The sequence below is a fragment of the Cydia amplana genome, chromosome 22 (genome assembly GCF_948474715.1).
Source record: "Cydia amplana chromosome 22, ilCydAmpl1.1, whole genome shotgun sequence".
NCBI lineage: Eukaryota > Metazoa > Arthropoda > Insecta > Lepidoptera > Tortricidae > Cydia > Cydia amplana.
Window position 1 is genome coordinate 11,003,638 of NC_086090.1, and position 1,127,087 is coordinate 12,130,724.

The 1,127,087-nt window shown below is 38.9% G+C and overlaps 31 protein-coding genes, 1 long non-coding RNA gene, 3 other non-coding genes and 1 pseudogene across 41 annotated transcripts; 20 read left to right on the plus strand and 16 right to left on the minus strand.

Annotated features, from left to right (window-relative positions):
- Window positions 1–223: 223 nt before the first annotated feature.
- Window positions 224–34,651, minus strand: LOC134658532 (F-actin-monooxygenase MICAL3; the record flags this gene model as incomplete). The annotated part of the gene is made up of 16 exons (XM_063514219.1): window positions 224–374; window positions 3,017–3,098; window positions 4,429–4,565; window positions 8,128–8,294; window positions 9,924–10,083; window positions 11,220–11,375; window positions 14,199–14,305; window positions 15,195–15,350; window positions 15,747–15,804; window positions 16,458–16,633; window positions 17,058–17,152; window positions 23,214–23,373; window positions 24,601–24,675; window positions 27,190–27,290; window positions 27,855–28,018; window positions 34,502–34,651. Coding segments are annotated over 16 exons (1,947 nt in total), but the record flags the coding sequence as incomplete, so codon positions are not given.
- A 25-nt stretch (window positions 34,652–34,676) lies between these two features.
- LOC134658356 (uncharacterized) lies at window positions 34,677–35,568 on the minus strand. Its single transcript, XR_010097698.1, has 3 exons — window positions 35,489–35,568; window positions 34,943–35,052; window positions 34,677–34,753 (listed from the first exon to the last, which is right to left on the minus strand). It is a non-coding gene; the product is annotated as an uncharacterized LOC134658356 (long non-coding RNA).
- A 25,127-nt stretch (window positions 35,569–60,695) lies between these two features.
- On the minus strand, window positions 60,696–86,097 carry LOC134658337 (calcium-dependent secretion activator). Its single transcript, XM_063513959.1, has 30 exons — window positions 86,010–86,097; window positions 85,454–85,621; window positions 84,776–84,951; window positions 83,995–84,080; window positions 81,203–81,360; window positions 80,713–80,793; window positions 80,128–80,297; window positions 77,942–78,098; window positions 77,452–77,573; window positions 76,912–77,056; window positions 76,584–76,690; window positions 76,102–76,277; window positions 75,903–75,923; window positions 75,407–75,583; window positions 74,049–74,185; window positions 73,584–73,774; window positions 71,100–71,241; window positions 70,744–70,891; window positions 70,524–70,636; window positions 69,733–69,771; window positions 68,452–68,608; window positions 67,930–68,071; window positions 67,164–67,338; window positions 65,886–66,020; window positions 64,969–65,099; window positions 64,155–64,263; window positions 63,687–63,821; window positions 62,885–63,018; window positions 62,064–62,169; window positions 60,696–60,951 (listed from the first exon to the last, which is right to left on the minus strand). Exons 2-30 carry the CDS (start codon window positions 85,514–85,516, stop codon window positions 60,880–60,882), a joined length of 3,705 nt encoding a protein of 1,234 aa, XP_063370029.1. The 5' UTR covers window positions 85,517–85,621; window positions 86,010–86,097; the 3' UTR covers window positions 60,696–60,879.
- Window positions 86,098–95,409: 9,312 nt separating this feature from the next.
- LOC134658348 (uncharacterized) lies at window positions 95,410–98,075 on the plus strand. Its single transcript, XM_063513977.1, has 4 exons — window positions 95,410–95,559; window positions 95,762–95,834; window positions 97,365–97,448; window positions 97,797–98,075. The coding sequence occupies exons 1-4, from the start codon at window positions 95,451–95,453 to the stop codon at window positions 98,059–98,061; spliced, it is 531 nt and encodes a 176-aa protein (XP_063370047.1). The 5' UTR covers window positions 95,410–95,450; the 3' UTR covers window positions 98,062–98,075.
- Window positions 98,076–127,841: 29,766 nt separating this feature from the next.
- LOC134658344 (MAM and LDL-receptor class A domain-containing protein 1-like) lies at window positions 127,842–138,665 on the minus strand. 2 transcript variants are annotated; one of them, XM_063513971.1, is made up of 10 exons: window positions 138,522–138,665; window positions 135,069–135,257; window positions 134,402–134,560; window positions 133,562–133,729; window positions 132,758–132,884; window positions 131,637–131,805; window positions 130,956–131,082; window positions 129,863–129,994; window positions 129,111–129,506; window positions 127,842–128,020 (listed from the first exon to the last, which is right to left on the minus strand). In XM_063513971.1, the coding sequence occupies exons 1-10, from the start codon at window positions 138,571–138,573 to the stop codon at window positions 127,854–127,856; spliced, it is 1,686 nt and encodes a 561-aa protein (XP_063370041.1). In that variant the 5' UTR covers window positions 138,574–138,665; the 3' UTR covers window positions 127,842–127,853. The 2 variants fall into 2 exon arrangements, with proteins under 2 accessions (XP_063370041.1, XP_063370042.1); XM_063513972.1 differs by having other exon boundaries at window positions 135,069–135,250; window positions 138,518–138,665.
- A 1,797-nt stretch (window positions 138,666–140,462) lies between these two features.
- LOC134658345 (zinc finger protein OZF-like) lies at window positions 140,463–156,840 on the plus strand. The gene is made up of 8 exons (XM_063513974.1): window positions 140,463–140,630; window positions 140,824–141,463; window positions 142,281–142,429; window positions 143,006–143,130; window positions 144,247–144,364; window positions 144,793–144,908; window positions 145,734–145,871; window positions 156,713–156,840. Exons 1-8 carry the CDS (start codon window positions 140,526–140,528, stop codon window positions 156,801–156,803), a joined length of 1,482 nt encoding a protein of 493 aa, XP_063370044.1. The 5' UTR covers window positions 140,463–140,525; the 3' UTR covers window positions 156,804–156,840.
- On the plus strand, window positions 149,896–151,137 carry LOC134658479 (uncharacterized). Its single transcript, XM_063514163.1, has one exon. The coding sequence runs from the start codon at window positions 149,896–149,898 to the stop codon at window positions 151,135–151,137; it is 1,242 nt and encodes a 413-aa protein (XP_063370233.1).
- A 772-nt stretch (window positions 156,841–157,612) lies between the features above and the next one.
- LOC134658533 (zinc finger protein 250-like) lies at window positions 157,613–182,645 on the plus strand. The gene is made up of 13 exons (XM_063514220.1): window positions 157,613–157,823; window positions 158,152–158,259; window positions 167,450–167,651; window positions 168,215–168,358; window positions 169,982–170,148; window positions 170,680–170,765; window positions 172,242–172,367; window positions 172,936–173,052; window positions 175,530–175,679; window positions 177,344–177,418; window positions 179,309–179,420; window positions 180,783–180,887; window positions 182,385–182,645. Exons 1-13 carry the CDS (start codon window positions 157,707–157,709, stop codon window positions 182,643–182,645), a joined length of 1,770 nt encoding a protein of 589 aa, XP_063370290.1. The 5' UTR covers window positions 157,613–157,706.
- LOC134658560 (U6 spliceosomal RNA) lies at window positions 160,905–161,008 on the plus strand. Its single transcript, XR_010097710.1, has one exon. It is a non-coding gene; the product is annotated as a U6 spliceosomal RNA (small nuclear RNA).
- Window positions 172,647–172,718, minus strand: Trnaa-agc (transfer RNA alanine (anticodon AGC)). Its single transcript has one exon. It is a non-coding gene; the product is annotated as a tRNA-Ala (tRNA).
- A 2,437-nt stretch (window positions 182,646–185,082) lies between the features above and the next one.
- LOC134658536 (zinc finger protein ZFP2-like) lies at window positions 185,083–202,451 on the plus strand. The gene is made up of 13 exons (XM_063514221.1): window positions 185,083–185,294; window positions 185,429–185,536; window positions 185,916–186,123; window positions 186,740–186,913; window positions 188,198–188,370; window positions 189,247–189,332; window positions 190,450–190,572; window positions 192,409–192,525; window positions 194,749–194,898; window positions 196,975–197,049; window positions 198,142–198,253; window positions 199,776–199,880; window positions 202,281–202,451. Exons 1-13 carry the CDS (start codon window positions 185,178–185,180, stop codon window positions 202,449–202,451), a joined length of 1,719 nt encoding a protein of 572 aa, XP_063370291.1. The 5' UTR covers window positions 185,083–185,177.
- A 20,834-nt stretch (window positions 202,452–223,285) lies between these two features.
- Window positions 223,286–257,721, minus strand: LOC134658351 (lysine-specific demethylase RSBN1L). Its single transcript, XM_063513980.1, has 13 exons — window positions 257,307–257,721; window positions 251,534–252,200; window positions 250,237–250,398; window positions 247,492–247,609; window positions 245,630–245,818; window positions 243,935–244,075; window positions 239,610–239,746; window positions 237,661–237,800; window positions 232,614–232,764; window positions 228,774–228,913; window positions 227,434–227,511; window positions 226,383–226,572; window positions 223,286–223,617 (listed from the first exon to the last, which is right to left on the minus strand). The coding sequence occupies exons 1-13, from the start codon at window positions 257,515–257,517 to the stop codon at window positions 223,356–223,358; spliced, it is 2,586 nt and encodes an 861-aa protein (XP_063370050.1). The 5' UTR covers window positions 257,518–257,721; the 3' UTR covers window positions 223,286–223,355.
- On the plus strand, window positions 227,252–227,324 carry Trnad-auc (transfer RNA aspartic acid (anticodon AUC)). The gene has a single exon. It is a non-coding gene; the product is annotated as a tRNA-Asp (tRNA).
- Window positions 257,722–265,185: 7,464 nt separating the features above from the next.
- LOC134658340 (forkhead box protein P1) lies at window positions 265,186–331,850 on the plus strand. Of its 3 annotated transcripts, XM_063513965.1 has the most exons (19): window positions 265,186–266,050; window positions 289,419–289,592; window positions 293,090–293,119; window positions 314,954–315,039; window positions 315,549–315,657; window positions 316,122–316,325; window positions 316,536–316,647; window positions 317,206–317,322; window positions 317,633–317,741; window positions 318,213–318,391; window positions 319,573–319,650; window positions 320,469–320,513; window positions 320,881–320,957; window positions 321,213–321,314; window positions 321,958–322,103; window positions 327,304–327,379; window positions 328,537–328,631; window positions 329,060–329,202; window positions 330,982–331,850. In XM_063513965.1, the coding sequence occupies exons 2-19, from the start codon at window positions 289,545–289,547 to the stop codon at window positions 331,140–331,142; spliced, it is 1,917 nt and encodes a 638-aa protein (XP_063370035.1). In that variant the 5' UTR covers window positions 265,186–266,050; window positions 289,419–289,544; the 3' UTR covers window positions 331,143–331,850. The 3 variants fall into 3 exon arrangements, with proteins under 3 accessions (XP_063370035.1, XP_063370037.1, XP_063370036.1); XM_063513967.1 differs by lacking the exon at window positions 320,469–320,513 and having other exon boundaries at window positions 265,187–266,050; XM_063513966.1 differs by lacking the exons at window positions 265,186–266,050; window positions 289,419–289,592; window positions 293,090–293,119 and adding an exon at window positions 298,691–299,687.
- Window positions 331,851–354,071: 22,221 nt separating this feature from the next.
- LOC134658428 (uncharacterized) lies at window positions 354,072–358,234 on the plus strand. Its single transcript, XM_063514111.1, has 5 exons — window positions 354,072–355,269; window positions 355,581–355,679; window positions 356,405–356,523; window positions 356,974–357,135; window positions 357,968–358,234. The coding sequence occupies exons 1-5, from the start codon at window positions 354,336–354,338 to the stop codon at window positions 358,196–358,198; spliced, it is 1,545 nt and encodes a 514-aa protein (XP_063370181.1). The 5' UTR covers window positions 354,072–354,335; the 3' UTR covers window positions 358,199–358,234.
- A 3,277-nt stretch (window positions 358,235–361,511) lies between these two features.
- LOC134658336 (vitellogenin-like) lies at window positions 361,512–372,328 on the plus strand. The gene is made up of 7 exons (XM_063513958.1): window positions 361,512–361,652; window positions 363,160–365,398; window positions 365,668–365,878; window positions 368,780–369,770; window positions 369,887–370,768; window positions 370,889–371,084; window positions 371,506–372,328. The coding sequence occupies exons 1-7, from the start codon at window positions 361,622–361,624 to the stop codon at window positions 372,317–372,319; spliced, it is 5,364 nt and encodes a 1,787-aa protein (XP_063370028.1). The 5' UTR covers window positions 361,512–361,621; the 3' UTR covers window positions 372,320–372,328.
- Window positions 372,329–373,566: 1,238 nt separating this feature from the next.
- On the plus strand, window positions 373,567–595,497 carry LOC134658339 (trehalase-like). 3 transcript variants are annotated; one of them, XM_063513962.1, is made up of 16 exons: window positions 373,567–373,800; window positions 478,826–479,096; window positions 483,932–484,069; window positions 484,570–484,682; window positions 486,638–486,793; window positions 492,707–492,872; window positions 495,848–496,000; window positions 497,321–497,398; window positions 499,597–499,709; window positions 501,970–502,136; window positions 503,531–503,701; window positions 506,291–506,506; window positions 507,590–507,698; window positions 510,402–510,537; window positions 528,503–528,683; window positions 595,386–595,497. In XM_063513962.1, the coding sequence occupies exons 2-15, from the start codon at window positions 479,020–479,022 to the stop codon at window positions 528,627–528,629; spliced, it is 1,920 nt and encodes a 639-aa protein (XP_063370032.1). In that variant the 5' UTR covers window positions 373,567–373,800; window positions 478,826–479,019; the 3' UTR covers window positions 528,630–528,683; window positions 595,386–595,497. The 3 variants fall into 3 exon arrangements, with proteins under 3 accessions (XP_063370032.1, XP_063370034.1, XP_063370033.1); XM_063513963.1 differs by lacking the exon at window positions 373,567–373,800 and adding an exon at window positions 460,275–460,359; XM_063513964.1 differs by lacking the exons at window positions 528,503–528,683; window positions 595,386–595,497 and adding an exon at window positions 512,024–512,125 and having other exon boundaries at window positions 510,402–510,542.
- On the plus strand, window positions 399,125–401,929 carry LOC134658537 (uncharacterized; annotated as a pseudogene).
- Window positions 407,268–408,124, minus strand: LOC134658538 (uncharacterized). The gene is made up of 2 exons (XM_063514222.1): window positions 407,941–408,124; window positions 407,268–407,676 (listed from the first exon to the last, which is right to left on the minus strand). The coding sequence occupies exons 1-2, from the start codon at window positions 408,122–408,124 to the stop codon at window positions 407,270–407,272; spliced, it is 591 nt and encodes a 196-aa protein (XP_063370292.1). The 3' UTR covers window positions 407,268–407,269.
- On the plus strand, window positions 540,187–543,403 carry LOC134658480 (uncharacterized). Its single transcript, XM_063514165.1, has 3 exons — window positions 540,187–540,228; window positions 541,121–541,256; window positions 542,062–543,403. The coding sequence occupies exons 1-3, from the start codon at window positions 540,187–540,189 to the stop codon at window positions 543,393–543,395; spliced, it is 1,512 nt and encodes a 503-aa protein (XP_063370235.1). The 3' UTR covers window positions 543,396–543,403.
- On the minus strand, window positions 545,636–550,096 carry LOC134658455 (facilitated trehalose transporter Tret1-like). The gene is made up of 4 exons (XM_063514135.1): window positions 550,000–550,096; window positions 549,488–549,623; window positions 547,780–547,952; window positions 545,636–546,831 (listed from the first exon to the last, which is right to left on the minus strand). The coding sequence occupies exons 1-4, from the start codon at window positions 550,045–550,047 to the stop codon at window positions 545,722–545,724; spliced, it is 1,467 nt and encodes a 488-aa protein (XP_063370205.1). The 5' UTR covers window positions 550,048–550,096; the 3' UTR covers window positions 545,636–545,721.
- LOC134658539 (uncharacterized) lies at window positions 564,635–576,357 on the minus strand. Its single transcript, XM_063514224.1, has 5 exons — window positions 576,336–576,357; window positions 575,351–575,466; window positions 573,886–574,146; window positions 572,988–573,167; window positions 564,635–568,544 (listed from the first exon to the last, which is right to left on the minus strand). Exons 1-5 carry the CDS (start codon window positions 576,355–576,357, stop codon window positions 564,672–564,674), a joined length of 4,452 nt encoding a protein of 1,483 aa, XP_063370294.1. The 3' UTR covers window positions 564,635–564,671.
- LOC134658540 (uncharacterized) lies at window positions 584,508–587,761 on the minus strand. Its single transcript, XM_063514225.1, has 5 exons — window positions 587,304–587,761; window positions 586,945–587,107; window positions 586,334–586,465; window positions 585,279–585,349; window positions 584,508–584,651 (listed from the first exon to the last, which is right to left on the minus strand). Exons 1-5 carry the CDS (start codon window positions 587,742–587,744, stop codon window positions 584,508–584,510), a joined length of 951 nt encoding a protein of 316 aa, XP_063370295.1. The 5' UTR covers window positions 587,745–587,761.
- On the minus strand, window positions 594,271–640,435 carry LOC134658350 (solute carrier family 12 member 9). The gene is made up of 20 exons (XM_063513979.1): window positions 640,241–640,435; window positions 638,851–638,979; window positions 634,255–634,377; window positions 631,455–631,589; window positions 630,522–630,656; window positions 629,201–629,406; window positions 628,072–628,276; window positions 626,240–626,419; window positions 625,776–625,865; window positions 624,331–624,532; window positions 622,886–623,087; window positions 621,677–621,808; window positions 609,503–609,610; window positions 608,607–608,755; window positions 608,111–608,296; window positions 603,614–603,795; window positions 601,679–601,815; window positions 599,970–600,070; window positions 596,064–596,190; window positions 594,271–594,363 (listed from the first exon to the last, which is right to left on the minus strand). Exons 2-20 carry the CDS (start codon window positions 638,963–638,965, stop codon window positions 594,283–594,285), a joined length of 2,796 nt encoding a protein of 931 aa, XP_063370049.1. The 5' UTR covers window positions 638,966–638,979; window positions 640,241–640,435; the 3' UTR covers window positions 594,271–594,282.
- A 9,496-nt stretch (window positions 640,436–649,931) lies between these two features.
- LOC134658281 (small nuclear ribonucleoprotein G) lies at window positions 649,932–650,924 on the minus strand. Its single transcript, XM_063513880.1, has 3 exons — window positions 650,772–650,924; window positions 650,350–650,497; window positions 649,932–650,059 (listed from the first exon to the last, which is right to left on the minus strand). The coding sequence occupies exons 1-3, from the start codon at window positions 650,801–650,803 to the stop codon at window positions 650,009–650,011; spliced, it is 231 nt and encodes a 76-aa protein (XP_063369950.1). The 5' UTR covers window positions 650,804–650,924; the 3' UTR covers window positions 649,932–650,008.
- A 2,090-nt stretch (window positions 650,925–653,014) lies between these two features.
- LOC134658342 (transcription factor EB) lies at window positions 653,015–810,170 on the plus strand. 2 transcript variants are annotated; one of them, XM_063513970.1, is made up of 14 exons: window positions 709,134–709,207; window positions 779,089–779,343; window positions 799,522–799,624; window positions 800,225–800,335; window positions 801,247–801,348; window positions 801,839–801,976; window positions 802,502–802,673; window positions 803,753–803,994; window positions 804,579–804,680; window positions 806,233–806,365; window positions 807,665–807,789; window positions 808,785–808,896; window positions 809,401–809,529; window positions 810,004–810,170. In XM_063513970.1, the coding sequence occupies exons 2-14, from the start codon at window positions 779,288–779,290 to the stop codon at window positions 810,168–810,170; spliced, it is 1,692 nt and encodes a 563-aa protein (XP_063370040.1). In that variant the 5' UTR covers window positions 709,134–709,207; window positions 779,089–779,287. The 2 variants fall into 2 exon arrangements, with proteins under 2 accessions (XP_063370039.1, XP_063370040.1); XM_063513969.1 differs by lacking the exons at window positions 709,134–709,207; window positions 779,089–779,343 and adding an exon at window positions 653,015–653,526.
- LOC134658460 (uncharacterized) lies at window positions 675,076–677,408 on the plus strand. Its single transcript, XM_063514140.1, has 2 exons — window positions 675,076–676,261; window positions 676,726–677,408. Exons 1-2 carry the CDS (start codon window positions 675,184–675,186, stop codon window positions 676,734–676,736), a joined length of 1,089 nt encoding a protein of 362 aa, XP_063370210.1. The 5' UTR covers window positions 675,076–675,183; the 3' UTR covers window positions 676,737–677,408.
- A 73,392-nt stretch (window positions 810,171–883,562) lies between the features above and the next one.
- LOC134658353 (zinc finger protein 219-like) lies at window positions 883,563–886,362 on the plus strand. The gene is made up of 2 exons (XM_063513981.1): window positions 883,563–883,662; window positions 884,186–886,362. Exons 1-2 carry the CDS (start codon window positions 883,582–883,584, stop codon window positions 885,941–885,943), a joined length of 1,839 nt encoding a protein of 612 aa, XP_063370051.1. The 5' UTR covers window positions 883,563–883,581; the 3' UTR covers window positions 885,944–886,362.
- Window positions 886,363–901,225: 14,863 nt separating this feature from the next.
- LOC134658541 (phospholipid scramblase family member 5-like) lies at window positions 901,226–905,941 on the plus strand. Its single transcript, XM_063514226.1, is given in 6 exon segments — window positions 901,226–901,399; window positions 901,971–902,162; window positions 902,905–903,075; window positions 903,819–903,930; window positions 904,585–904,747; window positions 905,845–905,941. Coding segments are annotated over 6 exon segments (909 nt in total).
- Window positions 905,942–911,032: 5,091 nt separating this feature from the next.
- On the minus strand, window positions 911,033–911,772 carry LOC134658346 (protein lethal(2)essential for life-like). The gene has a single exon (XM_063513975.1). It carries the CDS (start codon window positions 911,693–911,695, stop codon window positions 911,117–911,119), a length of 579 nt encoding a protein of 192 aa, XP_063370045.1. The 5' UTR covers window positions 911,696–911,772; the 3' UTR covers window positions 911,033–911,116.
- A 3,119-nt stretch (window positions 911,773–914,891) lies between these two features.
- Window positions 914,892–917,368, plus strand: LOC134658338 (heat shock protein 83). The gene has a single exon (XM_063513961.1). It carries the CDS (start codon window positions 915,055–915,057, stop codon window positions 917,200–917,202), a length of 2,148 nt encoding a protein of 715 aa, XP_063370031.1. The 5' UTR covers window positions 914,892–915,054; the 3' UTR covers window positions 917,203–917,368.
- Window positions 917,369–931,069: 13,701 nt separating this feature from the next.
- LOC134658349 (Na(+)/H(+) exchange regulatory cofactor NHE-RF2) lies at window positions 931,070–931,871 on the minus strand. Its single transcript, XM_063513978.1, has one exon. It carries the CDS (start codon window positions 931,816–931,818, stop codon window positions 931,321–931,323), a length of 498 nt encoding a protein of 165 aa, XP_063370048.1. The 5' UTR covers window positions 931,819–931,871; the 3' UTR covers window positions 931,070–931,320.
- LOC134658542 (epidermal growth factor receptor kinase substrate 8-like protein 2) lies at window positions 931,866–975,353 on the plus strand. Its single transcript, XM_063514227.1, has 17 exons — window positions 931,866–932,014; window positions 945,598–945,754; window positions 946,510–946,656; window positions 950,817–950,887; window positions 951,698–951,918; window positions 953,489–953,585; window positions 954,973–955,514; window positions 956,508–956,600; window positions 957,068–957,175; window positions 957,882–957,964; window positions 966,144–966,268; window positions 967,176–967,313; window positions 969,126–969,292; window positions 972,522–972,643; window positions 973,608–973,741; window positions 974,623–974,811; window positions 975,205–975,353. The coding sequence occupies exons 2-17, from the start codon at window positions 945,679–945,681 to the stop codon at window positions 975,274–975,276; spliced, it is 2,385 nt and encodes a 794-aa protein (XP_063370297.1). The 5' UTR covers window positions 931,866–932,014; window positions 945,598–945,678; the 3' UTR covers window positions 975,277–975,353.
- Window positions 975,354–981,867: 6,514 nt separating this feature from the next.
- LOC134658354 (hexokinase-1-like) lies at window positions 981,868–1,018,819 on the minus strand. The gene is made up of 12 exons (XM_063513982.1): window positions 1,018,701–1,018,819; window positions 1,000,699–1,000,772; window positions 1,000,540–1,000,626; window positions 992,593–992,746; window positions 992,113–992,224; window positions 989,085–989,191; window positions 987,761–987,981; window positions 984,991–985,202; window positions 983,975–984,112; window positions 983,543–983,694; window positions 982,640–982,770; window positions 981,868–982,046 (listed from the first exon to the last, which is right to left on the minus strand). The coding sequence occupies exons 2-12, from the start codon at window positions 1,000,762–1,000,764 to the stop codon at window positions 981,957–981,959; spliced, it is 1,470 nt and encodes a 489-aa protein (XP_063370052.1). The 5' UTR covers window positions 1,000,765–1,000,772; window positions 1,018,701–1,018,819; the 3' UTR covers window positions 981,868–981,956.
- Window positions 1,018,820–1,027,750: 8,931 nt separating this feature from the next.
- On the minus strand, window positions 1,027,751–1,047,470 carry LOC134658543 (zinc finger protein 135-like). The gene is made up of 11 exons (XM_063514228.1): window positions 1,047,214–1,047,470; window positions 1,047,034–1,047,137; window positions 1,042,784–1,042,931; window positions 1,041,026–1,041,202; window positions 1,038,506–1,038,690; window positions 1,036,207–1,036,306; window positions 1,034,966–1,035,086; window positions 1,034,024–1,034,111; window positions 1,032,319–1,032,568; window positions 1,030,817–1,030,947; window positions 1,027,751–1,027,841 (listed from the first exon to the last, which is right to left on the minus strand). The coding sequence occupies exons 1-11, from the start codon at window positions 1,047,319–1,047,321 to the stop codon at window positions 1,027,751–1,027,753; spliced, it is 1,503 nt and encodes a 500-aa protein (XP_063370298.1). The 5' UTR covers window positions 1,047,322–1,047,470.
- A 7,690-nt stretch (window positions 1,047,471–1,055,160) lies between these two features.
- LOC134658544 (collagen alpha-1(I) chain-like) lies at window positions 1,055,161–1,120,600 on the plus strand. The gene is made up of 20 exons (XM_063514229.1): window positions 1,055,161–1,055,474; window positions 1,080,370–1,081,059; window positions 1,093,042–1,093,183; window positions 1,098,858–1,098,989; window positions 1,099,530–1,099,661; window positions 1,101,649–1,101,747; window positions 1,102,509–1,102,702; window positions 1,105,104–1,105,325; window positions 1,106,999–1,107,124; window positions 1,107,712–1,107,742; window positions 1,108,199–1,108,343; window positions 1,110,782–1,110,981; window positions 1,111,786–1,112,025; window positions 1,112,698–1,113,099; window positions 1,113,709–1,113,919; window positions 1,114,823–1,114,898; window positions 1,115,083–1,115,174; window positions 1,116,313–1,116,571; window positions 1,118,420–1,118,648; window positions 1,120,452–1,120,600. The coding sequence occupies exons 1-20, from the start codon at window positions 1,055,434–1,055,436 to the stop codon at window positions 1,120,563–1,120,565; spliced, it is 3,777 nt and encodes a 1,258-aa protein (XP_063370299.1). The 5' UTR covers window positions 1,055,161–1,055,433; the 3' UTR covers window positions 1,120,566–1,120,600.
- Window positions 1,120,601–1,127,087: the final 6,487 nt, after the last annotated feature.

The following is a 1,127,087-nucleotide window of genomic DNA, read 5'->3' on the forward strand; positions in this document are numbered from 1 at the left end:
TTTAGAACTAAATTGTCACTAAACGCTATATTTTTCATTGCAATTTACAAAAGGAGCATTCCATTAAAGGAAGGAAAGTAAGATTTACAGGAGTTTCTTTTTCAGTGAGAAATTGTCAAAAATGTGTCCAGAAAAATAATCAATCGCTTTAAACGCCGAAAAAAGTTCTAATACACAATATAAAATGTGTTTGTACGGGACAGCTCCAAAACCAACAAAAAGTACGTCTTTCTTATGAATGTGTAAAGAAAACGAGTCATCAGTTACATTATATTTTCTGCGATATTGGCAATACGAGACTTTACAACTTTAAAACAGGGTTAAAACGTAAGGCTTTGGCAATCGACGGCTCTCGCGATATCACTCCATGGTTACTGTTAACAAAAAAAAAATGAAATAAAACTATAGAAACTGTTTATATCGCGTTGACAACGAACGCTGTAAAGGGTGCTGTGGGCCTAGCACATGATTGACGAGACAGTATCTCGCGGCGAGATACACTACCCGTCCTTTTCTAACTATATTAATAAAAGAGGGACGGGTAATCTATCACGCCGCGAGATACTGTCGCGCCAATCGTGTGCTAGCACGGCTGGGTCTTGTTTTTAATGATGATTATGATGCATAAGTTATTATTCACTACAGTCGAGGTACTGCTCTGACAAGTTTATCCTCCTAAGGCCCAAGGCCCTAGGAGTATAGTACTTACCTATTCAGTTCGATGAAATTTAAATCATATTCAATTGGAACAGAGTTGCAATTGTTTTGTTTCGTCCAGTTTTCAAACAAAGCAAAATCAACTCTATCTATATTATATAAAGCCGCAACCCGACTGACTGATTGACATGATTGTTCTCCCAGAAGGAGCTCCGTGGGGTGTTTGACTTTGGTACTGTCGTATAGAGCTCGGTCTGATGACTTCCAGAAAAATCCGACTTTTGGTCTACCGCTCTCGGTCAGAAAAATGTTTGACGGCCCGGCCAAACGGTGAGACCTAGGTGGGGGGTGCTCGACCAAATGTCATAGAGGGATCCTGGCAGTTTTCGAAGCCGCCATTTTTTTTTTAAACGGGCCGACTTTTTTTTTTAATTTTTTCAAGTTTGTCCTAGCGCGCTGAAATTTTGCTTCCGGAAACTCGGGGTCCCCTAGATTCCTAAGAACAAAAAAAATTTTGAAAAATGTTTCAATTGTGGAAAATCTGGCCACTTTTATTTTGTATGGCAACTTTTAAACGGTGCCAGATAGGTGGGGGGTGCTCGACCAAATGTCATAGAGGGCCTCGCGGGAAATAAAACTCCATTTAAAAAAATTCAAAATGGCCGACTTTTTTTTTTTAATTTTTTCAAGTTGGTCCGAGCGTGCCGAGATTTGGCATGCCGAAAGACAGAGGTCTCTAGATTCCTACGAAAAAAAAATTTTTTGGAAAAAGCCCAAGATGGCGGGAAAAACGGCAATTTTTATTTTGTATGGCAGCTCTTAAACGGTGCGAGATGGGTGAGGGGTGCTCGACCAAATGTCATAGAGGGCCCCGAGACAAAACAAACTGCATTTAAAAAAATTCAAAATGGCCGACTTTTTTTTTTTAATTTTTTTCAAGTTGGTCCGAGCGCGCTGAGATTTGGCATGCGGTGAGCCTGGGGGCCTAAGATTACTATGTAAAAAAAACTTTTTTGAAAAAGTCCAAAACGGCGCGGACAGGGGCAAAAGTCAAATTTCTAAGTAGGTTAAGCGAGCCCGAAGGGCGAGCTTCAGGCTGGGAGGCCGAAGGCCGACCCCGCGGAGGGCCGTCAGGCCCGGAGCTTCACCCCGAATGTCCAAGCGTCACCCACCCCCAGTAATTTTGGGCGAGGCCGAAGGCCGAGCTGCGGGAATGACGCACAAAGCAAAATCCTATACAAAAAGTGTGTTAGCGAGCCCGAAGGGCGAGCTTCAGGCCGGGAGGCCGAAGGCCGACCCCGGCGGAGGGCCGAAGGCCCGGAGCCTTCACCCCGACTCCCAAGCGTGCAACCCCAAGTAATTTAAAGCGAGGCCGAAGGCCGAGCTGCGTGAATGCAGTGTTCCCAAGCGTTCTAACAAGTCAACTGTCTTGATAAGCGAGCCGGCGGGCCGAAGGCCCGGCGGCGAAGCGTCGAGCCTCGCGAAGGCCGAAGGCCGAGCTCCGCGTAGGGCCGAAGGCCCGAAGCGTCACACGAGAGGGGGAAGTTGGAGCTTAAACACGACACAATAGTAAAAGTGGCTTAGACAAGCGAAACGGCGGGCCGAAGGCCGAAGGCCGTAGGCCCGACGTGAGCTTGTCAAGACACTTTTACTATTGGGTCGTGTTTAAGCTCCAACTTCCCGCTTACGCTCCAAAGCAAAACCAACCCTCCCAAGTGATTTAAATAAGCGAAGCGGCGGGCCGAAGGCCCGACGCTGAGCTTCGAAACCCAGCGAAGGCCGAAGGCCGAGCTCCGCGTAGGGCCGAAGGCCCGGAGCATCCCTTACGAATCTCCAAGCACGCGAGGCCGAAGGCCGAGCTGCGGGAATGAAGTGCTCGCATGCGGACCTTTTCTTTCTAGCAAAAGTACGACTTTATTTCTTTTTCCCTTTGGAAAACGAAACTACAGCACAAACAACAATACCAACAACAACACAACAACAACAATACAACAAACAACACGCACACCGCGGGGCCCTCGGGCCCCGCGCACAGGGCAAAATCTAGTTTTCTGCACTATAGGTTCAGATTGCTGTGGCAAATTTTTGATTTTCTATTTGTTAGGAGGTTATAGCACAGACAAGACATCCTCTAGACTGAGCATAGTAACGCTACCCCCTCTGCCACTATATACGGTAGTTTTACTCCATCTTCGAGTCAAAGTGTCTTTGTGTGACGTCCGTGTTTGAACGGACCAATCACGGCACGGGACTCGCTCACCTCATCCCCCGCACCCCAGTATTTTTGGCAGCATCGGTTTCATGAAATAATTGCTCTAAACTCCGTCTAGAGGATTCCTAGTCTATGGGTTATACTTACCACAAATCTATTGACTCTAGGCGCGAACGTCTTCGTCACGCTAGACTGTTGCACCTGCAACGCTTCGAACTTCTCACGCAAGCTGAAACAAGGTAAATACATTCATTTTTAGGGTTCCGTACCCAAAGGGTAAAAACGGGACCCTATTACTAAGACTCCGCTGTATTTCTGTTGCCGCTATAACAACAAATACTAAAAACAGAATAAAATAAAGATTTAAGTGGGGCTCCCATACAACAAACGTGATTTTTAACCGAAGTTAAGCAACGTCGGGCGGGGTCAGTGACCGTTTTTTTGCTTGTTTTTTTTTTTGCTTGTTTTGCTCTATTTTTTGTTCATGGTGCGGAACCCTCCGTGCGCGAGTCCTACTCGCACTTGGCCGGTTTTTACGTTCATCGAAGGATGATAGAACTTTAATTCTTGTTTTACGGATAGCCTATGGGCTTTTATTTCCTAGCAAGTATTAAAATATTAGGCATAACCAGTCAACACCGCCCCGCTCTATGATGCCAAGGCCCGACTTACCACTCGGGTTCACTCTGGCCCCTCGGGTTTCCTTACCTCTTGGCGGTCTCGAGCCGCGACGCGCCATCTTCCCGCTCTATAACGAGCCCGACTTGCCACTCGGGTTCACTCGGGCCCCTCGGGTTTCCTTACCTCTTGGCGGTCTCGAGCCGCGACGCGCCATCTTCCCGCTCTATAACGAGCCCGACTTGCCACTCGTGTTCACTCGGGCCCCTCGGGTTTCCTTACCTCTTGGCGGTCTCGAGCCGCGACGCGCCATCTTCCCGCTCTATAACGAGCCTGACTTGCCACTCGAGTTCACTCGGGCTTCTCGGGTGTCCTTTCCTCTTGGCGGTCTCACGTAGTCGCCTTCCCGTTTTGCAAATGACTTGCCACTCAGGTTCACACTCGATCGTGCTTATGCTTACCTCTTAGCTGTCTCGAGCTGCGACTCACCGTCTTCCCGCTCTATAACGAGCCCGACTTGCCACTCGGGTTCACTCGGGCCCCTCGGGTTTCCTTACCTCTTGGCGGTCTCGAGCCGCGACGCGCCATCTTCCCGCTCTATAACGAGCCCGACTTGCCACTCGTGTTCACTCGGGCCCCTCGGGTTTCCTTACCTCTTGGCGGTCTCGAGCCGCGACGCGCCATCTTCCCGCTCTATAACGAGCCCGACTTGCCACTCGGGTTCACTCGGGCCCCTCGGGTTTCCTTACCTCTTGGCGGTCTCGAGCCGCGACGCGCCATCTTCCCGCTCTATAACGAGCCCGACTTGCCACTCGGGTTCACTCGGGCCCCTCGGGTTTCCTTACCTCTTGGCGGTCTCGAGCCGCGACGCGCCATCTTCCCGCTCTATAACGAGCCCGACTTGCCACTCGGGTTCACTCGGGCCCCTCGGGTTTCCTTACCTTTTAGCTGTCTCGAGTTGCGACTCCCCGTCGTCGTCGCGCTCTATGACGACTTGCCCGACTTGTCTCCCGGGTTCGGACTCGGACCAGTTCTCGAAGCGGTCGCGGAAGCTCTTGGTGCGGGCCAGTTGCTGGGCCTGGGGAAAATAACTTACTTATACTTGGTCAAGTCAATCAACAGACTATTACTTCTACACCACTCAACTCATCACTCAACTAAAACTAGGTACAGTCAGCAGCAGAAGTTGCTGAGCGGACGAGATGTTAAAAATTACCTTGACACGCTTTTATTATCTGAACACATTCAGTGCCGAAAACCCGACTATCGGGTATTTTATGATTTCGTTCCCAGGCCGGACGGCCCGATAGTCGGGATCGTGCTACTACAGCTTTATATAACGAAATTCTTGTGGCCTTGCGCGGATGTCTTGTTTGGCTGGGTGGCAATGAATGTGTTAACAATAAAGTCGCGCAAGATCATTTTGAACACCTCGCCCGCTTAGCAACCTCCGCTGCTGACTATATAATGTTTTCAACGTCACTGTGGCTATAGTTATAGTCTTCTATAATTAACGGTTTTGTTTTTACGTTTACGTCAGCAACGTTGTCATCAATATCATTTGGCAAACACCATTGCCAAATTTTTTAACGAGATGTCGGCATTGGTCCCATATTTTCTGAAAGTTGTTCAGTACGGACATATAAGGTCACTGTGTATGGCCAGTGATTACAATTTCACCCTGCCACAGAATAAATAATAGTACTATACTTCGTTTTTTTAGCATTAGAAAAAAGGTAAACAATCTTGATGTGTCTTTTAATTGAAAAACATGTTTTAAAACGAACTATAGGTGCGAAGATTCACTCTCTAACAAAACGCATCTATTGCGACAGATATGTCCGCTAGGTGGCGCAAGCGCGAGCAGGCGTCCGTTCCGTAGCGGTGCGCGGCAACTACTATGGCTAGACACCAAAATTGGTGTGGGCCGCATGTACTTGTAGGTACTTGTAGCGACGCGACGAAATCGCGGAGTGAGCCACGCCTGACCCTGTATTACACCATCGCCCACACTGTTAACTGTACATCGGTGAACCTTATGCCTTTTGTAATAAGGTCAGTTACGGCTCGGCCATGACGTTGAGCAACTTGCCACCAGCGATAACCATAGGTTGGAGCGAGACACAGCCCTTTCGTTTCCACCTATGGTTGTCGCTGCCGTCGTCGCAAGTCGCTCAATGTCGTGGCCGAGCCGTAAAGCTTTGGATTCCTCCGAAAGCGGTGCCGTCATATAGCGGCCGTCATATAGCGGCCGCAAAAAGACGGCCGTCTTTACGGTGACGACATGTGGAAAGTACCACGGCGTCATAACACACCGTCAGCCACCAAGGTCAAACGAAACATATCCAGGAGAGAAAATGAACGACCTTGATTTAGCTTTAATAATTTACTTTGAGGATGAAATATCATCAGAAGAGGAAAATAATCGTAGTGCGGAAGATCATTTATTCAAATCTCGTGCTACAGAAGGTTCATTTGAGATTTTAGTACAAAATGGCTTCACCGCTATCTAATAAACCGTTCACGAAACTATCGACACCGTCATGACGGCCGTCATGCAAATGGCGGCACCGCTTTTTGACGTTACGGTGTCAATCACCGCCCTCTAGGAAACCGCGCCATTTGGTTTACATAGACACCGTTCTAGTGACGTCATTCACCGCTATATTACGGCCGCTATATGACGGCACCGCTTTCGGAGGAAACCAAGGCTTAACTGTACATCGGTCGACCTTATTACAAAAGCAAAGATGTTGCGGATGCCGATTTTTTGACATCCGCGGACGCGGATGCGGATTTTTAAAGGCTCACATTCGCGGATGCGGATGCGGATGTCAAGATAGATACATAAAAAACGTCAAATATTACATTTTAATCATTTTTATTTCAAAAAACCGGCCAAGTGCGAGTCGGACTCGCGTTCCAAAGTTCCAAGGGTATCGTACATTAAGTCCCACTCACGCTTGACTGCTCATTTCTAATAGGTTTTTTTGGCTAATGACTAAATTACCTAGCAGTCCTCACTTACGCCGATGCTAAGACGTTCCTGTACCGACCGGTTCCACATCCGCATCCGCTTTAAACTCCGCATCGATTTTATGCGGACGCGGATGCAGACGCGGATGTTGAAAATAATGCGGAAGTTCCGCGGTTGCGGATATTCGTAACATCCCTGTACAAAAGGCATAAGGTCGACCGAGCCCTTAGGAGTTGTTTGTTGTAACCTGTTTGAGAGCCTCGTCTCTCTCTCGGGCCTCGGTGTAGAACCTCTGGCGCTCCTCCTCACTATCCTCATCTGAATACTCCTCATCTGAGCACTCCTCATCTGAGCACTCCTCATCTGAGCACTCCTCATCTGAGCACTCCTCATCTGAGCACTCCTCATCTGAGTACGCCTCATCTGAGTACTCCTCATCTGAGTATTCCTCGTCTGAGTACTCCTCGTCTGAGTACTCCTCATTATCCTCCTCATCTGCGTACTCCTCATTTGAGTACTCCTCACTATACTCCTCGTGTGTGTACTCCTCATCTGAGTACTCCTCACAATCCTCCTCATCTGAATACTCCTCATCCGTGTACTCCTCGGAGCTGTGGCCCTGGTGGGTCTCCTCGCCGGGCGGAGGGGGGGTGAAGCACTTGAGGGGTTTGGGGCCTGAGGAGTAATTGCTGCCTGTACGAACCTGTTTGAGAGCCTCGTCTCTCTCTCAGGCCTCGGTGTAGAACCTCTGGCGCTCCTCCTCATCTGAATACTCCTCATCCGTGTACTCCTCGGAGCTGTGTCCCTGGTGGGTCTCCTCGCCGGGGGGAGGGGGGGTGAAGCACTTGAGGGGTTTGGGGCCTGAGGAGTAATTGCTGCCTGTACGAACCTGTTTGAGAGCCTCGTCTCTCTCTCGGGCCTCGGTGTAGAACCTCTGGCGCTCCTCCTCACTATCCTCATCTGAATACTCCTCATCCGTGTACTCCTCGGAGCTGTGGCCCTGGTGGGTCTCCTCGCCGGGGGGAGGGGGGGTGAAGCACTTGAGGGGTTTGGGGCCTGAGGAGTAATTTCTGCCTGTACGAACCTGTTTGAGAGCCTCGTCTCTCTCTCGGGCCTCGGTGTAGAACCTCTGGCGCTCCTCACTATCCTCATCTGAATACTCCTCATCCGTGTACTCCTCGGAGCTGTGGCCCTGGTGGGTCTCCTCGCCGGGGGGAGGGGGGGTGAAGCACTTGAGGGGTTTGGGGCCTGAGGAGTAATTGCTGCCTGTACGAACCTGTTTGAGAGCCTCGTCTCTCTCGGGCCTCGGTGTAGAACCTCTGGCGCTCCTCCTCACTATCCTCATCTGAATACTCCTCATCCGTGTACTCCTCGGAGCTGTGGCCCTGGTGGGTCTCCTCGCCGGGGGGAGGGGGTTGAAGCACTTGAGGGGTTTGGGGCCTGAGGAGTAATTGCTGCCTGTACGAACCTGTTTGAGAGCCTCGTCTCTCTCTCGGGCCTCGGTGTAGAACCTCTGGCGCTCCTCCTCACTATCCTCATCTGAATACTCCTCATCCGTGTACTCCTCGGAGCTGTGGCCCTGGTGGGTCTCCTCGCCGGGGGGAGGGGGGGTGAATCACTTGAGGGGTTTGGGGCCTGAGGAGTAATTGCTGCCTGTACGAACCTGTTTGAGAGCCTCGTCTCTCTCTCGGGCCTCGGTGTAGAACCTCTGGCGCTCCTCCTCACTATCCTCATCTGAATACTCCTCATCCGTGTACTCCTCGGAGCTGTGGCCCTGGTGGGTCTCCTCGCCGGGCGGAGGGGGGGTGAAGCACTTGAGGGGTTTGGGGCCTGAGGGAAATAATGAAAGTTATTATATGGTCGGGCATATGTATACAAGGGTAAATTTATTTAATGATTGGTCATTTAACATATACACAAATTAGCCCCTGTTCTTGTAGGAAAATTCCTAATATCTATGGAATAAAAAACATTAAATTCCCCTACGCTCTCTGCCAATAAAATTTTATGCTCAGCTCTTTTCCAAAATGATCCCTTACATTATTTTGGAAAAGAGCTGAGCTGATACTCTTCAAACTGCTGGATAAATTTCAATCAAACACAGCTAAGAACAACCACCTTGATGCTCGGGCTGGCGCTGCTCCTCCAGCTGGCGGAACACGTTGATCATGCGCGAGGCGGTGTGTCTGGTGGCGGCCAGCCCCGTGTCGGGCGGGGCGTGCTACCACCCCTCGGTGCTCTCGGTGGTGACCCTGGCCTGGCCTCACCTTGATGCTCGGGCTGGCGCTGCTCCTCCAGCTGGCGGAACACGTTGATCATGCGCGAGGCGGTGTGTCTGGTGGCGGCCAGCCCCGTGTCGGGCGGGGCGTGCTACCACCCCTCGGTGCTCTCGGTGGTGACCCTGGCCTGGCCTCACCTTGATGCTCGGGCTGGCGCTGCTCCTCCAGCTGGCGGAACACGTTGATCATGCGCGAGGCGGTGTGTCTGGTGGCGGCCAGCCCCGTGTCGGGCGGGGCGTGCTACCACCCCTCGGTGCTCTCGGTGGTGACCCTGGCCTGGCCTCACCTTGATGCTCGGGCTGGCGCTGCTCCTCCAGCTGGCGGAACACGTTGATCATGCGCGAGGCGGTGTGTCTGGTGGCGGCCAGCCCCGTGTCGGGCGGGGCGTGCTACCACCCCTCGGTGCTCTCGGTGGTGACCCTGGCCTGGCCTCACCTTGATGCTCGGGCTGGCGCTGCTCCTCCAGCTGGCGGAACACGTTGATCATGCGCGAGGCGGTGTGTCTGGTGGCGGCCAGCCCCGTGTCGGGCGGGGCGTGCTACCACCCCTCGGTGCTCTCGGTGGTGACCCTGGCCTGGCCTCACCTTGATGCTCGGGCTGGCGCTGCTCCTCCAGCTGGCGGAACACGTTGATCATGCGCGAGGCGGTGTGTCTGGTGGCGGCCAGCCCCGTGTCGGGCGGGGCGTGCTACCACCCCTCGGTGCTCTCGGTGGTGACCCTGGCCTGGCCTCACCTTGATGCTCGGGCTGGCGCTGCTCCTCCAGCTGGCGGAACACGTTGATCATGCGCGAGGCGGTGTGTCTGGTGGCGGCCAGCCCCGTGTCGGGCGGGGCGTGCTACCACCCCTCGGTGCTCTCGGTGGTGACCCTGGCCTGGCCTCACCTTGATGCTCGGGCTGGCGCTGCTCCTCCAGCTGGCGGAACACGTTGATCATGCGCGAGGCGGTGTGTCTGGTGGCGGCCAGCCCCGTGTCGGGCGGGGCGTGCTACCACCCCTCGGTGCTCTCGGTGGTGACCCTGGCCTGGCCTCACCTTGATGCTCGGGCTGGCGCTGCTCCTCCAGCTGGCGGAACACGTTGATCATGCGCGAGGCGGTGTGTCTGGTGGCGGCCAGCCCCGTGTCGGGCGGGGCGTGCTACCACCCCTCGGTGCTCTCGGTGGTGACCCTGGCCTGGCCTCACCTTGATGCTCGGGCTGGCGCTGCTCCTCCAGCTGGCGGAACACGTTGATCATGCGCGAGGCGGTGTGTCTGGTGGCGGCCAGCCCCGTGTCGGGCGCCGCTTGCTCGCTGCGCACCACGCTGGGCTCGTGGTACACCTCGGGTGACGGGGACTTGGCGCGCTGGGGACAAATGGGGATATATCAGCTGCAGCGATATCATGGTCGCGTTTTTATCACCTGTCATGTCATCACTAACACTTACATACTTGTTAGAACGTGACAGTGCGGTGACAAATGATAAGGAGCCGGCCGTCTTAGCCCTTCTGAAATAGGTAGTTGTGACAAAAGAGTGTCAAAGCCCAGTGGCCGCGGTTAGAATTGAGATACGAACCGGCGTTTTCAGGTTTCAGGATCAACACCATTTACTTTGCTTTTTAGGGTTCCGTACCTCAAAAGGAAAAACGGAATCCTTATAGGATCACTCGTGCGTCTGTCTGTCCGACCACCCCCCCCTCCCCCTTTATCTCCAAAACTACTTGGTCTAAAATATTGAACAAAATACACAAAAGATAGAAAACCTATTAGAAATGAGCAGTCAAGCGTGAGTCGGACTTAATTACTTAGTTTTTGATCCGACCGATCCGACTGATTGGCTAATGTACGGAACCCTTGGAACGCGATTCCGACTCGCACTTGATCAGTTTTTTTTTTTAACTTTCTTTTTATTTTTACCTGCGTCTGCCTGGGTGGGGGGAACGCGATTCCGACTCGCAATTGACCAGTTTTTTTTTCTTTTATTTTTACCTGCGTCTGCCTGGGTGGGGGGAACGCGATTCCGACTCGCAATTTACCAGTTTTTTTTTTCTTTTTTTTTTACCTGCGTCTGCCTGGGTGGGGGGAACGCGATTCCGACTCGCAATTGACCAGTTTTTTTTCTTTTATTTTTACCTGCGTCTGCCTGGGTGGGGGGAACGCGATTCCGACTCGCAATTGACCAGTTTTTTTTTTCTTTTTTTTTTACCTGCGTCTGCCTGGGTGGGGGGAACGCGATTCCGACTCGCAATTGACCAGTTTTTTTTTCTTTTATTTTTACCTGCGTCTGCCTGGGTGGGGGGAACGCGATTCCGACTCGCAATTGACCAGTTTTTTTTTCTTTTATTTTTACCTGCGTCTGCCTGGGTGGGGGGAACGCGATTCCGACTCGCAATTGACCAGTTTTTTTTTAACTTTCTTTTTATTTTTACCTGCGTCTGCCTGGGTGGGGGGAACGCGATTCCGACTCGCAATTTACCAGTTTTTTTTTCTTTTTTTTTTACCTGCGTCTGCCTGGGTGGGGTCATGCGAAACTCCTTTCGGGTCTGCTCCGGCTTGTAGGTCTCGAAGAACTTGAACCGGTCTGTGATGTCGGCGGTCTGGATGTGGACCTCTTCCACCTTGTCTGCGGCGCGGACTACGTCCTTGGGTATGAAGGGCTGGGGAAATATGTTACAGTTAAAATAACAATTTTTTTCTACTCCAGCACTTAAATGTGTCAATTAAATGACTGACAGTGATATCTAAAGCAATGTCATTTGAATGATTTGTCTGCTTACAACATGATACAACTGCTTTATTTTTTTTAAAGATACAAGTTCCGATCATCTTGATTAAAAGAGGTATGTTTTCATTTACAATAATAACTCTTTTTTTTTTAAATAATAACTCAATTTTTTTTAAATAATAACTCTTTTTTTTAATAATAACTTTTTTTTTTTTTTTTGCTGCAGCTGTCATAGAAAAAGTAATGTATGCAACAGCTCATAATTGGTTCTTAAAATTCTCGGGTCTTTTTTTACAAAACTCGACTACGTCTCGTTTTGGAACTTCGACCCTTGAATTTTAAGAACCCTTATTATATCACTGTTGCATAAACTACTATAAAATATGTATTTAATAATTATCTCACAGATAAATACCATACTTCAAATACCTACATAATTCAAATATATTCAATTGTTTTGACATGTTTTTCTTTGTACATGACGATCCTTATTGGGAGGCATAATTAATCTTAATCTTATTATTTTTATTTTTAAATTTATAATGTAATTTTTGACGATCATGATGAGAAGATAAACATAATTTTGACGAATGTAGCAAATTTATAGTGTAATTTTCATCTTGAAATAAATAAATCTAAATCTAAATCTAATAAATACTAGCATAAATCAATAAATTTGCTTATAATCTATGTATTTAACGTATCCTCGTTTTCAGACCGTCATCGGCATGTTCCCACCATTTGAAATAAAACTTTATGTTTTTAAATTTAACCACAAAAAATATATATTTCTTACGTTAGCGATCGTGTATTTCAAGACATTATGACGTTATTGTATTAATCTTACACCATATATGAATTAAAATTGTAAAGTTGCTTCGCTACTGTCACATGGACGTAAGGTGAATAATGTATTCACTATTCATTATTTTTTATAATACAATAGTTCTTGGAGTAACGAAACGGCCAAGCCACATATTTTGACTAAGGTGTAGAGTTTGTGAAGTTAGGGCTTGTAGAGTTAGAAGCTTGGCTCTACAAGAGATCTGATAACTTTTTGTCAGTGCGAGCCTTATGGTTTCGTCTTGGCAATATTTTACATGAAAATGTTTTTGGTGGGATTTCACTTCTTTTTGTAAGTTGCTTCCATCCCCTAATTTAAAGGGTTGCGCGTGTGATTTAAGGTACTATTAAAAATCCTGAAATACGTACCTCGGGGCATCTTTTATACAATCTGCTTTTTACTGATTCCCCATACTAACATCAACCCTCTTTTTCCTCTAACGCCCTTTTCCACCCGCTTTTCACCCTTACGGGGTGATTTTGGGGTTGAAAACTATTCTATGCCATTCTCCATTACAAAAACTATCTACATACCAAATTTCAACTAAATCGGTTCAGCAGTTATTGATTTCCCATACAAAATTCCACCCCCTTTCCCCCCCCCCCCCCCTTAGGGGCAAAACATTTCAAATTTTTGAATTATTTTGTTGTTTGTGTACTAATACCATCTTACATACCAAATTTCAGCTTCCTAGGACTTCAGGAAGTACCCTAGAGGTTTTGATGATCAACAGTGAGTAAGTCAGTGACGAAATTGGGGTTTTTTAGATATGAATAAAATCTTAAGTATAAGAGCTATGCAATTGAATTTTTTTATGTTTAATAAGTCCACTATTGACATCATATCCCGAGAATTTTGTTTATCTGGTATAATTCAAACCCAAGTTATGAGGGTTCAAAAAAACGACGAAGCGCTTCGAGAAAAGGTAGGTAGTGCCCTTGCGCTTCGCTTTGCTCGTCTTGGCGGGGGCACTACCGTGCCCCCAGATAAACAAAGTGCGGCCCGCGTCAACTTCGTTAACTACTATGTGGCCCTTGGCTGCTAAAAGGTTGCCGACCGCTGATCTATAGGGTGGTACCATAGACTAGGAATCCTCTAGACTGAGTTTAGAGCAATTATTTCATGAAACCGATGCTGCCAAAAATACGGGGGTGCGGGGGGACGAAGTGACCGAATCCCGTGCCGTGATTGGTCCGTTCAAAGACACGGACCAATCACGGCACGGGATTGACTCGAAGATGGAGTAAAACTACCGTATAAGTGGCAGAGGGGGTTGCGTTACTATTATAGAGAAAAAAATACATAGAGTGCTCACTCCATACATCAGTTTTAGTACCAAAAAGACTATTAGCATCGAGTAGCGGAACTATCAGTACTGCTACTTGACAATAGATGTCGCCACCGACCGAAAAGTCTTATGCTGTTGAGATAAGACTTTCCGTTCGGTGCTACATTTATTGTCAAGTAGCAGTACTGATAGTTCCGCTACTCGATGCTAGATGTAGACACTGAAATTAATAGTCCGAACTGATGTATGGAGTGAGCACTCTATGCATTTTTTTCTCTATGGTTACTATGCTCAGTAAGTAAGTAAGTAAGTGTTTTATTTGTAAATATAGGTAGAATTACAGTGGTGGTCAGTTTATAATATGTACAGTTTCACTATATTTTGCCAAACGGCGTACAAAAACATTGGACTTAATACTAGCAACTAAACTATCATGCTCACCGAGTACGAGTAATAATCTAATCCTACTTACAGCTATGATAATTAATGAATATCAGGTACATAGATCATGAGAATTGTAGATGTCAAAATATAGATTTCCATCACTATTTATGTGTGTAGGACGTCATCACTAGTCTAGAGGATGTCTTGTCTGTGGGTGGTACCATGTATGAGACACTTACAATCTCCTTCCTCCTGGGCACTTCTTGCGGCGGCGGCGATGTCGGCGTCAAGTTCTTGGCATTCGCGTCCAGCTCCAGGAATATGGAACGGGACTTCTTGCCGATGCCTGTTCACAAACACACATACATTGTGTAAAGAAAAAAAAAAAAAAAAAAAACATACAACCGAATTGATAACCTCCTTTGAGATTTGGAAGTCGGTTAATAAAGATAAGATACCACGAACGCTGTAAAGGGTTCGAAACGTCGGGATGTAGTATAAACTCAATATATATAAGCGCGTTTTCCCAGGAATAGGACCTAGCTAGATCGATTTTTCGCCCCCTATAGCAAATTTCATCGGAATAGTTAGAGCCGTTTCCGAGATCCCCGAAATATATGTATAAATAAATGAATAAATATACAAGAATTGCTCGTTTAAAGTTATTAAATTAGATAGATACGCGTTATAATGCGTTTTGATAGTTTTATTTCACGAGGAACTATCGCGGTAACCGAACACAATATTAAAATAAAGATAGCTTATTTTTCAAATAGGTAGAGCCTATTAAAAATATTCAAGTCGAAAATGCTCGAGTCTCGACATGTTTCACTCCGTACCGAGTAGTATCATCAGGAGCTTGCGTTGCCGGCGATGACACTCCTCGGTATGGAGTGAAACATGAGCGTTTTGCGACTTAAATTACTTGAGTGACCCGTTTTTAATATATTTCATATGTCTGTGTCTCACGGAAGTTTTGTTATTAAAATAGGTAGTCTGTGCGGAACCACCAACCATTAAAGTCTACGAGTAGAAAAATGTAGTTATTTACGATACAAGTGCGAAAAATGGGAAATTCGCAACGAGTGACGAATTACCTATTCGCACGCGTATCGTACAACGTTTTACAGAACATAATATAGCCCTTTAAATTTTCAACGTAGTAGTTACGTAATGTGCTCATTATAGCACCGGTGTCGTAATATAGCACCAGATGTACTGTAAGAAATGTTTACCTTCGTTAAAGAGCGCCTGGTCATCAATCTCCCGGTTCCTCGGGGGCTGGTTCTCGTCATTGAACACCTCGCCGTTCTCGAAGCGCTGTTTGATCGCTCGGGACTTCTCCGAGTCCAACTCTAGCTCGCGAGCGATCTTATCCGCCGATGTTACACCTTGGAATAGTAAATACGTTATTGAGAAACGTCTTCACAATATAATTTTAGAAAAAAATGTATTAAGATATGACTGGGGCCCGTTTGTCAAAAGCTTGTAACTTGTAATACAAGTGGAAGTTCGTTTCTAACACAAATTGTCATAAAGTGACATCCGCTTGTATTAAAAGTTACAAGCTTTTGAGAAACGGGCCCCTGGGCGTGCTTTTGTTACTAGACCAAAGAAAAAAAACTTGAAATGTTTGTCAAATTTAAAATATGTACCTTCATAATTAATCAGTCAGTTGTATTGCTTAGAAAGGGATAAATATGGTAGAAGCTTATTCAGTTTTATAAAAAATGCTACAATGATGGATTTCATAAAAAAAAATACAGTAAATAAACTGGGAAAGTTACCTTGTTCGCTCTGCATGACGGATTGTTCGTACATCTCTTTGATTTTAGCCTGCTTGCCCTGGAAAAGATAAATCGTCGTAAATACACTTAATTAAGTAAACCTTTCTGTTAAGTTGTAATTAAAAATCTTCTTAGAGTCAGGTGAGTACATAATATGACACATACACATCAGGAAAAAAGGACCTAGGTTACAGCCCTGAGGCACACCTTCGTTAACTACAGCTTCTATATATTTATTCCAACACTATAGATATATGTCCTGTTGCTGAGATACAATGATATAAGACTTATTGCTTAATTTCTTACACAGTACTAAATATTCGCATTCAGTGTAATGTTGATATCTCTACATAGTGTTATATGTATCAAACACAGTCAAAAGCTTTAGATAAGTAAAGGGTTCGAAACGATAATTATCAGTGATAGTTATCTTGATAATGATCGTGGTTTTTATGCCTGATAATTATCGATTTGATAATAACCTAAAAAAAACCTAAAATAGTATAAAAAACGCCCTAATAATTATTTTTTACTATCAAAGACTTCAAAGAAAATAAATATAGCACCACGATACCTACGATAATCATCCGATATTTATCGGATGATTAAAGCGATAATTATCAAAGATAATTATCTGGATAATTTCGAACCCCGGGTAAGTCATAAGGAACAATTTAAAAAATATGTTTTAGAAAGTTGTCAATTTCTCACCATAAAAAGCCTGCTGCGGATATTCTGTATCTCCTGTTTCCTCTCGCGCGTGCGCTCTGAGCTGTTGTGCTGTCCCGTTTCAAACTTGCCGACTATCTCGCTCATGTTGCAGAAGGAGACGGGCTGCTCGCGGCCGTTAGCGGCCTTGTACGAGTTCTTGAGGATTGAGTCTTCGTCTGTAAGAAAATTAAAAAATTATAATAAGACAAATAAACTAGTGGCGAGACCTATCCCTCTTTTATTTACATATTTTTGATAAACACACAAATATTAAATTGTACAACGGGACTTAATCGCGTATCTAAGTTTTAAGATTTACCTCCGACGTTTCGAGGACGGCGTTGTCCCCGTGGTCTCGGAGAAGACAACCTAGGGAGGTAAATCTTAAAACTTAGATACGCGATTAAGTCCCGTTGTACAATTTAATAATTTGTAAAAACCGTGAGAGTTTAAATCAGTTTAACACACAAATACTCTTACCGGGATTCGAACCCAGAACTTCCAGCTTTGCAGGCAACGTCACTACCAAGTAGGTTAGGAGCATGGAGCGTACATTTGGCGGCCGAGGCGCGAGAGGCCGTTAAACAGGTCGACACCTACCATCCTCATCTTCGGGTTCGCTGGAGCTGGCCTCCACCGGAATACCGTTCAGGTACTCGTCGGACACGCCCACATCCATGCCCTTAGCTTTGAACCTAAAAAAAGAAAAAAAAACATTACCAATTTGTATACAGTAACATTACTTTTAATTTGTGATTAGTAGAGGATTTTAATCGCTACATTGTATAAATCAAAGTCGCTTCCCGCTGTCTGTCTTTCTGTCTGTATGTATGCTTAGATCTTTAAAACTACGCAGCGGACTTTTTTTTAATAGATAGAGTGATTCAAGAGGAAGGTTTATGTATAATTTGTTAACCCGTGCGAAGCCGGGGCGGGTCGGTAGTCCATAATAATATGATTTTATACCGATAATAGAAATTTCAAGTGTTAAAATATAAACTTAATGATTGTTAAGATAAGGTAAAATCGTATTGTATAAAATCATTTGTCAATCGTAATGTAAATATATACATTTTAACCCTTTATAGGGCACACTTATGGCGTTATTCATAAACGGCTGCTAACTTAATCAGTTGATGATCGTCGTTTGTCGTGAGAGGGACAAACGACGATCATCAGCTGATTAACTTAGCAGACGTTTAATGATCGAATAACGCCGTAATTTAAATTACTACTGACGCTGATATCTAGTACACACACACACTAATTTTGATAGCAGAAAAAAGAAATACACAAAATTTGTAAGTAGTCAAACAAACTGACGCCTTTAAAATATATCACAAATCACTTTAAAAAAAAAACCAAAAATAACCTTTTTTCCCACACGTCTAACACCATGGCTAGATATAATTAAAAAAAAACTTCTCGCAACGTCCAACCGTTGTAACACGAAACGATATATGACAAGAGATCTAACTACTATCCTACACAACGTATAATAGCGACCAAAAAATGATAATTTAATGCTTGGAAATAAGGTTGAAAATTGAATAATTTATTTTCAAACACCGCAAGTGTAATATTGTGGTGAATCTTCTGAAAAAAGTCTCCAGTACCACAAGAGAATTTTTCTAATGAGTTATTTTATAAAAGCTTCTTCCATGAACCAATATTTTTGTGCCAAGTGAATAGAAAATTTTAATATTGAATATGATCATCATAAACAACCAAATTTCATACTGTTTCTGAATCCCTCACTAGGCTCATGATCCTATTTTTCCCTTATATCAATTAAATGACACACGTCATCGCTACATAGTACATATAAAACAAAGCAGCTTCCCGCTGTCTGCCTGTATGTATGCTTAGATCTTTAAAACTACACAACGGATTTTGATGCGGTTTTTTTACAGCTAGAGTGATTCAAGAGGAAGGTTTATGTATAATTTGTTAACCCGTGCGAAGCCAGGGCGGGACGCTAGTTATTTATAAGCGTTTGTCATCACTCTTTCATTTTGTTTGCACTGAAAAGAAACTATAGGATTTTCACTTCTTATAAAAATATATATTTATGAAAAAGAGAAATAGCATATAACTGCATAGCTCAAGGTCAGCGCGCAATGTACAGCGTACACCGCGTAACGGTCGCTATGCGTTCGCGCAGCGTTCCACGTTCAAAAATAGAACGTTCGAAATGTACGCGCTGACGCAAGTGCGGGTGCAAGGTGCGAACGGATTTGATGCTTGGTTTTAGGGTTGGTTCATTTACATAGGTACAAAATGAAAAATATAAAAATCTCATCATAAGAAAGCGTTACTTAATATGCTTAAAATAAGTGTTTTTTGTGACAAAAAGGTTGACTAAATCTGAAATATGGTTAAATTTTCAAAAAAATCAGCTTATTTTAGGACTACTCAGTAACTAATTAAATTAATAATAGCATCATCATGTCATCCTCTTATAAAAAGGGAAACAGAATTCAGTATATTTATTTGCTTCCAAATTCAGATTATTTTACAGAAATTAACATTACTCTTTATCTCATAAATCTTGATTTTGTCTTAGTTGCTTTTCAGATTGCTTAAATATAGCGTAAATTTTAGCTAGTTAGTTTGTCACGATTACAGAAAAAGCTGGTGATAAAAAATAATGGTGTAGGTATCTACTTAAATTCAAATTTTCGTCGCCATTTTAAAGATCATGAAATGACAAAACAATATACCATTTTCATAATCCAACTAGTCCCGATTTCACTGTCAAGATCATTCAAGCGAACTACGCACACGTGTAAGCCCCAATACTAGACCCCCACAATCGATTTTCAACTTTACCCATCTAAACATAAGGTCGATTATGTGAAGTTCGTGAAGATGTATAAAAAAGGGTACTTAAGCGATGTAGTAATAGGAGAGCGATGAAAGTTGTGGGTGTTTTCTTTGAAGATTACTGACAAGAATATTATTGTTTCGCGGTCAAGTGATCCTGGGGCGTCACTGGTATTTAAGACGAAACAGGAGCTGAGATTTAAATATTTTAGGTAAAAATACCCGTCTCGCTAACGGAAGCGGCTCCTAAAACTAGTGCGATAAGGGCAAGGCAAAATCCTGCGTAAAAATCTGAAAAATCGAGGTTTCGTACTCGACTGTTTCCTCCTCCAAAACTTAACCAATCGTTACCAAATCTGGAAACCTAAATGATTATGTAATTATCTGTGTCGGATCGTTTTGCTTTTTTGGCTAATTGATATCAATTTTGAATACCACGCCTCTCATTGCGGCATAGTCAATTAGGCCAAATTGGCCATTTTTGAAGGGCTCTAGCGCCTTAAAAAACAAAGATATCAAAAAAACCGGCCAAGTGCAAGTCGGACTCGCGCACGGAGGGTTCCGCACCATCAACAAAAAATAGAGCAAAACAAGCAAAAAAACGGTCACCCATCCAAGTACTGACCCCGCCCGACGTTGCTTAACTTCGGTCAAAAATCACGTTTGTTGTATGGGAGTCCCACTTAAATCTTTATTTAATTCTGTTTTTAGTATTTGTTGTTATAGCGGCAACAGAAATACATCATCTGTGAAAATTTCAACTGTCTAGCTATCACGGTTCGTGAGATACAGCCTGGTGACAGACGGACGGATGGACGGACGGACAGATGGACGAACGGACGGACGGACGGACAGATGGACGGACGGACGGACGGACGGACGGACGGACGGACAGCGACAGCGGAGTCTTAGTAATAGGGTCCCGTTTTTACCCTTTGGGTACGGAACCCTAAAAATCATTGCTGTAGCTTCAAAACCCACGGAGGAAACAGTCGAGTACGTTTGTATGGAGAAATGACCACTCCTGCCTTGCCTCTTCTTACCTCTCCTCTCTTCTTATAGTTTGTAGCTTTCTAATAGACCCCGAGGGCTAATCCTATGTCTATTGTTAAGAAAAACCGCTCGTGCCACGTGCCACAACCACCTGCATAAAAAATCGGTACTTCGGTTACCGAGTGCCGGCGAGTCGAACGCTACAGAACCAGTCTAAAATGTGTCATCGAGATGCGTAACAAAGGCGCGTTATCGGAGAGCGCACCTACACTGGTTTTTTGAGCGTTGGACTAGCCCGCGCTCAGGTGCCAAATATAATAATTAGGACCCTTTTTTGCAGGTAAGTAGCACGTGCGGTTTTACTGAACAATAGACAATAGGATAAGCCTTCGGGGTCTACTAGAAAGCTACAAACTATACCTCTTCTCCTTGCCTCTTAATACCACATTACGGCTAAAAGAAGCGCGATGGTTTTACCAGTCAATGAGTGCATGTGGCTGGGCGGTATGTTTATGTCGTAACGTCGACGGTACTGACTGAAGATTGCTGGTCACTTCAAAATGAGATTAACTCAGGACCGGGACAAATAGCGTACTACAGTTCGTTTTTTTTAGCATTAGAAAGAACTTGCAAGAAGGTAAGCGATCTTGACATGTCTTTTAATTGAAAAACACTTTTTAAAAATCAAAAACTATTACTTATGAAAGCAGAAGAATATAAATGATCGTATTAGATTCATAATTGTTACATATTTGCCGTAACTTATTTTTAATAGTACATTATTGTCGAGGTTCGGAAGTAGCTACTTGCAGGCTGAGGATTCGTTTTAAACGGACGACCTTGGGAGTCCGTTTAATTGAATCCGAAGCCAGCAAGTAGCCTTCCAGCCGAGTCATATATAGTGCTTTTCTCAAAAATGGTGCAAGAAATAGAAATATTTTACAGAACTTACAGAAGCAACGTTCTAATTTTCACAGAAAAAAATACAACCATTAAAAAAATTTGCTTGCCGCCTTTAAAAAAAAAGAAGTGTATTTTTCTGCTTAAAATACGCCAACCTATTTGAGACACCTAAATAGTCGCGGTACCAACATTAAGCCTGTAACAGACTATCGCACCGCACCGCGACCTTGGAGCGTCGCACCCATAAGTGAGAGCGAGAAAGAGATATCTGTTTCACCCATAAGTGAGAGGGAGAAAGAGATATCTGTTTCTCGCTCTCACTTATGGGTGCGACGCTCCAAGGTCGCGGTGCGGTGCGATAGTCTGTTATAGGCTTTATAATAATAAGTGTTGATCATCTGTTTGGCTGTTTAAGGGACCTATGCCTTCATTTGATATGGCCATTTAAAGTTTTAAAAAGTTTGGAACTCGTTAAATAATGGAATTTGTATGCGACATTGCAGTCCCGAAATCGAGACTGCAATGTTTTTAACTTTTTAATTTTTTGAATGACCATAAACTACGCACTTCGCGACCTATTTTTTAACCGGCAACGTCGACTTTGCCGTCCATTTTTGAGAAAAATGTGTTTTTCAATTAAAAGAAACATCAAGATTGTTTACCTTATTTCTAATGCTAAAAAAACGAACTATAGAAGAGAGTCCGATAAAGGGTTGATGATGATGATGATGAAACTTACTTGGCAAGCTTGGACACTAGTGCGGTGATCTTTTCACGCGGTACCGTACGTTCTAAAGGCGCGGTCTACTGCGGTCTACTCCGGTCTACTCACTTGACCAGCTTGGACAGCAGTGCGGTGCTCTTCTCTCTGGGATCCATCGGTTCTCTGGGCGCGGTCTACTGCGGTCTACTCCGGTATATTCACTCGGTAAGCTTGGACAGCAGTGCGGTGCTCTTCTCTCTCGGAGCCCTCGGGTCTCTGGGCGCGGTCTACTCCGGTCTACTCACTTGGCCAGCTTGGACAGCAGTGCGGTGCTCTTCTCTCTCGGAGCCCTCGGGTCTCTGGGCGCGGTCTACTCCGGTCTACTCACTTGGCCAGCTTGGACAGCAGTGCGGTGCTCTTCTCTCTCGGAGCCCTCGGGTCTCTGGGCGCGGTCTACTCCGGTCTACTCACTTGGCCAGCTTGGACAGCAGTGCGGTGCTCTTCTCTCTCGGAGCCCTCGGGTCTCTGGGCGCGGTCTACTCCGGTCTACTCACTTGGCCAGCTTGGACAGCAGTGCGGTGCTCTTCTCTCTCGGAGCCCTCGGGTCTCTGGGCGCGGTCTACTCCGGTCTACTCACTTGGCCAGCTTGGACAGCAGTGCGGTGCTCTTCTCTCTCGGAGCCCTCGGGTCTCTGGGCGCGGTCTACTCCGGTCTACTCACTTGGCCAGCTTGGACAGCAGTGCGGTGCTCTTCTCTCTCGGAGCCCTCGGGTCTCTGGGCGCGGTCTACTCCGGTCTACTCACTTGGCCAGCTTGGACAGCAGTGCGGTGCTCTTCTCTCTCGGAGCCCTCGGGTCTCTGGGCGCGGTCTACTCCGGTCTACTCACTTGGCCAGCTTGGACAGCAGTGCGGTGCTCTTCTCTCTCGGAGCCCTCGGGTCTCTGGGCGCGGTCTACTCCGGTCTACTCACTTGGCCAGCTTGGACAGCAGTGCGGTGCTCTTCTCTCTCGGAGCCCTCGGGTCTCTGGGCGCGGTCTACTCCGGTCTACTCACTTGGCCAGCTTGGACAGCAGTGCGGTGCTCTTCTCTCTCGGAGCCCTCGGTTCTCTGGGCGCGGTCTACTCCGGTCTACTCACTTGGCCAGCTTGGACAGCAGGGCGGTGCTCTTCTCCCACTTCTCCCTGAGTTCTCTGGGCGCGGTCTACTACGGTCTACTCCGGTCTACTCACTTGGCCAGCTTGGACAGCAGGGCGGTGCTCTTCTCCCACTTCTCCCTGAGTTCTCTGGGCGCGGTCTACTGTGGTCTACTGCGGTCTACTCCGGTCTACTCACTTGGCCAGCTTGGACAGCAGTGCGGTGCTCTTTTCTCTCGGAGCCCTCGGTTCTCTGGGCGCTGGGTCCTCAGCCACGTTCTTTTTTTCGAAGACCTCGAAGCGAGACTTCACGTCGAGCTGCGAGAGCTCCTCCAGACCGAGGTCTGGCTTGTCTGATGCTGGGGATAAAAAAAATAGGGTTAGGTCATGGTGATGATGATGATGATGATCCTTCCGGCCGATTTCGGCCATGGCGACCACTTGAGGAGTGTCTTTTCAAAAGGGTTTATTTTTTTCTTAGCGGTACTTCTAGAGAGAACCTTGCTCAAGAAAACTTAAGGTCCAATTTAGAAATAGATTCACAGAAAAAATAAACCCTTTTGAAAAGACACTCCTCACTTCGACTCCTCTCTCCTAGGGTTAGGTATTCACGGCGTTACCCATAAACGTCTGATAAGTTAATCAGCTGATGATCATCGTTTGTCCCTCTCTATGGCAGTCGACAGATAGGGATAAACGACGATCATCAACTGATTAAGTTAGCAGCCGTTTATGGATAACGCCATAATTATTTTAAAAAATAAAGGCGTTGCAGGGTCATAGACGAAGTTTAATAACTTTAATTGTATTATGTGACCACATATGTAGATAAGATAAGTTATTGGAAAAAAAATATTTTTGGTACAAACTCTTATCATCAGATCAGCTCAATGTCATCATAATATTGCATAGTCATCCGATTTATTATACATATGAATGCAATATTTCAGCTCAATCTGAAATCGGGAAGTCGGTCAAATTTAGCTTCCAAGATTTGATCCAAACTAACTAACATACATACATACTAAGAGGGCAAGTTAAATAAAAGCTTGTAAAATAGAAGAATGACGTCACGATCAAATCCGTACATGAAAAATAGTTATTTACGATACAAGTGCGGAAAAGAGGAAATTCGGAACGAGTGGCGATATATTAAAACGACACGAGTTGCGAATTACCTATTCGCACGTGTATCGTACAACGTTTTAAAGTATCATTCAATAGAACTTGCTAACTATGTAAACAAACCGCCATACTAAAATTGACACAGAATGTCAATTTACTAGTAACTTTTGTTTACATAGTTAGCAAGTTCTATTGAATGACACTTTACAGTACATATGGCACTTTAAACTTTTGACATACGCACGGAAAGTGCTCTTTCCCGCACTAGTGCGGGAAACTAGCACCATATGTACTGTAAAACAAAATTTACTTACGATTATTAAAGACACTGAATTATTTTCAACCAATAATTGAATCAGTTATGAAAATATTCTTCATTTGTTCCTGCTTGCAAATGCATTACATGTGAGGATATAAAAAGGAAAAAATATATAATCGTAAAATAATATGAAAGAAATTACCTCTAGCGACATCAGGGGGTAGCTCGATGGGGTTGCTTTCGCAAATAATCATTTGGTGTTTCTTAGGAGGCGCCGCTGAAAAAAATATACAAATTTTAAACAAGATAGTTATGGATATCAGACTGTATACGCGGTTTCGCCCGCGGCACAGAATAAATAATAGTACTAGGTACAGAAGATTCACTCTAAAACCATGGTATAATAATATACTCCGCCTGGTACTCTCTTCCGAGATTCGCGAATGACCTAACTGTCACTTGCCTACGTCATCATGCTGTTTACAGGTTCTCAAACTTTAAAATGTGGGAGAATTTTAACCAACGGTGAAAATTATTTTAACGGCATTAATTTTAAGTTATTCATGTAGAAACATAGTAAAATAAAACAAATCTATACTGCACTTTTCACTCCTACTCTTACAGTTCCGAATAGAGTAGCCAACCATTTTCGTAACAAAACATTAATTACCAAGCTTACGACGTGAAAAGTTTGGAAAACACTGCGACTGCTGACACTGAGCGAGAAGGAAATAACAATTAACACGCGTTCGACAAGGATGACGGTCAAGGACAAAATGGCGGATTGTCAAATGTGACAGCGCTATCCTGTGTTGCCAGTAGTAGTAAACAGAATTACCCGAACGTCTGAAATTTCTTTCGTGAATCGGAAGATATTGCTAACGAATAATTAAAAATGACGTGTTATTGTAAAATTGAAGATAAAATACATATAAATGAAAATTATAAAATTATAAAGAAATATTTTAACTTATTAACCATAGATATAATGTACCCATGTAACATGTTATGTTGAAATAAAGTGGCAATGTTATTGTGACGTAGGCAAGTGACACTCTGGGAATAGAAGACCATGTTTTATTAGACCATGTCTAAAACGTATCTTTTATGACAGATATGTCCGCTAGGTGGCGCAAGCGCGAGCAGGCGTCCGTTCCGTTCCGTAGCGGTGCGCGGTAACTACTATGGCTAGTACGCCGAGATTACGTATAGGCTAAACTTCGTTGCTGAATTTGGTCCAATTTCTCGTAAAAACGTTATGACACTGCTGAATTTTTATTTGTATACTTAGTTCACAACACTGTTTATGTTTTTAGCACAGTTTTTGATAATATTAGGCCGTATTACTAATTTTAATGAATAATTTTCGCGGAGCCATATCTGCGCGCGCGGGAGTACCCCCGAGGAAAAAAACTAGGTACTTGTAGCGACGCGATGAAATCGCGGAGTGAGCCATGCCTGACCGCGACGATACGGTAATTTCTCTAAATAAAGTAACCGTAAGCATCGCTAAGTTCAGTAACAATAACAATATTTTTGTTATTGTTATTGTTATTTTGGTAACCCTAAGCATCCCTAAGTTCAGTACTTATGTAGTTTAGGATAAGAATTTTCCCCTTTTCAGAGCAATTGAGTTTTTCGACGAACCGTCTAATTTAATTTCCGACCCATTTCGTACCTTGTCACAGTGACAATCAATATGAAAGTCGCTAGAGACCTCATACTGTTGTCATTGTGACAAGGTTGGAAATGGGTTGGTAATTAAATTCCTTCACCGTACTTACACATTTACATAGGAATATTATGAACTCCACAATCACTGTTAGCAAGCTAATTACTACCTTCAAATATTACACTATCACTACATAGTATATAAAACAAAGTCGCTTCCCGCTGTCTGTCTGTATATATGCTTAGATCTCTAAAACGACGCAACGGATTTTGATACGTTTTTTAAATAGATAGAGTGATTCAAGAGGAAGGTTTATGTATAATTTGTTAACCCGTGCGAAGCCGGGGCGGGTCGCTAGTTAATTTTATTAAAACTTACAATCACAATCCATGATGAATATAGGAATATAAATAGTTTAAATACGTCCACCCAAAGGAAACATAAAGGATAAACTAAAACTATTGTCCCAGTAATGACTAACAAATATAATTACAAATTATTTTTAAACCAAATTATTCATAACCCCTCATTTCCCAGGACCTCTCAAATCCATACAATTCCGACTCCTATTGGAGCCACTGGGATCTGAGAGGTTAACACAATAATTGTCTGAGGAATTAATTATTTTTATCATGTTTGTCTACCTACTTACAGCAAAAACATAACAATAATGACCTATGAGGAAGTTTCAAATTAAAAGAGATAGGTATAATTTTATGTATGTATGTATGTATGTATGTATGTATGTATGTATGTATGTCATCATCTTCCTCGCGTTATCCCGGCATTTTGCCACGGCTCATGGGAGCCTGGGGTCCGCTTGACAACTAATCCCAGTAATTGACGTGGGCACTAGTTTTTACGAAAGCGACTGGCATTTGACCTTCCTACCCAGAAGGTAAACTAGGCCCGTATTGGGATTAGTCCGGTTTGCTCACGATGTTTTCCTTCACCGAAAAGCGACTGGTAAATATCAAATGATATTTCGTACATAAGTTCCGAAAAACTCATTGGTACGAGCCGGGGTTCGAACCCGCAACCTCCGGATTGCAAGTCGCACGCTGTTACCGCTAGGCCACCAGCGCTATGTATGTATGTATGTATATATGATAATCTTACCGTCTGTCTGGTCGTCTCCGTCGACGGGCTTGGGTTCGAACAGCTGTTTGAAGTGCGGCTTGCAGTAGAGAGTGGTGTGGTCGCTCTGGTATGTCTCCACACTGTTAACAAAATTATATCAATAGGCTTGTTGACAGTGTTGACACATCTTGAATTTTATAATTAAATCTAGTTAAATCTTGGAGGATATAATCAAACGGAGACGCCATGTCTGTAATTTTCTGTACAAAACAGTCTGCCGATTTTTGCGGGGGAGGGGAACGTCAAATGTATGCGTAACGTAAAAATAGCCATGTCAGATAAACGTCAGTCCATACATTGTGTATGACCGTTGGCCGCCTATTTTCGACAGAGGGGAAAGCCTGTTAATGGCTACTCCGTTTAGTTGTATCCTCCAAGAGTTAAATAGAAAGAAAATGAGCAATTTATCACAATACATTGGAAACTTAAAAAATATATGGGAATAATAAAGAAATACAAGACCTTAAAGTTTCAAAAAAATTGTCCCTAGGATGCGAACAAAAAACAGCAATGTACATCGAACAACGATGAAATTTAAATAAAACAGTTCCACAGATAATTCAAACGTAGTGTTGCTAACCCGAGATTTTTCAAATTTGCCGCTTTTTTCTACTGAATAAATTTGCTTGACCAAGTATACTTACGTGAGCTGCTTGTTGCACTGCGTACAGCGGAAGCACTCCTTATGCCACGTACGTTTTTCCGCTTTGATGCGTTCCATGGCGTAGACGGGGCGCGAGCAGGCAGCGCACTGGGGGTTCTCGTCGGCGGCCTGCATCTTCTTGTGGAGCTTGGATGAGCTCTTGGACTGGAAGGAGATTTGAGAGTTATTATCTTTTAATAAAGTCTATTTTCCCTTAAATAAATAAATATTATAGGACATTTTTACACAAATTGACTAAGCCCCACAGCAAGCTCAAGGAAGCTTCTGTTGCGGGTACTCAGACAACGATATAATATAATATACACATACATAAATACATAGAAAACACCCAAGACTCAGGAACAAATATCTGTGCTCATCACACAAATAAATGCCCTAACTAGGATTCGAACCCAGGACCGCGGCTTCACGGGCAGGGTGACTACCCAGTACCCACTAGGCCAGACCAGTCGTCAAAACTGTCAAAAGTAAGACCTTAACCTTTTCAACGCCAAGAGCCACTAAAGTGGTCGAGTGCTGTCGTGCCCATGACGCCAACAGCCACTAAAAAGGCTATGACGGACGCTGTCAAAGCAATTTTCCTGCTGACAGATAAGGTTTATTTTCGCTCTTCATATTGCAACCATTTGGCGTATAAGCCACATTTTAGCATGGGACGAAAAGCGTTGAAAAGGTTAAGTAAGACATCATGCAGCCTGTCAGTTAGAACAAAAAGTTGACAGTTCCGAACTGACAGGCTGATATCGTCTGGGGGACTGATAATCAGTGGGCCCCTTAAGTCAGAAGTAAGGGCGCTAAAGTACGAAGAATTTCATACATTGATGATGCCGGCGCGGCGGTCAATGCCACTGTGCAAGCGGGACAACAATAAATTTATGCGCGTGCGATAGGGATAAGAACACGCGGGTCAATGTACGTAATCCTTCGTGCTTAGCGTCCTTTTTAGCAAATGTATGATTGTTAGCGCTTTTTGGCTCATCTCCCTAAGTACCAAAACGGCAAAAGTGGAGTTAAATATTTGGACGTGTTCCAAGTGAACATGTTCACAATTAGCACGCACTAAAAAGTTTAACACCTCTGATGCACTTTAACTCGTGAAGATGAAGATACTGTACGGATATGATGGTCGTTCTTGTCTACGTGACAGCGTGATAAAACGGTGTCCGTCACTTTCTTTCCCACGGTGTTAAACAGTGACAGTTATTTTATCACGTGGATAAAGATGGATAAAGCTATCCATAATAGGCTGGCTGGTTATTATAACACTGGAAACGATTCGCACGTTGCTCCGATGTGCGAGCCAGGGATGTTGCGAATATCCGCATACGCATCCGCGGAACTTCCGCATTATTTTCAACATCCGTATCTGCATCCGCATCCGCATAAAATCGATGCGGAGTTTAATGCGGATGCGGATGTGGAACAGGTCGGTACAGAACGTCTTAGCATCGGCGTAAGTGCTAGACTGCTAGGTAATTTAGTCATTAGCCAAAAAAAACAATTACAAATGAGCAGTCAAGCGTGAGTGGGACTTAATGTACGGAACCATTGGAACGCGAGTCCGACTCGCACTTGGCCGGTTTTTTGAAATAAAAGTTACTAAAATGTAATATTTGACGTTTTTTATGTACCTACCTTGACATCCGCATCCGCGGATATGAGCCTTTAAAAATCCGCATCCGCATCCACGGATGTCAAAATATCGGCATCCGCAACATCCCTGGTCCGAGCGGGATGTCGCTATAATGGGTCTCTATTGTTTCCCAAAAATATTAAAGTCATAAGTCATAATGTATCGTTGGCCCGCATTTTCGTTAGTCGTAATTTATTTGGTACAGAAACGCGTCACTTTTCAGGATTGCCATAAAACAAACCTAACCTATATGTATAGGATAACCTTAAATACGAAAATGCTGAAAAGTTAACGGTTTCAGTGTTATGACCAGGGGTCGGACAAAAAGTGCGGATGACGTCAAACCACTTATAGGATGATTTCAAATAGTATTTTTGATTTTCATAAACAATTATCAGTTATCATTTATCAATCTCTTCATTAAACGATATCGCCACTTGAAATGAGTAAGTACGTTTTTGACTGACACATTGTCAATCAGATGAACAATAAATTGACTTCGTTATTGTTTAGCTATTGTATCTTCACGATTATATTTAGCTAAAATTTAGCTATAAAAGTATAATAACATCAAATTATCTTTTTTTATTTTTACTAATCTTACCTACTGTTCCCACTTTTGACTATTAAACCTATTTATCTGAGGATCCCACAGACTTGTTCTAAGTGTTCTAACTAATTTCAAATAATTATACCTTATGGTAACAAGTTTCGTGAAATTTATTTTATTCACTACATCACCCTACCACCTGTATTATTAATTCCATGGATATATTTACGATTATTTTGTTACTTCATTAATACTACTTTGTTACTACATGTCACACGGAAGTTTAAATACAAACTCAAACATCACCCTGTGTGCAAGATTACGTCATTTTTACGTCATCCGCACTTTTTGTCCGACCCCTGGTTATGACTGAAGATAATATGACAAACAATACATTATGACTTAAAACTTTATGGGAAACAAAGGGTACGCTGTAATACGCGCATAGCGTTGTCGCGCTACAACATCGAAGCGACGTGCGAATCGCATCAATTGTGATAACCGTCAGTTTTTTCGTCATGATTTTTTTTAAGTCTTTTGATCCTCAAAACAAACCTGGTCTACTGATAATTAAAAAAAATGTCGTCAAGCATATTGTCTGTTAGAAGTTGGGATGGTATTCCGTACAACCATAAATATGAATCAAATCGTCACAATAGACTAATCAGTGTTGTTGATACTCGCGTGTGTGAGAGGAATGCTACGGTCTGCTGCGTATCTTCAATCTGTAATTGGACATGTGAAATTGCTGATATGGAGATAAGTAATGTTCCATCACCCAGTGATCGCACAGGCAGTAATATGTTTCAAGATTGAGTTGCATTATTTATTTATGACTAAGGGCTCATTTAGACGGGGTGAGAACTCGTATGCGAGTTTTATTACATTGCGTCGTTTGACCGGTCGGCTGAATTGATGTCACCTCAATGGTCCGCAATGTAACCAAAATCGTATACGAGTTCGTGCGCCGTCTAAATGAGCCCTAACTCTAAAGCAGCTTTTTAGGTGGCCCACCAGGTGATCCTGGTATACATAGGTATATAACCATGCCATCCGAATGTTACCTCTAGCGGCCCGGGGGTAAAGTGTGCTACTCTGCAGCGGCGCCACCATAATGAATACCAATGAATTATATGGTGAAATGATGTACCTAAAAAGTACATCATGTACCTATAATGTTTATGACTGTACCTGTGATAGGAAACGAAATAATCGGCATTGAAAGTGGCGCCGCTGGGGAGCATACTCCCCAGCGGCGCCACACAGTACTCATAGATAGAAATGATATTAGCTATTTTTGTCTTATGTAAATTGATGTACTAATGCTGTTTATTACGTACCTATTGAAAAAAAGAATTATTTTGCATTGATTAGTGATTTTATTTACATTTTTATTCCGCATTCCGCCTAATAGATCAGTCAAATCTTACAAAAAAATCTCCTAAAAAAATTGCGTGATGTAGTTCTATATTTTTCTGTATGTTGTTTGGAGTCCTTGGAGGAATGTGACACTATGTTTTGCAAGCAAAAAAAAGTTGTGCTCCCTTCGTAATTTGCAAAAAACTGCAAAAATTTCGAACTTTTTTCAGTTTTTACACTTTTATTATAAAACTATGGGTTTTCGGTCAAAGCTTGCTATGTAATGTAGAAAGAACATTAAATTTGGAACAATTTAAGCCCATTTACAGCGCCGTATGTCAAATAGTTCATGAGATATGGAACTTTAAAAAAAGGGTACTTTTTCCTTAGAATGAAATTTTTAGTTTTTCCTATATTTCAGGACAAATATCGGCACAACCGCTCATGCTATGAGATATATTGCGTGAATAAAGTTGTAGCAAATTTAATTACCTTTCATTTAAGTGCAAGAAAGGGTCAGTAAGTTCTACAGTTAGTTCCTTTAGTTCTTCTTCTATTCCCGATTTGGTTTGTCAATCTATACACCTATGTAAAGACTCGTACCTAATAGGATATTGCTAGTTAAAACCCGTGGATAACACAAACGTATACCTAGAGTGGGTAATGGTAGCTGATTCTGATGTATCAATTTGTTATGGTTTGGATATTATCGTGATCTTGTATTTAACACGACTCACAGTAGACTCAAGAGCACCAAGAAGCGACAGACATCTAATGACACGACTTTCAGTGATCCCAGTGCGTTTCACCAACACCACGCCAATCACTGTGAACTATCGTCAAGATCGTATCAAAACAAGATCAAAACCAAAACTAATTCTTAAATAAGAATCGGTATCGTGGACTACAATCAATGGCTACGGCCAAAAAGTGGAGCCGAAAAACAAGCCAAACTACAGTTTGTATCTTGCTTTCATTACTGAATGAATGAAGTGCTTACTCGTAAGAGGGGAGTGCATTTTAAAAATGCTTGATCTCTAACATCGCTCTGCTGCTATCGGAGAAGGCCGGTAAAAGCGTAGATGAGTGGTACTGCCTTTTGTAGGGATTTTGACAATGCCTTAAACAATACATTAGTTGCCTTCCTCATTATAGCAATTTCATTTTTTTACGATAACTAGAAAACTGTAGAACTTACTGACCCTTTCTTGCACTTAAATGAAAGGTAATTAAATTTGCTACAACTTTATTCACGCAATATATCTCATAGCATGAGCGGTTGTGCCGATATTTGTCCTGAAATATAGAAAAATCTAAAAATTTCATTCTAAGGAAAAAAATAACCTTTTTTTAAAGTTCCATATCTCATGAACTATTTGACATACGGCGCTGTAAATGGGCTTAAATTGTTCCAAATTTAATGTTCTTTCAACATTACATAGCAAGCTTTGACCAAAAACCCATAGTTTTAAAATAAAAGTGCAAAAACTGAAAAAAGTTCGAAATTTTTGCAGTTTTTTGCAAATTACGAAGGGAGCACAACTTTTTTTTGCTTGCAAAACATAGTGTCACATTCCTTTAAGGACTCCAAACAACATACACAAAAATATAGAACTACATCACGCAATGTTTTTTTAGGAGATTTTTTTGTAAGATTTGACTGATCTATTAGGCGGAATGCGGAATAAAAATGTAAATAAAATCACTAATCAATGCAAAATAATTCTTTTTTTCAATAGGTACGTAATAAACAGCATTAGTACATCAATTTACATAAGAAAAAAATAGCTAATATCATTTCTATCTATGAGTACTGTGTGGCGCCGCTGGGGAGTATGCTCCCCAGCGGCGCCACTTTCAATGCCGATTATTTCGTTTCTTATCACAGGTACAGTCATAAACATTATAGGTACATGATGTACTTTTTAGGTACATCATTTCACCATATAATTCATTGGTATTCATTATGGTGGCGCCGCTGCAGAGTAGCACACGGGGTAAAAGGCAAAACCGTATTTGAGGCTCTCCTCTTTAAATAAGTTTTTGGCAAAAATTTAATTTTTGGTACAAGCTTTTATCGCTGACTGTACTTTTCTTACGACAGACAACTAATACTCATCGAGACAATTCTAAAAACCCCTAACACAATTAGGTTGCGTTGTTTCATCACAGAGTTCCTGTCTCCATCATCAGATCAGTTCGACAGTGCCATATTATTGTATTGTCATCAGAACTACATACAGCTGCCAATTTTCATGACGCTACGATCCTTGGAAGATGGTTAAATTAGTTATCTTAGATTCCATTACATGTTAGTTACATACAGATCGAGAATTCCTATGGCCACCTCCTGTCTCCATCATCAGATCAGTTCGACAGTAGCATATTATTGTATTGTCATCAGAACTACATACAGCTGCCAATTTTCATGATGCTACGATCCTTGGAAGATGGTTAAATTAGTTACCTTAGATTCCTTTACATAGTTAGTTACCTACAGGTCGACCTAATAAAAGCTTGTTAAAAAGTAAAGTCGATTGTCAATAAAAACATTCCTCAATTTTCAATTGAAAGAAAGTATTCGACAATAATCAGCAGCCAACGTTTGAACAAATCAAAGCATTTTATTTATTTACAACCCAATTTTTTCGCCTCCTCTGACGCAGAAATCGGAACGTATCTAGGTAAGTACTTATAAATAACATAGGCATTTTTGGATCACATTTTTATATCAAGATCTGTAGTAGGTATACCTAAGGGCAGACACCATCAATGAAATAAAATCACCACTATAAATGTTCCTGTTTATCCGCCGCTCCGAGTCCTCTAAATTCTGGTATCTCTGTTCCCACCCACCTTGACATATTTTTCTTACTATTAGACTTTCTTCTTTAAACTCACCACAGAAATAGTCCCCTCATCATTATGCCTCCTCATTGACTTCTTATTCTTGACCTGCCACTGCTCCTGGTGCGCTGCCGACACCTGGACCTCCTGGTAGCCTCTGGACCCTCGACTCCATCTGTATGGGATTCTGAGGGGACTCCATGGTGGATCGAAGACTTACAAGACAAAAGGTACTCACTACAGAAATAGTCCCCTCGTCCTTATGCCTCCTCATTGACTTCTTCTTCTTGACCTGCCGCTGTTCCGACACCTGGACCTCCTGGTAGCTCCTCTGGACCCTCGACTCTGTCTGTATGAGGGTCTGAGAGGACTCCATCGTGGACCGAAGACTTACAAGACAAAAGGTACTCACTACAGAAATAGTCCCCTCGTCCTTATGCCTCCTCATTGACTTCTTCTTCTTGACCTGCCGCTGTTCCGACACCTGGACCTCCTGGTAGCTCCTCTGGACCCTCGACTCCATCTGTATGGGGATCTGAGGGGACTCCATGGTGGATCGAAGACTTACAAGACAAAAGGTACTCACTACAGAAATAGTCCCCTCGTCCTTATGCCTCCTCATTGACTTCTTCTTCTTGACCTGCCGCTGCTCCTGGTGCGCTGCCGACACCTGCTGGACCTCCTGGTAGCTCCTCTGGACCCTCGACTCCGACTGGATGAGGGTCTGAGAGGACTCCATCGTCGAAGCGACGGAGTTGTGCGTTGCTGTAGCCATTGCCATCTTGTGCTCTGGAAAATAATTACATTCCATAAGCACCTTGTAAATTATCTGTAAAAAATATACTGTTAGAGTCTGTGAGGAAAGGCTTCCCTTTGTACATACAGTCGTACATACAGTTGTACTCTTCAGTCGTGGAATGTATTGGGCCACAATTTTTTGAGAAACGGGCCCCTGTTCTATAAATTTGATACGAAGGCCAAAAACAAATGGAAGTGTAACTAAATAGCAAGTTGGACGACGAAATATTATATAAAATCTGACAGTATAAAGCTAAATATTATTGAGTTTGATAGATGACGGACTATGTGGCTTCATCCAAAATTAATAACATGTGCATTCCTCATTATTAATTTTAATAAGGCAACATTTTAACAGGCAGCAACCACCTGATTTTGTTAACAAACTAATTTCATAACAATAAATAAATAAGTTCGCAATAATTACCGTACGAAATCGGTGACACCAACAACATTTTAATTCTTTAACACTTCACGTCCACAAACTATGCTCTCTCAGAGTCAAAACTGAAATGTTTAGGAGGGACAAATAATCCCGTCTTTTATACACAAAAATGAGTAAACGTTATTTATTTTCATTGATTCATTTCGGTTTGCGAAGTGAGTGTTCGCTTTGCGTAGGTATGATGTGTCAGCATGTGATTTTGAGTTTTACATCAACATAATAGAATAAATAGTAGAGAATTATGTCACATTTTTGACGTAAAATGCTTAAACATGGCAACAATTTAGTATGGAAATTTATGGGATTAGTCTATATGACTAAAAATGTATAATCCCTCCAGAGCCACTAATTAATTAAACTGTGATAATTTAACTATCTCCGCGATTGAGTCAGTCTTGTTTCTAATTTATGCGTTCCACATAGCCTGCCCACCTAGCGTTATGTTATAGCTCGTAAAGTTATATATAACTCACGTATACACCCTAGGCGAATATATCTCACTGTTTTCCCGTTTGTCTCGAGATTCATCATTTCCTTAGCTTAGGGTTTAGTACTTGGTTTTTATGGATGGTCCGTTTTTAGGTTTCCGTACCTAAAGGGTAAAAACGGGACCCTATTACTAAGATTCTGCTGTCCGCCCGTCTGTCTGTCATCAGGCTGTATCTCATGAACCATATATAATAGCTAGACAGTCGAAATTCACAGATGATGCATTTCTGTTGCCGCTAACCCAACAAATATTAGTATTTGGTTGGGTCAGCGGCCATATACCAAATCAATATTTAAGTAGGGCTCCCATACAACAAACGTGATTTTTTGCCGCTATTATACAATACGATCATATCCTATCCTAAACCCTGGAAGCTTTAGCAACCTCGGAAATCGGAATCAAACTCTGAAACCCAACTTCGAATGTACAATTCGTTCTTCTGTCGGAGATAAAAATTGTGACGTTATCTATGAAAAGGGACCATATTGTCTATGGCGCTTACGTCATTATTAACGATGCTCCGATATAAATCCAATGCCGCGCGACCCTTTTCATAGATAATGCCCCAATTAAAGGCCTCGCTTTAAAATTTTGTTGTATAAATTCAATTTTAGTTTCTTAGTTAAACTGAAAATGGTCCGTCAAGCTTCGATTTTTATAGTAAATAAATTAAAATACAGATCGTAAAAGTCTAAACGCTATCAAAATCCTCCATTTAAAAGTAACGAAACATAAAAGAAGATAGTAATTGCTTGGTATTCGAAGGAAATACTAAAAACTTATCTCCAATTAAAACTAAACTGCAATATCTTTAATTAGGCATGTAATAATTATCATTTATCACTGGATAAAATGTTTCTCCATATACTTGTGTAACTTTGTGTCAGAGTACATAACTGCATCGCGTATTTAAGCGATAGAGAGATAAAAATCAATTTGGATTTTCGTTATTCGCGGTGGAGCATCTGAAACTCACAGCATTGTTATTTTATTCCTTATTAGGGTTCCTTACCTCAAAAGAAAAACACGGAACCCTTATAGGATCACTCATGCGTCTGTCTATCTGTCGGACACAAAATAGTTCTTTACCTATAGATGACAGGAAAAACCTATTCGAAATGTGCAGTCAAGCGTGAGTCGGACTTAATTACTTAGTTTTTCATCCGACCCCTCGCACTTGATCGGTAATTTTTTTTTATGTTTATTTGTATATCATTCATTCGATCCACGTCAAATTTAAACCTAGAGAACAATTAAAAATCATAAGACAACGAAAGGCTCACTGATGATACTGAGAACTGTAAAAAATACTTTTATTTCATCCCCTAATTTGTACAAATTTGCATCAAAATGTTATTATTCTAATTAAGGTGGTTCTCCTTGCGTGAATTTCATACAACTTTATTGGCATATTTTCTCGTAATACGTAGATTTTCTGCACTTTAAACCTTGATGTTTAGGTAGAACATATTCATTTGTCTGCGCCAAATTATAAATAATGCACAGTTATTCAATAATATTATTGAAAATTCCATTTGAAAAGTGAGAAGATTTTGCTCTAACTCTTGTTTGTGTGAGCGATCTTTACACTATCCATGTACTATAGTTTCCAAAAAATCACTTGTTATTTTTCACCTCGACTTGTTACTTGTTATTCACGCCCTAACAAGACCACACCGAAAAAGTATTTCTATATATACTCGTCCCTATTAAAGAAGTAACACGACACTGTGTTTTCCTTCCATTAAACCGTTGGCCAACTTTCGTTACATCGTTTCCAGGTTCCGGGGAAAGGGTTCGAAACGTTCCAGTGATAATTGGGAATTAAAGTTTAGTTTGTAAGTAGGTATAAGTACTTGTTTTATCAGTATAATCATTTATTTACAAACAAGACATATAGTACTTGTTTTAAATATTTAAAAAGAAACGTTTAGAGTAAGACCAAGATAATTCTCAATTCTGCAACGATTTTGATTGCATATACAGTGCACGTGTCATTTATCTATATATATAAATGCAAGTGTCCTGACTGACTGACTGACTGACTGACTGACTGATTCATCAACGCAGAGCCGAAACTACAAAAGCTAGAAAGTTGAAATTTGCACACTAGGTTGAATTTATAAAGTGTACAAGAGATAAGAAGCGATTTTGAAAAATTCAACCCCTAAGGGGGTTAAAAAGGGGATGAAAGGTTGTATGGGGTGCAAGTTTTATTTTAAGCCAGGAATTTGAAACTTTGTAAAAATGTACTATATTAAAAAACAAGAAAACTAATTTCTGCGTTTTCGAAAATTCATCCCCCAAGGTGGTGAAAAAGGGGTTGAAAGTTTGTATGGAGATCAAATATTTTTGTGAGTGTGGGACTTGAAACTTTGTATATGGGGATATTATTATAAGACAGGAAAAGTAATTTCAGCGTATTTGAAAATTCATCCCCTAACAGGGTTAAAAAGGGGTGGAGTTTGAATCCATTACAAATGCTTTGAAACTTCTTAGAAAGGCACAGTAGCCGATTACAAAATAAAGTAATTGCGATGTTTTTGGAAATTCAACCCCTAAGGGGGTTAAAAAGAGGATGAAAGTTCGTCTTGGGGTGCAAATTTCATTTTAAGCTAGGAGCTTGAAACTTTGCAAATAGATATTAAATTTAAATACAAGAAAACTAATTTCAGCGTTTTTGATATTTCATCCCCTAAGGTGGTGAAAAAAGGGTTGAAAGTTTGTATGGATATCAAACATTTTTTCGAGCGCGGGACTTGAATCTTTGTATTTGGGGATATTATTAAAAGACAGGAAAAGTAATTTCAGCGTTTTGTAAAATTCATCCCATAACAGGGTTAAAAAGGGGTTGAAAGGTTCAAAATTTATTTTAAGCTAGGTACTTGAAAATTTGCAAAAAGATATTAAATTTAAACACAAGAAAACTAATTTCAGCGTTTTTGAAAATTCATCCCCTAAGGTGATGATAAAGGGGTTGAAAGTTTGTATGGATATCAAACATTTTTTCGAGTGCGGGACTTGAATATTTGTATTTGGGGATATTATTAAAATACAGGAAAAGTAATTTCAGCGTTTTGTAAAATTCATCCCCTAACAGGGTTAAAAAGGGGTTGAAAGTTTAAATCCATTACAAATGCTTTGAAACTTCTTAGAAAGGCATAATAGCCGATCACAAAATAAAGTAATTGCGACGTTTTTTGGAAATTCAACCCCTAAGGGGGTTAAAAAAGGGATGAATGTTCGTCTTGGGGTGCAAATTTCATTTTAAGCTAGGAACTTGAAACTTTGCAAATAGATATTAAATTTAAATACAAGAAAACTAATTTCAGCGTTTTTGAAAATTCATCCCCTACGGTGGTGAAAAAAGGGTTGAAAGTTTGTATGGATATCAAACATTTTTTCGAGCGCGGAACTTGAATCTTTGTATTTGTGGATATTATTAGAAGACAATACAAGTAATTTCAGCGTTTTGTAAAATTCATCCCCTAACAGGTTTAAAAAGGGGTTGAAAGTTTGTACGGGGTTCAAATTTTATTTTAAGCTAGGAAATTGAAACTTCATAAAAAGGTATTATTTTAAAACGGAAAAAAAATAATTTCAGCGTTTTTGAAAATTTATATCTCAAGGTGGTGGTTTGTATGGAGTTCAAACATTTTTGTGAGAACGGGGCTTGAATCTTTGTACAAAGGCATATTATTAGAATACAAGAAAAGTAACTTCAGCGTTTTTAAAAATTCATCCCCTAAAATGGTTAAAAAGGGGTTGAAAGTTTTATAGGGTTCACATTTTATTTACTTCAAACTTCGTAAATAGGTAGTTAGGTAGTAGGTTTTATTAAATAGAGGACATGAAAATCTTCAAAGGGGGTTGAGAGGGATTATGTCGAGAACAATTTTATTTAGTTAGGGGCTAGAAACTTCGTAGGTTGTGAAAGACAAGTCTCATGCGTTGATAATATTAATAATTAACAAATGATTAACCGTCCTACTGCAATATTTTGCTGCATAATGTTCTAAGCTAATGTAGAATATATAACCACCAATATACAAATCCACGCGTACGAAGTCGCGGGCAACAGCTAGTACGTCATAATTTCATAGAAGTGTGACGTTTAAAACAACACTTTCATTTTTAGGGTTCCGTAGCCAAATGGCAAAAAACGGAACCCTTATAGATTCGTCATGTCTGTCTGTCTGTCCGTCTGTCCGTCTGTCCGTCCGTATGTCACAGCCACTTTTCTCCGAAACTATAAGAACTATACTGTTGAAACTTGGTAAGTAGATGTATTCTGTGAACCGCATTAAGATTTTCACACAAAAATAGAAAAAAAACAATAAATTTTTGGGGTTCCCCATACTTCGAACTGAAACTCAAAAATTTTTTTTTCATCAAACCCATACGTGTGGGGTTATCTATGGATAGGTCTTCAAAAATGATATTGAGGTTTCTAATATCATTTTTTTCTAAACTGAATAGTTTGCGCGAGAGACACTTCCAAAGTGGTAAAATGTGTGTCCCCCCCCCCCCTGTAACTTCTAAAATAAGAGAATGATAAAACTAAAAAAAATATATGATGTACATTACCATGTAAACTTCCACCGAAAATTGGTTTGAACGAGATCTAGCAAGTAGTTTTTTTTTAATACGTCATAAATCGCCTAAATACGGAACCCTTCATGGGCGAGTCCGACTCGCACTTGGCCGCTTTTTTATATTAGACGCCTAATTCTACTGACGAAAATGACTTGCCAATGCCAAACCATACCCTTCAGTAGTTGGTTAGTAGTTGGCAAAAGGAACAACAAGTCGAATTAAGGAAATTAAAAACATGACGAATCTATAAGGGTTCCGTTTTTTGCCATTTGGCTACGGAACCCTAAAAACAAGGGGTTGCACTCAGGGAGTGCCGGCAGAAGTGAAAACTCAATGGCTAGTGCAAAATGCACTATGTATAATTGAGGTTAACGCCATCTAGCGTTAGCGTTAATTATTTGAAACCCCTAAGCACATCACTGTTAGTTAGTATTAGTTAGAGTTATATTAATACCAGTTAGAGCGAAACTCACTAGATGGCATTTAAATCAATAAAGAAAAACTCAATGACATTACGTGTAACAGTTTTTCATGTAATGTCATTGAGTTTTTCTTTATTGATTTATATGCCATCTAAATGAGTGGCCATCTAAATCTTACGGTCACGTGATCGTCTTACGCTGTCTCGAGTTTAACATTTTTTCCCCACCTCAAGAAGTGCACAGTGCCCTAAAGAAGTTTTCACTTCAAAAATATAAATTTTAATTGACATAAATCTAATGACACTTCATAACATATCTTCAGCAGCGGAGTTGAAACAGTCGCCGTGGTCGAAATCGGTCGGGAGAGTATTTTATTTTTAATAAACATACAACACGGTGTATGGTATGCCAATGATTTAATTGATATCGAAAATCTACAAACATAACCCTCCTTTCGACAGTCGGCTAAAACAGAACAAGAAATAAAATAGGTAAGTACATACCTATTAAAAACAATCGCAATAATTGTTATTTTGATGAGTCACTCGATCGGTTGGACACGAGTCAGTCAATGACCTACATTCAAAGATCACGGCTTTATGTTTTACGTGGAACGCAGACTGCCCTGATTTAAGATTTATACACATTAATTATATCCAGTTTATTATTTGGAGTATCTTTTTTTTGACCCGTCAGCCAGGCGAAAAACGTTGTCTGTTATAACTTACTAGTGACCCGCCCCGGCTTCACACAGCTATAGTTCAACCAATTTACACAAAACCTTTACAAAGTATACACCTAAACGTTCCTCAAGAACCACTCTATTCATAGGTGAAAACCACATGAAAATCCGTTCAGAAGTTTTTGAGTTTATCGCGAACATACAGACAGACAGACGCGCCAGGGGACTTTGTTTTATAATATGTATTGATTGATAAGTGATGTTATACTGCTACCACCGTACCGTACTTATACCGTATACTTATTCTATTGTACTTTCTATAATATGCTAAGTAGACTAATTATAGAAAGGGCTTATAATTTTCATAAAATGCACGTTTTGTTATTTTACTTACCATAAAACCAGGATGTTAAAAGACCCGTAACCACCATGGCAATGAATGGCCAAAAAATTGAATCATCTTTTACCAGAGTAAATACTCTGGTAGAGAGACGTAATCCTATTAGGGAGGCAAAATGGGGACTATACGTTTGTCTGGAAAAGCAGTCGTCCTCTATCCTTTTAAGAGAGTTACTTATGGTCAGAGGAGCTACCGCGAAAACCGAAATTCGCAAATTTAAAAACAGAAATTTTAAAATGCCCTCGATTTGCGATTTTCGGTTTTTGCGGTAGCCCCTCAGTCGAGGTGAGTCGCCCGACATGAAATTTATTTGCAACGTATTTCTGTACGTTGTGCATTTGCCAATTGTTCCGCGTTTTTCCAAAAATAAGACAATTTCATCCTCGTTTCTCGAATGCACATAAAATGTTTATAAATACGTCGCTTTTAGGCCAAAAGCGACTTTATTACCTACGACGCAAGCGCCGCTTATACTGCGACTGCATGTGGAACTAACTTCCTGCTCATTTTCAAATAAGTAGTCATTATCAAGTTTTCCGTCTCTTGGACACGCACATGTGTTAGCCCAGGATTTGGAAGCGTCCATAGGCTACAGTAACTGTTAATTATCAGGTAGGCTGTATGCTACTTTGCCATTGAAGTGGTATATAAAATACACATTAGAACACTTCGATGACTGATTGAACAAGAGTCGTTCTTCATTATTATGAGAACTCGCGTTGTTTATCAGTCCGAACCCGTACATGGGAAGTATTTACATTAGCGCATTCGCAGTCCGTGTACATTTCGAAATACATTTGCAATGTTTACTCACGGTGCGGTGTACAGAATACCAACTCTACGTTGGATCGGCATCTTGAATCTGTTGGTCCCTTAATACTAAGGGGCCAACAGATTACCAGTTCGCCGGACGATCTCAGCCTGTCAGCTGTTCGGAACTGTCACCTTTTGCGTTTAACTGGCAGGCTGATATCGTCGCGCGAACTGGTAATCTGTGGGCCCCTTTAGAAAAAGATGCTGGAGGAAACTACCAGCGCCATTTTAAATTAAAATTCTTATTTCCGTACTTTTGTTACGTGTGTGTAATAACAAAGTCATTATTAATCATTAGTTTTATTCGCCTCTCTGTTAGAGTCAGACCAAGCTAACTCTGCATTGCGTTCGCAATGACGTCCATAAATGTCATCATTCATGTTAAATTTCTATGAAAATGTGACGCTTCTTCAATTAATTCCATCAAGTTAGAAACCAGAGCTAATTTTGCTTTCTTCATGAGTGTTCCCTAAAGTGAAATTAAATTACATACTTTTTGCTTAAAATAAATGAACCATATTTTTTCCTGGATTCCTGAAGTGTAAATGAAATTCCAGCAACCTTGAGAACACCTCTAATTTTCCAAATGTTCCCGAATTACGCGGCGAAAACAAGACGACGTCTGTACGAATCCAGCGTGGATTCTTGGCACGACACATCGCATCACAAACCTATATTCTCTTCAAAACAATAAGAGCTCAAAGACTGATTTGCGTAACAATACACCAAGTAGAAAATCCTTTATACAAACAAGCGCATTGATGGTACTTAAGTATTAACTATGTATCAGGGAACAGGAACTAGATTCCCTCCCATATGCTTGATGCTTGGAAACAGCCAGTTAAGTATTAAATATACAGATAGATATTTGTAGAAATTATAAAAACCCCCATTTCAGCCAACACACAAGTCAGCAAATTGGTTGTGAAATATGCTTAAACAAGTTGCTACGTTACCAATAATTTATTTTGATATATGACCGTTTCTTATATAAGCTCTATGAAAGACTAGCGTCATCTTCTTGTCAGCACCGCTGCTTTCTGGGCATCCACTGTTTAGAGTTTTAGAGGAACCTCGACACGAGAGAAGAAGAAGAAGCGTCATGTAGTTTGCCTCGGAAACGGCGATATCTTTGAGGTAATTTAGACAACAAACTACACATACTACATATCGGCTCGAACATAATCTAATTAAGAATGGATGTATCATCGCAAAACGCGTCATTGGTGTTTTTATTTGTATCACTTTTATTTTTACAACAGACAAATCTTTCCTGATTTTGCTTTCAAAACGACTTAAATTGTACAATCTTGACAAAGATTAAACTCACTATTTCTTTATAGATCTTTAATAAAGATCATATTTTGAAAGACACTTTAAAGATAAGGATTCCCGCATATGAAGACTAATTAGGACATGTGTAAATTGATAGATTTACGAGTTCGGCTTCTAAAAGGGGCTAGTCGTTTTTGTCTGGTGATAAGTGAAGTGATATAGAAGACAAGCTTATGTCTCTTTTCTGACATGAGTGCTACAGACGGATTATTTGAAATTTCTTCTTGTCTAATAATTGACAATTATAAACCTTGAATCTTTTGGTGTTTCCTAATCGCTCTAACTATTGTTTATTAGATGAGAATCGTATTAGTGGAATAGTAAACATCCTAAAAGTTTGGACAAGCAATAGATTTTGAGAAACCGACTGCCATCAAGGAAAAATAGTGATAATGATAAGTATCAAACTATGTATGTTCTGTACTCATCCGAACAACTTATTGGTACGAGTCAGAATTTGAAGCCACGTGCTTCAATTTGAAAGTGTCCTACCTCAGCCGCTCGGCCACCACGATTATAATTTAACTAGCTTTTGCCCGCAGCTTCGCACGCGCAGGAGAGTTTTTTTAATTTTCTTTTTTTTATGAATTTTCAAAAATCCTTTCTTAGTGGAAGGAACCTACTTGCCAAATTTGGACTTTCTAGTCCCAGCGGTTTGGGCTATGCGTTGATTTAAGTCAGTCAGTCAGGTCTTTCACGTTTATATATATAGATTATCTTATCTTGGCAGAAGCCTCAAGTTAAATCATTCTGGAATGGGGCCATTTTTCTCTGAATCCAATTATTCTGACGGGTAGCGGCGGATCTAGGTCCAATTAGAGCTTAATTACTAAATCCGCTATGTCAATTTTTAATTATTTTATCGCACAAGTATTCATTCCAAACGCTTAGAGAGCACGAGCGATTAGCTGATGTGGTTGTAGAGTAGGAACGTTGCGAAAAGTTTCCAAACATTTTTAAAGTCGGTTTCTTGAGAATTCTACAAGAAATAAGACAATTTTGAGATGGAACATTTCGTTTCCCATACAAAAATAACTGAAAATTTCGGTAACTTGTAGTTGGGATGGACGACTAAGGAAAACCTGTACCAGCTCAGTTGATACACAATCATCATCATATCTGCCAAAAACGTTCACAGCTTAGATGGACGTATGTAAGTCCCATTCAGCGATCTCAACATCGATCAATAGTGCGCAGCTATAATCCAACGGTTGCCTACGACTTTGAACTCCACCTTATACTTAGAGGTACTTTTGCCCCAGTGGCTATCACTTCCAACAGACAACCCTGTCGATGGAGTCAAGATCCCACAGAAACGGTGGATAGGGAAGGTACTTGACCGATCTTTAGGGTGGAATACCACTTCTTTCGGCTATGATAATGCGTCGTTACGGATCCCAAGTTCATGTTATCCTGGTTGTTCCAAGAACTCTATACTATGCGCTAATGCCACCATTGGGAATATATTTAATACATGGCAAGGTATGTTCCCAGCAGGTCAGTCCGCTACGGTAGCAATTATACAGGTACATCGGTTATAAAGCTTCTAGGGACTGTGCGTTTATTAAAACCTAGATTGGAAAGGCTGATAACTAAATAATTAAATGATTTATGTAAAATCGATTTAAGAGATCTATCAGGTACTCTCGGAAGCAAGCAGTTAAACCAGGTTATGAAAATGTGGGATAGGTGTAGACTCGAGAAAAGATGTGTTATGTGCTCGATGCCATGTGTTTTGTGGTAACCGACTTGTCAAAACATTTATCAACTAGGTATACTGGAACATCTAATTCACTGTTAAATTCGAGGCACAACTTTAGACTTTACACCTCTTTCACTATTAATAACTTCTGCCAATAATGTATAAGCTTTAGGTACGAGAAAGTCTTAAGTGGAATTTGTTTACAATGCAATGTGTAGACCTTTCCATTCTCAATTTTACTGTAATTCCTAACCGACATCTAAGCGATCTTCCCATTATATTGCAAATACTTGAACATCAAAGAATCGTAGTCAAATAATTTAGTGAAAACACTGCCGGAAAGCCAGTAATTGACGTCCACTTCGCACCTGAGTTTGCTGGCACTAGGCCCGGCCAGAAATACATGCTGCATACCAGTGCATGTCATAATCCAATGGTTCAATACCCGAAAATTGGAGTGCATTTTGCACTGGCTACACCTGGACCATAGACTAAGAAATGCTGAGACGCGTAAAGGTGCTGTCACATTTAGTGTGTGATTTTTTTCGCATCTGGATTTCGAGCCATGGTCCTCGATTTTTAAGGTTGTTTTGTTCTAGGAGCGAACCTAAAATTAATATAATTAGAGATAGACGAAGAAAAGTCATAACACTTCCACTGTATCAATGAATTTTGATACAGTGGAAGTGTTATTTTAAACGTCAAACTTCTATGAAATTATGACGTATAAATAACACTTGCAATGCGTATGCTATCAAAATCGTTGCACTTTTCTTAGTCTAAATTCTAATTCTATGTAACTGCTGGTCTTGAAATGCTGCCATTCTGCTCTCTTAGTATTATTATTAAAGATAGTAATTACTATCTCTAACGAAGTGAGTTCAATATTGAATTTGTTTTTTTTTTACCGTAAAACGTAAGAAAGTTGTTACGATTAAACTTGTGGACAGACAATGGCGAACGGTGTGCGAATAAAAAAAATATCTCACTCCGTCAGCTAGCACGATGATGCTAAAAGTGAGCCCTTTTAGAATCATCATCATAATACCTTCTTCCTTCTTCTTTAGTCTACTGCGCTGCACGGTAACCGTGCACCGATGCGCCGGCGCCCTGATTGGCTAATTTTAGCACCGGTTATGTCATACACAATGCTATACTCGAATGCGTGTGTTTGCCGTTTCCTGGTTAATAAGGGCTTCACCGCCTTCACCTGACTAAACGTTTTACCAACGAGAATTGAGTAGGTATAGAGGCTTATTGTCATAGTAAAATTTGTAGTCACAGTAAATTTACTGCCATCTTTCGACACAGGATTAAAACTTTTAGAAAGCCATTTGACTTTGACCCTTGTTCTTTCACTGATATGCATCACTACATAGTATAAAACCAAGTCGTTCCCGCTGTCTGTCTGTCCATGTGTATGCTTTGATCTTCTACACAACGGATTTTCATGCGGTTTTTTTAATAGATAGAGTGATTCAAGAGGAAGATTTATGTAGGTATTATAATTTGTTAACCCGTGCGAAGCCGGGGCGGTTCGCTATTAAATATATAAATAAAAAATAAATCATTCAGCCTATAATTTATATATGTACGTCCCACTGCCAGCAGTGCCCAGGCACAGGCCTCCTCTCATGCTCGAGAGGGCATAAACATAAGATAAAGATCATGAGCATAAATATAAGATAAAGATAATATTATGCCAAGATAATGTGCTCGTAAAAGTGTCCTTGGCTTCTGGATGCAACTACCAATAAATGCAAATCGGCCCTTTTAAAACTACACATTAAGGGCCACCCCACACTAGCGTCTTTTGAGCGTTGGCGTCTAGTCAGTGCTATGGAAAATGACGTCGCTGTGCAATTGCGCCAACGTTGCGTCGAGCGAGCAGCAGCCATAGAGTTGACTAAACGCCGACGCTTGGGAGACGCTAGTGTGGGGTGGCTCTAAAAGGCATGATGAGAGTAGGTACTAAGTTTCATAAAGGGTCCTTTTCTATTAACTTTGTGATGAAAAGCTGTTACGTATTGTCTACATGAGATATAATTTCGGTTTTAAAGCGTATGTCCAATTTACCAGTTGTGTGTTCTAATCCAATGATGAGGTAGCCAAGCCAAGTACAACCAGAAACACTGACTATGTCTAGACCTTCACCCTTTGCAATAAAGACTATGAATGCTCAGTCAACTATATCCACGAGACCGTACTAACACCAAGACACTTAGCTGATCAAGTGATTATTGGTGGACCTTATGTCTTTGCAATAAGAATTACATTTTGTCAGTGTGAACTAAGGTACAACATAATCCGCAATCTGATACCATACGCGAGTCATGCCCACCCACGATTATGTCAGGGATAGTTTCCGCAAAGTCGTATAATGCTTAGTGCAGTTGCATTCGTTCCAGAGTTTTCAGAGATTTTAAGGTATTTATGCTAACATACCCTTAACATTACCCTAACTTTACATACTTTTATGAGAGAATGTGCACCTCTAGCATACTGCGTTTCGTCTATCCATAAATTCTGCAACTATTATGCTAATTGTGTGATTAGTTGATTTTATGATCTTCTTCTCCTTCTTCTTTTTAGCCCTTTTCAATCTTTAAGATGTAGGCCTCCTTTAATTTTTGCCATTCTGTTGTATTTTGTGCTCTTTGCACCCATTTTGATATCTGTGCAAGTTACTTGTACTCTGTGCAAGATTTCTTTTGTGAAGACGAAGACCCAAGACCCAAGTTTTTATGATATAGGAGGCAAACGAGCAGACGGACTGTACTGACGTTTAGATGATTTTGATTTTTTCTGTTTGAGTGATCCTATAAGGGTTCAGTTTTTTTCCTTTTGAGGTACGGAACCCTAAAAAGGCAAACGGATAAACCGACGGCGAAGGCTTAGGAACAATTCGAGCGAGGTCAATTTAATTTCAGTACCATTTCGTACCTTGTCACAGTGACAACAGTGTTAGGTCCCTAGCGACTTTCATATTGATTGTCACTGTGACAAGGTACGAAATGGTATTGGTATTAAATTATTTGACTGTAGGTACCTAGTCAAAAAACCGTCGTCCGTCATTCACTCATCCAAACAACACAAGACGAAACCAAAATAACAATCTTTGTTAATTTTAAAAAAGATGAATGTCATTGCGAAATACTAGAATTTCACGCTCATTATCCAGTAGGTACTTGTTATGTGACACGACCTTGTGTAAAAAACTGTCACTTTCGAAAACTGGGTCGGAGTGTTAGAAGTTTCGCAACAGGAATGCGTGGCATAGCTCCGGTTGTTTACGTTTTTTATAGAGACAGAAGGCCAGACATTTTTTATGAGTGATGAAGTGATTTGATGTAACTAGTATATGGCCCGCGAAATAATGAAAATGCATTTTAGCTGCAACTTTGACCCTGCTCTGAAATCTCTTAAACTTTCTGGTCCCCGATAAAAAAAAGTTTGCCCACCACTGGATTAGACGGTCCTTAAGGGGCCCACTGATTATCAGTCCGCCGGACGATATCAGCCTGTCAATTGTTCGGAACTGTCAACTTTTTGTTCTAACTGACAGGCTGATAAATACATCAATCATTAACAAAAGTCGACTCGTCGAATTGAGAACCGCCTCTATTTACGCTGTTTTAAAAACGAAATATTAGTCAAATCAAAATGTATGCCGGCCACACAGACCAATTACTTGCTGACGTTATATAACCGGAATGTGCACTTTAAGGATGAAGTCACTTTCCTTTTTATTGCATACACGGGTGGCAGTGGCGTTACGATCGCACGCGCGAGGCGAAGGGTCATACGAACCAGAGTCAGATATGGTTGTTTAAGCCGCTTGCACCATTCTAACCGGGGTTAACCGGTTAAACCTGGAGTTACCATGGTAACCAGTACAATTTGACACTGGGTTAACGTTTTAACCGGCTAACCCCGGGTTAGTGGGATTGTGCAAGTGGCGCTTACACTTTACGAAGTAACAAGTGAGAAGCGATTAGTTAACAAGTTTTTTCGATAAGTGTTAAGAAATCGTTTACACATTGCTCGATTGCAGGTGGACAAAACTAAGGACGGAAAACGATTAGAATTATGAAATTCATCATACATCATTTTTAAGCATTTATCAAGCAGATACAGTTCACAGTGTTTAGTAAGACAAAAATACGAGTGAGGGGAGTGCTGGACGGGAACTATTTACTTTTTTTTTCTCAGCCTATTTGTGTGTCCCACTGCCGGGCAAAGGCCTCTCCCCTGGTTCTCCACGATTCCCGATTCAGCGCTTCTTCCGGCCAGTTGTTAACAGAAGGCGTCAAAATCGTCCCGCCATCTCTGCCTTGGCCTGCCCCGCCCACGCTTCTTCGACGGCATCCACTTGGTGGCTATGTTAGCCCACCTATCCGGATGCATGTGATAGACGTGGCCGGCCCAGTCCCATTTGAGCCTGGCGGGTTTTTTGCCAACGTCACTTAACGTCAGCAATGCGAGTTCTAGAACGCAGCGACCACGCCAGGAACACCAGTTCCTAGGGTTACCAGATACATATTTCTGATTTCCCAATATTTTTCCTGACATTCATATTTTTCACGACGAAGGGGGGGGGGTCTCTAGCCGTTAGCGATGGCCATCCGATTGAGCCGAGCGCGTTATGTATATGTATGCTTAATTAAAGATTTGTTAATTAATAATTATGACGTTATTGATAAGTTGAGTGGATCTCATTTATTATTTTTTTACAATGTTTTTGATTAATTGATTAATTTAAGTAAATAAAAAGGTACTTTATAATAAAGTCTATCAATTCAAAAAAATCCTGACTGATTGATTTCGTGTTCCGTCCCCATTCCTGACAAAAGGCCAAAATTCCTGACATGTCAGGAAAATTCCTGTCATCTGGTAACCCTAGGTGTTCCGGACGCGATCGGTCCTTTTAACACCTAAAATGCTGCGCTCCATGGCACGTTGGCAAACCTTCAGTTTGGACTTCTGATTCTCTGTGAGTGACCAAGTTTGGGCACCGTAGGTTAGGACAGGCAGTATACACATGTCGACGAGTTTTCGCTTAAGTGACTATTTACTTAATAGACAAAAATAGACCGAAGCGTCTAATCACTTTACTTAACTTGACGTCACGTTTACGCACTTGTTACATTGGTTTTACTAATCACTTGACACATGCACTTGTCACCTGCACTTGCTACTTCGTAAAGTACGATGCCTTACGTACAACGATGGAGCAAGGGCTTTATTCACCAAGATAGGATTAGGTCTGGAAATGTAACCGCATTGTACAGTCGCCATCAGATATATCGGAGCGGCCAAGGTGTTTATAATATCTGAGCATGCACTCTAACGCCCTGACAATAGAGGCGTGTTCAGAATTCAGATATTTCTGAGCGCCTTAGCCGTTTTGTTGGCGACAGCGCAGATCTCGAGATCTCGTGACAGTGGTTAGCTCGAGGTCCCGACTCGCATGCGCCAGCGCAATTAGTAATGCTCCCCATGTCGATTGTCGAGCTTTCAACGGCACTTCACGACTTACAACCTCGCCGTGTAAGGAATAAAGTTCATTTTCGAAGCCGACGGGTGTAAGTGGCTGGAGGGCATCACGGCCCTATCGGGGCCGTCAATACATGACGTAAGGGTTTTATTGTACGTTGGTCGTATGGAAAGTTAAAGTAGAGAAAGGTTGTTAATAAATATCAAGTGCGCTAATTGTAATTTTTTGACATATTTCAGTCTATTTTGAACATTTTTTGTGTAACTAAAGGTTCCAAGGGGAACTGGTAGACATCTTCGTTAATGGCGCAAATTACTGGTTCTCTGTGCCGGTTCTATATGTAGTAATGATAGTACAATAGTACTAAACTAAAAGGCATCAATCCTATTTGTGTTGCCCAAAATGCTTTCCCAATGACATCATCTCTCGCTCAACATTCACAAATGTCTCCATTTTTTATCTCGAGTTTGTCAATGGGCCCGTTTTTACACAAACCACCCAAATATAATCCAATCCAAATAGAATTCTTTACCTGCGTTCGCACTCCCGGTTTACCCCGCGACACATTATGCGACGTTTTGGTCGTTCGTCCATATAAATCATGGAACTGAGATTAAGCAACTACGCATAAACAACTGACCATTGACAGACCCTATTTCCTTGCAATAGAGTTCACATTTGGCCAGTTTAGTGTCGTATATAAATAGTACGCCGATTTGACACCTTGCCATGGTGCAGAAAAACAACAGTTTTATAAAAGCGGGACGCACATAAATGCCGGTTTATGATTTTTATAAAACTATGAAAACATGGGTGCGTTGCTCTTGGTGGTAATAAAATGATCTCTAGGCCTATTAAATACATGTCCTTTTGTTCAAGAATGAAATATATTTGTGAAATAAGTTTGTCAGTTGCATACTTGTGGTAGCTGTACAAGTCTCACATCGAGTTTTGTCTATTGGAAAATTCGTGAGGAGAAATTAATAAGGTAAATATAGAAAAGAACGGCATATAAAATGTATTGCAGGAAATACCATAGGGCAAGACCAAGAACTCTCGTATTTGTATATACGTACAAACATTGAAACTACATATATGAAGATAGCGCCTCATTAAAAACCGACAATAATTACCCTTTTGATTGAAAATGGCATAAATTTGTGTTTAACTGTGAATACAAGGAAAGTACAAGGTGACTCAGTTTTAGTCATCCTTTAGGCATAACAACGGGCGTTGAACAATAACAAAAGGAATCAGTATAGATAGGACATAGGTATAGCATATTTACCTAATTGAAGTTTCAACCACAGATTTAGAATGACGCTTGCCTAGGTTAGGTGTTTTATAATGTGTTTATAACTATTTTGTACCTGTCTTGTAACTTATTTTTAAATCCATAATTAATAAAAAGCACCTAACTGAACAAGAAAAATAAATAAAGTAATCAAAGCTTACACACGTTTAAAAACTTTAAAGTTTAAACCAACTCTTTCGGTAAGTATTGAATATAAAAGCCATTTTTTGCGTGTCTACAAGAGTACAAGCGTATATCTATGGAACGCTAAACCAGGGTCACAGACCTGTGGCCTTGCGCATGTTATAAAACCTCATTAAGTTGCAGTTTCTTAGAAAAAAGCTTCCCCTTAAAATAAATATTAAATATGGTATAATCTTACACAAATCGACCTAGCCCCACAGTAAGCTCAAAAAGGCTGTCTGTGTGTCTGTCACCAGGCCGTAACTCACGAACCGTGATTAATAGCTAGACAGTTGAAATTTTCACAGATGATGTATTTGTACTGACTGTTGCCGCTATAACATCAAATACAAAACAAAATAAATATTTAAGTGGGGCTCCCATACAACAAACGTGTTTTTTGCCGTTTTTTTCCGTAATGGTACGGAACCCGTGCGCGAGTCCGACTCACACTTAGCCAGTTTTTTTTCCTAATAATAAGCCATTTTTACACTATTTTCATCACAATCAATATACATATTTTTTGTGGAACCTGTTCCTTGCAAAGGAATGACCCAATGAATTGCAGTGCATGTAACTCGCAACACAATTGGCCTGATTGGCACCACAATTGAATTAATTGTGTAAACATGTATTACATGTTTGATAACGGCTAATGTTTTGTTTGAGGTATATGTGTACTTTGGGCAGGGCACGTGATATGAATGGACGAGGCCAGAGTACCCAAACGCCTTCTAGAAAGCCAAGCGGAGGGCCACAGAGGTATAGGCAAGCCCAAGCTCAGATGGTTGGACGGTGTATACCAGGACATCAGGATCTTAGGAGTGAAAAGTTCGAGAAGGAAGGCCACAAATAGATCGGACTGGAGACTGGTGGCTGTAATGCCCCAGATGATGATGATGTTGATATATGTTCTTTGAATGGTAAAAACCAAGGACTTGTTATGATGTATTGTTGTCATAGAGAGCATAACGCCACTCAAACATGGCTTTACAAAGAACCAGGCCCCGTAGACAACATGCCAAATGCTAACGCTATGTAGCAAACGAAAGTAACGAAACGCAACTGTCACTGTCGCACTATTATGGAAGAGTGATAGAGAGTGATTCAATGGCGAAGCGCAAACAACCCCTTAAACGTAATTAAAAATTCTGAAGAAAATCCAGATTTTTTTTAGTGGAAAATTTCAAATTAAGTTGGCTAGACATAGAAAATGTTACCATCTACGAAATAAGCAACACCCTAGTGGTGATCCATCAAACACTACTCCCACCAGCCTGCCTTTAAAGATACCAATGCCATTAAAACAATTTCAAGTATTCTAACAGATTACTAAGGGCAGCATATGTAATTACTAGTATCTTATCAGCTCGGAACTGTCCGGAGAATGTTTGACACCCTAATGAAGGAAATGGATTCTTATCACTGAGTGCATAGTTACGGTTAAAAACAAATAGATACATAATTTAAAGATATTTATAAGAAACACCAAATTAAGGAAATAATTGCTGTTTTGCATCTTTATTTTAAGCTGTTTAGGGTCTTTATACTTATTAGTTATAGTTATATCCAATAAGAATTGATACTGACCTTTATTAAAATTAGAAGGTATTAAAGTAAGGTAAGTAGAAAAGTTTTAATAACATTTTCTAAAATATTAAATGAACGCAACATTTCAAAAATAGTATAAACTTTCATAATCAGTATTTGATAATGTTTACCTTCTCTTGCCAAAAGTACGTTAATTTCTGAAAATAACAGTATGAGTCATAAGTAATGAACTTGAAAGAATAATTTGAGAAGAATCCTCTCTAATTACTGACTAGGCTAAGGTGAAGTCTAAACCCAGGTAACCCTCACCTACTGACACATATCAATGCATTTTGACTTTGCCAATTATCCCAGAACAACTATTTTAAGATTCTCAAACACCGCACATATTTCGCCTTTCGCAATTCCCGCCAAAAACGACGCGAAAGATCCCTTCACACGGCACGCCTACGTAATAACTTTGGAATGCACATGATACCTTTTATTTTAACTTTTTTCTTTTTAAAAATAAAGCTCTAAGTATGAAGCATTTCCGGGAACGAGTCATGTTAACGCTATAAAACGCCACAAAACGTATTCTCTGTTTGTATTCAAGTGGCTGCCTGTTAAATAGATATTGTTTAATTGAAAAACTCACCTGTTTCCTTTATAACACTACATAAAAAATATTATTTATTAAAAACTACACACACGTTCACTGTCCACACAACTTCACTGCGATATGTCAAACTTTTTTGATTTGGTGTTGCCGTGTTATAAAAATATTCTCCCTGCTGGTGAGCTTTTGAATTAAGGTCCATAAAATAATAATGCTTTCGGGATAATTATTATCTAGATAAAGCAATGTTTAATTTTTTCTCGTAATAGTCATCGCGATACAAGTGAAAGTTCCCGTGTATTATGTATAACATTTTGATTTCTTAGTTCAATACTGCCAGCGCTAAATCACAAAGTCCCCACAACTCAACACTTCACACAAAATTCTTTGCCAGCTGAGAGGTTCACGTTACCTTTTCTAATTATTATTAGCAGTGACTAAAAATAGGTCAAATATTTAAAAATCCTCGTTGGCACGTATTGCGGTCCAGAGCGGTCGTAATCGCATTCGCAGATCGCTGACTGGGAACCAATGCACTGTTTATAGTGTACGTTGAATGTTTTAAAATAAAATTACTCATTGGTTCGATGAAATGTGCGGATTGGTGAGTAGATAACAGATTTGCGGTCTTGTTTTGGCGCGTAGAGTGAAGAGAATCAGCTGTTGAGTTGAGAGCACTTTGGTTGCGCTTTTACATTGCAGGAATGTGGGACGCTCAACAATTAGCACGAAATTCAAATAAAACATGTTATTTATATGTTTGAAATTAAAATTTAAATAACAAGTTTTATTGCAGTTACGTGCTACCTAATTAATAAATATAATTTACTTACATGGATTACTGAACTGAATCACTTATAAAAGTTTTAGTAGTTAGTGGTTACTACTTACTATTAGGTATGTACATATAATAAAGCACTATACAAGGAGCTTCGTAAAACGGCAGTTATTAGTTTTACAATATTTTAAGCGGTAGGTACTTTCACCATACCCAGTCCCAAAAAAATTAACAAACTAAACTACGAGTAGGCTGAGTGTACTTAAGCAGTTCAGTCGGTTCAACCCACCCTTGTAATAGCTTTCTGGTAATAAAAATACAAAACACTCCTTTTACTTGCTTCACAGAAAGTTTATGGGCTCATTATTTTTTGAGAAATAAAACTATTTTTACTGTTTCTGGCTTACAACACTCTGTCTGTTTACAAAGTTTAAATCGAATATATCGAAAAGAAATCGACAGGTGAAGTTGAAAAAACGTGTTGGATGATGGAAGTATATGGCTCGCTCTATGGAAAGCGGTCACCGCAGCCAATGAGCGCCTGAGACCCTAGAGGGGTGACATGCGCGTTGCCACCCATTTAAAAACCTCTACTAAGTACACTCCTAATTGAAGAACTCCATTCTTTTTTTATGTGGGTAATAATTGAAAGTCTTCATCATATAATCATATTATGTTTAAAAACCTAAGAAAGCTTTTAAACTAGGCTTATTTTTTTTATAAAAAGGATACCATACAGCTTAATAAATAAGAGACAAAGTAAACAGTAAACATTTTTATTGTAAATATTTTTTTATTGTATCCCCTTACAATCGAAATACACTCGGTGGCATTCGAAGAAAGCATTTCAGAGACTCAGTATGGCGCAGACAAAATTCACTTTGAATGGATAATCCGTGTTTAACTAATACTACTTCAATCTGGTAACACTTTTTTTTAATTGGATTGAAGATGAACTTATATATGAACGTTAAGTTAGGATTAGATATTTATTTACCTACTAATGCATAAAGCATTTTAACAGCTCTCTCTCTAGCAATATTTACTCCTAGTATTTAGGCCACTATTCTACTAGGTAGATTTCTAGGTATTTCTAACGAATTTTAGTTTCGAACTTATTATAATGAATTAATGATTTCGATTTTAGAATAGTTTACTATACAAAACAAATGTACATATAAGCGACAATAGATGGCGTCGATACTGTTCCATGCATTTTTAGACTTTATTTGTTAATAAGTGTTCCATGAACAAAGTTTTGTACGGAACACAAAAACCAACGATTTTTTTTACATTATGTATATACAGAGGAGCAATGAAACTGTAGTTCAATTTCGTTCATATTCAATCGTATGGGGCTATTCATAAATTACGTCATTTCAAATTAGGGGGGGGGTCTGGATATCGGATGATGGTAGCATGACGTTGGAGGAAACGGGGTCATTCGAAGCATGATTTTTGGATGATTTTAGGGGGGGCGTAATTTATGAACAGCCCCTATGATTCATCAGTAGGTAACCAATAAACATTTTCAACTAAAAGCATCACACTATTTTAAAAGATTTAAGTCATCTAATGTTTCTACTGTTACCAAATTCAGTAGTATTACTATTCAAGCTTTATAGGCACAAGTGTTTACTGTTTTAGATTATAAGCCATACAGAATCTCGACCATATCGTGGCGAAATAATACATTATTATAAGCAAGTCTACGAACATTGTCAGTCGGCTCGTTTTATAATTTTATATGCACTTAGACACTACAGTTCTGTACTTTTTGATTGAGCTCGATTCCAAACTAGAGGAAAAATAGTGAAGCAAATTTAATGTGAGAACGCATAAATGAAATCGGGCATTAAAAACCACTTTTAATGCTTTACCACTTTTTTAATTCTGAATTATATTACAATTATATATTTTGATGTTTAAATGATTTTTCTCTGAAACTTCGTGTCTTAAAACGATATTTTTTTTAAATAGTTAAATTTATTTTAAAAAAGACCCAAAATCATGTCATGCGTTCTGCACATTTGAAATATAGTCATCATTCGTAGAGAAAAACGAAGGCAAAATAAAATAAAAATGTGAATAGATACTTTACATGTTCCTCTTATTTCATAGTTTTGATAAATGAGCACTACATTACCTAATGTCGATTATTTACTGTGCTATTACAGTACTAAATAGTGTCGCAACCTCCAGATGACTTAGCACTTTGTCGCTTTAGCCTGATCGATACATTTTTGTAAAAGGTATTATTGCGACAGAGTGATAAATATAGTATCCGGACATCATTTTTCATTTCTAGTGTAAATGGTCGTTTTAGTGAATATGACTTTGAGGTTATACTAATGCTTTGGTCAAATCAGTTCAGAATGGATTTTGTTTTAATTTTACAGTGATCTTGGCATCTAGCAAAAATGAAAAACGGATTGTAAAAAATGTTTTCATACAATTATAAAGCATATTTTTCGATGTCTATGCATTTTATAATTTTAGTGAAATTTTAAATTATAGATAAATAAATACCAGTACTCTACTAAACTAATTATAGTGTAATCCAAGAAGCGTGAAAACCATCATCTAGATGCTATCATTACCGTACAATCTTACAGGCATGCTGCCTAAATCTAAAATACCTGTCATCACGTACTGATTTCAATCATTTCTTAGACCGTACCGACATTTCTAGCGGCAAATATAAGTTTGTAATCGCCCATCTTAGGCTATTGCGTGTTAAGATGCCAAGATATAAATGTAATGATTTAGTCATGAACGCTGAAAAATGATGCAATTAAAATAATTTTCATTCAAAAGCCTTTCTCAAGCCTTCCTCAACATTACGAGTAGGTAATAAGCAACGGGCGGCTGCCAGATGCTATTTAATGATGGATAGTGATCCGATTTTTTTCATAAAGAAGCTTGACATCTAATGCACTCCAAAACTGATACTTTATTAGTTTTATTACCCACAACCTCTAGTGTTCGCAATATCATAAATATCATTTAGCGGTGAGTACAGTGTAATATAATAACTATTATTGCCACTGTAATATACGTTTTGCTCGAATTTATTAGCTTGTTGTACAAATCACTACTATTTATGCCAGGAAATTGTCAATTTCTACTTCAAGCATGTTTTAATGCCAACTGATGTTATTGGCATGAAAATAACATCCGTCAGTCACCCTTTTGTAATACGGCTCAGCATAACGACTACTCGCTGTCATTTACGTTAAGTTTATCTAAGAACTTTAAATTTTTCATCTAGTTTAAAAATTTGTAAGGTGTTTAGCGTAGAAGAATATTATTTGTCAACAAATAACTATAATGTTATACATATTCATTTATAAATAGTTATCGATGACTAAGTCAAGGTAAAGTGTAGTCACTAGATATTTTATTAGATAAGAGCATTAAACTATAGATAAATAGTACTATAGCAAACAGTGACTAACTTTCAATTTAATCATGCATTTTTATAAAAACATTTTTACCCCGAAATAGGGTAAAAATTGAATAACTGGCAACATTATGTAGGCTTAGCAAAAATACGATTCTCGCGCCTTTATATTTTTATAAGAATGCATTCCAAAAGTTTTGAGGTAAACATTAGATTAGAACTAGATTAAACAAATGATGTAAAAAGTGAATTACGAAGTCTATTAGAAAAATATGTTTTCTTGAAGTAGGTATAGAAAGAGTTGCATTGGAAACTACACTGCCGTGCATTTGGATGTTACTTGGGAGCATAGCGACACAGATATCATAATACAAAAGTAGATACGCCACTTTCCCAGAAAAAAATTGTTGTTATTATTAATAATTACCTAATCCATATTATGGTCGTAACCATATGGTGATAATTAGGTATTTCGAAACTTCTTTTTAAGTGGCGTATTTACTATCTGCAATTAGTAGGGATATAAAATCAATTTACTGTGATATCAACAAAATAAGCATTCTCCGTGCACTCGTAACCCTTATTTTCAAACTCATTACAATTCACTTTTACGTTATATTTTTGTAAATAACGCCACCGTAATCATTGTAATTTACAAATTACAACACATAAAATATATACTCTTGCCAAAGCGATATGTTTTCTTATTGTAGCATGTGTTTACCTATTTATGCATTCGTATTTCATTATTGTTATCATTCGTGTTATCAAATACTACTCTTAATATACACACCTAGTACAATGGTATCGAATAAATGGTGACCCTAACTGTACATAATAAAGCTTTTTTTTTATAAAATAATTACTATACCTACTAAATCACACTAAGCTATATGCGACTGGCCACTTAAGTATTACCTAGCGTGTAAGATGCCATTTATTTATTTTAAAAATGGCGGAAACTCTAATTCAAAAGTTGAGAGCAAAATGAAATTATTTCATCATCACAGAATTGTTTTTAACTTTTTACTACTGCCGGGAGGAAAATGCTTGATGTGAAATATTTTGCATTTTGGCGTTTTAGCAAATTCTGAATGGGCAAATTGTTTTCAGAATTTTTAGATAATTCTAAACGCGCAGATCGCAAAACTATCAGATCAAGCGTTTTTCAAAAAGGTTATTGTGATAAGTTCGAGAGATTCAAATTGACAATACTAAATGGTTGAGACAAAATAATTATTCATTCAATGGTATTTTAGTTGACACTGAATGCAGAATCATAATCAATAACAAATGTAGTGTTGCCAATTGAAAACTCGAACTGATCAACAGTAAAGGCACCAACAGACGGAAAAATCTGTCGTTCCAATCGGTTAGTAGGTTCGCAATCTGTGATATCCATGTTGATCGCAACCAGCAATCTGTCGGTGGTCTAGGTCTACCGCAAAAATTGAAAATCGTTACCTCCCTCTCTATCGTTCGCATACCTATACAAGAGCGATAGAGAGGCAGATAAAGATATTTCCATTTTTGCAATAGGCCCTCGGCAGGACCCTTCGCAGTACTACAAGGCATGGATTCTCATCTCTCTACACCTGTGTAGGCAAATTATAAAACGCATGTGGGGCGCTAAAACCAGGACGAGGCGCCGCCTATCTTCGATGACAGCTCGCCGATGCCTCGCCCGAAGATGTTGCCAACCTGAAAATTAAAAATCTTTTTAAAAAATTCAATAATTAAGTATAATTCTACCTAAACTTTAAATCAATGATCGATTAATTACAACTAAACGAAATGAACCACACATGCTTAATTTTCTTGGAACAGATTAGTATTTAACACAATCTGGTTACATACATTCATTGTCGAAAAATGCAATATCTGCCAACACTATATTTAATCTAGCGTTTAAATGTCCCCAGAATTTGAATTTTACACAAGTCACCATCAGCTGAAATATTTTATTATTTAAATTACCTTTGAAAACTGGCTAAGAAAATTTTAATGGTCTATAAAAATTAAAAAAAGTTGTTTATAGTTCTGTTAAGAGTCAAATAAATGTATAGCTAACCTAACCTAATTTAGAGGGTCTATCTTCATAGGAAGACTATCACAAATAAAAGTGGGTACCTACTTAGAAATTAGAAAAGAGCGTCCCTGTCTGAAATGATATAGTACGCCTAAAATCTTATCAATCATAATAAATAATAGTACTATAGGTACAGAAGGTTCACTCTCTAACAAAACGCTTCTATTACGACAGATATGACCACAAATTGGCGCACGCGCGAAGGCGTCCGTTCCGTAGCGGTGCGAGGCAACTATTACTGCTAGTCACCAGAACTGGTGTAGGCCGCCTGTACTTGGAGCGACGCGACGAAATCGCAATGTGAGCCACGCCCACAGAATAAGTAATAGTATTATCATACAGAACGGCCACGCACCGCCCCGCCCCGACTCGCATTACCTCGCCCCGCGACATGAATCTGGCGGACTTCTGGCGTACTCTCAGTAAAGCGACTTACCCACACATACACAATGACGCGTGTACAGACGTGCCGGGCACACATATAAATGCAAATGATTTTTGATGTATGGCGTGTCCGCCCTGTGCTACGCCTTTCAATAGTCTAATATTAAGCCCTTGCTACACGGTCGCCGACAAGCCTTCTAACCGTCTGTCCTTGGTCTGACCTTGGTCAGTTTTGGTCAAATTTTGTTGGAAACAACTGTCTACACGGTCCGTCCAGACCAAGGCCACGCGGTCTGAGGGGCTTGTCGGCGACCGTGTAGCAAGGGCTTTATTATCTCACCTTCCCAACGACAGCAGTCACGTTGCCAAGCTTGGCGTCCTCCGTGAGCGCCTCCAGCTTCGACTTGCCACTCCTTGACCCTTCTTCTGAACCCTCGTCTCCGCCCCTGTGACAAAACTCTTGATATAAATATTGAGTTAAGGTTGACGAAATATAAAGTGAGCCAATCGCTCGAACAAGTTTGAACAAGATCGGCTTACTTTATATTTCTATACCAAACAATGAAATTCTCGCATTCACAACCTGTACAGTCAGCAGCAGAAGTTGCTAAGCGGGCGAGTTGTTCAAAATTACCTTGACGCGCTCTTATATTCTGTTAACAATAAGGTCGCGTCAAGATCACTTTTAACCACTCGCAAGCTTGGCAACTATTGCTGCTGACTGTACTTGTAGCTGTAAATTTTATCCAAAATCTGAAAATGCCAATCATCGTCAGACAAAAAGTTAGTGACGGTCTTAAGACCAATTTGGGGTAGCAGACCGGGAACTGCCCTCAATACCCCATTTTTCCAACCTATATGGCTTACCTACCCAGTGTCCTGTTGAGCCAGTAACAGCTAGGCTGCAGGTAGGTAGGTAGGTAGGTAGTGAGCATGCCAGACGCTAGTTCCATTTGTCATCTTTCTGTTATGCTGATTGACTATTGGATTATATAGCCATGGTAGTCGATGTAGGTCAGATGTCACTTTCGTAAAAACTAGTACCTATGTCAATGTCAAGAAGAAGATAGTGTATGCAGGCTGTAGACCTCAAAATACCTCCTTAGATGCTGCAACTATCTGCCAAGATGCTGGGACCAAGAGGCCAAGATGATGACTTACCCAGCGTCCTGTTGAGCCAGTAACAAGCTGCAGGTAGCTTCCTCAGTGTGCATACGAGACGCCACGTTCTGGTAAATCTTGGAGTTCAGCTTGTCGTCTATCACACCCTGCAGCTCGAAATCGCTGTACATTTTCTGAAATCAAGCAGCATTGCTTAAGACTTTCAGGTTTTACCGGGAACGACATAGATATGTTCATCATCAGTCCTTAGTATGTACAGTCACCTGCAATAATATGTTACACTACGAAGGCCGCAAAATTATCTGACACGATCTTATTTGTAGATCCATAAGAGCGTGTCACATATTTTTGCAGCCTTCGAAGAGTAACATATTATTGCAGGTGACTGTACAAGACACAAATCTAATCACCCAAATAGGACCTTTTATAAAGATAATAAGGGACAGTGGTACGTGTCCTGAGGCCGATTTTGCCATTTTACGCTTCATAGTGTCCTGGTACAGTCCCCATCGGATATATCGGAGCGGCCAAGGTGCTAACAAATATCTGAGCACGGCTCCATTGTCAAGGCGTTAACGTGCTTGTTCAGATATTGTGAACACCTTGGTCGCTCCGATATATCTGATGGCGACTGTACCATCCACCATGCCCTCTGCGCCTCTTGAGTATACATAGATGTGTAGTACCTACTCATACGCTGCAAGTTTCCAAATATTCGAAAAATTTAGGAAAATTCCGGATCTCATCCAAAAATATGAGATGTTTCCGAAATGTTACCATGTGGAAATTTCGCAATTCGTAAAGTTTACTACAGTAGGTACATCAGTTAAAGTTAACGCACCTTCAGAATGATGGAAAGGCACGCGACTTGCTGTGGGTGTAACGCGGGCCGCTCTGTTAGCCACGTGTTGACCAGCCCCACTTGTATGCCGTACCACTGCTCGAATAGCTGCAGAATCCATAGCTCATCTGTCACCTGCACGAGAAAATATGTGTCTATGTTCAGACATATATTATGTGATATGTCCAATGTACTGTATGAGTATAGATTTTGGTCTTGTTATCGTTTCCACTATATTGCCCACGTTTCCATCCTTCTGCGGCTTAGGTCTACCTTTTTTCCTTCCCTGGGTCTGTTTATCTACTAGAAATTCAATTAATTTCGAGATAGGAACATCAATCATGCCGACCAAATGGTAAATGGTAAAATATAATATTGATAAAAATCCTATAGGTTTATACGATTAGGACAAGATTAAGTTAGAAGGTTTACCTTAGAAGGTTACTTTAGTAAAGCCAATTTAAATACCTTCGATCTGATTTGGTCCATAGAATTCCTCATAAAGTTAACGTAGCCCTGCCCGATGTCCTTGCCCGACCCAGACACGTTGGCTATCGTCAGGATAGAGCCGATCAAACTGAAAAAAAAATGATTATTTCTCAATTACAGACCTGAAACCTAATACCACCTAATACCTACTGATGATCCAATTTGAAGTCCCTCAAGGGTAGCTATTTGGTAGTGAGATTAGGCCGTGGTCGTGATAAGTCAGCTGTCACATCTTACCGAAGAAGTAGCCATCGATTAAATCATTAAAGTTCAGGCGGCGGCACAGAATTGAAGGTAGAAAAGAAATACCACACCATGGCAGAGGAGAAGCGACCAATCACTTACGAATGGTTATCGACCGGAAACCGTAAAAGCGTTTTCACATTGTCCGACTCTGATCCCATATTGGATAGAAGTAAAATCATATATTTTTATATATTTATTTATTCATTTAAGAAGTTTTAATGGCAAAAAAACATTTTCTAAGAGATGTTTTTCTCATGAGGCCTACCCGATATTCGATATCCCCCGTCCCCGGCCGCCGGCCCCCCGTTAGTTACCGGACCGTAAATTTCGGTTTGTGTACGTATACATTGTGTAGGCAAAACGCTGAACTCCGAGCTTCTTGTCTACTCATGACGTTGAGCCAAAAGCACACTTTTTAGAAACAGCTGGATAAAGATGTTTCTAAAGATACGAAGCCAATGTGCGGCTTACCTACTCATGAGAGACACACTACCTTCTTGGGTACCCTTAGGCCAGCAAGAACAATCTGGTAGTAATGGTAACTTACCTCCCCTCATCGAAGCGAGCTATCTTAGCTAGCGTGGCTTCTAGCACGGCTGACAGCCGCGTGGTCATGCCAGTAGCCATCGCTTGGAGGCAGGAGTCGATCTGGGCGTCCATCTTCGCGTGGTATTGGTACTGTGGAATACAATCTTAGTCAGAGAACATGTAACTATGTAAATTAACAACATTCAGGGAGACTAGTGTCCAAAGGATCATTGAAAACGGTGGTCACCAGCTCAATTCAGCTGTGTCCACGTTTACGTCCTTGAAAGCTATTGGCTGATGTTGTCGAATGTATCTAATGCAATTTAAATCGCCCCTACATATGTGGGTGACCCAAGGCTTGATAAATGCCTTATATAGCCAAGTTTATGATAGCTAATCCATGCATGGGAAGAAGAATAGGGGAGGCAACATGTGAGGACACCTAATAGGAAGAGCTAAGCAAAAATCAACCAAAAATACCGAGCAAGAAATAATAATTAGCCGTACGTATATGGCAAGAGGGTATGGTTAACATACCGAACTTCTTCCCTAGATAAATCATAGAAAGCACAGAAAAAAGGCCAGATAAAATTAAAGTATTAAAACAGAGAATATATAAAATCATTCTTTAAATAATCAGCACAAAAAAGACAATAATTTCTAAAATAAAATATACTTAAAAAATCCCTTCAATTTATTATTGAAAGCGTTTAAACGAGCTAAGAATAAATAATAAATAGTAATAATATGGTAGAAAGTGCAACAAAAATCACGCTATATCAGTGAGCCAATAAACCAAGTCCCGCTGTTCGGGTCACGTAGTTTCTGGAGTGTATAACGGACCACCAAATTTAGTATCGTCTGTATGGCTGTAATCATCACTTAGGTGGTTGGTTCATCACTTTCATCAGTATATTCAGATCTAGTCACACTTACAATGTCCACACCCTCGACAGCACACAGCTTGAGCGCCTGGTTCTTGGCGTCTAGCGCCACATTCACCATGGCGCACGTCTCCGCCGGCAGGATGTAGTCCGTCGACATGAACGTTATGCTCTTCTTCAGCCACGACTGAGGAAGAAAACATAACCATGCCAGCAAAAGTAATAACATTCAATAGGGTAACACAGAGATAGCGGGACACTAATTTTTTCACCTCAGCAGCTCGAACAAGGGTACTTTGCTACTTAAAAACAGTGAGCAAAATCGCATTTTGCTCACTGAGTGAGACAAAATGAGCAAAATGCGATTTTGCTCACTGTTTTTAAGTAGCAAAGTACCCTTGTTTGAGCTGCTAAGGTGAAAATTTAATTGTTGGTATATCTTAAGAAAACATGAGTGAATAGAGGTAAGTGATAAAGAAGGAATACATTTTTCGGGTTCTCTAATATGTTCTCACTGCTGAGGTGAAAAATGGTGTGTACTACACGAGATCAAAGTTATTTACATCTCGTGCGCTTTTGAGTCCCTTACTACGCTCAAGATTCTAAATTAGATTCACTCGCTACGCTCGTATAGAATCGTATTCGTAGTATCGCTATTATAGAATCTTTCGCTTGCACGGGACTCAAAATAAGCACTCGAAGAAATATCAAACTTTGATCTCTTGTTGTACAAATAACTATTTCACCACACCAACTGGTAAAGGCTCTCTTGATTGTTCAAACACTGATAGCAAAGTAGCATTTTATTCACACGTGAGGCAAAGTAATCAAATTTAACCCTCGTGCTTTGAAAGATTCAATTTTTCGATCCACTCGCTACGCTCGTGGTTAAATCTTGGAATCTTTCGCTTACTCGGGTATATCAAAATTAGCACGAGCGGTTAAGTTAAACAACAACTTTGCCCTCTAGTAATAACAAATAACTGTTAAAACTATTGGCCACAAGTTGCCCCAAGTCAATGGGGTATAGACATACATATATTGTAAGCTAAACGAACAATTTCGTATCTCCTTCAAAAAGAACATGTATGCAACTCTAGCCGACGGCCTACATTTTTTACATCAACATTTTACATGATGACGAAGAATCAGCAAGAATCAGTCCGTTGGATGCAAGTCTAGACACTGACCACCACCACCAAACCCTAAGTGAGACCAATCCTGACTACGGCTAGTACAGATCCAGGACAAAGCACTGCAGCGCATTCACCTTCCAAAACTTTCGCTTGTTGAACAGCCGTTGATGAAAGATTAGTATTTATTTGTATACCTGGAAAGATGACTCAGTCCGTTGGATGCAGGTCTCCATCATATCGCTGGCCATCAGCTTGAGCCTCTGCTCCAAGTGCGACCGGAATTCCGGCTCCGGCCAGTGCAGGTCCCGGATGAAGCATTGCAGCGCATCAAGCTTCCAGAACAACTCTTCGCTTGTTGAACAGCCGTTGCTGCAAAGATTATTTAATGATTTGAAGAGAAATAAAGCTTGCAGCTAAATAACACGGTTATTAGATATTTTAACTTTTCTAACCGAAGCCATAAACCCAAAGGGGCCCACTGATTACCAGTCCGCCGGACAATATCGGCCTGTCAGTTGTTCAGAACTGTCAACTTTTGCTTTTAACTGACAGGCCGTTATCGTCCGGCGGACTTAGGCCCCTTAACTTTTAAATAATATTCAAATAATTTAATTTTCGACATATTTCGTACATTGTCAGATTATCACAGTGACAATCAATATGAAGATTATGAAGGTCGCTACAATGATGATAGATGGGTTGGACCATTAAATTCTTTGACTGGTAATATAATGTACCTATACCTACCTATTAAATAGGCAATCACTAAAAAAGGGACAAAGAACAAATTAAAGGCGTCTAGACTCCGATACGTTAATGTGTGCTGTAAAATAATCTAGTACAACGACCATGAACATAAAATTTTCGAAAAAGTTTGACGTTCATGCTGGTGTTACTCAATTTATCAAGCCCGTTAACGTAGCCGTAGACCTTTTGTTGACATTTTTAAATACTTCTTACCCCTTAATCTCCCACCGCTCCTTCTCGAAGCCCTTGTGCAGGCTCTGCGCGATGGAGGACTCCATCAGGTCCACGTACCGCACCACGAGTGGGGCGAACGTGTCTCGAAGGTGCTCGTGGAAACGACCGCCTTTCAAGTTTTCTGGTCAAATTAAGAACATATACTTACTTTTTTTTTGCATACTTAGGTGGTGAACACTGAAACATGACTTCAGTAGGCTTGCTTAAAAAGGAAAAACGAGTAAGATTGAGATTTTACTGATTTTTATATAAATTTTAAGTGCACATTTTTATCAATGTACGGTCATGTCTAAAAATATGGGTGAATACAGCTTACTCAAAAATATGTGCCATATTTCTTAATCCGCTGACCTAAGAGCTATGGGACATATTTTTGAATATGATGAATACCTACCCATATTTTTACACTTGACTGTATATAAAGCTTCTTTTCTAGACAGTTCTTAAATCGCGAATCTAATGTCTATATGAAATTTACTAGCAATCAAAATTATAAATTACCGTCAGTTCTCAAATAATCGTTCAAAATCTGGAACAACGGGAAGGAATCCCACGTATCAGGAGGTTGTTCCGCTAAAACCCGATCCATGTCGACACCGAATAGGGCCCAAAATATCTCAGCATGCTCCACCAATAGCTCCGAGAACCACGCAAACGCCTGCACAGATACACGTGAAGATATTGATGATGATGACACTAATAGTGAAGATGGCGATGAAACGTCTGCGGAATTCAAAGACGCCAAATTGTGGAAGACAACACAGTAGGGGACAATGATAGTTCGCAACGTAGCAATGGCAGAGACACGAAACCATGCTTCAGAAATTGTGCATGGACAAAAACATATCGTCATCTGATATTTTAAATTGGCAAATTGAAAAAGAGTTGCGCTGTAGCGCAATTTAGATACGAGATTCAGATTTTATTCAAAATTTAAATACTTACCAAGATAGCAAAATATTTGCGTTTTTATGAGTTTTACTATTACGACATCTAAATAACGCAAATATTTTGAAACTACACTTATTCAATCTAAAAGTAAACCATGCAAAATACATATTATACCAAAATATGAAATAAAATAACGCTTTCTATCTACGTTTTGATTTCGCTGCTAATAAAGCCGTAATTCCAAAGTGTTTTTATACTAATGTTGTTGTTTATGAGCAATGTGCATCATCCAATGCTGCTGACGTTCTATATGTACACCTGGATGATTTGTATACGACAAGTAATGTACTTTGAACAAGTGCAAGCGTCGTTACTATAAATAAGAACAGCGTACTACTGAAGCGAGATATTTTTTGTAAATGTGCTTTTAATGTATTATACGTCCTACTATGTTTTGTATCGAAGCTGTCTAATGTCGTGTTCAATAACGTTTGAAGTATTGGAGTAGACTGTTTTGAATTTTGTGAAACACTTTTCATTTCAGACGTCACATTGGAAAACCCTGCCAATTTGTTTGAAGGTATTGAAATTTCTGCAATAAATTTTGATTTCTCAAGCCCAGAATGAAAAGTTACAGACCCAGCAATTCGTGTTGCTCTACTTATCCCATTCTCATTCGATATCCATGCAACATTTCAGTTTTAACAGTATCAACATCTATATTTGCTCAAGCGCGTTTCAGCTAAGATAAAAAACTTTAATTAAACGTCTACTCCTTTCAAAAATTTGTGATCAAACCAATCAAGTGAAGTATGACCAAGAAAATCGAGTGAACAGACTGACAAGTGATTTGATCAGCATCGAGCATTCAATCAAATTATGAGTAGTTACATTTGGTTGACCGCTAGAGTCCGGTTTTGTGTTATACACCTGCGGAGAAATAAAGGTAAGATAGAAGTGGGATATAAAAAGTTAAAAGAGTACTTAGCTTACATCCAACGTCGCGAAGTGAATCATATGTCATTCACATAACGACTAAGCCACATAAAATAATTGAGGAAAATAAACAACCTCTGTGGGATTCTAACTTAAAATTTAAATACTAAGTACACAACGATGACAGATAATACTTATTTAAAATATTTTAAAAGTACTGTGTTGTCTTTACAAGACTCAAAAGCTATCATTTTGTAAAGACTGCACTCTAAAATTCGTCATGTACTGGCTAAACTGGAAATATTGTTACGGTTCACTAAATTAAAAACAATATTTTCAGTTTAAGAACATAAAAATACAAATATTACTGCCTTATCATTCCCCACACTAATAGCGATAGGAGAGTAGGGTGCTATTTTTCAGTGAACACTGAACTTTTATGGCAAAAATTCTTAAGATTTTATGATTAGTTATTTATATTACAGTAAGTATGAACTTCGTATATATTACCGTCTTAAGAAGTTTTCCCGAAACAGAAATCACGACATTCAGGATAGACATAGACACTGTTAGCAATAGTTTTGGAGAAAAATACATTTAACTTAAAAATCATCTTGTTGATTATTTTCTCTGCAATTTCGCAGTTGTGTTATCATAGCTTTTTGCAAATATAATTTTACTCCATAACTCGCATCCCACAGGTTTCTATAAGGACTGATATTTGAATGCAATATTTTCTACATTACCTCCGCGTAGTGTTCCTCATTTTGCTGAAGGAGATCAACGCACAGCTCTGCTAAGTGTATCAGGTCCTCCAATTTCTTCGCTGGTGTCACCATTGTTTCTCCTCTAAGGTCCTCTGAATGTTTTATTTATATTTTAGTATCATTATTAACTACTACTTTTTTGATCGTTCACTGTATTGCTAAATTATCATAATGTTCAATGTTGTTTAGTTTATATTACCTTCAATGTTGGCCTTTTGACTGAGTTGTGTATAGTTCAGAAGCGCTGCGTTCTCCAAACTGGTTTGGATCATGGCACGGACTTCTTCGGGTGCCACGGGAGTTACGACATCTTTCATCAGAACCCTTTCAAGCAGAGATAGTGTAGCCTGGAAAAATATTGGACAGTTTATACGATCATCAGTTATACGATCCTTTTTTACGTGCTCTTAAATTCCATCTGAGTTTATGGCTATTTCATTCCATTCCATTTCCACGGTTTCCTTGAAATAAGAACGGTTTTCTTGAAGAAGATCGATCTGTATACAAAAAATTTCAACTTCTATTTTTCAAACTCCCCTTTCTCACATATCTTACCTTCAACGCCCCCTCCGGCCTTCCGAACGGGAACGCATATCGGAAGTTGGTGATCTGGTGCTGCAACAGGGCCTTGAGCCGCTCCTTGATCTCCGCAAACTTCTCCTTCTCCTGGACGGTGATGCTGCCCACGCCGTCGGGCCTGCCAGGCAACGTGGCCGTACTGTGAACCACTTGCGTGTGGGGCTTAATCTAGTAGGGCACAAGCAGGACAGGGGACCGTGGAACTGGCAGAATATGATTTTATAAAAAAATATCTTCGATCTTCGAATCTTCGATACATACTTCTAATATATTAAGTAACAAACGTAACAAACAAACTAATGTAACAAACGACAATGTAAAATAAGAAGATGAATATTTCCTCAATGGTTTCCAGAAATAATTCTTGCAATTATTTATTTCAATTTGAAATAGCAAGGACCTAAAACTGATCCTTGCAGAACACTATTTTAAATTTTGTTTAATGTTTGGTTAACAGTTGAAAAAAAAAATCTCTCCTACTTTACTTTTCTTCATTTATTAACACTACATAACTCTATTTTTTTAAATTTCTCATTGGGTTTAATTTTTAAGAGCAAAACCTGTCAGAAGCCTAAGTATCATAGACTTTTTCACTTTTTGATTCCAAAAAACCTTATTGCGACTGCCAAATCCACTGGTCGGAAACAGAAAACATTAGTAAGGGAAAGCAGGTTACAATTAGTAATAAGCACATATATATTCAAGTATGGTACAGTAAATGGTAGATGAGAAATGCCACGGGGCCAACTAATAGTTTAGTACATAGAAAGCAAGTTCGTGTGGAGGCACAGTAACGTGTTCACTATTAGGGGTGTAAAGAGGTATTTATAAGCTGTTTTCGATTATTTCACAAGTTACTTTTGGTTTATTGTTTCAGAGAGTGAGTATTTATCTACACATAATAAAGTCAGTTTAAGTCATTAAAATTCAAACTCTATACTCTCTAGCATCTATAGTATTAATAAGTACGGCTGAAAAACAAAGGTTTTCGAAACTCGGGAAGCATAAAAAATACTTGATTACATTTTATGAGCCTACATTTTTTTTAATAAACTATAATCGACTACAGCTTCTTTCTAACCATAAATCACATTGAAAACAGAATAGGACCAATAATTAACCCTTGGGGAACACCAAACTAAAACATCGATTTCTAATACACAGCAGGCAAATTCGAATTAATTTCAAGATCTTTATAAAGATTACCTATAAATTCTCATCTTTGTACTGGTACAACCTGATTGGAATTGGTATCAAATTTACAATTTACTGTGTCTACCATTCCAAAGGCTATATATAATCATTCTTAAAACTATAGAAAGTATTCAACGCTGTTTTTCATGTTCTAATTTACAACAGTCCAGAATATTTTCTAGACAACGATTGGAATATAATAAATCACAGTCAAAGTCGCGTTTTGCACTTGGAGTTTATTTTAAAAGAGCACTGAAATTTTCTACGATCAGATTTTTTGAGGTATAGACTTCTGTAGTTTAACAAACGAAAGCTAGACTAAACAGATAAAATTACGCGGTGACATTCATTGCCTTGACTTAAGTATCCAGAGGGCCTACTGTGGACATCTTTGATCGTAAGTTCATCTATTTGCCTCCCCTTCACTCTGACATATGAGTTGGAGCAATTAGGGAAATAGGCGAATGAACGATCGAAGATGTTCGCGATCAACCCTAAGGTCGCTTACCTAGCTCGACTCGAGAGCCTCAAAAAAAAAACGCTCATCACTCGAAGTGTTTTTTTTTTCTATCGCGGCATAATCCAGGGATGTTGCGGATGCCGATTTTTTGACATCCGCGGAAGTGGATGCGAATGCGGATTTTTAAAGGCTCACATCCGCGGATGCGGATGTCAAGATAGGTACATAAAAAACGTCAAATATTACATTTTAGTAATTTTTATTTCAAAAAACCGGCCAAGTGCGAGTCGGACTCGCCTTCCAAGGGTTCCATTAAATCCCACTCACGCTTGACTGCTCATTTCATCATCAATAGGGTTTTTTGGCTAATGACTAAATTACCTAGCAGCCTAGCACTTACGCCGATGCTAAGACGTTCCTGACCGCGTAGCCAACGTGCCAATCGCTTACGCTCCGTAGCGATCGAAACGCAACTGTCACTGTCGCACTAATATGGAAGAGCGATAGAGAGACACAAAGCGATTCGATGGCGAAGCGCAAGCGATCGTCACCTTGGCTAGGCCGCCTGTACCGACCGTTCCACATCCGCATCCGCATTAAACTCGCATCGATTTTATGCGGATGCGGATGTTGAAAATAATGCGGAAGTTCCGCGGTTGCGGATTCGGATATTCGCAACATCCCTGGCATAATCCCATCTATTTCACTGATTTAAACGTTCACGATTTTTACATTATTAAAAATCCAATCCATCTATTTCATCCAACTTTCGTCGACCCGTCTATCAAATTAAAACTCTTACTCACCTGTTGCCATGGACGTGACTCGCACAGAACGCGAAGGAGTAATGCATGAGCGTGGGGTCCACGGTCTGGGAGGCGCTCTCGGCGACGTCGAGGAGGTCCGAGAGGTAGCAGAGGTGGCGGAAGCAGCCGCGGACGCCGTAGCGCGCGCAGTATTCATCGAGCACGAACACTTGCCCGGGGGAAAACCAACCCTGGGAAAGATTGAAACGCAACTGTCACTGTCGCACTAATATGGAAGAGTGATAGAGACACAAAGCGTTTCGCTGTCGAAGCGATAGCGATTGTCAGCTTGGTTAGGCCGGCTAAACTATTTTAGTACGAAAGGTGTAGAATTTAGAATTCAACTCAGTTTTGCTGCTCGAATAGCATTTTACAGGTAAAATTGAGGCTATGTGTGGTGACCTTATGCTATTTGTAAACGCTTCATAATACGGTGTCTGTATGTTCTTATCTTATCTTACTCACCAATGAGCAGTAAGGATCCTGTAGCCTGTACTTCAAAGTGAGCGACTGTAGCGTACAGAACAGCTGGTGGTGGTCGTACTGGCACGGGTCTGCCTGGATGTAGTCCTCCATTCCATGCTTACGCGCCTTGTCTGCGTCTGTTACAAACATTGGATTGTTAACACGATAAGCATCATAAAGATTACAAGTATAAAGTACCATCAGATATATCGGAGCGGCTAAGGCGCTCACAAATATCTGAACACGCCTCTATTGTCAGGGCGTTAGAGTGCGTGTTCAGATATTGTGAACACCTTGGCCGCTCCGATATATCTGATGGCACATGTACCTACAATGTAGGAAAGAGACATACATGATAAAAATATAAATGTCTCTTTAGGTACCTAATTAACTCTTGCACACATGCTCCACATCAGAAGGAGTGAAGCTCTTCCTTTCTGACTGTGTCTGATAATGATACAAAAGTTCCTGCCCTATGACGGTCTTCCTTGCAAAAAATGTTAAACGCCGATTTTCTCCACATTGCGCTTACACAACTTGGAAGGCTCACCTCCCATGATCTTAAGCCCTTGCTACACGGTCGCCGACAAGCCTTCTAACCGTCTGACCTTGGTTTGTCCTTGGTCAGTTTTGGTCAAATTTTGTTGGTAACAACTGTCTATACGGTCCGTCCAGACCAAGGCCACGCGGTCTGAGGGGCTTGTCGGCGACCGTGTAGCAAGGGCTTTATGATGCGTATCCGACGTAGTAGGTGGAGTGGGTTTATGACTCTGGCCTGTGGCCCTGTATAAAGCCATGACCCACAAGTGGCACTCGTTCTCGACGCGCCCACTCCCCTCAGCACGGACTCGCTGTCGTAAGGACAGGGGGGTGTCACTCCGCAGTTTAGGTACATTTGGCCGGCGCGCCCATCGGACAGGCGTATGGCAGTGGGCTGCCGCTCGGCGTGCACGATAGTCGTGTCACGCGGCGCTCGCGCAAAATTGAAAATACGCAATGGCTTCGAAACTTACTTCCGTGAGAATCAGACATACTATCTCCGGATAAAAAATGTATGTTTACATAATCAACGTTTGTAATTCCTACATATTTACAATAAATCAGTGGGTATAGGTTTAAAAACTTGTCAAGTGATAACCCCGTGCCGACACTCACAGCTCGGTCATAAAACTGCGGCGCGCAAAGGAGATTCACGGTTCGTGCGCGGTTATAAGTTTCAATTTTGCTTGCAGGCGGCTATGTAGGTGTAATTTTATACCTAAATCTGACTTTTGTGAAGGAGTGAATTTTCTGTACGGTAGTACTATTGGTTATTCTGTGGTAAGGACCCGGAGAAACACATCTTTGAAGACTCTTACCTCCCATGATTTTATGATGCGTATCCGACGTAGTAGGTGGAGTGGGCTTATGACTCTGGCCTGTGGCCCTGTATAAAGCCATGACCCACAAATGACACTCGTTCTCGTCACCCACTCCCATCAGCACGGACTCGCCGTCGCGGACAGCGTTCATGAAGTTCTTGGCGCCTTCCAGTTCTGTGAGTCAGAGCAATTCAATAATTAAACAGAATCAAGAAGAAAAAATCATACGAGGAATTAAATGTATTGATAAAAAGAAACCCTGATAATGGAAAAAAAAAACAAAAAAAACAGGATTTTTTGAGAGGCAGAGGGGGACCTGTGAACCGACTCTTTTTCATCACGTATCCTGATTCACCAGACACGAAGAATAAAGTATAGATTATCAAGGTATGGTAGGTAATTGCCTTGATGCGTTATTTAAAATAGTTGGTCCAAAATATGGCTCTGAAATAAAATAGAAGGTAATTAAATAGCAGGTGATAAGATATCTTACCTTGCCCAACCATTAGTTGCGCTGTAAAAGAAAATAAAAAATATTAATTCTAAATTAAAGTTGGCGGGCAAAAGGTACAGGGTATCAACCACATATGTAACCACATAATATGACAAAGGGACAAAGGGATCCCAATAGCATCATTTAGGTGTAAGAGAGGATGGTACCTACTTTTAAATTTTTGGAAGAAAAATCTTACCGCTAGCCAGCTCTATATAGTCCACCGTGAACCCGTCCAGCTGCATCATCTCCGCCGGCTCCGACTTCTTGTCCTTGTACGAGCACAGCGCGAACGTGTACTGGCTCACTTGGACCAGCACCATGTAGCGCCGCTTCCATTTCCTCCACACATTCTTGCCGATCACGTGGAGGTACCTGATGGGTGAAATAAAAAAGTGATTCTAAAATTATTCATCTTGCATTCAGCCAAAACCCCAGCTTTTCATATTTGGCGTGGTTAGACAGACTTTAGTCCGAGGCACAAATCAAAGAAGCATTATTAAGCTAAACAGAGCTAGTTTACAAAATTCGAATGGGTTCATTAAATACAATAAGATTGACGTTGAAGATGTACCAATAAAATGTGGACATGTTGTAATAGGGCAACAATAAATATAAGATAATAAAGAAAGAGAAGAAAAAATCTGAAGGTGTTCATTAGAATGAGAACGAGAGATTTACCCGCAGTGTTTCATGTTCAGTGGCTTATCCATCCGACAAGCTATTTTGATCCTCAGATCTTGATCAGGAAGGTTCTTTGGTACCGTCATGCGATGCCATTCTGGAGCCTACGTAGAAAAATACAACATTTGTATGGAGTTTGGAGCTAAGTTCTACTTTGAAGTTACAAGTGCCGCTATTAACGTCATATTTTCATAGGAATTTGAACCCAACTCTTTGGTGTTCAATTTCACTAGACTGTTATACCTACTATTTCAGATTCAAAGATCATCTAATATTTTACTACTTCTTGAATTTTGTGACTTACATTTTCTAATGAGTATATTACCTTGCTAGAAAGTGGCGTAGGTCTGAGGACCACTTTACCCAGTTCCTTATCTTCCAGGGCTAGTACCCCAGGGTTCTCAGTGTATAACTTGACTTTTACAGCTGGAAGGGGCTGTGTGGTACTAAAGTCACCTTGAGTGTCCCACCTGGATAAAGTTTATAATTGTTCAAATGATTCTTTTATTAATCTAGCTATACATAATTATGTTGCATGGTTTTATTTACAACTAAAAGTCGTCTTATTTTACATCATTGGATCATCGTCATTCATGCAAATTTAATTTGACGCACCGACCGTGACAATCACGTTAGTAAGAATAAGCAGTTACACAATTCAAGGCATAATTCTGGTGTGTTATCTCAGTTCCGTTGTATAGGAATTTATTTTCGAATATTTTAAGCCACAACACTGGTCATATTAGGTTCATTTAATTTCATGTTTGTTGTTTTTATTAAATCACTATCTAATTCTGTGAGTATTCTCTCGATGGTCATTCATTCAGCCAAGGGTTGTATTGGATTCCTTTGTATTATTACTTACATCGGTTTGGACGCCTCAGCCTGGTCGGTCTGCAGCTTGTCGCCCCCTTCCACTTCCATAGTACAATACACTATCCGGTTCGGCGCTAATGACTTTAGACCCTTTACCTCCATCACTACTACCTAGAATTCATTCAAATACAACACACTCATCATCAGTAGTTTATGGGACATCATTATTTTTTTTATTAATAATAGCTGTTACTCCTTCCAAATGTATTATCGTCAGAGAATTTTATATACTTTTTAAATATGCTTAACAAAGTTTGATAATAACATTATGCATCATCATATGGAACATTAACTATTGCAGTCGCCGTCAGATATATCGGAGCGGCCAAGGTCATTCACGATCGTTCACAAATATCTGAACAAAGTCTATTATTTTTATTCCGCAAAAACAAACTTTGAAGTAAGTACCTAATTAAATATTTCATTGACCACAAATGTAAGCACACACAGTCTTCATTATCAACTTTCCCAATTTTTACCTCTATTTGGAAAGTCAGAACGACATCCATTTTGGTCAGCTGAGTGTCAACATCTCCGCCGTCGCCCTCGCCTGTCAACTTGTTGGCCAGAGACCCTTGCGATCTGAAACACAGCTGCTTACTCAACCTTGGACTCGGGTCAGGCCCGGCGTTTGATCTAATCATCATAAACCAACCAGCATCATCAAAATCAACAACAACGATATAACAACAGACGATATTAATGATATATACATTATTGATGTTACAGATCCCAATCACCATTGATAATAGTTTAGAGATAGGACAAACATTCACATGTTAGGACGAATGCATGGTGGCATACAATGGAACCATCACCGATACCAAGAATGATTAAGCATAACAGAAGGAAACATTAATTTGTAGACATAAAACTAACTATACTAAGCTAGGTGAAATACTGAAGAAAAGTGATTATTTTGTTAGTAATATGCAAAACCTTTGTAATAGTTGAAAAATTGAAAGAAGAGATACTTATGAAGAATGTTTTAAGGGTGTTTTGCATATTAATAACAGTGATAATAGTAAAGATATTGGAAGCGATACCAAACCAAACAAAAATAAAAGCAAAGCCTATTGCAAGAAGCATTTGCCCCGCTGTCCTAGTAAAAGCGGTTCGCTATGTTAACGCGGCCTAACTTTGCTCATTTAAATGATCTGTCAAATTAATTATGTATATATAAAATGTTGTAGAATAAGAAAAAGTGAAGTTTAGTGAGAGAAGAAAAATAGAAGCTGTAAACAATACTATCGTAGAAAGCGAAGTAATAAGATACGTATGGCTTTATTTTGTGATTCATTATTGAAAAAATTACAAATATTACAGTGTGGTATTTGATTTGCTTGTTTCAAATGTTGTAATCGCAATTTTTATAAATAAAGCAAATGGTTTCACTATGGAATTATTTTTCTCTGTGGTGTATTGTTATGTAAAGCTATGTTTATTTGTAAAAAGCGTTCTGATATTGAAAATTTATAAAAAGTCTACTGTCTTCTAACTGTTCTGTGAGCGAATCTATGAATATTACAATTGTATCTATAATTTGAAAATACTATCAAGCTTTAAAATCTTCTGGCTGTGTAGTGGAAGCTTTTGTTTCATCCTCAGTTGTCATTTTATTTAGCACGACCACATTAGCTTCTATGGCTCTAGCTAGGTATTCTATGTTACTTCTACATGACTACAGTGGTCTAACGACAACAGGAGGATTGTCTCGAGGCCGGGCGGGTGTAGGGTCCTGCTACACAAGACACGTGCTCAATTTAACAATTCTGTACTCATTACTTGTACTTCCTTTATTAGTGTCCAGTTTCGTGCCAGGGAAAAGAAAAGTAGAGAGAAAATGAACAAGTAGATAATGTAACACTGGATGAACTAGAAACATTCAACTATATTTTAATGAGTGTAATGCAATGCAGTTGCATCCAGATCAAGTCAGTGCGTTAGAAAGTTGAACACAGTGTTGAAGAACTTATAACCAACAAACATATTTTTTTTCCTTTGCCAAATAAATAAACATTCAATGAAGTCACGAGTAGTCTTGTCCTGTTCAGTTCGTAACTTATTTGAAACACAGACAAATGTAATGAAGAACATAGATTCACAACATTTATTTTAGAATAAAATTTGGGTAGGTACAAAGAGTTACAAATGTTTTCACATCTATATTAATTAAAGCTGTTTTTTTTTATAAACTCTCACTACTTTTGATGTCCAAATTTTATTCTCAACTCTAAAATTATTCTTATCTTACGTCTTAAGCCAATTAACACCTTCCACGATTATTAGAAATTGAAAATCAATTAAATCAATTCACAAGGAATTTGTCATTAACTTTCACGCAAATCCTACTTTTAAATTCAGATTCAAAAAACCTTTTGTTTTTTAACAATTGCGTGAGGCAGCTTCAGCAGACGAATTCCACTTTAAAGCGACAGATATATTTCAGTAAAAATTTAAATTAGTTAATACAGTAGCAGCAGAAGTATCTAAACGGGTGACGTGATCAAAATTATACACGCTCTTACTCTAATAATAAAGTCGTGTAAATTATTTTGAAGAGTTCGTCCGCTTAGCAACTTCTAACCGTACAATCGCGGAAGGTTCCAAGATTTGAATAAATTGACATAAAGATCCTAACCTCCAAAACATTCCTGACACCGACCTGTGATTATACCGCTTGATTTTATGCAGGCCGTATTTGGAGTCGGCCCCGCCCTTGGACACGGGCAGGGACTCCAAGTTGGCCATGAGGAGGTTGATCGAGGACTTGAGCTCTTCGATGTAGAGGGACTCCATCTCTTTGAGGACGAACTTCGGCATTAGCTTGCGGTTCTGGAAGTTGACGTTAATAATAATTAAGATTTTTGGAGAAGCTTCGTAACTTGTGCATTTGTGCATACCAAGATTTTCAGAAATATTCAAACGTAATAATATTAAAAAAAAAATCATAGCATGGTTTGATAGGTACCTATCGATATTTTATTGCACAAAAATTATAGTCAAAATGATGGATTATTTGAACAATAAGTCATCTTTTTTTACCAATTTGTCAGTTACAAGGCAAATTGTGTTGTGATCATAGTCATTAGTTACGAGTAAAGGAATCATTCATGATTATAGGCATGAAGACATAAGATTTTGATTCTCTGACCGATTCTGCAATATTCTAATCTAGACTTCTAATCTAACCTTAATGTTTCAACATTGTGTTTTGTACCAAAATTTGCCATCAAGAGTTAATACTCACCCTTTCCATCTCGTTGACTTTCTGCATTCTTCCATCCAGCTCTCTCCGGATAGCGGCTGCTTGTTCATCTGCCGAATCCAGCTGTAAATTAAAATATCATGGTTATTCGTTTGACAAAAGTCGATTCTTTATATTACCTACCAATATTATGTTACATCATTTACGCTTTTCCTTATTAGATGTATGTAGGATCAGCGGAGCAATTTCTTTCTTCCCAGCCTTTTTGTCGCCCATCTCTTTGCTTTTCATGTTAACCAGTTAAAAACTTTATTCCTTTAACATGTATATACTTGTGCTCGCTTCTTCATACTTAGAAAGTAGGAAAAGTTCTTGGAAATTTCAGGAAATTTTACAGGAAATGTGTAGTAACCTTTTATTATGGAAACGGGAAACTTCGACCTCCATACAAAAATATGAGAATTTTTCAAAAGAATGCCATGTGGAAATTTTGCAATTTTGAATACCTTCGCACATCAGTAGTTATACTTACAAGCAGCGCGTTGAACAGAAGCTGGTGCTCAAACTTCTTGACCCCCAGGATCTGCTGGAACATGTCGTACAGCTGCTCTTTGCTCAGGATGCACTCCGCGTTGAGACTCTGCTGTTGCGCTCGCGACGGCCGCTTCGATTCATCGTCGCCCAGCACACCTGGGATTATATAATCATCAGAAATTGTTAAGATTAAAACGTTCTATTTTTTGACTTAAGCCAACAGAAGAAAGAGAAAGGAACTGTTTAGTGCTGGATAGGTGTTTGGGAATATGTGTTTTTGCAGATTCATTACATTAGTTAATGAATGTGTTGCTCTTAAAATTATTTAGATCTTATTTATCATTATTATAAACATTCTCTAGGTTGTTCTGGAAGCCTTTTATACCTATCGATTCAAGATTATGAACGTGATTATGAACGACGCTTGAACGATGATTTCATTTTCTTGTCCTCGTTCATACTCTAGAACGAGAACAAGAAAATGAAAGCATTAAGGTAACTCTTTGCGTGATCAAATTTCAATATCCGGCTTATAATTAGTTGCTTTAATAATTAATTTGCTTTAATAATTTTTAATTTTGTAAAATCCAATAACAGTTACGTTTGTACCCGTAAACTTACCATTTTTTCCTAAAATAACAAAAAGAAAATCCCTTACATAGGTATCTACAGATAAAATGAATTCTCCATATATATTATGTAGGTATTTAAGAAAAATATAAAAATGCCAAAAGCAATTATTAAAATGTTAGTAGTACCAATAATGTAGGTAAAGGTGAGATACAAAATATTTCATAATATTTATAGTAAGTTGGTGTAGAATTAGTGTTCCGTGGAAAATTATTTAGTGAGAATCTTTGGAAAGGAAGACAATTGCTTGTTAAAGGTTTTTATATTGAGTTAAACAAAAACTAAGATTTTATTTAATATGTACTGACGAGTTAGTCAATACACAATTTGATTAAAGGAGATCTAAAGTGTAAGTGATGACATTTATAACTTGTTACACATTTTTACAACTTTGTGGAATTTATGAGTAGGTAAAACAATTGCCTTCTTTATTAACTGCAAGTGTTGTTGTTGATTAAAATATTGAAAAGCTTGCCACCCAAGCTGAAGCGAATTTTCAAAATTTGATTTTTACTTAAGCTTGAGGCATTAATAAGATCAAAATATTCCCAACATGCCATAGGCGAAAATATTTCAGAGTAGGTACACTAAGATTACGAGAAAACAAAATGGGAAGTCCGTTTTAACTAAAAACATAATTAATATCGTTACAAATATTAAATTTACTCATTCAGATGGTTCAATATTTTTTGATGTTTAATTTAAATTATATTTAAATAGTCAAAACGATATAGTACTTGGTCTCTTTAACATGATCTTCGGTGAGCTGAACGAAATTATTAGAATGGTTAAAGCAACTAAGTAAGTTAGGTACACACTTGTTTCTTTTAAAACGGACTTATAAACTGGAAACTAATGAACTACACGGAAATATAAATAAATCAAGCAATCACACGTGACTGAAGCTAGAAAGGAAACAATGAATAGTCGAGTGATACCTGTTATTCCTGGGATTGTGAGAGAGACATGTCGTGAGAGAAAGGGAGAGAAACACAGAGAGTGAGACAGACGCAGGCGACACACAGTATCAGGTACATTGAGTTCAGGACGATACTTAGCAAACTAGTGCACATGAACATTTAAAAAATAAATTTACTAAAGATTCCTTTTTTAATGTAAAGAAAATTAATCTAAGGGTGTGTTTAGTTTGCTATAGTACTGGATCCGATTTGATTTACATTTATTTATCTACCGTACATACACAATGATAGGACTTGATACGTATGATGATTTTCAAAAATTTTCATTTAGGTATTATTCAAATGAAACTAGTATTCTTTAAAAGTTTGAAATTTAAGTAATAACATATTGTAATCATCACACATTATCGCAGGTAAAAATGAAATTGGGACATAAAATAGTAAAATTGTAACACTAAACGTTGACATGACACATTTCATACTAGTTGATCAAACCCTAAGAAACATTACAATAATAAACAAGAAGTAAATGTCGCAATTCCACTTTGTAATCCATTATAGTCATTTGGTTGCATCATTCACTGATTTGATGACGACGACGACAAAGGCAGTAGGTTCATGACTGTTAGTTTATCAGAAGAGTCAATCTGTTCAGTAACGTCAATGATCATTTCTTGTGTAATGATTAAATGTCTTTGTAAAGGATTTCTTGTAATGTCAGTACTGTTTTTAAGTTTTCAATTGTACTGACTGATGGTTCTAAGGACATACACCTTCTACCGATGAGCATACTGTTTATTACGAACAACCAAAGGCTTTGCAAACATAAGCTCTTTCAACAACTGATGCTTAACACTCATGCTTTTTAATCCGTTCCCCAAAACACGAAAGGCTATAAAAGAGCCAATGTGACAAAAATACTACAACAAATCTATCTTAAATATCATGTAACATATCTCGTTAGCAATATTTATTGATAATGTTAAATACAAATTTCGAGGCTGTAGATAACTTTGTTGTTAATATTGAAAAAAAAACTGGACAGTAAAACATATGTAATGTACAATCGTTTTAGTACTATTTTCTAGTTCAATGGTACTTATTTAGAAACGCAAACAGCTAATTAATAAAGCAAATGGTGTCGTAAAATTATTTAGGATAGATTTTATCAACATTGGTAACATTGACCCTTAGGTAGCCTAGTTACGATTGAAATCAAGTTAGTATTTGTACGACTTACCCGTTCCTTTCATGATACAGTCGAATTTAGCTAGCCACGACGTTAAGACTGTTTCTTTACTTAATCCGTCAATTTCTGGCAAAGACCTGAGAAAGCAGCAGGATAATATACAAAAATTCTAGAAATATATTTTAGATTTTTTTTAAATGTTTAGTATTAAATCGTATAAAGTGAAGACCAAAAACAAAGTGCAAAAGTTACATTCAATTAGATAAGTGTACTTTATCTATAACATTCACATTCTTTAAAATTACGCTCCAGACGACAAAATACCTTTTTTGATGATTTTAGAAAATCTCTCTATTTAAAATATGCGTCATCATAATTATGACTTAAATCCAAATAAATATTGTTTTCCAATTTGGTTGCATTTTAATTTATCACTTTGTTAGCAGCCAAGCTAGTAACTACAACATTAAATTACCTACTTTCACACATGTCAAAGATAATGATGATAGTAGAAAAGTAAAAACACAAATCACTTTGATCAAACCCTGCCAGCCTATTATGGATAGCTTTATCCATCTTTATCCACGTGATAAAATAACTGTCACTGTTTAACACCGTGGGAAAGAAAGTGACGGACACCGTTTTATCACGCTGTCACGTAGACAAGAACGACCATCATATCCGTACTGATTCTCTTCCGATATTGGTCCGAAAGACCTCGCGGAAGTCGTGGCACGTCGTGGTGTCTGCAGGCGCCGGGTCTGACCATCTGCTCGACCCTTTCTGACTTAAAAACGTCGTAGTAAGACTGAAAGATATGAATCATTCTAACCGGACTCTCTTCTCGATATTGTTCCGGAAAACCTCACGGAAGTCGTGGTGGCTGCAGGCGCCGGATCTAACCATCTGCTCGACCCTCTCGGACTTGAGGAACACGTCGTGGTACGACTGTACCGCGTTTTGGAAGGCCTCATCCGCGAGAATTTGGGTTTCGCCTTTCAAAAATGCCTGGATACATTAGAAAAACAATATTAGTTAATATTTAGCTTTAAAATGTCATAATATTATGTACTAAAGATTTATTGTACGACTTATATAGCTTTGAGTTTCTGTTTTTAAGTTTCTTCTCGTCTTGTGTTGGGGCGCTGTATCGATACCATGAATATGGGGCATTGGGTTTTATATTATGTTCAATTAACTAGATGTTTACATAGGCTATGAAATAAATCATATTGCAATTAATTCAAAGGTGATCTGCAAGCAAAGCATATCCCAGAGCCCAGGCCCGCTGGGGTAGAAAGTGACGACCTGAAAGTCGCAACAAGAGAACGTCCTCAACATGACGGACCGGCAATTTGGTCAAGAATCGTTAATCTTATTAATAATCCAAGAAAGGAATAGATCCAAGGAAGGAAGGACGAGGAAGTAGAAGCCTATAGCCAGCGTGAACGTCTTCTCGCTGATATATATATAATAAATAAAATAATATAAAATATACAAAAAGACTAACCTGAAACCGCGCCTGAATGGTCTCCAGCTGGTGCGGCGTGAGCTTGGTGTGCCGCCGCGTCATGTCCGTGGGCTGTTTGGCGTTGAAGGGGTGCGCGATGCATCGCGACACGAACACGTATAGCTGCAGTCGGCGCTTCTTATCCTCCTCTAGCTTTTCGATCTTTTCCTAAAATAACGTTGTGTTTAAAGTTATTTTGTTTCTAGGAAGCTTTCATCATCACTTTGTTTTATAAATACTGTAAACTTCGTTTTTGTATCCTCAGATTGTCAGACCGATTTAAGTAGGTACAAAATTGGTAGTACAAAAGCAAGGTGATCAGGCAGTATAATAGGCCAATCGGACTATACTTATAATTTAGTATCTAGGATATATGAACAAATCTTAGATTTGCTATAGCTTCATCAGCTTTATGATAAAGTGAGAAGCCAAGCCTGATTTTACCCTAATTAAAATGTGATGTTAATACCCTTTTATTAGGCAATAAAATATACAGATGAGTTTCCATCATACCAGGAATGTATAGAACAAAAAATGTCAGGGCTTGATGCTTTACCTGAGGGTCTTGGTCCTTGTCAGAATGGCTGGCTCCAGAAGGACTCGGCGACGGCGCTGGTGCCTCCCCGGAGCTCGCACTCCCGGTCGACGTCCTGCGCAAGAACGATCTACACGATCTATAGTATTAGGTCGTCAATGTATTGTGCCAAGCGTTTGACCAGACTGAACAGAACATATACCGACATATTGATGTCATTTTCTATGAAGATACTGACTAAAAGTAATCAAAAATCATTAAAAAACTTTACCAATTTAAATGTTTCATGTTTTACTCATAGTTTATATCGTTTAACTTAGTTTGCCTATGGTGACCTCAGGGAGCCACTCTAGGTACAGTTGTTTATTTAGTAATAGGATAGTTCAGTGTGCCCAGACGTGTATGGTTTCATGTATGATCTACTTCTAAGCGCTACTTTTACAAGAAAACTATGTCTGCTTTAGCTTATTAAGAGAAATAAGAAGGAGTGTTAAAACTTAATCATAAATTCTATTAGCAAATATTTCTATTATGTTTCGTGAATTGAAATGGAAGTGAATGATAGATTTTTAAAATGACTAATAGAAGAAGTATTTCATGGACTTGACAGTTTTCAACTGATACTAAAAGATAAATATTCGACAATAGGCTGAATAGGCAGTGTCGTGCTCTGTTGACTGTTAAATTTGTTGGACTAATATGGTGGACCGTGTTACCGACACAAAAATATAATATTTCAATATCAGATGAAAAATTTCAAGTTAATATTGGCCTAAAGGAAGGCTACTGTGGTATCCAGAATTAGTTTTTTTTTAGTCCTGCTAGTATCATTGATCATTCTAGATCTCCAAATTACCTATTAACCTAATAATGGCACATTGCAATATATGGTCCTTCAAGCCGGACGTGGGACTCTCAGGGACTGTCGACTCTAATAAGACCTAGGCGCAACAATAAATATATCATTAAATGTCAATTTTATCTAATTCCGAATACCACTGTATTCTGTATAAGAGAGACCCCACTAGCGTCTCCCTAGCATCGGCGTCTAGTGAACTCTATAGCTGCTGCACGTTTTGCTGCTGTGACACCGTTTCCCATAGCTTTAACTAGACGCAGTTGCTCAAAAGACGCTAATGTGAGGTCTTTCTAAAGGCCATCCCAAACTAGCGTCTTTTGAGCGTTCCAAACCAAACCAACGTTGCGTCAAGCAGAAGCCTAGACGCTGACCCTCAAATGACGCTAGTGTGGGTCAGCTATGGTAAGTTCTTAAAAGTCGGATACTTACGCATGAGGTGGTGGTGCAAGCGCGGCTTGTTCCCGCTGCCTGGTGGCGGGGTGGAGGGGGGCGGCGAGCGGGGCTGTCGTGAGGGGACTCGCACCTAAACATATACACTGTTACACACGCACACAAGACAGAATAAGATATCCACGGGTAGTTAAAATTGGCAAATTCCTAACCGTTTGGAGGGACAGTCGAAACCGCTTATAACGTCATTGAAGGGACCGATTGATTGTGATCATTATAATATTTTTCACCTCAGCAGCTCGAACAAGGGTACTTTGCTACTTAAAAACAGTGAGCAAAATCGCATTTTGCTCACTGAGTGAGACAAAATGACATTCAAGTGACCTAAATATTCAAATGTCATTTCAACATGCGGGGTCTAATACAATTTCGAAATACTTGGATTCTATTATTTCTGTCCCTTTCACGTCTTTAGCAAAAATAAAGAGACAAAAAGTTCAAACTATATCCAACGGTATATTAACGGTTTATAATAGACCCCCGAAAAACCTCAGAACGCATCGTTCCAAAATACATACGAGTATGGATTCTTAATAATTAATTAATTAAAATAAAATTTAAGATTTCATAAAAACTAATAAAAACATTATATTTTACGTTATTTATTGTACGATTAAAATAATGAACTAAAAAAATACACAGAATATCACGTAAAATAAATAATTATAGTTTTAAGAATCTCTACTATAGTTTACAAATAGTAAGTATCCGCAATTCGGACCGTATCTTACAATGTTTTTTTTTACAAAAAAAAGTTGTCGATTGAAGTGTCAATCAATTGATGGTAGTTGTTTCCATATATTACCTATTTAACTGAAATTTACTACGTTTTGTTTTTGTGTTTGATTGTGGTAATTCAACTTAATTGTTAGTATATCTTAAGAAAACATGAGTGAATAGAGGTAAGTGATGAAGAAGGAATACATTTTTCGGGTTCTCTAATATGTTCTCACTGCTGAGGTGAAAAGTTTTGTGAACTACACGAGATCAAAGTTATTTACATCTCGTGCGCTTTTGAGTCCCTTACTACGCTCAAGATTCTAAATTAGATTCACTCGCTACGCTCGTGCTCTCTGTAAGCGACTACAATTCAAAGCTCGAAAAGTATCAGAAACAGTCCAGTCAACCGTAAAAGCGTATCTCAATGGAATAATCGTGTAGCTTATGACTTTCTGTACTTAAGAATGAACTTAAAAGTCCAGGAAATTGAGGAAGTTGAAGGATTAAACTGTGGGCTGGTTAAATGTAGGATTTGATTGAAAAGTTACCGGAAACTTTGGGAACCGTTGAGCCGCAATAGATAAGTATTAACGAGGTTTCTGTTTGTGATCGCGACTTTTATGTCTTAGTACAAATAGCACACTCTTAAGGGTCCATCGGTGGACCTTATGCCTTTTGTAATAAGGATTACGAACTCTCAGTTAACAGTGATGGTACTTATAGTCTCCGTATTAGTTTAGGTAACTTCTGTCATATTATATTGTCCCCTAATATCCTGGATTTACGCTTCTCTTAACACATTCATTGCCACCCAGCCAAACAAGACATCCGCGCCAGGCCACAAAAATGTCGTCATATAAAGCTGTAGTACCACGATCCCGACTATCGGGTCATCCGGCCTGGGAAACAAATCATAAAATACCCGATAGTCGGGTTTTCGGCACTAAATGTGTTAAATGGTAGAACTATTCAATAAATATAATGTAATGTTACCCTGTAGACCGGCTGTAGACCCGCGGGGTAGCTCCGGCTTGCCGCGGACCGAGGGCCGCCCGCTTGCCAACGATCCAGGTGGAGCCACTGTGAACAAAACCAAGTTTTAATAAATATCTAACCATGCTATTTTCACAATTTAACGCTCTGATGTCTGATGGCAACTGTGCATGTAAAAATCGGACATTCGCGGAATGGACATAAGTGGAATAAGGCTTATCCGAAACACTGGACGCTAGGAGAAATGGACAAAATGGACATATTTGACATTAGGGTAATTAGACCTTCGAAGAATAGACATTTTGGGAATTAGACCTAACGGACAGACTGGACATTTAGGGAATTAGACCACATGGACCGTTCCGATTCAGTTTAGGTCCTAAGCAGAATCGCAATAAGGATATCATGGTAAGACCCCTGTTCATTACTTTTTAGGGTTCCGTGCCTCAAAAAGAAAAAACGGAACCCTAATAGGATCACTCGTGCGTCTGTCTGTCTGTCTGTCCGTCCGTCTGTCACAGCCTATTTTCTTCGAAACGACTGGACCAATTAAGTTGAAATTTGGCACACATATGTAAGTTTGTGACCCGAAGATGGACGTGAAACGTAAACAAATGAATTTTAAATGGCCATTTTTGGGGGGTAAATGAGAAAATTAAAAAATAAAGTTTTTCAAACTATATCGTGTCGTGTTACATATCAAATGAAAGAGCTCATTGTAAGAATCTCAAATATATTTTTTTTTATAATTTTAGGATAAATAGTGTATTGTTTCAAAATTGTGGGGGGAGAATGGTCATTTTTTGCCTATTTTCTTGAATAACTGCTATATTCAAGAAAATAGGCAAAAAATGACCATTCTCCCCCCACAATTTTGAAACAATACACAAAATGGTTCTTTACCTATACATGACAGGAAAACCTATTAGAAATGTGCAGTCAAGCGTGAGTCAGAGTGAGGAACCCTTGGAACGCGAGTCCGACTCGCACTTGACCGGTTTTTGTAGCACTGGCGGTTCACGAAAAAACGCTGTAAATGGTGTTAAAGGTATGAAAATCGGTACGATTGATCTTTAGGACATCTGAAACAATTTGACCCGAAGCACCAACAACTTAAATAAAAATAAAAAAAACCGGCTAAGTGCGAGTCGGACTCGCGCACGGAGGGTAAAACAAGCAAAAAAACGGTCACCCATCCAAGTACTGACCCCGCCCGACGTTGCTTAACTTCGGTCAAAAATCACGTTTGTTGTATGGGAGCCCCACTTAAATCTTTATTTTATTCTTTTTTTAGTATTTGTTGTTATAGCGGCAACAGAAATACATCATCTGTGAAATTTTCAACTGTCACGGTTCGTGAGATACAGCCTGGTGACAGACGGACGGACGAACAGCGGAGTCTTAGTAAGAGGGTCCCGTTTTTACCCTTTGGGTACGGAACCCTAAAAACGAGGGGAGTTATGACGTCATCTTTTTTTTTGTATGTAATTTTTAAAAAAATGTTTAGAAACCTATCGTGTGTGGTATTAAACGAAAGAGCTTTCTGAGCCGATTCTAAAAATATATCACATCATTACATTTCAGTAATTTTTTTTTAATTATATAAGAATAATTTTCAAAACATACCAAGTTTGGGCTTCTCCAGATACAATACCGTTCAATATTTTTTTGTAAAATATACCTCAAATTATAGCTAAGCCCCCCCCCCCCTCAATCTGAAATGGTAATTTATGAATAGCCCCCTAGTAGTAACGACATACATTAGATACGACACGACACGACAAGTGAAACCTTACCAGGCTGTAATTTGTTGGTGGACTGATGCTTCTTGTGTTCGTCCTCACTGTCCTCTTCCGACGAGCTGGGGTCGATCATTGTGGCTTACAACTAGCTCCTGCAACATAAATAAACTGTTAATTATTTTATGTCAAGTTATGACAGCAATCATACGGAAAATAGAGCTCTAGGCTCTTTCCTGGTGACATCGCAAAAGTATGACAATCAAAAGATATTTTTTACGCTACATTTTGCGTCACACTTTGTTAAACAAAGGCAAATAAGGCTTTTATAGTACATAGTATAAAACAAAGTCGCTTCCCGCTGTCTGCCTGTCTGTATGTATGCTTATATCTTTAGAACTACGCAACGGATTTTGATGCGGTATTTTTAATAGATAGAGTGATTCAAGAGGAAGGTTTATGTATAATTTGTTAATCCGTGCGAAGCCGGGGCGGGTCGCTAGTATTTTATAAAACATGTCATGTGAAGTTTGAGCTACAGCACTCATAAATGATTAAGGTCGTAAAATAATTGGTTTAGAACGCAATTGAGGTGGTACCTAGTGTGCCTACGCGAAAGGGCAGCCCATGGGCAGCCACTAAAGGGCCTAGCTAGGGCAATTATAAAGTACTAACGCAGACTGTCACAGAGTTGTTACGCACAGAGTGAACATGCTTTAACAGTGTATTTTAAACTAACCCAATTATGGAGTTTTTCGTTCAAAACTGCGTCATTATTAAAAAAACACAAATAAACAAACATACTCGTACGATTTCTCAATTGCTCAAAGGTTTACTGGAAGAGATCCCCTATAGGGATAAGTTCTCCTTTGTTTCATTGTATTTTAACCTGTCTTATGTACAATAAAGTGTAGGTACATACAGACATACATACACTATGTAGCGTATACTATGTAGCTGTAATTTTGTTGCAATAATAAAATTAATCTAGGACTAAGGACACACCTTCCGTCCTCACAGGGAACAACCAACATCTGTAAACTAAATTGTAATCTGACAAATAGATACTTAATTAAACTATAAATATGACATATATTATTTTAACAATTTAATTTGTTTGAATTGTATACTAGTATGTGACTTTCCTTGATCTATCTATCTATCTAACTTGTTAACCTAGTAAACACTTTATTGTACGCAACAAACTCAGTGTCATCGTCCACCAGCACGTAGCGTTTACCGAGCGTCGGCGTCTAGTCAACTCAGAGTGTTGTTCGACGCAACGTTGGCGCAACTGCGCAGCGAGCAGCGACGCAATTTTCCATTGCTCTGACTAGACGCCGACGCTCAAAAGACGCTAGTGTGGGGTGGTCCTGACAATCGTAACTACGTGTTAACTAATATAAATATTTGTTTTTCGTAGACAAATTAGACTTACAAAACAAAATGTCAACTGTAAAGGTCACCTTATCAATTTAAGGGATATTTTTCTGACCTTCCAGCGATATAAGCGGTCAACCCTGATTTGAATGGCTGGACTCTTGCCAAATAGCTAATATCTTTTATAGCCTATGCCAAGCTCAAAGCAAAGAGTATTTGGCAACTATAGACAAGTGAAAAGCCAGCTTCTTGCCAGTGAATATCAATGTATTACTTAAATGTCTGTCCTAGTTTCCTCCTTAAAAATAATAAATAAAACAACACAAAAGCTGTTAACTAAGTGTATCTCCAAATCTCCATTATTTTACTCACTTAAGTATGCCCATGCCTAAGATCTTTATAAATTGAATAAGATTTTTATAATGCGATAATATAATTATAATACCTAAGAGACTTTTCTATGCTTCCGAAAATAAGATTACTTTTACTTTGTAAAAAAAGTTGTCATCGAGTTATGCCCCTACAGCTTAAGTGAATATTATAATATAAACTGTTAGTTAATAGGTAAATATGTAGCTACACCCACTGGATAAAATTGTATTGATTCGCACTGTATTGCCTAACATCAACATGTATAGTGTGGCAGTGACAAAGCCCTGGCGGCTATGGGACAAATTAAAATACTATAAAATGTAGTCCAACGAAATTTCACAATACATTTTATGCGCTTTGTCATTATCTTTAGTTCCTCCGCTAAGAAAATCGCACACGGCTATGAAAACCTCTAAAATCTAAATAAACGTTAAATATAATCTTCTAACTACACATATTAACAGAGGGAAAATGACAATCGTTTGCGCAGTACCTACCGAACGAAACGCTAATGTCTCTCTATCTCTCCTACATATTATTAGAGAGGAGTTTCATTCGTTATGGAGCAAAGGATAGTTATCTTGGCTAGGCCCCCAGGCTATGCAATACAGTCTTAAAAATCTGATTTAGGTCCCATAGATCCAAGTCATATTTAGGGCGCTATCAGAATAGCGATTTGCAAGCGAGTTGAAAGCGAGGCAAGCTTGCAAATCGCCAGTGTGATAGCGCCCTTAATCAGAGTGGACTTTCTATTACTTTATGTACTCTATGCTACCTGCAAGTCTGCAAAGGGCTTATGCCGTAACATTTTTGTTAACGGTTTCGGGGTGTCTGTAATAGCGGTATGTACCTAATATTCAGAGGGGTTATCGCGAAAACAGAAATTCGCAAAATCTTTCTCTTTTCCTCCAATGAAGGCGTAATTGCGAACAGCCCTACGTCTATACATGTCTACGCAGGGCTGTCGCACCGGCACACCTGGGAGCATTTGGGCAATGCGCTGATAAAATTATTCTGATGTTATTTTAGCATGTCAGCCGAAAGCATCCACTGCCGGACATAGGCCTCCAAAGGATTTCCGAAACCACCGATCCCTCAATAATATTTAGATATACCTAACTTAATCGTTCCACTTTGTTTCTTGTGTGCACTATTTACCATCATAATTAATTAGGAATTTGTACGTATGACTAGGTACACTGTTAGTCAGCATCGAGAAAGATCGTGATTCAGGGCAAAAATAACAGCAACAGATTTTTAAACGATCAAGACAATTTTGTATTTAAACCCACTAAAATAGAAGCTTTCAAAAGTTGATAACCCTACTTAGGGCTTTCAGGGATCTCAAGGTTTTAGCGCTCATTAAAACTTCAGTTCATTACGTGCTTTTATATTCTACACCTGAGGAGCTACCGCGAAAACCGAATTTCGCAAATTGCTGGCATTTTTCTGTCACTCTACAAAGAATTTAAAGCGAGTAGAAGTTTTACAAACTAAACTAAATTTAGTTTAGTAGTGTGGTAGTACCTACCACTGTATATAATTATGTTTTATGTAAATAGGGTGGATTGGGGTAAATCCGAAGACGGGGTAATTTTGAAAATGGCATTATAACTACTAAACCAGAAAAGCTTTCTACTGTGTAGCAACAGTAGGTACGCAAGATGCCATGTAAGCGTTGCAGTGGCATAAGTGTTGCTAAAGTATGAAGTGTTTCTAGTTTAGTAATACCTATTTGCCATTTTCAAAATTACCCCGTCTTCGGATTTACTCCAATGCACCCTATGTACCTAAATGTTTTAGCTGAAACTATACCTACTTTTAATATTATTAAACGCTTGAATAAGGAAAAAATTATAATATCTCAGAAAGCCGAAAGCCTACAATATAATATCTTATTCGTATAACAAAGGTCGTTATTGTTATAAATCACACAAATTCCCCCCGAACGCCTTGCGAGTTGTGTCCTTGCGTATTGCCCCCTGGGATCAGATATGTGAACGCCACCGCTGGCACCGTTAACAAGTCTTTCTTATAATATTGTGTGATAACGTGAAGCTTTAAATATTAGGTACAAGTTCTAATTACTCTATGGTTCTGATTTCCTGCGTTGAGCGGGTCCACACTAGCGATTTGCGAGCGAGTTGAAAGTTGAAAGCGAGGCGAGCGCGCAACGAATTCGCTGCGTACTGTCATACTGGAATGGGAGCGAAGTTGCGTGCTCGCGGCGAACACGTTGCGCTACGCGTCACGACGTCGAATATGGCTGTAGGTTTAGTGTATATTTTTTTTTATTTTCTAATTTCTACTCTCAACCTGCTTGTTTTTTTTTATGTTTTGCTATGTCTGCGCCGTATAAATGAAGGTCGTAACATTTAAGGACTGGAAATATTACTGTGTGTAGTACAAGGACTTTTAATACCTATTAAAATCTGTGAGTTAAAACATGAACATGATGATTAATGCCAGCTATATACCTATTTTTATTTGATAAGGACCGGATGCTAATTATGATAAGAAGTTTAAAAGCTACATTGATATTATGTTGTGACCGGACTAATGTTGCAGTCCTGTACGCCCGTCTGTTTTGGCTTTCAAAGAGAGTAGAGTGACAGAGAAAGATACAAACTTCGATTTTAGAGCTATAGCTGGTCAACCAAATCTTGTCAGTAAAAAAAGGCGCGAAATTCAAATTTTCTATGGGACGATATCTCTTTGCGCCTACATTTTTCAAATTTGCCGCCTTTTTCTACTGTCAAGATCTGGTTGACCAAGTATAATAAATTTAACTTTAGGGTAAATATTTTTGTTTAACTAGCAACACTCGCTATTGCAACTGTCATCTGTCATCATTGTCAAACATTGTTTGAACTTCAAAACGACAACGAACATAGTTTAGATTTATCAATTATTTTATTCAGTGGTGAAATTAAAATAAACAATTACAATATGAATGCATTGACAGAAAACAATGTGGAGAATTGTAACGCAGAGAATTCCGCGGATTCGCTGCCGCGCCGACGGCGTCGATCCAGTTTCTTCGAGCGTCGAAGCATTGGTATTGACGACGAATTAAACTATAATTTCACGATATTAGTTATACATGTTTTACCATAATAAGCTTCTATTATTGAGTTAACGAATAATACGAGATATATTTGCGCAGTATTTACTAGTGTAACGTACTTTAATAACATATTTTGAGTGTCGAAAGTGATCGTGATTCCAACAAATGATTTTAAGGTTTTACTTGGTTTTAGTGCCTGAACCGATTATGCATATTGATGCTAATGATACCGAAGATGGAGAAGTGGACGAGGAGTACTTAAATCAGTAAGTTTTCAATTTATTTTAGTAATAACTAGCAGAAGCATAATTCATTCTGAAATACTATTAGTGTTCTTACTAAAAATACATACTTGAGTCTTGGATTACAAGTAAAGGACTGAAGGATAAAGCGCTTCCTCACTGGCTCCCTTATGACTGGGTGTCCCCAGTCATTATCATGCTCAATCATAATGAATGAGTTCGTAATGAATTTAGTTTTCTGTGTTACTATTGACGTTGACAACATGAACACAGTACTGCTTGTGGCTCAATACACGTGGGGTCATTTTTGAGTTCTAGTCAAACTTCTAGTTACTTTATAGCAGGGGTCACCAAATGGCGGATCGCGAACCGCATTAGGACCGCCAACCTATTTAATTTTTTTGCTTATTGAATAAACTCAAGAAGAAACGGACCGTGATGGTCATTTTATTTGAAGAACCTGGCCCCTGAAGAGACTAATTGGTGACTCCTGTTCTATAGTTTCTGACAAGCATTAGCTCTATAGGCTGTCTGATTACTACCAACTACATAAGCCCTTCAATTGACGCAAAAAGGGAATGTTCACTATATAGTTCCCATTTTCCTCCTTGGATATTGATATTATGGAAAATATTATTATACAATTTGATGTATATTAACCATAGCTATACATGATCATAATTTAGTCTGGTCTAGAGGACAAAATGTCAGTAGCAGCGAAGCTAGGTGTGGGCGAAGCCATCGCCCACGGCTACGCACTTAAGGGGAGCAGCCGCTTTTTATTACCTTGGGAATACACATTGAAAAATAATTATTAAATTAAAAATTTTAAAAATCTGCGCTATATGCCAAAAAAAAACAATTTTATGCCAACAATGCCTTACATCATTTTGGAAAAGAGCTGATACTTCTGCGCTATATGCCAAAAAAAAAAACAATTTTATGCCAACAATGCCTTACATCATTTTGGAAAAAAGCTGATACTCTTCAAACTGTTGGATCGATTTCTATCAAACATAGATTAGAACCACCGCAGGGAAACTCGCTTTCACGTAAAAAAAAACGCATCAAAATCGGTCCAAGCGTTTGAGAGCTACAATGCCACGGATTGGCGTCAAACATATAAAAAAATATATATATTTTTTTTAATACCACATAGGTGGCAAACAAGCATACGGGCCGCCTGATGGTAAGCAGTCACCGTAGCCTATGGACGCCTGCAACTCCAGAGGTGTTACATGCGCGTTGCCGACCTTTTTTTAAAAACCTGTACACTCCTTTTTTGAAGAACCCCATATCGTAGACCCTCGGGAAAACCTCGGAAGGGAGCTCATTCCACAGCCGGAGCGTCCGCGGGAGGAAATTCCTCTTAAACCGCACAGTACGCGACCATTTTCTAGGGTGTGTGGATGAACACCCTGCCGATATAATAAAAGAGTTTTATTTCGGATTTTTATTCATATAACACCCCTCTTTTTGCATCGGGGATTTAAAAGGGCCTCGCAGATGCGAATTCGCCAACGGATAGATTAGCTACAGCACTTATATTTACAGGTACTACACACAGTTGCAGAATGAGAAGAATCAATGGAAAAAAGAGGTTCAGAACAGACGAGGCATTCTACATGATGCTGAATTGTAAGTCTCATCTTTTGGCTGTAAAGGAGAAGTCCCAAGATACAGGCTCAGCCTAGTTTGATGCTTGCCGGACACCTCTTGTGCATGTAGTGTATTCCTAATTATTATCAACTAGCAACCTGCCCCGGCTTCGCACGGGTAGTTCAACGAATTCACACAAAACCTTTACAAATTATACACCAAAACCTTCCTCAAGAATCACTCTATTAATAGGTGAAAACCGCAGGAAAATCCATACAGTAGTTTTTGAGTTTATTTCGAATATACTGACAGACAGACGCGGCAGGGGACTTTGTTTTATAATATGTATTGATTGATACATTAATTCTTATTCTTGTTACATTTCAGACAACTAAAATTGACAAAGAACTCTGACAAAATCCGAATCAACTACAGCATACTGTCAAACGAGGACATCAAGTTTCTCGAAGCGAAACCCAACTTGACAGACCTGGTTGACAGTGTCAGGAAGCTACAGAGATCTACGAGGGGGACTTATGCCCTGTATAAAAGAGCTATGGAACTGGATGAGGTAGTCTTGAGAGATGTGGAAAGCAAAGTGGAACGGGTTACGAGATATTTGCTGGAACATAGTCGTAATGAAGTTGAATAAATTAGTTGGTAAGAGTTTTGCTTTTTCTTTTCCATACTTTTATTTGTAATAGTCAATCCGGAGGTCGCGGGTTCGAACCCTGGCTCGTACCAATGAGTTTTTCGGAACTTATGTACGAAATATCATTTGATATTTACCAGTCGCTTTTCGGTGAAGTAAAACATCGTGAGGAAACCGGACTAAAGGTCAGATGGCAGTCGCTTTCATAAAATCTAGTGCCCACGCCAATTACTGGGATTAGTTGCCAAGCGGACCCCAGGCTCCCATGAGCCGTGGCAAAATGCCGGGACAACGCGAGGAAGATGATGACTTTTTTTTTTTTTTTTTAGTAATAGTAGGAAGGAAAACCCTGCGAATGCGGTAACTGCTTACCATCGAGCGAGCGGACTTTATCATTGTTTGCCACCAACATAATAGCACAGCCGCACTAAGGCAGGCGAGGCTCACTCCGCGATTTCGTCGCTATAAGTACACGCGGCCCACACCAATTTTGGTGTCTAGCCATAGTAGTTGCCGCGAACCGCTACGGAACGGACGCCTGCTCGCGCTTGCGCCACCTAGCGGTCACATCTGTCGTAAAAGACGCATTTTGTTAGAGAGTAAATCTTCTGTACCTAGTACTATTATTTATTCTGTGACTACGGTTTATTTTCATTAAGAACAAAGGGGGTAGGGGAGAGGGGTATACAGTCGTCAGAATGATAAAAACATTCTAGAAATCTCCCACATCTAAATTGAGCATAGACGTCCCCTAATAGACTTCGCATTATGAAACGATTTCAAACTAACGAAGCTGTTTGACCGGCGGCGATCAGCGGAAAGCGGATAGCGAGTGTTTTCCTCGCGGGCAAGTGTTTAGTCAGCAGGGCAGCATTTGCACATACAATGGCATGAGGTATATCTAGTTCTGTAATTAGTTTATATATCTCTAATTTATAAAACAAACGAAATAGAGCAAAAACTGGTTTTGCATGAAAACCTTAAATTCGCTGTATTTTTTGTAACTTTGGTATCTGAAGCTGCATAAACTAATTACAGAACTAAATATACCTCACGTCATTGTATGTGCAAAGTTTCATTACAATATAACTACCGGCTTTGGAATGATCTCCCACTCAACATCAGACAGGCTCAAACCAAGCTTTCGTTTAAGCGCATGTTACGCAAGCATTTTTTCGACAAACTCACTGGTTAATTGTCCATCGTAGGCATAGTATTCTTTGCACTGGGTACATAAATTAATATATATGTAAGTTTATTTAATTATAGTATGTATATGTAAGTTTATTTTCGTTAGTATGTATTATATATCGCTATATTTTTTTTGTCTTAAGTTACCTATTCTGCGTTTTTTTTTTGTTTAATGCCTGCACCTACTGTTTCTGTTTAGCCTGGTGGTTGACTGGTAGAGAATGCCTTTAGGCATTAAGTCCGCCATTTGTACTTTATTTGTTATATTGTGCAATAAAGTTTAAAATAATAATAAATAAATAACTAGTATTTTTATAAAATGAGAGCGTAACGTTTGTATGGAGAACCGAGCTTCTCAGGGACTCTTAGGGTCTCCCCAAACTTATCGACGCGGAATCGGCAATGCCAATAGAAATGAAACTTTATGTCCACGCAATAAGAGCGAAAAAGACGCCGACGCGTCGGCCGTCGACGGCCGAACGGAGCCGAACCGAACCATACCTGTTTATGCTGTTTACTATCGGCTTTCGCCGAATCCGCGTCGATAAGTATGGGGAGACCCTTAAAGAGGAGCCAATGTATGTATAGTGACAGTATATGGTCCTTCTAGTGGTAAGTTATCTGTGAGACTGGGATTAAACAGGCGTCTGTGCTAAACATTGTAATGACTATATTTGCATAGCCATAACATATTCAGGGTAAACATATAGCTGGCTAGAATAATAAAGGTTTTGTACAAGAAGCATATACAGGGTGAAAGAATTTATTAGCTTAGCCCGGTTTTTTGGGGGCAAAAGTGTACCAGTGCTAGTGATTAATTAACCTTTTCGACGCCGTGTCAAACACATAAGCTGTCACGCTGACCCCACGTCACCGAAGTGTCAAAACTGAAATTGAACTTTATGCATATGCACGTAGTTCTATGTTGCTCTGTGATATGTGACCGATTAATCGGTCTTTGGCGTTGAGCCTACGGTGCGGATATATCGGTCATTGGCGTCCAAAAGGTTAAATATGAACTCCAGTAATATCGTGTTTGTTGTATGAGAGCCCCCCTTAAATGTTTATTTTATTTTATTTTTAGTATTTGTTGTTATAGCGGCAACAGAGATACATCATTTGTGAAAATTTCAACTGTCTAGCTATCGCGGTTCATGAGATACAGCCTGGTGACAGACGGATGGACGGACGGACAGCGGAGTCTTAGTAATAGGGTCCCGTTTTTTACCATTTGGGTACGGAACCCTAAAAATCAAGAATTTAACACAATTCTAGAGATTGTCAGGGCAACCTATGCTGGCGCCAAGGCGCCATCTATACAAACCTTTGACAGTTGCATAGATGACCCCATTTCTGTAAAGAACCTTGTTTACCACAACACATTGTAATACCCTTTAACCCCTAAACATTTTTTTCAAATTAATTGCCTATAAAATGAGCTAAGAAGTTATTCCTAGTCACGCTACCCTAAGAAACGCATGTAGGTCACATTTTACACCTCATATCTTAACCAACAAAATTATACTAAAACCAATCTTATTACGTTTAACTACGGCTCAAATTATATTATTAACTTGATAGAAATACGCCGTTGCTAAAGCAATTCACGCATGCGAATCTAAAATTCAAAAGTCGTCTATTACGTAATTGTGCTGTTGCATAATAGACTTTGTTACGTTTGAATGGGGTTTACATTAGTTTGATTGTAGTTCGGAATGGGGGCATAATTATATCGATTTGCATACATACGGCCATTTTATTAAGGAAGTGAAATAATGCGAAGCGGTTATTAATTATGGGGTGAGATGAGATATTGCACTAAAAATGTACCATTCATGCCTCATTCTTATTGCCCGTAAGGCCAGTCTTGAGATATACGTCAATGTACATACTATGCAAACTTGTATATATATACATACATAATAAGATTAATAAGGTAAGCTAAATAAAAGCATGTAAAACAGAAAGAAGGATCAACGAAAGCCTGAGGGGAGTACATATACAGAACCTGTATTTTCTCGTAATATTAATATTACTTCCACTCTTTCTTGATGGAAATATTGTGACACAAGATTCGTGGGATTTATCGTAATGAAAACAATATATTCCCCGAATTCATAAACTCATAATTTACTTATTACGTATAATAATTTCACAACAGCATTACGCTAAGGAATAATTCTGTTGGAAATAATCCCGGTCCGAGAGCGACGCAGCTAAAGAACGAATGAATTGAACCGGTCAAGTGAATGGGTTGAAGCATTGTTGCTTGGATTGTGTTTGGAGTTGAAGTACCCCCTTAATTCATAAAACTTGGTAAGAGCGTCTATATTATACAGGATGGATAAAAAACTGCATTCGCTTTGCCAAGGAGGTTTTGGGATTATACTGAGCAACTTTTACTATGGGACGAACCCCGAAATCGCGAAAAAAAATGGTACCTTCCCATAGAAAATTGACCAGCCAAAATGTATGAAACAGCCAAACATTTTTTAGCGATTTCAGGGTTGGTCCCATACTAAAAGTTGCTCAGTATAATCCCAAAACCTCCCTGACAACGGGAATGCAGTAATTTTTTAGCCAACAAGATGTGGCTTGTAATAGAAGCAATAAATTAAACTGTAGCCTGTACTCCTCTGTAAGGGTCATCTATTAGTGTGTTAATATTTATTGAATTATATGTAAATTATTATTAATCATGGTATTAAATAATCTAGTTAAGTTAAGTAAATTAGTTGTGAACTTGACTAGTTCCGATGGCGCCACTAGCGCGCGCTAATAGCGCGCGCCACGTTTGCACCCCACTACCGTTAACGACTGATGGCGTGATCGGAACCAGGCAGGAGAGGCATTCAGTGTTCGGCTAGCAAAGTGAACGGTCAATACCTTAAATACGTTGATACTTTAATCAGGTGGCTTTTTAAATGTTAAGCTTGTAGATTTGTATTTCATATTTGGTTTATTTTGAAATATACCGAGTTAAGTAGAAACAGTTGAGTTTTCGTCATAACACCGTAAACCCCAATAGTATCAGAAGAGGGGATCAACAAAAATCTTTTATGATTTTTGCCACGCCTTACACACAAAAAAACGTAAGTATTTTTCCACGTTATTTTTTTTTTTACGTACTGTGCTAATATTGAGTAGGTGGATGGATTTAATCATTAAACTGTAATTGCCGTAACGGAGGAATTCCGGAGGTTAGTACGGTTAGTCTTTCATGTTCATCTTGCCAAAGGCTGCTCCTTTGGAGATGCACATGTTAGATAATGTGATGATTAATGGTTATGAAAGGTAAACTGTAATTGCCGTAACGGAGGAATTCCGGAGGTTAGTACGGTTAGTCTTCCATGTTCATCTTGCCAAAGGCTGCTCCTTTGGAGATGCACATGTTAGATGAGTATGTAAAAAAAAAAAAAAAAAATATATATATATATATATATATATATATAGGTATATATATATACAGGTGTGTTAAGTTAATTTATAATCCATTAAGAGATATATATAATACCTTTAATATATTTCCGGACACTGCGTGAGTTTTATTAAAAGAACACGTTCACATTCACATAGCGTTTAGATTAAATCATGTTATTTTAGACTGAACATGTCGATATGTAGAGTCGATATGTAGAGTCGATATGTAGAGTCGATATGTAGAGTCGATATGTAGAGTCGATATGTAGAGTCGATATGTAAGAGTCGATAGTCGATATGTAGACTCAATATGTAGGAACTATTTAAATGTGTCTTTATTTCCTCTTCTCCTTTGTCTCTTTTCTGAAACAAACTAAGTTTCAGATATGGAGGGCCAACCAGAGCTCAGACCAGAGAGCCAGGACAGAGAGTCCCGATACCCAGGAGCACCCAGGCGAGAGGGACAGGGCAATGAGTACGAGGACCCAGGAGTGTCTGGACGACCAGACCGGGGCCTGGTTCTGACACGGCATTCACACAGGAGTGTAGACCTGACACGGAGCAGCAGCGAAAGGAGCGAAGGTCGTCTTCGTGATAGAGAATCTCGTCCAAGGACTGTACGTCGGCGCAGGCGGCGTTCATCTTCGGATCGTCGGAGGTACCGCACCCCATCTATGGAACGTCGCAGAGAGCACCGAACACCATCGATGGAACGTCGTAAGAGGCATCGCACTCCATCGGCGGAACGTCGCAAGAGGTACCATAGTCCATCTCCGGGACGTCGTAGGAGGTACCGTAGCCCATCGTCGGAACGTCGCAAGAGGTACCGTGGTTCTTCGTCAGAGGACTCTGGTGAGCGCAATCATTTCTACTCTAAGAGGGCACGGAAGCCTAGTAGGGAACGCGACTCTAATGTACTTAATAAAGTTCTATCAATTTTAGATAAAGTCAAGAGCTCTAATAAACCCAAGCCTGCATCAATTGCGAATGTCATCCCTGAATTTGATCCCATGGCTAGAGATCAGACAGTACTTACGTGGTTGACTAAAGTCGAGGAATGCGCCTCAATTTATGAGTGGGACGATAAAGAAACCACTCATTACGCGCTTTTGAAACTCACGGGTGTAGCTAAATTATGGTATCAGGGATTACCTTCGTTGATGTTTACTTGGCCAGAGTGGAAAAGAAAGTTAATAGAGTCTTTTCCATGTCGTGAAGATTTTGCCGAGCTTTTGACGGAAATGCTCGCTAAAAGAGCGCGCTATGGGGAATCGTTGGAGCATTATTACTATGCGAAGGTTAATTTATTAAATAGATGCAAAATTTACGGCAGACAGGCAGTAGATTGTATTCTTCATGGACTAGAGGATAGGGCTGCTAGAGTAGGTGCGCAAGCAGCACAGTTTACCGAGCCAGAACAAATCTTGAAATACTTCCGAACCGTTAAAGCAGGACCATTTAGAGATAGGGAATCTAATACATCCGGTAGACAACGCAACGAAATTAGGCCATCAGCAAATAAGCCAAGTACATCGAAAGACGGTTCAAGTTTTAAAAATATTACGTGTTATAACTGTAGCGAAATAGGACACCGTAGTACGAAATGCAGCAAACCGGCAGCTACCTGCTCTACATGCAATAGGGTCGGACATCAAACAATCTATTGTTTTAAAAGTAAATTCGATAAAGAACGAAAGGAGATAGGGCTAAGTAATGCAGAAAATAGCGCTTCAGGTGCAGTCGTTAAGAATGAGAAAAAGGTAGCGAGATTGACAATTGATGATGAACCGGAGAGTGTGAGTGTGAAGAATGAAGAAATTGCGGATAAAGTGAGCGCGAACAACGAGAAATCGGTTAATAAAACAATTGACAAATATATAATGGATATCAAGATTAATTCGTTGCCAGTAACATGCTACGTTGATTTAGGTAGCGAATGTTGTGTAGTAAGATCGAGCGCCGCGGAAAAACTAGGATTAACCGTCAATTATTCAAAGGAACTACCAGTACTGAGAGGCATAGGCTCTAATGCAATCACACCTTTAGGTTTGACAGTAGGTACTTTGGAAATACAGGGTATCAAAGAGACTGTTATCTTATATGTTGTCGATGACCATTTTATTTACCAACCAGTCTTGATAGGTCACACTTTTACTGAGAAACCAGATATCGTGATTATTAAAACTCCGGAAAGGCTGTTATTTAAAAGAATATCGTGCGACAAAGTCCTTTTGACAGCTGTAAAACAATCGACGATCGCTAGTAATTGTATCGCGTATATTGAGGTAACTTCAGATAATTCGATCACCGGCTGCGTTAGCATAAAAGGCTCTTTGCGAGGTTCCGAAGGCGAGGAGTATTTCTTGCTTCCTGGGAAGTATGACATTAAAATGGGTTCTAGCGCACTGATGGTATATAATGTGTCGCCCAAAACCATTACGATTCCGAAAGGGTTCTTGTTGACTAGGGCACTATTCAAGGAAAACGAGTATACTCATGACGCTGAGGCTCTTACGACCTACAGCATTACCGTTAGTGAAACCGAGATCGACGATTCTGTACAATGCGGTGAGAATATCTCTAGAGAAGATTGCCTTCAGCTGCAGCAGTTGTTACACAAGCATAGTGAATGTTTCTCAACAAGTCTCAAGGACCTTGGTTTCACTAATGGTATAGAAATGACCATAGATTTAGAAGATTCCCAACCGGTAGTTTATCGCCCGTATAGAATGTCGTATGCGGAAAAAGCGTTAGTTAGGGATATGACTCGCGAAATGCTTGAAAATGGTATTATTAGGGAATCATCGTCGCCTTACGCCAGCCCCATAGTCCTTGTGCAGAAGAAGACCGGTGAAAAAAGATTGTGCGTTGATTATAGAGCGCTCAATCGCAAAACTAAAAGGGACCACTATCCTCTTCCACGTGTTGAGGATCAACTAGACCAACTATCGGGAAACAGTCTGTTTACATCACTTGACTTAGCGTCTGGTTATTACCAGATACCCATAGCTGAGGAATCGCGACATAAAACAGCCTTTGTAACCCCTGAAGGACAGTTTGAGTATAATCGCATGCCTTTCGGTTTGGTTAATGCTCCGTCCGTCTTTCAGCGGACTATAAACAAAATTTTACAAGAGGCAAAAATTAAATACGCTATCGTGTACATGGACGACATCCTTATTCCTGCAAGAGATGTCAAAGAGGGGTTGCAAAGGCTTGAGGAAGTACTTTCGTTGCTAAAGGTAGGAGGCCTGACGCTTAAGCTTAGCAAATGTAATTTCTTTAAAGAACAATTGGACTTTCTAGGGTTTGAAGTGAGCTCGCACGGGATACGTCCAGGAACGCGTAAGACCGAAGCAGTTGCAAGATTCCCTAAGCCAAATAATTATCATGAACTTCGACAATTCCTAGGTTTGTCCGGATTCTTCCGCCGGTTTATTAAAGGCTACTCTCTTATCGCAGCACCATTGACAGATCTTTTGAAGAAGGGTAACCCCTGGCAATGGGACGAAATAAAAGACCAGTCTTTCAACAAAATTAAGACTTTGTTGACCGAACGCCCATGCCTAGCCCTCTATGATCCCAACGCCGAAACACAATTGCACACGGACGCTAGCAAGGAAGGTTTGGCTGGTATACTATTTCAAAAAAATGCAAACGGGGTTTTTCAACCAGTTTCCTATTTCAGCCGAAAAACGACCCCAGACGAAAGTAAGTTACATTCGTACGAGTTGGAGACTCTGGCCGTTGTTGCGTCACTGAATAGATTTAGAGTCTATCTGATAGGTAAGTCATTTAAATTAATAACCGACTGCAACGCTATTAGATACACATTAACCAAAAGAGATGTGATCCCACGAGTCTCAAGGTGGTGGATTCAACTGCAGGAGTTCGATTTTACTGTGGAGTACCGACCTGGGACGAAAATGGCGCATGTCGACGCCCTGAGCCGCAATCCGGTAAGTACTGGTAAACCAGAAGTACATATTCTCGACGTGTTGTCCATCCAGTCTACCAGAGAGCAAACGGCGTATGATCACGACTGGATATCTACTGTACAGAGCGCGGATGAAGAGGTAAAAAGAATAAAGGCTGTCTTAACTGATCCCGAATCGGCCCGTGTAAGCGAATATCACCAAAACTATAAAATAAAGAACGAGCGTGTCTATCGAGTAGTCGGTGAGGAACTAAAGTGGTATGTACCAAAAGGCGTGCGTTGGCAGATCGTAAAGAAAAATCATGACGATGTTGGTCACTGCGGGTCCGAAAAGACCCTTCAACGCATTAAACAACATTATTGGTTTGCCAAAATGCGCCGTTTTATAAAAAAGTATGTTACTAGTTGTTTAGAATGCGCTCATCATAAGGCGCCTGGGAGTAAAAGCGAAGGATTGTTACATCCTATCGAAAAGGTTAGTGTCCCCTTTCACACCATTCACGCAGACCATCTGGGCCCTTTTATAAAAAGTAAAGGCGGTAATTGTTACTTACTTGTCATCGTGGACGGCTTCACTAAATATGTCAATATAATACCTGTACGTAACACAAAATCCACGACAACTATAAAGGTAATTAAACTACATATTAAGTATTTTGGTGTACCGGCAAGACTGATCACGGACAAAGGATCTAGTTTTACTAGTAAATTATTTAAGGATTTCGTTGGTTCTTATGGCATTAAGCACATCCAAAACGCTGTCGCTACTCCTAGGGCTAATGGCCAAGTAGAGCGGTTTAACCGCACCATTCTTGATGCATTGTCTACCTCGTCACATGGCGATAATGAAAGAAATTGGGATGAGCATATCTTGGATATCCAGCTTGGTATAAATACCACTACACACAAAACGACTGGCAAAAGCCCATCCGAGCTTTTGTTCGGATTCAATGTCACTACTCTTTCACAGGGTATTTTAAATCCTGTAGTCAACGATACTACAAATGTCGCTAGTTTAGGAGAGTTAGAGTCGATTAGGGCACAGGCAAGTGACAAAATGAAACAACAACAAATAAAAGATGCGGATCGGTTTAATAAGAAAAGAAAACTACCTAAAACCTATTCTGAAGGCGATTTGGTTAGGGTACAACGACAGATGCCGCATGATGGCAAATCCCAAAAACTCGTCGATAAGTACCAGAGTCCCTATCGAATAGTAAAAACGCTCCCAAACGATAGATTTCTAATTCAAGACACCCCTTTAACGCGAAAACAAGGTAGGCGTTACGAGAATGTGGTCTCTATCGATAAAATACAGCCGTGGCTGACATTTGCCAGGAATTTTGTATCTAGCGATGAGGATAGTAATAGCAGTGGTAAAGAGGACTAAATGTATTATTAATTTAATCTAATCTTATGTCGTCATATTAGTGTCATATGTTTTGAATGTAACAATTGGATTAATACTTCATATATACATATCATATATGTCTATAATAAACAAAGATTATACATGCATTCGAAATATAATATCTCGAATAATCAGTGTGTAAACTAAGTAAGTTGCTTTAATATAATTAAACTTAAAGTATGTATTCTCAGATTTCAAGATTATGAATCGATGTTTAATTAAACACACAGATTGATCGTAAATATTCTAATAAATTGTATGTATCCCTTGCTCTACATACTTAACGCCAAGTACAATTCACTTTGTAGTAAATTCATATAAGACTGGATATTAACTGAATATTAATTATAAACTCTACTATGATTAATCATCATGTGCGAATTATTTCAACGAGTTGTGATTGGCGTGAGGTCCCGCCTGGAACAGGATGGCCGAGCTGTAAGGGTCATCTATTAGTGTGTTAATATTTATTGAATTATATGTAAATTATTATTAATCATGGTATTAAATAATCTAGTTAAGTTAAGTAAATTAGTTGTGAACTTGACTAGTTCCGATGGCGCCACTAGCGCGCGCTAATAGCGCGCGCCACGTTTGCACCCCACTACCGTTAACGACTGATGGCGTGATCGGAACCAGGCAGGAGAGGCATTCAGTGTTCGGCTAGCAAAGTGAACGGTCAATACCTTAAATACGTTGATACTTTAATCAGGTGGCTTTTAAATGTTAAGCTTGTAGATTTGTATTTCATATTTGGTTTATTTTGAAATATACCGAGTTAAGTAGAAACAGTTGAGTTTTCGTCATAACACCGTAAACCCCCAATACCTCAAACTGACCATCATTTGTTCAGCAACTTTTAAAATAAAAACAACTTGTGTTTTGATTTTTAATACACTTCAACGCATTCACTGCCAGCAACCCGCCAGGCGGGTGCACTGTCCGTAGTCGCTTTTCGCTACATACGGTTTTCCCCGTGTTATCGGCTACGCTCGTAGCGCGTAGCAACTGTAGCGTCTGGCTGAACGGTTGTCCGAAACTACCATCGACGCTTACGAACTACGAATAAATGAAACTCAACACTCACCGAAATTCCACTCCACCACATTAAAGGCCAATTTGGACCGTAATTCCCTCCAATTAGGGATCATTTTTCAGCGGCAATTGTCCCCACTTACCTACCCCATTAGGGGGTAAGTGGAAAATGGGCGTCGAGCGGCAAGTACCGTAATTATTTTATTTCGTGATTTGAATGATTCTTTTTTCAGACTGCGGCAGAGGTAAAAGGTATGGTTATGATTTTAAAGATAAGATAAAGATAAAAGATAGTTTATTCAAGTAGGCATACCTATTACAATGTGCTTATGAACGTCAAATAAAGCTACACCAGCTCTAACCCTAACAAGATTGAAATCCCCAGTGAACGCAATATGCTTTCACTGGAAATCCCACCTCAATTGGAGGCGGGTATCCCAATATGGGACCGGCAACAAACTCGGTGAGACACATCTTTTTTAACAGTGTTGCTACAGCTGCGGAGTATTCAGGATAGAACTCGACTCCCATCTGCTTCCCTTTGCTCATTTTGAAGGCGTTGGCTGTTCAGCGTGAAATTTTATATTTGGTAAGTGTGTCAGATAAGTGTCAGTCTATGGACCGTATATTCGGAGTCAAAAATGTACTGAGAACTTCGTCTATATTTCGGCGGTCGACCGATCGTAAAATCAGGCAGATCATGAAATTTCTGGGCATATCGCGAATCGTGAAAATCCTTTCTGGACAGTATACGCCCTTAGGGCATCTGAAACAACCTGAAGAACTGTCAAAACATTACACAGGAACTTTACGATCGGCCGCCGACATATATTGTAATATCCGTCGCTGTGGCAACCCCATGGTTCTCCAGGCGCGTCAGTGCAAAGTCGAGGGGTAATTTACTAATTTAGGTAATTGAATTAAGCACAATTAGTCCAAATGGGGTAAGCGGAGTAAATGGTGGCCCTGGGATTTAGTAGTTTCCTCGAAGTACCTACAGTATAACTCAGAAGTGGGATAGGGACTCGCAGCTAACACTAAAAGTAACACTTAGGTGGCCATATATATACGTTATCTCCTTGGAATAAGGTTTACGTTTGGTTAATTAGTTTAACGCCCGTATTTTCACTGCCGATTTTTTTGTCCTAAACTCTGATTCATTTCTAAGAAGCTAGAAGTAAGAACAACTGTCGATATTTGTCACTCAAAAGATATTCTTTCAGATATGTCTTACCCCTGAAACATGAAACACCCTGCTTTAGAGGTGGGCCGAATATTAGGAATTATTCGGTTTTTCGGCAAGTTTTTCAGTGTAGTGTAGGTATACATACTTACGTAATGTAAGCAGTGTAAGCTCCTCCAGAAGTTTTTAAGTAGGTATTCTCTTCTTGCAGCGGTATCATGGTAGAGTTTTTATCACCTGTCATATCATGCAATTACATACTTGTTAGAACGTGACAGGCGTGGTGACAAATGATAAAGAGCCGACCATCTTAACCCTTCTATTCCTTCTATGATACGTTTTTCCGCCGTTGTGATAAAAACTATTTAAAACACATGATGGGACATGTTAAACCATATTAAGATGTTTTGATTATTTGTTGGCAAATCAATTGCCTTTTTGACCTGTTTGTTCTCCCATAGGAGATTACATATGCCGTTTGGGTCTCTATTGTTTCCATAGCTGGGAAGAAGTCCGTTAGTCGTTAATTAACGAAGTTAAGTTTTCGAGTAACGGATTAACTTTTAAGTTAACTTTAATAACCTGTAACGGGCTTGTTAACTTCCGTTAACTTTCCTTAAGTCCGTTAATCGTTAATACCTAAGTACCTACTCACACCAAGCCCGCGCGATGCCGCGCCGCGCCGATCACGTTCCGACTAGTTTGCGTTAGGTTAGTATGCAGTGCAACTTTACATAAGGTCAAGTGAGGTAAATGCAACTATGGGTTTATTGCGTCTCTCCGTTCTTTCTCGAATACGATTGGTCGAAATGCCCTCTACTATGCAACGTTTCATGCCTGAGCTACTTGGAAATGAAACGTTGAATATAGTATAGAGGACGTTTCGACCAATCGTATTCGAGAAAGAACGAAGAGACGCAATAAACCCATAGTTGCATTTACCTCACTTGTCTTGACCTTAGCGCGAATCGTCGCGCGCTTGTACTACTGACTAAGAGTCTAATATTGCTTACCCCGTGCGCCGTATTAATTTTGTTATTACGAGAGTATGACAGAGTCGATCGCGGCAACCTGAGCAGTTGCCATATAAGATACACGGGTGCGAGCGAGACAAATATAACAACTTACTTACTATTCGAGACCGAGCGGTCACACGACACGACGACACAATGATGCGATGAGTCGATGACGCAGTGTTTCGTTTTCGCCGGTAGTAAGTTATAAAAATCAAAATTTATGATTGCTAGTTTTATTTCCTATTACGTATATTTACGATTTCGAGTTAACGATTAACTTTAACTTCCGTTAAAACTTTTAAAAAGTAACGTTTTAACGTTTAACGAAGTTAACTTTTTATTTAACGGATTAACGATTAACGAAGTTAACTTTTTTATTAACGGTGCCCAGCTCTGCCAATCCAAAAAGTTTCAAGTCATAATGTATTGTTTGCCCGCATTTTCGTTAGTAGTAGTAGTAGTAGTAATCACTTTATTGTACACAACACAGGTTTACATAATATTTACAGAAATAAAGGTACAAAGGCGAACTTATCCCTGTAAGGGATTTCTCCCAGCTAACCTTCGAGTAGAACCTTAGTAATAATTCATTTGGTTTAGAAACGCGTCAGTTTTCAGGATTGCCATAAAACAAACCTATCTATAGGATAACCTTCCGAAAATCCTGAAAAGTTAACGGTTTCAGTTTTATGACTAATGATAATATAACAAACAATATCAATAACCTGACAAAATCGCTACTGCATTTAACAATAAGTTTATCGATGAAATTAATAATGATAGCAGACAGGGAACTAAATATACAAATAATGTTTTAAAATCTAGTTTATATCTAAAACCAACAGATCCATCTGAAGTCTATAGAGTTATTAAAAATTTACGGAACACTAATTCAGTAGGCTACGATAGCATTCCTACTTGCCTCATAAAAGAAAATGCTGACCTGCTGGTATACCCGCTAAACCATATCATTAATTTATCAATTAGAGATGGATGTTTTCCTCATAAACTTAAAGTGACAATTGTGAAACCAATTCTTAAAAAAGGTAAACCTTCAGATATGGATAATTATAGACCGATCGCCCTTATTCCTGTATTTTCGAAAATAATTGAAAAAATTGTTTACCATAGATTAGTTGAATTCATTAATAAATATAATATACTTACCAATACACAATTTGGCTTTCGAGCAAACAAAACTACGGCTTTAGCTGTATACGAGCTTGTTAAAATTGTCAGTCAATGTAGAGATGACAGGACTCCTGTATCTGCTATATTTATGGATATGTCCAAAGCCTTTGATCGAGTGTGTCACAAAAGGCTTCTGGATAAATTATATGCCTGTGGGATACGAGGAAATTGCTATTCATGGTTAAAGTCATATCTCCAAAACCGATACCAGTGTACTGAAATTCAAGCACATTGCCAAATAAATAATACATTCAACAGCTACAGGTCTGAATATAAAAAAGTAATGTATGGAGTACCACAAGGCAGCATTCTTGGTCCGTTACTGTTTTTGATTTATATCAATGACCTACCGGTTATAACAAAACATAAAATACTACTTTTTGCTGATGATTGTTCCATAATTATTCGTAGTGATGAGACTGAAAACTATGAGACAGAAATCAATAATGTGTTTCATGATGTTAATGTTTGGATGGAAACTAATAACCTTCAAGTAAATTTACAAAAAACTAAGCTAATGGAGTTTTACTCGCCACAGGGCAAACAAGTCCAACCAAAGATTAGTTATAAGGGTTGTGAGCTAGAAAACGTTAACCAAATTAAATTTCTAGGCATAATAATTGATACTTATAGTAACTGGCACCACCATACAGAGCATATTTTAAACAAATTAGCCAAATTCATATACCCTCTACGTAGACTAAAAAATATATCATCAGAACAAACAGCCTTACTTGCCTTCCACTCATATATAATGTCAAATCTGCGTTACGGACTAATAATGTGGGGAAACAGCAGCAATAAAGATAGAATCTTTACATTACAAAAAAAATGCATTCGTTCCGTTTACGGTATCAATCAAATGGAATCATGTAGATCATATTTCATCAATAACAGGATACTTACTTTCCCATCACTTTATATATATGAAATCTGCATATTTGTAAAAAATAATCCAGATTTGTTTCCTGTAAAAAAATCTAGTACTCAACCAATCCGAACCAAATACATGTACGATATAATACGCGCTAACCCTAAATCGGCACTATTTTCAAAAAGCGTTATATGTATGAGTATAAAGATATTTAATAAACTTCCCACAGACCTTAAAAAATTCGCATCATTACCCTTCAAAAAAAGATTGTTTGATTGGCTAATCAAACATTGCTTTTATAGCATAAATGACTTTTTACAAAGTTAGCTAGTTATTAAGTACCTACAATTTAATGATATGTCTATCTATGTAACTGTTAATGTTAAAAGTAGTTCTAAGACAACTTACTAAATATTGTACGCCTTTGTAAGGCAGGATATGGAGAACATGAAAAATTTGTACCACCTTTGTAAACCCATAACCATACAATAAATATATTTTGATTTGATTTTGATTTAATACATTATGTTATGACTTAAAACTTTAAGGGAAACAAAGGGACCCGGAAGCCGTTTATCTTTGGCTGCTAATGTACGTATTTGAAGCGTTTTCGAATTATAATTTTGTAGATGAACCGATCAATTCGACCAAAAATTCGGTTCGGCATCTCTACCCTGTATAGTCACACAAAATATGATTTAATATGAAGCGACAATTGTCATGTCTATTAGATTAGGTATACCGTATGTACTCTATGTACAGTCAGCAGCAGAAGTTGCTAAGCGGGCGCGAGATGTTAAAAATTACCTTGACGCGCTCTTATTGTCTTAACACAAAAGTCGCGTCAAGATCATTTTGAACACCTCGCCCACTTAGCAACTATTGCTGGTGGCGCGCCCACTGAAAAGGTTTTCGAGAAAATCTCGTCTCATTATTTTTCTAGAAAGATTTCCCACGGGGTAAACTTTGACCTTTGACTATTGTGTGTCGGTGTCTGGTTGATTTAAGGGCCTACTGCAGCCGCGTCTGGCGCTTCGTAAACCACGCCCGCTAGTTCTTCCCTCCCCGCTAACACGCACACATGGAAACGCTTCGCGCCGCACGTGAAGTTTGTGTGACCTTTTAGCACCATCTAACGTTACAAAAGGTAACTACCATTATACGCGGTCGCTGCAGTCGGCCAGAAACTTAAATTCGGAAAAAATTTAACCAGATGGCGTTGTTACTTGTTCATAATAGCAAACAATAAAATAATTAATTAATAAACCTGAATATTTATTGTTGTTTTGGAAGATGTTAACAGCATAGAAGCAGCAGCGTATATAGCATATAAGTTAAGAGTACTGATAATAAGAAAATAGCACAAGAACAGAAAAGAGATTATTTTTGATAAAATATGATGAAAACAGATTTACTTGATTACGCTCACCTGACTTTGCGGTCACTAAATGCAAATTTCAACCTTATTGTTATGGGGTTACAATACCCCTGGGGTTGCAGGCGTCCATAGTCGTTATTATTATAAATGCTTTGGTTGAAATGCTTTTTAACCCTCGAATTTTGCATAGGTACAGTCACCTGCAATAATATGTTACTCTTCGACGGCCGCAAAAATATGTGACACGCTCTTATGGCTCTACAAATAAGATCTAACATGATCTACCGCAAAACGGCCTTCGGTGTGTAACATATTATTGCAGCTGACTGTACTCGTACTCATTGTTGTATAGGTAGGTATTAATATCTTTTATCCGATCGATTTGCATTTATTTGAAATAAATCACAGTGTTTAGTAATTATATGTTTTATTGAATAAGAGATTATTTAGGTATGTAAGGAATACAGGGTGCCTTTTTGAAACACTCATTTTTAGGGTTCCGTAGCCAAATGGCAAAAAAACGGAACCCTTATAGATTCGTCATGTCTGTCTGTCTGTCTGTCCGTCTGCCCGTCCGTATGTCACAGCCACTTTTTTCCGAAACTATAAGAACTATACTGTTGAAACTTGGTAAGTAGATGTATTCTGTGAACCGCATTAAGATTTTCACACAAAAATAGAAAAAAAAAATTTTTTGGGGGTTCCCCATACTTAGAACTCAAAAAAATTTTTTTCATCAAACCCATACGTGTGGGGTATCTATAGATAGGTCTTCAAAAATGATATTGAGGTTTCTAACATCATTTTTTTCTAAACTGAATAGTTTGCGCGAGAGACACTTCCAAAGTGGTAAAATGTGTGTCCCCCCCCCCCCCTGTAACTTCTAAAATAAGAGAATGATAAAACTAAAAAAAATATATGATGTACATTACCATGCAAACTTCCACCGAAAATTAGTTTGAACAAGATCTAGTAAGTAGTTTTTTTTTAATACGTCATAAATCCCCTAAATACGGAACCCTTCATGGACGAGTCCGACTCGCACTTGGCCGCTTTTTCTGGATAATTTTGAATTTCAATTGTCAAGGGTGCCTACATTATTTTTTAATACATTTTACAACGACAACAAACAAAAGTTCAAATTCGCCGTATTAATAGAAATAGTAAAATAGAAAATCATGTTTTTCAAATCTAAGCGTTATTGTAATTTATCTCAAATAACCAAAAAGTCAATCTGACTAGAACTTAAAAACGAACTGAATTATTTTAATGTCGATTTTTCTTGGTGACCCTGGAGATTTTTTTTTGTATCCCATACAAAAAGAGCGTATCCCAATCGCGTATCGGTTTTGGTTTTTACTTATAAGTGTGAAAAATATATTGTACCATATACGAAGGACGTGTGTTTTTTCATGTTTTATGTGTCTTTTTGTACAATAAAGTGTTTTACTGCTACTAATATATCATATTAACGATTAACTAAAAAGGTATTTACGTCTAATTTAACTGGTAAATTATTAAAGTCAGCTAAAATTAATATATATTCAAAAAAATATTTGTTAATATGTCCCAAAATCATGGCTCATTTTTTAAGTTTCCTGACTTACCAAACATATCGCAACGAAGGCAAGGGTACAACGCGGCATCGTGAACCTAATAACGTAACGTTTCAGTTACTTTTTTAGTCGCCGACCATTTTATCCGGGGTACGAAAAGAGGTATTAGATCTATCCTGGGTCTAATATGTTATAAAAATATAGTTTTTTGAAAAATGTTCGTAGGTAGTACACAAAATTTACATTTTCTTTTAAATGTGATTTGGGTCATCGTTCTCCCTGGTGACTTTTCTGGTGACCCAAGAGACATCAATTTTATTATGACTCAGGAGACTTTTTTTCTTTGCACTTTGATTTTTTTGATGCGCTAATTTTGTAATCTAAAATAACTTTAAACTGCTGATATACTTATATCACTTTGCTGATGAGTGGAAGTGGAATTGAAACTTAATTTATTGTTCTCTCCCTTGACAATTTGGCATACATTTGACATGCTGCAGTGCACTCCTAACGTTAATAAAGACATAATTTTTAGAAAAAGCTTTAGGAAAACTCACTCTTGAGGTTAAAACGATTAAGTCCTTATCATATTATGCTAGATTTTTAGAGCCCAGACCCCAAATCAGTGAAAATGTCTCTTAGCCAACTAAATTTGTCTCTGGGAAAAGTACGATATCCCTAAAAATTGTACGTACATTTCGCATTTTTCTGAAGGAACGGAATTCATAAATTGGGTTATTATTATTTTTTCAGATTATTTGATTGCATTGACATATCACCAAGATAGATAGAACATTTAAGTTACCAGAAGAAAAGCATTTGTGTTCTTTTATACAGTGTGGAAAAAGTAGGTTCGATTCCCGGGCGCGACTAAGCGAATTTAAAAAAAAAAACAACGTGTTGCATTCCGGGAGTGCCGACAGAAGTGAAAACTCAATGACTAGTCCAAAATGTCTGCAGCACTATGTATAATTGACCCATCCTCCTTTCTATTGAAAACTTTTGGTTCCGAAATTGCTGGTCAGTGAGCTTGTTTAAAATTAGAAATTCAAATTTATAGCGTTAATTGTTTAAAATTCGAATAGAAATTGTAGTTACCTTGCAGACCTCGCATCTAAATATATTTGGTCATGATATTTTGAGTTTTATTCACCAGTACTAGAGTTCACTTTTATAGGCGATTTCATCAAGATGTAGCTTTATTGAATTATATTTGAGTGATATAAAGTTATAATACTGTGAGATCCTCGTATTTCAGCCCGTACAAGATTATAACTTTTTTCATGTAATGTCATTGAGTTTTCTTTATTGATTTAAATGCCATCTAAATGATTGGCCATCTAAACCTTACGGTCACATGATCGCCTTACGCTGTCTCGAGTTTATCATTTTTTCCCCACCTCAAAAAGTGCCTAGCGCCGCTAAAGAAGTTTTCACTTCAAAAATCTTTGAATGCAGTTGTTTCTTTAAAAAACAATAATGTTTCATTTAAGTAAAATGAGCAAACTTAAGGTTTTAAGGCACTTTCCCTCCAGGGCCCATAATTTTTTTCCACCCGGTAGTAGACAACTATTTTTTTCGACTAAATGAAGTTTTATTAGATAAATCGTTGATCACATGGTTCGTTTCACACATCACATCAAATCGTTTGTCATCACAATCAAAATTTGTCAAAAGTAATGAAATTTATGCCAAAAAACATAAATAAAACATATAAATTCAACACATTTTTTAAATAAAAATCTTTCTCGATTATATAAAAAAGAACATCGACAAATGATGTTCAAAGAATTAATATCAAAACAGATGTCATAATTAGGATTGGCTACTTTAAGAAAGGGACAGAGAGATTTAATCCTCTCGCTCTGCACGTTTTTCTCATTCCTCCTTGTCAAGCCAAAATAAACTATAAAATGATAGTAACACAGTACATTGTAATATTCACTTTTTCTACGGTATCATGTCATTGTAAATTACTTATGTGAAATTGTAGTGGCGTGAGACTTTCAAACCGGAGGTCACGGGTTCGAACCCCGGCCCGTGCAAGTGAGTTTTTGTAAGTAGGACCTTTTTTTAGTGGTACTTAAATATAATAACTTTTCGTATTATTGAAATAAAATATTTTATTCAAACAAACTTAATAATATAATAATTAAAACGAATAATATCAATTAGTTTTTAATATTTATTCAATTATTTTAAATTATTTGAGCATGAAACATACTAGATTTATTTTTATCATTACAATAGAAAAAAAGCAAAAAATATATTCTTATAGATATTTTATTTTCAAACAAAAATAAAGCAAAAAGTTACGCTTAGATTCTGATGGCTAAATACCAAACAGCTACCGATACATTTCAATATCTGTCGAAATTTCCTAACCCGTTGTAACTGACAAAGAGTATAGATTTCGACGTAGCATGACGTAGCTAAGCAAACACGCACACATGCGTAACGTATAGCCCTGTAAGAAGGCACCATCATAGGTTTACTTCCGATTCCGTTACTACTCAATGGAGTTACGACTCAACGTTTATTGGATATTAAAATTTTACGTAATTCGGAGCGCTGCGCGAAGTGACATAGGTCTTACCTCTTTGAGGCACGACGGCCATCTAACATTACTGGCATAAAGGATGCATTTATGACTTTGACGCATGACAGAAAGAGAAACGGAACTGCGTAAAATGGGCGTTTGCTGTTGAATTCATAAAATCAAAAATCGATAATAAATCCATCGGTAAAGGATAATAAGTTAATATTTAGTTCTTTGAAAGTTAAGACGAGATGAAAACCTTTGCTGTAAGGTGGGTTGTGCTGGATATGGATGTGTTTTCTAGTTGCACGAAGCTAAAACCGAAAAATGAGCACGTAAGTTTGGATTTATTTTCTATCGAGAAAATTTTAAGCATTCGTGTTTCGACTACTACGAAATCTCTTATCATATAGTCAAGAAACATATATCCGAAAATCACTACTGTTTGTTTCCGGGGCTAGCCACTGCCACCTTTCTAAGATCCTGTTATTTTTCGATGCACGGCCTTAACTGTTGTCTTGATATTTATATTTATTTTGAACTAGCGACCAGCCCCGGCGACGCACGGATTAACAAAATATACATAAACCTTCCTATTGAATCCTATTCTCTATCTATTTAAAAAAAACCGCATCAAAATCCGTTGCGTAGTTTTGAAGATCTAAGCATACATAGGGACAGACAGACAGCGGGAAGCGACTTTGTTTTCTTCTTCATCTGTATGTTATAGTGAAGCCACGATATAGAAAGAAGTTATTTAAAAAAACCTTCAAAATAGAAATTATAGATACGGTTACGCAAAAAAAAATGTTTTTCTTCATTCTATTGAGACATTAAGTTATTAATATCCGAATATAGATGTAGAAATTATAGAAGCAGGAATACAGATATTCTCGATCATTTTGTATATAAAAGATTGTATAGGTACCTATTGTAAAATTCTGGACTAAAAAGAAAAATCGGTTGGACAAATTGTGGCAATAGAAATGCCATTTCAATGACCGGGATTTAAAAAGTTTTAGTGTAAGGCCTGAGTGGACGCTCGAGTTGGGCGTGCATGTTAAACAAATGCAAGCGTATAGGGGCGGCCTTAATGCACGCTGCTCAAATCACTTGTGAGCCCGACGCCACGCTGCACGCCCCGCCGAACGCTCCGCTTCGAGCGTCCACACAGGCCTTACACTTACACTACTAAGGTGATCGTGGTTTTTTTTAATATATTTATGTATATAAGAAACTGTCAACTAGCCTCCAACTAAAAGTAGGTAATCGGTATAGAACCCTCGCATGTCATACCGTCTCCGGTCTTTGTTCCGTTCCATTTCCACTTTTAGGGTCCGTAGCTATTGTTCATTATACGGAACCTCCAAAAGGCCTTTTGGTATTTTCGCTTTTGTTCGGCTATATACAGGAACAAAAAACTATACTCATACTTTTCTTTTGGGTGCTAGTACCTAATAGTGTCAGACAAAAATAGTATGATTATCTCTGTCTTTGTTTGAAATGAGACAGTCCTTTGACAAACTATAATATTCCCTTTTTTTATACTACGGGGTAATATAGCATTTAATAACCTTATTTTTTATAGTTGTGTGTCTTTTGGTGGCATAGTTTTCGAAACGATGAAAAATGAAAAATGAAAAATGAAAAATGAAAAAAGTTTATTGTATAAATTTAGACATACAGTAAATCACGTCCCTGTGTCCTGATCTAGGAAACCCTGTGTTACAGGACACAGTTTCGTTACTTATACTAGTTTCTTAATCTATATATTGGTAGGTACAAATTGTACAGAGAGTTACACTGTGTGTGTGTGAGTGTGTGTGTGTGTGTGTGTGTGTGTGTGTGTGTGTGTTAGTGTGTAAAAATGCATACTATAATATTTATGATAAGGGAGTATTATTTCAATGTTATTATTATAAAATGTATATCTATGTAAGTATTGTAAATATTTAATTAATTATTTTAACACGTTTAGGAGGAGTTCAGTGTCGTGGTAATCTAGTTGAGTAAGCCAATTAGTTAAATACCGTTTGCTAGGAGGTCCCTTTATGGGATGTAGTTTGCAGAATGATTTCATTACTAGAGCTGAAATGAAGGGGTGAAATCTTTGGGCAAATTTTGTACGCGTTTTTGTGGTTTTCCAGCGCTGACGGCGTCTTGTGTCTGCTTCAAAAATCTTGTCATGCAGTTTTCCATAATTGTACATGATTTTTCTAAGATACAATTGGCGAACCGAGAGAACATTGGCAAGCGTGTATAGTTCTTTAGTACTGTATCGTGATGGTTTCCGGTAAATAACTTTGAGAAGAGACCGTTGAGCTCTTTCTAAAGTAATGAGGTGCGTCTTTGCCGCCCCTCCCCACACTGAATTGCAGTAGCATAGCACGGATTCACAAAGAGCGAAGTAAACTGTCCTCAACAGCTCGGGATATGCAATATTTCTTAAAGTTCGAAAGACATACGTAAGCTTACGAAGACGGCTTTTGAGTGACTCGATGTGCTGCCGCCAAGTGAGGTGAGTATCGAGCAGTACACCAAGGTAACGCATGGTGTTTGAACGCTCTAAGAAGCTAGCACTGGTTAAATTAGAGGACCCGGACAACACGTCATTCTGATGTCTAACCGTAATACAAAATCCGTCATGAGGTTGGCCTCTGGAGTCGATTGAGAAACAGACATATTTGGTCTTCTGGACGTTTAATGTCAGCAGGTTGGAATCGAGCCACTCTACAACTAGTTTTAAGTTAAGCTCCGCGGTGCTCTGGACTTCTGGCCAGGTTTTTCCGCGTACCAGAATAGCTGTATCATCGGCAAACGATATAGTTATAGCATTTGTTAGTTTAAGGTTACAGAGGCCGTTGATGTAAGCCAAAAACAAAGTTGGGCCGAGTACACTTCCCTGGGGGACCCCAAAATCTACGTTAGCAAAGTCGCTGGCATTGTCTCCCACCCGAACACATTGCTTACGATCTCGTAAGTAAGATTCAAACCACTTAAGTGGGAGTCCCCTGATGCCAAGGCTCTCGAGTTTAGCCAAAAGGATCGGAATAGAAACTGTATCGAAGGCCTTGGCAAGATCTAAAAATAATCCTACGCACTTTTCGCCTTTATCTAAGGAATCTACAATTTTACCAACAAGTAGGTCAATCGCTTGTTCGGTGGATCTCTTTTGTCTAAAGCCAAATTGGTTAGGCGACAGGCTGTTATTGCGCTCAAGAAACAACAACAACTGTGCATTGATAATTTTCTCAATGAGTTTACCAATTATACTAAGCAAGGAAATTGGCCTATAGTTAGTGACTTGTTCTCTACTACCCGCCTTGTAAATTGGTGTTACTGAAGCTAGTTTGAGAAGATTTGGGAAAGTAGCGGAAGTTATGCTCAGATTACACAAATAAGTGATGGGCTCGGTAACGCTAGTCACAGTCATTTTTAATAAATCTGGTGTGATACCGTCTAATCCCGGGGAACTACCAGCCTTTAATTGACTAATAAAAGAAGCTACCTCGTGAGTGTCTGTAGGTCGGAGGAAGAATGACGAAACCGGAGAACATTCACCCTGGTGCATTTTGGCCAAGTACGTCTCACTTACTCCCATTCTATTGAGCGTCACCTCCGCTAAATTCTTACCGACGGAACTAAAAAAGGTATTTACTGTATTTAGCGAAATTTTAGGGTTCGTATCAAGTTCAAGAAGCTCAGAAGCTTGGGAGCGGGTAGACGCAATATTGCATGCCGATTTTACCGTCTTCCATGTCTTTTTTGCATCTAGGCGTGCTTCTAAAAGCTCTCGCTGATGATGCTTAGCTTTAACTTCTTTTAAAATATCAGCGCAAGTGTTCCTATATTTTTTATATTGGTTTTGGATGCTCTCATCGTTAGGGTTTTTATTTGCTTGTTGGTGCAACCTGCTTCTCTTTCGTATACATTTTAGGAGCCCGGGAGTAATCCATTGTTTAATTGTACGTTTAGAGTTACTTACTCGGACACATTGTTTGTGCTTTTTAATTATGTTTGTAAGTGAGGTACACAAAAAATCACACGCTACATTTACGTCATCTATCTGGTATAAAGGTGACCAATCTATATTCTTAATTTCAGAATCAATAGCTTTTAAATCAAGTTTAGTGATATATTTACGTTTTTCGTTCGATATCGCATGGTCAAAGAGTGTCATAATAAGAAGATGATCTGTGATATCTTCGTTGCAAGTGATGACTGCCACCTTTAGTTTGGATCTTATCATGACGTGATCTAAGCAATTGTTCCCTCGAGTGGGCAAAAAATTACCCGAGTAGAAGCCGTGCTCCGAACAAACATTTAGGTAGTCGTCAGCACCGCCGCTGCACGCGTTTGGCGTGATGTTTAAGTTAATATCGCCCGTTATGATAACATGTTTACAGTCTGTGCCATGTGATAAAAACGTATCTAACGAATCCAAGAAGGTCGCAGGGTTACAATAACTAGGCGATCTGTATATTCCTATTAAGTCAAATTCATTGTTGATTCTTAGAAATAAAGCATTTGCCTCTTTAAAATTATTTTTTAGGACCTTTACACTAAAATTTTCTTTGACAAAAATAATTACTCCGTCATTTTGCAAGTATTGCTGGTCTGACGCAAAGCAATTATAACCCTGGAGGGTCGGTAGCTGGGGGCATACCTGTAGCCAACACTCCGTCAGTACTATAGCATCAGGCGCGAGATTAGCTCGTTTTAGCACACACTTAAAGTAATCAAAGTTGCGCTGATGGCTACGTATGTTTTGAGTGATCAGCATAAAAGGCTTTTTAAATGTATTTTTAATCGCAATACAATCTTCTAGGCATGAAACATGTCTGTTATCGCACAGCTGGGTCGCGTCAATATCGTCAGCCACAGTATTTAAACCGCCCGTGACAAATGATTAATACAAACTTTTCCACTATATATCGAATAATAACCGACTGTATTAGAACAGACACGCTTCATTAGTGCTTTAGGATAAAAATGAACTGTAAAGTTAATGTTGGTATCAACTAATAGACATAGTATTACGTTAGTTAAATAAAACCCACGCCGAATGTAGTTTAAACAGGCAGATAGATGTAAATAGATGCTTGAAAGATAAAATAAAAATTCGAGAGTTACATAATAATATTTATTGTTTATTGGACATGATTTATTATTTTTGTAAGTATTAATACCATGCAAGTTTTCATTATTTTGTTTATGACGAGTGTGCTGTAAGTTGTATAGTGTATTTGGAAAGGTACGTAAAGAACTAAGTATATTAATACATAGGCAACCATAATAAGTGACCACATTATAACAGAGACATAGAATTTGTTTGTGTGGCCGCCGCAGCCGCGCGTTATCAGTGCATAAGTAAAAAGAATAGATCAGTTGTAGTAAATAGTAAAAAAGTAAGTAAAAAAGTAAGTAAAGTAAGTAAAAATAAAGATGAATTGGTTTTAGTGTTTTTTTTTTATAAAAATAAATAAATATAAATTTTAACTCGCTAGGTGACACAGTATCTATATCTACAGTATCGGGTTTTTTTAATTTTTCAGGCGACAGTGACAACTAATTCCACAGTTTAGCTGTGCGAGGCAGGATTGAAATGTTGTGGCGTCTCTGCGTTGTTTTTTTCTAATGTTTTTTGCAACAGGCTATAAGAATTGTCAATTTGTCAGCGACACAACCGGCTACTGAACCAGAACACCCGGCTACGCATTCAGAGAGACCTCAGCCCCACACTAGTGTCTTTCGAGCGTCGGCGTCTAGTCAGCACTATAGAAAACGTTGCGTCGAGCAGCAGCCATAGAGTTGGCTAGACGCCGACGCTCGGGAGATGCTAGTGTGGGGTAGCCCTCAGAGTTATTACCAAGTCGGTACCTCCCGTAGTAGCCGACTATGTCTACGAACTTACGATACGAAGGCCATTAGATATTCTAGTCAGACTATTATCGCGGTAGATAAAACGCCTGCATTATCAGAGCGTGACGGATGCTTTTTGCATAGCGATAAACGATATATATATACCTACAAACGTTTACTTACTTGTACGATATACAAACGTTTACTTGTATTTAATAACATCAGGGGCCCGTTTCTCAAAAGCTTGTAACTTGTAATACCAGCGGATGTCACTTTTTGGCAGCTTTAGTTAGAAAGGGACTTACACTTGTATTAGTAACTTTTGAGAAACGGGCCCCTGTATGTAGGTTTGATTTCCAGAAGAGTTAAACTTGTAGGTATTGTCATAAGATTACCTACAGTCAGTAGCAGAAGTTGCTAAGCGGGCGAGGTGCTCAAAATTACCTTGACACACTCTTATTCTCTTAACAATAAAGTCGTGTCAAGATCATTTTGAACACCTGGCCCGCTTAGCAATTTCTGCTGCTGACTTGACCCGCCACAACACCAACTTCGTTTACGCTTGACTCTCAAAAACCTCGCGTGATATTACGTAAGAACTGTTTTTACCCTACAGAGCTTTGTAATCCCCCGGCACCCGACTGACCCTTCGAAACCCTTACGTGATTAATGAATAACCCCTCATTGACAACTGGCAGTGGTTAAAAATAATTCGAGTTTTCTCGAGCTCCCTGTATAGGCAACTGTTGACCCTTACTTTTATTTTATTTGTTATTTATTGTGATACTTTACTTGACTAAATAATTTGACCTTAGTTTCGGGCAAATAAATCAACGAATATACGACCCTTATCGTTCTTGTCAAATTATCATATTGACAATATACTCGTAAAACATGATTATTGAATAAGAATAAGTATTATAGTAAACAAGGAGTTTGTTTAGTAGGTGTTAAGGCTTAAATGTTACTACTATACTTAACTAAATATGGACCGCTGCTGGGGCCCGTTTCTCAAAAGCTTGTAATAAAAGTGGTCAAAAAGTGACATCCGCTTGTATTACAAGTTTCAAGCTTTTGAGAAAGTCTGAATTTTTTTTTATTAGTCCTTAAATTGTTACGAATACTTTTCCGGCTGAAAGTATTATTACTGAATCGCGATTAGAAAGGGATTGAGATAGCTGTCAATCCATATTGATTTTGACGTAAGTGTATGGAAATCTGTTATTTCTAATCCCTTTCTGATCGCGATTCAGTAATACTCGTAAACATAACTATCAAAACTTTTTTTAACAGGCTTGCGTTATTGACATGCTACGAGTACAAGTCGTCTACAACTCGTATAAGAACGAGTTAAATTTACTTCGGCTTTTCCACGAATTACTTATATACAATTACTTATATGCTAATATTTGAAACAATATGAAGAATTACCTATTGAAAATACCTATATTATCCATACGAGAGGCGAACTTATGACATAAATGACTTGGCTAAGAAATATCTCTCTAACTTTAAAAATATCGTTAATATAATACCTAATATGATAATAGAACCTTTCATTTCCCCATTCCTATCATATTCAAATCAAGAAACCTATAAATAATTCAAATAAATACTTCACTCAAACATTATCCATTTTCTTTGCCATAAGATTTGAGACGAAACTATTTTTAGATTCTTAGTCAGGCAAAGCTTTTAGTAACTAGGCTTTTACCTAGATTTTAGATTAACATTTCAGTCTGAAAACAACGCAACGTAAGGTATTACTCGGGTCGGGTACGGAAAAACCTAGCTTTTTATTACCGAGAAGGCCTTGGCACCAAATAAATTAAGTTTTTATCGGACACGCGTATCGCAGACTCGTTAACAACACAAATACCAAACTATAAACATATATGCACCACATAAACACACATATAGTATACCCGTTACATAAAACCTCCAAGAAGGCTTAAGTTTACGACTATTTTAAGAATAAAGCCAAAGAAATCCAATTTGGAACGTTACATAAACAGAAAAAAGTTAATCCAATTAAAAAAATATCGCATTTTAAAATAGGAACTCACCCGCCCCGTTCAGAAATCTCCAAACAACGCGTCGATTTTTAAAAACATTCGAATCACAGGCACTATTTAATTTAGGAATATTTACAGTTTTATTTACAGGTCGTGTCCATTTTCGCTGTGGTACTGGCTGGTTGAAACGTCAGTTATTCCGCATATTTTTGCGCATGCGTGTTAATGGCGGATGGTGGGTCGATACGATAAGGTATCGCTAAGGCTGCGCCCTCATGCCGACTTTGGGGCGACGGGGTAGGAAACGAGGTCACGGTTCGTATTCACCCGCGCTTCGGTGTTGCCATGTTTGTAACGTGTTACCAAGGTTATGTTTAAAGTTGGCTGCGTTTCGTTTTACGCAGTATTTACGTGTTTGCTTAAGTTGTTGTTAATGTTATGAATGTCGCTTATAGAGTCTGTGCGGAAAGAGAAGGTAGAATGTATTGGATCCCATACATTTCACAACTTTTCTCTTTTCGCACAGACTCTATTAAAAACCATTTATTTTGATAAAATTTTTCGACGACTTTGATCAAAAGCATCGAAACCCAAATGAGAGACCCAATGTGTAACTTTCATCTGTTTATTTTATTTATATAATGCGATCAAATCTTTTCGCTCTAAAATACTTATCATTTTGAGCATCAAAGTATACTTTAATAAACTAATACACGAGAATGCTGTAGCTGCCACAAACATAAGTAGCTGTCAGTTTAGGATTTTTGAAGTGGAAACTTCTTTAGGGGCGCTGTGCACTTTTTGTGATGGGGAAAAAATGGATGTCATTGAGTTTTCACTTCTGTCGGCTCTCCCGGAGTGCAACACGTTGTTTTTCTCCCTTATTTTGCCCGACCCGACTTATCATTGTGCAGGGATGTAATTAGGAGCGCGCGTCACGCGCTCCTAATGTCGGGGTACGCGCGCTCCGAATGTCGGGTTTCGCCCGACCTGTTTATAGCGTGTAGGGCGCTTCAGGCGTCCTGGAACTAAGAGCTCGCGTTCGCGCTCTCCAAATGTACAGCCCCCTCCACACTGGCGCGAAGCCGCGATTCACGCACAGTCTGGCGGGGGCTTAGGGCTTCGCCCGACTTATTATAGGGCTCTAGGAGGATGAGAAATGAAACAGATAGTGTTGTTAGTATTTAATCATGATCACTGGTGAGGTAGCGCACCTCGGGGTCTCGGGCCGCGCGGCCGCGCAGGCGCGCCAGCACCGCGCGGCCGCGCGCGCTCCGCGCCGCCAGCGCCGCGCCGACTATTAGCACGCAGAATACTAGCAACGTTATCACGCCCGCCGCTGCGCTGGACCCTGAGAGAAAATAGTTATTTTCACCACACCTGAGCGCCTACCGCGAACCACGTTCGACGTCTTGCCTCTCTGTCGCACTTGTAAATTCGTACGCAAGTGTGACAGGGAGGTAACACGTCGAACGTGGTTCGCGGTAGGCCCTCAGCTCGGAAAGGCTTACTTTGCACTTCAAAAACTGATAGCAAAGTTTCATTTTATTCACATGTGAGGCGAAGTAATCAAATGTAAATTTTGAGTTGTTTTCTTATGTTTGCTGGTTGATTTGAATTTTAAATGATGATTTTTAATGATAAATATTTAATAACATTCATTTGGATTTGATTTGTTTTGTTTTTGTTTGATATCTTACAGTTAATATTTTCTTCGGATTAGTGTGGTGAAAAATGTTGTGTTTCACACTCGGGGGCAAATTTTGTTTAACCCTCGTGCTTTGAAACCCTCGCAACGCTCAAAATTCCATTTTTCGAACCACTCGCTACGCTCGTGGTTCAATTTTGGCATCTTTCGCTTGCTATAACTATCGTTTTACAAGGGGGCAAAGTTGTTGTTTAACCGCTAGTGCTAATATTGATACCCGAGCAAGCGAAAGATTCCAAAATTGAACCACGAGCGTAGCGAGTTATTCGAAAAATGGAATCTTGTGCGTTGCGAGGATCTCAAAGCACGAGGGTTAATCAATGTTTTACCCCCGAATGAAACAAAATTTTTCACCACACCAACCCGAAGAAAATATTAACTGTAAGATATCAAGCAAAATCAAACAAAATAAAATCTAAATGAATGTTATTAAATATTTATCATTTAAAATTCAATTCAACCAGCAAACATAAGAAAACAACTCAAAATTTGCATTTGATTACTTTGCCTCACATGTGAATAAAATGCAAATTTGCAATCACTTTTTTAACAATCAAGAGAGCCTTTACCAGTCGATGTGGACGTGGTGAAAAGAAAATTATAGGCCAGGACTGCCTCATTTCAAACATAGAGAGAATCATACTGTCTTTGTCTTACGCTAATGCTAGCACCCAAAAAAAAGGATGACTATAATTGTATTGGCTCAGCAATCACGGATTGTGACTGTACGTACCTTTTGACTTGTCTTGCACAATTTTCTTCGCTGCGCTTGCATGTTTCGCTCTATCCACGTCTCTTCGGACCTCGGCCGTTATTCCTTTTACAGTAGTCGTAACCAGTACCTTAGTAGCCACTTTAACCGTAGTCATCTTTACAGGAGTTACAGGTATATGTGTTCCGTATGGTATAGTAGTCGGAATTGGTCTAGGGCGTTCCGTAGTCGTTGTAGTAAGCGCAGGTTTAGGAGTAGTGGGTTTAGGAGTAGTGGGTTTAGGGGTAGTGGTTGTAGGTCTAGGGGTAATGGTTGTAGAGGTAGTAGTGGTAGGTAGAGTAGTGAATATAAGTTTTTCTGTTCTTGGGGCGTCTGAAGGAGTTTTCGTTGTGGTTGTATCGTCGTCGAACCTATTGGCTGTAATAAAAAAAACAGTGTTAAGTTTCAACAATAGGTATATAGGTTATAAGTACTGGTAGTTTGTCGATGAGTTAGATCAGTTCAAATAACAGACGATGTTGGCGCATAAATAGATTGATAAAGAATTCTTAGTGTAAGGCCTGAGTGGACGCTCGAAGCGGAGCGTTAGGCGGGGCGTGCAGCGTGGCTGTGGGCTCACGCGTGATGTGAGCAGCGTGCACTAAGGCCGCTCCTATACGTGCGCATTTGTTTAACATGCACGCCGCACGCCCCGCCTCGCTGCACGCCCAACTCGAGCGTCCACTCAGGTCTTACACTAATACGTTTTTTATTGGAAGTAATAATCCGCTCACCCAAGTCCGAGTTGAAGACACAGACTTCAAGAAAGTCGGCACAGCAGTCGCTGTCGCTGATGCAGGCCGTGCTGCACCCGCAGCCTCGGTGCGGTGTTGTCTGCTCCGAGCAGCGCCCCGCGCAAGACTCCGCTTTAACATACAAAGATACAAGAATTGTGAGTGCTAGCATAAGTGCGTAATAGGCTAAGAGAATAGTTATTTGTACAACAAGAGATCAAAGTTTGATATTTCTTCAAGTGCTTATTTTGAGTCCCGTGCAAGCGAAAGATTCTATACTATAGTAATTTAGAATCTTGAGCGTAGTAAGGGACTCAAAAGCGCACGAGATGTAAATAACTTTGGTCTCGTGTAGTTCACAAAACTTTTCACCTCAGCAGTGAGAACATATTAGAGAACCCGAAAAATGTATTCCTTCTTCATCACTTACCTCTATTCACTCATGTTTTCTTAAGATACTCGTATACCAACAATTAAGTTTTCACCTCAACAGCTCGAACAAGGGTACTTTGCTACTTAAAAACAGTGAGCAAAATTGCATTTTGCTCATTGAGTGAGACTGTGAGACTGTGACTGTTGCTCACTGTTTTTAAGTAGCAAAGTACCCTTGTTCGAGCTGCTGAGGTGAAAAAATATATACTTACCTAATAGGCAAATCACTGATAGGAACCCTAGTGTAAATTTCATTCGATCGCATGACATGCGTTTGCGTTATGTTTTTCCGGTTTTTCGACAGCGCGCCAAGCGGGACGTTTTGAAAACTCGTAATCCCATACAAACTGACATTTAACGCAAACGCGTACGTCACGTCACGATATTGAATCTAATACCTTTAAACGAGCAATTCTTGTATATTTAATTATTTATATGTACATATATATACGTTACGGGGATCTCGGGAACGGCTCTAACGATTTCGATGAAATTTGCTATATGGGGGTTTTCGAGGGCGAAAAATCGATCTAGCTAGGTTTTATCTCTGGGAAAACGCGCATTTTTGAGTTTTTATATGTTTTCCGAGCAAAGCTCGGTCTCCCAGATATTGAAATTTACACTAGGGGACCTAGGGGTAAGGAATAGAGTTAATACTTACGTATATCTTCAGCCGGAGTGACGGCGCTAGCGAAAGCCTGTTCACACTGAGGTCCCGATAGAATAGCTACGTCGTCTATGGCGATGTCACTGGTGAAGCTGGTGCCTCGGATACCCTCGATTACTATCTGGAAACCAATAAGTAGTTTAAGAGGAATTAAAGGAGACTTTCATTTTGAGAATGGAAAACTTATCTCCACAGGTAAATATGCAATTTTTTGACACTTAGAAGGCACATCAGGCGGCTTAGCCAAGGTGACAATCGCTTGCGCTTCGCCATCGAATCGCTTTGTGTCTCTCTATCACTCTTCCATATTAGTGTGACAGTGACAGTTGCGTTTCGTTCGCTACGGAGCGTTAGCGATTGGCATGTTGTCTACGGGGCCAGGGGGCCTAGCCAAGACCAAGATGCCAATCGTTGATAGAAAACGCCAATCGAAATAGTCACATGACTCTTCGTAGCATCTGTCATTCCCTATACAATTATTTACTCATTTGTCGATGTACGATTGTCATCAGGCCCCAGTTCTTATTAACGAGTGGTAAAACTCTCTGTCTCGGGCGATATCATTTGTACCATCGCCCACACTGTTAACTGACTGTTCGTAAACCTTATTACAAAAGGCATAAGGGCCACCGATAGACAGTTAAGACTGTTAAGAGTGTTGCAGTTTGTACTAACCTGAAAATTATCAGAAACGTCTTTAAGGTACGACACGTTTCTGAACCATTCGTCTCCCTGGTTCCCCCACTTCTCGAACAGGAGGTACTGTTCTCTCGTCTCGCTATCGTCCAGGATCTGGTCTTTCTGGCTTTCAGGTATTTGGTACACTCGGAGACCGCCGATGGACCTGGAAAGGCAAGGATCGGTGTTGTTAACTGGCCATATGTGAAAATTATTGCAGCGAGGGGAGACCGATGGTAGGTAATTTGTGTTAGCAATTGAATGAAATGCCGTAAACCTTAGAGTGGAGGCCCAGGGAAGGGGTCGTCACCCACCAGAAAGATGGGTGAATGCCTTAAGGGTGACACGCGGGCCACGACTGGTTCCAAAAGATGAGGGACAGAAAGTCTTCGGTGGATTTGGAGGAGACATATGTCCAGAAACAGGCAAACTAGATGCTGCAATAGATATATTGAGACTTGGGACAGATTGAGTGAAATCTTCAGAAATGTGAGTTCCACAATCGATTGGCAAGCTAACTGATCATTGGTAAACCTTTGCAATTTGCAATAAATGGTGAGTATGAGCATAGAGAAAAAAATATGAGTTAGCTAACTCGAATCGCAACCTTTCTAAGGAGAGACTTTGCCTCCTTGTGTGTGTTCTTGCGGGTCACTTCTGGATGAGATTAGCTCAGGACCGGGACAAGTGGCGCACTAGAAGAGAGGCCTATGCTCAGCAGTGGGCGATAAAGGGCTGATATGATGATGATGTGTTCTGCCGCTTCTACAATGGGCTATGCTCTGAAGAATTGTAGACATGATGCCGTTCTATCACTGCACCGCTCGCCGTCGGCAGGATGTAGGTATATCCTCACACCCTAGAACCTACAAATGGTGGCGGACTATGCGGTTTAGGAGGGAATTCCACCGCAACCTCCCGTTTGAAATGGATTGTGCTCTGGAGAATTGTATGACATGATGCCGTCCGCTTTCTATCACCGCACCGTTCGCCATCGGCAGGATGTTCATCCTCACAACCTAGGAATGGTGGCGGACTGCGGTTTAAGAGGAATTTCCCCGCAACAGGAGGTCCTGTTTAAAAGTGATATGCCTAAATCTTTATAAGTATTATCTTACCTCCCATACATGTGGTAGAAGAATGAAAAGCAGCCATTCTTCTCCAGACCCCCGGCGTACACCGGCGAGATGAGACGCGCCGTGTCGTTCTCCGACTTAGAGGAGCTTTCGATGTACATGTAGTAACCTGAAGATAAGCAATATTTACCTCGTAATTATTTTTAATTTGTATTATATAGGTGGCAAACGAACAGACGAATCGCCAGATGGTAAACAATTAGCGTCGCCCATGGACACCTGCAGCACCAATAGGCTTAGCACAGAAGCGTCGCGACAGACCGCGACAGCATAGATATTTAAACTACCCGTCCCTATGATACGGGTAGTCTCTATTCTTGTGGGCGAGATATTTTCACGGCGCTTCTGTGCTAAGCCCTCAGAGGTACCTACCCTTTAAAAACCTGAACACACCTTTTTAAAAATACCTCATACTGAAGTTTAAAAGAACCTCATACTGTAGCCCCTGGGGCTGTCCATAAATTACGTCATCTATTATTGACGATTTTTGTATACCCTAAAATCATCCAAAAATCATGCCTCGAATGACCCCGTTTCCTCCTACGTCATGCTACCATCATCCGATGTCCCCCAATTTGAAATGACGTAATTTATGAATAGCCCCCCTCGAGAAAAACTCGGCAGGGAGTTCATTCCACAGCCGGAGCGTCCGCGGGAGGAAATTCTCCTTAAACCGCACAGTCCTCGACCGTTTCGGTTCTAGGAAGTGAGGACGAAAACCCTGCCGATGGCGAGAGTTGCGGTGGTATAAAGCGGCCCCTGGCATCATGTTAAACTCAAAATTACCTGGCTTGCCTTCCCCGAAGGTATGATCGAACGCCGGTCCCGTAAACAGAAAGGAACTAGGCGTCTTCTTATTAATCCTCGTCCAGTCAAAATCGTGGCGCGAGTCCTGCGTCCATCCGCACAGAGTGGGAGTCTCGAAGTCACAAGATAGCTCGACGGGTGCAGGATCTGTTGGATTATAATTATTAGCGTTACTTAGGTACACAGACAATCCAACCTCTAGACATAGCATAGTCGCGCTACCCCCTCTGCCACACATACGGTAGCGTTACTCCATCTTCGAGTCAATCCCGTGCCGTGATTGGTCCGTGTCTTTGAACGGACCAATCACGGCACGGGATTCGCTCACCTCGTCCCCCCGCACCCCCGTATTTTTGGCAGCATCGGTTTCATGAAAGAATTGGCCTAAGCTCAGTCTAGAGGTTGGATTGTCAGTGCTTAGGTATATAAGACCCGGGGGTATGTCCTTAAACTACGTCCAGTAGAGAGGAATGGGCACTGTGAATTTCATCTCATCTTGTGTGGCAGGGCATAGCACAGCGGATGTATAAGCTTGTTTGCCACTGACGTAGTATAAAAAAAAGGTATGGCAAGGGAAAAAGGGGCTTTACTGTCACGGCGTACTTATGTAAAGTCAAACGCTCTATGTAATTGGCAGAAATAAAGAATCTAGTTCTAAATAAAATACCGAAGAACTATCGTTCACGTTGATATGTAAGTTGTTTGCTGTGCAACTTCACAAAAAAGGTTTAGAATCTCTGTTTCTGTGTTCTTCTAGAGTTTGATGATCACGTAATGTATGGAATGAAGTATAGTGAGAGCTATGGGAAGACAAGGTACCTGACACGCAGACAGGAACAGTCCCATTCCACTTCTGACCGTCGCAGAAGAGCGTAGCGGAGCCCGAGTAGCCGGGGAGACAGAATATGTTCAACCAAGCGTTCCTGTGTGTGGGCATAATAATGGCGTGATCTATTCTAGGCATTGTGCAGCCGCTACCTGTAATGGAGAATCATTTTTGAAGGTCACATTCTATTAAGGATTGAATGAAGTATTATGTTTTAAATAGCTAATAGCCCCTCTTCCTATATATAACTATATTCTCTAAATATCTAGAAACGGGAGGGAAATTTTATAGGGATAAAATAATGGGTCGTCAGGAGATACGTCAATATTTGACCAACTAAAGAGACAGAGTCCATAAAAATACATATTTTGGTCATAAAAGCTAATAGTTTCGAGAAACCGTACATGGAAAATATATGGGAATCCATGGTTAGAAACGAAGAAACGTCTATTGTCTTATGAAAACTACATTCGAGAAACAGAGAATCACTACATAGTATAAAACAAAGTCGCTTCCCGCTGTCTGTTCCTATTCTTTAAAACTACGCAACGGATTTTGATGCGGTTTTTTAATAGATAGAGTGATTCAAGAGGAAGGTTTACGTATAATGTGTTAGCCCGTGCGAAGCCGGGGCGGGTCGCTAGTTATGTGATAACTTACGGACGCAGACAGGTTTGGGCATATCCCACCTGCCGCCTAAGCAGGTGGCGTACTTGTCTCCGACCAGCTGGTACCCTGACAGGCACTCGTACCGCGCCATGCGCCCGCGCTGCTTGAGACGCGCGGTGCCGTGCGCGATCTCGGGCCGCGCGCAGGTCCTGGTGGGCTTCAGGCGGGAGAAGCTGTATTCTGGAACAATATTGAGATTATTATACAATTTAAGAACAAAAGCTTCACCCATCTATGTTTTAAGGGAGTTCCCTCTGCCAACAAACTGTCCTGCAGTTTGGCAGAAGAAGAAAAAATGTAAAATTGGATTTTTCTACTGAATAATGTTTTTTTTTATGTAAAATTAAGGACACTAAGCACAAAAAATTTCGTACATTGACCCGCTATTTCCTATCTCTATCGCATGCGCGTAATTATATTTCTGTCTCGCCCATGATGCCAGCGGTATTTTGGCGGCGGAGGCCAAAGACCACAGGGCCCCTATCAATAAATCTAATGGTCTGAGGGTGTCTGGCCAAGTTAAAAAGGTCACCTCAGGCAAACTCGATGAAGCGGTGAGGGCTCGGGAGATCGAGACTGATAGAGAAAAATCACAAGATCTGATTGGTCAAAATGAATGAATGATTAAAGGAATGGAATTCCTTGCCGGCGTCTATATTTCCGAGCTCATATAACCCGGCAACCTTCAAATCAAGGGTGAACAGGCACCTTCTGGGCAGACTCGCTCCATCGTAGGCCACGTCTTCGCCTCGGCTAGTCTGTGGCCATGAGTAAGCCCATTTTTAATTTAAAAAAAAATCTTCTTGCTCCCCCTCGGTCATCTAGTAAGTTCTACATCAAATCCTTCACTTTCCAGTCTGTAAGGATGTGGAATGCTTTGCCCATTGATGTAAGACGTGCTCAATCCATTTTAAAAAACGTCTAAAAGAGCACTATTTATCTCTTTCTTAGTCTTAGTCATTTCATTCTTATAAGTTAATTCCCTTTTATATTTTCGCTACCTGGCCATTACTTCTCTCGCTTAAATGCTTAATATTTATTTATGTAGTGTATTATTGTAATTTAAATAAATTATTATTCAGAAAAAGCCTGGGGCACTAGACTCTAGAGGCTTGGGTCACTTTTTCTGAGTACCTATATGACATTTATTTCAGTTTATAATTTATATAGTAGTGTGACTAGTACTCGAAATAATAACAAATTAAAATATTTTCTGAAAATAATTTAATTTGTTCTAGTAAATTATTATTCGTCTTTTTTTTCTTTGGGTATGGAAAAGATATACAAATCGAATCCCCACCCCAGTATACGCGGTAGGTATCCAACGATTTTCGTATGTTGTCTCTTACATGCATTATAATCCCAGATTTTCTGACAAATTCCCGCCATCACATTGTAAATTGTTTTTATTGATTATAATTATAAATCTTTCCGCTGTTTTCGAGCTGGCATCCGTCGGAAGCACGAGAGGGCATAGCGTCCGGCTGATAAAAATGTTACCTACAGTACAACCGCATTTATTTTGACGGACTTGTGTTTTTGTAGTTTAAATTGCACATGATTGTTATCTTAATCAGTCAATAGACATTCAGTAGTACATATACTGGACATAGGAGTATATTTTTCAGCTTGGGCGTATTTACCCCAGGGCCAAGGGTGTCATGGCCCGGGGCGGCAGACTATAAGGGGCGGCAAATCAGGGTTTTTATCCTTGTATGATATAGGTACATATTATTATCATCACTTAATGGGGCACCAAATCTTTAAAATACGCCTCTGTATTTCTGCCACTCTATTGTCGAGGCGTTAGAGTGCGTCTTGAGATATTTTTGAGCACCTCAGCCGCTCCGATATATCTGATAGTGACTAACTATTTCATTATTTTAACTGTTTTAAGGTACAAGAAGGATATTAAAGTATTTTTCCTGATAGACGTGACCAATTTAATTTCACCCACCATCATTTACGTAAAATACTAAAATATAATGTCCACCAATGGTTGTCGACTTACGGAAAAGCCCAGGAAAACGCCACTTTTTGCCACGGCTCATAGGAGCCTGGGGTCCGCTTGGCAATTAATCCCAGGCGTGGCCACTAGTTTTTACGAAAGCGACTGCCATCTGACTTTAAATCCCATTAGACCTTATTGGGATTAGTCCAGTTTAGGGTTTGCAATCCGGATCCGAAATGTGTGATATTATCCGGAGCTGGATCCGAATCCCCCCGGATTCGGATAATATCCCCATATTTTCATACATTTCGGATCCGTCGTGCAAACCCTAGTCCGGTTTCCTCACGATGTTTTCCTTGACCGAAAAACGACTGATAAATATTACTAAGACTCCGCTGTCCGTCCGTCCGTCCGTCCGTCTGTCACCAGGCTGTATCTCACGAACCGTGATAGCAAGACAGTTGAAATTTTCACAGATAATGTATTTCTGTTGCCGCTATAACAACAAATACTAAAAACAGAATAAAATAAAGATTTAAGTGGGGTTCCCATACAACAAACGTGATTTTTGACCGAAGTTAAGCAACGTTGGGCGGGGTCAGTTCAGTACTTGGATGGGTGACCGTTTTTTTGCTTGTTTTGCTCTATTTTTTGTTGATGGTGCGGAACCCTCCGTGCGCAAGTCCGACTCGCACTTGGCCGGTTTTTTCATACATTTTGTATGTGTCCCGGCAATTAGAACGCAGACATATTATTTTTTAAGGACGACCCCATATAGTATTAACTTCCAAGCTAATGGTGTTCCCCGGTAAAATATGAAGTGGTATCTTATAGCTAAAATTTAAAGAAACACTGATTTCAATATTCATCTCGCGGAATACGCCTAATAGGGTTAAAAATAACCACAACTTGTATATTTAGTTTAGGTACTATTAGGTACACTACTGGGAGCGCTGGTGCCCTAGCGGTAAGAGCATGCGACTTTCAATCCGGAGGTCGTGGGTTCAAACCCCGGCTCGTACCAATGAGTTTTTCGGAACTTATGTACGAAATATCATTTATTTACCAGTTGCTTTTCGGTGAAGGAAAACATCGTGAGGAAACCGGACTAATCCCAATAAGGCCTAGTTTCCCCTCTGGGTTGGAAGGTCAGATGGCAGTCGCTTTCGTAAAAACTAGTGCCTACGTCAAATCCTGGGATTAGTTGTAAAGCGGACCCCAGGCTCCCATGAGCCATGGCAAAAATGCCGGGATAACGCGAGGAAGAAGAAGAGTTACACTACAAATTAAGGTTTAAATTCCAATTTCTTCCCAGGATTAAAACCGAAACGGGAAAATCAAAATTCTCAATACATTTGTAACGTAAATTTAAACATACACATTACACAATAACCTATTTTACCCTTATTTTTTCGTACCTAAGTTAAATAAAAAATGTACCTATTGAAGAAACTATAATTAGTAGCAGCAAATAGTAAAAATAGAATACTCACGCGCTTCCATCGGCACTAAACAAAACAAAAACAGATAAAAAAACTTTGTCATTTTGAAAACACTTAAAATTAATTTTAATAAAATATATTAATTTTTATCCTAACGACGTCACTGTCGGGGCTAGACTGGGTCCTGTGACATTTCTACTACAATTATAAATCATTCCATGTATTTAAACAAAGATTATTATGTGTAGAGTGGTAATTCGCTATTAAGGTATTGATGCGTAGTACCTACTATATAAAGGCCACTTGCACCATTCCACCAAACCGTAGACCCAGTGTCAAATTGTACTGGTAACCATGGTAACTCCAGGTTCAACCAGTTAACCCCGGGTTACTGAAGGGTGCAAGTGGTGCTAAGTGATGTACCTACAGATTGAGGATAACGCAGGGGCCCGATTTGACTCAAGAAAGATAAGAAGGAGGTAAAAACGTGATAAGGTCAATTCATAGCAAAGGCATGAAAGCCTCATAAGAGGTAGTGGCAAAACGTCTCAGGTCGGGCCCCTGGCCGCGTAGCCAACATGCCAATCGCTTACGCTCCGTAGCAATTGAAACGCAACTGCCACTGTCGCACTAATATGGAAGAGTGATAGAGTGACACAAAGCGATTCGATGGCGAAGCGATAGCGATCGTCACCTTGGCTAGGCCGCCTGGTTCGAGAAAGGCCTTAATTTGACCGATAGTCCTAAAAGCCTCAAAGCACACCGCAAGGCATTGCCCATTTGATAAATTTGCCACCGGCAGATAGTTTACGTCACTTGAGCCTCACCGAGTCTCCGTGCTTGTAGGCACAATCCTCGCCCCAAACAGTCACTCCACAACAATTTCTCTTTTGTTTTTTTGCCAGGATGCGCACACGCAGCTATCGCACGGAAACCAACCATTTATTCCAAAAAGGCCTAAGCACTTAAACGATCATAAACATTTACCCGATTTCGCACCTTATCTCGTTGGAATAAAGAATATTTTTGTACACATATTTATGACTCCGACTGTGCATATAAGTCAGCTTGGTCTGGTACGGTAGCGATATTCTAGTGAATGCTATCTGTTGGTATTTACGAGGGAGATTATAAAGAATTTTGATAATTAGTTATCAAAACCGCCCCTAACGATTTGTGAATCACTCGTTATAGTGAAAAAGTGGGATTTTTAGGGAATATTTCATTTTAATGTCATTTATAGTTGCTATACCTACCTATGCGTTTTTTAACCCTTGCATTGCATTACAATATAAACAGGTACCAAGAAATGATGTGGAGGATGGTACAAGTTGAACAAGTTTGTTTAACCATACCATACCTATACCTGGCCTGGTGTATCAATTTGGAATTTTGATAATAGAAAGTTTGAAAAATGTAGGCGCTTAGAATCGAGCTCCGATACAAATTTAGAATTTCGCGCCTTTTTCTGCTCTTCTTTTGTCTCCATGAGGAAGACTCCAGTGTCCGAGGAGGAGCAGGATCATGTCCAAGAGGTTGCATTAGAGGCAGTAATAATCAATTTTCGTTTCTTATTTTTTTAAGTACCTAGAAAAAAAAAACAATGTTTTGAAGTTAAAAATTGAAATACGCTCCTGACTGACACAACGGATTGGCTTAAAGGACTCGCATCCAGGCCATAACTGTTTAAAAAAAAAAAAAGACGCAACGGAGTACGTTCGAAAACTAAAAGGAATCACTTCATTCAGTCAAGCTCGTTTTGTTTAAACCTATATATTTATAAGCATTTAAATGATATATCATACTAAATATATAACTGTTTGTAATAAAAACAATTTTCAATTATTTATATTTTACGCATTGTATAATATTGTAAAGTAATTATTTCGATTTCATTCCGCAATATATTTAACTGGAAAATTCTGAACGTTACTTATTATTTACAGTAATACTCGTTTCTCGTTTGTTTTGGTTTTGTTATTTAATATTTATCGAAAGAAACAAAAGCAAAAGATATGATTAAATTAAATACAGATTATGGATTAAAGCTTTACAATGTCCGACATTTGCAGACTCTGTTTATCGTTTTCTAGTGATAATATGCGGCCATTAACCGATTGTGATGGTATCGTGTATAACAGCATAAGTTTTAAGATCCATGTAAGTTATATTTCAGACTAATTAACGTGTTATTTTTAATATAATTAACATTGGATAAGGCACCTAACTGTTTTCACTTAAATTTAATTCATTACTTAGTAATAAATATGCAAGGAATATTTAATTAATGGTAAAGTATGACGACTATTTAATAACTGTTGAATCACTGTGTATTTATTATTGCATTTTACAGATTCCCTTAAACAATGTATTTCCAAATCATATATGCGGCGTATGTGTTAATAAGATGACCGATTTTAATAATTTCTGCTTGCAAGTACAAAAAAACGAGGAAAATCTGCTCAAAGAACTGAACAAAGGAAAATACGCTTTAGACAAATTTTACGAACAATTAAAAAATAAAATCAAACAAGAAAACACACTGATACATGAAAATCAAGAAGCCATTGACAGTGTAAAAGAAAATGAAGTAAAAATTAAGACTGAAGTTATTAATTCCGACTGTGATACTGATTTTGATCCCGAAGATGATGTACCACTTTTGAAAACAAGAGATAGTAATATTGGACACACAGACACAAATGTTACTAAAACTGAAATAGAGATTAAAGAGACAAATGTTTCTCCAAGAATTTTTAGTTTTAAATGTCTTACATGTTTTGAAATATTTATTAGTCAAAATAAATTGTTAAATCATTACAACAGTGTACATAAAGTCAAAGCGGAAACTAAAGGAAATCAGTATACACAAATTGATAGTGATGAAAAAATATACAAATGTAATAAATGTGACAAAACCTATGATAATGTAAGATCGGTAAATAAACATGCTAAAACACATTGTGACGAAAATTTCCATTGTAAACTTTGCGGTAAGTACATTGCATACATTGCACTATTTTATATTGAATGAATCCTCCAACGCGAGGCTAATAGTGAGTTATTGCTGTCTAAATGAAATATTTACAAATACAAATACAAGATAAGATAAGATAAAGTTTACTAAGTTCAAAAGGTTACATCACATACATAATTTCTTAAGATATGTTACATAGGATTCTCTGTCCAAGATCTTTCGCTGATACTTAAATTAGGTATAAACCTGAGCTATAAGTACCAGCTACCAAATACAAATTATTTATTTGCCAGAATACAGTGGGTATGTTGATGGTGACATAAAATTAGAAGTGCTGTGTACTCTACTCACAATTGAGCAAAATATAAAATATACTTGGTCAAGCAAATCTTGTCTGTAGAAAAAGGCGGCAAATTTGAAAAATCGCGGATTCGCAACACTACGGTTGAATTGTTCGAAAATCGCGTGTCATTTATATCTTATCTGTGGAACTGTTTTGTTTACATTTCATCGTTGTTCGATGTACATTGCTGCTTTTGGTTTGTTTCCTAGGGATACCATACTTTAGTTTGTTTTACATTGCTACTGACATATCCTGCTTGACAGACTATATTGTAACAAATACTTCTTTAACATTGCCTAAACCGCTAATAAGTTTGCATTAAGACCATCTGTTGTTACCTCTATCCAATTATCATTGTTTATGTTTCTCTACATGTAATGTTAACTGTGTGATGCACACCTCAATAAAGAGTATTGTATTGTATATTTTTTTGTGTTGTATATTTTCGAGTAGACTATAAAAAATATTTTTGGTTTTTTGATCACTACAGGAAGGACATATAAAACTGTGTCAGAAATCATAAGACATGGCAGAGCTCACAATGGTATGAAAATGTCTTGCTCATTGGGATGTGGCTTTGCTACAGTGTACTCCGGAGCCCTGAAGAGTCATGAGCGAAGGCACAAGGAGGAATTTAAGGTAATCCTTTGATTTATTCTATACACTATACACTACACTACATGCATACTTTATAGAAACATGATCTGACAATTTTACTAAAGTCTATTTTTTTATTCGGTAGACTGAAATGACAGCTAATTGTATGAACATGAAATGTCATTTCATACTATTAACTGTCATTTCAGTCTACCGAATAAAAAAATAGACTTTAGAGAGACTACACACACACACACACACACACGCACACATACCACATACACACACACACACACACACACACACACACACACACTGGGGAGCTTATTCTATAAAGTGTTATATGTAAATACTGCAAATAAATTGACTGCATGTTGTGCATGATATTAAAATATTGTACACCATAAATATGGTAGACTGCGGAAAAGGATTTATCTTAATTAGTGTTATATAAAACCATTTTGAAAACCTTCGAAAGAGACATAACATAGGGCTGGTCCCTAAAATATATAAAAGTTAAAAAAAAGTCATATAACTTATGAATACATAAAAAAATTAAAAGATCTATACGTACAATAAAAAGAAGCCACCTTAATTATCAATTGCTGTATTTTCTAGTTCAAATGTGAGACCTGTGGAAAGAGCTTCCAAGTGAAGACCTGGTATGAACAGCATCAGAACATACACACTGGGGCTAAACCATACACCTGCGATATATGCGGAACGGCGTTTCATATGGACAGGTGGGTATAATCGCAAAACTAAACTAACTCGGCTCAGCGACCCAAAGAGGATCTTGGCCTCCGAAACGAGAGCACACCATTTTTCCCGATCCTGCGCCGTTTCCTGCCAATTATCGGCTTGAAGCTGAAAGCTGACAGATCCGCTTCCACGCTGTCTCCCCAGCGGTATCGGTAACCAGTCGGTCTTCCCAGGTACGCCCTCTTGGCATGCTCGTGAAGTTGACCACCCCATATCGTTTGCCCGCAAATGGCATATCTATATCGTTAGTTCATCGTTAGTTCACGTTTGTTCAGTAGGTAAAATCGTAAGGACCCGATTCCATCATCGATTTTTTTTAAAAACAAAATGGGGGTGGCTGTCTTCACGCTAGCCACCCCATACCACTTTTTGCAAGTTTTTTTGGTCTAGATAGCAAGATATTCGTTAGTTCATGATTGTTCAGGCATTGGAATCGTTTGGACCCGATTCCTTCATTTTTTTATTTTTTTTAAAGTGGGGTGGCTGTCTTCACGCTAACCTCTATGCAGCTCGGTCCTCTCCCATACCCAACATAATCGCAAAAAACCTACGAATTTTGTAGGAACTTCTGTAACAGGGTAATTTAACCTCCTAAGTCTGTACATTACAATGTACATATTTGTTGCAATTTAATTTGAACTTTTCATAAAATAGAGTGCCTACCATTTCTTTTGTTTCATTGCTTTTGCATTTACTGCCAGGTGTGTGCACTATCCTTAGTCGCTTTTCGCTACATACGGTTTTTTCCCATGTTATCGGTTACGCTACGCTCGTAGCGCGTAGCAACCGCTGGCACTGAATGTGTTAAAGAACAAGGTTCAATTTAAAAACTTTCTATGGCGGGTCTTACGTGGTAAGGAGATTTTTACAAATGACACGAAATTTTCACAATTTTTTTGCGATCTAAGACAGTTTTATTTATTAATATGTGACGTTATCTATGAAAAGGGACCTTATTGTCGATGGCGCTTACGCCTTTGTTAACGAATGCTCCGATATAAATACAATGCCGCGCGACGCTGAGCGGCGTAAGCGCCATCGACAATAAGGTTCCTTCTCATAGATAATGCCCCATATTACTATTTCCTATGTAACAGGTACCTGAAGGCTCATTGCAGTGCCGTGCACCCTGAAGCGTCCTCAAAGAAACGTTACGTGTGCGTACACTGCTCCAAGCCTTGCGGGACTATGAAGGCACTTACGAGGCATTTGAAGGTACAAAAAAAACCCGGCTAGACAAAAAAAAAATACGTTAAAAAACCACAGACGAACAAACTGATATTTTGAAAGTCTTAGGGTTCATTGGTGACTACGAAATCTTATAAAGCGAGAACAAACTTCTTAGTTAAGTCATGTTCCTTTATTAAGGTGTGCAATAAAATTATTGTTATGTTTGTTTTTGTTAACATTTATTGCCTGAATATTCTACACTTACTTTATGAATTACCACGAGTTAAATCACTTTCTTTTCGGGCACCTTGGGCTCACGACTGCTAGTAGTAATTTAGACAGTTCTGAGAGCGAGAAAGAAAATGTTTCATGCGTTAGGGAAAGTTATCACGATTGTGACTGTCAGACTGTTTTGTGAGTGAAAATTTATGTGTAAAAAAAATAGCACTTTTTATTATTTGATTATGTTTCAGGAGCATGGTATAACATACAGTGTACTGTGCGATCTGTGTGGTAAAACATTATCCAGCTCAGAGCAACTCGCGATCCACAAGAGGCTACACACAGGCGTGAAACCATATTCCTGCAGGTCTGCTCACAATTTAGTGTTGCCATTTTAATCTAATACCTTTAAACGAGCAATTCTTGTTTATTTATTTATTTCTATATATATATTTCAGGGATCTCGAAAACAGCTCTAACGATTTCGATGAAATTTGCTATACGGGGGTTTTGGGGGCGAAAAATCGATCTAGCTAGGTCTTATCTCTGGGAAAACGCGCATTTTCGAATATTTATATATTTTCCGAGCGAAGCTCGGTCACCCAGATATTTACTTTTAATCGTTCATACGTTCATATATAGTGTGGAAAACACCACTTCACTCAGTCAGTAAGAATCAAGAAAATTAAATTATACTTTCTTTTGGGTGCTATTACTAGGGTAAGACAAAGACAGTGTAATTCTCTCTGTTTATGTTTGAAATGTCGTGTTGCGCGCGCTTAAGCGAAACACCCCGCCAATAGGGTCCACACAAAACGAGCTGCCTCGCGAGGAAATTTGCCGCGCGAGGCAGTTCGGTCGGTGGAGACGTGCCCCGCCCGAGGCAATGCGGCCGAGGCACATCTACACAACTGCTTCGCGCAGCAATTTCGTTCCGTGTGGACCAGCCTAATCAATATTCGTACATCATTACCGGCATCAAAATGACCTTAATTGTAAATAACAAAACTGGCCAGCTTCTATTTCTGCTCGCAGCGGATATACCGTAACGTTTTAGAAAGAAAAAGATACCATATTGTCTTATTTTAAGGATTATTTATTACCATATTAAATACCAAGAAAGCTTTTGTCTGGAGATGTCGCATAACTGAAAATATTAGCAGTGTTTTGTATTTTATACCCTTAATTTCAGCATATGCCACAAAGCTTTCGCAAGACGCTCAAATCTAAAACTACACCACATCACGCACAGCGGGGAACGCGCGCACGCTTGTACAGCGTGCGGCAAGCGCTACAGCCAGCGTAGCACGCTGCACAGACACGTGCACAGGTATAGCTGTCTCACTCTAACTGTATAGCTGTCTCTACTGACACTTCACCACATCACGCACAGCAGGGGACGCGCGCACGCGCACCCAACGTAGCACGCTGCACAGACATGCATGTGTCTGTGCCACAGACACATGCATGACATGCATAGGTACTACCTACCTGGTGTATTTAACGCCTAATTTCATAACCCAACCAACTCACAGAACTTTTGTTTTAGAAATCATGGCCATCTGTATAGTGACGCCTTTAAGAAGTTTAAAAGTAAATGGCACTGTACTGTGTATACACACATAAACATTTTCATTGTGGTTTTGTACCTGTAACAGCGGTTAAACGAGCCTATTTTGAGTTTTGAAGATAAAAATATACCTACCTACAGCCACAGAATAAATAATAGTACTAAGTACAGAATACTCACTCTCTTAACAAAACGCGTCTGTTACGATCAGCCACAGACATACAATTCGCGCTCGCGCTTGACAGACAGCTTAAGTGTGCGAAAGGGAAGCCATCGCGTATATGAACATCCCATGAGTGCGAAAAAGTCAGACTACCAATGAGAAAACGTAACCACTTTTGAGTTTGACGACGGCCGCGGACGGCCAAGAGCGTATCACGGTAATTTTCAAATTGAAAAATATACACGGATTAGGACGAAAAGTATTAAATAAAGTAATTCAGTGAAGATGGTGTCTTGTAGTGTGCCGGATTTCAGTGTTACAGTGCCAAATAATCCAAGCAAATACTCATTTCAGAGGATTTATGATATTCCGAGCGAAATTTTCATAACGATATTTTGTCAAATTAACAGCGTAAAAAGTGTAAGAAGCCGGTTTATAAAGTTCATTATAAGTTTTTCTTCCTTCGTGTGCTGTTAGCGCTGTTGGCAGCACCGCCACCTTCGAGCCAACCAATGATGTGTTAGAACGCAGCCCTGCATCTCCAGGATGCCAACATGCACGGCGAGGTCAGCGGCCAACCAGAAAGCGCGATGCTGGCGCCAGAGTTTCGCCTATGCAACGCATCTCCAGGCAGCGCGCCGCAAGCATCACTCTCTTGCATTCTAACCACCGTACCCATCGCGCGTGTCCTAGACTTATAAAGAACCTTATATATTGTACTCATTGAATACCATTAAAAATGGTAATTTAATTTAACATTTGTTTTATTTAAATAGCGCCAAAAGGGCGCAAACATAAATTGGTGACCGTGACAGGACACGCGCGGAATATTTTGAGCCTTTTTACAGTGCCTGAGCAAAGGCCGCCATCTTGGGACGCTGTGGGCCTGGAGCCGGCGTCGACGCAAGCTACCAACCAACAACACCGCGTGCCATCGCCGCCAGCTCAAGATAAACCCGAAGACACAAGAGGGAAGGCAGCGGCGACTGGGTCCGGTTCAAAACTACGAGGAGCGTCGGCGCATAGCAACAAGGCGGCAGCGCGTGGCGGCTGGCGAATCGAGGAAAGTGCCGTGAGGGGTGCCCAACATAACCCGTTTTTTACCTTACCCCTTACCACCTAACCACTTACCTTACCTTTGCCATTCTTACCTTAAATACCTTTTGCCTTAACTTTAAACTTAAAATCCTTTTGGTAATTAAAACTCAACTTAAATTTCTTTGCGTAAATTGTAACGTAAATTCAACATTCCCAATAATAATTTAGTACCTACATTGACTTTGACCTTTACTTAACCTCACTTGACAACTTACTTTAAACTCAAATACCATTGAATTCCCTTACAACCTAACCTTAAAAGAGTGCTTATTGTGTAATTATTGCCTTCATTTGTGTTTTACTTTCAGAATAGTTCTTCAAAGTGTGATAATCGTGTGCGGGCTCGCTTTCTGCCACGTTGGCATATACCTACTGTTAACAGTGTTAAGCATCTGTTAAACTTTATTTCTGCTTAAATGCCTATCGGGGCTTTCTTAATTTCATTTAAACTATAGTGAAGTGCTATTATTCATTCCATTTAAAATTTAAAGACGTACTTTTCTAAAAACCAGTGAAATTGCATGAGCCTTTTTTTATTTCGTGACGAAACCTTTTTAATCACGCATTCACGCTTAATTCATTTGCACTTAAAGGCCCAAACGTGTGTTCTCTTAAAATTTGACTTTCTTAATTGTATTCCGAGTACTTTCGCTGACCTAATCAGATTCTTTTTAACTTCACCGCTGCTTGCATCTTGGTTTGTGTTCGCATATGCACATATTCGTTTGCACAATTTCAGTGGGCAACCTGTCGAAGTGCGTGCCGCGTGCCACGAATACATCGTGCCACGCCCACATCTATCACCACGTGGCAAGTTGTCCAGTGTGAAGCCGCAAGCTGCTGCGACACACCAAGGGCACCTCTGCGTAGCTGTTGAAGTCACTAAGGGGCGTAAGCTGTTTTGCCAATTTTTATTTTCTTACGTGGATAACTTTAAACTTGCATTTAAATTAAAATTTTGTTAGACTTGCTAGCTCAGCTAAAAACATAATTCAACATGACTGAAGCAGCAAAAAGGGAAGCTCTTTTGGCAGAACTACGTGTTAAACGTGGCTCCATAAAGGGTCAGGTTTCTAAATTCCGTGGCTACTTAAAAACAATTACAGATGATGAAGTGCTAACCGGTGTTAAATTCAATGAGCTGACCTTAAGATTAAATAAAGTTATAGAGTTATCCACGCGCCTTGACGAGCTGCAAACTTCGATAGAAGTAGCTAACTCTGACAATCTTGACAGTGAACTTTTAGAACGGGACACTAATGAGACTCATATTAACACTGCTATAGCTACAGCTCAGAGTATACTTGAACGCTCTCAGGCTCAAAAAATGTCACCGGAGACTTCTGTTAAAACCTGTTCTTCAGGAGGCTGTCACTCGGAGCATCTCGGCTTCAAGCTCCCTCAAATTAAAATCTCTAAATTTGACGGATCTTATTATAAATGGATGGAATTCAAAGACCTTTATGAATCTTTAATTCATAATAATGAACACATTAAGCCTATCCATAAGTTTCATTATCTGAGTTCCTATCTTGAGGGAGAGGCTTCGAGAGTCATAGCAAATTTAGAAGTTTCCGCTGCCAACTACACTGAAGCCTGGAAACTTTTATGTGACAGGTTCAGTAACAAAAGGCAACTGATTACTAACCACTTAAATGCTTTATTTAATTTAGAGCCCATACAGCGAGAATCTGATAAATCATTAAGATTTTTAAGCGACCATGTTACTAAAAACCTCCGTGCCCTTAAAACATTGGGGCAACCAACGGAGCACTGGGATACAATGTTAGTACATTTGTTAGCGGCTAAATTGGACACTAATACTAATTCAAAATGGGAAGAGCATAGAAACACTCTTAAGGAGTGGCCCACACTTGAAGATTTTAGGGAATTTTTAAAGAATCGTGCAGATATTTTAGAAAACCTATACCGCTCAAAGCGGGACAAACAAGCTAACCACAAGCCAGAGCCTGTGGCTAATAAAACTTCATTTAAACATGATAAAAACATAAAAACCTTCATGATTTCAGAGAAACAAAGTGACAACAAGGGTCGGCCGTGCGTCGTGTGCCATGGCGATCACAGGGTGTACGACTGCCCAGTCTTTAGAAAAATGTCAGTCGACGAGCGCTGGGCGCGGGCGTCCACCCTGAAGCTGTGCCATGTCTGCCTCCGACCGGACCACGAGACCCGCGCTTGCAAGTTAAACGGCTGTCGCGTATGTAAGAGACGACACAATACATACCTACACACCTCACCAACTAACACTTCTAATAGTGGAGCTAACATGGAACAGACAGTTCAGTCTACCGATAGTGCTAGGGTTAATGTAGGGTAACTAGGGCTGTCATCCGAGCTGTCCGACTGCCGTCGTTGGTGGTCGTGTCCACTGCGCACTTATTTATTTATTCATAACAATAAAATTGTAACGGTGTCAAATCAGTGTCAGCACTTTTCTTATAAACTGTGAATATACGCGGAGTTATACAGACTGTGTAATGGATACAATTTCACAACGTTGCGATGACTGGTAGAGACGCATTTAATAGAAGTTCACGAACTCTGCGAAGCCCTCCTCCAGAAAGAAGACCGGCTATGGAAACTGCCCAAGGAACCCCGGTAGCCGTAGCACCAGCCGAAGGACCCGAAATTGTATCAACTGCCGAAATCCAGAATTGGATATCCGAAATTGAAAGGCGCCTTAATGAAATTTGCACCATTTCAAATGAGGGCAAGTTAAATTCAGACCAAAAAATTAGAATAAACACGCTTAGTAAAAGCGTTTTGGGCGGAATCTCTCAAATGGCTGTTCAGTATCAAGCGGTCAAACAGAATTTCTTACTTTGCCAAGCTCAAGTGAATACCCTGTCCCAGCAAAAAAACATTAGCACCCAACTTCATGAAATCAAGCAGCGCCTGGAAGCTAAAACAACAACCGAAGCAAAACAATCCTTCGCCGATATGGTCAGGACCGGGAAAAGTTCAGCTGTGGTGCCCACCAATACTAGCAGCATCGCTATTTACCCTGCAGATAAAGAAAAATCTAGTGAGGATACCAAACACCTGATCCAAAACTTAATCAAGCCAGAGGCCCTAAAACTTCACGTTCGCGGTATGAGGAAGACAAAGAATGGTGGTATCATAATCAGCACTGATAGAAAGGATGACCTCGAAAAGCTTAAAGCATCTCAGCAGCTTCAGCAATCGGGACTTAAAGTGGAAGACACGACCAAAAGGAGACCGAAGATAATCATACTAGGAGTCCCGACAAATATGACCGAAAAAGAGGTATTCGATTGTATTTTCGAACAAAACTTTGTGGACCTTCAACCGAGTCTCTCCAGGGACATATTTATGAGCTCAGTGAAACTTAGTCATAAATCAGGAAAAAATGACTTATCCACCTGCAACTACATTCTAGAATGCACAGCCGAAATACGACGAATGCTTATACAACAACAACGCGTTTTTATTAATTGGACATCTTGCCCAGTACGAGACTTTACTCTCTTGACCAGGTGTTATTTTTGCCATTTATACGGCCATTCGGCTAAATATTGCAGAGATACAGCACCTACGTGTGGACATTGTGGGTCATCAGGACACAGTATAAAAGAGTGCACAAAACAAGGCGATCCTCCCAAATGCGCTACATGTCAACGCTTTAAGAAGCCGTGCAATCATAAAACCGGAGACGAGCAGTGTCCAGCGATGAAATTTGCGCAAATTAGATATTTAAATTCCATAAACTATGAAGGCGACTAGAGCGCCGCGATTAAACGCCATTTGCTGCACATATCAACAAAGGTAGATAACGCAAACAACGTCTTACTTGATGAGCTACATTGAATTTAAAATTAGGATAGACTTATTTGTACAAATTGAATAGTTATGTCACGACTTAACATTTTTTATAGTAGAACATAGTCACTTAGTTTATTGTTATTATAAATAATATTTTTGTTAACTTAAGCATTTCCCCACTTACTCATTGACCTACAAAATCTGCATACCTAAGATACAAGTAAATGTTTACTTAGTTTAGGTATGTTTATTAAATTATATTTAGCAATTGAAAATAAAATTATAGTTGGTATTTTAGTTCTAACTTTATTAAAGTGTATTAGAAAATAATATGTATGAATGTCCTATTACTTAAGTATATATTGCAAAATTACCAGTGTAAAAATCAAACTAGCATAAGTTTTATTGAATAAATATTATCTTATCTTATCTTATCTTAATGTAGCCTGCGCCTCCACTATGCTAACTTCTGACAGTGCAGAGGTGCATCACACCTTCACTGCTAATACTTTGCTTACCAATAGCGAAGCATTGCTCTCAACTGCTCTAATTGAAATAGTTAACCCTTTCAACAATAAAAAAGAAACTGTGAAGTGTCTGTTGGATAGCTGCTCACAGTCTAATTATCTTACTGAAGCATTAAGACAACGCTTGCAACTTGATCTTCAGCCTCTAACTGCCTCAAATGTTACAGGAATAGGAAATACGCCTCTGACCTATAAGCCTGTACGTTGTGCAGCTCATATTAAATCTAAATTAAGCGATTTCAATGCCAATCTTGACTTTCTAGTTTTAGACCAAATAACTGATCGCTTCCCACTAAAATATGTTGACGTTAGTCAACTTAATTTACCTGCTACTATGCAGCTTGCAGACCCAACTTTTAATGTGCCATCCCAAATTGATATGCTGTTGGAAGTGGAAATGTTTTGGTCAATTGTAACAGGTGCTGCAAAAACAATGCCAACGAGCAAGCGCACCTTCCTAATCCCATCTAAACTTGGGTGGCTAGTAGCTGGCCCGGTAGAGGGAGCCACTACACATGTAAATTCGGTAACCACACGTAGCCATCTTTGCTTAGCTGATCTGTCGGCCCAAATGACAAAGTTTTGGGAGACAGAGGAGCTGCCGTCAGAGGCGGACTCCATCAAAAATGGGAGTGAGTTCGACTCTCACCCCATAGAAAAACACTTTGTTGAAAATACCTATCGCCAATCTGACGGCAGGTTTGTAGTGCGTTTACCTTTAAAAGATACACCAGACTGCCTAGGCAACACATTCAACATAGCTAAAAAGCGCTTATTTAACTTAGAAAAGCGTTTTAGTAAACAGCCTGAGCTTAAATCAATGTATGTTGATTTCATAAATGAATATAGGGATTTAGGGCATCTGTCGGAGTCTAAGCAATGTTATACAGCCAACCACCTCCCTCATCACCCTGTGATGAAGGAGAGTGAATCTACTCGCTTAAGAACTGTGTTCAACGCTAGTTGCCCAACCTCCTCTGGTTATTCTATCAATGATATTCAGTTGGTAGGACCAAATATCCAAAACTCACTGTTTGAAATATTGCTTAGATTCCGTCAGTACAGGTATGTGCTCTCGGGTGACATAGAAAAACAATACAGGCAAATTTTAATGAATGAAATGGACAGAAACCTACAAGTGATTCTATGGCGCGAAGACGAGCACCTACCTATACGCTCTCTCACTTTAAATACAGTAACGTATGGCTTTGCGTCGGCGAGCTGGCTAGCGGCTCGCTGTTTGTGGCAGTTAGGGGCTGAGAGCAAGGATCCTTTGGTTAGGACCATTATACAAAATGATTTTTACTGTGATGACTTATTAACAGGCGCAGACTCTGAATCAGAGCTGCTTCATATACAGGCCGGCGTCTCACAGTCTTTAGCCTCTGGTTGTTTCAATTTGCGTAAATACCGTTCGAATTCAAACGCGTTACTAAAGTCAGATTTCATTAATCAAGATGATCATCTAGCTTTGAGTCAAGCTTGTCAAACACTTGGACTGGGGTGGCAACCCAGCCAAGATATATTAAACTTTTCAATTAAAAATGATCACTCTGATGAAACAATTACAAAACGAACAATTTTGTCTAAAACGTTCCAAGTATTTGATCCCTTAGGTCTTTTAAGCTTGTGCACAGTCAAACCTAAGATATTAATACAAACTTTGTGGAAAGAAGGCAAATCTTGGGACGAGCCAGTTTCGCCTGAAATACAGCGAATCTGGTCGCGATTTATAAAAAAATTGCATCACATTAAAGGACTCAGTATACCTAGATATGTATTGTGCGAGGCGCCCTCCACAATAGAACTACATTGCTTTTCTGACGCTGCAGAGACTGCATATGCAGCCTGCATTTATGTAAAAACTATTTCTGACTCGGGTGAACAACAAGTCCACCTGCTGTGTGCGAAAGACAGAATAGCTCCAATCCGGCGCACAACTATACCACGATTAGAATTAGCTGGGTGCTTGTTAGCAGCACAAACATATGCAGCCGTAGTAGGAGCCTGGAGACGTCCTGTCTCTCGCACAATATTCTGGACTGACTCTAGCTGCTGCCTGGCTTGGCTAAAGACAGACAGATCCAAACTAAAAACTTTTGTAGCAAACAGAGTAGCCGCTATAGCCAGTCTCACTCCCGGAGCCACCTGGAGACATGTACCTACAAAAGAAAATCCAAGTGATCTTGCAACGCGTGGTGTTGATCCACAGCATGTCTCTGGAAACGCTCTGTGGTGGAAGGGCCCCGAGTTTCTATTAAAGCCTGAAAATGAATGGCCAGAGCTAAATTCTGTCGAGCCGGAGGTCTTGCCAGAAATCAAACTAATGTCTATGCTTACAAGCACAGACGATGGACCATCTGTCATTGATTTTAATAGATTTTCTAAATATAAAAGGCTACAACATACTATGGCTTATGTGCGCCGTTTCATAAATAACTGTAAGCCCAGCCTGCCTAAATTAACTGGCTCGCTATCGCCACAAGAGCTTACAGACTCTTTGCATACTTTAGTTAAAATTGCACAACAGCAGTCATTTGCTTCTGAACTTGAAACGATGCGCAAAGGTCATAGGTTGAGTCCTAGATCACACATTATAACTCTGAACCCATTTTTGGACTCACAAGGTCTCTTGAGAGTCGGGGGAAGGCTAGATGCTTCAGATTGTAGTTACGAACAGAAGCATCCCATGTTATTACGTGCTAAACACACACTAACCAAACTCATTTTTACACATGAACACATACGTCTCTTACATGCAGGGCCACAGCTATTGCTATGCTCAGTACGGGACTTGATATGGCCAGTCGGGGGCAGAAACGTCGCAAGGAGCACGGCCCACAATTGTGTCACTTGTAAAAGAATCGCTGGCCAAACTTTAAAAAATATAATGGGCAATTTACCAGCGCAGCGCATAAATGCTGATTTTCCATTCACGTCAACAGCTGTTGACTTTGCAGGTCCTTATTTAATAACAGATCGCCGTGGACGTGGATGTAAAATCACTAAATGTTATCTGTGTCTATTTATATGCTTAAGATATAAATGTGTTCATTTAGAAGCTGTTAGCGACCTGTCTAAAGATGCATTTGTGCTGGCACTCCGCAGATTTATCGCCAGGCGCGGCAGACCTGCGGAGCTGTTTTGTGATAATGGTAGAAACTTTGTAGCTGCAGCCAAAGAGATAAATGATTTTTTTAAGTTATATGAAAACGATATATCTGATTTTGCAGCTGGTCAAGGTATAAAATTTAAATTTGCGCCAGCTTATGCTCCTAACTTTAATGGCTACGCGGAGGCCGGCATTAAAAGCGCCAAATTTCACCTCAAACGAGTTTTGGGCAATACACACCTTACCTTTGAGGAACTTTCGTCTCTTTTTAGCCAAGTGGAGGCAATTTTGAACAGTAGGCCTCTCTGCCCACTCTCCTCCTCCCCTAATGACTTTTACCCCCTTACTCCCGGGCACTTTCTCATTTTTAGGCCGCTCACGTCGCTGCCGGCTCCGCCACTGCAAGACCGGAACCCGAACCGCCTGGACCGCTTCCTGAGGCTAGAACAGCTGCGGCAACACTTCTGGAAACGCTGGTCGACCGAGTTCGTGTCCCTACTGCAACAACGCTACAAGTGGCGCGAGAGGCAACGCGATCTACAGCTCGGAGAGCTCGTACTCATTAAGGAGGAAGGCTTGCCGCCTTTGCTATGGCGCATGGGCAGATTCGTCAAACTATATAACGGAAAGGATGGCGTGCCGCGCGTAGCTGACATCAATACCGCTAGAGGGATAGTCAAGCGAGCACTCAACCGAATATGTCCGTTGCCTGAACAACAGAGAGAGTCCTGAAAGACCCTCGGCTTTCAGCGTCCCGGAGTATGTTAGCGCTGTTGGCAGCACCGCCACCTTCGAGCCAACCAATGATGTGTTAGAACGCAGCCCTGCATCTCCAGGATGCCAACATGCACGGCGAGGTCAGCGGCCAACCAGAAAGCGCGATGCTGGCGCCAGAGTTTCGCCTATGCAACGCATCTCCAGGCAGCGCGCCGCAAGCATCACTCTCTTGCATTCTAACCACCGTACCCATCGCGCGTGTCCTAGACTTATAAAGAACCTTATATATTGTACTCATTGAATACCATTAAAAATGGTAATTTAATTTAACATTTGTTTTATTTAAATAGCGCCAAAAGGGCGCAAACATGTGCTAATATTTTATCATATTAGTCTATAATTTAAAATATTTTGTGTAACAACATAACCTGTTACTTTACGCTAGGGCTTGACAAAATGTTCATATGACAGTATCGATAACTTGTCGGTATATTAACAGCTATGTAATTATTTCTTCACAAGACATCATTAAGATATTAGCTTTTATAACCGATTTCAAATAATAACGATTGTTATACCTTTTTGAAGGTGCTCATGTTTAGCGGTAAATTTAAACTTCACTTTCCAACACAGTAAGAGTTACATTAAGATAAGTCTGCAATGATTTTGATAACACACGCAGTGCAAGTGTTATTTGTACGTCATAATGTCGTAGAATTTTAACGTTTAAAATAACACATTTGAAAAAGTAGTCGATAAAGCAATCAAACATCGACAGATTATTAATATGTTGTAACATGACATCACTATTTTTGATCTCACATAGACAATTTACGCACACACTTGCATTTCATTTTTGGTCGCACTTTTGAAGATTGACAGTTGTTCTAGTCATATTAATTCTATGCGATCAGCACAGATATGGCCGCTAGGTGGCGACAGCGCCACGCGCGGCTTATGACTTTCCCCAAAATTGGGGCCGAACGGATGTACTTTTAGCTACCTGTAGCAAAGCGACGAAATCGCGGAGTGAGACACGCCTGCTACAGCGCCATCTAAGACAAATTGTTGTCGTCAACAATGATATGACTCGCGACGATTATCAGTCTTCTATATATTTACTTGCCTCTGGCTGTATGTAACCTTATTTATCATTTATTATTTAAATTATTTGTTACAGGCACCATTCATCCGAGAAGAAATGCCCAAAGTGTGATGCCACATTCACCACCCACACTGAACTTGAAGCTCATCAGAAAATTTGTTCTTGATGTTTTATACAATGTAGTAATAAATACTTTTTCGTAATTAACTTTTTTATTCCTTTTTTTATTTATTATTTATTTATTGAGAAAAAACAGTTTAGGGTGGCCAGTTACTGGCGAATTACCCTACTATAAATAATACCTACCGTGATACCCCATACACGCCGCATTTACATAGGGTAATTCGCCAGTAACTGGCCACCCTAAAACTAAATATGTATTCTATTCACCTAAAAACAAAATTCATTTTAGTATAAGGTGGCTAGTTATTTAAGGCTGGCCAGTTATTGAAACCTTATACTAAAATGGATTCTGTTCATGGGTAAATAGAATTCATTTTTTAGTTTAGGGTGGGCGTGGGCAGTTATTGGCCGGTGGCCAGTTACTGGCGAATACCCTACTGTGGATATAAATAAGTCAACAAAAAGACTAAAAAGTACCTACCTATGTGCAAACTTATCCGCAAAATGCAATATAACATGAGGTACCTTCGCCATAAGTACGTCGCGTATTTAGCACTGTATTAGTGCCAGATCGTCGTTAGTCGGCAAAGAGAATATAACCCACGTTCTGTGATATAACCAGTGAGTCGTCACATTTGTATTTGCCTCCAATTCAATATTATACCTACTACTTTTTGTTCCAATTCTAAGACTGTTAATTTGTGCTATTCGGCACAAGATGGCGTTATAGTTTACTATGACGTTAAGTTTGAAGAAAAACGCCTTAATGATTTGACATAACATGATTAGTTTCTAATCTGTTGACTTGACCCCACTTGCTTGTCATGTCATACTGTATTTTATTATTTATTAGTATTGTATCGGTGTTTTGGTTGAAAATAGTAAAGGATTAATTACTGCGCAATGTCTTGATTTTAAAGAGTATTGTTCTCTGAATCTTACTGCAATGGAGCAATCTGATATTGGGTTAAATCTGTATTGTTTTGGCTGTTTGTCTTCGAAGGAAGACAAGTCATTTTATTGCTTAGATCTGCAGAATTCAGTTTTGAAAACAGTTATACAGGTATTTCTTTCTTTAATTATCTCCAAATTACCTCGGTCAGTATGCCCGTTGAATTGATTTAAGATGTGTGTCATAAAGAATTCTATTTTAAGGCATCAATGGCCCGTAAACGTAAAAGATTTTAAGATGTATGTTTTGAACGATTTGAACACTTGAAACGCAGAGTCATCCACAAAAGGCACCATTGAGCTCGGAAAACATATTGTTTAATATTGTAATCGGTATAATACCCATAGTACCAACTTTACTTAGTTTGGGGCTAGGTTAATCTGTCTATGAATGGTCTTTATATTATTATATTATATTTACTTAAGTAATTTTATTCCAGGCTGAATGTCTCTTCCTCTGCTACCTCTGCAAGCGGGCTGCTCAAAAAGCAGAGCTGTTTATACAAAATGTCCAAAATAATCATGTTCTGCTTCAAAATATACATAGGGTATGTATATGTATTTAACCATTATTTATAAATCGAATTCCTCGATAAGATCGGACGCTTGCTGCGTTTCCCCGCTGGATTGCCAGACTTAGAATTACAATGATTTATTGTAAACTTGCATATCCCGAATTATGGGTCGTGAATGAATATTGAGTGGGCGCTGAATCTGAGTGTTACCGATAATATTTTATGCCCCTTTTTAAGATGGCCAAGAGTCAGGCCAGGAAAAAGGCAGCTTTTGTTAGGTGGGTCGAGGACCAGTTAACTTTGGGAACCACAGTTATTTAAAAAACAGGTCAAGTGCGAGTCGGACTCGCGTTCCAAGGGTTCCATACATTAACCCATTATAGACTGAGTTTTTTCGAGGTGTCCAATTTTTGTGATTTTTTAATATGTTCTTTATTAGAGCATATGTAACGAAGTTTTAGTAATAAAAACTTTTTGAGACCTTTCGTTTTGAAAAAAAACGCTGGTACCATATGGGACCGCTAGGCACGTACTGAGGTAAAAATTTGGAAATACTATGAAATTAATAAGAGTACAAATATGTTTATATTATTTATTTAATAAATCAGCCTCTTCGGTTGCAACTTAATAACATACAGTACGTATGTTTTACTATAATTATTTAATAAATGATCTTCCGAGACGTTACAAAAAATACTTTCTCTCTCTCTTTAGCCCTTTTCTACCCTTCGGGTGTAGGCCTCCTTCATTCTTCTCCATTCGTCACGGTTCTGTGCAACCTGGAGCCATCTCATCCCCGCAGCCCTTTTGATGTCGTCTTCCCAACGCATATTGGGTCTACTTGGAGGACGTTCTTCTCCCCATGGTCGCCACTCGAGTATTCTTTTACTCCACGAGTCGGTCTTTCGTGCCATATGACCAGCCCATTCCCACTTCAAACTGGCTACGCGTTTTACAACATCCGTGACCTTGCTCTGCTGTCTCAGCCACTCATTCGTTTTACGGTCTCTCAATGTGATCCCCACCAGTTTTCTCTCTAGCGCCCGCTGGACAACGCTTAGTTTACGTAATATGCCTTTGGTGAAAACCCAGGTTACAAAAAATACTTTACATTAAATTGGTAGTTGCATGCAGCACATAATCCTACATCACATTTCGATTTCATCCTTGGCCTCGCCCCCGTCCTCGGCTCCGTCCACGACTATGTGATCTAACTGTACCTCTAGAAACGCTGTTGCTGCGGCCTCTTAGTCCCTTGTCTTCTCCATCTTCTTGTATCTAGATACGGTATTCTTATTGCGGCATGACCGACGCGGTCGTGTGGACTGACGCAATACAACTTCACATGGGGCGTTGAGTTGTCTGCCGCTCAAATTATTTATTAAAGCACCAGCATCTTCTTCGCCTGAATCTTCATCGGAAGCAATGGCGGGATCTGGAGGTTCAATATAAATTATTCAGCCTCAATGTCCTCATTATCCTCTAAAATTGCCAATGCCTCGTGTACACTGCATCTAAAATATGACAAAACTTTATAAAAAACGATAAAATATGATTATTAAATAATACTTCATCTTGATCTTTCGATAAAATGTCAAATCACTATCGTGTATTACTAAAAACAATAAAACTACTTAATATATAAAAAACGAAAGGTTGACGAAAATATCGCACGGGAATCGCCTAGCGATCCCGTACGGTACCAGTAACTTTAACACGCGGTAGTTATAATATTTATACCTACCGGCACTAGTTAAATAAATTAAACTAAAGCAATGTTACTAAATTAAACAACTGTACCGATATTCGGAACCTAAAGTAATATATTGAGAGTGGCAACGCTGTAGTTAGTCGTATTGTCCTTTTCTAGCATATACGTCCATCTCTCTCCCACACCCCCACCACTTCAGGCAGTTGCGTTTGACAATTTTGACAGTTAGAAACAAACGCAAATTACCTCATTGGCTTGCTGTTTTTCCATCTGGAAGGTCGTGAAGCTAAACTGCTGGTGAGTTTTTGAATTTGTACCCCAGTTTAGCTGACTATATTGAAAAACAGTTTCTAACGGCTTTTGCCGTTCGAAATAAATATTTAAATTTAGTTGTCCGTTAAACTATCTAGCAAATAAAAATGATCCGGAATAGTGATGTGCAAGTGTTTTCAAAGGCTGCCTGCGCGCACCGTGGCTATGCCAATGAAAATACTAAAACACATGGTAGAAAACACATCGAGCTGGTAAAGCGTGCACGTGTCACCATTATAATTTAATTTTATTAAGTCTCTTCCGAGTCTTGTTAGTTTAAATCTTTGTGTGTGTATAATAATGGTTGAAATTATATAATACTTAAATGGTGATGTGTGGAGGTATACCCTTTCAAGTGATTTGTGTTTTCGAATACGAATGGATCGGATAGTTAATACGTGTTACGTAGAACCTACGTATTAAGGTAGAAGCTTATAGACGTGTAGGTTTTTTATCTGTCCAAGTATCTATCAGCAATTTATCTTTTTATCCCGTTCCGGGTTAATATAATATTGCAAAATTAATTTTTTGGTAATAAACTTGCTGATAAATAACGTGTACCCGAATAGGAGTCGACGATATTTCCGCTCTAAGGGACACAAGGTAACGAACAAACCTACATCGCAAACATTGCATTTATTTTTGTGGAAAGTGAGTACTTCGGCAGTACATAAACTTAAATCTGACTAGACATAGAGAGAGATTTGCATGGCTCTGCGCAAGAATGACATGCGAATTCGTGAAGTATTTCACTCTGTATCTATCAACTTATATCTCTCCAACTAGATCTTTGATTTATGTAGGTAGGTACCTACTTAAATATATAACTTAGCAGGTACTTACAGCTTTAAAGGTTAAGGAAAAGAACTCTTGCATGTAGGTGCTATATGTGCTTGTGTTATTTTGAATTTGAATAACTTGATTATTAATTCTATACGTAACTACATACAAGAGGGTCAATTCTTAAGCCTACTTACCTACCTACATAAATAGTACACTTAAATTAAACGTTTCAAATAAAATCGGAAGCCTGTGACATGGAAGGGCATTAATGATACGGGAATCTTTAGATTGATTCATTGACGAAGACGCATGGTTTGGTTCATATTGTCAAATTATATTAGTTAACTGTAGAGTTAAAGTTTAGTTTTGGCAAATCTGCACGTCACCGTGAATGACACTTTCTAAAAGTGCCTGTTAAAGCCTCCGTAAAGCCTTTCACCTTGTCGAGCAAGGAACCCGCAACTTAGGGAATATTACCCATAAACTCAGGGTATTTGATTTGAATGATACTTATTCTTAAACTTACGTTTGTTATGGTTCCACCTGCTAAGGTGCGCCTAAGAGAATCTTTTATTCGTTCACAAACTAACGTCAAGTTATTTGTGATGAAACCAATATATTATGTACCTATCTAAATCTGCGCAAGGCTGCCATGTTTACACCTGCGTAAGGTGTGCCAAAAGAATCTTTGATTCGTTCACAAACTAACGTCAAGTTACTTGTGATGAAACCAATATATTATGTACCTATCTAAACCTGCGCAAGGCTGCCATGTTTACACCTGCGTAAGGTGTGCCAAAAGAATCTTTGATTCGTTCACAAACTGACGTCAAGTTATTGATGATGATATTATAACCTATGTAAGCCTGCGCAAGGCACGTCAGACATATTCACAGAAATATAAATGATATGGTCATAACACAGGCGTGCGAGTAGACCACAATCACAAAAATATTACAAAGATTAAGTTGTAAATATCTCTTTTTAGAGAAAGTAAAAATGGTTTAAAATAATGTTTTGGGTAAAAATCAGTCGAAATAGGCAAGGCTTCGTTATTAGAGTTTTCATTTTTGTTTACCAATCTATTTCAAGGGTCCCGAACACCCTATTGGCTAAACCCGAAATTGGGCTAATTAACTGTGGTAAAAGTGAAAACTGCTTTCCATTTACATAACATTTCTAAAATTATAATAGGTAAAATAAAAACCTAAGATTCCAGGCCTATCTCGACTCATTTTTATTTTAAAGATGAAAAAATCTTCGCACCCTAATATAAAATTGTGGTCTGGAGACGCTAAGCCTCATAACTTGGGTGGCATAGATAATACTAAGAGATTTAGTCACCTAATTTCGACTATAAGCCCAGGCAGAATATTGATAATTAGAATAAGGAGTGGTCAATCCTCCAAGGTCCATACAATCTGTGGACTCTAATTAAATCAGGCTCGGTAAGCTCACGACACGACAGAGCTTACGATTCCATTCTGAAATAAGCTATGTCTACAATATATATTACCCATGGTGTGAAACAAACAGCCTGCTCAAGGTGTACAAAGGGTCCGTTTAACGGCCCTATAAACATCTACAAACCTTTGAAGTCTAGGCCTGCTACAATATGACAGACTAGAAATAAATACATATGATCCCAATGTAAGAGCAGCTCACAGTTGCATAAATTATATTTGGCTGGAGAGCACTTGTCTTTCAGTTAACATGTTTACGAGTACCTACCTATGTACACGACATGACCAAGGTTACCTACCTTTTTACATAATTATTATATCCCTGACTGCCATGGTATATTAGGAAAATTATCATGTGCTGGCGGTGCTGCACAAGCATGTTTGAAATAAAATATACAAAACTGGCCTAACGGGCGTTTATGAATTATGTATTTTACACCCTTGTGTCTGTATTGTGACCCTGGAAGTTTTAAACCACCTGTATCGTAAGTGCTCCTATATCCTAGATATGAGCGCCGCGCCGGCGCGCCGCCGCCGCCGACAAAATTTTCGCGCCGCCGCCGCCGACGCTGCGCTATCGGCGTGGCATCGGCGTGACCTTGGTAGTTACTACTACTTTCAGAATCAGATAATATATGTATATTCAATCGAGTTTAGATCTTTAACGGCGCCACTTCCAATAGTTTATAGGCAAATAGGCATTCAAAAGGTATTTTAGGCCCATATAATTCAAAAATATCGAAGGTAAAAGCAAACTTCGGGAAACAAAATTATTTAATATAAATTTTAACATCAATATGCTTTTAATAAACATACTGATTTCCATCCATTATTATTGTGGAACGTTCCACATTACAATTTATAGATTGTATATACACTAGACATGTCAATCACAATGAAAAAATTAACTGTGATCAACTTTGGCTAACGTGAGACTCGAACCTACATCTTTGGATTACCGATCCAATGCATAACCCCAATACCCCGAATTTAACCACTGCAAGCATGGTGAAACATCTTTAAAAGGTATAAAAAGGGGTAAATTTTGAGATATTAAGCGTTTCCACGTCCAAATGTCCGGCCGTTGGCTTCGCACGGAAGGGCGTCGGAATCGGGTATCGTCGGAACTTGGCCACTGTTCAAATTTCAAGCTTTGCTCTCTCGCAGCTCATTCTTTGGCCTTGCATCGCTCGCATGGAATGGAAGTAAGCCGCTATCTGAACTTGCAAGTTTTTGGCCCTGTTTTTGGCCTCGCATAGAAGCGCGCCGCAAACGGCGCTCCAGGCGTTCGGCCGTCAGCCAGGCTCACACTTGGCGTTCGATTCTTAGCTGTATGCTTACCTGCAGCTCATCCTCTGGCCTCGCATTGGGAGGCGTCGAAATCAAGTCTTCGGTGTTACATGGAGTTCGGCCTTGGGCCTCACTTTTTGACATGAATCGGCTTTGTTGGGTCGATATTAGTTAATGACGGAGCTCGATTTTCTTCGGACTGTCGACAAGACGTCTCCCTGATACAGTCAATCCGCAATTTTTAACTTAGCACAAAAGATAAGGGCCTCGCTAAGATCTTCCGGCCAGAGTCTCGCCAAGATTAAGACCGCCTCTGATGCCGCGCGATACCCCTTATCCACAGTTCATTTTATACGAAATACAACTTTTCTCGTACCATTATTCAATAAATTATCCTTGAAAATAAAAAATATATTTATTTTATAACTTTCTTATAGCAAAAACATGTTTTCTCGGTAAAATGTTGGTTTGAATTCTTTTTTCATTAATCGAAGGTGTTTCAAGGCCACGCCGCCGACCAATTTTGACCGGCGCGCCGCCGCCGGTTAAATGCCTATCGGCGCTCATATCTAGCACGGATTAAGTTTATAATAAACTACCCATGCCCTAACCTCAAGGGCAAGTGCTTCTATGCACGGACCAGATACTGTTATCACTTATTTCACTTATCATGACTTGTCATAGTTTGATACTACACGTTTAATAAATTTAAGACCGTGGAATGTACCCACTACAAAAGGTTTTTAAAAATAGTGACTGAATGGTTTGCACGAACGGTTCTAGCACAGTTTCTGGGCGGTCACGTCTAGGGCATGACCCTCTAGTTCTCAATTTATACAAAATTATAGCATTGTGATACTGTTCGCTTTGCACAATAAAATAGGGGAACAGGAGCACGCCTTGCGAAAAGGCGAAGCTATTTTGAAACGCAAACCTTTCAAAAATAGATTGAAATATATAAATAATTATGTTTTTGGTGTGGAACATGTAATTGTACACCCAAACAAATGCAATCATTTATTATATGTTAGCAAAACTCTGCCAAAGTGTTAGTCTGTCTCTACAGTGTAACCTTCTTGCTCGAGACCTGAAAAAATAATCTCATGCAGTCAAGTGTCGGAAAACCAGGTCCACACTCTTAGCACTACCGTGAATATATCTAAGAAGTCTGTATACTGCCTTCCAGGAGGCGGGATGTTAATAGACTAGCCTATATAGTAGGCCAGAGATATAGTATACAAAAGCACACTGGCCCAAATCCAGTAATATTATATGCACTTCAGAATACAAAATAATTGACTATTCTGCGTATATTTGATATCAAAAAGTTACAATTACCTACCCTTAGGTCATAAGGAGGATAAATATACATAAATATCAAATATATTCGACAAAGTGTTGACCCTAGCATTGGATAAAATAGGTTCCTCTTAAACGGCATCTGCGCTGTTGGCTTTGGGCCCACGGGTGCCCGGCAAAAGGTCGGGGACCCCATGGTTCCGCACAGTTATTGCAAATAATGTAAAATCACAAAATAAACACAAATTTTCATTTTGGTTAAAAACACATATGCGATGAGCTAAGGTTTCGAATTAAGTACCTTATTCTTAATCTGGAAAGAGAAGACTGAATATTCAGAATTAAGCTATGTCTATGAATGGTTTACATAAATTAAGCCACTTTAGCGTTCAGAAACAATCAAGTTTATGTCTACTAGTAGGCACCAGATAAGGTAAACTACTCATACTGCATATATAGACAACAATGAGTACAATTAAGGTCACTTGATGATAGCTAAACATGAATATAAGCAGAATGAGCTGCACCTATACAAATATCATTGATAAAGCTCTGTGGCAATTCTACATTTACCATTTGAACGCCAAGAGCACCAAAAAGCGTCGTAACTAGTGCCCACATGAGTATTATGATATGGCTTAAGCTCTCAAAGTAACCTTCACAATTTTAAGTAAGGTTTGTTTAAGTCCATTAGCTCGCGTTCGCGTTAGTAAAGCGTACAAACGATTAAATGCATTTTATAGCTATAACCAAATAAATAGCTCACACTGGCTCACAGTCATTAAAAGAATTCAGTAAAATCATTAAAAGTATTCCCTATGACATTTTATTAAGTACCTACCCAATATTAACTTTGTGGGTAGTGATAGTGATATAACGAATATTTAAAATATTCGTCTACTTAATCCTAAGGGATTCTGGAAATAAGAAAGGTCTTGTCCTTGTTATATCCTGCAACTGCTTACCTTACTAGATAATTATTATCAAATTTGTCAATAATTGGGAGTTATAAATAAAAACTACTCGAGTACTTTATGATTTTTATCTTTTCATATTTTAATTACATCACTCCATATCACAGATGTTGTATGCTCCCTGAAGAGTAGACTGACTTATCTTCTTTTACATAGTCTCACATACATATAATTAAGTACTATAGCACCCTTGTGGTGACTCACTTATTTTCGTTGAAAATTTATAAGTACCTACATTAAATACGTATATAAAATGGAAAGTTAGTATCATAATATAATGGTATATAAAATTGTATGCTTTACTAAATACCTCTCTCCTCACATGTATTAAAATAAAGGGTGTACTACATAATTAATTAATTAATTAAACACTCCTAATAAAATAATATTACATATACATAATATGTAAGTACATGTATAATCACATTGGCTTGGCGTCTTCCCACCACCAGGCGATAACAAACACGTCTCAATATATTACTTTAGGTTCCGAATATCGGTACAGTTGTTTAATGACAGCGTTTTACACAAAAATAAAACGCTAATTAAATAACTTACCATATTCGGAACCTAAAGTTTTAATCCTGCCTGGTGTAAATATGTATAATTTTGAGACAATGAGGTAATTTGCGTTTGTTTCTAACTGTCAAAATTGTCAAACGCAACTGCCTGAAGTGGTGGGGGTGTGGGAGAGAGATGGACGTATATGCTAGAAAAGGACAATACGACTAACTACAGCGTTGCCACTCTCAATATATTACTTTAGGTTCCGAATATGGTAAGTTATTTAATTAGCGTTTTATTTTTGTGTAAAACGCTGTCATTAAACGATTTTGCAATAACATTCGTTATTTATCTGTTAGTAAACCAAATATTGTAACTTACTTGAACGGCGTAAACATTTTTCCGCGAAATTTGCGATGCATCTACTTTGACCTTCAATCACACGCAACTGATGTAAATAAGTACTGTTTTAGGTTAACAATCGGCAGCGTTATGTCTCCTAGATCAACTTTCGCCAACAAGAGCCCGTCTTACGCGTCGCAATTTGGCTAATCACGCGAAAATAAAAGTCGTAAATAAATGGTACCATATGGTACCGCTAGTCTATAATGGGTTAAGTCCAACTCACGCTTGACTGCACATTTCTAATAGGGTTTCCTGTCATCTACAGTTAAAGTTGTGTATTTTTTTCAAAATTTTTGACCTAGTAGTTTTGGAGAAAAAGGGGGGAAATGGTCGGACACACAGACAGATGAGTGATCCTATTCTATCCTCCGTTTTTTCCTTATGAGGTACGGAACCCTAAAAAGCATTCCAAAAAATTCGCAAACATTCGTCAGTGACATAATGCATATGGCAGCTACCATAAATTCTGTAATTTTTTCAAGATGGAAACTTCCACTCTACAATCAGCTCGGACACGAACCCGAGCCCCGCACCAGCTGTCTCCGGTGTCCCTAGATATCATAGAGCTAGGAACCGAATCTACCCAGGAGTTGGACAGGAGGAACCTCGGCTATGACAACCGGCTGAACGTCAAACTAGAGACGAAGGAAGAGAGAGTACCAGAGAATTATCCAGATGATAACAGTAAGTATTCTACACATATTAACCCACATTTATAGACGGGTCTATCGGACATCAGTTAGCCGCGACCAAACGTCGGTAAATAAAGGTAATAAAATAAATTTGGCGGTAGCACAGAATAAATAATAGTACTAGATACAGAAGACTCACTCTCTAATAAAACGCGTCTGTTACGATCAGCACAGATATGGCCGCTAGGTGGCGAGAGCGCCACGCGCGGCTTATGGCTAGCCACCAAAATTGGTGTGGAACAGATGAACTTTTAGCTACCTGTAGCAAAGCGCGGAGTGAGCCACGCCTGGCGGTAGACCCGTCTATAAATGTGAGTTAATATGTATTCAAAACGCGAAAGTTTTAAGTATTCTACAGTTAATTTTAATTTAATACCCTTCTACTATGTAATAAGCTACATTTTTGATGCCTAAATAAATCATTTTTCATTTTCAATTACTAAGGTTTCATGTCATGTCATTTTGAAAAATAAATATATTTGTAAGTAAGCAATATTAAATCTATGACTATGATGCATATTTAAATGCATACTGAAGCTTTAAAATTATTTTCAGACAGCCAAGAGTCATTTGTAAAAGAGGGCTTACCTCTAAAAGTATTATTAAAAGAGAAAGAAACGGCACAAGGGGAGGAAAGCCCCAAAAAGAGTCCCAGGAAGTATAAGAAGAGAAAGAAAAAAAATGATGAAGCTGATGATGGTAAGAACCAGGGATGTTGCGAATATCCGCATCCGCATCCGCGGAACTTCCGCATGATTTTCAACATCCGCATCCGCATAAAATCGATGCGGATTTAATGCGGATGCGGCTGTGGAACAGGTCGGTACAGGAACGTCTTAGCATCGGCGTAAGTGCTAGACTGCTAGGTAATTTAGTCATTAGCCAAAAAAAACCTATTAGAAATGAGCAGTCAAGCGTGAGTGGGACTTAATGTACGGAACCCTTGGGACGCGAGTCCGACTCGCACTTGGCCGGTTATTTGAAATAAAAATTACTAAAATGTAATATTTGACGTTTTTTATGGTACTATCTTGACATCCGCGGATGTGAGCCTTTAAAAATCCGCATCCGCATCCGCGGATGTCAAAAAATCGGCATCCGCAACATCCCTGGTAAGAGCTACATATTTAGATTGCAAAGTGCTGCTTTTTAGGGTTCCGCAGCCAAATGGCAAAAAACGGAACCCTTATAGATTCGTCATGTCTGTCTGTCTGTCCGTCTGTCTGTCCGTCCGTATGTCACAGCCAATTTTCTCCGAAACTATAAGAACTATACTGTTGAAACTTGGTAAGTAGATGTATTCTGTGAACCGCATTAAGATTTTCACACAAAAATAGAAAAAAAACAATATTTTTTTGGGGTTCCCCATACTTCGAACTGAAACTCAAAAATTTTTTTTTCATCAAACCCATACGTGTGGGGTATCTATGGATAGGTCTTCAAAAATGATATTGAGGTTTCTAATATCATTTTTTTCTAAACTGAATAGTTTGCGCGAGAGACACTTCCAAAGTGGTAAAATGTGTGTCCCCCCCCCCTGTAACTTCTAAAATAAGAGAATGATAAAACTAAAAAAAATATACGATGTACATTACCATGTAAACTTCCACCGAAAATTGGTTTGAACGAGATCTAGTAAGTAGTTTTTTTTAATACGTCATAAATCGCCTAAATACGGAACCCTTCATGGGCGAGTCCGACTCGCACTTGGCCGCTTTTTTTGGAGTGTTTGCTGCAAGCATTGTAAGGCCCAATGTACAGTCGCCATCAAATATCGGAGCGGCTAAGGCGCTCACAAATATCTGAACACGCCTCTATTGTCAGGGCGTTAGAGTGCATGTTCAGATATTGTGAACACTACGGCCGCTCCGATATATCTGATGGCGACTACACTCTGTTTCAATGTAATGAGGACCTTTTATAAACCAAATAAAGTAGCTTCTTATTTTGTTTCATTGTTTACTAAAACGAACGAATATCATCCCAATTCACTATACAACAAGGTACAAATTAAAAATAGATTTTTTTTATGATAAGCCTTAGGAGGTTATGGTGACCTTTAAGGTACCTTAGATGATTCAAAGTATTTTTTATTATATTTCAAACTAGCGATCCGTCCTGGCTTCGCACGGGTTAACAAATTATACATAAACCTTCCTCTTGAATCACTCTATCTATTCAAAAAACCGCATCAAAATCCGTTGCGTAGTTTTAAAGATCTAAGCATACATAGGTACAGACAGCGGGAAGCGACTTTGTTTTATACTATGTAGTGGGGTCAAAAAATAACTATGGATATTCACTTAATTTTCTTCATTTCAGAATTAGCCATAATACCCTTCGAGATAACTCGAGAGCAATGCTTCGAGGAGCGCGCGCGCATGGCGCTCGACCAGCGTTACCTGGCCTCTATGTACAAATGCACCGACTGTGTTAAAGGGTTCAACTATAAAGACAGCTTTGATAAACATATGGAGAAACATAGCGAGGTGAGACGTTTGCTTTATGGAAATACTCTTGAAACCGGTTTAAAAATAACGGTTTTACGAACGAAACCGAAATTAAAATCACCTATATTTATTATAGGTGGTCAAGCAGATCTTGTCAGTAGAAAAAGGCGGCAAATTTGAATAATGTAGGCGCGAAGGGATATCGTCCCATGGAAAATTTGAATTTCGCGCCTTTTTTTACTGACAAGATTTGCTTGACCAGCTATATTTATATTACTTGTATTTGTTTAGTTGTGTAAATGTACCTATTTTGTTTTGTAATTACAACATGATGTTGCACCGCCTACAAGTTATCTGCTTTGCCCAAAGGTTGACTGGTAGAGAATGCCTTGTAGCATTACGTCCGCCTTTTATACGTTTGTATTTTCTTTTGTGCAATAAAGATTTAATAAATAAATAAAAGATTTTGCGGCAAAGTACATATTATGATAACGGTTTGGAAATTTAACCGGTTTCTGAGCCTTGTACAGAATTGACAGAAACCTAATAAAATGAGTGTATTATTTTCAGAGTAATGGTAATTACGAATGCGACGTGTGCAAGCAGAGGATGAGTACAGAAGACAAGCTAGTCGGCCACAAGAAATACCACGAAAAGTATGTTCATTCATTCTAATTCACTTATAAGTTACCTATTGACGTCTTTATTATAAATTTCTATGAAATTATCACGTTTAAATAACACTTGTACAGACTGGGCTGTCAAAATCGCTGCCAACTTAGCTTGGTCTTACTCTAGCATTATTCTGGTTACATTCTAAACACGCTCGTAGTATTTTATGACCTTTCAATCCTCTTCTTCAATTCCCTCAATTATTCTTCAATTAAATTCAATTATTCTTTTTCAATTCTTTCACTTTATAGGTTCGTTAAAAAAAATGTTTTATAAGTTTCAAGAAACTCATTAAAACTTCCAGAAAGTATTATGCTTTTTATGGTTTTTAACTCTTATAATAATAAAGAAAAGTCAAACAAAGGGGCATGCTATGGTTAATAAACAAAAAAGTGTGAAAAAATATTCTCCTAAGCGCCACGCACCATCCCACTAACCCGGGGTTAACGGGTCAAACCTGGAGTTACCATGGTTACCAGTACAATTTGACACTGTGTTAACGGTTTAACCGGTTAACCCCGGGTTAGTGGGATGGTGCAAGTGGCGCTTAATGTCTGCGTAGAGGAAGATGGGGACTACATTTGTATATGTAGAGAAGCGTGCGCCCATTATTCTCTTTAGACTTTTTAGGGTTCCGTAGCCAAATGGCAAAAAATGGAACCCTTATAGATTCGTCATGTCTGTCTGTCTGTCCGTCTGTCTGTCCGTCCGTATGTCACAGCCACTTTTCTCCGAAACTATAAGAACTATACTGTTGAAACTTGGTAAGTAGATGTATTCTGTGAACCGCATTAAGATTCACACAAAAATAGAAAAAAAACAATAAATTTTTGGGGTTCCCCATACTTCGAACTGAAACTCAAAAATTTTTTTTTCATCAAACCCATACGTGTGGGGTATCTATGGATAGGTCTTCAAAAATGATATTGAGGTTTCTATTATCATTTTTTTCTAAACTGAATAGTTTGCGCGAGAGACACTTCCAAAGTGGTAAAATGTGTGTCCTCCCCCCTGTAACTTCTAAAATAAGAGAATGATAAAACTAAAAAAAATATATGATGTACATTACCATGTAAACTTCCACCGAAAATTGGTTTGAACGAGATCTAGCAAGTAGTTTTTTTTTAATACGTCATAAATCGCCTAAATACGGAACCCTTCATGGGCGAGTCCGACTCGCACTTGGCCGCTTTTTAATACTAGAATTCTTGGAGGATATAATCAAACGGAGACGCCATGTCTGTAATTTTCTGTACAAAACAGTCTGCCGATTTTTGCGGGGGAGGGGAACGTCAAATGTATGCGTAACGTAAAAATAGCCATGTCAGATAAACGTCAGTCCATACATTGTGTATGACCGTTGGCCGCCTATTTTCGACAGAGGGGAAAGCCTGTTAATGGCTACTCCGTTTAGTTGTATCCTCCAAGCTAGAATTAATCAATAATTTCTTCTGTAACTGGCGGTACCGGTGCCCCGTGTGTGGTATGACCCGCGCCAGCCGGGTGCTGGTCAAGGACCACTACTCGGCCCTGCACTCCTCGCGTCAGGTCAGACACAACTGCCCGCACTGCGACAAGACGTTCACGTAAGTGTCTATAGACTAACCCTGTATGTTTTTTCCAAAATCTGTAAAAGCCAATCTTCATTAATTTGAAATCGAAGGAAGGTCTTCTAAGACCGTTTTCTCGTAGCAGCACTGGATCTGGTAGCTGCCCTCACTGACCCAAAAAGAAAATCCACCCTGTAGTGTGTCAAAGGACTGTCTCTGTCTCTAGACAGAGAGAATCATACTATCTTTGTCTTACACTAGTACTAGCATCCAAAAGAAAAGGATGAGTATAGTTTTCTTTGTTGAGACTTGAAGTGTCTTGGGTGAGACTTGAACTCACACCACTGGATCGCTAGCCCATTGCTCTGCCATCTGAGCTACCAAGACCTCACCCAAGGACAGCAAATATTTCCACCATAGAGGCCTTTTAGGGAGACACCCTAGCGACATCTACCACTTCTTACCTAAACGCTGCTGTCCTTGTGTTTCGCGTCCCTCGATCAAACTAAGAAATTCTTGACAAGAAACTTAAAGTCCTCCTTAAAGTACGGTAAATCGGCGCTTGCAGTCGTTATTGGAATTGTACCTTTATTTTCCATTTCAGACGTAAGCTAGCATGGCGGAAGCACGTGTCCAGCGTGCACGGTCGCGCGAGGGAGACGTGTCAATATTGTAATAAGACTTACGCCAACAAAGATGTTCTGAAAGCGCATATAAACCTGTGAGTATAAAATGTGGCTTTCCATACAGAAGGGTCCTTAACAATAACTGCAATAAGGGCGTTTTCATCTGAAATTTCAACAGAAATTTTGATAGAGACGTCCTTATTGCACTTGAAGCATAAGGACGATTATCTGATGGAAAGCCACAAGTATCCTTTTTTTGCAAATATACGTTGACTAATAAATTGAGGAAGTCTTTCCGGGCGTAGACAAGAGCTGTATAAAGTTACTGCAAAATATATCGTACATCGCCATCTAGTTCAGCTGTCAAACATTTTGTATTTTTTTACTTTCCATCTTTACAGTATATAACGCTTTGCTATTATTATGTGGGTATAACCTGTTGTAGGGTATACTCATACTCATACTCGTTTATTCATAAAGCCAATTTACATGTCAAATAAAATTAGAATGATACAGCATATACATATTTGACTGTATTTAATAGTAGCAAGACAAGGCATAAAGTGACCCATTTTTACCCGAGGCAAAATAGTAGACGAGGGTAAAAATGGACATTTATTATTTGTTGTACACTCTGCTTTTCACTTCGATTGCGAGGAAAATATACATACAAAAATATCCAATATTTTAGGTTATTTTCCCGTATTTATTCAAGACTAAAGAATTTTTTTCTCAAAAATGGACTGCAAAGTCGACGTTGCCGGTTAAAAAATAGGTCGCGAAGTACGTAGTTTATGGTCAGTCAAAAAATTAAAAAGTTAAAAACATTGCAGTCTCGATTTCGGGACTGCAATGTTGCATACAAATTCCATTATTTAACTAGTTCCAAAATTTTTTAAGAGTTGAAATGGCCATATCAAATGAAGGCATAGGTCCAATTAAACAGCCAAACAGATGATCAGCACTTATTATTATAATGTTGGTACCGTGACTATTTAGGTGTCTCAAATAGGTTGGCGTATTTTCAGCAGAAAAATACACTTCTTTTTTTTTAAAGGCGGCAAAGCAAATATGCAAATATAATGGTTTTACTTTTTTCTGTGATAATTAGACCGTTGCTCCGGTAAATAATTTCTATTTCTTGCACCATTTTTGAGAAAAGCACTATATATGACTCGGCTGGAAGGCTACTTGCTGGCTTCGGATTCAATTAAACGGACTCCAAAGGTCGTCCGTTTAAAACGAATCCTCAGCCAGCAAGTAGCTACTTCCGAGCCTCGACAATAATGTACTATTATTCGGGCCGGTCGGGGGCGCGAGGCACGCCGGGCGGGAGCGCGCCGGCAAGGCTGGCAGTTTGTATGGCAGATTTTGGACTTTACTGCTAGGTCAATAAGGGTCGCAATAGATGATTTTACTTTATGCTCTAGAACAGCGATCGGCAACCTTTTAGCAGCCAAGGGCCACATAGTAGTTAACGAAGTTGACGCGGGCCGCACTCTGTTAATATTTATGACTTTATCAGACATTGTCGTTTGTCAATATTACATACAAACTAGCCAGGGAGGCTCGCGGGCCGCAAATTACAGGTTCACGGGCCGCATGCGGCCCGCGGGCCGCGGGTTGCCGACCGCTGCTCTAGAACATAGCAACTTTATGTCGTCTACGCACGACATAAAGGTGCACTTTTTGAGCATGATGAGAAGTGAAAAATAAATTATTTTACACCATGCATGAAATAAAGCACCAGAATATTAATAGAGAAACGTAGACAGCAGTATTTCTATTTTAAAACCCGTATAAAACTGTAAAAAGAGTGGGTAATTTGATTGTGACGTCACATGCTAGTGTTTCATATAAATTCTATAGTAGCAAAACCCTTTTGACAGTTCGAAAAAAGAAACTGATTTGACTAGTAGTCAAATACCCTATTGTATTAGGTAGGTACAAGTACTTTATTTGCATCACCCTAACCATAGAGAATAGTAGTTTATGCAACAGTGATATAATAAGGGTTCTTAAAATTCAAGGGTCGAAGTTACAAAACGAGACGTAGTCGAGTTTTGTAAAAAAAGACCCGAGAATTTTAAGAACCAATTATGAGCTGTTGCATACATTACTTTTTCTATGACAGCTGCACGCAAAAAAAAAAAAAAAAAAAAAAAAAAAAAAAAAAAAAAAAAAAAAAAGAGTTATTATAAAAAAAAAAGAGTTATTATTGTAAATGAAAACATACCTCTTTCAATCAAGATGATCGGAACTTGTATCTTTAAAAAAAATAAAGCAGTTGTATTATACTCATAAGATGACTGCTAGCAGTCATCTTATGAGCCTATAGACAAAGCATTCAAATGACATTGCTTTAGATATCACTGTCAGTCATTTAATTGACACATTTAAGTGCTGGAGTAGAAAAATATAGTTAGAATAGAGTAGCGGTACTGATAATTCCGCTACTCGATGCTAGATGTCGACTACGAAAATAGTCTTTCTGGTACCAAAACCGATGTATGGTATGGAGTGAGCACTCTATTTTTTTTTCTATGCCCTAACATAACCCATGTTTTTACAGCCGACACCCAATAGAGGGCACCACAGCCCCAATAGTAAAGTCGCACGTGTGCCAAGACTGCGGGAAAGCGTTTAAGAGCCCTTCGTTACTCAAGATACACAGTGTCAAGCATTCGCCCAACAAGGACTACTATTGTGTCGAGTGTGACAAGTAAGTGTTGATTCGAGTACGTTTGCCAAGACTGCGGGAAAGCGTTCAAGAGTCCTTCGTTACTCAAGATACACAGTGTCAAGCATTCGCCCAACAAGGACTACTATTGTGTCGAGTGTGACAAGTAAGTGTTGAGTCAAGTACGTTTGCCAAGACTGCGGGAAAGCGTTTAAGAGCCCTTCGTTACTCAAGATACACAGTGTCAAGCATTCGCCCAACAAGGACTACTATTGTGTCGAGTGTGACAAGTAAGTGTTGAGTCAAGTACGTTTGCCAAGACTGCGGGAAAGCGTTTAAGAGCCCTTCGTTACTCAAGATACACAGTGTCAAGTATTCGCCCAACAAGGACTACTATTGTGTCGAGTGTGACAAGTAAGTGTTGAGTCAATTACGTTTGCCAAGACTGCGGGAAAGCGTTCAAGAGCCCTTCGTTACTCAAGATACACAGTGTCAAGCATTCTCCCAACAAGGACTACTATTGTGTCGAGTGTGACAAGTAAGTGTCGAGTCAAGTACGTTTGCCAAGACTGCGGGAAGGCGTTCAAGAGTCCTTCGTTACTCAAGATACACAGTGTCAAGCATTCGCCCAACAAGGACTACTATTGTGTCGAGTGTGACAAGTAAGTGTTGAGTCAAGTACGTTTGCCAAGACTGCGGGAAAGCGTTCAAGAGCCCTTCGTTACTCAAGATACACAGTGTCAAGCATTCGCCCAACAAGGACTACTATTGTGTCGAGTGTGACAAGTAAGTCTTGAGTCAAGTACGTTTGCCAAGACTGCGGGAAAGCGTTTAAGAGCCCTTCGTTACTCAAGATACACAGTGTCAAGCATTCGCCCAACAAGGACTACTATTGTGTCGAGTGTGACAAGTAAGTGTTGAGTCAAGTACGTTTGCCAAGACTGCGGGAAAGCGTTTAAGAGCCCTTCGTTACTCAAGATACACAGTGTCAAGCATTCGCCCAACAAGGACTACTATTGTGTCGAGTGTGACAAGTAAGTCTTGAGTCAAGTACGTTTGCCAAGACTGCGGGAAAGCGTTTAAGAGCCCTTCGTTACTCAAGATACACAGTGTCAAGCATTCGCCCAACAAGGACTACTATTGTGTCGAGTGTGACAAGTGTTGAGTCAAGTACGTTTGCCAAGACTGCGGGAAAGCGTTCAAGAGCCCTTCGTTACTCAAGATACACAGTGTCAAGTATTCGCCCAACAAGGACTACTATTGTGTCGAGTGTGACAAGTAAGTGTTGAGTCAAGTACGTTTGCCAAGACTGCGGGAAAGCGTTTAAGAGCCCTTCGTTACTCAAGATACACAGTGTCAAGCATTCGCCCAACATTGTGTCGAGTGTGACAAGTGAGTGTCGAGTAACGTAGGTAGTAGGTACATTTGCCCTACGCTATAGCATAGAGAAACTGAAGTACATATGACCTAATTTACTACACAGAGTATGGCTAGTGTTTAAAACTTCATCCTGTATGATAGCGTATGCATATGTGATATTCTGATATTCTGAATATTCTGATATTAAATATTTTTTATGCACCCGAGCACGGTAATCATAATCATAATCATTTATTGTATAATATTAATATTACATGTCAATTATTTACAAAACGTATTGAATAAAATTAATGCGAAGGATATTTTACCAGTGTTATTGTTTTCAGGAGTTTCAAATCGGCGACAATACTGAAACATCACTTGAAGACTGCTTCAGTTCACGTTAACTACGTCGATTTACCGTAAGGACATCATTTTGGAATTGTTGGAAAGTATATACATACATACATGTTTAATAATGTATGTGGGTATGTATATACCTATCTACCTAGCTTTATTTGACGTTCATAAGCGCATTGTAATTATGCCTACTTGAATAAACTATCTTTTATCTTGTCTTATCTTTATATACTTTATCGCAAATATAAATAAAAACACGAGAAACACAGTTACAGAGTGAATTAAATGGGTCAATGAAATATTTCTTGTTGTTATTCTGTCCCATCAGCGAGGAGACAATAGTAGCATAGATTGTTAGAAGAACTGCTGTACCATGTTCTACTAACATGCTCAGTAGATGTCCCATTACGGAAAGGTCTTATAACTACTATAAAATGCAAGTTTGGTTCATTTAAATACGAAAAACCTAGAATTTTAAGAGTGACTCAGGAGACCGTAACCATAGCAACGTGTGTCAAGAAAAAGTTGATTAACCCAAATACAACAAAGGCGAACTTATCCCTGTATGGGATCTCTTCCAGTGTAATCAGATCAGGGCTCGGAAACCGTTTTATCTTTCAAACCGGTTACGTTCATTCACCCGGGCACGAGAAGGATTTCGTTTCCGTTTGCGGTTACCGGTTAAAGAACTGTTCTATTGAGATACTGAATTATGTCAAATTCGTTCGCCTTCCGTTTTTGTGGAACGAAATTAACCGGTTAAATTGAAAATATCGAAGCGAGATAGAATAAGTATTCCTACCTCTTTCACGTATGTCAACGAGTTTAACCGAGTCTCCTAAAGCCAAGGGTAACCGGTTCCTTGCGAACCATAAAATTCCGTTCCCTCATCTTACCGCTTAGGAGAGAGAACGTGTTTTAGTTCGCGTTTCATCAAATAACCGGGTTTTTTAGAACGAAATAATATAACGGTTTTGGAACGATATTAACAGGTTTTTCAATACCGGTTCATTTTCATTTTCATTTATTTAACATTAAAAGTCATGTGCATTACAGAAGATGTTAGTAGAATGTAGTCAGTACATGACACCCGGGTAGGGCGCATAATGTTAGTACTTATGAGGTACCCAATTTCCTACTTATATATATGTATTTTATTCTAGTGAGTATACCAATTATAATGCATGCATATCTAATTTAACTTAACACTTAAAATAATGTTCGAAAAATTAAATTCTGTATTAAATGTCATTTTCGGTTACCAAGGTTATTAATATTATACAAACACATATACAGTGTGGAAAGATAAGTCGGGCCCTGGAGGGAAACTACCTTAAATCCTTAAGCTGGCTCATTTTACTTAAAGGAGACATTCCTTTATTTTTAAAAAGAAACAAAACTGCATTCAAAGATTTTCTAAAACTCGCTTGCCTCGCCCGGGACTCGAACCGACTAAAAATTCCAAAAAATAAAAACTCGCCATTTTATTCTACTAGTCGATACAGTTAATGTTAATGATAACATTTCTCCAAGAAACATTAGGTCTTAAACTCGTCTGTCGTACAAAATATCCATAAAATGTAATATTTAGTACTCAAGATTTTTTTAGACAAGCCAAGTCGAAGAAAAAAAGAAAAATACTTTGAATGCAGTTTTGTTTCTTTTTGAAAATAAAGGAATGTCTCCATTAAGTAAAATGAGCCAGCTTAAGGATTTAAGGTAGTTTATTGTTTATTGTTTATTGTTTATTTATTTATTGACTAACTTACATTTACAGTTAAACCAGACATGTAAGTTATTAAACATAACAAATTATTTAATTACTTAGTAGTAGTTTCCCTCCAGGGCCCGACTTATCTTTCCACACTGTATATCTAGGTTTATTTTTATTTCGTTCCGAGCCCTGAATCAGATAATCGTGTGGCATTACATCTCCGACTGTCAATTCCCAGTTTGTCTTGCGAGCATTGCGGGAAGCGGTTCGCGATTCGACGGGACTTGGTACAACACATCAACAGAGTACATCTCAATATAAAACCATTCCGGTGCGACCGCTGCGAGAAGGTAACTTATTGAAGTGAAAACTTCTTTAGCGGCGCTGTCTTAATCTTTTTTCTTTTTTTCAATGTTTAGATAAATACTTACCTACTTACTTCATATACCTAAGATGGACTAATTACCTACCTAACCCTTATATTATACCTAAGAACTGATGTAAAAAGTAATGAAATAAATGCATTTGTATTTGTATTTATTTTTTTAGCGGCGCTGTGCACTTTTTGAGGTGGGGGAAAAAATGTTAAACTCGCGACAGGTCACGTGACCGTAAGACGGACCTGATCGGAAAACTGTTACAATGTCATTGAGTTTTCACTTCTGCCGGCACTCCCGGAGTGCAACCCGTTGTTTTTTAACAGTGCCAGCGACTCGCTAGGCGAGTTCACTGTTCGTAGGCACTTTTCGCTACATACGGTTTTTCGCGTGTTATCGGCTACGCTCGTAGCGCGTAGCTCGCGCTGGCACTGAATGTGTTAAATACCAAGTCGGTGGCTAACAAGCGTACGGCCCGCCTGATGGTAAGCAGTTGTCGTAGCCTATGGACGCCCGCCACTCCAGAGGTGTTACATGCGCGTTGCCGACTTTTTAAAAACCTGTACACTCGTGTAGACCCTCGGGAAAACCTCGGAAGGAAACTCATTCCACAGCCGAAGCGTCCGCAGGAGGAAATTTTATGAAACCGCACAGTACGCGACTATTAAGGCACTAGGGCGTGAGGAAACTACTACAAAAATAGTGATAAGTAAATAAAATTTTCCATTAGTGTCACTTACGAAAACAATTAATACTTCTTAATATGTGAGGGGAAGATTTTGTCGTTTAAATTTTTTTTTCCATAACCTGTATATGTCTATCATTAGGTATTAATATCTGGGAGACCGAGCTTTGCTCGGAAAACATATAATTATCAAAAATGCGCATTTTCCCAGAGATAAGACCTAGCTAGATAGATTTTTCGCCCCCCCAAAACCCCCATATAGCAAATTTCATCGAAATCGTTAGAGTCGTTTCCGAGATCCCCGAAATATAAATATAAATAAATAAATATACAAGAATTGCTCCTTTAAAGGCATAAGATACGGAGCCACGCCGTTTTATCGACTAAATAGCTAGTTTTTAGTTTTAAGTTTATAAAATACATATGTATGTTAGTCTGTAACGTATTTGTAATATGGGCCTTGTTGCCTGAGTTAAATTTCCAAATAAAAAAATAAAATAAAAATAAGATAAAAATTTGGGAATGTTCCCCTAAACTGACCTCGGTTCCCCTTTATAGAATCCATCCTGTATACATACGTATTTATGTTGTATTGTTTTCTGTAATGAGTTGTGCAATTTGTATTTGTATTGTATTGTATTTTTGTCCAGGCTTACGTGAACGTGTGGTCACTGAACGAGCACCGGCGATTGGTACACGAGGGGTTCAAGCGACCGCTGAAGTACCCTTGTGCCATGTGTGATAAGGTCTTTGACGTGAGTACATACAATATTCAATTATATCAGTTCACTAAGAATTGAAGCTTTTTAGGGTTCCGTACCCAAATGGCAAAAAAGATTCGTCATGTCTGTCTGTCTGTCCGTCCGTATGTCACAGCCACTTTTCTCCGAAACTATAAGAACTATACTGTTGAAACTTGGTAAGTAGATGTATTCTGTGAACCGCATTAAGATTTTCACACAAAAATAGAAAAAAAACGATAAATTTTTGGGGTTCCCCATACTTCGAACTGAAACTCAAAAAATTTTTTTTCATCAAACCCATACGTGTGGGGTATCTATGGATAGGTCTTCAAAAATGATATTGAGGTTCCTAATATCATTTTTTTCTAAACTGAATAGTTTGCGCGAGAGACACTTCCAAAGTGGTAAAATGTGTCCCCCCCCCTCCCTGTAACTTCTAAAATAAGAGAATGATAAAACTAAAAAAAATATATGATGTACATTACCATGTAAACTTCCACCGAAAATTGGTTTGAACGAGATCTAGTAAGTAGTTTTTTTTTAATACGTCATAAATCGCCTAAATACGGAACCCTTCATGGGCGAGTCCGACTCGCACTTGGCCGCTTTTGTTATTTGAGTCGTCGAGCTCCTGACCTGCACGGCGGCTACATATGGTCCTTCGAGCCGGATGGCCGCATTTAAAGTGTCATTCAATAGAACTTGCTATGTAAACAAAAGTTACTAGTAAATTGACATTCAGTGACAATTTTAGTATGGCGGTTTGTTTACATAGTTAGCAAGTTCTATTGAATGACACTTTAGCTACTGCATTAAGAATATAGGTATTGAGATTTTATACAATTATAAAGGGTGCCTTCGCAAAGGTTGCTTCGTCATCTTCCTCGCGTTGTCCCGGCATTTTGCCACGGCTCATGGGAGCCTGGGGTCCGCTTGGTAACTAATCCCAGGAATTGGCGTGGGCACTAGTTTTTACGAAAGCGACTGCTATCTGACCTTCCAACCCAGAGGGTAAACTAGGCCCGTTTTGGGATTAATCCGGTTTCCTCACGATGTTTTCCTTCACCGCAAAGCGACTGTAAATATCAAATGATATTTCGTACATTAGTTCCGAGAAACTCATTGGTACGAGCCGGGGTTTGAACCCGCGACCTCTGGATTGCAAGTCACACGCTCTTACCGCTAGGCCACCAGCGCTACAAACACACAAACACACGATACAACATTCAAACTACTGGGCTATAACCGCGAAAATCGTAGTTCGCAAACTGCGGGCATTTTTCTCTGTCACTCTAATTACGCCTTTATTGGAGTAAAAGAGAGAATACTTTTCATAATTTGAACTGTTAGGCCCACTTGCACCATCCCACTAACCCGGGGTTAAGCGTTTAAACAGCCAACCCGGTGTCAAATTGTACTGGTAACCATGGTAACGCCAGGTTTAACCGGTTAACCCCGGGTTAGTGGAATGGTGTAAGTGGGCCTTAGTGAACATAAATTTGTCCGCAGAGCAACCAGATCCTCAAAGATCATATCCGCACGCACACGGGCGAGCGGCCTTTCCAGTGTAGCCGCTGCCCCGCGCAGTTCCGCCAGGCCAGCACCCTGGGGACCCACGTCAAACTTGTACACTTGAAACTGACTAGAGACGGGAGGCCTAAAGCTTTGGCTAGCAAATATCCGATGGTACAGGATCAGGATGCGTTTAGCCAGCCTAATACAACTGTAGAGTCAGGCCAGTATGCTGGGGACACATCGCAAACTAACTAGAGACGGGAGGCCTAAAGCTTTGGCTAGCAAATATCCGATGGTACAGGATCAGGATGCGTTTAGCCAGCCTAATACAACTGTAGAGTCAGGCCAGTATGCTGGGGACACATCGCAAACTAACTAGAGACGGGAGGCCTAAAGCTTTGGCTAGCAAATATCCGACGGTACAGGATCAGGATGTGTTTAGCCAGCCTAATACAACTGTAGAGTCAGGCCAGTATGCTGAGGACACATCGCAAACTAACTAGAGACGGGAGGCCTAAAGCTTTGGCTAGTAAATATCCGATGGTACAGGATCAGGATGCGTTTAGCCAGCCTAATACAACTGTAGAGTCAGGCAAGTATGCTGGGGACACATCGCAAACTAACTAGAGACGGGAGGCCTAAAGCTTTATAGCAAATATCCGATGGTACAGGATCAGGATGCGTTTAGCCAGCCTAATACAACTGTAGAGTCAGGCCAGTATGCTGGGGACACATCGCAAACTAACTAGAGACGGGAGGCCTAAAGCTTTGGCTAGTAAATATCCGATGGTACAGGATCAGGATGTGTTTAGCCAGCCTAATACAACTGTAGAGTCAGGCCAGTATGCTGGGGACACATCGCAAACTAACTAGAGACGGGAGGCCTAAAGCTTTATAGCAAATATCAGATGGTATAGGATCAGGATGCGTTTAGCCAGCCTAATACAACGGTAGAGTCAGGCCAGTATGCTGGGGACACATCGCAAACTAACTAGAGACGGGAGGCCTAAAGCTTTGGCTAGCAAATATCCGATGGTACAGGATCAGGATGTGTTTAGCCAGCCTAATACAACTGTAGAGTCAGGCCAGTATGCTGGGGACACATCGCAAACTAACTAGAGACGGGAGGCCTAAAGCTTTATAGCAAATATCCGATGGTACAGGATCAGGATGCGTTTAGCCAGCCTAATACAACTGTAGAGTCAGGCCAGTATGCTGGGGACACATCGCAAACTAACTAGAGACGGGAGGCCTAAAGCTTTGGCTAGCAAATATCCGATGGTACAGGATCAGGATGCGTTTAGCCAGCCTAATACAATTGTAAGGTCAGGCAAGTATGCTGGGGACACATCGCAAACTAACTAGAAACGAGAGACTAATGGTTAAAAAAAAATTGACATAAGTATCACAAATTCGTTTAAATACATCTTATAAACTAGATTAAAGAGAGTTGACTATGAAAAATGTTTTAATAATATTTATTTGTTATTTCTTAATAATGGTTAGTGAACTGATTAAAGTAAATTAGATTTGGAACGGGTTGCATCACGTGAACGAACGGGTCAACGTTAACACGTTCACTGCCAGAGCGAGCTACGCGTGTGGCCGATAATGATGTTGTTCCGCTTTGTAGCGAAAAGCGTGTAGGCGATGATGTTGATGTTATTGCTAACGGTTTGTGTAACGGCAGCCCAATTTTGGTCAGTAAAATAAATACATTGAATGTATGATTAGATTAATTAGTAATATTAGTAAATAATATGAAATAAATAAATACAGTTTTAATTTGAAATGTTTTGTTTATTCTTAACGTACAGCTTGGCAAAAGAGTAGAAATTAAAAAGAGCAACACTGTAGTGTCGTCCCGTTTTCTTATATAAATTGGTTTGAAAGGGACGACACTACAGTGTTGCCACTTTTTAATATCTACTCTTTTTTACCAAGCTGTACCACCGTAGTTTTGTCTGGGTACATACTGCTATGAAATTGAATATGCAGTTATATGTATAGCCGGTCAACCAAATAAAAATAAGCGCGAAATTCAAATTTTCTATGGGACGATATACCTTCGCGCCTACATTTTTCAAATTTGCCGCCTTTTTCTACTGTCAAGATCTGGTTGACCAAGTATATATTCCTACTTAGATGTTCTGCAGCCTGCCTGCATCGCATCGCAGACAAATAAATCTCACATTTAAAATGGTTAAGTGGTATCCAGACATGACAATTTTTCGCCAATCTGATGAAATTCTCCGATCGAATCAGCAGGTGCGGACACATAAATGCCAATTTTCATAGTAATTATCTATGGAATGAAAATTTCCAGATCAAATCGACTGATTTGATCAGTCCCGTCTGGATACCACTTTAATGCAAACAAATCGGTGTCCAGTTGTCCACAGATCGATCGTATGCGATTTTTGGATTTTCATACATTGCAACATTATCGACGACGTCTGTAGAGCCCATTTACTTTTTTCTACTGACAAAGGTGAGTGTGCCAGAGTATACGTCAATTGTGATATTGGACACTAGATGGCGTAAAAATAAACAATTTCTTGCTTTGTAAAGTTAAAGCACAAAAACGCCTTAATAAATTTGACAGCTGTCAGCTGTGGTGTGAGAATTATTTTCTAATCTGTGTTCGCTGGCGTTACTTGTCATGACAAATTGACAATAAATAAATATATATTGTCGATGTTTTGGTGATAATAAAGCATTTATTTTTTAGTTTAGTTGTGAAATGTATTTATTTAAATTAACTATTGTTCTCTGAAACTTATTGCAATGGAGCAATCCGACATGGGGTCAGCTCAGTATTGTTTCGGGTGTTTGTGTGCGAAGGATGAGAAGTCAATTTACTGCCTAAATTTACGAAACTCGGTTTTAAAAACATTTATACAGGTATTTTATTATTTTAGTAATTCAACAATTACTACAGACAAGTTATTTCCATTTATAAACATGTTTTATGTAAATGTATGTCATAGAAATGTCCATACTTAATGAAGTTAATGTTTTTATTTGGGATATTTCAGGCTGAATGTCTATTCCTTTGCTACCTCTGCAAGCGGGCCTCACAACAAGCAGAGCTGTTTATACAAAATGTCCAAAGTAACCAGATTCTACTAGAGAATATACACAGTGTATGTATTTTTTATTTATACACTAGCGACCCGCCCCAGCTTCGCACTGGTTAACAAATTATACAAAAAACTTCCTCTTTAATCACTCTATCGATTAAAAAAACCGCATCAAAATCCGTTGCGTAGTTTTAAAGATCTAAGCATACATACAGACAGATAGACAGCGGGAAGCGACTTTATTTTATACTATGTAGTGAAGCCTAGTGTCCCACTGCTGGGCAAAGGCCTCCCTCCTCCCTTACGTATCCCGGGTTGACCCGTCTCCCACCAGTGCCTATCAAAGGTGTCAAGGTATCTCGCTCCTGCCACACACTAGTTAGTCCGTTGACATGTATTTTTTTAATCAAGACGATTCTACACTTTTTTAATAACATTTCAGGTAGAAGATTCAACTATACACTCAGCCCGCACACAATCCCGAGCACCGCACCAACTATCCTCAATGTCTCTAGGCATTATTGAGTTAGGAACGACTGAATCAACGGAAGAGGAGTCCTATTTTGTCTACGACCAGCGGGGGCCTAAAGTCAAGCAGGAGATGAAGAAGGAGGGAGCAGCGTTTGAGGATTACGATGATGTTGATACTGGTTTGTATTATCTATGCAAATATACAATTGCAACATAAAATTAGTTAAATATATTACCTGTGCAAATATACAATGGAATAATAAATTTTGCTCCAACACCTTGCTTGATTCAAATAATAGATAATATGGGGCATTATCTATGAAAAGGGACCTTATTGTCGATGGCGCTTACGCCGCACAGTATCGTTCGTTATTCGCGTATCGTTCGTTATTCGCGTATCGTTCGTTATTCGCGCATCGTTAATAACTTGCAAGTGCACCGCGGACTGAAAAAAATTGGGAACCCCTGATCCACATTGCAAAAATATGAAAGAAGAAGTATACAAAACAAACTGATAAAGATTTAGATACTGGGTATTTTAACACATTCATTGCTACCCAGCCAAACAAGACATCCGCGCCAGGCCACAAAAATTTCGTCGGGAACGAAACTTACTTAGTGAATGATGCCCTTGGGTAGCAATACCTTGTTAAGCCATTAGGTATGTTTTCAGTTTAGACCCACTAACAGCAATGCTCTCCCAAATAGGTGGTGGAAGTTTGTTCCAGCACTATGTAGCAGCATAACGAAAAGAGCCTTGAAATGCAGCGGTTGAATATTGTTTTCAACTTTCAGATTTCCATGAGCCTTTTGTAAAAGAAGAAGACGATTATCCCCTAAAAGAGTTATTGAAGGAAGAGGTAATGATGATGGAAGTGAATCTGAAGAGCCTTAAGAAAAGCCTTAGAAAGGACAAGTATAAGAAAAGAAAAGAGAAAAAGGATATAGAAATTAAAGAAGAAGTTGAAGGTAGGAATTTAGTAAAATGTTAGCTTTTCTATCAAATATAACAGGGCGCCCATAATTTTCGGCCAGTCGATGACCGCGACCCTAAATAAACATTATAAAATTTATAAATAAATAAATAAATAAAATAAAATTCATTTATTGCAAGCTACAAGGCTCATAATTGGTTGTTAACAGTTGTAGGTATAATAAATTATGGACATTGTGTAGGGCTTTTATTATGTATGGTGTAAAAAAAGCACGTGACTTGATCAGACAATAAATAAATAAATAATAAATAAATAAATAAATATTAGAGGACATTTTACACAAATTGACTAAGCCCCACGGTAAGCTCTAGGCTTGTGTTGTGGGTACTCAGCCAACGATATATATAATATACAAATACTTAAATACATAGAAAACAACCATGACTCAGGAACAAATATCTGTGCTCATCGCACAAATAAATGCCCTTACTGGGATTCGAACCCAACAATCGATTCGAACAATCAATGTTATAAATCCATAAATATATAATTTTGTACCTCTTTGACCGAGTAATGTTTTTTTTTATAAATACAGATACAGATCTTTATTGGTAAAATAAGTACATTTTACAAGTCATTCAATTCATATATTTAAAAATATTATCAATAATAATAAATTAATATACCTATAATCTAACAAATCAATAAAATATGAAATTAACTAAAATCCGAATGAAATCACTGTAGTTTACTCGCGGACAATCGATATAGTATGAGTATTTGGCATTTGCGATCTAATCTAAATCCGGCAGCCCTTTGTTCACATTCACACCCTGACTCGAAAATTACGTATAATATTCATTTTAGGGCTCATTTTGACGGTGCGAGTTTCATTACATTGCGTCATTTGCTCGGTCGACTGAATTGATGTAACCTTAATGGTCCGCAATGTAACTAATATCGTATACGAGTTCGCGCGCCGTCTAAATCAGCCTTTAGTGTAAAGTTTTATTTATCTTAATTTTTAACTAGTAGAAACGTATGCGAACGATGCTATTAAGCTTAGAATTGGTGAATTTCCAATATGAGTTGGAACTCCGGTAGCCGTTTAAAAGGAGTAAAGCTCTTAAGGTAGATGTCGCTCGGGTCCCCTTGACCCATATGGTGGAAAGATTTGCTGGCTATGGATGAGGTCTTGGTGGCTCAGATGGCAGGCGCTGGAGTATCGATCCAGAGGCCGAGAGTTCAAGTCTCACCCAAGACAGTATTTTTTCCACTTTTAAATTTATTCTAAGTTTTATTACCAAAACTATTACAGAAATTTCATCCGAGATAGAAATATTGTATATAACTAGAGAGCAATGCTTTGAAGAACGCGAGCGCATGGCGCTCGACCAGCGCTACCTGGCCTCCGCGTACAAGTGCACCGACTGTGTTAAAGGGTTCAGCTATAAGGAGGGTCTTCACAAACATCTACAGAAACATAGCAAGGTGAGTCTGTCCTAAAGTCTTAACCTCCTAAGACCCTGCGTACAATTTTTTGTACATATTCCAAAAAATATTTTGAACTTTCACCGAGTAAGTAAGGGTTCCAAATTTAATATTAAAACAAATGCTTCTGGGTCTCAGGAGGCTATATATGTATTATACTAGGTACTCTTTGGGTGAGTCTTTGTAAAGCAAGAGTTGGAGGTTGTAATAATAACAAATAATTTGATAAAAGTCACTTTTATAGGGTTCCATACTCAAAGGGTAAAAACGGGACCTTATTACTAAGACTTCTCTGTCCGCCTGTCTGTCTGTCACCAGGCTGTATCTCATGAACCGTGATAGCTAGACATAAAAAAAATCACAAATGATGTATTTCTGTTACCGCTATAACAACAAATACTGAAAAGTACAAAACCCTCGGTGGGCGAGTCGAGAATTTATGTGCCTAAATGAGTTTAAAACTCAAATTCAGTCCAAAAATTTTGCAGAACTTCCAAAAACGATAAAAGTAAGGGTACCATTCGATTCCTTACATTTCATCCAAAAAAATATTGTATAGCAACTATATACATAAACGCAATATTTCACCGACAAAAACGCAATTTTCTTGTTTTGTCCATACTACAAGATGGGCTCCCAGAGACCTTGACGTCACGTTCCCTTGCCGTTTTGTATAGGGCGTTTCGCGAGTGAAGTGAGACTGTCGGCCTTTGACTACAATTTCTGACTTTTGTGTTACTTTAATGCAATGGGTCCCATATAGACATTTGATCCTAAAAACAAACCCGATCGATTGATACCATAAATGAAAATTAGTCATGTAGCCTATTGTCAAAATCTTAATTTCAAAATCTTCATGTTATTTGTATTATTTAGAGCAATGGCGATTACGAATGCGACGTGTGCAAGCAGAGAATGAGTACAGAAGAGAAGCTACTGTGTCACAAGAAATACCACGAAAGGTGGGTGAATTTAAATTAATTTGTATAATTTTATAGAAGTTTTGCAGGCTTGTCTTGGTCTTGGCCTCAATAATAAATAATTTCAACGAGTGTTATAGCTAGTTCCACGAGAGTTGAGGTGAATGATTACACACACAGCTACATGAAGTACTGATTGCAAAAAAGTGAATGAATGAAATGAGTGAGTGAATGTGAATAAAAACGCTTAATTATATTTTTAATAGGTATCAAAAACAGTAAAAAATAAAAAACAAATCCTTTTATAAACCATCGTCACTTGGCATAATCTTATCTGATTCGTTAAGATAGATTACACATATCTGACCTTTATTTATTGATATACTTAACCCATTTATTGAAATAAAATCGGTTAAGATATTTTATTTTCTGTTTTGTTTGAAGTCGATGAATTGACAAAATACTTAACAAAACTTAATTGATACTTAACAAAATAGTTTAAATAAACTTTTTGGTCTTTCTTGCAATTCACTGTTGAACTTGCTATCGGTACAAAATTAGAACAGTAATTTCAAATCCTCGCTGTCATTACATGACAGTGTTGTTGTGTGCGTAGCCTCAACTCTCATGGAACTACCTATACGCAATTGGGATTCCCTCCTCCAATTGAGGGGGGATTTCAATCTTCTCGGAGCAGAGGTGTAGGGTTGGAGCCGGTGTAGCTTTATTTGACGTTCATAAGCGCATTGTGCGCATAAGCGGTGGTAGCCGAGTGGATATGACGTCCGACTTTCAATCCGGAGGTCGCGGGTTCAAATCCTGGCTCGTACCAATGAGTTTTTCGGAACTTATGTATGAAATATCATTTGATATTTACCACTAGCTTTTCGGTGAAGGAAAACATCGTGAGGAAACCTGCATACATCTGCGAAGAAATTCAAAAGTGTATGTGAAGTCCCCAATCCGCATTGGGCTAGCGTGGGGACTATAGCCCGAGCCCTCTCGCGCGTGAGAGGAGGCCTGTGCCCAGCAGTGGGACGTATATAGGCTCAAATTATAAGCGCATTGTAATTATGCCTACTTGAATAAACTATCTTTTATTTTATCTTATCTTTCTATTTTCTCATTTATATTTAAAAAAATGTTGCTTGTATGACAGACGGTACCGCTGCCCCGTATGCGGCCTGACTCGTGTTAGCCGACTAACAGTCAGAGACCACTACTCTGCTTTCCACACGTCTAGCCAGATCAGGCATTGTCCGCACTGTAATAAAACCTTCAAGTAAGTATCACGTTTTAGATTACACCCTGTATATAAATTACTCATTATATACAGGGTGTAATCTAAAACGTGATACAAGATAATCAAACCTGAATCTTTTCATGATTTTGAACAACTTTTACTATGGGGTCAATTTTGTAATATAAAAAAAAAATTGAGCTGTTCCATAGAAATGGTCAAGGAGAGGTAGACAAAAATGTGTGGCAAAGATTTTTTTTATTGTTAATTTACAAAGTTGACCCCATAGTAAAAGTTGTTCAAAATCATGAAAAGATTCAGGTTTGATTATCTTGTATCACGTTTTAGATTACACCCACACCGCCCCGGCTTACAAACAAATTATACATAAACCTTCCTCTTGAATCACTCTATCTATTTAAAAAAACCGCATCAAAATCCATTGCGTATTTCTAAGCATTTAGGGGCAGACAGACAGGGGGAAGCGACTTTGTTTTATACTATGTAGTGATTCCAAGAGATAATGTCTGGATGACAGACTTTTGCTGACTTTTAGGGTCCCGTACGTCAAAAGGAAAAAACCGGCCAAGTGCGAGTCGGACTCGCGTTCCAAGGGTTCCGTACATTAAGTCCGACTCACGCTTGACTGTACATTTCTAATAGGTTTCCCTGTCATTTAATGGTAAATAACTAATTTGTTTATTGTTTTTGCAAAATTTTAGACCCAGTAGTTTCGGAGATAAAGGGGGGGGGGGGGGTAATTTTTTGGCTATTTTCTTAAATAACTTCTAATCCATGTATTTAATGTTAACTAAAATTAAAAACTAAGCATAGAAATAAACTATAGGTATAGTTCGTTTTTTTTTAGCATTAGAACTTGAAAGAAGGTCAAGCGATCTTGACATGTCTTTTAATTGAAAAACACTTTTTAAAAATCAATAACTATTACTTATGAAAACAGAAGACTATAAAAGATCGTATTAGATTCATAATTGTTACATATTTACCGTAACTTATTTTTAAAATGTGTTTTTCAATTAAAAGACACATCAAGATTGTTTACCTTATTTCTAATGCTAAAAAAAACGAAGTATAGATAGAAAATTTGCCCCAAATCGCCGTCTATTGGCAGCGTGCCCAGAAGGCTGGCAGCATTGTCACGCTGTATGGCAATACTGATTACAACGCCATCTGTAAAATACTTCGACCGGGCATCCTCATTGTGATAATTAATTTTAAGTAAGTAATTTATGTACTATGTATAACCTGAGATGTATAATCAAATGTATACCATATAAATAAAATGATGACTGGTTAAGCCATATGCGACCCTAATGACTATACTACTGATTTAGAATTTGTTATGTTTACAATTATGTTTTATTTATAATAAGTTAAGTGACATAAATATCACTCCTGAAATGCTGTACCTACTAGTATTAGTTGAACACGTACGTACCTGACCTGTAAAACATTACACTGATTTAAACTTTCACGATTTTTACACATTATTAAATTATACAACACATGGAATCCAGTCATTAGTAAATGTAAGCGTAAACGAATGTCGACAGTCGATAAATCGAATATCGTTAGTGTTGTGTGTCGACAGAGTGACATCCCTAGTGCGCAAAACGTTCAAGTTGATAAACAAGACCAAGTGCGGGTAGTTCGAAAAACTCGCGCAGTTAGACGATGCTGATGTCAACTTAAGCCAGTCTTCTCCGAGACCACGGGGACAACGCCGTCCTCGAAACGTCGGAGGTAAATCTTAAAACTTAGATACGCGATTAAGTCCCGTTGTATAATTTAATAATCTGTAAAACATTGACTTTTATGAATAAATGTCTTGTATCTTGTATCTTGATATAATTTCAGACGGCAGGTGTCGCTGCGGAAACACGTCGCAAACGTGCACGGCGGTGCGCGAGTCACGTGCGCATACTGTGCGAAGAGTTACGCGAGCAGGGACGGACTTAAGGCGCATATGATTGTGTGAGTCCACTCAGTAGCAAAAAACTCCATAAGTAAAGTAAAACAAAGTTAAAAAAGAGTTATGAGCTTATAAAGTTAAGCCCACTTATCCATACTAATCCATACTAATATAATATTACTAGTGGCTCTGTGAGCTGTAGACCTCGCGAGCATAGCTTATTGGGACCGTGCACGATGACAGCGCCACACAGCGGTTTGATCAATCAACAATACTAAAGATTTAAAAAAAAAAACTACGAAGTTTAAGTGAAAAAAAAAATACAAAAAGTTATTTCTTACTGGGGATCGAACCCAGACTTTCTGTGTGCAAACAAAAAAAAGCGATTGTTTACAAAATGCGCCATGATAGTTCTTATCTAAGCTGACGAAATTCGGCTACTCATTCTCGAGTACAAACTAAATATCTAAATACCGCCTAAACCAGCAATACAATTTTTCTGCATTTTTTGCCATTTACTATGTAAATATGTCTCAAAAAGAAAATACTCTTATGATATCGATACGACTATTTGTTTAAGCGCGAGGTATCACAACTCCTCCATTTTTGAAAATTTCCAAAAACGGGATCGACAAAAAAAAAAAAATATTCATAGAATCTGGTCACAAAATTTCACAAGAATCGGTTGAGAATTGTGACCTGTAGAGGAGAACATCCGGACATACAAAAGCAAAATGCCCGAGTCAAAACGTAGACCTTCGCTACGCTTCGGTCAATTAGTCATCATCTTCCTCGCGTTGTCCCGGCATTTTTCCACGGCTCACGGGAGCCTGGGGTCCGCTTGGCAACTAATCCCAAGAATTGGCATAGGCACTAGCTTTTACGAAAGCGACTGCCATCTGACCTTCCAACCCAGAGGGTAAATTAGGCCTTATTGGGATTAGTCCGGTTTCCTCACGATGTTTTCCTTCACCGAAAAGCGACTGATAAATATCAAATGATATTTCGTACATAAGTTCCGAAAAACTCATTGATGGGGCCAGTACAGCGGTGTGACAACGCTACAACGCGATTGGTCGATGAGTTCGCATCACGCGCGCGATTGGTCGCAACTATAGCTGGTCAACCAAATCTTGTCAGTAAAAACGATATCCCTTCGCGCCTACATTTTTCAAATTTGCCGCCTTTTTCTACTGTCAAGATCTGGTTGACCAAGTATAGTTGCGTTATACTGCACTGCTGAACTAGTTTACTTTTTTAAATCTCTTAATGTTGTGTACTTTCCGTGCTTCACTCGGTTATGGCCTCGACGGAAGACCAGCGTTGGCCGATCTAGGCCAACACCATGCTGAGTCGGGACTATTTCGTGGCTAATTTATGTGTTATGTTATGTAATGTTATGTGTATGTTTGTTTATTGTTTCTCTTTTTATCTGTTTTTTGCCACGAATAAACTATTTCTATTTAGTACCATTTCTAGTGCCCGTAAGGCTTGTCCTGAGATATATGCATAGCTGGGTAGAAGTCCGTTAATCGTTAATTAACTAACTTAGGTTTTCGAGTAACGGATTAACTTTAAAAACCTGTAACGGACTTGTTAACTTCCGTTAACCTTCCTTAAGTCCGTTAATCGTTAATACCTAAGTACCTACTCACACCAAGGCCGCGCGCTGCCGCGCCGCGCCGATCACGTTCCGACTAGTTTGCGTTAGGTTTGTATGCAGTGCAACTTTTCATAGCGCGAATCGTCGCGCGCTTGTACTACTGACTAAGAGTCTAATATTGCTTACCCCGTGCGCCGTATTAATTTTGTTATTACGAGAGTATGACAGAGTCGATCGCGGCAACCTTAGCAGTTGCCATATAAGATACACGGGTGCGAGCGAGACAAATATAACAACTTACTTACTATTCGAGATCGAGCGGTCACACGACACGACGACACAACGATGCGATGAGTCGATGACGCAGTGTTTTGTTTTCGCCGGTAGTGAGAAATAATTAGTAGATTAGTCTTTAATAAAAATCCAAATTTATTATTATTTCTACTAGTTTTATTTCCTATTGCGTATATTTACGATTTCGAGTTAACGATTAACTTAACTTCCGTTAAAACTTTTGAAAAGTAACGTTTTAACGTTTAACGAAGTTAACTTTTTATTTAACGGATTAACGTTTAACGAAGTTAACTTTTTATTTAACGGATTAACGGTTAACGAAGTTAACTTTTTGATTAACGGTGCCCAGCTCTGGATATACGTAACACAATCAGCGATTGTCTTCCAGTCGGCATCCAACAGAAGTGTCGGGGGCTGCGGTGACCAAAGCCCACGTCTGCCAGGAGTGCGGGATGGCCTTCAGGGCTCCGTCGCAGCTGAAGATACACAGCGCCAAGCACTCCCGCTCCAGGAATTATTACTGCGTCGAGTGCGACAAGTAAGAATATATAACACAACGATTGTATTCCAGTCGGCATCCAACAGAAGTGTCGGGGGCACAAAACAGATACAGTACAGAAGTCAATCACATGTATGTACTTCACTTTTCATACCTACGCTCGGCGGTCGCTCTAGGGTTGTCAACTATGACTTATGCACAAAAAACTATCGTGGTAGTGGCACTCGTATCTAGTAGTGGCCGGGGCGGGGTGCTCACCTACCTACTTAACTGTTCTGTTTAACGTTAAAACGAACCATCGAAATACAAGCAGATACGTACTTACCTCTCTGAAACCACTGGTAGTTTAAAAAACGACAATTCACCGTTTAATGTTGAATTTAAACAACCGTTCACTGAACAGTTATAATAAAAATTTTTTTTTCTCCATTATTGCACCCAAAAAGTTCACAGACGCGTGTCTCAAGCGGTTGACACTCGCGCTCGCACCGGTCCCAACCGGTCCGAGATATCGTGTCTGTGAGCAGTGTCTATGTGTGCGTTGCTCGAGCGCACTTTGTATGTAGATTGATTTCTGTACTGTATCTGTTTTGTGGTCGGGGGCTGCGGTGACCAAGGCCCACGAGTGCCAGGAGTGCTGGATGTCAAAGTCAAAGTCAAAATATACTTTATTCATGTAGGCCTAGCAAGCACTTATGAATCGTAACATACTTATAAATTATCTTAAGCTAATTATCAGAGCAATTTATTGATGTTATTATTCCATAAGAATATTGGATTATTATACAAATCAAATTAAACACAAATTAAATTAAATTAAGAATTTCACAAAAGGATCGTCAAACATGAAAAAAAAAATTGTATAAAAAATACTAGTCTAGAATGTTTCTAGAATAAAATCTAAATGTCAAATAAATAAATAAAAACACAAAAGAAGTATGTACATCGGAATATCAATTTCCTCATCATTAATCAAATATACCTAAAAAAATAATCATTTCGAATAACTAATCCCACGTTGTTAAATCATTCGATGGCGTTCAGGGCTCAAAATACACAGCGCGAAGCACTCACGCTCCAGGAATTATTACTGCGTCGAGTGTGACAAGTAAGAATAACAATGTTTATTTTAATTTTTAATAATCTTTAATAGAAAAAGAAAACGACTTCTCTAACTACTATCATCAGAACTCAAGCTTGACAAAAATGTGGCTTAAAAACTTAACATGCTTAACAAACATAACGAAGAGGACAAATCGCCAAACGTGAACTATGCGTCGTTGAAGAGTTCCGTTCTGTTCGTCATCAGTAGTTCCACTTCCTCAAATGTCACTATATTGAATGCATATGCTTGAGTTGTTGATAAAAACACAAAAACCACTATATGTATGCCTTTAAGATTTGAGGAGTTCCCTCGATTCCTCATGGATTCCATCATCAGAACTGGGTTAAAAAAAAACGGAACCAATCTGTATGCATATACGTACAAACAAAAAAAGAATTTTCAAAATCGGTACAGTAATGACGGAGATATCGAGTAACAAACATAAAAAAAGAACATTCAACCGAACCGAACCGAAAAAAAAGCAGAAACGTCTGCGAACGATGCTATTAGCTGCTTCGGTAGCCGTTTAAAGAAGTGTAACGCTCTTACGGTAGATGTCGCTAGGGTCCCCTTGATATGGTTGGGAAAATTGCTTGAAACTCACGGCCTCTGCATCGATACTCCAGCGCTCTGCCATCTAAGCCACCAAGACCTCATCCATAGCCAGCAAATCTTTCCACCATATCAAGGGGAAAAATCAAAAAAAAAAATCAATCAATTTATTCTAAGCTTAAGAATAATATTTATTTAAAAGAAAAAACCTTATTAACAACTAGCTTTTCTCCGCGACATCGTCTGCGTGGAATTAAAAACTAATCTAATAGGTAATGTAAGTTAGAAATTAAGTAATTCAAAGAAAGAAAAAAAAAAGAAAGAAAAAGTTTGTGTGTGTGTGTGTGTATGTGTGTGTAAGGCTACAGAGATTGTTAGCATGAAAGTGATTAATGCATCAACAACAACAATATGTTAGGTATTTTACAACTTAGTTTAAGCAATGATGTGTTTTTCAGGAGTTTCAAAACGGCATCAGTACTGAATCATCACTTTAAAACGGCTTCATCTCACGTCAGCTATACTGAATTACCGTAAGTAATAAAAAAAAATACCTGTAATAGTACCTTACGATACAAGTGTGAAAAGTAGGAAATTCGTAGGGATTGGCGATCAATTGAAACACGACCGAAGGGAGTGTTTTAAATCGACACGAGTTGCGGATTATCTTTTCGCACGTGTATTGTACGTTTTACAGTACATATGGGTATAATTTAAATTTTCGACATATGGCACGTATTGTGGTAACTACCGCACTAGGGCGGTAAAGTAGCACCATATGTAGTGTAAAAAAAATCACCGCCGCCTATTTCCTTTTTGACTAATATAGTTAGCAACAGAAGTATTTTTAAGCGAGTGAGGTGTTCAAAACTGTTTGACCACAACTGTATTGTCAATTTGTCAATATAGTAAAAATGTGGATAATTTTGAACACGTCATACTTGTTTTGTTTAGCTAAATCTGTTCAATTTAGGGTAAGTGAACGGTTACCCGGGTTTTTCCGGTTAAACATGGTGTTACCATGGTTACCAGTACAATTTGACACTAGGTTAACGGTTTAACCGCTTAACCCCGGGTTAATGGGATGGTGCAAGTGGGCCTTGGTGTTTAATTCCTTGCATCGCTAGTCTTACAACCACCTTTTTAGTGTTCCGTTCCCAACGGGACCCTATTACTTTAAGACTCCGCGGTCCGTCTGTCTGTATGTCTGTCTGTCACCAGGCTGTATATCATGAACCGTGATACCTAACAGTTCACATTTTTAAAGATGATGTATTTCTGTTGCCGCTATAACAACAAATACTAAAAACAGAATAAAATAAATATTCAAGTAGGGCTCCCATACAACAAACGTGATTTTTTTTTGCGTAATGGTACGGAGCCCTTCGTGCGCGAATCCTACTCGCACTTGGCCGTTCATTTTTCCATTAAATAGTACCAATTTTTTTTTTCATTAAATAGTACCAATAATTATAGCTGGTCAACCAAATCGTGTCAGTAGAAAAAGGCGCGAAATTCAAATTTTCTATGGGACGATATCCCTTCGCGCCTACATTTTTCAAATTTGCCGCCTTTTTCTACTGTCAAGATCTGGTTGACCAAGTATATTTTAATTTGTTTCTCAGTTTTGCCTGTGAGCACTGCGACAAACGATTCCCGATCCGACGCGACCTAGAGCGACACACGAACCGTATACATCTCAACATTAAACCATTCCAGTGCGATCGCTGTGAAAAGGTAACTGGTTGCTATAATACGGTATTTGACTAGTACTAGCACCATAGAGAAAAAAATACATAGAGTGCTCACTCCATACATCAGTTTAGACTATTAATTTCAGTGTCTACATCTAGCATCGAGTAGCGGAACTATCAGTACTGCTACTTGACAATAGATGTAGCACCGACCGGAAAGTCTTATCTCAACAGCATAAGACTTTCCGGTCGGTGGCGACATCTATTGTCAAGTAGCAGTACTGATAGTTCCGCTACTCGATGCTAATAGTCTTTTTGGTACTAAAACTGATGTATGGAGTGAGCACTCTATGTATTTTTTTCTCTATGCTAGCACAGAATAAAGAATAGTACTAGGTACAGAAGGTTCACTCTCCAACTAAACGCGTCTATTACGACAGATACGACCGCTAGGTGGCGCAAGCGCGAGCAGGCGTCCGTTCCGTAGCGGTGCGCGGCAATTAATATGGCTAGACACCAAAATTGGTGTGGGCCGCATGTACTCGTAGGTGTATGTATGTATGTATGTCACTTTATTGCACATAAACAGGTTTACATAAAACGGACAAAAACAAAACAAAAATAAGAATGTTATGTACAAAGGCGAACTTATCCGTAAAAATTGTGAATGGTTTAAAAAGGGGGTTTATGTCAGATTTCCCCAGAGGTGAGGAAAAATTCCTGGGCTTTATTTACTTTTATTATTCCCCTTTTATAACCTATCACGTCTACGACTTAAAATGTCTTATCACTACATAGTATAAAACAAAGTCGCTTCTCACTGACTGTCGCTATGTATGCTTAGATCTTTAAAACTACGCAACAGATTTTAATGCGTTTTAAGGGTTCCGTAGCCAAATGGCAAAAAACGGAACCCTTATAGATTCGTCATGTCTGTCTGTCCGTCCGTATGTCACAGCCACTTTTCTCCGAAACTATAAGGACTATACTGTTGAAACTTGGTAAGTAGATGTATTCTGTGAACCGCATTAAGATTTTCACACAAAAATAGTAAAAAAAAAAACAAAAAATTTTGGGGGTTCCCCATACTTAGAACTGAAACTCAAAAATTTTTTTTTCATCAAACCCATACGTTTGGGGTATCTATGGATAGGTCTTCAAAAATGATATTGGGGTTCCTAATATCATTTTTTTCTAAACTGAATAGTTTGCGCGAGAGACACTTCCAAAGTGGTAAAATGTGTGTCCCCCCCCCCTGTAACTTCTAAAATAAGAGAATGATAAAACTAAAAAAAATATATGACGTACATTACCATGTAAACTTCCACCGAAAATCGGTTTGAACGAGATCTAGTAAGTAGTTTTTTTTTAATACGTCATAAATCGCCTAAATACGGAACCCTTCATGGGCGAGTCCGACTCGCACTTGGCCGCTTTTTTTAAATAGATAGAGTGATTCAAGGGGAAGGTTTATGTATAATTTGTTAACCCGTGCGAAGCCGCGGTCGCTAGTTTTTAATATAACTCATGATGAAACAATAATAATTAGTTATGTTTGTGTTCAGGCGTACGTGAACGCGTGGTCACTGAACGAGCACCGGCGACTGGTGCATGAGGGGTTCAAGCGACCGCTGAAGTATCCCTGTCTCATATGCAACAAGGTTTTCGACGTAAGTACCACTTGGATACATTGTAAAAAAAAAAACCTCACCAACTGGTAAAGGCTGTCTTGATTGTTCAAAAACTGATAGCAAAGTTGCATTTTATTCACGTGTGAGGCAAAGTAGTCTAATGCAAAGGAGTTGTTTTCTTACGTTTGCTGGTAGAATTGACTTTTGAATGATAAATATTTAATAACATTCATTTGGTTTGATTTTGTTTGATATCTTACTGTTAATACTGTCTTTGGGTTTGCATGGTGAAATCTTTTGTTTCACTCAGAGGCAAATTTTGTTTAACCCTCGTGCTTTGAACCCCTCGCAACGCTCAAAATTCCATTTTTCGCAATTATCGAATCTTTCGCTTGCTCGGGTATCAATATTAGCACGAGCGGTTAAACAACAACTTAGCCCCCTAGTAAAAAAAAAATCAAAATATATTTATTTCAGGAAATACTGAAGTATCGATAAAAGCAGTACAGTGATCCCCACTCTAGGCACAGCCTGTATAGTTGAAATCTTAAGTACACAATGGGCCAGATTGGGCCATTCTGGGGGACGCATTTATGAGTTAGAGGGAGCAAGTGATATTGCTAGTTAGTACTAGATGCTTATTAGAAAATAAACCTTCAGCGCAGGATGTAGGTAGGTAACTCAATGTAGTAATGTTTTCAATCTGACTACACAATACAGGCGTAGCCTAGTGTGGCAGTAATAGGTTAAGTAAAACCTGTAAAATTTTTGGCAAATAAAACTATTTTTTTTTATCTCATTCTACCGCATGGCTGCGTCCCTTGGACTGGCCGGCGATGGCCCATTGTGTACTGGGGCCTTTAGAGAAATACCGAATAATGATTTTGCCGCTATAAATATCAAAGCAAAAATGTAATTCATTTTAGGTAAATAAGAAATGTTTACATTTTCCTAACTAAAGTCTCAGTAAGTTAAAAAGGTGTAAGTAAATGACGTGTTTATGTGAATATACTCAGTGCCGGATTAAGATATTTTGGTGCCCTAAGCATTTCTAGTAGAGATGCACCGGATATCCGGTTACTATCCGGTATCCGGCCTATCCGGCCGTTATTTTAGTATCCGGCCGGATACCGGATAGTGACCTACTACCCGGCCGGATACCGGATAGTAAAATTAAACCATTTTGGGGTAAAAAATGGAATCTAAAAAACAGCTGCATAATGCTAACGACACAGTAGATAGAAATGAATAAGTACGTAACCAATGTCACACAATACACTTATTTGTTTACACAAAAATACGCGCGCGCACTTGTAACTATAAACGAACTTACTACGTAATCACATGATAAAACTCGTTACGTTCCTAGAAATGTGTCCGTGCGAACGTTCACTACGAACCGGATATTCGGCCAGTGTCCAGGCCGGTTATCCGGTATCCGGCCAAATAACTATCCGTTGCATCTCTAATTTCTAGACCATGATGCCCCATCTCCCTAGGGTCATCAAGATTACATTGAATTTTCTTGGTAAATTGAGTGACGGTCATTTTCAATCAGTCACATCATTTTATCACGGAAATTGACAGTGCTACAGCAGTAACTTTGCAACAGGAATGCTGCTGTAGTCGCCAGTGTTGGCCGAAAGTTAATGCAAATTGAAAATGCTGGCCATTAACCATTATAAATTGAATCGTAAACTATAATCGTCCGATACGGTTTAAGGTTCAATTTATAATGGTTAATGGCCAACATTTTCAATTCGCATTAACTTTCGGCCAACACTGGCAGTCGCCATCCGAATGTCACCCCCCTCAAAGTTGGCTGCACTACATAGTATAAGGGAGCGTTCAAGTATTACGTAACGAATTTGGGGGGAGGGGAGGGTCTTGTAAAACGTTACGATGCGTTACAGGGGCGGGAGCGGGGGGTTTGAACTACGCGTTACGTAATAAATAAAAACCGGCCAAGTGCGAGTCGGACTCGCGCACGGAGGGTTCCGCACCATCAACAAAAAAAAGAGCAAAACAAGCAAAAAAACGGTCACCCATCCGAGTACTGATCCCGCCCGACGTTGCTTAACTTCGGTCAAAAATCACGTTTGTTGTATGGGAGCCCCACTTAAATCTTTATTTTATTCTGTTTTTAGTATTTGTTGTTATAGCGGCAACAGAAATACATCATCTGTGAAAATTTCAACTGTCTAGCTATCACGGTTCGTGAGATACAGCCTGGTGACCGACGGACGGACGGACGGACGGACGGACGGACGGACAGCGGAGTCTTAGTAATAGGGTCCCGTTTTTACCCTTTGGGTACGGAACCCTAAAAATAAAATAAAAGCATCCAAAAGACATTCAAAGCATGTCTAAGCATACGAGGGGTTAATTATGTGTGTATGTATGTGAGTAAAATAATAAACAAATAACTATTGTCCGCAGCGTAGCCAGATCCTGAAAGCGCACACGCGCACGCACACGGGCGAGCGGCCCTACCACTGCACCCGCTGCCCCGCGCAGTTCGGCCAGCCCAGCATACTCGGCACACACGTCAAACTCGTACACCTGAAACTGACTAGAGACGGCAGACCTAAAGCTTTAGCTACCAAATAACATGACTGGGCACACACGTCAAACTCGTACACCTGAAACTGACTAGAGACGGCAGACCTAAAGCTTTAGCTACCAAATAACATGACTGGGCACACACGTCAAACTCGTACACCTGAAACTGACTAGAGACGGCAGACCTAAAGCTTTAGCTACCAAATAACATGACTGGGCACACACGTCAAACTCGTACACCTGAAACTGACTAGAGACGGCAGACCTAAAGCTTTAGCTACCAAATAACATGACTGGGCACACACGTCAAACTCGTACACTTGAAACTCACGAGAGACGGTAGGCCTAAAGCTTTAGCTACCAAATAACATGACTGGGCACACACGTCAAACTCGTACACTTGAAACTGACTAGAGACGGCAGACCTAAAGCTTTAGCTACCAAATAACATGACTGGGCACACACGTCAAACTCGTACACTTGAAACTGACTAGAGACGGCAGACCTAAAGCTTTAGCTACCAAATAACATGACTGGGCACACACGTCAAACTCGTACACTTGAAACTGACTAGAGACGGCAGACCTAAAGCTTTAGCTACCAAATAACATGACTGGGCACACACGTCAAACTCGTACACCTGAAACTGACTAGAGACGGCAGACCTAAAGCTTTAGCTACCAAATAACTAATGGACATTTTAACTTAGCTGCCGGCATAGACTACCAGCATACTGGGCACACACGTCAAACTCGTACACCTGAAACTGACTAGAGACGGCAGACCTAAAGCTTTAGCTACCAAATAACATGACTGGGCACACACGTCAAACTCGTACACTTGAAACTGACTAGAGACGGCAGACCTAAAGCTTTAGCTACCAAATAACATGACTGGGCACACACGTCAAACTCGTACACTTGAAACTGACTAGAGACGGCAGACCTAGAGCTTTAGCTACCAAATAACATGACTGGGCACACACGTCAAACTCGTACACCTGAAACTGACTAGAGACGGCAGACCTAAAGCTTTAGCTACCAAATAACATGACTGGGCACACACGTCAAACTCGTACACCTGAAACTGACTAGAGACGGCAGACCTAAAGCTTTAGCTACCAAATAACATGACTGGGCACACACGTCAAACTCGTACACTTGAAACTGACTAGAGACGGCAGACCTAAAGCTTTAGCTACCAAATAACATGACTGGGCACACACGTCAAACTCGTACACTTGAAACTCACGAGAGACGGTAGGCCTAAAGCTTTAGCTACCAAATAACATGACTGGGCACACACGTCAAACTCGTACACTTGAAACTGACTAGAGACGGCAGACCTAAAGCTTTAGCTACCAAATAACATGACTGGGCACACACGTCAAACTCGTACACTTGAAACTGACTAGAGACGGCAGACCTAAAGCTTTAGCTACCAAATAACATGACTGGGCACACACGTCAAACTCGTACACTTGAAACTGACTAGAGACGGCAGACCTAAAGCTTTAGCTACCAAATAACATGACTGGGCACACACGTCAAACTCGTACACCTGAAACTGACTAGAGACGGCAGACCTAAAGCTTTAGCTACCAAATAACTAATGGACATTTTAACTTAGCTGCCGGCATAGACTACCAGCATACTGGGCACACACGTCAAACTCGTACACCTGAAACTGACTAGAGACGGCAGACCTAAAGCTTTAGCTACCAAATAACATGACTGGGCACACACGTCAAACTCGTACACTTGAAACTGACTAGAGACGGCAGACCTAAAGCTTTAGCTACCAAATAACATGACTGGGCACACACGTCAAACTCGTACACTTGAAACTGACTAGAGACGGCAGACCTAGAGCTTTAGCTACCAAATAACATGACTGGGCACACACGTCAAACTCGTACACCTGAAACTGACTAGAGACGGCAGACCTAAAGCTTTAGCTACCAAATAACATGACTGGGCACACACGTCAAACTCGTACACCTGAAACTGACTAGAGACGGCAGACCTAAAGCTTTAGCTACCAAATAACATGACTGGGCACACACGTCAAACTCGTACACTTGAAACTGACTAGAGACGGCAGACCTAAAGCTTTAGCTACCAAATAACATGACTGGGCACACACGTCAAACTCGTACACTTGAAACTCACGAGAGACGGTAGGCCTAAAGCTTTAGCTACCAAATAACATGACTGGGCACACACGTCAAACTCGTACACTTGAAACTGACTAGAGACGGCAGACCTAAAGCTTTAGCTACCAAATAACATGACTGGGCACACACGTCAAACTCGTACACTTGAAACTGACTAGAGACGGCAGACCTAAAGCTTTAGCTACCAAATAACATGACTGGGCACACACGTCAAACTCGTACACTTGAAACTGACTAGAGACGGCAGACCTAAAGCTTTAGCTACCAAATAACATGACTGGGCACACACGTCAAACTCGTACACCTGAAACTGACTAGAGACGGCAGACCTAAAGCTTTAGCTACCAAATAACTAATGGACATTTTAACTTAGCTGCCGGCATAGACTACCAGCATACTGGGCACACACGTCAAACTCGTACACCTGAAACTGACTAGAGACGGCAGACCTAAAGCTTTAGCTACCAAATAACATGACTGGGCACACACGTCAAACTCGTACACTTGAAACTGACTAGAGACGGCAGACCTAAAGCTTTAGCTACCAAATAACATGACTGGGCACACACGTCAAACTCGTACACTTGAAACTGACTAGAGACGGCAGACCTAGAGCTTTAGCTACCAAATAACATGACTGGGCACACACGTCAAACTCGTACACCTGAAACTGACTAGAGACGGCAGACCTAAAGCTTTAGCTACCAAATAACTAATGGACATTTTAACTTAGCTGCCGGCATAGACTACCAGCATACTGGGCACACACGTCAAACTCGTACACCTGAAACTGACTAGAGACGGCAGACCTAAAGCTTTAGCTACCAAATAACATGACTGGGCACACACGTCAAACTCGTACACTTGAAACTGACTAGAGACGGCAGACCTAAAGCTTTAGCTACCAAATAACATGACTGGGCACACACGTCAAACTCGTACACTTGAAACTGACTAGAGACGGCAGACCTAAAGCTTTAGCTACCAAATAACATGACTGGGCACACACGTCAAACTCGTACACTTGAAGCTAACTAGAGACGGTAGGCCTAAAGCTTTAGCTACCAAATAAGTAAATAACACAGTAAGTATAGTTTGTAGCTTTCTAGTAGAGCCCGAAGGCTTATCCTATTGTCTATTGTTCAGTAAAACCGCACGTGCTACTTACCTGCAAAAAAGGGTCCTAATTATTCTATTTGGCACCTGAGCGCGGGCTAGTCCAACGCTCAAAAAACCAGTGTAGGTGCGCTCTCCGATAACGCGCCTTTGTTACGCATCTCGATGACACATTTTAGACTGGTTCTGTAGCGTTCGACTCGCCGGCACTCAGTAACCGAAGTACTGACCGCACACATCGTAACAGAATATTTATCCATTAGTTCATTTTGAATCTTATTACAATTTACATAGGAGTTGTAATTCAATTACCTGGGTAAAGTGAACGAGCGATTTTATATGCAGGTGGTTGTGGCACGTGGCACTAGCGGTTTTACTCAACAATAGACAATAGGATAAGCCTTCGGGCTCTACTAGAAAGCTACAAACTATAGTAAAAAAATTACTCCAAAAATAAAACAACGGGTTGCACTCAGGGAGTGCCGGCAGAAGTGAAAACTCAATCACTATTGCAAAATGTCTGCAGCTGCTGTATGTATAATTGAGGTTAACGCAATCTAGCGTTATTTCGTCGCGTTACTTGAAACCCCTAAGCGCATCACTGTTAGTACTCGAGTTATATTAATACCAGTTAGAGCTAAATTCACTAGATGGTATTTAAATCAATAAAGAAAAACTCAATGACATTGAAGTAACAGTTTGTCGACAGGTCCTTGGAGGATATAATCAAACGGAGACGCCATGTCTATAATTTTCTGTACAAAACAGTCTGCCGATTTTTGCGGGGGAGGGGAACGTCAAATGTATGCGTAACGTAAAAATAGCCATGTCAGATAAACGTCAGTCCATACATTGTGTATGACCGTTGGCCGCCTATTTTCGACAGAGGGGAAAGCCTGTTAATGGCTACTCCGTTTAGTTGTATCCTCCAAGATCAGGTCACGTGTCCGTCTTTACGGTCACGGATTACGGAGTTTAAATTTTTTTCCCCATCAAAGAAAATGCACAGCGCCGCTAAAGAAGTTTTCATTTCAAAAATTTCTCAACATTTTCATATTATTGGGCCTTCCTATGTGACAAATGACAATCAAACTCACTATGGTTCGTTTTATTATCATTAAAAAAGGTAAACAATCTTGACATGTCTTTATTGAAAAATGCTTCTTAAAATCAATAACTATTACTTATAAAATATTATAATTACAAAAGATTGTAAATGATCGTATATTTTTCAATAAAGACACTTCAACATCGCGTAGTCTTTTTCTCATGCTAAAAAACGAACTATAATTAGGTACAATTAAAAGTTCTTAGCCACAGAGAACCATATTAGTACCGAGATAAGGGTGATTTTCGTTTAGTTAATTTAGTAAGACGATATATTCGAGAACATATAGTAATCATACATTAAGCTAACTACAGGAGGCCTAAAATAGCAACAAAATTGAGATATATGTATTCCAACCAAAAAAAAAATCCTTCGCATAGCCATAGTGAAAACCTTATCAAAGGAATGATACATATTATATACGCACATAAATATTGCCTAGTCTTGTAACTAAATTACTGAGAAATTGATCTAAAGACAGTGACAAATTGTTTTATTTACAATACAATGATTTAGTTTTATTCTTAATTACGTAATTCTTAAAATGTATTATTTTGTTATTTATTTTCTTTAAACAATTTTACATTGTTTGTATCATACATATAATAGCCGAACTGATTATAATAAGCTAGATTTAGTCCCAAAATGCCATATTGTTAAATAAATACATTCTGATTTAATTGAAAATAATTGTGTTATTATTTAGTAATATATCCCAAAGAGTTATTGACTGTTGTAGAGACGTAAAAGTATGGAAAAAAAACAACGGGTTGCACTCCGGGAGTGCCGGCAGAAGTGAAAACTCAATGACTAGTGCAAAATGCACTATGTATAATTGAGGTTAACGCCATCTAGCGTTAGCGTTAATTACTTGAAACCCCTAAGCACATCACTGTTAGTACTCGAGTTATATTAATATTAGAGCGGAACTCACTAGATGGCATTTAAATCAATGAAGAAAAACTCAATGACGTTTTCACTTCAAAAACCTAACCCTCTCTAATTAATACAGTTAGAAAAATATGGGTAGTCTATATCGAGGGCGAGATACTGTCGCGGCGCACCTGTGCTAAGTCCCCTGGAGATCGCCATCACGAATTTGTCTTAGACATTTTTTATTAATTGTTCAGAACACATACAGTCATACACAAAAATATAAATATAACGTACAAAAATATAGACTATAAGGCCCGAGCTACAATTGTAAGTTTTACTTACGTAAGTAGGGACAAAGCTATTTGTTAGAATGAGAACGATATATTCTCATGTCATTCTGTAGTATAGCTGTGTCCCTACTAATGTAATTGTGACGTCCCACGGGTAAAGGTACCTTATGGCCATTGGCGCTTACGCTATTATTAACGCCGCTCCGCTGCCGCGCGCTATTATTATTGCGGCACTATGCGACGTAAGCGCCAAGTGCCATAAGGTACCTTTTGCCGTGGAACGTCACAATTAAAACTTACAAGTGTAGGTCGGGCCTTATATTACTATCTTATGAGCAGGGACCGGAACCGCTTACCCTGAAGAGGGTTTTACCCCGGGTTAATGATAGAGTGGTTTTTAAAAACCCTATCAATTCGGAAAGCACATCATTGACTTACCCAAACGAAAAAATTACCAAATTGAATACAGTTAACTCGGGTAAGCGCTTACCAAAACCAAAAACCCTTTATTAAAGTTTCCCTATGAAGTGGGTTTCAAATGCGATCAAGCTATTTTAATCTCTGTGACCAAGGCTTTCGGCTGATTATTGCAGCAACATACAAGCGCATGGTTGACAATAGGTACAAGTATGGCGGCACGAGCGAGCCTACACACACAAATAAACAGACTTTATGCATTAGCCGTAGCGCTTACGCCTTTGATCAAGATGCTATTATTGCTTGTCCGTGCGCGAAAATATCGTTGTGATTTGCCGGGCGGCGGCGGCGAACAAGTCCGAGCTTGCTGTTTGTGTTTATAGAATTGTTCGGACGGAGCTCGTAATAGTGCGTTGCGGTCGGTCGGCGGAATTTTAAATTGCAAAATATTGTGAATACTTACTTCACTTGGTGGTTATATATATATATTCTACGTTAGCTTAGAACATTATGCAGCAAAAGATTGCAGTAGGACGGTTAATCAGTTGTTAATTATTAATATTATATTATACAACGCATGAGACTTGTCTTTCACAAGTTTCACAACCTACGAAGTTTCAAGCCCCTAAGGTAGGGTTGCCATACGTCCCGGTTCGCCGGGACATGTCCCGGTTTGAAGCACGGTGTCCCGGCGTCCCGGCCGATAAGGAAATTTTCCCGGTTTAAAAATCATAGTTATTTAGTAGGGGGCTGGACTTGGTAAATAATAATATACCTACATTTCTACGTTTCATATGGCCAAAATTTAAAAAAAATGTTTTTTCTACTCCCGTACTTTTATTTGTCATTTAAAGGGTCGTGCACACACCTTTAAACCCCTCTCTTATAGTTGTCAAGACAAGTCTTTAGTCTATTCCCCAAAAAAGTATTTGTGCATACACGCAGTATCTTTTTGGCACTTTTACGATACTTCGTGTAATCACCACTTAAAAAATATTGTATGGAATACATTGTTGCCAACCTAATTTTAATTGTCATTTCTGACAGATGAGTGAACCATAGACATGTTTTGGTTAAGCATCATCATCATCATCATCAGTTTTCATCTTTATAGGGCTGTATCTCCTAAACCGTGCGTCGTAGCGCAAAAATAATCAAATTTTCGTTCCCCTTTGGAACCGGTAAGTAATATTTAAAAAACACAAAAAACTAAAAAAAAATTAAAAAAAAAGAAAAATGTTTATGGGTTGTATCTCCTAAACCGTGCGTCGTAGCGCAAAAATAATAAAATGTTCATTTCTCTGTAAGAAACCCCTAATTAATATAAAAAAAAAAACAAAAAAGAAATAATAAAAAACAAAAAAAAACTTTATAATGCTGTATCTCCTAAACCGTGCGTCGTAGCGCAAAAATAATCAAATTTTCGTTCCCCTTTGAATCCCGTAAGTAATATTTAAAAAACACGAAAAACAAAAAAAAAATTAAAAAAAGAAAGAAAAATGTTTATGGGTTGTATCTCCTAAACCGTGCGTCGTAGCGCAAAAATATTAAAATGTTCATTCCTCTGTAAGAAGCCCCTAATTAATATAAAAAAAAACACAAAAGAGATATTAAAAAAAAAAACAAAAAAAAACTTTATAATGCTGTATCTCCTAAACCGTGCGTCGTAGCGCAAAAATAATCAAATTTTCGTTCCGCTTTGAAACCTGTAAGTAATATTTAAAAAACACGAAAAACAAAAAAAAAATTTCAACCCCTTTTTCACCACCTCGGGGGATGAATTATCAAAAACTCTGAAATTAGTTTTATTTTGATAAAGTACCTTTTTACGAAATTTCAACTTTGTAGCTTTAAATAAAATTTGAACCCTATAAAATTTTCAACCCCCCTTCGACCCTTTAAGAGACGAATTTTTAAAAACGCTGACATGACTTTTCTCGTATTTTAATGATATGCCATTTTACAAAGATTCAAGTCGCGCACTTAAAAAAATGTCTGACTTCCATACAAATCTTCAACCCCTTTTTCATCACCTTAACTTAAAGGATGAATTTTAGAAAAACGCTGAGATATGTTTTCTTCTTTTTTAATGAAATAACTTTTTACGAAGTTACAAATTCATAGCTTAAAATAAAATTTGAACCCCAAACAAACTTTCAACCCCGGCCTTTTTAACCCTTTGTAACCGACGAAAAAACGGAGGAGGTTCTCAAGTCGACGCGTATTTTTTTTTATGTATGATCACATATTTTTTTTTACAGAGTAGTTCGATTTTGATAATTATTTTTTTATTGGATTTGGTATACCCCGAAGTTGGTCCCATATAAATTTGGAAAAAAAATCCAACCTTAAGGGTAGGAAAATAGGGGATGACTGATTTTTCACTCACCGATTGTAACGTATGACCACGCATAACTTTTTACAGAGTAGTCCGATTTTTTTCATTCACGTGTCGCGCTATTAACAATGCGTTAAAACTAAAAATGGAAAAATAAAAACTTTACAAAAAAAATAAAACCGACTTCAAAAAGGATGAATTAAAATATTATCCTTTTTGAAGTATGTATATGCGTTACCAACTGATATGTTTGAAGTCGGTGCCAAGCCTAGTAGTAACAATACCATACCAGTCAAAAATAATCAGCTTTACGGCTATAAATCCCATTTTTGACTGGTATTGTTACTACTTGGCTTGGCACCGACTTCAAACATATCAGTTGGTAACGCATAGACTTCAAAAAGGATAATATTTTATTTCATCCTTTTTGAAGTCGGTTTTATTTTTTTTGTAAAAAGTTTTTAAAGGATGACTTTTTAAAAACGCTGAAATTGCTTTTCTTGTTATCTAATAATATGCCTTTATACAAAAATGTTTGATATCCATACAAACTTTCAACCCCTTTTTAACCCTTATAAAGGAATAATTTTTTAAAAACGCTGAAATTACTTTTCTTGTACTCTAATAATATGCCTCTGTACAAAGATTCAAGCCCCGCACTCACAAAAATGTTTGATCTTCATACAAACTTTCAACCCCTTTTTCACCACCTTAGGGGATGAATTTTCAAAAACGCTGAAATTCGTTTTTTGCCGATTTGAAATAATACCCTTTTAGGAAGTTTCAAGTTCCTCGCTTAAAATAAAATTTAAACCCCATACAAACTTTCAAAACCTTTTTAACCCTGTTAGGGGATGAATTTTACAAAACGTTGAAATTACTTTTCCTGTCTTCTAATAATATCCCCAATACAAAGGTTCAAGTCCCGCACTCAAACAAATGTTTGATATCCATACAAATTTTCAACCCCTTTCTCACCACCTTAGGGGATGAATTTTCAAAAACGCTGAAACAAGTTTTCTTGTATTTTAATTTAATACCTTTTTGCGAAGTTTCAAGTTCCTAGCTTAAAATAAAATTCGCACCCCAAGACGAATTTTCATCCCCTTTTTAACCCCCTTAGGGGTTGAATTTCCAAAACCGTTGCAATTACTTTTTTTTTGTAATCGGCAATTATGCCTTTCTAAGAAGTTTCAAAGCATTTGTAATGGATTCAAACTTTCAACCCCTTTTTAACCCTGTTAGGGGATGAATTTTACAAAACGCTGAAATTGCTTTTCCTGTCTTTTATTATATCCCCAAATACAAAGATTCAAGTCCCGCGTTCGAAAAAATGTTTGATATCCATACAAACTCTCAACCCCTTTTTCACCACCTTAGGGGATAAATTTTCAAAACCGCTGAAATTAGTTTTCTTGTATTATAATAATATATCTTTTTACGAAGTTTCAAATTCTTAGCTTAAAATAAAACTTGAACCCCATACAAACTTTCCTCCCCTTTTTAACCCCCTTAGGGGTTGAATTTCTCAAAATCGCTTCTTATCTCTTGTACACTTTATAAATGTAATCTGGTGTGTAAATTTCAACTTTCTATCTTTTGTAGTTTCGGCTCTTCGTTGATGAATCAGTCAGTCCGTCCGGACACTTGCATTTATACAGGGTGGATTTTCTTTTTGGGTCAGTGAGGGCAGCTACCAGATCCCGTCCTGCTACGAGAAAACGGTCTAAGAAGACCTTCCCTCGATTTCAAATTAATGAAGATTGGCTTTTACAGATTTTGGAAAAAACATACAGGGTGTGAGAAAAAGATCATTTTTGACAAACTTTTTTTTTGATGCCAATCGATCCCATTCCTATTGAGGATCAAAAGCTTGTATGGAACCTAAAAAAATATCCCTAGTAAATGTATGGAAAAAGTATTTATTAATTTGTGGCTTTTTTAGTACATTACCGTAAGTTGACCCCTAGGAAACGAATGATACTGGATAGGAATGGAATCGATTGGCATACAAAAATAGCATCTGAAAAATAAAAGTTTTCATTTTCATACAAATTGTATGGGAAAAGTTTTCCTCAATTTGTGGCTTTTCTAGCCGGAAATTTTTTTTGGTTCCATACAAGCTTTTGATCCTTAATCTGTCAGCTCCCACGGCTCATATATGAGCCAGAACGCTTATGGTGACGTCATATCGTGGGATTCGACAGGTTAATGGGAATTGGATCGATCCTCTCACCCTGTATGTTTTTTCCAAAACCTGTAAAAGCCAATCTTCATTAATTTGAAATCGAGGGAAGGTCTTCTTAGACCGTTTTCTCGTAGCAGCACGGGATCTGGTAGCTGCCCTCACTGACCCAAAAAGAAAATCCATCCTGTATATTCCATGACGTCGTGTCACCAAACTCAGGACGCGAGTAACACGAGTAATTAGAGAGGACTCCAGAATGTGATGTGACTGCTCCAATTCACTCCACTTGTTTCGCTTTTGCGGCTGCCGCCCCCCCGCCCCCGCCTACCTATCTCTATCTATCCTGTTCTGTTCAATGAGAAAGGTAGAATCGCCGCCTACGTAGAAAAGAGACGGGAAAAGGGTTACCCTATGAAGGGGTAAGCGGTAAATATTATAGGCTTAACTACCTTATCTACACCCTATTTGATTTGGTAACCACATCTAATATGATTAACCATATTCAAAATGGTTTCCATAACGATAGGGTAAGCCAAACGATAGGGTAACCATGACCTCTGGGTAAGCATTTAATAGGGTTACTTTATCGATACGATTAATCTTTAAAAGGGGTTTTCCGGTCCCTGCTTATGAGTGATCTCTCTTCAGGCACTATGTTAGGGTGAAATAAAACAACCAAATATCTATTTATAATCTAATTATTATTTTCAAAAATATAGGAAACGTGAAACAATAATTTAACCGCCTAAACATAAATAAGATAAACATCTTCATCACAAACAGCGACCGGGCCGGGGCCGCGAACGCACTCGTTCACAATCATTTACATTTTCCATCACTATAATTATTTAACGCTGTCTACTGTTCCAGTTGTCCATTTTAAGATGTAGTGCGATTTTAGGTGTGTTCCCATTTGTCCCCACCCTACGCCAGAGATCAACAGGGACAGATGGGAATGATTCACGTTAATGCACCTATTCTGGGGATGAATGGGAATACATCCTATTTTAGGAAGTCATTCAATATAACATTTTTCAATTATACGCTCCAAACTTAGTTCTATTTGATATCGTCTTGGGTCGTCCCATTAGTTTTTCGTCAAGTTCTTAAATTAGTCCTATTCTGCTTTCGTCACGCATTCTACATTGAATGTCACCGACGATTGTGACTAATGTAGAATGGGTGACGAAAGCAGAATAGGACTAATTTAAGAACTTGACGAAAAACTAATGGGACGACCAAAGACGATACCTTCTATTTCTAATCTAAATAAAATATTTCCACCAATCATTTTAGCGACTTTCACACCATAATTTATACTTGTTAAAAACATACATACCTATACTTAACCAACTAAGGAACAAATCAAATTATTAGTAAGTAGTATAGTTTGTAGCTTTCTAATAGACCCCGAAGGCTAATCCTATTGTCTATTGTTAAGAAAAACCGCTCGTGCCACGTGCCACAACCACCTGCATAAAAAATCGGTACTTCGGTTACTGAGTGCCGGCGAGTCGAACGCTACAGAACCAGTCTAAAATGTGTCATCGAGATGCGTAACAAAGGCGCGTTATCGGAGAGCGCACCTACACTGGTTTTTTGAGCGTTGGACTAGCCCGCGCTCAGGTGCCAAATAGAATAATTAGGACCCTTTTTTGCAGGTAAGTAGCACGTGCGGTTTTACTGAACAATAGACAATAGGATTAGCCTTCGGGGTCTATTAGAAAGCTACAAACTATAACACTACTATATATAAATTATAAACTAAAATAGATGTCATACACTAAAGGGTTGTAGTGGTCAGGACGTTAGCCGCGTAAGCTGAAGAGGCGGGTTCGATTCCCGCCTCAGCTACCGGTGGATTTGGTCACTTTTTTTAGTGTATCATATCTATAGCTGGTCAAGCAAATCTAGTCAGTAAAAAAGGCGCGAAATTCAAATTTTCTATGGGACGATATCCCTTCGTGCCTACGTTTTTCAAATTTGCCGCCTTTTTCTACTGACAATATCTGCTTGACCAAGTATATTTCATTTTATAACATAAGATACTTTTTAAAAACGATCTTAAAATGTATCAACTGGAACATCACACATAGAACAATTCTTGCTCTAAAGCTTTGGTTTCCTCCGATAGCGGTGCCGTCATATAGCGGCCGTCTCCATACAAATACTACGACATCCATATTTAGCCGTATTATTTAGTATGGAGACGGCCGCTATATGACGGCACCGCTATCCTAGGAAAACCGATCTTAACTCCTAGCTTGCCATTGGAAACTGAATCTTATTACATTAAACGATTTAAACGTAAAGTACAGTACGGTATTACAGTTAATACTGAATATTAGTAAAAATATTGATGTTTTCGTTAGAGCAAGAAATGTACTAATCATTCTTATATTACTCATGACATAATTAAATATGATTCCTTGCGATTCATGATTTCTTTCATAAGTAACTCACGTAAGATTCATATAACTTAATCTATACAATAAAAATATACAAAATGTACATATCGGCGCATTGGAACTATAAAATATGGGTTTTACACGCTTTTGCTCTATTTGAACCACTTCCCGTATACGGTAAGACGGATCTGACGGAGGCCTAGCCAAAATGACAATTGTTGATAGAAAACGCCAATGGGAACTTAAATAAACTATGGACATAATCACGTGACTTTTTCATACATCCTGAATCCTGATATTTATTTATTTTCGTTTTTGACTGTATTCTTGCAAAAAAATGATTTTATATTGATTTGATATTTGTTTCTTGCGTGTTTTTCGATGTATGATTGTTATCTTGGCTAGGTCCCCTGATAACGCTGTCCAAAAAATACAAGAGGCAAAAAACAGATCCAATCGAGTTTGGGCTCATTAGAAACGTCGCCTTGTGTGGTCAAAAATGCAATTTATGACCACAACTTGTTTGAAGTATACTCTTGATTTTGTCAGAAATCCTGTCCAATAGGGAAAATTACCCAAAACTGCGTAGGGTGCGCCACTAGCACATGTAAACAAATAGCCTTGATGTATCAATTTCATATTTATTCGTAACAAATAATCTATGTAAACTTTTCAAAAACTGTTGGCATAGAATATGATACTCTATGGTGTACGGTTTGTGCTGGTGCTGCCTCTGGCGGCAAAACATTACAGTATTACTCCCCATTTCTATTCATTATTTTTTGTTATTATAAATAGCAGCTGTATGTAGTTAGTCCTATTCGCCAGAGCTTAGAAAAACAGTTTTTGACTCTCTTCATCAGCTCAGTCATCCTAGTGCAAGAGCTACAATTAAATTGGTGACTGAACGTTATGTCTGGCCGGGGGTCAGAAAAGACTGTCGCACTTGGGCGCGAACTTGTATCGCTTGTCAAAAATCAAAAATTTCTAGACACGTTCATGCACCAGTTCACGAATTTAAGACACCTTCAGCCCGGTTTTCGCATGTGCATTTGGATTTAATAGGTCCGATGCCAAGTTCAGACGGATACAGGTACTGTTTTACCGCAGTTGATAGATTTACTCGCTGGCCAGAGGCGGTACCGATAATAGACATCACTGCGGAAAGCGTGGCTAAAGCGTGGCTAAAGCATTTATCACCACATGGATAGCACGATTCGGTTGCCCAGATAGAGTTACTACGGACAGAGGTAAACAGTTCGAATCTCACTTGTTCCGTCAGATTTCGGTATTAACTGGTTTTAATCATTTAAAAACGACTGCATACCATCCAGCGGCGAATGGATTAGTTGAACGTTTCCATCGTCAGCTTAAGGCAGCGATAATGTGTCATGCAAGCGATACTTGGACAGAATCTCTTCCACTTGTACTGCTAGGCATTCGCAGTGCCTGGAGGGATGATTTATCCGCGTCTACCGCTGAACTCGTTTACGGGGAATCGCTTAAACTCCCTGGGGACTTTTTCAACGAGCATTCAGTTGGCGGATTGGCTGACTATACTGATTTCTTAGCAAGGTTACGTTTACATATTAGAAAACTGCAGCCGTCTGCTGTAGCCCGCCATGGTACTGCAAAAGTATTTGTTTTTAAGGATCTGTCTAAAGTTACGCATGTATTTGTGAGGCAAGATCTGGTGCGCAAATCACTAGAGCCTCCTTATGCCGGTCCTTATCTAGTTTTGGAAAGAAACGATAAATATTTTGTTATCGACATTTCAGGAAAGGCTGTTTCTGTTTCAATTGATAGAGTCAAACCCGCGTACATCTTGTCAGATGAACCAGGTAGTTCTGGTGCCTCTCCAGTTCCCGGCGGTAGCACCGGTTGTAGAACAGCACCCGCAATAGTTCCTCCTGCTCCTCCTGCCGCCGAACCTAGGAAGACCCGTTCCGAAGACAGCTCATCAGCAGCAAATACAATTGTATCAGTGTAATCTCGAATCAAAGAGTTACTTCTAACAACTTTTTATTTTATTGTTCCAATACAAAATTATAAATATCTGTCACTCACGTTTAATCATGTCAATTAATAATCAAAATCAATGAAAATAAATACCGCTTGTATGGAATTTCCTTACAAAATGTACCATTTTTCATTGCTTTAGAGTAGTTACTCTTACATTTTTTGTAAATCAATATTTAAATAATTATTTTTTAGTCTTCCTCTCAAGCTAAATTGTGAGCAACACTAACGCCATCTATACAGACATTAATAAACAGCATTATTCAAAATGGCGTAACAAACATAAGTCTTTCACATATATTTTAACTACATATTGACACCTGGGTGCCTAGCCTTGATGCCAATCGTTTGCGAAACGGTAATCTCTCTATCACTCTTCCATATTAGTGCGAGAGAGACATTAGCGTTTAGTTTGCTACGCCCAACGATTGGCAACTTGGCTATGCCCCCTGAATAGAATAGTTTTACCGGTCTAATCAAAGTTTATTTAGTTTTTGGTCACTTTCCGAATGATTCTGATTTTGTACAGTCGCCATCAGATATATCGGAGCGGTCAAGGCGCTCACAAATATCTGAACACGCCTCTATTGTCAAGGCGTTAGAGTGCGTGTTCAGATATTGTGAACACCTTGGCCGCTCCGATATATGTGTGGCCTATTTTATAAAGCTACAAGTTACAATTTACAAGCGGAAGTCTCTTTCTAACCCTATGTGTTAGAACGAGACTTCCGCTTGTAAATTGCAACTTGTAGCTTTATAAAATAGGCCACTGATGGCGACTGTACAAATTTGGTAATAAATAACAGATTTCTATATATTCTATCGGCCCGATTCGAACTGTAAGATACGTCAAATATTACATCTAGATACGATATGCCATCGGGTATGGATTAGATATGTCAGTGTTAAAATTGACGTTCTTGTTTGAAGAAACGTCACTTACCACTGACATATCTAATCCATTTCGTATCTAGATGTAATATTTGACGTATCTTAAAGTTCGAATCGGGCAGTGTGCCAATTTTGTATGGATACTCGTACTGAAGTGTAAAGGGGCCCACAGATTACCAGTCCGCGGGACTATATTAGCCTGTCAGTTGTTCGGAACTGTCAATTTTTTGGTTTAACTGACAGGCATTGCGCGACTGGCGACGGCGGCGGCGGCAACCATAGGTGGGAACGAAAGGTCCGATCGCTGTTGACCTATGGTTGTTGCCGCCGCCGCCGTCGCCAGTCGCGCAATGTCGTGGCCGAGCCGTTAAGAGGCAAGGGGGTGCGGTCGGTTACTATATTTCACTATTCTTTAATAATACTGTATCTTTAACTAACGTATCGGGTAGCGGGTCTTACGCAAGCTTTTACAATTTTAACACATTCACTGCCGAAAACCCGACTATCGGGTATTTTATGATTTCGTTCCCAGGCCGGACGACCCGATAGTCGGGATCGTGGTACTACAGCTTTATATGACGACATTTTTGTGGCCTGGCGCGGATGTCTTGTTTGGCTGGGTGGCAATGAATGTGTTAACACAATTTAGTTTAGCCTATGACATAGAGAAAAAAATACATAGAGTGCTCACTCCATACATCAGTTTTAGTAGCAAAAAGACTATTAGCATCTAGCATCGAGTAGCGGAACTATCAGTACTGCTACTTGACAATAGATGTAGCACCGACCGGAAAGTCTTATGCTGTTGAGATAAGACTTTCCGGTCGGTGCTACATCTATTGTCAAGTAGCAGTACTGATAGTTCCGCTACTCGATGCTAGATGCTAATAGTCTTTTTGGTACTAAAACTGATGTATGGAGTGAGCACTCTATGTATTTTTTTCTCTATGCCTATGATCACTATTGTGTAATAAAAAAAAGCTAATTCAAACTCAAATATACATATGTATACGTAATTTCAGTAATTAATAAATTTAAACACATAGTGGCCACGACAATACAAAATGGTGGACTTAAACTATTAAAAAAATCACAAAACATCTTTAAGATCTAGTACTTAATTAATGTAAAGGACGCTTTACATATAGATTTGAGTACATTCAACCGCCTGTTGCTATCTCTATTGCACGCGTATAATTATATTGCTGTCAAGCTCGCACAGTGACATGGCTGGGCGTTTTTTTTTTTGTTGTCCCCTACACTTTTTTTTCAAATTTGGGATTTTTTTATGTTATTTCTACTCAGAATCACGAGCTCTTTCTATCCTAATAGGAGAAAAAAAGTGTCCTAAGGTTTTTATTTCCATTACGTCACCATTTCTCATAGACTTTGTATGGCGGTCGCGCAATGGAAAGATCGAAAAATGTATGGAAATTTTGGGACACTTTTTTTCTCCTATTAGGATAGAAAGAGCTCGTGATTCTGAGTAGAAATAACAGAAAAAATCCCAAATTTGAAAAAAAAAGTGTAGGGGACAACAAAAAAAAAACGCCCGGTTGTCAATGTCACATGGGCGGGACAGCAATATAGATAGCAATACGCGTGCAATAGAGATAGCAATAGGCAAGTCAGTGTAAGAAAATCTATGTGGAAAGCGTCCTTGTTTTATATGAATATATATTTACTCTTAGTGCAACTTTTAGAAATATTGTGTGAATATTTTTATCTTGTTTAAAATTCTATAATTATTTTCGTAAAATTCTTTCAAATCACACGACGCAGTGAAAAAACAAAATGGAAGCCACATTTTCGCCAAAAAACTTATTTAATTTTAACTTTTAATTGTAATAATTAATAATTTAAGTATAATCATCGAATAAGAGGATAAATCACTGGGTTTTAAATAAATAACTGCGCTTTCATTCATTCCTCTTAGCCTCTAGGAGACCTCTTAAGTCTAGACTATGTACAGTTATACCTATGACTCAGGACAAGGCCCGGGCACAAGGGAAAATGCACCTTACTGCAAGGACTGTAGGTATATTGTCATTGTTTACTGCTATGGTTACTTTAGGCTAAGATATCAAAAGAGTTTAGACATCGTTTAAAGGCAGTATTTGGACATTTTATTTTAATAACACGAGCCAAAGGCATGTCTGTATTTTTTATGATATATGTGGCAAACGAGCAGACTAACCTCCTGATGGTAAGCAATTACCATGGCCCATGGACACCTGCAACACCAACTCGCAAGTGCGTTGCCGCCCTTAAAGATGGGAGTAAGCTCTTTTCCTAGGCCGTATCCGTCCGAAAACAGCGCGGACAGTTCTTCAGAGTCAAATCATGCCTTTATTATGGTTATAATTCATTGGTAAAAGGTTTTCTCTGTCTTACTAAGGCCTAGCCATACAAACGAAACATCCAAAATTTGCCACTGAAATTTGAACCTAAATTGTAGGAAATAGAGTTGATTTTGCGTTGTTTGAAAATTGAACGAAACAAAGCAAAAGCGACTCTGTTCCAATTGAACATGGTTTAAATTACATCGAACTGAATAGGTACTATAGGTAGGACCTTGGGCCTTAGAGGCTATAATAGCGGTTATTATATAAATAAATTATTGAAAATGTCCAAACATTGACTTTAACACATATTTGTGCCATTTTCAACCAAAAGGGTACTTAATGTCGGTTTTCAATACGGCGCTATTTTCATATAGTTTGAATTTGAAATGAACCTTATCGACAGCCGACAATATGGTACCTTTTTGATGAAAACGTCACATTTCGAGCTACAAGAAAGTAACCAACAGAGTAACAAGTTTCGATACTATTTCGATGTTGAAACAGTTTGTAAGTTTATTTTCGGTACACACTTACCCTTCAGTTAAATACATATCAAAATCAGTCAATAATAGTCTGAGCTAACACACAAGTTATTTAAGGCCCTACGTAATGATCTAAATTAGGTATTTTTAGGAATGCAGTTGTGTCTCAACTGTCTCCTTATAAAGTGCGACCACAAAAGTACAAGAGTTCCGTACGTTGAACCTTTTACTACAATTTCATGTCACGCTTAATTTGGTTGTAACATACCAGGGATGTTGCGGATGCCGATTTTTTGACATCCGCGGATGCGGATTTTTAAAGGCTCACATCCGCGGATGCGGATGCGGATTTTTAGAGGCTCACATCCGCGGATGCGGATGTCAAGATAGGTACATAAAAAACGTCAAATATTACATTTTAGTAATTTTTATTTCAAAAAACCGGCCAGGTGCGAGTCGGACTCGCGTTCCAAGGGTTCCGTACATTAGGTCCCACTCACGCTTGACTGCTCATTTCTAATAGGTTTTTTAGGTTAATGACTAAATTACCTAGCAGTTACTACTTACGCCGATGCTAAGACGTTCCTGTACCGACCTGTTCCACATCCGCATAATAAACTCCGCATCGATTTTATGCGGATGCGGATGTTGAAAATAATGCGGAAGTTCCGCGGTTGCGGATGCGGATATTCGCAACATCCCTGTAACATACATATAACTATGCTACCTTAAGAGGCTCCCCCATGTCAATGACCTTCGATCTGAATCCCTTAGTTTTCTAATGTTTTTTGTAGCTTATCAATTATCATATTAACAGAAACGGCTTTAAGCAATATAGTATCACATATTTACTTCAAAGTTCATAGTCTTCGAGATATTTGGCATCAAATTTGAACAATTTTAGGCCAAAAAACTTGTTTTCTGGCCATAACTTTTGTGTTAATTAGTTTAAAATTAAAATCCTCGACACGTTTTTCAAGACGTCAAAGACAAACCCAGATATTTCGTATATCTAAGATCCTTCACAGCAAACTAGATACGAAAAAAGTGTTTTTTTAGATAATGTTTAAAAAAATCATAATAAATAAGCATTAATTTCTTTCAAAATCCGGTCGATAAAAATGGAGATAAAAGATTGAAGAACTGATAGCCGTTTGTCTTATAATTCTGCCTGTTGTGCAAAAAAAGGAGATACGTTACAAAACTTGTCAAAAACCGATGAAAACTCCAGGTAGCCCCTTAAGCTATTCACTCCATTTAAATTTGCTTTTAACTTCCCTTAAGGGTGCTGTCCAATATGTTTGTCCAATCTCATGGCGTCTCACTCTCTCTCAAGCAAAATGTGAGACAAAACACACATTGGACAAAGAAATTGGACAGGTGTAATACCACCCTAAACAACAATGTTACATTGGCGCCCAACATTTGGCAGTTATGACAAAACATAGACTAGGAATCCTCTAGACTGAGTTTAGAGCAATTATTTCATGAAACCGATGCTGCCAAAAATACGGGGGTGCGGGGGACGAGGTGAGCGAATCCCGTGCCGTGATTGGTCCGTTCAAAGACACGGACCAATCACGGCACGGGATTGACTCGAAGATGGAGTAAAACTACCGTATAAAGCTTTGGATTCCTCCGAAAACGGTGCCGTCATATAGCGGCCGCAAAAGACGGCCGTCTTTACGGTGGCGACATGTGGAAAGTACCACGGCGTCATAACACACCGTCATCCACCAAGGTCGAAGCGGCAAATTTGAAAAATGTAGGCGCGATGGGATAACGTCCCATAGAAAATTTGAATTTCGCGCCTTTTCCTACTGACAAGATTTGCTCGATCATCTATAATTTAGTTGGAGGATGAAATATCATCAGAAGAGGAAAATAATCGTAGTACGGAATCATTTATTCAAATCTCGTGTCATTTATTCAAAATGGCGTCACCGTTATCTAATGAAACGTTCACGAAACTATCGACACCGTCATGACGGCCGTCATCTTACGCTACGTTGACAATCAACGTAACGTAACGCCGTCTAGGAAACCGCGCCATCTTGTTTACATAGACAACGTTCTAGTGACGTCAGTCAACGCTATATGGCGGCCGTAATATGACGGCACCGTTTTCGGAGGAATCCAAAGCTTCAGTGGCAGAGGGGGTAGCGTTACTATGCTCAGTCTAGAGGATGTCTTGTCTGTGTAACAAAAGGTCAACGTACTGAATTCTTCACGACCGGTGGCCGTACTTTACATGTACATACCTTTGTACGAAGGGCTTGTAACTCAGCACTTACACTACTAGTCCGGCGCACGATTCACTATCTCCCCTTTAACCTCCTTTTCCTTATGTTTATCTTTCTTCTCATCTCTCCTATGCTCCTTCTCTTTCCTGCGCTCTTTAGACTTGTCCCGACGCTCGGACTTATGATGGCTCGACTTGTGTCGACTTGATGAGGAGTGTCTCCTATGATGGTCGTGTTTGTGTTCTTTATGCTTGTCGTCTTTTCTGTGTTTGTCATCTGACCGCTCTACTTTAGCGGTTCCATCGGTCCGTTCCATTCTGTAAGGTAAAGATAGTTTTTTTTTCAAGTAGGCATATTATGATTCTGATTTCCGAGGGTATCCCAATATGGGGCCGGCAAGAAACTCGGCGAGACACATCTTATAATAGGGGGTGTTACTGCAATGTTCTGCCGCCAGAGTGCAGCACTTAGGGCATGCTCCCGGGAATTCCCGGTTCTCAAATTCCCGGGAATTTTATAGTGTCGAAAGAACCGGTACTGAAGACCCGGTACCGGTACTTCCCGGTTCTCATCAGTATGCGTATTTATTCCCATTTCAATAGTAGTTGTCTTAGTACTTTAGCCCCGGACATTAAATAACATCTTAATAATGGTGCTATGAAACGGGGGACCCAAAAATAACCCGACAAACTAACCTAGTAAAGTGGTAATTTGTAAAAATTCACCAAGTTTTCTATTTCAACTTTGTTTTTATCAGAAACATCGTTCAGTACTCTTATGCCGGTTACATAAAGGACTAATGATATTAGCTATGTATGTTTGTGTCATATGTCCCAATGGAGCCTTAACGCTACTAAAATTTATCTATTATATTCGTATATTCTTCTTCTAGGTTTGGTTTTATATGAAAATATTCCGTTCTCGGGTTGAATTTTTAACTCCTGTATCCCGTCAATCCCGTGCCGTCATAGTGCTGAGTGCATTGACTACGGCAGTGTTGCTCGTACACCTTTAAGCATAGGCGCAGGCAAAGTGTGCCGGTTAATTTTGTAAAATATGTGGGAACGCTAAAAGTGCTTTTTTATATAAAATAAGTCGTTTATTAATAGTTATGAAATTGTTGATATGAAAATAAGTAATTCATAAAGATTGTACGCCAACACAAACAATTTCTTAAAAAGAATCATAAGATGCCTTGAGAACCGGGAAGAACCGGGAATCCCGGTTCCGGCCATGTTCAGAACCAGGAAATAAAATTCTTGGTACCGGGACCGGTACTGCATGCCCTAGCAGCACTAGCGCCTATCGTAAACCATAGAGTAATATACATACTGTGCCTTAACCTGTTTTTTGGTAAGTTTTCACAGACAATAATATATGGCATTGATGCATCAAGGCGGTTTGTTTACAAAGGGCCTACCGGGAAACGCGAAAATCTAAATTTAGTTATCTGCCTCTTATTTCTTCTTCCTCGCGTTATCCTGCCACGGCTCATGGGAGCCTGAGGTCCGCTTGACAACTAATCCCAAGAATTGACGTAGGCTCTAGTTTTTACGAAAGCGACTGCCATCTGACCTTCCAACCCAGAGGGGAAACTAGGCCTTATTGGGATTAGTCCGGTTTCCTCACGATGTTTTCCTTCACCGCAAAGTAACTAGTAAATATCAAATGATATTTCGTACACGGGTTCCGAAAAACTCATTGGTACGAGCCGGGGTTTGAACCCGCGACCTCCGGATTGCAAGTCGCACGCTCTTACCGCTAGGCCACCAGCGCTTCTGTCCGGTCAGCCAAGAGACAATAGTAACAGTTTGTTAGAAGACATTGTACAGCACCTTCTTCTGACACGCTTGGTCGACCTCAATGGAAAGGGTTTATAAGTATCACAAAAAAGCGTGTTTGGTGAATTTAAATGTCTAAAAATCAGGTTTTAAAGAGTGACCCAGGAGAACGTAACCATGGCAACGAGTGACAAGAAAAAGTTAATACACCCATCTGCCTCTTTATCGCTTGAATATGCAAGAGTGATAGAGGTAAACCCTCAGATTGTGATGGATTAGTTAAAAAAACCGGCCAAGTGCGAGTCGGACTCGCGCACGGAGGGTTCCGCACCATCAACAAAAAATAGAGCAAAACAAGCAAAAAAACGGTCACCCATCCAAGTACTGACCCCGCCCGACGTTGCTTAACTTCGGTCAAAATTCACGTTTGTTGTATGGGAGCCCCACATAAATCTTTATTTTATTCTGTTTTTAGTATTTGTTGTTATAGCGACAACAGAAATACATCATCTGTGAAAATTTCAACTGTCTAGCTATCACGGTTCGTGAGATACAGCCTGGTGACAGACGGACGGACGGACGGACAGCGGAGTCTTAGTAATAGGGTCCCGTTTTTACCCTTTGGGTACGGAACCCTAAAAATCAGGTTTTAAAGAGTGACCCAGGGGAACGTAACCATGGCAACGAGTGACAAGAAAAAGTTAATTCACCCATCTGCCTCTTTATCGCTTGAATATGCAAGAGTGCCAAGAGTGATAAAGGTAAACCCTCAGATTGTGATGGATTGTGGTAGGCGCATTAGTTAAAAAAAAAACATAAAAGGGATGATGACACATGTTGAATTTCATAACAAAATCTAGTAAAATAGATAGCAAACGAGCAATTTATCACCATAATGTGGATATTAAAATAAAATATTGAAAAATTACAAAATTACAGGAGGAGTTTCAAAATTTAAGTTTTTTTTAACTTCCAAAAACGATAAAAGTAAGGGTACCATTCGATTCCTTACATTTCATACAAAAAAATATGGTATAGCAACTATATACATAAACGCAATATTTCACCGACAAAAACGCAATTTTCTTGTTTTGTCCATACTACAAGATGGGCGATGACGTCACGGCCTCTGTCCGTTTTGTATAGGGCGTTTCGCGAGTGAAGTGCGACTGTCGGACTTTGACTACAATTTCTGACTTTTGTGTTACTTTAATGCAGTGGGTCCCATATAGACATTTGATCCTAAAAACAAACCCGATCGATTGATACCATAAAAAAAAATAGTCATGTAGCCTATTTACCTGTCTCTCTCCTTCTCTCTAGATTCTTTTTTCTCCTTCTTCTCTTCTGTTTTTTCGGTCTTGGTTTGAGTTTCTGTGCTTTTTCTGTTCTCCGCTATCTTCAAGGCTGGTTGCTCCTGAAACTTGGCGCTGAGCGCTCGCATCTCGATGACGCCCGCTTTGTGCTTGGTTGTTGACGATTGCTTGGGTTCTGAAAGGAAAAATGTAAATTAGCACTACTAATAATAATACTACTAGTAATATTGTATTACTTTTGGCAGGTTTTGGCAGGCGTGGCTCACTCCACGATTTCGTCGCGTCGCAAAACGTACTTACAAGTACATTCGTCCCACACCAATTTTGGTGGCTAGCCATAGGCACAGGGCGGACACGCCATACATCAAAAAAAAACCGGCCAAGTGCGAGTCGGACTCGCGCACGGAGGGTTCCGCACCATCAACAAAAAATAGAGCAAAACAAGCAAAAAAACCGTCACCCATCCAAGTACTGACCCCGCCCGACGTTGCTTAACTTCGGTCAAAAATCACGTTTGTTGTATGGGAGCCCCACTTAAATCTTTATTTTATTCTGTTTTTAGTATTTGTTGTTATAGCGGCAACAGAGATACATCATCTGTGAAAATTTCAACTGTCTAGCTATCACGGTTCGTGAGATACAGCCTGGTGACAGACGGACGGACGGACAGCGGAGTTTTAGTAATAGGGTCCCGTTTTTACCCTTCGGGTACGGAACCCTAAAAAGATAAAACATTAAAGATATTGGATTGAATTAAGCTTAGAATAAATTTAAAAGTGGAAAAATTACTGTCTTGGGTGAGACGGTCCCCTTGACCCATAATATGGTGGAAAGATTTGCTGGCTATGGATGAGGTCTTGGTGGCTCAGATGGCAGAGCGCTGGAGTATCGATCCAGAGGCCGTGAGTTCAAGTCTCACCCAAGACAGTAATTTTTCCACTTTTAAATTTATTCTAAGCTTAATAGCATCGTTCGCAGACGTTTCTGCTTGTTTAAAATTAAAATTTGAATTGAATTGATAAAGGTGTTGTGTTACCAGTCTGTATGGGCGGCGCCTCGGCCGGGGAGGAAGCCTCGGAGGCCGGGTAGTACTGCTTCAGCCGCAGGTGCCACGCTGCAACACACCACATTATTACATTCAAGTTTTTCGAGACTTTTTCGAGATAGAGTCTGTTCGGAAAGTGAAGAGTCGTGAAATGTATCGGGCCCCATCTAGGGAATGCAAATCGGTTATTTTTTGTATGGAAATAACCGCGGTTTCGGTTAATAACCGATTGTTTCCATACAAAAAATAACCGAAAATAACCGATTTGCATTCCCTAGCCCCATCACAGACAAGACATCCTCTAGATTGAGCATAGTAACGCTACCCCCTCTGCCACTTATACGGTAGTTTTACTCCATCTTCGAGTCAATCCCGTGCCGTGATTGGTCCGTGTCTTGGAACGGACCAATCACGGCACGGGATTCGCTCACCTCGTCCCCCCGCACCCCCGTATTTTTGGCAACATCGGTTTAATGAAATAATTGCTCTAAACTCAGTCTAGAGGATTCCTAGTCTATGGGCCCCATACATTCCACGACTCTTCCCTTTCCGCACAGACTCTAAAATACAAATAAATAAATATTTATCATTCAATATCGCCGCTTTAAAGACCATCCTACATGCTAACATGAAAAAATGTGTATCAAATACACAAAGTACCCTAGAGGATAAAATGCACCTTTGCACACTGATTTTAATAGTAGTTTGTGTTACAAGGGATCAAAATGATATATTTCCGTCAAGGACGTACATTGAATCCTGAATGAAGCGATGGATTCTAAAATAGAATCCTGAGCGTAATGAGGGATTCAAGTGTTAACGCCCGAGACGAAATAATTTTGATACCGTCTGACACATACTGCTTTTCACATCAACTATGAGGAAAATAAAAAAATCTTAGTGTTGACACAATCTGATGCTTACACAGATTATTTAAGCGAAAAAAATAAAGTGCAATAAAATTTAAAAATAGTGTGCTTGAACAGAAAAGTGTTACTTTGATCCCTCCTAGCAGGGAGGAAAAGTGCCACTTTGATCCCTCCTAGCAGGGAAGAAAAAGCTCTTTTCCGAATAGGTGGTGTGAAATAGTTATTTTCGATACAAGTGCGAAAAAGAGGAAATTCGAAACGAGTGGCGATAAATTAAAACACGACCGAAGGGAGTGTTTTAAATCGACACGAGTTGCGAATTACTTATTCGCACGTGTATCGAACAACGTTTTACAGTACATATGGCACTTTAAAGTTTCGACATACGCACGAAAAGTGCTATTTTACGCACTAGTGCGGAAAAGTAGCCCCATATGTACTGTAAAGAGTATTTACACTCACCAACAGAGGTTACGGCTGAGACGGTCCGGAACTGATGGATGATGTTACGCGGCAGAAAGTAAATGTCATCGTCACAGAGCGGCAGGCGAGAGTAGCGGACACCCTCTCGCCGTAGTTGGTTCAGCTTCGCTTCCTCTAGCCTGTCAAATAAGATAAGATAAGATAATATTTATTCATTTAAAACTTATCCTAATTTGATTGATACAATGGTAATTATCCAATTTATGCTTAAATACTAGTACATTCATAGATTCAACTTAAAATAAGTAAAGGTCATGTTAAGAACTATAAATACCGGACAAATGTGTATTAACTGTCGCTAATGGAAATTTGATAACAATACCTAAACTAAGTAAACATTTACTTGTGTCTTAGGTATGCACTTTTTGTAGGTCAATGTGTAAGTGGGGAAGTGCTTACCAACAAAAAGATTATTTACATAATAATAACAATAACTAATATACTATGACTATCTTCTACTCTTTAGAACACTAAGTGGTGGCATAGGTACTTAACAATTTTTTTTTGTACAATGTAAAATAAACAATAACCCCCTTAAGACGAAACAGGAGCTGAGATTGAAATATTTTAGGTAAACATACCCGTCTCGCTAATGGAAGCGGCTCCTAAAACTAGTGCGATAAGGACAAGGCGAAAAATCCTGCGTAAAAATCTCAAAAATCGAGGTTTCGTACTCGACTGTTTCCGCCTTCAAAACTTAACCAATCGTAGCCAAATTTGGAAATCTAAATGATTATGAAATTATCTGTGTCGGACCGTTTTGCTTTTTTGGCTAGTTGATATCAGTTTTTAATAACACGCCTCTCATTGCGGCATAGTCAATTAGGCCATTTTGGCCATTTTTGAAAGGCTCTAGCGCCTTAAAAAAAAACAAAAATATCAAAAAAAGCAAAACGGTCCGACACAGATATTGACAATATTAATCTGTGTTGAAAAAATCATTGCTCTAGCTTCAAAACCCACAGAGGAAACAGTCGAGTACGTTTGTATGGAGAAATGACCACTCCTGTTGCCTCTTAATCATAGAACGTAGGATCCTATAGAAGTGGTCTACGCGTGCCTCCGTGAGGGACAAAACATACGCAATGCGACACTATGATTGGTCGAATTTTTTTGTTGCCCACCACAATCCATACTAATTTACGATGAGGAATAAGAAAAATGTGAGACTGTGACAAGGACAAACAATAATAGCGCTTTCGCTGCTACTCCTACTTCTTTCAGTAGGAAAGTTTGATATTTGATTGATGGTTTGATATTTTACATTTAATATTTGCTTCGGGTTTGTGTGGTGAAAAATTTTGTGATTCACTCGGGCTCGGGGGCAAATTTTGTTTATCCCTCGTGCTTTGAAACCCTCGCAACGCTCAAGATTCCATTTTTAGAACCACTCGCTACGCACGTGGTTCAATTTTGGAATCTTTCGCTTGCTCGGGTATCAATATTAGCACGAGCGGTTAAACAACCACTTTGCCCCCGTGTAAAACAAATAACTATTAAATATAATCAAATACCCCAATGTACACACAGCTGCAAACGTGTATAATGGCATGGACTTTTGCAGATGTGTGTGCATTAAAAATACTTGCTCTTAGGGACCAGGTGTTGACCACAATTTGATGAACCACATGTGGGTAGTTCCGCAAAATGGTTACATTCAACAATCCCTATCTATACTCTATACTATAGATACAATAGACGATATGAACCTGGAAAATAAGAACCCCGTCAAGCGGGCATTGCTCCGCGATCCGGGGCTATATATCATCTTTCTGCAATTGGTATAGTTTGTAGCTTTCTAGTAGACCCCGAAGGCTTATCCTATTGTCTATTGTTCAGTAAAACCGCACGTGCTACTTACCTGCAAAAAAGGGTCCTAATTATTCTATTTGGCACCTGAGCGCGGGCTAGTCCAACGCTCAAAAAACCAGTGTAGGTGCGCTCTCCGATAACGCGCCTTTGTTACGCATCTCGATGACACATTTTAGACTGGTTCTGTAGCGTTCGACTCGCCGGCACTCAGTAACCGAAGTACCGATTTTTTATGCAGGTGGTTGTGGCACGTGGCACGAGCGGTTTTTCTTAACAATAGACAATAGGATTAGCCTTCGGGGTCTATTAGAAAGCTACAAACTATACTTCCTCAAGTGGATTGCTCCATAATTTTGAACGTCCTAACATGCTTTTCTGTAAGAACATATAAGTTTATATTGTTATTAAGCCGCGTCTCCATTACGCGCGGCGGCCGCGCGAGCAATGTTCGACCGCGGCAAACCTGTATTTTGGCTCGCGAGCCAAGTTCGGCGCCATCTTGAACTATAGCGCGGCGGCACAGACAATCCAACCTCTAGCTAGACATAGCATAGTCGCGCTACCCCCTCTGCCATACATACGGTAGCGTTACTCCATCTTCGAGTCAATCCCGTGCCGTGATTGGTCCGTGTCTTTGAACGGACCAATCACGGCACGGGATTCGCTCACCTCGTCCCCCCCGCACCCCCGTATTTTTGGCAGCATCGGTTTCATGAAAGAATTGGCCTAAGCTCAGTCTAGAGGTTGGATTGTCAGTGGTACTCGGGAACCATGGACGTACGTCGTCGTGCAGCTGCCGCTTTTATAATTATTTATCATATTATTCACAAGAAACCTAAACGGAAATTTCAATGGTGGATGAAAAAGATGTTTATGAATAGAATACTACATGGTGGTGTGAGACTTATGGAAGACATGAGATATGAAGTTGATGTTACATTACAAAATTTCCCAAGAATGACATCGGAAAATTACGAACTTTTAAAAGCATTAATTCCATGCATCACTTCTTAATCTGTTGCGATAATCACTACATATACTATTCCGTAGAAACTGTTTAGTTCCGTATAATTTAATTATTGTACGACACTTTTCATTATCCTTGTCTGCTGCCGCGCGAGCCAACTGAAATATGTACACATCCGTCCCAACTGCGCGCGAATATTCCTTTGCCGCGCGCAGAAACAGCGACAATGAATGGTTCGTATCGAGCCGCGTTCGAGCGAGCGAATGATCGAGTTGGCTCGCGAGCCAGCTCGGTATCGATTGCGCGCGGCTGCCGCGCGAGCCAAAAAGTTCAAAAGTTCAAAATCTTATTTGCTAAAATGCACGTACATAATGGATGTTACACAGGGTGCAGGTATCAGCGCATTTAGCCCGAAGGCATGCAAAGCCAATAATTATATTAAGTATAAGACATATTTACATAATCATATTTACACAATCATATTTACAAGACATATTTACAGTTATATAAAAATTACTTAAAATTGAAATTAAAATTAATACATGTCAAACTAAAACTAAAACAAAAATATGGCTATGTCTATGATCATGCATGGTTGAGTTATTTGTGGTCAATTTAAAAACTAGCAAGTATAACGTTAACGGAATATCAATTGTTAAGAAATAATTTATTTAAAGAGGAATGAAATTGTTAACAATAAATAAAAATAAAATAAAATGTCAAAAATAAATGTTGAATGTGTCAAATATTTTTCCTTTTTTTATACAGTCATTGCTTAATACCTATTAAAGAATTCAGTCATTGAGTGTTCGATATTCGATAGCTTGCCGCGCAATATGGAGACGGGGCTTTAGATAGTACAGTACTCACCACGTGACGCACTGCGAGATAGTACAGTACTCACCACGTGACGCACTGCGAGATAGTACAGTACTCACCACGTGACGCACTGCGAGATAGTACAGTACTCACCACGTGACGCACTGCGAGATAGTACAGTACTCACCACGTGACGCACTGCGAGATAGTACAGTACTCACCACGTGACGCACTGCGAGATAGGCGGCTCGTACAGGTCCAGTTGGAGCAGTTGCACGAGCTTGTTGAAGTCGGCCGCGTGAAAGGCGACCACGTCTTTTGTGATGCGGCCGCGGCCCGCGTCCCCCCCGCAGCTGATGGCTTTCAACACCCCTGTCAAATAAACACGTAAAATTATCATTTTGGATTTAAAATGAAGTTAGGTTTGGAAGCAATCTATGCATCTATACATCTTAGAAGTAGTAGTAGTCAGGGATCGGAACCGGTTTTTTGCAAAAACTTAGAAATAACCATATTTTTCGAATTATTTTATACTCGAAATGTAGGACTCAGTTGTGTTTTTAGGTTCCGACTTCGTATTATTCGATTGCCCAATTAGAAATGAAGTAATTAGCAAAGAACGAAAAAATACCGTTTCCGTTCCCATACAAAAAATACCGGTATCCGATCCCTGGTAGTAGTAGTAATCACTTTATTGTACACAACACAGGTTTACATAATGTTTACAGAAATAAAGGTACAAAGGCGAACTTATCCCTGTAAGGGATCTCTTCCAGCTAACCTTCGAGTAGATGAGGGGAGAATTCAAATTAGATAGACAAACTTACGGAATGTACAGTAACACTTTAAAAGTAAACTAACCTAAATGTCCAAAAGTAAATAAAATACATAAATATTATTATAAAATAAAATAAGCAATTAATTAATTTAGCAATAAGTATGTCAATAGATATGCCGAAAATGGAATTTGCTATTAACCCCTCGTATGGTTTAGACACGGATCCGTGCGTGCCGTGCGTGGGAATTTAAATCTATTGTTGTAAATGTCATGGTCACTTTTTTCAATTATCAAATCTGACAGGCCGCATACGACGGGTTAAAGTTGTCACTGCTGAACGGATGGAAAATAATCATTGCAATGAAAAATACATCTTTTAATTCTTCATTATTGTGAAATTTGAAACCCAAGGAGCCATGAAATACATCAAGGTGTTAGGTGTTAAGATGACACGCATAAACAAAGCTTACAAAGCTATGCTATTTAAACCGTCGAGCCAAGAGGTATGTAGGGAACAATATCCTGGTCACGGCACCAAATTGTAACATGTTCTTTGTATAAATAATTAGGAAAAACAAATTAGATGGTTTTAAATAAGAAAACTCGAAAACCAACTTCTCGTTTGTATTATTATTCAGCGATATAAAATCCAAATTCGTTATAACCTATTAAAGATTTTCGGTGAAGAACTGCGAATTAATTAATTATTGCTCAACCACGCTAAAGGCAACGCGTTCGCATCTTTATTTATTTTATTTATATTCGCATAAAAAAAGATTCGCATCCACCTGTAGGTTCAACGGTGCGTCAAGCGTCCAAGGGATTTGAAAAGCGTGCACTGAGGCCGCTCGCAGAAGTTTGGTCCGAGACGCACGCCCCGCAAGAAAATCCACTTAAGTTTGCTACCACTTAACTACTCGAGGGCCACGTAGCACACTCGCGTGCACGCTTGGTGGCCTTGGTGCTGAGGCGTTAGGAATCATACGCATTTGCGGTTGCAAACATGGCGGCGTCCGTAAAGTTGCCGTCATTAGAACTTGCGAACTATGTAAACAAACAATGTAACTTTGTTTTGTGACTGTTTCTCCTTGAATTTTCACACTATCCCATCAAACACAATTCAAACTATACACATATACACTATTGAAACGGTCCGTTACGTAAAATACATAAATATATAACTGTATCTTGGATATTTAATTAAAAGTTTAAAATGGTTTCATAAGTTAGGTTATTAGGACCTGATGGAATGACGTTTTTGTTTCTTTTAAATTCTACAATTGTCTATGATGGATAGTATTGTGACTAAAGTTTGTTATATAAACCCGTTACGGCCGTTACACACTACTCAACTCACGCTCTGTACCTACCGCCGCGGTTGTAAAATACATCAATACATCATTCTTAAGTACCAATTTGTCTTCTGATCGTGATTAAACAAATTAAAAATAAGTAACTACTTGTTTTTTAATTTTGGTATTTTATTACTCGATATGGTTTGACATTAGTAAAGTAGTAAGTAAGAGTCTTGCCCATCACTAGCAAATTCATAATTCAGAGACAATTTCAATATGGCGGTTTGTTTACATAGTTCGCAAGTTCTAATGACGGCGAGTTTAACCCTTAAATGCATAGTGATGCATTTATACACACAACATAAACATCAAATGTTATGCATTATTAAACAAATTTTATTTGTTCTTGTATATTATTTCAATAGTAAAACTAATAAATTTTCCGAATTATTACAAAAATTTACGCAGTATTTTAATTTATAAAAGTTACATTTGTTTATAGACGAAATGTCGGAAAACTTGGAAAAACCTGGAAGTTGATGATTTTTAGTATGTGATTTTGGGCAGATTTTTCGGGGTTTGTAATTATTTTATATTTACAAATTTTATCATAGGAACATCACAAATAGTGTACCTTTCTGTTGGCAGTTAAGATTTTTCCTATACCCCTTACCAATAGCTATATATTTCCAAAAATATGATTTAGACTATGCAACTTTTAACACTGATTTCCCAGTGAAAATCGATGATATAATTTTTTTTACTATTTTTCCTAGAAACGGCAAACAATTATGTGATATATATATTAATTTCGGGCAAAACGAAAAAATCATGTATTTAAGGGTTAAGAGCCCTAAGGTATAACAATAGGTACTGTACTGACCGACGGCGGCGGTGGTGATGCGGTCGAGGCCGTGGCCCACGTGGTCGGCGTGCGCGCGCGTGCGGTCCTCGAACAGGAACTCGCGCGCCTCGCTGTAGCGCGGCAGGTACTGTATAACAATAGGCACTGAACTGACCGACGGCGGCGGTGGTGATGCGGTCGAGGCCGTGGCCCACGTGGTCGGCGTGCGCGCGCGTGCGGTCCTCGAACAGGAACTCGCGCGCCTCGCTGTAGCGCGGCAGGTACTGTATAACAATAGGCACTGAACTGACCGACGGCGGCGGTGGTGATGCGGTCGAGGCCGTGGCCCACGTGGTCGGCGTGCGCGCGCGTGCGGTCCTCGAACAGGAACTCGCGCGCCTCGCTGTAGCGCGGCAGGTACTGTATAACAATAGGCACTGAACTGACCGACGGCGGCGGTGGTGATGCGGTCGAGGCCGTGGCCCACGTGGTCGGCGTGCGCGCGCGTGCGGTCCTCGAACAGGAACTCGCGCGCCTCGCTGTAGCGCGGCAGGTACTGTATAACAATAGGCACTGAACTGACCGACGGCGGCGGTGGTGATGCGGTCGAGGCCGTGGCCCACGTGGTCGGCGTGCGCGCGCGTGCGGTCCTCGAACAGGAACTCGCGCGCCTCGCTGTAGCGCGGCAGGTACTGTATAACAATAGGCACTGAACTGACCGACGGCGGCGGTGGTGATGCGGTCGAGGCCGTGGCCCACGTGGTCGGCGTGCGCGCGCGTGCGGTCCTCGAACAGGAACTCGCGCGCCTCGCTGTAGCGCGGCAGGTACTGTATAACAATAGGCACTGAACTGACCGACGGCGGCGGTGGTGATGCGGTCGAGGCCGTGGCCCACGTGGTCGGCGTGCGCGCGCGTGCGGTCCTCGAACAGGAACTCGCGCGCCTCGCTGTAGCGCGGCAGGTACTGTATAACAATAGGCACTGAACTGACCGACGGCGGCGGTGGTGATGCGGTCGAGGCCGTGGCCCACGTGGTCGGCGTGCGCGCGCGTGCGGTCCTCGAACAGGAACTCGCGCGCCTCGCTGTAGCGCGGCAGGTACTGTATAACAATAGGCACTGAACTGACCGACGGCGGCGGTGGTGATGCGGTCGAGGCCGTGGCCCACGTGGTCGGCGTGCGCGCGCGTGCGGTCCTCGAACAGGAACTCGCGCGCCTCGCTGTAGCGCGGCAGGTACTGTATAACAATAGGCACTGAACTGACCGACGGCGGCGGTGGTGATGCGGTCGAGGCCGTGGCCCACGTGGTCGGCGTGCGCGCGCGTGCGGTCCTCGAACAGGAACTCGCGCGCCTCGCTGTAGCGCGGCAGGTACTGTATAACAATAGGCACTGAACTGACCGACGGCGGCGGTGGTGATGCGGTCGAGGCCGTGGCCCACGTGGTCGGCGTGCGCGCGCGTGCGGTCCTCGAACAGGAACTCGCGCGCCTCGCTGTAGCGCGGCAGGTACTGTATAACAATAGGCACTGAACTGACCGACGGCGGCGGTGGTGATGCGGTCGAGGCCGTGGCCCACGTGGTCGGCGTGCGCGCGCGTGCGGTCCTCGAACAGGAACTCGCGCGCCTCGCTGTAGCGCGGCAGGTACTGTATAACAATAGGCACTGAACTGACCGACGGCGGCGGTGGTGATGCGGTCGAGGCCGTGGCCCACGTGGTCGGCGTGCGCGCGCGTGCGGTCCTCGAACAGGAACTCGCGCGCCTCGCTGTAGCGCGGCAGGTACTGTATAACAATAGGCACTGAACTGACCGACGGCGGCGGTGGTGATGCGGTCGAGGCCGTGGCCCACGTGGTCGGCGTGCGCGCGCGTGCGGTCCTCGAACAGGAACTCGCGCGCCTCGCTGTAGCGCGGCAGGTACTGTATAACAATAGGCACTGAACTGACCGACGGCGGCGGTGGTGATGCGGTCGAGGCCGTGGCCCACGTGGTCGGCGTGCGCGCGCGTGCGGTCCTCGAACAGGAACTCGCGCGCCTCGCTGTAGCGCGGCAGGTACTGTATAACAATAGGCACTGAACTGACCGACGGCGGCGGTGGTGATGCGGTCGAGGCCGTGGCCCACGTGGTCGGCGTGCGCGCGCGTGCGGTCCTCGAACAGGAACTCGCGCGCCTCGCTGTAGCGCGGCAGGTACTGTATAACAATAGGCACTGAACTGACCGACGGCGGCGGTGGTGATGCGGTCGAGGCCGTGGCCCACGTGGTCGGCGTGCGCGCGCGTGCGGTCCTCGAACAGGAACTCGCGCGCCTCGCTGTAGCGCGGCAGGTACTGTATAACAATAGGCACTGAACTGACCGACGGCGGCGGTGGTGATGCGGTCGAGGCCGTGGCCCACGTGGTCGGCGTGCGCGCGCGTGCGGTCCTCGAACAGGAACTCGCGCGCCTCGCTGTAGCGCGGCAGGTACTGCAGGTTGCGCAGCTCGTTGATGCCCGCCCTACTTGCACAATAGTACATTATTGTCACAGTACACTAAGAACAGTAGTGAATCTAAGGCCGCTCGGCAAGTTATTTACCTACTCTTGCGTTGGCGCTTAGGGTTGTCACTTTTATTTTTAGTTAAATATTATTTGCGTATTATGAATAGCACTAGGTTTCTATTTATATAATATAATGAAATGTTTTCTCAATTCATAAATCAGGTATAAATTAAGGCCGGTAAAAGCAGGCAAATGCAGTCGCGGTACGGCCCACACTGCCGCCACCGTATTCCCCCGTATATTATGCGAATGTGTGCGTGGCAGCGCGTGCGTACACGGCGCCCGGCGCGCACGCACACATTCAAGCCGGCAGCAGCACATTTCTATGAAGATTCACTACTGTTCTTGTACTGTGTTATTGTCGAGGTTCGGAAGTAGCTACTTGCTGGCTAAGAATTCGTTTTAAACTGACCACCTTGGGAGTCCGTTTAATTGAATCCGAAGCCAGCAAGTAACCTTCCAGCCGAGTCATATATAGGGCTTTTCTCAAAAATGGTGCAAGAAATAAAAATATTTTACAAAAGCAACGTTCTAATTATCACAGAATAAAGTAAAACCATTGAAAATATTTGCTTTGCCGCCTTTAAAAAAAAAAAAGAAGTGTATTTTTCTGCTGAAAATACGCCAACCTATTTGAGACACCTAAATAGTCGCGGTACCAACATTATAATAATAAGTGCTGATCATCTGTTTGGCTGTTTACCTAATGGGCCTATGCCTGCAAAGTTTTAAAAAGTTTGGAACTCGTTAAATAATGGAATTTGTATGCAACATTGCAGTCCCGAAATCGAGACTGCAATGTTTTTAACTTTTTAATTTTTTGAATGACCATAAACTACGCACTTCGGGACCTATTTTTTAACCGGCAACGTCGACTTTGCCGTCCATTTTTGAGAAAAGTTATTTACATCTCGTGCGCTTTTGAGTCCCTTACTACGCTCAAGATTCTAAATTATAGTAGTATAGAATCATGAGCGTAGTAAGGGACTCAAAATAAGCACTCGAAGAAATATCAAACTTTGATCTCTTGTTGTACAAATAACTATTTTTAAACACTTTACAGAGCGGGACAGGAATATAATTGTGCGCGTGCGATAGAGATAGGAAATGGAATCGAAATCGAAATACTTCGTGCATAACGTCCTTTCGTCGAGCCGATTGTTGGAAAAACAAGCAAAAATCGTCTAAAATAGATGACGTAATTTATGAACAGTCCCTAATAAAGTTTACGAATGTTAACGTTAAGAGCCAACAGGAGCTGAGATTCAAATATTTTAGGTAAATATACCCGTCTCGCTAACGGAAGCAGCTCCTAAAACTACTGCGATAAGGACAAGGCGAAAAATCCTGCGTAAAAATCTCAAATATCGAGGTTTCGTACTCGACTGTTTCCTCCTCCAAAACTTAACCAATCGTAACCAAATTTGGAAATCTAAATGATTATGAAATTATCTGTGTCGGACCGTTTTGATTTTTTGGCTAATTAATATCAGTTTTGAATACCACGCCTCTCATTGCGGCATAGTCAATTAGGCCATTTTGGCCATTTTTGAAGGGCTCTAGCGCCTTAAAAAACAAAAATATCAAAAAAAACAAAACGGTCCGACACAGATATTGACAATATTAATCTGTGTTAAAAAAAACATTGCTCTAGCTTCAAAACCACGGAGGAAACAGTCGAGTACGTTTGTATGGAGAAATGACCACTCCTGTTGGCTCTTAACAGTGTGGGCGATGGGACCAAAGTAATCATAAACTGTAGTTACCGTCGTTTCTTGATAGGGCTCTTGCCGAGCTCGGCCGTGGGCACGAGTTGCTCGCCGGGCCGGATCCACAGTATGGGGCCGTCGTTAGATTCCTGGGGCTCCATTTCTATTGCAGACATCGGACCCCACGGCATTGTCTAAACAAAACGATTATTTCAAATATCAAATATGAAGTACCTAGGGTGTATAATTATTATGGCGATAGGACACTTAAGAAACGGTTACCCTATTTACTGAATACTTTGCCCGCAGACATAGTAAAAGAACCCAAAAAAAGTTGATTAAAAAAGAGTCTTAAAATGTATCTCTTGAATACACTATAGGGGAATGTGTTGCCCTGTGTTGATTCATGACATTACCTAGTATTATAACTCCCAATGTAAGCCTATTACTTATAACATAAATTTATTTAAGTATAGAATAATGCGACTCCACAGTCAAACAAATGTAGTTTTGTGGAGCTTTGTCCTTAACAAAAAAGTTGTAACTTTTGTGTAATAAATAACTAAAATAAAAAATAAATAAATAAATAACAGTGATCGGGGATTTCTATGCCACTTGGGGTGAATGACCTCAATCATTATGCTAGTATGGATATGCCGCGGGATTCCGGGATTCGTGTGCGATATAGGAGAGTGTTTTGGCATGTTACTGTTAATCAATTAATTATGCATTGCATATATTATTAATATTAATAATTGAAAATTTGATTACAGATCAATTGAATATATCAATAAAACCACTAAGCTCGCATTACCTTATCAGTTTTGCATTGCCTTTCAACGACCGAGTCGAGACCCATGTTTTTTTACAGTCCTTTATTTTATAAACGAATTACCAACACCGAAATAGCGTTTACTTTTCGAACAGTTTTGTTCCTATCGCGGGCCAAGTGGCGTATCCATATTACCATTTCGACTTGATATCCCGCGGTGTGGCATAGAAATCCCCGATCACTGAATATCAAATATCAACATTTATTTAGCAAATAGAGCAAAAAAAACACATCAATAATTACATACAGCAAAAAAAAACACATCAATAATTATAAAATACAACTAAGCCGTAAATATCCTTGGAGGATATAATCAAACGGAGACGCCATGTCTGTAATTTTCTGTACAAAACAGTCTGCCGATTTTTGCGGGGGAGGGGAACGTCAAATGTATGCGTAACGTAAAAATAGCCATGTCAGATAAACGTCAGTCCATACATTGTGTATGACCGTTGGCCGCCTATTTTCGACAGAGGGGAAAGCCTGTTAATGGCTACTCCGTTTAGTTGTATCCTCCAAGTAAATATCAAATCAAACTAACATAGAGATGTATAAAGCCTCTAAATGTCGAATTACAAAAAACGCAATAACAATAGTATTGAAAAAAAAAACACAAAGATACAAAAACTGTAATCTAAAATTATTTAGAGATGTATTCATTACTACTTCGTCTGCGTGGAGTTAGTAATTTGGGTAGCTTATTTTTAACCAATCTGCTTTTTAAAGATTCCCCATACAAACTTCCACCCCGCTTTTCACCCCCTTAAGGGAGATTTTTGGGATAAAAACTACCCTATGTCCTTCCCCGGGACTCAAACTATCTCCATACCAAATTTCAACTAAATCGGTTCAGCGGTTATTGATTGCCCATACAAATTTCCACCCCCCTTTTCACCTCCTTAAGGGGGGAGTTCTGAGATAAAAAGTATCCTATGTCCTTCCCCGGGACTCAAACTATTTTCATACCAAATTTCAACTAAATTGGTTCAGCGGTTTAAGCGTGAAGAGGTAACAGACAGACAGACACACTTTCGCATTTAGGCATTTATAATATTAGTATGGATGTCAAATCTTACTAAAACATTTTCATGTAATTAGATAATTACTATTAACAAACACAACAACAGACAAATGCAATTTTGCAAAACTAAAAAAGGTTACGACATCGGGCCCCACGGCATTGTCTGAACAAAACGATTATTTCATTATGTCAAAACTTACTAAAACATTTTCATGTAATGGGAAGTATATTAACAAACAAAAACCTTACAAGACAAATGCAATTTTGCAAAACTTGAAAAAATATTTACATTCATCACATTGTAATACTCCAATTTATAAGTCCACATTGTGATTAAACGACCATTTTAAGGCCTTGCTTGCCATAAGCTGGCTAGACTATCTCAAATTCTAAGAAATGAGTGTTAAAACTAGGGAAGAAGCGCTGGTGGCCTAGCGGTAAGAGCGTGCGACTTGCAATCCGGAGGTCGCGGGTTCAAACCCCGGCTCGTACCAATGAGTTTTTCGGAACTTATGTACAAAATATAATTTGATATTTAGCAGTCGCTTTTCGGTGAAGGAAAACATCGTGGGAAAATCGGACTAATCCCAACAAGGCCTAGTTTACCCTCTGGGTTGGAAGGTCGCTTTCGTAAAAACTAGTGCCTACGCCAATTCCTGGGATTAATTGCCAAGCGGACCCCAGGCTCCCATGAGCCGTGGCCAAAATGCCGGAACAACGCGAAGAAGAGTGTTAAAACTAGGGTACAAAGCAAATCGTCCAAGGGGCCTAGTCTTTCAAAGATAGCATACACCAGAGAATTCGGGGAGGGTTTCACCGGGGCCGGGTGGTCTAGTGGTCAGGACGTTAGTCGCGTAAGCTGAAGACGCCAGTTCGATTCCGGGCTCGGGCACCGGTGCACTTGGTCACTTTATCTTTGAGTTTTGTACAATGTATGTTTCATTCAATTATTTAATGATCCTGGTCACGGCACCAAAATGTAACGCACCAATTTGTCTTGTTCCATGCACTGACTTAATATAAAAGAAATAGACACACAAAGCAGAACAAAAACGTCAAGAAATGTGGATCCCAATGACGTTTCGCACCATTTGCATTGATGATAAAAACGCTTACGTAAATTTTGAGTCAAGATAAATGTTTCGCACAGAAAAGAGCTTAATGTCGTAAGCATTAAGTGTCAAATTTGCAAACATAAGTACCAACACTGTTAAAAAATTTAGTCCGATGGCACTAAACGTAACGTATTTACGTCAAACAACGTCAAACGAGAATAATGAACGAATGGAGTCACTTTGGTACACTTTAATATGTATTACTGTACAGGAAAACCAATTGAAGTAATAAATAAATTCAAACAAATTAAATTTTTAATTCGTAAGTATACGTCTTTAAATACTAATTTCCTTGAAATAAATTCTACTTATTAAATAACTGTGTATTTAAGATCTACATTTACTCATAGCACGGGTGCACGGGGACATTTAGATACTGATTGGATTTTTTTTTATGAAGTCTACCTATACTTTATAAAAAAATCCGGTGGTTGTCACTGTGTTCCAACAGGTTTAGCATTTACAGTTAGTCGATATAAGCCCTTATTGGTAGTGTATATGTCGGAAACAGGGAAATGGGCCGAACACACAAGTGCCGTTTTGCCTTGTTTAAAACTGCATCACCCCTATCTCTTGCTATAATTAAATAGCAGTCCACTTTGCACGTCGCATAGGTTTTCTTGGAAATCTTGAATTTAAACATAATATTATTTCTTATGAATTCCATATAAAAATATAAAAAAAATTTACCTCACATCGACTCATTAGATTTTTGTTCCTTGACATCCCTTCTTTGGTACTAACAAATTAATTTATTCAAAACCATAAAATTACCACCAGATTACATAAATTATGTAATGCTATCCAAAGAACTAACCGAAAGAAATACATTCCATCCTTTTTCCTTGTTTTATCATTGTTATTTTTACATATTTTAACGGCACATTTCGTAATTGTTGACAACTTCACATTTGAGCGTTTCAAACAAGACTAAACGAAAAAGTAATGCATGATCTGTTTTGACATCACTTTTGTGGGGCCATTTTTGGCGGCTGATTGGGTATCCAGTTCTTTATACTATATCAATGGTTCCATGTCTTTTAATATAAAGGTAACGAAAATAATTTAGTTTGCATAGAGGCTAACACATAAATGATCACCACATCAGAAGTATATGGAGCAGTCATGCTGCCGCAAATCTCTAGGTATACTTTGTCAAAGGACTGTCTTATTTCAAACAGAGAGAATCGTTCTATCCTTATCTTACACTAAGAAAAGGATGAGTATAGTTTTCCTGGTTCTTCCTGACTGACCATTGGTTCGAGACATGACATTAGGAGTATATCCTCTTGCCGCCCATACGTCAAACCTTGCCAAGCAAAATGAAACTTTATTTTGTCAACACAAAGTTCAAATTAGAATGGAACAGGAGATCTTTTTATAGGTCTCTGGGCGGTTAGAGGTTAAAACTTACCAGATGAAGAAAAGGGTTGGCGGCCAGCATTCGCAACATGTCCGGAAAGTATCCGCCCACTTCTTCATGCACCGTGCCAACCAGTGAGATCTGGTGCAGCGGGCCGCAGCGAAACGTACCCGCCAAGTACGATTGTTGCACCTGACATACAAAATACGGGTTAATGGAAAATTAAATTGCAAAGCTATAGTTCTAATAACAAAATTTCCGTGAGACACGGACATATTAAATACATTACAAACGGGTCATCACGTATTCGGGTCTGTCACCGACGGAAGCTCCTGGCCCCTATTTCACCACGGTGACAGGTGCGACAATTGTCGACGTCACTGTTACTGACGTCACAGGCCTCCATGGGCTTCGGTAGCCGCTTACCATCGGACGGGCGGTGTGCTTGTTTGCCACCAACATATTAATAAAAAAAAAACTCCATTATATCGCCAATAAATAAGTACATATTGTGCGAAGCTAATGACAATTGTCACAAGAAGCACGACAATTGTCACGAAATTCCGACACAGAACTCATTACCTATCAAGAATTACCGAAAGTTCTATTAAATCGTGTGACAATTGTCATCATCAACATAAACTTCGAAAGAGAAATACCTGTTTTTGCCGATATAATAAAGTTTTTTTTAATAATACAATGACGGTGGCAAACAGGAATACGGCCCGCCCGATGGTAAGCAATAACCGTAGCCCATGGATGCCTGTGACGTCAGCAACAGTGACATTTGTCGAATTGTCGCACCTGTCGCCGTGGTGAAATAGGGGCCTGATACGGAGTGAAACATGTCGAGCGTTTTCGACTTAAAATAAGTGACGCGTTTTTAATATATTTAATAGTTCGCCCACAAATCAGAACTATTTAGCATAGACGTAATTTATGAACTCGTTCAGTCTAATTAGTATTTACTGTGATGAAACTAACTATATATTAAGCAATTACATAACATGTTTTGTAAGGTAATTTGAAGTATTTAGCTATTAAGGTTAACTTGCCATACCCTATTCAGGGTCCATGCTGTTCAATTTTATTTAAATACCATCTGTACATACCATGGAATGCAATAGGCTACATGACTAATTTTTTTTTATGGTATCAATCGATCGGGTTTGTTTTTAGGATCAAATGTCTATATGGGACCCACTGCATTAAAGTAACACAAAAGTCAGAAATTGTAGTCAAAGTCCGACAGTCGCACTTCACTCGCGAAACGCCCTATACAAAACGGACAGAGGCCGTGACGTCATCGCCCACGTTGTAGTATGGACAAAACAAGGAAATTGCGTTTTTGTCGGTGAAATATTGCGTTTATCTATATAGTTGCTATACAATATTTTTTTGGATGAAATGTAAGGAATCGGATGGTACCCTTACTTTTATCGTTTTTGGAAGTTAAAAAAAACTTAAATTTCGAAACTTTCAGGTCCTGTAATTTTGTAATTTTTCAATATTTTATTTTAATATCCACATTATTGTGATAAATTGCTCGTTTGCTATCTATTTTACTAGTTTTTGTTATAAAATTCTACATGTGTCATCATCCCTATTGAAGTAGGTAATATGAAAACCCGGGGTGAAAAGGTATATCCATACTAAGCTTACGCACCGAAGTCCCGTGAAATGGCACTACCAATTCCGATCACTGGTCATCATCCCTATTAAATGAAATGAAATTAAATGTCTCACCTGTTGGTAATACCGGCTGATGGTGGTGGTCTCTATGTCGGAGGCTCTGGCTAGGACGCCAGCCTTGACGGTGAGGTTGGGATGTGTGTCGGCCAAGTACCGCAGCAGGCACGGAAAGGCGCCGGCCGCGCCCCGCACCACGCCGCACACGTGGTGCGCCCAGCCTTCGCTGTCCTCAGAAAATACTAGCTGTGGGACAAATCATAAATAATAATAAATAATAAATATTATAGGACATTTTTACACAAATTGACTAAGCCCCACAGTAAGCTCAAGAAGGCTTGTGTTGTGGGTACTCAGACAACGATAGATATAATATACAAATACTTAAAGAAAACAACCATGACTCAGGAACAAATATCTGTGCTCATCACACAAATAAATGCCCTTACTGGGATTAGAACCCAAGACCGCGGCTTCACAGGCAGGGTCACTACCCACTAGGCCAGACCGGTCGTCAAATCATACAACAGTTTTTAGGGTTCCGTACCCAAAGGGTAAAAACGGGACCCTATTACTAAGACTCCGCTGTCCGTCCGTCCGTCCGTCCGTCTGTCACCAGGCTGTATCTCACGAACCGTGATAGCTAGACAGTTGAAATTTTCACAGATGACGTATTTCTGTTGCCGCTATAACAACAAATACTAAAAACAGAATAAAATAAAGATTTAAGTGGGGCTCCCATACAACAAACGTGATTTTTGACCGAAGTTAAGCAACGTCGGGCGGGGTCAGTACTTGGATGGGTGACCGTTTTTTTGCTTGTTTTGCTCTATTTTTTGTTGATGGTGCGGAACCCTCCGTGCGCGAGTCCGACTCGCACTTGGCCGGTTTTTGAAATATTTACAGTCTTGACCAAAATTTTCTAGACGTATATAATCCTAATAAAACTATATCCCATTGTACATTTTAGTACTCAATAATGTGTATTTAAAAGTTACAAAATTTTAAAATACATGGAAATAAGTGTGTCTGACACATGATGTGTCTACACCAGGGATGTTGCGAATATCCGCATCCGCAACCGCGGAACTTCCGCATTATTTTCAACATCCGCATAAAATCAATGCGGAGTTTAGTGCGGATGTGAAACAGATCGGTACAGGAACGTCTTAGCATCGGCGTAAGTGCTAGACTGCTAGGTAATTTAGTCATTAGCCAAAGAAACCTATTAGAAATGAACAGTCAAGCGTGAGTGGGACTTAATGTATGGAAACCTTGGAACCCGGGTCCGACACGCACTTGACCGGTTTTTTTAAATACTAAAATGTTATATTTGACGTTTTTTGTGTACCTATCTTGACATCCGCATCCGCGGATGAGCCTTTAAAAATCCGCATCCGCGTCCGCGGATGTCAAAAAATCGGCATCCGCAACATCCCTGGTCTACACACTAGACTAGGACCACAAGATTTTGACCACAAAATAGTTTGATTTACTTCTTTCATTCAAAATAGGACATATAATCACATTGGCATTTGATAAGTGGCACCCTTAGAACTTTTAAATCCGATGATAATTAATTAATTATCCCTACATGATTCTTTTCAGGCAACATTAAGAAAGCGTTTCAATAGATTTCCCCTTATTTATGGGTGGATCAACTTTTTCTTGTTGTTATTCTGTCCGGTCAGCCAAGAGACAATAGTAGCTTAATTTGTTAGAAGACATTGTACACCACCTTCTTCTGACACGCTTGGTAGATGAACCTCAATGGAAAGGGTTTATAAGTAGCACAAAAAAGCGTGTTTGGTGAGTTGAAATGCCTAAAAATCAGGTTTTTAAGAGTGACCCAGGAGAACGTAACCATGGCAACAAGTGACAAGAAAAAGTTGATTCACCCTTATACATGAGTAACATACCTTAAGGAATTCTTTGGCGAGCGACTCCTGCTGACTTGCAGACAACATGTCCACGTCCCTCTGGTGTAAATAGACAACACTAGCGCCGCCGTTTGGATGTGTGTCTACCCGCATTAGTCTGAAAACAAACATTTTTATTATTAGAATTCGTGCGCTATCTTTGTTCACTTGTTTGTACCCTCCTTTGTTTAAAACCTTTTGATTGCATCTTACGGTTCACTGTTGCCATTCAAGAACCTTTCGGCCCGGGCACGCATCAGTTCTACCACGTCTACTGCTAAGGATTTAATACAATTTACCTAAGACCAGTTGCACCAACCACGGTTAACAGACTGATCAACGTCACGCAGCAGAGATCAATGAAACCTTCCATACAATAAATATATCTACAGTCAATAATGGCCCACAGAATACAAATTATACATATTAAATGAACACAATTAACATAAGATTAAAATTAGGTTAGATGCTTTAATGGTGATGGTTTGGTGTAATGGAAGTCTTCCCCGTGGCCCTAATCAGTGTGATGACTCCTTTACACTATCGGCGATTATAGCCATACTCGAGAGTCCCCGCCAGTCATCGTCTATTAACAGTCCGCCGGACGATATCGGCCTGTCCGTTGTTCGGAACTGTCAACTTTTTGTTCTAACTGACAGGCCGATATTGTCCGGCGGACTGTAACCAGTGGGCCCCTTTATGGGCTGATTTGCCTGCGACCCGTGAGTTGTCAGTTTCTGGGCACACATCAAAGGGAATCACCGGGTGTTTTCTACTACAGGCGTAGGGCATGCAGTACCGGTCCCGGTACCAAGAATTTCATTTCCCGGTTCTGGGCATGGCCGGAACCGGGATTCCCGGTTCTTCCCAGTTCTCAAGGCATCAGAAATCAGAAATTTTTTTTTTTTAGTATCTTTTGATTACTTTTAAGAAATTATTTGTAGTGTTAGCGTACAATCTTTATGAATATTGTACGACTTATTTTCCTATAACTAATTGCATAAGAATTAATAAATGACTTATTTTATTATAAACAAACACTTAATTGGCGTTCCAACCTATTTTACGAAATTAACCGGCACATTTTGCCTCCGCCTGGGCCGAGCCACACGGCCGTAGCGTAGGTAGTCGATGCACTCAGCACTATGACGGCACCGCCTGCCTGCACGAATGTCTACTTTACTAGTTTAGTTTGTCGGGTTATTTGGGTCCCCCGTTTCATAGCACCATTATTAAATGTTATATAATGTCTCGAGCTAAAGTACTAAAACATTACTACTATTGAAATGGGAATAAATAGTCATATGATGAGAACCGGGAAGTACCGGTACCGGGTCTTCAGTACCGGTTCTTTTGACACTATAAAATTCCCGGGAATATGAGAACCGGGAATTCCCGGGAGCATGCCCTATACAGGCGATAGCGTGGATGCTTGCACGATGATATATTAATTTATTTATTTTATTGATAAAAATGTTTACATGGCTTTGAACCAATGCGTCACGAAACTTATACTAACAATGACTATACTTATAACAACAACAATAATAGCATAATGGCAATAACCCAGCTTCATTGTTCACCCAAACTTCAATCCGTAGACCAGTATACTGTTCACTTTTTCTACAATAGTCCCAATGCCTGCTGAGACCGGTTCATGGGTGTCTATTGTTGCACCTGTGAACGGGTCCCAGCAGGCGTTCTAGATGACATTAAAGCTCTCCAAAGGGCCTCTACGTGTTGGATCTATATCCCCACGCAAGCCTATCAAAAGACTGGGATTTATAGGCCCGTGAAACCCAAAATGGAGTTACAAATAATAGCATAATAGCATGATCTCGCCGATCATGGGCAGGACATATCGCACGGTATAAAGACGATAGATGTACAATATTGGCAACGAAACGGAGAGGCCCATTGGCAGGCGTGTCTCACTCCGCGATTTCGTCGCTTTGCTACAGGTAGCTAAAAGGACATCCGTTCGGCCCCAATTTTGGGGAAAGCCATAAGCCGCGCGTGACGCTGTCGCCACCTAGCGGCCATATCTGTGCTGATCGTAACAGACGCGTTTTGTTAGAGAGTGAGTCTTCTGTACTTAGTACTATTATTTATTCTGTGCCATTGGCAAATAAAGATGATATAAAAGAAACTGCCGGGAAAGACAAAAATGGAGAGAGTTGGAGGAGGCCTACACTCGAAGAGGAGTCCAAATTAAATAAATAAATAGTAAATAAGTGCATACATAAACTTAACACTAACTACTAGCTATAAGAAACTTACTAACCAATACGCAGAAACTTCTAATGTAAAAATGGGAAATTTGGAAATAAAGGCTTTTTTTATTTTTTAGGGTTCCGTACCCAAAGGGTAAAAACGGGACCCTATTACTAAGACTCCGCTGTCCGTCCGTCCGTCTGTCACCAGGCTGTATCTCACGAACCGTGATAGCTAGACAGTTGAAATTTTCACAGATGATGTATTTCTGTTGCCGCTATAACAACAAATACTAAAAACAGAATAAAATAAAGATTTAAGTGGGGCTCCCATACAACAAACGTGATTTTTGACCGAAGTTAAGCAACGTCGGGCGGGGTCAGTACTTGGATGGGTGACCGTTTTTTTTTGCTTGTTTTGCTCTATTTTTTGTTGATGGCGCGGAACCCTCCGTGCGCGAGTCCGACTCGCACTTGGCCGGTTTTTTTTTTTTTATGATCTCGCCGATAGTGTGGATTTAGATTGACCCACCTGTGGTACTTGAGTCCCTTGAGCGTGGGATTCTCGTCCCTGGGGTCGGCGAGGGCGGCGGGCGGCGCGGGGCGGCGGCACTGCACGCCGATGGACGCGCGCTTGATGCGCGCGCGCCGCCGGCAGTGGTGGCACGACGAGTGGCGGGACGAGTGGGATGATCTAGGAGCGGGATTTTGAAAAATAATCGTTTTTTGTGGAGACTGGTCTATTTAAGCTAACACGAGTTATTATATTTAGTAACTTTATTTTTGAGTATAATTACATGGACACACCTCATTCGGTTCTCGTATGCTATTTTATTTTTACTATCATTTTCTTTAATTTAATGAATGTTTTAATTAGGTATACAGGATTTTGACTCTTGGAGACCCTATACATCTCTAAGGATAATTTGATTAACTACTATATATTGTAATCTTTTAGTTATGATGACACTTAGAGACATTTACATCTCTAAATAATTTTAGATTATAGTTTTTGTATCTTTGTGTTTTTTTTTTCAATACTATTGTTATTGCGTTTTTTGTAATTCGACATTTAGAGGCTTTATACATCTCTATGTTAGTTTGATTTGATATTTACGGCTTAGTTGTATTTTATAATTATTGATGTGTTTTTTTTTTGCTGTATGTAAATTCCATATTGACGTGTAAAAGTGCCCTTGTGGCCTATTTGCTGAATAAATGTTGATATTTGATTTGATCACAAAAATTGCATGCATTGCATAAGCATTTATCGCTGATTGTGATTGTACAGGCAACTCATACGACATACGCATACTCGATGAGTATTAATTGCCTGTTGTTCTTTCAACAGGCAACTAATACTCATCGAGACAATTCTAAGAAACCCAAACACAATTAGTTTGCGTTGTATCATTAGAGTTCCTATGGCCACCGACTGTGTCCATCGTCAATCTGATCAGCTTGATGGTACCATAATATTGCATTGCCACCCAACAAACATGTGTATGCAAATTTCAGCATGTGTATGCTATCAGAATCCAGAAAGTGGGTCAAGTTTAACTTGCAAAATTTGATTGCAAACCGACACATGCCGACACGTAGACAACAGACAGAACAGTTGAAACTTAATTAAAGTTGTGGAAAGCATCAATTAAGAAGCATTTTAAATAAAAAACAAATCTAAATTGAATAAATTTACGGTTTAGACTCGCTTGTTTTCATGTTACACTCGCGCGACATGTTAAAACAAGTGAGTCTAAACCGTAAAATTATTCAATATTAGTATGTCTCACAACAGTTTAAATTCAAATCTAAATTCTACAACTCACCTCTCCCTCTCCCTTTCCTTATCTCTCTCCTTCTCCTTTTCCACTTTAACCCTATCCTCCACTTTGACCCTATCCTCCACTTTCACTTTAACATCCACTTTGTCACCAACACTTCTCCCGCTCGTCACAAATATCTGCGGCGCAGGTCCACCCTCCTGTTTCACTTTAAACGGTAACTCCAAATTCCCATAACATGGTAAATCTCTTCTCGGAGTCGGTTGGAAGCGAATAGCTTTCATAGTCAAGCTGTAATGCGCTGGTCTTCTAACAGTGTTTTCAAGTAAGACATTCTGTTGGGTCACTCTTGGGTATTTGTATTTGAACATGGATTGGTGGAAATGCGCGTTGATTATTCTTAGCTGTCTCGAGACTGAGCCGAAGACTCTTCTAGTGACTTCATCGTTTGGGAAGGACTTATTCAGCTGCGTCTGCCTCCAAGAGGAGTTCAAGCCGAAGTCTTGAAGGGCGGAGAGACTGAAGCTATCATTGAAGAGTAGGGGGTTGTGGACAGGCGGGGTTTTCTGTAGGACGTGGAGAGTCAGGATGGCCGCGTCGCCGTAGCCTCCGGAGTCAAAGACTGGCCAGATCTTGGTGAGCTTGGCGGGCTTGACGCTATCGCCAAAGAGGCAGAGCTCGTTTGAGTCTGCGCTGCGCTTACGCTTTTTGCCTGAAAAAGAAAACATTTTTTTATTGCAATAAACAGGGGTCGGACAAAAAGTGCGGATGACGTCAAACCACTTATAGGATGATTTCAAATAGTATTTTTGATTTTCATAAACAATTATCACTTATCATTTATCAACCTCTTTATTAAACGATATCGCCACTTGAAATGAGTAAATACGTATTGACTTCGTTATTGTTTAGCTATTGTATCTTCACGATTATATTTAGCTAAAATTTATATTTACTAATGTATAAGAAAACGCTCTAAAATGTCATCTTTACTCGAATATTGTGGCAAGTTTCGTGAAATTTATTTTATTCACTACATCACCCTACCACCTGTATCATTAATTCCATGGATTTATTTACGATTATTTTGTTACTTCATTAATACTACTTTGCTACTACATGTCACACGGAAGTTTAAATACAAACTCAAACATCATCCTGTGTGCAAGATTACGTCATTTTTACGTCATCCGCACTTTTTGTCCGACCCCTGGCAATAAACATGATGGTAGAAGGAACAGCAGCTTATGGATGTTTGCCACTCTCGTGGTGTGCTATTGCCCGTTTTTGCCCTTTAAAATTATAAGTCTTCACTGTGTTGACACAAAAAAGTTAGTTCAAACCTTTGCTCTCAATAAGTAAAGATTCTGACTAGGGAAAAAATACAAAGGTTACATCCAATATTTTGAATGTTATCGAAAGGCTTATAAGATGAAAAAAAAGACAGGACCCTAATATTCAAAACAGTGTTTTTGGAAACCTCTATGAACATTATTCACATACAGAATAACTGAAAATGTGACACCTTTTAGCTGTAAACAACAACACAATTATTATTTGAAGAATGGGTAATGCGTAACTTCATATGTTTAGAAAGAAAGGATATCAATTTTTTTTTAGACTTGAACATGTCTATAAAAGTTTCGGTTTCGGAATTAATCTGGTTTCAGTCAGACACTATTATTATTATTAGCTGTCAACACAGTATATTTTCCTAATCCCAGACTTACACTAGCAAAGTACTATGACCTACTGGTAAACAGAGAGGGGTGAAAGATTTATGTTACACATAAAAGCGACTGCCAAGTAGTCAGATCAACTGAATCAAAACAACTCTATTAACGAAATAATCCATTCAAATATCAACTTTGCTGTTGAAGCCAAAAGATAAATTTGTAATACGCATCAGGGATGTTGCGGACGCCGATTTTTTGACATCCGCGGACGCGGATGCGGATGCGGATGTCAAGATAGGTACATAAAAAACGTCAAATATTACATTTTAGTAATTTTTATTTCAAAAAACCGGCCAGGTGCGAGTCGGACTCGCGTTCCAAGGGTTCCGTACATTAAGTCCCACTCACGCTTGACTGCTAATTTCTAATAGGTTTTTTTGGCTAATGACTAAATTACCTAGCAGTCTAGCACTTCGCCGATGCTAAGACGTTCCTGTACCGACCTGTTCCACATCCGCATCCGCATTAAATCCGCATCGATTTTATGCGGATGCGGATGCAGATGCGGATGTTGAAAATAATGCGGAAGTTCCGCGGTTGCGGATGCGGATATTCGCAACATCTCTGCCAGGGATGTTGCGAATATCCGCATCCGCAACCGCGGAACTTCCGCATTATTTTCAACATCCGCATCCGCATAAAATCGATGCGGATGCGGATGTGGAACAGTTCGGTACAGGAACGTCTTAGCATCGGCGTAAGTGCTAGACTGCTAGGTAATTTAGTCATTAGCCAAAAAACCTATTAGAAATTAGCAGTCAAGCGTGAGTGGGACTTAATGTACGGAACCCTTGGAACGCGAGTCCGACTCGCACTTGGCCGGTTTTTTTTAATAAAAATTACTAAAATGTAATATTTGACGTTTTTTATGTACCTATCTTGACATCCACATCCGCATCCGCATCCGCGGATGTGAGCCTTTAAAAATCCGCATCCGCATCTGCATCCGCATCCGCGGATGTCAAAAAATTGGCATCCGCAACATCCCTGATATGAACAATGAAACATGGATAATTTGTTCAAGTCATATATAAATACCCATCAAGTTATCTACATCTACATATATTAGATGCTATAGTAGACTTGGGGTATTCCCCACATATCAGTAAAGCTAAGTAATAAAAAAAATTAATACCTACAAAGGATTTTCCAATATCCTTTTCCTCAATGAATGTTAATTCTACCTAATGCCTGCAATATCTTAGGTACAGTCAGCAGCAGAAGTTGCTAAGCGGGCGAGGTGTTCAAAATGATATTAAATAAAATAAATAAAAATAAAAAAGCCTTTATTTCCAAATTTCCCATTTTTACAATGGAAGTTTCTGCGTATTGGTTAGTAAGTTTCTTATAGCTAGTAGTTAGTGTTAAGTTTATGTATGTATTTACTATTTATTTATTTAAATTGGACCCCTCTATGGGTGTGTAGGCCTCCTCCAACTCTCTCAATTTTTGCCTGTCTTCCGCTTCGTTTAGCCAGTCTTTCCCTGTAGCCATCATATCATCCAGCCATCGTTTATATGGCTTTCCCACTTTCCCCAATAGGGCCTCTCGAAATGATATTGACGTGACTTTATTGTTAAAAGAATAAGAGCGTGTCAAGGTAATTTTGAACACTTCGCCCGCTTAGCAACTTCTGCTGCTGACTGTATCATACATCATACACAACCAAATATCTGACATAAAGGGTCGTTTAAGGGTCGGCATCGAGCATGTGACACCCCTGGAGTAACAAGTGTTCACAGGCAATGGTAACCTGTGGCCATGGTAAAATTAAAATGTGCTATTAAATATAAATTTGTAATTATAATGAGCATGCTAATATCGTCAGATGACAAGCGAAAGTCACTAATTACTATAAAATATTTAAACCAAAATCAACTTTCTTTTCGTACTAATATGGTTCACTATGGCTATGAACTTATGGACGTACTTAGTGACTTCTGCTTGTCACCTGACGATAAATTTATTCCTTAACTCCTTTTAATTCATTTCTTATTGTAATTGTGCATGTTAATGATAGAATGTAGATATTGACTAGAGATGCCCAATAGTGGTTTTGGCCGAATACCGAATATTCGGCCCCTCTCTCGGCCGAATACCGAATATTCGGCATGACTAGCGAACATTTGGAGGCACAATTATTATGAAAACTAATCGCCAACAAAGCTCAACGTTAGATGACGTTAGCTAAGATATATTTTTGTTGAACAGAATTATAGAGTCAAGCAAATCAGACTCGTGATAAAAATAAAATGTTTTTTAACCAACAAATGCTCAAAAAATGGTCTTCGTATTTAACAACTTTCCAAGAACACATTCAAAATATACCTACATAGACTACATAGTTTTTGGTTATTTTTATTGTGCAATTTTTCATTTTAAGTAGGTGCTACAGATATTCGGTAATCGGCCGAACAGTAGGCAACATTCGGCCGAATACCGAATAGTTGCCGAATATTCGTGGCATCTCTAATATTGACGATTCAAAAGGGATCCAACAGATCCTACTTGAATAAATTTATTTTTATCTTATCTTTATCTTTATTTATGTTCAGGAGATCCATCCAACAGGAAAACTTGCAATAAGACATCAGAATTTACATAGAAAGTCTAGAGTAGCTAATTCAGGGCTCAAACTTGTTTGTTCCGCATAGCAAAATTTCCAGTCTCCATGTTTTGTCCATTTTTTATTTGAATAAATGAGTTAAGGGAGTAGATAGTTACTCTCTTAAAGGAACTCACAGGTAGTTAAAAACAGTATTTAGTTTCATTTTAGTAAATCATAAAACATTATACCTACTTAATTTTATTTTTATCCTCTCATTTTAAGTTTAAATTATTGCAAGGGCTCGGGTTCTAAAGCCCCGTCTCCATATCGCGCGGCAAACCATCGAACACTGGCTCCGCGCGGCAGCCGCGCGCAATGGATACTGCCGCGCAAGCCCCGCGATGCGCCCGGTATCCATTGCGCGCGGCTGCCGCGCGAGCTAATGTTCGATGGTTTGCCGCGCGATATGAAGACGGGGCTTAATGTTTAGTTAGGCAAAGAATATTTAAAGTAAAAATTGCACCAAATAAATTACAGATTTTTTTGTGTAGTCAAAGACACAAAGACCATCAAATTTATATGGGTAGCTTTCATTTTATGATGGAATCCATAAAATTGAATACAGTTATGTCTAGATTTGCTAGCACACCATCCTACAAATACATAAATGAAGACCTTAACTTGTTAAACTGGAATTACATACTCCATTTCATTTTTAGTTAACTAGAGAAGACAAAGATAAGTCTGCAACGATTTTGATAGCACACGGTGCAAGTGTTACTTTAAACGTAAAACTTATATGAAATGATGACATATAAATAACACTTGCACTGCGTGTTCTATCAAAATTGTTGCAAACTTCTCTTGGTCTAACTCTATCCATGTGAATTGCGGGTGAAAGCAAATACAAAAGCAAATGATTTTCTTAGAAAATTAAAATATCAAGAACTAGCGACCCGCCCCGGCTTCGCACGGGTTAACAAATTATACATAAACCTTCCTCTTGAATCACTCTATATATATATAAAAACCGCATCAAAATCCGTTGCATAGTTTTAAAGATCTAAGCATAAATAGGGACAGACAGACAGACTTTGTTTTATACTATGTAGTGATAAACCAAACCCAGATGTATTGTACATTCATAATGCAGTTTGAAGGACATTAAATATGCTATTCAATGCACTATATAACGTCATCGTAAATTAAAAGTCTGCGTAGAGTAGAAAGTCTTAGCAAGGTCAGTGAATTGATGCAATACTCAGAATACCATTGCAAGCACTCCATTAACCAGCTTGTAAACATCGAAAAACCTCCAAATATATGATAAATAAACAAAAAATACTTAAATACTATGAAATGTTTATAAACAGTAATGACCTCTATACATGATGTAACTTAGTATATTCATAGGTTACCAAATTTCCCACCAAAATTACTAACAAAAACATACATTCATATCCAAGTAAACACGTTAGGAAACATTTTATAGTAGATTAAGAGTGCTATTGGCAAGTGTATAGCGTTAGATTACCTTTAGGTTCCGATGTACAGCCCTGTCTCGAAGTGGTTGACATAGTTGGATCATATCCCAGTTTCGAAAGTTTTCGATAGTCGTGCGTCACCCGACGACGTTTAGTAGCTTCGCCGGCGTCTGCATCGCTATTCCCACTGAAGTAATCGTCAGTATAATCGCAATTTTCACCGACTTTTACATGGGAACCCAGCGGGCCACTGGACGCCATTGTTTAGAAGCCAACGCTGGTATCAACAAAACATACGCTGGTTTTGTCACTTAAATAACCACGCCACTAACAAATGACACACTGGCAACGTGAATATAGTTTACAATTTCACAAAACGGCGAGAAACACATTGATTCGGGATAAAAAACAACTTGCGACGCCATTTACTGCTAAATCACATTTTTTTTTGTGGAGTTTTTCAATACGTACAAAATGTCGTATGCCGATTAAGGCACTGACACTGTTTCATACAGCCAAACAGACGTTATTTTTACTACGTATTTTTATATGTTTTTTTATTAATATGCAAAATTCGATTTCTCATAAATATATTTTTTCTATTTTTAAAATAATAAAATTCCGTTTTTATTTATAAAAAAAAAGGTGTACATTTCAGCGCCCTCTGTGATGCGGCAGTAGAAACTTAGGCGAGTAAAAGGGCATTTATAAAATGTGTAAGATCCTACCCTACCCAACTTGATGGTTCAGTAATGTAAGCACAGATGGAGTTGTGAAGCAAAATACTTATTTTTGTTTTTACAAATAAGTATTTACTTTAAACAAGGTCAAGGCTTGTATCGTAAGCTGACTAGTACTTTATTTCAACAAATAATTAAGTATACCATTTTATATCGTTTGCACTTCTCATGTTAATTTAAACATGAAATAAACGGTCACAAACAACAAACTTTAAAAGTACCTAAGTCAATAATTAACCAGCGCCCTCTGGCACCAACTTAAAATCATAACTCCTCTAGAAAGATCATCGCTAATCGCTAAGGTAAGTTTGTTTGTATGTATTTAGACCTACTTACCTACTTCTTCAAATTCGTTAAGAGGAACCGTTTAACTTCCCTATTATACCTAATGAGATGATGATGATGATGATCTTCTCTGACCATAATCCTTATAGAGTTGTGCTGGGTATCAGAGGGCCTACCGGGAAGAACTTCGCAAATTGCGGGCATCTTTCTCTTTTACTCTAATTAAAGGTTTAATTAGAGTGACAGAGAAGGATGTCCTTGCGAATTTCGATGTTCGCGGTGAACCCTGTACCATCGTCGACACGGGCAACAGCGGTAACTATTAAGCATTCTAATCCTTATTGCAAATACTTAAGGTCCACTAACTGTCAATTTTGCAAGTACGTGCGTAGAATACAAGTCCGAATTGTACCCGGTATGCTAAACACTGGATTTATGAATCAACGATTACATAATGGCGGATGGGTGTAGTGTAGTCACACAGCCATGGAGACGAATTAATTAATTTGCAAATCTTTCAAAACGAAGCCATGTGAGTTCGTAAGGTCTATAGCTACAGTAGAACCTACACATAGAGCCACTAATAGTTTCCTAATACATGGTAAATAACTTAAAATTTCGCAATTTTTAGAACTTTTTCTAGTAGGTACCTAAAGTAGGTACTTACTGAGTTCTTGGCTGGGCCTTATAAGGTGTAGACCTAGTTCCTACCTAAAAGTATGCAACAAAACAATATTTTTTGAATATTGAACCATATTTCAGACTTCAGAGTATTGACCAGTGTGACGACTGGTCTGGCCTAGTGACCCTGCCCGCGGTCCTGGGTTCGAATCCCGGTAAGGGCATTTATTTCTGTGCAGCACAGCACATTTATCAGCACAGATATTTCTTCCTAAGTCTTGGGTGTTTTCTATGTACCTATTTATGTATTTGTATATTATATATATCGTACTGTGAGACTTAATCAATCTGTGTAAGAATGTCCTAATAATATATATTTATTTATATTTTATTTATTGATAGCATCACAATTTAGTATGCAGTGGATGGAGGACTAGCTAAATTTATTTACATGTACCTATACCTACATACACATTAGTATGTCTAATGAACACAACTATAGATAAAGTATACGTGTGAATATGTACATAATGATGTGTTATTTAAATAACTTATTTATCAACATGCCACATTCGTGTGTACTGCATTTTTATTTGGACATTTTAGCACGTTTATGTGTTTGCGGATCGCCATTTTGTATTTATTTTAAGCGAGATGGGTTTTTACTTATTTATTTAAATGTTTCAGGCATCGGCTTTTAAATTATCATTGCTAATTTACCTAGGGATGACTAGAAATACTTATGAAGCCAAAAGCAAATAGGTTACACTTGGCGAGTTATTAAATCCACAGATTTAGATTTTAGAATGACGATTGTTAAAAATAATAATTATTGAAGTGTGCAAAAGGGAAGCCATCAAGCCATCTAGTAGGATTTACATTTAGACACTTGACACACAGAACAAAAGGTAGACTACAAATGAAAATAATCCTCAAGAACCCCTCACGTAATTAATGGACTCTCCCTAAGAAATAAAGTTTTACAACTATACCTAAGTACCTATCTATAGACTTTGACCAATTTTGACTAAAACTAACAATTAAACTTCGTAAACGGGAGATTTTTTAAATGTTTAAAAGTACGAAGTACTTAGGTATATACATATAATTATACACCTACATATTTGGGGCATTATCTATGAAAAGGGACCTTATTGTCGATGGCGCTTACGCCGCACAGCGTCGCCCGGCATTGTATTCATATCGGAGCATCCTTAATAATGGCGTAACTGCCATCGACAATAAGGTCCCTTTTCATAGATAACGTCACATTTAAATAAATTATGTTTTTGTTCAAAAATATATAACACCGTCTTCTAACCTAACATATCAGTATTATCAGTTGCTAGCGCATACAGAAATTAAGAAAATATTTTACTAAGTATATCCGTTTTGAAGTCGGGTTTTCATTTTAAGTTTTTATGTAAGTAAGTTTGTCAATTAAATAATAAGTATAATAACTGATAATAACATGTTATAAAGAATACGAAAATTTTACCTAGCCAATGACCGCAATAATAGTAGTTTATGCAACAGTGATATAATAAGGGTTCTTAAAATTCAAGGGTCGAAGTTACAAAACGAGACGTAGTCGAGTTTTGTAAAAAAAGACCCGAGAATTTTAAGAACCAATTATGAGCTGTTGCATACATTACTTTTTCTATGACAGCTGCAGCAAAAAAAAAAAAAAAAAGAGTTATTATAAAAAAAAAAGAGTTATTATTAAAAAAAAAAAAGAGTTATTATTAAAAAAAAAGAGTTATTATTAAAAAAAAAGAGTTATTATTTAAAAAAAAAGAGTTATTATTTTAAAAAAATTGAGTTATTATTTAAAAAAAAAGAGTTATTATTGTAAATGAAAACATACCTCTTTCAATCAAGATGATCGGAACTTGTATCTTTAAAAAAAATAAAGCAGTTGTATTATACTCATAAGATGACTGCTAGCAGTCATCTTATGAGCCTATAGACAAAGCATTCAAATGACATTGCTTTAGATATCACTGTCAGTCATTTAATTGACACATTTAAGTGCTGGAGTAGAAAAAATACTTAATACTTGACTTTCTAGTCTATAATTGAAGGGATGTTTAAAAAAACAACATAACTGACTACACTGGTTGACACCTGAAACTATTAACAATGTTCTTAAAAAAGTGTCAACCGCTCTAAGCAGTTATGTTGTTTTTGTAAACATCCCTTCAATTGTACTCAGTGCTATATTTGTCTACCGTTCTTCATCAACTCTACCTACTCAAAGATTAAGTAACTGGAAGAAATCCCTTAAAGGGATAAGTTTGCCTTTTTACTGCCTATCCTGTGCCATAAATTTGTGTTTTGTGTTTTGTACAATAAAGAGTTTATACATACATAGGTAAGTACATACATATTAACATGGCGCATGATCATAATCATATAGGTATTATATTCCTGTTCAGTACGGTTACCATCAGTTTTTCACTGACATAAACGCCGTCGAGAACGTAATTTACTTTCTATACATCTCGCTCGCACTCGCATATTCGTGCAAACGGGATGTATAGAAAGTAAATTACGTTCTCGACGGCGTTTATGTCAGTGACAAACTGATGGTAACCGTACAGGCTTTTAATTACTCTCGAAATCTAGAATCACGTACGTGACATTTCCTTATTTTTATTAGAATTATAAATTAGGACAAACTAACAAAATTATACTAAAATAAGGACTAATTCAACTGTTTATTTGCTAAATATGTACACAACAAATTAATTATATTTATCTTAAGGTAAATTTTAGCACTAATTGTAAATTATAATTTTATAATGATGGCCAAAGGTTTTCGTAATATTATTTAACTATGTAATACTTTGCGTATATCCAAAATAATGAATAATCATTTCAAAAATTAATTTAAACCAATTATTTTTATATTCTCGTAAATATTATATAACAAGATCATCACATCATAAGGTAGATTATTGATAGACGTGAATAAAATCTATTTAATTGACCGAAGCGTTAGCGAAGGATTTCGTTTTACTCGGGCAAACTGTTCTCCTCTACAATTCTCAATCTAATTCTAATGAAATTTTGTAGTTATAGTTGGTCAAACCAATTTGTCAGTAAATAATTTGGAGTACCAAATGCTGTGGTAATGAATCAACGAATTAAGTAGGTATACATATTTAATTTCTTAAGCTTATCGCGAGGTCTACGGCTCACAGAGCCACTAGTTTAATTGGCAAACAAAAATTTATTAAACCGTTGCCTCCAGGCGAGATACGCTAGGACTAATATTAAATCGAAATAATATTGAATTGTTGCGCCTATTTCTACTTACTAATTTGCTAGTCAATTTTTTTCTAAAAGGCAAAACATAGTGATACCAAATTTATAATTTTTTACACAACTGTAATAATTTTACCTATGTTTTACAAATAAACACTTTGACTATTGACTATTGGTAAGTTAGGAATAGGTAATTATTAGTTGACTAGCACTCTTCAACAGCTTTACACGCATAACAGCCGTAACGTAAAGTAACAACAATTGGAAAGCTCATTCAATTGTTAACCGTATTCTCGCTCAATAAAGTCCAAATTCAAACTGATTCTCTGATGGCTGTTACGGCTGCTGTGCTTAGCAGGGCAAATCAGTAAGTAAGCTAATAATATGATTATATTGATTATATATCCTAGATACTAAAATGAGAGTTCGATTGACCAATTTACTACTAACTCAATTATTATCCTGCTATTTTAAATATTTAATTATTTACTTTTTTTTCTGTTTGTATTGTATCCTATTTTTTATGTGCCATAGAAAAGTGTCTTATCTTTGAACTTGGCTGGACACGCTACCGCGTGTCTAGATTTACCTACGTATAGTATGTTGCCACGCCGTTGTAGGGTCCATGCTGTACACAATTAAATTTAAGATCTGTAATACCATGGATTGCGAGATTGCGACGAATAAATGATTATTATTATGATTCGTATCAATTTTGTACTAAAATGACATAATCGGTTGGATAAATTAGGGCTATTTAACTGCCATTTTAGTATGAGGGATATTTAAAAACAAAACAAGTTTTTAACCCTTTAAACGCTACTCTTATCGAGCGCGGCGCTTCATCGTGAACTTTGTCGGAATGCACGAAGGTTGATATTGAGATGTAGCCGCGCGCGTCAGTTGATGTCTTTGGCGGTAATAGGGTTAATAGTGCCTTTCTCTGTAGGTTGGGATCTGTATTTATAGAACAGTTCGATTAGTCATATCAGTACTCAACTCAATCATATTCCTTGAGCACTAATTCTGTACTAAAATGAAAAATCACATCAGTACCCATCTGGGATGAAAACACAAGGGTATGATATTGGCTTTCTTTCTCTATCTGTGTCTAGACTGTATAGAGACTCATTCGTTCATTTACTTATTATATGGGTCCCATTAAATTTAAATAGCGGCAACAACTAATAAAACAATGAACCCGATGTACAATAAATTAGCGAATGATTTAAATTAAAACATTAGTTGATTATATTGAATTTATTCAAACAGCAACCTTGGCAAATGGTAAACTTGCAAAACACAGTGAGATGTTTACCAGATTTATTATTTTTATTAATATACTAGTGTAATACCCGCGACTTCGGTTTTTATGTCGCTCGGCGCTCGACCTGCCTTAACATAGGTATTCATACTTAATTATAAGTAATTGCGAAAATCTCTGCCAGTCTTTAACATGTACATACTTAGGTAACGTTTTTATAAATATTTTTTTACCGAATTCAATGTAGTTGAATACACCAAGCTTCAAGGATAGATATAGTTTTCATTTTTGGAAATTCACCCCTTGAACGAGGGTGGCGAAATGACAAAGCGCAGAGTGGAACCGTGGGCATTAGTATTATACGTAGAGTTTATCGATAGTATAATATTGATTCTTTATGTTAAGTGGAGGCTTATTCAGATATACATTTTCATATTTATGATACTAGTCAATTTTATTATATTCTCAGCGTGTATCTCCCAAACTGGGCTTTATTACAGGAGTAATGATTGAAATTAATTTGTTACAAAATTATATTTGAGAATGAAGTATTTGGAGGCATTTCTGAACTTAACTTAGGTTTGAAAAATTACAAAACAGCATTTTTACACAAAATCTATGCTCCGGTAGAGTTCCGATAATCTAAAATTAAGTACTTATAGTATTTAGTTAGACAAAGAGTTAAGGTTTTGATTTATAGCCAGAGGGGCTACCGCGAAAACCGAAATTCGCAAATTGCGGGGATCTTTCTCTTTTACTCTAATGAAGGTGTAATTAGTGTGAAAGAGAAAAGTCCCCGTATTTTGCGAACTTCTATTTTCGCGGTTATAGCCCAGATCAATCAGCTACTGAACGAATTTCGATGTTCCTTTATGCTTTGATCATTGTTGAAGTAACAAAGACGGACAAACGCAGACAGCCCAATTTTATTAACATATCCGCGAACGCTAATTAATTCGCATAGACAATGCCAACCTCTAAATAAAAATACATCGCAAATCTATGGCCGGCCGCGCCGCTTCGTTCCACATTCGAAATAATAATTGTATTAAGGAAACATGAGCGCGGCGCATGTGTTTGTTTGTTTGTTTACGCGCCGGTGACGTCATATGTTTATTCTCGCGGGGAGACGCGGGTGCGGTGTGCTGGGGCAATTGATTTTTTGATAAGTAGATAATAATGTATATGTCACCGTAAAATTGTAAACACTCGTCATATTATAATCTCGCTAGTTACATTATAAACTGACGGTAGGGAGATTATTATCTAACCTAACCTAACCTACGTTAGATTATAAACTAACGGGTTCACAATCTTACGGTGTCATATATACAGAAATGGATAATGGATATGAAAGTAGTAAGAATATATATGTATTAATTTAATGTTTGTTGGAATTATTACAACTATCCTGTGACTTCACGTTCTTGGCAGTTTACAGTACGGTGGATGGTGCTCTTCGAATAAGTGGTAAACAGTTATAGGTCAGGGTCGGCAACTCGCTTGTGACACCTTTGGAGCCTAAAAGCTAGGGTATCTACCCTGGCTTACCTTGGTTGGGTACCTACCATCACGCATGATATTTTATAATTTGAGCATACATTTTGTTCTGAAGTGGTAGAATAAACAGCCACGCTATTTTTCTCCTTTTTCAACCCTGTTTATTACTACTTTCTAGTATTATATTACAAACCTATAGTAAATAATGTCCTATTGAAATAAAGTCGCAAAATAGCTAAGCCCATTTCTCGACATCAACTTCTAAAAGAGTGTTCGCACAAGAGTTACTGCTACTCGTCTGAGCACTAGTGCGAAAAGATGTTGACATGTCATTTGCAAGTTTTTCATAGTGGCAACTACATGGGTGTCAAACCTGCCGCGGTGCCCCTTGTTTACACACTCACACACGCGCACCGCCGCACACACCGCCGCTCCCGTCGAGCCGCTTATTTAGGTATATTGTTGTTTATTTTATTCGGCGCTATGCTCCGACATGCTACGAGCCTTTCGACTCAGTTTTAACGCGCACGTTTTATGAAACGACAACTATGCGTCGATGTGCGCTCGCCACGAATAATTATTAATATCGGCACGACTGAAATAACGACGCGGTAAACAAATTCGCGATTTTTATTGGTTAACACTTTGTTGAATAGAACGTGAGGTTTTATTTATGTTTTTTTTATAACCTATTCGCATTGTCGCTGGCCGGTGCCGGTTGTCTCCGCGAATTTTAATAGCCGCTAATCATAGTTTATTTTTGCGCGCAACGTGTGTTTAATAAATGTGCTCGGACTATTTTTTGGACGTTTTTCGGTTTGTTGCAATACGGAAGTGATTATAAAAATTATAAATTAGTTGTCATAAATTCGCGAAACAAAAAAGTCATTTTTATGAGAACCGGTTCTATTTTGGAACAATAGCTCGAGCGGCGCGAGTTTTCAAACTTTTATATTTCGAATGTCAGTTTTGGCGGGAAGGCAAGTAGGTTGTACAGAAAGTTTGGAAAAGTGTTGAGCACACATCGGATGCTCGCTAGTGTTTTTTCAACGCGTTTTCGAGGCTAAGCGCTAGTTGTTTGAACAAGTGTGTTTTCTAATGGATTTATTTTGAGGTGAGTTTAAACTTGTGTTGGTGTTTGTATTGTTTGTTCTCCGTGTTTTGTGTGAGTGCTCAGTGCCGGTGGCGGGAAACCGAATACCTGGCCGGTTTAGTGTGCGTGTTGTACAAACAACATTTTTGTGTGCGTGTGCGACTTATTGTCACTTTGTTTAAGAGGGGAGGCGAGGGAGTTACTTGTCATGTATTTAGGCGAAGACAAAAGTTTGATGAGTTGACTTTTTAATTTGAATATGGGCTGTCAAATCAAAGGTTTTCGGCGCGGAGGCTCCGTTTGTTTGCCCACGCGCGATAGCCATTATCTATAATTATTGATTTTTGTCATCAGGTCATCACATCACGCCACTGCCAAATTTGCTATGCAAAGTAAATACCTATTGACTGGCAAGTTTTTTTTATTTAAATGCGAATTATTGAATTCTTAAAACAATTTATTAAAAATAATTTAGAGGCCATATCGGTATATAACTTGTTTACTTACCTAAATTAATAAATATTAGTGAACATCTTACACAGATCAACCTAGCCCCAAACTAAGCAATGCTAGGCGACGATATAGGTACATACTTATATAGATAAATTTATACTTACATAGAAAACACCCTGTGTTCATCACACAAATAAATGCCCTTACCGGGATTCTAACCCAGGACCATCGACTTCACAGGCAGGGTTACTATACCCACTAGGCCAAACCGGTCGTCAAGTCTAATTATTTAATTTTATATGATGGTCAATCATCGTACCCACTGGAGGCCTCTGTCACTATCATTCGTATAATTATGATTTCTATATCAGTTTATAGTTAATAACTTACTTAAAATTTAATATGATTAAACAAATAGTAAAACCATGTAGATAAGAACAATTTCTAACTGTACCTTTCGCTGTTTCCTTACTGACAACAGTCACAAAATATAAACCTACTTAACATTTGTAAAGTAGAAACTTTTAGTTTTTTATTACCTATTTAATTTCTTTTCCTTTTTCCTTTTTTGCGCCGTTGGTACAGTACGGATGTCTACCGTCTCCAATTCTCCCTCAATTGCTCAAAGGTTAACTGGAAGAGATCCCTTAAAGGGGTAAGTTCGCCTTTGTACTAATGACGAATGTTATTTTTTCTGTTTTGTTCTGATTTTTGTTCAATAAAGTGTTTTACTACTACTACATTTGCTTGAAAACGGTACAAATTACGATGATATTTAAAAAACTCACATGTCGTCCGTTATTACCGCTAAATAAACAGCGGCAATCATACAATAATTCTTCCGGGTATTAAAAAGTGTGGTACTTATACTTGTCTTTATTTACTTAAACAGATATGACATATACGAGCATGTAACGTAAATCACTACATAGTATAAAACAAAGTCACTTCCCGCTGTCTGTCTGTCTGTCTGTATGCTTAGATCTTTAAAACTACGCAACGGTTTTTCATGCGGTTTTTTTTAATAGATAGAGTGGTTCAAGAGGAAGATTTATGTATAATTTGTTAACAGGTGCGAAGCCGGGGCGGGTCGCTCGCTAGTAAATTATAAATTTAAGTGATATCTTGTTTGACACAGTAAACAATAAACAAATTCTTGTTCTTATTCTTGAAATTCATCAAAAAATTACAACACTACACCGCTAACTGTTACTAATAAAAATAAGTTGCATTCTGTATTTAGTTTTCCAATAACTTATGTTTCTTTATCTTAATATTTGTTGAGATTTATAATTTACATGTCCATGCCGAATTAAACTAAACTTTCATATTCATTCTTATTTAATAGGTAGATATAGAAATCGTGAAAGTTTAATTTAGTGTTTTATAATAAAAACTTCATTTAGATTGCGACATGTGCTTTTTTCCGTATCACTATCAGGATTGAAAGGGAGAACAATAGGTAAGCAAAGGACAAATCAACAGTCTAGTGTTTGTTTTGTAAACTGGCTAGTTTTTTTCTACTTTTGTGAGAACTGTAGACTGTAGGGTCTGTAGGCATATCACGAGATAGTCTACCCGTCTTTATCTAATTAATACAATTAGTTAATAATGTCATGTATTAATATGCCTACCTAGATACCGATACCTATGTACTAAAATTATCGTATTAGGTATAACGTACTTGACTTACCCATTAACATAGGCTAAAAACGGGTATATGTTTTTTCGCATAATTTAATTGGCCTAAAGAAATGTTAACCTGTTTTTTTTTTGTAGGTACATATTCTTTTTAATTAGGAATTAAATTGTTTTTTTTTATTGAATTAATTAGAACAGAAGGTATCGTAAGTAAGATTTGTGTTCTAACTAGGTATGTAAAAAATACATAGTACTATTCTGTAATACAATTCGTAGTAATTTATCATATATGTATGTATGTCACTTTATTGCACATAAACAGGTTTACATAAAACGGATAAAAACAAAACAAAAATAAGAATGTTATGTACAAAGGCGAACTTATCCCTAAAAGGGATCTCTTCCAGCTAACCTTTGAGATATATGATCATATATGATAAATTACTACGTTCACATGAGGAAAAAACAATCTTTGGATTTTTTATGTGCATCAAAATTTGCTAACCACTAAATAAGGATAAGATTAATTAAGTAGCTTTGCATTTATAAAAAATAAACTATTTTTGTTATATTTAATTCGCATAATCTGTTAAACCTACGGGTTAAGTATCATTTAACTAGTCACAAAAAAAACGCTACCGCTATTTAGGAGGAAATCCGCATCTAAAACTTATTTTAACAAGCTAATTAACATTATCAAAATAAAATTGTAGTCTAGCAACAAGTGTTTGTTACAAAAATAAAAAAATAAATATGACAAAATAAGTAGTTAGGTATTACTTGCGTGCGTCCATTGAAGCATGTCATAAGGAGATTTGAAAAAACTTTTAAAATAGTTATTTGTACAACAAGAGATCAAAGTTTGATATTTCTTCGAGTGCTTATTTTGAGTCCCGTGCAAGCGAAAGATTCTATACTAGATTCACGAGCGTAGCGAGTAAATCTAATTTAAAATCTTGAGCGTAGTAAGGGACTCAAAAGCGCACGAGATGTAAATAACTTTGATCTCGTGTAGTTCACAAAACTTTTCACCTCAGCAGTGAGAACATATTAGAGAACCCGAAAAATGTATTCCTTCTTCATCACTTACCTCTATTAACTCATGTTTTCTTAAGATATACCAACAATTAAGTTTTCACCTCAGCAGATCGAACAAGGGTACTTTGCTACTTAAAACCAGTGAGCAAAATCGCATTTTGCTCACTGAGTGAGCAAAATCGCATTTTGCTCATTTTGTCTCAGTGAGAAAAATGCGATTTTGCTTACTGTTTTTAAGTATCAAAGTACCCTTGTTCGAGCTGCTGAGGTGAAAATACATATTTTGTCGTTTTAAAAGAACTTCACCGCTGATAAAATAAATTGCAGGAAAATTTAGGGCTCTTATTGGCCCCTTCATTTGCAGAAATGACAATACAACACATCGAAAATTAAACTGCACTTTATATTTCTGGGTTTATAAATGACAAAGGTGATTGTCTAATAACAATAATATTAGTTATTACTAAATCAAGTACCTATCCAATATGTTGAATCCTACTTTCGAAGTATAAAAAAAACAGGTCAGTGTAAACTAACCTCAATTATTATTATTAAAATTATTCTTATGACCAGTGTAGGTACTGGGTGTTGTGCATCCTGGATATGACCGACCGACCGACCGACGAAAGACCGACCTGTCAAAAAGGGACCCGTCTGAAAATCAGCGCTGGGTATATATCTATAGGTACATATATATAGCAAAAAGCTAAGATTGGTACCCATTGCCTGTACCACAAAATTATTGTGCATGTTTTGTATAATGTCTTTGTGAAATGAAGTGTATACTATATTGTTTTTCTCTCGTGTATTTTTTTTGGAACTTGTGGCAATAAACCATGTTTTTTTGACGGCGTTTTTTGTAGTAGGTAATTGTCGAATATAAACAACTATGTTTTAGGCAATCAAAATAATATCCACCTACTCATTTCTGTTAATAACAACTAATCTAATCGTTTTGATTAGGTAATAATATTTAAAATGTGAAATCAAGTAAACAAGTCTATGCAGCTGAATACGCTGCTAATAAAGTTAGGTATTCATTTCCAATTATCTATTATATCTTTTACATAATTAAGATAAGCATCTAATAATATTTTCACCTACAGTTTTACATAAAGAGTACAAATATGACCCTCGACGAGACTGGGAAAGGCAAATAAAGGGGATGGAGTTACAAAAACAAAGGTATCAGGACCCCAATGTTGAGCTTTTTTCTTATACCACTTAACTAGGAGCTTTGAATATGGACTGGAATTTAAGCTCTTATCTGTAAAACAGTAAAGAAAAGAAATATCATATATTTTCACGATTTATCAGTCAAATTATAGGGTATAAATTTACAGGTTTTCAAATGTTTTTATATAGCTGTAAAAATGGTCTTAAAAATTCTTGGAAAAGAGAAAATGACATACCTATTCTTAGTGACATAATAATTACTATATATAGCTGGTCAAGCAGATCTTGTCAGTAGATAAAGGCGGTAAATTTGAAAAATGTAGGCGGGAAGGGTTATCGTCCCATAGAAAATTTGAATTTCGCGCCTTTTTTTACTGACAAGATTAGCTTGACCAGCTATATGTATAATGGTTAATAAGTATAAAAAGTAATATTAATTAGTACATTTAGTACTATACATAAATATTGAGTTCTTGATCAAGAATGAACAGACATATCAGTTATTCATAAACCTGTACCTACTTATAATCCATTTGTAGTATTTTTTTCAATGATAAATAAGCAATTAGATGAAAGTAATTATTGATACTAAGAAGTTTTCTCAGTTTCGCAATGATGCACTTAATGTTTATACAAACGTGATTGTTAAATTATAAAAACTTTTCCTCGAAAATACTTAACACATACATATAATATTTTCTACATTTAAACTTTTAAATGTAGAAAATATGTCTGCTTCTGATTCGTTTTTTTAAATTATTTACTGCATTTTTTTTGATCTTGTATTATAAAATTAGTTAATATTAACGGGCTTATCTGAAATTTGACTACCTAACATCTTAAATATATTATAAGTATTTTTTTACCTTGTTCTCTATTTCAGTTTACATACAATCTTACTCTATGAACTACATACCTACTTGGGCATAGTACCTGCATAATTAATATAATCAGAAAAATCTACAAATAAAACGAAATGTAAAATTGAAAACAAGGTACCTACCTAAACATAGAAGTAAAAAGAAATTACCTATAAAACCCCAATGATAAAAATAATACCCCAGTAGGGCTTCCAAATACCGGACTTCTCACAATACCGGTATTAATACCGAAACTATCTTCATCAATACCGGGATCCCGGGATCCCGGTATTGGATATGAATCGCTTAAAAATATATAGTTTTATTAAAAAGGGGAATTAGAAAGGCTCACTGGAATACCAGATATGTCCTAAAAGCTATTACAACAATAAACAATCAATGCCGCCATCTGCAATAATTTTATTTCGCACTCCAGGTTGGCAATAATTTTATCCAATTTGTTGACTTCACCTCACCAGTCACATTTGTAGTCCAACTTAACCAACCAGACAACATTTTTTCAAATTTCCGTCAAAATTGGTTTGCCATTATTACAGTTATCCTTGCTCTTTCGTTTTATTTTTTTGATAAAATTATAAGAACTAATTATGTTAATGTTAATGTCACTATTATCATATTCATCACTCACATAACTTCAGGATTCATCCACCACCAACCACCAAATATTTATCTGACGCATAGGCAACGATCTTGTTTCAATAATAAAATGAGGGTTAGAAACCAGTTAGAGTTAGACCAAGTAAAGTCTGCAACGATTTTGATAGCAAACGCAGTACGCAGTGCAAGTGTTATTGTACGTCATAATTTCATAGAATTTTGACCTTTAAAATAACACTTGCACTGCGCGTGCTATAAAAATCGTTGCAGACTTTTCTTGGTCTAACTCTAGATGCGTCTGACGTTTAGTAAGCTTTTTGAATTTTTTGATACAGCTGAATATATTGGATTTAAAGGGTTTATACTGCGCATTTCCCTCATTTTTAAAATACCGGGATCCCGGTATTGCCTTTAAAAATACCGGTATTGAAAAATGCGTCTAAAAAGACGGGATCCCGGGATCCCGGTATTAGAAGCCCTATACCCCAGTGACACATTATCAGAATCAATTACAAATTGTTACATATTAACACCTTAGAAAATGATAAAGGAAAATTGTATAATGTTTCCATTCCAAGTCATAAACAATATTTTATTAGCGTGTGTTACTTAAATTTTATGTTAAACGTTATGGTTTGCTAGTTCAGTTATACGTTATACTTAACTTCTATTCGTGTTATTAAAAACGAGGTATCTGACAAAAATGGATAGGTAATTTTCTGCCACACGGAAATTAGTTAAACTAGTTATAGACGTTATAGTTAATATTAACGATAATCTCGTGTGTGGGTACAGTCGTCATCAGATATTCTGAGCGGCCGAGGTGCTCAAAAATATCTGAACACGCACTCTAACTCTAACGCCTTGATAGTAGAAGTTCAGATATTTGTGAGCACCTTGGCTGTTTCGATATATATGATGGCGACTGTACTGTCACGGACTAATTTAACCTACCTAAAAAAAAATTTAATCGTTAGTATCGTTACGTTATCAGTTAAGTATGTTAAGTAACGTAGTTATATTTACTATGTACATACAATATTGAAAGTATTTGATTGTTTTTTACTCATGAATATTTGAATCCTTAGAAAGGAAAAAAAGTTTTAACTGTGTAAAACGCGAAATGTATGACCTCATTAAAACGGTGTCGTTAAACAAAGGTGTGATTTAAACTCGACACTCTCGACAGTCGTGGAACAGGCGGAAACAAACACAATTGTGTCTGTCTGTTACCTCTTCACCCTTAAACCACAGAACCGATTTAATTTGGTACTAATAATTCAATGGACAACAAAGACTAATAAAATAAAAATCTAATTTATTTATGTGGAGTCTGTGCGGAAAGAGAAGAGTCGTAGAATGTATTGGATCCCAAACATTTCACGACTCTCCTCTTTCCACACAGACTCTAGATCAGGGGTCTCTAAACTTTTTTACCTGAGGGCCATATCTGGTGTATCTGGTTGCTGCTGTTAGGGCATCCTGGAGGGCAACATCTGGAGCCTGTGGCTCCCGCGGGCCGGATTGGAACGCTTCGCGGGCCGGGGTTTGGAGAGCCCTGCCCTAGATAGTTTGAGTTGAGAAGGAAAGCCTTAGGATAGTTTTTATGTCAGAAACCATCCTTTAATATGTGAAAATAGGAGTGGAAGTTTATATGGGGAATTTATAACCGCTGAACTGATTAGGTAAAATTTAGTATGGAGATGGAGATAGTTTGAGACCCGAGGAAGGACATAGGATAGTTTATATCAATAATTATATTCATTATCATTATTCCACGCAGACGCAAGCCGAAGCAAGTATTTAATAATTTGGTGCCACAATTATGTACAATAATGTATATGTATATGTAAGTAAACAACGCCATAAACTGCGTGGACCAAGAACGAGTGCTATTTAAACATACTTTTTAGGCAACTTAGCAACAAACAATACTATATCAACTATGTTTTTTTTTCCACGTATGTGTGGCTATGTTTATGTTTGCGTCAGTGTGTGCGTGTAGGCGTGACGGCGATAGCGTTATCGGTTCGAGCCTTGCAAAAATACACAACAAACATGCACAGTATATGTTGAAATTGTACATAATACTACAGGTGTGGTTTTAAAATAAGGCATTGTTTCTCGATAGTGATTCAATATCCGGTTCGCTTAACTAATCTGTGTTTAAATGAAATACGATTCCTCAGCTTTGTGTCGCGTTCCAGTTCTGGGTACCTAAAAATTATAAATTCTTATTTATAATGTAGTAGCTTTAATATAATAAACTAAGAGCCGCAACACTTCGATATTTCTCTTAGATTCCCACCATTCAGACTGAGCCTATTATGGGGATCATTGTACCTACTGCTTCTCTTGGAATGCTAATTTCTTGAAATAAATACATTTTACTATTTTTTTAAGTCTCGATATTATGTTTTCTTTTGTGGACAACTTTAAATCTACTACATATAGGTATTTCATGAACAACTAAAAGGAAAACAAAAACAGATCACCATTATTTTTGATAAACTACGATAACTAGCATACGCGTCTATTCTTTGTTTTTGGTAAAATAATTTACCTATCATCCGCATATTGTGTCTTAAGATAATAGCTGTAGTATTGTGACGTAAACACAACCAGCAAATACTGCAAATAACATTATGTGACTTGAGTGATTTTCTCGCCTTCTCTTTAAAACTAACAGGTTGTCTTATTTTGCAATGAACACTTGGATAATCAGTTTCAGTGCTATACCTACCATATGAGCTACCAAGTACCAAGACCGTACCCAATACAGCGAATATTTCCACCACATATGTGCCCTAGGGAGGCTCTAGTGACATCACTTACACTTCTTAAATGACTACGGTATCTAGAGAGAGAGAGAGAGAGAGAAAGAGAAATAAATTTTATGTAACACCAAATACATACATTAAAGGTCAATCAGTAAGCAATTACCTAATTAAGTTAACATTGACATAATTGATACAGCGTGGTGCTAAATTTATTTACATTGTATTTACTACTAACGACCCTCCCCGGCTTCGCACGGATTAACAAATTATACATAAACCTTCATCTTGAATCACTCTATCTATTTAAAAAACCGCATCAAAATCCGTTGCGTAGTTTTAAAGATCGAAGCAATAGGGTCAGACAGACAGCGGGAAGCGACTTTGTTTTATACGAGTACTATGTAGTGATTTACATACTGAAGCATCTGAAAACCTGGCTATTACTCTTGAGCGCGAAATTGCCCCTTCCTAGTGATAAAACAAAACAACCTAAATAACGCTGCGGCCTCGAAATCTAAATAGCAGCTATCAGCTATGCTTCCGACCTCCTTTAGCTTCCTAACATTCGGCAGCACGCGTATCTGATTGCCTAAATACAACTAAATTTATAAATATACGATACAAAAGAAAAAATAAAAGACCGATTCAGATTTAAGAACATTGTTACGGTTTTGACCGGGTTTTGATGCGCATTGAAATACGTCTTGGTGATTGATGTGCATCTAATGCACGAATTTAATAAAAACACGAATAAATTGATTGATTGATTCACTTTTTTCTTAAGTACGCAACAATCAGCGTGAGGGTTCTTAAAGTCGTGTCAAAATAAGATCCAAACCGTAACAATTCGTTAAATCTGAATTGGGCTCAAAATCTAGTTCGGTAAAGTCATGTTAAGTTAAATGTAATTGCGTAAACTTAATTTAGTGAAGTTATTTATTAAAACTATCACGCAGGTAATTACAAGTAGGTCGTAATTGGACCTAAAGAGGGAGAGGGGAATCGAAATTTCGTTATTTGCCTCTTTATCACTCTTGCATATTCCAGCGATAGTGAGGTTGACATTTCGATTTTCGCGGTAGACCCCAGTCATCTGCAAAAATATTTGACCCCCAGCATAGAAAATTTTGACTGCACGAGATCTAATCTAGGGTATAGTTTTCATTCGTATATAATCAAATTCGGGATTCCTAAAACACTTAGAATTCTTCGCAGTTTGCCTTCAAAGAAAAATAATTATAAAAGAACTTTAAACAGAAACAAAAACCGATCTTTTGTCTCAAAGTATTGTAATACCGGCCTAAACTTAAGTGGTAGCAAATTAAATAGTTAGGTATATTAATTTAAATTTAAAAGTTTAATTAGGCATTTTTTTAAATAATTATTACAACTAATTTAATTATTATCTATTTACTTATAATTATTATGATAAACTATTATCGATACTATAACATAAACAATATGAAAACTCTCTTAAAATACGGAACAAGGACACGTGAAATATTAACACAATTGCGTAAGTAACGGGATCAATACGTATGAATAACGAAACTTCATAAATTAGGTCAAACAATTATGCGAATAAAAAGTCAGATACCCACTTATAGTTTAATGAATACACAATAATACTAGGCACAATTTTCTCTTAGATTTTACATCTCTTAATATCAGTAGGGGGCTATTCATAAATTACGTCATTTCAAATTCCCCCCCCCTCTGGACATCGGATGATGGCAGCATGACGTAGGAGGAAACGGGGTCATTCGAAGCATGATTTTTGGATGATTTTAGGTCGTTTATCGTCGTATTTATCGTCAAAAATAGATGACGTAATTTATGGACAGCCCCTAGGTACATAATACCTAACTCTTTTGTTTCAGTCGAATAAAAATATGTCGTTCCGTATAAAAAGGGATATTTTGGTAGTCTAAGAAAATTTTATAAATCTGAGTGGGGCATATCGTATATAGGTAATGTATTAGTAGTCTGTATTTAAATTATTATTTTATACCTCCTCATATCTTAACATAATTTTCGCGTACCCATATCTAACTTTAATTTTAAGTTGAAATATGCACCTTATATACATCACCTAAGAGTTCAAATCATAAAAACAGATTTCCATCCCGAATTTTTCTCAGCTTATCGCAATAAACTCACAGCGCATCCTTGAAATTGAAACTTTATTTGTATCGCAGTAAGGTCGACATTTCTAAAGCAAAGCAACTCGTGTTACGACTTTGCGAGAGTAACTATTTTGTTATTATTGTTATTAAGTTGTTTTACTATATTTAGCGAGTTTTATCTGTGCTGACGTGTGTCAACATTGATTTTTTATTGAACATTCAATTTCGCTGACGTACGTCGCTATCTCACATAACGCATGTAATAATGGGGTAGGTAGGTACCCACAATCCCACAGTCGCCATCTCATATATCGGAGCGGCCAAGGTGCTCACAAATATCTGAACACGCCTCTATTGTCAAGGAGCTATAGTGTGTGTTCGGATATTTTTGAACAGCTTGGCCGTTCCGATTTCTCTGATAGCGACTGCACTAAAATGAAAATTCGATTGGGCATATTTTATACTCTGTTATTCAATTATCTTAGTCAACTGTACAGTGGTGTTGTTACTACCGTAAAATGTGCCTTCTTAGCCATTTCTTAGCTCTAAAATTAGCTTCAAAATTTAATTAAAATTTCAAAATATATAATGTTCTGGTAGCTATAGATGGTCAAGCAGATCTTGTCAGTAGAAAAAGGCGGCGAAATTGAAAAATGTAGGCGCGAAGGGCTATCATCCCATAGAAAATTTGAATTTCGCGCCTTTTTCTACTGACAAGATTTGCTTGACCATCTATATTAATGTAAACATGTTTATTTAAAACCAAGCTCAAGACATTTTTGCTAAGAAAGTGTTTGTGGAAGAATTTTGTCAGCCTACTTATTAAATTGACATTCAATATATACACTCTAATTAGAATTATTCATATGACAATATAGATGATATTATAATAGGGATGTTTCCTGTACCTACTTAAAATAAATTATTTCAAACCGTGCACCAAATAAAGCACCAGATAATTATTAGAAAAACATAGACAGTAGCTATTTTTAAACACAATTTGTATTTAATAAATCGGATTGAAATATAAAAAGCAGGTGAGTTTACCGTGACGTCACTACATTCGTTTTCATATAAATTCCATATTGTTTTGACAGTTCTAAAAAAGAAGCTGATTTGACTAGTAGGAATGTAAGTAGCCTATTCCGTAGTTGACATATTTTTAGTTTTTTTTTAAATAAGTTAAGACTAAATTAGTCAATTTTTATTTTTTTGGTTGTAGTTAGGCAAATTAATGTGTATTGCTTGTATGTTATTGTGTATATTCTTTTGTGTTAGCCAATTTGTATGTATAATTTCCAATGCGATGTAAATATTTTATATTGCTTGTGAATAAATAATATGAAATGAAATGAAATTAGAATTAAGTAGATTGAAATATAAGCCCATTTAAAGTAGGTAGAGACTGTCACTCAAATGAGGTTTTGATATCATTTTTTTAGGGTTCCGTACACAAAGGGTAAAATCGTGAACCGTGATAGCTAGACAGTTGAAATTTTCACAGATGATGTATTCCTGTTGCCGCTATAAAAACAAATACTAAAAAGTACGAAACCCTCTGTGGGCGCGGTTTTTATACAACTAACACTGATTTAAACTTTCACGATTTTTACACATTATTAAGTTGTACAACTATATATATTATTGTATTGTGGTCTTCTCCGAGAACACGGGGACAACGCCGTCCTCGAAACGTCGGAGGTAAATCTTAAAACTTAGATACGCGATTAAGGCTCCGTTAACGATTTTAGAGCCAAAATGTAAAATTGATAGATTTAGTCGTTGAAATTGTACTCCTTTTGTTACGTAGTATCTAAATAACAAGTATTGGTTTCTATTAACACGTCTTCTCATCTTGCCTTTTAATAATAAGGTCCCGAGCGTGCGTCACGACATATATGACGAGAAAGGGCAGTTTTTAAAAATTTCACCAAAAAATTATAGTTATAAATTATAATAAATGATATACAAGAACACTTTCAGGAAATGTTGCAGATTAATTAAGTATCAAAATTACGTTGAAATTAAGTCGATTTTCACGAAAAATGTTCACTTGTTTTGAAGTAATTTCTGGTGAAAATTGATTTCGTCTAACTTTCATTTACTCTTGTTCAATATCATATAACAAAAATGTAGTCTATGTAAGTTGGAGTACAGGATATGTGTAATACAAAATTACCATTTTTAGCAGTCCAAACTTTACGAAATTTACAAATAAGATCGACTAAATCAGTGCTTTACGCGCGTTTACCTAAACGTCCATGAGAAAAAAAATCATTACTAATTTAGTGAGTCAGTTTTCAAAAAAATTATCTGTACAAATGCAAGATAAGAAAACGTGCTAATAGATACCAGTACTTGTTATTTCTATTACGTAACAAAAGGTGCACAATTTCGTCGACTAAATCTATCAATTTTACATTTTTGCAACTAAAATCGATACCGGCCTCTTAAGTCCCGTTGTACAACTGTTGGAGCAAAGTTACCTACCCAGTGTGGAGCAAAGAATGCACATTTTACGGTATACGATATTAATTAATAATTATCTATGCATGTAAACTAGGTAGAGTTTGCGCATACTTGTAGGTAGGTACCTACTCATAGCGGTGTAAAACAGTTTTATCTAATAAAAGCAACATAAATTAAGCCATTTTCGCACGACGTTGTTTGTCGGTGTTGTTGCAATCCGCAAACAAATGTGCGCTAGTGATGTGACACGGGCTGTCGACAGAGATTTTATACATTAGAAATTATTAATATTTGGGAGACCGAGCTTTGCTCGGAAAACATATAAAAACTCAAAAAGGCGCGTTTTCCCACAGATAAAACCTAGCTAGATCGATTTTTCACCCCCGAAAACCCCCATATAGCAAATTTAATCGAAATCGTTAGAGCCGTTCCCGAGATCCCCGAAATATATATATGTACCTACATATAAATATATAAATAAATATACAAGAATTCCTCGTTTAAAGGTATTAAAGGTATTAGATAGATAGATTGTCACGATATTGCGTTACGTTACGTTACGGGATTAGGTACGATATAGCGAGAGAGATGGTGCTGCCATCTATACAACTCAACATCATCTTCCCCGCGTTGTTCCGGCATTTTGACACGGCTCATGGGAGCCTGGGGTCGGCTTGGAAACTAATCCCAGGAATTGGCGTTTTTACGAAAGCGACTGCCATCTGACCTTTCAACCCAGAGGGTAAACTAGGCCTTGTTGGGATTAGTCCGGTTTCCTCACGACAACAGTCTGTCCATCAACAGCCATCTAATCTATACCATATAATATACTACTTATACTAGAACTACATCGCGCATATCGGTGCAAAGAGGGAATTAAGTACTTGCTACGAACTACGGCGTAGCGCTACGTGATAAGCAAAGCAATAAAACATAAGATATGCATACATAACAACTTTTACTATGGGACCAACGCAAAATCACAAAAAATAGCTCTCCGCTGTACTAGGGAACACCGACATTAGATGGGTTAATCAACTTTTTCTTGTCAGACGTTGCTATCGGTACCTGAGTATCCTGAGCCACTCTTAAAATTCTAGGTTTTTCGTATTTAAATGAACCAAACTTGCATTTTATGGTAGTTATAAGACCTTTCCATAATGGGACATCTACGGAACTGAGCATGTTAGTAGAACATGGTACAGCAGTTCTTCTAACAATCTATGCTACTATTTTCTCCTCGCTGATGGGACAGAATAACAATAAAAAAATAGTTGATAGACCCAGATAGGTTCTTAATCCAAAAGGAAACAATCGATTTCGAGGTTGATCCCATCAACAATCTTGTTATTTTTTTATCGACACTGTAGTTCCTCGTGTTCCATCCCTACGGTTAAGAAACGCGAGCATTTTCCCATCACCATTGTTCCGCTCCGCAACAAACAACCTTACATAACCCATTCTCATGTATTACATTACATTACTTGTTTTAGCACATTTTATTAACATCTGTATGTGCAAATTGTATTCTTATAATTTTTTAAATTATTAATAATACTCTGGCAAGCTAACTTAAGAAATTCATCGCGTAAATCAATGGTTTTTAGGGTTCCGTACCCAAGGGGTAAAAACTAGATCCTATTACTAAGACTCCACTGTGCGTCCGTCCGTCTGTCTGTCACCAGGCTGTAACTCGTGACCCGTGATAGACAGTTGACATTTTCACAGATGATGTATTTCTGTTGCCGCTATAACAACAAATACGAATAAAACCTCATACAACAAACGTGATTTTTTTGCGTAATGGTACGGAACCCTTCGTGCGTAAGTCCGACTCGCACTTAACCGTTTTTTTTTTAATTTTTAACTTAATAGTTGTGCGATGATCTGTCCGAGCATTTGCGTCAGAGTTTTACAAACAAGAGCCCGTACCATGAGTCACTGACAGTGTCAAAACTGCATGACATTCACGCTATCGAGAACGTAATTTACTTTCTATATGCGAGTACGAGCGAGATGTACAGAAAGTAAATTACGTTCTCGACGGCGTTTATGTCAGTGCCAAACTGATGGTAGCCGTACAGGTGAAAATTATCATTTTTGTATACAAATATATTGTTTTTGATAATTTTGATATGAAGATAGCGTTATCTTACCCGGTTACATCAATCGATATAACCAAATTTCGGTACAAGATTATAGAGGATCCGTTTAAGATAAGCATAGACAAACGGACAGTATATACCTAGCTAAGCGGGTGAGGTGGTCAAAATGATCTCCCTTCACAACTAGTAGCTCTCCTAAAAGTCTATTTTTTATTCGGTAGACTAAAATGACATTTCATAGTATGAGATGACACATGATGTTCATACTATGATATGTCATTTCAGTCTACCGAATAAAAAAATAGACTTTAGAGGGCTATAACCGCGAAAATCGAATTTCTCACTCTAATTACGCCTTCATTGGAGTAAAAGAGAAAGATCCCCGCAATTTACGAATTTCGGTTTTCGCGGTAGCCCCTCAGACCTCGCGATAAGCTTAAGAATCTAGGCGGAAATCCGGCCCTGAGGTATATCTGTTATAGTGTTCAGGATGGCTCAGATCAGATCATATGGGACAACATGCCCGTTTAGCAATTAAGCACCGTTAAACTGTAGGTACTTACGCGTAAAGTAGGTACTTACCGTAAAATGTGCCTACTTTGCTCCAGAATTCGTTTTCTTTCTCATACGTCTACTAAAAAACTTTTGGAGCAAGATTACCCAGAGTTCTGCTGTTGACTGTACATTATAGTGCCTAATGCCTATGTAAGATACCTACTTAATCTTTAATATAATTTATAATTAAATAATTATTATACGATGGCTGAAACGTTCGACAAACCAGACACCACAAAACGTAAGGCGTCATCGGCGTCATCTATTACAGATTAGGTACAGCTGTCGAAACTACGATATTAATGATATTATGGTGCCGACTGTACGCTTGTTTGCCACCAGCGGTTAATGAAAAAAGCTTTGTCTCATCCGTTATCCAATAACTCCATTTTCAGCGACCGAAAGACAGAAAACAGAATTTATTACCGACTTGGGCGCGCAAACAACAACATTTTTGTATACCGTTCACATACAGCTGTGAAAACACGCACACACACAAAACAACCAGGAAACGTCTAGCGAAAAGCAAACAAGGGTCTTTTGTGTTGTGTAAACAAAATGGCGGCACATTCTTAACACTTGACAAGCACCGGCGAATTGACTTTCCAAAAATATCAATTATAATCTGACCCTTATGTCGGTAACAACTTTGTGTAATCATAGAGCGCTCTTACACTAGTTTTTCCATAGCCTTGGACTAACTAGCTTGGTAGGCGTTTGAGGTGACATCATGTATGCAATGCAACAGGCGTGACGCGACGAAAAAATGGTACAGGTTAAGTTCGCTAGAAGGCACCAATAAACTAAGTTGTCTGTTGGTATGAGGCCTGTGGTTATAGTTTGGAAATTAAGTCATAGATGGCGCGCGATTCAACTCTTAATAATTAGAGGATTTTAATGTACAGTCAGCAGCAGAAGTTGCTAAGCGGGCGAGGTGTTCAAAATCACCTTGACGCGCTCTTATTCTCTTAACAATAAAGTCGCGTCAAGATAATTTTGAAAACCTCGCCCGCTTAGCAACTATTGCTGCTGTACCAAAATTTTAATGATATGATACTTATGATACCATGCTTTTCTTTGCGGCCTAATCAATTAGGCCGTTTTGAGATGTTTAAAGTGTTCTAGCGCTTAATAAAACAAATATATCAAAACAGTCTGACACAGATATTAATAATATTAAGAGCCCGTTAACGATTTTAGAGCCAAAATGTAAAATTGATAGATTTAGTCGTTGAAATTGTACACCTTTTGTTACGTAATATCTAAATAATAAGTATTGGTTTCTATTAGCACGTCTTTTCATCTTGCCTTTTAATAATGAGGCAAAATATGACGAGAAGGGGCAGTGTGCATTGGGGTAAATCCGAAGACGGGGTAATTTAGAAAATGGCAAATATATACTAAACTAGAATAGCTTTCTACTGTGTAGCAACAGTACGCAAGATGCCATGTAAGCGTTGCAGTGGCATAAGTGTTGCTAAAGTATGAAGTGTTTCTAGTTTAGTAGATATTTGCTGTTTTCAAAATTACCCCGTCTTCGGATTTACCCCAATGCACCCTAGTGTTAAATTATACAAAATGATGTATAAGAACAGTTTCAGGAAATGTTGTAGATTGTTTAAGTATCCAAATTACGTTGAAATTAAGTCGATTTTTATGAAAAATTGTCACTTGTTTTGAAGTAATTTCTGGTGAAAATTGAATTCGTCTAACTTTCATTTACTCTTGTTCAATATCATATAACAAAGATGTAGTCTATTAAAGGTGGAGTACAGGATATGTGTAATACAAAGTAGATATTTGCTGTTTTCAAAATTACCCCGTCTTCGGATTTACCCGAATGCACCCTAGTGTTAAATTATACAAAATGATGTATAAGAACAGTTTCAGGAAATGTTATAGATTGTTTAAGTATCCAAATTACGTTGAAATTAAGTCGATTTTCACGAAAAATTGTCACTTGTTTTGAAGTAATATCTGGTGAAAATTGATTTCGTCTAACTTTCATTTACTCTTGTTCAATATCATATAACAAAAATGTAGTCTATTAAAGGTGGAGTACAGGATATGTCTAATACAAAATTACCATTTTTAGCAGTCCAAACTTTACGAAATTTACAAATAAGATCGACAAATTCAGTGCTTTTCGCGCGTTTACCTAAACGTCCATCAGAAAAAAAAAACATTACTAATTTAGTGAGTCTGTTTTCAAAAAAGATATCTGTAAAAGTGCAAGATAAGAAGACGTGCTAATAGATAAGATACCAGTACTTGTTATTTGTATTATGTAACAAAAGGTGTACAATTTCATCAACATTTTTGCGACTAAAATCGATGCCGGCCTCTTAATCCGTATTAAAAAAAAAATCATTAGTTTAAGTTTAAGGTCAAAAACCACGGAGGAAACGGTCGAGTACGTTTGTACGGAGAAATGACCACTGATCTTACCTCTAATGTTTAACCTCATTGGTAATAATAAATATCGTTGCAATGAATGAACCCAACTGAATCACATCAGCGAGTTGATAAGCGAAAGAAAGATGTTTATGTGATGAAGTGTAAATAAAGAACAACCGAGATAAGGATTTGTGTTGCGATAAACTTATACTTACCTGTGATTCATCATCATCATACCAACCGAACTACGTTGTATAGAATTAGATATGTACAGTCAAGTGTGAAAATATGGGTGAGAACTGGCGTAGGCACTAGTTTTTACGAAAGCGACTACCATCTGACCTTCCATCCCAGAAACTAGGGTTAGCAGGGGAAGCTAGGCCTTGTTGGGATTAGTCCGGTTTCCTCACGATGTTTTCTTTCACCGAAAAGCAACTAGTAAATATCACACTGATTTAAACTTTCACGATTTTTACACATTATTAAATTGTACAACGGGACTTAATCGCGTATCTAAGTTTTAAGATTTACCTCCGACGTTTCGAGGACGGCGTTGTCCCCGTGGTTTCGGAGAAGACTGAAAACTTAAAACTTAAGATACGCGATTAAGTCCCGTTGTACAATTTAATAATGTAGTAAATATCAAATGGTATATTATGTACGTCTTTAACTTTTCTTTTATTGTCCACAGAGGTGACCTTTTTCTAAAATGTGTGTTGACCCTACTCTCCCTCATTAAAAACTTTGATTAAAATTAAACGTCGGAATGCAGTTGAACGCCATCTAGCGGCAAATCCAGGAACTTTTCAAACGGCCATTTGACAGTTTATTTCGGTAGCTAGTTAGGACTAGCACAATAATGTTATGACTGCTTGTTTATCGAAACCCGAGGCTCGGGCCGGGCGGGTCGTGGCCCAAACAAGGATTGTTATAACACGCCGAATCAACAGCGTTTTATTGTTGCCAACACGGTCGTAAACACATGTTGTGTCGCGAACGACGATGAGGTGATTAATACAACTTATTATATACATATAAAGTGTCATTCAATAGAACTTGCTAACTATGTAAACAAACCGCCATACTAAAATTGACACTGAATGTCAATTTACTAGTAACTTTTGTTTACATAGTTAGCAAGTTCTATTGAATGACACTTTATCAATTTTGTGTCTGTAGAAAAAGGCAAATATGAAAAATGCCGATCTCCCATACAACTTTCAAATTTCGCGTCATTCTATTCTCCATCCCATAGAGGCATAGATTTTCCATGCATCGACGTTGCCCACGAAATTTCATAAAAAAGCTACATTTATATGGTTGGATATTTTATTTACTTTTGCCCAAAATAACCTTGTTACTCGTATTACTTCGTCCCAAAACTCCCAAATTACTCCGAAATGGGAGATCACTTTTTTTACGAAAAATCCTATCCTTACTTGAGAGTCTTGAAACTCTTGAAAGGGACGGTTTCGGCTTAAGAGAAGCCTGTACAGTCGCCATCAGATATACCTATAAGAGCAGCCAAGGTGCTCACAAATATCTGAACACGCCTCTATTGTCAAGGCTTTAGAGTGCGTGTTCAGATATTTGAACGCCTCGGCCGCTCCGATGGCGACTGAGCGCCTACCGCGAACCACGTTCGACGTTTTGCCTCCCTGTCACACTTACGTACGAATTTAAAAGTGCGACAGAGAGGCAACACGTCGAACGTGGTTCGCGGTAGGCCCACACCGGAGTGGGGTTTAGTGGGTATTCTCTTTCCCTCCTTCTCGCTAGGAGAGGGAGTCGAAAGAGGGAGTCCCACATACCCTCCCCCATTATGGCCTTGCCCCACGGCCGGGGAGGGATGCGTAAACGCATTCCCCACTCCGTCAACAAAAAAAAAAAAAAAAGGCCCTCTGTACCTACATACAGCAACACTCTTAACTGTCCATCGGCGGACCTTATTACTAAAAGCATAAGGTCCACCGATAGACAGTTAAGAGTGTGGGCGACGGTATTAATACGGTTTCCGTCACAGACTTACGCCATGCCACAGAATAAATAATAGTACTAAGTAGAGTCTGTGCGGAAAGAGAAGAGTCGTGGGATTTGAGGGCGCGCCAGTGCTATTTTATGGTTTTTGCTATGCTGACAACACTGGTCACGTGATTATAGTACGACAGTAAAGGTCATGATACTTGAATCCCTTTGTTCCGGTTTTTTGTCACGGCTTACTAAACGGAGCCTGGTGGTGGTGTCGGCTCGTCAACTCAATCCTCTGATTTAGCGCAGGCACTAGTTTTCTTCTACTCTCTTCTTAATTTGTTTAAAACAAACTCTTGTTTTTATATCTCAGATACTAAAGTGACAGTGCGATTGAAAAAACTACTAATACTAGTTTTAGAATCTGCCCAATACAACTGTCATTTTAGTACCAAACAAGATAGAATCTCATTTATGTACTGCCTAATCTGTGCAGGCCAACAGTTATTTTAATACAAAACCGGGTAGATCGGGTAGAAATTGCGGAATAGAACTGTAAATTTACTATCTGGGATATAAAAATAGTGCATAAGTAGGCCTTATTGGGATATGTCCGGTTCTCTCATCTCACGATATTTTACTTCGCCGAAAAGTCAGTGCTAAATATGAAATATAATTTCGTAACTTACAGAACCTAGTAAACGAACTTACAAATAAAGAGATATCTGTTTATTCTTTGTAATCGAAGTCTGAATTAAAATATTCAACGTCACTTATGTTTGAGCTAGCTTCAGAAGAACCAGGGAGACTCATAGAACTATCTTCATCTGAATTGGATGTGCTTGAATCTAGCACGTAGATTACAAACAAATTCATGCATATCACCTACATAGCGGTATTTTATTCGAGATACCTACCGTAGGTACTTTTACTCAATCCTGAAAAAAAATTACATATAAATATGCATAAAATGGCAAGTATCAACACTATTCGTCAGTTATTTTAAAGATCATGAATGACCGACCTGCATATTTATGAAAATGAATATAATTTGAACGAATATACTTACCGATTATGTACCGGAGACAAGTTACTTAGGGGGCTTATTAAATAGGTAATTATTTAATATTGAACAGAACATCAATACCCGTCAATAGTGGAACCACGTTCCGCGACTTTTTGTAAGTCGATATAGTCTACTTTTAGCCGTTTTCTTCCCGCTGACAAAACTGAACAATGTTAAATATAATTTTCCTTGTGGTTTTAAGTATGTACGGTTTTATCGTGTTTTGATAATATTTTATACATAAAACTTGCGGTTTTTGTTAATAAAAGTATACAATGACAGAAGTTTGTTTACTTTTTACAAGACAGGTGCCAAAGGTTTTGAAAATTTTATAAAATTGAAAATGTTAGTTCCCGTTTCTGCCACGACTCTTCTCTTTCCGCACAGACTCTACAGAAGACTCACTCTCTAACAAAACGCGTCTGTTACGGCACAGTTATCAGCACAGATATGGCCGCTAGGTGGTGACAGCGCCACGCGCGGCATATGGCTTTCCCCAAAATTGGGGCCGAACGGATATACTTTTAGCTACCTGTAGCAAAGCGATGAAATCGCGGAGTGAGACACGCCTGGCCGTGCTTAAGTCCGTGCTTAAGGCCTAGGCGGAAGTTCGGCCCAGAGGGCCTACCGCGAACCACGTTCGACATGTTGCCTCTCTGTCGCACTTTTAAACTTGTTCATAAGTGTGACAGGGAGACAACACGTCGAACGTGGTTCGCGGTAGGCCCTCAGAGGGGCTACCGCGAAAACAGAAATTCGCAAATTGCGGAGATGTTTCTCTTTTACTCCAAAGAAGGCGTAATTAGAGAGACAGAGACATCGATTTTCGCGATTATAGCCCTGTTTAGAAGGTTCAGGAACTTGCATGCAATATTCAGTACATTACTAACCTACAAAGTACAACGAATTCAGTCGAATACCAAATACCGCAATGTAACGAAAATCGCCTTGTCTAATGTAAGTTACATAGGCAAAGGGTTGGATAATACATATAGGTACCTATTTCAATTTAATTGCTCCAGTAGTTTCGGAGGAAATAGGCTGTGACCGCCGGACAGACAGACGTACACGCAGGAGTGATCCAATGAGGGTCCTGTTTTATCCTTTTGAGGTAGGTATGGAACCTTAAAAATAGTTTTTCCTAGGTCTAATAAATATTAAGGGTCACACGTAGGTAGGTAATGTTTAATGTTCGACCGGATGATGAAGAGTGCAGCCTTTGTGTTGGTCAGGTGTTGCTTTTGCAATTAGTCATAGATAAGATTGCAAGCATGACAATATTTAAAAATAATAGTAATTGTTTACGTAACGCTGATCGTAGGTAAAAGTCAATTTAGACGGCTTAGAAGTGTTGAGGTTCTGTAGTTCGAGTTAAGAGTTTTTTGGTGAATTAATTGCTTATTCTGCTATTTGTACCTACTATACAGGATGGACTAGCATACAACATAATACTTTACTCTGTAAATGTGTCTCTCGTGTTTTTATTTCTATGTACAATTAAAGTATATACATACATACATACAAAATCTTCTATCACCTCTATACGGATCAATTTAACCATTTTTAGTGCTTCGTACAAAACTTTGATCACGAAGCATTTATGGGATCACTTTGGTTTTGGAAATTGGTTAATTATAATTATACGTTTTTGTATGTAGGTCAAATCTACTTATGTAAGGATTTCCGAATATACACCAAAGCTTTAATAAGTAAATCGAAGTATTTAACTCTTGGGAAAACGAAGAATAATTTTAGTTCCCGTTCCTACTTCAAGAATGTTTGTACAAATAACTTGGGTATTTCAAATAATTACTCATTTCTTTGCCAGCCCGGTATGCAAGTTTCTGTGTTTTAGGGCAAACTATCGTAAGTATCTTACTTTGTTGCTCGCAGGAAAATTGCAATGTGCAAATACTATTACTTAAGTACAAATAATGACAAAAGTTGAAGGAAAGGCAATTTGGACTGTGGAAGGGCCGAGTGTTAAGTAGTTTTGGTGCATTTTTCGGACCAGCATATTTTCTTGAACCTGTGAAAAGCCTTTGACTCCACAACCCACTAAGGAACCCTCCTAACCCGCAATCAAACACGCGCACAGGACTATAAAGTTTATTATTGTTATTTCTTTCTGTTACAGATTGTATTCAAAACATTCGCCGGGCTCCGGCGCTGGCGCATTCGGAGCACGAGTGCAGCCCGGTGTGCCACAAGGCGGTGTGCTGGGGCCGGTATTATATGTGAAGTGCTGGACTGATTGTGCTGGATGTGTCTCCAGAAGGATGACAGTGGTGACATAGATGCCGATGTGACGGTGAGTGTTAAAGACTTGCCCCCTTTAGAAAAAAGTACAAATGATTATACGAGTATGACATTTTAAAAGTAAATAATTCAAATTCTGGTTACGATCATTGCCAGTTCAAGATTTTGTGAGGCAAGTAAAAAGGGCGATATCTAGGTAACCTTTCCAAATGTAATGTAAGCATAATGTAAGTAATGTAAACTAGTGAAGTGTAAGTAGTATACGTGTATCTTTTTTACAGTATATATTAGGATGTTTAATTTTTAATCTTTTTGGGGTTGCTTAAATAATGTAAGTTTTCGGTTACCAATATACAATAACAATATAGAAACATGAGATATTACAGAAAACAATGTTGTTTCCATACTTTGGCCTGGGGTCATGGGGTAACCGGTCGTGCGCTGCCCTTACTCAAAGGTTCCTGGCGGCCTAGCCAAGGTGACAATCGCTATCGCTTCGCCATCGAATCGCTTTGTGTCTATGTATCACTCTTCCATATTAGTGTGACAGTGAAAGTTGCGTTTCGTTCGCTACGAAGCGTTAGCGATTGGCAGGTTGTCTACGGAGCCTGACCTGCTACCGTTAGCCTGTTAACGTTATAAAATTATTATTGTACAAAAATATATGTTCAAAATAACATACAATTATGCAGTAAGAAGTACAAAGGCGAACTTATTCCTTTGAGGGATCTTCCAGTTAACCCTTGAGTAGATGAGAGGCTAGGATAACATAGCATTAGATGCCGTATATACATATGTGTATAATAATATGTACTTAAGTGCATATATGTATGTACTCGTACTTATGTACATATACACAAATACATTATTTCTTTACAGTCCGCTAAGCCAACCGTCTAGCTACTTCACAAATCAATTATTCCTCCATTTTCCTTTTCACTGAAAAACGTTTTTATCTAATATAATAGGGTATTGAATAGGATTCAATTCGAGCCGTGACTTGGCTAAATAGCCCGTGACTTGGCACAAATTTGGATCAAAACATATTTTGATCAGCTCTCCCTTCGATTTTGAAAATCTTAGTGAAAGACTTTTCAGAGCTATTTTTTAGGAGTCGAGACGGGTGCGTTGCCGAAATTGGTAAATTATAATAAAGGCCAATGTGGAAAAAGATAGTCTAAGATAAGGGAAGTCTGTACAAGCTCTTTCTTCGCTCTTAACTCTTACGTTTGTAGGTACAGTCACTTGCAAAAATATCTGACACGATCATATTTGGAGAGCCATAAGAGCGTGTCACATATTTTTGCGGCCTTCGAAGAGTAACATGTTAATTGCAGGGACTGTACAGAAATTACATACTCCACTATTTCTACAAACAGAAGAGGAGAAGAACTGAAGCTCTTCCTTGCGACGTAAATTACTTTGTCACTTAGATTAAAATATCTGGGAGACCAAGCTTTGCTCGGAAAACATAAAAATACTCAAAAATGTGCGTTTTCCCAGAGATAAGACCTAGCTAGATCGACTTTTCGCCCCTGAAAACCCCCATATAGCAAATTTCATCGAAATCGTTAGAGCCGTTTCCGAGATCCTCAAAATATATATATGTATAAATAAATAAATAACTAAATAAATATACCAGAATTGCTCGTTTAAAGGTATTTAGATATAAATAAATAATTATACAAAAAATGCTCGTTTAAAGGTACTTATAGGTAAGATAAACGTCACTGAAATCACAAAATCACAGTTTGTACATAATACCAACCCAATAATCAAACAACCAAAATCCAACGGCCGCACCAAAACGTGCCCGAATATTTATAAAATAAACGACTGTTGTCCAAGCAATCGATTGATGTTTTCAATCGATTTTCTTGTTTATAATATCGGTGGACGATCGATACACCGCTTAGTTTATCTTCTCGCTTATTCCGAGTTTACGTTCGGTTTTTGTTTTTTAAAACAGAGAATTGTTTTTGAATTTCGAATTTCATCTGAGATCGGGATAACGGTTCGGTTGAGGTTTTGTTATTGTTATTATAGCTTCTGACCGGTTATGGTGCAGTGAGTTCAAGTCGAGGTTCAAGTCCTTCTCAAAACGCAGCTTGCTGAAGTTGCTGAGCACTGAGCGGACGGCCGTGCGTGCCCGGTACCGTGGATACCTAAGTTATTGAATTGTTATTTTTAACAAAAAAGTAATCGATGAGTTCGATCATAAATACACACACAATACAATACATATACAATACATATTACACATTTATAGTAGCAATTTTCATGTTAATAGTTTAGTTACAAATTTTTAACGGTGCGTCTATAGACCTATGTTCCTGATTTTTTTCTATCGAGCGAAAATTGTTTAATAAGGTTTCGAATGATCAAAATTGCTATTCATAGTTTCTTCTCTCTTTCCATCCTGCGACCCCCTGCTGGAGTGTAGGGCTCAAATCTTTTTCTTCCACTTACTCCGATCCTGGGCAGCTTGGGTAGCCTCCTCCCATCCCATCCCCAATACACCCAGCTCTTGCTCCACAGAACGGCGCCAAGTAGATTTAGTAAAATATATTTTATTTATTGCGAGCCTATTGTGTCCCACTGCTGGGCAAAGGCCTCCCCCCTCTTCTTCCACTCCTCCCGATTTTGAGCTACATCTGGCCAGTCGCTCAAAAAGGAGTCGAAGTTATCCCGCCATCGCCGATGAGGTCTGCCGGACCCCCGGTTCGACTCACGGGGCACCTACTCTGTGGTTAAATATAGTATAAGTTTAAAAAAATAAAAAAATAATTAATCTGAAATATTATAGCTATTTTGTATCAAAACGAATCTTTGTTTACGAGATAGTTGTGTTATCATTGTTTACGCAGAGACCTATCTCCGCCGATAACAAGCGCAAACATAAACAAGTGTATATTATGTATTTATCGTGCTTTATCTATTCAATAACATGGCCACAGAATAAATAATAGTACTAAGTACAGAAGACTCACTCTCTAACAAAACGCGTCTGTTACGATCACCACAGATATAGCCGCTAGGTGGCGACAGCGCCACACGCGGCTTATGGCTTTCCCCAAAATTGTGGCCGAACGGATATACTTTTAGCTACCTGTAGCAAAGCGACGAAATAGCGGAGTGAGACACGCCTGACATGGCTTAGGGCTGTCATACGATGCTGTTTGAGGCCGGCCTTACACGGTCAGTTTTAAATTATATTTTTAGGGTTCCGTACCCAAGGGTAAAAACGGTACCCCATTACTGATTCTCCAATGTCCTTAATATGTCTGTCTGTCACCAGGCTGTGTCTCATGGACCGTGATAGCTAGACAGTTCAAATTTTTAGTTTAGGTTAAGATTTTTGTGATTTTTGTAAGTATAGGTTCTAAGATTTTCTTTATGGAATTAATTTTATACAATTGTCAACTGTGGATTAAATATCTATTAGTCGAATAAACCTTATATTATAATTATTATACTGTTCATAATATTAGGGTATTTTAGGGTAGGGGATTTTACGTGTATGTCTAAGTAAATATTGCATTGTTTCAGAGACCAATGGTGCAGCTACCTCTACTGGTGGTAAGTACCCTTCTTTTGTTACACAGTCGGATGTGCTACGCCGTAGCATCTAAGTAGGAATCCATAAGTCCGATTTATCACATGACAATTTAGATTGGGCCCGATTCCGATTTTGAACTAGATATCTATTAGACATCACCAAGATATGTCAGTGTCAAACAAGTGTCAAAAGTGACGTGTTTGTTTGAAGTAACGTCACTATTGACACTTGTTTGACACTGACATATCCAATCCATATCGTTTCAATATCTAGTATTTGACGTAGGTATCTTAAAGTTCAAATATGGCTGTTAGTCTTTAAAATTATAATCTGCGTTTTAGCGATTTAAGAATAGAGCCCCTATTTAAAGAAGAATTTCAAAGGCCCATATTGCCATATTAAGCAATAAGCATACTGACTACCAAATAATGAGTGATATCAAATATTGACAATAAGTATCGAACCTGCGACCTCACCGCTAAACAATAGCTTCAAGCTATAATACGAGGGTCGGCAACTGTTGACTGAAGGGCTTTGAGGCCAATTTAAACTTACATTGTGTCATCAAAATGATATCTTTTTTTTTTTTTTGTGAAATCTGTTTATTTCAAATAATAATAGAATTACAATTTCTAAAACCTAGTTACAATCTTTAATATTTAAGATTTTATTAACTAGGTAGAGCGGGGACTTATTCCCTAGTCTTAATTTATTATAATTATCTATTTATATATGTTTATATGTATTATATCTATGTGCTTACTTATTTATTAATTATTCTTGTACTATGGAATTCAGTTCTTTTTTTATTATATATTTAATCTTATTAGGTTTAAATCTAAATGCCAGTTGCGCGTACGTTTCGCTCGCGCCATGATGCATGTATGGAAAAGTGCTAGCGAAACAGCCATATTCGAGCTTTAAGATATGTACGTCAAAAAAAAGATATTAAAAACGATATGGATCGGATATGTCAGTGTCAAACAAGTGTCAAAAGTGACGTTTCTTCAAACACAAAACCATCCATATCGTTTCTATATCTTTTATTTGACGTATTTTAAAGTTCGAATATGGCTGAAATGCACGCGCGATTGGTATCAGTTAGATATCATTTTGATGTCGTAATGTAAGTTTGAATTGGCCTCTTTGTAATCTTATAATTTTGTAGTACCCGTAAGGCTCGTCTTTACGAAGTAATAAACAAGTCAGGGTCCCACCCAACTTAAAAAAAAATACCATTGACACCCCATTCTTCAAAATTGGCTCAGTAGTTTTGATGCTATGGTAGAAACCTACCTTTTTATTTTGCCACAGTCATATAAAAAGACAATAAGCAATAATCCACCAGTAAGTAAAATAGCTTATTCGAACCATTGAAAGTTATTTTAAATAATGCATATGTAAGTTAAAAACAACCCTAAAATAAATTATGGTCAGAAATAAAATTAACGTCACCGCAGCGATAAAACTGTTTTCAGCCATTTAAGGGGACAGTCGTAAAAAAGCCCGCGCTCGGACATTTTGAGAAATAACTACTTTATTGGCAGGTTATAAAAGAAGTTTGCATTTTATTGGTCCGGTGAAAGGTTTTATTTGAATTGGTTATTTTTAGTAAAAATAATAGAGTGTATAGAGAGTAATGTCATAGTAAATTATGTTACGCCTTCTACATTCTACCCGACTGTAGGCCAAAGGTTATGACGCCATCGCTCGAAAAGATTGCACCATACCTTTGGCCTACTGTCGGGTAGATGGCGTTAATTTCAATATTTAACAAATTAACACATATCAACAAACTAGTTGCCTGTTGATCGAAAAGTACAGTCAGCGATAAACGCTTTTATCAATAAATCCCAATAATATCAATTTTAGACATAATAAAAATAATTAAAAAACCCCTGCGCATTAAGCCAAATAAATCCATTTTATACAAAAAATACCTTACATCATTTTGGAAAATATCTGATACTCTTCAAACGGCTAAATCGATTTCTATCAAACATGTTGAGAACCACCGCAAAGAAACTCGCTTTCACCTAAGAAAAACCGGCCAAGTGCGAGTCGGACTCGCGTTCCAAGGGTTCCGTACATTAAGTCCGATTCATCCTTGACTGCACATTTCTAATAGGTTTTCCTGTCATCTATAGGTAAAGAACTATTTTGTGTATTTTTTTCAAAATTTATGCCCAGTAGTTTCGGAGATAAGGGGGGAATGGTCATTTTTGCCTATTTTCTTGACTATGAATCCTAAAATTATAAAAAAAAAATATTTGTGATTCTTACATTGAGCTCTTTCATTTGATAAATATAACACGATATAGTTTGAAAAACATTATTTTTTAATTTTCTCATTTACCCCCGACAAATGGCCTCCATATTTAAAATTCATTTATTTTCGTTACACGTCCGTCTTTGGGTCACAAACTTACATATGTGTGCCAAATTTCAACTTAATTGGTCCAGTAGTTTCGGAGAAAATAAGCTGTGACTGACGGACGGACAGACAGACACACGAGTGATCCTATTAGGGTTCCGTTTTTTCCTTTTGAGGTACGGAACCCTAAAAATCGCATCGAAATTGGTCCATCCGTTGGATAGCTACGATGCCACAGATAGATAGACATACATTGGCGTCAAACATATTATAACACCCCTCTTTTTGCGTTGGGGGTGAAAAAAAAAAATTGGACGCAAACTATTTGAATCTATATTTGGATAGAATCTATAAAGAAAATAGCTATGTAGTGTGAAGTAATTTCAAGTCGACTTGAAAGCCATTCGCACTTCGAAGTGTATTACTAGTCTAGAAACTAGGCGGACCTAGGGCATTGTTCAGACTACTACTTACTTGGCAGCCATTAACGGGCATAGGCTAAGAGCTAGCTGTCTTTATTTTAAATATTTTATATTTATTTATTTTGATATTTACACAGCTGTAAATATACATTTTACAAAGGTATTTTTACATATTAGGCCTTCAGCTTACCCATTAAGGCCATTACGACTTAATACTATGATTACCATATGTTGCATTTATATGGAGCATTTATTATTTCAAGTCTATTCTATACACGACCCGCATAAACTCTATCAAATAATTACTACATAGTATAAAACAAAGTCGCTTCCCGCTGTCTGTCTGTATGTGTGGTTAGATCTTTTAAACTACGCAAGGGATTTTAATGCGGTTTTTTTTAATAGATAGAGTGATTCAAGAGGAAGGTTTATGTATAATTTGTTAAGCCGGGGCGGGTCGCTAGTACAATATAAAGTACAAAAATTGTATACCTAACGATTTAAGTTTTATAGACTATACAATTTTTGTATTTTATAAATTATAGTACAAGAGCTGCACAAAAATACTGCAATAAAAATTAAAAATATAAAAAATACAATAATTGCAGCAAAATCCGCCCGCCTAACTCTCGCGAGTAGGCGTCTCTTATGAGCGGGCTGGGCGGCGCTGTACAGGGCAGGCCCCGCCCTCTCATCAGCGGGAGACTTATTTTTACATTTTTATTATATTTTTACTGCCCTATTTAGTCTTTTAACACCGTTAGGTAAAGCTAAAGTATTATTTGAAACCTTTATTCCATTAGGAATTTTTAGGGTTTAAAAGTGGCTTAGTAATTTTATATAATACGTCATTGGAGAGAAAAAACTTATCTTAGTACAATACTCATAGAATTAAATTTTTATATAGGTACAAAATACTGATAAATATCTTTATTTTTATTTAGTTTTTATATTTCTTACTAATTAAAATTAGTGTATTTGCCAAATATATTTTTAAACAAATATTTTCTATTTTGTGTGAGGTATATTTTGAAAGTCAGTTTGGATAATCATTAATCTTTGTAAGCATGATTTATAAACAAATAAATAATCTCTTATTTTTCCTGTATCAGCGAAATCAAAGTAGAGTAGATTACTGTAACAAAATTATTTTTTGTCTATATTTTTTTCTTGTAGCTATTATTATTATTTTTATTTATAAAATGGTGTTTCTACAATTCAAATAGCCTACATATTTTTACCAAAATAATTTGATTACACCAAAATTTATGGCTTATCTCAATTGAGACAGACCCCAGAACAATATTCTACAACAATATTTTTCCTCGCAATCAAATTGTCGGCGACAACGGCCTGGTATAAAGGATGTTCCTGGCCGCTCCTAAATTCTAATCCTGGATGACTGGTGGCCAATCGATGGCGTTAAATCATAGACCGATAAAAATGTCAATGTCCTAGCGGCGCGGAGGCGCGCGCTCACACCGAAGTTTGTTGGCGTACATTTAATGGGGTTGGCCGGTCGAAGTATTTAGCAGATGGCGCCATCATAGCTTACCCTGTCAATCCCTAGAATTGTGTCAATTTTTTGTTTTTTTAATGCCCTGGATTCCAGCCCTTTAAGCCAAATCTCATAAAAAAGGGGGATGCTATGATGGCGCCATCTATGCAAACCTTTGACAGTTGCCAGCTCCATTCCTAGAGTCTGTGCGGAAAGAGAAGAGTCGTGGAATGTATTGGGCCCCATACATTCCACGACTCTTCTCTATCCGCACAGACTCTAGGGGAAAAGTAACGGGGATGGAAATAATTTTGAAAGCAATAAAGGAGACTTTAAAACTGACGGAATTTCTTTATCTGCCTCTCTCGCGCATGCAAGAGTGATAGAGAGGCAGATAAAGGAATTTTGATCTTTGAACGCCGCGTTAGGCTCTTGGAGCTGATTTAGGAACTTGAGGGTTACGTTTCAGTGAACATCGAAACTAGATAATTGTATTTCTGAAACGAAGATATTCTTCAAATTCGACTTTCGCAATTTCTAATAATTTTTCGATTATTGGAATTTTATGTTGGCGGTATTTCTATGTGTGATAAGGTTTCCAACCTTTCTCTCATGTTTAACCACTGTAGAGTAATTTCATAATTATTGTAAACAAATAAAATATGTATTTTGTTCTTTTATGGAAGTTCTGTAACACCTTTTCATTTATGTTTTGTTTCAAAAATGTTACATATATGAAATAAAATTAAGCACTATTTATTAATATAAAAATAAATGTACCTACTCTAAAACGCAATTTCAATAATCCAAAAATTTCTAAAATAAAAAAAAATACAAAAAAGGTTAGCTCAAAAGCATAGAGAAATATAAGTAAAGAAAGAGTGGTAACTCCATACATCAGTTTTATTACAAAAACGCGAGTTATTTCGTAGTATGGGCTGATGGTTGGAGTTACCACTTGGTTACCACTCTTGCTTTAAGTACTTATATTTGTCTATGCTCAAAAGTCAGAGAATGACACTTTGACAGTTGAAGCACCACCCCAGCATCCGTTCCTGTGTAAATCATGCCTCACGCATGCGCAGCACCTTATATTAGATTATAATTGAAATAAATCCAGCCTTAAGCCCCCAAGGACTTGGAGAAAGGCGATTACCTTTATCTTATTTGTGCCAACGCACCAAACTTATGTCCTAACATCATTTTTATTTCCTCAAAGGTCCGCCATCTTTTTCGTCACCAACAATTAATGGCGCGAATTTTAAAAAAGAAATAAAATTTGTTGGAGTAATAAAACTGTTGTTGGCTGTTGTTAAATTAAATTACACATAAAATGTTGTAAATGTTTGTTTTTGGTACGTGAGTAAATGTAAAGTATTGTATTTAGCGCCAAAATAAACATTTTGCATCGTCAATAACATTTCCGCAGCGGCGCATGCGTGAACGCTCGGAACGCGATGCGGTTCCTGTCAAAAATATGCAAATGAATCCATAAAAACACCATTCCACAAACTAATATACTATCTTCACTACTTCATACATCTTAGAAAGACGTATTTTTAGTAATGGATCACTGTTTAAGTTGAGTTTTAAGCGTTTTTTTGAGTAGAGAGGTAGTATTTGCGTCCCTGTCGGGCGCATTTGCGCATGCTCAGTTGTAATGTTTATATTATTAGTATTTGAGCTGTGTATCACGTAAACTATAACTACCACAGGCGTAGCGCCAATACTGAGGGCCAGTGCCCGCCCCACCCCGCCTGGGGTAGTTAAATATTTCTTGCTTATTTCGCCCAAGCATTGTTGTTGCCGCCGCGGCGCTGGCTGTTGTGTATTGTTTAGAGGCGCGTTTTCAAGCAAATATATTAACATTATACCAACACAGCTTTGTAACAACTTTATTTAACGTTTAATATATATTTAACGGTTATAAAGGATATTTAGAGCAGGATGCACCGCGATGCACAAGTGTAAATAATTTGCATCGAGACTGCAGTTTGGTGGAACTTATCAGTGGTAGATTTTGTCGCTGTACAGTGTTGTTCTTTTGTTTTGTTGTTAATATAAATTTGTTGTTGTTGTTTTATTGTTTATTTCAATAAACAAGTAAGGCTGTGAGTGTAATTTTTGGATTTTATGACGCGTTTTCGACTGACGAACGCAACGGACTGTGATCGTGCGAATTTTGTGAGAAAAGGGAATTTTTCGTCGTTTATTGAGTTTTTCGTTGGATTAATTTCGCGTAAATGCAGTGTTTAATTTATCCGAGTGCATTTAAGATGCGAGACCAGTTTTTCGTAAGTAGAATTTACACTTTTATGATTATATTTCGATGTATTTTACGTGTTTTCATACCTAAACTATCATAAAACATAAATAATAATCATGAAAAAAAAATTAAAATTATATTTTAAAATTTATCCACTCTCCTGTATTCAATAGGTACTTTTTAACTGCTTGTATTTTCAATATTCTACACAACAAATTCTTATATAAAATTTTCTTATAATTAGTTATAATATTTCCGAAAAACGAAACACCAAAAAAACATTTCTCGAACGCTGCGTAAAAAGTTTGAATTCCGAACTTCAGAACTTATGAGCACGTGATCTGTCGCTCATGACAGGTCGACCAATCAGGGCGACGCTCATGAGCGGCTGGCCAATGGCGGCGCGCCGCTTTACAGCGCCGTGCTCAACAGCTGATAAGGGATGGAAAAAGGAATGCGTATTCTTGAATCGTATTTTTAGAGGAAAATACTGGGTTTTTTTAGTTGCTGGCTCTTTGTTTTTTTGAAGGGTTAGTTATGTGTTTTTTTTATGTATAGAGTTATTATTGTGTTTAGACAATATTACTGTTATTGATACTACGTACAGACAAAAATATGATTGAAAATTAATACACTAAAGAAAAACTGATTTCTAGGTCAGTTTGTATGGAAATTCCCCGTAAAAAATTACCTATTTTCAATGCTCTAGTGTCTATTTGTAATTTTGGCAGTAAATAATTAAATTTATCGTCTATATCTCGGAATAGATTATTGTTGCTTGAAACGTCCCAAGTTTTTATGTTTTATAAATATGTATGAAGCTTAAATTTTGAACATACATTCCCCACTAGAAGTATTAGAGCACGAGCGTCGAAAACGGAAGTCTGAAAAAAAAATCGAGGCTCCTACGGGGGTGAAATTGGGGATGAAAGTTTGTATGAAAGAGAAACAACGAAATTCCACTAGAAACGTGCAAAGGAAAAATCACTGACGATCTGATCTAGACTAGTTATTAGGAAACTGCTAAAGACCACGATGATGTGGAGATCCGTTGAGCACTACATTTAGGGTTGCCAGATGGTCGGGATTCGGCGGGATTCTCCCGATTTTTAGCATGTGTTCCCGATTCCCGACAAAGTGAAAATTGTCCCGAAAAACAGCTTCACGTTATAAAACAATAATTTCATGTTCCGGACTGTCGTGGAGCGAGCCAGCGACCCGCGTCGAGCCCGTCAGCGCTCGATCGGGGCGCGCGTGCTGAGATTGGGCAGAGCAGCTGACATAGTGCCAATAATGTAAAATATCGTTGTTTTTAATACAATTACTTTAATTTGAATGGTTTTTTTTCCCGACTTAAGTCCCAAAATCCCGAAAATATTATATTTTTTCCCGATAATAGCGCCATTCGATCTGGCAACCCTCTACAACCTACATACAGAATCAGGCAGAAGTTTTATTTATTCCCTTCTTTTCCTCACAAGTGTGATGAAAATCATTGTGTGTGCCAACTGCCACGGGTGGTACAAGAATTATGAACTCGTGTTAATTAAGCCCTCGCTCTCCGCTTCGGGCTTCAATTCACAGTCGTTCGTAGATTATTGTTTACCACCCCACAATTTACTATAATTAAATATGGTTTTTAGACCCACGCGGATGTGCACGCTTTTCATAAGATTTGAGCTAGAAATTCCATACAAAATGATCCGTTTCCAGTGGCCTCGATTGAAGAAGCTGAGGGCTCATGTATCGTTCATATAGGTACTACCTTCAGCCCTAAACTTCATCGGCGTGCTACTTATTTATACCTTTATAAAAAAAAATTAGCCCCCGACGCAAAAAGACGGGAGCTACGCTGCCACAGACAGCCAGACATTATCGTGAAACATACAGTCAGCAGCAGAATTAAGTTGCTAAGCGGGCCAGGTGTTCAAAATGATCTTAACGCGACTTTATTGTTAAGAGAATAGGAGCGTTTAGCAACTTCTGCTGCTGACTGTATGTTTGACGATAATGTCTGGCTGTCTGTGGCATCAAACTCTCCAACGGTTGGACCGATTTCGATGCAGGTTTTTTACGTGAAAGCAAGTTTCCTTGCGGTGGTTCTTAGCTATGTTTAACAATAGAAGTACATAGTTTGAAAAGTATCAGCTATTTTCCAAAAGAATGTAAAGCAGCACCTACGTAATACGAAAGGGCTACGCTGGGACGGTAGGACAGTGCAAAATTATGTACCTACTTTTGATGTACATACATACTTATAAAAAGAGCGAGTTCATCGCCAACAAACTGCCCCGCAGTTTGGCGAATCTTTGTATTGTGGTACACATATTTTATATTTCCATGTTATTTTCAATAAAATATAAAATTGGCATAAAATATTTTTACAGTAGGTACATATGGGGCTACTTTTTCGCACTAGTGCGTAAAATAGCACTTTTCGTGCGTTTTCGAAACTTTAAAGTGCCATATGTACTGTAAAACGTTGTTCGATACACGTGCGATAAGGTAATTCGCAACTCGTGTCGATTTAAAACACTCCCTTCGGTCGTGTTTTAATTTATCGCCACTCGTTTCGAATTTCCTCTTTTTTGCACTTGTATCGAAAATAACTATTTTTGGCATATAAAGGTTTAAAAAAAAAATTTAAGTAACAGTTATTTTTTATAGTTAAACTCAGTAATTACTGTTGCTGTCTGTGACAGCGCTCGGGTCAACGCCTCAGCAGTAACTAGGGTTGCCAGATCGAAAGGCGCTATTATCGGGAAAAAATATAAATTTTTCGGGATTTTGGGCCTTAAGTCGGGAAAAAAAACTATTCAAATTAAATTAATTGTATTAAAAACAACGATATTTTACATTATTGGCACTACGTCAGCTGCTCTGGCCAATCTCGCCACGCGCGCCCCGCGCGCGCGCTGACGGGCTCGACGCGGGTCGCTGGCTCGCTCGACGGCAGTTCGGAACGTGAAATTATTGTTTTATAACGTGAAGCTGTTTTTCGGGACAATTTTCACTTTGTCGGGAATCGGGAACACATGCTAAAAATCGGGAAAATCCCGCCGAATCCCGACCATCTGGCAACCCTAGCAGTAACGTTGCAACATGAATGCTACGGCGCTGCAGTCCTCATCCGAATGCTACATTAACACATTCACCGTGCTCCGAGCGTAGCCAATGACAAGGTATTCCCATTATTGGCGAAGCCTACGAATAGAGAAACGTTCTCAAAATTTCTGGTTATTTTCATGAGAAAATTTTCATGCTAGTTTCCACTTAGAAAGGTCCCGTGCAAATTAGGAATGATTACTCAATGTTCTTAACTGTGGCACAGAATAAATAATATTACAAAGTACAGAAGACTCGCTCTCTAACAAAACGCGTCTGTTACGATCAGCACAGATATGGCCGCTAGGTGGCGACAGCGCCTATTATGGCTTTCCCCAAAATTGGGGCCGAACGGATGTACTTTTAGCTACCTGTAGCAAAGCGACGAAATCGCGGAGTGAGACAACGCCTGACTGTGGACGACTCCCGCGGTATTCGGAAAACAAAATCCGTTCTAGAGAAGAGAACGATACGATATGTACTCGATACAAACTAGGTTAGATTTCAACTAGATATCTTTTGCAGCTCAATTCGGGCAACCAATGTGACTTTTACGTTAAATTATCGTTTTGAGATCTAAAAATACATAACGACGTTTTAGTCATTGTGAAAATCGTTGAAGAGTATCTCCAGAATCGCGGAAATGTCAGATTTGACAGGCTAGATCTTAAAAACATCGTTGTCGTGTCTTGGTGATGTCTAATAGATATCTAGTTCTAAATCCGAATCGGGCCCTCAATCATTTGCTGTTGTTTCATTTAGCACTTACATTACCATTTACGACCCTGAATGATGACTCACGTTAGACCGGGCCGTGTCCGGGCCGGAGCTTGCGGACCTTCGTTTTCTATGGAAAGCATCACGTGATCACCTCTGTCATCTGCCATAGAAAAGTCAGCGCCGGAAACTCCGGCCCGGACACGGCCCGGTATAACCTGAGTCATCCTTTATTGGCATGTATTTCACGTCTCATAGAAATCGAAACTAACTGTAGAAACTACAGTAACTGTGTTTGTGTGTGTGTGTGTGTGTGTGTGTGTGTGTGTGTGTGTGTGTGTGTGCTGTAGTAACTGTGTCATTTTGCCGGGACATCAAAGGGGCTACCGCGAAAACCGTTTTTCGCAAACTGCGGGGATCTTCTCTTTTACTCCAATGAAGACGTAATTAGAGTAACAAAGAAAAATGCTCGCAATTTGCGAACTTAGATTTTCGCGGTTATAGTCCTGTTAGCCGCGACCACGACCAGTGAAACCTGTGTCGAAACGTCGGTAAATCTGTAATTGAATAAGTTTCGCGTAAAGGGGCCCACTGATTAACAGTCCGCCGCTAGGTATCGGCCTGTCAGTTAGAACAAAAATTTGACAGTTCCGAACAACTGACAGGCCGATACCGTCCGGCGGACTGTTAATCAGTGGGCCCCTTTAGACCCGTCTATAAATGTGAGTTAACTGTAGAAAGCTTTGGCAATAAACGTGCAGAAATAAAATACAGAGACAATTTCATGGGAACTTTGCAATTTTTGAAAATTGTTAAGTCGATTCAATTCATCCCTGCATCCACTTTACCGACGCCATGCCTTCCTCGCCCAAGTGCTACGTGTGCTACGCCGCTCGTAGCAGCGTTTTCCTCGTAGTAGCGAAAACTCTATGGGCCCGATTCTGATTTTGCAATAGACATCTACTAGATATCTTTTAGACATCACCAAAATACGATAACGATATTTTTAGGATATAACCGTTCAAATTTGATATTTCCACGATTCTGGAGATACTCTTGAACGATTTTCACAATGTCTAAATCTAAAACGTCTCATGTATTTTTAGATCTCAAAACGATTTTGAAACGATCTTAAAACGATAATTTAACGTAAAAGTGACATTGGTTGCCCGAATTGAGCTGCAAAAGATATCTAGTTGAAATCTAAACTAGTTGGTATCATAGTACATATCGTATCGTTCTCTTCTCTAGATCGGATCTTGTTTTCCGAATACCGCGGTATGTACCTAGACCTACCTAGCGGGGCGTCGATGGAACTGAATACTTGCCCATAGTTGGTCAAGCAGATCCCGTCAGTAGAAAAAGGCGGCAAATTTGAAAAAAGTAGGCTCGAAGGGATATCGTCCCATAGAAAATTTGAATTTCGCGCCTTTTTCTACTGACAAGATTTGCTTGACCAACTATACTTTTCAGACAGTTGAATCATTAAGACGAAAGTGGATGACTACCCCGAACCGCTTTTTCACACAAACGTAGTCCTCTTTTCCTCTCTGGATGTTAAACTTATTTAAAATATTTTGATGCAGTTTGATGTGTATTATTATGAATCACGGCTATGTGCCCTTTCTTTTCCTCAAAAGGAATAAAAACGGAACCCTTATAGGGTCACTCGTGCGTCTGTCTGCCTGTCTGCCCCCCCCCCCCCCCTTTATCTCCGAAACTACTAGGTCAAAAATTTGGAAAAAAATATACAAAATAGTTTTTTACCTAATATAGACAGAAAAACCTATTAGAAAAGTGCAGTTAAGCGTGAATCGGACTTAATTTACGGAACCCTTGGAACGCGAGTCCAACTCGCACTGGGCCGGTTTTTAATTATTATATGAGTTAAGGAGCTTATTAAAAAAATTGTAAGTATGTAGGGTTAGTTGTTGATCAATGAAACACTAAAAGTTTAAGCCTTCCTATCTCTGGTGTTTTTAAAGTTATGAGTGTGATATTTCGTATGAAGATAAACAATTTATTTGGCTATCATATGGCGTTCTTGGTTTCTACTTATTTTTAACAGTTTCTGTATTATAAAGCTTTTTTTGAAAAATGAGTTTTGTTTCATTGTGTACTTGTGCATGTTTTCAATGAAACACTCTAATTTTTACAGTGAAACAGATGTAATATATATAGTCTACCATGAAACATCCTTAATAAACATTGAAACGTTGTAATAAATAAGTTACATTAATACATACATCCTTTCAATCAATTAATGAGAAAGGAAAGGAGAAAATAGTGGTAGGCTGAAATTTGTTATTTAAAAGGTTTCCAAAATATGGAATCATTATAAGATTGCTGAAATATCTAAAAGCGAAAGACTTGTTTCATTGTACGCACACCTAAGTTTCATTGTGAATCGAAAATCTGGTCGGCACTTACGGCATGCTGCGAGAAAGGCGCCTTTTATGTCCACGGAGCATGATTGCCAACTAGGTGGACGCGGGAGGGTTTTAAGCATCTCCATGCTTGATATCATACACTTTCTTGCAACATAGTGATTATAAACGACTGTTTCAATGTTAGACATGTGACCTTAACCTTGCCATCAATAAAACATTCAACATATAAACTATCCTATCTCAGCCATTTCTAAAGTTAAGTATCTTATATTATGTCATATGATAGACAAATTATTATCAATTTTCATGGTATTTTAGTTTCACAAAATTCCCACATAGTCTTTAATTAATTAAAAAAATAATGAGTTTGTTTCATTGTGTACTAATACTGGTGTTCAGTGAACATCATGTTTCATTGTTTACTACATAAATATGTTTCATTGTGAGACTAGGGGGTGTTTTTTTAAGAAATTTAAAAATATTTAGCTCCAAAGTAACTTTAATACACATAGAACACAACAAAAAATGAAATAACGCCAAACTAGACTCTATATCTTGGTAAAAAATTGCGAAACATAAATGAAAAATATTACTTTTGTCACACGAATTCACAATAACGCTCGTAGCAACGTGCTCCTTCTCCGAGGCGCGCTCGCGTATTGGGGAGGTGCTGGGGGTCCTTGAGCCTGCCCTTGCTTGATAGACGGCACTAGCTGATAAAACCTAGTTTCCGAGATATCGCAAAGTTTCACTGTGTACGATTGTTTCAATGTTCGACAACTGACCCTACCTATGAAATTTGTTTGATTCCGCTCCTATGTATGGCAATAGTCACGTGACTTTTCGTACCATCTGTCATTCAGCTATATCTTTTCTTTTCGTTTGACATGTGTCAATATACAATTGTCGTCTTAGTCTCGCAGTTTGAAGACTCGAACTTTAGGCGTCTCACTTCGTTCTAGCGCCAAAATATCTCGTCAGAAATGATTGCCTTTCCTTTCATTCCTTGGTTAACAATCTACTATTCTTAGTAATGCCGGTAGGAATCGAATTGACTGAAGCCGCTAATGTGATTTATTTTTTATATAATTCTTTATGTTTAATTCCTTATAAAATTCTCCATCAGTGACTTTTTGAACGAACTAAAATTTATGAAACAGCGAATTAGTATCGCAATACAGCGAGGAAACGCGGCCAGCCTTCAGTGGGCACGGGCCCTGCCCGTTGACGGCGATTTAGGGCAATTTTTTTACCTGTAGCATAGTGTAGTAGGTTTAGTAAGTGTTATTATGTTGTGTTTTTTTTTTAGTTCTATGTGTTAATAAACGAATTCCCACTAAAATTACCTCCATCAAAATTAGCTTTACGTGAACCCCTTTCCGTTTACGTACGTACAGTCACCTGCAATAATATTATAAGATGTAGTGATCTAAGATAACTTTGCACCGACTTGAACTAAACAAAGTGAGGGAGTGTCATTATAAACGTCATATTTCATAGAAATATGACATTAATGATGATATGCCATATTTTGTCATTACAAATTAATGCTTTGCAGAGTTAGCCTAGTCCGATCTTTAGCATATATGAGACCTCTTTTTATATCTGGAGTTTTTGTTAGGTAATTTTAAAATAATTTTAAGCGCAAATTCATGTGTTATCATGTTTTTTCAGCGTATTTATGTTCGATTAAACTCTTATCGCATAAAGGAGTACGACCATTCAAAAGCATTACGTGCCCCACATGCGGTAGGTACCCGTACCACGACTTTGACACTGACATATTCGCTAGGGCAGTGGTTCCTAACCTTTTCAGTCCGGTCACCCCTATGACTAACTAGGGAACCTGATTTTACCCGTCCTCCCAATGGTAATAAAAAATAAAACGTGTACGTTTGTTGTATTATTATAATAGGTTAGCTTATTACCCCCGTAAAATACCAGTTTTACCCCCACGGGGGTAATTACCCCCAGGTTAGGAACCACTGCGCTAGAGACTACGTACGACTGTACGTCCTACAATAACATGTTACCTACTCTTCGGAGGCCGCAAAAATATGTGACACACTCATATGACTCTACAATGATTTGTAGATCTTATGATCGTGTTCAGATACTTTTGCGGCCTTCGTTGTGTAACATATTATTGCAGGTGACTGTATGCACAGTGGTGTAATTTTCTTGCAGACAAATTTATGAACAAACTCTCATATAGAATATAACATGTCTCCTTAACTTTACACTAATAAAATAGCACGCACAGTGGTCCACCTAATTTCATGCAGACAAAATGAACAGGCTAGTAATATATAATATAATGTCCCCTACACTAATAATATATAGGTAGGTACGTATAACTAGGCGTCTCTCTAAAGCGGCTGGGCGTGGCGCTTTTCAGCGGCGCGCTGTGATTGGTCGACTCCGTCGCTGTTCAGGGGGCGAGACCGCCACTTAAAAGGGGCTGAAATACTGAAATGTACTGGTGTAAAGTGGATTATGAATTTATGTTCCTTTATGTTATGTATTATATATGTTTTACATTATGTTGCTCTTTATTGTGCTTGGTTTGATATTTTTTTGGTTTATCTTTATTACTAAAAACAAAGATTTAAATTAACTGTTTTATTTTTTAATTCTGCAAAGTAGTTTGAAAAGAAAATGATTTATTTATTAGTATCAATATTCCATTGGTAACATAATTATTTAAAAATAAGAACGATTAACCAATTTAAATGAATTAACGTTGTTTTTCAAACCTCCTGTAACAAATACGTTACTCATCTTATTATATTTTTGTCACTAGGTACATATTTTATTTACACGCACGTAGTAGTTTAAAAATATTAGTAAACACAAATGATTATTAGGTCACCAAAACGTATACATATATACAAATATAATACAGGAATACGCATTTAGAATAAAATTAATGCAAATGAAAGTAACACGTAAATTCATAACATTTAGCAGAGATTCAAATTTGTCCCCTAGGAATTCAAAGGTTTCCACTCGCAGCTTTTTGTTTAAGTATTTTCTTATGGTAATGATTTTCATGTATTTTTTTTAAATAAAACGTAACCGGATACAGTAATCATTTGTTAACAATATATGTACATATATTATTATTTAATTTAATGGGACTTAATAGCATATACCTATATCTACTTTCTCGCGTAGTCTTTCTCCGAGACGGGGACAATGCCGTCCTCGAAACGTCCGAGGTAATTTAAAAACTTAAGTATACGCGATTAATTCCCGAGTAAATAATACTGTACAGCGACAAAATCTAAGAAAATAAAAATATTTTAGATCACAATGACACGCATTAACTTATAACAAAGAAAAATCAATACTTTAAGTTAAATAGTAATTAAAATGTAACGACTGATAGTTAATTAGAAAACGTCGATAAAAAGCAATTGGTGTGAGTGAGCGGGACGGAGGATAATTTATTGATTTGCGCGGGAACGAGACGGAAGATACTGAGATGCTGTATGCAGTGAGACAGGTGAGTTTTAATTAAAAATGGAACATTTCAGCAAAAAGTGAAGTAGAAGGAAGAAAGTTACAAGTCCGTGTCGCAATTTTAGGATTCCGTGCCTGATGGTTATGTGAACATACACTACGAGTTACGTAATAGCTATGCTATATGTTTATCCATCTGTTTGTTTTTTATACTAAACTGCTATTATCATACTTTCTTATTGAATACAGAAACACTCATTTTTTTCACTCTCTACGATTGTAAGTTTAGTTATTTACAAAAAATCATATGAACATTATTAACGTACAATTTTCTAAACAACCGATTAAATGTGAGTCCGAGTTTCGTGTATCACACATTTTTTGACGAAATTTTTATTATATTTTTGTAAGATCGATCACGTTTGACCTGTAACTAAAAAAAAACCCTTGATCTATAGGTAACGAACTATTTTCAGCATGTTTTCTTTTTAAAATGCAGGCCCAATATTTAGTGGAGATAGGTAGTTAGAAAAAATCTTAAAAAGTGAAGGTCAATATTTTTTTTTATGATATAGGAGGCAAACGAGCAGACGGAGCACCTGATGGTAAGCGATTACCGCCGCCCATGGACACCCACAACACCAGAAGGGTTGCAAGCGCGTTGCCGGCCTTTAAGATGAGAGTACGCTCAATATTTTTTCGGCAATATTAGTCAATCATACAAAAAGAAACAAATAAGTATACTTCTTATTATTATCTGTTTGTAATAAAAATCTTTTATCAGAAATAAATTCATTCATAATTAATAGACCAAGGTATTTTATTTGTAAATTCAAAACAACTAAGCTCAATTACGAACAAATCTGGATATTGACTAATTTCATGAAACATAATATTAAAATAAGTTAACGTCTTTACTTAAAACTGAGAACGTATCAGGACTTTGAACTTAAAACATAAATAAAAGATAATTCGACAAAACACCACATTGAATCCTTTCTTCAAAATGTTTGCTTATTCGCCCACTGTTTTATTTTTCCCGCCCAAACAAACATAACATAACAGACGTAAACGATTGAATTTAAATGATTTTTATTTATACAGAAACAACAATGGCGGTTTACTTGGGAAAAACAATAATATTGGATATTTTGTCTCGGTTTGTTTAGAAGGCACCACTGTGCGGCGAAATTTGTTTTGATAATAATGGGGTTATAATTTTGTTTCGTTTTTTTTTTCAATGTAATAGCAATATTATGTGTAAATATGACAATAACATAAGAACAGAACAGAACATCTAATATTGAGCATAGTTTAGCAATAGCTTAGCATAGTACCTAGAAGTCCGTCTAAGCTAACTGTGCAGTGTGCACGGACTTGGACAGAACAAAGTGAGGAATTGTCATAATAAACTTATTTTTTATAGAAGTCTGATATTAATGCTGACATGGCCACGCTTGGTTATAATAAAAGCCGTGCAGAACTGCACACTTAGCATGTTCAGACTCTACTTAACATAAATATTTATATTTAAAGTTGAATTTTTTAAATTCGCGATGTTTATTTGTCTCTTAGTTAATTTCGGTCACATCTTTCAAGTATGAAGTTGCAAGGTTTAATATAAATATCAGTATTTCCGAAAGAAAAGTACAGTCGGCGAAAATATTAATACTTATTTATTTCTCATTATGATTCCCAATTCATTTAGAAAAAATATCGCCTAGGGGAAGAATATACACGAAAAGATATTTAAACTAAAGTTTTTAAACAGGTTTATATAATTTTTCAGCCTTCATATAATTTATGACTATGACCTAAAAACGCCAATTCGCGTACCCATCGAGCTTGAAAAATACTAGTATATATAGATACTTCTGGATGAGATTAGTTCAGGACCGGGACAAGTGGCATACTAGAAGGGACGCCTATGCTCAGCAGTGGGCGATAATGGGCTAATATGATGATGATGATGAGTAGGTACCTACATGTTTTGTGAACATGCCATATTATGTTTTATAATAATATCGCAATTACATCACCCGAACGCTTTATTTACTTAAGCCACGTACATACAAACTATCCACATACAAACGTGTCACAAATCGTATTTGGTGTAAGTACCTATGTAAACACTTAGTAAGCAACAATTTGTTTGTATTTAAAAAAGTCACGTGTCAATGACATATGATTTAACATGGATTTTTTCACGACTTATTTGTTTAAATAAAAATGTGTATTAAAAAAACATCAATGACTTCTTTTATGTGTTTGTTGCGTCTCGGAATCTTAGGCGATTTTGTAATTTTATTCTACAATAGGTTCCTACATATTTTCTTTAAAAACTTTACGTGTAGTTACTTACCATAAAAAAATATTTTTCTAGTTTTTATTTTACCACTTTGTCGGAAGCTTTCTAGCACTAACGATCACGGAGCAAAGCCTTGGACGGACAGACAGACAGACGGACATAGATACACTATAAGGGTTCTTAGTTGACTACGGAACCCTAGAATGTAGAATAGCTGAGCCCCACGGACGTAGCAGCAGAGGGATACTTTAGGCTCTTAAATAAAAACCGTCACGGCGGTATTTTCAAATTACAGTTTGTCAAAGGCCTGTCTCATTTCAAACATAGACAGAGAGAATCATACTATCTTTGTCTTACACTAGTACTAGCACCTAAAAGATGAGTATAGTTTTATTTGTTCTTATTTAATGACAAATTGGGACTGATTAACTTTATTTCATCGCAAGCTTATCTCGGCATTTTCCCTATAAAATTTTATTCTGTCGCTTCAGTTTTAATTTTCCCCCATAGTTTGTTCCAATCATAATTCGTTCTGGCTCGGCGGGAAAGTTTGCCGTCGATAAAATGAGAATTGTTCACTCTAATTAAATGGGATGGATCGTGGATTCAATCAGCTCCTTATATTATAATTATCAAGTTCATTCACTGAGGATTTTTTTTAAATTAAAATCTGCAGTTGCACCTTAATGATCGACATTTTTTGTCACAGAACATTATTAAAGAGGTTAGAACGGCTATCGCGCGCAGTTAGTATCGGAACCGGTGTCGCCGCTCGTTCCTCTCCAGATTTCCACATTTCTCGCGCAACGGTAGTAAAAACTTGTGTGTCTGGTGAATGGATACGCCTCCTTTAGACAGATTTGATGTCTGGCTTCTTAATCTGAACGTTATTGTGGCGCAAAAGGCATGTTTACGTTTTTCGGTCAGCGCGGGCGAGTACTAGCATGCGAGCGTCTGCTCATAACCGGCGGCGACACGTACCCTGCTCGCATCGCCATTCTACTTGTTCTGTGTTTTTTGTAATCCAGGAACTTAATAGAAAAGCTAAATGACTCACGCTAGAACGTTCCGGGTCCGGGACGAGGCATCCGATACCTACCTCATTTTCGGTGATTACGTGTTGATATACTTATCACTACATATTATAAAACCTAGTCCCCCGCCGCGTCCGTCTGTTTGTGTGTATGTATGTTCGCGATAAACTCTAAAACTACTGAACAAATTATGCGGTTTTTAATCACATATCAATAGAGTGATTCTTGAGGAAGGTTTAGGTGTATAATTTCTTATGGTTTTGTGTAAACCGTGGGAAGCCATTAAAGCTCTCCAAAGGGCCTCTACGTGTTGGATCTATATCCCCACGCAAGCCTATCAAAAGATTGGGATTTATAGGCCCCTGAATTCCAAAAAAAAAGTAGATACTTATAGATCTCTAACTTTTTATTCTCCAACAAGTGTTCCTCTTATCCAGGTTTAATTATACCCCACATAACTATATGTATAAATCAATACATATCGCATTAAGTTTATGAGCCCGCCCTGTTGTCGACATTTGCAACATCGCGGTGAGCTCACGTGTTGATACAGCAAGTGCCGTAACAATAACATGTGCTAGTTTTTTACCTCCACCTCTAGCTACAGGATGCTCCAATAAAACTTTATCATAGTTTTGCATTAGCTTAGGTTGGTAGCTTAGAAATCACACACTTACGATTATCAAACCGAGCCGGGTTCGAACTTCGAGTTTTTACAACCTTTTATTTAGTTTCCCCTGAACGTTTGTCTGCCTGTAATCAAATCTTGCAAGTTAAATTTGATCCACTGCCCGGTTTCCCATGAAGCTGAAAATTTGCATACATATGAGTCGGGTGACAATGCAATATTATATTATGGTAACATCGAGCTCATCTAATGACGGAGACAGGAGGTGGCCATGGGAATAGGTATTTATGTAAGTCCAGATAGCGAAAAACATCCTTATCGCGATCTATTCTACTTGAACAAACGTACACAAGTTTTTTAGCAAAGCAAACACGACCAACTTTAGTTTTGAGTTACAAGCTGTATAAGCTAATACAAATATATTATAGTTACTAATGTTTATAATACTGCTACATGACGTATTGTGTAAATTAAATAATGTAAACAAAAGCATGACATCATGGTTCGCATAGCAGAGTTCAGAAGTCAGTCCAACGGTGTTTAGAATAGAGGCCTATGTTATTAATTCTTAATAAGCAAGTTGGTTAGGCTGCGTCTTCTATATTGACTTCATAGGTCAGTGGTTCCTAACCTTTTCAGTCCGGTTCTATGACTAACTAGGGAACCTGATTTTACCCCTCCTCCCAATGTGGTAATAAAATAAAAAATAAAACGTGTACTTTGTTGTATTGTTAAATTAGGTTAGCTTATTACCCCCGTAAAATACTAGTTTTACCCCCACGGGGGTAATTACCCCCAGGTTAGGAACCACTGTCATAGGTACTTATACTACTTATAGTTCGCTTAGCTATATGAACCTAAGTACTTACTTACTCGTACAGTTTACAATCGCTACATAGTATAAAACAAAGTCGCTTCCCGCTGTCTCTCTGTCCCTATGTATGCTTAGATCTTTAAAACTACGCAACGGATTTTGATGCGGTTTTTTGTATATATTACCCCATGGATTTATGTATGTCACCGTAAAATTGTAAACACTCGTCAGATTATAATCTCGCTAGTTAAATTATAAACTGACGGTAGGGAGATTATAAACTAACCTAACCTAACCTACGTTAGATTATAAACTAACGGGTTCACAATCTTACGGTGTCATGTATATTACCATCGAGACCCATCCATATTCCATATTTGGAGTATTTTGACTATATTGGAGTATTGTGTGACAATCTAAAGCCCTTGCTACACGGTCGTCTACAAGCCCCTCAGACCGCGTGGCCTTGGTCTGGACGGACCGTGTAGACAGTTGTTTCCAACAAAATTTGACCAAAACTGACCAAGGTCAGACCAAGGTCAGACGGTTAGAAGGCTTGTCGGCGACCGTGTAGCAAGGGCTATATTCATTGTCAGCGACCCGGTAGGCAGGTTCTATGTTAAGGATGACTCACGCTAGACCGGGCCGACCCAGGGCCGAGGCGTCTAACATGTCATTTTCTATGACGGCTGATCGGTGATCACGTGGTGCTTTCCATAGGAAATGAAGCGTGAGTCATCCTTTAGTTAGGGCTTTTAGCGCGTGGCTCGCGCTGGCAAGTGGACTTATTTTCTAGATGCAGTGTTGATGTATGTTTGTTTGTTTGTCCGCAGGGTCCCGAGCCGGCACTGAACTCGACCCCGGGCGCCGCGAAGCCGCCGCTACTAAACGCTTTCGAGCTGGACCGCTGTTTGGACAGGTTTGTACATAAACTGAGGGGCATTTTTCTCTGCCACTCTAATTACGCCTTCATTGGAGTGAAAGAGAAAGATCCCCGCAATTGAAGAAATTCGTTTTTCGCGGTATCCCCTCTGAAATAGATGTCAAAGAAAAACACGCACATACTGCTCGCTGTTACGGCCTGGCCACGACATGGCGCGACTGGCTTCGGCTAAGGCGACAACCATAGGTTGGAGCGAGGCACAGTGACCGTACCTTTCGTTCCCATCTATGGGTTTCGCGTTAGTAGAAGCCAGTCGCGCAATGTCGTGGCCATCAGGCCATTAGAGTTGGTCAAAGACGCCTAAACGCCTAGTCTTTCTAAAATGGCATATAGTCTACAAATTCGTTCACACACTCGTTCTCCGCCTGTCTCCGGGTCTCTCGACAAGTGTGTATAGACGGCATAAAATGGGGCTTTACTGCTATAACGCTCCTTGTTAGTGATAAGGCTGTAGAACCAAGTTTGACACATGTTGATGTTTTCAGAGAGGAGTCTGGCAGGTGGGGCGGCGAAGCGGCGCGGCGGCGTCGGCGCAGCTCGCCCCCGCGCCGCGCCTCGCCCCCCAGAGACCATGAGCCTCTCGCTCTTGCACGGGTGAGTACTAAAGTCCTCTCGCTCTACATCAGGCCGGCAGGTGGGGCGGCGAAGCGGCGTAGGGAAGCTCGCCTCACGGCCGCGCCACGCTCCACCGTAAAAAAAATTGTCAACTTATTTTTGGGTCCCCCAAAAAAAGCCTGGCCCATGATAACCGCCTGTGGCCAGCGACAGAAACAAGAGAAATGATATCCTTTCTTGCACAGGTGTTTGAATGAAATCACTTTTTAACGATAAGACCACCTCTTGTTTAAGTCAAATATTATTTTACTACAACAAGAGGTGGTATTAATATTATAAGATACATAATTTTACACCTTCTTTTTGTATTTACAAGAGCAGTTTTTGCTTTACAAGGCGCAAGCGAGTCTTGAACTCACGATTTTTTTTTCTTTGGCAAGATAAAAGCTTGTAAAAATGGACGGTTCCACAGTTCCAGCACTCATAAAATAACCAATCCGCAGGCATCAGCCCCAGCCTCCCCAACAGCTGGTTCAGCACACTCTTCACCAGCACCTGTATCTCCAGCCGGCAGTACTGCTGGTGCCCGCTCTCCACTCCCGCTGGTCGCACCAGACCTGCTGGCCATGCAATTGCTCGACCAGCACTCGCAGCTACAGGCGCTGATGAAGCAGCGGCTGTTCCATCAGCATCATATGCAGAAACAGGTTAAAATCCTTCTTCATCTTAGGAGTCCCTGGACCTGGGACCCTGTTGCATCATCCTTAAGGAACCCGGAGTTCGGGTTATGCATCCTAATCTCAAGAATTGGAGCAAGCCAGTGGTTAAATACGCATATATTTCTATAGCTTAATCCCAATCATTTTGGTGTTTTGCATCCTGTATTTTCTTAACAGCACTTTCTGTTTTCTTAACAGCACTTATCCTCAGAGGCTGCTAAGCGTCAGCTGGAACAGTCTCGGCTGCAGGACCAGATCAACCTGAACCTGCTGTCGCAGTCGCATCTGCCGCCTCCTGACGCTTCCCCGGGTAAGTACAATACGGGAAACTGACTCTTGGTTAACCCGAAGAAGGTTAACAACTAGTAGGTTAAAGTTTTGGTACAATGTTGTATGTTCAATATACATATAATATAGAAACTCTACCTCGTGCATTAGAACCGTAACATAATAGATCAACTGATTTTGCGGTTCAAAATACGATTGCTTGAAATTAGTGAGGATGATTATAACTATTATCTTGCAGATTTCAGGTTGTACAGTCGCCATGCAGATACATCGGAGCGCCCGAGGCGCTCAAAATATCTGATGGCGTCTCTACCTATTGCAGCATTAAATTAGGATCACTATGGTCACTAAGTCAAAGAAAATACTCGCAAAATACTTTTACAAAATTACCTTCGCTTTAATCGCTCAAGAAAATAAAAGTATCGATACAGGAAAAAGTTGGTGCTAGAAACATAATAATATCTTCTCAATAATTGAATCTGTCAAAAATTCTGAAAGAAAATCCGTATCCCAAGGTGTTATTTCATCTCTTGAACGATCAGGACATTAGAAGATGGTCACAATACTCTTGCATCCCCAGGTTCCCTTCAGCAGCAGCTCGGCGCGCAGCAGCAACAGCTGGTGCAGCAGTTGCAGGCCGTGCAGCGCCAGTACCTCATGCACGGGCCTCTGTCTGTGCCGCCGAATGCTCCGCCAGGTTTGAACTAGTTTTTTGTTGATTTTATTTTACCCCAGGCGTAAAGAGGGCTTTCATGAACTAAAGCCATGGACTAATTTAGATTAGTTCATCCTCAAGCAGAGTCTCCTTAGCAGCTCTGCAACGTCACTCCAGCTTACCTGAATGGCAGTAATGTGCGGCCATTCATTAATGCATTCATTAAACCATAAAATATTTTTTTTTTGTCACTTTATGCAGATGTACATATCTATTTACAACAGATCATGTTTTCTCAGTTCAAGTTCTTTCTGAATCTTGTGAATATATTAAATCTGATCATATATTGCAGGTCTCATGCTGTGGGGGAGCGAGATGGAAGAGCACCCGCTGTTCGGGCGCGGAGTGTGCAAGTGGCCCGGCTGTGACGCGCTCGCTGATGATTACCAGGCGTTCCTCAAGTATGTATTCTCGTTGATACTCTAACCAAGCATTTCTAGACCATGGTGCCTCCTTCTCTTTCTTATACATCTGATTTGATTGATTCCTGAGATTTCGTGTCCCTCTCTAGATGTGATGCCTTAAAAAAACTGCTTAATTCCTAGCGCATAATCCCTACTTAAATCTGCTCTTGCTTCGCTAGATATATAAACCCTTTATTGTACATAAGACAGGTTAAGATAGAATTAAAAAGAAAGTATACAATGTACAAAGGCGAACTTATCCCTAGAGGTGTGCCTTCCAGTCAACCTTTGAGCAATTGAGAGTAAACAAATAAAAATGACAGACAAACGAACACTATGTACAGAAAAGTAAATTATGGTTCAATTATTCACAAGTAAATAATAGATAGAAGATATATGAGTGCATTGATCATAGGTCATAGGCCCGTAAGAACCCAAAATTTTTCATCTATGCCCCTCATAATCCAGACACCTGGAAGCAGCCCACACCCTCGACGACAGATCAGCTGCGCAGGCGCGCGTGCAGATGCAGGTGGTCGCGCAGCTGGAGCTGCAACTGCGTCGCGAACGGGACCGCCTGGCGGCCATGATGCGGCACCTGCATGCCGCTAGGGACTCGAGCCATCACCAGCCGAAACACCCACATGGTTAGTTTACATACCAAACTTCCTTCTTCATTATAATGTAGGCACCTGGAAGCCCACACCCTCGACGACAGATGATGCAGGTGGTCGCCTAGCTGGAACTGCAACTGTCTGCCATGATGCCACCTGCATGCTGCTAGGGACTCGAGTCATCACCAGCCGAAACACCCACATGGTTAGTTTACATACCAAACTTCCTTCTTCATTATAATGTAGGCACCTGGAAGCCCACACCCTCGACGACAGATGATGCAGGTGGTCGCCTAGCTGGAACTGCAACTGTCTGCCATGATGCCACCTGCATGCTGCTAGGGACTCGAGCCATCACCAGCCGAAACACCCACATGGTTAGTTTACATACCAAACTTCCTCCTTCATTATAATGTAGGCACCTGGAAGCCCACACCCTCGACGACAGATGATGCAGGTGGTCGCCCAGCTGGAGCTGCAACTGTCTGACCGCCTGGCGGCCATGATGCCACCTGCATGCTGCTAGGGACTCGAGCCATCACCAGCCGAAACATCCACATGGTTAGTTTACATACCAAACTTCCTCCTTCATTATAATGTAGGCACCTGGAAGCCCACACCCTCGACGACAGATGATGCAGGTGGTCGCCCAGCTGGAGCTGCAACTGTCTGACCGCCTGGCGGCCATGATGCCACCTGCATGCTGCTAGGGACTCGAGCCGTCACCAGTCGAACATCCACATGGTTACGCTGCGCCTTACGTAAGCGAACAACTCGCGAACGCGAAGCGGCGCGGTGCGGCGCGGCGCGGCGGGCCCACGGCTTTCGCGTACGCAACGAGATCGCCCACGTAGGACACTTCTATAGGCTGCAAAGGATTGATTCGCTTCGCGTTCGCGTGTTCGCCTACGTAAAACGCTGCGTTAGTCTAGCTTAGTAATAAGTAATAGAAAACGAACGGACATCCGATAGAACCGATCATGGACGTAACCTACTGCAGTTACATGCTTTTGGTAGCTTTAAGTTTCTAACCGTTGACGCAAGCAATTGACGAGCTAGATAAGTTCCAAGAAACTCCAACACAGGACCCCCAGTTTGAATGTTTCCTTTCCTTACCGCTAGTCCAACAGAGCTCATCTAAAACTTCAATATTTATTCATTCACCAATTCACTGATGTAGATTTGATTTTTAGTTAAGTCTTCTTTAATTTCAGGAGCGCCCAATGAAGGCACATCACCCGGACCGGTCCGTCGCCGAGTCTCCGATAAATCTGGTGTGGCTATTGCTGGTGGTAAGTTTTCAATGAGTTATTTTTCGTTTAAGGTTTGCGTATCTGAGCGTTTCTTTTATTTTTTGCCTTTTTTATATATTGTGACCTTTTTTGCCACTTTTGTGTTATTTCTAGTCAGGATCGCGAGCCATTTTCATCCTTATAAGAGAAAAAAAGTGTCCTAAAATTTCCATACATTTTTCAAACTTTCCTCTTTGTTACCGCCATACAAAGTATATGGGGAAATGGTAACACAATAGGAAAAAAACTCTGGGACATTTTTATCCCATTAGGATCGAAAGAGCTCGTGATTCTGAGTAGAAATAACACAAAAGTGGCATAAAAGGTCACAATATATAAAAAAGGCAAAAAATAAAAGAAACACTCATCTATTGTAAGAGTACTTGCAGTGAGTGTGGTGACTGTGGTCGCACATTCGCTGCGAAAATTGACTATATATGTTAGTCACCTGAGAGTGCACCAGCGATGCTCTCAGCGGTAGAATTCAGACGCTGTGGCCGAAATCGGCTATGAGGAGACGATGATGATTGTACGAGTAAGGAGATTGTAGGTTTTGAATAAACCATAAACCAACAAACGTTGGCTTACTCGAGTTGATTTCGATCATAAAGTTCAAATCTCGGGATCATAAAAGGGACATCTCCTTTTGAAATCCTCCTCCTCCTAAATGTTTTAATACTTACTATTACTAATATCCACGATTCATAAAAATCATAATAATTGTAACACCGATTTTGAATCACAACATAGTAAACTCTTGTAATTTTCTTGTATGTATTTTCCATTTGCGTTGATTGAAACCCGTGTTTTTCTGTAAGGTCTTCCGTATATGCTCGAAAGAGCGGGATTAGATGTGCAACAAGGTAAAACAGTATTACAATTTCAGTCTTTAGGTAATCATTGTTTATTTAGTTTTATGTTTTAAAAACAGCTGTGATGCTTCAAAAGCATGTTTTGCAAACTCAAACTTGGGTTTATCTAGTACCTTAAATAGCAAGATATAAAATACAGTATAGTTCATTTTGGAGAACAGCCTAATTTCGTTTAATAATAAAAGCAGATTAGACTTATAATTAATTTAATAGATTCATGCGGCTTTTTCGTTTTGAGTTTGTTTCTTAATTTGAATATAATAATAAAATTATCACTATACGCACTGTTCCATAACATGTTTAATATAATCATTGTCTTTCTATGTCATTATTTTAAACATGCATTGTTATTTTTCAGAAATTCAGCGCAACCGCGAATTTTATAAAAGTGCAGACGTTCGACCTCCGTTCACATATGCTTCGCTCATCCGACAGGTTAGTCTTTACAATAAGCGTTTGACTTAATAAACTTAACGGATGTACCAACTTCAAGATTTAAATACCCTGGAAACCTTTATTATTCTAGTAATTATTCTTAAACGACGATATCTATGAAATCAAATTATGTATGCCAGATCAAGGATTAACTTTTCTTTGTAATTTTCATAGGTGTACCACAAGGCCGTTATCTAGTGCCTTAAGGGTTGCATTTATTTTACTATTAGTTGATGTAATTATTAATTATTCCAGGCCATCATAGAGTCTCCAGATAAGCAGCTGACCCTCAATGAGATCTACAATTGGTTCCAGTCAACATTCTGCTACTTCCGACGCAATGCTGCCACGTGGAAGGTACGTTGTAGAATCCTGTTTATTTGCTTTTCTAAAAAAAAACAATAATATAATAATAGTAAACAGAAAAGATTTAGTAAAAAAAATTACAAGGAAAATTGTTAAAGTAAATTGTATTATTGAGTAATGAATTATTTAATTTTATTATAATATTGTAATTAAAAGAACTAATATTATTAATAATTCCTGACGATTAGGGACAACAGGTATTTGTAGTATTTTTACGTAAGTATTATGTGTATTTATTTATTTTCACCAAAATTTCAGGTTAATAAACTTGTAAACAGACATTAAAAAAAATTAAATCAGAAATTATGGTGAACATGAATATTATATTTTAATACTATGTTGTGTATTCTCTTATATGACTATAATAATCGTGTTAACTATAAAATTTAAACGGTGCTTTAATGATTTCGACAATAATGTAATGACTTGTAAATAACAGAAAAAAGACGTCATTCGAAAAAGAACTAAAGTGACTCAACAAATCTTCTTCGTTTGCAACATTATGTCATTTAAAATTACAATAGACTTGTTTCATTAGCTACATTGAATTGCATTAGTCTGCCAGACATCAAATCACTAAAGCCCGTCCTTTAGCCTTATCCTCGACCAAATAAAGACTAGTATAGTACAACAGAACGCCGTGCGTCACAACCTGTCGCTGCACAAGTGCTTCATGCGCGTCGAGAACGTGAAGGGCGCGGTGTGGACGGTGGACGAGGTGGAGTTCTACAAGCGCCGGCCGCAGCGCGCTGCGCACGCGCCGCCGCCCATCCACCAGGGGTACGGACCCCGCCGCGATGACCGATTCTTTATACTAGTACACTGCTACAGGATACACATACATTACAAATGTTACACATTACAAATACTATTAGATGGTTACATGACTTTGATTATTACACAATTACATATTCCGCCCATGCATCAGGGGTACGGGACCCCGCCGCGATGACCGATTCTTTATACTAGTACACTGCTACAGGATACACATACATTACAAATATTACACATTAGAAATGATACTATTAGATAGTTACGTGACTTTGATTATTACACAATTACATATTCCGCCCATGCATCAGGGGTACGGACCTCGCCGCGATGACCGATTCTTTATACTCTTACACTGCTACAGGATACACATACATTACAAATGTTACACATTACAAATACTATTAGATGGTTACATGACTTTGATTATTACACAATTACATATTCCGCCCATGCATCAGGGGTATGGACCTCGCCGCGATGACCGATTCTTTATACTCTTACACTGCTACAGGATACACATACTTTACAAATATTACACATCACAAATGATACTATTAGATCGTTACATGACTTTGATTATTACACAATTACATATTCCGCCCATGCATCAGGGGTACGGACCTCGCCGCGATGACCGATTCTTTATACTCTTACACTGCTACAGGATACACATACTTTACACATATTACACATCACAAATGATACTATTAGATCGTTACATGACTTTGATTATTACACAATTACATATTCCGCCCATGCATCAGGGGTACGGACCCCGCCGCGATGACCGATTCTTAATACTCGTACACTGCTACAGGATACACATACATTACAAATATTACACATTACAATGATACTGATGGATAGTTACATAACTTGGACCATTAGGTACACATTATTTAATAAATTTTGACACTGATACTGGATATACACAGACATTACAAGAAACATTACAAATGATACTATTAGATAGATAGATAGTTACATAACTTTGATAATTACAAAATTACATATGCCGCCCATGCATCAGGGATACAGACCCCGCTGTGATGACAAATTCTTTACACTGCTACAAGATACACATACATTACAAGAAATGTTACAGAAACACAATACAAATGAATCAAATGATACTGATGGAAAGTTACCTACACGACTTGGACCATTACACATGTCTTTAATACACTTTTACACTTCTACTGGATTATACTATTGGGTTACATAACTTACACTGTTAGGTAGGTACACTAGGTACACATTTACATTTACATATTTATTTACTAAACTGCCACTGGATATACGCAAAATACAATTATTATACATTACAAAATATACTATTGGGTACATGACTTTGACAGTTACATAATTACATAATTCCCTGATAAACTGCTACAGGAGGATACACAAATTACATGGATACTTATTCACAATACATACTAATTTTTACACATTACAGAAGTCACTACACTTTGCCTATTACACAAGATACCAAAAGACAAAGTTACCTACATGGGCTACATGGCATATACAATTATAAATTACAATGAAGGTTAAGAATTGTCAGATACCTACCTATTTTGTAAGACTGACCATTACATATTATATTCAGACTATTTTTTTATTTTATTTAGAAAACCAAACAGTCATATAAACATATCAAAAATACGATACAAAAGATGTACTGCAACAAAAGGTACAATAAAAAAGACCTGGAGCCACTAATAAACCAATCGTTACAAAACAATACTAATACATACAAATTATATGAACTGTAGGCTATTTCTCCTATTTTTGACCATCACACATTCCTCTAATACACAACACCTTAATTAATAAATTACCTACACTGTTACAAGACTTACAAGATACACAATACAAAGTGACGCAGCATTACAAATCACTTATAATTGTTGGATATGAATATGATTTTGAATATTACACATAACTCATAAACTTTTTAACGCATTCCTATAAAATACACAAATACAAGCTAACTATACAAATAAAATATTAAACTCCCTACTGAAGTTAATAAAATGCGTTTATACGACGAATTATTGAATAGTTATATTACGTTGTCTATTACACATTTCAATGTGTAATAGACAACGTAATAGAACTATTATCCGTAATAGTGAACTATTACATTATCACTAGATACAATAACTTATACATACAGTTATACTGCAACATAAAATACTATACTGACTTTCACTTACACAAGATACACAGACTTACATAGCTAACATTATTTCATGATTTCACTCGCAAATTGATTACGTATAAATTCAATAAATAATTATTGATACAATGCTACATAAATACATTAACTAAATCTTACTCCACTAACAGATATTCCATCAATACGGTTAACCACTAACATCATTTGACACAAAATTAATTACCCTTTACACTAATTCACGATAAAAATTTACATTACATCATGCAACTACATGATCAACATTTTACATAAAATAACTTTTTATTTAGTTCTTCAGACTCAAGAACTACACTTTATTATTTTTTACACTTATACACACATATTTACTAAATACAAATAATTGTACAGTGCAAACTTATACACTTGACACCATCTTACATTTTACACTTACACAGACACAATAAATAGCAGCATTGCACTGTTACCCTAATATATACTTGAACACACCAGTATACAATGTCTGCTGCTCTAAACACAATAAAAAACATACTGCGCAGACCATAGATTGACATTACAATTTTCTACCAGCTAATAACAAGAGATTCAAAAGATACATTACAGAAGTACCTAATCAAGTTATAAAAATACCAAGAAACTAAGGTACTTGTATTGTAAAAAAATTGCAAATGTTAAAAATATACCTCTACACATTATGAGAATAAATTTTCAATAAGAATGATCCAGTATAAACTGAAATAGAAAATCCTGGGGAGGGGGGAACACTTTATCACACACCTCATACATCTGACATCAAACACAATTAACCACATTGGGAACACTCCACAATTTTTGGAATCTAACATTTTAATCTTCTAAATATTTTCTATCTAACCTAGAGATACTTAACTCTTGTTGTGTAAATAAACGTTTGGTCTCGTTTCAGATTTGGATTTGTAATTTTTGTGTAGTTAATTTTGAATCATGATTGTAAGTAGACTTATAACCGATGGATAAAATATTACTACTAGAATCATTAACATCACTTTGTAAGTTTCTAAACGGTTCGCTACGGAACAAATATACTTTTTCATTTTCATGTTTGTGTTCTTTACGTATTTCCAAATTATTAGTTTCATCATCGGTTGTATTGCTACGAAGTGTGAGGTCTTGTACATTTTCTGTATTTAGGATTTGTTATTTGTGCGTGTTCGTGGGTTTCAGCGCAACGGTGGTAACATTTCTCGCTTGCCTATTAACCTCACTCCCGTCATTCCCTCCGGGACCTCCGGGCCATCCTGCATGACAATCGTTTCTCCACGACGATCTGACGCGTTTCCATCGTCAATTCTTTTAACGATGGAAGCGTTACACTCTTAAGTTGTTTTTTTGGTGTCAGCTACTAATCGGGTTGACTTGTAGAACGCGATCCGGACGAACCTCTCGTTGCACAAATGTTTCGTGCGGTACGAGGACGACTTCGGGTCCTTCTGGATGGTGGACGACGCGGAGTTCGTGAAGCGCCGGCACCTGAGCCGCGGGCGCCCGCGCAAGTACGAGCCGGCGCCCGGACCCAACGCCGCGCCCGCACAGTAAGGACGCCCCCGCATCGAGCTGCGACCGTCCAACGAACGGGATAGGGAATAGCTTTTTTCTCTATCGAATGCGGCAATGCTCGCTCAAATTATTTAAATATCAAGTCAGAATTTGAGACGATAATGATGATAATATTCCCGGCCAATAGTTTTGATATTGCTGAATCACGACGATTTGCGTATTGGAGAAAAAAGCTAAAACTCGAAAACATTATTGATTTGAATGTAAATTTAAACATTTTGAGATGTTGTTAAAATACAAATACAAACTTGTAAATCTTTTAAAATTTTGTAAAAATGTGGATATGTGAGAATCGTTGGGCGATCGCGTCCAAAAAAGTATACGTGTGATTACAAACAATCAGAAATTATCAATGTAAAACAGTAGCTGTGATAATTTTTGATCTTAAACTAGTTCGATGTTTCTGACAATTTTGTAAAGTGTTTCACTGTACCTAAAGCTTTAGATTAATCAATATGTCATGTTAGAATATGTAACTAGAGACACGTGATTGTTCCAAATTATTATAGTTAAAAATAATATCATTATGTGCTCACACTTCTAAGTGTTACCACACATTTGAAATTTTTGCATTTTTAGTTAATCGTGGATTAATTATGAATGAAAATATCCTCAAATTCAAAACAAAACTAAATACCACATTTATAGTTCTAGATAGAAACGACGAAATGTAAGCACATAACAAAATTATAGACTTCTAGAGTACCAAGCTATAACCAATTGTTTTGCTATAGATTTTAACATCACGGTATTATGTGACTTGTCTAATATTAGCTTTAATCCATATGTTGCTATTGTAATTTCTGATTTAATTTTATCGACTACCATTACCAAATTAAGTATGATAACGATGTTTGTCTCGATGATATGCATGTTGTAAGATGAATTGTAAGAAGGATCGTCGTTGGATACCCAAGTAAGATTGTAGAGATCTTTATCTTCTCTTGAATCCATTTTGTCATCAGCATGTATATCCCGATTTTGTAGTTGCTTGTCTGTCTTGGCTTCTTACGCTTCGTGCATTTTTGTCGCATGTTATTTAACATTTTTACTCTTTTCTCATAAGCTTGCCTTTTTAACTTTTCTTATCTTTCCATTTTATTCTATTTATCTTTCTCTCACACACACACATCAACACAGATCACTGTTACAGACGAATTGGACTTTGAAATTCAAAATTTGACACTTCACATTGTACACATGTACACCATACACTCGTGTAAATTGTAGTAGCGTGATGATTATATCATCATTTATAAGAGAAGAGGTCTGAAGTGGCCGGGGGTAATGTTTTATTTACATTTTTATTTCTAAGTTGGTCAAATCATTACGAATATTTAAAGTTTTTAAATTGATCATTAGTAAAAAAAAATATTTTTTATTTTTTTGAAGTGTAAAGGTCCAGAACTTCATTTGTAATTAATTTGACAGGTTCATGGGTGCACAGAGTCCTCCGATGATGACCAGCCCTCATGGCTACAGTGAAGCTCTCAAAAGGAACCTTCAGGTATGTTCTTTATGCGTATTCTCTAAACAAAAAGGAAAATACCGGAACCTTACAATAATAACATTTGCAAGATACACTGCAATGCAAGACCAATGTCCTCCATAATAGGCCAACAGCCCCTTTTTATAACTATACTCAAAATTTTATTTAAATTCTCTGCGAATCAGTAAAGCTGCGTGTAAAACCTAAGGAACCTAAGGTTTATATAACCTAAGGAAAGTAGCTAATCAGGCTACTGTGCTTACAGCGTATCACGCATATGTAACGTCCACTTTACGGTATGGAGTTATATTCTGGGGAAACTCCACAGATAGGGAAAGAGCGTTCAGAGCACAAAAGAAATGTCTTAGATCAGCATGTAATGAAAAATTTTTAGAGTCATGTAAACCCCTGTACATAAAACATCAAATATTAACTTTACCTTGCCTTTTCATCTATGAAGTAGCTATACACGTAAAACTTAACATCGGTCAATATACAAAACTTAATAGCATTAGACATCAAGGAGAAATATACGCAAAACCATTCAAAACGGCCTTACTTTCTAAAAGTGTTTTTGGAATTGCACCGAAATTGTACAATAAACTCCCAAAATCCATCTTATCAGACTGTAATAATTTACAACGTTTTAAGAACATTTTGCATGACTTTTTATCAAAAAAAGCCTATTACTCCATTCAAGAGTACCTCTGTGATACATTTTAACATATGAGACCGCTTTTGTTAACTAATAATGTACTTAAAAATATTGTATTCTGCATGACTTATGTATTAAGTAGTAATAAGTAGTTATAGTTATAAGTTTGACTGTTTGTACGCCTAATGGCAAGACCATGGTGATTCTATATTTTAATGTTCCATCATTGTATATACCCATGTTCTACAGACAATAAACGAATTATGAATTATGAATTATTATGAATTATGAAAACAACCACCTATTTTTTGTTTTATATGAAAATAATTTTACTGGGTCATTATCTGAGAATATGTCTGCGGTTGCGTGTAATTGTTTTTCATACATTTTGTATTGGTCGTGGCAATTAGACAGTAGACATATTTTTTTGAGAACCCTACTAACGTTTTTCATTATAAATTGTGTGAACTTAGTGACGTCCTTCACATAGAAGTTGATTAAAATTATATTTTTGTTGTAGGGTATGATGGAAGAATGCAACCTGTCATACATGTCGAGCGAGGATCACATGATGCAAGGGGCTGAAGAATATCCCTCCTCCCATGATGAGTACAGGTATGTTCTTTGCTTGAAGTAGTGCATTTACAAAGGCAACACTCAAGTTTCTTAGAAAGTCACCTAGAAATCAAAAATAGAGGCAACCTATATTTTCTGGGGTAGTCATTCAATTGTCTCTTGTATTTCAGGTTTACTGGCATTTTGAAAATTGTATGAACCGTAACAATATTTTAAGATCCAATCTCTTACCTACCCCTTATTCATAAAACTTTTTACGAGCCTGAATTAGTAAAATTATGTTTTATCACTTTCTTACAAATACATAAGTCAAAAATTATAGATAAAGACAAACGATTCATAGCGTATTCCGGCTTTTAACGCGTTAGTGAATAACGCCATAATTCTTTATCCTGCCCACTGTTATAGTGGTCCTTCGAGCCGGATATCAACCAGCAACCTAAAGGCTCTGATGTTGATATTTGCAGCCGGCCGTCCATGCTGAACGGCTACGGAAGCAGCAGTTCGCACGATGTGAAGGCCGAAGACCTGAGCGGGACCGACCAGGACATCAAACCCAACATATACGCGCTCAAGAATGAGCTGCAGGCTTCCGACTATTCTAACAAAGGTAACACTAGACTATAAAGTATGACTCACGCTACAAACGGTCCGGTCGGTCAACGGTCATCAGATAACAAAATACAAAAATAATACCAGTTCTACTTATACAAGTTAGATATGAGCGCCGCGCCGGCGCGCCGCCGCCGCCGACAAAATTTTCGCGCCGCCGCCGCCGACGCTGCGCTATCGGCGTGGCATCGGCGTGACCTTGGTAGTTACTACTACTTTCGGAATTAGTTAATATATTTTTAATCGAGTTTAGATCATTAACGGCGCCACTTCAAACAGTTTATAGGCATTCACAAGGTATTTTAGGCCCATATAATTCAAAAATATCGAAGGCAATTGCAAACTTATCTGTCTAGTAACCGCGCTACTAGTCTTGGGGAAACGAAATGATTTAATATCAATTTTAACATCAATATGCTTGTAATAAACATACTGATTTCCTTCCATTTTATTGTGGAACGTTCCACATTACAATTTATAGATTGTATATAATATACACTACACATATGTCAATCACAATTAAAAAATTAACTGTGATCAACTCTGGCTAACGTGAGACTCGAACCCACATCTTTGGATTACCGATTAACCGATCCAATGCTTAACTAATTTTGCCAGCTAACCATCCGTCATTTACCGCGAATTTAACCATTACAAGCATGGTTAAAAGTCTTTAAAAGGCATAAAAGGGGGTTAATTTTGAGATATTAAGCGTTTCCACGTCCAAATGTCCGGCCGTTGGCTTCGCACGGAAGGGCGTCGGAATCCGGTCTCAATTAAACTTGGCCACTGTTTAAATTTCAAGCTTTGCTCTCTCGCAGCTCAATCTTTGGCCTTGCATCGCTCGCATGGAATTAAGCCGCTATCTGAACCTGCAAATTTTTGGCCCTGTTTGGAGCTCAACTTTCGGCCTGTTTTAAAACGCTTGAGCATTGGTCCTTATCCGATCTTAGCTCCATTGCAGCTCGGCCTTTGGCGTCGCACGAATGCGCCCGCAGGAAAGCTCCAGATCTTTAACACTATGGCTTCAGTCTTTATCGGCCTGCGCCCTCGCTCTGCTCTCTTGCAGCTCGGCCTTGCACAGAAGCGCGCCGCAATCGGCGCTCCAGGCGTTCGGCCGTCAGCCAAGCTTACACTTGGCGTTCGATTCTTAGCTGTACCTGCAGCTCATCCTCTGGCCTCGCATTGGGAGGCGTCGAAATCAAGTCTTCGGTGTTACATGGAGCTCGGCGTTGGGCCTCACTTTTTGACATAAATCGGTTTTGTTGAATCGATATTGGTTAATGACGGAGCTCGATTTTCTTTGGACTGTCGACAAGACGTTTCCCTGATACAGTCATTTCGCAATTTTTAACTTAGCTCAAAAGATAAGGGCCTCGCTAAGATCTTACGGCCAGAGCCTCACCAAGATTAAGACCGCCTCTGATGCCGCGCGATACCGCCTATCCACAGTTTATACGATATCATTTTTTTTTCGTACCATTATTCAATAAATTATCATTGAAAATAAAAAATGCATTTATTTCATAACTTTCCTACAGCAAAAACATGTTTTTTCGGTAAAATTTTGGTTTGAATTCTTTTTTCATTCATCGAAGGTGTTTCAAGGCCACGCCGCCGATTCGCCGCCGCCGCCGACCAATTTTGACCGGCGCGCCGCCGCCGGCTAACTGCCTATCGGCGCTCATATCTAATACAAGTACGCGTACTTACGAGGATAGACATTCCTTATTTACCATTTTAACACCATTATAAACAAATTGAATTTTATTTGCAGACTACACAAACTCCACAAAGGAATCCTCAAGCAACCGCTCCGGCGAGACCAGCCCCTACGACGACTACCCGCGCCCCGAGGACCGGTACCGGCCCTCGGCCTCCCACATAAAGGACGAGGCCGAAAATCTCTCACTTAACGAACAGAGATCTGACAAGTAAAAGAAAAGGTTGACAAGTAGTAGTGACTGGACAATTTTGGTATCGGCTTTCGGCCTTACACGCAAAAGGTCGAGGCCTAAAACCTCAGAGAAATAAAAGTGAAGGTTGACAAGAACTAGTGATGGACAATTCTGGTTGCCGGCTGTTCTTGAAGCAATAATTAGGATGCCGGCTAGTGTTTAGAATTATTATCACAGTATGTAATACTTTATACTTACGGGTGTAGTTCTATTTCAAGTTAATAGCGGTCGAGTGTATGTGTTCATTGTTGGATTTTTATATTTAAAGATCTCGGGAGGTTTTATAAGTTAGAAAGTAACCAAATATTTTTTTGTTTTATTTTTAAACCGACCCGGTTTTAACGGGCTTTGAAGTATTATAGTTTATATTTTTTTCACCACTATGTTTTTACGTTTTTTAAGTTTCTAGGTAAGTTAATTGAGAAATTTGGTCCTCTATTTATAGGATAAGTGTTAGGAAATTTTAGACGAAACGAATTGCGCTAAATAATCAAAAAGTCAACGATAAAATAACCTTAAAAGGTCCATATCAATATTTAAAAATATTTAATCATTATTTGTAATATACAAATAATACGAACAATAAGTAGGTGTATTGGACTGTTTAGGAAAACGTAATGGTACATAAAGTTTTAATATTAACGCTTAGCGTTTTGGTTCATTATAAAAGCTTCTTTGCAATTTCCTTTTTTTTATTCATACGTCACCCTGTGTTTTACGACTTTACACAGGCCAACTATGAGAAACTAGTAAAACCTCCCCAACTATAGTCCAATACTGCAACTATGGGCTATGGGTGGCCGAATGGCTCAGGCACCTGCCGCGATAGCAGAGGACGCTGGTTCGATTCTAGCCTGGGGCACTGGAGGCCTTGGTCACTTTTTCTTAGTATATGACATTAAAGTTTATGGGCTACATGTTCAAAAGGAAATTAAGTATCAATACCAATGTTCCTTTTGGTTTATTCCGAGTTTTTCCTTCCATTTATAAACATACCTTGCCTTAGTGTAAGGCCTGAGTGGACGCTCGGAGCGGAGCGTTCGGCGGGGCGTGCAGCGTGGCGTCGGGCTCACAAGTAATTTGACCAGCGTGCACTAAGACCGCTCCTATACGCTTGCATTTGTTTAACATGCATGCCGCACGCCCGCCCCGCTGCACGCCCAACTCGAGCGTCCACTCAGGCCTTTTAGAACTACAAAAAATACAGTAAAATACACACCTAAACGAAAAAATTACAGTTCATTTTGACTATAGTTGGGAGGTTTTACGGCGAAAAAAGACGAATAATTTTTTTGGCGCTTGACGTCTGTATTTTACCGCCGATTTTCAGTAGTTAAATAGTTTTATTTCCTTATGCTTTTGCTCATCACTTTACGAAATATTGTTGTACCTAACGGAATTGATTTATAAAACGTTAATTTAAGGAAATGATCTGAAGTTTTATTTTTGTACCACGCGGTACATTTGTGCTTGCTTTATTCCAAGGAATTGTTTATTAGTTCATAGACTAAGAGCTAGGTTGTAAATATTTATCATGATTGTCATGAGTTGTAAATTGTTAAAAATGGTAATTCTAGACGAGTGTACACGTTTACTTATTAAATATATCTTAATATTGGATATTAAATCGTTCATGTTGTAGAAAATTTAGAAAAACCTTAGTAGTAAAAAAACAGTGTAATTCGACATTAATATTAGAATTTTGTTTCCGCTGTTGTGTTCTTGCATTTTATCTCTGATTTATTAAAAAAAATACTATTTATAAGAGTACTGAATTACTTATTTCTTCGTGTCTCTAAGGCTGCATTTATGCACACGCGGGGCGTTGAGCATAAAATTCGGTAATATGGGGTTGTATAGGAGCTTATGGACGCGATGCGTGAGCAATTTTTTTTAAACTTTCCGTGCCGCTTCTCGTGTATATAAATAAGGCCTAATGAGCGTTTGCATTTGAGATAATAACTTAAGTATGTATACTATAATTCAGTTCGAGCAATAACGCAAACTTTCAGTGAAAAATCATACTAAAGATACCTTCTCTAGTTATTTATAAATTCAAGAAGGGTTAAATCATATCACGGTTAAGTATGTATACCTACTTATAATAACTAGAGCTCTAATTCGATGTGTATGTAAAATGTATATTCCATTTTGCAATAACTTGAATAAGTAGTAAAAAAAGCAGGCACATTTAGAAACACATTTTGTTTGTATATTTTTATTCATTTTTTTGAGCAGTGAAGTACAAAAATACACTTTTTTATTTATGTTAAAAAGGGGGTATAGCACGGCTGTTTGACTTTAAGACACATACGTTAGTCGCTTTAGCAGTTGTGCTATGTATTTTTGACGCCAATACTCTATCTATTTATTGATATCATTGGAAATTATGAAAACAAAACTTATTGTTACAATATTTTTCAGCAATTCTGATTCTGTGGACATTTTTTATTTGTACAATTGTTCAGTACAAAAAATTACTAATTAAAATACTAAGTACTTAAATATCCAATATTTTTATTATAACAATTTTTAAGTATGCTCCACACCGGACTGATATAACGATGGCATAAAATGAGACAAAGGAAAAATAATTCTGACAAATTGTACATAAAATGTCCATGACTTAAGTACTGGCGTCAAAATGACACCCCCATTTTCTCGCAGGGATCGATATTTGTTGTTATTTATTAGACACAACATATGTGTCGTATCCAAGCAAATGGTCCCACTTTTTCGCTTGCCATAAGACACACGCGCAGACAGGCAGGAACAGACAGGCTATTAGTTTAAAGATATAAGCAAATCTCGTTCTTTTGATAAGTGACAAAGTGGGGCCTTTGACTAGACTTTGACACATATAATAAATTGAGAATAAACACATCGCTGATTTAAAAAAAATGTAAATTAAAATATTTTTATTTTTTTTTATGAATGTTTATTTGTGTCAAACAAGCGTATATATAGGTGTTACATTTTTGTGTTTGTACGATACTTGTTTTGCCATGACTGGCGTACAAATATTGTTTTTATACTAACTAAATTGACTATGTACAAGAATAAACCGAAACTTATAGACTACGATTCTAATTTTAATTTTATGCAATTATATACAATAATGATTATCCAATTCGATTTTATAAAATTAATGAATAAACTATAGTACAATTGACAAAAATCTAACATTACAATTTACATTTGTTTATAAATTCATCGACAGAATAATAACAATGTTCAATTAAATAATTAAATAATTTCTTCTTAAAAATATTAAAAGACATTTCTTTAAATGTGTCTGAGAGAATATTGAATATCTTAATAGCCATACCGTATGAATTTTGTCGTGATAACGCTAGATTAGTTTTCGGTAAGTTTAACTTAATCCTATGTGTCCCTCTTTTAGAGTTAGTGACTCTTACATCAAACAGTTCCATATTTTTCTTTACAAAGATACACATTTCAAACACATATAAACATGGAAAAACCCGTTTCATAATTTTCTCGGTTGTGATCCGTGTATACAAATAATTACCTTTTTTACATTATTTTTATATTCGTATTACATTTATCTAATTATTGACAGCAGGGTATTTTTTTATTACACTCTCTCCCTATTTTTGAGTTTTGTATGTGTGATTCTCAATTTATCCCAAGTACCTAAACACCGGCCGTGCAGGCCTAGCATACATTAAATTTATTGATCATTGTAAATTATACTTAATTAGTGTTGTATTAAACGAAATCATTACAATTATTTCATTTGTTTTATTTAAGTGTAAAAAACACAAAATAATCCTAAAACAAAATTTTGCTAGTGCTAAAATAGCCAAGTAATTAAAAAAGTCCTAGTTCCAGTTTGAGCCTACTTCGCGCTTTACAAATCAAAAAAACATGAACATAAAATATAATATTATGGCATAATTTCAGACATGGAACTTCAGGCAAAAACGAGTGATTGACAAAACAAAATATCGACATGTTTGTTATCGATTATTTATTTATTATCGATGACATTACGAAATACAGGGCATGTCGTATCTTCTTTGTTATTAGAAGTATTTTTTAAAGATTTTAGCACACTACAGCTTTCGTTTTACATTTACGTACTTAACGTAATATAATAAGGACAATATGTATCGACTTGGAACTGATTTGCATTCTTGAGACATCTAGGAACTTGAAAGTTAGCGCATTATGTGTTAGCGCCACAGACAAGACATCCTCTAGACTGAGCATAGTAACGCTACCCCCTCTGCCACTTATACGGTAGTTTTACTCCATCTTCGAGTCAATCCCGTGCCGTGATTGGTCCGTGTCTTTGAACGGACCAATCACAGCACGGGATTCGCTCACCTCGTCCCCCCGCACCCCCGTATTTTTGGCAGCATCGGTTTCATGAAATAATTGCTCTAAACTCAGTCTAGAGGATTCCTAGTCTATGGTTAGCGCTCTTCTGTTTATTAATCTACTTATTAGACTAAACGATGTTTCGTTTTTTAAAGAACCCGTTTATGCCATAAAAAGTTTTCTGTCTGGATATTGAAGAAAAATTCGCAAAATTATGAAAACAACATACATATTGATGTACATACCAAATAGCAAGTTAAACAAAAAATTGCATGAAATATATATCCTGAAAGCATGAGCGGATATGACGGATGTCGTCTTATGATAAAACGGTTGCAAAGCGCATGCGCAACAAATGTCGCACTGACTCATTTGATTGGCTATAATGCCAAAATAAGAAAGAATGACAACTAACTGACTTAGGGCCACTTGCACCATCCTACTAACCTGGGGTTAAGCGGTTAAACCGTTAACCCAGTGTTAAATTGTACTGGTAACCATGGTAACTCCAGGTTTAACCGGTTAACCCCGGGTTAATGGAATGGTACAAGTGACCCTTACATGGTCAAGATGGGTATTTAAAGTTATACTCTAATATAATGACAGGTTTTAATAATTTGGATGTTTTTATGTTATTAAAAATTCAGAATAGGCTACATGACTAATTTTTTTTTATGGTATCAATCGATCGGGTTTGTTTTTAGGATCAAATGTCTATATGGGACCCATTGCATTAAAGTAACACAAAAGTCAGAAATTGTAGTCAAAGTCCGACAGTCGCACTTCACTCGCGAAACGCCCTATACAAAACGGCCAGAGGCCGTGACGTCATCGCCCACGTTGTAGTATGGACAAAACAAGAAAATTGCGTTTTTGTCGGTGAAATATTGCGTTTATGTATATAGTTGCTATACAATATTTTTTTTTGGTGAAATGTAAGGAATCGAATGGTATCCTTACTTTTATCGTTTTTGGAAGTTAAAAAAAACTTAAATTTTGAAACTTTCAGGTCCTGTATTTTTGTAATTTTTCAATATTCTATTTTAATATCCATTTTATTGTGATAAATTGCTCGTTTGTTATCTATTTTACTAGATTTTGTTATAAAATTCAACATGTGTCAACATCCCTATTATGAGCTCTTTCGATCCTATTAGGAGAAAAAAATCTCCCAAAATGCCCATACATTTTTCGTCCTTTCTATTCCGTTACCGCCATACAAAGTCTATGAAAAACGGTAACAGAATAGAAATAAAAATATACGGACGCTTTTCTCTCATATTAGGATCGAAAGAGCTCTCGTGATTGAAGTCCAAAATATGTTTACCCTTATGTATTCGGTGTATCGTTTAGTATATACGGATTAAACGAAGGCTAAAGCTAGAGAACCATAAAAGCTACTGATTTGACCCCCATGTATTTATAAAAAATATAAAAATAAAAATAAAATAAAATAAAATGCATTTATTTCAGACTTATTAAACTAGTGTCCATAGTTCGTAACTCCCCTTAACATATCAATTCAGTAAATCAGTAGACCATATAAAAGGGATATTTTATATTATCATTTTTTAGGGTTCCGTATCCAAAGGGTAAAAACGGGACCCTATTATTAAGATTCCGCTGTCCGTCCGTCCGTCCGTCTGTCACCAGGCTGTATCTCACGAACCGTGATAGCTACACAGTTGAAATTTTCACAGATGATGTATTTCTGTTGCCGCTATAACAACAAATACTAAAAACAGAATAAAATAAAGATTTAAGTGGGGCTCCCATACAACAAACGTGATTTTTGACCGAAGTTAAGCAACGTCGGGCGGGGTCAGTACTTGGATGGGTGACCGTTTTTTGCTTGTTTATTTTTGCTTGTTTTGCTCTATTTTTTGTTGATGGTGCGGAACCCTCCGTGCGCGAGTGGTTTTTGTTTTTTGTTAACAAAGTTTTTTTGTTAGGTACTTCGGCCTCCTTTAGAAAGTGACTTGAAAAGGGATAGCTGTAAATTGCAATAAGGCATATGCGTAAAAGGAAGATTTCGCTAAACATAAAAAAATGACTTATTTAGCGAACTCAAAACGATTCCGGCCGACTGACACAGACACTGTCACATTTATTTCGAGACGAGCAATACGCTCCAAAAATGCACGTTCTAGGATGTCTAAATCTAAACCAAAAAAACAATTCTCACGTGGTTCATATGGCAACAATCACGATCATTGCCATGTGTTGCCATTACTCATCTCTCAATACAAAAAATCATAAAAACAACTCGAAAAAAACAACATAAAAACGCATTTGAAAATACTAAATTAAACCCCTAACTTACCATTTCGAATCGAACGACACTTTCGGGTAAAAAAAGGAATTTAACCCATTCCTAGACATGTGTTGGTTTTTTGTACGAGTTCAGTAACCAGATCTGGATTAAAAATACGGTTATTTTAGGTTTTTTGTCGGTTCAGCGGTTTTAGTTGAGGGCGAGAAGAGTTATAATTAAGAGCCACATGTCAGTGCGTTCGTAGGGATGGGAAAACGCAATAGCAGGTGTTATTTTTATATGATTTGAAGTTTTGCAGCAATTTAGCAATAAAAAAAAATACAATCAATTCAATTTTAGGTTTTAATTTATACCAATTCAATCAATTCAATTATAGATTTTAATTCAATAGACGACACTGTTATGATTGCGTTGAGTTTGGTAGGCCTATAATCAAAGTAATTAAAAGGTGATAAATAATTTATACCTATATATTAAGATCTGAAACTTAAGTCACTAAAAAAACTGACCAAGCTCTCAAGTGATTCATGAAGAAAATGATTAGGTTATGGCTAGATTATAATGTTTCAATTTAAGTTATGATTTCACAATATAGGTACTAAAACAGTGTCTAAAATTCCTAAACACACATTAAAATCTATCTTTTTCATCGTTGTGTTATCTGTATCAGTGTACAATTGCTAAAATAAGTAGCCTACTTTATAGGCAGAGTCCGAGAGTGGTGAAATGTATGGGGTCCAATACATTCTGCGACTCTTCTCTTTCCGCACTGACTCCAAGACCTACGGTCCTCCATATAAACGAGCGACAATATTCTCGGGATGGGTGTAATCGACATTATTATATTACCATTAAATATTTTATCGATATCGATGCTCGTAGGTACGTTTTGGGCACATCACTATTGCACTTGCTGCCATCATAAATCAAGCTAGCGGTGTCACGTCGATGATATTACCAGAATGCCACGTTATCTGCCTTCACTACTTATGCACTGCTATATTTTTAATTATGAATTAATTCATTAGCTTTTTTAAATCTTTAATTTATTTTAGCCATTTTTATTGACGATAATAGCTCTATTAGACTTCAATGCTTTAATCTAAAACAATTTTTTGAAAGCAGGTAGAACGCCTACCTGTGATCAATTGTACTTAAAATATTTATAGGTTTTAAAAAATAAGTTTTTTTCCAAAAATTTATTTTTTGTTGCAAGCTGACTCTACTTTAGTAAATTCCTTTCAATAGGCAACTAATACTCGTTGAGACTATTCCAACAAACCCAAACAAAGGCTATGATGTTTTATCACAAAGCTAAAGCTCCCATGCCAACCTCCTGTCTCCATCATCAGATAAGCGTTTTTTTGACTGATGTCAACGTAACGCCTAATTTACGGAGGAAAATGGGAAATTCTTGCTACAGCGTTGCAGCATCTACTCGACGCCCGAATTAAGGGTCACCGTAACATATATGGACGCCTGCAACTTCAAGGCAGTACTTCAACTGAAATACTTTTTTGACGAACGCCAAATTAACCTACAGTAGCCCCTCAACTTGGTGAAATGTTACCGCTCAAAATGTAGAAAAGTACTTTTCCTACACATGTTAGTCAAAGAAAGCGTTCAATAATTTGTATACAAAACAAACTTCAATATCTTCATATCGACTTATTATACTTAATTTATACCTATATATTAAGATCTGAAACTTAAGTCACTAAAAAAACTGACCAAGCTCTCAAGTGATTCATGAAGAAAATGATTAGGTTATGGCTAGATTATAATGTTTCAATTTAAGTTATGATTTCACAATATAGGTACTAAAACAGTGTCTAAAATTCCTAAACACACATTAAAATCTATCTTTTTCATCGTTGTGTTATCTGTATCAGTGTACAATTGCTAAAATAAGTAGCCTACTTTATAGGCAGAGTCCGAGAAGAGTGGTGAAATGTATGGGGTCCAATACATTCTGCGACTCTTCTTATTGAAAAAGGCCAGGGTGGACCGACACAGCTTCCGCGTGAGAGTCGATGTGCTGCACTTTTAGGCTGGACTGGAGGAATCTTCAAAATAAACTGCACTTTAGTTTCCACAAATAAGGAGCTTTTATTACAATAATAAACGCACCTTTCGCAGGTCAAGATGGCCTTAATTATAATTAATATAAAAATTGTATCGCGCACAACAGTATTCGGGATGGCGGACATTGGAGAAGAGAGAGATAGCAATCGAAAGAAGGTTACGGATATAGTATCAAGTGACGTTAGCTGTCACTGTCATGCGTTTTGTTACATGCTTAGATTATATATTCAATACTTCCCCTTAAGCATATAACAACAAAATTATCCCTTAAGTATAGATATGTTAGGTACATAAAGACACTTAAAACTATACCTTATGGATACTTATTTCTGACGTGGAGTTCATGCATAAATTCGACATGCTTACATTTACTCAGTGGCTTGGTAAGGACATCTGCAAACATTTTTTCAGTATTTAAATATTTTATAACAATAAAATTTGTCTCTACCAGGTCTTTAATGAAATGATACCTAATATCTATGTGTTTGGTGCGCTTGTGACAATATTCTTTGCTTGCTAACAATTTATGCGCACTTTGGTTGTCATTATACACCAAAATAGAATGTAACTTTAACTCTGTAAAAATTTCAGACAGAAAGTTTCTTACAAAACATAGATCCTTCGTTACATCACATAGAGCTAGGTACTCACTTTCACAGCTCGATAGAGCAATACATTTCTGTTTTCTGGCCTCCCAGTGAACAATGTTTCCGCCAAGTTTGATAGCAAAACCTGTATATGACCTGCGGTCATTATGATCATTGGCAAAATCTGCATCGGCATATGCACTTAAATTCAATTGGCTACTTTTTACAAACAGTAAACTATAATCAATTGTACCTGCTAAATACCTTAAAATTCTTTTGGCAGCTAACCAATGAGTTAAGCCAAAACAGTTATTATATTGGCTCAACTGACTACACGCATAGGCTATGTCAGGTCTTGTGCAGACAGAAAGATACATTAAACATCCTAACAATTGTCTGTAATTGTAAGTTTCATCATTCAATGGTTTATCAGAATTACACAACTTTAAACCTGTCTGCATGGGAGTTGAAACGGGTTTGCATTCTGACATACCAAACCTTTGAAGTACCTTTTTAATATAAACAGACTGATCCAACTTAAGGATGCCTTTCTGTCTGTCTCGAGTTACTCTTATACCTAGATAATTCTGTATAGGACCTAAGTTTTTAATACTGAACTCACTTTCTAACAACTTTAATAAACTTTTAATTTGTGAGCTGTCTTTTCTATACAGAATATAAAAGTCATCTACATACAACGCAATGACTATGAACTCCTTGTCAGACTTAAAATAATAAACACATGGCTCGCATTTACTTTGCTTAAAATTGTTTTTAGTTAATAAATCGTGAACTTTACAATACCACATTCTACTGGCTTGTTTAAGGCCGTAGATGCTCCTTTGTAACAGGCACACTTTGTCTTTATTTGTATCATCATGGAAACCCTCTGGTTGTTCCATGTATATGGTTTCGTTAAGTTCACCATTTAAGAAAGCCGTGTTTACATCTATATGATCTATATTGAGATCATACTCGTTAGCTAGAGAAAACAAAAGACGCATTGTAGAGTGACGTACAACTGGGGAGAAAGTATCAGTGTAGTCGATACCATACTTCTGTGTAAACCCCCTCGCGACTAAACGAGCTTTATATTTTTGAAAATTGCCTGAAGAGTCACATTTGACTCGGTAAACCCACTTACATTTAATTACATTTCTATTCTTGGGCCTATCCACAAGCTTCCAGACATTATTATTTATTAAAGAGTCGTACTCACTTTTCATTGAGTTTAACCACTCGTCGTGATGACGGCTGGCCATTGCCTCATCATAAGACTGTGGTTCGTCTTCAAGTACAGTTTGAGCGAGCATAGATAAATCATAATCCTCATACCGTTTAGGAGGAACTGCCCTAGTACTACGTACGGGCCTGGACTCCGCAGCTAACCCTTCGCCTCTAGATGAAGCCGCGCGAGGTGACGTTACAGGCTCTTCACCCGCTGCACCCGCCGAGCAGTCATCGGAGGACTCCTGGTCGCTGCCGGTTCTCCATTCATCTGTAAAATCAGACCGATTACCCTCATCACTCAAAAACTGACTATTATTATTTTCGCTAACATTTTCATTACTTTTATTTAATTCATTATTTTCCATGACCTCATTTGAAATGTCATCATTAAAATTTGAATTATTTAATTCATTATTCTGTAATCCATGAATAAAATTATCATTATCAACATTCAAATTATTATTGGAATGTATATTCAATTCATTATTATGTAAATTAATCATACCATTAATATCATAGCTATTACTATCAGGTACATTGTTTGAATGTTGTGGAGTAAAAAACTTATCCTCCAAAAATTTCACATCACGAGATAAAATGACTTTCCTAGGATCTGAGGGATCTGCCAGCCTATAACCCTTTGTGGTCTCAGAATAACCCACAAAAATGTATTCTTTACTCCTAGCATCTAGCTTCTTGCGCTTGACACTTGGAATCAGAGCATAAGCCTTGCAACCAAAAACCCTGAGGTGACTAAGGTCCACCTTGGACCCGGTCCACACTTCCTCAGGTATACGGCCATTCAATGCAACAGTGGGAGATCTGTTTTTCACATAAGTCGCTACCATTAGCGCTTCTCCCCAAAAACATTGACCTAGGCCTGCCTCTTGCAACATACACCTTACTTTATTGAACAAAGTTAAATTTAATCTCTCCGCCACGGAGTTCTGTTCGGGGCAGTAAGGAACAGTTAGCTGGTGAGCAATCCCTTCTTTCTTTAAATAACTAGAAAGTCTACTATTTACATACTCCTTCCCATTGTCCGAACGTAAACAAAGAATAGATAAACCTGTCTGCTTTTCTACAAAATTTTTAAAGTGAATAAAATGGTCACATACCTCTGATTTATGTTTCATTAAATAACAGTAGGATTTCCTCGAGTAGTCATCTGTGAAGGTGACAGCAAAGTTGGCACCACCCAAGCTGCTCACTGGCATAGGACCAACCACATCGGAGTGTACTAGCTCCAAGGGTCTAGATGCACGCGTTCCACCACCTTTGGGAAATGGAGTCTTGACCATCTTCCCCTTAAGGCATGGTACACACTGTTCAAGTGTTTCGCCATCCTGAAACATAACACTGCATGCAAGTCTATCCCTAAGGGCGTACATACCTCCAGAGCTGATATGACAAAGCCTAGAGTGCCATCGAGACATATCAGACCGCTGAGCAACAACTGTGGCACTCGGTGATTCCTGCCTATCCTGCAGGAACAAAGAGTGCTCCTGTTTGTGCATTTCTTTGCTAGACTCATTTAATTTATAGATACCATTTACCTCACTTGCAGAGCAAACTAAATTATCATTCTTGTCATATGCAAAACATCCTCCCGAGTTAAACATCACCCTATCACATCCCGATTTTAAGAGTTTACTGACTGATATTAAATTACATGACAGTTGGGGCACATATAAAGTATTATTTAAAGTAAGTACCTTATCGAATGTCCTTAGTTTTACATCGCCGGTGCCTTCACACAGCACTTTGCTATTATTAGCCACAGCCACTGAAGATTGTCCTTTCTTTATAGAATTAAAACAGTTTTTATCATTAAATAAATGGCAGCTCGATCCGGAATCTATGTAAACGTCTTGCTGGGAAACCAGGAACGCGGCTGGCATGGGATCCTCCTTCTGCTTCTTATCTCTTCTCAGTTTGAAGCACTTGGATTTGACGTGGCCCTCCTTATGACAGTAAGCACACGTAAACTTCTTCTTTGCTTTGAACTGTACTTTGGAAACAAAAGCAGTCTCAGATGAACATGTCGCTAGCTTCCTGGACTCTTCCTGCATCAGCCTGGCTCGTACAAACTCACTAGATATAGTCGACGTTAGGCAGGCTGTAGACATATTTGATACAAGGGAATCAAACTCTTGAGGTAACCCGCTTAAAAGCAGTTCTGCCACTTCACTATCTTCTATAGTTTTGCCGATATCAGCAAGTTGCTGTACTAATTTCATAGTATGGTCGATATACGCGTTCATACCGGCGTGATCGGCGTAGCTGGCCTTGTGTACTTCACGTAGCAAAACAATTCGACGATAAAGCCCTCTGTCTTCGAATATATTTCTAAGATTTTCCCAAGCTTGCTTGGCACTGGTGCAACTGGTAATATACTGATATAGCGATGGGTGCAGACTAAGTGCAATGCGCGCCAGCGCACGTTGATCGCGCGCAGCGTCCGTCACGACTACACTGGTCACACAGTCCCATAAACCTTCCAAAATCAATGCCATTTTAATGGCGAACTTCCAAGAGCAGAAATTAACTTGGCCTTGTAGTTTTTCCATGTTTTGGTGCACAAAAGTTGCCGAACTTGTTGTGGAAACAGCCGAAGCAGCGGGCGGCGGCGCCATATTGGCCGCGCCGGGTCCGTTTTCTGCTGGCACATCATTGTCGCCTTCAGCCATTCTTTAAGGTAGATAGAGTAGTGGGCGCGATATTCTAGTCCTCCAATCGCCACCGGTTCTAATCTGGGCGCAGAACCTATTGAAAAAGGCCAGGGTGGACCGACACAGCTTCCGCGTGAGAGTCGATGTGCTGCACTTTTAGGCTGGACTGGAGGAATCTTCAAAATAAACTGCACTTTAGTTTCCACAAATAAGGAGCTTTTATTACAATAATAAACGCACCTTTCGCAGGTCAAGATGGCCTTAATTATAATTAATATAAAAATTGTATCGCGCACAACAGTATTCGGGATGGCGGACATTGGAGAAGAGAGAGATAGCAATCGAAAGAAGGTTACGGATATAGTATCAAGTGACGTTAGCTGTCACTGTCATGCGTTTTGTTACATGCTTAGATTATATATTCAATACTTCTCTTTCCGCACTGACTCCAAGACCTACGGTCCTCCATATAAACGAGCGACAATATTCTCGGGATGGGTGTAATCGACATTATTATATTACCATTAAATATTTTATCGATATCGATGCTCGTAGGTACGTTTTGGGCACATCACTATTGCACTTGCTGCCATCATAAATCAAGCTAGCGGTGTCACGTCGATGATATTACCAGAATGCCACGTTATCTGCCTTCACTACTTATGCACTGCTATATTTTTAATTATGAATTAATTCATTAGCTTTTTTAAATCTTTAATTTATTTTAGCCATTTTTATTGACGATAATAGCTCTATTAGACTTCAATGCTTTAATCTAAAACAATTTTTTGAAAGCAGGTAGAACGCCTACCTGTGATCAATTGTACTTAAAATATTTATAGGTTTTAAAAAATAAGTTTTTTTCCAAAAATTTATTTTTTGTTGCAAGCTGACTCTACTTTAGTAAATTCCTTTCAATAGGCAACTAATACTCGTTGAGACTATTCCAACAAACCCAAACAAAGGCTATGATGTTTTATCACAAAGCTAAAGCTCCCATGCCAACCTCCTGTCTCCATCATCAGATAAGCGTTTTTTTGACTGATGTCAACGTAACGCCTAATTTACGGAGGAAAATGGGAAATTCTTGCTACAGCGTTGCAGCATCTACTCGACGCCCGAATTAAGGGTCACCGTAACATATATGGACGCCTGCAACTTCAAGGCAGTACTTCAACTGAAATACTTTTTTGACGAACGCCAAATTAACCTACAGTAGCCCCTCAACTTGGTGAAATGTTACCGCTCAAAATGTAGAAAAGTACTTTTCCTACACATGTTAGTCAAAGAAAGCGTTCAATAATTTGTATACAAAACAAACTTCAATATCTTCATATCGACTTTATCTAAACAAACCATCTTTAAAGCGCATTCGTAAACAATTAAAAAAGATGTAGTGCTCAAAGGGGTTTATTTTTAAATATTTTTTCTGCCACGAGTTGGGCGTGCGCACAATTACTTGTATTTATTTCTGTAGGGACATGTGCTGTATTGCCTATGAGGCATCAACTGCGGGCCGCTATAAGACAATTACTGGAAATTTAGTATATCGACGTTAAAAAATAATCAAGGAAAAATATCACACACAGATAGAGTTACTTCCGCATTTATCTTTAACTTTTAAACAAGCAATTCTTGTATATTTCTATATATGTATATTTCGGGGATCTCGGAAACGGCTGTAACGATTTCGATGAAATTTGCTATACGGGAGTTTTCGGGGGCGAAAAATCGATCTAGCTAGGTCTTATCTCTGGGAAAACGAGCATTTTCGAGTTTTTATATGTTTTCCGAGCGAAGCTCGGTCACCCAGATATTATATAATAAATATACAATACCTATCATATTTCGGAAATAATATCCCATATTTTGGCAGAGTGCCCTAGATATGACTACGAGCGCCTGGAGTGCGAACACGGTATGGGTAGAAAAATTACTGGAGGTAACCTATGGGAATTGATCGAGAGCGATGACACCCGACACACATTTATGAGGTACGCTAGGAGGATCATGATAAGAGTCGCAAAAGCAAACGGCTCTAAAGCAAAATAGGAATCTTTTAATAAGGTTAAATAACACAAGGGTCAATTAACAAGAGATCGATAAAACAAAACGTAGTAAAATCAATATACCTGTAGAGAAATGTTTAATGGTGGAGTGGTTTTCGACGCCTTAAGGCGTAAAAATATTGTATAGTGGCCAGCATAGTGGTATTTTATGCTTACGGTAATTAATGCATTGTACTAATTGTAGTTTCTAAACAAAATAAATAGTAAATTCAGGTTGGCCAATTAAAGTAATTCTTACTTACCTAGTGGTAGTGTTATTATAGACCATCTGTAAATATTGGGAAGGCGACCGAAGTCGATTAAAAACCTAACACACTAATAAATACAGTAGTACTCAAAGAGATATTAAAGAGTTAACAAAAGATTGTAAAATTGGCTTATTTCAGAACGATGGTGTGCGAGGCATGCAAGGGGGAGTTCGAGGAGCTGAGGAGGCTCGCGGCGGTTGTTATGGAAGACCAACAAGCCGAGATTGACTCTCTGCAGCGATTAAATATATCGCAGCGAGAGTTAATCCGAAATCTGCTTGGGGCGGGAGGTCAGAGGAGCAGCCCACCCCCAATACTCCCCCAACTGATGCCCCCCCCCCCCCCGGCAGAGGAACAGGAGGAACAAGATAGAGATCCCGAGCTGGAGCGAAGAGCACCGAATGGGGTGGAGCGTGCCACGCCGGCTCCGGGATCGAGCGACGGGGAACAACTGCAGGAACAAGAAACCGAATCGGAGGAGGAGGACGAGGCACACCAGGGGGAAAACAACCGAGAAGGAATGCGAGTAGCTATACCGCTGGAACTGATCGGACGCGCAGGGGAACCGCTCGCGGAGCTGGAGTCGGACGACTCCACCTCGTCCTCCTCGTCGTCCTCTTCCTCCTCCTCCTCCTCTGCGTCTTCTGCGCCTCCGCCGCCGCCCTCTGGAGGCGCAGGCGTGGCCGCATCCGGCCAAAGCGTGGCTGGCTCCCCTTCCACCAGAGAAGGAGAGACTCAGCCAGCACCGGAGCTCACGGATGAGCTTTCCGAGAGGAAACGGATCTAAAGATTTCGATGAGATTTGCTATATGGGGGTTTTCGGGGGCGTAAAATCGATCTAGCTAGGTCTTACCTCTGGGAAACGCGCATTTTTGAGTTTTTATATGTTCTACTAGATATTAATATTAGTAGGGATAGGGTATAGGGCATTATAGGTTAGTTATACATACAATTAAAATTTAAAGTACCAATAGTTCAAAAATCGCTCCAGTTTCTAAAACACAGCGGGCCGCAGTTGGTGTCATGCGGTGCGCACGAGTGTTAATTCGGTGTACCACCGCGATGATCACTGGTTCTCAAACTTTAACTTTCTCTGCATAGTTCTATGTAGTTGTATTGAGTAAGGTCATCAGAACTCCAGAGGATGATAATTAGGATAATCTATGCTTTTTATAAATACGAAACTTTAAATTGTGACATGTACGCTTCAGTCGTGAACTATTTTTCTGAAAGCTAGTTGGAACTCATTTTAACTGAAGAAATTTGTACAATAGGGATGTTGACAATTTTTTGGAACTGGTTTCATTTTGTAGATAGACACGTAATTATTACGGAAAAAAATATAAAAAAAAAATTCATTAATTTTGAATAAAAAAACATGTATAATAAGTTTCGTGTTTAAATTTCGCGCCTAAACGCTCCAAACTGTCACGTGACCTTGATGACGTAACGGCGTTTTAAACAAACTGCTGTCAGTCATTTTTTTAAATTCTTTATATGGCAACTGTCAATTTTTTTTTTAAGCCTTAACACACTACCACATCGGACAGCGACCTTCTTTCTCGCTCTAACTTATAGCTGCGTCCTTAACGCACCACCTTACAGACTATCGATTCGTGCGCCGCACCGCACCAAGATCGCGTTTCGCGTACGATAATCTCTAGACACAGGTTTTATAACTTGTCTTTGGTGATTCCACTGTGATTACGTCACGCGCTCCGATTGGCGTTTGCAGTCACGTGATACTGGGCATTATTTTAAATACTTTTGATTATTTTTAATTAATTTATTACGCATATTTACACTTGCAAAATATGATTTTCCGCGTTCTAATATTCCCTGCTATGGTAAAAACATAACATGTTATATATTCGCGATTCATGTCAACATCCCTATTATATTGTTTACTGTGATAGTAACTCATATGTGTCTGATACGATATAAGTTTGTCCCACTAAACTAACAGTAAGGTATTTTGTACATAAATATGGTGTTGTATAAATTAATAGGTACCTCGTGCTGATGCAAAAATATTCTTCAGGATATATGAAAATGTGGATCATGTCTCGAATATCAAATTATTTCACGGTCCTTACACTATCTTACACTATTAATTGTCAATACCTGTCCCACGATAATTACAACTTAAAAAGAATGAGTAAAATGTATACATTACTCGAATCAATAATTATTAGGTATACATACTTTTTTATAAACAGAAGAACATTACAATGTAAACACAATTACACAACTATTTCAAAAACTATAAAATAAATTAAAGAATGTTTGTTAAATTAAATCTTGAAGTTTGAGCACCATTGCGGATAGGACAAGTGTAAGCATTTCATGCTCATCTTGTGGCCTAGATAAACTATTCTGTTAATAAATCATTAGCCATCATCGGTAGGTATACTAGCAACATGTTAGTTTTCGAAGAATACTACTTACTATATAGAGAGATAGATAGATAGATAATAGTTTATTCATCACACATAATGTAGGTACACAATATCTATACTACTAACAAATGCGACTAGTCAAAAATTAATTAATTAATTATGTATTATGTATTATTTATTATTTATTATGTATTAAACTAAGGTGCATTCATGACATTTACAGTTCATTAAATTCTTTTATGCTATACAAAGTCTTTGTTAATAATAGGTCTTTCACTTGAGCACGAAACACTGTCAATCTTGATTCCTTTTTGAGATGTTCAGGTAATTTATTATATAGTTTCCGACCAATAACTCCGGGCATTTTTTTTTTGACATCGCTATATATTGGAGTTTTATTTTAAATAATACTACATTGTAGTAAAATATAGTAAGTTTTTAAAGAGTTAGGATTGGATATGATCAACTAAAGAATGAATGAATCAATATTTTAATAAAATTACAAGGAACAAACTAAATTTTAACTTTTTTATTTAGGAAAAATTGAAAACAATAGAGAAAATAAAAACCGTTTTTCGCGCTCCACGAAGGCCAGAAAAGTATTTTTAGAAACATCTTTTTATTTCTATAAAATTTGTTGATTGGTAATCATGAAGTAAGTAAGGACAAATCAGAAAGTTCCTAGACCTAGGAAGTAGATATGAAAGTGACTTACATTTTTTTATTTTAATTTAAAGTAGACATTAGAACGTGGCTTACGGAGATTTGCGATGGCTAAAACCCGTTTGCATTTCTTCCGTTTTTAGTTCAGTTTTGTTTTTTATTTATTCACTGTGACAAGGAACGAAATGAGGAAAAATTAAATTCCTTGACCTATACAGGTTGTACAGTCAATAAAACATTGACATACGGGGCTGGACCTTTATAACCAAATGGAGACGCCTTGCCTGTAATTTTCTGTACAAAACAGTCTGCCGATTTTTGCGGGGGAGTGGCACGTCAAATGTATACGTAACGTAAAAATAGCCATGTCAGATAAACGTCAGTCCATACATTGTGTATGACATGGCTACTTCGTTTGGTTAATACTCTAAGGGCTAGACCCACGACCCCCTGAAACATGAAACACTCTGCTACCGCAGTAAGGTGATCATCGGTTAAAACACAAATAAATTAACCGCTTCTAAGTAATGTGTGTTATTGTAATAATGCATCAAACAAACACAACATTTCAAACAATAAAGAGCTTTACTTATGAGGAAAAACGAGTCGCTTAAGTCTTTTTGCCATGAAGAACTTCTGGAAAGTTTAAACCGTAAAAGCAAAATTACCCATAACATTATAGACCGTAATGCTATTATAATACGGATGTTTAACTATTATAATACGGGCGTTTAAATTTATACGTTTTTCAACTTTATCTTAATGATATAGAGTGTAAAATAGTACAACCATGAAAATAAAATGCTGCCAATATGATCGCGCGCATTACGAGTTACGATTACTTTAAAGTTCAAAATAAAAAGGACGTAAATGTGGTAACTTTCTTATATAAACTCGTCCTTTTGATCGAGATAAATAGTTATTTCATTTTGTAAGCATTTATATTTGTCTTAGTTTAATCCTTGCGGCACACATTGTTCAAGGATGAAATGAAAGCTATTTTTGCGATGTAAGATGGCTTTTTAAAAATAGTTTCTTCTTATAAAATATGAGTAAATTTTGCACGAACAATCTTGAATTTTGTGTCACACTTGTGAATGTTATTACATTTTATCCGACTACCGAGGCTGGTGAGATGTGTTAGGTATGTCATTTTTTAAGCAGGCAGGCTGACAGGCGACATTACAGAGACAAAGATATAATTTAAAAGCCTAGTTATACGTGATTAGCCCTTTGAACGCTTTACGTGAAAAACAAAAACGTCACTCACACGCCAAGGTTACGGGCGCAAGTGAGTTAATGCTGACTTGAAAGTGTAAAAAGGTTACTTTGGCAGCTTACGCCATAACACTTAAGCAGGAGTTTTTGCCATTCAAAAGGTAAAGGGAGCTTAAGTAATAAATAATGTGTAAATAGTTATTTACGATACAAGTGCGGAAAAGAGGAAATTCGAAACGAGTGGCGATAAATTAAAACACGACCGAAGGGAGTGTTTAAAATCGACACGCGTTGCGAATTACCTATTCGCACGTGTGTCGTACAACGTTTTACAGTACCTACAATATTTGACATAGCAACGAAAAGTGATTATTTACGCACTAGTGCAGGAAAGTAGTGTCATATGTACTGTAAAATTCATTTAAATTAATATTTATTATATCTTGCACTGGTGCGTGGCTCGCTGCATCTCGTCACACGTGTCATCCATAAGTGCATCGGCTGCGCGTGCACTTTCTTCTTATTTCAAACTTTTACTTTTTATCACTCCCGCTATCATACCAGCCATGTATAATATTCATTTTTATTTGTTTTAAAACATTTTGTTTGCCAATCATGCAATATTTAATTTATACTCAAACACACCCAACGTGTCAGTATAGAAAAAGGCACAGATTAAATTCTACTACCTAATTTTATAAAAAAAGTGTCTTTGAATTTTCCGGCAAATATTCCTCCTAAGACCCATGTATTAATTGTCTTTAAGCAATTAAAACATATCGTCGGCAACTTTATTTCAGTAATAAATATAATGCGTAACTGAAGATAATCTATGACGTACGTGCATCGACAAATAGATACAATGTCGCTATCTTTGGGTGAACGACTGATGCATGGACTTAGATTTCCACGTTTTGCTTCCGTTCATAAGAGAAAGTCACCTTGTTAATAGGTACATATGTAATCCTATGTACATGTTTGAAGGACTTAGTTAAGGCAAGGGTATCTAGAGTTAGACATACATCCCTATTCTTTATTCAAACAAACAAGTATTAGTTTACAGCAACCTAAGCTAAGACACTTATACTGTAAGTACATACCTAGTCAGTATCATAAACATATGTATTTTTTTTTCGAACTAGGTACCTCTAGAATCTTAAATTAAACTATCTCTAGGATCTTAAATTAAACATACATAATATTACTTTACATAGGTAGAGATAAAAGAATCCTGATACTAAGTTACATAGGTAGAGTTTTAAAAAAACGATTTCAATTTCAATTAAGCTACAGTCCGTAGGTACTTGACGTAGCACTTAACCTGAATACTTAGTATGGTCCAACTCTATGGTAAGAAAGAATTACCTAGACTCAACGGAACGGCCATGTTCCTGTAATAGCGCCAACACACTTCACCATATTTCGCTGAAGAAAAATAATAGAGAAACTTTTCAATATAAGACGTCCATTCATTTTAAGTACCTGTTAAAATTTTACGCTTCTGTTCACGAAAAAACTGACAAATGAATCAATAAAATCTTCAAATGGATTGTGTATGGCGCCAATAGGGTGTAAAGAACTGAAACCAAATTACCGCTATAGAAATTAATCTCAAGCTAAAATGACTCTTATTTCTATTTAATTAATGGGTTCATCTTAAAAATACAGCTGTAAAGTTAAGACTGCCGCGTGAAAAGCACATGTGTGTAGTTTCAATAGTTTTTTCGCTATCCCAAGTGCTCCTGTTATTCCTGAAAGAGTCACGGGAGAGTGTGGACGTCGGTCGGCCATTTTGTTTGCGCGGCAAAAGTTAGGTTATGTGTCACGTTGACAGTTCCCGCCGTTTTAGTGACGTGCTACAGTGATTGATTAGTTAAGTATCGGTAAGTTTTTTTCGTTTTATGCGTTTGTTTTTAGGAATGACAACATTTCTGCTGAAAGGCGATTATTTATCTGTATTTTTGTTGTTATTTCTAATATAAATTAAGATATTTTTATTTTAGTTATTTATAAAATTATACTAGCACAAAAAATTTGGTACTTATCAGAAAAAAAAAATATTGCTTGTACCTACGTGTAATAAAATTATACACTGCGTAATAGTGTAGGTACCTTACAGTTAGTAACTATTTAATACAGTACTTATCAATGCATACCTCACAAAGTTTAAATACAGTTACTTACACAAATATACTTTGAACAACAACAAATTAAGTAAGGATAATTTAAAGAATAAAAAACATTTTTGAGCAGTTATTGTTGATTTGAAACTAAAAATGGTACCTAGTATTTATATTTATTATTTTTATTGATAATGTAGGTAATTTAATACTAACTTTTGTTTGTTTTCATAATTATTTTTTTATAAAGATACAATAATTAAATTAATAAATATTATAGAACAATTTTACATAAATCGATCTGGTCCAACAGTTAACTTAATAAGGCTTATGTTGTGGGTATTAGGGGACGGTATATATAATATACCTACACATACACTTACATATTAAATACACATATATAAAACACCTATACTTAACTTAGAAAAGTGAGGAACAAATATTTGTGATAAACACAAAAATAAATGCCATTACCATGATTCGAACCCGGTACATCCTTGGTTCTAATTTTCCAGGTTACAACATTTTTTTGTTCGCTCTAATATTATATGCCTAACTAAGAAAATGCTAAGTAATCATCTGTATAAAAAAAAATACTTTTCATGTCTTAATTTAAATTTTTAACAAGCAGAAACGTCTGCGAACGATGCTATTAATATTTTTTCCACTTTAAATTTAAATTTTGATGTCTTGTTCTCAATGGACTGAAACAGCGAGCTCGTCATGTATGGAAATATATTTTTCTAACATATATCTGCCTAAAAGTTGTATTTCATTAGTTTTCTTCCAGCAATTATGACCACATCCCGGTTCAAGTTTTCCACACCTGAACTCACAAAATATTAAAAAAAGTTTTCTAATAGGTACCTACTTACATAACGCAAGCGCAAGCGATATACCTTTAATTAATCGGTACTACGAGTAGGTTGAATTTCTCTACACATTTCTGGTAGGTAGCTTCCGTAAAGATAAATAACCATTTACAATAGCCTAATGATATCCAAAAATACTGTTGACCTAACTTTAGGCATCATTAGCTAACGGTAACTTCCTCTCCATCAAAATAGGTTGCACCACTTAACACGTGTTGCCAGCCTGTAATACAACGCAAAAAAAAAACGATTAAATTTATAATTCGCAGATGGCCGCGAGCGGAGAAAGTTTATTTTTATAATAATAGCAAAGCCACATGCGCAAACGCAAACACCACATGTCAATGGTCTTAAGATTACTGAACTTTTATAGGTAAATGAACCCGATATGGCTGAATTCATCACACCTTACGAAGACGATGGCCTGTTTCAAGAGGCAGATGGCGTTACAGACCTACACGCTTATTACATGTCGCAATTCAATTTAGAAATAGAAAACAATAAGAGAAAGAGCGATAACTTCAAATATGGAAATGAAGAGAGCTTCGATTTTGAAGTCCTCGATTGGAATAATGGAACCACTCCCAACACTGACTTTGAAATAATAGACGAAGTAATTGATAAGAATATCAAAGAACACAATATAAAAGAGGTGCTCTTAGATCTAGATAGCATCGAGTTTGATGACAATAGTTTTAAAAGCGAATCTTATAGCGAAACAAGAACTGAAAATAACTTTTATGAAGGAAATAATGACTACATAGATGACGAATCGTTAATTGATGAGCTTTGTCGTGAAGATGGTGAAAATTCGAACTCCGGTTTCAAAGAAGAATATCTTGCTACTCCAACAGAACCTAACCAATTACCATCTATAGAAACTGCTTTTGCAAAGCGTTATTGCAATTATAACGTAGAAGAAGTACCACAAAAACAGTATTATAGTCAAACAAATGAAACTATTGTAAATAGTAATAATAATACAAATGTGGTTAACAGTTTAGAACAATACAGTTATCCAAACAACATTTTGTATAATTTAGATAGCGATAAAACCTATATTTTACCAGATACACCGACAAGTTGTACAGAATTTAATTTCGAAAGACATGGAAGAAAAGTTTCAGTGTCAGACTCGATCGAAAGCGACGTGCAGAGCTCAACTTACTACGATGAAAACTCTGAATTGTTAGACGAAGATGAACTTTTTGTTAACTTGGATGAGTTTGGTTTGAATTTTGAGAGGGAAAATGATGAAGTTAATGTTGAAAATAAGTACAACTACTCGACTGAAAGAAGAACAGCCAAGGACAAATCACAAGGTAACTGTTTTTTTTTTAATAAACAAATAATAGAGTGCTGAAGACCTACCCCTTACCTTAATAATAAAAACTATGTATAACATCGTAAAACATAGTGGATCTAAGCGTCCTAGGGTTTGACATCCCGTTTGTCACCAATATTGCTTGGAGTTTGGAGTTAAAACTGATGGTAGCGACTATTGGGACTATGTCTAGATTGTCCAGATTGTCCAGTACTGTGACATTTACATTACTTAGCCAGCCAGACTCCAGTTGTGTGAGATGTGGAGTATGTGTTGAACATGCCATAACCTGTTATATTTTACTTTCAGGAGAACGAGTGTGCTTATGGGAGCATTGTTACGAGAGGTATCCGAATCAGAATACTTTGGTGGAACACATTGAAAGAGCGCATGTCAATACATACAAAGGTAAATAAATAATCTCGTTAAATTATTTGTACAGTCCCCTGCAATAATAATATGTTACTCTTCGAAGGCAGCAAAATATGTGACACACTCTTATGGCTCTATAAGTATAAATAATTATTCTATTATTATTCTATTCTATTATAAATTAATATTAATCTAATTATTACAATTTAGCGGGTGAATAATGTACATAGCTGTAAAGATAAAATTTAGATTAAGTATTATTTAAGTAAAATGTTGCTATGCCCTAACGGGTGCATGTTGTAACCTAAGATATATAATATAAGACCTACTGTAAACACATGTATGCAATAAATGATATGAATATGAATATGAATATGAATAAGTTGCAGATATTTTGTTGTGTAACATATTATTGCAGGTGACTGTAGAGTCCAATTTTCAAATGTTACACCTAATCCATTTTTACCGACTATGATAATGGAAAATTTTAGCAGTCTACGTAGGGTGGGTGATACAGTCTACATTCTAGCTAACTCTGAAAGAAGAGGAAGTATTTTTTTACGAAACTCGTGTTAAAGTTTTCTAAACATTTTCTTGTTACGAACAATATTTACATCGCATACCTTAGGCATTAGTTAGATGGTAACAAAAAAATAACAGAATCTTTTTTTACACACTTTGATGGAAGTGTGATTCAACAGCATAACTTTTAAATAATCAGTCATACTTAAACATCTTTCTCAGAATGTCCATATTTGCAGGTGACGAATTCAGCTGCCTGTGGCGCGAGTGCGCGCGCGCTCGGCGCCCGTTCAACGCGCGCTACAAGCTGCTCATACACATGCGGGTTCATTCCGGACATAAGCCTAATCGCTGTCATGTAAGTTCATCATCTTCTTTCGCCGATGAGGTTGAGGACCGCTTTCGATGAGGTTATTTTTACGTGAAATCGAGTTTCCTTGCGGTGGTTCTTTGCTAAGTGTGTCTGATATAAATCGATCGAGCACCTCTTTTCCAAAATGATGTAATAAAATGGATTTTGTTGGCATATAGTTAGCGTAGGTTTTTTTTATATTTAATAGCTATTATACAAGCCTTTATTTAACTTCAAATCTTATAAGCTGAATTCGGCCCACTCTTGATCTAATCGATTACCGTAGGCTCAAAGGGCGTAAGGGACAAAATGGCGAAAATGAATTATGAACGCAGTTACACTTTGTAGTTATGAACGCAGTTACAAAGTGTAACTGCGTTCATAATTCATTTTCGCCATTTTGTCCCTTACGCCCTTTGAGCCTAGGTAGTCGTAATCTATATCTGTACACCCCAGCACCCAGGTTGCGGCAAAGCGTTCTCCCGGCTGGAGAACCTGAAGATCCACGTGAGGTCGCACACGGGGGAGCGCCCGTACGCCTGCCCCGCGCCGCACTGTCGCAAGGCGTTCTCCAACTCCTCGGATCGGGCTAAGCATCAGAGGACGCATTTTAATGCTGTAAGTACATCGGTGTAAGGTAGACGCCCGTCCCAGTGCTTATCATCTTTAAACTTAGAGTCTGTGCGGAAAGAGAAGTCATAGAATATAGTTCCCTTATGCACGATTCTTCTTTTTCCGCTCAGACCTAAGTCATTGTCAATGGATATGACAGCAGAGGGTCACGTACTGGGAATTAGCATATTGACTATATCGAGCCTAGAGAGGGGACTTTTACCTTAAATACAATACAAATACTCTTTATTGTACACCTCAAATCCTCAGTACAGAAAATAATACAATGAATACAACAACTCAAGAAGAGGTAAACAACAGACGGGCTTATCGCTGAAATGCGATCTCTTCCAGACAAGTCAGATAGCGTTTAGGTAGGAGAAATTAATAAATGTAATGTCATGTTAGCAGGTGTTCCAGAAACCTACCTACCTACTTTAAGTACAGTCGCCATCATATATATTGGAGCGGCCCAGGCGCTCACAAATATCTGAATTCGCCTCTATTGTCAAGGCGTTAGAGTTGTGTTCAGATATTTTTCAGCGCCTCGGCCGCTCGGATATATCTGATGGCGACTGTACCTCCTATGCTCCTATGATGAAATAAAATACTCGTATGCAGTAGCCCTTCGGAGCTATATACATACCTACAACCAAGGCCCCTTAAAAGAAATATATTGTTAAGTAGGTACTGTTAGCCAAATGAGCTTCTCCCGCCAATGTCGTATGATTTTCCCGTCCCCATCCGTCACCACTCCGTCGCCATCTTTTTCAACAACATGCGTTTTCTATCGTCCGTTTTCCACAGTTTGTTTCTAATCATGTTGTCTATCTTCCAGAGGCCGTACGCCTGCGGAGCAGCCGGCTGCGGCAAGCGTTACACGGACCCCTCCTCCCTCCGGAAACACGTCAAGTCCCACCCCCACATCACCAGCGTGCCTAGGACCTGTCTACCACCACGACCTCGCCGGATAGAGCAAGAGCAGATGGTGCCGAGCTCGCCAGCCAAGCTCGCGACGCTTCGGTGCATCAGGGATAAGTTGACTGTCCCAAGGCTACAGAGACTATAGATTCAAGGCTGTAGCTTTGGCTGAACATTTTCCAAGGCTATGCCAGCCCCTCTTCCCTTCGCAAACACGTCAAGTCCCACCCCCACATCACCAGCGTGCCTAGGACCTGTCTACCACCACGACCTCGCCGAATAGAGCAGGAGCAGATGGTGCCGAGCTCGCCGGCCAAGCTCGCGACGCTTAGGTGCATCAGGGATAAGCTGACTGTCCCAAGGTTACAGAGACTATAGATTCAAGGCTGTAGCTTTGGCTGAACATTTTCCAACACTATGCCAGCGCCTCTTACCTTTAGTAATACTTCAAATCCCACCCTCACGTCACCAACGTGCCAAAAAATTTAATCCTGCTGTAGCAAGACATTGCCTTACTTCTCTTTACCTAATTAAGTTACCAATTAGAAAAAGAGAAGTACCTACAGGAAAATACCTTGGGTATTAAGCTAAAGAGAAAGTCTATGAAATGTCGTATGAAGACTAGTATTTTGTAAAGAATGAAAATGATGAGAAGATGAAAATGTTTATAACAAGCTGAGGTCGACTTGAAAGAACTTATTTTCTTTTTTACAATTAATAAAATTTATTTTGTTAAAGTACAAAAATTCGATTAGTTAGATATTTTGTGCAAAATAGCTCAAAGTTTTACCTACAATAATGAAAATGCTCATTTGAAAGACTATAGTTGTAAGTGTACCTACCTACTTAATAATTATTCCAGTATATTAGTAATAAAAACTATTCCTTTGTTTTAGAAACAAATGATCTCTAAGAAGCATTTTTAAGACAACATGGATGTAATTTAGTGTTAAACTAATAGACCAATATATATTTTAGGGACCAACTTGGTCCAGTAAATGTACGAGTAAGTAGTTGTCTTCCTAAAAAGTACTTTAAAAATCAATTCGTGTTTCGTACTTTAAATTTTTATAATTATATATTTTTATATGATGGTACAATTACTTAGAAAAATATTTGTGAAGATTATCTTTATGTTATTTTGTACATATTTCATACGATGTTTTCTAATATTGATATTGTTTATCTAAAGTTTAGAATAATGTCTTCCTAAAACACCTATCATTGCTCAATTTTTATACACATAATAACTGCCCAGTTACTAGGTAATTTAGTAAGTACTAGATTTTACTAACTACTAAATGATAATGGCAGATAGAGCGCATTCATAGTGTGACATAGAATTTTAAAATCTAGAAACCTAGTTTCATATTGCTGACGTGTTAAAAAGTGAAGCCAAAATACGAGTTGTTATTTTCACTTCCTTCGCTATTCAAAAAATCTAGTGAAAGGGCAGTAGGTACCTACCTAGTAGGACAACCAAAAAATTTCGCCTCAGTCGTTAGGACTTAGGACATGCCTTCTAAGGTTTTATTATTCTCAGGTTTGCGATGGCTCTGTTTGTTAAATAATTATACATTTTCATGTAAATGCTATTTCGAAATTATTATACTTATTGCATTATATAAGCTTACTGTACAAATATAGAAATTTAGAATGCTTTCCAAAGAATCTCGCGAGTATATAATTTTTAAGTATTTTTCCATTGTAAGATCTCCAAGTATTTGTTATTTTTAAGTAATTTTAAATGATGAAATACTTTAGCGGCAGCTGCTGCCACGCTCAGTAGAGATACTTAATAATTGTTTAAAATAAATATTAAAGTTTAATTCGCATTTTTTTTTCAACCTATTATTATAACCTACTAGCTTTCTACTGTACTATACATTAGAAATAAATAAATAATAACAAATAATAAATAAATATTATGGGACAATCTTACACAAATCGACCTAGTCCCACGGTAAGCTCATAAGGCTTGTGTTGTGGGTACTAGACGACGACATATATAATATATAGATACATATAAGTACTTAAATACATAGAAAACATCCATAACTAAGGAACAAATATTTGTGATGAACACACAAATAAATGCCCTTACCGGGATTCGAACCCGGGACCTCCAGCTTCGTAGGCATGGTCACTACCGACTAGGCTACGGAGGCCGATGAAATGTATATAAATTAAAACTTTTTGGGAAACTATAGAGACCCATTTTACGTACCTAATACTCCTAATAGTCTATAGGAGATACGAGATGGCTTTCCCAAAATCGACATTCTGCTTCGGTTTTCTTATTTTCTAAAATTAGGTAGGTTACTTACTTTTGTTACGCGTGGCGCAAAAGATGCAACATAAATAAATGACGAATCCATTACGCATGAGCCACTTCAGTGAAGTTGAGGGTCGAACGAAGACCCTGAAGGAACGATAGCTGAAGCATGCCGACCTTTGGCAGCACTAGAATGTTGCTATCTATTGCGTCTTAGTTGCTAGGTTTTGTAGTGGGGTGTAAGTAAATATGTTTGTTTATAGGTAAATAAATAATATAAATAAATAATAAATAAATATTGGAGGACACCTTACACAGATCAGCCTAGCCCCAAACTAAGCAAAGCTTGTACTATGGGTACTATCGATATACATACTAATATAGATTAGACGGAATTTAAAGTACATTGAAAATATTATTTAGTTTGTTTGAAAAAGGGACAATCTTAAGACTACATAATTTCAAAAAGTTGTTGAACAAAAGTTTTATTGTTTGAGGAGTAGAATCTACGTTTTAATTATTCGCCCGTGTTACAAGCCACACACTGTATACATACATAGAAGACACCCATGACTCCGAAAAAAATATTAGTGTTCATCGCACAAATAAATGCCCTTACCGGGATTCGAACCCAGGACCATCGGCTTCGCAGGCAGGGTCACTAGGTACCCACTAGGCCAGACCGGTCGTCAGATAATATAATTATAACAACAATAAATAATAAGTAGGCCAAACCTTGGCGTATTGTTGACAATTTACCTTTAGACCCACTTAAAATGTTTACTCGTATATTATTGTTTTGCAAACCTTGGCTTATCGGTGATACTGTGTTATTATTTGCTAATCTGTCACGAAAACTATAGCATGGACGGCACACGAACGTCTTCAGCAGCGGAGTTGAAACAGTCGCCGTGGTCGAAATCGGCCGGGAGAGAGTATTATATTTGCTAATCTGTCAAGTGGACGAAAACTAGAGCATGGACGGAAACTAGCGTAATGACCCTAACACCCCTCTTTTTGCGTCGGGGGTTAAAAATTCGATCCAAATATTCCAAATAGGCATGCATGCGGTAAACCGATGCACTAGGCAAATCAATAGTATTAACAATGTATGTCCGATATCTTAGACATCTGCAACTGAACTTATCTGCGACCTATCCGCAATAATCAGGTCAGTAATCCTGGACTGGCACACGTGTAGGTCCGTATATAAGCCAGGGTGTGTGTCAGGGAGACCAGAAGTCATCTTCTCGACGGCGTTGGCACATCTAAGGATATATCCGAAGTGGTTCCATCATGAAACTTTTGGTTTTGGCGGCCCTAGTCGGTAAGTGACAATCCGAATATTGTATTTTTTGTATTATCTTGATTAACTAGACTTGATATCGCGGTAGATCCGTTTGTGTAATTAAATATCTGCACAAAACGCGAGAGTTTAAAGTGTTGATTAACTAGAACTGTGCCTTTTTAGGATTGCGTAGTTCAAGCAAATACATAGTGCAATTGCCTTTTATCTGAAACCGTCACTAATTTACTTGTTCGTTTTTACTTACTTCTATTGTATCTACAATCTTTAGAATTAGAACTTAAATCCGGTTGGCTAGAAATCTGGGTTTTGTAAGTTTAATTCTTGATATTATGAGAAGTATTTTAAGTATAAAATTTGAGAAAATTGCGAAAGCTGTGTGCGAAAGTTATTGTCAAATGAAGATTATATTTCTGGGATAATTTCTGGGAAAAAGGTAATAAAAATGTATGTACTTTATGTACTTACCATTTCGTCATTTTGTTTGTCTAGCAAGATTAATTATGTAGTAGGTAATAAACTAGGTAAGTACTTAAATTTTATCTCTTCACTAGTGCTTCACTAAGAAGGTTTATAAGTTTTATACATTTTATTATATTTCTCTTATTTCACTATACATTTATTCATATACCTGCATAGATTGTGCCGATTTCGCTTTGCGATTTTTTTGCGTGTAGGTATAGATTATTACTATTTTGTATCTAATTTTACTCATGTCATGCAGCCGTTGCGAAAACTGTTAAAAATGCATATGCGAATTAAGTAATACCATTTTAATTAATCAAACATAGATCCAGTATTCGTGTTCGCAGGTTCAAAACCGAGAATGGTGGTGAAAACTACTAATGAAATACATAGGTACATATTTACAGCATATTTACCTATTCGATTTTAGTTATGTATTTGTTTAACAAGGGGGCAAAGTTGTTATATAAATCAACTTGTTAATATTAATATCCAAGACAGCGCATGATTTCGTAATTAAACCCCGAGCGTAGCGAGTGGCTCAAAAAGTGAAATCATGAGGTAAATTAACAAAGTTTTTGTATCCAACGCAAGGAGAATACTAATAAATACCTAGCTTCCCAATTCAAAAGCATCAAATTACTTTGCCTTTTAGATTTAAAGTCCGCCATTTTCACTTTTATATTAGGTAACAGTTTTGAATGATTCACGGTTAGTTTCACTAGACTTATATCGACCGGGATATGAACCGCGTGATTACCTTTTGTACTCGAAAACAATACAAAAGGTAATCACGGTTCATATCCCGGTCGATATAAGTTTATATTAGGTATAGCTATACCCACTTATGAAATAAAGTTTAAATAAATGCTTGAACATACTTTCACTACTTAATAAACAATTACGAGTATTTCAAATCGAACAATTGCATTACAATCAAAGGTACGACAAAATTATTCAAAATTTTAGTCCGAAAATAAAAGGTCAACAACTAAAGGCACTTGCACAATAATTTTATAAAGTTTTGGCAGCAGAGTTTACATTTTTATTTTTCCATTTCCAGCGGTCGTCGCGTCAGGTCGAGATGGCTTAGCCAATCATAACAACGAAGGCCCCTGGCAGACCGGGAAGCTGTACAGCTACGAGGTCCTCTCCAGCACCCTCGCGCGGCTCGAGGAGGGCGCCAGCACCGGCGGCGCCTTCCGCGCCCGCTTCACCGTCCGCGCGCGCGGCCCCGGCCGCCTGCAGGCACGGCTCGACCAGCCCCAGCACGCCCAGATCCACCAGGACCTGCCCAACACCTGGGCTCTCCCTGCCGACCTCAAATATCAGGACGTTGACAACCTTAACCAAATCTTCGAGATCTATCTCGACGGTGGCCGTGTCAAGTCACTTAAACTCCCAACCTCTGTCTCCCTTCAAAATGAGAATCTGCTCAAAGGTCTCATCAGCGCCCTCCAACTAGACTTGTCTGCTCATAGGAACCGGCATTCCGCGCATGATCATCTTGACCAACAAACTCAGCAGGGTCTGTACAGGAAGATGGAGACGGACGTCACCGGTGACTGCGAAACATTGTACGCCATCCTGCCAGTCGCTGCCGAATGGCGCCGAGAGCTCCCCAACTTTTCCGATCTCAAAGAAGAGCCTTTCGAAGTCACCAAGAGCAGGGACTACAGACGCTGTCACCACAGAGTCGCGTACCACTTTGGAGTACCCCATGAACTCCAGTGGACCGGTACCCCGGAAAACCCTCAAGACGAGCAGTTCATGAAGCAGAAAATGTACTCTCGCATCCTCGTCGGCAACCAGGGTCCTATTTACAAGTCTGAGACCACCAGCACAGTTCACGTTAACCCCCATCTTTACGGTAAACAGAAGGCTGAGGTACGCAGCACTGTGGTGCTGACTTTAGTCAAGTACGACCAGGACAATGAAGCCGAATGGCAGGTACCTGAAGGGCGGGTCATCAAGAACCTTCTGTACGCAATGAACTCCAAGCCAGTCACTATCCAGGACTCATCGTCTTCCGAATCGTCATCGGAATCTCACGAGCACCAGCACCATCACCTCCACAATCATGAAAGCCAACAGAATGAGGATAACGAGGGCGAAGACAACCTGAATAGAGTACGCCGTTCCTTGAGGCTCAAGAAATACGTGACCGTCAACAAGGTGCTCATCAAGCGCAGCGATGAAGACAAGTCCTGGGACTCTGACTCGACGTCAGCGTACGTCAACGATGACTTGCCTAACATCAACGAGCCCGCCTACGCTGCCCTATACATGAGCCCCCAGCCCCGCGTGGACAAGAAGCAGAACCCGATGAACGCCCAGAAGCTCATCCAAGAAATCGCGCAGCTACTTCAGAACCCTAACAACATGCCCAAGAACGACTTCCTCTCCAAATTCAACATCTTGGTGCGCGTCATTGCCGCCATGAGTTCTGAACAACTCAGCCAGACCAGTCGCAGCATTGAAGTTGCCAAGTCTTCCAACAACATCCTGAAGTCTGACATGTGGATGATCTACCGCGATGCTGTGACCCAAGCGGGCACCTTACCGGCTTTCCAGCAGATCAAATCCTGGATCATGAATAAGAAGATCCAAGGAGAGGAGGCTGCTCAGGTCATCGCTTCCCTTCCCGCTACTCTGCGTTACCCAACTAAGGACGTCATGATTCAGTTCTTCAAGCTCGCCATGAGTGATGAGGTTAAGGAGCAGAAGTACTTGAACACCACCGCTCTGATCGCCGCCACCAGACTTATCAACCACGCCCAAGTAAACAACGAGACCGCTCACAAATACTATCCCACTCACATGTACGGTCGTCTCGCCAACAAGTACGACAACTTCGTTCTCGAGGAGATCCTGCCGCGTCTGAGCCAAGAGCTGCAGCAAGCGATCACAAACAACGATAACCACAAAGCTCAGGTCTTCATCAAGGCTATCGGTACTCTAGGGCACCGTAGCATCTTGGATATCTTTGCTCCGTACTTGGAAGGCAAGGTCCCAGTGTCCAACTACCTCCGCGCCCAGATGGTGTTGAACCTGGACGTGCTAGCTCACGAGAGGGATCATTTCGTGCGTGCTGCTCTGTACAGTATCCTGAAAAACACGGCCGAGCCGTACGAGGTGCGAGTGTCAGCGATCCACAACATCTTCATGACTCGCCCGACGGTTGCGATGATGCAGGCGATGGCGGAGATGACCCAGAAGGACCCGAGCATATTCGTCCGCGCTGCGCTTAAGGAAAGCATCCAGTCTGTTGCTGGACTTAAGGACCCGCGTTATCAGACCCTGTAAGTAACGTTTTTGTAGTTAAATTAAATCTTTTCCTGCTCATATTGAAAAAATCTTACTTAAATCAATCTAGTCCCACAGTAAGATTAGTAAAGCTGTTGTGTGTGGATACTAGACGCCGATATACATATAATATTTGCAACACAAATAAATGCCCTTACCAGGACTCGAACCCTGGACCTACTCCTTCTTGGGTAGGGTCACTAGTGTCACTACCGACTACCCTACCTAATCAACCAGAAGATCCATAAAAAAAATGTTGTTTCAGCGCCAGAACCGCCAAAGCCGCCCTACCTTCTCTCACCAAGGACGACTTCGGCAGCCTTAACCTGGCCAAGAAGTTCCGCGAGTATTTCGGCAGGGACGAGTTTGGCATGATGACCGTCATGTCGTACGTCAGCAGCGAGGAGTCACTGTTCCCCAAGACCTTGAAGTACTCGTGGAAGAGCTGGTCCTATGGATACCCTAGGATGAACACGGTGAGATTCGATTATGGACCTTATTATGTTTTCTGGAGGTTTCTATCGACGAGGCATTTGCTGCAAACTTTTCTTTTCAAATATATAGACGACTACTTAGGTATATTCTTCGCAAATAACAACCCAGTTGTAGTAGTAGGTAGGTATATTAAGGATCCTTCCTCGTTTTGGTCATACATAAAGCGACAGCGTAAATGTAACCAGCCAGCAACATTCAGCAACATGTCAGCACAAGAGGTCGCGGACTCCTTTGCCGACTTCTTTAAAAGCGTATTCTTGCAGAATGTCCCCAAACTCGATGCGTTTGCGGCTTCAGAGGCTGCCACAGCCGAATCACAAATGTCCAGCACCCGACACGTCACGATAGATGTTATTAGTGAAGTGGATATCCGAACGGCCATAAACCGCTTGCGACCCAAGCATACTCAAGGTCCAGATGAAATACCACAATTCATTATTAAGGACTGTCGTGAAGCATTTATACAACCACTGAAATATATATTTAACCTAGCATTGAAAAATAGAACATACCCTACGGTTTGGAAAACAACTAAAGTTCTCCCAATACATAAATCAGGATCCAAATCCGACGTCCGCAACTATAGGCCGATTGCCGTGCTATCGGTCTTCGGGAAAGTATTCGAAGCCATAATTTACGCCAAAGTGTTTAAGCAGCTGAATGGCTGGTTCTGTGACGAGCAGCATGGATTTCTACCGAGGCGCTCAACCACATCAAATCTTCTTAATATCGTTTCCATCATATCGAATAACCTTGACCAACGCAGGCAAGTAGACATTGCTTACTTCGACTTCCAGAAAGCTTTTGATAAAGTTGATAACGATGTGTTGCTCAAGAAGCTATCTGCTGCAGGTTTTGGTACCTATCTACTTGAGTTCGTAGCTAGTTACCTCTCGGAACGACAACAATATGTTCAATATGAAGGCGCGCGATCTACTCCGTTTTTGGTAACATCGGGAATCGGGCAGGGAAGTAGTCTCGGGCCCCTTCTGTTTTTAATTCTCCTGAACGACCTACCGGCAGCATTAAATCATTCATCGTGCCTCTTATTCGCGGATGACCTAAAATTGGCTATGCCAATTAACAGCAAACAAGACTTTTACTTACTGCAACTTGACATAGACAGAGTTTGCGCCTGGGCGCGCGACAATGGCTTATTCCTTAACAATGACAAATGCTCGGTTATCACATATACGCGAGCTCGACTCCCTATAACCCATCCTTACGTCATAGAGGGCAAGCCTTTGAAACGCGTCAAAGAAATTAAAGATTTAGGAACGTGGTTTGATTCTCAGCTCACATTTAATAAGCACATTACAATAACCTGTAACGAAGCCCGTAGATGCCTTGGATTCGTCATGCGTCAAGCGAAGCTATTTAACAATAAGCATGCTATGACAGTACTCTATAACGCATTCGTTCGAAGTAAACTCGAAACAAACGCAGTTATTTGGAGTCCCCATGAAAAACACTACACGGTTCTAATAGAGAAAGTCCAAAAATCATTCATAAGGTTCCTCTATAAGAAGTTATATGGCTTTTATCCCCTTCTTTATCCCACCCTATTCGTTTTAGGCATGGTAGATTATACATCCTTAGAGTCACGTAGAAATATGTACTCAATAAAATATTTTTTTCAATTAATTCGGGGACAAGTAACAAACCCACCGTTATTACTACAAATAAGCCTGCGGGTCCCCCGTCTCACCGCGAAACAGCTACGGCCCCGTAGCCGTGGCCTCTTTGCAGTACCTCCAGGCCGGACGCGCCTGCTTGCTACGTCCCCTCTCCACCAGGCTTTAACGTTGCTTAACAACATCTTGGACAGCGACAATGAACTAGATATTTTTTTCACGACGGAGTCTAAATTCCTAGCTGCATCAAATCGCTACATTGAATCAATCGTTACCACTAGCTCCATTGCCTAATATAACTTACGTACTACATTAATTATTCGCTTGAAATATTTGACATTGCTTATGTACGACTGACTTAATTTTAATAAATTGCCTATATTGTACCTACTCTTATCTGCTTGACTTCATCCGAAATTGTATTTTATGACCTTTTTTTATGACTTTATATAATTATTTTAATTCCTCGATTTATTTATATTCATGACATTTAATTAATTATTGCAATCCCACGATTTAATTATCCTTTAGCGACATTGAATCAATTACATGTGTTATAGATTGAAATCGAATATACTAATAATAATCATTTCACTTTATTTATTCGAAAACTGCATGTTGTTAGCTATTAAGAAATGTAATTCCAATTAGCACGTAAGGTTAAACTGTAAGTGTTAATTGTATGCAACAAATAAATAATAATAATAATAATATTTCGATACAAGTGCGAAAAAAAAATTAAAACACGAGTTGCAAATTGGGTACCTACCGTACATCGCCCTTTAAATTTTTGACATAGTTAAGCAATATGCTATTTATCGCACTAGTGCGGTAAAGTCATACGTACTCTAAAATACATATAATCTCATATAGCTGGTCAATCAAATCTTGTCAGTAAAAAAAAACGCGAAATTCAAATTTTCTATGGGACGACATCCCTTCGCGCCTACATTTTACAAATTTGCCGCCTTTTTCTACTACTTTTCTTTTTACTGTCAAGATCTGGTTGACCAAGTATAGCTCCGACTTAGATTTTTGATTTGACTGCGTATTTTGATTTTGACAATACAAGTTGTGTTGCCAGTTGCGGACTGAGTGTCACAAATCCCTCGAAAGTAGAGGGATTTAATTAAATCATTAACCACATTTTTCAAACGTTTTCTTCTTCTACTATTTTATTAACTGCCGTTGAATACTACGTAAAAATTGACGTTACACACTAAAATTCTACATTATTTTTAATTTCAGATTGCCGCATCGTTCTCAAACTACCGTCAATTCATCGATCTGCTTATGCAAAAGATGACCACAGAGCGACAGACCGCTCCCCAATCCGCCGACCACAAATACTCCGCTGAAAAGATCGCTGAAATGCTGAACATCAAGCACGACTCCCAGAAACCCCTCCTGGCGTCGTTCTTCATCGACTTCATGAACCAGCAGAGATATTTCAGCCTGACTCAGGAAGATATGAACCGCATTCCAGCCCTCTTCGGAGAGTACTTGTCTAATCTCAACAAGGGTTACGACATCCACTACACCAAGGTCTTCAACCAGGCTCAGATCTCCATCATGTTCCCTCTCGCCTCTGGCATGCCTTTCATCTACAAATACAAAGAGCCTACCGTTGTCCACATCCAGGCTAAATCTAAGGGTCAAATCAACATTCCGTCTATCCGGAACCGTGAATATTCCATGAAGCAAGATAATGAGATACAGTTCACATACGCCAGAAACATTGAGGGTAGCGTTGGTTTCTTGAATACCCTGGACAGCCAGTTCGTCAGCGCTGGCATTGTGACCAAACACCAGGTTAACGTTGCCACAAAGGTCCAAATCCAAGCTAAAGCTGGGGAGGTCAAAATCCGTCTTGAACCCCTCCGCCCTGAGCAGGAGACAACGATGGCTTACTTCAGCGTGTGGCCTTACACGGCCAATCAGAAGAAGGACTCTCTGACTCCAGTATCTCTCGACCCGACCACAAAAGTAATCACGCGTAGAAACAAAGTGGTGTCTGTTGACTACAAGTTCGGACAGGGCACTGGCACCCAGTTCCAGCTGCAAGGATACTCGTATTCTAACGACTACAGGAACTACGGAACCACGATGCAGGGTCAGGATCTGCTGTCGAATATCATCTTCGCTCTGAACCAGAGAGATGTTGCCATGACGCACTTAAACTTCAGATATCTTGGAAAGCAGTCCCAAAACAAAGCTATTGCTATCACCGTTGCTTACGGTAAGGTTTGATTTCTTTATTAGAAGAGATAATTCACTAAAATTGGGTTAACTGTGTTATTATGATTGTGCCAGTATTATTTTCTTATAATTAATAATTGTATTTTTCATCCACAGACACTCTCTACAATCAGCAAGAGCCCGAAGCTCCTGTAGTAGCGTCCGAAATCCAAGACGTTACCCCTATCAGCGCGACCCGCCGTCAAGAGATCGTGAAGCGTGCTGTAGCTGGCATCAAGGACGCCAGAGCTCATATCATCGACCTCAGCGCCACCTTCGAGGGACCCCAGAAAGCTGAATACATGCTCACCGCCGCCGTCGGCGACAGCAAAGTTGATCCCAAGATCAGATACGCTTTCTTCGCAGCCAGAAACTCAGCTAAATACGGAACTAACCAGGTCAACTCTGTCGGCAAACTGAACAAGCCTGCCGCGTCCACTCTGAACTTTGTTGAAGCCCTGCAGAAGGAACTGAAGGCCAGCTTTGAAGCGGACTTGAACCTCGGCCAGAAGAACGGAAATATCCAGATCAAGGGATCAGCTGAGCGCACCAAGAAAGCCACTGAGGAAATCCAACAGAGCCCCTGGGCCAAGCAGAGCGTCCAAGAAATCTCCCGCAACAACCATTACCAGGAGGCCAGCAGAATGATGATCGAAATGGCGTACGCTCCTACTTACGTTCAGGCTTCGGTGTCCTACAAAGATTTAAGCCCTTCTTTCATTAACATGACCTACCACGCTTACAAGGCATTGACCACCTACGGTTACTGGTATTCTGATATCAACATAATGAAGAAATCAGCGGAGGGTAAACTCGATTTCGATGCGGAGGCGTCCTACATTGATAACTACCTGAACTTGAACATGATCTCACGATACGGCCATCTTAAGATGAACAACTTACCAATCCCCAAGACCAGCGCTGCTGCTTTGTCGTTCTACGCGCCGGTGAATGTTTACGAGCGCGTCCTTAATCGCTTCACCAGGCAACAATACCTGCGTAAGTACCAAAAAAAGCAAACAACAATTGCTACAACATACAACGTCAACAGTTAAGCAACGTCCTTTTCATTAAACATATTATTAACTTAGTACTTACTTATGTCAATTATACTTACAGCCTACTGCAGCGTTGACGGCTCAAAGATCAGGACGTTCAGCAACCGCAGCTTCGACTACACCTTGACCAGTTCCTGGCACGTGGTGGTGCAGGACAACGCCAAGTACGCTGGACAGCAAGGAGTGAGCAACGAGCAGCTCGTCATCCTGGCCAGGAGGCCTGAGGAGAAGAAGCAGGAGATCTATGTCTCGTTCAAGTAAGTTGGAATTAACATACTCGTCTATATATATATTAGTTATCTTCTCGAGTACACCATAGATATACATGCTCAGCAGTGGGTAATAAAAGGCTGATATGATGATGATGATATGTCCATAAGTAGAATTTGGGGCTTAGAATTATGGATGCTTACAATGCCAGCCGTATGTAATTTAAAATTGCTGCTCTTAATGATAATGATAATGGTGTTGATGTGCACTCAATCAACTCAATGACTCAATTGGTTTGAAAGCAAATGGTTGTTTTACTTAGAACTCCTAGAAGATGGCTATTTAAGAGCCATCAGTAAAGCCATCTACGATAGATAGAATATGTTTATCGTTTCATGGTTTCAAGGTCTTATTATGTGGTTAAATTTAAACGAAACACCAACATTGAATGTATTTTTACTTCCACAGATCAGACACCGGCAATCACTTGGAAATGGAAGTCCAGCCTGCAGCTAGTCTCAACTTGAAGGAAGGATTGAAAGTCACCACCAATGGCAAGAAAGTCTCCGAAGGTGACTTCACCATGTACTGGGACGAAGCCAAAGACGCCCCTCTTCTGTATTACTACAATACCGACGGTGCGTGGATGTTCGTGATTGGAAATGACCGTCTCCGCGGCATCTACGACGGCCAACGACTAGTGATCTGGGCGAGCAACAATCGTAACAACATCAGGGGAGTGTGCGGATACATGAGCGGCGAGCCCCGCGACGATTACCTTACCCAGTACGGTATCGTCGACAAACCTGAGCTCTACGCTGCTGCCTACGCACTGAACACTGAGAACGCTGATTCTCACACCCAGCAACTGTCAAAACAAGTTCGCGAACAGGCCTACAAGCCCCACTATCACTACACATCTATTCTCCGGTCAGACGACCAATGGAGACAAGAAATGGAGTCCTCAGATGAGGATCGTAGCAACATCGTGTACAGAACTCGCAGCTTCCAAAAGCAACAAGGTCCTTGCCACATGGAAAAGCAAGTGCAGTACTATCAGACCGACAAGGAAATTTGCATTTCAACAGTCCAAGTGCCCGCCTGTGAGAAGCATTGCAGAGGTCTGAACTACCAGGTCCGACCGGTTCAGGTCGTCTGCCGGCCAGCAGTCGACTCGCAGTTCCAGAACTACAGAAACCAGATCCAGAGAGGAGAAAACCCTCAAGTCAGCGGCCAGGAACAAGCTGCCCAGTACAGGGTTCCCAGTTCTTGCCAGGCTTAAAAATAATGGTGTAGAGACTTTTAGAATAGGCGTGAAAACGGACTATGATTGATTATTTATCTTAGTTATCTTTATTTATTTTATCTTGTACATTTTTTGCGGCAACATATTTATGTTTATGTATTTCGAAATGTATTGTAATTATGTATGTAGTTATGTATCGTTTATGTATTTAAAGTGATTTTAGTATTATTATTTATAAATATGTATAAATAATAGATATAATATATATTGTTAGATAGTGAAGCAAATAAAAAATGACAAAAAAATGTGTTGTTTTTATTATTACTTAAGCTTTTATTTAGTTCTATGATCGAACATGCAAGAAAAAATAGTCTACTTAATTCGTACTTTACATAAACATTGTAAGTTGGTATATCATAGTGCGAGTTCGTTTAACTTGCCCACCGAGGGTTCCGTACAAACTTTCAATTTTCTCATGTGAATAGAATCACCATCACGAAAGACTTAACCAGACGTATACTAATCGTAATTATGTACAGCGCCATCTATTGGCTAACTAATTTGCGAGACCTGTATGTATGTTGGTTTTCAGGGATAATTCTTAATCACTTCTTAATCATGTGAACCAATTTCAACCATTTTTGTTTTTTTTTATTTAGTAGTAGATCATTTTTTATATTATACTAACATTAGCCTTAAGATAGATACTGTCACTAACACATTGAATTGATCCAAGTTGGTCGCAAATAAATGAAATTAATTAATTTATTTATTTGAAAGAAAGTTTTTAGTGCAATCTCATAGTATTTTTTTTTTTAACTTTAAGGTCTTGTATTTTTTTATTAAGTATTTGCAAACATAAACATATGTATAAAAACAGAAATAATACTTACAAAATTAAAATTAACTAAAACTATCGACTTACCTATTATTTTTTTTTATATTCCCATATATTTTTTAAGTTTTCAATGATTTGTGATAAATTGCTCATTTTCTATCCATAACTAGATTTATACTTGATCAACCAGATCTTGACAGTAGAAAAAGGCGGCAAATTTGAAAAATGTAGGCGCGAAGGGATATCGTCCTATAGAAAATTTGAATTTCGCGCCTTTTTTACTGACAAGATTTGGTTGACCAGCTATAGTTATAAAATTCAATAAGTGACAACAACCCTATTGTTTTGTTTATCGGGATTTAAATTCTTAACCTGGCAACCCAAAGACTGTCAAATTAAATGCGGCAATAAAATGACCACTAAATAAGCCGCATAGCAACGCAACAGCAGTCGTCAGCTGTTCGACAGATTGAGCTTGTGAAGGAACGCATTCGGAATCTAAATAATTTTGCTGAAAGAAAATCATTACAGTTTTACTGAAACGTTCTGTGTTGAAACGTGACTATACAGTGTATCGAAAAAAAAACATTTCTGTCGTCCATTGGATCAGTGAATCAGTGCTGTGAAAACAAAAACGCACGAGATCAATTTTGAATTTAGAATTCGAGATTTTGACCATGTAAGTAAATTATGCCATATATTTTTTAGTTCAAATGCGTTATTTTGTGGTTCAAAAACCTCGTTGATGTTTGTACGGCAGATATTATAAAGTGATTATTGTGAGATTTTAATCCCCTTTTGTTCTTTTGTTTCAATTAAAATGTCAGCGCACTGAAGTTTATAATATTATTATTATAATGATTGCTGTACATTTTTTATCTAACACAGCTCCTGTTTTACAATATTTGATGTAAACTGTTATACTTAATATTAATTAACTGAGTGTTTTTAACTAATGTCTCACCAGCTACAGTTCCGTAAAGTATGATAAGTAGGTGAGTAACTTATAGTGAATAACATGTTTTGCTATACCCTTCCAGGGTCCATTATGTCTCTATCTGTAGATTTAGTTTCGATACTTTATACCAGCACCATTTTGATTGAGAATGGATAAACTGTTTTCATCAATTAATTTAGTTTAGTATTTGTACAGTTACTGTAATACCTCTGTATATATCTATTATTTAAATAAATGATTTAATATTTGAGTTAGCTCAAAACCCTGTCATGACTCCAGTCAGAGTTACATATATTCATTGAACTCAATGTACAACTTATAGGAGTCAAACCAAGCTAATTCTGCATGGCATTCGCAATGACAAAGTATGGCGCAGTCATCATTAATGTCAAATTGCTATCAAAATATGACATTCATAAAGTTACACTTGTAATTTAACTGATAAATTGTTCGAAATGAGCCCCCTCGTTCCGGCTACACAAAATTAGTTGCCGTTGAAATTAATTTCTTGTAGAAGTTAGCTTAGCGCCACTTGCACCATCCCACTAACCCGGGGTTAACCGGTTAGACAGTGACCCAGTATAACAAAATTGTACTGGTAACCATGGTAACTTCAGGTTTAACCGGTTAACCCCGGGTTTGTGGGATGGTGCAAGTGGGTGTTAGACGGAGTGAACTGTAGAGATACAGTACCGGCCAATAATATATCACCTCCATGTTTTAACGGTAGAACTTTTTAAAAATAATTGTTGGTGTATTCCACCTGACTACTTTAGGTAGTCTAATAGTAGTAATAGTAGTCCTTTGTGCGACTGATGAAAAAAATTGGTCTCATGTAATGGTTTTTCATAGAGGTTTTTTTTTTAATATAATATAGCTGACTTAATTTTATTGTTACAGCTTTTTTAGTCATATGCTGGGTCTCCTCAGTATTTCATTGCTGTATTCATCAAATATTTGTATAAAATGATTAGTAAAATATGCAATCTACAAATTAACCTATATTGTTTACTGTATAGATGTTCATACAAAATAATACAAACGTGATAATATTATTGGCCGATACTGTATATCTCTATTTGGGAAACTATTTTAGGGTGGCAGATTTTTATGGTGTGGTGCGGTGTTTCATCTCTTACTATTGTTGCTGACTGTACTTACTACCTACTCGGTTTCTTCCACTCTATAACCCCCTACGACCCAGTCATACAAATGCAAAACCCAAAATTTTCGCCTGAAATTTGAACCTATAGTGCAGGGAATAGAGTTGATTTATATTTGTTGGAAAATTAAACAAAACAAAAGAATATGGTTTAAAGTTCATCAAACTGAAGAAGTACTATAGGTAGGACCTTGGGCCTTGGATAAAAAAGGCTCCACCTTTATATACTCATGGACAAATTTAGAGGAAGCACCTAAACTAAAGTAATTTCAAAAGTACCTAGTAATTAATTGGGTTATTTCCCAGATGATACCATCAAGTTGTTACCTGCTGGTAACAAGTGGGATTTTTATTCTCATCTGTTACCACTGTCAAGACAGAAAAATATCCCAGGATTGAATAGGCCATCACTGAATATCACACGATATGGTTTTGGTAATATTTAAATGGGGCTCCAATACAACAAACATGATTTTTTTAGCATTTTTTGCGTCATGGTACGGAACCCTTCGTGCGCGAGTCCGTCTCGCACTTGGCCGGTTTTTTTATTTTACCTTACACATCCCTCTTTAGGTCACTGACTAAATTTCAAGTCAATCGGTCTAGTTTCAGAGCCATTTGGCTGTGACTTGTGATAGAGGCAGACACTATAGTTCGTTTTTTTTTTTGCATTAGAAAGAACTTGAAAGAAGGTAAGCGATCTTGACATGTCTTTTAATTGAAAAACGCTTTTTAAAAATCAGTATCTATTACTTATGAAAGCAGAAGAATATAAATGATCGTATTAGATTCATAATTGTTACATATTTGCCGTAACTTATTTTTAAAATGTGTTTTTCAATTAAAAGACACATCAAGATTGTTTACCTTATTTCTTATGCTAAAAAAAAAACGAACTATAGTGAATAGTGATCCTCCTCATCATGTTAAAAAAGACCCTTATCAAGATAAGAGCCATTTTTTGTTTGAGACACGGAACCCTAATAGAAAAATACATTTGCGGAAAAAATAAAATAACATGAATAAAAAACAAATTGCGCAAGCCGTGCGTCAGCGCCGCGCCTCCGCGCGTCGCGCTCCCATTGGCGGATGCGGGCGCCGTCACGTTTACCTGCGTATGCGCTTATGCAAACATAGAGTTGGACTTTGAACCTGTTGTCATATTTTATTTTCCACCATACCAGGTTGGAAAGGCTCTCTTTGCACTTCAAAAACGATGAAAGTTGCATTTTATCCGCATGTGAGTCAAAAAGAAATCTGCTGTAAATTTTGAGTTGTTTGCTCATGTGGGCTGAAATACTTAATTGACTTTTAAGCTGGCCATACACACTAGGGTACGCCTGCGCAGTTTTACCTGTACAGTTCAACTGCACAGGTAAAAAGGAGCGTGTGTGGCATTCGACTGTGCAGTTTTCTACGACTGCACAGTTGACCTGCGCGAATATGAAAATAGATATTTTTTACCTGTGTGCTCTTGAACTGTACAGTTAAAACTGAGCGTGTGTGGCGTTCGCCTGCGCAGGCCTCAGTTCATCGCAGTCTCGTAAGCGGAATGAAACGCTAGTTGAGTTAAATTAACTTTATAAATCAGAGCCCTGCCTAATTCCCCTGATGATAAAACATGTTTTTAGGGTTCCGTAGCCAAATGGCAAAAAACGGAACCCTTATAGATTCGTCATGTCTGTCTGTCTGTCCGTCTGTCTGTCCGTCCGTATGTCACAGCCACTTTTCTCCGAAACTATAAGAACTATACTGTTGAAACTTGGTAAGTAGGTAGGTTGGAAACTTGGTATTCTGTGAACCGCATTAAGATTTTCACACAAAAATAGAAAAAAAACAATAAATTTTTGGGGTTCCCCATACTTCGAACTGAACCTCAAAAATTTTTTTTTCATCAAACCCATACGTGTGGGGTATCTATGGATAGGTCTTCAAAAATGATATTGAGGTTTCTAATATCATTTTTTTCTAAACTGAATAGTTTGCGCGAAAGACACTTCCAAAGTGGTAAAATGTGTGTCCCCCCCCTGTAACTTCTAAAATAAGAGAATGATAAAACTAAAAAAAATATATGATGTACATTACCATGTAAACTTCCACCGAAAATTGGTTTGAACGAGATCTAGTAAGTAGTTTTTTTTAATACGTCATAAATCGCCTAAATACGGAACCCTTCATGGGCGAGTCCGACTCGCACTTGGCCGCTTTTTATTCTTGTATTATTTTTTTAGACTTGAAGTATAATACATACATGGTGATTTGGTACGGTACCATATGTCTGACCATACTCTGAGGTGTGGATAATGTAGGTCATACTCATATTGAACAACTTTTATTGTGGGACCAACCCCGAAGTCGTTATTTTTTTCTTTCTTGCGCTTTATAATTAAAAACAATAACGTTAATATAGTGCTGCGTCAACATCAAGCACAGCTGACGACGGTGCCATGGCCAAGGCTCGGAACCGGTTTTTTCTTCATACAAAAAATACCGGTATTATTTCGTTCTTTTTCGTTCTTTGGTTTATTATTTCATTTTTAATGGGACAATCTAATAATACGAAGGTGTTACCTAAATACATGATTCAGTCCTACGTAAAGAGCATAAAATAATAATAAATAATGGGCTATTTTGGATTTTACAAAAAAACCGGTTCCGAGCCCTGGCCATGGCTACACAACTGAGAGTTTGTGCAGGTTTACCGCTGCCGTGTGTGTGCTCCACCCAGCTAGGGTTTACCTGTGCAGTTTAACTGTACAGGTTAAACTGTGCAGGCATACCCTAGTGTGTATGGCCAGCTTTAAGTGATGATTTTGTACGATACATTATTTAATAACGTTCATTCGAGTTTCACTTTTAATGTTTTATAGGTAGTTAATTTTCCTCGCGTTGGTGTGGTGAAAAATGTTGTTTCTCTCGGGCGGGAGCAAAGTTTGTTTAACCCTCGTGCCTTGAAACCCTCGCAACGCTCAAGATTTCTCGTTACGCTCGTGGTTCATTTTTAAAATCTTTCGCGTGCTCGGGTATCCATTTTAGCACGAGGGGCTATCATTGGTCAATTGACGCATGCGTTCGAAAAATCGCATAAGATAAAATTTATTAAACTGAAAAAAATATTAAAATAGGGCAATAGGGTGATAGGGGGTTGAGGGGGTAAAATGGTAGTCCATTTTTAGGAATGACACGGAGTGATAATCATGTTACGTCACCGCCGCGCCTTTGAGCGGCGCACTGCCATTGGCCGACGAGGGCTGCGTCACGTAGTACCTGCGCAGGGGCAAACATGGATTGCTTTGTTGGATGGTGCAATAGCAGTCATAGCAGAGTATACGAACGGTTCTAGAGTTAGACCAAGCTAAATTGGCAGCGATTTGGATAGCCCAGACTGTGCGTGTTAAGACGTTTTTCTATCATATTATGACGTTTAAATAAGTTTGGGCTGGGCTATCAAAATTGCTGCTAACTTAGCTGAATTTTACTCTATACTACATATAGCTGGACACAGTTGTCTGAACATTCGGGGTTGAAAATGTTGTAATTTCAAATATGTCCCTTGTGTCCCCGTCCCCGCCACCCGTTATTTTCAACCCAGGAATGAACTGTCGCCTGCGGTATTTCCGGACCGTTACGACCTTCAAGAAAAGAGCGTACGAGTAGGTACTTTTACATAGAAAACTCCTACATGCTCTACGTATTTTCTCTGTTCCCAATTTTTGATACAGAAAATTGTAGATATGAATATACAGTTACGTACATGTTCAAGCTAAGTTTCATGTAATTTGAACTTGTCGTTTTACAATGGGGCATTATCTATGAAAAGGGACCTTATTGTCGATGGCGCTTACGCCGCTCAACGTTGCGCGGCATTGTATTTATATCGGAGCATCGTTAACAAAGGCCGCCGTCGACCAGTGTTAGCTAGTAACCTTAACCCTAAGCAACCAAAGATCAGGCTGCATTTGAAAAACGAATAAAGATAAAGTTAAGCTGATAATTTTCCCGCCCTCTCCATGACTGTTTTAGTTGGGTATTGACTGGTCAGCTGCCTGTTAGCTTTAGTTTTCGCAAAAATCGCCAGGACAGAGGTGAATTTTTCGTATGAAAACTTGCAACTTTAAATGCATTTTTTAGCGAAACCACTGCACTCTAAAATGAAGTCAAAATCAGTCCATCGGCTCAATTTTTTTGCAAGCTTTCCAATGGTACCCGACACGACTCTTACAAATAAAAAATAATTTCAGCTGACCCCTTTCAACCCCCAAATTTTCCCCTAAAATGATAAGTAAGCGGTTTTGACTTATTAATAATGTTAGTGCTGGTTATTGCTATAACTGTTCCAAATTTTAGCTATCTACGTCAAACGGTTTCTGAGAAAAACACATTTAACTGATTTGCAAGACCGATGTGATCCCATAAGTGTACCGCGAACAAAGTTTGTGCGGTACACTAAAAATATTGGTCATCGATATTGAACTTTCGTGAGACATATTTTAAACTGTTTAGACGACAACGATTTCACTCACTTGGGTTTTTAGTCGCTATTGGCGACATGTTTCGGGCCCTTCGGGGGTCCTTCCTCAGGCTCGAGTGCTCGCGCGGCGACTGCTAAAAATTCTAGTGAGTGAAACCGTTGTCGTCTAAACAGTTTAATATTGGGCATGATTGAAAATAGACTACCTATCCTATTGGGAGTATCAAAAACAAACAAAAAGTCAATTAATTGTGTCAATAGAGAGTTCTACTTGTTTAGATTAATTTCGCCACTCAAGCCATATTGCGTCGATGATGGTACTTGCTTTACGAATTTGAGCTTTATTACAAGGCAATACGAGTAAGAATGAAATAGCCTGAACACTCTGAATTTCGATTAGGTGTGACAAAATTGCGGCCAAAGTATAAAGTTATTTTGACAGATTGGTGTTTGATAGAACTGTTTATTTTGCTTATCATAATTGAGATTCGTTTTTAGTTGGAAGTTGGAAGGGGTAGACCTCGGCGGACTTTCTCTGATCAGATCGGGGAAATCCTGAAGAAAGGCCAGGTCAAGAGCACCCTAAACCGGCGAGCGTTGTATGAGGAATGTTATGAAAGTGAAGGAAGCGAAAGAGGTATGTCAGGATCGTAGCAAGTGGAAATCCGTGGTCTCTGCCTACCCCTCCGGGACATAGGCGTGATTAGATGTATGTAGGTATGTATTATTATATCTATCTCGTTGCTTGACTGATGAGTGATGATACTGATGATGCTATTATTAGTGCAAGGGTTCTAATCATAATTATTAGGTAATTTGTACGATGTGGGTGTGTACCTTCAAATAGCTTATTAGTATAATTGGTGTTACGCAGCAACGTAAATAGATCGTGGCATGCATTGTTAGGTCACGGTGAAACATCATTTCTAAAGGTAGTTAATATGTGACGTTATCTATGAAAAGCGACCTTATTGTCGATGGCGCTTACGCCATAATTAACGATGCTCCGATATAAATACGAGGCCACGAGACGCTGTGCGGCGTAAGCGCCATCGACAATAAGGTCCCTTTTCATAGATAATGCCCCATATATGTGATCGCTAGGGCATATTCTAGACTTCTAGAGTTACGGACTATATCACATTTCCATCAGGATAGGGTCATAGTCAAATATTTTATTGCGTTTCATGTGTACATTTGATGCTTATATCTAATGTTCGTTCGCTCACCACAAAATGATTCCAATTCACACTGTGTCGGGATTTCAACTTCACGACCCTCAGGACGAATATTTGGCTTAAAACACAGTCAAAAGTACCTATCACACACTTTGTTTACACTTCTAGATTTTTTCTAAAAATCTTGCCTTGAATGTTTCCGTGTTATCTGGTTTCGTAACAATTGTTTCAGAAAACCTTGTCTTAGAGCAAGGATAAAGATAACCAGTAGACAAATCGTGAAGAACTTTCAAGGGTATTCTATCATACAGTCAACAGCAGCAGAAGTTGCTAAGCGGGCGAGATGTTCAAAATTACCTTGACGCGTTCTTATTCTCTTAACAATAAAGGTCGCGTCAAGATCATTTTGAACAGCTCGCCCGCTTAGCAACTATTGCTGGCTGTACCTGTTTGTTTATCCGTAAATGTTTGCTGATGTATCGCTTATCCATCTTAGCATCTGCTTCGTAAGCAATGGCAGTTTCCACACGTACACGCTTTGATTGATCGTTGTCATCTATAGTTTGTCAAAGGAATGTCTTATTTCAAACATAGACAAAGAGATCATACTATCTTTGTTTTACACTTGTACTAGCACCCACAAGATAGAGGTGAGTATAAGTTTTCCTGGTTCTTACTACTTACTGACAAATTGGTTTGACCAACTATATATTTGTTCTATAGCTATAGCAGTATCAGATTTGTAAATCTTTTGCAAACTACAACCAATTAAGCCTAATCTACACGAGGACCACACGAGGAAACAAATAAAAAACAAGTTATACACTTAAACCACCAGTCTTTGTCTTTGTCTAGGTACCTAATGTTTTATCCCTGTTAAAATATGCGGTAAATTATTCATAAAGGTGTGATTACATTGTATCACAGTTTATAGGTTATCTCATATATAGTCTGGTCGGAAAGAGAAGAGTCGTGGAATGTATGGGGCCCAATACATTCCAAGACTGTTCTATTTCCGAACAGACTCTATCAGACAATAGTTGTTAAAAGGTTAATAAACGTACCCATACCTATTAAATTCTCATAAGAAACTTGTTGGGCAATGCATTGCGAAAACCCTAGTATCCATTGCATCAGCAACTTGCTAACATTTAGTTTTTATTCAGCAGACATAGCTGTGGTACTTCCTGGCGCATTGTTTTTTTACAAAAAAAAGTATACTTCGTAATTCGCCACATTCCTATCTATATTATAATTACTTAATATACATATCCTCAAAATCTGAATTATATATTATTATAAGGATTATTCCATTCTTGTGTTTGTATTATACCAAATTATACTCGTGTCAAACTTTTTAATTTAGTCCGATAAAATCTACACTTATATCGCCATTTCTTACACTTCGTTTACTTTATCTTATATGGAGGGGAAGTACCCAGGGCATCCTTAATTGTTATCAGATAATCTTAAAATCGACATTGCCATTGGCGGGTAAATGCCTCTATCTTATCAAATGATTCGAGTAGTTTTACGTATATGTTTTAGTTAGAGTTAGATATTGCAATCCGAATTATCCGGTGTTCATGAAATCGGATTTTTAATCTGTTTTAAAATCGTGATTTTTAATTTAATGAAACCTATACACTATTAAAATTAAAATGTTTAGTCTAGTAAGTTATGCAATACCTACCAACACTGTTAAAAGCGCCTATATCCTATAATCAAAGTATGTGTTTTTATGTATAATACAATTTACTCTTTCTTGACACTCGAATTGTTTCCAAAATATGCATTAGTAATATAAATAATTGCCTACTTCAATGAGAAAAAACCTAAATCAGCCATGATAAATCGATGCTTGAGTAGAGTTCCGAGAAATAAATTATATAAAACACAGTCTAAATTGAGAGCTTCCTTCACTTCCTTGTTTATACCTGTTATAAATAAATCAAACTACGCATTTGCGACACGCCACTCATCGTTACAGTGGTTGTTTATCGCAATTGCACATGGCGTATCAGTAATCTACACTTCGATCAGGCCAAGGCCTTTGATAAGGTATCCGCGACACACCCACAAGGAAATTGGCGTTCATTAGTATAAATTATGCGACGTTATAAAAATTACAAGCTTCTTATTGAGGGTATTTGTGCTAATCGCTCGATTTGTGGCATGTCGTCTCGTTAAATTGTATATAAGTAATAAGAAAAATAATGGTCCAAAGATGGTGCCTTAAGTAACTCCCACTTTTTCATGTTCTGTGACTGATCATTGATCAAGATGTGTTCGCCGAAAATCTTGTACCACAGGTTTAGACAGCAGTTATATGTATCTAGTAATAACATTATGTGTATCCGATATTTACATAGACTTATCCGCAATGCGCAACTATGTTAGCAAACTCGTATTAAGTATTTATTTTCCTCATAATATATAACGCAATAGTCTAGTAAATAATAAGTTTTCTATATGTTGGCGTAGGTAGTCTTTATTCTTCTAAAAACTTGTCTAGATGAACTTTAAGCGTAGACAAAAGATCAAGGCCGAAAACAGTCCAGGTTTTTTAATGTTAGGTATTTTATTGCAGTTACGTCATCCTACGACAGTTTTATTTTAATATTTTTACATAAGAAATTGTTGTCTGAGTTGTAGCTGACTTAACCAAAACCAAACACTACCAAATAGAGGAAATAATTCGTGTATAAGCTAATTTTGGCATAGTTTTAGGGAATGCCGTTTTAAACAATATCCTAAAGGTACTGATGCGATGCGGAAAACACTAGTGCGTACGCCAATCTAGGGGTTAGTTGCCAAGCAGACCCCAGGCTCCCATGAGCCGTGGCAAAATGCCGGGACAACGCGAGGAAGATCATATTATACGTGTCAGAACTACTGTACTAGAAAGTTTTTTATTATCCATCTTCTTATATCTTCACATCTCATTAAAATATTGATCCTAGCGAAAAAGTATACATAATCTTTTTTTATAAAAAAATATATATAAGAACAATTTTTGCTATGGTCACATTTTACGAGTTATATTATACTAGCGACCCGCCCCGGCTTCGCACGGGTTAACAAATTATACATAAACCTTCCTCTTGAATCACTCTATCTATTTAAAAAATCGCATCAAAATCCGTTGCGTAGTTTTAAAGATCTAAGCATACATAGGGACAGACAGACAGCGGGAAGCGACTTTGTGTTATTTTATAATATGTAGTGATTGTAATATTTGTAATGTAACGCGCTCGCTTTCCTCACAAATCAGTCCTCCAGTAGATTTACGAGTATATTCGCACTAGCGTCCTCCCTTAGGGCTCATTTAGACGGTGCGAGAACTCGCATGCGATTTTTATTACAATGCGTTATTTGATCGGTCGGCTGAATTGGTGTCACCTCAATGGTCCGCAATATAACTAAAATAGTATATGAGTTCGCGCGCCGTCTAAATGAGCATGTTCGTGAAGTTGACCGCCCCACATCGAGCGCCCGCAAATGGCATATCTATATCGTTAGTTCATCGTTAGTTCACGTTAGTTCAGTATATTAAATCGTTAGGATCCGACTACAACATCGATTTTTTTTAAAAACAAAAGTGGGGAGGTCAACTTCACGCAACCGCCCCAAAATCGATTTTATGGTTTTTATCAATTAGAATCGATAGATAATCGTTAGTTCACGTTAGTTCAGTATATTAAATCGTTAGGATCCGATTCTAAGTATTTTTTTTTTTCAATTTTGTGGGGCGGTCAGCTTCACGTGAAGTTGACCGCCCCATATCGAGCGCCCGCAAATGGCATATCAATATCGTTAGTTCATCGTTAGTTCACGTTAGTTCAGTATATCAAATCGTTAGGATCCGACGCATAACTTGTGTGCGAATTTTTTAAAGTAGGGGATAGCGCCAGCACCGTCTTCCACTCTAAAACCGTATTTATGGTTCCTATCAATTGGAATCGATATGTAGTCGTTAGTTCATCGTTAGATTACGTTAGTTCAGTATATTAAATCGTTAGGATCCGACTACAACATCGATTTTTTTTTTAAACAAAAGTGGGGAGATCAACTTCACGCTACCGCCCCAAAATCGATTTTATGGTTTTTATCAATTAGAATCGATAGATAATCGTTAGTTCACGTTAGTTCAGTATATTAAATCGTTAGGATCCGATTCTAAGTTTTTTTTTTTTCAATTTTGTGGGGCGGTCAGCTTCACGTGAAGTTGACCGCCCCATATCGAGCGCCCGCAAATGGCATATCAATATCGTTAGTTCATCGTTAGTTCACGTTAGTTCAGTATATCAAATCGTTAGGATCCGACGCATAACTTGTGTGCGAATTTTTTAAAGTAGGGGATAGCGCCAGCACAGTCTTCCACTCTAAAACCGTATTTATGGTTCCTATCAATTGGAATCGATATGTAGTCGTTAGTTCATCGTTAGTTCACGTTAGTTCAGTATATTAAATCGTTAGGATCCGACTACAACATCGATTTTTTTTTTAAACAAAAGTGGGGAGGTCAACTTCACGCTACCGCCCCAAAATCGATTTTATGGTTTTTATCAATTAGAATCGATAGATAATCGTTAGTTCACGTTAGTTCAGTATATTAAATCGTTAGGATCCGATTCTAAGTATTTTTTTTTTTCAATTTTGTGGGGCGGTCAGCTTCACGTGAAGTTGACCGCCCCATATCGAGCGCCCGCAAATGGCATATCAATATCGTTAGTTCATCGTTAGTTCACGTTAGTTCAGTATATCAAATCGTTAGGATCCGACGCATAACTTGTGTGCGAATTTTTTAAAGTAGGGGATAGCGCCAGCACAGTCTTCCACTCTAAAACCGTATTTATGGTTCCTATCAATTGGAATCGATATGTAGTCGTTAGTTCATCGTTAGTTCACGTTAGTTCAGTATATTAAGTCGTTAGGATCCGACTACAACATCGATTTTTTTTTTTAAACAAAAGTGGGGAGGTCAACTTCACGCTACCGCCCCAAAATCGATTTTATGGTTTTTATCAATTAGAATCGATAGATAATCGTTAGTTCACGTTAGTTCAGTATATTAAATCGTTAGGATCCGATTCTAAGTATTTTTTTTTTCAATTTTGTGGGGCGGTCAGCTTCACGTGAAGTTGACCGCCCCATATCGAGCGCCCGCAAATGGCATATCAATATCGTTAGTTCATCGTTAGTTCACGTTAGTTCAGTATATCAAATCGTTAGGATCCGACGCATAACTTGTGTGCGAATTTTTTAAAGTAGGGGATAGCGCCAGCACAGTCTTCCACTCTAAAACCGTATTTATGGTTCCTATCAATTGGAATCGATATGTAGTCGTTAGTTCATCGTTAGTTCACGTTAGTTCAGTATATTAAATCGTTAGGATCCGACTACAACATCGATTTTTTTTTTAAACAAAAGTGGGGAGGTCAACTTCACGCTACCGCCCCAAAATCGATTTTATGGTTTTTATCAATTAGAATCGATAGATAATCGTTAGTTCACGTTAGTTCAGTATATTAAATCGTTAGGATCCGATTCTAAGTATTTTTTTTTTTCAATTTTGTGGGGCGGTCAGCTTCACGTGAAGTTGACCGCCCCATATCGAGCGCCCGCAAATGGCATATCAATATCGTTAGTTCATCGTTAGTTCACGTTAGTTCAGTATATCAAATCGTTAGGATCCGACGCATAACTTGTGTGCGAATTTTTTAAAGTAGGGGATAGCGCCAACACCGTCTTCCACTCTAAAACCGTATTTATGGTTCCTATCAATTGGAATCGATATGTAGTCGTTAGTTTATCGTTAGTTCAGTATATTAAATCGTTAGGATCCGACTACAACATCGATTTTTTTTTTAAACATAAGTGGGGAGGTCAACTTCACGCTACCGCCCCAAAATCGATTTTATGGTTTTTATCAATTAGAATCGATAGATAATCGTTAGTTCACGTTAGTTCAGTATATTAAATCGTTAGGATCCGATTCTAAGTATTTTTTTTTTTCAATTTTGTGGGGCGGTCAGCTTCACGTGAAGTTGACCGCCCCATATCGAGCGCCCGCAAATGGCATATCAATATCGTTAGTTCATCGTTAGTTCACGTTAGTTCAGTATATCAAATCGTTAGGATCCGACGCATAACTTGTGTGCGAATTTTTTAAAGTAGGGGATAGCGCCAACACCGTCTTCCACTCTAAAACCGTATTTATGGTTCCTATCAATTGGAATCGATATGTAGTCGTTAGTTCATCGTTAGTTCACGTTAGTTCAGTATATTCAATCGTTAGGATCCGACTACATTACGTATTTAAAAAAAAATAACATAAGTGGGGCGGTCAACTTCACGCTACCGCCCCAAAACCGATTTTATGGTTTTCATCAATTAAAATCGACAGATAATCATTAGTTCACGTTAGTTCAGTATATTAAATCGTTAGGATCCGATTCTAAGTATTTTTTTTTTTCAATTTTGTGGGGCGGTCAGCTTCACGTGAAGTTGACCGCCCCATATCGAGCGCCCGCAAATGGCATATCAATATCGTTAGTTCATCGTTAGTTCACGTTAGTTCAGTATATCAAATCGTTAGGATCCGACGCATAACTTGTGTGCGATTTTTTTAAAGTAGGGGATAGCGCCAACACCGTCTTCCACTCTAAAACCGTATTTATGGTTCCTATCAATTGGAATCGATATGTAGTCGTTAGTTCATCGTTAGTTCACGTTAGTTCAGTATATTAAATCGTTAGGATCCGACTACAACATCGATTTTTTTTTTTAAACAAAAGTGGGGAGGTCAACTTCACGCTACCGCCCCAAAATCGATTTTATGGTTTTTATCAATTAGAATCGATAGATAATCGTTAGTTCACGTTAGTTCAGTATATTAAATCGTTAGGATCCGATTCTAAGTATTTTTTTTTTTTTCAATTTTGTGGGGCTGTCAGCTTCACGTGAAGTTGACCGCCCCATATCGAGCGCCCGCAAATGGCATATCAATATCGTTAGTTCATCGTTAGTTCACGTTAGTTCAGTATATCAAATCGTTAGGATCCGACGCATAACTTGTGTGCGAATTTTTTAAAGTAGGGGATAGCGCCAGCACAGTCTTCCACTCTAAAACCGTATTTATGGTTCCTATCAATTGGAATCGACATGTAGTCGTTAGTTCATCGTTAGTTCACGTTAGTTCAGTATATTAAATCGTTAGGATCCGACTACAACATCGATTTTTTTTTTAAACAAAAGTGGGGAGGTCAACTTCACGCTACCGCCCCAAAATCGATTTTATGGTTTTTATCAATTAGAATCGATAGATAATCGTTAGTTCACGTTAGTTCAGTATATTAAATCGTTAGGATCCGATTCTAAGTATTTTTTTTTTTTCAATTTTGTGGGGCGGTCAGCTTCACGTGAAGTTGACCGCCCCATATCGAGCGCCCGCAAATGGCATATCAATATCGTTAGTTCATCGTTAGTTCACGTTAGTTCAGTATATCAAATCGTTAGGATCCGACGCATAACTTGTGTGCGAATTTTTTAAAGTAGGGGATAGCGCCAACACCGTCTTCCACTCTAAAACCGTATTTATGGTTCCTATCAATTGGAATCGATATGTAGTCGTTAGTTTATCGTTAGTTCACGTTAGTTCAGTATATTAAATCGTTAGGATCCGACTACAACATCGATTTTTTTTTTTAAACATAAGTGGGGCGGTCAACTTCACGCTACCGCCCCAAAACCGATTTTATGGTTTTCATCAATTAAAATCGACAGATAATCATTAGTTCACGTTAGTTCAGTATATTAAATCGTTAGGATCCGATTCTAAGTATTTTTTTTTTTCAATTTTGTGGGGCGGTCAGCTTCACGTGAAGTTGACCGCCCCATATCGAGCGCCCGCAAATGGCATATCAATATCGTTAGTTCATCGTTAGTTCACGTTAGTTCAGTATATCAAATCGTTAGGATCCGACGCATAACTTGTGTGCGATTTTTTTAAAGTAGGGGATAGCGCCAACACCGTCTTCCACTCTAAAACCGTATTTATGGTTCCTATCAATTGGAATCGATATGTAGTCGTTAGTTCATCGTTAGTTCACGTTAGTTCAGTATATTAAATCGTTAGGATCCGACTACAACATCGATTTTTTTTTTAAACAAAAGTGGGGAGGTCAACTTCACGCTACCGCCCCAAAATCGATTTTATGGTTTTTATCAATTAGAATCGATAGATAATCGTTAGTTCACGTTAGTTCAGTATATTAAATCGTTAGGATCCGATTCTAAGTATTTTTTTTTTTTTCAATTTTGTGGGGCTGTCAGCTTCACGTGAAGTTGACCGCCCCATATCGAGCGCCCGCAAATGGCATATCAATATCGTTAGTTCATCGTTAGTTCACGTTAGTTCAGTATATCAAATCGTTAGGATCCGACGCATAACTTGTGTGCGAATTTTTTAAAGTAGGGGATAGCGCCAGCACAGTCTTCCACTCTAAAACCGTATTTATGGTTCCTATCAATTGGAATCGATATGTAGTCGTTAGTTCATCGTTAGTTCACGTTAGTTCAGTATATTAAATCGTTAGGATCCGACTACAACATCGATTTTTTTTTTTAAAACAAAAGTGGGGAGGTCAACTTCACGCTACCGCCCCAAAATCGATTTTATGGTTTTTATCAATTAGAATCGATAGATAATCGTTAGTTCACGTTAGTTCAGTATATTAAATCGTTAGGATCCGATTCTAAGTATTTTTTTTTTTTCAATTTTGTGGGGCGGTCAGCTTCACGTGAAGTTGACCGCCCCATATCGAGCGCCCGCAAATGGCATATCAATATCGTTAGTTCATCGTTAGTTCACGTTAGTTCAGTATATCAAATCGTTAGGATCCGACGCATAACTTGTGTGCGAATTTTTTAAAGTAGGGGATAGCGCCAACACCGTCTTCCACTCTAAAACCGTATTTATGGTTCCTATCAATTGGAATCGATATGTAGTCGTTAGTTCATCGTTAGTTCACGTTAGTTCAGTATATTAAATCGTTAGGATCCGACTACAACATCGATTTTTTTTTTTAAACATAAGTGGGGAGGTCAACTTCACGCTACCGCCCCAAAATCGATTTTATGGTTTTTATCAATTAGAATCGATAGATAATCGTTAGTTCACGTTAGTTCAGTGTATTAAATCGTTAGGATCCGATTCTAAGTATTATTTTTTTTCAATTTTGTGGGGCGGTCAGCTTCACGTGAAGTTGACCGCCCCATATCGAGCGCCCGCAAATGGCATATCAATATCGTTAGTTCATCGTTAGTTCACGTTAGTTCAGTATATCAAATCGTTAGGATCCGACGCATAACTTGTGTGCGAATTTTTTAAAGTAGGGGATAGCGCCAGCACCGTCTTCCACTCTAAAACCGTATTTATGGTTCCTATCAATTGGAATCGATATGTAGTCGTTAGTTCATCGTTAGTTCACGTTAGTTCAGTATATTAAATCGTTAGGATCCGACTACATCATCGATTTTTTTTTTAAACAAAAGTGGGGAGGTCAACTTCACGCTACCGCCCCAAAATCGATTTTATGGTTTTTATCAATTAGAATCGATAGATAATCGTTAGTTCACGTTAGTTCAGTATATTAAATCGTTAGGATCCGATTCTAAGTATTTTTTTTTTTTTTCAATTTTGTGGGGCGGTCAGCTTCACGTGAAGTTGACCGCCCCATATCGAGCGCCCGCAAATGGCATATCAATATCGTTAGTTCATCGTTAGTTCACGTTAGTTCAGTATATCAAATCGTTAGGATCCGACGCATAACTTGTGTGCGAATTTTTTAAAGTAGGGGATAGCGCCAACACCGTCTTCCACTCTAAAACCGTATTTATGGTTCCTATCAATTGGAATCGATATGTAGTCGTTAGTTCATCGTTAGTTCACGTTAATTCAGTATATTAAATCGTTAGGATCCGACTACAACATCGATTTTTTTTTTTAAACATAAGTGGGGAGGTCAACTTCACGCTACCGCCCCAAAATCGATTTTATGGTTTTTATCAATTAGAATCGATAGATAATCGTTAGTTCACGTTAGTTCAGTATATTAAATCGTTAGGATCCGATTCTAAGTATTTTTTTTTTTTTTCAATTTTGTGGGGCGGTCAGCTTCACGTGAAGTTGACCGCCCCATATCGAGCGCCCGCAAATGGCATATCAATATCGTTAGTTCATCGTTAGTTCACGTTAGTTCAGTATATCAAATCGTTAGGATCCGACGCATAACTTGTGTGCGAATTTTTTAAAGTAGGGGATAGCGCCAACACCGTCTTCCACTCTAAAACCGTATTTATGGTTCCTATCAATTGGAATCGATATGTAGTCGTTAGTTTATCGTTAGTTCACGTTAGCTCAGTATATTAAATCGTTAGGATCCGACTACAACATCGATTTTTTTTTAAACATAAGTGGGGAGGTCAACTTCACGCTACCGCCCCAAAATCGATTTTATGGTTTTTATCAATTAGAATCGATAGATAATCGTTAGTTCACGTTAGTTCAGTATATTAAATCGTTAGGATCCGATTCTAAGTATTTTTTTTTTCAATTTTGTGGGGCGGTCAGCTTCACGTGAAGTTGACCGCCCCATATCGAGCGCCCGCAAATGGCATATCAATATCGTTAGTTCATCGTTAGTTCACGTTAGTTCAGTATATCAAATCGTTAGGATCCGACGCATAACTTGTGTGCGAATTTTTTAAAGTAGGGGATAGCGCCAGCACAGTCTTCCACTCTAAAACCGTATTTATGGTTCCTATCAATTGGAATCGATATGTAGTCGTTAGTTCATCGTTAGTTCACGTTAGTTCAGTATATTAAATCGTTAGGATCCGACTACATCATCGATTTTTTTTTTAAACAAAAGTGGGGAGGTCAACTTCACGCTACCGCCCCAAAATCGATTTTATGGTTTTTATCAATTAGAATCGATAGATAATCGTTAGTTCACGTTAGTTCAGTATATTAAATCGTTAGGATCCGATTCTAAGTATTTTTTTTTTTTTCAATTTTGTGGGGCGGTCAGCTTCACGTGAAGTTGACCGCCCCATATCGAGCGCCCGCAAATGGCATATCAATATCGTTAGTTCATCGTTAGTTCACGTTAGTTCAGTATATCAAATCGTTAGGATCCGACGCATAACTTGTGTGCGAATTTTTTAAAGTAGGGGATAGCGCCAACACCGTCTTCCACTCTAAAACCGTATTTATGGTTCCTATCAATTGGAATCGATATGTAGTCGTTAGTTCATCGTTAGTTCACGTTAATTCAGTATATTAAATCGTTAGGATCCGACTACAACATCGATTTTTTTTTTAAACATAAGTGGGGAGGTCAACTTCACGCTACCGCCCCAAAATCGATTTTATGGTTTTTATCAATTAGAATCGATAGATAATCGTTAGTTCACGTTAGTTCAGTATATTAAATCGTTAGGATCCGATTCTAAGTATTTTTTTTTTTTCAATTTTGTGGGGCGGTCAGCTTCACGTGAAGTTGACCGCCCCATATCGAGCGCCCGCAAATGGCATATCAATATCGTTAGTTCATCGTTAATTCACGTTAGTTCAGTATATCAAATCGTTAGGATCCGACGCATAACTTGTGTGCGAATTTTTTAAAGTAGGGGATAGCGCCAACACCGTCTTCCACTCTAAAACCGTATTTATGGTTCCTATCAATTGGAATCGATATGTAGTCGTTAGTTTATCGTTAGTTCACGTTAGCTCAGTATATTAAATCGTTAGGATCCGACTACAACATCGATTTTTTTTTAAACATAAGTGGGGAGGTCAACTTCACGCTACCGCCCCAAAATCGATTTTATGGTTTTTATCAATTAGAATCGATAGATAATCGTTAGTTCACGTTAGTTCAGTATATTAAATCGTTAGGATCCGATTCTAAGTATTTTTTTTTTCAATTTTGTGGGGCGGTCAGCTTCACGTGAAGTTGACCGCCCCATATCGAGCGCCCGCAAATGGCATATCAATATCGTTAGTTCATCGTTAGTTCACGTTAGTTCAGTATATCAAATCGTTAGGATCCGACGCATAACTTGTGTGCGAATTTTTTAAAGTAGGGGATAGCGCCAACACCGTCTTCCACTCTAAAACCGTATTTATGGTTCCTATCAATTGGAATCGATATGTAGTCGTTAGTTTATCGTTAGTTCACGTTAGTTCAGTATATTAAATCGTTAGGATCCGACTACAACATCGATTTTTTTTTTTAAACATAAGTGGGGAGGTCAACTTCACGCTACCGCCCCAAAATCGATTTTATGGTTTTTATCAATTAGAATCGATAGATAATCGTTAGTTCACGTTAGTTCAGTATATTAAATCGTTAGGATCCGATTGTAAGTATTTTTTTTTTTCAATTTTGTGGGGCGGTCAGCTTCACGTGAAGTTGACCGCCCCATATCGAGCGCCCGCAAATGGCATATCAATATCGTTAGTTCATCGTTAGTTCACGTTAGTTCAGTATATCAAATCGTTAGGATCCGACGCATAACTTGTGTGCGAATTTTTTAAAGTAGGGGATAGCGCCAACACCGTCTTCCACTCTAAAACCGTATTTATGGTTCCTATCAATTGGAATCGATATGTAGTCGTTAGTTTATCGTTAGTTCACGTTAGTTCAGTATATTAAATCGTTAGGATCCGACTAAAACATCGATTTTTTTTTTAAACATAAGTGGGGAAGTCAACTTCACGCTACCGCCCCAAAATCGATTTTATGGTTTTTATCAATTAGAATCGATAGATAATCGTTAGTTCACGTTAGTTCAGTATATTAAATCGTTAGGATCCGATTCTAAGTATTTTTTTTTTTTAATTTTGTGGGGCGGTCAGCTTCACGTGAAGTTGACCGCCCCATATCGAGCGCCCGCAAATGGCATATCAATATCGTTAGTTCATCGTTAGTTCACGTTAGTTCAGTATATCAAATCGTTAGGATCCGACGCATAACTTGTGTGCGAATTTTTTAAAGTAGGGGATAGCGCCAGCACCGTCTTCCACTCTAAAACCGTATTTATGGTTCCTATCAATTGGAATCGATATGTAGTCGTTAGTTCACGTTAGTTCAGTATATTAAATCGTTAGGATCCGACTACAACATCGATTTTTTTTTAAACAAAAGAGGGGAGGTCAACTTCACGCTACCGCCCCAAAATCGATTTTATGGTTTTTATCAATTAGAATCGATAGATAATCGTTAGTTCACGTTAGTTCAGTATATTAAATCGTTAGGATCCGATTCTAAGTATTTTTTTTTTTTCAATTTTGTGGGGCGGTCAGCTTCACGTGAAGTTGACCGCCCCACATCGAGCGCCCGCAAATGGCATATCTATATCGTTAGTTCATCGTTAGTTCACGTTAGTTCAGTATATTAAATCGTTAGGATCCGACACATAACTTGTGTGCGAATTTTTTAAAGTAGGGGATAGCGCCAACACCGTCTTCCGCTCCAAAACTTTATTTATGGTTCCTATCAATTGTAATCGATATGTAGTCGTTAGTTCAGTATGTGAAATCGTTAGGATCCGACTACATTACGTATTAAAAAAAAATAACATAAGTGGGGCGGTCAACTTCACGCTACCGCCCCATAATCGATTTTATGGTTTCTTTCAATTAGAATCGATAGATATTCGTTAGTTCACGTTAGTTCAGTATATCAAATCGTTAGGATCCGACGCGTAACTTGTTTGCGAATTTTTTAAAAAGTGTGTACCAAAAACGGTCACCCATCCAAGTACTGACCCCGCCCGACGTTGCTTAACTTCGGTCAAGAATCACGTTTGTTTTGTTGTATTGGAGCCCCACTTAAATCTTTATTTTATTCTGTTTTTAGTATATATCTTGTTATAGCGGCAACAGAAATACATCATCTGTGAAAATTTCAGCTGTCTAGCTATCACAGATCACGAGATACAGCCTGGTGACAGACGGACGGACAGCGGAGTCTTAGTAATAGTTGGTATTAGGGTCCCGTTTTACCCTTTGGGTACGGAACCAATACCAATATGATCGGATCAAGTGATACCAATATGTACAATGACAGCATTATTCTAGACACCTATGATTACGACTTTCCACTGCCGTGTTGCTTTGGGCTTTGTACTAACAAATTTTGACTAAAGCTTAAAACTACTGGGTCTATACAAAATAGTTCGTTACCTATAGATGGCAAGAAAACCTATTAGAAATGTGCAGTCAAGCGTGAGTCGGACTAATTACGTACATTTTGAATCCTTACGGGGTTTTAAACGGCAATTCTCTCGCGTTTCATAAAAAGAATACATTGTTAAAAATTGGGTAATGTACGGAACCCTTGGAACGCGAGTCCGACTCGCACTTGGCCGGTTTTTTTCAACACAGTTTAATATTGTCAATATCTGTGTCCGATTGTTTTCCTTTTTAGAGCATAGAGGGCTATTGCCATAGTAAATTTTGTAGTCACGGTACATTTACTGCCATCTATCGACACACGATTAAAACTTAAAATAAAATTGAAAATGTATAAATTAATCAAAATATGTGTACGGATAAATGATTTTTAATTTTTATTGTTCCATACTGACCCATGTTCTTTCCCTGATATGTGTTCAAATTTTTAAATATCAAACGGTGTCGTCAACGCCTTCTAGCCGAGAATAGGCCAAAGGTATGGCGCCATCTATTCGAGAATGACTTTTCTTGATTTCCGAGGCACGTTTTTTTCTTAGACTTTATTTATTCTTATACGGAGTTACATATATCTTTGCTAGAGCCGAAGGGCTGTTTAAAACGATAAGCTTATGCGATTTATGCATACAATTCCGATCGAACACAGCACAGCGCCATCTGTTGTATACTGCTTTAACTACGTGGCCGGCCACGTAGTTAAAGCTGAAGTATACAACAGATGGCGCTGTGCTGGGGGCCGATTTTTGAATTTCGATCATTCGATTTTGGCACTCGAAAATCGGTGGAAAACGGCGAAACTCTAATTTTTGAAAATCGAGTGATAGAAATTTGGAATCGAGTGGTACTGACCACTCGTTTTCAATTCTATTAGTAGAATTTATATGCCTAGTAGTGGAACGAAATACACGAAATCGAGCGGTCGAAATTCAAAAATCGGCCCCCAGTGTGAACGGGACGTCGCTATACACATAACTATACATGTCTCGTTTGCACCTGTCATTCCGTACGAAAAATTCCGTGCGTCTGTGGCCAGCCTTATTACTGACCAAGTGAGCTCAAAATGCGAGCAAAGCTTATCCGTTTAAGCGGCGTATAACCGCGAACATCGAAAATTTCCAGCAACTATCTCTGTCAATCTAATTACGCCTTAGGTAATTGGAGTAAAAGAGGTAGTTGCTCGAAATTTTCGTTATCGACGTTCGTGGTAGGCCCTCTGCTAGGACTAAAATGCCGACTGTTGTCCCATCCCAGCAAAATAGCAAAACAGACATTTGGCTAAATTTATGTAAGGCCTTACAAGATCAGTGAAGGCCAGTCCAGATGGGTCAATTTTCGCCAAATCTGCAAAACGGAACTGAAATATGTCAATTCAACGAAAAAATAAAAAAAAATTATACATACATATATCTGTCGACGTCCATCTGCCCACGAAAGTCAAAATTCATATGAAAATATGAACCACATAGGGCGATGGCGCATATTGTTGCTGCCAAGTTGGTGCAAACTTGGCTTAGACTAAATTATGCTAAAAAATATGGCAGATGCTAAATGTAAAATTTAGGTGCCAAAGCGAGTGAAAATATGCCAGATCAGGCATCATTTATGCCAAGTTGGCAACACTGAACAAGTGGCACTCGAAGGGCCCGGCCACATGTGCGCGTTGCGGCGCCGCCGCCGCCGCGCGGCGCGGCACCGCAGAAATCTGCGGCGCCGCAAACCGCTCTGCGGCGACGCCCGCCGCAACGCAAAATTTTGCGGTGCCGCGCCGCGGCGCCGCAAAGCGGTGCGCGTCGCCGCGCGCGGTGCCGCGCGCGGTGCCGCAGAGCGGTGCGCGGCGCCGCGCGCGGTGCCGCAAAGCGGTGCGCGTCGCCGCGCGCGGTGCCGCCGAGCGGCGTGCGATGCCGCACTGCATAGTAAAGAATAAAATTCGACTACCAGTGTTTGATCAGACATGGATCCCTTCACACATGTTCTGCTCTTGCTGTTGTTAAGAAGGCGCAGAAATAGAAAACAATCGAAAAGAAAATTTTGGGTGAACCCATATCTTCGTATAATGAATGAAGATGGAAATCATTTCAAAAGAAAATACGAGGCGTTGAAGATGACTGAAAATAAATTTATTAACTATTTTCGAATGTCTGTGCCGTGTGTTGAAGAACTTTTATGCAAAATATCACCTCGAATAAAGAAGAAACACATATTTAGAAGACCCGTTGGGCCTCTGGAGATGTTGGGATTAACAATAAGGTAAGAAATGATAACTATTTTTGTATATAAATTATTTTAATTCTTTAGACCATAATTATTAGGAAATTTTCAATAGGTAAATAAAAAAAAACATGTAGGTATATAACTATATAAGTCTTTTACAAAATCAACATTATATATACTACTACTATGGTTAACATTGATGTTAATAACTTATATTATACCTTATTATAAGATTGCCGTTATTAGGAGGTACCTATATAAAATATGTTTATAATTGTAGCTAACTAAATCAAAAATCAACAACTTTTATTTTTAAATCGTCATTTTTTATATACTAACATGACTATAATTTCTTATTCAAAATACTATTTTTTACATAAATGTTTTATGAAAATCAAAAACTTCCATGAAAATACAGTGGAACCTCGATAAGGCGAATTCCTCGTTAACGCGAAATAAAATGCCATTCCCTTCCCTTCATAGTCCTAAAACTCCATAACTCGAAATATTTAACCTCACCAGACGAAGTAAAACGGCGAACGACGATTCCCTTCACGACTATAACTCGAAAAAGATAATAAAACTGTACTTTCTCAGTTTCTACAATTACCTCTCTCTAACACTAATATTTCGTGCGTGTTTTATTACCTCTGTAACTCGAAACCTCTTTAAGACGAATAAAACCCCACAAGAACTTTCCTAAGTCGGTGCCCTCTATAAGACAAATCCTCCTCGTTAACACGAATTTTTTGGCATTTCCCATGAGATTCGTGCTCTGGAGGTTCCACTACATACATAACTGTAATCGTTACTGAAAATCACCACTTATAATTCTAAAATTAATGCCACCACCATTTTACAAAATGATAAAGTTTTCTTAGCGCGTAAGTAGCGCTATATTTTAATAATTATACAAATGTGTAATCACAATTTCAACAATCGCTTATATAAATATAGCTATACTGATTTCTTGCTAATTCACCAACTTTCATATATGCTTAATAGGTATATAATCTCAGAAAAAAACAAGTTTTCATATCGGTACAGTCGAGTTCACAAACATCTTTACAAGTCAACATTCCAAAAATAATAATATATATAGGGATATATCTACAAAAATCAACGATCGCTTATATAAATATGGCTATAATGATTAGGTACTTGCTAAATCACCGACTTTCATACAGGCTTAATATATCTTAGAAAAATCAACAGTTTCCATATAGTTACAGTCGAGCTCAAAAACATATTTACAAATCAACATTCCATAAATAATTTACACACCTCTAATGGCTCTAATACAATGACAATCAGGTCACGTTGATTTGTAAAGCTGTTTGTGAACGCAACTGTACATACGAGTACATATAAATAAAAGTCTCAATAAAAATAATATACCTAATCTATGTATTATACTACAGAAAATTACCTTTTTTGTATAAACAACAAAGTCTTAATAAAATCAAATTTTAGTAAAAGTACGTACTTACTCTAATTTACCTATATGTGCTTCCTATTTTTTTTTTAAGAAAAATCAAATTCATATTCATTGTTTGATTGACTGTCGCTTTCGTTGGAGACTGGTTCTACAGGTGTTTGTAAATAATTAGCACCTGATGAAGGGACTGTTGGTGGATGATTATTAAATGTTTGTTGGGGTCTTTGGTAACCGGATTCGTATGCTGACGAGTTGGGTCTTGGGTTACCATCTTGGTAAGATGAGCGGACTTGGTAAGACATTTGGTAACTATTTTGAAATGAGCTATGGTAACTATTTGGTGACGGTTGGTGGAGATCAGTGAGTACTTGTAAGACGCGACTTTGAAATATTAAAGTTTGATGATCGTCTAATTTGTTTAGCGACGGTAAAATAGCTTTGAAAAACGACAGATGTCTATTTTCTGCCTCTTTTAAGGCCTGAAGTATGTCTGACTCAAATTGGTCGGTTGCTTTTCTTTTCCGAGAACAAGGCTGGTACCGAGATCTTGCAGTTTCATCTTTCTGGCCATCTTCGTCACTTTCTTGGTCCTCAACTATGCTCGAGTCCGTTACGTTTGCAGCATTTTTTTTTAAAACATGAGTTTCTTGTAGAAATGGTACTCTTTGACTTTTGTTGCACCAGCGCCCGATTTATTTAAACTTTCAAGCCTTTTTGCGTATTTTGTGAAATTGTCTTTCATATTCTTCCATTTTTTTAACACCTCGTTTCCTGAAAAATAAAAACCATTTTCAAACATTTTAAATTGTCAATAAACAAAACATCTCTAATTCAGATTATTAGTGACTGTTTGCAAATTTTCGACCTTTGCATTAAATTACACATGTACTATAATAATAGGAAACTTTATTAGTAAATATCACAGTCTAACTGGAAAATTGTTGCATACGATATTCATTATCTTAGTTTCTTTTTACATATTTATTTATTTATTTGTTTCCTAGTTATGACATTTAAACTTTTTTTACACATTAGGTATCTAATAAAACATAATCAATAACAAATTTACAACAAAATGTATATAATTTGTACTGGACGGTTGTTGTCACTTTGTATGGCTGCGTAACTATATTGGGTCAACCAAATCTTGTCAGTAGAAAAAGGCGAAAATGTAGGTGCGAAGGGATATCGTCCCATAGAAATTTTTAATTTCGCGCCTTTTTTTACTGACAAGATTTGGTTGACCATCTATATTAACTTGCATATACGAGCCCCGGTGCATATGTTTTCGTCTAGTCAGACCATTTTTTGAGGTTCTCGCGTTTGTACAAAAATAATGTTTTAGTTTCAAAATCACTAATATTTAATTATTATACTAATATAGTTTAATTTTATATGGTAATATTCTACAATAACTAAATCCAAATACAAGAAATACCGTTTCTACTCTAATGAAAAAAATAACGAATTTTATTTATTTGACGGGTACCTAGTAATATAACAGATGTGATAAGGGCTATTACTAGGGAAAGCAACACGGCTCTGCCAATGTACTGACAATTTTGTTTCGAGCCCATGCATGCAGCAGTGCTGTAGGAGAGGACAATATGATTTGGACAACGTTTTTGAAAATTAAATTTTTTCAGCAATAAAAGTCTCCTGCAATTTTATTATACGATCAAAATAAACTAGATTAAACATTACTATAATGGTTCCCATTGCTGGGTCATTTTATTTTCATGTGTAAAATGTATTAGAATAAACCAAATTGTTGTGTGGAACTAGACGAACTAATTTGCATCGGGGGTCGTATAACTACATAATACAATATATAACTAATACAACACATAAGCGCTGGTGGCCTAGCGGTAAGAGCGTGCGACTTGCAATCCGGAGGTCGCGGGTTCGAACCCCGGCTCGTACCAATGAGTTTTTCGGAACTTATGTACGAAATATCATTTGATATTTACCAGTCGCTTTTCGGTGAAGGAAAACATCGTGAGGAAACCGGACTAATCCCAATACGGGCCTAGTTTATCCTCTGGGTTGGAAGGTCAGATGGCAGTAGCTTTCGTAAAAACTAGTGCCCACGTCAATTACTGGAATTAGTTGCAAAGCGGACCCCAGGCTCCCATGAGCCGTGGCAAAATGCCGGGACAACGCGAGGAAGATGATGACAACATATAACTAATACATGCATATATGTAACCTATGAAACATTTATTTTCAGGTTTTTGGCGACTGGGAGCACATTCAGAGATATGGAATTTACAGATTATCGTGGAAGAAGTACAATCGGAAAAATAGTTAGAGAAGTCTGTCAAGCTATATGGGAAACCCTTCTAGGTGAAAGTATACCTAGAATAACAAAGAATCTACTAGAACAAATCGCGGATGAGTTTTTTAAAAAATACTAACTTCCCCAATTGCATTGGGGCCCTGGATGGTAAACACATTCGAATTTGTAGTCCCGATCACAGTGGCTCTCTTTTTTTCAACTATAAAGGTTACAACTCTATAGTGTTGCTGGCACTTGTTGATTCCAATTATAGATTTGTATATGTGGACATAGGAGCTTACGGCAAGGAATGTGATTCCACAGTTTTTCACAATACGAAACTGAATGAATTATTACAACAAGGCCAGCTTCCCGTACCAGCAGCAAAGCCGTTACCCGGTTCTCAGACGTCAATTCCCCATGTATTTGTAGCAGACGAAGGCTTACCTTTAACGAATAACATAATGCGTCCATATCCAGGAAAACACTTGACTATACAACAAAGAGTTTTTAATTATCGCTTGAGTCGCGCAAGAAGATACGTTGAATGTACTTTCGGTATTCTAGCAAATAAGTGGCGCATTTTTCATCGACCACTGAATGTCCAATATAACTTTGCAACAGATATTATAAAGGCATGTTGTGTTATTCACAATTTTGTTATTAGTAGAGATGGAATTAAACAACCTGAAGAACTACTGATTGACGACGGTTTTTCAGATTTACATCATTCAACAAATTATATGTCCTCGACAAACCCAGTTAACATAAGAAATGAATTCTGTAAATACTTTTCTAGTGATGTGGGAGCCCTTAGTTGGCAATTAAGTAAAATATAATTTAATATTAGTATATTTAGGTTTTATTTCCATTCGCCTGTACAAAACTATGTATTAGCTTAGTATACTTGTATTGTATTATCCACTTAACACTTAAACATATTTGGAAGATGAGTTTCCATGCTACATATATGACTAATATGACAACAACTATATAAGAAACAGGTAGTAATAATGTTTTAAATAGTTTATTAATATTTCTTATCCATATGCCTATAAATAAATGAGATGAAAAGATTCAGGCAAAAAATGCCACGTTGTACCACTGTCAGTTTTCAAAGACTATTTCACATTACATCTTGATGGCAGGGCTATAACCGCGAACATTGAAGTTCGTAAATTTCAAATACCTATCTCATCTCTGTCACTCTAATAACGCCTCAATTGGCGTAAAAAATAAAGATTCCCTAAATTAGCGAACTTCGGTGTTTGCGGTAGGCCCTCTGTAGTATTAACAACCGGCAATAAGTTATTTTTTGCTTGAAAACGGGACATTGGTAAATTAATTAGGTAAGTAGGTATAATATTAATCAGTAACAAACTTCTCACATTTTACTAATTTTATGTATCTATAGGTAAAAACAAGACAATCGATGTAGGTAATCTATGTAGTTAGTTGGCTAACTCTGGAACGCGCAAGTGGCCCTTAACGAAATGAATAAATAGTATGCGAAATAAATAAACATCCTTACCGATTTTTGTTTTTTCTTTATTAGTTTGCTCGTCAAACGTCGGAAAAATGCTTCGGCAGACCTCCTTCCATGCACTATTTTTCTTATCTTTGTCTTTATACTCTTCTATGGTTTTATCCCAGAGAACTGGACGTTCCTCTACGAGAGATATCAACAAATCATTATCAATATTATCAGCCATCTTCCCCAAAAGCAGCGTAGGCACTGACAAAAAAACATCGCATTGGCAACCGGTGTTAGCAAAAGTTTGCGCGACGTTGCCTGCCAGTGCATTCACGGGACGCGGCACCGTACCGTGCGTCGGCCGCCCGGCACAACGCCGTGTTCCTGCACGACGTGGCAACCAGCATCTCCACGGCGCACATGGGACATAACATAAGATCTAAAGGGCGTAGGTATATTATATTTGCTGTATTTATTTACGCCTTATAGGTAGGTACTATTTTTAGAGTTTCGTAGCCATAGTGGCAAACACGACACCCTTTTAGTTTCGTTAGGTACCTACGTCCGTCCGTCTGTCCTTATGTCACATCCATTTTACTCGGAAATAATAAGATATATTTTAACAAAATGTGTGCCATGTTATGGTGACCGATGAATTAACAAGCAAATCAAACACTGTACTTAAATTAGAACTGAACGTACATACTTAGTTAAAACGCATAGTTTTTGTCAATATTTACTTAATCTTACTACTACTACACTTAAAACCGAACTTCACGGTTCACGGATATTGCTTGGTTTTTCTAAAATTAGTGGTCAGGGCTGCAGAGAGAGGAACCGGCGGCCTATTCGCGCCGTGTCCAAGATCACCGCCTTCTGCATTTGACCCTTGATCCAACCACCTAGCGAGAGTATCTTAAGATGTTGGTCGAGACTCTTCGCTATTAGACCGTTCACTGAAACGACTATCGGGACAATGATCGTCGAATCAACATCCCACATGGCGGTTATCTCGTGAGCCAAGTCTAGGTACTTACTGCACTTGTAATTCTCGGCCTTCACGAGATTCTCATCATGGGGGATGGTGATGTCAACGAGCACGGCCCGACGTTGCGATCGATCTATTATCACAATCAGGCTTATTGGCTACAATATATTGATAATAGGGATGATGACACATGTTGAATTTTATAACAAAATCTAGTAAAATATATAGCAAACAAGCAATTTATCACAATAATGTGGATATTGAAATAAAATATTGAAAAATTACAAAAATACAGGACCTGAAAGTTTCAAAATTTAAGTTTTTTTTTAGTTCCAAAAACGATAAAAGTAAGGGTACCACTCGATTCCTTACATTTCATCCAAAAAAATATTGTATAGCAACTACATATATACATAAACGCAATATTTCACCGACAAAAACGAAATTTTCTTGTTTTGTCCATACTACAAGATGGGCGATGACGTCACGGCCCTTGGCCGTTTTGTATAGGGCGTTACGCGAGTGAAATGCGACTGTCGGCCTTTGACTATAATTTCTGACTTTTGTGTTACTTTAATGCAATGGGTCCCATATAGACATTTGATCCTAAAAACAAACCCGATCGATTGATACCATAAAAAATTTAGTCATCTAGCCTATTATTAGATTAATTAAGACTTATAGACCAAAAACCTAACCCACTTCTAGATCACTTAGAAACTTGATATTTGGCATCAAGGTAGACTATTAGGTGTATATAAAGATTATGATTGAAAAATATCAAGAGAGAAGGAGAGCTCTATATGTCGCATACATAGACTATAAAAAAGCCTTCGATTCCGTATCACATGCAAGTATCTGGACTACGCTAAAAGAACAGGGAGTGGAAGATGGGTATATGTATGTTCAAAAAAAAAATCTGGAAACTGAAACTTTTGGTAATTGACCGCGCATTAGCCGGGGTCTCCTTTTCAGCTTAGGCAAACTGGTTTCATGATGAATATTATAGTAATTTCTGAACAAGAAGTAATGATATCCCAACAATAACATAAAAATGAAATAACAGCCAAGTTCAATATTAAAAATAAATGTGTCGTTGTTGACTCGCCGACAAAAGAATTGAGATCTAGATAGGTGCCAAGTTCTGTGCTGTGTAGAATATCCTGAAATTATAAAGGATTTGTCTTGGCTAGATTTTACGTATAGGCTATTATATTTATCTATGTTACTTTTCTAAAATTTGGTTTGTTGGTAAAAACTAGCCAAGTCAAATCCGTTATAATTTCAGGATTTTCTACACAGCACAGATCTTGGCATTCTATCTAGATCAATAACAACGACACATATTCTTAATATTGAACTTGGCTCTCATTTCACATTTATGTTTTTGTTGGGATATGGACCTACAGTAGTAATCAAATGGTTAATAGTCACTTATTAACTTACTTGATCAACGCTACTACAGCACTACTACAGCGCTTTTCTAAGATCTCTTTCTAAGGTCACCAGACTGTGGAGGCCAATGTGTGAGCGGCACGACCTCCCACATTTTTGGCAGAGAAAGCTCATACACCTGAGGTTCCAGTCCCCGTTTGCTTTCTGCTTTCTTTTCTTACTCTTTTATATATAGCTATCTCTTTCTAGGCCAGGCTAGAATGTAGTAACGTTCTAGCTAACTTCGTTCCTCCTAACGGTGTGCGTAAGTAATTCGTTGTTCCCGCTAATTTTGTTTATTATAATACCTGCTTATCCTTTAACTCTTAACAATATTTAACGTGTTAGAAAAAATACACAGTAAATACAAGTCATATTAAACATAAACATTAGTTTTGTTATTAGCATAGAATAAGCCAAACAACTTAAATGTATTTCGTTGATTTATTCAAATGAAATAACGAATAAATCATTAATAATTTGAGAAGCGCTCTAATGATTTATACGCGGATAAATTATTCGCGAATAAATCGTGAATTATTATTTATTTGAATAATGCTCATCTGTGATTTGAGAAAATGGTTCTTATTCTTCACAAAAGAAGAACGGCGGTCCTTACTATGGATTCCGAGTTGTGGTAAGCACATGTCTCTGATAAAGTCAATATAGGTTTATGGCACATTCTTCTCCTTCAAAGCTCACCAGATTACCTGGCGCGGTACGCAGTCGAAAGCCTTCTGCAGATCCAGAAAAGCCATATGCAAGGTCTTTTTCTTTTCTCTGTAGGCCTCGACTAGCATTCTTAGGGCAAAGATTAGATCCCATATCTATATAGTGCCACATCCAGGACGAAACCCTTACTGACATTCCGAGACCGTGCACTCTTGCCGGAGCCTTGAGTCGAACACGTGCTCGAAGAGTTTCATGGTGTGGCACAGGTATAAAATTAAATATCGGGTTCAAATAAATCTTGGATTTATTTAATTTAATCTTAAAATAATATTTTATTAATTGCATAGTTTGATCATATAAAAACATCAGATTAGGCAAAACTGCAAAACACATTTGTAAATTTAGGTTCGTATGAAGTTTTCAAAATTTCAAGGCCGTTGAGCAAGCTAAAAGTGGCATATAAAGTATATACTTAATCTAAAAATAGTACCTACCTATAAGGCGTAAATAAATACAGCAAATATAATATACCTACTCCCTTTAGATCTTATGTTATGTCCCATGTGCGCCGTGGAGATGCTGGTTGCCACGTCGTGCAGGAACACGGCGTTGTGCCGGGCGGCCGACGCACGGTACGGTGCCGCGTCCCGTGAATGCACTGGCAGGCAACGTCGCGCAAACTTTTGCTAACATCGGTTGCCAATGCGATGTTTTTTTGTCAGTGCCTACGCTGCTTTTGGGGAAGATGGCTGATAATATTGATAATGATTTGTTGATATCTCTCGTAGAGGAACGTCCAGTTCTCTGGGATAAAACCATAGAAGAGTATAAAGACAAAGATAAGAAAAATAGTGCATGGAAGGAGGTCTGCCGAAGCATTTTTCCGACGTTTGACGAGCAAACTAATAAAGAAAAAACAAAAATCGGTAAGGATGTTTATTTATTTCGCATACTATTTATTCATTTCGTTAAGGGCCACTTGCGCGTTCCAGAGTTAGCCAACTAACTACATAGATTACCTACATCGATTGTCTTGTTTTTACCTATAGATACATAAAATTAGTAAAATGTGAGAAGTTTGTTACTGATTAATATTATACCTACTTACCTAATTAATTTACCAATGTCCCGTTTTCAAGCAAAAAATAACTTATTGCCGGTTGTTAATACTACAGAGGGCCTACCGCAAACACCGAAGTTCGCTAATTTAGGGAATCTTTATTTTTTACGCCAATTGAGGCGTTATTAGAGTGACAGAGATGAGATAGGTATTTGAAATTTACGAACTTCAATGTTCGCGGTTATAGCCCTGCCATCAAGATGTAATGTGAAATAGTCTTTGAAAACTGACAGTGGTACAACGTGGCATTTTTTGCCTGAATCTTTTCATCTCATTTATTTATAGGCATATGGATAAGAAATATTAATAAACTATTTAAAACATTATTACTACCTGTTTCTTATATAGTTGTTGTCATATTAGTCATATATGTAGCATGGAAACTCATCTTCCAAATATGTTTAAGTGTTAAGTGGATAATACAATACAAGTATACTAAGCTAATACATAGTTTTGTACAGGCGAATGGAAATAAAACCTAAATATACTAATATTAAATTATATTTTACTTAATTGCCAACTAAGGGCTCCCACATCACTAGAAAAGTATTTACAGAATTCATTTCTTATGTTAACTGGGTTTGTCGAGGACATATAATTTGTTGAATGATGTAAATCTGAAAAACCGTCGTCAATCAGTAGTTCTTCAGGTTGTTTAATTCCATCTCTACTAATAACAAATTTGTGAATAACACAACATGCCTTTATAATATCTGTTGCAAAGTTATATTGGACATTCAGTGGTCGATGAAAAATGCGCCACTTATTTGCTAGAATACCGAAAGTACATTCAACGTATCTTCTTGCGCGACTCAAGCGATAATTAAAAACTCTTTGTTGTATAGTCAAGTGTTTTCCTGGATATGGACGCATTATGTTATTCGTTAAAGGTAAGCCTTCGTCTGCTACAAATACATGGGGAATTGACGTCTGAGAACCGGGTAACGGCTTTGCTGCTGGTACGGGAAGCTGGCCTTGTTGTAATAATTCATTCAGTTTCGTATTGTGAAAAACTGTGGAATCACATTCCTTGCCGTAAGCTCCTATGTCCACATATACAAATCTATAATTGGAATCAACAAGTGCCAGCAACACTATAGAGTTGTAACCTTTATAGTTGAAAAAAAGAGAGCCACTGTGATCGGGACTACAAATTCGAATGTGTTTACCATCCAGGGCCCCAATGCAATTGGGGAAGTTAGTATTTTTAAAAAACTCATCCGCGATTTGTTCTAGTAGATTCTTTGTTATTCTAGGTATACTTTCACCTAGAAGGGTTTCCCATATAGCTTGACAGACTTCTCTAACTATTTTTCCGATTGTACTTCTTCCACGATAATCTGTAAATTCCATATCTCTGAATGTGCTCCCAGTCGCCAAAAACCTGAAAATAAATGTTTCATAGGTTACATATATGCATGTATTAGTTATATGTTGTCATCATCTTCCTCGCGTTGTCCCGGCATTTTGCCACGGCTCATGGGAGCCTGGGGTCCGCTTTGCAACTAATTCCAGTAATTGACGTGGGCACTAGTTTTTACGAAAGCTACTGCCATCTGACCTTCCAACCCAGAGGATAAACTAGGCCCGTATTGGGATTAGTCCGGTTTCCTCACGATGTTTTCCTTCACCGAAAAGCGACTGGTAAATATCAAATGATATTTCGTACATAAGTTCCGAAAAACTCATTGGTACGAGCCGGGGTTCGAACCCGCGACCTCCGGATTGCAAGTCGCACGCTCTTACCGCTAGGCCACCAGCGCTTATGTGTTGTATTAGTTATATATTGTATTATGTAGTTATACGACCCCCGATGCAAATTAGTTCGTCTAGTTCCACACAACAATTTGGTTTATTCTAATACATTTTACACATGAAAATAAAATGACCCAGCAATGGGAACCATAATAGTAATGTTTAATCTAGTTTATTTTGATCGTATAATAAAATTGCAGGAGACTTTTATTGCTGAAAAAATTTAATTTTCAAAAACGTTGTCCAAATCATATTGTCCTCTCCTACAGCACTGCTGCATGCATGGGCTCGAAACAAAATTGTCAGTACATTGGCAGAGCCGTGTTGCTTTCCCTAGTAATAGCCCTTATCACATCTGTTATATTACTAGGTACCCGTCAAATAAATAAAATTCGTTATTTTTTTCATTAGAGTAGAAACGGTATTTCTTGTATTTGGATTTAGTTATTGTAGAATATTACCATATAAAATTAAACTACATTAGTATAATAATTAAATATTAGTGATTTTGAAACTAAAACATTATTTTTGTACAAACGCGAGAACCTCAAAAAATGGTCTGACTAGACGAAAACATATGCACCGGGGCTCGTATATGCAAGTTAATATAGATGGTCAACCAAATCTTGTCAGTAAAAAAAGGCGCGAAATTAAAAATTTCTATGGGACGATATCCCTTCGCACCTACATTTTCGCCTTTTTCTACTGACAAGATTTGGTTGACCCAATATAGTTACGCAGCCATACAAAGTGACAACAACCGTCCAGTACAAATTATATACATTTTGTTGTAAATTTGTTATTGATTATGTTTTATTAGATACCTAATGTGTAAAAAAAGTTTAAATGTCATAACTAGGAAACAAATAAATAAATAAATATGTAAAAAGAAACTAAGATAATGAATATCGTATGCAACAATTTCCAGTTAGACTGTGATATTTACTAATAAAGTTTCCTATTATTATAGTACATGTGTAATTTAATGCAAAGGTCGAAAATTTGCAAACAGTCACTAATAATCTGAATTAGAGATGTTTTGTTTATTGACAATTTAAAATGTTTTAAATGGTTTTTATTTTTCAGGAAAAGAGGTGTTAAAAAAATGGAAGAATATGAAAGACAATTTCACAAAATACGCAAAAAGGCTTGAAAGTTTAAATAAATCGGGCGCTGGTGCAACAAAAGTCAAAGAGTACCATTTCTACAAGAAACTCATGTTTTTAAAAAAAAATGCTGCAAACGTAACGGACTCGAGCATAGTTGAGGACCAAGAAAGTGACGAAGATGGCCAGAAAGATGAAACTGCAAGATCTCGGTACCAGCCTTGTTCTCGGAAAAGAAAAGCAACCGACCAATTTGAGTCAGACATACTTCAGGCCTTAAAAGAGGCAGAAAATAGACATCTGTCGTTTTTCAAAGCTATTTTACCGTCGCTAAACAAATTAGACGATCATCAAACTTTAATATTTCAAAGTCGCGTCTTACAAGTACTCACTGATCTCCACCAACCGTCACCAAATAGTTACCATAGCTCATTTCAAAATAGTTACCAAAGGTCTTACCAAGTCCGCTCATCTTACCAAGATGGTAACCCAAGACCCAACTCGTCAGCATACGAATCCGGTTACCAAAGACCCCAACAAACATTTAATAATCATCCACCAACAGTCCCTTCATCAGGTGCTAATTATTTACAAACACCTGTAGAACCAGTCTCCAACGAAAGCGACAGTCAATCAAACAATGAATATGAATTTGATTTTTCTTAAAAAAAAAATAGGAAGCACATATAGGTAAATTAGAGTAAGTACGTACTTTTACTAAAATTTGATTTTATTAAGACTTTGTTGTTTATACAAAAAAGGTAATTTTCTGTAGTATAATACATAGATTAGGTATATTATTTTTATTGAGACTTTTATTTATATGTACTCGTATGTACAGTTGCGTTCACAAACAGCTTTACAAATCAACGTGACCTGATTGTCATTGTATTAGAGCCATTAGAGGTGTGTAAATTATTTATGGAATGTTGATTTGTAAATATGTTTTTGAGCTCGACTGTAACTATATGGAAACTGTTGATTTTTCTAAGATATATTAAGCCTGTATGAAAGTCGGTGATTTAGCAAGTACCTAATCATTATAGCCATATTTATATAAGCGATCGTTGATTTTTGTAGATATATCCCTATATATATTATTATTTTTGGAATGTTGACTTGTAAAGATGTTTGTGAACTCGACTGTACCGATATGAAAACTTGTTTTTTTCTGAGATTATATACCTATTAAGCATATATGAAAGTTGGTGAATTAGCATGAAATCAGTATAGCTATATTTATATAAGCGATTGTTGAAATTATGATTACACATTTGTAAAATTATTAAAATATAGCGCTACTTACGCGCTAAGAAAACTTTATCATTTTGTAAAATGGTGGTGGCATTAATTTTAGAATTATAAGTGGTGATTTTCAGTAACGATTACAGTTATGTATGTAGTGGAACCTCCAGAGCACGAATCTCATGGGAAATGCCAAAAAATTCGTGTTAACGAGGAGGATTTGTCTTATAGAGGGCACCGACTTAGGAAAGTTCTTGTGGGGTTTTATTCGTCTTAAAGAGGTTTCGAGTTACAGAGGTAATAAAACACGCACGAAATATTAGTGTTAGAGAGAGGTAATTGTAGAAACTGAGAAAGTACAGTTTTATTATCTTTTTCGAGTTATAGTCGTGAAGGGAATCGTCGTTCGCCGTTTTACTTCGTCTGGTGAGGTTAAATATTTCGAGTTATGGAGTTTTAGGACTATGAAGGGAAGGGAATGGCATTTTATTTCGCGTTTTTCCATCTTCATTCATTATACGAAGATATGGGTTCACCCAAAATTTTCTTTTCGATTGTTTTCTATTTCTGCGCCTTCTTAACAACAGCAAGAGCAGAACATGTGTGAAGGGATCCATGTCTGATCAAACACTGGTAGTCGAATTTTATTCTTTACTATGCAGTGCGGCATCGCACGCCGCTCGGCGGCACCGCGCGCGGCGACGCGCACCGCTTTGCGGCACCGCGCGCGGCGCCGCGCACCGCTCTGCGGCACCGCGCGCGGCACCGCGCGCGGCGACGCGCACCGCTTTGCGGCGCCGCGGCGCGGCACCGCAAAATTTTGCGTTGCGGCGGGCGTCGCCGCAGAGCGGTTTGCGGCGCCGCGCGGCGGCGGCGGCGCCGCAACGCGCACATGTGGCCGGGCCCGAACGCGGCTTCTTTTCAAAATGCCGTTAATTTTAACTTTAGTCTACTATAATACAGTCGAGTTTGCAACGTTAGTCGGCATGCTTTAAACGGATCGGCTTGCTCGCTATAGGCCAGCGGTACAACACAAACGATGCCTAGGCGCCGCCTCCTTTGATGGTTCCTCTACACGTTGGCCCAATCTAGTGGTCCAATATGATGGGCCAACGTGTAGAGAGCAGATACATATACTAATCGTTAAATAAATGAATATTAGATATAGTTTGTAGCTTTCTAGTAGACCCCGAAGGCTTATCCTATTGTCTATTGTTCAGTAAAACCGCACGTGCTACTTACCTGCAAAAAAGGGTCCTAAGTATTCTATTTGGCTCCTGAGCGCGGGCTAGTCCAACGCTCAAAAAACCAGTGTAGGTGCGCTCTCCGATAACGCGCCTTTGTTACGCATCTCGATGACACATTTTAGACTGGTTCTGTAGCGTTCGACTCGCCGGCACTCAGTAACCGAAGTACCGATTTTTTATGCAGGTGGTTGTGGCACGTGGCACGAGCGGTTTTTCTTAACAATAGACAATAGAATTAGCCTTCGGGGTCTATTAGAAAGCTACAAACTATACATATCTAACTATACATATTAAGTACCTACACTGCACAATTTGCACAGCTATGTTGGTAAGCTATTAACAAAATTATAATATGATCTAAAATAATCGAAGCAAATTGTATGGTAACATGAAATTAAAAAAGATATTTAATTAATTTAATTCTTTAAAAAAATCTAACATTCATTTTTTTCGGGAAGTATGTATTCATCAAAAAACTCCTGCAGCTTCTACGCCATTTTTTTTTTAATTACTTGAAGAAAATATTGGTACGTGGCGTAAAGATAAATTGCTGCAACGACTAATGCTTCCACGTCCATCTTGGAAACCGGATAGATCACAACTGAATGTCGCCATCGTGTAGTTGCGTTCTGGCTCCTCTACACGATGGGCCAGCGCCGGCCACTTCAACGCAGCCATGCGGTAGAATGAGATAGCAATATCACTTGCTCCCTCTAACGCATAAATGCGTCCCTTGGAGTGGCTGGCGCTGGCCCATCGTGTAGAAGAGCCATTCCAACCATCGTATGGCGGTATGGCCAACTCATTGGCCCAGCGCTGGCCCATCGTGTAGAGGAGCCATGAAAACTACACGGGCGGCAGCTTTAAAATAGCGATGCGACATTATGACAATGTAATCTGCAATTCTCTGTTTAATTAAATGCCGTAACGTAACACTATCGCACCACACCGCGATATGCCTGATCTTACGATCAGCCGCCGACATGTATATTATCTCAACACATACACTCTATTGACTACTGCCATGCTTATAAAATAAAATAAGTTTTTGGCAAAAATTTCATTTTTGGTACAAGCTTTTATCGCTGACTGTACTTTTCTTACGACAAACAACTCATCGAGACAATTCTACAAACCCCTAACACAATTAGGTTGCGTTGTTTCATCACTGAGTTCCTATGGCCACTTCCATCGTCAGATCAGCTCGATGGTACCATAATATTGCATTGGCATCCGATTTATACATGCATGCAAAATTTCAGCTCAATCGGAAACCGGGAAGTGGTGATCCACTTTGAAATTTAACTTGCAAGATTTGATTACAGACAACGGGACAGGTGAAACTAAATAAAAGCTTGTAATAATAAAGAGTGCCAATATAACGTTAAAATGAATTTACTTGCAATTAAGTTGAAAAGTATCAAAATTATACTTGTCTGCGTTGAAACGCGCTTAGCGTTGCCGGCGCTCGCGTACCGAGCGCTAACGACATCTATCGAGAGTGTTATTTCGCACAATCGGTGAACGCTCGCTCTAAAGAATAAGGGCTCATAACATAAAACAAGGGCTTGCAAGGGCTGCTTGACAAGCTAGAGCGCTTGCAAAATGTCTGCATTAGATATATATTCAGGTTACGTAAGTACGATCGCGTGTCTGCCTTCCGCTCGCAGCTTGGCTGGCTTCCGATACGTCGTCGTAGGGATGTGCATGTTCTGTCATTACTCTTTAACGTGTTATTTAATCCCGCATCCCCTACGTATCTATCAGAGAGATTTAGTTTTCTGGTTACTGTTAGCGGTCACCGTCTGCGATCTAGTGAAAATCTGACTTTAGCCATTCCGCCGAAAAAGTCGCGTGCGTACTGTAAGTCTTTCACGGCCTACTGAGAGGCCGTAGTCGATTTGAAAACGCGCGAAGATACGACATTTACACAGTAACCGAACGCCGGCCCCTGCTTGAAACAACGCGACCGTCTTAAACAGTATTGATACTTTCGCAACAAAATATGCGTAACTTTAGAACTTTAGTTGGGTTAAAATAAAACTTTCGGTAAATTTGATATATTCGTTTATTATACTTACCAACCATGTATTCATATAATAGTTATTTGTACAACAAGAGATCAAAGTTTGATATTTCTTCGAGTGCTTATTTTGAGTCCCGTGCAAGCGAAAGATTCTATAATAGATTCACGAGCGTAGCGAATTTAGAATCTTGAGCGTAGTAAGGGACTCAAAAGCGCACGAGATGTAAATAACTTTGATCTCGTGTAGTTCACAAAACTTTTCACCTCAGCAGTGAGAACATATTAGAGAACCCGAAAAATGTATTCCTTCTTCATCACTTACCTATTCACTCATGTTTTCTTAAGAAATACCAACAATTAAGTTTTCACCTCAGCAGCTCGAACAAGGGTACTTTGCTACTTAAAAACAGTGAGCAAAATCGCATTTTGCTCATTTTGTCTCACTCAGTGAGCAAAATGCGATATTGCTCACTGTTTTTAAGTAGCAAAGTACCCTTGTTCGAGCTGCTGAGGTGAAAATTATATTGCATGGTGATGATGATTGCATAAGGTTATATTATATATATGTCGGCGAAGGATGGTCCCGATGGCGGTGGGCGCGTGGGGGTAGTACCTAGATGTTTTACTTCACAGCCAAAATAATAGGTATGCTACTAACGCATGAAATAAACATTCGGACTTGTTAACCATACTAGTGCCTACCATATTTTAGGACTAAGCGATAAAAATAACTAATTGCTATTTAGTTTTAAAAGGATTTATTTGTAAATAAAAAGATCGCATAAATCCGTTCAAATCTTTATTCAAGTCAAACTACACCGGCTCCAACCCTACACCGCTGACCCGAGAAGATTTAACACGGCAACAAACTCGGCGGGACATATCTTTTCAAAACAACACATAGTTTCTTTATTTTACAAAAGTAAGCTTCTAAAGGCACATAAGAAATCAAAATAACACTTGGAATAAAACACTTAGCTAAACGGTTAAACAACGTGAGAATCTATAAGCTTTCAGAATAATCCTTCAGGTGTAAGCCTTCAGGAACGTAGCGAATTAGGCACGAGCTTGGCTAACGTCCGATCTCTAGCGCGGTCCGATCAAGAAGCAGGAAGCCAGTTCCAGCGGCGGAGCCAACCGCTCCCGCCTCCAATTCAAGTTGGTAAACCTGCCTGACCAGTCTACCAACATAACGACAAAAATGCCTGCCCGTGCCTACGTTCACTCAAGATAGGTACACATCTTGACGTTCCAAAGCCTTCTACCTGTCATTTTAGTTCAACAATACGCCAAACATTGCTAATCGATTTTATACAGGCGTCTAACTATGAACTGTAATGCTGCAATACGTCTTTCTGGTGTCTCGCTCCGACATATATATATAACCTTAGTGCAATTTTACGGTAACATATATTATATGTTACCCTTTTAGTAAATGAAAATTTTAGGTGACAATGCAATATTATGATGATATGGAGCTAATCTGATGATGAAGTTGGAAGGTAGCCATAGGAACTCTGGAATGAAACGTCGCAACCCTATCGAGTTTGGGCTCGTTTGATTCGTCTTGACGAGTACTTTGTCTTTAGATGGTATCCGGGGTCTGATGATGGCACTGAACAGTTGCCATAGGAACTCCGTAATAAAACGCTATAACCCCATCGAGTTTGGGCTAGTACGATTCGTCTTGACGAGTACTTGGTCTCTCGATAGTTTCCAGGGTTTGATAATGGAGCTGAGAGGTGGCCATAGGAACTCCGTAATAAAACAACTCAATCCCGTCGAGTTTCGGCTCGTTTGATTTGTCTTGGCGAGTACTTTGGTCCTAAAGAGTTTGATGATGATTTGATGAAGCTAAAAAGTTCAAAAAAATATATATGAATATAAGATTTTTTATTTGTTAATACCTAACAAAAACTAAAAAGCTTAAAATAATGCTAAAATAATTAAATTTTGATAAAAAATATACCTACCATTTTATTATAGTATTTTATGCAACCGTTGTTTAAGAGGGGTCAAAAAAGGCGAGTGGCGTGAGTAACAATTTGAGGCGAAGCCGAAAATTGTTAATAAAGACGCCACGAGTATTTTTTGACTCAGTTAAACAACGTTGCATACAATACTTTTTCTACGACCAAGCACTTACTTTGAAAAAAATTTGTAAATTTAACAAATATTTTTCATTCAACAAAAATAATACTTTAAACAAGGGGAATCATATAGGACATATACGTAGGTAAACAAACCAAAAGTATACAGCTAAGATACGCGACCCGGCCACCGCGCCCCGCGCCCCCCGGCCGGTTGGTCAGCGACACCTTCTTGTAACTCATGAGGCCCTGGTACTTGCTCTTAGTTAAATTACAATTTTGGACAGTTTTTTTCTCGATTTTGACCACAGTAGCCTATGGAGACTAACAAGCAACGCTAAGCGGTGTTCGTAGTCTATGGATCTTGCTATATTACGGGTGTCACATGCGCGTTTCTGACTTCTGAAGCAATTTTATTGTTTCTACTAGTTAGTACTCATCTGTCAGAGATGAGATGACAATTAAAATTAGGTTGGCAACAATGTATTTCGTACAATATTTTTTAAGTGGTGATTACTCGAAGTATCGTAAAAGTACCAAAAAGATACTGCGTGTATGCACAAATACTTTTTTGGGGAATAGACTAAAGACTTGTCTTGACAACTATAACATAGGGGTTTAAAGGTGTGTGTACGACCTTTTAAATGACAAATAAAAGTACGGGAGTAGAAAAATACATTTTACAATACAGATGGTGCTACTTTACGGCACTAGTGCGATAATTAGCACATTACGTAACTATGTCGAATATTAAAATGGCCATATGTACCTACTGTAAAACGTTGTATGATACATAATTTTGTAACATCTGTAAACTGACATTCACAATCTGACAATAAATGATTACTTATGGAGAAAGTTTTTTAGTACATTACCGTAAGTTGACCCCTAGGAAACTATTGATACTGGATAGGAATGGGATCGATTGGCATACAAAAATATCATGTGAAAAATAAAAGTTTTCATTTTCATACAAATTGTATGGGAAAAGTTTTCCTCGATTTGTGGCTTTTCTAGCCGGAAATTTTTTTTTGCTTCCATACAAGGTTTTGATCCTCAATAGAAATGGGATCGATTGGCATCAAATAAAAAGTTTGTCAAAAATTACCTTTTTCTCGCACCCTGTATGTTTTTTCCAAAATCTGTAAAAGCCAATCTTCATTGATTTCAAATCGAGGGAAGGTCTTCTAAGACCATTTTCTCGTAGCAGCACGGGATCTGGTAGCTGCCCTCACTGACCCAAAAAGAAAATCCACCCTGTATATATATATATATATATATACAGGGGTCGGACAAAAAGTGCGGATGACGTCAAACCACTTATAGGATGATTTCAAATAGTATTTTTGATTTTCATGAACAATTATCACTTATCATTTATCAACCTCTTTATTAAACGATATCGCCACTTGAAATGAGTAAGTACGTTTTTGACAATGTGTCAGACATTGTCAATCAGATGAACAATAAATTGACTTCGTTATTGTTTAGCTTTTGTATCTTCACGATTATATTTAGCTAAAATTTAGCTATAAAAGTATAATAACATCAAATTATCTTTTTTTATTTTTACTAATCTTACCTACTGTTCTCACTTTTGACTATTAAACCTATTTATCTGAGGATCCCACAGACTTGTTCTAAGTGTTCTAACTAATTTTAAATAATTATACCTTATGGTAACAAGTTTCGTTAAATTTATTTTATTCACTACATCACCCTACCACCTGTATTATTAATTCCATGGATTTATTTACGATTATTTTGTTACTTCATTAATACTACTTTGTTACTACATGTCACACGGAAGTTTAAATACAAACTCAAACATCATCCTGTGTGCAAGATTACGTCATTTTTACGTCATCCGCACTTTTTGTCCGACCCCTGTATATATATATATATATAAAGCTACTACTAACCGTTTTTAAAAAATATGTGTTACATTTTGGCAGCAAGAGGAATAAAAAAGGTGTAACACGCTTTTATTTAAAAAAAAAACAACGGGTTGCACTCAGGGAGTGCCGGCAGAAGTGAAAACTCAAAGACTAGTGCAAAATGCACTATGTATAATTGAGGTTAACGCCATCTAGCGTTATTTCGTCGCATTACTTGAAACCCCTAAGCACATCACTGTTAGTACTCGAGTTATATTAATACCTACCAGTTAGAGCGAAACTCACTAGATGGCATTCAGATCTTGTTGAGACGAATCAAACGAGCCCAAACACGACGTGGTTTCACGACCTGGTTGATGAGTACTCTTGAGCCCCTGTCGGCTTCATCGTCAGACTCTGAGTACCATCTCTTGTCAAAGATCTTGTTGAGGCGAATTAAACGAGCCCAAACGCGAAGTGGTTTCACGTCCTGGTTGATGAGGACTCTTGAGCACCTGTCGGCTTCATCACCAGACCCTGAATACCATCTCGTGTCAAAGATCTTGTTGAGAAGAATTAAACAAGCCCAAACACGACGTGGTTTCACGACCTGCTTGATGAGTACGCTTGAGTACCTGTCGGCTTCATCATCAGACCCTGAATACCACATTGTGTCGAATATCTTTTTGAGACGAATCAATCAAGCCTAAACACGATCTAACCAATAATAGACTAGTAGTTCGCCCCGAACTGAGAACTCGCGGTTCGTCAAAAAGATCAATTGAAAGCAGTGCTACTTAGTCCAAGATGGGCATTTCGTAATTGAATCCTGATTCCACGATTACTTGAAATTACTTTTTAATCTGATTACCGATTCCCAGATTAGGTACTTTGTAATGTAACAATACCGAATTACTAAGTACAATTCCATTTGAGGAATCAGGAATCAATTTCTCGAATATTACAATTACTAGTAATTGGAATCAATGTCGATTCCTCATTACAGGAATGCATTACTTGATTCCTTTCAGATTACATTTCGTACTACTACTATCAAAAGTACATTTCGATAGTTGACTTACTAGGATGCATCTATATCTTATTTCAAACAGGTGCGCAGATTTCGAATATGATGACCATGACCTATAAAACGACATCCATGACGACTTTTATGACATAGTGCATGGCCGCCATCTTGGATTTCAAAATAGTCATCATTTTCGAAATTTGCGCCGGGCCTAAACCTATAAAACGACATCCATGACGACTTTTATGACATAGTGCATGGCCGCCATCTTGGATTCCAAAATAGTCATCATTTTCGAAAACTGCGCCCCCTAAAACCTATAAAACGACATCCATCACGACTTTTATGACATAGTGCATGGCCGCCATCTTGGATTCCAAAATAGTCATCATTTTCGAAATCTGAGCCCCCTATAACATATAAAACGACATCCATGACGACTGTTATGACATACTGCATGGCAGCCATCTTGGAATTCAAAATGGTCATCATTTTCGAAATCTGCGCCCCCTAAAACCTATAAAACGACATCTATGACGACTTTTATGACATAGTGCATGGCCGTCATTTTGGATTCCAAAATGGTCATCATTTTCGAAATCGGGGCCCCCTAAAACCTATACACGACATCCATGACGACTTTTATGTCATAGTGCAAGTCCGCCATTTTGGAATCCAAAATGGTCATCATTTTCGAAATCTGCGCCCCCTATAATCTATAAAACGACATCCATGACGACTTTTATGAAATACTGCATGGTCGCCATCTTGGAATCCAAAATGGTCATGATTTTCGAAACCTGCGCCCCCTTAAACCTATAAAACGACATCCATGACGACTTTTATGACATACTGCATGGCCGCCATTTTGGATTTCAAAATGGTCATCTTTTTCGAAATCTGCGCCCCCTAAAACCTATAAAACGACATCCATGACGACTTTTATGACATAGTGCATGGCCACCATCTTGGATTCCAAAATAGTCATCATTTTCGAAATCTGAGCCCCCTATAACCTATAAAACGACATCCATGACGACTTTTATGACATACTGCATGGCCGCCATCTTGGAATCTAAAATGGTCATCATTTCAGGGACCGGAACCGCTTACCCTGAAGAGGGTTTTACCCCGGGTTAATGATAGAGTGGTTTTTAAAAACCCTATCAATTCGGAAAGCACATCATTGACTTACCCAAACGAAAAAATTACCAAATTGAATACAGTTAACTCGGATAAGCGCTTACCAAAACCAAAAACCCTTTATTAAAGTTTCCCTATGAAGTGGGTTTCAAATGCGATCAAGCTATTTTAATCTCTGTGACCAAGGCTTTCGGCTGATTATTGCAGCAACATCCAAGCGCATGGTTGACAATAGGTACAAGTATAGCCCTTGCTACACGGTCGCCGACAAGCCTTCTAACCGTCTGTCCTTGGTCTGACCTTGGTCAGTTTTGGTCAAATTTTGTTGGAAACAACTGTCTACACGGTCCGTCCAGACCAAGGCCACGCGGTCTGAGGGGCTTGTCGGCGACCGTGTAGCAAGGGCTTATGGCGGCACGAGCGAGCCTACACGCACAAATTAACAGACTTTATGCATTAGCCGTAGCGCTTACGCCTTTGATCAAGATGCTATTATTGCTTGTCCGTGCGCGAAAATATCGTTGTGATTTGCCGGGCGGCGGCGGCGAACAAGTCCGAGCTTGCTGTTTGTGTTTATAGAATTGTTCGGACGGAGCTCGTAATAGTGCGTTGCGGTCGGCGGAATTTTAAATTGCAAAATATTGTGAATACAGTAGAGTCCGGTTATAACGACGCCCAAGGGACCGCTGATATTACGTCGTACTAACCGGACGTCGCACTAAACGAACTGCCAATTTTAATATATTTTTTTAATCAGAATAATGACGTCATTTTGTATTTATTAATACTTATGCGAGAATCAACGAAAAAAGAAACATTTTATTAAAATATTCATTTACGTTAGTATTACAACACTTTGTCTTAAATGCAGAGACTTGTGTGTTTAGAAGAAGCCACTTTTGTAGGCTCGCGTACTCACTCATCATCCGCAAATTACTGAAATTACTCGAATCCCGTAAAATAAAAAGTCGTAACTTTTAGGGATCTAATCAAGGTGACAATCGTACATCAACAATAAAAAAATAAATAAGTTTTTTTGTCAAACATTTCAATTTTGACTCAAGCTTTTATCGCGGACTGTTTCAACAAGCAACCTATACTCAATCGAGACAATTCCCACAAACCCAAACTCAATTAGGATGAGTTGTTCCATCAAACAGTCCCCATGGCCACCTCTAGCTCGAAGGTACCAAAATATTGCATTGTCACCCAACTTACATAATTATGTATGTGAAGTTTAAGCTCAATTGAATAATGCGAATTGGGTTTTATTTAGTTTGCAAGATTACGAAAAGTCACAATTTTTTCATCTTGCTGCGTATAGGCAAAGGCCGAGGGGAGTTGGGTGCGCGGGACGGAGTAAGCTTCTTACCAACAATTTATTTGTAAAAATTACGTCGCTCGTCGTTGTAACCGGACTTGACGGACGAATTTTGTGTCAATTTCCGTCGTTAAAAGCGGTCGGTCGTTATAAGCGGAGTCGTAATAAACGGTTGTACTTTCATAGTAGCTCATACTAAAACCAAACAAGTGCTTATACTTACGTCGCTATAAGCGGTTGGTTGTTATATGCGAAGTCGTACTAATCGGACTCTACTGTACTTACTTCACTTGGTGGTATAAATATATATTCTACGTTAGCTTAGAACATTATGCAGCAAAAGATTGCAGTAGGACGATTAATCAGTTGTTAATTATTAATATTATACGACCGGTCTGGCCTAGTGGGTAGTGACCCTGCCTGTGAAGCCGCGGTCCTGGGTTCGAATCCCAGTAAGGGCATTTATTTGTGTGATGAGCACAGATATTTGTTCCTGAGTCATGGTTGTTTTCTATGTATTTAAGTATTTGTATATTATATCTATCGTTGTCTGAGTACCCACAACACAAGCCTTCTTGAGCTTACTGTGGGGCTTAGTCAATTTGTGTAAAAATGTCCTATAATATTTATTATTTATTATTATTCTCTTTATTTATTTTTGGTCTTAAGTTAGGTTATTTTATAATATGGATATAAAAATAAAATACAAAAACACTTACAAAAACAATACAAAATACTTATAAACATATTATAAAAAACCTAACCTAGGGTGCCGCCAGCAGCGGGGCAAGGCCCAAGCTGCCGGTGGTCAGGGCTGCAGAGAGAGGAACCGGCGGACTATCCGCGCCGTGTCCAAGATCACCGCCTTCTGCATCTGACCCTTGATCCAACCACCTAGCGAGAGTCTCTCAAGATGTTGGTCGAGACTCTTCGCTATTAGACCGTTCACTGAAACGACTATCGGGACAATGATCGTCGAATCAACATCCCACATGGCGGTTATCTCGTGAGCCAAGTCTAGGTACTTGCTGGACTTGTCCTTCTCGGCTCTCACGAGATTCTCATCATGGGGGATGGTGATGTCAACGAGCACGGCCCGGCGTTGCGATCGATCTATTATCACAATGTCAGGCTTATTGGCTACAATAGTCCTGTCAGTGATGACAGATCGATCCCAATAGAGCGTGGCACGACCATTCTCGAGAACTGGCGCAGGTGAATACTTGTAGTACGGTACTTCGCGGTTCACAAGGCCGTATAGAAGAGCAAGCTGCTGGTGTATAATCCTGGCTACGAGATTATGTCTGTGCAAGTACTCGCCGTTCGCAAGATGAGAACAACCGGAAATGATATGCCTGAGTGACTCTCCGGGACGACGGCATGCCCGACAAATGTCGACCGTACCGTCCTTCAGGATATATTTCCGATAGTTGTTCGTCATCATTACTTCGTCCGCAATTGCACAGGCAAAACCCTCGGTTTCTCCGAAGAGGTCCCCGAATCGTAACCAGTTCACCGACGCGAGCAGGTCCACATCGGGTCCCGTGAGGGCCTTGTAGAACCGCCCGTGTAGCACCTTACTCTCCCATGCCGCCTTGCGATCCGCAGTACTTAGTACCACAGGTTTGCGCCAGTTCTCGTTTGCCAAGGAGAGCGGCGTGAGGTTCCTGTCTACTGCCACCACATCACGATGCATCCCACAGTCGTTGTTAAGGAAATAATTCCTGAGATTGTACACCTCGCGGTTGTGGAGATCCTTGGCGTTTAGGAAGCCTCGGCCTCCACATTTCCGTGGGATGTACAATCTCATAACTGACGAGCGTGGGTGTAGCATGCGATGCGCGGTGAGCAGTGATCGGACCCTCCGATCCAGGGCATCCAGCTCGGTCTGAGTCCACCTTAGTATGCCAAAGGAGTATATGAGCAGGGGCATTACCCAGGCGTTGAAGGCGCGCACTTTGTTGCCTCCTGACAAAAGACTGTTAAGGACTTTTGTGAGCCGACTGAAAAAGCGCTCCTTCACCGACCGTCTAATACCCTCGTCCTCAATACCCAACGACTGTGACATACCAAGGTATTTATAGGTTTCTGACTCAGAGATAGATCTGAAAGACATTGTCTCAGAAGGTTGTAAATTTGTTGAATTTACAACCCTGCCCCGCTGTACATGCATAACCGCACATTTATCGACACCAAACTCCATGTTGATGGCACTACTGAAGACGTCGGTGGTTTTCAGTAGCTCCAACAAGTCTCGGCTATTTGGTGCAAATAATTTGAGGTCATCCATGTACAGAAGGTGAGAAATGACTTCACCCCCACTCCGGAGCCGGCAACCTAGTCCCAAATCCTTCAGCAGGGTGCTGAGGGGATTCAAAGCTAGGCAGAACCACAGGGGACTCAGACTGTCGCCCTGAAAGATTCCTCGCTCAATCCTTATAAAATCCTGCGGGCCAGGGCGGTCATCTCCGCCTCCTGGTTGACGAAGGACTGTGGTCCACTGCCTCATACACGCGCTTAGGAAGGCTCTCAAAGCTGCATCAACTTTATAAAGCTCTAAGACCCTCCCCAGCCATGAATGAGGCACCGAATCATAGGCCTTCTTATAGTCAATCCAAGCGACTGAGAGGGCACCCCTGTTCCGCCGGACTTGTTGGCAGATGGTCATGTCTATGAGGAGGAGCTCTTTAGTACCACGGGACCCAACCCTACATCCATTTTGAGCGGAAGCCAGAATATTGTTTGCGACAATGTGCGCGTTGATTTTTGCTCTCAAAATGGATGTAAGGAGCTTGTATAGTGTAGGTAAGCATGTGATGGGTCTGTAGTTCTTCGCTTCCGTGGTACTACCGGACTTATAGAGCAGGAAGGTGACACCAGTTGTTAAGGAAGGTGGGAGAGAACCAAGCTCGAGGGCTTGTTGAAATTGTGCTGCCAAGCGCGAGTGCGAGCATCGGAACCACTTTAGCCAGAAGTTGTGCAATCCATCCGGCCCAGGACTTTTCCAGTTCTGGGCCGTGCGGAATGCGGATGGCACAACTCACGTCATCGGGGCTGATGGTGACTGCCCCCATGGATTCGATGGACTCGCACTCACGCTCGACAACACTCATCCAACCCCCCTCGGTGTGTTATTTATTATTATTATTATACAACGCATGAGACTTGTCTTTCACAACTAGGGTTGGCAACCGTACTATATTATATAGTATTGTACTATATTTTGGCTCTCTGTACTATACTTTTGGAAAAATATATAGTACGCTATAATACTATATTTCTGATTAAACGTATGTTACACTTATGTTTAGTATTTTATCTAAAAGTACCATATTTTTTTGAAATGTACTATATTTTTGATGCCCTATTCTGGAAAATACTATATTCTACCAAAAAATAGTTGGCAACCCTATTCACAACCTACGAAGTTTCAAGCCCCTAAGGTAGGGTTGCCATACGTCCCGGTTCGCCGGGACATGTCCCGGTTTGAAGCACGGTGTCCCGGCGTCCCGGCCGATAAGGAAATTGTCCCGGCTTAAAAATCATAGTTATTTAGTAGGGGGCTGGACTTGGTAAATAATAATATACCTACATTTCTACGTTTCATATGGCCAAAATAAAAAAAATGTTTTTTCTACTCCCGTACTTTTATTTGTCATTTAAAGGGTCGTACACACACCTTTAAACCCCTCTCTTATAGTTGTCAAGACAAGTCTTTAGTCTATTCCCCAAAAAAGTATTTGTGCATACACGCAGTATCTTTTTGGCACGTTTACGATACTTCGTGTAATCACCACTTAAAAAATATTGTATGGAATAAATTGTTGGCAACCTAATTTTAATTGTCATTTCTGACAGATGAGTGAACCATAGACATGTTTTGGTTAATCATCATCATCATCATCAGTTTTCATCTTTATAGGGCTGTATCTCCTAAACCGTGCGTCGTAGCGCAAAAATAATCAAATTTTCGTTCCCCTTTGAAACCCGTCAGTAACATTTAGAAAACACAAAAAACTAAAAAAAAATAAAAAAAATAAAGAAAAATGTTTATGGGTTGTATCTCCTAAACCGTGCGTCGTAGCGCAAAAATAATAAAATGTTCATTCCTGTGTAAGAAACCCCTAATTAATATATAAAAAAAAAACAAAAAAGAAATAATAAAAAACAAAAAAAAAACTTTATAATGCTGTATCTCCTAAACCGTGCGTCGTAGCGCAAAAATAATCAAATTTTCGTTCCCCTTTGAATCCCGTAAGTAATATTAAAAAACACGAAAAACAAAAAAAGAAATTAAAAAAAGAAAGAAAAATGTTTATGGGTTGTATCTCCTAAACCGTGCGTCGTAGCGCAAAAATATTAAAATGTTCATTCCTCTGTAAGAAGCCCCTAATTAATATTAAAAAAAAAACACAAAAGAGAAATAAAAAAAAACAAAAAAAAACTTTATAATGCTGTATCTCCTAAACCGTGCGTCGTAGCGCAAAAATAATCAAATTTTCGTTCCCCTTTGAAACCCGTAAGTAATATTTAAAAAACACGAAAAACAAAAAAAAATTCAACCCCTTTTTCACCACCTCGGGGGATGAATTATCAAAAACTCTGAAATTAGTTTTATTTTGATAAAATACCTTTTTATGAAATTTCAACTTTGTAGCTTTAAATAAAATTTGAACCCTATAAAATTTTCAACCCCCCTTCGACCCTTTAAGAGACGAATTTTTAAAAACGCTGACATGACTTTTCTCGTATTTTAATAATATGCCATTTTACAAAGATTCAAGTCGCGCACTTAAAAAAATGTCTGACTTCCATACAAATCTTCAACCCCTTTTTCATCACCTTAACTTAAAGGATGAATTTTAGAAAAATGCTGAGATAGGTTTTCTTCTTTTTTAATGAAATAACTTTTTACGAAGTTACAAATTCATAGCTTAAAATAAAATTTGAACCCCAAACAAACTTTCAACCCCCGCCTTTTTAACCCTTTTTAACTGACGAAAAAACGGAGGAGGTTCTCAAGTCGACGCGTATTTTTTTTTATGTATGATCACATATTTTTTTTGACAGAGTAGTTCGATTTTGATAATTATTTTTTTATTGGATTTGGTATACCCCGAAGTTGGTCCCATATAAATTTGGAAAAAAAAATCCAACCTTAAGGGTAGGAAAATAGGGGATGATTGATATTTACGCATAACTTTTTACAGAGTAGTCCGATTTTTTTCATTCATGTGTCGCGCTATTAACAATGCGTTAAAACTAAAAATGGAAAAATAAAAACTTTTTACAAAAAAAATAAAACCGACTTCAAAAAGGATGAAATAAAAAGTTTTTAAAGGATGAATTTTTAAAAACGCTGAAATTGCTTTTCTTGTTATCTAATAATATGCCTTTATACAAGGATTCAAGCCCCGCAGTCACAAAAATGTTTGATCTCCATACAAACTTTCAACCCCTTTTTAACCCTTATAAAGGAAGAATTTTTTAGAAACGCTGAAATTACTTTTCTTGTACTCTAATAATATGCCTCTGTACAAAGATTCAAGCCCCGCACTCACAAAAATGTTTGATCTTCATACAAACTTTCAACCCCTTTTTCACCACCTTAGGGGATGAATTTTCAAAAACGCTGAAATTCGTTTTTTGCCGTTTTGAAATAATACCCTTTTAGGAAGTTTCAAGTTCCTCGCTTAAAATAAAATTTAAACCACATACAAACTTTCAAAACCTTTTTAACCCTGTTAGGGGATGAATTTTACAAAACGTTGAAATTACTTTTCCTGTCTTCTAATAATATCCCCAATACAAAGGTTCAAGTCCCGCACTCAAACAAATGTTTGATATCCATACAAATTTTCAACCCCTTTCTCACCACCTTAGGGGATGAATTTTCAAAAAAGCTGAAACAAGTTTTCTTGTATTTTAATTTAATACCTTTTTGCGAAGTTTCAAGTTCGTAGCTTAAAATAAAATTCGCACCCCAAGACGAATTTTCATCCCCTTTTTAACCCCCTTAGGGGTTGAATTTCCAAAACCGTTGCAATTACTTTTTTTTGTAATCGGCAATTATGCCTTTCTAAGAAGTTTCAAAGCATTTGTAATGGATTCAAACTTTCAACCCCTTTTTAACCCTGTTAGGGGATGAATTTTACAAAACGCTGAAATTGCTTTTCCTGTCTTTTAATAATATCCCCAAATACAAAGATTCAAGTCCCGCGTTCGAAAAAATGTTTGATATCCATACAAACTCTCAACCCCTTTTTCACCACCTTAGGGGATAAATTTTCAAAACCGCTGAAATTAGTTTTCTTGTATTATAATAATATATCTTTTTACGAAGTTTCAAATTCTTAGCTTAAAATAAAACTTGAACCCCATACAAACTTTCCTCCCCTTTTTAACCCCCTTAGGGGTTGAATTTCTCAAAATCGCTTCTTATCTCTTGTACACTTTATAAATGTAATCTGGTGTGTAAATTTCAACTTTCTATCTTTTGTAGTTTCGGCTCTGCGTTGATGAATCAGTCAGTCCGTCCGGACACTTGCATTTATACAGGATGGATTTTCTTTTTGGGTCAGTGAGGGCAGCTACCAGATCCCGTCCTGCTACGAGAAAACGGTCTAAGAAGACCTTCCCTCGATTTCAAATTAATGAAGATTGGCTTTTACAGATTTTGGAAAAAACATACAGGGTGCGAGAAAAAGATCATTTTTGACAAACTTTTTTTTTTATGCCAATCGATCCCATTCCTATTGAGGATCAAAAGCTTGTATGGAACCAAAAAAATATCCATAGTAAATGTATGGAAAAAGTATTTATTAATTTGTGGCTTTTTAGTACATTACCGTAAGTTGACCCCTAGGAAACGAATGATACTGGATAGGAATGGAATCGATTGGCATACAAAAATAGCATCTGATAAATAAAAGTTATCATTTTCATACAAATTGTATGGGAAAAGTTTTCCTCAATTTGTGGCTTTTCTAGCCGGAAATTTTTTTTTTGGTTCCATACAAGCTTTTGATCCTTAATGGAAATTGGATCGATTGGCATCAAAAAAAAAGTTTGTCAAAAATGACCTTTTCCTCTCACCCTGTATGTTTTTTCCAAAACCTGTAAAAGCCAATCTTCATTAATTTGAAATCGAGGGAAGGTCTTCTTAGACCGTTTTCTCGTAGCAGCACGGGATCTGGTAGCTGCCCTCACTGACCCAAAAAGAAAATCCATCCTGTATATTCCATGACGTCGTGTCACCAAAATCAGGACGCGAGTAACACGAGTAATTAGAGAGGATTCCAGAATGTGATGTGACTGCTCCAATTCACTCCATTTGTTTCGCTTTTGCGGCTGCCGCCCCCCCGCCCCCCGCCTACCTATCTATCTATCTATATATCTATCGCCTATCTATCTGTGACGATCTTAACATAATGTGTATGGTGGCGGGTAGAATACCTTTTTTATAATAAATCAGTCGGTTGCTAGCCCACGCCTTTCATTGACGTCTCACTGGCGCTGAGGACGGGATTACAGTTTATTTTTCTATATTCGCGTGTGTTACCTATAGTGCTAAAATGCCTATCGGCAAGATTGAACCTTTTAATTTAGCATCGAAGCAGTGGCCCGCGTATATACGTCGCGTAAATCAGTATATTTTGTTAAATGAAATTTCCGACGAACTTAAAGTGCCGATGTTAATAACGGTGGTCGGAGAAGCGACTTATTCGCTCATGTGTGATCTGTGCTCGCCCAATTTCCCGGAGGATAAAACGTACGATCAACTAGTGAAACTGTTAACGGATCATCTGGAGCCGCAAAGGTCGGAGATCGCCGAGCGGCACATATTTCGGCAACGAAGGCAGCGCGCGGGCGAGTCGCTCACGGACTACCTACAGGATCTAAAGCATCTGGCGTCGACGTGCAATTTCGGAAGTACAACCCTCGAAGACAATCTCCGCGATCAGTTCGTTTCCGGTCTAGCCAGCGATGTGATGCGATCGAGAATCTTCGCGGAGAAAGATATCAAGTACAAAGAGGCGGTGGAACTGGCGTTGGCTCTGGAGGCCGCTGAAAAACATGCAGAAGTAAGCGGCACTACGAGAGCGGGGCTAACGGCGACAGGCAACGAGGCGGGCGAGGGCCTGCATTTCACGCGGGGCGCCGCACGGGCGCCGCGGGCGGGGCGCGGAGCCGGCGCGGGCGGCGCGCGCGGGCCGGGCGCAGGCGGCGCGCCGGCAGCCGCGGCCGCAGGCGAGCCCAGGACGAGGGTTTGCTGGCGCTGCGGCAGGGCGCACACCGCGGACAGGTGCCGTTTCAGAAACTATAATTGTGACGAGTGCGGCCAGCGGGGCCACCTCAAAGGTATGTGTAAACAAGTGCGCGGAGGTGGCGGTCGGCACCATTTCGTCGGTGATGATTCGGACGACGACGGTATATTTAATATTGATGTGGCAGTTGAAGGCAGTAAACCGTATTTTGTTACGTTGACGGTTGATCGGCATAAGATTGTTTACGAGATAGACACCGGTAGTCGGATCTCGGCAATAAATGAAATCACGTACCGGCAGTTGTTTAGCGATAAAAAAATAATTACTGATAATGCAATGTTTCACGGTTATTCGGGTTCACCTTTGGACTCACTTGGTTACATTGAGGTGGATGTAAAGTTAAATGATGTTCAACTGAAAGCATTACATTTGTATGTGATTAAGCGAGGCGCGCGGCCTCTGTTAGGCTGCAATCACAGATGACCAATTCGTGATTCAACTTTGTAACGAATATCCCGAGGTATTTAGTGATAAGCTAGGTACTTGTAAGCAATCTATTCAACTACAGCTGACGGATAAGGAACCGGTTTATGTGCGAGCTCGGCCAGTCCCACTGGCACTGCGCGCTCGCGTGGAGCAGGAGTTAATGCGGCTTGAAGCCGATGGGTCTATTTACCGCGTGGACCACTCGGACTATGGCATCCCCATAGTCCCAGTGGTCAAGGCTAATGGAGAAATACGTATATGCGGCGATTATAAGATTACGATAAATCCTAAATTAAAACGCAATTACTATCCTTTGCCGCGCATAGACGAATTATTTGCCAACCTTAGCGGAGGTGAGAGATTTACAAAAATAGACCTTCGGCACGCGTACGAGCAGTGCTTAGTGGCGGAAGACTCGCAACCTTACACGGCTATAACTACGCACATGGGTACTTATGTTTATCGGCGTACGCCTTATGGTTTGTCTTGCGTACCCGAAAAGTTTCAAAAACTTATGGAAGAAATATTACGCGGGGTGCCCGGGTGCGTGGTGTTTTTGGATGACATTTGTGTCACGGGTTCAAATAATGTTGAACATATTAAAAATTTAAAAACAGTACTCGAGAGGCTACGAGATATGGGCTTGACAGTTAAATTAAGTAAATGTAGTTTTCTACAAGACAGTGTGAAATACCTGGGATTTATTATTAATAAAGAGGGGTTGCGACCGGACCCAAGTAAACTGGAGGCCATTTCCAGTGCGCCACGACCGGAAAACGTGTCACAATTAAAAAGTTTTTTTGGGTTTATTAAACTATTATGGACGCTTTATTCCAAATCTTAGCAGCTTGTTAGCTAACAAGCTGCTAAGATTTGGAGTAAAGCGTCCATAATAGTTTAATAAACCCAAAAAACTTTTATTATGCAAGGGAGCTCCCTTGCATAATCTTTTAAAAAAAGAAAGCGACTGGAAATGGGACCCGGAGTGTGAGCGTGTGTTCACTGAAGCGAAGAGAGCTCTCCTGAGCGAGCGGGTGCTGGCGCATTATGAGGAGGGGCGCGATCTGGTGCTATCGGTAGACAGCAGCGCGTACGGTCTTGGCGCAATTTTGGCGCATCGGTACGCGGGCGGCGCGGAGCGTCCCGTCAGCTGTGTGTCGCGCACACTCAGCGCGGCCGAACGAAACTACAGTCAGCTCGACAAAGAAGCCCTCGCTATTTTATTCGGTGTTACCAAGCACCATCAATATCTGTTTGGTCGACGGTTCACGCTGCGCACCGATCATCAGCCACTAACGCATATTTTTGGCGAAAAGGGGGGCATTCCACAGACTGCGGCGAGCCGTCTACAGCGGTGGGCGGCACGCCTGGCGGCTTACGATTTCACGATCGAGTTCGTACGCTCGGCCGACAACGGACCGGCCGACGCGCTTTCCCGGCTTCCCCTACCTCAGGAGGGTTCCCATTCGGACGCATTAGATTACCTAAATTTAGTGGAAGACTGCTTGCCTATTTCATTTAAAGAGGTAGCAATGGAGACTGAGAGGGACGCGATATTATGTAAAATTAAAGGTTATGTACTTTTTGGATGGCCGCTTTCGGGAGCGAGTTGCGATGAGATGAAAGCCTATTTTGCTAGGAAAAGTGAGTTAATGACAGACCGCGGTTGTTTAATTTACAAGTATAGAATAGTAATCCCGGCAACTTTAAGAAAGCGTATTTTAGAAGAGATTCATGAAGGCCATTTGGGGATGAATAAGATGAAAAATTTGTCGCGAAACTATGTTTATTGGCCAAGTTTAGATCGCGATATCGAAGAGGTCTGTCGCGCATGCTCGGCGTGCTGCGCGGTGCGCGACGCGCCCCCGCGTGCACCCCTCCACCCGTGGGAGTTCACGCTAGAGCCGTGGGGGCGCGTGCACGTGGACTTTGCCGATTGCGCAGGAGTACGTTATCTAGTGTTGGTGGACGCGCATTCCAAATGGATCGAGGTAGTTTCAATGCGCGGTACCGACGCGACCGCGACGATAAGGGTGTTAAGCACTATTTTTTCGCAATTCGGCCTACCATCGCAACTTGTGACAGATAACGGACCTCCTTTTTCATCGCAGCAGTTTAAGTTGTATTGTAAAAACAATTTCATTAGGCATGTAACTTCGGCTCCTTACAGGCCCCAAGGAAACGGTTTAGCTGAGAACGCTGTAAAAACAATAAAAAAATGTATTAAACGAGCGTTACATGAGAGCGAGGACGTGAATACTGCTTTGAATAAATTTCTTCTTCAGTATCGCAATTGCGATCACGCGACTACTGGGGTGTCACCGGCAGTGGCGTTACAGAGGCGCCGCCTACGCACCCGGCTCGACGCGCTACGGCCCGACACCGCGGCCGTCGTGCGCGACGCACAAGAACGTAAAGCAGCGTATTCTCCGGGTACCTATCGCCGGTTCCAAATAGGGGACGTAGTACTAGCTCGCGACTATACCGCAAAGGGGGATAAGTGGACAGAAGGAAAAGTAGTGAAGGAAACGGGACCGGTTTCATATAGAGTAGACATAGGGAACGGAGTAGAATGGCGCAGGCACGCCGACCAGTTGCTACCGGCGAACGGCGTTAACAAAGGTCGGTATTCACTATCTCGCACGAGTATGAGTACTTTGCCTGAGGAACCAGAGGGGCCCAGTAGGGACGCCGAGGGGGACATGTTCGAGGACGCGTCCGATGGCGCGGAGGAGGCGCACGGGTCGGCGGAGACCTCCCCGGCAACGACCACCCCGACCTCGCCAGTCTCACCAACCTCGCCGACCGCGCCATCGAATGCGTCCGCTCGGGCACTGCGTGCGTATAACCGAGCCAAGCGTACTTTGGTACATTTCCTAGAATAAGAATACCTACTTATATATAACATTGTGGTTTCTAGACTTAGAGGGGAGAAAGTGTGACGATCTTAACATAATGTGTATGGTGGCGGGTAGAATACCTTTTTTATAATAAATCAGTCGGTTGCTAGCCCACGCCTTTCATTGACGTCTCATATCTATCCTGTTCTGTTCAATGAGAAAGGTAGAATCGCCGCCTACGTAGAAAAGAGACGGAAAAAGGGTTACCCTATGATGGGGTAAGCGGTAAATATTATAGGCTTAACTACCTTATCTACACCCTATTTGATTTGGTAACCACATCTAATATGATTAATCATATTCAAAATGGTTTCCATAACGATAGGGTAAGCCAAACGATAGGGTAACCATGACCTCTGGGTAAGCATTTAATAGGGTTACTTTATCGATACGATTAATCTTTAAAAGGGGTTTTCCGGTCCCTGCATCATTTTCGAAATCTGCGCCCCCTAAAACCTATAAAACGACATCCATGACGACTTTTATGACATAGTGCATGGCCGCCATCTTGGAATCTAAAATGGTCATCATTTTCGAAATCTGTGCCCCCTAAAACATATAAAACGACATCCATGACGACTTTTATGACATAGTGCATGGCCGCCATTTTGGAATCCAAAATGGTCATCATTTTCGAAATCTGCGCCCCTCAAAACCTATAAAACGACATCCATGACGACTTTAATGACATACTGCATGGTCGCCATTTTGGAATCCAAAATGGTCATCATTTTCGGAATCTGCGCCCCCTAATACCTATAAAACGACATCCATGACGACTTTTATGACATACTGGATGGCCGCCATCTTGGAATCCAAAATGGTCATCATTTTCGAAATCTGCGCCTCCTAAAACCTATAAAACGATATCCATGACGACTTTTATGACATACTGCATGGAGTGCATGGCCGCCATTTTGGAATCCAAAATAATCATCATTTTCGAAATCTGCGCCCCCTAAAACCTATAAAATGATATCCATTACGATTTAATGACTAGTGTTGAGTCGCTCACTCGTGAGGCACCTCATTTGTACCACTCATTTTGTTAATTTGCCGCAGTACTTCGTACCGCAAAAAGTCTTACTTCACTCCTCTATTCATTTTACTTGATTCTAAAATTATCTTTCTCCTAAAAGTTCTATTCTTAACCTCCAGAATTGCACTCCAATTAAATGTTACTATTTATTTATTTATAAAGGAAGTGATGAATATATAAATATGTATATACTTACATTAAATATTTTTGTCGCCGTTGGAATTAATGGAATAGTCGACGCTGAAAATATGCTAGTACCTCACCTCATTTGAAGTAAGACATTGTAACACCTCATTTTAGAAAATGAGGTACTCATACAAACTCATTTTAAATTGATGTCCTACCCATCACTATTAATGACAGTGCATGGCCGCCATCTTGGATTCCAAAATTGTTCATTTGATACCAAACTCGACCATACTTTCTTGCAATTAACATGACCAGAATAGCAAGACCCCTCACAAAAGGCTTTTTAGCATTTTAAGCTCTTCTAGCTCAATAACCTCTTGTTCAAGCCAGCTCAAAATTTAATTACTAAAATATAATGCCCTCGACTATACGTTCACCCAATTTCATTTAAATTAGAATAAATTTACTTAAGTTATTGAGTATCAAACTATCCTCTGAAAGTTCAGCTTAAAAACATTGAAATGCCGGGACGTGCCCCTAGCCAGCCGTGTGTTCAAAGTCGAATGTAAGAACTTCGCTTCGCTTCGCTCGCTCGTTCGATGATAATACTATAAACTATACAAGAAAATAAAGAAGTACTTACAACCAAGGATTAAAGTTCCTGGTCGTAGTATACACGCATACCATAACAGCCAAAGACGCAAACAGATATAATATTTTTCTCAAAAATGAACGGCAAAGTCGACGTTGCCGGTTAAAAAATAGGTCGCGAAGTGCGTAGTTTATGGTCATTCAAAAAATTAAAAAGTTAAAAACATTGCAGTCTCGATTTCGGGACTGCAATGTCGCATACAAATTCCATTATTTAACGAGTTCCAAACTTTTTAAAACTTTAAATGGCCATATCAAATGAAGGCATAGGTCCCTTAAACAGCCAAACAGATGATCAGCACTTATTATAAAGCCTATAACAGACTATCGCACCGCACCGCGACCTTGGAGCGTCGCACCCATAAGTGAGAGCGAGAAAGAGATATCTGTTTCACCCATAAGTGAGAGGGAGAAAGATATCTGTTTCTCGCTCTCACTTATGGGTGCGACGCTCCAAGGTCGCGGTGCGGTGCGATCGTCTGTTACAGGCTAAATGTTGGTACCGCGACTATTTAGGTGTCTCAAATAGGTTGGCGTATTTTCAGCAGAAAAATACACTTCTTTTTTTTTTTTAAAGGCGGCAAGCAAATTTTTTTAATGGTTGTATTTTTCTGTGAAAATTAGAACGTTGCTTCTGTAAGTTCTGTAAAATATTTCTATTTCTTGCACCATTTTTGAGAAAAGCACTATATATGACTCGGCTGGAAGGCTACTTGCTGGCTTCGGATTCAATTAAACGGACTCCCAAGGTCGTCCGTTTAAAACGAATCCTCAGCCAGCAAGTAGCTACTTCCGAACCTCGACAATAATGTACTATTTCACGGCGCGCACGCACACAACGATAAATAACTTCGCGATCGTCGATGCAACGTGCGGAGCCGATCAGCACACGTCCTGCCTCTATAAGCTCTGGCGAGCGAATGAGTCCGCGAGCGCGCGTCACTGCTTATACGAATAAAGAGAGCAGTTTTTAAAAATTCGTCAAAAAATAAAAGTTGCAATTTATATAAAATTATGTATCACAACAGTTTAAGTAAACGTTGCAGATTATTTGAGTATGAAAACTACGTCGAAAATAAGTAGATTTTCGGAGAAATTGCCACTTGTTTTGAGGTAATTTCTGGAGAAAATTGATTTCGTCTAACCTTCATTTACACTATTTCAAAGTCATAAAAACAAAAATGTAGTCTACGACAGTTGAAGTACAGGATATGTGTAATACAAAATTACCATTTTTAGCAGTCCAAACTTTACGAAATTCACAAATAAGATCGACTAAATCAGTGCTTAACGCGCGTTTACCTAAACGTCCATCAGAAAAACAATCATTACTAACTTAGTGAGTCTGTTTTCAAAAAATTGATCTGTAGAAGTGGAAGATAAGAAGACGTGCTAATAGATACGAGTACTTGTTATTTCTATTACGTAACAAAAGGTGTACAACTTCATTGCCTAAATCTATCAATTTTACATTTTTGCGGCTAAAATCAATACCGGCCTCTTAAGCTGTGGAACGATCTACCAGTGGACGTAAGGAAATCGCAATCTGTTGCCTCACTCAAGGAGAAGTTGAAAAAGTTGTGGTTATTAGACTCCTGATGTAGTTAGAACTGAATACTTTGTATATATATATATATATATATATATATTATTTATATATAGATTATGTGTTTATGTAGTTAGTAAACAGCGGTATGTTTATGTATACGTATATGTATGTGTATATAGGTTTATATATGTATAAGTGTGTTTATAGTTTATGCGTATTTATGAGTAGGTAGTACTGGTTTTCTCTTTATTTATTGCTCTCGTCTTCCTTTATGTGTATCCAAAATTCTTATATTGCTATTTGTCCATATTAAATTGTCTTTCACCTGTTAGTGTTTGATCCTTTCGCATTTTCTCAAAGGTTAGCTGGAAGAGATCCCTTTTAGGGATAAGTTCGCCTTTGTACATAACATTCTTATTTTTGTTTTGTTTTTGTCCGTTTTATGTAAACCTGTTTATGTGCAATAAAGTGACATACATACATACATACAAGGGCAGTAACCGCGCGAAAATTTGAAGTCCCCCGGGTTAGTAACTATTATGGTGACAGAACTATTAGCAAAAGAATTTCGTATTACCTGAATAGTCTAACCGAGAACATTCGGCATGAGCCAAATAAGAATAAGTTTAAAAGCGACTTAAAACTGTACCTACTGCAAACACTTAAGTGACGATTGCACATCTTGTACTCCTTGATTTTAGGTAACTGAAGTCAATCAATCAATATCCTTATTCCTTCTTCTTATCATATTAAAATGTTTAGAGTAATATGCGTGCTGTGTTCGCCTGTAATTGGTGGGGCAATCACAATTGAATAGTACGCAAGTGTCTTAGTGCATAAGTTGTTGTTGTCACTGTTGGTGAACCTTAATAATAAAATAAAAATAAAATCTGCAATCCAATTAATATTTACAGGAGGGCATAGGCGTTGGTAGTGACATCTTTAGTGGAGAAGTGGCCGGCCACGTAGTTAAAGCAGTATACAACAGATGGCGCTGTGCTGTGTTCGATCGGAATTGTATGCATAAATCGCATAAGCTTATCGTTTTAAACAGCCCTTCGGCTCTAGCAAAGATATATGTAACTCCGTATAAGAATAAATAAAGTCTAAGAAAAAAACGTGCCTCGGAAATCAAGAAAAGTCATTCTCGAATAGATGGCGCCATACCTTTGGCCTATTCTCGGCTAGAAGGCGTTGACGACACCGTTTGATATTTAAAAATTTGAACACATATCAGGGAAAGAACATGGGTCAGTATGGAACAATAAAAATTAAAAATCATTTATCCGTACACATATTTTGATTAATTTATACATTTTCAATTTTATTTTAAGTTTTAATCGTGTGTCGATAGATGGCAGTAAATGTACCGTGACTACAAAATTTACTATGGCAATAGCCCTCTATGCTCTAAAAAGGAAAACAATCGGACACAGATATTGACAATATTAAACTGTGTTGAAAAAAACCGGCCAAGTGCGAGTCGGACTCGCGTTCCAAGGGTTCCGTACATTACCCAATTTTTAACAATGTATTCTTTTTATGAAACGCGAGAGAATTGCCGTTTAAAACCCCGTAGGGATTCAAAATGTACGTAATTAGTCCGACTCACGCTTGACTGCACATTTCTATTAGGTTTTCTTGCCATCTATAGGTAACGAACTATTTTGTATAGACCCAGTAGTTTTAAGCTTTAGTCAAAATTTGTTAGTACAAAGCCCAAAGCAACACGGCAGTGGAAAGTCGTAATCATAGGTGTCTAGAATAATGCTGTCATTGTACATATTGGTATTGGTTCCGTACCCAAAGGGTAAAACGGGACCCTAATACCAACTATTACTAAGACTCCGCTGTCCGTCCGTCTGTCACCAGGCTGTATCTCGTGATCTGTGATAGCTAGACAGCTGAAATTTTCACAGATGATGTATTTCTGTTGCCGCTATAACAACAAATACTAAAAACAGAATAAAATAAAGATTTAAGTGGGGCTCCAATACAACAAAACAAACGTGATTTTTGACCGAAGTTAAGCAACGTCGGGCGGGGTCAGTACTTGGATGGGTGACCGTTTTTGGTAGACACTTTTTAAAAAATTCGCAAACAAGTTACGCGTCGGATCCTAACGATTTGATATACTGAACTAACGTGAACTAACGAATATCTATCGATTCTAATTGAAAGAAACCATAAAATCGATTTTGGGGCGGTAGCGTGAAGTTGACCGCCCCACTTATGTTATTTTTTTTTAATACGTAATGTAGTCGGATCCTAACGATTTCACATACTGAACTAACATGAACTAACGACTACATATCGATTCCAATTGATAGGAACCATAAATACGGTTTTAGAGTGGAAGACGGTGTTGGCGCTATCCCCTACTTTAAAAAAATTCGCACACAAGTTATGCGTCGGATCCTAACGATTTGATATACTGAACTAACGTGAACTAACGATTATCTATCGATTCTAATCGATAAAAACCATAAAATCGGTTTTGGGGCGGTAGCGTGAAGTTGACCGCCCCACTTATGTTATTTTTTTTTAATACGTAATGTAGTCGGATCCTAACGATTTCACATGCTGAACTAACGTGAACTAACGATGAACTAACGACTACATATCGATTCCAATTGATAGGAACCATAAATAAAGTTTTGGAGCGGAAGACGGTGTTGGCGCTATCCCCTACTTTAAAAAATTCGCACACAAGTTATGCGTCGGATCCTAACGATTTAATATACTGAACAAACGTGAACTAACGATGAACTAACGATATTGATATGCCATTTGCGGGCGCTCGATATGGGGCGGTCAACTTCACGTGAAGCTGACAGCCCCACAAAATTGAAAAAAAAAAATACTTAGAATCGGATCCTAACGATTTAATATACTGAACTAACGTGAACTAACGATTATCTATCGATTCTAATTGATAAAAACCATAAAATCGATTTTGGGGCGGTAGCGTGAAGTTGACCTCCCCACTTTTGTTTAAAAAAAAAAATCGATGTTGTAGTCGGATCCTAACGATTTAATATACTGAACTAACGTGAACTAACGATGAACTAACGACTACATATCGATTCCAATTGATATGAACCATAAATACGGTTTTAGAGTGGAAGACGGTGTTGGCGCTATCCCCTACTTTAAAAAAATCGCACACAAGTTATGCGTCGGATCCTAACGATTTGATATACTGAACTAACGTGAACTAACGATGAACTAACGATATTGATATGCCATTTGCGGGCGCTCGATATGGGGCGGTCAACTTCACGTGAAGCTGACCGCCCCACAAAATTGAAAAAAAAAAAATACTTAGAATCGGATCCTAACGATTTAATATACTGAACTAACGTGAACTAACGATTATCTATCGATTCTAATTGATAAAAACCATAAAATCGATTTTGGGGCGGTAGCGTGAAGTTGACCTCCCCACTTTTGTTTAAAAAAAAATCGATGATGTAGTCGGATCCTAACGATTTAATATACTGAACTAACGTGAACTAACGATGAACTAACGACTACATATCGATTCCAATTGATAGGAACCATAAATACGGTTTTAGAGTGGAAGACGGTGCTGGCGCTATCCCCTACTTTAAAAAATTCGCACACAAGTTATGCGTCGGATCCTAACGATTTGATATACTGAACTAACGTGAACTAACGATGAACTAACGATATTGATATGCCATTTGCGGGCGCTCGATATGGGGCGGTCAACTTCACGTGAAGCTGACCGCCCCACAAAATTGAAAAAAAAATAATACTTAGAATCGGATCCTAACGATTTAATACACTGAACTAACGTGAACTAACGATTATCTATCGATTCTAATTGATAAAAACCATAAAATCGATTTTGGGGCGGTAGCGTGAAGTTGACCTCCCCACTTATGTTTAAAAAAAAAAATCGATGTTGTAGTCGGATCCTAACGATTTAATATACTGAACTAACGTGAACTAACGATGAACTAACGACTACATATCGATTCCAATTGATAGGAACCATAAATACGGTTTTAGAGTGGAAGACGGTGTTGGCGCTATCCCCTACTTTAAAAAATTCGCACACAAGTTATGCGTCGGATCCTAACGATTTGATATACTGAACTAACGTGAACTAACGATGAACTAACGATATTGATATGCCATTTGCGGGCGCTCGATATGGGGCGGTCAACTTCACGTGAAGCTGACCGCCCCACAAAATTGAAAAAAAAAAAATACTTAGAATCGGATCCTAACGATTTAATATACTGAACTAACGTGAACTAACGATTATCTATCGATTCTAATTGATAAAAACCATAAAATCGATTTTGGGGCGGTAGCGTGAAGTTGACCTCCCCACTTTTGTTTAAAAAAAAAAATCGATGTTGTAGTCGGATCCTAACGATTTAATATACTGAACTAACGTGAACTAACGATGAACTAACGACTACATATCGATTCCAATTGATAGGAACCATAAATACGGTTTTAGAGTGGAAGACTGTGCTGGCGCTATCCCCTACTTTAAAAAATTCGCACACAAGTTATGCGTCGGATCCTAACGATTTGATATACTGAACTAACGTGAACTAACGATGAACTAACGATATTGATATGCCATTTGCGGGCGCTCGATATGGGGCGGTCAACTTCACGTGAAGCTGACAGCCCCACAAAATTGAAAAAAAAAAATACTTAGAATCGGATCCTAACGATTTAATATACTGAACTAACGTGAACTAACGATTATCTATCGATTCTAATTGATAAAAACCATAAAATCGATTTTGGGGCGGTAGCGTGAAGTTGACCTCCCCACTTATGTTTAAAAAAAAATCGATGTTGTAGTCGGATCCTAACGATTTAATATACTGAACTAACGTGAACTAACGATAAACTAACGACTACATATCGATTCCAATTGATAGGAACCATAAATACGGTTTTAGAGTGGAAGACGGTGTTGGCGCTATCCCCTACTTTAAAAAATTCGCACACAAGTTATGCGTCGGATCCTAACGATTTGATATACTGAACTAACGTGAACTAACGATGAACTAACGATATTGATATGCCATTTGCGGGCGCTCGATATGGGGCGGTCAACTTCACGTGAAGCTGACCGCCCCACAAAATTGAAAAAAAAAATAATACTTAGAATCGGATCCTAACGATTTAATATACTGAACTAACGTGAACTAACGATTATCTATCGATTCTAATTGATAAAAACCATAAAATCGATTTTGGGGCGGTAGCGTGAAGTTGACCTCCCCACTTATGTTTAAAAAAAAAAATCGATGTTGTAGTCGGATCCTAACGATTTAATATACTGAACTAACGTGAACTAACGATGAACTAACGACTACATATCGATTCCAATTGATAGCAACCATAAATACGGTTTTAGAGTGGAAGACGGTGTTGGCGCTATCCCCTACTTTAAAAAAATCGCACACAAGTTATGCGTCGGATCCTAACGATTTGATATACTGAACTAACGTGAACTAACGATGAACTAACGATATTGATATGCCATTTGCGGGCGCTCGATATGGGGCGGTCAACTTCACGTGAAGCTGACCGCCCCACAAAATTGAAAAAAAAAAATACTTAGAATCGGATCCTAACGATTTAATATACTGAACTAACGTGAACTAATGATTATCTGTCGATTTTAATTGATGAAAACCATAAAATCGGTTTTGGGGCGGTAGCGTGAAGTTGACCGCCCCACTTATGTTATTTTTTTTTAAATACGTAATGTAGTCGGATCCTAACGATTGAATATACTGAACTAACGTGAACTAACGATGAACTAACGACTACATATCGATTCCAATTGATAGGAACCATAAATACGGTTTTAGAGTGGAAGACGGTGTTGGCGCTATCCCCTACTTTAAAAAATTCGCACACAAGTTATGCGTCGGATCCTAACGATTTGATATACTGAACTAACGTGAACTAACGATGAACTAACGATATTGATATGCCATTTGCGGGCGCTCGATATGGGGCGGTCAACTTCACGTGAAGCTGACCGCCCCACAAAATTGAAAAAAAAAAAATACTTAGAATCGGATCCTAACGATTTAATATACTGAACTAACGTGAACTAACGATTATCTATCGATTCTAATTGATAAAAACCATAAAATCGATTTTGGGGCGGTAGCGTGAAGTTGACCTCCCCACTTATGTTTAAAAAAAAAATCGATGTTGTAGTCGGATCCTAACGATTTAATATACTGAACTAACGATAAACTAACGACTACATATCGATTCCAATTGATAGGAACCATAAATACGGTTTTAGAGTGGAAGACGGTGTTGGCGCTATCCCCTACTTTAAAAAATTCGCACACAAGTTATGCGTCGGATCCTAACGATTTGATATACTGAACTAACGTGAACTAACGATGAACTAACGATATTGATATGCCATTTGCGGGCGCTCGATATGGGGCGGTCAACTTCACGTGAAGCTGACCGCCCCACAAAATTGAAAAAAAAAAAATACTTAGAATCGGATCCTAACGATTTAATATACTGAACTAACGTGAACTAACGATTATCTATCGATTCTAATTGATAAAAACCATAAAATCGATTTTGGGGCGGTAGCGTGAAGTTGACCTCCCCACTTTTGTTTAAAAAAAAAATCGATGTTGTAGTCGGATCCTAACGATTTAATATACTGAACTAACGTGAACTAACGATGAACTAACGACTACATATCGATTCCAATTGATAGGAACCATAAATACGGTTTTAGAGTGGAAGACTGTGCTGGCGCTATCCCCTACTTTAAAAAATTCGCACACAAGTTATGCGTCGGATCCTAACGATTTGATATACTGAACTAACGTGAACTAACGATGAACTAACGATATTGATATGCCATTTGCGGGCGCTCGATATGGGGCGGTCAACTTCACGTGAAGCTGACCGCCCCACAAAATTGAAAAAAAAAATACTTAGAATCGGATCCTAACGATTTAATATACTGAACTAACGTGAACTAACGATTATCTATCGATTCTAATTGATAAAAACCATAAAATCGATTTTGGGGCGGTAGCGTGAAGTTGACCTCCCCACTTTTGTTTAAAAAAAAAATCGATGTTGTAGTCGGATCCTAACGATTTAATATACTGAACTAACGTGAACTAACGATGAACTAACGACTACATATCGATTCCAATTGATAGGAACCATAAATACGGTTTTAGAGTGGAAGACTGTGCTGGCGCTATCCCCTACTTTAAAAAATTCGCACACAAGTTATGCGTCGGATCCTAACGATTTGATATACTGAACTAACGTGAACTAACGATGAACTAACGATATTGATATGCCATTTGCGGGCGCTCGATATGGGGCGGTCAACTTCACGTGAAGCTGACCGCCCCACAAAATTGAAAAAAAAAAATACTTAGAATCGGATCCTAACGATTTAATATACTGAACTAACGTGAACTAACGATTATCTATCGATTCTAATTGATAAAAACCATAAAATCGATTTTGGGGCGGTAGCGTGAAGTTGACCTCCCCACTTATGTTTAAAAAAAAAATCGATGTTGTAGTCGGATCCTAACGATTTAATATACTGAACTAACGATAAACTAACGACTACATATCGATTCTAATTGATAGGAACCATAAATACGGTTTTAGAGTGGAAGACGGTGTTGGCGCTATCCCCTACTTTAAAAAATTCGCACACAAGTTATGCGTCGGATCCTAACGATTTGATATACTGAACTAACGTGAACTAACGATGAACTAACGATATTGATATGCCATTTGCGGGCGCTCGATATGGGGCGGTCAACTTCACGTGAAGCTGACCGCCCCACAAAATTGAAAAAAAAAATACTTAGAATCGGATCCTAACGATTTAATATACTGAACTAACGTGAACTAACGATTATCTATCGATTCTAATTGATAAAAACCATAAAATCGATTTTGGGGCGGTAGCGTGAAGTTGACCTCCCCACTTTTGTTTAAAAAAAAAATCGATGTTGTAGTCGGATCCTAACGATTTAATATACTGAACTAACGTGAACTAACGATGAACTAACGACTACATATCGATTCCAATTGATAGGAACCATAAATACGGTTTTAGAGTGGAAGACTGTGCTGGCGCTATCCCCTACTTTAAAAAATTCGCACACAAGTTATGCGTCGGATCCTAACGATTTGATATACTGAACTAACGTGAACTAACGATGAACTAACGATATTGATATGCCATTTGCGGGCGCTCAATATGGGGCGGTCAACTTCACGTGAAGCTGACCGCCCCACAAAATTGAAAAAAAAAAATACTTAGAATCGGATCCTAACGATTTAATATACTGAACTAACGTGAACTAACGATTATCTATCGATTCTAATTGATAAAAACCATAAAATCGATTTTGGGGCGGTAGCGTGAAGTTGATCTCCCCACTTTTGTTTAAAAAAAAAATCGATGTTGTAGTCGGATCCTAACGATTTAATATACTGAACTAACGTAATCTAACGATGAACTAACGACTACATATCGATTCCAATTGATAGGAACCATAAATACGGTTTTAGAGTGGAAGACGGTGCTGGCGCTATCCCCTACTTTAAAAAATTCGCACACAAGTTATGCGTCGGATCCTAACGATTTGATATACTGAACTAACGTGAACTAACGATGAACTAACGATATTGATATGCCATTTGCGGGCGCTCGATATGGGGCGGTCAACTTCACGTGAAGCTGACCGCCCCACAAAATTGAAAAAAAAAAATACTTAGAATCGGATCCTAACGATTTAATATACTGAACTAACGTGAACTAACGATTATCTATCGATTCTAATTGATAAAAACCATAAAATCGATTTTGGGGCGGTTGCGTGAAGTTGACCTCCCCACTTTTGTTTTTAAAAAAAATCGATGTTGTAGTCGGATCCTAACGATTTAATATACTGAACTAACGTGAACTAACGATGAACTAACGATATAGATATGCCATTTGCGGGCGCTCGATGTGGGGCGGTCAACTTCACGAACATTAAATGAGCCCTTATTATGACGGTGTAAGTGCACCCTTTCTAACCAGTTGGTGGCAGGCTTGCGTGAGCCGACAGTTAGCGAGGCCGGCCACTTTCTAAACGGACCGTCCATGATACAGGTTGAAGCGATATATATGGAGCATGCATAAACTCAAAACTGTAGGACCAGCTCTTTTGCTCAGCGGATCTGGATTGCTAACTAGAGGGGCAATCCGGCCAGTCTTCTGTCTCAACCAAGCGATCACGACTAAGGGCAATTTTTCGATTTATACGTTTCTAATTTAGGTGTTTAATTTATGCTTTTACCCACTTGTGTTTAATAAATTGCTTTGAAACTGCGAACGATAGGTAGAGTTGGATCTAACTCTACTTACACAAACTTTGCAGTTGCTTTATTTGGGGAAACCTGTAGGTTATATACTGAAATAGATATCATACACAGAAAATGTGACCAAGCCCACCGGTGGCGGAGGCGAGAATCGAACCCGCATCTTCAGCTTACGCGGATAACGTCCTGACTCCTAACCACAAGACCACCCAGCCACGGCGGTACCCGCCCCGAATTCCCTGGTGTATGCTATCTTTGAAAGGCTGGACACCTTCGACCAACTCTAAGGGCGAGCAGTGTGTGCTTGCACCTCCTATACGAATCCTAGTTTTACCTGTAGGTTTAGTTCAATTTATTACACACGGTTTATCTTTTCCTTACATTGTAAGTAACATTCATGATAAGCATCGCAGAGTGTCAACTGCAGTCCTAGTGTGCAGCGCAGAATCAATTGCAAAATTAATGTCTGCCTGTCAATTACGCGTGGGAGTGAAACACGAGGGGCCGGCTGGATGCAACTGGATCTAGATTTCTAGGCTCATCTAGATTTATCACCGCAGTGCGCACTTTATGACGGCTTATTCGATGACAGTGTAAAAACATCCGTAATAATGTCTGTAAGGAGTTTTCATAAATGGAAACGGATAGAGCGAAATGGAGAAGAAAATATGGGGAAATGGCGTAAGGTGAAAAAATTATTCACTATTCATTACTTTTGTGTTTTACAATTGCTCTTGTAGTTACCAAACGGCCAAGCCACATATTTATGACTAAGGTGTAGAGTTTGTGAAGTTAGGGCGTGTAGAGTTAGAAGCTTGGCTCTACAAGAGATCTGATAATTTTTTGATAGTGCGAGCCTTATGGTTTCGTCTTGGCAAAACTACAGGTTCCGTCACACAGGCGTGTTTTCCGGGCGAGCGTGAGCGGGGCGCACCGCTTTTACATATAAAACGCTCACGCCCCGCCCGGAAAACGCGCCTGTGGTTGACTTTGGTGGTGGTTGGTGGGAAATGGTTTTGGTGGGATATATCTTGAGTTGCCCAATGAACCATAGGGGAATCAAACAAGGACTACATCAGTTACATATAGGGTTGACAATTCTGGAAGGTCTATTTTTTTTTTAATTTACCGGTGGGCCATTTTTTTAAATTACCTTAACTCGCCCCCATATGCTGTAGCTACAGCGCTTAAAAGTACCTAATATATTTTAAGATGAGATACTTATAACAACAACATCAAATTACAAGAAATTTAAAAATTATACCTCATCAATATTATTTATGTCATAGTCATAGTCATAGTCATAGTTTATTCATAAACAATTTTCATTGTGTTTGAAATTAATTTACATATACATTTTCTTATCTACATACACAAATAAATCTTATAATGTCACGAACAATAAATATTGAAATGAAATTTTATTAAAGGAAAATTAAAATATAAAACACAATTAGAATAATATAATAAATTAATAATATTTCATTTGTAAAATCAAAATTAATATTTATTATTCGTGTCAAAAATATGAATTAGAAATCTTAAAATATTTACAGGCATAATATTTGCATTAACCTAAATTTTTACTAAGATATTCCTCCACAGAGTAGTAACATTTTTCCAACAAGAAAGCATTTAACTTCTTTTTAAACAGAAAACTATTATAGATTGCCTTCATGCCAATGGGTAGCTGATTGAACAGTCTTATCGCTTGCTGATTTACAGATTGTTTAACCACTGTTAGCTTGCTCATAATAGGTTGTGGCAAATCTTTCCTCCTAGATGCAAGACGTCTCTCCTTCTGTTCTTGTGTTTCAATATCCTTGATATTTTTAACCAAATCTGTCAGAACTACTAATATATACAAACAGGGAATGGTTAGAATTTTGAATTGAATAAAGTATGGTTTACATGATGTTGGTTGTGGAATTCGTGCAATAATGCGAATTGCTCTTTTTTGTGCAACAAATGCAGCCTGGATATTATACTTATAAGTGTTGCCCCAAAATTTAATACTGTAACGATACTTGGATTCAACCAGTGCATAGTATACCATTTTCAATTCGGCTAAGCGCAGTTCATCCCGAAGACTTCTGAGAGCATAGCACGATGAATTTATTGAATTAACAATCGCCGAAACCTCAGGTTTCCAGTTAAGCAGACAATCAACATTAACGCCCAGAAACCTTCCCGTTTCGACTTGTTTAACCGGTTCACCTTCAAGATTTAGCTGCAGAGAATCACGAACTCTTGTTGTCGATTTAAAGAGAAGTGCATTGGTTTTTTTGCAGTTCAATTTGAGGTTATTTATCTTTAACCAGAACTGGAAAGTTTCAAGAGCATAATTTACCTTAGTATTCAGCTCTGAAATGTTATCTGCTGATATGACAGCGTTAGTGTCATCAGCAAAAACTACTAATTTGCTATCGGGTACATTGTTGCGCAAGAATGGAATCATGTCATTAATAAACAGGATGAAGAAAATTGGACCCAGTATTGAACCCTGTGGGACTCCTTTATGTATGCTGGCTACACTCGATCTGTACGTTTTTTCCTTATTATCTTGTGTCCAGCTTATCTCTACAAATTGTTTCCTGTTCATTAAGTATGATTGAAAAAGAGCTAATGTTTTTCCTCTGACTCCGTAATGTTCTAACTTACCTAATAGTGTGGCGTGATTTACACTGTCGAAAGCTGAGCTCAAATCTAGTAGAACCCCTGCTACTTTTTTCTTGGCACTCATTTGATCAAGTACATCTTTGATGAATGTACCAATTGCATCGCTAGTGCCTTTACTTTTTTGATATCCGTATTGCCTTTCACAGACTATCTTATTCTGGTAAAGATGCTTTACAAGTCTGTCCTTCATCAACCGCTCGAGCAGCTTAGAAAGAGTGGGCAATAGCGAGATAGGTCTGTAGTTTTCGGAATCAAACTTAGAGCCCTTTTTATGTAAAGGCAAAAGCTTCGCCACCTTAAGTTGATCCGGAAAGACGCTGTCCTCAAAGCACTGGTTAAAAAAGCTGACTAGCGGATCCGCAAGTACATCGATGTTATCCTTTATAACAGTGATCGGAATGCCATCATATCCACACGATCTTTTTGGTTTGAGCTTTTTAACTAGAGAAATCACTTCTAGATGAGTTATCGGTTCCAATGACATATTTTTATATTCTTTAACTCTTTCTACATGCGCTCTCAGGATAGCGAGAGATTGATGAGAAAAATTGCTAACGTCCTTTTTGTGGGTAAATTGTTCTAACAGAGCTGCACAAACGTCAGTAGGATCGTTAAGCACTTTTAAGTCGCCATCCTCAGTCTCGGTCTTTAATATCAAATTTTCTTGTGCTCTAGTTGTCATCTTATTTTGATGCTTGTGGACAACCTTCCAAATCTCTTTCGAGGAGTCCCTGGCTTTTGAAATTTGTGCTCGAACTGCTAATCTTTTGGCGTCCTTGATGACTCGCCTAAAAATACTTGCATATTTTTTACCATAGTTTAGTATTGATTCATGGATACAATTCTTGTTTGTCATTAAAATACGTTTCATACTGCTTGACACCTTGATGCCTTTCGTAATCCATTTAATATTAGTGAGTGTTTTATTGCTTATTCTTTTTTTGTGCTTCTTAAAACATTCTTCAAAAACATGATTGAACTTCTTAATGAAAGTGTTGACCCCTATGTTAGACCAATCACCTGTAATTAATTTATTTCTAAACATTACTTGTTCACTTTCACTAAATTTTTTGATTTCTTTCCATATATATTCGTCGTCGTGTTTGTCCGTCCGTCCATGGTCAATAGAAATGGCACTAATTAAGGCTGCATGCCCATCGGCCAGACCATTGTGATCCACCAGGCGTGTTTTATGTGACAAACATAAAACACGCCTATACCAGGAAATCTCATCAGACATGTTAAATTATCAATGCAAATGAAATGTTAACCAAGAAAAACAGTACACGGGAAAACCTAACCGAAGAAAATATTTCATAAGCGGAACAATTACAATAAATGTAAGTGAAATCTTCTTTCTTATAACTTTATATCACGTAGAGGCGTATTTTAAAGATATGGGCCATCTAGATTTGCTGCCCCATTAAGTGATGATAATGTATCTCATATAAGGAAAAAAAAAACAACGGGAGTGCCGACAGAAGTGAAAACTCAATGACTAGTCCAAAATGTCTGCAGCACTAAAGTCCGTCAACCAAATCTTGTCAGTAGTAAAAGGCGGCAAATTTGAAAAATCGCGGGTTAGCAACACTGTGTTCAAATAATTCCAAAACGCGTGTCATCTGTGTTTTATCTGTGGAATATGGATCGTGAATGACAGCCGTCACCTTATTTGTTTTCATTTGGTTTTCATTCTGAATCGTTTCTGTTTCAAGAGATATTTCTGCTGTCACCATTAAATACCAATACATTAAATAAGAATAAGCAAAGCTAAGGGGCCTACAATGTACAATCATGCTCGTTGATGGTAAACATTACTAAAAATTGAGGTTATGACAAGTACTGGAAGAACTCTTTCGAACTTTTAAGATTATGTTCAGTTTTTTTGTTTTAGGGTTAAAAGGCATAAATAAAATTAAAACGTATGCCTAAATCTATCCAGCAAGACCATAAATCGTGTCCTGGAAACCGTCCATAGGCCCACATGTCTAATATTTTCAGCAATCAGTTGTGACTATTTACAAAGGTAAACCTTTTAAACAGTATTAAGAGCCTTGATTATATCGCCGTTCTTTCGGAATATCTACCTAATCCATACATGTTTGTTGCAGGATTAAATCTTGCCCAATATAAGGCGTTCGTAGTAGGTAGTATCTCTTCAGACAATACTTACCTATGGCGGTTTATGTACGTGTACAACGCAACCAAGTCGAAAAATAAACTTATTATTTAAAAATGTAACAAAAATATTGAGAGCAATGGAACAGATTATTCTTGTAAAAGTTGTAATTAATCATTATGTTAATCATCAAGAAAATTTATGTAAATAGGCTGATTTGATTCATGCACTCAGTTACTGCACATATGTACCTATGGGAAATCCTAGTTTATACTTGCTAAAGTAGGGATGTATCTATTTAAAAGAAGTTTTAAGTCACTGTACATACCTGTTTGTTAAATAAAAGAAAATAATTTATAAAAGCGTGCATATGAAGCACTAGTAGTAGTAACTTAAATTACACATTTTGAAACAAATCTGTTTTATGCTTAAGATGCAATAGATTACTACAGAGTATTATGCTTGGTTGAAGTGACCCGGTAACATTGGTAACTTCATTATATTTTTTCAATTAATGACCTGAATTATAGTGTAAGCTAAAGTGACCCTTATCTTATTTACCTTTATGTAAATAAACACCCAAATATCAGTTGTTTTATTTTTAATATGTATATTGTACAATATATACCAATCAAAAAAATTACACAGGTATGTCATATTCATCCAGAAGAGTACACTAATTTACATTAACAAGTGGCATATTAAATTGTAAATAACAAATATATGCACTATCTATAATATGATTTTATTAAACTTAGAAGACATAGATGGGGAACAAAGAGAATATAAGCACTACAATAGGGAGTTGTTTTTGATATCTTCAAATTTGTTCATCATTCTGATTAACATTGTTTTAACATCGCTTTTAAATTGTCCGTCCATGTTTCAAATTTTTTCAATAAACCGCGAGTGACAATTTGAATTGAAGTACGCAGCAAAGAGAATATAATCACTACGTGTACGCAGGGCGCGCTCAGCGGAAAAAAAAAATTTGGTTCGATGTACATTGCTGCTTTTCTTAGCGCAATACTGCTCTTTGAGTGTTGCCCTACTTTAGTTTGCTTTACATTGCTACTGACAAGATTTGGTTGACGGACTATATGTATAATTGACCCATCCTCCTTTCTATTGAAAAACTTTAGTTCCGAAATTGCTGGCCAGTGAGCTTAAATTTGTAGCGTTCATTGTTTAAAATTCGAATAGAAATTGTAAAGTTACCTTGCAGACCTCGCATCTAAATATATTTGGCCATGATATTTTGAGTTTTATTTACCAGTAGGTACTAGAGTTCACTTTTATTAGCGATTTCATCAAGATGTAGCTTTATTGAATTATATTTGAGTGATATAAAGTTAGAATGTAACTGAGATCCTCGTATTTCAGCCCGTACAAGATTAGAATATTGAGCTTTATTGCTTAATATAAAAGTCCAGTTTTAAATAATTGACCTGATTATGATAATACGTTATGAATAAAGTTCTTTGGTGAATAAAAACGAAACAGCAGGCTCAGGCATACATTGCCGTGCGGTAGAAAGAGAGGGTTACGCCTTACGCTGTCTCGAGTTTAACATTTTTTCCCCACCTCAAGCCGGCTTCCCACGGCCCGTTTTTTCACAGATCTGACCGCGCCTCTACAGGCCGAAGATCGTGGGAACGGTCGCATCCGACGAGGCCCGTCGTCACCCGTCCGATCCGACGGGAGTCGGTAACTTCAAAGGCGCGTCGCGGCGCGGCGCGACGGTGCCTGTAGGGGCGCGTCTGCGTCGGTTCATTTCACCTGGGACAGCGCACAGGCCTCGTGGGATGCGACCGTTCCCACGATCTGTCGGCCTGTAGAGGCGCGGTCAGATCTGTGAAAAAACGGGCCGTGGGAAGCCGGCGTAATCAACCGCACAGGCATCCACAGGCGTGGCGCGATCCGGCCTGGCCTGTAATAAACACGGGCCGTGGGAAGCCGGCTTCAAAAAGTGCACAGCGCCGCTAAAGAAGTTTTCACTTCAAAAACCTGTTTTGCCGCCCCTTGCAGCCTGCCGCCCCGGGCCATGGCCCCCTTGGCCCTAGGGTAAATACGCCCCTCGATACCTACATATATTAGTGTAGCGGTGTTGGCCGAGTGGATCTAACGCCCGACTTTCAATCCGGATGTGGCGGGTTCAAATCCTCGTATAACCCATTCGTACATGTACCTACAGTCACGTTTAGGGTTCTATAGCTAAATTGAACATTCGATAGCGTAAATATGGAACACCCAATTTAGCTAGGACCCTAAATGGCGTAAGAATCCCGTGTTGTCCCGTCTTTTTTGCGGCGTCGTGTTTTACATGTAACTTTCCAGTTTTGAAATTGACTCCGTTCTCAGAGCCTACACCTTAAGCTTAAGGCCAGTAAGGCTATACCAGGCGGCCGCCTGGTATAGCTAGCTAGGCCTAGCCAAGGTGACAATCGCTTGCGCTTCGCCATCGAATCGCTTTGTGTCTCTCTATCACTCTTCCATATTAGTGTGACAGTGACACGATAGGCAAGTAGTCTACGGGGCCTGGCGCGCTTATTCCGCTTTTCCGCTTAACGCTGCCTCTTGTAACTCACGCCGCCCGCTTGCCGCCGTCAGTTGCGCCGGCGCGCGTGACGTCACGGAGGCGCGGTGCTCTCGACCAATCAGCGGCCCGGATTCCAGAGGCTCGGCAACCTGTCATGGCCGCCGTTCATGTGTGAGTTGGATTTGCGGTTACGAACATTCCATGGCCTTTAATGGGTTTTGAAATACTGACTGATACTGGTTTTCTGATTGCCTGTGCAATAAACTTACTTTATCATTATGCATTTGCTATTTCAATACGTTTTCTTGAATGCCTATGCCTAGCCAGGATGCCAATCCTTTACGCTTCGTAGCGAACGAAACGCTCATGTCTCTGTCGCACTAATATTGAAGATTATCGTATCGTTCGTTCGCTACTGCCAAGACAAATGCAATTTTGATTTTTCAAAATAGAGATTCACAATTGAATGGAATGGGAGACTGGAGGAAACTGAAATAAAAAGTGAGAGTAAGCACTATTTTAATAAAATAATTTGATTTATTACTTAGTTACCTAATACTGGTTTTATCTTACCTTTGTTTTACATTGTATAAAAAATACTTAGTGTCAATCATAGATTAATGTATGGGATTTTTTATAAAGTGAATGAGACAGGAAAATGCACTATTCATATGTTAATACAATTCCTACGGTAATTAGAATTGAATGAATAGTCATTGTGTAATCACTATGAAAACTATAAATAACATGTAGGGTCCACAAAGCGTCAGGAAAACCATACAATTTAGTAAATTAAATGTACCTACTTTACATGGAATTGTTTAACACTTAATGTCAGTGTCAAGTGACATTGGACTTTTGTATTAGGTATAAGTACAGCCCGATAACCATGTTTTGGCACTTTTTGCGGTTTTTGCGGTCCTAAAGAAGTCCAAAAGTGGTTACGTTTTCGGTAATAACTCGAAAACCGTGCAACGTTTACTGAGGTCATGTTAGGCTGGTTAGTTTCCTCTTGTGTTGACCTACCTCCGGTGTCACTGTGACGTGGTAGTTCTGGGACACCCTGTAGACGTATACACATAATGTTAATGTTATGTATTTTTCTTCAATAAAGCCATACGATGATTCTCTTTTGATCGCTTCTATCTTTTATAAGCGGTAAAGTTACGAGAAAAACAGTGGAAAAAGATTTTTATCAGCAAGTTTAATGAAAGAAGGACGAGTGTTTTTTACCTCGGTTGTCTTAGTAATATCGCTGCAATTATAATCCTAACACCTCACGCCGCCGGAGAGTAATACCTAGGTATTATTACTCTCTTACCTAGGCACATGACACGGTCCCGTGCCCCGAACACGTGCTACAGTTACGTATTAGGTATATCAGTTGTACGACTACGAGTAGGTAAGTAAGTATTTATTCTAAGCACACACCTAGATCTAAGCACGGCTGCTACTATACAAGATGAAATTTTAATCACCTGTCATACTCTGCGTAGTGACTTTATAGGTCATTCAATTTAATTCAATTTATTTATTTAATAAAGATAACAGTGATCTTATTTTTGTTAGTTCCTACATTCTTAAAAATAATGTTAGTCAATGTTAGTAGGTACTTAAAAGCTAAATTTGATTTTACATCTAATATTATTTCATTAATTACAGGACAACACACATCAGCAATCATCTTTAGGATGCTGTTTGGGGTGTCCCTAGTTCTGCTCAACGGAGACGCTGCTTTTTTGCGCAAAATTGCTGCAAATCCATCTGTGCGTGATTCCGCGAACACGGTGGAATTGGTGGTTGCGCTGCAGAATTTGGGCAGGCCAATCAGCATCCTAAAGGCATTGTTGTACTACAGCTACACCCTAATACAGTGGTTCCTAACCTTTTTAGCCCGGTCACCCCTATGACTAACTAGGGAACCTTATTTTACCCCTCATCCCAATGGTAATAAAAAATAAAACGTGGACGTTTGTTGTATAATTGTTATATTAGGTTAGCTTATTACCCCCGTAAAATACCAGTTTTACCCCCATAAGGGTAATTACCCCCAGGTTAGGAACCACTGCCCTAATAGCATTGGATGACGTCTAGGTAGATTTGTGTAAGATTGTCCTTATTATATTTATTTATTATTTGTTTATTCGGTCCCTTTAATCTTTGGGTGATGTTCTAACACGACTCATGCATAATTTATAAGATTTAATAATAACATTCAATATTCATAAAAATCCACATTATTATTTGGATAGGTAGGTATATCAAATGATATGTTCTACCTCATGCATCATTTATAAGATATACTACTAGACCTTGCGAGCATCTTAAAACTGAATATATGTATGACTCCGCCATTTTGAAAAATGTCCTAAAACTGAATTGACAAAAAAAAACTATATTATCATCGAACTGCTCACTAAATTTCACGAGAATCGGTTGAGAATTGCGATCTGAGGGGCTACCGCGAAAACCGAAATTCGCAAATTGCGGGGATCTTTCTCTTTTACTCCAATGAAGGCGTAATTAGAGTGACAGAGAAAAGTGCCCGCAATTTTCGAACTTCGATTTTCGAGCCTATAGAGAACATCCGGACATACGAAACCATTTTTACCCCCAATCTGAAACGGAGACCTTCGCTAACGGTCGGTCAATAACATTCAGAAATATTCACAACACAAGTATTTGGATAATTATACAAATAATGATTTTTTTTTTCATTCTAGTGCCGTCGTCTCGCCCAAAACGGGTGTTATCTCTATGTTGCCTTTCGCTATCTGATATGATATGTGACGTTATCTATGAAAAGGGACCTTATTGTCGATGGCGCTTACGCCATTATTAACGGTGCTCCGATATAAATACAATGCTGCGCGACGCTGTGCGGCGTAAGCGCCATCAACAATAAGGTCCCTTTTCATAGATAATGCCCCATATGAGTGATTTGTTTAGATTGGCTGTCTCAAAAAAACTGATTTCAGCTTTCCGGAGTCTACAACAACAAATCTATTTTAAATAGATTTACAATAACGCATTCAGGGCGGTGTTGGGGCTGCCCCGCTACTGTAGCGCTTCGGCACAGTACACTAAGAACAGTAGTGAATCTAAGGCCGCTCGGCAAGTTATTTACCTACTCATGCATTGGCGCTTAGGGTTGTCACTTTTATTTTTAGTTAAATATTATTTGCGTATTATGAGTAGCACTGGGTTTCTATTTATATAATATAATGAAATGTTCTATCAATTCATAAATGTGGTATAAATTTAGGCCGGTAAGAGCAGGCAAATGCGAGCGTACTCGAATGCGCGCGATCACAGTCGCGGTACGGCCCACACTGCCGCCACCGTATTCCCCCGTATATTATTGCGAATGTGTGCGTGGCAGCGCGTGCGTACACGGCGCCCGACGCGCACGCACACATTCAAGCCGGCAGCGGCACATTTCTATGCAGATTCACTACTGTTCTTGTACTGTGGCTTCGGGCATGTTCGCGGGGGCCCACACGGCCTGTTTCCACGCCACGCCACCATGCGCGTGCGCGCCGCTGCGCTGGTGCGGCGCGTGCGGGCCAGCGCCAACACTGTCCTGGCGATGATCGCAGATCGTCTTGACCAGTGGTGGGCAAACTTTCTTCATAGGGGGCCAGAAAGTTTAGGAAAAAGTGGAGGGCCAGAATTGTAGCCAAAATTTATTTTTGAATCGTGGGACAATACCATATATTAATTATTTCATAGGACCGGCGGCGGGCCGGATAAAATCCATTCGCGGGCCGGAGCTGGCCCGCGGGCCGTACTTTGCCCACCACTGGTCTTGACTGTCCTTACATCACGCACTGTTGCAACAGGCATTTAAGGACAGGTGTAGGCTAGTTTTGTGTGTATTGTTTGTGTTGTGTGTGTTATTATTAATATTATTATATATTCTTTAATATTATTTGTAAATTTTAAATTGTAATGTTAATTTTATTAGAATATATTTAAATGTCATTTTTAGGGTTCCGTAGCCAAATGGCAAAAAACGGAACCCTTATAGATTCGTCATGTCTGTCTGTCTGTCCGTCTGTCTGTCCGTCCGTATGTCACAGCCACTTTTCTCCGAAACTATAAGAACTATACTGTTGAAACTTGGTAAGTAGATGTATTCTGTGAACCGCATTAAGATTTTCACACAAAAATAGAAAAAAAACAATACATTTTTGGGGTTCCCCATACTTCGAACTGAAACTCAAAATTTTTTTTTTCATCAAACCCATACGTGTAGGGTATCTATGGATAGGTCTTCAAAAATGATATTGAGGTTTCTAATATCATTTTTTTCTAAACTGAATAGTTTGCGCGAGAGACACTTCCAAAGTGGTAAAATGTGTGTCCCCCCCCCCTGTAACTTCTAAAATAAGAGAATGATAAAACTAAAAAAAATATATGATGTACATTACCATGTAAACTTCCACCGAAAATTGGTTTGAACGAGATCTAGTAAGTAGTTTTTTTTTAATACGTCATAAATCGCCCAAATACGGAACCCTTCATGGGCGAGTCCGACTCGCACTTGGCCGCTTTTTTAATTTTCAAAATGTAAATAATGTAAAAATATGAGCCAAATAGCTTGAAATAAATGAATTTTATTTATTTTTTTAATTATAAACTCCTAAAAACCTATCTTGATGCAATTTTGTAAACTTTAATTTATACCTATTTTATAATAATTCTGAATGGGATATGAATATGACCCAGACAAATTTAAGGGTCGTAAGTCTTTCGGAGTTTGGCACTGAGTACACTAACATAATTATTCTGTAGCGGCAGCGTAGGTAAACTCACTCACAATGCATGTCCCTCGTACTGATATTGGTATAAGCGAGATGCACCGCGTTTGATTTGACGCATCACTTAGCGTAAGGTCGCGTAAAACTCATGGTAAGGGTACAAACGACCTTGTATATTGGTGCGTCGCCCCTCGGCGTCTCTATTTTAAAATTAATCAACAAAAAAATTAAACCGACTTCAAAAAGGATGAAATAAAATATTATCCTTTTTGAAGTCTATGCGTTACCAACTGATATGTTTGAAGTCGGTGCCAAGGCATGTAGTAAATACCAGTCAAAAATGGGATTTATAGCCATATGGCTGATTATTTTTGACTGGTATTGTTACTACTTGGCTTGGCACCGACTTCAAACATATCAGTTGGTAACGCATAGACTTCAAAAAGGATAATATTTTATTTCATACTTTTTGAAGCCGGTTTTTTTTTTTTTGTAAAAAGTTTTTATTTTTCCATTTTTAGTTTTAACGCATTGTTAAGAGCGCGACACATGAATGAAAAAAATCGGACTACTCTGTAAAAAGTTATGCGTGGTCATACGTTACAATCGGTGAGTGAAAAATCAATCATCCCCTATTTTCCTAAGGTTGGATTTTTGTTTCCAAATTTATATGGGACCAACTTCGGGGTATACCCTTTCCAATAAAAAAAGAATTATCAAAATCGAACTACTCTGTAAAAAGTTATGCGTGGTCATACATAAAAAAATATATATATACGCGTCGACTTGAGAACCTCCTCCGTTTTTTTCGTCGGTTAAAAATAACAACTAACAACTCCTTTTTGTACTTTTACTATAAACGAAATGACTTTGCTCATTCTAAATTCTTTGTTCATATTCCAATTTTTTTTTCAATCTTTTTCCAGGCATAGTATGATCGCCGACATACGTGTTTGTAGAATCAACCTTACTACCTTCATTTAAGGTTCAAATTAGATTGTACATACTTTCGGGGAATGTGACCTTCAAATGAATCACCAAAATATTTGGAATATATTTGGACTTTTTTAGACAACCTTCAAGATTTGGTACAACCTTGAAAGGGGTAACGAACTTGGCTCTCCTGTACGTAAGGGTGGATTCGGATGGTAACTGCAGCTGCATTACTGTTGCGACATTACTGCGTCGGCGTTGATATTGCCGTTGTGTCTGTGTGTGTTGTTGTGTGTGTCGTTGTGTGTGTTGTATTTTCCTTGATAAAATAAGTGACGGGTTGAACGTAATCGCGACCGTTTGCGTGGTGCGAACGAAATAGTAATAGGGAATATTACGCGAAACTCTGCGTAGGGGGCGCCACTACCACAATTACTCACAATCTGAGGGTCTACCGCAAACGAGAGAGTCGAAATTTTGTTATCTAACTAACCTCTCTATCACTCTTGCATATTCGAGCGATAAAGAGGCGGATAGCTGAGTTTCGATTTTCGCGTTTCCCGGTAGGCCCTTTGTAAACAAATCGCCTTGATATATCAATGTCATATTTTATTGTCTGTGAAACCTTGACAAAAACAGTTTAAGGCACAGTATGTATAAGTTACTCTACGGTTTACGATGGGTGCTAGTGCTGCACTCTGGCGGCAGAACATTGCAGTAATACCCCCTATTGGAATTGCAACTAAAATGTCTTCACAGCCATCTGAACTAATTGCAGTACATTTTTTACATTACAGTCTAAACCGGCTAAACAGACATACAGAGACCCTTACACATGCTTTCTTCTTATAATTACTCTTTCAAAAGTTAAAACATCTCATTGTACTCAAAATCAGCACATGTCACAAACTAGGTCGATACTTTCAAAATTCTAATTACTCTCATTCAGAAAGCAATTCTAACATAACCTAATTGCACCATAGATTACGTAATAAAAATGGCGTTTGGTTTTCGCGAACGCGCCATTCATCTGTGTACGTCGTTGGTAATTCATAAAAACTCGTCAGTAAGATTAAATCTAGTATAACTAGAGCTTTAGTTTCGTTGCGAACTTCAACAGCGCAAATACAGCTTATAATGGTTTAATTTTCGCATTGCGGTTGTTTGGCTTCATATTTTTCGCCGCTACATGTGTGTGGTCGTGGACTTGGTGTTTCAGTTGTTACCTGGCCGTGATACGGGGCGGACGTGTGCGCCGTTTCTGTGTATGTGAAGTGAGTGATTACCTGAGTTACTTGGTAAGTTCGCGCTCTTGACAATTCAGAAATAAACTCCTGGCATCGGCTCAGCTTTTCATCCTTGGCGTACTAAAATGAACTCAACACAATGTTTATTGTACATAATTGTTTCAAGTCGGTTTTCTGCGAATGTGTAGCTCGATTTTTTTCTGTATTGTATACAGTTAATTAGTAACTCTTGCGTCAACGCGTCAGCATTGTTCTTTTATTTTATTTGAATTACGTTAATTGGTTACGTTAAATTATGGATCTGTAACCATTGTAACGAATTCAAAGTGAACTAAATTTTCGGGCAATGAATGCAACTGTCAAATGAAATTCAGTACTGTTGTAATATTTTAATTGATTTTCATACATATCTTTCCACGTTGCCTTATCTACACCGGAAGCAGAGTATATCGCTACACTTTACGTTGCTACAAACATATGACACAAGAATGTTGCTAAAATTCTTTTACATTATTAGTATCGTTGTTTATGTCTTGGATCATGTCCAACTACAACATATAATATTATCACAGATATATTTTATGATAATTCAAACCAAGGAAGACTACTGTAATACTATTCTAAACACTATTGTGGCTGCACACATGACTCTACATAGACTGTGACTCTACTATTGTAGTTTGATTGAAAGAAAATTGGTTCTTGACCTGATACTGTGAAGGACTTTGGTTCAGATTCGTGTTTGAATTATAGAAAACTAGCGACCCGCCCCGGCTTCGGACGGGTTAACAAATTATACAACCTTCCTCTTGAATCACTCTATTAAAATAAATAAATAAATAAATAAATAAATATTACAGGACATTATTACACAAATTGACTAAGCCCCACGGTAAGCTCAAGAAGGCTTGTGTTGTGGGTACTCAGACGACGATATATATAATATACAAATACTTAAATACATAGAAAACAACCATGACTCAGGAATAAATATCTGTGCTCATCGCACAAATAAATGCCCTTACTGGGATTCGAACCCAGGACCGCGGCTTCACAGGCAGGGTCACTACCCACTAGGCCAGACCGGTCGTCAAAATCCGTTGCCTAGTTTTAAAGATCTAAGCATACATAGGGACACACAGACAGCGGGAAGCGACTGTTTTATACTACGTATGTAGTGATGAACATTTTGATGGCAATAGAAATAGGTGATTTACTATACTGTACTTGAATTTTTACGTCCGAATAATAAACACTAATCTTCAGATAAAGTATATTTCCGTTTGGAGGTTTCCATCCGAAGTATTGAAAATTCCATATAAAAAGACTGGTTTTCATTGTTCTTGAGTGTATCTTAGCAGTGGGGTGGTGGGTGGTGGTCAGTTGAGAGGGATACATTTTGTTTCGCTCTACCTCTGATGTATTCCATTTTAGTGTTTTAAACTTCTATTTATCCTTAACGACCTCATTTTCAGTTGAAAGTATCGTTATCATTTCTAATATTAAGGAGCAATGATCTTATAGGTATAGTGAAATCACCTATTTGTTCAAGCGATATCTTTGTTTTCCATTCAGACATTTGAGGTTTATCAAATCTTGTTTAAATATTATCATATACAGCTTTAATTATTTGTGAAGAAATGTTACATTTACATATTATAAAATATTATAATTACATATAAATATTGCATTGCCACCCAACTCACATACCTATGTATGCTTCATCGGAAACCGGGAAGTGGGTCAAATTTAACTTGCAAGATTGATTAAAGACAGACAGACAGACAACGGGACAGGTGAAACTAAATAAAAACCTGTAAAAAAAAAAGAATTATAAATGTATTACTATTAGTTATAATATTTCAGAGTAGTGATGGGTAGGACATCAATTTAAAATGAGTTTGTATGAGTACCTCATTTTCTAAAATGAGGTGTTACAATGTCTTACTTCAAATGAGGTGAGGTACTAGCATATTTTCAGCGTCGACTATTCCATTAATTCCAACGGCGACAAAAATATTTAATGTATATACATATTTATGTATTCATCACTTCCTTTATAAATAAATAAATAGTAACATATAATTGGAGTGCAATTCTGGAGGTTAAGAATAGAACTTTTAGGAGAAAGATAATTTTAGAATCAAGTAAAATGAATAGAGGAGTGAAGTAAGACATTTTTGCGGTACGAAGTACTGCGACAAATTAACAAAATGAGTGGTACAAATGAGGTGCCTCACGAGTGAGCGACTCAACACTATTTCAGAGCTCCTATAAAACTGGAATTGACCGATTGAAATCTGTTGACACTGAACACGTAATAAATGCAGTGGCGATAAATGATATGTAACAATGTCATTGATGATACGTCTTGTTACATATTGCTATTATCATATCGGTCTGATATGATAATAAGGTGATCAATTGATCAATTATGATTATAACGATTTGATACTTACATTAGAGTCTTTGCGGAAAGAGAATAGTCATAGAATGTATTGGTTCCCTTATATTCGACGACTCTTCTCTTTCCGCACAGACTACCTACGAAATTTAAACCTACTGAGTCCCAAAGGCCGTTATAGAGGCTTTATTCCACAATTTAATTTAATTATTATTGTGAGCCCTCTTCTTCCATTCGACCCAGTTTTGGGCTACATCTGGCCAGTCTCTTAAAAAGGAGTCCAAGTTATCCCGCCATCGCTGATGAAGTCTTCCGCATCCCCGGTTTGACTCGTGGAGCACCCACTCCGTGGTTATCTTGGCCCAAATATCTTTCGGCATGCGGCAGACACGACCAGCCCAGTCCCACTTGGCAGCTTTTCGAGCTACATCTTCTATTTGAGTTTTGAGCGCAGAAAGTGAATCCTACATAACAATGTACCAAAGAGAATTTTCAAAAATTTCAAAGCTCCCATGAAATTGTTCTCGGTATTTTTTCTGTACGTTTATTGCCAAACCATCTTACAGATAGTTTCGATTTCTATGACACTTGAAATAGACGCCAATGAGTGTCGTAAATGTTAATTGAGTAATAATCCCTAATCTGAACGGGGACATTCTAAGTGGAATGTCAGAATTTACTCATGAAAATTTCCAGAAATTTTGAGAATGTTCTGCATAATGCACATTGCTATTCTTATAGCTATGTTGTAACAAGCTCTACTTTATAGCCGTTTGGTCTAGATCATTATTATCTTTATATCTTCTGCATAATTATTTCCTGTGTTGTGATCGGATTGTCGGCGCCATTGACTCTAAGGTCACGTTCGATCCCTTCACTGTTAAAGATGCTCCTAAAGTGCATAAAGGTGACATTCAGTCTACTACAGCTGCATTACGGTACAGAATAAACATAGACCATGAATCCTCTAGACGGAGTTTAGAGCAATTATTTCATGAAACCGATGCTACCAAAAATACTGGGGTGCGGGGGACGAGGTGAGCGAGTCCCGTGCCGTGATTGGTCCGTTCAAAGACACGGACGTCACACAAAGACACTTTGACTCGAAAATGGAGTAAAACTACTGTATATTTATGGCTTGTGGCAGAGGGGGTAGCGCTACTATACTCAATCTGGAGGATGTCTTGTCTGTGAGAATAAATAATAGCGACCTGTCATGGCGACAGCGGCAACCATAGGTTGGAGAGCGAGACACAGCGATCGGACCTTTTGTTCCCACCGCACTTGGTGGCAACAACGACGCTGCTACAGCACAGCTGCATTTGTCATCTGAACGTCACCTTAAGCTAGCTTAACCTAACCTGTCAAGTCGTAAATTGAGATGGCATACACTGTCTCTACTCATCAGTGCCTGGTCTTGGCGGTAAGGCATTGGTACGTTTTGCCATGTTTTCCAACCGAAGGCGGCGGGTTTGAACCCCGGCTCGCACCAAGCAGTTTTACGGAACTTGTGTGTACGTTACGGGATTTCATTTTGAGTAGCATTTCGTACCTTGTCACAGGGTCCTAGGCATGTCCTAGGTCACTAGCAACTTTCATATTGATTGTCACTTTGATAAGGTACGAAATGGTACGGAAATTAAATTATTTGACTTACGAAATATTAATTAGATGTCCAGCTTTTCAGTGATGACGATGTTTTTTTTTTGTTGTTATTTAATTACGTGGCTCTTGTCATTATATTGAGGTCCTTGTGTGTATTATAAGTTTGATTTCAAAAATATACGGTAATGGAATAATACTCGTAACTTCAAAGTGATTCTTCTTGTTTATAAAATACTTCCAGGCAGGCCATATTAGATTCGATCTATTATGATGTCGGTATCTTCGTCTAATTTATTTTATACTCGTCTCCTGACGTTTTATGATCGTTTGGCTGTTGTCGGGCTAGAAGTGCTAGAACCGATGACGTAGATACGTTTTAGGTACAATTTTTTACGCGGTTATCAAACTCATGCCGTTTCCTCATACCATCGTATTTTTTTTTTATGTTTGTATAAAAGGGGTCCATTAATTGCATCACACAAAATGTCGATTTATTAAGCGTATGCGTCATTGTACATCTATGGCAGGCGTGGCTCACTCCGCGATTTCGTCTTGCGCTACAAGTACTTACAAGTACATGCGGCCCACACCAATTTTGGTGTCTAGCCGCATTTTTCGCAGTTGTCAAAGCTCTCATTTTTCCTATACCGTGCCTTGTCGTCGCTTGTATTATCTTCACCACTCTGCACGTACTCAATAAGTACATAGGAACATTAACCTGTAAGTGAAAATGTAAATAACATGATATGGCCGACTTCGTGTCGTTACGGAAAGATATCATTAGCACCACTTATTATGCTCATCACCTTGATCTTCAAAAGGTACGGTTTCATCCGGATATATTTAGAATCGTGACCGACACTCGGTAAGGTGATACAGTGGAGTGGTTGCTTTGAAAAACTCGTAGCGCTTTCCTGTACAAAAAACCTGTTGTTAACCCTTTGACTGCCAAAGATATCAACTGACGCTCGCGGCTACAGCCCATCAAAATCAACCTTCGTGCATTCCGACAAGGTTCACGATGACGCGCCGCACATTATGTGACGTCTTATTTATGGAGAAGGTATAATTTTCAGTGATTTGTGTCAAGTGCTGGATAAGTGGCAGTAATATTATGGGCATTTCCTGCATATTGCTGCAGTATGAAATCGCAACTAGAATCTTAAGGTGACAGCTGTAGTTTGACAATTTCGACATCCGAATGTCACCTTTACCTTTTTGAATCCCAAAAATGCTAATTTAATCTGACATCTTCGACAACCGTGCCCGCAATCGATCTTATCAGACTCTATGAATAGCCCGTGTTCTATACATAGTACACATTTCGGACAATCAGACGGACGGTCGTGGGTGGCAGTAACAAGGAAATTAGACCAATTTCGCCTGCGCCTGCGTCGGCTAATTTAATTCTGGATTTCAGGCGTTTGTCATTTGTTGTTTGCGAATACTCGATTAGGATATGTTATTCATACATTATGTTCTTTGCGAATAAGTACTCGATTAGGATATGTTATAAGAACGTAGGTCTTCAACAAAGTGGACCAATCACAGTTCTGGTCAAAGACGCAGAGGAGCTTTTTATGAGGAAATATGTTGAGGCGTTGCTAGACATCAGCAATGTTCAAAAGACCTTTGGAAATACAGGAAAGAAAAGATCGCGTCCTGGGTCATGTTAACTTTGTAATCGCTGCCTGTGTCCTTTTCACTAATAACAGGGAGGTAAACAGTGATTAAACGCTACATGCCTTTATCAAATGTGAACCTAGACTTTGGTAGCCTAGATAGTAGTATTCGCAGTCACTCCACTGTATCACCTATATACAGTGGAGTGGTTGCTATGGAAAACTCGTAGTGCTTTTCTGTACAAATAAGTTCTGTTGTGAAATGAAATGAAACCCTTTGACTACCAAAGATATGAACTGACACGCGTGTCTACAGCCCAATATCAACCTTCGTGCATTCCGACAAGGTTCACAATGACGCGTCGCACATTATGTGACGCCGTAATAATTTCACTAAGAACAGTGAGGTAAACAGTGATTAAACGCTACATGCCTTTATCAAATGTGACCCTAGACTTTGGTAGCATATGGTGAAGTGATTTTGTAGATATTATACCATATTCGCAGAACATATGGTACGGAGATCGAAGGTGGCCATAAAAACTAGTGAAAAAAACAATGCAACCTCATTGAGATTAGGATTGTTTCGTAGAATCCTCTCGATGAGCTTTTAATTAAAAGAAAAATTATGATAAAAGTACCTAGGTAACAAAAATTGAGTTTACCAGAATGAACCATATTTGCTTACCTGCTAAATCTTTCTTTATAGCGCTATGAATCTCCTCTCATCACTTCGCTGTGTTAATAGCCACACAATGCATCTTGTAGTGTCACAGCGGCGAATTGATAGTCAGGAAAGTCATAAATCTTGATGATCTATCTCAATTGAATAAGGTCCACAATTGTGTACATGTTTATGGCTGTGCCGCATTGTGTGCAGGATATCAAAGCGGTTAGAACTGACTAGCGGTCGTGCTGGGGATGTTTATCTTCCTAATCTAGTCGCGGAAAATTTTACGGTTCTTCTCGATTTTGAACCATGGAAGCTTCGGAAAACATGACTGGACTGACTCGACGTTTTTGTAACAACTACTCTTTTAGATTAAATGCTTTGTTCCCTTACCCAATGGTGGTTTGGAAGAGATCGCTCTTTAGTGACAAGACCGCCTGTTGTCTGCTTAACTGAGGTGTTCCAATAAAGAGTATACTATTTATCTAGCTAACTCCACTGATTTCTTCATCGTTCCCTCATGAATGATTATCGTGATCAATCCGGATGTTCCAGTAGTTTACATATGTCAGAACGGCTTCCGTACTGTTTTGTAATTTCAGGTCTTACACAGCATTGGCAATATTGACGTTCAAGGTCTCTATTCTATGTTGTCAAAAAGTCACTTATTCGAATGCACTACTCGGGACAGTTACTATTTTTTGTACATTATATTAAACACACAAGGTTTCTGTTGTGTTTAAATATCACTATTTTATTACACACTTCCCGAGAATTCCCAAAAATTAATTCCCGGGTGAGAACGGAAAAAATCCGACAGTTACAAAACCTAAAATTTAGTTTTTTATCATTGGGTAGATGTCTTGGCTGATGATGATGGATCTTCAACACGATATGATAGAAAGGGAGTCAATGTCTCAAATGTTTACCTTGTCAAGTGTATTTATTACTTCGTTTGATATATTAGTTAAAACACTCAAAGTGATAACCTTAAGTGCTTTGACTCGAGTTGTTTGCTTGGCTTACTCCTGTAAGGACAAATATATTAACTAAAAAGAAAGTGAATAATTTACGGAAAAGTAAAACAGTATATTTTTTATACCACATTACCAAACAACCATACAGTCCGCCTGTTGGTAGGCGGAAATCTTAGCCTATGGATATTATTTACAGGTTGTTCATTATGCACATTGCCAACCTTTTAGAACTTTTACATGAGCATTCCACGAAATTAAATAAAAATAATGATTCATAATGTTGACATGTCAATTGGTTTTATGAATAAAAATGATTATGATTAGTTGTCTACCGTTGTCACGCAGAAACACTGTGTTTCTTTCTGTCACACATGATAGAATTCTCAGTAAAATAATCATCCACTTAAAACATTGAAAATGTACCTGCGTTTGTACGGTACTCACTGCTCATGGAAAGCTCCTACACTCCTTCCTAAGAACATTTAGGGAACTTCGGTAGAGAGTTGATTCCACAGTCGGAGCATTTGCGGAAAGAAATTCCCCTGTAACCGCCCAATACGTGCCCATTTTATATACGTATTTTTTCAAAACTATTTCTAAGGTTTCTTCCAGGCTAATTAAATAATACTCGAGCTAAAAACCCGGACTGTTCGCAACTAAATCAAAAAGTTGACTATAATTACCTTCAGCTTGTCAAATCGGTACGCGAATGTGCTGACCCTGCTCGGCGAAAGCATCAAGGCTCTAACGCGACCTTGCTCCAAACCGCATTGATTGGCGAGATGAATACAGTCAAAGAATTTAATTTCCATACCATTTCGTACCTTGTCACAGTGACAATCAATATGAAAGTCGCTAGCGTTATTTGTCACTGTGACAAGGTACGAAATGGTATGGAAATTAAATTCCTTGACCGTACATTTGTGCAGCACTAGGTACATAGAGTTGTCCCTTTGTTTCACATAAAGTTTTAAGTCATAATGTATTGTTTGTCATATTATCATTAGTCCTAAAACTGAAACCGTTAACTTTTCAGGATTTCCGTAAGGTTAACCTATAGATAGGTTAAGTTAGGTTAGATTTGTTTTATGGCAATCCTAATAAGTTACGCGTTTCTAAACCAAACAAATTATGACTAACGTAAATGCGGACAAACAATACATCATGACTTGGGAAACAATAGAGACCCGTCCCTCTAACTAACTCTAAGCTGATTTGGCGCCGACTTGAACACTGCTGACTTTTTCATGATGTGGTCAACCGAGCATTTCATGAAATGATCAATCTGGCCACTACGTAATAAGTCTTTGTGCTTACTCTTTAATTGTTTTCGATTGTGCCAATCACGCTCTCTCTCTAAAACAGTTCTAAAAATATACAAATTAAGTGGGTGTGTCTTCGCCAGTTACGTAAGACGGACGAGTTCGTTTGGCAAGTCTCCTAACTTGTGATCTTCCGTGACGGTCGTTTGTCTTCGCTAAATTTGTAACAATCGATGTGACGATGGAAAACACCACAAAACACCTTCGCTGTTCACGTTTACAGTTTAGACCTGGATTAAAAAAGGATATTGTTGCGTAAATGTACTGGAATAATTATGTTCCGGTTCCTTAAGAATATGTTGTGACCGGCTATAACTGCGAAAATCGAAGTTCTCAAATTGCGGGCATCTTTCTCTGTCGCTCTAATTACGCCTTCATTGGAGTAAAAGAGGAAGATCCCCGCAATTTGCGAATTTCGGGTTTCGCTGTAAGCCCCGGTAAAATTTCGTTGGGTGCCTCTTTATAGCTTGAATATGTAAGAGTATTTTCTTTCTTTCAATAATTATTAAACTGTTGAAAGAGACTATTACTCGTATGTCGGAGTCCTTATGGACATACGTGTTTTAGGCGCAGATGCCATAGGGCAAAAGGTTGCGGTAACCCCATAGTCAAAACCAAATGTAGTTATAGATAACGTTCTAACTTATTCAACAATGCTATAAAACAAAATAGTTGCATTCATCAAAAACTTAATTTGTTTCGTATTAAATTTAGCGGTTAAATAAACGTGTAACATAAGTAAACACGCTGCGGTTTACTACAGTATCGTTTAGTATCATCCTGAAATGAAAACTCGCTTTACGTGCGCAAACGCACGAACACCATACATATACCACCATACCATTCCCTCAAGCCAGGCAAGACTAAACCTTCTATCAATGACGCTAATGCTTTCACCAGTGTAATGCTTACTTTGCCTTTCACCATTTCACAGTGGAAAAGAACAGTCAAAATTAGACCTTTTATCAATGCCATAAGAGCTTCATGTGAATTTCTTTGGCCATTTCTCCGTGGGCGTGGCGCGCGTGACCTTGTGCGTCACGGACACGCGCTTGTGACGTCAGAGCTTTTAAACACGCTACGATATGAGGTGATGGGCGGTGAGATTCCAATATGTTTTAAAAGTGGACGGGCCTTAAAAGGGCAATCTTGGCAGTGATTTTCTTTGTGGTAACCTATAGTACTTTCGCCTTTTAGGGCCGGTCACGCATCATCTGTCATCTTGGTTCATTAAAATTTGCTTTTATGGAACGCTTGATAGTTATCTATGGGATGAGGGGTTGACAGATGGCACCGGCATCGAAAATCAAACACTCCAATATCTTATATTTTGCTATTTCATTGTTTGCGTTGATCTTACTTGTTCGAAACAGGTTAAAAACAGTACAGTAGGCGATTCTCGTACAATTTTCCAGCCGCTGAAAGTCATTCTTTATTTTTTTCTTTTGGAAGAGTTTGCCTATAATAGATGTTTCCGCTCCATTTTACAAAAAAAAATTACAACTACAAGTCAAACATTTTTAAGCATATTTAAGAATATTCTGTACCCAAAATCCCTTCTATAGTTGGAATCCGTCTATGTTCTAACACTTGGCAGTGAATTCTTCCCTGTCAGGCAATTCAGAAGGGCCACGATTATACAATTGTAGACATTGTAGTGCTATTTTAAGCATCAATCTCGGTTTGAATTGCGCGTGACACGGACAGTTCGTGAAATTGAAATTTATGGACCATTCATGTGCTGGGATGTCCGCGTTGTAAGCAAAGGTCGAAAACATTTGCAAGCGGATAGAGAAGGAATCCATAGTCTAAGATTAGGTAGAAAATGAGGGAGAGTCAGGGGAGGCCTTTGCCCAGCAGTGGAACACCAAAGTAGGCAAATAAAAAAAATGTACCCTTAAGTCAGGGAGTAAATGCAAATGTGATCAGTTACATAAATATTCTGGGACACCGGACATTCTTACATTAATCAAGCTAGTCCCACAGTAAGCTGAAGAATTCGGTGAAGGCCCGCCAACTAGGCAATTAGGTTCAGATTTCGCTTTCCCGCTATTTTACTTTCGTCTATATATCCTTGTGCATCTCCTGCAGCTTTAACTTCCTTTAGTAATGCTAAATTTGACTTCTTAGACCCTTGTCAAAAAGTCCTTTAAATGTTACATTTGGCACCCAAGGTTCAATCCAGTTACCAAGGTTAGTAATTTTCCAATTGATAAAGCTATAAATGGCAATTGCGTGCCGTCGACGGATATTCGCACTTAGTTCCGCGTGTTTTAGCTAAAATCCTTTCATGGTCCCTTTCCGTTTAGGTTTTCTTCTGAAAATCATCAGATATGTTGATCGTGTTTGTCTACGTGACAGTGTGATAAAGACAGACAAAATACTTATTTTTTCAGGTGGAAAAAGCCGTCCGTAATTCGCCTGCTGCTGAATTTAAATTGACGTCAATAAAGAAGAGGTTCTCAAAGCAATTTGCTCTTGGAAAGTCCCATTTAGTGAAGTGGAACTGCTAACAAAGTCATGATGTTGATGCTTGATGCTGTTATATTAGTATTGCTCTTTATTCTCTGTTAAAATTCTCTCTGTCATTTGGAGAAGTCTGATTTTTGCACTTCATTTTCTTCTGAAATGTTAGGAGATTTTTACTTTCTAAATTCATTTTAATGTTTCTCTTTTAACAATTCTATGGGTCAGTCACATGTATTTTCTTTGTTTACTCAAGGCAAGAGTTAAATCATTTAAGTGTAAGATAAGACAAAAAAATCTTCATCATTAAATTACTAAAAGCATATGATGCAATTTGTGAGAGCATTATTGGTTCAGTCTTTACCACAGAGGTAAAAGACCTTACTTTTGTTTGTGCATTGCATGTGAGTGATCTATTTATAGAAGCTTAAACCTATCATAAATCATTATTTTTAGATGTACCTACTGTACGATAAAAGATTCATAAAAATAAATCACGGCCCGCAAGGTGTTTAACCCCTGAATTTAGAGGACGTACAGGTCAAACACATTTTATAGAATCCTGGTAAGGTCATTTATTTAGAGGTCCATCACACATATATTACCCAAAATTATAAATGTTTTCTATGTATTTAAGTATTTATATATACTATATATGTATATATATTTATGTAGATCGCCGTCTGGTATATTATACCTACAACATAATATACAAGCCTTATTGAGCTCACTGGGGGACTTTGTCGATTTGTGTAAAAAAAATCCTATTAGCTCCGTGCATGACTGGCGCCGCCCTAGTGGGTGAGCAACATATTGCTTGACAGTTAGCAGCTGCCAAATAGCTTTGCAAATAGTATGAAGATGCGTCCCACGTAAGTTCATATTTCCTCCACATCGTACGTTGGTGTCACTTGTCCCCCGCCACCAACTTCGCACATAGCCAATATTGCCTGAAATTGGCATAACCAAATAAAATTGGCGATCAAAACAAGCGGCTACTTGACAAACCCCACGTCCTGATGCGTCATTGTGCCAATTGGCCGTTGGTTAAATTGCAATTGAGGCGCTGCCTGGGGTGACGCCTACGGCTCTGATTATCTAATGAGAGCTATGTTCCCGTCTTTAGCGAAATGGGATCCGGATCTTTCGATGGACAGTGACTAGATTTTATCATTGCGGCTGTAGGTACACACTCGTCGAGAGTCTCGGCCTTCGGCATAAGACCGACCGCAATCGAGAAAGGGTGAGACGAGACGAGTAGGAACAAGACAAGAAGAGACCAGGATGTACAGTTAGCTACTGATACAGTTAATGTATATGCAGGGGGAAGGGGTCAGTTATCTCTGCAGCTGTACACACACGCTCTCGGCCTGTCTCAGGGTATGTCGACAAGTGTGTACAGCCATCATGTTTAGCATGTGTATGATGAATTGATGATGGCTGGACTATAGTTGGATGGTTTGATGGTACGGGAGTTCATGCGAAGAATGAATAAAATTTATTTAGGTATTTTAAGGTTCCGTCACACAGGCGGGTTTTCCGGCCGGGGCGTGAGCGTTTTATATGTAAAAGCGGCGCGCCCCGCTCACGCCCCGCCCGGAAAACGCGAATGTGTGACGGAACCTTTAGGCAGGCGGCGGGATGACTTGTACGCATTTTATCCGAATTGGGGGGAAAGTACAAGCGACAGGGTTGAGTGCAGGAAAGGAGGGGAGGCCTTTGCTCAGCAAGGGCACACTAAACTAAGCTAACAAAAAAACCCGGCCAAGTGCGAGTCGAACTCGCGCACGGAGGGTTCCGCACCATCAACAAAAAAATAGAGCAAAATATCGTGTTTGTTGTATGGGAGCCCCCCTTAAATATTTATTTTATTTTTAGTAGTGTCCGACCGAAGGTTCGGTTTCGGTTTCGGTTTCGGCCAGTTTCGGCCAAAAAATCATGTTTCGGCTGTAGTTTCGGTTTCGGCCAAAAAACGGCCGAACCTTTCGGCCGGGCCGAAACTTACGAAATGGTACTTCGGACAAAGACCAAAAGTTGGGGACTAAGTAGGACAACAATATTAATACCTACATATACTGATTCATGTATATTAGGTACAGACATTAATTGGTTTATTATAAAACGAAACTTACGAAATGGTACTTCGGACAAAGACCAAAAGTTGGGGAATAAGTAGGACAACAATATTAATACCTACATATACTGATTCATGTATATTAGGTACAGACATTAATTGGTTTATTATAAAACACAATTCCACTAATGAGGGCGCCACTGGACGGTTGACGCAGTCTTAAGAGGCTGTCAATACCTATAAGTGAATGAGATAGCACTGTCGCATGTTACTGGGCCCTGGGCAAGATAATAATAAGAAAACTAGCCTCACTTTTTACCTCAATTTACCATTGGTTTGTGTTCCACATGTCCTCTACTTCAGCTTAGCCTTTGGCCTCGCTGCGCCATGCTCGGCCTGCGGTCTCGCTTTTGAATACAATGGACATTGGTTGGAGTCTGTGCTCAACTACTTATCCTGAAGCCTTAAGCACGGCTTTGACTTCGCATGAAAGTTCGCCTCAATGGGGCACTTCGGACTTTTTGGCCCAGGTGAAGATCGGTACCCGGCCCAGGTGAAGATCGGTACCCGGCCTTGCGATATTGTTAATAAAAAATTTCACGCTCGCTGCGCTCGCGTTTTTGGTTGACCCTGTGTCTACATGTTAGCTTGACTGGTGAATGAATAGAGTTAGACCAAGAAAATTCTGCAATGATTTTGATAGCATACGCAGTGCAACTAGTGCAAATGTTATTTATACGTCATAATTTCATAGAAGTTTTGACGTTTAAAATAACACTTGCACTGCGTGTGTTATCAACTTATCAAAATCGTTGCACAATTATCTTGGTCTAACTCTAGTAATTTTCATAAAAAACTGCTTAAGTAACATCAATTTCAAGGACATTGGGTGTTGACAGCCCCATAATATGTGTGTAAAAGCGGTTTTATGACATTTTTTCAACGATTTTAACAAGTCTACAAAAGTTTCGGTTTCGGTTTCGGTTTCGGCCGAAACTAGAGCCAAAGCCGAACATTCGGTTTCGGTTTCGGTTTGGGCAAAAAAACATGTTTCGGTCGGACACTAATTTTTAGTATGTACGTATTTGTTGTTATAGCGGCAATAGAGATACATCATTTGTGAAAATTTCAACTGTCTAGCTATCGCGGTTCATGAGATACAGCCTGGTGACAGACGGACGGACGGACGGACAGCGAAGTCTTAGTAATAGGGTCCCGTTTTTTACCCTTTGGGTACGGAACCCTAAAAAAGGTATTTTAGGTATTCTTCATTAACCTGTTGTCAACATGTTTGTCAATCATACTCGTTCTTTATAATTGCACGTATTGAAATTTGATATGCACTTGTTGCATATTTACAGAATGACATCAATCTTTAGAAAAACACCTACATTTATTTATAGAACAGTATTACAGTACGGCAGGCCGAATATGACACATGCACGCTGTGTAATTTTTTTGTTTACTGTGATATTGCTGAGCAGGTTTGTCTGTTACTAGCTGCGATTAGGGTTGCCATATGAAGATTTTTCATACTCATCCTGACAAACGTCCGGACACCTTCTAAAAAGTCCAGACATTTGATGGATGGTAATTTATCCAAGTTAGCCCCTTAACCTCTCCTTTCCTCTGCCTAACTCCACACTAGTGGTTACTAGTTAAGGTTTCTAAATAACCCTGACACTCGCCAAATCCCGCTATCCTGAGAAAAGAACCAAAAATTCTGACATATCAGGGGAAATTATGACAACCCTACAACCCTAGGTTTAATTAGTCTCGTTCATGTTTAAATGGAGAGACGTCTCGTTTTATAATTGACAAAATTACGTGTAGAGTCAGACCGAGAAAAGTCTGCAGCGATTTTGATAGCCCACGCAGTGCAAGTGTCATTTTAAACGTCAAACTTCTATGAATTTATGACGTGTAAATAACACTTGCACTGCGTGGGCTATCAAAATCGCTGCAGACTTTTCTTGGTCTAACTCTAGTAATTACGTTGTGTTGTTGCGAGGAATTGTTTGGATTTACCCCTGCCGCATCCTTCCGCCATCGCCCTTCGCGACAAGATTTCCATCTTCACCACTTAGATGGTTGGCATTCCTCAACTATGAACCAGATACTTTCTGCTTCGAACAGCTAATAGGAATGAACTGTCACTGTCGCCCGTAGTATTTCCGGACTTAAGACCTTCAAGAAAAAAGTGGCCTTCATCTGACGATTATAGAACACAATAGTTATTTGAATTAGAAATAGAAAAACATTTATTGCAAAAAGCATCTACATACAGCACTACATAAATAATAAAAAGAAAATCTTATTCACTAAACACTTAAAACTATGTACCTATTAGCATCAATATTTTAATCAATATTTGGTGTAGTAGCATCAATATTTTTATTGATACTTTTATTAGTAAAAGTATCAATAAAAATATTGATGCTACTATAGAGGCTACAAAAGAACACCACTCAGCATATGCTCTAGCAGATATATGCTACAGCGCTGATCTTCCGTGGAGCCCGGAGCCAGAAGATAGCTCAGAATAGCAAAGGCAGTGACAATGTGTCAGTTAACAACTAATAATAGTACTTAATGGAAAAAGTGGATGTGGAAGTCAGTGAGTTGGCAATATCTGTAATTAAATGTTAATGTATTTGACAGTTTTATGTAAAATATCAGCCAACAGAGTTTATATTTTTGCCACAGTCGCCATGCAGTAACCAACAGTAACACAACACTGTCACCGGGCGTGATGCCACGTTATGAAGCAGATAGGCACGAGTGTCCGACGTTGCCGCTCTTACACCATTGTTAGATACCACGTGTATTAAAACAGGTTGCAAAACTTAAGAGGCAGCGATTTTTATTGTCATCGAATTCATTCGAGACTGGTGACAATAGTTATTTGTACAACAAGAGATCAAAGTTTGATATTTCTTCGAGTGCTTATTTTGAGTCCCGCGGAAGCGAAAGATTCTATACTAGATTCACGAGCGTAGCGAGTGAATCTAATTTAGAATCTTGAGCGTAGTAAGGGACTGAAAAGCGCACGAGATGTAAATAACTTTGATCTCGTGTAGTTCACAAAACTTTTCACCTCAGCAGTGAGAACATATTAGAGAACCCGAAAAATGTATTCCTTCTTCATCACTTACCTATTCACTCATGTTTTCTTAAGATATACCAACGATTAAGTTTTCACCTCAGCAGCTCGAACAAGGGTACTTTGCTACTTAAAAACAGTGAGCAAAATCGGCATTTGCTCACTGAGTGAGCAAAATTGCATTTTGCTCATTTTGTCTCACTCAGTGAGCAAAATGCGATTTTGCTCACTGTTTTTAAGTAGCAAAGTACCCTTGTTCGAGCTGCTGAGGTGAAAAAACATTTCTCCCCCTTCAAACTATTTGGTGGTTAAAAACCTAAGAGTTTTTGTTAGTAAAGCTTTCCGCGTCCCACTTACCTTACGAGTAATGCTCCTTTAGAAATACTGGAAAAACTTCCTTTCCTGGTCTGGACGACATGTGTTTTCGTTAAATTAATTCTCATTCTAATGCGAAAAAGTTTCAAATAAGAGAAATGTTTATGAAGTGTCAATTACATAACCCAAAACAGCTTCAAAATCAGCTTTATTTTTGTTGTATACATAAGTACTTATCCCGAAACTTTAGTAGGTACCTGACAAACCTGCCAGTGCATGATACGAAATTACAAACTATACAACTCATGAACTCAGTTTGACCCAAATACGCAAATTGGCAAAGGCACCAACTCGCACAACTCTTTGTGCTAAAAACGCATATATTATATATTCATTTCAAGTACAAATTAATTCATACATATTAATAATGATGTCATCTCCATATTCGGAAGAACTATTGAAAATGATAGTATTTAAGATGAATATGTTACCAGCCAAACCCGTTTTTTTTGCCAAATCTGTTTGACCTAGGTAGAACTAGTTCTGGCCGGTGCCTAACATTATGTATAAAAAAACCGGCCAAGTGCGAGTCGGACTCGCGTTCCAAGGGTTCCGTACTCCGACTCACGCTTGACTGCACATTTCTAGGAGGTTTTCCTGTCATCTATAGGTAAAGAATAAAGAATAAACAACTATTTCGCATATTTTTTTCAAAATTTTAGACCCAGGTAGTTTCGGAGATAAAGGAAAGGGGGGGGGGGGGAATGGTCGGACAGACAGACAGACGCACTAGTGATCCTATAAGGGTTCCGTTTTTTTCCTTTATCCATCCAATAAAATCCATCTAGCTAGGTTTTATCTCTGGGAAAACGCGCATTTTTGAGTTTTTTATGATTTCCGAGCAAAGCTCGGTCTCCCAGATATTATTAATATAAACGAGTTATTTGCAAGTGTTCTGTCAATGACAAGTTGACAACCGCTAATTCAACCGTAGCGAATACTGCCAGCCTATTATGGATAATAAGCTTATCCATCTTTATCCACGTGATAAAATAACTGTCACTGTTTAACACCGTGGGAAAGAAAGTGATGGACACCGTTTTATCACGCTGTCACGTAGACAAGAACGACCATCATATCCGTACTGAACTGCTTTTGTTTTAATCTGTTCTATTTGCGGCTGTCCTCTGGCAATCCTTGAGTATTTCTGAAGCTCGGTCAATGACCATGAATTTCTCTTAAATACATACACAAGAATAAAAAGAAAAAGCCGTTGAATTGCCAGTTAAGTACGTTGCTGTTACTTATTACACGTCTTCTGTGACTTGTACCATATGTTTAACAATGTGTCCGTTGAGTCTCGCTGACAATTCGCCATTCTGAGCATTAGACATGGCTTTACAAGTTTACACTGTCCACACTGTTCTATTTGTAAACCTTTTTGATATAACATAAGGTCCATCGATGGGAAGTTGAGAGCAGAGCTAACAAAAATCAGTTTGAAACTTATCAGTTAGAAACAAAACTATGGAAACGTATTATATCGCGTATAACGAAATTTTAAATACATCCCGACGTCTCGAACCCTTTACAGTGTTCCTGGGCAACGGGCGACTGAGGAAAAATATATTTACTGTTGTCTTAATTACAATGTGCAAACTACCCGCACACAAAAATAATGAAACAAACATTATACATTTAAAGGCTGGTTAAAACACAGACCCTATTACAATTATGCAAAACTACCCGACTCAAAAATAATGAAACAAACAGTATACATTTAATGGCTGGTTAAAACACATGACCCTATTTTGCATGCATAGCAAAGCAATTTTGACTTATAATATTTTGTTACTGTCATGCAAACATTTCTTTCAATGTGTTAAAGTTCAATCCCGAATACACCTCCTTGCGGTACTCCCCCAATATTGTGCTAACCGATATTTTTTTCTTTTACAGACCCCCCAGACATGCACGCCTAGACCACCAACCAAAAATGACCAGCCCATTCCGAAGGAAATACACAACCAACATATTCCTAAACACATAAACACTAGACTTTGCCAAAAACTCCAGTGAGATAGTGTAATAGTTCCTTTTAAGTGATATTAGTGATAGTGAAGTGCCATTAGTGAATAATTAATAAAGTAAATATGAATTTGTGGTGGTTGGTGGTCGTGCTGGCCGCGGCGAGCGCGGATCGGAGTACTCTACCCCCGACTTGTGATAGGTGAGTTGTCTTCTCCTTTCTTTGATATTTATGACTTAAAATTCTCTTATATTTACGGCCTGGCCACGGCAATGCGCGATTGGCTTCGGTTAAGGCGAAAACCATAGGTGGGAACGAAAGATCCGATCGCTGTGTCTCGCTCCAACTTATGGTTGTCGCCTTAGCCGAAGCCAGTCGCGCAATGTCAAGGCGAGGCCGTTCGGCTCTTGAAACATTGGTCCTATGGTTAAACGACTACGTGTATGCAGACTATTCGGTGTGTTTAAGCTACTCAGTAGATTTGTATTAATGAGATACCAATTGCTTCATCTATACAGACCGTGTACTCGTAACATACGTCACATTTTGAACAGGGGCCTTACCATGATGTCCTTATTGCGATTCTGTTTAGGACCTAAACTGAATTGCTGAGGGACGGAGTTATGCGACTTGTATAGCGCCGTCCTTTAGCGATTCAGTTTAGGTACTAAACAGAATCGCAATAAGGCCATCATAGCTTACCATGATGGCCATGGGGCCTTAGCCCCAGATTTGAAAAAGAGAGGTTTTATGTGAAAAAATCTATTTAAAGTAGTTGGGTTATATGTATATAAATACTTAAACAGTTTGCAAGAGTGTTTTGGCCTATCTCACCTACCATTCATGCCCCTGCTGAATCAGATCTATTTATACCGAACCACGTGAGTCCGGGCGAGGCAATCTGGCACCCATTGACCACTTGCAGCCATTTCTGAGAATCAATCAATTAATTAAGCGCATTACGATCGCTGTGAATCGATTATGTATTGATTTTTAATACCACCTAGGGTTGCTATATGGTAAAATTATATCCTGACAAAAGTCCGGACATCACCCTAAATTCCTGATATTTGCTGGATGTTTACTTCTTTAAAAAATCGCCAAATCCCTTAGGTACTCTATAACCTTTCGTGGGCCACTAGCATAACCTTCCCTTTCCCAACTCCACTTTTAGCTAGCTTCTGGTACTCGAGATTTCTAAAAACCCTGACACCCAAGTCCCCCGCAATCCTGACAAGGGACCAACAACCCTGACATGTCAGAGGAAACCCTGTTCCCAGTTCCGACCCGAGATTTTTCTGTGTAGATTGTGTCAGTCCCAAACTGTCAATTCAAAATTACCTTAACCCAACCTAAATATAAAGATAATAAGAGCGTGTGCGGATATTTGAGACACCTTACCTATACCATATAATAATTATACAGAACGGACACGCACCGCCCCGCCCCGACTCGGATTACCTCGCCCCGCGACGGCCGCGACATGAATGTGTGCGTAATCGCTCTACTGAGAGCATGTCAGGATTCTGTCAGATACTCAATGACGCGTGTACAGACGTGCCGCGCACACATATAAACGCAAATCATTTTTGATGTATGGCGTGTCCGCCCTGTGCCTATACACCAGTTATGCTTCTATTGCTGACTGTACTTGTTAGAAAGAAACCGGAAACATCCCGACCTTGTCGACTCATGCGCAGATTGCAGTGAATGACTTTTCAGCGGCGATTTAATACAATGAGTACAGGTTCCATTGAAAACTAGTTCCATTTATAGTAATTGTATTAGTGAGTGACTAGCTAACTACTAACCAACAGACTAATTAGAATGAGAAAGTTTTTATTGTCCACCGTGTTGGTATTTGGTATAGGTACATAAGTAGATGATCTGTACAAAAATTAGTCTGAACAGTTGCCCTTTGTGAACATACAATAATATATAATTCATCATCATCTTCCTCCCGTTGTCTCATAAAACTATTTTAATATGTAATACATAGTTATGTACGTTAGTATCGACGATTGAACACTTTGTTATGTTTTGTTGTTGTTTTGGGAGTTTAAATATGGAAAGATAAATTCAAAAAAAGGAAAAGATCGAAAAAAGCGGGCAATGTTGTAGTGTTTTATGGTAATTCATTTTTGTACAAATACCTACAAGCTTTTGAACAAAAACCAGCCATAATTAGTATAGTAACTATATATGCATCGAGTGCTATCATCATATCAGATCAGATTCAAGTGTATATCAAATGCGATTCACGTGTGATTCACGTGCCGTGCGCGTGCTTCGGTCACTGACTTGCACAAAAACCAGCGCCAAAAAACGGTGCCGTCACTCGTCGGTCAAAAGACAGGCCTGTCTGTACGTAAACCTTGGACGGGCCTGGCGAAAATAAATCGTATGCCAATGTCACTTAGTAAATTCATAGCTGTTGTTATATGTTTTTGGAAGGAAGTTTTCGCCCTGAACGCATTTCTCAATGGAATTGTTACATTACAAAAAACAAATTCTTCAAAATTTTACTAAATAAGAAACGAACATCAGAATCGCGGATATGGACCGAAATAGAAAGCATTGACTTACCTATATCATGCGATGAACCGTCTGCTTTCGGGATTGGTCCGATAGTGCAAGTTCATTATAATGACATTAATGACTTTCACATTCACCTATTCGATTATGACAAATATGTATAGTTGGTCAAAGCAATTTGTCTGTAAATAGGAACAAAAAAAAAATTATAAGTACTCATCCTTTTCTTTTGGGTGCTAGTACTAGTGTAAGACAAATATAGTATGATTCTCTCTGTCTATGTTTAAAATGAGACAGTCCCTTGGCACACTATAATTATTAATAAACCATGTACCGTTCACCTATTTTCAAAGTTTATAAATCTCTATCAGTACCACGCAAACGTGACACGGATTCACTACTCAGATGGCAGTCCTCAACTGTGCGTTTCTCCAGAAACTTCCTGCCTCCTGCCTGCGATAGTTCATTTCGCAGTTAAACTGTGAAATGAACTATCGCTTGTATTTCCAGACGGATTTGACCTTCAAACCTTCAATAAAAGAGCGTACTGTAACAATAACAACCACGTAACAACTCTTGTTTTTATTTTTACCATGGTGCAATAAACGATTGATTGATTGATTGTACTTCAATCTTAAAGGCAGGCAACCCCTCTAGTGTTGCATGGAGATGGTAATCGCTTACCATCAGGCGATCTGTCTGCTCGTTTGCCTCCTATATCATTAAAAAAACAAAAGAGTCTTGAAGGAACTGTCATAGGGACCACCATTCGACGCGAGAGGTATAGTAGGGTAATTTTATTTAAAGTTGTCCCCTACACTTTTTTTTTCAAAATTGAGATATTTTATGTTATTTCTACTCAGAATCATGAGATATTTTGATCCTAATAGGAGAAAAAAGGTGTCCCTAGATTTCCATAAACTTTTCGATCTTTCCATTCCGAAACCGCCATACAAAGTCTATGAAAAATGGTAACGGAATGGGAAAAAAACCTTGAGACACTTTTTTTCACCTATTAGGATAGAAAGAGCTCGTGATTCTGAGTAGAATTAACATAGAAAAACACAAATTAAAAAAAGTGTAGGGGACAACTTTAAATAAAATGGCCCAGTAACGCGACACGGTAACCGACTCGAAGACATTTTCCTTTATGACAACGAGCCGGCCAGTTCAAACCGGTGCACGTGTTTAATAGTTGACCGTCACCTGCACGCTAATCTATGCCCTAACTACCAGCTAATAAGAGCTTATACTGTGTGCAGCGTGTAGTCGATAATGTTTATACGGACAATTTCAAGAGCGCAGAATTATGAGTAATATGACAATTCGCACAGCGTTGAAGCTTGAAGCTGACGTTTTGTAAACCTTATTTGCGGCTACATAAGGTGCACCAAAAGTCAGTTAAGGGTGTTGCTACCTAGTACGGAGTTTGAAACAAAAGAATGCTTTTTAGTAGAAATAACGTGTGAGATACGACGTTTTGCGTCTGGGTAGAATGAATGTGTAGGAACTGTAGGAAGTTTCCTGTTCAATAAAGTAGAGTAGCTGATTGTCAATCGATATTCACACCTGGCAAAACCTTTAATAGCCTGTTTCCAAATTGGGACAGTTCAAATTCGACATTTTACGATAAAAGGAGTATGTACCTATACCTAAGTACATAAGTACCTAAAGTAAAACAAAATAGTTTCGTCCTGGTCCTTCGAAACAGATATTTCTTGGTTTGATTAGAATTATAAAATAAATGTACGAATATACGATTCGTGAATAGTGAAAGTGAATGATTACGATTTATTTCACGATACAAATTCCTAATTTTTATACCTCTTAGGTATTTATAAATAAAACTAAACTAAGTAATCATTTTGGTTTAATCAGTTGTAATAATCTATGGTTTAATCGTCGTTTTACGCATTGATTGGTTAAAATAATGTTATGCCTTACGTACACCGTATTTGACAACACAGCTGTTTAAATTACGTAAACACACAAAATACTTTGACTGGCTAATTCCATTCACGTTGGATAAATAATAGGTAAAATGGAAAAACTAATCGGACAAGTGCGAGTCGTCCACCGAGGGTTCCATACAAATTAAACTTATTTTTTATTTAATCATTACAATTTTTTTCCCTGTACTTGTAGTGTAAGACGATATTGCTTGCCAATTTTCATAGTTCTAGGTCAACGTAAAATACTTTACACACGGCCGTATCTTTTTTTACGTCAACTTAAATAGAAGTTTTTTTTTCAGCTACAAGGTTCCGTTTTTTCCTTTTGAATTACGGAAACTGTAGTAAACGTAAGCACTTTAGATATAACGCGCGGCTGCGTCAATAAATAGCTGTCACACTGTCCATACGAGTGTTTGACTGAGTCCTCTCGATTTACCGTTATAACAGAAACATCGGCCAATGAAATGTTTAGAGGTTGTGATAAGTTACGCTCCGCCTTGTAGTTAAAATTATCTGTGAGTTCAACAACGCATATTTCGTTTCCAGTGTAATATACTGCCATGGCCCGCTGCTGGACACGGTGCAGATGGCCGGCCTGTACAACGACTCCAAGACCTTCGTGGATATGAAGATCAAGGTCTCGGCCAACATCACCATGGAACACTTCCAGGAGATGATGAACAAGTAAGAGTTTATATGCATAATATTCTTAGGCGCACTTGCACCATGTCACTAACCCGGGGTTAACCGGTTAAACCTGGAGTTACCATGGTTACCAGTACAATTTGACACTAGGTTAACGGTTTGATCGCTTAACCCCGGGTTAGTGGAATGGTGCAAGTGGGCCTTACTTAAATTACTGTGCGGAAAAAGAAGAGTTGTGGAGTGTATGGGGTCCAATACATTCCACGAGTCTTCTCTTTACGAACAGACTCTAACCTCTTCTCCACGTCTACGCACACGTATCCGGCGTTGTATAGGATTTTTGAGTTTCCAAAACGTCCCGCTTGGCGCGCTGTTCATAGTCCTATACAAAAATAGACAATGCAAACGCGAATGCACGTCACGCTATCGAATGAAATTTACACCAGGGGTTATGAACTTCGGTTAACCCTAGTTGCAGTGTACCCTTTATGTTTAGTACCGACGCAATGAAATTCTAACTAGCGGTCGTCTTCTTCCAGGACAGGCTCGCGGCCGACCAAAGCGGACATCATGGAGTTCGTCATCCAGAACTTCGATCCTGAGGGCTCGGAGTTCGAGAAGTGGATCCCGCCGGACTGGCATGATGACCCTGGTAAGGATAATAATTGTACTTTAGTAAATGTGAGGCGAATTTGATCGGACCTTATTTATTATTTTATTTTCTTCTTTCCTTTTTTGCGCCGTTGGTACAGTACGGATGTCTACCGTCTCCAATTCTCCCTCAATTGCTCAAAGGTTAACTGGAAGAGATCCCTTAAAGTTCACCTTTGTACTAATGACGAATGTTATTCTTCCTGTTCTGTTCTGATTTGTATGTGTGTTCTAAGTGTTTTACTACTATGACTACTATTTATTTTCTCTTTACTTGCCTATTTACTGTTTTCTTTTATTAGCCTCTTATCATCTTCAAGTGCAATTTCCTGAACCAAACATGATCAAAGAATATCAGTTTTATATTTACATCACACGATAATTATAAAATCACATCAAAACTGTTTGTACTTTACAACTCATGATGGCAGGCATGGCTTTGCAATAAGTTTGCACTATATTATTAACTAACGTTTCATGTTCAAGTTGTTGTTGAAATAAAAATGAGGAAACTACGTGTGCTATAAAATTACCAACTTGGCACTTATTGACAGCGAGTAGCTATGAACTGGTATATTTTACTTGTTTTCTCTTAATAGAAAAATTCTAGCAGTAACATTAATTATTAGCGATCAACGATAAATAATATATTACATGAATATTTAGAGAAATGCTGAAAAGAAATACATCTATTATATTAATCTCTCTTAAATTACCTACTCACACGGCATTCGCGTGAACAGTTTACACAAATGCGTTTCTGGCTCGAAAAAATACTCGATCACTCTCTCGACGATGTTCGTAAGAGTGACGTCATACTGATGCGTTGCGTTGCGTTTGTGTCGCTTCGCCGCAATACTTGCAACGCATTAATGTGGCATGTCATAAAAAATATATGTAAAACGACGCAGAGGTTGACGCTGCGACGAAACAACGTGACGCAACGCAACGCACCAGTGCGGTGCCTTTGCAAGTAAATGTTCAGTTGCAAATGTCTACTAAGGCGGGAAGAATTCTAAAATAATTACTGTCTAACCGATGTTTCGGTTTCAGCAGTCTTCGGCATAAAAGTCATCTGTCGAAGGTTCGGTTTCGGCCAAAAAATTGCTGAATCTTTCGACCATGCCGGGAAAATATATTTTTGGTATTGTTACTAGTGTTCTACTGAAGTTTCGGCTGTTTCGGCATAAAGACCGAAGGTTCGGTTTCGGCCGCAAATAGAGCAAAACCGAATTTTCGGTTTCAATTTCGGAAAAAAATCTTACACGGACTTACATAACCTTAAAAAGTGAATTTGTAAATAATTCTGTACAACAGACAAATTCATTTATGAAATAAAACTATTAAGGCTTGGCCAGACACAGAGCGCGACGCAGCGCCGCGTCCGCGCCGCGCGACCGCGGCACATGCTAACAGGTTACCGACGTCAAACTTCTGTCGCGCCCCGCGCCGCGCGGCCCCTTGCGTCCGCGCAGCGCTGTGCCGCGCGGACGCGGCGGGCCGCCGCGTCGCGCTGGGTCACATCAGTCGGATCAGACGTTAGGCAGCGAGCGGTGGCGCGCGGCCGCGCGCGCGATGAGGGCGTGTTGAGAGCGCGGTCCGCGCGCGCCCTGTTTGAACAGTCATCGCGTCGGCATCACGCGGCGCGGACGCGACGCTGCGTCGCGCTCTGTGTCTGGCCAAGCCTTTAAAACGGATTAGATACATCGCGTATATTGAATTTATACCTAATAAAATATTATTTCCTTTACAACTCTTTTATTTATATCTAAGCCAAATTAGCCCCGGCTTGCCTATGGATATATTTGACGCGCCGCCACTGCTACCTACATACCCTTTACAGCGTTCGTGGTCAACGTGTGACCCGCAATATAATCCGTTTTAATAGTTTTATTTCATGAGTAACTATCGCGGTGACCGAAGACTATCAAATTCATGTATCTTAATTCCTTCCAGCCTTTCTGAGGCTGATCAAAGACCCTCAGCTCATGGAGTGGGGGCGGGAGCTCCATCAGCTCTGGCTGCAGCTGGGCCGGAAGATGAAGCAGGACGTCAAGGAGAACCAGGACCTTTACTCGATCATCTACGTGGACCACCCTGTGATAGTCCCTGGTAAGGCAATCTGAACCAGGACCTGTACTCCATCATCTACGTGGACCACCCTGTGATAGTCCATGGTAAGTCAATCTGAACCAGGACCTGACTCCATCATCTACGTGGACCACCCTGTGATAGTTCCCGGTAAGTCAATCTGAACCAAGACCTGACTCCATCATCTACGTGGACCACCCTGTGATAGTCCCTGGTAAGTCAATCTGAACCAGGACCTGACTCCATCATCTACGTGGACCACCCTGTGATAGTCCCTGGTAAGTCAATCTGAACCAGGACCTGACTCCATCATCTACGTGGACCATCCTGTGATAGTTCCCGGTAAGTCAATCTGAACCAGGACCTGACTCCATCATCTACGTGGACCACCCTGTGATAGTCCCTGGTAAGTCAATCTGAACCAGGACCTGACTCCATCATCTACGTGGACCACCCTGTGATAGTTCCCGGTAAGTCAATCTGAACCAGGACCTGACTCCATCATCTACGTGGACCACCCTGTGATAGTTCCCGGTAAGTCAATCTGAACCAGGACCTGACTCCATCATCTACGTGGACCACCCTGTGATAGTCCCTGGTAAGGCAATCTGAACCAGGACCTGACTCCATCATCTACGTGGACCACCCTGTGATAGTTCCCGGTAAGTCAATCTGAACCACGACCTGTACTCCATCATCTACGCGGACCATTCTGTGATAGTTCCTGGTAAGTCAATCTGAACCAGGACCTGTACTCCATCATCTACGTGGACCACCCTGTGATAGTTTCTGGTAAGGCAATCTGAACCAGGACCTGACTCCATCATCTACGTGGACCACCCTGTGATAGTTCCCGGTAACTCAATCTGAACCAGGACCTGTACTCCAACATCTACGTGGACCACCCTGTGATAGTGCCCGGTAAGTCAATCTGAACCAGGACCTGACTCCATCATCTATGTGGACCACCCTGAGATAGTTCCCGGTAAGTCAATCTGAACCAGGACCTGTACTCCAACATCTACGTGGACCACCCTGTGATAGTGTCCTGGTAAGTCAATCTGAACCAGGACCTGACTCCATCATCTACGTGGACCACCCTGTGATAGTCCCTGGTAAGTCAATCTGAACCAGGACCTGACTCCATCATCTACGTGGACCACCCTGTGATAGTCCCTGGTAAGTCAATCTGAACCAGGACCTGACTCCATCATCTACGTGGACCACCCTGTGTTAGTTCCCGGTAAGTCAATCTGAACCAGGACCTGACTCCATCATCTACGTGGACCACCCTGTGATAGTCCCTGGTAAGTCAATCTGAACCAGGACCTGACTCCATCATCTACGTGGACCACCCTGTGTTAGTTCCCGGTAAGTCAATCTGAACCAGGACCTGACTCCATCATCTACGTGGACCACCCTGTGATAGTCCCTGGTAAGTCAATCTGAACCAGGACCTGACTCCATCATCTACGTGGACCACCCTGTGATAGTCCCTGGTAAGTCAATCTGAACCAGGACCTGACTCCATCATCTATGTGGACCACCCTGTGATAGTTCCTGGTAAGTCAATCTGAACCAGGACCTGACTCCATCATCTACGTGGACCACCCTGTGATAGTCCCTGGTAAGTCAATCTGAACCAGGACCTGACTCCATCATCTACGTGGACCACTCTGTGATAGTCCCTGGTAAGTCAATCTGAACCAGGACCTGACTCCATCATCTACGTGGACCACCCTGTGATAGTGCCTGGTAAGTCAATCTGAACCAGGACCTGACTCCATCATCTACGTGGACCACCCTGTGATAGTCCCTGGTAAGTCAATCTGAACCAGGACCTGTACTCCATCATCTACGTGGACCACCCTGTGATAGTCCCTGGTAAGTCAATCTGAACCAGGACCTGACTCCATCATCTACGTGGATCACCCTGTGATAGTGTCCTGGTAAGTCAATCTGAACCAGGACCTGACTCCATCATCTACGTGGGCCACCCTGTGATAGTTCCCGGTAAATCAATCTGAACCAGGACCTGACTCCATCATCTACGTGGACCACCCTGTGATAGTCCCTGGTAAGGCAATCTGAACCAGGACCTGACTCCATCATCTACGTGGACCACCCTGTGATAGTTCCCGGTAAGTCAATCTGAACCAGGACCTGACTCCATCATCTACGTGGACCACCCTGTGATAGTCCCTGGTAAGGCAATCTGAACCAGGACCTGACTCCATCATCTACGTGGACCACCCTGTGATAGTCCCTGGTAAGGCAATCTGAACCAGGACCTGACTCCATCATCTACGTGGACCACCCTGTGATAGTTCCCGGTAAGTCAATCTGAACCAGGACCTGACTCCATCATCTACGTGGACCACCCTGTGATAGTTCCCGGTAAGTCAATCTGAACCAGGACCTGACTCCATCATCTACGTGGACCACCCTGTGATAGTTCCCGGTAAGTCAATCTGAACCAGGACCTGACTCCATCATCTACGTGGACCACCCTGTGATAGTCCCTGGTAAGGCAATCTGAACCAGGACCTGACTCCATCATCTACGTGGACCACCCTGTGATAGGTCCCGGTAAGTCAATCTGAACCAGGACCTGACTCCATCATCTACGTGGACCACCCTGTGATAGTCCCTGGTAAGGCAATCTGAACCAGGACCTGACTCCATCATCTACGTGGACCACCCTGTGATAGTCCCTGGTAAGGCAATCTGAACCAGGACCTGACTCCATCATCTACGTGGACCACCCTGTGATAGTTCCCGGTAAGTCAATCTGAACCAGGACCTGACTCCATCATCTACGTGGACCACCCTGTGATAGTTCCCGGTAAGTCAATCTGAACCAGGACCTGACTCCATCATCTATGTGGACCACCCTGTGATAGTTCCCGGTAAGTCAATCTGAACCAGGACCTGACTCCATCATCTACGTGGACCACCCTGTGATAGTCCCTGGTAAGTCAATCTGAACCAGGACCTGACTCCATCATCTACGTGGACCACCCTATGATAGTTCCTGGTAAGTCAATCTGAACCAGGACCTGACTCCATCATCTACGTGGGCCACCCTGTGTTAGTTCCCGGTAAGTCAATCTGAACCAGGACCTGACTCCATCATCTACGTGGACCACCCTGTGATAGTCCCTGGTAAGTCAATCTGAACCAGGACCTGACTCCATCATCTACGTGGACCACCCTGTGATAGTCCCTGGTAAGTCAATCTGAACCAGGACCTGACTCCATCATCTATGTGGACCACCCTGTGATAGTTCCTGGTAAGTCAATCTGAACCAGGACCTGACTCCATCATCTACGTGGACCACCCTGTGATAGTCCCTGGTAAGTCAATCTGAACCAGGACCTGACTCCATCATCTACGTGGACCACTCTGTGATAGTCCCTGGTAAGTCAATCTGAACCAGGACCTGACTCCATCATCTACGTGGACCACCCTGTGATAGTGCCTGGTAAGTCAATCTGAACCAGGACCTGACTCCATCATCTACGTGGACCACCCTGTGATAGTCCCTGGTAAGTCAATCTGAACCAGGACCTGTACTCCATCATCTACGTGGACCACCCTGTGATAGTCCCTGGTAAGTCAATCTGAACCAGGACCTGACTCCATCATCTACGTGGATCACCCTGTGATAGTGTCCTGGTAAGTCAATCTGAACCAGGACCTGACTCCATCATCTACGTGGGCCACCCTGTGATAGTTCCCGGTAAATCAATCTGAACCAGGACCTGACTCCATCATCTACGTGGACCACCCTGTGATAGTCCCTGGTAAGGCAATCTGAACCAGGACCTGACTCCATCATCTACGTGGACCACCCTGTGATAGTTCCCGGTAAGTCAATCTGAACCAGGACCTGACTCCATCATCTACGTGGACCACCCTGTGATAGTCCCTGGTAAGGCAATCTGAACCAGGACCTGACTCCATCATCTACGTGGACCACCCTGTGATAGTCCCTGGTAAGGCAATCTGAACTAGGACCTGACTCCATCATCTACGTGGACCACCCTGTGATAGTTCCCGGTAAGTCAATCTGAACCAGGACCTGACTCCATCATCTACGTGGACCACCCTGTGATAGTTCCCGGTAAGTCAATCTGAACCAGGACCTGACTCCATCATCTACGTGGACCACCCTGTGATAGTTCCCGGTAAGTCAATCTGAACCAGGACCTGACTCCATCATCTACGTGGACCACCCTGTGATAGTCCCTGGTAAGGCAATCTGAACCAGGACCTGACTCCATCATCTACGTGGACCACCCTGTGATAGTTCCCGGTAAGTCAATCTGAACCAGGACCTGACTCCATCATCTACGTGGACCACCCTGTGATAGTCCCTGGTAAGGCAATCTGAACCAGGACCTGACTCCATCATCTACGTGGACCACCCTGTGATAGTCCCTGGTAAGGCAATCTGAACCAGGACCTGACTCCATCATCTACGTGGACCACCCTGTGATAGTTCCCGGTAAGTCAATCTGAACCAGGACCTGACTCCATCATCTACGTGGACCACCCTGTGATAGTTCCCGGTAAGTCAATCTGAACCAGGACCTGACTCCATCATCTATGTGGACCACCCTGTGATAGTTCCCGGTAAGTCAATCTGAACCAGGACCTGACTCCATCATCTACGTGGACCACCCTGTGATAGTCCCTGGTAAGTCAATCTGAACCAGGACCTGACTCCATCATCTACGTGGACCACCCTATGATAGTTCCTGGTAAGTCAATCTGAACCAGGACCTGACTCCATCATCTACGTGGGCCACCCTGTGATAGTCCCTGGTAAGTCAATCTGAACCAGGACCTGACTCCATCATCTACGTGGACCACCCTGTGATAGTCCCTGGTAAGTCAATCTGAACCAGGACCTGACTCCATCATCTACGTGGACCACCCTGATATAGTCCCTGGTAAGTCAATCTGAACCAGGACCTGACTCCATCATCTACGTGGACCACCCTGTGATAGTCCCTGGTAAGTCAATCTGAACCAGGACCTGACTCCATCATCTACGTGGACCACCCTGTGATCCTGGTAAGTCAATCTGAACCAGGACCTGTACTCCATCATCTACGTGGACCACCCTGTGATAGTCCCTGGTAAGTCAATCTGAACCAGGACCTGACTCCATCATCTACGTGGACCACCCTGTGATCCTGGTAAGTCAATCTGAACCAGGACCTGACTCCATCATCTACGTGGACCACCCTATGATAGTTCCTGGTAAGTCAATCTGAACCAGGACCTGACTCCATCATCTACGTGGGCCACCCTGTGATAGTCCCTGGTAAGTCAATCTGAACCAGGACCTGACTCCATCATCTACGTGGACCACCCTGATATAGTCCCTGGTAAGTCAATCTGAACCAGGACCTGACTCCATCATCTACGTGGACCACCCTGTGATCCTGGTAAGTCAATCTGAACCAGGACCTGTACTCCATCATCTACGTGGACCACCCTGTGATAGTTCCTGGTAAGTCAATCTGAATGAACGCTGGAACGGTGCAGGTCCGGGCCGACGCGTCTGAGACTTTAGTTTTCTATAAAAAGCATCATCGATCACCTCATAGAAAACGAAGTGTCGAAAGCCTCGGCCTGGACCCAGACCGTTCTAGCATGAGTCGTTAATTAACTCTTTATAAAATCAGATTGTCCTCTAAGAACCACTTGGACCATCGCACTAACCCGAGGTTAAGCGGTTAAAGTGACAAATCGCTTCCCGCTGTCTGTCCATATGTATGCTTAGATCTTTAAAACTACGCAACGGATTTTGATGCGATTTTTTTAATAGATAGAGTGATTCAAGAGGAAGGTTTATGTATAATTTGTTACCCGTGCGAAGCCGGGGCGGGTCGCTAGTTCATTTATAAACATGTTTCCAGGCGGCAGGTTCCGCGAGTTCTACTACTGGGATTCCTACTGGATAATCAAGGGTCTGTTGCTGTCAGAAATGAGGTCCACGGCCAGAGGAATGATATCCAACTTTCTGGACATCGTGGATAGAATAGGGTTCATACCTAATGGCGGCAGAATATATTATGTTATGAGGTAAGTCCTACTATCCTACTAGATAATCAAGGTTCAAGTTTATGTATGATAAGAATCCTGTCCAAATTATTAGTCCACGTTTTGCCTATTTCTCGAGAACGATTTTTTTTCTATACGATATGATCGAAAGAACCCACGATTCTGACCATCACACACATGCGCGAAAGTTTAATTATATAGGTAGATTTCCGCAGAGTATCGCATGATTGTAATAAATTATTTTGAAATACAGTCAAAGAATTTAATTTCCGTACCATTTCGTGCCTTGGCACAGTGACCATCAAAATAAAAGTCGCCCTCATACTATTGTCACTGTGACAAGGTATGAACAGTGTTGCCAACTTGGCATAATGGATACCAGATCTGGCACATTTTCACACTATTTGGCATCCAAATTATCCATTTAGCAACTGGCATAATTTTTTGCATAATTAGTGAATCGTGTCCCTAAGCTAAGTTTGAAACATACTTGGCAGTGTAATTCATGACCAAAGAATATAATACTCTGCACTCTAAAAAAAATTTGGTTGGCCCTATCAATATCTTGATAGTCGTAATCAAGCATCTTGATTCCATACGAGCCTAACAAGAACTTAGACACATCAAATAAGGTAATTCTGATTGCTATTATTATATCTATGTAACTGAACCAATTAAGATCTTGTTCAATATTTACACGAAAAATAATTATGCTAACTAATTGATCCTAGCAAGATCAACTAAGGGCTTGATAATTATTATCATGATAAGTTACTGTACCAACTAATACAAACAAGTCAGTTTAACTAAGATGTAGGTCAATATTAACATGAAGAATTACTGTATTAACTATTTGACCCAAATAAGTTCAACTAAGAACATGATTACATCGACTAATGCACCTTATTAGCCTGAACTAAGATATTGTTAAATTTGAATCTCAATTGTTTAATCATTTCAACTAAGATGTAAATCAATGTTAACATGAAGAATTACTGTATCAACTATTTGACCCTAATAAGTTCAACTAAGAACATGATTGCATCGACTTATGCATCTTATTAGCCAGAACTAAGAAATTGTTAAATTTGAATCTCAATTGTTTAATCAGTTCAACTATGAAGCTTGTCTAGTACAATATACCATACTTCATCAATTGTACTAGTACAATAAAACACAACAACAAACAACAAGCTTCATAGTTGAACTGATTAAACAATTGAGATTCAAATTTAACAAAGTAAAGTTTTATGAAAAGGGGGTAAATGAATAAAACAAAAAATATATATAATAAGATGTTATTTATTCATCTAAACATTTAGAAAACTAAACGTTTTACATTTAAAAATCGAACTTGTACATACCTTACATATATATTATAATTAACATTTAAAACGGGCTACAAATATAATGACCGTTTGGCGTACAACCGTCGATTTCCCCCTTATGGGTACCCGTTGGCGGCAGGCTCGGGGACGTCTGTCGCCTACACGAGGGTCCCTGGGATGGCCAATGCGCAAAAAATGGCGCACTCTTAGAGAAGTAAAGGGAAACAGTTCCTCCGAAGTCAAGTCCGCAGTTCGGACAGCCGCTGGCGGGGTTTCGGAAGCATGGTCCCGATCGTTTCCCGTGCCTCGCCTTAAATCCTTGAGGCGGCCAACAGGGGTTTTACTGGGTAGACCTGGGGTCTCATTAGTCCACAACAGGGATTCCCACATAACCATCCCGGCCCGTCCTCGCGCCTTTTATTCCCGTCGCCGCGATTATCACTGGCTCCATGTTGCACATACACTATTATACATTAGGTACACAAAGCAAAGGTAACACGTTCACTGTTCCAGGCTTGCCGTGAAATAAAGGCACAAGTAAAGTTTATTTCGTTGACGCGTACTTGAATGACTAAGTAGTTGAATGTTGAACGTCGAGGCTGAGACTGACTCCCCACTCGCACGGTCACAGGCGCCGCAGGGGCGCGGGCGGGGAGGACCGCGGGTGCACCGGCGCCCCCCTACTTATCTCTTGATTGAACGGATTAACTGATTATTTAATTTAATTATGAAGAAAATCGATTTAACAAATAATTCTTAATAGAATGGAATATTAGTTTCGTAATTAATACAATAACTTGATCATAATGGGATTGAATGTTTTATCTTCGTTGTTCTAAATATTATATGTTTAGTTGATTAAAATACCAAGTCTTATGTAAATCAACAAAGAGAAAATAATCACATAAACTATTAAAATGTTCATAACTATTAACATATTTATCTGTTTTAATTAATTTGTTAAGGATTGAATCAACCTACGTTACATAATTATGCCAACAAGTTAATAATAAATGCAAAGTATACAATTGTTAGGATTAATAACATACCTACTTTATTAGTTCAATCACAGATACACTTATTGTTTTAAGTAATCAGGTTTCTTTGATTTATATAAGATCGTTATTGTTATAATTAACTTAACGTCAACTAAGAGAAAACTGCTCTTAGTTGGTCTTCATTTTTTAGAGTGTGTGGAGAGCCTCTATAAACGTCACGTTTCAAAGAAATTTGGCATTATAGCTGGTTAAGTAAATTTTGTCAGTAAAAGAAGGCGCGAAATTCAATTTTTTTATGGGAAGATATCCCTTCACGCCTACATTTTTCAAACTTGCCGCCTTTTTCTACAAGATCTGCTTGACCAAGTATAGCTAACCAAGTCAGTGCAAAGTTAGCTTGGTCTGACTCTATAAAAATTTCAGAAAGAGCATTGTTTGATTTATGTGGAAGACACTCATTTTTAGTTACCTATATATTGTTTAGCATTTTTTTTAGTACTTTTCCAAATTATGTAGCATAATTCTGGCATAATCTAGACATAAGTCTGGCACTTTTTCAAATTCCGAGTTGGCAACACTGGGTATGAATGGAACTAAAATTAAATTCCTTGACCCTACAGCACAGCTAAGTGAGTGTCCTTACTCCAAGCTAACGGATTTATATTCCTAGATCTCAGCCCCCGCTCCTGATCCCGATGGTCCAGCTGGTGATGCAGGAGTCGTTCGACGAGGAGTTCCTCCGCCAGCACATCCACACCCTGGACAAGGAGTTTGACTTCTGGATGACCAACCACACTGTCGAGGTCGAGCATAAGAACCACAAGTGAGTGACCCTAATATACATCTCTAAGGATAATTTGATAAACTATGTTATCTTATAGTTCTGACACTTAAATTAAATTAAATTAAATTTATTTAAGACCAACAAAGGATCAATTTCGTTAGTGACACATTTAATCTTACAACTGATGTTAGTAGGTACACACACACAAACTTATTAACTAACTACATTAATCATTATATTTACATATTTATTTATTTACTTAGAGACATTTACACCTCTAAATAAGTTTAGATTTTTTTCCATGTAGGTATCTATTTTTTTTAAATATTATTATTATAGTTTTTTTATGTAATTCGACATTAAGAGACCTTATACATCTCTAAGTAATTGTAATACGTTAGTTGGATTTGGTATGTTACAGTTAGATGTATTTGTATTATTATTTTGCTTGTATTTAAATTCAATGTTGACGTGTAAAAGTACCCTTGTGGCCTATTTGCTGAATAAATGTTTAAGTTGAAGTTGTCCCGGCATTTTGCCAAGGCTCATGGGAGCCTGGGGTCCGCTTGGCAACTCATCCCAAGAATTGGCGTAGGCACTAGTTTTTACGAATGAGACTGCCATCTGACCTTCCAACCCAGAGGGTAAACTAGGCCTTATTGCGATTAGTCCGGTTTCCTCACGATGTTTTCCTTGTAAATATCAAATGGCAATTCGTAGAAAAACTCATTGATAGAGCCGGGGTTTGAACCCGCGACCTCCGGATTAAAAGTAGCCCTCAGGGTCGAAGTTCTGGATGACGAACTCCATGATGTCCGCTTTGGTCGGCCGGGAACCTGTCCTGCAAGAAGACGACCGTTAGTTAGAATTTCATTGCGTCGGTACTAAACATAAAGGGTTTTGTAAAATGGGGTGAGTAGGTGCAAAACTGACATTCAAACCTCGAAAACATTTTATTTTTACATATGCTAACTGAATGGTGTACCTATATAATAAGTGTTCCGGGCGTTTGTATTTTAGTTTTTATTTTATTTTGGGTAGTTACATTTCATAACTTTGACGATAAACAGGAAATCCCACCTCACTCCGTAGTCCCTCGTATTTGAGGTGAGTTGGGATTTCATACAAAGGTGATTTTGGAAGATTGTTGGATCGATTTTTTTTTATTATGAGTATTACTATAGTTTCATTTTAAATTGGAATACATTATTTTTGTAGCAGTAGCCTTAAAATCCCATCTCACCCCCCTTTCATGCCTTCTCTCCCCATTCATAACCCAACTCTCCCCGCAAACTCTACTCACCCCATTTTACGGTAATCAATAATATTGTTGACCATTTTATTATTTGTTTATTTCAGATATAAGTTGTTACGGTATAATGATATGTCGCAAGGACCAAGGCCGGAAAGTTACAAAGAAGACATCGATGTCGCCAGGTGATTCTTTACTCATTTTTACAATTTTTGACATTTGCAAAATATTCTTACTTAAATTTATCAAATTTTAACCTCTTGACTGAGTAAAATAAGGTTCCTGCACCCCACAGACAAGACATCCTCTAGACTGAGTATAGTAACGCTACCCCCTCTGCCACTTACACGGTAGTTTTACTCCATCTTCGAGTCAATCCCGTGCCGTGATTGGTCCGTGTCTTTGAACGGACCAATCACGGCACGGGATTCGCTCACCTCGTCCCCCCGCACCCCCGTATTTTTGGCAGCATCGGTTTTATGAAATAATTGCTCTAAACTCCGTCTAGAGGATTCCTAGTCTATGCTGCACCCCTAGCACATATTGGCGCGACAGTATCTCGCCTTTTTCTAACTATGTTAATAAAAGAGGGGCGGGTAGCATATCTCGCCGCGAGATACTGTCGCGGCTGGGCAATTATTTTGTCATACCTATAGCATTTTTTTCTGCTCTATAGTCTATACCAGCGGTCGGCAACCTTTAAGCAGCCAAGGGCCACATAGTAGTTAACGAAGTTGACGCGGGCCGCACTTTGTGACTTTATCAGGCATTGTCGTTTGTCAATATGACGACTGGTCTGGCCTAGTCGGTAGTGACCCTGCCTGTTAAGCCGCGGTCCTGGGTTCGAATCCTAGTAAGGGCATTTATTTGTGTGATTAAGACAGATATTTGTTCCTGAGTCTTGGGTGTTTTCTATGTATTTATGTATTTGTATATTATATATATCGTTGTCTGAGTACCCACAACACAAGCCTTCTTGAGCTTACTGTGGGACTTAGTCAATTTGTGTAAGAATGTCCTATAATATTTATTTATTATTTTTATTATTTATTATTTAATATTAGATACAAAATAGCCAGGGAGGCTCGCCGGGCCGCATGCGGCCCGGGGGCCGCTTGTTGCCGACCGCTGGTCTATACCCACAACACAACCGAGGTTTGAACCCGAGTATTTGACCATATAAAGGGTTAAGGAAACAGCTTTAAAATAAATCTTTCCTTAATGAGTTAGAGCCTTTAGACATTAAGTTCGTCATTTGTACATTACAGTTCACTGCAATGTGCCTCTGTTAAACTTTTATTGTTAAATAAAGATATTGTTGTGTCATGTCGCCAATAGCGACTAAAAATTCGAGTGAGTGAAACCGTTGTCGTATAAACAGTTTAAAATATGTCTCACGAAAGTTTAATATCAAAGATATTGTTATTGTTTCCTCTGTTTGTGCAATAAAGTTTAAATAATAGTATTTTATGCAACCGTTGTTTAAGAGAGGTCAAAAAAGGCGAGTGGCGTGAGTAACAATTTGAGGCGAAGCCGAAAATTGTTAATAAAGACGCCACGAGTATTTTTTGACTCAGTTAAACAACGTTGCATACAATACTTTTTCTACGACCAAGCACTTACTTTTGAAATAAAATTGTAAATTTAACAAATATTTTTAATTCAAGAAGTAGCAAAAATGGAGGGTACGGGCGGGAAAAGAGTGAATGAATGAATTAAATTTAAAAAAAAACATGTCTATGGTTCACTTATTTGTCAGAGATGACATTTAAAATAAGATTGGCAACACTGTTAAGAACTGCGTCAACTTCGTTAACTACTATGTGGCCCTTGGCTGCTTAAAGGTTATAACTGAATTTCATTCAATATTTTTTAAGTGGTCATTACACGAAGTATCGTAAAATCGCCAAAAAGATACTGCGTGTATGCACAAATTCTTTTTTGGGGAATAGACTAAAGATTTGTCTTGACAACTATAAGGTAGGGTTTTAAAGGTGTATGCACGACCCTTTAAATGACAAATAAAAGTACGGGAGTAGAAAAATAAATAAATGAGTTAGTAAAAAGAGCACTTAAGGGGCCCACTGATTAAAGGCTTTGTCACACAGGCGCGTTTTCCGGGCGGGGCGTGAGCGGGGCGCGCCGCTTTTACATATAAAACGCTCACGCCCCGTTCACGCGCCGCCCGCAAAACGCGCCTGTGTGACGGAGCCTTAACAGTCCGCCGGACGATAACGGCCTGTCAGTTAGAACAAAATGTTGACAGCTCCGAACAACTGACAGGCCGATATCGTCCGGCGGACTGGTAATCAGTGGGCCCCTTTAGGAATCGCTCGCTATACTAATTGTACAAGTGGATAAAACCTAATTGTAAATATTCTAGAAACTTGGATACCCTGGACAAGAAGGAAGAGTTGTACGCGGAGCTAAAAGCGGCCGCTGAATCTGGCTGGGACTTCTCATCGCGTTGGTTCATCCTCAACGGAACCAATAAAGGTAGATTTCACCTTTTTAACCCCGACCATAGAGAAAAAAATACATAGAGTGCTCACTCCATACCAGGGATCGGAACCGGTTTCTTGCAAAAACTTAGAAATAACCATATTTTTCGAATTATTTTATACTCGAAATGTAGGACTCAGTTGTGTTTTTAGGTTACGACTTCGTATTATTAGATTGCCCAATTAGAAATGAAGTAATTAGCAAAGAACGAAAAAATACCGTTTCCGTTCCCATACAAAAAATACCGGTATCCGATCCCTGCTCCATACATCAGTTTTAGTACCAAAAAGACTATTAGCATCTAGCATCGAGTAGCGGAACTATCAGTACTGCTACTTGACAATAGATGTAGCCACCGACCGGAAAGTCTTATGCTGTTGAGATAAGACTTTCCGGTCGGTGCTACATCTATTGTCAAGTAGCAGTACTGATAGTTCCGCTACTCGATGCTAGATGTAGACACTGAAATTAATAGTCTGAACTGATGTATGGAGTGAGCACTCTATGTATTTTTTTCTCTATGCCCCGACGCAAAAAGACTGGTGTTATATGTTTGACTCCAAATGTGTATGTTTGTGGCATCGTAGCTCTCCAACGGATGGGCCGATTTCGATGCGGTTTTGTTTACGTGAAAGCGAGTTTTCTTGCGGTGGTTCTTGGCTGTGTTTCATAGAAATCGATTCAGCAGTTTGAAGAGTATCAGCTCTTTTCCAAAATGATATTTTAAGGCTTTTTTGACATAATTTGGATTTTTTGGCATATAGCGTAGGGGGTAGGGGGTTATAGGTGTACATTTTTAATTTATTATACATTTTGTTCTGACTAAAGCGGGAGGAAGTTAGGTTAGACTTTCTTGAGTTAACACTATTCATTAATTATAAATTACTAGCGACCCGCCCTGGCTTCGCACGGGTTATCAAATTATACATAAACCTTCCTCTTAAATCACTCTATCTATTAAAAAAAACCGCAACAAAATCCGTTGCGTAGTTTTAAAGATCTAAGCATACAGACAGACAGACAGGGAAGCGACTTTGTTTTATACTATGTAGTGATGAGTAGTACACAATGAAAGTCTTATCACTTAAAAAAACCGGCCAAGTGCGAGTTGGACTCGCGCACCGAGGGTTCCGCACCATCAACAAAAAATAGAGCAAAACAAGCAAAAAAACGGTCACCCATCCAAGTACTGACCCCGCCCGACGTTGCTTAACTTCGGTCAAGCACAAAAAATCACGTTTGTTGTATGGGAGCCCCACTTAAATCTTTATTTTATTCTGTTTTTAGTATTTGTACTTATCTGTGAAAATTTCAACTGTCTAGCTATCACGGTTCGTGAGATACAGCCTGGTGACAGACGGACGGACGGACGGACGGACGGACGGACGGACGGACGGACAGCGTAGTCTTAGTAATAGGGTCCCGTTTTTACCCTTTGGGTACGGAACCCTAAAAAGTATGTTCTTAAGTATTTTATATCAAAGTACAGTAAATGGCTTAATTTAGACCCAGCGTATCTCGCCCGTTGCGATCCGAGCGTCGACCTCGGACCCGACAGGTTGCCGTGCTGTGTGCCGGACTCATTACTGGCGTCGGATCCGTATCCGGCCATACGGACGGGACCGTGTCTCGGTTTCGGTACGCGCATGCGGAGTGAATCGATTGCTATTACTATACCATTTTAACATCGAATTGGTTATTTATCCTGTCATGTTAATATACAATATCCGTCATCCAGAAATATCAAAACATATTAACCTTTTAACGGCCATAGAATACGTCATCGAGCGTGCTCGTGTCGCCGGGGGTACGAAGTTCCACGAAGTTTTGTCTTATTTATCAGACAGCGGCGAAATGAGCCCGATTTTGTATATTTCATATATCAGTCTACGGCGGTTAAAAGGTTAAAACATACACGGATGAGACCGTGCTTTGGTTTCGGTACGCGAAAATGCACGTGCCCTTATAGCTGATCCTTAGCCTCAGACCATTAGGTTACCTAAATATAGGTACCATAGAATATGATTTGTTACCATTACAGAAATTTGTTGACGTGTAAAAGTGCCCTTGTGGCCTATTTGCTTAATAAATGTTGATGTTTGATGTTTGAAACTTTATTTGATTTTGCATGGGCATCATTGTTTATTATCCCCTGATTAACATTAATATTTTTTCAATTTAAAAAATAAAGGCGTGTTACAATATTTAGACTTTACTTTTCACAGACTAATTAATTTACTTCTCTTGTTACCAGGCAATCTGACGAATCTCAAAACGCGCTCCATCATCCCCGTGGACCTGAACGCGATCATGTGCTGGAACGCCGAGATCATGCACGACTTCTACGCGAAACTCGGCAACGTTGACAAGGCCGAGTATTACAAGAATGTGCATGCGAGACTCATGGAAGCCATTGATAAGGTAAGAATAGTACTTAGTAGCAATTGTAGGCCCGGAACGTCAATACGGATCCGAGAGTTTGCCGTGTAGCGATCCGTATCGGCCGATACGGATCGGACCGTGCCTTGCTTTCGGTACGTTGCTCCTAGTAGAATGTGCTGGAACGCCGAGATCATACATGACTTCTACGCAAAACTTGGCAACGTTGACAAGGCGGAGTATTACAAGAATGTGCATGCACGGCTCATGGAAGCCATTGATAAGGTAAGAATAGTACTTAATAGCAATTCGTCAAGACGGATCCGAGAATTTGCCGTGTAGCGATCCGTATCGGGGCCGATACGGATCGGACCGTGCCTTGGTTTCGGTATGTGGTTCCTAGTAGAATGTGCTGGAACGCCGAGATAATGTATAACATCTACGCAAAACTCGGGAATTTTGACAAGAATGTGCATGCGAGGCTCATGGAAGCCATTGATAAGGTAAGAATAGTACTTAGTAGCAATTGTAGGCCCGGAACGTCAATACGGATCCGAGAGTTTGCCGTGTAGCGATCCGTATCGGCTGATACGGATCGGACCGTGCCTTGGTTTTGGTATGTAGTTCCTAGTAGAATGTGCTGGAACGCCGAGATAATGCATAACTTCTACGCAAAACTCGGGAATTTTGACAAGAATGTGCATGCGAGGCTCATGGAAGCCTAAGGTAAAATTGTACTTAGGAGCAATTCTAGGCCCGGAACGTCAATACGGATCCGAGAGGTTGCCGTGTAGCGATCCGTATCGGCCTTGCTTTCGGTACGTTGCTCCTAGTAGAATGTGCTGGAACGCCGAGATCATACATGACTTCTACGCGAAACTCGGCAACGTTGACAAGGCGGAGTATTACAAGAATGTGCATGCACGGCTCATGGAAGCCATTGATAAGGTGAGAATAGTACTTAATAGCAATTCGTCAAGACGGATCCGAGAGTTTGCCGTGTAGCGATCCGTATCGGCCGTTACGGATCGGACCGTACCTTGCTTTCGGTACGTTGCTCCTAGTAGAATGTGCTGGAACGCCGAGATCATACATGACTTCTACGCGAAACTCGGCAACGTTGACAAGGCGGAGTATTACAAGAATGTGCATGCACGACTTATGGAAGCCATTGATAAGAAAATATAAGGCAGGGATTGAGGTATCGACTTGAAATTGAAACCATTTACTCCCTTAAAGCTGTAAAAAATACTTCAAAATTATCGCAAAAAAACGTATGCCGGTTATGCCACAAAAAACGTATATTTCGACACTCTCAAAGAAATCAACATTTATATGGTATTTTCTGTTAACCTAGAATCTCCTAGAAACACTCCTAGAAATATATTTTTCCTAGTCCTAGAAATTTGACAAGTACTATCTTTATATTATTATAGATCCTTTGGCATGAAGACGTCGGCGTGTGGTTAGACTTCAACCTGGAGTCCGGGCGGCGAAGAGACTACTTCTACCCGTCCAATGTCGCCCCGCTCTGGACCGGCAGTTACGACCGAGCGAGGAGTGAATACTACGTTAATAGAGTCATCAATTATCTAGATATTAGCAAGGTTAGTAAATATAATTGATGTTTAAAGTAGCCCCGATAAATGTTCAATGTCGCCCCGCTTTGGCTCGGCAGCTATGACCGAGCGAGAACTCGAGAAGTGAATACTACGTTAATAAAATCATCAATTATCTAGATATTAGCAAAGTTATTATTTATTTATTGAAAAGTTCAACAGCGTTTACAGTAAATAATACAAAAAACATGAGAACTTATTAGCATAGCCAATAAAAGGTATTGAAAGTAGCCTCGCTTCAATGTCAATGTCACCCTAGTTCAATGTCACCCCGCTCTGGACCGTCAGCTATGACTATGCGTACTATGACCGAGCGAGAAGTGAATACTTACTACGTTAATAGTCATCAGTTATCTAGATGGATCATGGAACGCTCATTTTGAAATTAGAACACTATGGTCTGTCAGAAAATGCCCTAAACTTTATGTCTTCTTACCTTAGCAATAGAACACAAACAGTTGTTGTAAACAAAACCCAGTCTAGCGGAGCTGTAGTCCAATTAGGAGTGCCGCAAGGTTCTATTTTGGGTCCATTCCTGTTTTTGGTTTATATAAATGATTTGCCATGTGTAGTAGAAAATCTTTGTGAAATAGTTCTTTTTGCTGATGACACATCATTACTTTTTAAGGTTGATCGGAAATCTACCGATTATAGTGTAATTAACAGCACACTCGTTAATGTACTTAACTGGTTTACTATGAACAATTTGCTTCTTAATGCTAAGAAAACCAAATGTATTAGATTTTCTTTGCCGAATGTTAAACCAGTCGATACTAAAATACTTTTGAATAATGAATGCTTAGAGATGGTAGATAAAGCTCTGTTTCTTGGTTTAACATTGGACAAAAATCTACAATGGAATCCTCATATCGGAACACTAGCTAACAAATTAAGTTCGGCCGCTTACGCCGTGAGGAGAATTAGACAACTGACTAATGTTGAAACAGCTCGCCTTGTTTATTATAGTTATTTTCATAGTGTAATGTCATATGGTATTCTGGTTTGGGGCAAAGCAGCTGACATACAGACTATATTTGTCTTACAAAAGAGAGCCATTCGTTCTATATATAACTTAAGAGCGCGTGAATCATTAAGAGAACTTTTCAAAGAAATTAATATTTTAACTGTAGCTTCCCAATACATATATGATAGTATTATTTATGTTATTAAGAATCTAGACTCCTTCACTAAGAATTCTGATGTCCATAACTTTAACACTAGAAATAGAAATAAGCTTGCTATCAGAAAGTTTCGTGTCCGTAAAGTACAAAAGTCATTCGTTGGGCAATGCATTCATTTTTATAACAAGTTACCTGAGAATGCTTTAAGATTACCCTTTCCAGCTCTTAAGAATTACTTAAAAAAGTCATTGATGTTAAAAGCTTATTACAGAGTCGAGGACTACTTGACAGACAAACATGCATGGTCCAAACCAGAAACTAACTAATAAAAAGTAGTAGCAATTAAAAACATTGTATTATGTATAGAGTTATAGGTGACACAGCTCAGGTAAGCAGGAAAGCACATCAAATATTATATGTTGGTAATTAATAATAATCAATCAGATTTATATAATATGTTTTCCCATTTCTTTTAATAACTTTATTTTCTTTTCCTTTTGTAAGAATTTGATATGTTTTCTGAAAGACCTACGATTTTGTATGATTCCATGTACATATGTATATTTTCTAAATCAAATTTCTATTACACCTTATGTGTATAATTGCATGAATTCTATAGTAATTTAAATTGTATTTTTTCCCTTATTTTCTCGTAATGCATGTTAATTATAAGATGTAATTATTTTTGAAAAGATGTGTCCCGCCGAGTTTGTTGCCGGTCCCATATTGGGATACCCTCCTCCAATTGAGGGGGGATTTAAATCTTCTCGGGGCAGAGGTGTAGGGTTGGAGCCGGTCTACCTAGCTTTATTTGACGTTCATAAGCGCATTGTAATTATGCCTACTTGAATAAACTATCTTTTATCTTTTTTATCTTATCTTATCTTTAGATATAACACTATACAGTGTGGAAAGATAAGTCGGGCCCTGGAGGAAAACTACCTTAAATCCTTAAGCTGGCTCATTTTACTTAATGGAGACATTCCTTTATTTTTAAAACGAAACAAAACTACATTCAAAGTATTTTTCTTTTATTCATCAATTTGGCTTGTCTAAAAAAATCTTGAGTACGAAATATTACATTTTATGGATATTTTGTACGACAGACGAGTTTAAGACCTAATGTTTCTTGGAGAAATGTTATCATTAACAATAACTGTATCGACTAGTAGAATAAAATTGCGAGTTTTTATTTTTTGGAACTTTTAGTCGGTTCGAGTCCCGGGCGAGGCAAGCGAGTTTTAGAAAATCTTTGAATGCAGTTTTGTTTCTTTTTAAAAATAAAGGAATGTCTCCTTTAAGTAAAATGAGCTAGCTTAAGGATTTAAGGTAGTTTCCCTCCAGGGCCCGACTTATCTTTCCACACTGTATATAACAAGCTTTGCTTAGTTTGGGGTTGGGGCTAGTTCGATCTGTAAGATTGTCCCCAAATATTTATCTATTCAATATTCCCCAGGTGGATATCTACGAAGGCGGTATACCCACAACATTCGAGCACTCTGGCGAGCAGTGGGACTACCCCAACGCATGGCCGCCGCTCCAGTACATCATGGTGGAGGGTCTGGCCAGCACGGGCCAGTCGGCCGCCGTGAGGCTGGCCAACGAGATGGCCACCAAGTGGGTCCGGTCCAACTTCGCCGTTTGGAAGCAAAAGACGGCCATGTTGGAAAAGGTATGCTGACGTAAAATGTTCCTTTTTAGGGTTCCGTAGCCAAATAGCAAAAAACAGAACCCTTATAGATTCGTCATGTCTGTCTGTCTGTCCGTCCGTCTGTCTGTCCGTCCGTATGTCACAGCCACTTTTTTCCGAAACTATAAAAACTATACTGTTGAAACTTGGTAAGTAGATGTATTCTGTGAACCGCATTAAGATTTTCACACAAAAATAGAAAAAAAAACAATAAATTTTGGGGGTTCCCCATACTGTGAACTGAAACTCAAATTTTATTTTTTTCATCAAAACCATACGTGTGGGGTATCTATAGATAGGTCTTCAAAAATGATATTGAGGTTTCTAATATAATTTTTTTCTAAACTGAATAGTTTGCGCGAGAGACACTTCCAAATTGGTAATATGTGTCCCCCCCCCCCCCTGTAACTTCTAAAATAAGAGAATGATAAAACTAAAAAAATATATGATGTACATTACCATGCAAATTTCCACCGAATTTTTTTTTAATACGTCAAAATCCCCTAAATACGGAACCCTTCATGGGCGAGTCCGACTCGCACTTGGCCGCTTTTTTAAGAGAGAAGTATAACTACTGACAAAAGGTACTTTTTCCATACAATTTCCATTTCGGGAGAAAACGGTTTCCACTAACTAAATCTTAACATATCACTCTGATTTTGATGTCGATCGCTTCGGCATAATATATTCTAGGTTTATAGGTTTCGCTTTAAATTATATTTTTTTTGTAAATATTGCAAATATTGCAAACCTCTAGGGTCACTAACGACTAGTCTAGGAGAGTATTTGTGTCAATTTACTATAGTAGGCGAATCTTATTTTGTTATAACTTAATACCAACCTAAACAATACCATAGAGAAATAAGTAAACTATAGTTGGTCAAACCAATTTGTCAGTAAATAAGAACAAAAAAACTATGCTCAACCTTTTCTTTTGGGTACGATTCTCTCTGTCTACGTTTGAAATGAGACAGTCCTAAAGGACAACAACTAAAGAGTTTGTTTGTTAAAACAAACTTTAATTTAATTATCTACGACAGTTCTAAAACGAGTTTGTATTTTCAGTACGACGCGACAGTTTTCGGAGGCTACGGCGGCGGCGGCGAGTACGAACTTCAGACCGGATTCGGTTGGACGAACGGAGTCATCATGTCGCTGCTCACTAAATATGGAGGTGGGTCTTATTGCCTTTAGCATAAATGTCAAATTTGCATACACAATACGTTTATTAAAAAAAAATGTGGTCCCCTGAAAGGCCTGAAATAGGTAGATCTGACTAAGGTTCATATTTCTCATGTCAAATGATCACGATTTCATACTTACCAAAGGCAGTTTCGCAGTTATACGCGTAGTACATTGTTTATTAGATTATCCAATTCATCAGTAGATGGTACTATAATCATAACTCACATGTGTCCCTAAAATTTGTGACTGCAATATACAGAATTATTTTTGTTAGACCAAATATTGTATACAAGAATTTAGGTAGGTATATCAAATTTAAAAATTAAAGTAGTTCCCATTGTCAGGGTAATAATATACCTCTCGCGTCAAATGATGGTCCCATATGCCAGTTCATTAGAATCTATTTTGGTGAAGATTAATTTAAAAAAATAAATAAGGAATATATTTTTACCGTTTTTTGTATTGGGGTCTAAATCATTTCAGCTTCAAGTACCAAGCGACAACGTGCCAGAATAATATCCCACCACCAGTATGAAAAATAAAATCAAATCTAAATTGGAATGACTAGGAATCTAAATCAAGTCAATGAGCAGCATCTCTAAGAGTCAGTGCTCCTCAGGTACTGGCAGAATACCAGCGCTGCGGGCCTCCGCAGCTTAATGCTGAGCCAGCTATTCTTCGCACCATCATGGCTCGACCCATTTTCATACTTTTTATTTAGGAAATTAGATAATGCATGTTTGTTTAAATTATTTTTGCATATTTTCTATTTAAATTTTGTTATAATTTAAACTAAAATGTCGGCCATTAGAGCAATGTAAAAGTGAGGAGAAAAAAGTTTCTTAACAAGTTTTTTTTTAATATCTGGGGGCACGGCAGTACCCCCGCCGAGTCGAGCAAAACAAAGAGGCACGGCCGTACCATCCTTTTCTCGAAGCGATTCAGGCCATTTTCGACGTCCTGTAATTTTGTGCTGGCTGAAGCTAGAACCCTGAATTTTCAGTGACATATAGGGCTTAACATGCTTTAGATAACATGCTTCTCAAAAACATTAAATCTGAACTTGTAGTTTAAGAATTATTGTACGTCAAAGTTCCTTAGTTTCGACACTGACACACTCACTCACTTTCTCACTCACCGATCATCACAATTCTAAGGTACTTCTAGCATACCCACAAGCTTCAAATTTTAAACATAAGTAGTTTTCAGCTTATCAAGCCATAGAAAACCTAAAAATATTGCAGTATCAGTCTTTTTGATGGGGTATATAGTTACTCCATGTAAAAGTGAACTGTCACAGGGAACATCTTTCGACGCGAGAGGTTTAACGTAGTCTACTTTTAGTTCCTGCATTTTCAATTCTTTCATGACATCAAAAATAGCACCTACAGGTATTTTTTCAATTCAGTTTTTGCACGTTTATCCCCAGCCCCCTACTAAACGAAAAAAAATAGCCCAATGAAACCCTAAAAATTAGCAATTTGGTTATTAATTCGTTTATTTTTTCATTCGTCCCTTCATCGTTCGTCGAAGCAGCTGGTGATTTAGGTATGTTTGTAGTTTGTTCGATGTCGTCTTGTAGATTGGCTATTAAGTATATTACTATTTATGTACCGTAGAATGGGGTTACTCTGATTCGCGGGGTAACATTGATCATCAATTTTTGAGGAATAGGTAGTGGATTATTGAACGCGAACTAAACATTTTATGATGTGGTTGGCATGCTTTACAAAAATAAATGTTGAAAGCGTTCAGAAACGTATTCCTTATAGTTTAAAAATCGTTGATTAATATTACCCCATGAATCAAAGTCAAAGGTTTACGATATTTAAGTATATCAAAATTATATTTTACTTACAGGATTATAGGTGTTTGTATCTTGCTATGCTTAATACTAAGATTTATCATAATTATTCTGTTATTACTTGTTTATAATACTTTTTGGAGAATTTTATGCATGCGGTGGGCGACTTCTTCTGGTTTTGTGGTTTTGGTATAATATTTCTTATATATTTTTAATAAATATGTTTATTTGGCACCCAGCTAGGTTATGCACGGGGTTAGATTAAAAATACTAACGGTTGGCAGGAATTAGACTATGTACTTACTTTATTAACGCTAATAGGTACCAGGTATCAATTATTTTCTTTATTTTGGCTTGTGTGGTAAATTTTTCGCGCTTATTAGGTATTTCTATTGATTCCCCTTCATTAAATTTTAGTTACGTTAAAGAACTTAGAGAAACACGAAAGACTGTTTTTTTTTACAATTTACAGTTTATACTTATTTTAAAACAAAATATATATTAAGTCCAGTGAAAAAAATATGTTTTCCTTATAATTACTTCCTGAAAGTAATGCAAAACCAGAAAATCTTCCGAGACGCCCACCGGTCGTAAAGGATGTCATACGCTAGAACGGTCCGGGTCTGGCCCAAGACATCCGACGCTTCGTTTTTTATAAAAAGTCGCCAGTGATCACGTGATGCTTTCTATAGAACACGAAGCGTCGGACTAATTCAACCTTTCAACCCCTAATTTATATAATACGAGTATAGATGAAATTACCCTTCCAGGCAAGTGAAAGGGCTTTAAAATTCTACAGATGAGATGATTTTTTGAGCGATCGGAGTAATTAGGTACCTACCCTTAGACTATTCCAAGTGTGGAGCATAACCGGCGTGTGTTTCACAGACAAATTATCGGCGTCGGACGCGTTCGGCACCGGCGGCGACGCCGAGTCGGCGGCGGTGGCGGCGCACGTCGGCGCGGGCGGCGTGGCCACTGCGCTGCTGGTTGTGGTGGCGTCGTTAGCCGCTGGGACGTTAGGGTGAGGTTAGTATCGGGCGTTTCAGTACTCTGTGTTAGCTCAATAAGACAAATTCACGTTGGCGCGGGCGGCGTGGCTACTGCGCTGTTGGTTGTGGCGCGGTCGTTAGCTGCTGGGACGTTAGGGTGAGGTTAGTATCGGGCGTTTCAGTACTCTGTGTTAGCTCAATAAGACAAATTCACGTTGGCGCGGGCGGCGTGGCCATTGCGCTGCTGGTTGTGGCAGCGTCGTTAGCTGCTGGGACGTTAGGGTGAGGTTAGTATCGGGCGTTTCAGTACTCTGTGTTAGCTCAATAAGACAAATTCACGTTGGCGCGGGCGGCGTGGCTACTGCGCTGCTGGTTGTGGTGGCATCGTTAGCCGCTGGGACGTTAGGGTAAGGTTAGTATCGGGAGTTTCAGAGCCCGTACCATGAGTCACTGACAGTGTCAAAACTGATGTCAGTTTAGTTTAGCGTATATGTATACGCTATCGAGAACGTAATTTACTTTCTATATATACATCTCGTTTGCACTAATATGCGAGTACGAGCGAGATGTATAGAAAGTAAATTACGTTCTCGACGGCGTTTATGTCAGTGACAAACTGATGGTAGCCGTAGTTATATTAGCTCAATAAGACAAATTCACTTTGGCGCGGGCGGCGTGGCCACTGCGCTGCTGGTTGTGGCAGCGTTGTTAGCTGCTGGGACGTTAGGGTGAGATTAGTATTTAGTTTTATTACTTTGACAAGTTAGGCGCCGAGTCGGCGGCAGTCGCGCCGGCGTGGCCACAACGGTGGAGGATCATGTCGGCGCGGGCGGCGTGGCCACTGCGCTGCTGGTTGTCGCGGCGTCGTTAGCTGCTGGGACTACCAACCATTTCTTTACAATTTTCATAAAAGATATATAATTGATTCCATCTTAAATAGTTATTAAATACTTGGATTTTCTTTTTTATAGAAAATATTTAAAAATGTACTAGGGTTCGAAAGGATAATTATCAATGATAGTTAAGTATCTTGATAGATTAAAATTAAAATTCAAATAATTTATTTCAGAATAAAATTCCATAAAACATACACAACAAAATTAAATTTAACTTTAGTATAATTTAATAAGTTAGTAACATTATCGTAATTATCGTGATTATCGATTTGCTAATAACCTAAAATTTAAAACCTAAAATATAAAAAAACCTCCCAATAATTTTTTATACTATCAAATAATTCAAAGAAAATAAATATAGCACCATCCATACCTGGGGTAATTATCGCGATAATTATCAAAGACTATAATTATCTGGATAATTTCGAACCCTGAAATGTACAACGGATTTAACAGTTAGCAAATGAAAAATAACATTATAAGGTTAAATTTAAGTATTATTAAACCTACCTTTTCCAAATAATCGTAAATAGATAAACAGTTTTATTACGCAATTATTTTCGTTTTGTACACTTCGTAAACTAAAATTATTCAGATGATAATATATTATTTTTTGTTTCAGATATCAATTATTTTACTTCTTAGAGGAGCACGAGACCCATTCAAAGTAAGATCTTACCATTATTTCCCTTTAACCACAACAGCGGTACAAAACGTAGCTGTAGACTTACTTAAGTTAAACAACTTACTTACTATACTGGATCAACCAAATCTTGTCAGTAGTAAAAGGCGTCAAATTTGAAAAATCGCGGGTTAGCAACACTGTGTTCGAATAATTCCAAAATCGCGTGTCATCTGTATGTTATCTGTGGAATGTGGATCGTGAATGACAGCCATCATCTTATTGTTTACATTCTGAATCGTTTCTATTTTAAGAGAAATTTCTGCTGTCACCATTAAATACCAAGATTATGCATGACCTCAAGCAAAGCTAAGGTGCCTACAATGTACAATCATGCTCGTTGACGGTAAACATTACTAAAATTTGAGGTTATGATAATTCACTCGAACTGACGTATGAAGGGCGGAAAAATAAACACGTTTTGGTTCGATGTACATTGCTGCTTTTCCTAGAGCAATTCTGCTCTTTGAGTGTTACATGGTGTTACCCTACTTTAATTTGCAGTACATTGCTACTGACAAGATTTGCTTGACGCACTATAATAATTATGAAGTCTTTATATTTCCTGTTTTTCATACCAATAGGGAATATATTTCATATTTCATATTTCTGCAATATTACTGCAATGTTTTGCCGCCAGAGTGCAGCACTAGCAACTTAAATATACCATAGAGTAAATACATACTGTACCTTAAACTGTTTTTTGACAAGTTTTCACAGACAATCAAATATGACATTGATACATCAAGGCGGTTTGTTCACAAAGGGACAACCGGGAAACACGAAATCGAAACTCGGGTATCTACCTCTTTATCGCTCGAATATGCAAGAGTGATAGAGAGGTTAGATAACAAAATTTCGACTGTCTCGTTTGCGGTAGACTTATTTTGGGAGTGGCGCCCCCTACGCAGACTATCGCGTAATATTCCCTATTAAATATTATATACACCAACATCATTTTGATTGACGTCGTCACGCTTTAAACATAACATAATTCGAAATACATTGCGTCTTAGAATAAACTTAAGTTTGCTAAAAATCAAAACATAAGTTACATATTTTTAAATATCTATGAACAAATCTTGGTCAATTTGAGCAGTACACGAGTACAGCCCACAGTATTTTTTTTTGTTCCTGTTACAAGGCCCATCCGGCATATAAGAGCTATTGCCATACCATTTACTTATTAATACAAAATTGATTATACCATCATATATTATAATGGTGGTTGACAGAAGATTTTTTTTTTATTTATTTGAAAGATGCCCGGATTGAATTAGAAAGACATTAAAATAGTCGTGTTATTATACACCGTTCAGAAACTGTTTGGCGCTTCATTCAGGGTTTTTAGATATATTACTCGTCCATGTTAAATAGATTATTTATATTTAAATAAGTAGATACCCATTATGAGCCACCCCACTAGGGCTTGCAAATATTCGAAACTTTCAGATATTCGAATATTCGACTTTTTCTGACGACGTATTCGAATATTCGAATAATTATTCGAATATTCGAATAATTATTCGAATATTATAAAAAATAAGAAAAGGAACGAGAAATCGGTTTATTATCGTTTTATTCAAAAGCTTTTTTCACATATTGCTAAAACTAAGGATATTTGGCTGAAATCCACTTAATTGACTAGATTTTATCATCCTACTATTTATAAGATGCCCACATTTCTAAAAACAAGTAAAACGCCAAAATTAGACGTATTTAATATTTCTAGATAAAACTTATTATAAATGCGTCTTTGTGTGAAATAATATAACTTTAACCATCCAAACACCTAGGAATGTAAGATATTTTTTTTTAGTAGGTACCTAATTATTTTCCGATTTAAATTAACTTGTAATCACTCAGAGGCCTGTAAAAAGGCCTTTAATTTCATTGTATTTTGAATCTTTATTGACTTTATTTGTTTTGGCAAGTTATTATTCCTAATCAGGGGCGGCCGGTAGCTATGTATTATGGGTGTTCACTCACAATAAAAAACAAAAACTAAACCTACACATTCAATTAACCGTCGCAAAGTACCTAGATGTCGGTTTCCGTCCACCCGGTCATTGAACTCTCTCATAGATTTTCGGTATTACGAATATCTTGACGACCGATAGACGCCAACTGCAGTTCATTTTACAAATGGATATAATGTTTTTATTTCAATTTTATGAAAAGATGTGCTAAATTGTTAATAACACACCTGTTTCGCTCCAAACAAACTCACCGCACAGCCGTCGCTCGCGCCCGCGCCAAACACAAAACATATACTTAGATAACACGAAAAACAAAATAAGCTAGTTACTTTTATGACATTCACACAACACAACCACGGTGTTTTTGCATATTGATCTGATTTAAAAAATATATAAGTTTTTGTTTTTGACTAACATTGCTACGAAAGTTCAAGGTCGTCCATAATTTAACTCGAGTCGATTTTGTAAACTTTTTCACATTCTCACGTCAAATTCATTAATTTTTAAACACCTCACAACAAACAGATTATGTGCTTTAACTGTTTAAACTCTTGTTTCATTATTTAGAATGAAAAAAAGCCAAAATTGCATTCCCGCACATAATTTAAAATTGACTAAGGTCTGTTTAGAAACACGTGACAACATCAACATGGCGCGCGGGATGCGCGCGCAAGGTCAACCGGGCTCGGAGCGCCGCACCGATTTTGCCTCTTCCCTCATAGAAAATCTTCCGTTTCACGTGCGGACCTGTGGTGAAACTTCTCTTTCGCTCTTATTGAATTTCCTATTGATCGAATGTACTAAATCTTTTTCCATAGGAGCGCAATCCAAAGCGCTCCGCTTCGCGCGTTACCTTTGATTTCTATGAAATTACCACCACTACCTAGTGGTGAGCTGTCTATAAACTTATAATGAATAAAGGTTATTATTTAATTGGTATTGAGTTTTTTACGATCGATCTTAAATAGTAATATATTAAATAGGTACCATAATTTCATTTTGATTATATATGGGAGTGCACCGCACAAGCGCTCCTTAAGGCGGGCCGCGCCTGTTCCTAATGGTCGGCTAATTATATAATATTGGAATATTTAAGGGAAAAAGTTAGTTGAGTACTGGGTGGATTATTCGTCAGCTAAAGGTGCATGGTTAGATTACCAAGTTGGGCAGGTTTGGTATGATTAAATTTGAGAATTGCGATAAGTGGCAAGGTTTAGACTTCAAAAATTCGCTTAACGTACGCTTATACTGAATAAACAGAATGACCCTTTAACTTAAAACTTACGCACCGTAAAAATAACATACTTTTTGATTTCGTTTTCTTTTAAATTGAGTTAGGTTTCACTGTATTCACGAAGTCGAGAGGAATACAGTAAAAATATTATTTCCTTCGTATTTGGGTACCTACCCTTCCTCATTCACTGTAAATACCCGTAAAACACACAGAAACTGTAACTACAGCGGATGACATAGATTTTTTTATAGTAATAAAAAATATTCGAATATTCGAAACCTGAGCGGCCGAATATTCGAATATCAAAACAGGTCAAATATTCGAATATTCGAATTGCAAGCCCTACACCCCACACGAGCGTCTATTGAGCGTCGGCGTCTAGTCAGCGCTATGAAAAATAGCGTCGCTGCGCAGTCGCGCCATCGTTCCGTCGAGCAGCAGCCATAGAGTTGACTTAGTATAGTCAACTTGACTAGACGCTAACGCGTGACGCTATAACACTGTGCTTTAGTTTCGATTTAATAATGGTTGTTTTAATTAATTTAGTACAACTTATTCCATTGTTACTATAGTTCGTTTTTTTAGCATTAGAAAGAAGGTAAGCGATCTTCATGTCTTTTAATTGAAAAACGCTTTTTTTAAATCAGTAACTATTACTTATGAAAGCAGAAGAATATAAATGATCGTATTAGATTCATAATTGTTACATATTTGCCGTTATTTATATTTAAAACGTGTTTTTCAATAAAAAGGCACGTCAAGATTGTTTACCTTATTTCTAATGCTAAAAAAACGAACTATAGAATACTGAAATCATAGATAAAGAAATAAGAAGAAAACTATTCTTCTTGTATCATTTTCTATTATTGAAATTAAGCTTTATGAAGGCTATTTTTTTTAAAGTAATTTATCTATTTAGTTTAGTGTGTGATTTATTTTAAGAATATAGTTGAACTATAAAAGTAATATGTTATTACGAAAATAGTGTGGTACATGAGTCAATAGTAGTTTTCTTAAAACATCTTTAGAAAATAATTCAATAATACCTATGGCAGATAAATTCATGTATACAGTGAATTTCTTTAATAACTAATTGTAGTTAGGATAACCTGAGTATTTATTATCAAATATTGTGATATAATGTAATTATCAGTATTACATGGATTATTGTATTGTTTTATGTACCATATAGGTTTGTATTTCCTGTAACTTTTTAATTTATAAATATATATCTTTATTTTAATTTACATTAGTAGGATTTAGGGCGCTGATAACTATAAGTACCTACCTATATTTTTCTCATGTACCTATGTATAAAGTAAAAAAATAAAATATTGTTACTTATTGTCTAAAATAATTAGATTCATTTTAAAGTGACATCATAATTCTTTTTGGTGCCTAGACGTTTCAAATCGATATAATAAGCTAAGAAATATATAATAAGTTACTATAATTTGCACCTTTAGTACCTAATAAACCTTTGAGCATTACTTAATTATGTTAAAATAAATATATGTTGTTCTACGATATGTTATATACGATTCCCCTTTCCTTGAAAATTATAGAATATTATCTTTTAAAATTTTTTTACAAATTTAGTTTCTATGTATATCTAGTATCAGGAAATATTAATAAAAAAACATATTAAAATTATGATTATATATTGGGCACTTAATATCTTGTGTTTTAAATAATATAAACTAAGTTATATATTGTAACCAATGCATTCCTCGTTTATTTTCACTTTCTATCTCATTTTAAGTTTATTTTTAAATCTAAGTTGAATCCAGGTCTAAACCTAAGTCGTGACACTTTCTTTAAAATCACATTATATACGCTTTTATTTTAAGAAACATTAATTAGTTACGATAAATGCTTACAAAAATACACTTAAAGTTAAAAGATCCATAAAATGGTCGCTTACCTATATCTTTATGGGCATGTACTTACATCAAAAAGTACAATAGTTATAAAGTTAATTTATTCCATTAATTGACCCACTTCCTACATGTAAAACACGCACACACAACATATTATTATACATAGATACCTATGTAGTTGTCATTGTAACATACAGAGACCAATTCAAATATTAATTTCTTGTAATCAAACGGATGTCAACAGTTACAGCTATCAAATCATATAACCAGTTGCTAACAAGGTATGACTATCTGAATGGGCCTCGCAGACGTCGTGAGATGCTACCGGGTTTAAAAGGCGGATGTTCAAATTGACATTGAGAATGTAACCGACTTTAATAACGTATAATAATTTACGGCTATGTATAGCTGAAGTGCGTTTTAGTTAAAGGAAATAGCAGTACTAGTACAATTGCATATACTGTAGATGTGCCATTTTATTTAAAGTTGTCCCCTACCCTTTTTATTTCAAATTTGGGATTTTTGTATGTTATTTCTACTCAGAATCACGAGCTCTTTTGATCCTAAGAGGAGAAAAAAAGTGTCCCAAAATTTTCATACATTTTACGATTTTTCCATTCCGTGACCGCCATCCAAAAATGGTAACGGAATGCAAATAAAAACCTTGGGACTCTTTTTTGCTCCTATTAGGATAGAAAGAGCTCGTGATTCTAAATAGAAATAACATAGAAATTCACAAATTAAAAAAAAAGTGTATGGGACAACTTTAAATAAAATGGCCCAGATATGTATATGAATAGTTCAACTGGATTTTGTTTGAGCTCGCGCTGATGATAAAATGAATAGATTGCCACCACATTTAGTTAAACGTCTCAGTAGTTTTGACCAAGAGCGTTACCAGCTGATTTGATATGACTGATGGCGAAAAGAATGGGAAGGGGCATGGGGAGTTACACATTTTCTGACCGAACTGACACATTTACACAAAACTCGAATAGGTAATCTAAAGATTATTTTTAACCCTTTATTGCATCTAATACTCACTTCCACTGACTCATTCTAGTGTCGTGTCACTAAATTGTGACCCTCACCTGGTCTCACGATCAAACCAGGACATCTCTGACCTCCATAAACCTACATTAGTCTTGATTTTAAAGCTCTAAATATACTAGATACCCTAATTAGTATAAATTGTTTCATGGGTAGGCAGCTTCGTTTGTCTTGTCACGATGTCCTGTCTCTATTTTTACCGCAATTTGCGATTTCTCTGGTTTAGTCTGGATATTATTAAAGGAAGCGAGATACGAGCATCCGCCATTTTGCGCGTATTGGCGGTGACGCCATTTTGTTTCGCACTTCTGTGTAATTATTTAATGATGAACGAAACTTTGGAAGTTTTCTGTAGGTAGCTGAATTTAGTAGAAAATGTCTTTAACAATAATGGTAAATGATTAATGTAAACCGACTACAATAAAACCAAAAAGGGTCTAGATAATTCTAGTAGGTATGTGAGAATATCCCCCACTTAGGGTAGGTATGTTTTGTAAGTATCCCTACTTAGTTATTTATTTTATTTTCTTCCCATTCTTTTAGCATTGGTTGTAATTTTTCCTACCTACAGTTTTGTATACGTAGGCCAAAATTGCGCCTGGCCTTTTTGAAAAATTTCTTTGGCACAATGTTACCTACCTAAGACGAATGCATAATCCTCTACCATCGTATTTTCTCGGAAACGTTCGTATTTGTCATGCTACTTCAGTCAACCTACTTTTACTTTTGGTACTGAGACAGACTGAAATAGCATGACATATTCGTACGTTCCGTGAAATTACCATGGTAAAGGATTATGCACTACATCTGTAATACTTGCCATTCAAGACGCGTCTCTTCCGCAGCCTCTTGTGCTTCCTGTAGGACATCTAGCATTCATCCCGGTGCTATTTATAGCACACCTCAGGGATTGTTCAATCATTAGACACGTGTCCTGCAGATTTTCTTTTATGTACCTCACAGAACGTGACTACAAAATCCATAGTAGGTATTTATAGCTGTATCTGTAGGTATATGATAGGGAGCGATAGTAAAAACTTATGATTTCGTATATCCGGATGTTCTTCTCTACAGGGGCCCGGTTTCTCAAAAGCTTGTAACTTGTAATACAGTGGAAGTCTCTTTCTAACAAAAGCTTTCAAAAAGGGACTTCCACTGGTATTATAAGTTACAAGCTTTTGATAAACAGGGCACTGTACGGCTACCATCAGTTTGGCACTGACATAAACGCTATGGAGAACGTAATTTACTTTCTATACATCTCGCTCGTACTCGCATACGTTCTCGATAGCGTATACAGGGTGCTTCCTGTAACAGGAGCAATAAATTAAACTAAAGGCTGTACTCCTCAGACTGACCAACATTTGTTCAGCAACTTTTAGAAATTATGAATCCTTTAGACTTCCTCTTTTTCATATAAAATAAATATTGCCTTCAATGTACGCTGACATCAGTGTGTTTGACGTTGCTTGTCACGCTTTAAACATAACAAAATTTGCAATACATTGCGTCTTAGAATAGGTAAACTTTACAGTGTAATAAAAATCGTAACATGAGTTATTTTCAAAAGTTGCTGAACAAATGTTGGTTAGTTTGAGGAGTACAGCCTACAGTTTAATTTATTGCTCATGTTACAGGAAACACCCTGTATATCAGTTTTGACACTGTCAGTGACTCATGGTACGGGTTCTGGTCGCAATTCTCAACCGAGTCTCATGAGTTTTGTGAGTAAATTCCATGATTAAATATTTTTTTTGCCGATTCAGTTTTTTGGAAGTTTTTATAATGGCGGAGCCGTACACTATTTAGTTTAAAGCTACCCTCGCGAGGTCTACAGCTCACAAAAAGCCACTAGTGCCTTACACAGGCACTTTTTCGCTCGCTGTGTTGTAATTTACTGCACAGTTGTCCGAGGCAGTCAGAGAGCATCTGAAAACTTTAGTCATATTGATATAGATAGTCGCCATCAGATATATCGGAGCGGCCAAGGTGCTCACAAATAGCATCTTAGGAGCTCCAATATATTTGATCGCGACTGTACCACTCGCTATATCTCATACTTACCTGTTAGATAGTTCCTTGAAAATATCATCGCACCTTGACAGTAAATCCTTGTTTGCGACACTCAGTCATATCAAAACTCAGGTATCCGTTAAATTGTTCTCGGTACTGTTGATTGTTTTATTTGCTTGAGAGATTAGAATGCTTGGCATTCAGCATAAAATATAAGATAATGATATATTGACGTGTAAACTTTATTGTATGTTAAAAAAAATATTTGAATAAGATGCTTACGTATGAAACAATGTACTAAAAATATATGAATTTTTGTTTGAACAAGTGTATGTTTCAATAAAGTTTTATATTATAGTGTGTTTATTATATTATTTTTAATAATTTGTTTCTAAGGCTTCTTTTCTCGCACCGTTAAATTGAATAAAAAGCTCATTAATTCATTACAAATCCTAATTATATATAATTTTTGTTCAATTTTGGTGTTGAGCGAATAGTCTTTAATTTTACTTTAAAAATAGAACTGCAAGTTGCAATATTAAGTTTAAAAGCTGCTTAAGTATGTATAACAGTTACCTTTAAGTGTTCACTCGGCCTCGCTCCAAATTGCTGCAAAATATCGTTTTAATTGCAATTAAGCGATATTTTTACTTTGCCGCTTATCTTCTTATTTCCTACCTACATGTAATTAAGCTTACTGTCAACGAGTCACGAAATTCAGCTTAAATTAAATTATTATCAACTGACTTGTTTAAAATGTTGTAAAGTTACACATTGAATTTAATACTGTACCTACCTCTATACTTGTAAACTTATTGAAATTTACCAGTTTTGAATGATTCATGGTAAGTTTCACTAGACATATCGACCGGGATATGGATCGAAAAATAGAAGGTAATCACGGTCCATATCCCGGCGGATATAAGTTTATTGAAATTTATTTTACGCCCACCTGGAATTACGATTTTTTATAAGTTTGCATACTCCTAATCTAAGACCTCAATGTATTTAAGGACATATTTGAGGAGTATCTTTTCAAAAGGGTTTATTTTTTCTGGGAATCTATTTCTAAATTGGACCTTAAATTTTCTTGAGCAAGGTTCTCTCTAGAAGTACCGCTAAGAAAAAAATAAACCCTTTTGAAAAGACACTCCTCATTTGATAAGCTATTGTAGCAAATATATCATAATAACTTACCTATCTTTATTTTCATAAATGTAAGTGGATGCGGCTAGTTCGACTCCGCGTAGAAGCCTTTAATGTTTATAGACGTACAGTTAGTAAACCATCATTAAATCACTAATGGTAATGACATAGACTTAAATGCCAAGCCGGGTCCAAACGTATCATTAAACTACTAATCATATCATTATAACTATACATGCATGCATCATAATTTGGAAAAAAAAATAATTTTGTTGGCTACAATGACGATAATTAAATGAATGATTATGCCCAAAACACGCCTTTATAAGGGCCTACCAAGTATTTTGTTTTGGCCGTGAACGACACATGGTATATTATTAGCGAGTACCTTAAATGTCAAATAACGTGAGAAAAGTAGCGACTTTTGCGTCGCGAATTATGTGGATATAACAATTATCACGCTCGGCAGCCTTCACATAACGCACATCCCTGCATTGTGATACTGAAATATGTAATTGTATAATACACAGACGAGAGCGACAGCGGTTTTACAGCCACCCCACACTAGCGTCTCCCGAGCGTCGGTGTCTAGTCAATTCTATGGCTGCTGCTCGACGCAACGTTGACGCGACTGCGCAGCGACGCCATTTTTCATAGCGCTGACTAAAGTCTATTTTTTTATTCGGTAGACTAAAATGACATTTCATAGAATGAAATGATACATGATGTTCATACTATGGAATGTCATTTTAGTCTACCGAATAAAAAAATAGACTAGACGCCGACTCTCAAAAGACGCTAGTGTGAGGTGGCCCTTATAACTAATCTACCTACCTATTAAAGATCGTTGACCCCTTACCTAATAAATTGACATAATTAATTATAGTCGAGCGAAGTAAATGTAGCTTACCTTTTATTTGATTAACTAGAATTTCTTAAAAATAACCTGTTTTATTACAGCCACTTATGTATTTTCGGGACATTACTAAGGCTTTGGTCATTAACTAATTATTAGTTAGGGTCCATCTAGAAAAAAAAGACTCAAGACACTGACGTAAGGATTCATCCATCAATTTTAGTATCCATTGGATATAAGATAAATAAATTACTTATTGTAATATAAAATATTTTTAAGATAAGAGGCTTTCAAATACATACGTATAAGTAACAGACATAGACAAATGAAGTTCTATTTAGCCACCACTTAACTTTTTGTTGTTGTTTTTGCGCTCGTCCACTGTTTAATTGTAATGTAAATGCGACCTACTTTCACCCATGGTACTCTTATTGCATGTCAAAAACTAATTGCGTTTCTTTTGTAATATTTTTCGCCATATCATTATGGCAGTTTGTTCTTATAAGTTTTTGTTACACATTTAAACGGTACTTTTTGTTACGCAACTAAGTATATAGTCGTTATAAGTTTTTACAACTTTTTGGCAAAAACGATGTTTTTTACTTATCATGATGTTATTAACAAAATAAATGACGGATACTCACGTATTGAATATAGCGTCCTGAATACATTTTATTCTATTCTATTCTATTGTTATTCATATATTAGCAATAAGTTGTGTCGTCTATCAAAGTATTAAATATATATTTTCTATGTTATGTTTTGGCTATCTGGCATATTGCGTATAAAATATAAAAAGAAAATCTAAAAAAAGTATTTGGGTAAAAAACAAAGAAAAAAATATTTTAATTACTTTCAGGCCAGTGCTAACTTGTACCACTATTAAAATAAAAAAAAAACAACAATAACCTTGTACGCGCACAACACACGTATTGTTTGTGCTTTATCAGATGTGTACCGACTATTCAATGATATTCTCACACGTATGTTTAACGCGTTTGTTTGTTTGGGCTTATTATGTGGGTTTACATGGTGATAAAACGCAAGTTGTGGAAATTTTCCAAAAAGTTGAAAAAGTTCTCGGATGTTTCAGGAAAACTTTACAGGAAACAGTCATTTAGATTATTACACAGTATTTACATTTCATATTATTAGAATAGTTAGTTTAAATTAGTTTAGTTTATATTTTGTACTTTTTGTGGCAATAAAGCATTTTCATTTCATTAAGGAAATGGAACTATAATAATATGTTTGTATTATAATATTAGCAGGAGCACTAATTGTAAGTGCTACAAATATTAATAAATACATAATTTATAGAAATGTATTTGTAAGACATTTTTATACTGGTTTATTGTTTTGAATCATGTTCCTATTGTACTCTTATTTCAGCTGTTTTTTTTATAAAATGAAATAAAACCAACTGGTTACGAATAGCTTTCAAAGAAAACATATTTAAATTGGACACCAGCTCCTAAGAATAAGTTTATTATTTATCTTTGTGTTTGATATAAAACTATATATACATACATATTTTAAGTTATATTGGGTCTGTCGAAATGAAACACCAAGCAGTTGATAAGTTTAATAAGAAAATTTAAAGTAAGTAGGCTTAATAATTTAAATTATCTTTTTTAATGTTTTTTTCTAGGGTGGATATTTAGATGATTTCACCAATCATTTGTTGTGTCTTGAGGTCGTGAGTGTCGTGACTCATAAGTTATTTGTCTTTTTTTTATACCTACTTACAAATAGTTATCCGTTGACGTATTATAGATCTGGAACAAAAGATTATAATTATGGTAAGGTATATAAAATAAAATGTAATTTATAATCTTTTGACTAGTTCCCAAGGTCCTATCAGATTTTGAACTAATGAGAAAATAAGGTAGCAACCGGAAATATAGAACTGTATTTCGCAAAAAAATAGGCTAAATATTCTAAATATGTCGTGTTAAAATAATATATCCCACTTAAAAGTATATACCAATTACAAATATAACTAAAAGGCACTTCTAGCAACGAAATATATTTTATGTTATTTCATTCTATGTTTAATAGACTTTTTAAAATGTATTTATCTCACATTAAACAAGTTACATTCTATTCCTAAAAAGTAATTATATTATTATATTACTTACGCGATTTCCAATTTTTTCAAACGCACGAACTATCTATTTTTATAAACTTTTTTTTAAAGCACGTGTGAGCATGTAAGCCGCCCCAACACCACTAGTGAACGTTCGCGAGATAGGCTGCGTCTGCGCACGGTGACACAGCTTTCCCAATAACAGAGGGTCCACTATACCGCGAACTTTGCAGTCTTTGTTGTTGTTATCAGGATTTCTTTTGAAAAGTACATGTAAGAAGCCTTTCCCTTACAGCCTTATACGTTTATAATTTTTTAGTCCGTTTAAGCAAATAATTTTTTGATTGACAATTAATTGAATACTGACCTATAGACGCTTGCAATTTTAGTTTCTTTATATAGGTTACCAAGTGATTAGATATGTAAAAGTGTATTTGGAGAAATAAAAGACTAAAACAAAGGACTTGTTAGATATGTAACTGTAAACAAAATTTAAATGTTTTGTTCTCAACTTCGATTTAAAAAAAAAACCTCGGTAATAAAGTCTTTACTTTGATTAATCGAAGTTAATGAATCAATCTACATACGCCATTTTGAAAAAAAACACAATCGACAAAAAATATAGGTATATTTAATCATCTAATCTGCTCACAAAATTTTTCGAAAACAGGTTGAGTATTGCGACCTGTAGAGGAGAGCATCCAAAGTTCAAAGTTTTTATTGTATATAAGAATCAGGTTACATTGCAGGTCGAAAATACTAAAGCATTTTTGCCCAATATGAAACGGAGTTAGATGAAACAGTTATACATTTATCTCTTACTCAGTAGCAATAGTAGCATTGCGCTTCTAGCCTCTTCGCTGACTTAAGCTATGTCTTTCGCGATTCAATTATTTCACCTCTACAATACAGGACGCAGGTACTCGGTACATAACACGTTTGAAACACGAGTAACGCGAACCATAACATTCATTATGAGCTTTATCATTTTTACTATAAGGTTCAAATTAAAATAGAATATATAAATGAGTTACCACATTTTATTAGAAGTGGAAAATTAATTCAGTTTACTTTTTGAATTAAACGCTACATTTTGCGTCACTTACTATTTTATTTAGTGTCCTCATTTTGTATTTATAGTGCATATAACTAGTTTATATAATATTGACCGAGCGTTAGTAAAGGTCTCCGTTTCAGCTTGGACAAAAATGTTTTCATTTATCCGGATGTTCTCCCCTATAGTTCTCCATACGTTGTTTTAATTAGTTTGTTTTGACTTCTGACTATCATTTTAGTTTACTATTTAAAAATGACACGATTGCATGTCACCAGCATACTATGTAACGTGAATGTGTGTAACATATTAATGCTTTTTCCTCTGATAATTTTCCCGTGGAAAAGTACAAGCGTAGCACTGGCATGAGGAAAACCAAAAATACAATAAGCAAAAAGTTATAAGCACATTTTTCTCAATAGGATAGATTAGAATTTCTTATTTGCCAGAATACGTTACAATTAGGTTAGGTTAGGACAGCCATACTCTAAGTGTGTTCCGCGGAACCCTAGGGTTCCGCGACACCCTGCAGGGGTTCCGCAAGAATTTAGAACGCTATGCTTTAGTCGCCTCGAAACATTTTACTATGCCGCCACCGTATTGTAGGGTTCCATCAAGTATTTCGTTTTCCAAAAGGGTTCCGTCAAAAAACAAAGATTGAGAACCGCTGGGTTAGGACATTCACATTCTGGCGAGGTTGCGGAAGAGTACTTTGGCGTTCCTGGGACCTCGCCGTATAGCAGCGAGGCGGCAACAGAGGGGTTTTAGCGGGTAAACCTGGGGTCTCATTAGCCCACAAAAAAAGGACATATACATTAATAGACAACCAGTAACAAAAAGCTTAACACGTGTGGGTATAATTTGTAAACGACTGGTTTTAGGGTTCCTTACCCGAAGGGTAAAAACGGGACCCAGTACTAAGACTGCTCTGTCCGTCACCATCACCGACACTTATCCTTTTTCCATAACTAGCGACCCGCCCCGGCTTCGCACGGGTTAACAAATTATACATAAACCTTCCTCTTGAATCACTCTATCTATTAAAAAACCGCATCAAAATCCGTTGCGTAGTTTTAGAGATCTATGCATACATAGGGACAGACAGCGGGAAGCGACTTTGTTTTATACTATGTAGTGATAAGTACATACTCCTCCCGCAGTTAAGCATTACTCAATATACCTACACAATTTTCCGCTATTAAAAAAAGTTGTGTTTGGCTATGGCTGCTGCTCGACGCAACGTTGGCGCAACTGCGCCATTTTCCATAGCGCCGACTAGACGCCGACGCTCAAAAGACTAGTGTGTGGTGGACCTTAAGTGACTAAATTAAAAGTTTATATGTCAAACCTCTTGCGCGGAATTACAATAGTTGTCAAGCTATACAGCAACAATAATATTTCACCGACAAAATCGCAATTTCCTTGTTTTCCATACATCGAAACGGCTTCTAACGTTAGATGGTGACGTCACGACGTATTGCCATTTTGTTAGAAGCGTTTTGTCAGTAAAGTGCGGGTGCCAGACTTTGACCATCATTTGTGACTTTTGTTTTGCTCTAAGACAATGGGTCCCCACATCCGCAAAACAACACTTATACCATTCATAAAAAAATGTCAAATACCCTATTCCTGTGGGGTAATTTTTGAGCCCTAGTCAGACTTCTATAGTTATTCTAAATCGTTGAAAATTAACAATAAGTAGGTACCTACGTCAACCAAAGACGACATTCACATTAAGATAGCACCTGCATTTGTATAGGTGATAAAACGTGCATAATTATGTTTAGACTAGCCTTGCTGATATGCCTAGGTTTTCTAAGAACTAACGGTCGTGTATGTCCTATGATGATACGCCATTTTGAAAAGTAAAGTCATTGTAAATAATGTCACGAACGTTACTGCTGTATAGTAGCAATTTTTCCACCAGTTTAATTTTTATGGTTGGGGATATTTTTGAATTATAAAGCAGTGTATTCAGTTTTTCTTTGTTTTATTAGTATCTATTAATACTGAAAATATTGAAAAAACATTTATTCTATTAGTGACATGATGAGTAAGTACAAAGTTTGTACGCGTTACGCATAACAGTAGGTAATTAGAAGTATTGTGTGATTGTAATGTATTTGTCAATTGTCTTTACTGGATTGATCGTTTCTCCTTGCACCATCTTTTAGTGTTTCTGTTTGGCCCTATGGTTGATTGGTAGAGAATGCCTTTTGGCATTAAGTCCGCCATTTGTACATAATTGTATATTTTTGTGCAATCAAGTTTAAATAAATAAATAGAAGACCATTTTGAATCCGGAATCTAACATTAAATCGATTTTGCAATTCTCCATCTACGCTAATTCTTCATCGGTTTTGCACCAACAAAGTGTGAGTGTGGAATTCCACTCCACTTATTTACGGCAGCCGATCGTAAAATCAAGCAGGTCATGAAATTCCTAGGCATATCTTGAATCATGGAAACCATTGTCTCGTTGCCTGAGTCGACGGAGCCCCGCGTAGGGTCTCCTATTTCTGTACAGTTTGCCCTTCGGCCACCTGAAACAACCTAACGAACCTCTATTGGCTTAATGTAACTACGGTCAAAACATTACACACGAATTTTACAATTAGCCTCATTTTACGATCGGCCGTCGACATATGTACACGCTGACACTATCACTCTCTGTCACTCCAAAGTTTGTGGATCTCTCGAGAGATATCTCGGTCTGTCTGTTTTTATACAAAACAGTACTTGCGGGGGTTTTCAGAAAAAATGGTACCATTTACTTTTTTTCGAAAAACCATCAACTTTTGGGTTATTTAGAATCACGAGTAGGTACTGTTGAATGAGACAAAGAAAAAAGTGTCCACAGTTTTTTATAAAAATGTTGGGTGTCAGTTTTTTAATGCGCCATACAAAATGTATGTGAAAATGCGTTACAAAACTTTTTTTTTGGGACACATCTTTTTCTTTTTAAATCGATAGTCCTCGTGATTCTGAGTAGAAATAACCAAAAAGCTGATGGATTTTCTAAAAAAAGTATATGGTACACCTTTAAGTGAAAATGCCCAGCTACAGTTTGTATTTTCATTTCCAATAATAATCTTAACAGAAACATTATCTTCCACAGAATCATGATGTACCGAAAGCGTCGAGAGTACCAACCGCTGTCAACCATCGGGGAGAACGTTAAATTCCTGTCCCGGCCCTACACGGAGCTTCGCAGTATGAACGGCACCAAGACCAGACTACGGTGAATCTGTATATAGTATCTATCGACAATTATATCGTATGCCACTCAACACTAGCGTGTCCCGAGCGTCGGCGTCTAGTCAACTCGTGTAAGGCCTGAGTGGACGCTCGCTCGGCGACGCGTGCAGCGTGGCTGTGGGCTCACGCGTGACGTGAGCAGCGTGCACTAAGGCCGCTCCTATACGTGCGCATTTGTTTAACATGCACGCCGCACGCCCCGCCCCGCTGCACGCACAACTCGAGCGTCCACTCGGGCCTTAACACTATGGCTGCTGCTCGACGCTACGTTGATACAACTGCGCTGCGACGCCATTTTCCAAAGACGCTAGTGTGGGGTGGTCCTATAACTCCAGGGGGCCTAGCTAAGATGACAATCGTTCACAGAAAATGAAACGCTATCATTTCCATTCATTATTTACGTTTATCTTGCATCGTTTATGATTGTCATCTTGGCTAGTTAGGCCCACAGATAGATTATTATAGGCCAAAATTGAATGTACAATCTGTACAGTTGCTCTTTAGTCGCGCCTAGGCAAGCGAGAAATGTGCACGTGCTAACTACCTCTCCCTCATTGAAAGAGAGAGAGACAAACTTATGTTCGAGTGAAAGAGTGGTATGCCAAAATTAATCAAGAAAAGCAGATTCATTCGTAATGAAATAAATTATGGAAGTATTTTTTGTGCTCCTCATACTCGTATATGTAATATCTATATCACGTAATGCTTTGAAAACTGAAGTGTAAAACGCCTCGGCCCGGACCCGGACCGTTCTAGTGTGAGTCATCTCGGTAGAGCCCGTGGTGTAAGTCCCCCAATAGTTAGTACAGTAACCGGCGATAAATATTGCACATCAGTTTTTGGAAAAAGGCAATTGACTGTTTACGATGATTCTTGTGTTCGGCCGCGTAAGCTGAAAACGTCGGTTCGATTCCGGCCTCTGCCACTTTTTCTTTAGATTATGACACCTATTTCAGTTTATAAGCCAAGTCTCTTTCCAAAGACCGATGTGCTATATTCATCGCCGGGTACTGTACATACATTATAGGGTTTCGGAACGGTTTGTGGTTCATGAACTATAGAAAAGGACACGATTTTAAAAATACAGTGATGAGGGTGACATCGTATTTAGTAAAATAATTATAGTAGATCAACCAAAAATCTACACCGGTGACTTTTTGTCATATCTTATTATGATTAAGTTAATATGAGAAGAGGTAACATATTTCACGTCTTTTCCGATCAATACATCTTTGGATTGAATGCAATCAATCAATTCGAATAAAATTTCGATTTTAATATGTGGCTTTCTATCAGACTTTTCTATCAGAGAAGAGCCCTTATGCACATGAAGCATCGGAACCCTTTTCTAATGGAAAGCCACAAATTGTCTCCAGAGTAAACTTAACTCAGTGAGCAAAGTGACCTATCTCGAAAATTTCATTTTACGTACAAAAGTCGAAATTGTTAACAAATTAATTTTAGACGAAACTAGAAACAAATGTTGGATATTTAGATAATGGAGTCTGTAAAATACCAGTTCTTCAAGTGCTGTGAATGATTTAAACCTTGTATATATAGATTTAAGTGCTAATATCCTTTAACATGTACAATTTAACCGTCTCAGTTTTATTATGTTTAATTATTTAATATTTCTCTGGTCTTTATAATTATATTAATCGAAGCTCAAACTTGTTTAAAGCAATATTTTGTATACTTTATGTCAATGAAGTTTTGAAATCACGTTTTTATTCAAGTAGTGTTTGTGTTTTATTTTTTTGGCAATTTAAACAAGAATATGCCTACATATTAAATTTAATCCTACTGAATTTCTCGCAGCTGTATATGTAGTTATATAATATTTGTTTAAATAGCTAAATAATTAAAATACTGATTTAAATGCTCATTATGAAAGTGAAACGCTTTAAACAACGTTTTATTAATTTATTAGATATTTAATTCATTTTAGCATGGGACAGAATTTGTACTAGATCTAAATCTGGGCCATGTTGCATAACAAACTACAACCTTGTGAAATTAGAAAAGGAGTTCCGCTTGTAATATTAGTTGTAGTTTGTTATGCAACATGGCAGTGGTTCTACTATTTGTTTTATATTTAACTTGCAGTTTGTTAGAAAATATTTGACTTTATTTAACATTTTATTTAAAATAGTTATTTCAAAGAAAAATCCAAATTTAGACCAATTTTGGATTTGTAACAGCACGCCATTGGTATAAGATCACATAAGGTCTGATAGGGCAAGATGAACACAGGGACAAGAAGAACAGTCGTATGGAATTGTCTCTTAATCTTCTGTAATCTTGCTCCAAAATAAATTGTATATTTCTCCACCTGACCTTAATGAATCTACAATTGCACGACTATGTGTAACCGATTTTATTTCACTTACTTTTAATAAACACTTTACAAGTGTCAAAAAAACACTTAAGGTATTTGCACCTAAGATGGCCCATGGTTATTTTTATTATGTTTAATATAAACTTGAAGTTTTGTCTATGGTTGTAGCACATGGATGCAATATTTGAACCCATTAACACTTATAAAAGTATGGAGTTGTATAAGTAGGCAATCTTATATCGGGCTATATAAGGTGCAAGTATCTTATACAATACAGTGTTTAATTTCTTGTGACCTAAATCTAGAACAAAGTCCGTAGTTGAAATTGAAATAGATAGTGTGTATTTAATTTTATATATTTAGGTATTCATCTTGAGTATTATTAGGTATACTAGTTGTTATTATAGCTTTAAGTAGACAATTTTGTTTTCAGTTCGCTGTAAGTAGTGTTGAATGTTATTTTGCATTTATAGAATATGTGATTTCAAAACTTCATATGTATTTATATGTTTCAGCTTAGAAATGTTTCAAAGTAGGTTGGTGAATACAAATAATAAAATTCTTCCAAAGGGCCAGTACACTAGCGTCTTCCGAGCGTCTGCGTACAGTCAACTCTATGGCCGCTGCTCGACGCAACGTTGGCGCGACTGCGCAGCGACGCCATTTTGCATAGCGCTGACTAGACGCCGACGCCCAAAAGACGCTAGTGTGGGGTGGCACTAACTGTCTAGGTTATCTTATATTTGGATGGCATTATGCACATAATGATCTATAACCTAAAATTATTCCATAAAACCATTGAATGTGTGAAAACTGAGCTTAACCCTTAAATGCATAGTGATGCATTTATACACACAACATAAACATCAAATGTTATGCATTATTAAACAAATTCTATTTGTTCTTGTATATTATTTCAATAGTAAAACTAATAAATTTTCCGAATTATTACATAAATTTACGCAGTATTTTAATTTATAAAAGTTACATTTGTTTATAGACGAAATGTCGGAAAACTTGGAAAAACCTGGAAGTTGATGATTTTTAGTATGTGATTTTGGGCAGATTTTTCGGGGTTTGTAATTATTTTATATTTACAAATTTTATCATAGGAACATCACAAATAGTGTACCTTTCTGTTGGCAGTTAAGATTTTTCCTATACCCCTTACTAATAGCTATATATTTCCAAAAATATGATTTAGACTATGCAACTTTTAACACTGATTTCCCAGTGAAAATCGATGATATATTTTTTTTTACTATTTTTCCTAGAAACGGCAAACAATTATGTGATATATATATATTAATTTCGGGCAAAACGAAAAAATCATGTATTTAAGGGTTAAATTATTTGAACTGCGGTGCTGGCACCGTAGTAGTGTAAGTTTAAAATGTATTTTTTTTTCGATCTGTTATGTGTATTTGAGAAAAAGTATATTCATGACATGTAACCTTATTCCTAGCTAGATTAATATATCAAATAACACTATTTATTTATAACGGATTAAGTGACCGGATTTATTGATTATGAAACAGATAGATTACCTACATTTTTTGATCGAATACATGTTGAATAGATAGACCCTTCTATTTTTTAAATGATAACCAAATTATATACCATGAGGTCAATTCGAATCAATTACATTTTGATATCATTATGTCACTTAGTTATCATACTCACGTTCATTTCGTACGTACATATTTGTTCGTACATGTATTGATGCGAGCGAGACGCACGGGCGAATGATAAGATAAACTAAAATTACATCATTTAGATAATTATCAAAATGTACAATCAGCTGCAGATAGTTGACCCCCCTGCAAACAAATGGCTATGCAGGGGGATCAGTTACCTCTGCAAGAGTCAGTACATTCAAATTGGCCTCCAGTTTAAAAATATTTAATGTTCACGTAATTTGCAGTAATAAACATTGACTACCGACTGTCAAACAGGTAAAACTATTATAGTATGAATTATCTCAGATGATTTTTTCGGGCTCGAGCACAAATCTGTTAAACAAAAGCCTTTGTTTCTTTTAAGACCGGTCTTCAGCACGTGCCAAAGTAACCATGTCGTTTAAAAAGCAACTATCGTGATAGTATTAAGGTTCAAATTTATGTGACAGCTCATTCTAAGAACAATCAGGGTGGTCTTTTCTTTGGAGATAACAAAACGTGTTATCTCCAAATGGGTTGTTTCATGAATTTGAACCATATAAATAGAATGATAAATTTGCTTTTTAATCGGGTTTGTTCCCGTTACTTAAGTAGGGTATATTAGCAGTAAACAGGTGTAAGCACTGCATAAAGGAAACAATACCTTTTGTTTAATAGACTAGGGCCCAAGCCCGAAAAAATCATCTCAGATAATTCATACTATAATTTTAGATATTAAATAGACATTTTATTTTGTTAAGAATATATCGTGTGACATCCCAAGTGGTAACTCAGTGACGCAAATATATTTTACGTGCAGTTTTGACTGGACTTTTGTCCTTATAATTAAATAGTCATTTTTATGGTTTTATTAAGACATCTCTGTAAATCTAACATCTCACATGTGATATTTTTGTTTAATTATATCTATGATATGGTTTATTTTAGCCATTTTGTTCCTAGATCGTTTTAGATGATTTTATTCTCAGTTGTTGTTTTTCATATTTGTGGGTTACTATGTTTTACTATAGAGCGCAGTCACGATACGCGGCTCTGTATAATAGGTATTAGCATGAATTTTGACAAATAAATAAGAAATTTTTAATTAATTTAATGATGTGGTTTTATTTCTCATTGTGCCTCTTATTTCCGTCAGTAATTTTACCTAGGTACCTAATCGTGGTGTTACTTTTTTACGAAATACTTCAATCTCTACAATACCTACCTAATAAAAGTAAAGTTATATCAATAATATGTATGGATGTATATAAAGATATATATAACTTACACAAGTTACACATAAGAATGTGTCAAATGTGTGCTGTCAAAAAATATTTATCACTAGAGGACGCCATGCGCCTACTCTACTTATTTCTGCCGTAAACTTTGTAATGTATTGTTTAAAAATTAAGATATTTTCATGGTTATATTTTACCGACAAAACGTATTATATAATTATTCAGTTTGTCTATCGAAAGGTACCACTTTGGCTTTATAAAATAACATAGACAGAGTGGCACCCTGATAAACGCAACATGGCAGACAGAAATCATAGTTATTACAATTTTGTCAGGCGCCAAAATTGTCGCCAATCAGACTATAAATGATCATACCTAATTTACTTATTCGTTGCAATCATTGGTGTTACCATCAAAAATATTGTACCGGCCTATGCGTCAAAAGTATCTACTCGCTGATAACTTTTAGCTAATGTCATCAACTTCACTACAGTATAGTATAAAACAAACAGCCATATTCGAACTTTAAGATACGTCAAATATTAGATATCGAAACGATATGAATTGGATATGTCAGTGTCAAAAGTGACGTTTCTTCAACACTGACATATCCAATCCGTATCGTTTCGATATCTAACATTTGACGTATCTTAAAGTTCGAATATGGCTGTAGTCGCTTCCTGCTGTCTGTACTTTAAGATCTTTAAAACTAGGTACGCAACAGATTTTTTTAATAGATAGAGTGATGCAAGAGGAAGGTTAATGTATAGTTTGTTTACCCGTGCGAAGCCGGGGCGGTTCGCTAGTACATTATAAATGCGAAAGTAACTGCCTGTCTTCACGCTTAAACCGCTGAACCGATTTGGGTGACATTTAGTATGGAGATAATTTGAGGCCCGCGGGGAAGGACAGGATAGTTGTTAATGTTAAATTGTTAATAACAATCAAAATCATCATTCATCGCAAACGAAGTTGCGGGCAGAAGCTAGTCTCGATATATTAAGTACCTATTTTCAATCGGTAGAAGTACCTAAGCACATCATATCAGTATTGGTTGTCTTTGTACAGTCGCCATCAGATATATCGGAGCGGCCGAGGTGCTCACAAATATCTGAACACGTCTCTATTGTCAAGGCGTTAGAGTGTGTGTTCAGATATTTTTGAGCACCTTGGCTGTTCCTATATATCTGATGGCGACTGTACCTTGTTCTTTTTTTATTAGGGTTCCGTAGCCAAATGGCAAAAAACGGAACCCTTATAGATTCGTCATGTCTGTCTGTCTGTCTGTCCGTCTCTCCGTCTGTCTGTCCGTCCGTATGTCACAGCCACTTTTCTCCGAAACTATAAGAACTATACTGTTGAAACTTGGTAAGTAGATGTATTCTGTGAACCGCATTAAGATTTTCACACAAAAATAGAAAAAAAACAATACATTTTTGGGGTTCCCCATACTTCGAACTGAAACTCAAAAAATTTTTTTTCATCAAACCCATACGTGTGGGGTATCTATGGATAGGTCTTCAAAAATGATATTGAGGTTTCTAATATCATTTTTTTCTAAACTGAATAGTTTGCGCGAGAGACACTTCCAAAGTGGTAAAATGTGTGTCCCCCCCCCTGTAACTTCTAAAATAAGAGAATGATAAAACTAAAAAAATTATATGATGTACATTACCATGTAAACTTCCACCGAAAATTGGTTTGAACGAGATCTAGTAAGTAGTTTTTTTTATACGTCATAAATCGCCTAAATACGGAACCCTTCATGGGCGAGTCCGACTCGCACTTGGCCGCTTTTTTTATGATAAAGGAAGCCAACGAGCAGAAGTATCGCCGGATGGTAAGCGATTACCGTCGCCCATGGACACCCGCAACACCAGCGGGGTTGTAAGTGGGTTACCGGCCTTTACGATGGGACTACGCTCTTTTGTTGAAGGTCGTATCGGTCCAGAAATACCGCAGGCGACAGTTCATTCCACAGTTTAGTTTTATTCGTAAAATTCCAAAGGATGGCAGCAGTGTCGGCTAGAATTCTAGATAAGTATATGATTATGATCGATGACAGTAACAGCGTCATATCGGCACTACTTTAAAAACAATTCATATCTCACGTTGATATTGAAAGTTGAAAAATAGTAACTCTGAATGAATATGCATATTTGCCATAGTTAGTACGTTTTTCCATTGGTTTACAGTGCAAGATACGAGTTTATAAATGTACAATATCAAAATTGACAATTTGTAGTGCTTTGGTATTTTTTATTTCACTTAGTAACATCTTATGTTCGACAATAATCTTGTACATAGGACATAAAATATTATAGGACAATTTTACATCGAACTAGTCCCACAACAGTAAACTTAATAGATAGGTACTTACTTTTTGGTGAGTCCCAAGATACGGGCTCAGCCTAATTTGGGGCTTACCGCCCTTACCGGACACCTTTTGTGCCTAGGTACTGTATTAATAATAATAATAAGAGCGCATCGACTTTCTAAAGCAGAAAGTCTATGCATGGGCAAACCGTATTCGCCGCTACAGAGAGCGTGTGGATCGATTCCAGCAGAATCGCCGTTTTCAAAGTGACCAAAGGAAGGTATACCGAAAGTGGGAGGAAACCAACCTTCGTGCGTCCGACACGCGGCCACCGGATGCTACTGCCATGACTGACTTCTGGCGTAGCATCTGGTCGGTGCCTGTCGGACACACCGAGGGGGGTTGGATGAGTGTTGTCGAGCGTGAGTGCGAGTCCATCGAATCCATGGGGGCAGTCACCATCAGCCCCGATGACGTGAGTTGTGCCATCCGCACGGCCCAGAACTGGAAAAGTCCTGGGCCGGATGGATTGCACAACTTCTTCGAGCTTGGTTCTCTCCCACCTTCCTTAACAACTGGTGTCACCTTCCTGCTCTATAAGTCCGGTAGTACCACGGAAGCGAAGAACTACAGACCCATCACATGCTTGCCTACACTATACAAGCTCCTTACATCCATTTTGAGAGCAAAAATCAACGCGCACATTGTCGCAAACAATATTCTGGCTTCCGCTCAAAATGGATGTAGGGTTGGGTCCCGTGGTACTAAAGAGCTCCTCCTCATAGACATGACCATCTGCCAACAAGTCCGGCGGAACAGGGGTGCCCTCTCAGTCGCTTGGATTGACTATAAGAAGGCCTATGATTCGGTGCCTCATTCATGGCTGGAGAGGGTCTTAGAGCTTTATAAAGTTGATGCAGCTTTGAGAGCCTTCCTAAGCGCGTGTATGAGGCAGTGGACCACAGTCCTTCGTCAACCAGGAGGCGGAGATGACCGCCCTGGCCCGCAGGATTTTATAAGGATTGAGCGAGGAATCTTTCAGGGCGACAGTCTGAGTCCCCTGTGGTTCTGCCTAGCTTTGAATCCCCTCAGCACCCTGCTGAAGGATTTGGGACTAGGTTGCCGGCTCCGGAGTGGGGGTGAAGTCATTTCTCACCTTCTGTACATGGATGACCTCAAATTATTTGCACCAAATAGCCGAGACTTGTTGGAGCTACTGAAAACCACCGACGTCTTCAGTAGTGCCATCAACATGGAGTTTGGTGTCGATAAATGTGCGGTTATGCATGTACAGCGGGGGAGGGTTGTAAATTCAACAAATTTACAACCTTCTGAGACAATGTCTTTCAGATCTATCTCTGAGTCAGAAACCTATAAATACCTTGGTATGTCACAGTCGTTGGGTATTGAGGACGAGGGTATTAGACGGTCGGTGAGGGAGCGCTTTTTCAGTCGGCTCACAAAAGTCCTTAACAGTCTTTTGTCAGGAGGCAACAAAGTGCGCGCCTTCAACGCCTGGGTAATGCCCCTGCTCACATACTCCTTTGGCATACTAAGGTGGACTCAGACCGAGCTGGATGCCCTGGATCGGAGGGTCCGATCACTGCTCACCGCGCATCGCATGCTACACCCACGCTCGTCAGTTATGAGATTGTACATCCCACGGAAATGTGGAGGCCGAGGCTTCCTAAACGCCAAGGATCTCCACAACCGCGAGGTGTACAATCTCAGGAATTATTTCCTTAACAACGACTGTGGGATGCATCGTGATGTGGTGGCAGTAGACAGGAACCTCACGCCGCTCTCCTTGGCAAACGAGAACTGGCGCAAACCTGTGGTACTAAGTACTGCGGATCGCAAGGCGGCATGGGAGAGTAAGGTGCTACACGGGCGGTTCTACAAGGCCCTCACGGGACCCGATGTGGACCTGCTCGCGTCGGTGAACTGGTTACGATTCGGGGACCTCTTCGGAGAAACCGAGGGTTTTGCCTGTGCAATTGCGGACGAAGTAATGATGACGAACAACTATCGGAAATATATCCTGAAGGACGGTACGGTCGACATTTGTCGGGCATGCCGTCGTCCCGGAGAGTCACTCAGGCATATCATCTCCGGTTGTTCTCATCTTGCTAACGGCGAGTACTTGCACAGACATAATCTCGTAGCCAGGATTATTCACCAGCAGCTTGCTCTTCTATACGGCCTTGTGGACCGCGAAGTACCGTACTACAAGTATTCACCTGCGCCAGTTCTCGAGAATGGTCGTGCCACGCTCTATTGGGATCGATCTGTCATCACTGACAGGACTATTGTAGCCAATAAGCCTGACATTGTGATAATAGATCGATCGCAACGCCGGGCCGTGCTCGTTGACATCACCATCCCCCATGATGAGAATCTCGTGAAAGCCGAGAAGGACAAGTCCAGCAAGTACCTAGACTTGGCTCACGAGATAACCGCCATGTGGGATGTTGATTCGACGATCATTGTCCCGATAGTCGTTTCAGTGAACGGTCTAATAGCGAAGAGTCTCGACCAACATCTTGAGAGACTCTCGCTAGGTGGTTGGATCAAGGGCCAGATGCAGAAGGCGGTGATCTTGGACACGGCGCGGATAGTCCGCCGGTTCCTCTCTCTGCAACCCTGACCACCGGCAGCTTGGGCCTTGCCCCGCTGCTGGCGGCACCCTAGGTTAGGTTTTTTATAATATGTTTATAAGTATTTTGTATTGTTTTTGTAAGTGTTTTTGTATTTTATTTTTATATCCATATTATAAAATAACCTAACTTAAGACCAAAAATAAATAAAGAGAATAATAATAATAAATATTCTTTATTGTGCACCATACAATTAAAAATACACAGAAATTAAATACAGATTAAAAGCTAGGTAACAACAGGCGGTCTTATCGCTAAGAAGCGATGTCTTCCAGACAACCTTTCAGTAGCAGGAAACTAAGGACTAACAACATTGAACGGGTAGTGCCGATATACATTTAATAAAAAATATTATATATCAATTATTATGTATTCTTAGTTATTTATCAATAAATTTATTCTTATTCTTAAGTACATTCAAGTGATTTCATTTCGAGAGGGCTTCTGAATTCGTCGCAATAAAATCAGCTCATATCGCCGACCTTGCACCGTTGCCTGATTAGATCGAACAACCTAAGGTCGTACTATCTCTCAAGTAGTTGTCGTCATGTAACGACTTGAGATGAGCCCTTTGGGGATGGGATATTATCGGGATTTACTCGTAATGTCCCGGGGAAAATGCTTGAGGAAGAGGAAGGTTTAGGTGTATAATTTGTTAAGGTTTTGTGTAACCCGGGCGGGTCGCTAGTTTATTTACTAAAAACGGTACTTAATCGCGTATAGAAAATTCCTTTTGGGAGGTCCTATCCGAGACCACGGGGACAACGCCGTCCTCAAAACGTCGTAAGTAATTTAAAAACTGAATTATACGCGATTAAGTCCCGTTTTAGTAAAAAATAATGACGATGCTGAGGTCTGCCCCACTGTTGGTAAAAGGCCTCCTTAATTTTTGAAACTCGCTGCAATTAAACCTCTAGCCGCTCAGATGACTTTTAAAACTATTAAAAGGCCTTCAATAGGGTTGGCAACTGTCAAAGGTTTAGATAGATGGCGCCAGCATAGGTTTAACCTGTCCCTGGTTTCATTTTATGGGCTGACTATGGAAATAGTCTCGTGACTTATCTTAGCACTGTCATCCCGATACATTTTTGTCCTTTGCTTTGGCGTTTGTCGATGTACAATTTTATTGTCATCATAGCTAAGCCCCCTTTACAGATCCATGAAAAATCCCGAGATTCAGCCATTCACTAGTTTATCCTTATCTTTAGCGGGTAAAAGATTACCTGCGCCTAATCATGTTCAGTAGCCACAGTACCTCGCAGACTAGTGCTTGTGAACAATGTTACAGACACACATACATCGGTGACGATTTTATTATAGAGTTCAAAAAGTGGAAATGAGTGCGCCGAAAAATAGTTATGTGCCGTTTTTAAGACAGGTAGAGATTTTTTTTATATAGGTGTATATAAATATACCCAATAATATATATATATATATATTGTGGCATGTGCAATGATTTTTGTAATTATCACTTGGATTATCTGCTGTCTGAATTAAATCATAAATTCATATCCGGATCGCAACAGCAGCTTAAGGTGCAGTGAATATAAATATGTATTGCATTGCATAAATATTAACATGAAATACTTACGAAGAAGGATTTGTCCCCGAGAAAAATAAAGTATGTCTCTCTTACACCACCTGACCTTAACGTAATTATTTTTAATTTAATTTTTAATGATTTTTATATTGCTATGTATTTTTCATGTCACTATATGATGTATTGTGTGTACAGTGGTTATATTTGAATTGTGAATTTTACATAAGTATAGCGTCAAGGATGTTTATAAGCGTGAGGATCTGAGTATCCCAAGATTCCCAAGGATCAGATTATACTCTTCAAAAGTAATTTTTGAAGTGAAAACTTCTTTAGCGGCGCTGTGCACTTTTTGAGGTGGGGAAAAAATGTTAAACTCGAGACAGCGTAAGACGATCACGTGACCATAAGATTTAGATGGCCACTCATTTAGATGGCATTTAAATCAATAAAGAAAAACTCAATGACTTTACATGAAAAATTTATTTAAATGTCATCTAGTGAGTTTCGCTCTAACTGGTATTAATATAACTCGAGTACTAACAGTGATGTGCTTAGGGGTTTCAAGTAATTAACGCTAACGCTAGATGGCGTTAACCTCAATTATACATAGTGCATTTTGCACTAGTCATTGAGTTTTCACTTCTGCCGGCACTCCCTGAGTGCAACCCGTTGTTTTTTATTTTTTAAAGAGGATAGGTGTATAAATTCAACCTTTTTTGCTAAATTCCAGTGCTTTCTCACTGCAAGCGTGGCAGTTAACATCACGGGGCACGGCTGCGTCATCGGCTACTCCGCGATCCTCATCCCAAGCCTCAGGAGCCCCGACTCCCACATCAAGGCCACGCCGAGCCAGGAATCATGGATAGGTAGGTTGTCTTCTAACTAGAGTTGTCTCTACTATTGTCAGGGTTCTTGCTAGTATTTCTTAAACTAACTTGACGGTGCTTCACCATCCCGAACCGCTAACAGTAGGTATACAGTCGCCATCAGATATATCGGAGCGGCCAAGGTGTTCACAATATCTGAACAAGCACTCTTCTAACTATAATTTGATGTTGATTGTTCCCAAAGTTGTGTAAGTAAGTACTAACGCCTTGACATTAGAGGCGTGCGCAGATATTTGTGAGCACCTTGGCCGCTTCGATATATCTGATGGCGACTGTAACTAAGTTGTTAGGTTTTAGGATATAGCGACCCTCAAGAAACTCGAACAAATGAGAATTCCAGCACTGTGGGCAAATTGTGGCAAATTCTGGAAATACTTATTACGAGTTTTGCAATAATTTTTGATGCTTGCACCTTGCAGACATCGGCTGATGCCTGCCTTCATGACGTGACGACGCTCTCGATTCGTCAGACAGTGCTTAGTAACATTTTTATTTAGTCAGAATACCTAGATACATTTGTCTCAAAGACAAGCAATGCAATCCCCCCATTTTATCTATGTTGTAAGATGTATATGACCTATAAGGCATAATCGTCTAATTAAGGCAATAAATATTAACAACACACACTATGTCTGTTTGTTCAATTGGAATCATAAACGGTCTCTGCTTGCCTAGAGATTATTATCTGAATCTTGGCAATTGCTATCGGCTTTAGATTAAATACTCAAAGTCATTTCATTTCAATGAGATTACGACTGTTTAAATGTTTTCTTCCTTTTTTCAGCGTCCATCATCGGCTTCGCTCTAATTATGGGCAACGTCATCGTTACTCCTCTCATGGATTTAATCGGCAGAAAGAAATGCCACATCATCTCCACTATACCTGTCTTGGCAGGATGGTTCCTGTTACTCCTGGCTGACAGCGTCCAGGCCATAATCCTGGCCAGATTCCTACAGGGCGTGTCCATGGGCTTACTAGGGCCTTTGGGATCGATCATCATAAGTGAAATGACGGATCCAAAGAACAGAGGAGCTTTCTTGACTTCCGTGTCATTATCGTTGACTATTGGAGTCATGTTCACGCATACCATCGGCACTATCTTGAGCTGGCAGCAAACAGCCTTGCTCTGCTCTTTTTTAACCTTCATAAGCTTAAACATGATCATATTTACTACAGAAACACCGTCGTGGCTTATAGCTAAAGGAAAATACCAGGAAAGCAAAGAAGTTTTCTTCTACCTACGCGGCGAAGGACCCGAGCAAGAAGACGAGCTAGAACACATGATATCAGCTCAGAAATTGATTCGGAAATCCAGCGTCGTGGGTCAGAAACTGTCCTTTTGTACAAAAACTGGAAGATTCTTCAGATACCTTGGAAGAACGTTCAAAAAGCCCGAATTTTATAAACCAGTGGCTATTATGTTCCACTTATATACGTTATTCCAATTCGCTGGGATTAACGTCATCAGTTCTTACGCCATGGACATTATCGGACAATTAGTGGGTCCTGAAGCGAATGCTGCGCTATTCATGGTTCTTCTAGATTGTCAGAGACTCTTGTGTAATATCTTAGCCGTGTTTGTGATGCAGAAATGCAACCGAAGGACTGTTCTCTTTACTATGGGATTCATATGCGTTACTGCATATTTAGGTAAGGGTACATACGCGCTCGCTAAACAGCACGACTGGCTACCTAGTTATTTAAAAAATCAATACGTACCTATATTTCTAATAGGGATGTACATGTTTTCTCTTACCATTGGCATATCATCTGTCCCATTTGCGATATCTGGAGAAATATTTCCTTTAGAATACAGAGGGTTGGGTGGTGGTATTGGCACATTGCCTTTATCATTGAATTTCTTTTTGGCTGTGAAATGTTTCCCAGTTTTGACTGGAGCTATAGGTCTCCCATACACTTATTATGTGTATAGCGGAGTTGTGTTCTACTGTTTAAGTGTTCTCTGGTTTATTCTTCCTGAGACAAAAGGCAGGACTCTTCAAGAGATTGAGGATGAGTTAAGAGGAAAATCGATGCATGACGAGAGGAGAGAGTCGGAGCCTTTGAACGGCAAGATGCTGATGCGACGGTACAGCTCACAGATCATCATTCATTAAGACTAGATAGTTTTAGTAGGTCCCTTTAGTTAAATTTGTAAATACAAAAAATCCTACCTTATATTGAGTTGAACTAATAAAGAATGGCATGGATGAACTGAATTTTGAAGATAAAACATATTAGTTTGCATGGGCTATATTGTTGAATTATTATGTTGTTATGTAATGTTAATTAGATTAGGTAAACGTAAACAATTAAATATTATGTAACTATCCCTATTGTTTCAGTGCCAATAATATTGGCCCAATATTGCCTATATACTACATTGCGGTAGCGAACATTATTACTACTATTTCTCGTTCTAATCTGGGGGCACAGTAGTGCCCCCGCCAAGATGAGCAAAGCGAAGCGCAAGGGCACTACCTACCTTTTCTCGAAACGCTTCGTCGTTTTTTTTTAACCCTCATAACTTGGGTTTAGATTATATCAGATAAAAAAAATTCTCGGGATATGATGTCAATAGTGGACTTATTAAACATAAAAATTTTCAATTGCATAGCTCTTATACTTTAGATTTTATTCATATCTGAAAAACCCCGATTTCGTCACTGACTCACTCACTCACTCACTCACTGTTGATCATAAAAACCTCTAGGGTACTTTACCTTCCTGAAGTCCTAGGAAGCTGAAATTTGGTACGTAAGATAGTATTAGTAGGTACACAACCAACAAAAAAATTCAAAAACTTGAAATTTTTTGCCCCTAAGGGGGTGAAAAGGGGGGTGGAATTTTGTATGGGAAATCAATAACCGCTGAACCGATTTAGTTGAAATTTGGTATGTAGATATTTTTTGTAATGGGGAATGGCATAGAATAGTTTTCAACCGGTCAAGCCACATATTTTGACTAAGGTGTAGAGTTTGTGAAGTTAGGGCTTGTAGAGTTAGAAGCTTGGCTCTACAAGAGATCTGATAACTTTTTGTCAGTGCAAGCCTTATGGTTTCGTCTTGGCAACATTTTACATGAAAATGTTTTTGGTGGGATATGTATATACCCCTTAGGGTCACTTGCACCATTCACTAATTAGTGGGATGTGGGATTAATTAGTGGGATGGTGCAAGTGACGCTTAGCAGTTTTAGCACTCGTTTTAACCTCTTGTATTTTTATGATGAGGATCCTACACGAATTTTCGATTTTGTCTACTCAATACAGAACAGCCAAGGATTGAACCCACGATTTTTGATCAACGCACGCATATGAAAGGTTCAAGCCATTTTTTCCAGGATGTTTAAATATCGACTAACTATGAATTTGAAAATAAATAACTTACAACTACACTACACTATGGAGAAATAATTAAACAAGGGTTGACAAAGGTTGGTAGGAACCGATAAAAACTTATGCTTCCCCACATTTCAAATAGTCCGAAAGCTCAAAAATTTTAGACGTCTGTCAACAACACCACTACTGTAGAAAACAGGAATAGGTATATACCATGCCATGGAGAAACATATGGCATAGGTAGGTATTTGTTAGTTTCAAATGTTTCAATGTAACTCTCTGTTTAATTTGTATAGTATGTAGATTAAGAATTGTTATCACGAAACCCAGGGTCGTGATTTACTGTAGGTACCTAATACCTATTATTAAAATTGATACAATAAACTTTTTGCATTTCATCATTTTCACGTAGCACTACCCCCAACTGACCTTATGCTTGAATTCAGTGTTTAAAAGGAATAATATTAAGGTACTAGAAATAACAAGAGTAAACTGTATAAAGATGCATACTTTATTTGATATAGATTTCAGGGTGAAGTAATGCGATTGGCATTCAATGAGAATTCCATCTTTCAAACTCAGCTGCCTTGATCTCCGAATATGTAGAAACTCATACCTCGCATATAAGTACCTATAGTAGAATACGCTTAAAACACATCTATTAGAGCAGGGGTCTCCAAACTTTTTTACCCGAGGGCCATATTGCGCCTCAGAACTTTCGCGCGGGTCACCATAGGCGCCCGGGGGGGGGGGGGGGGGCCGGACGCTTATGCGGGAGAGCCCTGCATTCGAGTATCATTATTTTGTAAACCTAGATTCAAGGTGGGTACCTAGTCCAAGCCACTGACGTCACAGTCAGAAGAAAAAGTATCTTAACTTTCTAGTAAACAGCACATCGACGAATGTTGTCGACTAAGCTTTACTGCAGCCCCTCACATGTATCCTTGCTTCACTAAGGCTCCAGAATGTGAATTCACCCTAAATCTAACAGTAATAAGTATTCAAACTACCTACATTAATATATCACAAGATCATTATTCTTGACCTATCTACGGAGCCGGCAAGAAGCGGCAGAGCATTTCCTTATTCCGTCGCCCGCCCCATCAACCCTCTTCCAGGGTCTCCAGTTCCAGCATCTTATCCTTCTCACTGGCATCTGGAAGCCTGGAGTCTATTCCCTTGAAGTGGCATTCTATCTCATAAAGCGTCTTCCCTTTCGTCTCTGGGAGAAGGAAGTACAGAAAAGCACCGCAAAATGCGATGCACATGCCGTAAACCAGGAATGTACCGTTAACGCCGATCTCTTTGAAGGATGTCGGGGCAGTCTTAACCACGACAAAGAACATTATGGAGAGGAACATGCCAGAAATCCCACCGCCTAAACTCCTATAGGCAAGCGGGAAGATCTCACCAGCTATAGCCCATGGAATGGGTAAAATTCCTAATGTTTTCCCAAATATGTACGTTAAAGTTGGTATGACTGGTATCCATTTGTATTCTTCCGGTATATAGCCGAAGTCTCTAAGATAAAGTAAAAGAGCTGTCAGGAACAGAGACACGACACTAACTATGACGCCGATGAACAGAACTGTGCGACGATCCAGCTTGTTGACAACAACGCAGGCCATGACCGAAGTGACGAACCTCACAATATCCACCATCAGCATGCTTGTATTCGCTTCTATCGCGCCATCAGTTACTTCATTCATCATAGGAACAGTATACGACGGTACAACAGTCATCCCAGATATCTGGAAGAGCACAAACATGAACATCATAATGACTGTCGGCTTGTAAAACTCAGGCTTCCTCGCTATTTCCATATACATTTGTAGTCTAGTCTTTCCGTCTGTAGTTTCAGTGGTGCCCATCCTTTGGCTGTTGAGTAAGACTTCGAGTTCCTTCTCCGAATCGCGGTAATGTCCGCGGAGCCAGCGGAAGCTCTTCCTGCATTGGTTGAATTTACCTCTCGAGGCAAGATACGGCGGGGTTTCAGGTGATAAAGAGACCAGTATCAGTGATACAGCATAGACGCTTCCACAGGCGATGGCAGCGGACCTCCAGTAGAGCAGGGTACCGAAGACATGAGCAAACAGCATGCCAGTGGCGAAGGAGAAGGCGATGGTTGCGAGAAACGCGCCACGCAGCTTGGGCGACGAGTATTCCGCGATGGAGACTGGTGCTGATGCCGCCTGAAGTCCCATTCCGAATCCCTGGAATGATCAGAAGTAATGATTAATGACGTTAATCTTTTTTCCACACAAGAAACATTTTAGGAAGGAGTACCTACTTAAGGCCAAGCCATCGTCAACCTCATGCTAACAGCCTAGTTTCCTAATCTTCTATTCTATAATCTCTGTATAATTACGGCAAAGTTTTATCTTCAAAGCAATGCAATTTGTAAATACTATATTGTGGCGTTAACATGCTAAAATGTGTTAACATTGTCAGTTATACCTATTTATCAGACTGTAAGAACTTTAAGAACCACTCAGCAGGGTTTCCGTAGATCAGCAATAGAACTTTGCCCTGATGAGCGATCATATTCATATTCCAATTCTTTTATTCAGTACCTATTGTATTGATTATACATTGTCAAACAGATAATAAACAGTAACAGTAGCAATCACGACCGAAGGTAAATGAAGAACATTGATTAGCAATTACTCGCATGTGATGTAACATCACGGGATGCAAATGTTCAATTGTGCCGAGTTGATTTGAGTCCAACCACATCGACCCTATCGACATGTAATACACCCCGTGACTCGAGAAGTTTGCTATCGGTTTTTAATAAACTGTGATTTTATGGGTTTTGATTATTGTTCGTTGTTGGAATGTTTGTTGATAAGATATGTATTGAAAATAGCTGAGTTTGTTTAAATTACAGGCTTGCCCACTATTTTTGTCATTACAAAATGCGATAAATTGAAAAGTAATATGAGAGGTCCCAGTGACAAAATGGCCAAACTTTAGGTAAGGAGCGTCTATGATAGAAGCTAATAGAGACGAATAAAAAATTAAAAACGTCCGGCTTTTTTCTTCTGTATATTACATTAAATATATATTACTACTTCGTCTTGAAATAATTTAGAAAGCGGTAAGTTCATTGATGAAAAAGTTCAAAATGGCGGCCGTTTTCCCTCTGCAGCAGTACATACCTGAAGAGTTCTGCTGATGAGAAGCGCTGTAGGCCCCGTGGCCGCCACCATGAGCGCCCATCCCCCCAGTGATGGTAGTGTGCTGAGCTGGTTGGTGAGCCTTCTGCCCAGCCGCTGCAGGCAGAGGGGGGCGGTTACAATCCCAGAGATGAGGGCCAGGCCCAGGATGGATGCTGGAATCAATGGTTAGACGTGAGCAAAGACTGTCGAGAGAAAAATATGGTAACACTTATTTAGGGATAAATTAGGTAAGGTATTTGTTTATTTCTATAAAGATATACGAAATTATCACTGATAGAATTAGAATTGAAATCAATTTAATCTCATTAGACATTATTACAGGCTCTTCCACGCACCATTATATAATCGGTGGTAATGTTAACAAATAAATTTGTAAAGTGTGAATGAAAATAATTAAATACACTGTCTAGGTAATTATTTCAGTCCTAAAACACACGCCTGTTATTTTCGTCACTGCAATTGCATACGCAGATCAACTTTTTTTTTTAAATAAGTATAAATATATTAATTCTAAAAACAAGTTCACTTCCACTTAGTTCCAGTAGTTCGTCGTCCACTGCCCTTCCACCAAAGTCAGAAGTGCTACGATTCGAGATTATAAAATACTTCTCACAATTCTAATCAATAAAACGAACGAAAAGTCACCTGTCACCATTTATAGGTAGGTCTATTATGTAGTTAGGTATTAAAAGTTGGCCACATATTGACGTTTTCTATACTTTTAAATGATTTGTCACTTGGATAGGCCTGGTTTTGACTGGACTGCTGGGCAGCTTGGATGTGGTGTCATGAATTGTTCATACCTATGTTGAAATAGGTAAGTATAAAAGAATGTCGAATTGCGGTCCAGAGGGTCTACCGCGAACCACGTTCGACGTGTTGCCTCTTTGTTGCACTTGTAAATTCGTACGTAAGTGTGACAGGGAGGCAACACGTCGAACGTGGTTCGCGGTAGGCCCTCTGACGCCATCCACTGCGCGTGAAACTAGTAATGACAGTGTTTGAGCCCTAATGCAGGCTAACGAGCTGCTTCGTGTTTTCAATTGAAGCCTAAAATATCTACAAAATACACAACGAAGCAAGGTTATTACCAGAGGACACGAAAACACAGTCTGGTTTTACTTTAGCATATTATTTATTTGTTTTATTTTCTAGCTGTAATTTAGTATTATAGGACATTTTCTTACACAGATTGACTAAGTCCACAGTAAAGTAAGTCACAGTAAGCTCAAGAAGGTTTGTGTTGTGGGTGCTCAGACAACGATACATAGAAAACACCCAAAACTCAGGAACACATATTTGTGCTCATCACACAAATAAATGCTTTTATCGGGATTCCAACCCAGGACCGCGGCTTCACAGGCAGGGTCACTACCCACTAGGCCAGACCAGTTGTCCATTTAGTACTGTCTCTACTTCAAACACACTATAAGGTCAACGTGGAGATGCCTGTCTACCAGTAAGACCGACTGTAATAATAAGCTCTTTCGTCGCTTCAAACTCTTGCTTTTGTACACATACTCCACTTACAGAAGGTCGGTAGAGCAGGAGTGTAGCTCTTTCTTCCTGACTGTCTAATATATCGATGTGCAAAGGTTCGCGCAACTGTTGCAGCAACACTCCCGGGAACTCATTGTTTAGCTGGTGTTGTTAACGTTCTTGATAATTGACATTAGACAAGGCTCACCTATCCACGATTCATGTTCGTCGGTGAGTTGCAACACGGAGTCAGGTTCGCGCAACTGTTGCAGCAACACTCCCGGGAAGGCGATGTTGGCGCCCGTGCCGATCATGTACAGCACCACCCCGCTGACCGCCAGCGACTAAAAATAAAAGTTTATTTAAAGGTGTTCTTTCATAGATGGGTTCCCAAAATGTCGGTTAGAAGTCTAGATAGATAATTTTTGGACATTTTGGGAACCCTATCTATTAGATATAGGTATTTTTGAGTCAGAAAGTACCTATCATTTTTATGTACGTTATAGTAATCTATAGTATTGAACGTCCTTGTGTCTAGTAGTAACTACTTATAATTTCCATTTTATTTCGGCGACTACCTACCTACTTCTGGCTACCTACATATTTTTAGACTCGACCTTTCTAGCAGTGGGCTAAAAGCTCGCTCCCTTTTGATAGTGACGTTTTTTTTTATTCATAAGTATACACCTCCTTATTAAGCTATGCAAACGTAAATTATACTTGTCTCAAGACGGGCGAGACCCGCTGTTTCTTGTAAGCGCCTTCCATGTCTGTTTATGTGGGCGCAGATTCTAGATCCACTTTCCAAAACCGTGCATGCTGAAAAGAAAGAAATGAATGAATGAATGAAATCTTTTTATCAGGCAACTAATGGCCCATATATAAATACCTTAAAACTAGCACAATAGGTACATATTATAAAAATATAAACTAAACACTAAAAATCACATTAATATGATTGCGATGCAATACGCAACCCCGCAGTGTCAGGAAGCCGGCCGCGGAACCGCCGAGACTTGACACCCTTCGGCCAAAACTCCTCCTTGGTGAAGGTCACTAGATGTTCAGTCGGAGCGCACACCACAAACTAATTCAAATTAAAATTCGCATTGTGTCGACCCTCAGGTTGAATCCGATCTTTGCTTTCACATACTTTACGAAATGTTCTAACTAATTCATCATAGACAAGAGACTTTATCCTTAGGTACTTTTGAAATCATTGGTGTCACATATGAGTTAGGTACCTATCTATATAAAACCTGTTCAGTCTATAAACTAAGAAAGAACCTTATGAGGAATTGAGGATACCTATAGCAAATACTTCCTAGTTTTTTTATTCGTACAAGTGGTATTTAATGGCATAAGTAAATAGATGCAGCTTGCATTAGATAAATAAACATTCTAGGTATATAGCTAAAAATATAGATAAATAAAGATCCTAGGTATCCTAGGTATAGCTATATATAGCTAAAAAACGTAGCTAAACCCATCTTGCAAGTGGTTGGTACAGCAACGACGGAAACACTACATAGTATAAAACAAAGTCGCTTCCCTGCCTGTCTGTATGCTTAGATCTTTAAAACTACGCTACGGATTTTGATGCGGTTTTTAAATAGATAGAGTGATTCAAGAGGAAGGTTTATGTATAATTTGTTAACCCGTGCCAAGCCGGGGCGGGTCGCTAGTATACATAAATAAATATCCTAGGTATAGCTAAAAAACGTAGCTAAACCCATCTTGCAAGTGGTTGGTTACAGCAACGACAGAATATAATATAATATAGACGAAACTCTTAGTACATTTTCCACGTCAAAAAATGTTCCACATTACGAGTAAGTAGGGTAGAAAACTTACATAAACAGCTTAAGTCCCTGGCAAGTCCTTGTCGCTTACGTCCTTTTCCGCAGCCGTTCTCTATGCGCGCGCGCTGCCAATCGCCTAGCACTCTACTAAGTCATTCTAACACATCTCACTACTTTCCCCCGCTAAGTGCTAAGCAGTCTAAGCGCAGACTTTAATGTATACAGGGACCAGTTAATTGTAGACTGTCAATCTACTTAATGTATTCAAGACACGTTCATGCTTCGTATTTTACAGCTATGTAGGTGGCGCTTTAGTTATACTAACTATTATGATGTACTTACTCTCGTCAAATAGTTTTATTTACAAGTGCGAAAAATAGGAATTATTCGCACATGTATCGTACAAAGTTTTACAGTAAATATAGCCCTTTCAATTTTCGACGTACCTAGTTACGTAATGTGCTCATTATAGCACAGGGTGCCGTAATGGAGCACCAGACCTGCTAGCATGAGTTGCGTTCTCGCGCGCGACTCCATACATCCAGCGCGACTTCAAGTATTGACTCGCGCGCGAGAACGCAAGTTGTGCTAGACCGCCAGATGTAGGTACTGTAAAGTTTAACAATTCGTTACCTCTTTTCGTAACATAGTAAGCCATTTAAGTAGATCTTATCTTTGATAAGTTTAAAATAGATGGCCGCGTATTAAATAAAATAAATAAATAAATATTGGGGGACATCTTACACAGATCAACCTAGCCCCAAACTAAGCAAAGCTTGTACTGTGGGTGCTAGGCGACGATATACATACGTATATAGATAAATATATACTTATATACATAGAAAACATCCATGACTCCGGAACAAATATTAGTGTTCATTACACAAATAAATGCCCTTACCGGGATTCGAACCCAGGACCATCGGCTTAGCAGGCAGGGTCACTACCCACTAGGCCAGACCGGTCGTCATTATTTCAAAACGCCGTCGGTCGTCGTCATCGTATTATTTCAAAACGCCTTCCCAAAACATATACGAAACACAAAATAAAGAATAGGTAATTGTTTTTATTAGGTACATGTGCATTGTGCCTGTCTCTGCTTTAACATATAGCATAGATGTGGGTTATGAAATTTGACAGGCGGACTTAAGGCTGACGCAACCAGGCTTAGATAACAGTAAAAGTTTATTGCCTGTTCTATACAGGCTATACATAAATATTAGACAAACCATAGACAACATAAACGCTACCTATGGTCTATGAGATATACAAAGCCAACTATAGTAGTTTTCAAACAGCTTGGGTACGGTGACAGCTATCATATAATTATCTCATTAGTAAAATTGCGAACCAACAGGAGTGGTCATTTCTCCATACAAACGTACTCGACTGTTTCCTCCGTGGCTTTTGAAGCTAGTGCAATGATTTTTTCAACACAGATTAATATTGTCAATATCTGTGTTGGACCGTTTTGCTTTATTTTTATTTTTTATTTTTTTGTTTTTTAAGGCGCTAGAGCCCTTATAAAATGGCCAAAATGGCCTAATTGACTATGCCGCAATGAGAGGCGTGGTGTTCAAAACTGATATCAATTAGCCAAAAAAGCAAAACGGTCCGACACAGATAATTTCATAATAATTTAGATTTCCAAATTTGGTTACGATTGGTTAAGTTTTGGAGGAGGAAACAGTTGAGTACGAAACCTCGATTTTTGAGCTTTTTACGCAGGATTTTTCGCCTTGTCCTCATCGCACTAGTTTTAGGAGCCGCTTCCGTTAGCAAGACTGGTATATTTACCTAAAATATTTAAATCTCAGCTTCTGTTTCGTCTTAACTATTCACACAGCATTTTTAACAATTTAGGTCCCTTTTCATAGATAACGTCACATACCTATGTATCTTTTGTGTGTAAGTAGGTATTGTTCACCCCTAAATGTTTATTTTGGAAATATTTTTGAGTAAACAAGTTACTGGTCGTAATTGCGGGCGCTACGTACTACTTACATATGTATACCTAAGCTAAACTCACAGGCCTGAAATGTACAAGAGTGCCTGTCAACTACCAAAAGTCGTGCGAAGAATTTCACGCGGCCGTTAGCGGCCGCTATTAAACTCAAAAGTGGTCACGTGATTAAAAATTGATTACTCAAATTAGAATGTGTCTCTCGAGATTTCAAACAGAACCGAATTCATGTATTTTTAGGTCTCCTGCTTTCTCGTGGTGGTAAATCATGCCATTGCGGAGGACAGGACAACCACGGTAGAATATAAAAGCTACCATTCAGGATGTATCTTAGAGACCTGTTGCTACCGGCTTTGGGTGCGGGTAATATATTCCAAGACACAACCATATATGATTTAAAATTGCATATAAACTAGGAACTACGACTATAATCAGATTCTCAAGGTAAACGAGTTTCATTTGTCTAACTAACTAATGCGAACCAAATTGAAATATCTGGGGGCACGGTAGTGCCCCCACCAAGACGAGCAAAGCGAAGCGCAAGGGCACTACCTACCTTTTCTCGAAGCGCTTCGTCGTTTTTTTGAACCCTCATAACTTGGGTTTGGATTATACCAGATAAACAAAATTCTCGGGATATGATGTCAATAGTGGACTTATTAAACATAAAAAAATTCAATTGCATAGCTCTTATACTTAAGATTTTATTCATATCTAAAAAACCCCGATTTCGTCACTGACTCACTCACTCACTGTTGATCATCAAAACCTCTAGGGTACTTCCTGAAGTCCTAGGAAGCTGAAATTTGGTATGTAAGATAGTATTAGTACACAAACAACAAAAAAATTCAAAAACTTTAAATTTTTTGCCGCTAAGGGGGGGAAAAGGGGGGTGGAATTTTGTATGGGAAATCAATAACCGCTGAACCGATTTAGTTGAAATTTGGTATGTAGATAGTTTTTGTAATGAGGAATGGCATAGAATACTTTTCAACTCCAAAATCACCCCGTAAGGGTGAAAAGGGGGTGGAAAAGGGCATTAAGGGAAAAAGAGGGTTGAAGTTTGTATGGGGAATCAGTAAAAAGCAGATTGTATAAAAGATGCCCCGAGGTACGTATTTCAGGATTTTTAATAGTAGGTCCTTAAATCACACGCGCAACCCTTTAAGTTAGGGGATGGAAGCAACTTACAAAAAGAAGTGAAATCCCACCAAAAACATTTTCATGTAAAATGTTGCCAAGACGAAACCTTAAGGCTCGCACTGACAAAAAGTTATCAGATCTCTTGTAGAGCCAAGCTTCTAACTCTACAAGCCCTAACTTCACAAACTCTACACCTTAGTCAAAATATGTGGCTTGGCCGTTTCGTTACTCCAAGAACTACTGTATTATAAAAAATAATGAATATAGTGAATACATTTTTCACCTTACGTCCATGTGACAGTGTGTGTGTGTGTGTGTGTTTTTTTGCCGGCGTCTATATTTCCGAGCTCATATAACCCGGCAACCTTCAAATCAAGGGTGAACAGGCACCTTCTGGGCAGACTCGCTCCATCGTAGGCCACGTCTTCGCCCCGACTAGTCTGTGGCCATGAGTAAGCCCATTTTTAATAAAAAAAAAAAAAAAAATGTTTTTGGTGGGATTTAATTTATTATATCTGCTATTTTATTTACAAGATAATATGGTATAGGTACATAGGTAGGTAGCGATATACCTACAATTAAAAACTGCAATTTATCGTTAGCCCCCCTCTTAATAGTCGAATATCTCACCGGGTATAATTAGAGTATAAAACATAGTAGTACATACATAGTATTTTGTGCTCTGTTCGACCTAAAGCGAAATCGGTTCAGATAAAATCATGCTGTGACCCGCTGGTAGGCCATGTCAACTGATATCAAATTCGAACTAAAAATTTGATATCGATTTGATATTCCTTAAATTGCTTTTGAATCACACCTAATACACAGATTTACGACGATTATTTATTTATTTACATATATGTATGGCAGCGCCATCTACATTCGCTGTCAAACTACACTCCACTTCTACAAACTAATATCAAATCAAATCAATAACTCTCTGCTCAATCTTATTCAATATGATATCAATATGAGAGAAATTCTCAAATATCAAAGGAAGATCAAATCTAAAACAGATTTATATAGTCAGAATGCCGCTCTTGCAAATTAATTGCAACCGATGGTTACTTGGCCATAATATACATATAACTGTACCGATAAGAAAGAAAAAAAACTATATCTGCTTTAATGACATTTTTGATATTTAAACGAGCAATTCTTGCATATTTATATGTATATATATTTTGGGGATCTCGGAAACGGCTCTAACGATTTCGGTGAAATTTGGTATATGGGAGTTTTCGGGGGCGAAAAATCGATCTAGCTAAGTCTTATCTCTGGGAAAACGCTCATTTTTGAGTTTTTATACGTTTTCCGAGCAAAGCTCGGTCTCCCAGATATTGACATTGATACGAGGTAAGTGATACTGATATGTGACGTTATCTATGAAAAGGGACCTTATTGTCGATGGCGGTTACGCCATTATTAACGATGATCCGATATAAATACAATGCCGCGCGACGCTGTGCGGCGTAAGCGCCATCGACAATAAGGTCCCTTTTCATAGATAATGCCCCATATAAGCATTGCGATTCAGCGAAGAAATATTGCCAATAGGTAACTTTGGCACTATTGCTTGCCTCCTGATGTAGGGGTGACCGATGGTCTAAAATTTTGAATCTAAACTATAAGAACCAATAATAAGTAGCTATTTGATTAGTGCTCATTCAAGAACTAAGGAAAGATATTATCCTAAAAATCGTACTAAAAATCTTTTGTCATATGTATTGTACATATATGTGTACCTACATATTTATTTATCAAATACACTAGATAATTTAGCTATTTTGAATGTTTTTTATTCAACTAGTAGTAATGGAGCGGACAGTATTAAATTTTAAAATGACTGGAGTTGCGTCAGGTGTAGGTACGTGCCTGTTTATATTATTTTTCAATCTAAATCTAATTAAAAACGCAAACTAATGAAAAATTCGACATGCCAATATATCAAAGTGACATGTTGCGTAACCTAGCTAACCGCACAGCGATAAAAAATACATATAGTTTTAGTGCTATTAACTTAACTCGTTTGTTAACCTTGAATAAAACAAAATACTTTTTGATGAGTTTTTGGTACGTTTGAAACATGGTTAATGATCATTTTATTTTTTCACACCACCTATTCGGAAAAGAGCTTTTTCTTCCCTGCTAGGAGGGATCAAAGTGGCACTTTTCCTCCCTGCTAGGAGGGATCAAAGTAACACTTCTCTGCTCTAGCACACTATTTTTACATTTTTTGCACATTATTTTTTTAGCTTAAATAATCTGTTTAAGCATCAGATTGTGTCAACACTAAGATTTTTTTATTTTCCTCATAGTTGATGTGAAAAGCAGTATTATGTGTCACACGGTATCAAAATTATTTCGTCTTGGGCGTTAACACTTGAATCCCTCATTACGCTCAGGATTCTACTTCCAATGTACGCCCTTGACGGAAATATATCATTTTGATCCCTTGTAACACAAACTACTATTAAAACTTCTTCTTTTTTGTCAACTACTTATGTCCCTTTTTTGTTTTGATAAGCTGATCTAAGTATTGGTATGGTTGGTAAAAAACCGGCCAAGTGCGAGTCAGACTTGCGTTCCAAGGGTTCTGTACATTAAGTCCGACTCACGCTCACATTTCTAATAGGTTTTCCTCATCTATAGGTAAAGAACTATTTTCGATTTTTTTTTTCAAAATTTTGGACCCAGTATTAGTTTTGGAGATAAAAGGGGGGGGGGGGGAATGGTCGGACAAACAGACAGACAGACAGACAGACGCACCCAGTGATCTTATAAGGGTTCCGATTTTTCCTTTTGAGGTACGGAACCCTAAAAATCATAGTTTTTTTGGGTTCCGTACCCAAAAGGTAAAAAACGGGACCCTATTACTAAGACTTCGCTGTCCGTCCGTCCGTGCGTCCATCCGGCCGTCCGTCTGTCACCAGGCTGTATCTCATGAACCGCGATAGCTAGACAGTTGAAATTTTCACAAATGATGTATCTCTGTTGCCGCTATAACAACAAACACTAAAAATAAAATAATTTTTTTTACAAACACGATTTTTTTGCTCTATTTTTTGTTGATGGTGCGGAACCCTCCGTGCGCGAGTCCGATTCGCACTTGCCCGGTTTTTTTTTGTGAAGATACTACTCGTACATACATTAAGATTCTTTACTGTATTAAATCTGTCGATCAACGAATCTTTATATCTAAGTTTTTTCTTTGTTACTTACCAAATTAACAATAGGTTTAACAATAGAAATTTAGAGGAACGCGAAAAAAAGTGTAGGTAATTACTACTTAACTTTAAAATTATTTAGGTGATGTAATCCAGTAATGAAACCTTTTTTTGCGTTCCTCTAAATTTGTCCATGAGTAGGTATTTAGGTAAGCACCTATAGATACCTAGTATCCCCACGTTGTAATTGAAAACCTATTTTAAACTTCTATAATTTTAAATATTCTTTCATTCGTTTTTGTTCGCAAATAATCACTAAACGCAACAAAACAAACACAACTTAGAAAACTTACGTTAGCAAAAATAGAAGATTATTAAATTAAACACTTCTCAGATTTCTTCAAAACCGCATCCTTATCTTACCACTTACCTTCTATGTAATAAATGCTAAACGAAGAACTTATATACTTAAGTATATAAAAAAGTAAATCTTACTTTAAGTTCATCACTTCACAACACACACTACTTATTAAACATGGTTGGACTAACCTCTCGCGAGATTTCAGCGCACACTGGCGGCACTGGCCTGGCTACGGCGGTGGTTGTTAGTATACTACGGTTAGGTATATGTTCACAAAACAGATTATGTCAGCTTTAAGTGTTTGTCCAGTGTAACTTGAGCTATTGTAATGTAATGTATTGTGCCTACTACAATAGAAATTTACTTAATTAAAATTTTGAAATTAGTGTAGGCAGGGTCACACCACTAGGTAGGCCAGACAGCGGCGTATCAGCATGGCCGCCACTTTATCGTTATTATCGTCTATCTGTGTCTGTATCGTTTATTATCGTTTGTCACCATGTAGGCATGTAATGTATATTTGCTGTTACTTATCCTTGTCCGTATTTAAGCTACGGTGACCACTTACCATCAGGAAGGCCGTGTGCTTGCTTGCCACCGACGTAGTGTAAAAATAATAATTGTAATATTAGTGGTTTAAGTACCTATGCGTTAATAATTATCTAATAATTAAACACAATATTACAGGATTCATACAAATAATGTAGAAGAAATGATGCGTTAATAAAACCTTCGTGAATACCCCACTGTGTAGTGTGTATCTGTATACTTACGTCACGAGTGGACGCAAACTTGAAAATCAGGTTTTTGAAGAAAGTCCCATTCGCGAAATTGCAAGAATATTTACTCAGATTTGTCATTTAGCTACGACATTCCTTGGTTTTTTTTTGTAAACATAGTGTACCCATTCAAACATTTTTATGGTACGTGTGCACGTGTGGGTAACACGGGGTGAGGTCATTGATATAACATATAACGCTAGCGTCGAACAACGCGAGTACCTACTAACATTAGATGCCATGTCTCTTGGGTTATCGCTTTATCAAAGGTATAAGTAAATACTTCAGGTATAAAACTAAAATTCTAATAAAAAACTATACGTAAACGGAATCCCAGGAACACCATCTGGTTAGCGTTCAAAAGCAACTTGAAGGTGGAACTGGGAGACCCTAGAGGCAAGCTAAACTCTATTGTTGACAATGACATAGAACTCGAAGCAGACAATATAATACAAGCAGTCTACACAACTGCAAAAATAAGATGACCTAAAGCACGTTTTTAATTATAGCACTAATGTGAATGGTATTTATTTTCCTGCTTCATTTTAGGTACCTACTTATTGATTAAAACGGGAATACCTATAGTCACATTTTACATGAGACTTCATGTTATCCAGTGAATAGACTAATTTTCCTGGTAGGCACGAGCAGTTTGTTAGCTGAGGTAGTAATTATTTTATGATTTCAATGGTAGAGGCAGATCGAAAGAGACATATTATGATACATTATCTAGTTAATAAAACGAAATGGTGTTATATTTCAGGTAAACGACATTCGTAGGTGAATAAATACAGATCCCTTCTTGTAGAAAAAGGAATTATACTTACTAGGTAAGTATAATTACTAGTCAACTGACAGTCATTTGACGGAGTTTGTTAAAGATTGCTTTCAAATCCCACTCAGGACAACGTTATTAAAATTTACGTCACCCTAATAGGCCCGTAAGTGGGATTTTCTCCTCGCGTAGCCAAGGCAAGACGTAAAACTTTAGACAAACCACGGGCGGTAATTCGTAAAGCCCCAAATCGCATATTTATGGAGTAGATTATATTATTACAAACACCTGCGATCTGGCGCATTCACGAATTCACCTCCCTAGGTATGTAATGTACTATAAATTGTCCACTACTTAAAAAACTACAGAACACAGATCCCAAACTTTTCAACTGGTTGATCGGAAAACACTAACAACATTACCATGTCAATCGTCTGTAGTGACGTCACAGGTTGAAAGTTCACCAACAACCTAATGCGCAGCTTGGCAGCGACACAAAAAAGGCAACGGTCGCAAAAAAAATACAATACCTATGGAGCATACCTACATTAATATGTATTATACAATATAAGTACCATATTAGCGTAATCGTCTAGTCTAGCGAGATACGATACTGCGTGAGTATTTTTTGCTGTTTTTTTTTATCATAGTTTTTCGTCATTGACTCAAACAAAACCATATCCCTGAGAAAGATGTTTCTCGGTTACAATCCGTGAACGCCATTCGACTTTTACTACATATTTATTTGATCTTATTTTGGCATCACTCGCAGCAGTCGCAGCGTAACATCTTGCTTGCACCAGTATACATGCAGATCCTGTATCCCTAAGGCGTGTCAACAAAAAGGTACCTAATAGGAATGGAAAGCTTGGCACGCTTCTTGCGAGCTTTGTGCGACCGAGATGTATAGAAAGTAAGTTTCGCATACGTTAGCGAATATGTTAGTGTCAAACTCGTGGGGAGGCACAGTAAGTCAAAATTAGATCGATACGTCGAAGAGAGGCCTATGCTCAGCAGTGGGCGATAAAAGGCTGATATCGAGGATGAGATCGATAGGTAAGTATGCGAGTTTTTTAACAGTCGCTTCGAGAGTAGGGCGACCGTGAATAATCGTAAGAGAGTACTTAGGTATCTAAAAAGCACTTTTTTATTGAATCAGCCTGTCATCTTCCGTTGTAAAAACCCGGCGAAAACAAAGTAGGTACCTAATTTTTTGTTAATAGCTAGTCGGAATACGTTGGCATGCTCATAACAACCGTAAGACATTGAGTTTAACCTCTTGTCTATTCCTTGCTATCTTATAGCGTAGGGGGTTTTTTTAAATTTTAAATTTAATAGTTAAGTAGGTACCTAATTACTCTAATTAGGTACCTACTTAACTATTAAATTTAAGGTAATTACCTAAGTATGCTTTAAGTAGGTATTAAAATGTGATCGTAACTTTGATAGTATGGCGGCGGCTAGGTTCGTGTGAGTCTTAACATAAACATGACACAAACAATAAAATGTGGATGTCATTCTTACAAATCTGCTGATACTATCCCAACCACGTTCACTCATTCATTCAACTAAAAAAGCTACTTAAATGTAATCGCGTAAGGTCCATGTTACAAAACAGCTCAAAAGAGATACGATTTTTAGAAAGATACAGATCTAAACTAGTAGTTCGCCCCGAACTGTGAACTCGCGGATGCATTTACCTATACCTTGACCATGACCAATAAAACGACATCCATGACGACTTTTATGACATACTGCATGGCCGCTATCTTGGAATCCAAATTGGTCATCATTTTCGAAATCAGCGCCCACTAAAACCTATAAAACGACATCCATGACGACTTTTATGACATAGTGCATGACCGCCATTTTGGAATCCAAAATGGTCATCATTTTCGAAATTTGCGCCCCCTAAAATCTATAAAACGACATCCATGACGACTTTTATGACATAGTGCATGGCCGCCATTTTGGAATCCAAAATGGTCATCATTTTCGAAATCAAACCTATAAAACGACATCCATGACGACTTTTATGACATAGTGCATAGCCGCCATCTTGGATTCCAAATTTATCATCATTTTCGAAATCTGCACTCCCTAAAACCTATAAAACATGATTTTAAAATATTTTCATTAAGGAAACTGTAAGTCTAGTTTTAAATCTGCATACATACACACATAGTGCATGGCCGCCATCTTGGATTCCAAAATTGTCATCATTTTTGAAAAAAATCTTAAATTAAAAAAAAAAAAAACAATATTATTAAATGTGTAAAATGTGGTAACAAACCGAGCACTTTCATTTAATACCAAACTCGACCATACTTTCTTGCAATTATAATTACCAGAACAGCAAGACCCCTCATAAATGGCTTTTTAGCATTTTAAGCTCTTCTAGCTCAATAACCTCTTGTTCGAGCCTGCTCAAAATTTAATGACTAAAATATAATGCCCTCAACTATACGTTCACCCAATTTCATTTAAATTAAAACAAATTTACTTAAGTTATTGAGTATCAAACTATCCTCTGAAAGTTCAGCTTAAAAACATCGAAATGCCGGGACGTGCCCCTAGCCAGCCGTGTGTTCAAAGTCGAATGTAAGAACTTCACTTCGCTTCGCTCGCTCGTTCGATTATAGCTAATGGTGGTATTTGCTCACGGAACTAGTTACAAAAAATGAATGGCGACCTTCAGAGTGGACGTTAATGATGGCACCATGCGGATAACGTGTTTAACACGAGACTTGCCCAGTGTCCCTTTAGAAGAACAAGATGCGAGACGATGTATTTTGACTGTTTCACATTTAACATAATCTACTAAAGCGATAAAGAGGCCAAAAACCGGCCAAGTGCGAGTCGGACTCGCGCACGAAGGGTTCCGCACCATTACGCAATAAACGGCAAAATAATCACGTTTGTTGTATGGGAGCCCCACTTAAATATTTATTTGGTTCTGTTATAGCGGCAACAGAAATACTCGTACATCGTCTGTGAAAGTTTCAACTGCCTAGCTATCACGGTTCATGAGATACAGCCTGGTCACAGACAGACGGACAGCGGAGTCTTAGTAATAGGGTCCCGGTTTTACCTTTTGGGTACTGAACCCTAAAAAGGGACCCCTAAACTACGGTCATTCTTGAAGTCGCACGAGAAATCATGTATTAAGATTAATGTTACAGTCATGTGACTGCGAGTGGGGGAGGAGTCATGTGACTTCCCCCCTTAGAGACTTGCTTGTTGTTCTGATATTGTTATACATAATACAACGAAACCGCTTCAGGTAATCCCGTATACAGTCCATAAAGTTAGCCTCCGACCCAAAAACTTAACTCCGAGATAAAACTTAAATACGAGTTGTACAATTTAATAATGTACTTATTTACCAACCTATCAATTGTTGAAAGCGTGTGGCCTCTTTCTAATGTGCAAAGCTGCAAACACAAGTCAATATACAAACTGAATAAGGTACCCACTTAAAACATTACCAATGCGTTTTTTAAACGCTTCACACACCATACTAAATTCAGGCGCTCTAACTGGCATCCTTAACTATTAGGATATTCCTAAAAAAAATGTTGTGGTACTTTCAGTTATGGCTATTTTAGTCTCCTAAAAATTACTAAGACCGATCAAATCTGTCTACGAATGATATACTTCTATCTCACCATCGGTGTCCTTGTCGCCACGTGATGTAACTCCACTGGCCACTGCAACTATTGAGCAATTATTGTGCCCAATTTATGGCTGGGCTGTGATGTATCAACTCTAAATTTACATATTGTCACAGAATAAATAATAGTACTAAGTACAGAAGACTCACTCTCTAACAACACGCGTCTGTTACGATCAGCACAGATATGGCCGCTAGGTGGCGACAGCGCCACGCGCGGCTTATGGCTTTCCCCAAAATTGGGGCCGAACGGATGTACTTTTAGCTACCTGTAGCAAAGCGACGAAATCGCGGAGTGAGACACGCCTGATATTGTTAAAATTGTAATAAAACTAAACTAATGAATAATCGATTATGCCATGAATGATGAACAGTTGATTTTAGAAAGTCTTAGAAAAAATTAGGGATGTAACGGTACATGATTTTGCCGATACGATACCGATACCGATATTTAAAGTAAATAATCGGCGATACCGATACCGATACCGATATCGATAGCCTGGTAGTTAGTTAATAAATTAAATAAATAAAGAATTGTATCCTTTATATGCATAAAACATACTTATGTTTAATAGACACTCGATTTTAAGAAGCGTAAAAACTGAAAAATAAAAATAATGAAAAATATATTCCAAAATAGCACGATTATAGCAGCTTCACTGTTACATTGAGTAAGTAATATATCGTAGTAAAACTTACGTAAGTTTTGACAATTGAGGTGAAGAATATTCTTGCCCAATACTGTGGGTTGTTTACATTTTGTTATGATATTGGGAGTATTTAAATCGGCGATGCCGATATATCGGCCTGCCGATTATATCGGCCGATATATCGTATCGGTATCGTTACATCCCTAGAAAAAATACCGCTGAGTTTGATAGCCGAAATAGCTATACGACGCCATGTTTTGTAGTACAAATTGTAGTTCAAAAGAAAGCGTTATTTCAAAAATAAAAGAATTTGACGCCATACTGCCATTTTAAGCTAAAAGACAGTACCTATCGCAAAAACAAATGAACTTGAAAATTTAACTTTCAGACTGAGATTTTAAGGCTCGTGTTTACATTCAAAATACTGCTTTTTAGTTTAACAGACCAAAATAGTGCAATTGCAGAAGCTATTATCATTCTCCAAGAGTCATCCGACTTCCGATACTACCTGATACTACTGAACGAATGTTCATGCGGTTATCACCTATCAATGGAGTGATTGTTGAAGAAGGTTTAGGTAAATAAAATGTTAAGAGGTTTTGTGTAGGTAACCCGTGCAAAGCCGAGGAGGATCTCTAGTAGTATACATAACGAGTCTTTGGTCTAACAAACTTTCCAGGCCTTGCTATGAATATAATTTCAGACGTTTTTAATATTTATATTGGATTTTGGAAATATACTCAGCAGACATCGGAACTTTGGGGGCAAAAGGCTAATAAATGAATACAACAAAAATTTAGTAAACTAGTGTTTTAATCGTTTGTTTCTATTATTATAATCTTAGATAACATTTTCGAGTGCTTAAGATACAATAGAAAGGTAGATTAGATTATCAGCTATCAGGTATGGAATGGAACCTTTAAAAAAAAATCTTCTCGTTTATACGATTTAAAAACAAAGTGTACCTAGGTACCGGCACCGCAGTTGAGGTACTTATGTAGCTGTGCGAAATCATTCACTCAACTCTCCTAGCTAACTACCCTAGTACCTATATCTTAATATACTTACTGTTATTACTACTAGCTATCTGTTTCCTCGACAATATACACTTGTTCGAGGTCCTGTTGTCTCGTTTCTTCACCATTTGTCTCTCTCTTTGCCCGTTTCGGTCTCGGCGTTGGCTCAGGTTCCTCAGGCTCATTTTCATCATCATCATCCTCCTCCTCTTTACTAATCACCAAGGAATCAATAGGATTCCCATAAGCATCACACTTTAGAAAGGCATTAAAACCTGTTTCTGATGAGTGTGAATCCATGTCTAATCCGTGGCAGGATTGCCCGTTACAATGTATACAGAGCACGCAACAATCCAAATTTACTTCCTTGCAAAGACAGTTGACAGAGCACACACCATCACATTTGCAACTAATCAACTCCAATAACTCCTTGGGAGCGATTTCAGCTAAAAATGTTATCGGTACCAATCGATTCTCGACTAATTTCCACCCCCATTCGGTAGGCGGCAACTCATTCCCAAGCCATTTCTGTATCTGATGATAAGTTCTATACATATGCTGTCTTATTGCTTTTTTTGAAGGCGGTATACATGCCAGATCGTACCTACTTCTTGTGACACTTTTAGCAAAACGATTATATCTCAGAATATTTAAGTCATAATCTTTATTTTGATCGTCGTAGAGATGTCGTATGAAGTTTATCCCTGCGTCCGCTATAGCGTTTTTATCAGAAGTGGGATCTGCGAAAGTGGTCATAAGGTGTTTGATGTCTTTCATGTACATTTTGGAAAGCGCTGAGCATATCTGTGTTTTTCCTTGTTGGAAAATTGATGAGGTCGAATCGGAGCCTGAAACAGCATGTAAAAAGAGCATGCCGAGTTTAATTTTGTTGCTGCTGAAGCTATCTACGTGGAAGTATGTTGGATTTCTTGAAGGTTTCATGAAATATACGTTATCTTTGTTTGAAATAATACACATTTTAAGTAGCAAGTCGGAGTTGTCACTTACTATAAAAGTTTTCTCGTATGTGGAAGCATTGTCGATGGCCGTTTCAACGATATTTGAATGTAAATCATTGGAATTCAACTTGATTCTTATACCGGAGCGTGTGAAATCTATTATCAGATACTGTATGAATCTGTCTTTATTCTTTTCATTGGCTAAAAAGTTATCTTTGTCAACTGTTAATACTGTATCTTTCTGGAATTCCACAATTTGACTTTTCTTGACTTTGGTACGTCTTGCAGTGTCTGATGCTTTGTTGCTACCAAATATGACAATGGCATTTTTGAAATGCCTTTTCACATATTCGACATATGAGTAGGAGATATTCGATACAGTGGCGCCCTCTTTCCAAGTAACTTTGCGCAAGAGGAATTCGCCATCTAATACATGAAAGCGGTTGTCCCCATCTGTTATTTCTACTGGAAGAAACTGATCGAATAAGGAAGACTTATTCGCATCGGATATCCCTCGGTCATCAAACAACGACATGGGATACGGCGCCAACTCATATTCAAAGAAAGACTTAATCTTCTCATCGGATGTTTCATCAATACGTTTCAAAATAGTATCAGGCTCTATAGGTACGTTTATGTCCTCAATTTGAATAGACTTGTCGACGGATAGCGGACGCACGCATTTACTCCTTTCATAATGGACGTCTCGATAATTTTGACCAATAGTTTCTTCCATTATTTGCTTCCCAACCATTTCGGCCTCGTGACAATTAAGGTCCTTCCCTATTGTATCCATGCTGAGGGTAACTAGAGTCCCAGTTTCAGCAAAGGGGTTGTGTTCTTCAAACCAACTCTGCAATTTTGCCGAGTCTTGATTATCCTTGTTATTTGAGTCAATTTCAGACGGTTTGCAGAAATTTTCGACCAGTTGTGTTACTATGCTCAGTGCAGGAGATGCAAAAAGCCAGTTTCCTAGAAAATCGTCAGTGACCTTTGTCCCATTGGTGACTCCTCCAGGCCTCTTTAACAATGTCATAGTCTTTTCCACCGCTCTGTCAGACCATTCAAAATTATCCGTCCACCTCACAGCAAAATATCCTTTCTTAGTAAATTTCTCAAACTCGTCCCCGTCCATCTTTGTTTCAAGCCCTTTCATGTCCTGTAAATACAAGCTGCAAGATTTTGCGTACTCAAAGTAGCCAGCGGCGTGGAAATATGGAAGCATCTTTTTTATTGTTGACAGATGAAGATCCCAATTGGCAGACCTTTCAGCCTCTATGAACTGAGCTACCAGGGTTGTCATACGGAAGTATTGGACCCACAGTTGGGCAGTCGGGCCTCGCTTTTCCAGTAATTCCAGAGTTATCGCCAGTGGTTCCTGATAATTCTTCTGGTTTTCAAATTCTGGAATGTAGCATCCTTCTAAAATCCCTTCAATTTCCAATCTCTCTTCAGGTGTCAAGTCGAAATCTTTAGTTATAATATTGAAGAGAGCTGAGCGTGTCAAAAAATGGGCTCTTATAGCGCGAGCGAAAGCACATCCTGTCATCATTTTTTCAATATGTTCTGGAGCGTAAATACTGCACCACAACTCTTTCAGTCCACTCCCGGACATGATAAACCCAATGACACCAAGAAACGATTTTATCAAATCAAAACCCCCCAATTTCAAAACGACATCGAGCATCAAACTACCCGGATTTGTAACTATTTTCTGGGCTATTTGGTACATCGGTTGATCGAACGTCACTAAACATGTTCCTTTCGTTTTCTTCTGAGCTTCCTTAATCGCTGTGTAAATGGCGTCTCTTGACGGCGGGGATACTATCACTGGTAAAGGACAAATTTCAGATACTTGGTGTTCTTTTTCTGTTGGCATTTTGCTTATGAATTTTTCCCATCCGGGCATGTTGAGAGACGGTTCGCTCTTCCCAAACAACCATAGAGCATCACCTCTTGTTGGGAGTATCGCTGTATCATCTCTATGGTCTTCTATTAGAACGTTCATAAGGTTAGATCTGGGGCGGTGTTTCTGCAATGTTGCTTGGTATTTACCCTTGCTGAGATCAGGGATTTTCTCTTGTATTTTTAAAGGTGTTTCATTAGTTTTTGGTGTATTACACTGAACGCCCACAAGCATAGGTCCTTTATCACTTTCGACACTATCAAACACGAACTGGGTAAACTTTGGTCGGGAATGAGAGACACTTTTGGAAGCCATTGCCACTTCCAACTGACGCACATCTTTATACGAAGCACAAAACCCTATAGAAGACAACAGGTCTATTAAATCTTTCGAGGCATATTTCTGATGTATTAAACTGCCGATCCCTAAAAGTAGAGGGCTTTTAAAAGTCCTCGGCCTCGCAGCCGTCATTATAGAATGGCTTAAAGCCGTCACGGTACTTTCTAAAGGCTCCGGATTCTTCTGATACTTCGTGACGACAGTTTCCACAAAAGTCTTCAAAGTTTCCGGTATCACGGAGTTAACTTCGTCCAAGAACGCAGATGGAGGCGGATAGCTTTTTGTATCAAATAGGATAGATCTGATATCTTCCAAGATTATATTAGCAGCCGTTCTAACTATTCTCAATCGCTCGCTTTTTTCATCACCAAGCATCTCGTCGTGCCATTTTTCTTTTAAAACCTCCTGAGCGGGTGGTACGACGACGATATTATTTTTGCTTTGCAAAACGCCACCGTAGCGATTTTCAATTTTGTAGACCAAAGTCTTAGGGTTGACGGAATAGTTGAAGTCGGAAAGGTCGAATTGGGAGTCCTCCCAATTATTGTCTATGTGGTCGTAGATGGGTTCAAATTCCGCCTGCAGTTCCTCTCTGGGGGGTCGGCCGCGCTTGGCGCCGGACCCTAGGGACCCTAGGCAACCTTTCTTCGGGAACCTGAACTTTCTGTAGCAGCTCATGTGGTAACGGGCGCGGAGAGCGACCAGATCCTTACCTTTTATTCTCTTCCGGAACTGAAACGAAATGAATAAGAGTCTAAGAGGGCGTCGAATTTAAACTGTGCGAGATATATATATATATTATAAGTATAGTAAGTAGTATTTTTATATATTTATAAGTATAGTTTGCTTTTTTTTAACTCAATATATTTTCTCTCTCTGCACCAATTGAAGGTATCTCTGTTTGGCCCTATGGTTGACTGGTAGAGAATGCCATTTGGCATTAAGTCCGCCATTTGTACATTGTTGTATATTTTTTGTGCAATAAAGTTTAAATAAAATAATAAAATAAATATATTCATATTCATATTTATTATTAATAATGTACACATACATTACACGTCAAATATACAATCGGTGAAATAATAACAAAGCAATATTACATTAAAATAATGATATGAAAATTATACACAAATGAGTTCAATAAAATTAATTATTGTATGTACGCGAATTACGTATGTAATAAAATTACTCATGAAAATTATTCTGTGTTTTTATTTTACTGTGTTTTACAATATTTCATTAATGTCGTAAAAGGCATTGTCGATTACCCATTTTTTTAACTTATTATAAAATGAATTGTCATTTGAAATACTGGCTATTTCTACAGGAATAGCATTATAGATTTTTGGGCCTATAGCATACGTCGTTTTGGTAGATTTGGTTAGTCTGAATCTGGATGTTTCAAGTATACCTCTGTTATACTAGCATTAAAGTTTAATTCGCGTATTTTTAGGGTTCCGTACCTCAAAAGGAATAAATAAATAAATAATTAAATAAATAAATATTATAGGACATTCTTACACAGATTGACCAAGTCCCACAGTAAGCTCAAGAAGGCTTGTGTTGTGGGTACTCAGACAACGATATATATATAATATACAAATACATAAATACATAGAAAACACCCAAGACTCGGGAACAAATATCTGTGCCCATCACACAAATAAATGCCCTTACTGGGATTCGAACCCAGGACCGAGGCTTCACAGGCAGGGTCACTACCCACTATGCCAGACCAGTCGTCAAAAAAAAGAACCCTTATAGGATCACTCGTGCGTCTGTCTGTCCGACCGTTCCCCTATCCTTTATCTTCAAAATTCTACTGGGTAAAAAAATACACAAAATAGTTCTTTACCTATAGATGACAGGAAAACCTATTAGAAATGTGCAGTCAAGCGTGAGTCGGACTTAATTGCGTCGTTCGCAGATGTTTCTGCTTGATACAAAATTAATTCAGAAAGTTCCAGAAAAACAACGCGCAACTTTTACAGTTTTACAGTGTTAAGTAGACATACAATAAACCCTATAATAGGAGTATTACTGCAATGTTCTGCCGCCAGAGTGCAGCACTAATTTGTTTAGTAAACCATAGAGTAACTTATACATACTAGGCCTTAAACAGTTTTTTGACAAGTTTTCACTATGACACTGATGCACCAAGGTGGTTTGTTTACAGGTGGCCTACCGCGAAACGCGAGAATCGAAATTTCTTTATCTGCCTCTCTATCGATCGAATAGGCAAGAGTGACAGAGAGGCAGAAACCGAACTTTCGATTGTCGTGTTTCACTGTAGGCCATGTGATTGACCTAGTGACGCCCTCTACGCAGAGTTTTGCGTAATATTCCCTATTAGGTATAGTTTTTTTAAGTTTGATTAACATGGGGGTTAGACACTGATTTAAACTTTCACGATTTTTACACATTATTAAATTGTACAACGGGACTTAATCCTGTCCACGGATCGTCATTTCTACAGCAGGAAAGTACGTGAAGCCATTGAAATAAAAAAACATAGTAATTTCAATCGGGACGAGGGTTTCAAGATCTCATCCACATGGAATCCAGTCATTAGTAAATGTAAGCGTAAACGAATTTTTGCAATAATTGCAATTTTATCAGTCATTAATAAAATAGTAGAAAAATACGTGACGGCACAAATTAGTAGTTTTTTAGAAAATAATAATATCATCACTCAGTCGCAACATGGGTTCCGCCGAGGGCGCAGCACGGCGACCGCGCTGGCTCGGTTCACTGACGAGGTCAACGAGGCTCTGGATCAGCGGAAGCAGGTGGTTGTGGTCTTTATTGATTTCAAAAAAGCTTTTGATACTTTGGGCCACAACCAGCTGCTTCAGGCAATGGAAGAATGTGGAATCGCGGGTCCACTCCACGGGTGGCTCCGCGCATACCTCGAGGGTCGAACCTTGCGCACGGCCGTGCGGCGTGCCGACCGGCTCGGTAACCGGGCCCGTTGGGTACATAGTTCATGTTAACAGTATGTGTAATGTTGTCAAAAACTGTAGTGTCTACATGTATGCAGATGACACCTGCCTAATATACGCGGATAAAGACCTAGGCCTAATAGAAAACAGAGTACAGGAGGATCTAACTAACATTATTAAATGGTCACATGATAATGGCATTATTATTAACATCGCAAAAACTAAATGTATGTGCATACGGTCTCCTTACTCTAAAGATAGTTACAGGACGCCGTGCATTGTGGGGCACAGTTTCGACTGCCTCCACAGTGCGCGGCCGGCCGGGAGCGTGTGCGGAGATTATAAGTTCTCATGGCAGCCACATGTAAATGGCTTATGCAATAAATTAAGAGCAGTACTTGCAAAATTCCACCACCTGAAGTTCGTGTTAAATAGGGCTACTAATATGTATGCAGTGTACTATGCTCTAGTGGATTCGCTGTTGTCGTATGGGCTGTCAAGTTACGGTCGTACATTTAAAACGTATCTAGATAAGATAAAGGCACTGCAGATTAGATTCATGAAATTAATGGTTGACAAGAAAACTAAAATAAAATGTAAAAGTACTACCTATGAAAAGCTCTTCTTAGAATGTAATATTTTAACAGTCCATGAAAAAGTCAAGTTAGTATTAGCTCTAGAACAAATGTGTAATGATGAGTTTAAAATACCTATTGTCAATCAAAGGTTAATAAGAAACAGAGATAGTAATAAATTGCTGGTACCTAGTTTTACGAATTATTATGGCCAGAGAAGTAGAAAATATTTAGTCCCTAAGATCTATAATGAGTTACCGTCGGATTTAAAGACCACAAGGATGACAAAACAAACATTTAAAAAGAAACTAAGCAATTTTTTATTAAACAAAATACAAAGTCAATAATACGTTACATTTTAATTTTATTTTGATTTTCTTTTACTGTACGCTAAGAATATAGAGTTAACCCCTTACTTCATGTCATAAATAAAAAGTATTTGTTTAAAAATGAACTTTAATAGTTGCTATATAGGGCTGCGCATGAGGTAAAGGGTTAAGTAGATACCTAAGTTTAAGTTACCTATCAACTACCTAGCTTGCAAATACATAAAGGAGCCTCGTCTGCCAACAAACCACTCTGTGGTTTGGCAGAAGAATATATGTAATTAGTTATAAGAAAGATCTCTGAATAAACGTTTTATTTATTATTATTTATTTAAAAAAATATCGACAGTCGATAAATCGAATATCGTTAGTGTTGTGTGTCGACAGAGTGACATCCCTAGTGCGCAAAACGTTCAAGTTGATAAACAAGACCAAGTGCGGGTAGTTCGAAAAACTCGCGCGGTTAGACGATGCTGATGTCAACTTAAGCCAGTCTTCTCCGAGACCACGGGGACAACGCCGTCCTCGAAACGTCGGAGGTAAATCTTAAAACTTAGATACGCGATTAAGTCCCGTTGTACAATTTAATAAAAGATAGTTTATTCAAGTAGGCATAATTACAATGCGCTTATGAACGTCATATAAAGCTAGGTAGACCGGCTCCAACCCTACACCTCTGCCCCGAGAAGATTTAAATCCCCCCTCAATTGGAGAAGGGTATCCCAATATGGGACCGGCAACAAACTCGGCGGGACACATCTTTTCAAAAATAATTACATCTTATAATTAACATGCATTACGAGAAAATAAGGAAAAAAAAATACAATTTAAATCACTATAGAATTCATGCAATTATACACATAAGGTGTAATAGAAATTTGATTTAGAAAATATACATATGTACATGGAATCATACAAATTCGTAGCTCTTTCAGAAAACATATCAAATTCTTACAAAAGGAAAAGAAAATAAAGTTATTAAAAGAAATGGGAAAACATATTACGAGTATATAAATCTGATTGATTATTATGAATTACCAACATATAATATTTGATGTGCTTTCCTGCTTACCTGAGCTGTGTCACCTATAATGGGGGTTAGACCAGGGATCGGAACCGGTTTTTTTGCAAAAACTTAGAAATAATCATATTTTTCGAATTATTTTATACTCGAAATGTAGGACTCGGTTGTGTTTTTAGGTTACGACTTCGTATTATTAGATTGCTCAATTAGAAATGAAGTAATTAGCAAAGAACGAAAAAATACCGTTTCCGTTCCCATACAAAAAATACCGGTATCCGATCCCTGGGTTAGACTATCCAAAAACTCACCTCTCCAACCTCAGAGTCCGTATAATCCAGCGAGGTCCGGTACAGATTGTCCCCTACGTGCGAGCGGGAAAGCCTGCTCACGTAGTCCTGACGTTTCGAAACAGGCCGTTGTAGGACCTGCCGACGGAACGTTTCGGACGCGTCGCCGCCGCAGAACAGGCATTGCGTTAAGTAGTCGAACTGGATGAAAAATTCTATTCTTTAGAAGCATAGAAGGTAGCATCCTATAGAAGTGCCTCCGTGAGGGACAAAACATACGCAATGCGACGCTATGATTGGTCGAATTTATTTGTTGCCATATACCATACTAATTTACGGTGGGGAATAAAAAAAATGTGACTGTGACAAGGACAAACAATAATAGCGCTTTCGCTGCTACTCCTACTGAAAGATACATAAGACTATCCCGTTCTGTCAGCTATCCTCACCACTCATGCCCAATCCAGTTTAATAGTAGATTACAGCTGCACAAAGTAGCTATTTCGAGAAGTAGTCATTTTAAGAAAGTAGTAATTTGTGGGAAAGTAGCTATATCGAGAAGTAGTCATTTTAAGAAAGTAGTAATTTGTGGGAAAGTAGCTTGTGGGAAAGTAGCTATTTCGAGAAGTAGTCATTTTAAGAAAGTAGTCATTCGAGGGAAAGTAGCTATTTCGAGAAGTAGTCATTTTAAGAAAATAGTCATTCGAGGGAAAGTAGCTATTTCGAGAAGTAGTCATTTTAAGAAAGTAGTCATTCGAGGGAAAGTAGCTATTTCGAGAAGTAGTCATTTGAGGGAAAGTAGCTATTTCGAGAAGTACCTAGTTCATTTTGGGAAAGTAGTCATTTTAAGAAAGTAGCTAGGGTGTTTAGAGAAGTAGTCATTTTGGCAAAGTAGTCATTTGATATAAAATATTCTCACCATTTTATCATGCGGGGGGGGAGGTGCGTTCGGATTCATTTCTCTCTGTACCCTCATACAGATGCTCTTTCTAATCGAGCTCTCCTTAATGTACATCTTTCTACACGTTATATGCAGCGGGAGTTCGATCGATTCATGCTCTGTGCCCATCGGGAACTTGCCGTCTTGACGGAGTTCGCTCGAGCGCTGAAGGGTTAGGTAGCCTTTTCGTTTGACTACGGTTATGTCCTGGGTTAAGGCGCAGTTGCATATTCGGCACACCTGGAATAAGGCAATTAGGCAAGCTATTTAGCAATTGGCGTGGAGACAAATTTTGAAATCCCTTTTAATGTTTTCGGTACACTTGGTTTCGTTCCGAAAATACAATATTTCAGCTGTACTCATAAGTTTTAATTTAACATAAATAATTGCATTTTTTTATAGCTAGTTTAAACCTCGCGCGAAAACGCCTCGCGTCAATTTGTGATGTCACGGTCATAGAGAAAAAAATACATAGATTGCTCACTCCATACATCAGTTTTAGTACCAAAAAGACTATTAGCATCTAGAATCGAGTAGCGGAACTATCAGTACTGCTACTTGACAACAGATGTAGCACCGACCGGAAAGTCTTATGCTGTTGAGATAAGACTTTCCGGTCGGTGCTACATCTATTGTCAAGTAGCAGTACTGATAGTTCCACTACTCGATGCTAGATGTAGACCCTGAAATTAATAGTCTAACGATGTATGGAGTGAGCACTCTTGTCTTACTATATTTCTCTATGTCACGGTTTAGTTAGAGGCAGGGTACATTGTTTACATGAGTACTTTACACACGAATATATTACTTTACATACTTATAGTTACAAATTTTCCCTTGAACCAGAATGATATTGTTAATTCAGCACTATATATTACGATTAGAGATGATAAATACATTACAAAATTTAATCACAATAACTCATTCATGTAATACAAAAACTCTCACACGGTTGCAATTTAAGATGAATTATTTATATATATGTAAATTTTGAGTGAAAATACCACAGCTCTTAAAGGCGACTCGGTTATTAAATGCTCTAAGATAGTATTAGGTTCTTCAACAAATGACAATCAAACATACAACTCACCTGTTGTTGTTCAGAGGTAGGTTGTATGTTTGATTGTCAATGGTATTAATAAAACCGGCCAAGTGCGAGTCGGACTCGCGCACGGAGGGTTCCGCACCATCAACAAAAAATAGAGAAAAAAAATCGTGTTTGTTGTATGGGAGCCCCTCTTAAATATTTATTTTATTTTTAGTATTTGTTGTTATAGCGGCAACAGAGATAGGTACATCATTTGTGAAAATTTCAACTGTCTAGCTATAGCGGTTCATGATATACAGCCTGGTGACAGACGGACGGATGGACGGACGGACAACGAAGTCTTAGTAATAGGGTCCCGTTTTTTACCCTTTGGGTACGGAACCCTAAAAATCTTACCTCAATATTACCGTAAAGTTTCTGCGCCAGAATTTCTGTTTTTGAAGGTCCTGGCGTCAATGGTTCTGATTCTAATGATTCAGAAAATGGCGTCTCTGAATCTGCCGCCGCTGACCCTAAAACAGAACCGATATTGCCATTAAAATTGTTGTCATTATATTAGCTACGAGTACATGCATGAATTTATAAACTGAAATAAATGTCAATATCTGGGAGACCGAGCTTTGCTCGGAAAACATAAAAACTCAAAAATTCGCGTTTTCCCAGAGATAAAACCTAGCTAGATCGATTTTTCACCCCCGAAAACCCCCATATAGCAAATTTCATCGAAATCGTTAGAGCCGTTCCCAAGATCCCCGAAATATATATACATATAAATACATATATAAATAAATAAATATGCAAGAATTGCTCGTTTAAAGGTATTAGATAGATAGATATACTAAGAAAAAGTAACAAAGGCCTCTAGTGCCCGAGGCTGGAATCGAATCAGCGTCCTCTGCTAACACGGTAGGTGCCTGAGCTATTCCGCTTATGGCGCCCTCTGGCCATCCCTAAGTGTAAGGCCTGAGTGGACGCTCGAAGCGGAGCGTTCGGCGTAGTGTCGAGTCGCTCACTCGTGAGGCACCTCATTTGTACCACTCATTTTGTTAATTTGTCGCAGTACTTCGTACCGCAAAAATGTCTTACTTCACTCCTCTATTCATTTTACTTGGCAACCCCGGCTGTCAAACGATAAGCAGCTGATTTTGCTAGGTCCCTTGTAATTATTTTAATTTTAATAATATTTCATGTAATATTAAGCATTATAAGTGTGAATTAAATAGTTTTAACATTAAGTTATATGTATAAATAATAAGTGAAGTGCTTTAGTGACGTTTACAAGTGTCTTGTAATATCTCAGATTTGTAGCCGTTAAGGTTATAAATTTGAAACCTGTGTTCGCCTTGGAATCCTTTCTGGTTTTTTTATCACTAGTATTTACCAAGTGTGTTTATAATAATCATTGTACAGGGTTAGAACACAGTGTAGACACAGTCAATCGTCACTATTTCATGTAAGTACGTACCTAAATATCGCTTGGCGTGAGTAAGCGATTCCTTGTTTATTTTGGGTTTAATACAAATTGCGAAACCATCTACAATGCTAACCCGCAGAGCAGCCGCAGCGGCTCGCCAGCAGGAGACTGATAAACTCCAACTTACCTTGCTGGAGTTGAAAATATCCAAGGAATCTTGTGCTCAATTGCTCAGTGAAGGGGAAGACAGTGAGAAGGAACTATTATTAGTAATTAATAGCAATGATAAGCTGAAAAAGGAACTGTGTTCGTTAGAAACTGATTACAATAATGTAAATTCAGAGCGGGCCCGGCTTCAGGAGACGGTTGACAGGTTCACTGAGTGTAGTGCTGCATATGAGCAGGCCCTGAAGGACATCAACTCATTGGAGAGAGCACTGCACGACGCCCACGAACAAATCTATGAGCTACAGGAGGCCCAAAACAATGCAGCAGCGGCACACACTCAGACCTTGTTCGAAGAACTGGTCCGGCCCGACTCTCAGTTGGTTGCCGCACCAATTGAAAACCCTGTGGCCACTACAGTTTTAGCCAATGATACTACCACACCAAGGTTAGTAAATTGCAGCGGAAACAAACTAAAGAAATATATTAAATTAAATAGACTCATGAAAAAAAAACAAAAGTTGTCAAAAATAAACAAATTGTTTTTAAAAAAACTGAGATTCTGTAAAATTAATGTTAATTTAGTGGATAAGTTAGATTTGTATTCTGCTCAGTTAGAAAATAGTCAATTACAATATGAAACCGACACACAGACTTTAAAATTAAAAATTCAGAGTTTGGAGGATTCAATACAATCCCTAGAAACAATAAATGACAGTTCGAAAAAGGTGATTAATGAATATTCTTTGGCCATGGATGACTTAATATCCCAGATTAAGCTTAATTCAGAGCGGTTTGAGTCACTGACCAATGCCCAGTCATGTGCTTGTAGGCAAGTGACTGAACATTTGTCGACCAGTGTACTTGACCCAAGCCTGTGTGACGGTTTACCACACCAGCAATTAAATGATAATAGCTCCTTCCACACTACACAACAAAGCACACCTAAACCTAATGTTATTATGTATTGTGATGAAATTGGAAGCAATATGGGCTCATTTTTAAACTTTTACCTAAAGGGACTTAGTACAATCAGCAACTGTCTGCCTCATAGTAGTTTTGAAAATATCTTAAGACAAATTTTAAATGACAGTAATATTAATTCTAAGACAACACTGCTTATTCTTATGGGGAATAGGGGTAATGTGAGCAAAAATAATTTAATTAAATACTTTGAACAGTTAAACTCACTGGCAGTGCATGAAATTATTTTTTTACATTCCCCTATTGTGAGCAAATGTCAGAGGCAGAAAATACCACTAGACATAAGTTAAATATATCTCTATATAATCTTTGTACATATAGTAGTAAGTTTAGGATAATTGACACTAACAATTTTGTTAGTAAATACCATATGCCTATGGTGTTTTTGACTAAAGGCAAGTATTGCCTTTCAAATTATTACAAAAGACAAATAGCTTTATCGCTATCCTATTTACTTGACATTTCTGCCAAGAATTTGGCAGTCAATTCTGCTCCTATTGAGCAGCCCAGTATGAACATGGAATTGGTTCCAGTCATAACCAATGATTTAAACTAGCTGTTAAGACAAAAGATTATGTCTCTGGCAATTTAGTTTTAAATAAATATAATGAAAAATACTACAAACATGGAAAGTATATCCACCTGGTGCATCAAAATATTCAATGTATTAGAGGTAAAGATTTACAGATTGAACTTTTTTTGAATGATTTTAATATTGATATTTTATGTATTACTGAACATTGGTTAAATAATAATGAATTAATGCCTCAATTTAATAATCACCAGGCGGGAAGTTCGTTCACCAGACTTAGTTCCATACATGGTGGGTCATTAATTATATTAAATAGTCAGTTAAAATTTAAGGAACGTAAGGACATTGTATCCATGTCTGTTGAACGGACTATAGAACTAAGTGCAGTAGAATTGGAGCAATTTATTGTTGTCTGTGTGTATAGGCCGCCATTAAGTAATTTTGAACTATTTGAAAGCATAATGGAATCTGCCCTACTTAAAATATCATCTTCTAGTAAGAAATTGCTTATATGCGGCGACTTTAATGTAAATATTTTGGAAAATTCAACAATGTCTTGTAGATTATTGAATCTTTTCAAATCTTGTAATCTCAACCACATGTTTATGGAGCCCACTAGAGTGACTGCCTCTAGTGCAACCTGTATTGATAATATTTTCACTGATATTTTTCCTATTACTAAAAAAGTTATCAGCAATTTAGAATCAGACCACTTAGGTCAATTAATGGTATTTGAGGCATTAAGGAAAAATACTATGAGAAAACAAATAACTTTTGTACCAGTAACCTCGGACCGCGTGGAAAGAATGAAGCAAAGTTTAGTTCAGGCGCTACCCTTTTTGTCTTCCGATATGAGTCCTAATAGTATGTATAATTCATTCTTTCACACTTTTATGGAACATTATAATGCGATATTCACCTCAAAATCGGTCGTAGTTAATGGTGCATCAGTTTTTAGTGAGTGGGCTACTGCGGACTTACATCAACGAAGACGTGAACTGTATGCCTTGTATGAGGAACGGCGGTTTAATCAGAGTGATGAATTTAAAGAACATGTCAAGGAATATTCGAAGAAGTTTAAAGTAGATTGTCATATAGCTAAGCGAAATTATCTAAGTCAGAAAATAAAAAGTAGTTCCGACATTATTAAAGCAACCTGGAAAGTAATAAATGTGGAGACTGGTCGCTCGAAACACACAATTAAAGAACTTAAACTAAATATTGATAACAAAATTATAGATTCCAATTTAGAAGTAGCTACAGAATTTGAAAAATTTTTCACCGAGGTACCAGTATCCACAACTAAGGATTTAAATTCATCACCCTCATCTGCTGTTACATTATTAAAACATAACGCTCCAGAGTGTTGTGGAGACCTTCATTTTGAACATGTTTCTACCTCAGATGTAATAAAGGCGTTTAAATCAATTAATGTCAAAAAAACTAATGACCTCTGGGGAGTCTCTGTCCATGCTGTCAAATCCTTAGTAGAAATTGTAGCGCCTGACTTGGTAGTTATATTTAACAACAGTGTTGATTGCGGCGAGTTTCCTGATTTAATGAAACATAGTAAAGTAACTCCTTTATTTAAATCTGGTAGCAGCTCTGACCCCACTAACTTTAGACCGATATCTGTGCTACCAACATTTAGCAAGATTTTTGAAAAATTAGTTCTTTCTCAATTAGTACGACATTTTAACGTTAATAATTTAATGCATAATAAGCAGTTTGGTTTTACGCGGGGTCGCTCAACAACCGATGCTGGTGTTGAGCTAATTAAGCATATTTTCGATGCCTGGGAGGAGTCACGAGATGCTTTAGGTATCTTCTGTGATTTGTCTAAGGCCTTCGACTGCGTTTGTCATGAAACATTAATCAGGAAACTTCATTATTATGGAGTTAGAGGATCGGCACTGAATTTACTTAAGTCCTACTTAAATGGTAGAATACAAAGGGTCGATGTGAGTGGACAGCGATCACCGGGGTCATTGGTCTCTATGGGTGTACCGCAGGGGTCAATATTGGGGCCTTTCCTGTTCCTTATCTACATAAATGACTTGCCATTCCTTGTAAAGACCCACCATGATATAGTGTTGTTTGCAGACGACACCTCACTTATTTTCAAAGTCAAACGACAGCAACAAGCTTACAATGATGTAAACGATGCTATTTCAAAAGTAGTAAATTGGTTCAATGTTAATAATTTATTGTTAAATGAGAAAAAGACTAAATGTATTAAGTTTGTCACTAGTAGTAACGTTAGGCATGTGCAAACAAGTGTCATTGTGAAGGATGAGGAATTGGAATTAGTTGATAGTACAGTTTTTCTTGGTATAACTTTAGATTCTAAACTCCAGTGGGGTCCCCATATTGCTACTCTTTCGAATAGACTGAGTTCTGCAGCTTTTGCAGTGAGCAAAATCCGTCAGTTAACTGATGTGAAAACAGCTCGATTAGTATATTTTAGTTACTTCCATAGCATTATGGCATATGGTATTTTACTATGGGGTGGTGCTTCAGAGATAAATACCATTTTTGTTCTGCAGAAGAGGGCTATTCGAGCAATATACAAAATGAACCATAGAGACTCACTTAGAGATAAATTTAAGGAAATTGACATAATGACAGTGCACTGTCAATACATTTATGAGAATATTCTGTATGTACATAAAAATATTGTAAATTTTAGAAAAAATTGTGAAATTCATAATATTAATACTAGAAATAAACATAAGCTCGCAGTGCCCTTCACTCGGCTCCATAAAATTAAAAAATCATTCATGGGTAATTGTGTGAGATTTTATAATAAACTTCCAAACCATATTACTGAATTATCTATTAATAAATTTAAGAATTATGTAAAGCGTAAACTTATATCTAAAGCGTATTATACCACACAAGACTACATGAATGATAAAACAACGTGGGATTAATTGTTATTCGAAATGATTATTTATATATTAGGTATATTTGATTAATGATGAGGAAATTGATATTCCGAATATTCCGATGTTTGTACTTCTTTTGTGTTTTTTATTTATTTATTTGACATTTAGATTTTATTCTAGAAACATTCTAGACTAGTATTTTTTATACAATTTTTTTTTCATGTTTGACGATCCTTGTGTGAAATTCTTAAATTTGTGTTAAATTTGATTTGTAGGTATAATAATCCAATATTATTATGGAATAATAACATCAATAAATTGCTCTGATAATTAGCTTAAGATAATTTATAAGTATGTTACGATTCATAAGTGCTTGTTGCTAGGCCTACATGAATAAAGATATTTTTGACTTTGACTTTGACTTTACTTGATTCTAAAATTATCTTTCTCCTAAAAGTTCTATTCTTAACCTCCAGAATTGCACTCCAAATTAAATGTTACTATTTATTTATTAATAAAGGAAGTGATGAATACATAAATATGTATATACATTAAATATTTTTGTCGCCGTTGGAATTAATGGAATAGTCGACGCTGAAAATATGCTAGTACCTCACCTCATTTGATGTAAGACATTGTAACACCTCATTTTAGAAAATGAGGTACTCATACAAACTCATTTTAAATTGATGTCCTACCCATCACTAGTTCGGCGACGCGTGCAGCGTGGCTGTGGGCTCACGCGTGATGTGAGCAGCGTGCACTAAGGCCGCTCCTATACGCTTGCATTTGTTTAACATGCACGCCGCACGCCCCGCCCCGCTGCACGCCCAACAAGAGCGTCCACTCAGGCCTTAACACTAAGGTAGAACAGTAAGATTCGATTTTCTAACATCTAACTGAATCAGCTCAGCTTCCGAGCCAGCGAGAGAAATCGATGGATGTTGGGAGATACAGAAAACCGCAGCCAAATAACACTAGACCCTAATTACAAGCTTTTATTTGCTTTCACCTGACCGTTGTCTGTCTGTAATCAAATCTTGCAAGTTAAATTTGATCCACTTCCCGGTTTCCGATTGAGCTGAAATTTTGCATGCATGTATAAATCGGATGACAATGCAATATTATGGTACCATCGAGCTGATCTGATGATGGAGACAGGAGGTGGCCATAGGAACTCTGTGATGAAACAACGCAACCTAATTGTGTTAGGGGTTTTTAGGATTGTCTCGATGAGTATTAGTTGTCTGTCGTAAGAAAAGTACAGTCAGCGATAAAAGCTTGTACCAAAAATGAAATTTTTGCCAAAAACTTATTATAGTGTTGTTTCTGCCGCTGAGTAGGGTTGCCAGAATACCAGAGCTCAACGAGGGTGCGGTGTTAGGGTCGGCAACGCGCATTGCCGGAACATTGCAAGACTATACAGGGTGGCCCATTTAGATCGGTCAATGTGAGAAAATCTGAAACTATAAGACACACGACGATCTCTTCTTAGGAACCATGTCATCGATTTTAGTAACAAGAAAAACTGCATTCATACATTTTTTTATGAATAGTGTATTTAAAAAAATGGTGGTCAATTCGAAAACTTACTAAAATAAATTAAAGGATATGAAAACAATGCATTTTATTCATTTCAGACATCATGTTTCATAGTAACATTTACTGCTTAAGACCTACACAATCGATATCTAAATAGAAATAATTTTAGTTTTATTTTTCAAAACGTCCGGGTTCGATTCCCGAGCTGAGTACACATTTTTTTTTAAATGTATGGATGCAATTTTTCTTATTACTAAAATCGATGACAAGGTTCCTAAGAAGAGATCGTCGTATGCCTTATAGTTTCAGATTTTCCCATACAGACCGATCTAAATGGGCCAACCTGTATAGGTATATGTTCTCGCGGGCTTGGTTTCCGCAACTCGACGTCATATTATTGCGCCTAGTTTGCGTGACGGGTTGGCGGCACTATTTATTTATTTAAACTTTATTGCACAGTAAAAAAATGTACAAAAGGCGAACTTAATGCCTGAAGGCATTCTCTACCAGTTAACCCTCGGGCCAAACAGAGAGCAAGCAGTAATAGGTGCAAGAAAAATTTAAAGTACGAACAGTTTAATATTAAACATAATTTTTACTTTTTTTTTATTTATTTTTTACTATTCCTGCCAACCCAACTCTACCAGGAAGCCTAGCAGACCCTTGACGTTGACGACTTCTGGGAGCGACCCCGGTGAGCCGAGGTGTTGTGCGCGGTACTCTGCCACCCCTGGGCATTCGAGAACAGGGATGTTGCGAACATCCGCATCCGCAACCGCGGAATTTCCGCATTATTTTCAACATCCGCATCTGCATCCGCATCCGCATAAAATCGATGCGGAGCTTATGCGGATGCGGATGTCAAACAAGTCGGTACAGGAACGTCTTAGCGGCGGCGTAAGTGCTACGTAATTTCGTCATTACCTACATAACGAGATCGTCTAGATCCAGAAAAGTCGGCCAAGTTACTGTTTATTAAATATAACGCACCTATATTCTTGCTCAAATACTAAACAGTTCGTTTTTTTTAAATAAAAAAATAGTAAAAATGTAATTTTTGACGTTTTCTAAGTACCTAATCTTGACATCCGCATCCACGGATGTGAGCCTTTAAATATCCGCATCCGCATCGGTATCCGCATCCGCGGATGTCAAAAAGTCTGCATCCGCAACATCCCTGTTCGAGAATAACGTGGGCGGTTGTCTCACCTGCCTCCATGCATGCTCTGCAGAGGGGGCTATCTGTAATATGTAGGGTTAAGAGGCAACAGGAGTGGTCATTTCTCCATACAAACGTACTCGACTGTTTCCTCCGTGGGTTTTGAAGCTAGAGGAATGATTTTTACAGTACATATGGGGCTACTTTTCCGCACTAGTGCGTAAAATAGCACTTTTCATGCGTATGTCGAAACTTTAAAGTGCCATATGTACTGTAAAACGTTGTTCGATACACGTGCGAATAGGTAATTCGCAACTCGTGTCGATTTAAAACACTCCCTTCGGTCGTGTTTTAATTTATCGCCACTCGTTTCGAATTTCCTCTTTTTCGCACTTGTATCGAAAATAACTATTTCAACACAGATTAATATTGTCAATATCTGTGTCGGACCGTTTTGCTTTTTTTGATATTTTTGTTTATTAAGGCGCTAGAGCCCTTCAAAAAATGGCCAAATTGGCCTAATTGACTATGCCGCAATGAGAGGCGTGGTATTCAAAACTGATATCAATTAGCCAAAAAAGCAAAACGGTCCGACACAGATAATTTCATAATCATTTAGATTTCCAAATTTGGTTACGATTGGTTAAGTTTTGAAGGCGGAAACAGTCGAGTACGAAACCTCGGTTTTTGAGATTTTTACGCAGGATTTTTCGCCTTGTCCTTATCGCACTAGTTTTAGGAGCCGCTTCCGTTAGCGAGACGGGTATATTTACCTAAAATATTTAAATCTCAGCTCCTGTTTCGTCTTAATAGGTGCTTGTTTAATGAGGCGTGGCCAGTTATGGCCCCAGCTATTTTGCATTGCAAGACTAACCTCTAGATGTATCAGGTCCCATCTGCGTATGGTCATCATCATCATCCGCACCAGACTCAATTTCTGCAATGACACCTTTTGTAATCCCCTTTTTGAGCTGGTTTTCGTCTGTGTATCGTGATCTGCATTCTTTGCCGAGCTGAAAATCATTTCAGTCATTGGTAATCTTTATGAAAACTCATTTTTAACCCACGATGCAAAAAAACTTACAAATTTAACCAGTATACTTCGATTTTTAGCATTAGAAAAGAGGTAAATAATCTTGAAAAACGCTTTTTTTTTAAATTACTTTACTCGTAACTTATGATTTTTGAAGTCAAGAAAAAAAAATCAATACTTTTGGCTCTATATTACTTAAGTACATAAATATTTTTCCCCCTACCCTTAGAGTTTAAATAGTAGTTTGTGTTACAAGGGATCAAAATGATATATTTCCGTCAAGGGCGTACAATGAATCCTGAGCGTAATGAGGGATTCAAGTGTTAACGCCCAAGACGAAATAATTTTGATACCGTGTGACACATACTGCTTTTCACATCAACTATGAGGAAAATAAAAAAATCTTAGTGTTGACACAATCTGATGCTTAAAACAGATTATTTAAGCTAAAAAAATAATGTACAAAATTTTTTTTAGATAGTGTGCTTGAACAGAAAAGTGCTACTTTGATTCCTCCTAGCAGGGAGGAAAAGTGCCACTTTGATCCCTCCTAGCAGGGAAGAAAAAGCTCTTTTCTGAATAGGAGGTGTGAAAAATATGTTTATACCTGGTTTTTGAATGGTGATGTGAACGGTGTTACTAGTTCTTGTTTTGAAGAGTCGGAAGTTCTCAGAGGGTCTGAAAGTAAACAAACTGTTTAATGTCATCGCATATATGTGACGTCCCACGGGTAAAGGTACCTTATGGCGGTTGGCGCCTACGCTATTATTAACGCCGCTTCAATACAATTGCGGTGCTATGCGACGTAAGCGCCAAGTGCCATAAGGTACCTTTTTCCGTGGAACGTCACATATAGTCAACAGTTTTATATACTTTGCCATACTTTAGATGAGGTACAGGTGTAGTGCATAATTGTTTTCCATCGTATTTTATCGAAAACGTTCGTAATTATCATGGTACTTCAGTCAACCTATGTACTTTTTAGGGTTCCGTAGCCAAATGGCAAAAAACGGAACCCTTATGGATTCGTCATGTCTGTCTGTTTGTCTGTCCGTTCGTATGTCACTGCTTTTTTCCGAAACTAAAAAAACTATACTGTTGAAACTTGGTAAGTAGATGTATTCTGTGAACCGCATTATGATTTTCACACAAAAATAGAACAAAAACAATAAATTTTGGGGGTTTCCCATACTTAGAACTGATACTCAATTTTTTTTTTTCATCAAACCCTGTGTGGGCTGTCTAGGTAGGATAGGTCTTCAAAAATGATATTGAGGTTTCTAATATCATTTTTTCTGAATAGTTTGCGCGAGAGACACTTCCAAAGTGGTAAAATGTGTGTCCCCCCCCTGTAACTTCTAAAATAAGAGAATGATAAAACTAAAAAAAAATATATGATGTACATTACCATGTAAACTTCCACCGAAAATTGGTTTGAACGAGATCTAGTAAGTAATTTTTTTTTAATACGTCATAAATCCCCTAAATACGGAACCCTTCATGGGCGAGTCCGACTCGCACTTGGCCGCTTTTTATAAATGTTGCTCGCACTAACATGCGAGTACGCGCGAGATGCATAGAAAATTAGAAAGTAAGTTACGCAGAAAATATGCCAGTTACATTGTGGTAGCCGTAAGTCTTTAGTAAACATTTCCAACATACCGTTGAATGTATCCTGCGGGTCCTCCAGCTCTGGTTCCTGTTTGATGGGGTGCTCCGACTCCAGGTTCACCTCGTCAGGATCCTCGGGCTCCATCTTGATGGAGTGGTCTGATGACTCTGTCATATTCAAGTCTGAGGAATGAAGAAATCATAAAAGTTGTTTATTCAAAAAGTTTCACATACATAGTATGTACCTACATACTAATTGAAATGGAAAGTAGCTAGAGTAATGTCTGTGCCAGAAGGCCTAGGCAGTGGTTCCTAACCTGGGGGTAATTACCCCCGTGGGGGTAAAACTGGTATTTTACGGGGGTAATAAGCTAACCTAATATAACAATACAACAAAGTACGTTTTATTTTTATATATTACCATTGGGAGGAGGGGTAAAATCAGGTTCCCTAGTTAGTCATAGGGGTGACCGGACTGAAAAGGTTAGGAACCACTAGCCTAGGGACTTCCAGCAAGTTGGCTTTGATAAGCAAAGCCTTAGGAAAACCCCCTTTCAAAACCCTCGAAGTTTAACCGTAAGCAGAAAATTCCATTCATATCCCTAATAAAAGTTGCGGTCAGGAGCTAGTTTGTGATAAAGAATATTGACAGTTCAGATTACCTTGATCCATGGCAACTTCAATGCTTTCTGACTGTTGTTGTTGTTGTTGTGTGTCTTGCTCGAGTCCAGATGCTCGGGAAGCGTCACAAAATATATTGTAGCAATCGCAGTGGAATCTAGCATTTTTTTCCAAAATATTGTATTGGCCAATCCGTAAAAGTACCTGTAAAAAAAGTAATATTTTTTGGTACACTTACATTTATTTTTCACAGAAATACTGTGGGTATCCTCTGGCAAAATTTCACACAAAATAGGCAAAATAGTTGTTGATTTGCGGCATTTGCCTAGAACTAAATTAAAACTAACTATACGCTGGCTTGTTTGTGACAATTATAATGTTATATTAAAGTAATACTTACTAGTTGACTCCAGTTATCGTCATTTGTGGTACATGCCCGAAGTATTGCATTTTGAGTGTCCAACGTATCGACTTGCCCCACCGCAACTCGGTTGTCCTCAGGATATCTGGCTTGCTGTTGCTCAAACAATAATGACGCGTCCTTCTCGCAAAACAAACACTTATTTTGAAAATCGAATTCGCCGTTTAACTCGGATATATTTTTCCATATCTTTTTCTTCCTCTTTAAAGCAGCATCAATACATTTAGGATTAGTGTATGAGTTTCGGCAGTTCTTGTGTAGTTTTAATTCAGTGCGGTTTTTAAAACGGTCTTGTTGACCGTCACCCCTTGCAATGCTCGATTCAACGAACTTCAATAGACCCCGCTTTTTTACAACGACTACGTTGTCGTTTAGATAGAGACCACATAATATACATAATCTGTTATTTCTTTCCTCCATTTTAACGCCGGTACATGTGTACTTGTACTGTTCATAACTCAAAACGAAGTAATTTATAAAAACTTATAGCCGCACAAAGCTTGATATTTTGGGACCATTTTGGGACAGATGACAGATGAGATGACACCGATGACAGTAGTGAGCACCATAGATAAAGTATAAAATGAAAGCATTATTTATCTGTGGTGAGTACAGACAATTTTTTTTAATAGACACAAATATTTGCCTCTCTATCACTCTTGCGTAGGTATTCGAGCCTCGGAGAGGCAGACAGCAAAATGACCTATAAACACTCCTATAAATGATGAAACCAACCTTTTGAACGCCGCCAGACACCAGTGGCCTATTTTATAAAGCTACAAGTTACAATTTACAAGCAGAAGTCTCGTTCTAACACATAGGGTTAGAAAGAGACTTCCACTTGTAAATTGTAACTTGTAGCTTTATAAAATAGGCCACAGAACACCTAAAGTTGACCTAAAGTCGTCGTTATAGTTGGTCAAAGCATTACTTGGTCAACCAGATCTTGACAGTAGAAAAAGGCGGCAAATTTGAAAAATGTAGGCGCGAAGGGATATCGTCCCATAGAAAATATGAATTTCGCGCCTTTTTTACTGACAAGATTTGGTTTTGGTTGGTTGAGGCAGGTTTGGTTGGTAAATAAGAACAAAAAAAAACTATACTTATCCTTTTCTTTTGTGTGCTGGTACTACAGTGTAAGACAAAGATAGTATGATTATCTCTGTCTATGTTTGAAATGAGACAGTCCTTTGACAAACTATAACTAGTCAAACGCGACCAATTTGACCAAACAAACTAATTACAGGTTAAGAATGTTTGAAATAAAATTCGATCAGTATAAATATATAATTTATTGTCATATCACAATTTAGGTAAAAATCTACAAAATACTGAAGTGTTTATCAAATGTTACGGGCAATACTAGAATGTTAAGTACCTACCTGTTAAGTTTACCTGGGTCTGGGTATTACCTAATAGTATTAATTACCCAAGACTTGGGTAAAGCCCGAATTTAAGTAAATTTAAGTTTAGCTGGGTATACCTAGTATTATCCAAGCCATTTGGGTAAAGCTCAAAAATTAAATCATTTGTATTCGGCGTTTACCCATATATATCTAGGTCTACCCAACACTGGGACCGTTTCTCAAAAGCTTGTAACTTGTAACACAAGCGGAAGTCCCTTTCTAACAAAAGCTGCCAAAAAGAGACATCCGCTTGTATTACAAGTACATGCTTTTGAGAAACGGGCCCCAGAACTAATGATGCAACACCTAACATTACTCAGCCAGTGTTGGGTAGACCCCGTGCCGGCCCGAGCTCTTGATCAGGGTAGAGCGAAATCGGGATTTGGCGCCCTTCGTTGAAGTTTTCAAGCGTATTTTGGGTCCCCGCCACACTCGCGTCTTTTAATAGTTATTTGTTTTACAAGGGGGCAAAGTTGTTGTTTAACCGCTCGTGCTAATATTGATACCCGAGCAAGCGAAAGATTCTAAAATTGGAATCTTGAGCGTTGCGAGGGTTTCAAAGCACGAGGGTTAAACAAAATTTGCCCCCGAGTGAAACACAAAATTTTTCACCATACCAACCCGAAGCAAATATCAAAAAAAAAACAAAATCAAACCTAATCAAATCCAAATGAATGTTATTAAATATTTATCATCCAAAATCATAATTTAAAAGTCAATTCTACCAGCAAACATAAGAAAACAACTCAAAATTTGCATTTGATTACTTTGCCTCACATGTGAATAAAATGCAACTTTGCTATCAGTTTTTGAAGTGCAAAGTAAGCCTTTCCGAGCTGGTGTGGTGAAAAATTTATTTTTTTCACATTTGCCATTTTGGCGCCCCCCTTGCCATCCGGCGCCTAGAGCGGCCGCTCCACTCGCTCTACCCTAGATCCGGGTAGAACTAGACGTGTACGGGTAAACGCCGAATACCTACAGATTAATGTTGATTTTTTAGGACTTTACCCAAAATGCTCGGGTAATACTTGTTATACCCGGGTTAACTTGAGTTTAATCAATCTTCTAACATTACCCGTAACATACAGGGTGGAAAGATAAGTCGGGCCCTGGAGGGAAACTACCTTAAATCCTTAAGCTGGCTCATTTTACTTAAAGGAGACATTCCTTTATTTTTAAAAAGAAACAAAACTGCATTCAAAATATTTTTCTTTTTTTCTTCAAGTTGGCTTGTCTAAAAAAATTTTGAGTACTAAATATTAGATTTTATGGATATTTTGTACGACAGACGAGTGTAAGACCTAATGTTTCTTGGAGAAATGTTATCATTAACATTAACTGTATCGACTAGTAGAATAAAATTGCGAGTTTTTATTTTTTGGAATTTTTAGTCGGTTCGAGTCCCGGGCGAGGCAAGCGAGTTTTAGAAAATTTTTGAATGCAGTTTTGTTTCTTTTTAAAAATAAAGGAATGCCTCCTTTAAGTAAAATGAGCCAGCTTAAGGATTTAAGGTAGTTTCCCTCCAGGGCCCGGCTTATCTTTCCACCCTGTATATACTAGTTTTAGCCCCAAAACTATTTTATTTTCTATTAAATCCCCGTGCAACTTTACTAACCAGCTCAGATAAGTGGTAGACCGAGTCATAAGGAGTCATCCACAAATCACGTGATTTTTTTCATGATTTTCAAGGGCACGAAACAAACAGTTGTCACATGGTCACATTCGACCAATTCCTCCCCTGGGGCCGATTGCATGAAGGTAACTAAAAATTGTATACAGATGAAATAAGTGACGTCATGCAAATTATGACCCCTTTTCACACTTTCTTGATCCCTCCACCCCCTAAAAGTGGACGTAATTAATGGATGACGTCATATTTTGCTTATCTAAATTAAAAATAATTATAAAGAAAGGAAGCATACAAAATATATTGGTTTCTAAATTCTTTGATATACTTATTTAATTATACTAAGATTAAAATAATATATTCTGTTATAATTATCTAATAAGTTAAACATTAAGACTGGACGTGTTTTAATAACATTTTTTTATAAGTAATGACAAAAAAAAAACTTATATAAATTTAACTGACATGAGTTTTAAGAAGCAAAGGGAAGTTATAATTTTTTGAAACTAATAAACGGCCGAATTGTTAAGAAAGCAAGTATACAGGATGGCCCATTTAGATCGGTCAGTATGGGAAAATCTGAAACTATAAGACATACGACGATCTCTTCTTAGGAACCATGTCATCGATTTTAGTAACAAGAATTATTACTATAATTTTTTTTTATGTAAAATGTATTGAAAAAAAAATGGTGGCCATTTCGAAAACATACTAAAATAAATTAAAGGATATGAAAACAATGCATTTTATTTATTTCAGACATCATGTTTCATAGTAACATTTACTGCTTAAGACCTACACAGTCGATATCTAAATAGAAATAATTTTAGATATTTTTTTTTCAAAACGTCCGGGTTCGATTCCCGAGCTGAGTACACATTTTTTTTTAAATGTATGAATGCAGTTTTTCTTGTTACTAAAATCGATGACATGGTTCCTAAGAAGAGATCGTCGTATGTCTTATAGTTTCAGATTTTCCCATACTGACCGATCTAAATGGGCCACCCTGTATACCTAAGACTGTAAATTCTATCTGACATATTTCTGTAACCATTAGTTACCTAATTGCATTTACGACAATTTGTTAGGCCGCATTTACACCTGTAAGTTTTACTTACGTAAGTAGGTACAAAGCTATTTGTTAGAATGAGATAACGATATTCATCTCTCATTCTGTGGTATAGCTGTGTCCCTACTTACGTAAGTAAAACTTACACGTGTAAAGGCGGCCTTAATGTAACTTTCATAATATGTAATTTCACTGAGAATTTTGATGCAGTAACATATTTATGTAAAAATATCACAAATCATAACCGAAGAAATAATACGAGTATTGATTTACAATTTCATCTACTTAACTTATGTCACATTATAAATATAAACTTAAAAGTCAATTTAAAACTGAGTTCATAAGAATGTCATAGTTAAAAATGTCATTTAATAAAATAAGAACTAAAAAAAATGTCAAGAATATAAAACGAAAATCTCAAATCAATTAATAATATACTCTAGCCACCCACAGATCAAAGCATGCCAATATAAATACAATTTTAATTGATCGAACTAAAGATTCAAAATGCAATACAATGGAATGACCTTTTTATAGGTCTCTGGGCGCCTAAAGGATAATTTATCAAATCTGATTTGAATCAAATCAAGAAGTGCAAATCGGAGCCTAGTTTAATATAGTTAGTGGTCAAAAATAGGTTTATATTTTTCATACTTCTTAATCTTAATGAGATGGTCCCTTAAGCCCGTTGTTGGACCTGCGTTTCTACCCATTTGATTAATTTAATTCACCTAAATATGTGTAAAGTTTAAGAAAAATCGTGTACCCGACTTTGACAGCTGTAAATATTTATGGTACAGATGTAGTGCATTATTATTTTCCATCGTATTTTACCGATTCTACTGATTTGATTAATTTAATACACCTAAATATGTGTAAAGTTTAAGAAAAATCGTATAGCCGACTTTTGACAGTTGCATATATTTATGGTGCAGATGTACAGCATTATAATTTTTCATAGTACTTTCACAGAAACGTACGAACGGGTCTTTATATTTCAGTCAGTGTCGGTACAAAAAGCACTGAGGTTGACTGAAGTAGCATGACAAATACTAACGTTTCCGAGAAAATACGATGGAAAACATGTATGCACTACATATGTAACTGAATAGGCTATATGACTAATTTTTTTTTATGGTATCAATCGATCGGGTTTGTTTTTAGGATCAAATGTCTATATGGGACCCATTGCATTAAAGTAACACAAAAGTCAGAAATTGTAGTCAAAGTCCGACAGTCGCACTTCACTCGCGAAACGCCCTATACAAAACGGCCAGAGGCCGTGACGTCATCGCCCACGTTGTAGTATGGACAAAACAAGAAAATTGCGTTTTTGTCGGTGAAATATTGCGTTTATGTATATAGTTGCTATACAATATTTTTTTTGGTGAAATGTAAGGAATCGAATGGTACCCTTACTTTTATCGCTTTTGGAAGTTAAAAAAAACTTAAATTTTGAAACTTTCAGGTCCTGTATTTTTGTAATTTTTCAATATTTTATTTTAATATCCACATTATTGTGATAAATTGCTCGTTTGCTATCTATTTTACTAGATTTTGTTATAAAATTCAACATGTGTCAACATCCCTATTGTCACGTCTAAATGTACTGTTCGAATTTAGACTAAGTGTAAGGCCTGAGTGGACGCTCGCTCGGCGACGCGTGCAGCGTGGCTGTGTGCTCGCGCGTGATGTGAGCAGCGTGCACTAAGGCCGCTCCTATACGTGCGCAATTGTTTAACATGCACGCCGCACGCCCCGCCCCGCTGCACGCACAACTAGAGCGGCCACTCAGGCCTTACACTAAAGCAGCATCACTGCTGCATAAATTTAAAATAAATGTCTTGATAATACTACCTTTTTGTCGTTTCATTGCATTGCAGTCCAAAGGCCGACCGCAATCGGAAGTAATGTTGTGCGGCAGTCTGGAGTAATGTCGTGCTACAATATTGCTACAGTAATGCTGGGGTATTTTCAATCCGAACACTTAACACTTTAACATAAATTACAGCATTTACTGAGTCACACATATACAGGTTGGCCAAATAAGAGGTATACACTTTATTTTTGAAATTTTATTCTATAAAACATAAAAAATATTAAGTATTCCTTGTTAAATATAATATGTAGGGTCAGCAATTACACATGGAAAATAATGTCAGACAAATGTCCACCTCTAGCAGCATGGAAGATGCGAACCCTTTTCATCGCGTTTTTCATCACTTTTTCACACATTTCTGGCGTTATCTCAGCGACAGTGTTTCGAATATTTTGTTTTAATTGCTGAAGGTTCGTTGGCCTATTAGCATAGACACGTCCCTTTAGATAGCCCCACAGAAAAAAGTCAGGAGCTGTTAAATCAGGCGATCTTGGGGGCCAGTCAATGTCACCGTTTCTCGAAATTAATCGACCGGGAAACGTTATTTTTAATGTTTCTATTGTTTTTAATGATTAAAACACGTTGTTCCGTCGTAAAACGCTCCATAATAAATTTGCCGTATCTACACAAACTAATTTTCATGCAATAACTGTCATATTTACCGCCAAAATAAAATGGCGGCAAAAAAAGTTGTATACCTCTAAGTTGGCCACCCTGTACATACATCGGCAGTCATATTCAAAACACGAATAACTCTTAAACTTTTCAAATTTGTCAATAAATCTTTGCCTATTCTCTCGTTTCGATATCTATAAGTAATGTCCTATATGGGGCATTATCTATGAAAAGGGACCTTATTGTCGATGGCGCTTATGCCGCACAGCGTCGCGCGGCATTATATTTATATCGGAGCATCGTTAATAATGCCGTAAGCGCCATCGACAATAAGGTCCCTTTTCATAGATAACGTCACATATTTACAGAGCCGTGGATGTGACCGGCTTCAGTCCTCGCACCAGTATCGTCGGGGAGAGCTCTTTAGTGAATTCGTCTAGAACCTGGAAAAAAGTAAAATAGGGTGACTTTCAGTGCGCTAAAGAAGCACAATCAAAACTGGTATAGTTTGTAGCTTTCTAGTAGACCCCGAAGGCTTATCCTATTGTATATTGTTCAGTAAAACCGCACGTGCTACTTACCTGCAAAAAAGGGTCCTAATTATTATATTTGGCACCTGAGCGCGGGCTAGTCCAACGCTCAAAAAACCAGTGTAGGTGCGCTCTCCGATAACGCGCCTTTGTTACGCATCTCGATGACACATTTTAGACTGGTTCTGTAGCGTTCGACTCGCCGGCACTCAGTAACCGAAGTACCGATTTTTTATGCAGGTGGTTGTGGCACGTGGCACGAGCGGTTTTTCTTAACAATAGACAATAGGATTAGCCTTCGGGGTCTATTAGAAAGCTACAAACTATAAATACAGGCCTTAAGCTACCTGCGGTTTTCATCGATATTTGACAAGTTTTGAATCGTATCTCCTACTTTTGCACCACAGATAGAATTATAAGACAAACGGCTATCAGTTCTTCAATCTTTTATCTCCATTTTTGTCGACCGGATTTTGAAAGAAATGAATGCTTATTTTTTCATGATTTTTTTAAACATAGTCTAAATAATCACTTTATTCGTGTCTAGTTTGCTGTGAAGAATCTTAGATATACGAAATCTACATATTTGGATTCGTCTTTGACGTCTCGAAAAACGTGTCGAGGATTTTAATTTTAAACTAATTAACACAAAAGTTATGGCCAGAAAACTAATTATTTGGCCTAAAATTGTTCAACTTTGATACCAAATATCTCGAAGACTAAGAACATTGAAGTAAATATAGGATACTATATTGCTTAAAGCCGTTGCTGTTAATATGATAAGCTACAAAAAACAATTTAATTTTAAGTAGCAATTTTGCTGGGACATCAGTTATCTGCGACCACGAAAAAAGGGTAAATTCGTGATAGACCCGGTTATATGTTAATTTTAAGTAGATTAGTTTTATGGCCACTCCACACTAGCGTTTCCCAAGCGTCAGCGTCTAGTCAACTCTATGGCTGCTGCTCGACGCAACGTTGGCGCGACTGCGCAGCGACGCCATTTTGCATAGCGCTGACTAGACGCCGACGCTCGACAGACGCTAGTGTGGGGTGCCTTAATGTACTTTTTTCTACTCCCGTACTTTTATTTCTCATTTAAAGGGTCGTGCAGACACCTTTAAAACCCTACCTTATAGTTGTCAAGACAAGTCTTTAGTCTATTCCCCAAAAAAGAATTTGTGCATACACGCAGTATCTTTTTGGCACTTTTTGATACTTCGTGTAATGAGCACTTAAAACATATTAAATGAAATACATTGTTGCCAACCTTATTTTAAATGTCATCTCTGACAAATAAGTGAACCATAGTCATGTTTTTTTTATAATTTCATTCATTCATTCATTCTTTTCCCGCCCGTACCCTCGATCTTTTGCTACTTCTTGAATGAAAAATATAAGTAAAATTTACAATTTTATTTCAAACTAAGTGCTTGGTCGTAGAAAAAAGTATTGTATGCAACGTTGTTTAACTGAGTCAAAAAATACTCATGGCGTCTTTATTAACAATTTTCGGCTTCGCCTCAAACTGTTACTCACGCCACTCGCCTTTTTTGACCTCTCTTAAACAACGGTTGCATAAAATACTATTTTGTACGCCTATAAATAAATACCTGTAGATATTGTCCGCAGATGGCTTTGTCGGAGCTTAGCTCAGCAGTGAGCCGCGGTGGCTCGGGCAGTTGGAGGAAAGTCACTGCCGTTTCACTGCCGCTACGACTTCGGATTATACTGTTTACCCTGAAAATTATTGAAATTAAATGAAAAATATAACTATACACTTAAGAAACATTTATCCATAACTATCACTCGTCCCTCTCTACCCCACACCCATATTTACAAACACACACACACACACACACACACACACACACACACACACACACACACACACACACACACAAACACACACACAAACACACACACACACACACACACACACAGTAACTACTTCCTCTTAATTTAGTTAATCTCTTCTTAAATTAGTGAACCTAACTTTAACTTTTATACTAATTCTTAGTTATTTAAATGTCGGTAATATTTTCTGTAAAATTTTCTAATGTCAATTGCATTCTAGGAGCCCAAGTCACAGGCATAGCCTAGTTTGGGATCCACCTGTGTCCATGTGTCTGTAAGATCGTCTTCTTTTGTCAATAAAAAATATTCTATTCTATTCTATACACAAATAGTAGACTTACGTGCCTAATGGGGTTGGCCGGTCGAAGTATTTAGCAGATGGCGCATCATAGCTTGCCCTGTCAATCCTTCGAATTGTGTCAAATTATTGTTTTTTTAATGCCCTAGATGCCAGCCCTTTGCCAAATCTCATAGAAAAAGGGGCAAGCTATGATGGCGCCATCTATGCAAACCTTTGACAGTTGTCAACCCCATTTAGTAGCTTCAATACATTATAGGTACTTATTTATAAGGACAGTAGCAGTACTGATAATTCCGCTACTTGCCGCTAGATGCCGAACACGAAAATAAAAAGTCGTTTTGGTAACAAAACTGATGTATGGAGTGAGCACTCTATGTCTTCTTAATTCTCTTTGCCCCGGTGAATGATAGCTGAAGATGGAAGTGTATGTATACCCACATTATGAATGAATTGCACTCAAAAGTGGGTATGCACTTCAGCAACTGTGTGTAAACACTGTATTTAGTAACGCTAAAAACAAAAAATAAATCCTAAGGCTATATTTCATACGACAACCGGACATGAGAAAGCGACCACACGGTCAATAATTCGAACAAATGTTTTCATAAGTACTCTAAATAGGAATTTGGCTAAAAAAGGTGACAAGCTCATGGTAAATATTTGCTGTTTATTTATTTTTGCCCTGTTTTTCTGTCACTTATAAAGTGCCTATTAAATAATAAATATTAGGGGACATCTTACACAGATCAACCTAGCCCCAAACTAAGCAAAGCTTGTACTATGGGTGCTAGGCGACGATATACATACTTATATAGATAAATACATACTTATGTACATAGAAAACACCCATGACTCAGGAACAAATATCTGTGCTCAACACACAAATTAATGCCCTTACCGGGATTCGAACCCAGGACCATCGGCTTCACAGGTAGGGTCACTACCCACTAGGCCAGATCGGATTAATGGGCCATTTTCGCCGACTAATTGCCGGCTACAAATGCGGCTGAATAGTCGGCTTTCACGACTAGTAAATGGGTCAGTCAACAATTTCTTGTTGTTATTCTGTCCCATCAGCGAGGAGACAATAATAGCATAGATTGTTAGAAGAACTGCTGTACCATGTTCTACTAACATGCTCAGTAGATGTCCCATTATGGAAAGGTCTTATAACTACCATAAAATGCAAGTTTGGTTCATTCAAATACGAAAAACCCAGAATTTTAAGAGTGACTCAGGAGACCGTAACCATAGCAACGCGTGACAAGAAACTGAAATAAATGTCATATAGTCAGAAAAAGTGACCCAATCCTCTAGTGCCCCAGGCTGGAATCGAACCAGCGTCCTCTGCTATCGCGGCAGGTGCCTGTTACCTCTCGGCCACCGGGGGACAGCGGCATAGGTCGAATTTTTCCAAGTATATGCACTTCATACTGAAGGCTTATGGCGCCCCCTGGCCACCTCTAAGGTAGAACAATATGGTTCGACCTTTCTAACTGGATCATCTCAGATGATACCGAGAACCAATTAAGAGCCAACAGGAGCTAAGATTTAAATATTTTAGGTAAATATACCCGTCTCGCTAACGGAAGCGGCTCCTAAAACTAGTGCGAAAAATCCTGCGTAAAAATATAAAAAATCGAGGTTTCGTACTCGCCTGTTTCCTCCTCCAAAACTTAACCAATCGTAACCAAGTTTGTAAATCTAAATGATTATGACATTATCTGTGTCGGACCGTTTTGCTTTTTTGACTAATTGATGTCAGTTTTGAATAGCACGCCTCTCATTGCGGCATAGTCAATTAGGCCATTTTGGCCATTTTTGAAGGGCTCTAGCGCCTTAAAAAACAAAAATATCAAAAAAAGCAAAACGGTCCGACACAGATATTGACAATATTAATCTTTGTTGAAAAAATCATTGCTCTAGCTTCAAAACCCACGGAGGAAACAGTCGAGTACGTTTGTATGGAGAAATGTGCACTCCTGTTGGCTCTTAAAATATTTTCTGAAAATAGTTTAATTTGTTCTAGTATGTAGTTATGAAGGCTTTGTCGGCGCGGCTGGTCGATTCCACAGGGGACCGTAGGGCTGGCGCGTATTCTACTAACCCGGAGTTAACCGATTACATCTGGAGTTACCATGGTTACCAGTACAATTTGACACTAGGTTAACGATTTAACCGCTTAACCCCGGGTTAGTGGGATGCTGCAAGTGGGCCTCAGCGTATCGCGCTAGCGGTACAGAGGTAACGCCGCCAGTGTAATGGGGTCCATGCCGCAGGCCGAACTGTTGGACGGGGCATTTCTTTTATGATTGGATCTTTTATAGGTTTTTTGTAATTTAGTATTAGTTTTTAGTTCTAATTTAGTTTTATTTTATTCGCTCCGTGCAAAGCGGGTGGTTGGGGAAGCCGAAACGATCGCAGCGCTTGATGTGGCCAATAATGACAAGATTGGTAACCGTCTTTCTGTCAATTCCCATACTTCTCAGTTATTTTAGCTTTATAATCATACTTACGATAAAAATGGGTCACGATAGCTGTTGTGTGGTAAACTGCAATAATACTGGACGAAACAGTAATAGTAAATTTTATATATTTTCAACGCCGAGCTAGATATTAGCCTTTTATACCATATAGTACTATTCCAGGCTTAATAACGTAATGGCTAAACATTTTATCTAGTCTATGTCAACACAGAGTTTTTCTTGTATGTAAATAAAATAGTATGGCTATACAGTGTACCAACATTAAGTGATTGTAATATTAGTTATTGAAAGCCCATCAAAAGCACACTTTTGGCATGTAGGGTTATCTGTCGTCTGTCACAAGTCACACAAGTGTCACAACAGACATTGTGCCTATTAAGCGGGAGAACATAAATTTTTAACATAAAATGTGTTGATTAAAACCTGTGAAAAAGGTCAAAGTTTTTATAATTGCAAGCATCGTACGTATCCCCAGGAAGAGGATCACTAAGTGAGTCATCAAAACATAGTGAAACATGCGTTTATTCATTGAAACAACAACGAAGGAAATTGACCGAATAATATAAAATACACAGATAATTCTTACTGTTTTCACTAAAGCAAAAACCAAAAGGTGTATTTAACATTAAATACGAATAGATTCCGCACATTGTTAAGTACATTATAGTAAATATTTTTAAGGAATAATCTTTATTTTGTTGCGCTCGCTATTTGACAGCGCCGACCATGTTGCGAACGCTAGGCGGCGCTGCCATCGTGCACGGTGCCAATAGATAAGTTAGTTTATTTAATTTTTTTTTTGAATGTACAATTACTTGTAATCATAATAAATAAATATAAGAAAACTTCTTTGAGAAAAAAGTATGTAAACTTACTTGTGCATGTAAGTATTAAGAGGCACTCTTTGGTATATGGATTGATCCGAGTTGTCGGACATCCACCGGCTTGTCTCGTCCGGTGCCGGCCACTCCGATACCTGTACAAATAATGTTCATGTCCACTTTTATATGGCTACGGGTTAACTTAGACGGATGGTGAAAACTTATAATCATACCTCGCAACCGAGCTAGCAAATCTGTAGCAGTTGTACGTCAGGGTTATCACTACTACGCATAAACTAAAGTACAAAAAATATATTTTCTTTGTTTTCAAACACACCAATATTATCAAGCAATAAAAATTCCATGTTAATATTTGAAATAAATGCGAAAAAAAACGTGATTTTATAAACAAAATAACAGATACATTGAGACGCATCTAATATTGACATTGACCTGTTAATTTATATTATTTGACAGTAAATTCAACCGGGTTATATCGGAAGAGGGTCAACAAGGTTCTCGATCAATTTTATTAATCTCACATACAATAAAGTTAAAGCAAAATGTTTCATCATAATCGCCAACCCTGACACAAAACTGTCATATGCTACGGTTTTGCTAGCTCCGTTGCGGGGTATGCTTATAATGGCTGATTAAGTACTGGCAAAGACATATGTAACTCCGTATAAGATGAATAAAGTCTAAGGAAAAAACGTGCCTCGGAAATCAAGAAAAAGTCATTCTCGGATAGATGGCGCACACACCTTTGGCCTATGCTCGGCTAGATGGCGTTGACGACACCGTTTGATATTTAACAATTTTAACACATAGGTGTTAGTGAAAGAACTTGGGTCTGAAATTATATATACATTTTTTGATAGTTTTATACATTTTCATTCTGAATTTTAATTAAGTGTCGATAGATGGCAGTAAATTTACTGCGACTACAAAATTTACTATGACAGGACCCCTCTATACTATCTGAAAGTTAAAAGTGTTGCTGTTAGTACCTAATCAACAACTGACGCATAATCCATCACTTTACAGTTTGATGTATTTTCTTCCTCAATAATAAATATGAATCTGAATCAAAAACAAAGATGAGACTTTAAAAGACTTTTTTTCTTAATCTAGATTTTTTTTTAAAGGGATCATTTTCAACTTGTTTGAGTGGCTACAATTCCTAAAGCTGAGTTCGGAGCGGCAGCTGACGTTCACGAGGCATCACACGTGTAACTATACTAACCATGCTGGGGTCTAGTGAGGCGTCTTCGCTCACTGGTAACCTACCCATACAAACGTGAACCACCCTAGTCTACAGCTTAACTCAGACGGACGGTGAAAACATATTATAGTTGAAGTACTGGCAATGTTCTACCGGCTTGTCTGTCTATGCCAGTATGACTTATAGATAGACTTTTTGAAGTGAAAACTTCTTTAGCGGCGCTGTGCACTTTTTGAGGTGTGGAAAAAATGTTAAACTCGCGACAGGTCACGTGACCGACAGATTCGACAGATTGAAAATTCGTAAGACGGACACGTGACCTGATCGAAAAACTGTTACAATGTCATTGAGTTTTCACTTCTGCCGGCACTCCCGGAGTGCAACCCGTTGTTTTTTTTCTGAATTAAATCTAGAAGCAGCTCTAAAATTAGGAATTTTTTTCAACGTGTTTGAGCGGCTACAATTCCTAAAGCTGACTTCGGACTCTTCGGAGCGGCAGCTGACGTGTACGAGGCATCACACTAGTATCTGTACTGACCACATGCGCCGTGGCGTTGATACGCAGCAGCCGCAGCAGATGCTGCAGGCGCTCCTGGACCGGTCTGCCCGGGGCCACATTAACTATGCTGGGGTCTAGTGAGGCGTCTTCGCTCACTGGTAACGTTCTACCGGCTTCTGAAACAAACATAATGCTCTGATTTAAACTTTCACGATTTTTACACATTATTAAATTATACAACGGGACTTAATCGCGTATCTAAGTTTTAAGATTTACCTCCGACGTTTCGAGGACGGCGTTGTCCCCGTGGTCTCGGTGGTGGTGGTGGTGGTGGTGGTGGTGGTGGTGGTGGTGGTGGTGGTGGTGGTGGTGGTGGTGGTGGTGGTGGTGGTGGTGGTGGTGGTGGTGGTGGTGGTGGTGGTGGTGGTGGTCGTGGTCGTGGTCTTCTCCGAGACCACGGGGACAACGCCGTCCTCGAAACGTCGGAGGTAAATCTTAAAACTTAGATACGCGATTAAGTCCCGTTGTATAATTTAATAAACATAATGCTGTTAAAAAACAGGCCAAGTGCGAGTCGGGCTCGCGCACGAAGAGTTCCGTACCATTACGCAAACAACGGCAAAAAATCACGTTTGTTGTATGGGGACATTTAAATGTCTGTTTTATTCTGTTTTTAGTATTTGTTGTTATAGTGGCAACAGAAATACATGTGTGAAAATTTCAACTATCTAGATCTATCACGGTTCATGAGATACAGCCTGGTGACAGACAGACGGACAGTGGAGTCTTAGTATTAGAGTCCCGTTTTTACCCTTTGGGTACGGAACCCTAAAGAAATAATTTATTTCAGACCTAGGTCCATACACAGTTAGTATTAGTACTTGACATAGATTATCATGGCTCCAACTGGAAGCCTAGAACATTAGTTTAAGTACAGTTACTTGATGCTTAATTATGTCAGCTTATCCTATTCACCCCGCCATCCCTATATTCCCTATTCACCCCGATTGAGAGTCTACTCACCTAACACGCCTTGGTCCGTACACAGTTAGTATTAGTACTTGACACAGATTATCATGGCTTCAACTGGAAGCCTAGGCTCCGGTTTGGTAAACACCCTTAACTGCAAGTGCCTCCAGCCTCGCGCTGAGCGCACAACGGCGCTGAGTTGCAGCGCGAACAATGCGCGCACTGTGAAACATCCGTGCGCCGCTAGGGGCTCTACCAGCCATACATACGTATTTCAGCGCTGCTGACTTCCTTTATGGAAGACTAGCGACCCGCCCCGGCTTCATACAGGTTAACAAATTATACATAAACCTTCCTCTTGAATCACTCTATCTATTAAAAAAAACGTATCAAAATCCGTTGCGTAGTTTTAAAGATCTAAGCATACATAGGGACAGACAGAAAGCGGGAAGCGACTTTGTTTTCAACTTCAACTTCAACATTTATTCAGCAAATAGGCCACAAGGGCACTTTTACACGTCAACATTGAATTTACATACAAGCAAAATAATAATAATAATACATCAACAATTATTAAATACAACTACAACTACCAAATCAAACTAACGTAATACAATTACTTAGAGATGTATAAGGTCTCTTAATGTCGAATTACATAAAAAAAACTATAATAATAATATTAAAATAAAAACAAAACAGATACATGGAAAAAAAAATTAAACTTATTTAGAGGTGTAAATGTCACTAAGTGTCAGAACTAAAAAATAACATAGTTTATCAAATTATCCTTAGAGATGTATAGGGTCTCCAAGAGTCAGAATCCTGTATGATTAACAACATTACGAGAAAAAAAAACATACGAAAACCGAATGAGGCGTCTCACTGCAATTAAATTAAAAAACAAAGTTACTAAATATATTCGTGTTAGCTTAAACAGACCCGTCTCCACAAACAGCTGTTTGTGCAGCTGTGTGTGGTTTTATACTATGTAGTGATATATCTTACCTAACACACCTTGTTCAGGCTCCGGTTTGGTAAACACCCTTAACTGCAAGTGCCTCCAGCCACGCGCTGAGCGCACAACGGCGCTGAGTTGCAGCGCGAACAATGCGCGCACTGTGAAACATCCGTGCGCCGCTAGGGGCTCTACCAGCCATACGTCAATGTATTTCAGCGCTGCTGACTTCCTGTGAAAGATAATATATTATTTCGGTGGGATTTATTTATTTAAAGCAAATTGACACATTACAGCCAGATATATCAGGTAATTTGTTTATTTTATTCAAACTACCCAAAGTTCAGGAGCGCTGAGTTTGTTGCTTATCGATATTTTGATATTCCAATGTGTGAGAAATTTGATTAACATTTCTTTCAACAGAAGTTCTTATTGACGGTGACTCAGCGACAACCCTCACGTATTCATGAGCGCTGAGTTTGACAACTCACCGTTCAACAGCCGCCGTGTCCAGCTTATGGAAGTGCCGGCACACCCCCACGTCCTTGTTGACGCTGACTCAGCGACAACGCTCACGTGTTCATGAGCGCTGAGTTTGACGACTCACCGTTCAACAGCCGCCATGTCCAGCTTATGGAAGTGCCTGCACAGCCCTACATCCTTGTTGACGCTGACTCAGCGACAACGCTCACGTGTTCATGAGCGCTGAGTTTGACGACTCACCGTTCAGCAGCCGCCATGTCCAGCTTATGGAAGTGCCGGCACAGCCCCACATCCTTGTTGGTTCTGATTCAGTGACGACCCTCACGTATTCATGAGCGCTGTTTCACAACTCACCGTTCAACAGCCGCCATGTCCAGCTTATGGAAGTGCCGGCACACCCCCACATCCTTGTTGGCTCTGACTCAGCGACAACCCTCACGTGTTCATGAGCGCTGAGTTTGACGACTCACCGTTCAACAGCCGCCATGTCCAGCTTATGGAAGTGCCGGCACAGCCCCACATCCTTGTTGACGCTGACTCAGCGACGACCCTCACGTGTTCATGAGCGCTGAGTTTGACAACTCACCGTTCAACAGCCGCCATGTCCAGCTTATAGAAGTGCCGGCACAGCCCCACATCCTTGTTGACGCTGACTCAGCGACAACGCTCACGTGTTCATGAGCGCTGAGTTTGACGACTCACCGTTCAACAGCCGCCATGTCCAGCTTATGGAAGTGCCTGCACAGCCCTACATCCTTGTTGGCTCTAACTCAGCGACAACGCTCGCGTGTTCATGAGCGCTGAGTTTGACAACTCACCGTTCAACAGCCGCCATGTCCAGCTTATGGAAGTGCCGCCACACCCCCACATCCTTGTTGGCTCTGACTCAGCGACAACCCTCACGTGTTCATGAGCGCTGAGTTTGACGACTCACCGTTCAACAGTCGCCATGTCCAGCTTATGGAAGTGCCGGCACACCCCCACATCCTTGTTGGCTCTGACTCAGCGACAACTCTCACGTGTTCATGAGCGCTGAGTTTGACAACTCACCGTTCAACAGCCGCCATGTCCAGCTTATGGAAGGGCCGGCACAGCCCTACATCCTTGTTGGCTCTGACTCAGCGACAACGCTCACGTGTTCATGAGCGCTGAGTTTGACAACTCACCGTTCAACAGCCGCCATGTCTAGCTTATGGAAGTGCCGGCACAGCCCCACATCCTTGTTGGCTCTGACTCAGCGACAACTCTCACGTGTTCATGAGCGCTGAGTTTGACAACTCACCGTTCAACAGCCGCCATGTCCAGCTTATGGAAGGGCCGGCACAGCCCTACATCCTAGTTGGCTCTGACTCAGCGACAACGCTCACGTGTTCATGAGCGCTGAGTTTGACAACTCACCGTTCAACAGCCGCCATGTCCAGCTTATGGAAGTGCCGGCACAGCCCCACATCCTTGTTGGCTCTGACTCAACGACAACCCTCACGTGTTCATGAGCGCTGAGTTTGACAACTCACCGTTCAACAGCCGCCATGTCCAGCTTATGGAAGTGCCTGCACAGCCCTACATCCTTGTTGGCTCTAACTCAGCGACAACGCTCGCGTGTTCATGAGCGCTGAGTTTGACAACTCACCGTTCAACAGCCGCCATGTCCAGCTTATGGAAGTGCCGCCACACCCCCACATCCTTGTTGGCTCTGACTCAGCGACAACCCTCACGTGTTCATGAGCGCTGAGTTTGACGACTCACCGTTCAACAGTCGCCATGTCCAGCTTATGGAAGTGCCGGCACACCCCCACATCCTTGTTGGCTCTGACTCAGCGACAACTCTCACGTGTTCATGAGCGCTGAGTTTGACAACTCACCGTTCAACAGCCGCCATGTCCAGCTTATGGAAGGGCCGGCACAGCCCTACATCCTTGTTGGCTCTGACTCAGCGACAACGCTCACGTGTTCATGAGCGCTGAGTTTGACAACTCACCGTTCAACAGCCGCCATGTCCAGCTTATGGAAGTGCCGGCACAGCCCCACATCCTTGTTGGCTCTGACTCAACGACAACCCTCACGTGTTCATGAGCGCTGTTTGACAACTCACCGTTCAACAGCCGCCATGTCTAGCTTATGGAAGTGCCGGCACAGCCCCACATCCTTGTTGGCTCTGACTCAGCGACAACTCTCACGTGTTCATGAGCGCTGAGTTTGACAACTCACCGTTCAACAGCCGCCATGTCCAGCTTATGGAAGGGCCGGCACAGCCCTACATCCTAGTTGGCTCTGACTCAGCGACAACGCTCACGTGTTCATGAGCGCTGAGTTTGACAACTCACCGTTCAACAGCCGCCATGTCCAGCTTATGGAAGTGCCGGCACAGCCCCACATCCTTGTTGGCTCTGACTCAACGACAACCCTCACGTGTTCATGAGCGCTGAGTTTGACAACTCACCGTTCAACAGCCGCCATGTCCAGCTTATGGAAGTGCCGGCACAGCCCCACATCCTTGTTGGCTCTGACTCAACGACAACCCTCACGTGTTCATGAGCGCTGAGTTTGACAACTCACCGTTCAACAGCCGCCATGTCCAGCTTATGGAAGTGCCTGCACAGCCCTACATCCTTGTTGGCTCTGACTCAGCGACAACGCTCGCGTGTTCAGGAGCGCTGAGTTTGACAACTCACCGTTCAACAGCCGCCATGTCCAGCTTATGGAAGTGCCTGCACAGCCCTACATCCTTGTTGGCTCTAACTCAGCGACAACGCTCGCGTGTTCATGAGCGCTGAGTTTGACAACTCACCGTTCAACAGCCGCCATGTCCAGCCTATGGAAGTGCCTGCACAGCCCCACATCCTTGTTGACGCTGACTCAGCGACAACCCTCACGTGTTCATGAGCGCTGAGTTTGACAACTCACCGTTCAACAGCCGCCATGTCCAGCTTATGGCAGGGCCTGCACAGCCCTACATCCTTGTTGGCTCTGACTCAGCGACAACGCTCAAGTGTTCATGAGCGCTGAGTTTGACAACTCACCGTTCAACAGCCGCCATGTCCAGCTTATGGAAGTGCCGGCACAGCCCCACATCCTTGTTGGCTCTGACTCAGCGACAACGCTCACGTGTTCATGAGCGCTGAGTTTGACGACTCACCGTTCAACAGCCGCCATGTCCAGCTTATGGAAGTGCCGCCACACCCCCACATCCTTGTTGGCTCTGACTCAGCGACAACCCTCACGTGTTCATGAGCGCTGAGTTTGACGACTCACCGTTCAACAGTCGCCATGTCCAGCTTATGGAAGTGCCGGCACACCCCCACATCCTTGTTGGCTCTGACTCAGCGACAACTCTCACGTGTTCATGAGCGCTGAGTTTGACAACTCACCGTTCAACAGCCGCCATGTCCAGCTTATGGAAGGGCCGGCACAGCCCTACATCCTTGTTGGCTCTGACTCAGCGACAACGCTCACGTGTTCATGAGCGCTGAGTTTGACAACTCACCGTTCAACAGCCGCCATGTCTAGCTTATGGAAGTGCCGGCACAGCCCCACATCCTTGTTGGCTCTGACTCAGCGACAACTCTCACGTGTTCATGAGCGCTGAGTTTGACAACTCACCGTTCAACAGCCGCCATGTCCAGCTTATGGAAGGGCCGGCACAGCCCTACATCCTAGTTGGCTCTGACTCAGCGACAACGCTCACGTGTTCATGAGCGCTGAGTTTGACAACTCACCGTTCAACAGCCGCCATGTCCAGCTTATGGAAGTGCCGGCACAGCCCCACATCCTTGTTGGCTCTGACTCAACGACAACCCTCACGTGTTCATGAGCGCTGAGTTTGACAACTCACCGTTCAACAGCCGCCATGTCCAGCTTATGGAAGTGCCGGCACAGCCCCACATCCTTGTTGGCTCTGACTCAGCGACAACCCTCACGTTTTCATGAGCGCTGAGTTTGACGACTCACCGTTCAACAGCCGCCATGTCCAGCTTATGGAAGTGCCGGCACAGCCCCACATCCTTATTGACGCTGACTCAGCGACAACGCTCAAGTGTTCATGAGCGCTGAGTTTGACAACTCACCGTTCAACAGCCGCCATGTCCAGCTTATGGAAGTGCCGGCACAGCCCCACGTTTTTGTTGACGCTGAGCACGTCAACGACGACCCTCACGTATTCATGGGCGCTGAGTTTTGAATCAGCGCCGCGGAGGGGGAACACGTCCCCGGTTTCCGTGTCGAATTGCTCCGTCTTGTAGGGGGAGTTGGGGCTGGAATGAAGGTGTCTTTTTAATATACTTGGTCAAGCAAATCTTGTCAGTAGAAAAAGGCAGCGAATTTGAAAAATCGCGGGTTAGCAACACTACGTTTGAATTGTTCGAAAATCGCGTGTCATTTATATCTTATCTGTCGAACTGTTTTGTTTACATTTCATCGTTGTTCGATGTACACTGCTTCTTGTTCGTTTCCTAGGGATACCATACTTTAGTTTGCTTTACATTGCTACTGACATATCCGGCTTGACAGACTATACAATTACAATGTTTAATTCAATTTCTTGACTGGGATTATTGTACTTACTCTCTGAAGAAGTCTCTAGGGGGCGCTTGGTCCCTGAACCCTAGAAGAACTGTGTCAGGCTTCATGGCTCCAAGTCCGGCTAAACGAGTTAGTTGCGCGGCCCCGCTGCGCACAGAGGGCGCTAGGCACAGCTCTACGAATGCTTTCACCTAAAAAAAAAAACGCCTTATATGGATGATGACACACGTTGAATTTTATAACAAAATCTAGTAAAATAGATAGCAAACGAGCAATTTATCACAATAATGTGGATATTAAAATAAAATATTGAAAAATTACAAAATTACAGGACCTGAAAGTTTCAAAATTTAAGTTTTTTTTTTAACTTCCAAAAACGATAAAAGTAAGGGTACCATTCGATTCCTTACATTTCACCGAAAAAAATATTGTATAGCAACTATATACATAAACGCAATATTTCACCGACAAAAACGCAATTTTCTTGTTTTGTCCATACTACAACGTGGGCGATGACGTCACGGCCTCTGGCCGTTTTGTATAGGGCGTTTCGCGAGTGAAGTGCGACTGTCGGACTTTGACTACAATTTCTGACTTTTGTGTTACTTTAATGCAATGGGTCCCATATAGACATTTGATCCTAAAAACAAACCCGATCGATTGATACCATAAAAAAAATTAGTCATGTAGCCTATTGTACCTATAACAAAATCGCTACTTTACAATAGATGTAACACCGACCGGAAAGTCTTATGTTGTTGAGCATTAGACTTTCCGGTCGGTGCTTGATCTATTGTCAAGTAGCAGCACTGATAATTCCGCTATTCGATGTAGACACTGAAAATAATAGTCTTTTTGGTACCAAAACTGATGTATGGAGTGAGCACTCTTGTGTTACTATATTTCTCTATGCTTTAGCCAAACGATAAATAGTTTACCTTGAGGTGATCTATAAGCTGGAGCCAGTATTTGTGTTCCTCTGCCAGTGGATCGCCGCTGCCGTCTAACTCGCCGACACGAACGTGTCCCAACACAAACAAACCGCCCTAAAAACAACATACATGCGGATTTTTAAAGGCTCACATCCGCGGATGCGGATGCGGATGTCAAGATAGTACCATAAAAAACGTCAAATATTACATTTTAGTAATTTTTATTTCGAAAAACCGGCCAAGTGCGAGTCGGGAGTCGCGTTCCAAGGGTTCCGTAAATTAAGTCCCACTCACGCTTGACTGCTCATTTCTAATAGGTTTTTTGGTTAATGACTAAATTACCTAGCAGTCTAGCACTTACGCCGATGCTAAGACGTTCTTGTACCGACCTGTTCCACATCCGCATCCGCATTAAATCCGCATCGATTTTATGCGGATGCGGATGTTGAAAATAATGCGGAAGTTCCGCGGTTGCGGATGCGGATATTCGCAACATCCCTGCATTGTAGTAAGGCCAAAGAGAATAGATAGTATAGAGGGGTCATGTCATAGTAAATTTTGTAGTCATAGTAAATTTACTGCCATCTTTTGACAAAAGATTAAAACTGTTAAAACTTCATTTGACTTTTATGCTCTGGTTTCCTAGGATAGCGGTGCCGTCATATAGCGGCCGTCTCCATACAAATACTACGACATCCATATTTAGCCGTATTATTTATAGTTCGATTTTTTTAGCATTAGAAATAAGGTAAACAATCTTGATGTGTCTTTTAATTGAAAAACACATTTTAAAAATAATTTAATGTAACAATTATGAATCTAATACGATCATTTATATTCTTCTGCTTTCATAAGTAATAGTTACTGATTTTTAAAAAGCGTTCAATTAAAAGACATGTCAAGATCGGTTACCTTCTTTCAAGTTCTTTCTAATGCTAAAAAAAACGAACTATAGTATGGAGACGGCCGCTATATGACGGCACCGCTATCCTAGGAAAACCGATCTTTACCGTTATTATTTCACTGATATGTGTTAATGTTGAAATTAACGCCATCTACCCGACCGTAGGCCAAAGGTTATAGCGCCATCGCTCGAAAAGATTGCCTGTGAGGACCTACAGGAGCAGATATTAGTTGTCAAACTGTACCTTTTTCTGGTCATTAACGAAGTCTATGAGCGGTGCTTGGGGAGCGTTCAAGTATTACGTAACGCAATTTTTGGACATTTTTGACCCCCCCTCCCCCCCCATGTAACGCGCCGTAACGTTTTTCTGTACCCCCCCTCCCCCTAGTAAAACGTTACGTAACCACCAAGTGACCATTTTTTTAACTAAAGGCCACAATTATGTGGCGTAAAGTGCCAGCCGGCCTAGCCAAGGTGACAATCGCTATCGCTTCGACAACGAAACGCTTTGCGTCTCTCTGTCACTCTTCTATATTAGTGCGACAGTCACAGTTGCGTTTCGATCGCTACGGAGCGATAGCGATTGTCACTTTGGCTAGGCCGGCTGAAGGGTTAAAAATCAATGTTACGTAACGCGTAGTTCAAACCCCCCCTCCCGCCCCTGTAACGCATCGTAACGTTTTACAAGACCCCCCCCCTCCCCCCAAATGCGTTACGTAATACTTGAACGCTCCCTTGCTGGCGCGGCGAGGCGATGAGCAGCAGCATCTGCGGCCGCCAGAACTTGACGTGTTCGCGGCGAGGGTCCAGCAGGAGCAGGTATTTGCCAGACTGTACCTTTTTATCTAGACTGTACCTTTTTATCTAGACTGTACCTTTTTATCTAGACTGTACCTTTTTATCTAGACTGTACCTTTTTATCTAGACTGTACCTTTTTATCTAGACTGTACCTTTTTATCTAGACTGTACCTTTTTATCTAGACTGTACCTTTTTTTATCCAGACTGTACCTTTTAGTCTTTGTATCTAGCAAAAAGATCTGTGGGGACCTAGACGTATCACAGAAGCAGATATTTGCCATACTGTACCTTTTTCTGGTCATTAACGAAGTCTATGAGCGGTGCTTGCTGGCGCGGCGAGGCGATAAGTAACAGAATCTGCGGCCGCCAGAACTTGACGTGTTCGCGGCGAGGGTCCAGCAGGAGCAGGTATTTGCCAGACTGTACCTTTTTATCTAGACTGTACCTTTTTATCTAGACTGTACCTTTTTATCTAGACTGTACCTTTTTATCTAGACTGTACCTTTTTATCTAGACTGTACCTTTTTTTATCCAGACTGTACCTTTTAGTCTTTGTATCTAGCAAAAAGATCTGTGGGGACCTAGACGTATCACAGAAGCAGATATTTGCCATACTGTACCTTTTTCTGGTCATTAACGAAGTCTATGAGCGGTGCTTGCTGGCGCGGCGAGGCGATAAGTAACAGAATCTGCGGCCGCCAGAACTTGACGTGTTCGCGGCGAGGGTCCAGCAGGAGCAGGTATTTGCCAGACTGTACCTTTTTATCTAGACTGTACCTTTTTATCTAGACTGTACCTTTTTATCTAGACTGTACCTTTTTATCTAGACTGTACCTTTTTATCTAGACTGTACCTTTTTTTATCCAGACTGTACCTTTTAGTCTTTGTATCTAGCAAAAAGATCTGTGGGGACCTAGACGTATCACAGAAGCAGATATTTGCCATACTGTACCTTTTTCTGGTCATTAAAGAAGTCTATGAGCGGTGCTTGCTGGCGCGGCGAGGCGATAAGTAACAGAATCTGCGGCCGCCAGAACTTGACGTGTTCGCGGCGAGGGTCCAGCAGGAGCAGGTATTTGCCAGACTGTACCTTTTTATCTAGACTGTACCTTTTTATCTAGACTGTACCTTTTTATCTAGACTGTACCTTTTTATCTAGACTGTACCTTTTTATCTAGACTGTACCTTTTTTTTATCAAGACTGTACCTTTTTGTCTTTGTATCTAGCAAAAAGAGCATCTGTGGGGACCTAGACGTATCACAGAAGCAGGTATTTGCCAGACTGTACCTTTTTCTGGTCATTAACGAAGTCTATGAGCGGTGCTTGCTGGCGCGGCGAGGCGATAAGTAACAGAATCTGCGGCCGCCAGAACTTGACGTGTTCGCGGCGAGGGTCCAGCAGGAGCAGGTATTTGCCAGACTGTACCTTTTTATCTAGACTGTACCTTTTTATCTAGACTGTACCTTTTTATCTAGACTGTACCTTTTTTTATCCAGACTGTACCTTTTTGTCTTTGTATCTAGCAAAAAGAGCATCTGTGGGGACCTAGACGTATCACAGAAGCAGGTATTTGCCATACTGTACCTTTTTCTGGTCATTAACGAAGTCTATGAGCGGTGCTTGCTGGCGCGGCGAGGCGATAAGTAACAGAATCTGCGGCCGCCAGTGTAACATAAATGTTACGTAACCTAGGTTAATCGTATGTAATTATTTCTGCGTTCATTAATATAAGTACATTATTTTACAAGTACGATATTTTAACACTTACCTAACATTTACTTGATACCTACACTAATCTAGGGATTAAAGTAATTACGTGTGTTCTAATTAAAATCTCAACTTGTTATTTGCGCTTCTGACTGTACTCGCCGCGCAAATCAGTACTTGGGCCACCGACCGGTTCCATGCCCCTTGCCGCGCTTTCCCCCCGCGCTGTCTGGCTGCCGCGCCGCGGTCCGTCCGGCGATTCATTCGTTTCTGAGATTCAACGCAGGCGCACGTCGCTCTCTCGCAGCGTCCGTGCAAGCCGCGCACTCGCAGCGCATACAATTTTATATTTTAATGAGGGCTTAGTAAATTGCCTCAGTTTCTGTACTCGTTTAGTACATGTAATGAAAGTTAGAGCCAGTGTAACCCCTTTGGGTAAGTGTTGAACATTTAAGAGTGCTTTAGGGAGTAGTAAATTTGAATGTGTGTTCAACGGTTATTTACCGTTAAGTTGTAACGATCTTTTCTTTGTTTGATTATGAACTTCCTTAGCGTAGTTTAATAGGTGCTTAGTTTCGCTTGCAAATCTTAAATGCTAGTGTTAATGTTTTTCTGTCTTATTTAAAAGCAGGATTAAAATTGTAATTTGTATGTTTTTAAAAACTATATGCTTAACTGCTCATTTTGTAAGCTCCGCCTGACTGTGACATTTTAACATCACCAAGGCATTCTCACGGCTATCACGCAGTACTTTCTCTTCCGTTTCTGCTCTTCTTCTTCAAGCCGGTCACAGTCAAGGGAGCCGTTTCGTGGGTTAATTACTAAGGCGAGCTAAAATAATTCCAGGGTTCAATAGCACGGCTAGAAGGCCGACGATGACACGCTCGCGCTGACCCTGACGACCTGGTGCTGACCCTGGTGGAACACGGCTGACGTCCCTCAGTCCTTCATCGCTCACAGCAACACAGCGGGCCAGGGAAGTACTAGCGTGTGGGCAGCGACTACTTTCGTGAACCGGGAGTAGAAATCAGACGGTTAACGGACTTTGACCCTTCGACGATCTTCTCGAATGCTTGCGACGTTTTGAGCGATAAATAAATTGTTATCAAGTGAGATTATTTGTTTTAATTTAAACCTCACAGCTTAAACGTAGCAGTGGCGCCCTTACGTGTTTTTTTTTTTGAAAGTCTGATTTTACTCCCGGGTAAGTAGTTGTGGTACATGTGCTTGGTGTTTGTTTCTTTTTACGTTTTTATTTTTTTGTGAAACGTTTTTTAAGTTTTTTTTGGTTGCCAGCAACTAAAGTGTACGTAACTGTTCTTTTTAATTGTGTAACTAACTTTAGGTTTTTCTCAGGGTACAGTCGGACGTATTTTTGTAATTTAAATTTAATATATTCATATATAATTTTGCAACGGTTGTCTAACGGCTGTAATTTGTAATTTTGTCCGCTAGTACAGTCTGCTACATTTTGGAATTTTATTTTTACGGCTCAATTTCGGTAATACTCGGTTTCGTACGCATTAGTTGCAATTTAAACGCTTTTTTCTGTGTATTTTTATTTTTGTGTCTGTGCTTTGTTTCTTTTCTTCATCTTTCCGTTTTTTTTACACTTTCAACCAGAACGTTAGTAGCTTTATCATTTTATATTGTGACAGGCGGAGTATTTTGATTTTATTTTAAATATTGTTCAACATTTAGCCAAAGTTTATTTAATAATAGTTCGTAATGGCTTATTCCATAAAATTTATGTCTCTTCAAAAAAGTGAATTAGAGTACGAAGTGGCTATACGGGGTGAGACTCCAGCTGCTTCAGTCCAAGACTTGCGTAAGCAGATAGCCAAATGTGGTCCCGTTTTTCCATCCGAGGACATACTTGTTAGCCCGTTTGACGCGAAGGAGGATATAGACGGGGTGGCTTCTGTTTTGGAGAAGGTCAATACATTGCTTGATTCCAAACCTCTCAATAGAAGTTCCTTGCTCCGAGCACAGAATTTGATCAATCACGTCTATCATCGGCTTAATCGCGTGACTTGTGTCGAGGAGGTAGAGAAAGAGGCTTATGATCAATGTGTCAGCTTATTTAGGCAATTCTCGGACCGCGCCAGTTCCCTTAGGGACGTGGTTGATCCATTGGCTTCCACTAGCACTGGTGTGCAGGCTTCTCCTGTCACTTTAACGGCGCCTCTTAATGTCTCGGTGACGTGTGAGGGTAACGACGCGAATAAGTTCTCAAAGTTAAGATATGACGGTCAGACCTCTGTGCGGGCATTCATTCAGCGCGTATCCGAGTTTTGTGCGGCAAGGAACATTTCGAGTAGCAAGATTCTTCATAATGCTACTGAAATTTTTACAGGCAATGCGCTTCATTGGTTTCGTAGCGTTAGGGAAAAGGTAACAAGTTGGGATGACCTAGTTGTACTTTTGAGGCAGGATTTTTGTCATGCTGGCTATGATTTCAAGCTGATCAATGAAATCAGGGCACGTACACAGGGGAAAACGGAAAATATAGTGATTTACCTAGCGATCATGTCTGGTCTTTTCTCTCGTTTAACTAAGCCTTTGCCTGAGAATGAGAGGTTGGAAATTTTATTGCACAATATACGGCCTTGTTACGCGAGCACTTTATCTTCCGTTTCTGAAATTAAGACTATTGAGGAGCTCAAAAATTTATGTAGGAACTATGAGAACATTCAGTCACGCCTTTCTCAGTTCAAAGAACCCCCACGTGCGTCTTCTGATACTCTGGCCCCAGAGTTCGCCTACTCTGGCGGTTCTTCTAAAAATAAGAATAATTCTGCTACTAATTCATATGGGAACAATTACAATAATTATAATTATAAGTATAAACAGTTTAATCAAAACTATAATAAATCGCATGCTCAGAGTAATAGCAACTATAGCGGTAGTACTAATGGCAAAGCAAATAATACTCCTAGTTATGTAGCTGCGGTCACTAAATCCGAGCCGAAGGCACGTTATTGTCCGAGATGCCGGGTGAATACTCATAATTTGAGACAATGTACAGTGAATAAGGGTGTCATTGTTTGTTTTGTTTGCGGTCGTAAGGGCGTAAAATCTCCTGATTGTCCTGATTGCATTAAAAATAAGAACTCAGATCCAAAAAACGGATAGAGCAGAATTGTGTCGATAGTTGTGCTACACCTAAATTTGATAAGGAGGACTGGCAGGATTGGTTGCGTACAGTTAATCTTTTCTTTAGGTCATATAGGGTTGACACAATTCTGAGGCAAAATTTAGAGGATGATGACAGGCCTTACGTCTCAGTGCAAGTCGGTAATTTAACTTTGTCAGGGTTGTTGGACTCTGGCTCTGCGGTAACAATCTTTGGCAACGGTGCTCATTCAGTACTCGTTGACAATGGGTTTAAGATAATGAGCGGAAGCTGTTCTTCGATTACTGCAGCGGGTGGTAGCGTTTATAGATGTGAGGGTTACATAGAGTTACCTATTAACTTTAATAACCAGTTTCATGTTGTGAAGGCTTTTATCGTGCCGGCTGTTGTGAATAACTTCATTTTAGGTTGGGATTTTTGGCGTGCTTTTGATATAGTACCCAAGCAACTTTGTGCTATCATCGTGAATGATGGTGCTTCGTCGGTTTGGAGTGTCACCAAACCTGATCGTGAAACCTTCATTCAGGGATACGACAATTTGGATGACTCACAGAGACTATTGGCGGACAATGTAGTAAAACAGTTTGAGGATATTTCTTTTCGTAGTAAAGGTTTAGGCGTAACGAATTTAATTACACACCACATTGATACTGGCGATACGAGTCCAATTCGTCAGCGCTACTACCGGTTATCTCCTGAAAAGCAACGCATTTTAGTTGAGCAGGTGGACGAGATGCTTTCTCTTGATGTAATTGAGCCTTGCGAGAGCGCTTGGTCTTCGCCTGTATTGATCGTCACCAAGAAGAACGGACAACCTAGATTTTGTCTCGATAGCCGTAAGCTTAATTCGGTGACAAAGCGTGACGCTTATAACTTGCCCTATATTTCCGAAATTCTGGATAACCTTAGGGATGCTCGTTATCTTTCTTGTATTGACTTGTCCAAAGCGTTCTGGCAAATTGAGATAGCTCCGGAGGATAGGAACAAGACGGCATTTTATGTTCCTGGTAGGGGTACCTTTCACTTTAAGCGAACTGCGTTCGGCCTGACTAACGCTCCTGCTACTCAACAAAGATTAGTGGACCTGTTATTCTCAGAGTTCGGTCTTAAAGTATTCGCCTACATGGACGACATAATAGTGGTTTCCGAGGATTTCAATAGTCACGTAACATTACTCTTACGCGTTTTGGATAAGTTAAAGAGAGCTAACTTAACGGTTAACTTAGAAAAGTGTCGTTTCTTTAACAGCCAGCTTAGATATCTCGGTTATGTGGTTGATGGCTCTGGCTTACGAACGGATCCGGAAAAAGTCGAGGCTATTTTAAATTATCCTACTCCAACTTGTCGCAAGGAGGTCAAGAAGTTTCTAGGGACTGCTACGTGGTACAGGCGTTTTGTACCTAATTTCAGTACAATTGCTGGTCCTTTAAACAAGCTTACTTCTTCAAAGAAGGGCTCTCCGCCGTTTGAATGGACCTCGGAGGCAGACTCTGCATTCAGGGAACTTAAGGAGCGACTTGTTTCTGCTCCGGTGCTTTGCTGTCCGGATTATTCTAAGCCGTTTGAGGTACACTGTGATGCCAGCAATTACGGGTTAGGTGCCATGTTGACCCAGACTATCGATGGTAAGGAGCACCCGATCGCGTACATGTCGAAGGCCTTGACCGCTGCTGAAAAGAACTACAGTATAACCGAACGCGAGGCTTTAGCTGTAGTGACTGCGTTGGAGTATTGGCGTTGCTACGTGGAAAATGGACAGCCTTTCACGGTCTACACTGATCACAGTGCACTTAAATGGTTCCTGTCTATTAACAATCCCACCGGAAGATTGGCTCGTTGGGGTGTTCGTCTCTCAGCATTTAACTTTGTTCTCAAACACCGTAGGGGAGTGGATAACGTCATTCCGGATGCGTTATCTCGTGCGTCTGTTGGTGCTATTAGTACTTCAAATTCTCATCTGACCTCCAGAGATACTTGGTACACTAATATTTTCAACGGTTGCCTTCATAACCCAATTGATTTTCCAAATTTCATGATTAAGGACAATTCCTTATACCGCTTGTCCAAAAATAAGCATAATCTTACGTCAGAATTTTCATGGAAGTTGGTTGTTCCTATGGAGTTACGTCAATCAACCGTTTCCGATAATCATTCCGAACCTTCAGCAGGGCACATGGGCATTTTTAAAACTTACCGTAGACTTTGTTTACGTTACTATTGGCCTCGTATGTATCAGGACGTTGTTCAGTTTGTTGGATCGTGCGACAAATGTCTGGCATATAAGGCTCAGAACCACCAAACTTTAGGGGTGATGGGTAGGCCAAAACAGTGCTCACGACCATTCCAGATGATCTCTATTGACTTGATGGGCCCGTTGCCAACTACGAGGAAAAGAAATAACTACATTCTAGTTGTCACGTGTTGTTTTTCGAAATATTGTTTGATTTTCCCGCTTAAACAGGCTACTGCGGAGGTGATTGTACAAAACTTAGAGGATTCTGTTTTTCTAGTGCACGGGATACCACAAACGGTCCTAATGGACAATGGACCACAATTTGCGGGGAAGGTTATGGATAATTTTTTCAAATCCTATAATGTTCCAAACGTTTTTTTTACTCCGAAATATAGTCCGCAGGTCAATTTGGTAGAGCGTTACAATCGTACGATTATTACTTGTATTTCCACCTTTGTTGAGGATGACCATAGATCCTGGGACGTATTTATTCCCAGGGTTCAATTTGCCATAAATAGCGCCGTCAACGAGGTCACGAAGTATGCACCATCATTTCTGGTGTACGGTCGCGAGTTAGTACCTTGTGGGACACATTATACGGACAACGATATCGGACACGAGGTGTTGTTCCTACCACGCGATATCTACGCCGAAAACTTGGGTTGCCTTTCCGCTATTTTTGATGACGTGCAAAAGAAACTGTGGCACGCTCATGAAAGAAGTACGTCACACTACAATCTTAGACGTCAACTTGTGGAATTTTCGGTGGGCGATATAGTTATGAAGCGCGCCTATTTCTTGAGTGACAAGGGCAAGCAATTCACAAAGAAACTGGCTCCTAAATTTATAAAGGCTAGGATTATTGGGAAAAAGTCACCTTTGGTATACGTTTTGCAGGATTTAGGGGGTAAAGATCTTGGTACTTGGCATGTTAAGGATCTTAAGTTAGTGGGTCTTAATAAGTAGTTGGTTATTATACTTATTATTTTTAGTTAGTATTATGTCTGTTGATCACACTTCAAATTTGTTGTTGAAGATAATTACATTGCGCTTTGACATCTTTAGGTAACGGTTCTTGTATGGTCTCCAGTTCTTGCAACGGGAAACCCTTATAATTTTTCTGGAATCGAGCGTGGTGATTAAGCCTATAGGGTAATTGCTAACGTGGTAATGTAAGCGTGAAGTATGAAAGATATGTAATGTCAGTGTAATTACAGGAACCAGGCTTCACGGATTTTATTCCTTAAGGGTAATAAAATCCTTCATGGCGCGCCGGGGTACTGTAACATAAATGTTACGTAACCTAGGTTAATCGTATGTAATTATTTCTGCGTTCATTAATATAAGTACATTATTTTACAAGTACGATATTTTAACACTTACCTAACATTTACTTGATACCTACACTAATCTAGGGATTAAAGTAATTACGTGTGTTCTAATTAAAATCTCAACTTGTTATTTGCGCTTCTGACTGTACTCGCCGCGCAAATCAGTACTTGGGCCACCGACCGGTTCCATGCCCCTTGCCGCGCTTTCCCCCCGCGCTGTCTGGCTGCCGCGCCGCGGTCCGTCCGGCGATTCATTCGTTTCTGAGATTCAACGCAGGCGCACGTCGCTCTCTCGCAGCGTCCGTGCAAGCCGCGCACTCGCAGCGCATACAATTTTATATTTTAATGAGGGCTTAGTAAATTGCCTCAGTTTCTGTACTCGTTTAGTACATGTAATGAAAGTTAGAGCCAGTGTAACCCCTTTGGGTAAGTGTTGAACATTTAAGAGTGCTTTAGGGAGTAGTAAATTTGAATGTGTGTTCAACGGTTATTTACCGTTAAGTTGTAACGATCTTTTCTTTGTTTGATTATGAACTTCCTTAGCGTAGTTTAATAGGTGCTTAGTTTCGCTTGCAAATCTTAAATGCTAGTGTTAATGTTTTTCTGTCTTATTTAAAAGCAGGATTAAAATTGTAATTTGTATGTTTTTAAAAACTATATGCTTAACTGCTCATTTTGTAAGCTCCGCCTGACTGTGACATTTTAACATCACCAAGGCATTCTCACGGCTATCACGCAGTACTTTCTCTTCCGTTTCTGCTCTTCTTCTTCAAGCCGGTCACAGTCAAGGGAGCCGTTTCGTGGGTTAATTACTAAGGCGAGCTAAAATAATTCCAGGGTTCAATAGCACGGCTAGAAGGCCGACGATGACACGCTCGCGCTGACCCTGACGACCTGGTGCTGACCCTGGTGGAACACGGCTGACGTCCCTCAGTCCTTCATCGCTCACAGCAACACAGCGGGCCAGGGAAGTACTAGCGTGTGGGCAGCGACTACTTTCGTGAACCGGGAGTAGAAATCAGACGGTTAACGGACTTTGACCCTTCGACGATCTTCTCGAATGCTTGCGACGTTTTGAGCGATAAATAAATTGTTATCAAGTGAGATTATTTGTTTTAATTTAAACCTCACAGCTTAAACGTAGCACCAGAACTTGACGTGTTCGCGGCGAGGGTCCAGCAGGAGCAGGTACAGGGTGGCCAACTTAGAGGTATACAACTTTTTTTTGCCACCATTTTATTTTGGCGGTAAATATGACAGTTATTGCATGAAAATTAGTTTGTGTAGATACGGCAAATTTATTATGGAGCGTTTTACGACGGAACAACGTGTTTTAATCATTAAAAACAATGGAAACATTAAAAATAACGTTTCCCGGTCGATTAATTTCGAGAAACAGTGACATTGACTGGCCCCCAAGATCGCCTGATTTAACAGCTCCTGACTTTTTTCTGTGGGGCTATCTAAAGGGACGTGTCTATGCTCATAGGCCAACGAACCTTCAGCAATTAAAACAAAATATTCGAAACACTGTCGCTGAGATAACGCCATAAATGTGTGAAAAATTGATGAAAAACGCGATGAAAAGGGTTCGCATCTGTCATGCTGCTAGAGGTGGACATTTGTCTGACATTATTTTCCATGTGTAATTGCTGACCCTACATATTATATTTAACAAGGAATACTTAATATTTTTTTATGTTTTATAGAATAAAATTTCAAAAATAAAGTGTATACCTCTTATTTGGCCACCCTGTATTTGCCAGACTGTACCTTTTTCTGGTCATTAACGAAGTCTATGAGCGGTGCTTGCTGGCGCGGCGAGGCGATAAGTAACAGAATCTGCGGCCGCCAGAACTTGACGTGCTCGCGGCGAGGGTCCAGCAGGAGCAGGTATTTGCCAGACTGTACCTTTTTATCTAGACTGTACCTTTTTATCTAGACTGTACCTTTTTATCTAGACTGTACCTTTTTATCCAGACTGTACCTTTTTGTCTTTGTATCTAGCAAAAAGAGCATCTGTGGGGACCTAGACGTATCACAGAAGCAGGTATTTGCCATACTGTACCTTTTTCTGGTCATTAACGAAGTCTATGAGCGGTGCTTGCTGGCGCGGCGAGGCGATAAGTAACAGAATCTGTGGGCGCCAGAACTTGACGTGCTCGCGGCGAGGGTCCAGCAGGAGCAGGTATTTGCGGACCTTGGGACAACAGAATATATGTATTTCTTATTACCTACATTCAAATTCCAATTCGAAATATATTTATATTCCATCTTTATCAATGTCAAAATAAAATTGACAAATTGCTTAAAAACCGGTATTTTTTGCATCTAAGTTCTCTTAAAAAATATTTTTTTAATGAAATATCATCAATGTCAAAGTAATATTGACAAATTGCTTAAAAACCGGGATTTTTTGCATCTAAGTTCTCTTAAAAAATATTTTTTTAATGAAATATCATCAATGTCAAAGTAATATTGACAAATTGCTTAAAAACCGGTATTTTTTGCATCTAAGTTCTCTTAAAAATATATTTTTTAATGAAATATCATCAATGTCAAAGTAATATTGACAAATTGCTTAAAAACCGGTATTTTTTGCATCTAAGTTCTCTTAAAAATATATTTTTTAATGAAATATCATCAATGTCGAAAAAAATATCAATTAGAACTGTAAAACTCTTGCAAGTATTACGGTTTACTACAAAAATGCCGAACTCTGGTCCTTATATGAGGAGTGTCTTTTCAAAAGGCTTTATTTTTTTCTGGGAATCTATTTCTAAATTGGACCTTAAGTTTTCTTGAGCAAGAATCTCTCTAGAAGTACCGCTAAGAAAAAAATAAAACCTTTTGAAAAGACACTCCTCATATACGAAAAACTTACAAAAGTTAGATTTTTACCCTTACAAAGGCATAGAGGTGTCAGAAATTATGCCAAATTGAACCCTACCACTGTTCGCACCTGGCTGTTCTAAATCGGCACTTAAACACTGCACTTAAGGTTCACTTTCCTATCACTAAGCACTGTTACTTTTACTACTACTATACTTCACTTCACTGTATCACTGTCACTTTATTTTTGGTTACTGACTTGACCATGGAAACTTTTTGACTCCATTGTTTTTAGAAAACATACCGTTAGCTAGTTTGCATTTCGAAAAGAGACATCTAGCGATCAATTGTACACTTATGCGGCAATTTTTAATCTCAACAACCACCAAGAACCAAGGTTAAAAATCACTGTGGGGTTATAATAGCTTTCCATTGGACACTTTACCTGATGAAAAATAAGGGCTTGACTAAGACTGCCCCAAGCAGGCGACGCCGCGGCAGGCGACAGTGCGTGTAACGTCAACACCAGCGCCGCGCAGGCCAGGGCGGCGCCACTAGCGTGCGCGGGACGTAAAGCGAACATTACTCCCGCGCAGCCCAGTAGCCCGGCTAGGCAGGTGTGCCACGAGAAATGCTTGAACGACGGCCTGCAAGAAAGTTAACATAATTTTAAGCGAATTTAAACTGTTGTGAGACATGCTAAAAAAAAAAAAAAGTTAAGTTAAGTACACTTAAAGTTAACACACACTTACACTTACACTTAGTACACTACTTACACACTTACTTGTGTGTTGTGTGTGTGTGTGTGTTTTTTTTAGTGTGTTAAGTGTACTTAAAGTGTTTGTTAGTGTTTGTTATAGTTTGTTTTAAGTCACTCGCGCGACATGTTTCGAAAAGAAAGGAGACCTAGGCTCTCCGAAACATGTCGCGCGAGTGACTTAAAACAAGTGAGTCTAAACCGTAAAATTATTCAATAATTTTAAGCATTTAAAAATACAACAAAGAAAACCAGATCTATTTGAGGTTACATTATAATTAGATGCAAAGAATGCTATAGTTCGTTTTTTTAGCATTAGAAAGAACTTGAAAGAAGGTAAACGATTTTGACATGTCTTTTAATTGAAAAACACCTTTTAAAAATCAATAACTATTACTTATGAAAGCAGAAGACTATAAATGATCGTATTAGATTCATAATTGTTACATATTTGCCGTAACTTATTTTTAAAATGTGTTTTTCAATTAAAAGACACATCAAGATTGTTTACCTTATTTCTAATGCTAAAAAAAACGAACTAACATAGTCTGACCAAAAGTGGACCTTATCGCAATAGTATATAGTCTATCAATGGTCAAAGTGTTTTAGTTTTAGTTCACCAAGCGTGCAAAAATACTTTCTCTTCTATAAGTCGCATTTTCTCATCCGATTCTCGTGAAATATTGTGATAATGATATGGAATATTATGTCGATTTAATTTTGGACAGTTTTGATAATGGCGAAGCGAAGTACAGTCGCGGACAGTATATTGGAGCGGCCAAGGTGCTCAAAAATATCTCAGCATGCACTTTCACGCATTGATATAACATAGGCTTTGTCATAGAGAAAAAAATACATAGATTGCTCACTCTATACATCAGTTTTAGTACCAAAAAGACTATACTGTTACTTATGCTGTTGAGATAAGACTTTCCGGTCGGTGCTACATCTATTGTCAAGTAGCAGTACCGATAGTTCCGCTATTCGATGCTAGATGTAGACACTGAAATTAATAGTCTAACTGATATAGTGAGTACTCTTGTCTTACTATATTTTTCTATGGCTTTGTTCAGATATTTGTGAACACCTTGGCCGCTATATATCTGTTGGCGACGGTACTAATTAAAACTGACCTGAAGTTAGGCGCACCGGCTAAATCCAGTCCCAAACACGCCAAGTTAATAGCGAAGTAGCTAGTCATGAATAACACTGAATTGATCTGTGCTATAGCGTTGAGTGAGCCAGTCACTATGGTTATTTGCACCAGCAACCAGGACGCTATGACGGCCAGCACGGGGTTGCCGGAGTGAGACGCCATTGGGCGCAAAAGGAAACCTGGGATTAAAAAAAAACCGGCCAAGTGCGAGTCGGACTCGCGCACGGAGGGTTCCGCACCATCAACAAAAAATAGAGCATAAAAATCGTGTTTGTTGTATGGGAGCCCCCCTTAAATCTTTATTTTATTCTGTTTTTAGTATTTGTTGTTATAGCGGCAACAGAAATACATCATCTGTGAAAATTTCAACTGTCTAGTTATCACGGTTCATGAGATACAGCCTGGTGACAGACGGACGGACGGACGGACGGACGGACGGACGGACAGCGAAGTCTTAGTAATAGGGTCCCGTTTTTTACCCTTTGGGTACGGAACCTTAAAAAGGTACGTGATGATCATTATTTTATATAAAATAGTTACTTTATTTTCGATACAAGTGCGAAAAAGAGGAAATTCGAAACGAGTGGCGATAAATTAAAACACGATCGAAGGGAGTTTCGTTTCTAATTTCCTCTTTTAAAATAATCTAATAAAATAAAAAATAACTCCTTATTTTCTACATTTTTAGTGCAACGGTTGCACTCCGGGAGTGCCGATAGAAGTGAAAACTCACCTCGCTATGTTACCGACGCACGGTAACACGATACATACGTTTAGCGGAGGTATTCTATTTATTTATTATATATTATTATCATTCTCAAATAAGATCACACTTTTTCATTGACATGTTTATTTACATACTGCCATGACAACGTCAAATTATTTGAACATAGGTAAAGAGTCTTGAAAAGGAGTCCGCAACATAAATGTCAAATAACATTGATTTAAATGCCATTTAAATTATGAGTAGCCACCTTACAGAGCTTACGGTCACGTGATCGCCTTACGCTGTCTCGAGTTTATAATTTTTTCCCCAACTCAAAAAGTGCCCAGCGCCGCTAAAGAAGTTTTCACTTCAATAAATAAATAAATAAATAAATAAATTGGAATTCTCGAACATTCGCACACTAGCCGAGTCCCACCGAAAGCTCAAGAAGCTTCTGTCAGTACTGAGTAAAAGACTTGAATACTAACGTGACCGTATATTCTTGGTCAAGCAAATCTTGTCAGTAGAAAATCGCGGGTTAGCAACACTACGTTTGAATTGTTCGAAAATCGCGTGTCTTTTATATCTTATCTGTGGAACTGTTTCGTTTACATTTCAACGTTGTTCGATGTACATTGCTGCTTTTGGCTCGTTTCGCATACTTTAGTTTGCTTTACATTGCTACTGACATTGACAGTTTGACAGACTATATTTACCATAAATATTGTCCTTAGCGAGCGCCTCCAACACTCGTGACGCTCCGATCAGGTTTGACAAGCCAGCGGAAAATGTCGCCATCAACATACCTGCCAATAAATAAATATAAAGTAAAGTTCTTTATTCGCATAAAATATGGTACAGTAAATAGGTGGTAAGTAGAAAAAAATCCAGTACATAGACATATTTTGCTATACAATAGCATGCACTCTTAAAACTAGACTTTGATTAAACCCTATAAACACTAGACTTACATAAAGTATACGTACTCGTAAGCTTATAATCATTACATATATTATGTGTTCCTATAAATTTAAAAGACGAATCCTGGTCACGGCACCAATTGTAATTTTCCTATTATTTTTTATTTCTTTCAGTCCTGTGATTTGGTCATAGTTTTTGTTCTTTCTACCCAGTAATAAGAAACTTTCTGAATTAAAAGCTAAGGCGTCATAGGACTAACCGACAGCGATGAACGGCGGCCAGATGTTGACGGGCAGCAGATACACGTAGTTGTTTTGCAGCAGCTCGCGGCTACAGGTAGCGGCCGTCAGCACCGACAGCGCGGCGTACGAGAGCGCCGTGAACAGAAGCGCTGCCAGGGTCCCGCGGGGGATGCTGCTGGCCGGGTTCTTCAGCTCACCTGGGGAACATTTAGTGTAAAGCTTTGGATTCCTCCGAAAACGGTGCCGTCACATGACGGCCGTCATATAGCGGCCGCAAAAGACGGCCGTCTTTACGGTGGCGACATGTGGAAAGTACCACGGCGTCATAACACACCGTCATCCACCAAGGTCGAAGCGGCAAATTTGAAAAATGTAGGCGCGATGGGATAGCGTCCCATAGAAAATTTGAATTTCGCGCCTTTTCCTACTGACAAGATTTGCTCGATCATCTATAATTTACTTGGAGGATGAAATATCATCAGAAGAGGAAAATAATCGTAGTACGGAATCATTTATTCAAATCTCGTGTCATTTATTCAAAATGGCGTCACCGCTATCTAATAAAACGTTCACGAAACTATCGAAACCGTCATGACGGCCGTCATCTTACGTTACGTTGACAATCAACGTAACGTAACGCCGTCTAGGAAACCGCGCCATCTTGTTTACATAGACAACGTTCTAGTGACGTCAGTCAACGCTATATAGCGGCCGTAATATGACGGCACCGTTTTCGGAGGAATCCAAAGCTTTAGGCCTGAGTGGACGCTCTTGTTGTGCGTGCAGCGGGGCGGGGCGTGCGGCGTGCATGTTAAACAATTGCGCACGTATAGGAGCGGCCTTAGTGCACGCTGCTCACATCACGCGTGAGCCCACAGCCACGCTGCACGCCCCGCCTAACGCTCCGCTTCGAGCGTCTACTCAGGCCTTACACTTAGTCTTGTAATCGAAGCATGTCAACTCGCTTGTTACAACTTCTATAAATTCCTCCAATTGAGGGGGGATTTACATCTTCTTCAGGCAGAGGTGTAGGATTGGAGCAGGTGTAGCTTTATTTGACGTTCATAACATAACCGCATTGTAATATGCCTACTTGAATGAACTATCTTTTATCTTTATCTTTATTTAAACTCACACAAAAGACTAATGGCGTTATTCATAAGCGTTTGTTAAATCTAACAAACTGTTGATAATCGTTTGTCCCTATCCGTTTATCATTTCTGTTTGTTAGAAAGAGGCTAAATTTAACAAAGGTTTGTAAAAGGTTGCTAATAAGGGGGTAAATAACTAATAAATAGCATTTTCACTAAAAATTTAACTTCTTTTTATTGCTCCGTTAGTTACCTTGTCAGCACCAAGCTTTTTATTTTTTTCGGAAGAAATGGTAATCTAGCGATAAAGCGTCATTCAAACTGTCGTTTTAGTATCTTTGACATGAAAACAGAGCTATATGTGACTCACTGCTCATGTTAGCCCCAGCCATGACCCCAGTAACCCCGGTAAACAGTACACCAAACACGGAAGCGAAGTCAGCAAACTGTCCGTCCGTAGTGGAGTAATCCCGTCCGTATTTCGGATACAAGTTAGCCAGTAGGGTGGCGCTGCTGAGACCGGTGTAGTTGAAGTGTGTAGTATTAGTTACTAATGCGACTCACCACTCATGTTAGCCCCAGCCATGACCCCAGTAACCCCGGTAAACAGCACACCGAACACGGAAGCGAAGTCAGCAAACTGTCCGTCCGTAGTGGAGTAATCCCGTCCGTATTTCGGGTACAAGTTGGCCAGTAGAGTGGCGCTGCTGAGACCGGTGTAGTTGAAGTGTGTAGTATTAGTTACTAATGCGACTCACCACTCATGTTAGCCCCAGCCATGACCCCAGTAACCCCGGTAAACAGCACACCGAACACGGAAGCGAAGTCAGCAAACTGTCCGTCCGTAGTGGAGTAATCCCGTCCGTATTTCGGGTACAAGTTGTCCAGTAGAGTGGCGCTGCTGAGACCGGTGTAGTTGAAGTGGGTTACGTTGGTTAACTTGTTAGATTCGGGGCGCTCGATCTGAAAGGAAAAATTGTGTTATGATATTTAAAAAAAAAAGGTTTATTCACAAGACTTGCTTATAACTAATTACATTTATTCTTCTGCCAAACCACAGAGTGGTGATAGTGAACGTGGATGATTGAACGTAAAATCGACAGAACAATCGTAATATACATAATTATGGAACGTGCTCTCCAAATTTCACAAAAATCTGTAGGGAAATGCGACCAGTAGGGAACACAGACAGACATACGAAATTATTTTTGCCTAAGCTGAAAAGAAGGCGTTTCGAGTACGCTCAATAATAATAGGGTATTTGACCGTATTTAGAAGTAATTATATATATTACACCATGCAAGAAATAAAGCACCAGAAGATTAATAAAGAAACGTAGACAACAGTTATTTTTAGACACAATTTGTATTTTAAAACCAGTATAAAACTACAAAGAGTAGGTAATTTGATCGTGACGTCACATGCTAGTGTTTCATATAAATTCCATAGTAGCAAATCGTTTTGACAGTTCGAAAAAAGAAGCTGATTTGACTAGTAGTCAAATACGCCTATTATAATTGAGCTATATCAGGCGTGGCTCACTCCGCGATTTCGTCGCTTTGCTACAAGTAGCTAAAAGTACATCCGTTCCACACGAATTTTGGTGGCTAGCCATAAGCCGCGCGTGGCGCTGTCGCCACCTAGCGGCCATATCTGTGCTGATCGTAACAGACGCGTTTTGTTAAAGAGTGAGTCTTCTGTACCTAGTACTATTATTTATTCTTTGGCTATATGATGCGCGGGGTCATTGACCGCACGCGCTGGCGAAACAACACTAGGGTTGGCACAAATCACTAGGGTTGTACAAATTCTAAAATTTTATAGAATCTAAAAGATCTATTTCATACGCTTGTCGATGTTATGTAGAAGCTGTATACGTATAATTACCAGTGCCGGAGCCGTTATGAAGAAACTCAACATAGCACTTCCCAAGCACACGACCATGGTCAGCCATATTGCCAGACTCGTGCGTGCGAAGAGCGACGCCCCGGCGAGCGAGACGCACAGCCCGATGGCGTTGAGGATGGACCGGTACAGGAACCGGTACCAGTCGCCGTCAGGTAGCGCGGGTTGGTTGTCCGAGATCAGGTATCCTGAAGAAAAAAAATGAGGCTTGGAGAATGAGGTATCATGCACTTAGTAACAATTAGATAGAAATATAGACCGACAAGAAAAGAGTAAAAATTAAACATTAGTCATTGACGTATATCTCAGGACGGGCCTTACGTGCACTAAAAATGGTACTAACAGTAACTTACTCGTCCGCGAGAAAAATAGTAGGTATACCTACCAATAGCCCCTTTGAACTCGGGATGGTCGAGCATTAGCTTTTTCTTGTTAAATTAAAAAGATACTTATATAATTTACAATAAAGTCCCAAACTCTTCCTCCTCCTTATGTCAAAAACATAATCATAGAAGGAAGGATTCTTGTCAAGGTAAAATGCACCGTATCAACTCACCGTGGGGTCCAAAGTTCTCCACCAGCGCTTCCGTGCAAGCAGTGATACAGAGGGCGCTCGACACCACGTTAGCGAAGAAAAATAGTATACCAAATAGCCCCTAACTCGGGATGGTCGAGCATACGTTTTTTCTTGTTAAATTAAAAATATACTTATATAATTTACAATAAAGTCCAAACTCCTTTGACACTCGTTATAATCATAAAAGGAGGGATTCTTGTCAAGGTAAAATGCACCGTATCTACTCACCGTGAGGTCCAAAGTTCTCCACCAGCGCTTCCGTGCAAGCAGTGATACAGAGGGCGCTCGACACCACGTTAGCGAAGAAAAATAGTATACCAAATAGCCCCTAACTCGGGATGGTCGAGCATTAGCTTTTACTTGTTAAATTAAAAAGATACTTATATAATTTACAATAAAGTGCCAAACTTCTTTGACACACATAATCACAGAAGGAAGGATTCTTGTCAAGGTAAAATGCACCGTATCTACTCACCGTGGGGTCCAAAGTTCTCCACCAGCGCTTCCGTGCAAGCAGTGATACAGAGGGCGCTCGACACCACGTTAGCGAAGAAGAATAGAATACCAATAGCCCCTCTGAACTCGGGATGGTCGAGCATTAGCTTTTTCTTGTTAAATTAAAAATATACTTATATAATTTACAATAAAGTCCAAACTCCTTTGACACTCGTTATAATCATAAAAGGAGGGATTCTTGTCAAGGTAAAATGCACCGTATCTACTCACCGTGAGGTCCAAAGTTCTCCACCAGCGCTTCCGTGCAAGCAGTGATACAGAGGGCGCTCGACACTACATTAGCGAAGAAGAACAGAGTACCAATGGCGCCTCCGAACTCAGGGCCTAACGTACGGCTTATCATAACTGGAGTACGCTAAGGAATTACAGCTTGTAAACTTACAAAAACCGGCCAAGTGCGAGTCGGACTCGCGCACGAAGGGTTCTGTACCATACGCAAAAAACGGCAAAAAAATCACGTTTGTTGTATGTGAGCCCTACTTAAATATACTTGGTCAGGCAAATCTTGTCAGTAGAAAAAGGCGGCAAATTTGAAAAATCGCGGGTTAGCAACACTACGTTTTAATTGTTCGAAAATCGCGTGTCATTTATATTTTATCTGTGAAACTATTTTGTTTACATTTCATCGTTGTTCGATGTACATTGCTGTTAGTTTCCTAGGGATACAATACTTTAGTTTGCTTTACATTGCTACTAACATATCCAGCTTGACAGACTATATCTATTTTATTCTGTTTTTAGTATTTGTTGTTATAGCGGCAACAGAAATACATTATCTGTGAAAATTTCAACTATCTATCTATCTCGGTTCATGAGATACAGTTTACCCTTTGAGTACGGAACCCTAAAAAGCATATAATATGTCTAATATTATAAAAACGAGGTAAAAAGAGCATCAGGGGGCGCCTTGGTGGTGTAATCGATCCCATGGCGCTCTCGCAAACGGCAAAGGGGGTGAAACGCCGGAGTGGGCTTAGTGGGTAGGGCTAAGTTCCCCCCCCCTCTCGCCAGAAGAGAGGGGTCAGGAGCGGCGAGCCCCCCCCCCCCCCCATCAATGGCTCCCGCGGCCGGAACACGGTGCGTAAATGCATTCGCACACTCCGTGAACAAAAAAAAAGTAAAAAGAGCATGTTGAAAGGATACAGTAGACCCCTCCCCCCTCCACGGCGCCGTTGGTGGAGATGGCGCATATGGACGTCACGGTGAACACCACGATCAGGTAGGCCAGGAGGAACTGCGCCAAGGTCACCAGGAGGCCTGCGTTGCCGACCAGGTACCCTGAAATTAAAGACAGACAACTTTGGGAACAAATCAAATTATTTATCTAATTTTTTTTTATACAAATAACTTAATGTAATTTATTCAAGAAAAAACTCTAGTTATATATGTAAGAAATCCACAACGCAGGCTTCGTCCGGTAAGAAATCCACAACGCAGGCTTCGTTCGTCCGGTTATCTAATCAAATATTTTGATTTGTCTTTTGTAAGTAGTCAGTAGTCACACTACTAACTACATACATATAAATTAAAGACGATAGATGTCTATACTAATGAAAATCGATCAAGCCCCCCATAATGCAGGCTTCGGCCTTCGCATTAGCTGTCCACACTCCACACCACGTTTCAAGTAAACCATTGCGGCTGTGTCCCTGATACTTACAGCCTACCCGCTTTTTTTTAAGTTCGACTCACGCTTAAATGGAAACTTCTTATGGGTTTTCCTGTAATCTATAGGTAAAGAACGAACTTGTGTATTTTTTTCAAGATTTTAGATTTAGCCGTTTCGGGGATAAGGAAGGGAGGGGAGGGGGGGGGGGAATGGGGAATGACAGACAAACAGATAGACACACGAGGAATCCTAAGATAAGGGTTTCGTTTTGTTCTTTTTAGGTACGGTAAAAATAAATCTAATGCGATCAATAAAAAACATTTTACTTACTCGTAATTCTTTTAATTTAAAATTTCTTTAACATAATCCATAGGTAACGGTCATATTCGTTACTTATGGATTATGTTCACTTATAAAAGACGACAGAAAAGTAAAACTACGAAGTTTTTGAAAATTAGCTATTTGAATAACATGTTGCTTAATCTCACTTTACTAATCGTTATTCATAAACCACACATAGCACGAAAGAGACCACTGCCACTCGTGGCGGTCTCAAAACACTCAAACCATATTTTAATCGTCGAATAACCTGAGTCCTTCTCCCTCCGGTAGAGGTTCAAAATACTTGTCCACCATCGCATCTGTCATCTCAGCTAGCGTTCCTGGCTGCCAGTTCGGACGACCAGTTCCACCCGCCAGCACGGACCTGAGCCCCTCCTGTGCATTGTAGCTACCTATACAGCGGGACGACACACGGTGCACCATCCGCAGACCCTCCTTCAAGTCAAGGGTCTTCCCAAGCTGCAGACTCCGAAGACTAACCTTAAGCATGGTTGGGCATAACGGAGCCATCATCTCCAAAGTCTCTTTTGACCATTCATTATCCACGTTTCTAAGTCTTTCGATGACTTCTTCAACTGTATCAGCAGAGAAACAGTAGTCTATGTCTTTTAAGAAAGGAGCTAAGGAGAAATCTCCCACCGGCTCGCTGAACGCATTCAAACGAGCCTCTATATCCTCAACTTTACAGTGAAACAGTTCAAGTTCAAGCTCTCGTAAGCGGGAGCTCGGAACAAAGTGGCTAGCTATGCCAGACGATGTTACGTCTTTACTCTTCAAGCGTTTGCCAGTTAACGACATGTAGAATCCTAAATGATTATTCAGTTTTGGTAAAAAATGTGGGAAGCCGGCGATCCAGCCAATGCGAGCTTCTGGCATGGCAACTACGGTTCGCTCCGTGGCGATCTTATACCTGCCATTGGCAATTAACATCAAAGCGGCGCCTATCGCTGCACCATCCATTAAAGCTATGTAAGGAATCCTGTTTTGAGATACAAGATACATGTTGTTGCAGTCTGTGGATATCCAAGCGTATTTAGTAGGGTCGTGGTCAGAAGATAGAAGCCATTTGATGTCACCTCCAGCGCTGAAGTTGTCTCCAGCGCCTTTGAAGAGCACTCTCGAGCAGGTTTTCTCCCAGGATTGAAGGATGGGATACAACTGAGCCGTTACGCTGTAGTCTACAAGATTGAGTTTTGGTCGATTGAATGTTATAACGCCAGTGGTGTCCAGTTTCTCAAACAGTACTTTTGGGGCTTGGATATTTGTTTTTATTCCTTTGGCCTGGTGTGTTGTCAACAGATTTCTGCATAAACTACGTATGGTTCTTGAATCGTATAAGATAGTCATGATGAAGCAATTAGGTTTGAAAACTACAGTTCTATTAGCAGGATTAAAAAGCAAATGCTCAGGGGTAGCACAGTATACGGAGGGATAAAAACTACTGACTTAGGAGTAGGACTCACAAGAGTCGTGACTTAGCAAAACATTTCGAAGTCCATAATTAAAACACCGTGAAACGACACACACGGTTTTTTAATAAAATATTCATGTTTATGATTTTCCTGACACTACGAAATGAGTTGAACCAAGTTTAAAAAATCGTGTTATGGCACAGTAGTAGTTACGACGCCAGGGTGGAAACACGACACAAACATACCCACGTATGTGGGTGAGTGTTACAAGTATTTTCCCAATCCTTGGTTTGCCAAATTCGGGTAATTATAAAGATATCTTAAAAGTAGTCATAAATAGATCCAATACAGTCCAATACAGTACAATATTATTAAAACAAATGAAAAGAATCGCAGAATGTATAACACTCCACACCACATGACACGTGTTATTCCGATAAACTGATGAATCATTTTATAACATAACAATATGTGTGGCTATTTTATAAAGGAATTCATAGCATAGATAGGCGTCATTACCGTAAAATATGTCCTTAGGCCGCTCTGAACTCTTCAAACTCCTCATATCCAGGAAACTCACCCATTCTGATGAAGACCAGAGCACTGAACATGGACAGCACGACGGGACAGAAGACCCCAGCGAAGGTCCCGACCTTTTTGATGCCGGGCCGCTCTGACCGGAACTCTCCGAATTCCACATATCCTGGAAACAACAGAAAAATAAATTATTCAGGGATCAATCGGAAGGAAACGACTAAAATATATTTTACAGTACATATGGTGCTACTTTCCCGCACTAGTGCGTAAATAAGTACTTTTCGTAGTTATGTCAAATATTTAAAGGGGCATATGTACTGTAAAACGTTGTACAATACGCGTGCGAATAGGTAATTCGCAACTCGTGTCTATTTAAAACACTCCCTTCGGTCGTGTTTTAATTTATCGCCACTCCTTTCGAATTTCCTCTTTTACGCACTTGTATCGTAAATAACTATTTCCATAATTATGTTTGGGTTGCTATTAGACTCCTCCCCTCCTTAAGCCACCAACGGATCGACAGCTGACGTTTACCCTTTATTACACATTTCCCTTCAGTAGTAATCACATTATGACTTATGAGTTATCGCACCTATCGTCGGTGAACTTGGACGTTGCTGTTGCCGTCTTACGATGTATAAGGTCCATTATATTTATTGTTGTTTAAAATTTAGGTACCTAGTACCTTACATATCAGCTCTCTAGCAATAACGGATGACTCACGCTAGAACGGTCCAGGTTCGGGCGTCCGACACATCGTTTTCTATGACGCGTGATCGGTTATCGGTGAAGTGTCGGACGCCTCAGCCCGGACCCGGACCGTTCTAGCCATGATTCATCCTTAACGGTCACTAAGCTAAACCTAGTATCTACAGACAGGCAGATAGACATGTCTAATAAAAAACAACGGAACCTCAATGCATGTTTTCGTGTCTAGTCAGGCGTCACTCCGCGATTTCGTAGCTTTGCTACAGGTAGCTAAAAGTACATCCGTTCGGCCCCAATTTTGGGGAAAGCCATAAGCCGCGCGTGGCGCTGTCGCCACCTAGCAGCCATATCTGTGCTGATCGTAACAGACGCGTTTTGTTAGAGAGTGAGTCTTCTGTACTTAGTAGTACTAAGTTAGTACTATTATTTATTGGGTAGTGACCCTGCCTGCTAAGCCGATGGTCCTGGGTTCGAATCCCGGTAAGGGCATTTATTTGTGTGATAAACACTAATATTTGTTCCGGAGTCATGGACGTTTTCTATGTATATAAGTATGTATTTATCTATATAAGTATGTATATCGTCGCCTAGTACCCATAGTACAAGCTTTGCTTAGTTTGGGGCTAGGTTGATCTGTGTAAGATGTCCCCCAATATTTATTTTATTTATTTATTTTATTTTATTCTGTGGTCTAGTCTATATTCAATACGATTTCAACAATAGCACCAAACTGACCTCGGTGATTGAGAAATGCCGATTTTCACACTCGACATCCGTTTATTGTTAGTCACGCTTTTTGCGCTTAACATCAAGGCGACGAAAAACAGGGCAGGCGATTATTATTTTCATATTTGTTAATAATTTTTGATCACACCTGCTCGAAAAAAGATAGTATTTACCTCTAGCCTGCCAGAGGCATAAAAGTAAGTTTTACCTAAATATTAATACCTATTTTGAATCTTAGAAAAATCAAAATTTAAATTTTTCTTAGCAATCATCAATTTGTGGGCGGCGAGAGGATAATCTGCTTAAGCATTTAATCGCAAGAATTGGCGCAGACACTAGTTTTAAATGCCTGACCCTTCAATGCAGAGGGGAAACTTGACCTATTGGAATTAGTTCGGTTCCCTGTCGGTATTTTCCTTTATTTATTTATTTAAACTTTATTGCACAAAATATATACAACAATGTACAAATGGCGGACTTAATGCCAAATGGCATTCTCTACCAGTTAACCATAGGGCCAAACAGAGATACCTTCAATTGGTGCAGAGAGAGAAAATATATTGAGTGAACGAAAACGATTGGTGATATTTCTTACGTAAGTTCCGAAAAATTCCAATAAACGTACTACTAATGTACAGTCACCTGCAATAATATTTTACTCTTCGAAGGCCGCAAAAATATGTGCCAGGCTCTTATACAAATTAGCTCTACAAATTAAATCGTGTCAGAATACTTATGCGGCCTTCGTTGTGTATTTATAATTGTAGGTGACTATACGAGTCGGGGTTTGAACCCGCAACCTCTGAATTGAGAGTGACACGCCCTTACCGCTAAGCTACCAACGTTTTATCGAATTTGACAACAATGCTAGAATAAATACCTACCTTCATTTGAGCTCTTTTCAGACATCTCGCAGCTCCGTGTCCACTTACGGCACATATTAATCTCATTAGTCATGCGTGTTTACAGTTAGGTACTTATTTATATTCTCGGTTCTTTGATAATCCACTCATGCGCTGGAGAAACACAATACCTAAAGTCTATTTTTTTATTCGGTAGACTAAAATGACATTTCATAGTATGAAATGACACATGATGTTCATACTATGAAATGTCGTTTTAGTCTACGGAATAAAAAAATAGACTTTACAAAAACTAAACTACCTAGAAACCTAAAGAAGATCCGAGACACCTTATTTCTAATTATTTATCAACATGGTGAATTAAATGTTTGAAATTGCTCAATTGATGAAAATAATTACAATATTATTTTCCTCAAAAAAAAAACAATGTAGTGTCTGTGGTGGGATCCCATACATTTCACGACTCTTCTCTTTCCGCACAGACTCTAAGTATCTTTTTAATTTTTACGTGCACCACTTTTTGAACCTTAATACAAGTAAACTAATTAAAAAACGTTTTATTCCTTTTTTCCGAAAATTTGTCCCTGCTTCATGTCACGTGATGCGGGGACAAATGGGTATAAATACACCCGTATTTTCTGTATCAAAATTAACTAACAAATAATTAATGCGCGTGCGCGCCTATACGACGCGCCAGACACCGGTGCACTGATAAAGTTTATCCGTGTCATAGAGAAATATAGTAAGAATAAGAGTGCGCACTCCATACATCAGTTTTGGTACCAAAAATACTATTATTTTATCGACATCTAGCATCGAATAGCGGAATTATCAGTACCGCTATTTGATACTAGATGTCTAGTGGGTCGCGACTCACGAAAATTGTATTGAACAACAATTTACAACTAATATTAAAGCAGAAGGAGTTGCAAATAGAGTTCCGGCTAATCCGGTTATATTATTAGCTGAAAATTGTTGAGCATTAGACTTTTGGGTCGGTGCTACATCTATTGTCAAGTAGCAGTACTGATAATTCCGCTATACGATGCTAGATGTCGACTATGAAAATACTAGTCTTTTTGATACCAAAACTGACCAGCTATCATGGTCGCATTTTTATCACCTGTCATGCTATGCGTCACTTTCGCATTTACATATTTGTTAGAACGTGACAGCCATGGTGACAAATGATAAAGAGCCGGCCATCTTAGCCCTACTGATGTATGGAGTGAGCACTCTTATGTATTTTTTTCTCTATGTCCGTGTTGATTGGACGGCGTTTATCGCGGGCGGTCAGCCGATGCGGTAAATAAGGTAAACTGTAACAGGTTAAGTGTGTTTTCAATTACTTATGTTCCATTGTTAGAGCGTCGCCAAGGGGAGGCAGGAGGCAGCTCCCCTCCCCCCCTAGAGAACAAAATTCGTAACTACTTAAATGTATTTTTAAATCCCTACTAATCTCTACATAGTATAAAACAAAGTCGCTTCCTGCTGTCTGTTCTCTCTTTAAAACTACGTAACGGATGTTGCTGCGGTTTTTTTAATAGAAAGAGTGATTCAAGAGGAAGGTTTATGTATAATTTGTTAACCCGTGCGAAGCCGGGGCGGGTCGCTAGTATTATATATGCAAAAGTAACTGTCTCTTTGTCTGTCTGTTATCTCTCCACGCTTATACCACTGAACCAATTTAGATAAAATTTGGTATGGAGAAAGTTTAAGGCCCAAAGAAGGATATAGCGTTATCAATCATCATCATCATCATCCCACACAGACAAAGTTACGGGCAGAAACTAGTGAACAAATAAATATAAAAAGGCACTTTTCCCTTTGCTTTTTACATTTTACTGTTTTTGATTGATATTGACATCCATTATCACATCCAATTTGACTCGCACAACGTATCAGCATTGCGATACAGCGAGGAAATGCCGCCAGCATCCTTGGTACAATGCCTCAAGGGTCTATTTTAGATTTAAGCTAGATAAGATAAGATAAAATGTTTATTTGTATAGTCATGTACATAGGATGTTGTTACAATTATTCAGGAAGCTTTCTATGACATGACACCCTGTTAGGGCACACAAATTGTCTTATAATTATCTAGCTTAATACTAAATTATATTACAGGCCATGCATGCTATTATGTATAATATTTGAATTTATGCATAATTAATAATTGGTCGGAGCAAATTTCGTATAAAATTAAATAAAATTCGTATTGGTTATGAGTTGCAAATAATTTAGTTATTTAGTTTAGTAGTACCACTGTATATATATGTATTTTATGTAAATAAATGTTTTTTCCCTTTTAGACAATGTGAAAATGCTTTATTCCAACATACCATCTCCGGCAGGTCTTGCAGTGGGCGTGCGACCGAGCCGCGCGCGCAGAGAGCCCATGAACCCCCGGGGCCCACGGTTCATGCTGGGCGACAGCGGGCTGAGAGTCTCCGCCATTGGGGGTTTTGTGTCTGTAAATTAATATTATGATATTATTGACTTATAAAAATCCCTCGAGATCCGAATCCCTGTAGATTAATATCACTATTGTTTTAAATTATTTATTTTTGATGAACATAGGACCAAAAATAATATAAAATTTTAAGTAGACTGTTTTTTTTCTTTAATGTCTGTGGCCTCCTGTGACTGTGCCTTTTCTAAGGATCAACAACCTATATCTTACATCACAAAATGTAACACATGCCTAAATTAATATTAAATGCTCACAAAAGGTGTCTGATTAAGAAATTAATATTGAACAGAGCAGAAAATATGTAGGTATACACTAATAATATGGTCTCATGTGGGTCTCACACTACAATTTCTGTTCCTAATGTTCTGTAACTAAGAAGTTGAAACCTTGTGTTTTCTTCTTTGTCCGTTGGCTCGTTGGATAGATGACATTCGAAAAAACGCAGGGCACTTTTGGATGACACTAGCCCAGGATCAGGATAAGTGGCATACACGAAGAGAGGCCTATACTCAATAGCTCGCCTAAACTAAAAATAGGGCGACTAAAGGCTAAAATGATGATAATGTCCCAAAAAAAGTTAAAAACTCATCTATTCAAGCCAATGTTTTGATCCATAATCCTAGTATGATACTATCATAAAGTACTCTAGTTTTATGGCTTGGGATGTATAAATTTACAAGGTCGTTTTTGTTTGCAATTGGATTAATTAGATTAATATCAATTTGGCATACTTACTTAAATGTATATCTTCCATTGCATCGAACTGATCAGCCTAAATTTACTACAGTATGTTTTTATCAAAATTCAGGCACAAAGTAACACTTGGTAAGTTAATTATCCTTCAGAAACCTTTAATTCAGTTACTTGGCTCTAACCTGATTAGTAAGCAGTAGTTATGTGAGCAATTGGCATAACAATGCACAATCAATGCCTTCTAGAAACAGTTCCAAGTAAAAAAAAAAACTTTGATCTGTGTTATTGTTGAGTGGAGTGAGCAAATTACTCCCGCAATTTTAGCCGCCGCTTATCCGGTGTCTTTTGTGACCTAATTCACTAGCTTACAGATGAAATCATCACTTTAAAAACACTAGAATTTCAACTCCTTATTTCCAATAAAAAAAAATAAGTTTCTTAGTTCAACGTTGTTAGAGCTTAACACGCACGGATAACTAATTCAGCTTTAAATTAGAAAAAACTGCGTGAGACAACAGTTGTAAATCCTCTTTGTTAGAAGGAGAACAACTAAAAAATCTACTCACTGTTTCTTTAATAATGGGGCGTCAAATTATTGGTTCAGCTGTTGAGCATTGCTGTAACGGCAGTTTGAAGTCATAGCTTTGTTTCGCAGTGTAAATATTGTTTGTTATCTTTTCGAGAACGATGATACGCACGGAAATACGAATTCAATTGATTATACACAAAATACAAAGTCAGAAATTTTGACAGGAAGTAAGTTAGTGTCAAGTTCGAGCAAAGTTAATCTTTAGATTACATTATTTTTTAACGAGAAAGAATCACCAGTATATAATATTAAATATGGATTAAAATGTTAATAAAATCGACATTTACGCCATCATGAGGTTACATCGAGTGTGAATGGGTAGCACATATTTTTTATAATTCGGTAGTTGTAAATAATAAGTCTCCTCGAACGTTTGATTTTGACGGAACTGTCACTGTCATTTATTGAGGAGTTTTTTTATAAAAGCATTATGCCCTGGATGCGAGTCTTTGAAGCCAACTTTTACTTGTAAGGCATGTCTAATTTTGTATTCCCAAACTGGATGTGGAATTAAATTCACATTTTTCTATCTGGCCAATCAGTCCTGTTACATTTAAGGACCATAATACTGTATGAAGACATTGCTATAGGACTGATGGGCGAGATAGAAAATTGAGAAAAACATTTCTTTTTTTTTTTTTAATCTTTATTTATTTATAGAGGGTTTTTACAAATGCCACCCTCATAGTGGCTCTCTAAAAAAAACTACAACAATCTAACTTTCACTATTTCTAATTTGTAAGATGGCCTTGACCATATTATAAAGAAGCCCAGCCTCTTCGGAGGCTGGACATGCCAGGATGCTATTGACTCTGCCGAGGTCATAGCACCTGACATTGAGCAAACGACGCTGTGCAGCACCTCGGCGACATTCCATTAAAATATGAAACACATCTTCAACTACTCCGCATAAGTTACATTTAGGCGAGTCAACTTTACGCATCATAAACGCGAAACTATTTAAAGGAATGTGGCCAGATCGCAATCTAAGAGCAACAATTAAATCTTGCCTGTTCATCCTACAGAAAGAGAACCATGGAGCACGAGGAAGTGTGGGTTGGATCGTTTTATACCATATACCCTTTGTGCGAGATCTTTCATCAAAATATTCAGACCACATGTCAAAGCACATATTTTTGACCTTGTACAGAACATCGGAGAACCAAGGGGTATTATGGCATTTAACACCCATTTCGGCTGCTTCCCTAGCCAACCGATCCACCACCTCGTTCCCCACAACACCACAGTGGGACGGGGTCCACTGAAAAATAACTTTCTTTTTGGCAGCGCATAGTTTAAGTACTAGACGAATTATAGTGTAAGCCACTGGAATGCCCCTAAAGACGTAAGTACAACGGTTCAAATGTTGAAGTGTGCATTTAGAATCCGTTAAAATTACAAACATATTGTGACTATTGATGCTGTCAATATATGAAAGTGACTCTGCAATTGCAATCATTTCAATAGCCATTATCGAAATATTGTCCATAATGTGTAGTTTAATTACTTCACCGGTTTGCCAATCTAGGAATGCTGCCCCACTACCAATATCTGTTTTAGATCCATCTGTAAATATCTTATAATAGTCATGATAGGTGTCTGTAAGCATTGAATTGCATATACTTCGTAACTGAGATCCGTCGTACTTACGTTTAGCTTTATCGATTTTCTCAACATTTAATACTAGATGAGTACTTAAATCTATATTAGTAACCCAGGTATCGAGTGAAAACATTTCTAGCTGGTTACTACAGTATACCGGGGTGTCCTTAAACTCATTAAATACAAGTCCAATTAACGGTTTTGTTTTGTTACGCCAGTAAAGGTTATCAAAAGAGTTTTTTAAATCCGACAGAAGACCAGGTAGGGAATTTGTACTTTGAGATTTAGATTTTAACAACATTTTCCCTGCAAGATACTGTCTCCGAATTGCTAACGGAGGTACGGTCAGTTCTGATTCCATGACATGGATAGGTGTACTTTTTATAAACCCTCCAATTATTCGTAAGCAAGTGTTTTGAAGTGTGTCTAACCTAGCTAAATTAGTTTTAGCGCTATTCCCGTATAAAAAACTAGCATAATCGAGCCTACTTCTTATCATTGCAATGTACAGTCGTCTTAAGTGGACTTGGTGCACTCCCCACCCCGCTCCCGCCAAAACTTTAAATATATTTATAAATTTAGTAACTTTAATTTTGATTTCATTTATGTGTTTCCCCCATCGCAGGCCTCGGTCAAGCCAAAGGCCCAAGTATTTAACGGTATCCACAACTTCAAGTGCTTTGTTGTTAATTTTAATAGAAATGTTATCTTTTTTAAATCCCCTTTTAAACAGACAAATTTTACTTTTACTCTGAGAAATCTCTAGACCTATGTCTAAAAATAAGGTATGTATTTTATCTAAAGCCTGCTGGATTTTTACTTCTCCCTCAGCAGGGTTTTTACAATGGCAATATAAAACGTAATCATCAGCATATTGAGAAATGAATATCTCCTTCTCAAGGGTTTTACAGATCTTCATAGTGGCTATGTTAAAAAGTAACGGGGATAGCGGGTCCCCCTGGGCTAAACCGCGACCAGTCGATCTTTCTATAACTAGATCATCTAATTGAATTTTGAGGACTCTATGCTTCAAAAAATTCCAAAGGTAGTTGCAAACTCTACGTCCTACTTTTAGTGAGTCCAGGGTAGAGATTAGCACAGTATTATCAATATTATTGTAAGCACTGTCAATATCTAAAAAGCAGCCTAAAGTTGATAAACCTTTTGAGAAGCCAATTTGAATCCTAGTAACCAGGATGCTCAAATTATCTAAACATGATTTACATTTCCTAAACCCCAAAGTATTTTCAGAGAACACCTTATTACGTTCTAGAAGCCACTCGATTCTATGGTTGATAATTGCGTGGAAGATTTTGCATACACACGACATTAAAGAAATAGGTCGTAATGATGATACTTGGCTTGGATCTCTGCCCGGTTTTGGGATAGGGATAATACCAATATCTTTCCACTGACTAGGGACAAATCCGTTTACGAAAAAGTTATTGTATAGACGCAACAGTATCTTTTTGCCATTTTCTGGAAGATGTCTAATCATCGAGTATGAAATGTCATCGCACCCAGGGGAGGTATCCTTAAGTTTAATACACTTATTTAACTCCTGAATAGAGATATCAATGTCAATGGGAGACTCATGATCCAAAAGCAAGGGCGAAGGTGGGACAGCGTAATCTGGAGACAGCGAACATAGTAGTTCTTCAGCTAGTACTGGATTAATGTACTGTCTAGGGGTTCTGTAGCCCTTCATCCAGGCCATTTTCCTCCACATCTCACTCGAAGTAGTACTTGCATCGACTGAAGAGCATAGATCTTGCCAACTCTTTCGTATAGCTCCACACAGATCATTATGGGCCTTAGAAGTTTGGTCCTGTAAAATATCTAGGTTTCCTGGAGTAGGATTCCTACGAAACATGGTTAACGCCAACCTGCGTTTGGCTATAGCTTCCGATAGCTTTTGGTTCCAATAGGGTTTAGGCTTAAAAGCTGACTTTATATTATTATTAAATGTATGATAAGGGACATATATATCTGCTACTTGATTAATGAGGTGAATAAATTGATTATAATTTTCTTGATGGTCGCTACAGAATGTAAAATTTTCAAAATGATCTTGTAAATCTTCTGTATATTTTTGCCAATTAGCCTTTTTGAAATTTCTTTTTTTAACAGGGATGCTGAAATTGCATTGATATTTAGTTGAAAGTTTTATAAAAAAGTGATCACTACCTAATGTTTCATTAACTATTGACCAATTAAGGTCTAGAGCTATATCTGTGCTGGCCATACTAATATCGGGAGAGGATTTTTGTAATACGCCGTCAGAAAGCCTCATCCAAGTGGTGTCTCCGTTGTTGAGTGTTAACAAGTCACTGTCCAAAATAGAATTATAAATTTGATTACCTCTTGGATCCGTCTTACACGACCAACTAGAGTGATGCCCATTAAAGTCGCCAAGGACTAAGGTTTTCGGCTCACAATGACCTAAGACTTCGTCCCAATCCGTTTGACTTGTATTTATTTTACTAGGACAATAAATTGCAACAATGTTTTCAATAACTCGGCATCCTAAAAGCTTAACCTTCAGAAATTCAATACCTGTGTTACTAATGACAACATTGGATATTAGAGATTGAATAGAGTTATGTACGAGAATCATTACACCCCCGTAACCATCAAGTCTATCCTTTCTGTAAACCTGATAACCATTAACTCTAACGCTATAATCTTTTGACAACCATGTTTCGCTTACCACAGCAATATGAACTTTTTGTAATCTTAACAATTCTTGAAACGATTTAAGCTTGCCTAACAGACTCTGGGCATTCCATTGAATAATATTTAAACTAATGGATTTACTAGAGCTAGCCATAATTAACAAACTGCAAAAAACCTTTAACTATACTTGAGTCTGAAAAGAATCCTGCCGCCAGAATCACCATCCATTCCACACACAATTTAATTACGCCTTGAATTTTGTCTTGGATACTTATACTATTTAGAAAAATCACCTCCTTTACCCGTCTTAACAGCTCATTAAAAGTCGTTTTCCGATTGTTCTCGTTCTCGTGTGATCCATTGTCCGTGTCACTTTGAGCGTTAATTCCTGTATTCCGTTCTATCTTCGGTGAGTCAACAGCGGGTTTCTTCCTTTTCTCGTTTTTGGTTTGAGTTTTAATTTTTTGTTCCGACGATCCAAGCTTGGAAGTACCAGGTATTGGGTCTTGAACTTTGTGATTCAGAATTGGATTAGCTCTTCTTTCTGAAAGAACATTACTGTACGATGCAACACATGGCGATTTATCAGAGATTGGTGGAGGGCTAATCTTTAATGGAGGGAATGAGTGAGAATTCATGCACGGTTTTTCTTCCTGTAGTGGTCTTGGTATAGGGGACGCGTAAAGGGTCAGTGCCTTTCTGTAAGTACAGTTGAATTCTGACATCAACTCCCTTAGTTTCCTTTCTTTCTGGAATACAGGGCAGATCTTCGCCATCGAAATATGGTTACCACGACAGTTAACGCATTCAAAGGTAGTAGTTACACAGTTAGGGTGATCGCCTCCACATTTAGGGCACATAAATATTTTTGAAGTACAATTTCTAATGCTATGACCAATTTTCCAACATTTGAAACATTGTGTGACAGGGTGAACGTAGGGTTCTACTTTTAATCGTAAGTCATCAACGAAGACGTAAGGTGGCAGTTTCGAGCACTTGAAAGATAGCCGTGCCACCTCACTAGGGCACCAATGACCATCGGCTTTATCACGGCGGTTTAATCTTTTGGCTGCAATTACTTTCTCAGAGCAATTCACTAACTTTAGAATATCTTCCTCGGCAAGATCAATATCAACATTTCTTATGATGCCATAACTCAGTCCAGTCTCCATTGGCTTGTGTAAAACCCAACCTTGTTTAATAATGTTTTCACATTGAAAAATTTTGTCCATATTTTCCTTGTCACTAAACTCCAGCCGAACTTTAAAAGGGTTTAAATATTTTATAGCACAGATACCTTTTATGTTGTTTTCTTTTAAAAAACGAGCCATGGCAAACTGTTTCGGAAGTTGTTCTTTATTCGAGATATACACTTGAAGGTAAACTTTGTCGATGTCATCTGGAGGTACTGGGGTGTTTCTCTCCTTTTTCCTTTTCGTTTCCACTGTATTCCACTCTCTCATTCCATCCTCACTTTCCTTTTCTTCTTCTCTATGTCTTTTCGTAGTTTGTCTGCCCACATCCATCAAATTTTCATCATCTTCGCTTTTGTTATACTCGTAGTAGGAATCATCATCAGAATCGGTCGGTAGTTTAATCTCCTGTCCCTGAACCATCCTTTTAACTTTGAGGCTATACGACGAATTAGACTTTGTATTTGGGAATTGATCTGGCAAAATATTACTAGACGATATTTGGCCGAGGGCCAACTCAGAATCCTGAGAGTCAGGCTCTGGTAGACTATAAAATGGGTTGTTAAGGATAATTCCTGTCTCCTTGTTAGTTCCAGCAATATTGCCAACTGTTTTAGACTGCGGGGGATTTGATCGAGAGCATGACCTGGACCTAGACAACACTTTTACCTTCTGATCGCTAATGGGTATACGGGATTTAGACTTGGGGTCTATATCTTGCCTACGACTGCGGGCTGAGATGGCGCGGCAGTTGTCGTTTCTGACAGTTACAAACGCAGCGGGAGACGGCGGGAACTGAATTGAAGGGCCTGTTGACCCTCCAGGATCGCCGAGGGAATCATTCTCCATTTCTAAAATTATAGGTTCAGTAAGAGTACCTACACTAAAAGGAGAATAGATCTAGGCACACTAATTGCTAATCTGATAAAATAAATAAATTTTTAATATTCGCGCTTGACACTGTTGAAGTGACAGGGAACGACTTGTCTGTGAGAAAAACATTTCGCATTTTCCCCATAGTAAATGTATGCAAAAAGTTTTTATTAATTTGTGGCTTTTACCGTAAGTTGACCCCTTGGAAACTATTGATACTGGATAGGAATGGAATCGATTGGCATACAAAAACAGCATGTAAAAACTAGCAAAAAGCAGAGCTTTGTAAGGGCTCGCGGAGTTTTCCTACCTGGACCGCGATTTTGATCCAGTCCGAGGCTTGTTCCATGATCGATCGAGTGGGTCCGTTAAGAAAGCAGCTATAAGTGAGAGCAAGAAAGAAATATACTAACCGGACCCCGGTTGCTGTCTGGTACGCCTGTCTGTTACAGCACTTACAGCTTTTACTTTGTCCATTAAAAACGTGTCCAGACGACAAAATCAAATTGCCAATATCATCCACATATAATATACAATTTCATAGGCGCTTATTACATCCTACACGGTCGCCCAGTACTTTTTGTAAGGAAGCCAACTGGCTTTCCTACATAATGTTGGGTCAGCGAGCCAATGTCCTTGAATTTAATTTTTGCGTCCATACCACACAGTTGAGCGAAAAACTATCCCGTCTGGACACCTACTGGCGGTAATCACGCTGCTCCGTACATAAACACACACACACACACACAGTTCCACTAGGTACAGCCAGGGTTCAGCATCAGCTCTATCTTGGGTACTGCTCTTTTAAGTGCTCATTAAGACGTTTCAGATGACCAAAACAGCGTGTGCCTATGTTGCACCAAACCTATCTTGGGTACTAATCTCCTAAGTGCAACAAACCTGAGTTCCACTAGGTACTGCCAGGGTTCAGCATCAGCTCTATCTTGGGTACTGCTCTCCCAAGTGCTCATCATGACGAGTCGGATGTCTAAAACAGCATGTGTCTTTGTTGCATCAAACCTGAGTTGCAATAAGTACAGCCAGGGTTGAGCATCAGCTTTATCTTGGGTACTACTCTCCTAAATGCTCATCGATACGAGTCGGATGACTAAAACAGCGTGTGCCTATGTTGCAACAAACCTGAGTTCCACTAGGTACTGCCGGGGTTCAGCATCAGCTCTATCTTGGGTACTGCTCTCCCAATCGCTCATCATGACGAGTCGGATGTCCAGTCCAAAACAGCGTGTGTCTATGTTGCATCAAACCTGAGTTTCACTAGGTTCAGCGAAGGTTCAGCATCAGCTCTATAAGTGCTCATCAAGACGTGTCGATTTATTAAGACAGCATGTGCCTGTGTTGCACCAAACCTGAGTTCCACTAGGAACTGCCAGGGTTCTGGGTCATTTTGTTGAACTGCACGCCGACGTTGCAATTGGCGTGCAGTCGGCGTGTAGTTCCCATACAAGTTGCAGTCATGTGTCGGCCCTAAGTCGCTGAAGTTTGTATTATAATATGATCTTTATTTATAATTTATAATTTTAGCAGTTCCAAGCAATAGTAACACTAAAGGCGCGATTCATTAATTACGTAAGACAATTTTTACCAGTTTTTGACCCCCTTCCCTATATGTAAGAAATCATAAGAATAGGCTGACCCCCGCCCCCTCTCGCCCTATATTACCATATATTACGTAAGAATCTAAAGGAAAAAATGAGTACACGTTTGGTTTGTTTTAGTGTTTATTATTTAAAAAATATTTTTATGTATGTTTATTTGTACGTACGTTTGTACAGGACAAAGGTACTTGAGCTCGTTTAAGTTAACTCTGCACCGTGTTTGATAGCATAGAGTGTGGAAGTATTATTATTATTTTAAACGTCTTAATTTCGTAGAAATTAAAAAAAATCGCATCTTTGTGATCTTACTTACGTAAGAACTATAAAAACCCCCTCCCTCCCCCTAGTAAGAAAAAATGTGAAAAAATAAGATATGTTCGACCCCCTCAGCCCCAAAATCATCTTACGTAATAAATGAATGGCGCCAAAACTGTTTCTCGAACTGAAAATACCCGATCTACGTTTGCTAACACAACATGACTGATCAGTTCATCAGCGTGCAGCGTCACAAAACATACGAGTAAATTGACCTCCGCAGTGAATATACAGCAAGATTGATTGTTCTAGTAGGTATTCACAGAAACTTATTGCTAAATTGGGAATCAAACCAAGCGAAGCGAGGTGGGTCTGAATCCAAAATTTTAACCCTCTTTTGTATTCATCGTTGTTAATGGCGTAAGCGCCATCGACATTATTGAAATTGAAAACACCACATAGATATCGTGGTCCGAGTACCCACAACACAAGCCTTATTGAGCTTTTCTGGGGCTTAGTCAATTTGTATAACGACGTCCAATATTTATTTATTTTTTTACTACTAACGCCATCTGTTAGAGAAATAAATAATTAACATTAGCACGAATGTTAATTCATTATTTTGCCAACAGATGGCGCTAGTAGTAATACAAAGTGTTATTACATTATTTAATTTTTTTAGGTTTATAAAATGATATTTTTAAGTTTGATAACACATCTAGACATGAATTTAAATTACTATGTTAAATCTCAAACCTAACAGTGCAGTAGTTTTTCCGTAAAGTGTACCACAAGAATGCATAGTTTGTCGAATAGTGATAGGGCTCGCTTCGCTCGCCCTAATAAAAGTTTTCATTTTCATACAAATTGTATGGGAAAAGTTTTCCTCGATTTGTGGCTTTTCTAGCCGGAAATTTTTTTTTGGTTCCATACAAGCTTTTGATCCTTAATAGGAATGGGATCGATTGGCATCAAAAAAAAAGTTTGTCAAAAATGACCTTTTTCTCGCACCCTGTATGTTTTTTCCAAAATCTGTAAAAGCCAATCTTCATTAATTTGAAATCGAGGGAAGGTCTTCTTAGACCGTTTTCTCGTAGCAACACGGGATCTGGTAGCTGCCCTCACTGACCCAAAAAGAAAATCCACCCTGTATACATATGCAAGGTGCATAAACACCCACAAGATAGGATCTATTTGACTTTTCCTCTGAGGGCCCTCAGAATTTACTTAGCGCCACTTGCACCATTCCACTGACCCGGGGTTAACCAGTGTCAAATTGTACTGGTAACTATGGTAACGCTAGGTTTAACCGGTTAGCCCAAGGTTAGCCCGGGTTAGTCGACTGGTGCAAGTGGGCCTTTCTATTCCAAAGAGAAAAACAGAAATAACATTGGTTTGAACTGGTATTTATTTTATCTTAAGGCCTGAACATAAAATCACAAACTCATAGTCATTTGGAACAAAAATACAAACCAAAATGAATGTTTTGGTGGACTTATAATTAACTTAAAGTTACAAATGAGGCATTAACTATATTCTGTCTAGTGACTCGAGCATGATGATACTATTTCCTCTGATTACCTGAAAAAATATAGAGACAAAATTATAAATGTTGGAATATATTACTTCGCTAAACTCCTTTTTCCTGCGAAACAATGGATAAAGAGAATGATAATTTCTACAAACCTATACATAGTCTGTGCGGAAAGAGAAGAGTCGTGGAATGTATGGGGTTCAATACATTCACCGATTCTTCTCTTTCCGAACAGACCATAACATTGTGGAATGAAAACATTCTCAAAAGTTTCAAGGCCCTTTGGTCTAGCGCCTTGTTGGCAACATGTTACCCTTCACTACAAAGGCACACTTACCACCATGCCAATGTTGTTCCTCTGCCCATCCTTGGACTCCTCCACTGACTCGTCAAGCACCAGGTTCATGAAGGGATCAAACCCTCGGAGCACCCCGGTGACTGCACGTCCCGCATTCAGCTTAAGGGACAGCTTCTTGTCCATGAACCTGAGAAAAAAACGCTAAATGACGAACATGTCTTTTGATAAGAAAAAATAATATTTCTAGGGACATTTTGGAATACTCCATAATATATATTAAATACTAAATTTGCTGTCAAAAGCGAAATACGGAAAATTTATAGTGTAAATATGTAACTAAATTATAAACTGCATTGAACAGTAGACTAAAAACGCAAAACATGGATGTTAGGTTACAATGGCGTGTAGGACGCCCACTTGAATTTACGAGAAATACAAATAGTACTAGTTTAAGTACTTACTTCTTCAATTCCGGAGGATGTGCTTTCGACATTTTGCTATTTTTTTGGTTGTTAAAAGAATTGAAATACTAGTTTATTCTTTAATTTGAGAGATAAAGAAACGTTTTCGGCAAACACCACAACCCGGGGAATTTAGTTTAGTGTGACCATATGATGTGACAGAAGTTGAACAAAAATCATAGTCATCATAGATGACATAGATCATTGACTGATTTAATGACTGCATTCAGTTTTAACAAATATATTGTTAAATAAAATAGTTTTCAGCCTATTATAAGAGTTAATAGAGATTGAAAAATAATGCTTAATTTATCTTTTATTACTTAGCTGGTCACACTGGTTAAATTGACAGAAACGTTCAAATACCTTTAACCTATGTTTTAAAATGTACAAAGTTTTTCGCTTGCAAATGTAAACAAAAAATGTATACTTACTTAGAGTAGGACCAAAAAAAGTCTGCAGCGGATTTGATAGCCCACGCAGTGCAAGTGTTGTTTATACGTCATAATTTCATAGAAGTTTGACGTTTAAAATAACACTTGCACTGCGCGAGCTATCAAATTCGCTGCAGACTTTTCTTGGTCTGACTCTAATATATAGTCCGTCAACCAAATCTTGTCAGTAGCAATGTAAAGCAAACTGAAGTAGGGCAACACTCAAAGAGCAGTATTGCGCTAAGAAAAGCAGCAATGTACATCGAATCAAAAGATTTTTTTTCCGCTGAGCGCGCCCTGCGTACGTCAATTCAAATTGTCACTCGCGGTTTATTGAAAAAAATTAAAACATGGACGGACAATTTAAAAGCGATGTTAAAACAATGTTAATCAAAATGATGAACAAATTTGAAGATATCAAAAACAACTCTCTATCGTAGTGCTTATATTCTATTTGTTCCCTATCTATGTCTTCTAAGTTTACTAAAATAAAATCATATCAAAATGCAGATAATTAGATAGTGCATATATTTGTTATTTACAATATAATATGCCACTTGATAATGTAAATTAGTGTACGGTTCTGGATGAATATGACATACCTGTGTATTTTTTTTGATTGGTATATATTGTACAATATACATATTAAAAATAAAACAACTGATATTTGGGTGTTTATTTAATTTAAAGGTAAATAAGATAAGGGTCACTTTTCGACTTGGTTGCGTTGTACACGTACATAAACCGCCATAGGTAAGTATTGTCTGAAGAGATACTACCTACTACGAACGCCTTATATTGGGCAAGATTTAATCCTGCAACAAACATGTATGGATTAGGTAGATATTGCGAAAGAACGGCGATATAATCAAGGCTCTTAATACTGTTTAAAAGGTTTACCTTTGTAAATAGTCACAACCGATTGCTGAAAATATTAGACATGTGGGCCTATGGACGGTTTCCAGGACACAATTTATGGTCTTGTTGGATAGATTTAGGCATACGTTTTAATTTTATTTATGCCTTTTAACCCTAAAACAAAAAAAACTGAACACAATCTTAAAAGTTCGAAAGAGTTCTTCCACTACTTGTTTGTTTGTTTGTTTCAGTAATGTTTACCATCAACGAGCATGATTGTACATTGTAGGCCCCTTAGCTTTGCTTATTCTTATTTAATGTATTGGTATTTAATGGTGACAGCAGAAATATCTCTTGAAACAGAAACGATTCAGAATGAAAACCAAATGAAAACAAATAAGGTGACGGCTGTCATTCACGATCCACATTCCACAGATAAAACACAGATGACACGCGTTTTGGAATTATTTGAACACAGTGTTGCTAACCCGCGATTTTTCAAATTTGCCGCCTTTTACTACTGACAAGATTTGGTTGACGGACTTTAGCTGGTCAACCAAATCTTGTCAGTAAAAAAAAGCGCGAAATTCAAATTTTCTATGGGACGATATCCCTTCGCGCCTACATTTTTCAAATTTGCCGCCTTTTTCTACTGTCAAGATCTGGTTGACCAATTGTTTAAAAAGTTATTTTACATGTCATCTGTATTTTTTTTATTCTAAGAGTAGTACCTATAAGAATTCAATCAATGGAATAAAGATTCTGAATGTACCCCAATTCCCGTGCTTTTTTGGTGTTGCTACTGATAAAAAAAGGAGAAAATAAGTTGGTCCTTCGACTCCTTCGATAGCAATAAATAGTCGGAGAAAGTTGTTTAAAGCATTTTAAAGCAAGAAATTATTACATTGCAAAATGTTAAACCCAGTAAAACTAAAATAAACTCGAATCATTTAGAAAGTGATATTGCCACTAAGAAAAAGATGACTTATCGGTTACACGACTCATTTGTAGAGCTACTTCTCGCATACGCTTATGCTATAAATTTGCTATGCTAAAATTGGTAGGATTTTAGTCACACGTCACAACACAAACCTAAAAACAAACCATGTGGTAGATATACATAGCTATGCTATATCAACAAGTAGATACAATAGCAACAAGTCTACAGACAGCTGCTGGGAGGATGCTGATTGTGAGGTATCTCTGTAAACAGCGACTTTCTATTTCCTAAAAATGACTTTTAAGTGATTTTATGTAATATCAGTTTTTAGTGGAAGTTTGTGATTGTGTTTTCGTTCAAAAATGGATGAGTCTGGGATTGATATGGGATTCGATCTCGCCTCGCTTTTGACGAACGATTACGGCGGTGATCAGAAGATTTTGGAGGAGATGACTGCCGCGCAGCAGCAACAGGATTTTATGTTCTACGAACTCAAGTCGAAAGTCGTGCCGATCACAGAAAGGTGAGTTTTAGTCTAGTAAGAACTTTTACTCAATCTTATGAAGTTAATAAAGTTTGCTCAGATGAATATTTTTGGCACTGCGAATGAATGAGGAACAATTTCTCTAAAGTCAGCGCCCGCGACCCTGAAACCTGGTCTTGGCAAGCCCTCCGTTCCGTGCATTTGTTTATCTTCGCTATACATTATAGACAAGATGGGAGAGCCGGGCGTCTTGAGAGTTGAGTACCACGTACAGAGATAATATCTTACTTAATTATTGTTTTACATATCGTCAAACGGGTCATTATAATTTAAGTAGTGTAGTTCGACTAGTTCGCAGAGTTTGAATAAATATTAGCGATGGGGATTGAGGTATTTTGGATTTAGGTCGGGTAACATTATTTGTTTACTTTTTAAACTCGAGTTTCCCGCCATTTTGACAAATTAGTCAAATTAAGGGCGCCATTACGTTACGTAATTAAAAGCGAAATAAAGTTTAAATTACTTTTTATTACAAATTACAATAGAATACGGTTTTGACTGCTTGGGAAGCGACTTGCAGTTTCTTTAGAGATCTGAGGTCTATCATACTTTCCGAATTGACCTCCTTTGCTTACGTAGTATTATCACGTGTTAAAGATTTTGTAGCGGGGGTCAGTCAGACGGTTTTATAATAAAGGCTTCGTCACACCGGCGCGTTTTCCGGGCGCGGCGTGAGCGGGGCGCGCCGCTTTTACATAATATAAAATGCTCACGCCTCGCTCACGCCGCCCCCGGAAAACGCGCCAGTGTGACGAAGCCTTAAGAGTGAATTATGAATGGACGAATGATTAGAGAAGTATAATACAGAGCTATAACCGCGATATTCGCAAATTGCGGGCATCTTTCTCTGCCACTCTAAATTGGCCTTCATTGGAGTAAAAGAGAAGTCTTTGTCTTACACTAGTACTAGCACCCAAAAGAAAAGGATGAGTATAATTTTCCTGGTTCTTACTGACTGACAAATTGGTTGGACCAACTATAGTTGTAATGTAAATATTAGTAAAAAAAAACAAACTCTGCAGCGCTGACCGACACGCACTTGACCATAAACTTAACCAAAAGCTAACCACTTGACCAGAACGAATCATGGTCGATAGTCGATAATGCGAATCGGTCAAATGACGTTCCTGCTTCCTCAGTTTTTCAACTGCTTGTGATGCTAAAGCAGCGGTCGGCAACCTTTTAGCAGCCAAGGGCCACATAGTAGTTAACGAAGTTGACGCGGGCCGCACTTTGTTAATATTTATGACTTCTGACTTTATCAGACGTTGTCGTTTGTCAATATTACATACAAAATAGCCAGGGAGGCTCGCGGGCCGCAAGTGACAGGATCACGGGCCGCATGCGGCCCACGGGCCGCGGGTTGCCGACCGCTGTGCTAAAGTATGGCCGCTAAACACGAGGAATCTCGTACATTGACCCGCCATTTCCTATCTCTATCGCACGCGCATAATTATATTATGTAATTACGTGCGTGTGATAGAGACAGGAACACGCGGATACGAAATGTTCGTGCTTATAGCGTCGAATCCTTACTTAACTTACTTTACATGAACCATTATTTTTTGTTTCTCCTGTTTGGAAAGTTCACATTTCTTATGAAGATAGCCAAATAGAAAATATACTTGGTCAACCAGATCTTGACAGTAGAAAAAGGCGGCAAAGAAAAATGTAGGCGCGAAGGGACATCGTCCTATAGAAAATTTGAATTTCGCGCCTTTTTTTACTGACAAGATTTGGTTGACCAGCTATAGCTAGATTTTCTCACTATGTATTAGGTACATAGGTAAATATTTTATAAATATCCATCTTTGTTAAATACATAATAATATATGTATTAAAACGGACCACTCACGTATTAAGTTTAAAATAGCTCGACATGTATCACTCCATATCGTGGATCGTCGGTCTGCTAACGCGTGCTCCAGATGATGCTACTCGGTATGGAGTGTAGTGTGTATGTGTACATGTACTTAATTACTTATGTTATGTATGATTTTAAAGAAAATTCTAAAACTGACCCAGATATAGGGAGTGTTTTGCCGCCAGAGTGGAATATGAAAGAATGATAGAAAGGTTAGATAACAAAATGTCCACTCTCTCTTTTGCGGTAGACCCATATATTGTGACTTATTGTAGGAGTGGCGCCCCCTACGCAGACTTTCGCGTAATATTCCCTATTCTAAAAAAAGCCTTGACTGCCAGCTGTCTAGACATAGACAAAAAGGAGTGTAGCTGTGCGAAAAAGAAAAGAAAGTGGGTACTCGATAACTCGCTGCTGTCGGTATACCTCTCCCAGTGTTGAAAAATTGGCAATGTTGCCAACTTGCCAACTCGGAATTTGAAAAAATGCCAGACGTATGTCTAGATTATGTCAAAAATATGCTAAGTAATTTTAAAATGTGCTAAAAAAATGCTAAACATTATATGCACTTATATTTATATGTAACTAAAAATGAGGGTCTTCCACATAAATTAAACAATGCTGTTTCTGAAAATTGTATAGAGTCAGACCAAGCTAACTTTGCATTGACTTGGTTAGCTATAATGCCAAATTTCTTTGAAACGTGCGTTCATAGTGGCTCTCCACACTTTGTAGCTATTGATGCAGAAAAGGCATAGCCCGATTGTCTCGATTTAATTGTGACAAGAATGGCATATATATTGGAAAAATTTGAAACAATTTAAAACAAGCCTTTGTGCTGTCAAATTTAATGTGATGTGGATAATGTAATATAGGCACAACAAAAAATATAGTTACACTCTGGCTGGCACTCCCAATTTTCTTCGGGAATTCAACCTTTCGCCTCAACATTTCTTCTCAATATCAGTACTCTCGTCTATTAATTACCGCGGTAGTCTGTTACCGCTTATAAATCCTCGTATATATGTATAAAATTTCCTTTGACGGTTGTGCCATGGATTACACTGCGAAGTAGGCATCAAACTTGGCTTAGGGACACAATAATTCACTAATTATGCTAAAAAATGTGCCAGATGCTAAATGGAAATTTTTGATGCCAACGAGTGTGAAAATATGCCAGATCTGGCATCATTTATGCCAAGTTGGCAACACTGAAAATTGGTAACTTCGGTAGGTATAAAAGGTTTTATAATGTTTCTTTTCAATTAAATAGCATGCATTTGCTATGTGTGAATTGTCCTCTACCTAACCCAACCACATATTTAGGTACTAACCGTTTAGCAATTAGGAAGCGCGTGAGAATCGTTTTTATAAGCGCAAATACGATTAAAATTTACAACGTAAGGTCAAGTGAGGTAAATGCAACTATGGGGTTATTGCGTCTCTCCGTTCTTTCTCGAATACGATTGGTCGAAACGCCCTCTACTATGCAACGTTTCATTTCCAAGTAGCTCAGGCATGGCATGCCTCAGGCAGCTCGTATTAATACGTTATGGTTATACAATGGTCTCTACGCTTTGAATATCTTGTATTGATTGCGATTCAATCAGTCCATATCTACACGCTATCTTTATTATTCTTCGTCACAAATCATCTCTGGTATGATATGAACACTGACTTAATATAAAAGAAATAGACACACAAAGCAGAACAAAAACGTCAAGAAATGTGGATCCCAATGACGTTTCGCACCATTTGCATTGATGATAAAAACGCTTACGTAAATTTTGAGTCAAGATAAATGTTTCGTACAGAAAAGAGCTTAATGTCGTAAGCATTAAGTGTCAAATTTGCATACATAAGTACCAACACTGTTAAAAAATTTAGTCCGATGGCACTAAACGTAACGTATTTACGTCAAGCAACGTCAAACAAGAATAATGAACGAATGGAGTCACTTTGGTACACTTGAATAGGTATTACTGTACAGAAAAACCAATTGAAGTAATAAATAAAACAAATTTAATTTAATCGGGAGTTTAAATAAAATTAATTCGTGGTTAAAATTCAAACAAATTAAATTTTTAATAAGTAAGTATACGTCTTTAAATACTAATTTCCTTGAAATACATTCAACTTATTAAATAAAATAACTGTGTATTTTAGATCTACATTTACTCATCGCACGGGTGCACGGGGACATTTAGGTACTGATTGGATTTTTTTTATAAAGTCCATACTTTATAAAAAAAATCGGGTTGTTCCCACTAGTTACCACCAAGTTGATATCAGTGGTAACTACTAGGATTTTTTTTTTCCCACCTTTTACCACTGGTAACTACTGGGAAAAATAATTCCCACTAGTTACCACCAAAGCGAGTTGGTGGAAATAACCCAAAAAAATCCTGTGGTTGTCACTGTGTTCAGACAGGTTTAGCATTTACAGTTAGTCGATATAAGCCCTTATTGGTTGTCGGAAACAGGGAAATGGGCCGATCACACAAGTGCCGTTTTGCTTTGTTTAAAACTGCATCACCCCTATCTCTTGCTATAATTAAATAGCAGTCCACTTTGCACGTCGCATAGGTTTTCTTGGAAATCTTGAATTTAAACATAATATTATTCCATACGAATTCCATATAAAAATAAAAATAAATATTGACCTCACATCGACTCATTAGATTTTTGTTCCTTGACATCCCTTCTCTGGTACTAACAAATTAATTTATTCAAAACCATAAAATTACCACCAGATTACATAAATTATGTAATGCTATCCAAAGAACTAACCGAAAGAAATACATTCCATCCTTTTTCCTTGTTTTATCATTGTTATTTTTACATATTTTAACGGCACATTTCGTAATTGTTGACAACTTCACATTTGAGCGTTTCAAACAAGACTAAACGAAAAAGTAACGCGTGATCTGTTTCAACGTTACTTTTGTGGGGCCATTTTTTGCGGCTGATTGGGTATCCAGTTCTTTATTCTATATCAATGGATATGAATGATAGTCCCTATGACAGATACATTTTATATGATGGATTATATCTGTTAAGTAAAACATTTATTTTAAACTTAGACACTAATATATTTAGAATGTATCATTTATAAGCACTGACTTAATATAATAGTAGTTTATGCAACAGTGATATAATAAGGGTTCTTAAAATTCAAGGGTCGAAGTTACAAAACGAGACGTAGTCGAGTTTTGTAAAAAAAGACCCGAGAATTTTAAGAACCAATTATGAGCTGTTGCATACATTACTTTTTCTATGACAGCTGCAGCAAAAAAAAAAAATTATTATTAAAAAAAAGAGTTATTATTTAAAAAAAAAAGAGTTATTATTGTAAATGAAAACATACCTCTTTCAATCAAGATGATCGGAACTTGTATCTTTAAAAAAAATAAAGCAGTTGTATTATACTCATAAGATGACTGCTAGCAGTCATCTTATGAGCCTATAGACAAATCATTCAAATGACATTGCTTTAGATATCACTGTCAGTCATTTAATTGACACATTTAAGTGCTGGAGTAGAAAAAAGAAATAGACACACAAAGCAGAACAAAAACGTCAACAAATGTGGATCCCAATGACGTTTCGCACCATTTGCTTTGATGATAAAAACGCTTACGTAAATTTTGAGTCAAGATAAATGTTTCGTACAGAAAAGAGCTTAATGTCGTAAGCATTAAGTGTCAAATTTGCATACATAAGTACCAACACTGTTAAAAAAATTAGTCCGATGGCACTAAACGTAACGTATTTACGACAAGCAACGTCAAACGAGAATAATGAACGAATGGAGTCACTTTGGTACACTTTAATAGGTATGTACAGAAAAACCAATTGAAGTAATAAATAAAACAAATTTAATTTAATCGGGAGTTCAAATAAAATTAATTCGTGGTTCAAATTCAAACAAATTAAATTTTTAATAAGTAAGTATATACGTCTTTAAATACTAATTTCCTTGAAATAAATTGAACTTATTAAATAAAATAACTGTGTATTTTAGATCTACATTTACTCATCGCATGGGTGGGTGCACGGGGACATTTAGGTACTGATTGGATTTTTTTTATAAAGTCCATACTTTATAAAAAAAATCGGGTTATTCCCACTAGTTACCACCAAGTTGATATCAGTGGCAACTACTAGGAATTTTTTTCCCACCTTTTACCACTGGTAACTACTGGGAAAAATAATTCCCACTAGTTACCACCAAAGCGAGTTGGTGGAAATAACCCAAAAAAATCCTGTGGTTGTCACTGTGTTCAGACAGGTTTAGCATTTACAGTTAGTCGATATAAGCCCTTATTGGTTGTCGGAAACAGGGAAATGGGCCGATCACACAAGTGCCGTTTTGCTTTGTTTAAAACTGCATCACCCCTATCTCTTGCTATAATTAAATAGCAGTCCACTTTGCACGTCGCATAGGTTTTCTTGGAAATCTTGAATTTAAACATAATATTATTCCTTACAAATTCCATATAAAAATAAAAATAAATATTGACCTCACATCGACTCATTAGATTTTTGTTCCTTGACATCCCTTCTTTGGTACTAACAAATTAATTTATTCAAAACCATAAAATTACCACCAGATTACATAAATTATGTAATGCTATCCAAAGAACTAACCGAAAGAAATACATTCCATCCTTTTTCCTTGTTTTATCATTGTTATTTTTACATACTTTAACGGCACATTTCGTAATTGTTGACAACTTCACATTTGAGCGTTTCAAACAAGACTAAACGAAAAAGTAACGCGTGATCTGTTTCAACGTTACTTTTGTGGGGCCATTTTTTGCGGCTGATTGGGTATCCAGTTCTTTATTCTATATCAATGTTTATAAGTAATAAAACTACGCTACGGTTAAGGGCCGCCCACACTAACGTCTCGCGAGCGTCGGCGTCTAGTCAACTCTATGGCTGCTGCTCGACGCAACGTCACAGATTATATAATAGTTCTGCAACGTTGGCGCAACTGCGCAGCGACGCTACTCGTATTTTTCATAGCGTTGACTAGACGCCGACGCTCAAAAGACGCTAGTGAGGGGTGGCGAGAGGTATGAAATTATGAATACATATTTATAATATATCGCAATTGCTCTTCTTTCTTATCGTTCAAATTACACCTGGCGCATTGATAACGCAATCTGACGTTTGGGGCATTTAGTTCAAATGAACATGTTAATTAACAAAAATACTCATTGGTACGAAATTAAACTTTAACAACATAGTAATAAGTGGGTCATATTATAGAAAACTTAGTCTATCACATGATGCAGACAGATTTTACACGTCAGTTCTTATCGTTATCTTTGTTTGTAGTTTTGTTTGTAACCGTTGTGTCGTTGTACTGTTTATTATTTAGATGTGAAATTAAAATCATTATAATATATTAACCGATGAAATTAAACGCGTTCGAGGGAAGACGTTTATCTGAAACGAAAATAAATGACAAAGTCAGATAACCCAACAATATTTTTTTAACTCTCATCAATATTTTATTTTGCGAGATTAAGAGCCAACAGGAGTGGTCATTTCTCCATACAAACGTACTCGACAGTTTCCTCCGTGGGTTTTGAAGCTAGAGCAATGATTTTTTCAACACAGATTAATATTGTCAATATCTGTGTCGGACCGTTTTGCTTTTTTTGATATTTTTGTTTTTTAAGGCGCTAGAGCCCTTCAAAAATGGCCAAAATGGCCTAATTGACTATGCCGCAATGAGAGGCGTGCTATTCAAAACTGACATCAATTACTCATCAATTAGTCAAAAAATCAAAACGGTCCGACACAGATAATGTCATAACTCATAATCATTTAGATTTCCAAATTTGGTTACGATTGGTTAAGTTTTGGAGGAGGAAACAGTCGAGTACGAAACCTCGATTTTTGATATTTTTACGCAGGATTTTTTGCCTTGTCTTTATCGCACTAGTTTTAGGAGCCGCTTCCGTTAGCGAGACGGGTATACGAGGGGCGTTCAAAATATTCTCGGTATTGATATCTTACGACCTCTTCTAAAATTTCTTTCGTTACTGGCCGCTAAGGTTTATTCATTGACATTAAAAAAAAGTATAATTCGAACCGAGATAGTCTTTGGTTTTTCTGCAATTGCTGAACAAACATGAACATCATGTGCGAATTGACAATGTTAACTAAATTAGAACATCGATGCGTGATAAAATTCTTGACAAAACAGGGTAAAAATCAAAAAACCATAAAAGAGGAAATGGATTGTGTTTACCGTGAGTCTGCTCCTTCTTTATCTACCATTCAAAAGTGGTCAAGCGAGTTTAAACGCGGAAGGGAGAGTATTGAAGATGACCCTAGACCTGGCCGGCCTGTAGTAGCTATTTCACAAGAAAATATTGATAAAGTGGAAAAACTTATATTGGAAGATGGTCGAGTGAAGGTAAAATCTATAGCACAAGTAACCAATCTCTCTATTGGTACCGTACATGATATTATACATGACCATCTTAATATGTCAAAAGTAAGTGCAAGATGAGTTCCGCGAATGCTGACTCGGCTTCAAAAAGACATGCGTGTAGCTTGTTGTTCCGATTTTATTGACCTGTGCGGTGAAAATCCTGATGAGGTGCTGCAAAGAATAGTTACTGGAGATGAAACCTGGGTTCATCATTATGACCCAGAGAGTAAACAAGAGTCCATGCAGTGGCACATTAAGGGTTCAGCTCATCCCAAGAAGTTCAAGGTCATCCCTTCAGCTGGCAAGGTCATGGCCACGATATTTTGGGATTGTGAAGGAGTATTACTAATCGATTATAAAGAAAAAGGTGTAAATATCACAGGACAGTACTACGCTAACATTCTACGTCAATTAAAGGATGTAATTAAAGAAAAGAGGCGAGGAAAGTTAACCAAAGGTATTCTGCTTCTGCATGACAACGCCCCCGTCCATACTGCTCATATTGCCAAGGCAGCTATTGTTGAATGTGGGTTTAAAACTGTTACTCACCCACCGTATAGTCCGGACTTAGCCCCCAGCGACTTCTTTTTGCTCCCCAATCTTAAAAAGGATCTGCGTGGAAATAAATTTTCTGACGATGAAGCATTGAAGGCGGCAGTGGAGGAGCATTTTTACACGACAGATAAAAAATATTTTTACGAGGGATTAAAAAAAATAATTGATCGATCTTTTAAGTGTATGAACATAGGGGGGGAGTATATTGAAAAATAAAAATATCAAACTTTTCGTACTTGTTTGTTTTCATTCTCATACCGAGAATATTTTGAATACCCCTCGTATTTACCTAAAATATTTTAATCTTAGCTCCTGTTGGCTCTTAATATACCTGCAGATCATAGGTACTTAGCAACTTCTACTAGGTATGGAATCAATCCCGAAATCACGAACAAAATATTTGGCTGTTTCATGTTTTCTATGGGAGAGACAAATTTTTTTTCGCCACTTCGTGGTTGGTCTCATAGTAAAAGTTGCTTCTTATGAGGTAGGTACTTATGACCTATATGTACCTATATTCACATTGCAAAATATTGCCGGGATTTAAAAAAGCAGCGTGTATTATAATTGTGATCTAATAGCCAAAGAACCCGCAGTTAACTAGGCTTAACAAGATAGGTATTTTATAAAACGACTTCGGTAGGGCTGAGTCTATATTACCTACTATTTGTAATTTAAACAACAACGCACCTGTCGCCTATAGAGTGATTTCCCTAGCCCGGAGCCGAAGAGATTTCCAGCCTCCTGTCATCTTCTTATCTTATTTTTAACCACATAGTAATCATGTGTAAATAATCATGAGGAAAAGAAGCTGTTTATCTACGGGTGATAAGGAATATACACGTTTTGCTATAATATACTTAAATGTATATTCATAAAGTTGTACGTTTTGTCAAATATAACGTGATCTCTGGATTCGAAAAAACAATAAGTACTTAATCAAGGGTTAGAATTATATAATATAATATTAAATTTGCTTGAAGCAATGATTTAATAATAGCGGTCTTGCAATGGTTAATTATAATTCAATATTTGGTGCGTAGGTATTTTCCCTGATGTTTAGGAATGCAGTATGCTCGTAAATGGTAAACTTATCAATAATGATTTCACTGAACAAATAATGTACCTTCCTAAAGAGTTTTCCGTCCTTGAATAAGACTCTGATGATTTTATATTGTATATGATAACCATACAGTAAAAATACCTTTTACAACAATTAGGTAACTAAAAACTTTCTGAATATTATTGCATTGCTATAAAATTATTATACCCTATCCGAAATACCGATAATTCGAATGAAAGTGCAAAAACCTCGAATACAACATGCTTTTGATTTACATAAACAAACAGGCAATCAAAGCTCGATGTAATATTTACATTAAACAGTCACAAGACTCTAATTGTGATTAAATACATTATTTACTGTCCGTCTTCAGTCCGGCCAATTCAACTGATTCAGTTCAATCGATCGATTGTAACATAGCCGATAGCCATGTAAACATAGTCTGGTAGATGAACGCGCATTGCACACGCCACAAAACATCAAATAAGACTTCTGACTCATAGGCCTTGTTGGAATTTAGCCAGTTAGAGGACACTGCTCCAAATATTTAGTACTACCTAAATGATATTCCATATTCCATATCCATGTTTAAAAATTCATTAGTACGATCTAGAATTTGAACAAACGATCTTCTAGTTGTGGACGTTGTGGACTTAAGTACTGTTTTACAAAAGGTTATGTTCTGAACGTTGCATTAGCGCCTTACTTGGCTTACTTTCGTGAATGCATTTTTGATGTGGATACATTTCCAGTTATTTGGTAGAACTCGTTCTTCTACAAGATTTCCACGGAATTCACTGGTATTTCAATTTGTATCTGCTAAAGTAATTCATACATAACCATAACAAAGACATCAAAAGGTACATTAGGTACTCGATAGCGTAGGCAATAAGTGCTCGTCGCTTGGACTACAATGGCAGCATAAAGAACAGCAAAAACGACAAATTGATATATCCCCAGCCGATGATGAAAGGTGACCTTATTTATCGCAGTTTAATTGAATACCACTTTGTTTACTTAACTTAGTCTAAGTAAATCAATCAAGACTACTTTGTTTACAAATCATGATTAAAAGATATGCATATATGTATGGTCAAACGATAGAGCGGAAACGGGAAAAACAGAGCCCCCGCGAGCGTCGGCGTCTAGTCAACTCTGTGGCTAACCCACACTAGCGTCTTTTGAGCGTCGGCGTCTAGTCAGCGCTATGGAAAATGGCGTCGCTGCGCAGTTGCATCAACGTTGCGTCGAGCAGCACCCATAGAGTTGACTAGACGACGACGCTCGGGAGACGCTAGGGAGTGTGGGATGGCTCTATGGCTGTTCGACGCAACGACATTTTCCATACCGCTGACTAGACGCTGACGCTCAAAAGACGCTATTGTGGGTTGGCCCATAATGTCGGCGGCGATGGGGCCTCTCCGTTGTCACCCTATTATGACTCCATAAAAGTGTTAGGTATAAATCAATTGATCAATGAAGACGTTAGATTTACTCGTGACTCGTGAATGTCAATAAAAGTGAATTAGTAATTGGCTGATGATCTAAAAAGTATTGTTAATGTTTCAATAAACGGTTTTCTTTCGTGCTGATTAGAGCAGTATTGATTTGCATCGGTTTATGATAATTATAACGTGTGTTTACAGTGTAAAATGTTATATATCTTGGCGATATTTCTGTAATGATCAGATGGTCCTATAAAACATTTTTCATTGATTTAAAAATAATATACTTATACGTGGAAAGGGAGGAGGAGGCCTTTACCCAGCAGTGGGACAATCTAGGCTCATATAAATAAAAAAATAATACCGGAGGCTAGTCATTTAAATCATCAAAATCCTGATCACTTAGGTTAATGATATGATGTAAAGAACGTCTTAAACATGCAACCAGAAATCTCCATCTACGAGGTCTTGGCCCAACGATAGCAGCATCGACAGTTTGATTTCGGGTCCTTGATTAAGACTTAATTTTGATTTTTAATCAATTTTCGTATTAACTCTAAAATCGTGGATAGGAAAATGATTAATTTAACTCCCCGTGGCACCATTACACAAAAGAAGATCTCGAAGCTAGCTTAAACCCTTACAGAACCCTAATTTAGTCATCTTTAAGTATTTAACAATAAACATTGAATATTTTTATTAAATCAAATTATCTACTTGACTACCGCTCACCGAACCATTCAAGCGTAAACTGCACTTTGTTCATGCTCGTTCTCCCGTCTCCATGATCTCTATTACAACGAATTAAGGTTCTTGTTTGCACAGTTACATTTTGCACGTGACCCTATCAAAGAACTACACCTAACAGCAAAAGGTCGTATGTTGTTTCAGTTCTGTTAGGTCTTGTAAGGTTTTTGAACCGAGCGGAAGACTGCCTAAGATCTGAATGGAAGTTGTTTGAGCGATTTATTCAGTGCAATGCGTTCAGTCAGCAATGTTTTTGAAAAAGGGGGGGGGGAGTGTCATTATAACACTGCCACATTTTGTCATTGCAAATGCCATGCAGAATTATGGAACTTGAGCTGATTCTAAATAGATCTTGATTCTAAAACGCCCAAGATCCGATCGCTGTGTCTTGCTCCGACCTATGGTTGTTGCCACAGAACAAGTAGAATGGCGATGCGAGCAGGGTATGTGTCGCCGCCGGTTATGAGCAAACGCTCGCATGCTAGTACTCGCCCGCGCTGACCGAAAAACGTAAACACGCCTTTTGCGGCACAATAACGTTCAGATTAAGAAGCCAGACATCAAATCTGTCTAAAGGAGGCGTATCCATTCACCACGCACACAAGTTTTTACTACCGTTGCGCGAGAAATGTGGAAATGTGGAGAGAAACGAGCGGCGACACCGGTTCCGATACTAACTGCGCGCGATAGCCGTTCTAACCTCTTTAATAATGTTCTGTGGTTGTTGCCTTAGCCTAAGCCAGTCGCGCAATGTCATGGCCAGCGCGTTCGTAGGCAGGGTCACTACCGACTAGGCTAGGAGGCTGTAAAAAATGTAATGGATCCTCTACACCCCTTTTACCCCTTTAACGCATTTATGCGTTAGAGGGAGCAAGTGATATTGCTATCTCATTCTACCCTTGGAGTGGCCGGCGTTGGCCCATCGTGTAGAGGAACCATAACATCTTTTCCTATGGCTGTTTATGGATTGCGATCTGCGAATCATATCAGAGGGCCTACCGCGAAAACCGAACTTCGTAAATTACGGGGATCTTTCTATTTTACTCCAATGAAGGCGTTATTAGAATGACAGAGAAAGATGGTCGCAATTTTCGAACTTCGATTTTCGCGGTAGGTCCCCTGGATGAGAATTCTAAAATTCAATCGCAGCTAGTGTAAACAAGAGTTCGGGTACCGAAGCCTTGAGTTGCGCGTGCGCTGGCATTTAGCGCGCTCACGATCCCATTGTACCGCTACCATTCGCTTAGGCATCCGTATATCTACTCGTAAATTACCCAACGCTAGAGTAATTAAACTATAGTCTGGCAAACCAATTATGTCAGTAGAACAAGTTTTTTGTCAAAAAGTTCATTTTTGATACAAGCTTTTATCGCTGACTAAACTTTTCTTTCAACAGGCAACTAGGTAATACTCATCAAGACAATTCTAACTAACCCAAACACAATTAGATTGCGTTGTTTTATCACAGAGTCTATGGTCTCCTGTGTCCATCATCAGATCAGCTCGTAACATAATATTGCTTTGTTACCCAACTTTAAGTTAACACTAGTAAAGTTTCAGCTCAACCAAATAATAGAAAACATCCATAACTCAGGATTCTCAGGAACTAAAAACCCTGTGATAAACACTCAAATAAATGCCCTTACCAGAGCTATAACCGCGAAAATCGAAGTTCGCAAGTTGCGGGCATTTTTCTCTGTCACTCTAATTACGCCTTCATTGGAATAAAAGAAAAAGATCCCCGCAATTTGCGAATTTCGCTTTTCGCGGTAGCCCCTCAGTATTTGCATGTTGAACCTGGGATCATAGATTAGTAGGTAGTTATAGCTGGTCAACCAAATCTTGTCAGTAAAAAAAGGCGCGAAATTCAAATTTTCTATGGGACGATATCCCTTCGCGCCTACATTTTTCAAATTTGCCGCCTTTTTCTACTGTCAAGATCTGGTTGACCAAGTATATATATTATTACCGGATCTCCCTCTTTCGTAGGCGTCACTACAGACTAGGCTAGGAGTCCGTTAACATATATTTTAACGGCCTATAGGCGCAAAACAATGCTACATTAAAGTTCCGTTAAAACATTATTGTTTAGAGGTGTGTGGGCTAAACTTAACATATGTCATGTGTGTAACTAATGAACTGAAAATTTGTATATCTTATTAATTATTGACAATACAAATACCTTATTTCATAGATATAAGGTATATATTGGTAAGATATAATAAGTATATGCGCACGAGTTTAGACGGTGAGACAGTTGGCAAAGTGCCGTCTCAGACGTTCCGAGTATTCCGGCGTCGATGTACTTACAAAGAAAGACGTAATCTGAGGGGCTACCGCGAAAATCGAATTTCGCAAATTGCGGGGATCTTTCTCTTATACTCCAATAAAGGTGTAATTAGAGTTAAAAAAAAATGCTCGCAAATTGCGAACTTCGATTTTCGCGGTTATAGCCCTGCCTCTCTATCGTTCTTACATATTCGATTTCGCGTAGAAAATGATTCGAATTTCCGAGAACGATACAACTATGCTTGGGTAAAGACAAGAAAACAAACAAGCCAGTAAAACATTGGAATAATATTTCTTCTAGTGGGTTCAATCTAAACACTTTTGGCTCTCCTCCAAAGTAACTAAAATACAATACCAAAAGCAATAAAATAGGTTGTTTAATACAAAACATATAGAGTGTAAACTTAGCTTAAGTATTTTTAGTATATAGCAACACATTTGTAGTTGCCTTAAAAATTTATATGGCAACTCTCTCTCTTCCTTCTCGATCCGAACTAACCGACACGTCCCGCGATCACTGTAATTTTATTTAATTCTAAACTTCAATAAAAGTTAATTTAAACATAAAAGCGCATTTTGTATTCTCCATGCGCAAGTGGTCCTTCTTAGACAGGTGGAAATCGGCCTGTTTCGAGAAAAGTCGTCGACATCTCTTCTAAATACCTAAAACTGGTATGGATGTGTTCCTCGTGATCTCTAGAATACGAAATGACCGGTTTTAGTTTATGGAGTGGGGGACGGGTCGAAAAAAAGGGGGGCAAAGATGGCGGCCGACCATTATTGATATTTGTTCACATCTTGAGTCCTATGGGACCGATTGGTTCGTGTGAGGTGTCGTTTGAAAGAGTATTAAACGTGCTATTATTGCTTCATAATAACCGTAGTCATAACTGTAGTCGTTTACAAAATATTTTAAAATATTTGATTTTATACCGTGCATGGATGGCATAAGTACTGATTAAATATGCGCCTAGCTCAATAAATTACAACAATACCGCAATTATTTTATTACAAAATATACGAGACATTTCATTAGCTTACCAAAAACATAAGTTTTATTGGCGTATGATATTATATAACCAATTAATAACGAATTTTGTTCAGCATGGGTCACTACGCACCGTCACGTAAATGGCGGGCGACCGACGTAAACTTTTCATTATTTCTCGGGTTCTATTTTATTGATCAATTGCTGATAGGTACCATTTGAAAGGTTATTAAACGTACAATAAATGGTTTCTAATAGCCGTAGTCATAACTTTAGTAATTTACAAAATATTTTAAAATATTTGATTTTTTTACCGTGCATGGATGGCATAAGTACTGATAAAATATGCGTCTAACTCAATAAATTATAACTTTACTCCAATAATATTCTTACAAAATGTACGTGAAATTTCATTAGCTTTCCAAAAATATAAGTTTTATTGGTGTATGATATTATATAACCAAGTAATTACGAATTTTGTTCAACATGGGTCACTAAGCGCCGTCACGTAAATGGCAGGAGATCGGCGTCAACTTTTCATTATTTCTCGGGTTTTATTTTATTGATCAGTTCGTGATAGATACCATTTGAAAGAATATTAAATGTACTATAATTGGTTTTCAATAACTGTAGTCATAACTTTAGTCATTTTCAAAATAATTGAAAACATGATTTTTTACCGTGCATGCACATAAGTACTGCTAAAACATGGTTCTAACTTAATAAATTATAACTTTATCGCAATTAATGTATTTACAAAATATACGAGACATTTCATTATCTTTCCAAAAACATAAGATTTATTGGTGTAAGATATTATATAACCAAGTAATAATGAATTTTGTTCAGCATGGGTCACTGCGCACCGTCATATAAATCCCAACAAACAATTAGGCGACACTTAGCACCTATTTTCTTACCTAAAGACAGCCTGGCTCTAGAATAGCTACATCTATAGTCTTAGTTTACAGTTTACAGGCTCTGGTAAGATAAAAGTGTTTAAAAGGTTCATCTAAAGATTTAAGATCTACAGTAGCTGTTTTGGGCGCTATATTGCATGTTAAGCTGCTAGTATTATAGCTTATAGCTCAAAGTGAATTGAACAACCTTAACATCTATATGAGTAATAATCTGCAATTTGCACTTAAGGTTCTAAACGTGTGATAAAGCCTTCTACTTATAGCTTTTTATATCGCAATCGCTACTTAACTCTCTTGTATGACTTACAGTCGGACAGAGAAGTTATGAGTCGCTATTATAGATCTAAGATCATGTAGTTACAGACGAGCGTTATTTAAATACCGTAGTACATCTTATAACTGTCAATAGAGTCTTACTTACAAGCTAAAACTACAATGCCAAACGCCAATGAATCAATAGGTAAGCAAAAACTATAAATTAGACCGTAAAATAAAATAGTAAATAAATATAATATAGATAGTTTACTAAATATTGACCTTATCTTACTATTACTATACTTAAAACCGGACTTCACGGATAGTTATTATGTGGACATACGCTGCTACTCAAATAGTAGTCACTTATTTTGCATCCTGGAGCGTGCGGCGACAAATATCTCTTTAACGCCACAAGCCTCAGATCTCACTAAAAAGGTGATTTTAAATTATTAACTACGGAGTGGGTTTGAAAACGTTTTACGTGTAGACGCGTGAGTCAAATAACAACACAGATATTAAGTAACCACTTCAGTGGTTTTGCAATCATGAAAGCTACGAACTTAACGATGTTATGAACCTAGAACTGGGCTTTTGTCAAAAGAGTCAAACTATACTTAAGTTTCCTGTGATAAAAAAACAAAACAAACAAACCATCATTTATATCGATATTTTATCATTTTGGATACCTACATTATAAAATGTACTGTCAAACAATAATAGAATGCTGCTGGTCTACCAGGCGCTCGCCGCGCCGTGTGTTTGCTTGCTTGGCGAAATTGGTCCTGGCATACCTACATATATGTTTATAGTTGTACGGTAACTAAACAATATTTTTGGAAAGTTAATAAATAGTTTGCTGATTTTACTCTAAAAATTTCACGCTATATTTACTACATTATCTCTTTCTCAAATTATTTCAGTCACTAAGCAAACCTCTAAGGTAAAAATTAAACATTTTCTTTAATATTTTTAAAATGGTTATTTTGGGCCTCAGATTTCAAACAATCGAGTATTCACAGAAAATTTAATATGCTTGCAAATGGTATCCACCATGTATCAGAAAAATAGAACCTGAAATATAATGAAAACTCAACGATGGCCGGGCTCCATTTACGTGACGGTGCACAGTACCCATGCTGAACAAAATTCATGATTACTTAGTTATACAACATTATAAAGCAATAAAACTTATATTTTTGGATAGCTCATAAAATTTCCCGTATATTTTGAAAATATTTATTGCGGTAATGTTATAATCTATTGAGTTAGAAGCATGTTTTACCAGTACTTATGTCCATGCACGGTAAAAATCATATATTTTCAATTATTTTGTAAATGACTACAGTTATGACTACGGTTATTAGAAACCAATTATTGTACATTTAACATTCTTTCTAATGGTATCCATCACCAATTGATTAGTAAAATAGAACCCGAGAAACAATGAACAGTTGAGGTCGGTCGCCCGCCATTTACGTGACGGTGCGTAGTGACCCATGCTGAACAAAATTCATCATTACATGGTTATATAATACCATACACCAATAAACCTTATGTTTTTAGAAAGCTAATGAAATTTCTCGTATATTTTGTAATAACATTAATTGCGGTAAAGTTATAATTTATTGAGTTAGACGCATGTTTTGTCAGTACTTATGCCATCCATGCACGGTAAAAAATCATATATTTTAAAATATTTTCTAAACGACTACAGTTATGACTACAGTTATTATGAAGCAATAATAGCACGTTTAATACTCTTTCAAACGACACCTGAAACGAACCGATCGGTCCCATAGGACTCAAGATGTGAACAAATATCAATGCTGGTCGGCCGCCCACATTCCCCCCCTTTTTATCGACACGTCCCCCTCTCCATAAACTAAAACCGGTCAATTCGTATTCTAGAGACCACGAGGAACACATCCATACCAGTTTTAGGTATTTAGAAGAGATGTCTACGAAAATCGTGAAGGAGACGACTTGTGTTTAATTTAACGCCAGACTATCTAAGGAAAAGTATCAGTGTACGATGTTTCGTCGAAATAGTGTTCGCGGCAAGTGTGTGCGCGAGCTGGCTGGCCGTCTATACCGGCTGGTATCTCGTCGTGGCAGTGCCTAGGCTGGCGCTGCTGAAGGCCTACCGCGAACCACGTTCGACGTGTTGTCTCTCTGTCGCACTTGTAAATTCGTACGTAAGTGTGACAGGGAGGCAACACGTCGAACGTGGTTCGCGGTAGGCCCTCTGGCCTGCAACTTCGTTCTATCTATAATAGAACGAAAATCATACACGGATTGAAGAAAAGAGCATCATCAAAAACCGCAAGTAATTCGGTTTATGTGGAATTTTTCGACCACCGGCATTCCTCATTTTTCAATATAAAGTGAAGTTGGCGCGGACCGCAGCCATCTTGCGGAACTTCGCAGCGGTTTTTGACATTTTGTGTCATCTGTCACGTTCATGTCACATTTGACATTGACGTTCAAATAAAAATCAAAACAAACTGCAATCGTGTCTCTGTGCCTTCGTTTAAAAGTGTTTGCGCCTTCGTTTGTCATAAATACAGGTTAATATGTCTACCGAAATGGAGAAATTAAAAAAGTTACGTGTTATACGCTCGGAATAATAAACCAACCGGAACCGCCATTAACAGGCGTTCCCCTCTGCCAAAAGTCGGCGGCCGCCGGTCAAGGAGGTTATATAAAACTAGTTGCCATACGTCATACGCCATTCAGCAAACGTCAGTCTAAGCGGAATGTTAGGAGCAGAAAATGCCGAATTGTAGCGTTTTCTCCTGTAAAAACCGATTGGACACATCTAGCGTACTTAAAGAACACGTTTCTTTTCATATGTAAGTACTATTACATGTAAATATTATCAAATAGTGCACTAATTTAGCAAAAAACTAAAAAACATTGTCAGTCTGAAAGTGATACCACTTCATGGTACTAGATCTAATTTAGGGTAATATTTAAAGAAGACTTTCTAAATATTCATTAGGTATACCTAACTTCTAATTTGCGTTGCTTATTATTATATAATTTATATAACACATTATTTTTCTATAACACCTTATTTTTATATCAACATAATCCATTCAAAGAAATAAATAGTATAAATCATAAGTAACGTGATATTACCGATCTGGTCATTGTGCTAGTTTCCGTCCATGCTCTAGTCTCTAGTTTTCGTCCACATGACAAAATAAATAAAAAATAGCAAATTAAATATCAAATATGTTATTTGCTAATCAGCAAATAACATATTTGATATTTAATTTGCTACTTGCCAAATACATTTTTTATGTAGATAGATACTCGTATATTGTCTCGACATTAAGGATTGCTTTAAGTCCAAATTTTTGCAGCAATGTAGATTTATATTCAATTTCTTCAAGTGGACGAAAACTAACGCACCTACCCTACTACTGTTTGAAAATTCATTTTTCTCTTAGTTTCTATCGTATATTTTTTATTTTACATGTCCAATATTTGTATTGTATTTTATTTATTTTAAGGTATTTACTGCCGTCATTTTCCATAAATAGGCACTTTTAATTTATTACTCTGGTATCACTCTACCATAGTTAGCGATGGGACACCATAAAAACCAATATCGATAAAATCTATATGAACATTATAAATATATTGTTATTTTGATTTATTTTTTTAGATTTCCAAAAGATGCAATAAATTTTAAACATAAGTAGTTTTCAGCTTAACAAGCCATCGAAAACCTAAAAATATTGCAATATCAGTCACGTTTTAAAGTTCTAAGAACTGCATAAGTAAGTTTGTAATTCCATATAAATATATGCTATTACAAAGTTACTGTTGCAGTTCCTACAAATAGTAGGTAAAGTAAAGGTACACTACGATGATAACCGACTTGGTTTCACATTAGCATTACATCTCAAAACTTTTTTGTAGTAGAAGCGTTGCGAGACTTGCACCTTTTTAGGGTTCCGTACCAAAAGGGTAAAAACGGGACCCTATTACTAAGACTCCGCTGTCCGTCCGTCCGTCCGTCCGTCTGTCACCAGGCTGTATCTCACGAACAGTTGAAATTTTCACAGATGATGTATTTCTGTAGCCGCTATAACAACAAACACTAAAAGCAGAATAAAATTGTTAAGTACTGGATATACGCACGGGAGGAGACGCGCGGGCGGCGGGCAGCACGCGACGTCATCGCGGCAAGCCGCGAGCGACGCGCGGCACACTCACTTGCCTTTACCTACTTCACCGGCAACGGACGAATACCGAATTTAATTTTATAATTGTTTGGCCGGGATTTCTTCTTGTAATTAAGGCGGAATAAACCAGCCTATTTTGATACAGTCCGCGATTTATTTCTACGTCCCAGTAGGACCCTAACAAAATAAAGATTTAAGTGGGGCTCCCATACAACAAACGTGATTTTTGACCGAAGTTAAGCAACGTCGGGCGGGGTCAGTACTTGGATGGGTGACCGTTTTTTTGCTTGTTTTGCTCTATTTTTTGTTGATGGTGCGGAACCCTCCGTGCGCGAGTCCGACTCGCACTTGGCTGGTTTTCACATGTAATGTTTTTGATGGTTATAATTGACTAAAGCAGACAGTTAAAATTCAGTCAATAAAATATCGACAATATTATCGACAAGTCCCTCGCACTTTTACGTTTACTTAAAACTGACATCATCTCGTTCACGGACAGGGTTGTCTGTGTTTGTTCTTGTATTTGTGTGAATATAGTTTATGCTAGTGTTTGATAATTTTGTCGTGTGCGTGTGTAGCGACGCATGCAAAAAATGCATTAGTGTTTACATTATTTGTGTGCGTTCCTCGCCCCCCGCGCCGAAAACGGCAGAATTTTTCACATAGAAATTAGTGCCTGTCACCACTCCATATTGGATTATTCCTCCGAGGTTATACGCTCACAGTGCAAAGGAACCATTAGAAGAATCGACAGTTTTGTCAAGGATCCCGTAGCTTTGGCAGCCGCCAGCGCCGATATATTAGAGGCGCGTAAAGAGAAGCTTATTTCCACCTTAAAAGATTACGAAAAGGTGCAAATGGACATCCTAAGCATTGATGAAGGCGACGGTGAACAGGTGGGAGATATTGAAGAGAAATACTATTCCATATTAGCAAAAATAAATAGCTCTCTTAAAATGTTAAATACAAAAGTGACTTCGGAGTGCCACAACGCATCCACATGTAAGTTACCCACAATTGAAATACCCTTTTATGACGGAAAGGATTTCACTAAATTTAAACCCTTTTTCGACTTATTTACTGCTGTCATTGATCGGAATACCTCGCTGTCTGATGTGCAAAAGCTTTTTTATTTGAGAAAGTACCTACAGGACGATGCGTTGGCGGTTATTCTGAATTTGCCGTTGGTAAATGAGTCATATAAAGAAGCAATACAATTATTAAAAAAGAGATTTGACAATAAGGCTAGATTAGTTGCAAATCATATAGGTATATTGTTAGATATTTCTAATATACAAAAGGGCACAGCGGCTTCCATACGAACATTTGTTTCACAAATAAATCAACAGATGCATGCATTAAAAAATCTAGATGAACCCGTTGATAAATGGGACATGCTTTTGATATCAATTTTGACTCGAAAGTTAGATCAATTCACAAACCGGGCATACCAATTAGACCGGGACTCAGACACCATGCCTACGATGGCTGGTTTCATTGAATATTTAGAAAAGCGTGCTATAGCGCTCGAAGATAGTCATCAAAATAAACATAGTACCTACTATGATGGTGCTAACAAACATGTTAATAATAAAAGTACTTGCTATGAAGGTACTCACAAATCAATACCTAAGGTTACAAATGTGGTATCGAAGTCGTTGCCGCCCTGTAGGTATTGTGATAATAAAGACCATCAGATATATAACTGTCCTATATTTAAAATTTTGCCTATCGCTCAGAGGCAATCTTATGTAAATGAAAAGCACATGTGTAATGTATGCCTTAATAACCATGATGGTAAATGTAAATTTACTTTTAAATGTAAAATGTGTAAACAGGGCCACAACACATTGCTGCATCAGGAGCGCAATGTGAATGTGGACAAGCCCAGGACAAATAATGATGACAGTCAGCAGCCACTATCATCCGATGCTGGTGAGTTTGACATTGCTGTTAATACTATTTTAAATTGTGTGTCCGATAGTGGTGTTTTGCTGCCAACCATAAAGGTCAAATTAATAACTAAAAATAATGAAGAGGTGACATGCAAGGCATTACTGGATACTGCATCTCAAGGCAGTTTTATACGTTCAGATTTAGTAAGCAGGCTTGGCTTAAAACCGATGATGGAACCAAACAATATTATTGGTTTCCGTAAACAACTATGTAAAGTGAATGAGTATGTAATTTTGACTCTTCAGTCTTGTAAAAATAATGTTAAAATAATATTAAAATGTCATATTAGTGATGAAATTACTTCCAAACTGCCTCAAAGAACATTAGATGTATCTAAATATCATATCCCAAAAAATATAACTTTAGCTGATGACACATTTTACATTACAAATGATATCCCTCTGTTGCTTGCAGCAAACATCTATTTTGCTATATTGTTGCAGGGCTGCATTAAAACTGAAAATGGACCGGTATTTCAGAATACCATGTTAGGATATGTTGTCGGAGGAAGTATCCCCGAGCAAGGTACTACATGTAATATTGTAACAAATTTAATTAATATATCTGATGGTGAAAAATTGGAAAATGTAATGGAGCAATTTTGGCTCTCTGAAAAGCTTCCTGAAGTGGAAAAATCTACAAATGATGAGTTTATTCAAGCTGAAAAAATATTTCAGGACTCTGTATCACTAAAAGACAATATATTTTATGTTGATATGCCATTAGCTTTCCCCATGGAAGAGTTAGGCCTAGGTGACTCATTTTCTGTTGCCTATAATAGATTCATAATGTTAGAAAAAAGGTTACAAAAAGATCCTTTGTTATTTGAACAATATAAAAAATTTATTGACCTATATCTGGAATTAGGACATGCAAAGATAGTTGATATTGAGGGTTATGATTTAAATGGTCCTGTGTTTTTTCTAGGACACCACTGCGTGTTCAATCCTTCCAGTCGAACCTCACCTCATCGTGTGGTCTTTGATGGATCAATGAGATCTAGAAATGGGACATCGCTGAATCAAGTCATGCTGAACGGACCTGTTGTACAGAGTGAGCTCTTTGATATCCTTATTTTATTCAGGACTTATCCCTTTATTTTAACTTGTGACATTAAAAAAATGTTTCGCAATGTTTTTATTAATGAACATCAACGCGGACTTCAAAACATATTATGGCGCGAATCGCCCAAAGACCCTATCAACTGCTTGCAGCTTCAAACTGTTACGTACGGTTTAAAATCGAGTACATTTTTAGCTACAAGAGCTCTAAATGAGCTAGCAAATATGCATAAGGATCAATTTCCTTTGGCCGCTCAGGCTATTTATAAAAATACATTTGTTGATGATGTGTTGACTGGCGCTGATGATGTAGAGACACTTCAAGAGCTGAAAAGGCAAATTGTAGAGCTTCTGGAGTTAGGTAGTTTCTCATTACATAAATGGTGCTCGAACCACGCTCCAATTTTAAGCGATATACCAGTTGAGCACAGACAAATTGATAGTGTAGAGATAGGTCAAAACGACACCGTGAAGACATTAGGTCTCACACTCGAAATAAACTCAGATAAATTGAGTTTCTCTTGTCCTGCGGTTGATGACGCAACAATACTGAATACAAAAAGAAAAATTCTCAGCTTTATAGGGAAAATGTTTGACCCACTTGGTTTAATTGGCCCAGTAATTGTGGTGGCCAAACTATTCATGCAAGAACTCCATAGCTCTATGCGTAAAGATTGGGACTCTACAATCCCAAATGAAAAGTTCCTATACTGGTCAAACTTTTTAAATAATTTAAAACAAATGGGTCAAATTAAAATAGATAGATGTGTAAATTTTAAATTAGTATCACATGTAGAGCTAATAGGGTATGCCGATGCATCTCTTAAAGCTTTCGGGAGCTGTCTCTATCTAAGAGTTTTTATGACTGATGGCTCGGTTCAAGTGAACTTGTTGTGTTCCAAATCCCGTGTGTCCCCACTTTCTAAATCTCACACCATACCTCAATTGGAGCTTTCTGCTGCTCTACTTTTAGCGCAATTGGCAAGTAGAGTCAGTAAGATTTTAAAAGATAGAGTTCCTCATAAAATGTATCTTTATAGTGATTCCCAAATCGTATTGTGGTGGATCAAAACAGAGGCAGTAAAAAGTACTATATATGTAAAAAATAGAGTCAAACAAATAGTAGAGCTTACTGAAAACTCACAATGGCTGTATGTTAGGTCAAAAGATAATCCTGCTGACTTATTATCAAGGGGAGTTGAACCACATAAGCTGCAGGAGTGTGATTTATGGTGGCATGGTTCGCCAAGTCTTTGTGATGTAAATTATACACATACAAACTTAGAAGAATTTAATTATGACGATATCATGACACATGTAGACTCGCATGGTGCTTCATTGGATGCGTCTTCTAACGATGTAGAGGGAATTTTGTGCCATACCACAAATGTAGAGCCTCTAGATTTATTAAAAAATTATTCTAACTTGAATAAACTTCAAAGAGTAATAGGCTTTATTTATAGATTTTACAATAACTGCTTGAACAAAGACAACAAAATAACAAGTAGAAATTTAACTTCTAGGGAATTGCGTGACTCTATGTTGAAGATAGTACGTTGTACACAGGCAGAACATTTTAGTAAAGAATTAGTCCTGCTCTCAAAAAATAAGCCTGTGACAATTAGTGATCAATTAGCATTTCTAGATAAAAACGGTGTAATTAGAGCCGTGGGGAGACTGCAAAATGCAGAGAACCTGTCTTATGACAAGCGGCATCCGACTATACTTCCAAAAAACTCCTTTATTACCGATCTCATTATAGAACGAGAGCACTTAAGACTTATGCATGCAGGCGCTAGGCTAGTATTAGGCTCTCTATCTCAGAGACATCATCTTGTGAATGGTATACGAGAGGTAAAAAAGGTGGTGCATAAATGTATAAAATGTATACGTATGAAAGCTGAAGCAGCAAAGCAGTTGATGGGAGATCTTCCTAAAGAAAGAATCACTCAGAGCAGGCCCTTTCAGCATGTAGGAATTGATTTCTGCGGTCCGTTTAACGTAAAGGTTTCTCGCATTAGAAAACCTATTATTACAAAAGGCTACATCGCGCTTTTTGTTTGCTTTGCTGTAAAAGCGATACACTTAGAACTTGTTTCTGATCTCACGACTGAAACTTTCTTAGCATGTCTTAAACGATTTATTTCTCGGCGTGGCATGCCCACAAACATATTTTGTGACAATGCAAAAACCTTCAAAGGTGCTTCTAATACATTAAAAGACTTGTATGACCTATTTTCCTCCAAAGATTGTAGAGACTCTGTCAACAAATATTGCTCAAATAACTATATAACTTTTAATTGGATACCGAGTTATTCTCCAACGTTTGGAGGAATTTGGGAAAGTGGCGTCAAAAGTGTAAAACACCACTTTAAAAGAATAGTAGGCAATCTATGTTTGACCTACGAACAACTAAACACTGTAATCATAGAGATTGAAGGCATTTTGAACAGTAGACCTATACTATCTGCTATTTCTAATGATTGTGATTATATAACTCCTGGACACTTCATTTGTGGCGCAGCCTTGACTGCTTATCCGGAAATCGATCTCACTGAAACCTCAGTAAATCGGGTTCCATTTTGGAAAATGTGCACTAAGCTTAAGCAAGACTTTTGGAAAACCTGGTCTCAAAGTTATTTGAGTCGGCTCCAAAGCCGCCCCAAATGGAAATACCAGCAAACTAATTTAAAGGAAGGTGATTTGGTAATTGTAAAGGATATGAACACCTCTCCATTAAATTGGCCAATGGCTCGTATAGTAAAAACGTTCCCTGGTAGGGACGGATTAGTAAGGGTAGCTGATGTTAAAATTAATAATAAGATATTTCGTAGAGCCATAACTAAATTATGTCCTTTACCTGTAATGTAGTATTAATAACTTGTCTTATGTTTAGGTTTCTATTGGCGGGTCCACTCTTTACCTGTATGTAATATTGCCTGGCCCCAACTATGTTTAATACAAAACATATAGAGTGTAAACTTAGCTTAAGTATTTTTAGTATATAGCAACACATTTGTAGTTGCCTTAAAAATTTATATGGCAACTCTCTCTCTTCCTTCTCGATCCGAACTAACCGACACGTCCCGCGATCACTGTAATTTTATTTAATTCTAAACTTCAATAAAAGTTAATTTAAACATAAAAGCGCATTTTGTATTCTCCAAGGTTTTGATACGGATAGTTATAGTTGGTCAAACCAATATGTCAGTAAATAGGAACAAAAAAAAAACGATACTCATCCTTTTTTTTTGTGTGCTAGTACTAGTGTAAGACAAAGATAGAATGTTTCTGTATCCTATACCTATGTTTGAAATGAGACAGTCCTGACACAATATAACAAGTGCGAGTACATTCACTCTGCGTTGATTATGATTTAATTATGATATTATGTATATCAGTATTATCAATATCAGTCATATTTTGAGCTCGTGTAAGTAAGCTACACATTATACACATACAAGGTGGAACATTTCTAGAGACTGAGCTGAAAGGATAGTGTTATCTAAGTGATCTACAATCGAGTTATTATAATCGTAAAGCTAGATTAAATAGCAAAACGAAATCATTAAAATGAAATATTTTTATATCAGTCATCGCTGATCGATAGAACCACCGCAACGAAAAATACAGTTAGACAGAGAAATTTGTCAGAACATTTTTGATGTATTTAATTTCCACGCACCTCGCTTCGGTGTGCGAGCGAGACATCGCTATTTACGTGCATAATGCCGTCCCACGCACACACCGAAGCGGCATTGGTGTGATAACTGCGATACCCATTGTTTTAAAGAAAACTCGTACAGTATTTCTCCTTCTCTTCCCTTGAACTTGCGCAGAAATAGCCGCACGTACCTAAATAAACATGGCCGCTGCCAAAACCGTAATTCCTATCACCTACCACCATTGTATTATGACCAGTATGTTGTGATCTTTCATTACACATAATCACTAGGTCTACTCAAAGGTTAACTGGAAGAAATCCCTTAAAGGGATAAGTTCGCCTTTGTACTGCCTATCCTGTGCCATAAATTTGTGTTTTGTACAATAAAGACATTTGTGTTTTGTGTTTATACATACATACATACACTAGGTACATAGTATAAAACAAAGTCGCTTCCCGCTGTCTGTCTGTCTGTCAGTCTGTCTGTATGCTTAGATCTTTAAAACTACGCAACGGATTTTAATGCGGTTTGTTTTAAATAGATAGAGTGATTCAAGAGGAAGGTTTATGTATAATTTGTTAACCCGTGCAAAGCCGGGGCGGATCGCTATCGTTATTATAAAACTATAGTTTCATTATGATTAGTTTGGCAAGAGTTTTTTGTCTGGAGAGCATAGGCAGAGAGAACCTTTTCCTTGTAAATAGAACATACAACTCTTATGTATCTGTGTAGAGCTCACACAAATATGTAAAATGCCTTTACCAGGATTTGAACCCAGGACCTCCTGCTTCTATAGTTCGTTTTTTTAGCATTAGAAAGAAGGTAAGCGATCTTGACATGTCTTTTAATTGAAAACCGCTTTTTATAAATCAGTAACTATTTACTTACGAAAGCAGAAGAATATAAAATGATCGTATTAGATTAGATTCATAATTGTTACATATTTGCCGTGACTTATTTTTAAAACGCGTTTTTCAATTATACTTGGTCAACCAGATCTTGACAGTAGAAAAAGGCGGCAAATTTGAAAAATGTAGGCGCGAAGGGATATCGTCCCATAGAAAATTTAAATTTCACGCCTTTTTTTACTGACAAGATTTGGTTGACCAGCTATAAAAGCCCATCAAGATTGTTTACCTTTTTTCTAATGCTAAAAAAAACGAACTACATAGTAATATGAAGTACTGTAAAGCTGTGAATAATTTGTCTGTCTGTTTACTTATTTTTACATCCTCACATAATTTACTAGTTTGTTGAAATATTAACTCGTTTTAATAATAATCCGCTAAACGTGTTACACCAAATATTATTAGTATAATGACTTAATAAGAAATACAGTAGGCAAGCTGCCAAGTAAATTGACTTTTCTAATGGGTTAAATGTTTAGGTACCTATTAAATGAGTGCAAAACATCAGCAATTTTCATATGAGCTGTATAATTGTATAAGCTGTCGGGTAAATCTAAATAGTTCAGAATGTCGGGTGATGTTATCAATAAATTTTTCATTTTCATTTTCCTACATCGTTCCTTTCAAACCGCGATAACTGAAAGTGTTGTCAGAGTGACTAGACATGTTCTTTCCGTGTACCCTTCAATTTAATAATATTTAATTCATTGGATGGATTGGAAATTCCTTCAATTGCTACTATTGATGTTCCTAGCGTTCTTCTAGTTTTGATTTCGTACGCTGACTCCGAGAAGGTAAACATCGGCGCACGCGCACGCGTTGATCGAACTAAACTATCGCTGCCTTGCGCAACACAATCCTTCTCTTAAATATGCACACAATTATGCACCTTATTACGTCGCAATAAGCAAATCTGTGGATACATATTTACGGTTGGTACGGGGAAAGATAGCGAAATAGTGAAAGTAATTATCATAAACATGCATATTATGTGATACGCCCGCTATAATCGCTATAGGTACATATGTTTTTTACAGTTTATGATTTGTACATTTTTGATCAAGGTTTAAGGCTTCGTCACACAGGCGCGTTATCCGGGCGCGGCGTGAGCGGGGCGCGCCGCTTTTACATACGCCACGCTCACGCCCCGCCCGAAAACGCGCCTGTGTGCCGAAGCCTTTAGGTTTTCGTCACATAGTCGATATTTTATAGACATAATCTTTAATAGAAAAAAACCGACTTCTCTAACTACTAGCCTAACCCACTTAACGGTGGTAACATTTTATGGTAATCATAGTGGTTGATTTAGTTTAGGTATCATAGTGGTTTTCCGGGTCAAGGTCCGGGTCTGGGTCCGGGTCCGGGTCCGAGTCCGAGTCCGGAGTCCGGGGCCCAATCCAAGTCAAAATCGAAATTCAAAATCACAAAACGTGTACTATGCGTCGTTGAGGAGTTCTGTTCTGATCATCATCAGCAGTTCCACTTCATCAAATGCCACAGTTTTTAATGTAAATGCTTGATTTTCTGATGAAAATATATAAAATCCTATACGGATGCCTTTAAGATTTGAGGAGTTCCCTCGATTCCTCATGGATACCATGTTCAGGACTTGAGATTGACATAAATCGGACCTTGACCCGGAAAACCACTATGATTACCATAAAATGTATACATATTACCAAATAAAGTATAAGCACCGTTAAGTGGGTTAGGCTAGTAGTTAGAGAAGTCGGTTTTTTTCTATTAAAGATTATATTAGAAGTGTTTCGTCAGTAAAGGGCGGGTGTCAGACTTTGACCATCATTTGTGACTTTTGTATTGCTTTAAGACAATGGGTCCCATACAGACATTTGATCCTCAAAACAAACCTGATCGACTACCGATACCGATACCATTCATAAAAAAATGGCAAATACCCTATTCATATCCGTAAAGGCAAATTTTTCTTCAGAAACAGCACCTATAGTTCGCACATTCCTTGTTTAGGGCGCGGATGTTTGCGCTAAATTGGCAATTTGACATTGGCCAACACCAGAACTGAACGTGACGAGGTAGTATCATTATACGTAGTACACCGACTTGTCGCTCGAATGTTTCAATTACGAGAGTCAATATCGCGAGCCTACTGCTCATTTAGACGGTGCGAGAACTCGCATGCGAGTTTCATTACATTGCGTCATTTGCTCGGTCTGCTGAATTGATGTTACCACTTACTTACCTCAATGGTCCGCAATGTAACTAAAATCGTATACGAGTTCGCTCACCGTTCAGTTCAGCCCTTTTTCACGTACATTTTGATTCTCTTTCTGATTGTTTCGTAGTCCAAAACTCTGCCATATAAATGAATGTTAATGTTATTATACATTTAACTCTATACCTTGCTTTATCACTACATCTTATAAAACAACATCCTCCGCCGCGTCTGTCTGTATGTCTTGTATGTTCGCGATAAACTCAAAAACTATTACTGAACGGGTTTTCATGCGGTTTTCACCTATCAATGGAATTCTTGAGAAAGTTTCAGATGTATAATTTGTTAAGGTTTTATGTAACCCATGCGAAGCCGGGGCGGGTCGCTAGTGCATAATATAACGATCTTGACGATAGGATGTCGATCGAGTCTATCATCTTACAAATATATAAAAGTATATTAAAAAAAACTGCGAAGTCGTACCACTGAGTTAATATACCGTTTACAATATTTAAATCTTACTCCAAGGCTTTATTATATGTAACTAAGCAATCTATAATGACCTCTGAATAAAGTTATAAAGGCCCAAAATTCCGACACGTCGAGTCACGTGGTTGTTTCAAAGGTCTGAATTCTGAAAGGATAGACATAAAAAAACTCATACGATGGACCTCGAATATCGAAACTTTGGCAATGTCACTGGGCGGACACGCGCGCTATAGGTACAAGGGGCCGTCTTCAACTAATGCTGGGCCCCTGGGCACACAAGAATTTGGGGCCCTTTTGGAAAGTAAAGAAAGCTAATTAACTTTTTTCTACTATGATCTTCTATTTATTATGGGTAATCAAATATACTGTTACTGTCTGTCCTTGGGGGCCCTGTGCCCTTATGGTAAAGACGGTATTGTATTCAAGGACCGAAGGTTCGACTTTACTAGTGTAACTAACTAGTTTTCGCCCCCGGCGTTCCCTGTAGAGTCTACAGGGAGCGTCTACAGTGTAGACGCTAAATTGTTAATTAGAAACGGCCATTACTCTGTTAACCGGTTAATTGTCCATACATACAGACACATACATTGTTGATCAGACGAGACGTTCCTTAACCCAGATCATTCATTATGCTTGAAGAGGCGCTGTTACTAATTGAGCGGCGGAGAAATTTACAAATTCTACGTATTTCATACAATGGGGTTGGCTGGTCGAAGTATTTTACAAATGGCGCCACCATAGGCTTTACCTGTCAGTCCTAAGAAAATGACAAATTTATGAGAATTTCATGGTCTAGACTTGAGTCTTTAAGCCAACTTACTGAATTTACCGTTCCTCGCTCAGCCAAGCCATCTTGGCTTATATATTACATAACCCGACGATATCTCATGTCTGTGCATTGTGTTATGCAAGACAATGCGCTTACGTGAATATTTTGAGATCCGAGTTTACTGTAAATTATAATATACAAATATTTTAAATAGGTATCATCATCATATTTGAACTTCTCTAAGTTCTTACCTACCGACTTTCAAAGCATCTTGAATGAATATCGTGTTGGCTTCTTCTTCTACTTATAAAATAGTCACTTATAACATTTTTTAGCAATTAAGTATAGTGGCTCCGTGAGCTCTAAGTAGGTATACAGTCAGCAGCAGAAGTTGCGAAGCGGCCGAGGTGTTCAAAATTACCTTGACACGCTCTTATTCTCTTAAAAATAAAGTCGCGTCAAGATCATTTTGAACACCTCGCCCGCTTAGCAACTTCTGCTGCTGACTGTACCTTGCGAACACCAATGGCTCCGCCGTTTTGAAAATTATTCAAAAATGATTCAAAAACGATCTATTATTTCGCGAATTAGCAAAGCAATATTTTTGTTTTATTTAATATGGATTTTGTAGATTGTTACTTTAATTTTCGTACCGTCAAATGGGGTAACTGGAGACAGATGGTTAACTACATATAGACGTTATTTCAGTAGGTCTAGATACCTATGTTCTAATCTATATAGCTATGTAGTTGAAAACCTGACCCTAAGACTCGTAAATCATGATTCAAGGATTGCAAAAGGTAGGTACACTCCTGTCACCCACGGTCATATAATATTAGGGAATATTTCCTTCGTCTATTGTTACCCCAACTGTCCCCAGTCATCCCAATTGACCCAAGTTTCATGTTAATTTTAACATTTTGAGACTACATGATGACTCTTTAACAAGAAGAGGGGAATTAAAACGTGTCTAAAATTATATTTAAAAAGTACAATTTTGCGTTAGCCCCTGATATTTTTTTGTCTAATAGCTCGTTGTGACTTTGTGACTTGCGTGGTCGTTTAGGCTGTTTTACAGCAAAATAACGTCACAAGCAATTTAGTATTGTACGAGTGTCGTGGAAACATTTATGTAAAAGAGAACCAAGTGAAATAGAAAAGAAATCGTTACACATTACAATGATATACAACTTACAATGAGTACAGCAGCGGTAGCACGGTCGCATTTTTATCGCTTGTCACCATGCCTTGCTTGCCACGTTCTAACAAGTATGTAAGTGTGAAAGTGACGGGCATAGTGACAGGCGATAAAAATGGAACCATGCTGCGCCCGCAGGGTGGCCAAAAAAAGCCTTGTACTTTTTTTATGTGTTTAAAGATTTCCGTTTGTGTGTAACAGCCAAAGGAGAATATTTTGATTTTTGTGTCAGTTAGTGTAGTTTTAATTTTTTATGACATTTTGTAAGTGTCAAGTTGTGTCAAGTGTATAGTCCGACAAGGAATTGTAGAAAATTATTGAGGGCGCCACTTCCTACGTAACTGTCACATTTTTGACGTAAAAAGCTTAAACATGGCAACAATTTAGTATGGATTTTATTTAATTTCTACTATTTTATGTCGCACTATAAGTAAGAAAATTATGCATAAAACTCTTTCGTCGAAAAAATACAATATGGCTCAAATATTTTTGGAACACACACAAAATATCAACACTTGAACCTTTCATGCATAACGCCATCCAGTTGTTATTGGTCTAATTTGCGGTCACGGCCGGCGTCTACGAGGTAGTAATGCGCTGTTATCGATGATTATTTATCGATACGATGACTGTGACACGCTGACAGCGAAGTGAATGTAATCTCTACGTGCTGACAGTTGCAAACACAGACAAGGACATCCTCTAGACTGAGCATAGTAACGCTACTCCCTCTGCCACTTATACGGTAGTTTTACTCCATCTTCGAGTCAATCCCGTGCCGTGATTGGTCCGTGTCTTAGAACGGACCAATCACGGCACGGGATTCGCTCACCTCGTCCCCCCGCACCCCCGTATTTTTGGCAGCATCGGTTTCATGAAATAATTGCTCGTCTAAACTCCGTCTAGAGGATTCGTAGTCTATGGTTGCAAAATATGAATGGGTTATATGTGGTAGTAGATAATCTCTAATTATCTAATATTTAAATATACTTATGTTCAGAAATGTTATCATATGCGTATACGAGATTCTGTAGTAAGTACCTAGATTTCTAGTGAGAGAGCTTTTATTTAAATACAAGTGTCATCGGCGTCATCGCGTTTGGTTTTTATCTATTTGTATCACGGTCTTATTTTTATCCTCCTAGATTAGATATATCGACGTCGATGATTGATTATATGTAGTATTAGGTTGACGATAAAGTATCAGCTTAAATTATAAGAGTTATGCAAGAGACTGTAGCAACTTTCGTCTTTTAGCTATCTACATTATCTTATCTTTACATAAATGTTGTCTATTTTGGTATTATTTGAAAAATTTCAATATCCGTCTGTTTTTAATTTATTATGAAGACAGTCGTACACTGAATAAAGGTGAAACAACCTACTGTTTACTTACATTAAGACCTGTAAGTGCCTGTAAACGTTACCCTTTTTTTTCAAATAAATTATTGTTTGTTTGATGGTTTGTTTGAAAATATTTACCATGTTAGTGCTTTGCATAGTATACTTCGATTAAATGCTTTTTATTTAAAAATTACTAAGTTTTAAGTATTATGTGTAATTAACGATTTCAGAGTACAAATCAAACAGAGCTACATCGTTCGGTTTGCATATAAGCTGTGCTGTGAACTTTAATAGGATCCATTAAAAACTTCGATTGGCCTACTATTTAATTGATTTCTTGGTGTAACGTAACCCATATTAATGTATCACTTTTTTTCGATAATAATTAAGGCCTTATTTACCGATTAATCAAAATGCAGGTCCCCATGCAATCAACACAGCGATACCGTATCTGTGTAGTGATATGCATTTATCGATAGATTTCATCGATAGCCGCGTATCACTAGTCTATCGTCCGCAAGCCTTACGTATAAGTATTCCTTGACACTGTCCGTTAACGTACGAGTTATATGTAATAGATAATGTCTGCGCCTTAACACAGAACCTCGTTCTTGTAAGTCAGTTAAATATGACATAAAAAAGCTTAGATGGGGCAGTTTGATGGGGCATAGAAAAATAAGTAAGCATAGATAAGAACACATTTATAATAAGTTTTAATCGATTATCAGATTGACGTCTAAATTATTTCATTCAGATATCGTGCTTTCCGCTCGTTCTTGTCCGTAGATGTATTAGCGCAAGCGAGACGCACAATAAGTAAATGAAATGATTTCATGTAAATATCATTCTCATGTCAGTGTACGTTCGAATTGGCCTGTACGATATAATTACTGCAATTAAAATCAATCTAGTTGAAGAGTTTCGCAAGTTAGTAAAGAGCATTTCAAAATTGGTCGCAGGCTTTCATTTATAAGGATACTAGCTCCGTCTGTTGACATTTATCAGTTATCGCTATGTCCAGGTCAGTGAGCTTAGTTCGGTTGTACGAAGTTCACTGTTTTTCCGTTAGATGGCGCTGATCGCTTGGAGTTGAAGATGGCGGGAAAATGCTTTTCTTTTTGCGTAGTGGTAGTATTAAATCCTTGAAATTTATATGAATCTAAGTTAAAACAATAAAAATGGAGGTAAAATAAAGTAAACCAACAACAACAGCATAATTCTTCATAAAAGTTTATTAGGTAATAAATATATGAATAGTTAGTTATCTTAGACGGGAAAACGTATTATGACAACTTCGTTACATTTCCGCTATGGAAAACTGAACTTATTTGACTTATTTCTAGACTATTTACCTATATTTTGGGTCCTTTAGCTTGCGTTATCTATCTATCTACCTTTAAACGAGCAATTCTTGTTTATATATATATATATATATATATATATATACAGGCTGGCCCATTTAGATCGGTCAGTATGGGAAAATCTGAAACTATAAGACATACGACGATCTCTTCTTAGGAACCATGTCATCGATTTTAGTAACAAGAAAAACTGCATTCATACATTTAATTTTTTTAATGTAAAATGTATTGAAAAAAATGGTGGCCATTTCGAAAACATACTAAAATAAATTAAAGGATATGAATACAATGCATTTTATTCATTTCAGACATCATGTTTCATAGTACCATTTACTGCTTAAGACCTACACAATCGATATCTAAATAGAAATAATTTTAGTTTTTTTTTTCAAAACATCCGGGTTCGATTCCCGAGCTGAGTACACATTGTTTTTTAAATGTATGAATGCAGTTTTTCTTGTTACTAAAATCGATGACATGGTTCCTAAGTCTTCTTATCTCGATCTCTTGATCGTCGTATGTCTTATAGTTTCAGATTTTCCTATACTGACCGATCTAAATGGGCCACCTTGTATATATATATATTTCGGGGATCTCGGAAAAGGCTCTAACGATTTCGATGAAATTTACTATATGGGGGTTTTCGGGGGCGAGAAATCGATCTAGCTAGGTCTTATCTCTGGGGAAACGCGCATTTTCGAGCTACTGGTAACGCAAAAACTATAACTGTAAATCACTGTAATAAAAATACAGAAATACCAACCTACCTATAAATAACTTAAATAATAATTGCTCCAACTAGTTCAATAGGTATCAGCAATCGGTCACACATTCCGCAATTATTACTACGATGCAGCCATCTTAGTTTGCGAGAGAGAATACGAGCGTAATACTGTCTCGTTTATAGGTTATTTTGTAGCATAGTATAGTGAAAATGACAGTAGTATACTTTACTTTAGCCGTTTAGTGATTCTAGGAGATCGCGTTTGACGTTCGAATCTTGGGCCCAAGGCACGCCATCGTTTCATTAATTTATCGCGCATGCTTCTTAAATCGGGACACACCATGTACGGGAAATAGGTACATATACCATACTTACATTATAAATGCAAGAGTTTGTATATTTGGATATCAGGATGGTTGTAGATTATGGCACTAGCACGAGGAATGAAAAGGCAAAGTTGAACTTAACAATGAACTTTAATTCGATTTTCGGATACAGAGTCGAGTGAAATGGATCGCGTCTAGCAGCGGACTGCCGCCGGCGCATAGTAACATAGTGCATTACTTGCATAAGATATTAACAATAAGATATTGACAAACAATTTTGAACCTTAAACGTTACTTCTTAAGTGTATCGAATTAACATGGCAACTTTTCCTTAGGAATAAAACTTAACTAATTAATTACATAGGTATAAGTACAGTAATTACAGTATGTACCTATAGTGAGCGCATCGCTAACAATGGTTCTCAATAAATTATAACAGATTAAATCAGAAGTCAGGATTTCAGCAACTAATGTGTCATTCTATGGAACTTACTAACTATGTAAACAAACCGCCATATTAAAATTGTCTCTGAATAACAGTTTTGAATGATTCACGGTTAGTTTCACTAGACTTATACCTATAGACCGGGATATGAACCGTAACTAAAGGTAATCACGGTTCATATCCCGGTCTATATAAGTCTAGTTTTGTCTCTGAATGTCAATTTACTAGTGATTTTTGTTTACATAGTTAGCAAGTTCCATAGAATGACACTACTATACGACGTCTTTGTGGTATCTATATATATATAGGTACATATATGTATATAGGTACATAATATAAATTGATAAAACAGTAAACCATGGTCACCCACAGATAACCATCAAGTTTGACGTGACGCTACATAATTGAGCGCACTAACAATTTTCCTTCGGCAATTTGCATAACATTTCATTCACGTTTATAAAATAACGACGCCGTTTGTAAAAGGCGGAATCTTACAATTTGCCTGCGACATGAACGCCCTTAGGGGTCATCCATTAATTACATCACATTTAGGGGGAGGGAGGGGGGTCAAGAAAATGTGACATGTTGTGACATGGGGGAGGGGGGAGTCACAAACATTGTGATGTCACTTTAACTTCATCAGTAACCGAAAATTAATTTAAATAAATAAATAATAAATAAATATTAGAGGACATTTTACACAAATTGACTAAGCCCCACGGTAAGCTCTAGGCTTGTGTTGTGGGTACTTAGACAACGATATATATAATATACAAATACTTAAATACATAGAAAACAACCATGACTCAGGAACAAATATCTGTGCTCATCGCACAAATAAATGTCCCTTACTGGGATTCGAACCCAGGACCGCGGCTTCACAGGCAGGGTCAATACCCACTAGGCCAGACCGGTCGTCAAATTTATATTAAATGTAAATGTATAATTTATTTATATTTTTTTTTTCGCTGTACAGTTAAATAATGAGATTTTGGATGTAACTTTTGTTGTGTTATAAAATTACTAATATTTATATATCAAAAATATTTTTTTATTAAAAAAATAAGTCCGAGTTAATATTGTCGATTTCGTTGAAAACAAAATTGCCTAAAATGTGACGTCACACCAGGGGGGGAGGGGTTTGCAAAATGTGACCAAGTGTGACAAGGAGGGGGGAGGGGTAAAAAACCTAGAAATTCGTGTGACGTAATTAATGGATGATCCCTTATTTTCCATTATACTTTTGTTTGATGATAGACTACTCCATATTAATCTACTCTGTGTACAGTGCGCATATGGAAAAGTCCGGTAAGGACACATTATTCGGGTCAAGAAAACTACCTACATACTAATTGATTCACGTGGATCTGCTTGAGATTTTGCTACAATTTCGCACTTTTATTCTGTAATTAAAAATCTTATTTCTAGATGTCTTTTGTCACGCTATTTGTACAAGATATTGTACGGTCAAGGAATTTAATTTCCGTACCATTTCGTAACTTGTCACAGTGACAATAGTATGAGGTCCTAGCGACTTTCATATGATTGTCACTGTGACAATGTACGAAATGGTACGAAAATTAAATTCTTTGTCTGAACCTGATTTTTATCAATTAAAATAAATGTATTTTTTGTTTACAGGTAAGGTTACGTTCATGATGTTATGAGAATAGTTTTCTTCCGTCTCCAATTACCTACGACTTCGTCTACCACAAGAAACATAACAGGTGAGTAAAGTGTAACATATTAGGTAAGTTACTGTACAGTCAACAATAAAAACTTATGGCGTTATTTCATAAACACGTTATAAGCATCAATTAGCTAGGTATTAAGAGCCCATCAACATGCACACTAGCGCCACTGCTAAATACTCGTAATCGTGATTATTTAAATTTAACGAAATATATTTAAAAAACCGGCCAAGTGCGAGTTGGACTCGCGCACGGAGGGTTCCGCACCATCAACAAAAAATAGAGCAAAACAAGCAAAAAAACGGTCACCCATCCAAGTACTGACCCCACCCGACGTTGCTTAACTTCGGTCAAAAATCACGTTTGTTGTATGGGAGCCCCACTTAAATCTTTATTTTATTTTGTTTTTAGTATTTGTTGTTATAGCGGCAACAGAAATACATCATCTTTGAAAATTTCAACTGTCTAGCTATCACGGTTCGTGAGATACAGCCTGGTGACAGACGGACGGACAGCGGAGTCTTAGTAATAGGGTCCCGTTTTTACCCTTTGGGTACGGAACCCTAAAAAGGGGGCTGCTACGTACTGTATCTTATATTAAAATACCTTTTGAATACATCAAACTAGTTTCTATGTTGCTGGATTCGTCAATCTGTGAACTCAAAACAAAAACGGCCGTTTTAACTTTGGGCGCGTAGATTGACGAATCCAGCAACATAGAAACTAGTTTGGCAACATAGATACATGGCGCTAGTGTGCACGTTGATGGGCTCTTGGGAAAATTAAGCCGCTATGGGATAAAGGCTAGTGCCCTTGACCTAGTCTCATCGTACTTTTCGGATAGAACTCAGCGAGTCGTTATTAATGGAGCTCAATCAGCGGGGTCCCCGGTAGCCCTCGGAGTGCCTCAAGGTTCAATTCTTGGTCCCTTCCTGTTTTTGGTATACATTAATGATTTACCAAAAGTTGTGCAAGATAGACATGATATAGTGTTATTCGCAGATGACACTTCCCTTATATTTAAAGTGGACAGAAAGGAAAATAGCTTCGATAGCATTAATGAAGCGCTATCTACCGTAGTAAACTGGTTTACGGCAAACAATTTGCTTTTGAACGCCAAGAAAACCAAATGCATCAAGTTTACGCTACCTAACGTCAAGCAGGTAACTAACAGCAAGATTAAAATAAAAGGTGATACGCTGGAATTTGAAGATCGAACTGTTTTCCTGGGAGTCACTTTAGACTCAAAACTGCAATGGCATGCACATATAGCCACTCTAGCCGGCAAACTCAGTTCAGCAGCCTATGCAGTGAGGAGAATCAGACAGCTAACAAACGTAGAGACGGCCAGGCTGGTATACTTTAGTTATTTCCATAGTGTTATGTCGTATGGAATTCTGTTGTGGGGAAAAGCGGCAGACATTCAGACAATATTTGTGCTGCAAAAACGAGCTGTACGTTCCATCTATGGACTGGGCGCTCGAGTATCTCTGAGAGAGAAATTCAAAGAGGTTAACATTCTTACCATTGCATCTCAATACATACTTGAGAATATTATGTATGTTCGGAAAAACATCCACGAATTCAAGCTTAACAGTGACATCCATAACTATAACACTAGAAACAAACATAAACTTGCTGTGCCCGCCCACCGCCTCCGTAAGGTTAGTACGTCTTTCGTCGGGAACTGTACACGTTTTTATAACAAAGTCCCTACTGACATAGCGAATTTACCACTTACCAAATTTAAGTCACACATTAAGCGCGCCTTGTTAAGTAAGGCGTACTACACTGTAAATGATTTTATACACGATAGAGATGCCTTTAAGCCTGTAGCTTGATTTCGATAGTATGATAAGAGTTCAATAAATATTGTTTTTTCATTGTAAATTAAATATGCTAGTGTCCAGTAGAATTGACACATGAGACAATCATGTTCTCGCTTGATTATATTGTTTAATTTAATTTTAGTTTTGGACACTTGGAGACCATATACATCTCTAAGTAATTATTTATTTTATTTTTAATGATTCTGACACTTGGAGACCTTTACATCCCTAAGTATTTATTCATTTTATTATTTTTATTTTATTGTACATACTTATATTTTTAATGATTCGGACACTTAGAGACCTTTACATCTCTAAGTCAATTTAGGCTAGTAATTATGTGAAGCTATACCGTCTTTTATGTAACATACGAGCACAAAATGCTGTGTCTCACAGCTAAGTGTTATCACTATTTTAATATTAATATAGGCCGGTAGCTTGAACATGTCATGCTCGCTTAAAAGTCTTTGCTTACGGTGGCGTCGTTGATCGGGTCGCCACTTTCCCGAATGAAGGTTGAGGGAGGCGATGGCTGAGATACGCGTCGTACTCGTGAACGGGTGCTGTTTGTGGAGACGGGTCTGTTTAAGCTAACACGAATATATTTAGTAACTTTATTTTTTAATTTAATTGCAGTGAGACGCCTCATTCGGTTCTCGTATGTTTTTTTTTTTTTCTCGTAATGTGTTAATCATACAGGATTGTGACTCTTGGAGACCCTATACATCTCTAAGGATAATTTGATAAACTATGTTATTTTTTAGTTCTGACACTTAGAGACATTTACACCTCTAAATAAGTTTAGATTTTTTTTCCATGTATCTGTTTTGTTTTTATTTTAATATTATTATTATAGTTTTTTTATGTAATTCGACATTAAGAGACCTTATACATCTCTAAGTAATGGTATTACGTTAGTTTGATTTGGTAGTTGTAGTTGTATTTAATAATTGTTGATGTATAATTATTATTATTTTGCTTTTATGTAAATTCAATGTTGACGTGTAAAAGTGCCCTTGTGGCCTATTTGCTGAATAAATGTTGAAGTTGAAGTTGAAGTTGAAGTCTTATATAATAATGTGTGATAATGTCCTATAAAAAATCTTTTGTCTAAATCTGCCATTTTGACTTATGTATTGGTTCGAAAGGGATAATAAATTAACTAATTGAGGCTTAATTGTAAATTTACAGTAATAGGTAATTATAATATATTATTTACTGTGGCACCTTTTTTCTAATTTGGGACATTTTAAGTTATTTCTACTTAGAATGACGAGCTCATTCGATCCTTATAGTAGAAAAAAGATTTTCATTCCGTCCGTTACCGTCACACAAAGTCCATGAAAAAGGGTAACGGAATGGAAAGAAATACCGCTTCGGGCAAGACTCGAACTTGTAACTTTTCGAATCACCGGATTCTTCCTTTCATATAAGTAAGTGTATAAGGGCGTTTTTTTTTTGTTGTCCCCTACACTTTTTTTCAAATTTGGGATTTTTTATGTTATTTCTACTCAGAATCACGAGCTCTTTCTATCCTAATAGAAAATTCCAAAATTTCCATACATTTTTCGATCTTTCCATTCCGCGACCGCCATACAAAGTCTATGAAAAATGGTGACGTAATGGAAATAAAAACCTTAGGACACTTTTTTCTCCTATTAGGATAGAAAGAGCTCGTGATTCTGAGTAGAAATTGAAAAAAAAGTGTAGGGGACAACCAAAAAAAAAACGCCCATAATCGTTCTTAGACATACCCTTGAAAAATAAATTAGATGACTGTAATGACGCCACACATTACTTAGAACCTGACCTCAACAGATTGTTGACATCTCAAACCTATGAGCCCTCATTCATTCCCGTTCGTTCCCATTCGCTCCAACCCGATCCAGTTCTGACCGGCGTGAACGAATGGTTAATGAGGAATTAAAAACTGGCATAGTGGTCGGTATATGTATGACACATGACCGTAGTGGATGTTCGTGGGAGATCTGTATGTAATCTTTGAATGAGGCGGTTTCATTAACTAAATGACACGAGAGTCTCTAATGAATTAAGTAGTAGAAATTAAGAATGATGTTAGCGGTAAGAATGAGACGAAAGATATGATAGAACGACCCTAATCGTGCTACTGATTGTCTGGAGGAATCGGTATAAAATATTTACAAAAGATTGTAGTTATTGTAGTAGGTAGTAATACTAATAGTAGTAAATCACTTTATTGTACAATAACAGGTACCTACACGTGAAATTACAAAGGCGAACTTATCCCTAGCCTTATTGTATTTACTTAACTCCAAATTTTTTGTAAACTGGTGGCCATCTTAAATGTACCATTTTGTAACTTATTCATTTTTTCTTCTGTGGTGTGTTTTTTTATTAATATTTATTAGAGGCAGTGTAGTTAAATCGAATTATTGTTTTATTGCAATCAAACAATTGTTTTATTGTATTTTTGTTTGTTTTAGTTAGTTGTAGTTTCAAGGCGATTGTGCGAACTACCCTATGATGAGTATAGATGATGACCAACTTAAACTATTAGACTTTTTACTCTAAAAGACGTCATGACGACGTACTCGACGTAGTCATAGTATTTTTAGCTTTTCAAATGTCACACCCTATTCTCCAGTAGACGTAAGTTGAATGGGCAAATTTTGAGAGTGTGCAAAATATTACTTATTGTGGGGTTTTATAGCCTTTTTGTGGCCCCAGTATTTAAGTGTTAAATGGTTATTTGGAGAATAGCTTGAAATTGAGACTTACCTAGCTTGGGCAAAAATGCTTTCTTATTGTTCGGATGATCTTATCTCAGGTTGCAACGACCGATTCTCGTGAAAATTTGTCAGCAGCAGGTTTGATGATTAAAATCTGAATAGTTTAGATTTTTTTGCCGATTTAGTTCTTGGAATTTTTCAAATGTTGTTATTAACTTTTAAGTTATGCCCGGAGGTCTACAGCTCAAAGAGCCACTAGTTATAAAATGTGCGAAGTGCTGATGAGGAAATTAACAGCCAAATCTAACCAAAGACAAAATAATTGGGCTAATTCCGGGGTAGATGGCCATAAGGGGGAAAATGCCCATCGAAATATTTCATGGTTCTGATGGTTAGATGTGGCTAGTTCTTGTTTAATTCGCTTCACGTCATGCTCGGGCAAGGATGTGGCCATTATTCTGGGGAAAAACATATATTGTAAAAGTACGTCTAAAATCCTGGTTGATTGTTTTGAATAATGTAAACTCCTACTGCACAGGTTTTAAAGCACCGCAAATCACAATTTGCACCTGTTTACCCACGGTTATGACACAACGACATTATTGATCGATATTGCGAAACTCACTTTAGGTGTTTCACAACATGTCTGGACGCGGCACACCGCCAGTTGTTTAGTCATTCACAAAACGACCGACTGATGTACTTTTAAAACACCAGTATATCTCCTACCGAATTACGAGTCGTTTTAATACGTCTGCAGGTCAATTTATAGTGGGTATATCGATGGACATGTAGAATCGTCCCTGGAGCAACTGCAGTAGAGATAGGGATGACGTATAAAGACGTCAGACGTACGCTAAAATTATGCGTGTACGCACCGCGCCGTCAATGGCGTCTATAAGCGCGCTGATTCATGATTAGGGGAGCAATCGAAATGAGTCACTTTGTATGGAAACTTTTGTAGAAGGTGATCCGGTTTAAGCCCTTGAATGAAAAACTTACAGTAATTGAGCTATCTGTCAAAGATAGACATTAGTTTGGGACAACTTAACATTAGGTACCTACAATTAATCTAAATACAGACTATTCAAAAATAAAACTACACTAAACTAAATCTAAAAATAGTGGTTCTACTGGTTGACGATACATAGTTGTTGCTACGGGAATGATAATAGTAATATATAAGCGTCTGTCTGTACGACTGTAAAATATTCTTATTAGCTATTAGCTACACTTTGTAATTTGTAATTAAACATTATTATGATTATTAACATTAACGACGTTTTGTTCGTGTTATGTAACCGCGGACATTGTTTACTACTTCATTGATATTACGCTATTGTTTACAGATGTACAGTCGACGTCAAAAATATGTTTACATTTTTACAACTTATTCGTTTGTATTAATAAAGCGAAAAATGTAAACATATATATGAAGTCGACTGTACTACATTGTGGAGCTACATCGTCGATGACACAGTTAATTGACTTCTAATAAACCTTACTGCATTGACATAAGATTTACTATTAGTCAATTCATTGTTTAGTAGATAACTACAGATGTAGTGCATAATTATTATTATTTTCCATCGTATTTTCACGGAAACGTACGAACGTGTTTTGCTATTTCAGTCAGTGTCGGTACAAAAAGTACTGTGGTTGACTGAAGTAGCATGACTAATACGATCGTTCCCGAGAAAATACGATGGAAAATAATAATAATTATGCACTACATCTGTACATATTGCTGATAGCCATGTATGTAATAGGGAAATAACTAAGATGAAAACGAGAGGTGTAAAACGCATATCCTAATTACAATTTTTGTGGTGTTTCCTACAGAATGTTATTTTCTCCCTATCCCTACTAATACTATACTATAATTTTTGATAATAAATGCGAAAGTAGCACTGACTGTCTGTCTGTTACCTCCTCACGCTTAAACCGTTGAACCGATTGAGATGAAATTTGGAAAGAGATAGTTTGAGGCCCAAGGAAGGACATAGGACAGTTTTTATTAATCATCATCATCATTGATCAGCAGACGAAGTCACGGACACAAGCTAGTAGCTTCTATTCTTTTATATTCTACTAGCGACCCGTCCCGGCTTCGCACGGGTTAACAAATTATACATAAACCTTCCTCTTGAATCGCTCTATCTATTAAAAAAAACCGCATCAAAATCCGTTGTGTAGTTTTAAAGATCTAAGCATACATAGGGACAGACAGACAGCGGGAAGTGACTTTGTTTTATACTGTATAGCTCTATCCTGAACACCATTGCAAATAGACGCGGAAAAATGATTGGACACTTAATACGACACGACCACTTCTTTAAAGCTATCCTGGAGGGGCGGATAGGACGCAAGCGGGGTAAAGGAAAACCCAGACGCAGCTTTCTAGACCAAGTGAAAGAGAAAGTGGGGGTCGTGTCGTATCAGAAAGTCAAAGAGCTGGCGCAAGACAGGGAATGCTGGAAGATACTCCACCGACAAGAGGATAACTCTTAAGTTAATGATGATGATGATGATGTATTATGTAGTAATATTTACACAAAAAGCCGGTGGAACTCGAGTTCATAAAGGTTGTTTATGAGTATACTCGCCACGTGTGAAGCGCATGCGCACGGAATGACATCCCGTGACCTACATGCGACGGAGACCGCGCATTACGAGAGAAAAGGATGCGTTTGGGATGTGAGGATCAACAGACTAATCAATGTGCGAATATGCACAAGTCTGCGAGCGCAGCATGGTACCATATTTATCGCTTGTCTCTATGCCCGTCACTTTCGCACTTACACTTGTAAGAACGTGACAGACATGGTGACAAGCGATAAAAATGCGACCGTGCTAACGCCGCTGGAGCGCATAAATATTTCAACATGTTTGTATGCCCGAATAATTAAGAATAATCGCTAATTATACTTTGGCAAGCCGGAACTATGTACATATTTGAGCAATTTTTTAATTGTCCTTTACTCAGGCTTCAAACTATCTTTATACCAAATTTCAGTTCAGTGGTTTAAACGTGAAGGTAACAAACAGATAAACATACTTAGTTACTTTCCCATTTATAATATTAGTAGGGATTTGCGCGACAGTGCAAAATTTCAAGTGCGATTTCGTGTTAATTAAGCCCACGCTTTCGGCTTCGGGCTTCAATTCACACTCGTTCGTAAATTCTTATTTACCGCCCTTAATACACAATGTACTATTAAAGTGGCAGTTACGGTTATTATGCGTCACTACGTAGACATCAATAGAATTTTGCAAAGCTTTCAATCGATGCATTTCCCACGTATAATAGTTACGGCGATTACAATCGCACGTGCCACGGCGCTATTGTCTATATTTAGCCTACATTTGGCTTGTTTGTTATTAGTTCGAGCAAAAAAAAAAACAACCGTAAAATTGCCTACTTTTTTGCTGCTGGTGGGTAATTTTGCTCCAACAGTTTTTAATAGGGTTATTGGCCACTTTATAGTAATTGGCCACTCCTAACAAATCAGAAAGACACAAGCCAATTTAAGCATTACTGTAAAGATTAACTATAGCAGTCACCCTACATAAAAACTATAATATCACAACGTCATTTAAATTTAAAGTGATGCCTAATAGTAATGGTCCACTTTAAATCGGCATATACATATATCGACATACATAATATAGTAATTTTAAAATTTAATTTAAACATAGAACTTTGGAGCAAAGTAGGCACATTTTACGATACTTGTTTAAAGGAACAGATATATCAAATTTAAATAAACAAAGACACGACGCTGCGCTGCGCCGGCCAAAATAGTAAACATGAGCTGCTGCCAAAGCGCTAAAACGGGTCATCATGCACTGTAAAGAAATAAAAAAAAACTTATCAAACTATATCTAAAGGATAAATGATGGCATTTTGAGAGACTTTCTGTGCCTTATTCTTCTAAATAAAAAAGACATCAATGAAAAGCTATACAGCAATTGCAATAACACTAATTCAATTTTGTTTTGTAACAACGCCACAGAAGTTTGGATTCCCCAAACTGTCGCATATATAAATAGGGCTGACGCTTACCTTGAATACTCGTTTAGACGTAAATCTCAAATCTAAGTAGTAATTTTAGACCAAACTAACCGTCTGGCGTCTACAACGCGTCTATTTTAGACCACGGGACGGTGGCGCGCGAATCGCTCGCGTCTGCTTTTAAAAAGTTATAGCATAATAAACAATAGAAAACAAAGATGGCGTGTTTTCCCGCATTTTCGAGTGTCATAGTGTGTTAAGTGTGTTATGGTGTGATAGTGTTAGTGTTGTTATGATGCTGATTTTGTTTATTTTCGTCGCTCGGGCCGAGCGCGTTTGTAATCGTATGTAAATTATTTCTTCTTCTTTATCTCTCCATTATATTTACAAATAAGTATGATAAGATTGATGCTACAGGAAGCTTCTTTTAGCACTAAGTGTAGTTTCGGTACAGGTTCGAGTCTTTGTAGTTATAATCTTAATATTCTTAATAACTATTAAATTAAAAAATAAAAATACAAATATTATATTAGGAGGAACAGCGCGAAAACCTAATTTTGCCATGAGAAAATAAGAAAATCTTTACAAAATACCTCAAAAATCGCACCAGCAAAATAATCTTAGCAAATAATCTTGCACACAACATGTCACTGTTATCGCCGTGATAACAGGGATTTTATCACCGCGATAACGGGGATTTGCGGTTTGCGCCGGCGCCGACAGATGTGACACGATAAAAATATCACTGTCATTCCCGGTTTATTCGTACTTGTTTATCTATTTTTATAACTGTTACAGTGCGCTCACTTTTTTTAGGAAAACTTTGTAAGGACACCGGTCTAAAGTACGGTCAAAGAATTTAATTTCCGTACTATTTCGTACTTTGTCACAGTGACAATATGTACGACGTCCCCAGCGACTTTCATATTGATTTATGACAAGGTACGAAATGGTACGTGGTAGTGTATTAGCGGTGATTATAGAAATAGAAAATAGAAAATAGAAAAACTTTATTTGGTGTAAAACATAAAACTTAACCTATCTTATTCTAATATATTTTAACACCAAAATGGATGCCACTCAGCATATGCCGATGTCTAAGACACTTAGCCACGACGCTGGTTTTCAGGGCAACCAGGTATTTAGTACCTATATTTCGGTATTAGCTGTATAGTTTGTTTTTGTAGAAATTTAAAAGTTGTAATAGTTATTTGTACAACAAGTGATCAAAGTTTGATATTTCTTCGAGTGCTTATTTTGAGTCCCGTGCAAGCGAAAGATTCTATAATAGATTCACGAGCGTAGCGAGTGAATCTAATTTAGAATCTTGAGCGTAGTAAGGGACTCAAAAGCGTACGAGATGTAAATAACTTTGATCTCGTGTAGTACACAACATTTTTCACCTCAGCGCAGTGAGAACATACCTATTAGACAACTTGAAAAATTTAATCCTTCTTCATCACTTAATACCTGCACTCATGTTTTCTTAAGATATACAAACAATTAAGTTTAATTACCGCAATGGAACACAAAAACAAAACGTAGTAATAAATTCCAGTAAAATAATATAGAAATAACAAAAATTAACTGACACTTCAATCGCCAACTTTGACAACAAAAAAAATCTTTGTAAGATACGGTCCGAATTGCGGATACGTACTATTTGTCAACTATGGTAGAAATTCTTAAAAGTAAGATAATTAATTTTGCGTGATGATCTGTGTATTTTTTGAGTTCGTTATTTTAATTGTACAATAAAATACCTAAAATATAGTATTTTATCAGTTTTTATGAAATCTTAAACTTTATTTTTATTTATTAATTATTAAGAATTCATACTCGTACGTGGTTTGGAACGATGCGGTCTGAAGTTTTTCGGGGGTCTATTATAAACCGTGAATATACTGTTGAATGTCGTTTTAACTTTTTTTGTCTGTTTCTTTTTGCTAACAGTGTGAAAGGGACAGAGATAATAGAACCCAAGTATTTCGAACTTTTATTAGACCCCGCATGTTGAAATGACATTTGACTATAAAGGTCACTTGAATGTCATTTTGTCTCACTCAGTGAGCAAAATCGCATTTTGCTCACTGTTTTTAAGAATCAAAGTACCCTTGTTCGAGCTGCTGAGGTGAAAATATATATGTCTCTACTAACTCGGGGATATGTTGTTATATAGAAATAGCCATCATATCAAGATTGAATGTTTTCCAACATTAACCCGCGGCCAAAAGTAATGAAACAATCTTATATGACAAAAAACCGGCCAAGTGCAAGGACTCGCGCACGAAGGGTTCCGTACCATTACGCAAAAAACGGCAAAAAAAACCACGTTTGTTGTTTGGGAGCCCCACACCGACGTTAGATAGATTACGAAATAACTCGCGTTTTGGTAAGAAAACTGATGTAATGGAGTTACCACTCTTTCTTTACTTATACGTCTCTATGGTACGAAATAAGTGCGCGTGCAAGTAGAATGTTTAAAATCAAGCATAGTTACTATCCGGGATCCGGCCATATAGTAGGTGACTATTCGGTATCCGGCCGGATATTAAAATAAGGGCCAAATAGGCCGAATATCGGATAGTATCTTGCACTTTGTCAATCACTGCTAGTATATTGTATCACGTCCTGGGGAGGAGCAAACAAGACAATGATCATCGACGTAGAAAGAGCTTAGAGGGCAGCCCTTAAAGTTAGCACTTTCCATCCCTTTCGCTATCCCACGACCCAATTGTTGTCCGAGTGTAAAGTTCTCAGCGTTCGACAGTTATTCGTCTTGAACACAGTATTAAAAAAACATTTACTCATACCCTATAACCCCCAGATTTTATCTGACAAGCGACGTGCTGACATCGTTTGCACCAAAGATTCATTCCGCTCCGCAAACACACGTAAGTTTTTCTGTTTCCTCGGCTCTTTCCTTTACAATAAATTCAATCTGCTATTGAATATTTACCTAATGCCCAGTAAAGTCTGCATAAAAGCGGTACAAACGTTACTCACTGGCAAGTCGTACGAGGACACAAAAAGGATACAAAAACACTTACAAAAACAATACAAAATGCTTATAAACATATTATAAAAAACCTAACCTAGGGTGCCGCCAGCAGCGGGGCAAGTTATTGTTATTATTATGTAAATAATCTTTTTGTTGGTAAGCACTTCCCCACTTACACATTGACCTACAAAAAGTGCATACCTAAGACACAAGTAAATGTTTACTTAGTTTAGGTATTGTTATCAAATTTCCATTAGCGACAGAAAATACACATTTGTCCGGTATTTATAGTTGATGACCTTTACTTATTTTAAGTTGAATCTATGAATGTACTAGTATTTAAGCATAAATTGGATACCATTGTATCAATCAAATTAGCATAAGTTTTAAATGAATAAATATTATCTTATCTTATCTTAGTAACCGAATATCCGGCGCATCTAGTTCTGACACTGTCAGTGATTCATGGTACGGGTACAGGTAGGTATTTGTACGTTAAATATTTACTCAAGAACGCTTCGGTTCACTTTTAGCATCGTATCAGCTCTGAATCAGACTAAACAGTAAACATTGCAGATTACCTATGTATGTATGTTTGTATGTATGCTATGTCGGTATGTTTAACGATGGTCTAAGATCGCGAGGCCGATTCGAACTTACATTTTACATTTTGACATCAAAATGCTGTCTGTTCTTTATTATTTGCGCGTGCGTCTCGCTCGCACATCTGAGACAACCCCCGGGATAGAGCGTCCTGGCGAAGAAGGACTAGGAGAGCCGACACCAAATAATAAAAAAAAAACTGTTTATTTTCAATCAACAGGTTAGTTGTACAATCAATCTCAGTTACAATCTCTATATTTGGAGATTATTTGAACTAAGCTTAGCCTTAATTTAGATGTAAACTTATATTGCTTTGTTACAATACTAAATTAACTTATATTGTTGTTAAATTATGGGATAAGGCAAGGCAGAGAGAGAGAGAGTGATAATACATGATACATGTCCGAGCGAAATGAACGCGCGAATGATAACTAACTGATATCATTCAGACATCGTTCCGATGTCAAGTGTACATTCAATTTGGCCTGACTATGGTGGATTTGTGTAAAGGGGCCTACTGATTACCAGTCCGCTGGACGATATCGGCCAGGCCTGTGAAAACCAGTGGGCCCCTTTAGATTGTCCTATGATATTTATTTATTTAAATAGCATCAAAAGGGTTAAACAAAGCGCGTTTTTTTAATACAAATGCTCATTACAAGTATATTCTGATCATCGTGACTTCAGTCAGTCAGTCGAAGATTTTAATTTATGTCCTATTTCGTACCTTGTCACAGTGACAATCAATATGAAAGTCGCTAGAGACCTCATACTATTGTCACTGTGACAAGGTACAAAATGGGTCCGAAATTAAAATCTTTGACTGTACTATACACATATGACTTTTGACGTAATCAGTCCCAAATGGTCAATTAATAGTATAGTGCTGGACATAATGGACAATTGGACATAGACAAATTGGTAAAGCGGGTCATTGATATAGTTGGTCAAACCAATTTGTCAGTAAATCAGAACAAAAAAAAAATATACGCATCCTTTTCTTTTGGGTGCTAGTACTAGTGTAAGACAAAGATAGTATGATTCTCTCTGTTTATGTTTGAAATGAGACAGTCCTTTGACAAACTATAGATTTATAGTTTCTGATTCTACCACATCGCTCGTAGTGCTAAGCTGCAATTGCACAAGTAACACGTTCTGTCTGTTTGTTGTCTCTTCACACTGAAACTGCTAACCCGATTGAGATGAAATTAGGCATGAAGATAGTTTAAGGCCGGGCTCAGCACGGTTCCATTTTTATCGACTATCACTATGCCCGTCAATTTCGCACTTACATACTTGTTAGAACCTGACAGGCATGGTGACAAACGATAAAAATGCGACCGTGCTACTGGGGCTTTAGATATAGGATAGGGGCTATTCATAAATTACGTCATTTCAAATTGGGGGGGGGGGGGTCTGGACATCGGATGATGGTAGCATGACGTAGGAGGAAACGGGGTCATTCGAAGCATGATTTTTGGATGATTTTAGGGGGGGGGGGTCAAAAATAGTCTAAAATCGATGACGTAATTTATGAACAGCCCCATAGTATTTATCAATCATCATTCATCGTCATCATTGCACGCAGATGAAGTCGCCGAAGCTAATATAAGTACTAAACCATTAAAATACTCAACTTGAGTACTCTATGACCCGTTTATTATGACTCGACTACCGTACACGCAATCCAGGCTTATATACAATTTATAACTCTATATCTATGTGGATAAGATTCGAATTAACTTTGACATGACTATGGTACACCATAGTGGTACTGGTATGGAACTTTACAAAGTTCCATGTCATCTTAGGAGGCATGTCACGCAACTTTATTGTGATAAAATAAAAAGTCTTAAGTGTACGCGAATATTACAGTGGCTTCAACCTATTGAGCGTTTGTTAATGTTGGAAGTTAATGAAAAATTAAATATAATGATAAGGAATGTGACGTGCCGAGTTGTTTATTTGCTAATTCATATAATAAACTTGCAAATAAATTAAATTCCAGTGCTTTTTATTTCTTTTAGCTCTACCAATGCAAAAAATATTGTTTTTTTTTTTTGCGGTGAAATATTTATCTAGCCCGTGACGTGTTTAAAATGTTTTAAGGTAATTTAGCTTTACCTTTATGAAATGTAGGACATGTGTTCAACTGTCTGAAAATAAGGCAAGCCGTGGGAATCGAGTTCTATCTCCTAGCTGTGTTTGATTCCTAGGAAAACTATTTCGAAAGGGTGCGCAGACATGTTTGAGATTCCGATCTTTGTTCTGAATAAAATACTGAATTCAAGGAGCATAATAATATAATTTCTTAGGTGGTGTTAGTTCTTCCAATCGTTATGATCCCGGATCCTGAACTCACAGGATCAGTCAATATTTATTGGCCGGTAATTAGGTTTTAAATTAGTTTACCTATAGCGAAACGTGATGACATGGTTGCTTTTAACATCTCATGCAACCAATGGCAGAAACTGGCCGAAGACCGACCCATGCGGCGTCGTGCTATTCACGATGGTCAATCCAAGCACGACAATGCCTGGTTTCCTCATTAAAAGAAAAACGCATGAGGCGCCACGAGCAGGCCTCCAACCCCCGCCCACCTGGGGGAGCATATACCTGCTGCGTGTGTGGCCGAGGGATCCTCTCTCGTATAGGGCTTTACAGCCACGAACACAAGTGTCGTAACCGGGATGCTGCTTAAACATCTGACACAGATGGTAAAGGCCTATTATTAGAGTACCTACTTACCCACATTATGCTTGAACATGAATGAAGGAAGGGCAATGAACTTAGCCTATTTATGTTTCCAGTGTTCCAGCGTAGTTGTTCAACTGGACCGTTTTTATTAGCTAATGAGTACTTTACCGAATTATACTTGCATAACATAATTTTGCGTACTCTATCTATACTACTCGGCACTACTACGCAGCGCGTAAAAATATTGAAATGTGACTTAAGTTGACGTTCGGATGTCAACTGCACCTGCAAGTTGCGGCGGCGTTGTTGCTCCCGATGTATTATCTGTCAATTTCCTTGATAAAATCAGTGGCGGAATGAACGTCATAATCGCGGCAGAACTTGACATTTCTTAATTTTCGTATGCTTACTTTCCGTTTTCGTAAATTGAATGCACGCCATTTTGATAGAGCCCAAAACTACGCCGGGGGTGTTAAATTTCGTGAATGAAAAAGACCAGTACGGATATGATGGTCGTATAAGTAAGTATAGTCGACTAGTCGTGATAGCTCTTTCATTAGTACACTTATTTTATACGCCTGCGAACAGGTTTAACGGATAAATACCTATATTTAGTTTTAGTTTCATACGTGTTGAGACACAGAAAACACTAGGTACAACAATATCAATAGCTGGTCATTTACTATAACTTAGTGTTATGTGATCTTTGCCAATACATAAACAGGTTAGTATTTATTGCGTATTCTTCGAGCGCAAAAGGAAATATATTGGAGGAAAACCACAGGATTTGTAGCCATGATTTACCTAGAATTAGGTATAATGAGAAGAGATTCCTACCTTACACAATTACTGTTTTTACCGTTTTACTGTCATTACAAATCAAATTAAAATGAACGTTATTAAGTTTAACAAATTATAACGTTTTTAAATAGTTTAGCATTCAAAATCATCACTTAAAATTACTTAAACTCTATCAGCCAACATGAGAAATTCAACAAACAACTCAAAGTTTGTATTAGATTACTTTGCCACACATATGCATAAAATGCATCTTTCTTATCAGTCCAAGGAGAGCTTTTAATTACGAGTAGAACGACGAACGAACTATTTTCAAATTTATCCTTTAATTTTAATACCTATAGGGTGTCCAAGAGTTATAAAAGGTCATTCTGCCATTTTACTTTTTGAAATATAAAAACAGGCCTTAAGACGAAACAGGAGCTGAGATTTAAATATTTTAGGTAAATATAGCCGTCTCCCTAACGGAAGCGGCTCCTAAAACTAGTGTGATAAGGAAAAGGCGAAAAATCCTGCGTATTAAAAATCTCAAAAATCGAGGTTTCGTACTCGACTGTTTCCTCCTCCAAAACTTAACCAATCGTAACCAAATTTGGAAATCTAAATGATTATGAAATTATCTGTGTCGAACCGTTTTGCTTTTTTGGCTAATTGATATCAGTTTTGAATACCAACCCCTCTCATTGCGGCATAGTCAAATAGGCCATTTTGGCCATTTTTGAAGGGCTCTAGCGCCTTAAAAAACAAAAATATCAAAAAAAGCAAAACGATCCGACACAGATATTGACAATATTAATCTGTGTTGAAAAAATCATTGCTCTAGCTTCAAAACCCACGGAGTACGTTTGTATGGAGAAATGACCACTCCTGTTGGCTCTTATGGGATGGCATGGTAACAAAACAAAAAAGTAAATGCGCGAAATTCGGCCACAATCAGTATGTTAAGGACACGCGCAAGCCTCAGTGTCACCAAGTATGCGCGTGCGCATGGACGTTCGCGAAGTGCCCACAGTGCCCTCAGTGCCCAGTGTACGCTGACCTAGTGTGTTGTGTTGTGTTGTATTTGGACGTGTTTGTGTGTTTGGATTTACTTACGGTTTGCATTTATTTTAACATTTCATTAAGTAATTTCAAGACTTGATTAAGAGCGGTTTTATTTCATATAATTCTGCTGTAATATCTCAGCATATAAGGTAAACGTACTAGTGCTCGACATGCTAATGCCTCATAGATGACACCCTGCTGTCACCTCTATTGACAATGACCTAAGTTTCAAGATGACAAGTACTGGGACCGCGTCGAGCATCAGTACGTTTACCTTACTGAAATGTCAGTTTTAGTACAAAATTGGTATAGGGTGACTGCTCTAAATAGTTACCTATTGGCCACTATATAGTAATTGGCCTTTCCTAACAAATCAGAAAGTAACAAGCCAAAATAAGTCTTATTGTTAAGAGTGGCCAGTTGGCCACTTACTATGTAGTGGTCATTAACTGTAGCAGTCATCCTAGTACGATTGGGTTAGTTGTATCGTACTGTCATTTTATGATGGATATACAAACACAAATTGACGTGTAGTTTGTTGTCAAACGTTTTCAAGAGGTTTTTGATGCATAGGTATAAGAGTTACAGGTTTGATGAATGAAAGTGGTGGTGTATTCCCATTTGTCCCCTCCAGGTACAGATGGGAATAGGTGCTTAAAAATAAATCATTCCCATGTGTCACCGCCTTTTGTATAGCCATACCGCCGCTGTCATGTGGGGTGGGGACAAATGAGCCCATATGACAAATAGGTACCTTATAGTTATAGCCTACGTATATATAAAATTTTCATACAATTAAAACTAAACACTATTAAGACGATTTGTTATTGTTCTGGGTTAGTAACTTAATTATTCTCATAATGATCGATATCACATTGATGATACTTACTTAAATATTTTTTAGTTATTGTTACAAATTTCAGAGTAGGTATATAAATACGACGCAATTTTTTTTCTTGTCGTCAAAGGATCGATCAATTGAGTTCAATTACATTGCATTGCGCGTTGCGCGCCATCGTGCTCGGAGGTCGTGGGTTCAAACCCGGACTCGTAACTATAACTTTCTCAAATATCATAATTATGATATCAAATGCTATTTGATGAAGGGGTGTGTAAAGTTCCCAATCTAAGGGCCGATACAGATGGACTAAAACCCGACTGCAACTTGTATGCGAACTGCATGGCGACGTCGCAGTTGGCGTGCAGTTCCCATACAAATTGCAGTCATGTTGCAGTCCGTCTGTACCGACCCTAAAAGGGCTAGCTCTTTCATGGAGTCTGTGCCCAGCAGATAATAATTGGGTCAATCAACTATTTCTTGTCGTTATTCTGTCCCATCAGCGAGGAGACAATAGTAGCATAGATTGTTAGAAGAACTGCTGTACCATATTCTACTAACATGCTCAGTAGATGTCCCATTATGGAAAGATCTTATAACCCATTATGGAAAGATCTTATAACTACCATAAAATGCAAGTTTGGTTCATTAAAATACGAAAAACCTAGAATTTTAAGAGTGACTCAGGCGACCGTAACCATAGCAACGTGTGACAAGAAAAAGTTGATTAACCCAATTACTTATTATTATGACAGAGAGTGTCGGAGAGTAGGTATACACTGTATAAACTGGCGATAAAGATGATTATAAATGCGTTAATTATAATGTATAACTTTTTTGACGGCCTCCGGCCTAGTCGGTACTTCGGTAGTGGCCCTGCTTACGAATCTGGTGGTCCTGGGTTAGAATCCCGGTAAGAGCCTTTATTTGTATGTTTTGTTACTCCGTTATAGATGTTTTTTTTTTTCATACGTTTTCTACTTATTAATTAATATATAAATCGTTGTCTAATATCCACGTTCCACAACACAAAAGCCTTCTTGAGCTTACTGTAGGGTAGGACTAGGTCGATTTATCCGTTAATATTTATTTTATTCATTTATTTAATTAATCTTTCATAGTTTAATTAAACTATTTATATTTCCATTAATATGTAGGTATATTATGGAATTTCGATTAAATGCGCACTAGATTAATTAATTAAATCTAATAAGAAGTCAATAATTTAAAATTGATTTGAAATAGTCTCGGTATCGTAAAGTACATTGAACTAAGTATTTTATTATAGAATAAATCTGATCCGATAACAGTATTACAGTTTACAGTACATATACGCTATTACAGTAAAATATTACTGATTTCATGGCAAAGAATGCTGGTGTGACTGAAAAGTAGGTATTTTCTGTTTATACTCATTAAAGTACCATATCGGTGTCATAATAGAAATATAGGTTTATACGCTCGAGTGTATTTTACTGATATTATAGAAAAAGAAAATAGATCGAGTGGAAATTTTTGAAGACGGTCACGGTATAAGTTAAGTGGTATCCAGATGAGATATCCAGATTTTTCGCCAATCTGATGAAATTCTCCGATCGAACAGGTGCGGACACATACGTAAATGCCAATTTTCACAGTAATTATCTATGGAATGAATTTTCCTGATCAAATCAACTGATTTGATCAGTCATGTCTGGATACCACTTTACCTATGATAATTTCTGTGTTACCTGTATTAAACTTTTACAATATATGGTTTTTACACCTCGATGGTCGCAAACAAGTGTACGGCATGATTAACGGCAAACGATCACCGTAGTTTATGGACTCTCGCAACTCGCAAATCGTTTTTTGGATTAACTTACACATATAGTCTGTCAAGCAAAGTATGTCAGTAGCAATGTACAGCAAAGTGAAGTAGGGCAACATTCAAAGAGCAGTATTGCGCTAAGAAAAGCAGTAATGTACATTGAACCAAAACATGTAATTCTCATAACCTCCAATTTTACAAATATTTACGATCAACGAGCATAATTGTACATTGTAGGCACCTTGACTTTGCTTAGTCATGCACAATCTTATTTAATATATTGGTATTTAATGGTGATAGCAGAAATTTCTCTTGAAATAGCAACGATTCAGAATGTAAACAAACATGATGGCTGTCATTCACGAGCCACATTCCACAGATAAAACACAGACACACGCGATTTTGGAATTATTCGATAACAGTGTTGCTAACCCGCGATTTTTCAAATTTGCCGCCTTTTACTGACAAGATTTGCTTGACCCAGTATACCTACAATATTTCTTAAAGTAATGGTAATGCAATTGAATTAAAGTACATACGAAAAAAAATAATTTCCGCGAAAATTTAAATGTCATAGATAGTTCGTGTTCGTTGGCTACATACACAATTAGCATATGTGGGTATGACTAGATTAAATTGGACCTAGGTATTAACCTAGGTCATGGACGACATGCAACTAGGGGTAAACAGAAATATAACAACATTATTAACTAGTATGTTCTTTCGTGTTCTAGGTAAATAGTGGGAATTTATTTTTATACGAGTAATATACCTACGTGATTCTAATAATTTATATTTATTACGGCATAAGCACGTATATGTTAAAGCTCGGATTTTCAATTTGTTACAAAACCACCATCTAATTTATAAAAAACCGGCCAAGTGCGAGTCGGACTCGCGCACGGAGGGTTCCGCACCATCAACAAAAATAGAGCAAAACAAGCAAAAAAACGGTCACCCATCCAAGTACTGACCCCGCCCGACGTTGCTTAACTTCGGTCAAAAATCACGTTTGTTGTATGGTAGCCCCACTTAAATCTTTATTTTATTCTGTTTTTAGTATTTGTTGTTATAGCGGTAACAGAAATACATCATCTGTGAAAATTTCAACTGTCTAGCTGTCACGGTTCGTGAGATACAGCCTGGTGACAGACGGACGGACGGACGGACGGACGGACGGACGGACGGACGGACGGACGGACGGACGGACAGCGGAGTCTTAGTAATAGGGTCCCGTTTTTACCCTTTGGGTACGGAACCCTAAAAAACTGACTAATAAAAAAAATTGTGAGGTAAATCAACCAAGCAAGTAGGGTTCAAAACCAACTAATTTTAAAAAGTAAGCCTAAATATATTATTCTGTGATTTGACCCACCTCGGTAACTATACAATGTTAGGTACTTGTGTAAGTTAAGTTATTCCCTGTAGAAACACAATGAATAATTGGAATTATCGTCATAACGACGGAAACCAGTAAACTCCCGACACTCGTCATAATTATTATGTTATGTTATGACTCAATCCATGATAGGTAGTCTGCCTCCTCCTTTTAGTAACTGACACCGGTCAATGTTCCTGTTATGTATTAATTTATTATGTATTGCGTACGCATACAGATCATCATTTTCCTCGCGTTGTCCCGGCATTTTGCCACGGCTCATGGGAGCCTGGGGTCCGCTTGGCAACTAATCCCAGTTATTGGCGTGGGCACTAGTTTTTACGAAAGCGACTGCCATCTGACCTTCCAACCCAGAGGGTAAACTAGGCCCGTATTGGGATTAGTCCGGTTTCCTCACGATGTTTTCCTTCACCGAAAAGCGACTGGTAAATATCAAATGATATTTCGTACATGAGTTCCGAAAAACTCATTGGTACGAGCCGGGGTTCGAACCCGCGACCTCCGGATTGCAAGTCGCACGCTCTTACCGCTAGGCCACCAGCGCTTTTTTTTGCGTACGCATACAGATGTAGTGTACAATTGTTTTCCATCGTATTTTCTCGGAAACGTTTGTATTTGTCATGCTGCTTCAGTCAACCTCAGTACTTTTTGTATCGAGACTGACTGAAATAGCAAGACACGTTCGTACGTTTCCGTGAAAATACGATGGAAAATAATTATGCACTACATCTGTACGTATAACGTATATTACTTAAACGCCAAAGTTTTAGATAGATAGTATTTTTGTTATGTCTGACCATTATCTGAGGGGTGAATATGTAGGTCATACTGAACAACTTTTATACTATGGGGTCTCATACATTTCGACGAATCATATGTCAATGCATGTTTGTCTGTCAAGTAGTCCTCGACTCTGTAATAAGCTTTTAACATCAATGACTTTTTAAGTAATTCTTTCCAGCTCTTAAGAATTACTTAAAAAAGTCATTGATGTTAAAAGCTTATTACAGAGTCGAGGACTACTTGACAGACAAACATGCATGGTCCAAACCAGAAACTAATAAAAAGTAGTAGCAATTAAAAACATTGTATTTTGTATAGAGTTATTGGTGACACAGCTCAGGTAAGCAGGAAAACACATCAAATATTATATGTTGGTAATTCATAATAATCAATCAGATTTATATAATATGTTTTCCCATTTCTTTTAATAACTTTATTATCTTTTCCTTTTGTAAGAATTTGATATGTTTTCTGAAAGAGCTACGAATTTGTATGATTCCATGTACATATGTATATTTTCTAAATCAAATTTCTATTACACCTTATGTGTATAATTGCATGAATTCTATAGTGATTTAAATTGTATTTTTTGTTCCTTATTTTCTCGTAATGCATGTTAATTATAAGATGTAATTATTTTTGAAAAGATGTGTCCCGCCGAGTTTGTTGCCGGTCCCATAATGGGATACCCTCCTCCAATTGAGGGGGGATTTAAATCTTCTCGGGGCAGAGGTGTAGGGTTGGAGCCGGTCTACCTAGCTTTATTTGACGTTCATAAGCGCATTGTAATTATGCCTACTTGAATAAACTATATTTTATCTTTATCTTATCTTTATCAATGTTTTCTATGGAACAACAGACTTTTGTGATGTCTTGTTGACAATATGACCCACATATTCACCTCTAGTATGGTCAGACATATACTCGTAATAACAAAAACACTCTGTATTTTATTGGCTTCTGCCCGCAACTTCGCGAAAAAAAAAACTGACTTTTCCTAACAAAATATCAACATCAGCCAGCCAAAACTTATGGGAGAGTCATTTTTTTTCGCGATTTCGTGGTTGGTCCCATAGTAAAAGTCGCTCAGTATGACCTACATATATTAAATTCATCCCGTAAATTATTGCAGGTGACTAAATTAACACTGTATTGTAATTTTATAACAAGTATTGGTTCACTTTCGCAGCATTTCGATATTGAATTGATGTTAAGTGGCCATTGAGGTATCATCGGTTTGATTCCATTCAATCACTGACTGATATTGATAGGAAAATCATTAAAAACATATCAACTTTTGCGTTTTATGAACACTTAGTGATTGTTTCTGAGTTTAGCAATTAAGAGGCGTAATACAGTTGAAGTTTCCTATCCGTAATCCCTACATAGTACCAACATATTATAAATGCGATAGTAACTTTGAGGGCCTACCGCGAAACCGAAGATAGAAAAGCGGGCATCTTTTTCTGTCACTCTAATTACACAGAAATGTTCGCGGTAGGTCCTCTGTCTGTCTGTCTGTTACCTCTTCACAGCACTAAAACCGTTAACGAACGATATTTTGTTTTGATATAAATATATTTTGAGGCTCGGGAAAGGACATAAGGTTGTTTTTATTAATCATCACCATCATTACTGACATGATTAGCCTGTTTTACACCACTAGTCATTTCATGCGACGGAGCCCTAGAGACTGAATACAATAGTTTCTTAAAGAAAACAACTTCAAAATTGAATGATAAATGGGGAAAGGCATATTCACAAATAATTTTCTGGCTGAAAGTTAAAGTCCAAATTTCTGTGATAAGAGCTATCTCCATAAGTCAGAGGTACGAGACGACGTATCAAAGCTTTTGAATGCGAAGACGGAGCAGAAATCTTCTACTGAAAATTATAAGGGTGAAGATGAAGAGAGAATATACTTATCTATATATTTTTTATGTAACTCCTACTGTCTCCTCCATATATTGTTTACGTCGAAATATATCATGTTCGATTTTACTGACATGATTTGTTATTTCTTCAGTTAGTACAATAACAGTGGGTTAGGGCATGCGTTAGTTTTAGTGTGGAATTAGCGCTGATGGGCGGAACGAGCGACGCAATTTAGAGCAATCATCGGCGCGCGCGCCGGCCGCCATTCACGACTAACTTCATGTTGTGTCCCCAACACACCATTGTTTTACTTACACTGAACCAAAAATACCTACGTTGACAAAGAATTATGTGGATTTTTTTTAGTAATACATGTGCCTTTTACAAAATGTAATTAAAAATTAAAAGTCGCCATCAAAGGAGCGACCAAGGCGCTCACAAATATCTGAATACGCCTCAATTGTCAAGGCGTTAGAGTGGGTGTTCAGATATTTTGAGCACGTAGGCCTCTCCTATATATCTGATGGCTGTACCGAGAGCTTCGTCTATATAATTATATCCCGTCGCTGTTTTCGAGCTTTCTATCCATTCCATCCATACCTTCCTTGTGAGCATTAATTTACCAATCTACCTAGGATTTAAAACTTGAAGTCCTTTAAGAAAGATTCTGCACACATTCCACTATATGGCACTTATGACAAGTATTACAAAACACTTGCAAATGTAACGTGAAATCTGCCCGCATTCTAAACGAGTCCACTTCAGATCATTATCGTGAAACAAGACCATACAACAACCTGTTCAAAGACTCAATCTTCTCATAATCATTAATATGAATATAATATGAAATACCACACCACACGGTCGGGCTTCATGCATTTTCGAGCTGAGAAAGCAGGGTGGTGTGAGATGCCATGTACACTTAGCGCGAGGGAGTTGTTTGTGTATATTTTAGTGTCCAACTTTTGCCCTTAAATCGAACCTTTGTCCGAAACCGAGACTTCGGTCGAACAGCACCAAAAAGTTCGGTGGCGTTTTGGCTAAAATCGAACCTTCAGCCGTAACATGAATTTTATGCCGAAACTGAAACCGAACCTTGAGACGGACACTCATTTAGTCTAAGAGAAAATTATAGTAACAGTGCACGGTGCCTAGCCAACGTGCCAATCATTTGCGCTCCATAGCGGACGAAACGCAACTCTCTGTCGTACTAATATGGAAAAGTGATAGAGAGTGGACTACGTTACGCTACGGAGCGTAAACGATTGGCACGTTGGTTAGGCACCCTGTTTTTCAGTTTACAAAAAACCAGGCGAATTTGAACCTTAACCTGACCTGGATAGAGGTTATAAGCCGGTGTGAAGGTGACCGCCTGGCATTGACCGCAGAACTAGATCTGTCAAGAAAGCCAGGCTTGCGTAAGACTGTCAAGGTTTTGTTGATTGTCATCACTTTTCATTTATTTTGTGTTTGCGAAAAACTAATGCTCGAGTTGAATTGTCATTTTGTGACATTTCATGCAAGATTACTTACGCTACGTCTTACGTAGGCGAACAACGCGCGAACGCGGCGCGCCCGCCGCGCCGCTTCGCGTCTAAATCGCTCACGTACGAGTAGGACATACCTATACGTATCAAGGGTTTGTTTCATCCTCGCCGCGCCGCGCCGCGTTCGCGCGTTGTTCGCCTACGTAAGCCGTAGCGTTACAGTAGGGTGACGACGGCACTCCGCCCGCACTAGTAATGGACATATCCAACGACTCTGTCAAAACTTGAACCCTCATCAAAAAGGTGTAGGTTAGACTGTTCCACTTCCCACGAAGTCGGACGATGCCGCGGGCACAACTAAGCAACCTTGGTTGTGTGGAATAACTAGCAATACATACATCATCCATCCATGTAACATTACGATAGGCACACACACACACGCTAGAGAAAGATCGCCAAGTCACACGAACCCGTCCCGCCCCCAAAAAGCCGCTCCTAAGATACAATAGAAGTTACAATCTCGTTTTAAAACGACATTCGCGGGTTTTCGTTCTAGATATTATATGATATCTATTAGATATTAAAGATAAAGATAAGAATAAGATAAAAGATAAAGATATTACAATGCGGTTATGAACATCAAATTAAGCTACAGCGGCTCCAACCCTACACCTCTGCCTCGAGAAGATTTAAATCCCCCCTCAATTGGAGGAGGGTATCCCAATATGGGACCGGCAACAACATGGGCGGGACACATCTTTAAAAAAAATATATTAAAAGATAATAGAGCGCGTAGAAGTTTCGTTTGCAAAACTTGTACTCGCATCAATCAATCATGTATGTACAGTCGCCATCAGATATATCGGAGCCGCCAGGGCGCTCACAAATATCTGAACATGTCTCTATTGTCAAGGCATTAGAGTGCGTGTTCAGATATTTTAGTGCACCTCGGCCGCTCCGATATATTTGATGACGACTGTATCTACAGTCAGCAAAACAATTAGCTTAGCACCCCTGCAAACAAATATTTACTATGCAGAGGTCCTAATTTGCTGGTTGTAGGTACAAGATACATTTTACAAGTGTTTTCTTGAACAGCATTTACCTATCCGTCGATCAATAGTTATAATTAGTACCTCGTTGACAAAGTGGTGAATGAAACTCATTAGATCACTGTCAGCATATAATTAAGAAGGTCAATGACCCCTAGACAATGTTAGTAAACAAAATATATGACGCAATACGAGTGCGCTTGTGTTTGAAACTGAACCTTTAGCCGATTTTGAAAAATGATGATCCGAAGTTTCATGAAAGTGATGTCATAGCAAATATTATGGCGATTGATATTTATAACAATTCCAAATAGAATTAGCTTGTTTACATATGTGAATCACAGGTGTTATGTGTCCTAGAAAATAATTTTTTATACCCGTTTTTTTATCGTAAGTTAATGTTGGGGTCTTAAATAATGATGTACATATAAGTAATACAGGCATTACGGTGCGGTCGACATCTACCCATGCACTTTTGAACGCCACTGTACATTCGTGCAAATTAAAAGTAATTTACAGCAGGAATGTCATACATACCTATAGTACATGCAACGAGGGGGTAACTGAAATATTGTAAACGAGAGTCTATAGATATTGTCCGCCATATTGTCATTAGGATAGTTAGTTGTAATATAAAGTTTGTAACCTTGACTAAGTATTAGCAGTAAGTATTATGCAATAATTTACTAAAACTCTTCATTCAGAAACAAACCACACATGAACTCAGTTAGATAAAAGTAATCTTAAATGTAATAACATAACTTGATAGACTTTAAAATATTGCGTGATAGGTAAGTAGTTATGAAATTATCTACTTTCCTGTTGAGAAATTACAGTCAAGGACTTAGGTAATGTACAAATGTCCATAAAAATCTACCATTCCAAATTGCTCTTGAGATTTAAAAAAGAAAATTGCAGGTAACAAACCAACTGATTTGCATTTTCGTCATCATTATTTGTGTTTTTTCATTAGCAAGTCATTTAATGTTAAGTAAGTACCTATTATAATGACTGCTAATTATGGACCACTCACGCGAAATTGGTTGGCTGGTCATTTTCTTGCGAATACAATATTTCAGTGAGTACAAAAACTTTACCTAGGTATTATGGCGACTGACGAAGTATATTTTCAGAGTAATACAGATAAAAAATAAAAACCCGCGCGACGGCCATATCTTCCATCGCAAGTTTCTTACGGCGCGCATATTATTTGCTTCCTTATAATTTACTTGCTTTTACGCCTCTTAAATTACGCTACAGACGCCTTATACACTACGCGTAAAATAAACCAACATAAATAGTTTGTCATAATGTCATATCAACATACAGCTTAGGTTGTTAGTAAAATAAGACTTCTATTTGCAAAAAGAGGGTTTTCTGTGAGTAAACGACAGACCGGTTCCCTACAGGAAAGTCTGTTACGAACGGATTCTGGGAATACCCTAGGACCTCAGCCTCGAAAATATGCAAAAAGATTATAGAAATGAGGAATATATTCATATATCCATGTCTATACCTACGTTTCACTTCACTTCACTTGAGATTGTATAGCGTCAGTCATATAATAGTCATAGTTTTTTATTTGCTAGAATGATGGTACCTACATTAATTGTAGTGTATTAATGGTGATGATGGTGATGTATGGTGGTTTGTTAGTTTTGTTACCTCTTTACGATTGAAAGCGGCTAACATAAACCGTAGTAGATTATAATTATGTGGAGATAGTTTGAGTACCGGGAAAAGATATAGAATAGTTTTTATCACAGCTGTTGTCTCTTAAAGACGAGGAAGGGAAAAGGGAGGATGGAATTTTCTGTGGAATAAGTAAATCTGTGTAGACGAAGATGCTAGTTTCTTTATAAAACCACGTCCAGATAATTTAGACAGGTAACTTTTTAATACCTACCTCATTAGTTTTGAATGTATGAAATATAGGTATTCATCAAGCAGAATTTTCTCTACAATGTATGCATGAAAGCAATTTTAGAATCAGTTACTCTATACTCTCATTAGGACTTGCAAGTCCATTTTCTCATTAGGTTATAAACTTATAAGTAATTATTTTTGTTATTCTCTGAATATTTTATTCTCTATATTCATTTAAAAAAAATTGTTAAAATTACCTACTAAGGAAGAGCTGTGCCTCTTAACATAGGTATTTGTTACTTAAAAAGAGGCGCCAACACTTACAACTGTATAAGTAATTCCTAAACCGAATAAACATTTTTTCATTTTTCATTTTCAGTTCAATAATTTAGCCGGGAAATGGTAAATTTTTACTTTTTCATTTACAATATGTATTAGTCGATACTAATATTACGTGGTTTTATAAAGAATTTATTTAAAGTGCCGATGCACTTTCAATAAAAGTGATCCCGTTGTATTACATCATACGAAAACTCGTCACGGTCGCAATACATTCGTATTCACCTCAGGCAAAGACGCGGGAAAAAACTAACCACACATAAACCGGAGCTGTTTTCCTCTTCACAAACGTGTTTATATTCATGGCACTTCAAACAATAAGTACCTACATGCACAGACAACCTCTTATAGATTCTACTTTATTACAATAAATACAAATACTCTTTATTGCACACCTCAATAAAAGAAAACAATACAATAAGAAAACAGAACACAAGCAGAGGTAAACAACAGGCGGTCTTATCGCTAAAAAGCGATCTCTTCCAGATAACCAAATCATAATAATATTAACCATCTGTTAACCCTTTAACGGTTCAGATTTTAAAAAAAATACACGATTTAAGCCACATGGCCTGTTATGAGTCTTAAAAATTCTGTACCTAAGTATAAAAATGCAAAAGAAAAAGATGTTATAGAGTGGTAATTTTTGCCGTATAATCAATCAAATCAAAAATATGTTTTATTCATTTAGGCGTAGTAACAAGCTCGTTCGATTATTTTAGGAGTCGGTTACATTAACATAATCATTATCAAAACAATTTAGTGATGTTTTTATTCATCAATGTGTGCTGTAGGTATAAAGGGTTAAGTTGTATGTATATTATAACAATTGTAATTCTACAATTGTTTTTCATACTGTAGTGTAAAGTCTGGTAGGTATACTAAGAAAGTGCTATTCAAATACTTACCGTTCAGCTGAATTACTAAACTTCAAAGCGCACTCTAATGTGAAGTGATCTGTGATGCATACAGACGTACTATCACTGCGACCTAGATAAGGGTCAGTAATTGTCATTGAATTGCGATTTGTATGAATCAAAAACTGTCAGCTTTTGTTCCATTTTACAGTTATGGATACACATGAAAGCACACATATAAAAGCAGAGGGATTTACATTTTACACTGAGCCTTATATCCAGTTTTTAAGGGTCACAGTTTGGAAACCATTGGACAGTCCAGTGGTTTTCAAACTATAGTATATTTTTGGTTCCAATGGTCAACCCGGTGGGAACCAGAAATAATTAGGGTGAATGAATGGTTCAGTTTAAGCAACATTCTCTTTTCAAAAATGCATTGTGGAACTATTCGGTACTAAAATTACCGTAATGGCGAATTATCAAGTCCAAAACTGTAATTGGGAGCGTGACAACAAAAGGAATTAATTGATGGAGTTATTTTGGGAAATTAAATGAAATTACGCTTCCTGTGTGGCAACTTGTCGAGAAAGGCCAAAATATTTGTTTTTTTGTCTAACTCTATTGGGGGTTTTCTTTTGTCATAAGATACCTACAAGTAAATAAATATCTAAAGTGGAGTTAAACAAATATGACAGATTTTATTAGCATTTTTCGTATAACCTAAAAGTTTTACGATGGTTGTTGTTCACTAACTTAAATTTTAAGTACTAGTAATAGATGAAAATAAAGGGTTTAAGTGTATAAACTGTTGATAAATCGTGGTTGTCCACAAAAAGTGCGGGATTACGAAAAAATTAAGGTAAATTACCTATTTGTATTATCTATTAAACTCCACTTTAACTATATGGTCTCTTTTTATGTATTTATCTACATCTATCTAGACGACCGGTCTGGCCTAGTGGGTAGTGACCCTGCCTGTGAAGCCGCGGTCCTGGGTTCGAATCCCAGTAAGGGCATTTATTTGTGCGATGAGCACAGATATTTGTTCCTGAGTCATGGTTGTTTTCTATGTATTTAAGTATTTGTATATTATATATATCGTTGTCTGAGTACCCACAACACAAGCTTTCTTGAGCTTACCGTGGGGCTTAGTCAATTTGTGTAATAATGTCCTATAATATTTATTTATTTATTTATTATCTATTTGTTATAATTATGTATTGTCGTCTAGGTCCCACAACACAAGCCTTATCGAGCTTATTGTCGGAATACGCCGATTTGTGTAAGATTGTTCAATAATATTTATTTATTATTATGTATTTATTATTATTTATATGTACCTTATAGGTGATCTAAAAGACCGAGTGCCCGACCTTGGTGCGCTTTCGCGCATGCGCGAGGTTGCATTTATGAAACGGTCCAATCATTGACATGTTACGTTACATAGCGATATGTTTGTGAAACCAATCTGTCGCTTATTTGACACTCGGGTCTCTTTTAAGAGGTTTTGTATTAAAATAGTATGTTACGATACAAGTGCGAAAAGTAGGAAATTCGCACGTGTATTGTACAACGTTTTACAGTACATATGGAGCTTTAAATTTTCAACATAGGCACGTATTGCGGTAATTACCGCACTAGGGCGATAAAGTAGCACCATAATGTACGATACTGTAATATGTAGTTATTTTCACCACACCAGCTCGGAAAGGCTCACTTTGCACTTCAAAAACTGATAGCAAAGTTGCATTTTATTCACATGTGAGGCAATGTAATCAAATGCAAATTTTGAATTGTTTTCTTATGTTCGCTGGTAGAATTGACTTTTAAATGATGATTTTCGATGATAAATATATAATAACATTCATTTGGATTTGATTTGGTTTCATTTTGTTTGATATTTTACATTTAATATTTTCTTCGGGTTGGTGTGGTGAAAAATTTTGTGTTTCCCTCGAGGGCAAATTTTGTTTAACCCTCGTGCTTTGAAACCCTCGCAACGCTCAAGATTCCATTATTCGAACCACTCGCTGGTACGCCCTAGTAAAACAAAGAAAATTACCTATCTATTAACTGACACGTACTGTCATTGTTATTATAATGGTTTGAACTACAGATCATTTCCCTAGTAGACGAAGCATGATGTAAGAGCGGTCTAGCAACTGGGGCAGTCACCAAACATTGGTGCTCCTTACTAATTATGAGCATTTCACAATACAGTTGCTTTCACGTTTATTATCTCGTTTCACAAAGCTTTTTTTTAAGCAGAATTTTTTGTATGCACCTTTTAGGTGTATTTAATTTAATTTATTTATTTAAAAGACAACTATGACCTATAATGGTTAGTAACAATAAGGGACAATACACCCAGTAGTCTTTTTTTTTCAAACATGAGGTTTTAATCTCAAAATGTAGAGCTCTCAATGAACTATTTGTTACAGCTTCTGTTACCTTACCTCTGTAATTATGAATATAACTTCTTTTTTTTTTTACTTTAAAAACACCCACACGCGAAAATTATATAGTTAGTTATGTACATCGTTCCTTCCAAACCGCGATAACTCAAAATGGTATCAGAAGATTCAGAAGTGACTAGACATGTTCTTTCCGTGTAAGTACCCTCAAGTGGAGTCTGTGCGTGGTGGTCTATGGCTCTGAACAATGACACGTGTTCGATAATTCACAGAAGCGATACCATTCCAGTATCAGATGTAATCAGCTGAAGAGACCACTTGCTTGATATTTTGAACTCTATTGTCTAGGCAATAAGGGTGACGGCTGGTAGAGCTGCCAAAAGAAAACAATAATTAAATTACATGACGAAGCCATTACACTATGTAAATGATTAATAGCACTTGCCTGTATGTACAGACACCACACGGGATTGTTACGCCATTTAGGGTCCTAGCTAAATTGGTTGTGCATCCTTACGCTATGGAATGTCCAATTTAGGTAGAACTCTAAACCCAATCGCGGAGCGTGATGGTACCTACAGGGTTCACGCGAATAAGGAATAAAAAAAAATAGAAATGCCCCATGTGCTCATGTCGGTATTGCAGGTACCATACGACATGGCAGATATGTTCAACTGTACATACTTACATATCATATATCAATATCTTACATGGCTATTAATTTTCCAACTTCGTTTTTCATAAGTTTTTTTTTCCCGAATATGTTCTTTCTAAGGTAGGTAGAGTAGCAAATAATTTTATAATATTTTCTCCGTTCTCACACATTTCTAACCCTTTTAGTTGAACTAGATAGTAATGTATTAATAAAGATTACTTGTTATTCCTAACATGCCTCGTTCCATCTTTGGCTTATTGGTTCAAATCTGTTCGTAAAGTAGATCTTACGAAATAAACCTTCCTTTATGACAGTATCCGAACATCTTACATTATATGGAGTTAATAACTAACTTTAAGTCTTTTACAAAAATTGTTTGGCATGTGTACTTATTCTAAGTATTTTGGATTATTTTTACGAGTACCTACCTACCTTGCTTATAATTTTCATAGTTATGAAAAATAATCTACAATACCTAGTACGATTAATCCGTAAAAGAAATGGTAACATAACAATATTAAATATATGGTAATACCTACTATGTACAACTGTTATGTAGCATTAGCTTTAGTTAAAAATAAATTTTAAAACTATTTTGAAATGCTCTTAATTCATCATTATTCATTTGTCTCTGGGATAGTCTAGCAAACAAGATTGTCAGTAATGGTAGAAAAAAACTAATATTAATCCCTCTTTTTAGAGTTATATTAATACACGCATTATATTTAAAAAAAAAAACAACAAATCGTACTTATGATTCTCTCTGTAATGTTTTATAGTAACTTTGTCATTGGTTGTTGCATACGCATAATGGAATGGACAGACGTGTGGACTGATTCGGATTAAGACTAATTACCTATCAAATGTCCAAGCTATTAACGGTACTAATCCGTTATGTCAATAATTATTGCCATTTGTATTCTATTCCATTGCAATAAAGTACATTTATGCTTAGGTTTTAGCGTTATCTATTTTTATTTTTGTCATATGACTTAATCTTAAAAAAACAGTAGAAACGTTATTCAGATATTTTAATTATAACAAGTAACTACAACGTAGTTATTAAATTATCTACTTTATTGAAATTTTATGTATTCGGTTGGAAATAAGAAATATAGCTGGTCAACCAAATCTTGTCAGTAAAAAAAGGCGCGAAATACAAATTTTCTATGGGACGATATCCCTTCGCGCCTACATTTTTCAAATTTGCCGCCTTTTTCTACTGTCAAGATCTGGTTGACCAAGTATAGTTACGATATTTGGAGATACTTATGCAAATGACTTTCTAGTTCTACTTGCAAAAAGCTATAGCAGATTGGGGCAATTTAAAAAATTAGCCATACTTGACATAATTCCATTATTTCAGAGACCATTTTAGGGATTACCTGAATACACTTTTCTACTTTTATACCACACTAACTGCAAAACAATTAGGGAAGGAGTTTAAAAATGCCTATTTTCACAAGATTTTAACTGACTTGCTATGTTTGTATGTATATAATTATGTAGGTAGGTAATGACATTTCATAAAATAAACCAAGAAAATGGGTCTGACGATGTCCCCATTTGATTCTTCTTTATATTGTCTCCATGAAAAGTGTCATAATCGTAATGCGCATTTAATTAGTAAATTATCACAATAGCCATAATATCTACTTGTACCCAACAAGGCAATAAAAACCAATTGGTAATGTTAATATATTACGATAATTGCACGCCAAGGCGAAGCTTCATACCACAGTCACGACTTTCATAGGGCCGCGGTTATATATTGTATATACATACATACATATAATGTGCACGGCCATATTTTTTGATGTTACTATGTTTGTAGTAACAAATGGTGAAGTTGTAGGATTAATATGTGAAACATGAAATAAAACTAGTGGCTCTGTGAACTGTAGACCTCGCGAGCATAACCTATTTAACTGAATAAATGTATGTTTTCTAAAATCTATTTATTCATCGAACCTGCTCACAAACTTTCACGAAAATCGGTTGAGAATTGCGACCTGTAGATGAAGCCATCCGGTCATACGAAATTATTTTTTCCTAAGCTGAAACGGAGACCTTCGCTAATGCTCGGTCAATTGTCGTTATAAAGACGCAAAAAATATTGAAATATTGCGTTAGATACGATAGTACGTAATAGAACGTTATATATAAAAACCGGTTATTTAATTGTTATAAATACGAGTTTTACAACCTCAAATTGTAAGAAAGTTGTGCTTGGCGAACATTAAAGTTTAAGATCTGCAAAAGAACAAGGGAATACCATTGGATTTCTTCGCGGAAATCGCGGATCAAACTAATAAAAAATCAAACAAAAACTCATTTAAGAATGAAATAAAACTTAGACCTTCGTCGGTCTCGCCGGTTCCACTTAGCTAAACTACAGGTACAGCTTTTTGCTAAATACCTACAAGTCAAAGTCCGAAGGCAAAATCCGCTAGATTCTCCCCTTGTGTTTTTTGTTAGAAAAAACCTTATTCAAATTCATAATAATAAGTGTAAAAGGTTGTTCGTCCAAATTTCTGTCGAATAACCGCCATTCCGTTCTTCTCACTGCCTCTGTTTTGAGCTCCTGATACGTCACTAAAAATCAAACTTCTAATAATAATACACTTTTTAGTTCTTATCTCATATTGTAAACTCTACTACTCTACTTATGAGTTGCTTATATTTCGACCGATGATGTTTTATTTCTTACCATCCATACGTCCACAGCAAAGAGTTTTAACATTAAACTTAATTTATTAAATAGTAGCTGAAACCGCTTACCCTCAGCAAGCTTTGTGGCCTAAAGTGCTAAACACGGTATTCGACTGAGAAGCTCTCTATCACGATAAAATATAAAAATAATAATAATATTGTATAAAAATACTATTTTATTTAAAATACTACTTATCGACGCTGTAATACTATGCTTAGAATACATTTAAAAGTGGAAAAATTACTGTCTTGGTCTTGTCTGTCTTAATTTATAGCATCATTCGTTTCTGCTTGTTAAAAATTAAAAATTAGTTGTAATACTGGCTAAAAATAACATAATAATTACTATACGGGTTGCACTAAACCAGTTGTCGCCCGTGTGAACGCATATGTTTTATATTGGACGTTGTATTGGTCGAGCGGTGTGAATGCAGCGTAAAGGTTGGCGCATACCTATTCATTGAATTTAATTGCTCGCCGTTCGCGAATCGATTTTTATATATAACTCCGGGATATGAATATTTATGGGGAGTAAAACCAAATGTTGGGTTAAATGGGTGTTTAGAAATGCCGCTACATTGCCGCGTTAACAAGTAGGTACTGTACTCTTGAAGCATAACACTACATATGGTCCGCATTATACCAAGGGCCGCACGCGTGGCCCGGTTACTGTAAGGCTGCACGCTGCTGTCTTGCCGCGTCGCCGACACATTGCCGCGTTAACAAGTGTGCTCCAACCGTAGCATTACATATGGCCCGCATTGTACCAAGGGCCGCACGCGTGGCCCGGTTACTGTAAGGCCGCACGCTGCTGTCTTGCCGCGTTACCGACACATTGCCGTGTTAACAAGTGTGCTCCAACCGTAGCACTATGGCATTACATATGGTCCGCATTATACCAAGAGCCGCACGCGTGGCCCGGTTACTGTAAGGCTGCACGCTGCTGTCTTGCCGCGTTGCCGACACATTGCCGTGTTAACAAGTGTGCTCCAACCGTAGCATTACATATGGTCCGCATTATACCAAGGACCGCACGCGTGGCCCGGTTACTGTAAGGCCGCACGCTGCTGTCTTGCCGCGTTGCCGATACACTGCCGCGTTAACAAGTGTGCTCCAACCGTAGCATTACATATGGTCCGAATTATACCAAGGGCTGCACGCGTAGCCCGGTTACTGTAAGGCCGCACGCTGCTGTCTTGCCGCGTTGCCGACACATTGCCGCGTTAACAAGTATGCTCCAACCGTAGCGTTACATATGGTCCGCATTATACCAAGGGCCGCACACGTGGCCCGGTTACTGTAAGGCCGCACGCTGCTGTCTTGCCGCTTTGACGCATTGCCGCGTTAACAAGTGTGCTCCAACCGTAGCATTACATATGGTCCGCATTATACCAAGGGCCGCACGCGTGCCCCGGTTACTGTAAGGTGAAGGTTGCCGGAATACCGACCGGCGTTACGTCACTTTTGCGACAATTAATGGTTGCAAGTAAATAGAATACTGAGAAGGTTGACGTTTATATTTATTATTTTTAGGGTTCTGTGCCTCAAAAGGAAAAAAACGGAACCTTTATAGGATCACTTTGAATAAATAAATAAATAAATAAATAAATCTTTATTGCCACACCTTACAAAACAAACAGGAAAAAAAAAACTAGAAATACAGAATAAACTTAAACTTATCAACTAAACTTAACATAATACTATATAACTTAAATCTATGATGAGGCAAAGGGTCCCAATCTCAGCATGTGCAGTGCCATAGGGCTCCGCGCTGATTTTCAGACTGGTCCCGGGAGGAATTGGGGTCGGTCGGTCGCTCGCTACTAGCGTAATGTACCTTTCCTAGGTACAGCTCTATATTTACAACTTTATGTGTAATAATTTGTGTGTGCCTAAACAAATACCATAGTTTATTGGTGTGAGTATATGGATATGTGGGGCTGGTATGTAGATGTAGTGTAGGTAAAAATGTACTTTGTGGTTAAAATAAAATAAATAAATAAAAATAAAGCAAAGCAAAAGCATAAAGTATATAATATAAATGTCAATATATAAAGATATAATAATATAGAAATGGGAGTTTACAACATATTTTGCACATTTAATAGATGTGTTCGAACTAATCGCTTATATTTTAAGAACGCTAAAGGTTCTCGCAATAGGGGTGGTAGATCATTCCAGATTTTACTCGCGGCAAATTTAAAACTCCCCCTGAAGGACGCAGTTTTATGCGGTGGGATTATCAGTTTTGTGCATTTTCTCAGCGGCCTTGAGCGCGTATCCTTTACCCATTTTATTTTGTCAAACAGATAGAGGGGTTTTTCAAGATCTAGCACCTTCCGAACAGCGCATGCCAAATGCAGTCGTCTTCGGTTTTCCATATTTAGAACTTTGTTTTCATTAAGAAAGGGGGTGATGTGTGACCTGCTTGGAACTTTGTAGCAGAACCGAGCACATGCATTTTGCACCCGTTGTATAGACTTCTTTGTTTTAGCAAGTAGTCTCGGTCCATACACAATGTCGGCATGGTTGAATAATGAGAGAACAAGCGATTCAACTAATATTTCCCTGATTTTAACCGATAGATACTTGCGAATATTATACAGTACCTTAAGTCTATAGAAGGCATTTCGTATGTTTATATTCACATGTTCTTCACTTTGCTGTCCGTTCGTCCGGTCTGTCTGTCTGTCAATATCCTTTATCTCGGGAACGCGTGGAGGTTTCGAGTTAAAATTAAAACCATAATTATACTCAGGTCTATACAGCCCCTTGAAGCTGTAAAAATAATCCCATCAAAAACATTACGTGTAAAAAGGTGCAAGTCTCGCAACGCTTCTACAACAAAAAAGTTTTGAGATGTAATGTGAAACCAAGTCGGTTATTTTAATCAGTGACAGGGGGTGTTAAAACCGTATCAATCGTAACCGTATCTTTAATTTGTAATACGTATAATGACTTGGCCTTGGATCTTATACTTCTAGCATACCCACAAGCTTCAAATTTTAAACATAAGTAGTTTTCGTGAGTGAGTAAGTGAGTGAGTGAGTGTGTCAGTGTCGAAAATAAGGAAATTTGACATACAATAATTCTTAAACAACAAGTTCAAATTGAATGTTTTTGAGAATATATCTTAAGCATGTTAAGTTATATTACTGAATATTCAGGTTTCTAGCTTCAGCCAGCACAAAATGGCCTGAATCGCTTCGAGAAAAGGATGGTACGGCCGTGCCTCTTTGTTTTGCTCGACTTGGCGGGGGCACTGCCGTGCCCCCAGATCCTTCTAAGTTAACTTAAAAAAAAGATACGGCCGTATATATCGCAAAAAACGTATATTTTGACACTCTCAAAGGAATCACAATTTATAGAGTACTTCCCGCTGACCCAGAACTATGACATTTGGCAAGTAATGTCTTACACTACAAGTACAGGGAAAAATCAGAAAACTACTTTGTAAAAAATAACAAAAAATTGATAAAATTAAAAATAAGTTTATTTTGTACGGAACCTTCGGTGGGCGAATCCGACTCGCACTTGTCGGTTTTATAAATAAATGTTACAATTACAGTTTAACAAAGCTCCACGTAGTCCCCTCCACTACGAATACGATATTAAGTACCTATTCATTTTATAACATTAGTTTTACTCCTATTTAATTCCATTCACACGTGAAACTCAATTGACCATACAAATCATACAATCGACTTTCTACAACCTTGTCTATTGAAATTTACATAAACAACCGATTGCGACAGTAACAGTAAATGTCAATAATGTTTAGCGGTGCACTTGTTAAACATATCATTGTGTATCGTACACCGTTTCATATTGGCGTGGGCCCTACCAATGTATCTATGAGCCATGGGCCCCTACCCTACACCCACGTGGGTGCCTATAGGCCCTACGTATAGCCACCTAAGTCCTAGATTCATTATAGCAGATTTGAATTTAGAACCTTCTTTTATTCAAAATCAGTTACTTATAATCACTTCCATTAAGCCTTAGTTCTAGGACAAATGTCTCAAAAAGTGCTGAAGTGCTTGTTATCGGAGCAATACTTTTAGTGCTTAGGTACTTATTAGCTTTGCTTAGTTGTTAAACGTTCTAAATAATTATAGGTGGTTATTGTGTATGTAAAAAACGTAAGCTATCTGTGCGAAAGTATTTACAGCTATGCTGTTGATTACCCATGTCAATGTTATAAACACTGAGTTGTTAAAAAGTTTATAATTAGCGCCTATTAGACAGATAGATAGATAATATTTATTTCTCATTGAAAATTTATATGTTATTTTTCCATAAAAATAGCAGAAATTCACAAAAAGATCGTCAATTGTATACAATTTTTTTTGTAATAATTGCAACAATTGCAATATAGTAATTATAGCTATAATAGCTCACTAAACTGTATTAATTTGTTGTTATTACTGTCTAGGATGCAAATGTACACTAGATTATGTAAGTATTTAATTACCGTGTAATAAATAGATAATTTATTTCATTGAAAAAGACAGTAAAAAGATAAATAAATAACTTATGAACTAAATAAATCTATGAATAATACTAAATTAAAACTAACAACCTTAAATATATCTAAAACAAAACAAGGAATATAAAAACTACTGAAAGAGGCCTCCCCGCGCTAACCCTGGCGCAAAGGTGCCCATAACACTAGCTGCGTTACCGCGTTGAATTGCGATGGACAGCCTTTGCACCAGGAAAAACCCGGAGCGCGGGTCAAGGCCCCTTTCTTGCAGGCGGCGACCTACTTCCCTAAGGAAGGTTTTTGCCTCAGTTTTGTAATAAATTATGTTAAATAAAGAACTTTAAAAAAAGTGCTAACTTATTGCGTGCTGTGAGTTTTAGCGCTAATTTTATCCCTTTATCAGCCAATGATTACTTGAAGAGCTGGGAAATAACAAGACATCTTCACAATGGCACCTTAAAGGAAATAGCGAGTTGAACAATAACAAAATAACAATAAAATACAAATGGAGCGAGAAGCGAGGCCGCGTCCTCTGTGCGCGGTTTTTCGCGTCTCATTTCTATTGCACTATTGTTTTTGTTTAATTTATTTATGCATTAAGTACTTTATTATTTTACTTACTTTTTTCTATTTGCTTTATTTATATTAATTACGCACTTATTTGCTTACAAGTGTTGACAAATTGTACGAAATAGCTACAATATGGGCAATAAAATTATATCTATTTTGATTAGTGTTGGTTAGGAATGAATTTAATCGGTTCAATTTGCTACCTTAAGGTGGTTCGATTTTCATACAAAATTCAATCGACTTTCATTAAGTAACTACACACTATTACTACATAAATATATCCGCATTTATCTTCTTTCGAATATTCATTTTCGCTAAATGAATAGGAAAACAATGTTTCATACAGAAATCATGCAAAAATCATAGTTAACTTTTCATCAATTTTACGTATGTGTGCGTCACAAATGTCGTGTACGGATACATTTGCGACGTTGCCATACCATTTCCGACGTTGCCGGGCTGACCACGGCGTGAATTTGAAGTGCCGTCATGTTTAGTGCAATTTTGTTGACCTACCCGATTTGTTGAATGAGTACCCGAATTTCGTCAGCTTAGCTAAGAACTATCATGGTGCGTTTTGTAAACAGTCGCTTTTTTGCTTACAAACGGAAGGTTCGCGGTTCAATCCCCAGTCATTGTATGCTGTATAACTTTTTGTATTTTTTTTTGACACCTAAATTTCGTATTGTTTTTTTTTTATATATTTATTTAATTTTTCTTATTTTCAAAAATGTATCGGCTAAGCGTATTCGTTTAATTTTTACAAAGATAATTAGAAATTATACTTTACCTAATCTCTTTGATTTTTACAATCAGGACATCCTCTTCCTTGGGTTCATCTTGAGAACTTGTAAAGAATTCAAAGAAGCTATCACCTTGCTGACACTCTTCAACTCACTAGTCAGGCCAATTCTGGAATATGGATCTACAGTTTGGAACCCTAACTATAAATGTTATATTCATAGTATTGAAAGAATTCAAAAGAAGCTCGTCAAACATTTAAAGTATAAAAACCTTCGGTCAGCTCAATCGCTTAACCTGGATAAACTAGTGTCGCTCGAAAGCCGGCGCACATTAAAAGATCAAGTATTTTTGTATAAAGTATTAAGAAATTTAATAGACTCCCCTTATTTGTTAAGTAGACTTTGCTTTAAAACTCCCCGCTTGAACACACGACGTCGTGATAAATTATTCCATATTCCTTTTACTAAAAAGAAATACAAATCAAACTCCTTTCTGATAAGAGCTTGTAGATTCAACAATGATATTTTTTCAAAAATTGATATATTTAATGACTCCTTGACTAAATTTAAACATCAAGTACTTTTGGTTTTAAATGAACAAACGAATTAAAGACACTGTAACTTTACACTTTAATTGCGTATTTAATGTATAAAAATAGTTATATCTCATTAATTTAAGCCCTTGTCCTAATTTGACTGCTGTTGTTAATTTTTAAAATCTAGCTATCCCGAATTTTGTTTTTCTTGAATGAGCTAGTAAGTGGTGGCAACTGTATTGGTTTATGAATTATGTATAGACATTAGTTAGAAGAAACATGTACCGTTTGTGCCCAAATAAACATTAAAACAATAAAACATTAAAACATCCTCACAGCAATAAAAAAGAAATGGAATTTTGTCTATGAATGAAAAACACAATTATTACCTACTATTTAACTATTTAATTATACTACTACCAGGTAAGTAAATTATAACTTGATTATAACTTTATTAGAATCCATATTGTTGCATCATCTTTCTTCCTATTACATTAGAGATTTCAGTCGGAGATTCGGTCATTACGTCAGGTTTTAGTATCAAAAATGTTTCCCAGCCTGCGTGACGTAGCGGAAACTAAAACTTCTATACAGATATTTGGGACATAGTTTTTATATTAGCTTCAGGATTCAACAAGAATATGCTAGTGATTCTGAGTTGGAAGAACCCAAAAAGATCATAATCTGTGAAAATCAGGTATTGAATTATTTTTTTTGAAAACGTTGATAAAGTAATTTATTGATAATAGCGACCCGCCCCGGCTTCGCACGGGTTAACAAATTATACATAAACCATCCTCTTGAATCACTCTATCTATTAAAAAAAACCGCATCAAAATCCGTTGCGTACTTTTAAAGACCTAAGCATACAGAAAGACAGACATGAAAGCCACTTTGTTTTATACTATGTAGTAGTGATAGTGATAGCGATGATGATGATACTGAATATCTGGGGGAAGCGCTGGTGGCCTAGCGGAAAGAGCGTGCGACTTGCAATCCGGAGGTCGCGGGTTCTAACCCCGGCTCGTACCGTCGTACCAATGATTTTTTGGAGCTTTTGTACGAAATATCATTTGATACCTATTTACCGGAACCTATTTATATACCGATACCTATTTTTCGGTGAAAGAAACCAATGTGAGGAAACCGGACTATAATCCCAATAAGTTTACTCTCTGGGTTGGAAGGTCAGGGCAGTCGCTTTCGTAAAAACTAGTGCCCATGCCAATTCTGGGATTAGTTGCCAAGCGGACCCCACGCGAGGAAGAAGAGATTAAATAACTGGGAGACCGACCAAAGCTCAGAAAACATATAAAAACCCAAAAATGCGCGTTTTCTCACAGATCAGACCTAGCTAAGAGATCAAACCCCTTATAGCAAATTTCATCGAAATCGTTAGAGCCGTTTCTGATATCATCCAAATATATAAATAAATATATATATAATAATTATTATTTCTCGTTAAGATAACACAAAAAGGACAAAAATAAACAAAATGAAATTATCTACTCGCACCAGTCTTGAACCCCAATCCTCTTGCACGTATTTCCACGAACATACCGTAACGCTATTGCAGCATATTTACGTTGTGTGAAATTGTCTACTACAAGCATCACTGAAACACTGTTTGCATGTGTGAGTTATAGTAGGAAAAAGCATGACAGCAACACTCCGTCGACTTTAAAGGGCGGTTTCTGTACAATGAAGTATTCAATGTCTATTTTAATAGTTCAATATTTATTTAAAGAGTTCGCTAAACATACTTTTAAGTATACAAATACCAAGACCATTCCACAAAAAAATAAACCATGAAATTTTGCGAAAGTGGCGCCATCTAGCGAGGGTTAAGCTTTGAGTAACCTAGTCGAACCACCTTAACACAAACTAAATAATATAGTCGATATATGAAATACGTTGGCCAATATGGTAACATTATAAACATTGTTATTTTCTCACTGTCCAAATAGTTTTGTACTTATGTAAAAAAACTTGCTCTAATTTCTTTGTACTTATTACAATTTCTAGCCCATTAGCTATAAAAACTAGCACCATACCAAGGACCATTCCTTGACCATACCATGTTACTTGAACTTTCATGCCAAATTCGTCGTCGTTGTTGTTTTAAAATGAGAGCGTAACTTAGGAGCCACCCTACACTAGCGTCAAGCATCTCCCGAGCGTCTCGGCGTCTAGTCAACTCTATGGCTGCTGCTCGACGCAACGTTGGCGCAACTGCGCAGCGACGCCATTTTCCATAGCGCTGACTAGACGCCGACGCTCAATAGACTCTAGTGGGTGGCCTCTGATGGTATTTGTATAGCGGCGGCTAGGTTAAAGTACCCACATGAGAGATGTTAGTCGTAAATATTAAACAATTAATCGTTTTAACCAGAACTCGTATATTTTTGCACCAGCTGAAGGTCTTATTAACAATTAGACGACCTTGTGTGACTGAGTCTAATCGCAGAATGGACAGTTTTTGCCTCGCTTCTTACAATCGGGCGTGAAAATGACTGATCACTTAAATAATTCTGTAGAGAAGTAACAGCCAAAGATGTTTATAGACTAAAGAATCCTTTTAGTTTTGAGTTGTAGAGTGACTAAGTTACAATCTTACGGATTAATGGAGATTCTACTGAAAATTGTAACCTACGAGGGGTATTCAAAATATTCTCGGTATGAGAATGAAAACAAACAAGTACGAAAAGTTTGATATTTTTATTTTTCAATATACTCCCCCCCTATGTTCATACACTTAAAAGATCGATCAATTATTTTTTTTAATCCCTCGTAAAAATATTTTTTATCTTTCGTGTAAAAATGCTCCTCCACTGCCGCCTTCAATGCTTCATCGTCAGAAAATTTATTTCCACGCAGATCCTTTTTAAGATTGGGGAGCAAAAAGAAGTCGCTGGGGGCTAAGTCCGGACTATACGGTGGGTGAGTAACAGTTTTAAACCCACGTTCAACAATAGCTGCCTTGGCAATATGAGCAGTATGGACGGGGGCGTTGTCATGCAGAAGCAGAATACCTTTGGTTAACTTTCCTCGCCTCTTTTCTTTAATTACATCCTTTAATTGACGTAGAATGTTAGCGTAGTACTGTCCTGTGATATTTACACCTTTTTCTTTATAATCGATTAGTAATACTCCTTCACAATCCCAAAATATCGTGGCCATGACCTTGCCAGCTGAAGGGATGACCTTCAACTTCTTGGGATGAGCTGAACCCTTAATGTGCCACTGCATGGACTCTTGTTTACTCTCTGGGTCATAATGATGAACCCAGGTTTCATCTCCAGTAACTATTCTTTGCAGCACCTCATCAGGATTTTCACCGCACAGGTCAATAAAATCGGAACAACAAGCTACACGCATGTCTTTTTGAAGCCGAGTCAGCATTCGCGGAACCCATCTTGCACTTACTTTTGACATATTAAGATGGTCATGTATAATATCATGTACGGTACCAATAGAGAGATTGGTTACTTGTGCTATAGATTTTACCTTCACTCGACCATCTTCCAATATAAGTTTTTCCACTTTATCAATATTTTCTTGTGAAGTAGCTACTACAGGCCGGCCAGGTCTAGGGTCATCTTCAATACTCTCCCTTCCGCGTTTAAACTCGCTTGACCACTTTTGAATGGTAGATAAAGAAGGAGCAGACTCACGGTAAACACAATCCATTTCCTCTTTTATGGTTTTTTGATTTTTACCCTGTTTTGTCAAGAATTTTATCACGCATCGATGTTCTAATTTAGTTAACATTGTCAATTCGCACAGGATGTTCATGTTTGTTCAGCAATTGCAGAAAAACAAAAGACTATCTCGGTTCGAATTAAACTTTTTTTTTATGTCAATGAATAAACCTTAGCGGCCAGTAACGAAAGAAATTTTAGAAGAGGTCGTAAGATATCAATACCGAGAATATTTTGAACGCCCCTCGTAACTTAAAATGACCTACTGACATGATATGGTCGTATTGATGTATGATTATCAGTGTCCGTCTCTGTTAAAAAGTGACACTTATTTTATCACGTGGATAAAGTTATATCGATAAGGGGTCGTCCATAAATTATGTCATCTATTTTTGACGATTTTTGACCCCCCCCCCAAAATCATCCAAAAATCATGCTTCGAATGACCCCGTTTCCTCTTGCTACCATCATCCGATGTCCAGACCCCCCCCCCCCCCTAATTTGAAATGACGTTAATTTATGGATAGCCCCTAATATTTACGCCTGTAGATGGTCTGTGATGGTCTCGTTTTTATCGTGTGTCATTGTGGTCGTCACTTTCTTACAACTTGATAAGAAAGACCTGCTCTGTTCGTGGGAGAATTAGGATTCTTTCCCGGTAAAGCTTTGGTTTCCTCCGATAGCGGTGCCGTCATATAGCGGCCGTCTCCATACAAATACTACGACATCCATATTTAGCCGTATTATTTAGTATGGAGACGGCCGCTATATGACGGCACCGCTATCCTAGGAAAACCGATCTTAAGCATCCCTTTTTTGCGCACCCACAAAAACAGGATATCCAGTGGGAAAGAGCCCTTACGGCTCGGCCAGGACATTGAGCGACTTGCGACGGCGGCTGCGATAACCATAGGTTGGAGCGAGACACAGCGATCGGACCTTTCGTTCCCACCTATGGTTGTCGCTGCCGCCGTCGCCAGTCGCGTAATGTCGTGGCCGAGCCGTTAAGGTTCCGTCACACAGACGCGTTTTCCGGGCGGGGCGTGAGCGCCGCGTGAGCGTTTATGTAAAAGCGGCGCGCCCCGCTCACGCCCCGCCCGGAAAACGCGCCTGTGTGACGAAGCCTTAAGCATGGCCCAATAGACGACAGAAGTAGCCATCACATCCATACCGGATTTTGCGTAGATATACGCAATTTTTAACAATCTAGGGGTTATAGCTACATTTTACTACATTTTATTTAGGCGATGATATTGTAAACTAGATTTGTTTATTGAAAGTTGTTAGTTCTGGGTTTAACTGCGCATTGTGATGCGGCATGCGGCCTTCGTGAAATTATGAACGCTATATTGGCAGCCGTGAGGAAAAAAGAATCCGATTCACTATACCGGGTGACTTTTCAAATTAAGAGGATAGACCGCTTCTCCACACGAACGTAGCCCCCATTTTCCTGGATATTGACATACTGGTAAATATTTTCCTGGATATTGACATACTGGTAAATATTTTCCTGGATATTGACATACTGGTAAATATTTTTTCACCACACCATTGGTAAAGGCTCTCTTGATTGTTCCAAAACTGATAGCAAATTTGTATTTTATTCACATGTGACCCAAAGTAATCAAATGCAAATTTTGAGTTGTTTTCTTATGTTTGCTGCCTTTGCTGGTACAATTGACTTTTAAATAATGATTTTGAATGATAAATATTTAAAAACATTCATTTGGATTTGATTTTGTTTGATATCTTACAGTTAATATTTTCTTCGGGTTGGTGTGGTGAAAAATTTTGTGTTTCACTCGGGGGCAAATTTTGTTTAACCTTCGTGCTTTGATAGGGTATCAAAGCACGAAGCAAACGCAACGCTCAAGATTCCATTTTTAGATCCACTCGCTACGCTCATGGTTCAATTTTGGAATCTTTCACTTGCTCGGCTATCAATGTTAACTAGTACGAGCGGTTAAACAACAACTGCCCCTTGTAAAACAAATAACTAATAAACAATTTGATGTATACTATCCATAGCTATGCCTCTAGTTTGACTATTGGTGTCAAGAACTGGTAGAGTTGTGTACCTGGACTTTAAAAGCAACTCGCAAACGACATGTCCACTTCTATCCACGAGAATATGTTTATTATTACTTTTATCTACACACACACACACATTAATTATGAGATATTACGTGTAATCACTGGCCTTGTCTGAGTATTAGACTGTTACGTGATGGTTCTTATATACGAGGGGCGTTCAAAATATTCTCGGTATTGATATCTTACGACCTCTTCTAAAATTTCTTTCGTTACTGGCCGCTAAGGTTTATTCATTGACATTAAAAAAAAGTATAATTCAAACCGAGATAGTCTTTTGTTTTTCTGCAATTGCTGAACAAACATGAACATCCTGTGCGAATTGACAATGTTAACTAAATTAGAACATCGATGCGTGATAAAATTCTTGACAAAACAGGGTAAAAATCAAAAAACCATAAAAGAGGAAATGGATTGTGTTTACCGTGAGTCTGCTCCTTCTTTATCTACCATTCAAAAGTGGTCAAGCGAGTTTAAACGCGGAAGGGAGAGTATTGAAGATGACCCTAGACCTGGCCGGCCTGTAGTAGCTACTTCACAAGAAAATATTGATAAAGTGGAAAAACTTATATTGGAAGATGGTCGAGTGAAGGTAAAATCTATAGCACAAGTAACCAATCTCTCTATTGGTATCGTACATGATATTATACATGACCATCTTAATATGTCAAAAGTAAGTGCAAGATGGGTTCCGCGAATGCTGACTCGGCTTCAAAAAGACATGCGTGTAGCTTGTTGTTCCGATTTTATTGACCTGTGCGGTGAAAATCCTGATGAGGTGCTGCAAAGAATAGTTACTGGAGATGAAACCTGGGTTCATCATTATGACCCAGAGAGTAAACAAGAGTCCATGCAGTGGCACATTAAGGGTTCAGCTCATCCCAAGAAGTTGAAGGTCATCCCTTCAGCTGGCAAGGTCATGGCCACGATATTTTGGGATTGTGAAGGAGTATTACTAATCGATTATAAAGAAAAAGGTGTAAATATCACAGGACAGTACTACGCTAACATTCTACGTCAATTAAAGGATGTAATTAAAGAAAAGAGGCGAGGAAAGTTAACCAAAGGTATTCTGCTTCTGCATGACAACGCCCCCGTCCATACTGCTCATATTGCCAAGGCAGCTATTGTTGAACGTGGGTTTAAAACTGTTACTCACCCACCGTATAGTCCGGACTTAGCCCCCAGCGACTTCTTTTTGCTCCCCAATCTTAAAAAGGATCGGCGTGGAAATAAATTTTCTGACGATGAAGCATTGAAGGCGGCAGTGGAGGAGCATTTTTACACGAAAGATAAAAAATATTTTTACGAGGGATTAAAAAAAATAATTGATCGATCTTTTAAGTGTATGAACATAGGGGGGGAGTATATTGAAAAATAAAAATATCAAACTTTTCGTACTTGTTTGTTTTCATTCTCATACCGAGAATATTTTGAATACCCCTCGTACCTACTGTAATATATAAAGAGTAAGTAGCTGAAGCACTATCGCCGGCGTCTGGAGTAACGTCATACATACGTCGGCAACCTGTGCATATCTTTTATTTTATTTATTTAAGTGTGTATATGTACCTACAGCTATGTATTTTATATAATGACGTCTAATAGTACCCACAAACCAAGCCTTGAGCTTACTGTACTTACCTAAGACTTGGTCGATTTGTGTAAAATTGATTGATTGAATTACTTATTTATTTGTTATTTATTTATCTCTTTAAACACGCACACTTAAATAAACTTGCAAACCAAGTTTGGGTAATATGAGTTTTAAAAATAATAGGTTATTAGTTATATTCCAAGTTATAAACATTATATATGCACAATTAAGAAAGAGCAACAAACACCCACCATTTTGACCTTAATTTCAAAAATACATTCCTAACTGATACGATATATTATCCGTTACTACATTGTCTTATTAGGTACTAGCGACCCGCCCCGGCTTCGCACGGGTTACACAAAACCTTAACTAATTATACACCTAAACCTTCCTCAAGAATCACTCTATTGGTAGGTGAAAACCGTATTAAAATCCGTTTAGTAGTTTTTGTGTTTATCGCGAACATACATACACACAAACAGATGTTAGCCTTTTCAACCATTACGCAGGTTGCCTGCACCTGCCTTATCAACATCTACACTTGACATATATTATATGTGCGGTTACATTATATACGTACCAGTTATCGTGACGGGTTGGTTGGCGGGTCGTGACTGTAGCCAATCAGAGCCGTTTGTTATGTCACCTGTAGCGTACAAGGATTTCAGTATTTCTTAGTTTGTACTTGGTTATTTTCTAGAGTCTGTGCGGAAAGAGAAGAGTCGTAGAATGTATTGGATCCCATACATTTCACGACTCTTCTCTTTCCGCACAGACTCTACAATTACTTACCGCAAAACGTGCCTACTTTTCTCCCCACTAAGTTATTGTGTATTACTGTGCTCATAAAGTTTTTATATGTGAAAACTATAGCACAATCTCATTTAAGTGTACATGATAGGAGTTCCAGTTTAAGGTGTTAATTTGAAGGTCCCTTTTTTAGCTCGTAAACGGTGGCCCATAGCTAATAATGTTTCGAGAAAAAAAATTTACAAGAAAGATTTCGTACACTTTTACACTTTTTCGCTAGGATCAATATTTATTAACCGCCTTCAAAAAAAAAAGGAGGTTCTCAGTTTGACCCGTATGTATGTATGTATGTATATTTGTTCGCGATTATCTCGCGTTTGGCTGAACCGATTTTGATGCGGTTTTCAGAAAAGTGTTTGTTACATTCTGGAGAAGGTTTTAGTATACATAGATCTGAGCTGATGCTGAACCCTGGATGTACCTAGTGGAACTCAGGTTTGGTGCAACATAGGTAGACGCTGTTTTGGTCATCCGACACGCCTTGATGAGCACTTGGGAGAGCAGTACCCAAGATAGAGCTGATGCTGTACCCTGGATGTACCTAGTGGAACTCAGGATGTGCCTAGTGGATCTCAGGTTTGGTGCAACATAGGCCCACGCTATTTTGGTCACCCGTCACATCTTGATGAGCACTTGGGAGAGCAGTGCCCAAGATAGAGCTGATGCTGAACCCTGGCTGTACCTAGTGGAACTCAGGTTTGGTGCAACATAGGCCCACGCTATTTTGATCATCCGTCACATCTTGATCAGCACTTGGGAGAGCAGTACCCAAGATAGAGCTGATGCTGAACCATGGCTGTACCTAGTGGAACTCAGGTTTGGTGCAACATAGGCCCACGCTATTTTGGTCATCCGTCACATCTTGATAAGCACTTGGGAGAGCAGTACCCAAGATAGAGCTGATGCTGAACTCTGGCTATACCTAGTGGAACTCAGGTTTGGTGAAACATAGGCCCACGCTATTTTGGTCATCCGTCACATCTTGATGAGCACTTGGGAGAGCAGTGCCCAAGATAGAGCTGATGCTGAACCCTGGCTGTACCTAGTGGAACTCAGGTTTGGTGCAACATATTCCCACGCTATTTTGGTCATCCGTCACATCTTGATCAGCACTTGAGAGAGCAGTACCCAAGATAGAGCTGATGCTGTACCCTGGATGTACCTAGTGGAACTCAGGATGTGCCTAGTGGATCTCAGGTTTGGTGCAACATAGGCCCACGCTATTTTGGTCAGCCGTCACATCTTGATGAGCACTTGGGAGAGCAGTGCCCAAGATAGAGCTGATGCTGAACCCTGGCTGTACCTAGTGGAACTCAGGTTTGGTGCAACATAGGCCCACGCTATTTTGATCATCCGTCACATCTTGATCAGCACTTGGGAGAGCAGTACCCAAGATAGAGCTGATGCTGAACCATGGCTGTACCTAGTGGAACTCAGGTTTGGTGCAACATAGGCCCACGCTATTTTGGTCATCCGTCACATCTTGATAAGCACTTGGGAGAGCAGTACCCAAGATAGAGCTGATGCTGAACTCTGGCTATACCTAGTGGAACTCAGGTTTGGTGAAACATAGGCCCACGCTATTTTGGTCATCCGTCACATCTTGATGAGCACTTGGGAGAGCAGTGCCCAAGATAGAGCTGATGCTGAACCCTGGCTGTACCTAGTGGAACTCAGGTTTGGTGCAACATATTCCCACGCTATTTTGGTCATCCGTCACATCTTGATCAGCACTTGAGAGAGCAGTACCCAAGATAGAGCTGATGCTGAACCCTGGATGTACCTAGTGGAACTCAGGTTTGGTGCAACATAGGCCCACGCTACTTTGGTCATCCGTCACATCTTGATGAGCACTTGGGAGAGCAGTGCCCAAGATAGGGCTGATGCTGAACCCTGGCTGTACCTAGTGGAACTCAGGTTTGGTGCAACATATTCCCACGCTATTTTGGTCATCCGTCACATCTTGATCAGCACTTGAGAGAGCAGTACCCAAGATAGAGCTGATGCTGAACCCTGGATGTACCTAGTGGAACTCAGGTTTGGTGCAACATAGGCCCACGCTACTTTGGTCATCCGTCACATCTTGATGAGCACTTGGGAGAGCAGTACCCAAGTTAGAGCTGATGCTGAACCCTGGCTCTACCTAGTGGAACTCAGGTTTGGTGCAACATAGGCCCACGCTATTTTGGTCATCCGTCACATCTTGATGAGCACTTGGGAGAGCAGTGCCCAAGATAGGGCTGATGCTGAACCCTGGCTGTACCTAGTGGAACTCAGGTTTGGTGCAACATATTCCCACGCTATTTTGGTCATCCGTCACATCTTGATCAGCACTTGAGAGAGCAGTACCCAAGATAAAGCTGATGCTGAACCCTGGATGTACCTAGTGGAACTCAGGTTTGGTGCAACATAGGCCCACGCTACTTTGGTCATCCGTCACATCTTGATGAGCACTTGGGAGAGCAGTACCCAAGTTAGAGCTTATGCTGAACCCTGGCTGTACCTAGTGGAACTCAGGTTTGGTGCAACATAGGCCCACGCTATTTTAGTCATCCGTCACATCTTGATGAGCACTTGGGAGAGCAGTGCCCAAGATAGAGCTGATGCTGAACCCTGGCTGTACCTAGTGGAACTCAGGTTTGGTGCAACATATTCCCACGCTATTTTGGTCATCCGTCACATCTTAATCAGCACTTGGGAGAGCAGTACCCAAGATAGAGCTGATGCTGAACCCTGGCTATACCTAGTGGAACTCAGGTTTGGTGCAACATAGGCCCACGCTACTTTGGTCATCCGTCACATCTTGATGAGCACTTGGGAGAGCAGTACCCAAGTTAGAGCTGATGCTGAACCCTGGCTGTACCTAGTGGAACTCAGGTTTGGTGCAACATAGGCCCACGTTACTTCGGTCATCCGTCACATCTTGATGAGCACTTGGGAGAGCAGTACCCAAAATAGAGCTGATGCTGAACCCTGGCTCACCTAATGGAACTCAGGGTTGGTGCAACATAGGCCCACGCTATTTAGGTCATCCGTCACATCTAGAAAACCAAACCAAATTAACTTAATACTAAATTACACTAAAACTAAATAGATAACCTAACAAGCTAGTATATTTTAGCCCAAAACCTAAAATAAATGAAGTACCTACCTATCACTAAAAAGTAAAAAATAAAATAAATAAAAAAGAATAAAAAAATAAAAAAATAAAACCAAAATAAAATAACTTAATATATCTTTTTTAAAAAAAGGGAACCGCCTTCAAAAAACCAACCCACTGAAAAGCACAAAATAATTATTATATGGCATCCCTATACGTCTCCAGTCCCTATCCCGTCGTAAAGCAAATTTCTGCCAAAAAGTAATTAATACCTAATAATAAGAAAATTAATAATTATCCGGGTAATTACTTTGTTTTTGAAGGCGGTGCCAAACCAACAAAAACATTCTTTACTACCAATCAGCAAAAAAATACGAGTAAGTACCTAGTACCTACAAGAACTAAATTAATGAGTAAACCGAGTAAACTAAGTACCTATGTCTTTATAATGCAAGTAAGTGCAGTTCTTTGTTGTCTAAAATATCGGTTCTCAAAAATTTTGGTTTGGCACCGACTGCAAAAACTAAGTAATTACCCGGATAGTTATTAATTTTCTTATTATTAGGTATTAATTACTTTTTGGCAGAAATTTGCTTTACGACGGGATAGGGACTGGAGACGTATAGGGATGCCATATAATAATTATTTTGTGCTTTTCAGTGGGTTGGTTTTTTGAAGGCGGTTCCCTTTTTTTAAAAAAGATATATTAAGTTATTTTATTTTGGTTTTATTTTTTTATTTTTTTAATGAGGCATTAAAGGGGGACAGTCGTTTCGTCAAATAGTCCTGAAAATCTCAAGCTATTTCTTATAGTCTGAATTCAGGAGCGTGATATGCCATTTAAACTCATACCACCTTATCACTTTAAATACGACACTCATCAAATTAAATACCTCCGACGTTCTAAGGATGGTATCGTGCGTGATATCGTCCCCGTGGTCTCGGAGAAGACTGGCTGACTGTTGACATCAACATCTTCTAGTAGCACGAGTTTTCCGAACTAAGTGCGGGCACTTGGTCTCGTTTATCAAACATTATGTCCTGTTTTCGTACCTACATATCAGTCGACTGTTTTGATTAATTATCACGCTCACGTAACATCAACTCTGAGGTACGGGGTTATATTTTGGGGCAATTGCACCGCACCGCATTTGGTCTCGTTTATCAAAAATTATGTTCTGTTTTCATACATAATAACGTGTAAAATCGTGAGTGTAAATAAATCAGCACTTTAAATAAAATGACAAGAAAGTGTGTCAAATTAGTGAAAAACACTGAAAAACGTGACATTTCATCACATTTTCCAAATTCAGGGACCTTGGTGTGTTTGCGACGCACAAATTGGCCGCGCACGCGCATGCTTCCTTGCGACATTTGACCACATGTGTACGTGTTGAAACTGGGGATACTTAGGTACCATTAGTAAATGTTTTAAGAACTAATTTGAAATCGTTAGTTAACAATATTTGTTGAATTAGCTGGGACTTAAGTGGATAAAGGTAATTTATAAAAATAGACAAGTGATTAAGCTCTCCAGTGGCCAAGACTGGATTTGAATCTTCTTCAGGATGTGCAACTATCCCCAATATCCCCATAACGCATATTTGATCTTTAAATCTAATGTTATTTAGACACAAATAGGTAGGTACTTCCTAGTATTAACTAAATAAATGATTCTGATTCCGAGTCACAAAAATTTGAAAGACGCAGTGGACGCAATTATTTTTCAAAATTATTATTTTACCAAGTAGATATATGGCACGAATAATATTTATGTAGGCATTTTACAAAGAAGCAAGCCAAGATACGGTATAAATAAAATAAAAAATACAAATCGTTGTGCAGATCAATGGTCCATAGGATGTTAGTAATAATTTTGACTTAAAAACTAAGTTAGTAGGTACAGAAAATATAAGAAAGAAGAAGAAACACGACAAGTTTATAAAGGTTTAAAATTAAGAATATCTGACCCGTTGGACATAGGTGACTAACGGATATTCTGCAACAATAAGTGTTCCTTATTGACTACGGAACCCCAAAAAACGTAATACCTACTGACCGACAAATCCTGAAGCAAATTACAATATGACGATAAAAGCCGTGCCGCAGCACTTAGTAAGATTTCCCTCACGACGGTTTTGATTTTATTTGCAAACTGACGTCTGACGTACTTAGATAAAAGGTATATGCTGTTAAAGTGTCATTTTAACTTAGTAGAGTCATACTTTTACAAGCGTTTGTATAGTACCTACTTTGTGCGTTTGTTTGTCTTTTAATTAAATCTTACGCATTTTATGATGTTTGATAAAGCCGAAATTTTGCACACGTGTCAGATAATACTATCAGGCCTATTCGACATCAGTGTTTTCTTGCATAGAACTATACGTACATGGTGGTCGGATATGTCTACACGACAGTGTGTTAATTATAAAGTCCGTCTTTCATTCGCGTGGTGTTAAAAAATTACACTTTATGACGTGGATAATTAAGCCATCCATAATACCCTGGTTTGATTGAATTACGATTAGGATCCTCTAATCACAACACTAATCACAAACAAAGACGTCACTTTTGACACTTGTTTGACACTGACATATCCGATCCATATCGTGTCCATGTCGCAGTCGGATTGTATAATCCGCCGTATTACATTACGGCTAGCCGTTTTACAAAACAGGGGCGTTTTGAAATGCGGCGGTTCGACGATTAGCCGGATTGTCATTGCGATACGTTCTTCAATAAGGCGGCCTACGTTTAGCCGCATCGTATCTACTATTTAGATTGTAGAGTGACCAGTTCTTTCGGTCGCCTACGTAACCGGAGTTTGACAATGTTTGCAATTTAATTTATTTTTACCATGGTCCCACCGCACTACATGTGTTTCTTTTCCAAAACATTTCCTTTACAACTTAAATAGACGGAGCCCCGCTTCGCGGGGCTCCTATTTCTGGGCGGTTTGCCCTTCGGGCATCTGAAGCTACCTAACGAACCTAACCTACTTACCTACCTACGCTTTTTTCCCCAAAGTGTAATGTTTTCACGGACGTCTCACTAAATCAATAGGTAGGTAGGTTAGGTTCGTTAGGTAGCTTCAGATGCCCGAAGGGCAAACCGCTCAGAAATAGGAGCCCCGCGAAGCGGGGCTCCGTCTAGTTAAGTTGCGAAGGAAATGTTTTTTGAAAAGAAACAGTCCGACGAACTCCAGATTTGATGGACACCCCAGCGTTTTTCATAGTTTGTTGTTGTTATGTCAGGCAGCGCCACGAGTGTTAAAAATGGGAACTAAAAACTGTCAAAGCGGCGGCTAATGACTCGCTGTATTACATTACGGCTAGCCGTGTTGAAGAACGTATGGCGCCGAATACATTCCGGCGGATTTTCATTCAGCCGCATTCAATCCGGCTAATCGTCGAACCGCCGCATTTCAAAACGCCCCTGTTTTGTAAAACGGCTAGCCGTAATGTAATACGGCGGATTATACAATCCGACTGCGACATCCATACCTATTATTTGACGTATCTTAAAGTTCGAATATGGCTGACATTGTCGTTAAGCCTCTACGAAGCATTTTCGCTAACTGATTGGGAAAACTATGCTACAGACTACGACGTAGCACTACCAGTGTATATAGCTGGGCGTTTTCTAAAATAAATATTGAAAACCCGATTCTCCCAGTTCCTGGTGTTTTTGGGTTCTTTCAACTCAGAATCACTAGCATATTCAATACTGATGATAAAAAAAATTGTCCCATAATTTTGTATGAAAATTGTACATTCCACTACGTCACGTTACATACAAGTGAAATTTTTTCTCATACTAAAAACGTGACGTAATGGAATGGACATTTTGGGACATCTTTTTTAGGGTTCCGTAGCCAAATGGCAAAAAACGGAACCCTTATAGATTTGTCATGTCTGTCTGTCTGTCCGTCTGTCTGTCCGTCCGTATGTCACAGCCACTTTTCTCCGAAACTATAAGAACTATACTGTTGAAACTTGGTAAGTAGATGTATTCTGTGAACCGCATTAAGATTTTCACACAAAAATAGAAAAAAACAATAAATTTTTGGGGTTCCCCATACTTCGAACTGAAACTCAAAAATTTTTTTTTCATCAAACCCATACGTGTGGGGTATCTATGGATAGGTCTTCAAAAATGATATTGAGGTTTCTAATATCATTTTTTTCTAAACTGAATAGTTTGCGCGAGAGACACTTCCAAAGTGGTAAAATGTGTGTCCCCCCCCCCCTGTAACTTCTAAAATAAGAGAATGATAAAACTAAAAAAAATATATGATGTACATTACCATGTAAACTTCCACCGATAATTGGTTTGAACGAGATCTAGTAAGTAGTTTTTTTTTATACGTCATAAATCGCCTAAATACGGAACCCTTCATGGGCGAGTCCGACTCGCACTTGGCCGCTTTTTTAATAGTAGGATGGAGAGTGTTGTCGATTCTGAGTAGAATGAGCCCAAGAATGTCCAGATTTGAAAGAATTGGGTTTTCGATATTTATTTTAGAAAAAGCCCAGCTTAGTTGTTAATGAACTATTTTGTAAAACAACGTAACTATATTCGTACTAGCTGTTGCCCGCGACTTCGTACGCGTGGATTTGTATATTGGTGGTTATAAATTCTACATTAGCTTAGAACATTATGCAGCAAAAGATAGCAGTAGGGACGGTTAATCATTTGTTAATTATTATACAACGCATAAGATTTGTCTTTCACAACCTGGCTACGAAGTTTCAAGCCCCTAACTGAATAAAATTGTTCTCGATAATCTCGATATAATCTCTCTCAACCCCCAGAAGATTTTCAAGTCCACTATTTAATAAAACCTACTACCTAACTACCTATTACGAATTTATTGAAGTTCCTAGCTTTAAATAAAATTTGAACCCTCTACCAACTCTCAACCCCTGTTTAAACTTTTAGGGGATGAATTTTTAAAAACGCTGAGATTACTTTTCTTGTATTGTAATAATATGCCTTTATACAACGATTCAAGTCCCGCACTCCAATAAATATTTGGGTTCCATACAAATTTTCGACCCCCTTCACCACCTTGGGGGATGAATTATCAAAGACTCTGAAATTAGTTTTCTTTTCTCTCAATAAAATACCTTTTTACGAAGCTTCAAGTTCCTAGCTGTAAATAAAATTATAACCTATACAATCTTTCAACCCCTTTTTAACCCTGTTATGGGATGAATTTTTAAAAACGCTGAAATAAGTTTTCTTGTGTTCTAATACTATGGCTTTATACAAAGATTTAAGTCTCGCACTCTCAAAAATATTTGATCTCCATACAAACTTTCAACCCCTTTTTCACCTCCTCGGGGGATACATTTTTAAAAACGCTGAATAGGTTTTTTGTTTTTTAATAAAATACCTTTTTATGAAGTTTCAAGTTCCTAGCTTTAAATAAAATTTGAACCCTATACAAACTTTCAACCCCTTTTGGACCCTTATAGGGTATGAATTTTTGAAAACGCTGAAATTACTTTTATCGTATTCTAATAATATGTCATTATACAGAGATTCAAGTCCCGTACTTACAAAAAATATTGACCTCCATACAAATTTTCAACCCCCTTTTCACCACCTTAAATGTTGAATTTTGAAAAACGCTAACATTAGTTTTCTTCTCTTTTAATGAAATAACTTTTCGCGAAGTTACAAATTCGTAGCTTAAAATAAAATTTAAACCCTATACAATCTTTCAACCCCTTTATAACCCTTTTAAGGGATGAATTTTTGAAAACGCTGATATTACTTTTCTTGATAATTAATAATATGGTTTTGTACAAAGATTCATGTCCCGCACTCTAAAAAATATTTGATCTCCGTACAAACTTTCAACCCCTTTTTCACCACCTCGGGGGATGAATTTTTAAATACGCTGAAATTAGTTTTATTGTTTTTTTAATTTAATACCTTTTTGCGAAGTTTCAAGGTCCTAGCTTAAAATAAAATTTGCACCTTAAGACAAAGTTTCATCCCCTTTTTTACTCCCTTATGGGTTGAATGTCCTAAAACGTCGCAATTCCTTTTTTTTGCAATCGGCTATTATGCCTTTCTAAAAAGTTTTAAAGCATTTGTAATGGATTCAAACTTTCAACCCCTTTTTAACCCTGTTCGGGGATGAATTTTTAAAAACGCTGAAATTACTTTTCCTGTCTTATAATAATATACTCATATACAAAGTTTAAAGTCACACACTCACAAAAATATTTGATCTCCATACAAACTTTCAACCCCTTTTTCACCACCTTGGGGGATGAATTTTCGAAAACGCTGAAATTAGTTTTCTTATTTTTTAATATAATACATTTTTACAAAGTTTCAAATTCCTAGCTTAAAATAAATCTTGAACCCCATACAACCTTTCATCCCCTTTTTAACCCTTTTAAGGGATGAATTTTTAAAAACGCTGAAATTACTTTTCTTGAGTTTTAATAATATGGCTTTATACAAAGACTCAAGTCCCGCACTCTCAATAATATTTGATCTCCATACAAACTTTCAACCCCTTTTTCACCACCTCGGGGGATGAATTTTTACAAACACTGAAATTAGTTTTCTTGTTTTTTAATTTAACACCTTTTTGCAAAGTTTCAAAGTCCTAGCTTAAAATAAAATTTGCACCCCAAGACAAAGTTTCATCCCCTTTTTTACCCCTTAGGGGTTGAATTCCCTAAAACGTCGCAATTGCTTTTTTTTGTAATCGGCTATTATGCCTTTCTAAGAAGTTTCAAAGCATTTGTAATGGATTCAAACTTTCAACCCCTTTTTAACCCTGTTAGGGGATGAATTTTCCAAAACGCTGAAATTACTTTTCCTGTCTTATAATAATATACCCATATACAAAGTTTAAAGTCACATACTCACAAAAATATTTGTGCTCCATACAAACTTACAACCCCTTTTTCACCACCTTGGGGGATGAATTTTCGAAAACGCTGAAATTAGTTTTCTTATTTTTTAATTTAATATATTTTTGCAAAGTTTCAAGTTCCTACCTTAAAATAAAATCTGAACCCTATACGAACTTTCAACCCCTTTTTAACCCTGTTAGGGGATGAATTTTACAAAACGCTGAAATTACTTTTCCTGTCTTCTAATAATATCCCCAAATAAAAAGATTCAAGTCCCGCGCTCGAGAAAATGTTTGATATCCATACAAACTTTCAACCCCTTTTCCACCACCTTAGGGGATGAATTTTCAAAAACGCTGAAATTAGTTTTCTTGTACTTTAATTTAATAGCGTTTTGCAAAGTTTCAAGTTCCTAGATTAAAATAAAATTTGCACCCTATGACGAACTTTCATCCCCTTTTTAACCCCCTTAGGGGTTGAATTTCCAAAAACGTTGCAATTACTTTTTTTTGTAATCGGCTGTTATGCCTTTCTAAGAAGTTTCAAAGCATTTGTAATGGATTCAAATTTTCAACCCCTTTTTAACCCTGTTGGGGGATGAATTTTCAAAAACGCTGAAATTACTTTTCCTGTCATATAATAATGTCCCCATATACAAAGTTTCAAGTCCCACACTCACAAAAATATTTAATCTCCATAGAAACTTTCAACCCCTTTTTCACCACCTTGGGGGATGAATTTTCAAAAACGCTGAAATTAGTTTTCTTGTTTTTTAATATAATACATTTTTACAAAGTTTAAAATTCCTAGCTTAAAATAAAACTTGTACCCCATACAACCTTTCATCCCCTTTTTAACCCCCTTAGGGGTTGAATTTTTCAAAATCGCTTCTTAGCTCTTGTACACTTTATAAATTCAACCTAGTGTGCAAATTTCAACCTTCTAGCATTTGTAGTTTCGGCTCTGCGTTGATGAGTCAGTCAGTCAGTCAGTCAGTCAGTCAGTCAATCAGTCAGGACACGTGCATTTATATATATAGATTTAGTTGTTTCTAGGGTTAGCTACATCTTTTAAGTTTTGCCATTAAGTACGTATTTATCTCTCTTAGTAGTCTCAGTTGCTTAAAGGTTAGGATCGGGTCGGACAATGTGAACATTTTGTAAAGTCAGCAATATAACAAGTTGATCCAAATTGGTCGCAAATAAATGAATGTATTTATTCTAATATAATAAGTTGGCCGAGCGGTGGGACTCACCGTGGCTGAAGCACTATAGGTGCAGCTACATGCCCCAGTACTTATGTCAAAATTTGTTTTAAAATTATGTTTTACTACACCCTAGATTTATGTATTAGTATGTTATTATAGACTTTTGTTCGAAATAAATGATTATTGATTGAATATTTTGCTTTTGAAATGTTTATGTTAAACCAATAGGTTTTGCATCACCTATCACGTACTTAGTTCACACTTCATTACTAAATACCAACATCATATGTGCAATTTAACATATTTACACACATAGTCAATAATAATCGAAACGTCTACATAAGAACCTAACATTATATAGGTATTAGCAATGACATATACATATGTTAAGAATAAGATGAATAAAGTCTAAGGAAAAAACGTGCCTCGGAAATCAAGAAAAAGTCATTCTCGGATAGATGGCGCACACCGTTTGATATTTAACAATTTTAAAGGTATCAGTGAAAGAACATGGGTCCAAATGATATAAAAATAATAAAATCATTTATCCATATACATATATACATTTTTTTTAGTATTATACATTTTAATTTTGAGTTTTAATCGTGTGTGGATAGATGGCAGTAAATTTACTGTGACTACAAAATTTACTATTTCAGGACCCGTCTATAGGTACTATTTATTCTCTTTGGTCTTAGGTACACATAAGGCATCCGTAGTAATATTATAAAAATGTGAACCGTAGGCACTCCTGCGCATATCAGAGCAAACATCACTCATGGGATTGCAAAATCAGAATCTTGTCAAGAATGTCGAGTTTTATCTTATTATCTTTATGCTAAAAGATAACCAAGACTACGGCATACATGTTAACCTACATTAAAAATATTAAGTTTTTTATTATTATTTTGTGATGTCATTGCGTTTGAGGAAGTTGATGTGATAGTAAACAAGGTTTTTAATATCTTTAAGTTTTTTAAAGAGTAAGAAATCTTAATATGAAATTTTATTTGAGTATTTTTTGTAGATGTTTGCCGCTCGTAATTCTTAAGACCCCATCAACGTGCACTAGCGCCACTGCTAAATAATCGTGATTATTTAAATTTAACGAAAGATATTTAAAAAAGGGGGCGGCTACGTACTGTATCTTGTAATAAAGTACCTTTTGAATACATCAAATTAGTTTCTATATTGCTGGATTCGTCAATCTATGCGTCCAAAGTTAAAACGGCCGTTTTTGTTTTGAGTTCATAGATTGACGAATCCAGCAACATAGAAACTAGTTTGATTTATTCAAAAGGTACTTTAATACAAGATACAGTACGTAGCGGCCCCCTTTTTTTAAATATCTTTCGTTAAATTTAAATAATCACGATTATTTAGCAGTGGCGCTAGTGTGCAGGTTGATGGGCTCTTAATACAATATACATAAGCCGGGGCGGGTCGCTAGTTTATGAATAAATATATATACATGTCGGCGACGGATGGTCCCGATGGCGGTGGGCGCGTGGGGGTAGTACCTAGATGTATTACTTCACAGCCAAAATAGTAGGTATGCTACCAACGCATGAAATAAACATTCGGACTCATTAACCATACTAGTGCCTACTATTATTTCAGTACTAAATAAACGATCTTACGATGGAATCGTATTCAATAAAAATAAAAAGATCACATGAAATCGTTCAAATCTTTATTTAAGTCAAACTACACCGGCTCCAACCCTACACCTCTGACCCGAGAAGATTTAACCCGGCAACAAACTCGGCGGGACACATCTTTTCAAAACAACACATAGTTTCTTTATTTTACAAAAGTAAGCTTCTAATGGCACATAAGAAATCAAAATAACACTTGGAATAAAACACTTAGCTAAACGGTTAAACAACGTGAGAATCTATAAGCTTTCAGAATAATCCTTCAGGTGTAAGCCTTCAGGAACGTAGCGAATTAGGCACGAGCTTGGCTAACGTCCGATCTCTAGCGCGGTCCGATCAAGAAGAAGGAAGCCAGTTCCCGCGGCGGAGCCAACCGCTCCCGCCTCCAATTCAAGTTGGTAAACCTGCCTGACCAGTCTACCAACATAACGACAAAAATGCCTGCCCGTGCCTACGTTCACTCAAGATAGGTACACATCTTGACGTTCCAAAGCCTTCTACCTGTCATTTTAGTTCAACAATACGCCAAACATTGCTAATCGATTTTATACAGGCGTCTAACTATGAACTGTAATGCTGCAATACGTCTTTCTGGTGTCTCGCTCCGACACGGCCATCCTGCGTTACACACGTCCTCGTGTGTGGGTGTATGCATTTGATACTGAAACAAAACATACAGCACAGTATCTCATCGCTCGGTCATTCCTGACCAACAATTTGGGTCTCACTCAAATTACTATTAAAATCAAACTTTGTCATCAATCAAACCAGAAAAAATAATTGTTCAAAATTACTTTAACAATCCTCAATTCTCTAGTCAAAAATAGTCCATCGAGCAACGACTAAATAAAAATACTCGTCGGTAATCATCGCCGCTATCTAACGGATACACTCCAATAATCATCGCCTCCATCTGGCGGATACTCTCAAATTTATGTGAAAACAGAACAATCCCAAAAATCAAAAACACAAATCACAACAGCTCTAATTCATTGCTCGACAGTATCACTAGTATCACTACTATTGTCGTCAAACTCGTCAATATCAATTTACGGGGAAATTATCTGGCATTAAAAAAAAATTAGTCATATGTGATCTAAATTTTTGTAAGACATCTTAAAATAAATAACATTCTGAATTGATAGTTCCAATTTTACTCGTATGAACACAGTACATAAACGGGAATTCATTTTTAACAAAACAACACCAGTCCTTCGGTGCATTGCCAGTCTTTCGGCAGATACCAGACCCTCGTCAGAAGTAACCATCTCAGCCGCGTAAGTGCTACTCCTCGCAAAGAGCATTCTGCACATAAAAAGCAGACCACGTGCACCTCTTACATGCTCCGGCACTTCTGATGCGGTCACTAAACAATACCCAGTCCATCGGGCATACTTTCAGTCCATCGAAAGCAAAACAGTATTGCCCAGTCCATCGGGCGTGCCTTCAGTATATCGAAAGCAAAACAGTAGTGCCCAGTCCATCGGGCGTAATTTCAGTCCTACAAAAGTACAAGCTTTCAGTCCGTCGAAAGCAAAACAATGTTAACAGTGAATTCCAAAAAAAGAAAATAAAAACAGGTCTTTAAATCATGTTACTCAGAACCATTGGTACTATCAGCGTCAACTGATCAACTGAAACTGAACATTACTGATCAAAATCACTAAAGATAGCTTTCTTCTTTAGCTTTAAAAACAAACTCGCTCAAGACTTCTATGCAGAAGTAAAACATCTCAAAATAATCCCAACGAAATGGGAACTGCTCACCAGCTTAATAAAGTATGATGCACGCGACCAAGTCAAAGGTGGTGGTGGTGAGGTCCAACCCAAGCACGGAGGCTGATCCTTTCCGCTTGCCGTTGCCGTTGCTGCGGCAGATTGCGAGAGACACGATGTGGTTCAACATAGCTGGCTGTTACTGAAATCATCATTTGCACGGTATCAGGTTTATCATGAATGCAGGCTAAACTCGAAAGGTTTATGAAATGCAAGGTAGCAGACACAAAAAAACATGTTTCCAATGTATACGGGACTTCAAAAATCTCAGAATAAAATTTAAACTTCAATGAGTGCGTTTTATTTAATTCCCTGAACAAACAAACACGTGTTCCAAAAATAAGTAACACGGTAAATGGGCCAATACGAAAAGTGACAGCTTATTAGTTACGTTCGACTGTTATGCTTCGCCATTACACTCAAAATAAAATTCACTAATAAACAATTAGAACGAAACCTGTCCTTTTATTTCCAAATCTCCAGCACAGAAGATACTGCACAGCCGCCTCTGTATCACGGGCGCAATGGCGTCCGCAAGCTCGCTCGGCTCCGGCTGCAGGACACTGTAACATTAATTTTCATATGCGTAGCTCATGTTTCCATAGTATACACGATTTGTGATCTATCACGGCATTACGAGCAATAATTTGTCGCAATTTTATTAATTACTAAACATTACAGGGTAAAGATTACATAATGCTTGCATTGGCAAATCAGCAGGATCAATTTCTAACGGTAAATTGTATTTTTATGAAAAAAAATATTTTTTGAGGGTACATGCACAAGTGAGCGATGAAATAATATCACGTCGCGACAGCCAATATTTGATTTTAATTAACAATATGGATTTCACATCAAAATAACTTAAGATCACTTAGATTTCAACGGATTTTAAAAATTAATTGTATTTTCAAATCAATTATTGAGGGTAGATTCACAAGTGAGCGATGAAATAATATCACGTCGCGACAGCCAATATTTGATTTTAATTAACAGTATGGATTTCAAATCAAAATAACTCGAGATCGCCTCGATCTAAATGGATTACAAAAATTAATTGTAAAGAAACGCGGCGATACCAGAGATGACGTCACGTAACGACCGCTATGCTCGACTGCCTCAATCATAATTCACAATTTCACAATAATTCTCACCAAATAACAATGAATTACACTCACCATTCAATCAAGGTTAGACACGTGAGCTTACCATTACAAAGTGTCCAGATTATGGAATGTAGGTCACCAGAAATACACCACGCTCCCAGGTGGCTGTGTAAGCAATACATGAAACTCCGCATCTATCCCACTTGCTGATGTCGGCGACGGATGGTCCCGATGGCGGTGGGCGCGTGGGGGTAGTACCTAGATGTATTACTTCACAGCCAAAATAGTAGGTATGCTACCAACGCATGAAATAAACATTCGGACTCATTAACCATACTAGTGCCTACTATTATTTCAGTACTAAATAAACGATCTTACGATGGAATCGTATTCAATAAAAATAAAAAGATCACATGAAATCGTTCAAATCTTTATTTAAGTCAAACTACACCGGCTCCAACCCTACACCTCTGACCCGAGAAGATTTAACCCGGCAACAAACTCGGCGGGACACATCTTTTCAAAACAACACATAGTTTCTTTATTTTACAAAAGTAAGCTTCTAATGGCACATAAGAAATCAAAATAACACTTGGAATAAAACACTTAGCTAAACGGTTAAACAACGTGAGAATCTATAAGCTTTCAGAATAATCCTTCAGGTGTAAGCCTTCAGGAACGTAGCGAATTAGGCACGAGCTTGGCTAACGTCCGATCTCTAGCGCGGTCCGATCAAGAAGAAGGAAGCCAGTTCCCGCGGCGGAGCCAACCGCTCCCGCCTCCAATTCAAGTTGGTAAACCTGCCTGACCAGTCTACCAACATAACGACAAAAATGCCTGCCCGTGCCTACGTTCACTCAAGATAGGTACACATCTTGACGTTCCAAAGCCTTCTACCTGTCATTTTAGTTCAACAATACGCCAAACATTGCTAATCGATTTTATACAGGCGTCTAACTATGAACTGTAATGCTGCAATACGTCTTTCTGGTGTCTCGCTCCGACATACATATATAAAAATAAATAAACAAGAATTGCTCGTTTAAAGGTATTAGATAGATAAATATGTATTTAAAAAAAAAACATTATGCATTTTTAGAAGGAATTATCATGGTGCGTTTTAGATATAAGTATTTCTATCGAGCAAAAGTTGCTTAGTTAGGTTTGGATAATCGATGAAACTACTGCAGAAAGACCTCATGATTACAATTAGTGACAAATTTTATTGACAGTATTTTTTTTTAAACGCTACGATTTTTCAAAATCTCGTTTAGCTGACCCCCTGCCCCTTAATCGGGTTAAACCGATGCGGATTCAACAAACTCACTAACATCCAAAATCGTGACTAGACGGCAGTTCTCAACTGAATCATGAATATTGAGCGAGTGATTGTTCTATGGCGTGCGCCGCGACAATATCGTGTCGTATTCATAATTACTTGGTGTTTATTATTATTATTTATTAGTTAATAATTAGGTGTTTATTTATTACTAAATAAGTTGCTCTCGTCTCGTCTTCGTCCACGTTGAAACGATCCAAGATGCAATGCAAAAATCAGTAAAAAATTATTTATCACAAATCTGGGGGCACGGTAGTGCCCCCGCCAAGACGAGCAAAGCGAAGCGCAAGGGCACTACCTACCTTTTCTCGAAGCGCTTCGTCGTTTTTTTGAAACCTCTTAACTTGGGTTTGGATTATACCAGATAAACAAAACTCTCGTGATATGATCTCAATAGTGGACTTATTAAGCATAAAAAATTTTAATTGCATAGCTCTTATACTTTGGATTTTATTAATGTCTAAAAAACCCCGATTTCGTCACTGACTCACTCACTGTTGATCATCAAAACCTCTAGGGTACTTCCTGAAGTCCTAGGAAGCTGAAATTTGGTATGTGAGATAGTATTAGTCCACAAACAACAAAAACATTCAAAAACTTGAAATTATTAGCCCCTAAGGGGGTCAAAAGGGGGGTGGAATTTTGTATGGGAAATCGATAACCGCGGAACCGATTTAGTTGAAATTTGGTATGTAGATAGTTATTGTTATGGGGAAGGATATAAAATAGTTTCAACCCCAAAATCACCCCGTAAGGGTGAAAAGGGGTGGAAAAAGGGGGTTGAAGTTTGTATGGGGAATCAGTAAAAAAGCAGATTGTATATAAAAGATGCCCCCCAAATACGTATTTCATGATTTTTAATAGTAAATCACCCGCAACCCTTTAAATCAGAAGATTGTCATAAGCAACTTACAAAAAGATGTGAAATCCCACCAAAAACATTTTGACATCGCCTAAAAGTGAAAAATTAGAGTAAAAAAGTTATCTAACTCTGCAACGACTTGGCAAGCAACAAAGTGCTACTTATGCCACTATAAAAGTCAAAATCCTATGATAATATTAGTGGCATTTTAACACCGTCTCATTGCAATCTCGATTCAGGTTTAGACTCTACGCTCATGCGTATCACAAACATTCGGTTATTCGACCACCAAAGAGGCATTTTAGTTTTTAATTCTGCCTGACCCACGACCGACCGGCGCGCGCGGCGACCGCTATCTGTCAGTCTGTCACTATCAGCGATTGTATGATAAACCTCCGCAGTGCCGCGTCGTGCCCCGTCGCAGCCTGACGTGTCACATTACCCCACGTTGCCGTGCGTTAACCGCAAACACTTTAGCCGTACGCGTAATACGCGAAAGTTTAACTAAAAGTTCCGAAGTGTATTTGTAAGTGATTGATGCTGGTGACGTTTTTTAGGAGTGATGTGATTAGTTAAGGGTTTTTGGTTAGTTGAAGGTTTGATTATTAAGTTAGATTACTCGAAAAACGTTAATTGCGTGTTTTATGCATTTGTGTTTTTTCGGATGAGTAATGATAGAAGCTGTAGTCAATACTGAAAAAACTACTCCTAATCTTTTTATATAAACATTGTTGCTCAGACAATTATGAATTAAGAGACATACACATAGAGACAGTTGGAGAGATAGTTTATTTAACTGAACTGAAATAAGCTTTTGATTGACCAAGTGTGTTTTCATTGACTCTTTAAAAGTTTAAAAGTACCATTTTTAGCCGAAAAATATCTCGTTTTCATGAAGTAGTACATATATTTCTTACTGCATCTTAACTAACAACAAATACAAGTACCTTTTTGCTGACAATGGCACAAATCATCTGTCATTCAATTATTTCATTCAATGATAAACATTTTAATGATTTATTTACGAGGGTGTGATTCTCAAATCAAGTTTCGTACTGGTATTACCGGTACCTATATAGTAAATAGTAATGGATATCCACTGTTCAAACTTTCATTTGCATATGAATTCGAGGTACGTTTAACCTTCACAGTTGTAATTAACTTACAAAGAACAAGTAGAACGAAATATTTTAAAACCAATATAAATAAGTTTCATAAATAACCAAGTAGAGGATATAACACAATGTTAGAATTTATTAAAAGTGACAGTCTGAGATATTATAGGTATGCCATAGTTTACACTGTTAACTGTCCATTACATTACTAGGTAAGTGGTGATTTTCTAAAGTTGTTGAGTTTGTTGTATGCATGCGGTTGCATCCTAAATAATCCACTCCATTTCTACATCTAACAATAACAGAATTAAATAACCAATCAAGCTACATAGGTACTTACATTCGCTCTTTATTTGTTACTAGCGACCCGCCCCGGCTTCGCACGGGTTAACAAATTATACAAAAACCTTCCTCTTGAATTACTCTATCTATTTAAAAAAAACCGCATCAAAATCCGTTGCGTAGTTTTAAAGATCTAAGCATACAGACAGACAGACAGCGGGAAGCGACTTTGTTTTATACTATGTAGTGATTATTTGAAAATGTCAAATCTGAACTGTCAGGAGGTAAAGTAAAGCAAATTGACCAAATAACAATATTGGAGGCTCATTCACTATATTCAATTTCAGTTTAAAATATTTTAATCGCGCATTTTAAAACGCGCATAAACTCTAAAAAATACAACACAACAACAAATAATAAACTTTCCGCTTCCAAAGATCACTTGAATGTCAATGAAAATAGACAATTGTAAAAAAACCAGAGATGCCACGAATATTCGGCAACTATTCGGTATTCGGTAACTGTACTTTTTTGACATTCATAGGTGCATTATGTTAATGCCTAAATTGAAAAATAAAGAAATTGAATTGAATTGAAAATTGCCTACTATTCGGCCGAATACCGAATATCTGTTGCCCCTACCTAAAAAAAAGTTACACAAAAAAAATACCAAAAATGAGGTACATTTAATATTTAAAATGTATTATTGGAAAGTTGTTAAATTGGAAGACCCTTTTTAAGCATTATGAAATATTTTATTTTTATCATGGGTCTGATTTGATTGACTCTAAACTACATTCATTAGTTCTGTTTTACAAAAAAAATATTTTAGCAAACGTTGTGCTTTGTTGGCGAACAGTTTTCATAATAATTGTGACTCACAATGTTCGCATCTCATGCCGAATATTCGGTCGCCGAATATTCGGTATACGGCCGAGAGAGTGGCCGAATATTCGGTATTCGGTATTCGGCCAAAACCACTATTCGGGGCATCTATAAAAAAACTAGTTTTTACATCCGAGACCATGATTGTGGGTAATTTTATGAATGAGTAAACACTAATTGTTAGTTAATATAATAACCTCCGCCCGCGACTTTGTCCGGGTAGAAGTAGTAATTCGATTTTATTTTTTGGATATTCAGTTATTAGGGTTCTACTTGTACGAGCGGCTCGTAACGAGCCGTCAGCCGGGAGCCGAGGGTCCAAGTTAAAAGTTACATCTTTGAAGAGATGGAAGCCACGTTACGTGGTCAGGCACGATTTATATTACACTAGCGACCCGCCCCGGCTTCGCACGAGTTAACAAATTATACATAAACCTTCCTCTTGAAACACTCTATCTATTTAAAATAAACCGCGTCAAAATCCGTTGCGTAGTTTTAAAGATCTAAGCATATGTTTTATACTATGTAGTGAAGGAAACATTGCAAGTTAAATAAAAGCTTGTAAAATTGAGTTTTAATCCGGGTCCGGCCTGCTAGCCTTGTCGGTTGCGACACTTGTGACCCTCGTTACGATGCGGGAGGTCCTGGGTTCGAATCTTGGTAAAAGCATTTATGTGTGTTTATCACAAATGTTTTTTCCTAAGTTATGGATCATATGAGAGGGTCACTACTGACTATAATATAGGCAAGGAGGCCGTAAATAAAAGTTACATCTTAAAGTAGCAGTTCGTTTTTTTTAGCATTAGAAAAAAGGTAAACAATCTTTACGTGTCTTCTTATTGAAAAACACTTTTAAAAAATAAGACACGGCAAATATGTAACAATTATGAGTATTTACATTCTTTTGCTTTCATATGTTACTGCTTCATAAAAAGGGGTTTTTAAATAAAATACAGGTCAAGATCGCATAGTCTTTTTCTAATGCTAAAAAAAACGAACTATATTAACGGAGACAAGTTAAGTAAGAACTGGTAATCTTCTCAAATAGTGTTGCTATTTTCAACAGTGTCTGCTTCCAGATCATCTGATAAACGAAAGTATGTATTGCCAATCTTCATTAGCTTGTATCGGTAAGCAGTCAAAAGTTTGCATTGTTTATATGCAACGTGCAGTGCAGGTGCACTGCAGTTTACTCTACCAATCGAGAGATGTCGTGCGTCATCGCTCGCGATTGGCTCTCGACGTTGATTGGTTAAATTAGTTTACGTTATGTCATTTTAAACCACTTTACAAACGATGTCCATTCAATTTTACTGGCGACCTTGATAAATCTTGTAGTATTTGTCGAGTTGTCTTTGGTTGTTCAATTGTCTTTTTTAGGGTTCCGTAGCCAAATGGCAAAAAACGGAACCCTTATAGATTCGTCATGTCTGTCTGTCTGTCTGTCCGTCTGTCCGTCTGTCTGTCCGTCCGTATGTCACAGCCACTTTTCTCCGAAACTATAAGAACTATACTGTTGAAACTTGGTAAGTAGATGTATTCTGTGAACCGCATTAAGATTTTCACACAAAAATAGAAAAAAAACAATAAATTTTTGGGGTTCCCCATACTTCGAACTGAAACTCAAAAATTTTTTTTTCATCAAACCCATACGTGTGGGGTATCTATGGATAGGTCTTCAAAAATGATATTGAGGTTTCTAATATCATTTTTTTCTAAACTGAAGAGTTTGCGCGAGACACACTTCCAAAGTGGTAAAATGTGTGTCCCCCCCCCTGTAACTTCTAAAATAAGAGAATGATAAAACTAAAAAAAATATATGATGTACATTACCATGTAAACTTCCACCGAAAATTGGTTTGAACGAGATCTAGTAAGTAGTTTTTTTTTATACGTCTTAAATCGCCTAAATACGGAACCCTTCATGGGCGAGTCCGACTCGCACTTGGCCGCTTTTTTTATCCTTTGTCTATTACTACTTGCCAACATTTTGCACCGAAAGGTCAGCTGTTTTTTTTTGCTCTTAAAGCTATCAAATCCCATATCCCATATGTAATTAGAAGAATGACTTGCGCTAGAACGTACGATGTGTCCGGGCTGAAGCGTCAGACACTTTGTTTTAATATGAAGAGTGACGGTACGGGGATCAGGGGATGCTTTCTAAAGAAATTGAAGTGTCGGACGCCTCGGCCCGAACCCGGACCGTTCTAGCGTGAGTCATCCTTAATTCTGTTTCGGAACTCATTTAGTTATTTTCCATTCTCTGTTAATTACATAAAATTATACCGAAAATTGTGTAAATTATCTACCTAATGACTTACTTTGCGTATATGCTATAAAATACACGTATGCTATGTCACGATTATTAAAAAGCCATCAACAAGGTAGGAAGATTTTTTATGGGCAGATTATTTTCGTAAGACAATACAGCCTCCTCCCAGAATCATATAGCTTTTTATTTGGCCTTGTCATATCGCGAGTAAAGTTTTTTACCGATTTTCTGAGAACTCATTTAAGGTCGCATTATATTTGTAAATATATATTATTATGGCGTTATTCATAAACGGCTGCTAACTTAAATTAATCAGTTGATGATCGTCGTTTGTCCCTATCTGTCGTTATGCCATAGAGAGGGACAAACGACGATCATCAACAGATTAACTTAGCAGACGTTTATGAATAAGGGGGTATAGTAACGGCACCAGTCATGGGACATTTAAGAGGAAATTTTGAGTATTTGTGATATTTCCCTGATACATGTAAAAGTTCTACCGCTTAGCTTGTTAAAAGATGAATATCCTATCCTTCTTTCATGTTTCAGGCGTGTTGTATCAAAGATACTGCAGTTAGTTTCCACATAATTAATAAATTAAAAGTATGGTTTTTTTCTCCAGTCATGGACACCAAAGCTCCAGTAATGGAACCCCGGTAATGGACGTGGATCCAGTAATGGGCCCCCTATAATGGGCATACCCTATCAGTATAAGATATTGGAATAGGGAATAAGTTTTTGGCAAAAAACTAGTTATTAGTCATTTTTGTCACCCGATTGCATTGTCATCCGATTTGCATACGTATCCAAAATTTCAACTCAATCGGAAATCCGAAAGTGGCTCAAATGCCATTTCCAAGATTTGAACCACACTAACTAATACAGGTGGATTTTCTTTTTGGGTCAGTGAGGGCAGCTACCAGATCCCGTGCTGCTACGAAAAAACGGTCTTAGAAGACCTTCCCTCGATTTCAAATTAATGAAGATTGGCTTTTACAGATTTTGGAAAAAACATACAGGGTGCGAGGAAAAGGTAATTTTTGACAAACTTTTTTTTGATGCCAATCGATCCCATTCCTATTGAGGATCAAAAGCTTGTATGGAACAAAAAAAAAATCCGGCTAGAAAAGCCACAAATCGAGGAAAACATTTCCCATACAATTTGTATGAAAATAAAAACTTATATTTTTCACATGCTATTTTTGTATGCCAATCGATTCCATTCCTATCCAGTATCAATAGTTTTTTTGGGGTCAATGGAAAAAGTTTTTATTAATTTGTGGCTTTTTAGTACATTATCGTAAGTTGACCCCAAAGAAACTATTGATACTAGATAAGAATGGAATCAATTGTCATAGAAAAATAGCATGTGAAAAATAAAAGTTTTGATTTTCATACAAATTGTATGGGAAAAGTTTTCCTCGATTTGTGGCTTTTCTAGCCGGAATTTTTTTTAGCTCCATACAAGCTTTTGATCCTCAATAGGAATGGGATCGATTGGCATCAAAAAAAAGATTGTCAAAAATTACCTTTTTCTCGCACCCTGTATGTTTTTTCCAAAATCTGTAAAAGCCAATCTTCATTAATTTGAAATCGAGGGAAGGTTTTCTAAGACCGTTTTCTCGTCGCAGCACGGGATCTGGTAGCTACCCTCACTGACCCAAAAAGAAAATCCACCCTGTATACAAACTATCAGGGCAAGTTAAATAAAATTTTGTAAAAACGATATTAATTTATCCGAAGTCCGAGAAGACCTCCTGACATAGTTCGTACGAGTAACTACATTATACTTCTGTATTATTTAAACATGAAATTAGGTACGCCATGGCAAGCATCATTATGTAAATTATCCCATCATAGGAGGTATGCAGTTTTACAGCTCCTATAATGGGATTGGGCAAAATACTACTATTTTTTATACATCTCTAGAGTCACAACATAATGTGTTGTATACCTTATCTCATGGTAAATGCAATTAACAAAACACATTCTAGTTTACACCAAGTAATAATTAATTACAATTTAATATATGAACTCACCTCTCTTAGCGAAGTTGTTAAGAATTCTTACTGGTTATTTTTTCCAGTGACACGACAACTTTTGGGTTGGCGCCAATTTCTTAAAAATTAACCGAAATTAATAAAAAGTCAAACTTAAACAGCTCTATGACTCTTATTTATGGTAAAATATTGCCAGTGTTTATAAACTACTTTTACATACTTATTTTAGAGGATTTGTGGTTTTATGTCCCATTACCGGTTCCACGTCCATTATAGGGTCCATTACGTTATAGAATGTAAATATACAGTCAAAGAATTGAATTACCTACTTCGTGGTCACAGTGACAATCAATATGACAGTCGCTAGAGATTCGAGACATGAGGTCTCTATTGTCACTAATAAAGTACAAAATCGGTAGGATTTTTTTTACTGTAATCGAAAATCAAATGAAAAACCTCAATCTTAATGCATAAGGATATATGTTATGTACATGAATTAGGTGTGAGATAATTTAATTCGACGTAAACAATTGTACATGGAGGAGACAGTAAAAGTTACATAAAAAAAATTTGGTACTTACCGAAGTTACAAAATCTGCATGAAGCTTCAGCTAAAGAATATGAGCCTGAATCTTTTTAGAAAGTTGTTCATTTTTGAAACCAACGTCATTCTCCAAACCAATTCTTCGTATATTGAGGTCAAACATTTAAAAATGTCCGCGTAAACTAATGAATCCTGAATCAGAAAACCTTATTCCAACTGATTAGTGGCTATTTTCGAACGACTATAACTATTTGTTCAGGGCTTAACTAATTACCGCCAAACTTTTGTCCACAAATCACACCAATTTCGGGACAATTGCGTTTGAGGCCGGTGATGTAACCACACGGAACGATAATGCCGGACAGTTAGTTGTACTAGGTTATGTCCTTGAACCGGTTTTAGCTGCATTTTACGCTTTTTAAATACTTATTAGCAAATATCCATTAGCTATTTTTTGTTTACAATCATCGCAAATTATCGTTAGGTTACCAAATTAATCAAAAAGTAACGTAGTAGCACCAATGACCGACAGGAACCTATAATCGACACTTTTATTGCCGCAGCTACTGCACAGTTTTGCCATATTAACAAATCGATTTTTGAAAGTCGTGGAGTTCCTCAGGGTTCTATAATAGGTCCAGTGTTTAACATGTTAAAAAAATGGCACTAGCTATCTTGTGCTCATAGGAGACATTGTCATTTCAAGGCTAGAACCAACTTTAGTTAATCTGGGTTACCCAAGCTAAAAGCAATCAATCATTCTTATCGCCAAGAACGTAGGATGGAAAACTTGAAATTCTTCAGGAGACAAATCAAAAAGTCGGCCTAAAGTACAGATAAGTCTGAGTAAGTCAATATAAGTCTAGTCCGTTGGCATTTTTTTAAATTAGAATACGGAACATCTTGGTGTAGCGTAGCGTACATAAGCGGAAGGCTTCATACTTCATGCTTCATATAGTTTAAATGATACGAATAATTTGTTAAATTCATATAAAAAATACCTATTATTTTCAGAAAGGTAGATTATAGATTAAGTTTTGATACACTCTAAAATCTGTAAGAATGTATACTAAAAAAAATGTACCTAGGTAAAACCAATTAAGTAGGTATATTATCTAATGCGGTATTTTCCATTTGTACCATAGGTACTAAATCCAAATAATCCAATATAATTAAGGTTTATCTGCATTCCTAAAAGCTAGCTTTTTATCCACGAATCACGAATTTTTGAGATATCTCTGTTGTACGTTGTACTGGGTTTTATATCAGTAAAATACGAGTAAAGCTGTTTATTGATAAAGCAGTTTTATTTTTGGAATACCTAATAATCTCAAAATAAAGTTCGTCTGGGTGTATCTTACTAATAGTTTTCAGTACCATATCGGTGAAATGATTGAAACCAAAAACTGTAGAATATATTGCTATAGTTAAATATTTGCTACGACGCATTTAAATAAGTACATATTTTTGTAAAGATAACACGAATAATTCCAAACTTCTGGTTTAAAGATAACTAAAGGCGCTAAGCTAAGTTTATCATTCAGACGATAAGTGCAAATCTGACGAGCGATAATGTTTCAGTGATTGTGAGATATAATGATAAATCGGCGACCTTGAAACGTCAACGCGTGAAATATCTTAGGTATAGTAATAATAAGAACGAATACGGAATAAAATATGAACAGTATTTAGGCAAAACTACCGTATATCAAGCATGACGCTAGTAGGCACGAGTAAGTACAAGCGATAAACTGCCAGATTTTAGTACAGCCTGCGCTTTTGCGCACACGCATGAATATAAGAGCTGAAGCTCAAATATGATATTTCAAAGTAAATATTAAGGTGCAGTGGGTTTAGCCAGCAGAGTTTTTGACAAATCGTAGCGCTTTTTTAGATCATAGAGGTTGCCAAAAAATAAGAATAGCAATCTTGGGGCCTTTCTCTACGTAGTAACTTCATCGATTCAAAAGTTCTAAACCTGATTAAACAATATTCGCTCAATAGAAAAAAAGCACTAACATTGTTTTAAAACGCACCATTGAAAAATTGTGACTATTTTTGCACAAAAGCTATTAACATGAAAGTTTCTTCTAAAAATGCGTAATGTTATTTTTGATCAAATTCATGGATTACCTCTTTCTGTTAAAAATTACCAAAAATAACAATGATATCTGCGACTATTACTTATTCTGTGTCTGCGATCCGAGCAAGCACGGCCGTCCGCTCGGTGCTTATTAGCGGAGAAGGACCTGAACTTTCTGCACCTTAAGAGCCAACAGGAGTGGTCATTTCTCCATACAGATTAATATTGTCAATATCTGTGTCGGACCGTTTTGCTTTTTTTGATATTTTTATTTTTTAAGGCGCTAGAGCCCTTCAAAAATGGCCAAAATGGCCTAATTGACTATGCCGCAATGAGAGGCGTGCTATTCAAAACTGACATCAATTAGTCAAAAAAGCAAAACGGTCCGACACAGATAATGTCATAATCATTTAGATTTCCAAATTTGGTTACGATTGGTTAAGTTTTGGAGGAGGAAACAGTCGAGTACGAAACCTCGATTTTTGATATTTTTACGCAGGATTTTTCGCCTTGTCCTTATCGCACTAGTTTTAGGAGCCGCTTCCGTTAGCGAGACGGGTATATTTACCAAAAATATTTAAATCTTAGCTCCTGTTGGCTCTTAAGTTGGAATTTGTTGTAACATTGTAATCGGGCCGTAGTCACGTTTCGGCACTTCACTCGCTGGATTATTAAGTATGAAACTTGCAACTAAATAACATACCTAACCAATTGACATACTACTACCAACTACTACGTAAGTATAGGATGGTATAGGTAGTGTCTTATTGCGAATCTATTGAGTTGAGAAGTAGCCGCCGTAGACACTTTACCTATGTATAGTCGTCATCAGATATATCGAAGCGGCCGAGGTGCTCACAAATATCTGAACACGCCTCTATTGTCAAGACGTTAGTGCGTATTCAGATTTTGTGAACACCTTGGCCGCTCCGATATATCTGATGGCGACTATACATTATTATGTGAAGTATTCAGAAACTAAATAAAATTATCAGAAAATAATTTTTAGTTTCAAATTTAAATACATAATTAGAATGAAAATATAGAATTGGATTACTTGCCTAATGAGTAATGACTAGCAATAGCTAAATCATTGTTTTTAACTTTTATAGATCTATTTTTTTATGTGTTGTTACTATCTGTTATAAATAAGCAATAAATCTATCCGTTTGAGTATTAATAACTGAAACAATAAAGAGTAGGTCAAGTAACATTAGCTTGCTCCCATGTTTGCTTGTTATCTGACAGGTGATGATGTTGTTATCGTGTGCAACACTTGACCGTGTGTAGACCTTAATACCATTGCACTAAGGTTGAGGACTAGTGAAATAAATGTGTGGATGGTATCACGAAGGCGCCGCGCGACCATGGGCCTGATTCGGATTTTGTAATAGACATCTATTAGATATCTTTTAGGCATCGCCAAGATACGATAACGATATGTTTAAAATCTAACCTGTCAAATTTGACATTTCCGCGATTCTGGAGATATTCTTGAACGATTTCCAAAAGATATTACTTAGAGATCTAATTCACATCTAATAGATGTCTAACACGATCTATCGTAAAAGTGACATTGGTTGCCCGAATTGCGCTGCAAAAGGGAACTAGTTGAAATCTAAACTATAACGAATCTAGAATAGATCTAGTACGTGTCGTCTCTTGTGAATATCTTGAAGTTCGAATACGGCAGCATATCTCGACTCTTGGTGTTTTCTAAATTTGTGCACTGTACGTATACGATGGTTGTATTTGTCTACGACTCTACGTGATAGCATGATAATGATAGTGTCTCTTTCTATAGTGTGGTGTTAAAAAGTGACGCTGGTTTTATCACGTGGATAAAATCATCCATAATATGTAAATATTAAATCTGATCATTTGTTAAGTCGAAATTGTTCGACATACTTATTATCATCGGTCGGCGTATAGCTCCTGCTAATGCTATTCGTTATGGAGCAAAACAAGCCAATTATGACTTATAAACGTGAGTTTATAACTATTTATTATATACATATTTAATTTTTCGGGAAGAAATATACAATTGACTCTCGCTATTGACTCAGTTCATTCATACGGTGTAAAATCCCATCAATACGTAAAACCAATGACGAGTTTGAAATTTACAATTACAAACACACTTTATATATTTTCGGCAGGTTTGTGGTTTAAGAGTAAATATTAAACCTCAAAGCTGCAAAACAAAAAGTGATATTATACTTTAGGTACTTATAATATAGCTGACGTATTTAGTCACCTTTATTATTTTATTTGTTTCACTTATTAGTCAGAAAACATTATCTCGTGAAGACGGGAAGTCCATTGACGATTTAAGTTTCCTTTTAAATTTCCTTGTCAGGGTAAACTATAATTTATATTTATATATATACAGGGTGCCCAGTAATTAATGGATAACCTTCTAACCACCAACAGGGCACCTTAGGCTGGCCCAGAAAATGCACTTATAGGTCTAGTAAAAGTTTCGTGGTTTTCGAGATAATCGAACTTTTCTGTATTTTTTAATAGCTCTAGCACCATACTTCAAATTTAGAAAAGTGCGATTATCTCGAAAACCACGAAACTTTTACTAGACCTATAAGTGCATTTTTTGGACCAGCCTAAGGTGCCCTGTCGGTGCATGGTTAGAAGGTTATCCATTAATTACTGGGCACCCTGTATATATTTTATCAGTTTTTAATATAGTTATCCTGTTATGTAAGTAAGTTTAAATTTCTGAGGGAAAAGGCCAAATGCTTGAGAGCTTTTTTGCAAGGCCGAAGATCGAGATTGGACAAGCATTATATATTTCTAGTCTGTCAAAAAGAGACAAGGTGGGCATTACAGATACCTCGACAACAGGCACTTAGGAAAGCGTGTACGGTCGAGTTCACAAACATCTTTACACGCCAACGTTCCAGAAATATATTTACACGACCTTATTGTCAGTGTCTTAGGGCCCGATTCGGATTTTGAAATAGACATCTATTAGATATCTTTTAGACATCACCAAGATACGATAACGATATGTTTAAGATCTAACCTGTCAAATTTGACATTTCCGTGACTCTGGAGATACTCTTGAACGATTTCCACTAGACATGACTTAGAGATCCAATTAACATCTAATAGATATCTACTTAACTCTGTCTAACGTAAAAGTGACATTGGTTGCCCGAATTGCGCTGCAAAAGAGAACTAGTTGATACCTATCTAAACTATAACGTATTTAGAATGGATTTAGTACGTGTCGTTTCTTGTGAATATCTTGAAGTTGGAATACGGCAGTTTGAGGAGTGTAAACATATGTATTTTTACAACGTTGGCTAGCTTGTAAAGATGTTGTGAACTCATACTGTACAAGACGTTTTATTTTTATTTTTCGGCTGCATTTCTATATTCAAATTATATATTCCTGACTAATAATTCCTAAATTTCCAACTCACTCAATATCACATCATTGTCACATAAATGGACTAAACTCTGCTCACAAAAGCGTTGTTATAAATCTTTTAAAGAACAATGGTGTTCAGAAAAACATGGCCGAAGATAATGAAGTAAACAATGTTTGTAATGATGCCAGTTGCGACGGTAATGCCTGGTGACAAGAGTGGCATTGTGCCACGTATGAGGACGTACTAAATATAATGTGGCAGATATTGAGAAGGAGGTAAATCGTATTCTGTTTTGTTAAAAGGTATTAGTTGAGATGTTCAAGGTATCGATTTGAAGTGTTTGATGATTATAATTATCTCTTCCATCCATACTTAGAGGCCCGGCCTGCTCACGAAAAGTCTTCTAGAACTCGATTTTCGCTCATGTCGTCTCAGATATAGATGAATATGGTATGCATTCAGTGTAATGCCCTGAACACAAATATATGAGATATGCGCGAATGGTGGGGGTAGTTCCTGTGACGTCATAAAGTCGGCAGTACAAACTTATTTTTTATTTTCTTTTAAACATACCATGTGGGGTATCAAATGAGAGGGATTTGTAAGTAGATCACAAATATACAAATATAACTTACTATAACATTTTCAATACTTGGTCTAAGAAATTATTAGAAAACGTTAAAAAAAATCACAATCTACAGTTGACTTTGACCTGCTCTAAATTGAAAATGGCTGGATGGATTAGTCCAAAACATAGGTATACCAAGTTTTTTCCTCCCTCCTATTTTTTCCATGCTTCTAGCGTGGGGTGTACATACATACTACATACCTACGCTCAGACATTGATATGATAGCTGGTCTTCAGTAGACGTGACTGTTTGCTCGTCGTGTGTACAGAGGCGTATTTACAAATTTGGCGCCCCGGGCCATTTTGATTTGCCGCCCCCCTTCATCAGTGACGATATAGTATTTTATGCAACTGTTGTTTAAGAGAGGTCAAAAAAGGCGAATGGCGTGAGTAACAATTTGAGGCGAAGCCGAAAATTGTTAATAAAGGCGCCACGAGTATTTTTTGACTCAGTTAAACAACGTTGCATACAATACTTTTTCTACGACCAAGCACTTACTTTGAAATAAAATTGTAAATTTAACAAATATTTTTAATTCAACAAGTAGCAAAAATGGAGGGTACGGGCGGGAAAAGAATGAATGAATGAATGAAATTAAAAAAAACATGTCTGTGGTTCACTTATTTGTCAGAGGTGACATTTAAAATAAGGTTGGCAACACTGTATTTCATTCAATATTTTTTAAGTGGTCATTACACGAAGTATCGTAAAATCGCCAAAAAGATACTGCGTGTATGCACAAATTCTTTTTTGGGGAATAGACTAAAGACATGTCTTGACAACTATAAGGTAGGGTTTTAAAGGTGTGTTAGGTGTGTGCACGACCCTTTAAATGACAAATAAAAGTACGGGAGTAGAAAAAAGTATTTTCACCTCAGCAGCTCGAACAAGGGTACTTTGCTTCTTAAAAACAGTGAGCAAAATGCGATTTTGCTCACTGAGTGAGACAAAATGACGTTCAAGTGACTTTATAGTCAAATGTCATTTCAACATGCGGGGTTAAATACAAGTTCGAAATACTTGGGTTCTATTATCTCTGTCCCTTTCACACTGTTAGCAAAAAGAAACAGACAAAAAAATGTTAAAACCACATTCAACGGTATATTCACGGTTTATAATAGACCCCCGAAAAACTTCAGACCGCATCGTTTCAAACCACGTACGAGTATGAGTTCTTAATAACTAATTAATAAAAATAAAGTTTAAGATTTGATAAAAACTAATAAAATACTATATTTTAGGTATTGTACAATTCTCTGTTCCCCTCCAAGCTGTAGCTAGTCAAAGAGACCTGGGTATCACTATTTCACATAATTTGAAATGGGACACGCATATAACCAAAATTACCAAGAGAGCAAATTCTATGCTGTATATTTATGATCCGGAAAGCATTCCATGTAATTACTAAGGACCTATTTATCTACATATATAAACGTGAAAGACCTGACTGACTGACTTAAATCAACGCACATCCCAAACCGCTGGGACTAGAAAGTCCAAATTTGGCAAGTAGGTTCCTTATAAGGTCTAAGGGTCCACTAAGAAAAGATTTTTCAAAATTCATCCCCTAAAGGGGTGAAATGGGGGTACAATTAAAAAAACTCTCCTGCGCGTGCGAAGCTGCGGGCAGAAGCTAGTTAGAATATATAAGTCATACCTTCGTCCTTTACTTGAGTATGCTTTTCAGATATGGTCCCCCTACTTTAAAAAGGACATCACATTGCTGGAGAAAGTTCAGCGAAGAGCAACCAAAATGGTTATTTCATTGAAAGACAAGCCATACGAAGAACGGCTTCAGGAATTAGGTCTTACAACATTGGAGGACCGAAGGAAGCGAGGCGATCTTATCGAGACATACAAAATCTTGTCTGGACACTACAATGTTCCTAATATTATAGACCTATACACATCAAGCCAGAATGTAAGGTTAAGAGGACACTCCAAAAAACTTGTCAAACCTCCGTGTGCTAGTAATCCTAGAAAACACTTCTTACCGAATCGTGTGGTAAATGTGTGGAACTCTCTACCAGAAACTGTTGTTAGTGCACCATCGGTCAACACTTTCAAAAATAGACTGGATACACATTTTAGAACTTTAAAAAGTGCAAAATAAAATAAAATACAAGTGCTTCGATATACCCGCATCAGCTCCAAGAGCTGCTAGTGTATCAAATAAAATAATAATAAAAAAATTAAAATAATGAACTCAAAAAATACACAGATCATCACGCAAAATTAATTATTTTACTTTTAAGAATTTCTACCATACTAATACCATACTAATACTTCTTGAACGAAAATGTTCCTTAATTTAGGTACTTGTTGGTAGATATTTTAAGCAATTGGTGGGGTTTGAAGCGTTCGTTTGTTTATTAATTTAAATGTCAATTAATAAAAAATATAGCTAAGTTTGATTATAAAAGGCGCCCAGAAAAAGCCGCGAGGGGGCGGCTTCGCCGCCCCCCCGAGGCCTGCCGCCCCGGGCCATGGCCCCCTTGGCCCTAGGGTAAATACGCCCCTGCGTGTGTACACTGTCGTGTTTGGGGCTTCTCAGAATTAACTATGACAACTACATTAGACTGCAAGCAATACATACCTACTTAAGAGTAAATTTCGATAGCTAATATTCTGTTCTATGTTAATCGTCATTAATGAGAAAATGAATTACCTACACATTGATTTATTATTTCTGGTTTCTGGATACCGACTCAGGAGCTACCGCAAAAACCGAATTTCGCAAATTGCGGGGATCTTTCTCTTTTACTCCAATGAAGGCGTAACTAGAGTGACAGAGAAAAATGCCGAAATTCGGTTTTCGCGGAGCCCCTCTGTTGGCTGTGGCACTGTCGCAGGATCTTGAAGGACTCGGAGACAAACATATATAGAGAGTAAATTTGGAAAGTGGATGCACTTATTCTAAATAACTATTCTGATTTTCTAGCAGCTGGAAAACTCCAAAGGTCATCCGATATCCGATATCGATCTGAAAGTGTGAAAACGCTCTAACAATTAACAACTTAAACTATGGAATGGACCAACCCTGAAATCGGAAAAAAATTGCTGTCTATAGGAAACATTAGACATATAATTTGCCGAAATTAATGAGACAGTACCTATATTTATTTCGCGACAAAAAACACTGTAACCTACTAGTTAGCTACAGACACAACTTTAGGGAACTTTATCAATAAGCACCTTATCTAAGAAGGTTGGTCGCGATAGTACTGCTATCGCTTTGATTGATTCAAAAGATTTTTAAGTCTTTAAAAAACTACGCATTTTGGTTATCGTGATTAATGGTGACGTTGTGCCCAATATATCGGGCGATCAGGTAAAAACCGTAACACTAGATTATAACTATTTTGAAATATAAGCCGTTATTAATGTAATCTTTATTAAGATCTCACTACAGTCTTTGCTTAGTATCGATTTGTGATCATTCATAAGTTTAATAATTACAAAAGCGATTTTTCACTTAAAAAATGTAATCGGTCGTATGAGAACTAAGCTTCATACAAAAATATAACTGGAGCCTATTGTAACTGTAAATAGGTGTAGTTGGCTGAGCCCACAATGCGAACCGTTTAAAATTATGAAAAGGGCAATTTGTACAACACTCGGCATACAATTTTTAAATTGCCAGCAATCCTGAAATACTAATGATAACCAAATTACTTGTATATTAACAAAATAAACAGTACATATAAACAGTAAACTATATGACATTTTTTTCAAAAATTTTAGTTTCTTATGTATTTATTACTTACCTAATACATACATACATACATACATATTATAGGACATTCTTACACAAATTGACTAAGTCCCACAGTAAGCTCAAGAAGGCTTGTGTTGTGGGTACTCAGACAACGATATATATAATATACAAATAAATAAATACATAGAAAACACCCAAGACTCAGGAACAAATATCTGTGTTAATCACACAAATAAATGCCCTTACTAGGATTCGAACCCAGGACCGCGGCATAACAGGCAGGGTCACTACCCACTAGGCCAGACCAGTCGTCACTTACCTAATAGAAGGTTGGAGAAACCGGATAAGACACTTTATAGTTTTGGAAATGCCTCATCAGTTTTTTATACCATTGTAATTGATAAAAAATGTGTGCTTTTACACCGTTTTTATGTTTGTCAGTTTATTACGTGTTCTATTAGCAGTGGTCCTACAAGTGTAAAGCAAACAAACATTACTTTGAAGTCGCGGTTACAAACAATGTTCTACGTCGTACCTTTGAAATCGAAGGTTTTGTCACGACGACCTAATTTGCTTATTGTATTAGGTTATACTGATTTGTTATTATTGTTAGTTTGTGCTGTTATATTGCAAAAGTGGTGCATGAAAAAGGCGAAAGCTGCATAGACTAATTGTATTTAAAAACCGGTCAAATAAATAAAAATATTGTCAAACAGCAAAACAGCAAAAGTAATGATGCGATCGGGATTAAATATATTATGTTTCAATTGAAAGATAAAAAAAAAGACAAAACCTCACTTAAAAACTCACTACTTGATAATCGAAACGGAGACATTTGTGGTTGTCTATTTTTGTATCTCTTTTGTTTTTAAATAGAAAAAAAAAGTAAAAAAACATATAAAATATAATCAAATAATAAATATTTATCCTAAAGCTCGACACACATCGCATTATTTTATGTTAATCTTAGTTAATTTCAATGCTTATTGAAAATGTTAAATGTAAAGCAACAATTAATATCGATTGATTTTCTCTTATTGATTCTAAGTATTCGACGTTTCAAGACTTTCAAGTTCATCCTTGCAAGACCTTGATCAACTCACACATCATCTCTAACAAGTATTTCGAGAGTAACTAATCTAAATAGATTAAATATTTCCTTATTTACCTTATCATTTATCACGTTCAAATCGAAACGCGTACCGTCTGCGGTCTCTTTGGACATGTTCTTAACTTTAGCCTTGGGAGTTACTTTTCTCACTTCATTTTTAGTTTAAGTAAATAAACCAGCGCTGGTTTGCGCAACATCTTTAGTAGGATTATGATTTTATATTTTATATTCTTCATTGTAAAGCATGTTCAATGTCACACCGGTGATATTACAATACAATAGACGTATTTTCTGATCACCACAGCGTTTAATAGAGGGCGCTTTTGTCTCGAGTTCCCGTATTATGATGATCTCTAGGGGAGTTTGTATGGAGCTCTAGAATGCGCTATACCTGCATACTCGTTTCTATTCTAAGGTGAAATACGATACCTATCCAATAAACTCTTATAGGGTTTTGGTCCATAGGTACTATCATACACTAGAAAGTATAGAAAAAGGCTTTTTTCTCTTTTTCTTCTTTCGACAAAAGCTCTGAAGGATGAAACATAAACGTTGGAATCCAAATCTTGGTACTAATTGTAAAATTGAAATAAAACGAATGATAAATGAAAGAACGGTAACACAGTTGTCACGTTGGTAGTAAAATATTTACTTTATAGTGATTGCATAAATTCCAGAGATATGACGAATAATTACGTACCTACTTTGGATAAATAGATTAAGTTGTGCCATAATAATCGCAATCTAATGAACATTGTCACATCAAGTTTGTGTATTTTATATTATCTATGAAAGGGTTCCTCGAGAAAGTAGTAGCCAAGAATATTATTACATACTATAAAAGTGACTAATCGCAACACGTTAAACACAATTATCTAAAAAGCCAAAAACAAACGAATGACGTAGTTATTAAAAAGCGACACAAAACTAGAAAAACTTTTAACAGCAAGAATCCCAAAGCTGACGTTGCCTAAATATTTGATATTTTAAATGGTGTTGATAGCATTATCATCACATCGGGGCCGCGTCGCCATGTATCATCATTCATCATCCGTGATCTCGACGTGATTGTAGACGTCTGGGATTTTGATAACGTTTGTTACTACGTCGTCTATACCTTACGCAAGAACTTATGTAACGTCATATTTATTGCCATTCTTATTTAGATCTTCACCATTTACAGTTCTATCTTTAGCTACGTCACAAATCAGAACAAATCCACGTGTAACATCAATAACTGTTATCTCTTAATTAAAAGCTTAAAACGTCACTACTGCATCAATCATATCATAATCTATTATGTCTTGAAATTACTTAATAACTTTATCATTAACTTTTTTCTTTAGCGTGTCGTCGAAATCAAACAGTATTATACAAGTGATTAGTGAGTGAGCTTTACCAGTGTTAAGAACATGTGTGTGCGAAGACTGTGAATTAGTGAAGATGATAGTGAGGTAGCAGGACGCCCCCTGGCGGATCGTCGGAAACATTCCACTTTTAAAAATAGTTACCCAGGGCCCGGAGCAGCGCAGAGACTTCTGCAAAATGACCAAGGGCCCTAGGAAAGTCAAGCTAGTCATTGTAGTCAACAATAAGAAAGAGTGAGTACTACATATTTTTATTTTCTTTAGTTAGTAAGAAGCTTAGAAAGGATTGTTATTATTAATGAGCATTTCAAAAGCGATAAAGAAAATTCTGTTTTTTTTTTCTTTTTTGCTGTATATAAAGACAATATGTTTCTTTATATTATTTATATACGAGTAATAAGTTATATACATAGTTAGGTGTAACAGAAGAGCTACTATCCGGTGAACTTTTTGGCTTGGGGTGGTGTAGAGAAAAAGTTTACCTAATATTAGACAATAGTGACAACTGTCAACTAAATTGTCACTATTGATCGATAATTTTAAATTTCTCTCACTACAGTTTTTTCAAAGTTTTTATTTGCTTTGATTTACATGTATTAAATTAATCGCGTGGGCTATAATATTTATTTCTGTATAAATATAGTTCATAATTAAGTACGTAGGTACTCGTTTACTCACTGCACTGTAATAGTTAAAGTGTATAGTTTTGTACATATTAACGATTTTATGGGTACCCAACTATTCCGCTTAGTTAACTTAGACTAATCGTCACGGAGAAGGGCAACCAATGAAACAGAAACCAAGGTCCGGCTGATTGATTACTGGAAAAACGGAAGATTTTACGATACAAATGAAGTAAATGAACCAATACGGATATGATGTTTGCTACTTTATCATTTACTAGCGACCTGCCCCGGCTTCGCACGGGTTAACAAATTATACAAAAACCTTCCTCTTGAATCACTCTATCTATTAAAAAAACCGCATCAAAATCCGTTGCGTAGTTTTAAAGATCTAAGCATACAGACAGACAGACAGCGGGAATCGACTTTGTTTTATACTATGTAGTGATCATGCGTCTACGAGATTTGTTTCTATCGACTCTATCGAGCCAACATTCATATTTTAAGGTTTTTATTCGAGTCTGCCCTTTTTGGATTTTTTCATGGCATAATGCTCTTGATGAAAACGTGTAAAAATAAACAAAAATCTACAATTTTGCGTTATCTTTCAGCGTTACCTAACTCTTAATTGTCAACGAAGACTGATCATTTGTAACTTTTTTATTTGATCTATTTTATATTTCGAGAATTTATACGAACTTAAAATAATATAGATGAAGTAGAAAACGTTCCGACTTTAAAAATGATGCGTGTTTTTATGTGTTTCTTAGCCACTAAAGTTGTTATCAGCCGAATTAATTAATTAACCTTAGTGATAAGTAGAGGTACCTACCTATAATTAATTACACGCAATTGTTTGACTACTATTACGATTGTCGGTTTTTCCTCCGCGACGGAAGTTAAACGAAAAACTAATTAACCGTTGATTTAATTTAGAATCGGATCGTTTAGGAAATATTTCTTTAATTATTAGTAGTTATTGATTATTTAGTAATTATTGACTTATTGAGTCAGAATAGGTGAATCCGTGGTTTAATATTTATTGGCGAAATAATGCTTTTGAACGCGAACTGTAGAAATATAAAAGGGAAATCTGAATAAGAACACTAAGTATAATCTGAGTGATTATTGCAGTTAATTGTTTAAAATCTTATTCATTCTGAGTTTTGCTAGGACTATAACACTGTAAGTAATAAACTTATGATTTTACTTCACCTCACAAAAGGCAAACGTAATATACTATCTCCAATCTGAATCCATCTGGGAGTAAACATTGTTAATTGTTTAGAAACAATACAATTTATCATAAGTTATGTTAGGCCTTACCATAAGATAAAATTATATATTTTGAAATTTCTGACAATTTATTTCTGCGAGTCGGTAGGCATTTTAGTTACTAGAAATTTATGAGAATAAGTACCTACAAACGACCAGAAGGGCTAAGATGGCCAGCTCTTTATCATTTGTCACCATGCCCGTCACGTTCTAAAAAGTATGTAAGTGCGAAAGTGACGCATTACATGACAGGTGATAAAAACGCGACCATGATACCGCTGCAGGCGAACTCATAAGGGACTCAATTATTTACTGATTTTTCCGCCCTCTACCGTGTCTGATGGTGACATAATTTTGCAGCATGCGCGTGATTAGCATGTTCATCGCTGACGGTCTTGAGTCCATCCGGTGAGCGAGGCTGCGTAGTCATTAGCACTCATGCTAGCCCTGATTGATACGCGATTATACCGTATGGCTGTCATGTTGTTCTTATTTACTAGAAGTGTTGTTCTTATATACCTACACATTATTTACTCGAAGGTAAAAAAATCTAATTTTAAATACCTTCGCGCCTTTCCAAAGCACCTAACTCGTGAAGTAACGCAGCTATACAACAAAATATCTGAATTTACAATAATAAAGAATCTTGTATTTGTATTTTTGCAATTTGATTTGGATTTTGAAAAATCCAGATCAAATTCATTTCATATTATTAGGTACTTACTTAAAATCTAAATACGCCTCGGGACGGAAGATACGCGCGTTGATGTTCTATCCATATAGGCATGTTTTACCTGCAAAAGATCATGGATACATCTCATCAAGTGATTTTAAGCTCTCCCACCTCCAAAAATTTCTAGAGTCAGCTAGGCTAACTGTGCAGCGTTTTTGATAGAGTGTGCAATTTTTATCGTCATAATTTCATAAAATAACACTTGGACACTGTGCTATCAAAAACGCTGCAAAGTTAATTTAGCCTGACTCTACCTCTATATCATAATTTAAAGCTTAATTAAACCGCTAATTAACAAATATTTTATGATACACATATGTCTCTGTATTAACAAGGAATACAGCCATATTCGAACTTTAAGATACCTACGTCAAATATAAGATATTGGAACGATATGGATCGGATATGTCAGTGTCAAACTTTTGATACTTGTTTGACACTAACATATCGTTTTAATATCTTATATTTGACGTATCTTAAAGTTCGAATATGGCTGTTGTAATCAAATAAATACAGTGAAAAATGCAATATATTTTTAAATTATGAAAAGGATTAATTTATTAAACAAAACAATGTCGCCTTATGATATAATACTTATAATTAGGCGGCCGCTAAATTGAGGACGATCATTGATTAGTTCCCAAGGAGATGTGACAGTAAACTCTAAATTGGCCACGACTACATTCTGATGATCGTTGGGTAATGTCCAAAATATACAGGGTAGACTAGCCTAAGCTCAGAATGGTAAATTAGAAACTAGAAAACACGAAAGCAATGTAGAAACTAAGAAAAACTTTAAAATCATCGTCTCAAAATTTTAATATGAAAAAAATATCTACTTACAGATTAGAAAAGATATATTTTATGATCACAAACTGAATATATAATGAATATTAAAGTTAAAAATAGAAATAAATCAACTCTAAACTAACAGAAAGTATGACGGTAAATTTAATCACTATAATATTTAACCCCTACGATAAAAAAATACCCTAAACACCCTATATATTTTAGTTGTTTTACTTGAATTAAAAAAACGTAAATCTCAAGCTTCTGAGTAGGTAAGTAAGTCTAAGTCAGGTTACATAATACCGGAAAGGTTTACTAAGTTATTAGCACTCTGTAAGTATATTTTGTTTGAAAACCTTTATATTCTGCTCCTACAGGTGTATAAATTATTTCACAACGCCTACTACAATCAGCATGAATGGCGGCCTTATGAATGGACGCATTATATGCAAATCCGTTATCGCATAATCGCCTTAATTGTCGTCGGTAATAGGCAGAAGATCGCCTGCATCCGTCCCGGAGGTGTCTCAGATTGTCCTTTAATTAACGCACTGTGTAAATATCGGAAAAATGGGTTTTGGATTTTAGACCTTTTTTAAAACACAATTAAGTCGATTTTAAGGAAACAAGGTTGTTTTATCTCTAGGCATGTTAGTGCGATGTTAAATTGATTATAAACTTTAATTCAAGGTAGTTAATGTAAAGAATAATAGTTAGTTGATGGTGTTGCACTGTATATTAATTAAAAAAAAAACTGGGAACAGATAAAATTACCTAATGGGTTTTAATAAAATTATATTATGAAGTCTGAACTCTGAAGCCTGAATGGTGTATCAAAGTCTAAGTATGGTGTAAAATTAAATGGTCAATTATTTGATGAGAACTAAACGACTCCATTAAAGTTTTTTGTAAACGCAGAATCTATTTAAAGCCTGAATTCGCCGTTATAAAAATAATGTGATATAATAACTGCGGCCTTGAACGTAGACAATGCCACTATAATGTTTTATTGTTTAGTTATGAATGTTATGAGTTATGATTGTCAAATTCGGCTAGGTCCTTTAGTAACACCAACATTTTTTAAGACGTCCGTTCCATAAGTTATGAATGTTATGATCAACTCTTTATGGATTGAAAAGAGATCAACTCTGAATTTGAAAAGATGTGTCCCGCCGAGTTAGTTGCCGGTCCCATATTGGGATACCCTCCTCCAATTGAGGGGGGATTTAAATCTTCTCGGGGCAGAGGGGGTTGGAGCCGGTCTAGCTTTATTTGACGTTCATAAGCGCACTGTAATATGCCTACTTGAATAAACTACCTTTTATCTTTATCTTATCTTAATAGTCACACGAACTCGCCGCCATGAGGCGCTGGCGCTTCCATACAATCGAAGTTTGAGGGCTCAAACGACATACTTAAATTACATGAAACTTGGCATGAGCATTTACATAAAATTAAATAAATATATGTCTGGAACTAGTTCACGTTGCTAATAATAGAGCGAATAGAAGTTTCGTAAGTGATCGAGACTTCGTCAAATATATAGAAAGGAAAATGGGGACTACGTCAAGACTACGTTTGTTTAGATAAGCGGTAGACGACTTTCCTCTTAAAAGTATGACATGCAATGTGTGTTACTGTAAACGACCGGTTAGGAAACTGTAGTTTGATCATTTTTTTGCAGTGACGTGACGGTAGCGAATTAGGTACTACAGTAACTGACGACACGGAAGCGTTCACGGTAATGCGCTCTCACGGCGGCCTTGTGTCGTGACGAAGGCTGTGATCTGTCACCATGGTAGCAATGTGCACGTTGCTGAACATTCACAAAGTTTCCGAAATCTCAGGAAACTTTCGTGAGAACATTTTCATGCAAGTTCTTCCTCCTGCCCTTTCCCACGTCATGTGGGGTCGGCACAACATGTTTTTCTCTTCCATTCTCCTGTATCTTGCGTCACCTCAGCAATCACTCCTTTCTTTCTCATATCTTCATACATGTTAGTCAAGTTACCACTTAGAAAGTTCCCACTCAGGATGGTAAACGTACTGGTGCTCGACCAAAGAGAGTAGTATAATATATTGTGCTCGACGCGGTCCCAGTACATGTCATCTTGAAACTTAAGTCATTGTCAATAGAGGTGACAGCAGGCCGCCATCTATTGGGCATTAGCATGTGGAGCTAGTACGTTAACCTTACTTAAAGGTCATATAAATCGAAATCTGTAAGAAGGTTTGGCAATAAATGTGCAGAAAAGAATACCGAGTTTCATGGGAGCTTTGCGATTTTAGAAAATATTGATGAAGATGCTATCAAAAATACAATCAGATTTTATGCGAACAATGATGTCTTTCTCCATTGATAACTAACTGCCTACGAGCGTTTAGTTATCAAAGCGCCATTCATGATAAAATCATTATAATTTGACTCCTGAAATATAAACATTTACTTACTTTAGCGAGTCGAAAATCAAAGTTCTAGAATTAGTAGATTGTGTTGTCTCAAACGGGAGCAAAATAGCATGTTTACGGCGCGGCGATAACTTATATTGAATCCTCAGGGAGTTTAATCAATATGAAAGTCGCTAGGGACCTCATACTATTGTCACTGTGACAAGATACAAATGCCTTTTGTAATAAGGTTTACCGATGAACAGTTAACAGTGTAACAAGGCCTCTGGATCGATACTCCAGCGCTCTGCCGTCTGAGCCACCAAGATCTCATCCATAGCCAGCAAATCTTTCCACCATATGGGTCAAGGGGACCCGAACGACATCTACCGTAAGAGCGTTACATGAAATTAAATTCCTTGACCGTACAGTCAGCAGCAGAAGTTGCTAAGCGGGCGAAGTGTTCAAAATTACCTTGACACGCTCTTATTCTCTTAACAATAAAGTCGCGTCAAGATCATTTTGAACACCCAGCCCGCTTAGCAACTTCTGCTACTGACCGTACAAGCCGGCAACAATAATCCCAATTATTCGTCCTTGGCCAGCGTCTGGAATTGAGATTCCTTCGCGTGTCTCCATTCATATCGCTAATTACAAGCCAAATAGAGCTTTAATTGAAGATGGCCACGGATTTAGAGATCATTATGCTTTGGCTGTTTCATATAGGACTCAGTATGATCACGTATCTGGGGCCCGATTTTTGAAATTCGGCCGCTCGATTTCGTGTATTTCGTTCAGTAATATCTCCACTACTAGGCATGTAAATTCTACTAATAGAATTGAAAACGAGTGGACAATACCACTAGATTCCCAAATTCTATCGCTCGTTTTCCACCGATTTTCGAGTGACGAAATCGAACGATCGAAATTTAAAAATCGGCCCCCTGTTCTTAACTGAGTACTACTTAGCGTCTAATGTACTTATTGAACAACATGTTTATACATTTTTTTGGCTTAGTTTTCGAGTTCAGTTAGTAACAATCTTAGAATCTTTATATAAATTTTACAGCAGAATAATTGTATAAACACAAATTTTCCATAAGTACATTAATAACAGCCTTCTTTTATAAATGGTGGTACAATTTTCTTTTTACAGTTCAAAGTTTATTGGACCTAATTTCAAAACATTTGGATTTTTCTACTGATTTTCTCGTTAAGGTCAATTTGTGATTGATTCATCATAAAAAATTGACATAAAAAATATGGGCCATATCTTGTCAAGTATCATATTCATGAGACTACTGTTAGCCAAAAATAGAAGATCTCCAAACTAACAAACCTAATGAAATTACAGGGATTTAGCAATTCTGGTTGATTCATAGTTGAGCTAATTAGTAATGTGTGTGGGAACTGGATCATAATGCCCGCATGGAATTATAGTGATATTAGTTAGACTTAGAGTAACGATGGTTATGGCAATGGCGTGGCATTGTTATAACAGCCCATACTTATGGCATGTATGTTCATAGCGATTATTCTAATTTAGCTTTATTCTCTCATTGGACACAACACAAATCCAATAAATACCTAACCCAAAACTTTCTAATTTTCCGATACCTTAAAAGGGACTTTTTTTTAATTTTGGTCCACTGCATTCTACAACCCAAAATGACATAAATGGCATCATTTTCGTCATTAAAGTGGATTACGATTGTCATAAACATGGGCTATGTTATTAGGATTTAACCCAGCAATCTCCAATATGGCCCTCAAAATTCTCAAAAAGTGCTAAATTTCTTACAATCTGACTCACGAAAAGGAAGCGCAGGCCCGGCTCAGTTTAAACAGTTCGGTTAACCATTTTCACGTATCTTCCCTACCTTACAAAAGTAATTCTCAAAAAGTTTGTACATTTCGATCACATCTTAGATTTCTATAAAAATTGGTATGCTGGTAAAGTACATGAAGCTGAACAACTTCCACCACATTTCCCAAATTCATTTTCATTGTTCAGCTGATTTGATCATGCCAAAAACCGCGTGATTTATTTATTATATTAAAGTTTGTTAATTTATTTTTCTCCTTTAATTTTCTCTTCGTTTTTTCAATTATTCCCACTTGTTTTCCCATTTCTTTTATCTTCTCTTTGTAGCCAAATGATACTTCGAAAGACCATGGCGCGTAACCATCCAACGGCCATGCGCGATTACTTGCGGCCATAACTATTTTTTAAGTTTTAAACTAGTTTTCTCTCTTCTCTCCTATTTATCATCAATGTACTTGGATACGAGTATCATGGCGCTTGATGAATCAAAGGCCACGCTTGATTACATACGACCATGACTTACCTTTTTTTTAAGTTTTTATCTAGTTCTCTCTTCTCTCCTATTTATCATCAATGTACCTGGCTAGCTAGATCATGGCGCTTGCCGATCCAAAGGCCACGCGTGATTACCGTAATGACGGGAAGCGATGTTTCCGCGTGCGATGACCATCATTATGCCATCTGCATCAGTGCATGAGAACTCTTACATCATACAAGGCCATGTACGCCTTTCGTCCTTGTAAGGTACGAGTAATACCTGGGTCATACAAAGATTTCGTGTTCTTATTTGGCTTTTTCCCAAAGTCCAAATGTTTAAACATCAGTGACAATCGTTTACTTAGAGAAAACGCCAATTTAAGGTTGACTCACGTTAGACCGGGCCGTGTCCGAGCCGGAGCTTCCGGAGCTTCGTTTTCAATGGAAAGTATCACGTCATCTGTCATAGAAAAGTAAGAGCCGGAAGCTCCGGCCCGGACACGGCCCGGTCTAACGTGAGTCATCCTTTATACTTTACTAGACTTATATCGCGCCATAAGCCTTCAGTAAGAAGTGCATATACTTGGAAAAATTCGACCTATGCCGCTGTGGCCCGGTGGCCGAATGGCTCAGGCACCTGCCGCGATAGCAGAGGACGCTGGTTCGATTCCAGCCTGGGGCACTGGAGGCCTTGGTCACTTTTTCTTAGTATATGACATTTATTCAAAATAGACTTATATCGACCGGGATATGAACCGTGATTACCTTTTGTATCGCTTTCGAGCTCCCGATATTTCGGCAGTTACATGCATCTTGTTCACGGGTAACTGAAGATAGCGGGTGGGTGTCAAAGTTGTGTAGACCGCGCTCGGTCTACCCTCATTCGTGCGCTTCGGCTACGTTCGCTTTTAACGTTACCACCGGACGCATTATCACTCGTTGGCGTGTGTCAAAGGTCTGTTTGATTTCAAACATAGACAGAGAGAATCATATCTTTATCTAACACTAGCCTCACGGCACAACACAGTGATACAACAGTAATATTATAAGATCTGCACTTATGTACTATTCATACCTGTGTTGGACAAATAAACGATTTTGTATTTTGTATTTGTATTTGTAGTACTAGCACCCAAGAGAAAAGGATGAGTATAGTTTTTTTTGTTCCTATTTACTGACAAGATTTGGTTGACCCAGTATATACAAAAGCCCACGTTTTAGTGATATTAGTCTTAATGAACTTTCGGATACAGAAAAGGCAATGTTTCTGCCTGTGTCAGCACCTCATTATGTGTGTAATTTTACAAGTTAAAAAACTAGAACCCTAATTTCTCGCTGATTAACTAAACTAAAGATGAGACTAGGTAATGTGACTTTAATTTGTCGAACAAAACAAACGATATATCACACAACAATCTATATAGTATTGTCCGATTAAAACCATATCTGAATAACACCAATTATTAGCCATGCATGCACGTGTAAAGTTGTAAACACGTCATCGTTACATGAAAAAGTTCACATGTACATACAACCTCGACAATAGATGTCGCTACCGTCGTGACGTCACATTCACAAGGCTGTCTGTCTGTTACATTGAATGGAGCTTTACTCCAACTTACAACTTATCGTATCGTACACAACGAGATTTCTACCTTATTTATATGTATTTAGGTCTATTATGAAATTTATGAATGCATTTAGTATTTGTATTGAATGCATGGATATTTTCTCAGCACGCGTTGACGCACTACGAAGATTATCTTTTCTTTGGAAACGTGACGGCGGTAATTATACTAATAAGGCTATTAGACACAACAGGACGTCTGGTTACTTTCAATTTTATGGTTATTACAATTGTGTTTATAGCGCCATCTGGTGTGGCAAAAAGTTGTTTTTTTTAAATATTTTTTGTGACGCGAAGGTATTCGTTCAGTTGCGGCAAAAATACTTTGGTATGTCCGACTTTTCTCTTCTTTTCGCTTTTGTTATCCGAAATATCAGGAAAATATGTGGAGTCAAACCAAGATAATTCTCGAGACAAAATGTGTCAAAAGAACAAAAGTGGAAAACTAGATCAGTACAATCATTTTAATTGATAAGCTATGAGTTATCACATTAAAAATCAATTATTTAATTAAATTGGTCAAACAAATTATTTAACAACAATCAATTATTGCCAATTTGACACCTCAGCACCATTGTTTTATAATCAGTCCCAATTCATCTACACATCGTACCGAATAATTATTATACTTTCGTAATACTAGTTTGTTTACTGTCAATCATTTATATAAACGGGTACACACCTACCACACATCACACATATAGCTGTCACACATAAAAAACTATTGTCACCGACAGTTGGATAGTCAGATACTCTTCCCGCTATCTGTCTATCTGTCTGTCTGTCGGTATGTATGCGTAGATCTTTAAAACTACGCAACGGATTTTGATGCGGTTTTTTGTAATAGATAGAATGAATCAAGAAGGTTTATGTATAATTTGTTAACCCGTGCGAAGCCGGGATGGGTCGCTAGTCAGATATATATATCGAAACACCTAAGGTGCTTATAAATATGTATCTTAACACATTTCTATTCTAGGCGTTAATCACTCCAAGGTGTATATTTCAATATATACTTGCAACAAATAATAACCCCTATTATATTATCGCCGGCTGAGAATACGTTTGTGTCATATCCATTTTTGAGCAAAATCGTTTTTTAATGATTTCTAAAATAACAAAAAATATGCTATAATTGACTCTAATCGGTTTTTGAAAAAACATATTTTTCAAAAATGTTGTGCCATATCCGCATTTTACTATAGGATAATTACACTCTGTTAACAGAAAATTATCACAAAAATGTGACATATCCAAAACTTTTGTGTCATATCATAGTACAATGTAGTATGTTTAACATTTACTCATCAAAAGCGGATATGGCAATAATAAAAGTGCTTTTATTTCATGATTACCCCTATATTCACAATATATGTATAGTACTATACATAGTAAACATATGTGCCTAAATGATAAATAATTTTAATATTTCCTAAATGTAAAACATTTCGAAAAATTATTTCTTTTGCTTCTTTTCGCTCTCCTGTAAACCAATGTAAGTGGCGTATGGCACAAACGTATTCTCACCCAGCGTTATATTGTTATCTTAGTCTTAGCCTGATTCACACACTATTATTACAATATACTGAACAGTGGTGGTGCGTCAATTATACATGTTCGGAGTGTTCGGCATGCCGGAGTTAATTTGAACTGCTTTTTGAGGTCTGTAAGATAAAGCTCAATTATCTTACATTTAGGCAAGCCGGCAGGAATCGAGTTCTGTAGCCGGCTGCACGCCTCGTCATTGATACCGATACCGCATATGCGCATAAAGCTAGAATGTCGTGCAAATCGTGTACGCATGCGGTAGGCGCGCACCCGGCCATCTGGTTTGACCAGGCGTCACCCATGACAGTTAATCGTACATTCAGCATACAATGTACTTAGCGGGCAATCGTGCGCACGCGCTGGAAGAGAAACGGCGTAACCGACATCCCTTGTAAACGTTTATGTAGTTGCACCTTATTGAAATGGCTTAAGGTCGAAATTTGTATACATCTTTATGTCCAATTGTACTTAAATTTGGCCATACTTGTGATAAAAGTATTTATAGAAATAGCGACTCTATAGTCCAAAATATAGGGTTCACATTATAATGATAGTTTCTGGAAGTAATTGAACAACAATAGTAGTAAATTAAATCTTAATCCAATTGAATAAGGGCTATATTTACAAATAAATTGTATGTGTCGTCTGTTAGTGCGTTTCTCTCTTGAATGTCGGCTTGGCCGTTAGATCGAAATTTAAATTGACGACGATAGTTGTGTGACAAAACGGTTGATACAAGCATCAAGTTTAGTGAGATCACGTACTATGTGCCAATTTATTTGCTATACAATTGCAATACTTTATGATTTAATAACAGTCGTAACGTACTAATTAATGAAATATATTATGACAGTCGATTTTAGTGTGACTAAAGAGAATTGGGCTTATAACTGTAATTTATAGAAAAAGATATATAAAAAGCGCACAAACGAATAGATACATTGGGATACGATAGATGAGTATTTGGGATATTTGTCATTAAATGTCTAGTTTTGAAACATCTTTACATATTCTACTTAGTGAGAAAAAATTCTAGTATGGACTCACATCTAACATAGAATACTTACATCCTTTTCGAAAGCTTATAACTATGAATATTTTGCCTTATAAGTTTCAGAAGTGGTTTTTAATTTTTTTGTTTTTAGATGTTGATGAAGTTTAACTAATTTAATATAAAATCTTGTAAAAAAAACCTGTTTACACATAAAACCCATACAAAGAAAATACTTAGAGCGGGTAAAAGTTTTACACACGAAACTGCTACTCGCTTATTTTCTTTTGTATAACAAATTTAGCAACAGAAACAATTTTTCATTATGTTCATGAGGGTGTCATTCTGGATCCCTAACAACGTTTGTCCTAACGTTCACTTGCCCTAACTGGTTTGTCCTAATGGGCATATGCCCTAACGATCAATTGTCATAACGATTATTTTCCATAATGTAAGGTTCTGAAAAATGGTTATTAGGTTTTAGAACTTGCCACAAAAGTGGGTTAGGTTAGGGTTAGAACTGCGACCCTCGCAAAAAAGAAAATATGCTTAATAACAAGGATAAGTGATCAATAATTAGGGAAACCAAAATTAGGGTTTTTAGTGTTAGGACAACTGATCATTATGACAAACAATATTAGGGAATGCAAAGATAGGAGAAAAGACTTTAGGGATGTATAAAATGAAAGCGTAACTTCCATTGCGAGCGGCTTTTAGGCGGCGGGTGTGACTCACTACATAGTATGAAACAAAGTCGCTTCCCGCTGTCTGTCTGTCCCTATGTATGCTTAGATCTTTAAAACTACGCAACGGATTTTGATGCGTTTTTTTTTAGATAGAGTGATTCCAGAGGAAGGTTTATGTATAATTTGTTAACCCGTGCGAAGCCGGAGCGGGTCGTAATAAATATATGAATTGCAACTTTCACCGCACCGTATTACAGCACTTTGCTCGCACACATCATAACAGCCGTATGTTGGTATCGCTCTGAATCAGCGGTCAAGGGCGACGCGTGCGCACCTTGTATGAGCGTACTAGTCGGCCAGTCATACAAGTCATACAACATACATGAAGGAAGGTTAACGTTGCTTCTAACTTCTAAACTAGATGGAGAAAGGAATGTAAAAGTTTCGATCCGATATCATAAATGTTGATTCTAATTTTATTTTAAAACATAATGAAAAAAAAACTTTATGAATTCAAGCGTTGGGTATCTATTTAAAATAGACTCGATTGAGCACCGTTTATTTTTAAGTATAAGTAGTACTTAATTTTATAAGTAGGTACTAATAATTTGGAGTTAAATGTAAACTTGTGAACAAACATATCAATCGGTATAATCCGTAACATATATTTTGAAATGGTTTTAGTACAAACAGTTATATTGTACATATTCTAGGGTTTTATTACATAATTTTATCACTTACTATACAATATTATTGCGGCTATATACGTATTTAGATTACATTTAAGATTTCCCCAGAGTTTTTATCTTCGGATTGTCAAAGTTTTATACTACAAGTAGGTACCTAGTACGTAGTAGGTACCTAGCCTAGTACAAGATTCAAACTTATCTTAACTTATCTTTTATTCTTTTATCTTCTTCTTTTTTTTTTTTTTTCACTTATATGGAGGTAAATTTTGGGAAATACATTTCCTAGTAATGTCCCTGATACTTTTTGTCTCAATATTAATTTGACTTCAATTTTACGTTTCCGTATTTTGTATCGTATTTGCTGAACCTATATCATGTTTTTAACTGATTGAATTGCAGCTTTTTGCAACGGATGCTTGGTATTGTTTATCGTTATTATTATAATTCTTCTTCTTTTTTCTATAATATGTGGTTTTCCATCTTCATGTGCAATAAGGACCTTTCTATCAGAATTTCTGTTGGAATTTCACATAAAATAGTTGTTTATGTGACTGCTACATAATGAGAGGAATTAAAATACGAGTGTGGGTTTAAGAAACGAACGTTAGTGAGTTTCTTATAGGATCACACGAGTGTTTTAATGCCTAATTATGTACAGTTACATACACTACTTTATCTAAACACATACTTAAAACTAATTAAAAGATAAACTGTACTTCAAAGGGCGGTTTATGAAAACTTTTTTCACGCATGTCACGGATCCGTAGTTTTTTTAATTCGTATTCGTAGGTTTATATTAACAAAGCGTACAAAATTGACGTTTCGAATCGATAACTGTTTTAATATCTATGGATACTAGAATAGAGACCCACTTGAGGTTTGACTGCTGTTCCAAATTTAAACTCATAACGTTACAAAAAATCTGTAATGTAATAACATTAAAGTACAGATTTTACCTACTACCACATATAAGAAAGTTCTCATAGTAGAATTGGTTGTAATAAAGCTGGTCATTTCCTGCGGTTTCTGAACGCATTATAGAGCACTAATGACATGAGTGTAGATAAAGACCTTATACAGTTGATTTACTTGAAGCATAAAGGACCCTTCTGTGTTGGAAAGCCACATATTAACAGGTACACTTATAAATAAGCATTTACATATTGACGTCTATTCATGTCCATCAATTTCACGTTAGTTTAAGTAAATAATTGGCATAACTTATCCTTACCCCTGTCTTCGAAACTAGTCCAACTCCCACTTGTACTAGACTCGTGTTTGTAATCAATCGAGCCACTGATAACAGTAGATCAGCGTTATCACTATCAGGGATCTAGCCGTCAGTCGGTTGACATTGTATTTTAACTTTATCTAGTTTATTGATAAATTTGATTGTCGGTTTCGGATTGTTTGATGAAAACAGAATTATTTTAGTTTTTAGGTAGGTAGGTTTTTTCAGTCGTGCTAAATGAACCAAAGCATATATTTTATACGATTGTAAATGTCGTCATACAATTTCTTTATAAGATACTTTTTTCTACTCGTCGACTGCAATGCTTGAATTAAGACTTTATACCAAAATGAAATCGCATACTTTTTTCACTATGGGACCCCAACTCAACTATAATATTCATTTCGATACAGTTTAGTCAACTATAATATTCATTTCGATACAGTTTAGTCGACTATAATGAAATTGACCAATCGAAAACGCGGAGCAAGTACCAGGGCCTCATGAGTTACGAGAAGGTGTCGTTGACCAACCGGCCGGAGGCGCGGGGCGCGGGGGCCGGGTCGCGTACGAGTATGAAGGTATCGCAGCTGCTCGCGCATCTTAGCTGTATACTTTTGCTTTTTTTACCTACATACATGATTCTTCTACTAGTTTTAAGTATTTTTTTGTTGACTCGTAGAAAAGTTATTGTATACAATAGTGATATAATCAAGCTTTTCAATCTCGTACCTTACTTAGGCAACTCAGCAAGCTTCGTTGCCTAAACACGGTACTCGACTGAAAAGCTCTCCATTATATCACGATTGTATAAAATACTATTAAGAATTACCGCGCGGTATTTTAGCCCTACCCACACGTATTACAATAAAACAAAACAAGATCATTTTAAGTATACAATTGACCGTACCCCAAAATGTGCAAACATACTCTCCTTGCCCCGCTTAACCACGATTTGCATGCCGCAAACGTTATCACTAACAGTATGTACTTACAATAAAGTACCTACTACATTATTTAGCAACAGGTCAACTCGCATTTGTTTTGACGATATTGTCTTTATTAATAGGGCCTCCGCCTGAAACCTCGTAGGGTAGAGTCTGCGCGGAAAGAGAAGAGTCGTGGAACGTATTGGTTCTTAAGTTCTCTTTCTCGACTCTACTTTTTCCGCACAGACTCTACTTAGGGGTTATTTTCGAAAAATCCTTTCGTAGTAGCAGGCGTGGCTCACTCCGCGATTTCGTCGCTTTGCTGCAGGTAGCTAAAAGTACATCCGTTCCGTCCCAATTTTGGGGAAAGCCATAAGCCGCGCGTGGCGCTGTCGCCACCTAGCGGCCATATCTGTGCTGATCGTAACAGACGCGTTTTGTTAGAGAGTGAGTCTTCTGTACTTAGTACTATTATTTATACTCCTACACTGTAACGCAATATTCAATATTATCAAAACGGATCACTCACGTTTTTTAAATTAAAAATGGGTCTGCGTCGGTCAGTCAACGCATGTTTCCTGTTAAAGCTCCTCGTTATGGAGCCAAACATGTCCAGCACATTTCGATTTACTGCTCCTCTACACACTCCAGTCGGCGGTTTAGGTTGTGCATTATCTTATCTTTCAATATCTAAATATAAAAGATAACCGAGTACATACAAGATATGGAAAGAAAAATAATGTACAGATTCCTCTTGACGTGCTTAGGTATATTAATAGTTATCTTATCTAAGTACAGTCACCTGCGATAATATGTTACTCTTCGAAGGCCGCAAAAATATGTGACACGGTCGGCCGGCCGGCCCGAGTACTGGATCAGGGTAGAGCGAGATTAAGTTGTGACGCTCCATGCTCAGTATTAGGTTCCGTAGTTACCCGTCCGTTTTTTCAAGATTGAGATTGTTTTCACAGTATTTGCCATTTTGGCGCCCCCCTATCATTTGGCGCCTAGAGCGGCCGCTCCACTCGCTCTACCCTAGATCCGGCCCTGGTCTTACGACTCTTATGGCTCTACAAATAGGATCGTGTCAGATATTTTTGCGGCCTTCGTTGTTTAACATATTATTGTGTTAGGTGATTATGTACCTATACGCTTGTAAAAAAGAGATGTTTAATAATTGATGGGCTAAGAATAGATTATGTAATATGTATGTACCTATGTATGAATATTGTCCATCATCATCATCATCATCATCATTGTCCAGGTATATATTAATGCTACTTTATGCATATTTGCATTGGATCCTATTGTTTGATTCCTTAAAAAACACGTGTTGTAAAAATAGCGTTACTTTTTCGATGTGATTGTCATTGAAGGTTCTACAGTGACCCATTTGTAAATTCGCAAAACATCCGTAGAAGACCTGTGTCCTCACATCGTTAACATTTCGGGTGCGCACGCGCATACGCATGGAATTATAATCGAAGGAGTATTCCAAACGCATGCCGCACAAAACAAGTAAAAAATAGCTAATATATGTGCATATAGGTTCTATACGACACCCTTATCCCATGTGAGGCGACTAAGTCCACAAACGAAGCAAAAAAGCTGTTTCGTCACAGGGGAGATGGACCTCTTAGCATTGGCTTGCAATCCATCTAGGAGAAGGATACTCCAAAATTAAATCCCCGTATGGAGTTACCGTAAGGCGCGAGTAGGGTCCAACCTGAAATAAGCGGCAGATTCCTGCAGCCGACCTGTCTCCACACGTATTGGCTCGCCTTTCCTGTGGGATAAGACAGTGAAGCCGAGAGGGTAATGCAGATGCTGGGCATCCCTGCGTTTCCTTAATTCCGTCCCAGGCGGTGTTAAGTCTGGAGAGGTCATTGTCTCTCCGATTTGCACCATAAATCGTCTGCAATAGACGCAAAGGCCAATGGAGGTTCTATAGTCTTATTACACAAAGGCCCACTTGCACCATCCCACTAACCCGGGGTTAAGCGGTTAAACCGTTAACCTGGTGACAAAGTTTACTGGTAACCATGGTAACTCCAGGTTTAACCGGTTAACCTAGGGTTGGTGGAATGGTGCAAGTGAGCCTAAGCCAATATAACTATGACAATCCACAGACCTAACACAAACTTAAAATAGACTGGATTGCTTATGTGATTGTCTTCACTTGGTGTAAATGGCAAAATATGCCATAGCATTTATTGCCTTAGCGCCACTTGCACCTCCTACTACCCCAGGGCTAACCCGTTAAAAAAACCGATAACACAGTGTCAAATGGTACTGGTAACAGTGGTAACCATGGTAACTCCAGTTTTAACCGGTTAACCCAGGGTTAGTGAATGGTGCAAGTGGCCCTTAGTAAATTGTCTTGGTAATTGGCCTGGTGTAAACAGCTAGTTGGTAAGCAGACCACGCGTGTTTTTACAGCTTTTACGATTACATTTAAACTTGCTAGTAAGTAAGTGCATTTTAGCTCGGTAAGCGTACAGAATATTGCAAGGACGTGCGAATTGCGAAATGCCTGAGTTCGCCATTGCGGAGATTTAGGGGACGCTTTCTAAAGACACATACGGGAAAGCGTATTAAGAGGATAGTGGGGGGCTATTTCTAAAGTATGGGACCGTGCGCGTTGGAGAGTCTGCCATCTTGTGGCCTGAATCGGAAACATAAACATGTACATTGCCAAAGCAAGTGCTGCCATCTACCGTTCTTGTGCATAGTAGGTTCTGCCATCTTGTGGGATACGTCGGAAGCATAAAGTTCACATTTACGCCTCGCGCTAATATCTGACGGCTCCTGTGCTGCCCCCTATAGTTCATGCACGCTCCCTGAAGTACCCTATTTTCCTGATTAATTATATTATGGATAATATTTTAACACCGTTGCATTGTTCATCACAACTCTTTTATATCTCTACATCTGGGTTTTCAAGGTCCAAAAATACTAAACAGCCTAATTTAGACTTTTCCTTGAGGAAACTTAAGATGCATACGCATAAATCATTATAAAGTAGATTTATATGTACAATCTTTTCCTTCCCTTTTCCTTGGCCAGCCCAGCTTTGCTAACTTTGCTATCTGTGCATTATATTTTTAATTTTTGGCGTTTTCAAACATACGAGTTGCCGGCCGCATCTTGAGTTGCAAGCGCCCATACGCCAGGATACATTATGGCATCAAAATTGTACGCTAGTTTCCCACTAACGTCGCAAAAAAGTTGGATTTTCCCCACAAGTCATGCAAAAACCGCGCTTAAGGTCACAGCTGTACTTACGTATATCCGATACACTCATTGATGGGCTGTCACACTTGCAAATAAACAATCACAAGGTTTCAAGGCCAACTGTTTATTTACGACGGCGCTTACGCCCCTTAACCATACATCTGTACATACATTTCCCAACCACGCAGAACTAATTTCAAATAAATGAAGTGAGTTGCGTATTCCCATTGGACGTAATATGGAGTTTTAAATCAACCAGCGTAATGTGACAACGAGAGCCGTTACAAGACTACAACCAACGAACTAAAATAACTATAGAAGTCTGACTTGGAGCTCAAATATGACCCCACGGGAATTGTACAGTCGCAATCAGATATATCGGAACGGCTAAGGCGCTCACAAAAATCTGAACACGCCTCTATTGTCAGGGCGTTAGAGTGCGTGTTCAGATAATTGTGAACACCTTGGCCGCTCCGATATATATGATGGCGACTGTACCGCGAGCGACTCAACTTTACAGCGCGCATGTTGCCGTCATATACCTTTTGTAATGCTGCGCGCAAGAGATTTGATTGACATAGGCATAATATTTTATTTTAGCCAATGAAAACTTATATCGACCAATAACCACAATTATTTTAACAATTTCTCGCCCCAAATCGCACAAGAAACTCAAAAAAAGCCACAGGAGTGATACATTTTCCATACAAAAGTTCTCTACTGTTTTCCCCATCACATTTATGCTAGTCCACCTCGTATATCGACTCGACCATGCTCGGTATACAATTTGAAAAGACACCCCATGTCTAAAAGACGTAAAGCACAATGCCGCTTGCGTAAATACGACCTTTTCAATCTAGTTCACATAAATGTAGTATTTTTCCTTGTACCTTATACTCTGGTTGAGTAATCGTATGATAAGATAGTGTATTTTTTTATTTTTACTCTAATAAGCTGCCGTGTAAATAGTTGTTTTATGAGCTGCAACTTTACTTTGATAGTGGAGAAAAAATTTGCATGTTTCGTTTATTTTGTTAGTAATATAAGAGTGACGACATTATAGCCTAAGATGTATCTAACAGGTTTAATATTAAGATTCTTTACTCTAAGTGCACTACTCTACCCCGCTACTCCTCTTCTCCTAGTGATCATAAGCTACCTTCTTTTTCATAGTTAAAACTATAGGTAGGTATATATCCTCCTGACGACCGGTGTACTATGGTACCTATACTTTGTTTGAAAGTTTGAATTTTTGTTAATTTGATGAAGTTTAAACTTCATCAAATATTCCTTATCTCCATCAAATTGAGTTACAAAATTTGCGAGTTTAGCCGACGATATCTAATCGTAATTTTTCCTTGTTCCAGCCCGCCGACATTTAAGACGCTCACGCCGACGTCGCGCACGCACCTGAAGCAGCAGTTGATGCGCGAACATGCGCAGGAGCAGCGCCGCAGGGAATCTTTACAGGTATGCCTCAGTCTTGGACGCTGACATTTAGCACGCTAACGCCGACATTTAAGACGCTAACGCCGACGTCGCGCACGTACCTGAGCAGCAGTTTATGCGCGAACATGCCCAGGAGCAGCGCCGCAGGGAATCTTTACAGGTATATACTGCGGGCTCAGCACGGTTCCATTTTTATCGACTATCACTATGCCCGTCACTTTCGCACTTACATACTTGTTAGAACGTGACAGGCATGGTGATAAACGATAAAAATGCGACCGTGCTACTAGGGCTGCCCTACTAAGCCGATTAGCGGTTTCTCAAAAGAAAATTCATTGCTAACTTATACCTATTTTTCTATAGCTGATGGTTCCATTTTCAAAATCATTTGTATTATACTGTTGTTAAGATACAGTGAGTTATGCCAGCAGAGTTTTTGAAAAAGCGTAGCGCTTTTTTAGATCATAATACAGTAGCAAAAAAAAAGAATAGCAATCTTCAGGCTTTTCTCTAGTAACTTCATCGATTCGAAATCTGATTAAACAACTTTCGCTCGATAGAAAAAAAATCAGAAACATTACATCTGTGTAGACACTTATGACATTCTTTTGAACTCTGCAGGCACAGCAAGCGGGCCAGTCCAAGGACAATGTGGACGAGAAGAAGAAGTCAGTACCGGCGGACGTGCCGCGGGTCGTGCCTCACGTTGAGCTGCCGGCACAGGTTCTGCAGGTGAGTCTCCTTCAGCAGAGGTAGCAAGAAGGAGTCAGTACCGGCGGACGTGCCGCGGATCGTGCCTCACGTTGAGCTGCCGGCACAGGTTCTGCAGGTGAGTCTCCTTCAGCAGAGGTAGCAAGAAGGAGTCAGTACCGGCGGACGTGCCGCGGATCGTGCCTCACGTTGAGCTGCCGGCACAGGTTCTGCAGGTGAGTCTCCTTCAGCAGAGGTAGCAAGAAGGAGTCAGTACCGGCGGACGTGCCGCGGATCGTGCCTCACGTTGAGCTGCCGGCACAGGTTCTGCAGGTGAGTCTCCTTCAGCAGAGGTAGCAAGAAGGAGTCAGTACCGGCGGCCGTGCCGCGGATCGTGCCTCACGTTGAGCTGCCGGCACAGGTTCTTCAGGTGAGTCTCCTTCAGCAGAGGTAGCAAGAAGGAGTCAGTACCGGCGGACGTGCCGCGGATCGTGCCTCACGTTGAGCTGCCGGCACAGGTTCTGCAGGTGAGAGCGTCCTTTAGCTTCAGAATCAGCAAGAAGACCCGTTATTATATGAGCATATCCTGGGTTTTTGGGTGCAGGCTATGAATAAATCTGCCATGGAAATTCGGGCCATGCTCAGTGTACGAAATAGTAACTTTCATCTGCCCTTCCAATCCAGAAGAGAATCCTCTTCTGACTTATCAACCCAATTTCCTCAAAATAATATCTTTCACCGAAGATTAGCGGCTGTGATAAATGTCAAATGATATGTTGCACATATTATAAGGATCTGCGTTCCAAAAAATATGATGTTACGAGTAGTATACTTCTTAATCTTCTTATCTTCTGCGCATCATCGTGAACTTTTGTCGGAATGCACGAAGCTTGAAATTAGGGTGTACCCGCGCGTGTGAGTTGACGTTAAACAATCTGTTGATGATGTTCCAGGTGCGGACAGTTCTGGAGAACCCCACCAGGTATCACGTGATCCAGAAACAGAAGAGCCAGGTGCGGCAGTATCTCAGTGAATCCTTCCAGCCCAACACACAGGTTAGTATCCCATTAGATGGTCTAACACCTTGCCCTGACACGAACTTCCTCCCAAATGAAACGCTTGGGTAAATAATTCAATTACTTGTAAAATTCCTTTGCGGGTCTTTCAGACAGACCGCCACAAAACAATACTTTCACATCGTGAAACTACGTGACGGAACGTTTCACCAAACTGCTACTACCTCTACAATCTCTACATTAACCTATTCTTTCGATTTTTCTGAAGACGATTTTTGGTTTGATTTATTTATTTATTTATTTAAACTTTATTCCACAAAAGAACAACTTAATGTACAAAAGGCGAACTTAATGCCATAAGGTTTTCTCTACCAGTCAACCTTAAGGCAAAGCAGAAAAGATTGTAGGCGGTGCATTTGATGATGAAGTGTCAAACCAAACCACGTTGTTGTTGCTAAGGGTCCACTTGGCTCAAACACATAATCCCAAACACAGTTATCTTTCTAAATTTCCAGCTGTTCTGTTCCAGGTGTCGGTGGCCCCGCGATGCGCACCGATACAGTCGGCGCCAGAATTGGGCGCCAAACCACCGCCGTCACCCGACCATGGATCCTCGTCCAGCCTGCTCAGTCCTGGACTCTGTTCCGTGGGCACCAACAACTCGGAAGTAAGTATCTAAATTGGGACACTCTTTACGCTCGATTTTGGGTCGCAAACGCAAATAAGTCAAAAATGCATACAAGCTTGGCGGTTCCGGCTTCTGCGAAGCAGTCTGATCCCAAACATTTATTACCTTAAGGACTCTTTGATTTCACATGTGTGCTGTGGCGGTAGCACGGTCGCATTTTTATCGCTTGTCACCATGCCTGTCATGGGCATAATGACAGGCGATAAAAATGGAACAATGCTGCGCCCGCTGGATTAGTTTAATTTAGCTGCAAAATTATATTAGTCAGGGGCTCCTAAGTAGCTTAACCTATTGTCTGTATGATAAGTATCCTGACCGAATATTAGTCATCTTTTTCGAGAACGATTTTTTCTGCTCTATACTATGCATCATAAACGAACCTAATGAGTCCAAAGTATCCTTGAATATCCTACTATACAGAGCCCAGCTTGGCGCTTAGGCAAGTTAGGGTCTTTGATATTTATCTATTAAGTGACTTTTTATTCCCAATGTCTCGTGTTCTAGGCTGATGAGTTCCTAGAAGACATTCTATCACTAGACAGCGGGGCAGGCCCCCTGTCCTCATCAGGACCGCCTTCAGCCGCCAGTTCGATCGCTGGTGACTGCGCGCTGCTGTCAGACGCTGACATGCACGCATTGGCTAAAGATCGGCAGAAGAAAGACAACCATAACATGAGTGAGTAGAGTTCAAATTCAGATGAACATCTTATTTGTCGTATACCCATGCCAATGATTGAAGTATGTGAAACTGTTAGACCAGACACACTTTTCGACATCAAGTTGATAGACATTATAGACGACGGTGAATCTCTGTCATCCACGTACCTCGTTATCAATGTTGCAGTTTATTCAAAATAAGGGTTGGCAAAAATACCTACCATAAATTAGCCAGGTACATAAACCTAGCGTTAAATAATATTTCTGCTATAAATTGTATCATGAGATTCATGGGCTTATTCAACATTTAGGATTTGTAATGTTGGGGATAGGTGGCGAGGATAGGTTATTTTAGATTTTTTTTTTACTTTTGTACTACTTTCACGCAGCTCATTTTATTGTAAATTTAATAGATATCTTAGGGTTCCCTTTGGTAGATCTTTTGCCAATCGTGATTTTCAATGAATCGCAAGATTGATAACGTGGTTTGGTCATCATCAGGACCGTCTTCGGCCACCAGTTCGCTGGCTGGTGACTGCGCGCTGCTGTCAGACGCTGACATGCACGCTCTGGTCAAGGATCGCCAGAAGAAAGACAACCATAATATAAGTGAGTACGGTTCGAATTAATATGACACTTGTTACATGCTTTTGTAAAGTAATACTTACTTTGATCACGGTCAGAAATAACTCAAAATTGAACCCTATAACTTTGAAAGAAACTTTATCATCATTGCAGGAAAGGGAGCGTTCAAGTATTACGTATCGCAATTTTTGGACATTTTTGACCCCCCTCCCCCCATGTAACGCGCCGTAACGTTTTTCTGTACCCCCCTCCCCCTAGTAAAACGTTACGTAACCACCAAGTGACCATTTTTTTACCTAAAGGCCACAATTATGTGGCGTAAAGTACCGTAAAGTGGCGAAAAGTTCTGAAGGGTTAAAAAACAATGTTACGTAACGCGTAGTTCAAACCCCCCCCTCCCGCCCCTGTAACGCATCGTAACGTTTTACAAGACCCCCCCTCCCCCCAAATTCGTTACGTAATACTTGAACGCTCCCAAATATAAATAGTTTCATAATGAATATCTCATTGCAGTCGAACGCCGCCGCCGCTTCAACATCAACGACCGCATCAAAGAACTGGGGACGCTCCTCCCCAAGACTAACGACCCCTTCTACGAGGTCATCCGCGACGTGCGCCCCAACAAGGGCACCATCCTCAAGTCCAGTGTGGACTACATCAAGTGTCTCAGGGATGAAGTCAACCGGCTTAAGCAGAGCGAGCAGCGGAGGAAACAGATTGAGCTACATAACAGGAAACTCACGCTTAGGATACAGGTAATTTATAGTCCTATCCTCTTCTTCGCTCCCCTTTTATAATGTTTGGCTCAAGCATTGGATTTTACAAAAGCGACTGCAGATCGCACGTGAGCATCTGACCTTCTAACCCTGAAGAAATATTTGGTTTCTTGGATTACATCATCTTCCTAGCATTAATCCAATTTTTTGCTACGCCTTTCTAAAGGATCCATTGCAGATAAATTAGATTAGATTAGTAGGATACAGAGATAAATATCATCTTTCTCGCATTTTCAGTACTTTTCGATGGAGCTCCTTAAACTCAAGAATTAGCGTAACAGTGACTTATTTCTACGAAAGAATCTACCAATTCTGAACTTTTAATCCAGAGAGACATTGGGGAAAAAACATTGACTCACGATATTTGCCCGGACTGGAGAGCAACTGGATATCAATGATTTTTCGTACTGTACATAAGTTTAAATAAAACCTCATCGTCGATCCGAGTCGGGGTTGGAACTGAAACAGGTTTCGGGTTTGAAACCATTTGTTTTACAGCTAGATTCCTTTTCTCTGGCTGGACTCTTATTTTTGTACCTAAACTTATAAATTTCCGTTTCTAGGAATTAGAGCGTATAGCACGATTACATGGTCTACCGCTGACTGCAGCCGAAAACGGCGCCTCCCCCTCGCCGGCCGAGGAAACGCCACCACCTCCAGCACCGGTAAGTCATCGTTCTGCTCTAAAAGAGCAACTGACTAAATTCCTACAACCTGTTATAGGCTCTGTAATCTCTGTATATGAGCCGGTTTTTTGGTAAAACAACTATCCCCTGACATAATTAGATTAGGTCCATTTGATGACGTTAAAGGATGACTCACGTCAGACCGGGCGGTGTCCGGGCCGGAGCTTCCGGCGCTTACTTTTTTATGACAGATGACAGCTAGGTGATCACGTGATGTTTTTCATAGAAAACGAAGCGTCGGAAGCTCCGGCTCGGACACGGCCCAGTATAACGTGAGTCATCCTTGACACTACGTAGATATTAAGCACTGATCGGTGTCAATGAATTTAAAACAAACCTATCACATTAAACGGTGTATTTAAATTCATGCAATTAGGGCTTGCAATTCGAATATTCGAATATTCGAATTTGTCGAATATTCGACCTGTTTTGATATTCGAATATTCGGCCGCTCAGGTTTCGAATATTCGAATATTTTTTATTACTATAAAAAAATCTATTTCATCCGCTGCAGTTACAGTTTCTGTGTGTTTTCCGGTTATTTACAGTGAATGAGGAACGGTAGGTACCCAAATACGAAGGAAATAATATTTTTACTGTATTCCTCTCGATAGACTTCGTGAATACAGTGAATACTAACTCAATTTGAAAGAAAACAAATTTAATCGAACCAAACCTGCCCAACTAGGTAGTCTAACCATGCACCTTTAGCTGACGAATAATCCACCCAGTAGTCAACTAACTTTTACCCTTAACCCGTGGAGCGCCCTAACAAGACACGTGTGCTAGTAACTAGTATAGGAGTTCCATACTACGGTAATTATGGGGCGCTCCAGGGGTTAAATATTCCAATATGTATTATATAATTAGCCGACCATTCGAAATAAAAACTTGCCAAAACAAATAAAGTCAATAAAGATTCAAAATACAATGGTATTAAAGGCCGTTTTACAGGCCTCTGAGCGACTACAAGTTAATTTAAATCGTAAAATAATTACCTACTAAAAAAATGCCTTGCATACCTACGTGTTTGGATGGTTAAAGTTATATTATTTTACGCACCGATGCATTTATAATAAAAGTTTTATCTAGAAATATTGAATTTTGGCGTTTTACTTGTTTTTATAAATGTGGGCATCTCATAAGTAGTAGGATGATAAAATCTAGTCAATTAAGTGGATTTCTGCAAAATATCATTAGTTTTAGCAATATGTGAAAAAAGCTTTTGAATAAAACGATAATAAACCGATTTCTCGTTCCTTTTCTTATTTTTTATAATATTCGAATAATTATTCGAATATTCGAATATGTCGTCAGAAAAAGTCGAATATTCGAATACCTGTAAGTTTCGAATATTTGCAATCCCTACATGCAATACGGTCACTCAAGCACGAACATTTTCAAAAGGAAACTTAACTTTATTATTTTTAATTAAAATTGAATCTCCAATAATCCTACATGTGGCATATTGCAGGCGGGCGGCGATTTATTCGTCTTTTGATGACTAGCCAATTTTTTTTCTCCTTTCCAGGAGGTAATCCTTCCAAAAACGGAACCATCGCCACTGATGGAGCTGGGCTCGGAGTGCGGGGGCCGGCAGCCCCCCGACCTGCTGCGCGACATGCCCGGCCCCGGCGACTGTCTCTCCGTACCCGACGCTCTAGGTAACACATCAACTTCCGCATTTTTTTTTTTTATTGAGAAACAGACTTATAATAAACATAAGAGCAACTTAGCTAATAGCTACAAATTGATTTATTTATAGACCTATAGTTCCCTATTTTAGATTTAAGCTAGTTTTTAATTTCTTTTAGTAATACACTGTATATATCTTGTTTGTAAATAAATTATCTACAAATTGTATCGAGGTACAATTAAAAAAATAATAAAAAAGTGTCACCTTATAGTTGTACATAACAAATGAGTGAACAAGAGAAGATACTCAAAAAACCAGTGCCTACTATGCTTACAATACAACATTACACCCTTATTTTAATAGAGATTATTTTCAACATCCGCATCCGCATCCGCATAAAATCAATGCGGATGCGGATGTGGAACAGGTCGGTATAGGAACGTCTTAGCATCGACGTAAGTGCTAGACTGCTAGGTAATTTAGTCATTAGCCAAAAAAACCTATTAGAAATGAGCAGTCGAGCGTGAGTGGGACTTAATGTACGGAACCCTTGGAACGCGAGTCCGACTCGCACTTGGCCGGTTTTTTGAATTATAAATTACTAAAATGTAATTTTTCACGTTTTGTACCTATCTTGACATCCGCATCCGCGGATGTGAGCCTTTAAAAATCCGCATCCGCGTCCGCGGATGTCAAAAAATCGGCATCCGCAACATCCCTGATCTGCAGGCCTAGTAGCCAAGCGATAATCTTTGGTAGAATTGCTGTGGAAATGTTTAGGAAAGGTAAGTAATTATTCTTCAAGTTCAAGTTTAAAGGTCTACAAGTGCTTCTTTTGCCCCAATGTTTATCTTACCCTATTGAATATTTCGTGACTAAAAGTCACATTTCTGTGTTCGCATTTCTCGATTGGCGATAAAGAAGAAAAGAAGAAAACTTTATTCATAAAAAATCAAAATCAAAATACATTTATTTCAGATAACTATGATCCATAAGTACATGATAAATTTCATACCGAGTTGAAGTCATTCGAAGGTTTGAAAAATGCATTGTAGTCGAGAATGTGAATAGCGGACGGAGTAATGGGCGCCTTCTGACCCGTTGGTCTATTTTCCGAGATCCTCCTTCTCACGTCATATTTGTCATTACTGAGGGTCGTGATTATTAGGAAATTGGAATACGACGTAGATTTTTCGTAGATAAGTTCCCACAAACTCGATATGAAACAGGGTTCTTATTTCAGAGATTCTTTAGCTAAAACACTTTCATTTATATTATAAGAGTTTATTAGTACAAATATTATAATAAACTAATTTTTCTATTTCAGATGGTTTAAAGCTGGACTCGTGTTCACCGCTGAGAGGCGAGGAGGGCCTGTCTCTAGACTGCCTAGAACCCGACCTGTGTCTAGAACCTGAACCAGATCACTACCTAAATCACAAACACATAAAGGTATTTGATTTGATGATGATGAGAAATCTTGGCTTGACACTACCGAGCATTCGTCGGTTACTTGTTTTTAGGGTTCCGTACCCAAAGGGTAAAAACGGGACCCTATTACTCCGCTGTCCGTCCGTCCGTCCGTGATAGCTAGACAGTTGAAATTTTCACAGATGATGTATTTCTGTTGCCGCTATAACAACAAATACTAAAAACAGAATAAAATAAAGATTTAAGTGGGGCTCCCATACAACAAACGTGATTTTTGACCGAAGTTAAGCAACGTCGGGCGGGGTCAGTACTTGGATGGTTTTTTTGCTTATTTTGCTCTATTTTTTGTTGATGGTGCGGAACCCTCCGTGCGCGAGTCCGACTCGCACTTGGCCGGTTTTTTGTTGAATCCTTCTAACGGATCCTACAAATAGTAGGTATAGGTAAAAATACTGCATCGTTATAAAATGCCTGACTTCAAATTATCCAATTCCTAAAATACTTAAATACTTATGGAAAATTGATGAACTACCTACCAATAATTATGGTCGAATTTTGCTTGCTTTTTGCATTGATTGACTGAGAGCTGTGACTGAGAGTGACATAAAAAAGTCTAAGTCTAATTATTATAGTGACATTAAGAATTCACACAAAGTTACAAGGCTCATAATCAGTTGTAAACAGTTGTCTTATTCCTACACCACAAGGTATATATATATATATATATATGATGGGGTATAAAAAGGTAACTTTGGTAGTATAGTCTGGTCTGGTAGTCCTGGCTGTCTTAATCGAGTAACGTTCTTCAAGTTTTTTTTTTGATGACCCAGAGGGAATCCCTTATGGGACCCACTGGCCCGGGAGAAGCCCTGTGGGTATGTCCGACTTCCACGGACTAAACCCCCTGGGGTGTTCGGCCGCGCGCTTTGTAGGCGGGGTTTCGGGAACTCGATTGTAGACCTCCGATAGAGTAAGGTTCTACCATCCTACAGTCATCCGCCATCCCTTTCTTGCAGATGCGGATGTCTCCGTCGCCCGGGCTGCTCGGCGACGGCGACGACGCCGTACTCAACCTCGCGCAGATCGAGGACCTCATGGACGACGACTCACACAACCCCGTCACCACAGGTAACGACCATAACACCATTAACACATACACCGCCGAGCTACGGTAAACCTTAACCGTAGCCGATATCGTGGGTTTCCCGGCATGTAGCGAAAACACCTGTAGTAGAGGCAAAATGACAACGCGTTGTGATTGGCGCTGAAAGGGTTAACCCCATAGGAAATACAAAAGTTGCTGCTGTTACCGAATTTACAGAACATCCCATCACTTGCGGTAACTGTCATCATTACCTACATCCATTAGAAATCCTACTACAGTTCGTCCACGCTAAGTATGCGCACCAAGTGCTAAGTCAAATATAGTCTTAAATTTCGTACGGAATAATACCGTCACGCACTAACTTGATCTTCCTTTTTAAATACATAGCTACGAGCCGCAGAAAAATATGGAATCGCCCGGGTAGACCCCTATCTTTCTCGAAAATTGACCTTGTGCTTGAGATTTTTTGTTATAGACTTTCAGTAGTTTTTTTCTCCAACAATGCTAATAAAAGACACTTGTTCCAGGAGATCCAATGTTATGCTCGTCGCCAACGTCGCAGCTATGCAGCTTAGCTGACGTCGTAGGTGACGCGACGGAGCGGAGTATCGCCAACATGCTACATGATGCCGCGCAATATTCCCCTCACAGCGCAGGTAAACTGTATTTGCTTATCTTCGTAATCCTCTTTTTATCATCCTGTTACTCTCTATTTGGGGTGTAGGGTTTGAATTATATTATTATTTATTACATTAACTCTGAGGGTCCTGGGCAGTTTTGACAACCTCTTCTCACTCCATTCCCAATGTAAAACTCCAGCTTTACGAAATGGTGTCAAGTAAAATAATGTTTGCTCGGCATCTTATAAGTCAGGGCCTCTTTGGATAGTATTTCATTAAATTATATTATTACTTAAGGATACATGAAAAAATCTGCATCATCATAATTAATCTTTATGTGCTCTGATTGCTCTGAGGATTTTGGTCGTTTAACCGACGCCTATGATAGAAAATTGGGCGTAGTCCTATCCCAGAGCAAGATCTACTCTACTGATTCGTGGAGACTGTATAGCACCGTAAATACATCTGCAATTCGGGTCCGTGTTTCTTGATTTAATTTATTTTTTGCAGGCACGTCTGGTTTAATGGGTGACGGAGCAATAAGCCTGAACGGCCTCCCGGGGCTGGGCGAGGGCTGCCTGCCCGCGCTGCTGCTCGGCGGCCCGCACCACCACGCGCCGCACTCGCCACACAGCCACCCGCGCAACCACTGCTTCGACATGGACCTGGGGGCTTAGTTGAGACCACTATACTATAGAGGTGGGTCGAGGTCGAGGTATCGATCCGGTTCGAAAGTCCATTGATCTCTTTAAGCACCAATCCGGCTCGAAGAACCGCCAATTTGGGTCCATACCGATGCTTCCTTTCGAATACCCGCGGCCTGAAACACCAATAATGCTCGAAGGACCAATAATTCGGCTCCGAGGACCAAAGATCTGGTTCGAAGGTCCGCTGATTCAGGTCTGAAGACCGCTAATCTGGTTCGAAGGACATATATTGATCGAGTTCAAAAAGCTCCACTGATTCGGTTCAAAAAACCACTTATCCGACTCAAAGGACCACTGATCCTGTTCTAAAAACCACTAATCCGGCTCGAAGGACCAAAGATCTGGTTCAAAGAATCACTATTCCGATCCAAACGAGCAGTTTGTTGTAAATAAGTGCTTGAAGACGCAAATTATAAAATAACTCCTGAATGTGTTAGTGAGAGACCTTGGACTCTTGAAGCCCTTGAAGGGTTTATCACTTATCATGAATTTGACAGTGAGATTATGTCAGTTTACAGAGATGTCTGACAATAATGAACTACAGGTTTAAATTGATAATTAGAAGAATCGAAGTTTAGTCTTGTAGATTGGTTTTAACATCAACGCCCTAGTAGTTTTTAATTTCGTACCAGTATTTTTGGAGATTATTTTACTCTTCCACATAGATGGCGTTGTTTTCTTCGAATTGACTTTTGTGCTAAATAGTGTTCAAATAATGTTCTTAAAATAATCTAGTTATAATGTGTTCATTATTTGACTATCGGCACGATTGGTAAGATTAGAATATTTTTGATTGTTTTTAATGTATGCCATTATGGATTTTACTAAATTACATTAAACCTTGTAGACGATTTGAGTCCCAGTTAATTTTAGAAAAACCAAAGAGATCATTTACATTTGGGTAGAAAAGTAAACATTTTTTATAAAAAATGTCACTCCACTAAAATAGTTATTTTATATTAGTAAAATCCTTCCTAAGTAGCTTAGTAAAGCATTAAGCGTTGTAGTAATCGTGATACATTACATTAGTTACCAGCTCATTTTATTGTTATTTTAAAAGCTATATTTTTAGAATATTTTGTTTGGCTGGATACAGTTTTCATTATTTTAAATTACTTAAATAGATTAGAAAAACGCTTTCTTATTATTAATACATACATTTGATGTTTTAAACATTGCGTATACATTATACGCTAGCAAATTATGTTTATACGAAGTATTATGAAATTTTGACGTTACTTTATTTTTTTAATAAATCATATCTTAATATGGTGCTCTTATGGACATATATATATGAATAAACTTATAATTAAACTATATCAATACACTGGGATATTATCTAACTGACGGACCACAATATTTTATACAGAAAAAATGTGATACATTATATTTTTAGATAATTAATCAATAAATAATAAAAAAATATTTTTGTACATAGACTATTTCAACATCCTTAACGTGTATGAAAAAAAGTGCCTTGATTGTAATATTTATGAAGTTTTTGACTTCGTGTAAATAAAATTATTAGAGTTGTTGGAAACACACTGGTTTTGTAGATCACATGTTATTTATTAAGTTTTATTTTGTGATGATTTTATTGTTAATTGTTACTTTTTGGAACTTATGCCTATGCAGTATAACAACGTTTGTCGAACAAAGATTTAATAGATAATTTAAGGAGCGAATTGTTACAAATTCGGTAGCACTCTTCTTTATTTTCATACAAAAAAGAAAAAACTTGTGTACAATGGTACTGAAAGTATATTTAAATTGGAACCATACAATAATAGCTAAATGAAGCAAATTGGTGAACTAGTATAGGTAGATACCTAAACTTAACCAACTTATGATGGCCATAGATACTAGACTTAGTACTATGAAGTTTTTCTATAAATTATGGCACTGAAATATGATATTGCGGATTAGCAAAGTTAAGAAAATTAGTAAAATCATTTTTTAGAACGAAGAACTTATGAAAAATTCAATTTGAATTGTATTCTGGATAGGAAGAAATCAATATATTTTTGTGTTTGAGAAGTGCATATATAAATATGTAATATATGTAATACATATATGTATCATGATATTGGAGCCAGGCTCTAGTAATAATATATTGTAGAAATATGTGATTTTTTTGTGAGGTAGGTGTTATCGCTCGGAACTAAATTAATAAAATAAATATTGTTAAGACTACAAGAGACACTCCGTCTATTGTGAGCTAAAGTAGAACCTCGATTATCCGGACTAAGTGAACCGAGATTAATTCGGTTAATCAAATGTTCGGATATGCGCTTGTGGGTTTTTTGGGTAGATCAAAAAACAACACATTTTACATAAAATCTGTACAGTACATACAATCTTAATTTTTCAAGTTTTATTAAATTAGGTCTTACTACAGTTTTAGCATCAGTATTCAGTCGACATAAAGCCAACATGCAAAATGTTTGTAAATTATAATACGGGTACATCAGGTACATGCAATACAATTATAATAATCCTAATAAAACAATGTCAATTCATTACAAATACAATCAAAAATAAAAATACTTATAAATTGCACATTAAAAAATTAAGCTAAAATAAAATAGATTGATGGTATGTCAGAGTTATGTCATGATTTAAATATTACATATCGAAATTTAAATTAATATATTTATATTTGATATTATTATGTCGTGCAATAAGAAACGTCGGTGCCAGTTAGTGCTCAAAATAATGTAAGCAATATAAACTATAACAGTTTTCAATAAATGCCTTAGTAAAATATTAAATAAATACTAGCCTTTGAGTTCTGTGAGATTAACACTAAAACCACCCTAATATTTGAATTAATTTTTGAATAGAACAAAGTCAGGTAGTGTCTTCATAGACGTTTGACATACATTGTGACATGGCCACACGTTGTCATTCCTAATGCCATACAGAGTTCGCTTAGAGAGACTCTTTTTAACTATCAAAACAAGCAGACAAAAAAATGGGCGACTACAATTTGCATTGAAGACATTTTATAGTCTACAGCTTTATCATTAGATTGTAATTGTATTAATTACAGGCAGCTATACAAGTATTTAAAAATAATCCTTGTAAATAAAATTATCCAATATTTTTTTAAACGATAATGGTTTGTTAGGATTAACTCGAAGGTGATATTAAAACTACAGCGTGCCTTATTACGTATTTGAAGACATTATTATAGCTTAATATTTATATTTATATTATTAAGTAATTCGGGCGAAACACAAACAAATGTATGAATTGTATGTTATTTAATATTGTATGAGATTAAAAATATTGTTGAAGTACAAAACGTAAATAAAACACAATTTACTAGATTATTCGCCTTTCAATTTAAATATTAAACCTTAGTTATCTGAATGTTCTGCTATAGTTGACGAAATATAATTTGCTACGAACCCTGAGAACAACTTGTATCAGTACAGAGGTACTTACAGATTATATTTCGTCAACTATACAAATCCATGCCAACAATCAAAAATAAAAGGAAAAGAGACATAGAGTCCGTCTCAGCTAACTTTGCTCCAATTTGAACGGAAGAAAATGCGGGAGTGCCATTATAAAGTGTCATTCTATGGAACTTGATAACTACCTATGTAAACAAAAGTCAGTAGTAATTTCATATTTATTGACAGTTTTAATATTGCGGTTTGTTTACATAGGCAAGTTCTAAAATGACACTTTAAACGTCATATTTTCATAGAAATTTGACATTAATTATGACATATTAACCACTCTTTTTCATTGCAAATGCATGCAGAGTTAGGTTGGTATATATTTTATAATGAGAATTATAAAATAACTAATAAGGAAGTGCGGTAAAGTATCACAGTATATTAATTTTCACGCCATCTGTATTTTAGAGTCCGCAATTCTCTCTTTTCAAGACGTCGTTTTTCACGGTGTCAACTGAGCGTCCACGTCCAAACATAGTGGCAGTAACGGAAACTAGATGGCACAAATATCAAGAATTTATTTCGATCAGAGAGTCCTAATGGAGTAAAAACAGCAACACTCTTAACTGTCCATCGGTGGACCTTATGCCTTTTGTAATAAGGTTTACGAACTGTGCGTTAACAGTGTGGGTGATGGTACCTACGTGTTCTCCTCTCAGTAACAACGAAAACTCAATTGTTGACAATTCAATAAGCCGATTTAAATTTTTGTTTTCGGTTTTTTTTAGTGTTGGATTAAGGCCCCGTAAATTCTTTGTGTTTTTCTCTCATTCTCACTGAGCGTAACAAGCGAGATGGATGTGCGTGCCCGGGACGGCGGATATCTTGTTTTTTAATTTTAATTTGTTAAGTATATATAAGTTTTAACAAAAAAAACCGGCCAAGTGCGAGTTGGACTGGCTTCCAAGGGTTCCGTACATCAAGTCAGACTCACGCACTGCACATTTCTAATAGATTTTCCTGTCATCTATAGGTAAAGAACTATTTTGTGTATTTTTTTTTTATTTTAGATCCAGTAGTTTCGGAGATAAAGGGGGGGGGGGACAAGCTCGGACAGACAAACAGACGCACGAGCACGATCGTGCAGTCCCTTTTATACATTAAATCCTCGAAAAAACCTGAGGTCATCTAGCCTATTGTTACCTATAGCGTCACTTACTATTAATACTTAACAAATTCTGTACATAACGTTTATGTACTTAGCATATAAATATTTATGTACTTATTAGCTTATAAATATTGTTTCTTTTCCCAAGAAGAAGATCGAGAAATATTCGGTTGTAATTTTCACACGTCACCTTTGACTCAACATATTTCTGTTATACGTGTTTTGAAATATAAACTCTATTACAACCACCGAGAGTTTACTTTTTTGTCAATGTTAAGGGTGAGATAGGAGGGTGCTAAAGCAAGGCTTGGTAGGGGCAGGGTGAATGCCCTCACCCTCATTTATTGAATATAAAAATGTGTAAACACGTCGAACTCGAAATACGATGTTATTATTTTTATTTTAGGCTGAGGATTGGAAAGGACTATTTAATATAAATATTTTGAGATAACATAAAATTATGTATTTATACAATGTATAAGTGTTGGTAGCTAGGAACTATGCTCGTGAAGTTGACCACCCCATATCGTTTGCCCGCAAATGGCATATCTATATCGTTAGTTCATCGTTAGTTCACGTTTGTTCAGTAGGTAAAATCGTAATAAGGACCCGATTCCCGCTAGCCACGTCTTCACGCTAGCCACCCCATACCACTTTTTGCAAGTTTTTTTGGTCTAGATAGCAAGATATTCGTTAGTTCATGATCTCGTTTCCTTTGAGTCTGAGTTTAAAGAACTCGGCTCGTTTTTACGAGAGTCGTCGCTTAAAAAACTTCGGAGACTTTTAACTCCCGAGTCGAGTCCTTTGTTGACTATTTTTTAAGAGCAACTATAATGGACTCGAGCCTCCGAATAAAGACTCCGTCAACAATTTTATAGGTTTTTCCTAAAATAACAGTAAAGAAATCATAAAATTGTATGACTTGTATACCTAATCCACAAATGTTACATAAATACAATGCATTTAGAAATTATTTGTAAAAAAAAATCTCTGAAAAGGACTCGTCTCTACAAGAGGTTCGGGTCTCTAACAAGTTGAAAAGAACTCGAGTTTAGGCTTAATTATTTATTTATTTATTTAAGCCATTTAATTCCTTAATAAAAAATATACATATTTCATTATTAAATTAAATAATAATAAACTATTAAATTAAATTAAATATTATCAAACTAATGTACATGCAAGTTTAAATTGTAAAATTCTATTCAATAATTTAGTTTGTATTATTAAGGACCTCTTGACGAGTAAAGGCCTCCTCCACTGGAGGAGGCTTAATTATAAGAGAGAAAAACTGAGTCGATTCTTGAAGCAGAGGACTCAAAGGACTCGAGTCCTACCCAACACTAATTTACATGTGTGGAAGTCGAGAACAAGCGGTGATCTTCGGTTAGCAATAATAAAACCGTTCTTCAAACTTGGCAGCTTTTTATTTCCTTCACACAGTATTAACACAGAAAGTGCAGAAACAGTTAGGAAGTAAATTATTCCAGCCGCAGCAGAGCGCTTACATTATTTAAAGATTTAAGTAAACGATTAGGCAAAATAATAATTATAGGTAGGTATGCATATAATTACTAAAAATATTTAAACAAAAATCAACCTTCCTTTAGTACTAATATGGTTCACTATGGCTATGAACTTGTGGTGGTAATTAGTGAGTCTTGCTTGTCACCTGACCTGATAAGTTACTCTATGATATATGCTAAGATAATTTTCTCAGAACGTCGACAAATGAGACAGTACCTATGTACAGGCCTGAATGCGCGCATCAGCCAGTGCTTGCCACATATATATAAAGTGCTTGCCATAAACTTACCTATCACTTTTCGATTAGCATTTGTCGACAAACGATTGTCAGCTTGGCTACGGCCCCTTATCGGATTGAGCTGAAATAGGTCACCTACGTATGTAAGTTCTCAGTGAATTAACATCGCTCCTCCATATACAGGGTATTTTGTGAGACGTCAGCAGGACCAACACAATACAGTTCATATTAATGGATCATTACCCGCATTGGATAATTAAGGCGCCGTGAGTTCAGGCCCCGTAGACAACATGCCAATCGCTAACGCTACGTAGCGAACGAAACGCAACTGTCACACTAAGATGGAAGAGTGATAGAAAGACACAAAGCGATTCGATGGCGAAGCGATAGCGATCGTCACCTTGGCTAGGCCGCCGGCCTCTACATCTACAATCATGGTTACTCTACAACAAGTACCTAATTAATAAAGATAAAATCTCTATTTATTGTGAAATCAATCGTTTTCTTGGTAAGTAAAAACTTTTTTTAATATTTTACGTAGGCGAAGTTGAGCACCAAAGGTGAAGTTAGGGTTCCCTACGGTAGATAGTTCTGCCATCCCTTATTTTCAATAAATTGGAATAGGTATTGATGACGCGGGTTTGGTACCAACATAGCCTCATTCAGTAGTATGAGCTCATTTTGATAATCAACTAGTTAGATAGATTCATTTTTTTTAATAAATAAATAAAAAACATTAATTCTGCGTCATACGCATCAAACCTATCACTTCTCTCCTGTGGACAATTGAACATACCCAGTTGAATGGCATATTCCAAACAAACATCAAACATCAACATTTATTCAGCAAATAGGCCACAAGGGCACTTTTACACGTCAACATGGAATTTACATACAGCAAAAAAAAAACACATCTACAATTATAAAATACAACTTTCTAAGCCGCAAATATAAAATCAAACTAAAGTATTACATAGAGATGTATAAAGTCTCTAAATGTCGAATTACAAAAAAAAAAACGCTAAAACAATAGTATTGAAAAAAAAGAACACAAAGATACAAAACTATAATCTAAAATTATTTAGAGATGTAAATGTCTCTAAGTGTCATCATAACTAAAAGATTACAAATATATAGTAGTTAATCAAATTATCCTTAGAGATGTATAGGGTCTCCAAGAGTCAAAATCCTGTATACCTAATTAAAACATTCATTAAGTAAGAAAATGACAATAAAAATAAAATAACATACGAGAACCGAATGATGTGTGTCTGTGTCCATGTAATTATCCTCAAAAATAGAGTAACTAAATATAATAGCTCGTGTTAGCTTCCTAAACTCTTGTCAAGTCTAACAAGCCCGATCATCCTTTTATTCGATCGGTTCGTCCTTATTCGTCAGTGTGACGATTCTGTTTGTTAATAAGATACCTACCTAATTTAAGAGGTTTGTGAAAGGTTGCAAATATGAATAAGGTTAAGGGGGTAAGCTTAGTTGTTCCCCTCTTTATTATTAATCTGTCTGATAAAGCATTATATGCACACAAGCTGTTAACTATTATCCATAGGAGAGACAGCTGTTTTGAAATCTGTGTGTTTATTTAAGTCTTCGATAAAAACATGTAGGTACCTATCGCAAATAATGTGTTTGTCAAAAACGTATTTATTGTCAGCAGCAGAAGTTGCTAAGCGGGCCAGGTGTTCAAAATGATCTTGACGCGACTTTATTGTTAAGAGAATAAGAACGTGTCAAGGTAATTTTGAACACCTCGCCCGCTTAGCAACTTCTGCTGCTGACTGTAGGTACACACCGTACTCCGAAGCGTATGTAGAAATAAATTTTAATTCCCATCAAGCCGTACTAATCCCACCATTATATTTCTGCGTAGCTAAAAGAAAAATAATACATCCCATCTTATTACGAAAAAATCTTTAATTGACTCGCCTCTCCACACACACAAACACACACACACGCTTCAGAGACAAACAGAGTATATAAATAGTTGTACGGGTGTATAGTAATAAAGTATAAATGATGGAACTAGCATATAGGAAAATATAATATATTTGCTCGCATAGCTACGGCGTGTTATATATATTGTTGGTGATGGAACAGGGATGGCGTAGATGTCCCTTGTGTTTATTTTTAAATTTGTTTTATTTTTTAAGTGTAAGGTAAATAATCTGTCATTTCAGTAGGTATTCAGTAGCTATTCAGTTATTTCTTGCGTATTCTTAACTACTACATAATTGTCGGCCACAGTGTACTCACCCACTACGTAAACGTTGGAGTAGACGTGCAAGTTAAGGGTAACCCTTAGATGCATGAAGAATCAATACTCATACTAAGACAACCAAAATGACAACCAAATTCACCTCAGTTTAAGAATTTATATACATATTGTCGTCATAACAAAGTCTTAATTTCAAGATAATTCGGTTGGCACTTGCACTTGTCTTGTTTCAGTATCAATATTAATACTTCATGCATCTAAAGGTTAAACGGTTAAACGAACTAGGTACGGATTTTTCGTAGGTCCTACGTTTTATTGGGAGTAGGTCAAAATAAAGTCTATGTCGCCCGAGGGTTGATATGGGCTTAATGGCTTTAATTATAATACTTAATCTAAACCAAGATGGATAGCAGAATTCAAATATAACCTATGTACATACATAGATTCATATTATCACTATTCCTCTTGGATTTGACACATTACATTAGGTAGGTACATGAAATATAAACAAATCGAAAAACTCAGATAATTAGCTTCATTCATAAATTGTTTTTAGGGTATTATTATTAATAAATCGATTCTACTTCCTTTACTGAGATTCAAATGCTAACTTAATAGATAGGTATGTCATACTCACGATTCACGATATCTTGTGCTATGAATTGTACTTATTGCAAATGAGTATAGAGCAGAGCACAGCAGAGTAGAGCAATATCCAAAACTGTTCATTAGATTGTCCTGTTTAACAAATGAATACCTTAACGCAATCGCAATGTCAACTTTTTACAAGTTTCATTTATAAAAATGTTATTGAAAAAAAATACAAACTCGACTCCACCGTCACTATGTCCGGAACACACATACGAAGCGCGGCGCGCTCCGTCTTAAGGACGACATATGAAGTAATTTTTTTTCCAACCCCCGCCCACTCAAAGTTGGACCTTATCACTACTATATAAAGTTGAAACTTACCAAACTCGCAAAATATTTTTTCCATTTCATATTTACGAATATGCCCCAAATTCCCCAAAAATTAGAACCGTGAAAGCGGAGTGTGCGTGTGTGCGTGAGAGTACGGAGACGCACACAGTGGCGAGGGGGTGGGTGGGGGGAGTGAGATAGTAGATAGTTTTAGAGTAAGAGAAATATATGTGGCGTTCCGTGGAGATCCGTCAGCGCGTTTTTAATTTTCGAGACGTTTTGAGTGACGTCATCACTTTCGTTCGGAATAAGAAGGTTAAAATGTAATCATGTTCTAAACATATTCGTTCTGTTGCTTGAGAACGATGCTAGGAAATAAGCCAAGTATGTTTTCACCTCACCAGCTTGTAAAGGCTCTCTTAAACTAGAGAACATCATTTTGGAAAAAAAGCTTGTACGCTTATAACGCTGGATCGATTTCTATCAAACATAGCTAAGATCCACCACAAGAAAACTCGGTTTCACGTAAGAAAAACCGCATCGATATCGGTCCATCCGTTGGAGAGCTACGATGCCACAGACAGACAGACATTGGCGTCAAACATAACACCCATATACGAGGGGTGTTCAAAATATTCTCGGTATGAGAATGAAAACAAACAAGTACGAAAAGTTTGATATTTTTATTTTTCAATATACTCCCCCCCTATGTTCATACACTTAAAAGATCGAGTAATTATTTTTTTTAATCCCTCGTAAAAATATTTATTATCTTTCGTGTAAAAATGCTCCTCCACTGCCGCCTTCAATGCTTCATCGTCAGAAAATTTATTTCCACGCAGATCCTTTTTAAGATTGGGGAGCAAAAAGAAGTCGCTGAGGGCTAAGTCCGGACTATACGGTGGGTGAGTAACAGTTTTAAACCCACATTCAACAATAGCTGCCTTGGCAATATGAGCAGTATGGACGGGGGCGTTGTCATGCAGAAGCAGAATACCTTTGGTTAACTTTCCTCGCCTCTTTTCTTTAATTACATCCTTTAATTGACGTAGAATGTTAGCGTAGTACTGTCCTGTGATATTTACACCTTTTTCTTTATAATCGATTAGTAATACTCCTTCACAATCCCAAAATATCGTGGCCATGACCTTGCCAGCTGAAGGGATGACCTTGAACTTCTTGGGATGAGCTGAACCCTTAATGTGCCACTGCATGGACTCTTGTTTACTCTCTGGGTCATAATGATGAACCCAGGTTTCATCTCCAGTAACTATTCTTCGCAGCACCTCATCAGGATTTTCACCGCACAGGTCAATAAAATCGGAACAACAAGCTACACGCATGTCTTTTTGAAGCCGAGTCAGCATTCGCGGAACCCATCTTGCACTTACTTTTGACATATTAAGATGGTCATGTATAATATCATGTACGGTACCAATAGAGAGATTGGTTACTTGTGCTATAGATTTTACCTTCACTCGACCATCTTCCAATATAAGTTTTTCCACTTTATCAATATTTTCTTGTGAAGTAGCTACTACAGGCCGGCCAGGTCTAGGGTCATCTTCAATACTCTCCCTTCCGCGTTTAAACTCGCTTGACCACTTTTGAATGGTAGATAAAGAAGGAGCAGACTCACGGTAAACACAATCCATTTCCTCTTTTATGGTTTTTTTGATTTTTACCCTGTTTTGTCAAGAATTTTATCACGCATTGATGTTCTAATTTAGTTAACATTGTCAATTCGCACATGATGTTCATGTTTGTTCAGCAATTGCAGAAAAACAAAAGACCATCTCGGTTCGAATTATACTTTTTTTTAATGTCAATGAATAAACCTTAGCGGCCAGTAACGAAAGAAATTTTAGAAGAGGTCGTAAGATATCAATACCGAGAATATTTTGAACGCCCCTCGTATAACACCTCATATTTTTTTCGGTAACAACTCGAAAACCGTGCAACTTTTACTAAGGTCATATTAGGCTGGTTAGGTTCCTCTTGACTCTTGAGTTAACCTATCTCCGGAGTCACTGTGACGTGGGAGTTCTGGGACACTCTGTATTGGATAATTAGGATATAGGTAGCTACAACTACTCCGGATTTGGAGTACGCAAAGTCACAAACTAGGTACTTTCATAAACTTAATTTCTTATTTATGTTACTAGCAACCCGCCTCGGCTTAGCACGGGTTAACAAATTGTACACAAACCTTCCTCAAGAATCTCTCTATCGATAGATGAAAACCGCATGAAAATCCGTTCAGTAGTTTATGAGTTTATCGTGAACACACAAACAGACAGACACGGCGCGGGACTTTGTTTTATTTATAAGGTGTAGTTGTAGTGATATCGGAGACTGAGATTTAATATAGTCGTTCTTAAGGGTATGTAGATATCGATCGTATATGAGTACGTTGAAAACAGCATTAAATTTGGAAAAATCAAGAGCTCAATTCTGTCGTTCAATACCAAAGCCAAAAAAGACTTTATCTCGTATGAGACTGGGTTCGAAATCGAATAACAAAACGGAAACAAGGGGGAATAGTCGGTAATTTTTGCGACAGTCAGCCGAGAAATAAATTGTGAACATTTTGTGATATTTGTTTTATAATAAATAAGAAATCACTAAATATAACTTGAACTGTACACGAATTGATTTTTATATGTAGGTACAGTCGACGTCAAAGAGAAATTTACAGCCAAAGTAACAAAAAAATGTTTATACGACCTAAATGCTATGACAATAAAGTCGTGTAAATAATTTTTTGTAACGTTAGTCGTAAAGATCTCTTTGACGTCGACTGTACAAGCTTTAGATTTTGCATCCAATGATTAAGATTTAGAGTTATAATAATTTCGCAATTTTGGATACTTACATTCGGCTCATTTTTATTTATTATTTATTTATTGTACTCGCTTTCATTCACTTGCACCATCCCACTAACCCGGGGTTAACCCTTTAAACTGTTAACCCAGTGTCAAAATCTACTGGTAACCATGGTAACTCCAGGTTTAACCGGTTAACCCCGAGTGGGATGGTGTCATGGTGAAAAAGCGACGCTTAGTAGAATTTAAATGCTTGATAATATTGGAGGGAGCCACACAAAATCGAGCGCTCGATATTCAAAATTCGGCCCCCTGGCCTTGACATAGGCATAAAAAGAAGAAAGAAGAAAAATTCAGCCTATATACGTTCCACTGCTGGGCACAGGCCTCCTCTCGCGAGAGGGATTGGGCTATAGTCCTCACGCTACCCCATAGGTTCCCAAACTTTTTTGGGCCACCACCCACTTAGGTGTCAAAAAAAATTTCAGCGCCCACCATCACGGAATAATAGCGGAATTAACGTAGGTAGGTACCTATTTTTATTTCACGGAAAAACTATGAACGTCTACCGATACTTCTTACGGTTTGATGTCAGGGGCACTTCGAATTGGCCTGGAAGATTTACAACAAAGATCTAATTTAATAACTTTTTCAGCTTTTTAAAACTGATATTTAGGCCAATTAAATTAGAACTTTTCGAAAATTAATTCCAGCTGGAACTCATTTTAAAGCCTTCATTTGGTCCTAAATGCGTGTAATCCGAGTTTGCTTAATTCCAGGTGTGCATAAATTCTAGCTATTTTTCAGTTTTTTGCTTGCAGTTCGAAAACGGTACGTCTGACGAAAAAAATCGTCTAAACATGATAAAAATTGATATCTGAGGATCCGTAAAGTACCTTAATTAATATGAATTCGTAGTCAAAGTTTGTAAAATTGGCTGCCTATAAATTTTTTTTGTATAATTGTGTTAAAAGCCGACATTATTTTTCGCCAGTATCTGATCACAAAATATTGCTGGTAGTGACATTGTAATTTATGATTCCTTCTACGTACATCAAGTGGTTTGGAAATCCAAGGAAAAATTTATCTTCCAAGGCTTATAAAATTTATGCACACCTCCTGGAATTGAGCAAACTCTGATTACACGCATTTAATTTAGGTATTAAAACGATTTCTAGTTTGCTGAGACTTAATTCCTCAAAATGCATTTTGGATCTTATTTGATTGACCTAATTTAGCGAATAGGTAAATAAAATAAATTGCGATAACACAAATAACCCTGTATAAATAAATCTATTCGTTATTCGTATTATCTAATATTTTACTTTATTTTTCACTTGCGGGAGCGCCCCCCTGGGCAGCATGAACGCCACCCAATCGCTTCAGAGGCCTCTACCGCCCCCCTGAAAGTCTTCAGCGCCCACTGGGGGGCGCTATTGACCACTTTGGGAAGGTTCATAGGTATGCGCTAGCCCAATACGGATTGGGGACTTCACATACACCTTTGAATTTCTTCGCAGATGTACTCGTATGCAGGTTTCCTCACGATGTTTTCCTTCACCCAAAAGCTAGTGGTAAATATCAAATGATATTTCGTACATATGTTCAGAGAAACTCATTGGTACGAGCCAGGATTTGAACCCGCGACCTCCGTATTGAAAGTCTGACGTCATATCGACTCGGCCACCGGCCACCACCGCTTTTCAACAAGAGCATAGACAAGCATAAGTATAGTAGTACAGCATATATTGATTGATTGATTTAAAGACCAATGACTATCGATTGAATTAAAGGTCATTGACGAGGGTGGGTATTTGATACAAGTTCGAAGCCAAGCCGAAGCATTCGCTCATGGTTCCATTTTGGAATCTTTCGCTTGCTCTGGTATCAATATATTAACACGCGAGTTTAAACAACAACTTTGCCCCATCGTAAACAAGTACCAAAACCTCCCACAGCTACCAACTATGGTCCAAAATTAACAGTATTTTTTGTAGTTCTAAGGCAAAGTATGTTTATAAATGGAAGAAAAAACTCGGAGTAACTAAACCAAAAGGAACATTGGCATTGATGCTTAATTTCCTTTTGTATTTGTGGACCATAGTTGCAGTATTGGACTATAGTTGGGAGGTTTTGGTACCTAACTATTAAACAATATTAGATGATAGGATAGAACCATGATATAAAGAGTTAGTGTAACGTAATCCTGGCGACGAAAAACAAGGAAATGTTGATCAACCCCTAAAAAATCGTGAGTAAACGTATCTACGAAGAAAAGCAAAGGTCTATGAATAAAAATCACGAACTCTCGTAAGGATGACTCACGCTAGACCGGTTCGAGCCCGGGCCGAGGCTTCCGACATGTCATTTTCTATGAAGCCTTTTCGGTGATCACGTGGTGTTTTCCATAGAATACGAAGCACTGGCCCGGCCCAGGCCCGGTCTAGCGTGAGTCATCATTTATACATTGACAGGAGGCCTGGGCCTAGCACTGGATCGTCTTCTCTAGGGGGTAATTGCACAAAAGATCCCTATGGGTCAAAGTGTATCCGCAAGGGCCCCCAAAAACAATAAGATAAGAAAAGATAAGCACTGGATCGTAGGTATTTTTTTTTCGATATTTCAATATTTCCAGCTTATTAAGTTATTAATGTTATTATTATCCCTATGAAACATGAAACTTAACATGATCCCATTTATTTTTCGAATAGCTTCTAAAACTGTATAACCAACCCTTCACTGTACCACTGCAATCTGAACTTTAACCCCTTGAAATAAGGTCCTCCTGAATTGTAGTGACCTTACCTAATTTCCATACGGTCAGCCCATAGTGCGTGACAATCAGTTTTATACCTTAAATGTGTATAGGTAGGGTTTAAAATGAGTTGTGGTTGCGAGTTCTATTTATAGACGTTTGAGGCTTGAATGGTTCATTTGTGTGGAGGTCAATCACTGCTTTGATACAAGTACATTAGTACAGTCGCCTTCAATAATATGTTACTCGTCGAAGTCCGCAAAAATATGAGACACGCTCTTATGGCTCTACAAATAAGATCGTGTCAGTTATATTTGCAGCAATTTCGATTTGTCACTATAGATTTATACCAAGCTGAGTTGGCAGCAATTTTAATAGCCCAGACGGTGCAAGTGTTATTTAAACGACATAATCTCATAAAAGTTTGACGTATAACCTCGTAAGGCCCAAGGTCCTACCTATAGTAAATACTTCTTCAGGTCGATGAAATTTAAATTTTGGATTTTTTATTTGTTAGGAGGTTATATTTGTTAGGAGGTATAGGTTTTATTTGTTAGGAGGTTCATAAGTGCTTATTGCTAGGCCTACATGAATAAAGTATATTTTGACTGTTATAATAACACTAGCACCGTTTGGGCTATTAACATCGCTGCCAACTTAGATTGTACTGAAATAGCCTCCTGTCGACTGGGTATCAAAATTTGCTAATTTTAACCCGGTCAAAAAGTCAAAACTTGATTGGAACCTATATGTATAGTCAGAATAATCAATTTAGCGGGTGAAATAAGGCGGTAAAAGTATCTGCCACCGTGGAATACTTTTTCCAATATAGATGTACCTATAATCTCTACAGTTCGCATTCAAAAGGTGTCAGTTACAATCTAACTGTTCTATATATATATATATATATATATATATATTAGAGACATATATATATCCTTCCACATCACCTATTCGAAAAAGGGCTTTTTCTTCCCTGCTAGGAGGGATCAAAGTGGCACTTTTCTGTTTTGAACACGATTTTGTTTAAGTACTTTTTCTGCACGCTATTTTTCAGCTTAAATAATATTTTGAAGCATGATAATTAATACGCTAATATGATCCCTCACTACGCTCATGATTCCATTTTAGAATCCTTCGCTTCGTTCAGGATTCGCCCTCAGCGTAAATATGTCATTTTGCACCCTTGTGACACAATCTAGTTACTTAGTTACCACAAATTGATCTAGACAATCTGCCGTATTCGAACTTCAAGATATTCACAAGAGACGACACGTAAGTACTAGATCCATTCTAGATACGTTATAGTTTAGATTTCAACTAGTTCTCTTTTGCAGCGCAATTCGGACAACCAATGTCACTTTTACGATAGATCGTGTTAGATATCTATTAGATGTGAATTAGATCTCTAAGTAATATCTTGTGGAAATCGTTCAAGAGTATCTCCAGAATCGCGGAAATGTCAAATTTGACAGGTTATATCTTAAACATATCGTTATCGTATCTTGGCGATGTCTAAAAGATATCTAATAGATGTCTATTACAAAATCAGAATCGGGCCCAATGTCTCTTATAATATCATCAGTAACAGAGATGCGTCATCAGTAAGAGATGGTAGCCAAGTTAAAATTGGCATTATCCCAACTTACATACATACAAATTTATATATTAAATTTGTTGTAGAGTTTTTAGGTCGCGCCACCCCCACCCCGCCATGTCAATTTTCTTGAAAGTTATTTCAAATCCCCGGCTGGCGGCGTTTTTCTTAAAGGGCGCGTATGTAGGGCACTGGCTTTTGGGGGGGCGGGGGTAGTTTAGGTTCGATTCTGGACTGGGCTTAAAGTTGTAGACAGCGATAGAGGCAATTTTAAAATTCTAAGTCATGGATTTCTATGTCTACAAACGTCTTATTTGCTAGGTCTGACCAGGCCGCGTAGCCAACGTGCCAATCGCTAACGCTCCGTAGCGATCGAAACGCAACTGTCACTGTCACACTAATACAGAAGAGTGATAGAGAGACCCAAAGCGTTTCGTTATCGAAGCGATAGCGATTGTCACCTTGGCTAAGCCGGCTGCTATCATGGTCGCATTTTTATCACCTGTCATGCTACGCGTCACTTTCGCACTTACATATTTGTTAGAACGTGACAGCCATGGTGACAAATGATAAAGAGCCAGCCATCTTAGCCCAACATAAATAAAATAAACAAATAAATATTAGACAAGCTACTAGTAAGTTTTCTTTCAAGCGGATGTTACGTAAGCATTTGCTAAAGCAAGAGTTCGAATAATATCCATCATTATTATATTTACAGTATGTATTTTATAAATATGTGGTAGTTTATATATATTTTATTTATTTATGTAATTTATAAGTATAGTTTGCTTTTTTTAAATCACTCAATATATTTTCTCTCTCTGCACCAATTGAAGGTATCTCTGTTTGGCCCTATGGTTGACTGGTAGAGAATGCCATTTGGCATTAAGTCCGCCATTTGTACATTGTTGTATATATTTTGTGCAATAAAGTTTAAATAAATAAATAAATTAGCCTTAAGGATGGATTACTTTTCTATGACAGATGACAAAGTGATCACATGATGCTTTCCATAGAAAATGAAGCGCCGGAAGCTCCGGCCCGGACATGGCCCGGTCTAACGTGAGTCATCCTTTACCACGACTGCTTTAGCAGTGTCAAATTGACATATTCACTAATATGCGCGTGCGAGCGAGTTGCATAAAAAGTAAGGCACACGCTAGCAAATATGTCAGTGTCAAACTGGTGGTAGCCGTACAGGCCTCTTCTCTATGTATATATACATATATGGTACAATAGTTTGGGATATAAGTTCCCACGTATTATATAGCTCAGTGTTAAAGTCAAGTCATTTGAAGCTAAAAGAACCCTAATTGTTAATACTAATAAAGCGGTTTTTGGCCTGTTGATAATTAGCAATTTAAAAACTGAACCATCCTACCGACTGCGCCAAGTCTGTATGAGCTTCAAAAATAAGTTTTTGGCAAAAAAATCTTTTTTTGTTCAAGATTTTATCGCTGACTGTACTTTTCTTTTCCATGCAACTAATACTCGTCGATATATATTATGTACTCTGGTACATAGACCGTAGTGCCATAGACCGACGGGGTCTGCCCCGTAGACAACATATGCCACTCACTAACGCTACGTAGCGAACGAAACGCAACTGTCACTGTCACACTAATATGGAAGAGTAATAGAGAGACATAAAGCGATTCGATGGCGAAGCGCAAGCGATTGTCACCTTCGCTAGGCTGCCAGATTCTTTAACTTTTATTGAATTTTCCACAGAAGTGACCTTTTTATAAAGTAATTTTGAACCATATAGACTACACAGTATCTAACCAAACACTGGCTACCTATTCTCTAATATAAGTAAATAGCGTCCGTAAGCGACCTTCAAGTAGAGCCTTTAAGGCTATATAACTATATAACGTCGCATCTACCAAAAAGAAACTTAACTATTAGAAAGTTCCTTTAAAAAAGGGCGGGTATGAAAATTGGGCGTCTGTGACCCCGTTTCAGAAATGCGATTTCTTATTTTTTATTGCTCCACGGGAGGTTTATTTTGGCCATTGTACGTTCACTTTGCTGCGTATTTAAACAAATACGCATAAGTGTTTTTTATGTATTATTATAATTTGTATCCCCTTGGATATCACGGGCCTATAATCCCGGTTTTTTGATAGGCTTGCGTGGGGACACAGATCCAACACGTAGAGGCCCCTTGGAGAGCTTTTATGTAATGTAGAACGCCTGCTGGAACCCGTTCACAGGTGCAACAATAGACACCCATGAACCGGTCTCAGCAGGCATTGGGACTATTGTAGAAAAAGAGAACAGTATACCGGTCTATGGATTGAAGTTTGGGTGGACTATGAGACTGGGTTAAGACGTACGGACACCTGCCATAACAATGTTAGCACACGTTATCGAGGCAGGTGGTGACTTGCCGCGCACTAGAAGGGCCCCTGAAACTGCCGTCGCGAAAACGACGGAGCAACATCGGTGTGAGCGGCTCAGGGGTGTCGAGAGGTGTGCGCCGCTTTCTACCCAGTTGTGCCAACTCGCGTCTTATGCATATTATATCTTTCACGTATTATTATTATTATTCTATAAGCAGGCAGGCAGTTGTGACAACTGATATTGCCTGTATCCAGTAATCATTGACAGTTGTCATTGACAAGTGCTTGTCTAGTTTATTTTTAAATTGGTTCACATTTTGTACTGAAACCACATCTTCAGGGAGTTTGTGTGTATTTACCTAAGTATTTATATATTTTATATATCGTTGTCTGAACACCCACAAAACAAGCCTTCTTGAGCTTACTGTGGGACGTAGTCAATTTGTGTAATAATTACGTCTACGTCTTTTATTTCATCCTTTTTGAAGTCGGTTTTATTTTATTTCTAAAAAGTTTTTATTTTTCCATTTTTAGTTTTATTACTTCTGAAATCTTCGCTGTTGTGGGTAACATAAATATGGTCGCGTCATCAAGGTAAATTATTACGGAAAACATGGCGAAGTGTGTCGCGGACACGATAAATAATGGGGTGACATACAATTGAGAAGATACCTGTGTTTAATATGGTCATCAGGAGAATTTCTGGAATTTTCGACCAGTAAAGTGGGTAAATATTTTTTAAGTCCAGAGCACACGGGATGAGTGTGCGTAGACGTGCACGTGCGCACGAATATGTTGGAACCGTGCACGCACACGTCACGCAAGCGGTGTGCTGTCTCTCATAAGTATCTGTATTACAACGCGCACGTCTGCGTCTACGCACACGCAGCCGGTGTGCACAGGCCTTTATTGTGATCATACAGCTCAAAATACACAGAAAATTAAATACAGTTACAAAAATATTATCTTTAGAACAAATTTGTACATTTCAATTTGAACACGTCGCCCGCTTAGCAATTTCTGCTGCTGTACGTAATAAATTCGGAAATGAAAAATAAAAAGTCAGTAGGTATTAGAAACAAATTCAAATACAGTCAGCAGCAGAAGTTGCTAAGCGGGCGAGGTGTGCAAAATGATCTTGACGCGACTTTATTGTTAAGAGAATAAGAGCGTGTCAAGGTAATTTTGAACACCTCGCCCGCTTAGCAACTTCTGCTGCTGACTGTACATCGAGGGGTGTGAGGTGAAATCTGATGAGTTGAGAAACTTTTCATTTAAAAGAAACTCCATAATAATGAAAATCCACAGACATGATTTGTAACGAGGAGGTATACATACATAGTTATAATTTCAAAAACACATTTGCCACACTTTCACACATCTCGTAAAGGTCCTCTTTCTACCTGCTTCAAAAACGGATGAGAAAGTTGCATTTTATCCACAAGAGTGGCAAAGTAATTAGATCCAAATTTAAAGTTGTTCATTATTTTGGTTGGTGGAATTGCCTTTTACGAGTAGGTGATTATAATATAGGTATTTTAATGATAGGTAAATATGTAATATTTAGCGTTCATCTGGATTTGATCTGTAATGTTTTATTTTCTTCGCGTTGATGTGGCGGATTTTTTGTGTTTTTGTGTTTCACTCGGTGGTGAAGTTTGTTTAACCACGACACGACGCCTTGAAACCCTCGCAATTCAAGATTCCATTTTCGAACCAGTCGCTACACTCGTGGTTCAATTTTGGAATCTTTCGCTGGCTCGGGTATCAATATTAGCAGGAGGGGTTAAAAATAACTTTGCCCCGTTGTAAAACAAATAACTATTGATTTATCGGGTGTGCAGACTTCCCAGCCTTAGACTATAAGACATTTTGTCTCACAGATCTACAACGATGCTTACGCTTAAGAATCCTCTTCATAATATTTTCAATAATGTTAATATCCAGAGAGGAAAATAGGGACTACGTTTGTATGGAAAGGCGGTTTCGGGACGGTCGTAAAACTAAGTGTACAAAACGAAGTGTACAAAAATACCTTATTTTAAATGTCATCTCTGACAAATGTGAACCATAGACATGTTTTATTTTATTTTAATTCATTCTTTTAGGTAGATACCGTAGGCAGAAGTCAGCTAGATGACATGAAAAATATTTGTTAAATTTACAATTTTATTTCAAAGCACTTGGTCGTAGAAAAAGTATTGTATGCAGCGTTCTTTAACTGAGTCAGTTTGAGTGACCTCTCTTAAACAACGTTTGCATAAAATACTATAATAAAATGATTTGATTTGTTCCCTAGTTATTTAAACTCAGCTACCTTCTATTTACTAGAAAATTACCGCATTAACTTCTTTACCGACTGCCCGAGATAATTAGTACCTACCCTTAGCACTATAGTAGCCTTCCGAACACCAACATATCTCAACAGCCTCCGTCCATCCGCCCAATTTTAAAACCGCCATTTCCTTCCACTTTTCCAAATTCAAATTTCAACAAACATGTAAAAAAAAGAGCCGGGGCTTTAAAAATCGAATCAGGGGCCGTCCTTGAGGAGGAGGCGCTCTTGCCGTCAACACATAAATCATATTTCTGGAGAATTTTTAAAAGTCCTATTGCTTTCGCGTATTTGCGATGTACTCCCCCTCGGGTGGTGTGTACTTACCCCCTCGCTTCCTAGTTCTGGGGGATACAGGGCGCTTGGAAACGGACGGCCTTGGGTGGGATAAGTTTGGAGGGGAAAGTTTGCTCTTGATATTCTGGTGAATACTTAAGAATAGAATAAGAATACATTTTATTTATAATAACTAAGAAATACGCTTGCACAAAGGTGTCCGGTAAGCCTCAAACTAGGCTAGGTGATCTTGGGGCTTACAAAAAAGAGTAACAGATTCAAGAAAAACGTAATAACACTTAATAAAATAAAAACTTATAAATAAAAAATTTGGCCTAGGTCGTGGTCGCTCGGTAGGGTACCCAGAAGGTTGGCCGCATTGCCCCGCTGGATGGCAATGCTGATCCGCTGGGAAAAATATTGGCCAGCCCTCTGGTCACCAGAAGCCTCTATAAGGCGCTTTGAAAGCTCCTTATAGAGGCTACGTGCGCTAGGACCCCACGGCCCCAGGGTTTCCACCCCAAACGCCGCAAATATGTAGCTACTACATAGTGTCGCATGTTTGCAACGTTTGAGGCTTTCGGCTGAGGATGCCGCCGCACCAGCACCAACTTTGGTGCTTGGAATATGGGACGGCGCCAGGGTGTCTACACAGATTAAATAAACTAAACTAAATTAAAATTATGTGTGAGAGGGTGACAAGGTGTAAGAGTTGAGATTTAAATACATTTTGGGACAATGTTACACACGACCTAGCCCCAAACTAAGTAGAGCTCGTACTATGGGTACCTACTGTAGACGATGTGAAGGGTACACGGAAAGAACATGTCTAGTCGCTTTTTTTTTAAATAAGATTTTAATCTCAAAATGCAGAGCTCTCAATGAACTATTGTTACAGCTTCTATTATGCTGCTTCAACATGCTGAGATGGGGCCATTTCGTGACACTTTATTTTCACTATGTTCTTTTTGTGTAATTATGTGTATCGTCTGTGTGTTTACGAAAAAAACTATTCTATTCTTCTATTCTATTCTATTCTATTACCTCTGTAATCATAAATATAACTCCTTTTTTTCTCACACGAAATTAATAATCGAAATTATTAATCCCGATAGCTCAAAATGTTGTCAGAGTGACTAGACATGTTCCTTCCGTGTACCCTTCATATACATTACTTATGTAAATAAATACATACTTAGGTAGATAGATTGCAATTTCCTTTTTCCATTGTGTGATCTGGAGTAGGCTTTTAAATAAAGCCTTTTAATTTGTATAATTAGAGTGTATATGTCTCTCTTTATAGGTGATTCGTGCCCACGACCTTCATTCTAAATATTCGAGCACATTACGGGCATGTCATCTCGCGCCTCAGCGAATACGCTGAATGCACTGCAGATTTCGTTATCTGTCTCTACATCCAACGATACGAACGATAGTGGGAAACAGGCGAAAGATTGAACGAAGTGGTTTACAATATATCCTCTGGCCCAGCTGTGGGCTCCTAAGACGGAAACGTGGGCTCTTCACAAGTGTGAACATGCTGTATACCCGCTCGGCGCCGCGGAGGAGCGAGCCATGTCCAACAGTGGGCTTCTAAGACGGAGGTGAGCTCAAAAATAAATAATAAATAAATATTATAGGACATTCTTACACAAATTGACTAAGTCCCACAGTAGGCTCAAGAAGGCTTGTGTTGTGGGTACTCAGACAACGATGTAGGTTTATACTTAATATACAAATACATAAATACATAGAAAACACCCAGTTAAGACTCAGGAACAAATATCTGTGCTCATCACACAAATAAATGCCCTTACTGGGATTCGAACCCAGGACCGCGGCTTCACAGAAAGGGTCACAACCCACTAGGCCAGACCAGTCGTCAAACGCTCGGCAGACGCTCAGCTGAATCACCAAGTTTCACCACAACTAACAATATCGAAACACGAGTAGCCTAACAGTGGGCTCCTGAGACGGAAACGTGGGCTCATCACACGTCTGAATAATATACTGTATACGGCTTGGCTTCTAAGACGGAGGTGAGCTCATCAGCTGATACTCGCAGTATGTCCACAACTAACAATATCGAAACACGAGTAGCCCAACAGTGGGCTCTTAAGACGGAAACGTGGCTCATCACACGTCTGAATAATATGCTGTATACGGCTTGGCTTCTAAGACGGAGGTGAGCTCATCAGCTGATACTCGCAGTATCTCCACAACCAGGGATGTTGCGAATATCCGCATCCGCATCCGCAACCGCGGAACTTCCGCATTATTTTCAACATCCGCATCCGCATCCGCATCCGCATAAAATCGATGCGGATTTAATGCGGATGCGGATGTGAAACAGTTCGGTACAGGAACGTCTTAGCATCGGCGTAAGTGCTAGACTGCTAGGTAATTTAGTCATTAGCCAAAAAACTTATTAGAAATTAGCAGTCAAGCGTGAGTGGGACTTAATGTACGGAACCCTTGGAACAAGAGTCCGACTCGCACTTGGCCGGTTTTTATTTGATTTGTTTATATTTGACGTTTTTTATGTACCTATCTTGACATCCGCATCCGCATCTGCATCCGCGGATGTGAGCCTTTAAAAATCCGCATCCGCATCCGCATCCGCGAATGTCAAAAAATCGGCATCCGCAACATCCCTGTCCACAACTAACAATATCGAAACACGAGTAACCCAACAGTGGGCTCCTGAGACGGAAACGTGGGCTCATCAGAAGTTGGAGCACGCTGTATACTCGCTAGGCGCCGCGGAGGAGCGAGGGCGGGCGCCGCCGCACGCAGCGCGCAGTATACGCAAACAACGCAGATCAAACACATATTCAATTTGTAATATAATAATAGTTACACATTTTATTTCTTAATGGCTATATGGTAGATAGATAAGAAATGATAGAGTACTTTTTATTGGCACACCTCAGTAAAAAGGAAAAAAAAAGAAAAGAACAATTGATTAAATGTAGAGGCAGACAACAGGCGGTCTTATCGCTAAAGAGTGATCTCTTCCAGACAACCAAAAAAAGTATACGCTTTTCGATATTTGCACAGTTTTTTTATACTAACGGTGAACTTAATGTTATACCTTTAAACGAGCAATATTTGTTTATTTATTTACCTATATATATTTCGGGGATCTCGGAAACGGCTCTAACGATTTCGATGAAATTTGATACATGAGGGTATTCGGGGGCGAAAAATCGATCTAGCTAGGTCTTATCTCTGGGAAAACGCGCATTATTGAGTTTTTGTATGTTTACCGAGCAAAGCTCGGTCTCCCAGATATTATTACCCATAAAGGAATTATCTACAACTACATTTTACTATGGGGGAATAGGGGTAAACAAATATGTGTAATGCTTTTACAATATAAATATTTGATGGGTATCATATCCTTTTGGGTATTTGTTTAAACTGTAGCATAAATGATCATTTATACGGTAAAGGTGGAATAACTGCCAGAGAGAATTTGCTGCCATTCAGCTGTCAGGGCCAACTAAAGTCTTAAATTATTCAGCACAAATTTAATGAAGTCAGATAACAAATTTTAATAATAAAACTAAAAAAACTAATTCTAAGTAAATTTTATTCATTAGGTACATTCAATAATGTGAAAAATAGATTATAGTTCAAAATCTACTCATACGTGTGCGTAGTACTCTCCGTAGGTTACTCGTATCGTATCGTTACCATTTTAAGCCAATTTTGCCACCTTCTTATTCTTACTTAGAAGTAGCGTCTTGTGACGCTATTGAATTGAGTACAAATATTTGACTTATTATTTTAAAACTGAAATGAGACGTTAATCTCGTGCACTTACCTTTATTATTTGGCTTGACGTTTCAAACGTGACGTTACGGGAACGTGAGTAAGTCACATTGCAGTTTTTAAATTATGTTTTTACTGGACAAATAAATCTAAGTTGAACAAGTGTAAATGTTATTATAAAGCCTTTATTCGAACATCAAACGCTACAAAACAATATGAACCGGAAACCGGCTGAAACCGGAAACGACTTATCTGCATCTTTCGCATATACTGCGCGGCACACATGTGGTGGGGCACTAGGAAGAAAGCGGGCGAAGAAAAAACGAGGGAGACGAAAAACTAGAGCGGGACGGAAAAGTGGGCGAAAAACGAAAAATTTCACCCGCGGCCCCCACCCGCACGCACACACGCGTCTCACGCCTACAGCGCTGTAATAAGCTTGATACTTGGCCAGTATTTATGTGGCTGAAAATATGGGTAGGCTCTATGTAAGTTCATGAAAGTAATGCTTTATGAAGATCAACTCTATTGCTGAAAGATTGGACCTTGCCGTGGAATGAATAAGAAGTATCTTGAAACGTAGGTACAAGTTATAATTGTTTTTATCTGCACTACACTCACAAAATACTTGAAAAAAATTGAATTATTCATTTCTTACTTTATTAATACTCTATTCCTAACAATAATTTGTCGGTGAATATTCAACAGACCAATTAAACTTAGTTATATGTAAATAACTTTCATACAATTTTTAATTTTAGAGTTTACTCAAAAAACGTTCAATTCATAGGAGATTCTTGTCATACGTATGAAATAATAGTATGATTATTGTTCAACTTTAAAATACACATACCAAACATTAAAATATGTAAGTTATTCTAAAATAAAACAAATACTTAATTTCTCCTAAACCCACAAAAAACCTAGAAACGAAAACTTCGTCTAGCAAGCATGTTTTCGTGGAAATCTTAAAATTTAGTCAAATTTGTCTATGCAAAATGCCCTTTTATACTGTAATAGGTCAATTAATTAAAGATCGTTCATGCATCATTAAGAATCGTTCAGTTCCAGTCAGGTAGGTTTGTCCGGAATTACTTGTCAAGTTATTTCAACTCCTAATGCGTAAAAGTAAGTATAACCACGTAGTTTGAAAAGAAAACCATGTCGGAAATCTAAAGAAATAGGTTTTCAAAAGACGTTCTTGTAATTTACAACTAGAATTGTTATTGTGGATCATGAATTGAAGTGAAAAGCTAATTTTGCTTCGAACTGAATTGAGCTTTGAGCCGCTGGTGTTAGGGGTGGTTCTGTCTCGCCGGGATCCCGGAAAGGGCTCATGCCGAGTTTCCCGCGCAAGTATCAAGGAGGTTCCCGCCTCGGGAGGCCATTGTAGCATGTTTTTATACCCAAAAATTTTAAGTCAGTAGGCGCTCGAACTCTGAGCGGCAAGAACGTTTTTATTATTATTAATATATATTTATATTTCGTTTTCATTTACAAGTTTTTCCATCGTTCATAATTTTAATATTTTTATACCGTTTTATACAATCAAGTGTTTATAGCTAGGCGTAATACAACAAACTTTACACGGAATACAACGAGAGATTTACCAAAAAGTTTCCAAGTTGCGGAGTTTGACAGTTGGCAATTTGGAATTTAAAAAATTGACGTTTCAACTGAAAGATGGCGCGTCGGTGTGGGGTCAGTGCCCCCTGCTAGCATGCTGAACTACCAGAACATTTGACGGCTCCTATACCCGTAAGTACCATTACAATCAACATTTCATAGCAACATGTCAAACTGACATTTACTATAATTTATTTGATACTTTTATTCATAACCTCTCAATGACATAACGGCTTTTCCATTGCAGAGATTTGAAATTCGAATCAATCGCGTTCTTAAATTATTGATGACATTACATAAGGGCGCGTTCGTGAATACTAGCTAATATGATACACCCACACAACGGTTGTTTTTATCGTATCGTAAATTAGAGGGGCGATAGTGGACGGACTAGTGGTATTGATTTTTTTCCCTCATTCTGTTAAATTTTATTTATTGTGGGGCGGCCGCTGATGACGCGCGGGCGATAAGTTAAGAAATTGGTTGGCCAACTTGGCCATGTTCCATTTTCGAAGTTTCTGTTTTCAAATTTGGCGGTTGGAATGTCAACGTGGCCGGAAGGTGACTTTGATTACGGGTTTTGTTGAATGTAGGTTATTTTACAAAATTTTATTTAAATTTACTGCATATACATGTTTCCATATGTATATGTATTTATGTAGATAAAGTATATGTGCTTCAAATCTTGTAACTTCAATTTGAACCACTTCCCGGTGTCTGATAGAGCTGAAATTTGGCATACTTCCGTATTTCCGATGATAATGCAATATTTAATATGCAAATGTGGAGCTGGTCTGATGATGCAGGCGGAAGGTGGCCAAGTACTTTTGATGTACGATCAGTCCATCACGCTGCGCGATTGTTGAGCCATTTAGGGTCCTAGCTAAATAGGTTGTTCAATACTTACGCTATGGAATGTCCAATTTAGCGTGAACCCTAAATGAAATAAAAATCACAGAGCGTGACTGTACCTGCTTATTTACTTTAAACCAATCAAATCGACTACTTTTTATGGAACACCAAACTATTTAGAGCCCTGACGGTCTAGCATGAGTTGCGTTCTCGCGCGCGACTACATTACATACCTACATCTTGCGCTACTTCCAGTATGGAGTCGTGCGCGAGAACGCAACCCATGCTAGACCGCTTGATACAGGGTCATCCTAGTTTGAGGTCCGCCAGACTTCCCGATATGTAATTCAATTTTATTTAAGTTTTACCTCCGCCGTTTCGAGAGAAGATGTTGATGTTAACTTTAGCCAGTCTTCTCCGAGACCACGGGGACAACGCCGTCCTCGAAACGTCGGAGGTAAATCTTACAACTTAAATACGCGATTAAGTCCCGTTGTACAAATTAATAATGTGTAAAAATCGTGAAAGTTTAAATCAGTGTGATCAGTATCCCGATATGTATACTGTGTGTGTGGATGTGAGTATTTTAAGTAAGTATGAAAAACGCAGTGACGTCACTTTATTGAGAGACCCGTTCTTTTTTTAAGGAATTTGACAAACATTTTAATTTATTTTATATTTTAATGAATTAACACCCAGTTTGGGAGCCCCTGTCTTAAAGAGTAGTTATAAAATGAATCATAAATATTCATCTCCCAGTGATTCAGTCATGAAACTCGACACTGAAACTGAAACAGAGACATTTAATGATTCCAAGAAATATGAATCATTCACACTTGTTTAACCCATCATAGTCTTTCACATGTTAGAAAAAAATACAGACAGGAATGTCATTCTGTTTAGGGTTCCGAAGTCAACTAGGTACCCCAACCCCCATAGGGAGTTTCGCCATATCTGTCTGTCCATCCGGGGCTTTGCTCCATGATCGTTAGTGCTAGAAAGCTACAATTTGGTATAGATACCTACCTACATAATTCGTCCCCCCCCCCCCTAAATTTTTAGTGTTCCGTGCAAAACTTTGTCCACGGAACACTTATGGGATCACCTCGGTCTGGCTAATCAGTTATTTATTTTTTAAATCAAGTAATTTCGAGCTCCCTAAACACGTATAAATGTCGCTCTTACCATAACAGTTTATCAAAGGTTATTTGGCGGAAATAACTCGAGAGTGTGTCATACCCAGTGCAGCCTCTTCGGTGCATTCTTGTTACGTCACATCCGTACCTAATTCATAAATCATTTAAGGTCCCTAATAAGGTTTACATTCCAGGTTTTGTCGAGTTCGATTGCAGGCATCTGTAATTTTAGTACAAATATGGTACATACATATGTATATTATAGTCTGTCAAACTGGATAATGTCAGTAGCAATGTAAAGCAAACTAAAGTATGGTATCCCTAGGAAGCGAACAAAAAGCAGCAATGTACATCGAACAACGATGAAATGTAAACAAAACAGTTACCACGGATAAGATATAAATAATTATTTATGTCAAAAATGCCGTACCGTAAAATGGGGTGAGTAGGGGCAAAACTGACATTCAAACCTCGATAACATTTTATTTTTACATATGCTAACAGTTAGCAGATAACTGAATGGTGTAGGTATATATATAATAATTAATATGTGTTGCGGACATTTGTATTTAAGTTTCTGTTTTGTTTTGGGTAGTTCCATTTCATAACTTTGACAATAAACAGGAAATCCCACCTCACCCCGTAGTCCCTCGTAATTGGGGTGAGATGGAATTCCATACAAAGGTGATTTTGGAAGATTGTTGGATCGATTTTTTTTTATTATGAGTATTACTATAGCTCCATTTTAAATTGGAATACATTATTTTTGTAGCAGTAGCCTTAAAATTCCATCTCACCCCCCTTTCATCCCTTCTCTCCCCATTCATAACCCAACTCTCCCCGCGAACCCTACTCACCCCATTTTACGGTACAACATTTTGGAAATGTTCTGAATGATCTGATACTCTTCAAACTGTTGGATTGATTTCTATCAAACACAGCTAAAGAACCACCGCAAACTCGCTTTCACGTAAAAAATCGAAGGAAAACTTTATAAAAAAAATTAGACAAGCTGTTGGATTCGAGTTCTCTAAACGCCCGCCCTAGCTGTCACTGGTTGCCTGTTACTATAAAGTTTTGAATCAAATAATAAAAACCTCCATAGCTGATGGTGTGGGTTTGAATCCCGTGACGCATCGGGCCTGGAGGCACGCACAGATCTAGGATAAGCGCGCTATGCATTCTAATATATGACGAATCTAGGTTTACTCAGATACGGAAAAAGTACTAACGTACAGTCAGCAGCAGAAGTTGCTAAGTGGGCGAGGTGTTCAAAATCTTGACGCGACGTTATTGTTAAGAGAATAAGAGCGTGTCAAGGTAATTGTGAACACCTCGCCCGCTTAGCAACTTCTGCTGCTGACTGTACGACTTCGAATGTTGAGATTTGGAACGAATATGTATACTCATATTTATGAGTAAGTATACATAGTAGGTATATACATAGATACTGTAAGACGTGGTGAAAACTAGTATTAGTTCTTAGCTAGCTTGAAATTCCTAATATTTTGCTTCTTTTATCATAGAGAAATAAATATTTAAGTTTACTTATTTGTTTTATGCTATGTTTAAAACCTTAATATTATTACGTGATCACAATAAGTAGGCACGGTAAAGAACCGCCAAGTTCAAGATTTCATCCTTGAGGTTGCTGGCGCCATATTAAATATCATAAGACAGAGCCGGTTTAAAATTAGACCTGTTTACTGTCTCACTCGGTTTTAAACACATTGTTGTGACGTACAACTTGATATGCGTATTTATGTACCTATACATATAGGTTGTATACAAATGGATACTTCGTAGTCAAAGAAACTCTTTGTAGAAATGTAGTTGAAAATCATCACAGGCTTCCATACAAAACAATTAAACATTGCATGTAATGTTTTTTTTATCATTTTACAAAAATATGTATTCCTTTTGATTACATTTAATTTTTGACGTAAATATTAAATCCTTGGCAATCACAATTATAATATCTATTATAATTGTGATTGCCAAGGATTTAATGGCACCTACAGGCTTCACCCTATTGGGCAAATACGGCTTTTGGATATTGAGTTTTCATACCTGAATTGTTATAAACCTGGAATTCCAGTTTTTTTTTCATATAAATCCGGTACCAGGAACATTCCCTACAAATAATCTATATTGCTAGCCTGACCGACACGCACTTGGTTGTTTTTATTCCATACCGCTTACCGTCATAATGAATTAGACACTTGTTTGATATAGTGCGTGCGTATAAGTGCGTATAAAATCATATTTTTTTGTTGTTATCCTTAGGATATCCGACACAGATATTCAAAATGAATTTCGCCAATCAAAGCCAATTGAGAGAATCCATTTGTATATTTGTATGCATAGAGAGATATCCATTTTAATTTATCCTGATACAAAAATACAAAACAATGTTTGTCAAACATATTAGCCCATCGAGTTAGCCTTATCGGTATGTTTACAAACATACAAAATGTCTTTCCTGTAATACAAGTAGGTATGTACGACTTGTACAGTCAGCAGTAGAAGCTGCTAAGCGGGCGAGGTGTTCAAAATTACCTTGACGCGCTTTTATTCTCTTAACAATAAAGTCGCGTCAAGATCATTTTAAACACCTGGCCCGCTTAGCAACTATTGCTGCTGACTGTATGAGAATTAATATTTTTTTGTTTCTCTGATTCGTCAAAAACACAAAACGATATTTGCCAAATAGCCAATTGAGTTGGCCTCGCAGGGAAGCCATTTGTATGTCCGCCGCGCCCGCGAGTAAATCAATTGGCGTTGCGTCATTGTAAAAGATATTTTAATTAACGGTCTGCCCAGGCCCGTATCGTGACGTCACCCAGGGCTGTCCCTGTACAATAAACACTGTAGAAATATGTTTTTATTGCTCACCTCATTCAAAGATAACACGGGGCACTTACACTGAACAGCAATAAAGAATATCATTTAACATACAAATTTCCATACACTGTGACCTATTTTCATAAATGAGGGCCGATTTTTCAGTTACCATTTAACTCGTCCGATAACTATTCTAACGAACTTTTAACTAACGGAAACGGAAGCGTTAGTTAGGATTACTTCGGTCTTGAAAATCAGTTGTTTATATACTACCTCTGAAGCAAAACCCTGTTATTTATATTCTAAACCTAAAATTCAAACACACAGCAATACGATTATTGCGCCATCTGCGTCAAGTTCTACGCGTTTATCCTCATTGCTAACACGTCATATATAATTAAAACGTATGAAAAGGGTGACCGCAGCTATACTTTCTAAGAATAGCAGGTTTCAATCTAGGATTCATCAATCACTGTGGCAACCCTAAAAACAATTCTCATTGTTCGTTTAAAAACGCAAAATTGCCACCGAGTGGGTTTCCCCGATTTACCTCTCATTCTGCGATAAATAAAATATGGCGTAGTTTATAATCCACGTGTACCTACACTTTACCTTATAGCTATTTCTAATATTTTCTTTTTTTTTATAAATTAATATTATGGGATAATTTTACACAGATCAACTCAGTATCACAGTAAGCTCAATAAGGCTTATGTTGTGGGTACTAGAAGACGATACATACAGTATGTAACTGAACGAAAAGCAAATACTCAAACCCTTATTGAGCTTACTGTGGGACTAGGACTACGTAGTAATATGTATTTATTATTTATTTATTTCTTGTAAAAAAAAATTCAAACTTGGCCACGCACTACTGTGCGCAAAACAAATCGTACAATGAACTCTATATTTGACAATCAATAGTGCTCGCTACAATACCATTAGTGCGCCAAAAAGCAACATTGAGGCCAATTCAAACTTACATTTGACATCAAAATGATATCTAAATGATGTCAATTTTTATCATTCGCCCTTGCGTCTCGCTTGCGCTAATACATGTACGGACGAGTCCGAGCGAAATGAACACGCGAATGATAGCCAAATCGTTTAGATATCGTTTTGATGTCAAGTTCAAATTGGCCTCATCGGCGCGTGCGACGCGGGTACAGACAACCTCTAATAGACTTCACATTGAGCGTTTACGAAGACTCGCGATCGCGAGTGAATTACAGTTTTGTTTTTCATATTTAGAAATTTATATGAACACCGGACCTTAAGGGTATAAAATACTTTATTGATTCAACAAAAAAAAACATCAAAATTAAAAATGCTTGTGAGAAAAAAGCATTTAAACAATTTTCAAGACAGAAAGTGATCCCAAAATGGAGCCAGATCGCTGTCGTTAAAGTAGACGGAGCTTTCAAATATTAGTACTGACGCCTATATTCACTATATATCTTCCATCGAATGAAGTGATCTGTGCGCGGGGAAACCCCGACGGCGGCGCGCGCGCACCCGCATAATAAACCGTTTGAGAAATCCCCGCGAATTCCCTGACGTGTGCTTATTATTTAATGATATGCGCCTGAGGCTATACTTCGTTTTTTAGCATTAGAAAGAAGATAAGCGATCTTGATCATGACGTCTCTTTTTATCGAAACACTTTTTTGTAAAATAAGGGTTAAAAAATAATTAAACTTGACGCGGCGAATGATGTTGAAGATCCCTATGACAGTTCCTCCAACTCGCCTTTGGATAGACTTTATTTAAAAAAATAATGAAGAAACGGATTATTTACCATATTTTTATTACAATGTGTTTCTAAATAAAAAAATGTGTTAAAGTACCAAAAAGTTTAAAAACATTTGACATTGACAGTTACTTCATACAAAAAAGAACTGTCATAGGGATCATCATTCGCCGCGTCAAGTATTGATCAGTTGTTCAATAATTAACCAAGTATTCATTATCTGTATGTACCTCTATCTATTACATTATCTAATGACTTCGATACCTGTGTAATTGTAACTAGTTAACCTCTAGTTAACAATTAATAACAGTTTCCAAGTTAAAAAAGCAAGAAAATAGTTTTATTAAGTTTTACAAAGTTTGTCGTATTTTTGGCATTTAGGTACTAACTGTTTCTAAGTATTTCTCAACTTGAAAAATCAAGTTTATTTCCTGGTGGACTTTTATCCATTCCGATGACTAAGTAGATCAGTATTTTTTACGACTAACTAGCCACGATAAATCTTCTGTCTACCATAAAGATATGTCATTGCGTCACGATAGTATTTAAAATAGTACCAATTTACATATTCACTTCGACGCGGCGCCACTGTCAATGAATAACGTAAACTCAGTATGCAAAATCGTTAGTTTTATATTTATCCGCACGCAAATAAAACTTTGCTTCGAACATTGTAATGGAAAACCCGTTCATTTAAATGGTAACGATCATTTTAAAATGGAATCTTAGTCAGAGTTACGGTTTTTTGCAACATGAGTTTTGATTAGATATTTCTCTGTAATGTCCGGATTACACAGTGATGTAATTTTTGAACTTGGCTGAATGTAGTGATCATAAAACGCACTGAGCGGACTTTTTTCATTGGCGAAAGCATCATTAATTTTATGGAAGCCATTTTTAAAATAAGGAGAAACTTTGAACTATTTAACAGTCATTTTAGTATCTGGCAAATAAAAAACATGTTGATTCGAGGCGAGTAATCCCAAAAGAAAAACACTTTTAAAAAAAGTGGCGGATTATTCCGAAAAGGGACTCTTATTACAACAGACTACGAGTGATTTTGAAATTATTTACGGGATTACTCAATTTCGGCAATTACCCGAATACACCTTAAGTAACAAATACCTGAAAGACTGTTTTTCTTATTGGTACTTATAGAGTTTCTTGCTATATTCATTTTACTGATACCGGTTAGACCGCATACCTACTGGCTTAATTATTATGTGTGCATAGGTAGATAATGACTTTGTTATTACATACTTTATTTCTTGTTTTGTTTTATGAAACGAGTTTATGCTATAATTAAATAACTTATTGAATAATATTACGATTCAGTAACTATTACGATGCAATATATCGCAAGTATTATCGTAATTAAAAATTAAAGTCATATTATCAAAACATCAGTTTTGAATAATTTAATTTCATTATCATTAGTAAATATTTTAGGAAATAAATTAATAAAATACAAAAATGTACAATAAAGAATGTAGTTTTATTAAAATTAATAAATGCAATCCTTAAAATTACAATTAAAGCTTTGGTTGAATTAAATGTAGTTCTAAAATTAATCACAATAATACTTTTAGCACTTTCAATTATATAGGTATTAAAATTATACATAAATTTGGTGTTCACGACAAATAACGAATGATTCGCTTGTCAAAACTATTCTACATAAAATATATTTAAAAAAATAAGAACCTACATATGAACACATAGAAAAAATCATTTTTCAAAACATTAACCTACCACACATTAAACAAAGTAGTTTAAAGTCACACAAAATATCAGGCGCTAGTCGTCGAGTTGCAGAAAATTGCCCTGGCTACAATACAAGTACTCTTAAATACTAAACTGTATCAAATCACATGAAAAATCACTGGCGACACACATTTCACTTCACACTTGCTTTTCTTCTTATTTTTTGTACAAATCCTCTTCTTTCATGCAGGCGCGCTCCACCCACACACTGCCTACTGGACAGTTCCTCTTAGCAAAGCGCGGCGGAATAACCCTCTCCTGACTCTCGACCGGGATGCCTTCATCGGGGAAAATCTTCCTCTTCCTCCTTAAATTCTCACATTGACACCCCAACGCTCCTGTAACTAAACCAGGAGGAACGACTGGGTACTTCTCATCGTCCGTTTCCCCCGTATCTTCCAATTTATTTAAGAAAACAACGATATCGTTGCTTTCTTTAATGGATTGCTCTACCGTTAGCTCTGAGCAATCGCAGTTGTCCTCTGCGAATACGAGAATGGATTTAACGACGAGTAGAATAGCGATTTTAGAATACATCTTGTCGCTTCGAGTGGAGTCGATTGAATGAAGCGGTTTTGTCAGGCGCGCGCTTTATAGCAGGGCCTGAGTCAGACATGAGTCAGTAGGTATTTCTTGTATTATAACTTGTTTACTTCAGATTATGGTTAATGAGTGCTTTAATTACGCACTAATGGGTGATTGGTCTTAGGACTCTTAGGCATTAAGTAAATAGGTTGTTATTGTTGCATATTCAATTTATTTATTTCAGTTTATTGCATAAATTATATGTGTAATTTCCCTAAATCAGTTAAATGGAAATTTAACGTACTTAATATTAAAATCGAATGATCTTACCTTCCTTCTAATAAAGAAGATGGTTCTGGGTATTTCACATAATTTATATATCTACAGTAAACTTACTCAACATTACCTAACATGCCAAACTTTGCCCCAGTTAAACAGACACTGATTTTCTACACTGTAATAACCTCTACCAAAGAGCTGTCTGGATATATCTAATTTCTACTAATATATTGTTAATAGTATTAGTATAGGTCTAGTTACGAATACTATAACAAAGTATTACCCATATACTTTCTTCTCTTCATACAAACCCTTTAATCCTCTTTGATGCGTTTACAAACCGTAAATTACGGCCAGCATACCTAAAGATGAGTTAAACTAGTTTGTTGAAACAATTTTTTTATCAGTAAAATGTTATTATTGCGTAATAATAACGTCGATATCGATTTAATAATGACATTCTTGACCATCTCTGGAAAACAAAGTAATTGGATTTGACCTCATTTCTAGTATCAGACTACTATTCGAAATGAAATGCCAATTGCAAACAGTGTGGTCAAATAAACTCACAGTCGTATTTTTCACATCACCTATTCGAAAAAGGAGGATTTTCCTTCCTTAGGAGGAGGAGAAGAGATCAAAATGACAATTTTCTTCCCTGGGATCCCTCTTATGGTTCCTCTACACGATGGGCCAGCGCCGGCCGGCCACTCCAAGGGACGCATTTATGCGTTAGAGGGAGCAAGTGATATTGCTATCTCATTCTACCGCATGGCTGCGTCCCTTGGAGTGGCCGGCGATGGCCCATCGTGTAGAGGAGCCATTAAGTGCCACTTTTCTGTTCTAGGGCACTTTTTTTTCACCTTGGGCGTTAACACTTGATTCTCTCGCTGCGTTCTACATTCGTACATTGAACGCCCTCGCAGTAAATATGTCATTTTGCTCCCTTGTTGTCACAAGGGTTTTCCAAGTATATGCATTTCTTACTGAAGGCTTATGGCGCCCCCTGGCCACCTCTAAGGTAGAACAGAGATGATTCAGTTAGAAGGTCGAACCATACTGTTCTACCTTAGAGGTGGCCAGGGGGCGCCATAAGGCTTCAACAGTAAAAAGTGCATATAGGTACTTGGAAAAATTCGACCTATGCCGCTGTGGCCCAGTGGCCGAACGGCACAGGCACCTGCCGCGATAGCAGAGGACGCTGGTTCGATTCCAGCCTGGGGTACTGGAGGCCTTGGTCACTTTTTCTTAGTATAATTATGACATTTATTTAAAGTTTATAATTTCATCCCTAACTATAAAAATATATTTATTCATTATTTATACTAATTAGCGGTAGGAGCCTAGTGTAGGTGTAGATATAAATAAGCGATCATGACCCTCATTCCCAAGTCTGAAAACGATCTTAAAAGCCATTTTTCGATCAATTTTACTTTAAGCCTTACCAATACCAACAAAGCATTTTTACAACCGAACAATAGTGAAGGGTCAGTCAACTCCAGGAAAACCCATCACTACTACTCTCATCTACTCAAAGTAACTGGAAGAGATCCCTCAAAGGGATAAGTTCGTCTTTGTACTTCTTAAAATTTTTTTTGGTATTTTTAATATGTATTTTTGTATACAATAAAGAGTTTATTACTAGTAATACTTTTGAGACATCCAAATAATAGTTATTTTCGATACAAGTGCGAAAAAGAGGAAATTCGAAACGAGTGGCGATAAATTAAAACACGATCGAAGGGAGTGTTTTGAATCGACACGAGTTGCGAATTACGTATTCGCACGTGTATCGAACAACGTTTTACAGTACATATGGCACTTTAAGTTTCGACATACGCACGAAAAGTGCTATTTTACGCACTAGTGCGGAAAAGTAGCCCCATATGTACTGTAAAAACATTTTCAGATATAATCGTGCATTAACCCGCCATTTTGAGCAACCAGCCAATCACAGACGCCAAACAACTACTCACAATCACATCCCCTGCTGCGCTAATATTTGATTTTCTATATGGATATTTTGTTTAGTTTATATTATTTACTTAAGGGCTTGAGTTCATTATACATAGGTATTTATATCATCAAACCTAATCTTGTCTGAAATGGAATGAATTTGACCGGAAAATGCAAATTGGACAAGAATGTCAACAATAAAACCGGCCGAGTGCGATTTGCGATTCCGTACATTAAGTCCGACTCACGCTTGACTGCACATTTCTAATAGGTTTTCCTGTCATCTATAGGTAAAGAACTAATTTGTGTATTTTTTCAAAATTTTAAACCCAGTAGTTTCGGAGATAAAGGGGGGGGGAGCCCTAAAAATAATAATTATGTGGTTTTTAAGGTTCCTTTTTCTGCTGTTGGAAGCCGTTAGATAAGTATTTAATAAGAAATATACTAAATTTAGTGTATCATAGTGGAAATAGGCCAATAGGTTGAAGTGGGCTTGGCTGATCGGGTCTAATAAACTAATATAAAGACAATTCCGCTTTACTGCAGTCGTAAAAAGTTCACTGACGTCCAAAAAATTACAGTTGTTTCATTTGACAAGGAAACTGGGACATGATTCACTGTTAAAACTTATTATGTATGTGTTAGGTGTAATGTTTATTCCCTGATCCCTATAAGACAGGTTTACTTAGTTTAGCGCTCAGGACACTATTCCTAGGCTGTCTAATAGAGAATGCAAATCGGTTATTTTCGGTTATTTTTTGTATGGAAATAATCGGTTATTAACCGAAACCGCGGTTATTTCCATACAAAAAATAACCGATTTGCATTCCTCACTGTCTAACAATAGAATACTTAATGTAATATTTTTTTTTTACCATGTAATAAGCTGCATTTTTGTTACCTAAATAAATCATTTCTCATTTTTCAATGTGTAATGTGCTACGTACATTGCTACAAGAATTGTTCGCTACATACGGAAATGCAGGCTACGGGCTACGACGTAGCATTTTTTAATTTTAATCACTCGTTTAAAAACAAATCTATTCACGTTTGGTCAAAAGGGTAAACAGATTGAGCAACTATAACAATCAATCAATCAAAATGTATGTTTTTATTTTGATTGACTGAATTATAACAAGATATACCAACAAAGCTACTCAAATTGAGTGTTTGAACAATAAGGTTCAACGTGCTAGTAATTAGTGTTCAATCAAAGTTTCGGTTTCAGTTTGACATGAATATCATATAAGGGTCGTTTTTGGCTAAAAAACTGGCCGAATTTTCGGTTTCGACAGGTTTCGGCATAAAAGTTCAAAATTGAATGGAATGGGAGAGACTTTTTATAGGCCTCTGGGCGACTAAAAGATAGATAAATTGTAAACACTCGTCAGTTTATAATCTCCCTAGTTAAATTATAAACTGACGGTAGGGAGATTATAAACTAATCTAACCTACGTTAGGGTAACATTCCATTTCTGACCGCAGCTACACTACTGGTACTGAACGCGTCGCTGTTACTGTCAATTTCCATAGTAAAATGAACAGTAGTGCAGCTGTCGTTGGAAATGGACTGTCACCTTTAGATTATAAACTAACGGCTTTACAATCTAACGGTGTCAGACCACCAAAGGGCCATTAAACAATTTAGAAATTTATTTCGGAAGAAATCAACATTTATTTACTGCGTGAAACACAGAAAAAGGAATCGCTCGAGGTTGAATATCTGGTTATTTTGTTAAAATGAAGTCTAGTATTAAAAGATGGCTATCAGATGTTGGACTCAAGCCAGCTGGCTTACATTTGTGTAACCTAGAAAATTAATCAAGGTAACTAAATAGGTGATTACTTACTTTTAAAGACGTACTCCCATTTTAAAGGCGGGCAACGCACTCACAGTCCCTCTGGTTTTACCTGAGTCCATGGACTCCATGGGCTATAATTATTTACTATCACGCAATTCGTCTACTCTTTTGACTCCTATATCATTAAAAAAAATCAAATAAATGGCAATTGGATTTTTTTTGCGCAATTGTGCCCCTTTAGCACTTGTTTCCATCGATTTTAATTGATCAAAGTGAGGGAGTGTCATTTTAAGCATCATATTTTCATACAAATTTAATGTTTGTCAGCGAGACTTTGTCATTGCAAATTCCACACAGAGTTACCTTAGTCCGACTCTATTACATTAGAATAAAATATCATTAACAAGTTTTCCGATAACATTGTATTAACGATTCTTTAAAACTATAATTTTGCACACCATACTAATTACTATTTACACACGCACACAACAATAACATTACCCGCACTAGGAGTATTGATCTATACCCGAATTAAATAAAGATCCATTCCATACCCACATATTATAAAGACACACTCTGTAGAAAAATCTTAGGCGCCCCCTCGTGCAATAATTAGTTTAACAGAGTTACCCCCACCCACCCCCACGCACACACAAGGGCGTGCGTGTGTGCTAACTATCGGCAAAAATTTGGGGAAATGGGGGGAAGTAGGCAATTCGTATTAAGACTCTTTTATACTTATATTGCGTTTCAACGCTCAAAAGATTTTATCGTTATTTTTGAGGTTTTAATTGTTTGAGCATATTATTTGGTGTAAAAATATAAGTAGAGGAATATATGAACAACGAAACCAAAATTACAAATTTAGTCTGATTTTTAAAGGTTTATACCGCTGGTTAGGAAAGAGTAGGTATAATAAAAATAAAACATTTTAGGGCATCTTTCAATAAAAGTTTAAAGTAAAACATATATTCAAATACACTAATTGAAATATTGTTTTACCTATTTTTGTAGTTTAAATAACCTATTTTTCATCAAAAAACAAATTGTTTGACATTCGGTGGCTAAATCAAACAAATACAGTTAAAATGATATCTAAAATTGTAAATGCCCACATGTATTCGCGACGGAGACGCACGGGCGAATAATAACAAAATGACTTAATTTCGATATCATTTTGACATCAAAGTGTAGGCTTGAATTGGCCTCTTGCTTAAAACTGATTCGACCTGCCAGTGTGATCCCCTTCAGTGAGGGTAATGTGTAAGACAATGAATGTGTCGAGTGAGTTTGGGTAAGATTGGCGTATAAAGATTACGGTCTATATCTTGCGGATACGTCGTGTTTTTAGGCAGTTCAGCCTTTTAGGTCCTTTTAGCATGAAAACTGTTTTTGTATTCTAAAGTAACAACAGAACCAAATATTAGTAACCGAATCAAAAACACAGTGCTTGCAAAATAAGGTTCATTTCTTTCAATAAGAACATAATTTTATCCAAAACCTAATCGTGGTTACATCCGTGACCGAAGTGCAATTTATTTCGATTTCTTTTTTAACTTAAGCAATTTAAAAACCTTAAACTGATTTTGAAAATTACCAAAAATGTATAAATTAAAACACTTTTTTAATGTATTTTTCGTCTACCACACGATGATTTACAAAAATGTTGTCGGTTTAGCCTGCATTGTATATTCCTGTTCACGTTTTTTCAAGACAATTTCCTCAAGACTTGAGGAAAAGGCCTCCGTCTGACGTGGATGCTCCAGCCGGGTGCCGATACGATAACATGTCCTTGTAGGACGATGTTTACGTTTCTGTCGTAATGATTCAGTCTACAATATGTGACATATGACCCGTGTACGTAATAGGGATGATGACACATGTTGAATTTTATAACAAAATCTAGTAAAATAGATAGCAAACGAGCAATTTATCACAATAATGTGGATATTAAAATAAAATATTGAAAAATTACAAAAATGATCCCTGATGGTCCTGTAATAAATGAATTTATTATTATTATATTATTATAAAAATACAGGACCTGAAAGTTTCAAAATTTAAGTTTTTTTAACTTCCAAAAACGATAAAAGTAAGGGTACCATTCGATTCCTTACATTTCATCCAAAAAAATATTGTATAGCAACTATATACATAAACGCAATATTTCACCGGCAAAAACGCAATTTTCTTGTTTTGTCCATACTACAAGATGGGCTCCCAGAGACCTTGACGTCACGTTCCCTTGCCGTTTTGTATAGGGCGTTTCGCGAGTTAAGTGCGACTGTCGGCCTTTGACTACAATTTCTGACTTTTGTGTTACTTTAATGCAATGGGCCCATATAGACATTTGATCCTAAAAACAAACCCGGTTGATTGATACCATAAATGAAAATTAGTCATGTAGCCTATTCATTAAGAATATATGTCATTTTAAGGGGAATAAACGGTGTATGAGTCCCCTCATCTAGGACACTACGTAGCTGCGTGCGTGCAAAACACTTGTATTATACTGATTTCTTTCTTTGATATATAATAATATGTTAGTGAGTAGTGGGTGGTTTGAAAATGTGACGTCTACCCCAAACTTTTTCATACACTTTTCGTCGGGTAGTTGCACAAATCTCTGTTTTGACATTTTGCTGGGACATCAGTTAGCCGCGACCACGACCAGTGAAACCTGTGTCGAAACATCGGTAAATAAAGGTACCTAATAATTGAATAAATTTCGCGTTAGACCCGTCTATAAATGTGAGTTAATATTCTTTCTTTGATATTTAAAAAGTTGCAAGGTTAGTAATTTAATTAAATATAAACTGTTTTCACATATCTGAAACCTCTTTTTTTAAAGCACTCGTCACTATTTTATGTATTCAGGGTAGAAGTACCATCGGCCACACTGTTAACTGTACATCAGTGGACCTTAGGCCTTTTGTAATAACTTAATAAGGTCCACCGCTGTACAGTTAGGAATGTGCTGTTTATACGTAGGTACTTATACTTTCCGAATAGTTTTGAAGTAGGTAACACACCTACTTATACTAGTTTGATATTTTATTGTCAAGGCGTGTGTATATTCAGATATTTATGAGTACCTTGGCCGCATCGGAGCTATCTAATTTCAACTGTACACAAGTTCCAACTTATTGAAATTGTATTACTCATCGGATGGGATAGCGCATCGTTACTGGTGAATTTCCAATATGATTTGGAACTCTGGTAGCCGTTTAAGAAGTGTAGGACTCTTACGGTAGATGTCGCTATGAGCCTCCCTAGGGCTCATACGAGTATATGGTGGAAATATTCGCTGAATTGGGTATGGTCTTGGTAGCTCAGATGGCAGAGCACTGTACTAGTGATCCAGTGGTCGTGGGTTCAAGTCCCACCCAAGACAGTGAATTTTTCCACTCTTAATTTATTTCCTAGCTTAATAGCATCGTTCGCAGACGTTTCTGCTTAATACAAAATTAATTTTTGTATTACTCAGAACCGTAATTTAATTACAATTTAATGAACTACCTACGTTACAAGATAGTTACCTATTCAAATTAATAAAGCATTTATTAAGTTGAAATAAAATTCTAGTCATCAGTGTTATTATTATTCTTACCACCATTTACATCTAATTGCCATTGTTATTAAAGTGACTATGACTATGTGCCATGTAAAGTTTGTAATACAATGCCTAAACTATATTTTTTTTATTTTTAAGGCACATCATACACTGAACTGGCTGACACACAATAAGAACTAGTGGGTCTGGGAGCTGTAGACCTCGCGAGCATATAGTTTAAAAACAAAACTTCCGTGAGACAAAGACATATTTAAATATATTAAAAACGGGTCACTCACGTATTTTAAGTCGAAAAACGCTCGAAATGTTACACTTCGTATTCGTACCGAGAAGTGTAAGTGTCATCGGTACGAAGCAAAACATGTCGAGCGTTTTTCGACTTAAAATACATATACAAATTTAAAACTTAATAAATGTATGACTCCGCCATTTTGAAAAAAAAAATCATATGGATTTGATTTGGAGTGGCGGTTTATAACACAGACATTTTTTTAAAGAATGTCCTTAATAACAATAAAAAAACATGATTAAATAACAACTAACCCGCTATATGGTTCATGACCCACAAACGATAAAAACAAGACATTTACCTCATAGTCATTATTGCTATGACTAACTCTAAATATGACGTATATCGTATATCACGTATATTATTTATGCAATTAATGGCTAAACAATCCCTTTATCTTTCGCGTTTTCAAACTATACATATAGTGTTATATGTCAAATGAAAGAGAATTTCAATTTTTTTTTTATAATTTTAAAAATAAATACATTACAAGTTATTTAAGAAATAGTCAAAACATGACCCACCCCCCCCCCCCCCCCCGCACCCTTTTTCTCCGAAACTACTGGGTCTAACATTTTGAAAAAAATTACACAAAATAATTCTTTACGTATAGATGACAGGAAAACCTATTAGAAATGTGCAGTCAATCGTGAATCGGACTTGATGTACGGAACCCTTGGAACGTGAGTCCGATTCGTACTTAGCCGGTTTTTTTTCTTACAAGGGGGTGAGAGAGGGTCTTCATAGTTCTTACGTAAGATCACAAACATGCGAAAATTTAAATATTTTTATAAAATTATGATGTTTAAAATATTATGTAAGGTACTACAAAATTGTAAGAAGAAAATAAATAAATATTTAAAAAACATATATATAAAAATATATAATAATAAATTCGTTTGATCGGGTATCAATATTAGCACGAGCGGTTAAAAAACAACTTTGCCCCCTTGTGAAACAAATAACTAGGTACCTACCATATTAGCTTCATTTGAATCATTTGTTATCAAGTATGTACACACAAGCGTTATTGAATTTACAGGCGTAGACGATTTGCGTAAGAATTTCCATATAATAGTTGGTATTTAGGTATTTATTTATTTGAGTGCGTCTTAAACCGAACGGAGGTTTTCCTTGAATCCGAGACAGCGTCATTCGCAAACCACAGAGGAATACAAAATATATCACAATAAATGTATTTGCCGTTATATTATACATACTATGTAATACATATGAAAACTTATGGCGTAAAACACGGAAGCAGTAGCCTTACCACGACTTAGCAGTGTCAAAGTGCGCTAACATCTGTGTCAAACTGGTGTGGTGGTAGACGTACTGGGGCGTTTTTTTTAAGTTGTCCCCTACACTTTTTTTTTCAAATTTGGAATTTTTTATGTTATTTCTACTCAGAATCACGAGCTCTTTCTATCCTAATAGGATAAAAAAAGTGTCCCAAAATGTCCATACATTTTTCGATCTTTCCATTCCGCGACACAAAGTCTATGAAAAATGGTGACGGAATGGAAATGAAAACCTTAGGACACTTTTTTTCTCCTATTAGGATAGAAAGAGCTCGTGATTCTGAGTAGAAATAACATAAAAAATCCCAAATTTGAAAAAAAAATGTAGGGAACAACTTTAAAAAAAACGCCCACTGGTGATATTTTGGTAAACATTAGTTTTAGGTAAATTAGATAAATGCTTAAAAAACAAATTTGTAACAGTACTTAAGTAATTGTAGTTTAGATTTTTGAAATTAAATTGCATCGGTGCGAAAGTGCCGTGGAATCAAACTTGATATATTAAAAAACCGGGGCATTTTCTGCCATTGCATCAAGTACATAAGATGAAACTTTTTTGCGGGAACTTTATTTCCACTTGAAAGCCACTAGGGGTCCGATTCGAATTTTATAATAGACATCTATTAGATATCTTTTAGACATCGCCAAGATACGATAACGATATGTTTAAGATCTAACCTGTCAAATTTGACATTTCCGCGATTCTGGAGATACTCTTGAACGATTTCCACAAGATATTACTTAGAGATCTAATTCACATCTAATAGATATCTAACACGATCTATCGTTAAAGTGCTGCAAAAGAGAACTAGTTGAAATCTAAACTATAACGTATCTAGAATGGATCTAGTACGTGTCGTCTCTTGTGAATATTTTGAAGTTCGAATACGGCAGTAGGAATCTCATTCATCATTTTTGGTACCAAAAAGACTATTATTTTCAGCAATCTATGTAATTTTTTCTCTATGGTACAGGCAAGGAGGTAAGCATAGACACGAATAAAGTGCCAAAAACATTATGTAATGGGTAATTTATAAATATTTTTGGCTCTTTGTCCGTGTCGATATTTAGGTAATACCTTGAGTACACGAAGTGGCACTGAAATCAACATTCCTTGACCGTCTAAAGAAACTTGTACATATGTATTTTGATTCAGCTTTAAATATGCACCCTTAACTGGAAGAACCTGGCCTTAATAATCACCCCCACTGAATGTAACGACTATAAAACATACCTCAGACAAACCGCGCATATCCCCTTTCCCGAGGTTTTACTGTCCATGAATATGTACATCGGGGCTATTCATTTGGCTCAGGTTTATGGGGTTCGGTTAGGAATTTGAAATGAGGTGGGATAGCCACCATCACCATGTTTAGTCGGACCAACGTAACTCTGCATGGCATTCGCAATGACGATCATCGTTATGTCAAACTTTTATTAAAATATGACGTTTATAATGACACTTCGTCATGACATATTATTGCTTATTTATTAAATAAACAACAAAATTATCTTGCAAACAAAAACCCTGCTAAACTGAAACTTACGTATATTATGTCAAACTTCACAAAAACACTATTATGCCTTGAATAATTTTACGGGTTAGACTCACTTAATTGTTTTGAGAAACAAGCGAGTCTAAACTGTAAAATTATTCAATGTTAGTATGTCTCACAACAGTTTAAATTCGACTATTATACCTACTGAAAATATCATCATCATCATCTCATAGCCGTTTTCGGCCTCAGCGACTGCTTTCAACCGCTGAGAGCGTCGCTGGTGCGCTCTCAGGTGACTGACTTAGCCAATCTTTGCAGCAAATGTGCGGCCACACTCGATGCAGGTCAGCACCCCGACATAATTATATGACTGATAATATACATAACGTATAAAAGCATACACTAAAGACACGACACAAAAATACAAAACAAATCTGCAAAACTAACCAGCTCATGTACAAAATAACTTGTGATAAAAATCCGTCAATGCAAAATAAATTCCTAGCGCAAACGAAAAACAATGCTATATAAAAACGATTTCAACATTTTGTTTACTTAATTTCAGCGACTGATTACTTTGTCCCGGACAACAGGCTCATTTGCTTTCTGAACAAAAACAGGCGTAATTACGAAAAGGACAATAAACAAGGATTTCCCCAACATATTCCTACCACATATCGATCGAAGTCGCGAAATTATCGAAATCCAACAAAAGCAAACGAAACTCGCAAGAAAACTAATAACCGGACTTACGCCCCGCACGCACACACACACAACACACACACAAGCGGAAAGTACGCACACACACGCGTCCACTCTAATTATATACGTCTACGGCCGAAAGAAAATAAAGATCAGGGAAAAATTTTACAAGAAACAAGTGTGGGGGGAGGGGGCGCTGACCGCTCCGTCATTAGACCCCCGGGGGGTCGCCACCCTAGGATGTTTAATAATATGAAGAATTGGAGATAATTTGCGAGAAACTAAATAAGAAACGTTGGCCGAAAACTAAAAGGTCGGCGAGCGAGACAGCGGCGGTTGTCTCTGTCTAGGAAATGATATCCCCGGGGTCGGACACTTCAAAAGAAAGTAATAATGGTAACTAGATTACGAATACCTTGTAGTTTGAGATATTAATCATAGTAAGATGGCATTGTTAATGGATCTTGTAAGTTTTCTTATACTGTAAGTTGGTAATATAATAATGAAATATATTTGTGTGTGCTGTACCTATCTTAATTATGATGGATTTATACTTTAATGAAACGTGCATGTTTTTATTCTAAAATTTTAGTTCTTTTGTTAATTTGTGAATTTCTATATTACCTATTTCTACTCAGAACCACGAGCTCTTTCTATCCTAATAGGAGAAAAAAGTGTCCTAAGGTTTTTTCGCCATTTTTCCCCTTCCGTTACCATTTTTCATAGACTGTGTATGGCGGTCGCGGAATGGAAAGATCGAAAAATGTATGGAAATTTTGGGACACTTTTTTTCTCCTATTAGGATAGAAAGAGCTCGTGATTCTGAGTAGAAATAACATAAAAAATCCCAAATTTGAAAAAAAAGTGTACGGGACAACAAAAAAAAACGCCCTTATAGTTTAATTAAACGTGCATGTTTTTATTCTAAGATTTTAGTTGTTTTGTTAATAGTTGTGTATGTTATTGTATTTAGTCTAATAACGTGACTGAGCTCGATTTATCTTTAATTCAGAATAGGGATGTTCTGATTCTCTCTATATCGATTTTTTTTTTCAAGGTATTTTTTAAAAGTTGTAGAGCATTAATACAAGGATATTTTTTATAATATGTAACGGAGTTTTGCTCTCCCCACGCATAATAGCCGTAGAGATCCAGAGAGGAAAATGGGGGCTACGTTTTTATAGAAAAACGGTCACGTGACGTCGTCCCCTTTCCTCTTCATGTTTTTCTACAGCTATATTACAGGTTTTAAGCGTGGCCGCTTCAAAGGCCGCAAAAATATGTGACGCGCTCTTAGCTCTACAAATAAGATCGTGTCAGATATTTTTGCGGCATTTGTTGTGTAACGTATTATTGCAGGTGACTGTACCGTAAAATGTGAGTGTGGTGAGCAAAGTAGGCTCACCTCCGGGTAATTGTGCTCCAAAAGTTTATGTATTAGTACCTAATTTAAATCGGCATGTATATCAAGTATCATCATACCCAAAGTGTCATTCTAGTATGGAACTTGCTAACTATGTAAATAAGTCACTAGTAAATTCATATTTTTTGGCAGTTTCAATATGGCGGTTTGTTTAAGGCTTCGTCACACAGGCGCGTTTTCCGGGCGGGGCGTGAGCGCGGCGTGAGCGTTTTATAAGTAAAAGCGGCGCGCCCCGCTCACACCCCGCCCGGAAAACGCGCCAGTGTGACGAAGCCTTTACATAGTTAGCAAGTTCCATAGAATGACACTTTACCACAACACAATACAATAATTTTCAAATTTAAATTAAATTTCGAATCTGGAAGAAAATTTTGGAGCGAAGTTGATACATTTTACGGTAATTAAAAGATACAAGAAAATAACAAATTAGTTTAATAATGGTGCCCTAGGCCTCATTCGCACAAGGGCTTTTTCAACGCGCGTTAAAAAAGCGCTTGAATCCGTCCGCAGGCTAAATTCGATTTAACGACCAACACTTAAAGTCGATAATCCAACGCTTGATAAAAAGCGCTACCACCGCCATCGTGTGAATCTGTGAATAAACACACATTTATCCATTTGTGTCATTCAAACGCTATTTTTAACCCGTATTGTAAAAGCGCTCGTATCCGTATTTGATATTTACCTGTCGCTTTTCGGTGAAGGACAACATCGTGAAGAAACCGGACTAATCCCAATAAGGGCCTAGTTTACCCTCTGGGTTGGAAGGTCTGTCGCGTTCGTAAAAACTAGTGCCCCCGTCAATTCCTGGGATTAGTTGCCAAGCGGACCCCAGGCGATTATGACGACGATGATGATTGTAAGAACGCTCGTGCGAATGGGGCCTAACCCGCCTAACTCTACATTTATTTATTTTAATTTAATGAAGTGCCTAAAAACAAAATAAAGAAATGTCCGGTTCATTTTCACTCCATTCGTTTAGTGAGCATCTGAGGCTCCACTTAAAAAAATATCCGTCTCTTTCTACCATCAAGAGAGTGAGCAAGACGAATGGTCCGCCCTTTGGCGCTGTGACAAAAACATCCACTATCTTGTACTTTTTTTTAGGAATAGGCCAGGAGCTAGTAGCATTTTTAATGGTAACATAGGTTTAAACTTACAGTTACGTTAAGACCAACAAGTAAAATTTAACTGTAAATACAAAATCACTACATAGTATAAAACAAAGTCGCTTCCCTGTCTGCCTGTCTGTATGTAGGCTTAGATCTTTAAAACTACGCAACGGATTTTGATGCGGTTTTTTTTAATAGATACTTAGAGTGATTCAACAGGGAGGTTTATGTATAATTTGTTAACCCGTGTGAAGCCGGGGCGGGTAGCTAGTATGACATATCATGTAGGTTCTTTTATAACGAAAATGAAATAAAATGTTTGTCAACCGTTATTTTATTAGTTTTGTTTAAAGAAATCTTTATTCTCACAAAAATTACAATAAATTCGCTTACATAAGAATTCGCTTATTGGCCACTACATTATAGTAATTGGCCTTTCCTAACAAATCAGAAAGAAAGTGGCCAATGTAGTGGCCAATAACTATACCAGTCAGAGTCACCCTACAAGCAATAACATACGTGAGTGACCCGTTTTAATATATGTTAAAAATGATCTCTAGCTCTTGCACAGAACTATAGTACTAAGTACAGAAGACTCACTCTCTAACAAAACGCGTATGTTACGATCAGCACAGATATGGCCGCTAGGTGGCGACAGCGCCACGCGCAGCTTATGGCTTTCCCCAAAATTGGGGCCGAACGGATGTACTTTTAGCTACCTGTAGCACAGAATAAATAATAGTACTAAGTACAGAAGACTCACTCTCTAACAAAACGCGTATGTTACGATCAGCACAGATATGGCCGCTAGGTGGCGACAGCGCCACGCGCGGCTTATGGCTTTCCCCAAAATTGGGGCCGAACGGATGTACTTTTCTGTAGCAAAGCGACGAAATCGCGGAGTGAGACACGCCTGCCTGTAGCAAAGCGACGAAATCGCGGAGTGAGACACGCCTGGCTCTTGGTAGTAATGTTAACAAAACTCGGACCCTTCGGCCCTTGCGCTCAAACTTTATTGATACCACTCCGCCCCGGGACCGTACATTACCAAATACAATATCTATAGTTAGTTACTAATTTTACTTCCTACATCATTTTAAAGACTGATTTAAATATAGAAAAAACTTGGTACAAAAAATTGATTTTTACAATTTTTTATTTAGTTTCATCTGACCCGCTGTCTGTGAATCTGTGTGTTGGTATGTAGGTAATCAAATCTTGCAAGTAAAATTTGACCTACTTTCCAGTTTCCGATGAACCTGAAAATTTTTCATACATAAGTAAGTTAGGTGACAAATGCAATATTATGGTACCATCGAACTGATCTGATGATGGAGACAGGAGGTGGCCATAGGAACTCTGTCGTCGTCTCGAATTAGACCGGTACAGTCTCTGGAATGTTACACAACGAAGTACCAAAAAATACCGGCTAAGTGCGAGTTAGACTCGGGCACGAAAAAATCACGTTTGTTATATTTGTTGTATTCTGTTTTTAGTATGTAGGTATTGTTATAGCGGCAACAGAAATCTATCACGCTTCATGGTGCCAGATAAACATACAGACAGACGGACAGCGGAGTATCAGTAATAGGGTCTCGTTTTTACCCTTTGCTTTGGGTACGGCACCCTAAAAAGTGTAGTGTACAATTTTAAATAAAATGACCCACTTAGCTATTGTCACCCCTTAAATACTTTTGGATATATAAATACTCCAGGGGGCTCAGCACGGTTCCATTTTTATCGACTATCACTATGCCTGTCACTGTCGCACTTACATACTTGTTAGAACGTGACACGGTGACAGGCATGGTGACAAACGATAAAAATGCGACCGTGCTACTAGGGCAGGCTTCTAAGAAACATATAAACATACAAACCTTAATCTAGGCCAAATTTCCGTCTTCATATGTTGATATAGCGAACGTTAATATATTATATTACTTAATGTTTGCCAGAGTCTTGGGGAGAGATGTAAATGTCAATAAAAGTACTGATTCGATTTCGAGGGGCCCATATTTGTTGGTATCGTAGACATATAATTATAATTTGGCGTAGCTTATAATTTGGTATATAAAAAGAATTTTATCTACACGTATATCATAAACCTATGACGCGTTCTAAAACCATCCATGGCCATGAGTATGAGTAAGCCCATTTTTAATAAAAAAAAAAAAATCTTCTATGACGCGTTCAAAAACCGCAAACGTTTCTGTCAATGTAGTGAGTGACCCGAACCTATACGCCGGTTCAGTGAGCTATACTTAGGGAATGCTCCCGGTACTGAGTTTGTATGGCAAGAACCGGGATTTCTTGGTTCCGGTACTGTATTTGTATAGAAAACCAGTACCGGGAGCACTCCCTGGCTATACTGCGAGAGTGACTTACATTTTCTATGACGCGTTCAAAAACCGCAAACGTTTCTGTCAATTTAGTAAGTGACTCGTATCTATACGTCAGTTCAGTGAGCTATATTGCATAAGTGACTTAAATCGAGACGATTCATTATAAGATGACGAGATTGATGAGAATGATGAGGTTCAGCGTCCTTACACAATCGGACGTTAGCCAGTAGAAATTGGAAATTGTCAGCAATTTGCGATTACTACAGCCATATTCGAACTTTAAGATACGTCAAATACTAGATATTGAAACGATAATCCGAAATAATTTTTAGCTTATAAGATTTTTATTATTGTATGTATGTTAGTTTGTAAGGTATGTATCTATGGGCCTTAGTTCCCTGACAATAAATGATATTTGATTTGATTTGATATGGATTGGATATGTTAGTGTCAAACAAGTGTCAATAGTGACGTTTCTTCAAACAACCACATCAGATAAGATAAGATAAGATAAAAGATAGTTTATTCAAGTAGGCATAATTACAATGCGCTTATGAACGTCAAATAAAGCTAGGTAGACCGGCTCCAACCCTACACCTCTGCCCCGAGAAGATTTAAATCCCCCCTCAATTGTAGAAGGGTATCCCAATATGGGACCGGCAACAAACTCGGCGGGACACATCTTTTCAAAAATAATTACATCTTATAATTAACATGCATTACGAGAAAATAAGGAAAAAAAATACAATTTAAATCACTATAGAATTCATGCAATTATACACATAAGGTGTAATAGAAATTTGATTTAGAAAATATACATATGTACATGGAATCATACAAATTCGTAGCTCTTTCAGAAAACATATCAAATTCTTACAAAAGGAAAAGAAAATAAAGTTATTAAAAGAAATGGGAAAACATATTGTATAAATCTGATTGATTATTATGAATTACCAACATATAATATTTGATGTGCTTTTCTGCTTACCTGAGCTGTGTCACCTATAACTCTATACATAATACAATGTTTTTAATTGCTACTACTTTTTATTAGTTTCTGGTTTGGACCATGCATGTTTGTCTGTCAAGTAGTCCTCGAATCTGTAATAAGCTTTTAACATCAATGACTTTTTTAAGTAATTCTTAAGAGCAGCGGGCTCAGCACGGATCCATTTTTATCCACTATCACTAAGCCCGTCACTTTCGCACTTACATACTTGTTAGAACGTGACAGGCATGGTGATAAATGATAAAAATGCGACCGTGCTACTAGGGCTGGAAAGGGTAATCTTAAAACATCCTCAGGTAACTTGTTATAAAAATGAATGCATTGCCCAACGAATGACTTTTGTACTTTACGGACACGAAACTTTCTGATAGCAAGCTTATTTTTATTTCTAGTGTTATCATAATTCTTAGTGAAGGAGTCTAGATTCTTAATAACATAAATAATACTATCATATATATATGTATTGGGAAGCTACAGTTAAAATATTAATTTCTTTAAAAAATTGTAAGAAGACATAAAGTTTAGGGCATTTTCTGACATACCATAGTGTTCTAATTTCAAAATGAGCGTTCCATGATCCACACAATCAAATGCTTTAGAAAGATCACAAAATATGCCAATTGCATCACAAGAATTTTCCCAAATATTATAAATATGTTTAATTAGTACCGAAGCAGCATCGGTCGTGGAACGGCCCTTTGTGAAACCAAATCAGCTTATAAGTAAAGTATGTCTGTTGTCACTGTGTATCACTTTTGACACTTGTTTTGGCACTGACATATCTTGGTGATGTCTAATAGATATCTAATAGATATCTAGTTCAAAATCGGAATCGGGCCCTTGTACCGGGTATCCTGTAACACGAGCAATAAATTAAACTGTAGGCTAGTACTCCTCAAACTGACCAACGTTCGTTCAGCGACTTTTAAAAATAACGAAGACTTTAAACTACGTATTTTTATACAATTTAAATATTACCTTCAATGTACGCTGTCATCAGTGTAATTCACGTTGCTTGTCATGTTTTATACATAAAAAACTTCGCAATACATTGCGTCTTAGAATAAACTTTAAAGTGTGCTAAAAATAAAAGTAAAAGTTACCTATTTTTAAAAGTTGCTGAACCAATGTTGGTCAGTTTAAGGACTACAGGCTACAGTTACACAATACAACCTGTATGTCCTCTATATACACCTCGATATACACACAAAAAAAAATAGTAAATAAGAATTACTAGAAGTAAAGAAAAAGTGGAAAAGCTCTGTCTCGGGCGAGATTCGAACTCGTGACTTTGGGATGCCAGCCCGCCGCTCAGCCAGTCTGGCCCGCGAAAATCGAAGTTCGCAAATTACGGGCATCTTTCTCTGTCACTCTAATTATGCTGCATTGGAGTAAAAGAGAAAGATTCACGCAATTTGCGAATTTCGGTTTTCGCGGTAGACCCTCTGGTAATATAAACTGGCAGTGCTTATTTTAGTCTACTTCCCGGTAGACGGCTTGTTTTTCGCAAATAGTTGACTTTCTTCGGCCTCGCCCGTCACTCACCCTTTGTACTGAGACATTACGGACGTGCTGGTAGGCGTGAGTTACCGTAGTAACCAGACGGGTGATTTCCCTTCAAATGTATATTAGCATCACTACATAGTATAAAACAAAGTCACTTCCCGCTGTCTGTCTGTATGTATGCTTAGATCTTTAAAACTACGCAACTGATTTTGATGCGGTTTTTTTTAATAGATAGAGTGATTCAAGAGGAAGGTTTATGTATAATTTGTTAACCCATGCGAAGCCGGGGCGGGTCGCTAGTTTCTTATTTGTTTGTTTATTTGTTTATTTATTTGGCTTTGGCTTTATTTTACTTATTAAAACAATCCATTTATTTGACACAACCATTCTTCAGTTTATTTATTTGGCTTTATGTCAAGTGTGTGCTTAAGAAACTAAGAGATGACCGCACGTGTAAATTGTAATATACTTAAGCCCACTTGCACCATTCCACTAACCCGGGGTTAACCGATAAACCGGGAGTCACCATGGTTACCAGTACAATTCGACACTGGGTTAACGGTTTAACCGCTTAACCCTGGGTTATGGGATGGTGGAAGTGGCCCTTAGTGTAAACTTTAGTACACTCAAATATGATGCAGTGGGTAATACGAGTTTCAAGGTCACTTATGATTATTAATGATGAATGAAATAGGTATGAAAGTGCAGGCGTCAAGTCGAGTACCTAACAGGGTTCGAAATTGTCCAGATAATTATAGTATTTGATAATAATCGCGATAATTATCCGATAGATATCGGATAATTATTCCAGGTATGGATGGTGCTATGTTTATTTTCTTTGAATTCTTTGACAGTAAAACATAATTGGGGCGTTTTCTGCCATTTTTTTATAAATTTTATCAGGTTATTATCAAATTGATAATTATCAGGCATAAAAATCACGATAATTATCTAAATAACTATCATTGATAATTATCATTTCGAACCCTGGTACCTATGTTAGTGAAGACTTTAAATAAGTCTCTGAGTCAAATATGAGGGATATTTGGGACCTAATAGTTCCGATTTATTTAGCCTCTACTCATTACCTAAGGTTGACTAGTAGAGAATGCCTTAATTATAGCATTAAGTCCGCCTTTTGTACTATAAGGTTTTTCTTTTGTGCAATAAAGATTAAATAAATAAATAAAATGACCGAAAACTTGAGCTATTTTATACTTGTTAGTGGCTTGAGTCTTATTTTCCTTCTAATTACTCGAAATGTGACTTTATACTTTACTCCAAGATTTGCCCCAAAACTCGAAATTAAATTTAAATTTGAAAATTATTATATCGTGCCTATCGTGGTAAGTATGTTGATATAATATGCCGATTTAAAGTAAACCAGCACTACTATGTTGTAACATTAAAATGGGGTTGAGATATTATTATAGTTTTCATATCAGGTACCTATGTACAGTCAGCAGCAGAAGTTGCTAAGCGGGCGAGGTGTTCAAAATGATCTTTACGCGACTTTATTGTTAAGCTTAAGAGAATAAGAGCGTGTCAAGGTAATATTGAACACCTCGCCCGCTTAGAAACTTCTGCTGCTGACTGTACCTATAAAAACTTGGAGCACAATTACCCAGTAGGGAGCAAATTAGGCACATATTACGATAATCACGACCTATTTTGAATTCCAGCGAAAAGTCATTCAACTAATCATAGATCATAATAAACCGTGACGCAAACTCCCCGCAAACCAATCGAGCTCATCATGTCACTATCAACAAAAGACCAAACGCGGCCCCGAACCGACGACAAACTGAAAATAGTACCAAATAAAATAAAGTAAAATGAAATAAAAAGCCATGCGAGCAAAATACGTCCCCGTCTACTCGTACAGTCTCCCTCCAATTTATAATATTGTTTTTCCTTAGGATATATTTTTTCACTAGTGTGGGGTAGGGGGCGCCACCCCCCGGTTATTATTAAAGACGGAGAACTCACACATTCTTGCCGAAACCCGAGTGTGATTAGATTAATATAGCTCTGTTTGTACGTACGAGTAGTGATGGGACTGGGAATGTTCACGGGAACGTTCCGCTTTATAATTTTACATACCTATAAACACGGGTCACTCACGAAAAGTAAAAGTGGAGCGTGAGTGACCCGTTCTATTTTATCCTTGTCTCACAGGATAACTATATTATACTACTCACTAGAGGTATATTAGATCATCCAAAATGAAAATTATATATATTAGATTATATTAAAATTATCCAAACAATGCACACACTCAAACATAAACACTCTATAGATAAACACTCTAGAAATTTAAATACAAGAACATTTTACAGATGTAGATGTAGATGATATTTTCAATTTGAAATCAGAAAAAATATCATCAGTAAATAGAATAATGGTTCTATTGTAAATGCACATTTTATTCGTAACAGCAATTCTAATTCGTAATTCTTTCAATTGTTTACTGTATACGTGCGCAACAAATTTAATAATCTTATTTATTTTTAAAATGATCTCACTGCTGCTATAAGGGATGGTGCAAACATGTTTTTGAAATGAAAACTTCTTTAGCGGCGCTGTGCACTTTTTGTGATGGGGAAAAAATGTTTTTAAACTCGCGAGAGCGTAAGACGTAAGACGTAACCCTCTCTTTCTACCGCGCGGCGAAAATGTATGCCTGAGCCTGCTGTTTCGTTTTTATTCACCAAAGAACTTTAGTCATGACGTATCATAATCAGGTCAATTATTTAAAACTGGACTTTATTCATTTTTAACCAATTCGCATATTTTCCTATTATAATTATATTTCAATAGATTATTTTCCTGATACGTTTTCAAACCATTCGAATAGTTTGGATGACTGGTTAGATCATTTTCCCAAAATCGTAATTTACCTGTAGCATAATTTCTATTCGCATTTTTTCCTATTCTTAATTTACACCAGACGCATTAATTCCTAGGTTAAATTTTTCTCATAATTAATACTTTCCAAGTCGTTTTATTCGCATTCTTTTTATTTCTTAGGCGATAATATTACCATGGTCCCACCGCACTGTTTCTTTTCAAAAAACATTTAGTTCACAACTTAGCTAGACGGAGCCCCGCGAACTCCTATTTCTGGGCGGTTTAAACCGGTTCGTTAGGTAGCTTCAGATGCCCGAAGGGCAAACCGCCCAGGCTAAGTTGTGAACTAAATGTTTTTTGAAAAGAAAGTGGGGTGGGGTAATCGATTTTTTGATTATAGTATAAACGCCGTAAGAAATATTTGTGAGTGGCTAAATTGTCTAATGGGAAAATATGCGAATGGAAAAATCATGTTAAGAATTAATGCGTCTGGTGTAAATTAAGAATAGGAAAAAATGCGAATAGGAATTATGCTACAGGTAAATTATGATTTTGGGAAAATGATCTAACCAATCGTTTGGTTTCTTATTATTTGTAATGTAAATCAATATTGTTCAATAAAATATGTTGGTGCTGGCGCACTGTTTTGGTCGCAGTTCACCTAGCACACTCCTCCTTGCTTCGCTCGTCGTCGTACCTAACTAGGCTCTGTCAAATAACACTCTTTAGTGATTGTAAACAAATGAAATATAGCGGGAAATTATGCGAATGGTTAGAAATCCTGTTAGGGAAATAATCTATTGAAAAATAAATATATAGGAAAACATGCGAATTGGTTAGATATGCTATTGGGAAAGGAACCTATTGAGAAATTAAAAAGTGGTAAAATTTGCGAATGGCAGAAATCGCAACTAGGAAAAAACGATTTTCGGATAATAGTAGTACCACTCCGGAAAAAGCTCAACAACGGGAGTCGTGAAAATCAAGGACCTTTGCTCAGCAGTGGGACACTATAACAGGCTACCTATTAAAAAAAAATTGCACACATGGAAATCCAACAGCTTTAAACATTTCTACAAACTACAATTTACAGGCTCTCTGTACTACTAAGTATACTAGAAATACTGGGAAATCTAAATTCCCGAGAAGGGAATATTGTCAGTAATGTCACATCACTAGTCACGACGTACAAATATACATTTTTCAACTTTATCCGAACGCAATAAGGCGCATTTTGTACATATTCGCGTGCGGCACTCGCGTGCGCGGAGATCGTTGGAGATAAGTTTTTCAAATCTTATTGTGTTCTATTTTCAAAAGATGGCGAAATATGAGAAACTGCCATCAGTTTCTCATATTTCGATGGTAATATCGATGGTTTTTGGCTCGATTATAAAATCTAGTTTTTAGGGTTCCGTGCCCAAAGAGTTACTAACCCTATTACTAAGATTCCGCTGTCCGTCTGTCCGTCTGTCTGTCCCCAGGCTGTAACTCATGAAGCGTGATAGTTGACATTTTCACAGATGAATGACGATGTGTTTCTGTTGCCGGTTGCCGCTATAACAACAAATACTATATACTTAAACACAAAATAAAATAAATATTTAAGTGGGGCTCCCATACAACAAACGTGATTTTTTTGCCGTTTTTTGCGTAATGGTACGGAAACCTTCGTGCGCTTGTCCGACTCGCACTTGGCCGGTTTTTAATCGACTTAAGAAATTGGATATTTATTCATCGGCTTCTTTTCAACCCCGAACAGGCGTGTCTCACTCCGCGATTTCGTCGCTTTGCTACAGGTACATCCGTTCGGCCCCAATTTTGGGGAAAGCCATAAGCCGCGCGTGGCGCTACTGGCGCTGTCGCCACCTAGCGGCCATATCTGTGCTGAACGTAACAGACGCGTTTTGTTAGAGAGTGAGTCTTCTGTACTTAGTACTATTATTTATTCTGTGCCCCGAATAACATGTGTATCAGTGTATCTGCCTATGGCATAGTAACTCCCAACAATAAACCAATTATGAGTGCGGTTTTTGGTATAGGTAACTGGTAAGTATAAGATTTGTGATGGCGCATAGAGATAAGTTTTAACTCACATGATAGCTGTCACAATTTCTCGCGTTTTTATTTTTATTTTACATTGACAGTGAAGTATTTATCGAACGGAGTCACTCATACTTATAAAATATCTGTGCCGAACACACAAATAAATGCCCTTTAAGTGTCATTCTATGGAACTTGCTAACTATGTAAACAAACCGCCACAGTCAAATATTAAAACAACGGGTTGCACTCCGGGAGTGCCGACAGAAGTGAAAACCCAATGACTAGTCCAAAATGTCTGCAGCACCATGTATAATTGACCCATCCTCCTTTCTATTGAAAAACTTTAGTTCCGAAATTGCTCGTCAGTGAGCTTAAATTTGTAGCGTTAATTGTTTAAAATTCGAATAGAAATTTTATTGTAAAGTTACCTTGCAGACCTCGCATCTCAATATATATTTGGTCATGATATTTTGAGTTTTATTCACCGGTACTAAAGTTCACTTTTATTAGCGATTTCATCAATATGTAGCTTTATTGAATTATATTTGAGTGATATGAAGTTAGAATGTAACTGTGAAATTCTCGTATTTCAGCCCGTACAAGATTAGAACATTGAACTTTATTGCTTAATATAAAAGTCCAGTTTTAAATAATTTACCTGATTATGATCTGGAGACACGGTAGTGCCCCCGCCAAGAGGAGCAAAGCGAAGCGCAAGGGCACTACCTACCTTTTCTCAAAGCGCTTCGTCGTTTTTTTTAACCCTCTTAACTTGGGTTTGGATTATACCAGATAAACAAAACTCTCGGGATATGATGTCAATAGTGGACTTATTAAGCATAAAAAATTTCAATTGCATAGCTCTTATACTTTAGATTTTATTAATGTCTATAAAACCCCGATTTCGTCACTGACTCACTCACTCACTCACTGTTGATCATCAAAACCTCTAGGGTACTTCCTGAAGTCCTAGGAAGCTGAAATTTGGTATGTGAGAACCATCTCACATTAGTCCACAAACAACAAAAAAATTCAAAAACTTGAAATTATTAGCCCCTAAGGGGGTGAAAAGGGGGGTGGAATTTTGTATGGGAAATCAATAACCGCGGAACCGATTTTGTGAAATTTGGTATGTAGATAGTTATTGTTATGGGGAAGGATTTAAAATAGTTTCAACCCCAAAATCACCCCGTAAGGGTGAAAAGGGGTGGTAAAAGGCGTTAGGGGAAAAAGGGGGTTGATGTTTGTATGGGGAATCAGTAAAAAGCAGATTGTATATAAAAGATGTCCCCAGGTACGTATTTCAGGATTTTTAATAGTAAATCACCCGCAAACCTTTAAATCAGAAGATTGTCATAAGCAGCTTACAAAAAGATGTGAAATCCCACCAAAAACATTTTCATGTAAAATGTTGCCAAGACGAAACCATAAGGCTCGCACTGACAAAAAGTTATCAGATTTTTTGTAGAGCCAAGCTTCTAACTCTACAGGCCCTACCTTCACAGACTCTACACCTTAGTCAAAATATGTGGCTTGGCCGTTTCATTATTACAAGAACTACTAATACTAAGTGTATACATTTTTCACCTTACGCCCATGTGACGAAACGGTCAAGCCACATATTTTGACTAAGGTGTAGAGTCTGTGAAGGTAGGGCCTTTAGAGTTAGAAGCTTGGCTCTACAAGAGATCTGATAACTTTTTGTCAGTGCGAGTCTTATGGTTTCGTCTTGGCAACATTTTACATGAAACTGTTTTTGGTGGGATACGTTATGACTACTTATGACTAAAGTTCTTTGGTGAATAAAAACGAAACAGCAGGCTCAGGCATGCATTTTCGGCGCGCGGTAGAAAGAGAGGGTTACGTCTTACGCCTTACGGTCACGTGACACCTGTTAAAATGAAAGTTAAAGAGAAAGATCCCCGCATTTTGCGAATTTCGGTTTTCGCGGTAGGCCCCCTGCTTCGTAGGCAGGCGGCGCTATTCGGGAAATGATTTAGAGATTCACTAGATATGAAATAGTAAAGATATGTGACGTTCCACGGCAAAAGGTACCATTGCCCCGGCTGAATATTGAAGCGCCGTTAATAATAGCGTACGCGCCAGCCGCCATAAGGTACTATTTCATATCTAGTGAATCTCTAAATCATTTCCCGAATCGCGCCGAGGGTCACTACCGACTAGGCTATATAGGAGGCCGTCAAAGTATGTCAAGGGCACAATGGAGCATATTAGTCTGTCTGTCTGTCCATAATGAAATTAATGAAAAGCGAAGAACTAGGACCTTTCACAAAGATCGCTGACATCACGCGCTATCTATTAATTTTAATTTACGCTCAATTAACATACATATCTACACAACTTTGAATAAATGAAATGAAATCTTTATTTCAGGCAACTAGTGGCCCATACATAAATACCTTAAAACTATCATACATATATTATTAAAATATAACTAAACACTCAAAATCACATTATGATTGCGATGCATTACGCAACCCCGCAGTGTCAGGTAATAAAATCTCGTGAATGCCTCGCACAGCTAAACTGTGGAATGAAGCTGTCCTGTGGTAGTTCCGTCCCGATACGACCTTCATTTTCAATCCTTCAAGACAAGAGCGTACTCCCACTTTAAACGCCTGCACCGCACTTACAACCCCTCTGGTGTTGCGGGTGTCCATGGGCGATAATCGCTTACCATCAGGCGTTTGCTCGTTCTCTCTCATTACTCAATACCTAAAATTATTATTAAAACCATATAAAAACGCGATAGGTACTAATATTTTATAAGTCTTACAACCAGGAAAACATAAATAATAAAGATTAGGTACATTTTTCAGCACACACACAGAACATACAAACGTTACACACACATGTGTGTACCTATAACATAACCGCCCGCCGCGTATTGATTTTGCGTCGAAACATTTTTCATTTTATCTGCGACGCTTTAAAGATAATGTCGGAGCGATAAGCCAAATTAAAAATATAGTTTCAATCGATTGGTGTTATCCTATGGGCCGGAAACTACGACGATAATATATAAGTTATAGGCACAATTTACTCATTGGTCCCATCATCAGTATCACTACATAGTAGGGTTGTACCGACTAGTCGCCGACTAGTCGGGAAAGCCGACTATTTGGCCTCAATTGTAGTCGGCGATTAGTCGGCGACTAGTCGGCAAAAATGGCCGATTAGTCGGCACTTTATAAGTGACAGAAAAACAGGGCAAAAAGAAATAAACAGCACATATTATCATAAGCTTTTTACTTATTTTACCCAAATTTTTATTTAGGGTGCTTACGAAAGCTTTTGTTCGAAATTATTGACCTTGTGGTCGCTTTTTTATGTCCGATTGTGCGGTCGCCGTGTGAAATATACCTTAGGATTTTTTTAGCGTTACTATATGATAAATAGCGTAAAATGATAGCGAAAGGGTAAAATGATTTTTAGTGCATTTGAACTAACTTAATAATAAATAATAATAATAATAAAGCCATTTATTCCATATTTTTCATAAAGTTATACATTTTACAGTTTTTGTTAGTAAGTTATAGTAAAAAGAATAGAAAATAGGTAATTAGTATGTTAGTTCTTAATGTTTAATAAAATATGGACCCCTTCTGGGTAAAGGCCTCCTCCGTCCTCTTCCATGCCTCCCTGTCCTTGCCTAACTGTATCCAGTCGGCTCCTGTGACTTGTATGATATCATCAGCCCACCGTGTTATTGGTCGACCTGGATTCCTTTTTCCAATTGGTCCTTTCCAACGTGTGGTTTCTATAGTCCATCTTCTGTCTTTGAGTCGTGAGATATGTCCAGCCCATCTCCACTTGAGTGAGAGCGCGTGCCTGAGAGCATCGGTGATTTTCGTTATTTGTCTAATGTTTTCATTCTTTATTTTTTGAATTCTTCTAATTTTTAATATACTTCTTTCCATTGCTGTTTGGCTACATTTGATTTTCTGTTTTATTTGAACTAACTTAGACCAAACTAATGATCTGGCCAACTAACTAGCCGACTAGTCGGCCGACTAATCGGCCATCCGAGCGCCGATTAGTCGGCTAGTCGGCTATTCGGCCAAATTAATAGTCGGCACATCACTACTACATATAGTATTAAACAAAGTCGCTTCCCGCTGTCTGTCTTTCCCTATATATGCTTAGATCTTTAAAACTACGCAACAGATTTTGGTGCGGTTTTTTTAAAATAGAGTGATTCAAGAGGAAGGTTTATGTATAATTTGTTAACCCGTGCGAAGGCGGGGCGGGTCGCTAGTAATAAATAATGTGTAGTATGGCTTACAGATAGTTAAGGGCCCCTTGCATCATCCCACTAACTCGGGGTTAACTCGTTAAAACGTTAACCCAGTGCCAAATTGTACTGGGAACCATGGTAACCCCAGGTTTAACCGGTTAACCCCGGGTTAGTGAATGGTGCAAGTGGCCCTTAAGGGTTTAAAAAATATCTTGGAAGTTACATTTAGTACTTAGGTACGTATTTTTTACATTTCGCTAGATATTATTAAACGTATTAAATATGAACTCAATTATTTCGTTGATCAATGTCAATACTGTATTATAAAATATAAAATATAAATCGGACACCTGGGCCCGGTGGTTCCAATACCGATGGTAAACACACAAGAACAGGGGAGGGGAGGAGTCGGGTTGCAAATAAATAAATATTATGGGACAACCTTACAGGCTTAGAATAAATTTAAAAGTGGAAAAATTACTGTCTTGGGTGAGACTTGAACTCACGGCCTCTGGATAGATACTCCAGCGCTCTGCCATCTGAGCAACCAAGACCTCATCCATAGCCAGCAAGTCTCACCCAGGACAGTAATTTTTCCACTTTTAAATTTATTCTAAGCTTAATAGCATCGATCGCAGACGTTTCTGCTTGTTAAAAATTAAAAAACCTTACAGGCTTACACAAATCGACCTTGCCCTATAACCTCAATAAGGTTTGTGTTGTGGAAATAAATGCCCTTACCAGGAGATGAACCCGGGACCTCCTGATTCGTAGGCAGGGTCACTATGTTTTACGGTATTTTTATTATTTGAACATTTTAAATGATCCATTTTTAAATAAATTAACGTGCTAAATTTCTAAAAAATGTGACCTCTTTGATAATCTATTTTTCAGTTTAAAAATGCACTTTACTATTCATATTCAAAAATGTTAGTTCGGTCACATACTTAAGTCATAAAGTATTGAAAAAAAATTGTAAATCGTTGTTTCGTCGTTTTCGAACTACCAACATAACTTGAGCTCGAGATTAATAGTAACGCCACGTAGACGTAGACACCCTTACACTGGTCGCCTCACTAACCCACTTGAAAAGACACCCTTCTTGTCTTTATTCAAGTTTATTGATGTCGGCGGCCGATCGTCAAATCCGCCAGATAATTTTATTCCTAGTAGGCATAATATGAAATACCACCAAAACACCATTTTATGATTGGAATGGAATTTCATGATCTGGCGGATTTGACGATCGGCCGACGACATTCATATTTCATGCCAGCATAAATTTTTCCAATACGTTTTGCGTCTTTTTCCTTAATATGGCAAATGAAAGTGACGCAGCCAACTTAATAGCAATCCACAAAGGCAATTCTTATTTACGTCAGATAATACGATAGGAAGGATCAGGGTGCTTAGCCAACACGCCAATCGTTAACGCTCCGTAGCATAGCGTGGTCATCTCTCTATAACTCTTCTATATTAGTGCGATAGTGATACATACTTTCGTTTCGTTCACTACGGAGCGTAAACGATTGGCTAGTTGGCTACGCACCCAGGAGGCCCAGCAAAGATGATAATTGTTGATAAAAAACGATCGAAACTTAAATAATCTATGGAAATAGCCACGAGACTTCGTAGTATCTGTCATCACTTCATACAAAGTCGCTTCCCGCTGTCTCTCTGTCCCTATGTATATGTATGCTTAGATCTTTTAAACTACGCAACGGATTTTGATCCAGTTTTCTTTAATAGATAGTGTGATTCAAGAGGTAGTTTATGTAATATAATTTGTTAACCCGTGCGAAGCCGGGGCGGGTCGCTATATTTCATTTTTTTCGTTTGGCGTTTCTCGATGTAAGTACCTACAACAGTCACTCTCCGTGGGTCATTTAGGGTTCTTGCTAAATTGGAAATTATATAGCGTAAGCCAATTTAGCTAGGACCCTAAATGACATAACAATCGCGGGGCGTGATATTAAGTACGATTAATGATCTTGGATAGGCCCACAGCATGCGAAATAGACTAAGCACAAAATTGAAAATTATAAATCTTGTTTAGACTTTGAGAAATGAAAAGCACACAACACATGTATGGATATTGAGTCAATCAAACAAAAACGGCCACTGTCAATGCTGTCAATTAAATATAAAGTCCACCTGGAGGGTGCGGTCGCCGCGATTGAAAATAAATAAACGGACAGGGGCGGGGTGGAGTCGTATTGATGGTGCAAATATTTGGATGGGCTATTTGTTTTTAGCAAATGTTTTTCTCGTGTAGCGCGATGACTAGTTTTTTTAATGATTATTGCCACATTATTGCACAGAAGTAGGTACTTTTTTATGCAAGTTTATTGCAGACATAGCTAGACATACATTTTATTTATTTAATGGAACCTAAAGATGCATAACACATAAGTGACCAAAATTAAAATGTTCATTACGTTTTGCCACTAAATGGCGCAACTACATATAGGGACATATCCGTTTAACAACCAGTTTTACGTATTCAATTAAAATAAAAAATAACTTTAAAATCTTGGTCATTTATTGATTTTTAACATATTCTGTCTGCTAAACCTATTCTACATGTGTATATTTAAATTTAATGAAATCGTTTTAGTTAATAGCTAGTGCGATTTAATTTACAGAGCTTCTAACGAGTTCAGTCACGGCACAGGCGGAGTCGACATTACTATATAATAAATGTCCAGCATTTCAAAACGACCGAAACTAGGCTAATTTTGAGCTATTAGCGAGTCTTATTTATTTATATAGGTATCTGTCAGAATGAGAGCTTCAAATAGGTATGTAACATTTCGAAATAAATTTGGATAACAAAAAAAGTTAGGTTCATGACGCTTTTCAAAATACAATTTGATCTACTAATTAACTTATCGTACTCGTATTACTATCGATCCTATTTATAGCGTCCAATTTTTTTTAGTAAAATGTACTATGTTGTGGCATTAAATAAATGTGTTTTCACCACGCCAACTGGTAAAGGCTCTCTTGATTGTTCAAAAACCGATAGCAAAGTTGCATTTTATTCACATGTGATGCAAAGTAATCAAATGCAAATTTTGAGTTGTTTTCTTATATTTGCTGTTAGAATTGATATTTAAATGATGATTTTAAATAATAAATATTTAATAACATTTATTTGGATTTGATTTGGTTTGTTTTATATCTTACGCTCGTGGTACACTTTTGGAATCTTTCGCTTGCTCGGGTATCAATATTAACACGAGCGGTAACCAACAACTTTGTCCCCTTGTAAAACAAATAACTATTTCTTTGTAATCCATTGCATGTATAAAACCATTTTTTACGCAAACTTTATCAACACAATAAAAATAATGAAAAGCAAATTTTAAAAATTGTCGCAACCAGCGGCTATAAAATGATATTATTATAATATTAAATAATGTAAATTGTTTGTATATCTATAATTATTAAAATACCTTGTTACTGATAGTAATCTAAAAATCTACGTCACAATTTCCGTTCACAAATCTTTAACCCAATTTCAAAAAGCCAAGCTGACATTTCGGCTCCACGCCTCCCCTGCGCGCCGCGGCGGCGCCCGCATGTCATTTCGGCGTCCATTATAAAATGTCGGCTGTAATCGCCCTTTATTTTTATTTTATTTGCCGACACCCCCCACCCCACGGGCGGGGGTGGGGGGTCGATATTTCAAAGTTAACGACTACCATAAAAACAGGGCTCTTGAAAACTGAATGAGGATCGAGTGGGTGCGTCTAGGCTATGGATAAATATTTGGATTGTTTGTTGTTAATATTTATTAAAGATTTATTTAAATCGGGATTTTATTACAACTATTACTTGACGTTATAACTCTCATATAAGTATTAGTCTCACTAGGAAGTGAATATAGGTGACCTAAATACAACATACACAACCAAAGGCGCAATAGTTAGGAAGCACGAGGGTTAAACATAATTTGCCCCCGAGTGAAACACAAAAATTTTCACCACACCAACCCGAAGCAAATATTAAATGTAAAATATCAAACAAAATCAAACCAAATCAAATCCAAATGAATGTTATTAAATATTTATCATCCAAAATCATAATTTAAAAGTCAATTCTACCAGCAAACATAAGAAAACAACTAAAACTGGTGTGGTGAAAATTCAATTGCAATATTGCATTATATTTTAAACATCGATATCGAGATGGTCGATTAAAATAACATTCACGCCCTACGGTAAAGCAATATCAGTGCGACAGGATAGCGGGGTCTAATTATAATAATCAGATGTCTATAATTATTACATCAAGTACTTGACGTGATTTCGAAATGTGCATTTTAGGGTCACCCCACACGAGCGTCTCCCGAGCTTTTTACTCTATGGAAAATGACGTCGCTATGCGCAGTTGCGTCGAGCAGCAGCCATAGAGTTGACTAGACGCCGACGCTCGGGAGACGCTAGTGTGGGGTGGCTCTTACAGTAACTACTAAGGGTCAGTTGCACCAACTGATTATCATCGTTGCTAAATTTTATTGCCGTGACGGTGGTGAAGTCTGGATGGTGCAACTGACCCTAAAATGCCCTAAATATTAACGTAATGTTATTAATTTATTATGTCTGTCTATACTGCACACCTGTTTATATTGTATACAGGGTTATCTCAGATTCAGGGTCGCAAAGGTCCGAGATCGACCTTTGCAAGGTCGCCTGCTCGCTAAAAAATACGTCAGGCGTCACGAAATAAAGAATTGAGACAAATATTGTCCTTACAATCGTTACAATAATGTCTACTAAGGCACTGTAAGGGGAATTGCGGAATGGCCTTTTGTCGAAAAATAAACATTTTGGAACCCTTTTATCGCCGCCTGCACTGTCTAAGTAAAGGTTCCGTCACACAGGCGCGTTTTCCGGGCGGAGCGTGAGCGGGGCGTGAGCATTTTATATGTAAAAGCGGCGCACCCCGCTCATGCCCCGTCCGGAAAACGCGCCTGTGTGACGAAGCCTTAAGGGCCGATACAGGACGGACTGCAACGTCGGCGTGCAGATTACACAATACCTGAAAGTACAAATCGCGGACTTAATGTCAGAAGGCATTCTCTACCAGTCAACCACAGGCAAAAGCAGAAGATTTAAAGAGAAGGCCGTTTTCCTTGTTTTCAATCTGTTTCATTTCTTAGAAACTGAAACCTTGACATAAAATTACAGTAATTAATTTGTAGAGCAATGATTTTTTTTAATTAATTCTTGAAATGGTAACGAGTGATTCATTTAGGTTCATAAGTGATTGGGAAGTGACGAATGAATGAATGAATGAATATTAGATTCAAAATATACATACCTACTTACTTTAAGTTTTAAAGATATCACGGGTCTAGTCCCGGTAAGGGCATTTATTTGTGTGATGAGCACGGATATTTTATTCCTGGGTTATGGGTGTTTTCTATCCTTCTAAAGCCCAAGGTCCTTCCTATAGTAGTATATAGTACTATAGTCAGTTCGATGAAATTTAAACCATATTCAATTGGAATAGAGTTGCATTTATTTTGTTTCGTCCTTTTTTCAAACAAGACAAAATCAACTCTATTCCCTGTACTATAGGTTCAAATTCCAGTGGCAAATTTTGGAATTTTCATTTGTATGGCCTAAGGAGGCTATGTACAGTCACCTGCAATAATATGTTACACACCGAAGGCCGCAAAAATATGTGACCCACTCTTATGGCTCTACAAATAAGATCGTGTGAGATATTTTACCTTTTGTATTTATTTATATGACCATTATTCGACGCTAGAGATATACTTACTAACAGTTGTACGACTTGTACGGTTTGCTGAAACTGTTTGGGTTGAAAAAACATCCTGTATAATGCAGCTAAGTCGGAAGTGAAAAAAGACTACGTATCATAATTTTAGGACAAAAGATCTTTCTCTTAAAGAAAATATTAAAGCTTATTTTATATTTTTAAATTAAGTATACTCTCAAAGCAGGTAATTCAGGACCGCCCTCGATTTAATTAAACTGAATTTTAATATAAAACTTTTAAAGAACTTCGCCTCATAAACATAAAAAATAAAAACCTAAGTTTTTGCAAAGCGAAGTTCTTAAAAACGAAATTTTGTATTATGACGTCATGCTAGTGAAATATCGCAGTACGATTAATCTTAATCATTAAGGTGAGAGAGAGAGCGTGTATTGTGCGAGGGGGATGGACGTATGATATCGCCCTTTTGATAGTGTTTCCAAAATTTCGGAAAGCACCGCTTGTTTGGGTAGGTTTATATGATGCTGCAATTGTTATGAAGGTGTGTATTAAATAGATTGCTTTATTAAGTACTAGCGACCCGCCCCGGCTTCCCACGGTTTAACAAATTATACATAAACCTTCCTCTGGAATCACTATCTATTTAAAAAAACCGCATCAAAATCCGTTGCGTAGTTTTAAAGATCTAAGTATACGGACAGACAGACAGCGGGAAGCGACTTTGTTTTATAACTATGTGTGATAGTGATAGTGATTACGTAGTAGTTAATTGAAGGTTTTAAGTAGTTGGAAATATAAAATAGGAATTTAGTTAACAATTATCTCCATCCATGAAATGATGGATGGATGGATGGAAATAGCTTTAAACAGAAGCAAATGGATGGAGTTGGAGGAGGCCTTCACCCAAAGAGGGGTTCACCACTAAGTAAAGGAAAATAAATTTAAACCTACAAATGTAAACCAAAGTTCGTGTGAATAAATGGATTTTTTATTTTATTTCCTTTTAATAATTATCTTTTGTTCTTTCGAAATATTCTGCTAGAACATCTTCAAAATCTTGTTTGGTAGGTTTGGTTTTGTTAGGAATATAATCGTTACAGACGTCATTAAATTTAGCAAGCCATACAAATAGCTAATCAAGGATCAAGGTTTATTCGTCAGCTAAGTGCGAGACTCGGTGGAACTCGAATTAAAATGATTTATACATATTCTTCATTCTTTAAGAAAAAGCACTGTAATTACATACTTTATAATTGAGGTTAACGCCATCTAGCGGTATTTCGTCGCATTACTTGAAACCCCCTAAGCACATCACTGTTAGTACTCGAGTTATATTAGTACCAGTTAGATGGAAACTCACTAGATGGCATTTAAATCAATAAACAAAAAGTCAATGACATTGTAACAGTTTTTCATTGTCATAATATGTCGCGAGATTAACATTTTTTCCCCACCTCAAAAAGTGTACAGCGCCGCTAAAGAAGCTTTCACTTCAAAAAACTATTCTCTACTTAAAGATAAATTAATAATTTTAGGGTATTAATCTTCTATCTTGTCTCCATGTAAACCCCTCGCTTCCATAATGCACCGGCCCCTTTACTAGGGGTGCAACTCGGGTGGGGTAAATTTTTTGCCATTTTCTACAAAAAAAAATCACTCCGCACGCGTTTTTACTTAAAACACCGAAATTCAGTCGCGCGCGCACTACGGCACGCGCCGTTCCGTTTTCAAAATTGTCAACGATTTAGTTCGAATGTCAATTGTTTTTTAGTTCGATTGTTTAAAATTGGAATTAACTAACGGTTTATTGGGATGTCAACGGTTTTTTGAACGTTAATTGACTTGTTAGTGTGGTGTAGTGTTGTGGTTATGATTATTAGGACTAGTGACAGATGAAGGAAGAAATTGAGTTTAGGAACGAAAGGTGAGTTTCTTATTGGAATCAGGTTAGATATTTAGGATCAATACATTGTGTTGAAAGTAGTGGAGATCCTGAACAGTGTTTTGTTAGGATTATTAACAGTGATACTAATATTCGGAACGAACTAGAAATAATAGAAAGAGTGATGATCTTTGGTAGTTCAGACCATTGTTATCACAACCACCTGTCTCTTTTTATTGTATAGGTGATAGAAAATTAGCTAAATACCAGAAGTTATAGTTTAATTTTCGAATTTGAACCCTTGCCTTTTTAATAAATGCTATGCTATGCTAATAAATGCTGGAATTTGTCCTTTAATTTGGCCTCTGGGATTCGGGGGGATACAAAAGTTAAGAACAATGAAAACGGGTCACTTTTTAGGGTTCCGTACCCAAAGGGTAAAAACGGCACCCTATTACTAAGACTCCGCTGTCCGTCCGTCCGTCCGTCCGTCCGCCCGTCTGTCACCAGGTTGTATCTAACGAACCGTGATAGCTAGACAGTTGAAATTTTCACAGATGATGTATTTCTGTTGCCGCTATAACAACAAATACTAAAAACAGAATAAAATAAAGATTTAAGTGGGGCTCCCATACAACAAACGTGATTTTTGACCGAAGTTAAGCAACGTCGGGCGGGGTCAGTACTTGGATGGGTGACCGTTTTTTTTGCTTGTTTTTTGCTGATGGTGCGGAACCCTCCGTGCGCGAGTCCGACTCGCACTTGGCCGATTTTTTTAGGTATGTCCATTTTCACCGATTGAGTGTAATCTGAATTGGCCCTACATGATGATATTTGATATTTATTTATTTATTCAGGGCTAATTTTACAGCATTACAGCTAGGGGCCCCAATGCGCTGTAAAAATAAATATGTTATAGTAAAGCTATACCTAGTGATAAAATTGTATGATGAATATGACAATAATTAAGTTATAGTGATGATGACTATGTTGATGAACTTTGTATGTATTCTTTCTTAACGCAAATAAATGATTTTTTATTATGATTTAATAATTCATCTTAAAAACCAAAATTTTCTGAACATTAGCTTTTTTGATAGAATATAAAGAGAATATTTATTACGGTAAGAAATAAGAACTTCTTAATTTTTATTAAATTTTCTTCAAATTAACTCGTGTCGAAAACAGTTTTTTTCGAGATCGTGTACTTTACATTTTTCTTTTTTGACAATATTTTGATCTGAAATTAGTTATTACTCATAATAAGTACTAGGTAAATAGTCGTTTTTTTGTCAGTCCTGTGACCTTTTTCGTATGGTGACGCAAACTGAATTTTGAATTTGCTGAAAAAAGTAAGAACAATTTTAATTTTGTTTTTCTTAATCGGTAATACGATGCGATTTATGCTATATATTTAAGACATTATAAATTATGCGGGGTACAAATAGCTTTGGCTATATGTACGGGGGTTTGGCTATATGTACCTACACGTTACACGATACATATAATGATAATAATGTCTAATTTGTGTTTGTGTACCTATAACCAGCCACATTTTCGATAATACTAGATTTTTTAATACCTAACGATTTCTGTATTTTCTTTCAATGCCCGATGGGGCACTCCAGCAATGTTTCGGGTACGTGACGGTTTTTTTACACTTATATAAAAGAAGCCAATATTTGGCATGAGAACGTTAAATAATATAGCGTTAAATAGTATAGCTTTAAATTCAACGCTATATAATACAAACTGCAGGTTTTTAAGGTAGAGGTGACGCGTCACGTCCTCGGCAAAGTAGACTTGTTTGTGTAATTCCCCCGAACTTCAAACTGTTTCACCGTTGTATTGTATTAACCATTGCATTATGCATTTTCCAGATGCGGCGGTGACGCGATGTCGGTCGCGCCGGCGGTCAAGCGCGAGTTGGACCTGGAGAGCGGCGGCACCAGCCCCGGCCGCAAGCGGCGCAAGCAGGTTGGTGACACTCTGACCACGCTAACTTAGTACTAACTCGGCAGTAATAATGCACACATAATCCTATCTGTAGTGTTTGTGTTATTGAGCTATAGTAGGGATGACGTAGTCTCGGGTTCACGGGTGGTGTGGCGACAGTCACGTGAGAGCCGTTGGTGAGAGCGGACGTGTCGATTCCAGCTACTGGTGACGTAACGAGCCATATACTTGTCCCCCTGTGTGTGTAACCACTGTTGAATTGAGTTGAATTGAATTGTGTTAGCACTGCACTATCCATATGTGAACTTGACGTACCACTTGGCATGAAAACTTAGCATGGTCCGACTAAAGAATCTGTGTAAAAATAGGTGAATAGCGTGGTTCTATGTTGTAAATAGGCAGTATATTATTCAATTGTAGTGTAATTAAGAAATGTGATGTCTTTTCGTGCCCATATTGTTGTTTACTTAGTATTAAACTAATTTTAAAATCTCATATGTAGCCATGTCCTTGGCAAAATAAATAATTTCAGTTTAAATTGCAGGCCGCGCCGACGCGCGCGCCGCAGCTGCCCCCGCCGCTCGACCTGCACGCCAAGATGCAAGACATCTACAAGTCCGCGCTGGCCTTCGGAGAGCTCTCCCTCCCCGCCTTCGACCCTCTGGCCGCCTTCCGACTGCTGCCCAGGCACGACCCACCGCGCATCTTCAACCCTGAAGCCTATTGCGACCTGTGCTGCAAGGAGTTCTGCAACAAATACTTCCTCAAAACACATAGGGCGAACAAACATGGGATTTATGATGGAGGAGAACAGCAACCGCAACCACCGCCGCAGCCGTCCCCGCCGCGACGGGCGTCCGACGAGGAATCCAACGGCACGCCGAGAAGACTGTCCCCGGACTCAGCGAGACGGGCGCGAGACGCCGGATTCCAACCTGATGCGCTCCGACGTTTAGGTGTCGTCAATCCTGAAGCGTTCTGTGAGATTTGCTGCAAGGAGTATTGTAACAAGTATTTCTTACGGACGCATCGCGAGCGGCGACACGGAGTGCCGGCGCATCGGTCGCCCGGAGCGGAGCGGTCCCCGCAATCGATGACGCCGCCTATGATGAATTTTAGCACACCGGTTAGCACGCCGCTCGCGACTCCGCTAACTACCCCACCGGTGCCTCTAGCCCCTCCGCCGGACACCCCACCGCGTTCACACTCGCTTCCACCACCACTAGATCCGGAAGAAATGGTCGAAGTCAAGCGTGAGTGCGAGGAGGAGCTGGAAGCGGCCCTGCGCGACGGGCAGACGAGTCCACTGAATTTAATCGTTGAAGAACGCGGGGCCGCTTCACCCGGGTCCGCTAGTGAGGAGCTCCGGAAGCTGCAGACGATGATATCGCAGCTGAACGAGCTAGCAGCGGAGCGATTAGCGGAAGAACCTTCTTCGCCTGCACCACGTGCGCCATCTTCGTCACCGCCCGCCCAGGACGAACGTCGAGCTTCATCATCCGGCTCGAGCTTTTGTGAGATCTGCAACAAGGAGTTGTGTAACAAATATTTCATGCGAACACACATGCAGCGGATGCACGGGATCTCCCTAGAGAGCGGCACGCAGTTAGGAGGAGTGACTTGCGATATTTGCCACAAGGAGTTGTGCAGCAAGTACTTCTTGCGCGTGCATAAGCATAACACGCACGGGATCCCGGCGCCTCCCGCGCCGGCTAACACCGCGCCTGCTGAGCCTTGTCCGCTTTGCGCTCGACGATTTCGAGGACCTAGAGCTCTACGCGCGCATTTACTCGCCGAGCACGCTCCGCCGGCGCGTCCGCCGCCACCTCCACCGAGACCTTTAGATCTGCTGACGCGAGACAAGCCTTACGCATGCTCCTACTGCCCGTTCACAACGGACGTGCTAGCGTTTCTATTCGCGCACGAGCGCGCGCATGTACAACAGCAGAGCGAGCCTCAGGAAAACGCGAACGAGATAAATGCGTCAGGGCCGCCGACGGACGGCGAGAGCGAGGGAGTGGAGGGAGTCGACGAGGCCGACGAGGGCGTGTACTCGTGCTCGCGCTGCGAGTTCCGCGCGGAGGGGTTCGCGGAGCTGGAGGCGCACCTGCGGGCGGCGCACTCGGGCGCCGGCGCGCTGCTGGCGGTCCCTCGGGCTCCGCAGGCGCCGCTCACCATGCAGCCCTTCGTGGTGGAGGAGGCGGGCGGCGCGCTGAGCCTGGTGCCGGCGCTGGTGTTCCTGCCCGTGCGGCGCCGCGCCACGCGCCGCGCCACCGTCACGCTCACGCTCACGCCGGCCTAGCCGCCCCCGCCGCCGCCCGTCGCCCGCGCGACCGCAGCCGCGACTCCACCGCCGCGGTCGCGCGCTTCGATCGCTGAACTGTACTAACTACATTTAACGCTGTGTGCCTTCAAGCGATTGCTAAAAAATATTATGAGACGTAATTATAAATGGGAGAAGCTGCCCCCCGGGCTCCGGCTTATGTTGAAAGTCTAACTTCATATATTGAGAATTATATAACGGGTGATATATGAAACGTTGCTTATATTTAATTATTTATTATCTCCTCGATGTTCATTTGGCCGAGACGAGTTTTTGAAACGTTCATTTCGATCGGGAGAAGAAATACAACCTAGACGTAATTATTATTTAAATGTATTTATCGGTGAGTGTCGCTCACGATAGTGTCGTAGTACTGAGTGTGATGTTGATCACTGTTGGCGCGGGCGCGGTCGCGGGGGGTGCGGGGAGGCCCACCCCCGGTACCGCTGCCGCGGACTACGACGCGGGCCGCGCTGGTGCGGGGTGCGGGGTGACTTGCGGGGGCGGGAGGGAGGAAATTAAGACGCTGCGTGTAGGGTCACCAGATACATAACTTATAATTGGGACGTCCCGAAAAAATTGGGACATCTCGCTTGCGTTTGACTAGTATATGCCACAGTCGATGCATTATAACAAAACTCGCAAGGCATAGAGCACTCACTCCTCTGCGCCCGCTCGTCTAGTTATTATTGTTCCCGGCCGCACCACCGCGGCACCGCCAACCGCTCTACCTCACTAGTTTTATTAGCGTTGTTGTAAAAATATATTTTGGAGTTACAGTACAAATAGTTATACACGGACGGAAGCCGGCATGTTAGCTTAACTTTATTGTTGTCTAAGGTGACTAAAAGCACAAAGATACGTACTATTGGGCAGTGATCAACATTAACGTAATTTTAGTATTAATGTGTGGCCGGGGCCGTTTTTGGGCCGAAAGGCATACGGGTAGCTTGTTACAAGGGGCTCAGCCCCTCGGCCCCGGTCCGTATTTACTTATTTCTATTGTAATCGATAACATAATATGTTACTGCAGTTTCAGGTCTTGCGCAACCCTGACGTGCTAGTCTAGAACTAGATCATCTTACATCGGACGTTTCAAAACGAAGCCCACAAAATAAGCAAAAACAGCCACAAGTCAAAGGTATGACGAACAAAATCCGTAAAACGATTGTATCAAAATAATAGCCTCCTGAATCCCGATGTCCTTTTAAAAGGACATCGGGATGACCGATGACCTTTTAAAAGGACATATTCAAATAGTATCTTGAACTATAATGGAATAAAAGTAGGTTCCAAATTATAATCTGCAAAAAATTCTTTGGGACTCAGGAGAGGTACTCGTGAAATGTGTAAAACATCCATGAACGTAACCCTTTCACTGCGGATGCCTTTTTCATTTTGAATTGTAATCGCTGCTGTGTAATGTTGTACCTTAATGAGGCACAATTCCATCGTGAATTTGTATACACACTATTATACATAACTGCAAGGTGATTTCAACCGGTTTTAATTGTCCAAAACCGGTTAATCTGAAAAACCTTACATACAATTCTTCCAAAAATCGATTTAACAAAACGACCATTGAAACGAAGCTCAAATAAAAAGGTTTAACGTCAATAAATAAACTTGGCTGATTAAAATCCTATAGCAAATTTAAAAACAAACGACAATAAAAAGCAAGCACTCCAGGGCTGCGCAAGAGTCATCAGTGTTACCTCGAAAGACTTATTTGACGGTAACAGATTCGTCGGTAGATCAGTGTGAGGGTTAGCTTGTACAAAACATGCAGCTTCTAAACAAAGTTCCTATGTATCTACGTAAGTTGTAATTATAGTGAAACTAGAGGCGATGGCGGGCCGGCTCCGCGCGGGAGGGGGGGGGGGCAAGCTGCACGCCGCACTACGCGCCACGCGGGGTACTTGCACACGCCTAATATGCATTCCTATTTAACTTAGTAAATGCTTGAGTCATTTTTATAGCAAATCTAAGTCAGGGTAAATCTTGTCGAACTTTAATTTCACGTTTTGTAGCAAAACTATGATAAATGTTGGTGCAAAACGTATAAAATTATAAGAGTTATAAACAAAGTTCGTTCCTATGAATTTTTTGTACCAAAAACACGAGATACCTAAAACTTTTCTTATTGAAAACTGTGTTTCCTGTGAATTACATTTACAGTTTACGTTAACAGTTTAATAAAAGTCTAAACTTCCAATAATTACTAATATTTAGTAAAACGTGCTAGTTTTATTAATGGCAAAATGGTACTAAATTTATTTGAATATTTAGGGATTAAATAAATCCGTTTCTGAGATCACCAAAATCAAGAAAAAAAGCGGTAAAAGCTATTAATAAACGTAATAATCAGGGTAAGGCAAACTAAAACTGTTCTAATGTTCTGTACCTAATGCTCTTTTCTATACCTACCTCATTATAGTCATTAAATAGGTCTGAAGCAATTTCTTTAACATATTTGTCACCTAGGTACAAATTAAGTACAAATTTTAAACCTAGGATAAAATAAAAATAAAATGCAAATAAATGGAAATGGATGGTATGTAATAAAATAAAATGTTATGTTGATGAATTTGAAGAATATTAAAAAATAAATTAATATTCTTCAAATTCATCAACATAACATTTTATTTTATTACATACCATCCATTTTCATTTTTGTGAATTTTATAATAGGTACGCTTGATAATAATAACAATAACATGATTCAATGAAAGACAAAGTTATTCTGCTTATTTATGAAGACAGAACAGTACTAAGACAAGATTTCTTCTAGTAAATCTGGTTTCATTATTTCATTTAAATTAACCCTGTAATTGCCAATGTGTACCCGGGTACCCTTTGTACTTTTTATGAGCAAAAACGCTTGGACTGTTACTATCTCAGATTTGTTTCAAATAAAACATAGTTTCTTGTATTAAATAGATGCAAACTTCACGTCAAATAGTTCCTTATAACCAGAAGCTAACTTCCGACCAGTCTTCCTCGAAGCCAAACACCCCGGACGGAGCCGAAACGTCGTCGCGCGTTACAACAAATTATATTATTAATAAAGTTTTAAATAATAACAAATTAATAAAAAATGTACGCGTGTCGCCGACTTAACAATGTTCGTCTATATTCCTGGGCTTCAAGTCATATGAATTGGCAACGTAGATTTTTTCTACTTATGTCCATTTTGTGCTTGTAATAGGTAAATAGGATAAATCAGCGCAAATTCGGCCGAGTGAGGGAAAAAGGAGTAATTATTTGAGAAACCACTTCGTTAAATCCTATTGGCCTTACTTAAGTTGTTTCTAACTATTGCCTGCTTGTTTTCGTCTCAGATATTCATCTCTTCTTAGATTACAATGCGTGAAAATGATGAATTGAGGGACAAAATTTGCAGACGGCTATATACCTACATTTTTTTTTTATATTTTTACTCTTAAGGTCCATCATATAGAAAAATTGGCAATTGAGTTTGAATGTTTTATGCAAAATGCAACTCTATTCCAATTGAAATTGATTTAAATTACATTAAAGTAATTAGTCGTACAGTTAGGACTATGGGCTTTAGGAGCAAAACTTATCGAGAGCCTTGAGAGGAGTATGCATAACAATATTGAACCTTTTAAATGGTTATGTGCCTCAATAATCACATATTATTATTAAATCTTTGCCGCCAATTCATATATCTTTGCCCAACGCAGGATTTTTACTATAAATGGACTGTAGGCGTATATTACAAGTCGGTGCCATTGGATGTAGTGAAATGTATTGAATTGTGTTCAGAATAATTTTCTAGCGCGTTGTACCTCAGTGGAAGCAGACCAAATCTAAACAAATAGTACAAAATATACCAAGTAATGTATCGGTGTTTTGGTAAATAAAGGCAGTACAAATTAATGTTAAGCGTAGTTGGAGTTTACACATATAGAACTAGAAAGTACACTCGGGTACAATGCTTATAAACAGGTAAGTACAGTCGCACGCTATATTGTTGTGATATGTTTTGATCTGTTTAGAGTCGCTTCCAAAAATGTTTTGTAAAATTTTACCATTTTAGCTGTTCAATATAATACAAATGTCGTTCAATTTGATGTTAAGATAAATGAAATAATATTTACTTATATACTATGTATGTATTTTTTTTATTGTGCAATGAAGTATACGACAGTATATTACATTTCGCTCTCTTTCTATAGGTGTGAAAGAGAATGAAAATAGGGGCGTCATATTTCGTTGTACGATTTGTATAAGAAAAACTCACACTACTAAAACTACCTACCTCATTAGAAGGGTATTTTTTATAAATAAAATGGAAGGGCTCTAAGAAATTGTATTAATGATAATTCGTATGTATGAAGTTGTTTATAAAATGGTTTATGTTTAGATCTCTTATTGTACATTTATATATGAAAAGTATTAGTACCGTTATTCAGTTTAATATTATTCTTTTGTGAAAACTCAATGAGGGTACAAACACTTTTAATTATTAATTAAGCAAATAGTAGATAAGAAAACAAAAGTTCCTTTAAGTCATTCCAAAACATTCCAAATATTAGAATTAATTTTATTTCTAGTCATTTTAGACTAAGTCGATTTATTTTGTAATATTCAGTGCGACTGTACCAAATAATACAGGCCCATATCCGCGAAAACCAAAGTTCGTAAATTTCGAGCAACTATCTCTGTCACTCTAATTACGCCTTAATTGGGGTAAAAGAGAAAGATACCCGAAATTTGCGAACTTCGGTGTTTGCGGTAGGCCCTCTGGTCATGATTTGTCATGTTATAATGTTATTTCTAGTCAAATTATTTTATGTATTTACCAATGAGGTGGCAGACTGTCATTATTTACTAAAAAAAGTCTAGTTTTATACATCTTTTTTTTTGCTAAGTATCTGAAATTTTCTTTTCATCATTTTTTTTACCCTGCTATTGTTTCTAATTGAACAATTTATTATAACAAGTTAGCTTGGTCCTAAATAAAAAATATAAAAACATGACGGCTAATTATATTTTTTTTAGTTTCTAGACACAAATAAGTACTTATAAATATATTCATATGTTTTTTTCAGAGATGGCGTCTGTTCTTCATTGGTATAAATGTATCTATTTTAAGTATAAAAGAGAATTATATTCTGGCTTAAGGAGAGAGCCAAATCTTTTGCCGCGGACATCGGGTAGCACTTTCAATATAAATAATACCTACTTTAAAAATGCGCTTCTTATTCCATTTCCTTTTTAAAATGTCAATAAAAATATATCATGAGCAAAATTATTACATTCGTGTTAAGATGCACGTGAGAAGGTATATAAACCAAATGGTTGACACAATTTTAATGAGTTTATTCATATAAAAGGTACAAAAACATGACAAAAACAGTAAATAAAAACAACTTAAAATTACAATTGAACTAAATACAAACTATTCTAAAATAAAACTAAACTAAATAATTTATTTTAATTGATATTGTAAGGGTTAAACGCCACGCAAGTTAAAGAGTTTAAGGTGGGACATCGATTGTTGTTTTCACGTACACTTACAATTTAAGTGTTCCTAAGGTTCTAGTTTATTTTAACCTGACTGAAAATACGACATTTTAGTTCTCTTAGTAAAATGAAATCGAGTAACATTTTTGGAATACCTTTTTCACATATTTTTTGGAATAAAGTTGTTCTTGCATTTCCAGCGTAATTTTCATAATCTTTCGTAAAACGGAATTTAATCGAGAATGGTATTATGGATGAGGATTTCAAGAAACTCTGTTTAATCCTTTTCTTGGCAAATTTGAAAAAATAGTGAGTTCAAGCCTCGATTGCGCCTGATAAAGCAAAAAAATGCTCCTAGAAAAACAAAACAAAAATAACCTGTAAAATGAATATGTATACTTCAAGATACATTGCCAAGAAAAGAGTTGATAAAAAATTTCGTTGTAAGGTTTCAAAAAATAAATAGGTATTACAGTACATACCTACATATGGTACTAATTTACCGCCCTCGTGCGGTAACTGGCACAAAACGTGCATGTCGAAAATTTAAAAGGCCATATGTACTGACTGTAAAACGTTGTACAATACACGTGCGAAAAGGTAATTCGCCACTCGTTGCGAATTTCCTACTTTTTGCACGTGTATCGTAATGTTCTATATAATGTTTGTTGAATTAAAAGTGCTACCCGCCGTCCCGGTAGGTATATGTTCCTAGATCCGTCGGTTTGTTATTTGTTTTCCATTAATATGAGCATTTCTACCGTAATCAATAAATTAAATATACAAGTAATCGTGTTTTACTTCACTCTGTCTTAATACCTCTACCTGTCGCTTAGCCTAATCCTGCCCGATGTCCTTTAGAAAGGACAAAAACTGTAAAATCCAAGGTTAGGTTATTTACTTGATAAGTTTATTAAATACATAACGCTTCAAGTCGTTCCCGGCGCAAAGGTGCCCATGATGCTCGCAGCATTGCCACGCTGGATCACCACGGACAGCCTTTGCACGAGGAACGACTCGGAGCGGGGGCCTTCCCCTTTCTGTCTGAGTCGACGTCCTAAGTCGCGTGTGAAGCGTTTCGCATATAAATTATAATTTTAATTTTAATTTGTTTATCAAATTAGTTATTGCTTATTTTTTTTTAATATACCTTTCTAGCTTCAGATAAGATAAGATAAAAAAATTAATGCACTCAAACGTTAGAAGAATAAGATTTCTCCACACTACAATACGATACGATGGCAATAAATTTGTCAAAAAATAATTTGGACTATTAGAAAAAATACTAATTGGTTCAGAAATAACTATATTGTAACGTTGCAAAATAATCGGCCGATTGAAAACCTTTCTGTTTAGAAGTCGGTTAAATCATACAGATTAGAAAATTGAACCGAAACTAGTATTTTTTAACGCGTGGCGATCCTGGGTTAAGCTCGGTTAACACTGTGACGTTATTGATAAAAAACATACACAAAAACATCTTTCCAACAAGCAATTATAGACCTTACGGTGTTATCCTTAAAATTGTTAGTCACGGCAAAGTTTACGTGGTTTCCCCCGTGTCTATTTCAATGTTTTGCCATTATTTTTTAACATTTAACCCATTTTTCAACAATTTCGCTTCCCCTAGCCCGCTCGACAACAATACAACCCTCCCGATTTTAATGGATGTCGCTTTTCGTCAAAAAAAGCTTTTTTTAAGTTTTTTTTTCTTTTTAATCCAAAGCCGACAGTTGACGCGGACGTAATCTTTTAAAGAGTAGTTTTTGGGAGTTTTTGTGTAATTTATTTATTGATAATTTTACGGATTGGCATTTTGGCAGGGTGGGGTGCTGGTTGTGTACATTTAATTAAGTTTTATTTGTGATATTTTCGGTTCGTTAAGGTTCAATCTGTAATGCGTATGTCAAATTATTTTAACGAATAGGTACCTACTTTTAAATATATACATTAAATATTATTTATTGTAATATAGTTATTTGCATATGAAATCTGCCAGACAACGGATATAATTTCGGATTTTACGTTTAGAAGTTATAAAACAATAGGTGACAGATTTAAAGACAATTTAGCTTTATACTAAACTAATTTAAAATAGTAAACGGGTGCGCGAGAACGCGGTGTTGTATGGAGGTTATTATTCGTCTTGATTATTTACTAGTCTCTTGTCGTATAATTTTCTCGACTATACCTAAATAAAACGCTGCCAATTTTTTAAATGAATTATATGCAGTGCTTGATTTAAAAAAGACTTTATTAGCAAACTTTATTAGCAAAAAGTAAACACAAAACAAAACAACTGTTTGTGGTCACTTGACAATAGCTTATTCAATGAAATAAATTAATTAATTACATTTAACTAAAGTGACCACTTAACCGCGACCCTTTTATGAAGGCTATTTAGTTTTTCCTACTCTGATTTCTGTTTCTCTTAGTAGGTATTTATTCAGAAAATCTGATTTTACCTACCAGCGCTAAAGAAGGCCCAACTTTTTTTTTGTATGTTTAATATGAACTTGCAGTTTTGTCTATGGTACGGTCGAGTTCAAAAATATCTTTTCTCAAAAATCGACGGCAAAGTCGAATTTGCCGGTTAAAAAATTGGTCGCGAAGTGCGTAGTTTATGGTTAGTCAAAAAATTAAAAAGTAGTTAAAAACATTGCAGTCTCGATTTCGGGACTGCAATGTTGCATACAAATTCCATTATTTAACGAGTTCCAAACTTTTTAAAAGTTGAAATGGCCATATCAAATGAAGGCATAGGTCCAATTAAACAGCCAAGCAGATGATCAGCACTTATTATTATAATTTTGGTACCGCGACTATTTAGGTGTCTCAAATAGGTTGGCGTATTTTCAGCAGAAAAATACACTTCTTTTTTTTTTTAGGCGGCAAAGCAAATATTTTCAATGGTTTTACTTTTTTCTGTGATAATTAGACCGTTGCCCCGGTAAATAATTTCTATTTCTTGCACCATTTTTGAGAAAAGCACTATATATGACTCGGCTGGAAGGCTACTTACTGGCTTCGGATTCAATTAAACGGACTCCCAAGGTCGTCCGTTTAAAACGAATCCTTAGCCAGCAAGTAGCTACTTCCGAACCTCGACAATAATGTACTATTACAAGCCTACGTTCTAGAAATATATTTACACGACCTTAAAATTGTCAGTTACTTACTAGAGGCGTGTAAATATATTTTTAGAACGTTGGCTTGTAAAGATGTTTTTGAACTCGACTGTACTAGCGAACATGGACGCAAAATTTGAACACACTTATAAAAGTTGGTATAAAATTTTGAAAGTAGGTAGGCAATGGTTAGGTACCTTAGATAGTTTTGAGCTATTGGGGAACAATATGTATTTAATTTATTCGGATGTTGTTTTAGGGTAATTCAAGGATTTCAGCGAAATTTCTTATTTATAATGGTAACCTTATGAGGTTACCAAGACTAGGTATAATCCTTTTAAGCAATAGTTAAGTAATAATTCGTACAATATATTAAAAAAAAAACACAATAAGTACGCGATCAATCATTTTATAATTTCGCGCTCTTGACACCTACCCTTCGATCTTATTCAACTAAAAAAATGAAATTCCTTTAAAAATACTATTTTCCCCAAAAAAGCGAATCCGTTATGCTATTACAAAAACTCTAAATCATTTCCTAAAAAGCTATTGTTGTTTTTAAACCCTTGCTTTTCCAAACACGTGACATACGCGCGCCGACATTTAATAAAAAGGAAAAAAAAGAAAAAAAACTTTTAATTCGGCTGCACCCACTGACCTACATGCTCCTAAGCCCCTGTATTTCCAAAAATCTGGAAAAAAACACCCCTTTTATTAGATTTTTTCATCGCAAATCGCGTAATTGAATTCAATCCTTTAGAAAAGGGTTCAATAAAGTACCTAATATTACTTTTTTTTCGCGCGCATTCTCCGGCACAAGTCATTTGATTGTTGCGACAAAAATTACACGTTCTGTCAAAATTTCGCGCCATTTACCACGACCATCTGCCGGGCAAGAAAAAAGTTTAAACACAATGCAAATAGGGGTGGAGCGGGACATAAATTTTTAGGGAGAAATCGTCATTTTTGGGTGTAAAAAAGAATGCATTTAAAGTATAACGAACGATCATGTCCCCTCATTTCAATATTAATGTCCGAGACATTGTGTTTTAAGGTAATATAGTCCATATTTTTGGGGATTTAGATGTGAAATGGCGTGATCGGAAAAGTAATTGTTTTGCATTTTATCGGCAACTTTGAGTTTTATTATTTCTCGACATTTGAGGCCATTATTCAAAAGTATTGTTACATTTTATGTCCGTTCATTATCGACATGCATTTCATATTCATAAAAATAATAATCCCGGATTACTATTTATAAACTTTGCGCTTTATTTTTATTGGGTTTTATTTAACGGCAAAATTCGTATCATTATTTTTGTCATTCTAAAAAAAATTGAAAAACAGAAGAGTTTTTGGTACCTATTCTAAAGTTAACTCATGTCGCTGTTGGATGAACTTTTTAACAAGCTTTTTTTATGTAATGGAATCTTGCAAGTTAAATTTGATCCACTTCCCGGTTTCCGATTGAGCTGAAATTTTGCATACACATGTAAGTCGGGTGACAATGCAATATTATGGTACCATCGAGCTGATCTGATGATGGAGACAGGAGGTGGCCATAGGAACTCTGTGATGAAACAACGCAACCTAATTGTGTTAGGGGTTTTTAGAATTGTCTCGATAAGTATTAGTTGTCTGTCGTAAGAAAAGTACAGTTAGCGATAAAAGCTTGTACCAAAAATGAAATTTTTGCCAAAAACTTATTTAAGATTGAGGTTTAGGTCTTTTCTTACACTGAGCGTCATAATATAATTACGAGCCCAGAGAATTGTTAGATAGATTAACCCGACTGCGGCAAAGCCAAAAAAGAGAAAAAATCCCCATCGATCTCCTCAACGACGTATCGTGTGGTGCCCTCATGATGAGGGCCTCATCCAATCATCTTACGAGACCTGAGATCCGGACCAGTGTAAAGAAGCAGCTGTCCTCTAGCAGCCCAGAGGCCTATAAAAAGATCTCCCGTAACATTCTAATTTAAATGTTTATTTTGACAAATCAAATTTGCATTTGTCTTGACGAGTTGTGATATCTGGACAGGTAGAGATTGATGATGATGGTATCCTGTTATCCCTCATCAGGGACATAGGACTCTCAGAAGGGATTTCCATTTTTCGCGGTTCAGCGCGGCCTCCTCCAGGTCCGCCCAGCCTAGGCCGACTGGTGCAGCCTCCTTTTCCACTGTGCGCCTCCAGGTGGTACATGGGCGGCCTGGCCCCCTTTTTCCGGGAATTTTCCAAGTCAGCCCTTGCTTGGATATGTGGTTGTTTGGCCTTCGTAAAACATAACCTATCCAGCGCCATTTCCGCAGAAGTATCTCCTTAGCTAAAGGGTTTTGTCCGGTCAACTCCCATAATTTAATATTGGAGATGGTCCGTGGCCAGTAGGACAGGTAGAGATTATATTAATAGTATTAATTAATATTCAAATCTAAATGGTCTACCGCAAAAAATTAAAAATATAAATTTCGTTGTTCGCCATGTTTTATTAATTAATCTTACATTTTGACGATGTTTGCTGTTATGTGTATAACAACGGAGAGAGAAAACCAACGTGGCAACACGCAGGAGGCGTTGTTAGGTGTGTTTCACACAAACAGATCATAGGTTCACCCCGTTAGTACTACTTATTACGTATTCTATGCCGTTAGAGAGTTTAGAGACCTCCTACATCCTTCGGCCACTCAAGAACCATTCTGCCCCAGCGGTTTTTGCATCTACGACATGATGTTAATAAAAGCAGAATTAAGATACAATGGAAATTTGTTTGACCTAATTAGACATGCCAACTGTGAAAAAGCTATCGTGCGCCTGACCGCCCCTAACGTTCCTAGTTGACGTGCTGCATGCACATGCACATGCATTTCCCCCGGCGACTGAAAAACTGGCCTTTGTTCCAGTGCAACAATGGCCGTTTCAAATTTCTACCAAATTTGCGTTTTTGCATAAAACGACGCGTGCGCGCATTAAAAAGATACGGTGACTACGGTGGGGTTACGGCGCGAGACAGTCTCGAAAAGTGAACGGTGTCTAATAATCTATGATCTAAAATATGTAACTAGTAGCCAAACACATCATTACACACCTTTTGTTACTATTAAGAATGAATTAAGAATGTGTACCTACCGATATATTTAGGCAGTTTGGCCGTCACTATCTATTCGATGCTGACTATAAACTTGTACAATCGCCTCAGTCCCTGATTTCTTGCTCAACAAAGCGCACCAAACTATACACATAAGACGTTCTTATTGCTTAACTAATAAGATTGTGTAACACGGACAATTTTCAGTGTAACACGGACCACGGGCACTAAATACGTTGCGTTTGAAAAGTCGAAGATATTCCATTATTTGAAGTGATTAATTCCCGGTTCAGTTACCAGCGTGACCAACGTAATTACGTCACTGGTTTTATACTCTTTTGTCATAATAAGTCCTGTTTTATAATAATATACTTAATCTGATCATACTTACTTATCCCTATAAAGTAATTGGCTTGACAATGACGGACTTATTGTAGTAGAATAGCCTAAACTCGTCTAAAACTTTTCATGGCAGACGCAGATACAAGACTGAGACGTGTGTACTAGTAATAGTAGTATCCTCAAAAACGCTCAGCTTATGGTCACCCCCCGTCAATTGTATTTGGGTCGCATTGTATCAGAGATTAATAAAAGCGATACAGTTTCTTTCCACAAATTTAAATGATCCCCCTGGCTAGTAGGAATAATGTATTTGCATGAACATTGATTATCGATTATTTTAGTGTTGGGGACTTGGACTTGATAAAAAAACGGTCAAGAGTGAGTCGTGCTGACATTGGAAATATCCTTTTTACACACTTTCAGTGGCTATTTTAGTGAAAGTTGACTCATAAAACTGTATCTTCATAATTTTTTGTAACAGTCCACGTTAATTACTTAATGGCTTTAAAACTAATTTAATAATGCATGTTTTGTTTTAATATAATGTCAATTAAACTTAAATTTAGTATAATTTCAATTTGCATGGCTTAATTTTTAAGGCCTAAATGTCCTATGGCTCTATAAATAATAATGTAACACCTTTGTATACCACATTTGATGGCAAATAAATATATTTCTATTTCAACATCATCCTCGAAATTGTAAAATTTTATGTGTAAGATTGGTCCCAACAAAGTATTTATTTAGTTAAATTTATCTTATCTAAGGAGATACGAAATTTCGATCCTGATTGGAGAAAAAAAAGTAGGATCCCAAAATTGACATGCATTTATCTTATTAAGTACCATCCTTTAAATGTTACTGTAAAACTTGGGACTCCTTTTCTCTTTTAATGATCGCCTGCCATAAAAAGCAACGGCGCGATTCGGAAAATGAATAAGAGATTCACTACATATGAAATAGTAAAGATATGTGACGTTCCACGGCAAAAGGTACCATTGCCCCGGCTGAATATTGGATCGGCGTTAATAATAGCGTAAGCCCCAGCCGCTATAAGGTACCTTTTGCCGTGGAACGTCATATACCTTTACTAAGTATTTCATATCTAGTGAATCACTAATTCATTTCCCGAATCGCGCCGTAAGTCGGTACCTTTAATAGTAACTACTTCAACTACAGTCGTATAATATGTTCAGGTGTAACAAAAATAGCCGAGGATCCGTTTCAGTACATATTCGGTATCGAGTTCTGATACTAGTAGTAGTAGTAGTAGCAGTGTGTGTGTGTGTGTGTGTGTGTGTGTGTGCGCGCACACATATACTACATGTATACACACATACGTGTTTGGTAGTATGTGTAGTCAGCTTACTCATATGCCCAATGGTTCTGTAGAGTTGGATGCGGAACCCCGAATAATTTGACTACCGATTAGTGCCACTTACGCACGTGTCAGATAATGTCCGGACCCTTGGGAATGGAACTTATCACCCGCTATCACTTACTATACAAATTTCCACATCGGCCACCAAAATTAGAACTACGATTTAGGCAGACAAATAAATAACAAAACGGAATTCGCGGTAACAACCCAATTTTAGAATAATATACGAATGTATAGATTTACACTAAGACAAGTCTGCAACGATTTTGAAAGCACACGCAGTGCAAGTGTTATTTTAAACGTCATTTTTCTATGATATTATGACGTAGGTAGGGTTAGTTGTTGATCAATGAAACACTAAAAGTTCAAGCCTTTCTATCTCTGGTGTTTTTAAAGTTACGAGTGTGACATTTCGCATGAAGGTAAACAATTTAGTTGGCTATCGTATGGCATTCAAGGTTTCTACTTATCTTTAACAGTTTCTGTATTGTAAACCTTTTTTTGAAAAATGAGTTTTGTTTCATTGTGTACTTGTGCATGTTTTCAATGAAACACTCTAATTTTTACAGTGAAACAGATGTAATATATATAGTCTACCATGAAACATCCTTAATAAACATTGAAACGTTGTAATAAATAAGTTACATTAATACATACATCCTTTCAATCAGTTAATGAGAAAGGAAAGGAGAAAATAGTGGTAGGCTGAAATTTGTTATTTAAAAGGTTTCCGAAATATGGAATCGTTATAAGATTGTTGAAATATCTAAAAGCGAAAGACTTGTTTCATTGTACGCACATCTAAGTTTCATTGTGAATCGAAATCTGGTCGGCACTTACGGCATGCTGCGAGAAAGGCGCCTTTTATGTCCACGGAGCATGATTGCCAACTAGGTGGACGCGGGAGGGTTTTAAGCATCTCCATGCTCGATATCATACACTTTCTTGCGACATAGTGTTTATAAACGACTGTTTCAATGTTAGAAATGTGACCTTAACCTTGCCATCAATGAAACATTCAACATATAAACTATCCTATCTCAGCCATTTCTAAAGTTAAGTATCTTATATTTTGTCATATGATAGACAAATTATTATCAATTTTCATGGTATTTTAGTTTCACAAATTTCGGACATAGTCTTTAATTAATTAAAAAAATAATGAGTTTGTTTCATTGTGAGACTAGGGGGTGTTTTTTGAATCAATTAAAAAAAACTGCACCAAAGAGTGAAAGAAATTTAAAAATATTTAGCTCTAAAGTAACTTTAATACACATAGAACACAACAAAAAATTAAATAACGCCAAACTAAACTCTATATTTTGGTAAAAAATTGCGAAACATAAATGAAAAATATTACTTTTGTCGCACGAATTCACAATAACGCTCGTAGCAACGTGCTCCTTCTCCGAGGCGCGCTCGCATATTGGGGAGGTGCTGGGGGTCCCTGAGCCTGCCCTTGCTTGACAGACGGCACTAGCTGATAACACCTAGTTTCCGAGATATCGCAAATTTTCACTGTGTACGATTGTTTCAATGTTCGACAAGTGACCCTACTTATAATATACATATAAATAGGTAACTCTTGCACTGCATGTGTTATCAAAATCGTTGCAGACTTGTCTTGGTCTAACTCTATTGTGTAGGTTATCCCCAGGTTATCCCGCAGTAATAAATTCGTGGGACGAGGATAAAGTCCTCTTTTTTCGTCATTTACAACCTCTTCAAATATCTATATTTCTCTATCAAACAACTTCATCCACCAATGACAAACGTCAGCATTGTCAACCATTTTGGCGAACCATATATCAAATTCCAAAGAAAGTTATCGTAATGTTGGCGGCATCAGCACCGCCTCCCGAAACGAAACAACCTGAGAGACAAGATGAAGACCTGGAACTTTTACAGACCCTGCAACCTGTACAGACCTTGGAACCTTTACAGTCCATAGAGCCTTTACAGATCATGGAACCTTTCCAGCTGTTACAGTCATTGGAAGATCAGACAGTGTGTATTTAGTAGAATAATTATCGGCAATGTCCGTTATAAATGTTGCAGTTCATTGTAATTCATAATAATAATCATTTAATCGCAATCCATGGTAATTTAATTTAATTTAATTGAGTTGGGGCTGGCAAAAATATCACAAACGTATACCCTAAATACCCTTTAGTGCATAACTTCGCCCTGACTATCATTAAATCGTAACTTCACGTGACTTCACTATTAAGTTATATAATGAATAGGTAATGGCCGTTCAGTAATTCCACATGTGGAGGATTTGGAATTCGTTTTAGTATTATTTTCATAAATAAAAAATATTCCGCTAAGTTGGGGATGGATGGCAAAGTTAGGGCATTTGAATCCTTGCGGGTGCTAATATTTAAAGTGGCAATATTTAACTGACCAGGTGACAAAGACATGAGGAAGTTATAATCATACTTTTAATCTTCTTTTGTCATCCATAAGACAAAGTAGGTAGTAATTATGTCCATCTGTCGTAAGACTAAGGATCGAAAACAAGATTAAAATTTGATACAATTTGAAAAAAAAAAACGTAAACAACTTTTTAATCCAGATGTCAACCATCGAGCTAACCGAAGCAGCATTCGACTCCGGTCTCCAAGACCTGGCTTTTGTGGAGAAGCTGATTATCACCAAGAAGGTGGCCATGAAGCAGCTCCTGTCGCTGCAGAGTCAGCGGAGCCGGTACATCATCAAGGCGGCTGACAGCGCGCTCGCCTACTCCGTGCTAGAGGAGAACACGTCAGTACTTCTCTCTCTCCTCTTGATGGCAGCCAGAAGGTGGCCATGAAGCAGCTCCTGTCGCTGCAGAGTCAACGGAGCCGGTACATCATCAAGGCGGCCGACAGCGCGCTCGTCTACTCCGTTCTGGAGGAAAACACGTCAGTACCTCTACAGAAAAGACGCTTTCCACATAGATTTTCATACATTGACCTATCCGTCGTTATCTCTATTGCACGCGCGTAATTATATTGCTGTCCTGCCTATGATGCCAGTTGTAAATGTCACTGTGCGAGCTTGACAGCAGCAATATTATACTCGTGCAATAGAGATAGCATCAGGTGGGTCACGTCACGGTACGAAAATCTATGTAGAAAGCGACTCTTCTTTACCTTCTTATAATCATCCTCTCTTGATGACTATTAGGACTATTTATTAGAAGATAGCATGAAGCAGTCTGCAGCTGGAGATGGTACATCATCAGAACATAGTCGTTGTCTACTATTTCTTCTAAAATTGTTGTTTTTGCCTTAAGCCAGGAGTCAGCAAATCGGCACTTCAAGCAGCTAGCGCCGCGGCCGTAGCCTATAAACGCCTGCAACTCCAGAGGTGTCACATGCTCCCTTTAAAAACCGGTACACTCCTTTTTAAGAACCCTATGCTGTAGTCCCTCGAGAAAACCTCGGCAGGCTGACTCGCTGAGCCGCAGCGTCCGCGGGAGGCTTCCTCTTAAACCGTACAGTGCGCAGGTTATAATTTAGTTTTAGTAACTCTTAAAATGATATTTGTTTTTCAGCTGGTGGCTGGGCTTCCTCTGCTACGGCCTGCGGCCCTGCCAGCTCAAGATCATGAACAAGGCTGGAGAGGAGATCATTAGGATCGTGCGGCCCTTCGCCTTCACCACGAGGGTCACCCCGTGTCAGCTGCAGCGGATGGAGGTATCATCATGATGTTTGCCAGGGGCTGTTACTCGCGGCCTGCCAGCAAGCTCAAGATGAACAGGGCTGGAGAGGAATCAGGATCCTGCGGTCCTTCGCCTTCACGAGGGTCACTCCGTGCCAGCTGCAGCGGATGGAGGTATCATCATGATGTTTGCCAGGGGCTGTTCCTCGCGGCCTGCCAGCAAGCTCAAGATGAACAGGGCTGGAGAGGAATCAGGATCCTGCGGTCCTTCGCCTTCACGAGGGTCACCCCGTGCCAGCTGCAGCGGATGGAGGTATCATCATGATGCTTGCCAGTTGGGGCTGTTCCTCGCGGCCTGCCAGCAAGCTCAAGATGAACAAGGCTGGAGAGGAGATCATCAGGATCCTGCGGTCCTTCGCTTTCACGAGGGTCGCACCATGACAGCTGCAGCGGATGGAGGTGACCAGTTTTTAGAAAAGCGTGAACGGCGGGGTTATAAATCTCAGGAAATTTCCGATCATTGTGTATGATTTCTAAATCGATGGTTTGCGCAGCTGCGTTGCAAGCTCATGGAGTACAGTGATCAAGGTCACATAGCAGACCCATTTGACCATGTTCTGTTCACAACGGCCAACCTGAGACCTGAGCCTGTTCAGCGCCTTCCATATGGACCACGTTCTTTGTGACCGGATGGTAATTCCGATACTGGTACATATATATCTGGCGATTATTGTTACAGTTTAATTAATTCAATAACTAAATGTGTTTCCTTCGGCAGGTATACTCCCCTCCGGATAAATTGATCGGCACCATCGAGCAAATCTGGACCCCCATGAAGCCGTGCTACTCCATCAAGGGTCCTGATGGAGAGGATCTCTTTTCTGTGCAAGGTATGCCCAAAGAATTACTGTACCACGCATAGACAAGACATCCTCCAGACTGAGCATAGTAGCGCTACCCCCTCTGCCACAAATATACGGTAGTTTTACTCCATTTTCGAGTCAAAGTGTCTTTGTGTGACGTCCGTGTCTTTGAACGGACCAATCACGGCACGGGACTCGCTCACCTCGTCCCCCGCACCCCAGTATTTTTGACAGCATCGGTTTAATGAAATAATTGCTCTAAACTCCGTCTACCACGTCGTAGAGGTACCTTGTACGGCCAAGGGATTTATATTTGTAGTACAGTCACGGGCTTTATTTGTTGAATCATTTGTGGGGTTTACTTTACTTAGACATTTCATACCGTTAATATTGACAACAAAATTAGCTTGGATCAACAATTTCTACGCCGATAAAGGCAGAATATGACGCACCTATTGTAATTTGACCATCTTTGTACCTACCATATTCTAAGAAATTAACATTTGCATTTTGTATTTAATTAAAGTCTGTGACCGTACCATTTCGTACCTTGTCACAATGACAATAAATATGAAAGTCGCTAGTGACCTCTGACTATTGTCACTGTGACAAAGTACGAAATGGTAGGTACTGAAATTAAATTCCTTGCGTGTACCAACCTTATCATCATTTTTTCTTCAGGACCATCAAACACCCTGGGCATGTACCGCGACCTGCACTTCGAGATCGTGCGGCCCGCGGGCGACCTCGTTGGTAGCACCTGGAAACGCTGGAGGGGGCTCGCGCATGCGCTGTTCCGCTCCCCCACACTAGACAAGTACGTGTTAGAGCAGGATAACATGGCGTAGTTGAGGTAGTTCTCCTGTATGGCTGTTCTGGATTTAGTAGAAATACCTGGCCCCTATTTCACCACGGTGACAGGTGCGACAATTGTCGACAGCACTGTTACTGATGTCACAGACCTCCATAGACTACGGTAACCGCTTACCATCGGACGGGCGGTGTGCTTGTTTGCCACCAACATATTAATTAAAAAAAAATCCATTATATCGCCAATAAATAAGTACTTATTTTGCGAAGCTACTTAATGACAATTGTCACAAAAAACACGACAATTGTCACGAAATTCCGACACAGAATAACTCATTTTCTGTCAAGAATTACCGAAAGTTCTATTAAATCGTGAGACAATTGTCATCATCATCATCATAAACTTCGAAAAAGAAATACCTGTTTTTGCCGATATTATAAAGTTTTTTTAAATAATACAATGATGGTGGCAAACAGGAATACGGCACGCCCGATGGTAAGCGGTAACCGTAGCCCATGGATTCCTGTGACGTCAGCAACAGTGACATTTGTCGAATTGTCGCACCTGTCGCCGTGGTGAATGGGCCTGGTGCATTGACGTATAATATCTAAGGACCTTGGAGGATATAATCAAACGGAGACGCCATGTCTGTAATTTTCTGTACAAAACAGTCTGCCGATTTTTGCGGGGGAGGGGAACGTCAAATGTATGCGTAACGTAAAAATAGCCATGTCAGATAAACGTCAGTCCATACATTGTGTATGACCGTTGGCCGCCTATTTTCGACAGAGGTGAAAGCCTGTTAATGGCTACTCCGTTTAGTTGTATCCTCCAAGCTAAGGACGGTCTAATGGGGCACTAAACATCGCACTAGTTCAGCGGTGCTACCCACGAATTCCAGCCAATCGTGATGCAGCCTAACGCGACTAGTTGCGACCAATAGCGCGCGTAATGCGAACTCGTCAACCAATCGCGCGCGTGATGCGAAGTCTCATCAACCAATCGCGTTGTAGCGATTTCACACCGCTGTACTGGCCCCTGTCATGCCTCATTATTATTGCCCGTAAAGCCAGTTTCTAGATATCTATGTCAAGGGCCTGGTGGCTAATCTAATGCATGTTATTCATCAGGTTCGGGCTGGCGTTCCAGAAGGATCTCTCAGTGGAAGAGAAAGCGCTGCTCCTGGCCAGCTCCCTGCTCATAGACTACATGTACTACGACACATAAACTATTACACAGATGTAAGAACCGGCCGCTCCCAAACAATCGAATATGGGTGAATCAACTTTTTTTTGTCACTCGTTGCCATGGTTGCGTACTCCTGGACTCCTGGGTCACTCTTTAATACCTTATTTTTGGGCATTTACATTCACCAAACACGCTTTTTTTGTGATACTTATAAACCCTTTCCATTGAGGGTCGTTTATACCAAGCATGTCAGGAGAAGGTGGTGTACAATGTCTTCTAATGAACTATGCTACTATTGTCTCTTGACTGACCGGACAGAATAACAATAATTAAGAAATAGTTAATCCACATCCACCCATATATCAGAATGTCATTCTAAAACTAAAGCTTATTTCCATTGTATGGCAGCGGCTAGGTTCTATAACTCTTAAGAGTGACACTAGTTTCCGATACAACATTAGTCAAAACGCGAAAATGCCTACTGATGCATTTATAAATATTGTGTGTGTGTTTGACAGTTTTGTCCTGTATCATTCTATGTTTTTGCCAGATCATGAAAGAAATATAACGGTATTTATAAAATATAAGCTGTTCTATTGTAATATTTATAACTAGCGACCTGCCCCGGCTTCGCACCGGTTAACAACTTATACATAAGTAAACCTTCCTCTTGAATCACTCTATCTATTTAAAAAATTAAAAAACCGCATCAAAATCCGTTGCGTAGTTTTAAAGATCTAAGCATACATACAGACAGACAGGGAAGCGACTTTGTATACTATGCAGTGATAAATCATTATCACATTTTTATATGTATAGGTACAGTCGGCCAAAAATGTGGTCTACCACCCTACGGTTGAGGTTCGTTTGAACGTCACGACTGTCATGAGACAACAAGGTCGATTTCAACCTTAAGTTCGGCACACATGCGCGTTTTCCGGGCGGGGCGTGAGCGGGGCGTGAGCAGGGCGTGAGCGGGGCGTGAACGTTCGGTATGTAAAAGCGGCGCGCCCCGCTCACGCCGCGCCCGGAAAACGCGCCTGTGTGACGAAGCCTTTAGCGATCGTTAGATCTCGCAGAAACTTTTGTCAAAAGTGGTAGACCACTTTCTTGGCCCACTGTACATATCTTTAAAATGATGATCTGATCTGCTCATCTGCTAATTCTTATGCCGACTGTACTGCGTCAATGACAACAACTAGGTATTATTGAGTTGGACCGTTTCCAAAAACGTCCAAAAAGTGATGGTCTTGAAAACCAGTGGTTATAATTATTCTCTTTGCTCTCACAGCGTCGACTAAGTTCACATAGCCCAAGTTGGCCCAAGGCATAATAAACAAATTAGTGAGACCTTAAACCACAGACTTGTAATTGTCGCTCGCGCTTGACAGACAGCTGAAGTGTGCGAAAGGGAAGCCCTCGCGTATATGAACATCGCATGAGTGCGAAAGAGTCAGACTACAAATGAGAAAACGTGACCATTTTGGAGTTTGACAACGGCCGCGGACGGCCAAGAGCGTATCACCGTAATTTTCAATTTGAAAAATATACACAATTTCGGAAGAAAACTATTTGATTAAGTAATACAATGAAGATAGTGTCTTGTAGTGTACCGGATTTCAGTGTCACGGGGCCAAATAAACCTAGCAAATACTCATTTCAGAGGAATTATGATTTTCCGAGCGAAATTTTCTTGACGATATTTTGTCAAATTAACAGCATAAAAAGTGTAAGAAGCCGGTTTATACAGTTAATTATAAGTTTTTCTTCCTTTGTGTGCTAATATTTTATCATATTACTCAATAATTTAAGATATTTTGTGTAAAAACATAAACGGTTACTTTACGCTAGGGCTTGACAAAATGTTCAGATGACAGTATCGATAACTTGTCGGTATATTAATAGCTATGTAATAATTTCTTCACATCATTAAGATATTAACCTTTATAACCGACTTCAAATAATAACGATTGTTATACCTTTTTGAAGGTGCACATGTTTAGCAGTAAATTTAAACTTCATTTTCCAACACAGTAAGAGTTAGACTAAGATAAGTCTGTAACGATTTTGATAGCACACGGAGTTCAAGTGTTATTTATACGTCATAATGTCGTAAATTTTAACGTTTGAAAAAAAAACCGGCCAAGTGCGAGTCGGACTCGCGTTTCAAGGGTTCCGTACATTAAGACCGACTCACGCTTGACCACATTTCTGATAGATTTTCCTGTCATCTATAGGTAAAGAACTATTTTGTGTATTTTTTTCAAAATTTTAGACCTAGTAGTTTCGAAGATAATGGGGGGGGGGGGGAATGGTCATTATTTGCCTATTTTCTTGAATAACTGCGAAACTATTAATCCTAAAATTATAAAAAATATATATTTGAGATTCTTACAATGAGCTCTTTCATCTGATATGTAACACGATATAGTTTGAAAAAACTTTATTTTTTAATTTTCTCATTTACATCCCAAAAATGGCCTCCATATTTAAAATTCATTTGTTTACGTTACACGTTCATCTTTGGGTCATAAACTTACATATGTGTGCAAATTTCAACTTAATTGGTCCAGTAGTTTCGGAGAAAATAGGCTGTGATAGACGGATGGACAGACAGTTAGACAGACGCACGAGTGATCCTATTAGGGTTCCGTTTTTTCCTTTTGAGGTACGGAACCCTAAAAACGGTAATTTACAAACAAACAAACAAATTTACAAACTTATAACTAGGTAAATATAAAAATTAAGGGTAGGTATATAATTATATGCTATTAGGCCATAGGTACCCGGGTAAATGTACCTACTACGCTGCTGGCGTTTCCTCTTTGCACCGCTAGCGAAATACGCTGGATAATACGTTTAAAATAACACATTTGAAAAAGTTGTCGATAAAGCAACCAAACACCGACAGATTATTAATATGTTGTAACATGACATCACTATTTTTGATCTCACATAGACAATTTACGCACACACTTGCATTTCATTTTTGGTCGCACTTTTGAGGATTGACAGTTGTTCTTGTCTATTCTAATTCTATGCCTTAAACGAATAACTCATAGACAGATAGTCCCCCTACGGCTGACCTGTCAAAAGTGAAGCCGAAACTCGATCAGGCATCTTGTCTCTTATAAATCTATGAGTGAGACGTAGAAACATCGTAGAAATCGTAGAATTTGTATTTGTAGATGGTGCTTTAATAAAAAAAAACTTATTTATTTCAATAATAAATTGAGTCGTTTAGGTAGGTATTGTATTAATACGAATTTCTCTTAAAATACAATATAATGTAGATGTTAATAAAGGCTTCGTCACACAGGCCAGATTATATACTGGGTCATCCAAATCTTGTCAGTAAATAGGAACAAAAAAAATATACTCATCCTTTTCTTTTGGGTGCTAGTACTAGTGTAAGACAAAGATAGTATGATTCTCTCTGTCTATGTTTGAAATCAAACAGACCTTTGACACACTATATTACATTTTCATAGAGAATTTATAATTCTCAATTTTCACAGGGATTTTTTTTTAGCCATCGATACTTTAAGTACTCTTTGTTTTTATCCGTCAAGCATATAACTGTCAAGAACGTCTCAAAAACTACCTGTCAGGCTGACAACCACTATCACCCCGAAGCAATGGACATATAAACCATATATAAACTAAAATATCTACGAAAAGATTACCAAAAATCTCGCAAAATGTCGAAAACGAAAAATAAATGATACTTTCAAGAAACTCCAGCGTGAAATTGTCAGAAACATGGATGAATTGCCCACGCAACGTTTACGAGTTTCCTGGTCTAGCTTACATCTATGACCTAAATCAGCTGATTGTCGTTAAAAAACTAGACAAACTACATGACCTAATTGAAAAGCACGATGTCAGTTACACCATTTACAACAATTTAGGTGAAAAGATATTCATAGGCGTGCAAAAAAACCAGGCTAGTCAATTTCAAATCAAGCTGTTCAATTTGTATGGGAACGAAGTCGTACATATAACGAAGTATTGCAAGTGTTTCGTAAATAAGGTGTTGGTTTGGGCGCCAGCGAATAACTTCGTCGGGTCCATTCAACATTCACGTTTTCTCGACAAATACGAGGTGAAGAACAGAGAAGGTGAAATGGTTTTTCTGATAAAGAAGTTGTATTCGAATGACACCATTTATAGTGTGTTAAGTGGGGGGGAGGAGGTGGGGGTAGTTATGAAGGGGTGGGGGATGGATTATGACAACTTCGTGGTTAGCTTCCCGGCTAACTTGGGGGTGGGGATGAAGGCTGTGATGCTGGGAGCTTGCTTTCTGATGATGCAACAGTGCTGCTTGCAATAAACGTTGGTAATTAGATAGTTTGTTTTTTTTTAAACTACCCTGTGCCCGCGATTTCGATACCAGCCTCTGTTCATATTAACTGTCAAGAACACGCTAGGTGTGTTCATTTTGTATTGAAAATGGGGCGCTTGGCACCGAATCTTTGATAGATGGCGCCAGCATAGGTTTTACCTGTCTCTAGTTTTGTTCTATACTACACCTCAACATCAACATCAGACCAGCCAAAATGTATGATTTCGGGGTTGGTCCCATCCCATAGTAAAAGTTGCTCAGTAAGTAAGTACTATGACATAGGTTACGTGTGTTTATTAACAAACATAATTTATTAATGTCGGTCAAAAGGTAAAAAAAATGTCAGGTCACTTCCATAAGTCAATGCAACAGTGCTGCTTGCAATAAACGTTGGTAATTAGATAGTTTGTTTTTTTTAAACTACCCTGTGTGCCCGCGATTTCGATACCAGCCTCTGTTCATATTAACTGTCAAGAACACGCTAGGTGTGTTCATTTTGTATTGAAAATGGGGCGCTTGGCACCGAGTCTTTGATAGATGACGCCAGCATAGGTTTTACCTGTCTCTAGTTTTGTTCTATACTACACCTCAACATCAACATCAGACCAGCCAAAATGTATGATTTCGGGGTTGGTCCCATCCCATAGTAAAAGTTGCTCAGTAAGTAAGTACTATGACATAGGTTACGTGTGTTTATTAACAAACATAATTTATTAATGTCGGTCAAAAGGTAAAAAAAATGTCAGGTCACTTCCATAAGTCAATGGGCAGTTTGAATTAAACAATTAATTTTAAGGAAACATTTATTAGAAAAAAACAGTCTTCAAAATACTGGAATGGGTTAACCTAAGAAAAACCTAACCTAGCATCTAGCGTCGTCTCTTTTTCTGCGGCGCTTTCTCCTCTTCTCCATTCTCCGCGTTCTCCAGCATCTTGTGTCCACCATCTTCCTCATCATGATCCTTCCTCCTCACCGGTCCAGTGTGCGTGATAGGGACCGCCCTTTCCCCTTTACTCTCCGACGCTCTAGGCGCTACCACTGTTAGGACTCCGTCTGAAGACAACCTGGACTCCACAGTGTCAGGATTGCAGTCCTCGGGCAATGTATATCTTCGCTTAAACTGCCTGGAGATGTATCCATGTTCATCTTTCTTTTCCTCGTGTTTCCCTTCAATTACCACGCAGCCGTCCGCAGTCTTCACGGAAATCTCATCAGGAGCAAAATGCTGGACGTCCATGTTGACTTGGAACTTGTCTTTGTCAGTTTTGATGGTGGATCCGACGTCCCGAGCCGCCAGAGCCAAGTTTCGCCAAGGATGGGAGTAGCGACGCTGCACGGATGGCCGGTCGAAAATGTCCATTAGGAAATCGTCCGGTGACAAATCCAGACCAAATAGTTGGTCCCGAAGACGACGGGGACGTAATTCGTCGAGTAATAAGAGCGCCATTGCAGATTATTCACTTGTTGATCGCTTGAGAATCGCTCGAATCGCTTGGAACGCTTGCTTACAATCGAATGACGCCGAGCGCTGCTGCCGTCATCTTTATATGGATCGGAAATGCATTCGAGAAACTACAAGAATGTTCTTGATAGAAGTGACACGTAGCGCGGAATAGCGGAACTATGGCGAATGCTCGGGAAAAGTCGAGAGTTTACTTAACTATAGTGACTACATGCTGCAGCTATCTGCCGGTAGATGGCGCCTAAAATCAATTGCGCAAAAAAGCTCATGGCATTTATCTATTTGGCTTTATGCTATTCAAATTATGTTAATTACGTAGTTTGATAATATTTCTATACGACTTAGTAGGCTATGCAACCAAAAAACTGCACATACATCTTATTTATTTTAGTAACATTGTACTATTCGCCAATAGATGTCACTGTAGAGCACGACCCTGTTTTATGTATTGAAGCCATTGAATTGAATTGAAGGGCATGAATGAGATATTTCGCGAATATTCCCACGGTATTTTGGTTGAGGGCTTGGGGACGTTTGTGCCGCACTATGGTAGAAATATCTAGAAGGATTCCTGTTACCTATTATTCTTTAAAAAAACAAGCACGTGTCCGTGATTGATTTGAATGTCACGTGTAGCACAAGGTCTAAAAAACAAAAGACAACCGGCCGGCGAAATTACGGAATCCAAACGGAATCGTATTTTTTTTATAACAAACGAATAGTTTTGTATAAATAGGAATAGGTATGTTAGGTAAGTATGTACATATGTAAACTCTATTTTTTTATTCGGTAGACTAAAATGACATTACATAGTATGAAATGACACATGATGTTCATACTATGAAATGTCATTCCAGTCTACCGAATAAAAAAATAGACTTTAATATAAATTAAACATTTTATAACATAAAAATGATGGATGGAAACATTGGAAACTCCTATCTATACCTACTTACGCATGCATACACATACAGTATCAATCTAATAGGAATCTAAAATTAGGATAAGTAACCTAGTAAAAACGTGGGTACAATTTGTCAATTCGTCAAGTGGACGAAAACTAGCGCATGACCCGGATGACAGTTTTTGAAAATAATTTATAATTCAATGGGTGCAATAGGTAGATACCTACCTACTTACTGTTTTACTTTAGTTAGTAGGAAATGAGTTTATAATTACAGATTAGTAAGAAAATATATTTAATTACTACCTGACTCAAAGGAAGTCAAGGAACCTCTGCCCTCTGTCTCTAGCTGCTAATTTACTCCCTTTTAAAACAAGGTTTAATTGTTGAAATGGAGCATTTTGCTAGAAATTTCTTGGATTCATCCAGATGCAAACCTAGGTGCCTAACTACCTGTAGTACTTACAGTCTTACATGCTAAAACGCTAAAATTAAAACAATACTGTAGCGGAGTGGTCAGTCATGCCATGCCTTTTCTATGGATTCTAGAAATTAAGATAGGTACATATTCTTATACATTTCTAAGTAAGTAGGTTTTATATTTATTTAGGCTGTTGTGTTTTTTCAAAGTCGTTCCCTGTTAAAAAAAAAACAGTTTGGAAAATGCATTTAATCAATACGGTACGACATTTCAAAGAATGCACCAGAAGTTACTAACCCGGATGCCACTAGCGCCAACTGCGGCGAAAAGTCAAACTACACCCCGGATATGGCTGGAACATTCTAGGCGATTGTTTTGTTACGGCAAAATCGTCAAATTTTCAATGGAATTTGATCTAGACTCTGTAGTCATATTTTTATTTAATGAATTCTGATTTATTCGAATAGATTTTCAATATATTTTCATTCATACATTTAGAGATTTCATCATTTTTCCAGAAGGATCTGGAACATTCTAGAAACTTTCCTACAAATGTTAGCGAGCGCTGTGTGCGCCATCTCTCGTTGAGTAGATGTACTGATGAAATAAGCTGTGGTACCGTCAACCTTTTTTTGTTGTTTCTAAAACAAAAATAGTTACTGACCGAGCGAAAGTGAAGGTTTCCTTTTCAGCTTGGGAAAAAAATCTTTTGTATGTCCGGTTGTCCTGCACAGGGTTAATTTCTCAACCGATCCTCATGAAATTTTGTGAGCAGGTTCGATAGTTCATAGATTTTTTTATCGATTGAGTTTTTGAAAATCTTCTTGAATTTTTTTTTACGTCGACGGCTCACAGAGCCACTAGTTACATATTTAGCAATTAGTAAGCTATGAGTGTTATTAGTATATGAAGCAATGTTTGTGTCACGTCTATCGCCTGTAGTATAGCGCATTGAGCTATGTATAGCGTAAAACTTCTAAATCGATTTTGAATGACAGTTTAATTGCTCCAACTTATCCAATGCATGTGTCATTTTAGTGCTAAATTGGTACAAGTGGTAAATTGGCCAATAGAATAGTCCTAAATTGATATATTTGTATTTTTTCTACTCCCGTACTTTTATTTGTCATTGAAAGGGTCGTGCACACACCTTTAAATCCCTATCTTATAGTTGTCAAGACAAGTCTTTAGTCTCTCTCTCTCTCTCTCTCTCTCTCTCTCTCTCTTTAGTCTATTCCCCAAAAAATAATTTGTGCTTACAGCTTACTCGCAGTACCTTTTTGGCGATTTTACGATACTTCGTGTAATGACCACTTACAAAATATTGAATGAAATACAGTGTTGCCAACCTTATTTTAAATGTCATCTCTGACAAATAAGTGAACCATAGACATGTTTTTTTGTTAATTTCATTCATTCATTCATTCTTTTCCCGCCCGTACCCTCCATTTTTGCTACATCTTGAATTAAAAATATTTGTTAAATTTACAATATTTTAAACCTAATTCTAGTGCAACTATTGGTCTGGAGTTGCAGCATGTAATTTTCACTTTATGCTGCATAATCTTCTACTCTATTCTTCAAAACATTTTGAGTATTTTTGACTGTACGTATAAACATAAACTCATACTAATCATAAAACCGGAGGCAATTCAAGACGTAATAGTTTTATATTACATTTACATAAATATGATATTATCAACAGCTTAAAACTAATCAGTCATCACCACGTGTACGATTGCATATTTTTTTATAAACGCGAACCAAAGGTTGCAATCCCACCGATATCTCTAGAATTTTCTACTCATACACAGATGGCGCTTGCGGGCGCTGTCTATATAAGCCGGTTGACGTTTCCGCGCCGTCATTGAATCAAATACAAGCGAGACTGAAACTGCGAATCAACGCGCGATCTAACACGTGTTCTATTATAAGTGAAAACCGGGCGAATAAACGTTATTCTGCATAGAAAAGTTTCCTGAGTGTATATTTTGAAGAATCTCTGTGAAAACTACGAAAATGCCTGAAGAAATGCAGACATCGGGGGAGGTGGAGACCTTCGCCTTCCAGGCGGAGATCGCCCAGCTCATGTCACTCATCATCAACACATTCTACTCGAACAAAGAAATCTTCCTCCGTGAGTTAATTTCAAATTCCTCCGACGCCTTGGACAAGATCCGTTATGAGTCGCTCACCGACCCGTCGAAGCTGGACAGCGGCAAGGAGCTGTACATCAAGATCGTGCCCAACAAGAGCGAGGGCACGCTCACCCTCATCGACACCGGTATCGGTATGACCAAGGCCGATTTGGTGAATAACTTGGGTACCATCGCGAAGTCTGGAACGAAGGCTTTCATGGAGGCGCTGCAGGCCGGCGCCGACATCAGCATGATCGGTCAGTTCGGCGTGGGTTTCTACTCGTGCTACCTCGTGGCCGACCGCGTCACCGTCCACTCCAAGCACAACGACGACGAGCAGTACGTGTGGGAGTCTGCCGCCGGAGGCTCGTTCACCGTCCGCTCCGACACCGGCGAGCCCCTCGGCCGCGGCACCAAGATCGTCCTCCACATCAAGGAGGACCTGTCCGAGTACCTGGAGGAGTCCAAGATCAAGGAGATCGTCAAGAAGCACTCTCAGTTCATCGGCTACCCGATCAAACTGGTGGTCGAGAAGGAACGCGAGAAGGAACTCTCCGACGACGAGGCAGAGGAGGAGAAAAAGGAAGAGACTGAGGACGACAAGCCCAAGATCGAGGACGTCGGGGAGGACGAGGAGGAAGACGGCAAGGACAAGAAGAAAAAGAAGACCATCAAGGAAAAGTACACCGAGGACGAGGAACTGAACAAGACCAAGCCCATCTGGACCCGCAACGCCGACGACATCACGCAGGAGGAGTACGGCGACTTCTACAAATCGCTCACCAACGACTGGGAAGACCATCTCGCCGTCAAGCACTTCTCCGTGGAGGGCCAGCTCGAGTTCCGCGCCCTCCTGTTCATCCCCCGCAGAGCCCCCTTCGACCTGTTCGAGAACAAGAAGCGCAAGAACAACATCAAACTGTACGTCCGCCGAGTATTCATCATGGACAACTGCGAAGACCTCATCCCCGAGTACCTGAACTTCGTGAAGGGTGTGGTCGACAGCGAGGACTTGCCCCTGAACATCTCTCGTGAGATGCTCCAGCAGAACAAGATCCTTAAAGTCATCAGGAAGAACTTGGTTAAGAAATGCTTGGAACTCTTCGAGGAGCTGGCCGAGGACAAGGAGAACTACAAGAAGTATTACGAACAGTTCAGCAAGAACCTGAAGCTGGGTATCCATGAGGACACACAGAACCGCTCCAAGATTGCCGACTTGCTGCGTTACCACACCTCTGCCTCCGGCGACGAGGCGTGCTCCCTCAAGGAGTATGTCTCCCGCATGAAGGAGAACCAGAAACACATCTACTACATCACCGGCGAGAACCGCGACCAAGTAGCCAACTCGTCCTTCGTTGAGCGAGTCAAGAAGCGCGGCTATGAAGTAGTCTACATGACCGAGCCCATCGATGAGTACGTAGTCCAACAGATGAGGGAGTATGACGGCAAGTCCCTCGTCTCCGTCACCAAGGAAGGCTTGGAGCTGCCCGAAGACGAGGAGGAGAAGAAAAAGCGTGAGGAGGACAAAGTCAAGTTCGAGGGTCTCTGCAAGGTCATGAAGAACATCTTGGACAACAAGGTTGAGAAGGTTGTCGTCTCGAACAGGCTGGTCGAGTCCCCGTGCTGCATCGTCACCGCTCAGTACGGCTGGTCGGCCAACATGGAGCGCATCATGAAGGCCCAAGCTCTCCGCGACACTTCCACCATGGGCTACATGGCCGCTAAGAAGCATCTAGAAATCAACCCCGACCATTCCATTATCGAGACCCTCAGACAGAAGGCCGATGCTGACAAGAACGACAAAGCTGTGAAGGACTTGGTCATCCTGCTGTATGAGACTGCTCTGCTGTCGTCTGGTTTCGCTCTGGACGAGCCTCAGGTGCACGCCTCCCGTATCTACAGGATGATCAAGCTTGGTCTTGGCATCGATGAGGATGAGCCTATCCAAGTCGAAGAGGCAAGCGCCGGAGACGTGCCGCCGCTGGAAGGAGACGCTGATGACGCGTCCCGCATGGAGGAGGTCGATTAAACCACCCGCCTATTTTAGTTCTTGGTTTAATTGATTTGTGCACCGGTGTACAGCCAAAGACTGATTTAGTTCAAACAATTCCAAACCGTTAATAATGGTAACAACTATTTTGTTTTCACTGTTTTAAGTGCTCAGTTGTCTTCGAATAAAACAAATTTTATAATTATTTCTGTCTTTTTATTCAAAATAATTTAAGCAGTGTCTAACCCAAAAATAGCTCATTTTCTGGTCACCACATAGTATGTAGATTAGTAATTTGGGAAATAGTTATTTAAAATAATTATTTCTTTGCATTGTGTAGCTATTTTTGGGACAAATTAGGTTACTGCATATTATGGCTCCTCTACACGATGGGCCAACGCCGGCCACTCCAAGGGACGCAGCCATGCGGTAGAATGAGATAGCAATATCACTTGCTCCCTCTAACGCATAATGCGTCCCTTGGAGTGGCCGGCGTTGGCCCATCGTGTAGAGGAGCCATTACCTATATTAGCCAACAAGCTCAACCAATTTGATTCCTAGGCCACTATAGAACCTTGTCGCTATGCATCACTCGATAAGCATAAGCAGATAAACAAAATTGATTTATGACAATTATTTCTAGTGGTCTAGGAATCAAATTGGATGACTAGTACAAGTCAGTGTCAAATGAAATAAGATGCTGGTTTAACATTAATAGGTATCTAGATATCCTAGACAATTGTATTTAGCTCATATCAAGAAGTTTAGTCACACAACATAATTCACAGGAAGCTGAGTCACGAGATAACAAAGCTTTGTCGAATTCAATTAAACAAAGCTACACACTTCAAATAAGTAAAATATGCCAAATCATTGAGCCATCTGCGAATTGTACGAACCGATAGTGACGGGTCGGCTGATTCATTTTCTGATCCAAGCAAATAAATGTGTATTTCTTTGTCACATCACAATGCATATTTTTACTAAAGTACATTTTCTTAAAACAGCCGTAGAATTAGTGCAACTCTAATCTTTACGTACGTGACCTACATTAGGCAGATCAATAGCGTTGCATCGAAGCTTCTAGAAAACTAAACTATTCTGCCGTTATATGTATCTTTGGCTGATATACATTCTACCTATCTATTATGTTGAAAAGGTATGCATATTAATATTATTTTTACTAACAGGCTGCGTCACACAGGCGCGTTTCCGGGCGGGGCGTGAGCGGAGCGCGCGGCTTCACATATAAAACGCTTACGCCCCGCCCGGAAAACGCGCCTGTGTGACGATTTGATAAAGCCATACAAAGCTAATGTTTCATTTGTTTTGTGTAAATAGTCAAAAATATCTTTATTCATGTAGGCCTAGCAACAAGCACTTACTATATAAATCTAGTAACTCCAGCTCGGAACTTCAAAGCAAATATTCGGTTCGAAGCTTTTGCTCATGGAAAAGAATCAGGCGCTCATGTGCACTTGAAATACCTTGTGTGCGTCATTATAATAATGTATCGAATTATCGAATATAAAACAAGTATGGCTTGTGGTATCATTATTTATTACAAACTTACTCGTAATCCAGGAAAAAACACTACTATAATATAATATAATGTGCCGTGAACCATTTCACATTTAGTTCTATGCTTTAAAGCTATCCGGTGGCGAATGCACTAGTCCCAAAACGCACTATTAGTCAATACACTCTAATTTCGAAAGCCCCTCTTCTCATAAGAAACTAGGCCCAAAATACCATATTTCCAAAAAGGCTCATTCTCGATTTACACGAGAACCATTGAGAACTAGTCCCAAAATACACCTTTCCCAAAATACCCCAAATTGTGTTCACCTGTGCGTGGCGTAATACTTTATTCTCATAATGCGTAGGTCTCAAAACACTCTAGTTCCAAAATACCCTATTTTTTTGGAATGTCTCTTTGTGACTGCTTTCAGCCGTAATCATTACCCGTTTGATGCCTAAAATTTTTTTTTCAAAAATAGGATTTACGTATTTAATTATTATTTTGAGCTATACAGGGTGTAATCGTTAAGTGTTGCTCGGCGATAGTTCCGTAAATATAGCAGATATCAGAAAATTTCAAATTGATATCGAAAGTGCATATAGTGAAAGTGAAGGGCAATATACACACGAGTGTTTTAATGCCTGTGTTGATAAAGCAGTGTATGGAACTATCATAATTAGGTGGGCGAGAAACTACCCTCATTTATGGCATTAAATAATTAAATAATTAAATAATGCCATAAATGAGGGTAGTTTCTCGCCCACCTAATTATGATAGTTCCATACACTGCTTTATCAACACAGGCATTAAAACACTCGTGTGTATATTGCCCTTCACTTTCACTATATGCACTTTCGATATCAATTTGAAATTTTCTGATATCTGCTATATTTACGGAACTATCGCCGAGCAACACTTAACGATTACACCCTGTATAGCTCAAAATAATAATTAAATACGTAAATCCTATTTTTGAAAAAAAAATTTTAGGCATCAAACGGGTAATGATTACGGCTGAAAGCAGTCACAAAGAGACATTCCAAAAAAATAGGGTATTTTGGAACTAGAGTGTTTTGAGACCTACGCATTATGAGAATAAAGTATTACGCCACGCACAGGTGAACACAATTTGGGGTATTTTGGGAAAGGTGTATTTTGGGACTAGTTCTCAATGGTTCTCGTGTAAATCGAGAATGAGCCTTTTTGGAAATATGGTATTTTGGGCCTAGTTTCTTATGAGAAGAGGGGCTTTCGAAATTAGAGTGTATTGACTAATAGTGCGTTTTGGGACTAGTGCATTCGCCACCGGATACCTAATTTCTATGTATTTACTGCATGTGATATCTGTGTATTTGCTACGAGCTTACGAGTAGGTACAATGTTCCCAACCGCCGACTTCACAGACGAATAAGACAAAAGTGAGGGAGTGTCATTATAAACGTCATTTGCAAAGTTAGCTTGGTCCGACAAATGTGGTTGGACGTTGGACGTACGATCTACCTACGCCTACGACCCTCGCGACACATACTAAACTTGATCCACTCGTTGTACTTACGCCATTCAATTCAGCGGCAATTTCACACGCTTTGCGACGCGGCCATGCATATACCTCGAGGTCGTATAACAAAACTCTGACCATCGCTGGACCTTATATCATTGCAATAAGGTTGAAAATGGTCAGTTAACTGTGTGGACGATGGTGCGTGAACCCTCTGGTCGATTTTCAGTCAAGTTCTCTGTGGACCAGCAAGCATAACGTAACTTTAAGAAACGCTCACGACCCGCCCGGTAAACGCGCCTGTGTGACGAAGCCTTAAACCTCCATATGAGGCTTAGTTTCCACCAGAGATAGGCGAGGATGCGTTTCGAGGGATGTGTTTGTTTAGAACCAATAGAATCACTTCATTTGTTTTCCTCGCTCACCGTGCAGTGTTTCTATTGGTTCTTAAGAACACATCCCTCGTAACGCAACCTTGCACGTCTCTGGTCGAAACGCAACCTTAAGGCTTCGTCACACAGGCGCGTTTTCCGGGCGGGGCGTGAGCGGGGCGCGCCGCTTTTACATATAAAACGCTCACGCCGCGCTCACGCCCCGCCCGGAAAACGCGCCTGCGTGACGAAGCCTTTATACTTACTGGTTGCCTTGAAATCGCGGCTACGATAACTTAGCAAGTGATTATAATACCTCTGTTACTGACTCATTATGATGATCTTAGACCTTCCAACTTCCAGCTAAACATCTTTTTAGGGTTCCGTAGCCAGATGGCAAAAAACGGAACCCTTATAGATTCGTCATATCTGTCTGTCTGTCCGTCCGTCCGTATGTCACAGCCACTTTTTTTCGAAACTATAAGACCTATATACTGTTGAAACTTGGTAAGTACATGTATTCTGTGAACCACATTAAGATTTTCACACAAAAATAGAAAAAAAACAATAAATTTTGGTGGTTCCCCATACTTAGAACTGAAACTCAAAAATTTTTTTTCATCAGACCCATACATGTGGGGTATCTATGGATAGGTCTTCAAAAATGATATTGAGGTTTCTAATATATTTTTTTTCTAAACTGAATAGTTTGCGCGAGAGACACTTCCAAAGTGGTAAAATGTGTGTAACTTCTAAAATAAGAGAACGATAAAACTAAAAAAAATATATGATGTACACTACCATGCAAACTTCCACCGAAAATTGGTTTGAACGAGATCTAGTAAGTAGTTTTTTTAATACGTCATAAATCCTCTATTTACGGAACCCTTCATGGGCGAGTCCGACTCGCACTTGGCCGCGTTTTATTTTGTTTTAGCGCTGTCGTCATCAGCTGACATTATAATACAACGGTTTTGTAGGGTTTTTGGTATTTAGCATACCTACTCGTTTTTAAAGTTAAGGGTAGTTTGAAATTGAAGACTTAGCATACCTACTTAATTCGTTTATACAGTCGTTTTTTAGGGTTCCGTACCCAAAGGGTAAAAACATAATCATAATCATAATCATCGCATTTATTCGTGATAAACTATAACATACACAAGTACACAACAAACAGAGAAAATTAAACATAATATAAATACATAGTTTACCACGAAATGGTCCCGCCTCAGCATAATGCTAACCCAGAAGTTAGCGCTGATCTTCCGGCGAGGCCATTTGTGGGTCACGAAACGAAAACGGGACCCTATTACTGCTATTACTAAGACTCCGCTGTCCGTCCGTCCGTCCGTCCGTCCGTCCGTCCGTCTGTCACCAGGCTGTATCTCACGAACCGTGATAGCTAGACAGTTGAAATTTTCATAGATGATGTATTTCTGTTGCCGCTATAACAACAAATACTTAAAAAAAACCGGCCAAGTGCGAGTCGGACTCGCGCACGGAGGGTTCCGAACCATCAACAAAAAATAGAGCAAAACAAGCAAATAAACGGTCACCCATCCAAGTACTGACCCCGCCAGACGTTGCTTAACTTCGGTCAAAAATCACGTTTTTGTATGGGAGCCCCATTTAAATCTTTATTTTATTCTGTTTTTAGTATTTGTTGTTATAGCGGCAACAGAAATACATCATCTGTGAAAACTTCAACTGTCTAGCTATCACGGTTCGTGAGATACAGCCTGGTGACAGACGGACGGACGGACGGACGGACGGACAGCGGAGTCTTAGTAATAGGGTCCCGTTTTTACCCTTTGGGTACGGAACCCTAAAAACAGAATAAAATAAAGATTTAAGTGGGGCTCCCATACAACAAATGTGATTTTTGACCGAAGTTAAGCAACGTCGGGCGGGGTCAGTACTTGGATGGGTGACCGTTTTTTTGCTTGTTTTGCTCTATTTTTTGTTGATGGTGCGGAACCCTCCGTGCGCGAGTCCGACTCGCACTTGGCCGGTTTTTTCACAAGATCTCACTTTTTGTTACCGCTTTTTTATGCCCAGGTGCAAAAGTGCATGGCCAATGGCAAGTAATTTTGCAGCTCGCTGAACACAGATGACATTTTATGTTGTATTTTATGTTGTTGTAATCTTTTCTAGGACAGTGTATACAGTTTTACAATAAGTTACCAAGGGAGGCACTAAATTTACCATTTCCTGCACTTACTACGATGACTTACTCGAAGCGGCTGTAAATGTCGATGTGGCGCGTTTGAAAGCAGTGGCATTGCCTGAATCCGGAGCATGGCTGCACGCGCTACCATCACCATACTTGGGCACACTCCTTGATACTGACTCCCTTCGCATAGGTGTGGCACTGCGACTGGGCTGTACTGTTTGCGAACCCCACCAGTGTGTGTGCGGGGCTGCAGTCCAACCAAACGGTCACCACGGACTGAGCTGCGTTCGTTGCGCCGGTAGGTTCTCCAGACACCAGTGCATTAACGAAATTATTCGTCGTGCACTGGTGTCTGCGAATATTCCCTGTGTCTTAGAGCCCCAAGGCTTAAGCAGGACCGACGGAAAAAGACCAGACGGTCTGACGCTGGTCCCATGGGAGCGAGGACGCAGCCTCATTTGGGACGCGACGTGCGTAAGCACATTTGCCCCTTCCCATCTCAGCTACACGGTGCACAAAGCTGGAGCTGCTGCCGAAAACGCCGCCAAACTAAAACGGGTTAAATACTCAAATCTGGAGCCGACCTTCGATTTTGTACCAGTAGCCATAGAAACCAGCGGGCCTTGGTGTGCTGATGCTAAAAAATTCATAAGAAAGTTAGGTCAACGCCTACGAGAGAAAAGCGGCGACCCCAGGTCCGGCGCATTTTTAATCCAGCGTATCTCGCTAGCGGTACAAAGAGGGAACGCCAGCAGCGTACTAGGTACATTCAGCCGGGTACCTATGGCCTAAATGCATACAATACCATTAATTTTTATATTTACCTAAGTATATTAAATTTGTAAATTTCTGTTCCTGCACTTAAAAAATATGTCAAATCTAGTCTACTGCATAAGGCATATTACACAGTCGAAGATTATATGAACGATAGAGATGCATGGCCGTCTATTAATAAATGAAATGTATTTGTAATATTTGTATCGCTAGTAAATTGTAATTGTTAAATTTTGTATTTTGTAAGCTGTTATTTATTTTTTAATTTAATTTTAATTTATTTATAATGTAATTTGACGATGCAAAAGAGATTGTAAAATCCTACTTGATTAAATGAGATTCTATTCTATTCTATTCTATTAAATCAGAAACGTCTGCAAACTAAGTATACCATAATGCTAAGACATAACATAAAGGAAAAGTGGGAAATCTCACTGCTGTCTCGGGCGAGACTTGATATCCCAACTCCGCGGGTCCTACGGGATACCGGCCCGGGGCTCCAAGCTAAGTACCGAGACTTACCCGTTACATCAGATTAAGCATTGTGGTATAGTTTTGGGCTAGGTATGTGTAGTGGGGCAGACTGTATGTATTTAATATCGTATGTTGGATCGTTGGCAGTAAGTATTACCCATTGAGGCGTAGGCAGAGTATACTTCGATGTTGGCTCGTTGGAAATATTACCTATTCAGTGAACACAAATAGCAACAAAACAGTGTTATCGTGGGAACGGCGCTTGCGCAGAAGGGGGGGGGGGGGGCATGGGCATTCATGCTCAAACGGCCGTCACCTATTCATCCCACTATCATTAGTTGCATCTTTTATACAACCATACTGCAGTTGGCCGTGAGCTACCTAATGTACTTAATTATTAATTTAGCGTAATAATACCTACACTTAGTACTTCCTATAGAAGCCTTTAAAATTTTGCAACACAATTTTGGCCACCAACACCATAACCCTTAAGGCTTCTTCACACAGGAGCGTTTTCCGGACGGGGCGTGAGCGGGGCGCGCCGCTTTTACATATAAAACGCTGACGCCGCGCTCACGCCCCGCCAGGAAAACGCGCCTGTGTGACGAAGCCCTTAGTATTAATATTAGATCATTTTCATTTCGATCCACTGGAAGAAACTTGCTTCTACTCATCAAAAATGTATTAATAGGTACTTAGTAGAAGAGAGGGCCTGTAACCTGGAGGAGTTCAAACCAAAATGCTCAGAAATAGCTTTTGGTTCTACCCTAGTATGACTTATTGCGATGTCGCGTGCGTTCCGAATGCATGTGCAGTACCTAAGTTGCACGCGATAGCGCAAGTTATTGGGATTGAGGTATTGTGGGTTAAGGATTGGATTTCAAACATCTTTTCATTTAAGTCTTTCTAAACCTACCTTCAAAGGTCTATCAGTAATATCAGTGTACCTATCTAAATCACGCGATTTTATCTGCGTCATTCAAGATGAATCACTGTGTATAATCTGTATTTTATAACACCTACACAAAGTGACTTATTTTCATGAGATATGGTAAATTTATATACTTACTCTTGGACAACATATGTTTACTTATCTACAAATTGACAAGCCGAAGCTAACGTGACTTTATTTTTATGTCACGTAAGCTCGCACAGTGTCATTGGCCGCCGGCATCATGGGCGAGACAGCAATAGGTGCTTCAGAAATAGGCACAGGCGGGGGTCAATGAACGAAATTCTTTGCGCTAAGCGTTCCTTCTTTAGTGTCGAGGAGCTGTGGCTCGCATGCGGCGCACGCGTCGCTCAGTATGCGCGGGAGCACTCGCACTCTCGCCGACACGGATGTAAAAACAACCGAAATAAATCAGACTCTGTTTGATTCACTCGTTTGCTCCCTAGGTAGTTTATACCTACTACTTAGAATTTAGATTTTCAAGATATTCCTATGGATACAATCTCGTTGATACAAACAATTTTACGGGACCCAATTGTACACTCCTTTATACATATGTACCTACTTATGTGTACGTACGTACCTATTTTGGTTATGTAGCATAATTTCTAAAATAAAATTTCCTAAGTACGAAATTCCTAAAGACAGAACATCGAAAATCAAAATGTCTAATGTACGAAATTCCTAAAGATACATGTCCTACGGTTAATCAACCTACTATTTAAATAAATGTCTAAAGTACAATACTGCTAGTGCACGAAAATACTAACGATCTTTTTTCCTACGTTCAGTTGACCTAAGTTTAAAATGTATAAACTGCGAAATTTCTAACGACATTTGTCCTACGTTTAGCTGACCTTAGCTTAAAGAGTCAAACGTACGCAACTTTATTTTCAAAAAACTCCCTTTACAACTTAACTAGACGGAGCCCCGCTTCGCAGGGCTCCTATTTCTGGGTGGTTTGCCCTTCGGGCATCTGAAGCTACGTAACGAACCTAATCTGCCTACCTCCCTACGCTTTTTCCCCCAAACTGTTTTCACGGACGTCACACTAAACTAAATCAATAGGTAGGTAGGTAGGTCCGTCAACTTAGGGTAAGAAGGAAATGTTCTCGGAAATATTGATTTTCAATATATTGTGGTTAGGCTTTTTGAACGTAGATATTTTGAGCACTAGACATATTGAATTTCAAAGTATTGTCCTTAGGTACTTATTGTGTACAAAGGAATATTGATTTTCGAAAATGAGATCGTTCGATTTAAAGTGTATTAGGACATGCGTCTTTAGGAATTTCGTACATTAGACATTTTGATTTTCGATGTTCTGTTTTAGGAATTTCGTACTTAGGAAATGTGATTTTAGAAATTATGCTATACATATAACCCCTGTTTTCTATCCTCAGCTGTTTGAAACGTATTTTTTCGTAACCGCTACCTTACTTCTGGGTTTCACGTAGTTTACGTGAGCGTAATGAGTGATGTGTGTCGCCAAAGTCAACGTTTAAAAATTATGTTAACTCTGATATATAATTATTGAGAATCAGAAAAGTTACGTCCTAAGTATGTGGTGGCCTGCCCTGAACCTGGAGCATTTCAAAAGCACGTAACGGCTGCTTTCGAGCCTATAATTTATTTTTATTGATGCTGTACATTGCAGAAATGAAATCAGTGGATAGTTTAAATGATATTAATCAATTAGGGTCGAACATAAAAGTCGGCTGCATTTGAACGGCTCTAGGCTTAGGGCACAGGCAACCGATTTTTTTCCTTCACGGGATCATTACTACCTTCCAATGGGATACTATCCTCTCGAAACTCATAAGTTTCATCATGATACTCGGTGAAGTTTATACCTGATTAGTTGGGTTGGGTAATAGCCATCGTAACTTGTAGCAAAGACATGTAACATGTACGAGAATAGATAGTATACGAACTTCGTATACTATCTATTCTCTTTGCTTGTAGCTAAATAATATTATGTCTGATATTCTCAAAGTGTTCAGTGTTACCCTCTGTGTATTGCGTAAGTGGAACTATAATTTACAATACGTCGCTATTTATTATTACTCTATCTTTCTTACGATAGCATGTGTGATAATAATAGTAGGCGTCGATTGCATGAGGACGATGATAACTGCATACGCCTAATATGTATCTAATACAACTGCTCGTAATTGAACGGTTTATATGAATTCTAAATTTGGTTTATTTGGTATTTTCTTTGAAAAAATCCTGCGTACGTCTAGCCAACGAAACTCCTTGCAAAGGGCTCCATAGACCTTGTAACAAATCGCATACAATTTTCGATGCTAAGTGCCGCAAGCCGCAATGTATCGAAAGTTGCATGCGATATTTAACTGTAACGGTCAAGGAATTTAATGTATTGACAAGTTGTCACAGTGACAACAGTATGAATGATGTGAGGTTTCTGTATCTATAGTGACTTTCACATTGATTGTCACGCTGACAATAAGTACGAAATGGTTGAAAGTAATTTATTTGACTGTACATTAAATTACATTATAAGAAAAACCTCGTGAACGAGTTGAACGAGTGCGAAATTTGTTTTGAGTAGCCAGCCTACGTGACAGTCGTGCACTTTAAACGCTGTGACGTGCGTTCGCGGAATCAAACACGATCGGAATGTCCACAGAAGTATGCCTACACGGGCATTCTGAATTTCTAATACGATGAAAAAGAATATTAACTACAGACACGAGGTTCTAAATAAAGCACTTTAGAGCGGTTTCGCACTACGTCCGATCCGAATCCGATCCGAACCCGTGAAAATATGGGTCTAACTCGGACCGAATTCGGATATTCGCAGTGCGCGAGCGTTCATACAAATAATACTAAGGCTACTTCGGTCCATCAAAAATCTTCTCTGGAATGGAGATTCTAGAATGACGGAAAGAAATCGGATGACGGATATCGGATGTAGTGCGTAACTTACCATAGAAATAGTTCTACGGCTACAACGGACCATATTTTCACGGGTTCGGATCGGACGTAGAGCGAAACCGCTCTAGTGGTAAACTACTTAGGTACACTATTATCATATCTTTGTAGGTATACACAACATTTTGCTGTGTCTACCTGTGTATCATCTCTCCACCGTAGAATACTTAAATATTATCCACAGCTAAAACCTAACCACATTAGCACAGTATTAACTCAGCAGGGCGCGCCAAATCCCCCTCCCTCTACTATAACCACTCCCCCCCTTCAGCCGCGTGTCAAGGTCGCCGCGCCCGCGCAGCCTCCGCGCCGACGCTTCATCTCATCTCTGTCTAATGTTAGCATCGTGCAGGTAAGATTACTCATCAAGTCATAACTGATCAATACTTTAGTTAGAATATTTTGTTTTTGCTAAGGATTCGTCACACAGGCGCGTTTTCCGGGCGGGACGTGAGCGGGGCGCGCCGCTTTTACATATAAAACGCTCACGCCCCGTTCACGCCGCGCCTGGAAAACGCGCCTGTGTGACGAAGCCTTTAAACTTGTGTGTACAGTCAGCAGCAGAAGTTGCTAAGCGGGCGAGGTGTTCAAAATTACCTTGACACGCTCTTATTCTCTTAACAATAAAGTCGCGTCAAGATCATTTTGAACATCTCGCCCGCTTAGCAACTTCTGCTGCTGACTGTACAACAAACATCTTACAAATCTTTCTACACGCTGCAAGAGTTTTTTTGATGAGGTATTCATTTCCGGACAATACCTACTTATTTACATTCTGGGCTGACTGCTGACTAATAGCAGGCGTGTCTCACTCCGCGATTTCGTCGCTTTGCTACAGGTAGCTAAAAGTACATCCGTTCGGCCCCAATTTTGGGGAAAGCCATAAGCCGCGCGTGGCGCTGTCGCCACCTAGCGGCCATATCTGTGCTGATCGTAACAGGCGCGTTTTGTTAGAGAGTGAGTCTTCTGTACCTAGTACTATTATTTATTCTGTGCTAATAGTGGCTATAGCCAAAATAGGTATCTTAGGTATACTGTGCTGTCAAAATCATGAGCAGAGTGGTTCTATCAGTTCTAACCTGACAAAGTGTGGTGATGCTACATCAAACTCCTACGAAATATGACGTTTGTAGTGCCACTTCCACACTTTCTTGTTGCACAGTGGGTCTTTGAAAGTTACCATTCCCTGTTTCAAGTTCGCGATCCCGTTGATGTCTTGTGTTCCAGAAAACCGAGTTCCGATTGAGTCAAACATTTACTATTAAACATTGACTCACAGTTTGGTTTAGCTCGTTTATTTTACTGGTAACATTAGTATATTAATCGTAATGATGTATTGCGAAACATTGTTAATTATATCTACAAGGAAAAGTCCATTTATGCGTCGATTGTATATAGGCAGTGATAATGTTTGCTTACAAACCATACTAAGCGCTTCGCTAGTTAGCAAATTACATAATATTATGAGGCCAATTCACTCACATTGTGACATCAAAATGATATCTAAATGCAGTCGCGCGTGCATTACAAGTAAGTTTGAATTAGGGTTTGCACGACGGATCCGAAATGTATGGGAATATCCGCGGATCCGGATAATTTAATACATTTCGGATCCGGATTGCAAACCCTAGTTTGAATTGACCCTAATGTCCGATTCCTGATTATAAGGTAGTTCTTATCAAGCCTAGTAGGTGATCCTATTCGCTTATACTCATAAATAAAATAATGTTCCATTAAGTATTGTTTGGAGCCTTATAAAAATATCATTATTTTTTAATTTCATGCCAGCTAAATTGCTAATTTTGGACCTTAATTATACAATACCACTCATGAACAAAATGTTAACAGCTGTGGCTGTAAGTAGAGTATAATTTCCAGTGGTTTCTTATGGATGGGAAGGTAAATGAAGGGCCGATTGACTCGCTATTGTCACCCAATGGTGACAATGCACTCGACCCTTCTTCCTCGCGTTGTCCCGGCATTTTGCCACGGCTCATGGAAGCCTGGGGTCCGCTTGGCAACTAATCCCAGGAATTGGCGTGGGCACTAGTTTTTACTGTAATGTAATGAAGGGCCGCTTGACTCGCTATTGGCACCATTGTCATCACTCGACCCATTCGACGGAAAACCGCAAGGACGAACGATTATTAGTCATTATCGTACCTACTCAATTGTACCTATTGACTATTGGCCAGTTTGCTCTAACCTCTAGCTGCCCAGAGTCCTATAAAAAGGTCTCCTGTTCCATTCTAATTTGAACTTTGTGTTGACAAAATAAAATTTCATTTTGCTTGGCAAGGTTTGACGTATGGGCGGCTAGAGGCTAAACTAAGTTTTTGTATCCTAGGTACGATTTGCTAAATTACTACCTGATCTGATCCTCCTGTTTTTATACCATTTTTGCACTACGGGGTGATGGCAGTTGACCCAAAAAGACGGTTGACAAATATTTTTTTGGAAAAAGATTACTTGCACATGTTTTAAGGTTTAAACGGTGGTAAACACACATCTAGGGAAAATATAAAGGAAAGATATTTGGTAGATTTCTACAACACACTACACTACTTAACTGGCAAATAAAAATGCTACATTGCTACCACACAATTTTTGACTAGGTATTAATATATTAACCACATCGCTATCTAAGAATTCTTAAACCTTAACAAAAAAACAATTCCGAAATATTTTCTAATATAAAGTTTATCGATAAAGGTGCTTGAATTTTATGATCGAACGTCAAAGGGGCGTATTCAGAAACCTTGAATTATATACTAATTTTAATATCAACATGTCATTTTCAGTTGCGCGTTGCGCCAGCAGTTCAGTATTTGTACATGCGCGACAGAGATAGATCTGATATTGAAATTAAATTGTTATCAGAGGGTAACATGCCCGTACATCACCCACTCGTTTCAGCCAAGGTATTTGAGGTTTTTTGTAGTGGGCCGATTAGATTTATTAGGGAGGCGGGCGATGTCACGGCATTTTACCTGTTTGTGATGAACAGGGCCCTCGGAGGCTCGGGTCAAATCGGGTCTCTTGCGCAACATAGCGTGCAATCAGTGACCGCCGATTATCTACCTGTTTGATTAATTCACGTTATCGCAACATTCCGACACCGATACCGGCAAACAAACGAATCCGGCGCTTTCACTTTACCCAATATACCAATAAAACCTCCACATACTTCACAACTGTTATATTTATTCAACAATAAATTGCACTTAAATAAATTATATTAACTACACATTTAGGTAATCAAGTCAAAATCCAATCAATGCACCGCATCATATAAAATAAGTGCAACAAAATGTTGCACCGGCACTTTACAGGAATTATACTAGAGGCTATGTATGTACATGCAACCTTATCATGACCATGGCAATTTGTGGGGGCGAGCTGGCAACGTCGCGCGGCGATGACACCATTATGCGCTCACAGCTTTTTCACGAGGTCGAATTTGTCCTTTAAATCCATTGGCACTTTTTTGGGGTCGAACTTTTTTTTGTTGGCGAGGTGGGCGCGCATCTCCGCGGCTGTCATTTGCAGGTTCAGGGGCACGGGCGCGCTGTCCGCGGGGGTGGGGGAGGGGGTGTTGGCCGCGGGGGCGGTCGGGGGCGCGTCCAGGTCTGGCAGCGAGTCCCCCGGAGCGGGGGCGGCCACCAGGAGCTCGGCGTCGTCGGACCGCTCCTTGATGCGCTGCACGACCTGCTTGTGGCTCTCGCCGGCGATGCTGTTTCCATTAACTTCAAGGATCCTGTCGCCGCGCTTCAGGCCCGCCGTCTCCGCCGGGGATCCTTCGTCGACCTTGCCGATGTACTGGCCAGGTTTCCCCTTTTCAGCGTGTAGGTTGAATCCGTAGCCGTCGAAGTCGGGGACTTTCCGCACGTGGCAGAGCCGGGGCTCCGGCTGAGCAGCGCCGTTGGCGGCCATGTTCGCGTGCAGGCTGGCGCGCGCGCTGGGGGCGACTGGCGCGGGCGGGGCTCCGGCGCGGCGGGGCGCGGGCCGCGCGGCGCGGGCGCGGCTCAGTCCAGTCCCCGCGTCGGATCCGCACGCAGCCCGCGAGTGTTTATTTGACAGTGACAGTGATTCGTGGCAAGCCTTTTGGAAACTACATATTACCAACCATGTAAGTGGCTCCCTATGTGTTTCTCAGGTCTGAAACTGTAGTTTGTTGAAAGCGGTGAAGTGGCCGGTGGCCTGCATACCTGAGATGCGGGGTCGTTGCCCCGGGTCGCAGGTAGTGTAATGAATGGAACGTTACACTTCGCACGGCTGTAGGATGCGACCTGCACACCTGACCCCCGGATGTCAACATGTCTAATAAGAAAACATACCTACATAAGTACCTAATACTTACCTATCCTTAATATTGTGATAAGGCTTATAATCTTCAATTAACAGCGTGTGACACATAATAAGGTGTGTAGAAAACACAAGATTTCACAAAAGTGATTTTGATTAAGGCAGCACCTGAAACATAGCAGTACATATGGTGTGATTTTCATTCTTCATTGCTACGCTTCGCTAACTCAAGACACAAAACATGATGTTTTCAGGCAGAAGATACCAAAAATAACTCCTCATTGCGCCTACCTGACCAATAAAATCTATGAAAACAACAGTTTAGTGGTCACATTCCACAGTATTACTCCGGGAGCCCGGAAGCCTTGTTCCGTCCACACTGATAGTTTATAGCCCTTATTGCTAAGACGTTAAGGTGTATGAACGGTCAATGTTGCCAGTTCATCAGCATGCGCGGCGCGGCGCGGGCGCACGCCTCCCCCCCACTTCCACATGGGAAAACATTACCTGTGCTGTGAACTGCGCTTAGCAACTTATAAGAAAGATATGTAATCTGCAGATCATGAAGAAATAATTGGGCAAAGAATCTTAAAGAAGTAACGGATATTAAAAGGTTGGCCTTAATGATCATTGGCCCTGACTTTGAAACATACCTACAGCATAAAATGTAATAAATATTATGGGACGCACTGACAGCCAGGCGCGTGTTGTGGATACTAAACACACCCGACATTCTATTTAGATATGTTCCAAAATCATACCATCCACCTATCTGTATCTGTCAATCAGTAGAGGTCAGCAAGGTGTACCGGAAGCTTACGACTTGAGGTTGACAGTTATCCACTGTTGACTTGCCGTTTGACTGCTTAGCTGTTTAGGTAAGATACAAATATGACAGTTTGGCTGACCAATATATTACCCAATTTTCTGGTGTGAAGAGGTATTGAGCAGGGTAAGACAGAAAGATGTCTGTTAACAATGACAGCGGCAAGATAAGGCACCTGATACGATGGCTTCCTTTTCAATATTTTGGAGTATCTACAACAGTCAAAGTAAAGCCAACACGTACCTACGAGAAGTGCAAAAAAAAATCTGTCACAAGTCAAGAGACTGAAGAATAGAGAAGAAAGATTATTCCACCGATAAGACCACAGTATGATGATGATGATGACAACACATGTATTAAAACCACCAGTCTACCCTACGACATAGTTATATTAGCTATGTTAATCACTAGACGCCGTGACTATAGGGTTCGGATCCGAAATGTATGAAATCATCCAGATTTGGATTCGGATCCGCGGATATTCCCATACATTTCGGATCCGTTGTGCCAACCCTAGCTGTGACCAAGGCGTACCGGGAGCTGGCAGGAAGCTTACGAGTAGCGGTCGACAGTTAGCTTTTGGCTTACAGTTTGACTGCTAATTTAAGTAGATGAGGAACCCGCTAATTTAAGAAATAAGGGCACAAGATAATCAAGATATAGGAAATACTTAAGTATTCATCTGAATATTTAATAATTAATAGTTTAAAAAATATTCATGATCAAATATTGTAACAAAGTAGGACCGGTTTACGGCACCACCGCACCAGCATACCACTTAGGTATTCAAGCCATGCATAGTCGCAGTTTCTAATATCACCATAAGGCACTTCTTCACTCTACATGACATATAACTATAGCATGACTTCACACACATACACAAACCTAAGCAAAATATTCGAAAGAATCTCTCTCTCATGTTACACATTAACTTCTCTTTTCGGTGCCCACAATTAATCTGAATGTCTGTGATTTAGAAATGATGTCAGTCATTAACATAGACTAGGAATCCTCTAGACGGAGTTTAGAGCAATTATTTATGAAACCGATGCTGCCAAAAATACGGGGGTGCGGGGGGACGAGGTGAGCGAATCCCGTGCCGTGATTGACACGGACGTTCAAAGACACGGACCAATCACGGCACGGGATTGACTCGAAGATGGAGTAAAACTACCGTATATAGTGGCAGAGGGGGTAGCGTTACTATGCTCAGTCTAGAGGATGTCTTGTCTGTGGTCATTAACTATACATATACACAGTAATCAAAGCCCATAGACGTCTGAATTTATTAAATAAATGAACATGAATAATAGACATTCAAACGAAATGGGATGATGACTATTCAATTAAATTTCAATTAAATATTGTATGCCAAAAATGCCTTACATCATTTTGGAAAAGGGCTGATACTTTTCAAACTGCTAGATAGAACCACCGCAAGAAATCGCTTTCACGTCAAAAAATCCGCATCAGAATCGGCCCATCCGTTGGAGAGCTACGATGCCACAGACAGACAGACATGGCGTCAAACATATAACACCCCTCTTTTTGCGTCGGGGTTAAAATTCGGTTGCTATTCGGAAGAAACTATTGCCATTGCCACACATTTGAATTTATTAGTATCTACACACAACACACATACATACATGCATGGATGCATCAGATGCAATCATAACTCCGATAAGGATGCAGCGATGCGTGGTGGGGGGGGGGGGGAGGGTTACGCAAGAGTGACGTTAAGCATGACATTTCACTAGCTAGTTTCATAATCAAGCAAGGTGTAGAATAAAATAATGTAACATATAGTTTGTCAAAGACTGTCTCATTTCAAACTGTTAGACCTTCCCGGTTTATATATCGAAAATGCAAAATGGATGCATTTTCTATGGCATAAGAATTGTCATACCTAAGAAGCTACAACCTCAAATATTAGCAGAGCTTCATACGGCTCATACAGGCATTGTTAAAATGAAAGCTTTAGCCAGAAGCTATATTTGGTGGAAACATATTGATACGGACATTGAAAATACGGTTAAGAAGTGCAAAGTATGTTGTTTGATGCAGAAAAATCCTACCAAAGTACCAGTACATACCTGGGAATATCCGAAAGAGCCATGGAGTCGAGTACACATAGACTATGCCGGACCGTTTATGAATCATTATTTTCTTATTGTTGTGGATGCGTATACAAAGTGGTTAGAAGTAACACCAACAAATTCAATTACATCAACAGCAACAATAAATATTCTTAAAAAGCTATATACTACATTTGGCCTACCAATTACGCAAGTTTCAGACAACGGCAGACAGTTCCGGTCAGAAGAAATGCAAAGATTTCTCAAATCAAATGGAATCCAGGCTAAATTTACTGCTCCTTTTCATCCTTCTACGAATGGCCAAGCAGAAAGATACGTACAGACAGTAAAACGAAAGCTGAAGGCAATGGCAAATGAAGAGGGTACATTACAAGACAAACTACACAGATTTCTTATGATGTACAGAAAGACACCAAACAGCGCTACGGGTTTGAGCCCTGCAGAAATGATGTTTAAAAGATTGTATAGAACTAGAATAGACTTAGTCAAGAGAGTACCAGAGATAAGAATGAAAAATGATAATGATAACAAGATTGTAAATAAAGAATTCAGAAGAGGTGATACTGTTCAAATAAGAATGTACGACGACAACAAGTGGAAATTCGGAACAGTTACAGAAAGAAAAGGGAAGCTCCACTACGAGGTGGAAGTAGAAGGAAAATTACACCAGAGACATACAGATCAAATTAAAAAGACTTCATACAGCGGGAATGTTCCATACGTCTACTTACCCAGGCCAAGTTCGCCGACAAACATAGCTACACCAGATCAACCGGATGTAGAAACAACTGGACCTCCTGAATGTGTTAATGATGCGCAGAATGTACCTAGCCCAAGTACAAGGCAAAGTGGTGTGTCTGATTTAGGAACCTTACCTCTACCTATGGACGTACAACCAGAACCTCAAACCCTAGATAAAGCACAGGCAACTACCATGCCAGAGACGGTTGAGAACTCTACAGAGCCCGTGCTACGCCGGAGTACAAGAAATAGAAAAGCACCAACACGTCTCAATCTCTAACCTGACCTTGAATTCATTAACGAGGGAGAGTGTTAGACCTTCCCGGTTTATATATCGATGACTAAGAAGACTGTCATATTTGAGTTCACATGACTTATTGATTTAGCTATCAAATAAAGCAAGCATAAATTCCTATACTATTATTTAATATAATTAATAGATATACAACACAAACAAAGACAGAGAATCATACAATCTTTGTCTTACACTAGTATTTACTAGCACCCAAAGGAAAAGGATGAGTATAGTTTTATTTGTTCTTATTTACTGACAAATTGGTTTGACCAACTATATTATTTGAATCAGTCATAAAGTTGCGATTTTTAAAGTCCGAATAGGTGTCGCTCCTGCGCCCGCGCAGTCTTCGATCATTTAACCCTTTGACCGCCGCCGTGGCTGAGCGAGTTAAATACGTGTGCCTGCAAAAACTACATATTCAATAGAAACCTCGTAGGACTCGAAACGAAACGTATAACAAATCAATTCATGAGCCGTGAAATTATTTAATTAGAAGACGCGTGAATCAGGCGCGGATCCAGCCCTCAAAAAAGGTTGTGGTCACAGGAACCCAAAAATCTTCAAGTACGAGTCAGAGTACGAGGTGTCGTACTCGCTCATGAACAATCATGACTCTTGAACGACCATCCCGATCTCAATAGACCGTGATGACGTCACAAGTCTTTTAGGGGGGTACCTTATGATTCTCCGAGCAATTTTTCGCAGATTATCGATTCACAGACGACATTTTCTAGTTTTGGTTCACATACCGTTCGATTCGCTTATCTATCTAATACCTTTAAACGAGCAATTCTTGCTCGTTTAAAGGTATTAGATACGGCTCTAACGATTTCGATGAAATTTGGTATATAGGGGTTTTCGGGGGCGAAAAATCGATCTAGCTAGGTCTTATCTCTGGGAAAACGCGCATTTCCGAGTTATTATATGTTTTCCGAGCGAAGCTCGGTCACCCAGATATTTGTGTTAATTAGCAGAACAATTATTGTAAGGATTTCATTTGGCAGAGTAATCTTCTCGTTTAAGGAACTTTTAGTCGTGATTTTTTTCCCGTTTCTTGCGTAATGGTACAGAACCCTTCGTGCGCGAGTGCGACTCGCACTTGGCCCGTTTTTTTAAAGATTTCGTTAAGTAGATAGTCTAGTCGACGAGTTCGGGGTGGTGGAAAGTAGAGATACTGCTCCTAGAGATACGTGTGATGCCTCATTGAATTCAGAATAATGTCTAGAAATTTCTAACAGTAGTACATGCATTGACATGTTTAAAATACACCATACCTACACCATTATTTTTTTCCAAATTTTTTAATGAATATTTAATAACTTTAAAACATTTTACCTTTTCACGCCAATTAGTTTATGAGATATGTACTGGCCAAAAACGAAATACCATACCTATGTATTTTTTAATGTTAATAATTATAACTTTAGCAATTTTTGATGTGCGCTCCGAATACATTTTCTAGACATTATTCCGAATCGAATCAGGTATCACAGTGGGTATCACACGTATTTTTGGGTGCGGTATCTCTATTTTTCATCATTTTGAGCTTGTAGACTAGACTACTAAAAGTACTAAAGTTACAGGTAAATTAGTGATTTAGCAATTGCGTTACTTACAACATTGATTCATTGATGCATAGATAACACTTTTTATACATAGATAAATATAAAAATAAATGCAACGCAACAACGCGGGAAAAAACTCCTAAATACACCAGTAAATTAAAAGCTGGCATTATTAATTTAGGAAATTGTACTAATATTTGTGAATGTTTAAGATTTATAAGACCCCATAAGCTAAAAATAATTGCCCCTGTTAGTAAATAATCTTTATGCTTGCAAATAATTAGGACTCTGTGTCAGCTGATATTAAATTACGAGAATTTCTAATTCATAGGTACCAGACTACCAGTTGATCACACTACCTACTGTGTTTCAACACTTTCAACCAATGGTTACTCGGGTAATCGTGACAGTTATAATTAGGTACTTATTATAGGTACCAAACGATCAGTCTAGTAAAGTTAACTCGCATATCAATAGGTTAATTCGCAATGAAATTCTGCGAAAGGTTCCTCTGCCAAAGCGTCTGTAAAAAAATCGGCTAGTCAGGGAATCGATAGGACATACTATTTAGGGTTGTGGGCATGCCCACCGTGCCCACAACGGTGGATCCGCGCCTGGCGTGAATTAATTATTAATATTATTATGTATCTTCAAAAGCAACGAATTTCATAAATGAAGCGAGTGTATATTTATAATAAGAGCGTTTTCACGCTGTCCGATCCGATAACGGATGTCGGATGACAGCGAGCTGAAAGTTGACACTTTCCGCCCGGAAGGTAGAAAATCAATTATTGCTTTTCTTTTTGAGTAAACTATTAGCGAGCGGTATTAAGATTTTTAAATCTGTAAGGATTCGATATTGATATGTTATAGCTTGAGCACTGATTAGTGCCCGCAAAATACACAGCGAGTCGTGTCATCGTCGTGTAGGTTATCAAATCTTTAACAAATCGAGACATCTGAATACCACTATATGTATAACTTTCTTTGCCCCTGGTGCAGATGCGTCCCTATAGAACCAAATGCATGGAAGTTGAATTGCCTTTACAAAGCGATGAATCAACGCACGTGGGTTTTTAAGAAGCATTGTTATTAGTTATTGCAATTTGAATGAGCTTCTTATGTAGGTAATTAATTATAGACAATAAGTCATAAAACCTTCTACTTACTTACGAAGTTAATAAAAGCTTATACGTAATACAAATAATTATATGTCTGTGATCTGTTCAGCCGACACATCTGTTAGTTGTGTTACAAGCATTAGCCACACGTGTGTGTGGACAGATTTTTTGTAGACCCAGCACCACATAAAGCCTTATATTAGCTAATATCCACCATAAATCGACCGGTATGCATTGCAAGGCAGACAGTTCTGACGAATACATCGGTGTGAAAGTATTTCCCTAAAGAAGAGACGCTTTCCACATAGATTTTCTTATGGCTTCTCTACACGATGGGCCAACGCCGGCCACTCCAAGGGGCGCAGCCATGCGGTAGAATGAGATAGCAATATCTGCACTTGCTCCCTCTAACGCATAAATGCGTCCCTTGGAGTGGTCGGCGTTGGCTCACCGTGTAGAGGAGCCATTACATTGAGCCGCCTGTTGCTAAAACTTCTATTGCGCGCCCATAATCATATTGCTGTCCCGGCCATGATGCCGGTTGTCAATGTCACTGTGCAAGCTTGACAGCAATATTAATTAGGCGCGTGTAATATAGAGATAACAAGTATAGCAACAGGCAATGTCCGAAGATCTCTGTGGAAAGCATCTCTTCTTTTAGCAATTAGCCCAGAAGCACAAATGACTTGCGACCACGACTCGTGGTTGTGACGAAAACATTCTGCCAACGCTAACGAAAGCTAATTATGATTAATATCAATACTTAATGATGGAATCGGCGTTTGTAATTGATTACTCAATCTGTCAACCCGGAATTGGATACCGGCTGGTGCTGCTCTGCTATTTACATTATTAACAACATAGATAACATATTCTTTTGTACTCTGTCTGTCTGTCTGCTAGCTTCTTCACGCTTACTCACCCATTAACCGCTGAAACCAATTAGATGAAATTTGGTTTGGCGATAATTAATAATGTTTTTATTGAGAAACGGAATTAAACTTATGTGATAGACGGACGCAGTGCTTGACTTATATTTTATTTACCAATTTTTTTATAGTTTCTGATTTCCATGCCCAAATTGGGAGATCATGCAATCTGTATACATGGTGATTTATTCAACCTGTATATATGTATGTCACCGTAAAATTGTATTAAACACTCGTCAGTTTATAATCTCGCTAGTTAAATTATTAACTGACGGTAGGGAGATTATAAACTAACCTAACCTAATCTACTACGTTAGATTATAAACTAACGGGTTCACAATCTTACGGTGTCATATATATATATGTGTACCTCTGGAACCCCTATAGTTAATATATATGTATACTGTATAGTGTGTACCTCTGACGTATTGTACCAGAATCGTGCACGTCCCGGACGTACCGATAACATTCCGAAGCAAATAATCGACGCAAACGAATCTCTGATAACAGACCCCTTATCACTCCATACTGTATATTATGATTATGACACTTGTTTACACTCCTTGATTAAATACTGGAAAATACATATTTTACTATAGTATTTCAAATAGCATTATTGCTACGGTGTACGGCTCCATACAATTTATTGCATTAAAGTACTTCACGGTACTACCAAGAAAGCGGGTGCTGCTGCCGAAGCTGACGAGACCCTCAAGAGGTCTCGTCAGATACGGGGGACTCGACGCCAATTACAACTTTGTTCCTTTCGGTGTCGAGACCCTCGGTCCGTGGGGTCCGGGAGCTCAAAATCTATTTACATATTTGGCCAAACGGCTGGTTGAGGTCACTGGGGACAAAAGAGCTGGCAGCTTCCTCGCTCAACGAATAAGCGTTGCAATTCAGCGAGGAAATGCTGCCAGTATCTTTGGTACTATGCCCCAGGGGCCCTCTTTAGATATAGATTTTTAGTTTTCCTTTTTTAAGCAGTAGTTTTAGTTTTGTAGGTAGTTTTAATTTTATTTAGGTTATTTTATTGTTACTTTATACTTATGTTGTTGTTCAATAAAGATTTATATTATTGCATTAAAGTTAGAACGCAAAATCTCGCAAATTTTTATAAGATGACATCTGTGACCGTACCCAAGCTATTTGAAAACATTGAATAAACTTTACTATCCATTACTTTATTACCTATCAATTATATACATGTTAGTAAATCTAGATATACTTATCTGTATGTATATTTTATTGTATGTACTTGTTAAATTTTCATCAAACAGTCCCTATAATTAATGATGACTACACAGGTTTAATGACAATATCATTCGTAATCGCACATTAAATAGATATACTGATTAAAAACCAGTAGCTAAGTAAATATAAGTATATGTAGGTACTTTGTCCATCACGTACTCGTATTAAATTGTTTTCTACAGTACATATGGGGCTACTTATCCGCACTAGTGCGTAAAATAGCACTTTTCGTGCGTATGTCGAAACTTTAAAGTGCCATATGTACTGTAAAACGTTGTTCGATACACGTGCGAATAGGTAATTCGCAACTCGTGTCGATTTAAAACACTCCCTTCGGTCGTGTTTTAATTTATCGCCACTCGTTTCGAATTTCCTCTTTTTCGCACTTGTATCGAAAATAACTATTCTAGTCGTGGTGGCCGAATGAACTATTCAACTCGACATCTTTTTTGATCTATCCTCCTAAGGCCCAAGGTCCTACCTATAGTATACCTATTCAGTTCGATGTAATTTAAACCATGTTCAATTGGAACAGAGTCGCTTTTGCTTTGTTTCGTTAAATTTTCAAACAACGCAAAATCAACTCTATTCCCTACATTTTAGGTTCCAATTTCAGTGGGAAATTTTGGATGTTTCGTTTGTATGGCTGGGCCTTAGGAGGCTATTACTTTGTTACAGGGTCTACAGAGGCCCTAGCCAAGATGACAAGCGTACATCGACAAAACCCAAACGAAAAGAAAAAGCGTATCGGGATGATATTAGATGCTAATACGAAAAGTCGAGTGACTATGAATGAATTAAATCTTTATTTCAGGCAACTAGTGGCCCATACATATAATACCTTAAAACTAGCATACATATTATAAAAATATAAACTAAACACTAATAAACCACATTATGATTGCGTTGCAATACGCAACACCGCAGGGTCAGGGAGCCGGCCGCGGAACCGCCGAAACTTGACACCCTTCGGCCAAAACTCCTCCTTAGTGAAGGTCGCTAGATGTTCAGTTGGACAGACATTACTAAAGTTTCGATTGAAATTTTCTATCAACAATTTCTATGCCATCTTAGGCCGCTAGATCCAAGTTCAAAAGAGAACATATCCATAGCAAAATCATACTTGACGACTGGTCTGACCTAGTGGGTAGTGATAGTGACCCTGCCTGTGAAGCCGCAGTCCTGGGTTCGAATCCCAGTAAGGGCATTTATTTGTGTGATGAGCTGATGAGCACTGATATTTGTTCCTGAGTCTTGGGTGTTTTCTATGTATTTATGTATTTGTATATTATATATATCGTTGTCGGAGTACCCACAACACAAGCCTTCTTGAGCTTACTGTGGGACTTAGTCAATCTGTGTAAGAATGTCCTATAATATTTATTTATTTATTTATATACTATGATTACAATCAGAATACGCCTCTTTACTAGGTTGGAGTCCCTCAGGATGCTGTTAGTATAGACATCAACGCGCCCCAACAACTATTTTCTACTGATATAACTAACTGATCATTAAAATGTTAATTAATGATGAACTTGTGTGTGTGTGTGTGGCAGTGTGTGTGTGCGAAGGCGGGCGACATTCCATTACAAACGACTACAAAACCGGTTTAGAAAGGTCCCTGATTATTTGTAGTTATTAGAGATTTGGAGGTGATGTTATATTGGGCTAGTTTTGTCGCAAGGTCGTCTGCGCCTGCGATGCATATAAGTATATATGTAAATATAAGAATGTGTACATAGTATTTGCGTCAGTGAATACGTGTTCTATGGTAAGGAATTTGTGTTAAGATATACCTACATAAGTAAATACGTACATATTTTATTTCACTAGCGGTTGTACTCAATGGTAATTTCTGTGTTACCACCAGTTTGGCACTGACATAAACGCCATCAGGAAGATTCAGGCATCAACTCGTCACATCAAATTTTTTTCTAACCGGTCACACCGCCAAAAGCAAAATTATTTGTTTCAATTCGTCACGTATAGAAAGTAATTAAATCACGTTCTCGATAGCGTATAATTATGTCAGTTTTGACACTGTCAGTAACTCATGGTAGGGCTCTGAAGCCTGGAGCTTAGACTCTTGCTAAGCAATGACAATACCCGACCTTATCAGTGGAATGCAGAGCATTCGCGATGTGTCACCACGCCAGTCCATTCAAAATTAAATCTTATCTCAATCCAATAAGGTCTGATATCATTCGATGTCTCACCTCTCACCTCACAGCCAGTCCATACGAAACTGAACCTTTACATCTATATATAATAGGGTCTGATATTCAGTTTATTACGTTTATCTATATGTTGCTCATATAGTAAACTATGATATGAGCTCATTGTGTGCTCGCTAAACCTTTGATTTATAGTTTTATTTTTTATTTGATTTGGTTACGAAGTTTACACCTGGCCCCTATTTCACCACGGCGACAGTGCGACAATTCGACAAATGCCACTGTTGCTGACGTCATAGGCATCCATGAGCTACGGTTACCGCTTACCATCGGGCGGGCCGTATTCCTGTTTGCCACCATCATTGTATTATTTAAAAAAACTTTATTATATCGGCAAAAAACAGATATTTCTCTTTCGAAGTTTAAGATGATGATGATGACAATTGTCACACGATTTAATAGAACTTTCGGTAATTCTTGACACGAAATGAGTTCTGTGTCGGAATTTCGTGACAATTGTCGTGTTTCTTGTGACAATTGTCATTAGCTTCGCAAAATAAGTACTTATATTTTATTGGCGATATAATGGAGTTTTTTTTAATTAATGTTGGTGGCAAACAAGCACACCGTCCATCCAATGGTAAGCGGTTACCGTAGTCTATGGAGGCCTGTGACGTCAGTAACAGTGATGTCGACAATTTTCGCACCTGTCACCGTGGTGAAATAGGGGCCTGATGGTGATGAATGATAACAGCAAACATTTAGGGTATTACACTAGTCTCAACCCGTGACTTTTTTCGTGTAGAAGTCGTCCTTAAGACTCCGTTTTTGTCAAGGAGTTAAATTCGTAAATAAATTTCTTAGAGCTCAACGATATTATTTGAAGAATACGTAAATTACTTTCAACGGGATATTGTGCGTTGGCTATCTAAATAACGGAACTGTAAAACATAGAATTTCCATACAAAGTGACCCGTTTTTATTGGTGTTGTCTGTTATACACGACATATTCAGATCCCTCAACAGAGGCGCGTTGGTGTTACAACACTAGTGACTGGGTGAAACCTGTTAACACGGATTATCTGCCAGTTGGACATTGGGCAACCCGGAGACCTACCGCACGGCTAGAATAGATAGCACTTACGTATTTTACTTATACATACATACCACCAATAATTAATATCTTCTTCCTCGCGTTGTCCCGGCATTTTGGCCACGGCTCATGGGAGCCTGGGGCCGCTTGGCAACTAATCCCAGGAATTGGCGTAGGCACTAGTTTTTACGAAAGCGACTGCCATCTGACCTTCCAACCCAGAGGGTAAACTAGGCCTTATTGGGATTAGTCCGGTTTCCTCACGATGTTTTCCTTCACCGAAAAGCGACTGGTAAATATCAAATGATATTTCGTACCTAAGTTCCGAAAAACTCATTGGTACGAGCCGGGGTTTGAACCCGCGACCTCCGGATTGCAAGTCGCACGCTCTTACCGCTAGGCCACCAGCGCTACTACACCACCAATAATTAATATAGAGTGGCTAAAACATAACTGCATACTGCATGTATTCCCGTTGCCAGGGAGGTTTTGGGATTATACTGAGCAACTTTTACTATGGGACCAACCCCGAAACCGGAGAAATGTGACCTGCAGTGAAGAGGATCCGGACATACGAAAGCCTTTTTGCCCAAGCTGAAACGAAGACCTTTGCTGACGCTCGGTCAATCAGTATGGATGTGCTTCCCATGCAGCGCAGGCACCGGCGGTGCGCGTGCGCGGAATTACCGCGAGAAAATGCACATCGAATTGCTTTTTGTGTTAAAAAGATGGTACCTATTTAATGGATTCTACGTATGTGACAATGCGTTATATCTAGAGAAACTATTCGTGCTATATCACTTATCGGTTTCTAACACATGACACGATACGCTAACTGTCAACTGTTTTTACATCCAGTTCAATTGCACCAATTCATAAAAACGACAATATGGCGGACGAATGTTTGAAATGTCACCGTGTTTAAGAATTCAGTCTTCGCAAGTGTGATGAAAAATATTATGTGTAACTCCGAGGGTAAGAATATTTCCAAACCCGAGTATCTAATTCACTCCAGCCTGTGGCTGTCGTAAATTATAGACCTCGTTTCCAATATTTCACTTACAATATTTCACTAGGGGTCGTTGCACATGCACAATATAGTAGGTACTTATTTCATTTTATTCAGTTCAGCTAATAAAACAGCTATGAAATAAAAAATGTGGAAAAACTCACTGTATCGGGTGGGACTCGAACTCGCGATAACGAGATACCTGCCCGCCGCTCGCCAAGTAAGCTACCGAGACTTACCCGTTGTGAGTTAATATAATTAGTTTAAAACAGAGCTTAACACACGACTTTCTTTTCAGAGTAAGCCAGCATTGGGTAGCGGAAAGTCGGGGAAGTTCTTGTGATGTCCCGCTCATAAGCGGCAAGAGTGAGCGAGAGGGATGGCGTCGCGCGCGGGCACGCGCGGGTCGCGGGGGGAGGCGCAGCGCGCGCTCGATGAGTTTGATGAGCTGGCAGGTGGGTTTCAACCCTTAAGTAATAAAAACAATGCCTCTTTGTCAAACCGAAATTCGCAAATTGCTTTCTCTTTTACCCCAATGAAGGCGTAATTAGAGTGACAGACAAAAATGCCCGCAATTGGAGAACTTTGATTTTCGCGGTTATATCATATTGATCATTGTTTCTCATTGAAAATATACATTATACTTTGTAAAAATATAATACATTCACAAAAATAAGGCTTTGTCACACAGGCGCGTTGTCCGGGCGCGGCGTGAGCGGGGCGCGCCGCTTTTACATATAAAATGCTCACGCCCCGCTCACGCCGCGCCCGGATAACGCGCCTGTGTGACGAAGCCTTTGTTTATGGTCTTCATCAGCAGATCTACTACATCACGTGGCCTACATCTACAACAAAAAGAAGCTAATCTCCAGTCAAATCCACTTTATCCACTGCTTTTCATCAAATATCGCTAAAAAAATATAATATTTGATTTCTTTCAGTATTTCCTAGATATATGTCTTGGAAAAGACTTTCCGAGTCGAGAAAGTCGAGAAACTCGTGTAAAATATGCGAAAAAAAGATCCTAAATATGCGAAGACCTTGTTTTTGTAGTCGTCGGTTAAAAAAATTAAGATCCCGACGAAAGAAACCCGGAAACTCGAAAAAAGTAGAGAAAAGTAGCACATTCGTGTAGGACTTGGCCGATTTGTTTAAGACTATCCTGTAATATCCTGAATTTATTATTAAACTATGTCACCTTATATTCCAGGGCTAAGGGGCGCGGGTGGGGCCTCCCAGGGGGGCGGGGGGGCCTACACCCTGGAGCACCTGGCCACCTTCACCGTCACGAGGGAGACGGGGATAGTATACCCTGCTGACGGAATGAGACGGCTGCTACAGCTAGAGAAGACTAACGGTATGTATGATATTAAGCGCGGGGGATCACGAGGGGGGGGGGGAGCCTACACCCTGGAACACCTGGCCACCGTCACCGTCACGAGGGAGACGGGGATAGTCTACCCTGCTGACGGAATGAGACGGCTGCTACAGCTAGAGAAGACTAACGGTATGTATGATATTTAGCGCGGGGGACCACGAGGGGGGGGGGCCTACACCCTGGAACACCTGGCCACCTTCACCGTCACGAGGGAGACGGGGATAGTATACCCTGCTGACGGAATGAGACGGCTGCTACAGCTAGAGAAGACTAACGGTATGTATGATATTAAGCGCGGGGGATCACGAGGGGGGGGGGGGAGCCTACACCCTGGAACACCTGGCCACCGTCACCGTCACGAGGGAGACGGGGATAGTCTACCCTGCTGACGGAATGAGACGGCTGCTACAGCTAGAGAAGACTAACGGTATGTATGATATTAAGCGCGGGGGATCACGAGGGGGGGGGGAGCCTACACCCTGGAACACCTGGCCACCGTCACCGTCACGAGGGAGACGGGGATAGTCTACCCTGCTGACGGAATGAGACGGCTGCTACAGCTAGAGAAGACTAACGGTATGTATGATATTTAGCGCGGGGGACCACGAGGGGGGGGGGGCTACACCCTGGAGCACCTGGCCACCTTCACCGTCACGAGGGAGACGGGGATAGTATACCCTGCTGACGGAATGAGACGGCTGCTACAGCTAGAGAAGACTAACGGTATGTATGATATTTAGCGCGGGGACCACGAGGGGGGCGGGGGGGGCTACACCCTGGAGCACCTGGCCACCGTCACCGTCACGAGGGAGACGGGGATAGTCTACCCTGCTGACGGAATGAGACGGCTGCTACAGCTAGAGAAGACTAACGGTATGTATGATATTTAGCGCGGGGGACCACGAGGGGGGGGGGGGGCTACACCCTGGAGCACCTGGCCACCTTCACCGTCACGAGGGAGACGGGGATAGTATACCCTGCTGACGGAATGAGACGGCTGCTACAGCTAGAGAAGACTAACGGTATGTATGATATTTAGCGCGGGGACCACGAGGGGGGCGGGGGGGCTACACCCTGGAGCACCTGGCCACCGTCACCGTCACGAGGGAGACGGGGATAGTCTACCCTGCTGACGGAATGAGACGGCTGCTACAGCTAGAGAAGACTAACGGTATGTATGATATTTAGCGCGGGGGACCACGAGGGGGGGGGGCTACACCCTGGAGCACCTGGCCACCTTCACCGTCACGAGGGAGACGGGGATAAGGTACCCTGCTGATGGAATGAGACGGCTGCTACACCTAGAGAAGACTAACAAACATACAAACGTACATAACATAACATATTATATTATATACAAACGGACTACTTAGACACCGGATTATGAAGTGTTTAAATATCGCGAGATTAGGTATAACACTAACAGCAACATTCTGAATTGGAGGCCTAGCCAAATGACAATCGTAAACAGGGTTCGAAAGGATAATTATTAATGATAGTTATATCTTGATAATTATAGCGATAATTTAATTATCGTGATTTTTATGACTGGTAATTTTCGATTTGATAATAACCTCAAATTTAAAACCTAAAATATAAAAACACCCCATCATTATTTTTTACTATCAAAGAATTCAAAGAAATAAATATAGCACCATCTGGGATAATAATCCAATATTTATCGCGATAATTATCAAAGACTATAATTATCTGGATGATTTCGAACCATCGTACATCGAACAAACCTGAAACGAAAACAAAATATCGGGATGACAGAGATGTTCAGAAAAGTTACGTGACTATTTGTCACTGTGTTGTGTTGGCTAGGCCCTCTGATCATCGGTAGCAGGGATGTTGCGAACATCCGCATCTGCATCCGCAACCGCGGAACTTCCGCATTATTTTCAACATCCGCATCTGCATCCGCATCCGCATAAAATCGATGCGGAGCTTATGCGGATGCGGATGTTGAACAAGTCGGTACAGGAACGTCTTAGCGGCGGCGTAAGTGCTAGGTAATTTCGTCATTACCTATAACGAAATCGTCTAGATCCAGAAAAGTCGGCCAAGTTACTGTTTATTAAATATAACGCACCTATATTCTTGCTCAAATACGTCAAATACTAAACGTTTCGTTTTTTTTAAATAAAAAAAATACTAAAAATTTAATATTTGACGTTTTCTAAGTACCTAATCTTGACATCCGCATCCGCATCCGCGGATGTGAGCCTTTAAATATCCGCATCCGCATCCGCATCCGCGGATGTCAAAAAATCTGCATCCGCAACATCCCTGATCGGTAGACCTATTCTTTGGAATAATGGAATGGAAACGAATTATCAAGCAGTTATCAGTGTGGGCGATGTTATTATCCACAAGTATAAGTCAACGAGAGAATGACGCTTATCTTAAAGCGTTCGAATCCGGCCTTCACCACTGGAGGGCTTCGTCACTTTTTTATGGTTCCGTAGCCAAATGGCAAAAAACGGAACCCTTATGGATTCGTCATGTCTGTCTGTCTGTCTGTCCGTCCGTATGTCACAGCCACTTTTTTCCGAAACTATAAAGGCTTCGTCACACAGGCGCGTTATCCGGGCGGGGCGTGAGCGGGGCGCGCCGCTTTTACATATAAAATGCTCACGCCGCGCCCGGAAAACGCGCCTGTGTAACGAAGCCTTAAGAACTATACTGTTGAAACTTTGTAAGTAAATGTATTCTGTGAACCGCATTAATATTTTCACACAATAATAGAAAACAAAACCAATAAATTTTGGGGGTTCCCCATAGAACTGAAATTCAAATTTTTTTTTAATGCGTCATAAATCCCCTAAATACGGAACCCTTCATGGGCGAGTCCGACTCGCACTTGGCCGCTTTTTCTTTAATATATGACATCTATTTCAATTTATTACTCTTATCTTGTTTAAATGCAATTTAAAACGTGTTCAGCGAAATGGTTCACTATAATGTTACACAAGTGTATACTTAGCAGACACTTTACCTGGCCTGTCTTGAAGTGCTTCCTTTTGTAATCATGTCCAGCTAATGCGTAAATAATATGCTGATAATGACTATTGATATGAATAGAACAAATTTTAATACATTAGTAATATACGTAATATGACTAATATGCTCAACTACAAGATGGAACATATAGGATAAACAAACCGCCAAATTGAAACTTTCAAAAAATATGAATTTAATTACTAGTGACTTTTGTTTACATAGTTAGCAAGTTCCATAGAATGACACTTTTCTTAGATAAGAGTTAGGTATAGTTTGTAGCTTTCTAATAGAGCCCGACGGCTAATCCTATTGTCTATTGTTAAGTAAAACCGCTCGTGCCACGTGCCACAACCACCTGCATAAAAAATCGTTCGTTCACTTTACCCAGGTAATTGAATTACAACTCCTATGGAAATTGCAATAAGATTCAAAATGGACTAATGGATAAATATGTGTGTGGTCCGTTCAACTCAGTAACCGAAATACTGAGTGCCGGCGAGTCGAACGCTACAGAACTACAGCTACAGTCTAAAATGTGTCATCGAGATGCGTAACAAAGGCGCGTTATCGGAGAGCGCACCTACACTGGTTTTTTGAGCGTTGGACTAGCCCGCACTCAGGTGCCAAATAGAATAATTAAGACCCTTTTGTTTCAGGTAAGTAGCACGTGCGGTTTTACTTAACAATAGACAATAGGATTAACCGTCGGGCTCTACTAGAAAGCTACAAACTATACTCGCTATTAGCTAACATTCTTTAGCTCATTTTGACTATTGAGATTATTTGCTATGTCAATCATCAAGACTATTATCAAAGTCGTATCAAAACTTATTTTGATCTTAATCAATACTATAACAAATTGTTACATCAGAATCAGTTTCCAGTAGCCTTACCACGAGTTTGACACTGACATATTCGCAGTACTGATAATTCCGCTACTCGATGTCGACTATGAAAATAATAATAGTCTTATTGGTACGAAAACTGATGTATTATGGAGTGAGCACTCTATGTTTTTTTTCTCTATGTCGTGTATAATTTAAAAAAAATCCCTTTCTAAACTCTGTTTAGTTTGTGTGTTCCGAATTTCCGATACCTACTAATTACATATTTGCTTGTTTGTTGTTTTACAGGAATATGGAGCCAAAAGATGCAACTATGTTTAGACGGGCAGTGGGTGCTGGTCATGGACTACGAAACAGGGGTGAGTGACCACGCCATATGCATACTATTATATGTAACCGAAGGCTAGTATATGCAGTATGCAGGTTAATACGCGTAATTAATTTACTATACGTATTATTTTACCCGTAGTACAAAATTTGCGTAGTTTTGGAGTTAGGTCGGTTAGAACCCCTAGTGTAAATTTAATTCGATACTAAGCGTGACGTACGCGTTTGCGTTAAGTCTCATTTTCTATGGGAATTTAAACAGCGAGCCGAGCGGAACGTTTTGGAAACTCAAAATCCAATATAAGAGAGATAACGCAAACGCGTACGTCACGTCACGCAATCGAATGAAATTTATGTATACTAGGGGTACTGTTTAAGATATTAGCACCTACCTCGAATATAATTTGTATCTCCATTTTGGATTTCACGGGCCTATAGATCCGGTCTTTTGATAGGCCCGGACTTTTGAATAGGCTTGCGTGGGGATATAGAATAGAATAGAATAGAATAGAATAGAAATGGTTTATTTGGTGTTGAAATACATGCTTAACCTATAATACATCTTATTCTAGTACAAGACACCAAAATGGATGCCACTCAGCATATGCCGATGACTAATGTCCTTAGCCATGGCGCTGGTTTTCAGGGCAACCAATTAAAATACACATAAAAAATATAAAATAAAGCAAAACTTAAGAGAGATAACATATAAGAGAAGAGGTGACAATTGAGTTAATTAATTGATAACAGTACATAATTCCGTGTTTGAACAATAGGTCCAACACGTAGAGGCCCTTTAGAGAGCTTTAATGTCATGATTATTAATTATAATGTTGTTGCAGTCCGTGATGGAGCGCTTCCCCGCGGCGTGGGTGCACTCCCCCACCGCCTTCACCTCCCCGGAGCCCGCGGAGCTCTACAACAACGTGCTGGCCTTCGTGGTGGGCCCCCCCTCCCCCGCCAACTCCCCCGCGCCCGGGGAGGCGCCCAGGAAGGAACTACACATCTTCCAGTGCCACGACGTTGGGGCACAGGCGTTGGTTGAAGAGCTGAATGCGCTCAAGTAAGTGGCAGCCATCTTGGATTTAAGGGTGCTGATATAGTTTTTTCACCTCAGCAGCTCGAACAAGGGTACTTTGCTACTTAAAAACAGTGAGCAAAATCGCATTTTGCTCACTGAGTGAGACAAAATGAGCAAAATGCGATTTTGCTCACTCAGTGAGCAAAATGTGATTTTGCTCACTGTTTTTAAGTAGCAAAGTACCCTTGTTTGAGCTGCTGAGGTGAAAATTTAATTGTTGGTATATCTTAAGAAAACATGAGTGAATAGAGGTAAGTGATGAAGAAGGAATACATTTTTCGGGTTCTCTAATATGTTCTCACTGCTGAGGTGAAAAATGTTGTGTACTACACGAGATCAAAGTTATTTACATCTCGTGCGCTTTTGAGTCCCTTACTACGCTCAAGATTCTAAATTAGATTCACTCGCTACGCTCGTGAATCTATTATAGAATCTTTCGCTTGCACGGGACTCAAAATAAGCACTCGAAGAAATATCAAACTTTGATCTCTTGTTGTACAAATAACTATTGGAGCTTAAACGGTTGTAGCTATGGCCAAAGTGCGTCTACAATTTTATAAAACGCATCTACAATTTTAGCTTACATGGTTTGAGCTGTAAGTCTTACGGTTAAATGAAAAAGCTATAGAGTTAAAAAGGTGACATTTTTCGAAAGTCAACTGTGTGTTCCCCGTACAATAACGTGCTGGCCTTTGCGTCGGTTGTTATTTCATTTTACCCTAGATAGATTAGAAAGCTAAATAGCAAATTCAAAGGAACAAAATGCAATATTCCTTCAAGGGAGGCGAGGGGTTCCAGCGAAGAATTTTGAGAGTAGATTCAAGTGGCTCTCTGAGATAGCACGCTCTGCATTTCAAGGTGAAATATATTTGTCTACACTACACTGGCTGTTTATTTATCTGAAGATATCCATCCAAGTATTTACGGTCAAAAAGCCCAGTCAGAGATTAACCTAATCTGATAAGATAATGAGGAGATGAGAAGTGCACAGCTACTTTAGTGAGATGTACAACCAGCGACCAGTGCGTACGCGCCGCGCGAAATACCGGTACGGGATTTTTAAAAAACCTTCATATATCTCCAGGGGTTCAACGGGGTCTATCGTGTTCGTGTTCACCAGCTTGGCTTGTGAGGACACGCCAAGCCGAATGTCGAAAGCTGGGTGTTGTTTAGTCTGAAGATCCGTATCCCTGGCCTGGGTGTCTTCGTCTCCAGGGGCTCTATGGAGTCTATCATGCTCAGTGCTGACAATTGTCGCCTGATATTGGCAATTTACCGTACATTGCTGGTCCAGCAAGCAAACATTGCTTGTCCAGCAAGCAAACATTGCCACTTTGTACCGTTGTTACTTATCAACCCAGAAATGTGCAGGAAATTTTCAGTGTCAGGTGTCAATTAATTGTCAAGTTGGTCAAATAGGCGCCAGTTAGTGCTGTTGGTGCTTGAGGTCACGTCTATCGACAATCGGAAAATGACGACTCGACCGACTTAGGACATCGTGCTGACGTCATCAGGATATGGATTAGCTGTTAATAGTGTGTGTTGTTCCAAGGGGTGGCGGAGGAGGTGCGGGGGACGCGGGGCGGGAGCGGGACTTCGTGATCGAAAGAGAGAGGGAGAGGGACGACGTCGAGCGGCCTCGTCGGCAGGTGAGATGTGGAATATATCCTGGGGACTTTGGGATAAATGCGAATAAATAGTACCATTTAATACCAATACGGTTGTTTGTAGCTCTTACTTTTTTTATGCATATTCTTAGCAAAAGCCTTGCTGGTCTACTCTACCTTTAAGTATGACTCACGTTAGAACGGTCTGAGTCTGGGTCGAGGCTTCCAACACAGTGATGTTCTATTCGCTAGGTGCACGACTGGTGCTGCCCTCATTTTGGCAGACTTTCTACGTTAAATCTTATGGAGTAAAATTAGTTCAAGCGGCTGCCGCTAGTACTAATGTCAGACATTCCATAAGATTACCTGTGTTTGTGACAATCAGCGCCACTTCCCCCTCCACCGACTGCGCACCTTGCAAAACGAAATGTTAGAGCCTAGCCTCGGCACGGACCCAGACCGTTCTAGCGTGAGTCATCCGTCCTCCAATGCAAAATACAAATCCCCGAAAATCAAATATCTTTCTGAAGGAGATTTAAGTTCCATGACGCCACTTCAAAAGCTACCGTGTTACAAAGATTTTATCAAAATATCAAAGCGGTAGCGATCTCGATTAGAATGCAAATTAGCATAGTTAGATGCGCCGATAACTTTTATTGTTTCATTATTTCACCGGTTTCTCGAAACAATCGATACAATCGGTACCGATAAGCTATCGAGGTTTAATCTCAATGATAATAATGGCTCAGTTGACGGCGCAAACAGCGCGGGGTCGCACTATGGGCAACGACTATAGCAGCTGTTTGTCGCGTATAATTATTTACTTAACTCAGAAGTCAATATCAAATATTTTGTTATATGTTTTTGTAAACGGTGCCTGTGTGTAGCGAGGGCTTTGTGTGGTCAATATGGCGCGGATGTACCACACATTGACGCGTCAGCAATGGGAGGCGGTCATGATGGTAAGTGTGTCAAAAACATAGGGACTACTCTGACACTACCGTCGGGGGTAATATGCAAACTTATTTATTTGTGCGCGATTCAAGAATGACTCTAGAACAGTCCGGCTCGGGTCAAAGCATCTGACACTTTCTATTATGATGGGCGATCCATAATCTCGTGATGCTTTCTATAAAAGTAAAGTCTCGGACGTCTCGGCCCTGATCCGGTCCTTTCTAGCGTGACACTTTCATGTTAGAGTTTCGTCCTATATTGTTTAATGAAAACCCCCCCCCGACCCAAGGGCAGACCAAAAAAGCGATGGCTCGATGTCGTGAAAGCAGATATGAGCGTGAACGGGCTCACACGAGACGACGCCCAGGATCGCGCAAAGTGGAGGAAAGCAAGTAGGAAAGCGGACCCTGGCAAAGGCCGGGATAACGCTAGGTAGAAGAAGATTGTTTAATGAAAACATTGTTGTTTATTACAGCAAATGTCAGCACAGCTCGGGCGCGAGCGCGAGCGCGACGACGCGTCCTCCACCGGCTCGGAGCGCCTCTATGAGCAGGATATCGCCATCCTCAACCGCTGCTTCGACGACATCGAGAAGTTCATCGCGCGCCTCCAGCACGCCGCCGCCGCCGGCAGAGAACTAGAGAGAAGGAGACGAGCGAGAGGGAAGAGACAGGCCGGCGCTGGCGACGGGATGCTAGCGTTACGCACGCGGCCGCCACATGAGAGGGATTTCGTTGATGTGCTGCAGAAATTCAAGCTGTCTTTCAATCTATTAGCGCGTCTCCGTGCACACATCCACGACCCGAACGCACCAGAGCTAGTTCACTTTCTGTTTACACCGTTGGCGTTGATAGTGGACGCGGCACAAGACGCAGAGGGCGGGCCGGCGGGACCGTTACCGGCGAGAGTCGTGCAGCCGCTGCTGACGAGGGATGCGCTGAACCTGCTGGCGAACTGTGTGACCAGTAAAGAGACGGAGCTCTGGCACTCGCTCGGTGACGCTTGGCTTATACCTAGGTGAGTTCACTATACTTGTCCCCACAAGTTACAATAGTTGATAGTGTAACACGTGACGCAGGAGCGGCGGGACCGTTACAGGAGTGGTACAGCTATTGTGGAGGAGGGATGCGCTGAATGTGCAGGCGAACTGTGTCACTAGCTGTGGCACTCGCTCGGTGACGCTTGGCTCAAACCCAGGTACAACACAATATTAATTCCCAATTGTATATGGACTTAGTTTAGAGAAAAGGATCTATACTTACTCAAAAAATATCATTACGGGTCAAAAATACAGGTTTTTGGGGATTCAATCTTTTCCCCTAAATCGTGTCAATCTTTATTGCAGACAATCATCGTATAAGTAATATGAATCCTAGGTCGCTTTAAACATGCTCGTATACATAGCTACTTAATTTACTTCCACATATTATTTAATTCTTAACATACAATAAAGATTCAGAAGTAGCCATAAAATGATAATGAATCGGCGGAGGCTCATAATCGCAGAGTCGGTTGACAGACTGTCTACAATTTCTAAGTGGCCTGCACGTACTACGAGGCAGGTGTAAAGGGCGACGTATCTCTCTCTCATCAACCACAACTGTTTTGATTATTTATAGGTAATTAAGCTAATCCGTAGATAATAACACATTAGCATTAACATAACTCTGACCGAGATAAACTTCGAAGATAAGCTCGGGATATAGGTACCGGATAATCTTAATTAACATGGATTTGCTTTTATAATTGAATATAACCAGAAATAATTGAATATACCTAAGTAAAGTTGGTAGGTAATACCTACTTACTTTTTACCGCTTAAGGTTCCGTCACACAGGCGCGTTTTGCAGGCAGGGCGTGAGCGTTTAATATCTAAAAGCGACGCGCCCCGCTCACGCCCCACCCGGAAAACACGCCTGTGTGACGGAACCTTTAGAAAGAAAGGGCATCAGCTATTGCCCTGTCTAAAATATGTTTTATTCGTTATCAGTAAAATGTTGTGTTTTGCAGAGAGCAATGGAAGACGAGCATCCCGCCGTACCAGCCCGTGTTCATGGACGGATGGTCGCCAGACTACCAGGTGGATGACCAGCCACTGCGCAGGTACTTACTAAATACAAACCTACTTCATTTATTGAGAGTTGACATCTCAGCTTCATCACCAATCACTAGCCTGGGCAATAACCGCGAAAATCGAAGTTCGCAAATCGCGGGCATTGTTCTCTGTCACGCTAATTACGCCTTCATTGGAGTAAAAGAGAAAGATCCCCGCAATTTGCGAATTTCGGTTTTCGCGGTAGCCCCTCATTCATTCATCTCATTCATTTGTGCCTATAACTGGACTTCACGCTAGGACGGTTCGGCTCGCGGCTCGACACTTTGTTTTCCATAGTGGTCACCGATCACCTGTCATAGAAAACGAAGTGTCGGAAGCCACGGCCCGTATCCGAACCGTTCTAACCTGCCAGTATCACATTTTATGTTGTGTTTGTGCAAATAAATGCAATCACTTCCGCCCCTATCGTCATGTGTGTGTGTATTGTGTCGTCTTACATGTGTGTGTGTGTTAGATCATCCCCCCGTCGCGTGTCGGCGGCGGGCGAGCCGCCAGCGGAGCCCTACTACGAGCGCGAGGAGCCTTCGCTGTATGGGGAGCAGCAGTACCCGCCCTATGATAGGTAAAGCAAGTTGCGGAAATTCTAAATAAATTGGAAAAGTTCTCAGAAACATGAAAATTTCACAAGAAATAATCAAATTGGATTTTTTTTATATAAAGTCTTTTAACGAAGTCATTTAAGGTTCCGTCACACAGGCGCGTATTCCGGGCGGGGCGTGAGCGGAGCGTGAGCGTTTTATATGTAAAAGCGGCGCGCCCCGCTCACGCCCCGCCCGGAAAACGCGCCTGTGTGACGAAGCCTTTAAATGGGAAGTTTCTGTACTTATTAATGTGTAAATTTCGTAATTTTCCGACGGCACATTAGTACACCCTATACTCATTTCTGTGATCATTGCTATCTACTCATTTGTGCTATTATGTTGGTCTTTCATTTATTGGCAGCAAATTGAATGAGCAACCCATTAAAAGACAAATAGTGACGCCAAAAACACAGATTATGTCCTCGTTCTGCCCAATGTTCTTAATAAAGAACGCTTTATGTGGTTCCTGCGTGTCCAGGAATTCAGTAATCTACAATTTTGCGCGAGCCTCCCTTTAATATGACTGGTTTTGAATCCAGCCGGATCCGGCCGGATTTTGGTCTCAGTCCGGATCCGAAACCTGATCACGTATATTTTACCGGATCCGTTTGCTTGAAAAATGTACCGGATCCGGCCGGATAACCGGATCCGCCGGACCGGATTGCAATTCCTAGTTCCGTGTTGCAGGTCGCCGGCCCCGCGTGCGCATGACTCCGGCTCCGCGGCGTCGTCGCCAGAACGGGAGCCCTATCGACCTCCGGACGACGAGGGTCAGTATATACTTACTAAAGGCATAGAGAAATATAATGTGGAGAAGGCATATACAATTTGTTGCAGGTAAAACCGTCATAGGGCAAGAACTCTCATATTTGTATACGTACCTAGGTTACGTCGCTTAGATACAGTCAGAAAGGAAGAGCACCACTCCTGCTCTACCGACCTGTAAGTGAAGTATATGGGCCAAGGTGTTCACAATATCTGAACACGCACTCTAACGCCTGGACAATAGAGGCGTGTTCAGATATTTGTAAGCACCTTGGCCGCTCCGATATATCTGATGGCGACAGTACAAACGCAGTTGTAAAAAGCAAGGAAAGAGCTTGTAGTCGGTCTTCTCCATATTGACCTTAAATTTAGAGTGTTTACTCCTTATTAGGTACCTTAATTAGGCAACTCAGCTCCATCTTTTCTCGTAGACTGATCCAGGAATTTCATTAAACTTTTCTGTCAGCTTACTAATATATATTAAAAACGGGTCACTCGCGTATTTTGTCGAAAACGCTCGACATGTTTCACTCCATACCGAGGAGTATTATCAGGAGCTTGCGTTGATTTTATATGGTATTTTTCTTGGTTTATTTAATATGTCAATCAATCAATCAATCTTTGGGTAATATGGCTCCATCGATACTGTCGATGATTTCGCCAACGTCAAAGTGGATCCCACGTGGGATCGAATTAATATTATTTGTAATAAAATTCAGCCAGTGTACGGTATAAAAGTATAAAATTATGGCCTCTAGGGCTCTAGCCAGCCACGTGCGCGTATAGACATACGTTGGGGCTGATGGCCAGGATTTGCGCTGATGTGGATGGCAGGTTGATGAAATGACGAAGGCAGCAGGTTCTTCGAATTAACTACATTTAATTCGGGATTTTACATTGTTTTTACGTACATTAAATATATAAAAAAAATGAGCAACAAAAAGATAGGTATGGGCTACGTGGTAGCTAGTTGAGAGTGATATGCTAATTCGTAAGTGTCATCCTGTGTCGTCATTGGTGCGCGCAGGGATGACGAGCCGCTACACCATTGGCTGTCGATCACGACATATCTGATGTATGCTTCTCATTGGCTGCTGGTGACATGACGCGATAACATGTATGTGACGTCATGGTACTCGTGGTAGGTGCATCGCAGCCGGGGATGGGCGCGCGGGTCGCTAGGCGCGAGCCAGGTTGAAGGTCACGGGCCGCCGTCGTTTCTATGCGCTTTAGGTATTGCCGTAACATAAGCTCCCGGCCTTGGAAGAGTCAACTTCCAATGTGAAGATGAGACGATGAAGTTAGTCATCATGCGTAGGTAGCGGGCAGATTTTCGAAAACGCTCGGCGTACAGTGCCGCGGGATGTGCGTATATCGGCTACTCGGGAGACGCCGTCCTTGCCCGGGAAAGTCTTGGTGATTCGCCCTAAGCTCCATTTGAGGGGCGGAGCATGGTCTTCCTTGATCAAGACGAGGGTGTCCACCTTTAGGTCGTCCATATTTCGCGTCCACTTTGTCCTGACCTGCAGCTCGGATATGAACTCCTTCGACCACCTGGCCCAGAAATGTTGTCGCATTTGCTCCACTCGCTGGTATCGTGACAGACGGTGCACGGGCGCGCCGATGAGGTCAGCGCACGCAGGAGCTGTCAGCGGACGTCCAACCAGGAAATGAGCCGGGGTTAAAGGGGTGTAGTCTTGCGGGTCTGAGGACAAAGGACTCAAAGGCCTGGAATTCAGGATGGCTTCGCATTGGGTCAAAATCGTGCTAAAATGTTCGTAAGTTAGCTTGACATCACCTATCACACGTCGCAAGTGGTGCTTGCAACTCTTAACACCAGCCTCGACCAGGCCGGCAAAATGACTAGCATAAGGTGGCGTCATAATAAATTCAATTTTATGCGAGTTCGCATATTCTTTTATTTCGCCTGAACATGATTTTAAAAACTTTGAAAAATCATTCATAAGACCTACAAAGTTCCGTCCGTTATCTGAAAATATTTTTGAAGGTTTACCACGACGCGAAATGAACCTTTTCAACGCCAGAAGGTAAGCTTCCGAAGAGAGATCGGTAACCAACTCTAAGTGAACTGCGCGTGTAGCAAAGCATATAAATATACACAAATACGCCTTAACAGTCGTGGCTCCCCGACCTTTGCGGTTTAAAATGTAAAATGGACCTGCATAGTCCACAGCGCAATTGACAAACGCGAAACCGGGTTCTAATCGCTCTGAAGGTAAATTACCCATAATAGGAGTTAGCGTTTTACCTTTGAAACGAACGCAAACAACGCAGCTGTGAACCACTTTCCTAGCGAGATTCCTACCGCTTATGGGCCACCAGGCCTCGCGAAGCGAGAACAATATATGCTGCGGTCCCGCGTGCAATAATCTTTTATGTTCATATCGGAACAATAAAATAGTAAAATGGTGCTTACTAGAAAGTAATATCGGGTGTTTCTTATCGTAATCAAACCTCGAAGAATTTGTAAGTCTTCCTCCGACTCTAATAAGCTTATTATTGTCAATGAACAAATTTAATTTGGCTAAAAACCCCTTTGCGATACATTTGTTCTTTGACAATGCGTTGTGAACATCCGATAATGACTCCAATTGCGATAAGCGCGCGAGTAATATCTCAGATTCCCTCAGTTCATCTACAGTGAGCGCACCGGTTCGACGTGCATCTTTATTGCGCGAGTTATGAATGAAGCGAAGTACGTACCCGGCCGCGCGCTGCATACGGTTGAACTGAGAAAACCTGTCGAATGTAAATAGTATATTATTGTTATTGTCGTTGCATACCAGACTAGTCATAGGATTAGTTTTACGTTCGGGTATCTGGGACTCGTCTGGCAACAATGACGGATCTACAGACTGAGCATTATAATTAATGTCGTGAAGGAAGTCGGGACCATTCCACCAGAGACTGGAGGTGCGAAGTGCGTCCAACTGTACTCCCCTAGAAACCAAATCGGCCGGGTTGCACTTGCCGCTAACGTGATGCCACGAATGATCCTTCGTGATTTCGTGGATTTCCGCAACCCTATTTTGGACGAAAGGTTTTAGTAAATTAGGCTGCATTCGGAGCCAACTCAATGCAATGGTTGAATCGGTATGAAATATTACTCGGTTGAATTTCGCGCGTAACGATTCTTTTATTTTATTATATAACCTTGCGCCTAACAAACACGCAGACAGCTCCAGTCGAGGCGTACTCAAAGGAGGCGAAATTGGGGCCACTTTACTTTTCGAGCATAGCAACCGGACGGTAACAGCTGATTTATCATCAATCGTGCGTAAATAGGCGCAAGTGCCATAAGCTACTTGGCTTGCGTCTGAAAATATATGCAAATCTATACATATAGGGTAATTGCACATAACATGCCGTGGTATGCGAATACTAGGCAAAATAGTCAGGTTGTTTACGAAGCGGTGCCAGGCTTGCGTGACGTCATCGGGTACCGCTGCGTCCCAATCAACCTTTAATAAAAACAGCCTTTGTAATAAACATTTGGCGATAATTATCATTGGACTTAATAATCCGAGCGGATCAAAAACCTGTGATGCCGTGGATAATATTATGCGTTTCGTGACAGGTTTAGGATCTGGCTCGTGTCGCGTATGGTAGAACAATTCGTCACTTTTGTTGTACCAACCAAGACCTAAAGTCTTACTATGCGCGTGTTCGCCTAATGATAATTCTTTTGACGACGTATCATCATTATAACGTTGGTCGGTACAATCGAAGTTAAAAACCCATTTTCGTAATGGGAAGCAACCAGAACTTAAAACTTTCGCGGTTTCATCACAAATTCGTAGTAATTCGGGAATTGTAGACGATCCAGAGATAAGATCGTCTACGTAAAAGTCGTCTCTAATCGTTCTGGCTACTTCAGGATCTGTACATTCTAGCGCCAATTGTTTTAGACACCTGCAACTGAGGAAGGCAGCGGCCGCCGTGCCGTATGTAACGGTACTCAGCTGATATATGTCAAGGTCGTCGCTTGGATTATCGCGCCATAAAATAAGTTGTAAGTCGCGTTGAGATTCGTCAATTAGGACTTGTCTATAATGTTTTTCGATGTCGGCGCATGCAACAAACCTATTTTCGCGGAATCTTAACAATATAGCTATCAAATCGCCTTGTATAGGCGCGCCTACGCGTTGTATGTCGTTCAGCGATTTGCCACTGGTCGTGGGGGCGCTAGCGTCGTATACGACTCTAAGACGTGTTTTTTGTGCATGTGCACGATATACACCATGGTGGGCCAGAAAGTAATTAGGGGTTCCGTAGGTATATACTCGTTTCATATGACCTAACGCGAGATATTCTTTTATAAAGTCGCTGTACATGCCTTTATATACTGGATCGCGATTGAGACGTTTTTCCAACGACATAAAGCGTCTTTTTGCTTGCGCGAATGAGTCACCGAGAGTTTCGGGAGGTTCTTTGAGAGGAAGTTGCACGCAAAACCTACCATCCTCGAGACGGGTGGTCGTTTTGACAAAATGGTCTTCGCATGCAATTTCCTCTTCGCTGCGCGAATCGTGCGATTTGTTGTTTACCTGCACCTCCTCTATTTCCCAAAACCTACGTAATTGATTATCTAATGATGGCGCGTCAAGAGATTGCATAAAATTACAATTAATAGGCTTGGTGTTGCACGTATTAGAGGAGACGGGACCCGAAACGATCCATCCTAGCTTCGTATTTACTAAGAATGATCCGTTTGTTAAGCGCTTTATCTCAACTATCCCTTCGAGGAGCTCCCAGAATAGGTCAGCTCCTATAAGTACCTCAACAGGCTGACTTTCATAAAAGTTAGGATCTGACAGACGTACGTTGTCTGGAATGCGGTATTGATTACGTTTGCTCGGAAACGTAGGCAATGACGAGGTTAACTGCGGTAAAACTCGACATTGTAATCGCGTTTTAAAATCGGTAACAAGTGAATTTATTTTTATTTCACATACTCGCGAACTATGTGTAGCTAAATTCATGATACCATTTAGTTCTTCTGTGGACTGTATAGATGGCGGGTTTAATTTGTTAAACAACGCTTCGGTAATTAGACAACCTTCGCTCCCATTATCGAGAATCACTCGCGTTTTATGATAATTACCGTAACTATCTAGGATTTCGACAATAGCGGTTGCTAAAATTACAGGACGCTTCGAAGACAATCGCGCGTATAAGTCTTCGTCTATGTGTGCGTTCGATACCTGCAATACGTGTTGTGCGTGTTCGACATTATTATCAGGGATCGAGGAGGAGGAGGAGGGCGACCTTGATGCGTTGTCTGTTGCCAGCAATGCTACGGAGCGCTTGTCACTGGCACCTTCCTTCTCGTCCTCGTGAATTATGGAATTGTGTTTTTTGTTACACTTCCTACACGGGCCATATCGGCATTCACTGGACGCATGCCCTGTTCGTAAACAATTCTCACACAAACATTTATCGCGAACTAACTTTAATTTATCTTGCAAAGTTAAATCAATGAATGACTGACACGAGTACAAAGGATGTTTACCGTTGCACATAATGCATAACTTTTTGTTAGGTATTTGTTTGGAGTGAGATTTGTCCACGGATTTTTCGGTAACAACATTGCAGTGAACCTTTGGAGCCGTGTGCGCGTTTTGAGTGTATGATTTTTTAGCATCATGCTGCGGATAAGTGCTATTTGAGTTAGGCCGGCTGTGCGTAACCAACAAGGTTTCTAACATATCGGCGCGGTCGCGAATTAATTTTAGCAAATCATCTACCTTAAGCGCGGGTTTGTTTTCGTTCGACACTGGTAATAAAGTGCTTTTATATTGCTCCCATTCACGTTCGGTAGTGGAATCTAATTTAGAGACAACTAAATAAATGATTAGTGTATCCCAACTTTCTGTGGGCTCACCGAGCATTTTTAAAGCGCGTAAATTCTTTAAAACTGTATCTAATAACTTTCTTAACAGTGCCGGCGATTCTTTGTTAAGCGATTGTATAGAAAATAATGCCTTTACGTGATTGTGCACTAGCAATCTACTATTGTCATACCGATTCAGTAGCAATTCCCAAGCAATCGCGTAATTATCTGCCGAAAATTCAAGCGAATCGATAACAAGAAGCGCATTACCTTTGAGCGATGATTTTAAGTAATGGAACTTTGAATGCTGGTTATTTCTTGCGAGTTGTGCACTAGGGACGAAAATGTGTCACGGAATTGTAACCAGTGTTCATAAGATCCGTCGAAAGTAGGTAAAGAAATGACGGGGAGCCGAACTGTTTGCGCTAAATTATTAGGAGCTTGCACTTTAGGTTCGTTAGCTTTCTCCGAGCATTTCACCATACATTGTGTCTGAGCTAAAATCGCGTAATATTCGCTTTCAAACACCTCTCTGCTTTCAAAAAGTGAGTCCATTTCGCTATCGGGAATTAAACCTTCTAACTGATTATAAATTTCAGTATAGTCATCGAAAATACCCTGAGCTCCCTGCATGCGTAAATTGAGCTCTGTGCGCTGGGTATCGGACAAAGTTAAACCCTCAAATGTATTTACGAACTTTTTGAAATTAGTTAGCCTACATTTTACGGAACCTCGCCTACGGTTTAAATGTTTTATCGTTTCCGAGTCCGTTACTTGATTAGGACCTAACGCGGCGTGAAACAATAGGTCATCTTTGCCAGTCATCTTGCGAATCAAATAAAGGCAGGCGCTAAGTACTCACAGTTGCAATCACCAAGGTCGAGCACAGCAAGGCAGCCAGCAGCAAAGCTGACGCGGGCTGCTTGCAGACTTTTGCGAAGGTCGACTCGACGACGTGCGATAGGGTCACAACGAAAGCACAAGCACTGGAATTGAGAAAAGCACGGTATGACGCAAGCGTAAAAGGGAAAGGTAGGAAAGGTAAGCTGGCTCGTCTCACCGAAGATCTTCACCGCTGCCGATGACTCTGGTCGTTACAGCACTCTGCCGATGCGTTCTCACACCCAATCCATGGATCCAAGGCTGGTTGATATCCGGCTCGAAGGACCAAATTTATGTCTGCGCGTATAGACATACGTTGGGGCTGATGGCCAGGATTTGCGCTGATGTGGATGGCAGGTTGATGAAATGACGAAGGCAGCAGGTTCTTCGAATTAACTACATTTAATTCGGGATTTTACATTGTTTTTACGTACATTAAATATATAAAAAAAATGAGCAACAAAAAGATAGGTATGGGCTACGTGGTAGCTAGTTGAGAGTGATATGCTAATTCGTAAGTGTCATCCTGTGTCGTCATTGGTGCGCGCAGGGATGACGAGCCGCTACACCATTGGCTGTCGATCACGACATATCTGATGTATGCTTCTCATTGGCTGCTGGTGACATGACGCGATAACATGTATGTGACGTCATGGTACTCGTGGTAGGTGCATCGCAGCCGGGGATGGGCGCGCGGGTCGCTAGGCGCGAGCCAGGTTGAAGGTCACGGGCCGCCGTCGTTTCTATGCGCTTTAGGTATTGCCGTAACAGGTCACTCGCGTATTTTGTCGAAAACGCTCGACATGTTTCACTCCATACCGAGGAGTATTATCAGGAGCTTGCGTTGATTTTATATGGTATTTTTCTTGGTTTATTTAATATGTCAATCAATCAATCAATCTTTGGGTAATATGGCTCCATCGATACTGTCGATGATTTCGCCAACGTCAAAGTGGATCCCACGTGGGATCGAATTAATATTATTTGTAATAAAATTCAGCCAGTGTACGGTATAAAAGTATAAAATTATGGCCTCTAGGGCTCTAGCCAGCCACGGTTAGAGGTAGAAATACCAAAATAAATGCTCTAGAGCACGACGTTGTTCGGTAGTCTGGTTCTCAGTTCTTGTAAGGCGATAGCTAGACTTTACAAGAACCCGCGTGGGCTACCCGGCGTTGACGCCAGAATGGTGGTTATACGCGTTTCATGATTATTTTTTCATTATCTGCACACTTCCACATTAGTTTACTGCATAATACGCTATCAATATTACACTTTAAACAATATTAATAAGCAAAAACAAAGAAATTATTCACGAGGCTATGTTACCAAAATGGCGGTCGACGAATAACCCCCTATTTTATATGTCTGTGTCTCACGGAAGTTTTGTTATTAAAAATATTAATATACCCACTGATAGTACTGATCAATTATAACTTTACGTACAGATGACCTGGGCGAGGCTTGGGCGCGCGGCGTGGCGGCGCGCGGCGGTCGTGTCGTGCGCGTCACGTACCCGCGCACCGCCAACAACGACAAGGAACTCAGTGTCGTCAGGGGAGAATACCTGGAGGTACGGTTTCAAAATATATTCATGTGCCCGGTTATCTGGAAGTAGATAGGAACAGAAGCGTTATCTTGGTTATTTATAATTAAACTTGTTTATTAGTGCATATGTTGCAGTCAAAAATGTGAACTGGTCAAAAGAACTTTTAACCGACAAAAACAGGCAAAACTGCTTTTAACTGAGCATGTTGGTCAAAAGTAGTTTTACCTGAAAATCATACCTATTTCTGGCAGCAGTTTCGTTTTTAGGGCGTAGCAAAAAAAAATAACCCTAACCTACCTATTTCTGGGAGCAGAGAATTTTACCCCAATGTACCAAATATTACCATACAAATCGTAAAAACTAGCCCAAAATTACATAAATACAAATTTCTATGTAAAAATTGTCAAGTGCGAGTACTTTTGACTGATACTAACAGTCACAATTACTATTAACCAATGATTTTTAGGTAAAACTACTTTTGACCAACATGCTCAGTCAAAAGCAGTTTTGCCTGTTTATGTCGGTTAAAAGTTCTTTTGACCAGTTCACACTTTTGACTGCGACACATACAAACTATGACATTTAAACTTAAGCCCTAGCCAATTCGTCAAAACTGTCATCGAAATCACCCGAAACTGAGGTAATACTTGAAATTGTTAAATAATGGCTTCTTCTTTCTTGATATAAATTGGTGTAGATTTGCATACCTACCTGCAGTTTATAATGTAATATTTATTGTGACAGAAATTTTATTTTCCTAAGGCCCAGCCATACAAACGAAACATCCAAAATTTGCCACTGAAATTTGAACCTAGTTTGTAGGAAATAGAGTTGATTTTCAATTGTTTGAAAATTGAACGAAACAAAAGCGACTCTGTTCCAATCGAACTTGGTTTAGATTACATCGAACTGAACCTATGTTCTTAAACAGGTGCTAGACGATTCGCGCAAATGGTGGCGCGCGCGCAACCGGCGCGGCGTGACCGCGCACGTGCCGCACACCATCGTGGCGCCCGCCGCGGAGCCCGACCCCAACCTGTACCCCAACCCCATCTACACGCACTATCAGGTAACCTCTCCACTCCATCATAATACCATTACCACAGAATAAATAATACTACGTACAGAAGACTCACTCTCTAACAAAACGCGTCTGTTACGATCAGCACAGATATGGCCGCTAGGTGGCGACAGCGCCACGCGCGGCTTATGGCTAGCCACCAAAATTGGTGTGGAACGGATGTACTTTTAGCCACCTGTAGCAAAGCGACGAAATCGCGGAGTCCGCCATTACAGCCTGCCAATATACCGTTTTCCCGGCAATTGAATAAGACACTTTGCGGTACGGTAATGTAATAGATCTAGAATTCAACCCTATAGTTAGGGAGGCGAGGTAGCTAAATGGCGTAATTCAACGGCGCCGTCGAGACCTATCAAAATCGAAAGATAAAATAATTTCGAAAAGAAAAGCTCGTATGGCAAAAACCATTTTAGCGGTGGGTTTGGCGTGTACGGTTTTTCAAAAATGTTAAAAAAAACAGTTACTTGGGCATTCTCGAGCGCGTCAGATATTCATACTACGTATGCCCCGAGTGCCTCTGATAACAACGGTATACTAATCTGCCGGTTTGCGTGGTGGGGGTAGGCATATAAAGTAGTCAAAAATGCAAAAAAAAAAAATTTACTCGAGCGCGTCAGATTTTCGGAAGGGGTGTTAAGTAGGCCCCAAGGAAGCTTCCTTTAAAAAAACTGACGATTTCGGCGTGACGATAAGTTAATTACGATGAATTTTTGAAAATGCAAAAAAAAAAAGTTTTTTTGAAATACTCGAGCGCGTCAGATTTTCATAGGGGAGGTTTATCTCGGTATCCTGAAAGCATATTTTTTTTAACCTGACAAAAATGTTGGTGGGTTCTCTTAATCTGACCGAAAAAGGTTTTTTGGTTCAAAAAATTCCGTGGCCGCGCTTTTTATTTGGACAAAAATGTAAAGAGACCTTTTTTTGTGTAAAATAAAATTACCTTTTTTGTTTATTTAAACTTTTTTTTGTAAAATGTATCGTTCGCGACTTATATGCCGCAACGCGTTCTTAGGAAGACGAAATGGCTCCTCCACACTTCCGGTCATGCGGAAACCGGCAGATTTTGTATTTTTAGTAAGTTTTAGATTATATTCTTCAAAATAAAAAATAAAAAAATCGCGCTCGAGAATGCCGGATTAAAGTTTTTTTTTTACAAGTTCGCGACCCTATAACTCGGCGGCGTCAAGGACTTATCGTCAGATTAGTTAAATTTAGTCTTTAAACACTAAAATCAACCCCCAATATCTTAATCTGACGCGCTCGAGTATTTCAGACTATCCATTTTTTTTTACTAATCTGATCGTCTATCCTAGGCGCGCGTCACTACATATAGAGCTAAATACTTTACAAGGTTGTTCTATTAGGTCTAAGGTATCTCTCATATCTTAAACTGCCACGCTCGAGTATTGCCGAAAATTCCCCTATTCGCCTCCCTAACTACTATACAGGATCACAAAACCCTCCTCGGAGCATTCACGCTCGACCACCGCTCGACGCTGACGCCGACCGCCATACTTTTGTTTTATCCAAAATGGCGTCGGCGTCATCAGCTTCGAATGTGTAATTTCGTAGACGATGTGTTAATGCAGCGGTCGGCAACAAGCGGCGCGCGGGCCGCATGCGGCCCGCGAACCTCTCACTTGCGGCCCGCGAGCCGCCCTGGCTATTATAATATTGACAAACGACAAATGCCTGATAAAGTCACAATGTGCGGCCGACGTCAACTTTTTTAACTAATATGTGGCCCTTGGCTGTTAAAAGGTTGCCGACCGCTGTGTTAATGGTAATTTATACCTGCAGGAAAGCGGCGGTCTCGGGTCGGGCGGCAGCAGCCCGACCGGCGCGGGCGCGGGCGCGGGCGCGGCGGCGGGCGCGGGCGCGGGTAGGGCGCGCGAGGCGCGCGACGCCAACGCCGACTGGGTGCGCCGCGAGCGCCTCGGCAAGAAGGGCGAGTTCCGATATTTCTAGCCGACACAGTCGCTCCTTCCTCTTTAACGATTTATTCATTGTACTAGACGTGTAGGTCACAGACCGCGGACGGAACGCCTCAGGGCAGCTGAGTACCTACAGATTGTGTTTTTTAAAGTCCCATTTAGACGGTTCGAGAACTTGCATGCAATATTCGATGCGTTTCTAACTACAAGGTTCAATTCATTCAGTCGATTGGCCAAATACCGTAATGTAACGAAAATCGCATGCAAGCGTTTGAACCGTCTAACTAAAGGGGCTTGATTTTTAACGGCATTGAGCGGACGCTTCTCGCTCCGCTACCCGCCAACGCCGCGACCTAAGAAAAAAACACGACCCTGGAGCTAGAAAAGATACCGCTGTATGATTTGTGGTAACTGAGTTGACAACTTTTAACAGCAGTGTCAGCAGTTGCCGCATAATTTACAATAGTCACATTAGCTGTCAAATTCGAAGCATGTTCTTATTTATCAGACTACCTACCTAGTACAATGAATGAATCTTTACTCTTTAATAATGTATGCCTTGGCCTATGCCTGTGCTAAGTTTGCGACGTGTTAACATAAGAATTAACGCTGATCAGACAAAAATATCTTTCCTGGAGGCATATTTTTGTAAAAAAAATACTTAGATTTCGTTTCGATTACTTACAAACCTCTGAAAATGCCTGTAACAGGGTATTTATTTACATCTACATCTACTAGAAAGGCGATCATGATGATACCTATAATTATATTGATTTTTGTTAACAATCCTTCTGTGTTATCAGGCACAGGTTCTGGCTTAAAAGATTGTGCAGCGCAATAAGCGCCCCCGAACCAAAGTGGTCCGCGCTCAGAGTTATCTTACGCATAATCCATCATAAATAACATATCAGTAGTTTATCATCGTCGGCTAGTATCGGAGCCCGCGTGTGTGCTTCTGTCCGTGTGTGTGCTAATGTATGTCCTTACACAGAACCAGAGAGAGCTGAGAGAGGTAGGGTCGCTAACATAAAACTGTAACTTCATGGCCAGCCGATTTTCCACGCACACAAGCTTACAGCAAAACTCTTAACTTAAGGAACCATCATTGGACCTTGTTTGTTTTTTGTTTGCAACTTGACGACTTGTCAGTTAATGGCGAAATCGGTGTGTTATGACATCACAGTTATGTCTTGAAGACCCAACCTCTTCTTATCTTTCAACTCTGTGTCTTATAAATATAAATTTGTGAAGATTTGAGGCACTGGATGCGTTACAGAATATACCTACAGTTTCTGAGTTCGCCTTTTGCATGCGTAATATATATAGTGGGTAGACAACTAGACATTGGATTAAAGACAATCAGGTGTCAAAATTAGATCAATATTCACTAGTGTTTTAACCCGACATCACTAACGATAAAATAAATATCGTGTCATTTTATGAATTGCATTTTCCTGGGATGCATCCAGTGCAGCAAATAATGTAGTCCCAATACTTGCAGAACGAACCAAACCGCTAAAAATTAATGGAAAAGAACAGCGAAAGCAATAAGTACAGACAGTGACGTTTGAATCGTTCTGCCTGCAAGACTGTCGTCGGCTCACATCGACACGACACAACATCCATTAGTGCTTGCATTTTTTGAGATTGTCATGATATTCTCATGCGTTATGATTAGACTTATCTGCGATGTCAAATTTGACATACGAGAAGAGTGCAATTCCATTTAATATTTTTTCTTCTTCAACCCTTTTGTCAATTTTTGGCATTTTACAAAGCAGTTTGTTTCGATGCGAGCCGGTGCGAGTGCCGTGTTGTGGTGTGAAGCTTACATTTCTACAAATTAGTATACGTATCGTTAGACTATTGTTTTTATATTTCAGTCAGATTCTATAGGCAGCTATATATTTATTGTACGAGATACAAATTGTAAGGCTATAAATGTTAACTAATATATTGTCGGAGCTGTTAGCTGCTCAGTCCTTGTTTGTATACATTTTTTACATTAAAATTTTTACTGAAACTTGTGTGTGTCTATTTGTGCTTCGCTCCTTCCCTGTGTCCTTCCCTCCCTGAGGAAACCCGCGTAAAGGCATTAAACTCTTTTGTTATTTTGTCGATTCTCTTACGTTTAAACTTTGTGCTTACATAATTTTGGCTTTACGTGGGTGCCCTGAAGCTTGAAGCTATTGGCGTTAGCACTAATTAACTAAAGACATATTATGGCTTTTATGGTATTAAATCCAAAGATTGTGTACTATACTAAAGAAAAAGACGATAATCATATGCCTGCTGATTTGCCTTAGTTTTTCTAACGCCCGTTTGTCTGGTAAGGTAGAAATAATTTCAACGAGTAAACTAAAGGATTATCTGCTACAATACCTAACAAAGGTAAATCGATGTTAGACGAATAATCCTTTTAAATTGAAACATCAAAGAAACTAAAATTTAATACCTGTCTTTATAAGTCTCACAAAAGCTAGCAAATTTCGTGCTAGTTTAACTTTCGTAAGTTTGACCTGTACCATAGAAAAAAAAATACATAGAGTGCTCACTCCATACATCAGTTTTAATACCAAAAAGATTAGCATCTAGCATCGAGTAGCGGAACTATCAGTACTGCCACTTGACAATAGATGTAGCCACCGACCGGAAAGTCTTATGCTGTTGAGATAAGACTTTCCGGTCGGTGCTACATCTATTGTCAAGTAGCAGTACTGATAGTTCCGCTACTCGATGCTAGATGTAGACACTGAAATTAATAGTCTGAACTGATGTATGGAGTGAGCACTCTATGTATTTTTTTCTCTATGCCTGTACCTACATTAATTCAAGACATCAGCCAGCAAATTTAGAAAGGCACAAATGTGTCCGCTAAATATCTGTTCGCGGATCTGCCAGAATAATCTATCCGACTCCCTACCTAATTGGGTTTTGAGATCTTCAAAATAAATAAACTCATTAGAGTCATAAAATTGTTTCCGCGTAGTGCTTTATCTATCTGAAATTCGCGCAAAATCCTTTTGCTGTTTGTGTCGTTGCAAACTTGTGCTGTTGGTGTAACTGTGTGAGTGTAATCGCGGTGAGTGTTTGTCATCATTGTCATATGGCTCCTCTTCACGATGGGCCAACGTCGGCCACTCCAAGGGACGCATTTATGCGTTAGAGGGAGCAAGTGATATTGCTATCTCATTCTACCGCATGGCTGCGTCCCTTGGAGTGGCCGGCGTTGGCCCATCGTGTAGAGGACCCAATAAATGTTTTTTTGGCTGGTCGCAGCGAGTACAGAAGTGTGTGTTGCAGACAAGGCGCCTCCTCCCCCGCCCCCGCCGCCGCCGCCGCCACCGCCACCGCCCGCGCCTGTCGCCACTGACACCATTAAGTGTGAGTAGTCTAACAACTGTAATGTATTCTAAGTAAAAATCTACATGATTACTCTTACTTAATTACACAGTCTGCAAATTTAAGTATAGCACAGTTTTCTTAAACACAAACACATCTACGACTTATCTGCCTTGCCCGACAGTTGACTGGTAGAGAAGGCCTTATAGCACTGAGGCCACCTGTTGTACTATTTTTTTCTGCATGAACGCTCTAACCATCAATAAAGAGGTATAGTTCCACACCTTTTACTCACCTTTTATTCTTATCAACGCCAAATAATCACTAACAAATGCACGTACCGGGTTGCAATTAAAATAATTACGATAAGAAATGATTAAGTTGTTGATAAGGTGATCGTTAGAGATAACTACATACTTAGGTATGTGTGTTACCTATTATTTAAGCAGGTATAACATTTTGTCACCTTTGTTTTTTGAGAAATAAGTAGTAAATAATACCTAATTAAGTATCTGTTTCTTTATTTTAAAGTTTATTGCACATTTGCAATATACAAATAGCGGTCTTGATCTAAAATACAATATCAGTCTCAACCGTAGGGCCAAGCAACTATAGCTATCAACCAACTTACCTATAGTTTGTAGCTTTCTAATAGACCCCGAAGGCTAATCCTATTGTCTATTGTTAAGAAAAACCGCTCGTGCCACGTGCCACAACCACCTGCATAAAAAATCGGTACTTCGGTTACTGAGTGCCGGCGAGTCGAACGCTACAGAACCAGTCTAAAATGTGTCATCGAGATGCGTAACAAAGGCGCGTTATCGGAGAGCGCACCTACACTGGTTTTTTGAGCGTTGGACTAGCCCGCGCTCAGGTGCCAATTAGAATAAACAAGACCCTTTTTTGCAGGTAAGTAGCAAGTGCGGTTTTACTGAACAATAGACAATAGGATTAGCCTTCGGGGTCTATTAGAAAGCTACAAACTATACCTGACAATTGATTCCAGCCACGAAGTCGGCAGTGAGCACGGCGACCAGCGGTGGAGACTTCACAGACGAGCTGCGGGAAGTGTTGCCCCAGATACAGCAGCGGAGGAAGCTCCTTGAGTTCAAGAAGACACCCGAAGTGTTCATCCACCAGGTATGACCAACTCCAGGGTTAACCCTCGTGCCTAAGGTGCAGTGGGCCAAGAAAGTGGTCTACCAGTTTTGACAAAAGTTTCTGCGAGATCTAACGATCGCTAAGGTTGACTTTTCTAACGGGGTTTAAAGTAAATCGACCGTTGTCTCATGACGTTCAAACGAACCTCAACCGAAGTTAGAATGAGCTGAGGCTGCGGTAGGTACTGCCCCAAATCCAGCAGCAGAGGAAGCTCCTAGAGTTCAAGAAGACGCCTGAAGTGTTCATCCACCAGGTAACACTGTTGGGTCATTCTCTGAGAAAGTCTGCGGTTGCGTCTGATTGCCATGACTTTTCATACATTTTGTATGGGTCCCGGCAATTAAACCGAGGACATATGTTAACTTCAGTTCAACGAGTTGCATGCAATATTTGATACATACATTGCTCACAAAGTATTCGTTGATCGATCAAATACCGCAATGTAACGAAATTCGCATGATGCAAGTTCTTGAACCGTCTAAAGGATGACTCACGCTAGAACGGTCCGGATCCGGGCCGAAGCTTCTGACACTTCCTTTTCTATGATGGTAGATTGGTGATCATGTTATTGAAAACGAAGTGTCGGACGCCTCGACTCGGCACTCGTTCAAATTTATCAGACTTCGCCAATTTTTGTACGTCTTTATTACTGAATCGCGATTAGAAAGGGATTGAGATAGCTGTCAATCCATATTGATTTTGACGTAAGTGTATGGAAATCTGTTATTTCTAATCCCTTTCTGATCGCGGCATGATAATATACTCTGTCAACTCAAGTAATCTATTTGAACTATTTCTTTCTGTCCTACACAAGAGGGTTGTCTACGGCAATGAACAAATAGTAACGTCTATTTTTACAGAAATCCAACCCCGAAGAGGTGGCCGAATGGCTAGAAGCGAAAGGCTTCTCGGCGACGGCGGTGCGCGCGCTGCGCGTGCCCGGGCACGCGCTGTTCAGCACGCCGCGCGCGCAGCTCGAGGAGCTGCTCGGGCTCGACGAGGGCAAGCGCCTCTACAGCCAGGTCCTAGTGCAGAGGAACGTGTCCGGGGTACGGCTAGCTTTACCACCACAATCTGCCTGTTGATGTAATACTGTGTTTCTTTTATAAAATCTTTGCTTATATTTATAAACACGAAAGTATGTAGCTGTTTCTTTCTGTCTGTGTATGTGTTTATTTTTCACGCTTAAACCGATATCGAATACTAAACTCTAAAAATAGAATTGTTAAATTTTGTACAGTCAAAAGTTATAACTTATATATCTCTATTGGAGAATTATTCCATTTGGAGATAATTTTGATGCGTTGTATCTTTTTTCGCTGCTATAGATTCTGACTTTGTTTGTGCGTGACAGTGCGTGTGTGTGTTGTGTGACTTTTGGAGTCGTTTCTAATAACCTTTAACTTTGCTTATTTTTAAATGTTGAATATTTTATGTTACAGTACAAGACGACATCAGCGTCAGAGCTGCAGAGCATCTTACGCAAGGTCCGTGAGAAGGTGGAGGTCTCCTGAGACCCCTTAGCTCCGATCACCAAACGTCTTGGCACCACTTCGAGATCCCATCCGTCTCATAAGATCCCTTCACCATCGCGGCGGGAGTTGACCCAGCCCAGAAGGGCGCCTAGCCAAATGACAAGCTTTTATCAACAAATGCGAATAGAAAAGTAACAACGTACCGAGATGGCAGAAAATAAAAGACACGCCTTCATTCCCATCAGGTACATTTTATTAAGTTTCTGTTTGCGTTTGCTGTACCTAAACAATTATACTTAGGCACCTCAGGTCATCTTTTGACGCTGTACCCGAATATTTGGGAATAGCCATTTATACCAGTTACTATAAATTATTTTGATAACTAAAGCAATAAATACATCATGTTATTTAATAATTATTTTGATAACTAAAGCAATAAATACATCATGTTATTTAATAATTACGATGTTGTTTTATCTGTCCCCACGGAACTGATAACAGTGCGGAGATGATAAGGCGCTCGCTAGATTAGTTCTCAACGTGTTGAGTCACGATGAGTTTGTTGAATGTGTAAACGTACAGGCACAAGTTCGCCCACATACACATGGAATACTGTTGTCATGTGTGAGCAGAGCGCCCTTTACCTTTACAGTACGAGCTTTTTTTACCCTCTGGACCGCATCCAACGGAGAGCGACTCGTACTGGCTGCCAGCGTAGGTAGTTACTTACACAAATATTTCAGACCGAAAGGGATGGTCAAATAGTAGGTAGACATTTGTAGCACATTTTAATTCAGCATAGTTGAAGTTTAAAAAAAGTTGTAGAGCTGATGCTCAATCAAGGCATTATGTACAGTCGCCATCAGATATATCGGAGCGGCTAAGGTGCTCACAAATATCTGAACACGCCTCTATTGTCATGGCTCTAGGTGCGTGTTCAGATATTTTTGAGCACCTCGGCCGCTCCGATATATCTGATGGCGACTGTACCTACATATTTGATGTAAAGCCGACAGATATAGGATTTTTCTTAAACTGCAATAAACTATATATAATTTAAGGGATGTTTACAAAAACAACATAACTGACTACACTGGTTGACACCTGAAACGATTAACAATGTTCTTAAAAAAGTGTCAACCGCTCTAAGCAGTTATGTTGTTTTTGTAAACATCCCTTCAATTATGTAGAGATAAAAAATAAACCGAAAACAATTGTATAAAATTGTATATTCATTAAAAATAAAACAACAATAGTCGTCAAATACGCACATCGCGTAGCTGCACTGTTCTAAATATTTTATAAAACAAATATCTAACAAAATATTCTCAGTAAAATAAGTAATATTATACCTCTGAGGTTTAACTTACAAACTAAATACAATAACAACTTGTATATCAAGGGAGATATCTCACTTATTTATTTATTAAATTATATAACAAATATATTTTAATCCCGTCCCTGGTTATCCCAAAACAAGAAACTATTAGTGTAAGCCTTGAGTGGACGCTCGAGTTGGGCGTGCAGCGGGGCGGGGCGTGCGGCGTGCATGTTAAACAAATGCGCACGTATAGGAGCGGCCTTAGTGCACGCTGCTCACATCACGCGTGAGCCCACAGCCACGCTGCACGCCCCGCCGAACGCTCCGCTTCGAGCGTCCACTCAGGCCTTACACTTATGAGCAAGTCTGGGCTATAACCGCGAAAATCGAAGTTCACAAATCGGGCGTGTGACTGTCACTCTTATTACGCCTCCTTAGAGTAAAGGAGAAAGATCCCCGCAATTTGAATTTCGGTTTTCGCGGTAGGCCCTCAGGCTTGCGTACCCTGCAGTTGAAGTAATAGACAAAGGAATAATAGACGCGTAAAATGCATAATATCTTTTGACAGCTACCTGGCCCTTGTTTTACCATGCTGACAATTGCCGCCTGACGCCTGACATTAACAATTCACCGTTCATTGCTGCGGGCTCAGCACGGTTCCATTTTTATCGACTATCACTATGCCCGTCACTTTCGCACTTACATACTTGTTAGAACGTGACAGGCATGGTGATAAACGATAAAATTGCGACCGTGCTACTAGGGCTGGTTTAACAGATAAACACTGACGCTATATACACCGTCAAATGTACAGGAAATTGTCAGTCCCGTTTATAGAAAATGCCAATTGAAGAAACATATGCGCTAACATTTGGCAATCCTGTTACCACTAAACGTAGGTATTACCTACGTATACCTATGCTTACAAAATGGCGTCTTATTATTCTTCTTCTTGTCTATATGTTACTGGCATGGAGCACGGTTGTTACGTTTAAAGTTACAACTTGTACACGGGGCCTAGCCAAAACTACAATCGTTGGCGCTACGACAACGAAACGTTTTCTGTCTCTCAATCACTCTTCCCTATTAGTGCGATAAAGATAAGTACATAGCGTTTCGTTTCTCGGCGAACGACTGTCACCTTGGCTAGGCCCCCTGAGGTGACAACTGTAGCAACACCAAGCTAAAATAAAAACATAAAAGAGTTTAAATACAGTCAGCAACAAAGATTTAACTTTAATATTTTGTATAAAGTGAAAATACAAAGTTTTTTATGCTTACTATATTATATACCTACTCTTTTACAGCCACCAACAGTTAGGTATATTTACACAAAATAACATCTAGTACGATTTTGTATTCCTATCGGTCAGTAGGTATTTATATAATATTTAAAACTTTCGCGTTTTGAACACATATTAACTCACATTCACATTTACATTATGTGTAGTGGGTGGTTTGAAAATTTGATGTCGACCCCAAACTTTTTCATACACTTTTCGTCGGGTAGATGCACAAATCTCTGTTTTGGCATTTTGCTGAGACATCAGTTAGCCGCGACCACGACCAGTGAAATCTGTGTCGGTAAATAAAAGGTATGGGAATAAATTTCGCGTTAGACCCGTCTATAAATGCGAGTTAATATGTAGTAGGTATTTATATTTTATATGCAAAGCTCAAAGGTGGGTGCGAATAGGGCTCCCAAATGATTCCTCGAAGCTCGCGCTCATGTAGTGTCTTTGTGTAAATATGTCTGTTGGTCGCTGTCACTGTTGATTGAGCTATTAGAATGTATGTGTCAGTTATCTAAAGTAATCCTAATGAGTATGGCACAACGCTGTAACAACTATACAAGATATACCTACCGCGTGTATTTTTAATACAACCGCAAATTAAAACGTAGGTTTCAGTGTCATGAAACTATTTAAGTAAAAATAAATTTTTAATTTTGCTTTATCTAACAGAGTGCAATTAATTTTTGAAATTTTGAGCGGCAATATGTAGGTATTGTGTACCTACAGTACATAGTCATCCCTTATGAAAGTTATGACGTCGCGTCAGTTAGTGCGTTTCGATTAGACGTGTGCGGCGCGCCGCCGCCGCCGCCGGGTTTTTTTGCCACGCCGCCGCCGCCGATAAATGATCGGCGTGAAATCGGCGTGACCTTGAGTGTTGTTAATCAGATATTACTATTATAACTTGGTATTTGGATTAAAATTTGGATTTATTTGTATTATATATGTTACTGTTGTACAATTGTTACCATTTATTTTTAAATTAAACGGATTTAAGCCAGTGGCACAAACTTTATGTTATGACACACAGATTAAAGTAACTGAGTTATAGTTAGAAAGATGAGGGAGTAATATATGTATGAAGTAGGATTTTAGCTGTTAATTTTGTATTCTCATTCAACTATTAGATTATTAGATTTTTTATGCCCTCACCTAACAAGAAGTTAGAATGGTACGTCATGAAAATGCTTACATTGAAATTAACTATATAACACGGGGTTCATGTATCATGGGACCTCAAGGTGCGACAGAAAAGGAAAACTAACTAGCTAATGTTGCGATCATCACCCTTGCTTGTACTATTGTTGACTGGCTGACAGGAATAACATCAAGAAATACATTGAAATTGCGGCTCTTCTGAAAAAAATGGAAGTTGAAAGTTCTAGAGAGGTCTTAAGATTAACCATTCCAAGACCAAAGTAATGGTAGTAGACAGAGCAAACGTACTCCGAGTTACCGACGCGCTCAGCGATTACGAAAAAGCAAGCTAAGTAGTTTGTACTCGTATATCTTGGGTTGATAACCAGTGCCGGCGGTTTGCACCGTCGAGATATGCCGCAGATCTGGCATTGCTAAGAGTGCTACGGCTTCGACGTGCAACTAAAGTGCACTTAGTACGAGTTCTCGTCTTTTTAATATTCTAGCAAGGTGCCGAAACCTGGAGCCTCAAAAAGTGTGACGTCCAAAGGTTGGCGCTTGGTTGTGGTGTTGGCGAAGACTGCTGCTTATACCTAGGACAACTAGAAGAACAAACCCCTTAATTTTCAGAGAGCTCAATATGGCCACTCGGCTCTCCACAACATCTTTCTTCGGACTTATTATGCGGTTTCCAACGCATAATCTGGAGAAACATGTCAATTAAGGCCCAATGAATGGCAAACGTGCTCAGAGTGGAGCATGTGTGAGATAATCGATGGCTGGCGGCAGTCTGCACCGTGCAGTCCACATGGCTTATGACCGCGAACGCACGAAATGGAAACAAATTACAAGTAGTCGCAATCCTCAGCAATGAGGAACGAGAAAGATGAAGATACGTCTCAGTGAGCCTGGTGCTTGTACGACAAGAAAACCATTAAATGGAAGCCATAACAGTCCACTATGTCTAGCAAATTTCAAGGATATTTAAAGATAAGCCATGGAATCATGAGAAAACGGAGTTACAGAGAGATACAGATCGGATCGAAAGTAATTGGGACCAGGTAACCCCTGCAAACCAGGTACTAGTAAAATCAATTTATTATAAGTAATATCCTATATTCATTTACAAACACGACCCTATTTTACTCACAACCTATTCAAAACTATACGTATATTATGTAATTCACTTACCACCAAACTGGAATAATCAAATTTTCAAAAAAAAAACGACAAATTAATGATTTTTACTTAGAAACCTGAAAGTCAAGGTCACGCCGATTTCACGCCGAAAACACGCCGCCGCCGCCGATTTTTTGGCAAACGCCGCCGCCGATCGTTTTTTAATCGGCGCACACGTCTAGTTTCGATTAAAAGCAAAATGCATTGCGTCCTGGATTATTTTATAAAGAAAAATTAATATCGTAAATATTTAGTAAAAGATTCATTCATTTGGATCTATAACAACCCTTAAAATACGTGGTCGCATCAAAAATACACGCTGTATAAGTCACACTCTCACACTATACCTAAAAGTCAAGTTCCACCGCGGGTCTGTACCCTATGGAAACGTATGAAACGTGTCACACACACACGCACACTCGACCTGCGAGCGATTACACAATATCACAATCATCTTGTTACTATAACTAAAGTATTCCGGATTACAATTACAAGTTATTGATAGAAACGAGTATGAAATGCTTGAACCCTGCATTGCACTCGAATGGTGCCCCACCATAACTAGCTTAAGTAACATTTGAAAACTCATTCAATTGTTTTCCGTATGTTAGCGCCAAATTCTAAGTTTTAATTGGTTTTCCAACGTCACTTATATTACGGTAATTATGAGTGGTAGGGCAGAATAGTAGGGCTACTATAGCAGGTACATTTATTTTCTGGATTTTTCTGCAACCATATACCTAATATGTTTGGATAAGATACCACGGCAGTTTTTGGTCATAGGATTCGTAAGTTAAGTCTACGCATAAGGACGCCTTTATAGCAGCATATAATTTTTTATACAATTTAATATCGTGGTAAGTCAGTCGCAAAAAAATCTAGAAGAGACCAAGTGCCTACAGAAAATCTAGTCAGAGTATAGAGCCGTTATAAGCAAGCCCCTGGAACGCATTCGGACTTTTAGTTGTACCTTAGGTTTAAAGTTAGGAAACGGCAAGGTAAACACTCTCTTACCTCCCTCCATTGTTGATTTGATAGATTCATTAGAATGTCTAAAGATATAATGCTACTGTTGGATGCAGCTCGCCATTTGACATACTCGTACGCCATTAGGAATTAGGTAAAATGTCTATTCCAATTGATCTTAATAATTAATAAATAAAAATCTACCTTGTGCGTTCCGGGGGCTACAACCTTTGTCGCCGGTTGACACTGTACGCAGCGTACTTACAGCGTCATGACTCAAAGAAAGTATACAGCTATCTAGATACACTTTCTGTACACACCGTACGTCAACCGAAGACCGAGGCCTAAGTTTCAGTCTCGCGTCGCGCTTGGCTCCTATCCAAGATGGCGGCCCGCGCCGGCGCACCGGGGCAGCTGCCGCGCGCCGCTCCGAACCAAAACAAAACCGTGTCAATCCGTGTCCGTGAAATTTGGTAAACAATCTTAATGTGTCGTTTAATTTACATTTAAGCGATTTTGACATGTCTTTTAATTGAAAAACACATTTTAAAAATAAGTTACGGTAAATATGTATAACAATTATGAATCTAATACGATCTTTTATAGTCTTCCGCTTTCATAAGTAATAGTTATTAAATTGATTATTAAAAAGTGTTTTTCAATTAAAAGACATGTCAAAATCGCTTACCTTCTTTCAAGTTCTTTCTAATGCTAAAAAAACGAACTATAACTCTCTCACTCGAGCCATGACCACGTAAGCGTGAAAGAGAAGGTTTATGACCCCAGTCGTCAGTTTGGTTTGTGGATATTATAATGTGAGCCTAGTTGTCCTGTGCGGCGATGCGCGCGGCGATGGCGGCGGTCAGCGCGGAGCCCTTACCGCTGCCGTCCTCGGCGCCCATCAGGGAGAACTGGAAATATAATCATCTGTCAGTTTCACGAATTTATTGCAGACGCAGTCGCGGGTACGGGCTATACTATATTACTTAAGTATAAAGATTGATTCAAACCGATAAAGAATTCCAGAACCGAATTTCAGATCTGGGGCCTATTTCTCAAACGGTATTAGACTAATATTATTAGTCTACGAACTGTCAAATCGTATAGGTTACTATGGCAACACACTAATAATATTAGACTAATACTGTTTGAGAAATAGGTCCCTGATGGTGATGCATACGTATTGGCAATGTGCGAAGTCGGTGGAGGGGGAAGTGGCGCTGATCGTCACACACACAGGTAATCTTATGGAATGTCCGATATTAGTACTAGCGGCAGCCGTTTGAACTAATTTTACTCCATAAGATTTAACGTAGAAAGTCCGACTAAATGAGGGCGTGCACGTAGCGAATACAGTCTTGGAAATGTACTACCTACATAAAACTGACCAATTTTATCGACCACGGGAATTCGAAAATCGGTTAAACTACTAACAGATAACCACAGGAATTTAAGATTTTTTTTGGGATATATATAGACCTTAATTAGGTGAAAGTGACTTTACCTCGTAAGGTTGTAGCAAGGCGATGTACTTCTCCATGAGTCCCCGGATCCTCGGGTGCCGCTTGAACACGGAGCCGTCCACGGCCACCACCACGTGTGGCCGCGCCATGCGCTGCACTAGCACGGCCACGCCTGTAAGTGATACGTACATAGTCAATGTTGTTAATAAACAGACTAATTCGTGCCCTGAATCTCTAATTTACCGACAGTGCGCTTATTATTGTGTGTGCTTTAAGAACTTTAGCTGAGGACGCGAGATGGTGTGCAACGCGACCAGCATTTTACGCGAAAGGACACCCTTCGCACGGCGCGCTTTGATCACATATTCCGGCCGCGCACCACCTCGCTGCCGACGTATCAAATCTCGCACGTTTTAACCCTTAAATGCATAGTGTTGCCAATTGTCTACAAAGCATTAGATATCTCACAGATTAAGGGTTAAACAAATTCTATTTGTTCCTGTAGTAAAACTAATAAATTTTCCGAATTATTACATAAATTTACGCAGTATTTGAATTTATAAAAATTACATTCGTTTATACTTAGACGAAATGTCGGAAAACTTGGAAAAACCTGGAAGTTGATGATTTTTAGTATGTGATTTTGGGCAGGTTTTTCGGGGCTTGTAATTATTTTATATTTACGAACTTTATCATAGGAACATCATAAACAGTGTAACTTTCTGATGGCAGTTAAGATTTTTCCTAATAGCTATATATTTCCAAAAATATGATTTAGCCTATGCAACTTTTAACACTGATTTCGCAGTGAAAATCGACGATATAATTTTTTTTACTATTTTTCCTAGAAACGGCAAACAATTATGTGATACATATATTAATTTCGGGCAAAAAGAAAAAATCATGCATTTAAGGGTTAAAATGCTACTTAACAGAATACTCACAGACGGAGACGAGTTGCGCAGCGCGATTGGAGCACATTCTGGCCGCGTGTTGTGCGACGAGCGCGTCGGCGTCGCACCACGCCGCCGCCGTCTCGGGGCACGCCGCGCGCAACGCCGCCAGCGTTCGCGTTGTTGAGCCGTTCTCATTGTCCCTGCACAAATACAATACAATCGTTACCTTACTACACTTTTATATGCTCAAGGCAAAAATGACCTTTTAACCTTTTTGGATTTTTGTTTCTTATGAAAAATTGTTAACGCTATAACAACTGTTTTATATCTGGCCCGCTTAATTATAAAACATTATTTAAAATAAAAACAACTACTCAATAGTGTAGATAGCCACACGTGTAGATCGACTTTTTTTCCAGTGATAATAAGTTACGATAAAACCACTTTACAGTTTGGCTCTAAAATAAATAGAAGACTTACTCTTCAAAGAAGCTGACGTGTTCCGAGGAGATAGTGCCCGGCGGCGGCGCGGCGGGCAACAGGCCCGCGCCGGCCAGGCGTGCGAGCGCCGCCCGAAGCAAGTCACCGAGGTATTTTCCGCCGATGTACTTCTCGAATCTGCACGAACACAATGTAATTTATATAATCATTATTATAATTATTATAGGTACAAAACACTATACCGCATCTCTGCGACAAAATGACGCAGGAACCTGGGGAGGGACAAACGGTTATCAACCGCTGGTTAGATTTGACAGACATTCATGACTGCTTCCTTTTAGTGATGGGTAGGACATCAATTTAAAATGAGTTTGTATGAGTACCTCATTTTCTAAAATGAGATGTTACAATGTCTTACTTCAAATGAGGTGAGGTACTAGCATATTTTCAGCATCGACTATTCCATTAATTCCAACAGCGACAATTTTTTTATGTATATACATATTTATGTATTCATCACTTCTTTTATAAATAAATAAATAGTAATATTTAATTGGAGTGCAATTCTGGAGGTAAAGAATATAACTTTTGGGAGACTCGCGAGTGAATTTGAACGGATAAAAGAGTTTTTTGAATTTTGAAATGTGTGAATGATTTGTGTGATGGTGGCAAGAGGTGTTTGTGATGCGCGCGAGTGTTTGAGTAAAATGAATAGAGGAGTGAAGTAAGACATTTTTGCGGTACGAATACTGCGACAAATTAACAAAATGAGTGGTACAAATGAGGTGCATCACGAGTGAGCGACTCAACACTACTTCCTTTACAAGTAAATAGCCGAGTCTTTTGTTAACCAGGGTCTTTTGTACAATTGTCTCAGTTATTTAATGCCATCTCTTACTTAGTAATCTTTGCAAAATTCCACAAATAAAATTACACGCCGACTCCATGACCAACGCGCCCTATTCGATATCAACGCAGACGGTGCCACGTCGCCTCCCAGTGTGTCACCCCGACGCCGACACTATAATATATAATACCCATCTAATTGCACTCACGTGAAAGAGCCGGTCAGCAGCGAGCGCGCGTCCACTTCTCTATCGAAGTCCGTTCTCAAGAAGTCCAGACAGCCGTTGTCCCCAAAAGCGCCCCACTCGATGTCAACGCAGACGGCGGAGCCGCGCCCGCGCCGCGCCGCCTCCCAGTGCGTCACCGCCGACGCCGACTCCATGTAGCAGCCGTTCGAGCCCGTGCCCATTATCACGCCGATCTGGAGACAAACATAAATCAATGTCTCAGTCCTTACAATATTTAAAACATGACGACGGGTACGCGACGCGGCTTAATATAAATAGGTACCGTAAAATGGGGTGAGTAGGCGCAAAACTGACATTCTGATTCATGATTCATACTGAATGGTGTATATAATAAGTGTTCCGGACGTTTGTATTTTAGTTTTTATCTTATTTTGGGTAGTTCCATTTCATAACTTTGACGATAAAGAGGAAAACCCACCTCACCCCGTAGTGCCTCGTATTTGGGGTGAGAGGGCTTTTCATACAAAGGTGATTTTGGAAGAATGTTGGACGATTTTTTTTTATTATGCGTATTACTATAGCTCCATTTTAAATTGGAATACATTATTTTTGTAGCAGTAGCCTTAAAATCCCTTCTCACCCCCCTCTCAAACCTTCTCTCCCCATTCATAACCCACCTCTCCTCGCGAAACCTACTCACCCCATTTTACGGTAACTAGATAGTTGTTCAGGGGCGGTAGCCAAGATGACAACAGTTTATCGACAAACGCCGATCGAAAAGTTAAAATCGGCGTGACACACACGAAGAAAAGTTACGTCATTATTTCCATACATTATTTAAGTTTCGGTTCGCGTTTTTTATATGCCATTGTCACTTACTTAACTTTGATTTTTTTCACGGTTCAATTGCACAAACAGTTTATGCTTCCGCTATGGAAAAGAAGAGATTAGGCAAAATAACCATACCTTTCGCCTTATGGGTTGGAACATCGTGAGTAAAAGTACCCAGAAAGCGAGGCTACCTTAGTTTGTAACCAACCATCAACGTGAGGCGAGCGTGCCCGGACAATAGTTACTACTAACGACGGATGACTGTAGTGTCCAGCTCACTGACAATCCAACCTCTAGACTGAGCTTAGGCCAATTCTTTCATGAAACCGATGCTGCCAAAAATACGGGGGCGCGGGGGGACGAGGTGAGCGAATCCCGTGCCGTGATTGGTCCGTTCAAAAACACGGACCAATCACGGCACGGGATTGACTCGAAGATGGAGTAACGCTACCGTATGTGTGGCAGAGGGGGTAGCGCGACTATGTTATGTCTAGAGGTTGGATTGTCTGTGGTCCAGTTACTGACCTCGACTCGGCGGTCCTGCTGCGCGCCAGCCACCAGCGTGCCGGTGGTGTCGTTGAGCAGCACCCGCACGGCGACCTTGAGCCTGCGGGCGTGCAGACAGCGCTGCAGCAGCGCGGCCACGTCCACGCCGCCCATGCCGCCGCACTTGAAGCTCTTGGTCCACGTGATCAGCTCGCCGGAGGAGATGTAGTGTCCAGCTACTGACCTCGACTCGTCTGTCCTGCTGCGCGCCAGCCACCAGCGTGCCGGTGGTGTCGTTGAGCAGCACCCGCACGGCGACCTTGAGCCTGCGGGCGTGCAGACAGCGCTGCAGCAGCGCGGCCACGTCCACGCCGCCCATGCCGCCGCACTTGAAGCTCTTGGTCCACGTGATCAGCTCGCCGGAGGAGATGTAGTGTCCAGCTACTGACCTCGACTCGTCTGTCCTGCTGCGCGCCAGCCACCAGCGTGCCGGTGGTGTCGTTGAGCAGCACCCGCACGGCGACCTTGAGCCTGCGGGCGTGCAGACAGCGCTGCAGCAGCGCGGCCACGTCCACGCCGCCCATGCCGCCGCACTTGAAGCTCTTGGTCCACGTGATCAGCTCGCCGGAGGAGATGTAGTGTCCAGCTACTGACCTCGACTCGTCTGTCTTGCTGCGCGCCAGCCACCAGCGTGCCGGTGGTGTCGTTGAGCAGCACCCGCACGGCGACCTTGAGCCTGCGGGCGTGCAGACAGCGCTGCAGCAGCGCGGCCACGTCCACGCCGCCCATGCCGCCGCACTTGAAGCTCTTGGTCCACGTGATCAGCTCGCCGGAGGAGATGTAGTGTCCAGCTACTGACCTCGACTCGTCTGTCTTGCTGCGCGCCAGCCACCAGCGTGCCGGTGGTGTCGTTGAGCAGCACCCGCACGGCGACCTTGAGCCTGCGGGCGTGCAGACAGCGCTGCAGCAGCGCGGCCACGTCCACGCCGCCCATGCCGCCGCACTTGAAGCTCTTGGTCCACGTGATCAGCTCGCCGGAGGAGATGTAGTGTCCAGCTACTGACCTCGACTCGTCTGTCTTGCTGCGCGCCAGCCACCAGCGTGCCGGTGGTGTCGTTGAGCAGCACCCGCACGGCGACCTTGAGCCTGCGGGCGTGCAGACAGCGCTGCAGCAGCGCGGCCACGTCCACGCCGCCCATGCCGCCGCACTTGAAGCTCTTGGTCCACGTGATCAGCTCGCCGGAGGAGATGTAGTGTCCAGCTACTGACCTCGACTCGTCTGTCTTGCTGCGCGCCAGCCACCAGCGTGCCGGTGGTGTCGTTGAGCAGCACCCGCACGGCGACCTTGAGCCTGCGGGCGTGCAGACAGCGCTGCAGCAGCGCGGCCACGTCCACGCCGCCCATGCCGCCGCACTTGAAGCTCTTGGTCCACGTGATCAGCTCGCCGGAGGAGATGTAGTGTCCAGCTACTGACCTCGACTCGTCTGTCTTGCTGCGCGCCAGCCACCAGCGTGCCGGTGGTGTCGTTGAGCAGCACCCGCACGGCGACCTTGAGCCTGCGGGCGTGCAGACAGCGCTGCAGCAGCGCGGCCACGTCCACGCCGCCCATGCCGCCGCACTTGAAGCTCTTGGTCCACGTGATCAGCTCGCCGGAGGAGATGGAGTGCTGTTTCATTGGGAATGAGAATGTGAAACCTGGAACGTACATAAACATTGTCAAGCTAGATAGCAGTAGGCAACGGCTGGGAGGGACTTTGGCTTTACGATTTGACCCCCAAGCTGGGGAAGGAGAGGTGATTTGGGGACACACAACTAAGACAATGTGTGTTGGATTTATGTCTACTGGGAGTGATAGGCCAAAGTGTGTTTTCGTATCTTCCGCTAAAAGTGGCACCTGGGCAAAAAGCAGTGGTCTCCGGCCATCCTTTCACAGTACCATAGAGAAAAAAATACATAGAGTGCTCACTCCATACATCAGTTCAGACTATTAATTTCAGTGTCTACATCTAGCATCGAGTAGCGGAACTATCAGTACTGCTACTTGACAATAGACGTAGCACCGACCGGAAAGTCTTATCTCAACAGCATAAGACTTTCCGGTCGGTGGCGACATCTATTGTCAAGTAGCAGTACTGATAGTTCCGCTACTCGATGCTAGATGCTAATAGTCTTTTTGGTACTAAAACTGATGTATGGAGTGAGCACTCTATGTATTTTTTTCTCTATGACAGTACAAACCCAACCCAATCCTGTCCGCAGCGCCATGTTATTATTGTTAATTAAAACAATCACTGATATTAAAAACAGTTGTATTCACTAATAAAGATTTATCAAGTACAATTAGCACAGCCATGATTATACGGAATCATAGAGCAAGAGTTGTCCGTCTTGCCACAGATACAAAACTCACAGATAGTATATCTGACATATAGGTACTTAATTGTGTCGTTATCTACGAAAAGGGACCTTGTAGTCGATGGCGGTTACGCCATTATTAACGATGCTCCGATATAAATACAATGCCGCGCGACGCTGTGCGGCGTAAACGCCATCGACAATAAGGTCCCTTTTCATAGATAATGCCCCAATTAGAGCTGTAAAATTGAGTATAAGATTCGCAGCGCAGCAACATTTTTAAACAGCATTGGTCCTATTAGACCCGGATACTTCGAGCCCCGAATATCAACAAGTGGGAAAGATCCTCTCTCTCAGACACTAACGCCCTTCCTTGACTCTCTCGGAGCGCACACGCGGACTGTAGGCACATACCTACAGGAGTAACAGAGTCAAACACGAACCTAGAGATATCTCCTGGTCCTCCATGCCCTCGGAGCGCACGAAGTCCTGAACGCAGTCAGCGAGGAAGTTGAAGAGGTCTTCACCTGGCCCCAGCCGCAGCTCGTCGCTTGAAACACAAAAATGCTTGTTTAGATAAGTGCAGTATCGATTATTTGGACAAACTAGGTTTTGTTATACTAACTTGACAGTTCGATTTGATACGAAAACAAAAGTGATACTATCATTGAGAAATAAATAAATCTATCTATAATTGGTGCAAAAGCAGGATAGTTATCTAGTAAATTGAATTTACCATTAGAAACTTCGTATATAAACAAAGTTGAGAGCTGTTTTTCTATATCGTTTTAATCTTGGCAGAGTGGTCTTATTGGTTATCATTTTGCTCGATATGATAGTACAAATCTATCCGGTGGCGAATGCACTAGTCCCAAAACGCACTATTAGTCAATACACTCTAATTTCGAAAGCCCCTCTTCTCATAAGAAACTAGGCCCAAAATACCATATTTCCAAAAAGGCTCATTCTCGATTTACACGAGAACCATTGAGAACTAGTCCCAAAATACACCTTTCCCAAAATACCCCAAATTGTGTTCACCTGTGCGTGGCGTAATACTTTATTCTCATAATGCGTAGGTCTCAAAACACTCTAGTTCCAAAATACCCTATTTTTTTGGAATGTCTCTTTATGACTGCTTTCAGCCGTAATCATTACCCGTTTGATGCCTAAAATATTTTTTTCAAAAATAGGATTTATTTAATTATTATTTTGAGCTATACAGGGTGTAATCGTTAAGTGTTGCTCGGCGATAGTTCCGTAAATATAGCAGATATCAGAAAATTTCAAATTGATATCGAAAGTGCATATAGTGAAAGTGAAGGGCAATATACACACGAGTGTTTTAATGCCTGTGTTGATAAAGCAGTGTATGGAACTATCATAATTAGGTGGGCGAGAAACTACCCTCATTTATGGCATTATTGGCATTATTTATCTTAATTTTCTGATATCTGCTATATTTACGGAACTATCGCCGAGCAACACTTAACGATTACACCCTGTATAGCTCAAAATAATAATTAAATAAATCCTATTTTTGAAAAAAATATTTTAGGCATCAAACGGGTAATGATTACGGCTGAAAGCAGTCATAAAGAGACATTCCAAAAAAATAGGGTATTTTGGAACTAGAGTGTTTTGAGACCTACGCATTATGAGAATAAAGTATTACGCCACGCACAGGTGAACACAATTTGGGGTATTTTGGGAAAGGTGTATTTTGGGACTAGTTCTCAATGGTTCTCGTGTAAATCGAGAATGAGCCTTTTTGGAAATATGGTATTTTGGGCCTAGTTTCTTATGAGAAGAGGGGCATTCGAAATTAGAGTGTATTGACTAATAGTGCGTTTTGGGACTAGTGCATTCGCCACCGGATAGTTACAAATATACCTACAAGTTGCAGAAGGTTCAAAACAGTTGGAAAACATCCCAGTTTTTTTTTATATTAAAGTTAAGGCTAACTCTTACCTAACCTATCATTGAATTACGTTATCATGCATGAGATACAGGTGCCTAATGAAGCATTATGACTGGGGATGTTGTGCTAGCCCTGCTACATAGGGGATAATGTAGATGTAACTCGTTTTAATTAGTACAGACCAAATCAGCCTCCTCTCATTTAACCTCCAGCAGCGAATTCATTAGCCCAATTAAAGCTCAGACATTCCATCAGTGTGGGCTTGTTTACGATGTATGTATGTATTTATATTGAAAGCTTCATGATATCGTAACGTACTTTGTTTCAATGACAAATAATATGAAAGCTGCTAGAGAACTGACATAATCATAATTTATTAAATTGTACACCGGGACTTAATCGCGTATCTATGTTTTAAGATTTACCTCCGACGTCTCGGAGAAGACCAAGGGGACAACGCCGTCATCGAAACGTCGGAGGTAAATCTTAAAACTTAGATGCGCGATTAATACCTAAGTCCCGGTGTACAATTTAATAATGTTTAAAAATCGTGAAAGTTTAAATCAGTGTAATCATAATTTGTTGACCAAGGGATGAAAGGCACGCATAATAGTCATAACAGGGGTAGTTAGGTGCTCGAACGTAGTGAGAGCGCGCCAATAGTCCGAGATTGAAATGCTGCTTTTCACCCAAATTAAAAACTCTACTTTTCATTTCAAATCTTCCCAATCAAAATTGTTTTATACCGGTCTTCTCCACATGGACCTTACCAGTTCTGCTAGAACTGATACATACATATTTATTTACCAATACGTTAGGTCAGCGGTTCTCAATCTTTTTTTTGACGGAACCCTTTTGGAAAGCGAAATACTTGATGGTACCCTACAATACGGTGGCGGCATAGTAAAATTTTTCGAGGCGACTAAATCATAGTGTTCTAAATTCTTGCGGAACCCCTGCAGGGGTGTCGCGGAACAGACTTAGAGTATGGCTGCGTTAGGTAGGGTTGCCATACGTCCCGTATATACGGGACTGTCACCGTATTTAAGTATCACGTCCCGTATTTTTACTGGTCCCGTTTTTGTCCCGTATTTTGTCGACCGGTCTGGCCTAGTGGGTAGTGACCCTGCCTATGAAGAGTATGAAACCGATGGTCCCGGGTTCGAATCCTGGTAAGGGCATTTATTTGTATGGTGATACAGATATTTGTTCCTGCGTCATGGTTGTTTTCTATGTACTTATTTAAGTATTTATTTATATATTATATATATCGTTGTCCGAGTACCCATAACACAAGCCTTCTTGAGCTTACCGTGGGGCTCAATTAGTCAATTTGTGTAAAAACGTCCTATAATATTGATTTATTTATTAATAGCGCTCTAGAACAGGCCTCTCCAAACCCCAGCTCCAAACAGCAGAAACCAGATACATCGGTGGCCCGCGCGAAAGTTTCTGAGGCGCAATATAGCCCTAGAATACCACTGTCCCTTATCAGTTCCGACTAATTATGGCAACCCTAGCGTACGGTGAACTGCTGCAGTGTCGGTTACCTGATGTGGTACTGTTTGACGTCCTCCCGCACCATCCGGCCGCCCCGCAGCTCCACCAGCAGCACCCTGAAGTTGGTGCCGCCCAGGTCCAGCGCCAGGAACACGCCTTCCTCTACAACAACATCATAGTACCTGATGTCATTATCGAAGACGGCCAAGGGGCCGATTTTTGAAATTCGACCGCTAGATTTCGCGTATTTCGTTCAGTAATATCTCCACTACTAGGCATGTAAATTCTACTAAATAGAATTGAAAACGAGTGGACAATACCACTATATTCCCAATTTCTATCGCTCGTATTTCAAAAATCAGCATATCGCCGTTTTCCACCGATTTTCGAGTAACGAAATCGAGCGATCGAATTTCAAAAATCGGCCCCCAGTAGACGGGTGAGTTCTCCAAAATACTTTTATGTGGAATATTGTTACGTAACGTACGCTTTTTTAAGGTTCTGTTGGAGAAGGAATCCTCGTGACATACCTGTGCCGTCCGGCAGCTCAGGGACGTATGTGTTCTCCATCTGCAGCGAAGAGGGCTGCTCTCGCAGTCCCCTCGAGAGCTCACGCTCGAACACGTTGGCCACGCGGCGCAGGGTGGCGCCGCACAGGTTCAGCTCTGCCAGGCATGCCTCCACCTGCAAACAATCACACATGAACACTAATTTAAGGCTTAACACATGTATATCGCTAGCGCGATATCCACTAGTTTATTAATTCGTGATCGCTAGGGTTGTTTAATCAAAATCCGGACCTGTGCGCGGCAGCAACGCCGAAATAAGCACACCGCCAATCTATTCTCACTCTACGGGGCCAGCGCACCGATACCGCGATACATACGAGTACTATCTACGTGAACCCATCCACAGCACAAGTAGAAAAAATTCAATACGCCGCGACTGCGAATATTACCTATTTATTACCTATCAAAATATTTTTTTGTACCAAAAACCTACTCGCGCAATAAAGACGTATCTGAACAATTCTTAAAATTCGGTTCAGTTATTTTGTAGTTAAGAGGCCTTCGCTGCATTCGGCAAAAGTGTAAAACTTACCTTACTCACATCACACGAAACAAACGAATCTTTAATATCATAACATCTCACAACTTGACACTCCATCATACAAGACAACTGAACGCGCAGTAGGGTGGGAACTAACCAACCCACATTTTTATCGATTAAGATAAGTTCACTCGATTAAAAGATAAAAGTTATCTTCCACGAGGCGGTGATGGATGTGTCTGGGGACATCGATCACAGATAATCGAGTTGGTCTTACAAACTAATTACAATTACAGGCTGTATCGATAACTTTAGCGGAACTTTACAACTCGACAGTCAATAAAATTAAAGGGTTTTTATCGTTTTCGCTGCATATGAAAGATCATTTACACAAACGCATTCATGCCTCTTGCACTTTAGCATCACCTAACATAATATTTATCTCTATCAATAAGTCGCTCTATGTTGATCAATTTTGGAAATAGGTATAAAAATGTTTTATCCCCATCGATAAACGACATAAAGTCTTAAAAGCTATTAATTTCACTCACTAATTACACTATTTACTGTATGGAAAGTAAATAATGTAATTACTGAGAAAATTAAAAGGGATTATGACACTAAAAGTTTTGTCAAAAACAATCCTATATTTTATTCGTTATTTTTTTAACCTCCAGTTCATGGTTCAAGGTTAACGTCACGTCACAATCAGCTGCGTATGCGTAAATACACATGTAAATTAGTATGTGTGCGTGCAATACCATCAGCGAAAGCCTCCAACTGCTAACAAGCGATCACAGACGTCGTAATGAGGCCCAGGCCGCTCCAATTTTGCCTTCGATCAACAGTCTGGACCAACACATGCATAACCTAACATACAGAGCAATTGATCTGCGTTCATTGACCGGTAGCCTTTATGATTTTAGGTAAAAGGAAATGTAAACCATTTATCTTTTAGCAGCAAAGGACAATTAATAAAAGTAGGGCACTGACATGGTCGTCATCGTATGACTGCAAAGATGTACTTATGTAACCGCGCGCGTCAGTTGACGTTTTTGGCGGTCAATCAAGAATAGCTTGCTTGTCTCCTTTTTTGCTGACAAAATTGCCTAGCCAGATTATATTTTAAATTGCTTTTTTGAACTTTGGGGGCCTCCTCTATCTTTACGAGGAAGGCCTCGATAACCCGAGATTACCATTGTTTTGATACAAACTACCACTTATTAGTATCGTGGCGATAAACGACTAATTTATCACTTAGGTATCGGTGCAGTTAAACTTTCCTCATCGCGCATTTTTTGCGACCTCTCTGATCTTGAGATACGTGGTTTGCATTTTATAACTTTTATTCACTACATATTACAATACAAGTTAAATGTAACTTGTAACTTGTAATGTTGTTGTAATGACAAGGAGAGAATAAGAGAGGATCGAGCTGTGAGAAGAGCGTATGTGGGGCACCCGGGTCATAAAGAAAAAAATACATAGAGTGCTCACTCCATACATCAGTTTTAATACCAAAAAGATTATTAGCATCTAGCATCGAGTAGCGGAACTATCAGTACTGCCACTTGACAATAGATGTGGCCACCGAGCGGAAAGTCTTATGCTGTTGAGATAAGACTTTCCGGTCGGTGCTACATCTATTGTCAAGTAGCAGTACTGATAGCTCCGCTACTCGATGCTAGATGTAGACACTGAAATTAATAGTCTGAACTGATGTATGGAGTGAGCACTCTATATTTTTTTTTTCTATGCCCGGGTGGAAAACGTCCGTCTGGAGCTCCGGGCGTCCCAGATACCGCTGAGCTGGAGTGACGAAGCCCTAAAAGACCTGTCCGCCCTCGGGGTTTACCCAACTAGTCACTAGTTCTAGTGTGAAGTGGCGCAGGATAGGGCAGAGTGGCGTTCTCTTGTGTCAGAGGCCAAGATTCTTTTTTGGGTCACTGAGCAAGTAGTATATGTTACAAGTTCACTGTTAACTTCTCTTTCAAACCAATATCGTTTTAGGAAAACGGTTGGACATATTCAAATGAAATTTAGTATGGATTGGATTATATTGATTAGGTATATTTGAGGCCCGAGGAAGGACATAATATAGTTTTTATCAATCATGATCTCTTCTGACGCAGACTAATTCGCGAGCAGAAGTTAGTAAATATAATGACATTTAAAAACAAATGAAAAATAATTCTTTGCGATGCCGGCGTAAATCTTTGTTAATTACTTGACAAAAATTTACTACTCCACCCCAACATTTCCAAAATGACGTATCGGATTACCTATGCCACCTATTTGTAAATGTACAAAGGAACTCTGAAATTAATTAATGTAGTTTTTGCGAGCCTAGACATGCGATAATTTATCGAAGGATATGTAGTTAATCGCTTTGTTTGTGGGCTTGATAACGCAAGAATGCAAAGCACCTACCTACTAATCAGGGGGTCTAGCCAAGACGACAATCGTTCATATAAAACGCCATCTGAAACTTAAATAAAGCCCTTGCTACACGGTCGCCGACAAGCCTACTAACCGTCTGACCTTGGTCAGTTTTGGTCAAATTTTGTTGGAAATAACTGTCTACACGGTCCGGGACGGACCAAGGCCACGCGGTTTGGGCGCTTGTCGGCGACAGCAAGGGCTTAATGTATTGAACTACTTTTCGTAGCAGCAAACTTCGCAAAATTTCACGAGAATCGGTACAGAAATCTGGAGCTGGACATAAGAAATCATTGTTGCCCAAGCGAAACGAAGACCTACGCTAACGCTAAAAACGCATAGAAATCGGTCCATCCGTTTGAGAGCTACGATGCTACAGAGAGACACACAGACAGGCAGACATTGGGGTGAAACATTTAACACCCTTCTTTTTTGCGTCGGGGATTAAAAACGACGTTTTTCTCATGAAGCGTTTGACGCAACGGTTGACCCCTTATGCGCAGCGACTGCGACAGATCATGTGGTCACCGTGGTCAGTCATCGTGTCATCACTATCGCGCGGGTCGCACGCGCACGCGGCATAGCACGAGGCTCTATAGAAGGAGAGCTGGTAGGAACACATGTTAGAGTAGGTACTTGAGGCTAGCTGAAAATTTGTCTTTTACCTTTCCTCATGCCCAAACTCAGACCTGTTACATTTTCCCAGCCAATGGCCGTTAACTTACGAATTGATTATAATTTCAAGAAACAACCTTGGATGTCATTTCATCATCCATGTTGACGTAATGGGGAATAAACGGATTATTTATTTCCACTTTCCTACCTTATCTTTCCTACTTACTTATCATAAACAAGCCTTTATAGAGGTTAAAAACCCACCGATTATAAATGATTCCAACTGTTAGGAACCTACCAATACTAACAATCAATACTCTGTGTACTGTTTCATTGTGATTTAGCATATACCTAATATCTTATGAGTCTTATGACATGTGTTTTAAACGAATGCAACGCTTTCGTATTTATCCTCAATCCCGTATCATTCGTAACACGGCCATCCTGATTGTTAACCGTCCTTGTGCCCGTATTTTTTAACATTTCTGTTTTAAATTTGCAATTAAATTCAAAGTCAAGCTTGTTTGTATCACTAAATGTCTCTATCACTGCCATAAACCTAATCGGCGCAAGAGTCGCGGAAACTGCCACCACGACTATTACCAGCATGCATAGTCATAAAACAACGTAAGTGCTTGTGAAGACTTGTATAATTTCCGACGTTTCAGTTTATCTTCATGGCATCCGATATCTTTATAGTTGAGATTAGTCGCAGCACTTGTGGTTTACAGCGTCATATCGCTAGATTTGCATTATTTAATGGTTATTAAAATGCGATACGATCGCTGCATGTGAATGAGCCATTTGTTTAATTGCAGTTTCTTATTGTCAATAGTAAATATGGACCATAAACTGTTATCTGAATAATCGACGAATAAACGCAACATCCGATGTGCGGCAAATCCGACAAATCGTTTTATAAATTTTTATCCAAGCCTCTTTCTGCAACACCTGTTTTACGATTTATAATAGGTGAAGGGTGAAGTAACTTCGGTGACAATGCAACGTTATGAATATCATGATGTCCCTCTTTTTATGTTTGACCCTTTCAAATAAAATAAAAAATAAGATAATTTCAAATCTGCCCAGCCGTCTTCGAGAAACATCGAGGCTCGCATGTAAAAATTAAATCAATACAAACGAATCCCGACGAATTCAGAAACTCTTGAAGTTAAAAATAACACAGAGTTGTTTGATATTGACGCCCAGCGGTGACTGGTTGCTTATAGAAGTGCGAGATTGCGGCGGGCACCCATACAGCCTCCATATATTTCAATCACAGACGACAGCTGACCGCGATCGCTCATTGGGATAATTAAACCATACTGCGACCAGCACAAAAGGTACCTATATAATGGAGGCCTGTATCCTCCCCTCGTTTTAGCTTCCCGGTTGCATTGCTCAGCTCTCAGCTCTCGACAAATATTTTTAAATTAAGAATTTCGTGGTTGATACGGAATTACGGAACCATCAGACTATTATTCGGTCCATTAAGTAATACATACACCACAGGGTATAAAAGAGTAAATTAAAGGAAAATGTAATAAGCACGACCTGCCTTGACGAACACATATAATGCACCATACACATATAAGGGTGTATCCTTGCTTCTGTAGCAATATGTCAAAGACTTAACAAGTTAATACATAAGTCGTTTGAACGTATCTCGCTTTACGCAGCTACAAGTACCTACAGTCTACACACTTAATTACACCGAGTACCTACTGATGACTTTTTGTTAAAATCTAGTCACTAGTGAGTTTTAGACCTCCCGAATCATTTTGAATAATTTCCAGAAAAAACGCAAAATATCTATATAATTATCTAACCTGCTAATTCGTGTGGATCGGTTGAAAATTGCGACGAGAACATCCGGAGACACGATACGAATGAATTTTTGCCGTAGCCGAAACGTAGACCTTCACTTTTGCCCGGTTAATAAAAATGCCTGGATCCTCCAAATGCCGCGAATATGGTGTTTAACAGTGCCCAAATATCGCAAACTTGTATAATCCCTAAAACATTAGACCCACTTGCGCATTTCAGGGTTAGCCGGAGTTAAATCTTTTATACAGGGTTAAACTGTTAACTCCGAATTAGTTGATGGCTAACCCTGGAACGCGCAAATGGCCCTTATAGGTACATGTTGCAGATTCATTAAATTATAGAGATAATTTACGGGCTATCTAGCGCGAGATAGTATACATACGCCCCCGTCTAAAGTATCTAATCTTATTGGATATATGCCAAGTTATTGATTGTGGTAGACAGAGACTAGATGGCGCTGTACCGCGTCAAGTTCTTCCCCTCGTATAAAGACGCGAATATATACAAGCCCGCGACCTCCACGAGTGTCAACATTCGACATCGCGCGATGTGCAACTGTTTTGACCTGCACCACAGATAACTCTTCCTGTTAATTAACAACTCACAGCTCACTCGAGCAGGTATCACATTGGTTCAAATTTTAGATAGCACCGGCCACTTTTATGGCAGCACTATCGTGGCCTGTGACCTTTGACCGTTGCGTATTTGTTAAATATAATCTTTAATAGAAAAAAACCGACTTCTCTAACTACTAGTCTAACCCACTTAACGGTGCTTATACTTTATTTGGTAATATGTATACATTTTATGGTAATCATAGTGGTTGATTTAGTTTAGGTATCATAGTGGTTTTCCGGGTCAAGGTCCGGGTCTGGGTCCGAGTCCGAGTACGGGTCCGAGTCCGGAGTCCGGGGCCCAATCCAAGTCAAAATCGAAATTGAAAATCACAAAACGTGTACTATGCGTCGTAGAGGAGTTCTGTTCTGATCATCATCAGCAGTTCCACTTCATCAAATGCCACAGTTTTTAATGTAAATGCTTGATTTTCTGATGAAAATATATAAAATTCTATACGGATGCCTTTAAGATTTGAGAAGTTCCCTCGATTCCTCATGGATACCATGTTCAGGACTTGAGATTGACATAAATGTGCCTAAAAACCTAACTTGCTTAACAAACATAACGAAAAGGACAAATCGCCAAATGCGAGCTATGCGTCGTTGAAGAGTTCCGTTATGATCATCATCAGCAGTTCCACTTCATCAAATGCGACAGTTTTTAATGAAAATGCTCGATTTTCTGATGAAAATACAAAAATCTCTATACGCATGCCTTTAAGATTGGAGGAGTTCCCTCGATTCCTCGTGGATCCCATCATCAGAACTCGAACTTGACAAAATTGTGGCTTAAAAACTTAACTTGCTTAACAAACATAACGAAGAGGACAAATCGCCAAACGTGAACTATGCGTCGTTGAAGAGTTCTGTTCTGATCATCATCAGCAGTTCCACTTCATCAAATGTCACTTTTTTTTATGTATATGCTTGATTTGTTGATGAAAATACAAAAATCTCTATACGCATGCCTTTAAGATTTGAGGAGTTCCCTCGATTCCTCATGGATCCCATCATCAGCACTCGAGCTTGACTAAAATGTAGCTTAAAAACTTAACTTGCTTAACAAACATAACGAAGAGGACAAATCGTCAGACGTGTGCTATGCATCGTTGAAGAGTTCCGTTCTGATCATCATCAGCAGTTCCACTTCATCAAATGTCACTTTTTTGAATGTATATGCTTGATTTGTTGATGAAAATACAAAAATCACTATATGTGTGCCTTTAAGATTTGAGGAGTTCCCTCGATTCCTCATGGATCCCATCATCAGAACTGGGTTTTGACAAAAACGGGACCAATCTGTATGCATATACATACAATCAAAAAAATAATTTTCAAAATCGGTCCAGTAATGACGGAGATATGGAGTAACAAACATTAAAAAAAATAAAAAAAATAAAAATAAAAAAAAATAAATAAAAAAAGCAACCGAAATGATAACCTCCTCCTTTTAGATTTGGAAGTCGGTAAAAAAATAAAAAAAAACATACAACCGAATTGATAACCTCCTCCTTTTAGATTTGGAAGTCGGTTAAAAATTGTGACTTGTTTGTCAATTAAGTTGGGTGATAAGACAAAGGAGGAGTTTAGTCTAGCTAGTGGCACTACGACAGAGTGAACAGTATGTAATAAAATTAGAATTATAGAATTTTAATAGGTTTTTCACATGGCAACAACAACACCCAGTACCCAGGATTATAATTATACATATTATCGGGACTTAAAAGGTGCCGACGTAGTTTTAAATCTAAAATGGTTTACACTTAAGCCTTTTATGCCTATAATTTGTAGTTTTGACCTGGACACTTAAATCATTTTACGAAAAGACTTAAAATGGATTCTGAGTAAAAATAGCACAAAGTAAAAAAAGCTACACAAAGTTTCCTTAAAATGTCTCACTATCGCATATACCTAGCCAAGATCAGGTACCTTCAAAGCACGAGCATTATCGCCCATCAGCCTCAGCGGCGGCGGCAGGAACTGCCCGGCCCACTCGGCGTCTTCAGCGTAGCCGTTGGTCCCGTTGGTCCCGTTGGTCCCGTTGGTCCCGTTGGTCCCGCCGGTCCCGTTGGTCCCGCCGGTCCCGCCGGTCCCGCGGTGGTCCCCGTTCAGCTTGGCGTGTCCGTTGACGCGCCCGTTCAGCGCCGTCGACATGGCGGGATCTCTGGAAATGTGGAAACAAACTTATAAATAGGTACTTATTAATAAGAAAGAGAGCTTAAAATATAAGTCGTGTTTTCTTCGCAATTATGATGAATAACATATATTGTAACTCCGGGGGTAAGAATATAGCAAACTCGGATCTTTTGTAAAATCTCGTAAACTGTAAGTTTTTACCTAAAGCCACAGTAATTGGCCACTCCTTACAAATCAGACAGAAACAATTAACCCAATAATAGCAGCAGTCACCCTACCTAAATTAAACTAAGTTAACAACTAATTGCGATTTCTTCCTACTTTACGTAAAGATTGAAGGTCAGAATTAAGTGCACTCATTACCAGAGCCACTAATTAAGTGCCTAATTAAGCATCGATATAATTTGGAAAACATTTTAACTTCCTTATCGAATAAAGTAATAATGGAATTATTCGCAAAGATGTTTTTATAATTATAATTAATTGGTTGGATATTACCTATCGTTTTATTGGCGTGGTAATCAAAGGTGTGTAAAATACGGTCGAGTCACGGCGCCGCGGTGTCAGGTGTCGAATGCTACTCGTAATTATATTAATTATAAGATTTAAAGTATCACACCTCAAGGACAGCAAACTAATTGGTTACGTGTTTTGACGTTTTTGTTTCCGAAAAAAGAATCGATTTTTCTATTACACAAATATCGATTTTTTTTGTCTGTAGTATTAGGTATGTATAATTTGACCTCGGGTTCTTGTGACTCTTAATTCTTATTTGTTTTTAAATATAGGTACTTATAGTAGATATTTTGTCTTATACAATGGTCTTTTTTACCAATTCCGGTTGATTGACGATTTTTAAAACATCGTTGTATATGTATAACCTCTGGCTACACTTCAGGGCAATGACTTACTTAATAGTAATAATTTAAAAACTAGGCATTTTATAATTATTTCTGATTAATAATAATAGTCTGAAACTTTATTAAACGATAACGATGTCTCGTTGCCAAATAATAAGATAAAACGTCGTGGTTGGACTGATAGGTACAAATACGACTGATAGCGACGAGAATTTAATATTTTTTGCACTTGGTCAATGACAGCTGGTTACTAGCTCAATTTAAATATCGTGAATGCCTGATTATTAAAGTTTAATTAAAGTATCCTTTCGGCACCCTTTGGAGGAGGAGGGACTTCTGCATTCCTGCCTGGTTCGGGTCGCGCCCCGTTCTTGCGGGGCGGTCTTCCGTCGTCAAATGTGTGGACGACTGTGTGATCAGGCGGCCTAGCATGAGTTGCGTTCTCGCGCGCGACTCCATATAGTCCATATATCTTGCGCGACTTTAAGTATGGAGTCGTGCTAGACCGTCATGGTGTCTGCCAGCTTTGTCGCTAAAGTTTAATGAACACAGCCGTAATAATGAACACCGCTCCATTTACTCCCCAAACTACCCTATTGTGACGTCATTGCGACAAGAGTCCGGGGGTCCGGGGTGCGGGGTCTAATGATGAACATTGGTATCTGAGCATTCAAGAGGTACCTTAACATGAATTCGTCGTCGAAGCAAAACATGTATGCTTGTTTACTTGACATGCCGACGTCATAGCGTTGGCTTATCTCAAACATATGTCAGTCACGCTCGGCAAACTAACGATCAATATATTTGTATATAAATTATTTCAATGTCACCTGCATTTTCACTTTTATATGTACATTAATTCCTCTTTAATTTGGTATTGTAAATACAAATTCTAATTGAAGGTAAAAAAACTTTAGTAAAGCCCCGTGTATTTGTTCGTGTATTTATTGTTTATAAAAGCAAGTACATAACAATAATAAATTACTTAACATATTTACTATTATTTAGTAACAACACTAAATTGCATAGTAGACACTTTAATTTTAGTTCTCTGAAGACCCTAGCTAGAGAGGATTCCAGAGGGCCAACCGCGAAAAACGTAAACGGGCGTTTTCTAAAATAAATATTGAAAACCCGATTCTCACAGATCCTGGTGTTTTTGGGTTCTTTCAACTCAGAATCACTAGCATATTCAATCCTGATGATAAAAAGACTTGTCCCAAAAATTTGTATGAAAATTGTATATTCCACTACGTCACGTCCATACAAGTGAAAAAATTTCTCATAATAAAACGTAACGTAATGGAATGGACATTTTGGGACATCTTTTTAGGGTTCCGTAGCCAAATGGCAAAAAACGGAACCCTTATAGATTCGTCATGTCTGTCTGTCTGTCCGTCTGTCTGTCCGTCTGTCTGTCCGTCCGTATGTCACAGCCACTTTTCTCCGAAACTATAAGAACTATACTGTTGAAACTTGGTAAGTAAATGTATTCTGTGAACCGCATTAAGATTTTCACACAAAAATAGAAAAAAAACAATTAATTTTTGGGGTTCCCCATACTTCGAACTGAAACTCAAATTTTTTTTTTTCATCAAACCCATACGTGTGGGGTATCTATGGATAGGTCTTCAAAAATGATATTGAGGTTTCTAATATCATTTTTTTCTAAACTGAATAGTTTGCGCGAGAGACACTTCCAAAGTGGTAAAATGTGTCCCCCCCCCCCCCCCTAACTTCTAAAATAAGAGAATGATAAAACTAAAAAAAATATATGATGTACATTACCATGTAAACTTCCACCGAAAATTGGTTTGAACGAGATCTAGCAAGTAGTTTTTTTTTAATACGTCATAAATCGCCTAAATACGGAACCCTTCATGGGCGAGTCCGACTCGCACTTGGCCGCTTTTTTAATGGAAGGATGGAGAATGCTGTCGATTAGAATGAGCCCAAGAATGTCCAGGTTTGAAAGAATCAGGTTTTGTATAATTATTTATTTTAGAAAACGCCCATCAAACACGCTCTTTATTCGAGCGATAGAGAGGCGGGTAAAGCAATGTCGTCATCAGCGGGCTCAGCACGGTTCCATTTTTATCGACTATCACTATGCCCGTCACTTTCGCACTTACATACTTGTTAGAACGTGACAGGCATGGTGACAAATGATAAAAATGCGACCGTGCTACTAGGGCTGGTTTCTTTATCGGTAAAATATTTTTATAATGATTGAAGGCGGGTGTTTTAAGGTAGCTCGACAGGTTATGATAAGATTAAGCTATCGATCTTCTGACATCACGGAGTTTTACTTACTAGGTACATAATGAGAGTGCAAATTTAAATGATTATGATAATTCGTAACATAGTTACTTATAAGTACATAGGAATATAAACTGTCATGTTTGAGACATCGCCCAAAAGCGGATCAGATGTAGTTTTCAAAAATATCAACAATGTGGTTGTGGGGTGTTGTCATTTGTAACCATATACCTATTATATTACTTCGTATTACAGTATTTATTAAGTACATATACCTACTATTTAAGCATATTATGACTGTATAAATTCTTAAATTAAATAAATTTTATCTTATCTTATATTCGAGCGATAGAGGGGCAGATAACACAATTTCTAATTTAGTTTCAGACACATTAGCTGGTAAACTAGATAAACGGTAAGATGAGAGTTACCTATTGTATGGAATGTGGGAAAACTGCACCACACATACACATTGCGCGCTGTGAAACGGGACCCGGCGACCCGAGAGCGATATATCGTCCACACTGTTAATTAACAATTCGCAACCCTTATTGCGAATAATTCAGATCCACCGATAGTCAGTTCAATTAAGAGTAAGTATCGCCTATAGATGATACCGCCATAGTTTGTCATGAAGATTTACGCAAAACATTCGTGTTGCAGTTTTTTTCCTGCATATATTGCTGCATATGGGAAAACTTTCCACAACCATCATGGCCATAATGGCAACCACTAAAGATGCCTGTAAAGGTCATCATCATCAAGTTGAAAAATCGAAAAAAAATTGGCGTCAAACTCATTTAGCGTCGAAACGTTCACAATTTCATAGTGGAAACGGCGAGCCAACGTCCTATTTCATTTTTGCGTCTACAACCACCTGATTAAATGGTCAATTTAATCAGATTGGCCGTAAAATTGTCCCTTTCTGGACTGGCCTTATGATGCGACAGAGGCAATATGCCAGTGCGCGTGAGTTCACCCGTATACTCGGTATAGTATAATATGCTTACATTACTTACTTATGTGTATATTGTGTTTAATTGTGTATGTTAGTGATTGTGTACGTATATGTAGCGCATCGCGGGCGCGGCGCTGACGCGCAGGCGCGCCCCTCGCCTCTCGAGCAAGTGCAGCGATTATTAATACGACGACCAGTATATGTGTGGCCTCTGGTCACGCAAGGTTACTACCGATCTAAGGCTCAATTGGTAGTGGATGCGCAACTAGAATAGTCTTAGTGCTACACACGTATCCTGACACTGTATATAATTATATGTAATTACATATACCTACCTATATAATAGAGCGATCAATTTACTCCACACGAGATCCTCATTAAGTTAAGAATAGATATATGCAATGCAAGACTCAACGAAAGTTTTTAACGAAGTTCATACAGTTCAAGGTTTGTTTTTGTTTCATAATTAATAATTTATTTATTGCATCCATGTCTCATGTCATGTGTTGTGTCATGTCATGTCATGTTTTCTGTTACTTTATTTCCCTAAAATTCTAAACCAATCTGGATTTTATTTAAATAATTTCGTTGCAGATTGGTCCTGATGTTTATTACAAGCTTTTATAAAACTTGCCCTGTCAGTATGTTAGTGTGGATCAAATCTTGGAAGATAAATTTGACCCACTTCCCGGATTCCGATTGAAGTCAAACCTAATTTAACCTAAGCATACCATGAAGTGATAAATTCTAAATGGCATGCATACGTTAGTTACAAATATGAATTTTATAATATAATATTAGAGTCTACTTATCTTTTATTCTGGGATAGAGCAGGTACCTACCTAGATTTTCCTCTTGTGTTAAAAAAGATATCAAAAATTTTGAAGCAAATATATGTATGAAAGGCTTGTTTACACAAGTGAATGAAGATAAAGACAATTTTGCAAGTATGTAAAATGTTATAGATAACAACGATTTCGCCTAGCAAACACAGATGTGTGAGATGTGATGATTTGGAAGCGTCTTTATAAACGGTATTAGGTAAACATAAAGTATCTAGCACTCTGTCATAATACACTATAGTAACGGCACCAGTCATGGGACATTTAAGAGGAAATTTTGAGTATTTGTGATATTTCCCTGATACATGTAAAAGTTCTACCGCTTAGCTTGTTAAAAGATGAATATCCTATCCTTCTTTCATGTTTCAGGCGTGTTGTATCAAAGATACTGCAGTTAGTTTCCACATAATTAATAAATTAAAAGTATGGTTTTTTTCTCCAGTCATGGACACCAAAGCTCCAGTAATGGAACCCCGGTAATTGACGTGGATCCAGTAATGGGCCCCCTATAATGGGCATACCCTATCAGTATAAGATATTGGAATAGGGAATAAGTTTTTGGCAAAAAACTAGTTATTAGTCATTTTTGTCACCCGATTGCATTGTCATCCGATTTGCATACGTATCCAAAATTTCAACTCAATCGGAAATCCGAAAGTGGCTCAAATGCCATTTCCAAGATTTGAACCACACTAACTAATACAGGATGGATTTTCTTTTTGGGTCAGTGAGGGCAGCTACCAGATCCCGTGCTGCTACGAGAAAACGGTCTTAGAAGACCTTCCCTCGATTTCAAATTAATGAAGATTGGCTTTTACAGATTTTGGAAAAAACATACAGGGTGCGAGGAAAAGGTAATTTTTGACAAACTTTTTTTTTGATGCCAATCGATCCCATTCCTATTGAGGATCAAAAGCTTGTATGGAACAAAAAAAAATTCCGGCTAGAAAAGCCACAAATCGAGGAAAACATTTCCCATACAATTTGTATGAAAATGAAAACTTATATTTTTCACATGCTATTTTTGTATGCCAATCGATTCCATTCCTATCCAGTATCAATAGTTTTTTTGGGGTCAATGGAAAAAGTTTTTATTAATTTGTGGCTTTTTAGTACATTATCGTAAGTTGACCCCAAAGAAACTATTGATACTAGATAAGAATGGAATCAATTGTCATAGAAAAATAGCATGTGAAAAATAAAAGTTTTGATTTTCATACAAATTGTATGGGAAAAGTTTTCCTCGATTTGTGGCTTTTCTAGCCGGAATTTTTTTTAGCTCCATACAAGCTTTTGATCCTCAATAGGAATGGGATCGATTGGCATCAAAAAAAAGATTGTCAAAAATTACCTTTTTCTCGCACCCTGTATGTTTTTTCCAAAATCTGTAAAAGCCAATCTTAATTAATTTGAAATCGAGGGAAGGTTTTCTAAGACCGTTTTCTCGTCGCAGCACGGGATCTGGTAGCTACCCTCACTGACCCAAAAAGAAAATCCACCCTGTATACAAACTAACAGGGCAAGTTAAATAAAATTTTGTAAAAACGATATTAATTTATCCGAAGTCCGAGAAGACCTCCTGACATAGTTCGTACGAGTAACTACATTATACTTCTGTATTGTTTAAACATGAAATTACGCCATGGCAAGCATCATTATGTAAATTATCCCATCGTAGGAGGTATGCAGTTTTACAGCTCCTATAATGGGATTGGGCAAAATACTACTATTTTTTATACATCTCTAGAGTCACAACATAATGTGTTGTATACCTTATCTCATGGTAAATGCAATTAACAAAACACATTCTAGTTTACACCAAGTAATAATTAATTACAATTTAATATATGAACTCACCTCTCTTAGCGAAGTTGTTAAGAATTCTTACTGGTTATTTTTTCCAGTGACACGACAACTTTTGGGTTGGCGCCAATTTCTTAAAAATTAACCGAAATTAATAAAAAGTCAAACTTAAACAGCTCTATGACTCTTATTTATGGTAAAATATTGCCAGTGTTTATAAACTACTTTTACATACTTATTTTAGAGGATTTGTGGTTTTATGTCCCATTACCGGTTCCACGTCCATTATAGGGTCCATTACGTTAGTATATAGTGGTCTTATTTTACATAAGAACTCTTCAGGATTAAAGGTCAACTTAATTGTACATGTAAATTTTGTAGTCGAGTCAGAATGTTTAGTGAACGAGACAGCAGCTAAAACACGGATTTTACGACGGTGAATTGCGCGCGAGTCGATTTTGTAATAAAAATAACCGCGCGGTGGCCCACGGGCGTCGGTGGCGATGGGTTTAACAAATAAATTCTTGACCTAAAGCTGACCTGAATTGTTAGTCAATATTTCGTGAAAAAAATGTAAAAATTCAACTAGACTTTTACTAGCAATATGAATGCGTGAGAAGACGAAATTATTACTAAATATTTGGCATCCATTCTGTTCTTTCTGACGGAAGATGACGTTGGCAACTGCGCAGCTATTTCGGCGCCACTGTTAACATATCACCGCGATGTCAACATTGACGTGACAGTGGCAACCAGGGAGATAACGAGGCCGACTGACCCGCGATAAAAACTGCTGACTTATCGTGTCGAGAGCTTTAATTTAACTGTTTGTCCCAAATGACCGACGAAAAAATATAAGGTCCACCGATAGGAGGGTAGACTAGCGATACTAACTAACTAACGCTAACTCTAATAATATTTTGAACTAGGATGAAACGTACAATCACATTTAGTAATAAGCATATAATTAGTAAGATTGGACCCGGCATGGCTCAGAACGGGTTATAGTGTTGTACGTATTTATATTAGTAAGATTGTTGTTTGGTCCGTTCTGTATTTAGCAGCATCTTATTGAATGCGTCGGCTAAAGCTTTGGTTTCCTCCGAAAGCGGTGCCGTCATATAGCGGCCGTCTCCATACAAATACTACGACATCCATATTTAGCCGTATTTATTTAGTATGGAGACGGCCGCTATATGACGGCACCGCTATCCTAGGAAAACCGATCTTAACAGGCATATGCCGGTGGTCGGTTTTATTATCTGTCACAGTGAGCGCCACGTTCCAACAATCTAAACGCGAGAGTGACATGACACGATAGACAATAAAAGCGCAAGTCGCAACCATCATATCGCCACTGGAATCGAGGACGGGCGTCGTCAATTGACAATCAGGTCCAATCAAATATGATACACACGCGATCAATGCACTAATAACTACACCAAAATAAACATTCAATTGAGTACAGACGCAGTCAGATATATCAGAGAAGTTAAGAGGCATAAAAATATCTCAACATGCGTTTTGATAACAGCTAGGCTTTATCCAGATATTTGTGAACATCTTGGCCGCTTCAATACATCTGACAGCGACTGTACTTGGTTTTCGAAGACCTGAACGTGACCTGACATTAAATCTTGGAAACAAGCGTCATACCCACTATTTAAAAGTATGGTGAGGGTAGCCTGACTTCCGGTGGTGACGTTAACGAACTAAAATGTCCCGGGTTTAGTTTTCTTAGAATAAACGGCATCTTTTCAGCAGTGTTCTTTTGAGAATAGAAAATATACCTACAATGGAACCTAAATGTGAGTATGGACCATGAAAGATTAACACAAAGAAGATAACAATTATTTACTATAACAATAACACCTGCATCTAATACGTAATGATAAATCAAAATTGATGAAGAAAACCGAACTCTTACAAATTATAGAACTAAGTTGTAAGTAATAGGTAAGTCTACACTAGTATTCAAATATTCAAGTAGTTTATTTGCTTTCAAGTTGTACATAAGATCTTATGAAATAAAAGTTTCAAACGTGAGCCCCGTAAGGGCATGGCAATTCTTATAAGTAACTTAAGCTAACTTAAACTAATGTGTTTTTTTTAAAACTAGGTAACAACTGTAACACCCTTATTAGATATTGTACAAAAAAATAATGATGACATGTTATAGTTGGCCGTTTAAAAATTCATTCACAGAATAATAGGTTTTCGTTACAAGCATTTGTTTTAGTTTATTTGAAAAATATTTTCTTTTTCTTTTTTAATTTCTTCAGGTAACTTATTATATAATTTAATCGACATTTAGTATGCTGCTTTCTAAGTTTGTACTAGAAACACAGCGTAGCATACTTAATTATGAGACTCACATGTGCCGAAGAGATTTCCCAAAATTACAAAGTTCCCATGAAATGTTCTCGGTATTTTTTCTGCACGTTTATTGTCCATTCTATTTTCGATTTCTATTACACTTGAAATAGACGCCAAGGAGTGGCGTAAATGTTAAATAAGTAACGAAAAAAGTCATCCTAATCTGAACGGGAACTTTCTAAGTGGAAACTTGCATTAAAATTTTCTCATGGAAATTTCTAGAATTTTCGAAATTTTGGGAATGTTCTGCAACAAACACATTGCTACTCATACAATTAAATTAAATTAAATTAAAATTCATTTATTTCAAGTAGCGGTGACTCATATGTACAAAATTCAAATATTATCATTAAACAAACAAACACAAACATTTATATTTAAAACATATAACATTAAAATATAAAAAAATATTACAGCAACCGTGGTAGGCACATTGACACCCATCATCACAATGAGTGTTTCCGAATAACTATTAACCACCATCTCAGATTTGAACCAAATCGTGGAACACGGCCAATAATCAAAGATAATATACAAATCAAGACGCAATTGGATACCTAAATAATACGATGTAATACTCGTATGCTCACCGTAAGGAGGAATACACTATTTTCTTAATAATATTATTATCTAAGAGATATTATGTCTACTTATCTGACTTTTCTCCATCGATTATAAAGATTAATCGGGAATAATTTTCTTTATCCGCAAAATAAAGCGCGGACGAAACAGGCCCAGACTACGGAGATGCCGGGACTTTAACACCTTCATCAGTAACGGCCGGAAAAACACAACAACACAACAACGAGAGTTGTGTTATTTGGCTTATTTGCGTAGCTAGTTCTTTTCAAACTTAGTAAAAAAACTAAAGGCGATGCGGAAGTCGCATATTAATGTTTTCCATCGTCACAATGAATATACGATTACTGTTATTTAAGTGAGCTGACGTTCCACTGGATGCTTCGAATAAGAGATGGTTACATTACTGAATAGAATATATATCTCTGCGTTTCAGCATCGTCATATTGATATAGGGTTGCCAGATTGAAAGGCGCTATTATCGGGAATAAAAATATTTTTTTCGGGATTTTGGGCCTTAAGTCGGGGAAAAAAAACCATTCAAATTAAATTAATTGTATTTAAAACAACGATATATTACATTATTGGCACTACGTCAGCTGCTCTGCCCAATCTCGCCACGCGCGCCGCGCGCGCGCGGTGTCGGGCTCAACGCGGGTCGCTAGATCGCTCGACGACAGTTCGGAACTTGAAATTATTGTTTTATAATGTGAAGCTGTTTTTCGGGACAATTTTCACTTTGTCGGGAATCGGGACAACATGCTAAAAATCGGGAGAATCCCGCCGAATCCCGACCATCTGGCAACCCTATATTGATAGTCTGATTTTCTCACGACATTTCATTTACTTAACTGAAAACTTATAAAAAATTTAAGCATGGTGGATGAAAGCCAGTGTGCGAATTCATAACCTTCAACTACAACAATGCAACTTGGAGTAGATATCACGATTAATAAAGAAATTAACCCGTAGGCGTAGGGCACTAGGGCGATCCTGCAGACATGTTTGTTTACTGTACGATAAGGCTGAAGGTCCAACCAAGTGAGATAATTCATATTTATCATTTATAAATGACTTAATAAGGTACTTCTCGCGAAACTGTCCGTGATTACCAGAATGATTGACAACGCTTAAGGTACTTAACTGCTAAAATATTTAGATATAAATATAACTAAGTAGGTAACGATTTATTTACGCAATCATCAGAGAACCGGCTTGTAACGTAAATTATTTAGTATTCTATTTGCTTAATATATTCAGTAAAAGCGAATCAAATTGACGAACCGGCAGGAAGCTCATTTTATATGATATGAATATGACATTTAGCGGAGAATTTTATTTGGACGACATTCCATAGCCAATGAGCAAGATTAGGTTTCGTTACCTATTTACCTACCCAATGTATGAATGTGTGAAGTGAAGATTGTGTAGTTTTGTATTGTAAATACACTTACCTAACGTTACTCTACCCTACTATCCAACTCTAACCCGACTCCCAACCCCCTAGGGTTGGGTTATCCTTTCGAGACTATCAGACTTTTATATTGGGATGAAGACTTTCTAACTAGCGAGATGCAGCTTTGACCGTATCTCTATCAGAACAGAACAATCAAGCCACAATCGGCTTAGCGACTGCTATAGCCAACAACCGAAATTAAGCTAAAACTCCTTCGCAAAGCACAGAAACCTTTAACAACCAAAAGTCGTTAGTCGCATTGATAGAGATATACATGTACTACATACGAATCTTTGGTAAAGGCCTATCTCAATATCTATAGATAGGCCTTTACCAAAGATTTAAAGGCCTTCGCTAATCGATGCGAATGTGTGATTGTACCGGCTCTACGCTTTTTCTCCTCTACTCTACTCGTATTCTCTTGTACCATCTCAAGATTTCTCACCCTGAACGGCTAAAGTACGCACCCGTGTACTCAGGGCTCGGGTCGGGGGCAAACAGTTCTGTGTTGACCATACATCGTTATCGCGGGAGCAAAAGCCACTATTCCTGTCGTTGTTAAATTATATGTCTCTAATGTTTGTTTTTTGTCTTAATCGATTGTGTATTTTGTTAATTGTGTAAATCTTCTGTCTGCCTATATATTTTCTTTATTGTGTGTATTTGCAGCAATCAAATAAACGCTTTATCTATATTTGAACTCATAGGTACATATAAACGTTTCTCGATAGGAGTGTCACTTCTGTTCTTGTTTATTTGTCATAATCATTCAGTACTGTCAAATCGTTGTTGCTCCTGCGATAACTATGTATGGCGTTGACAGATAGCGACACGCCCGCTCTGACGTCACATACAAACATACTGCGTACGTAGGTACGTTTGTCTTGCTTACTGTTCTGGAACAATCAACAATTAAGACTATTTGTCTTAATTGACTGATTATATAATCAGAGTCTCATACACTCAGTTACAATTACACCAACCACCGATCAACGCATACTCATCTGATCTGAGAACTATGAAACTTCCTATAAAATGTTTGGTGCAACTTTGCTAAATTATAGAAGTTGGCATATCAAGTCCGGAGCAGGGTGCAGCTGACAAACTTATCTGTATAACATATTCCGTACTGTATGAGCATTATTGAAGTGAAAACTTCTTTAGCGGCGCTGGGCACTTTTTGAGGTGGGGGAAAAATGATAAACTCGAGACAGCGTAAGGCGATCACGTGACCGTAAGGGGCGTAAGGCGATCACGTGACCGTAAGCCCCGCCACTCATAATTTAAATGGCATTTAAATCAATAAAGAATAACTCAATGTTATTTGACATTTATGTTGCGGACTCCTTTTCAAGACTCTTTACCTATAAATTAAACTAAATTAAATTTATTTAAGACCAACAAAGGATCAATTTCGTTAGTGACACATTTTAATCTTACAAATAATGTTAGTAGGGTTAACCTATGTTCAAATAATTTGACGTTGTCATGGCAGTATGTAAATAAACATGTCAATGAAAAAGTGTGATCTTATTTGAGAATGATAATGATATATAATAAATAAATAGAATACCTCCGCTAAACGTATGTATCGTGTTACCGGGCGTCGGTAACATAATGAGGTGAGTTTTCACTTCTATCGGCACTCCCGGAGTGCAACCGTTGTTGCTTGTTACTTATTACACCGATTGTCGTAATAACATTAATGACGCGCTACGACGAGATGGTAATTATAGAGTCACCTCTAAGGCCTCCCATTTATCTTTTCTGAAAACCCTCCAAAACTCGATGTAATTTAATTCCTCTTAAAATAGAACCTTTCTCATTATTCCAGTTTAGGAGCAGTCTGAATGATTGATCATTCTGCAAGTTAGATTAGTTAGTCGACTCGATCATCTCCAATTCATGATGTTTTGTTTTTATTTTATGCTGTAACACTAATATGGCAGACACCGCCTTATGAAGCTTTTAGGAAGGGTGAGAGGTCACCACATATTAGGTGCAATTAGTAATTACTTCATGAAAATTACTACACCGCGAGCAGGAATGCAGCTTATCCACTCAGGGTTTCATATTTACCAGTGAACTCTATATTATGAATATAATATGACTGACAGCTAAAATAACGCGTGTGAATGGCTATGCAACCCATATGGTCCATCGCTCAATCTCGTAGTTGAGATGATATGTGCACTGCCTGGCCTTGACATTATTAACACAAATCATACTAACTCAAAACTAAACAAAAAAAAAACGTTGTATCTAAGCAAGTTTGTCAGTGCAATGAATCGTAACAATAACAGGTCATAATCATAAATCTGCGCCACGCCCGCCGCCGGCACCTGCCTCTCACATGTATACAGCGTATAGAGATAGAGTGTATATAGACAGATAGACAGAACAATAATAAGACGAGTAATGTAGAGCAAAATATTAAAGCCACTATTTAGTAGACGGCGAATTACGCTGCTCCAGCCTCCAATTAATTCATTTATTGCAGGCCAAAATAGGCTCATATAGTTTGTTATAAACTACTTACATTAACATTGTGTAAAATATAAAATGAAAAAAAATTTTATTAAAGATAACTGATACTTAAAGTGTCGTTTTATGGAACTTGCTAGCTATATGTAAACAAAAGTCACTAGTAAATTGACATTCAAATACGATTTCAATATGGCGGTTTGTTTACATAGTTAGCATAGTTAGTTAGTTAGTGTCTATAGAATGACACTTTAAATGTCAAATTGGAAATTAAAACGAAGACAAACATTAAATTAAAATTAAATAAGGACATAGGAAATTTTATTTTGAAATCTGAATTGTTTTGCTAGGTTTTTGTCAAGCACTAACACACCTTGTACGGTACCGTGATGCGCCATCTACTTCAACTGTCAAAATTGCAACCTCAATTTGCACTATTTTATCCGTGTTAGTATTCCTTAGTCTCTGGGTACCTAGTTACGTGTATCATCAGTGTAGGTATATAAATATGTCTGTACGTGTATTTAAAAACTAAACAGCGTAGGTAATAATTATGTAAACACTGAGAGTAGATTGAAACCACGTGCTGAGTGAAGGTCTCTATGATTCATGCCTAGTTATCTTTTGAAACACATAAGTAAACATAGTCATATGACAAGTAGGTAGACTAGGTAGTTTGTTTATATGTCTTAAAAACTGTTATTTGTAAGTTACTCGAAATGGTTCTTAATAGAGTCTGTGCGGAAAGAAACGAGTCGTGAAATGTAGGTATATAGGGGATTCTACCATGACGGTAGAAAGTACCATGCACTCTTCTCTTTCCGCACAGACCCTAAAGGCTTCGTCACACAGGCGCGTTAACCGGGCGCGGCGTGAGCGGGGCGCGCCGCTTTTACATACAAAACGCTCACGCTCCGCTCACGCCGCACCTGGAAAACGCGCCTGTGTGTCGAAGCCTTGAACCTTCGCCGGGGCACATTTTGACTGGAGATATTGTCAAATGTGACACGGCTATTATTTCGTGACTGTGATTAATGATAAAAGGGTTTTTTTTTGTTGAACTTTAGCGATTAATGATTTTAATGACATTTTAAACAGTTTCGTGAATTCGGTTTTTGTAGGTAAATTATGATTACCTATGTCAAGAGCGGACGTGCCTCAATTAGTTTTAGTAGTTTAAGGTATTATGATTGGTCACCTGATGACTAAACATTTGGTCTGCCCTTCAGGCTCATCAGTTTATCTTGATTCTAGAGACATTGACATTAAACATAAGGTAAAGGGCCCCAAGTTCGTGTTAGTACGTTATTTCGTTAGTTTTGTTTCTGGCGCAAATAATAAGGAATTCAAGTATTTTTTATTTAAATTATACATATGAAAAAAATCTGTATTATTTAACCTCTTCAATAAAATAATAACCAATATTTTAGTGATTAAACTGAGAGTAATACGACGGTCGAAACTGTCAAATTTTTTTTATTTTTTATTTATTTATATAATTCGGCTTTTAATCAAGTAATAAAGTACCCTTATGGTTTACGAAGTCTTAATTAAACCATTAAAGACGACGAGTACAAAAAACTTTAAGCTAGCTCTCAATTTAACATTTTTTTAAATATTATTATTAATTTGACCTTACAATTACTCGTAAGTAGGTAAGACCGTTAAATATTTAAAATGATTATCAGCAAATTATCACCAATTACTTTAAGAAAACTTTATTCCGAAACAGGGGAGACGAATTCACGAACTTAGGAGCTGAGCTAAATTTGTATCACGAAATGGGAGCCAAATAAGAGGTTCACGAAAAAATTCATATAAAAAAAAGTTTCAACTAAAACCCTATAGTTTATACATTAAATTATTAACAAAGAACTAATATAACTTACTCAAAAGCTTTCAAGGTATTGATATGCTTAGTAATATAAAAAAAAATGTTTAGTAATATACAAACTCTCAAGAGCCTTAACCTTAACCTACCGAAACAGGGGCCCTTTACCTTACCTCCCGAGATGTCGTTAATAAGCCTTTTTATTTTACGCAATAATGCAAAATTGTTCACGTAACTCTCAGATAACACTTTATAAACATTACTTGACTGGGTAGATATTGAACGATTGTACGTACGCATGTTTAAACTATGGGACCGGTTTTGCTCAGACGAAGCCTACGCGATTTATTTACATACAAATATAGTGATCTGTAGTAGTTTGCGGAAACTGCGCTTACAAGGAAAACTTGATGGTGAAAGTCACAAAACCAGGGTTTTTGCTGGACCGATTGACATTATTTTGTTACTTGGTGGATATCAAGGCATCGTAACTCTTAGGTAGATAAATAATTATGATACCTGACTACTTGAAATTTACCTACCCTACTGTTTTCAAACGCAGAACTCTTATTTAATTAGTGTCAAAAATAAATAAATAAATAAAGTGTCAAAAACGTTTACACGTTTGTTTTAGTTTTGGTCAGCCATGTTAAGGGAAATCATCCGTGTAACTGACCTACCAGATGATCCAATATGAAAACCAGCAAGAGCCAAATAGGCTTGCTTGTTAATAAATTATGAATAATTAATTTATAGTAAGTACTTTACGTAGAAATAAAGACAGGATGTCCATGATCATGACCATAAGCAAAGCGTAAATACACGTTCAAAATCAAGAATACAGGCTAAGAAGAAGAGACACTAATGCAGTACTTTGCAAATTAAATACTTTATTAAATACTTTATCATTTACTTATTAAGAAAATGGTTACAATCCGCAATTGCGCGCGCGAAGCTAGGATGCGAGTCATAAAACATTCATAAAGATTGTTGATAATAATGTCCAGTTCCAGCGTCTGATACGACCAGCTAGCCCATGGATATATTTATAGAATGATTCTTTAATTCTTCTGCATCAGTCCACGTCCGCGACTCTAACGAATATTTATGGATGTATGACGTATAAGACGGACGGCCCCCTAGGTAAGAATCAAGGTCGTGTCGTAGAAAAACAAGGTTTTCCTAGCTGTGGTTAGACAGAACACGCGATTTATAAACCAAGTTAAGGTCAGGTGGGGTAAGAGAAAAAGGGTATGAGGATTATTGAGGATACCCTACAAATGTTTCTTTTGCCGCGGTATTTCTCTTACTTACCTCACCTCAATTTGTTTTTCACCTCAGCAGCTCGAACAAGGGTACTTTTCTACTTAAAAACAGTGAGCAAAATTGCATTTTGCTCACTGAGTGAGACAAAATGAGCAAAATGCGATTTTGCTCACTGTTTTTAAGTAGCAAAGTACCCTTGTTCGAGCTGCTGAGGTGAAAACTTAATTGTTGGTATATCTTAAGAAAACATGAGTGAATAGAGGTAAGTGATGAAGGAATACATTTTTCGGGTTCTCTAATATATATGTTCTCACTGCTGAGGTGAAAAGTTTTGTGAACTACACGAGATCAAAGTTATTTACATCTCGTGCGCTTTTGAGTCCCTTACTACGCTCAAGATTCTAAATTAGTATAGAATCTTTCGCTTGCACGCTCAAAATAAGCACTCGAAGAAATATCAAACTTTGATCTCTTGTTGTCTTGTAAAAAAATGAAAACTCCAATCGACACGCGCTTTGCGCAGAAGCACACCTACATAAAAACACCGCGTGTATCCTTATCATCCTAACTCATGAATTGACTACGACTGTTATTTTTAAATCTCTTCAAATACGTAAGTAGATGATTTATTTGAGAAAACAGAGGCCGCGGTCGCCGGCGCCCGAGCGCAAATAGCATGGATCTATTTTCTATTTACCTACGCCACGCGCCCACGAATTAAATGATTTAAATGATAAAGATAACGGATTCTACGCGTATCTGTGTTTTATGAAAGGGGTTTATCAGAAATTAGAGCTAAGCTTTCTGACAGGCGCAGGTGATTTACGGAAAATTTCCGGGTGCTCCTGAATTTAGGTGAAACCAAAGGCAAAAGTAAAAGTTACCGATGTTCTAGCTTAGGAATATTATTAAGATTGGAAATCGTTGTGTGATACTTAGTATCTGCGCGAGATTATAATGTTCTGCTCTTGCTTTCGACATACCGGTCATATCATTTGACTGACAGCATTCTCAATTCCCGCGTTTTCATTAACCTCATCAATATTTATCATCAATCAACGCGGACCGGATTACCATCAATGACATCATTAAAATAAACTCGATACACTAGTTAAACATAAACAATCGTTTCGCGTAAATTACGAAGATTTTTGGAGACAAAAACTTCGCTAAATTTGCCTTTTGCGCACTTTCTTTCCTTCATCCTAGACCATCGTTTATAGTTTCTTACTGGGAGTACTCACGTTTGTGTTGTGGTCGTGAGGTGTTGTGTCGCGCCGGATAGAACGCTACGTGCGTATTCGGAGACGTCGCGGCGCACACTGCCGCCTGCGGCGCCCGACACTGACCCCAGGCCCACACGAGGACACTTGATAGCGCAAAACAAACCAAGACCAAGTCAAACTTGACCTGGACCTCTGTAAGTAATGTGCGCACTGAGCTCACATTATACTGGTTTAATCTGCGTTTCTGAATAACATACCATAGTTTACGCATAATAAGAGATACGTAAGTATCTCTATAGAGTTTGTGTGGGTGGGAAAGTCTACGGTAGAAGCTTGGGAGATATTCTTTAACCATAGCGACAGGTCACGCTTATTATGAGTCTATTTAACTGGAGATCGCGACCTTAAATTTGATCATTATTAGTCAATAGATAACTAAACTAAACTCGGTGGACGACTCATACTCTCACTTGGCCGGTTTTTGCTGTTCACCTCCGCAGAGCCGAGCATCAAAACCTTCAGGTGTAGGTACTAGTTGCAAGAAGTTGCCAAAAAGTTGGAAAAGCTCTCGGAAAATCTGTAAAATGGAAATAGTAGTTTGTGTTACAAGGGATCAAAATGATTATTTTTATTTCCGTCAAGGGGTACATTGAATCCTGAATGAAGTGATGGATTCTACAATAGAATCCCGAACATAGTGAGGGATTCTAAAGTAGAATCCCGAGCGTAATGAGGGATTCAAGTGTTAACGCCCAAGACGAAATAATTTTGATACCGTGTGACACATACTGCTTTTCACATCAACTATGAGGAAAATAAAAACATCTTAGTGTTGACACAATCTGATGCTTAAACAGATTATTTAAGCTAAAAAAATAATGTGCAAAAAAATTTAACAATAGTGTGCTAGAACAGAAAAGTGTTATTTTGATCCCTCCTAACAGGGAGAAAAAAGTGCCACTTTGATCCCTCCTAGCAGGGAAGAAAAAGTTCTTTTCCGAATAGGTGGTGTGAAAAACAAGTTTTCATATATAGATTAATAAAATTAATCAAGCGTAATCCGATTTAGTTGCATATATGAAAATTGTTTAAAGAACATAATCACCGACAAAATCTAGCAGTTTCGCTGCCAAGAAATAAGTTTTTGAACTTTGACTGTTTTATCTCAAGCTTGTACATAACAGAGTAATAATTATTATTGATAACGAGAAGATACTTACCTACTGGCGCTGCGATGCTGCTCAAACGTCAGATATGTACCGTTATACATTATTTACAGATTAATTAACCAGGAGTTGAGACAGAGATGTGTCCAATTAATGCATGTATGCAGACAGGTTAGATAGGGCCTACCTGATTTACCTGAACCACTGTATAGTGCACTCCACGTGTGTTTAAATAAACTAGTAGTTCGCCCCGAACTGAGAACTCGCGGTTAACCAAAAATTATATAGCGATTGACTTTGTTGCACCTACTTAGGTACTCGTATAGTGCGACATAAAATAATAGAAAATAAATGAGGGCGCCACTTTCTACGTACCTGTCACATTTTTGACGTAAAATGCTTACACATGACAACAATTTAGTATGGACATTTTTGAGTTCCATTTTTTTTTTTTTTTTTTTTTTTTTTTTTTTTTTTTTTTATTGAGAAACAAACAGTCTTATAATAAACATAAAAGCAACCTAGCTAATAGCTACAAATTGATTTATTTATAGACCTATAGTTCCCTATTTTAGATTTAAGCTAGTTTTTAATTTATTTTAGTAATACACTGTATATATCTTGTTTGTAAATAAATTATCTACAAACTGTATCGAGGTACAATTAAAAAAATAATAAAAAAGTGTAACCTTATAGTTGTACATAACAAATGAGTGAACAAGAGAAGATACTCAAAAAACCAGTGCCTACTATACTTACAACATTACACCCTTATTTTAATAGAGAATAGAGAATTTTATTTAATTTCTACTATTTTATGTCGCTCTATAGGCGGCAATGGATCAAAGATCGTGTGGATTTATTGCAAGGTCTGTGGAGCCTTTAACTGATTGATTTAAGCAAAGATTAATATGTATATATAGTTGGCCAATCAGATCTTGTCAGTAGAAAAAATGTAGGCGCGAAGGGATATGGTCTCATAGAAAATTTGAGTTTCGCGCCTTTTTCTACTGACAAGATTTGCTTTTTTGCATCAATTTTGAAGCGCCATTTACAAGTTTAGCGTTAAGTAATATAGATGGCGCTATTTTTTCGAATAAAGGGCTTCGTATACGGCTGTCCCTCCCCTGGATTTAAGTCACCACCATAGAGATTAAAATAAACTGTATCTGTGCTAAGCCGAAATATTTCTTGTCAAATGTCACATACATATATATTATGTTTATTCTATTTTATTTTTATCTTGCTAATTATTTCAAAATGGTAAATTTAAAAACGATATTATAAAAGTGTAAGTCGAGCACTTTCATTTGATACTAAACTCGACCATGTTTCTTGCAAAAAATTGACCAGAATAGCAAGACCCCTCACAAACAGCTTTTTGGCCTTCTAAGCTCTTCTAGCTCAATAGCCTCTTGATCGGGCCTGCTCATAATTTAATGACTAAAATATAATGCCCTCGACTACACGTTTACCCAATTTCATTTAAATTAGAACAAATTTACTTAAGTTATTGAGTATCAAACTATCTTCTGACAGTTCAGCTTAAAAACATCGAAATGCCGAGACGTGCCGCTAGCCAGCCGCGTGTTCAAAGTCGAATGTAAGAACTTCGCTTCGCTTCGCTCGCTCGTTCGATAAAATAAATATGTAAATATGTAGTTAGTTACTTAATAAGTTTGTGTATGTACCTACTAACATTAGTTGTAAGATTAAAATGTGTCACTAACGAAATTGATCCTTTGTTGGTCTTACTTAAATTAATTTAATTTTAATTCCGACACATCACCGCAAGCCTCGCCACTACTTTACTATTCTATTGTAGACAAGTAAAGCACAACTTACTCAAAAATATGTCCCATAAACCTTAGTTCGCTGACATAAGAGCTATGGGACATATTTTTGAGTGTGATGAGTGCACCCATATTTTTACACTTGACTGTGCAAATATGTATGTATCAAGTAGGTATATGTATGGAGGAAAAAGTAGGTAGTTACTCAATAAAATATTTTTTTGTAGTTTTTATACCTTTTTTTTTGCTCCAAGGAATGGATTCAAAGGCTAAACATTTACTTTATCATACAATAATAAAGTTTGTATGTTCAATATTTTCTCATTATTCTGAAGATTGCAAATTTTTATGAAGATTTACAAAGATTTTACAACTTGGGTACTGATCTCTTTCCAAAAGTAAATAAAACACACATTTGTCAGTGAAAGTTATATTTGCGTGATGAAACATATCACATGAGGCACTTGTCGGTATTCACACTACCTACGCCCGTATTTACAAACTAAACCGTTTCAAAACAAACTTAACACAGCTTTTATTTTAAGTATTTCTATCTTAAATCACTACATAGTATAAAACAAAGTCGCTTCCCGCTGTCTGTCTCTCCCTATGTATGCTTAGATATTTAAAACTACGCAACGGATTTTGATGCGGTTTTTTTTAAATAGATAGAGTGATTCAAGAGGAAGGTTTATGTATAATTTGTTAACCCGTGCGAAGCCGGGGCGGGTCGCTAGTGATATAATAACTTATTATTGACTTCGAACAACCGAAAATGAGCTGTGTAGGTAGGTACCGTCAACCGGGGTGAATAGGGATAACCGGGGTGAATAGGGATGACTGGGGTGAATAGGGACAAAACTTAATGTGATTTACCTGACAGTGTCTTGAAAAATAACCACATATATTAATGATATCGTAAAAATATACTATTATTTTCAATCGAATGATACAATTTGCTATTATACATTATATATATTATTATTATTTTTTATTATTATTTTGTACGCTATTATATTGTCGGCATATAACTACACTGTGCAATATGTTTCTAGCAGTAATAACTTAGTAGCAGACTATTTTTCCCGCGCGCCCGTGGCGGACACGTACAGCGATAGTGATAAGGAATTCGATTCGTTATGTGCACTAAATTTTTTAGATTCGGTTTCATCGGCGGTAACCGCGCATGATATTAAAAGGGCTACCGGGGTCGATTCGACTCTTCAAACGGTAATTAAATATATGAACAAGGGTTGGCCGCGTAAAATCAATTGTAAATCGGTCCAGCCTTATTATAATTGCAGAACCGATTTACAATTTGAAAATGGATCCTTATTACGAGGGCACAAAGTCGTAATTCCAGTATCACTCAGGGGTGGAGAGCGGCAGCGGGACGCCGTGCGCGCGGTGCGCCGCGAGCTGGCCTCGGAGCGCGTGCTGGCACACTTCGAGCCCAGCGCGCAGCTGGTTCTCAGCGCTGACGCCGCACCCGGGGGCCTGGGCGCTCTTTTGGCACAACGAGCCGCCGACGGACAGGAGAGACCGCTGGCGTTTGCATCCCGCTCCCTCACCTCCAGCGAACGTAACTATAGTCAGATCCAGAAAGAGGCGGCAGCCTTGATTTTCGCGGTAAAGCGTTTTCATCAATACCTATACGGCCGTAGCGAACCATTCGTTCTAAAAACCGACCACAGGCCGTTAGTTTCGATTTTCAATCCCCAAACTGGAATATCAGCCACGACAGCCTTACGTCTTCAGAGGCACGCACTTAGGTATTGTTAAAATGAAATGCGCAGCGCGCAGTAGGATGTGGTGGCCGGGTATCGACCGGGACATCGAGCGCTGCGCGGGCGCATGCCAGGCTTGCGTGGCGCTGCGGCCGGCCCCGCCGCGGGAGCCGCCCGCGCCGTGGCCGCGCGCGCCCGGGCCCTGGCACCGGGTACACATCGATTATATGACGATAGGGCAAAGGGTATATTTGATTGTGGTCGATTCTTATAGTAAATGGGTGGAATGTCTACACATGCCAAATGGTACTAGCACACAATCATTAATAGCGAAATTAAAGTACATTTTCTCAGTATTCGGTATACCTAAAGTATTAGTATCGGATAACGATGTAAAAATTCATTGCGCTGAATTTAGGTCATTTTGTTCTAACAATGGTATAAAATATATGAATTCGCCGGTGTATCACCCCAATAGTAACGGTCAGGCGGAAAATTCTGTTCGCACATGTAAAAAAATGTTAAAATATATTTTAAAACAAGATGTAATCTCACACGTAGTACATGAAAAATTGTTAAATTACTTGTTTGACTATAGGAACACTGTGCACTGTACTACCGGGGAAACTCCGGCCAAACTTATGTTTGGACGGGAGCTGAGAACTCGTCTTGATTTAATATTACCCTCAGACAGTACGGCGAGCGCGATTGATAACGACACAGCAACAGCTGTTTGCACGCATAAGCGAATATTTCAAATTGATGAAATAGTTTGGGCCCGGTGGTACAGTGCAAGGAAAGAAAGTTGGGAGTTAGGTCAAATTAAAGAAAAAATTGGAAATAAGATGTTTAAAATATATGTAAACAAATACGATACGATCTGTATAAGACATGTAGATCAACTTTTAAAATATAAAGGTCAAGCTATTGACAATTTATTTGAAGGGAAAAATGATGTATCTAACGATCCTATACCATTGCCCTCATTTCCTCCCCCGTCTATTTCAAGCGGTATGCCAATTTTACCTACCGATTCTGCGGTGGATAGTCCACCACCCGCTGAAATAGTGGTGGAGGAAAGGAGTGCAGATGAAGCTGGGGATGAAGTGTGGGAAGAGTGCGAGGGAGAGATAGGTGAGCACGGGCCGTCTGCGCACGAGTCCGCTGTCGCCGCGCCCGCGCCCCCGGCGTCGCCGGCGCAGTTGCCGAGCGCGGCCTCACCGCGCGAACTTGGTACGTCTGTCTTAGACGAGTGCCCAATGCGACATAATTTGCGACCCAGAAAAAAAGTAGATTATAAGCTTTAGTTAGTTAAAATAATATATGATGTATCAATTAGTTGTATACATATCTAGTTATAAATACTGATGTTACCTATCAATTTAGTTTTAAAATAGTGGTGAAGGGATGATGTGTATTTGTATATACCTATACGTAGTTATAGGGCGGTTGCGCCGACTGCTTAACCAGTAATAAACTAGCTTGCGAACTAGACGGTTGTTTCACTCATACACCTCAGTACGTCTTTTTTGAGAAATTGTCAGGTAAATCACATTTCAACTATTTCATTTCAAGTTTTGTCCCTATTCACCCCAGCCATCCCTATTCACCCCAGTTGACGGTACATGTTTTTGCTGCTGACTGTTGTAACCTTTTTTCAATTTCTTATATTGTCATAATTATTTGTGCCTGAGAAAACGTCAAAGACCAATCATAAAATAAATAGACTCTGACCACGCCAACTTTGCACAAACTTGGCAGAATGCACACACATCCCTGTAAGCTTGGCCAAATGGCCATAGAGCAAAAACATTTATCTATGGCTTGGCGTAGCAATTGGCATGAAAACTTAGTGTGGTCCGACTCTATGTGTGACGTTGTCGACCTAAAGGGACCACATTGTCAGCATTATCAAATATGTCGATGTTTCATTTTGTCAAGCACTATTTTTGCCAGAAAAGTCTGGGTCTAATCATAGCCCTTTTATCCGAGCGCGGCGTAAAATATTCACACGTAAATTATATCACTATACATATATGTATTTACACTCTTGCTTATAATTTCGATAACGACTGTGGCACACTGTTGTGCACCTTATCTAGTTGCGATAAGGTTGTATTTTCAGTGACCCGATATAGGTAGTACCTACGCATATTAAACTCGTGGAGGTCGTGCGATTATAGCTTACATAACTTAAAGTCTTTAGTGCGTTTAGTTTGTATAGAAAATAAACATACGTACCTACTCGTATTTAGGATACACGCAATCAGTCACAAATTAAAATTACGGTATATAGAAACTAACTCATTTCCAAAATTGGTAAAAAAGGTGGCCTATATCCTATATCACCCGGGACAACAAATCGAATTATCTTACTTATCATAATCAACTCAGTAGTTTCAACAGAAGAGGTCACCTAAATCATAAAACCATAATATTTGTCAATAAATGAAAAATAACTGTCCTAATAGGAACCAATCGCTATATTCTGATTTTGACATTGTAGCTGAGTTGGAATTCATATATTCATACATACAATGGATAAAACTTCTAACTAAAAGGCCTCTGGTCCAATCAAAATTACAGTATATTTTTTAAATTTACAGTTAACCGTAAAATCATAATTCATTTAGCTAAAACAAAAATGCTGAATCATCACTTTTGGTTGTAAATAATTCATTAGGCCCTTACCTGACTTGTCCGTAAAGTAGCAGTTTCTTCTTGCCAAGTCAGGCAAGTCCTTAAACACCTAATTAGTAACAAATCTTAAAATAATAGCTGCTCCTGGAATGAGCCCTAATGATATCACACAAAAAATAGTAATATCACAATTATTTTATACAGTATTTACAAAACCATATTCAACTTTAGTCGTATCATCAATATCATCATAATTTATACATATATCGAACGTGTCTATTAGTTATTAAATTTTTCTTAACAAGTTATCATGTGAAACCAATCGCAAAAAAAAACCAGACTAGTGTTCAATTTTGGACCGTTAGCTATTTTTTTCATCTTATCTATTCTAAATCTTACAAACGGTGGTTGCCATAATTGAACGAACCTACAGACTCGACAATCTTGGTCGAACCGAGCAATACAGTTGATGTAACGAAATAAAACTAATTCGAATAAAAGTGCGCAATAATTATTAATTCCCATGTACATACCACCACAAACATATACAAAAATGTTTTCTTTTTACCCCAGGGGGTTCGACGTAATGTCGTTGAAGCCTGTGCCCGATAGTTTACATACAAGGTTGCTTCACAACGTGATAGTCAAGGATAAGTCTAGAGGCTACATATAGTATTTTGTGATTGCCTTCGGTTGCTCCAACAAATTGCTGTGTCTGTAGATTCCATAGTTTGTGGGTACTTTTGTCTAAGTACCTCAAGGAACATCATCAGAACTGTGTCAACACATACCGAAACTAGACTTTCATTCCGTGTAAAAAGGGTTTATTAACTTTATTTTATTTTAATCGTGTGGTTAAATGAATATAAGATTGATATGCATTGACACACTTATACACTACATCACTGTTAATATTAAAATAGCCACACACAGCTTTGGAACTATCATACCGAATAACTAAAATGTTGTAAAAATTTAGATATAACAGTCTCATAGGAGACCCACGCCTAAACTCAGTTATATTTTTTTAATCAAAGTAAAATGGAAAAGTTCACCGCTTTAGGGCAAGATTTCAACTTGGTACCTTTTAGAACACCGGTACGATCGCTCTTAACCAACGGAAGCTTACCAGAAGCGTGTCAATTTGTCCATTCCTTCCTTTTTGTTTACCCACCATAGAAAGGATCTACCCTTCCGAATACCTACATAAAATAGAGGCGAAATAACTGTTTCATATCTTAAATCGCAGACACTAGAATGACGGTCAGATTGCTGACAAAGATAAATAATTGTAATAGAGATTGTAAGAGAGGTAAAGTCTAAGAAAAAAACGTGATCCTTTGTTTGACATCCAAAACGTATGGCGCTGTACTGCGCCATATGTTTTGCGCCAACTGAATTGTCAAACGTCAACTTTTGACAATCAGAGTAACCGCAAAATGCATGGAGCTGTACAGCGCCATCTCGTTTACCTGTCAAATCCGAAGCACGAAATTATCTTAAGATTTTACACATCTTACTCAATCAATGTATCTTTGGTGCTAAGTTTTGCTCAGTCAGCTGGTTATGTCGGGCAAGTCGCCGCCAGATGGCGTGTCGTGTGTCGTCCGGCGTGTGGCGTGTGGCGTGTTGTGTGTAGTGTGTTGTGTGTAGTGTGTTGTGTGTAGGGTGTTGTGTGTAGGGTGTTGTGTGTAGTGTGTTGTGTGTAGTGTGTAGTGTGCTGTGTGTAGTGTGTGTGCTAGATGCAGGTGGTCTTGAGATGCATGGAGAGCAGCCCCTTGGCCACGAACCCGCGCCCGCACAGCGCGCACACGTACGGCCGCGCGCCGCTGTGCAAATAAAACATCAATTAGGCTTATACGCACTATGGTCTGCCATCTTGTGGCCTAAATCGTAAACTTAAACTTGACTTTGACATGTCACGCCTCAGCAGGTTCTGCTCTCTATAATCTGTATGGGTCTGCCATCATCATCATCTTCCTCGCGTTGTCCCGGCATTTTGGGTCCTCATGGGAGCCTGGGGTCCGCTTGGCAACTAATCCCAGTAATTGGCTTGGGCACTAGTTTTACGAAAGCGACTGCCATCTGACCTTCCAACCCAGAGGGTAAACTAGGCCCGTATTGGGATTAGTTCGGTTTCCTCACGATGTTTTCCTTCACCGAAAAGCGACTGGTAAATATCAAATGATATTTCGTACATAAGTTCCGAAAAACTCATTGGTACGAGCCGGGGTTCGAACCCGCGACCTCCGGATTGCAAGTCGCACGCTCTTACCGCTAGGCCACCAGCGCTTCTTTTGATGGTATGGGTCCTGTATGGGTCTGCCATCTTGTGGCATAAAGCCGAAACTTATCATGGACTTGAGATATTCGCCAAGAAATAGGAGGTTCCAACGCTGCCTTTACAATTCATACACACTCTCTAGCTGCAGGGTTTCAGTTCAGTCCGTTCAATGTGATCTTACTTATTATTCGATGAAAAAATATCAAGAAGAAACCGGACCAATGGTATTAAAACAAGTAGTAAGTATTAGAGTGCAACCGAGAAAATGTGGAGCGTGGTCTTACCTGTGATATCGTTCGTGTATGACGAGTGTGGAGCGTGGTCTCACCTGTGGTATCGTTCGTGTATGACGAGTGTGGAGCGTGGTCTCACCTGTGGTATCGTTCGTGTATGACGAGTGTGGAGCGTGGTCTCACCTGTGGTATCGTTCGTGTATGACGAGTGTGGAGCGTGGTCTCACCTGTGGTATCGTTCGTGTATGACGAGTGTGGAGCGTGGTCTCACCTGTGGTATCGTTCGTGTATGACGAGTGTGGAGCGTGGTCTCACCTGTGATATCGTTCGTGTATGACGAGTGTGGAGCGTGGTCTCACCTGTGGTATCGTTCGTGTATGACGAGTGTGGAGCGTGGTCTTACCTGTGATATCGTTCGTGTATGACGCGTGTGGAGCGTGGTCTCACCTGTGGTATCGTTCGTGTATGACGAGTGTGGAGCGTGGTCTCACCTGTGGTATCGTTCGTGTATGACGAGTGTGGAGCGTGGTCTCACCTGTGGTATCGTTCGTGTATGACGAGTGTGGAGCGTGGTCTCACCTGTGGTATCGTTCGTGTATGACGAGTGTGGAGCGTGGTCTCACCTGTGGTATCGTTCGTGTATGACGAGTGTGGAGCGTGGTCTCACCTGTGGTATCGTTCGTGTATGACGAGTGTGGAGCGTGGTCTCACCTGTGGTATCGTTCGTGTATGACGAGTGTGGAGCGTGGTCTTACCTGTGATATCGTTCGTGTATGACGAGTGTGGAGCGTGGTCTCACCTGTGGTATCGTTCGTGTATGACGAGTGTGGAGCGTGGTCTCACCTGTGGTATCGTTCGTGTATGACGAGTGTGGAGCGTGGTCTTACCTGTGGTATCGTTCGTGTATGACGAGTGTGGAGCGTGGTCTCACCTGTGGTATCGTTCGTGTATGACGAGTGTGGAGCGTGGTCTTACCTGTGATATCGTTCGTGTATGACGAGTGTGGAGCGTGGTCTTACCTGTGATATCGTTCGTATATGACGAGTGTAGAGCGTTGACTAAAGGCCTTCCTGCAGTGGCTGCACACGTGAGGTCTCACTTGTGGTACCGTTCGTGTATGACGAGTGTGGAGCGTGGTCTTACATGTGGTACCGTTCGTGTATGACGAGTGTGGAGCGTGGTCTTACATGTGGTACCGTTCGTGTATGACGAGTGTGGAGCGTGGTCTCACCTGTGGTATCGTTCGTGTATGACGAGTGTGGAGCGTGGTCTCACCTGTGGTATCGTTCGTGTATGACGAGTGTGGAGCGTGGTCTCACCTGTAGTACCGTTCGTGTATGACGAGTGTGGAGCGTGGTCTCACCTGTGGTATCGTTCGTGTATGACGAGTGTGGAGCGTGGTCTCACCTGTGGTACCGTTCGTGTATGACGAGTGTGGAGCGTGGTCTCACCTGTGGTATCGTTCGTGTATGACGAGTGTGGAGCGTGGTCTCACCTGTGGTATCGTTCGTGTATGACGAGTGTGGAGCGTGGTCTCACCTGTGGTATCGTTCGTGTATGACGAGTGTGGAGCGTGGTCTCACCTGTGGTATCGTTCGTGTATGACGAGTGTGGAGCGTGGTCTCACCTGTGGTATCGTTCGTGTATGACGAGTGTGGAGCGTGGTCTCACCTGTGGTACCGTTCGTGTATGACGAGTGTGGAGCGTGGTCTCACCTGTGGTATCGTTCGTGTATGACGAGTGTGGAGCGTGGTCTCACCTGTGGTATCGTTCGTGTATGACGAGTGTGGAGCGTGGTCTCACCTGTGGTATCGTTCGTGTATGACGAGTGTGGAGCGTGGTCTCACCTGTGGTATCGTTCGTGTATGACGAGTGTTGAGCGTGGTCTCACCTGTGGTACCGTTCGTGTATGACGAGTGTGGAGCGTGGTCTCACCTGTGGTATCGTTCGTGTATGACGAGTGTGGAGCGTGGTCTCACCTGTGGTATCGTTCGTGTATGACGAGTGTGGAGCGTGGTCTCACCTGTGGTATCGTTCGTGTATGACGAGTGTGGAGCGTGGTCTCACCTGTGGTACCGTTCGTGTATGACGAGTGTGGAGCGTGGTCTCACCTGTGGTATCGTTCGTGTATGACGAGTGTGGAGCGTGGTCTCACCTGTGGTATCGTTCGTGTATGACGAGTGTGGAGCGTGGTCTCACCTGTGGTACCGTTCGTGTATGACGAGTGTGGAGCGTGGTCTCACCTGTGGTATCGTTCGTGTATGACGAGTGTGGAGCGTGGTCTCACCTGTGGTATCGTTCGTGTATGACGAGTGTGGAGCGCTGACTGAAGGCCTTCCCGCAGTGGCTGCACACGTGAGGCTTTTCACCCGAGTGCACGCGCTCGTGGAGAGTCAAGTTGCATTTTTTCACGAATCCCTGGAACGGGCAACGACGCATTTTATAAAACCGTACTGGAACATAAGAAGGGCCGGACTTCGCCGCGCGCTTGTAAATGTCTTCAGAAAGAGACGCGCGAACTCTCAGACATATTATTATCATCCATTACCTTTAACACACCTAGATTTAGAGGTTGTAACACTAAACTTTTCGCACTTAGAGTGTACAAAAACAACACTTCATTGTATAATCCAATTACAAGAATGTGCCGCCAATATAACGATTTAACAGCCGGTGATCATCGCGGTAGGGGCATTGATATGTTTGACCCTCACATCGCTAGGTTTAGGAAGTGCTTGGCTGATGGCGTCCTCTTCTCCCACTAAACTGATGACATCTGCCTTAATCCTCTAAGTTTGTTTCATCTGTGATGTTTAATAGTCTTTATATGTAAAGTTCGTTACTCGTTATATTGTAATGTTTAGATAGTTTTTTCTTCTCTGATATTTTTCACTGTAGCTATAATATGGTGTTAATTTCTCTGATATTTTTCACTGTAGCTATAATATGGTGTTAATTAGTTTGTAATATTTCCGCTAAATTGTAAAACATGCTGTGTACACTTGTTTTGGATCTCGTGCTAGATTTAAGCCGTAATGTACAATTGTATTACCCATTATATTGTACGATGTCTGTTTAGTGTACCTAATAAAGTAAAAATAAAAAATAAAATGGCCCGGCAGCTTGAATATGTCATGCTCGCTTAAAAGTCTTTGCTTACGGTGGCGTTGTTGATCGGGTCGCCACTTTCCCGAATGAAGGTTGAGAGAGGCGATGGCTGAGATACGCGTCATACTCGTGAACGGGTGCTGTTTGTGGAGACTGGTCTATTTAAGCTAACACGAGCTATTATATTTAGTAACTTTATTTTTGAGTTTAATTACATGGACACACCTCATTCGGTTCTCGTATGCTATTTTATTTTTACTATCATTTTCTTTAATTTAATGAATGTTTTAATTAGGTATACAGGATTTTGACTCTTGGAGACTCTATACATCTCTAAGGATAATTTGATTAACTACTATATATTGTAATCTTTTAGTTATGATGACATTTAGAGACATTTACATCTCTAAATAATTTTAGATTATAGTTTTTGTATCTTTGTTTTTTTTTTTCAATAAGTACTATTGTTATTGCGTTTTTTGTAATTCGACATTTAGAGACATTATACATCTCTATGTTAGTTTGATTTGATATTTACGGCTCAGTTGTATTTTATAATTGTTGATGTGGTTTTTTTTGCCGTATGTAAATTCCATATTGACGTGTAAAAGTGTCCTTGTGGCCTATTTGCTGAATAAATGTTGATATTTGATATTTGAAAACATAGGAGGTGAAACTCACCTTTCCACACGTCCCGCACACGTTAGGCTTGTAACCGGCGTGAATCCGCAAATGGAACTTTAAATGTTCCCTGGAGGAAAGCGCCTTCCCGCACACGGAGCAGAGGAAGTTCCTCTCGCCGCTGTGCGCGCGCAGGTGCCGGCGCAGCGAGTTGAGGTGCGCGAACTCGCGCGCGCACGTCGCGCAGCGCAGCGCCAGCGCGCGCGCCGCCGCCTCGGGGTGCGCGCGAGTGCGGTGCGCCAGCAGGTACCTGCAGGGAGAAATGTACGTTACTACTAGAGATGCACCGGATATCCGGTTACTATCCGGTATCCGGCCTATCCGGCCGTTACTTTAGTATCCGGCCGGATACCGGATAGTGACCTACTATCCGGCCGGATACCGGATAGTGACCTACTATCCGGCCGGATACCGGATAGTGACCTACTATCCGGCCGGATACCGGATAGTGACCTACTATCCGGCCGGATACCGGATAGTGACCTACTATCCGGCCGGATACCGGATAGTGACCTACTATCCGGCCGGATACCGGATAGTGACCTACTATCCGGCCGGATACCGGATAGTAAAATTAACACATTTTGGTGTAAAAAATGGAATCTAAAAAACAGTCACGGTCATAATCGAATCTGCTTATTCTTTTAAAAGTGATTAAACTCGTTACGATCCTAGAAATGTGTCCGCGCGAACGTTCACTACGAAACAGGTCGAAACCTGCACGACGCGCACCTGCAAAACTCAAAATATAGGTACAGTTCCGCCGGCCGAATACCCGGCGGCCGGATACCGGATATTCGGCCAGTGTCCAGGCCAGATATCCGGTATCCGGTATCCGGCCAAACAACTATCCGTTGCATCTCTAGTTACTACAGAGCAGTGTTGGCATCAATCTGAACTAAATCAATCCGAATCGATCAATTCGTATTGATTCAATTCTGATTGACGCGTCAATCCGATTGAATCAATTTGAATTAACGCATCGATCCTCAATTCGGATTAAATCAATTCTCAATCTAGATTAACCATTGATCGTTGGCACTTTAAAACGATATCTGAGATTTCCAAAGGTTCCGTAACATGTTTCCGACGGCAATACTAGAATATTAGAAACCTCTGGTTACCTCAGATATCAATTTTAAACGCAATCGGGTAATTTCTAGAAATGTCCCAAAAAAGGACATCTCTCAACATTTCCCTCGGAAACAAGTTTCGAAACCTTTGAGCACCACAGATATCGATTTTGAACGCTATCAGTTAATTTCAAGGAAAGTCCTGAAAATGTTCCAAAAAGGACATCCTTCATATTGCCGTCGAAAACATGTTTCGGCACCTTTGGTAAACTCAGACACCGCTTTTGAACGCATTTGGTCAGTTTCCAAAAATAGCCTAAATAAAAAGGGCATTAGGTAGGTAAGGTACATACAAAGTAACCGTCAATCCGAATTGAGGTGAGGATTGACCGATCAATTCGAATTAACGATTAGTAATCGTCAATCTTCAATCAGTAAATTTAGAATTAGTTTCGTCAATCGTCAATTCGAATTGATCGGTCAATCCTCAATCATCAATCGTCAATTCGACTTTATTTTTTGCAAACACTGCTACAGAGGCCGGGAAGTGAGGGGTTGCCGGCCGAGCGTAGCATATACTATGAAGTATAAGGCCCCTTCTCCGCCGGAAAGCCACATACGCACAAACGTACCTCATATAGACGAAGCCCTCGGGGCACAGGTCGCACACGAACCGTTTCCCCGGCGTCGGACCTTCCGCCTCGCCCTTATGCGTCAACCCTGTAATTACACTAATTACATCAAACAGTCACGTTCCGAATATCTTCACCAGTTCTTATATTTTTACTAAGAATATCTTGGAGGATACAACTAAACGGAGTAGCCATTAACAGGCTTTCCCCTCTGTCGAAAATAGGCGGCCAACGGTCATACACAATGTATGGACTGACGTTTATCTGACATGGCTATTTTTACGTTACGCATACATTTGACGTTCCCCTCCCCCGCAAAAATCGGCAGACTGTTTTGTACAGAAAATTACAGACATTAAATTATTTCACCCCGTGGACGAAATAAACACAGTTCAGTGACAGTTCGAAAAAAGGAACCGATTTGACTATTAGGAAAGTACCCTACTCCGTCATACTAAAAAAATCATTAGGTATTTTTCTTCAACTCTGTCCCGCGTATTTTGGAAAAACTACTACAAATATTAATCTAAACCAAAGAATCAATAAATGTATTTGATGTGTAAAATCTAACACTCATTCGATAATAATTATTAAGAAAGAAATTCACCTTTGCCAAAAGTAACCGACGATGTAAATGGAAAAGTCAACCGGACGTTGTACGGTATTGCCATTGCCACATTCAAAAATATAAAGCTAAAAATGTATTTTGAAGGAAGACTATTAAATTCACTTCATATAAAAAAATATATATTTTTCTTTCGTATTTTTTTCCAACGGTTTTAATAATTATTCTGGTATTCGGGGCGGAGACCAATCGAACAAATCAAAAATTGTGAAAATACGAATTTGTTTTATCGGTCAAAATTGGGGTACAATTTTGTCGAATTGATTGTGTTAGAACATTTTGGTGTTGCCATACAATAAAGATTAGTGAAGTGTTACCGTGCTTGAGTATCTGGTGGTGGTCGCGGAAGGTCTTCTCGCACCGGGCACAGCGATAAGGCCGCCGGTCTCTCTCCCAGTGCCGCAGCCAGTGCGCCGCCCACGCGTCGGCCTCCATTATCTACAATACGAAAAATAAATTATTAATATCTGGGTGACCGAGCTTCGCTCGGAAAACATATAAAAACTCGAAAGTGCGCGTTTTCCTAGAGATAAGACCTAGCTAGATCGATTTCTCGCCCCCGAAAACCCCCCTATAGTAAATTTCATCGAAATCGTTAGAGCGGTTTCCGAGATCCCCGAAATATATATATATGTCACCGTAAAATTGTAAACACTCGTCATATTATAATCTCGCTAGTTACATTATAAACTGACGGTAGGGAGATTATAATCTAACCTAACCTAACCTACGTTAGATTATAAACTAACGGGTTCACAATCTTACGGTGTCATATATATAAACAAGAATTGCTCGTTTAAAGGTATTAGATCTATACTCTAGAACGGCGGTCGGCGACCTGCGGCCCGTGAACCTGTCACTTGCGGTCCGCGAGCCTCCCTGGCCATTTTGTATGTAATACATATTGACAAACGACAATGTAAAGTCATAAATATTAACAAAGTGCGGCCCGAGTCAACTCCGTTAACTACTATGTGGCCCTCGGCCGCTAAAAGGTTGCCGACCGCTGGTCCAGAACACGAATAGGGGTGTCGACTGTTTTTTAATGGTAAATAAGCTAAATGAACGGACAAATCGCCCGACGGGAAGCGATCACCGTCGCCCATGGACACCCGCAACATCAGAGAGGTCGTACACGCGGGGCCGGGCTTGAAAATGGGAGGACGGTCTTTCGATGAAGGTTTGAAGGTCGGTCCGGAAATACCGCTGGTTAGTGAATAAGCAATGATAAGATAAAGATAAAAGATAGTTTATTCAAGTAGGCATAATTACAATGCGCTTATGAACGTCAAATAAAGCTAGGTAGACCGGCTCCAACCCTACACCTCTGCCCCGAGAAGATTTAAATCCCCCCTCAATTGGAGGAGGGTATCCCATTATGGGACCGGCAACAAACTCGGCGGGACACATCTTTTCAAAAATAATTACATCTTATAATTAACATGCATTACGAGAAAATAAGGAAAAAAAAATACAATTTAAATCACTATAGAATTCATGCAATTATACACATAAGGTGTAATAGAAATTTGATTTAGAAATGAATCAGTATCCGTACCTTGGAGCACCTGGGGCAGCGCGGCGGGCGGCCGGCGGGCTGCGGCGGCGGCGCGGGCGCCCCGGCCTGCCCCGCCTCCCCCGCCGCCGCGCCGTGCTGTCTGCGGGAGGAAATATGGCCGTGGTCAGTGCGCTATGTCCACTACTCGTGGCCCGCATGACACTTTACTAAACTCATACTCATTTCTGTCTATTTTGACGACCGGTCTGGTCCAGTGGGTAGTGACCCTGCCTGTGAAGCCGCGGTCCTGGGTTCGAATCCCAGTAAGGGCATTTATTTGTGTGATGAGCACAGATATTTGTTCCTGAGTCATGGTTGTTTCCTATGTATTTAAGTATTTGTATATTATATATATCGTTGTCTGAGTACCCACAACACAAGCTTTCTTGAGCTTACCGTGGGGCTTAGTCAATTTGTGTAATAATGTCCTATAATATTTATTTATTTATTTATTTTTTGTATGAAAATTAAAACTTTCCGTTTCCAAAATAGACCTTTCGTAGGGGTCACAAACCCGGTTTCACCGAATTCGAAAAAACCGGAAAAACCGTGTCTTCAGCGAATTGCCAAAACCGGATTTTAAAGTAAAGTAAAGTATTTATTAATTGTAAACTGTGTACATAAGATGTCATAAACATGAGATATCGAATCAACAGTTGCCCATTTCGAGCATACAATAAGATCTTAAAACTACTAACTATACTAGCTTACTAACTTATACTTAACAAACTGATGATTCCAGAAAAAACTCATTTAGGTTGTAAAATACATTTTCAATTAACCAGTTTTTTAATTTTAATTTAAAGCGATTCCCCTCCAACATTTTTATTTCAACTGGCAGGGCGTTAAAAACTCGTATTGCAGTATTAAATGTACTTCTGTAAAACATTGTTTGATTTGTTTGATTTTGGACATACAAGATTAAATCTGTACTGCTCTCTAAGATTATCTCTCTGCGACTTTTGACTTTGATAAAACCGGCTTTTTCGAGGTTTTCGATTTTACAGTTTTATAAACATAGTTTAATTATTTTGATGAGCAACAATTACTTCAGAGTTTGTTATTATATTTAGAATAACACAATACATTATACGAAGTCCGTATACGTAGGTATTATATAAAAAACTGCTTACTATTTTCACTAAATATCCCTTAATTTCCTGTACTACGTAGTTTAAATAACATTTTAGAAGGAACGTTCTTTGATCTCTAGTTAAAAATGTTGATTGTAGTAATTATAACAAAATACAATCTCGCGATATTTACTATATACAGTTTTCTTCTTCTTTGTTCCTTCAGGTTCCTTTGCCTTTGTTAGAAATGGCTAAGAAAGTGTTGTTCCTATCTGTCCAGTCCATGATAGCCTTCCACATCAGATTTCTTATATCCTCAGCTGATGTAGTGGCCGCAACCAAATCAAACCCCTTGTAACTTACCTCGTTTAGCGAGTTGGGTATTATCAGCGGTGTGTGTTTCCTGAGGGAGGACTATGTCCACCCCGTTGTCATGTAATATTTTGCTCAGGCATGCTCAGGCATTCCGTTTCAGAATTGTTGACCATGAGGTTATAAACTTTATTGATGGAATTTGATTGTCTTGGTAAGTATAGAGTAAATAGAAATCCTAAAAAATACTTGCTTATTTTACAAGTTATATGTAAAATCTAAATCACCTATCGAGACACACCGACTCGCCAAATCTGCGAAATTGACACATATTTTGGGACCTAGCGTGTACAATCGCTTGCCCGATAGTATTAGAAAAGCAGCTACCACCGCGGGCTTTAAGAATAAATTAAAAATGTGGCTCGCGACTCACTTATTTTATAGTTATGAAGAGTTCTTTAACCTACCTATTCATTTCATTTCATTTCATTTCACCGAAAAAACCGGAAACCCGGTTTTGATGTTGCACAAAAACCGAAAAACCGGTTTTCTAAAATACGCACGGTTTTGTGACCCCTAACCTTTTGTTATAATTATCCAGGGGACGGCTCCCACGGGCGACCCTTAGCCGTACTTTGCACGAGGCGAATATGTAAGTCGTAGTAGACAATTTTCACCTCCTATGAAACACGTCCCGAAATTGCAAGAGAACGTTATAGTAAAATATGTCAATATTTGCAATCCGTACAAAACTTTGTTCATAGAACACTCGCACTCGGAAATCGGTTTTATGCGTTTTTAAGCGATTTCAGAGGAAACGGTAAAAATTGTTCAGTATTAAATCCACAGCCGCACTCTGTATTGAGAAAACCTCCTAAAATATAGAATGGTTTTAGAAATAAAACGCAACAAACCTGTAGTGCTGCAGCATCTCCCCGCGACTATGGCACTGCGCGAAGCAGATACAGCAGTCGAACTTGTCGTCGCCCGGCTCACGCTTGACCAGAACGTCTGCTGATATATCATCCGGCTCCCGCTTGACCACCACCGGCTCTAGAGACAGCCCGGATGGCAGCTGGCCCATCAGCAGGTTCCATTCCTGGACAAAATTGAATATTTATTGACACCCCTCGCCCGGGCTGTGAGCTGCGATCCTCTCGTATTCTCAAACTTTCAGTTCCCGCTCACCATACTGGTTTCATGACTAATTCATCATACATCACATCATACATCACATCATACACACTATCACAGACACATACACACATACACACACACACACACACACACGTTACGCAAGCCCACACCTACTTTGTATTTTTTTTTTTTCTCTCCCTTCATTTTTCCTAAAGATGTTTATATTATTGCCACTTGTTATTGCATGTTAGCTGTATTATTGTGGACATCTGTTACTGGCTTTGTTTTCTGTTCATTGTGCTATGTATCATGTACTTTTTGTATTGCTGTTGATGCCCCAAATAAATAAAATAAAAATAAAAAAAATAAAAAAAATTCCTTCGCTGTCCAGGCGAGTCGTCTCTGGAATTCACTCCCTCTCAACATAAGACAAGCCCCGAGCAAATTTGCTTTTAAGAGGATGCTGCATAAACATCTGCTAAAACAAGAGTATGAATAGGTAGTATCCGTCGTAATATATTAATATGTATGTGAGAATTATGTAGTAGTATATTCATTGTATATATTTTATTATTTCTATCTGTGTATTGTATATGTAGTTTATTATGTTTTTCAGTTGTTTGCAATAGTTCCTAATTAAATTCTCTTACTTTTCTTCTCGCACCATTTTTATTACATCTCTGTTTAGCCCTATGGTTGACTGGTAGAGAATGCCTTTAGGCATTAAGTCCGCCATTTGTACATTTTATTTGTAATTCATGCAATAAAGTTTAAATAAATAAATAAAATAAATAAATATTTTATTACAAAAGTTACAGAATGTCTTCCTCCCGTTATCCCGGCATTTTCCCATGGCTCATGGGAGCCTGGGGTCCGCTTGGCAACTAGTCCCAGGAATTGGCGTGGCCACTAGTTTTTACGAAAGCGACTGCCACCTGACCTTCCAACCCAGAGGGGAAACTACTTAGGCCTTATTGGAATTAAACAGTTTCCTCACGATGTTTTCCTTCACCAAAAAGCGAGTGGTACATATCAAATGATATTTCGTACATAAGTTCTGAAAAACTCATTGGTACGAGCCGGGGTTTGAACCCGAGTCCTCCAGACTGCAAGTCGCATGCTCTTACCGCTAGGCCACCAGCGATTCTATAAAAAAACTTACACTTACAGAACGTATGTATTTCACAATTTCACACAATTTTTTTAGAGCTCCGTAACCAAAATGGCAAAAACGAAACCGTGGCCACAATCGAAATATATCTAGAATTACTAACCAATTATACAATTAGTAACAAATTGTCAAGCTTACAGTCGTGTTGGCTCTCTCGCATTAACTTTGAAAACGTTTTATCTTTCTAACTGACACCTTGTATTGTATATTAGTAATGTAATAGACTCAAAAGGCCATAGATCAGTGGTTCCTAACCTTTTCAGTGCGGTCACTCCTATGACTAACTAGGGAACCTGATTTTACTAGGGATATACCGACTAGTCGCCGACTAGTCGGGAAAGCCGACTATTCGGCCTCATTTGTAGTCGGCGATTAGTCGGCGACTAGTCGGCAAAAATGGCCGATTAGTCGGCACTTTATAAGTGACAGAAAAACAGGGCAAAAAGAAATAAACAGCACATATTTTCATAAGCTTTTTACCTATTTTACCCAAATTTTTATTTATGGTGCTTACGAAAACTTTTGTTCGAAATTATTGACCTTGTGGTCGCTTTTTTATGTCCGATTATGCGGTCGCCGTATGAAATATAACCTAAGATTTTGTTTATTTAATTTTTTAGTGTAATAACACGTAATAATATAATAATATGATAAATAGCGCGACGAAAGGGTAAAACGATTGTTTTTTAGTGCATTTGAACCGAACTTAGACCAAACTAATGATCTGGCCAACTAGCCGACTAGTCGGCCGACTAATCGGCCTGCCGAGCGCCGATTAGTCGGCTAGTCGGCCAAATCAATAGTCGGTACATCACTAGATTTTACCCCTCCCCTTAATGGTAATAAAAAATAAAACGTGTACCTTTGTTGTATTGTTATATTAGGTTATCTTATTACCACCTTAAAATACCAGTTTTACCCCCACGGGGGTAATTACCCCCAGGTTAGGAACCACTGCCATAGATGTATAATAATCCAATATTCTTATGGAATAATAACATCAATAAATTGCTCTGATAATTAGCTTAAGATAATTTATAAGTATGTTACGATTCATAAGTGCTTGTTGCTAGGCCTACATGAATAAAGTATATTTTGACTTTGACTTTGACTTTGATGATGGTACCTTGAGTTGTTTCTTCCTCTTCCGCCCCCGCTTCCCCGCGGCCTGCCCCTCTCGCTTGAGCCGCTTCTTCTTCAGGCTGACCAGCGACAGGTCGTCGCTGGTGTCCGACGGCACGCTAGCGCCGTGTTCGTACACATCCTCGGCTTCAACCTTCACCCGCGTTTCCAGCTCTGGCTCCTGTAACGTAATATAAATTCAAAATCGTACGTGTTTTAATGCTTTTCAGTATGTAGCAGTTGACTCATAATCAGCATTAACCCTTAAATGCATAATGATGTAGTTGCAGATCTACATCGTATATTTTGATGGCCCAGGGGCCAGGTTCAATATGCAGGTATCCAAAATGTCATTTTTATTACTTTACTTGACATTTATTACTTTTTACGTTTTCAAAATCACTACATAGTATAAAACAAAGTCGCTTCCCGCTGTCTGTCTGTATGTATGCTTAGATCAGACTTAGATCTTTAAAATTAAACAACGGATTTTGATGCGGTTTTTTTAAGTGAAAACTTCTTTAGCGGCGCTGTGCACTTTTTGTGATGGGGGAAAAAATTTTAAACTCGCGAGAGCGTAAGACGTAAGACGTAACCCTCTCTTTCTACCGCGCGGCGAAAATGTATGCCTGAGCCTGCTGTTTCGTTTAGGCGGCGCAGGACGCTTGCGCGAATGTGCGTGTGTGTTTGTGTTACAGCGTGCTACGCACATCCATGGATGGTGACTGCTGATGGCTCGACCGTCTGTGTACTCGTAAAATTCGTGTACATAATTATATAAAGTGTTTAAAATATGGAAATTGAACAAAGTGCATCTATTAAAGAAAAAAGTGACGAAGAAATAGCGAAAGAAAATGAGTGAGTACTTTATAAATATACTAGATGAAAACCCGGCTACGCTCGGGTGAAATGTGACTCATAAAACACATGTAGGTAGAAAATGTAGGTAGATATTTCTGTAGCTATCGGTTCTCAAGGAATATTTAAGGCAAAGCAAGGCATAGATTTGTATAGCATCGTTCATTGTGTTTAATAAATATAGGAAATTAAAACTGCAAAAGTCAAGATGACATCGGGTGTCAGCATAGAAAAAGGGTGTAGATGTAATATTTGTAATATGTTTATACTTTATAAGTTATAAATTATAACATTAACCTATATTGTCATAACATCACAATACAGTGGCGGTACTTCCATACAAGCCCAAAAGCCGGGCTTGCCTTACCGAAATTACGTAGTGATAAGATTAATAATCAATATAGATTATTTATAAACCGCGCGCCAAATGAATTTTATACTGATAATTAAAGCAATTCGTTCAAAATTATTCCCTAACCATTCCAAAATATCAAAAATGCACAACGTTAATATTCAAGTTATCACTTCTGCCGGCACTCCCGGAGTGCAACTCGTTGTTTTTGAAATAGATAGAGTGATTTAAGAGGAAGGTTTATGTATAATTTGTTAACCCGTGCGAAGCCGGGTCGGGTCGCTAGTAATATATATTTTTTAATTACTATGATTTTTTTCTTTATTTTTCGCCACAATCTATACAACATTACCCGTCTATTTCAATTGATTAGGAAATTTTACAAAAATATCATGCATTTAAGGGTTAAAGCACTTACATTTTGCGCGGTAAAACCACAAGAGCTAGTTACTAATTTGTGTTGTAAGATCAGATGACAGCAGTCAGTTCCAGGCATTTGAGTGTCTGGTCGATATCATCCATCGGCAGACTTAATACTAAAAGCGATCTTACCTGTTTGACAGGGGGGGTGGGGGGTGTTGGCGGCGGCGGGGGGAGGGGCTCGGTCTGCGTGGAGGCGTCGCAGCGAGGGCTGTCCTTGACGAGCGTCAGGTCAATGTCCTCCACTGGTAGACCTGAGGACTGCAAGATGGCGCGTAGCCTGGAACACGAGTTACATAGTTCAAACTTTTAACCTTTAAATGAGCAATTCTTGTAGGTACGGTCGAAAGTATTAATTTATGACCCATTTCGTACCTTGTCACAGTGACAATCAATATGAAAGTCGCTAGAGACCTCATAACTATTGTCACTGTGACAAGGTACAAAATTGGTCATAAATTAAAACTTTCGACTGTATAAAGTTGGTTCGGTTTCCGAGATTTCTCTCCCAGATATTTTATGTAACTTGCATTAACTTGCATTCGTTTAAAACTATTTATTGTAGAAATTCGACGTACTTATGCCTACATAATCCAGGGTCCTAACCCTTGAGAATATTCTGATACCATTAAACGAAAATAACTATGGAGACCTTAAAAACAATGGGGTCAGTGCAACAATAGTTCTAAATCGAACTCGCCCGCCATTGAACTATATAATTATCGACTGTGTGACGGTTAATTAGGCATTATAATTTATAAATACAGACAATTTACATTCCAGACAGTTACGGGTACTTACTAGCTAATACTAATTTTAAATTATACAATTATTTAACTGTCTGCTTATTGTTGAAATCCTCTGTTATTCATCAGTTATATTATAAATAACTTTGCCTACATGGATGGAAGTACAAGGAGGTTTGCCTTTGTTTCTCATCACCGCAATGTGGATGTTTACGAGGGCTGTTTGATAAGTACCCGTTTATGAAAAAAATAATCAGTTGTTTTTGTTTATATGCATTTATTTTTCTTCATAGTCTCCTTTTAACTCTATACACTTGTTCCACCTATATTCAAGCTTCAATAAACCATCCAAAAAGTATGATTTCGGAAAGTCATTAAAATAGGCCTCTGTGGCGGCAATGACTTCGTCATTTGATCCAAATCGCTTACCACCGAGCCATTTTTTCAGGTTGGGAAACAAAAATAAATCGCATGGGGTCAAATCTGGAGAATACGGGGGGTAAGGCAATAGGGCGTAGCGTAATTGTGTTAATTTAGCCATCACAACTCTAGACGAATGAGCTGGTGCGTTGTCGTGATGAGACAGTACTTTTTTATTTTTTAAATGGGGTCGTTTGTCCTTCAACCCAGCGTCAAATTCATCCAATAAATTGGCATAGTACTGCCCTGTTATCGTTTTCCCCTTTTCTAAGAACTCAATATGTATAATACCCTGCGAATCCCAAAAAACGGTCGCCATGACCTTTCCAGCCGATGGAACGATTTTTGCTATCTTTCGCGCAGGTTCACCCGGTAAAATCCACTGCTTCGACTGCCCTTTCATTTCCGGGGGGTAGTGGTGACCCACGTTTCGTCTACGGTCACGAAACGACGCAGAAACTCCTTCGGGTTACGTTTGAACACGGCCAAACACTGCTCCGAAGTAGTCAGTCGGTTCCGTTTTTGCTTCTCCGTGAGTAAACGCGGCACCCACCTCGCCGATACTGTCTTCATACCCAATTTTTCTTCTAATATGTTTTGTACCCGCTCGATTGGAACATTTACAGCATCAACGATTTCTCGAAGTTCAATTCGGCGGTCGGCTAAAACGATATTTTCAATTTTCTTAACCATATCGTCTGTAGTCACCTCAATTGGGCGGCCTGGGCGATCCTCATCAAAGACGGTTGTTCTCCCCCGCTTAAACTGGTTAAACCAGTATCTGACGGTTGTCATAGAAGGAGCACATTCATGGTAAACCGCTTGCATTCTTACTTTTATTTCATCACATGTTTTTCCTTCCAAAAACAAGAATCTAATTACAGACCGATACTGCTCTTTCTCCATTTTCACAATTTTAAGTTCACGCTTTCACTGAATCGCTGTCAAATGAGAAAAAAACAAAAGAATGCTGTTTTTTTTTTAAATTTTCCCACCTCTGAAAAATGGCTTAAAACGATTGTATACATATTTTCGACCCGTGATATTAATACATTTGGAAAACGGGTACTTATCAAACAGCCCTCGTATGTTTCAAGTTTATTTATTATGCAACAACAACGTAACAGATTTGGCTGAAATATTCGCATTTATATAACTACAACATTGAGTAGGATCTTTTTAGCCAGGAATTATACTCTAAAGCCCTCCCCTCTCCACACTAGCGTCTTTCGAGCGTCGGCGTCTAGTCAGCGCTATGAAAAAAGGCGTCGATAAAGCCCTCCCCTCTCCACACTAGCGTCTTTCGAGCGTCGGCGTCTAGTAAGCGCTATGGAAAATGGCGTCGATAAAGCCCTCCCCTCTCCACACTAGCGTCTTTCGAGCGTCGGCGTCTAGTAAGCGCTATGGAAAATGGCGTCGATAAAGCCCTCCCCTCTCCACACTAGCGTCTTTCGAGCGTCGGCGTCTAGTCAGCGCTATGGAAAATGGCGTCGATGCGCAGTTGCCTTAACGATGCGTCGAGCAGCAGCCATAGAGTTGACTAGACGCCGAAGCCCTGTAGGACTAAGATGCCATCGCCATGGCTGTCACGAGTGTCACGTTCTAACAAATATGTAAGTGCGAAAGTGACGCATAGCATGACAGGTGATACAAATGCGACCATGACAGCTGGTCTGGAGACGCGAGTGTGGGGTGGCTCGAATCAGGGATACTACTAACAGGTTCATTGTTGAGGACTCAATCTAATGCCTTCTATACAGACAAAGTCACAAGCTATAGCTAATAAAAACGTACGGTACGTTTTAAAAGTGGAAAAATTACTGTCTTGGGTGAGACTTGAACTCACGGCCTCTGGATCGATACTCCAGCGCGCTGCCATCTGAGCCACCAAGACCTCATCCATGGCATGGCCAGTAAATCTTTCCATCGTATATAGGTCAAGGGGACCCGAGCGACATCTACCGTAAGAGCTTTACTGCTACTGGAGTTCCAAGTAATATTGGAAATTCACCAGTTACAATGTGCGTCCCCCTATGATGCCACTGTAACTGACTCTGTGCGAGCGGGACAGCAATATAATTATGCGCGTGCGATAGAGATAGGAACAGGCAGGTCAACGCACGTAATTCCTTGTGTTTCTTTACATGCAAGAATATGTTATATATGTTAATAGAATAATAAACCGTCAGAACATTCAGAACTATAAAGTCTGGTGCTGAGGCCAAAAGGTTAATCATTTGAATGGCAAATTTTCTGCATCCACAATTACACAATAGGACTGAAGGGTACCTAGGCATTACTTTTTTAATTTTTTACAATGTTTGCTGGTTTCTATATCCGTTTTCAATGTCTGATTGAACTAAAATTAAGAATACTTATACCTTTATAACAATAAATAAATAAAAGTTATGGGATAGTGTTACTCAGCAATGCATAACTCGGGAACAATAATCTGAGATGAACACACAAATAAATGCCTCACAACACGATCCAATTTTATGAGTTATGATACTTATGACACCATAAAGCTGTTACAGCATTTAAAAAAACTATAAATAATGAGATGTACGAATGAAAACAATAGTGTGGGCAAAAACTAACAGACCGAAGCGCTAGCAAAGGTCTCCCTTTTAAGTTCAGCATTTTGCTTTCTTATGTCCGGATACTCCGGATGTTATCCTCTAAAGGTTCCAATTCAGGTTACACACTCTCAATTCATTAAATTAAAAGTACTTAAACAACCTCAGTGCAGAGCGTAAAGTGGACGCGTTCATTTACTTGTAGGGCCGTGTTGCATGGTTGCGTTCGTGGCCCACAAATGGTCTCGCCGGAAGACCAGCGCCGACTCTCGGGTTAGCATTATGTTGAGGCGGGACCATTTTGTGGTAAAATATAATTTTTGTTTAAAATATACTTTTTGTAATACGTTTGTATTAAATGTAGTTTAGTTTGCCATGAATAAACGAATTTAATTACTTACCTTAAGATCAATAAATTAGTATTCTTAATGCCTGACAGTTTGGAAATTAAAAATGCTAATATAGAATGGCTTGGTTGCAGAAAGCCATTTAATTCTAAAAAAAATATGAGGTATGTGGTTTAGTCAGTTAAAGAAATGACTAAACATTAAGTAAGTAACTAATTCCTGAGGGATATCGCTGTACCTGACGAACATCAGTAATATTGAGCATTCTGTAGCAGAAGAACTGCACTTACCTATGCTGCACTTCAATTGTCTCATTGCAGAACTGGTACAGGTCGTTGACCCTGCAGCTGCAGCGGTCGCACACGCGCTGCGGCAGCCGGTCGCTCCGCACCACCTGCACATCACAGCTCGCAGGTTAAACATTAACATCCACATAAAAATACATAACACAAACCGACCAAACCATTTACCTTTATCGGCAAGAAAAGAGACATTTTTAAGTACAAAGCGTTCTCTTCGTCAAATAAATGATTGTTTACGAATTTTGTGGAGCAACATAATCTACATATTTCGTCCATTGTTTAATATAAAAATATAAACGGCTCGCAGTGTTTATTCCTTCGAAAAGAAAGTGACAGATTGTCTTGCACGGCCATTTGTCAAATATTGACCTTCAAAGGCCGATGTTGCCAGCGTACGTAGCAGTATTAATCGAGACCCACACTTCTATTACGAGCGTACCTATTCATATGATGTTGTAGTTAGATATATAAAGTAGGAGGAGATGGCGGCGCGACGATGGGACATGGGACGCTGCGCCAAACTTTTGATTAATGAAGAGAATGTTTGTGAAGTTCAACTTGGATAACAAAATATTCAAGACAATGTTTCTGCTTTCGCTTACAAATGGAATAAAAATAATTTAAAACTTTTTAAAAATCGGTTCCCATAGTTTTCAATGCTAGGTACTTATTTAGAACACGATGTATCATATTATATCGAACAAGAGTTAGACCATGAAAAGTCTGCAATGATTTTGATAGCACACGCAGTGCAAGTGTTATTTTGAACGTCAAACTTCTATGAAATGATGACGTATAAATAACACTTGCACTGCCTGTGCTATTAAAATCGTTGCAGACTTTTCTTGGTCTAACTTCTAATTTTGTATGTAATTAAATCATATTTATTAAAACGTACGGTTGCCATAACGTTGAATATGTTTTTATTTTTTTATTTGTTGAAAGTATTCGTTTTCGCATCAAACTGAGTACTTATTAAAGGTAGATAAGATAAGATATTTTTTATCTTTGGATTACAATACATAGGTATTCCTAGCGCAATACATGTTTGTACTAAAAACAGTCTAAATTTTTTTGTTTTCTAAAAAAGACCAAGCTGTCTAAAATTTTGTAGAAGTGTTTAGATTCATAGTTAGTTTCTTACGGCGTTTCAAAGCACGAGAGTAAATACGGTAATGTAATTTGGTTAACATAAACCTATAAATTACTAATTTCATGATCATTAATTCATTACCATCATTATGTTATACATGATTATAAATTTAGCCTTCACATGCAATCATTATTAAAACAAAATAGGTATGGTGTAACTTCTTGAAGCAAGCATTTTGCACGATAGTCGGCGATAAAGGCGTCGACTACCACTTATCTTTATCTTTATCGTGCGCCTTCAACAAATAAAGTGTAAAACGAGATAAGGGCAAGGTACCTCTGTGACTGATGTGATACCAACGCTTGATTCTCACAATTCTAGCCACCTACATGTTCGAAATATAATAAATATCTATATCTATAAAATTGGAATGGTCCTTATTCCAATTTTATAGATATTTTAGAGATTTTTGTTTTAAAAGTTACACGTATCTGTTGTAAATTTGTAATCAATGTATATGTGATATCCTTATATATTACCTTCGTATCGTATACACCTACACCATTGATTTCGGATTGGTGAGGTGATGATTGCACTTACAAATTTGGAAAATGACTTAGGACATGTAAACTGACTATGGCAACATAGTATATTACCATTTACTTATAAGTATGTATGTATATGTAACATAACATACATAGATTATTAAGTGCACCAACATAGTTACGTTGCTGTTTTATTTGCTTTTATAGAACTGCTTATCTAATATTACTTACTATTATTAATTACTGCCTGCTGTCTAGCAGGCAGTAATTAATTTAGAAAAAACATAGATTTACTTTTGTATTATTTCATAAACTTAGTATATGAGCGTAATTACCTTAATGACTCGTATTCAAAATTAGAAAGAGTAAAGTGATATTGCGGGCGTGTATTTCATGATATTACTGGGTTATCAAAATGACTATAGCGAAGTTACATTTATTTACGATCCTTCTCGATCACATTTTTACATAAATTCGCTTAAAGAGGCAGATGATGACGTTTTCTGGATGTTGGCGGTAATCAGCCCCATCATCCCTCTAGGTGTCAGTTCAATCCTTAGGTTATGATATCAGTAAGCTCGTACTATTGTAGGTGCATTGATAATAATTTTTGTTTGTTAATTAAGTGCTCCGGCTTGTAAGTGAACGTACCTTCAGAAAGTGACTTTGATCATCTTGTTTTATACTTAATACACGTATAAATAACTCTTGCACTGCGTGTGCTATCAAAATCGTTGCAGACTTTTCTTGGTCCAACTCTAAGTATATTATCTACTCATTTTAGTTGGTTTAGTTAAGTACTTTTAACTATGACTATTTCGAACAAACATGAATGTCGTATCGTATGTGAGAACAAACTAATCTATATATATAAACGTGAAAGACCTGACTGACTGACTTAAATCAACGCGCAGCCCAAACCGCTGGGACTATAAAGTCCAAAATTGGCAAGTAGGTTCCTTATAAGGTCTAGGGGTCCACTAAGAAAGGATTTTTCAAAATTCATCCCCTAAAGGGGTGAAATTAAAAAAAAACTCTCCTGTGCGTGCGAAGCTGCGGGCAAAAGCTAGTGTTCACATAATTTTAACCAAAATAGGCTTGCCAGACACACGTCTGATTAGAGCGAAACCCAGGTACCTGGTTTAATTTAAAATAAATCTATATTACATCCATGTCATTCGAAAACATTCGTGTATTTTTATGTGATAAATTATCAAGACCTGTTCATTTATGATAAGGAAACTGAAATATAGGTTCAGGTGTGGCGTGTATCACTGATAGCGTGGGTCATCGATACTTCAGCCGCACCTACTCCCGATATTTCGTGGGTTTAGGTGGTGATTCATTTTAAATATTAAATTATTATTAGTTTATCACTGGCTAAATTTCCATAAACCATATCGGATAATCGACGTGCATGTCTTTTTATCTCGATGCCTCGAGCGGCCGCGGCCCCTGAAGCAGGTCAACGCAGGAAACCTTGAAACATTTGATAAACACAAGATGGAAATCGATTTTCCGAACTTGAGAGTCAACTTTGCAATTGAGCAAAACGAGCGGCACATACGCTCACTTCACGCCGGTGAACTCTGGCTTAACTTTAACCCACATAACAAAGTTGAATGTAAACACAATACGGCAGAAGTTTCCGAAGTTCCAGTTCACGGCCGCGAGGCGCCGCGGCCCCCGGCGGCCCCTGCCCCGGCTCCAGCCTGCGCCGCGCCCCGCGCACCGCGCACCCCCGCTGCGGCCGCGCTGTCCACCCCCGCGACTCGCGCATCGCTCACCACCCCCGCGCTGAACTTGCAAAGTCGTTACTTCTGCCACCCTTTTCTTCAGCACTGTCTGAAGCTTCACTGAACAATATTTTTAATTGGTTACGATTATGGATAAACCAATCAAATTTGTTTAACCGTTTTAATATTTTGGTCACAGTACAGTAGCATCGTACTGGCTGCATATAATCCTTTAATGCAAGAATTTAGAGTCCCTAGAAAAGTAGGTTAGTCGAATTTGCATACGGAATACGAAACATAGGTAGGGATTTCTCACCCATACCAAAGAGTTTCCAACAAATGTCTCCTTGCTTTCCTAATCTATAGTTCGTTTTTTTAGCATTAGAAAGAAGGTAAGCGATCTTGACATGACTTTTAATTGAAAAACACTTTTTAAAAATCAGTAACTATTACTTATGAAAGCAGAAGAATATAAATGATCGTATTAGATTCATAATTGTTACATATTTGCCATTACATACAGGGTGAATGGAAATTCGCCGTATTCCTTGAAAGGGGTTATTCTATGGTTCATTTGCAATGATTTAAGTCCAGTCAACCAGGGGTCAAAACTCATTGGTTTTCAAGTTATTTGAGTTTTTATTTTTTTGTTAAAAAAACCCGCCTTTCGACAAAAAAAGTGGTAATTGTGAAAAAACTACTCAAATTTGGAATTTAAAAAAGTATTAATCTAATAGCCAATAAACTACTGATTACGTGAAACAAAAAAAGATTGCCAAAACTTTTCATAATTTTTTTATTTCACGTAATCAGTAGTTTCCCTTTCAAGGAATATGGCGTATTTATTTATAAAACGTGTTTTTCAATAAAAAGACACGTCAAGATTGTTTACCTTATTTCTAATGCTAAATAAAACGAACTATAGTTCTTGGAGAAATCCAATAAATGCAAATAAAAATAATGTGATATGCAATAAAGATTATGAGTATGAGTATCCCTGCCTATGTTTCGTATTCCGTATGCAAATTCGACTGACCTACTTTTCTAGGGACTCTAAATTCTTGGATTAAAGGATTATATGCAGCCAGTACGATGCTACTGTACGTGACCAAAATATTAAAACGGGTCCATATTGGGTAGCATAATAATTGATTGTCCTAATGTAATGTTACGCATAAAACTCGAATTTTTTCGCATAATTGTTATCGAACGAGCGAGCGAAGCGAAGCGAAGTTCTTACATTCAACTTTGAACACGCGGCTGGCCAGCGGCACGTCCCGGCATTTCGATGTTTTTAAGCTGAACTGTCAGAAGATAGTTTGATACACAATAACTTAAGTAAATTTGTTCTAATTTATATGAAATTGGGTAAACGTGTAGTCGAGGGCATTATATTTTAGTCATTAAATGATGAGCAGGCTCGATCAAGGGGTTATTGAGCTAGAAGAGCTTAGAAGGCCTAAAAGCTGTTTGTGAGGTGTCTTGCTATTCTGGTCATTTTATTTGCAAGAAAGTATGGTCGAGTTTGGTATCAAATGAAAGTGCTCGGCTTACACTTTTATAATATCGTTTTTAAATTTACCATTTTGAAATAATTAGCAAGATAAAAATAAAATAAAATAAACATAATATAGGTATTTGACATTTGACAGGAAATATTTCGGCTTACCACAGATACAGTATCAGTTAAGGGCTCCACAGGCCTTGCAATAAATCGTAGGCGGTTTTCAATCCTTTGACGACTGCATTAAATTGATATTTTTAGCAAACCGCGAGTTCTCAGTTCGGGGTGAACTACTAGTTAAATAAATAAATATTATAGGACATTTTTACACAGATTGACTAAGTCCCACAGTAAGCTCAAGAAGGCTTGTGTTGTGGGTACTCATAAAACGATATATATAATATACAAATACATAAATACATAGAAAACACCCAAGACTCAGGAACAAATATCTGTGCTCATCACACAAATAAATGCCCTTACTGGGATTCCAACCCAGGACCGCGGTTTCACAGGCAGGGTCACTACCCACTAGGCCAGACCAGTCGTTATTGTGCTGAAACTATTAACATTTCTGAAAAATTATAAAAGAAACCTAACCTAACCTACTCTGTTCTACACAACCTATGCAAAATATTTTCGAAAATACTTTCTGTTTCAGCTGGAGAAAAATACATTTGTTATTTTGGTAAGAAGTTTTATTAATGTTTGATTTGATTTACCTATTAGATATATTTTTTACACCAACAGCCAACAGGACCATTAGCAAATTAGTTACCGTATTTGCGTTTAGATAAAAGACAATAACCGAATCCTAAGTAATCCTAACATGAGTGCGAGTTTCAGTTACGGTACACATTTGTAGGTATTTGGGATGACTGTGATTTATGATCGTTATTACCTGTCGTGGTTATCCAATAATGAAAATTTGAAAAAATAAGTAAATATACAAGGGGAAGTTAAATTTGTTAATTCCTAATGCTAGATGACAGTTAATTAAAAACTCATAAAAATATTTCTTAAAAATGTGCTGCAAATGAGCACACCTGTCTAACGCGTCCCAGAAAGCGCGCACCTCGTGCCTTATCAAATGACACCGTTTGATACGCGTCTTGCTACCTTATCTAACATGTCGAAATTCTTCCACGTACCACACATCCCAGTAACAAGGCTAAATTTCGGCTAGTACGACAATTTTGAATATACATATTTAGAACCCGGCACTTAATGCTGAATATACGGTTAAAACTCCAGTACAATAAGCATGATTCATAATAGCTGCCGAATTTATTGATAGGTTACGTTTTTAGATAAGGCTTTCATTTTATGCTACGTGGCTACGTTGCCAGGGATTACTTTTGGAAGTACTGCATGTAACTTTGTGACTAGGAAAGTGAGCAAATTATCTGTTGACTGTTAGATATAACGTAATAAACGTATATCTCCAGCGTAAACACGGCACTAGTCATTGCGATGAAGCCGCCGTGAGCAGATAGCGGGCTCTCGGCACTGGTCCCGGACGCTGCTTGCTACAGCTTCCTGCTCGGGCCTGGCCAGCGCCGCCGCCGGCGCCGCTCACAGACCCGGCTGTTGCGTGCGCAGTCCTGATCGTCGCTAGATAGATAACGTATAGCTATTGCAACGAGGCTTATCATCGATACCTTACTTATTGGTGGACTGAAGTGTTTGCGCGACTGATACGGCCGGCGAGGACCAATCGATTCCCTCGATTCATCGAATCTTATCACGATCATGGTGAACATTCGTACCTCGTGTCAATTCCCCGATATCGTATCAAAGATATCGTAAAAGTATAAATATGGGCCCATCGATCGATCCGGTCTCTGTCCAAGTACAAGCTGTGTATCGTCTGCCTGTCAGGAATAGCTAAGTGTAATAGTGTCCGGGTTTGGAGTCCTGCGCGTCTCCTGGTAACAGCTAGTGCTTCCGTAATAAGTGTCGTTTCATATTTCTTAACTTATATTTGTCTATAGTGGGCAAGATACTTTATTTCCACGTTAAATGTATATTTACACCCTCGTGGCCGCGGTTGAAATTTGTACATTTGGTCGTTCCCGGTTATTCTTCACGGCGAGTAGGTACTTACAGAATGATCATTGAAATGGTAGTCAAATAATTAAGCTCGGAATTAGTGTCAATGTAAAACAAAACGATTACGTAACAACATATGGTGGTCCAATGGCACATGTGTTTGCTCATTCCGCACATCTTGTCGTGTTGGAAATGGTGTAGTATGTATGTATTATTAATAATATTTTACAATTTGAATGCTTCAATCATCAAATCGCGATTACATTCACTATGGAACTACGTAGGACCGCTGACGCGACAGGGAAAAAATAGGTGTTCTTATCAGAGAACGTTAGCCGCACCTTTTCAAGCGGTGATAGCGGGCGCGCGCTTCGAATCGAGCGCTCACTCCGATTGTCACATCAGTCTAACACGCTGCATAGTGCCAAGGTCTAATAATTTCTCATGTTTGCAGTTTCAAGCAGAACCGCCGGCTTCACGTCTGAGTTGGACAGGGGATCTAGACAGTTTGACGTGGAATGCTGCCAGATCTATCTTTCCAGCTCACGCGTGGAGCCGCAAGAAGTCTGCTGCATCTCACCGCACCAAACTCTGAGGACAACGCGCAAGAAGTTGAGCGAGTGAAGGGTTAAGTGGAGGTGTGATCTCTTCACTTTTTTTGGTTAAAGTGAGATTCAACTCCTCCAACTTAATCCTGACTTGTACGATCTACACAGACGAGGCGGACCAAGTTACGAAGGCCTTTTGTTATTTTATGTTTTAAGAGTGATTACAAATGTTTCTAAAAAAAAAACTTATTTGATACGAAATTTATTTTTGTATGATTAAACATAACGATAACAAACCGCACCATATTATTAAAATTACATATCGTTAATAAAAATTCTTATTTCAATTGTTATTAAAATATTCTTATTTATTTTAAACATGACATGACATTTAATTTACACTTGTTTTATTTTAACCGATACAACACTCAAAAAGGAGTCCATTTTACTGGTATTAGCACATTATTGAAACTTTGGCGCCACTGTGCGCGCTTGAGTATTATTCGAGACCCAACGCCCTGTAGACTAGTCTGAAGTGTGTCACAAATCACTAGAAAAAAATCACAACACCCAAAACAAAAAATGGGCAAAAAAACGTTGGTAACACCGGTGCGCTAAAAAAGCTTGCAAACTTCACGCACCTAACCTGCGCTGGACATCGACTCGTCCGTATTCTCTAAACTCTGGGAAAATGTATATTGATTTTTCAAAGAAAAGTCAACCGATGTAACAAAACACCGTTCGCGGAGTGTTTATACGCGTTTAGAAGCGTCGCGGTCGATGTGCTGTGTCGTCGAGATGGTGCGACGGTGTATCTCGGCGCGTTCCCAGTGAGATCGGAGAGTGTTGCGTCGCGCGGCCGACGGCCCGACGGCCCGGAGCCCGGCCGCGGCCAGGGCCTGGGCGCGCCATGGACGCCGGCGCTGCGGACCCGCTGCGAGCGGCCAGGCCGTGAGTATCAGAGCCGTGTGCCCAGTGCTGAGGCGCTTGTGCCGATGTTGCGAACCACACCGCCGCGCGGATTATTTCGGTCGCCGCGAGCCCATCCGAGGTTGCGAAACGTCCCGTGCGCTTTCCGCGGTCCGCGCTCGCCTCTCGACTCTCGTCGCAGCGAGCGGCGGAGTCGCGGGGCTACATTCTCTCGCGCGGAGTGCGTCGTCACGGCCTCCGTGGCGTTGCGCCATTTCGAAACGCTCGCGTCTGTCCTCCGTCCTCCGCCGCGGCCGCGTTCCGAGGAGCGAGGACACGGAGCCGTAGGGCTGATAGCGATCGGGCGGCGCGGCACCCGAGCGTGACCGCGCGCGCTCATGCCCGGCGCCCGACATGAATGAGCGGCCCAGCGGCTCGCCACCGCTGGGTAAACATCGTAAATCAGAGCCGTGTTTACAGTTTTTGCTCGCCCCGTCTTTGTCCGGCGCGGGCGGCGCCGCGCGGCGAGCTAGTGCGCGCTAGCCCGCCGAGCGCCCGTGTCGCCCGCGGCACGTCCGAGTGAATTATGGCTAGGTGCATATACGCCGTGCACTACACTACACTACACATACCAACACCGCACGCATAGCTATAGCTGTGTGCAGCGAAGGCTGTACCTACCTACTCAAACAAAGCATTTCGCCCACAAATCCATAGTGCGGGGCTCCCGCGCCGGACCTCGCCAGTCGCACGACCGCGAGCCGCTCCCGACCCCGGTCCCGGTGATGTCACGCGATATTACTGAGTTTTACAAACATCTGTGACTGTCAATTGTTAATTTTAGTCTGCATTTTGAGGTTAGGTTGTGATTTGTGCCATTAATGCGAGTCTCGCTCGTGTCGGGACCGTGAACCGGGGCCAGGGCCGCGTGCGGAGCCCTGTCGGCTCGGGGGCGCAGCCTCGCGGCGCGCGGGCGTGGAGTGTGCAGTGTTAGTGCATTGTTTAGTGTGCAGTGATGGCAGTGAGAACATAGTGCAGTGACAAGTGCTTTTAGTGCCGGATACCACAACATCAGTGTGGAGACTTTGCCGGCCCATGTAATACAGGCCGTCCTAATGCTCAGGTGAAGTTGTAGCTTGTCTGCCAGCGGTCCCCGACCATGTCAGGTCACTCCCTGCTAATACTGCTAAGTTGCGATACTAACCAAATGAAAAAGTTCATAACACAGTTGCAAAGTGATTACATCACCTAATTCTTGCTGATATCCATTCTTTCTCTCTTAGGCAAATCCAGATTTACCCTACAAAATCCTAAGCTCATGATTAAACTTGAATAGAAAAGACAAAAACATAAATACTTTTCCCATATTGTCATCACTTGTTACTGGTTCAAACAATATCCACAAGGAAATCATTATCTACCCTAGTTTATGAGGCATGGTGGTTTCATGCCTGTGCCTGTATACCTATTTACTTCCTTTACAAGGTTATGACATAATGTGAAGCAAGTAGGAAACTAATATGACAGGACCTTACTAGGGAACAAACAGGACTGCTATCAGTATAGGTATTTATTGTTCAAATGACACATTCAATGCATTCAATTGACTACAGTCACTTTATTCAACATTTACCAGTAATTTTGGTTAAATTGTTCATACATTCAAGCCATTAGCTAAGTTGAGTATCCACCCAGTTACCTTCAGTAATTGTGGGAACACTGTCATTTTCATTTGGCAGTATAGGCATGTGAAAGTGATAGCAATACTGAGCATTGTTATGTCACAGTCACACATAAATGATGCTTTTATTGACCCAGTCAGTCTTTTTATCCATTTTACCTACCATAAATACTTAGTTACTTACAATATTACTTATTTATCAAAATTAAACTTTACTGCTTTATTTTTATCCTTTCTTAGTTAAGGTTATGTAGTAAGGTTCACTATTTTCTAGGTATAAACTCTGTTTTTAAATCCCAGGGGCCCGTTTCTCAAAAGCTTGTAACTTGTAATACAAGTGGAAGTGCCTTTCTAACAAAAGCTGTCAATAAGTGACATCCGCTTGTATTACAAGTTACAAGCTTTTGAGAAACGGACCCCAGATACTAAAATCACATTTTAATTGGCTGATTACCAGACCTGACCAATCCAACTGTCATTTTATTTGAAAGCTAGACAGATTAGTGAGATTAGGTAGTAGATTAGGATTTGAAAATAAGACTGTCACATATTTAATTACACAAACGGGTTTACCGCGATATAATTTCATTGTCTTGGTCTTTCCGTGACCACAGCTGGTGCAACTCAGCTGAAACGTCGGAATTAAAGGTAAAAACAATGAAATTATATCGCGGTAGACCCGTTTGTGTAATTAAATATGTGTACAAAACGCGAGAGTTTAAAGTGTTATAATAAGACTGTCATTTCATTAGTATCTGTGAAAACAGAGCTTAAATTAGGGCCGATACAAACGGACTGCAATTTGTGTGGCAACTGCACACCAACTGCAACTTCTGCATGCAATTCCCATACACGTTGCACTCGGGTTGCAGTCCATCTGTACCGGCCCTAATTCTGAAGTCTGCTAGTATGTATGTTAATAAGACCCTAATAAAATACTACGTATATTTAATTTTTCAACAGCAATATGTATGTTCAAACATACACAAGTGATTTCATGCAACAGTGATATAAATATTATAAATATGAGCAGGTGCATGTCATATGACCTATTAAAAGTTTTCAATGGTTTGTAACGGAACACTATTCAAAACAGTCATGAATGTAACATCACTTAAGCCAATTACTTGGCCATAAAATGGTTGTTTACAAACATTGATTAAACCACTTTGGAGTGTCTGGCGAGTGTCTGTCCACTATTATCTTTTTTATCAGTGTAGCCCTGCTTTTGAGCAGGTTATGTATGGACTGAGTTGTTTGTTGTAGGTTGCTTAGTGCTTATGGCCATTTATGTCTTAAATAATGAATTTTCTGATTATTGCCTATAGCATAGCTGGCAAACTTATTTTGTCAGTAATAGTGGGGAAAAATCTATACTCATCCCTATTTTTGGGGTTATTAGTATTAATGTTGCTTAGAAATAAAGGTATAAGTGGGAAAACTCACTGTCTCGGGGAACTGATAGCACTACAATGACCTAACATACACTCATATCATTTCCACTTTTATTGATGTCTTGCGTCATATTGCCTACTGAAAGATTTTTATTAATTTGATTATATCATTTTGTGGATAAGTTTCATCGAACGTATGTATTTATTTTAGTGACTTTGTTCAATATACATAAATTTAAGACAGTTGCAATATAAAGATAGTGACAGACAACATACAGCCTCAACCATTACTTGAAATTTGAAACAGCTATTCCTCAAATACCTATTGTAGAGCTCTGATGAAGTATTTTATGAAAATCGACCCATATCGGGGAGAAAATGTGGTTGAAAGTTGTTAACAACTTCTACATGGACAAACTCGCGAACGAAGGCTAGTATATCGTCGGGTGACAAGTAAAACTCACTAAGTACTATCAAAAGCGGCCAAGTGCGAGTCGGACTCGCCCATGAAGGGTTCCGTATTTAGGCGATTTATGACGTATAAAAAAAAAACTACTTACTAGATCTCGTTCAAACCAATTTTCGGTGGAAGTTTACATGGTAATGTACATCATATATTTTTTTTAGTTTTATCATTCTCTTATTTTAGAAGTTACAGGGGGGGGGACACACATTTTACCACTTTGGAAGTGTCTCTCGCGCAAACTATTCAGTTTAGAAAAAAATGATATTAGAAACCTCAATATCATTTTTGAAGACCTATCCATAGATACGTATGGGTTTGATGAAAAAAAAATGTTTGAGTTTCCGTTCGAAGTATGGGGAACCCCAAAAATTTATTGTTTTTTTTCTATTTTTGTGTGAAAATCTTAATGCGGTTCACAGAATACATCTACTTACCAAGTTTCAACAGTATAGTTCTTATACTTTCAGAGAAAAGTGGCTGTGACATACGGACGGACAGACAGACGGACAGACAGACAGACAGACAGACAGACAGACATGACGAATCTATAAGGGTTCCGTTTTTGCCATTTGGCTACGGAACCCTAAAAAATTATAGTAACAATGCACTTTATTACACTTGTAACACGGTTTAGTGTCCAATAATTCCAATGATGTTAGTTAGTGACTTTTACTTGTCACCCGACGACACAGACAAGACATCCTCTAGACTGAGCATAGTAACGCTACCCCCTCTGCCACTTATAGCTCACATTGACACATAAAGCACATTACTCATAAGCATAACAATAAAAATAAACAATGAGGCCATACACAAGCAATCACACTTATCTCTCAGAGATAAGGCTGTGTTGATAATATTTATTTATGTGTACCATGTTGCTCAGCTTTTGCTTTGTCAGAGAGTTGCCAGCTTGATGTGAGCTGCTAAATATGTACTGTGTTTGAACTTAATTAGGTGTGGGAATGCATCATTATATACTTGTCTCTTCTACACTAAGCAAAGCTTGTACTTTGGGAACTAAACGACTGTTTATGTATAGTTGGTCAACCAAATCTTGTCAGTAAAAAAAGGCGCGAAATTAAAATTTTCTATGGGACGATATCCCTTCGCGCCTACATTTTTCAAATTTGCCGCCTTTTTCTACTGTCAAGATCTGGTTGACCAAGTATATATGAGATAAATGGCTTGCCAGGATTCGAACCCGGGCTCTCAAGCTTCTTAGGCAGGGCTACTGTCAAGTATCAACTAATATTTCTCTATGTTTTAACCAAAAGGGATTCTATCCATCTGTTTCTCTGGATATTTCCTATTTTGGAGCCTGTACCCACACAGCCTTTTTATTTGGGCAAAACCCAAACATTTGTTTTGTGAGGAAAATAGCAATATTTTTCATATTTATATCTCACTCTAGCATATAGCTGTCTCCTGCTCTTGCAGGCCTGTAATGAGGACTGTGAGTAGGTTCTAGGTTTAACTTATTCTTGCTAACTGCAAACCTACCTAAAGACGAAACACCAAACATTGGTATTCATTTATTCAACTTGCAACATGCATGACATGGTGAGTTTGAATAACAATAATACAAATTATTTGGGTACAATAAGTTTGTTTTCACAATATTATAATAACAAATACATTGTTCAATTAAAGTAGTTGGTTTTACATGTGATTTTACAAATGTTCAACATGATGTAACAAAAACTGTTCAATTATGCATATCATATACAAGTTCCCTGTTTTGCGAGATTTGGGTTTTTAAGATTATAAATGAAATGGAGATGGCACCTCAGACATCTGTTACCCTACCATCGAGTTTGAAAAATAGAAATACTATAAAAGGTGAAACCGTGAAAATTTTAAACACATCTTTGATATCAACTCGACAGTTGACTTGACAGACGAATGGTAAAGTAAAAAAAAATGCTGATGATAAACAGGAAACCTCTATAATCCGTCAATGGCTGGATTTTTGCCCGTCCGGATTAACGAGGTATAGCCTGACCAGTAATATATGATAATTGTCAAGAGGGCGCTGTTATTCTCATGTATAGGGTGACAATTCAGTGTATAGTATGAAAAAAATAGTTCCAGTTAAATTCCGCAACATGGCGCACCCTCAATAGATCCTGGTTCACCTATACTGCTGTAGTTATGTGACAGTTTACAGCTGTGTCGAATGCAAGTTCACATTATTCCCACGGCGTTCGTTGTCGCTTGTAGTTCCCCCACCATGTTGTACACACTCAAGTAGCAATGTTAAAACTTGAAGCCCTTGTGACGATTGCACAGTTAGCCATTGGTAAAGTCCAATGGCTACACTAGTCGTCGCTTTTTAGGGTTCCGTACCCAAAGGGTAAAAACGGGACCCTATTACTAAGACTCCGCTGTCCGTCCGTCCGTCCGTCCGTCCGTCTGTCACCAGGCTGTATCTCACGATCACGAACCGTGATAGCTAGACAGTTGAAATTTTCACAGATGATGTATTTCTGTTGCACAAATAACAACAAATACTAAAAACAGAATAAAATATAGATTTAAGTGGGGCTCCCATACAACAAACGTGATTTTTGACCGAAGTTAAGCAACGTCGGGCGGGGTCAGTACTTGGATGGGTGACCGTTATTTTGCTTGTTTTGCTCTATTTTTTGTTGATGGTGCGGAACCCTCCGTGCGCGAGTCCGACTCGCACTTGGCCGGTTTTTTATTACTTAGGTATCTTTTACGTATGTATTAGGTTTATGTAAACAATAAACATATTGTGACTATTGTGAGTGTGTACATACTGTACTGCCCTGACGTTGGAAGCATTTTTTTCGCTTGTTATGTTGGAGTACTTGGGGTATGCCATATCTATAGTTAATATAATTGGCACGTAGGTAGCTAATATCTCCCCGCGTTCCCTTGCGCCGTGACCCCGACCCCAAGTAGGTATCGCTCACAATGTTACTTGTATTATACCTATTCCATGCCGTATTTACATATGACATTTGTTTAACAAAATACTCAAAATACCTACATAATGCGATTATCATGTAAATTGAAAACGCATATTTTTGTAGGAAAACTTTATACTTTTATACATTTACAGAACAAAGTGTGAAAGTCATTATTATAACCCTCTTATTTTAACTTGCTTCGAATCTACGAGTAGTATTTATGTACGCTTAAGGAATTTAATTTCAGTATCATTTCGAACCTTGTCACACTGACAATATTATGAGGTCTCCCTAGCGACTTTCATGTTGATTGTCACTGTGACAAGGTTCGGAATTGTACTGAAATTAAATTCTTTGACTGTACTACTACTGTATATTTTCTACCAGGGGCCCGTTTCTCAAAAGCTCGTAACTTGTAATACAAGCGGATGTCACTTTTTCACAGCTTTTGTTAGACAGGGACTTCCACTTCCACAAGCTTTTGATGGTACGTTAACACGCTTGGCAAATCTCGACAAGCTTCCACAAACACAAGCGTGTGAACGGGGTTGTTTGGCTTGGCTTGCGTGAGCTTGCAAGAGCTTGTCGCGATCCGGGCTAGTGTCGGTTTTTGGAGACAGATCAAAGGGAGCTTGCGGCAAGCGCTTGCGACGTATTTACACGTTGGCGCGAGTTTAGTGTTTACTTAGAGCAATTGCCGACACAACTTCAACGTCCACGTCTGCCATGCTTGCTTGTCCGGAACACAGTAACGCACTCGCAAGCATGTAAATGGCATCCAAGCGTTTGTAAAGGCTTGAAGCTTGTAGACGCTTGCCAAGCCTCGGCAAGCGTGTAAACGTACCATGAGAAACGGGCCCCAGGGCGGCAAGTGCGGCTGGGTACCTACGGGCTACGACTATCAGCCTGATTCGAACTTTATGATACCTACGTCAAAAATTTGTTAAAGATACGATATCATAGATGGTAGGATCTTAATAAATGTGGTATACGCGTGCGTCCGTGAGGGACAAAACGTAGGCAATGCGACAGTATGATTGGTCGAATTTATTTGTTGCCCACCATAATCCGTACTAATCTAATAAAAAAAAAGCGGCCAAGTGCGAGTCGGACTCGCCCATGAAGGGTTCCGTATTTAGGGGATTTATGACGTATTAAAAAAAAACTACTTACTAGATCTCGTTCAAACCAATTTTCGGTGGAAGTTTGCATGGTAATGTATATCATATATTTTTTTAGTTTTATCATTCTCTTATTTTAGAAGTTACGGGGGGGGGGGGGGGGGGGACACACATTTTACCACTTTGAAAGTGTCTCTCGCGCAAACTATTCAGTTTAGAAAAAAATGATATTAGAAACCTCAATATCATTTTTGAAGACCTATCCATAGATACCCCACACGTATGGGTTTGATGAAAAAAAAATTTTTGAGTTTCAGTTCTAAGTATGGGGAACCCCCAAGATTTATTGTTTTTATTTTTTATTTTTGTATAAAAATCTTAATGCGGTTCACAGAATACACCTCCTTACCAAGCTTCAACAGTATAGTTCTTATAGTTTCGGAAAAAAGTGGCTGTGACATACGGACGGACAGACGGACAGACGAACAGACAGATAGACATGACGAATCCATAAGGGTTCCGTTTTATGCCATTTGGCTACGGAACCCTAAAAAGTGAGGCTGTGACAAGGACAAACAATAATAGCGCTTTCGCTGCTACTCCTACTGAAAGATACATAGGACATAGGACTATCCCGTTCGGTCATTTCCCCCACCCCTCATGCCTGATCCAGTTAAAATACTAGATTCATGTACGATATGGATCTAATCTAAAGTTCGAATCGGGCCGTGTGGCTCTTTGTATGGGTACAGTCACCTGCAATAATTTGTTACACAACGAGAGCCGCAAGAGTATCTGACACGATCTTATTTGTAGAGCCATAAGAGCGTGTCACATATTTTTGTGGCCTTTGAAGAGTACCATATAATTGCAGGTGACTGTACGATTGTAACTCTGGTGATCTAGCCTAGTAAAACTTGACTCTTAACAAATATTACCTACCTGATAGCATATTAAATAAACATAACTTTCATAATACCGATTGACCGTGCATTCACTGGAATAGCAAATCTAATCGCTGACAGCGACGCGAAACATCTGCCCTTGACATTTCTCACGTGACATATGACGTATTACTATACTATACAATCTATACATGACTGACGTATACTATAGTATAGCAATTGATCGATAGGTTGATATTTCGATTTTCGACCTATTGTGCAGATTTCAAAAGAAAGTTCTTTTTTATTACGTTAGTGGTAAAGTTGACAAGCATATGGTCCACCTGATGTGAAGCGGTAACCAAAGCCCATGGACTGCAATGGCAGTGAACAGTGATGTCACGTGGCCGATCCTTTAATGCCCTTTGCCTTTTTTAAAACTCTCTACTTAAGCCTCATGAGGAAATCTCGGTTGTATTATTTACGGTTGTCAATAAGTTGTCACTCCCATAAAGATTCAATTAGAAATCGGATGTTTTTGGTCGAAAATGTCCGATCCAGTGTTTCCTTACATTTGCGCAGACTTTTTCCTGTTGTTTGTGGCTGTCTCCTGCCACGCTAAATGTTGCAGTCATAAAAACTCTTCAAATTTGTTTACATGCACCATACACCTGCCTGACACACAGTAAATGTAACCTTATCTCGTAGCGATAGAACACACGGTCGGTCGGCGGCAGCGGGCTGAAGTTTGTAACATCTAACAATGTTAACTCCCGTAAGTCTAAGAAGTTTGACCTAGTTGTCGCAGGACTCTACACTTGCACAGCGCTGACAACCTCTTGCCTTACAAGAAAATCAAAGAAAACTATTTTAATATAAGCTTTTTTGTCATAAAATTAAATTTTTCATACATGTTTTTGTCGCCGACTGTACTTTTCTTTTAGCAGGCAACTTATAATACTCATCGAGACAGTTCTAGTAAACCCAAACACGATTAGGTTGCGTTGTTTTAACGCAGAGTTGTCAAGGCCGCCTCTTGTTTCCATCATCAGAATAGATCAGCTCCATGTCATCATAATATTGCATTGTCATCCGATTAACATATGTATGCAAAATTTCAGCTCAATAGGAATTCGGGAAGTGGATCACATTTAGCTTCCAAGATTTGACCCACACTATAACTAACATGCATACAAACAAGGCAAGTTAAATAAAAGCTTGTAATCAGCCATCCAGCTCGAGCAAGTCCTTTGTGCAGGTAATCCTTAAGCCCAGTCAACTCACGCGCAGGTTATCAGTGTATCTGCGCCGTTATCTGCGCAAGTAGGTCACTCGCTTGCGACACTGCAGCGGGTCGCTGTAGGTATGCTTGTTGCTTGCAGCGAGGCGTGGGATCGATGGACCTTTGTGGTGTGTCTATGACCTCATTAGTGGATTCTAATAAGTCCATGATAAACCTATCAATAAAGCTGTAGGATTTGCTTATATGTAGCTTTTACTATATTAATAAGAGTAGGGCTGTCCAACTAAAACCTTCAAAGATTAAAGTTACGAAAACATGACTAATTTTCATTAATTTATTATAAATTAATGAAAATTAGTCGTATATCTTTAGATTGTTACCCTTTATACCATAGAAGTACATCATATTTAAAAAGATGTATACCTATTCTCAGAGTATTTGAGATGAAAGGTAATTACCCGCGCGACGGCCATATCTTCCGTCGCTAGTTTCGCGCGGTGCGCCGTATCTTTTGTTCCCTCTTCTAATCTTGTTTGACGCCCTCTCAAACGAGTTGCTTTTAGTAGTTGCAGGCTAACAGGCAGACAGGCACCGAGCCCTAGGCAAGGGTTTGTTTCGTCCTAGCGGCGAGGTCCGAGCCTGGGCGTAGCGTAGGTAGGGTTACCACGTCAACAATATTATTTATTTTGTGGGTTTTGTCTAAATACTAGTAGCAGTAAAGAAAATAAGCATCATTGTGTTAGGTTAGTTAGAGGTTAAAGGACTCTACATCAGAGTCTCTAATAAGTTGAAAAGAACTCGAGCTTCGACTGATTTTACATCATTTTTATTGGCTTTTTCGAACGAGTTTATTGAAAACCACTTTAAATTGTGACTTTTAGGTAATTCATCTAATTATCATAATCCAATTATTAATCAAAGCTCAGTTAGCGTTGCTCCTACTATTTTTCGGAAACCCGCTGACCGTGACTCGTCGCCGCTCGTCGTGACTTTGACCGGTGAGGAAAAGTCCTATAATCATGACGTGTGGATGGACATGGACACCCTACTGGACTGCTGCATGGATCGATACCACAGTGCAAGAACAGTAGTGAATCTTCATAGAAATGTGCCCCTGGCGGCTTGAATGTGTGCGTGCGCGCCGGGCGCCGTGTACGCACGCGCTGCCACGCACACATTAGCATAATATACGGGGGAATACGGTGGCGGCAGTGTGGACCGTACCGCGACTGTGATCGCGCGCATTCGAGTACGCTCGCATTTGCCTGCTCTTACCGGCCTTAATTTATCCTCATTTATGAATTGATAGAACATTTCATTATATTATATAAATAGAAACCTAGTGCTACTCATAATACGCAAATAATATTTAACTAAAAATAAAATAGACAACCCTAAGCGCCAAAGCAAGAGTAGGTAAATAACTTGCCGAGCGGCCTTAGATTCACTACTGTTCTTAGTGTACTGTGTCGATACTAGGTTTTTCCTCCAGGTTTTGGTTTGCTTTGACGGATGAGGACAAGTCCTAAAATCCTGACGTGTGATGGACACCCTACTGGACGGCTGCATGGATCGATGCTAGGTTTCCCCCCAGCTAGCCGTCACTTTCTGTTTGTTCTTGTACTTGCTTTCTTGTATTTAACTTACATGCAAGCGATAAAGACAGAATATAGTACACTTGTATAATAGTTGTAATACTTACAGTCATCTGCAGAGAATAGGTACTTGCCTGCATAGAAGTTTGCATGCAAAGGTGCTTAGCGAATAGCATTGCTGACCTGACTGTACATAATTCTCACTGTCTAACAAAACCCTGAACTGTTAGGTATCTAAATAATTAAATAATATAATGCATATAATAATTGGATTATTTCCTTTCTCCCAATTCATTTATCTGAAAATTGATACTAATAACCAAAATCTTTTATAATTATTCAAATATTTTTATTTATACTAAGTAAATCAGAACAGGAAACTATTAGCAGTAGGCACTAAACTAAAGTAGTATAATGTATAATAAGTACTCAACGGTAGTTTTTATTCGTACCGAGTTTCCTCGTCGATATTGTTTTAGCCGTTTTTTCTTGGTGTACTTTTATTTGATTAGATTAATAAATATATTTAGCATAATTACTTCCGCATTTACCATGTTTATAGTTTGTAGCTTTCTAGTAGACCCCGAAGGCTTATCCTATTGTCTATTGTTCAGTAAAACCGCACGTGCTACTTACCTGCAAAAAAGGGTCCTGATTATTCTATTTGGCACCTGAGCGCGGGCTAGTCCAACGCTCAAAAAACCAGTGTAGGTGCGCTCTCCGATAACGCGCCTTTGTTACGCATCTCGATGACACATTTTAGACTGGTTCTGTAGCGTTCGACTCGCCGGCACTCAGTAACCGAAGTACCGATTTTTTATGCAGGTGGTTGTGGCTAGAGCTCCCGATACACGTGTTACACGCTGACACGGGTACCCGTGTTCTTAAGCCCGGCGGTACTAAGAACCCGAACTACACGAACCCGCCCGGATCCAGAAACGTTTACACGGGTACCCGTGTACCCGTGTACACGCGTACACGGGTACACGAAAGAACGGATCTTATTTACCCGCGGGTTCAACCGTTCATTTTCGTGTAGCAGAGATTCGTGCTATGAAGAGATACGGTGGAATATAAGAGAGATTAGGAAAGTTCGATTACTTTGCAGTTTAACGTGGTATTGATTGGTGATATCAATAATAAAGTAGACTTTGTTTCAATAATTCATATGTTTTGTTTTACTCCAATTAAATTAAAATTAACAATAACTTAGGTACCGTTGAGTTCATTTATATAATTTTCTTCGTTGATGTAGTTTTTTGATAATGAAAGTAAACCTATTCTTTATTGTATTGTCATCTATAGTCATGCTCATTATACATCAGCTGTTATAATTTGAGGATGGTAGGTACATATATGACACCCTGTTAGGGCACTCCATATTTGTTAAGTCTAGGTAGGTACATACATGCATTTTATACGTATAGCAATGAAATCTATATTTATAATTGAATATTTAACGACCTAAATGATTATCTAACTAAGACAAAAGTAGATAGTTATGCTTACTGAAACTACCACGAACGGGGTACTAACAAAATGAGATTAAGTATTTTAAATTGCCATATCGTGTGAAAAACAAAATACATGACATAGATAATAAACAAAGTGCAGAAGTTTCATTCAATAGAACGTGTTGTTTTTACAACGTGCGTTGGTGCTTTTGGTCTTATCTCTTTGTGATAAGCTAGACACATCTGCAAAAAAATACAACAACTAATCTTTCAGGTAGGATTATTCTATTGTTTTGTTGCCGCGCGGCTATTAAAAGCATTTTAATAGTGACAGAGACAGCAAACAATGAATAATATCTATGCCTAAGATTTAAAAAGTATCTCAGAACTTTAGTTAGACTCCAGTTCACCTATTGGTCAGTTGGATACTAAAGTCTATCTACGTTAATCGTACCGGTTTGTTGTTTTATTAATAGTTTTTGTTTTGTTGTTTACTGTTAATTAAATGAGAAGAAGTTGGGTGTGGAACTTTGCCAGATCCGGTGACAAAGCCTATTGCTCTTTGTGCAATGACCGGGCAAATAACGAGTTTTCGTGCCATGGTGGTTCAACAGGAGCCATAGGAAGACATTTGTTATCAATACATCAAAAATCACCCACCATGACGACCCCTAAGTAAGTACATTTCTTCCTACTTCGTATAGTGAAACCAAAAACTGCGTTAAAATGAATGCGATTTTTTTACATTTATAAGTTATCTGCTTCGATGCAAGGCCAGCGGCCATCTGACTCGAAGAAGAATTTTGAGTGATGTCGTCAATGTATGGAAATTGTACGAAAGTTTACATTTGGGTATAACAGTTATAATTTATTCGAATGTTTAGTATATTTAAATAAACAGTTCTGTAGTATATTTGTAAAGGGTCAGAATGGGAATGAGGATGGGATTTAAAACTACCGTTCTTATTATTGTGTGGTATATGATATATAATGAAGTTTTTATCAATCAATCAATAAATCAACTAATGAAATCTTCACATTTTACTTGTAGATATTTTAAGTTTAAAGTAATCAATTCACAAAATATTATGCACCATAAACAGTCACTACATATTACAAATAATTTTGTGATTAATGGGTATTTTCTATATGGAAACAAGCATTTTACCATTTGTGACAATTTGTAGAAAAACAATTTTTTATATCTTTGAAAATTACTGTTTAATTTAAAATAAGTTTTTGGCAAAATTTCATTTTTGTTACACGCTTTTATCGCTGACTGTACTTTTCTTACGACAGACAACTAATACTCATCGAGACAATTCTAAAAACCCCTAACACAATTAGGTTGCGTTGTTTCATCACAGAGTTCCTATGGCCACCTCCTGTCTCCATCATCAGATCAGCTCGATGGTACCATAATATTGCATTGTCACCCGACTTACATATGTATGCAAAATTTCAGCTCAATCGGAAACCGGGAAGTGGATCAAATTTAACTTGCAAGATTCCATTACAATTTAGTTACATACAGGTCGACATAATAAAAGCGTGTTAAAAATGACAACCGTTGTAAAGCATTTCACAGCCTGTGTCGAACAATAATAGCATTTATGTTTCTTTTTATAATACAATTTGATATTTTTAACTAGGTACTACGCAAAAATAAATATTTTCATTTCTGTTCACTCTACCAATAACGGTGTCGTTTTTAGCAATTATTTGAAAGCGATATTAAGCGATTAAAATAAGCAAGTCCTGGACTATTCAAATAAAGAATAAATAAGTTTTTGGCAAAACTTTCATTTTTGGTACAAGATTTTATCGCTGACTGTACTTTTCTTTCCACGAGTATATTCTAAAAACCCCAAACAATTCGGTTGTTATATCACAGAGTTCATATGGCCTTCTCCTGTCTCCATCATCAGTTCAGCTCCATTAATATTGCATTGTCACCCGACTTACACACGTATGGAAATTTTCAGTTTCATCGGAAGTGGGTCAAATATAACTTGCAAGTCCGAATTTGAAAATCCGATAAAACTGGTAAACAATCGGGGCTCCTGACCCTGAATCTGTGTTTTATTTAAAGCTATACATAACTTTAATCTCCGCTACACGTCAAGAACGGGTTAGACCCGCGTGTATTTAAGATCCGTTTCGCCGTGTACACGGGTACACGGGTACACGGATACACGGATCTTAATTACACGTGTACCCGTGTACACGTGTAGAACGGGTCAGAAAACCGTGTACGTGTAGTACGGAAACGGGTACCGAACACGTGTACACGAAACCCGGACACGACCGCGAGCCCTAGTTGTGGCACGTGGCACGAGCGGTTTTTCTTAACAATAGACAATAGGATTAGCCTTCGGGGTCTATTAGAAAGCTACAAACTATACCATACAAAAGTATTACCTATTTCCCTCCCCCTGCCCTGGCTATTGATAGTGATGTGACAAGTTACGTAGGTTGCCCTGAAAGTTTCGGGAATTGCATACTTAGGAACGTATATTTGACATGTGTTATACCTCTTTGTTACAAGCATAGTCTCATTATTCGAAAACACTGGCCACTTAGAAAAAAAAAACAATGTTCTATTTTCAATTGTTTTTTAAAGTCGTTGAGTCGCTGGTGAAAATGGAGCTGTCCCGCGAAAGTTTTAGAGCAATGATTTATTATGACTTTAAAAGTGGATTAACACAACAACAATGTGGAGACCGATTGACTATTGCTTTTAGTAGTGAAGCACCTTCGAAGACGACAATATACAGGTGGTATTCGGAATTTCAACGTGGCCGTGTGTCTCTTGCGGATGACGTACGTGAGGGTCGACCGAAAACTGCCGTTACCGATCAAAACATCGATGTTGTTCGCCAACTGATAAAAGAAGATAGGCATGTTACATATCGGGAAATTCAGGAGACTTTAGGCATTGGAATGAGTCAGGTACAAGTTATTTTACAGCAAGAGTTGGGCGTGCGGAAGTTGTTTTCCCGGTGGATTCCTCACTTGTTATCTGACGAGCAGAAAACGGTCCGTGTCAATTGGTGCCACAAAACCCTAAAAAGATTTAATGGAGGAAGCTCAACTGCCGTTTTTAGTATTGTGTCAGGTGACGAGTCATGGATTTACGCATATGAGCCTGAATCCAAAAACCAATCTCGAGTATGGGTTTACGACGACGAGCCGAAGCCAACAAAAGTTGTTCGTTCTCGCAGCACGATCAAAAAAATGGTAGCCACGTTTGTCTCCAAATCGGGTCACGTGGCGACTATTGCTCTTGAAGATCGAAGAACTGTCAATGCCGATTGGTATATAGGCGTTTGTTTACCGATTGTTTTTGCTGAACTGCGAAAAAATAACCCTAACCGCCGTATTATACTACACCATGATAATGCCAGCCCTCATACTGCTCAGAAAACAAACGACTATCTGAAGGGCGAAAAAGTCGAATTACTGGACCATCCTCCGTACAGCCCCGACCTAAGTCCCAACGATTTTTTTACTTTCCCGAAAATAAAGAATCGGTTGCGTGGTCAGCGTTTTCAGACCGCGGAAGAAGCAGTCCACGCTTATAAAATGGCCATTTCGTCAACCCCCAGTTCAGAGTTCAATAACTGTTTTGAAAACTGGTTTCAGAGAATGAAAAAGTGCATTAAACACAAAGGAGAATACTTTGAAAAACAATAAAAGTACTTTTATTTCATTTAAACGCGTATTTTTTCCAATTCCCGAAACTTTCAGGGCAACCTACGTACCCCGACCCCGCCTTACGGTTGTAGCTTTTTAAATATACATTATTTTATTTGCTCATTCCCATTGTTTTTGGAAATATTAAATATATTATACGTATCGTATTCACGTGTTGATACTCGTATATGTACTACATAGTATAAAACAAAGTCGCTTCCCGCTGTCTGTCTGTATGCTTAGATCTTTAAAACTACGCAATGGATTTTGATGCGGTTTTTTTTAATAGATAGAGTGATTCAAGAGGAAGGTTTATGTATAATTTGTGAACCCGTGCGAAACCGGGGCGGGTCGCTAGTTATTAATAAGTGGTCCGTGAACAAAGTTTTCTACGGAACACTAAAAATCGATCGCGTTTTAGGGCAGATATTAAAAAAAAAGGTAATGATCAGGCCTCGGAGTTTTTTTAGCACGCTAAGACTAAGGAGAGCTATGGAGTCTTTGTTAACATTAAAATTAAGTTCATACTCATACTCATACTCATCCTCATTAATTAAGTACAAGTAAATTATGTACAGCTCTAGACCTAATAAATATCAGCGATCATCACAATAACGAAATACGTAACTATATATTCATGACATAATGTGACATCTGATTTACTCATACACATATTTAGGTAAAGAGGTTTAATCATAAGTGGCCTATCACTTAAAAAAGTACTTAAGACATGCAACCTATGATTATAAACATTGGTAATACGTATTCGACATATTAAAACGATATTCCATAGATAATAAAACTGTTTATTATTCATTAAGGTTGATATAGAGCTACAATATTTTAGAATAGTTATGCGTTACTCTTCCTTACGTCTACAAAACAGTTCGTTCACACATAATGGGCAGTATAAACGTCGTAAGTCGCATTCATGGGCATCATTTTCAAGACACCAATATCAATATCTTAACAGTAATTATAGTATGTAGGTACGTTAAGTACTTAAATAAAATATTGGAGCGATGACACTGCAATATGGGTAATATAATAATATTAACATACACATATACATATTATTACTTTTTTATAATATAACATTTAATTAAATATATGTAAACAGAATTAATTACATATAAGTAGTCTTAAGTATTTATAAAACGATTCGGACGAACTTAATTAATGAGGATGAGTATGAGTATGAATTTAATTTTAATGTTAACAAAGACTCCATAGCTCTCCTTAGTCTTACCGTGCTAAAAAAACTCCGAGGCCTGGTAATGATGTATTTAGGTACTTACGTTGCACGTTGTGTTGTCGAACAACGAAAAGCTTGTTTATTCGCAAAATACATTTCATGTGTCATTTTTACATGCATTTGATTCCAGCAATGTTATTTACATTACACTGATTTAAACTTTCACGATTTTTACACATTATTAAATTATACAACGGGACTTAATCGCGTACGATACGCGATTAAGTCCCGTTGTATAATTTAATAAAGTTATTTACATTGTCATGTAAATTTTGTAATACATTATCATTAGTCATTACTGGAATCTATTGTTGTCTTTATAAAAAACCGTATATAATATTTGTTATAAAAAACCGAACAAGTGCAAATCGGACTCGCTCCGTACTTTTTAGTATTTGTAGTTATAGCGGCAACAGAAATACATCATCTGTGAAAATTTTAACTCTCTAGCTATCACGGTTCATGCGAGATACAGCCACAGCCACTGGGACAGATGAGTCTTAGTAAAAGGGTCCCGTTTTTACCCTTTGGGTACGGAACCCTAAAAACGAAAGTTACTAGGTATTCGATTGGAATGTTAGAATAGAACCAAGCTTATCTAAGAACACATGGCTACGTATTCTCAGGAGCAATTAATACGGGTCACTTTGTACAAAAAAAAAACAGACTATTTGATATTTGAATTATTTGAATTTGATTCGTATGCCACACCGTATTTTGTCACAGTGATGTTTTTGGTGTTTTTCAGCACGTAGTCATATTCGAAATGGCTAAGGGTTGAAAAAAAAAAACTGTTTGAAAGCCGCTGAAACTGCTGAAAGTCACGTATATTTGTCACTGTAATTGTTAAAATATTTAGTAGTCCTCCGCCTTGCAATTAAAAAAAACTAGACCCTCGAAGGCCCCCGCGCCGCGTCTGCCCTTGAAAAGCGACACAGGCCCAGACCCTTGTCATGTTAATTTCACCCTTAACCACGTGACAGCCGTTTGGACCTCCATTGAAAACTATAATTATGTGTGTACCAGGGATGTTGCGAACATCCGCATCCGCATCCGCAACCGCGGAACTTCCGCATTCTTTTCAACATCCGCATCTGCATCCGCAGCCGCATAAAATTGATGCGGAGCTTATGCGGATGCGGATGTCGAACAAGTCGTAAGTGCTAGGTAATTTCGTCATTTCATTACCTATAACAAAATCGTCTAGATCCAGAAAAGTCGGCGAAGTTACTGTTTATCTATATATATAAACGTGAAAGACCTGACTGACTGACTGACTTAAATCAACGCACAGCCCAAACCGCTGGGACTAGAAAGTCCAAATTTGGCAAGTAGGTTCCTTATAAGGTCTAGGGGTCCACTAAGAAAGGATTTTTCAAAATTCATCCCCTAAAAGGGTGAAAATTAAAAACTCTCCTGCGCGTGTGAAGCCGCGGGCAAAAGCTGGTTAAATATAAAGCACCTATATTCTTGCTCAAATACTAAACGTTTCGTTTTTTTTAATAAAAAAATACAAAAAATGTAATATTTGACGTTCTCTAAGTACCTAATCTTGACATCCGCATCCGCATCCGCGGATGTGAGCCTTTAAATATCCGCATCCGCGGATGTCTAAAAATCTGCATCCGCAACATCCCTGGTGTGTACCATCGTCCACTGAGGACACAGCTGGAAGGTCTTGAGGCTTGGCAGTTTTTTATACTTTTTCTATACTGTTATCTACTTTAGTTAGGGTTGCCAACTTTTTTTTAAATGACATAAATGTTAACGCATCGTTCCAATAATTTGTGATAAGTATTTATTAACACCTCTCCGACTTATGCTGCTGACTTTACAGTATCGTCCGACCGAAGTTACGGTTTCGGTATAAAAATTATGTTTCGCCCGAAGGTTCGGTTTCGGCCAAAACCTGCCGAACGCGTTAGACCGGTAATCCAAACTATCCAAAGATCCCATACGTCGGCTGGAGTTGATCAAATGATCATCGTTATATTTTTTTTCCATTGTTATTGACATCTGTAAATGTACCTATACAATTTATAAACTGCCTGTATCTTCGGTAGGGCCTGGCCGAAGTTTAGTTTCTGTTTTGGCAAGGTTTTGGCATAAAAATCATGTTTCGGCCGAAACTAGAGCTAAACTGTTGCTCGGAGCAAGGGAAACAGTATGAGGATTCCCTCCAAGTGTTTCTCTTACGTCTAACCTTATCCCGGTCTTGTGTCGGTCGCAAGAACATCACAGGTGACTGTAGGACGACTGTTCAGACTAGACTGCATGCAAATTTCGACCTACAAAAGTTTATGAATTGAGTTATTACTTAATTGAATGATTGAATCACTTTCGCCCGGCGCGGTACCGAGAGCGTCACTTGACCGACCCAAGTTGAACCCTGTAACTTTGTAATAAGGTCGAATTGTAAGTTAACAGTGGACGATGCTACGAAGTTACGTGATTTACTCGCCATCCTTGCGATAGAGAACTTGTCAGTTGCATTGCGGAATTTGCAGACTTAAGGAAATTTCCCGAAGCTTATTTTATTATATGAATTATATCATATCAAGGAACATTAACATTATGTACTCTTTACATCTCTCGCGATAGGTACTTTACTCTAATCCTCTCGCGTCGAATGATGGTCCCTATAAAAGTTCATTTTTATAAATGTAGTATTAGCTGTCACGTAAACGTCAACCCATGAGCTATTAAAATGGGTAAATTTTTAGGGTTCTGTTTAATTTTGGCTTTTTAATATGTTTGAATATCCTGGCGAAAATAATGGTGAGAGCACTAGCACTGCAATGCACTGCCAAATGTTTATTAGTACATGCGAGCGGTGAGAGCGGCGGAGGGGTGAGGAGGGGACGGGGGGGGGGGGGGGGTTTCAGCAGAAATCGACTTTCCCGCGCCCGGAGCTCCCACTGCACTCTAGCTATACCACTGTGAACCTTATCACGGTCGAATAAGGCCCTCTAGACCTGGCAAAAGTGTGGTCTTAATGCGTTGTGATAAGGAACTCGACTATGCTGTAGAATATTCTGAGAGTGTAAACTTTATTGCGTTGAAATAAAAACGGATTAGAAGTTGAAGGTGACGGTGGTACGTTTAGCGGTTATGGCACTAATGTACTCTGCAGAATGGAACCCTGGGCCTTTTAGGAACCATGGAGAAGTCAAAATCTGTGAGGAAATGTGTAATGATCTTATTTGGACGTCACAATTGACGTATGGGCAAACTAGAGTTTTAGTTTCGATATGCGAACCGACACTCTTGTCGTCATTGATCTTACTTTGAGATTGGTTTAAGAAACGTATCTTAAACCAATTTTTATAAATTTAAATGTCAATCATAATGTCATATTAATCATACCCAAATAGTACCTAAACCTAAAAATCAATATACGCTTAGGTAGAAGAAATAACGTAATCTATCCAATAACGTAAAAAAAGTAAAAGTCACGCGTCAAAGAAGCGTCTCGCTCGCGGCGGGCACATTAGAATTAAACGGACCGCTTGAATGGAATCATTCACCGCGGTTATTACTAACATTACATATGTAGTACCATCAGCTGTTTATTTATACTCTTACGGGCATGGCTACCTGTTCCTTTTATAATGTACTAGCGACCCGTCCCGGCTTCGCACGGGTTAACAAATTATACATAAACCTTATTCCTCTTGAATCACTCTATCTATTTAAAAAAACCGCATCAAAACCCGTTTCGTGGTTTTAAAGATCTAAGCATACATAGGGACAGACAGACAGCGGGAAGCGACTTTGTTTACTATGTAGTGATTCTGTGTAAACTGAGCTGTCGAAAGTGTCGAAACATACCTAAATTAAACGGTCTCATTCAATTAAGAAAGAAAGAAAGGAATCTGTAAAACCGATTTGCAAGACCGAATGAAAAAAGAATGAAATATAAATCGAATGAAAAAAAGATAAAGTAACAGTAACTCTTTAAAGTACGTCTTGCGGCGGCCACATTAGAATTAATTGGAGCGCTTGAATGAAATCATTCAGCGCGGTTATTATTTACTAGTATTACTACCATTACATACATAGTAGTCATATTACGATCAGCTGTTACACTTGCATGGCTACCTGACCTGTTTTATACTGCTACTGTGTTATGTGAGTCGAGCGTCGTTTACAACAGTTTTCATGGTAGAATGGATGAAGTGCGAGTAGACTCCGCCTATAGCTAACATATATTGCACCGACTTGAACAGAACAAAATGAGGGAGTATCATTATAAACCACAGTTAGATAAAAAAACTGAATATACTGATCTAAGTAACAACAACAGTTTTTGAAGTGAAAACTTCTTTAGCGGCGCTGGACACTTTTTGAGGTGGGGAAAAAATGATAAACTCGAGACAGCGTAAGGCGATCACGTGACCGTAAGGGGCGTAAGGCGATCACGTGACCGTAAGGTTTAGATGGCCACTCATAATTTAGATGGCATTTAAATCAATAAAGAAAAACTCAATGTTATTTGACATTTATGTTGCGGACTCCTTTTCAAGACTCTTTACCTATGTTCAAATATTTTGACGTTGTCATGGCAGTATGTAAATAAACATGTCAATGAAAAAGTGTGATCTTATTTGAGAATGATAATAATATATAATAAATAAATAGAATACCTCCGCTAAACGTATGTATCGTGTTACCGGGCGTCGGTAACATAGTGAGGTGAGTTTTCACTTCTATCGGCACTCCCGGAGTGTAACCGTTGTTGCTTTTTATATATAAAAATTATTCCTTTTGTTGCCACTATTGATATCCGTGTATCTTATTTGTTATATATAGTAGGTAGGTACCGTGTGTCAACCGCAAGTGGCAACAGCTCAATTATAAAACAGTATACAGGGTACCAACCCAGAACGGGACAATTTATTATTAACGGCGCAGCGCTTCGCTCCCACGCTGCTGGGGACACCTAGCTAGGGGGAGAAAAAGACGATCCCACTCTGATGTCAGCGCGGCGTTAGGCAAAACCTGCACCTTTGAAACTTGATAGGGTCTTTGCACTGAAATGTGTCGTCAGTGTCGTGTGAAGTTTGAGTGTTATAACTTATAAGGTAGAAGAGCAATGCTTATGTTATGGTAATTAAAATGCCAAGACCGTGCTAATGGTTCTTCATATTGTAAACGCTGATCAAACTACGAAAAAAAGATTTCAACAATTGTTTGCTGAGGATGCACTGAGACTGAGACTGAAGATACGAGCATATATTGGATGAGGACAAAATTTCGAAAAATATTTGAATTCACCGCGGACGATCGGCTCAAAAAGATGAGAGGGAAAATGGGCTCTGCTCGCTCTTTACTCGTCGCGTTTCGCCATTCTTTGATTAGTTCAGTTTTTTGCCGAGACTCTCGACGAGAAGCGCTCAACGAGTGTGTACAGTCGGCATCAGGGATGTTGCGGATGCCGATTTTTTGACATCCGCGGATGCGGATTTTTAAAAGCTCACATCCGCGGTGGATGCGGATGTCAAGATAGGTACATAAAAAACGTGAAATATTACATTTTAGTAATTTTTATTTCAAAAAACCGGCCAATTGCGAGTCAGACTCGCGTTCCAAGGGTTCCGTACATTAAGTCCCACTCACGCTTGACTGCTAATTTCTAATAGGTTTTTTGGCTAATGACTAAATTACCTAGCAGTCTAGCACTTACGCCGATGCTAAGACGTTCCTGTACCGACCTGTTCCACATCCGCATCGATTTTATGCGGATGCGGATGCGGATGTTGAAAATAATGCGAAAGTTCCGCGGTTGCGGATGCGGATGCGGATATTCGCAACATCCCTGGTCGGCATTATGGTGGATCTTGTCAGTAAATATCGTGGACAGTGGTAATTGAAAGGTGATACCGATTATAAAAGTAATAAAGTAATCATGGTATGAATAAAATGACGATAAAACGCTCGAAGGATTACCCCTTTTATTATTAAAATTACGCTTCCATTCAGATGCTACTGTCATTATTGTTAATCAATATTCCATTCATACAATGTGTACCATCGTGTCGTTGACACAATTTGACCATTTGTCACCCTTATTTCAAAGGCATACGGTCTACAGACGTTCAATTAACTGTTTCGATACTGCTGGAATTAATGTCAGTAAAATTGCCCATTTCATCTTGAAATATGTAATATTCTTTAATAAGCAGGTACTGTTATCAATAGTAAAATGACGTGTAGGTATGTTTGTTTGTTTACATTAAAGGCTGTTCAACTCGTGTCGTGTTTTATTTTTAATCTTATTGATATTCCATAGGTGTAATGCGGCGCTATATTTAGAGCCGAATGTGTGTCTCATTTTACGGGCTTACAATCGGGGGCGGCTGTAAGCGAAAGTGTGTCATCGATACCTACAATAGCTAAGGTAGCCTAATAGGCTTCGGCAAACTTTTGAAGATGAATCAACTCCAGCAATCAATCAATCAATCAAACTTTTATTGATAAAATAGAAGTATTTTACAAGTCAATACATTATTTCCATTACAACAAATTCAAATTAAGCATCAAGCAAATTATAATCTATTTTTAATTATTAATGTCTATCTAATTAAAAAAATAATATTTTAATTATCAAGAAGATTAACAGTAAGTAGGTATAACTTAAAAAATCAATAAGCAAAAATCATCAATAAGTATACGTAAGTCAAGGAGCCACAAAAGTTGATTAGACCGCGGTCCAAGTCTAAGAAGTGTAATTTTTTTGGGTTTCTCGAACGCGAGTAATATTATGAAGTCATATAAAGTTGTGTCATCATTTTCAGAGCCAGAAATCATTGTCAGTTTTTTGAACACCTTGCTTACCTATTTCTGCTGCTCACTAAACTGAAAGCGTTCAGTGAAGTAACTATGGGGGCATTTCACGTGAAGCGGACAGGGTAAAATGGTTGAGGTTTCCGATTTCGGTTATATTCGAGTATCTTACACATGTATGAGTTTTCGACACAACCACAAAATATTTTTACAATTGGAAGCCTATTTCATAAATTATGGGTCTTAGAAGATTTGACTTAAGGCGAGATTTACACTTCTTTAAATGCCACGACTCAGTTAGAGGAAGTATAGTGAACCAAACTAACTACTACATTTAATTAACCCTTAAATTGCCTTTATTACCTCATATTTCCGCTTCACGTGAAATGCCCCTATGCTAATGCTGCAATGTTGTGTTTACAGGGAGGAGGGCTCAGAGAAGAAGGGCTCGGAGGGGCAGGACGATGGCTACGAGACGAGCAACAGCGGCGAGGCGCGCCGCAAGCCCTCCAGCGCCGAGGGCTCCCCCGCGCCCCCGGCCGCCCCCGCGCCGCCCCCCGCGCCGCACGACCCCTCCCCCGCCCCGCCCACCCCGCACAACCCCTCCCCCGAGCAGGAGCTCGAGCCGGAGCCCGAGCACGAGCCTGAACCTTACGAGCTGATGCAGCGCCACTACCCTTACAGACACTTCGAGCAGCCCCAACCGCAGCCCGACTACCCGTTCTTCCCCAAATACTCGGACCCGTACGGGTTCAAGCGCGAGCCCGACGCGCCGTACGACATGTCGCATCACGCGCACCACTACCAGCCCCAGCCCCATCCACACCAACACCCGCACCAGCAACACCATAAAAGAGACGAAGACATGTATAACGGTGTTAAACGTGAATGCGACGACCCTTACTCGTTCGTGGAGGAGGACGCGATGTGCGCGATGCTCGGCGCGCCGCAGCACCACGCGCTGGAGCCGCACCAGCACCACCAGCAGATGCACCAGCACCCGCACGCGATGCACCCGCAGCATCCGCAGCACCACATGCAGATGCATCCGCAGATGATGCTCAACCAGCCCAAGAAGAGAGGACGGAAGAAGAAGATTAAGGACGAGAATGGGTGAGTTGGTAGTTTAAGTGTGTAGTTAACGATTCTGTCAGTGGCGGGGTTGCTATGAAACTCGATTCCCCATGGCTTATTGTGTACTTATCAGGCGGTTGAGCAGATTTAAAAAACAAAAGCCTAATTCGCTCCAGACTGTACTTATACTACTACTACATTATCATACTATTGTTATTCACCCGTCGCCACTGAACTCTACAAATTTGCAGTCTATGCATGGTAGAGTTTAACAATTTATGCGGGCACCACCTTATTGTACAACAGGGTGTCCAGCGGTAGATTTCCGATTTCAAATTCAAATATAATCCAAAATTTTAAAATATCTGTATTTACGACGTGGTATGTAGTGAATTCGTAAAATGCACGTCATAGATTTCCACTGCACTATGCCGCATCGTATCGTAATACCACTAGTTACTAGGTGCGTCTTAAGGGGCCCACTGATTACCAGTCCGCCGGCCTTGGAGGATACAACTAAACGGAGTAGCCATTAACAGGCTTTCCCCTCTGTCGAAAATAGGCGGCCAACGGTCATACACAATGTATGGACTGACGTTTATCTGACATGGCTATTTTTACGTTACGCATACATTTGACGTTCCCCTCCCCCGCAAAAATCGGCAGACTGTTTTGTACAGAAAATTACAGACATGGCGTCTCCGTTTGATTATATCCTCCAAGCCGCCGGCCGATATCGGCCTGTCAGTTCTTCGGAACTGTCAAATTTTTGTTCTAACTGACAGGCCGATATCGTCCGGCGGACTGTAATTAGCGCAATCCATGCAAGATTCGCTGGTCGCGTAATCTACAGCGAGCATGCGTTGCGTGCGCACTCGTGGCGCATTCGCTAGATCTGAAATTCTGAACGTGCATTTATTTTACTAGTATACCCAGGCCTGGATTTACAGAGCTTGGGCCTCTAGGCACTTCTCCATCTCAAAACATAATATGTATAACTAAATATAATTATAATTACGTCAATATTCCGTAGTTCTGTCGCGTTAGGTTCAGAAAGCGGAAGGATTATGGTCGGTCGTTATCTGTCGGCCTCGCCGCGTCACGTTCACACTTGACGTGTCGTCTATCATCACGTCAATTTATACTTTCTTCTCACAGTATAACAAGGTTCAAACTTGAGTAACACCCCATCAGACAATAGGGCGTTTTTCGTAACGCTGTGCGTTTTCCTCGTCGCATCCTCGGTATCTGGGATTGTTATTCGCAATGAGCGAGCATACGTCTCTAAACAGAGCTTCCTTAGGAATTCGAAGTTATATATGTTCATCTCTATCGCTCTATGTAGAACGAGACTCTGAGAATGGTACAGATATATCTCGATTTGGAAAAGAATTAATTCCAAGATAGCAGATAAATTTGGAGCGTTGTTTTATCCGCTACTAATATAGATGCTGACTTTACGATCGTCCACAGTTAACTGACAATTCTTAACCTTATTGCATTTGCATAAGGTCTATCGATGATCAAAGTGTTTCTGTTGCTAATAACAGCGTTAAACGGAGACCAGTGTCTTACACTTAACTATTTGATGAGCTCTTGCTCGTGAAGCGATCGGAACATGACGTCTGTTGTTGCTCCGTGGCAATATATAAGTATAACCTATATACTTACCGTATAGCAGCGACTATGTAGGTATATGTACGATGTACGTACGTATATCATCTATTGTATTAGCAAAAAGGACTCTGGAGTCAGGATCGATAAACGTGCTCTAGCTCCTGTACTGTAGTCCCTATTTCAAAATGAATCAAGGCCGTCTCTGGCTCTTTAACACATCTCTGACATATCACGCATAGAATCTGTCTTGACAAATATTACGTAAAGTATTGTCGCCCCACTGAATTCTATGTGTTATTTCGTTATATGTAAGTGAAGTTATGTGTGTGCATGTCCGTCTTGCTCACTCTTTTTTGGGCTATCTCAGCAAAAAATACTTGTAATACTTGTATACAGTCAAAGAATTGAATTTCCGACCCATTTCGTATACCTTTTCACCTATCAATAGAGTGGTTCTTTAGGAAGGTTTAGAATGGCTACCATCAGTTTGGCACTCACATAAACGCCATCGAGAACGTAATTTACTTTCTATGCATCTCGCTCGTTCTCGCATGGTAGTGCGAGCGAGATGTATAAAAAGTAAATTACGTTCTCGATAGCGTATATGTCAGTTTTGACATTGTCACTGACTCATGGTACGAGGTATATAATTTGTTAAGGTTTTGTATAACCCTTGCGAAGCCGGGGCAGGTAGCTAGTACACTATAGAATACGCAACATTGCAACAAGACAAAATCTTAAAACCTCCGAGTTCAAACGGCGAACTAAATTCCAAGATTCTGCATACCAAAGACAATACTATTTATAGACAAAGAAACTTGCCAGCGTTTCCCGAAATCCAGGCATTGCCATTAGTCCCTAGTACTCACAGTTAGTATCAAAGTTGGTCCGGGAATGTTCGCAAATTAGCTCAGCTGATCGCTGTCAATTCGCAAATTGCGAGTAAAAGTTTGAAACCCGCTGCCGCTGGGACTGAAACGGCGTATAAAAGTTGTTCGAGAAGCGTCCATGTTGCCTTAAGTTTGGGAAAGTCTGGCACGTGGCGTGGAGGTTGTCTGAGTTGGAAATTTCACAGATTATCTAATTTAATATATTGTGACAGCGACAAACTACGGAAGTAGATGGTAAATAAACCACATTTAGAATAGCGCAAGATAATGTAATTAATTAAAGAATAAGTAAATTTGTTCTAATTTAAATTTTTTATAATAAAAATTAGGTAAACGTGTAGTTGTCCTCAACTTTTATTCATGAAATTAAGAGCGAACTACTAGATTTATAATGTGATGTAAAGCGACGTTAATACTGCAACCGGTCCATTCGTCCACCTGTGGCCCGGCTATAAATATGCAGGCGCGGAAATCGCGAAATTCGCGAACCGATGTACCCGTTCCGATGAACAGGGGTGAGGGTGACACATCTCGAGATTTCCACACTTATACTTTACTTTCAAGCTAATAATTATATGATAGGTATGTACGATTTTGCAACTTGTTGTTTAAATCTAGTTCTTTCTAAAGAAGACTCGATGTTTCGAACCAAAACAGACGCGATCACAAAATATTTACAATAGTAAACCGTATCATTGTTTTCTGATACGGTTTAAAGATACTCTTATTCTGTAAGATTCTGTAAAACCGTCCAATTATGGTCCGAAAGCTCCCAACTATAGGTACTCCAAAAGCTCCCGAATATAGTTCAAAAGCTCCCAACTATAGTTCAAAAGCTCCTAACTATAGTTCAAAAGCTCCCAACTATAGTTCAAAAGCTCCCAACTATGGTCCAAAATTAACTCCAATATCTTCGTTCAAGAGTTAACTCTTATCTGAATCTCGTGAAACGCTCAATAATTTTATTAATTGAAGAAAAACACAGACATAAAAAAGAACATGGTATTTGGTATTGAAGAACTTTAATTTTGTATTGAACTTGTGGACCATAGTTGTAGTATTGGACTATATGTATTAGTTGGGTGGTTTTACGGCTATCTTATTTAGTATAGAACTAGCCTAAACCTTCCTCAAGAATCACTCTATTGATAGGTCAGTGCTCATAACCGCACGAAAATCCGTTCAGTAGTTTTTGAGTTTATCATAAACATACATACAGACAGACGCGGCGGATGACTTTGTTTTATAGGTGTAGTGAAACTTTCAAAATTAGTGTTTCTTGTTCTCATTACGACATCACAAAAAGTGTTGCAACTATCGATCCCAACACAGTCCCCAGCAGAGTGTCGTGGCGTGGAGTGGGTTCCGTGTTGTGTAGGGCTCTCGGGCCGCGGGGTCGCCGCCCCAGACTAATTGTGTCACCCGGAGCACCCCGCAAGGTCGACCAGACCGAGCTCCATTCTTGAATTTACGAAAACTGGGCGCTGGGTGTTTATAAGAGGAGGTAGAGTTTGTCTAATCAATTATGCACCACACTTTTGCTTGACAAGTGTGATGCCGCTACTATAAACTTCATATTTTCATAGGATTCTGATGTTTATGGCGGCACTTTCACACTCTGTCGCTTTTTCATCGAACGAGCGAGCGAAGCGAAGCGAAGTTCTTACATTCGACTTTGAACACACGGCTGGCTAGGGGCACGTCCCGGCATTTCAATGTTTTTAAGCTGAACTTTCAGAGGATAGTTTGATACTCAATAACTTAAGTAAATTTGTTCTAATTTAAATGAAATTGGGTGAACGTATAGTCGAGGGCATTATATTTTAGTCATTAAATTTTGAGCTGGCTTGAACAAGAGCTTATTGAGCTAGAAGAGCTTAAAATGCTAAAAAGCCATTTGTGAGGGGTCTTGCTATTCTGGTCATTTTAATTGCAAGAAAGTATGGTCGAGTTTGGTATCAAATGAAAGTGCTCGGTTTACACATTTATAATATTGTTTTTTAAAGATTTTTTTTGAAAATTATGACAATTTTGGAATCCAAGATGGCGGCCATGCACTGTCATTAAATCGTAATGGATATCATTTTATAGGTTTTAGGGGGCGCAGATTTCGAAAATGATGATCATTTTGGATTCCAAAATGGCGGCCATGCACTCCATGCAGTATGTCATAAAAGTCGTCATGGATGTCGTTTTATAGGTTTTAGGGGCGCAGATTTCGAAAATGATGACCATTTTGGAATCCAAAATGGCGGCCATGCAGTATGTCATAAAAGTCGTCATGGATGTCGTTTTATAGGTTTTAGGGGGCGCAGGTTTCGAAAATGATGACCATTTTGGAATCCAAAATGGCGGCCATGCAGTATTTCATAAAAGTCGTCATGGATGTCGTTTTATAGGTTTTAGGGGGCTCCGATTTCGAAAATGATGACCATTTTGGAATCCAAAATGACGGCCATGCAGTATGTCATAAAAGTCGTCATGGATATCGTTTTATAGGTTTTAGGGGGCGCAGATTTCGAAAATGATGACCATTTTGGATTCCAGAATGGCGGCCATGCAGTATTTCATAAAAGTCGTCATGGATGTCGTTTCATAGATTATAGGGGACGCAGATTTCGAAAATGATGACCATTTTGGATTCCAAAATGGCGGCCATGCACTGAGTAATAAAAGTCGTCATGGATGTCGTTTTATAGATTTTGGGGGGCGCAGATTTCGAAAATTATGACTATTTTGGATTCCAAAATATCGGCCATGCACTATGTCATAAAAGTCGTCATGGATGTCGTTTCATAGGTTTTAGGGGGCGCAGATTTCGAAAATGATGACCATTTTTAATTCCAAGATGGCTGCCATGCAGTATATCATAACAGTCGTCATGGATGTCGTTTTATAGGTTATAGGGGGCTCAGATTTCGAAAATGATGACTATTTTGGAATCCAAGATGGCGGCCATGCACTGTGTCATAAAAGTCGTCATGGATGTCGTTTTATAGATTTTGGGGGGCGCAGATTTCGAAAATTATGACTATTTTGGATTCCAAAATATCGGCCATGCACTATGTCATAAAAGTCGTCATGGATGTCGTTTTATAGGTTTTAGGGGGCGCAGATTTCGAAAATGATGACCATTTTGAATTCCAAGATGGCTGCCATGCAGAATGTCATAACAGTCGTCATGGATGTCGTTTTATAGGTTATAGGGGGCTCAGATTTCGAAAATGATGACTATTTTGGAATCCAAGATGGCGGCCATGCACTATGTCATAAAAGTCGTCATGGATGTCGTTTTATAGGTTTTAGGGGGCGCAGTTTTCGAAAATGATGACTATTTTGGAATCCAAGATGGCGGCCATGCACTATGTCATAAAAGTCGTCATGGATGTCGTTTTATAAGTTTTAGGGGGCGCAAATTTCGAAAATGATGACTATTTTGGATTCCAAGATGGCGGCCATGCAGTATGTCATAAAAGTCGTCATGGGTGTCGTTTTATAGGTCATGGTCATCATTTTCGAAATCTGCGCACCTGTTTCAAATAAGATATAGATGCATCCTAGTAAGTCAACAACATCTATTATCGAAATGTACTTTTGATAGTAGTAGTACGAAATGTAATCTGAAAGGAATCAAGTAATGCATTCCTGTAATGAGGAATCGACATTGATTCCAACTACTAGTAATTGTAATATTCGAGAAATTGATTCCTGATTCCTCAAATGGAATTGTACTTAGTAATTCGGTATTGTTACATTACAAAGTATCTAATCTGGGTATCGGTAATCAGATTAAAAAGTAATTTCAAGTAATCGTGGAATCAGGATTCAATTACGAAATGCCCATCTCGGACTAAGTAGCACTGCATTCAATTGATCTTTTTGACGAACCGCGAGTTCTCAGTTCGGGGCGAACTACTAGTGATATAGGTAGGAGGAAATGAGCAGAATACGAAAAAAAATCGGCCAAGTGCGAGTCGGACTCGCGCACGAAGGGTTCCGTACCATTACGCAAAAACCGGCCAAGTGCGATTCGGACTCGCGTTCCAAGGGTTCCGTACGTTACACAATTTTTAACAATATGTTTTTTTTAATGAAAAGTGAGTAAAATGTCTTTAAAAAACCCGTAGGGTCGGGGTCGGATCAAAAACTAAGTACTTAAGTCCGACTTACGCTTGACTGCACATTTCTAATAGGTTTTCCTGTCATCTATAGATAAAGAACTATTTTGTGTATTTTTTTCAAAATTTTAGACCCAGTAGTTTCAGAGATAAAGAGGGGGGGGGGAGGAATGGTAATTTATTGCCTATTTTCTTGAATAAGTGCTAAATTATTTATCTTAAAATTATAAAAAAAATATATTTGAGATCTTTGGGTCCCAAACTTACATATGTGTGCTAAATTTCAACTTAATTGGTCCAGTAGTTTCGGAGAAAATAGGCTGTGACAGACGGACAGACAGACGCACGAGTGATCATAATTATGATTATATTATAAGGGTTCCGTTTTTTCCTTTTGAGGTACGGAACCCTAAAAAACGGCAAAAATATCACGATTGTTGTATGGGAGCCCCACTTAAATATTGATTTTATTCGGTTTTTAGTACTTTATAGCAGAAACAGAAATACATCATATGTGAAAATTTCAACTGTCTAGTTATCACGGTCCATGAGATACAGCCTGGTGACAGACAGACAGACGGACAGCGAAGTCTTAGTAATAGGGTCCCGTTTTTACCCTTTGGGTACGGAATAAAAAAGTCCGACGAATTGAGAACCTCCTCCTTTTTCTTGAAGTTGGTTAAATGTTCATTAACGAACTGTAACAAATGTCAAATACGAAAGAAATGGTTACCAAGGCGAGTAAAAATAAATATTCTACGGGCCCACTCGACTTCACCAAGGGATCCCTACATACACCCGGCTCCCTAGCTAGCCCGATCGATAGCTAGAGCTCGCTACGCTAGACAAGGTTTTCTGCTACGTATATACCTACCGTACCAAAAACAACACGAAAACGGAGCACGTTTTCAACAATACTTGTTTGAAAAACCGGCGGCGAAGTTATTTGCAAAGCTAAAAATTCACAGTTTTAATGTGGTCATATCCTTTAGCCGCCCACGTGTCAAAAAATGCCAATACAAACGCAAATATGTCAAAATAGAGGTATCCCACGTGTACGCTGTCGGGCCGCCGATGGTGAATGAAAAACACGTAAAACTTGGCTGTACAGTATATAATACAATCTATATACACAATGACACGGAAAAACACAATATACATACAAATAACGAGCTATTTACACATAAAATTACAACAGATGTGCAAAAGAAACATTTGTCGCTCATTGACAGAGAAAAAACATATACATATAAACAAAAGACGCGCGCTGGCCGTGGCATCCGTATCAGTCAGGCTGCCAGCACGCGCGCAGCACAAAGGTTGGTAGGTTCCGTCGCCTACATTCCCCACCCTAGTGCTGGTACAGCACTCAAGACCAAAGAGAAATATCGCCGAACGGTGTGCGTTACCAAGTCGTATACTTTTCACTGGGTAATCCTCAACATAGCACCGCATGTGTCACAAGGAGGTCTGTCTGGTGGAACCCGCTTCTTCTGTGGACAGTATTCAAGTGCGGTCAACTCGAGTAGTGTCGAGTACGACATGGTTAGGTCCTCACGGCCATGCGAAGCGCTCATCACGCTGTGCTTACACCAGTCCCGAAGCGTATGAGCAGCCGAATGTTCACAAGATGTAGCCAAACGTCCTTCTGAGTGCACTGACGGATTACATTTGTGCGCGAGCTGTCCGACAAGAGAGTTTTCGCCACAATTTAGTTCAAGTACATTTGGCACAAGAAAATTCAGTTCGCTGACGCTACATGTCTTATTATGTACACTTGAAGTTTCATTATTTACACTTAACATATTTACATTAGTCACTGTAGTGTCACACATTTGTTCATAAGTATTAAAGGTGTAGCGAATCCCCACGCTGTCCGCGTGGCTGCAAAGCTCAGCGTAGTCGGTGAGCTCGTGGTTGCCGAGCGATAACTCGGACACAGATTCGTTGTCAATGTGCAGAGGCGTAGCAGCCGGCGACTGGTACAGTCTGGCCGTGTAATAACATTCGTGGCCAAACTGTTCCTTGTTGTAGTTCATAGAGACGGCACCCGGCGCGCTGAACGTGCTTAAACGCGACCCATCAGTGTCGGCGTGCGAGTCGGCGCTAGCCGGCGACTGTCGCACCCTGGCCGTATTAATGCAGTTGTGGTCAGAATGGTTCTCGTTGGTCAGTGTAGAGGCGGCGGCCAAAATGTTACACGCGTTCAAGAACGACACATCAGTGCCGGCGGCGGGAGTGACGGCGGCAGCCGCCGATTGGCGCAGCCCGACCGTTTTGTTACCAGTATCGTGGTCTGACTGCACCTCCAGTTGTTCCCGCTGCGGCTGGTCGAGCCATCCTTGGCTAGCAGAGCGCGTGCGTGACTTGAGTGGACTGTATTTCGCATCTAGTTCAGCTAAATCCACCTCTAGCTGCTTGTCAATAAGCGCTATTTGTATTCTTGCCTTTTCCTTAGCTGCCTCCAATTGCAGCCGTCTTCGTCTGGCTAGTACAGATGATGCTTTAGAGTCACTCGAACAGTTTGGTGGTAACGGCGGCGGAGTAACGTCGCTCGCATGATGAGACGACGGCAGTCGTTCCGCCCGACCGCTAATGATAACTTCTAAAGTCATATCTTAAATCTGTACCTGAGACTGCAGTGTAGACGTTGATTGTGCTATATACTGCACCTTCTTCGTTCTTTACGCGTAGCACATTGCGTATTCACCATAGCAGCATGCGTGGTTCCAACCCGGTTCGAAGTGACCACTTGTACGCTGTCGGGCCGCCGATGGTGAATGAAAAACACGTAAAACTTGGCTGTACAGTATATAATACAATCTATATACACAATGACACGGAAAAACACAATATACATACAAATAACGAGCTATTTACACATAAAATTACAACAGATGTGCAAAAGAAACATTTGTCGCTCATTGACAAAGAAAAAAACATATACATATAAACAAAAGACGCGCGCTGGCCGTGGCATCCGTATCAGTCAGGCTGCCAGCACGCGCGCAGCACAAAGGTTGGTAGGTTCCGTCGCCTACACCACGTACTACTTAAGTACTTTAAATCTGAACGGGGCGCGTAGCCAAGATGGCAATCGTTCGCTCCGTGGCGAACGATACGGTAGTCATTCTCTATCACTCTTCCATATTAGTGCGACAGAGACATTGGCGTTTCGTAAGCTACGTTGGCTTATCTTTCACCCAGAGTGACACCTCTTTGGTTTCGTTGGATTTTAAAACAGCAGAAATGGTTGATGGCGCCATGTTGATTCTAATTTCAATTGCCTTTCTTTTGTATGATGATGGGCTTAAGGAGGCATGATATTGTTGCAGGTGACTATTAAATGCCGAAATAGACCACAGATGCGTGTACGGCCTTTGCCACCTGCGTAGAACGCGAGCACAAACCATTTGTAATGTTTGGAATTATATGTCAGCTGTCACATTGTAAGCAGTGTGACAGCTAACAAATAATGCCAAACATCACAGCCGGCATGTGCTCGACTGCTCGTGCCTCAATTTGTTTCTTCGAACTTTGATTATTAGTAACGATAATTATGTTTAAATAGCAATCACAAATCAAAGACATCAAAAGTAATCAAAACAAACATGAAACCTTCCACAACCGCGTTTTTAAATCACAATACTCGCTCCCCTTTCGATCGTAATTCAAAACGTATGTCCCCTTTACCCACGTAACCGCCGTCGCGTCTCGCTCGCGCGCGTCCCACGCCCCCGAGTGCGAGGGAGACGGACGCCGCGGTGTTTACGAGATATTTCTGTCCGTGCCACGTGGATACTGCTATAAACAGATAGGTTGGATGACGATTAAAATATTGACTGGAGTCTGGACTGAGTTTCGGTTAGAAGTCTGAAACCTTTTAAGTCTTTCAACCCCATTTTCTTTGCGGTTGAATTTCAAAATTACATTTGAAGAATTTATGTTAAAAATTTCATGTAGAAGACGAGTCTTTTAAAACTTAATCTCTATTTTCTCCCTAGGAATGTTTAAACATCATCAACATTTGAATAATTAATGTATTTCAAATTCATGCTCTCAGTGTCTAATGTCTACCTAATTTAGTAAGTTGTTGAGTTACTACGGGAGTTAAGATTTTATTTGAGAATTAAGTTTCGTGTTATCGAGGTTCCACTAAGTTTCGCACTAAGTTGGTGTGACAGGCAGTCCAGAAATGGAACATCTCTCGACAATTACGCATGGTTGACCCACTAGTTTACCTCGCGCGTGACGTCAACTCTAATCGATCTATTTTAGCTTGCGGCACAGATAACTATAACACAATAATACCTACTAAGTACTCACAGAATTCTCACTGTCTAATGGGCTCCACATACATTGCAATAAATCGCATGCGATTTTCGATACATTGCCTACTTTGATAAAACAAACGTCACATTGTAATGCCGTGCGATTGAAAGATGGACACTGTTATTACGATGTCACGTAGGTTAGGTACAATGCGACTTATATAGTGACAAACCGATTTTTTTAACCGTTTTGATAAGTTACTATTCGAGTAGACGTGTTCTGATGGTCCTGCTTGTTTGACATGCAGCTCAAACGGTTCGGTCACCTTCCCTATTCACTTGTTTAGGACTAGAAAAAAAACGCAGATTGTAGCAGATTAGCAGCTTTAAATCAGGCATGCGGTAAAATTTCTAAATCAATTGTGAGCAAATATTGTGCTAGATGATATTGAAAGATTGTGCTGTAATAAAGTACCGATTCGATTCTGAGGAGTTGTTTTTATATATTGCTTAAAAAATGCTAAAAAACAGCAAGAGATAAGCACTAATAAGCAGAGATCGGACAGATTGGCGTCATTGCTCGCAATAATGTGGACATGACTCCAAATTTGATTAAATAATTAATCACTTAATTAATTTTTTACCTGAGATTTAATTTTGTTCCCTAGTCAATAAATAGCACTTAAATATATTTTTGATATAAAAAAATAAGTACCTACAGAAAATTTGGAAAACATACTAATTATTTTTTTAAATAAATTTACATTATAAGAACTCTTTGTGTTATTTATTGATTAGGAATCAAAATTAAACCTCAGGTAAGAAATTAATTAAATGATTAATTATTTAATCAATTTTGGAGTCATGTCCACATTATTGCGAGCAATGTCGCAAATTTGTCCGATCTCTGCTAATAAGTCATCTAAAGTGAAATTCTATGGAACTTGCTAACTATGTAAACAAAAGTTACTAGTAAATTGACATTCAGAGACATTTGAATATGTCGGTTTCTTAACAAAAAGTTCTATAAAATTACACTTTACAAGCGAGAGCGTAAAATACCTACTGTGATAAGCTAAGATTTTGATTAAGTGTTTTATAATAACGCATGTGTTTGTTTGTTAGGATGGAGATAAAGCTAGAGGGTCAAGAGGTCCGACCGGTTAAGGAGCGGAAGAAGCACGACCGCTTCAACGGCATGAGCGAGGAGGAGGTGGCGCGCCGCACGCTCCCCGACCACCTCGCCGAGAACCTCGACATCATCATTGTGAGTACGATCGCCAACACACGAGAACATACACACACACACACGCACACTCGCTCGGAGCAGCTTAGGGCGCTCGCCGCGAGGAGGAGGTGGCGCGCCGCACGCTCCCCGACCACCTCGCCGAGAACCTCGACATCATCATTGTGAGTACGATCGCCAACACACGAGAACATACACACACACACACGCACACTCGCTCGGAGCAGCTTAGGGCGCTCGCCGCGAGGAGGAGGTGGCGCGCCGCACGCTCCCCGACCACCTCGCCGAGAACCTCGACATCATCATTGTGAGTACGATCGCCAACACACAAGAACATACACACACACACTCGCTTGGAGAAGCCCAGTTCGGTTACAATCAGTTTGTCACTGACATAAACGCCGTCGAGAACGTAATTTACTTTCTATACATCTCGCTCGCACTCGCATATTAGTGCAAACGGGATGTATAGAAAGTAAATTACGTTCTCGACGGCGTTTATGTCAGTGACAAACTGATGGTAACCGTACAGGCCGCTCGCCGCTCGCAGCTTGGCTTGCACTAACTGCTGTCACGCGATACATTACACAAACCATGCTAAGCCTCGTACAGAGATCTCCTGGCTCCTTCCTATTTACTTGGGGTCGGCCCCTCTAATCGTCTCTGGTGTTAAGTTTCCTTACTTTATGTATTTTCTTACTACTGCCATCCAGGTAATCTGGGGTCTACCTGGTCCCCGAACTGCAACAGCCATTACCAGAACCTTTTTGACCATGTGTTCTGGTGGTTGTCGCAATGCGACGGTCGCGTCACATGGCCATACCACTTCAGTCGGGTTTCTACGAGTTTTTCTTGACCTCGAAACGCCTACGAGATTAAATATCTCGAAAAAAATCAATAAATAAAAATTAAATTAAATACCTAATACAGAGTGAGGTTAGTTACCGGCATTGTTTGCATGCGGCGAACGACTCGGTGTGATTACTATTATATACCTATTAGCTAACTTATGGAAACGGTGTGACCGATCGAGAGTTTCCCTTTTGATGTTCAAGTCCCATTAGTAACTCGTGTTACATGCCGTGCTGCACTCGAAAGCTTAATCAAATAGTTCAGTAGTAAAATGACTCCGATTAGGGGTGGCGCTGTTTAATCTCAACTCCGAAAACCACCGCAAGAGGTCACTCCTAAGCTAAATAAATTCTAGGGGCTCTGTGAGCTGTAGACTTAATTCGCGATACTTACGTTGAGTCATTACCCCAGCGAAGTCACAATCGTCTTAAGTGCCATTCCAAATAACGAAACGACAGAAAAAATCTATCTAATTGCCGACATTGCCAACTATAATATGACAATGACATACATATGATAAATACATATCACAGAATATGGCTAAAGGTTCCGTCACACAGGCGCGTTTTCCGGGCGCGGCGTGAGCCTGGCGTAAGCGTTTTATATTAAAAAAACGGCGCGCCCCACTCACGCGTCACGGTCCGCCCGGAAAACGCGCCTGTGTGACGGAATCTTAAATGTTAGACAGAGCCCTGTAGTTAAGAGCCAACAGGAGCTAAGATTTAAATATTTTAGGTAAATATACCCGTCTCGCTAACGGAAGCGGCTCCTAAAACTAGTGCGATAAGGACAAGGCGAAAAATCCTGCGTAAAAATCTCAAAAATCACGGTTTCGTATTCGACTGTTTCCTCCTCCAAAACTTAACCAATCGTAACCAAATTTGGAAATCTAAATGATTATGACATTATCTGTGTCGGACCGTTTTGCTTTTTTGATTAATTGATATCAGTTTTGAATAGCACGCCTCTCATTGCGGCATAGTCAATTAGGCCATTTTGGCAATTTTTGAAGGGCTCTAGCGCCTTAAAAAACAAAAATATCAAAAAAAGCAAAACGGTCCGACACAGATATTGACAATATTAATCTGTGTTGAAAAAATCATTGCTCTAGCTTCAAAACCCACGGAGGAAACAGTCGAGTACGTTTGTATGGAGAAATGCTCCTGTTGGCTCTTAACACGAAACATGTCAGTTTACCATTACCACGCCACTGTAGCGGCTAGACCTTGTGCGGCAGGTCACACTATCGTCATAACCTTACCTACCTATTCTTATTCTTATTTTATGATATCGTCAAAGGCGTAGCAACATTAGCCTTTGATATACCTTATCTCTTTGCAATAGGGTTTAAGATTGAACCATCGTAGGTTCGTGGACTGAGCAGTAGTTTATTTTTGAAGATGCCGCTGTCTGTCCAACCAATAGTTATAAAGTTGTTCAGTGACCAATTTATAATCAATTTTTGAAGCGGTAATAAACTAACAGTAAGGCAAAGTTTATTTTCCCCACTATCCGGAATTAAAGATTATTTTATTGATTTGCCTGAGAGAAAACTTAGACACGCACGTGGCCACTTCTTAAGGTGCAATACTTACCTGTTTACATTTAGGACCTTGTGTATTGTGTATAAATAGACCCGTTTTAAATACATGCCATTGTACGAAAGTTCACGGAAAATTTAAATAATTTGTAAACATGCGTTACAGTGTTACCGAAACGCGGAGTAAAGAACCATAACCAGAGTAACGACTCGCCTGTGTACTGTGTCTCGTGCCAGTCGAGAGCTGCGAAAGTAAAGTAAACATTGTTTGCTGCACCACAAATTCAGAAACAAATTTTCAACGTAATACAGGCGATATATGTACTTTAAGGGGTATATACTAGCCAAAGTAAAACTGCACGACAAACCAGGGGGTGTCTCTAGAGTCTAGAGGCGTCCTTGAGTATAGGACGCCCACAAGGAAACGAGTATTCGCAATTCGCAGTTCAAATTTGACACTTTTCGGTTGGGTGTTACTCTGGTAGACTTGCTTCATGTATTTAGGTAGTCGCATCCATATTCATTTTTCACCGACCCTCAAGGCCGCAGCGATTGTTATAAGGTCACCAGTGAACCATGTTCTATGGATTAACTGCGTGGCAAAGCACGTGGCCTCCTCTGCGTTCACGTTCGAGGCACGATGTTACTCTGGTCACGGCCTGTTTCTATTTAATATCGTCTATCAAACCTACCCGTAATAATACATTTACAAGCTTTGCTTACTTTAGTTTGGGAAATCTGTGTACAGTTGCCATCTTATATATCGGAGCGGCCAAGGTGTTCACAAATATCTTAACAAAGCCTTAGTGTAAGGCCTGAGTGGGCGCTCGAGTTGGGCGGGGCGTGCGGCGTGCATGTTAAACAAATGCAAACGTATAGGAGCGGCCTTAGTGCACGCTGCTCAAATCACTTGTGAGCCCGACGCCACGCTGCACGCCCCGCCGAACGCTCCGCTTCGAGCGTTTACTCAGGCCTTACACTTAGCCGCTCCTATAGGTATATATATCTAATGGCGACTGAAAGATTGTTCCAGAATATATGTTTTTCTATTTATAGAATCTAGGCTAGGGGTGTTATTACTCTTATTATACTAGAGCTATGAGACTATAGAAACCTGTAGCCTGTATAGAATAGGGAGTGCGAGTGTTACCTCCCGCGACCTCTCGCCCAGACGCCCTTTGCTGTCACGTCCGCACCTCACGGCCCTAGCCCTAGCCTATAGATACCTATATTATGTACTTCGTTTTTAGGGTTCCATAGTACGTACTCGAAGACAGACGGAACCATGTTAGTAGAGTCCTCTGCCTGTCTGTTAGCGTATCTAAATTAGAATTAAAAGTAGCTTATTTTATTATATTTTATTTTGAGTTTAAAATAACCTGGCTTCTCTTAATAATACTTCTTTTCATTCCATGGAATTTCTCGCTCGCAGTTAACATTTCCTGCCGACTGTACCGAAAGAATAGCCTCTTCTCTCAACTATCTTCTTATATTTCGTAAAACTATTCTTTCCTTGCCAAGTAAAGCTTTTATCGAAAATATCAGTATTAAAAGAAACATTTCAACTTTGTTATTAACAGTATGCCACAGATGTGAACGTTTACACGCTATAGTCGGGTCAGGTGTCTCCAAAACAGCAACACTCTTTAACTGTCCATCGGTGGATCTTATGCCTTTTGTAATAAGGTTTGCGAACTGTCAGTTAACAGTGTGGGCGACGGTACCTACTAACAACAACACGATTGCTAAGAAACCTTAACTCAGTGCAATATCGTTCACGAATGTTCAACTATGTCGACAATGATACCAACTCTTCGGCTCGCCTTATTACGAACGCAGTAAGGTCGACTATTGATGAGTTGAGCATGAGAACATGACAGTCGCCGTGTCCTTATATAATATAAATACGGAGGCGACACGTGGTGGACCAACCCTTCGGCAGGTGGCGTAATTGTAAGGCTGTAAGGGTTCATAAACGTGGCTACTAAACGTAGTCATTTAGTAATGGTGGGTTTGTTCATAGCCAAATTTGAGGAGTTGCTCATCTTATTCTACAAAAAGCAAGTCAAATGGTATGTCTGACGCGCGCTGTCACTGTAACTTAAAGTGTCCGAATACTTATTTACCACGGTGCGAGAACTTCGTGCGAGTTTCGTTACATTGCGGTATTTGATAATTCGAATGGTTTGTCTGGACCTTCAGTCTGTCTTATTGAAGGACTATGAGCTTTTAGTTTAAGTAAAGCCTTTAACAGACCTGCTAGCATGAGTTGCGTTCTCGTGAGCGCGGTTTCAAGTAAGAACTCGCGCTCGAGAACGCGACTCTGCTAGCCAGTCAGGTTTAATTCAAATAACAATTCATATAACCTAAATGTTTCAAGCCAGGTACCTATGTTTCAAACCGATCGTGATAACCTCTGCGTTCTCACGAAAGGGCAAGTAGTTTTATATCGCACTTGCTATCGCCCCTATTTCGGGACAAATCCATAACCGTGTGTGTCGGAGGTGTGACAGATCGACCCGCGTGCGACGTGAAATGTATTGGCTACGCAGTACGGTGACGCAACACCGACGCAACTGTGTTATCCAATGTGCTGGTACAAGATGAAACTTAGAACGAGACGAATTCAAAAAGTCGCGCGTTTACGTAGCGTGTCCATTTGTCTTTGCGCTAAGGCTGCATTTCCATCTGAGATGAGATGTGCTAGGACCCGCAGCGAGGCATGTATTAGTTGAGAGCCAATATAATCACTTCATTAATTAACATATCCTCGTTCAGTGCATTAATAGTCATCGTCGCACATCTCTGGTGAAAACGCAGTTTTAGACATGCGGTTTTTTATTTGGAACCATCCATCCATCGTCGCTTAGTCCCTCACAGTCTGAAAACATCGACACTAATAAAAGAGAGAGAGAGAGAGTACCATTTTGTACCATTTGGAGTTGAAACTCTAGGTCCATGGGGTCCCAGCGCGCATAAGTAGATCGCAGAAATCGCGAAGCATCTGGTTGACGTAACTGGTGACCGAAGAGCTGGCGGCTACCTCGCACAACGTATCAGCATTGCGATACAGCGAGGAAATGTCGCCAGCATCCTTGGTACAATGCCTCAAGGGCCTATTTTAGATTTAAGCTAGTTTTTAATTTCTTTTAGTAACACATTGTATATATCTTGTTTGCACTAATAAAATAAACATCTATGTTTCTTATCTCTAGATAAGAATTCACCAAAACCTATTTCTTATAATTTCCTGCTGTTTAAGTTTATATTGTTAATAATATAACGGTTTTCGTATAATTGCAGATCGGCATCAACCCCGGGTTGTTTGCGGCGTACAAGGGGCACCACTACGCCGGCCCCGGCAACCATTTCTGGAAGTGTCTCTACCTGTCCGGGTTGACCCGGGAACAGATGAGCGCCGATGAGGACTACAAGGTACTGTCCCTGGGTCGTCACAAGGGTCACTACTTGGTATACCCCGACAACCATTTCTGGAAGTGTGTCTACCTGTCTGGGCTGACTCTGAAACAGACAGCATTTCAGTCCTAAACCATTTTTTCATTGTAACTAAATCCATAAACGTTTAGGTTTTCATTCGAAGAGTAATACAGAGTGCTTCCTGTAACAGGAGCAATAAATTAAACTGTAGGCTGTACTCCTCAAACTGACCAACATTTGTTCAGCAACTTTTGAAAATAACTCAGGTTTTGATTTTTATTACACTTTAAAGTTTATTCTAAGACGCAATGTATTGCAAATTTTGTTATGTTTAAAGCGTGACAAGCAACGTCAAACACACTGATGTCAGCGTACATTGAAGGCAATATTTATTTTGTATGAAAAAGAGGAAGTCTAAAGGATTCATAATTTTTAAAAGTTGCTGAACAAATGTTGGTCATTTTGAGGAGTACAGCCTACAGTTTAATTTATTGCTCCTGTTACAGAAAGCACCCTGTATAACGTTTCGTGTTACAGTTGCTGAACTTCGGTATCGGGTTCACGAACATGGTGGGTCGCGCGACCAAGGGCTCCGCTGACCTCACGCGGCGGGAAATCAAAGAAGGCTCTGCAGCTTTACTGGATAAACTGCGCGCCTTCCGCCCTAAGGTACACTGCACCTATCTAATCACTACATAGTATAAAACAAAGTCGCTTCCCGCTGTCTGTCCCTATGTATGCTTAGATCTTTAAAACTAGGTTTTGATGCGGTTTTTTAATCAAGAGGAAGGTTTATGTATAATTTGTTAACCTGTGCGAAGCCGGGAAGGGTCGCTAGTTACTACAATATACATAAGTAAACTTAGTTATACGCTTGACCATTGTGGTGGCCCAACCACTGACACATGATTCTAACATCATTTGTGCTAATAATATAAATAAACCGGGATAAACGTATCTAATTACTGTAAAGGCATACATCATAATAAGGAAATTGATTGTTGATATAATAATGGTAAATAGTTGTGTTATTACTGGTAAACATTCTGGTAAACGCTTTGTTTTACGTAAACGACATAGAAGATTGGACCGAACATATCATTTTACTGTCCGGACCATTTTATTAAAGTAAGGACGCAGAGCACGAATAATTAATAAATTAATAAATAATAATAATTATAGTCGTAAAGGCCGAGAAGGACAAGTCCAGTAAGTACCTAGACTTGGCTCACGAGATAACCGCCATGTGGGATGTTGATTCGACGATCATTGTCCCGATAGTCGTTTCAGTGAACGGTCTAATAGCGAAGAGTCTCGACCAACATCTTGAGAGACTCTCGCTAGGTGGTTGGATCAAGGGCCGGATGCAGAAGGCGGTGATCTTGGACACGGCGCGGATAGTCCGCCGGTTCCTCTCTCTGCGGCCCTGACCACCGGCAGCTTGGGCCCTGCCCCGCTGCTGGCGGCACCCTAGGTTAGGTTTTTTATCATCATCATAATTTAAGAGCGTGGCTCTTGTCGGTGGAGTATGCGCCAGTTTTCGCGGTCCTCGGTTAGGTTCTTTAGGTTTTTTATAATGTGTTTATATTTTTATATGTATTTTTTATTGTTTTGTAAGTGTTTTTATATTTTACTTTTATATTCATATTATAAATCACCTAGCCTAAGAGTTCAAGTAAATAAAGAGAAAATAATTATAATTATTATTATTGATAGGCACAGGCGGCTCAATGCACGAAATTCGTTGTGCTTAGCGTCCTTACTTTACCTACTTATTGGCTGGCGCGATGACCCAAGATGAGTGTTGACCTCCAACTAAATAGCCCGCCATTTTGCTCGACCTGCGCGGATTCGAAGGTCTTGAAATCAAATGTACGAAAACGCATTAAAAAAACAAGACGAAACTTTGCACTTTCAAATATTTGAAAATCAACAAAAACTCACTAAAAACAGGTGTATTTATTATGAAGTCACAGAATGAGTCCCGATACTAATTCTATATACCTACGTAAACAAATATTTTTGATGTTTCACAAAGAGTTGACTTGGTTCGTTCACTATAGTATTATCTGGCTCTGGCTTGTGAATGTGTATGTAACGCGCCATAAGACACGCATCACGTCTCACAATTCCACCACATTGCACGATTGCCTTTCGTGGTAGCTTTCGTTTCGCTGCCACCAAGTGTTGGAATGATTTGCCACCACCAGTACGAAATTCTAAAACCGTGTCCACCTTTAAAATTCACCTCCGCAAATTCATACTGGCTAAACAAAAATGCAACACTTAGGCAACCGTGCACACTCACACACACCAATCGCATAGACATTTACACACAAACGTACAGAAGACTTATAGGCTAATTTTGATTGAGTAATTTGATTTGATTGTTAATGTTTAATTTTACTTAAGTTTTCCCTTGTTTTTGTACATTGTGTTCTTTACTGAGTGCCACCTAGTCCATCCACTGGGCCTTACTGAAAATCATTGTCGCGGAATGTGCCATGTGGCTCGTGCCGTGACACCTAGCTGAATGAGGACCATTTAGCGCAACCTCTCATTTTGTGTTCTCTTTGTTAGTTTTTAAGGTTATAATGTTATTGTGCTAATAAATGCTTCTTTCTTCTTCTTCTAACGTGTGCGTGTGTCGTTGCAGGTGGCGGTGTTCAACGGCAAGCTGATCTACGAGGTGTTCTCGGGCAAGAAGGACTTCTGCTTCGGCAAGCAGCCCGACACCATCGCCGGCACCAACACGGTACGTGTTCTAATGGACCCAGATACAGCCCCTAGTTCTCTCAAGTTGATCTACGAGATGTTCACGGGCAAACGGCACCAACACGGTAACGCAACCTTTATTTGATTTGTAATTCTGAAAACTTGTAATGATGAAAACTGCCAACGGTTCTATTCTAACTCTGACCCGAGAAGATACCAGCGCAATAAACTCACTGCGACTGCGAAGAGTGCGAAGTAAGCAAGCTTGTATAGTATGAATTATCTCAGATGTTTTTTTCGGGCTCGGGCCCTAGTCTATTAAACAAAAGGTATTGTTTCCTATATGCAGTGCTTACACCTGTTTACTGCTAATAGATCCTACATAAGTAACGGGAACAAACCCGTTTAAAAAGCAAATTTACCATTCTATTTATATGGTTCAAATTCATGAAACAATCCATTTGGAGATAACACGTTTTGTCTCCAAAGACCACCCTGATTGTTCTCAGAATGAGCTGTCACATAAATTTGAACCTTAATACTATCACGATAGTTGCTTTTTAAACGACATGGTTACTTTGGCACGTGCTGAAGACCGCTCTTAAAAGAAACAAAGGCTTTTGTTTAACAGATTAGTGCTCGAGCCCGAAAAAATCATCGGAGATAATTCATACTATTATTTGTTGTTGTTTTGGCTCGACTTAAGAGTGGACGCGACCAAACCAGTTTCGTCCAAGTTGTCAGGGCTCGAGCACCGCGTGTCTCTTAATACGTGTTAGTAACCTGTAATGTTGTCCGCAGTACATGTGGGTGATGCCGTCGTCTTCAGCGCGCTGCGCGCAGCTGCCCAGAGCGGCCGACAAGGTTCCCTTCTACGCGGCGCTCAAGAAGTTCCGCGACTACCTCAACGGCCTCGTGCCTCACGTCGACGAGGCCGAGCTCGTGTTCCCCGACAACACCTCCCGCCGCCCGCAGGAGGAGATGGAGATACGCAGGTATCTGACATGACGTGATGCTACAGATGTGCAGGTTGCGGAAACTTTCCATAAAATCCTTCCTTCCATAAAATCCTTCCTTCTACGCGGCGCTCAAGAAGTTCCGCGACTACCTCAACGGCCTCGTGCCTCACGTCGACGAGGCCGAGCTCGTGTTCCCCGACAACACCTCGCGCCGCCCGCAGGAGGAGATGGAGATACGCAGGTATCTGACATGACGTGATGCTACAGATGTGCAGGTTGCGGAAACTTTCCATAAAATCCTTCCTTCCATAAAATCCTTCCATAAAATCCTTCCTTCTACGCGGCGCTCAAGAAGTTCCGCGACTACCTCAACGGCCTCGTGCCTCACGTCGACGAGGCCGAGCTCGTGTTCCCCGACAACACCTCGCGCCGCCCGCAGGAGGAGATGGAGATACGCAGGTATCTGACATGACGTGATGCTACAGATGTGCAGGTTGCGGAAACTTTCCATAAAATCCTTCCTTCCATAAAATCCTTCCATAAAATCCTTCCTTCTACGCGGCGCTCAAGAAGTTCCGCGACTACCTCAACGGCCTCGTGCCTCACGTCGACGAGGCCGAGCTCGTGTTCCCCGACAACACCTCGCGCCGCCCGCAGGAGGAGATGGAGATACGCAGGTATCTGACATGACGTGATGCTACAGATGTGCAGGTTGCGGAAACTTTCCATAAAATCCTTCCTTCCATAAAATCCTTCCATAAAATCCTTCCTTCTACGCGGCGCTCAAGAAGTTCCGCGACTACCTCAACGGCCTCGTGCCTCACGTCGACGAGGCCGAGCTCGTGTTCCCCGACAACACCTCGCGCCGCCCGCAGGAGGAGATGGAGATACGCAGGTATCTGACATGACGTGATGCTACAGATGTGCAGGTTGCGGAAACTTTCCATAAAATCCTTCCTTCCATAAAATCCTTCCATAAAATCCTTCCTTCTACGCGGCGCTCAAGAAGTTCCGCGACTACCTCAACGGCCTCGTGCCTCACGTCGACGAGGCCGAGCTCGTGTTCCCCGACAACACCTCGCGCCGCCCGCAGGAGGAGATGGAGATACGCAGGTATCTGACATGACGTGAGGCTCCAGATGTGAAAGTTGCGGAAAGTTTCCATAAAATTCAATAAATTCTCGGAAATTTCATGAAACTTTCACTGGGAAATATGGGAAATTTAAATTTAAAATTGGCAAGTCTCAATTCTCATACAAAAATTTAAGAAATTTGCCGAATTTTTCTTACGTTAAATTTCCGAAACATTTCGCAATTTTGGAAAGCTTCCTTAGGCACATCAATACGTGAGGCCTATTGGAGCGACAACCTCAACGGCCTCCTTCTGCACATTCGTTTGATCGACGAGGCCTAGCTTAATTTGAAATAATGATTTTTAGCCAGATTCGAACTTGTTTGAGAAAAACGCTGGTACTTGTTATTTGTGTTTTAACATGTTAATTGAACTTTTATTACATAATCCAAAAAAACTAGAGATGCCACGAATATTCGGCAACTATTCGGTATTCGGCCTATTCGGCCACTTTGCCGAATATTCGGTATTCGGCCGAATGTTGCATACTATTCGGCCGAATACCGAATATCTGTTGCACCTACTTAAAAAGAAAAATTGCACAATAAAAATAACCAACAACTATGTAGGTATATTCAGAATGTGTTCTTAGAAAGTTGTTAAATGCGATCATGAGTTTGTTTTGCTTGACTCTATTCATTAATGCTGTTCAACAAAAATATATCTTAGCTAGCGTCATCTAACGTTGAGCTTTGTTAGCGATCAGTTTTCATAATAATCGTGACTCAAAATGTTCGCATGTCGTGCCGAATATTCGGTATTCGGCCGAGAGAGGGGCCGAATATTCGGTATTCGGTATTCGGCCAAAACCACTATTCGGGGCGTCTCTAAAAAAACCATTTCGGGAGCTCTATTATACCTGTCCACGCATTAAAACAAGTACCGGCGGGACTCGCAGGAGCGTAGCGCGAGCCTCTCCCCGATGCAGGGATCGGATACCGGTATTTTTTGTATGGGAACGGAAACGGTATTTTTTCGTTCTTTGCTAATTACTTCATTTCTAATCGGGCAATCTAATAATACGAAGTCGTAACCTAAAAACACAACTGAGTCCTACATTTAGGCCCTCTTGCACCATTTCACTAACCCGGGTTTAACCAGTTTAACCTGGAGTTACCATGGTTGAATTTGACACTTGGTTAATAGTTTAATCGCTTAGCCCCAGGTTTTTGGGATGGTGCAAGTGGGCCTTAGAGTATAAAATAATTCGTAAAATATGGTTATTTCTAAGTTTTTTGCAAAAAACCGGTTCCGATGCACCGAATTTGACAGAAAATAAAACTATACACAAAGAAACGCTCGCAGACTGACGATGGAGCCCGAGCCCGGGGACACTATCATCCTGGAGGACGGCACCGAGGTCCCCTTGAAGAAGAAGCGCGGGCGGCCCAAGAAGATCAAGCTGGAGAACGGGGAAGTGGCGCCGCCGCAGCCGCGCCAGCCGAGACAGCCGCGCCAGCCGCAGCCGCAGGACCCCAACGGAGACCAGCCGCCCAAGAAGAAACGGGGGCGGCCCAAGAAGATCAGGTACCTCTCTCTCTCTTTAGTAGAGATGCAACGGAAAGTTGTTTGGCCGGATACCGGATATCCGGCCTGGACACTGGCCGAATATCCGGTATCCGGCCGCCGGATATTCGGCCGGCGGAACTGTACCTATATTTTGAGTTTTGCAGGTGCGCGTCGTGCAGGTTTCGACCTGTTTCGTAGTGAACGTTCGCGCGGACACATTTCTAGGATCGTAACGAGTTTTATCATGTCATTACGTAGTAAGTTCGTTTATAGTTACAAGTGCGCGCGCGTATTTTTGTGTAAACAAATAAGTCACAATACACTTGACATTGGTTACGTATTCATTTCTATCTACTGTGTCGTTAGCATTATGACCGTGACTGTTTTTTAGATTCCTGTTTTTACCCCAAAATGTGTTAATTTTACTATCCGGTATCCGGCCGGATAGTAGGTTACTATCCGGTATCCGGCCGGATACCAAAATAACGGCCGGATAGGCCGGATACCGGATAGTAACCGGATATCCGGTGCATCTCTACTCTTTAGCCCTTTTCTACCCTTCGGGTGTAGGCCTCCTTCATTCTTCGCCATTCGTCACGGTTCTGTGCAATGGCCCCAATTTCACCACGGTGACAGGTGCGACAATTGTAAAACGTCACTGTTGCTGACGTCACAGACGTCCATGGGCTACGGTTACCGCTTACCATCGGGCGGGCCGTATTCCTGTTTGCCACCATCATTGTATTATTTAAAAATACATTATTATATCGGGAGAAAAACATATTTCTCTTGCGAAGTTTCTGACAATTGTCACAAGAAACACGACAATTGTCACGAAATCCGACACAGAACTCATTTCCTGTCAAGAATTACCGACAATTCTTTTGAATCTTGTGACAATTGTCAGAAACTTCGCAAGAGAAATATCTGTTTTTCTCCCGATATAATAATGTATTTTTAAATAATACAATGATGGTGGCAAACAGGAATACGGCCCGCCCGGTGGTAAGCGGTAAGTGTAGCCCATGGACGCCTGTGACGTCAGCAACAGTGATGTTTTACAATTGTCGCACCTGTCACCGTGGTGAAATTGGGGCCTGGAGCCATCTCATCCCCGCAGCCCTTTTGATGTCGTCTTCCCAACGCATATTGGGTCTACTTGGAGGACGTTCTTCCCCCATGGTCGCCACTCGAGTATTGTTTTACTCCACGAGTCGGTCTTTCGTGCCATATGACCAGCCCATTCCCACTTCAAACTGGCTACGCGTTTTACAACATCCGTGACCTTGCTCTGCTGTCTCAGCCACTCATTCGTTTTACGGTCTCTCAATGTGATCCCCCCCAGTGGTGGAGATCACATTGATCAGGTACCATAGAAGGATATCAACTTCTAAATTAATAACCTATTTTTACCGTTTAACTTAGGCTCACTTGCACCGTTTCACTAACCCGGGGTTAACCGCCTAAACCTGGAGTTACCGTGGTTCCCGGTACAATTTGACACTCGGTTAACGGTTTAATCGCTTAACTCCGGGATTGTAGGATGGTGCAAGTCTTACTAAAATTAGCTTCAGTCCCTCACATTACATAATCACAGTTTTTTATTGTCATATAAGCGTGTTTTCATAGCTTTGGCCTGGGGTATCCCCGATGCCTTTCCGAATATTTCTCAATATAATATTTGTCATCAGGCCCGAGGAGCAACAGTTCCTGCTGCAGCAGCAGCAGCAACAGCAGCAACAACAGCAACAGCAGCAGCAGGTTAGTGCTGTTGTGTTGTCGGGGAGTACGTGCCAGGAACACCTAACTTCCGGAGAGTCATTTTTGCAGTTTGAAATTTGGAAATTTCTTTTATTCCATTATAATTCAAAATTCGATTAGATTTTGTTTTTTACGAAGTTTCAAACTCCTAGCTTAACATAAAACATGAACCCCATACAACTTTCATCCCCTTTTTAATTTCCTTAGGGATGGAATTTCTGAAAATAGCTTCTTATCTCTAATAAATACTTATACACATTATAAATGTAACCTGTACGAATATGATGGTCGTATTTGCCCATGTGACAGTGTGGCAAAGACAGTTTCTATCTCTTTCAATTGCGCGGTGTTAAAAAGTGAGACAAATTATTTTATCACGTGAATCCATAACACGCCTGCAGGTGTGGCAAATTTCAACTAAGTCTATTAATAAAAATAATAAAGCAAAATTGTGTTTAGTTTAGTTTCTTTATTGGTAAAAAATATTTTACTGGTCACACAGGTACAATTGAAATAAGATAGTTATTTTACAATTCTAGATAAAAATAATACATTGGTCAAAGTTTACAAATCTCTAAATAATGAATAATGATCGTGCAATAATTGTTAATACAGTAAAATTTACATATTCTCTTTCATAAAGTCATCAACAGAATAACATGCTTGGTCTAGAAGTAAACATTTGAGTTTTTTATTGAATATTGAGTCGCTTTCTGTAAATTTAATGACATTAGGAATTTTATTATGTATTTTGTTCTGTTTTGCTCAATAAATCAAACGCTTTTTTACTCAAAATACATTTTGAAAGATCACACGTGAGATTATTGGTCGAGACAAATCTCACGACGTCTCAGACACCCCTTTGTCTGGTAGACAAAAGCAGGGATCGGAACCGGTTTTTTGCAAAAACTTAGAAATAACCATATTTTTCAAATTATTTTATACTCAAAATGTAGGACTCAGTTGTGTTTTTAGGTTACGACTTCGTATTATTAGATTGCCCAATTAGAAATGAAGTAATTAGCAAAGAACGAAAAAATACCGTTTCCGTTCCCATACAAAAAATACCGGTATCCGATCCCTGGACAAAAGCAACGCCAGTGAGTGTAACGGCGCGCGTCTGTTTGTAGGTGCATGATATGTTAAAGGAATGTGTGCCCGGGCAGGGGCAGGGCCTGCTGCCGCAGCTGCCGGCCGCGCTGCACGACTTCCCCGCGCCCGCGCAGAACCCCGACATGGACATGATGCCCGACTACCCGCCCTACTTCCAGCACGGTGAGCCTCACCCCCAACCCGACACGTGGGGAGGAAAGGGGACCAAGTCACGTCAACGCTTCTCCTTACAAAAGTCTCCATTTCCCCTCTGGAACATTACAGAAAATATGTTTTTCTACTCCCGTACTTTTATTTGTCATTTAAAGGGTCGTGCACACACCTTTAAAACCCTACTTTATAGTTGTCAAGACAAGTCTTTAGTCTATTCCCCAAAAAAGAATTTGTGTGAATATTGAATGAAATACAGTGTTGCCAACCTTATTTTAAATGTCATCTCTGACAAATAAGTGAACCATAGACTTGTTTTTAGGGTTCTGTAGCCAAATGGCAAAAAACGGAACCCTTATAGATTCGTCATGTCTGTCTGCCTGTCCGTCTGTCTGTCCGTCTGTCTGTCCGTCCGTATGTCACAGCCACTTTTCTCCGAAACTATAAGAACTATACTGTTGAAACTTGGTAAGTAGATGTATTCTGTGAACCGCATTAAGATTTTCACACAAAAATAGAAAAAAAACAATAATTTTTTGGGGTTCCCCATACTTCGAACTGAAACTCAAAATATTTTTTTTCATCAAACCCATACGTGTGGGGTATCTATGGATAGGTTTTCAAAAATGATATTGATGTTCCTAATATCATTTTTTTCTAAACTGAATGGTTTGCGCGAGAGACACTTCCAAAGTGGTAAAATGTGTGTCCCCCCCCCCCCCTGTAACTTCTAAAATAAGAGAATGATAAAACTAAAAAAAATATATGATGTACATTACCATGTAAACTTCCACCGAAAATTGGTTTGAACGAGATCTAGTAAGTAGTTTTTTTTATACGTCATAAATCGCCTGAATACGGAACCCTTCATGGGCGAGTCCGACTCGCACTTGGCCGCTTTTTTTTTTTTTTTACCCCACCCCTTCGTTCTCCGTCTGCCTAAAGCGGATAGTGCCTATGTCGCGTTATGCCTAAACTTCAATCTTTAGGGGCATAAAGACTATCTAGCTTGCTGGCCGTTTCGCTGTTTGTCTGTATAGTGGACCGGCTGTTTAGAGCTCGTGCCTAAATCTCTAAGCGCCACTTGCACTATCCCACTAACCCTGGGTTACCATGGTTACCAGTACAATTTGGCACTGTTTCAGGGGCGATAGGTCATTTCTGCTGTTTTTCTATATAGTGGACTGCCTGTTTCGAGCACTTACCTAAATCTTTAAGTGGCATAGTAATAATACCGCTGTTGTCCTAATGCGTGTTAGTCGTAATGCGATGTAGCTTAACAGCCATTTAGTCTTAATACCCTTTAGTACAAAAGTTATAATGGCATGTTGATAATTAGGAACTTGACGTCTTATGTCATGTGCGATTTAGACTTGAGAGCTACATAGGCACAATCCGTTTTAGGCAGACGGAGAACAAAGGACCCCCCCCTCCCCCACCCGACACGTGGGGAGGAAAGGGGACCAACTCACGTCAACGCTTCTCCTTACAAAACTAGTCTCCATTTTCCCCTCTGGAACATTACAGAAAATATGTTTACGCAATTTGATGTACACCAAACCATGGCTAACCATGGCTATGCCTATAAGAGTTAGGACTTCTAAAAAATTTAATGGCTTTTGTTCTTCGCCCTTAACTTTTATAATCAGAGCTCGGCGAGGGTGAGCTATTTACTTTATAATTTGACATGTCTCAAGTCAAATTATAAGGTAAATAGCTCACCCCCGCCGAGCTGAGATTATAATGTTAAAAAAATCGTCAAAGTGTAGAAGGGGCTTATAGTATATGCTATAGTGTAAAGAAATTTTACATATTGGATATATCTGTATATTTTCTCCACAATCGAGCAGTATACAACTCGGGCATAAGCATAAACGCCCCATTTTATTTTCGACCTATATAAATTGCCCTAGATAAAATGGTTCTCTATATGCTCAAGCTGTATAATCTACTACTGACAGGTGCCAACCCCATTGTCGATTTGCCGCATTTGTCAGCGTGGTGAATCAGGGTCCAAGTCTTAACGTAATTTTAATTTTTAACAAGCAGAAACGTCTGCGAACGATGCTATTAAGCTTAGAATAAATTTAAAAGTGGATAAATTACTGTCTCGGGTGAGACTTGAATTCACGGCCTCTGGATCGATACTCCAGCGCTCCGCCATCTGAGCCACCAAGAGAGCCGTGAGGCCGTGAGTTCAAGTCTCACCCGAGACAGTAATTTTTATTTATTTATTTATTTATTTAAACTTTATTGCACAGTAAAAAATGTACAAAAGGCGAACTTAATGCCTGAAGGCATTCTCTACCAGTTAACCCTCGGGCCAAACAGAGAGCAAGCAGTAATAGGTGCAAGAAAAATTTAAAGTACGAACAGTTTAATATTAAACATAATTTTAATTTTTCCACTTTTAAATTTATTCAAGTCTTAACGTGTCTGTTTCGGAGCAGGAGGTAACATGGAGTCCGGGATGGAAGTGTCGGCGCCGCTCGGGCTGGCGCGCTACTCGTCGCCGGGCCCGGGGACCGGCGCGGGCCCGGGCCCGGGCGGCGGGTTCCCGGCGGCGTCGCCGCGCGGCGTGTACGCGTCGCCGCGCTCGGCCGGCTACTCGCCGGGCCCGCAGCGGCCGCAGGGCACGCCGCAGCCTCAGGTGACCACGCCAACTACCGTTTTTTAGGGTTCTGCGATAGGCAGATACTCATATCGCACGTCTGTGCATATTGAGTGATCAGCACATTTAATGTAGTTCTTGCGCCTCCACTCGATAAGGGATTTCCTCTTCTGTCACGTAGAATAATTATATATAACGATAGAATATCAAGTATTGGGGAGATTAGAGTGTACAAGCTGGAAGACAATACATCTGTTAACCTGTATACTGTGTTTGGTGAACCAACCCTACCACCCTGGCGCTCCGGTTACTTCATTCCGTACCCAAAGGGTAAAAACGGGACCCTATTACTAAGACTCCGCTGTCCGTCCGACCGTCTGTCACCAGGCTGTATCTCACGAACCGTGATAGCTAGACAGTTGAAATTTTCACAGATGATGTATTTCTGTTGCCGCTATAACAACAAATACTAAAAACAGAATAAAATAAAGATTTAAGTGGGGCTCCCATACAACAAACGTGATTTTTGACCGAAGTTAAGCAACGTCGGGCGGGGTCAGTACTTGGATGGGTGACCGTTTTTTTGCTTGTTTTGCTCTATTTTTTGTTGATGGTGCGGAACCCTCCGTGCGCGAGTCCGACTTACACTTGGCCGGTTTTTGGAGGAATTCAATTCAATTCAATTCTTTATTTTTTAATTTAGGCATTAATATAATGCACTTATGAATGTCAAAAAAGTACAGTTGTACAGAATTCAAATTAAACATTACAAAAAATCACAACATACATTAAATACATAGTCCATCCAAAGCTTAACAGTCAAATCGTAACGTTTTCGGACAGTACCCGTCGTCGCCGGCGGCGTTCTCCGCGCCGTCCCCGCCGCGCAGCAACCCGTACGGGTCCCCGGCGCGCGGCGGCGTGGGCAGCGTGGGCAGCGTGGGCGTGGGCAGCGTGGGGAGCGTGGGCGTGGGCTACCCGGGCCGCAGCCCGCTCTACGCGGCCAGCCCCGCGCCCTACAGCTCGCCGCACGTGCGCCTCGAGGACAGCTACGACCACCGCCAGCCCGAGCCGCAGTCGCAGGTACTACCGACACCAGACTCCATCTCGTGTGCACTTCCGACACTGATATACTTTTGACTAGAGATGCAACGGATAGTTGTTTGGCCGGATACCGGATATCCGGCCTGGACACTGGCCGAATATCCGGTATCCGGCCGCCGGATATTCGGCCGGCGGAATTGTACCTATATTTTGAGTTTTGCAGGTGCGCGTCGTGCAGGTTTCGATCTGTTTCGTAGTGAACGTTCGCGCGGACACATTTCTAGGATCGTAACGAGTTTTATCATGTCATTACGTAGTAAGTTCGTTTATAGTTACAAGTGCGCGCGCGTATTTTTGTGTAAACAAATAAGTGTATTGTGTGACATTGGTTACGTATTTATTTCTATCTACTGTGTCGTTAGCATTATAACCGTGATTGTTTTTAAGATTCCATTTTTTACCCCAAAATGTGTTAATTTTACTATCCGGTATCCGGCCGGATAGAAGGTCACTATACGGTATCCGGCCGGATACTAAACGGCCGGCGGAATAACGGCCGGATACCGGATAGTAACCGGATATCCGGTGCATCTCTACTTTTGACACAGTAAAATTACTCGATTTAATTATACTTACCCCTCCTTTCACAGTTTAGGTATCGTCGGAAAAAAAGTTTAACTCCCGATATTGACTAGGCGTACTTGTCCGCAGACCCCGCGGCCGTACTCGCGCTCGCCGCTGCCGCTGGCGCCGGGCGCGGCGTTCCCCGCCGCCTCCCCCGCCGCGCACTCCTACACCCCCTCCCCCGCGCACACGCCCTACAGCCAGCACTCCTCCCCCGCGCCGCGCACGCCCACCTACCCCAGCCACCCCTCCCCCGCGCCGCTGCCGCCCCTCCCGCACCGCTCCACGGGCAGCGCCGGCTCGTTCGCCGGGGAGCTGTCCAGCGACATCGGCGCGGCGATATCCTCGCCGACCGCCTCGCCGGGCCTCACGTTGGACTTCGAGCCGCCGCATGCCGGGGAGAGCCGCGACCGGGAGCGGTCGCCGCTCGGATCCACTGACATGCATCCGGGCAGCGGCAGTGATGAGTCGCTCCAGGATTATAACAAGGTCGGTTCGCTGAAACGCGCGTACCGATATTTATTTTTCATATCGCTAACTAAATGTTTTAATCACTCGTGTAAGAGCCTTTTAGACGGACTTGCGGCACACTTTTTCTTTAATTTTGGTATACGATAGAAAACTAGATACGGAACCACTAAATGACGACCGGTCTGGCCTAGTGGGTAGTGACCCTGCCTGTGAAGCCGACGGTCCTGGGTTTGAATCCCGGTAAGGGCATTTATTTGTATGATGAGCACAGATATTTGTTCCTGAGTCATGGGTGTTTTCTATGTATATAAGTATGTATTTATCCATATAAGTATGTATATCGTCGCCTAGCACCCATAGTACAAGCTTTGCTTAGTTTGGGGCTAGGTTGATCTGTGTAAGATGTCCCCTGGTATTTATTTATTATTTATTTATTTATTTAAATAGTTCTAGAAGATCACCGCGCAAGTAATTCAGCAATCGTCGGAGATGAGATGTAGGAACCTAGTTTTGGTTTTACTACCTGACCGGCACACTACCGACCGAACTGCATATCCTGGTCACGGCACCAAATTGTAACGACCCCCTTTAAAATTTCCGACGTTTAACCTTTATGTTATCTCTCAGCAGGCGAACTCCGGCGTGAGCGAGATGTCGCCGGGCGGCGTGAGCAACGTCGGCGGCGGCGGCGGCGGCGGCGGCGGCGGCGGCGGCGTGGCGTCGGGCGCGTTCGGCGCGGGGCTGTACGACGGCGCCGAGCGCCTCGCGTACCCGCACCACGCGCCGCACGCGCTGCACGACCCCGCACATAAAGACCATTACCACTACCGTGACCAAGGTACGAATCAGGGATGTTGCGAACATCCGCATCCGCATCCGCGGAACTTCCGCATTATTTTCAACATCCGCATCTGCATCCGCATCCGCATAAAATCGATGCGGAGCTTATGCGGATGCGGATGTCGAAGAAGTCTGTACAGGAACGTCTTAGCGGCGGCGTAAGTGCTAGGTAATTTCGTCATTACCTATAACGAAATCGTCTAGATCCAGAAAAGTCGGCCAATTTACTGTTTATTAAATATAACGCACCTATATTCTTGCTCAAATACTAAACGTTTCGTTTTTTTTTTAAATAAAAAAATACTAAAAATGTCATATTTGACGTTTTCTAAGTACCTAATCTTGACATCCGCATCCGCATCCGCGGATGTGAGCCTTTAAATATCCGCATCCGCAGATGTCAAAAAATCTGCATCCGCAACATCCCTGGTACGAATTACATCAACTGCTTCTGTCACATAGCAAATTAACATTTATAACAGCAATTATTTCAGTTTGCAAATATTGCAATCTACATAACCTCGTTTCTGTAATAGTCTTAATTTAATTTAATATAGTCGTTAGGTTGTATCTTCCTTATGTGTAACTTTTATTTTACTATTTGTTCACTTTACGTTATTTGATGTCTTTTTCTTCTTGCCTGTTACCCTCCGTGAGAAGACTCACTTGATGGTCTCATCGGAGACCAGCGCTGGAAGCCGCCAGCAACATGCTGAGATGAGGCCATTTCGTGGTACTTTAATCTTATTTTGTGTTTTTTTTATATTATCTATTGTCTGTGCTTACGAATAAATTATATTCTATTCTTCTCAACTTTGACACATGACATGACACGACCAGTATCAAATAGTATCAGTTGTACCGTTGTACTAAAATTAAAATTGTATTTATTCCGTTTCAGGAAGCAACTTGGGTGACAGTCCACGATTAGACCACTTACAACAGCATCCCTCCATGTACTCTAGCAATTTTAATAGGTAACTCTTAGTTTATAATAAAATCTTATGACACCATGTCGATTTAAATTTAGGCACTTAGAAAATGTAGTATTCCGTTGTGAGATTTAGGAATTTTTAACAGGTAAAAATGAAGGTGCAATGAAACCAAAGTTTTTAAATCGATCGTAAGAAACATGTGTGACAGATACCATTCCGTGTTCAGATCGACGCCTGAGGGCGGGGGTGAAGGGCCGTTCTCTCCACACGCGCCCGCTTTCCGCCCGCCAGAACACACGTCGCACTCGCGACCACCCGGTATGTATTTACCTTACCTTACTATAATAAAATAATATAAACGTTTCGTTCGATCATAATATACAGGATGGATTTTCTTTTTGGGTCAGTGAGGGCAGCTACCAGATCCCGTGTTGCTACGAGAAAACGGTCTAAGAAGACCTTCCCTCGATTTCAAATTAATGAAGATTGGCTTTTACAGATTTTGGAAAAAACACACAGGGTGCGAGAGAAAGGTCATTTTTGACAAACTTTTTTTTTTATGCCAATCGATCCCATTCCTATTAAAGATCAAAAGCTTGTATGGAACCAAAAAAAAATTCCGGCTAGAAAGGCCACAAATCGAGGAAAACTTTTCCCATACAATTTGTATGAAAATTAAAACTTTTATTTTTCACATGCTGTTTTTGTATGCCAATCGATTCCATTCCTATCCAGTATCAATAGTTTCTTTGGGGTCAACTTACGGTAATGTACTAAAAAGCCACAAATTAAAGAAAACTTTTTGCATACATTTACTATGGGGAAAATGTGAAATGTTATTCTCAATTTTCTATCTCGCCCATCAGTCCTACAGCAATGTCTTCATACAGTATTATGGTCCTTAAATGTAACAGGAGTGATTGGCCAGATAGAAAAATGTGAATTAAATTTCACGTTTTCTCCATAGTAAATGTATGGAAAATGTTTTCTTTAATTTGTGGCTTTTTAGTACATTACCGTAAGTTGACCCCAAAGAAACTATTGATACTGGATAGGAATGGAATCGATTGGCATACAAAAATAGCATGTGAAAAATAAAAGTTTTCATTTTCATACAAATTGTATGGGAAAAGTTTTCCTCGATTTGTGGCTTTTCTAGCCGGAATTTTTTTTTGGTTCCATACAAGCTTTTGATCCTTAATAGGAATGGGATCGATTGGCATGAAAAAAAAAGTTTGTGAAAAATGACCTTTTTCTCGCACCCTGTATGTTTTTTCCAAAATCTATAAAAGCCAATCTTCATTAATTTGAAATCGAGGGAAGGTCTTCTTAGACCGTTTTCTCGTAGCAGCACGGGATCTGGTAGCTGCCCTCACTGACCCAAAAAGAAAATCCACCCTGAATATTTCTATAATTACACAACTCGACGGGCGATAAAACTCTCCTCCTTCGACAGGATCGCCGGGCGAGTTCGCGGGCGGTGCCAAGCCGAAGCCGCAGGACGTCGCGTCCAAATCCCTCTCGGGGCTCGAGTCGCTCGTGGACCAGATCCCGTCCATCGCGGAGGGCCCGGCGGGCGCGGGGGGCGGCGCGGGGGGGGCCGCGGGCCCCTCGTCCGCGCCCGAGCCGGCCGCGCCCGTGGCCGCGCTGCCCGAGTACGCGCCCGCGCTGTACCCGCCCTACGGCTACGGCTCGCCCGCCTACGCCAACAACGGGTCAGTATCGCCCCGCCCCGCCCCGCAGCAGCAGCTCTACTACGGCTCCTACAACAACGGGTCAGTCCGTCCCCTGTCCCTGTCCCTGTCCCTGTCCCTGTCCCGCGTGGCGCGCGACTTACGTAAACCTACACGGTCGCCGACAAGCCTTCTGACCTTGGTCTGATCTTGGTCAGTTTTGGTCAAATTTTGTTGGAAATAACTGTCTACACGGTCTGGGACGGACCAAGGCCACGCGGTCTGAAGGCTTGTCGGCGACCGTGTAGCAAGGGCTTAACCCGAGGCCGGGGAACGCACGCGAGCGTGCGTTTCGTGGCCGACGTGTCGGTGCTTCTAACTTTAATAGCATGACGTAGAGAGGTCCGAGTGTGGTGGATTTGTGGTGAACTCCCGATAAGGTTTTATTTTTTCTGTGCACCCGCACAACGGATTACTTGACCGGCGCTAACTGACGGAGAGATTTGAGCTTCTACCTAACCTTAATTGCATGCCGAAGTATGCAGTATGATGGATTTTGGGAATTAGATTTAATTCCATTTTTGTGATAAGTTTGAATTTTTCTAATAATAAAAATGGCGCCTTTGTGGATTTTTCTAATAATAAAAATGGCGCCTTTGCCCAGAATGTTCATATTACACGTTTATATAAATTGTAATATGTAATATTACAATTTGTAATATGTAATATTACAATTTGGGTCATAATTATGTGGTAATTTTAATGAATGAAAAACTGTAAAGAATACATCGTGTCGCTTGCAGTAAGACCGGACTCGTACTTGGATACTGCTTGGATAATATTGCTACTGACACTATACCGACTTGTGTATCATTCAACAACAACACCAAACGATATCGTGGTCACGGCACCAAATTGAATCAGTTTTATATTTTTGTTATTATTGAAAACAATTATAAAAGTTAATATTAACATTTTTTTTATTACAATTTAAAGAAGTACCGTAGGCACTCGTATCGCTAAAATATTTATATACTTCGTTTTTTTTAGGATTAGAAATTTGGTAAACAACCTTGATGTGTCTTTTAATTGAAAAACACATTTTAAAAATAAGTTACGGTAAATATGTAACAATTATGAATCTAATACGATCTTTTATAGTCTTCCGCTTTCATAAGTAATAGTTATTGATTTTTAAAAAGTGTTTTTTAATTAAAAGACACATCAAGATTGTTTACCAAATTTGTAATCCTAAAAAAAACGAAGTATAGTTTAATAATGAGTGTTGCGCGTATATAATCCCGGTGTTAACTTCCTAACGATACAATGTGCTAGATATGATCAGTAGGGAGCTAACGTGACGTGGTTGCAGTAAGACCGGACTCGTACTTGTATAATATTGCTACTGACACTATACCGACTTGTGTATCATTCAACAACGTCACTAAACGATATCGTGGTCACGGCACCAAATTGAATCAATTTATATTTTTGCTAACATTTTTTTTTATTACAATTCATATAGTACCGTAAGCACTCGTATCGCTAAAATATTTATACATTATTAAATTATACAACGGGACTTAATCGCGTATCTAAGTTTTAAGATTTACCTCCGACGTTTCGAGGACGGCGTTGTCCCCGTGGTCTCGGAGAAGACTGGCTTAAGTTGACATCAGCATCGTCTAACCGCGCGAGTTTTTCGAACTACCCGCACTTGGTCTTGTTTATCCGCTTGAACGTTTTGCGCACTAGGGATGTCACTCATAGTTTAAAATATAATAAATACATAGTAAAAATAAATAAACAAAATATTTATAGTTTAATAATAAGTGTTGCGCGTATATAATCCCGGTGTTTAGTTGACGCTAACGTGACGCGGTGTCGCAGGTACGGCGCGCCGTTCGTGGGCTACGGCGGCGGCTGGGGCGGGCAGCTGATGCGGCCGACGCCCGGATACCTGTCGGAGTGGCAGTACGGCTACTCGGGCGTCCCGGGCGTGCCGGGCGTGCCGGGCGTCGCGTCCGTGGCGTCCGTGGCGTCCGTGGCCGGCAGCTACGCGCCCTACAACGCGCCATACTATAATGGATACGCGCCGCCCCCGGCGCATCATCAGCAGGTACGTTTCGACGCCATGTTTAATGTTATTCTTGGATGTCTGTAGATTTGGAATGCTTTTTTTGTTTGATCATTAAATTAGGTTAATATACTTGCACATTACGTTACGAGATAAATACGGTAGCGGCAAAATCTATCATAACTGTTGATTTTATAAATCTGTTCACGATAACGGCTTCAGCTTTTCCGACTTATGAAGACGAACATTTAAATTAACTTAATTTTTGATAACTAACTTTAATGACACATAAAGTCTATTTTTTTATTCGGTAGACTGAAATGACAGTTCATAGTATGAAGTATGAACATAAAATGTCATTTCATACTATGAAATAGACTTTACATAAAAATGCCCTTTAATGGATTGTCCTATTCAGAAATATTTAGATTATTTAGAACATAAGTATAAGTAGCAGTAAAGGTTGTGGGCCACACACGCAGTGTAGCATCCCCCAATGTGACGTTTAACTACATTCCAGTCCCTCGCGGCGCACTTCCCCGGCACTCAGTAACTGCTCGTTTCTGCTCAAGTTTTATTTGCAATCCAGGAGGTATGTATAGTACAGGTACTAGGGTCATATACGGATTGAACACGGTAATGACACTGATACGGATCGGCACGGCGCTCCGGAGTGAGCGACACAGCGCTATCCACGTAAAAAGCATCCTGCTCGCACACCGGAGCGGCGTGCGGATACATTCAATGTGAAGACCGCCTAACTCATTTGTCTTTTTTATTCCTGAAGATGATTGATACTATTGCCTACGAATTTTTAATACCCGAAAACTATGATGGGATCAATTTTTGTACAACGCTTCCTTATTAGCAGTTAGGTATAGGGCTTATACCTAACTGCTAAAACAGCATCGTTTTGCTATTGCGCTAATTATCGAAATAACTTAATTTAACGTAATAGCAAAGTAATATTGTTATTTTATTAATTAATAATGAGGGTCTAGTATCCTCAAATTAAGAAAAACTATCGGGAACAGAGGAGACAATTTTGGTTCTTACGTCTGTATATGATCCATAAACCAGTTTATACTAACAACATTCGTATGGTTGTGGATTATTCTTATGGCATCGGTTGTTATACTGAAAGGTATTGTTATTCCAAATCTGTAGAATGCTTTCTTGTGCTCGGTTAAATATCCATTAGACAAATCGAGTTAATATTTCCAGTTTGTTGTCCTTATACGTAATTATTTAAATGGTCTAAAGGATATTTGTGAAACCTATAGCCATAGAAACTTCTTTAACCTCTTAAGTTTAAGTATGGAATATAGACGAAACAGAAGTGTTTTCTAACATATTTAGGCTACAGACTAAATTATTTTTCGCAAGCGGCAGCTTTGTAACTATTTAAACGAAGGAAAGAGAAGGAATCATTCCAATAGTATCGCTTACGGAACTGTCTCTATTAAATTTTAACTGTATCGTAGTATATCCAGAATCAGAATCAGAATGCTTTATTTGTAAAACATAGGTATACATGGGTCTTAGGTTACATTTGAGCGCTATGTTTTGCCGGTTGGCATACAAATGTCAAAGAGAACTAAGATATAATTTAGTCTTGCATATGTTACCTTTATAAAATAAATTAATTACAGTTAAAATTATTATTAAGTACATTATACATTTAAATTTAAAATCCAATAAAATATAATTCAAATAAAATTAAAATATATCATTAGTCATGGTTATAATTAATGTTTATACCAACCATAAGTGTGGCCTTAATAGGCCTTAACTTGTGTCAGTTGTGATGGAGACCGTTGTATGTGTGACGTATGGTTGTTGCAGGCGCACTACCTGTCGCCGCCGTCGCTGATGGAGCTGCACAAGAGCGGCGACGCGCCGGCGCCTGTGCCCGCCGTGCCGTCCGTGCCCTCCGTCGGCTTCGGCGGCTTCTGCTAGCCGACCCGGCGCCACGCCGGCACCGCGCCGGCACCGACGCGGATCCGGCACGGAGAGAGCTGCTAGCCGACTCCGGCACCGCGCCGGCACCGACGCGGATCCGGCACGGAGAGAGCTGCTAGCCGACTCCGGCACCGCGCCGGCACCGACGCGGATCCGGCACGGAGAGAGCTGCTAGCCGACTCCGGCACCGCGCCGGCACCGACGCGGATCCGGCACGGAGAGAGCTGCTAGCCGACTCCGGCACCGCGCCGGCACCGACGCGGATCCGGCACGGAGAGAGCTTCTGCTAGCCGACTCCGGCGCCACGCCGGCACCGCGCCGGCACTGACGCGGATCCGGCACGGAGAGAGCTTCTGCTAGCCGACTCCGGCGCCACGCCGGCACCGCGCCGGCACTGACGCGGATCCGGCACGGAGAGAGCTTCTGCTAGCCGACTCCGGCGCCACGCCGGCATCGCGCCGGCACCGACGCGGATCCGGCACGGAGAGAGCTTCGTTTTGACGGAGCGGATATGATGTAGCAACAATGAAATGTCGTTTGGGAGAGGATTTTATCGACGTTTTTAGCCGTGACTTTGATCGTGACTTGAGTATTACTGATTGTGCTGTAATTATTGGCATATCTATTCCCTTGGGGCGTCAACGAAAAGAATACAGCTGTAATAATAAAACGACTCGATACTGTGTCACTCGTAATTTCATTAACTTAACAGACCCACTGCCAAATGTGTTTAGATCTGATATTACAATCAACATAATTTTTGAAAATAATTTTCAACAACCGAAAGCGTGTTGATTATCGTTCGTTTTAATTGGAACTAAAGACAACAACAACAGTCGATAATATAAAATATACTTACTCTTCCTTATGGGGTTTGATTGTTGCGACTTCCGCGCTCCGTTCATAGCCCTTATTTGTAAATATTGTATCTTTTGTCCATCACATTTTGTATTAGGTAGATTGTTTTCGGTCGTTGTCCGGCGGGGCGGCGTGGCACTGAAGGGGATATTCGGAGTCTTGCCAGTGAAGTTTCGCGTTCTAGTCACTTACTAATTCGTGTGGGCTAGTCAAATTTGGAAATAATGTCACCGCCTCCCCGCGGGCAGCCGAGCTCGGCCTATGATGCGTATACTTTTTTTATTTAGTTTAGTTTCCGCGTCAGCGGTATTTATAAAGCGATTTTAGCATTTTTATATACAACGGAATATATTTTTACTGTCGCCGCTTGTCGGCCATTTTGTCGTCGCGGTCGGTGACCTCTCGTGTACACTGGTTAGTGTCTTTTTTTTTCAATCTCAACGTTATGTGTATTTTTTAATTATCATCATTTGTTCACGCGATGATGTGCGAATTCTATACTGCCTTTGAAAATTAAGTATGATTAAAATATTTTTTATTTATTTATTTTACCTACTCGCGACAGTTGCTCGATTACAAGGTTAAAGTCTAGAGGTGACCGACCGGACTGAGAAGTTACCGTCCGCCGCCGCGCCGGACCGTACCACGCCGTACCGGACCGTACCGGACCGTACCGGACCGTGTCGGGCGGCGGACTCGGGGCGTCACAACTCTTGTACAAAATTCTTAACTTAGTGAAATGAAGTCTTTTCTTTGCACAAACGATTAAAGTTTTAAGTATAAGGTAAAAACGAAATAACATACGTAAGAAAGACATATACGTTAATGATAGGTTACCGGGAGGTATAAGAGGGCGCCGAGCGGCCGAGCGAATGTTCGCGCCCGAACATGTTCGCGGGCGTTCGCGACCCGCTCGCTCCGAGGCACGGCGGAGCCGTGAGACTTGACATGACAGTTTTTGTATGAAATTAGGGTAAATATTTACCTGTTAAGGGGCGCTATTCTGTGACACCCGCTGCGTTGATCGATATAATTTGTACATTGAGTACACCGTGTGATGTTTGTCGATGCGCGCGACGTTGTCGAGTGATTACAGAATACCGAGTTAGTATTAAGGAGCCGGGGCGAGCGCGACCGAACGCTCGCGACGCACACGTCAAAAGGGAAATATTGTTTTTTTTTTACATGAAATCAACAGGGTATTTAAGATTGCTTAAGGTTTATAATTTTATATTTATTATTTGGTGCGCGCGTTAGTGTTATCCGCCATGTTGTTTGTTCTCGAATAGTCGTGGTGTATCGACGGATACCATTATATTTCATTTATTAGTATTTACGCCATAAACATTTGAGTACATTTTACCAAGGCCCCGTCGCCGTCCCTGCGGCCGCTGGATGAGTTAAGTACATTATCGCGTTCTCAATATTTGAGGTCACATAGTTAAGGAACTAGTCTGTAGGAGCGCTGACGGACGAGCGGCGGCGAGGCCTCTGTACATAACGAGTGCTTTATTACGCTTTTTTGATATTATATTTTTAAATATTACTTTTGTATTTGTATACGTTTGCTTTTGTACAATAACAATTTAGTTGTATTTCGTGTATGCGGTCGCCGCGCACGTCGACCATTGCTCCCAATCACAAACTGGCTTACGTTTTCGTTGTAAATTATTTATAATCACACCTTGCGCTTGAAAAACTAGATTGCTTCAAATCAAAGACTAGTTAAACACCAAGACAGGAAAACTGCGTTTTAACTGCAAGTTGTACGAGATTGTACGCTGGAAATAGTTCCCATGTTTACAGTTCTGCATTTAGGACTAATAAAAAAGTACTATAAAAGTTTGTAACGAAAACGTGATCGAGTTTAACCGTGAAATAAGGCCAGTCGCAAACGGACAGTATTAGCGCGGCCGGCACCGCACCGTCCGCCGGTGTGATTGCACCTTTATATAAGAGTTGTCACACATGCCAGCTGGCAAGGCGTTACGGTATTACTGTCAAATTGCAATTTTTATAGTAAATTTTGTTACTGTATATATATTCCAGATTTTTTTTTCTTATGTTCACTAGATAGATAATTAGGGTTAGGTAGATTATCTACCGTAGATACTATTACGGAATATAAAATGGCATTTGACATTTAGCAGTGAAATCTTTCTCTTAGCTTAGTTTTCCCTTGCATTGCTGTAAAGCAATTTAATTTATCTATAGACCTGATACCTATAACTAGCCCAATGTGGTATCATTAACATATTTCGAGTAATAACTGCAATTTGACAGTATAGCCGTTTTGACAGAAGGCCTATAGCGATACTCCCATCTTTCTAGTTTGGTGGCAGTTCCGCCGAGAGACCCCTGTACGTTCACATCTCACATTATGTCACAACTTGTCTTTAAAAAAAAACCACAACCGAATATAGAACCTTCTTGGAATTGAAGTCGGTTAAAAATCGCCAGAATTTACTCTAAAACAAAGCCAAATCTGACGGTCAATCATTGACGTATAATATCTAAGGACGGGCTAATGGTGCACTAAAAATAGTACTAGTTCAGCGGTGTTACGAATTCCAGCCAATCATGCAGTCTAACGCAACTAGTTGCGACCAATAGCGCGCGTAATGCGAACTCGTCAACCAATCGTGCGCGTGATGCGAATCGAACTCATCAACCAATCGGGTTGTAGCGGTTTCACACCGCTGTACTGGCCCATATCATGCCTCATTATTATTGCCCGTAAAGCCAGTCCCTAGATATCTATGTCAATGCGGGAAATTATATATTTGATTATACATTTTATGGGAATGCGATTTTTCGACGATTAACACAATTACTTTTATCGAAGATTTGAAAATTTTACCCACAAATTTTTGAATGAATAATGGTTGTTTTGTAAAGTAGTGTGCATTCGTGGAGCGGGTCTCTGGTGTCGGCTTTCCTTTCAAAACCCTCGAATAGTTTGTGATCGTTGCATTAGAATAGAAAAAACAGACAAAACATTATATTTTTCATGTGTTTTTGTCAATGAAAAAAAAGATAATTGCAAATTGTTCAGCGTGGACGCGGCTGTTATACCTCTCGCATCGAATGATGATCCCCGTGACAATTCATTCAAGTTTCTTTTAATAAGAAATGTTTTTTTCCGAATTTTTATGTAAACGTTACATTTCTAAATAAATTAACGTGCGAATCTTCTAAGAAATGTCTACAAACATTTTGCGTGAAAGCGTCTCTTTACAAAAATGAACAGTCATATAGGGACCATTCTTCGACGCGAGTGATATAACTTATGAGAAGTATATTGTATTCGTTTTAACTATAGCGCGGAACTAGTCGATTGGTAGGAGAAACTTGTAAGCCATCAAACTGGGCAAAAGTATCTGCACGCTTGTTTAGATTGTTTTGTTTTGATGAAGTTAAAGTATTATGTACTTTTGTAAATCCCTTTGAAAACTACAGGTCTACTTGGGCGGTCGGTAAAGTCGCGCGGTGGTTTTCCTGTAGGAAATAGCTCAGTTTTGGGATTAAAACTATAACAAATCAGCCAACCCTTAAGTGTCTGTATTAGCTTACCATAATAACTTACCAACCGCCTCAGTTATACGATAGAAGCAAGCATGGTTAATGGTTATTGCCGTTGGAAGGGGTCGGTCCTTCGTCGCAGCGCGCGCGGGCGCAGAGGGCCTACCGCGAACCACGTTCGACGTGTTGCCTCCCTGTCACACTTACGTACGAATTTACAAGTGCGACAGAGAGGCAATACGTCGAACGTGGTTCGCGGTAGGCCCTCTGAGGGGCTACCGCGAATACAGAAGTTCGCAAATTGCGGACATCTTTCTCTGTCACTCTTAATTTCGCCAATTGGAGTAAAAGAAAAGACGCCCGCAATTTGCGAACTTGTGTGTTCGCAGTAGGCCCTGAGGTAGTTACGACATATACAAGTCCGAGCTTCGACGTGTGAGTCTGTTCAGCGGTCGTCGGGTATAGTAGCCGTAAGTCTGTCAACGAGTTAGCGTTAGTGCGCTTCACTATTTGTACAGTGTGTATATTTTTGTAAAATTCAATCTTAAACTTGTGGCAATATATTAAAACTTAATCTTTAATATTAAAAGTTAGTACAATTGTTATCCGGAGTACGTACCGGGGGCGCGGGCGGTTGTGAGTAGTGCTCCCGCGCCGTGCCAAACGAGGAGCAATATGCGACGCTGAGCAATATGCGACGCTGAGCAATATGCGACGCTGAGCAATATGCGACGCTGAGCAATATGCGACGCTGAGCAATACGAGGGCGACTGATTGCGTTGCGTTTCTAAATTACCTTCATAATCTCTTTGGTACTAGTCGAATTTCAGTGATCACATGTAGCCATAACGCGCTTCGCTGTAACACGGGCGGCCGCCGCGGCGGCTTGGCGACTTATATCGCCGTAAATAACGATAAAAAATGTATTTTTGGGTCCTATTTTCCAAGTTAATGTTTAATGTAAACCGACATTGTTGATAAGGTCTCATTAGTTCAGCACATATTAGTGTTAGAGCACATAATATTCAAAATTAGATGCATAATTAACAAATTCTAAATTCTGGCACACAACACCATTGATGGTGTGTTATGGACAATATTTTTTTAAGCTGTCAATTGAGCCTAAACAGATTTGACTAAGTTAGAACTCTACTAAAAACGAATTGAAAAACAAAACAGCATTCTGCATTGTTATGAATGGAATTCAGTTATATTTAGGGCGATAAAAGTAAAGATGTCGCCGCGGCGGCCGCAGCTTGTAGGTATAAGTTACCGTCACCGGCCAGTCACCACACCGGTCGGTGCGGGGTTCGATTCTAGCTCAATTTTATTGATACTTAATTATTGTAACGTTTATTGTATTTGCTTGTTATACACCGTTAATTATTACCTGTAAGGGGCCGCCTGAGCGTTTCACGAAGTGGTTATACGCCATAATGAGAGTGCTTTTTATTTTTACCAGCGAATCTTATAATCGCTGGGCAGAATGTCAGAGTGAAAATTGGCTAACGCCGGGAGCGTTAGGTAATAATGATGAAATGCTCAGAGGGTTCTATAGTTAGCAACACAGGCTAACCTACTGTTTTATACTTTACTCTCCCTTTGAACACAGACTGCCGTGTTGTGTATGTTTAGTAGTTCTGTTATGTCGGCGACGACTGTTTACTCGTTTACTCGCATTTCTGACGGTGCTTGTGTTTACGCGGAGGGTCCTGAGGCCCTACCACGAAAATCGACATTTGTTTATCTGCCTCTCTATCGCTCGAATACGCTAGAGCTATAGAGAGGCAGATATCATAATATCGTTTTTCGCGGTAGGCCCCCTGGTACTGCCCGGGTTGGGCCCCGCCGCACGGACCGCGCGGCGCGACTATAAAAGGCGCCATTTGTCTCTTTTTGTAAGGATTATCCGAAAATTAGTGTAAGCAGGTCAACTAAAATGCTGCTTATCTTGTGAATGCAATAGGTTGATTTAATTATAAGATTCCTGTCTACTAATTTAGTACTTAATTTATACATTTTTATTTGTAACGAATTTACGCTAAAGATTGAAAACGGGTCTTTTTTATAGAAACTCCTATACAAAGAGACCAGCTTTGATTCTTTTGAGTGTATGATAAGATGGTGCTACACCCTCCA

Bases quoted from the DNA above. Each gene is read 5' to 3' on its own strand.
- LOC134658350 (XM_063513979.1), bottom strand. From the start codon at position 638,965: ATGGCGGAGACTCTCAGCCCGCTGTCGCCCAGCATGAACCGTGGGCCC. The intron at 608,756-609,502 runs GTAAACTATTTA...TTTTTTTTTTAG, and splicing joins AGCTTATAGATCACCTCAAG to GTGAAAGCATTCGTAGAGCT. The intron at 601,816-603,613 runs GTAAGATATATC...TGTTTGTTTCAG, and splicing joins GCCTGAACAAGGTGTGTTAG to AAGCCGGTAGAACGTTACCA.
- LOC134658281 (XM_063513880.1), bottom strand. From the start codon at position 650,803: ATGTCGAAAGCACATCCTCCGGAATTGAAGAA. The intron at 650,498-650,771 runs GTAAGTACTTAA...TTTTTTTCTCAG, and splicing joins CATCCTCCGGAATTGAAGAA to GTTCATGGACAAGAAGCTGT. The intron at 650,060-650,349 runs GTAAGTGTGCCT...ATATTTTTTCAG, and splicing joins GGAACAACATTGGCATGGTG to GTAATCAGAGGAAATAGTAT.
- LOC134658354 (XM_063513982.1), bottom strand. From the start codon at position 1,000,764: ATGTCGACGGCGCTGAACGGGCGCGTCAACGGACACGCCAAGCTGAAC. The intron at 983,695-983,974 runs GTAAGTCTTCTA...GTATTTGTGCAG, and splicing joins CACGTCAGCTTCTTTGAAGA to GGACAATGAGAACGGCTCAA. The intron at 982,771-983,542 runs GTGAGTATTCTG...TATCACTTACAG, and splicing joins TGCGCAACTCGTCTCCGTCT to GCGTGGCCGTGCTAGTGCAG.
- LOC134658536 (XM_063514221.1), top strand. From the start codon at position 185,178: ATGGAGCAATCCGACATGGGGTCAGCTCAGTATTGTTTCGGGTGTTTG. The intron at 189,333-190,449 runs GTGGGTGAATTT...CTTGTATGACAG, and splicing joins CACAAGAAATACCACGAAAG to ACGGTACCGCTGCCCCGTAT. The intron at 194,899-196,974 runs GTAAGAATATAT...TGTGTTTTTCAG, and splicing joins TACTGCGTCGAGTGCGACAA to GAGTTTCAAAACGGCATCAG.
- LOC134658544 (XM_063514229.1), top strand. From the start codon at position 1,055,434: ATGGACGCCGGCGCTGCGGACCCGCTGCGAGCGGCCAGGCC. The intron at 1,081,060-1,093,041 runs GTGAGTTGGTAG...TTTGTTTGTTAG, and splicing joins AAGATTAAGGACGAGAATGG to GATGGAGATAAAGCTAGAGG. The intron at 1,107,125-1,107,711 runs GTCATTTTTGCA...TCTTTCATAAAG, and splicing joins GAACACCTAACTTCCGGAGA to TCATCAACAGAATAACATGC.
- LOC134658543 (XM_063514228.1), bottom strand. From the start codon at position 1,047,321: ATGGACGAAATATGTAGATTATGTTGCTCCACAAAATTCGTAAACAAT. The intron at 1,038,691-1,041,025 runs GTACCATCATCA...AATTTTGTCCAG, and splicing joins AGAGGAAGAAACAACTCAAG to GAATGGAACCTGCTGATGGG. The intron at 1,032,569-1,034,023 runs GTACGTTTGTGC...TTCTCCCTGCAG, and splicing joins GAGGGCTTCGTCTATATGAG to GTACCTGCTGGCGCACCGCA.
- LOC134658533 (XM_063514220.1), top strand. From the start codon at position 157,707: ATGGAGCAATCTGATATTGGGTTAAATCTGTATTGTTTTGGCTGTTTG. The intron at 173,053-175,529 runs GTGAGTATAAAA...ATGTTTTTACAG, and splicing joins CTGAAAGCGCATATAAACCT to CCGACACCCAATAGAGGGCA. The intron at 177,419-179,308 runs GTAAGGACATCA...GTCAATTCCCAG, and splicing joins GTTAACTACGTCGATTTACC to TTTGTCTTGCGAGCATTGCG.
- LOC134658337 (XM_063513959.1), bottom strand. From the start codon at position 85,516: ATGACGCGGCGGCACACCAAGCTCACGCCGCACCAGCTGGAGACCATT. The intron at 80,298-80,712 runs GTGAGTATTAAC...GTCAACTTCCAG, and splicing joins AAGTCAACGAGATGGAAAGG to AACCGCAAGCTAATGCCGAA. The intron at 64,264-64,968 runs GTAAGTTACCAT...TTTTTTTTTCAG, and splicing joins GCTCGCTTCGATGAGGGGAG to TTTGATCGGCTCTATCCTGA.
- LOC134658336 (XM_063513958.1), top strand. From the start codon at position 361,622: ATGAAACTTTTGGTTTTGGCGGCCCTAGTCG. The intron at 369,771-369,886 runs GTAAGGTTTGAT...TTTCATCCACAG, and splicing joins TGCTATCACCGTTGCTTACG to ACACTCTCTACAATCAGCAA. The intron at 370,769-370,888 runs GTAAGTACCAAA...TTATACTTACAG, and splicing joins CACCAGGCAACAATACCTGC to CCTACTGCAGCGTTGACGGC.
- LOC134658460 (XM_063514140.1), top strand. From the start codon at position 675,184: ATGGACATCCTAAGCATTGATGAAGGCGACGGTGAACAGGTGGGAGAT.
- LOC134658342 (XM_063513969.1), top strand. From the start codon at position 653,366: ATGGATGAGTCTGGGATTGATATGGGATTCGATCTCGCCTCGCTTTTG. The intron at 802,674-803,752 runs GTGAGTAGAGTT...ATCTCATTGCAG, and splicing joins GAAAGACAACCATAACATGA to TCGAACGCCGCCGCCGCTTC. The intron at 806,366-807,664 runs GTAACACATCAA...TTTCTATTTCAG, and splicing joins CTCCGTACCCGACGCTCTAG to ATGGTTTAAAGCTGGACTCG.
- LOC134658344 (XM_063513971.1), bottom strand. From the start codon at position 138,573: ATGACAAAGTTTTTTTATCTGTTTTTGTTTTGTTTAGTGCCGATGGAA. The intron at 135,258-138,521 runs GTGAGTATTCTA...ATATTGTTCCAG, and splicing joins TTTAGTGCCGATGGAAGCGC to AATACAGCTTCTCCCGCCTG. The intron at 131,806-132,757 runs GTAAGATAATAC...TTGCCTTTCCAG, and splicing joins TTCTACCACATGTATGGGAG to GTCCATCGGCGGTCTCCGAG.
- LOC134658540 (XM_063514225.1), bottom strand. From the start codon at position 587,744: ATGGAGGAAAGAAATAACAGATTATGTATATTATGTGGTCTCTATCTA. The intron at 585,350-586,333 runs GTATGTTGGAAA...GTTTACTTTCAG, and splicing joins CCCGCAGGATACATTCAACG to ACCCTCTGAGAACTTCCGAC. The intron at 584,652-585,278 runs GTATAAACATAT...AATGATTTTCAG, and splicing joins CATCACCATTCAAAAACCAG to CTCGGCAAAGAATGCAGATC.
- LOC134658346 (XM_063513975.1), bottom strand. From the start codon at position 911,695: ATGGCGCTCTTATTACTCGACGAATTACGTCCCCGTCGTCTTCGGGAC.
- LOC134658348 (XM_063513977.1), top strand. From the start codon at position 95,451: ATGAATGCATTGACAGAAAACAATGTGGAGAATTGTAACGCAGAGAAT. The intron at 95,835-97,364 runs GTAAGTTTTCAA...TTATATTTACAG, and splicing joins GACGAGGAGTACTTAAATCA to GTACTACACACAGTTGCAGA. The intron at 97,449-97,796 runs GTAAGTCTCATC...GTTACATTTCAG, and splicing joins ATTCTACATGATGCTGAATT to ACAACTAAAATTGACAAAGA.
- LOC134658338 (XM_063513961.1), top strand. From the start codon at position 915,055: ATGCCTGAAGAAATGCAGACATCGGGGGAGGTGGAGACCTTCGCCTTC.
- LOC134658340 (XM_063513965.1), top strand. From the start codon at position 289,545: ATGTGTCTCCAGAAGGATGACAGTGGTGACATAGATGCCGATGTGACG. The intron at 315,040-315,548 runs GTTTGTACATAA...TGATGTTTTCAG, and splicing joins CTGGACCGCTGTTTGGACAG to AGAGGAGTCTGGCAGGTGGG. The intron at 317,742-318,212 runs GTATGTATTCTC...CTCATAATCCAG, and splicing joins GATTACCAGGCGTTCCTCAA to ACACCTGGAAGCAGCCCACA.
- LOC134658538 (XM_063514222.1), bottom strand. From the start codon at position 408,124: ATGGAATTTACAGATTATCGTGGAAGAAGTACAATCGGAAAAATAGTT. The intron at 407,677-407,940 runs GTAAACACATTC...ATGTATTTGTAG, and splicing joins TTGCATTGGGGCCCTGGATG to CAGACGAAGGCTTACCTTTA.
- LOC134658428 (XM_063514111.1), top strand. From the start codon at position 354,336: ATGGCTGAATTCATCACACCTTACGAAGACGATGGCCTGTTTCAAGAG. The intron at 356,524-356,973 runs GTAAGTTCATCA...TGTACACCCCAG, and splicing joins ATAAGCCTAATCGCTGTCAT to CACCCAGGTTGCGGCAAAGC. The intron at 357,136-357,967 runs GTAAGTACATCG...TCTATCTTCCAG, and splicing joins AGAGGACGCATTTTAATGCT to AGGCCGTACGCCTGCGGAGC.
- LOC134658539 (XM_063514224.1), bottom strand. From the start codon at position 576,357: ATGATTATTATAAACACACTTG. The intron at 575,467-576,335 runs GTAAATACTAGT...GTTCTGTTTTAG, and splicing joins GATTATTATAAACACACTTG to GGTCAGCGGCGGCAGATTCA. The intron at 568,545-572,987 runs GTGAGTTTTTGG...ATTTCGTTTCAG, and splicing joins CGGACTCTGAGGTTGGAGAG to TTCCGGAAGAGAATAAAAGG.
- LOC134658542 (XM_063514227.1), top strand. From the start codon at position 945,679: ATGGCGTCGCGCGCGGGCACGCGCGGGTCGCGGGGGGAGGCGCAGCGC. The intron at 946,657-950,816 runs GTATGTATGATA...GTTGTTTTACAG, and splicing joins ACAGCTAGAGAAGACTAACG to GAATATGGAGCCAAAAGATG. The intron at 956,601-957,067 runs GTACTTACTAAA...TGTGTGTGTTAG, and splicing joins GATGACCAGCCACTGCGCAG to ATCATCCCCCCGTCGCGTGT.
- LOC134658455 (XM_063514135.1), bottom strand. From the start codon at position 550,047: ATGGAAGGCGCTTACAAGAAACAGCGGGTCTCGCCCGTCTTGAGACAA. The intron at 549,624-549,999 runs GTATAATTTACG...TTTTATTTTTAG, and splicing joins TCTCGCCCGTCTTGAGACAA to TCGCTGGCGGTCAGCGGGGT. The intron at 546,832-547,779 runs GTATGTACTGCT...TGATCATTCCAG, and splicing joins TCATCAGCAGAACTCTTCAG to GGATTCGGAATGGGACTTCA.
- LOC134658345 (XM_063513974.1), top strand. From the start codon at position 140,526: ATGTCCGACATTTGCAGACTCTGTTTATCGTTTTCTAGTGATAATATG. The intron at 144,365-144,792 runs GTACAAAAAAAA...ATTATGTTTCAG, and splicing joins CACTTACGAGGCATTTGAAG to GAGCATGGTATAACATACAG. The intron at 145,872-156,712 runs GTATAGCTGTCT...TATTTGTTACAG, and splicing joins CTGCACAGACACGTGCACAG to GCACCATTCATCCGAGAAGA.
- LOC134658339 (XM_063513962.1), top strand. From the start codon at position 479,020: ATGAATTTGTGGTGGTTGGTGGTCGTGCTGGCCGCGGCGAGCGCGGAT. The intron at 484,683-486,637 runs GTAAGGATAATA...AATTCCTTCCAG, and splicing joins GGACTGGCATGATGACCCTG to CCTTTCTGAGGCTGATCAAA. The intron at 507,699-510,401 runs GTGGGTCTTATT...TGTGTTTCACAG, and splicing joins GCTGCTCACTAAATATGGAG to ACAAATTATCGGCGTCGGAC.
- LOC134658479 (XM_063514163.1), top strand. From the start codon at position 149,896: ATGACTGGTAGAGACGCATTTAATAGAAGTTCACGAACTCTGCGAAGC.
- LOC134658353 (XM_063513981.1), top strand. From the start codon at position 883,582: ATGTCGGTCGCGCCGGCGGTCAAGCGCGAGTTGGACCTGGAGAGCGGC. The intron at 883,663-884,185 runs GTTGGTGACACT...TTTAAATTGCAG, and splicing joins GCCGCAAGCGGCGCAAGCAG to GCCGCGCCGACGCGCGCGCC.
- LOC134658349 (XM_063513978.1), bottom strand. From the start codon at position 931,818: ATGGCCGCCAACGGCGCTGCTCAGCCGGAGCCCCGGCTCTGCCACGTG.
- LOC134658480 (XM_063514165.1), top strand. From the start codon at position 540,187: ATGAGTGCGCCGAAAAATAGTTATGTGCCGTTTTTAAGACAG. The intron at 540,229-541,120 runs GTAGAGATTTTT...GCTAAATTCCAG, and splicing joins ATGTGCCGTTTTTAAGACAG to TGCTTTCTCACTGCAAGCGT. The intron at 541,257-542,061 runs GTAGGTTGTCTT...TCCTTTTTTCAG, and splicing joins GAGCCAGGAATCATGGATAG to CGTCCATCATCGGCTTCGCT.
- LOC134658351 (XM_063513980.1), bottom strand. From the start codon at position 257,517: ATGGCGTCCAGTGGCCCGCTGGGTTCCCATGTAAAAGTCGGTGAAAAT. The intron at 239,747-243,934 runs GTAAGTTTTAAC...CGTTTTGTTTAG, and splicing joins CCAACCCTTTTCTTCATCTG to ACAATGCCGTGGGGTCCGAT. The intron at 232,765-237,660 runs GTCAGTTCAGTG...TTTATTTGACAG, and splicing joins CATCACCACCGCCGCCGTCG to GGGTGTTGAAAGCCATCAGC.